General features: G+C 39.7%; 5 protein-coding genes, 1 non-coding gene and 5 pseudogenes across 14 annotated transcripts; 5 read left to right on the top strand and 6 right to left on the bottom strand.

Moving 5' to 3' along the window:
* Positions 1-61399: 61399 nt before the first annotated feature.
* On the bottom strand, positions 61400-62122 carry LOC101604467 (annotated as a pseudogene).
* Positions 62123-74256: 12134 nt separating this feature from the next.
* Positions 74257-74741, bottom strand: LOC101613245 (annotated as a pseudogene).
* Positions 74742-78965: 4224 nt separating this feature from the next.
* LOC101604173 (elongin-B-like) lies at positions 78966-136446 on the top strand. The gene is given in 4 exon segments (XM_045139922.1): positions 78966-79015; positions 136094-136113; positions 136116-136142; positions 136145-136446. Coding segments are annotated over 4 exon segments (399 nt in total).
* On the bottom strand, positions 99279-99351 carry LOC123456926. Its single transcript, XR_006634787.1, has one exon. It is a non-coding gene; the product is annotated as a small nucleolar RNA SNORD73 (small nucleolar RNA).
* A 92717-nt stretch (positions 136447-229163) lies between the features above and the next one.
* Tmem164 (transmembrane protein 164) lies at positions 229164-728126 on the top strand. 7 transcript variants are annotated; one of them, XM_045140038.1, is made up of 8 exons: positions 229633-229705; positions 230043-230723; positions 316946-316995; positions 342387-342453; positions 382881-382959; positions 425736-425836; positions 427443-427651; positions 728024-728126. In XM_045140038.1, the coding sequence occupies exons 2-7, from the start codon at positions 230337-230339 to the stop codon at positions 427647-427649; spliced, it is 891 nt and encodes a 296-aa protein (XP_044995973.1). In that variant the 5' UTR covers positions 229633-229705; positions 230043-230336; the 3' UTR covers positions 427650-427651; positions 728024-728126. The 7 variants fall into 7 exon arrangements, with proteins under 7 accessions (XP_044995972.1, XP_044995976.1, XP_004659195.1 ...); XM_045140039.1 differs by having other exon boundaries at positions 728032-728086; XM_045140040.1 differs by lacking the exon at positions 728024-728126 and adding an exon at positions 540899-540939.
* On the bottom strand, positions 453468-578556 carry Ammecr1 (AMMECR nuclear protein 1). Its single transcript, XM_004659136.2, has 6 exons — positions 578078-578556; positions 511868-511978; positions 474986-475100; positions 458944-459034; positions 457449-457545; positions 453468-455015 (listed from the first exon to the last, which is right to left on the bottom strand). Exons 1-6 carry the CDS (start codon positions 578548-578550, stop codon positions 454901-454903), a joined length of 1002 nt encoding a protein of 333 aa, XP_004659193.1. The 5' UTR covers positions 578551-578556; the 3' UTR covers positions 453468-454900.
* Positions 728063-740073, top strand: Rtl9 (retrotransposon Gag like 9). The gene is made up of 3 exons (XM_004659135.3): positions 728063-728173; positions 734521-738494; positions 739013-740073. Exons 2-3 carry the CDS (start codon positions 734598-734600, stop codon positions 739127-739129), a joined length of 4014 nt encoding a protein of 1337 aa, XP_004659192.3. The 5' UTR covers positions 728063-728173; positions 734521-734597; the 3' UTR covers positions 739130-740073.
* Positions 740074-817570: 77497 nt separating this feature from the next.
* LOC123456561 lies at positions 817571-819361 on the bottom strand (annotated as a pseudogene).
* A 114895-nt stretch (positions 819362-934256) lies between these two features.
* LOC123456939 lies at positions 934257-934379 on the top strand (annotated as a pseudogene).
* A 14922-nt stretch (positions 934380-949301) lies between these two features.
* On the bottom strand, positions 949302-1083935 carry Chrdl1 (chordin like 1). 3 transcript variants are annotated; one of them, XM_004659133.2, is made up of 12 exons: positions 1083836-1083935; positions 1080080-1080225; positions 1059298-1059410; positions 1056867-1056960; positions 997524-997666; positions 995875-995968; positions 977990-978057; positions 968930-969098; positions 963087-963296; positions 956708-956875; positions 954753-954842; positions 949302-951706 (listed from the first exon to the last, which is right to left on the bottom strand). In XM_004659133.2, exons 2-12 carry the CDS (start codon positions 1080171-1080173, stop codon positions 951576-951578), a joined length of 1374 nt encoding a protein of 457 aa, XP_004659190.1. In that variant the 5' UTR covers positions 1080174-1080225; positions 1083836-1083935; the 3' UTR covers positions 949302-951575. The 3 variants fall into 3 exon arrangements, with proteins under 3 accessions (XP_004659190.1, XP_044996654.1, XP_004659189.1); XM_045140719.1 differs by having other exon boundaries at positions 963102-963296; positions 997524-997669; XM_004659132.3 differs by having other exon boundaries at positions 997524-997669.
* Positions 1083936-1130902: 46967 nt separating this feature from the next.
* On the top strand, positions 1130903-1132296 carry LOC123456662 (annotated as a pseudogene).
* The last annotated feature ends 21137 nt before the right edge of the window (positions 1132297-1153433 follow it).

Here is a 1153433-nt window from a genome sequence, read left to right on the forward strand (position 1 = left end):
CCTTGCTTTCTCTCTACCTTATTTATCAAGATAGGGTTTCTCAATGAACCTAGATCTTATTAATTCATCTAGACTGCCTATCCAGCCAGCCCTGTGGATCCTCCTGTTTCTGCCTCCCCAGAGCTGGAATTACAGGCATGGGCCACCATACCCAGCCTTTACATGGGTGCTGAGGATCTGAGGTCAGTTCCCATACTTATATGGCAAGTGTTTTATCCACTGATTCATCTCCCTAATTTCTATCCCTAGTTATTTTTCAAAGCCATTATAAGAGGCATAATTTTTTTTTTCTAATGTCTCTCTTAGGATGTTCATTTTTGGTATATAGAAGGCCCAACTATTTTTATATTAATTTTGTATTCTGTTATTTTATTTTATTGGAAGTGTTTATTAGCTCGAATAGTCTTTTGTATCTTTTAAGTATAGTAACATATGATCAGCAAATAAGTGTAATTTAACTTATTCCTTTCCTATTTATATCACTTTTATTTCTTTGTCTTGCCTTTATGTTGTGGCTAAGAGTTCAACTACTATAGTGAGTGAAAGTGGAGAAAGAGAACACCTTTGTCATGTCTCTTATTTTAGAGGAATTCTTTCCATTTCCCCCAACTTAATGTAATGTTGCTCATATATAACTTTTATTATGTCACGGGGATTAATCTTTACTGATAACTTGATTGGGTTTGGAATCACCTAGAAGGCATACCTCTGGGAGCGTCTGTGAAGGCTCTTCCAGAAAATTTTAACCGAATGTGAGTGGCTCCATTTCACGGGCTATACTCCCAGTCTGAATAAGAAGAAAGCAAGCTGAGCACCAGGATTAAACTGTTTTTGCTTCCAAACTTCAGTTGCCTCATGCTCCTGCCACCACAGCTATAGCCACTTTCACTGTCATGCCTTCTCCATCATGGGCTACTTTGTATGCCCTGAATTCATGAGTCAAAACAAATCCTTCCTTCTTTAAGTTGCTTTTGTCCGATATTTTGTCATAGTCATGCTAAAAGTAACTTATACAGTAAACTGGTACCAGAGGAGTTGTTATTGTGATAAAGCTTACCATGACGTTCAAAGGCCTGTAGAGTTGGTTCAGTGTGTGGTTCAATTTGGTTTGCAAGTATTTTATTGAGAAATTTTGCATCTATATTCATCAAGGAAATTTTTTTGAGTTTTTTGTTGTTGGTGCTGGTGGTGATGGTGGTGGTTTTGGTATCAGGGTAATTCACAGAATAAGATTGGTGGGGTTTCTGCCCTTTCTAGTTTGTGAAATCATTTGAGAAGCATTTGATTTTAGTTATTCTTTAAAGGTCTGATAGAATTTGGCATTGATTCTACTTAACCTAGGGCTTTTCTTTGTGAGGTTCGTTATTATTGCTTCAATCTCACTGCAAAATATTGACCTGTTCAACTTTTGTTTTTGTATCCTCTTGTTTAATTTTAATGATGTATGTGTCTAGGAATTCATCTACTTCTTACAAGCTTTCCAGTTCTTTGGAAGATAAGATTTCAAAATATTCCCTGATGATCCTATGGATTTCATTGGCAGGTTATAATATCCCCATTTTAAGGTTTTCACTTTATTTATTTATTGATTTATGAGAGAGAAAAAAAAAGAAGCAGACACACACGAACACACACACAGACAGAGAGAGAGTGAGAGAGAGACAGAGAGAATGTGCATACCAGGGCCTCTAGCCATTGCAAACAAACTCCAGACCATGTGCTACCTTGTGCATCTGGCTTTACTGAGTAATGGGGAATCAAATACCGGTCCTTAGCTTTGTAGGCAAGCACCTGAACTGCTGAACCCTCTTTCCAGGCCTATGTTCATTTTTTTTTAAAAGCTTGGTGACCATTCAATTCCATTCTTTTTAATTTTTTTTAAATTTATTTACTTGTAAGGAGAGAGAGAGAGAGAGAGAGAGAGAATGGATGCATCAGGTCCTCTAGCCACTGCAACAAACTCTAGATGCATGCACTACTTCATGCATCTGACTTTAGGTAGGCACTGGGTATTCAAACCTGGGTTGTTAATATTTACAGGCAAGTGCCTTAACTGTTAAACCATCTTTCCAGCCCCCTGATTTTCCTTTTTAATTTCATTTGGTCCTTCTCACTTTCATTAAGTTAGTTTAGCTAAAGATTAATCTACCTTGTTTGTCTTTTTAAAGAACCAAACCTTTATTTCAGTGATTCTAGTACTTTTTAAATCTTTATTTAATTAATTTCTGCCCCAATCTCAATAATTCTTTCCATTTATTCATTCTGGGGTTGATTTGTTTTAGTTTTTCTATGACCTTGAGGTCCATCGTTAAGTTATTTGAGTCCTCCCTGCTTGCTTGGAATATTTTGAGCCAATGTGTTTTTCCGTGGCTATTGAAAAGAATATTCTATAGATGTGTCTATAGTCCATTTAGTTTATGGTGCAGTTTCATTATATAATATAGATTTTGTCTGATTTATCCTCTCTATTGATGAGAATGGAGTACTTGATTAATCCACTATTATTGTATTTGTGTCTACCTGTTCCTTTATTTCCACTAGTGTTTTTATGAAGTTTAGTGCACTGACATTCACTACACATTTATAAATATAAATTATATTATAATCATTAGGTCTCCATGATAGATTTTCTTTCCCCTTTATTAATATGTAGTAACACTCTTATTTGTTACTAATTTTGACTTGAAATCTAGTTTGTCAGATATGCATATAACTACTCCTACTTACTTTTAGCTTCCACTTACTTGGTATACTAACTTCTATAGTTCCGCGTTCAATCTGCATGTGTCTTGGGTGGTGAGTTGTGTTTATTGAAAACAAAAAGCAGTCACATCTTGTTTTACTTTTTGTAACATATTTTTTACTTTATTTATTTATTTAAGTATCTGCGTGTGTACACATGCATGCACCAAGATTTCTTGTCAATACAAATGAATATCCATGCAGCTTTATATGGGAGGCTGGGGAATTGAACCTCAGGGTTTGCAAGACAGTGCCTTTAATTGCTGAGCCATCTTTTCAGCCCAATTGCATCCTGTTTTAAATCCAGTTAGCTAGTGATCGTCTTTTTTTAAGTTGGCATACAAAGATTCAGGTATTCATTCTGAAATTTTCAAGTATAATTTGTTGTGTTTTTGTATTGTTACTTTTGATTCCCATCCTCCCTCCTTTTCCCCCCTCCCTTATTCCCCCATGCCTTTCTCCCCTTATGTCACATGCATCCATTGTTTTTTTTTTTTTTGCTCATTCCTCCCCCTTCTTACAGCTCATTGTCTTTTAATTAGAGAATTATTGATATTTACATTTAGCAGTATTATCAAAAGCATTTCCTGAATTCCATAATTTCGTTAGTTCTTTTTTCTGGTTGATTCAATAATTGTTTGTTCTTTTCTTTCCCCCTTCATTATATTAGGTGCTTTTATTGTTTTACCAAGGTAGATATGATTGTTTGTTATATAGTTTTTATTCATTTACCTATTTCTCTCCTAGAATTTATTCTCAGTATTAAGACTTTCTTTTTCCTTTATATTTTAGTATTTATTTATTTTGGAAAGAGATAAAGAGACAGAGAGAGAGAGAGAAAGAATTAGCATGCCAGGGCCTCTAACCAATGCAAACAAACTCCAGATTTATACGTCACCTTCTGCATCTGGCTTATGTGAGTCTAAAGTAATTCCACCTGGGTCCTTAGGCTTTGCAGGCAAGCACCTTATCTGCTTAGCTTTCTCTCCAGCCATCTTTTCCCTTTGTATATAGAATTATTTTATGTGCCACCTACATGGTACACTTTATAGTTGTGAATTGCTTTAGTATGTGCTTTTTTGTTGTTTGTTTTGTTGTTTGAGGTATGGTCTTGCTCTAGTCCAAGCTGATATGAAATTCACTCTGTAGTCTCAGGGTAGCCTCCAACTCATGGCAATCCTCCTACCTCAGTCCGCCAAGTGCTGGGATTTAAGGTGTGTGCCACCATGCCTGGTATAACTTATGCTTATTTTGAAATGTTTTCATTTCTTCATCAATTTTAAGGCATAACTTTGCTGAATATTGTAATCTTGACTAGCAGGTATTTACTTTCATTGTTGGAAATATTTCATTCTCTGCTTTCTTGGACTTTAAGGTTTGTGTTGAGAGTTCTAATGTGATATTTATGTGTTTGCCTTTATATATGAGTTGGGTTTTTTTCTGGCCACTTTTAATACTGTTTCTTTGTTTTGTGGTTTGTCATTTTGACTTTAATATGTCATGGAAGGTATTTTTTAGTTTATATTTATTTAGAATTCTAAATACCTTTTGTGCATCACTGTCTGTTTTATCTCTTAGTTTCAGAAATTTTCTGTTATAATTTCATTAAATAGATTTTTGTTTTGTTTTGTTTTTTTACAAGGTAGTATCTCAATCCAGTCCGGCCTGACCTGAAACTCACTCAGTAGTCCCAGGCTGCCCTCAAACTCACAGTGAACCTTTTATCTCACCCTCCTGAGTGCTGGGATTAAAGATGTGTGCCACAACACCCAGCTAATTTCATTAAAAATATTTTCTTTGCTCCTTGTAACCCATAAATTCTTACATTTCATATTTTAATTATGTCTCAGAGACTAATGTTTTGGCCATACTTTTTTTTGCTTATTCATATCAGAATGTAATCATTTCTTGAGCTTGTCTTCTTTCTCTGAATTCTTTCTCTTTGATTTTCTCTATTGGTGATTATTATCATTATATTTCTTATATGAAATATTGAATTTTTATTTCCAACAATCATGTTATTTTCATAGAATCTCAATTTATTTTTTTCTTCTTTTATTGGGGGTGTATATGTATGTGTTTTCATGTGTTTGACTATGGTACTCATGCCACAGTGTGCATGTGTATGTCAGAGTACAACTTTTGAGTGTCAGCTCTTGCCTTCTACCTCCTTTGAGGCAGTCTCACATTGTTCACTTCTGTTTTTTTTTTTCTTCAGGCTAGCTTGCTCCCATGTTTCTGGTGGATTTTCCTATTTCCATGTCTCTTCACACAAGTAGGCATGTCTAGGATTACAAGGAGCTGACACAGCAGCCAGCTTTTTTTATGTGGGTTCTGGTATCCTAAACTTGGGTACTCATGCTTACACAGCAAGAGCTTTACCCACCGAGCCATCTTCCTGTGCCTACAAAAATCACTGTTTCTTGATGAATTTCTCTTTTGTTTTTAATTTCCTCATCTACGTTGCTAACTTTCTTATCTAGGTTCTGAACTGAATTCATCTGCTTGTTTGCATGCTTGAAAAAGTCACCGATTATTTTTACATCATAGTTTTAGTTGTTTGCCTATCCTTTTATCTGTTGGAATACATATCACTTCCAGTTTTATTTGAAGATATTCTTTGTGATTAGGCTTTCCCTAAGGCCTCAATCTCCTCAAACAGAAGAAAAGAAACTGTTATAGTAGATATACAGATAGATAGCTACAGATATATCTGCTATACCAATACCAAAGAAAGGCAGTCATAGAAAAACACTTAAAATTTGTTAAAGCCAAGTGCTATACCACCAATGATAGTGTAGAAAATGCAAATATGCTAGAGAGAAAGCTATAAAGTTTGTAAAGTTAAAAATTATACAGTAGTATATAATTAAAAATAATAAATGAATAAAACAGAAGAAAGGGCAGATAAAAAGGGGAGATGAAACCAGGTTAAGAAAAGGGAAAAGAAAGAAAAAGAAGGATGTTAAGGAGAGGTAGAAGAAAGGAAAATCAGCAGCTAAGAAACTAATTACACAATGAAGAATAGTGTGTAAAAACTTAGCTAAACATAAAAATAGGAACATAAAATCTGTTTTTAAAATGTAGTAAAAACTAATACTAAAAATATAGCACAAAGCAAAAAGAGAAATACAAAGCGCAGAAACATTACGGTAAATAAAAGTTAATAACCAAGAATCCAAGTGGCTCTAATATTGGAGTCCTCTAATATCAGATCTAATAATGGAGTCTGCCAGTTGTAAATTTGGTCAGTTGCACTTAGAGTCTTATTTTTTCCCTACCTTTTAAGTATTAAATCCCAGTCAAGGGTGAAAAGTCACCGAGCAGGTCTTCTTTCTGTAGGAGATGCCCTTCTTTGCATAACAAAAGATTTTGCTAGCATTCCACCCTCTGCACCAAGCAGGTTTTTTCATGCCCTAGTTTCTCCAGTTTTTACACCCTGGGGTGACTAATTTTTAAGGCAAGGAGTGTCTTCCTAGTGCTTTAGAGTCTGAGGGAAGTACAGAACTGACACCTCTACTGCAGAAACAGTCTCTATTGTTGCAGTTACCTATTTGTTGCTGGGACAAACACCCAAACAGAGACACCTTTTAGGAGGAAGGGGTTTATTTTGGCTTACATTTCATGGGGAATCTTCATGTGGCAGGGGAAATCATGGCATGAACATCACTTCTGCCACAGCAAGCGGAAAATAGAAGGAGGAGAGTTAGCCAAACTCTAGCACAAAGGATCTGGTTATAACGCTCAAAAGCCTGCCCCCGCTCAAGCCGGGCATGGTGGCGCAGGCCTTTAATCCCAGCACTCGGGAGGCAGAGGTAGGAGGATTGCCATGAGTTCAAGGCCCCACTGAGATGACAGAGTTAATTCCAGGTCAGCCTGGACCAGAGTGAGACCCTATCTCGAAAAACCAAAAAAAAAAAAAAAAAAAAAAAAAAAAAGCCTGTCCCCAATGATATACCTCCTCCAGTAAGGCTCTACCTTCCAAATTGCCATCAGCTGGAAACTAAGTGATAAGAACACATACATTTATGGGGAACATCTAATTCAAGCCACCACAATGTGCTTTTGTATCCCATTAAGCAGTGAACACATTGTGGGAAGAAGAAAATGCGGAAATTAGTGTTATTCTAGATCTGAACTTCTTCAGTATTCTTGGTGCTGCTGACACTGGACTGCAAGGCTCATAGGTAAGCTCGAGTTTAGGCTATCTATCTATATAGTTATCCTTGGTTGGTGGGGATAGCTTCTCCTATAGAGGTCTGGGCTACCAACAATTATTCCCTTTAATACCCAAGCCTCACACCACCTGAACTTCTCAGCACTTCCACCACCCTCTTCCTGTCCACACATGCCTATCCTATCCAGAAGCTGTGATAGTGTATCTTTCCAGTCCCTGGCTTGTGATTGTTCCTTATTTTCAGGCCACCAGCATATCCCAGTTTTAAACCCTACACTTCCTCTTAAGATGGTACTCAGTCACAGCTCTTCAAGTCATAAGACAAAATGGAACTTCTGTTCAATGATGACCCCATCACACAGGATCATTGTCTCACCAAATCTCTCAATTTGATCCAAGCCTTCCAAGAACTAGGTGCTTGTCCTATGGAAGGAATACCAGTGTCTTTTCATCAAAGCCACCAGGCTTAACCTCTGGTTGACACTTTTGTTTTTCTATTGGGACACATTAAGATCACTTCAAGTAGCTGCCAAAGGGAACATTAAATATAGAAGGGAAGTTTGGGTGATTTTAAGGAACTGACAAGGGGCCTGTTGAAAGCAACTCTACTTTGATATTCAGATTCACTGCCAGAGGCAATGCCATTACTTTTGTTGAGGCAAAATAAATAAATAAATTAAAAAGTTCATTTCAGTAACAGGCCATGCAAGCTGTTCTCAGCAATGGAAGAACATTGTGGCTGAGAAAATGAAATTCATATTTAGAATTCCAGGAAGCTAAGATGTTTCAGGATGATGTATAAATCACAGGAAAGCATTTTTGTTCTTTTCAGATCTAATGCTGCTTCTCCAGTTATGTAACAAGATTAATAAAACATGGAACTTCTGTTGTATTACTTTGAGCTGCTTTATGCCATCCATTTAAAGACTTCATAGGGGGCTGGATAGATGGCTTAGCAATGAAAGGTACTTTCTTGCAAAACCTAACAACCTAGGTTCAATTCCTCTGTATCCACATAAGGCCAGATGCACAAAGTTAAACATAGGTCTAAAGTCCACTTGTAGTGATAGGAAGCCCTGGCACACCAATTTTCTCTCCCTCACTTTCTCTCTTATAAGCAAATAAATAAATAAATATTTTAAAAATAAAGACTTCATACTGTTTTTAAGTCTTTGGAAACTTGAAGGAATAACAAGGTAGAGGGATGTATCACTCTTAGATTTAAACCATTACAGAAGCTGCCTGATTGTCACCCTGGTTTTTTATCTTTCCAGGAAGGGATAGTTCCTCTTATTGAATGTTCCCCTGGGACTTCTTAATGCTAGTTTTCTTCCCAGCACCTTGAATGATCTGGAGCTCTAGAACTCTAGGTACATTTACTAAGTTTGTATCTTCATGTTTGTTTTTGTTATCATCTTTGTCCTTATCAATAACATGGATATCTATCTATCTATCTATCTATCTATCTATCTATCTATCTGGGGGAGAGAGAGAGAGATCTACCAATATTGATAAATATAAATTTATTTATGTTTAAACACATATTTAAAAGCATACATTAAAAAAAAAGCGGGCTGGAGAGATGGCTTAGCGGTTAAGCACTTGCCTGTGAAGCCTAAGGACCCGGGTTCGAGGCTCGGTTCCCCAGGTCCCACGTTAGCCAGATGCACAAGGGGGCGCACGCGTCTGGAGTTCGCTTGCAGAGGCTGGAAGCCCTGGTGCGCCCATTCTCTCTCTCTCCCTCTATCTGTCTTTCTCTCTGTGTCTGTCTCTCTCAAATTAATTAGTTAATTAATTAATTTTTAAAAAAAATTTTAAAAAAGCCAGGCATGCTGGTGCATGCCTTTAATCCCAGCACTCAGGGGCAGACATAGGAAGATTGCTGTGAGTTCAAGGCCAGACTGAGACTACATAGTGAATTCCAGGTCGGCCTGGGCAAGAATGAGACCCTACCTCAGAAAACAAATGAAAAAGGAAAATATATGTGTGTGTTACTTGTGCCAAACTAGATTAGTACCAAAAAAATCAGAAAGAAGAAAATTCTCCCATCCAAGTATGAACCAAGCCTGACCCTAATTACCTCCTAAAAATAGGTGAGATTGACTATTCAAGCTGTTATGACCATAGACTAAATGAGAAGATCCCAAATAGCTACATATGCACCACTCTAAGACTAGCACTATATAACATGCACATAAGATTCAACAGGTAAATTGAACTTCCCCCCACACACACCACAGCCTTTAAATTTATGCACTCTTAAATCAAAACTCAACTTGGAAGAAATAGAAATGATGCAAGAAGAATTTCTGAATCATATAAATTTTCTTGATTTATTTGAGAGAGAATGGGTGTGCCAGGACTTCTAGCCACTGCAAGTGAATTCCATATGCATGCACCACCATGTGCACCTGGCTTACATGGGTTCTGGGGAATTGAACCTGGATACGTAAGCTTCACAGGCAAATTCTTTGACCATTAAGCCATCTCTCCAGCCCCTTACTTGCTTTTATGTAGCCACCATAATTGTTGATTCCACCTATGTATTCTATAAATACATTGATTCATGACTTTACTTTCTGAGACTATAAAAGTCCATGTAACCTTTTTCACAGTTGGAACTATCTTCAGGATACATTGAACTTGAGTTTCTTAGCCATGACCACTCATAGTTGGCTCAGAATAAACTATTTTCTTCTTTTCTTATAGCATACTTGGTATTGTATATTAACAATATAAATGTCACTATTTAAAATTTCTATAATGTAGTATATACTAAAAAATTCAAGTGCAAGGAGTTGTTATAACAATAGCTATGGAAAGCTATAATTGGGATGGTTAAGTGACTATATATTGTGTTCACAATTACATATGTCTTGTTCTTTCAGCCACTGAGGATTGTTAAGGCCATTTCCCACCTTCTAGTCATACACACAATTAAGAACTTTATTACCACTTCCTTTTTTGTTGTAACTCCATTTTTTTTCTGTTATTGGGAGTGATGAAAGACATATGTCTATGCCTTTATCCCTCTGACATTTAGTCCTAGAAGTGAGATGGTCTTCAGCACAAATAAATGACACAGCATTTTGTGTAGGGGATGGGAGACTTTGATGTCTCTTATGGGACTGAGTTTTCTCCTGTTTTGCCAAAGTGCCAATACTTCTGAATCCAGGGATGACAACTATGGTGCTTCCTGTCAGCTGGGCCAGCAAAATGCTACATCCTCAGCCCCAGGACACATAATCTGAAGGAACAAGTTAAGAGTCCCCTGTGTTCCTCTCTGCAAATGGAAGTGTACCTGGAGAATTTTTGTCTCCGAGAATCCCACACTCCACACACTAGAGTTTTATTACATGTTTGTTGTTTTTATTTGAATGTTTTTTTTCTTTCTACCATTTAATTGAAACTATAATTTCAAACTAGAAACATGCATTGGGACAGTCAAATTTTAATTAAAGGTAATATGGTGCCCAGTTAAATTCAGATCCTTGGGGCAGCTAGTGGTAGGTCTTACTTCTACCACTTATTATCTTAAGTAAGTAACTTAACCTGTATGCTTTAGTATGTTCATTTGGGAAATGGAAATAAAAATAGCAGACATTCTCTAAAGCTCTTGTAGGGATGAAAGAATGTATTGAGTATAAGCCATTTGCACTGTGCCTGGTGCATAGTAAGCACAGTGAAATTGATAGCAGTTGTGCTTATTCCTTTCATTTCTCTGGAAAATAAAGCTGTTCTCTATTTGTGACATTGGAATCAAAATTTACCTAAGTAAAGTTAAAGTATCTTTACTATAATCCACAATGGAAAATGCAAAAGCTTAAGGAAGCCCAGAATTATCTATATTAATATTGTTCATTTCTTGAACCTTGCACAAAGAAAGAAAGAACTTTCTTAATTTCATCTCTAGCTTTTCACTGTATCTTTGGAGCCTACTAGTGGCAAAACAGGAAGTTTCCACAAGTTGCTTTTGGTAAATTTTGAAAATGACAACATGACGTATAAATTTTATTTCTTTGCATGTGTGTGGGGGGGGGCACACCAGGGCCTCTTGCCACTTTTTGTATCAAGCTTATGTGGGGGGCTTGTGGATTGACCCCAGGGCAACAGGCTTTGCCTTCAAGCACCTTTAATCACTCAGCTATCTCCCCCACTCTCATGAGTTCTGAATTTGAAGTGAGATACAATTTGTGCTTTTACTAGTATAGGCTAATTACATGTAATAACAATGGGTTTCACTACGATATTTTCATATATGTACGTATTATCTTTTGATTACATTCACTCTCTTTACATTCTTTTGTATCTCCCTGACTCGCATTAAGCCCCTTCCTCTTCCCACTCTCCCCTTTCTACTTTCATGTCTTTCCTTTTGTTATGTGACCCAGTGAGTTTCTCTATGGCTGTTTACAGGTGGAAGAGCAACTTCTCAGTGCCTATACCACTGAAAAAGTCTCTTCCTGCCCCACCAACCATTAACTGCATATAAATCCTCAGGGAAGAGTGGGAACCAATGAGCCCCTCCTTCTTCCATGACAGTGTTTTTGATGGGCCAACTCTTCTCCAGATTGCATACAGGTAAGCACAGATTCTTTAAGGTCAAGAGTGCGAAGGCCATGCTGTGCCTGGAAGATCACATTACACAGCACTCCTCCCCCTCTTCAAGTTCTTATATCCTTTCCATCTCTTCCACCATGATGTTCTTTGAGCCCTGGAGGGGTGATATGGGTGTACCATTTAGGACTGAGCACTTACCAATCACTTATTCTCAGAGTTTTGACCAGTTATGATGAGAGACAATTCTTTCAACTGTAGCTACAGGTTTTGTTGTTGTTGTTGTTTAGTTATTTTATTTATTGAGGGACGAATATAGCCAAGGAAAGACACCCAAATGGTTAGATCCCACATGAAGGACATGTAAAAACCACAGAAAGAAAAGAGAAAAGAAAGCTCAAGGAACTCCTGCCCTGTCAGGAGATGGTGGATATAAAGAACCCATTTGGACAGTACGGACTTGGGAGCCCTCCCAGCTGGGACTAGGCCAAGCCAATCCAGGCCCAGCTGAGGAAAAACCTCACCCACAGCTGGAAGTTCCCAAGTGGTCACAGAGCCTGCCCTGGTAAAGTTATTCATAACCTCATGGTGGTGGGCTCTACCTTCTGGGTCAGATGAGCCACAGGGACAGCTGGTTGGTTAGGTATAGGGGCTATCTTAGGAAAAGGCTAGGCTTGACATCAAGTTCCAGAGGCTGAACTTGACCACCTACAATGTTTAAATCCTATGAGAGACCTTCCTCCTGGGAGGGGTCCTGATTGTTTGTGGTAAAACAGCTTGGGGGAACTAGGCAAGAGATAAGAAGTCAGATTATCTTTGATTTTTAGCAAGTGCAGACTTTCCTGTCTTTTTCTTACTTCCACGAGTCCAGCCATCCTAGCTGTACCCCCTTCTCATTGCCCGCCTCATGAGAAGACACTCTAATTGGTGTTAGAGGACAGGGGGTGATGATGTCAGATCTTGAACTACTTCTAGCTGAATTGGGGTATAGAAATATGGCAGTTAGGGGGTCTCTTTCAGAGAGAGGAACTATTCTAAAGTACCCACAAGTGTATTGATCGAGTGCGGGAAAATAGTGTTGGAAGAAAATGTTAGTGAGAAAGAATAAAAGTAAGGAGTTAATGAGAAGTGAGCACACAGCAAACTGGTCACCTTTAGAGTTTTCTTTCTTGTGGGACTTGGGGAGCATTTAAAGGAACCCAGATAGATGGAGTTGGATTGGCTCAGGACTGTCTGAGCATGAGCTGGCTGAGATTTTCTCCTAGAACTGTTCATCAAATAGCACAGTAGTATCTGGCATGGTTTGACTCTATCTCTGCATGGCTTGTAAACCAGAAAAGATATTAGCAGAATTATGAGGAATATATATGCAACAATAAACCTTTATAAGGGTGAACATACCATATGTTGTATAATAGTCCCCAAGAGTGTACCTTTTATAATTTTGTCCTTTGGGTAACTAGGGCCAAAGGTTGGTACCATAGAGCCACTGGGTGCCAATAAGGACTGTACAATATTCTGTTGGCCTCAGGGCTTATTTCATAATGTTAGAAGGTACTCACCACTGTTTTTAGTATAAGGAAATCTTTTTAAATTAAGTGACCCTGGGTCAGAGCCATCCATATATATTTTAGATTTGAAAATAAGCATTTTGACATATATGGTTATTTTTTTTTTCTTTTTGTAGAATTAGAACTATTAGAGAGGGAACCAATATGTCTTAAGGTCTTGTTTGTTTCCCCTTTTGGAAATCTCTTGTTGTGTTACTTAATAGGCTATCCATATAATATTTGAGGTATCCCTTTATCTTTGGTCATATATTTCTCTCTAAAACCAAACAGATAGCCAAAATTTAACTAAGGATTAATTTTTGAAGTCACTAATGGCTCTCCAAAATAGACTTTAGGGACCCAGGAGTAGCCCTATAGCTTCTCTGGTACTGGTGTTGTCTGTTAGGATTAGTCAGGGCTGTGATGGCCAAGTAACTTTTCCTTCTTTGGGAAGCAAGGAGGACTCATTTTCCCTTAGTTATTATTCTATATTTTAGATACAGTTTGTTTTTTAACCTTGACTCCAGTCAGGATGACACTTATTTTAGTTACATTGTCTTTAAAACTCTAGCCAGAAAGCACATACACACAGAGAGATATGGAAACAGAAAAAGAGAAAGAATTTTCAGTACCCATTTTAGGTCAAACTCCTGACAGATAATAGTCTCTGCTTTCAGTTGGGATTCTGTCCCTAGATGGAGATAAAAATACAAGATTCTCTTAAAAAGCCTATAAAGCAGTGGTACTCACTACCTCAAAGGCCATGAAGCCAGCTCAATAGGAATCACACAAAGCTAAAAATCTCAAGCTGCAGATTGGCATTGGTAATTTCCAGATGACTTTGATACAGAAAATACTTTTTAGCCAGACTTATGGGAAAAGTCACTTGAAGTTGTATTAATTATCCAGCAAATTATGTTCATGATTTATTTTTAAAGTAAATCATTTAGAATAATTCTAAATGCCTGCTTGTGAAAGATTTCATGGAAATCAACACAGCTACTTTTTAATTAAAAGACAATCACAAAAGCCTTCTCATTTTGTATCACTATTTACCATCTGTTTTGGGGATTTGGACATTTCCAGTTCTGGTGGATTAAATAATTTCTGGTGTAAAGTTCCATTAAGTGTTTAATCAGAAAGAATGATTACATTCCTTTTTGCTCCATGTCTCATGATACCTCATGTATTTCTTCTTCCTCCTTTTCCTATTTCCCTTCTTTGTATCTATTACTATATTTGTGGACATTCCTTTCTGCCATGTATCTCAATCCGACTCAACTTTAACTCACAAGGCTAGTAGTCATATTCCAAGTTTCTTGAGATAAAAATCCCACAAGACTATCTAAATCATATCATCATTAAAGAGTATATTCAATAAAATGTGACTAAATAACCAAAGTTGCCATGGTTGCAGAGCTTCTAGGAATGAAGTTTCCTTTCATGCTCAGCTCTGGAATATGCTCCCAAATATGCCTAAATTTGTTTTCTCTCTGTTGAACCCTGCAACCCACACCATACTCATTGCTCCTGCAACATTACCTAAGACCTCAATTATCATAAGCTTGTGTATTTCTGCCTATCTAGCAAGTGCATATAATAACCTATTGTACCAAGTAAATAATGTCCTGTACTCCTCATGTTCTGAACACAGAATGCATGGAAGAGTTCTAATGATGCAGAGCCAAAACATTTTAGCTATACAGATCAATTGAAAAAGCCTTCATCAAAGGAGTTTACTGGCTTGTGTTATGAAAGTCTTTGGAACTGTTTTTAAATTTCAAAATGTTAAAATATGACCATTCCAAAGTTATACCCAAATGTGACTTCCCCTTGCCAGCATCAATCACAGTAATGACAGTAACAAATTTAAAAGGAAAAACCAACAAAAAAACAAAGCCTGGGTCTAAAGGCTAAAACTTACTGTGGGAAAATATGATCTTACATCTAAAAGAAATCTTGAGTAGTAACAGCCTTCCCTATGTTTTCAGAGGGTTTGCCATCTCTCCTGGAGCCACAAAAGGCTCCTTCATGCACTCAAGTAAGCACTGACACCTGAACTTGATTAGCCACGTTTTGGTTGAGAGAGAAATGCAGTGATTGAGATGGTTGTGGATTTCTGGGACCAAGTTTAACTCATTTCAGGAAAAGAGGTTATCCACTTCAAAGAAAGTGCTAAGATTAGCCATTACCTGTGACTTCAGTACCACATTAATTGCCATATATATATAATGTCCTGAAGAGGTTTCAGAGTCATCAAAGAGAAAATCAGAGATTGGGACCTGTATTTCAGTAGTAGATCCTTTGCCTACCACATGAAAGGCCCTGGAATGGATCCTCAGCACTGGAAAAAAGTCAGAAATTTTTCATGGAATTGTAATGTCAAATAGATTTTATTTCTTTTCTATGGTAAATTGTTACACATATATATAAAACAAAAACAGTTCAAGCTTACAAATAGATATTTATAAAATATGTTTGTAAATGTTTTTATTCTTTTTTTAAAATTTTATTTATTTATTTGAGAGCGACAGACACAGACAGAAAGACAGATAGAGGGAGAGAGAGAGAATGGGCGCGCCAGGGCTTCCAGCCTCTGCAAACGAACTCCAGACGCATGCACCCCCTTGTGCATCTGGCTAACGTGGGACCTGGGGAACCGAGCCTCGAACCGGGGTCGTTAGGCTTCACAGGCAAGCGCTTAACCGCTAAGCCATCTCTCCAGCCCAAATGTTTTTATTCTTTTTTTTTTAATTTTATTTATTTATTTATTTGAGAGTGACAGACACAGAGAGAAAGACAGATAGAGGGAGAGAGAGAATGGACGCGCCAGGGCTTCCAGCCTCTGCAAACGAACTCCAGACGCATGCTCCCCCTTGTGCATCTGGCTAACGTGGGACCTGGAGAACCGAGCCTCGAACCGGGGTCCTTAGGCTTCACAGGCAAGCGCTTAACCGCTAAGCCATCTCTCCAGCCCAATGTTTTTATTCTTTAACTCACATCCTACTTCTCCAAGAATCCATGATATAAATGCTGACTTGGTTCCAAGGTCAACCCACAGATTATTTAGCCTTTTATGTTGATAAAATGTTGAATCTTGGTCATTTAAAACATCATTTTAGCAAAACCCATAATCAAATGGAGCAAAAATAAAACAAAGTAATTATTTTATTTTTTTCTAAAATTTCAATGCTTGAAACCACACATTTAATTAAAGAGTGCTGGAGAAGCTAAAGGAAATAACATAATTAAAAAGGATAGAGAATACAGCATTTCAATGCAGAAGTTTCTAGGTGTCTTGAAGTGTTATGAAACTTGCTGTCCCTAGTGCCTTAACCTGACTTTACTGTTAACCTTCCTCTCAAATGTCAGTGTGAGCTTCACAATACTAAACAGCTGGCCAGATTCCTTGATTAAGCAGCTAAATGAGCTGACTTAAGTGAATGCCTCTTGTCCAGCACCACTTCTAGGGGTGAGTAGGTCCAAGAAAACCATTGCTTGAACACAGAATGAGTTATATCTATGGCAGTAGATATGGAGTCTGGATCAGACAGTATTTTCCAAGAGATAGGTCATGGATTCCAACATTTACATTGTAAAAATCAAAAGTCAACAATGACTTATTTTTTCAGTATTTCTATTTAGGAGGTCAACATTGAAAGTTTTTTCAAAGTACTCATTTTTAAAAGGAGAATATTTTTGTAGCCTCTAATATATAACAAGTGAGACCACATGCTGATGTAGCTTCAATTATGATGTTCAAATACTTATCACTTTGTTACTCACAACAGAATAGTTGTGTGTGTGTGGGGGGGGTACTAGGGATCACACATAGTAAGTACACACTCTATCACTAAACTACTCTCCAGTTCTATAGCATAGTGATTTGATCATTCTATAGGTATAAGCCATTTTTTATTTACAGTCATGTACTGTTCTACTTATGTCTACAGCAGACTGTTATAAACTCAAGAAAGAGTGCTATTTGAATGAAAGGGAATATAGGTGGTAAGAATAATAGAAACTCTGTAAGTTTTATGTGTCCCACCCTCAATCCTAACTGCCAGCACATCAGAGTATGTCTGTGCTTAGAGATAGAGTTAGGGCCATTAAATTATAATGACCTTCCTGAAGCCACCTCTACACCACTGCAGTGAATGCTAGGGTGGATCAGGTGGGCTTCAGCCAGGGGATAGCTGCCACTACTGGACCTGCATTGTCCTCAGCCAGGACCTCAAGAGAGCCTGGGGACTATGAGAGGACTGTGTGTTCTGTCCCATCATGAGGTGGCAGGAACTCAGCACTGAACTCCTACACTATGAAAACAAAGACCTAGTTTACTTCAAAGACATCAAAGCAACAGCTCCACATAATTACCTTGTGATAATGCCTTGTTCTGGCAAAGATATACATAGAAAGCTGCAAAAATATAAACAGAAATCATGTAAGGCTGGCTGAGAAGATGGTAGTTGTTGAAATAACCATTTTTGAAAGAAATAATCTCACTGAATTTACAGATGTGAGGATGGGTTTCCATATGCCACCATTCTGTTTCATTTATCACCTGCACCTTTGTGTTATGGCACCAGTCAAACAGATTGACTTCTTATCAAAATTGATTTATAGAGTAAGTCCCTATTGGTTTATTACTGCTGACTCTTTGCTTGAAAAGCTAATAAAATATAAATTCTAATAGTGGAAGATTTACCTAACCTTCCTCAGCATTAAGCAATATTTTGGTCTCTTTGAAATATAATTACAGTTTGAAGATTTGTTGGATTTTGTAAGACACTATCACTCAGTAGCCTTAAATCTTTTCTGAAATCTATGACAGAGTTCCATGAATATTTATTTTATCACTGACTTCTTTATTTTTTTTTAATTTTATTTATTTGTTTCTTTGAGAGAAAGAGGGAGAGAGAGAGAGAGAGAGAATGGGCACACTAGGGGCTCCAGCCACTGCAAAAGAATTCCAGATGCAAGAACCCCCTTGTGCATCTGGCTTACATGGGTCCTGGATAATTGAACTGGGGTCCTTTGGCTTTTCAGACAAATGCCTTAACCACTAAGCCATCTCTCCAGCCCTGATTTCCTTATTTTAATGCTTATTCATGTAAGGCTTTTGTGCAAAAGATAGTGCATGTCTGAATCTATGTGCCCTAATAGACTCAGGTATTATTAAAATTGAGTTTGTCACATCTGCATCTAGCAGGCAAACTCCTATTACAGGAGAGATGTGTCACTGGGGATGGATCTAAATTCAAGCCTAAAGGTTTGCAGAGTGCATGATCTCTGCCTCGGGTTCCCTGATGGAGCTTTCTTGTTGTGGTGGTTTTTCTCTCTACATGGATTTGTTTAAAGATGATCAGGCTTCTTCTGCTACTATGGAACTTCCCCTATATCTTTAAGTTTCAAATAAAACCCTTCCTCACAAAACCTGTCTGGTATGGAGGATCCCCCCAGCAGTGAGAAGCTTACTACAACAGAAATGGGAAGCAGAGAGTGAATTGTTGCTGTGTGATAAATCTGACATATAGATTTTGGTCTTTTCCAACTTCTGTTCTGGAGAAATGGACATGGACTTAGTACTTGAAACTGAGAATACATTTCAGAGCCATGTTTCATGGACTATACTGGTGAGAGTATTAATATGGTAGGTGCAGAGAGGATTGTATTTGGAGGCTTTGCTTATAAACTTTCAAAGGGGAAAGGAAAGGATGTAGAAACCTTTGTTGGAACTTGGCTACTGGCATAGGGCTGGCTGATTTCCACTGTCCATGCCAAGAAAGTTTGAACAAGATTAAATTTGTAATAGACTGAAGTACTTGGTTAAAGATATAGAAATGAGGGGGCTGTGGTCTGGAGTGAAGAGACCAGTCCAGTTTCTAGGCTGCTCCCACCTCCTTGTTCTGAGTTCCTTGCCCAGAGAGTGTGCGGGCAGGGGCAGCAGTCTGGAGTGAGGAGGCCAGACCCCTGTTTCTGGGCTCCTTCCACCTCCTTGGTCTGAGTTCCTTCCATGGACAGTGTGTGGGTGGGCATGGGTGGGAGGGAGTAGGCCAGAGGACCCCTCTTTCTGGGCTTGTCCCACCACTCTGGTCTGAATTCCTCGTGCAGACAGTGTGTGGGCCAGCATGGCTGTGTGTAGTGAGTAGGCCAGACCCCTGTTTCTGAACTCCTCCAACCTCCCTGATTTGTGTTCCCTGTGCTAGTTTGTGTGCTGGAGAGAATAGCACAAAGTAGGCCAGATCCTTGTTCTCTTGCTCCTCCCTGTCCCATGGTCCTCGTAGGTCCCATTGTACCTTGCTTGGGGAGGCCTGATCCCTGTGTAAGCTATAGAAACAGGCCTTTTGCTCTGGTATCCTGACTTGCCACTGGGTACCCACATCCCTGTTCACCTGAGTCAGAGGGTGAATGGGACAAAGGACAAAACCTTGCTTCCTCCTCAATAAAATAGAGTCTTCCTAAATTTGGTTGACAACAATGCAAAAAAGCTAACAGCAGTGAGAAAACTGAGAGATCTACACCAAGGAAGCCTAGCCCTACAAGGGAAACCTCCAATGAAATCATAGAGAAATCAATAGAAATTCATTCCCAAAATGAAAAGACAACAACCAATGAGACCCTGATTAAAAAAAAAAAACAAACAAACACTGAACTAGAAGCAAATTATCAAAGAACCAACAATCATATCAATGAACTTAAACAGAATCTTCTTCTAGAGCATTAAGCTTTTGACAGTAGGTTTAACTTGATTGAATAAAACAATAGAACCCTCCAAAGAGATATGAATAAATTGAAGATAAGTCAATAAATGGAAGATCTCAACAACTTGTTGATGAAGGTTAATGAAGACTTGATCAAATGCAAGAATGAACAACAGGAAGAATAAAGAAAATCAGAACTCAAATTGAAATAGTACTTCAAAAAAGAAATAGACACAATGCAAAATAACACAACAGAAAACAAAAATCAAATAGAAATCATGAAAACCTCTCTGGAACCCCTCACCAACAGAATTACTCATGTAGAAGACAGAACCTCTGACCTGGAAGATAAGATAGAAGAAATTTATCAGGAGATGAAAAACTTTTCTAAGTTCAAAACATCAAGTGAACAGAATACAAAAGAACTTTGGGAAACCATTAAATGACCAAACATCCAGATCATGGATATGCCAGAAGGAGAGCAAATCCAGGCCAGAGGCATAGAGAACATATTCTACAAAATTATTGAAGAAAAATTTCGAATCTTACAAAAACGAGGTACATCTGGCTACAAGAAGCCCACAGAACACCAAACAGACAGGACCAAAGAAGAAACTCTCCAAGACACATCATAGTTAAAACTCTTAACAACGAAAACAAAGAGTGTTAAAAGCAGCAAGAGAAGAACAATTTACAACATACAAAGGCAATCCCATCAGAATTATATCATATTTCTCAATAGAAACTCTGAAATTTAGAAAGGCCTGGAATGGAACACTTCAAAGTCTGAAAAAGTATGGCTTCCAAACCAAGCTACATTACTTAGTAAAAGCACCCCTCATAATAGATGGCAAAAGAACAACTTTTAATGAAAAAAGCCAACTCTATGATTATATGAACACAAAGCCAAACCTACAGAGAATACTTGAGGGAATACTCTACAAAGAACACTCAAAACAGCCATTCCCAAGAGCCAACAAGAAGAAAATCACAATAACCAAAGTACACCAGGCTCAAAATAGCACATAACACAAGAAAGCACCAGACCCCATAAAACACCTCATTATGGCAGGAATTAATTCAACCCTCATAGTAATAACCTTAAATATTAATGGTCTTAACTCACCGATCAAAAGACACAGGCTATCAGGATGGATCAAAAAACTGGACCCTTCTATCTGCTGTCTTCAAGACACCCACCTCACCACTAAAGATAGACACCTCCTCAGGGCAAAAAGTTGGAAAATGATATTACAAGCAAATGGAAATAAAAAAACAAGTGGGTGTTGCTATTTTGGTATCTGATAAAATAGACTTCAAATCAAAAGCAATCAAAAAGGACAAAGAAGGCCACTTGTTACTCATAAAGAGAATGATCCAACATGATCACATCACAACCATAAACATATGCACCATACACAAGTGCACTACAATTTATAGAACAAAATCTACTAGAAAATAAAACAGAAATAAACACCAACAACATCAAAGTTGGAGACTTCAATATTCCATTATCATCAGTAGACACATCATCCAAGCAGAAAATCTACAGGGAAATAATAGAGTTCAACAATGTCATAGATCAACTAGACCTAATGGATATCTACAGAACTTTCCACCCCAACTCTACAGAATACACATTCCTCTCAGCAGCCCATGGAACCTTCTCTAAAATTGACCATATATTAGGCCATAAAGTGTACCTTCATAAAGTCAGGAAAATTGAAGTAACTTCCTGCATCATGTCAAATCACAATGCTTTAAAGCTAGAAATTAACAACAAGTGACACATCAAGAACTCCACCAGCTCCTAGAGACTAAACAACACACTTTTAAACAATGAATGGGTCATGGAAGAAATTAAAAAAGAAAATTTAAAATTTCTAGAATTGAATGATAATGAAGTTTAACAGAGACTATGAGACCTTTGGACTACATATAATTTGCATTGTGAGATGGTCGTAAGTCTATTGGGGCCAGGGCAGAATGTGTGTAGTTTGAATCTATGTCTCCTAATAGATTCAGGTGTTCTTAAAATTGAGTTTGCAGCTTCTGCCCCTATCAAGCAGAGTCCTACTATGACGGGGGGGGGGGGGGTATGTAGCAGGATGGATCTGAATTCCAGCCTAAAGGTATCCAGGGTGTTTGAGCTCTGCATGGGGCTCCCAGAGTGTGCTTGCTTGAGGTACTGGTGGTCATTTTTCTCTCTGTGTGGATTTGGTAAAGTAGTTTCTTCCACCCACTATGGAATGTCCCCTGGATTTTTAAGGTTCAATAAATTCCTTCCTCCCATAAATTGTGTCTGGTTTGGAGATTCATCCCAGAAGTGTGGAGCTGACTATGAGAGATACTATTACTATAGATAAAAGTCTATTTAATACAAATTCTATTAATCAAGAAGTGTTCTGAGGCAGGAATGGTGGTGCATGCCTTTAATGCCAGCAATTAGGAGGCAGAGATAGGGGATTCACTATGACTGCAAAGCCAGCATGAGACTACATAGCAAATTCCAGATCAGCCTAGACTAGAGTGACAGCCTACCTTAAAAAAAAGAAGTGTTCTATATTTTTAAAATCCAAATAATTTCATTTTAATAGTCTTAATAGTGATGTACTTATGATGAATAAACTGACACAGAAAGTATTTTATTGAACCTTTATTGTTGTGACTAATAAAGGATAAAATGAATTAGCTATTTCTTGATAGTTTTTAGTTTCACACATAAATTTTCAAAATAAAGAACACTGTACTACACAATAAAAAAAAATTACATTGAGTGCTGGAGAGATGGCTTAGCAGTTGAGGTGCTTGCCTGTGAAACTTAAGGACCCTGATTCCATTCTGCAGGTCCTATGTAAGCCAGATGCACATGGTGACACATGCATCTGCAGTTTGTTTGCAATGGCTAAAAGCCCTAACATGCCCATTCTCTCTCTCCCTTTCTCCTTCTCTCTCTCCCCTGTGTCTCTAAGAAATAAAGATTTAAAAATTAAAAAAAAAATGACAGTGAGATTATTTGGGTAGGCCTTAATCTACTATGACTGGTATTGTCAATAAGAGGAGCAAATTTTGACACTGACATGAACAAAGAGAAAACCATGGCAAAATAGAGGAACAAATAGCCGTATGAAAATCAAAGAGAGACACCTCAGGAGACACCAGCCCTGTTAATAGCCTTGATCTTAGACTTTCAGCCTCCAGAATTGGGAGAAAAAAAATTCACTTGTTTAAGTCTGTGGGGCTTCACTATGTTCACACTAACATGCAAACACATTGTCTGAAGCAGCTCTTTATAAGATTCTCTTCGCTGGAATTGCAGGGGTGTGCCATCATGCACAGATTCTTTTTATAAGATTCCTAACTGACCACAATCTCATTTTTAAAATTTCCTATATGTGTATATATCTGTATTTATAATGTACTAATCAATGGCAAAATAAAGTACAGTGATAGTTATATTCAATTTGTTTCCACATTCATTGGGGGAAAAAAACAGGAAAAACGTATCTATTATGTTATTTGTGATGAAGGTATAATAAAATGGGAGCATTTTCTCCTAATGCCATCATTTAGAAGCAAAATACTAAAGTAGTCAATATAAGTGAATTTATTTTCATAGTACAAAATGTAAGAATCTCAAACATCATGATATAAAAGCAGTTTTATCTATTTTTAATGCCAGAACATATTTAAATTGCTTTCAACATTTTAGCATATATACATTCCTCAAGCAGAAATACTTTAATGTTAAATTTAAATGTAGTTGGCAAAAATTAGGTTTGTTTTGATTACTTTAAACAGCATGCATCACTCAGATAAGATAAAAGCAATTTTCCTCCATTTTAAATAATACTAGGTCTTACATTATAATGTTCTTTAAAATATGAGCTTTGTGGTAATAAACCCCTCATACAGCTCTCAATTTTCCACATCTCTTTTTATGCCAGTTCTTAATCTCTTCCTCTTGAGATCAGTTGGGCCTACCAACTAGGGTCTTATTAACAGAATAAAGCAAAGGGCAAATATAGAGATATTTCACATTTAAAGCTGGGCATGGTGGCTCACGCCTTTAATCCTAGCCCTTGGGAGGCAGTAGTAGGAGAATCACCATGAGTTTAAGGCCACCCTGATGTTATGTAGTAAGATCCAGGTCAGCTTGTGCTAGAGTGAGATCCTACCTTGAAAAACAAACAAGAGAGAGAGAAAGAGAGAGAGAGAGAGAGAGAGAGAGAGAGAGAGAGAGAGAGAGAGAGAGAGAGAGATTTCACATTTAAGACTAATGTAATTTATACCTTGCTTTTTTCCCTTTCTTTCTTTCCTTCTTTCTTTCTTTCTTTCTTTCTTTCTTTCTTTCTTTCTTTCTTTCTTTCTTTCTTTCTTTCTTTCTTTTTTGTTTTGCCATGCTAAAAATCAGATACAATTCTTCATGCATACTTGTCAAGTGCTCCACACTGAGCTATAGCAGCCCCTTGCTTGTTCTTTCTCTCTCTTGCTTACAGTGAAGGAAGTTGTGGTGGTTTGAATGTGAAATTTCCCCCACAGCCTCAAGCATTTGTGATTAAATCTCATACTTGACCCTCAGCTGATGGAGCCTTTGGAAGATGGAGCCTTGCAGAGGTGTAACTGGGGGCTTACCTTGGGATTTTATAGTCCAGTTTCCTTGCCAGAGCTTGCTAGTTCACTCTTTCTGCTTTCTCCCACATTATCTAGGAGATGCATGAGCAGCCATCCTATGTTTCCCTTGTCATGATAAAAATTCTCCTTATAGTTGTAAGCTGAAGTAAACTTTTTCCTTACATAACTGCTTCTGGTCTGGTGTTTTGACCTAGCAATAAGAAAGTAACTGCTGGGGACTGGAGAGATGGCTTACCAGTTAAGCGCTTGCCTGTGAAGCCTAAGGACCCCAGTTCGAGGCTCAGTTCCCCAGGTCCCACGTTAGCCAGATGCACAAGGGGGCACATGCATCTGGAGTTCATTTGCAGTGGCTGGAGGCCCTGGTGTGCTCATTCTCTCTCTTCTCTCCCTATCTGCCTCTTTCTTTCTCTGTCTCTATCAAATAACTAAATAAAAAATAAACAAAAAAATTCAAAAACAAAGAAAATAACTGCTACAGAAGTCAACTGTCATGTTGCATGCTGTGAGCCAACCTATGGACTGTCTTACATGGTAAGGAACTAAATCCTTCTAACAATTACATATGTAAGTATAGAAGCAGATCTAACCTGAGGTGAGCCTTCAGATGGTCTAGGCTATGGTCTATGTCTTATGCAACCCCCTAAGCTAGAGACAACTCACTAACCCATCCTCAAAATTCCTGACTCATAACTGGGCCAGGTGGCACATGCCTTCAATCCCAGCACTTGGGAGGCAGAAGTAGGAGGATTGCCATAACTTTGAGGCAACACTGAGATTACATAGTGAATTCCAGATCAGCCTGAGCTAGAGTAAGACCCTACTTTAAAAGAATAAAAAAAATTCCTGGCCCTCAGACACTACACAAAAGTGTATGTTTTTGTAAGTTGGTGAGTTATGACACAATAGTTTTGATAAAGTAATGATTAAAATAGGATGTTCTTAGCATCATATTATATTATGCACCAGAATAAGAAAAATAAATAATAAGAAAGAAAGATTTCAATGATGTCTAAAAGAGATTAAGAAGAGTATATGTTACTATAAAGAAGGTACAGAAACTTGTAATAGATTAGGCAGCACCCTTTGAGTTGTATTAGACAGGAATGATTCCAAAGGGAACAATCAAAGAGTGAAGAGGTGGCTCAAAGGGTAAAGATGCTTGCTTGCAAGCTGGTGACACAAACTTGATTCTCCCCAGCACCCAAATAACGCCAGATGCAAAATGGCATGCACCTCTATAATCCTGACGCTTTTATAGCAATGGAAAGAGGAGGTAGGTGAATCTGAAAGTTCATAAGCCAGCTAGACTGGATCATGCAGTGGACAAACAAGAGAGATTTTGTCTCAAGGAAGGTAGAAACTGAACACAGACACCTTGAGGTTGTTCTCTGTTCTCCATACACATGCCATGGCAAACACTCACTTATATGCCCACATGTACATACATGCATACACTCACACACTTATATACCCACATATGCATACATGCATGCACATACATACATACATACATACAGTTAAATAAAACTCAAAGACAACAATCATTTCTCCTAAGCCTGAGCTACTTAGGGATTCTGGATAAAATTCAGTTTCTATATCTATACCCAAAGTGCTAAATTATAGCCATTAGTGGAGTGGACTTAGAATTTTGCATTTTAACAAGTTTCACCCTAACAAACTAATCCAATGCTTAATGAGGCATGAGGATTTTTATTTTTTAGATACATGTTTATGTACCCCAACTCTACTAAAGCCTGACAATATATCAGACTCCTCTTGGGAGTATATCCCACTCTTGTTGAATCAGAGTCCCTGAGGACAGGGCAGAAAAATCTGTGTCTTTAATGCTGCTTAGTTCTGAAGAAATTTTCCAAGGACAAGCCAGGCTTTGTCAGTAAATGTCACTGAATCATTTTTGGTTTGTGCCACCCACCTGCACTATCCTAATGCACTCACTTGGAAAGAAATGCTTGTACTAAGTATCACAGATAGTATCGATCTAGAGGCAGACACCCACAGTCGGGCCACATGCACACTAGGAGAAGAACAAAGCCTGTGTTTGATAAAAAGGCCCTTCAGCTACAAATGAGGAAATGTAAAAGTAAGTAAATGAATATTCTATATATACACAGTTCTGGATATACCCACAACAAAGGTAACATGGATCATGGTAGAAAATGACTAGGTGGTTAACAATATCTGGATAGAAAAGTTCTCAAGGGTGCCCTGATAAGGCATGGTTGCTAATCAGCTTGACTTGTATAGTAGCTGGCCCCTGAACTTTCCTTTTCCCACTGTATTCCAATGAATAGACTGATGAGATCTGGGAAAACAGCAACAGCCAGCATAATTTACGGAGTCAAGTCCTAAGCTAAAGATTTAACATGCATGGACTCATTCCTCACAATGAACTCTGTGAGGAAAGTATATCTCTTTTACTGATTATATTTATTTATATATTTTGTTTTTGGAGATAGGGTCTCACTCTAGCCCAGTTTGACCTGGAATTCACTATGCAGTCTCAGGGTGGCCTCGAACTCACAGCAAATTTCCTACCACTGACTCCTGAGTGCTGGGATTAAAGACATGAGCCAACATGCCTGACCCCATTTTTATTTTTTTAAATAATAACAGTTTTCATACATGTACATATTGCCTTTTATTTTAAAATATTTTGTGTATTTATTTATTCATTTGGGAGTGAGAGAGAAAGAAGCAGACTAAGAGATAATGGATGTGCCAGGGCCTCTAGAGTGGGTACTGAGGAATCAAACCTGAGTCCTCTCGCCTTGCAGGCAAGTGCCTTTACTGCCAAGCCATTTCTCCAACCCATATGTTATACACTTTGATCATAATCCCTGCCTGTTAACTTGTTTTATCTCCCTCTCCCATAATTCAGTCACTGTGAGGTCATCAATGCAATGACCACTACATGTCCAGAAGACAGAGTTACAGAGCACTCCTCTCCATCCTCTGGTTCTTACATTCTTCCCACCTCCTCTTCCACAAAGTTTTCTGAGCATTGGAGGGTGTGATAGAGATGTCTCACGTGACACTAAGCACTTAGAAGTCAATTATTCTCTGCACATTGAGAAGTTGAGTTTCCCCAGTAGTTAATACCAATTGCAAAAAGAGGTTTATTTGACTAAAGGTGAGAGAAGCCTAGTCTATGGAACTAAGAATAAATATTTAGAGGACAATTTGATGGACATAACATATAACATATCCATTTCGCCAAATAATACTAGTAGCTTCCCTATTAGGGCCTATGAGATTCAGAGCCATAGGCTTTTTGACTAGGTTTTCCGTACCAGTCATAAGTTCTCTTCCATGTAGCAGGCCTCAAACCCAATCAGAGAGCAGTTGGTTATTGTCATAACTGTCATGCCACTATTGCACCAGCAGTCATATCCTGCCTAGGCAGCCAGTTGTTGAGCTTTCAGGGTTCACAGCTGGTTAAGATTGTTGATGGCTTTTATCTCTCCAGCCTACATAGTACATTTTAGCTCTTGGTCTGTCCTCATTTTAAACATGAGGAAACTAAGGCTCAAAGAATTTGAGAGCAAATCCTAGGTTTCAAAACTAGAAAGTGGTAGAGTTTGAACTAAATTTCAAGTTGATTTGATTCTAGAAGCCCAAACCTGAGAGTGATTTGATTCCTTGTATTTTTGTTTGTTTATTTTCCTTTGAGGTATAGTCTCCCTCTTGCTCAGACTGACCTGGAACTCTGTAGTTCCAGACTGGCCTTGAAGTTTCAGTGATCCTCCTACTTCTATCTCCCAAGTGTTTGGATTAAGGCATAATTATTTATTTATTTATTTGCTTTGTTTGGCTAAGGTGTTCATCTATAAGACTAACAATGATTGTATCTGGAACTACTTTCATTCGATTTTCAAGCCTTCTTCAGTACAGGTATCATGTTGAACTCAGCTGGCTACAAGCCCTTGCTATATGCTCTTAAGGGCCCTATAGATAGGAAAGAATTATTCACATAAATTTTGGCTCCTAAGCTAGTTATTACAACAGGAGTTTTTTTTTTTTTAATCTAGATATTAAGGTTTGAATAGGAAATGTTTCCTCAAGTTCATGTTCAGAAGTCTAAACCCCCATCTTATGGTACTATTGTGAGAGATTCTGGAAACTTTAACTGGTGGGGCCTATATAGACATACTAAGTGAATAAGGGCATGCCATTTAGTGCTATATCTTGCTCCTGATCACTTCCTTACTCTGTCTACTTCTTGTCCACCATTAAGTAAACGATTTCCTCCTCCACATGCTCTCAGCACAATGAGATGTTCTGCCCAAGTTCACTGTGTCAAGCATAAAATGAAACCTCTCAAACTATGAGCCAAAATAAATATTTACTCTTTCAAGTTGTTTATATCAAATATTTTGCTGCAATTACAAGAGAAATAACTAATATACTAGCTTAATGTCTAAGATCTCATAAGAAGTCTTCAGAATCCCCATTACCCTACCTGCTCCCTGAAATATTAGCACTGTTGAGGCCCATTCCTTTCAGACACAGTGGCATGTGGCTACAGAATAACCATGACTAATAATCTTGTCTTTCCTACCTGTAAAAAATTTTGGTAAGGAACAAACTGAAAAATATCATTAGCTCTAAGAATATTCTGAGGCCATCCCTTGCAAAAGTGCATGCAAAAAAAAAAGCAGTAACGGAGTAAAAGCTTTTGATTATTGGTAAGGGTCATTTCCTACTTTCTTGGGTAAATGTCATCCGCATTTACAGGACTCGGACTGTCTTGCCTAACTTTTTGAATTAGTTTTATGGAATTATAGGATTTGCTTCTGGGACCTGCTAGACCTACTTAAAGCTTCAGGGCTCCTACAAAATCAGGTATAGTTTGGAGAGACTGGATCTGGTAAAATGACTCTATGAACCCATTCCCAGCTCTAGGCTCAGACCACTTAAGTCTCCAGCTGCTTTCAGTCCCCAAGTTCCCAATTATTTACTGAGTAGAATTTCTACAGTACATTTCTTTGATTCCAAAACTTAGAAATACCTCAGAACTGGCAGCCATGCTGACATTCCCTCATGGTTGCTTGTGCATATGAGTTCTCTACATGGGGCTCCTGTCTGTCACATGGCTGCCATCCACTCTCTCTCCCTGTGCTGGCCAGAGAAGCAGCTCTGGAAGGAAAGGACATGTGGGTTACAAATGAAAAGACCATAGGGATAGGAGTTCCCAAGCCACTGGAGTTCACAGCATGCCACTACTCTGTGCTTGGATGCAAGATATGGAGGAGCTCCAGGAAATGTTTTCCTTGCTTGACTTCAGTATTGTTCTGGTCCAGTATTTCCTTGCTATTCTTTTCTTCCTTCTTTTTGGAATGTGAATAATTGTTCAGTGCCAGTGTATATTGAAAGCATGTAACATTACTTTTTCAAGGTAACGTTTCACTGTAGACCAGTATATTCACTATGTAGTCTCAGGGTGGCCTTGAACTCAGGGCAATCGTCCTACTGCTGCCTCTCAAGTGCTGGGATTAAAGGTGTGTGTCACCATACCCAGCTGTAACTTGTTTTTGATCTTACAGAGGCTCACAACTAAGAGATTATCTTGCATCTTAGAAGATACCCTGGGGCTGGAGAGATGGCTTAGCGGTTAAGCGCTTGCCTGTGAAGCCTAAGGACCCCGGTTCGAGGCTCGGTTCCCCAGGTCCCACGTTAGCCAGATGCACAAGGGGGCGCACACATCTGGAGTTCATTTGCAGAGGCTGGAAGCCCTGGCGCGTCCATTCTCTCTCTCTCCCTCTATCTACATTTCTCTCTGTGTCTGTCACTCTCAAATAAAAAAAAAAAATTAAAAAGAAAAGAAGATACCCTGGACTTAGACTTTCAAACAATTTTGGAATTGCTAAGACTTTGGGGACTCTTAGGGATTGACTAAGTAAATTTTGCCTGATGATAGGACCATGAACGTTTATGGACAGAATGTTCTAGCTTAACTATGACTTGTCCACCATAGGTTCATATGAAATTTTTACCTTAGCTAGTGTCATTATTTTGGAGGTAGCTGGAAGGGGCTAGCTGGAAGCAGTAGGTCAATAGAAGCATGCTTTTGAAAGTTAGGCCTGGTGCCTAGTCTCTTCCTTTCCTTTGTTATCTATGTGCCATGAAATGGACAGCATCCTCTGCATACTCCTGCTATCCTGTTACTATGATGTTTTGCCCAAATGCATGGGGCCAAGTGACCATGAAATAAAAATACTCTAAAACTGTGAGCAAAATAAATCCTCCTTCCTTTAAATTGTTTCTATTAGGCATTTGGTCACACTCATGAAAATCAAACACTGGTATATTACTATAATATTTACTGGACCAGAAAAAATTATATATGTCTTGATCCCCCTGCCATACTAGATAGGGAGAGCCCCAAAGGTTATCGAGACATGACTGAGTACTTTATATTTTGAAAACATACAATACCTAATATACAGTGTGCTCTGTAAATGATTGCTGTTTAGTTTGTATTCTATAATCCAGTCAAACATGGCAAGCGAATTTCAAAAAGCCTTGCTCAAAGCCCTTGTGTATACTACTTCCCTTACCTTGGTTACCCATTCTGTTATGTTGTTTACTTACTTTTTTTTTTTTTTTCAGAATCCAACTCACCATCTCTCCTAGTAGAATTTTCTAGTGAATTTTCCCACCTCTTTTCTATTTGCTTGATTACCCTTCAGCAATAATGGAGAAGTAGCTTCTGTAACAGTATGTGCTACCCATGACTCTGCCTACCAGGGCCCTGCGGTAATAGTCCCACTCAAAATCCCCCGCCCACGTGAGTCATGAGTCTTCAGGAGAGGAATTCCACATCTAGTCCTATTTCAGCAATTGCCAACATGGCTCTTTTCAGTTTGTAAACATGTCCCTCTAATTAAGACTAGCCTGGAACTCTGACTCATGACTTGAGATCCCACAAGGTGATGTAAAGCTTTATCTCTTCGCTGCTTGAAATGTCTGCTTCTTGTGCAAAGAAGACTTCCCCAACTAGGCCGTTGAGTGTAATTTGCTTTTCTAATTTGAACTGGACCTGATGCTTACTATGCTGAGGAGGCAGCTTGTTTTGCTTCCTTAAAAGGAAATTTGTTTTCCATCTTTCTGATGAGCTTACATGTATTTTGCACAAGAACTGGGTTAAGGATGGCAGCAGGACACAAAATGAATAAGTACAAGTTTCAATATTTACATCTAAGGTAGTGAAAGTTCACCTGAAACAACTGTGGCATAGTTCAATTAATGTTTGTTCAGTGGGCACTTTTTTAAGGGCCAGTATATAACAGTGTGGCATGCAACATACAGGCCAGGATTCAAGCCTACAGCTTATAGGAAGTGTAACATTAGCCTCAGTCTGATTGTCGGTAAATCGGGAGTTATAAGTTTCTTCTTCATTGCTTGTTATGCAGAATAGATCAATCAATTTCTGCCCGAATAGTTTCTATCAGTAATTGTCATTATTTCCCTCATCATTCTCACTCATATATAAGATCTTTATCTTTCCATTGTGCTCAGCCAGGGGAAATTCCATTAAGGATGCAGGCCAGGGGAAGCTGAGAGCTTTCCAAATAAAACTTGGAATGCCAATGTACCATAAGCCATGAGAGGCAACAGAGATCAAAGGATTAAGATGCCACAGTGGGGCTGGAGCGATGGCTTAGCGGTTAAGCGCTTGCCTGTGAAGCCAGAGGACCCCGGTTCGAGGCTTGATTCCCCAAGACCCACGTTAGCCAGATGCTCAAAAGGGCACACATGTCTGTCAATCTTAAATAAAAATAAACAAAAAAAATTAAAAATAAAAGATGCCACAGTGGAAGGGCCTTGTGTCCTCACAATGGCCAACCATTAAGTGTTCTTTTAGAATAGCTGCAGAGCAAAAATCAAGGAAAGTAAGATGTGACTGAGTCAGGTAACCTTCTCTCCCCAGCCTCCTCTTTTCTACTTCCAATCCCTGATTTTGATAAGGGCTTGTCACCAGCCAACCTGGCCTTGAGGCAGCAGGTGGTAACAGCTACCTTTATCTAGAGTGAGTATGGGGCCAAGAAGCCATCACTGCTCTCTGTAGCAAAGGTCATTCGCAGTTGTGCCTGTGGAAAGAGGAAACATTTGCTCACTTGCAGAGTCTACAGTTTAAACCTGTAAGGGTTCCCCTTTCAAACTTGCACCATTTTGGTGAAATCTGAGTAGGGGATTGAATGAGTTGATTTTGTTATCAGTGCATTTCTTAACTTCTATCCCTGAGTCAATAAGGGTTCTGAATTTTGGTCCCTGTGGTGACTTTTAGTCAACTTTGGGGATTAACAATTTTTATTCCAATGGGATCACCCAGCCAAAATGGATGCTATCTTTCAGTGAGTGGAAAACAAACTATTTTCATGTTCTGACCTGGCCAAGGTATAAAGTTGTACTGGTGTCTGCCAAACAACGATACCTACATGAGACGTAAAATATTATATGTACTTCTGATTTGTGGTTTCTATGTTAGTTATTTTTCTTGTGGTGACCAAATACCTTATAAGAAACAACTTACAAGAGCAAGGTCTTAGTCTACCTTGTGTTTGTGTTTTCATGGTAAGGAAGTCCTGGCAGCTGGGGAGCTTGCCACACAATGCACAACTCACTACATATCCGCAGATTGGGAACCAGGGACAACAGAGATGGAATAGACGGTAAGCCAGAGTATACGCCTCATGTCCCATTTCCTCCAGTGACTCACTTCCCCCTGCCTGGCCCTATCACCTAGAAATGTCACAGTCACCCAAAACAGGGCCACAAGCTATAGAAGTATTCAAACAAATGAGCCTGTGGAGAATATTCATCATCCAAATTGTCATAGTCTCCAAGTAATATAGCACATGAAAAGAAGTTAGCCTCATGCAATAGTTGTCCTCCTGCATTATTTGTGAGGCTTAACTTGATGGCTAAAAATGAACATAGAGAGAAGACATATCACACTTGTAGTAACTTTATTCTGGGGATCCTTCATATATTTGTGATCTTCTGCTTCCTCTGAACTTGAAATAAACAAATTTGTGTGTGTGTGTGTGTGTGTGTGTGTGTGTGTGTGTGTGTGTGTGTAATGTTCTCAGGGCCTCACACATGCCAGGTGCCAGGCAAATGCTCTATCATTGAGTTGTAGTCCCATCCCTTTTCCTTTTAAATTTTTATAATATTTTTATTTTTATTTATTTATTTGAGAGGGAGAGAAAGACACAGGAAGAGAGAGAAAGAGAGAGAGAGAGAGAGAGAGAGAGAGAGAGAGAGAGAATGGCCTCCAGCCACTGCAAATGAACTCCAGATGCGTGTGCCACCTTATGCATCTGGCTTACGTGGGTCCTGGGGAATCAAACTGAGGTTCTTTGGCTTTGCAGGCAAACACTTCAACCACTAAGCCATCTCTCCAGCCCTTCCTTTTTATTTTTATTTATTTGTTAATTTTGTATTTAGTTATTTTTTCAAGGTAGGGTCTCACTCTTGCCAGGCTGACCTAGATCGCAGGCTAGCCTTGAACTCATAGCAACCATCCTACCTCTGCCTCCTGAGTGCTGGGATTAAAGGCGTGCACCACCATGCCTGGCTGTTTTTATTTTTAAATACATTGTCTCATGGGCTGAAGAGATGGTTTATCAGTTACGCACTTGCCTGTGAAGCCTAAAGACCCTGGTTCAAGCCTCGATTCCCCAGGACCCATGTAAGCCAGATGTACAAGGTGGCACATGCATCTGGAGTTCGTTTGCAGTGGCTGGAGACCCTGGCACGCCAATTCTCTCTCTATGTCTCTCTCTCTGTCTCCTTCTTTCTTCTCTCTCCCCCTGTTGGTCTCAAATAAATAAATAAATAAATAATTTGAAAAAAATACATTCTTTCATATAACCCCAGGCTGACCTGGAACTCCCTATGTAGCTGAGGATGATCTTGAACTCCTGATCCTCTTATCTCTACCTCTCAAGAGCTAAGATAACAAGCATGTACCACCAACCCTGGTCTTATGTGGTACTGGGGATCAAATTCAAGGCTTCATAGATGCTAGGCAGATATTCTACCCACTAAGACACACCCCTAGTCCTTTTATTATGTTTTTGAGACAAAGCATCACTAAGTTGTCTGGGCTGCCTTTGAACTCAATTTGTAGTCTAGCAGGCTTCAAATGTGCAATTCTCTTGCTTCTGCCTACTGTGTCTCTTGGATTTAGAGGTGTATAGCATCTGGCTTGGCTATCTTTTTTTAATTTAACAACCCATTATTGTAAATTGTTTCAAACTACAATAGTATAAGAGACTTGTACCATGAATTCTCATGTACTCTTGCTTAGTTTAATTTTATTTTTATTTTATCTTATAGAGAGAGACAGAGAGAGAGAGAGAGAGAGAGAGAGAGAGAGAATTGGTGCATCAGGGCCTTAGCCACTGCAATAGAACTCTAGATGGTTGTGCCACCTAGTGGGTATGTGTGACCTTGAGCATACCTCACCTTTGTGAGTCTGGCTTTTGTGGATTCTGAAGATTCGAACATGGGTCCTTAAGCTTTGCAGGCAAGTACCTTAACCACTGAGCCATCTCTCAAGCCCCTCTTGCTTAGTTTTAACAAATCATCACTATTTTACCATTCTTGTTCCACCATCTAACTCTCCATAATAATAAAAAATACTTTGAAGAGTATTTTAAAGCAAAGTTCTGACATTGTGGCATTTTACTTACTTATGTCTTTCACAGATTGTTTTTAAACCATAATTATAATACTGCTCCTATTAAAATTACCAATAGCTTTCTAAAGTCAGTTAATATTTAGGTCAGTTTTAGATTTTCCTGATTGACAAGTTCTGTTCCCAAAGAGAAGGAGGCTCTGAAAAAGGAAAATCCTTGCCAAGGGTCACAGAACCAGTTAATAAAAGTGCAATGAAGAGAGCCCAGGTCTCTTGGCTCAGTATCCAGTGTTCTTTTTGCCTTCTCAATGTCAGGTTTTATTGGTTTTGCTTCCAACTCCCCACTCACAGCTTCTAATTAATTGTCCTTCCTGGCCTTTTTCTTTTCCATCTGACAAAATTATCAAATTCTTCTATTTTCAGGTGAACAGACAATAAGCAGGCTGAGAGTGATACATCATGGATGCTCTATACATTCTTGGCAGCAATCCAGTGTCAGCTGAATGCTGCCAGGCTTAAATGACTTGCGGAAGCCTCTTGTTCATATGCCAAAGGCAACGGCATTCCAGTTTTCTGTTTGTACATGTTTTGTTCTTCTGTGTACACTGCTTCATCATTTGTATATTTGGACCGTTTGCAAATCTTTGCCCAGGACTTCAGCACGTTTTTAAGTTTTGGAGAGACTTTAATAGATTAAGAGAAGGAAAATGGAGGAAGTGCTGAGAGCTCCTGCCATGAAGGAGGCAGGAGGGGGTAAAGCCCCCCACAACACACTTCAGTGCTTTTTGAATCAGTGGCACACCCTAAGCACAAACAAAAGGAAGGCTGTCAGGAACAAGCCAAATGCATTCTAGAAGTTGCAGCAAGGCTTAACTGCTAAAGCTCTTAATTGCAGCTGCCCTTAAGGCATTGCTGCATGGTGGGCAGGTGGGCCCTAGGGGTTGGGGGAATGGTCCAGAAAAAGCAAGGCTAAATGTACCCTGAAGGAGTTCTGGACAAAGATCAATGTAGTGAAAGACCAGGATGTATACTGGGAAAGCTTTCAGATTATGAATGGGCAGATTGTGTCATGCCAGATACATTCAATGGAGGAATTTGTATGCTGACTCCAAATAAATGAACAAGCAAATCAAAAAACCCCCAGCCAAGCTGTGATCAAACAAATGGAAAGGAACATGCCGTTGAACTGTAGGCTTCAATAGCTTTTCTTGAAACAAATGTTCCCTTGAAATGTTTGTAAGAGTTCAGCATTGTTTTAGTTTTAGTTTTGGTTTCCTTATCATATACTATATTTACCCTCAAAGAAAACTTACTACTATACTGATTTGACATCCAACTGGGATAAGTAGTTGAGAAAGCTGATACATCTTTGAGGACAGCTCCTGAGGCAAACTGTGGGGTGGGCTCCAGTGGGCTTATGGCAATAGCAGGTAACATTTGGAGAATACTCAGGTTCTTAAATTATTTCTTTTACTTTGTGTTGCTTGAAATCAAATGTGGGGCCTTGCACGCGCTAGCCTAGTGCTCTACCACTCTACCACTGTGCCCCATGCCCCACTCTGCCTCTAGGAAATTTTGTTTGGTTGCTCATTTTTTTAAATTTTTTTTTTAGTTTAATTTATTAGTTTTCTTTTCAGTGAATACAGGCTGTTTGGTACCATTATTTAGGCTCATCTATGATCTACCCCCTCCCATTAGACCCTCCTTGTTGATGTAAATGGGTCCTGCATTGTGGAGTTAGCCCCCAGTTATTGGTACGATAAATGTCTCTGCAAATCATGACCCAACATGTGACTCTGACATTCTTTCCGCCCCCTCTTCCGCAAAATTTCCCTGAGCCATGTTGGGTTCAATTTTCTGGGTGCTAACTTACTCTCCGTTGGAGAATCTGCTTCTCTTTTCCAGATAGATGCAGATCCTAAGAAGAGAGCTGCCCCAACATACCTCAAAAGGGGCCCGACTGAAACTAAGGACAATTGGTGAAACAAGCAAGGGTGATGTTTTCCTGGGAACCAGATACCAGCACAAGGGGGAAGGAGACCAACGCAGAGAAAAATCAACTCCTACCAAATCAGAGAGCCAGAGCCTCAGAGGCCCCCAACACCTCAGCACTGAAGCCGACCAAAAATGAACCCAACATGGTTGCTTATTTTTATTTGTGTGTGTGTATATGTGTGTGTGTGTGTGTGTGTGTGTGTGTGAGAGAGAGAGAGAGAGAGAGAGAGAGAGAGAGAGATCTTGGTGTGTAGCTCTGGCTGGTCTGGAACATGCTTTATAGACCAGCCTGACATCAAACTTGTGATAATCCTGCCTCCATCTCCCTGGACCGCAGTGCTAGGATTAAAGGCATGTGCCCACATGTTCAACTTCGTTCTTGGATTTACTTTTAAGAAATATTTTTATTAGTAAGCAAAGAGAGAGAGAATGAGAAAAAAGGGACTGAGTATGACAGAGCTTCTTGCTACTGAAACCAAATTCCAGATGTATGTGCCACTTTGAGTATGTGGCTTTACATGGATACTTGGTAATTGAACCTGGGCAGCCAACATTTGCAATTAAGCGCCTTTAACCACTGAGTGATTGCTCCAGCCCAGTTCACTGATTTTTCAAAAAATTTTTAAATATTTTTTGTTCATTTTTAATTTATTTATTTTAGAGCAACAGACACAGAGAGAAAGACCGATAGAGGGAGAGAGAGAGAATGGGTGGGGGGCAGGGCCTCCAGCCACTGCAAACGAATTCCAGATGCGTGCGCCCCCTTGTGCATCTGGCTAACATGGGTCCTGGGGAACCAAGCCTTGAACCAGGGTCCTTAAGCTTCAAAGACAAACCCTTAACCACTAAGCCATCTCTCCAGCCCAGTTTTTAAAATTTTTATTTATTTATTCTCAAGCAGAAAGAGACAGATGCACATATACACACACACAGAGGGAGGGAGGGAGAGAGAGAAAGAAAGAGAGAGAGAGAGACAGACAGACAGACAGAGAGAGAATGGTCACAACAGGACTTCCAGCCACTGCAAATGAACTCCAGATGCATGTGCCACTTTGTGCTTCTGGCTTCACATGGGTACTGAAAAATTGAACCTGGGCCGTTAGGCTTTGCAACAAGTGCCATAACCACTGAGCAATCTCCCCAGCTCATTATTAGATTTAGGAAAAATATTTTTATTTATTTGCATGCAAAGAGAGATAGAGAAACAGAGAGAATGGGCATGCCAGGGCCTCTAGCAATGAACACAGCAAATGAACTCCAGATGCATGCTTCAGATGCATGTACAGCTGGCTTTATATGGGTACTGGGGAATCAAATCCAGGTCATTAGGCTTTGCAGACAAGGACTTTAACCACTGATTAATCTCTCCAGCCCCTACTTTTTAGATTTTTAAATATCAGCTGAAAGTTATTGACTATAGGCGAAGGTAGAGGAGGAAGTAGTGGCTGTGTGGAAGGATAAGTCCTAACTGGTTGTCTATGAAAGTGTGAAAGTAAAAACTTCGAATTATTTAAAAATAACTTTACTAATTTATGCTTTTGTTATCAGTGGTCTCTCTCTGGATGCTTTTAGGTCCCTCGTATCTTACTAAAAGAGTTGAAGAAAGACACTCACAAGTAGTGACACAGCAAGAAACTTTATTAAGAGCAAAGCCCTAGTAAAGTTCTGAACACTTTGCCTAGAGGTGGCAGTCCACTCAAGAGGAGAGTACTCAAGGGCTTATTTTTGTAGGATTTCTAGGGTCCAGTTCTAGGGGCATAGTGTGGTCTTCTTGTTTGATTGACAAGTTTGGGTTATATTTTCCTCTACTGAATATGTTTCTTCACATTTTTTAATCATTTGTACTCCCAGTAATACATAGTCATATGATGGTAAATAAGAGGGTTTCCCTAGTTCACTTAGAGGACATGGTTTGCCTTTCTGCACATGTATCCAAAACAAGTCTAGAGTCAATAGTCCCCCTACTTTGCTGATCTCAGATCTATGTAAGAATGGGAATTGGGCTGGGGAGAGATGGCTTAGTGGTTAAGGAGCTTGTCTGAAAAGCCAAAGGACCTCTGTTTGGTTCCCCTGGATCCACGTAAGCCAGATGCACAAGGGGTTGCATACTTCTGGAGTTCATTTGCAGTGGCTGGAAGCCCTGGCGTTCTCTGTCTCTCTTTCCTGCCCTCAAATAAATAAAAATATAAATAAATATTAAAAAAAAGAATGGGTATGATCACAGAAAAGAGTGGTCACGAAGAGGAGGAGAAAACTAGTTCACTGTGTGGACGGGATGGACCTGCAGCCCAGTACAGGTGGAAGTTCCAGGTTCCCAACAGGTTTCTAGGTGTTTAGGAGAAGGGTGTGTACACTGCTCAAGCCCAGCTGTTTGCTGGGTGCCTAAAGTATTCCCTCTGCTTACCTGCCTCATTTTCACAGCCAAGCTATTATTACTCCAGCCAGTCATTTCCCATGGTTACCAATGCAACTCTATTGAACTTAGTTTAATCTTTATGATATCTGATAAGTGAGAAATAGAGTCCAAAGCCGTTTATGCTATTTAACCCAAATGCTTGCCATTCTAGTCCTACTAGAGACCACAACTCAAATTCCTTATTTCCTTGTTCATTCCACTTATATATTCAACATCAGTCTTCTGCTCTAGCTTCCTCTTCTGCCAAATGAGATAGTACAAGTTAATGAGAGTTCAGTGCATTTAAATATACAAATCCCAAATTAGACAAATATAGTCAAAGTACATGACATCCTGAGACTCATTCATTTATCCATTCCATGAAGTATTTGCATTCCATCTTCCCTGTATGTGCACACAAAGGAAATAGGCACTTTGCAACAATACAAGAGAGCAAACAAGCGCCTTCCTTGCAAAAAGGTACAGTCTCATAGCGAAGTTAAGACCTACTTCGTGACTCTGTGCCAAAATCTACAGCAAGTGAGGAGAAAAAAAAATAATAACACATTATAAGTGGTCAGAAGGAGAGAAACCTTCTCCAAGCTTTTCCATTTTTTTGCGGGGGGGGAATGCTGGCCATCAAATCCAGGGCCATGACTATGCTAGGCAAGTGCTCTGTCACTGAGCTACTTCCTCAGCCCCTTGGTTTTCTGAGACAGTCTTTCATTATGTAGCCCAGGCTGGCCTTGAACTCAATATCCTCTTGCCTTAGTCTTCCGGATGCAAGAATTACACTGCAACCACAACCATCAATCACACTGCTTTCATCAATGCTTCATATTGCTATACACTGTCTATTCTGCCTTCCCCACCACAAACTGCTATGAATAGTAGCTCTGTGAGCCTTAGTTTCATTTGTGACACTTGAAGGTTCATCTAGGTGGCCTTCATAAGTACTGCTTGGCCAAAATTCTATAACTATGACTTCCTATGTCATCATGGGCCATCTCTGCACTTAATGTAGGTTAAAATTTGTAATGGAAATTATAATCTCTTCTAGCTTTCTTTCCAAAATTACTGGGATGAAAAGTAATCTTTCCCACATGGAAGAAAGTAGTGAGCCTTGGGTACTGTGAGAGGACAGTGCTATAGAAGACCTTTTTCAGCAGAAGGTGAAACTCAAAGAGGAAGAAAAGTACCCCATGTGGTGGTGCACACTTTTAATCCCATCACTCAGAAGGCAGAGGGAGGAGGATTGCTGTTTGCTGTGAGTTTGTGGCCAGCCTGACACTACATAGTGAATTCCAGGCCTGCCTGGGTTTAATCAAGACCCTACTTCAAAAAAACAAAACAAGGCTGGAGAGATGGCTTAGAGGTTAAGCGCATGCCTGTGAAGCCTAAGGACCCCAGTTCAAGGCTCGATTCTTCAGGACCCATGTTAGCCAGATGCATGAGGGGGTGCACGCGTCTGTAGTTCGTTTGCAGTGGCCACAGGCACTGGCGTGCCCATTCTGTCTCTCTCTCTATCGGCCTCTTTCTCTCTCTCTGTCCATTGCTTTCAAATAAATAAAAATAAACAAAAATTTAAAAAGGAGGAAATGTGATGGTTATGGTTAAATTGTAATCATTTCAGATTATATTATCAGGAAGAGAAGATATGAAAAAAATTGATGTGAGTAGAGTTGCCTGTACTAAGGATTTTTCTGACTTATAAGAAAACATATGACTAGTTTAACAACAACAAAACATCATGCATATCTCAAGGTCACCTTATCTTTCTTCCTCTAAGAAGGCCAGTTTTTGAGCCTTGCCTCTATGTATTGTTTAGTAGTTACCACATTTCACTTTTTGTGAGTTGACTACATAAGCATAAAAACAAAAGTGTGAGAAAGACTACAAGAAAATCAATGGAACTGGAAGTGATCATGTTAAACAAAATGAGCAAAACTCAGAAGATAAAGGCTGCATGATTTTTTTGTCTTATATGTGGGTCCTATATTCTGTGTACTTGCAGAGTATAATATTGCTAACATGAAAGTAGAAGAGGTCCTTATGAAGCAACCCCACCATAAGCTCTGATTCTATTTTCATATATTGAGTGAGTGCGGTCTAGTTAGATCTGTTTGTTTCTGTTTGGTTAAGAGCTAAGTAGTATGAGCTATAACTCATGGTGGGCAACTCTGATAACGTGTTCACAGTTTTGCTTGTCCTCGTGTTTCCTGTAGTGCCAAACTACTCCATTGCAGAGTAAGCCAAGGTATACATACTTTCTCACAAAATATCATAAACAGATTTGGGAACTTAGTGTACCCGATTTCTCATGAAATATACTCAGTACAATTAAATATATTCCACATTTTTAACATAAAATGTTGTTTAGCACCCTTCATTAGTTTATATGGTTTTAATTTAATTATGAATTGAAAAGTGCTCTGCATCTTTAGTCTTCACTGTGAAATATGATTGTAACAGGGATGATTAGCAAAAGATAAAGCTATTTGTAGCAAATGTCTAGATCACCAGGAAAGCATTGATAATTGTACCATAATATCTTAAAGATTACAAAAATGTTTTCCTTTCCCTTAGCAGACCATATCAAACTCATCTTCTCTAAAAGTTTTGTAGTAATTTAGAATGTCATCTCTGATGCATTGCTTTGGCCTACAAATTGTTTACCAAACCAACTACTAATTTCTTTCCTACGTTTGCCCTTTTCACTTTGTATGAAATGTGCCATGCAAAACTGTCAATCATCAATGTTTCTATCTGATAATATTAAATATTTTTACCTTAAAAAAAAACAAAAAAAGAAAGTAGAAGGGGAACTAATAGGTAAGATAAAGAGGACAAGCAGGAGGAAGAGAAGTAAGAGGGGGAAAGGAGAAAGTAAGCAAAAATGACATGCATGACACACTTGAACCAAAATGTCATTATAAAGCCCATTGTTTTGTACAAGGAACATATGAAAATAAATCTTTTAAAAAGAAAAGATATCCTGACTATGGAGGTGTAACTCAGTGGTAGACCACTTATCTAGCTTGTGTAATACTCTGGATTTCATCCCTAACATATTGCAAAACACAAACAAACAAGCCTACTCCTCTACCCTTGGCAACTTCCTCCCCTTCCTGTCTCTAATCCATCCATGTCTTGTACCCTTCATTGCCCTAGACTCTTTATTCTGGACCCTTGATGCTAAATTGCCCACCCATGACCTAATGTACTACAGCATATCTATCTTTGTATTTAGGCATTTGTATGTAATCATTGACTATGAGCTCTCTCTCATTCGCTCTGTCTCTCTTGGACAAGATGTGGATCTTAGTTTCACTGGTAAGATATTTGAGCTGATTTTTTAAAGGGTACAGGAGTTTGCTGGGGCATGGGGTAGGGAAGTAAAAGGAAACATTATTCTGGGCAGGGAAACTATCTATCAAGTCAATGGGGCATACAACTCCGGATATATTAAGGGGCTCCTGAAGTGATTAATTTTCCCTAGGGCATAGGGAAAGGATTACAGGTCATGTTGGAAAAAAAATCAGCTGAAGACAAGTAACAGAGGGTTGTGTATGCCGTTCTAAGCATTTGGGTTTTATTCATCATGTTATAAGGAGCAATCAGGAACTTTAAGCAGGAGATTAAAAACCAGATTTTTATTTTAGAAAAAATGACAGTAGCCAGAAGAATGGTGGCTTGGGGAGGAAGATGATCAACTGGAGGATGACTTTTCAGGATATGATTACAATAATCCCAGAGGCTAAGCAGCAGCAACAAGACTGAAGAGAACTCGATAGCTGGGCACGTATGTGGGGGATGTAGGAAGTAAGTGATAAGATTCAGTAACTGATTAAATGAGAGAGATGAGGAAGAACGTTTCTGACGCAGTTCATGGGTTGGGTGGAAGCATTTCTTCAAAACAGGGAACACAAGACAACTGTGGCCTGAGGGGAAAGTTATGGGACACATTGTGGACATGGGACATTGAAAGGAAAAGTGTCTCTTTCAAATTATCTTACATAAACTGAACCTTAAAGAAAGGTGAACACTTTCTAAGTAGCTTAATGAGAAACTGCATAATTCAGCACAACTAATAAAATGGAAAATTGCATTCATACTATCCACTTTATTTTTCAGAAAGAAATCTATTCTGTTTAGCAATCTTCATTAATTTAAAAAAATCAATTTTAGAAACTAAAGGTTTTATAAAGCTGGAATGACTATAGAGAAAAAATTACATTATTATGACCATATTAAGTTACTCATATAGAGCTTTTTAGCAGAGTTACATGAAATAAGTTGGCCAGATTTTCATGTTGTGTTATACAACCTTGCCCCCCACAAAGACTTAGAGCCAACTCAATTAGCTATGATGATGGAAAGGAGCATAACACAAGTAATTGAAAACCACAGAAAAGTCAAGACTTAATGGGTAAATCCCAGGAAAACTGTAGCCCAGTATATCTCAGCAGAAGATGCAAATGTACAGGTGAGAGCCTTGATGGAAAGATTGTGATCTAATAAGCAGGTCACAGAGAAGAGTGTAGGAAACATTATGATAGTAATGAAGCATAAGTTTGAGATAAAGATTGTTGTTATCACATAGCTGTTATCACAAAGACCAACAAGTAAAAACTGAAACATAATAGTGTATGCATGTTAAGTAGAGTGGTTATAATTCCAGTATCTGGGAAGTGGAAGCAGATGGATCAAAATTTCAAGAAGAGATGGCTTAGCAATTAAGACACTTGCCTGCAAAGGCAGAGGACCCAGGTTTGATTCCCCAGAACCCACATAAGCCAGATGCTTAAGGTGGTACATGCATCTGGAGGTTATTTGCAGAGGATGGAGGCCTGGCATGACCATTCTCTCTCTCTCTCTCCCTCCCTCCTCCTATCTTTTCCTCTCTCTCTCTCACTCTCTTTCAAATGAATAAATAAAAATAAAATCCATTTTATTTTTTTTTAAAACCCTCTACTGTATAGCTACTTGGAGACCAGCCTGGACTACATACATGAGACACTGCCTCAAAACATAGTAAGATAGTAAATAAAATAATAGTAAATGAGTAACTAAAGAAACAAGAACAGGCCTGGAGAGATTTTTTTTCAGTGGTTAAAGGAACTTGCTTGGAAAGACTGACAGCCTGTGTTCAATTCCGATGCACAAAATGGTACATGCATCTGAAATTCATTTACAGTGACAAGAGGTCCTTGCATGCCTATTCTCTCTCCCTCTCTCTCTTTCTATCTCTTTCTCTCTCTCCCTGATAAATAAATATTAAAAAAAAAAAGAAACAAGAAAGTCAGGCATGGTGGCACATGCCTATAATCCCAGCCCTCAGGGGGCAGAGGTAGGAGGATTACAGTGAGTTCGAGGCCTATGGAGCTGAGGCCTACAGCTGTGACAACTGAGTGGGAGAGGTAATCATGCTGTGTCTCAGAAAATACAGAAACAAAATGGGAAAGACATGCATGATGGTGCTTGCTAACTGCCATGATTTTCTGCTAAAGTGCTCTATCTTTACATAACTGTAAATCATTTATTCATACAGGTATTATCAAAAGTAAAATAAGCTAGACCTGATGGAACAGACCTATCATCCTTGCTACTTGGGAAGCTAACACAGGAAGATCATCAATTCAAGGCTCCAATGTGATAGCCTGACACAACATTTAAAAAAAAAAAAACAAAAACACATGGCTTTTAAATTGTTTGGTAAAAATAAGTACATAATTTTAATTTAAACTGTACTTGATATTTTCTCTTTTGTTTAGGCTTTCAACAAATAAGATGTTTATAGACACCCTTTGGTTTCTTTAATGATCCAAACAGGCTGACAGATTGCTCCTAAAGTTTTTTGTTGACATTTGATTTATTTCAAGGTTGTTTTTTTGTTTGTTTGTTTTTGCCTTTAAAAATAAGATTTAACTAAAGCCTACCATGAGCTAAAATTATATATAAACAGGCCATAATTTGTTACATGATATCATAAATATAATTACTGAGTTTTTGTTGTAGGCCAACTTCAACCTACATAGAGGCTTATTGAAAACAACAAAATTCCCATTGAGGTGATGGCTCATAATTTGCTAGGTATTTTCAAAGATTGTAATGTCCTGTTACTTAAAAGGAGGAGACAACTGTCCTCACCTTCAGGCCAGCCTGCCTCAAGATGAAAACAAATTTGCCTTAGTTAAGCTTTTTTTTTTTTTTTTGTTTTGTTTTGTTTTGTTTTTCGAGGTAGGGTCTCACTCTGGCTCAGGCTGACCTGGAATTCACTATGTAGTCTCAGGGTGGCCTTGAACTCTCGGTAATCCTCCTACCTCTGCCTCCCGAGTGCTGGGATTAAAGGCATGCGCCACCACGCCTGGCTGCCTTAGTTAATCTTAATAAAAATATTTCCAGCCGGGCGTGGTGGCGCACGCCTTTAAACCCAGCACTCGGGAGGCAGAGGTAGGAAGATCACTGTGAGTTCTAGGCCACCCTAAGACTACATAATTAATTCCAGGTCAGCCTGAGCCAGAGTGAGATCTTACCTTGAAAAAAAAAATTCCAAGTGTTCTAGAGGTATTGATAAAGATTATCTCCAAAACAGTTTTCATAATTTCACTTAATTTAAAAGTGCATTTCTTAGAGTTTCTTAATAGGAGATAGTTCAACGGGTTATATAAAATTTATAGGTATATATACTGGTATTATAAAACAAATCTGGTTGTTAGGTAGACATGAATACTAAGGAGATTATAAGTTTTTCTGCTAAGGCTGTTTCTCTACAAAATTCCAATAATAAGAGAGTTAATTGACCATATAAAGCTAGATGTGGTGGTTTGATTCAGATGTCCCCCATAAACTTAGGTGTTCTAAATGCTAGGTTCCCAGCTGATGGAGAATTGGGAATTAATGCCTCTTGGAAGCAGTGTATTGTTGGGGGCAGGCTTATAGGTGCTATAGCCAGCTTCCCCTTGCCAGTGTTTGGCACACTCTGTTGCTATTGTCCATCTGATGTTGGCCAGGCGTGATGTCCACCCTCTGCTCATGCCATCGTTTTCCCCTGCCATCATGGAGCTTCCCCTCAAGTCAGTAAGTGAAAATAAACTCTTTGTTTCCCAAAAGCTGCTCTTGGTCAGATGATTTCTTCCAGCAATGCAAACTTGAGTGCAACACTAGACTACTTGCTTCTAATAGGATTAATCAATTTGGTGTAGTTTCTCCTAAGTCTTATAAGAAAGGTGGTTAATTATGGCTTGAAGTGAGATGGTGAAAGGAACTAGGAAGGAATCTTTCAAGGTTGAACATAAAATACTTATTAATTTTTTTTTGAGTGAACCTTAGATCAAAATGTTAAAATATGTGGATAAAGGTGTGTGTATGTAAAGAGGATATAAGATATCTAAAAAGACCAAATTTTACATAAAATTAATTTCTTTTGGTACGAAACCAAAAAAGCTAACTTTCAAGCTAAATACAGATGAACACCATGCCTAAAATTAAGGATTTTTCAATTGTTACCAGACTCGTAAAGAGATCTAAAGTCTTATATAGCGATACAGACTTAATATAAATTCAGCTTACATTAGACACAGATGATGTTCTATGCTATGTGAGTCATAAAGTCATAAACATAGATGTAATTCGCATTCCTTGGAAGTCTAACCAGTATAGACATGGACAAGACCCTATCACCTTGTGTATTACAAATGGATAAAATAAATTTCCTAGGTGAAAACAAATAATTTCAAAATAAAAGAAGAAATGTTAGGTTGCTTAGCTCTCTGCTCAGTCTTTTCCTTTTGCTTTTCCTTTCCGGTATATGCTGTTTAAAGTCATTTCAAGCTGAACTCTGAAAAAAGAAATGATGCCCCCTTTATCTCAGACCCCATACAAGTTTAAGCCATATGTCCCCAAGACTCAGTCCAGAGACAAAATAGCCAGTTGTCTCTGACATGGAAAGAAGAGTAACAAACAGCATAGAACCTTGGTTGTCTATATAGTCCCTTTTTTTAAACACCTCAAGTCACTTGTGTTTAATGAAAGTTCTCATTAGACATACAGGTCAAATAGATAAACTGAGTCTAGGTATGTAATCAGGTTATAAACTCCTATAAGACAAACATCAGACTTACCTAAAATGTATATCAGGATAGAATTAGATATGATAAAAAGACATCAAATAAGTGATCCTTCTCATTCTCTCTCTCTAATATTAACAAAGAGTAGCATCACTGTATGTAAGGTAACAAAACCAAGAAGTGACTTTAAAATGGTACCCTTTAATCCCTAGACCATTCTGAAACATTCGCAAATGGTCCCAGAACCCTTCCAGAAGGACATTTAGGCTGTCAAGACAGGAGTAAAAGTGGGACTAGTCATACTAGGGCCTATCTTGCCAGTGGCACTGCTTATAACCATGATGTAAGCTATGCGCAGGGCTAGAGGAATACTGAAGGTACTCGGGCTTAGGAGCTGGCCTATTCAGGATGAGCACAGATATCCTATCTTGGACCTTATTTGCTCCAGGAGGCACATAGATCATGCTATGTGTCCCATTTGATTGGCGAAAATACAGAAAAATTTCGGTGGCATGTCTGTTATGGGGGAAACCAACCACTCCCTAATTGGACTGGAGGCCTGCTCCATGAGAGGGAATACATGTCTGATACTGAAAACTTATAACAGAGGTAGTCATGAGCCCTAGGGATGTAATGTCTGCTGCTGTCTGGCTAAATGTATATACTATGCTCACCAAACAGCCCAGTAAGCACTTCTCTTAATGTTCCTACCCATATATTAATGCTACTCTTGTTTTTGGTTAGAGAAGCTTCTCTTTCAGATGGCAGTGACCTTGAGATGACTCAGAAGGCACCCTGATGCTGAGAAGTGACAGAGGAGTGATCGGCACTGAAATATCTTGATCATATCTTCCAAGGCTCAGGGTCCATTGCAGAAGAGGTGGCAGAACGAATGTAAGAGCCAAAGGAAGGGTAGGACTCCTTACAATGGCGCCTCCAGATACAAAATGGCCTGGATATCCATGACCTCACAGTGCCTGACACTACCTACACAAGACCATCGTAATAGGAGGAAAGGATGATGACTTCAAAATAAAAGAGAGACTGATTGAGAGGGGGAGGGAATATGATGGAGAGTGGAGTTTCAAAGGGGAAAGTGAGGGGAGGGAGGGAATTATCATGGAATATTGTTTATAATTATGGAAGTTGTCAATAAAAAATAAAAATTATAGAAAAACTAATTTCTCCTCCCAAATCTGGTTGGAGGGATTCCCCCTCTTCTACAAAAAGATGCAAGCCAGTATTGGGCATAACCTGACCCTGGACTCTTCTTTCACTTTCTTCAGCTTTGTTTCAAATGGGACAATATACCCCAAAAGTCTATGCTAGCCTGTCTCAGGGGAAAAAAAAACAGGCTCATTTAGATAACACCAAGAAAACAAAAATTTCCTATTAGTTTTCTCCAGAGATAATTTTCTAAAGAGATAATTAAAAACCATACTAAGGTAACTCCAGATAACTTGGAGGAATATATTTTTCCTAAAGATAAATTTTTAACTCTGTCACCACCTGATAGTCATAACAAATTACAAAAATTGGTATCCAAACCAGATAAAATCTTCAAACAGTTACTCCAGGTGACAACTTCTGTTTATTATAATCAGAAAGCCACAAAAACAACTGAAAAGTAAGAGTTTTTTAAGTCACCAAAATATCAGAATGGTAATGAATATTGCTCAGGGAAAGGCCCCTTCATTACAACATTTAATTGGATAAAATTTAAAATATGTTTACTTTATGCCAAGGTTTAAACCAGTATAAAAAACTGAATGTTTTCTTTTTTTTGGGGGGGGGGGGGTTGAGGTAGGGTCTCACTTTAGTTCAGGCTAACCTGGACTTTTCTATGTAGTTTCAGGATGGTCTTGAACTCATGTTGATCCTCTGCCTCCTGAGTGCTGGAATTAAAGGTGTGTGTCACCACGCCTGGCAAAACTGAATCTTATAGTTAAGCCTCCACTCATTAACAACTCACTGATGCTAATTTGTTATGATTTAAAGGTTATGAAAACTACTTTAAGGCTCTCAATAAAATAAATTAGCTTCCTCTATTTATCAAGGTTTTAACTACTGAAAAAACTGAGTCTTAAGATAAAGATTCACGCCCGGCATGGTGGTGCACACCTTTAATCCCAGCACTCGGGAGGCAGAGGTAGGAGGATTGCCATGAGTTCGAGGCTACCCTGAGACTACATAGTTAATTCCAGATCAGCCTGAGGCATAGTGAAACCCTACCTCGAAAAACCAAAAAAAAAAAAAAAAAAAGATAAAGGTTCATACATAAGTGTTTAATTTCCAAAAATGAGATATTCATGCATAAAGACATTGTAACTTTAAGGATATCTCCTGTTTTATTTATACTAATTCTATCAAGTGGTGATCACTAGGTTTAATCACTAAGGTTTAAGTGATTTAATTTCAGTCACTATAACCTTTATCCTCCTGTTAGGCAAAATATGTTGGGATACTTTGCCTAAGCTTTATCAATTTTAAGTCATGGGGAAGACATAAAATTGTTTTATGTTAATAAAAATTCTGATGATACCTAAGATCAATTACTAGCCAAGATTCACCTAAAACATTGATTGTCAAATAGTGTTTTCTTTTTCAAATCAGATTTGTCAAGGATTATATTAGAGCTTAGCTGTTTGGGCTGAACAATGACCAGACTCTGCTCTATGTAAAGTAACTGTCACATTTCTGACATCTCAGGTCCAGTACTTACATCAAAATTAACTCTTAAGACAAATCCCCTGCTTTAGAGTATAGCCTCATGCTCAAACATTGATCTTCATCTGAAAAAAAAAAAAAATCAAGCTCAGCTCTGTGGGTTCTGTTTCCAACATTCCCTTTGTAATTTGTACCCACACAGGTATCTGAACTAATCAATGTTTTCAAACTCAGGTGCCAAGACTTTATGCTGTCTTTCTTGTCTTTTGCTGACAATTTATAGGTTAAATTAATTGGTTTAGATGTATATTATTTTCAAGCCTGGTAACAGGTTCTGACTATATTTATAGCTACTAGATATTCAAGGGGTAAGATGTGCCTACTTTCTATGTGTTAGATATGTCCAAGACAATTTAATTTATAAAGGTTAAATAAAATAACTTTAAGAAGCTTGGGCTGGAGGAATGGCTTAGCGATTAAGGCATTTTCCTGCAAAGCCAATGGACCCAGGTTTGATTCCCCAGGACCCACGTTAGCCAGATACACAAGAGGGCACACTCATCTGGAGTTGATTTGCAGTGGCTGGAGGCCCTGGCGTGCCCTCTCTCTCTCTTTCCCTCTTCCTCTCCCTCTGTCTTTCTGTCTCTCTCCCTCTTTCTCAGTCAAATAAATAAATAAAATTTTTAAAGTTAAAAAAAGATAACTTTAAGCTCTTGTGCCATTCTTTAAGTAGATATATTTCAGTAATCAAATGTGCTATATGTGTACATACATCCAGATTGGTGTAACTTCATTTCTAAATGTATTAATAACCTATGTAAAAACCAAAGCCAATTAGAAACATCAGAACTAAAAGGGCAAATATTTTGGCCTATACCCCATGTTATGAGGCCACTAGAGATAATGGGATACTTCAACTCTGGTCCCTGGTAAGCCACTTATCTTCCTGATCAGAAAGGATATGGATCCAGGAGTGGTGATGCACACCTTTAATCCCAGCACTTGGGAGCACAGGTAGGAGGATTGCCATGAGTTCAAGACCTCCCTGAGACTATATAGTGAATTCCAGGTCAGCCTGGGCTAGAGTGAAACCCTACCTTAAAAACCAAAAAGTGAAAGGAAGGGAGGAGGGTACTGAATTGTTTGATATTGTATGTATGTAACTACAATGATTGAGATGTGGAGGTAATATGATGGAGAATAGAATTTCAAAGGAGCAAGTGGGGGGGAGGGAGGGAATTACCATGGAATATTTTTTTATAATCATGGAAAATGTTAATAAAAATTTTTTAAAAAGTAAAAGAAAGGATACTGAGACCCAAAAACAAAAATCAGTGTGCATTCTCAAGCATCTAAAACAGGATTCATGACTAAAAAACAAACAACAAAAAAAAAAAAAACAGTCCTGACTAACCAAAAAAGAAAAAAAAAAAAAACTGCTTGGCAACACAGCCCTAACTCATCCTAACAGACAATACCAGTATCAAAGAAGCTAGAGGGCTACTCCTGGGTCCTTAAAGTCTCCTTTGAACAGTCATTAGTGACCTCTAAAATTAATCCTTTCTTAAATTCTGGATATCTGTGTGGTCTTAAACACTCAGAAAAAAAAATGTGTAACCAAAAAAAAAAAAATCCTTAAATGTATAAATGGCCTATTAAGTAACATAACAGTGAATTTCCAAGAGAAAAGCAAACAAGGCCTTAAGACATGTTGGACTCCTCTCCAATAGTTCTAATTCTATAATTTAAAAAAAAAAAGAGTGATTTTCAAGCCTAAGATATATGTAGATGACTCTGACCAATGGTTGCTTAATTTAAGAATTCCTTATACTGAAAACAATGGTAAGTCCCTTCTAAGTTATGTCAGGACATCATTAAATAAGTCCTGAGGCCAAAAATATATTTGTACAGCCCTTAATGACACCCATTGGCTCTATAGTACCCACCTTTGGCCCAGGACAAATTTTAAAAGGTACATTCTGAAAGGCTATTATACAAAATATAGTATATTCACCATTATCAATGTTAAATGTCGTGTATATATTCCTGACAACTCTGCTAATATCTTTTCTGTTTTACAAACCATACAAAACAGATTGAGACCATGTCAGACACTACTGTACTATTCAATGAACAGTTCTAAAAAAAAAAAAAAAATCTCAGTCACCTCGTGCTCAGATGGTCCTGAGATAATCCCACTCCATCTTCCTGGGTTTCCTCGAATGCTCCCCAAGGCCTAAAAGTTCATTAAAAAAAGATAACCCTAAGGTGACCAGTTTGCCATGTGCTCACTTCTCATTAACTCCTTGCTTTTATCCTTTCTCCCCAACATGCTCTTCATACAATACAACATGCTCTTCATACAATACATTTTCAGAGTCCTTTAGAGTAGAACTCCCCTCTGGGAGAGACTCTCTAACTGCCATATTTCTACACCCCCATTCAGCTGGAAGTAGTTCAAGATGTGATGTCTGAAGACAGAGTGTCTTCTCATGAAAGGAGGGAATGAAAGGGGGGGGTACTGTTAGGGAGATTAGACCCCTGAAAGTAAAAAAGGCAGGAAAGTTTGCAATTGCTAGAAATCGAAGATGATCTGACTTTTTATCTCTTGCCTAGCTCCTAGACCTGTTTTTCCACAAACAAGCAGGATCCCCCTGGGAAGATGGTCTTTCATAGGATTTAATCATGGTGGTTGGTCAAGTTCAGCCCCTAGAACTTGGTGCCAGGGCTAGCTCTTCCTGAGACAGCTCCTGGCCCCAACCAAACAGCTGTTCCCCTAGTTCACCTGAACTGGAAGACAGCCCACCACTGTAAGGTTATAAACACCTTTGCAAGGGGAGGGCAGGCTCTATGACCAAATTGTGGCCTCTGTGACTGGCTTGATTCGATTCAAGTTATGGTTTTGTACATCCTCCATGTTCTAACAATGTTTCCTTTTATTTTGTGGTTAAATGATGTCCCATTGAATAGGTACAGGACATTTTGTTTGAGGGTGAAGGATTTAAAAATCTAGTTGCCAAACAATAGGCTTGATAGCTCCATAGAACTACGCCAAAACCAGACTTGCCTGTGTAATCTGTTCATCTGCATCATAATACCTACCCTCACAACTCTGCATTTCATGACTGCCTTTCAAAACCTGTTATTGAAAATTGCTAGTTAAATATCTTAAAACTTTGAATAAGCACACATCACCATTGATATGATGTTTACAGAGGTACAGAAGAACACTAGATAGTGTTTATGGATATGTAGTAAAAAGACATAATGGGCTGGAGAGATGGCTTAGCGGTTAAGCGCTTGTCTGTGAAGCCTAAGGACCCCGGTTTGAGGCTCAATTCTCCAGGACCCACGTTAGCCAGATGCACAAGGGGGCGCATGCGTCTGGAGTTCGTTTGCAGTGGCTGGAAGCCCTGGCGCGCCCATTCTCTCTCTCCCTCTATCTGTCTTTCTCTCTCTGTCTGTCACTCTCAAATAACTAAATAAAAAAATGAACAAAAAATATTTAAAAAAAAAAGACATAAAATGGGATGGAGGGATGGCTTAGCAGTGAAGCGCTTGCCTGTGAAGCCTAAGGATTCCAGTTCGAGGCTCAATTCCCCAGTAGCCACGTAAGCCAGATGTACAAGGTAGCACATGTGCCTGGAGTTCATTTGCAGTGGCTGGAGGCCCTGATGCGCCCGTTCTCTCTCTCTACCTCTCTCTCTTCTCTCTGCCTCTTTCTCTTTCTATATATATATCTGTCGCTCTCAAATAAAATTTTAAAAAGAAATACTGTGTGCATAAGAATGAAAATCTTCACCTTTGGGACCTCTGCAAACAGTAATGATTTTTAGGAGGCTATTCAGAAATGTCACATCTATTAGTGTTTTTTCTTTCTTTCTTTGAAGTCTGTTCTTTTTTATTATTATTAGTTATGGACATACCCAGTATGTAAACAGCACTTGTTGGTACCATCCTTACCCTCTTTCCTGCCCCCCTCCAAAGGTATCCTCCTCTTTGCAGATGCCAGTCAGACCCATAGGGATTGTGGGTCATGCATTGTTGAGGGTAGCCATCAGTTATGGGAAAGAGGCAATGTCTCTGTGCATAGTGTCCCAACTTGTGGCTCTAACAATCTTTCTGCTCCCTCTTCTGAGAAGTTCCCTGAGCCATATTGGGTTCCTTTTAAGTCTACTTCAGTGGTGGGCTCTTAGGAGCCTCTGTATCTCTGTTAGTGTTTTTAATAAATGCTATGAAATTGTAACATATGAAAAATGTAGAAATTAAAAGTATTGTTGAGGCTAGAGAGATGGCTCAACGGTTAAGGCACTAGCCTGCAAGTTTTAACAACCTGAGCTCAATTCTCCAGTACCCAAGTAAAGCCAGATACACTAAGTGGCTGGAGGACCTGGCATGCCCATTTTCTCTGCAGCCAAAGTGGTGGCATATGCATTATCCCAGTACTCAGGAAACTGAGGTAGGAGGATCACGGTGAGTTTGAGGCCAACCTGAGACTACATAGTGAATTCCAGGTCAGCCTAGGCTAGAGTGACACCCTACTTCAAAAACGCCAAAAAAAAAAAAAGTGCAGTTATGTAATGAGCGCTGCACCTGTTAAAACTTTTGACTCTTAAGCTGAGCCTGTTTGTTATATTTAAAAGTATTTTTCCAGCTCTACAAGGACCTCAAGCAATTAATTTGCCTTCGAATTCCCTTCCAGTTGTAAAATCCTATCAAAGCCAAAATAAGTTAGAAGGGACAAAATAACTACAAGTTACACTGTGCCATTTGGCATTTCATGTCACTTTAATATATAACACCAGTATGTAAAGGATTGTGTTGCTTGAATACAATAAAAGACAATTTAATGTTTATGGGGCAAGTCTGACCTTTCTCTTCCTCAGCCACCTTTTATCCCTTTCTTGAATTTCTGCAAAACAGATCAGGTGTTGTGCTAAAGGTTCCCACAGAATCCCCTGTCTCCTCCTACTGAAGGATGACTAGATTGTGAAAAGGAACCTGGGCTCCTAGCTCTGTTCTGGTGCTGCGCATGCTGCCCTCTACTGCTCAAAGACTCCGTCTGCAGGTGGCCAGCTACTCTATTCTTTCCCTCTATCAACCTCGGCCATTCACAATTTCTGAAAACAAGGTACACATGTGAAAAATTCTTCAACATTTTCCAATAAACAGTGTTACTCTTTTGAATGGTGGTTGAGTCATCCTCCAGTCAATAAAGTCACCAAAGCCTGTACATTTTTATGGAAAATGTGATCAATTTAGATTGCGTGCTTACAAAGTGTTTCCTATGTGAAAGCACCACAAGGACTTTCCCATATGATTCACAAAGTGTATTTGCTTCTAAGAAAGTCATTTATCTTGTGTGGAGAGATAATGCATTGGTATGAGAAAGTATAAGAGGTTATTTGGTTTTGGGGGGAGGGTTGTTGTTGTTTTGGGGGGGCATTAAAGAGAGGGTCTCACTCTAGCCCAGGCTGACCTGGAGTTCACTATGTAGTCTCAGGGTGGCCTTGAACTCATTTACAGCAATCCTCCTACCTCTGCTTCCCTAGTCCTGAGATTAAAGGCCCGGCTTTATAAGAGGTATTTTAAATGCTATCTGGAGAGCTACAGGGAAGACTGAAGTCCAAAAAGAGGACAAGATCATATCTGGGGAGAAGAAACTAGGGAGAGCTTTAAGAACGCGGTGGGATGTGAGATTAGGGTAGCAGGAAATAGGATGGGGTGATTGCAAGAGAAGGAAGAACAGAAGCAAAGGCAAAGAAGTTGGAAAACTTGGGCTGCAGGGTAGAAATGGCAATTACCCCTCCCGCTGGGAAAGCATGGTAGAGACTTGCAGGAACATCCCAGGCTAATCTTCACATCAGAAGCGGGAGGTTGAGGGAGAACTCATTGGAACTTCTTTGAGCTCGACCATAGCACTCCTAATTCACGTGGTGAGGAGATAAAGACTGGAAGCCCAGTGAATTGAAGACTGTAAGCTGTTGGAGGTTTCTGGATTCTTGAATAGTGGTGGGTTTTGAGGATAAGCCTTGGTGTTGGCTGGGAAGTAAGCAGTAAATTATGACGATATCTGCCACCCACTTTCTCCCATTGTTCCCACTTCTCTTTTCTCCTCTGTCCTACTCCTGGCCAGTAGAAGCCAAGCTGACATTAAAGGAGCACAAAAGTGAAGTGGGGAAACTTGAGCAGTAGCAGGAGTGCCAAAGTATGACACGATTCTCTGTTTGCTCCTCTTCCTCCTGTCATTACCATCTATGGTCAGGAGGGACTGTGGTGATGTTGACAATGATGGGGAGTGCTGAGGAGGTAAGAGTATCGTTGGAAATTAGTGGGTGTAAGAGATTTTCTGCCATTCCTCTGAGCCTTTGAAAGTTGGCTTTGTTATTGCTGGCACTGTTAGGCCCTCGGTCACAGTCTAGTATGGGAGAGAAATAGAGAAAAGTGAGTATCCTCCAGGCATGCAGATGGGGTGCCAGTTTCTAGTAGGTGAGCAGTTATGGCTAATCATACATACAGCAAAGAGGTTTCCTTCTTCTTTCTTCTACTTGAATGGAGTTAAAAATATATTGCTATTTGAAGGATATTTAGGAGAAGAGAGAAGAACCTAGTATCTTAGAGATGGGCTAAGAAGACATAACTTTTTTTGAGGGCTTCATTTTATTATGATACAATCCATTTCTCTTTTTTTTCTTTCTTTTTTTTGGGGGGGGTTTCGAGGTAGGGTCTCACTTTAGCTCAGGCTGACCTGGAATTCACTATGTAGTCTCAGGGTGGCCTCGAATTCACGGCGATCCTCCCACCTCTACCTCCCGAGTGCTGGGATTAAAGGCATGCACCACCATGCCTGGCTACACAATCCATTTCTGAGTTACTGATCTTGGCTGACTGCTTATCTGGAGCCAAATTTCACCAGGATTTGACTAATAACAATGACTAATACTGAACTATTTCCCAGATGAATGATTGTGCATATAAGAATCAACTATTGAATGGAAAGACTTCTTTATTCCTTTTAGTTATTTATTTTTTTTAGTTGTCAGAAGCTGGGATTTTAACCATTGTGTTATATATGCTGCCTCTTGATGGCCAAATGTCTGTGGTTTATAAGACTCTCCGATGTGAACAAGAACTAGGTTTGAAGTCCAAAGACCTCTGTTAAATTATGCCATTTGCTTCTCACGATCAATGAGTGGCTAAGACTTGTCTGGGTTTTTGTGGGCTGAAAGGGGAACCAAGTCTCATGCAAACCCTTGAATATGGGCTCACATTGATTTGAGACACACAGGACCCCCATGACATTGTTCAATGGCCTTGGTGAGAGGGCGCATAGGTGGTTTAGAGCCCCTTATAAGGAAGGCCAGGACTAGTTTACCCATCCTTGGTTGCTCCTTTCACCAAAGTAAACATGGCAACTACTCGGTGTGGACTTCTAAAAGGAAGTGAGATAGCTACTGATAGGGGAAGTGAGGAAGGCCCCTTTGGAATGGGGAAGGAAGATAAGCTTATAGAGAGATAAACCATTTTCAGAGGATAAAGATAATGCTAGTTTTTTTTTTTTTAAACACACCACAGTAAAGAAAACCTCTCCAGAAGCCAAGCTTGTCACAAAAGTGTTCACTCTTACTCAGGTTCTTTTAGGGGGAAAAAATAGGAGGAGGAGGAGGAGGGGAAGGAGAAGGAGCGGGGGAAGGAGAAGGTGGAGGAAAGCAAGCAAGCTGGCAATCTCTGCCAGCCTCTTTGGTCCCTCTACATGACTTCTCAGGGCATTCAACAGAGAAATATTCAATAATAGCTGACTTCCGAGATATGTCCTAACACTCTGAGAGAAGATAAAATATGAGGAACACTACCCCTTCTCATTTTCCAGACCACAACCCTCTCCCTGCTCAAGTTCCCTAAAGTTGTCATTAGGGTTGTTCAGAATGGAGAAATGTAACCAGCAAATGCTGCCCTCTGTTGGAAAGTCAGGCCTCACCAGGGGCTGCGCAGCAAGATTTGGCTTCCAAAGAAACTCAGTACAAGAAAAAAGCAATGTTTCAAATGCATAATTTGCTTCTAATTAAAAAAAAAGAAAACTGTCGTGGTGGTGCACACCTTTAATCCCAGCTCTGAGGAGGACTGCTATGAATTAAAGGACAGCCTGAGACTAAACAGTGAATTCCAGGTTAGACACTATCTTGAAAAACAAACTAAAACTAAAACAGTTAAGGGTACAAGGCTGCTCTCCCAGGGGCATTTATTCTGAAAGAAGGGTTGGTAGAACATCTCGTAGGGAATGAAAACCTGCTGTGATGGACTGCAGTGTAGCGAAGAAGTCTCAAGTCCCCCTTCAGTTATTTCCTTCTTCCTGGCCCCTTTAAGTACACTTAGTCTCTCTGGAGAAACCAAAGCATGAAAACAACAGAGCTGGGGGCTGGATATCTGTGCTCCTGCTTGGCTTCCTTCCACTTTGCTTCAGGAGTGCTATTTCTACCAATGTTTGGTCTTTGAGTCCCTGCTGACTTCACACATGGGCCCATGAGGCTGCCCTCTGTCCCCTTCTTCTACCATAGTCCATTTTAGCCATACCCTTCTATCGGCACATTAGCAAACACTCTCAAAAGCCATTCTGATAGTTTCCTGACAATCTCATACACTTATCTTCTGTCCATCCCCTTGGATGGGCTGACGCGGTAAGACAGGGAATACCAGAGACCTCCTAGGCTCCACTCAGAAGCAGCATTTATACCCCATGCCTTGTGTATCACTGTCAGACAAGAAGGCTACAGAAGTCTTCTCACAATTAACTTGTCCTGTACCCTCACCTCCTACAAGAGTAAGAAGAACTCACTAGACACAACTTGCCCAGATACAATTATAACGGGAAACACCGAGTTCCAGGGGTTCTAAGGGAATATACCATAGTAATGACACCCCGTCCCCTTGCTGGAAGAACAGCAATACAGTGGGATCCCTTTTGCAAACATGAACATGATGCAATTGTGCTGGAATGATGTGGACTGTGCTGGAATTTTTCCAGTCTTCAAAAATGCTTTAAGTAACATTCCATGGCTCCACTTGCCGAGACAGTATAACCAAATCTGCAGGAAACTGGGTTAGTTTGCCAGTGAAATGATCAGGCAACTGAAGTTTTCAAAGTCTCAATGGGATCCATGAACATTTAATTTCCCAGACCTGCTGAGCCTAGGAGTCCCTGGGAACTAACAGATTTTATTCACCTGAAGCCAGAAACTGCCCTGCATCTCCTGGCGACCACATCAATTCCATCCAAGTCCCAGGGACGGCAGAACTTGGCTGCCCCCTGGTGTCTGCAAAGTGGCAATAATAAGAGACACAGCTATAGCTACTTGTATGGAAGCAGGACCCTCGGGTTTGTGCCTCTGAGATGCTTCATTGGGATTGATATTCACCCAAGACGCTCTTCACTAAACCTTGTGCCGCACACAGGGCTTAAGCCAATTGGAGGTTGACCTGTTTTTCTGATTTGTCTTCCAAAAGGCGCTATTTTTATTATATTTGGTAAAGTTCTACATAGCTTGAGATCTGTATTTTCTAAAGGTATCATGATAAAGTGATACAGGAATTGGGATTCCTCTGCCAGTGCACCAATATAATACACCAATGCATTGCTATGATACGAGGATTTTTGGGTCCACAGACCAGAAGGTGAAGTGTGCAGGTTTTATTAAATTCAAGATAGAAGTTGAGAGAAGGAAGTAAAACAGAGCTCATTCCCAAAAAGGAAAGAGGTGGTTTGCAAAGCTCCCAACGTAAGAGAAGGAAGAAATGCAGAGTTTGTTTGTTTTTTTTTTTTTTCTAAGGAGGCCATAGGGCGGTATGAGAAGTCCCTAAGGAAAACTCCTGCCTGTGAAAAGGAAGGAGCCAAGTAAAGCCCACCTAGATACCCAGACTGGAGCCTTTTCTAGATTCTGGAGGTGGCTAAATTAATCAGAATGATGGATTTCTAGGTGGTGTCTCAGGAATCTCAGTCTCCTAGGAGGGTGCAGCCATCTTGTAAAGGGGCAATTGTCGCATCTAAGGAAAATCTTCTTTGTAGACAAGAAGTCAGGTTCAGTACAAGAATAAACAGAGGGAGGAAGGGAACTCCTTACTGCAAGGACAGACTCATGGGCATTGCATTTCTAGGTTTTACTTTCAGGACCCTTTCACCCAACTGCCTCAAAACTACTATCAGGGCTGGAGAGATGGCTTAGTGGTTAAGCGCTTGCCTGTGAAGCCTAAGGACCCCGGTTCGAGGCTCAATTCCCCAGGACCCACGTAGGCCAGATACACAGGGGTGCATGCGTCTGGAGTTCGTTTGCAGTGGCTGGAGGCCCTGGAGCACTCTCTGTCTCTCTCTCTCTTTCTCTCTCTCTCTCTGTCACTCTCAAATAAATAAATAGAAATAATAATAAAAAAATTAAAAAAAAACTGCTACCAGACCTATATGACAGGCCATACAGTTGGGATGTATCCAACCTGTAGGTACAACTTGTCTATCTCTGTGAATATGGGAACAGGGAGAACTGGAGATTGAACTCCAGGTCTCAAACAGCTAGGCAAGGGCTCTGCCTTTGCTACATCCCTGGAATTATGACCATTGCTTAAAATGTACTTTTCTATAAGCCTATAACAGTAATTCTCCCTGTGTGTTCATATATATATATATATATATATGATTGCCCCCATTTTAGAAATTCCTCTCACACAAGCACTTTACAGTTGTATCTCCAAAATATATCTTGTATCCATCCACTTTTCTCCACCTTCATTCACTTCCTATTCAAACCAGCAGAATTTCTTACTATAATGGTATTCATGAAGAAAGGAACACTATCACAGTGCAACAATCTTCTAATTGCTCTTGCTGTTCCCACTCGGGTGCCTCTACACATCAATCAGAATGATGTGTTAAAGGATAAACCAGTACAAGTGACTCTCCTTCAATGGCTTCCCAGTGGATTTAGAAGGAAACCCAAACTGTTTCCATGCATGATTAAGCCTTGGAGCATGTGGCCTCTGCTAGCTCATCTACTTGCCTCTTGCCACTTTCCTGCTCATCCAATAAACATCAGCAACACTGGCCTTTTGTAAGTTGAAATTGTTGAGATCATTGATAATTTACATGTACTTAGATCAAACAATACAGAGAGAGTTCTCATACACTTTGCTTAGTTTTTCCCAGTGGTAATTGTGGGAAACTGTATCACTACCAGAATGTTGCCATTGATATAATCCTTCATTTCTCACATCTCTCTGGTTCTGTACTATCACACCCCAGATGATTACTCCGTTTCCATAATTTTGTCATTACCAAACATCCTATAGATGGATTCATGTAATAAGGGGGAATGTATGAGTGGCCTAGTTTTTCCACATTCACCTCCACCTCAGTATTTGGTATGCCTGGTATGTATGCAGTAAAGTCCCATCTTATCCTGCTAACCATCGGTCTTTCTGTGGTGAGGCTGCCATGAAGCCTGGATACTTCAGATTCAATTCATATGCATCCATGACTAGTGTCCCACTGTGGTCAAAAATCTAGCAATGGACTTGGTGAACTCATTTTTCCATTATTATATTGTTCTCCCACTGATGAAGCTTACCTTCAGGGTATTCTTGTCATCAAACCTTTTGGAAGGAAGGACAGCTGCCAAATATGATCAGAATCTATCCCTGTAGGATCTTTCCTGTGGACCACAAGAACAATGCTTTTCTCCTTACATGAGGCATAAATGGTCAGACTACCCATCAGCATAAAATAAGATATGATGCACAAAGTTCAAATCAGCTTGGATTCTAGACAGGGGTGCATACAATCCCAAATCCAAGCCACTCTGGCAAACAAAGAGGAGATGATACAGATTGTGAGGAAACCACCAGTTAGACCAAAATTCTCCACATACTTGTACTTTTCCAGAAGCACCCATTTGACCAAATCATCTAAAGCATTTTTCACAGTTTATCACTTCTTACATCAGTCTTCCCTGGAGTGTGGGTATCCGAAATAGCTGCATAGAAAGATCTCATTCAAGCACGCTTAACAACCGGCCCATGGATACATAGATGGAGCTCTAATGTTAAGTTTTGAGAGCTCTTTTGCTTTTCATGTTTTTTTTAATTTTTATATATTTGTGTGGGGTGGGGTCATGACAGGGTTTTTGTCTGGCAAAGGGAATACTTGCCTGGTTTTATGTGAATGGCTAGGGAATTAAATCCCTCACCAGCAGGCTTTGCAAGCAAATGCCTTTAACCTTTAAGCCACCTTCCTGGCCCAAGAGAGTTCTTTGTCTCACAGAAATGGATACTTGGTTGGATACGTGGTTTGTACATATTTTCTTCCATCCACAGCATGACTTTTCATTTTACTCATATGAGCTTTCACAAGGCACTAGTGTTAAATGTTTGATGAGGTCTAAATTATCCAATTTTCCCTTTATGGACTTTATTTTGGGGGCTAAGTCTAATAACTTTCTACCCAGCCCTAGATCTGAGTGATTTTACACATTGTTTTCTAAAATGTTTATAGGTTTACCGCTTACTTCTGGATCTGTGACCCATCCTGAGGTAGTTTTTGGCAAGGAACCGGAATGATATATGTATATGTTTTGCCATTGGGTGTCCAATTTCTCTGTTAACAGTTGGAATTGTCAACATTCACCAACTAAATTGCTTTTGTATCTTTGTGAAAAGCAGTTGGAGATGTGTGTGTGTGTGTGTGTTGGGGGGTGTTGTTTCTGGGTTCTCTGTTTGGTTCCTTAAGCTCCATTCTGACCCAATTATACATGTATCCATCCCTGCACCAATGCATTGTCTTAATTACTATGATTATATGGTAAACAATTATATACTAAATATTAAAAAAACTACTAAAACACCAAGTAGTGCAAATCTTCCTACTTTGTTTTTGTCAAATGTGTTTTAGTTATTGCAGGACCTCTAACTTTGTGTTTAAGTTTGACTATATCCAAAAATAACCTTAGCTAGGATTTTGACAAGATTCCTTTTATTGAACTTATAGATCAATTAATTAGAGCTGATGTCTTTAATAGGCTGTCTTTCATTTCATAAATTCCATAAAGTCTTTCCATTTATTTAGTTGCAGTTTCTCATATTGACATTTAAAATTTTTCAACATCTGGATCATTTTATTATACTTATGCCTTAGTATTTCATGTTCTTTGCAGTGGTTTTTAAGTAGTGCTGTTTTATTTGTTTATTTTATTCATTGTTAATATACACAAATGTTCATTTTTGGGTGCTGATCCTGGATCCTGGATCTTACAAGGTCACTGAACTCACTTTTCAGTTGTACAGTTTTGTTGTTGCTGCTCCAATGGTTTTGGTGGATTTCATTGTTTCTGAAAATAAAAATAAATTAGTTCTTTTCAAATTTCTATACTTTTTTTAGACACAAACAAAGTTTTATTTCACATGGAACAGTAGAGAGGCCAAGAAGGTACAGTAGCACAGATGCACTGTCACATGCACACTATGACTTCCATATGGCATGAGGGCATGCCTCACAGGTTCATGTGCTGAAATTCAATATCAACTGGGAGGTCATAAGATGGTGAGTGTTTTTACTATTATTAATTATTTCAAGTTGATACCATTGTTAGCCTCCTCCCTGTCCTACCCCCTCCCCCCGGCCCCTCCTTGTTGAGGTGTATGGATCGTGCATTGTGGAGTTAGCCCTCAGTTATGGGTAGGAGAAATGTCTCTGCATATCATGACCCAACGTGTGGCTCTGACATTCTTTCTGCTCCCTCTTCCACAAATTTCCCTGAGCCATGTTGGGTTCATTTTGGGTCTGCTTCACTGATGAGGTCTTGGGAGCTTCTGTGTCTCCAGATATCTGATTTGGTAGGAATTGATTGTTCTCTGTGTCAATTTCCTTCACCCTTATGCTGGTACCAGGTTCACCAGGAAAACGGCACCCTTGCTTATTTTTCTAATTATTCTGAGTTTCAGCTGGGGTCCTTTTGAGTTATGATGGGGTGGTTCTCTCCTTAGGATCTTCATTTATCTGAAAAAGAGAAACAGATTCTCCAATGGAGAGTAGTAAAGTTAGCACCAGATAAATGGGATAACCCTTATTTTTTTAGAGAATTTAATAGGTGTAGGCCCTCCTGTGGCCCATGATTGGTGGTAGCTTGATAGTGGAAAGCAGGCTCATTTTTGGATATGGTTCTGACTTGTTTCCCAGCTTCAGCTATGGGTTCCACTGAGCAGACCAGTTAGCCAAATCAACTTGACTGAAGTGCCTGAAACTTCTAGAATTGTGTTGAATAAGAGTGGTAACAGATGGCATCCTTGCTTCATTCTTGAATGGTTATCTTAGGGACAAAGCATTCTCGTACCATTTAGTGTAATGTTAGCTGTTCATTTTGTAGATACTCTTACCCAAGTGGAGATAATTCTCCATTCCTACCTTGCTGAAAATTGTAATTATGAATTGTTGTTGGATTATATCTGGTTACTTTTCTGTGCAACTGATATGCAAATATAATTTTTAAGTAGCCTGTTGATATAGTAAATTAAATTGGTTTTGGATGTCCATTCTCTGCCTCTTGTATGCTTAGAATATACTGCATTAGTTATAACACTTGTTTTTTTATACATTCTTGAAATTGGTTAACTAATATTTTTGAGGATTTTGTGTATAAGTTCATAAGAAATAATTTTTGTGTAAAAGTTCATAGGAGATTTTGTTCTGCATTTTTCTTTCTTGTACTATCTTTGTCAGGTTTCTGTATCTGGGTGATACAATGACTTGGAACAATTTCCCTGTTCTTTTGTGTTCTTATTTTTATTCATGTGTGCATGTATGTGTATGATGTGTGTGTATGGATGTATGTGTGTCATGGCATGTGTGTGTAGATCAGAGGATAACCTTGAGGTATTGGATCTCCCCTTCAACATTATTTGAAAGACTGTCTACTTATTGTTTTACTTATTGTTTTTGGTAGGGACGGCCCAGAAGCTTCATGAGTCTCCTGAATTTGCCTCCCATTGTCAGAGATATATTGGGATTAGAGACACATACAATACTATGCATCTGGCTTTATGTGGATTCCAGGGATCCAAACTTCAGTTTGTAGAGCCAGAGTTTTTAACCAGTGAGCCATATCTTTTAACATAGCCCATGCTGTTTTGGTTTCTGAAAAGGATCTATATAAAGTTAGCGTTAATTCTTCCTTTAGTTTTTGGTAGAATTCTTCAGCCAATTTACTTATACCTAAATATATTTTTCAGATGATTTAAAATTACAAATATGCCAGGCATGGTGATGTACACCTTTAATCCCAGCACTCAGGAAGTAGAAGTAGGAGGATCACCATGAGTTTGAGGCTACCCTGAGAATACGGGGTGAGTTCCAGGTCAGCCTGAGCTAGAGTGAGACCCTACCTCGAAAAATCAAAACAAACCAAAAATAAATAAATAAATAAAATTACAAATATATTTCATGGGGTAAATATAAGTATATTCAGATCTTTAATTTCATCTAAGTTGAATTTAATAGCTTATGGGTTGGAGGAATTACTCCTTTTCCTCTAGGTTATTAGAGTTTGTTTTAGAGTAAAGTTGTTCAAGCTATACCTATATTATCTATTAATTGACTATGGGATCTGTAGTGATAACCCCTAATTCATTACATTTTTAATGATGACAATTTTATTGGATATTTGCCAATTTCATTGAATTTCTCTGAAGCATACACTGGTTTACTTCATTGATTTTCCTTTATTGTTTTCTATTTTCAACTTAGTGACCATTCTTTACTATCAATTTCCTTATGCTTGCTTTGAGTTACTTTTTATCTTCCTTTTTTAGTACCCTGTACGGATTTATATGGTTGGTTAGAGACATTTCATTTTTCTATCCTCTTTTCTTGAGGTAAGGTCTCACTCTAAACCAGATTGACCTGAAATTCACTATGTAGTTTCAGGCTGGCCTAGAACTCACAGCAATCCTCTTACCTTAGCTCTTATTGCTGGGATTAAAGGCATGTGACACCACACCCAGCCATTTCCTCATTTATTTAAGTATTTTTTGAATTTTGTTTTATTAGCTTTTCATGTGGGTGCTGGGGATCAAACTTAGGTTTGATATTTGCACAACAAACTTTCTTACCCACTGAGCCATCTCCCCAGCCCCATGTCATTAGTTTTTCAAGCTTACTTTTGATGGGGCTTAAAATGACTTTGGGTTTATCCTTCTTGAAGAGTGCCCAGTTATTAAATCTATAAATTTGTGTTTCTCACCACATTTGGGAATTTTTGAAGCACAATACTTTTAGACTTACTCTCGTCTCTTTTCTAATATGATAATATTGTCTCACAAGTGTTTGAAGATCTGCTTGCTTTTTACAGTCTATGTCTCTGTGTTATTTGGATTAGTTAATTTTATTGCTATATTGCTGTCTTCGAGTTCACTGAATCCTAACTTCTGTCATCTGTTCCTATTATTGAGCCCAGCCAGAAGAGTTTTCATTTCTGCCATGCATTTTATAATTCTATCATTCCCATTTGATCCTTTTAATAAGTTTTAGCTATTTACTGCAACATTCTATTTTTCATTTGTTCCAGGAAAGTTTCATTGTCGAAGCATTTTAATGATGACCAATTTAAAATCCATGGGAGCAAATTTTGATATCTGTTCAGTGCTGGTGTTGGCCAATTGTCTCTTCTAATTCAAACTGTGGTTTTCTTAATTCTTGGTCTTGTAGGGGTCATCCAGGTACATCCTTGACATTTTATGTATTACATCAAGACTCTAGATCTCATGTAAATTCTTTTAATTTTTCAAGCAGTTGCCTTGTTTAGGTTTAGCTTACAGACTTCTAACCTACTTTACTGTGATGTGTTTTCAATGGTAGCTTAATTTTCAGAGGCTATGAGATGCTATGTAAATCTTTGCTCATCTGACCTGGCTATTAACTCTCATATTGGTCCCTAATGTCGCCTGAATGGAAGAAAAGGTTTCTCTAGGCTGACAGAAATATACTTTTTGCAGTGACCACTGGGTTGACCCAAAAGACATCACAGTGCTGAGAAGATACAGAGGAGTGTTCAGCACTGAAACCTCTCTATCATACCTTCTAAGACTCAGGGTTCATTGCAGAAGAGGTGGAAAAAAGAAGGTAAGAGCTAAAGGAAGGGTAGGACTGCTTAAAATGCAATCATCCATACAGAAAATGACCTTGATATCCATGACCTTACAGTGCCTAGCACTACCTTCACAATACCTTCATAATAGGAGGAAAAAATGATGACATCAAAATAAAAGAGAGACTGATTGAGAGGGGGAGGGGATATGATAGAGTGTGGATTTGTGAAGGGGAAAGGGGGGCGGGGAGGGAATTATCATGGTTTTTGTCTGTAAATATGGAAGCTTTCAATGAAAAACAAGTTTATTTTTTTTAAAAGAAAGAAAGATGCATTTTGATGGAAAGTGAATATGGTAGTACACACCCCTATCAGTAATTCCAGCTACCTGGTATGTCTGGAAGTGGCAGGATTGTCCCCAGATCACAGAAATATGAACTTCCTAGAACAGGCCACTGACTGCAGCTACATTGCTTTTGCCTGTTTTACCTGCCTAATTCAACATCTCAGCAAAAGAGGAGAGACTTGGGCCTATATGCCTGCTCAATCAGGAATCCTGGCAACAATAAACAGTCAGGAAAGCAGGTAGCAGGCAAATCCTTGTCTGCCCTGTTTCCTCCTTAGATAAAGTAGGAATCCTACTGACAATGGTAACTGAGGCAAATATTTTATCTGAGCAAGAAACAGGCCAGACAGGGACTTGTAATGCCAGGTTGGATGGCCTTTGTCTGTTGGTAGAGAGCTGTAAGATGCAACACTGTTGTGCTCCTTCTGTAGGGCTTCCAAACTAGTTTGCCCTCGCCATTTAGAATTCTCCTTGGCTTTCTCTGGTGCCATGTCTTGGTTTGTAGTTGTCATTCACAGGGAAAAAAATATTCAGTCTTATCAAGACCACATATCTCTCTAGGCACTTTTAATTGCTCTTGTTGCAAGAAAATCGTGTTCTGGCTACAAGGATATTTCATTTAATATTCTCTTTGCCTGGAATGCCCTTGAGATATTTGAATGTTTAGCTCTTACACTTTGTTCAGATAAAGTCTCAGAGAGACTTTCCTTGACTATCTTGTTTAATGTAGCCCCTACCACCATCTCCATGCCACTCAACTTCTTTTTTTTCATGAGGAGTTGAGAATGGAACCCAGAGCCTTTGGTATACTAGGCAAGTACACTACCACTATCTGTATACTTTATTCAGTCACTCCATTTACTTTATCCTATTTTATCTTCTTTAAAAAAAGCTTTTGTTTAACTTTTTTATTTTTTAATTAATTTATTTTTATTGACAACTTCCCTAATTATAGACAATAAACCATGGTAATTCCCTCCCCTGCCCCCACTTTCCCCTTCATAACTTCACTCTCCATCATATCCCCTCCCCCTCTCAATCAGTCTCTCTTTTATTTTGATGTCATCATCTTTTCCTCCTATTATGAGGGTATTGAGAAGGTAGTATTAGAAACAGTGAGGTCATGCATATCCAGGCCATTTTGTGTCTGGAAGAGTACATTGTAAGGAGTCCTATCCTTCCTTTGGTTCTTACATTCTTTCTACCACCTCTTCCTCAATGGACCCTGAGCCTTGGAAGCTGTGATAGAGATATTTCCATGATGAACACTCCCCTGTCAATTCTTCTCAGCACCATGATGCCTTCTGAGTCATCCCAAGGTCACCGCCATCTGAAAAGAGAAGCTTCTCTAAGCAAAAGTGAGAGTAGCATTAATATATGACTATGAAAATTAAGAGAAGTGTTTACCGGGCAGTTTGGTGAGCATAGTACATACATTTAGCCACATAGCAGTAGCTGTTGTCTTCTTTGCAGCATTTAATACATTAAGTAATCACCCTATTTACTAGTTTGTTTATTATCTATCTCTACCATTTCAAAAATAAGCACTGAGAGGTAAGATTCTTATCGAACTTACTATATCTCAAAGTGTAGAACAAAACCTGGGAGAGAAGAGGCATTTTAATACATTCATTAAATGAATGTATGCATCCAACCCTTACTAAACTAATCAAGGTAGCCTGGCAAAAGTCTCAGACACATGCTCATGGCTACTACTAGCAGCTTCATAAACTGACTTGTCTAGAACAAATTTCAGGGGTATGGAGTATGGAGGCAATCTGCTCCAATATAATGAATATTTGGATGAAAATACAGATATGTAACAGATCCATATTTGCTCAGGACTGCTATTCTCTGAAACAGCCTAGACAAAACATCTTCAAGTCCTAACATCTGCACCTGAAGAGAATGTCACAAAGTGTCTTAGTAGCATTCATCATTTGTAGTTACCATCCCAGGATTTAGTACAGGTCTCAATATGTAGTAGGCCTTCAACAAACACTCAGAAAGTTCTCTGAAAGTACCTTCCCTCATCTCCCATCCACAGTATGGTCGGGCACTGCCAGGCACAGGCTGGAGCCTTCAGGAGTGGGGCCTGAGCTTCCAGGCATGGCTAAGGACCCCCAGGCTATAGGAGGCCTCTCCCTCTCCATGCCCAGCACACCTGAACTTAGGCTCTGCTCATATCCCTGTGACCTTTGGCCAATTGCCTAGGAAACTCCTTATCAGCCCTCACACAGCCCATCCCCCTGAGACCCTAGATCACCTGACCCTCCCTGCCATTGCTAGAATGAATGTCGCCATATTCTAATTAGGCATCAGAAAAGAACTTGGTACATCCAATCTTCTTAGAGTCCTGGCCCCTACCCTCAGATGTTTATAAGCCTATTTCACTGACAATAAACTGAGAGAGCTGTTCAACTTTCTCCCAGGAGTGTTTTCCTCTCGTCACGCTCTCACCCACCCCGGTTGCCTGGGTGCCTTTGTGGGGGGGGGAACCGCAGCCAGCCCCCAGAGCAATAATCCAGAAACCCACACAGCACCATCCTAGTCAAAATGTTAACATGGTCTCTTACACTCATTCTGCCCTTCATCCATACCCACCTGTGCTACCTTTCTCATCCAGGCCCAAATTCAAACTTCACCTTCTTGGAAAGGATGACCTGAGACCAGAGATAATGTTTGTGTAGTAATAGTGCCACTTAATTCCAGCTCATTAACATGTTGGGGTTGCATGTTAGCAAATGGTGTGTGACAGCAAAAGTGAACAACTGCTCAGTCCCTTTAATCAAATACTTACCACAAGGACTTCAATTAGCTGAGATGAAAGGACCTTACTATTTCTGACAAGTTCAGGGGACATCTGGGAGAAATCTTTGTGTTGGAGCTCCACATTGGGCTGGCTCAGATTCCTCACAACAGAATCACCTGCCTCATCCTTCTGTCTTTCTTTCCCACAAAGGTGATGCCTGCAGGGAGTATGAAGATTTTTCTGTGTCAGCTTCTGCTTCATGAGCTTTTATTTTTCATTGATCTTAATGCTTATTTTTAAAATTGCTTTTATTTTTATTTATTTATTTGGGAGAGAAAAAGAAAGAGGCAGAGAGACAAAGAGCGAGAGGGAAGGAGGGAGGGAGGGGGTAGGGAGAGAATGGGCGCACCCGGGCCTCCAGCCACTGCAAACAAATTCCAGACACTTGTGGCCCCTTGTGCATCTGGGTTATGTGGGTCCAGGGGGATGGAACCTGGGTCCTTGGCTTTGCAGGCAAGTGCCTTAACCGCCAAGCAATAACTCCATCCTGGTTTTATCCCTTACTAAAATCCATTTCATTCCCAATTTTCCTGCTAGCTGCTTCCCAAAGAAGCCAAAAGGGATTTTAGTGTTTCTAAAATTCCTTCAGGTACTACACTTAAGAGACATGAGATCATTTTCTGGACTTTTTGATGGTGATGTCCACTTCTGGATATCATTACAGAGCACAGAACTTCTTTTCAGGCAGAAGAAGCATATTCACATTTGCTCTCCAGCTCCATGAGCCATGACCACCAGTGTTCTATAAATATCTAATATTGGGTTGATGCATAGAAACCTTTGGTTTTTGTCCAACTTCTGCTACTACTTTCCTCTGGCTTTGGGTACTTTTCCTATCCTTTTGGCAACTTAATTTTCTCACATATAGAATAAGTGGAGTTGGACTAAATGGTCTTGAGGATCCATTACATATCTATATTACAAGCTTCTATTAAAGAATACTTTCTGCTATCTTTAAGATGTAGGATTGGAGAACGTAGCTTAGTTGGTAAAGTATTTACCTAGCATGGACAAAAGCCCTAGATTCCATGCCCAGCACTGCAAAACTTCAAGGATGGTGGCACGTGCATGTATTCTCAGCACTTGGGAGGTAGAGAGAGGAACAGAAGTTCAAGGTCATCCTTGGCTACATGGTGTTGTCGAAGCTAGCCTGGGATTTATGAAACCTTGGAGGAGAAACAGGCATAAAAGTAATGAGAAGTTCAGGCCAGAGGGCAAACCATGATGTGCAGAAAGTAGGGAGACACCAGCCAGTCATGTTCCTGGCAAGGCATCAGCATCAGTTGAAGTAACAAGTCACACATTCCATGAGCAGAGAAGCAGTGAGTAATCAAAATCATCCAAGCAAGTAGCAGAAGCATCCAAGAAAGAAAAGAAATTGGAGAATAGAGGGAGGACAGAAAAGAGAAAGACAAACTTGGAGCCTTGGGAGTCATAGCAGAAGACAGGCTATGAAGTCAGGAAAGCAGGAAGCAAGATAGGGCGGGATTAAGGTGACACCCCCAAGATGGATTGGTCTTAGTAAAAAGGGTTCAAGAGGGCTGGAGAGATGGCTTAGCAGTTAAGTGCTTGCCTGTGAAGCCTAAAGACCCCGGTTCCAGGCTCAATTCCCCAGGACCCACAATAGCCAGATGCACAAGGGGGCGCATGCGTCTGGAGTTCGTTTGCAGTGGCTAGAAGCCCTGGTGCGCCCACTCTCTTCTCTCTCTGTGTCTCTCTCTGCCTCTTTCTCTCTGTCTGTCGCTCTCAAATAAATTTTTTTTTTAAAGTTCAAGAAGCTGGAGAGATGGCTCGGCAGTGAAGGTTGTCTTTAAAGCCTAACGACTCAGATTCAATTCCCCAGTACCCATGTAAAGCCAGAGACACAAAGTGGCACATGCATATGGAGTTTGTTTGCAGCAGCTAGAGGACCTGGCATGCCCAAATTCTCCCTCCCCCTCTCTCTCTACTTGCAAATAAATAACTAAAATATTTTTTAAAAGAAAATAAAAGATTGAGGTACTAGACATAATAACTACTGTACAGAAGCTGGGGAGATTATTCAGTAGTTAAAGGTACTTGCTTACAAAACTTATCATTCAAGAATCAATTCTTGAGCACCCATGTAAAGCCAGACGCAAAAAAAGTGGCAGATGAATTTGGCATCCATTTAGAGTGGCAAGAGTTCATGGTGTACACACACACACACACACACACACACACACACACAAATAAATACATACTATTTTTTAAAAATAATTAAATACAGTTCATAATTAAGTACTGTATATTTCAACATCATTGAGAATAAATTTCTATTATTTTCATCACAAAACATTAAATCACTCAGTAATAAATGTCTTCATTTACTTCATTTCATCTTCCCACATTGTATTACAAGTCATCTGACTATCAGGATTGGGGAGACAACTATCTCTTACTAGGCAATCATTAGAACCTGAGTTCATATCCCTAGAACCACGTAAGATGCTGATTGTGGCAATGTACACCTGTAATCCCAGCACAGGAGAGCGAGAGACAGAAAGATCTCTGGGGCTTGCTGGCTAGCTTGTCTAGCCAAATGGGTGAGCTCTGTCTCCAAAACAATGTACAGAGAGATTCAAGAAAGCTCCAACATTGACCTCTGGCGCTCTCTCACGCATACACACACACGTGCATGTGTACCCACATGCATGCAAACATGCATGCACAAATGTATACCACATATGCATACACATAGCAAAAAAATTGTAACATCACTTTTTACCCTATACATGCAGACAATTATATTTGTTAATATTTTTAAATAGTTTGGGCCTGGGTTTTCAGATCTAGCTTTGTTCACAAGCGAGTTCTTCAGGTTTTCTGAGCCTCATTTATTTACCCCCTTGCAAAGAAGAGATAATAATTGCACTTGTTCTCAGGCCTAGTGTAAGATCCTCCGTGGAAAGTATTGGGCTGTGTACCTGGCACATAGTAAGTGAGCTAGCATTCTTTTACCTTGTCTGCCTCTGAACTTGAATAATGAAAGCCACTTCTCAGCAGCTCCCTAATTTGTGACAATGAAAACAGAAGCTTTCATAGTTGTTTATGTGCTACAAATTCTCATTCCAGGGAAAGTGCTCATTAATATTCTTACCACTGCTTCTTACTGACATCACCATGGGTTGTGATTTATCTAATGTGAACAATTTAATGTAATTTCTGTAAGCATACACATAGCCAGCTTTCAATTACTCACTCTAATGGAGAATATCAGAGTCATGGGTAATCCAAAACTGTTCCAGACCTAGAGTCATCTGTTTGGCTTAGAATTGGATTGAATAGCCTTCTCTTGCAGCACAATTACCTTTTGGATTCATTTATGCTTTGGCTAATAATAAAATAAGTTTACATTTTCTAACCATGCTAGCTAGCAGCAAGTGAAGCTACATAGAAATATTCTCGGAGAAAGGAGGACTATGATCATGGTGTCGAACTTATTGCAAAGAAAATGGGTTTACAATTTTTTTTCTTTATATAAACAGTTTATTTACTCTAAACACAGACAAAACACCACAGGAATACAAAGGAAGCGGTGCAGAATGGAGCCGCTGGCTGGCTCTGGATCTGAGGTTCATAAGCAAGAGCCGAGGGGGAGGAAGACCAGGGCGAGGAGGAAGGACTGTGGTTCTGTCACAGCCAGCTGGAGGCCAGAGAGCTCTCAACAGTGTGAAGCATGCCTGTGGCGCCTGCCCAGCCCTCCCGGCAACTAGTAACCATACAGAGCAACTTATATCTGCGAAAGGTTGTAAACAAGTTCTTGCCAGGCCAGTCCCTGCCTTGTCATGGAGCCTCGGGGCTGCTGCTCATGAGGGGGCCAACTTCTTCGCTTGTGCTCGAACCCTTTTTTCATATGCCACTCTGTTTTGGCAGTAGATTGTGTAGGCCTCTGCCTGAGCTGGGTCTTGGATCTTTGGTTCATTTAGAAGTTCCTGTATTCCCAATAAGATCTGCTTGATTGTGATGGCTGGCCTCCAGTCCTGGTCTTCCTGCAGGATGGACAGGCACACTGTGCCCGAAGGGTACATGTTTGGGTTAAGTAGTGGCGGCTCAAATTGACATTTCTGTGGTGAGGACGGATAGTCGTCTTTGAAAAGCCTTCGCAGCTTGAGCAAGCCTCCTTCCCATGGAGTCCCTTCTTTCCTGGGATGGCACACTCACAGGTCATCAGGTTCATGGTACCGTCAGGATTCTTTGCTGGGACAGCCAGAAATCCAAAGGGATGGTCTTTCCTCCAAGCTTTCCTCTCCTGGGCCAGTCTGCTGAGGGCAATCCCCGACATATTCAAAGTCCCTAGGCGACTGTGGCCCGGACGATAAGCAGCAGCAGAGGCGAAGGCGCTCCTTTGTCTCCAGACTTCCATCCCTGCCCCTACACTAAATTTTTGTTAGCGCTTTTCAAAATACAAAAGACTGAGCCAGGCGTGGTGGCTCACGCCTTATCCCAGCACTCTCAATAGGCAGAGGTAGGAGGATTGCCATGAGTTCGAGGCCACCCTGAGACTCCATAGTGAATTCCAGGTCAGCCTGGGCTAGAGAGAGACCCTACCTCGAAAAACTAATATATATATATAAATATATATATTATATATACATACATATATATATATATATATACACACACACACACATATATATATATGTGTGACTTAAAAATCATGTCTGAAGCTTGTCAAAATGCATATTCACAGGTCCCATCCTTAAAATTTTGATTGACTGGCTCCAAGGTGGGGCTCAGAATACACATTTTGTTTGGATTTTGGAGAGGGAAAAAACCACAAGGAGCTGCAAATATGGCACAGCACTAGAGTGTGATTTTAGTATATGAAAGGACCTCTGTTTAGAACCTAGCGCTTCCAAAAAAGTCCCATGACATTACTTGACCATTTTGAAGAGTTTTATGTGTATGGTCAGGTTCATTGGTGGCAAGTATATCCATATTGCTATGCAACACATCTGTCAAACTTTTTCATCTTGCAAGAGGGAAGCTTTATACATACTTCTCTCTCTTACTCCCTCCCTCAGTTCTTGGCAACAACCTTTCTACTTTCTCTTTCAAAGAGTTTTGGCTAGATATTGCATATGAATGGAATAACATAGTATGTGTCCTTTTATGATTGCTTCATGCCACTCAACTTAATGTACTTGCATTTTATCCATGTTCTAGCATGAAACAAGATTTTTGTGGTAGGGTCTCACTCTAGCCCAGACTGACCTGGAGTTCACTATGTAGGCTTAGGCTACCTTGAACTCATATTGATCCTCCTGCCTCTGCCTTCCAAATGTTGAGATGTGCCACCATGCCTGGCTCCTATGGATTTTTTTTTTAAGTAGGTTTCCATGTATTTAAAAATCCAGTTAGGGCTGGGGAAATGACTTAGCCGTTAAGGCATTTGCCTACGAAGCCTAAGGACCACAGTTTGATTCCCCAGGACCTACATAAGACAGAGGCACAATGTGGTGCATGCATTTGGAGATCATTAGCAGTGGCCAGAGGCCCTGGCATGACCATTCTCTCTTTCTGTCTATCTGCCTCTTTCTCTCAAATAAATAAATAAATAATACATTTAAAATATTTTTTTAAATCCAGTTAATGGGCTGGAAAGGAGATTTAGCAGTTAAGGCTCTTGCCTGAGATGCCTAAGGACCAAATGGAGACAGCAATAGTATCTGCCTCATAGAATGTTTTGAAGGTGTATGTATACCTACATATGAGTACAAAGACATTGCTTAGTGGTTAAGGCATTTTCTTGCAAAGCCTAAAGTCCCAGGTTGAATTCCCCAGTGCCCACATAAGCCAGATGCAAAAGGTGGCGCATGTGTCTGAAGTTCATTTGTAATGGCTACAGGTCCTGGCATGTCCATTCTCTCTCTAGCTGCTTTTCTCTCTCTCTCTCTCTTTCTCTCTCTCTAATAAATAAATAAAATAAAATATTTAAATAAAAGAATAATCAATCCACAAATAGGCTAATAAACTGAATAGACAGTTCTCACAACACAATGCAAATGCAAATGTCAAATAAATACTTGAAAAAGTGTTTGACATCCTTAGTCATCAGGGAAAAGTAAATTGGAATACACTTGAAGGCTTAAGAGATAGCTCAGGCATTGCTGAAAACCTTCTCCTAGTAGACCAGCTGACAGGAAGCTGGCAAAAGCTGCACTGCATGCAACCCTATGGGAGACAGAAGCCATCAGTTGTGAAAAAGTGGACACTGCAAGCCCCAAGTTTGGCCAGATAGGCTAAATGAGTCAACGGGTGCAATAGTAGCATGTCTGTTATGGGGGAAACCGAATGCTCTCTAACTGGACTGCAGACCTGCTCTATGGGAGGGAATACACCCCTGATACTGAAAACTTAGCCAAAAGCCTATGGCATGGGAGGTCATGAGCATTAGAAATGTAATGCCTGCTCTTACCTGGCTAAATGCATATATTATGCTCATCAAACTGCCCTGTAAGCACTTTACTTAATGCCCATACCCATATATTAATGCTACTCTCACTTTTGATTACAGAAGCTTCTCTTTTCAGATAGCAGCGACCACTGGGATGACCCTAAAGGCACCATAGATGTGGTGGAGGAATACTCAGCACTGAAACATCTCTCTCAATCCTTTCAAGGCTCAGAATCCATTGCTAAAGAGGTGATGGAAAGAATGTAAGAGCCAAAGGAAGGATAGGAGTGCTTACAATGCAATTGATCAGACATAAATTGGCTTTGATATCCATGACCTCACAGTACCTAGCACTACCTTCACAAGATCCTCATAATAGGAGGAAAAGATTATGATGACATAAAATAAAAGAAAGACTAATGGAGAGAGGGAGGAGACATGATGGAGTGTAGATTTGTGAAGGGGAAAGTGGGGGAAGAAAGGGAATTATCATGGTTTATTGTCTGCAAGTATGGAAGCTGTCAATAAAAAGGAAAAAAAAAGAGAGATAGCTCAGCAGTTAAGAGCACTTCGGGCACCAGCATGGTGGCCTGAGGGGACCTGAGACTAATGAATTCAAATCCCCAGTACCCACATAGTTATCTGGGCATGGACACCTCTGTGCTCATGCAGGATGCCATCTGTACACATATACACACACATGCATACACCACACAAATATACCATTCACACATGCACACCACATCGCAGTTAGTACACACATGCACACACACACACACACACACACACACACACACAAATTAAATTTGTGATTCCATCTCATCCCAGTTAGAATGGCTATCGTCAAGCAAATAAATGACAACAGGCCCTGGTGTAGGTGTGGGGAAGGAGGTGCAAATCGTGATTCACTGATGGTAGGCGTGCAAGCTCATGCAGCCATTATGGAAATAAGTGTGACAAGTGTGGAGGTTTCTAAAAGAAAACTGAAGATAAACTGTCATATGAAGCAGATATATTACTCTGGGGTATACACCTGAAGGACCCTAAGTCAACATACCACAGAAATATTTTCACACCCATGTGTATTTCAGGCCTTTTAACAATAGCTAGGAAATGCAACCAGCCTTGATGTCTATCACGGATAATTGGGTAAAGAATGTATAGTAGATATACACAATGGAATTTTATTCAGCCATAAAGAAAAAGGAAATCATGACATTTACAGGAAAATGGATAGAACTGAAAATCATTATGTTAGATGAAATATTCCAGAGACTGAAAGATAGATACTGCGTGAGTTAGCTCACATGAATAAGCTAAATTTGAAACTGTGTGTGTGTGTGTGTGTGTGTGTGTGTGTGTGTGTGTGTGTGTGTGGTGTTTATATGTATGTCATGAAATTAGAAAAGGAATTGTGAACTGGATGTGGTGGTGCGCGCCTGTAATCCCAGCGCTTGGGAGGCTGACGTAGGAGGATCACTGTGAGTTCGAGGCCTGCCTGAGGCTACATAGTGAATTCCAGGACAGCCTGGGCTAAAGCAAGACTCTCCCTTGGAAAACCAAAATGAATAAAAAAAATCATGAGAGGGAAGGAAGAGGTGTTAAGGGAGTTAGGAAATATGAGGACTGACAGAATAGATGTGATAAATTAGTACAGAGGAGTGAATAACTGTAGAAAAGAAGGAAAACAGACAAGAGAGGCCAATGAAGGAAAAACAAATGAGAATAAAGTATAATGGCGCATATATGTGAAGGTGCTGTGATGAAACCCGTTTTTGTATGCTAACCTAAATGTTAATTAAATTTAAAAAAACAAGAAAGGAGTTGGAGAGATAGCTCAATGGTTAAAGCACTTGCCTATAAAGCCTAAACACCTGGGTTTGATTCTCCAGTACCCACCTAAAGTCAAATGCACAAGGTGGTGCATGCATATAGCGTTGTTTGCAGTTGCTAGAGGCCCTTGCATGTCCATACTCTCTCTCTCTCTTCTTCTCCCTTCCCCCTCTCTCTGTTTGTATCACTCTGCTTGTAAATAAATAATAAAATATTTAAAAAGCAAGACTGGATCATTATAAATAAGAAAGACATATCAAACCCCAAACCCTTGCTCCCTAAAAGATGGAGCACAAATCCAGAGTAGTGCCTTGTGATCTTGTGTCCACTTTCAGGTAAGTAATACCATGCCTGGCTTCTAATATATATATCTTAATTAAGTAGTGTATTTATTTTTGTGAAATGTGGCACTATTCACATGCTGCTTAATATTTTAGTAAATATTTGCTTGATGAAAAACGACTATCAATTAAAATATATTGGGTTGGTTGTTTTGAAAAAATGATTTATGAAGCTGAGAGATATGATTTGAATGCCATCACCTCCTTAGACAGCAATTTCCTCTCCTGCATAGCATGAATTCTCTCTGAATGTGGCTTCCCAGAATAAGGATATGTCACAAAGCAGCACTTACATTGTCTTGATGAGCAAGCTCTTGTGAGGCCTACAAAGAGGCTTTGTAGAGCATCTGAATTTGGCCATTGCAATATATATATATATTTGCTTCCACAATATATTTGCCCAGGACAGAGATCCATGTTACCAGCTATGTTCCAACGGGGCCTTGACTACAGTTTGTTCATTTTGTGATTTAGTGCTTAGACCTATTAGAGTGCGGAGGTTGGGGTTTAACCTGCCCTTCTTTCATCATAGCCCACAGCTTCATGGTGAATACCAGCAATTCTGCTAAGGAGGGCCCTCAGTGGAGTGGGGCAGGGAGGAGAGAAATGATGGCAGCATCCCATGAATGTATCCATACAAAGTTTCTACTTAATAAAAATAAATAAAATGATCCATGTGTCTTTCCAGACCAGGAGTGTCATCCTCCATTTGCCACTAGATGGCCTATTGTACAAAAATAATTTTTGGGGCTGGGAAGACGGCTTCGTGGAGAACAAGCTTACCTTGCAAGGATGAGTACCTGAGGTCAGATCTCTAAAACCCATGTAAAAGCCAGACTCCTGAATCTCTCCTCTGACCCCCCCCACCCCAGAATATGTGCCACGGTGTGCTCAACCACATTCACACACATACACACAAGCACACAGGAAATAATAATTCCTTCATTCTAAAAATGACTGTTAAGACAAGAGAGATGGCTCAGTGATTAAGGAGCTTGCCTGCAAAGCCTAGGGACTTGGAAGTACCCACATAAAGGCAGATGCACAAGGTGGCACATGTGTCTGGAATTCGTTTGCAGTGGCTGGTTCCTGGAGGACCTGGCATACCCATTCTCTCTCTCTCCCTCTCATAATTAATTAAATATTAAAAAATAAAAACGAATGTTAGAACAATGTTCCCATCATGTGAGTATAGCCATTATGATTTTTAACCTTATCATAGCATACTAATGTATACTCTTCATATTTTTGTTTAAATTGGCTTACTTTCTAACTTCAATATACCTATATTCTTGTTTTTTATTTGTTTGCTTTCTTTTCTTTTCTTTATTTTATTTTATTCATTTATTTTTTGGTTTTTCGAGGTAAGCTCTCACTCTAGCCCAGGCTGACCTGGAATTCACTATGCAGTCTCAGGGTGGCCTTGAACTTATGGCAATCCTCCTACCACTGCCTCCTTAGTGCTGGGATTAAGGGTGTATGCCACCATGCCCGGCTTTTTTTTCTTATTTTTTTTAAGTATTCTCACTATATAGCACAGGCTGGCCTGGAACTCATGGTCTTCCTGCCTTACCTCCAGAATGCTGGCATTATAGGTATATGCCAATACACTCGGATAGCAAACCTATTTTAGAGCTAACTAGAAGATGAGGGAGGGGAAAGAGAAAAGTATACAGAGATGAAAGATGGTAACCCTAGACAGAAAGATGTGTCCCATGGCTGAATGGGAAGGAGTGACAGGGCTATAGTTGATGATCCACAACTCATGAGCAGGACGGTAAGGAGTAAGTGAAAGAGAAGGGTTTCCAAAACCAAGAGGGGAAACTGGGCCCAATACAGGGAAAGGAAAGCATGGAATCTGAGGGATACAGAGCAGATATGAGGCATATTTAGAAATGTTGGCAGAAGAAATTTACATTAGATGAGTCTGAGATGGGGTTAGGTAAACCAGAGGCTGAATGGAAGGCAGAACCCAAGGAAAATAGATGGAGATGGGGATGAAGATGGAAGCTAAAATCTTGTGCCAGATATGCTTGGAAATCTCACCCAATTCTACCCTCCTCCCTTTATGCCTACCTTTTAGCAATACTAAAATACTCTGTTCACTGTTTAATAACCAAGCTTCGGGTTGGGAGCTAATAGAACAGAGACTTAGCATGTATCACCTAGGTCCCTTGTGACCATGCAAGAACTTTAGAGTTCAAAATTGTTTGGACTTGAGAAAATCATAAACATACACTAGATGCTGTATAGCATATTCAGGGAGATCTGGGGCAACAGCCAAGCATCAAATATTAATAACCCAATATTAATATTTTGCAGTGAAATGGATGATTTATACATGGTGGGATAGATCAGCACCATGAAATAGTCTTGGGGGAGTTCAAGATAAGTTTAGATCCAATGATTTTTTTAAATATTTGTTTGCTTATTTACTTGTAAGCAGAGAGAGACAGAAGAGAAATACAGAGAGAGGGGGAGAGAGAAAGAATGGGCCCACCAGGGCCTCTAGTCACTGAAAATTCCAGATGCATGTGCAACTTTGTACATCTGGCTTTATGTGGATACTGGGGAATCAAACCTGGAATGATATACACTGCTGGCAAGCATCCTAATCACTGAGCCATCTCTCTAGCCTGAGTTTTTAATATTTGTAATTTATTTATTTGAGAGAAAGACACTCAGAGAGAGTGTATGGGTATGCCAGAGCCTCTTGCCACTGCAAATCAACTCCAAATGCATGCACCACTTTGTGCATCTGGCTTTATGTGGGTGCTGGAGAATCAAACCTGGGCTGGAAGGCTTTGCATGCAAGTGCCTTTAACCACTGAGTAAGCTGTCAAGCCTCTCAAATGACTTTTTTTTTCTGGTTTTTCAGGTAGGGTCTCGCTCTAGCTCAGGATGATCTGGAATTCACTATGTAGCCTCAGGGTGGCCTCAAACTCATGGTGATCTTCCTACCTCTGCCTTCCAAGTGCTGGGATTAAAGACATGCGCCACCACTCCTGGCTTAGACTTTTATTTTTGTTTCTTGTTTGTTTGTTTTTGTTTTTCAATGTAGGGTCTCACTCTAGCTCAGGCTGACTTAGAATTCACTATGTAGTCTCAATGTGGCCTTGAACTCATAGTAATCCTCCTACCTCTGCCTCCTGAGTGCTGGGATTAAAGGTGTGCACCACCACACCTGGCCCAAAAGATTTTTAATGTTTTTATTTATTTATTTTCAATGAGAGAAAAAAAGAATGGTTGCACCAGAGCCTCTTGCACTGCTTTGTGCATCTGCCTTTACATGGGTACTGGGGAATTGAACTCAAGCCATCAAGCTTTGTAAACAAGTGTCATTAACTGCTGAGCCATCTCTCCAGCCCCCAAATTATTTTTATGTTATTTTATTAAATTCTCCTAACTTCTATGCCATACTGCTTTTGTCAAGATGAGGTCTTGAGAACATGGTATCGATCTTATTACTGTTGACACCTTTGGTATATCTGCCTGAAATATACATTGGTAAAACCTTTCAATTTGCTAGGGTCATGTCCTCTCTGAGAGGACACATGGCACAGGACTGGGTGCATGGCAAGCTTACCAATACCTGGTAAAATGAATCTCCCTGATCTAGTCCTCCCATAGTCAATATTTAATCTGCCTTCTAAGAAGCAAAAGATGCTCTTCTGGTGAAGGACTATAATCTGGTTATGAATATAAATAAGAAGTAGCTGGGATCAGGGTTGTACTTAGGAAAAATTCATTTATTTATTACCAATTCAACAAATATTTCTGGGGGATTACTCTGAAACTAGCCCTGTATGAATCACTGAGAAGCTGTGGGAGGCATCGTGTGAGCACAATTGTAACTCTGCCATTGAGAAATCCCTAGTCTACAGGAGAGGACGAGTTGCTCAACACACCTTCTATGAAACAATAGAATGAGTGCCAGATGAGGGGCACTGGGCAAGCAAGAACTTGAAGCAGGTGTGCTCTCTGCCCAGCGCATTCACACTGGGCATGGCTGAAGAGGCTAATATAGGAACTGGGATTTTAGAAATCACGAAACAGCAGCTCCCACTGCTTTATAACCCAGGGAGTTCGGGTCTTTGTTAAAATGGGTTTATGAAGGTTTGAAAACTGCTTGCTGCATGAGCATTAGGACCTGTGTTGGATTCCTCAGCACTCACATAAAATGCTAGTCATTATGATGCATTCCTGTAATCTCAGTGCTGAAAAGGCAGAAATAGGAAGGTCCCAGAGCTTTCTATATGCTAGTCTAGCCTAATAAGTGAGCTCTAGGTTCAGTGAGACCCTGTCTCAAAAATATAAAGTGGAGCTGGAAAGATGGCTTAGCAGTTAAGGTGCTTGTCCACAAAGCCAAAGGACCCAGGTTTGATTCCCCAGACCCCTGGACCTACATAGGCCAAATGCACAAAGTGGCACATGTGTCTGGAGCTCATTTGCAATGGCTAAAGGCCCTCATGCACCCATTCTCTCTATCTGCCCCTCTCTCTCAAATAAATAAATAAAATATTTAAATATATATATGAGGTGGAGAGCAACTGAGGAAGACACACTAGTCAGCCTTTTTGACTCTGAATGCACATGCATGTACACCAGCACATACATATGCTTCCACACATATATGAACATGCAACACATGCACACATACACAGGCATTCACATGCAAGATAGGGTTTTTGAGGTACTGAGAGCTTCCTCTGTACCCAACAAGGAGAAAAACAAAGCCATGCCAAGGTGCTTTCAGAGCTTAATGAGCACCATCTTGAATCCCATAGGAGCAAAGAGTCATGGTCTCCTGGCTGATGTTGTAAAACATTCTTTGACATGAGAACTCCCAATACAGACCGTCCTGCCCCAGTAACCTAATTCTTCAAAGAGAAGGGCTTTACTTAGAACCCAGAGGCAGTTGAAGTTTTCCAATGGCTAAGGCTTTTGGTTTGTCTCTTCCTTGATCTGGCCTATTTCAACTTCACTGTGAGGGCAACACAAGGTCCTATATCTATGGGGATACCAGATAACTAGGTATATGGAAAGTAGTTAAATTAAGTTAGAATATCAATGTAAAGTGCTCAGCACTTGTCTTAGTCTATTTTCTGTTTCTTTAGCAGAATACTGGAGACTAGGCAATTCATCAAGGAAACAAGTTGTATTTACTTCATGGATCTGGAAGTTTAAGAACAAGTGGCTGCATGTGACGAAGGTCTAGAAATGCTTCCCTTCATGGTGGAAATGTGGATGGGAAAGTGAGTATAATCAGAAGAGGCTAGAGGGCAGCCTTGTGGCTGGAAAGATAGGGCTTTCTGGTTAAGGCACTCACCTCCAAAGCCTAAGGACCCAGGTTCTGTTTCCCAGGACCCACATAAGCCAGATGCACAAAGTGGCACATATGTCTGGAGTTTGTTTGCAGTGGTTGAAGGCCCTGGTGTGCTCATTCTCTCTCTCTCTCTCTCTCTCTCTCTCTCTCTCTCTCTCTCTCTCTCTCTCTTTCTCTCTCTCAAATAAATAAAATATTTTTAAAAGGAGGGCAAGCCTTGCTTTATAACAACCTGCTTGAATTTTAATAAATTCCACCCATGAGTCTACAACCCCATGAAACCGAGCCAGTGTAGTCAAAGCTTCTGTTTGGGAAGATGATACTCAACATGGAGATTTCTAAATCCCATTATGATGCCAGCAAAGTCTAGAGAAGGAGGCTGGGCCAGCAGTGCCTTGACCAAGTCCAACGAATTACTCTCACAAAGATCTCCATGAACTACTTGCTAGTAAATTCAATGGGCTTGTTTCAGCCCTTATCTTCTGTGACCTTCTGATTGTGTTAACAAGGCAAAGCTGGTACAGCTGAACCTTTCTCTCCTTCATGAGACACTTCTTGGCTACATGACACCACACTTGGCATGATTTCTCCTCCCTGCTGGCCATTCCTTCTGTCTCTGCTTTATAAGCAGTTTGTACTCCATCCCTCTCTAACGTATTAATAGTCTTTGGGATTCTTTCATAGGAAGACTTACATTCTAATTGGACACTCACCCATTGGCAATCTCATCCACCCCCTTCGCTTCATCAGCCCATTTGCTCATGACTGCTAAATCCCTTGTCCAGATCTCTCTTCTGAGCTATATGTCCATAAAATTGGGCATCAGCTAGACATCTCCACAGAGATGTTTTACAAGCATGGACCCAGTTCAACTTACTCTTCCTACTCCCACTCACAAATAAAAGTCCTCCTCATATGTTCCCTACCTCTCTCTCCAAGCTCACTTCCAGGGGAATTATATGTGCCCGTTTCTACTTCTACATTTGTAAACTCTATATGTGTACATTTCTGGGTTTCTAACATTATCACATGAATCCAATCTACCACCATTTGTCACTAGTAACTATTGTTTTCTTCCTGTTGTTGTTGTTGTTGAAATGTGAATCCACTATGTTGCCCATTATGGTCTTGAACTTTCGATCATCCTGCCTCAGTCTCCCATGTGCTTGAATACAAGTATGTTCCCAGCCCATTTGCAACAGTTTCTTAAAGTTTTATTTTATTAATTTGAAAGAGAGAGGGAGGGAGAGAGAGAGAAAGAGAAAGAGAGAGAGAATGGGTGTGCCAGTACCTTCAGCCAATGTAAACAAACTCCAAACACATGAGCTACCTTGTGTATCTGGCTTATGTTAGTCCTGGGTAATTGAACCTTGGTCCTTTGCCCTTGCAGGCAAGTGCCTTAACTGCTAAGCCATCTCTCCAGCCCCACATCAGCTTTTATAAGAGTCAAGCTTTATCCAGCTTTCCCCTCTTCAGTCCACTCTTCACACTAAAGATGGAAAGTGTTTTCTATAGTGGCAAAAGTGATCACCTTGAGCAAACATTTTGGTAATGCCTCAGTATTTAGGTAATGATGATTCTGCCTCATATTTACATATAATTTAGTAGGTGTCAGGCATTCCTTTGAGATATACATTGCCAGTATCCACTGAAAAACTGAGGGCTACTTACAGGTGTGTGTGTGGGAGTGTGAAACTATAAGCCACATTCAGATTCCTGACCTTTCAGATACTGCATGGGATAAGAAATTGTTATTTTAAGATGGCAAGCTTGGAAGAACTTTCTTACACAGCAGTAGATAAAATACACTGTCATGGGTGTGAAAACCTTTTTCTCTGTCCATAATCACTTACCTTTGTCTCTCCCCATGAGAGCAATGTGGAACTATCCCTGAATCTGAAAAGGGGACAAAGAGTTGTCATATTTCCCTGCCTGTGTGCTGCTTAAGCTATTCTTTGCCTTTTTTTCTCACTCTGGCAGCTTCTTACTTTCTCAAAGTTGGGTTCTTATATTGTGCCCAGTTGGAGTCACATGCCACCTTCTAGCACTCCATTAGCACTCAGTGTACATCTCACTCCTAAGGCATAACAGATTCCTTCCTTGTCCAGCCAAGTTGCACTTTGAAGGAAAATCTATGTCTTAACTATTTATCCAATCCCAGTGTCTGTCTAAGGGTTCCTCAATGAGTGAATAAATGGGTAGATGGATCTAAGCTGGGAGATGATACCTGTCTTCTTTGATCACTGGCAGATCTGAATTGCCTCGCACAGTGCCTTGTACATAGTGTGCATGTTCAGTATGTTTTTTTGTTTTGTTTTGTTTTTTGTTTTTTTGGTTTTTCGAGGTAAGGTTTCACTCTAGCCCAGGCTGACCTGGAATTCACTATGGAGTCTCAGGGTGGCCTTGAACTCATGGCGATCCTCCTACCTCTGATTCCCGTGTGCTGGGATTACAGGCATGCGTCACCATGCCTGGCCTCAAAGTCTATCTCTCTTTAAGCAGTCTGCTGTCCTAGAACTACTCGTCCCAACCTTCCTCTAGTGTTTTTGTTTGTTTTTTTTTTTTCAAGGTAGGATCTCGCTCTCTAGCCCAGGCTGACCTGGAATTCACTATGTAGTCTCAGGGTGACCTCAGACTCACAGCAATCCACCTATCTCCACCTCCTGAGTGCTGGGATTAAAGATGTGTGCCACTACGCTGGGTCCAACATTCCACTCTTTTATTCCATTTTGTTGTAGTGTTGGGGATGTAAACAAGAAAGTTTCACACCACCCATCCCCCTTCTAATCTTTTTTTTGTGTGTGTGTGTTCATGTTTTTGTTTTAACTTTTAAAATATGTTATTTATTTATTTGAAAGACAGAGATAAAGAGAGAGAGGGGTAGTGATAGAGAGAGAGAATGTAGACAAACTCCAGAAACATGCTCCACCGTGTGCATCCAGCCTTATGTGGATACTGGGGAATCAAACTTGTGTCCTTTGGCTTTACTGGAAAACACCTTAACCACAAAGCCATCTCTCTCCAGCCCTTAATGAATTCTTTTTCTCTTTTGTTTCTTTCTTTCTTTCTTTTTTTTTTTTTTTTTGAGGTAATGTCTTGTTCTCTAGCCCATGCAGACCTGAAATTCACTATATAATCTCAGGGTAGCGTCCAACTCATGGCAATCCTCCTACCTCAACCTCCTGAGTACTGGGATTAAAGGTGTGTTCCAACATGCCCAGGTTGTAATGCATTCTTTATTTTTTTTTGGGGGGGGGGCGGTTCGAGGTAAAGTCTCGCTTTAGCCCAGGCTGACCTGGAATTCACTGCAAAGTCTCATGGTGGCCTTGAACTCATGGCGATCCTCCTATCTCGGCCTCCCAAGAGCTGGGATTAAAGGCATGCACCATCATACCTGGTTTATAATGCATTCTTTTTTAAAATTAATTAATTAATTAATCATTTGACAAGGAAAGAGGGAGAGAAAGAAAGAAACGGAGAGAGAATGAATGGATTCACCAGGGCCTCCAGTCACTGCAAATGAACTCCAGATGCATGTGCCCCCTTGTGCCTCTTGCTATCATGGGTCCTGGGGAATCGAACATGGGTCCTTTGGCTTTGCAGGTAAATGCCTTAACCACTATGCCATCCCTCCAGCCCTTATAATGCAATCTTTATAAAGGATTAAACCTACGAAAATGTTCTCAACCACACTTTTAATGTGAGTGTGAATATGTGTGTATGCGTGAACACACACCCATGGCAGGGCCTCTTGCCACTGCAAACAGACCCCACTTGCTTGCACCACATTTTTTTTGCATTATGCAGGTGGCTGGGGAATCAAACCCATGCTGGCAGGCTTTGCAAGCCAGCACCTTTAAGTGCTGAGCCATCTCCCCAGCTCCCTCAACCACACTCCTCAAACTAACCTGACACAGTACTTCTTTCCTAATACATTTGCCAACTTTAGCCTGATGTGGTTGCATACCCTTGAAATTCTAGCATGCAGAAAGTGGGGGTAGAAGGATTTTGAGTACAAGGCCAGTGTAGGATATGTATCAAGAACCCTTCTCCTGCTCTCTTACTAAGAAGAATGGATACACACATCAATAGATCTTTCTAAAGACCAGGCTTATCCCCTTTTATTGATACTGTTCTCACTTTTGGTTGGAGAATCTGGAGGAGAATTTGGGTGAGATCAAGGATACATCAATACTTGAAGAAGAGAGAGCTGACTGTCTACCAGGAGATGGGTCACCTCCACCTCATCTGCCAGGCCCAGAAGTCATTATAGAGGAAGCAGTGACACAACACTGCTCTCATGGCTAGCCTGAAAACCAATTCCAGGGAGAAGGCAATGGACAATGGAGTCATTCAAATCTCATCAAAACAGAGATCCAGAGTCTACAGAGGAAGCAACACTAAATCAGATCTCTATCTTGCACACCAAGGCTCAGGGAGGATCACTGAAGAAGGGGCAGAAAGATTATAAAAGTCTCAGGGTGAGTGGGAATAGCCTAAGACACCATGTTTCTCCCATCCCTGCAGAGACTCAGTGAAGCCTTTAGGTGCCCACACTGAATACCAATAACCCCACTAAAGCAGAACTGGGGAGGGAGAAAAGGGGTCTATGTATGCAACCTTTTTATTTAAAAAAAATCAATAAATTTTTAAAATCAAATAAAGAAAGAACCCTTCTCAAACACACACACACACACACACACACACACACACACGCACATACACACACATACACACAAGCAAATGAAGAAAGCTGAGGTAAAGAACATCATGAGGTCAAGGGCAACCAGAACTACATAGTAAGAACATGTCTTTAAAAATATTTCTCAAACTGGTTAACTATTAAGAGAAGGCACAAATAATGGGCTGGAGAGATGGCTTAGTGGTTAAGGTGCTTGCCTGCAAAGCCAAAGGACCCAGGTTCGACTCCCAGGACCCACGTAAGCCAGATGCACAAGGTGGCGCACACATCTGGAGTTTGCAGTGGCCAGAGGCCCTGGTGCACCCATTCTCTCTCTCTCTCTCTCTCTCTCTCTCTCTCTCTCTCTCTCTCTCTCTAATAAAAAATAAAGTTTAAGAAAGAGATGGGACAAATAAATGGGTAAATTAAGACAGGGGAGAAGGAAGACTTCTTAAGGTATCCCTTTTAAATAGCTTTAAATTTTGAATCATATGACTGCACTATTTAATCGGAAACATTAAATTATGAGAGAAACAGCCTTGCTTTTAGCTAGCTATACACTTGAAATAACAAGCTTATTCCCTGAACTATATTAGTGTGCTTGTTCCAAGGACATCTGCATTCAAACAGAGGATTGAACTGAAGGCAAAGAAATCAAACATAAATGGTGATATTTCAGTAGCAACAGTAACTAGTCCAGTAAAGGAGAGGTGAGGCAGCTTCTTGAGCCCTTCTACGATTATCCTTCTTATTCTACAATTACACATGCCTTGTGTTTCCTAATCACAGGGATCTGTTCTGATCCTTTTTGCCACCCTGCCCACAAATCCAGCAAATACAAGTATTGAACCAGGCTCCTATAACCCAGGGCTAACACCAGTTCCCTGTTTGTGCCTATATCTACAAATGCTAATTGTGGGTGTATCAGAGGAATTACTTTTACTAATGGAGAACCAAATAATTTTTAAGAAATTTATGTAGAATAGATATGTAGAAAGGTGGCCTCAGCCGTCTGGGAAAGAAAAAAACTATATCCACTGACATAAAGTCCAAGTAATTCAGATGGTTAATAACCCATAACCATAAACAATTCAGATCTCTAATTCTGTCTGATTACCCTGTGCTTTCTGGGTGATGGAAAACCACACAGAATTAATTCTTTCTGTGGCAGTAAGGGGGAAGAGCTGCAACCCTGAGCTTATCTCCCATGAATCAGAAGCTAGGCTGAGAACATTCAAATGTCAGTGGCATTTTCTAGTGATGTTGGTTAGGGGAAGTCAACTTCTGAAAGATGCTTACATTTCTATCACTATTATTAGAAAAGAATAGTTGAGGAGGGTACTTAATAGGTTGGTATTGTATATATGTAAGTACAATGATTGAGATGGGGAGGTAATATGATGGAGAACGGAATTTCAAAGGGGAGAGTGGGGGGGGAGGCATTACCATGGGATATTTTTTAATAATCATGGAAAATGTTAATAAAAATTAAATAAATAAATAAAAAAAAGAATAGTCCACTAAAAGCAACAAGAGCTACTGCTTTGTGGACCAACCTACAACTTAAATACCAAACTCTGTAAATCTTTCCATTGAAGTAGTACTACTAGTCAAAATTGAAATGTGAGCATAGTTTACTGCACAGAAATTGTGTGGCTTTGGAAAAGCAACTTAATCTCTCAGGACTGTGATTTTTCTATGAAATGGGGATAGGATCTGCCCAATAAAGTTGTTGAAGGAATTAGATACAGTTGGGCAAAGTGAGTGTCTGGCACACATGAAATAACCATCATGATTGTAGATGGCTTCAGAAATACTCCAGAACTTACTAACCATGTACCCTAGGCCAGTTACCTAGCTTTTTGAAATTGCAAGTTTCCTATCTCTAAAACAGGACAGTGATTTTTCACATATGTATGAGGTAGCCATGTTTAAGCACAGATGAAAATCTTAGCACACTGTGTAGCAGTTCAGTCATTCAAAAAATGAAAGCTAGTAGGAGTAGAAGGACAAAGGGGAGAAGGGGAAAGAAGAAAAGGATGATGGAAATGTGCCCAAAAGCTATATGAAGCAAGCTCTGATTTGGAAATAACTTAAGAACTCTATTTTCTTTTTTCAAAATTTAATAGCCAGTACTTCCTCCTCTTTCAACCAAACTCTCTTTTTCTCCATCTCTCTCTCTCTCCTTCTCTTTTTTCTCCTCTCTCTGTCTCACTATCTCTCTCAAAAATCTGATTCAGCAGGACATATAATCCCAGCATCCAAGAAGTTAAAGAAGAGGAATACAAGTTGCAAGTTCAAAGCCAGCCTGGACTACAAATCAAGACACTTTCTTTTCTTAAAACAAACACAACAAATCTATGACTTCATGTTAACCTTTTAGGATATCTGTCTGCTTCCTATTTCTTATTTTTCTAACATCTATTGTTGTCCTTTTTTCCTATGCTACTAATGAGAAAGGATGCCCCTCTTGTTCACATGCCCTGAACATGCAACAATATGTATACTACTCCTATTATGTTACTATTTATCGCATTACTTATTGTAGTTACTGAGTATTTGGTATGTGCTAAGCACCTCCTATGTGTTATTCCCACCAGACTGTAAACTCCACAGGGAACAACATCATCATCTCTTTTTTCTCCTCTATTTCCAATGTGTGACCATGTCTAGCATATATGCATAAATTGAATCCTCCCAACAATTATGTTAATTGCCTCATTGCAAAGCCATGACTTCCTCTAAGAAGTCGTTGTTGACTGTCACACCCAACCTCTTAGACAGGAACATGGAATATTTTTCCTGCTATCAGGATACATTCTAATTATTTGTAGATATAGATTTTTATCAGGCTGAGAGCTTTTGTAGGGCAGCATTATAATTATTTTTATGGATTCTTCATCAGATGGAGAGCTTTTTAAGGATAGGTAACAGGTCTTGATCCTCTTTGTGCTTGGGCCTCATTCTCTTTATCTGTAAAATGGAGATAATGGGAGAACTTGCCTCTGGGAGTGGTTCCGATGAGTAAACAAATGGGTGGATGCAAAATGCTTTCAAGCATGCTTGGTAAGCACATAGTGAGTATCAACAATGATTTCATCCCCAGTGTAGATGATGTCTGTCTTTAGGCATCCAAACAATAGGTTCTGGCTGAATGTCCAAATGAATTAATGTGTGAGCCTAAGGGAGAAACTTATAGATACTCTGCCACAAGACCTCTCAGACTATGGAAGAAAACCATTAGTATTAATTTGCCTGCTCTCTTAAGTGTTCAATGAAAGAAAACACTTCTTGTATCCCATTTTTTTTTACCTTAGCATAATATATGTTTAATTATGTCTCTTGTTTATACATGTGTCTCCCCAGTAAAATGTAATCTCTATAAAGCCAGGGGTTTTGTATGTTTCTAGACAAGAAACTGACAAATAGAAAATGATTAATAATATTGATTGAATACACAGTTATATGTAAAAATAGCAGGGCAGGACTGGAACCAGGATGGCACAGGCTCTCAGGATAGTGCACCCAGCTTTCATTTACATGACACTTAAAGTAAGTGCTTCTTTACATTCTGCATCCCAGCTGCCTCTTTCTTCCTATCTCTGAAACAGAAAATGGACCAAGGAACCTAGGAAAGTTCCTAGCTTATCTAATCTTAGGTAGTGGTGTGTTGGTAAACGTTTGTCAACCAACAACTTAGGGGTTAAAAAACTCTGACTTTTCAATCTTTGCCAATTTCTGTGCTGTCAATATTCCTACCATGGTCACTTGCAAACTAGCAATATGATGTCTCTCACACAGAGTTGGAAAGATTATGTGGCCAGTGAGCTCTTGTGAGCAAGTGCAACTTGACTCCAGCAAACTACTGGATTCCTTAACTCTTACTGAATGTAGTCAGGACCAGAGATTCACAACAGCATGGAATCCGAGATGGATTTATGAATTATCATGTCTACTCCATATTTACTTTCCTAACTGTTTGTGTTGTGGTTGTAAGTCCCATAGGGCAATACATTCTGTGTCCTCTCTGGTGTAAGTGAATAGCATGCAGCATTTGGTGGTATACTAAATATCAAAAAAAAATTGTGCCTTAAAATTTCCATGGTTATCTCATAGTGCAGGCAGCTCTTCTATGGACAATTGAATGGGTGCTGAATTTAGTCACTTAGTCTCAAGACTCTTCCATTCAGTGACCTTAACCAAACACTTTGATTTGTCTCCAGTTGAAGATACATCCACCATCTCCCACCACTTCTTCATAAATATTTACTCAATGCCAGGCAACAGGCTACCTAAGCTTAAGTATTCTGGGCTCACAAAAAGAATGAAATCCTGGGGCTAGAGACATGGATCAGCACTTGCCTGAAAAGCCTAATGCCCAGGTTGGATTCCTGAGTACCCACGTAAAGCCAGATGCACAAAGTGCTACATGTGTCTTGAATTCACTAGCAGTGATTGGAAGGCCTGGTGCACCCATTCTCTCTAAATAAATAAATGATTTTATTAAAAAATATGTAATACTGACAACATGGATGCCCAGGAAACAAACCAGTCACAGAAGCAAGTAGCATATAAACTTACTTATATATGGAATCTAAAAAATGTTGATCTAACAGAAGTTAAGACTAAGAAAGTGCACTAAGATATGGGCTGGCAGGGAGATGGATGGCTGAAAGAGAATGACTAATGGATATAGGAGTTAAGTTGGATAGGAGGAATAACTTCTGGTATAGCGTAGCATAATACTATTATTATTATGGGTGACAACAATTGATTGAACATTTCAAAATGGCTAGTGCAGAGGATTTCAAATGCTCCCAATACAAAGAAATGATACATTTTTGAGATAATGGATCTGCCAATTACTCCAATTTGATCATTACTCATTGTATCTGTGTATTGAAATATTACATTGTGCCCCATAAATATGTATACATGAAAAACTAAAAAAAAAAAAAAAATCAATTGACCATTAATGTCAAAGAAACAATTCTAGGCTGATTCAATGCTGGTTACATATCCCAATGTCCTCTAACAGAGGTGACCCACAAATGGAATGCATCATAATGATGGGTTTTGCTTTCATGCTTAATATGTGCATTTTCAGTTAAGTGATAGCATGGGAAAGCAAGGAAATTCATCTTGAAAACTTAGATGTTCTGCCAATTCTAGCCATGCAGTCCTACTGGCAGCAACATCGAGTTGGAACTAAATAGCAGCTAACCTGTTTGAACAGAACATACATTCACTCTCCAATTCACCTCTGCCCCATTACTCCCTCTTATCTGCCCTGGGCTGAGGCAGCTTCTCTGGGAAAATTTCCTTTATATGCTGTTTCACAGTTCAGATGGGCATGTGTTCTCCAGTGTGCCACAGACACGAGCCTACTCCACCCACTAAAATTACTTCAGTTGCCTACTTGGCTGGCTAGTCACTAACAATGTGTTTGAGTGTCTCATCCTTACTCTAAGGTCAGAAGGCTAATCACAGACACAAGCAGGGTTTATAGCTGTCAGCATAGATTCATGGGACAAGTAGCCATAAGAAACCTTTGTGACTCAAAACTAGCTTCCTCAGGGCCTGCCTGCCTGATAATCACACTATCAGTCACTTCTTAGGTTAAACAACTAGGGATATAGCTCAGTCTGTGCAGTGTTTGCCTGACATGCATGAGGCCCTGGATTTGATCCTTAGCACTGCATAAACCAGGTGTGATATACAGGTCTGTAATCCAGCACCCAGGAGGTGAAAGCAGGAGGAGCAGAAATTCAAGAGCACCCTTGGCTGCATAGTGACTATGAGACCAACCTGAGCTACATGAAACCATGTTTCAAAACAGCAAACAAAGTGCTAGCTGACAGGACCAGCCTGCTATCCTGTCATGCTAGCTTCCAGGAAAATATGAACCTGCAGGAGCAGCATTGTAGAAGGGATTTGGATTGTTGAAAGTTGCTGAGGTTCTTTAATTGGTCTCTACTGGAAGATACAAGTCACTTGTAATTCCAGCATTCTGGCAGCTAAGGTAGGAGGATCATGATTTCAAGGCTAGCCTGGGCTATAAAGCAAATTCCAAGTCAACCTGGGCTATGTACTGAGACGCTGCCTCAAAAACTACATTAAATTAAATTGAAATCTTGTTAAAAGAGAGAGTAAAGGGGAGAGGATAAACAACACAAGTCAGCTTTACTGAGGGGAGGATATGGAGAAGTGCTCAAAGTCTGAGGACAAGCCCAGGAAGAACAAGGCTGGGGGGGAGGGGAACAGCATGAGGATCCTACAGACAGGGATGAGATGAAAGGTATTGCTACAATGGAGAAAGAAATCCAGATGACCATCAGCCTTTTCTGGCCAGTAGGCCTTTCAGAGAAAGAGTGAGTTTGTATTTTAGAAAGGATTACTAGGGTGGGTGTAACTCCCAGGTGGTGTGAAGGCTGGAACTCTATAAACAGAACCTCTTGCAGTTACCAGAGGCTATTTTTGCTCCTGAGGACATCATGTGCCCAGCAGACAGTGGCCCTGTTGGAATGCACAGAGAGTGAAGTGACAAAGCTCCCTGGAGAGCGGGCTTTTTTCTTTTTTTCTCCCCATTCCCAGCACACTCAACAATGGTCTTGCATGACTATCTTCTTCCCTTTGCTCTGCTCTGGTTCTCCAGACAATAGTTGGATTCTAGAATATTCTGGGTTCTTCACATACCTTACTCACTCAGATGGGTCTTTCTTGCTTCTCCTGCTGGAGCATGTATTAGGGGCTTGGCCTGGAATGAACTCAGCTCTTGTAAGAAACCAGTTTCGAATACTTGGGAGAGCAGCACAACTGAAGGGGGTCATAGTTTGGCTGTCTGGAGAGCAAAACAGATCAAGAAAGAACAGTTGGAGTAGGAGTCTTGGCATAGCAGGAGGGAGGCTGTTGAGAAGGTGAAGGTAGAGAATTCAGGTGGTACGAGGGAAATGCCTGTCAAGAATAAGGACCTGAGTTTAATCCTCAGTAGCCAGCTAAAATGGCCATGCGTGTTCGTAATCCTACAGCAGGGGAGGTGGAGATAGGAGGATCCATGCAGGTTTCTGTTAAGTCATTCTAGTTTAATTTGTGAGTTCCAGGCTAATAATAGGCCCTGTCTAAAAAACAAAAAAGCCAGGCGTCATGGCACACACCTTTAATCCCAGTACTTGGGAAGCAGAGGCAGGTGGATTTCCGAAAATTCAAGGCCACCCTGAGACTACATAGTGAATTCCTGGTCACCCTGGGCTAGAGTGAGACCCTACCTCAAAAAAAATGATAGATGACATTCTTTTTTAAATATTTTATTATTTATTTGAGAGAGACAGAGAGAATGAGCATGACAGGGCCTCCAGCCACTACAAATGAACTCCAGATGCATGCACCACCATGTACATCTGGCTTATGTGGGTTCTGGGGAACCAGACCTGATCCTTAGGCTTCACAGGCAAATGCCTTAACTACTAAGCCATCTCTCCAGCCCCAATAGATGGCATTCTTGATGTTGCCCTCGGGCCTCCATATAAGTGCACATGCACGTGCACACACACGCACACACATGCACACACACATACACACATTCATGTGACATGCACTCAAAGAGAAAGCAAGAAAGATAAAGCGGAAGGGAGGGAGGGAGGGAAGGAAGAGAAAAGAGCAGTGGAAGTACTTTGCTAACTTCATCTTACTCTGGCTCTTCTCTTCTTCCTGACTTCCACCTTGGGCCATGTTCTGTGATCTGAGCCTCTCCAAGAGCCCTCCAAGCTCTGTTTGCACACCATTGTTTAGAGGAGAAGCCCAGCTCTTTCCTATCATTGCCTTCTACTACCTGGGCACAGGCTGCATCCTGCTGATTTACAAATTAGTCAGATGAACACTCAGCACCCACCTACCCTCAGCCTCAGCAGCTTACATTTCCATGAGAGTGACAAGAAGGGTGCAAATATTTATTATCTACTTTACTTCACATTGATGCCCAACCTCCCAGGGCCCATACTATTGCTCTATAGCAGTGGCATGAATTTGGAGAGGCCACATGAACTTTTCAGGCTCCTTGGAGAGCTTGGAAAGTAGTAACTTAATAAAGTCCTTGATAGTTCCACTGAATTATCTATTTTGTGGACTACCTGAGGGCATTGCCTTCTCAAAGTTTGCTTCCCCTGCATCCCAGTTGCTTTTTGAGTTTTTTTTTTCTCCCTACTCCTATGAAATCCTACAGATGTGTTCTTGAAGAATGCAAACTTGATCATTCGCCCACACAAAATGGAAATACAAGGGGAAAAAAATGGATGGAGGAGGGAAACCTTAGTTCTTTCCTCTGTCAGTCAGAAATAATTTGAGATCTTTAATTGAAACAAAAAAATCCCGAGCGCATGCTCTATGCAAAGACTGGTATCTGGGAAAACAGTGATTTGATTTGATTTTTTTTTCCATCTTGGGTATTTTGGGTGGTATTGTTCCTCAGGTGTCCCAGAGATAGAATAGAGTAAATGTGAATGAAATGATAATGTGATTGGCCCATCATGAAAGCTGCATCACCATCACAATACTTAACATTTAATAGCTCTTATTATATGCCATGCAGATTTGAAAGGGCTTCACATGCATGAACTCACTTAATCATTCCAACTCTGTTCCTAAAGTAAGAAAAATCAAATATAAGAAAGAGGAGAAAAGGAAAATGAAAAATCAAGCATGGATCAGTCCAGTGACTTGCCTAAGGTCACATGGCTGGTATCCAAGCAACCTTTATTATTCAGGTTTCATATCCTTGCCATCAGGCAGAACTACTTCTTGCTACCCAAATTCTGTTAAGTTGCCTGTTAGTATAGAACTATTCCCAAGCTTGGGCTGGAGAGATGGCTTAGCGGTTACGCGCTTGCCTGTGAAGCCTAAGGACCCCAGTTCAAGGCTCGGTTCCCCAGGACCCACGTTAGCCAGATGCACAAGGGGGCGCACGCGTCTGGAGTTCGTTTGCAGAGGCTGGAAGCCCTGGCGCGCCCATTCTCTCTCTCTCCCTCTATCTGTCTTTCTCCCTGTGTCTGTCGCTCTCAAATAAATAAATAAATAAATAATTTTAAAAAAAAGAACTATTCCCAAGCTCAATGTTGCAAAGCTTAACCATTTTACTAGTCCATGATTCTGTGGGTTCAGAATCCCAATACAGCTTGTCTTGGCATCATGATACTGCTGTATTGGGATGGCTCCAATGGCTGCACCATGGTAGGAAACGTTGGGGGACTTCTGTCAGGTGCTTCAGTTCTCATTCTGTTGGATTCTTGCAATCTATTCTGTGTCACCTTTCATGTGGCCACCATGAGCTTCCTCACACTAGAGTGGTCTCAGAGCAGACTTGGTACATGAGAGCTGGCTAGTCCTGAAAGAAGAAGGAAAGTTCTAGAAAGCTTGACCTGGAAATGGGTACAGCTTTACTTTACTACAACATTCTATCAGTCAACATAAGGTGTGTGACCAGGCCATATTCAAGAGAAAATAAATATATGGAAGTCTTTGATGAATGAAGCATAATGTATGTAGGTATAGTGAAAGATGTAATTAGTGAAAGATGTAATTCATGCTGGACTTCTTTGGAGACTCCTACTATTTGTTATATATGATGCTATTATATTTTGTTATTTATATGATATGTTGTTAATTACACTACAAACACACACACATATGCAATCTCCATATGTGGGTATACACACAAATTGATTTTTTTCATGAACAAGATCTTTTATTGTCAGTATTAAAAATCTGAATTTGAAGAAGGCTCTTGGACTGGTGGCTCATATCCTTCTGCTCTCTAACCTTTAGCAACTGTCTCATTACCAGTAGCTTTTCCAGAACTGCTACCTTAACCATGAAGCTCTATGGGTTTTCCCAATTCAAATTTTGGTTACTTCAGCATGTTTACTTTTCTAACAAAGACACCATGAAGAAGAGAGGTAGACTGGCAAGATTTTTCTATGACTTTCCCAATGCTGTCTGGATTCAATTTATTAAAGCTTCTTTCGAACTCATGTGTCTGTACCTCTTGGGTCATGGTCATCATCTTCTGAATCTGGTGGACCTGTTGCTTCTGCATATGGGACGTCTTGCAGATCTAGCTGTTGTGCTTTTTAGTAAAGTCATCACAGAACAGATGAAGCAAATAGTCATCAGTTGTCTTGACATCAACATGAGCTTCAGTCATGGTCCTAACTCCATAGCCCAGTATTGTCAGAAATGCAACCACAAATCCTTAAGGGAATGTCCGAAATAAATGCAACAGTATAATCAGTATGTATAATTTGGGACCAAATCATTTGATCATTTTTCATACAAATCGATGATTTATTTATTTAACAGAGGAAGAGAGAGAGACAGAGAGAGAAGGGATGGACACGCCAGGGCCTCCAGCCACTGCAAATGAACTCCAGACACATGTGTCCCCTTGTGTATATGGCTAACGTGGGTCCTGGGGAATTGAACCTGGGTCCTTTGGCTTTACAAGCAAATGCCATAATTGCCAAGCCATCCTTCCAGCCCTACAAATTGATTTTTAAAAGCCCAAATGCAACAGTTTTGGCCAACACTATGCAGAATGGTTGCTGAGCATTGGAACTGAAGTACCCCAAAAGGCTTGTGCTTTGATTCTTGTTCCCTGGATAGTGAGGCTATTCTGAAGGCTGTGGAACCTTTAGGAAGTGGGGCCTGGCTGGTTGAAGTAGGTCACAAGGGGCAGACCTTTGAAGGGCACAGCGTGCTCTTAGTTTCCCATTTGCTGTTTCTGCTTCTTGGCTTATCACTGTGTGGACAAATTGCCAGCACATGCTTCTGCTGCCATTGATGTATCTGCTCCTGCTATCATGCTTTCACCAACATGGAGGGTTAGAATGTTTCTGAAACTGTGAAACAAAATAAAATTCTCCTCCCTTAAGTTGTTTCTGTCAGGTCTTTTGATCATAGCAGTGCAAAAATAACTAAAATAATGATTAAAAAATATTGAAATCCATTCCCAGGCTTGGAATTTGCTAAGTGTTTCAGTGCCCCAACCAGTAGCTCGGCTTGGTTTAGGGGCAGGCTACAACCTTCAAAAGTCAACTCCTTTTTATGAACTACTTCTGCCAAGCAGGCTGTGTCTCCTAAAAGTCTCACAGCCTTCAAATAACAGTAACAGAAGTCTGCATTTGGAGCACCAGTGTGTTTGGGTCTTTTGATCTCCAGAAAGCAGTGAGAACCAAGGACAAACAAAATCAATCAACAAGACAAGAATAAATAGCCAACTCCTTGGCAAGAGATGAACCACCCCTGGCAATCAGCTAGGGCACTGGTAAAGCCACAGAGGAATTGGTGAGATGAGCAAGAGTGCTGCTTCAATGGTGAGCCTGACAACCTGCGCCTGATTGATGGAGACAGACACTGAGGATACTCAACATGTATCAAACCAGAAAGCCAGAAGCTGCTCAGAGCTCAACACTAAAGTAGAATTGAGGAACACCCACCAAGGCTCAGGCAAGTTTGTGAAAAGGAAGCAGAACAAATGTAAGAGCCACAGGGTGGAAGGGAATATCCAGAGGCATTGACACCCTCCCCCCCCAATAACTGACTGCTGCTTTCATAACACATAACCCATAACTCCACATTGAATACCAGCAATCCCACTAAGGTGGGCCCTCAGTGGAGTGGGGGCAGGGAGGAGATAAATGATGGTACCAACACATGATGTATCCATACAAAGTTTCTACTTAATAAAAGGGGGACTGGAGAGATTGCTTAGTGGTTAAGGCATTTGCCTGCAAAGCCAAAGGATCCCAATTTGACACTCCAGGACCCACGTAAACCAGATGCACAAGGGGGCACATGCATCTGGAGTTCGTTTGCAGTGGCTGGAGGCCCTGGTGTACCCATTCTCTCTCCCCTCCCTCCTTCTGTATCTGAAATAAATTATATATATGTACTCAGTGTATAGCAGTGAATAGTCAGATCAAAATACCTGCCCACAACTTGAGGTGGGCTTCATGGGAAAGAACTTATATCTGGTACTAAAAATTTAGTCACAAGCCCAGTGGTTGGGGAGGTCATAGGCCTTAAGGGGGAAGCTAGTACTGTTGTTTGGCTAAATGCATATGTTATGCCCATCAAATTGCTCTCTAAATATTTATATTTTTGCTCATCTTTGTTTGGTTAAAGAAACTCCTTTTAGTAGATAGTAGTGACCTCTGCAGAGGCACAAAACTCATCAAAGTCCTGAGAATAAGTGACAGTTGAGTGTTCAATATTAACTGAGATATTTCTATCATACCACTTAAGGCCAGAAAACATTGTGGAAGAGGTGCTGTAAAGAATGTAAGGATAGGGCTGGAGAGATGGCTTAGCGGTTAAGCGCTTGCCTATGAAGCCTAAGGACCCCGGTTCGAGGCTCGGTTCCCCAGGTCCCACATTAGCCAGATGCACAAGGGGGCGCACGCATCTGGAGTTCGTTTGCAGAGGCTGGAAGCCCTGGCGCACCCATTCTCTCTCTCTCCCTCTATCTGTCTTTCTCTCTGTGTCTGTCACTCTCAAAATAAATAAATAAATAATTTTAAAAAAAGAATGTAAGGATCCAAGCTGGGCATGTTGGCACAGGCCTTTAATCCCAGCACTCAGGAGGCAGAGGTAAGAGGATTGCCGTGAGTTCAAGACCAGCCTGGGACTACAGAGTGAATCCCAGGTCAACCTGAACTATAGCGACTCTACCTCGGGACAAAAAAAAAGAATGTAAGGATCCAGAGAATGGGAATGAGTGCTTCGGAATGCTGTTTTCTGGACATGAAGTGGCCATTGCATTCATGACCTCACAGTGGTTGTGACCCATACAAGACCTGTGCAATATTGGGCCTAACAGCATTTGGACATGAATAATGGAGGAAGGGGAAAATGGTACTAAAATAGGAGACTAGTTGGAAAGAAGAGGAGGTTCAGCAGAAGGAGGGTCAGAGAGGGGGAAAAGATGGTAATGGGAGGGTATTGTGACCAAATTACATTATGTACATGCATGACAATTGTTAGTAAAAGTTTTCAAAATATCCAGGTGTGGTGGTGCACATCTTTAATCCCAGCACTCAGGAGGCAGAGGTAGGAGGGTTGCCGTGAGTTCGAGGCTACCCTGAAGCTTAGCAGTGAATTACAGGTCACCCTGGAATAGAGTGAAACCCTACCTCAAAAAAAATAAAGTTCTTAAAATACCTGCCCCTGGGGAATTTATATTACATGGGAAGAAAATAAAGAATAAAGTATATAGACAAAATATACAGTGTGTTAGGTGGTAAGCACTAAAGTGCAAAATCAGGGCTGGAGAGATGGCTTAGCGGTTAAGCGCTTGCCTGTGAAGCCTAAGGACCCCGGTTCGAGGCTCGGTTCCCCAGGTCCCACGTTAGCCAGATGCACAAGGGGGCGCATGCGTCTGGAGTTCGTTTGCAGAGGCTGGAAGCCCTGGCGCGCCCATTCTCTGTCTCTCTCTCTCTTTACCTATCTGCCTCTTTCTCTCTGTGTCACTCTCAAATAAATAAATAAATAAATAAATAAAAATGAATAAAGTGCAAAATCAAACAGGAAAAGAGGATAGAGGAACTTGGGATGGTTGATGGTATGCAATTTTAAACAATATACACTGGGAAGACTCCACTAAAGTGACAGCTGAAGCCAGATATAGTACACATTTGTAATTCTAGCATTGGGAAGCTCAGGCAGGTGCTTCACAAGTTTGAGGCCAGTCTAGGCTATATAGCAAGTTTCGTGCCAGCCTGGAAGCCACACAGAGAGAATTTTTCTTTCAAAATAAAGAAAGGAATAAAGAAAGAATGAATGAAAGGAAGGAAGGGAGAGACATAAACAAAAAAGGGAAAAAGGAAAGATAGAGGGAGAGAGAAAGAATAAGAGAAGAAAGAGAGGGGGGAGAGCAAGAAAGCAAGCAAAGGCATGAGCAAAGACATAGGAGGTGAGGGAGGGGACTGAGGAGATATCTCAGTAAAGTGCTTGCATTGCAAGCATGAGAGCTGGAGTGCAATCTCAGTGCCTACGGAAAAATTGTGTGTATTGGCTAAATGCATGGTGGCGCACGCCTTTAATCCCAGAATTTGGGAGGCAGAGGTAGGAGGATCACTGTGAGTTTGAGGCCAGTCTGAAAATATAGAGTGAGTTCCAGGTCAGCCTGGGCTATAGTGAGACCCTACCTCAAAGAAAAAGGGAAAACAAGAGGAAAAAGGAAATTGCAGGTATGGTAGTGCACCAGCAGCACTGGGATGGCAGAAATAGGAAGCCGTCTATTGTTTTCTGGGCAGCCATTTTAGCCTATTTGTGAGCTCCAAGCCAATGAGAGACACTGACTCTAAAATGATGGATAACATTCCTTAAGAAGAATGCCTGAGGTTGTCCTTTGGCCTCCATAAGCATGCACGAAAACACATGTGCCTACAAACTTGTGAACACATGCACACTACCCACATATAAAAAAGAGACGAAAGAGGTGAAATGAGGGAGTTGTGTTGAGAATAGACTCTATGGGGCAAAGCACAGAAAACAAGGAGAGCAGGAGACATAGCATATTGGAGTATTCTTAAATGTTTATTCTTCCTATTACAGAAGGTTATATGCATTCCCTTGTTGTGTGGCTTTATAGCAATTCCTTATACAGCAAGCAGAATATAGCTTGCTACCTCATTGAAGCTAAACATGGCCATATAACTTGCTGAGCTCAATGGAATGCCAGTGAATATGATGCTAGCAGAGATTTTCAATGTGTTTGTATGATTTAGTGTGGCCTCTTGTGCACCTGCCATCTGCCAGAGGAGGAACATACCCCAGCTGGCTGCTGGTCCCAGACGGAGGAGATCTATGAAAAGGATACAAAAACTGTCTCTAAGCCTGAAGCAGAGATAGCACAGCTGACCTCATATCACTGAACAAGCAAAATAAATGTTTATTGTAAGCAACTGACATTTTGGGGTTGTTTGGCTATAACATCACAGCAGTAGCTGACAGCTCAAATAGATCAGTCGATAATCCAGCCAGGAGATGACAATGTTTTAGACCAAGGTGATAGGCACAGAGATGATTAAAACTATCAGCTTCTGGATGTAATTGGAAGGCAGAGCTTCCAGGATTGCTGATATTTGGATGTGGAATGAGAGGAGAGAGCCGGAAACAGAGGGAACATTCAAGGACAATATGAAAATATTTGACTTGAGCAAATGAAAGAACAGTTGACATTTACTGAAATAGAAAATGATGAAGACTGAGTAGGTCTAGAGGTGAGGGCATATCAGAAATTCACCTTTAGAGACAAAGGATATATAGCTCAGTTGGTTGTAAAGAGCTTGTCTAGCACGTGCAAAGCTCTGGATTCCATCCCAAGCACTGTGAGACAGAGAAAAACAAACAGGAATTCAGCTCTGGGCATGATGAGCAAGTGCTGTTTATTCAATGTCTTAAAGTTCATTGTTTCTCTTGGACTGTCCAGGGTTATGGACTGAATGCAGAAGGACATCTCATCTCCCTGTATTGTTTGGAAAAGCTCAAAGGCCCTTGCCTCAGGCTGACCCAGCCCTGCAGTTCCCCATCTAATGGCGACTTTGAGAATTTTCTGTTGAACTAGCTAAAAGAAAGCTATTTGTTTAGAAGGAGGCTATTGAACTTTTCTTGAAGGTACCTTTGCATTAAAAAATGCAAGAATTTCACTTGGATTATATGCTACAAAGTGATAAAAATACATTTACCTTCTAAAGGTCCTTGGTTTTTTTGTTACATATGATTGAGAAAACATCAATTTTCTGTATCCCATAAAATATCAGGAAGATGTTCTTAGTCTAATTTCATAGCACATACAAGAACAAAGCTTCCCAACAGCCAAAGGCCACAAAGCATATTGATAAGATGATCTAGTTTGTTCCAGGAACTGTGCATATTTCTGAGAAGGCCGTGGTGTAGCAGATTACATTGCCAGTTAAATTTTTCATGACCCAGCCCTGGGGTACATTAAACATCTTCACTCTGTTAAATTGAAGTCTGGCCATATGACTTGTGTTGGCCGGTGAAATATGAGTATAAATGACTATGTCACTTGAAGCAGATACTTTAAGAGCCATAGAGTCATAACATTATGGTCTATCTTCTCATTACCATGAGAACATCAATATCCTAGATTCTACTTTACTCTGTTAACCTGGGTCCCAGAGTGAAGACAAATAGACTAGAGTCATAACCAATTCACATGCAACATGTAACATAAGCAAGAAACTCCTTATTGTAGGAGGAGGTTATTTTTTACTGCATAATTACTTACCCTAAACAAACTCCTACAAGTTGTAAATGAGATAGATGTAATCATTGATCTCACAGAACTACTATTTCAATGGAGGAAGATGTAAATTAGGAAAAAAAGGGGGGAGAAGATAGGGAAGGAGGGACGGAGGAAGGGAAGGAGGGAGGATTATTGACAAAAATAGTATGTCATGAAAGTGTATATTCACTAGTGTGTATGTCACTTATCTTATTTATGTAATTTTATTTTAATTATTTTACTTTAGTCAGGAGAGAGAGAATGAGGATGGGAGTGTTAGGGCCTCTTGCCATTGCAAACATACTCCAGACATATACACCACCTTGTGCATCTGCCTTTACATGGGTACTAGGGGAATTGATCCTGGGGCCCCTCAGGTTCTTCAGGCAAGTGCCTTTAACCACTGATACATCTCCCCAGCCCCTGTTTTATTGATTTTTTTGCCACAGTTTTTTTTTATGTGGGGTCTGGGGATCTGAACTCAGGTACTAACGCTTGTGTGGTAAGTGATTTATCTACTGAGCCATCTCCCCAGCCTTTATTTATTTATTTTTTATTTTTTAAAATATTTTTTGTTCATTTTTTATTTATTTATTTGAGAGTGACAGACAGAAAGACAGATAGAGGGAGAGAGAGAGAATGGGCACGCCAGGGCTTCCAGCCACTGCAAACGAACTCCAGATGCATGCGCCCTCTTGTGCATCTGGCTAACTTGGGACCTGGGGAACCGAGCCTCGAACCGAGGTCCTTAGGCTTCACAGGCAAGCGCTTAACTGCTAAGCCATCTCTCCAGCCCCTTTATTTATTTTTTGATGCCACACAAATAATGTAGAACTCACTATGCAATCCAGGCTTACCTCCAACTCAAGATTCTCCTGCCTCAGCCTCCCAATGCTGGGACTACAAGTGTGTTCCATTGTGCCCAGCTTATAACCTACTTTCATATGGTCAGATAAGGTAGGTTTCTGACTCTGGCCACAACAAAAAACTAATCCTTTCATTCACATCTCATCTCCATCAACTCTCTTTGATTCTTTTATCCTCTCCCATCCTGAGATCTATCGCATTTTTCACTTTCCTCTCCACAATATCTTCTCTTAATTTCACCCATCATTCCCCCAGCTCTCTACGTTTGTGTGATTATGCATTTGTGTACAATGACATGCACTTGCACACACGTACACACACAAAGGCGTTGCTTCTGAGACTGAACTTTATCATCATAACCCTGCTTATCCTACCAGAATTGCTTCACTGTCTTAATTACAACCATTATTCATAACACCTCACACATTTTCTGTCTTGCTGACACTATTTGGGAACCAGCAGCTGCTCCCTTACTTCCGCGTTGATTGCTACTGTTTTGCCTTGCAGAAGAATATTAAACATCGCAGTTAAACAGAAACCTTCAAGACAGCTTCTGCTGTCAGCCATTCACATTCCATCTCTCTCACTCAGCTGAGCACTTTCCGATTGGTGCCTGTGCTCGAGTTATTTCCAAATGTCTGGTGTTGGTTGGATTCTAGCCTCCCTTCAAATCTCCTGACATGTCAGCCTGCTCTCCTGCCACATTTCTTCCTTGCTCACTTCAGTCCATCTCAAGATGACCTACTTCTCACATGCTAACTATGGTAGTTTGAATGTATGTTCCCCATAGACTCAGATGTTTTGTTAAAGTTTGTAACTTGGGTCTCCAGCCACTTGATTGGAAGAGATGTCACTGGACGGGGTGAGATTCTGGGGTCCAGCCCAAAGGATGTTTGGAGGTTGCTCTGAATTTCAGCCCAAAGGTATGCAGAGAGATCTGAGCTTTGGGGGTCCTGCTTGCTGCTTTTTGGGTTTTGCTGACTGCTGGTGGTTTCTATCTCTCTCTTCTTAGATCTGTGAAAATGAGCCAGTTTCTTCCACCATTGATGAAACTTCCCCTGGATCTGCAAACTTAAAATAAACCCATTGCTTCCATAAACTGCTTGGTTTGATATTTGTCCCAGCAATGTGAAGCAGTTGACTACACCCACTTTGTGACTTTAAGAATCGCATGTCACATTTTTTTTTGTGCTTTTTAAAACATTTTATTTATTTATTTGAGACAGAGAGAGGGAGAGATAGAGAGAAAGAGAGAGAGTGGCTTCTAGCCACTACAAATGAACTCCAGACACATGTGTCACCATGTGCATCTGGCTTATGTGGGACCTGGAGAATCGAACCTGGGTCCTTAGGCTTCACAGGCAAGTGCCTTAACCTCTGAGCCATCTCTCCAGCCCTCTTAAAGTGTTTTAACTAGCTTTTAAATTACTTAGATTTGTCAATCTTCTTTTGCAGTTCGCATGTCACTTTTAAGGACTGGGAAAATTCCTGCCATCACACCAGCATGTTGTTCCTGAAATGACACAATTATTCACTCATTTTATAACTTTGAGACCAGTTTATACATTTGTTAAGATCATGGCTCCATTATATGATCAGATTTGAAAGCAATTTTCCTAGGACAATGCACCTGCCCAATTTTTTGTTTGTTTGTTTGTTTTTCAAGGTAGGATCTCACTCTAGCCCAGGCTGACCTGGAATTCACTATGTAGTCTCAGGGTGTCCTCGAACTCCTGATGATTCTCCTACCCTTGAACCCCTAGTGCTGGGATTAAAGGCATTTGCCACCACCACACCCAGCTTACCTCCCACATTTTATATACTTTCAGAAGATTCTTGCACATCCTCAAGCCCAGTCATGCTCCACTTCTCTCAGGATATAGAAGTCTTAGTTGAGGTTTGCTGACAGGAACGCTAGTTTCTTGGCCAAAAGTCAGTGATCATTAATATTAATAAGTAAAGCAAGTTTGTTCCATAGGGTTTAACAAACAAGGTGACAGAAAAGAAAAACAACCAAACTTAGGTGACTTGAAAGATAACTCCAGGGCTGGAGACATTACTTAGTGGTTAAGGTGTTGGCTTGCAAAGCCTAAGGACACAGGTTCAATTCCCCAGTACCCATATAGGCCAGATGTACAAGGTAGTACATGTGTCTGGAGTTCATCTGCAGTGGCTAAATGCCATGGTGTGCCCATATTCTCTCTATCAGCCTATTTTTCTCTCAAATAAATAAATAAATAAAATGATAAAAATATTTTTAAAAAGAACTGTCTTCAGGGCTGGAGGGATGGCTTAGCAGTTAAGGTGTTTGCCTGCAAAGCCAAAGGACCTAGGTTCCATGCCCCAGGACCCATGTTAGCCAGATTCACAAGGGGTGAGTTCGTTTGCAGTGGCTGAAGGCCCTGGCCATGCCCATTCTCTCTCTCTCTCTGCCTCTTTCTCTCCCTTCCTCCCTCTTTCTCTGTCAGATAAATAAATAAAAAAGTACTGACTGCAGTTCCGCCTTTCCACCACTCTGCTTTCTACAGTTAAAATTAGCATGTTTAGGCTCTTTGTTTAACTATAGTCCTCTTCTTTCAGAAAACCTGATGTCAAAGGGCATCTCCCCAAAGCACACCGAGTAAACCAACAAGTCTACGATAACTCTATGATTTGACGTTCTAGGCTAGTTGTCAGGGCTGGCCCATGTACTGTCTCTAAATCTACTCTTTTAATTTCCCTGTGATCTGCATGTGCTTTCAAACGCAAGGATAGAGTGGAGGTGTGGAAGAATAGCAGTGAACACACTCAAGACTTTAAGCTCTGAGTTCTTCTTTATGCACAACATTAGATACATCCTGGCTAGTGCTGGAAAGCTGCTGGGTTTTCCCCATTACTGCTAAACTCTGACAAATGGGAAAAGAAAGTAATTCAAATAGGAAAAGTGATGCAGGTAGGAAATGGTATGTTTCCTGCTCTGGGAGGCATTCTAGGACCTGCTTTCATTTTCATAAATAAGCAGGGAGATCTGGCATAGAAGGATACAGAACTGTGGCCAAGAGACTAGATTGAAAGAGAAAATGCAGGAATACTTTTATGAGATGCACAGATGTAAATGAAGTGTTGGGGAGAGTGAATATTGGTACCAAGTAGCTGAGAATAGGGAGATAGGGTTGAAAAGACAAGAATGTTTAAAAGAAGTCCTTTCTATGGGCTAGAGAGATGGCTTAGTGGTTAAGCCCTTGCCTGTGAAGCCTAAAGACCCCGGTTTGAGGCTCAATTTCCCAGGACCCACGTTAGCCAGATGCACACGGGGGCACATGCATCTGGAATTCATCTGCAGTGGCTGGAAGCCTTGGCATGCCCCTTCTGTTTCTCTCTCTCTCTCTTTCTCTCTCTTTCTCTCTTCTTTCTCTCTCTGTTGCTCTCAAATAAATAAAAACAAACAAAAAAACAAGTCCTATCTTCCTATTACTAGTTCTATGACCTTGAGCAAACCACTTTTCCAGCCTGATGCTCAGTTTCCTCAATGTCAAAATCTAGAACACTAGAGGACCTTATCCTTAATTCAGTCAGGTGATTTCTGAAATGCCCCATTGAGTCAAGCAAGTTCACAACTCCCTTATCCTTAGGAATGCCATGGTGAAATAGTTAAGAACCCAGGATCAGGGAGCACACTGCCTGGGTTAACCACCACGAGTTACATAGCTAGGCCAGTCCCTCAACCTTGCTGACTTATTTTGGCTTGAAGTTCTAATTCAAGGCAAAGGGAATGCAGGTAGTGATGATCTTGCCTACAGAGTCCTGCAGTAGCTCAGTGAATCACATGGTCAGAAATTTAACCAAACTGACTGTCAAAGAATAACCCATTAATCCCTTAGTCATGTGAATTAATCCATTCACATGAACAGAGCCCTAGTCATCTCAGAAAGATCTCACTTCTTGATATCTCACAATAATGATTAGCTTTCAACATGAGTTTCATAAAGGGCAAGCATTTGTGCTTTCTTTTCGTATTATATATTAGGGAAATGAGAATATTTTCTCCTTAAATGTAATAAGACACACTAAAAATCAGTCCCTACCATGGACCTAACTATTCCATATGTGCTGACATGATTGTTACTCTGTGAGAGTGAGCCCCATGTGCATCAAAATGGACACTCCCAATAGCCATACCTGAGCCATGAGACAATCTTCTAATTATAGCTTTACAAAGCTGTTGTACGGGGGCTAGGGAGACAGCTCATCAGTCAAAGTGCTTGCTTGCAAAGCCTGTCAGCCCAGGTTCAATTCCTTATCCACCCATACAATCGTGATGGGCCTTTGTTTGCAGCAACAAGAGACCCTGATATGTGCAAACACACATGCAAGTAAATAAATTAAAAGCTGGGTTAGCCAGGTGTGGCGTACACGCCTTTAATCCCAGTACTCAAAAGGCAAAGGTAGGAGGATTGCTGTGAGTTCGAGGCCAGCCTGAGACTACATAGTGAATTCCAGGTCAACCTGGGTTAGAATGAGACCCTCCCTCAAAAAACAAGACAAAACATAGCACAAAGCTGGGTTATGCCAGCCAGATTCTCTCTCCAGGAGCGGTGAACTTTGAATGGAGCAAAGCTATTGGATTGACTCACTTTCGTGGCAGTGTTTTGAAGCAGAAGCTGTCGACATGCTTTGTTTGGCCCTTAGAGTGTTTGGTATTTTTAAAATTTTGACTGAATTGGCAATATTTAAAACACAAGGAATACCACATAGTAATTCACAATTCTTGCCTTACTGTGTCTAACAAAACTGGACCAAATGTCTGTGTGGCTTAGCCGGCTTTCTCCTTGCTGAGTCCCCAGAGCTTGTGATCACTTCCCCATGGGTATGCTATTGCTATTACGGGTAGGGACTGTATCACTAAGGTTCAGGCACTGGAAGCTTGATCCTTGGGTGATAGTGCTGAGGTGGAAGGTGGAGCCTGGTGGAAGGTGATTGGGTCATTGGGGACACACTAACATCAGAAGGGAGAGATGCAGTATTTGAAAGGCCCTATTTAGTTCATATGAGAGCAGGTTGCTATTAAAATAGCAAGTCTGGTCTTTGAATCCTTCTATCTCCTGTTGTGATATAGGCAGAAGACATTCACTGGAGGACAGACAGATGGAGCTACCCCATCTTGGACCTTTATCTCCCCAACTGTCATCTGAGCAAAAACCTGTATTTTTTTTTATATAAACTACCAAGACTTTTCTACTCTGTGACAGCAATAGAAATGGACTAAGACACCCAGCCTTGTTTCATTCTTGATTTGGTTCTGTGAGATACCACTGGATCCTTCAAAGCAATTGCATCAACATTTTTTACTCTCCCAAGCTACCTAAATTGTGACTGGTTCACAAGAGCTCTAAAAATTCCGTGATGAAGTCTTGAAACATTCTGATTGAGTTTTGATTATGAAAGGTTGAAATCATAATTTTTCTACATAAGGTCTATATACTAGTATCTTACTGAACATGTGTAATGACCCAATTTTATCAGACAAAACTAAATTCAAACGACTCCACTATATTCAAAATTATCGTTGCACTTTTCAGATCACACATCCTAATCTGAAGGTTGAAAAAAATGTACTCAGCATCTACTTCAAATTTGAATGTATTTTTAATCATTTGAAGTATCCATGAAACATGAGAAGAGGGCATAATACAACTAGTCAAACTCAATTTGAAAATTGTTTAAAGTTCTATTTAAAAGTGATTTTCAGATGGAATACATGCCTATCACTGAGGAGGTCATGAACCCTAGAATAGTAACATCTGCTGTTGTCTGGATAAATGCATGTATTATGCTCACCAAACTGCCCTGTAAGCACTTTTTAAAAATGCTTATGTCCATATATTAATGCTATTCTCACTTTTGGTTAGAGAAGCTTCTCTTTCCAGATGGTGGTGAGTACTGAGATGACCCAAAATGCAACATAGTGCTGAGAAGAAGTAACAGAGGAGTGCTCAGCACTGAGAGAGATATGTCTATCACACCTTCCATGGCTCAGGGTCCATTATGGAAGAAGTGGCGGAAAGAATGTAAGAGCCAAAGGAAGAGTAGGATTGCTAATAATGCAATCCTCCAGACATAAAATGGTGTGGATATTCATGATCTCACAATGCCTGACACTACCTACATAAGACCTTCATAATAGGAGGAAAAGATGATGACAACAAAATAAGAGAGAGACTAATTAAGAGGGGGTGGAGATATGATGGAGGGTGACTTTGAGAGGGAGAAGTGGGGATGGGAAGAGAATTATTATGTTTTATTATTTATAATAATGAAAGTTGTCAATAAAAAGTTAGGGCTAGGGCTAAAAAGATTGCTTAGTGGTTAAGATCCTTGCCTGCAAAGCCTATGGACCTAGGTTCAATTCCCCAGATCCCATGGAAGCCAGATGCACATGATGGCACATATGTCTGGAGGTTTTTTGTTTTTTTGTTTTTGTTTGCAATGGCTAGAAGCCCTGGCATGCCAATGCTTTCTCTCTCTCTCTCTCTCTCTCTCTCTCTCTCTCTCTCTCTCCCCTGTCTCTAATAAATAAATATACCAATAAAAATGTTTTTAACATAAGGCGAGTCAGTCAGGCATGGTGGTGCATTCCCTTATTCCCAGCACTCAGGAGGCAGAGATAGGAGGATTCCCATGAGTTCGAGGCCACCCTGAAACTACATAGTGAATTCTAGGTCAGCCTGAACTAGCTGGACTAGAGTGAGACCCTATCTTGAAAAACCCAAAAAATGAAAAAAATAAATAAATAAAAATAAGGCTAGACAGATAGCTTAGCAGATGCGGCACTTGCCTGCAAAGCCTAAGTACCCAGGTTTGATTCCCCAGTACCTATGTAAGCCAGATGCACAAGGTGGTGCATACATCTGCAGTTTGTTTGTAGTGGCTAAAGGCCTTGGTGTGCTAATTCATTCTCATTCTACTTATTTCTTTCTCTATCTCTCTCCAACAAATAAAATTTAAAAAAAATTAAAAGTGATTTTTGGTGATATCTTCTTGAGCATATGTAATATTACATTATCTCCCTCTATAAAATTCTTAGATTTTAAGTCTCATTTCCAAAGTTACATTCTAGATGAAATTATTACAAACACAGGAAGTTTACCTCCACCAGTTTACTCCCAAAGTCCTTTGTATGCATATTTTAAATTTTTATTTATTTTTTACATTTTTGCATTTTCATACATGAATATAATGGTTTTTTGTTTGTTTGTTTGTTTGTCTTTGGTTGTTGGAGGTAGGGTCTCACTCTAGCCCAGGCTGACCTGGAATTCACTATGTAGTCTCAGGATAGCCTCGAACTCACAGCAATCCTCCTACCTCTGCCTCCTGAGTGCTGGAATTAAAGGCATGAACCACCATGCCTGGCTACCTATAATGTATTTTGATCTAATTCTCCCAAATTATCTTCTCTTATCTTTTTATCCCCCGTTGACACTCTTCTTCCCCTTTAATCCCCATTTTATATTCATGCCTCTTTTTTTTTTTTTTTTCGAGGTAGGTTCTCACCCTAGCCCAGGCTGACCTGGAATTCACTATGTAGTCCCAGGGTGGCCTTGAACTCAAGGTGATTCTCCTACCTCTGCCTCCCAAGTGCTGGGATTAAAGGTGTGTGCCACCATGCCCAGCCTCTCATGCCTCTTTTAAACCCACCGAGTTAAATTAGGGTTAACTGCATGATCATGATTGGAATGTTATTTACCAGTGGCTGTGTCACGATGAATCTGACCCTCCAGCTCCTAGCAGCTATTAGATACTCCGGCAATTCTGGGGTCTCATGTATCCTTCCTCATCAATGGTGAAGTATTGACAGGCTCAATCTTGTTCTGTGAGTTCATGAGTGTAACAGAATGTCTGGCTGCGCTCAGGTCCCAGGCCGTGTCATCAGGCTGTAACAACCTGCCATAGTGAGATTGGGGAGTCTTGGACAAAAGTAGAGAACTTTATAGTTGATAATAAATTTTATTTTCTGGAGGTTGATGAGATTGCTCAGGTAGTAAAAGGGTTTTCTGTAATGCCAGTGCTGAGGGGAGCAGAGACAGAAGGACCATTGGGGTTTCCTGGTCAGCCAGTCTACCTGAAAAATGAAGAGCTTTGAGTTCAGTGAGACACTCTGTCTCAAGGAAATAAGGCAAAAGTGTGATAGAGGAAGACACGTGATATCTCCTGGACTCTGTACACAAGTGCACAGGGTGTATACATCTGCACACACATGTTCATATACCACATTCTCACACACAAACACCTACATATACACACACACGCCACTCACATTACCCACAAAACGTACTTCTGGATTTTATCAGTACATACTTCATGCAAATGTTGAAATATCATATTGAATCCATCAATATATACATTTAACTCATGTTACCCACAAAGTAAAATACAACAACTAGATATGTTTGCACAAAATTTGTAATCCTAGAATCTAAAATGTTAAGATAAGAGAATGGAAAATTCACTCAAGCCTGAGATGCCTAGCAGGACCCTCATCTCAAAAATATAAAAAATAAGTCAGGCATGGTGGCACACACCTTTAATCCTAGCACTCAGGAAGCAAAGGTAGGAGGATCACCATGAGTTTGAGGGCACACTGAGACTACATAGTGAATTCCAGATCAGCCTGGGCTAAAGTGAAACCCTACCTCGAAAAACAAACATATATATATATATTTTTAATTAAAAATAATTTTGAAATATTTTAAAAAACTTAAAAATGCTGTGCATATAAAAATATATTCCAGCTGGGCATGGTGGCACATTCTTTTAATCCCAGTACTCAGGAGGCAAAGGTAGAAGGATCACCATGAGTTCAGGGCCACTGTGAGACTGCATGGTGAATTCCAGGTCAGCCTGGGCTAGAGTAAACCCCTACCTTGGAAAAACAAAAATAAATAAATAAATAAAAATATATTCTATTTAAAAGTATATATTCCTTCAGTTTAGGATTACTGGTTGACAAAATTATAGTATAGGCAACTATACTAAGTAAAGTCGGTATATGAACACTAAGCATTTGTCAGAAAAGTTACCAAGCAGGAGGAAGAGCATAGAAGTTTTCAGAAATACGTCCAGATGGGGGAATTAAATTACAGGAAGAATGGAGTCACCAGGCACGGTGGCACATGCCTTTAATCACAACACTTGAGAGGCAGAGGTAGGAGGATCACCATAAGTCCAAGACCACCCTGAGTCTATGTAGTGAATTCCAGGTCAGCCTGAGCTATAGTGAGACCCTACCTCAAAAGGAAAGGAAAGAAAAGAAGGGAAGGGAAGGGAAGGGAAGGGAAGGGAAGGGAAGGGAAGGGAAGGGAAGGGAAGGGAAGGGAAGGGAAGGGAAGGGACGGGACGGGACAAGAAAAGAAAAGAAAAGAAAAGAAAAGAAAAGAAAAGAAAAGAAAAGAAAAGAAAAGAAAAGAAAAGAAAAGAAAAGAAAAGAAAAGAAAAGAAAAGAAAAGAAAAGAAAAGAAAAGAATTGAATCATGGGTAGTCTGAGAAACCCAGAGTGGGAAACCCATTTTCTGGATGCTGGAAAGTCAAAATGAAGACCCAAGTAACTCTGTGAGCTGATCTCAATGGAATAAAGTTGGAGCTTTTAAGAGAGGGATCTTTGCCTATCTAGAGACTTCAAAATTGATTTTGTTTAGATTCCCAGCACAACTTTAAGAGGAACTTGCCATACCAATATAAAAGAAGGCGACAAGTCACAGAGTAAACCTAGAATTAAATTAAGCTCTACTAGACAGAACAGAAAGTATTGACAAAATACTTTACAAAATACTATATATATAATTGTTTATTTGTAAGAGCTGTGACCACACGTAGTACACCATTATGTGATTGTTGAACGAATGGACTGATATTGTCTGAATGCATAGCATTGCATAAATGGGTATGCATGATAGAGATTTGGGCATGCAGGATGCACATCTCTTGCTGTTTAACACATTACCAAAAACTTAGCAGCTGACAATAATAACTATTTGTTTTCATAGTTTCTGCAGGTTGGAAATTGATTATGGCTTAGCTGGCACTCCTGTGTTCAGATCCTTCCTTAAGGTTGCAATCAAGGTGTCAACCAGGACTGGAATCTAATTAGAAAGTTCAACGAAGGAAGGGTTCATGACCAAGCTCATGAGGTTGGTTGTGTAATTCAGTTCTTCGCTGGTGTTTGGACTGATAAGCTTTTGTTTACTCTTGGCTAGGAACTGTGCTGGGTTTCTTGCCAAGTGAGTCTTTTGGATCACTTCATCAAATCATGAAAGCTATGAAAGTAGTCAAACTAATCCAGCTACCAAGACAGAGTTAAAATCATACTAACATGCTGGGCGTGGTGGCGCACACCTTTAATCCCAGCACTCAGAAGGCACAGGTAGGAGAATCACTGAGAGTTCGAGGCCACTCTGAGACTATGTAGTGAATTCCACGTCAGTCTGAGCTAGAGTAAGACCCTACCTCAGGATCCCCCCCCAAAAAAGTCATACTAACATACTCACAGAAATGACTTTCAATTATCTGAAGAAAGTTTATGTCAGTCTATAACAAAGGAAGAGATTACACAGGGATGTATCAGGAGATGGGAATTATTAAGGGTCATCTTAGAGTCAACTCACAAGTATTATGTCTGCATGTGTGCTATAGTGGTTCTGGGAAGCTTACTTGACAGTCTAGTTAGAACCAGATGTTGGGAAATTTATATACGTTGGCATAAGTTGTACTGCTCCATGGCTAAGGTGACAAGTGAGTTGAAATTTGAGGAAAGGCCAACTGTCTTTCTGCCTACCACTCAGTCACAGGAATGGCCACCAGCAGAGGACAATTGCGCATGGTCTAAAGTGATATCTTAGTTTTGGAAGAGGGAAGAATCAATGACAAAGGGATTTGGGGAGAAGACTAGAGTGATCTCACATGTATGAACATGTTCCTAAGCATAAAAATACGTGTGGATTTTCAACAAGAGCAGCAAGAAAGGCCTTTGAAAAGAGGCTGACTTCCTGATTACACAGGTGTCTCTAAAAGCAGTTGTCAAGTTGGAGAAATGGTTCAGTGGTTAAGGTATTTGCTTGTAAAGCCTAAGGATCCCAGTTTGATTCCCCTGTACCCACATAAAGCCAGATGCACAAGGTGGTACATGCTTCTGGAATTCATTTTCAGTGGTTGGAGGCCCTGGTAACTCCATTCTTTCTCTCCATCTTCCTCTTTGTCTCTGTCTCTCACAAGTAGATAAATAAATAAATAAATAAATAAATAAATAAATAAATAAATACAGGCAGTTGTCATTTGGGCACTACATATTCATGATCTCTTTTGACGAAACCTGCAGTCAAGTAAAAAACCAAATTCATTATCTCCTCCCTCAAGCCAGGGCTCCCTTGACTTCCCTGTTTTTGATAATGGTCATTCAGTCTTATAACCTTGCTATCATCTTGGACTCATTTGCACTTTCTAGAGTGACTGCTGCCAACCTGATGATAGCTCAGGCTCTCAGTCCCATCTGGTACCTCAATTGTCTCCTGGATCAGTTAATAATATATGTTAAACCACAAGGAACACAGCATTCAAAATTACCATAACTTAAATGAAGTAGGTATTTATTTCACACACTATAGGAAGCCCAGGGTTAGTGTATTACCTTTATAATCACTGGGATCCAGAATTATCCTATTCTCTTGCTCTGTATTTCTAAACACATGCCTTGCACACATGGACTGCTGATGGCATGTCATGAATCAAGATGCTTGCTCCAGCCGGCATGTCTGCATTCCTTCAAGAAGCAAGAAGAAAAGGGCAGAAAGATTTTTCTTTGAAGTCTGCTTCTTTGAAGAATACTTCCTGAACATTCCATCTATCATAATCACATAAACTATAACCCACTGCCCAGATCATACCTACATAGCCACTCATCCCTCTATGGGACTGAAAAATGTAAGATTGATTCTAGCAACCATATTCACAGCTGAAAATTTAGGGCTTTAACCTAGGATAATAAGTGATAGTGGAAGAAGTATCAGTCAATGTCTTAGATTGGGAAATAGTTCCACTATTTTTTTTTAAGATAATGTCTCATGTAGCTCCAAGCTGGCTGGCCTTTTTGTACATTTTTGTTTTGTTTTGCAGTGCTTACAGTTAAGAGACTGTCTTTAGTTTCAGAAGAGACTTTGGACTTTGAACTTTTTAACAGTGTTGGGAATTATAAAGACTATGAAGATGCTTACAGTTGGGCTAAATTGAATTTTGTATCATGAGATGGTCATGAGCCCATGGGGACCAGAAGCAGAATTTGGTGGTTTGAGTGAGATATCTCCCATAGCCTCATGTGTTTTGAAAAGCATGTGGCAGTTTGGGAGGTAGAGCTTTGCTGGACAAGGTGTGTCACTGGGTGTAGACCTTCAATTTCATTAGCCAGTTTGCCAATGCTCAGCATCTCACTCTTGCTGCTTTCCACCAGGTACTGTGGCAAGACGTGATGTGCAGCTCACTCAGACTACTTCCATCTGGATATGTGGCTGCCTTTTGCTCTGCTCTGCTTTCCCTTGCCATGCTGAAGCTGCAAGTCAAACTGAAATGGTCCTGCCATCAGCTGTTTTTGGTCCGGTGTTTTGTCCCAGCAATGAAAAGGTAACTACAGTATAAAACTGGTTTGTAAAACCTAACCACAAGCTACATAACATGTAGCTGAGAAAGACTTGAAATCCTGATCTTCCTGCCTCCAATTCCGAAGTGCTAGAATTTCAGGTATGCATCACTACTTGGTGGTTCCAATGTTTTTTCAATTTAATTCTGATTTTAGAGATAGAAGGATCTTACAGATCACATGGTCCAACCTTCATTTTAAGAAAGAGGAAACTGTGATGGAGACATGAAGTAACTGTCCATAATAAGTTAATTGTAAACTTGAATTTGGAATCTGACAAACTTGTCTTCCTAAAGTCTCTTATAGCTCTTGAGATGGGCAATGCATAGTGCAAACAACGAAGGTTGTCAAGTCAAGGAGTCTGAATTCATCTCAGCCAAGCCACCAGTGAATAGTAGTACCAGATCCTCTGACTCAATCACATTTTCTGTAAAATGAGGTTGAACTAAATGTTAAGCAGTAGCACTTCCAGCATTTTAATACTAAGTAACTTGTTTTCTTACTTTTCAATGATGGTTCAATGCTTGCCAAATTTAGGCGACAAACCTCCCACAATGCCTCTGTGTGTGTGTGCGTGTGTGCGCGTGCACACGCACACGCACACACACACACACACACACACGCATCACATTTTACTCTTTTCAGGCTGCCTAGTCTTTATGTAAAACATACCACATTACCAATTTCTCAGTATAGTTTTACTATCAGTAACTTTGCCCATGTGTCAAGACCCACCTTTACACAGAATACATAAGTAAAAGAAATCTGGTATACAATGGTAATTCGAGTGCTCAAGAGACTGGAGCAGAAAATCATGACTTCAAGGCCGGCTTGGCTTGACTAGTGAGACTCTGTCTCAAAAAATAAGAGTGAGGGGATATCTTAGTCAGTATGACTGTAAAAGCATAAAGAATTGTGTTTGATTCCCTGAATCCATGTTTGTTTGTTTTTTAATTATAAAAAAGCTGGATGTGGGCTGGAGAGATGGCCTAGTGGTTAAGGTGCTTGCCTGTGAAGCCTAAGGACTCAGGTTCAATTCCCCTGTACCCATGTAAGACAGATGCACAAAATAGCTCATGCATCTGGAGTTCATTTGCAATGGATAGAGGCCTCGGTGTGCCCATTCTTTCCCTATCTCTCCCTTTCTCTCTCAAATAAATAAATATAAATATAAATAGCTAGATGTGATGGTATATGTATGTCTGATCCCAATGCTGGGAAGGAAGAGACAGGTGGACTCCTGGGGTTCACTGGCCAGTCAGTTTACCTTACTTGGTGAGCACCAGGCCAGGCCAAGGAGAAACCCTGTCTCAAAAACCAGGTAGTCAGCTGGGCATGGTGGCACATGCCTTTAATCACAGCACTCGGGAGGCAGAGGTAGAAGGATTGCTGTGAGTTAGAGGCCACCCTGAGACTCCATAGTGAATTCTAGGTCAGCCTGGGCTACAGTGAAACCCTACTTTGAAAAACCAAAAATAAAAAAAGGTGGACAGTATTCCTGAAAAATATTACCCAGTGTTTCCCTCTGGCCTCCATATGTGCATACACACATATGTGCATGTGCAGCCATACACATACAAGCACCATCTCACACATGTACATACACACAAAGATTGACCAATGGATTAAGAGAGCTTTACATGTAATTCAATTCACTTAATACTTAAAATACACTTATGAAATATGCCTATAGTAATCTCCTCCATGCTACTGGGGAGCAGACTGAAGCACGTGGAATGTCAGTTACTTATTATGGCACAAAGCATGGTATGTGCTCATCAAATCTGTTTCAGCTTCTTCCCAAGTGTGCATTTTCCATCTTCCATTATGCTACGGCCATGTGGCTGGCTTCTACCCAACACAATATGAATAGAAGTGTTGTAAGCCACTCCTAGGCCCAGCCCTTCAAAACACGTCCCAAACCCCTCCTGTCTTTTCTTCCCTTCTGTATCATTTTTGGAGGCCATATGTTGATATGATGGTATCACAGGAGGGTGGAGCATCTCTTAACCAGGATCTTTCCTGCTTGAAGTTAGGACATATAGCTTAACAATCTGATTCTAGTTGTCTATGATTTTTGATACCTCTTCTTACTCCTTTTGTGACTTTTTAAATGAATATTTCAAAGATTTTCCAGAAGCCAAAAGAGTAGTGTTTTGCCCCCCACTTACCCATCATTCAGCTTAAAGAATTTCCCATGCATGGTCAATGTTGTTACATCCGTATCCTTGGCATTATTTTCAAACAAATCCATCATTGCATCATTTGTCTGCAACGATGTCACTATGTGTCTCCAAATAATAAGGACTATTTGTTTTGTTTTGTTTTTGTTTTTCAAGGTAGTGTCTCACTCTAACCCAGGCTGACCTAAAATTCACTATGTAGTCTCAGGTTGGCCTCGAACTCACCGTAAGCCTCCAACCTCTGCCTCCTGAGCACTGAGATTAAAGGATTGCACTACCACACCCGACAAGAACTATTTTTAAAGAAAAGACCTTGTATTCATGCAGTAGTATACACCTATGATTTCAGCACTTCAGTGTCTGAAGCAGGAGGATGTCAAGTTCAAGGTCAACCTGAAGGATATAATGAGTCTTAAGCCAGGTGGAGATAGAAAGTAAGATCTTGTCTCAAATATTTCTTAAATTTTAAAATAATATATCATCTCACATGGTATGTAAGCACAAACTCCTCAGTATCATTAACCATCCAACATACAAAGTGCTCTTTGCAGTTTTCTTGAATTAGAAAAAATAAGATCCACATGTGGCAATTGGTTGATAAGTACCTATAGTGACTACTAACCCTTTCTTTTATTTTCTGTAATTTCTCTTTTGAAGAAAATGCTTTGACAGAGTTTCTTTTAAATTATTAAGTAACTGATTTATTATTTATTTGGATATGGGGGTATGCCAGGCCCTCTTCTCACTGCAAAGGAACACTAGATTCTTGCATCTTTTTTTTTTTTTTTTTTTTGCATCCGGCTTACATGGGTGGCTTGGGAATTGAACCCAGGCCCTCAGACGTTACAAGTTAGCACATCTAGCCACTATGTCATCTTCCCAACCCCAAGAGTTTCTCATTAATTAATTGGATTGATGTCACCTTCTTGTACTTTTTCTGATTTCCCCAAATGAGTGTGGTTAGTCTATATTTTGTAGGAACTCTGCTCCCACTACTGTGGGGTTACTATCTTTTCCATCCTGTTACAATGAATCAAATCAAATCAAGAATCTGGGAAATGAGCAAGAATGCTGCTTTCTTGGTGAACCTGGTACCAGCACAAGGGTGAAGGAGATAGACACAGAGAATACTCAACTCCTACCAAACCAGATATCCAGACACAGAAGGTCCCAAGACCTCATCCCTGAAGTAGACCTGAAATGAACCCAACATGGCTCAGGGAAATTCATGAAAGAGGGGCCAGAAAGATTGTTAGAGTGACAAGTTGGGACATTACACATGGAGACATTGCCTCTTCCCCATAATTGATGGCTTCCCCCACAATGCATGACCCACAATCCCCAATGAGGAGGGTCCCTTCAGAGGTGGGAGGACAGGGAGGAGGCTAATGATGGTACCAACATGGCTGTTTACACACTGAATATGTCCATAACTAATAATAAAAAAATAATATTCCATCCTTGTGAGGCTCATCATGAGTTCAAGGCCACCCTGGACTATAGAATGCATTCCTGATCAACCTAGGCTACAGTAATACTCTGCCTCAAAAAAAAAAAAAAAAAAAAAAAAAAAAAAGAGGAGAATGTGGATCCTCCTGTAACAGACACTTAAGGATCTACTCCAACTTTCAGGGTTCTCATAGAATAACTTCTGAGCATTAGGTGATGGTTCCTCCTGTCATCTAATTCTGCCCATCTTCACCTCCAACCCTCTTCTCCCTAGGGCTAATCTACTCAACTAGTTTGACCCAAGAGGTTAACAGTTTATAAAATATTATTGGATAATAATTTCTCCTCAACTGTAATAAGAGTTATTTATTCATTCTTCACTAAGGAAATACTTATTGAGCTTCCATTATGCCTCAGGCCCTGACAGAGGAGGCACATTATTTGATGCTTTTCACCTCAAGAAGTAGAACTTAATCCCTCTCCCCTTCAAAGTGGGCTGGACTTAATGACTCACTTCTAACAAATAGAAATAAGCTGACAAAAGTAATTATGTGTGCCGTCTGAGACTTTATCACGGACGTATTGCTGTTTCCTTCCTGCTTCCTTTCTTGGATAACTCATACTGGGAAAAGCTGCTACTATATTATGTCACTGAGGAAGCCCTGTAAAAAGGTCTACCTAGCAAGGAACTGAGACCTCTGCCAAAATCTATATGAGTGATCAATCTTCAAGGCCCAAGGAAGCTTTCAGATAACTATAGTCTCCTTTGATAGCATATCTACAACCTCAAGTGAAAGCAAAAATCAGAATTACCAGCTAGGCCACTTTTTACCCAGAGATACTGAGATAATGGATGTTTTTATCTTTTAAGTCACTTAGTTTGGGGGTAATTTGTTACACAGCAAAATATAAGTAATACAAAATACGTAAGTGTTATGAAAAAGAAAAATTATAGGTACTATGAAATAAAGATAGCACAGGATATTTCTCTTGGAGAATAAAGCAAGTTCTTCCTGAGGGGTCAATTAAGGTGTAACCCAAACAGAGAGGGTGGGTTATCCATGATGAAGCAATTTGTGGAAAAAGAAAAGTATTCTGAGCAAAGAGAGAGCTTTATGTATGGAGTAGAGAGAACATTTAACTCCTATGGGAACAAAGAGAACTCTAAAATCAAGAAGAACAGTTTGAAGGCAGTTGCAATTACTCAAAAAACTAAGAGTATGGGCTGAAGAGATAGTTTAGCAGTTAAGAACTTGCTTTTAGTCAATAAAAAAAAAGAACTTCCTTTTTAAGCCCAAGGACTCTGGTTCAAGGCTCGATTCCCCAGTACCCACATAAGCCAGATGACCAAGGTGGTGCATGCATCTGGAGTTCATTTGCAGTGGCCAGAGGCCCTAGAGTGCCCATTATCTCTCCTTCTCCCTCTCTCTCTCCCTCTCTCTCTCTCTCTCTCTCTCTCTGCCTCTCTCTGTCTGTCTGTCACTCTCAAATAAATAAATAAAAATTAATTAAATCTTTTTGTAAAAAAACTAAGAGGATAATATCCTGAAATGGAGAAGTGAATGGAATTGAAAGTTATTTGAAGCTAGGTGTGGTGGCACACGTCTCTAATCCCAGCACTGGGGAGATAGAGGTAGGAGGATCACTGTGAGTTTGAGACCAGCCTGAGACTACAGAGTGAATTACAGGCAGCCTGCGCAACAGTGAGGCCCTACCCCAAAATACCAAAAAGGAAGGAAGTTATTTGAGAGATAAAATTAATAGATCTTGCCTGTCTGGAGATTTGTTAGCAGAAAATTAGAGAAACTCTCTTCTTATTTTTTATTTTTTAATTTTTTTTTTATTTATTTGTTTGAGAGCGACAGACACAGAGAGAAAGACAGATAGAGGAAGAGAGAGAGAATGGGCGCGCCAGGGCTTCCAGCCACCGCAAACGAACTCCAGACGCGTGCGCCCCCTTGTGCATCTGGCTAACGTGGGACCTGGGGAACCGAGCCTTGAACCGGGATCCTTAGGCCTCACAGGCAAGCGCTTAACCGCTAAGCCATCTCTCCAGCCCAAGAAACTCTCTTCTTATAATGACTTCCTCTATGAACTAAAGTTAAGGTTTGGGTGTGGATGGGAAGTGAAGTAGGAAGTGAAATGCTTTGAAGAATATGGAGGTTGAAGGGCTGGAGTGATGGCTCAATGATTAAAGGAGCTTGATTTCAAAGACTGATGGCCTGGGTTTGATTCCTAGTACCCATGTAAATCCAGATAAACAAGGAGGTGTATGTGTCTGAAGTTTGTTTTTGGTGACTAGAGGCCTCATTCTCTATCTCTGTGTGTTCCTCTCTCTCTCTCTCTCTCTTTGCAAGTAAATAATAAAAATTTTTACAAAAAGCAAAAACTAAAAACTAAAAAAAGAATATGGAGGTTTGAACTAGCTGTAGTGTTGAATGGAAGAATACTGACAAAGGGAACTTGCTAGGATTGGTAGACCACAGCTTATGGAAATACCAATATTTATGCTTATTTGATTTTCTCTATGTTCGGCAGCCCAGGAATAGAAAGTTACTTGAAGTCACCGAAAGTTGGAGATTTCACCCAGATAAACCACAAACACAATGGAACTAAGATTTGAGGGTAATTGTGTATTGTTGGAGTGATGAACAATGATAGATGTACTGAATGAGTATAGGAAATGAGTATAGGAAAAAAGCCAATGGAGTGGGTTGGGGTGGACACTGTAATGCACAAAGAACTCATTTCACCAGCTGCTAGGAACAGTGTGAGAGGCTGCCCTCAGCTGGGCTGCCAAACCCTTCAGAGATGGCCTCCTATATACAGAGAGCTACCTCTATCATCTCACTACTTCCCTAATAATCTACATTAGAGGACTGAGACAGCAGCCATCTTGAGCCAACTCAGAGCAAGACTGAAGGGTCGTTGCAGCTTCAGAGCTTTTCTGCAAGTTTGGCCAGGTCTGGCACTGGGTTTGCATTGCACAAATAATTTACCTGACTTTTTTCCTTCTTCTCCTTTCCAGGGTATTACCCTGACATCACTTCTTTAATAGTCCAGTAAATAACAAGTTTGGAAGGGCTGGGTGTGGTGGTGCACACCTTTAATAATATGAGACCAGCCTGAGATTACATAGTGAATTCCAGGTCAGCCTGAGCTAAAGCAAGATCCTACCTCAAAAACTAACAAACAAAACAAAGAAGATTGGAACGGTATGGTGATGAGTGGGACATCCTAACGCATGATCTTAGAGGAGGAGCTATCCTGGAGAGTAACAAGGTCAAGGGTATAACCAAAAAAATGGCTTATAGGGCAACTGAGGATGAAAATGTTACATGGTTAGATGTTGAGATCACCTATAGTTCCCTTATTCAAGATGTTTTATTTTTATTTTTAAAGAATCTTATGAGCTATTTATTTCTAGGCAGCAAAGTGTAAAGGTCTAAAATAACAAATATTTAGTCTCACAATGTCAGTACGTCAGGAATCTGAGTTCAATTCAGTTGCTTGCCCCTGTCTCACTCAGCTTGTCTAACAAGGCTAAGATCAAGTGACTGGCCAGGACCACAACTCAAAGCTTAGCTAAGAGAGGGCCCAACTTCCGCTCTGCCTGCAAGCTTGCTGACAAGAACTCAGGGCCTTCCTTGCTACACGGGCCTTTCCATGGGGCAGCCCATAGCACAGCAGTTGGCTTCATTCAGAACAAATGAGGAGAAAAGTTAGAGGATATTCAACATAGAAAGCACAGTCGGTTTGTAAGTTAAGTTACAAAGTGATATCCATCACTTCTGCTGCATTCTGTTTGCTGAAAGTGAGTTATGACAGCAGAAGAGGAGTTATTTGGGAAGGCAAGGAGACCAACAAGTGCCAAGAAAGGGGAACAGTGAGGGGGTGGAGGCACAAATACAAATAGAGTGTGACATATTATGTGTGAAAATGTCACAACAAAACCCCTTATTTTGTATGCCAAAAATTAAGACATAAAAATACGTGTTAAAGCCGGGCATGGTGGCGCATTCCTTTAATCCCAGCACTCAGGAGGCAGAGGTAGGAGGATCACCATGAGTTCGAGGCCACCCTGAGACTACATAGTTAATTCCAGGTCAGCCTGAGCCAGAGTGAGACCCTACCTTGAAAAACCAAAAAAAAAAAAAAAAAAAAAAAAAAAAAGTTGTGGCAGTTTAAATATATATGGCCCCCAATATATTCAGGGTTTTGTTAGCTTGTAGTTTAGATCTACAGCCACCTGGCTGTAGGCGATATCACTGGGCAGATCTTAAGGTGTGGTGAATTTGAGATTTCAATCTAAAGTTATACAAGGTGTGCCTAGCTGGAGTTCCTGAAGTATGCTGTGCTGTGTGGCTTTTGACTTTTAGGCTTGTGCTTCTTTCTGTGTTTGGTCCTGTGAAAGCAGGTCACTTTCTTCTGCCATTATGGAACTTCTCCTGGATCTGTAAGTTTCAATAAATCCCTTCACCCATAACTGTGCCTGGTCTGGAAGTTCATCTCAGCAAACCTGAAGCTGTCTGCTACAAATATACATCAACTAGGGCATCATGGTGCAAGCCTTTAATACCAGCATTTGGGAGGCAGAGGTAGGAGGATCTCTGTGGGTTGTAGGCCAGCCTGGGACTACAGAGTGAGTTCCAGGTTAGCCTTGGTTGGAGTGAGCCCTACCTCAAAAAATACAGTAACAAAATATAGTTTAAAGACAGTGTTATGTATTGACAAACCTGCAGAGTAAATAATTATGCAACCATTGAAGGACTATAAATTGAAAAAAATTATTAAGAAACAAAAGTGAATTTGAGTGTAGCCTATACTCAATGTGAAAGTCAAATCAATGTAGGGGTGCATTTTTATGCCTCTAAAGGGACACTTTCATTATGGAATGGAAGCATAAATTTTTCCTATTCAAGTAAAAATCAGGTATAAAAATTTCCTGGTGAAAGGAAATAATCTAGTGAGTTCAGGGACTCCCAAGGTGTCCAAAGTGAGCATAACAGGATTCTAGAACCCAGAAACTGTAGAACAGAGATGAGAGGTGTGTAGAATGTAGAACACACAGGACCTTATGAAATACCCATACTGGAGAATAAGGAATTTCGACCCAAAAATGACAGGAAATGATTGGAGGGTTTGGAAAAATGGATGACATGATGTGACTTTAATTTTTTTTTTCAGCAAGGTGTGGCGACACAGGACTGTATTCTGAGCACTCGATGAGATGGGTAGCATGCTTAAGGTCAGCCTGGGCTATACAATGACTTCCAAGGCAGCCTGAGGTGAATAGACCTTGTCTTAAAAAGCAAACAAGCAGGGCATAGTGGCACACACCTTTAATCCCATCTCTAGGTAGGCAGAAGTAGGATGACCACTGTGAATTTGAGGCCAGCCTGGGACTATGGCGTGAGATTCAGGAAAGCCTGGGCTAGAGTAAGACCCTACCTTGAAACAAACCAACAAAAAGTAAACAAATCTATAAATATATGTATATTATACAAACACACACATCATTTCCTTTAGGGAAATTGTTGACTAGCTTTCCAAAGTGCTAAATAGAGATGCAAAAGTAGGATTGGGATGAAAAAGAAGGCAGATGCCAGTGGTTGTTAATTCACTGAATGAGGGGACCAGTCGGTGGTCATAAGATTCAAGGAGAAAATGGGTTTGTTAGATAGAAGTTTCAAAGGATTAGGGGATTTGGTTTGAAGGGGAAGAGAAGAGGCCCAGAAGAAGCACTTGGGATCAAGGCCTATACTCATCCACCTACAGACTTGAAACATGATAACCCTGTGGGAGAATGCACTGCCTTCCAGAGAGGCCTGCTCTGGGAAGTTTTGAGAGAGCAAAGACTCTTCACTTAGGAAACCAATGCCCCAACTGGATGGTGGGAAGCCCTTTTGCTATCTGACATCAACAACTGGTGGCAAAGATCATTCAGAACCCTTCTCTAATTTAGAGTACCTTCATGTAATTTGAGAAGGAAAGAGATGCTATAAATTCTGAGGTGAGTGCTGGAGAGATAAGCCGCCGTTCTAAATTAATTTAGGCTCTGGGCTTCATCCCTTGGAATTCTAATTGGGTTATGAGCCAGCCACCCTTCACAAATCTTCAGCTTCTCGTCATCCTTCAACCTACTGCTCCCCTCTAAATGACTCAGCGAAGGCTGTCTGCTTAGGAAATTGTTATTTTATTGGCTTATTAAAGCAATGGCCAGAGAAGCAGAGGCCAAGATGGACTGAATTTACACCAAGACTGGTGACAGAACTTGACATTGCAGTTGGATGTTCCTTATCCTTTTTAGCCCAATATTTATTTTTTAAAAATATTTATTTATTTATTTATGAGACAGACAGTAAGACAAAGAGAGAGAAAGAGAGAGAGAATATGGGCATGCCAGGGGCTGCTACCACTGTAACTGAACACCAGATGCTTATACCACTTTGTACATCTGGTTTTATGTCAGTACTGGGGAATTCAACCTGGGCCATTACATAAGGCTTTACAAGCAAATATCTTTAGCTACTGAGCCATCTCTCCAACCCTTTGCCCACTATTTCTAAAACATTTTTACTCCTTAGTGAGTGTTCCGCTACTGAATAGTTTAGGACATTTCTCCTCTAATCATCTGTCACCACTAAATGTAACACAGTACATGTAGTTTAAATCTAGTTTTGTGCTGCTGTCCTTAGAGTAGTAACTATTGCTGTAATATCCAAGATCCCCTTACCCAAAGAGTCAATTTCCATCTCTTTGAGGGGAGAAAACTATGGAGAATGCATGCCCTAATGGCCGGCCACACCCTCAAAGGGGAAGATTTTAAGCTCAGGGCAGAGCCTAAATGGTCTGGAGATGGGAAATTAGCTTCCCACCTAAGCCACAGCAACAGGAAACATTTACTGCTACAGACAGGTAGAACTCACAGAAGTCATTAGAAAATGAGAAAATCACTAGTAAATTAGAAAGAAGTCTTGCTTTGAGCTAGGTATGGTGTCATGCCTATAATCTCAGCACTTGGGAGTCAGAGGCAGGAAGACTGTTGTAAGTTTAAGGCCACCTTGGGCTACATAGCATGTTCCAAGCAAGCCTGGGCTTGTCTGAGAGTGAAAGGCTGTTTCAAAAAATAAAGAAATGCCAGGCGTGGTGGAGCATGCCTTTAATCCTAGCACTAGGGGGGCAAAGGTAGGAGGATTGCTATGAGTTTGAGACCAGACTAAGACTATATAATGAATTCCAGGTCAGCCTGGGTTAGAGCAAGACCCTACCATACCTCAAAAAGAAATAAAGAGGACTGTAGAGATGGCTTAGGGGTTAAGGCACTTGCCTGCAAAGCCAAAGGACCCAGGTTTGATTCTCCAGAACCCACGGAAGCCAGATACACAAGGTGGCGCATGTGTCTGGAGTTCGCTTACAGTGGGGGGAGGCCCTGGCGTGCCCGTTCTCCCTCTCTATCTCAAATAAATAAATAAATAAATAGTAAAATTTTAAAAATGAAAAGAAGTGTTATTTAGAAAGCAGTCTATGTGTGTGTATTGATCCTTGTTTGTTTCACTGAGGCTGAATGACTCCTCTTGGAACTCACAGATCAGCTGAGTCTTGGGATGTAAAACAGCCCTTCCATCAAAGTGATCACTTCGAAATACATTGTTTCTCCAAGAATCAAACTATAGTATGTCTCTCTTGTTATGAAGATAGAGCTGTGGCTCTTGAGTGGAGCCTTTCTCTCCTGTGTGCACAAAAGCTGCCTACTCACCATGCCTACCTCCTTCCCTGCTGCCACAAATCATAGGGGGATTGGCCTTCCACCTCCTCAAAGATTACTTATTAGATAAAAAGCAGCAGGACACAGAGGATCTGGCCTTGACAGTCAGGCAACTAGCCAGAGAGTACCCTCTTCCGATTCTGCTTTGAGAGATCTGGGGGCCATGGCTAGAGAATGAAGCAGGAGGAGAGGTGCCTTTCTTCCACATACTCATAAGCCTGCTAAATCTTAGGCAGGCTGCCATGACCAGATGGCTTGTTATTATCTAAGCTTTCATTCACCTGAGTCTCCTTCCTTGTTGAGCAGTTGCAGGCTGGCCGCTGTCAAATTTATAAGCCTATGTTTAGATTTTTGAGGGTTCAGCTAGGCTGTTTATAGAAAGACAATCCAGGGCTGGGGATGTACCTCAGTTGGTGGAGTGCTTGCCTAGCATGCAAGAAGCCTTCCATTTGACCCCCAGCACCACATAAATGGGGCATAGTGGTGCATGCCAGCACTCAGGATACAGGAGGAAAAGAAGTTCAAGAGCATCCCCCATTACATAGAGAGAGAGAGAGGTCAGGCCAGCCTGGAATACATAAGGCTCTGTGGGAAGTAGGGGAGGAGAGGGGAGAAGAAGAGCAAAAGGAGGGGAAAATAAAGGGAAGGCACAGGATATGTCTTAAGCTACATTACTGTATATTTTTGTCTACCTGACATCACAGCATTGTCTCTGATATAGTCTGGTCTGGGATGAAGCAACTCAGTGACTTAGTCTCATCTCTCAAAGACATATGGAGTCCACCCACAGTACCTTGCCTGTCTCCTGAGCACACTGGTTTCCCCTGAGCACACTGGCTTCCCTTGGATAGTACTCCCACAGGAACTCCAGGATTTCATTTGTTAACATGGAAAGACACCCTCTAGCAGGTTCTTTTTTATTTTTTTATTTTTTGTTTATTCTTATTTATTTATTTGAGAGTGACAGAGAGAGAGAGAATGGGCATGGTAGAGCCTCCAGCCACTGCAAACGAACTCCAGATGTGTGCACCCCCTTGTGCATCTGGCTAACGTGGGTCCTGAGGAATCGAGATTCGAACCAGGGTTCTTAGGTTTCACAGGCAAGCGCTTAACCCCTAAGCCATCTCTCCAGGCTAAGACCCTCTAGCAGGTTCTTAACTCAGACTCGTGCCTTTCAGTTTTCAGTGTATGTCAGAATCATGTGGGTGGCATTGTCCAGGCAGAAGCCCCAGAGTGTGGAGTAAAGCCTAGAGACTTGGATTTCTTTTTCGTTTGTTTGTTTAATTTTTTGAGGTAGGTTCTCATTCAGGCTGACCTGGAATTCACTATGTAGTCTCAGGCTAGCTTTGAATTCACAGCCATCCTCCTACCTCTGCCTCCCCAGTGCTGGGATTAAAGGCATGTGCCCCATGCCTGGGACAGAGAAAGAAAGAGAAAAAGAGAGAGAGAGAGAGAGAGAGAGAGAGAGAGAGAGAGAGAGAGAGAGAGAGAGAATGGTGGCACAAAGGCCTCCAGCTACTGCAAACAAACTCTAGATGAATGTGCCACTTTGTGTATCTGGCTTGACCTGTGCATACTGGGGAATTGAACTTGAGTCATTAAGCTTTATGGGCAACCGCCTTACTCATTCAGCCATCTCTCCAGTCTGGGACTTGGATTTCTAATACACTCCATGAGCAACTCAGATATTCCTCAGCCCATGACTTGTTTGGGAAGCAGTGCCCCACTGGACTCCTGGACAGACTTTAGGAATATTATGGATTCCAAGCACTCTATGCAAATTGTATCAGTATTTGATTCTAGGTAGACACCCACACAATTAAGAAACTCTGCTGTAAAAGAGTAACAAGGCCACAGTGTATTCATGTGAAGTAACAGTAGACATTGGTTAACAGAAGAACACTGAGTCCCCTGGAGGAGGTTGTCTATAGGAGAAGGTGTCACCAACATGAAAGAATGACCCTATGACTCCCAGAGAAGAGCCAAGTGACTAGCTCCTCTCAGTACACTCTGGGAGTCAGTCCAATGATAATCAAATCACCTTTATCAGTTCCCTCTTCCAGTGTGATTCAGGGCTCGGCTGCATGAGCCTCTTTGCCTTTCAAAGAACCTTTACCTCCTCAAGCTAAAATGTGCTTTGCTTATATTTTAATGGAATAAGAGTGGAGGAAGACAGAGATTGGAAAGGTCTTTTTAACTCTACATATCAGAAACACCACACTCACGCATATGAATATGCATGCACACATATTAACATCACACACACATGCACAAATGCACTAAAGACAGCTATATATGTATGATTATTTTAAGCACTTGCCTATATAGACATACACAGTGGTGATATTAAAATTAGCTGACTACTTGTTATAATGCAAAAGTCCTCTGAACAAGTGTCACTTCTCCCATTAGGCATTCGATGTTTACAGGTTCATTTGACTCTTAAGCTCCAAGGCTTTCAGTTTTCAAATTTTTTATCAGAATTCAAATACTCTAATGGCTAAGGATGTAGCTCAATGGTGGTAGAGTGCTCACATAGCCTGTGTGAAGCTTTGGGTTCAATCCTTAACTCTTCAAAAAAAAACACACATTCTGGGTTCTTTTAGTGTGTGTGTGGTGTGTTCACATGTGTGTGGATGAATGTGCCCTGTGGGCATGAATAAGAAATGAAATGAACACATCAAATGTCCTTCTCTATTGTTCTGCCTTATTTCTCTTGAGACAGAGTATCTTTCTAAACATGGAGCTCCCCATTTTGTGGTCAGAATGGCTGACTAACATGCCAAAAGGTGGATGCTGGGCATAGAACTCAGGTCCTAAAACTTGTGCAGCAAGTGCTCTGCTGAGCCTTCTCCCTAGCCCAGGGGCTTTTTAAACTTGGGTCCATCAATGTACCCTAGGTTGTGGGAATGGAATTTGCTTAATGTGTTAAATGCACATTTCATGTCCCTGTCTTTGTGTGGAGTCTGGTCTCTTCACTCTATTGAGTCTACACTTTAAATAAGATCCCCAAAAGGCTCTGGTCAAGGTGGTCCTTGGGCCACATTTCAAGAATCATCTCTACTCCCAGGGCTATATAAAAAAGGTCATGGAGCTTCTGGGGAGAAATGGCCAACAACATTGTGAACAAGCAGGGAATTCTGCTAGATACAAAAATCAACCAGCCAGACAAGATGTACACACCTGTGCAATAGTGGCATTCCATTTGGGTGGGTAAGCAATGGCTCTCTGATTGGAATGAGAGACCCACTCAATGGGAGGGAACTCATAGCTGGTACTGGGAACCAAGTGTCATGGACTCCATTACTCTGTGGCCAAGAGGCTACACTCATTATCTCTTAATTAAGTATGCTCATCCACTTTAACCCATGCTGTTCTCACACTCCATTGGATAATCTGCTTTCTCTTTTACAGAAGGCAGCAAAAACTGGGGAGAACCAAAATCCATCAACATGACAAGATAGCTGACTTCTTATCATAAAATGAGCCACCTCTGGCACATCAGCCAGGGTCCAAGTGAAGCCATAGAGCAATTGTTGAGTTAAGCATGAGTGCTACTCTCACAGTGAGGCTGACACCATGTGTCAGAGTGATGATGACAGACACTGAGGACACTCAAAACATATCAAAGCAGAATTCCAGTAGTTGGGGCTAGAGAGATGGCTTAGCTGTGAAGCCTAAGGACCTGGGTTCTAGGCTGGATTCCCCAGGACCCACGTTAGCCACATGCACAAGGGGGCACATGCATCTGGAGTTAGTTTGTTGTGGCTGGAGGCCCTGGCACACCCATTCTCCCTCTCCCTCCCTCTCTCTCTCTCTCTCTCTCTCTCTCTCTCTCTCTCTCTCTCTCTCTCTCTCTCCCTTTTTCTCTCTGTCACTATCAAATAAATAAAAAATAAACAAACAAAAAAAGAAATCCAGTGGTTGCTGAGAACATAACACTATAACAGACTTATAATACCCACCAAGACTCAAGGAACATTGTGAAGGAAAGGATGGAAAGATTGTAAGAGACCCAGAAGGGGAAGGAGTATCCAGATGCATTGTCCACCCCATGCACACAATGACTGACTTCTGCTTTTATAGCTCATAAACCATAAACTCATGGTGAATACTAGTAACCCCACTGAGGAAGGTCCTATGTGAACTGGGGACAAAGAGGAGGGGAATGGGACAAACACTTGATTTGTCCATACAACGAAGTTTTAAATAAATAAATGACGAGAGTTCATGCCATGCTACATACATAGTATATATAAAGTCTTGGATTGAAACCCCAGCAAGCATACACACATGTGCACATGCGCGCACATGTACACACACACACACACAAAACAAGTCAACAGCAATAAAAACACAAAACCCCACTGCTCTTCAGGTGAGTGGTGAACTCTTTAAAAGTAGATGCAAAGTTGTAGGCATGTTTAGATGTAAATCTATTTTCAGGCATGAGGTCTCAGTTTTAATCAGATTCTGAAAAATCTGTTGACTTGGAAACGGCACATAATCATTTACCAGATTATGTTTTAGCAAGGAATGACAAAATAGAATTCAGAGTATAAGCAATGGTGCAAGAAATAAAGAAACTTCTCTCATATTCAGAAGCAGAAAAGGGCCCTCAGTATAAGTCACTTCACTGCCTGCCCTGATGGAGAAGTCATAAGAAACATTATGACTAAATTTGAAGATCTTTTAACCTGGGGAAAAAATACTTGCAACCTACTTTACAACGAACTAACTTACTTACCAATTAAAGAGCTACTTCAAATTAATAAAGGGAAGACCATTAAGCCAAGAAAAGAAGGGCAACTGAGAGCTGGGCATGGTGGTGCATGCCTTTAACACCAGCACTTGGGAGGCAGTGGTAGGAGGATCACTGTGAGTTCAGGACCAGCCTGAGATTACATAGGGAAATCCAGGTCATCCGGGACTAGAGTGAGACCCTACCTCGAAAAACCTAAAATCCTTAGAAAAAGGGAGGGCAACTGAACAAACAGTTCTAAGAAAATAAAATGTAAGTGGTTCTTAAACATAAGAAAATGTGGTCAGACTTGCTCATTATGAAAGAAATTCAATCTAGCATCACAATGATACCTCACTTTACTTTTTTGTTCCTTGCTTTTCTTTTAGTGCTAGAATTGAACCAAGGGCCTCACACATTTTAAGCAAGCACTTACCTCTGAGCTATATTCAGAGCTTTTAGTATCTCATTTTCCATGTATCTGACTGAGGATGTGAAGAAGTTTGATAACCCACTCCGATGACAGGTATGTAAATTGGTACTTCTTTATGGAAGATAATTTTGGCAATATGTACAAAATTTGCAGATGTCCATGTCATTTGATGCAACCATTCCACCTTTTAGAAATTTATTCAGATATTTCTAGAGCCAAGTGTGGTGGCACACACCTGTAATTCCAGCACTTGAGAGGCTGAGGCAGGAGGATTGCTGTGAGTTCAAGACTAGCCTAGGATGGTGAGCAGGTGGGGGGGAGGTGCAGCTGGGCGGGGCCAGGTCAGGCAGGCCAGGGGAGGCAGACTGGGGGGGGGAGGGGGTGGCAGCCGCAGGCTGGTGCTGACACAAGCCTGCCACCCCCTAGGATGTGTTTCTTTTTTAAAATATTTTGTTTATTTTTATTTATTTATTTGGGAGCAACAGACAGAAAGAGGCAGATAGAGAGAGAGAATGGGCGCGCCAGGGCTTCCAGCCTCTGCAAACGAACTCCAGACACGTGCGCCCCCTTGTGCATCTGGCTAACGTGGGTTCTGGCGAAGCGAGCCTTGAACCGGGCTCCTTAGGCTTCACAGGCAAGCACTTAACCGCTAAGCCATCTCTCCAGCCAGGACGTGTTTCTTATGATCCGCGTCACAAGACCACCATCTTCACGGATGCAAGGAACCTAGCACCATGTTCGAGCTGAAGCACATCATCGAGGGCATCCTCAAGCCACTGCCCAACAAGCAGCGGCTGTGCAAGGATGACCAGCTCCTTGATGGAAAAACGCTGAGAGAGTGTGGTTTCACCAGCCAGACAGCGAGACCACAGGCCCCAGCCACAGTGGGCCTGGCCTTCCGAGCAGATGACGCCTTCGAGGCCCTGCGCATTGAGCCCTTCTCCAGCCCTCCTGAGCTAACACATGTGATGAAACCTCAGGACTCAGGCGGCAGTGCCAATGAACAAGCTGTGCAGTGAGGACTCCAGACCCACTTTGAGGCCCATTCCTCCCTACCCCCAATAAAAGAGATTTGGGTGTCTGCTTGGCGGCTTGCTGCCTCTTTCTGTGCCCTCCTCCTCAACTCCAGGCATCAACCTGTGATGGATCCTACTCCGTCTCCCACCCCCTTTCTTCAGGCTCGCTTCCCAGGTTGGCTGCTATGCTGTCCATCTGAAAACTTATCCCCAGACTGCCACACACACTACCCAGCCACAGTGACTGAGAACTAAAGGTCCAGAGCCCCGAGCCAGACTGTCTGGATAGAGACAAATGATTTCCCCATCACACGAGCCCACCACACCCAGGGGGCGTTTTATCCTCCTCCAAGTCTTTCTGGGTGTCAGAAAAGGCCATCTTTTCAAAACACGTTCTGTGAGAACCACAGCCTAGAAGAATGAATGAGTCCTCTTCCCAATCACTTGCAGCTTGAGGACTTGTGATCAAAATTAAAGTTAGTTCCCCATCCATTTCTGTATTTCCACACCTAAAAAAATAAAGTATACAGACCACCACCACCTCCCAAAGAAAAACTAGCTTAGGCAATATAGTAAGACTTAGTCTTAGGAAACCATTTCCACAGGTGTAAAAGATTATGCATGAACCAAATGATTGTGGAAGGCCTAAATATCTATCAATAGTTGAATGGCTAAATAAATTAAGGCATCTATACAGAGGAGTGTATGTAGCTATAAAATGGCTAGACTGCTGATGTAACTCGTGAAAGTGTCTCTAAGATGCATGACTCTGGAAGGACAGCAGAGTGCTGGCAACGTGAGTGATAACACAGCGCAGTTGATAAGAGGACACATACATATTGGCTTGTGTTTGTGGATTCCTAACCGCAGACATAAGGAAGTGTTAACATTGATTAGAAATCATGAGCTCTTGGAAGAAAGTTTACTTATTATTTACACCCTCTTGAATCTTTTGGTTCATTTGTATGGATTGCCTCTTGAAAATAAATAAAATGCTTAGAAATGGAAATTAAAGCCATCAGGCAAGTTCCGGGCAGAATGTGCATGCGAGATGGAGTGGTGAGTCCCATCTGACAAGCATAGTCCTCTGGTTAAGAAGCTAGGCCACATCACTACCACGATAGGGAAAACTCGGTTTCATAACAAGGCACACTGTATGTACTTGAAACCATGTCACAGATGAATGCAGGGACTATGCCATTTTTCTCAGGCATATTGGTGCATGCAATGAGAACAAGAAGCTTTAGACCACAGGCAGGGAGAAGTTCTTCAGCGTCCTCCCTACACTCTACAATGCACCTCATCTGTCAAGGTCTAGTTCATAACCAACTCCATAGAGTCGTTCCTCGGCTCCCCCTCCAAAGTCCTATCCCTATCTCTTATGCATTAGCACTTACTTATTTTTCTAACTTTTTATATTATTTGTTTTTTAATATATTATTTTTATGTATTTATTTGAGAGAGAAAGAGACAGAAATAGGCAGGGAGAGAGAGAGAGGGAGAGAGAGAGAAAGAGAATGGACATGCCAGGGTCTCCAGCCATTGCAAACGAACTCCAGATGTGTGCGCCCCTTTGTACATCTGGCTTATGTGGGTCCTGGGGAGTCAAACCTGGATCCTTTGGCTTTGCAGGCAAGTGCCTTAACCATTAGTCCATCTCTCCACCCCTGTTTTTCTAATTTTGTTCCCACAACATTTTCCATGATATGTTCTTGCAGGATTTACTCCAATCTGCTTAATGGTTTAGATATCAGTTTGCATATTAGTCTTTCTCACTAGGATTTAAAAACTTAACTTAGTAGCCAAAACACTCCTTCATGCATTTCTTTGGGCTCCATCAGTAAGCACTCTCACCATATCAGTCAGAAGGGAGTTAAACAGTGAATATAGCTGATAAGCAAGTAGAAGCAGCATACTATCTATAAAGGGCACCCTGGACAGGAAAGTGCTCAGGATTGCACCACAGGTAACTTCACTGGGCCAATTTCTGAGCTAGCTACTTGAGGCCCTTGGATATATGAAGGAATGTCTCTTGCCAGCCAGCCAGGCCCTAGAAGATCAGACCCAGCAAATTCCTCCCATTTCTTAGCTGTTCTTTTTAGATCTCCAGGCCTAGATAAGGCTACCCTTCCCCTTTTTGCTAACCCAGAACAGCCCTCAGTAACCAAGCATTCTTGCCTTCCCATTCAACCCAAATGTGGCCTCAAAATTCCTTCATGGTCTTGGGAGGCAGAGGTAGGAGGATCGCCATCAGTGCAAGGCCACCCTGAGAGTACAGAGTTAACTCCAGGTCAGCCTGGACCAGAGTGAGACCCTCCTTGAAAAAAAAATTCCTTCATGGGGCTAGAGAGATGGCTTAGTGGTTAAGGCACTTGTCTGTAAAACCTAAGGACCTAGGCTCAATTCCCTAGTACTCACGTAATCCAGATGCACAAGGTGGCATGTGCTCTGGAGTTCATTTGCAGTGGCTAGAGGCCCTTGTGTGCACATTCTCTCACCCTCTATTTGCCTCTCTATCTCTCTCTCTCTCTCTGATATAAATAAAATAAAGTTCCTTCAAAGGACAGCAGCTATCTACCATTCAGCTGGGATTGGCGCACAAAGCAAAGCCATTTTGCCATCCTACACACAGAGCAGACTCCAAACTCTTAGGGAAATACAGCCTACCCACATATTACAGAAGCCATCCCAGGGGCACATAGCTTCCAGGTATGACCTAGGCCTATAAAAATATGATTATGCCACTTCAGAAACTTGGATACTCATGGACAGCTACCTGACCTGGCCAAGGCAAGCCATAATGAGAGATGGTGAGCAAGCTACTAACAGTCAGATGGGCCTCGCCTAACAGGATCATGATTCATTAGAAACCTCAAGTCACTGAAAGACTCTCCAACCTTTCTTTCTCCCACCTTCCTTCTCAAACAAACAAAGAAAAATGCCTTATACTTTTAGGAAGAGAGAAAAACAGATGAGGAATCAAATTCCTATTTGGATTTGTATTTCAAAACAGTGCTACCAGAAGAGTTCTGAGGGAAGGCCACTCTGAGGGCATTCTTTGCATTTTTTTACTCTTATGTCTGAGTAATAATAGGTGATGGCCACAATTTGACACATGAACTTACAAGACTATTAACTCAGCAGAGGCTCAAACAATGCTGATATTTTCAGTATCTTCAGCTTTCTCATTATTTTAGACCACTCAGCAAACTCCAGTCCTCGGGCTAATTTCAGCTTATCACCTGTCTTCATAAAGTGTCACTGGAACGTATCTATGTCCTTTTGGGTACCTAGTGTCTATGGTGGGTTTCATGCTGAAACAAAAGAGTTGAATAGTTACAATGGCGACCATCTATAAGGCTCACAAAGCCTAAACTATCCACTATCTGCTCATTTGTAAAGAACAAAAAAATAGTAACGCCCTGGCTTAACTCACTCTGAGAGTTGATCCCAAGGCAGTGATTGATATCTCTAGCTTTCAATTTTTCTTCCATTTAACTGCCTTCCCCCTAGTAACAAACACAGACAAGCACATAGGTAGACATATGTACACACACACACACACACACACACACTTCTGAAGGGAAGGCAGTAGTGGCTGGGAACAAGACAAGGAAGACCATGGGATGGCAGACTTAAGTATTCTTTCTAATCTCTCCACCTTTCTATTGAACACAGAGCTGAGATCCCTGTACATCAGAGTGTGTATGGGGTTAGGGGAAAGCCAATTTGAGAAAACACATGTTCATAATGGTGTAGTAGAAGGTGTGTGGTCTACAAGACTGTCACTAAATCTCATGCTTATTTGGAAGAGCCACCTGCTCTCTTCCAACCAGAGCTACCTTGAATTCTCCAGCACTATTTTCAGGTGAAGGTGGGAGTGGGAACAGGGATGATCAAGGGTAGGATGCATGGTGAGAGGTTCTTTACATTTCTCTTTTCAGTTTTTTTTATACTAATTTAGGCAGCAATGTGGGAAGTCAGCATGGAAATGCCACTTAAGTGGTGATTAATGGGCAATTAATAAAAGGCATAGGATTAAGGAACACAAAGTATTTTTCCTCAGTTCTCATTACTCTTTTTGCTTTTCCTTTTGTGGTGGATTTAGGCCACACCAGGAAATCACTCTAGCTTAAAGTGAGTGGGAGAGGATTCTTCCAAGTGAACAATTGGGGAACAGAGCGTAAGGCCAGTTCTGTGGCTCCTGTTCACACTATCTTAGTGAGTCACTGCTGTCCAAGGTCTGTTTGTTGCTGAGTCTGTCTTTCCTCTCTCTATACTTCTGTCTGTCAGAACACTCAGAAATGGAACTGCCGTGTTGGGAAAGCTAAAGATGTTGACTTTTACAGGGAGATTGGCATTTTAGTAAAAACTGATGCTTCTTTAATCATGAGAATTCACATAGGAGGGAAGCTGCTCAGGCGTATGCTAGGGAGTAAGGAACTTTTCTCCTTGAGCAGAGAAGGTCTGCTTCTGTTTCATATCCAAATATTAAAATTGATTGTGTCAGGCTGAAGACATGGCTTAGCAGTTAAGCACTTGCCTGTGAAGCCTAAGGACCCCGGTTCAAGGCTTAATTTCCCAGGACCCACATTAGCCAGATGCACAAGGGGGTGCATGCATCTGGAGTTCATTTACAGTGGCTGGAGGCCCTGGTGCGCCCATTCTCTCTTTCTCTCTCTCTCTCCCTCTCTCTGCCTCTTTCTCTGTCTGTCACTCTCAAACAAATAAATAAAAATAAAAAAATGACTGTGTTATTAAGATCATCATGGAAGATCAAATAAAATAACTAATGTATGTAAAGAACTTAGCATAGTGTTTGACATAGAATAACTAAACAAATGTTAGATTTTTATTTTCTTTTCTATTTATTTATTGTGATGCTGTAGATTAAACCAAAGCCTTGTGCATGGTAAACATGCACCCTACCATTCAGCTGCTTTCCCAGCCCACATCTTTACATTGATTATACCTCCTGCCAGTCCTGACAAAACTCATACGCTAATTCCTATGTGTTCTTAGGCCTGAAATATAATATGTAGGTTTATCTCCAACAGAGAAGTTCTGGAAAAGCCACTAGCATAGATTCAAGGTCTATGAAATAAGCCCTCAAGAGATCACCACTTCTGGGAAAACATGAAGATGATGTTACTAAAATAGGTTCAATTCCCCAGGACCCACATAAGTCAGTTACACAAGGTGGTACATGCATCTGAAGTTCATTTACAGTAGCTGGATGTCGCACCCATTCTCTTTCTCTATGTCTCTCTGTCTCTCTCTCAAATAAATAAATAAAATAAAAATATATAGTTGAAACTATGTAGCCAGGCAAGATGTCACATGCCTTTAATCCCAGCACTTGGGAGGCCAAGGTAGGATGATGACTGAGACTACGTAATAAATTCCAGGTCAGCCAAGACTAAAGCAAGACCCCTATTTTAAAAAAATAAAAGAAAAAAAAAAGAAAGACAGGGAGGGAGGAAGAAAGGAAAGAAGGAAGGCAGGAAAAAGAGAAGAAGGAAGAAGAAAGAAAGAAAGAAAGAAAGAAAGAAAGAAAGAAAGAAAGAAAGAAAGAAAGAAAGAAAGAAAGAAAGGGTGTAGGCAAAAGTATCATATACTACCTAGGGACTGTGATGGTTAATCTGTGGTTGGAAACTTGACAGGATTTAGAATCACCATGGAAACAGATATATTGGCACATCTACTAGAGATTTTCTAAACTGGCTTAATTGAGATAGGAAAACCCACCCTAACTGGAGGTGATGCCACTCCATGCACTGCGGGTCCTATAGAGCTTAAAAGGGAGAAAGATAGCTGAGCACCAACATTCTGTACTTCCTCTTTGCTGATGTGATCATGTAAGCTAGAGTTCCCTGCCATGCTGGACTTCTCCTTGAAACTGTAAGCCAAATTAAACTCCTTTCGTTCCATAAGCTGCTTTTGGTTAGGTGTTTTGTCCCAGAAATGAGAAAATAACTAATACAGAGATGTAGGAATCTATGGTCTGAATACTGGCTCTTCTATGTACTAGCTTTTTGACCTTGAAAAGGTCACTGAATATCTCTGAGCCTCAGTTTCTGCAAGTTAAATAGTCACTTTGAGGATTAAAAAAATACACTGAAACCCAGTTCATTCTATGCTGATTAAAAATGAATTTTAAGGCCAGGTGTGGTGGCACACGCCTTTAATCCCAGCACTCAGGAGGCAGAAGTAGGAGAATCATTGTGAGTTTGAGGCCATCCTGAGAATACATAGTGAATTCCAGGTCCGCTGGACTAGAGTGAAACCTGACCTCCAAAAACAAAAACAAAAAACAAAACAAACAAAAAAAAGAATTAAAAGTAATAGCAAAAAACACTGAGGTTAAATGAGAATTGAATGTAGACTGTATAGGTCAGAATCTGGAATACATTAACCATTGTTTTATGAGTTTGTCAATAAAATCTTGAAATTAGAGAAATAATAGGCCAGAAGGAGTGGCTCTTTTCTATATACCTAGCCTTTGACAGGCTGCACTAGATGATCATTGTGAGTTCAAGGCCAGCCTGGAACCTGACCTATAATGTGAGTTCCAGTTTGTCTGAGTATAATTGGGAACCTGCCTCAAAAAAAAAAAAAAAAAAGAGGGCTGGACATGGTGATATATGCATCACTGTGAGTTTGAGGCCACTCTGAGACTAGTGAATTCTAGGTCAGCCTGGGCTAGTACAAGACCCTATCTCAAAAAACCAAAGAGAGAGAGAAGTTGGAGAAGTAGTGGAATGGTACTCGTCAAAGGGTTCTTTTTTATTTTGAAAATTTCACGCATGTATATAATGTATTTTGATCTTATTTACTCCTCTTGTCCTCTCCCCAGTCCCACTAAAACCCTTTTTCTTCCCAATTAATCCCCTTTCAACTTTCATGTCATGTATGAATGCATGTGTGTGTGTGCGTGCGTATGCGTGTGTGTGTGTGTGTGTTTCAGTTAGCTTCTCATGTTGGTACAAATAACCTGACCAGAAACAGCTTATGGAATGAAAGAATTTATTTCAGGTTTATTGTTTTGAGAGAAAACTTCACCATGGTGGAGAAAGCTGGCTCACAGCTTCATATATGTGGTGGTCTGAATGGATGGCCCCCAATATATTCAGGATTTCATTAAAGTTTGTAATTTAGAAATACAGCCACCTGGCTGAAGGAGTTGTCACTGTGGATGGATCCTAGAGTCCAGCTCGAAGGTGTGGGGGTGGATTTGGAATTCCAGTCTAAAGACAAGCAAAGTGTGCTTGCTTGCTTTCTGGTGGTGGTAGTCTCTCCCTCTCTCTCTGTCTCTGTCTCTCTCTCTCTTTTTCTTCTTCTTCTTTCTTCTTCTTCTTCTTCTTCTTCCTCTTCGTGTTCTTCCTCTTCGTGTTCTTCCTCTTCGTGTTCTTGTTCTTGTTCTTGTTCTTGTTCTTTCTTCTTCTTCTTCTTCTTCTTCTTCTTCTTCTTCTTCCTGTTCTTCTTCTTCTTCTTCTTCTTCTTCTTCTTCTTCTTCTTCTTCTTCTTCTTCTCTCTCTCTCTCTCTCTCTCTCTCTCTCTCTCTCTCTCCTGTTAAAGAAGGCCAACTTCTTCTGCCATTATGGAACTATTCTTGCTTCAATAAATCCCTTCATCACATAACTGTACCTGGTCTGAAATTTCATCCCAGCAACATGTGGCTGTCTGCTACAATATATCTGCAGGGAGAAGAGAGAGAGAGAGAGCTGGCTCTGAACATACAGTAGAAGAAACTAATTAATCCCCAGTGTCAACCCCCAGCAACATGCCACCTCCAGCAAAGCTCCAACTCCCAAAAGTTCCACCAATTGGAAAGTAAGTAGGGCATTTACTCATAAGTACTTGAGGCTGTGAGGACATTTGACACTCACACTATCACTGTGTGTGTACCCACTGAGTTGGAGTTGCTTCCACCAACATGACTGGAGTGTTCTTTAGTAGAGTATGGGCCACTTTTCAGAGGCAACACCACTGCAGAACATGACTCCCTTCTCCCAACCGTTCACTGACAATAGCTTCTCTGTGATGAGTGGGGTCTTGTGAGCCCTTCCTACTTACATAATGGAATGTTGACAGTTCAGTCTTGTGCAGGAAACCACAGCTGCTTAATTCATAGTGAATTCCAGGTCAGCCTGAGCTACAATGAAACCCTATCTCAAAAAAAAAAAAAAAAAAAAAAAAAGAGTTTGAGTTCATTTGCCAAGGTTCTTGGCTTCTCAGCAGAACTAGATGGTAAGACCTTATTGCTGAAGACTACACATGCTTGGGCTTCAGGTCACCGAGAAATCAAGCTGGAGCTGAGTTGAAATCCCTCTCCCTGTGGTCCAGCTGACAGAAAGCTGGAAGGAGTTACGCTGCATGCAGCTGTATGGAATTGAGGTCATCTGTGATGATAAACAGCAATGGGCATTACAATCCTTAAGATTGGCCAGCCAGGCCAAATATGCCAACCGGTACAATATGTCTGTTATGAGGGAAAACAACCAGACCTAGTTGTTCTGTTTTTCTCATAGAGAACTGCTGAGTGGTTTTAGGAAGGAGAAGGATGTGGTCAAAGCAAGAAAAAAAACTGAAGTCGTCCGACTCTGCATAGCCCCTAGGGCTTGGTTGATGCCAAAAAGTTACTAAAAGAAAAAAAAAAAAAAGAAAAGAAAGAAAAGAACAGAAATTAGCCTCTCACCAAACTAATGGAACTAAACAGTTTTCTCCAAAACCAAGTTGTGGCTGTTATTATCTCCCTGTCTTCTTAGCACCATTGATTAAAGCTTCCAGGTCACTTTGAGGTGAAACCAGTTTGTTTTATTCTCTTACATGGCTACCACTCCTCTACTACAGCCAACCATCTTTGATGTATCACACCGTGGAAGAAGACATGTGTCTCGTTTGGGGCATTTGTTCCCCATTCTGAAAAACAAAAGACCCCAAAACTACTGTGGCTGTGTTAAGCATTTTCTCCTCCTGTTTCTACGTTGGCTGGGTCATATCCCAGCCGCTAGCAGGCAGGAGTGGCAAATGTGATCCATTGCAATTATAATGCCAAGAATCCATCCTTGGCCAACCATAAGTCCTTGGTGTTGGCTTGGCTTCTCTAGAGGATGAAGTTAACAATTTGTTGGTGAGACCTGGCTGCGCTTGTGTGTGTAACTACCGGAAATAGGCAGGTAGAAAAGCTCTGAGGTGGAAGAAGAGAGTCAGATTTTTTGCTTCTTGGCAGGGCAAGCATAATCCCAGCATTCTATATCCAAATAGGGTGCCTGGGGCTGGAAATCTGCACTTAGCTTTGGGTTAGACCAAGCTGGAGACTTCAGAGCTTGAAGCCAGACATGATTTCAAAGTCATTAAACAGGGAAGAAGCTGAAAATGAAATCCAGGCGGATAGAACAGTATATATGTTCATTTCATTGAGCATATCAGAGGGACAGAACTGGGCCTCTGCAAAACTCAGAGTAAACCCAGGCACCTAGGACCAGAGCAAGAGAAATGCAGAAACAATACCAACATGGCAAATGCTCTGAGCTCTTGGTTTGAGTTGCAGAAAGTTTCGTTGAGTTGTTTGGTTTTGCCATTTCCTACTAATGATGTCACAGCAACCACCAAACAGAGGGGGTATTGTGAAGCTGGTAGAAGCATGGACTCTTGCATCAGACTGCCATTCCAAATCACCAAATCCTATTTCTTATTAGCTTTGCAACCTGTGGGTAGTCACTTAACCAATTTAAGCCTCGATTTCCACATACGTAAAAGGAAGGTGATAGTGTAATTAGTAAAAGCCCTGTTGGGTTGACAAAATACACAAGAAGCATGGTGGCTCATCTTTAATGCCAGCACTTGGGAGGCAGAGGTAGAAAGATCACCTTGAGTTTAAGGCCACCCTGAGACTAAGAGTTGCAGGTCAGCCTGGGATAGAGCGAGACCCTACCTCAACGCCTTCCCCCCAAAAAAACTACAAAAGAACATGGTGAGGACTTAATGACACACAAGCAATGGGTTTTCCTCTAATGTTATCATTTATTTATTTATTTATTTATTTATTTATTTATTTATTTATTTATGAGAGAGAATGACAGGGAAAGAAAGAAAGAATGGACATGCCAGGATCTCCAGCCACTACAAACGAACTCCAGACACATGTGCAACCATGTGCATCTGGCTTACATGTGTTCTGGGGAATTGAATCTGGGTCCTTTGGCTTGGCAGGCAAGTGCATTAACCAGTAAGCCATCTGGATAATCCACAATATTATCTTTTTGCAGGACATCAAATTGCTTCAAATAGATAAATGCAAGCCAGTTCCAGACTGCTGCTCATACCATGACTTGAAATTCACAAACTGGTGTTCTGAACAGGAAGCAAGAGTGGCCACTGTTCCTTTGACAGGCTCTGCAAAGGCCATCCTTCTCAGGGCAGCTGGCAGCAGGATTCAGGCAAGTGAAACCCTTCTTTGATTGCACCTTTCTGAGGGGATTTTCCTTTTCCTAATATTTATTCCTCCAAATGAGTGGGGCCTGCTAATAAGATCTTGTGAAAGAGAAAAGCTGCGGGCACAGTCATACAAGCATAATTACTAGAGTCCTATTTCCCATCACCAAAAACTGACATCAAAATAAAAGAGAGACTGATTGAGATGGAGAGGGAGGAGATATGATGGAGAATGGAATTTCAAAGGGAATAGGGGGAGGGAGGGTATTACCACAGGATATTTTTTATAATCATGGAAAATGTTAATAAAAATTGAGAAAAAAAAGCTGTCAGGGAGTGCTGAGGCTATAGCTTGCTTGATACAGTACTTGGCTGCCATGCACAAGGCCTGGGGTTCAAGCCCCAGTACCATACAAAACAGATGTGGTGGCTCACACCTATAATCCCAGCACTTGGGAAACAGAGGCAGTAGTATGAGAAGTTTCAGGTCATCCTTGACCACATAACAGGTTTGAAGCTAGCCAGAAAAAAAAATAAGACATCCTCTTTTAAAAAATAAAAGAAAACTGTCAGAATTTTCCAGAGGGCTTGTCCACATCCTAGGGTGATAAGGGAAGACAGAAAGGGAAGGGAGGGCATGGATTTTTCTAAATCCTTGTGATTCCAGAGTGATGCAGCACTGCTTGGCAGAGAAATTGTTACAGAAAAGCCTTATTAAATCATGATGTACATGATGTCGGTCATTGTTTCTGTTTTGCAAAGAGTTTAAGTCAGTATTTCTGAAATTATAGTGCACATGCTTGTATCAGAATCTACTGGAGAACTAACTAAACTCCAGATTCTGGGCCCCTGAGTTTTGCTTCATTGGGCATAGCCATATGCATTCTGAGCTAGGAATCAAGTGGATGATGTTACTCTGCTTTGGAGTTTAAGTAACAGATAATACATTCACATGGAAGAAAGGGTTAGCAATATAAAAATACATAGCATGGAATTTTTTTCCATACTTTTCCTCTGCTGCATAATTCTAATCTTAGCCTATAATTGCTGTGCAAATCTAGATAACCACTGTTATGCATTACTTATGACTCCTTTTTATTTCTTTTCATTTATTTATTTATTTAAGAGTGATCGAGAGAGAAATAGGCAGATATAGAGAGAGAATGAGTGCACCAGTGCCTGTAGCCACTGCAAATAAACTCCAGATGCATGTGCCACCTTGTCATCTGGCTTACAAGGGTCCTGGGAAATCAAACTTAAGTCCTTTGGCTTTGCAGGCAAGTGCCTTAACAAAGAAGCCATCTTTAATATTTCTAGCTATTTCTAGAAGGCCCATCTTTTCTATTTTTTATCATACATAACCCAATGTAATACAATGCATGTCTTTATTACATGTAATACAGATTATATAATGTAATCTATAAGATACAGATTTAATTATGTAATTTCTATACAATGTATATAAAGTTGCAGATTATATAACATATCATCTATGCATAAATATTACATATCTATCATTCATCCAAAAGAATATTTTACACACTATTCTGTATCTTTAAAAATAATATAACTTGGGCTGGAGGGATGGCATAATAGTTAAGTGCTTGCCTGTAAAGCCTAAGGGCCCCCCATTCGAGGCTCAATTCCCCAGGATCCACGTTACCCAAATGCACAGGGGGTGCACACATTTGGAGTTTGTTTGCAGTGGCTGGAGGCCCTGGCATGCCCATTCTCTCTCTCTCTCTGCTTCTTTCTCTGTCTATCACTCTCTAATAAATAAATAAAAATAAACAAAAAATTAAAAAATAATAATATAAGTTGGCTAGAGAGATAGCTTAGTGGTAAAGGCACTTGTCTGTGAAGCTGAAGGACCCAGGTTCGATTCTGCAGGTCCCACATAAGCCAGATGCACATGGTGACTCAAATGTCTAGAGTTTGTTTGCAGTGGCTAGAAGCCCTGGTGTGCCCATTCTAACTCTCTCTATCTCTTCCTCCCTTTCTCTAATAAATAAATTAATTAATTAGTTAATAAAAATAATATAACTTAGGCCAGGCTTGGTGGTGCATACCATTAATCCCAGTATTCAAGAGGCAGAGGTATGGGGATCACTGTGAGTTTAAGGCCAGATTGAAGCTGCATAGTGAATTCCAGGTTAGCCTGGGTTAGAGTGAGACCCTACCTCAAAAACCAAATAAAAAATAATATAACTTAGAAGTCTTTTCATATCTGTCCTGGAGATGTTAATTCACTTTTACAGCTATATAGTATTCCATTGTATGAATGTGCCAGGCTTTGTTTAACTAGTTTCTTTTTGATAGATACATGGGTAGTTCCAATATTCTAGTGATATAATCAATTGATGCAATGAGTAACCTTATACATGCATTGTTTTGCAGATATAGGAGTTACTTTTCTACCCGATTCTGTTGCACACTGGAATTTATGAAAACTGTGGGCTTAGAGGTTGCAGATATGATAGGACTAAATATATTTGATGAAGCATTTATGTGCAGACTCATCAAATGACAGCGCTGAGGGGCCTTAGAAACACTCTTCCTTAGGCAGAGAATACGGAGGACCATGATCCATCAATAAGACAAGCAGATAACTGACTGCCCACCATGAGACATGCCACCTCTACCACATCTGCTGGAGCCCAGGAGGAATTGCAGAAGAGGTGGTGACATGAGTACTTCTCTTACTGCTAGCCTGACAATCAGTTCCAGGGTGATGGGGACAGATATGGTGATCAATCAAAACCTATCAAAGAAGAAATCCAGAGGTTATAGGGAGCTCATCATTAAATCAGACTGATAAGTGGCTAAGGAAACATTGTGGAAGAGGGCATAGAAAGATTGTAAGAGCCACAGAGTAGGCAAGAATATCCTGAGGCACAGTAACCCCCACTAACTTACAGTGACTGAAGTCTTCATGACCCCATGGTGAATACTATAACCCCACTGAGGGGGTCCCAAGGAAATGGAAACAGGGGCAAGGGGATAAGAGTATAACTGTATAACCTGTATATATATTATTAATATATATGCATATATATATAAAGTTGTTTCTTGCCACATATTTGGTCACAAGAGGAGAAAGTAACTTATACACATGGCATTGTTAACAGAATGGAAACTGAAACTTGGGTCTTCTTACTCGTAGGCCAGTGTTCTGCTGCCTGTGACTGTAATCCACAAACAAACATGAAGTGTCCTGTGTGGAATACTACAGTGACTACCCAGGGAAGATAGGGCACACACAACAAAAAGCAGGTGCAGGGCTGGAGAGATTGCCTAGCGGTTAAGCGCTTGTCTGTGAAGCCTAAGGACCCTGGTTCTAGGCTTCATTCTCCAGGACCCAGGTAAGCCAGATGAAGAAAGTGGCACATGCATCTGGAGTTCATTTGCAGTGAGGCCCTAGTGCGTCCACTCTCTCTGTCTCTCTATCTGCCTCTTTCTCTCTCTGTCTGTTGCTCTCAAATAAATAACAACAGAAAGAAAGAAAGAAAGAAAGAAAGAAAGAAAGAAAGAAAGAAAGAAAGAAAGAAAGAAAGAAAGAGAAAGCAAGCAAGCAAGCAGGTGTAATGGCCCAGGATAAAATACCAGATCTCTCAGCTACAGAATGTAGACTTTAATGTAGACTTTCATAAGACATCAGAATTTGATAGACTGGGCATATAACTCAGTTGGTTTAGTGCTTGCCTTGCATGTCTGAAGTCCTGGGTTGGATCTTCAGCACCACATTAAGCAGACATAGTTGTGTGTGCTGCAATCTCAGAACTCAGGAGGTAGAATCAGAAGTGCAAAGTCACCCTTGCCTATATATCCACTTCTAGGCTAGCCTGGGCTATATGAGACCTTGACTCAATAAAAGGACTAGAGAGATGGCTCAGCTGTTAAGGTGTCTGCCTGTAAACCCTAACAATCTGGATTTGATTCCCCAGTACCCACACAATGCTAGATGTACGAAGTGGAACATGCATCTAGAATTCATTAACAGTGGCTAGAGACCCTGGCACACCCATTCTCTCCCTACTCCTTGCAAACAAATGTATTACAAAAGAATAAAATGGATTTCCATGAACTAGTTTGACCCCTTGCTTTCCTCCCATAGAATGGTTCCCTGTGCCTGTAATTTACCATGAACTCTGAGGAAACCAAGACCTTACGTGTGGAGGAATCTTAGAGAACAGCATGTGGTGCACTTAGTGACTTGTTACTGAACACCAAATTCCTTGAGCGGGTGGTGGCTCACTCCTGCAATCCCAGGCTGAAGTAGGAGAATTGACATTAAGTTCAAGGCTAGCCTAGGATACAGAGTGACTTCCACGTCAGCCTGGGCTAGAGTGTGATCCTGTCTAAAACATAAAAACTTGGTGTTGTAGTGCATGCCTTTAACCCAGCACTCAGGAGAATGAGGTAGGAGGATCTGCAGGAGTTCTAGGTTAGTATGAACTACAGAGTGAGTTATATCCTACAGATACTGGTTAGAGCCTAGATAACTACAGTTAGAGTGAGAGCCTGCCTCAGAACCACATTCTTCTTTTTTTTTTCTTTTTTGGTTTTTCGAGGTAGTGTCTCACTATAGCCCAGGCTGACCTGGAATTCACTATGGAGACTCAGGGTGGCCTTGAAATTGTGGCGATCCTCCTACCTCTGCCTCCCAGTGCTGGGATTAAAGTTGTACGCCACCACACCTGGCTCACATTCGTTTAAAAAAATATTTTTATTTAGTTATTTGCAAGCAGAGAAAGAGAGAGACATACAGAGACAATGGGTGTGGCAGGGCCATCTGCTACTGCAAACAAACTCTAGACATATGGAACACTCTGTGCATCTAGCTTTATATGGCTACTGGAGAATCAAGCCCAAGCCATTAGGCTTTGCAAGAAAACACCTTTAACTGTTAAGCTATCTCTCCAGCTCCAGAGTGCCATTCTTATTCCATATCCCTTTCACAATGTAGAGACATCCTTCTGGAGCAAATCAAAATCTTTCAGAAGAAATTAATGACATAATAAAGTCTCCTATTCAAACTGAATCTGTTTGGCAACATTGGAGGCTTTTTTAAAGTTGTGACCTCTAAGAGATGCTTTCCATCTTTGTCATCTTTTATTCATCACAGAAGGAAGAGGAAATGGTGTCAAAGCAATCCTGATCATCTTTAAGTCTTTACACATCCTACACATCCCTTTGTATCACCTTCAATTTTGCTCTTGCTTTCTTGGCCTAATAAAGGGAAATGGGTTTACTTTGCTTGGTTCTTTTTTTTTTTTTTTAACCAGCCTCATCTTTCTGTAAGGATTTATAAACAGGGATTATCATTTGTTGCCTTTATTTTCTTTTCAGACAGGGTCTCACTAACCCAGGCTGACCTTGAACTCACCATATACCTGAGGGTGACCTAGAACTTCTGGTACTCCTGCTTCTACCCACAAGTGTTGGGATTGTATGTGGTGCCAGGAATCAAACCTAGGGCTTCTTGTGTGCAAGGCAAGCGCTCTACTCTCTCACTAGTACTTCTGATTTCAGCTTCAGAGTAAATATCTCCTTGAAGAGTTATGACAGACATCAAGGGATCCTGGGATTTTGAAGTGTGGGAGCTATGCACATCAGCCAGAGATGTCTTCTTCATCCCATTATCACCCACTCTACCATTCTAATTTTGATGAGAACAAGACGATTGTTAAGTAGAGTGCTCCTCACTTAACAGCTTAATCAAGCATAGCCATAACAGCCTCCTCTGTCTGGTCAGTAATCATTTGTCTCCTGAGAGATGGAGGGGAGAAAGCTTGCAGAAGTAGCAGGTAAATGCAGCTGGAGAAATTTAAATAGTTAAGGCTTAAGACTTTTTTTCTTTAACGTATTTTCTTTAACTATGGTGGACTTGAGGCATCTTCCCATCTCCCATTCCCCATCCCCATTGCCAAGCAAGAGGGTGAGCTGGGATTTTGTCAGTACCCAAACAGGGCTTGGCCAAGAACTGCAGGGTTGTTGAAACGATCTTACTGCAGTGCTTCCTCTGATTTTATCCATGCACTCTACAGTCTTAGGCTAGTCTTTCAGCAAGTGTACTCTTTGGGACACATCAGTCATCATCATCTGGGCAGGTTGCATTCAAGATGTTTCATCTCAGGCCAGGTGTGGTGGCGCACGCCTTTAATCCCAGCACTCAGGAGGCAGAGGTGGGAGAATCACCAAGAGTTTGAGGCCACCCTGAGGCTACATAGTGCATTCCAGGTCAGCCTGGTCTAGAGTGAGACCATACCTTGGGGAAAAAAAAGCAACCAACCAAACAAACAAACAAAGCTAAACATAATATTCTATCTCAGGCTACAAATCACAACCTCTGGTAGTGGGGTCCTATTGAGTGCATTTTAATCTAGTGTACTGGGTGAATCTGTTGTATCTAAATGGCAGAAGAACCAATGTCCCTGCTGTGGGAGCTTTTGTTTAGTGGCTCCTGTCGCGTCTCCTCAAACAGGTTTCAATTTTTAAAGCACATAAAAACAGGAAGCCAATGTCACAGCATAATTGCTGAGCACTGAGCTAAATGCTAGTCACTGCTCTAAGTGCTTTGGGCATTATTCTCACATATTTCATCTTTGCAATTACCAAGCAAGGCAGGAAATCTTATCTGTATCTCACTAGTAATAAAATCAAAACCCAGAGAAGGGAAGGAAAAACAGGTAGTGAGTGGTAGGCTTGTGTTCAAGCAGAGCAATATTCCTCTGCAAAGGCTATAATCTGAGATGAGCTTTTACTGTATCTTGCCTCAAACAATCAATCTAAAGAAGGTCCTGTGGGGCTGAGTCGTTCTTAACACATCACCCAAAGTGGTTGGAAGAGTAGTTATTGCTTCCGTAGCATCCTTTTGTAAACAGATTTTCCCTCACATTCATTCCCTTTCTTGGGCCTAGTATATCATCTTTGGCATTCAGCCCTGCCTGCTGAAAGTAATTGGCTTCTCTGCTTACCTGAGCTTTCAGCCTTCTGGACAATAATGTTTGTTTAGGTTGATGCTCTCCTATAATGCCAAGTTCATTCAAAGCATGCCTTTCATGGAACAGATTCTTGATGTATGTACTGAGTGCTTGTCATACAAGCACTAACCTCCCAATTCAGTGTTTATGTTAGCCAAGTTCTACAGTCTAGAAAACCACTGCTAGATAACTGGTTATATGAGAGTGGAAGGGGTCAAGGGAGAGTACAGAGGGTGAATATGATCAAAATGCATGATATATGTCTATAAAATGCCATGACAAAACTCATTAAGTATAATTAATATGTACTAATTAAATGGGTTTTTTGTTTGTTCTTTTAAATATATTTTACTTATTTATTTATTTGAGATAGAGAAAGAAGGGAGAGAGAGAAAGAGTGATAATGGACACACCAGGGCCTCCAGCCACTGCAAATGAACTCCAGATGCATGTGCCACCTTGTGCATCTGGCTTAATGTGGGTCCTGGAGAGTTGAACCAGGATCATTTGGCTTTGCCAGCAAGTGCCGTAACCGCTAAGCCATCTCTCCAGCCTTGTTTGTTTCTTTTTTGAGGTAGGAGGATCCCCGTGAGTTTGAGGCCACCCTGAGACTCCATAGTGAACTCCAGGTCAGCCTGGGCTACAGTGAGACCCTACCTCCAAAAACCAAAATAAAATAAAATAAAATAAATAAATACAATTTTAAAACTTTGTTATGGTATTATTGGTGACCATTGTTTTACAATGTGACTGGGCCATTCATAATATGATTGTTTTTAATATATTAACCCCTGCTAGCTACCAGTCTGATGGCTTTCAAAGGGCTGCTACAGATCTGCTTTTATTTTTTATTTATTTATTTTCTTTTATTTTAAAATTTTTTATTTATTTATTTGAGAGTGACAGACACAGAGAGAAAGACAGATAGAGGGAGAGAGGGAATGGGCGCGCCAGGGCTTCCAGCCTCTGCAAACGAACTCCAGACGCGTGCGCCCCCTTGTGCATCTGGCTAACGTGGGACCTGGGGAACCGAGCCTCGAACCGGGGTCCTTAGGCTTCACAGGCAAGCACTTAACCGCTAAGCCATCTCTCCAGCCCCAGATCTGCTTTTAGAAACTGGCCTATCTGGAAACAAAGACAAATTGAGTTTGTTATTTTTAGAGAAGGCATTCACTGCTGGCCTCTAATAATGCAACATACATAACTAGAATATATCCTGCATGACAACAGGGTAGGAATCCTATCCCAATGGAATGTGTAGTCTGGGACAACTCCTTTCTTCCTTCCTGTGTCTCATCTGAAACAAAGATCTTGGACTAGATGATAACTAAAGGCCTTCCTATCTCTAAATATTCAGAGCAAAACACCAAAACAGCCAACTTCTCTGAGCAATCTTCCCACTAGTTGCCTATTAACTATATGCTCAGCTGTTCTAGTAAGAAAGACTCCAGATAGAAGCCATGTCTGGTGGTTCAAGCTACAATCTCATACTCAAGAGGCTGAGCAGGTAGATCACAAGATAAAGGCATAGAGTGAGTTCAGGCACGGTGTGATAGTTTACATTGATTGTCAAGCTGACAGGACCTAGAATCACTTGTGAGGGTTTATGAAGATTAGGCTAGCCTTTCTGTAACCCTGTGAAGGATTAATTTGATTAGGTTAATGTTATGATTTGACTTCAATGTCGCTCATAGGTACATGTGTTTTGAATACTTAGTCCCTTGCTGGTGGAAATTTGGGACAGTTTTGGAGCCTTTGGGAGGTACAGCCTTGCTGGAGAAAGTGGCAACTGGGAATGTATCATGGGACATTACAGTCCAGCCCCCTTGCCAGTGATAACTCAACTCACTCTCTCTACTACCTCCCAGCTGACATGTGATGACATGAGCCAGCTTCCTGCTTGTGCCATGCTTTCTCTGCCATAGTAAAACTTCCCCGTTGAACCCGTGAGCCAAAATAAACCCTTTCCTTTCGTGAACTGCTTGTGGTCGTTTTGTCCAGCAGCAAAAAGCTAACATAGTTAATTAAGGAGGAAAGACTCACCTTAACTATGGGCAGCACCGCTGCATGGGCTGGGGTCCAGTACTATATAAAAAGTGGAATGGGCTGAGTAGCAGCTTTAGTCACTCTCTACTTCCTTCTTGCTGTGCTACCAGTTTCCTGTTCCTGCCATGCTTTCCTGGCAATGATACACTCTACCTTTTGGTACTGTTACCCAACATAAACACTTCCCTTCTGGTTAGGTATTTTGTCATAGCAATGAGAAAGCAACTGATACAGACAGCATGGACAACTTAGTGAGACCCTGTCTCAAAATAAGTAAAAAGATGGGCTGGAGAGATGGCTTAGCGGTTAAGCGCTTGCCTGTGAAGCCTAAGGACCCCGGTTCGAGGCCCATTTCCCCAGGACCCACATTAGCCAGATACACAAGGGGGCGCACGCGTCTGGAGTTCATTTGCAGTGGCTGAAAGCCCTGGCGCGCCCATTCCCTCTCTGTCTGTCTCTTTCTCTCCCTCTCTCTCTGTCACTTTCAAATAAATAAATAAAAAATGAACAAAAAATTTTTTAAAAAAAATAATAATGATAAGTAAAAAGAGAACTAAGGAAATAGCTGTGTGGTAGAAAATGTTTACTTATACCAAGACCTAATCACATAGCCATATCCACAAAGGATTCTGGGAAATACAGTTTTTCCCTGTGCTGTAATGAGTAGCTAAAACTCTTATTAAAGCTGTACTAAAATGTGAGAATAGATAAATTGTGGGCCATCAGATCACCTTGTCTCTTTTTCCCTACAGGACTCTTCATTTCACTGGCTTGTTGGGTTATAGCAAGCAAGAAGTTTTCGAATGAAAAGAATAGGACAGAGTGTCATGGTTTTTGTGAGCTGGGACTAAAGCAAGGCTCAAGGAGATTTTTGCAAGTGTGATCAAGCTGCTGGAGGGAGTCACCTATATTGTTTAATGGATTCTTTCTTTTTATAATATTTTATTTATTTGTGTGTGTGAGAGAGAGAAATGGACATGCCAAGGCCTCTAGCCACCACAAACAAATTCCAGACACCTACACCACCATGTGTATCTGGCTTATATGGGTATTGGGGAATCGAACCTGGGTCCTTAGGCTTCACAGACAAGCCCCTTAACTGCTAAGTCATCTCTCCAGCCCTGAATTCTGCCTTTCTGATGAACTCATGTGGTAGTGTGAATGTATGCCCCCCCAATAGACTCAGGTGTTTTATTAAAACTTGGCTTTCCAACCACCTGGCTGGAAGAGATGTGTTTGGAAACAGATCTGATTTCCAGCTCCAACGTACGTAAAATAGTATGAGTTCTGCCTGAGTCTCTGGTTCTGGCTGCTAGTTTCCTGCTGTTTGCTGCCCATTCATGCTTGCTTGCTTGTGGTGCTGCCTGCTTGGTTGTGTCTCTGCTTGGATCTGTGAAAGGAGACCAGCTTCTTCTGCCATTATGAAGCTTCCCCTGGATCTGTAAGCCTGAAATAAATCCCCTTCCTTCAACAAACTGTGACTGGAAGTTCATCCTAGCAATGTGGAGCTGACTATAATATTTTTCCCCCCATAGGAGTCTATAGTTCACTGGCTGGTTGGGCTATAACCAAGTAAGATGTTTTTTGATGAAAAGAATAGGACAAAATATCCTGGATTTTGTGGGCTGGGAATAAAGTGAGGCTCAAGGAGACTTTTGCAAGTCTGATCAAGCTGCTGGAGGGCATCACCTATATGGTTGAATGAACTCTGTCTCTCTTATGAACTCAGATTAAAGTCATTGTTTTCAAGTTATTGATATACACTGGTTACCAGTTTTCTTTCTTTGTCAATCATTTGTTTTATTTTGTTTTGTGTTTGCTCCCCTCCCTTGTTAGACCTCTTTCTCTTTTTTGTCCATGTACTTTTTTGGAGACAGTGTCTCATGTAACCCAAGCTGTCCTCAAACTCATTGTGTATCTGAGTATGACCTGGAACTCTTGATGCTCCTTGCCTCTACCTCTCAAGTGCTGGGATGACAAGTTTGTGGTGGCACCCTGCCTGGTTTATGCAATGCTAGAATTAGAACCCAAGGTTTGTGAATGCTAAGCATGGACTCTATCAGCTGAGCCCCAGCCTCAGCTCCCTATTCATCTATATCAACATATTTCTTACTTATCAGCATGGGAATAATAAAGAATGTAGGTTTTGGTATCACATGAATGTGACTTTGAGTAAATCTTTTTTTGTTCTTTTTCTATATTGACAACTTCCATAATTATAGACAATAAACTATGGTAATTCTCTCCCCTCCCCAAACTTTCCTCTTTGAAACTCCACTCTCCATTATACCCTTCCCCCTCTCAATCAGTCTCTCTTTCATTTTGATAGTATCATCTTTTCCTCATACTATGGTGGTATTGTACAGGTAGTTTCAGACACTGTGAGGTCATGGATATCCAGACCATTTTATGTCTGGAAGAGTGCATTGTAAGGAGTCCTACCTACCCTTCCTTTGGCTCTCACATTCTTTCTGCCACCTCTTCTTCAACAGACTCTGAGCTTTGGAAGGTGTGATAGAGATGTTCCAGTGCTAAACACTCCTCTGTCACTTCTTCTCAGCACTATGGTGCCTTCTGAGTCATTCCAAGGTCACCACCATCTGAAAACCTTCTCTAATCAAAAGTGAGAGTGGCATTAATATATGGATGAAAACATTAAGAGAAGTGCTTACCGGGCAGTTTGGTGAGCATAAAATACACATTTAGCCAGACACCAGCAGACATTACACCCCTAGGGCTCATGACTTCCACCATCATAGGTTTTCAGTATCAGGCATGTATTTCCTCATGTGGCGCAGGCCTCCAGCCTAATTAGAGAGTGGTTGGTTCCCCCATAACAGACATGTGACTATTGCAACCATTGGCTCATTTGGCCTGGCTGGCCAAATTTGAGGCTTGCAGTGTCCACTGTTATTATCTCCACTGGTGATTTCGCTGTCTCCCATTGAACTGCATGCAGCATGGCCTTTTCCAGCTTTCTGTCAGCTGGTCTACATGGAGGAGGTTATCAGCTCAGCTCCAGCAGGAATTCTCAGTGACCTTGCAGCCCAAGAATGTGAAGTCTTCAGCAATAGGGTCTTACCATCGATTCTTAGTGGAAACCAAGAGTCTTTGCAATGGCCTCTAATGTTTTGGGGGCATCAGGGACATCCTTGGCCAACAACTCACTAGAAGGTATTCCATTGCTGGCATTGAAAATTTTCTAGTAGTAATCTATGGCTTCTGGGTATGTCATTGTCCAAAAAAATAGGATTCCATGTGACTTACTCAGACCCTCTTAGATTTTGATTAATCCTCCCCCACCTTTCCTTTACTCAGTCTCTTCCTGTGACCTCATTTAGGCCTTTCCACCCTCAGTAATCTGTTCTTCTACTTACATATTTACAATACCATCCTCTTAAGTACCCCCTCCCTTTCTATCCCCTTTCTAGCTTACTGGTCTCTACTACTAAGTTTTATTCCAATACTTTGAGCAAATCTTAACCACTCTGAGGCCTGGTTTCTTTGTTTGATAAAATATAATCTGATTTAAGTAATAATTGTAAAGGATATGTAAGTTGGGGTCTCTGAAAACACCCAGAATATTGCACGTATTAGGCACTCAGTGAATATTATTTTTACTACTAATAATATTAATGACACTTTATTAAGTGTCTTTTATGTCTATGTCAGGCACTGTGTTGGTACCTTTATAAGATACTGGTTTGAATTTATGCTTTTAGTACCTGGAATCATGAAATTCTCAAAAGCTTATTTGGTTAGAGCTTTGTGAATGAATATAGATTACTTGTTTCACTTAATGAATATCAGAATTTGTGGCTTGGAAAGACCTTGAATGGAAGAGAATGACAGGAAAAAGTAAATAAATTTACTCTTAATTGATGATACTTTCCTTTTCTTTCTTCCCTCAATAAAAGTCATTGACCAATTTCCCCATGTTTTTTTGTTTGTTTGTTTGTTTGTTTTTCAAGGTAGGGTTTCACTCTGGCTCTGGCTGACCTGGAATTAACTTTGTATTCTCAGAGTGGCCTCGAACTCACAGCAATCCTCTTACCTGTGCCTCCCAATTCTGGGATTAAAGGAGTGCACCACCACGCCCAGCTCTTCCCATGTTTTTTAACCATGCCAACTGTCATCTTTGTTGGAGAAGTGCTGCTATCTCATAACTACATCTTAAATGTTCTTAGCAACATTATCTCCTCTCCTCTCCTTTTCCCTTCTCTCCTTTCCTCTTCCCTCCTCTTATCTTCTTAGCTAACTTTGGGCTTTACAGTACTTGAAATATCAGCCAGCTATTTATTGGCTGAATAACCTTGGATAAATCACTTCCACTTTCTGAGTCTCAATTTCCTCATTTTGAAATGAGCAAATTGACACTATTCACTTTGTAGATTTGTTATGAATATTAAAAGAGATAACACATGCAAGTTCCTCAGCAGGGTGCCTCCTACATAGCAATCAGCAAGTGTTAGCTATTTTCATTCATGCAATAATTCATTCAACCTACAAGTGTTTGTTAAGTGCTTGGAATAAGCTATGCTGTATACTTAAAAAAAATCTCACAGTTTCACAGGGTATGCAAGACAAAATACAACCTATGAAATGCTCAATGGATCCATGGCAAAGAAATCAAGAAAGGAAGAGGTCACTGTGAACCACAATAGTGCTCTTAAAACTTCCCTTTTTTATTTTCCAAGTAGGGTCTTGTTCTAGCACAGGCTAAGCTAGAATTCACTAGTTAATGTCAGGCTGGCCTTGAACTCACAGTTATCCTCCTACCTCATACTGCCAGGCTGAAACGTTCCTTGTTTGAGTCTCATCTCTTCTAAATTGTAGTCCTTTTGCATTGAAGTTGGAAAAAACAATAGACTTGAATGAATAAGATTTGGTAAAATGGAGGGAAAGGGGAAGTTTGGGCAGTAGCTGTGGATATATGTAAGAGTGGGATGGAATAGCAGCAGGCTGGTACAGATTGAGGAAGGCTCAAAAATGACCACACACAAAACGTGTCCTTGAGTGCTGCAGCTAGGAGCTTCCCAACCAGGTTTCCGGGATTACAAGGAAGTCCCCAGGCCTGTCACCTTGGGCTTCCTCACTCACCACTGAAATTTGAACACTTGCTGTGCTTGCCAGACCCTGTAAAGGTAAGAGCAGTTTTGATTCTCAGAAGCCACATTGGTGAGAAGGGATTTGGAAGCATCCACAGCCAAAGGGAAGGTTAAAGAAACTTGGGTTGGGACAGATTTACCTAAAGTCTGATCACAGTGAATCCAAGCTAGTGTGGCTCATGCCCTTCCCCCCACTAGCCAGCCATATATGTACAAAGAGCCATTGCCACTCTCCCCAGCCTAATCATTATTGACAAGAGAAATGAAAAGAAAACTGATTGTCCACCCACCTAAACTACACCAATGGGAAAAGCCTTTGAAGGGAGCATTACAGTGGAAAGCTGTATAATGTGCCAGTAATCACACTTTCTTCCTGATCCTACATAATGAGACTGCAGAGCTCCATTTCAGCGCTTTTGCGTGTTATTAACAAAACATACTTGGTTTCTGCTGGAGAGATTGGTGGGCTTTTCAGAATTTTGCCTCCATAATGCTCCCTTTCTTTGTATTATCAAGGTTCTTGATGATAAGCATCAGAAGTCCAAACTGCTAGCATAATCAAACAAAGCAAACCAAAGGAAAATATCCTGTAGGAAGTCATGTGTGGTGGGGCTTCCAGCAACAACAGTGATTCGGAAGGTTGTCCTTGGAAGATGACCCTAGGGGCCACCAGAAATACAACTTTCTTCTAGCAGATATAGTCTGGCTAGGACACAATATCCAAGCTAAGCATTGTCAAAACCACAACTAGCCAGTGTCTGATGGTGCACACCTTTAATCCCAGACCTTGGGAAGCAGAGTTAGGAGGATGGCTATGAGTTCGAGGCCAGCTGAGATTACCTAGTGAATTCCAGGTCAACCTTGGCTAGAGCAAGTCCCTACCTCAGAAAACCTGGGCCAGACAGATGGCTAAGTGGTTAAGGCATTTGGATACAAAGCCAAAAGCCCCTTGTTTGAATCCTCAGGACCCATGTAAGCCAGATACACAGGTGGTACATGCGTCTGGAGTTCGTTTGCAGTGGCCGGAGGCTCTGGTGTGCCCATTCTCTCTCTTTCTTCTCTCTCTCTCTCTCTCTCTCTCTCTCTCTCTCTCTCTCCATATTTCTCTCTGTGTCTCTCAAATAAATAAATAAGTATTTTTTTAAAAAAAAGGAAAGAAAAAAAGAATAAAAGAAAGCTTCTTTGTCAGTTGTTCCAGATTCACAGCCACAAGAGAGAAGGAAAGGAAGAGTGTTCTTTATCCTTCCACATCTGTGGTTGAGTCTGGGTCCCAACATACATCACATTTTCACAGAGCACCCTCAAGTGAGAAACAGATGAGTGGTAGATAGCAGACATATGAACTGACAAAGCAATGGGCATTATAACCACAAAGTATTTATCTTTTTAAACGTATTTTTCTAATTTTCCATTTGCATATGTAGTAGACAGCCTCAGGTCACCAAGATGAAACTCCACTCCACACCAGGCATAGTTATGGTAGAAGGGAATTTATTTGAGACTTACTGATGCGGAAGAAGTTTCATAAAGGCAGAAATTGGCTCCCTCTTACAAGGACGAAGCAGAGAGAGAGAGGCCAAAAGCTACCACAAGCAAGCATACTTTAGGAACCCCAGGCAGAACTCAGGCACTTTGCATATCTTAGGTTGGAATTCAGATCTGCCTTAGGGCTGGACCCTAAAGATCCACACACAGTGACACCTCCTACAGTCAGGAGGCTGCAGATCCAAATTACAATCTTTAATAAACTCCTGAATATATTGGGGGTCATCCATTCAATCTACCATAGCTTACAAAATAATGAGTTTCATTATGTCTTTTTCACAGATGTGTGTCATGTACTTTCCGCACATTCACCCTCCCTACCTTCTCATGTTCCACCCTACCCCCTCCTACTGGTTCTACATGTATATATATACTTTGAAGCATGGTCTCACTCTGTAGCCCAGGCTGGTATTTTAGGCATGGGCCATCAAACCCAGCTCTTCTAGTTTCTTAGGGAGAAGAGGTCATTGATTCTTATACTTTTCTTTACCTTTAATACCAGCACTTGAGAGGCAAAGGTAGAAGAATCACTGTGACTTTGAGACCACATAATGAATTCCAGGTCACCCTGGGCTAGAGCGAGACTCTACCTCAAAAAAAAAAAAAAAAAAAAAAAAACAAGAATAAAAGTTTATTGTCCAAAATTCCTCCTTAAGTACTAGCTTAATGCAATCCCACATCTTCTCATGTGCTATATTTTCATTCTGTTCAAAATGTTTTTCTAATTTCCCTTTGGTTTCTCATTTGAACCATTGGTATTTAAAAAGGTTGTTCTTAGCTGGGGGTGGTGGCACATGCCTTTAATCCCAGCACTTGGGAAGCAGAGGTAGGTGGGTAGGTGGAGCACTGTGAGTTCAAGGTGACCCTGAGATTACATAGTGAATTCCAGGTCAGCCTGGGCCAGAGTGAGACCCTACCCCAGAAAACAAAATAAATAACAAAATAAAATAAAATAAAAAAGTTGTTCTTAATTTTCAAGCATATGGAGATTTTCTAGGTACCCTTCTGTTATTGACAGTTACATAATTTCACAGTGGTCAGAGAATACACATTTTATTATTGGAATCTTTCTAAATTATTTAGACTTGTTTTATGACTCAATATGGTCTATCTCAGTAAATATTCCTTGTATTTTTGAAAGAGATGAACTGTGGTTGGATGAAGCATTCTATAAATGTCAATTATGCCCCTATTGATTGATGGCCCTATTGAGTTAAACTATGTCCTTACTGATTTTCTGTCTACATGTCCCATGAATAATTGAAAGTAGTTATTGAAATTTCCAACTGGACTTACAGAAATTGCCTATTTCTCTTTGAATTTTCATAAGTGCTTGCTGTATATGTTTTGATTCTCTATTGGTAGGTGATCTGAGGCTCTGTCCTTTTTTTTCTCAAATACTTTCTCTTGGTTGTTCAGATTGGTTAAGTTTCTGTTATTCTAGCTTCCTGTCACTAGTTTTTACTACTGTTTTGTCAGTTCTGCTATTGAACCTATCCTTTGAGGTATTTATTTTGATTTTTATTGTTGTTGCTATTTGGGCTTGTTTTTTTTTTAATTTTATTTGTGTGTGTGTGTGTGTGTGTGTGTGTGTATGCACACACATGCACGCACATACACACACACACACTCACAGGTTATTTTGCTGCTGCTACAAATACCCATGTGGCTTTATGTACTTGACTGGGGAATTAAACCTAGGCCTGCGGGCTTTGCAAGAAAGTGCCTTTAACCACTGAGCAATTTCCCAAGTCCCTATTTTGTTTTTTAAAGTTTCACTTAGATCTTTTTTGGATCTTCTGCCTCTTTTATGAGACTCTGATTTTTACATTCATTGCAGTCATCTTCATAATTGCTTATTGAAACATGTTATGATTAATTATTTCAAACTCTTTATCAGAAAATTCTGAAATGTCTATCATTTTGATGTTGGCATTTATTAATTTATGTTTACATTCAACATGAGATCTTCCTAATTCTTGGCATGACAAATGGTTTTTGATTAAAATCTGGATATTTCAGACATTATGGGCTAATATATTATTTACATGTAATTTAAACCTCTAGCTGAAATTCTTTGGGAAAGCAATGATTTGTGTTACTCTGTGCACAGGCCTGTGGGGATTGATGTCCAGGTTCCCCTTTCAACCTCTGTTGACAAACAATAGTGGGGAGTAGCAATTAGTTCTGGGTAACAATGGGAATATGATCTCTCTACTGAGTCTTCTCTAATACTGATACTAGCTGAGAAACCTAAAAGTGCCCTGTTACTCTTGTACATGTGGCCTTCACTGACAGCACAGATGGAGGTGATTTTGGAACTAGTTATTGCAATATTAACTCTTCAATAAGCCTTCTTCGATACTTCCCTCATGGTAAAAAGGGATTGGCACCTATTACATACAGTTGAGTAGGATAGAACTCCAGACTCTTTACTTAGACCCAACATTATGGAAGGTGTTCTTGTAACTCAGCCATGGTGAAATTCCTACATGTTTACTTTGATACCTCCCTAGCAGAATCGTTGGGTTACTTCATTATTACCTGGTGAATCTAGAAATATAAGCATCCCGCTCAGCTTTTGCTGGTGCAGGTAAGAGAAGTATCATAGAGTTTTTAGTAGCCTTTGGTTGATGTATAACATTAACTCTGTGTGTGTGTGTGTGTGTGTGTGTGTGTGTGTGTGTGTGTGTGTGTGTTCTGTCTTGTTAGACTGTCCATTTCCTGGTCCTTTTCCTCAAGAGAATGGGACTTTTCTTTTTCTCTGAACATCTTAGCATCTCTGGATTTCTGGCTTCTTCAGTTTCAATGATGATATATATGAAACAACAACAACAAAAAAAAAAACACTAGAGAAATTTCCACTGTGCAATTCTTTGAATATTGAAGTACTTAGCCAATCAACATCTGTCCACTTTTCACATTACTTCTATGTTTGTTTAGTATATAATTTCTCCGATAAGCCTCCTTTGATACTACCCCCATGGAGAAAAGGGATTTTGTAACGATTACAGTTAGGTAGGGTAGAAATCTCAATTATTCACTTGGTCCCTAAGTGCTTAGTTGTGATTAGCAGTAGAAAGACATAAAATATATCTACTTCTTCCTCCTTGAAGCAGAAGACCCATAATCCTCTTCTTTCGGTTTTTGAATTTTTTTTCACTTGGCATATAGTTATAAGTTGACAATTCTTAACACTTTTAAGATGTTGCTTTAGTGTCTTCTCAGTTGTATTTCTTCTAATGAAAAGTAAGTTGTCTTTAGGTTGGCTTTTATGTATAGAACATGTCTTTTTCTCTGTGTTTAAGATTTTTTTCTTTATCACTAGTTTTGAGAAATTTGATTATAATGTGCTTGAGTTCATATGAGCACTTGTATCTGTAGTTTTATTGCCTTGAACAAATTTGGAGTCATTATTCCTCTCTCTCTCTCTTTCTCTCTATACATACAAACATACATACATACATACATACATATATATATATGCAAGGAGAGAGAGAGAGAAAATGGGTATGCCAGGGTCTCCAGCCACTGCAACCGAACTCCAGATGCTTGGGCTACTTTGTGCATCTGGCTTTATGTGGGTACTGGGGAACCAAACTCAGGTTATTGGGCTTTGCCGGCAAGCATCTTAATTATTGAGCAATCTCTCCAGCCCTCACATAATACTTTAAAAAAATGTTTTATTTGTTTATTTATTTGTTTATGAGAAAACGAGAGAGAAAAAAAGCAAATATATATATAGAGAGAATGGGTATGTCAGGGCCTCTAGCCACTGAAAATGAACTCCAAATGCATGTACCACCTTGTACATCTGGCTTATATGGGTACTTGGGAATTTGGCTTTGCAGACTAGCCATCTCTCCAGCCCACCTCACATTATTTTTGTATTGTTCCACCTTCCCTCTCCTTTGTACAGCCAATTAAACATTTAAGTTGTCCCACATCTCACTGCTGCTGTGTTAATTTTATGAAATTTTGTTTTGTCTTTTTGTTTCATTTTGAATCATTGTTATTACTGGCTTTTGTGGACCCCTTCTAAAATGAAGTGCAATGATCCTCACCTTCTGGTGTCATGTTCTTGTTTAATGGCCTCTTTTGCATGTGGGCTGGATATAATTATTTTTTCCTAATGAATACAGTAAAGCAAACATAATTGAATGGCTTTTCTAAGATTAGGCCATAAATAGCTGTGACATCTGTGTTGTGAGATTCCCAGGGGGAAGATCATATGACAAGGAAGTGATGGTGGGCTCTGACCAATAGCCATTAATGACCTGAGGACAAAAAGTTGTGAGAGTCCTCTGTCCTGGCAACCACAGACATGAGGGTGGAAGCAGATCATTCCCTCATCATGCCTTAAGATTAGGGCCATTTTTGCAAGAGTTTGAAAGACAACCTAGCTGATCTGCAAAGGGAAACAGAAACTGTCACACTTGAAACTATTATTTCAAACTTAAGATCTGGGCCTAATTCATTATACAGAAATAGATAACTACAAAAGACTTGGATACCAGAGAGTGGAGCCCTGCTTATAAGTACATAAAAATGTGGGAACAACTTTAAAGGCTCAAACTGGGTAAAAAAAAAAAAAAAAAAGAATGAAGGATTTTTTAGTAAAAAATTAATTATAATCTAAATTGTCTTGAGTAAACCAGAAAAGAGTATGCCATTAGAGAATGAAGGAAGGGGCTGGAGAGAGGACTCAGCAGTTAAGACACTTGCCCACAAATCCAAAGGACCCAGGTTCAATTCCCCAGGATCCATGTAAGCCAGATGCACACAGTGGCACATGCAACTGGAGTTCATTGGCAGAGGCTGGAGGTCTTGGCAAGCCCGTTCTCTCTCTATATATATGTGCCTCTTTCTGTTTCTCATAAATAAATAAAATAAAATATTTTAAAAAGAAAACGAAGGAAGAAGAATCATTGTATAGAAGCAAAACATTCAGTGACATAGTCATTTGCATTAACATGGAAAGCAAAGTATGTGCTGAATGAGCTCAGTGATCTAGATAAAACAATTTTCAAGCAAAAATTTGAAGATACTGGTTTGGAGAGATGGCTTAACAGTGAAGGCACTTGTCTGAAAAGCCAAAGACACAGGTTCAATTCCCCAGGGCCCACGTAAGCTAGATGTACAAGGTGACACATGCGTCTGGACGTCTAGAGTTCATGTGTAGAGGCTCTGGTGTGCCCATTCTCTCTCTCTCCATCTATCTCTCTCAAATAAATAAAAATAAAATATTTTTTTTTATTGAAAAGAGCTGGAGAGATCACTTCGCTGTTAAGGTGCTTTCTTGTTAAGCCTATAGACCCATGTTCTACTCTTCAGATCCTATGTTAGCCAGACACACAGAGGTGAGGAGACAGGCCTGGCATGACAACTCTCTCTCTCTCTCTCTCTCTCTCTTTCTCTCTCTCTCTCTCTCTCTCTCACTCTTACTATTGCTCTATCACATAAAAGACACCAGTCTGTTGGGCTTGCCTTAAAAAAAAGTAAGGGGCTGGAGAGATGGCTTAGCGGTTAAGCACTTGCCTGTGAAGCCGAAGGACCCTGGTTCAAAGCTCCATTCCCCAGGTCCCACGTTAGCCAGATGCACAAGGAGGCACACGCATCTGGAGTTCATTTGCAGTGGCTGGAGGCCCTGGTGCGCCTATTCTGTCTCTCTCTCTCTTTCTATGCCTTTCTCTCTCCGTCTGTCGGTCTCAAATAAAAATAAACAAAATTTTTAAAAAAGAAAGAAAGAAAAAGAAAAAAGATAGAAATGAGGATATAGGGTTTAGCAGTTAAAGGCAATTGCTTGCAAAGCCTGGCAGCCCGTGTTTGATTCCCCAATTCATACATAAAGCCAGATGTACAACACAGTGAATGCATCTGGAGTTCATTTACAGTGTCAAGAAGCTGCAACCATTCTCTCTCTCTTTCTTTCTCACTGCTTGCAAATAAATAAAAATATTTAAAACAAATGAGGATATCATTCCTTAACACCAAGGATCCACAAAAGCAGTTATTAGTGTGCTTAATTCACAGTTCTTACTGAACCACAGTGGCTCTTTACCAAAGTAAAGTACCAGCAGAGTTCTAAGGTAGGGAAATACTCATTTTAAAGATAATTATAATTATATTTTGCCCAATGTAGTAAAAATCAATGAGACTGGCAAAAATTACCCTGAAGATTTTGAGAAGCTATCAGGAGAAACACTATCATCTTTGCCTGAAAGGGACATCACTGGTACAAAATAAGGAAGCAGTTGGGCCACAATTCTACTATCAGTAAGTAGGCTAAGGAAACTACATATCTGCAAGTATTTGCTAATTTTCATGAAAAAGGAAGGGATTTTCAGAGAATGAAAACACAATCTCAGCGAGTAGAGCATAGGTGTTACAAAAATTATTCCCAAACCTTGAAACCTATTTAAAGAAATTCTAGTGTCTGCCTCACTGGGATTTAGAATTGCTATGGACCAGAAACTCTTTTGTTAATCCCATTTCCTCCCATTTTGAGCAGAGATTTCTACAGGCAGCACAGCAGTGGCCTTATTCTATCTGTTCTACCATTATTTGTGAGAAGTTTCTTTGAGAGATGGGTAGTCTGCTTAATTGACAGATTTCTACATTGAAAGAAACTAGTACATGGTGCTGGGAAGAAGTGACAGGAGTGCTCAGCACTGCACTATCTCTATCACACCTTCCAAGGCTCAGGGACCATTGCGGAAGAGGTGGCAGGAAGAATGTAAGAGCCAAAGTAAGGGTATGACTCCTTACAACGTGCTCCTCCAGAAACAAAATGGTCTGGATATCCATGACCTCACAGTGCCTGGCACTACCTACACAAGACCATCATAATAGGAGGAAAAGATCATGACATCATAAAAAAGAGAGACTGAAAGGGGATCTGATGGAGAATGGAGTTTCAAAGGGGAAAGTGGGGGATTAGGGAGGGAATTACCATGGGATATTGTTTATAATTATGGAAGTTGTCAATAAAAAATACTTTTTTAAAAAAGAAACTAATACATTAATGTAACTAACTACATCTATGGAGCTACAAGCACTCTGGGTCCCATTGATATAACAAGACTCCCAAGCTTTGAGCTGATGCCATAATATCACATTTTTTTAAAAAAAGTATTGACAACTTCCAAAATTATAGACCATAAGCCATGATAACTCCCTCCCCTCCCCCATTTACCCTTTCATATATTCACTCTCCATCATATCCATTCCCTCTCTCCATTTAGTCATTCCTTTATTTATTTTTTATTTATTAGAGACAAAGAGAGGCAGGAAGAGAGAGAGAGGATGGGCACACCAGGGCCTCCAACCACTGCAAACAAATTCCAGACACATGCACCACCTTGTGCATCTGGCTTAAGTGGGACATGGGGGATCAAACTTGGGCCCTTAGGCTTTGCAGGCAAGCACCTTAACTGCTAAGCCATCTCCCCCACCCCTTTCTTTTATTTTTATATTGTCATATTTTCATCCTATTATGAGGGTCTTGTGAAGGTAGTGCTAGGATATGTGAGGTCATGGATATTGAGTCCAATTTCTGTCTGAACAATTGCACTGTAAGCAGTCCTACCCTCCCTTTGGCTCTTACATTCTTTCTGTCATGGATTTTTATTTAATTGTGTATGTGTGAGGTGTGTGCATATGTGAATATGATTACATGTCTGATGCATGTGTGGAGGTCAGAGGACATCCTTGAGTGTTGGAACTCATTTACCACCTTGTTTTTTTAATTTTATTTTATATATTTATTTATTAGAAAAGACAGAGTGGCAGGTAGAGAGAGAATGGATGCATCAGGGCCTCTAGCCTCTGCAAACTCCAGACAAATGTGCCATCTTCTGTGTCTGGCTTTACATGGGTGTTGGAGATTCAAACCCAGATCCTTAGGCTTTGCAGGCAAGTGCCTAAACCAATGAGCCATCTCTTCAGCTTCCCACCTTGTTTTGGAGGCAGGGTCTCTCTTGATATCCATCACTGTGTTTGCCAAGCTACCTGGTCCACAAATGTCGGGATTCTGTTTTCTACACTTCTCATTTCACCATCGACACCCTGGGATCCAGATGCTTGTGCTCTGCGTCAGGCTTTACATGGGACCATGATCTAAACTTGGATTTTAAGTCTTGTACAGTGAGTGCTACCCCCTGAGTAATCTCCCCAGCCCTGGCATAAGATATGTCATCTTTAGTTATTTAATTTTTTGTTTTACTTATTAGAGAGAGAATGGGTACATCAGGATCTCTTGCCACTGCACATAAACTCCAGACACATGTGCCACTTTGTCCTTTACCTAAGTGCTGGGGAATCAAACCCAGGCCCGCAGATTTTGCAAGCAAGCACTTTTAATCACCTGTATCTCCAGATATAAGATTCTGAGGTACATGAAGAGTGGGTCAATGTACTTTGCATGGGAAGGACATCAGTCAGTGGTCTGGGAGGTCAGAAGGCAGAGTGTACTAGGAAGATGCAAATAGGTCTCCTGGTGATCCCCACTTCCCTCGTGAATCTCTCTCCTTTGGGTATGGGCTGGACCTAGTGACTTACCTCGAATAAGCAGAATTTAGAAAAAGTAAAGAGATTTCCCATGAAGGTTAGGCTATAAAGCATTGTAATGTCAACATTCTCTTTGCTCTTTCCGGTGCATTCACTTGCCTATTCTGGTGAAGGCAGATGACTTGCTTTGAGCTTCCGCATGGAGAGAAGCATGTGGCAAGAAACTGGAAGTGGCTTAGGGCCAATAACCAACAAGGAACCCAGCTCTTCACTCTACCAGCCTCTTAGAGAGTAAATTTGAACAACAGCCAGTGAGTGGACTTAGACAGATCCTGTCCCTCTTGCACCTTGACATTATCAAGGCCCCAACTAACACTATGCAACCCTGTGAAAAACTACAAGTGAGTTAGTTGGCTTAATTATATTCTTTTTTTTTTTAAAATTTTTTATTTATTTATTTGAGAGCGACAGACACAGAGAGAAAGACAGATAGAGGGAGAGAGAGAGAATGGGCGCGCCAGGGCTTCCAGCCTCTGCAAACGAACTCCAGACACGTGCGCCCCCTTGTGCATCTGGCTAACGTGGGACCTGGGGAACCGAGCCTCGAACCGGGGTCCTTAGGCTTCACAGGCAAGCGCTTAACTGCTAAACCATCTCTCCAGCCCTTAATTATATTCTTGTTTCTGACCTGTAGAAAGAAACTGAGATAAAATCCCCATGTGGTTTGTACAAAGCCTGTAAACCCGAAACTACAGAGACTTAGGCAGGTGGACGTCAAGTTGCAAGGCCAGGCTGAGTTATTTCATAAGATACTATCTAAAAAATGGAGGGAGGAAACCAGAAACAGAGATAACAAAGGAGTGCTTTTTAAAGGCAAATTTTGAAGTAATTTATTACACCGCAATAGGCAACGTATATCGTTGTTATGTTTTCAAACTCACAATTTGGGCTGGGGAGATTGCTCAGTGGTTAAAGGCACTTGCTTACAAGCCATCTGGCTCAAGTTCCTCTCCCCAGCACCCACGTAATGCTGGATATAAGATGACACACATGTCTATAATCCCAACACACCTGTGGCAATGGGAAGTGGAGCCAAGAGACTCTGGAAGCTCTCAAGCAGCTGTGCGAAAAACGAGGGAGACCCTGTCTCAAAAAGGTGGAAGGAGAGGAGAAGCACCCTGGGATTATGTGTGATGTGTATGCTCATATATATATATGCCCCATACATGTGCATATACACACATAAAGAAATTATAAAACTACTTTACAAATTCACAGTTCTTTTCTGTAATACCTAGTCTGTTCTTAATTCCCCCTCAGTGCATTTTTCCAGTTCCTCATTTATCTCCTTATATCAATTACAATTTCTTATTTTTCTTAGTGTGCCACAACGAGTTATTTTCATGATTTCAATCCTTAAATTGACTCACTTTGGTTAAAGGGAGCACCTTTGCACCCATTTTCATTTCTTTAGATATGACCCCACCGCTTTTAATTTTTCTCTTCCTTGCTTTCTGTGGGATAGAGCCAAACTAGGTATCACTATCACTGCAGAGCTGGCTACTTTGGAACTGACCATCTCACTGCCACAGTCTCCCAAATGCTGGAACTACAGGCACGTCATCACAGCAAGTGCTTCCTTCCTTTTTGATAGCACAACAAAATGTTTTGGGCTCAAATTGTAATTTTTCTGCTATAACCTTGAATCATCCACTTCTTAAAAGGTCCCTAATTGCCTTACCGGAGAATGGTTTCTTAAAAACAAAGTTGCGTGTGCATGCATACATATACATACACATATACCTCTATATTGTTTTCTATACCTGGTCATGTATATATTTACATCATGTGTGGTAGGTTGCACAATGATTTCCCAAAGATTCCCACATCCTAATCTCCACAATGGGACTATATCTATTACTTATTGTAAAAGGGAATTTTGAGATGTGATTAAGGAATTTTTTTTAATTTTAATTTTTACTTATTTATTTGAGAGCGACAGACACAGAGAGAAAGACAGATAGAGGGAGAGAGAGAATGGGTGCGCCAGGGCTTCCAGCCTCTGCAAACGAACTCCAGATGCGTGCGCCCCCTTGTGCATCTGGCTAACGTGGGACCTGGGGAACCGAGCCTCGAACCGGGGTCCTTAGGCTTCACAGGCAAGCGCTTAACCGCTAAGCCATCTCTCCAGATTCTCACTATGTAACCCGTGCTGGTCTTGAGCTCACACTCTTCCTGCTTTAGTCTTATGAGTGCTGAGATTACAGGTGTGCACCACCATGCATGGCTGTGATCTTTATATTAAATAGAGCCATAACTATCCCAAAATGTTTTTACTTACTTACTTAATTAATTAATTTATTTATTAGAGATAGAAAGCCAGGTGTGTGTGTATATATATATATATATATATATATATATATATATATATATATAGAGAGAGAGAGAGAGAGAGAGAGAGAGAGAGAGAGAGAGAGAGAGAATGGGAACATCAGGGTCTCTAGCCACTGTAAACAAACTCCAGATGCATGCACCGCCTTGTGCACCTGGCTTGACATGGGTACTGGGGAATTGAAGCTCAGTCCTTTAGCTTTGCCTGCAAGTGCCTTAACCACTAAGCCATCTCTCCAGCCCCCAAAATATTTGTTATATTTATTAATGCATATTAACTATAAATATTATGGTTTCACTGTAACATTCCATGTACATAATATATTATCGTTTGGTTGTATCCACACTCCTAACTCACTGCCCTCTCTTACCCTTGCTTCTCTTCCCTCTACTCTTGGTCTACTTTCCCTTCTTGTCAATCACTCTACTACTTCCATGTCATGTTTTTTACTCAAGCTTCTATTCAGTATATCATTACCCATAACAACATCTTATATTGTTGCCCCTGTATTTTCTTTAAACAGTCCCAGAGTTGCCAGTCTTTTTAAAAATTTAGTTATTTGTTTGTTTATTTATTTATTTAAGAGATAGAGAATGGGTATACCAGAGCTTCCTGCCACTGCAAATCCCAGACACATGTGCTACTTTGTGTATCTGGCTTTATGTGGGTACTGGGGAATTGAACTCAGGCTGTCAAGCTTTGCAAGCAAGTACCTTTAACCACTGAGCCATCTTTCCAGCCCTAGTTTCGGGTCTTACGATAAAATCTTTGGTTCTTTTTGAATTGATTTTTGTGCAGAGTGTTAGATCACTACCTAATGTAAATCTTCTACATGTGGCTATGCAGCTTTCCTGCCATCATATGGTGAAGAGGCTATCTTTCCCCAGTGTGTTTGGTTACTTTGTTGACAATCAGTTGGGAGTAGATATATGGGATTATTTCTGGGCCCTCTTATTCTGTTCCATTGTTCTACAGTATATACATACATACATACATACATACATACATATATATATATATATATATATATATATATATATATATATATATATTCTGGTATTAGGGATCCAGCTCTTTTGTTTGTTTGTTGCATGTTCAGATGAGGTCTCATCAAATTGCCCAGACTGACCTTAAAATTGTTCTGTATCCAAAGCAGGCCTTGGACATATGGTCTTCTTGCTTCAGCCTCCAAACTAGCTGGAATTATAGGCCTATGCCAGCAGGCCTAGCTATAAATCTTTTTTTAATGCAAAAACCTTCTTCTCTCTCTCTCTCTCTCTGTCTCTCTGTCTCTCTCTCCATATATATATATATATAATATATATTTATATATACACATACATACATATATGGTTGGTTGGTTGGTTGGGTTTTATAGGTAACTTCTCACTCTAGCCCAGGCTGACCTGAAATTCACTATATGGTCTCAGGGTGGCCTCAAATTCACAGCAATCCTCCTACTTCTGCCTCCCTTCCAGGTGCTGGCATTAAAATCATGTGCCATCACACCTAGCTTACAATATAATTTCAAATCAGGTATTGTGATGCCTCCAACACTAAGGCTTTCTGTTCATTTTTCTATTGTATTCCTTTTTATTTCTTTCTCTTCTTGATTGCTCTAGCTAGAAATTCAAGTGCTATATTGAATAAGAGTGATAAGAGGAATAGCATTCTCTTGTTTCAGATTTGAGAGATAGTTGCAGGTTTCCCCAATTCACTATAATGGCTACTGTCACATATACCCTTTATGTGACCCTTCTATACCTAGTTTATTCAGGATATGCAGGATGAAATGATGTTAAATACTATTCAAAGATTTTTTTTTTCATGAATGTATGTCCTCCATAGCCTCAGGTATTTTTGTTAAGGTTAAACTTCATAGTTAAGTCTCTAAGAGGCTGCTGTAAGGGGCATGTCACTGGGGGTGGATTACAATTTCAGCCCAAAGGTATGGAGAGAAGAGTTTGAATTGTGGGTTCCTGTTTGCTGTTTTTTGGTGTTTCATTGGCTGATGGTAGATTCTCTCTGCTTGGAACTATGAAAGTGAGCCAGCTTCTTCTGCTATTGAAGGAACTTCCCCTGTATCTGTAAAGTTAAAATAAATCCCTTCCTCCCATTTAAAAAAAAAATGATGTTTTTCTTCAGCTGGGTGTGGTGGTGCATGCTTTTAATCCCAGAACTGAGGAGGCTGAAGTAGTAGGGAGATCTAGCCTGAGACAGGTCAGGCTTGGCTAGCACAAGTTCCTACCTTGAAAAAACCTATATATATATATATATATATATATATATATATATATATATATATATATATATATATATATATATTTCCTTCATCTAATGAGTTGATGCTGGTCTAGGTTTCATGTTTGATTCTATTTATATGCTCTTATTAAATTGATTGATTTACCTATGATGAACTATCATTGTATCCCTGGAATGAAACCATGGTGTATAATACCTTTAATGGGTGGTTGAACTCATTGTATAAGTATTTTGTTGACTAGAGGTACACCTATTTTCATCAAAGATTTTGGGCTATCATTTATTTTTTTTTCTATTTTTTTAGCAGATTTTGTTATCAGGGAAATACTAGCCTTGTATAATGGATTTAAAAGCATTCCTCCCTTTCTATGTTGTAAAATATTTTGTAAAATATTGATGATGGTTTTTCTTTCATCTGTGAATACATTCAGTCCTAGGCTTTCCTTTGTTGAGAGGATATTTACTACAGCTTTAATCTCATTGCTTGTTATTTAGATTCTTTTGTATCTACTTGGTTCAATTTTGAAAGGTCATATGTAGAAGAAATTTGTCCATTTTTCTTTATTTCTCTCTTCTCTCCTTTTTCTGATTTATTTATTTATTTATTAGAGACAGGTAGAAGGACAGAGGGAGAGAGAGAGTGAGACTGGGTATGCCAGGGCCTCTATCCACTGCAAATGAGCTCCAAATGCATATGCCACCATGTGCATCTGGCTTATGTGGGACCTGGAGAATTGAACCTGGGTCCTTAGGCTTTGCAAGCAAGCACATTAACTGCTAAGTCATCTCCCCACCCCTCTTTCTTTTTTATTTTTTAAAAAGGGTCTCATTCTAGCCCAAGCTGATATAGAATTCACTCTATAGCCCAGGCTGGCCTCAAACTCATAGCAGTCCTCCTACTTCAGTTTCAGAGTATTGGGATTACAGGTGTGAGCCAATATATCAGTAAATTATATTTGGTGAATTAAGGTAGTTTTAGAAATACAAGTATCACATGTTTTCCATCATTTGTGAGGTCTAAATTTCATACAGATTCATAAAATCACATATGTACAGATAAAATGAAGGTAGAAGTGAAACTGTCTAGGAGAACAAAAGGGCCAGAGAGAAGATAGGAGGAACAAGAAAGGAGAGGGTAATGGGATTAGGGGTACTTACTTAGAGTACACTCATATATATGTGACTAAAAATGGCCTTATGTAACCTTATAGTAAATATATTATATAGATGGTAAAATAAGTAAATAAAATGTTTTTGGTGAACCAGCGAATTTAATTAGAAATATTTTTTGGAGATTTTATTGTTGTTTGTTTTTCAAGGTAGAGTTTCACTCTACCCCAGACTGACCTGGAATTTACTATTTAGTCTCAGGGTGACTTTGAATTCACAGAGATTCTTCTACCTCTGCTTTCTGAGAGCTAGGACAAAATGTGTGTGACCTTGCCTGATTAAGAAGCAATTTTTAGCCTGTTGTGGTGATGCACAACTTTAATGCCAGCACTGGAGGCAGAGATAGGAGGATTGCCATGAGTTCAAGATGACCCTGAGACAACATAATGAATTCCAGGTCAGCTTGAGCTAGAGCCAGACTCTACCTCAAAAAACCAATACACAAAAAAAAAGAAAGAAAGAAAAGAAAAGAAAAAGAAAGAAAGAGAGAAAGAAAGAGAGAGAAGAAAAGACATCTGATTTGGGGCTAGAGAAATGGCTTAGCAGTTAAGGTACTTACTTGCAAAACTGAAGGACCCAGGTTCAATTCCCAGGATCCATGTAAGCCAAATGTACAAGGTCTGGAATTTGTTTGCAATGGCTGGAGGTCCTTGCATGCCCATTCTCGATCTCTCTTTCTCTCTACTTCTACCTCTTCTCTATTTTAAATAAGTAAATAAAAAAAAATATTTAAAAATAGCCGGGCGTGTTGGCACACACCTTTTTTTTTTAAATTTTTTATTTATTTATTTGAGAGCGACAGACACAGAGAGAAAGACAGATAGAGGGAGAGAGAGAATGGGCACGCCAGGGCTTCCAGCCTCTGCAAACGAACTCCAGATGTGTGTGCCCCCTTGTGCATCTGGCTAACGTGGGACCTGGGGAACTGAGCCTCGAACCAGGGTCCTTAGGCTTCACAGGCAAGCACTTAACCGCTAAGCCATCTCTCCAGCCCGTGGCACATACCTTTAATCCCAGCCCTCGGGAGGCAGAGGTAGGAGGATCGCTGTGAGTTCGAGGCCACCCTGAGACTCCATAATGAATTCCAGGTCAGCCTGCGCTAGCGTGAGACCCTACCTCGAAAAACCAAAATAAATAAATAAATAAATAAATAAATAAATAAATAAATAAATAAATATTTTTATATAAATAATGAAGCATTTTTTTGAGATAAAGGTTTGCTATGTAACTCAAGTCCTAGAACTTGCTATATAGCCCGGATGTTCCTGTATTTGTAATCCTGTCTCAGAGCCTGGAGTGTTGAGATTATAGGAATATATCACCCTACCTAGCTCGTATAATATTCCTTGTAAGATAGCTTTTTTATGTAGGAAATCAAAGCTGTAAGATTCCCTCTTGGAACTATTTCTACTGCATCTCATAGGTTCTGGTAAATTGTATTTCACTTTTCTAAAAAGTTAAAAAATTCCCTGCCTGTTTCATTAATGACTTACTCTGGTTCATAAGTATATTATTTAATTTCTATTGTTTTTATAATAATTTTGTTATATTATCTTCCTACTAATTTCTATTTTATTATATTGTAATGTATGAAGTGAAAGAAATTCTTTCAAAGTTTTGTATTTGTCATCATTTCAGTGTTTCATTCTGTATTACAAGATTTGCTGCATGGCATAGAATATGATCTCTTTTGGAAAAGTTCCCTGTGCTAATTAAAACAATATGTATTCCACAGATGTTGGTTGGAATATTCTGAAGATTCCTGATAAATCCATCTGACCTGTAGTATAACATAACTCTGTTATCTCTTTGTTAACATTTTGTCTGCCTCATCTATTGATGAGAGAGATTGAAGATACTCACCATTTTTGTATTGGAACTTATCTCATCATTTATACTCTGTTTTTTTAAATAAAATTAGTTTCAATGATATTTAGTGCCATATATATATATATATATATATATACATATATATATATATATGCATATATATATGCTATATATGCCATATATATATATGTATGTATATATATATATATATATATATATATATATATATATATATGCTTCTTCCAGAAAGCAAATTCTCAACTCAGTCATCTACTTGGAGTCTTTTAGTTTTTATATTTATTTATTTGAGAGGAAGAAGTAGAGAGTGAAAGAGATGGAAAGAGAAAAATGGGTGTGCCAGGGCCTCCTGCTGCTGCAAATAACTCCAGATGCATGTGCCACTTTGTGCATGTGGCTTTATGTGAGTACTGGGGAATTGAGTCCAGGCTTTCAGTCTTTGCAATCAAGTGCCTTTAACCACTGATCCACCTCCTCAGCCATGTTTGATTGTTTTAGCTGAAAAATTAAGATTATTTGCATTCAAGATTATTATTAAATGATATCTATGAATTTGTATCATTTCATTGCTTCTCTTTGTTTTGAATATTTAATTCTCCCTTATTTATATATAGGTGTGATAGTTTACTGAACTAATCCTGTTTGATTCTTTCTTACCCTCATGTGCTTGCCATTTCTTCTCATGAGATTATTCTCTACTGTGTTCTTTTGCTCCCCAGCCCTTTTGTATACAAAACTCCTTTAAATATCATCCATAGGTTATGCTCATGAGTTCCTCTAGCTTTTGTTACCTTGGAAGGTCTTCATTGCTCATTTTATTCTAAAGTATATCTTGGGTGGGTATTTAAAACCAAGGTTGGCTTTTTTCTGCCTTCCATGGTTTAAAATATAGCATTGTATTTCCACTTGACTTTAGCATTTCTGCTGAGAGATCTCCTATAATTCTGATGGGTTTATCATTATATGGGTCTTGGTACTTTTACAGTTCTCAATATTTTCTTTTTGACAGATTGACTGTAATATGACAAGATCTTTTCTTATAATCTCTATCTATAATAGTAAATGATTCCTATACCTTGATGTGCATCTTTCCAAAGATTTGGAAGATTTTCTTCTGTTCTTTCACTAAATAAATTTTCTATACATTTAGACTTTGGTTAAGTTATGCCACCTATACCAGTGGTTCAAAAGTTTTGTCTTTTAGTCACATACCATAGGCCCCCTTTTTTTTTTCTAAGGTAAGGACTCACTCTAGCTCTGGCTGACCTGGAATTCACTATGTAGTCTCAGGGAGGCCTCAAACTCATGGTGATCCTCCTACCTCTGCCTACCAAGTGCTGGGATTAAAGAAATGTGCCAACATGTCTAGGTCCGTAGGACTTTTATATTGTTGATAATAATTATCTTTTTTATTACTGTCTGAATTTGAGAAATCATCAAATTTGTCTTTCTTCAGGCCCTAGTTTTCTATTTAGCAGTTGTTTTAAACCGTAGGCAACACTTTCAGGTGAATTTTTTTGTTTGACCTATTTAATTTTCTCTTTCTTTTTTATTTAATTTGTTTATAGTGTATGCATGTGTGTGCACAGATGCATATTCCCTGCATGCTCATATGAAGAGGCCAGAATAAAATGTCAGATGTCTTACTCTATTGTTCCCCCACCTCACTTCTCTGAGACAAAATCTCTCATTGAACCTGGAGTTCCCTGTTTTTTGGTTACACTGGCTAACCAGTGATTCCCCAGCAATTTGTCCCTCCCCCACTCCAGTGCATGTGAGACCATGCCAAGCTTCTTTCTTGGATGCTTGAGATCAAACTTAGATCCTTATGACTGTGCAGCAAGCATTCTTACCCTCTGAGCCATCTTCTCAGTCTCTTATATTTTATTGTCATGATTTTTTTTTCTTTTTTCGTTTTTCGAAGTGGGGTATTGCTCTAGTGCAGGCTGACCTGGAATTCACTATGTAGTCTCAGGGTGGCTTCGAACTCATACCTCTGCCTTCCGAGTGCTGAGATTGAAGGTGTGTGCCACCACACCTAACTTATTGTCATGATTTTTATTGGTTCTTTTTCAGAATCTCCATATACTTATTCACTTGCTTTTTAAAAAAATATATTTTATTTATTTATTTATTTATTTATTTATTTGAGAGGGAGTGGTAGATAGAGAGAAATGGCACTGCAGGGCCTATAACCACTGCAAACCAACTCCAGATGCATGTGCCACCTTGTGCATCTGGCTTATGTGGGTACTGGGAGTAGAATTTGGGATCTTAGGCTTTGCAGACAAGTATCTTAACCACTAAGCCATCTTTCCATCACTTACTTTTTTTTCCTGCTTTTTCAAGGTAGGGTTTCACTCTAGCCCAAGCTGACCTGGAATTCTATGTAGTCTCAGGGTGGCCTTGAATTCACGGTGATTCTACTACCTCTGTCTCACAAGTAATGGGATTAAAGGTGTGCACTACCACTCCCAGCTCCTCACTTGCTCTTTGATATCCCATTTTATCTTTCTTCGTTCATCAAATGGTTATTTGTACCCTCTTTGAATTCATTGCTCATATTCAAGAGCGATCTTTAGATATTTGTTTAACACTTCATTCACCATGTCTTTTTAGTTATGAAAAAATTATGAATATCTAGAGAAGTCATGTTTCCTTGTCCTTTTTTTGAACATTTCTGTGTTTGAATATTGAGACTTTTGCATCTGTTGGGAAAGATGTCTCTTCCTGTTTCATATGAGAATCTTCTTGGTAAGCATGCTGCACTTGAGTGCTCAGTCCCTTGCTCTGCTACTAAAGAAGAGTAGCCACAGAAACAATAAAACACAAAAGAAACCAGATACACAGATACAATAAAATCAATGAGCAACAACTTATATCAATAATAACAGTAGAAAATAACAGGGCACTGGTCCACAGGATGAAATTCATGCCTGGTTCTGAAAACCAAGTCAAAAACCTGTGGCAAAAGGTAATATACTGCTTTTTGGCTAAATGGGTATGTCGTGCTCATTATATTGCCTTCTAAATATTTATAAACCCCATAGTTTGGTACTTCTCTTACCTTTAATCAGATAAGTTTCTTTTTGCAGCTGGTGGTGACTACTATGGAGAGTTAGAACTCTCCAAAGTGCTGAGAATGAGTGACTGTTGGGTGCTCAGTGCTAAATGGCAGATCTATTATCACCTCCTACAGGGCTCCGTGAACATTGTAAAAGGGGAAGGATGGGAAGGAGTGCTGTGGAAAATTGTCTTCCATGCATGACATGGCTGTTGCATTCATGACCTGTCAGTAACTGGCATTACCTGCACCATATTGAAACTGTTAACATTATATCATGGGAAATGGGGAAAGGCATGAGATTCCTATCCCTTCCTAGAAGCTGTTAGTAGCTAATGGTTGCTGGGAGAACAGGAAGCATTTTCTTCTTTAAAAATATTATTTGTTTATTTATTTACAAGCAGAGACAGAGAGAGAAAAGACAGAGAATTGGTGTGCCAAGGCTGCAAACTAACAGACGCATGAGCCACTTTGTGTATCTGGCTTCTATGTGGATACTGGGGAATTGAATCTGGGCCATTAGGTTTTGCAGGCAAGCACCTTAACCTATAAGCCATCTCTCCAGCCCCAGGAAACGTTTTCTTCAGTGGTGTGTAGACACTGGTAAATTGCATACGCTCTTGTAAATCATTCTCTACCCATGGTCATGTAGGCAACCCTAATTAAACTCAGAGACTCACATAAATACACACACACACACACACACACACACACACACACACACAAACCCACGCATTGAATTAGAAGGACTGGTTGGGAAGAAGTTCAGAAGAATGGGGTGGGAAGCTGGGTCAAGAAAAAAATGTAATGGCAGGGGATTATGACCAAAGTACATTATATACATGTAAACATTGTCAATAAAAAAAATAAAAGTAGGAACTGAGGAGATACTCAGCGGTATAAAGGTGCTTCCTTGCAACTCCTGCAAGTCAGGGTTCAATGACCCAATCATCCATGTAAAGCAGAATGAGCTTTTGCTTGCATCAGCAAGAGATCCTGGTGCACACACGCAAATGCACACACACACGTTAATAAAGAAACAAAGTTTCAAAAAGATAAAGGAAAAAAACTAGAAGAAAGTGGCACAAAGTGGTACATACATCTGGAGTTCGTTTGCAGTGTATACAGGCCCTGACATGCCAATTTTCTCTTTCTCTCTCGTCTTACAAATAAATAAATTAAATTAAAAATAATTATTCTCAGGTGGGGAAATAGTTCAGTGGTTAAAGGCACTTGCTTGCAAAGCTTATTAGCCCAGATTTTATTCCCTAATACATGAAGCCAGATGCACAAAGTGTTAGATACACAAAATAATGCATGTGTCTGGAGTTCAGTTTTAGCACCAAGAGGTCCTGGCACGCCTGTTTTCTCTTTATCTTTCTCTCTTTCTTATAAAAGAAAAATATGTTTTTAAAAATTATTCTCTTGAGCTAGAGAAATGTCTTAGTGGTTAAGCGCTTGACTGTGAAGCCTAAGGACCCCTGTTCAAGGCTCGATTCCCCAGGACCCATGTTAGCCAGATGCACAAGGGGGCGCATGCATCTGGAGTTCATTTGTAGTGTCTGGAGGCCCTGGCATGCCCATTCTCTCTCTCTCTCTCTCTCTCTCTCTCTCTCTCTCTCTCTCTCTCTCTCTCTCTCTGCCTCTTTCTCTGTCACTCTCAAATAAATAAATAAAAATAAACAAATTTTTTTTAAAAAATTCTCATTTTTAAAATATACTTTATTTCTTTATTTATTTGAGAGAGAGAAAGAAGCAGAGAGAGAATGGGCATGCCAGGGCCTCCAGACACTGCAAACAAACTACAGATGCATGCGCCCCCTTGTGCATCTATCTGGCTTATGTAGGTCCTGGGGAACGGAACCAAGGCCCTTTCGCTTTGCAGGCAACAGCCTTAACTGCTAAGCCATCTCTCCAGCCCCTATTATTCTCTTTGTACAGATGGCAGTGAATACTGGGGAGGCTCAAGACCCATCAGAATGACAAGATAAGAAAGCTGACTGTCCAGTAGAAGACAAGTCATTTCTATCAAACTCACCAGGATCCAGGAAACATACAGAGGAAGTGCAAGATAAAATGATAGTTTCTCTCATGGTTAGCCTGGCAGCCTTCTCCAAGCGGCTAGTGGTAGACACTGAGGAGACTCAAAACTCATCAAAGCAGAAAATTAGAGGCTTCTGAGAGTACACCATTAAAGGAGATTTACAACATTCCCTTCAAGACTCAGGTAGAAGAGGGGACAGAAAGAATTTAAGAGCCACAGGGTAGGAAGGAGTATCCTCAGGCATTGCACCTCCTTCTACCAGAGACTAATTTGGATTCATGACCCCACAGTGAATACTGATAACCCCACTGTGAGTGCCCTCAGTGGAATGGAAGTGTGGGAGAGGGATTTAAAGAATGTAATCCAATGGGAATATGACCAATTTGCAATGTGTTCAGGCTGGTCTTCATTCCAGGAGATTGCTTTAAAGCATCTTCAGTTCTGGTTCCAATGACCTTTGACGGCATATGAGTCAGACAAGTGTCCATTTGCTCCACAGACCCCACAAGGGTGTGGAGAATGCCCCAGCTGTAGCATATCCTCAGATGCCTAGGAGCTTGGGAGAGGCAGACAGACCACTGAGTTTTGTTCTGAATGGAAGAGCATCAGGAACTGAGCAATTCTTCTGTCTTGGTCCTAGTGCTCAGACCTTGCTCAAGTTACCTAAACTTTTTAGCTCATCTACAAACAGACTGTCCATCCAGTGACTAGGCCAGGTTGTTTCTAAGGATCCTGAATTGTGGTTGTTTTGCATTTTCTGGTCCCCTGAGTTAGCTTCCTTAGTCTGTAAAAGATAGCTTCTGTAAAACAGTGAGCGGTGTGATGGGTTTCCTTGTTGATGCTAACTGACATGCAAGAGTCACTTTCCCATCTAACCATAGTTCAGGATTTAACAATTGTCAGAATATGCACTTCTCTTACAGTAAGATCTGCTAGTCTGTTCTCACACTAATGGATGCCTGCATTTGCCAGGATTCCCTTGTGCTTTTGGCCTCTTCACACTTTTCTTTGAGTTGCCTTTAGGCTTCCCTATGTTTTTATTTAAAAATAAAAACAAAAAACTTTTCTAAGCCAGGCGTGGTGGCACACATCTTTAATCCCAGCACTTGGAAGGCAGAGATAAGAGGATCGGCATGAGCTTGGGGCCACCCTGAGACTACATACTGAATACCAGGTCAGCCTGGGCTAGAGTGAGACCCTACCTTCGAAAAAGCAAGCAAACAATAAAACTTCTTTTTCCTTCCTTCCTTCCTTCTTTCCTTCCTTCCTTCCTTCCTTCCTTCCTTCCTTCCTTCCTTCCTTCCTTCCTTCTTTCCTTCTTTCCTTCCTTCCTCCCTCCTTCCCTTTCTTTCTCTCTTTCTTTCTTTCTTTCCTTTTTCTGAGACAGGATCTAGCTCTGTAGTCCAGGCTATCCTGAATTCACTAATGTAGATCAGGCTGGCCTTGATCTCATGACAAATTACCTGCCTCAGCCTCCAGAGTGCTGGACTATAGGCTTGGATCCCCACACCCAGCCTTGCTATATCTGTTTTGGTTGCCTGGATGCTTCCTTCCTTCCACTTCTAAGTGTGTCATTCTTGTCTTGTTTCATGGACTCTTTTCACTCACACAGTGATGTGGAGGACATTTCTATTCTACCTTCTTCTAAGTAAAGGATTTTGAGATGGGCAAGTTGTTCTGGATTAGCAGGGTAGGCCTGATATAATCATAACTGTCCTTACAAGAGGAAAGCAGGTGGAGATTTGACTAGAGAGAAAGGAGATATGGAAATAAAACCAGAGGTTGGGGTGATTCACTTTGAAAGTAGAAGGAGGGGCTGGAGAGATGGCTTAGCAGTTAGGACACTTACCTGCAAAGTCAAAGGACACAGGTTTAATTCCCCAAAACCCACATAAGCCAGATGCACAGGGGGAACATGCATCTGGAGTTCATTTACAGTGGCTGAAGGCCCTGATGTGCCAATTTTATCTCTTTATCTGCCATTTGCCTCTCTCTCTCTCCCTCTCTCTCTCTTTCATTTTCTCACTGTCAAATAAATAACCTAAATTAGAAAAGAAAGTAGGAGACCCTAAGTCAAGGGCTACAGGAGGCCTCTATTCTCTGAAAAGGCAAGGAAGGGTTTTCCTCTTAAGCTTCCAAAAGGAACAAAGCCCAGCTAATGCCATGATTTTAGACTTTGGCCCTTAAATATCACAAGGGAATATATTTGGTTTTTAGGCCATTAGATTGTTTAGGGTGTGGGGGAGTTCATATTTGTGTAGGTATTGTGAATGTCTTAATCATTCTCCACCTTATTCTTTGATACACTGGCTCTCAATGACCTAGAGCTTACCAATTCAGCCAGACTAACTAGCAAGAAAACCCCAGAGATTCCCTTTCTCTATCTCCCCAGCACTGGGATTATAGGCACATGCCTTTTACAAGGGTTCTATGGATCTGAACTATGGCCCTAATGCTTTCATATCAAGTAATTTAGCCACTAACCCATCTCTGCAGTCCAGGTTTGTGATGATTTCTTATAGCAGAAAATGAATTTGTATCAAAATGAGATCATATCAACATCTACAAAATTTATCCAGTGTCACAAGGTTCACTCTTGTTTAATCCCTCTCCTCATTTGTAACTCCCTTTGCTGGCAGTGGAACATTGACTTCTTTCATCCTTCATCTTCCTCCTTTGCTATCATCCTTCCTCTTTGGTATCAGTGTTTCCCTAGTATACATTTGCTCCTCATCCAACACATAACAATACAACAAGATCGGTTGTGTTCAGAGTAGAATGGCTGTAGAACACATAGCATAGCAGTATGAATAAATCTCATCAACACTGCTGAGAAAAATAAATCATACAAAACAATGTAAACTACTTGATTCCACTGAAAGAGAGACGTAATAATTAGGGATAATGCAAGTCAGAATTTTTATTCTGACATAAGGAGTTTACAATGGGAAGGAACCCAAGGAAAAAGGAAACATCCCTTGTCTTAATCTGCAAAGTGATTACACAGCACATACCTACACACATAAAAATTCACTGAGCTCCCAGAATCAGAAACATTATTCTTAAAGGCAATCACTATTGTTTTCAGAAATGCTTTGTCATTTTAGAAGTGCTTGAATTTATTAACTCTTTATGAAGAGTTTTTCAACATTATATATTTTTTCGATGTAGAGTCTCACTCTAGCTCAGGCTGGCCTGGAACTCAAAATGTAGTCTCAGGGTGGCTGTGAACTCATGGCAATCCTCCTACCTCTGCCTTCTGAGTGCTGGGATTAAAGGTGTGTGCCACCACACCCAGTTTTTTGCAACATTATTAAAGCAATAATTCAAAAATAATTCTGAGGTGATCTGGGGAAGTAGCTCTGTGGCAATACACTTACCTACTATGGGTTGGGCAATGAATTCTCCCCCAGATGCAAGAAAAAAATAATAATAAAACAGCTTTATTGGGCTAGAGCTATAACTTACAGTGAGCGCCAAGAATATATGAGGCCCTTGACTCCATTCTCAGCAACAGAAAAACAAATAACTATCATTTTTTTTAGAAAAATAGCTTTATTTGGGGTAGGTATGTAGTTGAATGGTAGAATGATTGCTTAGCATGTACAAGGCCCTGGGGTTTGATCCCTAGCACCAAATATGAGAGCAATAATTCTGAGATGGTCTAATAGTGATTTGTTTACCAGTTAGAATCACAATCATGTGCCAGTAGTTAAGTACAGTTTAAAATTCCCTCCACTCATCACCTTTACAATTGTCATCCTTGGCCATGTTTCATTTAGGGATTGTATCACATCTCTTTTACCATGAGGTCAGACTTTATCTTTTATGGGTTTTTTTTTTTGGAGTGTGTGTGTGTGTGTGTGTGTGTGTGTGTGTGTGTGTGTGTTATGTATGATATGTATAGTGTATGGTCATTTGTGTGCAGATGCATGTACCCTGTGCAAGAGTCCACTCTTGTTTTTTGATGGTTAATGAATGTGAACAAACATTTATCCAAAGAAGACATACAAGTCGGGCGTGGTGGCGCATGCCTTTAATCCCAGCACTGGGGAGGCAGAGGTAGGAGGATCGCTGTGAGTTCAAGGCCACCCTGAGACTCCATAGTGAATTCCAGGTCAGCCTGGGTTAGAGTGAGACCCTACCTCGAAAAACCAAAAAAAAAAAAAAAAAAGAAGACATACAAGTGGCCAATAATCATGTGAAAGTATGTTCAACATCACTAATCATTATGGAAGTACAAATCAAAACCATCATAGTACTTCACACCCATTAAGATACATAATTGAAAAGAAATAACAACTGTTAATGAGGATATGGAGAAATTACAACCTTTGTAATTACAGATGGGAGTGTAAAATGGTACAACCACTTTGGAAAACACTGTGGTAGTTCCCCAAAGAGTTACATATAAAATTTCCACATGACCTAGTAATTCTAGTCTTAAGTATTCATGCAAAATAATTGAAAATACATGTCTACACAAAAACATGTACACAAATTGTTCTTGGTATCATTATTTCAAATAACAAAAAAGTAAAAGCCTATCAATGAATGAATGAATAAATAAAAATGTGTTATATGCATCTGGTAGGATATTATGTGGCCATAAGAATGGTATATTTATATATGCTACAATATGAATAAACAGTATATTAACTAAAACAAGACAGTCATGTAAAGACTACAAAATGCTGGATGCCATTCATTTGAAATATGAAGAATAGAAAAATTTATAGATGTTTCTTTGTATTTTTGTAAGGAAAAATATACACTTAATGTTTTTCTAAAGTCTGTATATACAGATATACTTCACACTTTTCAATAGTGGCATAGCATTCTATTATATATTTCTATGGAAATGTATATAATTCTATAATAAATAATATATAATTCCCAATTAGTAATTTGATTTTCTTCATGTGTCACATGCCAATATATATTTGTGTGTATCACTACAAATGTAAAGATATTTTTGCATCATCTGAACATAAAGTGACCAATATGAAAGGCATTTGTCTTCCATTAATGTTTCATTTTATTTGTTTTGTTAGTTTGTTTTTGAAGCAGGGTCTCACTCTAGCCCTGGATGACCTGGAACTTACTTTATCCCAGGCTGGCCTTGAACTCATGGGAATTCTCCTACCTCAGCCTCTGGAGTGCTGAGATTAAAGAGGTACACCACCAGGCTTGGCTCCATTAATGTTCTAAATTAGCCTAGATCTTCTCTTGCCCTAAATAATGTCAGGTAGAGAATGTTTCTGTTTTTCTATCTTGTGCTACTCAAAATTTTTAACCTCTTATGCAATTCATGCATTGGTTTTCCCCAATACTTCTCAATTCTATCATGACCTGTAGCCAGAGATACTTGAACTGTCTGTTCCTGAGTCTTTCTCCCCTAGTGCTGTGGTTTCTCCCAAATGGGAATAATGTGAGACTGAAATGAGAGGGAAAAGGTGTGATGCTCCCTGTTTGGTCTTCTGTGCTGTGGGCATCCAAGTGCCTGTCATGGGCTCTTAATGAGAGATTCCCCTTACATGTCTGGTATTTTCTACCCAGTTTTGTCTGGTTCCTATTCTTGCCTCCTGTACATGATGGATTTTTATTTCATTTCATTTAATTTCATTTCAAAAAGTAAAATTAGAAATATCAGAATTAATGTAATAACATGTTAAAATATTCATGTACATTTCACATCAGATGTGTGTGTGTGTGTGTGTGTGTGTGTGTGTGTGTGTGTGTGTGTAAGTGTGTCTGGGTGAAATAGATTTTCCCTTCTAACATGTGATCTAAGAAACTGGAACATCACCCCTCAGAAAGTTAATGGTGTGTTCTAGAGATAACATGGAGCTCAGGAAAATTGGTTTCTGCTCTTCATTCCAATCTCTGCTTGCTTGTGACCTGGAGCATCCAACTCTTTGCTTCTCTGGATCTTATGCTTTTTTCCCCCTAGTAAATGAAGGGTTTGTGCTCTCATAGCTCTTGCAGCAATTCCTGATATAATCGCAGCAGAAGCAGTAACATTAATGTGTATTGAAAACTAGTAATACACCTAACCCTGCTCCAGGCATATTTTATACATTGGGTAATTTAATATTCACCACAGCTGACATGTAAGGGGAATTTCTGATCATCCCTACTTACAGAAGACAAAATTGAGGCTCAGAGAAATGAAGCAGATGGGTTGGATTTTGGACCCATGTTGGTCAGGCTCTTAAGAGCCCATGGCATTAACTATCCTTTCTCCCAAGTCCGTCTTGGAGTAAGCAGGGCCACACTATATCTCTGGCTTGTTTGGTAGGAGACCTGTCCGGCTATCTTGGCCACTCTGCCCAGTGAGTTTATAAGAGCTTGGAGTATAGTCATCCATCTTTGTGAACTTCACTTGAAATGCAGTTGTACACCCATGTGCAGTGTTCACTTAAGGCTTCCTTGTGTTTATCCTGCATTTCTCCTTTCATCAAGGACATGGGTTGTAATAGCAGATTCCTTTTGTTGTCTTTTTCCAGTCTCTTCAATCAGTCCTCTCTCAATTGATCGTTCTCCCATTTCTTTCTTCTTTTTTAGCCTGACACATAAGAAAGAAACCAACAGTGTATATTTCATCATTTTTAGCCAATAATTAATATTAAAGTTTGTAGGGCTTAGGAGTGACCAAGACCACACAAACCACTCTGAGGCAAAGATAAAAGTTATATTTTCTCTCTCTGCCTCTTTCACTCCCATAAATAATAAATAAATATTTTTAAAAAACTTTTTAAAAGGGCTGGAGATACGGTTTAGTGGTTAAGGTGTTTGCCTGCAAAGCCAAAGGACCCTGGTTCAAGTCTCTAGGACCCACATAAGCCAGATGCACAAGGGGGCACATGCATGTGGAGTTTGTTTGCAGTGGCTGGAGGTCCTGGAGTGCCCATTTCTCTCTCTCTCTCTCTCTCTCTCTCTCTCTCTCTCTCTCTCTGTCTCTCTCTCCCTTTCTCTATGTCTCTTTCATTCTCATAAATAAATACATAAATGTTAAAAAAAATAAAACTTTTAGAAAAAAGAGTTTTTATTCCGGAAAAGCATGAGCTGACTCACAAGAGTGGAGAACAGTCAGCCTGAGTTTTCAGGTCGTGGGCTTTTTAGTTGGGGGAAGGTGAGGAAGGAAAAAGAACTCATTTGTTAAGTTGAATAGAAAAGTTCTTTTAGGGGAAATCTTTATATTAACCATTCAAAATAGCTAGGGTGTGAGGCTAGAGGGATAGCTCAACAATTAAGGCATTTGCCTGCAAAGCCAAAGGACCCAGGTCTGATTCCCCAGGACCCACATTAGCCAGATGCAGAAGGGAGCACATGCGTCTGGAGTTCATTTGCTATGGCTGGAGGCCCTGGCACACCAATTCATTCTCTCTCTCTCCCTCTTTATTTGCCAAATAAATAAAAATAAAATAGCTAGGGTGTGACACCAAAACAGTGACCTACAAGATAAAGAGGCAGAAAACTATGACCTGGGACCTTGCGAGGCAAGCAGGGGATAATAACCAGGTGGTCCCTTGTAGAATGTGGATCATCTACTTTCCTATGCCTCTGTCACCATTCTGCTGACCATGATGACTCCATCTTGGGAGCCCATCCTGACCTAACAAATTTCCCCTTTACTACCATGTCATTTAAAACAAACGTCTCACGCACTCTGCCTTTTATGAGTTCCTAGAGTTCCTGATGGGAACATTACCGAATCTGACTGGTTCCTTGTTCCCCAATCCTCCTCCTTTCATGGCACACTTCAAAATCACTTGATCCCAATCTATAGGCTGAATGGAAAATGGACTCTGTTCCATCTCTAGAATTAATTCTGTGCTCCAGCAAGAATTTAAGGGTCCCACATTCAATGCTGAAATTCAAGGTAAGTTCTGTGGTGATGACTTGCCCTTCATACTGAATCCAAGCCCCAATTTTACAGTTGTGTTCTGATGTTTGAGTTTTTGTTCCACAGGGTCTCTGTTCAGGCCTTAATAATAATTCTCTACAACTCAGAATACACCTCGTTCTTTCTAACCCTCCGCACTCCAGACCCCAATCACTAGGAATCGAGTAGCCTTACAATCTTGTGACATACTGCTGTGATGATGTCTGCGTAGTTGTGAAGGACTCAGGAACCAGATGGACACCATGACAGGCTTCAGAGTCCTTCGTAGGCCTAAGTTTCTGTTTCCTGGAAAGGTCTAAGTTTTTATTTTCCAGTAAGGACGGGCTTAACAGTTACTGGAAACTGATTATGCCATGCATTCCTGAAGTCCTAAAGTTCAATTCCCCTAGCTCCAGCCTGCCAACCTTGCCATAAGGGTAGGCTTAACAGTTAAACCGGTTATACCATACATTATGACATACAGTCCTGAAGTCATAAGACATTCCCGTAGTCATGGATGAGCTCAGTTCCCCTAGCTCCAGCCTGCCAACTTTGCCCGCCAAAATCCTAAGCCAACCAGAAGAGTATACTGTTTAAATCAACCAATCATGTACCCATCCCCTTCTTCTATGTTCAAATCCCTATAAAAACCCTACCCTCCCGCTACTCGGGGCTCTTGTACAGACCCATTGCATTGGTGAAGTCAAGAGACTGAGGTTAAACCCGAATTAAAGCTCTTGTCCTTGCATACGTGTTTGGCTCTCCTTGGGGTCACTGGGGATGCTGAGAACTGGGCATAACAGTTGAACTTCTGAATAACAGCTTCTTTTGCAGTCCCAGTACCCTGTTTAACATACCTGTCAAGATAGCGCAAGTGTCTGTCCCTTGAAACTTGCTTCACTTGCTGGAATTAATCTTTCTTGCTAGACTGTATTACATGAAGGGATTGCAGCCAATTAGATGCTCTTATTTCCCTTGACAGTATGTTCTACACTAGGATCTTTGAAGTGTGGTCACTGGACCAGCAGCACCTAAGAGCTATCAGAAATGCAGAAAATTTGACCCCTCCCCTGAATCAGAACCAGCATTGCAAGAATATTTGTGCTAATACTAGCAGCAGATACCAAGCCAATGAAACAGAACTTAAGTATCTTTTGGTGTTGTAAGATAATGTGACCACTGTAATCCCAGCACATGGGAAGTCCAAGGTTTTCCTTGGCAACATAGTGAGTTTAAAATTTATGAAGACTTGGAAACTCAAGTATCAAGAGTTCACTGTCGTCTTTCTAGTACCTTGAACTGTGATTGGCAGAGGAGAATACTCGACAAATATTTGTTGAAGGAATAAGCAAATGAAAAAATGAGTTTTACTGACTGGTTTTGTGGAATATTCATAAATTCTAAGCACCTTCATTTTCTTCATTTATAAAATGAAGGTTCTTATTTCTACTTCTAGATAGGATAACTAGGCATAAAAAGCAGGGGTCGAGTTGCCAATATTTAACTTGATACATCTTTTCACTAAGAGGAACATAATAATTATCATCATCATCATTATCATTATTTTGCTTTAGGGTGAGCTGAACTTTTCAGCTACCTTACCGAAATTTTACTGAGGGCTTGTTCCCTATGACACTGTCTATTTGGAAGGGCCTTGGTAGAAAGACTCATACATTTAGTCCCTCCTTAGTTTAGCAAATACTAACTGAATGTGAAAAGCCAGGTATTGTAATGATGAGTACAGCAGTGAATAAAACCAAGTCCCTCTAGAATTTGCATTTTAGTGGGAAGAGATCAACACCATTTAAATAACATTACACTAGATCAGATGGGAATATTTCTCAAGGGACCTAATGAGGTAAGTGTGGGGAAAAGGGAATGCTAGATGGTTTGTGGAAGAAGGATCAGAGAAGGACTCTGCAGAGAAAACATTTGAGAAGAAATATCTAGCTAAGAATCTGAAGTTAAGAATGTCAAGGGTTGGGCTGGAGACATGGATTATCGGTTAAGGCACTTGCCTGCAAAGACAAAGGACCCAGTTTTGATTCCCCAGGACCCACATAAGCCAGATGCAAAAGGTGGCTTGTGGAGTTTGTTTATAGTGGCTGGATGCCCTGACATGCCCATTCTCTCTCCCTCTCTCTGCCTCTTTCTCTCTCTCTGTCAAATAAATTAAAAAAAATTTTTTTTTAAATAAGAATGTTAAGGGTGCTAAATCAAGTAAAGTTTGTCATTGTATGGACATTAGCTTTTAATGAAACAGAGCCATGGTCTAACTTGTATTTTAAATGGGCTCCTCCAGCTGCTGTTCAATAAATAACAATAGGCTATAAGGGATTAGAGGCAGAAACAAAAGACACCAGCTGAGAGGTTGTTGCAGTAAGTAATGCAGGTGAGAGAGGACAGTGGCCTAGATCAGGTTGGTTGTGTTTGGGGGCAGAAGGCCTGGTAGATTCTAATAATGCTTGAAGAAGAACAGTCAGACACATTTTGCAGATATCTTGGGCATAAGGTGTGAGAGAAAAAGGAGTTAAGGATGACCCCAACTTTGGCAAAGGGAAGGACAGAGATACTATTTGCACAGGGAATCAAAATTTAAAAAAATGTTTTGGGGGGATTAGGAATTCTGTTTAAACAGTATTGTGTTACTTGGTATGAAGACTTGGTACTTGGTAATATAATATCAGAGACTAGGTCATTGAAAATGACAAGTTTATAGTAATGCATCACTTAATGATGGAAATATACTCTGAGAACTATACCATAAAGAGATATCTAAGTTGTGCATACTTTGTATTGACATAGAGTGTGTTTACAGACACATAGTCTCGTATAAGCATAAGTCACATGGTACTGCTATTGTCATATATGCAGACTATTGTTGACAGATATGTCATTATGTGATGCATGACTCTTGTTCACAATTTCAGATGCTGGGAAATTTAAGATCTAGTGCTGACCAGTTCAGTGACTAATGAAGACCAGATCTGTGCTTTGAAAATGCTACCTTCAGCAAGGCGTGGTGGTGCACACTTTTAATCCCAGCACATGGGAGGCAGATGTAGGTGGATCACCATGAGTTTGAGTCCACCCTGAAACTACATAGTGAACTCCAGGTCAGCATGAACTAGAGGAAGACCCTACAACCTTGAAAATAAAAAAAAAATAAAAAAGAAATAAAAAATAAAAATAAATAAAAATAAAGCTGCCTTCAATGCCATGGCATCACATGGTAAACAAAATGGAAGAATTAAAGAACAAGGGAAAGGAGGGTTGGTAGTACTCAGAAATTAATTAATATTGAGAGAGGGTGTTGCCATGTTGCCTAGGTCAGCCTCAGACCCGTAATTCTTAAGGGGTACTGCAATTAGAAGCATATGCTGCCATGCCCTGCTGTCTATGAAGCTTGTTTTAAAAAAATACCTGAGATAGGATGTCAGGTATGGCCTTAAAATTTACTAAGTAGGGCTGTATAGATGGTTTAATGGTTAAGGCACTTGCCAGTGAGTCTATGGACCCATGTTTGACTATCCAGATCCTACATAAGCCAGGCATAAAAGGTGATGCAAGCATTCAAGGTCGCATATGTGTACACAAGGTGGCTCACATGTCTGGAGTTCAATTGCAGTGGCTGGAGGCCCTGGTACACCGATTCCCTTTCTTCCTTTCCCTCTCTGTTTATCTCTCATAAAGGCATGTGCTACCACAGCCAGAAAAAAAAATTACTATGTAGCCAAGAGAGACCTTTGTGGTGGTTTGATTCAGGTGTCCTCCATAAACTTAAGTGTTCTGAATGCTACGTTCCCAGCTGATGGAGATTTGGGAATTAACCCTTCCTGGAGGCAGTGTATTGCTTGGGGCAAGTTTATGGGTGTTATAGCCAGTTTCCCCATGCCAGTGTTTGTCACACTCTCCTGTGGCTGTTGTCCACCTGATGTTGGCCAGGAAGTGATGTCCACCCTCTGCTCATGCCATCGTTTTCCCCTGCCATCATGGAGCTTCCCCTCAAGCCTGTAAGCCAAAATAAACCTCTTTTTCCCAGAAGCTGCTCTTGGTTGGGTGATTTATACCAGCAAAGTGAACCTGACTGCAACAACCTTGCACTTTGGTCTTCCTGCGCCTGTAAGGTTCAGTGACCAAGACCACAGAGACCACTCTGAGGCAAAGATGGAAGCTTTTGTTTTCAGGAAAAAAAAAGCTGCCAGGACTGACTCTCAAGAGCAGAGCAGTCAACTTTGAGATTACAGATAGTGAGGTATATAGAGCTCTTCAGTTGGGGGAAGGTGAGAAGAGAAAGAACTCCTTTGCTCTTTACAGTAGCCATAGGGTGTGAGAACAGAAGTGACCAGGTGGGAGATAAAGGGGCAGAAAACCTAGACCTGGGCATTGTTAGGCAAGGAAGAAATAATGGCTGGGTGGTTCCTTGAGGAATGAGGATGACCCACTTTCTCATGTCTCTGTTGCCCTCCTGCTGTAACTCCATTTTGTCCTGACCTAACATTCCAGGTTTTTGTTAATGATAAGAGAGGAAGGTTAATTTTTTATGTTGACCATAAGGGTAATGAGTTTTGATGGGAGAGGCTGGATAATGCAGTGGATGGGTCTCTCTTCAGGACAGGTGGTGAGGAGTCAGTTTTATGGTGGCTGGAGGTGGCAGAGTGGCAGAGATCAATACACCAGTGTAGTATGGTGTAATGACTTGGTCCTGAGTGAAGCAGAAACTTCTCCCATACCATCCCTGTATTGAGCTGCCTTCAGGGCAGTCACTGGCAGACACCTGTTATACAGATGGTGAGGGAGATGGGCTCTGTGCACCCTGTGAGAAGACAGAAGGGAGAATAAAGGAGCTTGTTTCTCTTGTCAAAATGCCAGGTATAAAGGGAAGATGATCATTCAGAGGCAAGAGATAGGGCTTGGGGCAAGAGGAGCAGAGGGGCATTTTGGGATCAGGAGAAGAGTAGGAACAAAAGAGAGTTTAAGTTTGAGAGTGTCCATTGGGATGGCAGTGTACTTATCATTGGATGAGATAGGGTAAGGGCTAAGGAAGGAGTGGGCCTAAGGAATAGCTCTGATTCTGGCTAAGGCAAGTGGGAAGAGCTGGAGTCAGGGTAGGTGAAGTTAATCTAGGACAGGCAGAGGCAGAAGACTTGAGTTAATGTTAGAGTTTAATATTGTAAGTCAGCATCAGACAGGGTAACCTATTAGTTCAAATCATTGTTTATATTGTAGTGATATTTTTCTGATTGGGTGAGTAAGACCATGTAGGCTGCCAGAATTAACAGTATATTTTTGAAGTCAATAATGCCGCAGTAGGAGAGATTTTCAGGACCTGTGAGGAGTTCTATGAGTCTCAGCATTGTCATATGCTAGGAAAAGTCAAGGCCATGATGACCAAGTGGCCTTCTCTCTTTTGGGAAACCTGGAGGACTGATTTTTCTCCAATGTGACTCTTCTGTTGCAAATACACTGACTTGGAATTCATTTCTGGGTCTCCACATCCTCTCTGACCAAGAAGATAAGTAACTTACCAGAGGCTAGAAGTTCAAGTGTCCCATCATCTCCTGTGGCCTTTTGATTCAGGAGCAGGAACCAAAATATTGCTTATTCTTTTAACTCCAATGTTTCCAATTGATTTTGACTTCTACATATGGTTATTTTTCACTCATAGAGACTGTACATATCAGATTAGCAAAACAGATTAGTGAAAGGGGTGCAGAACATATCTGGTTAGTAGAGCAGATCTGGTTAGAGAATGACACAATAGTTTAAAATCATTCTGAGTAATATTTAAGTTTAGTTGTCAGGTGACAGTATAAGCTATATCTGGGACATAGAAAGCATACACATTCTATCTCTTAATATCTGTCAGTTTTAAGTATAGGCAGAACATTTAGTAGCCCTGAATACAATATTTTAGCAATAACTTTAAGTTAATTGATTTAATCTAGAAATTGTATGTTAGAAAAAGACAAGGCAGTATAAAAACTTAGCATCTGTGTTTGAAAGCAACTTTGGCTAGTCTGTATACCAACACAAGTACCGATTACCCCCCAAGCTGGAAGCAGAACAGCAATTTAAGGTTTTGTTTTTGTTTTTGTTTTCTTTTTGGTAAGGCAGGAAACATGTTATAAGTATCAATATCTCTATAAGCAATGAACTAAAGATACCAGAAATGAGATAATCAATTAAGTGAAACCTTGAATAAGACTGATTATACATAGCTCAAGAATAAAATAAAACTTGGTTATTGTTAAGCAAGCCTGATTTTTTAATTTAATTTTTTGGGGGGGGTTTCGAGGTAGGGTCTCACTCTGGTCAAGTTATTTAATTTTTATTAACATTTTCCATGATTATAAAAAAATATCCCATGGTAATACTCTCCCTCCCCCCCACCACACTTTCCCCTTTGAAATTCCATTCTCCATCATATTACCTCCCCATCTCAATCATTGTACTTACATATATACAATACCAACCTATTAAGTACCCTCCTCCCTTCCTTTCTCTTCCCTTTATATCTCCTTTTTAACTTACTGGCCTCTGCTACTAAGTATTTTCCTTCTCACACAGAAGCTCAATTATCTGTAGCTAGGATCCACATATGAGGGAGAATATGTGGCACTTGGCTTTCTGGGCCTGGGTTACCTCACTTAGTATAATCCTTTCCAGATCCATCCATTTTTCTGCAAATTTCGTAACTTCATTTTAATTTACCGCTGAGTAGAACTCCATTGTATAAATGTGCCACATCTTCATTATCCACTCATCAGTTGAGGGACATCTAGGCTCGTTCCATTTCCCAGCTATTATAAATTGAGCAGCAATAAACATGGTTGAGCACGTACTTCTAAGGAAATGAGATGAGTCCTTAGGATATATGCCTAGGAGTGCTATAGCTGGGTCATAGGGTAGATCAATCTTTAGCTGTTTTAGGAACCTCCACATTGATTTCCACAATGGCTGGCCCAGATTGCATTTCCACCAGCAGTGTAGAAGGGTTCCTCTTTTTCCACATCCCCGCCAACATTTATGATCATTTGTTTTCATGAAGGTGCCCAATCTGACAGGAGTGAGATGGTATCTCAATGTAGTTTTAATCTGCATTTCCCTGATGACAAGTGATGTAGAACATTTTTTAGATGCTTATATGCAATTCGTATTTCTTCCTTTGAGAATGCTCTATTTAGCTCCAAAGCCCATTTTTTTTTGATTGGCTTGCTTGATTCCTTATTATTTAACTTTTTGAGTTCTTTGTATATCCTAGATATTAATCCTCTATCAGATATATAGCTGGCTAAGATTTTTTCCGATTCTGTAGGTTGTCTCTTTGCTTTTTTCACTGTGTCCTTTGCAGTGCAAAATCTTTGTAATTTCATGAGGTCCCAGTGATTAATCTATAGTTTTATTGCCTGAGCAAGTGGGGTTGTATTCAGAAAGTCTTTGCCAAGACAATATGTTGAAGGGTTTCCCCTACTTTTTCCTCTAGCAGTTTCAGAGTTTCAGGTCTGATGTTAATGTCTTTAATCCATTTGGACTTAATTCTTGTGCATGGTGAGAGAGAGGAATCAATTTTCATCCTTCTGCAGATATATATCCAGTTTTCCCAACACCATTTGCTGAAGAGCCCGTCTTTTCTCCAATGAGTATTTTTGGCATTTTTATTGAATATCAGGTGGCTATAGCTATCTAGGCTTACATCTGTGTCCTCTATTCTGTTCCAATGATCTACATGTCTGTTTTGTGCCAGTACCACACTGTTTTTGTTACTATGGCTCTGTAGTATAGGTTAAAATCAGGTATGGTGATACCACCAGCCTTATTTTTGTTGCTCAATATTATTTTAGATATTCAAGGTTTTTTGTGATTCCAAATGAATTTTTGGATTGTTTTTTCTATTTCCATGAAGAATACCTTTGGAATTTTGATAGGGATTGCATTAAATGTGTAGATTGCTTTTGGTAAGATTGCCATTTTCACAATATTGATTCTTCCAATCCAGGAACAAGGGATGTTTCTCCACTTTCTAGTGTCTTCTGCAATTTCTCACTTGAGTGTTTTAAAGTTCTCATTGTAGAGATTCTTTAATTCCTTAGTTAGGTTTATTCCAAGGTACTTTATTTATTTATTTTTTGATGCAATTGTGAATGGGAGTGAATCTCTGATTTCTTCCTCTGTGTGTTTGTTGTTAGTATATATGAAGGCTACTGATGCCTATGTGTTTATTTTGTATCCTGCTACATGGCTGTAAATTTTTATCAGCTCTAACAGTGCAAGCCTGATTTTAACATGCATTAGACACGATATGACAGGCACAAAGCAATTTTTTAAATAAGTACTTTTGACCCTTCAACAATGTTAAGGCTTAACTAAAGAAGTATTTATGACTTCCATGAAGCTAAGCCAAACTATATTAACATTGTTTGCAATTTAAGGGAGAAAAGTGGTCTTTATTAGGTTCCCTTCCCTGCCTTGCAGAGCCAGGGCACTGCAAGCACAGGGAATCTCGGAATCCTGGCCCCAGCATGATGATGACTTCTTATAAGAAATTTGTAACTGTTTTACGTTTTCTTTATCTTTCTATGCTTCTATGAAACTACTAAGAAACAACAGCTTCAAAATTTATGCTAAAATTTTGAAGTACACAATACTAAGCTTGTAAAAATTTTTCTAAAATTTCTAATAATGTTTAAATCTGCTTTCATATTTTTTAAAATGTGCTTCAGTAATGTTGTAAAAAACAAACTTCCCAAATCTGTTTGTATAAACATATATAATATGCTTATATAATATATATTACATATATTACATATAATATAATGTACATTATATAATCTTCATTAAAAATATATATGTTAGCTGGACGTGGTGGCGCACGCCTTTAATCCCAGCACTCGGGAGGCAGAAATAGGAGGATCACCATGAGTTTGAGGCCACCCTGAGACTCCATAGTGAATTCCTGGTTAGCCTGAGCTAGAGTGAGACACTACCTCAAAAAAATGAGAAAAAAAGAGTGGAAATATCTTGCATTTTCTTAGTATGATCTTAATTACTTTTATTGTTCCTGCTGGGGGACACTGAACAGTAAAAATTGGCTATGTCGTGTAGCACAGTGGGCTTGGTGCAAAACATGCCCACAATAAAATGGCAGGGCTCAGAACAGAAATCCATGTGCAGCCTTAGGGCTGTGAGCCCCATACATACTCACACACACATTCATTTCAAGAGCACTTTTCATATAGACTCTAGAAAACTATTTCTCCTTCACACTTTCATTCATTTATTCAGAAGTTATGCATTCCCATTTTAAATTTGTATTTTGTCTACAACTCTGGAGACTAAAATCAAACCCTCTTATCAGGCAGGGCATCAGGAGAGGCTGAGGGAGCTGCAGGAGCCAGAGGAGCTATTAGTGTCAGGTCCTCTATGGTGTCCAGGTCAAAAGCAGAGGGTGAGGATGAGTATGGGGAAGGGGTTGAGTGAGAGTGCATTCCTGAGACCTTGGCTAGAAGGACCTGGTGAGAAAAGCAGGTAGGGCAGAGAGAACGCTGTGCATGCAGAGTGAAAATAGGGTATTTCAGACCATTTGCCTATACATTTCTAGAAGTTTGTTTTAAATCAGTGAGAATTTGGAAATCAAAAGTATCATTCTCAGCCAGGCATGGTGTTGCCCACCTTTAATCCCAGTACTCAGGAGGCAGAGGTAGGAGAATTGCCACGAGTGCAAGGCCACCCTGAGACTACATAGTTAATTCCAGGCCAGCCTGGACCAAAGTGAGACCCTACCTCAAAAACAAAAACAAAAAACAAGCAAAATACACTGTTCTACTAAAAAGTGAGGTGTATAAGAAATTACCAACTGCAGCATAAAAGTAGGATAGATCCAGAGCATCTAGAGCCCACATAAGCAGGCAGAAGTGGCTCCAACAGTGGCATAGCTGCAAGGCTTGGCTTATGCTGCAGGAAAAGCCAGGTGAGGGCATGCACTACTCACACCGGAGCTCCTTGCAAACTCAAGTAATGTGAAGGGAGGACCACAGGGACCAATGGAAGAGCAGCTTAGAGGATCACGTGGACCAGTGGGAGAACTAGAGCCAACATCCACAGCCTTCCCTCTGCCACTGTGAGCTCAAACACCCAAAAAATACCAGAGACCTGGGTAAGGGAGCTCATAGCACCAAGCACCAGCAACCAGAGCAGTGACCCAGCAAGCCTACCTCCTGAACCCATAGTGCATCAATATGGGACCCAAGCAGGAGCACAGCATAACTGAGACCAAAATCATCCCCCAAAGTAACTGGGATTATACCAGGTCAGTACCTACCACATAAATCTAGTATATAGGCTTGAATCAGAGGTTCTAATTGCACCTTCCATATCAGGATAAATTATATGTTAAACTTGATGGATGGCCAGGTATAGTGGAACACACCTTTAATCCCAGCACTTGGGAGGCAGAGGTAGGAGGATCTCCGTGAGTTCAAGGCCAGCCTGAGACTACAGAGTGAATTCCAGGTCAGCCTGAAATAAAGTGAGACCCTTCCTCAAAAAAAAAAAAAAAATCTGATGGATGGTTGGATTTGCCATTATTAAATAAGCTATATTTTTGGCTTGTCATTTGTTACTTCCTGATTTATAGTTGCTTTGTTTACTATTCTGCTGTTAATTAGGGAAGGGTCTCCCTTGGTCACAAGCTGACTTGGAACCCTCAATAGACCAGAAATCTTCACCTCCTAGTTGACAGGTTAAAAGGTGTGGGGCAACACACATCTTAAGGGACTGTGACTTTGTTATAGGATCTGGTTGTCATAATACCTACTCTTGCATAAATATTCTGTGCTGTTTTTCATTGAAGGTGTACATTGTTTAGTTAAATTTTAGAATCTGCATGCATTTTGTTCCACTCAGCCTACTTGAATGCTCTCATAGCAGCCAAACTCAACATCTAGGGTCACTTTTGTAGATACTATGAGGGTCATAAGAGCCACACCAAGCACCTTAAGCTCCTACCCTGCAGTTGTATAACATCAGATTGATTGGTACATCTAATATTACTGCAGCTAGTTAGAAAATCCAAGCACTAAATTAATCCAAGATGCAAAAATATGTACATTACAACACAAGAAACCAAAATCAATACAATATAAATCCACCAAAAAGTATTAGTGCATCAGAAATGAACTCCAGGGAGAATGATTTAGAGGAAATGCATGAGAACGATTTCAAAAGAATGACTATATATATCTTCAAAGAAGTCAAAGAAGAAATCAAAGGAATTAAAGACAGATGAAACCAATTTAATGAAATAAAGAGGTCAATACAAGACATAAATCAGGAAATAGAAATAATAAAGGAAAACCAGTCAGAATTACTAGCAATGAAGAACACAGACAATGAAATAAAAAACTCTGTAGAAAATCACGCCAGTAAAATGGATGTAGAGGACAGAATACCTAAACCAGAAGACCAGGTAGCAGATCTAATACAGTCCAACAAAGAGAAAGACAAACTTATAGAAAAGTATGAGTGGGAATTTCAAGATATTCAGGACACTATGAAAAGATCAAACATAAAAATTCAGGGTATAGTAGAAGGAGAAGAAATTTACTCCAAAAGCATAGTAGGTGTTTTCAACAAAATCATACAAGAAAACTTCCACCAAATTGGGAGATACCAATGCAGATACTGGAATCCTTTAGAACATCAAACAGACAAAACCTAAAAAGTACCTGTCCTCACCATATTATAATTAAACTACCAAACATACAAACCAAGGAAAATATATTTAAAACAGTTGAGAGAAAAATCAAGTCAATACAAAGACAAGGCCATCAGGATCACAGCAGATTACTCAAAACAAACTTTAAAAGCCAGAAGGGCTTGGAGTGATAGATTCCAAGTTCTGAAAGAAAACAAATGTCAACCAAGGTTACTTTATCCTTCAAAGCTATCCATTCAAATAGACTGAGAAATAAGAACTTACCACAACAAAAGCAGGCTAAAGGAATATTTGAAGATAAAACCAGCTCTACAGAAAATACTTGAAAGAAATCTCCATGCTAAAGAGAAAGAAAACCACATATATAAGGAACCTGTAAAAATCAAACCCTACTCAAATACTAGTTAATACAATAGAGCAAAGGTAAAACCAGAAGAACTGCATAAAAAGGCAAAAATAAATACACACATTTCAATAATATCTCTTAATATCAATGGCCTCAATGCCCCAACTAAAAGACATAGGTTTGCAGACTGGGTTAAAAAGCAGTATCCTTCAATTTGTTGTCTCCAAGAAACTCACCTTTCTACAAAGAATAGACAGTATCTTAGGGTGAAAAGATGGAAAATGGTATTTCAAGCAAATGGGCCTAGAAAACAAGCAGGGGTTGCTATCCTAATATCTGACAAGGTAGACTTCAGTCCAGCGTTGGTCAAGAAAGATAAGGAAGGTCACTTTATATTGATTAAAGGCACTCTCCAACAGGAGGACTTCACAAACTTAAACATGTATGTACCTGATATGGGGATCCCAACTTCATCAAACAAACACTATTACAACTAAGGTCACATATAACACCAAACAGAGTTATAGTGGGTGACTTCAACACCCCACTCTCATCAATTGACAAGTCATCCTGGTAAAAAAATAAACAGAAAGGCATCTTGATTAAATGAGGTCACAGAACAAATGGACCTAACATACACACACACACACACACACACACACACATATATATATAAAACATTTCATCTAAATGCTGCAGAATATACATTCTTTTCAGCAGCATATGGAACATGATCTAAAAGAGACCATATATTAGGACACAAACCAAATCTTAACAAATATAGGAAAATTGAAATAATTCCTTGCATTCTATCTGACCATGATGGAATCAAAGTACAAATCAATAGCAAGAAAAGGTATAGAGAGCCGGGCGTGGTGGCGCACGCCTTTAATCTCAGCACTTGGGAGGCAGAGGTAGGAGGATTGCCAAGAGTTCGAGGCCACCCTGAGATTACATAGTAAATTCCAGGTCAGCCTGAGCCTGAGTGAGACCCTACCTCGAAAAACAAAACAAAAAAAAAAAAAAAGAAAAGGTATAGAGCATAAACAAAATAATGGAAACTAAATAATACACTACTAAATGATGAATGGGTCAATGAAGAAATTAAGAAGGAAATAAAAAAATTCATAGAGTCAAATGATAATGAGAACACAATATACCAAAACCTTTGGGACAAAATGAAGGCAGTCCTAAGAGAAGAATTTATAGCTTTATGTGCCTATATTAAGAAACTAGAAAGGCCTCAAGTAAACAATCTAATGCTTCACCTTAAAGCCTTGTAAAAAGAAGAACAAGGCAAACCAGAAATCAGCAGACAGGAAGAAATAATAAAGATTAGGGCAGAAGTTAATGAAATAGAAACCAAAAAAACAATCCAAAGAATCAATGAAACGAAGAGTTGGTCCTTTGAAAGGATAAACAAGATTAATAAACCCTTAGTAAATATGACCAAAAGAAAGAGAGAAAAGACACAAATTAATAAAATTAGAGATGAAAAAGGAAGCATCACAACAGATCATAGGAACATACTATAAGAACATATACCCCAACAAGTTTGAAAATCTGAAAGAAATGGATGATTTCCTTGATTTATATGACGTACCTAAATTAAATCAAGATGAGATTAATCATTTAAATAGACCTATAACAAGTATGGAGATCCAAGCAGTTATCAAAAATTTCCCAACTAAAAAATGTCCAGGCCCAGATGTATTCACTGGTGAATTTTGCCAGACCTTCAGTGAAGAACTAACACCAATGCTTCTTAAACTTTTCTATAAAATAGCAAAAGAAAAAATCCTACCAAATTCCTTCTACGAAACCAGCATCACCCTAATACCAAAACCAGGCAAAAATAGAACAAAAAAAGAAAATTATAGACCAATCTCCGACGTGAACATAGATGCAAAAATTCTCAACAAAACAATAGCAGACAGAATAAAAGAATACATCAGAAAGATCATTCACTCCGACCAAGTAGGCTTTATTCCAGAGATGCAGGGATGGTTCAACATATGCAAATTGATAAATGTAATACATTATATACATGGAATGAAGGACAAAAATCACATGATCATCTCATTAGATGCACATAAAGCATTTGAGAAAATCCAATATCTCTTCATGATAAAAGTCCTACAGAGACTGGGAATAGAAGCAACATACCTCAACATAATAAAGGCTATTTATGACAAACCTACAGCCAACATATTACCAATGGAGAAAACATGGAAAGTTTTCCTCTAAAGCCAGGAACAAGACAAGGGTGTCCCCTGTCCCTACTTTTATGTAATATAGTACTGGAAGTCTTAGCCATAGCAATAAGGCAAGAGATACCCATAAAAGTGATACTAATTGGAAAGGAAGAGATTAAGTTCTCATTATTTGCCGATGACATGATTCTATAAATAAAGGGCCCTAAAGACTCTACCAGCAAACTGTTAGAGCTGATAAACACCTATAACCATGTAGCAGGATACAAAATAAACACACAGAAATCAGTAGTCTTCCTATATGCTAACAACAAACACACAGAGGATGAAATCAGAGAATCACTCCCTTTCACACTTGCATTAAAAAAAGTACTTTGGAATAAACCTCTACAATGTAAACTTTAAAACAGTCAAGTGAGAAATTGCAGAAGACACTAGGAAATGGAAAAAACAACCCTTATTCTTGGATTGAAGGAATCAATATTGTGAAAATGTCAATCTTACCAAAAACAATCTCCACATTTAATGCAATCCCCACCAAAATTCCAATGGCATTCTTCACAGAAATAGAAAAAAACAATCCAAAAATTCATTTGGAAGCATGAAAAATCTCAAATATCTAAAACAATATTAAGCAACACAAATAAGGCTGGTGGTAGGTATCACCATACCTGATTTTAACCTATACTACAGAGCCATAGTAACAAAAACAAAATGGTACTGGCACAAAAGCAGACATGTAGATCAATGGAACAGAAAAAGGACCCAGATGTAAGTCCGGGTAGCTATAGCCACCTGATATTCGACAAAAATGTCAAAAATACTCATTGGAGAAAAGACAGCTACTTTAGCAAATGGTGCTGGGAAAACTGGATATGTACCTGTAGAAGGATGGAAATAGATTCTTCTCTCTATCCATGCACAAGAATTAAGTCCAAGTGGATTAAAGACCTTAATATCAGGCCTGAAACTCTGAAACCACAAGAAGAAAATGTAGGGGAAACACTTCAACATTTTGGTCTTGGCAAAGACTTTCTGAATATAACCTCACTTGTTCCGGAAAAATAAACAAACAAGCAGATTAACCTTTGGGTCCTCATGAAATCACAAAGATTTGCTATAGAAAAGGGCACTGTGAATAAACAAAAGAGGCAATCTACACAGTGGGAGAAAAACTTTGCCAGCAATACATCTGATAGAGGATTAATATCTAGGATATACAAAGAACTGAAAAAATTGAATAATAAATCAAAGAAGCCAATTAAAAAATGGGCTATGGAACTAAATAGAGAGTTCTCAAAAGAAGAAATGCAGATGTTATATAAACATCTAAAAAATGTTCTACATCCCTAGTCATCAGGGAAATGCAGATTAAAACTACATTGAGATTCCATTTCACTCCTTTCAGATTGGCTACCATCATGAAAACAAATGAACATAAATGCTGGCAAGGATGCGGCAAAAGAGGAACCCTTCTACACTGTTGGTGGGAATGCAATCTGGTCCAGCCATTGTGGAAAGTTGTGTGAAGGTTCCTGAGGCAGCTAAAAATAGATCTACAATATAACCCAGCTATAACACTCCTAGGCATATATCCAAAGGACTCATCTCATTACCTTAGAGATACTTGCTCAACCATGTTTATTTTCGCTCTATTCACAGTAGCTGGGAAATGGAACTAGCCTAGATGTCCCTCAACTGATGAGTAGATAACGAAGATATGGCACATTTACACAATGGAGTTCTACTCAGTGGTAAAGAAAAATGAAGTTATGAAATTTGCAGGAAAATGGATGGATCTTGAAAGGACTATACTAAGTGAGGTAACCCAGGCCCAGAAAGCCATGCGACCCATGTTCTGTCTCATATATAGATCCTAGCTACAGATGATTGGATTTCTGTGTGTGTTGCAGTCTGGTTTGCATTGCTGGTAGAAATCACCCAACCAAGAGCAGCTTCTGGGAAAAAAGAGATTTATTTTGGCTTACAGGCTCGAGGGGAAGCTCCACGATGGCAGGGGAAAACGATGGCATGAGCAGAGGGTGGACATCACCCCCTGGCCAACAGAAGATGGGCCACAGCAACAGGAGGGTGTGCCAAACACTGGCATGGGGAAGCTGGCTATAAAGCCCATAAGCCCGCCCCCAACAATACACTCCCTCCAGGAGGCATTAATTCCCAAATCTCCATCAGCTGGGAACCTAGCATTCAGAACACCTAAGTTTATGGGGGACACCTGAATCAAACCATCACATTGTGAATAGGAAGAAAACTCAGTAGCAAAGGCCAGTAAACTACAAAAGAAATATAAAGGGAAGAGAGATATTACAGACCATGGCCGAGGCCCTTGGGTTACCCCCAGGAATAGATGGTAAGACCCTATTGCTAAAGACTCTATGTACTTGGGCTGCAAGACCAATAAGAAATCCAGCTGGAACTGGGCTGATAACCTCCTCCATGTAGGCCAGTTTACAGAAAGCTGGAAGAAGCCATTCTGCTTGCAGCTCAATGGGACAGAGAGAAACCACCAGTGAATATACTCAACAGTGGACACTGTAAGCCTTATATCTGGCCAGCCAGTCCAAATGAGCCAACAGGTGCAATAGTGGCATGTCTGTCATGGTATAAACCAATTGCCCTCTAATTTGACTGGAGGCCTGCTCCATGGGAGGGAATACATCCCTGACACTGAAAACCTACCACAGTCATGAGCCCTAGGAGTATAATGTCTGTTGGTGTCTGGCTAAGTGTATACACTATGCTCATCAAACCACCCAGTAAGCACTTCTGTTAAAGTTCTTACCCATATATTAATTCTACTTTCACTTTTGGTACAGAACCTTCTCTTTCAGATGGCTGTGACCTTGGAATGACTCATAAGGTATCATGGTGCTGGGAAGAAGTGACAGAGGAGTGCTCAGCACTTCAATATTTCTATCACACCTTCCAAGGCTCAGGGTCCAGTGTGGAAGAGGTGGCAGAAAGAATGTAAGAGCCAAAGGAACATGCTTACAATGTGCTCCTCCAGACACAAAATGGCCTGGATATCCATGACCTCACAGTACCTGACACTACCTACACAAGACCATAATAATAGGAGGTAAAAGATCATGACATCAAAATAAAAGAGAAAAAAATTAAAGAGAGACTGATTGAGAGGGGGAGGGGATATGATGGAGAATGTAGTTCAAAGGGGAAAGTGGGGGAAGGGAGAACATTACCATGGGATATTGTTTACAGTTATGGAAGTTGTTAATAAAAAATAAATTAATTTAAAAGTATTATTCTTAATCATGGAAGTTGTTAATAAAAAAATTAAAGAATTTTTTAAAAGTTAAAATTAAAAATAAAATAAAAGGAAAAAAAATGTATTATTCTCTGGCCATTTGGACCTATTGTCCATCTTATGGATGTGGCCAAGCAGAGTTGCAGAAATGTTAAGATGTCATCTAAGAGCTGTAGAGGCTTTAAGTTCTTAAGGAGACAGGGAAAGAGAAAAAAAAAAATGGTGAGAGAAAAATAAACCAGAGCTCATGCTTGTTTTATACAGAACATCAATATGACCCCCTGGCCTGTTAGGGTTAATGAGGCCTGCACTTCCCACATGGGCAGAGGACATACAGGTTGCAACTGTTGACTTTAGCCTGTTATTGGGTGAGGAGGGCAACTGTGCTCCCAATGGCAAAAGCAGCTGACTGTGGAAGATGAAAAGTTGCTGGCAGTGGAAGATGAGAGCTCAGGAGTGAGAAGGAGAGGAGGGAGGGAGAGGGAGTGTCCCTATATTGTAACTGAACCAAAAAGTGCCCCTTAGGGTACAGTAGACCAGAGAGTGAGGTACCTGAGGTTTCAAGAGTGTGTCTTTCTCGAGACCTCTGGTTGGGGCCTAGCAGGTGAGGCTTTTAGCCTGGCATGCCGGCACAACTTCCATGAGGAGGGGTGAAACCCAAGTGCAGGCCAACCTGAGAGGGACACTTACCAAGGAGATAGAGAATGGAAGAACAGTGAGGCCTAATCATGGGGTGGAGTGAGAACCTGTATCAGACAGAGATAGTCTGAGAACTTCAGAGGGTCAAATGACAGCTGGGTCATCTGGTCAGGGAAAAGGAGGTCTGGCCGCCCAAGAGGGCAATCAGAAGCCTTGCTATCCAAATCAAGGCACCAGATATAATGTTCAGGAGTTACCAAGACCATGGAGACCACTCTGAGGCAAAGATGGAAGCTTTTATTTGGGAAAAACACAAGCTGCCAGGACTAACTCTGAAGAGCAGAGCAGTCAACTTTTGAGATTATAGAGAGTGGGCTATATAGAGATCTTCAGTTGGAGGAAGGTGATGAAGAAGGAAGTAAAAAAAAAAGTTTATTTGGGGGATATCTAAGATATCCAGGGTGTGACACCAGAACAGTAACCAGGTGACCTGAGAGATAAGGGGGCAGGATAAGGGACCAGGGAATCCTAGACCAGGGACATTGTTAGACAAAGAAGGGATAATGGCTGGGTGGATCCTTGAAGAATGTGGATGACCCACTTCCCTATGTCTCTGTAGTCCTGCTGTGACTCCATTTTTGTCCTGACCTAACAGCGCCCACCTGCTGAGTGCTAGGTTTGCAGACATGCCCTACCATTACTGTTAGATGAAATGTTGGAGATCCAATCCAGGGCTTCATGCATGATAATGAAGTACTCTGATAACTGAACTATATCCCCAGCCTCCTGAAGCCTTTATTAAAAACAAGGCCATCCATCCCATTCATTAGCATGAGGTCCTCGTGACATAATCACTCCTCCTCCTAGAGGTCCCTCTTCCTAATACCATCACCTTGGTGGCTGGTTTCAACCTATGAGTCTTGGAGGAAGGCATGCATTTAATTTATAGAAAATTTGTTACATTGAAGATTATTATTAGCTCTCTAAGAAAATCTGTTAAGTAGACAGATGAATCTGGAACAGTCAGGAGTAATCTGAAGGTCATATACAAAGTTGGAAATACTGAACATATATGTGGAGTTAAATTATATGATGAGCGGGAGGGGATGTTCTTGAAGAAGTAGGGGGTAATAGAACACATGTCATGAAAGCATACTGGGGATAGAAAGTATAGGGTACTGGAGGATGGAGAAGAAGCAGGGAGGAACATCAACAAAAAATTATGTATGAAATTACAATGAAACTTATTACTTTGTGTGGTAATTAAAAATAAACAAACGTCCCAGCACTTGAGTGGCAGAAGTAAGAGGATCATTGTGAGTTCAAGGCCATCCTGGGACTAAAGAGAGAGTGTCAGGTAAGCCTGGGCTAGAGTGAGACCCTACCTCAAAAAAACCCAAAAGAAAATAAACAAAAAAGAAAGAAAAGGCTAAAAAGAAAGAGAGGGGGAAAAGCATGTAACAAGGTGAGTCCCAAGAGGAAAAGACTGTAAAGTAGAGAAATAGTCTAGATCTCAGTTTTGGAGTGTACCAAAGAGGCTGTAATGAAATCGACAAAAGACACTGAGAATGAACAACTAGTGAGACTGCTAATGAGAAAATGGTGTTCTGGAAACCAAAGGAAGAAAGTAATTGGAGAAGGAGTCCCTGTTTATCTATTTGAAATGCTGCTGAAATGTCAAGAAAAAGGATTGTTTGATTTGAAACATGGAAATTCATCTGGGAACTTGAGAAGCCCTGTTTTGGTAAAATATTTAATAGAGACAAAAACTTGCCTGGAGATCACTGGAGAGAACAAGGGAGAAGCCATTGGAAACAATAAATAAAGATATCTATTTTGAAAAATTTGGCTGTGACAGGTAGAAAAGAAATGGGCAAAAGCCTGAAGGAGATGTAAGGTGAGTGGAGAGCTTTCATGTTTGAAAAGTAGATAATGCAACATGTGAAGAGGATGAAATTATGGATGTAGGATGAAAGAAAGTTCTAATGTTCTTATATTAGTATCTGTCAATTCGATCATTCATTCATTTTGTGGTGCTGTGGTTGGAAGTCAGAGTAAGTATACAACCATTGAGCTGCATTCCCAGCCTAGGGTCATGTTCTTCAGTAAGTGAGAAGACATTGGATAGTAACATGGTTTATGGGGTTCAAGAATAGTCATTAAACTCTAAACCATGAGATTGTGTCTGTTTTTACAAAAGAATTGGGATAAAAAAGAAAAAGACTGAGAAGGATGCTTTGTAAACCATTACATATTTATTCAGAAATGTCAGGGGTACTAGGGAGAGGAAGGGGGGTAGAATACACTCACGTGGTCCAAGAACCCACATGATGGTCACACATAGGTGTGGAAGAAAAGACCCAAAAAGAGATTCTACTAAAATGTCATGCACTTAAAAAACAATGAAAAGGATGCCTGGTGTGGTGGCACACACCTTTAATCCCGGCACTTGGGAGGCAGAGGTAGGAGGATCACTATGAGTTCGTGGCCAGCCTAAGACTGCATAGTGAATTCTAGCTCAGCCTGGGCTACTGAGAGTCCCAACTTAAAAAAAAAAAAAAAAAAAGGAAAACAAAACCCAAGGCTATAAAAATAGTAACAAAGAAATATCCCTTCCCGCACTGGCAGAAGTGAACAGCCAAAAAAGGAATCTGCCATAAGCCCTAGCTAACTGCCTTTCTACCAAAACTATATGACTAGTCCCTCTCAAAATTAAGGGCGTAAATGGAGCTAGTAAGTGAAGCAGCCAGAATTGTAATCAAAACTCTCTCTCTCTTCTTCTCCTGTGTATAGTGATATGCAGCCATAGTCCCAGCTACTTGGGAGGCTGAGGCAGCAGGATTACTGGAGCTCAGTTCATTGAAGCCAGCTTTGGCAACACACTGAACCATTTCTCAAAAAAAAAAATTCTCCTCAAAACCTCTTAATTCACAAATCACCATGCTATAGTACTTTCTAGTCAGACAATGTTCATTAGGCTTTTCCAGACACTCCACGCCACACTGTCCATCACATTCTCAGACAACTGTTTACTTAGAATTCAGATCATCATCTCTATTTACCTCTTGATTGGGCAAAGAATTAAATCTATAAATGACTCCAGCTTGTTTTCCAATACCCTAAAAGCTTTCCCTTCCCCCCTTCAGGTTTCTCTTATCACTGTAGAAAGAAAGTGGACTATACAAGAGAAGCCAGTGGCTGCTATTTTTCTTTCTTATTTTGTAATACTAGTTTAATGGGTAGAAAACACTATTTCTCTTCCATTTTTCCTGTACAGACCTCTAATGTTGCTCTTGCTGGTAGTTACAACAATCACAGAAGCAATAATCATTTCTACAGGTGCTTTTCACTGGCCCAGAGGAACAGGCAAGAATATTGGCAGATAGGAATGAGAAGTGTGGTAGGGAGGAGAGAAATGTCAGTACCACCCCACTGCAACTAGGTTCCCATGCAGGGTTGGTGAATAGCCAAGGGAATTCCTTCAGCACAGGGAAGTTATATTCCCACCTTCCCATTTCTAGTCATGAGGCCACAAGATTCAGCTGTGTTACTCTGGGACACTTGGAGAAGTACATGGAGACCATTCAGGGTGACTGAATTGTCATTCCCCAAAGAGATAAGCAGACTGAGAACAGCAGGGGGTCAAGAAAGCAAGGGAACACAATTTGAGCGCAGTTTTGTTTGTGTTTGAAAGTAAACATAACACTCTTGGGCAGAAGAAAAGAGAAATGGAAGGGTAGGAAGCAGAAGGCTGATATCATTAAGGATGATGGCACAATAAAAAATGTTGGAAAGGTATCTGAAAGCAAGAGGAAGTGAAAACTTGATTTATTAGTCACTTTTCTTGTTGCTATGAGTGAATACCAGATAAGATGCAACTTAAGGGACAGGAATTGACTTTGGCTGTCAGTTTAATGGGATACAGTCCCCTCGTGGCAGGGAAGGCATAGCAACAAGTGGCTCCATGGCAGAAGAGTGTAGCTGGGATTCTTCAGTTCCTTACATTTCAACAGAACAGGAAGTAGGCTTGAATATAAAACCTCCAGTCTTGCCCCATCCAGTACCAGTGACTCACTGCCTCTAGTTGGGCCCCATGAACTAATGGTTTAACAACATCCTAAAACAGTACCACCAACTGAGGACCAAGTGTCCTCATGAGTCTATGAGGGACATTTCACATTCAAACCATTAACTCTCAACTTTTTCTGTTTAATGATAAATATTTGGCTCCTTTACAGATGTATTCTCCAATGGAACAACATTTCTGACCATACCATTTTTTGTTTACATGAACATGTACTTTTCTAATTACTTGAACAAAATACCTGATAGAAGCAACTTAGGGGAAGAAAGCTTTAATTTTGTCTCACAGTACCATGGTAGTGGCCACAGCAGTCCCTGTCCAAGGTGACAAGATCCAGGAGGCAGATTGCTCAAATCTAAGTGTGCAACTGGGAAGTAGAGATCTTGAGCTAGAAATGAGACAGAGTTGCTACTAAAAAGTCCCATTCTATGGCCCTAAGACTGCCAGCTAAACCCCACATGCAAAGGTTTCCACAACTCACAAAATAATACCAGCTGGGTACCAACTGTTCAAAGACATGAACCTATGGGGTTCAATTGAGACCCATACCATACAACACACTTTTTTTTTTCAAGGTAGGGTCTCGCTCTAGCCCAGGCTGACCTGAAATTCACTATGTAGTCTCAGGGTGGCCTTGAACTTATGGCAATCCCTCCTACCTCTGCCTCCTGAGTTCTGGGATTAAAGGTATATGCTACCACACCCGGCTACAAATACACTTCAGTGTAAAACTTTTGGCTTTGAATGTTTATCTCAGAGCAAAAATAAAAACCAGAAGTCATTTTTCTGCTATAAACCTGTTATTCCTTTGGTCAGCCTATGTTTTCAGGGTCTGTGACCCATATAGTATACAGCATCTGGTTCTAAGAACCACCTTGGCTGGCCTCCATTAAAAATGCCATATATTAAGAGGGCTCATGTAGTGCAATTGGAGCAGAGTATTATGTTATTCATTTCTTAATCTAATCCTCTGCCTTTAGCTACTGGAAATGAGAATTAGTCAGAGTCTAATCTCTCCAGGGATGTTTTTCTTTCCAGGCAAGCCTGTTCTCTCTCCTATAGAAAACAGTATGAAATCCAATCTTGAGGTGATGTGTTAGGGAAGGAAAAGAGAGGCCAGCAGTATTAGGAGAGCACCAAAGGATATAAATGGTCCTAGGATCCTGATAAATCCTTTTTTCCCCAAAAATCATCATTTTGGGCCACCCCTTATTTGTATACAGTCTACACGATCGATCCCAATTGCTGATGTGACTCTATTAAAATAAGATTTAGTGACTGATGTGGACCCAAATGAAAGGAAAAAATATCAAATACCAAAAAATAAAGAAATAATGACAAGGCTGGGGGTATAGTTTAGTGGTAGAATATTTGCTTAGCCTATATGAGGCTTGGGGTTCAATCTTAAGCACTAAAAAAATAATTGTTGAGGACTGGAGAGCTGGTTTAGTGGTTAAGGCTGAGAAGCCTAAGGATCCAGGTTTGGTTCTCCAGGTCCCACAAGAGCCAGATGCACAAGGTAGCATATGTATCTGGAGTTTGTTTGCAGTGGCTAGTGGCCCTGGTGTGCCCATTCTTGCTTGCTCTCTCTCTTTGTCACTTGCTCTCTGTCTTTCTCAAATAAATATATAAATATAAATCTGAAAAAAAAAATTGTTGAGAAGAATATATAAATGTCATGGGAAAGATCTTTCTTCCCTCCATATTTTTTGGTTTTCTTTCTCTTACTTCTTTTTTTATTTTATAATTCTTTTAACTTTTTAAATCATTTCATGTATTCATTTATTAGATATAGAGGGACAGAGGGAGAGAGTGGGCACACTAGAGCCTCTAGCCACTGAAAATGAACTCCAAACTCATGTGCTATGACATGCATCTTGCTAATGGGGGACCTGGAGAATTGAATCTGGGTCCTTAGGCTGCCTTAACCACCAAGCCATCTCTCCAGCCCTCTCTTCTTTCTTTCTTTTACTTAAATGCAATAGAATATTCATCAGGACATGCTTTATGCACTAAAAAGCAGAATGCTGTTCATGTGCTCTGTATGCATGTGAGTGTGTAGGTGCATACACACTGTACATGTGTGCGTGTATGACAGAGGAGGATGTTAGTTTTCCTTCTCTATCACTCTTCCACATTATTTCTCTTAGACAGAGTCTCTCACCTAACCTAGAGATCCCTAATTTTCAGTGAGACTGGCTGATCAGGGAGGCACAGCAATTCTTCTGTTTCTGCCCCTGTGAGTGCTGGAGTTACAAGCATGCATGGCCATACATGGCTTTTTATGTTGATGCTGAGGATGGAACTCAGGTATTCAGGCAAGTGCTCTTTCCCATTGAGCGATCTCCCCAGCCTTCAGAATCAGAATTCTTTCCTCCTTTACTTCTAGAACCCAATTATCCATTGGTCTCTGTTGCTTAGAAACTGACTAAATCCAGTAAAATGAAAATCTTCTACTTTATCTCAGCCTTTTTCTTTGTAGGTTTTTCTTTCCTGTTTTTGTTGAGGTAGGGTCTCACTCAAGCCTAGGCCCACCTGGAATTCACTATATAGACTCAGGGTGGCCTCAAACTCACAGCAATCTTCCCACCTCTGCCTTTTGAGTGCTGGGATAAAACTTATATGCCACAACACCTGGCCTGAAGTTATTTTAAGTCCACATGTTATTGTAAAAAATGCTAAGGAGAGAGCTCATGTACAATTTACATGATTTACAATCATGTAAACATGTAATTTACAATTTACAGTTGTATTTTTCCATCTTTTAATTTTTTTTTTTAATTTGCAAGAGGGCGTGAAATATGGGCACACCAGGGCCTCTAGCCAGTACAAATGAATTCCAGATGAATGTTTCACTTTGTGCATCTGGCTGGAGAATTGAACCTGTGACATTAGGTTTTTCATGCAAGTGTCTTAAATGCTGAGCCATCTCTCCAGCCATTGTTTTTTATCACTTGTTTATGGTTCTTGGTTGAATCCAGGGCTTTATATATGCTAGGCAAGCACTTTACCACTGAGCTATATCCTCAGTCCACCCGTGTGTGTGTGTGTGGGGGGGTTAGTTACTGGGGATTGAGCCCAGGGACTTATATGTACTAGGTAAGTGCTCAACTTCTGACTGAAATCAACTGCATTTGACTTTTTAATTTTTTTAACTTTTATTTATTTATTGAGAGAGAGAGAGAGAGAGAGAGAGACATAGGTAGGTAGAGATAGAGAGAGAATGGGCATACCAGGGCCTCCAGTCACTGCCAATGAACTCCAGATGCATGTTCCCCCTTGTGCATCTGGCTTACATGGGTCCTGGGGAGTCAAACCTTGGTCCTTTGGATTTGCAGACAAGTGCCTTAACTGCTAAGCCATCTCTTCAGCCCACATTTGACTTTTAAAGTCCATTTAGAAGCAAAGGATGTGGATCATACCTGTCATCCCAGCATGCAGAAGGCTGAAGCAGTAGGATCAAAAGTTAGAGGCCAGCGGGATGGGGTGGCACATGCTTTTGAACCCAGCACTTAGGAGGCAGAGGTAGGAGGATTTCTGTGAGTTCAGGCCAGCCTGAGACCACAGAGTAAATTCCAGGTCAGTCTGAGCTAAAGAGAGACCCTATCTTAAAAACAAACAAACAAAAAAATGGTCGAGGCCAGCTGGACATGGTGGTGCATGCCTTTAATCTTAGTACTTGGGAGACAGAAGTAGGAGGATTGCTGAGAGTTCAAGGCCAACCTGGAGGTACAGAGTGAGTTCCAGGTTAGCCTGGGCTAAAGTGAGACTCTACTTGAGACAAAAATAGGGGCTACTTTCGGCTATATAGCAAAACTCTGAAGGAAAAAAAGTCCCATTAACCCTAGAGGGAAGATACCACTATTCTTTGGCTAAATGTATATGTTAAGCCCATAAAATTGCCTTCTAATGTATATGTTTACCTTTATTCGTTAAGGCTGTTCTTACTTTAGGTTTGAGAAGCTTCTTTTTATGGATGGGATTGAATACTGGGGAGATCCAAGACTCATCAAGGTGCTGAGAAGAAGAGAAAGTCCGGTGCTGAGCACTGGATGAACCATCTCTATCGTACCCATTAGGACTCAGGGAGCACTGCAGAGGAAGTAGAAGAGAGAATATGAGTGCTGCTGTCAGTGCAAGCCAGAGAAGCTTCACTATGGAGATGGTAGTACACAGGGAAGAGACTCAAAACTCAACAAAGCAGAAAATAAGAAGTTTTGGCGAGCACAACACTAAATAAGATATCTCTATCATGCCTTACAAGGCTCAGGGAACATTCTACAAGAGGGAGCAGAAAGAATGTAAGAGCCACAGGGTTGGAAGGAGTACTGTGGAGTGCTGTCCTTAGGATATGAACTGACTGATACATTTATGACCTCACAGTGGTTGTCATTACCCTTACGAGATCTGCACAGTTCTGAGCCCATCAACATTTTGACATGGAAGATGGAAGAGGGCAAAAGGAATGAGACATCAAAGGAAGGACTACTTGGAAAGAGAAAGTGCTCAGGGGAATGCGGGTTGGGGAGTGTGTACAAAAGAAGCTAATAGGATGAGAGTATGATCAAAGTACAGTATGTTCATGTAAACTTCTCAATAAAATGTCTTCAAGAGGTCCAATTAGGGTTTATTATAATGGAGTCCTCACTTTTGTGCTCATGATTAAGTTCATATATTATTAGGTGTACAGGCTCTGAAGAATTAGGTAATGATATGGGCAAATAGACTGTGAAAGATGGTTCATTCTAAAGGAGAAAACAGCACATCTCCATCTGAGTCTCACTCACTCACCACAGCTCATTATTCACTTGCCTTGATGACAAATTGCACCTTTTGCCACACAGCTCCTGCAAACTGTTCCAAGCTAGATGAAGAAGAAATGCCAAATCTGGAAAGGAATAGGGTGCAATCTATAATTGTGCTGCGGACTGGTGGCATAACATAAGCTGTGTGGGTCATACACATACCATATCCCCTACAGGGGAAGGTGGGCATCTAGCGATTGAAATCCTGAAGAAAGAACAGATGGAGGGCTGATGGCAAGAAGGGTGGAGGAAGGTGCAGGAAGTAGTCCTGACGCTAAGACTCTACCACAAAGAATAGCACAAGGGTGGAGGGAGATCTGGTACATGATTCAGATGAACTAAGAGCACGTAGAACATGTTCATTTTTGGAACTCCTGGCGTGTGTAAGTGATTTGCATGTTAGGGGGAAATACAAGGCCAAATTGGGGGCTCCTGTCTCTTAACTTATGTGTTGTTTCTGCCTCTGTTTCCTTAGAAACAAATCTATCAACATCTAGAAAACATCATTCAAGAGGAAACTGCTCTGAAGATATTCAATCCCCAAGTGCTTTGAAAGCAGATACAGAGGAGTTCTTAAAAGAGAAAAATCACTTCCTGGCTTGAAGCAGTAAGTAAAACATATTATCCATCTTTCATAGTAGGAGGACACATAACCAAGTACTCAGATGATTTGAATGAGGAGGTTGATGTTCTGAACTCAAAATCCCTATGGTCTGTTTGCTGCTCTCTTCCAGCCCCAAGGTAGAGACTGTGCTTCTATCTATAACCTGATCCTCTACACCTAGGCAGTCATGGTGCAGGAAGGAGCCACAGGTCACATGAGTCTCCAGCCAAGAGGCAGGATGGTATGGGGTTAGTTGGTAAAGCTGTGAATTCAGAAAGACCTGGCCTAGTAACTTACCCTTATACTTAAAATAAATCAAACCCATCCCCACATGCCTCGCTCCCTTTGCCTTTTCTCCCACTCTTCCTTGGCTTTTCCCCTTTAATTTCCTTCCAGTTATGAGATTTAACACACAACTATTTAATGGATTATTGCTGTTAGAACAGGTTGTCATTGTTAATATTAGGTGTAGATTGACATTCAAGTGTACATTTGGAAGTTGATTGCTACTTCCATGCTTCCCTTCAAGAGTTCTCAGAAGAGGAGCTCTGGATGTGACATAGTGGTAGAACCCTTGCCTAAGTTGTGTAAGGCCCTGAGTTCAATCACCAGCTGGGAGAGGATTGTCGTGATGGGAGGGGTATAGGGTAGGGAAGACAATGACCCTTGAACTCACTCCAAAAGGGAACAATTTAATCAATACCCCTTTAGTAATCTCAAGTCTCATGAAATTTGTCTGCTTTTCACCATCTGACTCCACAGAGTCAAATATCAAAGCTTTTGATCTCCCCAGCAGGAGGGTCTCAGAGTTTTATCCTCTTGTATAACAGGGAGGAGATAGTTCCTTGAATGTACAGCTTACAGTGTGGCAGGTTAGGATATGGGACTTGCTTAGAGCTGGCATCAATGTGGCCAACAGCTCTCAGAATCCTCCAGGGGTTCCCAAGCCAGCTATCTAAAACTGCTTTCAGCATATTGATTTCTGACAGCGTTGCAATTCAGGAAAAGAGCAACTACAGACTGCCAGCTTGCCCACATCTCAAAATCAACTGCACATGTAGCAGATGCTTGCATTTCTTTTTCTTTTCTTCTTCCTCCCCTGCAGGAAAGTAGTGGTTTCTAATAACACCCCTGCCAAGCTGTGGCAGGACAGGATATCAGTTCCACCTGAGGCTACAGATGTGAAAGGGTACTGAGCAGAAATTCGTCTGCATGACCCACTTGGGGTGGATTTGATTTCTGTCTTAAAATGTTTTCATTTTTATTCGCAATGAGAATGAAAGAGAGAGAGAGGGAAAAAAAAAAAAAAAACAAAACCAAACTCAGGATTAGGTTTTGCAAGCAAGCACCTTCAAACACTGAGCCAGCCCCTGATGTCTGTCTTAAGATGAAAACATGAATATATGGAATAGAAGGGGGAGGAATTCCTAAAGTAAACAGTTATTGAGCAACTTGCTTGCCAGACCAGATGCTAGCTACTTTACATAGATATTACCTCACTGAATTTCACAAGAACCCTGGAAGGTGGAAAATAATATATAATAGACAAGAAAGCAGGCTATGTGAGGTTAAACTACTTACCAGGTTTGTAAGAGCTCATCATTGGCAAGGACTGGAATCCACACCCCTCTGGTTTCAGGTCCAATTTGTTCATTTTCTTGGCTTTGAATATTAAGTCATGAATTTAAAATATTTCCTGCAACATTCAACCTCAGCAAAACAGAGGATGTGCATATATATATTCATCCTAAAACATCAAATCCGTTTTCTCTGACATTTTATTCATATTTGATTATACCTGTTACTTAGACAAGAATGATACTCAATGCATATTTATCAAAATGATAACAATGGTAATAATAACAAAAATGTAAGGAAATGCAACCCTTGGAAATGAATCTTTCTCAGGAAGATACTGAGGATTCTATGTTCGATGTATCTGTGCCTAGCTTAACCTGGAATGAATCGTTTACGTTTCTAGTCAGTGAAGTAATTCCTTTATTATTGGATCATGGTTTAGAAAAGAGAAAACTGAGTTAGCAATCCGGGCTTCCAAATTGCAGCCAAAATTTGTATCGCAGTTCTTTCACATTAAACTTCTTGGTTGGTTTTGAATGATTAAAGCTAGAAGTAAATTCAGAGGTGAGTGTCTGAAGTATTTCTGGATTCCAAAAGAGAAAGTTGAGGTCCAAGGAAGGAATGATTTGCTCAAGCTAGTTGAATCCAACTCAGGTGTCTTGGTCAGTAATCCCCTCTTTTTCAGAACTCCCCCTTATCTTGATGTTGTTTTCGGCAGCTTGTCACCTGTGAGCAACCTCAGCCTAAAAAGATTAAATAGAAAATTCCAGAAGTGAACAATTTATAAGTTCTTTAATTTCTTTTCTTTCTTTCTTTCTTTCTTTCTTTCTTTCTTTCTTTCTTTCTTTCTTTCTTTTTTTGAGGTAGGGTCTCACTCTAGCCCAGGCTGACTTAGAATTCACTAGGTAGCCTCAGGGTGGCCTCAAACTCACGGTGATCCTCCTACCTCTGCCTTCTGAGTGCTTGGATTAAAAATGTGCTCCAACCATGCCTGGCAGCAATCCATAAGTTCTAAAATGCATATGCTTTTTAGTAGGATAAAGAGCTATCACATCATTCCTCTCTGACCTGTCAGGGACATGAATCATTCCTTTGTACATTGGACCCATATGGTATACACTACCCATCTACTGTCTTAGAATCACAGTGCCTGTGTTCAAGTAACCCTTAGTTTACTTAGTGTTAGTTACAATGTGCAATAATCATAATGCTGCAGTTTAGATATGCCAAAGAGAAGCTGCAGAGAGCTTCTTTTAAATGAATGGGTGAAATATTGCTTTTTTCTGTTTATTTTTTCTTTCTCTGGAACAGAATCTCAGCAGGTAGGTCAAGATAGCCTCTTACAGATGGTCTTCCTGCCTCATCCTCCTAAGTACTGAGATTAATAACATTTAAAAAAATCCATGAACTGGGCATGGTGGTGCACAGCTTAAATCCTGCACTTGGGAGGCAGAGGTAGGAGGATCACTGTGAGTTCAAGGCCACCCTGAAATTACATAGTGACTTCTAGGTCAGCCTGGGCTAGAGTGAAACCCTACCTCAAAAAATCAATAATAATACCCATGAAAGTTCTTGATGTAATAGGGGGAAAAAACTATGATGAGGGGAAAATATATCAAGATTGCTTAAGTGTATGGTACCTCACATTTTGAACCTATAAATTTAAACAATATGGTACAGGCTTTGGTAAGGGTCTCATGGCACAGCAGTTCATGGGGGAGGGAGTGATCATATAGCCAGACAGGAAACCAGAGAGTGTGTGAGGAGCCATGCTTCTTTTTATAAAATCCTTTCTGGAGGGCTGGAGAGATGGCTTAGCGGTTAAGTGCTTGCCTGTGAAGCCTAAGGACCCTGGTTCGAGGCTCGGTTCCCCAGGTCCCACGTTAGCCAGATGCACAAGGGGGCGCACACATCTGGAGTTCGTTTGCAGTGGCTGGAAGCCCTGGCGCGCCCATTCTCTCTCTCTTCCTCTATCTGTCTTTCTCTCTGTGTCTGTCGCTCTCAAATAAATAAATAAATAATTTAAAAAAAATCCTTTCTGGAGAATTAACATGGGGTTACTTAAAAACTACCTTAATCCTTTCCAAAGGCAAGGGTGCTAATCACCTAAGGATTCTCCACTAGGCCCCACCCTTTAAAAGGTCCAATCACCTCTTATATCACCAAACTGTGGTGATACATGAACAGGAGACAAGCCACATGCAAACAATGGCAATGGGAACGTCTCAACTTGCCCAATTCCACCCCGCGTTTCTCAGCCAAGTACTGTGTTCTATGGAATCTTTTGGATACTGGGAGATCAGAATTTTTCTTGTTCTCCTACAGTCCTCAAACTGAGAGTATTGCAACACATGCCTCTCTTCTACTCCGGATTGTGTGACTTTCCACACTGTGCGAGGTTGATGAATTGAAAGGGTCTTTAACAGTTGTTATGTGGGACTATGCTAAGGGAACCACATGCTATTGTCAGCTGTCAGAGCCCCATTGGAGCTACACAGCTCTAGGGGCAGGAAAGGGCTTCCTGGCAACAGCATTTACTAGCTCTCTACTCAAAGCCCTGAGCTTCCGTGGGTCCTGGGTTTGGTAGGTTTATTATCTTCTATGTTCAGAACTCACTTCCTGAAATCAGTGATCAGTGGTATGAGGCTAGGTATCTGTAATCCCAGTACTTGGGAGGTTAGGACAGGAGGATGGGGAGTTCCAGACTAGCCTGGACAACATAGGGAATCCTGTCACAAAAAGGAAGAGAACAAAAAGCAAGCCAAATAAAAACCTCCCAAACCCACATTAAAAAAATATTTTATTTACTTATTTATTCGAGAGAAAGAGAGTGAGGCAGATAGAGAAGGAGAATGGGGGCGCCAGGGCCTTTAGCCACTGCAAATGAACTCCAGACACATGCATCCACTTGTGTATCTGGCTTACGTGGATCCTGGGGAATCAAACCAGGGTCCTTAGGCTTTGCAGGCAAATGCCTTAACCACTAAGCCATTTTTTTCCAGAACCCACATTTTTAACCAGGCAAAGTGGCTCATGCCTGAAGTCCCAGCACTTAGAAGGCAGAGGAAGAAAGATTGCTGCAAGTTTGAGGTCAGTTTGGGCTACATAATAAGTTCCAAGCTAGTGTGATCTGCAGTGTAAAACTTGACCCTGTCTCCAGAAGAAAACACACACATACAAACAATAAGAAAACAGTGATGGGATCTAATGAAATTTGCAGACAGAATGTTGAACCAAACAAGCCAGTCACAATAGCTGAGTGATTCCATTTAGATGACATTCAAGAATAGGACACATGAATAGTGATAGAAATCAGAGCAATGAAGCCAGGTGTGGTGGCGCACGCTTAATCCCAGCACTCGGGAGGCAGAGGTAGGAGGATCACTGTGATTTCAAAGCCACCCTCAGACTACATAGTGAATTCCAGGTCAGCCTGGGCTAGAGTGAGGTCCTACTTTGAAAAACAAAAAAATGAAAAACAAAACAAACAGAATTCAGAGCAATGGTTACCTCTGGGGTGAAGATTGATTGGGAGGTAGGCGTGAAGCTTTGAGTGGCAATTACAGGGGTGTGCACATCTGTCAAACTCACAGAGCAGTGCACTTAAGACTAATAATGCACCTTAATGAATGTCAGTTAACACTGGATGGAAAGAAAAAGATTCCATGCAGTGTCCTCTTCATGGATAGCCAGCTTATCTACCCTTAGCCTCCCCCAGTCCTCTGCATGGTACTGTCTGCCAAGAGGATATATTGTATATGTGTTCAGGTCCCTAGGTGTGGAGCTAGTAGATCTCAGATGAAATCTCACCTGTGGCACTTACAGGCTGTGTGTCCAAATTTCCACTTTTCATCTGGAAAATGGGAATCATAACAATAGTAACTACTTTTCAGAGGTGTTTTTAAAGAGCCTTAGAAAAGAAATTGAATGCAAAGCATTGGGCCAATGAAAAGTGTTTGATCATCCTTAGTTAGATTGTATTTTCATAGTGCTAGGGAATCCAAAACCTTGTTCATGCTAGGCAAGCACTGAGCCACTTTCCAAGCCTATAGATCTAACTGTAGTTAAAAAAAACAAAAAACAAAAACAAAAACAAAAACCCTCTAGTAGTTTTTAAGTTTTTTTTTTTTAATCCCATTTTATGGCCCTGCTTCCAGAGCTTCTCAGTGCATTAGTGTGGTGCATGGCCCGAGACACACTATCTTTCTTTCTTTTTTTCTTTTCTTTCTTTCTTTTCTTTTTTCTTTTTTTTTTTCCTTTTTTTTTCTTTTTTTTTTTGAGGTAGGCTGACCTAGTCCTGGCTAACCTGGAATTCACTCTGTATTCTCAGGGTGGCCTGGAACTCAAGGCCATCCTCCTACCTCTGCCTCCAAGTGCTGGGATTAAAGGCGTGCGCCACCACACGACACGGTCTTTTTAAAAAAGCACTCAGAATTCTGTAGTGCAGATAGAGCTGGTAACCCTGAGGTTAGGTGCTTTTGCACCCATTTCTCCAGGAGATGCTCCTGTAATTCCCGCTCCTGGTCTTGTCTTTCTTTTCTGAACTCCTTAAAATTGAGGTATAATTGCCATACAAGGTAACACACAACTGGAGTGTGCAGCTCTCTGGATGTTTCCATGTGTGCACACCTGTGGAATCCCATCTGGATCCAGACGTTGCACCCTGCTGGTCCCTCTGAAGGATTCCTCCTTCTCCTTCCCTGTCAGCATTCCCCAGGTTACTTGTCATGCTGTCTTTTCTCATAGTACATAATTATCTTGGGGTTAAACTACTCTGGAATTTTGTTTTCTTTTGAAACAAGATATTGCTATGTAGCCCAGACTGGCCTAAAATTCCCAGAAATCCTCCTCAGATCCAAGATTACAAGTTTATACCACCATGCCTAGCTCTACCTCTGGATTCTAGTGGCTCCCCAAATCTTGCCTGTATGGCTTGCTTGTACAGGCACATTTGCTTGGCTGGGCTTTATACCTTCTTCATGTATTGGTATGTTGATGAGTCAGTCCAATGGATTTTAAGCTTCTTTGGGGCAGGGATTGCTCATAGGTCCAATACAACAGAGGCTTGGGGACTATGTAGAGAATGAATGAGAGGGGGAGAACCAGCATGCAGAAAGCAACAAGACAAAGGCCTCTCTCTTCATTCTCCTCCATAAGCATGCAGTTTATTTTTACTGATAGCACTTCATAGCATATCTGGATTGTGCATTGTCTTTTAGTTTGTTTTTTTTGTTTTTGTTTTCCTGCTTCTGGGAAATCATGCAAGCATTTGACTTGCAGGTTTGTTGTATGACTTTTCCTGAGGACATGTGAACAAACATCTATTCACTCTAGACAGGTCACCAGTGATAGACCAAAGAAATGATTCCATACAAGTGGATGGAGTCCAGTCATAAAGAGTGTGCTGTTGCCCACAGTGTTGAAAGAACAGTGGACCATGAAAGATGACCCCTACTTCTAGTCCTAGCTCTTCCCACTAACTTGTGTGATCTTGTGTGGTTCACTTCATTTCTATGAGCCTCTGATCATCTGTGGTACAGTGGAGGTAATGATTTTGGATATTTCACACTCCACAGACAGTCACCTGGACTCATAACTGAGAAGGCACTTTAGCTGAGAGAATTTAGGGTGTTGCCTCTAAAAGGAGAAAAGTGGCCCAGGCCATTAAGCCAGGAGATCACCTCTCAGCCTTAAGTTTTTAAAAAAAACCTAGGAAGGAAAGACAGGAGGCAGAGCTCAGAGAACTGAGCAGGTTTTTTAGAGACCTTCCGCAGTTTGCCTGCAGAATTAACCCACAAGGTTTCTTGGAACTGCGTATAGATTCTAAATTCCCCTTTCACTGTGTGCCACTAAGCTCACCTTAAAAAAAAAAAAAAAAAAAAGCAAAGTTCAGGTCTTCTTGTTAATATTTGGGGACAAGCAGGCTTTAGCCTGTGTCCCAGCAAAGAAATGATCAGGACTTTTGTTTGAAGGTTCCCCCTAAAAATTGACCCACCATTTCAGCTCAATTCTTGCTCGCCTCTTCCCTATGGAGTCAACAATCTCGTCTGCATTTATTTAGTGCTTACTACATGTATGCCACCCAGATAGGTATTCCAGCCCGTTAGAAAAAAATCAAGACCCCGCCCTGCTTTCAGAGAGCTGGGTGTGGGAGGCGGGACTCACAGTGAGAGAACAATGGAAGAGTGTGCGATTCAGAAGAAAATGAGGAGTGCTTACATTAAGCTGTAAACGCCTGGAGGAGGGAGCTGGGTGAGAGATTGGGAAGAGTGTGATTTTCCGTGGGTTTTGAAGGATGGGTAGGGTATTTTATGCAGATGTGGGGGAGAGCAGTGAAGATGATTGTGCATGCCCACACACATAAGCAGAAATGCAAATGTCCACAATGGTAACAACAGGTAGTATTTAGTGAGCACTTTCTATGCACTAGATGCTATGTGATATTTAAATGTGCATAACCTTATGAATTACGAGTATCTTTCAAGTAATAGATAGGAAATAAGGGCAGAGGTTGAGTAAATCGTCCAAGGTGACACAGCAAGCACTGGCCAGAAATAGTTTTCTTTTCTTTTTATAATCTAGACCCTGAAAACACTGTTATTCTACCTATGAAAAAGAAAAGGAAGGATTTGTGGCTTCAGTTCACACATTGGCCAGGGCTCCTTAAAAACAGTCATTTTGCAAACACGGGAGTGGTGAGGACAAACTCCCAGCTGAAGGTCAGCATGGAAATCAGTGGGATTAATGAAGCCATTACTAAGTGCTCTGCAGGCATTCTTACTTCTTTGAAGATAGGAACTTGAGGCCTCCGGTTGTCACATGCCACTGTCAGGAGCTCCCTAGCATTGTTCCTTGGTTCTGTTGGTGAGGTTTAACCAAACACGTAAGGAGAACCATTGAGCTTCCGAACTGGTTCCTGTTTTTATTTTATTTTATTTATTTTTTAGTTTTCTAAATTAACACTTGAAAAGCATCTGCACTTGGTAGATGCAGCACAAAGCTTGAAGTTAGACAAGGCTGCCTGGCTTTATTTGTTGGGAAAACCGGACTTGGCCTGACAATACAATAGATTGTATTTTATATTTTGAGTCTGGCCTGCAGCCAGCATCCGAGAAAGTGTTTCACAGGCGAGGAGCCTAACTGGTTTTCGGGATACTCTTCTAACTTATTGTAAGTCTTCAACAAATCAGAAATCTACATGAGGTAAATTCTGAAAGCAGTCCTTTTACTAATCCCTTGCCCACAGAAAAGGCAACAGTCACTGGCTAGAAAGTAGCCTTGAAGGGGAGGACCCTGCCCTGCCGCCGCACGCATTGTCCTGGCTGCCCTTTCCACGTGGGGGTTAGGAAGCAGCTGGTGTCTCGCGGGAAGGGAGGGGGGGAGAGTGGAGAGACCTAGGGGGCTGGGGAGAGGGAGTGGCAATAGCGAGGCGGGTCAGGAGAAAATCCGCAGACCCGGGAGCCCCTGGAAGAAAAACAGGGAGAAGAAATGGCCAAAAAACAGCAGTGGGGAGAGGGGATGTGACTGGGAAGGGTGAGAGAAGTCACCTTCGTGCTCTGGCATGCATCTCCCATTTCAAAAAGGGAGGAAACGGGAAAGGAGGGCTCTATCCAGCACCCCCCCCCCCAAAGCCTGGCTCTCTCTATAGACCGTCTAATTCATTCCAGAAGTTTAGTAGGGGCCGGCTGGGTGTCTAGGGTATGCCCAGGTGTGCAAAGAAGTGCCTGGGGAAAGCGGGTCACAGGAGGAGGAGGAGTCAGACTTGCTTGGCTTCCGCGGGGAGGCCAATTTGGTCTGGGTTGTGAAGGAGCGCGGCTGTACACGCTTGCATGCTCGGAGTGCAGAAGCCGGAGCGGGGAGGAGGAGGAGGAGGAGGCTGGGATGGGGCGGGTGGAGAGGAGCGGAGGCTGGGTGGGGGGTGGACGCGACGGGGGGGAAGGCTTTGGAGGGAAGGAGGCACCGTGGCCCGAGGACTTTGGTGAGATGGAGTGATGGTGTGTGGTGTGCGGGGGGTGGGGGGGTGAAGTGGACAGGAGGAGGAGGGACGCGGGAGGCGGCGGCGAGGGGGAGGAGAGAGGGAGGGGAAGAAGGAGGAAGCGAGCGCCGCTGCTGTAGGGGGAGGAAGACGGGGAGGAGGAGCCGTGCGCGGCGGCGGCTGCGGCCGCCAGGGGAGCCGAGCCGAGCCGAGCGCCGGTGGCCGCGGGGAGCACGAGGAAAGGAGAGGAGAGGAGCGATCGTCCGAGTCCTGGTCGTGGGTCGACCTGCTGGTGAGTAGTGCCCTAAGGAGACGCGGTAAACCTGTCCCCCCCGGGGCCCGGTCAGGAAGGCGCGGGAAGATGCGGCGGCCGGCGGCGGCATCGGCGTCGCTGGGGCGGAGGGTGGGAGGCCGCTTGGAGCCCAGCCCCTGGCTGGCTGGCCCGGCCTCCCGCCCTCGCTTCGTGGCTTCCTCCCGCCGCTCGCCTGCGCGAGGGGGGCAGGTCCCGGGCGGGCTCGCGGCTGGGAGGGTGGCGCTGCCCCGGAGGGCGGGCGTGTGGGGCCGGGGGTGGAGCTGGGGGGGAATCGGGGGTGTACCCGGGGCGGGAGGCTGGACCGGGACCTCTCTAAATTGGCTGGAGGAGCCCCGTCGGCGGCGAAGTTGCTAGCTGGGGGCAGAGACGGCCACGCGGTTGCAGGAGTAAGAGATTTCCCAATGTGGAGTGCGTGAGACGAGGAGCCCGGCGTCCCTGCCATCCCCGTCGCCCTCCCCGCCTGCCCGGCCCCGCTCGCTCCTCTCCTAGCCTCCGCGTGTCCCCTTTCTCTCTCTTTCTCTCTCTCTCACCCTCACCCTCTCTGCCCCCCGGCTCGCTCCCTCGGCAGTGCCGGGTGCCCTCGGTCCCCGCCCTGACCCTCGCCTCCGCCTTCCCCTTGACCCCTGCTTGCTTTGCCACTACCCCGTTCCCCTTTTCTTCCCTCGCTAGTTACCCCTCCCTGCTTCGTTAATGCCCGGTGCAATTGCCTCTTTGAGACCTTTTTTTTTCCTCTCCTTCCTTTTAGATTGGCCAACGGCTCCTTTCAACCCTGCCTCGTTGGTGGCCACTGGAGAAGCGCGGGGGGCTCCCCAGACAGCCGTGGGGACAAGTTAGAGCCAACACCTTATCCCCCTTCCCCCCCCCCCCGGGCCTCGCGTGTAGTTTCCCATCCCCTGTTCTAGGTTGCCCTGGTGTCCGGAGGAGGGTGCGGGGTGTGCCCTCCTTACATGTTCCACCACCCGGACAACCCTCTAGCCTCGTGTTCCATCGCGCTCTTGCTTCCTGTACGGTGGTCAAGTGGAACGAACCACTTTGCATCATGTCCCGGTATAGCTACCAAAGTCTCCTGGACTGGCTCTATGGGGGCGTGGACCCCAGTTTTGCAGGCAATGGGGGCCCCGACTGTGCTGCCTTCCTGTCTTGGCAGCAGCGGCTGCTGGAAAGTGTGGTGGTCCTGACCCTGGCCCTGTTGGAGATCCTGGTGGCCCTGCGGCACATCCTGAGGCCAACGGAGGACGGTAGGGGTAGCCGTGGCAGCCAGCCACAGCAGGTGACCCTGCGGCCAGAGGAAGGCAAGGAGAGCCTGAGCAAGAATCTGCTCTTAGTAGCCCTGTGCCTGACCTTCGGGGTGGAGGTGGGCTTTAAGTTCGCCACCAAGACCGTCATCTACCTGCTCAACCCCTGCCACCTGGTCACCATGATGCATGTGAGTCTGCTGACTTTTTCCTGGGTGGCCTAAGTGTTGAGTCATTTGGATGCTGTTCATGCACTCCATAGTGTAGAGCACCTCATCTCTGGGAAGTGGGAACCTTAAAATTAGTTTCCAATCAGTGGCCGCCTTTGTGCTCACCACAAACTTGGGCTTTTTTCCCCCCTACCTTTGCGCTATGGGTCAGCCCCACAGTGGAGGTGAGGAGCCTTGTGCCTGAACCCTAGAAATGACTGACACTCGGGCCCAAAGCCTTACCATGGCCTGAAGGTGCCTTTCATAAGCAGTAAGTTCAGCCCCAGCCAGGTGCCCCTTCTGAATCATATCTCTGGCACATGGTCCAGCCCCCTAGCCTTTTGCAGTAATTTCCCAGGGGTCTGGTGACACTCTTTTCTGGAGGTGGTCTTCCTTGTCTCCACTGTGGTACTTGGGGGAAATATTTCTAGGGTTTCTCTTACTGAGTCTTTCATTTGCGAGTTTATGCTCTTAGGGTAAGGTCTGTGCTCTTAGAGTGAGGGCTATCTGAGTTGGGAGGAGCGTGAGCAGCTCAAGCTTCTAGTAAGTGCTCTCTGACCCTGACTTCCGAACTTGGGCTGGTGGTCTTTATGCGCAGGGAGAGGGTAGTCACTCTCCATCTTACCACCTTTCTCCTGTACTCAAGCTCCAGGGGTGCTTAGAGAGCTGATTTCTTTACCTCTCTGACCTCATCCATTAGCCATGCTAAAGGAAACAAGATTGGAAGGGGAAATTGCCAGATACATACAAATGATGTCAATGAGGATCAAGAGTGAGACAGTGTTTCTGTTCCCAGCCTCTTCAGGGATTTTCTGAAGCTATAAATTCATGGAGGGGGAGGAGAAAGGAGAAAGGGGGGAAAACAATCAGGCTTTTTTTAGATTCTAGGCTGTAGAAAAGTTAGTGTGTTTTACTCAGGGCTAGTTTTGAAACCTGCCATTAGCATCTTTATTGCTTTTATATTTGTAGAAAGTTATTCTCAGGAGACTTGTGACTACCCCGTGTGGGGCAGGAGGTTGAGATTATTATCTCCATTTTATAGCCCTGGAGGGGCTAGGGTAGAAGGTCGCTTGCCTGCAGCCAAAAGATGAATTAGCATCAGGCATGAAAAGCAAGCCCACTCTCCTTTGGAGTTGCAAGCTGCCAATCCTATTGTGGGGGTGGCAGAGGGTGGAGGGGCTTTCTGTGGGAAGGCTGAGGCTGATGAACATTATGTTACCTACTCAGGGATTAGGTACTTGCTAGCCTTATATTCCTGGAAACAAATTTGATTGCTTGTTTCCTGCCTCAGTTTCCTGCCATGTAAAATGTAAAATATGGGAAAGAACCAATGGCCCCTTCCCATCTTATTATGTGGTTAGTTGGTGAGGATAGCTCTAAGAATACCAAGGCTGCTATTGATTGGGTAACTAAAAGCATCAAATAGAGCTTGGGTGGGCAGCCTTTCCTTTTGTGTCTTCTTGGGGAAGGATGTCATTCCTAGGAAGTACAGGGTTTTCCCAGCTAGACCTTCTGTGTATATTTGAGTCAGACCTCCCTCTTTTTTTGTTTTTATGAATGGGTGTTTTGTTAATGAGAGGAAACAATGTATATGAGCTATGGCTGTGTGTGGCTTTCCGTGCAGAAATGCTTTTTTTTTTTTTAAAGGATGGCAGGTGGTGAGGGTCAGAGGGTGTGTCTTCTACAAAATGGGTCTTGAGATCTTTGGCAACCACATATCCAGCAGGTCAACAAAGAACTAAATTCAGCCGTACTGGGACTGCTGTTGGTGTGCTGACGTCACATGGTTTTTAAGGGAAAGATTTTAGAGGCCTTTAGAAGACTCAGGAGACCTAGTTCTGGAATTAATTAGTTGTATGGCTTTGAGGAAAGTACCTCCTGCACTTTAGCTTGTCTGCATATAAAATGAGGCAGAGTTGCACCTCTAGCTCTTGATAGTCTATGGCTGGATTCTTTCCTCCACTGTCACACTGGGGCATGCTAGAGAGCTACTTTGCAAGGTTTTGGCCTTTTCTTTGTGGGAAATGGAAACTGGTCTCTTCTTTGTGGAGGTTAGGTAGCCAGTCTCCCTTGTGTTTTGTTCTATGTGTCTACCAGTATAGTACGATTGACCCTTGGGTTCACACAGGATGAGGGTCTTTGAGGGAAAACATGGAAATTTGGGGGCTATTTTACTGGCACTTTTTTTTTTTAAGCTTTCATTGAAGCCATAAGGTAGGGGAAGAGTGCAGATTTTTGCTGAGGAATTCCTGACCCCTACCAAGGATTATTATACTCCTTAGCCCTTTACCCCTAAGTCACTGCTTTATATCAGTTAATGAGTGACCTAGGCTGTGATGAATTCAACTTGCCATGTCCTCTGTGTGACTCTTCCCTAGAATCAGGAACGTATGGATTTTTTTTTTAAGTTGATATGAGTCCTTAAAAAGATTAACAGCAGATGGTTGGAATCAATTTTCTGACTTGGTTGCAGGAATGATGACTGATGATCGTATGGAAGGTTCTAGCACTTTACTGTTTATAAGGCACTTTCATATGCATTATCTTATTTAGGGTTGTGATAAATCAGCCTAGGCCCAGAGAAAGAGATGTTAAAATGTTTCCAGCGACTGTGTCTATTCCAAAGAGGAGATGTTATGTATCAAGAAATGCTTCAGCAAGTGAATTAGCGGAATTAGGCTGTGATGTAGCACTAAACTCTGGAGATTAGAAGCTCTGACAAGGCATGGGAGCTGTTTGCTGAAGTGAAAGCGAGAGTGTACCAGTGGATATGTTTGATGTGTGATACTGTCTCCAGACTCTGTGACTCAGTTTTGGCTTTGGTGGAAGGCCTTCTTTCCTAGAATCAGTGTAAGTTTGTAACATGGGCCATGGTGCTTTATGCCAGGAGGTAAGGAGTTGGAGGGAAATCAGTTTCTTTCCACGGCTCCCATTTTTCAGTCTGCAAAATATTCATTTGCAGGGCTATGTTACAAAGACCCCCTCATCATAGCCCTACTGCCTTTGGGTGACTGCCAACTGTACTAGCAGAAGGAAGGGCAGAACTTGTGTCTGAATTCTGTCCCTGATTAACATCCCTGCTGTTGGGTTTCTTTATGGTCTCTTGTCATTTCTTTGAGATACAGTAGACTGATAGTGGGTTGTAGCATTGCAGCCGTGCCCTGTAGCAATTCATTTCCAGCCTCAGATGTTTGGGGGTTTTCAAGATCAACATGTGCCCAGACAGCACTATTAAAACCTGTGCTAAATGTCAGAGATGTCTGCCAGCTACGGCAATTAGGATTTCTTCAAGCATGGCTACTCAGTTCCCTTTTGCCCATGACTTTCTTTTACATTTTGGCAGGTATGGGCTACAAGGAATTAACATATGGAGCATTTGAACTGTTTATCAAGTTAGTAGCACAGGTGTCCTTAGATCGGAGCTGCTACAGTGGGAATCCGGGCTTAGCAGGAAGCAGTTCTCAGCTATTTAAGTCTTAAAAATCTACAGTTTCTTAGCAGACGGGTTAAAAGAACAGATAGGCTCTCTGGTAGTGTTTGTCTGTAGTCCTAGCACTCAGGAAGTTGAGGCAGGAGAATGGCAAGTTCAAGGCCAACCTGAGCTACATGGTAAGACCCTATCTCAAAGCAAAACAAAACACTCTGCATAGTTTGCCTGATTGTGTCTGTAAAGGCAAGCAATTTTAACTTGCTGTCCTTTTATCCTCCTTGAATTCAATTATGTTGTCTCTTTTCTAAGAGCTTAATGAAAAGATCCCTTTTAGACAACTTGTTTAATCATTCCATTCCTGCTGGTTCTGTAATGTGTCTGCTGACATCTGCCTAGCACAGAACATAGCCAGGTACAACATAGGTCATTTACTCCTCAGTGTCTGTGTATATAAAGTTGGCTGTAGCCAGACCAGATATGTAACAAATAATAATTGGTGTCATTGAACTTTAGCTCCAGACACTATTTTATCTTACTCTGTTTTGTTTTATTGCCAGTAATACTGAGTCCCCTTATTTCTCAAATTTGTCTTTGGTATTTAATTTTCTGTCTTCTTTATTTTTAAGAATTCACGAGAAGCTTGATTTCTATCAAATATGGCTTTGAGTTTATTGAAGTTCAGTTTTCTTATTCTCTTTTAACACCCTTGTTAAAAGTGAAGTGGCATAAACTAAAAAAAATCTTGATCTTTCAGTGGCATTGCTTGTAATTTTCTGAGTATACACTAATGCATTCCATTTACTATGTGGTGGCTTTGTTTTATAGAAAACCTTAAGGAGTTGAGAACGGTGCTTTCTGTTTTTCCTCCTTGACTTCCAAAGCAGTACACCTCCTCTTTCTCCATCTGTTGTCTGGAGCACAGGCTACTAATCATGCTTGGGACTGACTTGGTGGGTAATGTGTCAGAAAGGGGTCTAGCCATCTTTAGACAGCTTATCAGATGGAGTGTGTCCTGTGCCATCAGTCTAGGAGAGCACCAGTGAGTGACATTTTATGGGTTTATATGTGTCTCAGCAGCAAGGTATGGCATTCCCTTTTAGCTTGTTTTATCCCTCTACCAAAAAAAAAAATTACAGAAAAATTTCCCATTTTTCAACACTGCAGTCATTTGGAAGCATCCATTATAAAGAAAGGTGGTGTGGATTGTTAGATTAAACACCCACATACAGCACTGGGATATAAAATTATGATGCCTGTGGCCTATTAGGGGAACCTGAGCAAATTATTTAACCTCTTCCTATCTTGGCCTTCACTATGAGAAAGGCTACATGGAAAAAAAAGACATTTTAATTTGCTAATAACTGTGTGGTCACTTATTGGAGAAGCTGGGCAAGCAAAGCTGATCAAATCTGGCAGATGACCAATATGGTTTCACTTTATAGTTAATTCCTTTTCACCTATTTCTATTGCTACTGAAAACCATTGCTTGGATGGTTTCTGCTACTTTTGTCTGGCTCCTCACTCATGTCTGTAGGCCTTGTAATGCACAACATGCAAGACTGGGTGCTAGGACTCTTTAAGAGAAGTCCAGCCTCCACCAAGCAGACAGAAAAGATTGATTTTCCAGCCTTTTCATGCCATGCACCTGTTCATACCACCCAACATCATACTTGGTTTTATTTTTATTTTTTTTTTTAATTTGATTTATTTTCTTTTCAGTAAATACAGGCATTTTGGTACCATTATTTAGGCTCATCTGTGATCTACCCCCTCCCATTAGACCCTCCTTGTTATTGAAAATGGGTCGTGCATTGTGGAGTTAGCTCCCAGTTATTAGTATGATAAATGTCTCTGAAAATCATGACCCAACATGTAACTCTGACATTCTTTCCGCCCCCTCTTCCGCAAGATTTCCCTGAGCCATGTTGGGTTCATTTTTGGTCTGCTTCAGTGCTGAGGTGTTGGGGGCCTCTGAGGCCCTGGCTCTCTGATTTGGTAGGAGTTGATTTTTCTCTGCATTGATCTCCTTCCCCTTTGTGCTGGTATCCAGTTCACAGGAAAACATCACCCTTGCTTATTTCGCCCGTTGTCCTTAGTTTCAGTTGGGCCCCTTCTGAGGTATGTTGGGGCAGAACTCTTCTTAGGATCTGCATCTATCTGGAAAAGAGAAGCAGATTCTCCAACGGAGAGTAAGTTAGTACCCAGAAAATTGAGATAACACTTACTTTTTTGATAGACAGTTTGATAGGTGTAGGCCCTCTTATACCCCGTGATTGATGGTAGCTTGATATTGTAGAGTGGGCTTGTGTTTGGGTATGGTTCTGACTTGTTTCCCAGCTCCAGCTAAGGGTCTAGTACCACTGAGTGGATCAGTTAGCCAAATCAAGAGCAATTGATTCCTCACCATGGCTGTGTACCACTATTGCACTTGTGTGGGTATCACATCCGGTTAATTGTTGCTACTTAGGTTAAACCATACTTGGTTTTAAATAGCTGTATCTTCATGGCGACTGCTCAGAGGCTGGTCCACAGGTTTGGAATTTTTGTCCCTTTGCCCTAGATAGACCACCTCCTCAGTCATTGTGGGATTTCTTTTGAATCCCTTCCCTCTATAAACCATCCTCTGAAGATTTTCCTTTATGAAGCCTTTCTAGATTATCTTAACATGATTCCAGTTATTGTTGTCCTTCTAGTAACATCCTTTGCCCTCCTTTCCCAATGTTCTCAACACAGACTATTAGCCAGAGGGTTAAGTTGAAAGTATTTAGATAGTCTTGTGTTTGGCATGATCTCTTGTTTTTTTTTTTTTTTTTTTTTTTTTTGCATGTTTCTTTAGTCTAGCAGGACAATTTTCTTCTTGCTTTAGTATTTTATTTTTATTTGTTTATTTGAGATAGGGATAGATAGAGAGAGAATGGGCACACCAGGGCCTCCAGCTGCTTCCAGCGAACTGCAGGTACATGCACCACCTGTGCATCTGACTTATGTGGGTCCTGGGAAATTGAACCTGGGTTGTTTGGCTTTGCAGACAAATGCCTTATCTGCTAAGTTATATCTCCAGCCCCAAATTTTATAAAAGAAGAGCTGGAGGGATGGCTTAGCAGTTAAAGCGCTTGCCTAGAAGAACGATTTGTTTTTTTTCGAGGTAGGGCCTCACACTAGCTCAGGCTGACCTGGAATTCACTATGTATTCTCAGGGTGGCCTTGAACTCCCGGGGATCCTCCTACCTCTGCCTCCCGAGTGCTGGGATTAAAGGCATGTGCCACCATGCTCGGCCTAAGCAGGACAATTTTTATAAGACAAAGCATACAGTAGTTTAACTTCCTGCAGAACCAAGTATAATGTTATACATGCACATTAATTATTTAATGTGTGCCTGGACAATGGTGACTGACTCAACTGACAAGAGTTGACATTTTGCTTTCCATCCCCTCTGGTGGCCTTTGTTCCCTTGAAGTCTTATGGTCGTGGTTCCTATGTCTACTGTGTCCGGGAAGAGAATCTTCCAAAGTGCTTTTAAATTAAATTAAATTAATTTATTTATTTATTTTACATAGCTAGAGAAGATCGGCAGACTGGGTTCTAGAGCACACACTTCTTATAGCACTTCCAACACAAACTGGAAGTTGGAATCTGCTTGCCTTCATCCTGATCAGGAAATTATGATATTGGATCTTGGTCTTTATCCCTTGGCAGATATCTGGAGATGCCAACTTTCATTTCTTGTGTCTTTAATATCATAAATAAAAAGAATGTTAGTAGGCTAGAGACTCTTCCCTTCCTGTACTTTTTAGTGGATAGCTTACTGTCATGATGCCTCTTTGCAAATATTCTTTACAGGAGCCAGATTTCTTGGCTTTTCCTACTCACTATACATCTCATATATATGGGGTATTCATGTTCTTATGTCTTTTTGTATTTAATTATTTGTGTCTTTTGTACTAAGTGGTCCTCAAACTATTTCCCAAGCACAAGGATTATAGGAAGACACCACTACACCTGGCATTTTAATTTTATTATCATAATTTATAATAAAACGTAGTGCTGGGCAGTGGACCTCAGGGCCTTGGGCATGCTAGGCAAGTACTCAACCAGTGACCTACACAACAGTTCATTTTTTTAATCCTGTGTTTTATTAACTTGAGGGTACCTTTTCTCAAAGGTTCCTCTCCTGCCAGTCACTGGCCCAGCAGATAGGAAGATTACTATGGATGAGGACAGCAGTGATTATCAAACTTTCTTTGTGAAAGAATCCCATGGAATCCAGGTATAATGCAGATAGATGCCTGGCTCCCTATATAGCCAGCTAAGGAAGTCCAGACTGAGGACGGAATCTGTATTAATAAAAACCTCCCTGGTGGTTCCCTGTGGTGAGTCTTGGACACTACTTTGAGAGGCATTACCTGGTGGAGAATGTATTAAGTGAGAGGTTGGTTCAAATGCTCATTCTGACTGATATGAGCCTAGTTGGCCTGGGGACAAGGACTTTCATCCTCTGGCAGCACCTCAGTGTTTATGTAGGTGTTAGGTAGTATGGTTCAAATGAGAGGTTGAGGTCACCCAAATTTTTGTGAGGTGGGTTTTAAGGTGGTTGTAGAGTGAGTTGTATCAGAGTATTTCAGACAGGCTTCCTTTGTTACTTTCCAGTTCATCTGCATTCCCTCCCAGCAAGCCACTAAGATCTACAGACTAACAAAAGGAAATTTTGATACCTGGTCCTTGCATGCTCTGTGTGAGAGATTCTTGTTTTGAACAGTTGTAGGACTTTATTCATTCTTGCATTCATTCAGTAAACATTGATGAAGGCCTGTTGGCATTCCAGACATGAGGGCCAGGTACTAGAGATTCAAAAATAAATAATAGTCTTTGATCGCTTGTTGCTCATAGATTAGATGAGATAGATAGTAAAATAGATCAACTAAATTACAAGAATATGTGTATAATCAGAGATTTGAATGAATGCAAAGGGGTCTTCTAGTGCATTTAAGGAAAGCTTTATAGAGGAGGTGACATTTGATTTCATCTGGCTCATGCCAGAGACATATTAACTCCATAAGAGTAGGGGACCTTTTTGGTCTTGTTCTGTGCTCTGTACCTAGAACAGGACCTGGTTCTAGTAGGAGCTCAAAAAACGTCTGAGTTGGGCTGGAGAGATGGCTTAGCGGTTAAGCGCTTGCCTGTGAAGCCTAAGGACCCCGGTTCTAGGCTCGGTTCCCCAGGTCCCACGTTAGCCAGATGCACAAGGGGGCGCACGCGTCTGGAGTTCGTTTGCAGAGGCTGGAAGCCCTGGCGTGCCCATTCTCTCTCTCTCCCTCTTATCTGTCTTTCTCTCTGTGTCTGTCGCTCTCAAATAAATAAATAAATAAATAATTAAAAAAAAAACAAAAACGTCTGAGTGAATGATAGCAATGGAGGAAAGAAAGAAGGGAATTCTAGGTGTAAGAACTAAAGTGTAAGAGCTGAGGATGCTCTTAACATGTGTAGGGTTTCCAATTTAATCTCCATCCCTACATAAAACAGAAACCGAAGCTAAAGCTAATGTGAGCAGAAAGCTGGGAACATAGTTCAGTTGGTAGAGTGCTTGCTTAGTAGGCTTGAAGTCCTGGGTTTGATTGCCAATGCCTCATAAACCAGGTGTGGCACACACTTGTAAACCTCACACTTAGGAGGTAGAGGTAGGAAGAACTGAAGTTCAAGGTCATCTTCAGCTATATAGTATGTGTGAGGCCAGTCTGGGCTCATGATACTCTCATAAAACAAAGCTAAACAAAACCACCAAAAACAATATATTCAAATGCATAGTATCTATCACTGGACAGTGACCAATTGTAACGTGGGGCAATTTGCATCTTATTGTCAGGGGCATATTTCTTCTTGTTTCTTCTTCAGGAAGCCAAATGAAACTTTAGGAATGTTCTATCATTTCTGGGCTATTGTTAAGAGAGCCACAGACAAGACGACTTGATGAGGGCAAGATGGAGAGGTGTGTTCTCTGGGCTTTCCCAAGGAAGGCCCTTATTGTCAAGGACAGATGCCCAGAACATTAAGGTAAGTTAGTAGACATTAAATTCATGGAGATAGCAAGCAGTCCGCATGCAGCCAGGAAATGATTTTTAGTGTCCCATAGGATGGTTGCTGACATTAATGATCTAGTTCTAAGCAGAACTGATAACATATAGTTGCCTTCCTCCATCCCATCCCTTCCTCTTCCCCCTTTTTTTTTTCAAAACTTGCCTTGTCTTCTTCCCTTTCTTTTCCATATCCCGTGTTTCTGCAGTCTCTACCTGAACCACTCCATGTCTACCCCCTTCCAGAGTATTCCAAATCTGAAACAATTCCTACTACAGTTTAAAATGCCTATTTTAGGGCTGGAGAGATGGCTTAGCGGTTAAACGCTTGCCTGTGAAGCCTAAGGACCCCAGTTCGAGGCACGGTTCCCCAGGTCCCACGTTAGCCAGATGCACAAGGGGGCGCACGCGTCTGGAGTTCGTTTGCAGAGGCTGGAAGCCCTGGCGCGCCCATTCTCTCTCTCTCCCTCCATCTGTCTTTCTCTCTATGTCTGTCGCTCTCAAATAAATAAATAAAAAAATGAACAAAAAAAAATTAAAATGCCTATTTTATTAGAAGATGTGACATCCCTGAGGGAAATAAGAAAAAAAAAACAGTTCCATTTTAAGAAACTCACACTAAAGTGGGGATGTTACATGGACAGCCTCCATTGGACATCTGGGAGAGGATGAGTTTAAGAAAATCTCCTTGCTGATTTTTTTTTCTTTCTGTGCCCCCCTCCCCTCCATTGCAATATATTCTTTTCTTATAATACTGTATTTATTTATTTCCACGTGTATGTTATGGGAACACCAAGGCCACTTGCCTTTGAACTCCAGACATATGCACCATTTTTTTTGTGTGTGTGTCTGGTTTTATGTGGGTACTGAGGAGCTGAAACTGGGCCAGCAGCTTTTGCAAGCAAGAGCCTTTAATTGCTGACCCATCTCCTTGGCCCTTTTAATATATTCTTTAATTTTTTTTTGTAACTTTACACTTTTTGATTTTATGTATTTTTCTTTTTGGTTTTTCGAGGTAAGGTCTCAACTGTAGTCTAGGCTGACCTGGAATTCACTTTGTAGTCCCAGGCTGGCCTCAAACTCACAGGGATCTCTCCTACTTCTTCCTGAGTTTGAGTGCTGGAATTATAGGTGTGTGCCACCACCCCCAACACATTTTTGGTTTCTATTAAAAAAAAATATTTGAGGGCTGGAGAGATGGCTTAGCGGTTAAGCGCTTGCCTGTGAAGCCTAAGGACCCCGGTTCGAGGCTCGGTTCTCCAGGTCCCACTTTAGCCAGATGCACAAGGGGGCCCACGCGTCTGGAGTTCGTTTGCAGAGGCTGGAAGCCCTGGCGCGCCCATTCTCTCTCTCTCCCTCTATCTGTCTTTCTCTCTGTGTCTGTCGCTCTCAAATAAATAAATAATTAAAAAAATTAAAAAAAAATATTTGAGAGGGAGAGAGAATGGGGAAGGCAGAGAGAGAGAGGGGAGTGGGGGATGAATGGGCATCCCAGGGTCTTAAACTGTTACAATCAAACTCCAGATGCATGCGCCCCCTTGTGCGCATGTGCAACATTGCATGCTTTTATCACTGTGTGTGTGGCTTTTGTTGGACCTGAAGATTCAAATGTGAGTTCTTAGGCTTCACAGTCAAGCAACTTAACTGCTAAGCCTTCTCTCTAGTCCTTGGTTACCTTATTTTTTTTTTTTAAAAAACAATTTAATTTTCACTTCATTTTATAGGTAGGACTGATAATTTTATGTAACTTTTTTTTTTAAATTTTTTTTTATTTAATTATTTGAGAGCAACAGACACAGAGAGAAAGACAGATAGATGGGGAGAGAGAACGGGCACGCCAGGGCTTCCAGCCTCTGCAAACGAACTCCAGACGCGTGCGCCCCCTTGTGCATTGGCTAACGTGGGACCTGGGGAACCGAGCCTTGAACCGGGGTCCTTAGGCTTCACAGGCAAGCGTTTAACCGCTAAGCCATCTCTCCAGCCCAACTTTTTTTTTTTTTTTAAGGCTGGGTCTCATTCTAGCCCAGGCTGACCTAAAATTCACTTGGTAACCTTAGGCTGGCCTTGAATTCAGTGATCCTCCTATCTCTACCTTTCCAGTGCAGGGATGAAAGGTATGTGCCACCATGCCTGGCAAGTTCTGTGACTTTTTTTCTTTTTTATTGGTTTTTCAAGGTAGGGTCTCACTCTGGTCCAGACTGACCTGGAATTAACTATGTAGTCTCAGGGTGGCCTCGAACTCATGCTGATCCTCCTACCTCTGCCTCCTGAGTGCTGGGATTAAAGGCATGCGCCACCATGTCTGGCTTCTGTGACTTTTTTGAAGGAAAATAACCGTTTATGTATAGCTTCTAAAAAAAAGTGGCCTGCAGAGTGGCTTAGTGGTTAAGGTGCTTGCCTGTGAGGCCTAAGGACCCAGGTTCAATTCCCAAGAACAAACTTAAGCCAGATACACAAGGTAGCACATGCTGGCTGGAGTGTGTTTGCAGTGGCTAGAGGCACTGGTGAGCCCATTCTCTCTCTCTCTCTCTCAACAAAATAAACAAAATATTTTTAAAAAAGAAACCCTGAGTGCTGGGATTAAATGTGTGTACCACAAAGGTCACCCTGAGACTACATAGTGAAGTCCAGGTCAGCCTGGGTTAGAGTGAGAACCTACTCGAAAAACAAACAAAAACAAAAACAAAAACAAAACCCACCCTTTAACTTGCCATCTCAAGACATTCTGTGTACTCACAGGTTTCAAATTTTAGATCCTGTTTCTTCCATCTCTCACTGTTAACCTCAATAAAACTGACAAGCACACACAGAGAGATGAATGTAATTATATTCCTCTTGCCAGCCAGTATCATCACTTTCTGTTTGTCATTGTGTGTATGTATTTGTATGTTTGTGTTTTTCCTTTGGATAAGGTTTCACTAGCCCCACTTGGAACTCATTTTATAGCCCCAGGCTAGGCTTGAACTCAGAATGATCCTTTTAACTTTCAAATGCTGGGATTAAAGGTGCCTATGCCCAGCTCCTTAAAAGGAAAAGTAATGCTTTGTTATGACTACCTGTAGTTTACAAATCAGTAAACCCTATTTGTTTCAAGAGAAACAATAAAAGCCTTTGTTCCTTTACCTTGAGCTAATGTTTTTAAGCAGGTGGCCTTTCCCACCCTCCTTGCTCAAGGTTTGACCTTTTTCCTCCTTTTCTCCAGACATAAGAACTGGGTTTATAAATGCCTTTCCACCCTATATCCTCTCTTTCAGGGAATGATATCAATATAAATTTTTCTTCCCGGGAGGAGGGGACTTGGATGCAGTGGTTAATCTGAAGGCCTGGTCAGGACCCCTCATTCTGGTCTCTAGTCTCTCCTGTTTAAGCCTGCACATCTGCTGCTGGTATTTAAAGACACTTAACACTTTTTGCCAACCTGAGATCCTCAAGACAGTGATTTGGATGTCTCCTGGTTGGATGTGGTTCCTAAGTATTAGCTAGCTTCTTGTGGACATGCCAGAGGGAAGAACGTGCCATGAGTTTTGTTCTGGATTGGTTGATTCTGAAAGAAGGGCATGGGTGGCAGGAACTTGGATGTGGGAGAAGCCTGGCATGTTTTAAGCTCTGACCTGTGGGAGGTGGGTGTGAGAGTGTGAGTGAGGTCATCTGGGTGTGGGGGAGGAAGCATGAGTGGCCCTCATCCATCCCGGTGCCTTCTGTCTCCTCATCTCAGTCATACATCAGCAGTGCTATCACCTTGGGATGTATTTTGCTGGTGAGTGGAATTGCCTTTGCCAGTTGACCAGCTGTGTTTGCGGAATGACTCTGTCTGACTATGCTCTAGCTGTTGCTAGCAAAAAGACATTTCATTCAGGTGCTGATTAAATAAGGCACGGAGCCAGATTGCACATTAAGGCCCTTAACTATGGCTCTGGGAGCCCTGGCTAAACACTTATTAGATGTTCTGGGCAGGGCATTAGTGGAAACTGGTGGTAAGGTGTTATCTTCAGAAATCAGCTTGATGGGTTGATGGAAAATGGGAGCAAAGAGCCAATTCTAGAAGAAGGTTGATTTTCTTTTCATTGAGGAACCACACCTGAGTTGTACAGAGAAAGAGTAGACAGTCCTCATCATTGGCATTTACATACTAATTTCTTGCTTGGTCTTAGCACATCTGGATTGAGACACATCAGGTATTTTAAGTAGGGCAGTAGAAATACCTCCATGTTCTAATGCAAGTTTGGCTTAGTACAAAGAGCTTTAGGACCCTATTGCCTGGTTTCAGATTTGTGCTCCATCACCATGGGACCTTAGGCATACTCTTTAGCTGTTCTTCCTCTCAGTTTCACTCATCTGTAAAATGAGGCTACTAATAACCCTGGCCAAACAGGGTTGCCGTGAGAACAAAATGAAATGATTTCAATCAAGCATTGAGTAGAAGTCCTAGATCATTTTATGCACCCAATGAATCCTAGTTTTTTGTTTTGTTTTGTTTTTGTTTTTTCCTCTATCTTTATTCTATGCACTTTATAGCTTTAGATTTCACATTTATCTCAGCAATCTGTTTCAGTTAATTTTTTTAAATTGGAAAGAAGGAGAGAGAAAGAGGCAGATAGAGAGAATGGGCACACCAGGGCCTTTAGCCACAGCAAACAAACTGAATCCTAGTTTTAAGTGATGGTGACAGTACTTATATAGTCTAAGGAAGCAGTAGTGTGCTGGGTAGGAGTATAGGCTTTGAGGTGATACAGATCCAGGCTCAAATCCTTCTACCAGCTATGTAACCTTGGCCAAGTTAATGTCTTAACCCATGTCTCTACATTTGTGAAATGGAATTATCACACTTAAATATACCAGGACCATGAGGATTAAATGAGAAAATATTAGTGAAACACTTAGGCTGTGATAATGAAGATGATAAGGATGACAGTAATCCCTGCCCTTCCCTCCACCACCATGATGACAGTGGAAATGAGGAAAGCCATTGCTTCATCTCATCTCATTTCATGGCTGCTGCTGGGAGCTTTTGTGCCTGGTGGTAGGAATTTAATACGGGGAGATTTAAGAATCTCAGTTAGGGCTGGAGAGATTGCTTAGTGGTTAAGGCACTTGCCTGCTAGCTAAGTCTAAGGACCCAGGTTCATTTCTCCAGTATCCACATAAGCCAGATGCCCAAGGTGGCCCATGTGTCTAGAGTTGGTTTGCAGTGGCTAGAGGACCTGATGCACCCATTTTCTCTATCTCTATTTGCCTATTTCTATCTCTTAAATAGATGAATAAATAAAATGTTTTTTTTTTAAAAAAAAAACAATCTCAATGAAGAAACGGCACCTTGGCATCTCAGTGTCATGTAGTGGGCAAAAGTACTGGTTTCCATAAAGCTTGCACCTGGGTGGTAACAAGTCAGTGGGTAGTATGAAGGTTACTTTAAGTCAACCAGTCCTTTCTGAAGAATTGGGAGGTGGCTCTGGCAGGAAATGTGGCTTTCTAGAGACCCCTGAGATAACTTGTTCCTGCTTGCTGGAGTCTGGCTCCATGGTGCGAGTTATTTGAGATTGGTAGTCTAGGAAACCAATGAGTAGATGAACAAAGTATGAAAGGAGTGGTTTTGGGTGGGTGGGTTGGGTAGAGACAGATGAATGGATTTTTTTTTAAATTTATTTATTTATTTATTTATTTATTTGAGAGCGACAGACACAGAGAGAAAGACAGATAGAGGAAGAGAGAGAGAATGGGTGCGCCAGGGCTTCCAGCCTCTGCAAACGAACTCCAGACGCGTGCGCCCCCTTGTGCATCTGGCTAACGTGGGACCTGGGGAACCGAGCCTTGAACCAGGGTCCTTAGGCTTCACAGGCAAGCGTTTAACCGCTAAGCCATCTCTCCAGCCCAGGGTTTTTTTAAATATCTTTTGATTAAGGATTAGGTAATTGTTCATGGATAAAAAACTACTTATAGGGCTGGGAGAAAGGCACCTTTATTTTTATTTATTTACTTATTGTGGTGCAGGGAACCCAGGGCCTTGTGCATGTTAGCAGGCAGTTTGCCATGCAATATATGTCACGAGGCCCAGAAAAAGCAGATTTAAAATGGCCCAGTATCTTAGTGAAAAGGGAAATACACTGTCATGGAAATGGTGCTACTTAGGGGAAAAGACTCCCTGTGCCTTTCCTTACACATCAGCAGACAGAAACAGATGCACAGTACTTCTTCAACTCTGGGATATGGTAAACTTGTCTTTTCAAGACCTGCTCTGTTTTAGCATAGACTGTGTTCTAGGGGGTCTAAGCCACTAGCTACTAGAGGAAGATTCTGTTTAAGTGTAGCACGTCCATGCTGTGTAGCCCCTTTGTCATGTGACTCCATAGCTATGGGCTAGGAGCCCCCCCCCCACCATTAGAGGACCTCTGAACATATTCTCAAGCATTGTAGTAAATAGGCATTTTTAGTCTTGGAGTTGAGGATTGAGAAGGCTGATGTCGGGTTTTCTGTGATAAATCTGATTCCCGGGGAGCAGCTGCTTTCTACAGCAAACAGCAACCCAAGAAAACAAGCAGCATTAGAAATCAGCTGTTCCAAATTCACTGTTCCAAGACCTAAAGAGCACCATAACAAAAGCTCCTCTTCATATCTGCACTTGTTCCTTGATGGTGAGCATTTGTTGAGGGTTCCCCTCATTGAAGTTCCAGGCACTTGAGTGTGTGCCTGTCCGTGCCTGTCTCTGCACTTCATTCTCTGCCCCGTGCAGGAATGTGGCCAAGGGTCATGTGCATAAGTCCTTCATTATCTTGAGCACTTTCACGCTGAGCTCCATGGGGAGGGGGCGGCAGAGGCCCGTCTTCCTGAGCCTGTCTCCTCATTTGCTGGGTTCTCAGTCCTGGGAGGAATATGGGCACCCCAAGGAAGAGCTTTTTTTACCTAAGTCTGCTCAGAATACTCCCGAGAGCCAGCACCAGCCAAGGTCATGTGTCCTTGATTGCTTGTGGGGTTTCTGGCCCAGGAGTGAAGAAAACAGCTTGCACCCTCCCCCAGCCCTGTGGCTGTTCTTCCTGGAGAGGCCTCATGGGGGGAGTTCTGTCTTGGTCCAAGGAGTGAGTGGTGACCTTTAGGCTAAGGCCGAGTTGGATTTGTGCAGAATGTGAAGTCTTGTCCCAGGGTCTCCTGACTTGTCAGGTCGTGTTTGGCCTTATTTCACAGCCAGCACTGTTTGCTCAGATGGACACACGTGGGAAAGCAGGCTCGGATCAGCTTCCCAAATTTTTTACTCCCTGCTTTGGGTCTGTCCTCAAAAACAATTTGCAAAGTACATTGTGCTCCACACCTGTTTTGTTTTTTTTTTTATTCTTCCTTCCATAGCTGGTTTACAGTGAACTGGGATTAAATCCTGGCCCCTGCTGTTACTTGGGAACACAGGGTCCAGTTTGTGACTTTCATAGTCCCATAGATAAATGAATTTTAAAACCTGAGAAGGGAGCTCCATGACCATTTTAGAGTTTGGGTGAGAAAAGAAACAAGGCAGGTCAGCTAAAACATCCCAGCAGCTGTTGGAAGGAGGGAGATGGTATGGGAAGAGAGAAAGCTAAGCTTTTCGAGGTAGAGATATTTCTGCAAGAAGCTGCATGCAGGTAGGAGGGTCTTCAAACAGGGAGATCACTGAGAGTGCCAGGGCAAGCATGCTTACGATTTTTGCTAGAATCTGAAGTAGGAGGAGGGAAAAGGAAAAGTTATCTTTTTAGTTGTTCTCAGAGAAGCAGGCAGGCTTGCATGAGGAAGGGGCTTCTGTAGGTATAAGTATCTGATCTCATTAAAGGGGTAAGTATTCTCCCATTGCCTAACCACATCTTCATGTCTATCAGTGTTCTTTAGGAGTGGTCTCCTGGCCAGGTAATTGACAGACCCATTTGGATTAGCTCTTAAGGGAAGGGCCAATAGCATGTTTTGTGATGTTATCTTTTGGGCAGTTGAGAATGCCAGAGGTAGAACTGATATCCTCTTATTTTAATAAAAAATCATGTAACAAGGTAGATTAAAGAGATGAAAGAAAAATAAAAGATCTATAAGCTAGCCATTGGGAGGCAGTGGCTTCCTCCACCCCCATGCACCTCAACAAACTCTGCTACCACCACCTTCTGCCCTTTCATATGAGGTTTTAAATCTTAAGAAGGGGTAAGCGTGATGCTTTCTCTCCCTCTCCTTTCATGATATTGTTCCTTTTAAGAATACATAGTTGAGATGCTTCCCTATATTAAAAAATTAGTATGGTACCAGAGAAATAGGAGGTGGGGTCCAAAGCTGATAATGAGGGGAAGGGTCTGTCCCCAGTGACCTCCAAGCTTGTGTATTGTCTGAGTAGCTACCTAACATTGCCACTTAGGTTGGCATGGGATTTCTATGTTCTTGTTAAGGATTTTGAGGACAGCTCATTTTGAGCCCTTCTCACGATTTCTTAAATACTTTAAACCAAGAACAAGGTCTGATGGGCAAAAAAGTGACAGATTTCAGAGGACATGCCCACTGTCCTTGATTATTATGTACTTTCTTTCTTTCTTTCTTTCTTTCTTTCTTTCTTTCTTTCTTTCTTTATTTATTTATTTATTTATTTATTTATTTATTTGAGAGCGACAGACACAGAGAGAAAGGCAGATAGAGGGAGAGAGAGAGAATGGGCGTGCCAGGGCTTCCAGCCTCTGCAAACGAACTCCAGACGCGTGCGCCCCCTTGTGCATCTGGCTAACGTGGGACCTGGGGAACCGAGCCTCGAACCGGGGTCCTTAGGCTTCACAGGCAAGCGCTTAACCGCTACGCCATCTCTCCAGCCCTATTATGTACATTCTTGAAAAGTTAGGAATAATAACACTTGTGACTTTGTTTTGGGGGCAGGCTGTATGTCTTTCTGAGGAGCTCAGGTTGGCCTCAAACTCAGGTTCTCCTGCCTCTGGTACTGAGTGCTAGGACTATAGGTATGTAGCACCATGCCCCAAAACATTTGTAACATTTTGGAGCACTCACTGAATATGCTGCAGGCTCGTGTTAAGTCTGCTGCCTGACTATTTCAGCCTTCCACAAAGGTCATTTTTGTTCTTGTTGTTGTTCTTCTTCCTCTTTTTTTTTTTTTTTGATTGGGGGTAGGGTCTGTAGTCCAGTATGATCTGAAATTCACTATGTAGTCTCAGGCTGGCCTTGAATTCACAGGGATCCTCCTACCTCTGCCTGCAGAGTGCTGGGATTAAAGGTGTGCCTGCCCAACTTGTTTTATCTACATTTTTCATTTGCTTCTAGCTCATTTCCCCTTTTGTTGACATGTTGACACAGGATAGTGTAGCAACACTTTCTTAAATTATTGAAATGGCAGTGACGAGAAGCCAAAGCTGAAAGAAATCAGCTCAGAGGTCTCTCTCGCCTCTCATTTTCTAGAAAAGCAAACATACCCACACAAGGTGGAGTGATTGTCCAAAGTTGTGACAGAAGGGTGGGGAAAGTGTGAGGTGAAGAATGGTATATGAAAGAAACCAGTTATGGGGAGAAAGCCTGGCAACCTCCCTGCCAAAGCTGCCATGAGCGAGCATGTGGCAGTAAAAGCACCACACTCCACAAATAACCTATAAAGGTGCTAGGCTTCTAGGCATGGGTGCCATTGAGTTTCTAACCTTTCTCCTCTTTTCAAAGTGTACTCTTAGTCACAAGTTTCTTCTGCTATTATCAGTGTGTCCCAGTCTCATTTCTTGTTCTGGGACATGGTAATATGGAAATCCCAGTGTGTACCCACCTGATCCTTATATATGCCTATAACCAAGTCCCACAGCTCAACAGAAGCAGGTTGGGTTGTTCTCCTGATTTTCAGCTTAGTGTCTAGCACAGTGGCACCACATATGGCCTCCTTCCCTCCTTTTGTTCTTGGTACAGAATTTTGTGTGGTACAGTGGGTCAAACTCCAAGGACTCATACATTGTAACAAAGTACTTTATCCCTAGCCCCTATTTTTTTTTAAGGTAGGGTCTTGCTGTAGCCCAGGCTGACTTGGAATTCACTATTTAGTCTCAGGCTGGCCTTGAACTCACAGGGTTCCTCCTGTATCAGCCTGGTGTGGGCCACCATGCCTTGGGTGGGGTGGGGGAGAAATAGGAATGGGCACACCAGGGCCTCTAGTCACTGCAAATGGACAATAGACACATGTTCCACCTTGTGCAGCTGGCTTTACGTGAGTACTGAGGAATCATACTAGGGTCATTAGGTGTTACAGGCAAGTGCCTTAGCTGCTGAGCCATCTCTTCAGCTCTCTCCCCACCTCGTGTTGTGAACAATGTTGTCCACTGCAGTCCTGCAGGTGAAGGATATCTCATTGCAGGCCACTTGTCTTTCTAACTGGTAGAGGGCCTCATTTTCTGTTTTGGCTTTTTTGCCTAGCTTTCCTTCTTCCACAGAGGAGCTTGGCCCCATAATAGCATTGCTTGCTGCTTGCCATGGGTGTGTAGTGCAGGGAGCTATGTGTGACTATGAGCCTGCGTGTAGAGCCAGCATGACGTGTTTCTAGACGGTGGTTATTTAGAAATGGGATGTGTTCAGCTGTGGCTAGAACCAAGGTCATCACTTCCTTCCTCCATTCAATACAGAACTGCATCCAATCTTAGAGAACAAATCATAAAGCAACTTATATCAGAACCCAGAAATTTGTGTAGCAGAAGCAAAAGGCCAAAGGAAAAAAAAAAAAAGAGCAAACTCACCTATACCACTTCAGTGGACTTGGTCAACACTGCAGAATACTAGAAGGAATACTGGGAAAGTGTCAGCCAGACAGATTGGGGTCCTGGTTGTAGCTTTGCTACTAAAATCTTGAGGCACAGGCTTGTCTGTGGCTTGGTCTTCTTGTAGAATCAAACTGTAGTGTGCTAGTTAAACATGCAGACCCATGCAGTCAGACTAGCTGGCTTTAGATTCTAGCCCTGCTGCTTTCTAGCTTGGGCAAAGTCATCAACATTTTGAGACCTATTTATATTTCTTGTTCCTTTTGAGGTTATTCAAAATTCATTTTTGTTTCTTACCAGATAAAAATATGTAAATTCCTGGGCCTGTTATTTTATTTTATTTTATCTGTAATATTAATATCTCTCATGGAGTTCTTGTGGGAACCAAATACATGGTGGCTTCTGAAGAACAAGAGTGCATAGTGAACGTTTAGAACATATGAACAGAAGCTGTTATCATCAGTAAGATAGGGATGATCTCTGCCCAAAGGAAAGCATGAGAATCAAGTAAAGTAAGATAATTCATGGCCTTGACAAAGTGCTGAAAGCAATCATATTTTATTATTAGTTTCTTAGTTAGGATAAATAATAGGCTTCACTGTGACATTTTCAAATAAGTGTTCACTATACTTTGATCATATTTGCTCTCCACTACATTCTCTTGTTCTTTCCTCCAACCTCTCTTTGGACTTCTTCATCCCCTTATATAGTCTCCCTTCTACTTAATACACACACGCACAGATGTCTGTGTATGTATATGTACGTGTGTACATATGTATATTCTACATGAGAGAAAATGTGATATTTTCTTTGTCTCACCATTATCCTTCCACCCTTCTTTAATCCTCTTTCTCACCCCAAACTCCCTCTTTTCCTTTCATACCATGTATATCTCTAAACATTTTTAAAAAAATCTATAAGCAGTTAACAAAATGAAGTAGGGCATATGAATCAAGTAAGAAAAGGAAGCGATAGGTAGAAGAGATATTGAAAGAGAACCAAAATGACTCCAGAGAAAAAGGACTCAAAGGCTGTCATGGTAGAAGGTAGGGGAAGAAGGGAGTAAAAAATGTATGAGTATTAAACCTGGGCCACTAGATAGATTGATATCATGAACTAAGACAGGAGCATTCTGAGATAATTTTCTAGGTAGCCATTTACCATTCATCCACACTCAGCACATAGACTGGATTAGCAAATATAGAGATCCCTTCATGAAAGCCAGGATACAGGAATAGCTGTGGTTTTAGCCTCAGCTCTTTTTTTTTTTTTTAACCTTATCTTCTGGTACATTCTTCCTTGTGTTCAATGATCCAGCTATGGACACAACATCCTTTCATGCTTCTCTGAGTTTATACTTGGTCCATGCTGCACCCTCAGCCAGAAATACTCTTTTTCTGTCTGTTGAAATGCTAGTCATCATTCATGCTCAACCCAGACAATCCCCGTGAAGCTGTCTTCAAGCCTCCAAGCCAGAGTTAGCCATTCTTATCCATATGTGTATGTTATTCTGCCTCATGTTACATAATTGTTTATGGATCTCCCCCATTCTTCAGAGTGCATGCTCCTTGTCTATGTTTTTTAAATCAATTTTTCTATGTTATTTTATTTGAGAGAGGAGAAGGGGGGAGGGAAAATATGGGTGTGCCAGGGCTTCTAGCTATTGCCAATGGATTCCAGATGCATGTGTCACCTTGTGCATATGGCTTTACGTTAGTACTGAAGGATCGAATCTGAGACCTTTGGGTTTGCAGGCAAGTGCCTTAAATGCTAAGCCATCCCTCCAGCTCTAAATCATTTTTTTTTAATGTTCCACAGATTCTGGTATATTCTACACTCCTGATCCTAAGGCTTATACCTCCCACCTAGTTGGATTATGGGCCTGTGCTACCAATCCTGGTTTATGTAGTTCTGGGGATTGAATCCAGGGCTTCATGCATACTAGACAAGCCCTCTACCAACTGATCTACATCCCCAGCCCATTCCTATTTCTCTTTTTTTAAAAAAAATTATTTATTTATTTGAGAGTGACAGACACAAAGAGAAAGACAGATAGAGGAAGAGAGAGAGAATGGGCGCGCCAGGGCTTCCAGCCTCTGCAAACGAACTGCAGATGCGTGCGCCCTCTTGTGCATCTAGCTAACGTGGGACCTGGGGAACCGAGCCTCGAACCGGGATCTTTAGGCTTCACAGGCAAGCGCTTAACTGCTAAGCCATCTCTCCAGCCCCTATTTCTCTTTTTAAAAATAATTTTATTCTTTGATAATTTCACACATGTAAATAATGTATTTTGATCACACCCACCCCATTACTCTCTTTGATCCTCCTCGCACTCAATCCCTTCTTCTTGAATTAAATTAGGATTGTTTGGGCTGGAGAGATGGCTTAGCAGTTAAGGCGTTTGCCTGAAAAACCAAAGGACCCAGGTTCAATTCCTCAGGACCCACATTAGCCTGATGCACAAGGGGGCACATGCATCTGGAGTTTGTTTGCAATGGCTTGAGGTCCTTGAGTGCCCATTCTCTCTCTCACTGTTTCTCTGTCAAATAAATAAATTATATTAAAAACAATAACTTTCAAAAATTAGGGTTGCTTACATGAGCATGTCCATTATTTAAATTGATGGAGTCTAGTTCATGCCTTTTGATTTTCAGATAAGGACACAGGCTGAGAGAAAAAGTTCATGAGTTCACTTTGGGGTCTCCTAAGTTTCATGTTTGAGATATTTAGATGTTTGAGGTTGGAATGCTTCCAAGGTAACTGAAATGTGGTTAAGACTGTAAATGTCCATCAAGGAGGCATTTGCTCAGAGAATATTAGGGAGTAGAAGGGTATCCTGCAGGCTAGAAGAGAAAGCAGAAGAGTACTAAAGGAATGTCTCCTTTCAGGGACAGGAAGATGGCTGAGTGCATGTACAGCAGTCCTGGATGTAGAATGAGACCCAAGAGTGGAAGAGCAGGAGTTGCAGGAAACTAGAGGTAGTCCCGTATGTCACGTGATGCTGAGATCATGGGACTGGAAAGGCCTGGTGTCTGTTGTCAGCTACCCCACCCTATCCACTTTTAAATATGTACCCAATAAATCTTCATGTGTGAAGAGTTGAGTGTGGGGACAGGAATGGCAGCAGTGCTGGTCGATAGAGAACATTAGGAAAGATGGAATATTGTGTAGCTTTTGTAAAAGAAGGCTGATGTCTGTATTCAATTTGAAAGATGTTCGCTGTGTATTATTAACAATAGAAAAAAGGGGCTGGAGAGACTGCTCAGTGGTTAAGGCACTTACCTGCAAGGCCTGATGATCCAGGTTTGATTCCCTAGTATCCATGTGTTGGCTCGTGCATCTGGAGTTCATTTGTAGTGGCTGGAGGCCCAGGTGCACCCATTCTGTCTCTTTTCTCTCTATCTCTTCTTGCAAATAAATACATAAAAATATTTAAAAAGTAGAAAAAAAGAGTTTCAGAACAATGTGCATCTACTTATCTAAAACCTCCCTATATGTGCATTTTATCAGCACATTGTTAAAAGTCCAGAAGAACACATACCAAATAATGCTGACTCTGGAGTGACTGGGGCAGGGGAAACCCTGCCTTGGTACTTAAGTCGAGCTCTTCTGTTTTGTTTGCATGTTCTGTAAGTATAGTTTTTTTTAGTAATTAGGGACGGTGTTCAGGACTAGGGGTGTAATTCAGTGCTAGAGCACTTGCCTAGCATGTGCAAGGCCCTAGGCTCCATCCCCAACAAAGTTCCATGACAACAACAAAGAAGAATATTTACAATAATAAAAGGAAGCCTGAAGTGGTGGCACACACCATTAATCTCAGCAATGAGATTTCATCCCAGGCTGAGGTAGGAGGATCACCCTGAATTCAAGGCCACCTTGAGACTACAGAGTGAATTCAAAGTCAGCATGAGCTAGAGTGAGACCCTACCTTGAATCCCCCCTCAAAAAAAAAAAAGAGTGAAAGGAGGCTTGGTGTAGTGCAGAGTAGTGGCCCACATGTTTGGCATGCATGGGGCCCTTTTGGATTTCATCTGTAGCACCTAAATAAATAAGTAGGGATAAAGAAAGGCAATGAGGGCTGGAAAGATGGCTTAGCGGTTAAGCGCTTGCCTGTGAAGCCTGAGGACCCCCGTTTGGTTGTAGGCTCGATTCCCCAGGACCCACGTTAGCCAGATGCACAAGGGGGCACACATCTCTGGAGTTTGCAGTGGCTGTAAGCCCTGGCATGCCCATTCTCTCTCTCTTTCTGCCTGTTTCTCCGCCTGTTGCTCTCAAATAAATAAATAAAGATAAAAAATTAAAAAAAAAGAAAGGCAATGATTGGCAACTTGGGGGACTAGTTTTACTAAAAGATTTGATAGGTGAAAGAAGTCAACTCCTGAAAAGATTCGGCAATTTGAGGAAACATCCTGTGTTTGGGAGGCTGTGCCCCAGGTTCCTTGCTTCCTTTGGATGGTGTGTGGGCCTGGAGAGATTACTCTTAGCCTGAGGGAGTTACTCATTGTTGGGTCCTTCAGTAGAAAAGAGAGGGGATTATTAGAAGAACACCTAACTGCACAAGAAGGAATGAGTGGGTGATTAAGAAGGAATTGCAAAAGCAAATCAAGGGAGGGAGGGAGAGGGGAGAGAGAGAAAGTGACCCACCTTCTGGTCTGAGCTGTAGAGGGACCATGGAACACTCCTGATTGGGGTAATGCTAGGCTGAAGCAGAGTATAGGGCAGCTAAGAAGACATAATCGAAATAGCAAGAAATGGCTATATCAGGAGTATAGAAAGTTCCAGAAAAGAATGAGCTCTCTAGTAAAGGGTCCAATAAATGGGAAAGCAGCATAGGCTGTAGGAAATAATTACCTTCTCTGACTAACTGAGGGTTAGAAAGTCCCCCTGTAGGGGTCGGGGTATAGCACAGTGGTAGACATTAGCCTGCCATGCATAAGTTACATTCCAGACACTGTTCTATCCCCCCCCCCAAAAAAAAACCAAGCCCTTTTTTTTTTCCCAAGGGTTTTGTTTGTTTGGTTGGTTATTAGAAATGTTTAGGCAGTATTAACACTATCCTACTGGCTCAAAAAATGTTGTGGTGAGTAACTGAAATGGAGTTTTGGTGGCCCTTGCAGCCATCTGAGTCATCTGTTGAACTTGACAGTAACTTTGGGCCTGGAAAGAGATGGGGAAGGTGGGAGCTAGCGTCTTCCACCCTGGCTGCCCTCTTGGTCAACTGAGGCAGCACTGAATTCCAAAACAAACCCATGCCTATTCCATTGCCCCATTGCTTTTCTTTTTTCTTTTTAAAATTTAAGACATTTTCAAATACAACTTGTGTTGATTTCCATCCTCCCTCTTCCTCCCAATTCCTTACCCCTGTCTTTTCTCTCCTGCTGTTTACATGTCGCATGCATCCTCTTGCCTGTCTATCTCCCATCTTGTCTTCCAGCTCATCTCTTTGTATGTACTTTTAGTTATGGTTCTATGTTAATAGGTTTTATCCACATTTGCACCCCCTATATATACATGCTTATAGATATTACATATCAGAGAGAACATGTGGTTTTGGTCTTTCTAACTTTTGAATCACTGTACTTAATATGATTCTTTTCAGATCCATCCATTTTCCTGCAAATTTCATTTTTCTGTACTGCTGAATAGAATTCCATTGTGTATATGTACCACATTTTCATTATCCATTCATCTGTTGCCAGGCATTTAGGCCATTTCAAATTCCTAGCTACTATAAATAGAGATGCCATAAACACGGGTGTTCAGGTATCTGCAGAGTGTGGAGTCCCTTAGTCCACTGCCCCATTCTTAAATAATTGTTCTAGGCTGAGGCCTGGGCATAGGCTTCTTTTAAAGCTCTTCAGTAATTCTAATCATCAGACAGGATTAAGAATCAGTGACTGTTAGAGATTAGATTAAATGTTTTATGGCCACACCAACCACTAGAAGTCCATATAGGTATGCTGAAAAATAACTCAATACAGATATTTATTCCTCTGTTTTCCCAAAGTGTTTTTTACCTACATTAGTAGGAGGAAGTGTTTATCTCCATGTTGTACAGATTCATGGTTCACCCATAATTGTCACCACCTTTGTGGGGCCTTGCACTAAACTGGATTAACTGACTCACCCTGAATCATACAACTTGCAGGATGAGTGCCAGCACTCAGCCCTAGATCTGCTCCTTTACCCAGTACCAAGCAGAGGGCCTGCCACCTAGCTGTTCAATCCTTGTCACATAATATGACAAGGATCTTTGTTTTCTTGTGAAATGCTTCTTTTGATTAAAAGCTCAGGGGTGTGAAATCTGCCATGTTTAAAAGGTCTGGTGGGAGACAGGTTTAGGAAGATCTGCTTGGCATGCAAAAAGCTTGCGATATGGTAGGCACTGTGTGGATAATGTGGACCACTTAACAGTTATTAAACAATTACTTTAAGCCTCCAGAGAATTTATTATCAAGGCTCAGTTGTAGTCAGATTACTGCATTTTTAGTATATGTGCTGCTGAAGCAACCACTAAATCACTGTATTTTTAGGTGGCAGGTATGTACTGAGTTTATGTCTAGACAGTGCTAAAGGTTAGAGGGAGTTTGAGCTCCTATAGTTCATGACCAATGGTTTACGGATTGGGAAAGGAGCTCAGAGCGGAAGCTACTTAGCTAGGGCCACACCACTTGGGAGTGGCAGAGCCATGATTACTATATTGGGCCACCACCTATTGAGGCCCTATGACATTCTGTTCTATCTCATTTGATGGACAAGTGAACCTAATGTCCCATATTAAAACTTTAATAAGAATTCCATTTTATGCTTCCAGACTTTTATGGTTTCAGGAAGGGCGTGGCTGAAATTTCTTTTCTATTTTTTTGCTTTTTGGAGGTAAGGTTTCACTCTTGCCCACTCTGACCTGGAATTCACTGTGTAATCTCAGGGTGGCCTGGAACTCATGGAGATCCACCTACTTCTGCCTCCCTAGTGCTGGGATTAAAGGGGTGTGCCACCATACCTGGCTTCTTTTTTTCTTAAGACTTTGCCCAGAGTGGGTCAGCACTGGCATGTTACTGGCTCAGGCCAATGAGACCAAGCATGGCTGATTTTCTCTTAACTGAAACAGCTGTGGACGGTTATTTCTTTGGGTTAGTTATAGGACTTGCCTTGCCTTCTCCTTCTAAGGGTCTTCCCCATGTCTCCTGAGTTGTGGACTTTTCTGTCTCAGTTGTTCTTTTTCCTTTTGCGGAAAGTACCTTGGAAGTAGGAACTACCTGGTTCTATATGTGGATCTGATAATGAATATAATGGTACCCGCATCAGACTTCTTTCTTGTGACCTTGGTCCCTGTCACTTCTCATGGAAGAAGTTCAGATCCAACTCTGAGGCTTTCTTGGAAGAGGCTGGTGTAATTCAAGGTAGAGTCCTCTTCCACAAAGAGTGAGGGGTAGGGTATGGTAATGGTCTCAGCTAACGTTTGTTGAATACATACCAGGTGCCAGGCAACCTGAGGGACTGATAAACTTAACTGGCATTTCTATTTCACAAGCTAGGAAAATAAAGTCCACAGTGGTTAAATAGCATGTCCAAAGTTACACAGCTGGAAAGTGGCCAAAGTTGGTAAGAATATCTGAGTCTGGCTGACTCAAAAGTCAGCACTGTTAATACAGGTGGAATACTCCCTGGCTGAAGTTCTTGGTAACAGAAGTGCTACACATTTCAGATTTATTTATTTATTTATTTTTTTTGGATTTTAGATAACTTGTATATGGTTTCTTGTGGAAAGATGTCAGCACAAAAAAGAATGGATTTTGGAGCAGTTTATTTTTTTTTTTTAAATTAGGTTTGGTCCATATGTGCTAGAAGTTGAACCCACCACTAAAGGAAGTTACTAATTCCACTTTTGTATTAGTGAATGAAGAACCCCTTGGTAATTTTCTATAAGCCCTTTTGGAATATTGGTTAAAAGAAAAGAGCCCTGTGTAAGTATGTGTTCCATTGTGATGGCTGAGGGTACCTACTAGTTGTCCAAAGTGCTGAGTCAGTCACTTCCCTTTTTGGAGACTCAGTTTTTGCATCTGTGACAGAGTCAGAGCAGGTAATGTGTGGAAGAATCCTTTTAGCTGATATTTGATGACAGTGGTTCATTTCCTGCTCCCTGGGAGAATGGAAAAATCAAACAGAATGAGATACAAAATGGATCGGAAACTTCAAAGTGGGGAAGAATCTAATGGTGCATTTTGGATGAGTCAGTTGGCATCACATGGCTTTACCATGCTTAGCCAGTTATATATTGGTATGTTTTCTTGTGGGGAATTTATAACAAAATGAAGCTTCTTTTCAGTTCACTTTACATCAGAAAGTACTTTCTTTTTTATACTGACTTTATTTATTTGAGAAAGAGAGAAGGAGAGAGGGAGATAGAGAGAGAAGAAAAAGGAATGTATGTGGGTATGCCAGAGCTTCTTGCCACTGCAAATGTACTCCAGACACATGTGCCACCTTGTGCATCTGGCTTTACATGGGTACTGGTGAATCCAACCCAGGCCATCAGTCTTTGCAGGCAAGTGCCTTTAACCACTGAGCAATCTCTCCAGACGCAGAAAGTAGTTCCTTGAAGTGGCTGTTATTTAATTTCAGGTCTGTAGTCTCTGAAGATATTTATAAAAATCAAATAAAGGCTTGAAAGATAATAGGGCAGTTAAATATGTGGGAAATACCCGTATTTAATTGCTCTATGTTAGAATTACTAGAATTTATGTTCTATTTTGGTATAGGGTTTTGGGAGGGAATAGCTTTTAGAAGAGAAGCAGTCTAGATAAGAGAACATAATATAAGTTTAATTTTCTTGCAAAGTTTTGATTAATAACTAGGTTGAGTATAATTTTCACTTGTCTATTTTATATTGAAAAGATCATGTATCATTAAGGTTAATATATAAATCCTGATCCTCCTAGAATATAGCTTTGATCTAGAAAATGTTTTGCTGTTATTATTGATGTCTTCAGGCCCTTCTCTTTTAAGAGTATTTTTACTTATTTATGGGAGAGAGAGAGGCAGATAGAAAGTGAGTATGGGTACACCATGGTTTCTGGCCAGAGCAATTGATTTCCAGATGTATGAGCCACTTTGTGCATTTGGCTTTACGTGGATACTGGGGAATCACCCAGGCGATCAGGCTTTGTAAAAAAGTGCCTTTAACCACTTAGCCATCTCTCCTGCTCCAGATCCTATTTGTAAGGCCAACAAGTTTTATTATTTGCTTTAAGAGGCAACATCACTTACCTGAGGACACGAAAGGGGAAGCCCAAACAGGTGGGTTCCAGTGGTAATCTTTCCTGGCACATGGTGCCACACAATGCTTATACTCTACTTGCCCATTTCAGGTTGAAATCCTTAGGATACTTATCACTGGTGGGCTCAAGTTATCTAGATAGTGCAGTTGGTGAACTCAGCAATGTCATCATAGAGAAGGTGTAAAAACCAACTGGTATATTCAACCTGTGTGTACATCCTGCCCTGAGCTCCCCTTCCTCCCTCTCTACCTTACCACATGCTGCTTCTACCTTTTTCACTTTTTTTCTTTTTTGGTTTTTCTAGGTAGGGTTTCACTCTAAGCCAGACTGACCTGGAATTCACTCTGTATTCTCAGGGTGGCCTCAAGGTGATCCTCCCAAAAGGTGTGCACCACCTCGTCAGACTGAAAACATTTTTTTTTTTTGAGGTAGGGTCTCACTCTAGCTCAGGCTGACCTGAAATTCACTCTGTAGTCCCAGCGTGGCTTGAATTCTCAGTGATTCTTCTACTTCTGCCTCCTGAGTGCTGGGATTAAAAGCGTGCGCCATGCCTGCCTTGTCTTCTTCTTCTTGTTGTTGAGGTAGAGTCTCACCTACTGTAGCCCACGCTGACCTGGAACTCACTATGTAGTCTCAGGGTGGCCTTGAACTCCAGCGTGTGTCACCACACCTGGCTTATTCACTATCATTCTCACCTAGGTCTAGGTAAGTTTACCTGAGTAGAGGTGCCTGACATCTACACTCTGTCAGAAGGAGAAGAGATAAGAGGGAGAGAGGGAAAAGGGGGAGGGAAAGTGTGAGTGAACCTAGCTCTCCACCAGGCCTCTTATATGCACTAGTTTAGTTAACCTGTGGGTTTGCTGCTTTTCAGTTTTCTTTTCCATAGTGTTTGTGTGGGCTTCCTTAGTAAGGACATTTGGAGTCCACAGCTTCCTGCCTGGAGTTCCCATGACATTCCTTCATTTTAGGAACTGACCTCCTTTATTTCACTTGATTTTTCTTGTGGCACAGTAATGTAAGACTGTGGAATCAGAACTGAGTTTGACGTTTGTTTCTATCCCTCTTGAACTGGGTGCAAGGCAACTAACCACTATCATTCTCTTTCTCATTTGTAAGAGGGGACTAAGAATTATCTGTCTTATCAGGTTATTGGAGAATATTTCTAGTTATTATTTCTTTTTAAAAATATACTTACTTATTTGTAAGCAGAGAGAAAAGAGACATAGAGAATGGGTGCACCAGGGCCTCCAATCTCTGCAAACACACCACCAGATGCATGTGCCACTTTGTACATCTGGCTTTATGTGGGTACTAAGCAATTGAACCTAAGTCATTAAGCTTTGTAGGCAAGCACCTTAACTGGTGAGCCAACTCTCCAGTCCCCCTCTAGTTAATTTTTTTAAAGCCCCGGCAACACTGTGTTACATAGTAGGTATTCAAAAAACATTGTTTCCTCCCCACCCCCTGGCAATGGAGTCAATAGCATACGACTTCTAACAGCTCATGAACCAATCTTGGCATTTGTCTAAAGGGGCTGAAGTTTGCCCTTTGTGTTTTTGGTTTTGATAATGAAGAGCAGCTCTCAGGAACAGGATTTTATTCTCACAGGAAACTTGAGGTGGTTGACTTTTGCTGCCAGTTAAAGAGCAGGTAAGTTTGGAGCAGAACTCTCTAGAGAGAGGGTGTGTTCTGCTAATTACTGTCAGACAGCAGGGTGTGTGGGTAATGAGCTGAATGCTGGGTGTGGGAGTTACAGTGCCCAGCCTTCAGGAAAACACATGGGTACATTTCCCTGGCTGCTGTGGCAGGTGGCTCCCTGCTTCTGTTTCTAGGCGATGTCTTGGAGTCCAATAGTTAGAACTTTGGAATTCTATGTATGTAATAGTTCTATTAGCTCTTTCTTTACATTAATAAAAACAGCTCCATTTAGTTAGCTCTTACTTTGTACCAGGCATTGTTCTTCCTGTGAACCATCTAACTCATTTAATTCTCATAAGAAGAATTCTAAAAGGTGGGCACGCAACTTTTCCAGACTTACATAGTGGGTTAGAACTCAGATTAAAACCAGGCAATCTGAACTCAGAGCCTAGGGTCCTGACAATTACTCATTTTCTGTTTTATTTGACACATTGTAATTTTGTTAGTTGCTGGTGCCTAGAGTGTGACTGATTTGTGTTCAGCATGTTTCTATCTGGAAACTTTGGTAAATGCTTGTAAGTTAATTATAATTGATTTACTTGGAGATCCTTTTGAATTCTCTGTGTTGGTAATGATACATAATTGGCAAATAATGAAACTTTTGTCTCTTCCTTTGTGGCCATTTTATATTTTTATATATCTGGTTAGGACTTAAAATACAATGTTTAAAGATTATACCCTTATCTTGTCTGTCAGGTGTCCTTCTCTATTGCTCATCTGTGTATTTCCTTGAGATGGGGTCTCCTGTACTTGGAGCTGCTGCTGTCTATTAGCAAGCCCCAGAGATTCTCCAGTCTCCACCTCTCTTGCCCCAGGGCTGGAGTTAGAGGTGTGTGTAGCCTTGCCTAGCCTTTTATGTGTGTTCAGGAAAATTGGTTTCAGGCCTGAGAGGCGTTTATGCTTAAGCACTATGTGCTCTTAACCATTGAGCCATTGCCCCAGCTCAAGGATGTTATTGTTTCAAAAAAAAAATTTATTTATTTTAGTTATTTCAGAAAGAGAAAAAGAGAGAGAGAAAGCAAATGGGAACACAGGGCCTTCGACCACTGTAAGCAAACTCCAGATGCATGCACTCCCTTGTGCATCTGGCTTACGTGGATTATGGGGAATGGATCCTGGGTCCTTTGGATTAAAAACAAATGCCTTAACTGCTAAGGTATCTCGCCAGCCCAAGGTTGTTATCTTTTAACAGAGAATTTTTCTGATAGAGATAATACTGCTTTGGTTTATTGTCTTCAGTGTGGTGGCTTAATATTCAGCTGACTTTTCACTCTTGCACAGTATTTTTTTAATTGTTCTTAGATATAATTCTTATTTAAAAAACAATTTTATTTATTTATTTGAGAGAGGGAGATAGAAATAGGCAGGCAGGCAGGCAGGGAGGGTGGAAGGGGGAGAGAGAGAGAATGGGCACACCAGGGCCTCCAGCCACTACAAATTCCAGATGCATGCGCCCCCTTACACATCTGGCTTATGTGGGTCCTGGGGTATCAAGCCTTGAACCTAGGTCTTCAGTCTTCACAGGCAAGTGCTTAATCACTAAGCCCTCTCTCCAGCCCTGATATAATTATTCTTGTTCTTAGATATTGTTTGGTATGATTGTGATCATGAGTAAATCTGATTCTAGATTTCCTTCTTCATATCACCTATCATGTTTTGATATGAAGATTTCACTAGCTTCATATAAATGGGTTGAATAGTGTTTCTTCTTTTTCTAGACTTGGGAGTAGTTGGCATGGGATAAGAGTTCACTGCTTCTTGAATTTTTTTTAGAACTTGCTTGTGATGCTATCTGGGGTTTGAGACTGTCTTTGTGGGTAGATTTTATACTAATTCAATTTATTTAGCTGTTACTGTTTGCTCATTTAGTCAGTGATTGTGGTTAATGTTTTTATAGGAGTGTAACTGCTGTAAATTTCCAAATTTATTGGTTTTGTATTGCTAATATCCTATTAGCTATAAAAATAAGAAATAAAAATACATCCTTCTCATCCCTATAATCACTTTTTAAAAAGCTGTTATAGTAAGCATTATAGCTTTGTTGATATCCTGTATCATGTGTCTGCTTTCTGTTTGGTTAATTTCTGCTTCTGTTTAAGTTTGCATTCTTCATATTTTCTTTGGCTTTTTGCCCTTTGTTCTTTTTCCAACTATTGTTGATGTTTAGCTCATTTATTTTCAGCCTTTCTTATTTGAGTATATCTACTCAAAGCTAATAATTTACCTACTGCCTCAGCTGCATATCCCACATTTTGGCATTTTCTTTTGGGATTGTTTAATGCCTGAGATACTTAGAAGGTTCATTTCTAAATTTTTGTTGGTTATCTTTGGTTGTTGAGTTCTAAGTTAGAAATATCATAATTATAGAATGAGGTCTCTGGTGTTTTTCTCTAAAAATATCCAGATTTATTTAGTGGCCCAGTGTGTGGTTATTATTTACTAGATCCTCCTTTTTGATTTTGCTATATTTGAATAATAGTCTTGACCAGTTATTTTTTTCTTTTTTTTTTTTTTTGGTCTGCTCAATCTACTAGTCACTGGGGAAGTTACTAAAATTTGCAACCACAGGGATAGATTTATATATTTCTTGTTATACCCATTGATCAAATGTTTGTTATAGGCATCTCTCAGCCACATAACCTGTAGAAGATCAATAAAGGTGGCTCTACTACAACAAACACATCCCTCTAGGTGGGTTGGGTAAATTGGATTTGGCACTTCAGGAAAGAAACACATTTAAAGTTAAAATTGCACCTTCCCAGTTAAAGAATTACAGTAAATTCTTCAATTTGACATTGCCAGACAAAATTAACACCTTTATTACCACAAAGTGCCATAGATTTTGTTAGTATTAAAGCAGTCTTATCCCAGTGTGGTGGCTCAGGCCTTTTAATTCCAACAGAGATAGGAGGTTCAATGTGAGTTTGGGGCCAGCCTGGGCTCAAGTGAGACCCTACCTCAAAAACAAAACAAAATAGCCTTGAAAGTAGCATACGTTTGAGATTGGGCCTGAGAGTTGGGATGGAGAACCTTGTTTCTTCCAGGGCCATAAAAATAATACTCTTGGTAGGCCACACCGGGTCTGACCCTTGGGCTTTTTGCTTAGTTTTGTTGTTGGAACTGACCCAGTGACCTCTCTTCTTTTTAGGCTTTTAAATTCTGTGACCTTTTTTTTTTTTTTCCTTTTTAGGATTGGTGGCTGTTGCAGTCAGTTTCACATTGCTGGTAGAAATCACCCAACCAAGAGCAGCTTGTGGGAAAAAGTTTATTTTGGCTTATAGGCTTGAGGCGAAGCTCCATGATGGCAGGGGAAAATGATGGCATGAGCAGAGGGTGGACATCACCCCCTGGCCCATATAAGGTGGACAATAGCAACAGGAGAATGTGCCAAACACTGGCAAGAGGAAACTGGCTATAAACACCCATAACGTGTCCCCAACAATACACTGCCTCCAGGAGGCATTAATTCCCAAATCTCCATCAGCTGGGAACCTAGCATTCAGAACACCTAAGTTTTTGGGGGACACCTGAATCAAACCACCACATTCCTCCCCTGGCCCCCATAAAATGACAACCATATGTGATTTCAAATGCAGTATATTCAGTCTAACTTTAAAAGTTCCCATAATTTTTATCAATTCCAATGATGTTTTTACATCCTCTTTAGTCCAAGGTCTTTTAACTGAGCCATAATACAAAAAAAAAAAAAAAAAATCCCCCCAAAACATTCACATTGCAAAAGATGGCATGGGGCATAGCAAAGAAATATTCAACCAGTACAAGATTTAAAACAACCCAGGAACACATCAAACTGTAGCTTCAAGTCCAACAACTTTAGCTAGTGACGAATTCTCCCAGTCCAATAATTCTAACCAGCAACAAGTCTCTGAAGTTCTAATTCCGCCCCTCCAGCTAGGCTACTCACAGTCCTGGAAAACTTCATCTGGGGCTGACAGCTTTCCACTAGGTCTCCACTGCAACCCACAGTTTATCCTCATGGCCCCATTGAGTCTCCATGCAGGCATCCAGCAAACCTGCTTCACACTGCCCATGGCCATTTCCAAAACACAAGACCATGTTGCAAACTTAATGATCCTCTCTTTCTTGCATTTCTCATACTCCACAATACCAGGTGGGGTGCCAATTTGTTAATACAGGGGAGAATAAAGCAGACTTTGAAAGAACAGGACACTCCTTGAGCACTCAGGCTCCTTCAAAAGAGTCTACATTCTTCCTGTTGCCCCAGTGCAGGTCAACTAGCCCAGTCTCAAAGGTTGTGATCTCTCAATTGCAGCTGAACAGGCAGCGGTTCACCCAAAGATTTTTCCTTCTGTGCCATATCCCTTTGCTCACACCAGTTCATTTCTATGCAAAACAACCCTGCCAAACTTCTCAGGACATGGGCATAACAGCAAGCTTCCCACACAATCTGCTAACCCAGTCCAGGCAAAGGTCTTTCTCACTCATAAACCAAACCTCACAGTCCATAGTTATTACTGCATTCAGGTCCTTCAACTCTGACCAGAATAGTCCATCAAGCTGTACTTACAGCACTGCAAGGTGTCTCTTAGGCCAAGGTTTCAAATCCTTCCGCATTCCCTTTGGAAATCAGTTCCTAAAGGCCAAAGCCACACTGTCAGGTGTCCAGAAGCAATCCCACTCCTCGGTACCACTTTACTGTTGTAGTCAGGTTTGCATTGCTAGTAGAAATCATCCAACCTAGAGCAGCTAGTGGGAAAAAGAGGTTTGTTTTGCTTTACAGGCTTGAGGGGAAGCTCCACGATGGCAGGGGAAAATGATGGCATGAGCAGAGGGTCGACACCATCCCCTGGCCCATATAAGGTGGACAATAGGAACAGGAGAGTGTGCCAAACACTGGCAAGAGGAAATTGTCCATAACACCCATAATGTGCTCCCAACAATACACTGCCTCCAGGAGGCATTAATTCCCAAATCTCCATCAGCTGGGAACCTAGCATTCAGAACACCTATGTTTATGGGGGACACCTGAATCAAACCACCACAGTGGATTTAATAACATGACAGGAGTAAGGTGTGGAAAAATTGAGAAACGAGTTACATTGAGGTTCTAAATAACTATCTTCTACTTATTTTGCAGAAAAAAATATAAAAAATAGGAAAGGTGCTTGTAAGAAACACACAACAGACATACATGATGGCAACTGCTGCATCTTCTTACTAGTTCCAATGGAATCAGACCATGTGAAATGTGAAGAAGATAGAGCCAAATTGCATTTGATCACATTCACGTGGGAATAGAACTTTTTTGCTCCAACTCTTGAGCCTATATGGTGCTGTAAAATCTTATTTTCAGACCCTGTTAGAGCAGCTCTAGGTTCTGATTACATTTCCCAAATCTGCGGATTGAGCTTCTCTTTTTCACTAGCTTTTCCTTTCCACTCAGAGAATAGGGAGCAGGCGAGCCAGCTAGATTCTCCTGTTTTGGACATCTTTTTATTTTGATGCAAAGATCCTCCTCTTTCTGTGTCTTTACTTTGAAAAAGTATGCCCCTTTTTTGATTTTTTTTGTTGTTGTTTTTTTTCAAGGTAGGGTTTCACTCTAGCCAAGGCTTACCTGGAATTCACTCTGTAGTCTCAGGGTGCCTCAAACTCATGGCGATCCTCCTACCTCAGCCTCCCAAGTGCTGGGATTAAAGGTGTGTGCCACCATGCCTGGCTTCCCCTTTTTGATTTTTTTTTTTTTGAGGAAGGGTCTCACTGTAGCCCAGGCTGACCTGGACTTCACTCTGTAGTCTCAGGGTGGCCTTAAACTTACGGTGATCCTCCTACTTCAGCCTCCCAAGTGCTGGTATTAAAGGTCTGTGCTACCATTCCTGGCAACTGTTTTTTTTTTTTTCCTTGTTGTTGTTGTTACAGAAACAGTATGTTCATAAATAAATTAAAAACACAGGAATGCATAAAGGAAATGAAGTTTCTGTTGATCTGTCCTACTATATTTTCTTTTTTAAGACTTTGTCGAATATTAAAACGTCTATCTTCCTCACTCTGTAATCTTTTTCTTTCCAATTTACATTTCTCATAAAGTTGTGTGAAAAAAGATACAACTTGATAGGGAGAGAGGCTTTAGATATTACATGCTGTGGCTGCATGAAATAAAGGTCAGAGCTTCCAAGAGTGACAATTGGGAACAAGAGTTACTCATCATTGTTTATGAAGGGATAATCTGAGAAGCAGAGAATAAGGCTGCAGGTAGGCACATCCTGACTCAACTACCTTTATGCATGTTGTGTAGAGGTCGGTGGACAATAGGTACAGTTGAACGTTTTACGAAGCTGCTTGGTAAACCCTCAACATGCCCCACAAATGCGAGATTAGCCATAATAATGTCCCTGAATGGTGTATGGTCTCTCATGTGTCTAAAGTTAATATCGTCACTGGACCGTGGCACAAGGTACCAACAAAATGGTATCCCATGCCTTTGTTGCTGCTATTTGCAATTCTAATAGCTTATTCAGTTGTCCACATTACCTTCATATATACAATTTCAAAAGGTCAGAAAAGCAGAATTCAACCCAAGGACTGAAAGGCCAGAAGAAATGTAACTTTCCAGTACTATTCACATATAAACAATGGATGTGATGTGATGTAGGGCATAGAAGAAACGTCATTTTGTGTTGTCTCAAATACAGGAAAGTAGGTGACAGCACTCCGTCAACTATAAAGCTGGATAATGCCCAGGATTGTTGTCATCATGCTTTCCAAGATTGGCTGTCACCCAATGACTTAGCGGTGATATGCTTCTAGGCGGTTCCTGAGAGGTCCGGCAAGCCCCTTTCCTGTACAGGTGCTAGAAAATGCCATAGTCGGCTGATGATTGCAAAAGCCAGACAAGTAGATTTAATAAGACATTTGTCAAGGAGATGGAAGATAATGACCAATTTTTGGTAGACAGATAGTTGCCTGCTGAAACAAATCATGTATTGAACTCTTTTGGAGGAGGAAAGAAGCATTGCTATGACAACAAATGACTTCTATTTGATTTAGAAGGGGAGCAGTGTGGCTTAATGGTTCAGAAAGCTGATGAGAACAATTGTTGGCATGGGTCTGTGTTCAAATATAAAATAGTAAGTACGATTTGTTAAATAATTGAGCAACTTGGTCCATTCTCTGTCTTTTCTCTTCAATAAAATACAATATAAATAAAATTAAGTGGAAAAAAGCAAGCAGGTGTATGCAAATTGTTCTGTTTTTCAAAGTGGCCCTAAGTGAAATTGGTAGTGTTAATTTGTTGATAAAACAGAAAGTATCATGCACTTCAAAGAAGAGGAAGAAATACCTCAGCTCATAGACCTGTCCACTGTGTTTTTATGTCACATAGACCTGATATTAGGGTAGCTTGAAGCATCTTATTTTGCAGATGATTAATCATCTTTGTGATTGGTAGTGTGCTTATTTGAAAGGAAACCACTCTTCAGATAATCTCCCTCTTTTCACTGTGTTCATACGTGAGAGGAGAGTAAACCCTTATTTGTAGAGCTGCTTATTGGCAGTCCATCTGGGGAAGTAGGTTGGAGGCAGGTGGTGAGGGCATGGCGGATCTGTAGGACAGAAGCCTGGGGATGGGAGGGGTGCATTTATCTTATAGAAACATCTTTTTTTGAGGTAGGGTCTTGCTGTATCCCAGACTGACCTGGAGTTTACTATGTAGTCTCAGGTTGGCCTCAAACTCACAGGGATCCTCCTACCTCTGCCTCCTGGGATTAAAGGCGTGCTCTCCCATGCCCGGCCCTGCACTTACTTTTTCCTAAACATAAAACTAATTTGATGGTCTGTGTTCACATGCTGGGGACATGCCTAACGGTCTGTGGGAGTAGGTTTTGAGAGTGGGTAGCTCTCAGGACTACTTGAAGGCTCTTGAGACATAAGCTCAAGGAATTTTCTATTCTTTCCTATTCTGCCTGTCCCTGATCCTCCTCTTCCTTTACCCAGTACTGTCTTTCTGTTTTCTCTTTGTATTCCTAAAGCAGGGCAATGAAAAAAAAAAGAAAGAAAGAAAGAAAGAAAGAAAGAAAGAAAGAAAGAAAGAAAGAAAGAAAGAAAGAAAGAAAATAGAAAGCTCATCTTCAAGACTATGGCAATGTCATCCTTAACTTCATACTGCCTATCCAGCCAAAGTTTACAGATTTGCATACCCCTTCCCCTTTTTGGAAGGAGAAATTCCATTGGTCAAAGCTGCAGTAAAGAGGCTGTGTCGTAAGGTTCATTCTCAGGAGGAAGTTCCAAAACAGTTAACAAGTCAAACCTTAGGCTAACCTCCTATAAATGAGGTGTGGCCCAGATCACAGCTGTTGATGAGTCACACACTTTGTCTGGCACACCGTTTAAATACTCTCTTCCTACTCTTCCTACATGACCGGGTATATATTTTTTTATGGGCTGGCATCGTGTCAGATCATGTTCCACCTTCCTCTGAAACTTCTAGTGCTCTCAGGTGCTTATAAAATCAATTCTGACATTGTGAAATAGTGCCATAAGGTTCTTCACAATATGGAAATACAGCTGTTAGAAGACTAGTGCAGTCGTAACACATTTATTGTAGAAAATTAGGATAAAAAGGTTTGAAAACATTTTGCTACAAAGGGCTTTAGTAATAAAAGTTTTCAGGATTTGTGGGTCATGTCACAACTGCTCAACACTGCCATAGAGATACAAAAGAGCCACAGGTAGTGAGAATATGTAAATGACCAGATATATGCATGTGTTCCAATCAGACATTCAGATAGCAGGTCGGGTTTGATTAGCAGACCATACTTTTTCTTTTAAAATTTTACTTATTTATTTGAGAGACAGAAAGAGAAAAAGGCAGAGATAGAAAGAATGAGAATAGATATACCAGGGCCTCCAGCCACTGCAAACGAACTCCAGACGAGGGAGGGAGAGAGGGAGGGAGAGAGAGAGAGGGAGGGAGGGAGGGAGAAAATGAATGAGAATGAGAATGGGTGTGCACCAGGGCCTCCAGCCACTGCAAACTCCAAATGCCTGTGCCACCTTGTGTTTCTGGCTTATGTGGGTAGTGGGGAGTTGAACCTATGTCCTTTGTCTGTTCAGACAAGCTCCTTAAATGCTAAGCCATCTCTCCAGCCAGACCATGCTTTTCTCATCCCTGGATGTAAAAATAAAAGTACCCATAATCCAACAGCAAGATGTGAACATTTTTCCTTATCTTCCTCCTGCTGCCATATTGTTTAACACAACTGGGATTGTATCATTTTTGTGCCCTTTTTGGTACATATTCTTGTAAACATTCTCCATGTCTTTTAAAACTTGTTACAAGCATAATTCATAATGGTTTTGTAGTATTGCATCCTATACCTAGATCATAATTTACTGAATAATTTCCCGTTCTTTGCAGTGATAAAAAGAAAGCATTCCAGAAACCTTCTTTGTATAGAAGTCTTTGTGTTTCAGATGATATCTTAGGTCATTTTTCTTGAAGAGGAATTTCTGAGTCAGAGGATGTGAATTTTAAGGAGCTTAATGTTGGTTTCCAAAAAGGTAATGGCCATTTCCATTCCCACCAGCAGTGGGAACAGATACAGCCTGTTCCACCTTGTCCTTGCCAACATCAGCTATTCTCATGAAAGCCAAATCTTTTAAAATGCTATCTAAGTTATTGTAGAATTCTTTTTCTTTCTTTCTTTCTTTCTTTTTTTCTGTTTGGTACTTTCAGGGTAGGGTCTCACTGTAGTCCAGACTGTCTGGGAACTCACTCTATCACCATAGAATTCTTTAATTATTAGAATGATTATAAAAGCATTTCCAGTGATTATTAGTTTTCATAGCTTTTTGCTTGCCTTTTCATAAATGTACACTGGACTCTAATGACTTGTAAATTTATTAGTTCATGTATTTTACCTCTTTCATCCTTCTAGTTTTTTTTTTTTTTTTTGTTTTGTTTTAAATCACAGCTTTATTTATCCTCTAGTTCCCATTCCAGATGTAAATTCGGCTACAGTGTGTTATTCCTTCCTGATACCTCCCACTCGTGATCTCTCTGCCTTTGCACTCCTCAGCAGCCTGTTCCCCTCTCAAGGCACTTATCTCTTTCTGCCTCTTTTTGTGTTTATCTGTATACTGGCTTTATTCCCAGAGGTGGGACTGGGTCATGTTTTCTTTGTATGGACAAGCTGAGCTTAGCAGAAATCGTAATGTACAGTGAACTGACTAGTCTGTTAGTGCTTTGTTGAAAGGTTCTTGAGGTTTGTTGCAGGTAATTTTTTTCATATGTGGTATTGACAAAACTCCTGGTGGTCACTGATGAAAGATCCTTTGAAGACTACTTCAGATGGACTCCCTTGTAGATACTGACCACTCCTTTCTATGAAATCTGAATCACCAAGTGTGTCAAGTAATGATAAAGAACAACTTGAGTATTAAGGCTTTTTTATACAAGTTTGCTTGCATGTATGGCATTGTACTGTGTGGTCGAAGTTTCTGTATTGGCTGAACTTTTTATATCTGTTCTGCTCCATATAGCCATTTCTAGTCACATGTGTCTATTGTGTTCTTGATATGTGGTTATTGTAACTGAAGATTTGATTTTTTTCTATTTTATTTAATTTTAGATACTTGAAATGTGAATAACCTCAGTAGCTTACAGCTACTATATAGAACAATGCAGGGTCATACAGAATATTTAGCAGTACAACTTCCCTTTTCATGCCCAATAGAAGCTGTGTTTTTGTTTGTATTTATTTATTTGTGAGCAACAGAGAGGAAGAGAGAATGAGAATGGATGCCTCCAGCCACTACAAATGAACTCCAGACCCATGTGCCACCTTGTGCATCTGGCTTTCGTGGGTCCTGGGGAAACGAGCCTTGAACAGGGATCCTTAGGCTTCATAGGCAAGCACTTAATCACTAAGCCGTCTCTTCAGCCCGAAGCTGTGTTTTTTAAGACCATGTAGCCAAAAGTGAACTTGATCCGATCTTTCTTCCTCTCGCCTCCTGAATGATGTATTATAGGTGGGTGCTGGCACACTGGATTATGCGGTGCTGGATACTGTATCCAGGGTCTCAATGCATGCTAGGTAAGAACTCTACTGAGCTGTAAGCCCCAGCCCAGAAGATGAGCATTCACAGTGACTTGTAGTAACATTGAACTTGTAATAGCTTAGAATTTTAGAGGAGCATCTCAAACCTAGACAGCATCATGAAGCAAGAAAGAAAACCATCAGTTTGGATCAAAACAAAAATTGACTGTAGGAAACAGGCCTATGATGGGAGAAAAGGGCGATGATGCCAGGTGGATAGGGTTGAGGCAGAGAATACCAACAGGGGTTAGTAACTGGGAGCCATTTAGATTCATAGAAAGAGAATGACAGATGATAGAGGTGTCATAAGGTCACTTTGGTCAGGCATTTGCAGGATGATGGGAAGGGGCATAAGTTACTGGCCCTTCTATTAGATAAGTGCCGGCCAGGGGTGATTCACAAACTCTATCAAAACCAGTCACAAGCTATTTTACATTAGCTTCCAGTTATTGTGTGCCTTCACGTGGCTCATGTACACACCAGTGAAGAGTGTCGTGGGCTGGCAGCTGAGGGGTGGCAGAGAATGGCTGCCTGTGTGACAGGAGGTCGTCTGCTCTCCTGCTTAGCCACAAGCAGAATTATACTTGGTGACCCTAATACCTTGAAAAGTGTGCCTTGCAAAGGCTCTCTGACTTTTCCAAAACAACCTTGACCCCACACCTGCTTTCTAAATCTGTCTGCTTTCTTTAAGGATTAAAAGTGAATTTCTAAGTTTGTTGTTGGGAATTTTTTTCTTTTCTTTCTTACTTTTTTTTTTTTTTTTTTTTGGTACTAGTGATTGAATCCAGGGGTATGTGAGGCAAGTACTCTACAATTGGAAAGATATATATATTTCCCCCCTGAGGAGATATTTTAAACCTAATTTTATTTGTTTATTTATATTTACTTTTAAGATATGGTCTGACTATGCAGCCCTGGCTGTACTGGCCCTTGGTGTGTGTATCCAAGACTGGCCTTGAGTTTGGAGCCATCCTCATGGTTCAGCTTCTTGAAATACGAGGATTACAAGCATCTACCACCACACTCAATCTAATCTTATATCTTTTGGTTTCTTGAGGTAGGGTCTCACTCTGACCCAGGCTGACCTGGAATTAACTATGTAGTCTCAGGGTGGCCTCCGGCTCACGGGCGATCCTCCTACCTCTGCCTCCCCAGTGCTGGGATTAAAGATGTGCACCATAGCACCTGGCTCTAATCTTATATCTTAACTTTCAATTAGATCAGACATGTATGTTTTTCCTTCTACCTACGTGTCAATTGCCCTCACTCTTTATTGCATTGACTATATTTTCATGACTGTCATGACTTTAACATATGAGCTTAATAATTAACCATTATCTTCAAGATCTCTGGACTGCTTTTAAAGAAAAAGTAATACTGAACAGACTCTTCCTCCCTTTTCTATCCTTCCTTCCAACAAGCCCTCTGACTGCTCACCCCTCTATTCAGATATCTACCCTCCCTTCCTCCTAACCTCCAGGTACCCCTTGGCTCAGGGATTTTTCTTAGCCTAGGAAAATGTCCCTTCTGGGAAAACCATGTCGTAGTTAAAACATACCTAGAACTCTTCATAAACCTGCGACCCAGAAGGGGCCTTGGGACACAGCTAATAGTTTTAAACCTCCATGTATTAGTAGGCATGCCAAGGGTGTCCCAAGTTTCTGTTCACAACTGGTCAGTGGCCCAGAGAAAAGGCAGCCTTTTGTGGGCCTCACCTCACTTCCTGCTCTTGAGAGGACTGGAACAACTAGGAGTAGCCCTTCTGTCTTTGGGCTGAGTGAAGCTGCATTCTTAATGAGGACCCATTAAGGAAAAGCAGTTCTTGCTTTGAATTGCTATGGGGGTGGAACAGGGAGAAAGGGGACAATAAAACAAAACACCAGCTTCTTGAAAGAAGCCCTGGATTCAATCCTCAGCACCACTTCAACTCAGATTCCTAGCACCACATAAACTGGGCAATGGTGGAACATTCCTGTAATCCCAGAGCTTGGGAGGTAGAGGCAGGAGAATCGGAGGTTCAAAGTCATCACTGGCAACATAGTGAGTTGGAAGCCAGTCTATGCTACATAAGACCCTGTCTGTAAAACCAAAAAACAAACAATAAAGCTTCTTGAGCTGTACACATGATTAAAACATACAATCAAGCCAGGTGTGGTGGTGCACATCTTTAGTTCCAGCACTCAGGAGGCAGAGGTAGGAGGATCACCATGAGTTCAAGGCCACCCTGAGACTACATACTGAAGTCCAGGTCAGCCTGCACTAGAGCAAGGCCCTACCTCGAAAAACAAAAACAAACAACAGCAAAACACCAAACATACAATTAAGTAACTTTTTTTTTTCCCGCTGATCATGGAAGTGGCATAGTTTAAGGGTTAAAAGAATGAAATTTTGCATGTTTATGTGTTTGGTGTGTATACATGTTCTTGTGTGTGTGTGTGTGTAGGCCAGAGGTCAACATTGGGTGTATTTTTCAATCACTTTCCATCTTACTTTTTTAAAATTTTTATTACCATTTTCCATGATTATAAAAAAAAAAAATCCCATGGTAATTCCCTCCCTCCCCCCCACCACACTTTCCCCTTTGAAATTCCATTCTCCATCATATTACCTCCCCATCTCAATCATTGTACTTACATATATACAATATCAACCTATTAAGTACCCTCCTCCCTTCCTTTCTCTTCCCTTTATGTCTCCTTTTTAACTTATTGGCCTCTGCTATTAAGTATTTTCATTTTCACGCAGAAGCCCAATCATCTGTAGGTAGGATCCACATATGAGAGAGAACATGTGGCGCTTGGCTTTCTGGGCCTGGGTTACCTTACTTAGCCATCTTGCTTTTAAAAAATATTTTATTTTTTATTTATTTGAGAGAGATAGAATGGGCACACCAGGGCGTCTAACAACTGCAAACGAACTCTATTTATGTATGTGCCACCTTGTGTACCTGCCTTACATGGATACTGGGGTATTGAACCTGGATTCTTAGGCTTTGCTGACAAGTGCCGTAATGGCTAAGCCATCTTTCCAGCCCCCATCTTACTTTTTTTTTTTCAAGGTAGGGTCTCACTGTGGCCCTGGCTGACCTGGAATTCACTATAGAGTCTCAGGGTGGCTTTGAACTCATGGTGATACTCCTACCTCTGCCTCCCAGTGCTGGGATTAAAGGTGTGTACCACCATGCCTGGTTCCATCTTAACTTTTTTTTGAGATAGGATCTCTCACTATACCCAGAGCTCACTGATTTAGCTAGACTAGCTAGCCAGCAAGCCTCAGGGATCCTCCCTTACTCTGGGATTACTGGGGTGTGCTGCCATGCCTGTTTTTTTTTTTTTTTCCTTTTTAAATATTTAACTAACTTAAGTGAGGGAGAGAGAGAGAAAGAGGCAGATAAAGAATGGGCATGCCAGGACCTCTAGCCACTGCAAACAAACTCCAGATGTGTGAGCCACCTGTGTGTCTGGCTTACATGGGTACTGGGGAACCAAACCTGGGTCCTTAGGCTTTGCAGGCAAATTCCTTAACCACTAAGCCATCACTCCAGCCCTTGAGAAGCATTTTTAACCCCAACTCTTCTTTTCTTTATCAATAACAGATGGAGATGGCTTTGTATCAAATATGGATTATGATAGAACTGTAATTGGTTAAATTAGCTGAGACTTCTTTTGTTTTCTTCAGCAAAGAAGTCAGCCAGAGAAGCACATCTTTGAAACTTCTACTGCACTTTACTTTTCATACTATTGGCTTCAAATATTCTGAAAGGGGCCATTGTTTCCAAAACTTCTTTCTTACAAAGCTCTTCATTAATCACAATAAAAATTCTCTCCTTGTAGTTTGAATAGATGCCCCCCCCCCAAATATTCAGTGTTTTATTACTTTGTAGTTTACATCTCCAGCCACCTGGCTGGAGGGGTGTCTCTGGGTGGATCTTAGGGTCCAGCCCTAAGTTGTGGTGGTGGATTTGAAATCACAATCTTAAAGATATGCAAAGTCCCTAGTTCCTCCTGGAGTTCCTGAAGTGTGCTGTGTGGTGTGACTTTTGGCTTGTGACTTCTCTCTCTCTGCTTGGACCTGTGAAAGCAGGCCAGCTTCTGCTGCCATTATGGAACTTCCCCTGGATCTGTAGGCTTCAATAAATATCCCTTCCTCCATAACTGTGCCTGGTCTGGAAGTTCATCTCAGTAAACCTGAAGCTGTCTATTATACTCCTCATTCCACCAAATAGATTGAAATTTGTCACTTACCACTATTTTCCAAAGTTTCTTGGGAAAGGACAAAGAAAAAATCATTATTTTCCCGTGGTTCATTGACACAAAGTGTGCAGCATGGATTGCTTATCAGAGACTGCTGTGATAAAGCCTGAGAAGCAGTTTCCTCAATGTCATCCCTTAAGCCTGAGTCCTCAAGGAATGTGTTACCACATGGTGGAGATCTGATTGAGGCTTCTGAACCAGAAGAACCATCTTTAGGATAAATATCTTGGATGTCTGAAGATACTTGTGCCATCTCAAGTGAATTCTTTTTTAAAAAAATTTATTTATTTATTTATTTGAGAGCGACAGACACAGAGAGAAAGACAGATAGAGGGAGAGAGAGAATGGGCGTGCCAGGGCTTCCAGCCTCTGCAAACGAACTCCAGATGCGTGCGCCCCCTTGTGCATTTGGCTAACGTGGGACCTGGGGAACCGAGCCTCGAACCGGGGTCCTTAGGCTTCACAGGCAAGCGCTTAACCGCTAAGCCATCTCTCCAGCCCTCAAGTGAATTCTTTAGCTCCACCACTCCACCACTCATGTGTGAACTCTGCAGCTTCTGTCAAATGAAGTAAGCAAGGCCATCATAATGGCTGCCAACCTCAGTCACTGTGACCTCACAAGGTAACTTAGGTTTCCCAGCAATTAAAGTGAAACATTCAGCCAAAAGGTTTCCATAACCCTCTGAAATAAGGACAGTTGAAATCAGATTTAAGATCAATCACTTATATTGTGTGATTTTTAAAATCTTCCCATTTTGTGAATTGGATCATCCAGGAGACGATATATTGTTGCAGGTGGGTTTATGGGTGTTGCAGCAGACTGCACTTGCCTGTGTTTGGCACACTCTCCTGTTCCTGTTTTCCACTTGATGCTGGCCAGGTTTTCCCCTATCATCATGGAGCTCCTCTTCAAGACTGTAAGCCAAAATAAACCCTTTCTTCCAGCAAGCTGCTCTTGGTTGGGTGATTTCTGCCAGCAAGTGAAGTTGATTATGAGCTGCCAGCCTGTGTCTCCCAGAACCGCATTTTTTCCCATGTCTGGCCTGAACTGAGGGGCTGATGTGGCAGCAAAATCTGCTCTGGGCCATGCTCTGTCTCCTTGTCTCCTTTTCTATCCACTCCAGGCCTCTGCGCTAAGCTGGGCTTACACTGTGGCCCACCAGGCGCCATGGCCCACCATGGCTGTGGCCCCTGCTCAGTGGAGAGCATGAACCAACCACCATGCTTCTTCCCAGTTTACTCTCCCATACTTGGTTTGTATGTAGTGCTGGGGATCTGAACTCAGGTCTTCAAGGTTGAGGCTACAAGCTTTTTACTGACTGAGCCATCTCCACGACCCACGCATTTTTAAAAAGGTTTTAGTTTTACTTATTTATTAGAGACAGGGAGGGAGGGAGACAGAGAGAGGGAGGGAGAATGGGCACACCAGGGACTCTAGCCACTGCAAACAAACTCCAGATGCATGTGCTACCATGGGCATCTGGCTTATGTGGGACCTGCAGAATCGAACCTGGGTCTACAGGCTTCCCAGGCAAGTGCCTTAACCACTAAGCAATCCCATCAGCCCTTTGCCCTATTTTTTTAACCTCTTCCCCTATATTCCCCAGGTCCACCCCTCTCCCCATTTGGAATTTTAAAACAGGGTCTCACTAAATTTCTCATGCTTGCCTTGAACACTTTTTGTAGCTCAGGCTCACCTTGAACTTGAGATCCTCTTGCTTCCAAGTGCTGAAGTTACAGGTGTGTCCCACTACACCTAGGTGTTGCAACACATCTTTACTGCTTGATTCTGTTAGATAAGAAAATCAGATACGGAATGGATTAAATTTTTGGCTTGTCACATGTTAATTATTTGAGCTTGAATAAACACTTCTTTGAACCCCAGTTTACCTGTAATAAAATGGGAATGATATCTGCCTTGCATAGTTTTTATAAGAAATAATTTTTGGCAGTCCTGGGGAACCCAGAGCCTCATACACACTAGACAAGTAAGTACCTTACCTCTGAGCTATCTTCCCAGCCTCTGTGTGTGTGTTTGTGTGTGTGTGTGTGTGTGTTTGTGATGAGCATGCATGCATGCTTGTTTGTATTTGTAAGAGTACAAGTGTCCGTGTGGAGGCCAGAGGAAACTATAGGCACTATTCTCAGGATTGCTGGCCAGCTCTCTTTCTGAGACAACTTCTGTAATTGGCCTAGAGTTCACCAACTACGTTAGACTAGCTATCTAGCAAGCCTTAGGGATTATCTTCTTTCTGCCTTCCTAGCACTGAGATTACAAGCATGCATCATCATGGGCACTGGGCATCAAAATTCAAGTGCCCATACTTGCATAAACACTTCACCCTCTGAGCTATCTTCCCCAGGTCCACCCCGCTCCCCATTTTGAATTTTGAAACAGGGTCTCACTAAGTTTCTCATGCTTGCCTTGAATACTTTTTGTAGTTCACACAGGCCTCGAACTTGTGATTCTTGTGCTTAAGTCTCTGAGTAGCTGGGATTACTGGACTATACCACTAAGTCTTATTTATAAAGATTCTCAGGCAGTGTCTATACATCAAGGGTCCTGGGACATAGTAAAGACTGAATAAAGGGTAGTTGCTATTTATGCAGTTTTGTGCTTGTAATAACTCTGAGGTTAAGTTTGTAGACATTGTCTCTTCCCCTCCTCCCTGAATGTGCTTGCTGTTTTTCTTTTGAAACAGAAAATACATGTCCTCAGAGTAAGAGATGCTACATGTGATGGACTTAATAAGATAGATTTTATTTCAGTAGGAGGGTTCCTTCCTGTCTGATAACTGATAGCTTTAGCACTGTCATTTTCCAAGCAGATACAGAGGTGTCTGTGCTATCTGAATGGGAGGTGGAGATGGATGGATGGATGGATGAATGAATGGATCTTAGATTCTACTGTTTGCCTTCTGGACAGTAGTCCTTTTTGAGAATGCTAAAGTGGCTTCTGCTTTCTGCATTGGGGATGAAGAGGAGGGTGCATTGTTTTTGAGTCAGGATCACTTTATTTTCCATATGTGGGGATCATGATCCATCACACTGGAATGCTCTGCTGGCCAGGCTTGAAGGAAAGCTTTCTGGTTGACCTCATGATCCTAAAAAATAACAGCAGCAGGTCAGGAAAGATTGCTTAGTGGTTAAGGTGCTTGCCTATAAAGCCTAAGAACCCAGGTTTGATTCCCCAGAACCCACGTAAGCCGGATGCATATGGTGGCTCATGTATCTGGACTTTGTTTGCATTGGTGGAGGCCCTGGTATGTCCATACTCTCTGTACTGTGCCATTCTTTTCCCTCTCTTTCAAATAAATAAATAAAGTATTTTTTAAAAAAGCAATCCATGATGCCATCTCTGTCACAACACTAACTGTTTTTTCCATAGCAGGTTTGTGTAGTAGCAAGTCTTTGCATCTGAATTGTGACTTTCTGTGCTATTGGGGCCAGAATTTATGAGATTGCACTGTGTGGATAAACATGAAGGTGTCTCATCGTGTGAGGGTTGCTTAATGCTGATATAGAAATGTGTGAATGAGGCTGAGGGGTTTGCCTCATTGGGGATCTTAGCAGAGAAAGATGGTAGGATCATGGTGATGGATCCAGACATATACTCCTTGATAACAAATAATTAATAGGGCTTACTTTTTATAAAATTTTTTTTATTAGTTTTCTATTCAGCAAATGCAGGCAGTTTGGTACCATTATTAGGCTTATCCATGACCTACCCCCTCCCCAATGGCTTGTCTTTGTTGAGGTATATGGGTCGTGCATTGTGGAGTTAGCCCACAGTTATTGGTACGATAAATGTCTCTGCATATCATGACCCAACATATGGCTCTGACATTCTTTCCACCCCCTCTTCCGCAAAATTTCCCTGAGCCATGTTGGGTTCATTTTTGGTCTGCTTCAGTGATGAGGCATTGGGGGCCTCTGAGGCTCTGGCTCTCTGATTTGGTAGGAGTTGATTTTTCTCTGTGTTGGTCTCCTTCCCCCTTGTGCTGGTATCTGCCTCATCAGGAAAACAGCACCTTTGCTTGTTTTGCCAATTTTCTTTAGTTTCATTCGGGCCCCTTTTGAGGTATGATGGGGTGGCTCTGTCCTTAGGATCTGCATCGATCTGAAAAAAGAGAAGCAGAATCTCCAACGGAGAGTAAGTTAGCAACAGGACAAATGAGATAACCCTTACTTTTTTAATGCAGAGTTTAATAGGTGTAGGCCCTCTTGTAGCCCATGATTGATGGTAGCTTGATATTGGAGAGTGGGCTTATGTTTGGATATTGTTCTGACTTGTTTCCCAGCTCCCTCTATGGGTCCCGCACCACTGAGGGGATTAGTTAGCCAAATCAAGAGCAGTTGGTTCCCCACCATGGCTGTGTGCCACTATTGCACTTGTGTGGGCATCACAACAGGTTATTTGTTGCTAAGTAGGTTAGACCATGAGGTGCGTGGACAGATATTGGTCATTTCCCCCAGTTGCCCATGTAGCACCTTCTGGCACTAGACACGCTGACTGTCTGGGGACTGACTCTCTCCTGGCCTCCAGCCATTCCGTTCCATTTTACGTGTCAGCTGCATATGCAGTTTTCAGCAATAGGGTCTTACCACTGATCTTTGGTGGGTCATCAAGTACTCTGACAGAAATCTGTCATTCTTTTAGGAAACCTTGTAGGTTTCTCTGATCAAAAGCTCATTGTGGATGATAGCCCCATGCTGGTACTGGGAGTTACAGGTAGTGCCCACTAAGAAAATGAGGAAAAAGATAACTAATATACAAGAGTTAGGGAGGAGGAGAGGGGAGAAGGAGGGAGGGAAGATTTAGAAGATTTAGGTTAGACTTGATCCTACCCTCTCTGGTGTCTTGTGGTTTAGGTGTTTCCTATAAGGGCCTGGTGAAGGTTCAGCCATTTAGGGCTTACTCTTAAGAGCCAGTTCAGAAATTCTCACCTTCAAATATGCTCATTTCCATTGCCATCTCTTTAGCAAAAAAAATATATATATATATATTCTTTTTTAAAAGAAATAATTTATTTATTTATATATAGAGAGAGAAAGAGGGAGGGAGGGGGAGAGAAAGAGAGAGAGAGAGAGAATGGGTGCACCAGGGTGACTGGCCACTGCAAACGAATTCCAGACACTTGTAGCCCCTTGTGCATCTGGCTAATGTGGGTCCTGGGGAATTGAACCTGGGTCCTTTGGCTTTGTAGGCAAACACATTAACTGCTAAGCCATCTCTCCAGCTCAAGAAATAATATATATATATATATATATATATATATATATATAATTTATTTATTTGAGAGCGACAGACACAGAGAGAAAGACAGATAGAGGGAGAGAGAGAGAATGGGCGCGCCAGGGCTTCCAGCCTCTGCAAACAAACTCCAGACGCGTGCGCCCCCTTGTGCATCTGGCTAACGTGGGACCTGGGGAACCGAGCCTCGAACCGGGGTCCTTAGGCTTCACAGGCAAGTGCTTAACCGCTAAGCCATCTCTCCAGCCCAAGAAATAATATATGTTTGACAAATTGCTTGTGATACAATTTGTATGTCAAATCCTACTTTAATGTTAGCGAGGCAGCCAACAGATAGTAAGGAATTCCATGGAGAGCCTCTTAAACAAATTCTTTTGTTAATGTGAATTGTGACCTTTGAATTCTTAGTGGTTAAGTGTTCATTTTTATGCATTGGATGTTCTTCAAGTGGACTACTTAATTTATTTAATTTTTTTTTAGACTACAACCTTGTTTTAGTTGAATGTCTGAATATGTTCCTCTTGGAAGTTACCCAGAGTAATGAGTATTAACAGTCCCTCCCATCTATGTCCCTAGTTGCTAAGGCCTCGGAATCATTGCAGCAACTCTGTAGATCAGTTAGCATGTGGGTCCCTGGCAGCTTCTCCCTCTGTGTATGTTAGTGAACTGTGTACAGAGTGAATCAATGTTCATAATGATAGAATATAGGATGACTGGAGGCAGATTTCAAACAGCAAAGCGAGATGAATGAATTCTTGGTGTAGTTCTGTCTGCTCTTCACCTCTGTTGATACCTCCTTTCTTCTATGCTCTTTCTCTCTCCCTGCTCCCTGGCATTACCTGCTGCTCTGTCTCAAGTCCTGAGACCAAGCAGCAATTAACTATGTTGTCTCAGAGGCAAGAGGACACACACCGAAATTAATGATTTAGGGTACTAACTTTTAACTTGGTTTTAAAGGGATGTCAGAGCTGTCACCTAACCCCCTGGGTCCACATTGTGAATTTGACTCTGACCCTTTGGATAAGACACCCAGGCAAACAGCAGTCTGACATGTGGGTCAATGGGTAACAATCACAATGGCTATTCCCTGAAAGCATATCCTTTCTGCTTTCTGTCTTGATTGGACTTGCAGTGAATTCTCACATCAGAAACAACCCTATATTTACAGAAGTTTCAAAATATGTGTTGCATGTTGACAGAAGCTGATCTGGTGGCCCCCTAGTTATGAGATGCTATTCTACAAGGTAGATGTCATCAATATGCTGGTTGGAGTTAGGTGATTGCTAAAGATTTCCATCCTGTAACCAGTATATCAGTGAAAGCAATTCAAATCAAATTCCTCTCAACCAATGTTTATCAATAGCCACTTATAGGGCCTCACCTGCATGCCTAGAGGCCTCTCAGCTTGTTTTCTTCCCAGCCACCATCATGGGTGGGCCTCCCTAACAGGCAGATGTGACAGTAGCCCAGCAGTTGGATTCGACTTTGCAATTAAAAGGCACAACCAAAGTTTCCATTTAAGTGTCTGGACATAGGCTATATGATAATTCTGTGTTTCACTTTGGAAGGAGCTGCCAGATACTTTACATAGACACTGAGCCATTTTAGCTTCTCACCAGTAATAGAAGAGAGTTCTAACTCTATATTCTTATCAGTACTTGTTTCTTATTATTAAAATTACAGCCATCCTAGAAGGTATGAAGGAGAATCTCATTGTAGTTTTGTTTTCTATTTCCCTAATGACTAATGATGGAGAGCATCTTTTAATGTTCTTTTTGGCCATTTGCTTATCTTTGGAGAGTTGTCTACTTAAGTTCTTGGTCATTAAAGACTGGGTTGTTAAAAAATAATCGCATACCTTTAATCCCAGCACTTGGGATGCAGAGGTGGGAGGATCGCCCATGAGTTCAAGGCCACCCTGAGATTGCATAGTGAATTCCAGGTCAACCTGGGCTACAGCGAGACCCTACCTCCAAGAAAACCAAAAAGAAAAAAAAAAAAGTGCTGGGCATGGCATGCCTATAATCCCAGAACTCAGGAGGTAGAGGTAGGAGTATTGCCCTAAGTTCGAGGCCACCCTGAGACTACATCGTGAATTCTAGGTCAGCCTGAGCTACAGCAAGACCCTACCTCGAAAAACCAAAAACAGAACAACAACAACAACCCCCCCACACACAAAACTGGGTTGTTTTGTTGTTGAGTTGTAGTAGTCCTTGATTGTAGGCTTTGAATATAGATTTCAGTTTGCTATCTAATCACCCCTGGAGTATGTATTCTCAGTTGGCCTTCATATGTTAATGAAGGGGGAAGGCACACTGAAAAATGTCTAGAGTCTCAATTTATAGCCTTTGCCAACTTCCATGATTGATTTCAAGCCATTAAAGGAGTTGGGAATAGATGTACACAGTCAGCCCTTTCTAGCTAGTGCTGTTAGGCTCCCAGCACACCACAGAATATTAACTAACTGCCCTTCAGTGTAGAATAAAACAAGTATGTTGAATGTGGTGGTGGATGCTTGTAATCCCAGCTACTTGGGAGGCTGAAGCAAAAGGGTTGCAAGTTTAAGACTAACCTGGTCAATTTAATGAGATCCTTCCCTCCAAATAAATAAAGAATTAGGGGTGGGGGGTAGCTCAGTGCTAGAATGATTGGCTTGCAGGTAAAAAAAAAGACTTAACAGATCTATTGCATGGTATTGATACTAAAAGGACTGTAATAACTTTACAATCAAAAGTAAAAGAATATGATATTCAATTATAACACTTCAGCTCCCCCAACAAAAGTAAGGTAAGAATGACTACCATGTGTTGAGTACATCCACCCTGAACAGAGCGAGTTATTTTCTTCTGTTCTCCAGCCTCTCTAAAACCTGTTTAGATTAGAAGTAAGAAGTCAACCTGTGATGTATCAATTAACAACAAATGAATTGTGAGGGGTAAATGATACAATTTTGCTATTGAAAAAACACATGCATTGTAAGAAAAATTTTAGCAAGTCAGAAGAGGCAAAAATATAAAGTAAAAATTCTCCATCATCCCATTTGCCAGGATAGTTATTATTAACAGTGAGTGTTTACTCTTCCAGGGAATTTTCGTTATACTTTTTTTTTTTTAATGGAATGATTCTTTTCTTTATAAACTGTTCCCCCTTGACAGTATAGTTTTCCATGCCAGTGAAAATAAATTCTTTCTTGTAACAGCTACCTAATAATGTCTCTTGTGTGAAAGAAATATAAGGGATTTTGAGGAGCTATTTTGAAAATGGTGTAATAAATGGCATGGAACAGAAAGGCTGAAAACTGCTGTTGGGTATCAAGTCCATTCCTCTCTTCTAGCTAGCCACCATAATTTGCCAAAAATGGTAAGCTGAAAAATCAATTAATAGGGTTAACAGTTACAGGAGATCTTCTCAACTACTCAGAGATAATTAAGAGGCAAGACTGCATATCAAATTCAAAATTTTAAAGGGCTTTTTCTTCTTTTTTTAAACAAATTATTTTTAGATAGTCTCAGCCCACATTTGCCTTGATCTCTTCATATCACCAAGATTGGCCTTGAATTCCTCATCCTCTTGCCTCCACCTGGGGGTTACAGGTGTGCACCACCATGCCTAGTGGAGACTATACTAGGGATGAAACCCAGGGCTTTGTGCATGCTAGGCAAGCACTCTACCAACGGAGTTGCATTGGCACCCCTAAGAGCTTTTTATCATTTTTCTAAATATATTTAGGGCTTTTAGGTTTGATTTTTTAAAACTCCATTTGCAATCTCTTCACCTCTAGAAGGTGAAACTCTGAGTATGAGAAGCATAATTTTCAAGGTTGTATAACCTCTCAATTTCTCCCAGTCTCTTCCTTAGTTTGTAAGATGGCCACCACTAGATTGTCTTGTTGTGTTCCTATTTGTCAGTTCTCAGTGGTCCTCATTGTTTCTTTGCCCTGGACAGTTGTCCCTAGCAATGCTCCTATTGAGTCTCTCAGGTGTGGCTTTGATTGTTGGTGCACCAGGGAACTGATAGGAGAAAAGAAGGTTATCTGGAGGAAGGGTTAGCCAGGAAGGTATAGAAATCTGGATGGCTATTATTCAGTGACTAGAAATAGTGCGCTTTACTCTCTGGCATGTATCCCTCCTGGGAATGAAATAATCCAAGAAAGATAAGCTCTCAATTGCCATCTGTCACTTGTGATGCTGCTTGCCTTGTTCTAGTTAAAATTGAACACTGACCTCCCACAGCATGGAGCAAAACTTAAAGGAAGATAAGCTGAGCACAGGGTGTAAAGCAAATGGACAGAAGGCTTGTAGAGAGATGGGCTGGAGGCCAGTGGTGTCCATTCATCAGCATTTGTCTTTCTTTTGTGCTCTCCTTCCTGCCTGCCTGCCTTTTTTCCTTCCTGCCTACCTCCCTTCCTGTCTTCCTCCCTCCCTTCCTTCCCTAGGTAATAAGCAGCTGGTGTTTCCTCTTGGAATACAGCTTATTTAGATTCTTTCAGTAGTTTAAAGTAGTGGCTTTAATAGAGGTGAGGGAACTTAGGTTTGGGGTCAGATGCTTGCTTTTATCATAAGTAAGAAGGTAAGAGACCTGAAAGTATGGTTCAGTGGGAGAGTACTTGCTTGGCATGCATGTAGCTCTAGGTTCTATTCCCAGGACACCTCCTGCTACACACACACACACACACACACACACACACACACACACTCTCTCTCTCTCTCTCTCTCTCTCTCTCTCTCTCTCTCTCTCTCTCTCTCTCTCTCTCTCTTTTGGGGATGTTTAAAGCTGAAGGATGGACATGGCATTATCTTTCAAATTATCTAGTAAGTATTAGGTTTGTGCTGTGTACATCTCACTGTTTTTTATGGCTTATATTCCCTTCTCAGGTGAATGTGTCTGTGTCAGCTGTGCTGGGGTGGGCTCAAGAGCCAATATTTGTGACAGAGGTACTGCTTTCCTGGCATGAGTCAGTAGAACTAAGGGTGGGCCAGCTGTACTTTTGGTAGTTCATACATCAGCCAGAGAGCAAGATGGTTTTGCCCAGCTGAGGTAGGCCATTTGTATTCCTCCTCTAGGAAATTAAATTTGGAAACCTAAGAGGATAACCATGGCAGTTTGCAACAGGAACAAGTGCCATCCTGAGAGATGAGCATTCATAATGGGCCATGCCCAAATGGATGCTGTCAGCCAATGGAAGCCACGAGTATAGAAAGAGGTGGTCAAGGAGAAATGAAGATATCTGCAGAAACACAGGAGCCATTGCTCACAACTACCTGGTGCCTACGTTTGCATTTTTACGAGAGACGTCTTGTTTCTGGAGGCAGCTTCCCTGGGACTCAATTTTTTCACAATAAAGTCGGTCAGATGAGATAGAGGCCCCTACCTCTACCACTTGATTGAGCCTGCAAGTAGTTAACATTTAAGGGCAACATTAAGGCTCTTCTAGGTATTATGAGGAAGAGTGGAAAAACACAGCCACCTGATTATTCCTCTCCAGTTCAGTGCTGACGCTATGAACTCTGAGTCTGTTCCTGGCAAACAGTGTGAATGAAAAGAGGCAGGGATCCTGACTGTTCATTTATCACCTCACAGCTCGCCACCAACAGGGGGCCTTCTCTTGCCCATTTAACCTCTCAGCTGAGGACTTGCTTTTCATATATTCCTCTTTCCAGTCAAGTTTTGATTATTCATGCATTAAAGAAAAGCATTAATGTGAGTAATAGAAGATTGGTCCACCTTAGCCTCTGCTCCCTGCCATAGCATCATTGAGCCCCAGAAATGGAAACATCTAAGAGAAGAGGTAAGGAGGCTGAGATAAATCGGGGTGAGCAAGCATGCTAACATTGTTTTTTGTTTTATTCCTTTCAAAAATTTCCCTCCTTCCAAATGCTACCTGTTTGAGGTTTTTTCCTGGTGCCCGTAGGAGCTTGCTAGACAGCCAATGCCAATTTGCCTGTTTAAAGTAAAAATATGGGGTTCTCCAAAAAACTAAAATAGAATTGGGGATAGTTGACTAGGGTGTTTTGTTTTGTTCTCATGTCGTATTCACTTTTGGTTAGTGTCAGTGTTAAGCCCTTAGCAACTAACTCAGTTCAGGGTTTGGGGCTCAGCTGGCTAAAATATCCACAGCGATGTTTCTCAGTGTATTCTTCTCAACTCATTTGCCTCAGAGTCACTATGAGTGCTTATGAAAAATAATACTAATTCCTGAGTTCTATCACAAAACTGTTGAGAGTTGATATCGGGAGGAAGGCAGCAAGGCTGGCCTATAAATATGATTTTATTATTACTAATGTTATCATTATTACTCTTATTATTTCTGAGTTAGAGTCTTACTCAGCCCAGGGTGGCCTGGAACTTGTGGCAATATCCATGGCTGTACTTCCTGAATTCTGGGATTTCAGGCATGTGCTTCCATGCCTAGCTAGGTATATGATTTTATCCCATTCTTCTCCAGGTGATAGTTTTGCACATTCATCTTTGAGGAACACTAGAATCATCTGAGGAGGATTGAGGGGGTTGGTTTTGGGAATGAACAGTACATTTCTGTCACTCACAGTAGAGAGAATGAGTAAGGAGAGGAAAGTGGTGATGCCAGGTGTTTTCCTAAGTGCACATAGATAAGGTATCTATAGTGAAAGGAAAGTGAAGAACAGTGGAGATGTTACTGGACAAAATTAGATGGCACCAGGCACTCTCATCTTGGTTGAATTAATGCCTAGATAATTGAGAGTTTACTGGGTAAGGACACAGGAAGACTGTGTGTAAGTTACAGATTTGGCTGGTGTCCATGTTTCCTTCTAAAGACAACATCCCTTTCTTCATTTTGCTGTTATCTTTAGTATGAACATGATTAGTCATCCCTAAAATATTTGTGTTTTGTGCCAATTAAAATACATAAAGAGGTATGTATAATGCCATTTACTGGTTTTACCTGAATATAATCCAACATCTACATGAGGATACTTGATTTATTTTATGGAACTGGTTGTAGTGTTGAGGCTTTTGTTCAGATGCTGTCTCTGTACTAAAGCAAGGTCCTGTGTTTCACTGCTTTCCAGGCATTCCCAACAACTGTTTTGATTCCAAAAGATTCTTTGGAAGTCTGTTTAGAATTCAGATTGCATTTTCCAGTAGACACAGTGTTCTTCTGGTGGGTCAGGTTCCCATACCAGTCTATTTAATGTGAAGTAAAGTAGAAGGATAGACTTCTAGCCTCTAACCAGGATTCTTAAAAGTATTTATTTCTTTATTTGCATACAAAGAGTTAGGTTTCTTTATGGCATTTTTCAAACAGAATTACCTTTTTGTTTTCTCCCCTTTTCCTCCTTTTTTTTTTGCCTCCTCTAACATAGCCTCTTTTCCAATTTGGGTGAAAGCCCCACTGTTTAGCTCTGTGATCCTACATACACATTTCGCTTCACTCTAAGCAGAATCACAGAGCTTTATTGGTAGGGAGAAGAATTCCCAGTACTTTGTATGGCCTCTTGGGTGTTGTGTGATCTGGCATCTGATCACCTCTCCAGTATCATTTATTACCATGTTTTTTTTTTTTTGACATTGTATAGTACACAGGTCAAATGACTACTTTTTGTTCCCTGGATGTGTCTTTGCAACTTTTGGACCATTAAACTGTGTACTGATGATCTTTCCTCTGCTTGGAACCTTCTCCACTCTCCAGCCTTCTAGTAGGTACCTATGTTTCAGGCTTCCAAAACTGACTACAGTTTTCATTACCATTTATTTTACATGCTTTAGATGGTTTCTTTTAAACAGATTACTCCACCCTCCACCAAAGCAAAGATCTCGTCTGCTACTTGCTTCAGTATTTCTAAATTTTAACTGTATCTGGCAGGTAACTAACTATGTGGCAGACACATGAATGATATCCAGAGGTTCTCAACCTTTTTGTATCTGTTGTACACTTGACGGGTGGTCTTTATGTGTTTAATAGATTAAGTAAACTATAGTCTGCATCAATAATATGCTATGCTGGCTATACAGAATTTCTGATTGCTGTGTCTGTAATGCAAGCCTGTTCTCGCTGGGCTTTTGGAAGCATATAGGTATGCAAATAAGAAAGGTTGTCACTGTCATACAGATGAATAGATATGCAAATCACTTGCTAATCACATTATTATTCATAATAAATATGAATAAGGGGTAACTCAACTTACCTCTTTCCTGATGAGATATATTCATCAGTTTTACTGAGCTGGTAAACTATGTTGAGATGCCTAAATCCTCTTTGTTCATGAATATTTCAAGAGGGTGCTTTTTGAAAACAGTTTTTTAGAGAAAGAGAGGAAACAGAAAGAGGTAGAGAATTGATGCACCAGGGCCTTAGGGCCTCAGCCCCTGCAATCGAACTCCAGACGCTTGTATCACCTAGTGGGCATGTGTGACCTTGTGCTTGCCTCACCTTTGTGAGTCTGGCTTACTTGGGATCTGGAGAGTCAAACATGGATCCTTAGGCTTCGTAGGCAACCACCTTAACCACTGAGCTATCTCTCCATCCCCAAGATGGTGCTTTAAAAATATTTTATTATTATTTATTTGTTTTACAGAAAGAAAGAGGCAGAGAGAGAGAGAGAGAGAGAGACAGAGAGAGAGAGACAGAGAGAGGGGCGGGGAGCGCATGCATGTGCTATGGCCTCTAGCCACTGCAAGTGAACTCCAGATGCATACATTACCTTGTGCATCTGGCTTATGTGGGTCCTGGGAAATCAAACCTGGGTCCTTTGGCTTTGCAGGTAAGGTCCTTAACCACTTAGCAATCTCTCCAGCCCAAGAGGGTGCTTTTATGGGGGGGGGCTGAGGCAGTCTCACTCTAGCCCAGGCTGACCTGGAATTCACTATGTAGTCTCAGGGTGGCCTTGAACTCATGGCGAACCTCCTACCACTGCCTCCCGAGTGCTGGGATTAAAGGCATGCACCACCACGCCTGGCATGAATGTGCTTTTTAAATCCAAGTTCCTATTTTAGTTAGTACCTGTTCTTGGATTAAAACCTAGGGTTTCTGACTGCCATTCATTGATTTTCTTCCCGAGAAACAAAGTCTTTAAACAAAGTCTAAATTCATGATAAAAAAGAGACTTGAGGTAGGCTTACTTGGCCAGGGTCACCACTGTTGATGGAGAGGAGCAAATAGCAGAGTTCTTCCTGCTGGTTCTTTTCCTGCCAGGCCTAGAAGAGAGCTAAGGGAGAAGAGCTCACCCGAAGTACTGCTTACCAAGTCTACACAGAGCAGATGGCATTTCACTATTCTGGGATTCCACATCTGTAGATAGTGTAGAATATCACTGCATGTTAAGCCTGTGGGTATTTCCTGATGGTATGATTTGCTAATGTGTTGACACCACTATTTGGAATTTTTAAAATTCATTTAGCTTTTACTAAGCACATGGTGTGATAAAGGTTCTCTCTCTGGTGAGTAGAGCAGTAGTTTCATGTAGTTCCTATAGAGCAAGGAGGAGACTTTTAGGTCTTCTGGTTTGGGGCCCTACTTCAACTATTAAATGATCCATAATACAGGGTAGTCATCTGTAAATCCAAAACTTGAAATATAAAAATGATTTGAGTTTGCTGATTTGATATCCAAAATATTTCAGATTTAATGCTCACTTGGCCACCCATATTCTAATATTGGAATGATAGAAAATTAGCATGGGCGTTGTACAATGATGACAGGTAAATTGGTGTAGCATCCCATTTTTTTTTTGTTTGCTTTTGCTTTTTTGAGGTAGGGTCTTACCCTAGCCCAGGCTGACCTGGAATTCACTATGTAGTCTCAGGGTGGCCTCCAACTCACAGTGATACTCCTACCTGTGCCTCCCAAGTGTATCACCATGCCTGGCTGCAGCATTCCATTTTTAAAGTACATTTTACAAAGATCTAGAAGAGAAGGGTTTGAAGGTATACCAATGCGAATAAATGATAAATGTTTAAGGAGATGAAAATGCTAACCTGGGCATGGTGGCGCACGCCTTTAATCCCAGCACTCGGGAGGCAGAGGTAGGAGGATCACCCGTGAGTTCGAGGCCACCCTGAGACTACATAGTGAATTCCAGGTCAGCCTGGGCTAAAGTGAAACCCTACCTCAAAAAAAAAGGTAACTGCCCAGATTTCACCATTACATTCCATATACACATATCAACTTATCATACTGCATAAATTTGTACAATCAAAACAATTTTATAGGTCTCAAAAGATGGCTCAGTGGATAAAGCACTTGTTGTGCAAGTGTAAGTTCCTGAGTTCCGATGCCAGAACCCGAGTACAGCTAGTTTCTGTGGTGGGTGTGCATAATCCCAGTGCGCCTGTGGCAAAAAGGGGCAGAGAGAGGAGAATCCCCAAGAAGCTCATAGGCTTGTTAGCCTGGCATTCACGTCAGTCAACAGTGAGAGACCCTGCATCAAAACAAGGTGGAAGGCAATGGCTGACACCCACAGTTGTTCTCTGACCTCCACACATGTCCTGTGACATGAACCTGTTTGTACTTATACACATGTATCAAAACAAAGTTTGGTATGGGAAAAATAAATATACATCAGCAAAAAAATTTCAGTTGTTGGAGGACTTTGGATTTTGAATTGGAGAATCAAGGGTGATTATCCACTAAAGTTTCTGTAATTATTCTAAAAATCAAAACCTCAGAAATCTGCACCACTTCTACTGCTTAATATGTTGAATAAGGGATACTCATAGAGTCCCTTGTATGTCTGTTGGCTAATGTTTGTTTTCTCACTGTCTTAGGAATGTCTCCTGCTCAGAATAGAATTAGGAGACCAGACTGTATGTAGCCTTGTGGATCACCTTAGCAGAGTTTGGAAACAATTAGAAAAAAGAGCCGTCCCATAAAAGGACATATCATTTTTCCCCTGAAGAAAAAATAGGGAGGATTTTGCTATTGTGGGTATACACCTGGGATTGAAGGTCGCACTTCTGACAGATGTATGACTGGCTAGGTGGATAACCTACCTCATTTCTCCATCTGATTTCCAGTAGGATGCACAGTAGTAGTCTTACAACATGTTTTTCTCCCTCCCTGTAATGAAGAAAATTGTTGGCAGGTGAGTAATGAAAACGATCATCGGTCCCAAAGCCAATGTCAGGGACTTGTAAGAGCAAATGCTTCCAACAGCATACTGTATAGTAAAAAATCGTACCACCCACTGATCCCATGTGGTGAAGGCAATATATGTGTTTGTGTGTCTTCAGACCACCAGCAGTTTGTTATGCCACAACCTTGCTTGTGTGCCCCTCTCTTAATGTTACCCTGAAGAAACTCTCATGTGTCTCAGAGCATAAAGGTGCTCCTCACAGTCACACTTTCCTTTCCCTCTCATGACTGTCAAACCATCAAACTCTGGTCCATTTGCATTGGTCTCAATTTCTCCTCATAATGTGGCACAATGTGGTATGGTGTTAGATACAATAGGAAGCTTCCCAGAGTGAAGAAAATGTGAAAAGTACTGTAATTTGAGGTAGTTTTCAGAAAAGAGCCCCTCCTGGTACAAAAAAGGCTCCTTTCTCTTTCTCCTTTTCTTTCTTTCTCTCTTTCTTTCTTTTTCTTTTCCATTTATGCCCCATCACATCTTGGCCAATTTCAGCTCATCGCTGGCTGAATTTTCCTTTTGATGTCTGCTTTCTAGAATAGTCACTGCCTGAGAAAAAAGAACAAAAGACCAACTTCGTGGCTTTCAATTTGCAGCATCCCTACCCCTTTCATCCATCTGAGTATTTCCCTGGTTGGGAACAAAACCCAAGCTCCAGGGTCAGAGCACAGAAGGAGGAAGAACCCCTTTTAAAAATCCAAGCACATGCTTGGATTTTCATTTCACGTTTCATTGTCATCCTGCCTTGGAAGTGGGTCAGGCACATGTGCAGAAGAGAGAGCAGGGTAAGAGGGAGAGAAATGGCTTGTCACCTCCATAAAAGCAGATGTTCTTACATTAGCAGTTTGATTAAGGAAAACACAGGGTTGGAAGGTTTTAATTATTGTCTTCATCATTTTTCACATATTGCTGTACACAGATCAACCTCATCCTCAAGGACCCCTGATGTCTGTCTAGGTTTTTTTTTTCCACATAAGGACATAGCCTCTTTCCTTTTTTCCTCAATAAGGAAAGACTTGAATTTTATTTGTTTCCTTGTTTTTTGGGGGGAGGGTTAGGAGGGAGGGGGCAGGTGTGCTATGTAGTTCTGGCTGACTTGAATGTCTTGGTTTTTATCCTGCCTTACTTTTCTGAGGGCTAGGAGTATAGGCATGCATGCATGTCTGGCTCTGATTGGGCTTTCAGTGCCTACTGAGCCATCTCCACAGTTCTTGAATTCCTTGGAAATCTTGAAGGGTACATGATGCACAAAATTCTTGAATATTTTAAAATATGTTCTGATTAAATAATCAAATCAATCCATTTAGTATACAGACACCTGTTGGTTTCGTTTCTTCATACAGCAAGTATCTGATGAACATTTTGTAAGGTGCAGACACCATGTTAGGTTCTGGAAGTATAGTGAGGACAACAGACAGCCTTGTCCTCTAGCCACTTGTGATCAGTGGAGAAGATGGATGTTTAACAAAAACACATCTCCCTAGAAATGAGAAGTGGTGCTGGGTATTGTGAAAGAACATAACAGCTTCTGTGCTTCATTTCCACAATAGTGATTCTTTACATACAAAGGTACAGATGGGAGGTTGGCCACAAAGCCGAGGAAGCAAAGATAAAAGCCTCCCCTGCTCCCAACTTACTCTTGCCAGTGGCTTTTACCTTCTTTTCTGACAGATATTCATCTGTCTAAATGGGCTGCTGAGAAGTAGGGTAATTCAGCAGCTGGCTTTATCATTATTGATCATGTTATACCCTAAATTAGAAGTCCTTTGTTAGCCAGACCATGTACCACCTGCAGACAGCAACTATGTCCTGCATCTCTCTGTAACTATGACAGAAGCTGCTGGACATGTTGGGCAGGGCTGATAGATTTTACACTCTCAGTTTGTACTGCAATGGTTAGCTTTCTTATTCCTGTTTTAATATTTCACATTTTTCAGTGCTGGTACAAAACCTAAGGTTTTGTACTTGTTCACTTGTTTGATAAGCTATTGATTACTTAGCTAAACTTCTAATCCATTATTTTGACTTATTATTATTATTTGGTTTTTCAAGGTAGGGTTTCCCTCTCACCCAGGCTGACCTGGAAATCGTTGTGTAGTCTGAAGGTGGTCTTGAACTCAGAGTGATCCTCCTACTTCTGCCTCTCCAGTGCTGGGATTAAAGGCATGCATCACCATGCCTGGCTATTTTTATTATTTATTTAAAAAATATTTTGATTCAATTTAATTATTTAATTATTTGAGAGAGAGAGAAAGAGGGAGGGAGGGGGGAGAGAGAGAGAGAGGGAGGGAGGGGGAGAGAGAGAGGGAGGGAGGGAGGGAGGGAGGAGGGGAGAGAATATGGATGTACGAGGGCCTCTAGCCAATTCAAATGAACTCCAGATGCATGCTACCACCTTGTGTACCTGGCTTACGTGGGTCCTGGGGAATTGAACCCAAGTCCTTTGGCTTTGTAGCAAGTGCCTTAACTAGCTGAGCCATCTCTCCAGCTCATGCCTGGATATTATTATTTTTAAAATTTATTTATTTACTTAATTGAGAGGGGGGGTTGGGCACTGGAAATGTACTCCAGATGCATGTATCATCTTATGCAACTGGCTGATGTGGGTACTGAGGAACTGAACCTGGGTCCTTAGGCTTTGCAGGTAAGCTCCTTAACCACTATCCCTTCTCTCCAGCCACCATATTCCTATTTTAAAAGAGGAAAAAAAATAAAGCTTAGGGGCTGAGGGTATAGATCAGTTGGTAGCATAGGTTCTAAGCATGCAAGAAACCCTGGTATTGCATAAAACTGGGTGTGGTGGCACATGCCTGTGATCCTAGTACTTGGTAGGGGAAGGCAGGAGGATCAGAAGTTCAAGGTTATCCTCAGTTATATATGAAGTGTGAAACTAGCTTGGGCTATATGAGACCTTGTCTCATTTAAAGAAAAAAATGAGGGCTGGAGAGATGGCTTAGCGGTTAAGCGCTTGCCTGTGAAGCCTAAGGACCCCGGTTTGAGGCTCGGTTCCCCAGGTCCCACGTTAGCCAGATGCACAAGGGGGCGCACGCGTCTGGAGTTCGTTTGCAGAGGCTGGAAGCCCTGGCGCGCCCATTCTCTCTCCCCCTCTATCTGTCTTTCTCTCTGTGTCTGTCACTCTCAAATAAATAAATAAATAATTAAAAAAAATAAAGAAAAAATGAGGTTATAGAGATAAGTCCAAGAGTAAAGTGCTCTAGTACCTATGTAGAAGCTGAGTGTGTTGGCATACACCTGAAAACTCCAGGATTGCTGAGGCAGAGATGAGCAGATACTTGGGCCTTATTGGGCAGTCTAGTCTTATTAGGAATGTTTCAAGTTTATTGGGAGACTGTGCTTCATCAGTAAGGTGAGGCTGGAGGGATGCCTTAGTGGTTCAGGCACTTATCTGTGAAGCCTAAGGACCCAGGTTCAGTTCCCCAGGACCCAGGTAAGCCACATGCACATGGTGGCACATACCTCTGGAGTTCATTTCCTGCAGCTGGAGGTCGTGGTGCACCCATTCTTTCTATCTGCCTCTTCCTCTCCCCTCCCAAATAAATACATACATACATAAATAAAATATTTTCTAAAAAAAATAAGGTGTGAGAGTAACTGAGGAAAACACCTGTCATTGTTTGGCTTCCACACATACCCATACACATGCAAACATGCATGTAGATATGTACTTATACCACACACGGAAGGAAGAAGATAATAAAATGGGGAAAAAGGGGGGAAATGAGGCCTATACAGTTAGAAAAACCTCTTGTCTTTCAAAATGTATTATTTCACTCCCACACCTCCCACCAAAACAATCTTTTTATCAAATTTACCCATAGTCGCAGCTAGCTTATCAGTGGCAGAACTCTTCAAACATTCACTGGCTTACGTGGCTGTGACCCTGACACAGTTGGTCACCTTCCTGCAGGGAACTGGACACCATCCATCTCTCCTACGGGTTGGCCTAGTAGGTTCTGTTACTTCAGAGTTCTCTTGAAGTTTCAAGGCAAGCAGGTCATCCTGTTCTAAATATTTTTTTGGGATCAAGATCTAGTCAGCAGTGCGATCCTGTTTCAAGTGGGTCAAACCTTCCCTGTTCTAGCTTGTGTCCCTACCAGGATTCTGGAACAGGTGTCCAGGGGAGCTTTTCAGTGGCTGACATTGTCGTAGGAGGCAAATTATCTTATGGTTGAGACAGAAAGTAGTGCTGACTAGAAACACGATCTTTGGACTCAGGCAACTCTGGCATCAAGGTTTGGCGCTCTCTCCTTTTTGAGACAGGCTCTCATGAAGCCATGGCTGGCTTTGAACTCAATATGTAGTGCAGGATGACCTTTAATTTCTGATCCTCTTGGCTCTACCCCTTAAGTGCTGGCATTACTGGTGCATGTCACCACACTAGGTTTATGTTGTGCTGGAGCTGGAAGTCAGCACCTTGTGTATGCTAGGCAAGCACTCTACTGACTGAGCCACATTCCTAGCCCAGGGTCTGTCTGGTTGTTTGACTTATTAGTTGTGCACATTATTTTGCTGTAGCTCAGGTTCCTAATCTGGGCACGTGGTGTTGATTACACCACTTATGTGACAGTGTATGTACCATACAGGCTGTAGTGTCAGGTACTAGGAAGCACCAGTGCCACTTTGTTATTAATATCTGCAGAGACTAATAAGCAAAGTACAGTAGTCTTCTTTTCACTCACAGTTTCACTTTCTAGTTTTAGTTATCTCTAGTTAAGTGTGTTCCAAAATACTCAATAGACAATTCCAGAAATAAGTAACTCACAAGATTGAAATTGTTCACTATTTTGAGAAGCATGATGTAACCTTGTGGCATTCTGCTCTGTCCTTCCCAGGAAACGAATGCCTTTGTCCAATGTCTGCATGCAGTGCATGCTGTCTGCCTGTTAGTCACGAAGTATCCACCTCAGTTACCAGGTCAAATGTGGCAGGATTGCATGTGTGAGCAAGATCCTATATATAGCTTTCATTCTAGTATATTATGATGACTGGTCTACTTGATTGTTGTGTTTGATTTCTTGCTGCACCTGATTTATGCATTAAAATTTATCATAGATACGTAAATATAGTTGCAATTTTAGGTCTCCACTAGGGATATGGGAATGTGTCCCCTGCAGATCAGAGCTGGGCTTGGTGGTGGATAGTACCAGTCACAACTAATAGAGAGCAGAAAAAGTTAGAGCAATTTCGGTGGGTATGCCAACCATGTCTGGAAGAAGTGGAATAAAATGTGCCAGATATGAAGGGGGGTCCTGGACTGAAATGGGGGTCAGAAGCAACAGAAGCACCAAACCTGATGTCTGTCATGCTCTGATAACCACCAGCTTGCCTGTCATCATGACCCCCTGGTTATCTGCAGGCCTTTCTGGCTGTCCATTTTGAGTGGAGCACATTACTGTTTGCAAGATAAGAGTGGATGGGGATATCTTCTTACATTTCTTTTCTGCCTCTCTTTCTCTCTCTTTTTGCTTGCTTCTGGGCAACATCGTGAGGCACTGCATGTGTTTGTGAGTGTGATGTGCATATCTGTGTGTGTATATGTGCTATGTATGTGTAGGTGCATGTTAGTGTGCAGGTACATATGCATATGGAGGTCAGAATTTGATAGCCAGTGTTGTCTTCTCGCTTTCCTTTTTTTTCCTTTTTCCTTTTTTTTTTTTCCTTTTCCTTTCCTTTTCTTTTTTGTTTTTGTTTTTCAAGGTAGGGTCGCACTCTACTCCAGGCTGACCTGGAATTCACTATGTACTCTCAGGGTGGCCTTGAACTCACAGTGATCCCCCTACCTCTGCCTCCTGAGTGCTGGGATGAAAGGTGTGCGCCATTATCCCAGCCTCTGTCTTCTCACTTTCTACCTTGTTCTTTGGGACAGTATCCTGGAGCTCTCTCAGTCAGCGAGACAAGTTAGCCCTCAAGCACCATTGATCCTACTGACTTTGCCGACCTAGCACAGGGGTTACTGGCAAGCACTAGCACACTGGCTGTTATGTGGGTATCGGGGATCCAAACTGAGGTTCTCATGTTTGTGGGACAAGCGTTTTACCCACTGAGCCTTCTTCCCAACTCACAGCTTATGTTTTATTCATTCTCTCTCTCAGTGTGTGTGTGTGTGTGTGTGTGTGTGTGTGTGTGTGTGTGAGAGAGAGAGAGAGAGAGAGAGAGAGAGAGAGAGAGAGAGAGAGAGAGAGGGAGATTGAGAGAGAGAGAGAGAGGGAAACAGACATATGCATGCTTGGATTTTATTTACTGAGGCAGCATCTCTTACTGAACTCAATGATCACTGATTGTGCTAGACCAGCTTGCCAGCTTTTTCTGAAGATCCTGTTTCTGCCTTCCAGTGCTGGGATTACAGGCCACTGCCACACCTATTCGGCCTTTATGTGGATGTGGGGGGTTGGCATGTTTGCGTGGCAGAAACTTCTGGTATTTATCCATCATTCCATCCTCACCCCCTGTTCTTGATAAGATTTGGAAATTGTCCACTTCTCAACAATTGTGTGACAGTCATTTTCTCACTGAATGTTCTTTTTGGCTTTATTCTCACATTCTAGGTATGCTTGCAAGCCGAGCCACCACGAACGGCTATGCACTGCACAACCCTAGGAGAAGGTGCCATTCACATAGACTATAATTGAATGGCGCCACTAGGGTTGTGCAGTGCACAACCTGCACAGCTCTACTCGGTGGCCCTGGCGTAATGTCATGTCAGTGCTTTCTTCATCAAGGGTACAGTCTGGGAAGGAAGAGAGGGTGGCACTTTGGAAATGTTCTCAAGGGGCTGAAGCAGTCACTTGATGCTGTGACCAGGAAAAGTGAAGAGAAGTGTAGTTGTGGTTTGGGGAAGATTATCCTCTGGTAGAAACAGCTGGCATATGGGAGACATACTTGCCTTTATTCTTTCATTGCATAATGTTTGGAGAGCCTTGTATGTCAAGGTTAATGAGCAGGGAGGATTGGCATAGGAGAGAGCATTTGAGTTGGGCCTCATGGGAGAAGCTGGATAGAAACATGAAAATGAGTGGCGAAAGTGCCAGGGGGAAGAAGAGTGGGAGGAAAGGCACAGGTTGGCAATGGCATGGGCAATGTGAATAATTTCTCTTGGTTGCATAGAAACCCATGCGAAAGAGACCAGGGAGCAATAAAGATTGTTGGTGACCAAGTGATAGTGGGAGAGGGATTGCATGGCCAAGTGAAGGCTTTACCTTTTATTCTGTAAGTAATTAGTAGTTATCCAAAGGTCGTGGGTTTTTAAATATAGCTTTTTGGAGATATAATTCATATACCATGTAGTTCACACATTTCAAGTGGATGCTTGCGGGCTGGTGCATGCCTGTAATCCCAGCACTTGGAAGACTGAGAAAGGATAATTGAAGGCCTGCCTGGGCTACACAGTGAGAATCTGTCTCAAATATGAATACTTAAATGAATGAATAAGTGAAGTGTGTGATTGAATGGTTCTTAGCATGTTCATATGTATATGTAGCCATCACTATAGTCAATTTTCATCAGCTCCCAAACAAAGAAATTCATTTCATTTTATTCTCATCCCCTATGTGGCCTTCCTTCAACCTTCAGCACTAAGGGAAGACTGGCTTTTATCTATATATTTGCCATTTGCCTGTGCTGGCTAGTTCATGCATGTAGAGCATGTAGAGTTAGAGAATGTAGTATGTAGTACTTTTTTTTTTTTTTTTTTAGGCAAGCCCAACAAACTGGCTTTTTTTGTGTGTGTGAGAAAGTGGAAAAGAGAATTGGTGTGCCAGCGGCCTCCAGCCACTGCAGTCGAACTCCAGATGCATGTGCCCCCTTGTGTGCATGTGCGACCTTCCGTGCTTGAGTCACTTGTGTGTCTGGCATGTGGGACCTGGAGAGTGGAACATGAGTCCTTAGGCTTTGTAGGCAAGTGTCTTAACTGCTAAGCTGTCTCTCCAGCCCATGGAGTCTTTCTTGAATGGCTCCTTTTTATGTTTTTTTTTTTTGTGTGTGTGTGTGTGTTTATGTGTGTGTGCACATGTGTGTATAATTATTTTCTTTGTAATGCTGGGAATCACATTTGGTGTGATGCATGCTGGTTAAGCACTCATCCATTGAGCTTCACCTTTAACCCCTTCCTCTAGCATATCTTGTTACTTCTCTCCTGTTGAAACCAAATAACACTCCCCAGTGTTGACTTAGCAGATATTGTGTACTACTTTTTGTTCATTGGTGAACATTGTGATTAATTCTCCCTTTTGACCATTAGGAATAATGATTTGTCAACCTTCGCATATAAGGTATATGTTCATTTCTCTTAGCTGGAGAAGTGGGTCATATTGCTGGCTCATGTTATCACATCATCAGGATACTACCAGATAAAGTGGATGTAATTATGTTGCATTCCTCCCAGCAATTTAGGAGTATCCCAGTCCCTTTACATGCTGGTGTGCACTTGCAGTTTTCTTTTTTATTTTAGCCATGATATTGGGTGTAAGATGTGGTCTCTTTGTGGGTTTAATTTGCATTTTCCTGATTTTGAACATACACTCATGTATGTATCAGGTATCTGTATATTATTTTTGAAGAAATGTCTGTTGAAATCCTTAGCCTACTCATTATTCTGTTTTGTTTTGTTTTGTTTTGTTTTGTTTGGACACAGGGATACTCTGTAGTCTTACTGGTGTCACATTTGCAGATCTTTCCTCAGCCTCCTCAGTGATGAGATTATAAACATAATGGCACTGCATTTAGCTCTCGGCCTGCTTTTAAAATTAGGCTATTTGCCTTTTAAAAAATTATTTATTTATTTGAGAGAGTAAGAGGGAGGGAGAAGGGAGAGAGAGAGAGAGAGAGAGAGAGAGAGAGAGAGAGAGAGAGAGAGAGAGAGAGAGAGAGGGAGAGAAAGAATGAATGGGGGCAACAGGGTCTCTAGCCACTGAAAATGAACTCCAGACACATGTGCCACCTTGTGAATTTGGATTACATGGGTCCTTGGGAATTGAACCAACGTCCTATGGCTTTGCAGGCAAATGCCTTAACTGTTAAGCCATCTCTTCAGCCCTGCCTTTGTTTATTTTATTATTTTAATATTTTTTTCTTTTATTTATTTGACAGAGAAAGAGGGAGAGGGAGAGGGAGAGGGGGAGAGAGAGGAGGGAGGGAATGAGAATGAGCATGCCAGGGCCTCCAGCCACTGCAAACGAACTCTAGTATGTACCCCCTTGTGCTAATGTGGGTCCCGGGGAATCAAACCTGGGTCCTTCGGCTTTGCAAGCAAATGCCTTAATGGTTAAGCCATCCCTTCAGCCCCCTGCCTTTGTTTTTAAGTAAAATTTTTTTTTTGTTTTTTGGTTTTTCGAGGTAGGGTCTCACTCTGGTCCAGGCTGACCTGGAATTAACTCTGTCATCTCAGGGTGGCCTTGAACTCATGGCAATCCTCCTACCTCTGCCTCCCGAGTGCTGGGATTAAAGGCGTGCGCCACCACGCCCGGCTTAAGTAAAAATATTTTTATTTATTCATTTGTAAGTAGAAAGAGACGAGAAGGGAAGACAAACTGGGGGGGGGGGTAGGGAAGAGAGAAAGAATGTGTGCACCAGGGTTTCCTACCACTGCAAACAAACCCCACATGCATCCTCCACTTTGTAAACATATATGTGGGTACTGGGGAATTGAACCTGGTCATTGGGCTCTGCAGGCAAGTGCCTTAACAGCTGAGCCATTTCTCCAGCCCTGTCTTCTTTTTTTAAATTTACTTATTTGTAAGCAAGGAGAGGGAGAGAGACAGAGAATATGAGAGGGAGGAAAAGAGAGAGAGAGAGAGAGAGAGAGAGAGGGAGGGACAGAGGGAGGGAGGAAGGAAGGGCACCAGGGCCTCTTTCTACTGCATATATACTCCAGATGCATGCACCACTTTGTGCATCTGGCTTTATATGGGAACTGGGGAATCGAACCTGCTCAGTCAGGCTTTGTAGGCAAGTGCCTTAAGAACTGAGGCATATCTTCATCATGTTGCCTTATTGTTTAATTTATTTTTGTTTATTTGAGAGTGACAGAGAAAGAGGCAGATACAGAGAGAGCGAGCGAGAGAGAGAGAGAGAGAGAGAGAGAAAGGGAGAGAGAATGGGTGCACCAGGGCCTCCAGCCACTGCAAACAAACTCCAGGCACGTGTGTACCCTTGTGCATCCTGCTAATGTGGGTTCTGGGGAATCAAGCCTTGAAACAGGGTCCTTAGGCTTCACAGGCAAGTGCTTAACCAGTACGCCATCTCTCCAGCCCCTTATTGTTAAATTTTAAAGCCCATTTATATATCTAGATATTGTACAGCCATCAGATACATTGTCTACAAAGTTATTTTCCTGTCTTTGAATTATCTTTTCACTTTCTCAGTATATCTATTGAAGGATAAAATATTTTAAGTTTTATGAAGTTTTCTTTGTTTTCTTTTGTTGCCCATTCTTTTGATGTCATATCTTAGAGTTCATTGCCAAATCTGAGGTCATAAAGATTTATCTCTTCATTTTTATAATATTTATGTTTTTGATGCTACAGTTAAACCATTTGTTTTATTTAATTTGTTTTTTTCTTATTTTTTAAAGACAATGTCTAATGTTCCCCAGGCAGGATATGAATTCCATATGTAGCTGAGGATGATCTTAAATTTCTGATCTTTCTGCTTCTGCCTTCAAAGTGCTGGTGTAACAGGTATGTGCCAACATGCCCAGTTTATGTGGTTCTGTGTCTCATGCATTCTAGGCAAGTACTCTACACACTGAGCCCCATCCCCAGACCCTCAGCTGGATCTTAAACTTTGAGTTAACCATTGTTGATAGTTGTGTTGTAGGGATCTAGCTCTACTATTTTGCAAATGACTAACCACATATCCCTGCACCTTGATGCAGATACAATTCTTCCCACCATTAAGTGATCCCTTTTTGTAAAAAAAAAAATTTTGCTCATTTTTATTTATTTATTTGAGAGCGACAGATAGAGAGAGTGGCAGAGAGAGAGAGAACGGGTGCACCAGGGCCTCCAGCCATTGCAGACGAACTCCAGATGCATGCGCCCCCTTGTGCATCTGGATAATGTGGGACCTGGGGAACCAAGCCTTGAACTGGGGTCCTTAGGCTTCACAGGCAAGCGCTTAACCGCTAAGCCATCTGTCCAGCCCTAAGTGGTCCCTTTTGAAAATCAATTGAGAGAGCTTGTTTCTACACTTTGAGTTCTGTTCCATTATCTCTGTCTATCCTTAATCCTGGCACCATACTACATCAATTATACTTAACTCCGGGGGAAGCTTTGAAGTCAGGTAATGAAAGTCCTATTTGCTTTTATTTTTGCAATTGTTTTTAGCTATGTGGGATTTCATGCATTTCCATATAGATTTTAGGATCAGTCTATCACTTTCTGCTGTCCCTGGGATTGTGGTAAAGATTACAATAAATATCTGTCTCCAAAAATTCTTAAGGCATGTGGCATGATCAACGTATAAATTTTAAGAGTAGAAATCTGAAAATACTGCATAAACTCAAGTAAAGAAGGAAAGACATCAGAGACCTCGAGGTTGGTAGGAAGCTGCTGTGGGAGTTTAAGAAAATGATATGGGCTGGAGAGATGGCTTAGCGGTTAAGGCATTTGCCTGCAAAGCAAAGGACCCAAGTTTGATTCCCCAGTACCCACGTTAGCCAGATGCACAAGGGGGTGTATGTGTCTTGGAGTTTGTAGTGGATAGAGGCCCTTGCGTGCCCACTTTCTCTCTCTCCTCCCCCGCCCCTCCCTCTTTCTCTGTCAAGTAAGTAAATAAATAAATAAATATATATATATAAAATAAATACAATGCAGATCTATTCAACAGTAAATAAAAATGAAATTATATATATATAAAAAGAAAGAATGTGGATAAGCCCAGTGTTGTAGCATACACTTGTGATCCAAGCACTGGGCAAGAGGAAATAGGTGGGTCCCTGGGGCTCATTTTGGCTCACAAATCTACCCTAATTGAGAAGTTCAGATCAGTGAGAAACTTTTTTCAAAAAGAGGTGGATGACATTCTTGAGTCTAATACTTGAGGAAACACACACACACACACACACACACACACACACACACACAATGTGATGTGGATTGAACTAGCAAAAGACATAATGGACTTGAGATATATTTAAAAGGTTGAAATCGCATGATGCTAGGATTTAGGGACTGACTATATATGCAGGTTCAGCTCAGAAAGATGGGACGCATTTAAAGTAGCTATAATGGTTGAAAATATGGTAATTGATTGAATTATGGGGCCTTTCTTGACTTGGAACAATTGTAACTTACAGAAGTATTGCAAAGATAGCAGGTAATGTTCCTATGCCCTTGTCACCCAGCTTCTCCAAGTGTTAACATCTTGCATAATTATAGTATAGTTGTCAACACTGTTGATGTTGGTACAATATTATTAACTGAACTACAGACTTTGCTCACATCCTTCCAGGTTCATTGAAGAATGTCTCCAGTTTGGGTCCATCTGATGTCTTTTCTGATTAGACTGATTATGTAATGTCAGTAAGATTACCATGGAAATGACGTGTTCTTCTCTGTGTATCATATAATGATGTATATGTCTTGTTACTGTGATGTTAACTATGCTTGTTTAGGTTGCTATCTATCATGTTCTGAGAATGTAAATTACTATTTGCCTTTTCTAATAACAAGTATCTTATAGGCAAAAATGATAATATTTTCTTTCCTAACTCCTGCATCTCTCAGTAGTTCTCAGTAATTCTTAATTGGTACAAGTTATTGCTGCAATATTTGTCTATTGGCAATTTCATTTTCCCTCAACTTTTTCAGGTTTCCTTAGTTTTTTTTTTCTGTCTTTTTCAGTTGAAACTCTATCAGAAAAATGAGTGAGACCTTCTCTTCCATTTTCATTGGAGCAATAAATAGGGAAGAACTTAGGGAAAGCAGATGAAAAGTTCAGAATTAGACATGTATAGTCTGAGATGCCTGTGTGATGACCAGATGGAAATGTTCAGAAAGCATTTGGTACCTATATGGAGACAGCAGATGAAAGTGATATTGCAGCCAAATGCATTTATTCTTGCCATGTTAGAAATGCAGAAAAGCAAAGCACACTGGAAGATAAACCTGGCAAGGTATCTGGAGGCTACATTGGTGAGGGCCTTGATGACCCTAACAAGGACTTGTTCAGTGCCTCAACAATGGCAATATGAGATTTGTCAGGAAGGACAGATTGATAATCAGATGGGAGGTCTCAATTTACTATAATACTGTGTGCAACTATGACACTAGTGTGACAATAGACAGACATTTAATATCTCAAATGACATTCAAGAACACGATGAGTTCCACAGGCTAGTGGAGAAAAGAGAGGCAAGGGTATTATCTGCAGTTACTGGAGAAGACTTTATGGAAGAAATCCATCTTGTCATGTGCTTGGATGGAATTTGCAGTGGAAGGACAAGAGGAGCGGTGTCCACTAAATATTTTGCTAATCTCAAAAAGCCACACTTCCTTGATTTCTTTTTAGATTAAGAAAACTTTATTTATTTATTTACTTATTTTTATTTTTATTTTTTTACTAATTAGTTTTGTACTCAGTGAATGCAGTCAAGTTGGTACCATTCATTGTTAGGCTCATCCATATACTACCCCCTTCCCCTGTTTGCTGATTATCCAACTGACAGAAGCCTAATCTCTAGAATTTACAAAGAGCTCAAAAACCTAACGAATAAAAAGTCAAACAGCCCACTCACAAAATGGGGCAAAGAGCTGGACAGGCAGTTCACACACTTAAGAAAATGTTCATCATCCCTAATCATCAGGGAAATGCAAATTAAAACAACTATGCGATTCTACCCAGTAAGGATAGCAAACATCAAAAAATCAAATGAAAATAAATGCTGGCGAGGATGTGTAGAATTAGGAACCCTCATCCACTGTTGGTGGGAATGGAAGATGGTACAACCCCTATGGAAAGCAATATGGAGACTCCTTGATTTTTTTTTTATTTGGTGTGTATGTGCAGGCACATGTGTGCCATGGTGCACATGTGGAGAGTGGCTAGAGGACAACTTTTGGGTTGGTCTTCACCTACCTAATTTGAGGCAGGGTCTCTCATTGTTCACTTCTATGTTTAGTAGTTAAAGGAAATTCTCCTGTCTCCAACCTCACTTCTTGCTGTAGGTAGGTACACTGAGAGTACAGAAGCCAATCAATCACAGCTTCCAGCTTTTTTTTTTCAAGGTAGGGTCTCACTGTAGCCCAGGCTAGCCTGGGTCTCAATCTGTAGTCCCAGGGTGGCCTCAACTCACAGCAATACTCCTACCTCTGCCTCCCGAGTGCTGGGATTAAAGGTGTGTGCCACCACACTGGGTAGCTTCCAGATTTTTGTGGGTGTCTAAAAATTGTGGACTTAGGTACTCAGTTGTGCAGCAAGTGTTTGATCCATTGAGCCCTCTCTCCAGCCCTCATCATTTTCTTTAGGGTGTGCCATGCACTGAACTGAGAACTTCGCACATTCAATTCTGGTAGTACTATAATAACGACCACTCTAGATGAGCAGATGGAACCTAAGTGTTTAGTATTTTTTCTGCATAAATAGCCAGAAAAGGGCAGCCAAGTCATATATTGGATTGTTATTAATGTAAACATGGGATTGGAGCAAGTAAAATAGACTGAATTATAAGTTTTAAATGGGCCGTTACTGATGTAGCTCACTGTAGGAATAGATTTTCTGTTGAAATCAGGATAGTTATAGCTCCTATGTATTGAGTGCTACCTATGCATCAGGCATTGTGCCAAATTCTTTGCTTATTTCTTCACACTTGATCCTTTCAAACCTTGTGAGATGTATGTCCTATTTTTAGCCCTATTTTACAGATTAAAATTCCTCTTGTCTCTTGCCCAGACCATACAGCCAATGATTGAGGGAGCCAGCATGTGGCTCCAACTCTGTCTTGACTGTAAAACTGTATACCAGCTGAGCATTGTGGTGCATGCCTGTAATCCCAGCATTCAGGAGACTGACACAGGAGGATCATGAGTTTCCAGCCAGCCTGGGATGATTGCTATGATCCTGTTTTGAAAGAAAAAAACAAAGAGAGACTGTACATTTACCCTGTCCTACTTCCATCTTCTAGGGTTTTTTTTTTTTTTAAATATTTGTTGATTTGCTTATTTGAGAGACAGAAAAAAAAATGAGGCAGATAGAGATAAAATGGGTGCTCCTGGGCTTATAGCCACTGCAAATGAATTTCAGATGAATGTATCACCTAGTACACTTGGCTTTCTGTGAGTACTGGGGAATTGAACCCACGTCCTTAGGTTTTGTAGGCAAACGCCTTAACCACTGAGCCATCTTTTCAGCCCACTTCCATTTTCTTTTCTTTTTCTTCCTTCCTTCCTTCCTTCCTTCCATCCTTCCTTCCTTCCTTCCTTCCTTCCTTCCTTCCTTCCTTCCTTCCTTCCTTCCTTCCTTCCTTCCTTCCTTCCTTCCTTCCTTCCTTCCTTCCTTCCTTCCTTCCTCCCTCCCTCCCTCCCTTTCTTTCTTTCTTTCTTTTTGAAGTAGGGGTTTCACTTTAGCTCAGGCTGACCTGGAGTTCACTATGTAATCTCAGGGTGGCCTCGAACTCCAAGAGATTCTCCTACCTCTGCCTCCTAAGTGCTGGCATTAAAGGCGTGTGCCACCAAGCCCAGCCCCACTTCTTTTTTCTTAATCAGTTTGACCTTGCTAGTGACACCAGAAAACAGTGAGGGGAGTGGGCACTGTTTGGGTCTGACCATGATCAAATTTGCCTGTGCACCTCTCCTTCCTTCCACACCTTACTGGCTGAAGAGCCCTATTCATTTTTTGGGGATCATTCCAGCATGTTATAGTCTTATCCTTCCAAGTTTGGAATTTTCTCTTTTTAAATTTTTTCTTCTGTTTTTTAATATATTTTTTTTAATTTTTTAAAATTTATTTATTTGAGAGCGACAGACACAGAGAGAAAGACAGAGAGAGGGAGAGAGAATGGGCGCGCCAGGGCTTCCAGCCTCTACAAACGAACTCCAGACACGTGCGCCCCCTTGTGGGGTCTGGGGAACTGAGCCTTGAACTGGGGTCCTTAGGCTTCACAGGCAAGCGCTTAATCGCTAAGCCATCTCTCCAGCTCTGTTTTTTATTTTATCTTTATTTACTTATTTGAGAGAGAAAAAGAGGGAGGGGGTGAACAAAAGAGTGGGCACACCAGGGCATCCAGCCACTGCAAACAAACTCCAGATGCATGTGTCACCTTCTGCTTCTGGCTTATGTGGGCCCTGGGGAAAGGAACTTTGGTCCTTTGGCTTCGCAGTCAAGTGCCTTAACTACTAAGGCATCTCTCCAGCCCCCTCTTTTTAAAATTATTTATTTGAGAGAGAGAAAGAGAGGTGGGGGGGGGAGGGAGGGATGGAGGGAAGAAGGGAGAGGTGCAGATAGAATGGACGTGCCAGGGCCTCCAGCTACTGAAAATGAACTACAGATGCATGTGCCACCCTGTGCATCTGGCTTATATGAGTCATGGGGAATTGATCCTGGGTCCTTTGACTTTGCAGTCAAGTGCCTTAACAGCTAAGCCATCTCCCTAGCCAAAGTCCAGGATTTTCAAGCTTAAATCTTAAAAGGTGCTTGTATTTCCCTTTATCTAGATTCTTCTTTGTAAATTCCTGCCACTAACAATGGCTTATTCTCAGAAAGAGGTGAACGGGGAGCTGGTGGAAAGATTGGGGGTGAGTTCAACCAGGAAGTATAGGTTCCTGGAGAAAGGATGCTTTGTTTTGCATTTGAAAAGTAAGTAAGAAGTTGCCACCAGATGGAAAGGCATGTGGGGAGGACATTCTGGAATAGTGAATAGGACTAACCAAGGCACAGTTTCTTAAAATTGTAGATTGATTGATTTAAAACAGGATCTAGGCTGGGGTGCCCATTCATAGGCACTCTCTTTCTCTTTCCACCCCTTTCTCATTGCAAATATACTTACTATAAAAATAATTAACAAACACATTCTCATTTGTTTCTAGAGGGAGTACAGATTCATTCCTGGAGGGCGTTTGGGGATATTAAGATCAAGAGACTTAAAACATTATAGTCAACTATATCTCTATATCTTTAGGTTCTATATTCTAAGAACTTGAACAGTACAGGACATTAAAAAAAAATCCATTTGTACCTAAAATGTATGGATACTTTTTCTTTTCTTTTTTGTTTTTCTCTTTCTCTTTCTTTTCTCGAGGTAATGTTTTACTCTAGCCCAGGCTGACCTGGGATTCACTATATAGTTTCAGGGTGGCCTCGAACTCACAGCTATCCTCCTACATCTGCCTCCTGAGTGCTGGGATTAAAGGTGTGCACCACCACGCCTGCCCTAATGGAAACTTTTTTTTAATCATTAATCCCTAAATAACACAGTATACCAACTCTTTACTTAGCATTCGCATTGTTATTATGCATTATAACTAACCTAGAAATGATTCAAAATGTATGGAAGGATTTGTATAGGTGATAGGTAAAGTGCACTCATTTATATAAGTGGTTTGAGCATCTATGGATTTTGAGAAATGGTCTTTGAACTTGTCCCTCCTGGAAACAAAGAAACAACTGTGTTCTCTTTGAAAACCTTGAAAGTGCAGATGTTAAGTGTGTAACAGAAGGATATTTGCTCAGTGAATTATTGTACATGCTTGTAAGTGAGTAAGATGAAGTCATTAGAAATGAACTATGGAGGGCTGAAGAGATGGCTCAGTGGTTAAAAGTGCTTGCTTGTGAAGCCTAACAGCCCTGTTTCAGTTTCCTAATACCTACGTAAAGCCGTATGCACAATGTGGCACATGTGTCTGGAGTTCATTTCTAGTGGCAGCAGACCTGGAGCAATCATACTCTGTCTCTCCTCTGTCTCTCTTGTAAATAAATACAAATATTAAAAAACATAATTGAGGGGGCTGGAGAGATGGCTTAGCAGTTAAGGCATTTGCCTGCAAAGCCAAAGGACTGAAGTTTGATTCCCCAGGACCCATGTAAGCCAGATGCCCAAGGGGGTGCATGCATCTGGAGTTCGTTTGCAGTGGCTGGAGGCCCTAGCATGCCCATTCTCTCTCTCCCTCCCTCCCTCTTTTTCAAATAAATAAATAAAAATAATATTTAAAAAAGTAATTGAGGGCTGCAGAGATGGCTTAGCGGTTAAGGCAGTTGTTTACAAGGCCTAAGGACCCAGGTTTGATTCCCCAGTACCCATGTAAGCCAGATGCTCATGGTGGCACATGCATCTGGAGTTCATTTGCAGTGGCTAGGAGGCCCTGGCATGCCCATTTTCTCTTTTTCTCTAATAAATAAATAAAAATAAAATATTTTTTTAAAAACTATGTGTACTGTGGAGGCACACTGCTCAGCATAACATGCAGTCAGGACACAGTTGGCATAATGCACGAGACTGTTACTCTTGGAAGATAGATGGAGCCTGGAGCTCAGATGTCCTTAGGAGAAGAGTTTTTTCTGTATGTGCTCGCTGCCATGGAAGGATTTTAAATGGTAGAGCAGAGTGGCATTTTAGGTAGATCCTTCCTGCAGCAGTGTGCCTAGTGGTAAGAAATGGGGAAGAGATTATCATGGTGGTCCAGAGAGAGGTGTTGAGGCCCAAGGGTGTGAACATGAGTGAGTAGAACCTTATAACAGACTGTGCAGCCTGCCCTGTGGGAGGTAGCAGCCCTAACAACTATGCTGTTAGGAACCCCAGGTAGCTGGGTGTCTTTGTAGTAGGTGGAGTCATAAGAACTGGAACTGGAAATCTAGGTAGGATGCCAAAGATCTGCATGCTAGGCCAAACACCATACTGCTCCCTCTCATTTAGTTCACCCATGTCTCTTCACTACCTAATTTGGCTAGCCCCTCCTCTAGGAAAATCTGTGGTCACTGGCCTCTTCCCAAGGACATTTGTCTTAGAACTAGCCCTTTCTCCTATGAACAACAGCTATCTTTGGGTGCTCTGAAAATGATTGTTTCTTGAAACCAATGTCCTGTTGATGCAGAGGTGGTTAGGAGGAAGAACAGTAATGATATGAACTTGAGGCTAACTGGGGACAGGAACAGGAAGCAGGACAAATGATGGCTGGGAAGGTGGGTAGGGGAGGTAGGAACCTGAAAGCAGAGCTGAGTGATTAGGAAAGAGCTGAACTTCTAAGTTTCCGGGCAGCAGAAACTTGGAGTGATACAAGGGTCTTCCCTAGAGATGTTAAGAAGTTAAACCTGGGCATGATTTCAAAGACTGGCCAAAAGACATCAATTTTGTAAGGATTCAAGAATTTCATGTGCCTGCCAGACCTGAGAACAAGACAGGTTGGAGCCAGAATGAGCCTGTCTGGGGATTACTGGATTTTCAGTTCATCTGTGTGTTTTGAAACATTTCACAGTGTAGAGAAGTAATCTTATGAACTATCTGATGGCACAGGCATAAAACCACTGAAATGACTCCCCCTGTGTGTCATACAGGCAGTGAAGGGGCAAAGCTAGAGACCAAAGAAGAACCAAGCAAACCTTGTTTGTGAGTGGAAAGTGGCAGGCACATTGATGGTACTGGGTTCTCATAAGAAATGCTTTTCAGAACTTTGATCCCTCCATTTATTTCTTCATCTGTAAAATGGTATTGAATAACCTAGCCCCGCCTACCACATAGGAGGTAGGACAGTAGGAGTTCTCTTTAGCACCTCTTACTCCCTGCCCAGGCCCTTTGCTTGATGGGTGGAGCTGGGCAGACTTGGAACATGGAGAAAAGGAGTCAACTTGCTCTTTCTATGAGTTCACATCCAGTCTCATCTCTGTACTTCTAAGTTATCCTCTTCTCCCTACTATTTGAAGATCTAGGGACCCTTTAACTTTTCTCTGTCAGTTTCAAACACCTGTTACCAAAATTTGGAGGTCGTTGGAAGCACCAAGAAAGAAAGCAAGGATTGTCAAGTCAAGGCTGAGGGTCCTTGAGCCTCTAAGTTAAAATGTTATTTTCACAATGCTCCATTGACTAATAGGGATTACAGATTGGGACCTTAGCCTGATCAAGCAGACGTTCAATGTCAGAAATCTTTGAAGTTGCTACAGGTGGCCACAACTTTATTGGGAATAAAATGTGATGGATGTGGAGTGCTTTTTATGATCTATTCTACAATATCTGGTTTCCAGATTGCTTGATAAAAGATACTCTTTACCCTCATGATAGGAATAGAAAGGCAAGGTGAGAAAGGCCAATATGCCAGTTAGACTGCTCAGCTACATGTTTCTGCAGTTGTTGGAAAACTCATACAGACTCAGGACTGGATGAGCTATCTAAAAAGCAGTTACCGTTGTGAGTGGTGGAGGATGATAGCAATGGGTGGTTGGAATTGGAGACATATTTCTTATATTAGGTTCCTGAACACCTGCCATAGGGACAGTCAGAACCAGCCCAATGGAGTTATAGAAAACTGGCCCCCAAGAATCTGCTTATCCTGTATTACAATAGATACGTAAAAGTAAGATTTAGCTGTGAGGCAAGTATTGCATGTTAAAAGTGTTTGGGCAATTCCAGAAGCTCAGGAAGGCTGCTGGTGAGAATCTTGGGATTCCAGGTAAAATGAGGAACTTTCCAAGGGTGTTGGGGTCCCTGTCTCCTCTCTGTGTACTGTAGCATCAGAATGTAGCCTTTGGTGGGCCTGATGCTGGGTAACTTGTGTGCAGCTTCCAACTTGGTCCTTTGTCTAAGGTGAGTAACTTTACTGCTGTATCAAGGGAAAAAGGAGACCAGCTTGGTTTACTTCTCTCTTGAGCTGCTCCTGAGGGGTGGGCTAAGGTGTGGGGAATAAATTAATATTTGCATAAATGAAATTCCAAGTCTACAATCCTTATGAAGGGATTATGTAGGGTTAGCTATATTTCAAAAATCAGAATCTTTTTATTTTAGAAAGTTAACAAAGTTTATAACAAAGTATTTTACATAGAGAGTCCTGGGAAAGCACTCCATGATGAAATGCATCATAATTTTGTAAAAAATTATGGAAATACACCATAAATAGAGTAAATTAGGTGAGCCTTACATCCATTCAAGTCATACTATGCTACTGTATTATTAGCTTTGTGAAAAAGATACCAGAATTTAGATTTTGTATTTGTTTTGATTCAGAGATTACCAGTAAAAGGATTGTAGACCTGTAATTATCCCTGAGTTTGTACTTTTAATCAAATTGATTTACAGGGCAAAGGTTCCTGGAGGATGGCTCTTTCCTTGGAGGCATCTTTGGTGAAGTGTTATAGGCGATGGACTCCTGGTGTTCTTTTTAAGACTCTTCCTCTTTTCCATACTTCTTTGTTTTTCCCTCTTAACAGGGATTCTAGCTGCCAAGAAGGTGTCTTTGCTATAGGCTAAACTATTCCTCTCAGAGTAGACTCACACTTGAAGGGCAAAATGCAAAGAGCATAAATGTGATGAAGCCAACAACCCCATCATGCAGAGTGTCTATGCACCAAAGCTTTCAACAACACAGGGATACATGTCAAGGCTCTCTCTCTCTCTCTCTCTCTCTCTCTCTCTCTCTTTTTGATGTAAGATCTCACTCTAGCCCAGGCTGACCTAGAATTCACTGTGGAGTCTTAGGGTGGCCTTGAACTCATGGCACTCCTCCTACCTCTCCCTCCCGAGTGCTGAGATTAAAGGGGTGCCCCACCACTCCCCCGCTTGTCAAGGCTCTCTTAAATCATACCATTAGATCAGTGTGAGTAAAGGACCTCTGCAAAGATGAGTTTCAGGCATTTGTCAGTTCTCAGTCTCACTGAATGTCTTTGACCCTGGAAGTAGCTCAGTCCAAGATCAATCATGCAGAATATGACGCTACCAGGAGTGACTGATCTCATCCCCTGTCAAGCATGCTGATTTGGGGACCTTCAAGTTTAAGGACTCAGAATTCCTAATGGGTGATCCTAGGAATTTCCATGTTTAGCAAGTTTTTCAGGGGATCTTTTGTCCTTTGGGTATTTGAGAGAACTAGTTCATAGGTGAATGCATACAGCTCCAGGTCTTCAAAGGCTGTAGCCCACCAGAGGATAAGGAAGAGTGCCCTGGAACACTGTCCTCCAGATTTGATATGGCTGCAGATTCATGAACTCCTAGCAGCTGTGGTTTCCTGCACAAGACCTGTACAAGATTGGGCCCTTCAGCATTATGTCATGGATGGGGGGAGGGAGTCCTGAGGCGCCCTCCCTCCCTACCTGAAGAGTTATTGGAAGTTAAGGGTTGCTCAGGGAGGAAGAGACATTTTCTTCAGTGGTGTAGCCACTGGTAAGTTGCATGTGCTCTGGTAAATAACCCCCACCCATGCTCATGCACAGAATCCTAATTAAACTCAGTATGTCACCAAAAAAGTATGAAAAGTAGGAAAGGGACTAGTTGGGAAGAAGCAGGGAATCAGTGGGATGGGAGGGGTCCAAGAGAAGGTGATGGGAGATGATATGAACAAAATACAATGCATACAAGTATGAAATAGTAGGAAAAAATTTAAAAGGCTATAGTCCAGGCCTAGATCACACACAGGAGCAGAAAACTATTTGGTCTCTTTGCAAGGCAAGATTGCTTTGATCTGTCAGGAGAATGGAACAGTGAAAACCTGAGACATGCTTAGAAACTGAAAAACAAAATCCACATGAGGTTTAGAGCCTGGGGGTGGTAGTTTGATATAAGGTCTCCCGTAAATTGCAGGATGCTCAGTTAAATACAAATTCCACATTAATATGGTGGATTGTCCATGCAACACTTAAGGACCTACTACACTCAAACATTATTCATTGTTTATCTGGAATTCTAATTTTACTTGGTAGCCTGGATTTTCATTTGCTAAATTTGGCAACACTGGGTATTGATAAACCCGCCTACTCCTATGGGAGGCAAAGTAGATGGTGTGCGCATATGCATGCATGTGTGTGTGTGTGTGTGTGTGTGTGTGTGTGTGTGTTTTCCACGAGCAGAATCTATTTTTACCTACCCTGGGTTAAAGATTTTATGTCACATTGAAGTTAAAGCATTGAGAAATTCCATCTTATTCTCTGTCACGCACACACACACAGACACGTTTTTGCATACATGTGCAAGTACAGACATTTTTGGAAAACTACCTGTTTGCCTTTTAGCTATAAAAAGTTAATGCACAAAAAATATACATTTTACCTTTTTAATTTTTTGTATTATATTTTTGTTAAAGTTTTTGTTATTTTTTGTTATTATTAAAGTAGCACCGAGTTGCTGTATCTGGTGTTTCACTCACTAACTGTTCTAAATTCTTCAATTGCAGATCTTTCTCCTGGCCTGTCCTCCGTGTCCGGGAGCTATCGTCGTCTTCAAGTAAGAGAAATTTCTGCTTGGCTCCATTGCTGCTGCTATTGAGGCTGTTCGATCTGTTTAATAACAAAGGCCAATACACTGTCAACACCATAGCTCTGTCTCTCACCTTCCCTAAGGGAGGGCCCACTGAAATAAGGAAGTGCTGTATATATGTGGAGATATGCCTGTTGTCAGGCACTGCCAATCTTTGTGGTCAAGTGGCCAAGATGGGCTGCCCTGCTAAACTTGCTCTTGGGACTTTCTGGGGTCCAGATAGATTATTTCCTTACATTCTGACCTTATCTTTCCACTGAGGAAAGAGTTCTTCATATTGAAGACCATTGTGGTCTCTTAAAGTGCAAACTAAAGTTGAGGGAGTTTCTGGGATAGAAAGCTGGACCCTGTATCTACTAGGCAAAGGTCTACCACAGATTCACATCCCCAGCCCTGTTGCTCCTGACTTTCTTTAAAACACTGGGCGAGGTGGCACACACCTTTAATCCCAGCACTTGGGAGACAGAGGTGGGAGGATTGTCCCGAGTTCACAGCCACCCTGAGACTACATGGTGAATTCCAGGTCACCTTGAGCTAGAGTGAAACCCTACTGAGTTAGAGTGAAACCCTACCTCGAAAAACCAAAATAAATAAATAAATAAATAAATAAATAAATAAATAAATAAATAAATAAATAAAATTAATTAATAAAAACCAAACAACAAATCCATTAAAGTATACCACCAGTAAACCATGCTTCTCTGAAGGCAAGTTTACTCAAATAAAGTTAGCAAGCCTCCCAGAACCCTAGTTTTAAATATGATTTATGATCATCTCACTTATCAGATCTTTTATTTGAGTTGCTAATGAGAAGGTGATTGAGCTGAATTAATTTCATCATTTTCTCCCTTCCCTGGCCCCCATTTTTGAGTTATTCCTGAGCAGTGAAATGGCCTTAAGCCAGAGGAAAGAAACAGGAAGTAAAAAGCTTTAGCGGATCTTGGGATAGTTGAGAGTGGTGTAAATGGCTTTCTGATTTATTTAAATCATTAAAATATTAGATAGGGGAAAATATCCATTTGCTGCTTCAAATAGCTCCTTTAAATGGCCACTTAGTCTGTTGCCTTAGGTGAGTAACTTTCTTCTGGGTGAGGGGTAATGGATTCTGACTTGGTATATTTCTTACATGGACATTTCCTAAGGAAAATGGATATTTAACCCCATTTTCCTCTCTTGCCTTTCCAAAATGAGCCCAATCATTCAGTTTAATGTTTTTAAAGCAACATTTATTGGTTTTATTTTATTACGATGAAAGCAACAATTCTCATCATAGAAAATCCACAGACACATAAAGAAGAAATTGAACAACACCTGAATTCTACCCTTAAGAGATAGTTTTAGATATTGCCTTTCTCTTTGTTTTTTTTCTTTATTTTTTATAATAATTGTTATTGAGGTTTTTACTGTATCCTTTCTAAATTGAATTTAACTTACTTATATATTTATATTCATGCATAAATACATAAATGTGATGACTGGATTTTTTTATATCAGTACTTTTTATTAACTTTTTTTGGACTTTGTTCCTAGCTCTACTATTTCCACACCATCTCTTTGTATAACAAACTGTTGCAGTTAGCTTCTTGTTGCTGGACAAGTACCTGACCAGAAACAGCTTGTGCGAGGAAAGGATTTATTTTAGGCTTACATATTCTAGAGGAAGCTTTATGTCATGGTGGGCAAAGTTGGCCCAATTCATCATACATCCATAGCAGAGGGAGAAAAAATAGCCAGAACTCAAGTTGGCAGTGAGCAAGTACACACACAATAGGCTAGACTCAAGATTCACCCCTCCCCAGCAACACACTTCTTCCAGCAGGGCTCTGCCTGATGGGGACTAAGTATGAAGCTTAATCAAAATTATTTGAGGCGCCGGGTGTGGTGGCGCATGCCTTTAATCCCAGCACTCGGGAGGTAGAGGTAGGAGGATCGCCGTGAGTTTGAGGCCACCCTGAGACTCTGTAGTGAATTCCAGGCCAGCCTGGGCTAGAGTGAGACCCTGCCTCAAAAAAAAAAAAAAGAAAAAATCTGAGGCTATGAGGAACATGCATTTATATATTCAAACCATCACATTCCCCCTTTGATCACCATAGACTCAAGATCATCTCACAATGCAAAACACACTCAGTTTAATTTCAAAATATCTATAGTCGTTATCAATCTCAATACTGTTCAGAATTCTAAAGTCTCGGTTGAGATTTAAGTCTTCAGTTGTGGGCCCTGTAAAAGTACAAGTTACATACTTTAACACATAGTGCCACAGAGTAAACATTCTCATTGTAAAGAAAAGACATCATACGGAGAGACTAGACCAATGAAAAATCAATAGCCAGCAGACAAATACCAGTTTCATATCTGGCATCTGTAACCAGTGATGTTTCTGGGGATCCAATTCTGTCTGTGCAGGTGGGCTGCTCATAGCCCAGGGAAAACTCCAATTTGAGCCACGACCTTTCCTTGGCAGCTGTCCTTACAGTCTTGGCATCTCCATTAAAACCCTTGTTTCCTCTTCATAGTTCTATACAGTAGTTTTACTGGGTCTCCATAAAGGGATTTTAACCTTGCTTCACTTTGCTGCATCTTAGCAGATCCTGGAACCATGTCACCTCATGACTCACTTTCCTGCATTTTTCATGCCTTTAAAAACAGTACCAGGTGGGTGCCATAGCAATATTTGTAAATTCAGTGGGGCAGATAATCTTGACATTGAAGAGCAGGATGCTCCTTCACCAGTCTTCTCTCAAGGCCCCTCCTTTCTAGAGAATTTGTATTCCTACTAGCTTGATCCTTCATAGGTTGGCTGTCACTTTTAGGGCATCTTTTCAATTGTCCTAATGTAAAACATTTGGCCCACCCTTAATCTCCTTAACTACAGCTTAAGTGAACTAAAACCAGTGACTAGGGCCAGTAACTTTAAACTTGCTTACATTTCTTTCTGTGGCAAACTTTACCTTTCTGTTCCATCCTTCTGCAAATAACACCAGTTTGTTACATTTACAATTTTGCTTAAATTCTCAGGACATGGGCAGAATGCATCCAGCCTTTCCACCAGTAGCCCAGTTCAACAAAGTTCTCTTCTTACCCTTTGAAACTTCATAAGTTACACCTTCACAATCCACAATTCTTTAGCATTTTTAATCTCCCACCAGAATAGCACATCAAGCTCTGCTAACAAAACTGCAACCCTTCTCCAAATCCTTCCATATTTTGCCTGCAAACATTCCAAAAGGAAAAAAAAAAAAAAAACTTGGTCAGATTGATTCATCATGTGATTCAACTTCTTGGTTCCATTTTTTCTGTTGCAGTTACTTTCTTATTGCCGGGACACACTTGACCAGAAGCATCATATGGGAGGAGAGGATTTATTTTAGTCTTATAGATTCCAGGAGAAGTTGCATCATGGTAGAAGAAGCTAGCTCACTTCATCATACATCCATAGCAAAGAGAGACAAAACAATCAGAGTTCTATCCCCAGTGACATACCACCTCCAGCAGAGCTCTGCCTGCTGGAGAGTAAGTAGGAAGCTTAATCTCAAAATACCTGAGGCTTTGGGGCCATGCATATTCAAACTACAACACAAACAAATATGTATCTTTCTGTATTTTTGTCTGTGTGCATAGACACACTGATATTTTGTTGTTTGTTTTACAAATGTAGAATCTTATATACCTTAGTACATCCTGCTTTTTCATTCAATAATATCTCATGGAAATTTCTCAAATTCTGTTGGTGCTGGTCTTATTTTATAAGGCTGCAAAATATTTTATGGATACATAACACCGTACCTAGGCATTTCCCTATCAATCCACATTTATTTTCCATGATGCCAAAAGGAACATGATTACATATATGTTCTCATGTTGTTGCTTTTAATTTTCAGGTAGATGCAGATGCATGTACATGGATATGTATAAACATGTATATTAATGGATGTTGCAGTGTTGATTTACAGAAATAACCTGTTACCTTTTTTGTGTGTAATATATGTGATTATTACCTCTACATAAACTATATGCTATATGTTTCTTTTATAATTTAACAACCAAATGGGTATAGTTCCTTGGCTAGTAGTGAATTTTATTGTTACCTCTCATTTTGTGGTCTAATTAAATTTATTCTTTTTTTGAATTGTCTGTTCATTTGTCCATTTTCCTATGGGTGGTCTTTATTGTTCTTAACTTTTAAAGTCTGTTTTATGTTTTTGACATTGGATTTTTAGTTTTTATTTATATGTACAGATATTATTCTCAAATATGAATGTATTAACTTTTCTGATGATATAGCCATATTAATTTTTGGTTTTTTACACATCCAGATATGGTCTTTTTATTTTGAATTTCTTGTTTCATTTAAGATTTTCTCAATAGTGGATAACTACTTATACTATAATAAAATATATTAAATATTCCCTAATTTTCTCTGTAAACTGAACATCCTTTTTTTGTCAAATATTTTTTGAGGATTTTTTAATTGACAACTTCCATAATTATAGACAATAAAACAGTAAACCATGGTAATTCCCTGTCCCCACTTTCCCCTTTGCAACTCTATAGTAAATGTTTTATGTGTATGTGTAGAATGTGTGTGTATCTGTTGTGTGTGATGTATGCATATGTATGTGCAGATGCATATGTCCCATTAACATGTGCAGAGGCTAGAGGAGAACTTAAGGTGTCTTTCTCTTATTAGTTATCCACATATTTCCTCTTGAGAAAGGTTCTCTTCCTCAATCCAGATCCAGTCTGTCAAGAAGCCCCTGCAGACTGAGGTTCCAGATGTGCATGGTCATGCACAGCTTTTTATGAGGGTTCTGATGAGCTGAACTTGGCAGTCTCTGGCCCAAGAGATCCTTATGCTTAAGCAGCAGCACTTTAACCACTGAGCAATCTCCCTAGCCCTCAGCTATTAAATATCTTATATAGTGAGATCTATTTATTGATTCTCTGTTCTCTTTCATCTACTGTGTACAAAGTCTATTCATTCGATTGCATTAGATTATAATTCTTTTAGTGCTTCTTTGTAAATTTTTCCTATTTATACATTTTAAGTTTACATTTCTTCAATTCTTCCCTAAGTCTACTAGGATTCGAATTAGAATTAGATTTAGCTTTTTATTATATAGTGATTATTATCTAAGAAATCATAGTTCTTTATATCTGGTTAGATATGATTTTGTCTTTCAAATTGAAATTTTTCTCATCTGTTTTATGCCTTCTTTGATACATTAACAATATACAATTTCTTACATGAAAACAACTACATCATAATAGTTACACCAAGTATTCCATGCTTTGCTGCATTTAGTAGAAACTCAGATAGTTAAATAACAATGTGTTACTTCATGAAACAGAGTCTTTTCTTCCTTGGAGGCAGGCTCTCACTCTAGTCCAGGCTGACCTGGAACTTACTCTGTAGCCACAGACTGGCTTCAAGTTCACAGTGGTCCTCAGCCTTTGAGCGCAGGGAGTAGTTGCCTCACTATACCCAGCCAAAACAGATTTTAAAGAGAAAGGTTTTCTGTGTTCCTTTGTGTTTGCCATTGGTGTTTGGTAGTTCATTTAAAGAGCTTGCACAATTTACTTAAGAGAATTCTTTTTTAATTTTTATTTTGTTTTTATTTATATATATATTATCTCAATTGAGTACTTTATTATATGATAGCAATTTTATTATGTTCCTGTCTCTCTTTCCTTTTTTCTTTGGTCTGTTCTTCCCTGTCCTGATCCCCTGAGGGGCCCTCTTTCTAAGTAATCTTTCTTCTTTTGAAGTATCACCTGTTTTATTTTCTTCCATCCTCCATGTCAAAATGTTGATGAGCTCAGAATTGTGCTGGTCTTCTGGGGGTATTTGTAATTACTGTGGGGTCATTAATGCAGCCAATTCATGTCTAGAGGACAGCCAAGAGATGTTTTTGAAAGAAGAGAATGGTTTCTATAGTTTTTCAACATTCATTGTTCCCATGAGTATCATTTTTTCCCCTCCCCATTACTTCCCTCTTCCCCTTACTGGGGGTGGAACTCAGAGGTCCTTGAACATGTTAGGCAAGTCTGTACCATTGAGCTATACCCTAAGCTCTCATTTACATTTTAAATATAACAAAATATGTTGATAGAATTTCTGCTTTTAAACTACTATTATTGAAACAACCCTGCTGTTTTATTGTTTTCATGCAGGCACTTGTTCACTTTGTCAATATTTTATTTAGAACTTTGCTTCAGTATACATTAATGAAATTGAAGTCAGTTTTTGGTATTCTTTTCATTGTGTTTGGTAACAAAAGGATGGCCATGTAAAATATATCATAGTATGTTATTTTTCTTTTTATTTGTGCTGTAATATTTAATTCATCCTTAGAAATTATGTGTCTTATAAAGGTATAATGAAACTCAGTTTTCAAGCCCATCTGGTCTGAGTACCTTTATTTGGGTAGAGCCATAATTACTTTTTCCACTGTCTACTTCTATGTTGGTTAATCTATTCAAATATTTTTGTGGCAATTTTGGTCATTTGTAGTTTCTAGGAAAATATTCTCTATGTTCAAATGTGTTGCCATAAATTTAGTTGATAATTATTTGATAATTTATAATAATATTTACTCATACTGTTATACCTTCTTTCTGGAATTTATTCCTGCTTGTTGTCATGTTCTCTCTTCTGTATTTTAATCTGTTTAGGCAGGACACAAACAATTCTTGGTCACTATATAAAACCAGGTTTTGAGTTGATCCTTTCTACTTTATTTTCCATTTAACTTTATGCATTTTTCTTTATTGACTCCTCCTTCCTGTAATATTTCAAGGTAACTACTTTTTAAATTTTTATTTATTTGAGAGTTACAGAGAAAGAGGCAGATAGAGAGAGAGAGAGAAAGAATGGGAGTGCCAGGGCCTTCAGCCACTGCAAATGAACTCCAGACATATGTGTCCCTTTGTGCATCTGGCTAACGTGGGTCCTGGGGAATTGAGCCTTGAGCCAGGGTCCTTAGACTTCATGGGCAAGTGCTTAACTGCTAAGCCATCTCTCCAGCCCTACTTTACATTTTATCTTCTTTTCTGCATTATCTACTTACTATGTTTTCTTCATTTTATTACAGAATCTTCATTTTAAATTAAAGTTTGTGTTTTGAAGTAATTATATATGCAATTGTAAGTATATATGAAATATAATGGGCTAAAGCCATATGAAATGTATGTAGAAATGCCATGTATCCTTTACCTAATTACTTCACTTGTAGCCTCAGGCAAGATATCAACACTAATATGAACTGATATGTCATAACAGTTGTATCAACTTGACAATCTTTCCCATCCCTCTTTTATGGCCACACTCACCATTTGTACCCTATCCTTGACCTCTGGCAATCACTAATCTCTCTTTTATTTCTATAGTTTTGATATTTTAGGAATAGAATATACATCCCCCCCACACACATATTAAATCATATAGTATTATCTTTGGATTTAGTTTATTTTTTCTAGGTAGAGTCTTGCCCTAGCCCAGGCTGACCTGGAATTCACTATCTCAGGCTGGCCACGAACTCACAGCAATCCTACCTCTGCTTCCCTAGTGCTGGGATTAGAGGCATGCACCACCATGCCTAGCTCTAGATTTACTTTTTTTTTTTTACCACATTGTATAATTTGCTTATTATTCATTCAATTTTTATTATACTTTTCCATTTTAATGTGTGTGGAAATACGATGTGCACTATAAAGTTAAAAATTAATATATCGGGCTGGAGAGATGGCTTAGCAGTTAAGCACTTGCCTGTGAAGCCTAATGACCCCGGGTCAAGGCTTGGTTCTTCAGGACCCACCTAAGCCAGATGCGCAAAGGGGCGCACGTGTCTGGAGTTCGTTTGCAGTGGCTGGAGGGCCCTGGCACGCCCATTCTCTCTCTCTCTCTCTCTGCTTCTTTATCTGTCACTTTCAAATAAATAAATAAAAATTAAAAAAAAATTAATATATCGACACAGGAATACCTGCATGCCTGCAGTTTAGCAGTTGGGAGGCTAAGATAGGAGGGTCACAAGTTAAAGGCCATGAAAAGAGCCTAGCATCTTGCTGTATAGCCTAGGCTAGTGCTCCCCTTACCTTTACCTCCCAAGTGTAGGATGATGGACATGCTCCACTGTGCCCTACTACTTTTCTTCCATTTTTCCCTAAGGTGTAGAACAAGTTCAGCATGGGCCTATGCATGTTGGGAAACACTTCACATGGATTATCTCATTTGAACAAATGTGGGGGAAGCTCTTTAGTATCCCTAGTTGTATCAGAGAAACAGGTTTAGAAAGTTTCACTGATATAAGTGGCCTATCAACCTGCACTACCTACTTGGCTCTTGCTTTTTCCACTTGCTCTTTGCTGTCCCAGCCATGTATGAGTTTGCCAGCTTCCCAGCTAAACAGGAATTGGCATGTTCTTTATGCAGACATGCCCAGGCACTGTAGGAAAGGGGTTATGGTGTGCACAGCAGGCTGATTGCCCAAGCTTGGAAGGCGCTGGCAGTTTTTTCTTGGGATGGAGAAGGGGTACGATCCACCACATGCTTCCCATGGAACACTGAACAGCGGGGAGAGGAATGATAGTTTGCTAACTTTCTGCCTGAGCCAGGGACTGTTCCACTTACATGCACCTCAGTCAACATGTGACTCACTACAAGCTGCTTCTGGAAAGGCTACCTCAGCTGAAAAGCATGCATGCAGGACGGGGTGCTAGAATTAGCAGTGCTTCTCTATGTGGCTCACCCCCACAGCAACCTTGGACTTGGTGCTCTTGGGAGCTCTGAGCTCTTCAACTTGTGAATTCCGGCTTGGCAACCCTTTGCCCCTAAAGACCTCTTCTTCTTGGTGTTTCTGGCCTCCTTTACTCTGCAGATGCTCCTATAGCAGCATCACATGTGTGTGTTGTTACTATATCTGTACATGTGGTGTTCTTCTGGGCCTCTTTGAATTGGATCCTTTTTTTTTTTTTTTACTCATTTGGCTGAGTTGAATGGTTCCTTCCTGAAGAGCTGTGTACTAGGGCTTTCAACATGCAAGCTACACAATCCTTTCTTCTCACTCGGGTTTGAATAAAATCAATACATTGAGCACTCTGTGTTTGAGCTCTGCATCCTTAAGTGCAATCAACTGCCTGAAAGTACTGTTTATAAAGATATATTTATTCAGAACAGGCAGACCTTTTCCCTGTCCATATCCCCTGAATAGTATGATACAATAAGCATTTGCATAGTGTTGACATTGTATCCAGTATTGTAAGAAATCTAGAGATGAAATAAAGTACATGAGGCTGTTTTAATTTGCAATATTTTCTATAAGGGAATTGGGAGTCCATGGATTTTGGTGTCTGCTGGGGCAAATGTGTATCTGACTGAATATCCTTCAAGACATCAATGCCAAGTATGTGTCTCAGTCACCTTTGGGGAGTCTACCCCATTGACTGATCCAGTGTGTACTCTTCCAGATCTTAATAAATAAGATTGTAGTGTAGCCAGGAACTCTTTCAACTCTCCTATCCTCCCTTCTGTGGCTTCTCATTTCTGTTCTCCTTGCCCCTTTACTCAATTCTTCTTTTATTTCAAATTTTATTACTGAGGATTTTAAATTTAGACTACTTTGTTGACTCATATTCTTCAGTCATTTGTGTAGTTGATTGTTTGGGCTGTTAATGCCTACTGTTAGTTTTATACTTAGGACTATTTATCCTTATTGCTTTTCATGAGTTATATGATTATAAAGAGTACACATCTTCTTTTTGCCTTGGAAAGTTTATTTATTTTTAATTTTAATTATTTGAGAGAGAAAGAGAAATAAAGAGAGAATATGGGCAATCCAGGGCCTTCAGATGCTGGAAACGAACTCCAGATGCATGTGCCACTTTGTGCATGGTTTACATAGGTTCTGGGGAACCTGGGTCCTTTGGCTTTGCAGACAAGTGCCTTAACAACTAAGCCATCCCACAGCCCTATTTTTATTTATTTGAGAGAGAAAGGAAGAGGCATATATATATTGAGAATGGGCATGCCAGGGCCTTCAGCCACTAAAAATGAACTACAGACACATGCGCCATGTTGTGCATCTCATTTTTACGTGGGTCCTGGGGAATCGAACCTATGTTCTCTGGCTTTGCAGGTAGGCACCTTAACCATTAAGCCATCTCTCCAGCCCACCTTTGAATCTTTTCTTTAAAAAAATATTTTTTTATTTGTTTGACAGAGAGAAAGAGGGAGAGGGAGAAAATACGCAAACCAGGGCCTCCAGCCACTGCGAACAAACTAAGGACATGTGCGTCACCTTGTACATATGACTAACGTGGGTTCTGGGGAATAGAACCTGGGTCCTTTAGCTTTGCAGGCAAACACCTTAATCACTAAGCCATACCTCCAGCCCCACTTTTGAACTTTTAATGAAGCATTTGATGGATATTGGTTTTCTATTTTTATTGGTCAGGTTGACTCTTCTCCCCTCTTCTCAAAACCATGGCAATTTCTTGTGCTTTTTTTTAAAACAAATATTTTATTTTTATTTGAGGGGGGGAGGGGGAAAGAGAGGGAAAGAGAATATGCAAGGGCCTGTAACCACCGTGAATGAACTCCAGCTGCTTGCCTACCATGTGCATCTGGCTTACATGGGCACTGGGAAATTGAACCTGGGTCCCCAGGGGGCCTTGCAGGCAAGTACCCTAACCGTTATGCCATCTCTTTAGTCCTTCTGTGCTTTATGTTTGTATGTTTCTTTGGATTTTTCCCCTTTGTATCAGGGTCTCTCCTCCAGGCTGTCCTTGAACACGTGATTCTTCCGTTTCAGCCTCTCAAATACTAGGGATATGCTGGGCACACAGCGATGCCCTACTTTCTTATTGTGTGTTATGCTTGAAATAGTTTTTTTTTTCATTTTAATATTAGATAGATAATCCAGTGTTCATTAAAAAAATTGTATATTTAAAATCCATTCTATGAATAGTGTAGAGATAGTTTATATTTCCCCTAAATAGTTGCTTATTTATTTATTCACTTAGTTTTTATTTTGTTGTTTGTTTCATTTGAAGCAGGATCTCACTTTAGCCCAGCCTGACCAGAAACTCACTCTATACCCCAGGTTGGCCTCCAACTTACTTAGATCCTCCTATCTGAACCTCCCTTGTGTTAGGTTTACAGGCATGGCCTGTTTTTAATGTTTTTGTTTGTTTGGATTTTTTGTTGTTGTTTTTGTTTTTAACACATTGTCTCATGTTACTGAGGCTGGCTTTTTGAGTCACTGAGTCTGATCTTCCTGTCTATACCTTCTGATTGCTGGGATTATAGGCAGGACCTACTATACCTACCTAAATCATCATTTATTTGAACACTATTGGATAGCTATTTTAGTAGAATTATTACTATTGTACTCTTTTTTATTTTTTTATTTTTCCAGGTAGGGTCTCACTCTAGCCCAGGCTGACCTGGAATTCACTGTGGAGTCTCAGGGTGACCTAGAACTCATGGCAATCCTCCTACCTCTGCCTCCCTAGTGCTGGGATTAAAGGCATGCAACACCACACCTGGCTTAGTATTGCACTCTTGTATTAAGTAGAATCAAGTATGTTTTGGTTCCAGATGAATTTAAAATATTTTGTCAGTTTCTCCTTTAAACCCTGCTAGGCTCCTGATTGGATTTACTTTAAACCTAAAATCACAACATTGACTTTATTCTTCTAGGAGAAAATGTGACTTACTTTTTGATTTACTCAGACTTTATTTTATGTTCTCCACTCGTGTATGGGTGTTACCATATTTTTCATCAAGACCATTCTTAGACAGTTTGTAGTTTATGAACATTTGTTATATTTTCAAACTTGTTATTTATTGTATGTAGGAAAGATTTCTATTTTATGTTATGGTGCTTAACTCTTATTTCTAATAATACTCAGATGTTTCCTTGGATTATTTTCAAAAGTATCATATCCCTCCCCATATGGTAACTTTGTCTTATTTTAAAGAACAAAACTTTTTTTTCCCCCCTTTTTGGCTCAAGCCTGATTATATTGGCTAGAACGTCTGGAATAATGTTAAGTAATAGTGGTCCTGGCAAGAATAGTCATTCTGCTTCTGATTTGATGGAAATATTTCTAGTGTTTCATTTAATGGTGTTTTTAGTTAATGGATTGTTGTGATCTTTCACATTAGCTGATTATGATGTTGACTGTTGGCTTAGGTTAGATGTTAGAATGTTAATTAATTATCTTGCCTTTAAATTATCAAGTCCTTGAAACTATTCAAGAATATTTTTTATAGTGCTGAGGATGGAACCCAGGGCCTTATACATGTTAGGCACATGTTATACCATTGAGCAACATCCCCAGCACATATATGGCTGTTGAAATTAGCTAATGCTTTCTGGGGAGCAGTTGAGTGGCTCAGTGTGTTTTCTTCTTTGACCTTCTCATTTGAAATAGTATTGTAGTATACTTACTCATATCATTCACTATAGGATTTCTTAGGTAGTCTTTCCTTTTTCTCTGCATGTTGGGAGAACTCAGATTTGGCTTCTATACTATGAATTTGACTAATTTTTGTTCTATGCTATCTTCAGTGTGGAATGTAATTCTGCTGCCACAGCATTAATTTCTTGGTAATTCTATCTTACGTTGCTGAACTCTCTTTTCAGTCCAGCTTATTATCCTTCTCAGAATGTTTTATTCTGGTAGATTTCTATACTTGATTTTTTAGTGTCCCAATTTTCTTGCATACTATTGAGGATACAAATATTTTTCTAAAATATTTCTTCTTATTCACAGACTGAATTCAGGCATTGTGTTTCCTCCAAGTCTTCAGAATGATATACATTTTGCTTTGTGCAATCACAGATTTTCATAGGAACCCTGCTCTATTATTTTTGTATATGCACATTCAAGGGAGGACCTTTTATATATATCAATAACAGGGTGTGTAGACTGCCTGTTTTTTTTTTTTTTTTTTTTTTTTTTTGTCATAGGGTCTCACTCTGGCTCAGGCTGACCTGGAAATTAACTATGTAGTCTCAGAGTGGCTTTGAACTCACAGCGATCCTCCTACCTCTACCTCCTGAGTGCTGGGATTAAAGATGTGCACCACCACGCCTGGTTCTGCCTTTAAGTATTTTAATGTTCTTTATGGTATTGGTTTGAACCTTGATACACATGACTTTTAGCCTGTTTCCCACAGTCTAGCAACTTTGTTTAGTGGATTCTTCTGGGCCAATATGGATTTCTATCTGTACGACTAAGCTCTTGGATACTCTGGAACAAAGAAGTATGGAAAAATCTACAGCCTTTCACATGTGTGACTCCCTCCCTGAGTTTTCCTTTGGGAGCCGCCCACTCAGAATGCAGTGTGCCAGTACCAATTAGACCACATTCTACTGTTTTGACTGGAGAATTAGAGTCTCCAAGTAGATACAAACCAGTTTAGGGAGTTACTGATTTCACCTACAAGGAATGGAGGAATGGCTGTCTGGTTTGCTGATGGCCAGATGGACTCTCACTTTGCAAGCCATGAGGTGGATAGCAGCCTGAGGATTTAGTATTTTCTTTAACTCTCTTGGGTTTCTAGAAGTTGCTACATAAGTTGGCCATGAATTTTGTTTTTATTATTTTAGCATTAACCATTTTTTTGAGGTAGGGTCTCACTGTAGCCCAGGCTGACTATGGAGTCTCAGGGTGGCTTCGATCTCACGGCAATCCTCCTACCTCTGCCTCCTGAGTGCTGGGATTAAAGGTGTGCACCACCACGCCTGGCCCAGCATTAACCATATTTTTAATGGAGATTTCTCCCATATGTTGCCTGTAGTATGACCATCAGTCCAAGTTTTAGTGATTTGAGGAAATTCCTCTTTTTCTGAGTCATTGTAGGTATTGCAGTGGTGAGTTAGGGGAGATTGTGTTAGCTGTTAGCCACAAACTATTTTAACATTGAAACCTAGGGTGTTTTTTTGGTTTAGGGCAGCACTCAGTGACCTTTTTCTGTAAAAGATGATATAGTAAATTCTTTAGATCTCCAGGGCCTTATGATATAGGATATATGATCTCTGGGCTTGAGCTACTTAACTTGTGTATTGAGAAAGGGCCATAGAACTTGGCAAAGGAGTGTGGCTATGTTTCAAACATGATTCAGTTAGATAAACAGGAGGACCAGTTGCAAAATGTGTAGAAATCTCTGGTGGTAATAACTGTGCAATGTGAATACACTTAATGCCACTGAACTGTATTCTAAAAACTTTTAATCCTGGAAATTTTATGATACATACTTTTATCACATTACCAAAAGCCAGAATAGGAGGACCATACTTTGCTAACCTTAAGGTTAGAGGAATTAGATCTAGCATACATGGAGAGACTAAGACTGAGGTGGGGTGGTGGATGAGATTGTACAATGGAAGATCAACCTTCAGAAGATAGAAGGCAGTGGGAGAGAGATTTCTTGATTATTTAAAATGAGTCTGGAGGGGCTGGAGAGATGGCTTAGCAGTTAAAGAGTTTGCCTACAAAGCTAAAGGAACTTGGTTCGATTCCTGAGGACCCATGTAAGCCAGCTGCACAAGGGGGTGCATGTGTCTGGAGTTTGCTTGCAGTGGCCAGAGGCCCTGGCACACCCATCCTTGTTCTCTCTCTCTCCCTCTTTCTCTCTCTCTCAAATAAATAAAAATATATTTTAAAATGATTCTGGAAAGACGTTAAGACACTTGCCTACAAAGCCTAACAACCTGGGTTCCATTCTTCAGTACCCATGTAAGCTAGAGTGGCACATGCATCTGGAGTTGGTTTGCAATGGCTGGAGGCCCTGAGGCACCAATTCTCTCTGCCTGTCTGTCTTCTTTCGGCCTCTTTTAAAATGGTGCTGGAGAGATTGCTTAGTGGTTAAACATACTTGTCTGCAAAGCCTAAGTACCCAGGTTTAATTCTCCAGGTACCATATATGCCAGATGCCCAAGTGGGAGTATGCATCTGGAGTTCATTTGCAGTGGTTAGAGGCTCTGGTGTACCCATTCTCTCTCTCTCTCTTTCTCCCTCTTTCTGTCCCTCTCTTTGTTTCAAATAAATAAATATTAAAGTGAATACTTTGGGGGTTGAAGGGTTCTGGAAAGCTGCAGTTCCTCCTAGTACATCATCCTGTGGTCTTTAGGGATGAAGATGCATGGAGCTAATGTTCACATCTTCTGATATAAGCATGAGAACAGACTCTCCTGCTCCAAAGGCTTGAGGTACCTCTGGTACTTTTGTAAGTCTTCATATTAGAGTTGTCATATCCAGACAGTCCTTCCTCTTGCTTATAGCACAAATGATGGCTAGTTATGCTTTTTGGAGATGATGTCTTTCCTTTCTAAGGCCAGAAAAATTCTGCCTTACTAACCATAGCCAAATCACCAGAAAAGAGAGCAGCCACCAGCTGGAGGCAGCTGCAAGCTCCAGGCAAAGATTCTGTCTTATCAGCTGGAGACCTGAGGTCCATCTGGAAACAGTGCTGCCCTCCTGACTTGGCCTAACCTTATTCTCCTTGTGGTACATAGAGGACACTCTGCCTCCCAGCTCCAGCCTCAGCTGCCCTCAGTTTGACCAAGACCTGAAAAGAACTTAAATTCCCACTAGGCTCTTCAACCTGCTCAGGAGTTGAGAGTAACAGAGCAGGGCTTTGGTGTGCTTAAAATGCTTCTTGAAGCAGAGTTAGCATATCTTGGTCCAATATACTCTCCCTTGTTAAGGTGAATGAAAGCTAAGATATCTGGACCAAGAGTTGAAGAAGCCATGAGTCCTGTACCCTTGGGAGCTTCAGAGTTCCTTTGAGTGTTATTGATGTCTTAGCTAGGCTAATGAAGGGTATTGTCATCATGTTGTAGAGAACTTTTGTTTCATTTTCCCAGACTCTTTGGATCCAACCAGTACAGAGGGCTGCCAATTCTCAGCTTGTTCTTTGGTGTCCTGGTTGCTCGCTCTCTCTTGATTTAATTTTTTTCCTGATATATTTATGAGGGGAGATAGAGGGAGTGAGGAGTCAAGCTATATGTGGGTTCTGGGGGATTAAACCCAGGCTTGCAAGCTTTGTAAGCATGCCCCTTTTAACTACTGAGGTATCTCCCCAGCCCCTGATTGCTCTTTATAGAAGAGGGTTTCACAAGGTCCTGGGAACTTCTTATAGAAGTTGGTGCTCTCTTTCTCCCTCCTTCTCTCTCTCCCTCTCTTCCTTTCTTCCTCTCTTCCTCCCTCCCTCTCTCCCTCTCTCCCCATTCTCTCTTGAATGTAAGGAAATGGGAATGACAGCTAAACTAAGGTTTTTCCAGCTTTTGGTTGTGATCTGACAGTTTAGTTGCTTCTTACCACCATTTAATGTGCCAGGTGGGGTACTCTTGGAGTGAGTCACTGAGCCAGGCAGATTGAATGGCAGTGAACTCCCTGCCCCCCTCCGGGGTAAGAAAACTGTGTAGCAGAGACTATAGTATGCCCCTCCCCAGTACTGAATCTCTGAAATCTGTTCATCTTCATGAGCACATGGAGAGCAGTGGGTCTGTGATGCAAGTGGGATTATCTGCTCATGAGTATCTGCTGACTCAGTCAGGAGAGGCTTTTGTAGGGGAGGAGATGAAATTTCATCTGTGTCACAGAGACCAGGAAGTACATAGCTGGATGGTGAAAGGACTGCAGGCCAGGTTTGAGCCAAGGTAGGTGAGGGAAGCGTGGGGGTAGGGGGTGGGTGAGGGTAAGAATTAGGGCAGCCTGACATGTGATCATGGCATTGCAAGCCTGATATCCTGTTGGCCTTTGGGCCACATGATAGTAATTAAGATAATTCAGTAGCTGGGCAGCCTCTTTTGTACGTCCCGCTTATCATAATTCTGAGTTTTAAACAGCATGGCTTTCCCCAGGGATGCTCGTCTCTGGGACTGCAGTGAGGATGTTAATATAGATCAGGGTTGGACCTTTTGGATCTTAGTATCTGGGTACTGCTCTTCCAGGGCTTATCAGATGAATTCTTATAGAACCCGAGAGATTTGGAACTGTGTCTTGGAGACATGCAGTATTTAAAAAGAGCAGCTTTTTGGCAGCTTGATCATGGACATGGATGATTTTTTGGCTTAGCTTTGTACTCATTACTGAGAAAGGTGTTTGGAAAACGACCCCTGGCTTGTGCAGCCTTATTAAGACTCAGTTCTTGGCAAGGGAGAGAAAGCTGTACAAATGAATACAGCAGATTTAAAGGGGCAGGACACCAGGGACCTAGAAGAGTCACAGGAAGTTAGCAACAACTCAGGAGGACCACTTCTTTTGGTATGCACTCCGCTCAGGTGTCTGCTTTCCTAGTTGTCTTCTGGCAGGATTGTACCCCACATTTGTGTGTACTTAAAGCTTTCTTCTACTTTTCTATTCACAAGGGAAACTGGCTTCTTTCCTGACATATGCATATTCCATTTTGTCTATCCAGGAAGTTCTCACTTAAGGTTTCTTGGGTAGAGACTACTCCCTTTCCTTTTCCTCCTGTGGAGCTGTACTTTAAACATGCTTTTGGATGTGCATCATCTTCAAGTAAAAGGACAGCTAGGGGTTGGGGACATGACTCAGAAGCTAACAGCAATTGTTGCAAAACGCCTACCAACCAGCTAGGGTTCACTTCCCTGATATCTACAATTCCCTGATACCCACGAGAAGCAGATGAAGAGTGGCACATGCTTCTAGAGTTCGTTTGCAGTGATTGGAGGCCCCGGTGTGTCCGTCCTCTCTCCACCTACCTCTCTTACCATGTAAATAATGTTTTTCTTTAAAGGGAAGACAAGAACTCCAGATAACTCATTCCATTTTGGGCCCAGTGGAGAACAGTACTCAGCTGAGGAATGGGCACATACCATTCCTGGCTTCTCTTTTGGCTTAGCTTTGGATTCATTACTGCAAAGCCTTAAGACCCAGCCCCTATGAAAGCCTACTGGGACATCTCCTATGCTATATATTAGACAAAAGCCATTCCCAAAGTGAACAATACAGCATAAAATCTGGGCAAGGGATACAGAAGCTCCTCAGTTACCAGTGAAAAGTAGAAATATTTCATTCTTGTAATAAAAATAAAGCATGCTCATGTAAGGGGAAAATGAAACAATAAAGATATCAATAAGAATAACTGGTAATTCCTGTTAATAGGTTGGTATGATTTCCTTTCCATTTTTCCTGCATGGATATTTAGAAATAAAATGATGTGCCTCCCACTCCACATAAATATATCTTAACAAGGCTGTGAACTATACTGTAATACATTACTGTATGTTTGAAAATTTCAAGATAAAAGAGACTAGGGCAAGAATGCATTGTTTGGGAAACTTAGAATCTCAGATCCCTCTGTGGGTGTGAAAGCTGAGGCTGGGAGAGTTCACTGCTTGTTTCTCGTATATTTTAAATTTCCTCATATGGAAATTGTCTTTTTGGTATGAAATTCTGTGAGTTTTAACATGTGCGGATTAGTGTAACTGCCAGCATACTCAGGGTATAGTATATCCTATTGTTACTAAAACCCTTGCATCTGTAAAATCTGGCAGCCAGTCAGCATTCTCTTTCACTTTCATTTCATTCTCTTAAGAATGTCATATGAATAGGAGGCAGGAGATATGTCTTAGCAGTTAAGGTGTTTGCCTATGAAGCCTAAGGACCCAGCTTTGATTCCCCAGGACACACATCAGCCAGATGCACAAGGTGGCGCATGTGTCTCAAGTTAGTTTGCAGTGGCTAGAGGCCCTATTGTGCCCATTCTCTCTCCTTCTCCTTCTCCCTACCTCTCTGTCTTATAAATAAATAAATATTTAAAAAAGAATGTCATATGAATGGAACCCTATTGCATGTGGCTTTGCACATGCAGCCAAAAAGCCTTTGTGATCTATCCATGTGGTTGCATGTATATTCATTGTTGTGCTGGGTGCTTTGCCATACCATGTATATACAGTAGTTTTAAGGGCACCTGGGCCTATTCCGTAGTTTGGCTATTATGAGTAGAGTTGCTGTAGACATTTGTGAGTAGGTTTTCATGGCAATGTAATGTTTCATCTCAGAATGATACATATTCTGGAGCAGGATTGTTGTCATGGAATGTAGTCAGCTTTCTACACTTTTAAAAAACAATAATATACCACTAAAAATTTCTATATTTGTACTCTTTAATTTTTTTTTTTTGAGTTAGGGTCTCTCTCTAGTCCAGGCTGACCTGGAATTCACTATGTAGTCTCAGGCTGGCCTCAAACTCACAGTGATTCTCCTACCTCTTTCTCCTGTGTGCTGGGATTAAAGGTGTGTGCCACCATGCCTGGCTTAAATTTTATTTTTTAAAATTTATTTGGGGGGGATAAGGAGGGAGGGAGAGAACATGAATGAGTGAATGAATGAGAATAGGCTCATGCCACCAGGGCCTCTAGCCACTGCAAACAAACTCCAGATGCAGGTGCTACTTTGTGTACCTTGCTTTATGTAGGTACTGGGGAATTGAACCCAGGATATCAGGCTTTGCAAACAAGTATCTTTAACCAATGAGCCATCTCCCTTGCCCCATATTTGTTCTTTTATCTTTCCCATGTTTACCCATAATGTATGACACTTCTAGTTTCTCTACATTTTCTCCAGTGATAGCTAATATCAGTATTCTTTTTTCTTTTGAGGCAAACCTAGCAGACTGCCTTTTCTTTTTATGTGTGAGAGAGAGAAAGAGAGAGAGATTTGGTGTACCAGGACCTCTAGCCACTGCAGTCGAACTCCAGATGCATGCACCCCCTTGTGTGCATGTGTGACCTTACGTGCTTGCATCACTGTGTGTCTAGCTTATATGGGACCTGGATGGTTGAACATGTGCCCTTAGGCTTCACAGGCAAGCACCTTAACCACTAAGCCACTTCTCTAGCCCAATACCAGTATTTTTTTTTTTTTGAGTGATTCTGTTAATAGGTGAGGACCGATCTAACTATAGTTTTATTTGCATTTCACTAATGATATGTGTTCCATATATTCAAGGCTTTTAGCCTTTGTTGGTATATGTGTAAGTTTATTTGTATGTGTGTGAGCACCTGTAGTAGGTGTGTGTGTGTTAGGCCAGAAGTCAACATCAAGTATCTATAATTGCTTACCACTTTTTTTCTTTTCAAAGTAGGGTCTTGCTCTAGCCAAGCTGACCTGGAATTCACTATGTAGTCTCAGGGTGGCCTCAAACTCACAGCAATCCTCCTACCTCTATTTCCCAAGTATTGGGATTAAAGGCAGCGCTACCACGCCTGGCACCACCTTATTTTCTAAAATTTTGTTATTTTATTTATTTATTGTTGTTATTACGGAGGGAGAATGGGCCCATTAGGGCCTCTAGCTACTGAAAATGAACATCCAACAGCATGCACCACTATGTGCATCTGGCCTATGTGGGTTCTGGGAAATTGATCCTGGGTCCTTAGCCTTCACAGGCAAACACCTTAACCACTAAGTCATCTCTCCAGCCTTCATTTTATTTTTTGACACAGAGTCTCTCACTGACCCAGGAGTTCACCAATTGAGCTAGCCTAGCTGGCCAGCAAGCCCTAGGGTTCCTTCTATCTCAGCCTTCCCAGCTCTGAGATTGGAAGCATATGCTGTTACTCCCAGCTTTTATATGGGTGCTAGGGATCTGAACTCAGGTCTTCATGCTTCATGACAAGCACTTTACAATTTGATCCATCTCCCCAGTAACTTTAGCTCAGTTTTAAGTTGAGATGTTTGTGTTTTTATTGTTGAGTTTGAAGATTCCTTATATATTCTATGAAAGATCTTTGATTTCAATATTTCCCCCATTCTATAGCTTTTATTTTAATTATCTTTTAACATTATCATTTATTTGAGGGATGGCGGGAGGACACCAACACAGGCATACAAGGGCTTCGTGCCAATGCAAAGGAACTTCATACACATATGCCACTTTATGCATTTGGTTTTATGTGGGTACTGGGCAGTTGAACCCAGGTTGGCAGGCTTTGCAAACATGTGCCTTTAACCGCTGAGCAATCTCTCCAGCCTACTGGTTGTCTTTTAAACTGTCTTTCAGATCAATTTACATATTTTTATTGAAGCAAGTTCAAAATTTTTCTTTTTGGTTTGCATGTGTGTGCGTAAACATGGTGTGATATGTTTGTGATATGTGTATGTATAGTGTATACACGTGTGTGTGCATGCATGCTCACCTGTGGTGACCAGAGGAGAACATCAGGTTCCTTCTTTGTTGTTTTCATGCTTTGTTTCCCTGAGACATAATCTCTCACTGAACTCAGACCTGCTGTTCTCAGTCAGACTGGCTGACCAGTGAGCCCCAGCAATTCTGTCTGTATCCCCCACCACTACAGGCCTAGGCTTATAGGCATGTGTGACTATGTCCAGTTGTTTACATGGGTGCTGGGGAATTGAACTCGGAGCACATCACGTTCCTTCAAACTTCATGCTTGTGCAGTGATTGCTTTTACATGATGAGCCAAGTCCTCAGTTCCCCCCCTTTTTTCTATTTTTGCCTTTTTTTGCTTGAGTGTGTGTGTGTAATAATGTGTGGTATATGTAATGTATAGATGTCTCTGTGCCTTTGTGTTATTCTATGTACTTGACTGTGGTGGTCCACTCCATTGCTCTTCCACCCTGTTCATATTTGAGCTGGAGTCTGTAACCAATCTTCTCCTTCCTGAGCCCTTCCAGTCTCTAAATCTGCAATAGATTTTCCCAACTAAGAAAAACAGAACAGAAAAGTAATTGTGTGAGTATGTGTTGGGGGGGGCTAGGGGATTTAGGTAATCTCTTCATAATTTTAACATTTTGATCTAATAAAACATGAGTCCCAACTCAATAGCATATACTTTTCTAAGCCATTTACATCTGTTAACTACATACTAAAGTTATGAGTTGAAAGCTATGAAGATTCTCATTGTACCAATATGAGAATACTCACAGGACTTTCTAGTGGCCCAGTATTTATTTGCTATTACTTATAGAGATCTAGGTGGTAGGCTTAAGACCAATATATAGTGAAAACACAACCTGTTTTGCCTTTTCTTTTTTTTCCCCCTTTTTTGGTTTTTCAAGGTAGGATCTTGCTCTAGCCCAGGCTAAACTGGAATTCACAATGAACTATTATGTTGGCCTTGAGCTCACTGTGATCTTCCTAGCTTGGCCTTCCGAGTGCTGGGAATAAAGATGTGTGCCACCATACCGGCAGGGGCTTGGGAGTGTTGGTGGGGGATAACAACAACCAAAAAAAAAAAAAAAAAACAAAAACCCCCAAAAAACGTTTGCCTCTGATTTAGTCATTTTGATACTTATGTTGTGCTCTGAATCTGTAGAGGTGCCATAGCAGTATCATAGAGGACATTTTACTATGGAACACACCAAGGATAGAATTTTCTTAGACATGACCTTGAAGCCCCATGGATATCCCAGAACTTATTCCTGCCTGGCCTTCTGTCTGATGTATACATACAGCACACACATACACGAGATATACAATGTTCATGTCATACATTTGCAGCTTAGTACAGTGGCAAAACTGCAGGTTTGAAACTTGGTGATTTATGCCTTATTGCCCATATGATCTGCAAGTCAATAGAGAATTGGTTTTCTCAGCTGGTTATAATAAAATCTGAAGATTTGAACAATGGGATTCATTTGAATATTTAACTGAGTGATAAGAACATGTTCAGTATTTTTATAAATACTAATATGCAAGACCTTTTGTATATTACAGGTAATAGTCCACTTTTTGGTACACATATATGTACCTCCCCACAAACACATAAAAGAAACCTTATATAACTGAATTTTTTAATTATTCTTTTTAAAAAATTATTTATTTATTTATTTATTTGAGAGCGACAGACACAGAGAAAAAGACAGATAGAGGGAGAGAGAGAGAATGGGCGCGCCAGGGCTTCCAGCCTCTGCAAACGAACTCCAGACGCGTGTGCCCCCTTGTGCATCTGGCTAACGTGGGACCTGGGGAACCGAGCCTCGAACTGGGGTCCTTAGGCTTCACAGGCAAGCGCTTAACCGCTAAGCCATCTCTCCAACCCATAACTGAATTTTTTATGTAGAAGGTTTGTCTTTTATCTGGGAACTCAATTATTTGTATCTTGAAGTTAATTTTATCTTTATCATTGTCCCTTCATGAGCCCTTGAAATGGATTCCACCATCCTCAAGATGTAAGTTTTAGTACCCAAATGCCTAATTAGCTGTGTACAAATGCCAACATTCCTTCGAGGTTAATGGCAAATCAAGGCATGAGAATCCAGCAGTACGTCGACCATACATATGAGATTTCCTCTTCCAGCAAGAGTCTATGCTGTGGCTGTCTCACGGGGGGACCAGAAACAGGGTTAGGTCTAGAAGCTGTACACAGGGCCTCAAGTGTCTCCTTAGATGATCTTCTTGAAAAAGCACCTGGTTGGCGTGAGGTAGCAGGAGTGGCATTGCCTTGGTGTGCTCCTCCTTATGGACCAAGGCTAGCCCTGTTAGCCTATAGGAGTATGAGGACCTGAGATGTCTAGAGACTTCTCTCCTTAGTAATGTTACCCTATGAAATCATATTATTTGTGGCTTAATATGCAGGACGAAATAGAAAGATCCCCAGTAAAGAAAAGGAATGACAAGAGTATCTCTGACTACCATCTGTGCACATATTTGGGAAAGATAAAGTGGAGGGTGGCTCTAATATAAGGTGGTGAGAAGGATACACGAGTTTGGAGTCTGGAGTCAGGTCAATTTGGGTGTGACTCCTGCTAATGACCAAGTTACCTTACTTCTCTGAATGAACCTGGTTTCCATATCAACACAATGAGAAAAGCCATTATGCCTGTTTCAGAAGATTTCTATCAAAATTAAGTGAGAAGGTGGGGAATATAGCTCAGTTAGTTGAGTGCCTGACTAGCATGCATGCACTTGGGAGATGGGGTCCGGGGGCTCAGAAGTTCAACGTCATCCTCAGCCACACAATGAGGGTAGCTTGGAATGCATGAGACCCTTTCTCAGAAAATATCAGTAACAAAAATTAAGTGAGAAGATTCATGTACAGCAGTCAACTTGATAATTGCTGGGAGTATATTCTGTGCATTACCATCACTGAGATTTTTTAGAGCTGCAGGAGGAAGCAGATCGAGGAAGATGAAAACAGCTGGGGTTTCTGTGTCATTTGTGGGGTTGGCTTGAAGTATTTCTCAGAAATATGACTCTGAGATACAAGAGAAGAGCCAATGGTCTAGGAGTCTTTGCATTTGGCCTGCCTTCTCTGTCTTGGGCATAGGAGATATCCTGGTATCCCAAGACTTCTGGGAGGTGAGGGGAGGGGGGGAGGGAGAGAAGGAAGGAGAGAGAGGGTAAGAAAAGGAAGAAAGAGGGAAAGAGAGAAGGAGGGGGAGAGGGGAAGGAGATATTCAGTCATCAGCATGTATCTTATTCAGCTAGTGTCTACTGTTGCATGTCTCAGAGGCATAGCTTAGTGGAGGTTATCTATGGCTTACCACATCTACTCTCAGGTGAAACAGTTATCATTTGTGCCTCCCTCATAACTCTTAGTCTTCAGTGATACAGGAAGTGGCCTAAATCTCTCCTCAGATGCCTTGCTACAAGAGTTTGTTATTGAGATAACTGTTCTTGATTTCTGAATGGTTCCTAGTATAAGGTCACAAGTCTGGTATTTAGAATGGAACTCAGTATCCCGACCTGATAGTCTCATCGTTTTTTTTTTTTTTCTTTCCTTCTTTTGTAAAATGTTTATTTGTTTATTTTTGAGTCAGGGTCTCATGTAGCTCAGGCTGACCTCAGACTTTCTGTGTAGCAAGGATAGCTTTGAACTCTTGATTCTTCTGCTTGTACCTTTGGAGTGCTGGAATTATAGGCATAAGCCACCACATCTAGCTCTCATTTCCCTCCTTCATCCCCCTCCACCTCTGTTCTCTTCTTGCCTGTAATTCTGGGGCTTGAACTCCATGTGCAGCCTAAGCAGACACTCTACCATGTTCTCATACACAGGCTTGTGCAGTAACATGGAGCGCTGAGCTGCTGTGACGCCTCTTTTCAAATGCCACAGAAGTTAAAGCTTTCAGTTGGAGCTGAATGTTTAATGAACACACAGCTCGTTATATAATGATGTTTCATAACCAAAGTGTATTAAGAAAGTGTACTAGGGATTTGATGGTGCTCTTAGCATGTTTTAGTTAATGCTGAAGAATGCTGCTTTTAATTTACTTTGAATTTGGGCAAACTCTTGGGCTGTTTTATACAGAAAGCAACTTGTATACATATAGTTGTCTCCCATATGGCTGGTTTAACCTCATTTGCTTGTGTCTCTCTGTGCTTCCGAGTCTGACCTGTTGATTTTCTTCCCTTCTAGGTTACAGATGCACATGTTGAATGGCGCTCTCTTGGCATTGCTGTTTCCTGTGGTAAATACCCGGCTGGTGAGTAGTTTCTAGAAATGGATCAGCAGTGTCCAAACTAGTTACCCAGTGTTCATCCTCGTTCTTAGCACATATGCTCATGTGATTGCAGTTTACCTATGCTGTATATGCTAATGCTGAGGTCTGACACAGTCTTGGATGCAGTGGAGCTTGGTGGGATGGGAGTATTTTGGTAGAACTTGAGGGCTGCAGTAAGGGTTTAGATCAGAATGAGAATAAGCCAAAAAAGTCTACAAAAACTATTGTGGAAGTTTGATGTGTGTGAAAAAGAGGGTCTAGGACCCCATCCTTAAACATAGATCCTCCCCATGTTCTAAGGAGAGATCAGGTAAATGAGTCACATTGGCCTAGAAACATGTGCTAGGGAAGACTCAAAACCTGTCCATTTTTCCAAGGACCTCCATGAGCAAGAATTAGATTTCTTTTTAAAAATTTATTTATTTATTTTATTATGTGACAGAGAGAGAGAGATATGCAGATATAGAGAGAGAATGGGTGTGCCAGGGCCTTTAGCCACTGCAAATGAACCCAGAAGCATGTGCATCTGGCTTACATGGGTCCTAGGGAGTCGAACCTGGCTCCTTTGGCTTTACAGGCAAGTGCCTTAACCAGTAAGCCATCACTCCAGCCCAAGAATTAGATTTCTTCTTCATCCATCCAAACCCATAGATTAGGGTAAGGTCCCCATCACCCAACCTCACTCAGGCTTTGAAAGAAACAGGAGCTACAAGTCTTGGGAGACACTACACTGTCCCAAGACTCCTACATGCAGGGCCTCTGAGAGATTAACAGGCCACACATAGGAAGCCCAGGGAAAGAAATGACATAAAAATGGTTGTTACTGCTTTCTGTTTTCATGACTTAAATTTGCCTCATAGATGAAGATCATAGTTTAACTCTTGAAATGATAATCCCTTTTGCCTAACATTTTATAGTTAACAAGGTCTCTTGACATGATAGTTCTAGGAGGCAGATAGGGAAAGCATTATGGCATCTTGTTACACAGAAGAAGAAATGACATTCAGGAAGTCACATGAATTCTTAGTGGCAGCTACGATCATAGCTGAACTGTGTGTTGCTCCTTCAGAAGGATATAATCAACCCCTCTCCACAAATACTCATCTATGCCCTTGTGATGGCTGCACTATTCTAGATATATATGACACATCAGCAGAAATTAAAAGGGAAAGTGTATATCCAAAGCATTGATTTCAAGCCCTCATTATGCTCTGGCTTCATCTAATTAGCTGGGCTGGGACTATGCAGCTCAATGCTAAATAACCTTCCTTGCATGTTGAAGGCTCCAAGTTCCATCCATAGCAACATAAAACAAAGAAGCAAATCAGGAGGCTTACCTGGCTCCAACTCCAGAGAAGCTGATTGCCAGGGTCGGGGGTGATGACAGACAATGAGTGTACATTTGTATCAAGGCCCAACGTGATACCTTCAGAGCATTCCCAGAGAATCTATGTGCTAGGCACTCACCTCAAGAATTCCTCAAAGTGTATAAATCTAAGTCTGGTCCGAGGGCCAGCCTCACCTGGGTGCTGTCAAATGTAGGATTTCATCCCACCTCATATTCACTGCATCTGCATTTTCTTATATGGTAGCTTATGCAGCCTAGACCCAAGGCTCAGAACACCTTATACGTACACACCATTTTGGGCTTCTGCCACTGGGGATGGCAGGCAGATGTCTTAATAGGTAGCGTTCATTCAACTCCATGTTCCCTTGACAGGTGGCATACACTGCAAAGTCTGCTCTTTCTTCTGTATCTTGTAGTATGACCTACCTAACTTGACCTGCTAACCTATAGAATCAGAACTCCTGCCTTGGGGCTGGAGCCATGGCTCAGTGGAAGAACACATGCTTTGTGTATACAAGGCCCTGGATTCCTTCCTCCATACCAAACCAACCAACCAACCAACCAACCAACCAACCAACCAACCAAACAGTGGCAAAAGTGCACTTACTTTGGTCCTCAGAGTAGAGGGATATTATGTCATAGAACGGTACAAATAACCCAAAGAGACAAAATAGACCCATACTTTGAAAAATGGCTACTTTCCCAGCTGATACCATTGTTCCTTATGACTCACTCTCAGGAATGTGGGCCAGAAGGGGTTCCTTACCTGTGATGGGAACTCTAGAGACAAGGGCCCACTGACATCTCACCTCTCTGCTCCCCTTATTCCGGCTCTTGGGAGATTGACAGGAGAGAGGGGAGAGAAACTTTTTCTCAGTTCTCATATTCCAGGAAGTGGGACCACCTCAGAAAACAGTCCCTGTGCCAATGGAGCCAGTGATTGTGAGACTGAATGTGGCCAACCCCAAACTCAAGCTATTTTGCCTCAAGTCAGGCCATTTTCACCACTGTTTCTGATGAAACTTTGCCTCAAGGAAAACCATGCTTCCTCAATGGGACAAGTGTCAAAGTTACGATTAGTCTTGCACAGAAATAGAGGAGATCACTGAGAAAGTGGGTGGTGAAGTTTTCCTTGAGCCACTTTTGTTACACCAATGGCATGTGTTTCCTTGGGCGTCCTGATGCTTTTCGCAGACCTTTATCAGGAAGAGAAGGAACAGCAGTATCAGCTGCCACTTCCTGAGTGCTTATTTGATGCCAGGTGCTGTTGTGTTTGTATATGGATGGGTTTATTTTATCCTCACAATAATATCTGAGACAGAGTATTATTATGGTCTCTCAAGTCAAGATGTCAGTAGGATTGGTTTCCTCAGGCCTCTTGGGCTTGAAGATAGCAAACATCTTGTCCCTTCTTCACATGATTTCTTTGTGTGGGCAACTTTTCTAAGAAAACCCACCAGACTGGATTAGAGTCCATTCTCGTAGCCTACTTTTGCCTCAGTTCCCTCTTTGAACCTGTGTTTCATATGAACTCACATTCTGAGACCCTAGGGGTTGGAATTTAGGCATATGAATTTGGGGGCACATAATGTGTGGTATTGTATCTGTTAAAGATGTGCTATTGTATCTGTTAAACTATTACCTAGTACTTGCCAAATAAAGGGCAAGCTTTGCCCTAGGAGCTTACCTTGTTAGGGAAATATCTTTCACAGGCTGTTTTTTAAATTTTTTTAGGTGCGTGTGTAGTATGCATTGTATGGTCTGTGACATGTGCAGCATATGCATATATGTGCATATGCATGCATGTGCCAAAAGAAGCCAGAGGAGCTTTGGGTACCTCCTGTCTCTCATCCGTTTATTTGCATGAGGTGGAGTCTCTCCTTTAGCCCAGAGCTGCTGTTTTTGGTCAGTGAACCCCAGCGATTTCCCAGTCTCTGCCTCTTGCAAGACTGGGGTTATATATATGTTTGGCCACAACTAGCTTTTGGTGTAGGTGTGAGGATTAAACTCAAGAAGTGACAGACCTTTTCCGGCCCTAATGCTTAAGAGACAAGTGCTCATACTTGTTGAGCCATCTCCCCAGATAGGCTGTTTTAGCAAATGATTCCCATCACTCTAGAAAACCTTTACACTTATTCTCTAAAATAAAGCTAAGCACTCATGTGTCTCCATTTGTAGATGTCTTTCAGTTGGTCTTGGTCTGTTTTATTCCCATAGGGTTGGTACCCTTCCTGGGTGACTCTGGTCTTTAGGGTGGTTTGCTTTGCAGCTCTTCGTTGAGCTCCCATTGATTTCAGATGATAAACAGGAAGATTAGCAGTGTGTTCTTAAACCCAATGATCCAATTAGGCAGGAAGGCAGCTCTTAACTTCTCTTTTCCCTTTCCTTCTTGGCCCTTTTATCTTTTTAAATCCTTTTCCCCTCATTAGCAATAATGAGGAAGCAAGAAAAATAAAGAGAACTAATTAATGTGTGTGTGTTAGTCCTACCAACATATATATACACTTTCATATATAAGGACAGAGGGAGAGGGACTTGGAGAATAGCCACAGTCAGATAAAGAGTTTGGGGTCATTAGCAAATTTCGGTAAGCAGTTCTTTGCTCTGTAACTTGCCGGCAGTGGGATTTACAGATCAGCTAGAACATGCCCAGCGGCTCTCAGTTCCACCTACTTCTCTGTCTTCGACCCTAGTGCACTGTAGGATGGACCTGCATTCCAAAGGCCCACGTTACACGTAAGTGCTCCTTAAACAAGGATTCTGGAGGCTTCTTTCTAATTTCAGTTAAAGTACTCTTGAGTCACTTTGCAGTGATGTACCCTTCTGTTTCTTGGAGGGAGTGGTGGGAAACACATTATGGAACCATTGAATATGAGATTAGTAAGGTATTCAAAGCTTGTTTGATTTGAGCTTTTCTCCGTTTCTGAGGGTAACTTACTGAGAATCACAGTGAGTGTGTGTATAACTCTCAGGCCTCCTGAATTCCACAAAAGAGCTCTTTTTCCTCTTTTGTGCCCAAGACTCAGTGTGTGTGTGTGGGTGTGTGGGTGTGTGTGTGTGTCTGTCTGTCTGTCTGTCTGCTTGTGTCTGTGCACACACATGCTATTGCGACAAGGTGTAAACTATGCATTGCAGCTTCCCTCCATCTTAATGGAATTAGGCATACACTTGTCTGAATAGCCATAGAAAACTGCAAACAGCTTCTTCTCAAATGCCCATAAAATTGTGTGTGTGTGTGTGTGTGTGTGTGTGTGTGTGTGTGTGTATGTGTGTTAATGTGTGTTGCTGGGGGTTGTAATCAGGGCTGAGTGCCTGTTAGGCAAGTTTGCCATAGAACCACAGCCCCAGCCCATAAGCACGGACTGGTGAGGAGAGACACTTGCTTCAAACTTGTCCATATGTCTGAATTGAAGTTTCCCCACCTAGGCTCTCAGTAGTTCATAATTTGGAGACAGATATGGTGTGTATTTTGTGAGTTCCTTGATACTTTACTCATGAGTCTTGTCTGACGGTGATGTTGAATCCCTTAGCAGCACCACCTAAGACTTGGCAAAGAACACCATGCCATCCAGGCTAAACTACCTTCTGGAAACCTAGTAAAAGCTAAGTGGTGGGACCTACATCGGATGTCGTTGGAACCTGGTTAGAGGTGTGATTGTCACATTTCACACCTCGAGGACCCTGAAAGGAGGCAGCAAACCCATGCTACATCCTTGGCCTTCAGTTATTTGCTGCTTTTGTCCTCTAATCCTCAGGAGAGTATCTTCTCAGTGTCCAGTGTTTTGAGCAATGAGACTTGACATAGAAAAGTTCAAGACACTGTTCTTAGCTCCCTTGTAAAAAGAAGACACTAGCCTGGCCTGTGTTTGTATTTGTAGATCTCTGTCTTCTGCTAAGACTATAAGGGCGATAATGACTCTTTTCATCAAGTTTCTTTCTTCTTCAAGGCCCAAAGCCTCCAGTGTATTATTTCATTATCACAATTGCCCAATATTGTGCATTCATGCCAATCTATTAGGTGATTCTTCTTTTCTCACTTTCCCACCACTTCCCTTTTTTCTCAGTTACTTTCCTCTGTGGATAGTTCCTTTGAATCTCTTTGAAGAGGTCAGCAATATCTTTCTTGTTTCTGGGGCTGCTCCTCACCACTCAGGAACATTGTCTCAGTGTTCTTGGGTTACAGCATTGCTGCTGGCACACCTTGTCCCCATGTGGGCTGCTGGAAAGCTTTGCTGTCACCAGTGCAAATAGGCCTGAGAATCTCACTCTTCGCTAATTGGCACATTGAAATGTGCTAATTGACCTAGAAGAGTTATTTATGTGACTAGCAAATTGAGCTGTTTTGAAAAGTTATAGTTTTGATTTTTGAATTGAGCTGAGGACAGAGTATCCCTTTGCTTTCCTGATGGTATTAAAATATCAAAAGCTAAGTTCAGAACTTGCTAAAGAATTGACTGAGGCAAATTGTTCTTTAGCCTGCTGCAAAGGCCGGGGTATATTGAGCATATGAATGCCATGTGTATGAGGATATGTGGGGGTCCTGGGAAGTGTTTGGAGTTCCTAGGTCTGAACCAAATTCTTGGAGCTATCTTCATATTTGAGTTGTAAATTTAATACTCATGGAAGAACTGTGTCAACAAAAAGAATCTAAAGCAAAGTGTTCACTTTACCACCTTGCAGACTTATAACCCCAGGGTAAGTTGTGTTCAAGATTTATGTATCTTTGGCTAAGGAGCTGACTCTGTGGATAAAAAGTGCTTGCTGTATAAGCATGAGGACATGAATTTTGATCACAGAAAGTACCAGAAATGGTGGCATACACCTGTAATCCCAACACTGAAGAGGCAAAACTGGAATTCCTAGGGCTCACTGGCTAGCTGGTATCAATATAGCAATACAGCTGTATTTGATAACCTCTAGGTTCAACAGGAGACCTTCTCTAAAAAGAATAAGGTGGAAAACAACTGAGAAAGCCTGGCATGTCAGCCTTTGGCCTCCACATGTGTGCTCACACGTACCCACATACACATGCACACACATGCAAACACACACAGACATGCATACCCATTACGTACACACTCAAGAGAAAAATGCATGTATCTTTCCATGGTGCTTTCTTGTCATTATCTGTAGGTAAAGATTCCTGTATTTTTAGATTCACTGGTTAATTTGGGTTTCAGCTCTTACACAGTTGGAAGAAATATTATTTCAACTAATATGCCTTTTAGCCTAAAACTAGACAACTAGTAATCTCATTGGATGTGCACTCAGTTCTTTTCCACGAGCTTCATAGGGTTTGGCTGGATGATATATTCTCAAACCTGTGCCCTAGGTTCTGTCTTTAGCACCATAACTATTCCCTTTTGGCAAGGACAGTGTCTCTTGTTCTGTGAATACCCGCTGCAGGGTACATTGTAGATATCCATAGATAAGAACTATTCCCTTTTGGCAAGGACAGTGTCTCTTGTTCTGTGAATACCTGCTGCAGGGTACATTGTAGATATCCATAGATAAGAATAACTGAATTTTCAGGGCCTGGCAGCACAGACCATTAATTCCAGGTACTTGGGAGGCTGAGGCAGGAAGATCCCAAGTTTAAGGCCTGCCAGGGCTATATAGTGATTTTGAGGGCAACCTGAATAACTTGGTAAGACCTTATCTCAAAATAAAAAAATAAAATAAAAACAATGGCTAGGGGTATGGTTCCATGGTAGAGTGCTTGCCTAGCATATGTGAAACCCTAGGTTCAATTCCCAGTACTTGAGGAAAACAAAAATGAATACAAAAAGAAATTTGTCAGCCAATCATATTCCATATTGCCCATGGGAATTCCAGGGGTCCATTTTGCATATATCCTGGGACCTTGGTTTACAGACAAAGAGGTGAGAAATTATAACTTTTCTTGGTGATTTTTTTTTTTTGTTGTTGTTGTTGTTTTGAGGTAGGGTCTTGCTGTAGCACAGGCTGACCTGCACTATGTAGTCTCAGGGTGGCCTCGAACTCATGACAATCCTCCTACCTCTGCCTCCCAAGTGCTGGGATTAAAGGCATGCACCACCATGGCCAGCATGGTGATTTTTTTTTTTTTGAGGTAGGATCTTGCTGTAGCCTAGGTTTATGTGCTGGGATTAAAGGTGTGTGTCACCACGCCCAGCTGTTGAATTATTTTTTTAATATTCTATTTTTATTTATTTATTTATTTGACAGAGAAACAGAGAGAGAAGAGAGAGGGAGAGAATATAAATGGGTGTGCCAGGGCCTCCAGCCACTGCAAAGGAACTCCAGATGTGTGCATTCCATTGTGCATCTGGCTGACTTGGGTTCCGGGAAATCGAACCTGGTTTCTTTGGCTGTGCAAGCAAATGTCTTAACCACTAAGCCATCTATCCAGCCCTCAATTATTATTTTTTTATAAGCACTTAAAATAACCCAGTTTCCCTGCTTATAAAAAATGACATGCTTACTATTGAAAAGGTGTGAAATATAGAAAAGTAAAAGTGAAAAAGATGTAAAAATCACCAGCAGTGCAAAGGTCTACAAACAACAGTAAGAAGCAGGAAGGTTTTTTTTTTTTTTTTTTTTTTTTCCCTTTCATCTTTCAAATGTGTATATGATTTTCCTTTGCACGTGTGCATTTATGTATAATATATGCTGCATGGTGCATGTGTGTGCGGTGTGTATGTATAATGTATACAAGGGTGTATGTAGATGTGAGCTCCAGTGATTCTCTGGTTTTCCCCCACCCAGAAGACTGGGGCTACGGATATATGTGGTCATACACAGCTTTTTATGTGGGTCCTAGGGACCTGTCAGGTCCTCATGCTTGTGGAACTAGTGCTCTTACCTGCTGAGCAACCTCCCCAGTTAATGATATATACATGATAGATAGACACACAGAAAGACAGATAATGTACCTATAGTTTTATGCATGCTAAGCCTTTGCTCTCTATTGAACTACATTCTTAGACCTTCTCCCCTCTATTTAAAAGAAAACTTTAATTTGAGAAAGGGTCTCAGTAGCCTAGGCTGGCCTTGAACTCACTGAACAGTCCATGTATACCTTGAATATGTGATCCTCCTGCCTCAGGTTTGTTTTTTTTTTTTTTTACTTTTTTTGAGGTAGGTTCTCACTGTAGCCCAGGCTGACCTGAATGGAACTTACTCTGTAGTCTCAGGGTGACCTCAAACTCATCTGCCTTAGCCTGTCAAGTAGCTTGGATTAAACACTTGTACCACCAAGCCTGATTGTATGATTTTTTTTTAATTAAAGTACTATATGTACACAATAGGAAAAAAAAAAAAAGAAAATACAGAAAAAAAAACCACAAAGTAAAGCTGAATTTATGAAGTAGTAATGACTGTTAATACTGCTTGCTACATGTCCTGGAAGGCACTTTATTTCTGTGTAGATGCTAATGTATAGGGCCATGCACTGGCTACAAGTACCCAAAATGGAGCTGGCTTGTAGTATATGGTTTTCCAGTCAGTTCCCACATGACTAGCCAAGAGACCTTGAGTAAGGTAATCACCTTTCTGTCCTCATTTGCTTATCTCTAGAAGATGCCATGTGGAGTGGAGGTTGTGTGGTATATAATTAGCCCAGTACGTAGCACATAGTACGCGGCCTAGAAGCACCTGAGGTGGGTGTTGTTACTAATATTACTAATATTATTCCAAACCTTCTGAAGGGTGCTTATTCTTTGTGTGGCCTCTTTGATGTTATTCTGCAGAGCTTTGTCCCCAGCTCTCTGAGCTGTTTAGTGACATGAAGGGAGCTTTGTTTCTGAATTAGCCTTGTTGAGTGAGATTAAAATTCCCTGGCGGGCTTTCGTCTCCAAATTCACTAAGACTACCTTTGTGTTTTGCATTTGGTTCAGATACAGCCTGTTTCATTAGGGAACTGGCTAGGACCCCCTCCCTTCCCTCCTGACCTGTGAATTAGGCCCAATCTTGTTTCCCTTCTCTCCTACCTTCTTTCCTTCTCTTCCTCTCCCCTCCTTCCCTCCTTTCTTCCTTTCTTAAATAAACTATGTAGAGCCCTTGGGTTGGTGAATAGACTCAGGATCCTCAGCTCATTTGAAGAGTGCCAGCAGTGGGTAGCAGGTGGTACCTGGTTGATTTCTGAACTTGTTTGTGGCTTGCTATGGTTCTGTGGAACACAGTCACCTTCAATGACTTTTCATGTCAGCTTGGGTCACTACCCTAAATGGTGGTTTTCCTTGTTTGAGTCAGGATACCATATATCCAAGGCTGGCTTCAAACTTTTGAAGGTTTTGAACTTCTGATCCTTCTTCCTCTACCTCTCGAGTGCTAGTATTACAGGCATGGGCCACTATGCACAGTTATGAGATGTTTGTTTATTTAATATGTCTCATCCCTCTAGTGATTCTACTATCTCCAGTCTGCAGATAGGTAGTTCTGAACCCTGGCTGCACAGTTAAATTCTCAGAACTTCTTTGCAAACATATTGATGACCATTCCAGTGAGTAACCTGGCTGCTCTGCTGGACAGTTGCTCCAGTCCTGTCTTGCCACTGATTGGGACTTGAGATTTTGAAACAGTTTCACCTTATCAAGCTACAGATTATCAAACAGGATCAGTGATACCTGCTGTCTCTGCCACACTGGTAGGGCATAGAAAAAAATCAGAAATAAGGAAAGAACAATGAAGAGATGGGGAAGAGCTTTGAAAAGTTAAAAGTCCCATACATAGGACACTTTGACCTCCTTTTATTCTTCAGTCACTCGTTTTTGGTTTTTGAGGTAGGGTCTTACTCTGGTGCAGGCTGACCTGGAATTAACTATGCAGTCTCAGGGTGGCCTCGAACTCAGTGATCCTCCTACCTCTGCCTCTCAAATGCTGGTGATTAAAGGCGTGTACCACCATACCCAGCTTCAAGCACTCTTTTTTGAACCGAGAATTAACTGAGATTTAATTTGCTCTCCACAGCTGGGGGCGGGGATTCTGGTAGGGATTCTTCCTGGCATACATAAAGCCTTGAATTCAATCTCCAGCACCATTAAAAATTATACATAATAAATTTATCCTTTTATAGTATACAATTCATTGTGCAATCATCAGTGTTGTTTAATTTTAGAAAGTTGTTCATTACCTATCCCCCTCCAAAGCCCTGTACCCATTAGCAGTCACAGCCCATTTCCCCTCTTTAGTTCGTGGCATCCACTAATCTATTTTCTGTCTGTATGGGTTGGCCTATTTCATTATGCAAATGGAATTCTACATATTATACGGCCTTTTGGGACTGGCTTTATTTTAGCATAATGCTTTCAAGGTTCATCCATGTCATAGCATGACCTGTTCTTCACTTTTGTGGGTCCATGATAGTCCTTTGGTGACAGTTTATTTAGTCATTCATCCTTTGCTCAACACTTGTGTTGTTTTAACCTTGTTTAAAAAGTTTTTCTTTATTTGAGAGAGAAAGAGAGAGAGAGAGAGAGAATGGGAGTGCCAGGGCCTCTAGCCTCTGCAAACAAAACTCCAGATGCATGCGCCTCCTTGTGCATCTGGCTTACGTGGGACCTGGGGAATTGAACCTGGGTCCTTTGGCTTTGTAGGCAAGTGCCGTAACCACTAAGCAATTTCTCCAGTCCTCGCTTCTACCTTTTGATGAGTGTGAATTGTGCTGCTGTGAACATTCATTTCAAAGTATCTGTCTGAATGTTTGCTTTGCCACCTAGAAATGGAATTGCTGTCTAGTAAAGCAATTTTGTGTTAAAGCCTTGAAGGAACTGCCAGACATTTATAAAGTGACTGTGCCATCTCCTGTCCTCTAAGCAGTGAGTGAGTATTCCAAGTTTTCATATCCTTATGCTTATTATCCTCTTTATTACAGTGATAGAGGGAATGGATGGGATTTCATTGTGGTTTTGATGTGCATTTCCCTAATAGCTAAAGACAAACACCTTTACATGCATTTGTTAGCCATTTTTACATGTTTTGGAAAATTTCTCTTTAAACCCTTCCCCATTAATTTTTTTTTATTAATGTGTGTGTGTGTGTGTGTGTGTGTGTGTGTGTCCGTCCGTCCCACTAGGGTCTCTTGCTACTGTAAATAAAGGCCAGATGCATGTACTACATTTGCTGTGTATAGGTGCTGGGAAATCAAACTGGAGCTGAGAAGCTTTGCAAGCAAGTGCCTTTATCTGCTGAGCCATCTCTCCTGCCCCCTATCTCATTTTTAAATTGAGTTTCTTTTATTAATTTAGTTTTAAAAGGTCTTCCTGGATATTAGACCTATATCCCAGAAATGATCTGATTTTTTTTTTTACTATTTTATGGTTTTGCCTTTTTTTTTTTTTTTGAGATAGGGTCTTGCTTTAGCTCAGGCTGACCTGGAATTTACTATGTAGTTTCAGGCTAGCCTTGAGCTCATGGAAATCCTCCTACTTCTGCCTCCCAAGTGCTTAAAGGTATGTACCACTATGCCTGGCTTCCATTTGTTTTTTTAAGAATATTTTATTTATGAAGGGGGGGGGGAGAAGGGGCAGAATGCCAGGGCCTCTAGCCACTGCAGACAAACTCCAGACAAATGCACCACCTTGTACATCCAACTTTACATAGATACTGGGGAAATGAACTTAGGTCCTTTGGCTTTGCAGGCAAGTGCCTTAACCACTAAGCCATCTCTATCCAGCCATTGTACTTTTTAGACAAGGTTTCATTAGAATACGCTGGTCTTGAATTTATTGTCATGAAGTATGATGTGGAACTTCTGATTCTCTTGACTGCACCTCCCAATTGCAAGTGTGTGTTACTATGCCCAATGTCTGAACTTCCTTAATGAGATCATTTAAGTACCTATATTTTAAAAACAAGTTGAGAAACTCTAATCCCTCTACTTTTGATTTGGTTGCTTGTACTTTTAGTTTAGTATCCAAAACCTATGGCCTAATCAACATCATAAAGACTCATGACATTTCTTCTAAGGTTTCTAAAAAAATTTATTTTATTATTTAGTTATTTGATAGATAGGGAGAGAGAGAGGGAGAGAATGGGTATATGCCACTGCAAACAAACTCAAGATGCACATGCTACCTTGTGCATGTGGCTTACATGGGTACGGGGAAATTGAACCTGGGTCCTTAGGCTTCGTAGGCAAGCACCTTAAATGCAAAACCATCTCTCCAGCCCTCTTCTAAGATTTTTATGTAGTTAACTCTTATATTTGTGTGTATGATAGTTATAAGTTATTTTTAAATATAGTGTGAATAAGGAATCCAAATTCATTTTTCACATATATAGACATTTAGTTGTCTGCATACCATTTATTGAAACAACTGCTTTCATGTTGAAATATCTTGGTTTCCATATTAAAAAAAAGTCAAAAATAAATAGAAGATTTGTTTTAGAAATCTGAACTTCATTCTGTTTATTTATATCTATTCTTATGTGAATGAACTGTACTCTATCAATTGCTGTAGCTTTGTAGAAGTTATTGTTTTGTTTCTTTCTTTTTATTTTTTTCTTGACATGGTTTCTGTGTGTAGCTCAGGCTATCCTGGAAGTTATGATCCTACTGCTTCAACCTCCCAAGTGCTTGGATTACAGGTGTGTACTGCCATGTTTGACTATAAAAGGTTAGAAAATAGGGAAGTGTGAGTCCTCCAAATGTACTCTTCCTTTTCAAGATTGTTTTGGCTTTTCTGGGACCCTTGCTTTTTTATATTTATTTCAGGATCATGATGTAATTGCTGCAAAACTGCCAACAAAGAATTTGAAAGGAATTGCATTGAATGTAGATTAGTTTAAGGAATTTTCCACCTTTACAATATTAAATCTTCCAATCCACAAACACAAGATGTCTATGCATTTATTCAGTTCTTTAATTTTTAGTCATGTTTTTACAGTTACCCAGTAGAGGCTGGGCACTTCTTTTGTTAAATTGCTCCCAATATGAGTCCTTCAAAAGGGACTTATGGTTATGCTTTAGGGATCCAGTGCAATATGTGTTTAGGGTGCAGTGTAGATTCTTGCTGAACATAGTGTTACACAATTGTAAGCCCAGCACGTGGAAGGCAGAGGCAAAGGGATTGCAAGTTTGAAGCCAGCTTGGCTTACATACTAAGATCCTATCTCAAACAAAGAGACTTGACACATATGTATGTGATTAGTCATAGCTAGTAGTTTCTGCTATATCTAGTGATTTTTGTATTGCTCTGTGGCAAGTAGATGGAAATAAAATGCCCCTTCAGGGCTGGCAACTATAGGTCTTAACAAATTACTGTTGTATAGCGGGCATGCTTAGAGTAGATTTATTAGTGAGCTTAGGCTTCCATAACAAAGTAACATAGACAGAGTGATCAAATAACAGAAATTTATTTCTCATGTTCTGGAGGCTTAGAAGTATGAGATTAGAGTGGTAACATGGTAAAGGCCTTCTCTGGCTTGTAGGTGGTGACCTTTGCATTGTGTCCTCACAAAGTGGGGGGACATGTATGCAAGCTCCCTGGGGTTTATTCTGATATGGGCTCTAATCCTGTGACACAGAGACAAAATACCTGAGATAATCACCTTACAGTAATGAAGTTTTGTCTTGGCTAAAGGTTTCAGAAGTTTCAGTTCATGGTCGCTTGACTATTACCATTTGGCCTTTGACAAGACAGAAAGAGCATCGTGATGAGAATGTATGGTAGGAAGAATTTGCTTGTATGTTGGCATCCAGGAAGCAAAGTTGGGGGGAGGGAGAGGGGTGACACAGATGTAGGGAAGGAGGGGCAGAGAGAGCCAGAGAGGCAGGCAGACTTCCCAATATCCCTGTCAAGGGCATACTTCCAATGATCTAACTTTTTTCCATTAAGCCTCACCTCCTAAAGGTTCCTCCCACTAATAGAGCCACAGCCTGAACATGGGGCCTGGGAGGATATTTATGCAAACCATAATGAGTGGGATAACTAGCAAGTGATCAAGCACTCTCAGATCATTGCTCTTTTCATGTCTCCTGTTGTGCGAGTGCAAGTGGGATGCCATGTCTCACAACCCCAGAATGTAGGGCCAACTGACATGATACTTGAAGACAAATCAAGGGTTCAGAAATTTCTAGAAGTGGGTCATAATACTTCTGGGTCCTAATACTGCCTGGACACCAGCAGAGAAAACTGATGGGCAAGTAGGTGGATGGAACTGGGCCAGGGAAGAAGTTTGAGCAGAGAAATATCTGAAGCCTAAAGTCTTTATCATGTAGCAGAGAAGTCCATGAATATATGCATGTATTGTTGCATTACTCAGTAATAATTTACTATTTTCATGTATCAATTTATGGGGTAAAATGTAATAACTTGAAACATAATATTAGTGGTATGTTATAATTAAATCAAGTCAGGGGACATTCCTCTCTTAAACATGTAGAAGTTTTGGTAATCATATAATTGTACACATTTATGAGGTACATGGATACAATAATCCAATTGGGACATTTAACATTTCTTTATTATCACTTTATATTTTGGAACTCTAGACATTATATGCAAAAGCAGAGAAATATATTGTAGTGCATCTGTCACCTAGTTTCATCAACTGTCAACTCATGGCCCTTCCTTTGTTTAATCAATACGTCTTACTTTATCTCAAGTCCATGCTCGGCCAGCATAAACACCTATTCCTGAATGATTTTGAAAACTAACGAACTCAGGTAATTTTAGCTATAAATATTTCATTGTGCATCCCTAAGTTGTAAGGACACAGATATTACAACAACATAGTCATACTTATAATAATTAATGTAAACTTCTTAACATCATTATATATCTCGTCAGCAGAGCACAGACTTTTATTCTAGCCAAGTTCCAGTTCTGGACTCTCTTCTCTAACATCACTAGCCTTTCTTGGCTGGGGAGATGGCTCAGTGATTACAGGTGCTTGTTTGCAAAGCCTGCTCGCCCTGGGTTTGATTCCCCAGAACCCACTTAAAGCTGGGTACAAAATGGTGCATGCATCTGTGATCCCAACTCTGCTACAACAATGGGTGATGGAGCCAGGAGAATACAAAACCTATGGGCTGTCTAGTCTGTTGTTTGTTTTCATGACTTTTTTTTTTTTTGGCAGCAAGAAGAGACCCTGTCTCAGAAAAGGTAGAGCACAGTCACCTCAAAGTTATCTTCTGACTTCCATACACATGCTGTGACACAAGCACTCATACACACTTACATTTTCTCCCCCCACAACTAAATAAATGTTAAAAATCTTTTGACAGAACCTATTCCATGTTGTAAAATGACAACAATATTATAATTCTTCAGTGTTCAGCAAAGTATATACCACAATGCCTCATGCATAATAGTAAATACCCAGTAAAGATTAGCAAAGGATATTTAGTAATAATATAAGACATTCCAGTTGCTAATAGTGTGCCTCTGAGAATTGTTTAAATTTAAAATCAAGAGGCATATTTGGATCCCAGCAATGGAGTCTTTTTGAAAACAACAGAAATATTCACAAATGGGCTAAAAAAAAAGCTATAAGATTTTACTGGTACAAGTTGGGAAATGGACCTAGAAAAGGCAGGGTTCTTATCATTTCCTTCCACTGTATGTGGTGTATTTCCCCTGAGGTTCCTCTCTTCACCATGGTAGAAACTTGTGTATATTGAAAAGCTCTTCTCCTCTGCTGGGATAGAGAAGTGGTTGGGGGGGGGGTGCCAAATGCTGGAAGCTATTGAGGGTAGCAACAGGCACTGCATTTGAAGAAGTGGGGACCCTCAGGGTTCTGGCTCAAGATGGTTCCTGAGTGATCAAAGGCTTGAAGTCCCACAGGGTGAGGAAAGGCCTGAGCCATCTTGGATCCTTGTTGTGGAATCTGTGGACATAAATTATGCACTCTGATTTGTGTTGTCCTCAGAATTTCCCCTTGCACTGGGATGGTCTGCTCCAGGCATCAGCTGAGAGCTTTTTAATAAAAATGAAACCCAAAGGAGAAATGATAAGGTATCTGATTTTAACCTGAAGTGAGAGAACACCAGATGTTTCATTCTGTCTGAGGGTCTGAGGGAGGAAAAGCAATTAGCAGCTGCTACTGATTTAGCAACAGGCACCTGCTAAATGAAAATCTGTAAAACCAGCCAGGCTTGGCAACAGAAGTGTGTACACTGCTTCTCAGGCATTTCTGAGAATTGTAAATTATGTTGGCTTAAAATGGCAAGCGGGGGGCTTAGAGAAACTGAATATGCTCATCTGGACCAGTAGCGTGGTTGTCTAAGATGACAGTAACTTAGTTATGGCCTCTTTGAACAGAGAGGAAGAGGAGAATGAATGTTCTTTAAGATTCCTAGTTACTCTCTGTTTCTGGTATGGCACCAGACACCCTCTAGGAGACATCCCATAGGGACAGTGAGGACTAACAGAAGTGGCTGAAGGATCACCAGGCAGCAAGTATGTCCTCTTTATCGAAAGCAGTGAGACTCAAAGCAGAATGAAACCTCAACCCTAAGCTCATCTTAGCTTCATTCAGGGCCAGTTACAAATGATTGGCTCTAGTGATGATCTGGACAGCTATAGAGTTGGTGCTTTGCTTCAGCTGGGAAGGAAGCTTAGCCATGGTCCATGGTCACATGCTTTTCCAAATGGACATTTACTACTGCTCACCACCCCCATTTTCCTGAGGTCCGCAGTGAAACACAAGCATCAAAAATGTAGGGATCCACGAAGAAGGTTTTAGCCATTTGCAATATGTGGTGTGTATGGGTTTGGGTTGAAGGATGCCAAGGTCCATATGGAGGGAGCTGTTCAAGAAATGACATTGGAAAGAAGGTCAATTTGTAGGTCATATGTGTGGTGCTGAAAGAATTGGGTGACTTCCATTTGTGTCTCATATCACATTCCCTGTATGTACAAGCCATTTCTTAGTCACCAAACTAGGCCACAGGTCAACTATCACTGGGCCAGGCCTGAGCAAAGGGTGATGGCAGCCTTCTTTGTGGAACAGGGGCCAAGAGGTGCCTTTGGTAGATGCATAGATGACCAAGACTGGCATGAAAATGCCTTCTGGATCATTGGCCTGGCAAGGTGCTTTAATGTGGTTAAAAATGTGGCCCTGTTGTTCCCATGGTATAGCTGACAGAACCTTTTTTTTTTGCCTATAACTGATTAGACCCTTAAGTGATAATAGTCATTTCAGGTATGTTTGCTTGATCTTTCCTCACTTTGTTTTCCTAGATCTGTTTTCATTTCATATCCTCTGACCTGTCTTACCAGAAGAAAAGGATCAGTGAATCAAGGGTAGGCATAAAGTTAGGAAGCCTGCTCTTGAGACAGAATTGTAGGAGGTCATCCTTCCTTGGTTATAGGAGAGACCATATGCCCCTCAATTAGTTTCAACAAACGGAATAACCATTGTACAAGTGCATATAATGTCAGCCTGATGTGTTAAGTGGCCCAAGGGCTGGGCATGGTGATATACATGAATAATCCTAACCCTTGGGGGGCTGAGGCAGGAGGATGGTGAATTCCAATCCAACACTGGGCTGCAAAGTGAGTTTGAGGCAAGCCCAGGTTACAAAGCAAAAATCCTGCCTCAAATGGATGGTAGAGAAAACAGGCAGGTCTTAAGCAGGATGAAGCATGATTACATTTGTCTTTTAGAAATAGCATTATGAGAATAGAGTTAAAAATCAAAGACCAATATTGTATGATTTCTTCCATATGTAGAGCATACACATGTGACATGAAAATGGAAGGAAATTACTTGAGAAGACAAAGGGGAGTAACAGGAGGTAGGAGTGAGCACAGGAGAAGTTAATGTAAATATTATGAAAATACATGGTCTACTTGAGTAAAATGTCATAAAACTCATCGCTTTGTAAAACAGACATACATTAACAATGATAAAAATGCCCCTGTCTCAAGCAAAACAACAAAACAAAACCAGTCCAGAACACTTTCCAGAGTGAGTTCACTTACAGGTGTATTTACAGCTCTTGAAAAAGCAGTCAACTGGGCCTTTATTGCACAAGTCAACCCCCAACTCATGAAAGTTTTATTTCTAGTAAATGTTAATAATTCAAACCTGCAATGATACCATAATTCAGATCACCTCAGTGGCATAATTACTGATTTCCCTTTAAAATCTAAGACCTATAGGTGTCAACAGTTAGAGAAACTGTCTGGTGAAAAAAGAGAGGATGCCTTCTTACCACCTGCTGTTTTCTTAGAGATCTCAAGCTGTGTATAGGTTTTAATTTTTTTGGCATGGTGCCTTGGGTTTTTAGTTGTCATGATAAACACCTGAGAGACAAAGGGAAGAAAGATTGATTTTGCCAATGCGTTCAGTACATGGTTGGCTGGATCCATTACTTTCTGGACTTGTGATGAATCAGAACAACACGGGAGAGGGGCTTGGCGGAACAGAGCTGCTCACCTTGTGACATCCAGGAAGCAAAGTGTGAGATGAGTGAGGAAGCAAGAGAGGAAGGGACCAGAGATACAAGGAACCTTTTCAGGGCATGTTCCCAGTGACCTACTTCTTCCAATTAGGTCCCATATTATGAATCCATTAGTTAATTAATTGATCAATTAGGTCCAAACCCTTGGGGTCCAGACACTTCTGGATCCACTAGCTGAGGATCAAGCCTTCAACACAGGAGCTTCTGGAGAACACTCCACATCCAAGCCATACCACATGGACTCGATGGGTGAAGGAGGTACAAGGCTCAGCTCCCTCTCAAGCCAAATTCCAGCATACACAAAAGAGCCTGTTTTTCAGGACAGGTGTGACCGCTGTGTGTCACTGGACTGTCACATTTTGGTTCAAGTTGTAAGTGCCAAGTTGGAGTGTTTGCCTTTTTTTTTCCTATTCCTTGTGGTCATTTCTGCCCCCAGATTTGATGGATATATTCTTCTCATTCTACCACTGTATATAGAAGGTGGAGATTGTATTTCAGTTATTATTGTTATTCCACCAATGTTAATATAACAATTTACCCAAGTCTTGGGTCAATCAATATTGTACTCCTTTTCCAAGCAGTATACGGTTCTATATCTCATTTTTATTGGCAGCCTTATTGAGATGTGTCCCATAATATAAAATTATCTCACTTGAAGTATACAATTCACTGCCTTTTAGCATAGTCACATTTGTACAACCAAAACTACAATAGATTTTATAACATTTGCATCAATCCAAATGAAGCCTATTTCCACTAACTAGTACCTTCTAGTCCCACTGTAATCACTCTATAATCTGCCACGACCCTAAGCAACAACCGATTTCACTTTTGTCCATAGATCACCCTGCTATGGTGGGTGATAGAGAGGGAGTTAGTGCAGCATTTGTCCTCTTTTTTCTGACTTTGTTCATTTAGCAGAATGCTTTCAGAATAATATATACTATAGCATTTATTAGTATTTCATTCTTTTTATTACTAGTATATTTTTGTATGGATATACCATACTTATTCATTCATCAGGTGATGGATATTTTAATAATTCCTACTTTAACACTATTACAAAATAATTCAGTTTTTATGGATAATTTTAGGGGGTTGTATTATCTTTTGTCTATATTCCTAGCAGCGTATATGATAGGAGGTAAGGGTATAGCATCACTTATTTACATGTGGGCCTTATTCAATTGACCACCTTCAATATATGTTCCTTTTGTCAGATATTTTCACTCTGTATTGTTTTAGTATTTCTTTGAGAAATAACTTTTTATGTTATTAGTTTTCTTTTTTATTCTTTTTAAAAATTTGGTTTTATTTATTTATTTGAGAGTGACAGAAAGACAAAGAAAGAAGCAAATAGATAGAGAATGGGCATTCCAGGGCCTCCAGCCATTGCAAACAAACTACAGGTGAATGCGCCCCCATGTGCATCTGGCTTTCATGGGTCCTGGGGAATTGAGCCTTGAACCGGGGTCCTTAGGCTTCACAGGCAAGCCCTTAACTGCTAAACCATCTCTCTGGCCTTCTTTTGTATTCTTTAATTTTTTTTCTTTTTTTCTTTCTTTTTTAAATTATTAGAGGTGAGTTATCACTCTAGTTCAGGCTAACCTGAAATTCACTTTGTAGTCTCAGGCTGACCTCGAACTCATGGTGATCCTCATATCTCTGCCACCCAAGTGCTGGGATTAAAGGTGTGCACCACCACACCCAGCAATATTTTTATTTTCTTTTTTTAAAAAATTTTTTGTTCATTTTTATTTATTTATTTGAGAGTAACAGAGAGAGAAAGAGGCAGGTAGAGAGAGAGAGACAGAGAGACAGATAGAATGGGCGCGCCAGGGCCTCCAGCCACTGCAGACGAATTCCAGATGCGTGCGCCCCCTTGTGCATCTGGCTAACGTGGGTCCTGGGGAATCGAGCCTCGAACCAGGGTCCTTAGGCTTCACAGGCAAGCGCTTAACCGCTAAGCCATCACTCCAGCCCTTATTTCTTATTTTTAAATCAAGTTTTTAGATTCACCTACCTATTTAGCACTTTCTTTGCTCATTGCTATGATCTGAGGTGATATATGTCTAGATTTAATCCTCCTTGTGATGTAGTAGGATGATAGAAATTTCATCTGACTGTGGTGTTTAGAGATAGGGACTTTAGAAAGTTATTAGGATTAGGTAGTGCATTAGATTGTTGGCCCTGTGATTGAATTTTGATGGCTTTATAAGAAGAGGGGCGAAGACTAGACCTCTCTGCTCAATACCTTTCTTTAAAATTCTTTGAACTAATCATTGGCCTATTTCTCTGTGTGTTTAGGTTTTATTTTAAATATTAAATATTATTGTTATTGTTTTACTATAAGTTGTTTATTTTCCTTGGATCTTTTGAGTCCTGAATTTCTCCAGAGAGAATTTGTTTTTATGCTTGCTAGCCACAGAGGGCTACCAGTTCATGCCAAATGAAATTCGAACCTTTTTAGATTACTCAGGTAGTGATTGTTCAGATTTTGAGTCCACAGGAGAGCAAACTATGGTTTCAAGTTTTCAGTCAGCATACCTAGATCCTTCCCACTACCCTAATTCAGTACTAAGACTGAAGACTGGCCTTTCCCTGTGGTTCAAGAAGAAGGGATTTGTCTTTCTAGTACAAGTCACCATGGAAGTGTGTTTTTAGTGGCCTCAGCTTTATGAAGATTATCTCCTGTAGTTTCTGGGGCTTTCTTCTCATTCCTTATTCCTGACTGGTCTGTGTACAACTCAAAACTCACATTTATTTGGCTTAGAAAAAGTGAATTTTTTGTGAAAATTGTATTAGGTAGTACACACTTATTCTCTGGGCTCCTACCTTTACTTGGTCTCTGACCTGAAAATTTCTTGTATATTTAGCAGACCATAGTTTTTTGGGTAGCAACTGGAAAGCCATCCCAAGGCCTCATGCATGCTCTGCTACTGAGTAATGCCTCCATCTTCTAACAATTCAGTGGTGTTTTTGGTGTAATTTAAACAGTATTTTATCCAGGAATCTTACAGTTGAAGATCTTTATTTTTTTAACAACTAACATTTGATTGATCATAAATGAATGTCTTGGTCTTATCTTTGAAAATTTACAGATTTGTCCTTTCTCTCTGGGACCGCCAAGGGGATATTCTATATATTGGTTATCACTGCTCGTATGAAATATTTTTATGTCAGTTGATCAATGTCTCCATTGTGTCCAATAGTATGCAAAGTCTATGAAATATCAGACAGTCTAGTTAACATTTTGGGTGGCTAAATAATCCCTAGTAGCAATGGCCTTGAGTCCTTGGAACACTGATTTACATGCTAGAAGTCTGCAGTTGGCATAAGATATGTAGAAGTCTTTAAAGTTCACGAAGGTATAAAGGCAAGGAACCATTTGTATTTTGTTCATAGTAGTTACCATATAGTAGGTGCTCAATAACTATTGGCTAAGTAAATAGATTGGTGTCTCAGAGGTCATGGAGACAATAGAACCCAGTTCTCATGGAGATAATAGGATCCAGTTCCCATGGAGATATGAGCAAACCATTCCATATCTGAGCTCACATTGTAGGAGTGGGAGAAAGAGAATAAATAACAGGAGGTCAATATATCATTTATTTGAGCTCTTTGTAAATCAAGTTTGAAAGTACCATGAAGGGCTTCAAACACCCATTGAGGTGGTGAAGGTCAGTGACTAGGGGCACTGAGTCTACAGTTAGACTACCCAGACTACCCAGTTTGCATTCTGATTCTGTAAATAACCTTAGGTCAGTTGCTTTACTAATCTCTTTCAATTTTCTAATCTATAAAAAGGGAATTGTAGAAACTATCATAGGGATTTGTCATGTGAATTAGATAGTATACCTGGCAGAGGAATGCTAAGTCTCAGCAGTTATCAATTATTACTGTCATTGTGACCTGTTTGTTGTTCTGAATACTGATCACATCACTAGCCTAAACAATACATTTTACCAAGGGCTGTCCTCCTTTTCTATGTGAGACTAGTCTGGAGTTTACACATCTACCATTTAGAGATTTGGAGCCTGACCTACTATAGTATTTCTCCAAGTATGGGTTAAACATGCATCCAAATATCCTTAGGGAGCATTCTGAAAGTACAAATTACTGGACCCCATCACAGTGAGTCCGAAAAAGATTTCTTCTCTATGAATCTGAGTCTGAATTTAACAACTTTCAGTTGATAGAGCAATTTTGGAGCCTGGAAATGTAGAATGGGAAAGTGAGATAGAAGAGAAAGAAAGTAGAAAGAGAATAGTTAACTCATGCCGAGATGTGCTCAAGTACCATCTGCCCCTGGTGGCGTCAAAGGGATATGCGATATTTGCCTTCCCTTGGTAGAGACTTGTGAACCTGTTTCCAATTTGTAGGAAGGGTCTGATGTGATTTAAAGGAGATATTACAGTTAGCAGGCCAAGTAAACCTGCCTTACAATGACAGCCTGGTTGTAGGCTGTCTTTAAGTCATGGCCTGGAGGGAGTAGAAGATTAACCAGACTCCTTGCTTGGTGGCTGTAGGGATGAAGGCAGGCTGAGTGCCCTTAACCTGCCTGACCAGACTTAGAGCCAAATGTAAGAGCCTTTGGACCTTTTCTCTGCTCTAGTGCCAATATGAAGTAGGCCTTTATCTCAAGTCATCTGATGCTGAAGTACTTTGAAAATATGGAAGGAGTACACCACAGACTTCCTAGGCTGATCAAGTACTGGGAGTTAAGTTTTCTTCTCATTCCTTCTCACTCCACATGGCTTAAACTGTCAGGGTAGAATATGCAACCTGAGGGAAGAGAGAATGGCATCTTGGTCCTGTGAGTGGTGGTAAATGTCCTGTTTGAGCTCCCTACCACTCTACCCAAGCACAAAGAGCAGCCCCGGGCAGGTCAGTCTGCAGGTGCAGTTTGGCTTCCACACTTTTGGCACACAGCTGCTCTCATTCCTCCGCAGACCTTTTGAGGCATCTCTGTGATTAGCCTTTCCCTTGTTCTGTGGAGAGAGCTGGCAAATATTGACTTTCTCTCTAGTAAAAAAAAAAAAAAAAAAGTTAAACAGTGAGTTTAGAGCTTGACTTCCTGATATACCTTCCTGTATACTCAAAGGACTGTTTCCTTTCTACATCACATTTGACTTGTGGCTCAGAGAAAGTAGTTAGTCAGATGTCAGTGGATTCATACTCTGCTGCATCCATTTCTATGGCTGAGTAGTGCGTTCATTGTGGGATGTAGGTAGGTAGGATGAGGCCTTCGGGTTTCACAGGTGATACTCATTCTTTTCTTCCATGGAATAGCATAAAGTATGAAACATACAATGGGTGTTAAGATACTAAGGACAGATTTCTTGAGTGTAAATTCTGACTGAGTCATTTAATAAGCCTCAATACCATGCACAGTTATTTATTTGAACCTTCACCCTCTTTCTTTTTAAATGGACTTTGGGTACACACAAAAGTGCAATCATATTTAATATTCCTTTTTTGTTTATTTTTATTTATTTATTTGAGAGTGACAGAGAGAAAGAGGCAGAGAGAGAAAGAATGGGCGCGCCAGGGCCTCCAGCCACTGCAAACGAGCTCCAGACGTGTGCGCCCCCTTGTGCATCTGGCTAATGTGGGTCCTGGGGAATCGAACCAGGATCCTTTGGCTTTGCAGGCAAACGCCTTAATTGCTAAGCCATATCTCTAGCCCATATTTAAAATTCTTGATTTGTAACATCTTCATTGGTCCATGTATGCTCTCATTTTATTTTGTGGTCATTTATAAATTGGTTATTCATGGATAACATAATTCCTAAAAGACAGATGTAAGAGCTAACCACATTGATACTAACGTGGGCCTGCTAATGTGCTATCCCCCTCTGATCCTACTCCTTACCATGCTGAAGAAAGAATCAGCAGCCTAAAATTTGGTCATTATTCCCTTGTGGGCTTCACAAAATAGTTTCTGTCTCTTTCTCTCTTATATGTATAGGCATGTCTATACAGATATAGATTTCTAAATTTAGATTTAGTTGTTAATTGACCCTTATGCAATAGGTATTATATGTATGTCATTTTCTGAGACTTTGTTGTTCTATGTAGCATTGTGTTAGTATGATTCATTCTTCCTATGGAGTACACATACCTATAGTAACACTTCACATGAGGTGTCACATTCCATCATGTATAAACGACAATGTCTTCATTCTACATGGGATGTGCATTTGTTTATTTCTAGTCATTTGTTATTATAAAACAGCCTCGGGCTGGAGAGATTGCTTAGCGGTTAAGCACTTGCCTGTGAAGCCTAAGGACCCCGGTTCGAGGCTCGGTTCCCCAGGTCCCACATTAGCCAGATGCACAAGGGGGCGCACGCGTCTGGAGTTTGTTTGCAGAGGCTGGAGGCCCTGGCGCGCCCATTCTCTCTCTCTCTCTCTATCTGTCTTTCTCTCTGTGTCTGTTGCTCTCAAATAAATAAATAAATAAAAATTAAAAAAAAAGAGCCTCTCTGTGCCTCAAGTATATCATCTTAAAATTTGGGGAATAACAATAGATACCTCCTATGGGACACATTTAGAGCAGACTTGGTTTATAGTACATGGGTGGTATATTAGTTACCTTTATTTTGTGACAAAATACCTGACAAAAGCAACTCAAGGAAGGAAGTATGGGGTTTTGTTCTGTAGTTCAAGTTCAAACCCCATACCTAAGCTTGTGTTTGTTTTACCAAGGAATTAAAATAATACAAGACTGAGAAGAATAATTATTAAATTATTATGTTTGTTCAGAAGTCAGAAGGGGTGAGGGAGAGTCTGGTGACCAATAAAGGGGGAATGCAGGGGAGGTTAGGTAGAGAAAGGAAAAATCTGAGTGGAGAGCCAAAGGGTGAGGAGTGGGTAAAACCACATGGTTTAAGGGCCCTTGGAAAAGTCTATGGGGCTAGGGAAAAACAAAAAATATCCTTTCCTACCCTGATAGCATAGACAAAACCTTAACAGGGTTTACCTCAGGTATTGGGAGATGAATAGCTCAGGAGTTGCTGAAAAGAAGACAGAAGCCCCCTGTGGCATCCAATGGGGTTTTTAACTACGGGTCCAGGCTGAGTAAGAATCAAGGCCACCTGAGTGTAGCATCAGAAGGGGCTGGCTTGAACGCTGCTTTGCACACTGAAGTAATTCCAGCTCTGTGGTAACTGCTGCAGATAGCAGGGTGGTAAGCAGCTGCCATTTGTTTATGTTCCATTTTGCAGACAGGAATTAAGATTCATATTTCTCTTATGAGCCTTCCTGTCTAACTACCTCTCCATAATGCTACCTATCTCCCTCTCAGAAGAGTTTATTTTCACTCATGGTTTGAGGGTATAGGTGGTTCTAGTCTTGTGGAAGAAGTATGAGGTAGCTGGTAACATTGTGTCTATAGTCAGAAAACAGAGAGATGAATCTGGTGCTCATGGCTTTCTTCTTTATTTTACATTTCATTGAGTACAGACCCCAGCCCAAGGGATGGTGTCCACATTCAGGGTGTATTTCTCCTATGAGTTAAACATTTCTGGAATCACCCTTACAAACACACCTTGAGGTGTGTCTTCAAGGTGATTTCAAATCCAGTCAAGTTGACAATGATAATTAACCATTACAGTTGGTCACTATATTAATTTGCTAAGTTCGTTATAAAATGCTGTGTCACAGAGTGGGTGATGGTCACAACACAGCATTTATTTCCTCACAGTTTTGGAGGCTAGATGATAAAGAAAGAGGTCAGTTTCCTCATTTTCCCCTCAGGTCCTATCTTTTACTTGTTGATTGCTACTGTCTTTCAGTGTCATCGTGTGACCTTCCATGTGTCTGTCTGCGTCCTAATATTTTTTCTTCTCTGAGGGCCTACCCTTGTGACCTCATGTTACTTCGACCTCTTTTAAAGGTCCTCATCTCCACATACAGTCACATTCTGAATTATTGGGGATTATGATATTTTTTTGAGGCAAGCCCAACAGACTGGTCTTTTAAAACTTTTTTTGTTTATTTTTATTTATTTATTTGAGAGAGAGAGAGAGAGTGAGAGAGAGAGGTGCAGATAGGTAGAGAGAAAATGGGCATACCAGGGCCTCCAGCCACTGCAAACAAACTCCAGATGCATGCGCCCCCTTGTGCATCTGGGCTATGTGGGTCCTGGGGAATTGAGCCTCGAACTGGGGTCCTTAGACTTCACAGGCAAGTGCCTAACCATTAAGCCTTATCTCGAGCCCCAGACTGGCCTTTCTTATGAGAGAGAGAGAGAGAATATGAATGAATGTGAATTAGCAAGCAAGGGCATCCAGCAAGTGCAATCAAACTCCAGATGTGTGTCCCCCTTGTGCACATATGCAACCTTGTGCATTTGTGTCACTATGCCTCTGGCTTATGTGGGACCTGGAGAGTTGAACATTACTCCTTAAGGCTTTGTAAGCAAGTAAGTACCTTAATCACTAAGCCATCTCTTCAGCCCAGGGTTTATGATTTTAACACATGAGTTTGAGAGACATACAGTTCAGCTCATTAGAGTCTGTAAGTATTGATCATTATGGCCACCATTATGCCCATCATCTTTCTTACCATTAAATCTCAGGAAAATACAACAGACTGTGTTATAAATATTCCTTCCAATATGTTATGTCGGCTGCTTCTTGTTGTTGTTATCTTAAGCATTATTATTGCACGAGAAAGTCTTACCCTGCCCTTTCAAAAGTGACTTCAGGAACCAGCAATAATACTCTTGAATTATAGTTTATGGTTTCCCAAGGGGATGAGCAGTAGCACTGAATTCAGTTATAGCTTGAAGAGAAGAACTAGGGAATTTCATTTTCACCTTGGTTAAAAAAAAGAAAATAAAGAAAACTAGGTTCTATCAGAATTCTTACTGACTGACAGAGCCAAAATTGCCACTCCATACAGTTCCATGGACTTGTCTGAGCAAAGCAGGCAGGTCTGGACAGCTATGTCTTTCACAACAGCGACATAATATGCCAGCCTAGGTAGGTGTGTCACCAGAGCAAACAGCATTTTTCATAGACTCAATCTGTTTTCTATGACCTTAGGGAGTAGGCTGGGGCCAACTATGTCGCAATGGCAACTCTGTTTCCCGGTTCTCTCAAAGTCTCTTGAGTACAAGGAGGAAGTGTCCTTGTACCCATTCACTTCCTCTACCATCTTACCATATCAGAAGAAGAGAATACGGCACCTGCTAGGGCTGTGGGCATCTGATGGATGGATGGAGATGTGATTTCATTGGCAGATACAGTGAGACCATGGATTTTTGAGGTCTGTGAATTGCCTTTACATGTTTCTTTTTCTTCTTGTGCTTAGATCAAACTCCCCGAGCCTTGGCTATTCTGGGCAGACACCTTACCATTGAAGTGCGTCCCTAGCCCTGACATGATTTTCTCAACATGCTCAGATAGGCTGAGGGAGTAGGTTCTGAAAAAGTGACAAAATGAACACTTCTTAACATTAATAGCTGAATTAACACCTTAGCTAAAGAATGCTATAACATAGGTATATAAGAAGTTTAATATGGGTTAGAGATGGCTCAGTAGATAAAAGTACTTGCTATGCAAGGATGAATGCTTTAGTTCTGATCCCAGAACCCATGCAAAACCTGGAAGGTGTAGCAGGCTTCTGTAGTCCTAGCTAACCTGTAGTGAGAAGGGAAGCAGAGAGGAGAATTTCTTGGAAGCTTGTGAGCAAGCTAACCTGCTAAATGAACCAGTGAACAGCAAGAGACCCTGGCTTAAACAAGGTGGAAGATTAAGAATCAACACCCAAAAGTTGTTGTCCTCTGACCTATAAATATGGTACATACACTCCCACCACTCTCTCTCTCACACATACTTACACACACATGCACAAATATAATATATAAATTACCTCTCTTCCTACAGAGGTGTATTCTGTTAGCAGTGTGCTCTATTCCTTTTTTGACCTTTTTCACCTTTTAAAAACTTTAGCTACATGATCAATACATGACTAAGTTCATTTATTGTAAAGATTCATCTATAAAAGTATATAAATCCAAAGCCTAGGTCTCCCCTTCTCTTTTCTAACCGCTTGTTAATCCTTTCCCCCTCCCCTGCAGTTTGGTAGATTGCACAACTAAAAACATATGAAGAAGCCTATACTTCAAAAAATATTTTTATTACTTATTAGCACACGAGAGAGAATATGGGTGCATCAGGACCTCAAGCCACTGCAACTCCAGACACATGCACCACCATGTGCATCTGGCTTACATGGGCTGTGGGGAATTGAACCTGGGTCCCTTAAGCTTTGCAGACAAGCACCTTAACCACTAAGCAATCTCTCTAGCCCTTGACCTTTTTTCCACAACACATGTTCATATTTTATGCAATGTAAAGTTGTTCTATTTCACCTGTAAATGGTAATGCCTCCTATTTCCAAGAATTTTCTGATGACTCTCATTGATGAACACTAAGTTTGCTTTTTTATAACTTTTTACTGACAGTTTCCATAACATTTACATAATGTATTTTGATCACAATCCCCTCCTATTACCTTCTCTTATCCCTTGTCCCCACCCCTTTCACTGAAACCCTTCTTTCCAACTAGTCTTTCTTTTACTTGGTTGTCTTTTTTCCCTCCTCCACCATCCATGGCAGAATGTTGATGGGCCCAGTATTGTGTAGGTCTGGTGCAGTTAATGTTACTTTTTTTCCTCCTTTCTACCTTTTTTAAATATTTGCAGTCTATATTTTGTGTTACTTTTTTATTTAATTTTTTATTATTATTTTAGAGAGAGAGTGAAAGAAGCAAACAGAGAGAGATAATGGGCATGCAAGGGCCTTTAGTCATTGTAAATGAACTCCTGATACATGTGCCATCTTGTGCAGCTGGCTTCCATGGGTCCTAGGGAATCAAACCTGGGTCCCTTGGCTTTGCAGGCAAAACGCCTTAACCGCTAAGCCACCTCTCTAGCCTTGGGTTACTTTTCAAAAATTTCTTGGCGCATATATGCAAATATCTCTGTTGGTGCATATTTCTAGAAGTGAAATTACCAAGTCAGAACAAAAGGACAAATAAAATTTTTGATAACTGTTGACAAATTGTTCTCATAAAAAGAATGTACCCCAGGCTGGAGAGAGATGGCTTAGTGGTTAAGATGCTTGCCTTTGAAGCCTAAGTACCCAGGTTTGACTCCCCAGTACCTACATAAGTCAGACACACAAGGTGGCACATGCTCATAAGATGGTGTACACGTCTGGAGTTCGATTACAGTGGCTACAGGCCCTGGCATGTCAATTCTCTCTCTCTCATAAAAAAGGTACCTTGTTTTTTTTTTTTTTTTTCCTGCCATGTACTTTATTTAAGGATTTTGCCACAATTTCATACATGTATATAACATTCAAGTTTAAAATAATTCTCAACTTTTTTATTACACAACATTCAAACACACTAAAAGTTGAAATATTAATAGAATGGACAACTCTATATGCTCCTGCTAGTTTCAACCATTGTTACAATTTTTGCCACTTTCTCAGCCAATCTCTGAATTTGCTGACTATTGTAGAGCTACAGCTATACTGTTATTTCAGGTCTCCTGGTTTTAGCTCTTGAGCTCTTTTATTCTCTTGCACAACACAGATACCATTATCACATTTTAGAAATTCTATAATATCATCTACTTTATAATTGATTTATATTCAAACTTCTCCAAGAATGCAAGAATATCGTATTTTTTTTTTGTTGTTTTGTTTTGGTTTTTGTTTTTTCGAGGTAGGGTCTCATCCTAGCTCAGGCTGACCTGGAATTCACTACGTAGTCTCAGGGTGGCCTTGAACTCATGGTGATCCTCCTACCTCTGCTGCCCAAGTTCTGGGATTAAAGGTGTACGCCCCCACGCCCAGCTAGTGTCGAATATTTTTAAAAGGCAGACACATTAAAAGTATTGCTTTGGTCTGGCTTGATGTTTGCTTACTCTATGAATACCACCCCCCATTTCCCATTTGCGATACTGAAGTGCTTTTTTGGGCATGTATGTGGCATGCCCGTGTGTGTGTGTGTGTGTTACCAAAAGTATGGATGCACATGTATGCAGGTACACATGAATGTGTATGCACATGTATAAATAGAGGGCAGAGGTTGCTATTGGATGTCTTCCTCAGTTGCTCTCCATGTTATTTACTGAGGCAGGGTCTCTCACTTGAGCTCACTGATAAGGCTAGTCTAGCTAGCCAGCTTGCTCCTGGGAATCCATTTCATTTACCTTGTGTCTGTTGCTGGTATTACAGCACACCCATAGGCCTGTCTAGCATTTACATGTATGTTGGAAATGTGAACTCAGTTCCTCATATTTGCAAGGCAACTGTTCTATTTATTGACTTGTCTCTCCATCCCAGATATTGACATTTTGGTGAGAGTTGCTTTGTAGTGTTATTTTATGGACAAGTCCACATTCCTTATTATTTTTCAGGTTCTGTGAATGCACTGTGGCTTGCTTTAGTAGCCCCTTACTGATGGGCATTTAGATGATGAGTCTTCCATTTGTGTCATCTCCAGTAGATAATATTTAGTTCCAAGTTGCCTGTGGCTTCAGTGTACCAGTTAAAATCTGTGGTTATTGAATAAAGTCTACCAAAATAAAGTGCCCCAAAGTCAAACTCTATTTCAAAAAATACACCATTTTATAATTTTATTTGTAAGGAGAGGAGGGGGAGAGAGGAGGGGGAAGAATGGGCCTATCAGGGCCTCCAGATGTATGTGCCACCTTGTACATCTGGCTTTATTTGCATACTGGGGAATCAAACCCAGGCCATCAGGCTTTGTGATCAAGCACCTTAGCTGCTGAGCCCCCAAAGCTAAACTTTACTGACAGGAACAGTACTAAGAACAAGCATACCCCCATTGGTTGTATGCTTTCCCCTTTAAGTGAGAGAGATTATTTTTCTTGACCTTCAGACATTTTGAGAGGCTAAAGTATGTAAACAGGGTCATCTTTTTGTGACTACATACCATCATTTTGTCCCCCATCATTAGACATGAATTCTTTTAGTGATGCCTAGTTTCTTGAGGTATGGTATGGGCTCCCTTGACTTACAGCATTCATTTTACCCTCATACAGCTATGCTCACATTAGCCTGTCCTTCCCTCTTTATGTCTCACGAGCCTAGAACGAACCCGTTCATCTTGGTTCCAGGTCGTCCTGCTTGCTTCCAGTCTCTCACGAACTAGCTCTTCCTGCCCATCTTGCCGTTTCAGCCCCTCTCTGTCCATTGGCTTTTTCCTTCAGTCCACAGATATGTTCAGTGGCTCTCACTCATAACAGTTACGTTCCTATACTGCTACTACTCCTTGGTTATCACTTCCATCTCTCTCCATCCATCTCATTGTCTTGAAAGATTACAGAAGATGAAGTCCATAAAGTGGAGGGCCTAAGGTGTTCCTTTGGTGTGGTTAGGGAAAGTGGTAGCATCTCTGTGCAGTTTAGAATTTCATTTCTTTAAACTGCCGTGTTTTCCCATGCACCATGTGTCTATTTTGTAACTTAATTACAAGTGTGTATCAAATCTCTTTCTTCCACATCTTTCAGCTTTCTTATAGTCCAGATCCACATTTCCACTGAAATATGAATAACACTACTAGCTTCTCAGGTTGGCACTTAAAATGTAGCATTATCCAGCTCCTTTTCTTGTTCCACACCTCTTCCAACCTTTCAATATTTGGTTGTATATCCCAGCTTTGGCAGAAGCCCCTAAATTCAGCCACCTAAGTCAGTAGCCTGAGTATGATGTTGACTTGTTTTCTTGTTGCTGTGGAACTCCTGCTCCAGTCAATTCATTTCTTCTGGCTATTCACCATCTTCCCTTTCTGTCACACCTGCCCATCTATTCTTTTTTCAGTCTGTGCCTCCAACTAAATTTAAATGTTACTCTCATCAGTCCCCACCTGGTTTCTCTGCTTCCAGTAGAATCCTCTGTACACAGCTACCAACAGGAACCCAATATTAATTGTACATCATACACATGCCTTTCCCTCTGTTTAAAAGGAAGACCAAGTTGAAGCCAAGCCTTTTTCTCCAAGGCCTTCTATTATCTTTTGCTGCACTGGTGGTATCTCCTTATCTTTATAGCCTTCTCAAATAGGCTATGGTTTCTATGGGGCAGAGGTTGCATCCCACAAGTTATATTCATCATTGCTGTGTAGGAAGAGTCAGGCTTGTTACCTACCACTGCCGAGATGAGAATGAGAATGATGAGTGCAAGTCAGCCATGCTGACTTTGCTCTGAGAAAGAGGCTTTCAGTGAGAAATACTGACCTAGAGATGGGCCAAAAGAATAGATGTTGGGAAATCCAAGACCCCCAATAGTCATCTGCTAAAGGTACTTGTGTGTGATTTAGACCTGTGGGACAGGCCTAGGTACCACCAATGCTTGCTGCTTCAGGATCCTGCTCACTCAGAATGAAACTCCAGCTTTAGAGCCAGAGAGATTTGACATTAATTCTCACCAACTAGGATTGAAATTGTAGCTTTACTACTTCCTGGCAGGATTGATGTAAAAATGAAGGGGAAGGACTTTGATAGCTGACATTTATTATTGAGTACATATTTGTCACCACCAGGGCAAGAACTGTGTACACAACATTTTACCTAATTCCACCACAACCTGTTGAGGTAGACTATCATCATTCTGAGTCAGCTGAGGCTTGGCCAGATTAAGTGATTTGTCCAAAGCTGCATAGCAAATAAATGATAGAGATAGAATTTCACTCCCAGCTGTCTGACTTTAGGTTGGAGAAGTTGAGAAGTTTCTTGGGAAGTCATCAGTAAAGTCAGGAACTTAGATAAGATTGCCTAGTGAATGAGAGGCAACAGAGAAGATAGCCAAATAATTGGTTCTGATTCCCTGGAGCAGTGTCCCAGCAGCCCAGTGAAGAAAGTAGTTTGAGGAAGAGAGAATAATCTTTTCTATCCAAAGCTACTGGTAAATTGAGTAAGATGAGTAGGTCTGGACTAGCATATCTCCTTGCATAGATTAGAAACTGTACATAGGGTTGGAGTGGGACATACCTGCCTAATAATCTTGCAGGGGATGACTCTGGCAGAAGGATATCTATGTATAACTTATGCATGAACATCATAAGGGCCAGCTTTCACTGTTGTGTTGTGTACTGGCATTAAGAACATAGAAATCTTCAGTAACCTCAACAGAAGTAGTTTGGGTTCAACAGTGGGAGTGAAATCGTTTAGTCTTAGTTTTTTTTTTTTTTTTTTTTTGAGGTAGGGTCTTGCTTTTGGACAGGCTGACCTGGAATTCACTATGTCATCTCAGGCTGGTTTCAAACTCACAGCTATCCTTCTACCTCTGCCTCCCAAATACCACACGTGGCTCAGGGAGAGCATTCTCATTCACTACTTAGTGTGGAAATGAAAAGTTGATTGGAATTCTTCAGAGGAATGGTGATGGCACCAATGACTAGAGACAAAGCTTTCCTAAAATTTTGCTCTGTGGAAGAGCCAAGGGTTGGAGGTGGCACATGGATGAAGGAAGAGATTTCAAGTGTCTTTGTTTCATTAGTTGAAAGATTCCATAGCATGGCTGTATTCTGATGGGAATGAGTCAGTGACAAATGGGACAAACCCTGCTGTGATGTCCTTGTGGTAGTGAGAAAGAACAGAATCTACATTATGAATGACAGCAAGGATAGCCTTAGCCAGAAGCAGGTGACTTCCTGTATAGTACCATGAAGGAGCCCTGCAGGTGAGAGCAGATGCCATACTCCCTCCCTTATGATCCTCCTTTCCTCTATGACAGGTGAAAGCAATGTGGAAGGTGGAGGAGAGCAGATAATGTGAAATAAGTGCCTTAGAGAAAGCCAGAGAATGGTCTCACAAAGAAATTTGGCTTACCGGGCATCTCGAAGGCCCTGCTCACAGGTTGCTGCCATGAATTTAAAGAGTTGCCAGCATGACCACATTTATGTTTTTATCCACTCATGCTTACTTGCATGGGTATTGGGACATGAAGGGAGACAGCTGGGTTTTATTGGCATAGAGTTTGTCATGTTAACAAGTGAGGGGGGAGAGAAAAGGGGAATGGGAGACTATCTGGAGAGTTGAACATGTACAGATGGAAGTACTGGACCATGAATTCAGTGCTGGGGGATAGAGAGGTAAGGTTAGGAGGTAGGTGAGGAGCAGTGAGGACGAAATAGAACTGATGGAAGATTCTGAGTCCAGGGGGAGATTAGATTTGATAAAAATGAAGGAGATCCTAGGCCCATGTACTCTGAATTTTTGGTCCTTGTCCAAGTTAAAAAAAAAAAATTGAATGCCTTTAATCCCAGCACTTGGGAGGCCGAGGTAGGGGGATCACTAGGCCCCCCTGAGATTAGATAGTGAATTCCAGGTCAGCCTGGGCTAGAGTGAGACCCTACCTTGAAAACCCAAACAAACGAACAACAACAACAAAAAGAATTGAAAATGTGGACGCAAAGAATAGTGTATTATGAGTTATGCGGTTTATTTTAGGGAGAGTTAGGATCTAGAGGGAAGACTAGCAGGGAGGAAAGCCCAAGCCAAAAGAAGCTCTTCCCCTTCCTAGACTAACTGGAAAAGGGGAGAGGAGATGGAGAAAATCTCCCCTCTCATCTCTAGGGCAGACACACACAAGCACGAGCGCATGCATAAACACATATACTCATGGGAAGAAAACCAGGAGAGCCCCAGCCACAAGGTACCCCTCGTCTAGAGGGCCAGAGAGCACTAAGAGAATAAGGGACTGAGCTTCAAGAGAGATCACACATATAGCAAAGCAGGAAAGCATCCAAGGACAAAACAGGAAAGTGCCTAGACAAAAGGAAATCCTCCCCCTTCCTAGCCTGGGAAGATGTCAGGGGGAGGGGGACTAGAGACACAGAGAGACATATACATATGTGCCAAGAGGGATCAAGAAAAGAAGAGATTTACACAGATGTGCCAGGCCCATTTATGGATCAAACATCCAGTTAGCGTGAGCCTTATCATAATAGTCGTGTGTGTAAGGAAAAGACCAGATTGGCTGATAGGCTAAGGAAGCCGACTCAGGAAAGGCCAGACAGCAAGTGTGCTAAGTCCGGGAAAACTTGAAGAAAGCAGGAAGCTGCTGCTAGCGAGTGTTGCTTTCAGCCATCGTGGATGAGACTGGAGCAGACTTGGGTTCTATTCTTGCCAGGGCAGGCAAGGTGCCATCTCCTTAAGTCTCTCTCTCTGGCTGACTACCTATTCTCTATTAGGACCAGCAGACAGGAGGGCCAGGTGCTGGTTGGGAGGTAAGGATGAATGTGTTGGCTAGTTAGGTGGCTGGAGACCAGAGTGCTTGGTGGTGGCTGTGGAGGGGTCACAGATGTGACTGTGGGAATAACAGGGAAGGCTCACAACGTATTACTTCCAGGTCAGTTGGTGCTATAGAGATCTTGTCTCAAAGAAACAAAAGCATGTCAGGGCATTTCTAAATGTTGAAAACACAGAAATTTTGACCAATCCCATTGGAAAGACGTGATAGAGTTATAGGAAGGTTGGGAGTCATCTTCAAGGACTGCGGGGATCGTGGTATATATAGCCAAGGAACATAGTGGAGCAGGCCTTCTGTGATTGCAGCAGGGAGGAGGAGCAGGTGCTGTTATCTCATGACTTGAGGTTCCTATCTAGTGCTTAGTGAAGAGGCAGAGAGGGCATTCTGGAAGGGATAACCACTGTTGCAGTCCGGTTCGCATTGTTGGTAGAAATCACCCAGCCAAGAGCAGCTTCTGGGAAAAAGAGATTTATTTTGGCTTACAGGCTCGAGGGGAAGCTCCACGATGGCAGGAGAAAACGATGGCATGAGCAGAGGGTGGACATCACCCCCTGGCTAACATAAGGAGAGACACAGCAACAGGAGGGTGTGCCAAACACTGGCATGGGGAAACTGGCTTTAATACCCATAAGCCCGCCTCCAACAATACACTCCCTCCAGGAGGCATTAATTCCCAAATCTCCATCAGCTGGGAACCTATCATTCAGAACACCTAAGTTATGGGGGACACCTGAGTCAAACCACCACAACCACTTAGAAGCTACAGTGATGAGCATAGAGGAGCCCTTCTGGCAAAGTAGCTATAGCGAGATATGGGAGGAAAAGTACCTATCATTGAAGAGAGCGATGAGGACAGCAGTACCTTCAGAGTGTGAAGGAAGTGATTGTGAAAGGAGAGGGTGAAAGGACTGGCCAGTTGAGAGATGAGTTTGGAGATATGGTACACTGCTACAGATGGCCATTGGCTTCAGAGTATAGAGTAGAGAGATTTCACAATCTGTAAAGGGCTGTTTGAGAATTTGTATTCAGGTATTGATAGGTGATCCAGGAGTTTTGGGCCTCTTCTGGTGGCTGAAGTAAGCACATATAGGGTACAATGGGCTTGGTTTCTATGACAGGGTGTGGTGGTGTGGCTGTCAAGGTTGGGAGGTGGGAGGAAGCAAGGTTGAATTATTGCCAAAGACAGCATCTAAGTTTCTGCTAGCCTGGCCTCCAGAGGCCTGAATAACTTTGCCACTCTGTAACGTAATAAAGGTATTTATGTGAGAAGGAAGTTTGATGACCTCTGTAGCTTAGAACATCATTATTGCTCTTGACTTTCAATCGCATCAATGTACAAGGCTATGGCAATAGCCTCAGGATTCCTCTAGCTGAAGAGGAACCAGGCTGTGTACATTTGGGTTCCAGATGTGAGTTCTGTAGGTGGCATCTTCTGAGGGAAGTGTGGTATTTCACAGATATTTTTAGTTTAATGAGGGAAAGGTGGGCGGGGCTGGGAACTGCACACAAAAGTTTCTAGAACAGCATGAATCCATGCTATTCAGGCTCAGCGAATAACTACTTTTTGTCTTCCTCATTGCTGAGTGCCTCTGGGCACTGCCGCTGCTTCTCTGTCTGTGCCTTAGTTTCCTTATCTGTCAGATGGGAATAATCATAGCTCCTACCTCACGGGAAACTTGCAATAATTAAATCTTGTTTTCTTTTTTATTTATTCATTTTATTTGTGTGCATGTGTGTGGCATACATGCACATGGGTATTCATGTTCATATGTGTGTAATGTGTGTGTACATGCCACCGTGATATTGGCTGGGGTGATAGTGCCTGAACAGGCTTTGAAGGCAAAGATCATATGAACAGGAAGGGGCTTGATCACATCATCACGTAGAGGGTCAAATGGGCTGTTATTACCAATATTGCTATTGTGGCTTATTAGCACCTCCTGCGTATCAAGTTTTTGTAGGAGGCGTAGACAGCAGGTGGTAGAGATCAGCTCCCCCAGATTCACTAACTGTGGATAGAGAGTACCTAAACCTTATGTCTGCTAGACATGTGCAGACTTTTACTGTTACGATTCCTTAAACAAGGTAGTGCAACAGCTCTGTATGCAACAGTTATAGCAAGGTAGGGATTGTAAGTCATTTAGATATTAGTTCAAGTATACACAAGGGTGTCCATAGGCTGTGTGCAAAATATACACCATTTATTTTACAGGGACGTTGAGCATCCTTAGATTATGATATGCGGTTTTGGGGTCCTGGTACCAGTCACCAGCAGATAGGTGGGATTGACCATATACTACCTAAAACTCTGAATTCTAGAGCACACTGCTTGACTTTGAATCCTGTACTATAAGTTATCTATGCTCTCCTTGCCCATTTCTCATCTTGAAAGGGAGATAATTGAGATAGCACTGTTGTAATGAGGATGAATTTATATTTACTTTATAAAATTGCTATAAGTTCTTGGCCCACAAGAAGTTCCATGTAACTATTATATATATATATATATATATATATATATATATATATATATATATATATATGTTTGGATATGTATATATCTCAATGCAATCATTTCCATTTTAATGATGTCAAAACTGGGATGGAGGGCTGGAGAGATGACTCAGCAGTTAAGGCACTTACCTGCAAAGCCTAATGACCCAGGTTCAATTTCCCAGTACCCACATAAAGCCAGATGCAGAAAGTGGTGCATGCATCTGGAGTTTGTAATGGCTGGAGGCCCTGGCACACATATTCTGTGTGTCTTCCTCTTCTGCAAATAAATAAATATATATATATATATATATATATATATATATATATATATATATAAATACTAGAATGGACAGGTTAGGCAACTTGCCCAAGGTCACAGTCTGTTGAGTAGCAGGATCAAATCTCAAACATAAATGAGAGAGGCCCCAAAGGCGCATTTGCAATTGCCATGATTAGCTGCCTCTTGGAGGATGCAGTGGCCATTTTGCTTTCTAAGAGAGCTGTAAGGGAAGGACAAGCACGTAAGCACTGGGAGTCCGAGATGTGGCCAGCGGAACTAGATGGAGATACACAGACTATTGGCCACAGGCCCTTGGCACTGATCTCTGTACTCATGTTGTAGGAGAGCAGCCTGGCTTCCTGTTTCAGTAAGAGGTCAGGATTCTGATTACAGCCGGAGAGCTGAGCCATTCTGGGACTTTTCCCCCCTTGCTTGTTTTTGGGTGACCTTAGTGAAGTAAATCAGTTAGTCCTTTTGTGCCTCGGGCACCTCACGTGTCAAATGCAAGCAATTCAGAAGACCATAAGTGTAAATTTATTAAAAAAAATTATAAAGCAGCACCCAAATGTAAGCTAGTACAGTCATCCTTGACCACATTACTGAGGGTCAGTATTGGGCCCCTCAAGCCTCCATACCTTCTTATGCTGGTGGTACCAAGAGCCATATCCTACAACCTATTTTAGAACCTCATCTCCACGATTCAGTTTTTACCTTCTTCCCTGTGAACATAAAGCAATAGCTGTATATCATCTTGGTCCCTGGGAAAGTTTCCTTCTCTGTGGATTTCTGTTGTCAAGCTCCAGAGTCATTGTCTGTGTCCAGGGTCCACAGTTGTCCCAGCTACCATTCTGGGATCTGTGCCATCTTTTAATTTCAGCCCTTGGCACAAGGCAGGCTTAGGCTCCTGTGCTTTGGAAGCCTGTAACTGCCTGCTCTCATTATACACAGTCTTGATTCTGAGCCTGCCCTGTAGGGAATACGGAGACAGCTGACACCTACCCCAAGAGTCCTTGTCTCTCTGGACTTGTTGTGGGGTCTGTGTCTGTGTGTGTGCACACGTGTGCGTGCACGCGTGCACACACACACACACACACACACACACACACACACACTTGGGGTGGCATATGTGCCATAAGCACGACTTCCTGGCAGCTTCCAATTTTTTTTTCTCCTCCAGAATTTAGTTAGCTGCCCAGCCACCTCCGCTTTCTGCCTGCTGCCAAGCCCAACAGCTGCACCACTCAGGCCAGGTTGAACCAATGCTCAGCTTTGGTAGTCCAGTGCTTCCATTTTGAGGGAGGTTGGAAACAGGTGAGTGAGTGGGTGTGTTGGATGTCGCAAGGGAGGGGAAGGGCTAAGGTTTGCCGCATTTTGAAGTCAAGACCCAGCATCAGTGGAGCTTTTTGCAAGCACCGTCTCTGGAAAATACACCTTGGAAGATGCCAGTCTAGAAAACATCTAGATATTCCACTCCTTTTTTGTTTTCGAGTTGTCAGGGGAGATAAGTGAGGTTCTGTAAGGATGTTCAGGTTCCGAGTGAATTGCAGTGAGTGCTTTTCTATTCTGAAATGCCTCTCTCCATCTTTCCCTGCAGCTCCCGTTTGAATTGGAAATTTACTACATTCAGCATGTCATGCTCTACGTGGTGCCCATCTACCTGCTTTGGAAAGGAGGTAAGGCCATCAAACCACATCCCTCTGACACCCCAAATACCTTGCCTAACCCTCTGTTCTAACGTATCACACCCTCATGGGTGCCTACTGGGCTCTTTAGCTGCTGCTTGGCTGGGTATCTTCAGCATGCTTGGTGCTAGTACTCAGGCACTGAGGGGAACTGGGCATGGATGAGGCCTGCAAGGAGTCTAGGTGCTGTTCGGAACCATCCTTTCTGGGTGTGCATGGTATTGCTCGCTGCCTATCATAGAGCCTAAGCTTTAGGATCTTGGTGGTGGCCTGGGGTTTGCATGGTGCCTTCATACACTGTCATTCTTATGCTTCTTCCTTTCCCCGCCACCATGTGTGGATCAGTGTAAAAGGAAAGAAAGAAGCACCCTGTACTTAGGAGAAAGACCTTGTGTTCTTGCTTATCGTATTCATCCTCTCAAAGCCAGGGAAGCTACTGAAAGGTATGAGAAGACCGGGAACTAAAGGAATCTGGGATTGAGAGAAGAGGCAGTGGAAAAAGAAGCATCTTCCATGTAAAATACACCATCACCATTTGGTTAAGAGGGAGAGCCCACACATCTGGTAGAGACAGGCTAGAAAGAAAGCTGATCTGTTGGTGGTGACCTTACCATTTCGCTGAAATTTCCTTCTGCCTCTGTGTAGACTGAAAGAGAGTTCCTGTACCTTTGGGCTTGTGGTAAAATTTGTCTCAAAGGCCTTGTAATCGGAGGACAGTCACTTTTACCCTCAGCCACCAGCCTCTCTGTCCTGGTTACTAGAACTTTTCTGGGAAACCAACCTTTCATTTGTCTCACCCTAAAAATGATCTGAGGCCACCTGGGTCTTTGAACTCACTATACGATGTTCAGAAAGGTCTGTTCTCTGCTGCCCGGTATCTGTCAGATTTGCTTCCTCTTCCCTGGCTCTTACCAGCCCTCTTCCACACATTGGCCTGAATATTCTTTGAGGATGCTTTTACCCTGTGCAACCACTAGAGGGGTCTCACATTGTCGTTGAACACTTCCGTTGAATTTACTCTGAAAGCCCTCCTTTCTGGACTGAGCTTTTAGGGAAGTCTGATGCTCCAATATCCCTGAGACATGTGCTTTTTCTCTGGTCTGTCCTCTGGGTACAGACAACACAGCCTCCTGATGAAACCCAGTTCTCGGAGGTACACTCATTTTGAAGAGAACCAGGAAGCCAGGCCCCTACTTACTCATTGTTCCTGTTTTCAAAGGTGTGAGATGGGATTTATGGCCAAATCCACCTAGTTGCTATTGAAACTCTTTTGTACTCTAAAATTAAAAGTTATCTGGTAGCTGATAAGGAAAATACCAAGTAGCCAACCTTGCTTTCTCAAAAGCAAAACAAACAAAACAAATAGCAACAACAAAAACCAGGGCTGATTCTCTTTGGCCGTCTTCATTTTTATTTTATTTTATTTACTTTTTGCTATGTGTGTGAGCACAGGTACACATGCACTGAGCATGTTTTATATCATTGTTGTTGTTATTATTATTATTACCATATTTCGTATGGATACACCATGTGTTGGTACACTCTTTTTCCTCATCCCTGTCCCCGTTCTGCTGGGGACCCTCCTCAGTGGGATTGCAGGTATTATGGGGTTACTCCAGCATGTTTGTAGAGTTCAGAAGTCAATGTCAGGTGTTGTTCTGCTCACCTTTTACCTTGTTTGAGACAAGGTCTGTCATTTTTACCTCTGCATTCTCCAGGCTGTCTGGCCTGAGATTCTCCTGCCTACTCTCTTCTGTTGGGGCTTGGATGGTAGTGCTACATCATCCCACATTTATGTGGGTTCTGGGGGCCCAAATTTTGGGACTCATGCTTATGCAACAAGTGCTTTATCTACTGAATCTATCCTCTTTGGCCTTTGGGATCCATTACTATGCTCTTTGAGGGAACCAAGCTGAGAAACTCAGGATTCTGAGTCTTTGATTTGTTTCCTATTCTCAGTGAGTTGTCTTCCCCACCAACAGGAAAAGCTATAGCACTAGCAACAGTAATGGTAACTATACTATGTACTAGTAGCTGCCTTTTATTAACATTAGTGTATAAAATAATATGCTAAGCATGCTTTGTTTATATGTACATCATAAAAGGTCTGTTGAAGAATCATCCTACACAGGTGAAAGTCAGGGTTCATAGACCTCAGGACTTGCTTGCACCTATAATAACAGAGCTGGAGTTCAAAAGCCAACCTAAATTCCTTCCCAGGCCAGGGATCTCTCCTGTATACCATTCTGTCCACATGGACAGATGTGTGTCTCCTAATCACATCAGCCTGGCTTATATCTGTCCCTGCTTCCCTGCTCCACATGAAGCATTTACTTAGCTCGCTTGTTGACCCCTCCTTTGGATCAGGCATTGGTCCAATCGTAGAAGAACCAGTTAAACACAGTCCTTACATGCAGAGATGCAGAGACCATCCCTGTCTATTGAGGCCATCCCTGTCTATTAGGGAAGGTTGACCATAATTGCTACAGAAGTTAAGGGAGCTGAATATCATTTCCAAACCTCAATCCATCTTCCCTTTCCCTTTCCCTTCTTCACCACTTCTGGGAATGTAATTAATTCTTCTTAGAGGAACTGGTGCTGGTAGCCTTGGTCCCTTTTAAGGTGAGAAAGAGAACTATATTAAGAGCTGACATGCTCCTTTACTGTTAATATGCCATTTGCACCCCAGCTTAGTGAAGACTTAGCTGGCAGGATAGGAGGAGTGATCTCACTTTGATTCCAAGCCCCATGTGAGCATTTCCCGCCCCTAGAACAGAAGGGCTCCTTCTGGCCAGCCTGGAGCTATTTTTCAGGCATCTCCCTTTATATCCCTTTGCTGCCATCTACTGTTCACTTGGGAACTGTGAGCATGGCTACAAAAGTCTGGATTTTTTCCTAAGGCAGGTTTCCCCTTTGGTCCTGAGCCTGGGTTCTGCCCTTTAGAGAGTGAGTATGGATCTGGAGTAAGAGGCAAGAAGAGAAGCCTGTTGTAAACCAAGGGAATTAAGGATTGGAGGCTCTATTTTCTACAAGACTCTAGGAAGTTACCTCAGGATTGGAGGATCTATTTTCTACAAGATTCTAGGAATTTTCCAGAAATAAATGGCTTGGCAGTTGTAGTAGTCAATTTCATGTTGCTAGGATGAACATCCAGACCAGACACAGTTTATGGGAAGAAGGGATTTATTTCAAGCTTCCAGATCCAGGGAAAGTTCCATTAGTGGCCAATGAAGCTGGTTCCCATTCATAAATCCAAGCAGCGAGAGGCAATTAAACAGCCAGCCAAAAAACAAAAGCAAGCAAGCACAAACCCAGGTTGCAAGCAAGACCCCACCAGAGCTAAAACCTCTCTGTATACCTTTGTGCTGGACTCCAGGATCTGCCCCATGGAAACACCTCCTCCAGCCCGTTAGCTGGCGATCCAAGTTACAAGTTTAACACCTGAGTCAGTGGGGGGCAGGCATTCAAACTACCACAGGGGTTTTACCTAAGACAAGGCAGTCCTATAGATATCACTTGCCCAGGAGGTCTATTTGACTTGAGCACAAAATTTTTGTCCCCAGGGAATAGGAGATGGTTCTACATGAAATTGCATTTCTCCCTTGTTCCACAGTCCTTGTGCACCATCACAGGTCACATGACCTCACTTGTCACACTGTTCTTTTCTTCATTCAGCCTGGATCTTCTTTTCCCTGTTTTCTTTACTTCCAACCCTTCTTCACCTTCCAGTTTCTAGAGCTAAATTTCTTTTTTGTTCTGCTTTGATAGTGTTTATGCTTTAAATTTTTTATTGCATGTTGGCAGATTGTAGTTGTATATATACATTTAGGGTACACAGTGGCAACATAATGTATACAATATAGAATGAATGAATCAAGCTAGTTAAATTGTATTTCTTGAAAAGACCCCTGACCCATCCCATAGTTCTCCACAGACTCAGCGTCTTCCTATCCTTGCGCCAAGGCTGCATCATGTACCCTGTGCTGTGTGCTGCCCCATGCTCCACTGTGTCTGTCAGATCATTCTTTCACTCCTACTTCATGGGAAAATGTTTACTATTCTCTCAACTTAAATTATTTTGGGGCTGGTGAGATGGCTCAGTGGTTAAAGGTTGGGTTTTACAGGCAAGTGCCTTAGCCACTGAGCCATCTCTCTAGCCCCAGCTCTCTCCTTCTGATCCATTCCAGCCTGTAGAATATGTGGAATAGTGCTGCTTAAAGTTAGGATATTCCTTCCTACTCAAAGTAACTTAGTCAAGGTTACATCCCCCCCATGGAGGGGGATGGATAATGCTGTGCCCAAAAGCCAGACATTATTACAGGAAAATTCCAGTGTCAGAGGGGGGATACCTCCCAGTGAGTTATTGATTACAGAGTCCCATGAGGACCCCCCCCAAAAAAAACACAGGCTATTTTCCAAAGTTCTTAGTTGGCCATCAGAATATGATCATACCAAAGTATGATCCTGTTGCTGAAAGCATCACTTTCTTTAGGTGCGGGACACTGAGAAATCAGCTGGAACTGAACTGGAAACCTCCTTGATACTGACTAGCTGCCATTGTGCTTAAAAGTGCTGCACAGGCTGCTGAGAGAGAAAAGTCATCAGCAGTCTTAACTAGCTACCAAAAAAATTGCCCCTCATGTACAAACATCGAGGGTCCTTGTCAAGAACCTCCTGTGAAGCCTCATTTCATCACTCAGGCCAGTGTTTACAGGGACTGTCAACCCTTCACTACTGGCTTTTCCAAGTATTTCTCATTTAAAACAAGTTTCTCTCAACCACACACCACTGTCTTCCTTTTTCCCTTCACATATAGGCATCTCAAATAAGAGTTCGAATTGTCTCTAAAACTTTAGCTCTTTGGATATGGCGAGTTTCACCTTTTCCATATAATTATGTTATTGTCATGAATATAATACATGTCCTTAATTCTTTTGATATTTTAAGCTAAAATATGTTCTTAAGACAAACCCCATAAGGCTCATGAAGTCATTATTTCATATTCTTGATTACTATAAGACACTCTTAAGTATATAACTAATAGAAAAGAGTTAGCACCTGAAATCACCTCATAGACATTATAGACTTATGATGGACATGTGTCTGTTCGTTGGTCGACCTTCTCCACTACATTCCGTTCCTCTGAACATCCTATCTTCCATCCCTGCCAGGAACTTCACAAAAGCATGACTGATGATGATCCCAGCAATGTGTGTCTGACCAAAACTAAAAACTAGTTTTTTACCAGCTCAACTTTGTTTATCACTCCTGTTTGTATTTATATGTATATGTTGTGTGTATGTGTGTGTGTGTGTGTGTGCGCGTGCGCGTGTCGCGCACACATCTGAGAACCAACTTAAGATGTTTGTCCTCCTATTTTATCTTATTGTTTTGCCACTACATGCACATGTCTAGCTGGTCTGTAAGATTCTGGGTTCTCCTGACTCCAACTGTCAATGCTGTAGGCATGTTAGGATCACAGACATGTGCCCCACTTTGTGTCCAGCTTTATGTGGGTGCTAGTGAATTGAACTCAGACTGGTAGGCTTGCAAGCAAACAAGTGTCTTTAACCACTGAGCCAGTTCCATAGCCCCAATTGCTCATTTTCGAAAGGCTGTTTTTGACCTTCCCAAGTCCCCCTTTCTTCTGACCTGCTCTCCCTAGTGACCATGTTCTTGAAAATGTTTCAAAGTCTTTTTCTTTTTTTTTTAATATTTTTTTTGTTCATTATTTATTTATTTATTTGAGAGTGACAGAAACAGGGAGAAAGACAGATAGAGGGAGAGAGAGAGGATGGGCGCGCCAGGGCTTCCAGCCACTGCAAACGAACTCCAGACGTGTGCGCCCCCTTGTGCATCTGGCTAACGTGGGACCTGGGGAACCGAGCCTCGAACCGGGGTCCTTAGGCTTCATAGGCAAGCGCTTAACCGCTAAGCCATCTCTCCAGCCCTCAAAGTCTTTTTCTATCGTCCTCTGAGATATCCATTCCCTAGAACTTGGTTCTGGATCACACTCTGGCATGGTCCAATGTGCTTTTGTGGTTTAACTTCCAATTGGTGTGAGGATGGCCACTGTCACTCTTCACAGTCTGGAATCATAATACACTTTTCACCCAGTTCACTCACCAGCTCTCCCTGAATGTCTAGAGCACACTTCACATTCAACCTGCTTGTGCTGACCTCCTTTCCTCTTCTTAGGAGTCTTGTCCAGCATTACCATGAAGTCACCCTAGCAGAGTTTAGGGAAGATCCCTGTACCTTGGTCCCCATTCATCCATCTAATCTATATAAATAAATGTCTTTTTTTTCTGCCAGACTTCACACTGGCCACTACAATGCCCTATGAACTACAGTTAGACATCATCTATTCCTCCTAGAGTTTGTAAGGAGGGGGAGGAGATATGTGAATCAAATAATCACAGGAATGGCCCAGTACAGCTGAGATGTGTACTCTCAGAAGTGCTTAGAACAAAGCAAGCTAACCATGGGGGACAAATTCCTGAGGAGGTGTCACTTAAACTGAGATGCAAAGGATGAATGGGAGAATCAGGGGATGGGAACCCTTATGTTGACAAATAGCATGTGCATCAGTACCATGACAAGAGAGGGCGCCTGAGATGCAGGCACAGTCAGATGGGAAATGCTTTGTGAGTCAGGTTAGAGGTTTGCTTTGATTATAAAATAATGAGAAGTCAGTGAAACTTTTAAGAGACATAATGTTAGCTTGTGTTACACATTGTATTTTTTAATATATCTTCCCTTAGTTTTTCTAAAAATATTTATTTGAGAAAGAAAGAAGAAGAAGAAGAAGAGAGAGAGTGGGAATGGGTGCACCAGGGCCTCTAGTCACTGCACATGAACTCCAGACACATGCGCCACCTTGTGTATCTGGCTTTATGTGGGTCCTGGGGAATTGAATTTGGTTCTTTTGGCTTTGCTGACAAGCACCTTAAGGGTTGTGCCATCTCTCCAGTCCTTCCCTTATTTTTGTTTCATGCATTCTCTTTGTCCATAGATTCTAGATTTCTGTGTTCAATAAACTTTAACTTGAACATATTTAAAAAATTTGTATCTGAAGCTGGGCATGGTGGCACACGCCTTTAATCCCAGCTCTCAGGAGGCAGATGTTGGAGGATTTCCATGACTTCAATGCCACCCTGAGACTACATAGTTAATTCCAGGTCACCCTGGGCCAGAGTAAGACCTTACCTTGAAAAACCAAAAAAAAAAAAAAAAAAAAAAACCCACAAAAAACAAAAAAACATTTGTATCTGTACTGAACATATACAGACTTTATTTCTCCCTCATGAACAATATAATAATTTTTAATATGGCATCTTTGTAGTATTAGTTATTATAAGTCATTGAGAAATTATTTAAATTATATGGAAGTTGTGGTGTAGGATATATACAAACACATTTAATTTTAAGTAATGATCTTGAGCATTGCTGACTTTACTATCTATGCAAATTTCTAGAACAAATTCTGTTGGATACTGTAGCAGACAGTTTCATGTGGCTGGGTTGAACATCCTGATCAGACACAGCTTATGGGAGGAAGGAATTTATTTCAAGCTTACAGATCCAGGTGAAAGTTCCATGTATGGTAGAAGAAGCTGGCTTCATGTGTATGTGCATGCATGTGGAGGTCAGAGTATAAGCTTACAAACTTGGTTGCCATTCCTCTGGTACCATGTACATGGTTTTTTAATGTTTTTGTTAGCATATATTACTTGTACACAATAATTGGTTTCATAGCATTTTCATACATGAACATGCTATGTTTTGATCATATTCACCCCTTGTTACCCTCTCTTGCTCCCTTCCACTTTCCAACTCACCCTCCTTTTACTTTAATGTTTTGGTGATCCAATATGTTTCATTAGCTCTTTTTTTTTTAAAATAAGAGTATATATTGGGTTTGATTACAGGACCATAGATGGGCCCCTTGTCAGGGTCTACACCACTGAAGAAAATGTCTCTCTGTTGTACATCCACCATTAACTTGTTATAAGTGCTCATGGAAGGATGGGGCCCCTCTCCATTCCATGACAGGATTTAAAAAAAAAATTTAGTTCATTTTTATTTATTTGAGAGTGACAGACAGAGAGAGAAAGAGGGGGAGAGAGAGAGAGAGGGAGAGAGGGAGAGAGAGAGAGAGAGAATGGGCATGCCAGGGCCTCCAGCCACTGCAAACGAACTCCAGACACATGCGCCCTCTTGTGCATCTGGCTAACGTGGGTCCTGGGGAGTTGAGCCTCAAACTGGGGTCCAGAGGCTTCACAGGCAAGCACTTAACCGCTAAGCCATCTCTCCAGCCCCCATGACAGGATTTTGATGACCCAGTGTTGTGTGAATCTTATACTGGCAATCATGGCTGATGTGTGTTGTAAGAGTGCAACAGCTATGTGGTGCCCAGAAATCATAAACAATACTACTACTCAAGTTCTTACATGTTTTCCTTCTTTTGTTCTGCAGTAGTTTTTGAACCTTGGAGGTGGCAATATTGATGCCTCATTTATGGTTAAGCAATCAATAGTTACACATTTTCAGCACTTTGACTAGTTATGAGTCTCTGTTCCTACCACTGACCTCTGCATAAAGAAGTTCCACTGACTCAAGTTGATAGTAGCACTAATCTAAGGGCATAGACAGTTGTTTAGACAGCACTTTGACAAGCACATCATGCTCATTTAGCCAAACAACAGTAATTGCTTCCCCATTAGGGCTTATGACTTCACACGCTGTAGGGTTTTAACTGAATTGATAGTACTATATATGAATTTTCTCCTGTGGAGCAGGCCTCAAATCCAATCAGAAAGCCATTGTTTACCTCCATAACAGTATGCCACCGTTGCCATTGTACCACTGGATACATCTTGCTTGGCAGGTCAGCAGTTTAGTTCCAAGGATCCACAGGTGAGTAAGACTCTTTCTTTTTAATTTTTAAAAAAATTTTTATTTATTTATTTGAGAGCGACAGATAAAGAGAGAAAGACAGATAGAGGGAGAGAGAGAATGGGCGCGCCAGGGCTTCCAGCCACTGCAAACGAACTCCAGACGCGTGCGCCCCCTTGTGCATCTGGCTAACGTGGGACCTGGGGAACCGAGCCTCGAACCGGGGTCCTTAGGCTTCACAGGCAAGCACTTAACCACTAAGCCCTCTCTCCAGCCCGTGAGTAAGACTCTTGATGACAATTCCCCCCAGTAGTCTGCATAGCACCATCTAACATTATGAGAGCTAGCCAACAGGGAGGGAGCGTCCAGCTCAGTTCCTGCTTGTTTTCTCTATGTCCTGTGGCCACCATACATGGTATCTTCAGCAATAGGGTCTTTACATCTAATTTTTGTGGGCTACCAAGAGCACTGGCAATAGCCTGTGTCAGTTTAGGGGGCCTCAGGAGCCTTCTTGACCAAACACTTATAGGGAGATAGTCCATCCTTGGCACTGGCATTTTCATTAATAATCTATGGTGTCTGGGAACAGCTTTGTCCACTGCTTAGTTACTTTTGTTCAAACCCTTTATTTAATTTTATTATTATTTTTTTTTTATTTTGGTTTTTCAAAGTAGTGTCTGACTCTAGCCCTGGTTGAGCTGCAATTTACTATGTAGTCTCAAGGTGTCCTTGAACTCACAGCTGTCCTATGCCTGCCTTGCAAGTTCTGAGGTTAAAGGTGTGTATCACCATGCCCAGTTTATTTTATTTTTAATATTTTCACTTATTTATTTGCAAGCAGAGGAGAGAGGAGATAAAATGGGCCACACCAGGGCCTCTAGGCACTGTAAATGAACTCCAGATGCATGCACCACCATGTGCATCTGGCTTTACGTGTGTACTGGGAAATTGAACTCAGGTCATTCAGCTTTATAGGTAAGCGCCTTAACTGCCAAGCCATCACTCCAACTCTTATTTTTTGATTATCTTACCCAGTATCAGATTTCCTTATGACTTTTTATTTTTTGTTTTTTTTGAGGTAGGGTTTCACTCTAGTCCAGGCTGACCTGTATTCTCGGGGTGGCCGCAAACTCACGGTGATCCTCCTACCTCTGCCTCCCGAGTGCTGGGATTAAAGGTGTGTGCCACCACACCCGGCATGACTCTTTTGTGTGTGTGTGTGTGTGTGTTGTGCATGCATGTGTTGCATGTGTATATATACTTTATGTTTGCACTGTGTGCCTTTTGTGAGACAGAGTCTCTCACCAACCTTGAACTTTCCAATAGACTAAACTGGCTATCTCCACCTCCCAGCATTGGCACCGTATATATGCACCACTACACCTGGCATTTGTTTGTTAGGTGGGTTATGGGTATCAAATGCAGGTCCTCATGCTTGCATGGTAAGGTATTTTACCAACTGAGATAGTGCCCCAGCTCCCAAGAGGTCTTTGCACATAAATATTAGGAGTTGGCCCTTTATAATACATTTTGTAGATATATCCTCCAGTTTTGTTGTCTTTTATTTTTCAAACCTTTTTTCTTTACTATATATTTGTACATAATATGTGTGTGTATGTGTGTGTGCATGCCATGATGTGTGTGGAGGTCAAAAGACAACCTCAAAGTGCTTCTCCTGTCTTTCTAACATCTTGAGAGAGCGTCTGTTGTTTTGTTTCTGCTGCTTATGACCTTCCAGATTTTCCCAGTTCTCCCATTGCTTGTAGGCATGCTGAGATTACAGACTCCTACGGCACTTTGTGTCCTGCTTTATGTGGGCACTGAGGAAGATGGGACTTGGGCTGGCAGGCTTGCAAGCAAGCACTTGTCACCGTTGAGCCACCCCCACAGCCTTTCATGTTATACTTTGCTATTCAGGATTTTTACATTTCTATGTAATTTTAATTTATCTATTCTAATTTTATGGCTTCTCGATTTTGGAGTCAGTTTTTTTTTTTTTCTTTCAAGGTAGGGTCTCACTCTAGCCCAGGCTGATCTGGAACTCACTATGTATTCTCAGGGTGGCCTCGAACACACGGTGATCCTCCTACCTCTGCCTCCCAAATGCTGGGATTAAAGGCATGTGCCACCACGCCTGGCTGGAGTCAGTTTTAAGTCTTCCCTACTTCATGGTGATTAGTCCTTTCTTATCTATACAGGATACTACATAAGACCCTCAGAGAGTGCCAGCCCTATGTCTACTTACTTTTGTTTTCCCATACATGCATCCCTTTTACAGCATTTCAATCTATAAATTAGATGCAATGGGGGATTAATAATAGCTATTATAATGGTTGTGATAAATATTACTATTTCTGCACTATGACTTGGGGTCAAGCCTGAATTGTCATTGTGTTTTTCACAGGCAACAGTTGGCCCCTGAGTTCTTCCTGCCTACCATCCACTCACTTTCACATCCCGTTGCAAGAGCTTCTAAAACTATTTCTGTAGGATCATAGCACTTCCTTGTTTGGACACTTGCAGTGACCCCTCCTACTTCCTAGTGCACAGAAAACTGTGGCCTGGCCTTACATCTTCCCCAAGTTCATGTTTATGACCCCTGTTTGTGATACCAAAATCCTGAAGGTGCAGTTTTCATGTCCATGCCATTGAAAAGCTACAACTTCTTTTTATTTATTTATTTATTTGAGAGAGAGAGAGAAAAAGAATGATAATGGGTGTACCAGGGCCTCCAGCCACTGAACACTAACTCCAGATGCATGCACCACCTTGTGTATCTGGCTCACGTGGGCACTAGGAAATCAAGCCTTGAACAAGGGTCCTTCGGCTTCACAGGCAGGTGCTTAACCACTAAATCATTTGTCCAGCCCTCTGAAAAGCTACAGCTTCTGATAATGTCCTTCTCTAGCCATAGGCCTGCAAAATATCCATTGCCCCAAACTCACCTCAGCAGTGGCTTTTTTCAGCAAGTTCACAGAGCTGTTATGCCCTGCCCCCCTCCTTCCCTTATGCTACCCAGCAGGTGTCTTTTGGTGTCTCTTTACATGGTATTTCCCAGGAGAACAGTGGGTTTTCTTTTGTTCTCAGTTTGGGTTCTGAGTGGATGAGTGAAAGCCCTCTGCTCAAGGGTGTATTCATACACTGAACCCTGTGCAAATTCTATTATGCATCCTCCAAGCTGGTATTTAGTGTCCGTCTTTGATGCCCTAGGCATTAGGTAAATAAATGTTTTACATGCAAAATCTTGATCTCCTTTAATCCTTACATGTCTACTCAGGTTACAGAAGTCTATCACCTGGGGCCCATGACCTTGAATAAGGAAACCTAACATCACATCATCTACATTAACACCACGTGAAATGTGGTTATTTTCTGCAGTTACAAATGTTGACACCAAACCAGTTAAATCAGCAGCACTGTATATATTGGTATCACTGTTAGTGTAAATCAGATACTTTCCTCTTATGTCACATCCAGCTGCTGCTCATATCTCAAAAACCACTCATTGTCTCCACATTGAATTGCATATTTGTTTTTGAAAATATCTTCATAACTATATTTCTTCATGATTGATTTGTTTCATAATCCTCCATCTGTTCTGTTATAAACTTGAAGACTTATTCTGAGAGGAAGTTGGTTGTTACACTTCAAACTGCCCCAAGGGTCCATAGTACCACTAATGTTAAGAGCACATATTTTGGAGTTCATGCCTTTGAAACTGGGTAGGCAAGAAGGCTTTACAACCATACCATGGAGTCACTAGATTTGGAACTGTGGGTTCAAAACCTGAAACTGCCCATTACTAGCTAACCCTTACAGGCAGGCTAGCGCTCCGATGTCTCTGCGTTTATTTTGTTTACTCATTTTCAAGTTGCGGGTAGTAGTATGACCTACCTCATTGAGTGTCATGAGAATTCAAGGAGCTCATGTGTATGAAAAGTATATAAAGCCGGGCCTGGCACATTAGAGTGGTTTCCTCTTACCAGTACTATTATTATTAACCACCACTTTCCTTCTCATCAATTACGCATGTGTCTTTTGACTAGACCATGGGCTGTAGAGGACAGGATTGTGCCTTGCTGTATTCTAAAACCATAGCTCATTGTACGGATTGAGCACATGCTTAGCAATAAATATAACATAGCCTCTGCTCTGTCCTACTTTTTTTTAAAAAAACCAAATGATTTCTTTGTTTGCAAGGAGAGAGATAGGTAGGAGAGAGAGAGAGACAGACAGACAGACAGACAGTAAAAGAGAATGGGCATGTCACGGCCTCCAGCCACTGCATACAAACTCTAGGTGCATGCACCATTGTACCTGGCTTTACATGGGGATGGAGGAATTGAACCCATGTCATTAGACTTTGTAAGCAAGTGCCTTAACCACTAAGGTATCTCTCCAGCCCTGCTCTGTCCTTTGAGATGCTGGTTTTCCCCTTGGGGTCCAGATACTCCTGTTTCCTGGCTTCCCTCCTTGTTAGGCACTTTCTCTGTCTACTCCATAGAGGCTGATGGTGCCTGTGGAACGTCAGTGCAGCCTGGAGAGGTATGTGACCAGGAAATCAAAGCTATGTGCCCACCATCAAACTCCTCATTTCCATACTCCCTCTCCCAACTAACTTTCCTTCTGCCTCCTCCATTTCCTTTCATAGTGTGCCAAAGCCAAAACCTTAGGCAACATCTGCAAGTCCTCCTTTTGCTACATCTCCTCCATTCCTCAATCCAGGAGTTCTGATTCAAATTCTTAACATTGCTGGCAAAATTGGCCCTCCTTTCCGTCCAGCCTAGTCCAGGTTGTCACCCCCTCAGATGGGGATTTCTTTGTTTGCTCATTCATATCGTTGCCCCTTCCCCTTCATGTTTCTCACTTTCTAGCCAGTCTGTTCTTCAGGATAATGTTTCTAAAGATGCAATAGGGGTGAAGGAGATGACTCAGTGGATAAAGTGCTTGCTGCATAAGCATGACAACCTGAGCTCAGACCCCCAATACCCATGTAAAAGTCATGGCAGCACATGCTTATAATCCTGGCATAGGAAGGTGGAAATGAAATCCTGGGAGTTCAGCTCACTGGCTAGCTAGTATAGCCAAATCTGCGAGCTCTGGGTAGAGACACTTTCTCAGAAACTGAGTTGGAGATTAATTGAGGAAGACACCTTACATCACCTTCTGACCTCCACATGCATGTGCACACACACATGCATGCCCACCTACATGTGTGCCCACACACACGTGAACATACATGCCTGCATGCATATCACACACATTCACATGCAAAAAAGAAATTGCAAATATGATCAGATTTTGCTCAGCTACTTAAATAACCCACCTAGCAGTTAAAAGTTTTTTCAATGACTTACTTTTCAATATAGCTTTTAAGTTCACAGCAAAGTAGAATAAAAAGACAGATTCTCCATATTCCCCCTCCAATGCCTCCTGCCACCATCAGCGTCAGCCACAGTGGTACTTTTGGCATAGTCAATGAACCTGATTGACGTGTCATCATCACCTGCAGATAGTTTACTTGGCGTTGCACACTCCGTGGGTCTTGACAGATGTGTTATTATTTTTTAATATGATGTTCCTTCACATGGTATCCAAGAGTACTTGCAAGCTGGTCTTTGCCCGTCTCTGACCTCCTTTCCCATCACCGGGACTTCAACCCCATTGAGATAGCTTTGGAAGAAAGCAATCTGCTCGCACCTTTGTCTACCTGTTCCCTCCAGTAACACACTATTCTCCTTGGGACTCAGCTGACTCTGTGTCCTCCTGCACAAGTAGCCTAAGTGTTCTTTCTTCTCTCAAGAGGTGTTTCTGACTCACCAAGCACAGTTGCCTTTTTTTTGGTCCCTTTTGTTTTTTGTTTTGTTTTGCCTTGATTTAGCCTTAGCTAATTGTTTGTCTGCGTTTTGCCACCAGGTGGCAGCAGTGATATCTTTTAATCTCTTCTGGCAATGAAGATGGGATGCTTATGTTTTATTTTAATTGAATTAACGGTAATAATAAACAGTGATTAAGCTAATAATTATAAATATAATTGAAATGCTACAGGAATGAGGAAAATAATGAAGTACATTAGCTCTCTAGGATTTTAGCCTGGATTACAGGATGGGATAGTATGCAACCTACACAGAAGAAAGGATAGTTTGTGGGTTTTTTGTTTGTTTATTTGTTTGTTTTGAGGTAGGTTTGGTTTTTCACTCTAGTTCAGGCTGACCTGTAATTCACTCTGCATTCTCAGAGTGGCCTTGAACTCACAATGATCCTTCTATCTCTGCCTCCTGAGTGCTGGGATTAAAGGTGTGCGCCACCACGCCCAGCTAAGGATAGTTTTTTTGTACAAACAAAATTTATTGTGCAGTTCTAGTGAATGGGGAGTCTATGATCAATACACCAGCAGATCTGGTGTCCAGGTAAGGGTCCATTCTTTTTTGTAACTTTTTAAATATTTTATTTTTATTTATTTGAGAGAAAGAGGCAGATAGAGAGTGAGAGGGGGGGATATATGGGTACACCATGCCCTCTAGCCACTGCAAACGAACTCTAGACACATGCGCTACCTTGTGCCTTTGGCTTTACATGGGTACTGGGGAATTGCACCTGGGTCCTTTGGCTTTGTAAGCAAGCGCCTTAGCTGCTAAGCCATCTCTCCAGCCCAACTTTACTTACTTTTTCTACAATTTATTTATTTATTTGCAAGGGAAGAGAGAAAGTAGGCACACCAGGGCTCCTTGCCGCTGCACACAAACTCCAGACTAATGTGCCACTTTGTGTATTTGGCTTTACCTGGATACAGGGGAATTAAACCTGGGCAACTAGGCTTTACGAGCAAAAGCCTATGACTGCTAAACCGTCCCTCCAGTCCTAAAATTTGTATTGGATTGAAATTTATACAGCTATGGGTGCTCAGTGGCTACTTGTATTGGACACCTTAGTTCTGGAAGATAGATGAGCAGCATGGTGGAAGGCCATTCTGGATCAGGAATCGATTCATATATTCTGGCCCTGGTCTGAATTGTTCCCCCATTTGGAGCTCAGTAGCCTGAGTGGAGGAGCAGGGCATTGGGCTTGGAAGTGCCACCAAAGGTGGGATTTGTAAACTATACCACTGCTGTTGATCTACAAAGTGAGGTCTGTTGGGGATTCAGGGCAGAGCTTTGGTAAGTCTGGGACTGCTTTCTAGCTTTTGGGTTTCTGACTGTGGATCAGACACACTCAAGGAGTGATTGTGGAACTGGGCACAGGGTAGCAACTGATGACCTGCACCTCCACCTATGCAGTAGGCCTTCTCATGCCCTCTGGGCTAAAGCTTGCAGCCTCTGTGTGGACAAGTCTTGCTCTGTACTGAGAGAATGTAAGGTGGCTAAGGCTCGAGCTGGCTCCATCTTACAGCAGGCCCTATCAGAGGCACTGAGACCTTAGAGTGAATGGATCTGGCTGCCTAGAGGCGCCGGATGTACTGATGTACATAGTAAAAGTACATGCTGTGTATTATGCAGCTCAACTACCTGTTTTCAAATTCAGCCTGCTTCCGTATTATTTGGATCAAGTTCCTTCTCTGTACTTCATTTTCTCTGTAACATAGGAGTGATAGTAGTACTTCCTCATCGACTTGTAATGACATTAAAGAGCATACGTGTAGGGTGCTTGTGCTGGTGCCTGTCATAGTCAGAGTTGGTGCTGTGTAAATTGGTTGCTATTCTTGGGATGGCATCTGCTTGTTATTGGGCTGCAACATTGCCCACTCATCCAGTAAAAGGGGGTGTGGGCAGTTACGTCCTCACCTTCAGTAAGCCACATCTTAGGGATGAGCCACTGAGAGGGTAGGTAGGACTGTGAAGAGAGGAATGAAGAGCCCCTTGGCCCCCCAGGGAGTTGAAAGATGTTGGGGCTAGACTATAAGGTCAACAGCTCCAAGCTGGGATGGAAAGATGGGAAGGCCAGGAAAGAGCTGAGTAACAAGGAAGAATTCTGTGTGAGGGGAGGTAAGGGCATCAGGGAGTCGAAGGTCACAGGGAGGTCTAGAAGGGTCCATATGCAACAGGAATGAGGATATGAAAGCTGAGACTGTGGGAGGCTATGGCCAGATAATGCCAGCTGAGGTGGGGCTCTTCAGAGTGACAACAGATGGCAGGCTGTGTGTATTGAGGTGGAGCAGACCTGTGGTGATTCAAGAGGCCACAAGTTCAGGGTGTTGGAAGGGACACCCACATCGATGTTGAAATCATCCTGGATACTGGTGAGAAAGGAGTGTGTGAAAAGTACTGTGATTCAAGGGGCACTAGTCTGGTCTGGGATGAATCTGATAGTGACTCAGAGAACAATGGAGGAACAAAATTTTGTAAGACAGAGACATGGGAGATCACTATCTGGAAGCAACAATGGAGAGCTGGAGGCATCTCCACTTCTTTCATCCTGAAGGCTTGTGGTGGAAATAGAAGGGCCAAAACAACAGCCACCTCTGCTCAGAGCTAAAGGATTCCATGTCCCTTTCTGTGACAGGTGAAAAGGCAAAAGGGGCACTTGGGGAAAGGTGTGTAGGTACATGTATGTGGGAGGTACATGTGGAGGAGGCCAGAGGTTGATATTACATGACTTCTTCACTCATTCTCTTCTACCCTGTATTTAGTGAGACAGTGCCTCTCACGTGAACCCAGAGATTGTTGATTCAACAAATCCAGCTAGCCAGCCTTGCCTGAGGAGCCCCTGCCGCCCCCTCCTGAGTGCTGGGATTTCAGGAACACTGCCATACCTGCCCATGGGTGGTGGGGATCCAAACTCATGTCCTCATGCATAAGGGGACAAGCACTTTATCCAAGAAGCCAGCCTCCCTCCCCTCCCCCAGATATTTGTTTGTAATGGCACAATATGTCGGTGTCCTTTTTTTTTTTTTAATTTGAGAGCGACAGAAAGAGAAAGAGGCAGAGAGAGAGAGAGAGAGAATGGACGCGCCAGGGCTTCCAGCCTCTGCAAACGAACTCCAGACGCGTGTGCCCCCTTGTGCATCTAGCTAACGTGGGTCCTGGGGAATGGAGCCTCAAACCGGGGCCCTTGGGCTTCACAGGCAAGCACTTAACCGCTAAGCCATCTCTCCAGCCCCAAGCTGTCCTTTTTTGTGATGTCCTGTTGGGATGGTTGGAGAGGATAGTGAGTAGCAGGATGAGCCCACGCTTGGTCCCTGCTGTGGAGCTCGTGACACAGCTCCAGAGCTCCCTTCAGATGGTTCCCACTTTGTAGGGATTCCTAAACTTAAATATGAAGAAACAGCCTTTATTTTTCTTAACCTCTAGCAGAAATACAGCAAGAGTGCCTGGCGCCAGATACTAGTGCCATTAGCTGCACCTGGGACTTTGTTGGCACTAGCCAGCATAGGCAGATACCTATCGCATCACGGAAGTTGCAGCCACCTGCGCATACTGCATGCTCATAAGTGCTCTGAATTTATAGTAGTTGTTATATCTGCCAAATCTTAGGAAATTCGTTTATAAAGAACAATCCTGTATCATAAAACTTTAACTGTGCTTCCTTTGAAGTTCTTTGCTTTTGATTTTATGCTTTTTAAACATAAACTTATAAAATGAAAAAGGGCCCTCAATTTTCCCAGGCTGTCTTGTGTGAAGGCTGGGGTGTGTGTGGGGGGGGGGGGGATAAATCCCAAGTCATTTCCACTAGAGGGTGCTCTAGTCTCAGAATTGGCAGTCAGGCACCGACTCAGGCCTGATACTGAGTAAAAGGTTGTTTTGAAGTAAGGGTAATTTGGCACTTTGGGGGGGGGGGCATTTCACGAGACTGCGGTCTAAGAATTTAGGTGTTTTGTGATCTGAGCAGCCACATCACTCTTTAGTGGGCTTTTGGCATCTCTGGTGAAGCATGAGCATTGGGCTGGAGCCCTAATGCTAGATTGATTGTGGGACCAATTAAAGCAAAAGTGCTTTGATTGGCTAGTGACAGCCTCAGAAGTAGTTCAAATATCGTGCTGATCTCAGGATCCAGTTTGGGCTTCCTGCTTCTCCACCAAGGCAAGCTTATTACTCCTTCCCGGCTGGCCAGCACTTTTTCTTTTTGCCTCTATTTCCCTGCCCTGCTATTCCATTTGGACAAGGACAGGAAAGGGGCTGGGGAAAAGACTAAAGTCTCCTGAGGGGTGAGTTCAGGAAAGATGAGTAGAGAAATTGGAAACATTGGCCCGAGGCTGAACTTCATGCAACAGGTGGTTAGTTGAGTTTATGAATGCCTGTAGATCTTCCCCAGTGAGGAGGAAGTCATTGAGTCTCTGGTTTAAGCCACACATTTTCTGCCTTAATTTTACCACCTTCTAGGGAACACTGCTTTCCCCAGTTAGCTGTACTATAGTTCCTTTACTGGTGGCTTTTCTCCGGCCTCTTGGTGTATCTTCTGGCTCCAGAATTCCCCCTGTATGAGTGTGTCTTCTGTGTGGCCAGAAACCCCAGTATCAGGGTTACCTTTGAGGTACTTGCTACTCAAATAGGGATTCCAGGATTCTAGTCTCAGGAAGCAGGACCCAGAACCTGCATTTTCCATAACTCAAAGTACAGTCTCTGGACCAGCAGCATCATTTAACTAGGGAATATGTTATTGATGCAGATTCTTAGATTCTAAATTTGAAGCCACTCTCCAGACTTGATAAATCAGAAACTCTCGGGTAGGGTCCAGAAAGCCCTCCATGGCTTTCTGATGCTATTCATGATTGCAAGTCTCTACCCTCGGGAATTTTGATACTAACTGAACTTTAAGCCTCATTGCCTCACATGATCCAGGAGTTGGCTTCCCTTTGCTTATAGCTCACAAGGGACTCTGCTGGTACTCAGTGTATACCGTGTGTGATACAGTGGTGTATTATATTTAAACAGCACTTCTCTCCAGAGTGTCTCCATGCTCTGTTAGCGTTTCTGTTCTACCATGCTCCTGTATGATTGGGAGGACCAGAGATGTATTTGCCAGAAACCCTGATACTCAGATAGGCTCTGACCTACAAAGAAGCTACATAGCAACTTGGGAGGAATAGTAGCTAGGAACTGGGCCTTCAGACTCCAGTATTTCTGCTGGCCTAGGTCCCAGGTCCACTTGTTAGATTCTATGCCTGCCCAGAGCCCTACCCTGAGTACAGTGAGCTGATGTAAATGCTTATGAGATAACGATGAGCCTTTAAAGTGCTTTAGTCTTGGGCTGAGTGGCCAGTCAGCCCCTGCTGGAACTTCGAGGGTAAAGCCAGGTATGGGTAGGCTGTCTAGGATGTCAGGATAGAGGTTGACCACATCAACCTCCTTTGTAAGCACTTAACACAGAATGTTCCCTTACCTTTGGGATAAGTTAAATTGAAGATGGGGTTCCTTCAAGCCAGTGTCTGGATGAGTGGAAAACTTGCTTGAGCCCACAGTGGATGGCTAAGCCTGAAGACTGAATTAGCTAGGATCATCTGGGGGTGAAGTCACAGGTAGAGCACTTCTTTTGAACAGTTAAAACTGGCAGTTTTTTTTTGCCACTGTGATAAATACCTGAGAAAACAACTTAGAAACAGCAAGGAGGGCTAGATAAATGACTCAGGGGTTAAGGTACCTGCCAGCAAAGCCTAAGGACCTGGGTTTGATTCCCAAGTACCCAGATAAAGTCAGATTCACAAGGTGGTGCATGCGTCTGGAGTTGGTTTGCAATGGCTACAAACCCAGTTGTACCCATTCTCATTTTCTCCCTCCCTTCCCCCTCTCAAACAAATAATAAGTATATATTTCTAAATATATACTTTACTCATGGTTTCAGAGGTTTCAGCCATGGTTGGTCAGCTCTGTTGTGTATGGGTCTGAGAACGGTGGTGACCAGGAACCCGAGACAGGCAGAGAAAGGGACCATGGACAGAGTATATCTTTGCAAAACATGCTTCCTCTAATATGCTTCTTCAAATAATACCATCATATTATGAATCTATCAGTGGATTGATCCATTGATTTGGTCAGCACTCTCATGACTCATCCACCTTTCAATGATTGGCTCCTCCAGCTGCAGACCAAGCTGTCAACACACAAGGTGGTGGGAGCACTACTTATTCAGTCTACAACAAAGGGTTATACAGGCTAGAAATGAAAGTGTCCCATTCACAGAGTACCAAAGATGAGATGACGTTGTGAGAAACTAAACTTCTCATTTGTTTCCCTGTCCCCAAACCTGCGCCTTCTCCAATGTTCCCTATGCTATTGAGTAGTCACGCACTACTCACTCATTAGCCAGGCCATATATCTAAACATTGGCCCTTTGCTCTCACCCAGGCTCCCATCCTGTCAGTGGACAAATCCTGGCAATTCCACCTTATGATCATTCCTCAAATTCATTCCCACTGGGTTCCCACAGACTAGTCTTTCTGCCCCTAGTCTCTCTTTCGGTCTGTGAACTCTGGTCCTTGATGTGCAAAGTATGGTCTGAGACCCTGGGACTCCAGGGTTCTGGTGAGAAAAGGGTCAGACTCAGAGCCAGCCCAGATCTTCTGCAGCAGACAAGAGAGGGGAGGAGGGGGTCAGGTGTACTGGGGCCTCTTGGCACAGCAAATGGAACTCCAGATGCATACACCACTTTGTGCATTGTTTCTAAACTGTTTCAACAACTGTGTGTAGGCAGGTATGGCTAATTTCACAAGAAGAATAGGGGAAATAGGACATGAGGTCAGGCATGAGATAGGTAAGGGTCAGGTCATATGTAGTACCTGGTAGACCATAATAAAGATTTTACATTTTATTTTATTTTTATATTTTATTTTATTTTATTTTACTTTATTTTATTTTATTTTATTTTATTACAACTTAAGAGATGTGCTGCCATTGGTGTCTTTTGAGCTGAGAACAAATGAGATCTGATTTAAATTTGTAAGGGATTGCCTGTTTGCTATGCTGATAGACTATAGGTGTGCAAAGGGAGGAAGTTGGAGAGACATGTGAACACCTGTGTAATAATTTAGGAGGTGGATGAGGGTGTCTTGGACTTGGCCTCTAAGAGTAGAGACAGGGGAAAGACACTGAATGCTGGATACACATTGAAGGTATAGTGAATGAGTTTGCTGCTAGGTCAAATGTAGAGTGTAAAAGAAGGTCCAATAATGGCTCTTATGATTTCTGACCTGACCAAATAAAATGGATGGCCATTTATTGAGATAAAGAAAACTATTAGAAAGACATTTGTTGTTGTGTATTGTTTTTTTGGGGGGGGTAGGCATAAGGAAATATTGCTTCAATTATCGACTGTGTGACCACCAGTCCTAAAACTTAGTGACATAAAACAATGGCATTAGTTCTCAAAATTGTAAGGGCTGGATGGGTCATTTTTGCTATGCACTAAATGTTTGGGTTTTTCAGGATTCAGGTGCTGGAGCTCTAACCCCCAATGTGATAACACTTCAGAATGAGGCCTTTGGGATGTAATTAAGGTTCGATGAAGTTACAAAATTCAGCTCCACAGTGGGATTGTTATCCTTGTTATTAAGGATACCAGAGATCCTGCTGTCTGAGGAGGACACAGCGAGAATGTGATGTCTGCAAGCCAGAATGTGTGCCTCACCAGAAACCAACCATCTGACACATTGATTTTGGACTTCTACACTCCAAAACTACAAAACATGATTTCTGTTGTTTCACATACACAGTCTATAGTATTTTGTTATAGCAGTTTGAGCTGACTGAGCCATTCTTCTATTGTTCGTGCCTGGGATCTATTTTAGCTACCCCTTACTCTGGGATGGGCTTCTATCCACTATGTTTTTCATGGCATCTCAGGGAAAGTATTACTACAGGGCCAGCCCCAGTACACAAATGATCATCAAGACTTTGATTGAAACTTGAAAAATTGCTTGTGTGTGTGTGTATTCGTGTGTGTGTATGCATGCACCAGGGTCTCTGGCTGCTGCAAACAAACTCCAGACTCCTGAACTACTTTTTGTGTCTGGTTGTGTGGGTGTTTGGTGAATGGAACCACAGCTGGCAGGTTTTGCAATAAAATGCCTTCAAGTACTGAGCCTTCTCCCTAGCCCTGGATTGAAACTTTTTACATTTTTATATTAAATATTTTCATTTATTTGTTGAGAGAGATGGGGGGGGAGAATATAAGTGCACCAGAGCCTCATGCTGTTGAAAACAAATTCTAGGCACATGTACCACCTTGTGCATCTGGCTTTATGTGGGTACTAGTGAGTCAAACCCAGTATGTCAGGCTTTGTAAGGAAGTGCTTTTAACTGGTGCACCTGTTCTGTAGCCCCTGATTGAAATGCTTTTTGATTATATCAAACTAACTAAAGCAAGTTGCATGGCTAGGTCATGCCTCTCACATGGACAACTCAGAGTTGGAAAGAAACCCTGTAAGGTTGTGGATTCTGGAAATGTGTGATTCAGTAGTAGCCTTTACTATGGTGATATACTACAGGAGCCAAGATCACAAATTTTGTTTAAGTTTGAGATATCCATTAGACACTGAGCCTGGAGTGCAGGTTCCAAGTTGAGATGTAAATTTTGGAGTCATCACCATGTTTATCATATTAGTGCTGGGAGATTTGTTGAAATCAACTATAGGATGAAAATAGACAAATGTTCTGAGTTCTGCAGTATGACCCTGTCCATAATTTAGAGGTCAGTACCACAGGGAGGATCCACTAAAGAAGGGGGAGAAGAAGCAGGTAGGGAGGCAAGAAGAGAACTATGAGTGAGCAATATATCTAAAGCCAGGTGCCCATTGTTTCTAAATCAAAATGGTGCATAGAGAAAGGCCTGCAAGCCGGGCGTGGTGGCGCACGCCTTTAATCCCAGCACTCGGGAGGCAGAGGTAGGAGGATCGCCATGAGTTCGAGGCCACCCTGAGACTACAGAGTTAATTCCAGGTCAGCCTGGACCAGAGTGAGACCCTACCTCGCAAAACCAAAAAAGAGAAAGGCCTGCAAATTGATCACAGCAATTAAAGGATAATTTGTGACTGCAATAGGAGCTATTTTAGTGGCAGGGTAGAGACTGATAAAAATGAGTTTATGGGGCAGGAGAGATGGTTTGGCGGTTAAGCGCTTGCCTGTGAAGCCTAAGGACCCTGGTTCAAGGCTCAATTCCCCAGGACCCACCTTAGCCAGATGCACAAGGGGGCACACACATCTGGAGTTCATTTGCAGTGGCCCACTCTCTCTCTCTCTCTATCTGCCTCTTTCTCTGTCTGTCTCTGTAAAATAAATAAAAATAGAAATGAACAAAACATTTTTAGAAAATGAGTTTATGGGGCTGGAGAAATGGTTCAGTGGTTAAGGAGCTTACCTACAAAGCCTGACCACCTAGGCACATATGTAATTTCAAATGTTCTAGAATCACACTAAATATAGGTATGACAAACAGGTGAAGTTAATCTTTTTGAAGAAAAAAAAAGCACCAGTTTTATTTATTTGAGAGGGACACAGAGAGAATGGGCTCACCAGGCCCTCTTGCCATTGTGTAAGAACTCTAGACACATGTGCTGCTTTGTGCCTCTGGCTTTATGTGCATATTGGGGAATTGAACCTGAACTGGCAGGCTTGCAAGCAAGCATATTTAATGACTGAGCCATCTCTTCAGCCCAGAAATAATCTTAGAAATATATATTATTTAATCCAGTTGATTGAAAATATCATCACTCTAATATAACCAATATAAAATTATTACTGGAGCATTTTACTGGCTAGCCTTTAAAATGCAGTGTGGATTTCATAATAACAGCACAGCTCAATTCAAATTAGCTACATTAGAAACACTGAATGTCAGCATGACTAGTAGTTACCATCTTGGCCGGTCCAAGTGTAGATAATTCCACCAAAGTATTTTGCTCTAGAGGGGAGCACAGCAATCACCAGCAGCTTTAGGAAAACATGAGGTCAGGTATTTGTTTTCAAATGAGAGCAGTTCTCTGTACATTTAGTTTATTTACATGGCCATAGGAACAATCAGTAGGAAAGGGGAAGCTAGTACTATAAGAGAAAGAGAACTGTCTGGAAGTCGAATGGTTAAATCAGTGATGGGGTGGCATCAGGATCTAAAAGGGAAGTCTGGCCTTGACTGAGACCCTGGGCAGTTTGTCCATGCCTGGGGGATGACGACAGAACAAATCGTGCATCTATTGATGTAGATAGGTGGTTAAATGTACTCATGAGGGCTTGGGGATATTTTTGTCTGATTCCCTTTTTCTAGGTGCAGCAGGAAGCGGAAGCAAGGTCATCATTTATGAGTAAGGCTGGGAACGAAGTATTAAAGGTTTGTGGTGGTGGGGGATATTAAATTGTGTCCTAAGGAGTGCGAGGGAGTGAACAGGCAGGGGAAATAGAGAATGATTGCCTGGCAACAAGAGGGTGTACTTGAGAGGCTTCTGATCACGAATTGGACAGGAGGATAGTCAGAGATACTGTTTTTCTCCAGCCATGTTCAGCTGTATAAGGACAGGCAAGGAGGAGGGTGAGATTTTAACTAGGGTCGGAATTTTCCGGTGGGAGGGGACAATATGGAGACATAGGTGTCATCAAGGGATGATTAGAATGATAGGTCATGAAATTTAAAGTGGGAACAAAGAGGTGCTGAAAAAAAGATGGTAGGACCAATGAACACAATTTCTAGTGGAGTCAAAAAGTACTGGTGGAGTGATGGTTACAAGAAGTGAATAAGAAAAGGTAATACTGATGGTTGAAGTAATGCCTAAGATACGAGAGAATTTGAGAAAAGAAAGACGATGTGGCTGTATCTAATTGAAGTGTCACGAGTGTGTCCATGACAATGAACGGCCAAGGTATGGTAAGCGAGCAGCTCATGGAACTGATAGGATCCTGGAAAATTCATCTAGGTTCATGCAGAAACTGGTATGCAGTATGACAGGAATGGATTTGGAGAGAGTAGTACCAAGCCAGATACCATGAAAAGGAAAAAACGGCATGTGTCACAGTATGGTAGTTGTAGCAGTATAGGGAGAAGGAAGGACCAGTGTCTGGAAACAGCAGTGAAAACATAACAAGATACAAAGGAGTTACTTAAGGACTTCCTTAGAGAGCTGCAGATGTGCTTTGTGGGGAGAAGCAGTTTGGGAAAGCACAAAAGGCTGAGGGGTAGGCAGATGGCTCAGTGGATAAGAGAGCTTGCTGGGAAAAGCATGAGGACCTGAATTTGATCTCCAGCTCCTAAGTAAAAACCAGGCATGGGGGCTGGAGAGATGGCTTAGTGATTAAGCACTTGCCTGTGAAGCCTAAGGACCCTGGTTTGAGGCTCAATTTCCCCAGGATCCACGTAAGCCAGATGGACAAGGGGGCACATACATCTGGAGTTCGTTTGCAGTGGATGGAGGCCCTGGTGTGTCCATTCTCTCTCTCTCTCTCTCTGCCTCTTTCTCTGTCTGTCTATTGTTCTCAAATAAATAAATAAATAATTAAAAAAAAACCAATCAGGCATGGTTACACACATCTGTAACACTGGTGCTGAGAAGTGCAGACAGGAGGATCCCTGGAGTTTGCTGCAGGTCAGCCAGTCTAGCTGAATTATGGCAAGCACTGGTTTAAGTGAGAGCCGTTCTTTCAAGGAAACAAAGGTGGAAGAGTGACAGAAGGGGAAACTCAATTTCCTCTTTTAGCTTCCACATGTCACTCACAGTGTGCGTGCAACTGCACATACGTGTGCATAAACCACACCCCTCCCAAACTAGCAATGAATCTAGGCATGGTGGCAGATGTCTGTAATTCTATTACTGAGGAGGCTGAGGATTGCCCAGCCTGGCCTACATAGCAAGACACTGTCTTAAAAAAAAGAAGGGTTAGGCCGGGCGTGGTGGCGCATGCCCTTAATCCCAGCCCTCGGAAGGCAGAGGTAGGTGGATTGCCAAGAGTTTGAGGCCAGCCTGAGACTGCATCATAGTGAATTCCAGGTCAGCCTGGCTAGCGTGAGACCTTACCTCGAAAGACCAAACAAAACAAAACACAAAACAAAGAAGGGTTGCTGGAGAGATGGTCCAACAGTTAAAGGCACTTGCTTGCAAAGCCTGATGGCCTGAGTTCGATTCACCAGTAATATCATAAAGCCAAATTCAGAAACTGGCACATACATCTGGAGTTTTCAGTGGCAGTAGACCCTGGTGTACCCATTTCCCCCCTCCTTGCAAATAAATAAAAAGGAAAGAACGCAAAGAAAAGAAAGCAGCACCATAGAAAGATGAAGAGAAAATTCAAAGAAGGTAGGGGATTTGACTATCATTTCTTTTGTTTCCCTTTTTTCCTTTTTTTTTTTTTTTTTTGGCTAGTCATTTCTGTGTGGCTTTGTATTTTGTCACCTTTTTCTGGAATTCCCTTCTTTACCTTGTGTAACTGGAAAACTTCACCATTCCCCGCAACTACTGTATAGCTACATGCCTGTAATTGCTATGGCAAAGCACACTGGTGACCAGCATGTGGCCCAAACCTGGAGAATGTTTGTCTTGACTTTGTTGTACCTCTTGAGAGAAAGATGGTCCAAGTGGAATTTTCTCTGGTCACAGGAATATGTTCTATTTCTGCACTGTCCACTGTGGCAACCACTGGACATTTGTGGCTATTGAGTACTTAAAGTGTGACATGTGAGTGAGGAACCAAATCTTAATCTTGTTTATATTTAATGCATTAAAATGCAAATTGATACAGTGATTAGTGCTACCTTATTTATTGGTTAGTGTCAATATAGAGCATTTCACAGTATGGGTCCTTGCTTTTGTTTTAATAGTATTTTATATTACTTATTTATTTGAGAGAGAGAGAGAGAGAGAGAGAGAGAGAGAGAGAGAGAGAGAGAATGGGTTCATCAGGGCCTCCAGCTGCTGCAAACAAACTGCAGATGCATGCACCACCTTGTGCATCTGGCTTACATGGATCCTGAGGAATTGAACCGGGGTCCTTTGTCTTTGCAGGCAAGTGCCTTAACCCCTAAGCTATCTCTCCAGCCTGGATCCTCGCTTTTGGAATGGGGTGTTCTCTCAAGTTGTAGGACACCTCTCACTTAGTTCTATGGCTGCCTCGTTCATTTGATCAACACCATGACTCCTCATGGATCTTCCTTTTCTTGCTAGCCATATAGCTATTGTTGTTTTCCAGGCCCCCATCCTTGGCCCTGTAGCCTCATTTTGTTAAATATCAATCTCATTGGTATTCCATGCTATATTTCTAGGCACTCCCTCTTCTCATCTCCAGACCTGCACACACAAAGCCTAATTGAGACATCATCTAGTGTAACCTATAGACATTCAGAGCCACACCCCAATCTGAACTTATCTCCTTCCTAAATTACCTCCCCTCAGTTCAGGAATTCATAGATCTGGAAGTCATTATAGATGTTGCCTGTATGTCTGGCAAATGACCAAGTAATGTGTATCACCACTGCAGGTAGGACAGTGAGTTGGTGACAGCCTTTCAGTAGTTTCACCTTGTATAAAGGATAAAGACCCAGTTCCTTGGCCTGAATTAAAGGGCTATTCCTGACCAGGTCCCAATTGCGTCTCTCTAGCTTCAAGACCTGCAAACACATGACCCCTCTCACAGTCCTCTGCGCTCCAGTAACACAGAGCTGCATGGAATAATTCACAGACAGCACCCCTTTGACATCCCAACACCTCTTTTGAGATGGTACCTACCCTCTGTTTTCTTCTTTCATGTTCTTTCTTCTTTCATGCCCCAACCCAAGTCCTTCCAATTCTCACCCAAGCAATCACCTGCCCCAGCTTCCCTTCCTCAGTGTTCCCTTTACTAACTGTGCTTCTCTTACTATGTCTCCTTCACTTGTTAACTGCAAGGATTAGACTCCATCCCCACTGCTTGCTGAGGAGTCTGAAACCCATCATAGATGGTGAATAAATGGCTAGCCCAAGGAAAGGAGTTCAAGGAAGCAGGAATATGGAAGAACAGGAGGCCACCTTGTCCAGTGTCACATTAAGTCAGTCCTCCCTGGGTTGGGGGTGTAGGATGAGAGAAAGGTCCCTTGGCAGGCCTCCAGGGAAAAGTTTTTTTTTTTTTTTTTTTTTTTTTTTTTTGCTGTTGCAGGTACAATTGTCTTGGTTCTTGACACTCCTACAGCTTCCTTCTGGCAGAAATCAATTTTACAGAAAGCTATTATCTTGGTTTCCCCCTACCTTTAGAGATGACGTGCTTCTATCCTCCTGGGAGAGAAGGTGCCAGCAGAAAATGTCACATTCTGTTTTAATGTAGAAGAAAAAGTTTTATGTGCTGAATTTTTCTGAAAGTGTTTAAGTTTCTGTTTTCTTTTAGAAAAACAAAAATCAGTTTTCCACCAGTATTATCCCAAGGGCCACATCCAGGTATTCAGCAAAAGATTGATATGGGTTTGCATATAGTTTGCATGTATCAATAAGGGCTATCTATGTTCATGGTGCTTTTTATTTGTTTTACAAAGAATTGAGTATTTGTTCATATTTGCAATGAGAAAGACCAACACCAGTGAAAAGACAGTAGAATCCACTGTCAAAATTCCCTTTCATATAGAAGCTTGACACTTCCCAAGAATTCCCCACCCCTTCCTGTCTGTGATGGTGGATGCTGCCACCAGATCCTACCCAGAAAAAATGGCTTTGGAGGAAGTGTGATTTACTCGAGGTCATTCTTATAGGTCATGGCTGATCCACGATCCAAACCCAAGGCAGTCTGATCCCCAGACCATTGTTTTCAAGCTGCTACATTGCATGTTCTTTCATCTCTGTACTGTTTGACGTTTTGCTTATTGTCTGGTTGTCATCTGAATGGCAGTGGGCTATTGCACAATATTGAGGTACAACAGTTAACTTACTTCAATATTCTAGGTAATGCAAATATAAGTATCTTGTGCCTATAAAGGTGGTTTGTTTGGTTGTTTTTTTTTTTTCTTCAGGTACTCAGTGATACTCTTCAAAATACTAGCCTTGAGCCAATGCTATACTTTTATAATTCTCTGAAAAGTCTATGTCATTTATGTGCCTATGGAGTGATAATTTCCTGAATGTCTGCTGTTTACTAAATGCTGGAGGTGAAGAGGAGCTTCAGAAAGAGCCCCTCCCTCAATGAATTGTTAGTCTGGTTGGGACAGATGATGCAACACAAAAGGAAGGTTGCTAACATGAGGCTTTGGGAAAGGGGCAGTGAGAGCGCTGAGAAATGTGTCCCCTGGCAGTATTAGTGTTCCTTTTCTCCTAGCAGAGAACACAACAGGGTTGGGGCCACAGCAAGGCAGAAGAGCACAGTGAGGGGTCAGCTGCTCTGCACCTGAAACTTGACCTCCTTCTTTCCCAGCACTGGCTGCAGAGCTGACTTCTCGTTGAGGAATACACACATTCAAGTCCTTTCCTGTAGCTACCATGTGACACACAAGTCCTGTCACTGCTACTGAGCTGCCACTGGACAAGCCAAGCAGACACCAGAGGGAAGGAAAGGGTAGCTGGGGAGCAATGGCTAAAGGCTTTAGCAGTAGGGTGCATGCTGTTCTGAGCACCCAGCGGCTCCTCAAACAATATACTCTATTGCCATTGATTCTTTTTTCTTCCCAGCTACTCCCCCTTCTTGCACCACATTCCTTAGTGGTCTACTTCTGGTTGTCCAGAGTCTCCATGGATTTGTTTATTACTCTGGGCTGATGCCTCTGACCTCTGGATGTTTATCTCACCCCTTTCACTGAGTTTTTAGCTCATATAGCAAAACTCAGCATTAGTTACATCCCAGATAATGTTCTATAACTGTATTGCCTCATCTGGCCAACAGCCCTGTGAATTAGGTGGCACTATTTGATTTTAAAGATGAGTAAAACTGAGTTTAAGAGATACTGAGATTTGCCCAAGGCCTGGAAGTCAGTAAGTGATAGAGTGAGGTTTGGAATACCTTCACCTTTTGGGATCCAGTACCTGCCCTGTCACTCATGACATTCTATGTCTTAGACATAGTTGTTGAAGGGAGATTTGTACATGGATAATCTACAGATACCTTAATTCCTCTTCCACTTTATATTTGATACTTTGATACATATACTATATTTTGGTCCTATCTACTCCCCATTTATCCTATCATCTACCTCCCCCTCCCACTTACTCCCTTATCTGTTAATCTCCATCTTATTGAAATGCTTTTTTTTTAACCCACTCAGTTAAATTTGGGTTGCTTGTATTATCCTGAGTAAGAGGTTATTGACTGTGAAATGGACAGATTACCAGTGGCTATGCCACTGATGATGTACATGTTTCCACTGCTCCCAGCAACTATTAGCTACCATTAGTTACTCTTTGAGGTGTGGGGAGCTCATAAACCCTTCTCCCATCTGTGTTAAAGTATTGTCAGGCTCAGTCTTGTGCAGGAAAACACAGTTGCTATAAATTCATGAATTCAGTGGCCATTCCATGCCCAGAAGACAGCATTTTTTTAAAAAGAAGTGTGCCATCCCACCCAGCTTTCTTTTTTAATTTAGTTTTTTCTTTTGTTTTTTTCTTCTTTGTTTTAAATTTTATTTTTTATTTATTTGATAGAGAGAGAGAGAGAGAGAGAGAAAGAAAGAGGCAGAGAGATGGAGAGAGAGAACGGCATACCAGGGCCTCCAGCCACTGCAAACAAACTCTAAACTCCAGACGCATGTGCCCCTTAAGCATCTGGCTTCTGTGGGTCCCAGGGAATAGAACTGAGGTCCTTTGGCTTTGCAGGCAAATGCCTTAACCGCTAAACCATCTCTCCAGCCCAAAGACAGCATTTTTTGGTCCCCCTCTTCATCTTCCTGCTCTCTCTCCCATGAGGGGCCCTGAACTTCGGTGGGGGTGGTTAGGAAGTTCTAGTTAAGGCTAAGCACATAGTTGTTCTTGACAATTTTGCCAACTACACAGCTCTGCATTAATATCTGCCCATTGTAGTAAGAAACTTTTGTTATCCAGGCTTCAAGTAATATTAATCTACAGGAACAAAAATAGACATTTAGAAGGCAATTTTATATACTGTCTTCTTTGCATCCCACAGTACTATTTTATCCTCTAGGGCCTATGCCCCTAACCACAGGTGTTTGGCCAATTTACAGTAAACAGTCATGAATTTCCTACTGTGTGCTTCAAATCTAATCAGATAGTTGTTGGTTACTCCCATAACATTCATGCCACTATTAAACCAGTGGGCATCTTGCCTGGGAGGTCAGTTGTGGAGTATACTGGGTCCATAGCTGGGTAGAACTGTTGAAGGCTTTTCTCCCTCAAAAACTTGCATAGCAACTTCTGGAATGAAGAAAGCTAGTCATCAGAGAGGAAGCTTCTAGCTCAGTTTCTTTGTGTCCTACAACTAAAATGTGTGAGGTCTTCAGCAATATGGACTTACCATCTAGTTTTGATGGGCTACCAAGAACAATGGCAATAAACTTACTGGTTTAGTTAGGGACCTCTGCAGCTTCCCTGGCCAACATCTCATTGGGAAGTATCCTTGGCATTGAAATTTATGAATAAAAACCTATAGTTTCTGTGAGAGTTTTACTAACCCATGTAGGGTACCTTCATTCAAACACTTTTTTTTTTAAAGATTGTATTTTAAATTAGCTTACCAAGTAGTAGGTTTCCATGTGGTTTATTCATATATCCTTAGTTTTGGTTCATCCTCCTACGACCTTCTCTCTTATCATCCTGATCCTAATCCTTCCTTAACTCAGTTCCTCCCACTATTAACCCTGCTAACTTTCATGTTATACACACACCTTAATTTCAGCATGCCTAAAAATAGGCTTCTTCATCTTCCTCCCCTCTGCTCCAGTCTGCCATTGCTTCTCTTCTCCATTGCAGAAAATGGCATCATCAATCAACCCAGTGGCAACCAAGCTAGAACCCGAAGAGTCTCCACTATCTTTCCCTACCCCAACCTCCTATCTTGCATGACAACCTGGTGATTTTCCTTCCTCTCTTTCTTTGCTTCCTTGATGCTTTTACTTTAAGAAGTAATACTGTTCTCTTGGCTCTAGAAGCAGTCTCCTTCTAACCTCCCCACCTTGACTCACCCTACCCAGGCTATCCTTTTCACATTGATTCTAGTGGCTTGTACAAGCACATGTATGATCTTAGCATACTTCTGCCTCAAATCTCCCACCACTTTAAATGGATAGAGAGCAAAGCTCAGAGCTGGCCATTCATGGGCTGAAATCCATCCAGAAGATGTGTTTTTCTTGCTCCATTAAGTATTCTTAAAACATTTTGGGGCTACAGAGATGACTTAGCAGTTAAGGTGCTTGCTTGTGAAGCCTAAGAACCCAGGATTGAGTCCCTAGTACCCAATGTGTCTGAAGTTCATTTGTAGTAGCTAGAGAGCCTGATATACCCATTCATTCTTTCTTTCTGCTTCTTTCTCTCTGCCTCTCTTTCCAATAAATAAAATATTAAAAAATAAAAATTTAATTTGTTGCCAATATTTAAAAATCATAATTCCATACAAAGTTTCATATTTCTTGCTTCTCTTACAAAAACCAGATACCTTATGGATCATATCCTTGCCTTGAAGTGAGTGGTAGTTGAAATCTTTAGGAAGGGTGTAAGCTTTCTTTTTGCAAGTCCCTAATGTCCCTTGGTATCCTGGTCATGCCCTTTGTGGTGGTTTGATTCAGGTGTCCCCCATAAACTTAGCTGTTCTGAATGCTAACTCCCCATCTGAGAGGGAATGTATTGTTGGAGGCAGGCTTATGGGTGTTATAACCAGCTTCCTCTTGCCAGTGTTTGGCACACTCTTCTGTTGCTGTTGTCCACCTGATGTTGGCCAGGGGGTGATGTCCACACTCTGCTCTTGCATTGTTTTCCCCTGCCATCATGGAGCTTCCCCTTGAGTCTATAAGTCAAAATAAACCTTTTCTTTTACTCACAAGCTGCTCTTGGTCAGGTGTTTTCTTCCAGCAATCCAAACATGACTGCAACAGTAAAGTTGGTACTGAGGAGTGGTGTCATTTGTTGCTAGACACCTGACTGTGTGGCTTTGACCTTTTGGAGCTGATTTTTGAGAGGAATGTAGAAGGATTTGAAATCTTGACCTAAGAGATGCCTTGCAGTACTTTAAGTACAGCTCAATGGACTATTCTGGTCAGAACTGAAAGACCTGAATGCAGTCAGAACTATGGAATGTGAGGTTTGCCTTATGAAGGTGAGAAACAGCTTTGCCGAGATTGGGCTAGAAGCAGTTTGTGTAAGAGGATTACTGTTATGCCCTGTCCTGAGAATTTGTGCAGGATGCATTGTATAAAAAAGGACTGGTGTTTAGCCAGGTGTGGTGGCACACACCTTTAATCCCAGCACTTGGGAGGCAGAGGTAGGAGGATCGTTGAGAGTTTGAGGCCACCCTGAGACTACATAGTGAATTCCAGGTCAGCCCGAGCTAGAGTGAGACCCTACCTTGAAAAACAAACAAACAAAAGAGTGAGACCCTACCTTGAAAAACAAACAAACAAAAGGACTGTTGTGTGCAGAGGGATATGGCATAGAAAAATGAAATCTTTCGGGCAAAACTGCTTCCCATTCAGCTGCAATTATATGAACTATTACAACCTTTGAGATTGGGCCAGCTGAACCTGCATTGAGACAACAGAAATAATGGAAGGGGCCTGAATGCCCAAGGTGTGTCCTGTTCTTCAAAGTCTGCTTTATTCCCCTTGGAATAATAAATTGGCACCCTACCTGGTATTGTGGAGTATGAGAAATGCAGGAAAGAGAGGGCTATTGAATTTGCAAATGGTCTTGTGTTTTGGAAATGGCTGTGGGCAGTATAAAGCAGGTTTTCTGGTTTGCCTGCATGGAGACCCGATGGATGTGGGAGGATGGACTGTGGGTTGCAGTGCAGACCCAGTGTAGATGCCAGAACCACAAGATGGCTGTTAAGGAGAGCTGCTGGCCCCAGATGATGTTTTCCAGGACTTTGAGTAGCCTAGATGGAGGGGCAGAATTGGAACTCCAGAAACGTGGTGGTTAGAATTATCAGACTTGGAGATTTGTCACTAACTAGAGTTGTTGGACTTGGAGCTACAGGGTTTGATGTTTTCCCTGATTGTTTGAAATCTTATATTGCTGAATATTTCTTTGCTATGCTCAGTGCCATCTTTTGCAGTGTCAGTGTTTGATTGTTTTAAATCTTGTATTGGCTGAATATTTCTTTGCTATGTGCATTGTCATCTTTTGCAGTGTGTTTATTCTGTGCCATTATGGGTTTTGGGGGGATTTTTTTGGTATTTTGACTCAGTTAAAAGATCTTGGGGACCGGGGAGATAGATGGCTTCTCAGTTCAGGTGTTTGCCTGCAAAGTGAAATATTCTTAGCTCAATTCTCCAGGACCCACGTGAGCCAGATGCACAAGGTGGTGCATGCGTCTGGAGTTTGTTTGCAGTAGCTGGAGTCCCTGGTGTGCCCATTCTATCTCTCTCAGATAACTAAATAAATTTTAAAAAATGATCTATTTAAAATAGCATATTAGACTGCAGGAACATTTGAACATCATTAGGATTGATAAAAACTATGGGGACTTTTAAAGTTGGACTGAATACATTGCATTTTACATCATGGTGGGTTGGTTATCAGTTTGTGGGGGCCAGGGGCAGAATATGGTAGTTTGATTCAAGTACCCCCTATAAACTTAGGTGTGCTGAATGATAAGTCCTCAGCTGATGGCAGTTTGGAAATTAAAGCCTCCTGGAGGCAGTGTATTGTTGGGGGTGGGCTTATGGGTATTATTGTCAGTGTCACTTTGCCAGTGTTTGGCACATGCTCCTGTTGCTATTATTCATCTTATGTTGGTCAGGGGATGATGTCCACCCTCTGCTCATGCCATCGCTTCCCCCTGCCATCATGGAGCTTGCCCTTGAGCCTGTAAGTCAAAATAAACTTTTTTTTTTTCCCCACACAAGCTGCTCTTGGTCTGGTGATTGCTGCCAGCAATAAGAAGCTGACAGCAACATCCCTGCTTCCATTGCTCTTCCTAAGAGTTGAGTAGATGAATTTTGTGACTCTGTCACACACACAGATTCCTTCAATATGACTCCTTAGGGCCCATATAGCCCAGGCTGGGGAAGAACAGCCCTGCCAATTCCAGATTCTTGACTAATTACTCTTCATTGCACTCTACCCTGTGGTTCCACTGAAATCTTATCTGTACTTCTCAAACTTGCCAGGCTGATGTCTGCCTCATATCTGCCTGTGCAGGCTGCAGCTTTGGAAGGCCTGAGCCACTCTTAAAGCCTCATTTGCCTTTCAGGAGTCTGCTGGAGTGCTTCCTCTACCAAGAAGCATTCCTTACCCCACCTCAAGATGAGTTTTGCCTTTCTATGACAGGTGGCATAGATCTCATTTATCCCCCATAGTCAGTCCTGTGACGTTATAATTGTTCTCTATGAGCATAACACTTCAGAAAGCTTGTCTTCTTCAAATTCTAAAAGCACCAAGTAGCTGCTGAATGCATAGATGAATAGTAAAAGACTGACCCAAGAAAATACTCCTCAGGTATGGTGTCATCCCTACCTCCTTGGGTACAGGGCAGTGGATTCCAGGTCCCTTTCATTCTAAAGCATTTCTTCCAAGTCCCCATTCAGATAAAAACCTGTAACATCTTATAAACATGGTCTCTGCTCAGCAAGTGTGGGAATACATCAGTCCTACTAGGATGATAGTTCCCAGCAGAGAGCGAGGAGAAAGATAATACTTTCAGTGTTCCTGGAGGAAGGAATTGTTCAATAGTTGAGGAATAGTACAGCCATTGGATAGGGCATTCATTTTTACTTTCCCTGGGTATGTATGCATGTTTTTGTCTGTTTGTCTATGTGTAGAGAGATGTGTGTGGGTGCATGTGGGAGCCAGAGGACAGCCTTGGGTGTGCTTCTTCAGGAATATCATCTACCTCTGTTCCTTTTTATAAAAACTTTTTTTTAAGCACTTTTTATTTTTCTTTATGTAGTAGAGAGAGGGGAGTACAGGAAACCAGGGCCTCCAGCCACTACAAATGAACTCCAGATGCGTGCACCCCCTTGTGCATCTGACTTACGTGGGTCCTGGGGAATTAAACCTCAGTCATGTAGCTTTGAAGGCAAGCACCTTAACCACTAAGCCATTTCTTCTGCCCTATCATCCACCTCTTTTTGAGACAGGCTCTCTTATGGAGCCTAGAGCTTGCTGATTCAGTTAGACTTTTTAGCTAGCAATCCCCAGGAATCCTCTTGTCTCTGCCTCCATAGCTCTTAGTTTACAGGTATGTGCCACCACACCTGACACTTTACATGGTTACCAGGGATTGAACTCAGGTTTTCATTCTTGCAAGTAGTCAGTTTATCCACTGAGCTACCTCAGTAGTCCTGGGAATAAGACATTCTTATTTATTTATTTTTTTTGTAAAAAGAAATTTACTTTACTCCTCAACATCCTCTAGATGGTACATTTTTCATTTTCATTTCCCACAGTGTTCTTGAAGCCGTGGAAGCACTCATCAGTCACATGTTTTCAGCACTTGACCACTTATGATTCTCTGCATTGACTTCCTTCCACTACATCCAAACAGAAAGAAAAGCTTTTCTACTGGTGTTGAGAATGGAATTGATCTGTGGATATAAAGATAAATATTTAGAATTCAGTTACACAGTTGACAACATATCCATTTAGCAATACAACAATTGTAGGTTTTTCCCCGGGTCCTACATTTTCTCCAGTCATGGACTCTTGACCAGATTTTCAATAGCAGGCATGGATTCCCTTCTATGGAAAGGGCATCAAATCCAACCATAGAACAATTGGTTACTGCCATAACTGTTATTTCACTCTGTACTAGAGACCTCTTCTTTCCTGGAGGGTCAATACATTAGAATGCAGAATGAGTTTTCTGCCAGTAGCCTGCATAGAATCATCTGGCAATATGAAAGCCATCCAACAGGAAGGATGCTTCTGCTACAGGTCTCACTTGATTTCTTTATGTCCTGAAGCCATCAGGTGTACTGTCAGCAATAGGATCTTAGCTTTCAGTCCATGTGAGCAATGAAGAGTCATAGCACTATCCAAAACTCAGAGGCTTCCTAACTAACAACAACTCATTTGGAGGTATCTTATGCCTGACACTGATATTACTCTTGGCTCATGGCTATTAGGAACAGTATTATCCATCCATGTATGATACCTCCATTCATTCCATGATTGTGTTTTTTCTATTATTTTTATTAAATTTACTAAATAGATTTATCCAACACCATTTATCCAAGATGCTACCCATTCTCCAATGTCTGTTTTTGGCATCTTTGTCAGAAATATATAGAAATAAACCTAAATCTCTGTTATAAAGCCAAATGTGATTGATTGATGTGAATGATCTTATAAATATGTGCTTGAATTTAGTTTGCAAGTATCTTTTTTAATATATAATTTTTATTGACAATTCTTATACTTACAGACAATAAACCATGATAATTCTCTCCTTTCTCCCACTTTCCCCTCTACAACTCCACTGTCTATCATATCCCCTCCCTCTCTCCATTAGTCTGTCTTTTATTTTGATGCCATTGTCTTTTTCTCCTTTTTGAGGATCTTGTCAAGATATTGCTAGGTACTGTGAGGTTGTGGATATCAAGGCCAATTTCTGTCTGGACAGTTGCATTGTAAGGAGTCATACCCTTCCTTTGACTCTTACATTCTTTCTGCCACCTCTTCTGCAATAGACCCTGAGCCTTGGAGGTTGTGATAGAGATGTTTCAATGCTGAACGTTCCTCCATCACTTCTTTTCAGCACTGTGTTGCCTTTTGGTTCATCCCAGTGGTCACCTCCATTTGAAGAGATAAGCTTCTCTAACCAACAGTGAGAGTAGCATTAATATATGAATATGAGCATTAAGGTAGTGCTTACTGGTCAGTTTGGTGAGCATAATATATGCATTTACCCAGACAAAAGCAGACTTTATACCCCAAAAGCTCATGATCTCCCCAGCCCTAGGCTTTTGATTTGGTTTGCAGTACCAGACATGAATTCCCTCCCACAGAGTGGGCTTTCAGTCCAGTTAGAGAGCAGTTGGTTTTCCCCATAACAGATATGCTACTATTGCACCTGTTTGGCCATTTGGCCTCTCTGACCAAACTTGAGGCTTCCAGTGTCCACTGTTTTACCATTGATGACTTCTGTTTCCCATATGGCTGCACACAGTGCAGCTTTTTCCACCTTTCTGTCAGCTGGTCTGTAGCAAGAAGGTTGTAAGCTCAGCCCTAGCTTTATTTCTCAGTGATCCTGATGCCCAGACATGGGAATCCTCAGCAATAGGGTCTTACCATTTCTTTCTGGTGACAAACCAAGGGCCTTGGCAATAGCCTGTAATGTTTTGGAGGCAAAAGGTCCTTCCCTGACTAACAACTCACTGGAAGGTATCCCATCCCTGGCACTGAAAATTTTCTAGTAACAATTTATGGCTTCTGGGTGTGCCATTATCCAAAAACATAGGCTGTCATATGTCTTATTCAGAATATCTTGAATTTTGCTTGACCTCCCCCTCCACCCTTCTTTTGTTCAATCTCTTATTGAAATTTTTTGTATTAATGTTCATCGAAGATATTTTTGTGTAGTTTTCTTTTTCATTGTATCTGTATATGGTTTTGTTATTATTTTAATACTGGCTTCATACAAGTAGTTCAGAAGCAATCTTTCCTAATGCTAAACGCTCAGCTAGCTTACTCCTTTTTATACAGTGCAGGAACCCAGCCCATAGAATTGTGCCACCCATAATTAGGGTGCCCCCACCTCATCTAATCTAATCTGGAAAAATCTCTCATTGACATGACTGGAGATTTGATTCTATGTAATTCTAAATCCTGTTAAGATGGCAGTCAGAAATTAACCTTCACAGTTGTGTTTTTATTTCATTTAATTCTAGGAACTTTTTGATTTCTTCAGTAGCCTGTTCATTATTGAATAGTGTATTGTATAATCTCCAAGTGTTCATGTATTTTCTGTTGTTTTTCTTGTTGACAATTTCTAGCATTGTACTTGGATAAAATATAAGGAGTTCAATTTTTCTAAATTTGAGACTTGTTTCTTATCCGTACATGTGATCTATTTTAGGGTAAGTCTCATGGACTGTTGAGAAGAGTGTATATTCTGTACTTTTGGGTGTAATATTCTGTATACCTCTTTTAGGTCTTTTTGCTGTATATCATTTATTTCCCATGTTTCTCCATTTATTTTTGTGCAAATGATCTGTCTATATATGAGAGTGATGTATTAAAGTCACTCGCTGTTACTATGTTGGTATTTAGATCTGACTTTAGATATAGTAGAATTTGTTTTATGAGAGTGGGTATACCTGTGCTTGGTGCATATATGCTGGCAGATTGTTGTCATAATCAATTTGAAGTGATGTTCTTTATCTCTTATGATTAATTTTGGTTTGAAGTCTGGTAATTTATATTGACTGTCAACTTGAATCACCTGTAAGGGATTATGTCAATTAGATTCATGGGCATGTTTATGAGGTATTATCTTGATTAGGTTGTTTGAGGTAGGAAGATAAACTTTAACTGTGTGTTCCACCATTCCTTGGGCTGGGATCTTGGACTGTATAAAATGAAGAGAGTTGGCTGAGCACCAGCACCCATCTTTCTCCACTTCCTCACTATGATCTGTATGTGACCAGCTGCCTCCAGGCCCTGCTATCATGCCTTCCCTACCATGATTGACTAGAATTGTAAGTTGAAATCAACTCTTCCTCCTTTAAAGTGTTTTTTTGTCAGATTTCTTTCTTTCTTTGTTTATTTGAAAGAGCAAGGAAGAGAGAGAAAAAGAGGCAGAGAGAATGGGTGTGCCAGGGTATCCAGCCAATGCAAACAAACTCCAGACACATGTGCCACTTTGTGCATCTGGCTTTATATGGGTGCTGGGGAAATGAACCTGGGTCCTTTGGTTTTGCAGACAAGTAACTTAACTGCTGAGCCATCTCTATAGTCCATTGTCAGATGCTTTGTCCAAGCAGAAGAAGAAGGTGACTGATATAGTCTGTTTTGTCAAGTATGAGACTAGCTACACCTGCTCATTTCCTGGTTTTATTTACTTGGAATACCATTTTCCATCTTTTCATCTGAAGATAGTGTCTGCCTTTGAGAATGAGTTGAGTTTCATGATGGCAGCCTAATCAATCTTCATTTGCTTTACAAGTGTTCTAACACTGATTATGACTTTACCCTACTGTAGCCTGTGTTTATTCTTTCCTTGTCTGCATTCTGTTCAGTAACCTCTGAAGAGCTGGATTAGTGCTTCAGTGACCAAAACAAAAGCAGACCTAAGAAGGGGAAAGGGAGAAAGCACTAGGAGGAAGCAGCTGTGTCGAAACTCACGCAGGACCTCAGCTCCAATGGGAAAAATGTTACTGGGCCCAGAAGGAGAAGGAGAAGGAGAAAGGGCACTAGGAGGAAGCCACTATGGCCAAACTCATGCAGAACCCTGTATCCAGTGGAAGAAATGTCAGAGGCCTGGGATGGGGAAGGAAAGAGGATACTAGGAGCAGGAAGCTGTGCCCAAACTCAAACACCAGTCCTTGGTTCTGGTAGCAGCATGGGTAGGGGAGAGGCATGCTGAGCCACAGGGTGCACATAGACATAAATAGCAGCTTAGGAAGATAGTCTCTGAATAACAAGAATGACAATGAGAGTATATGAGTTTAACACACCACACACACACATATACACGCACACACACGCACGCACACACGCACACATTCACACACTTATATATACATTAAGCTAGACTTTAAGGATATGCTTATCTCCATTTTAGAGGCAAGTAACCTAAGATGTGTGGAGTTTTAAGAACTTTTTCAAGGTCGTACAGCTAGTAAGTGGTAGAGTCATAATTTTAACCCAAATCTGACTGCAAAGTTAACATTTTCAGCTACCATGTAATAATAATTTCATAACACTATTCTTTACAGCCATGAGGAAGAATGAAGACTATACAGTTACATATACAGTACGATTGCAGTATGAATGAATATAAAATACAAAATTCTGGGGCATACAGAAAATGACTACGGAGACAGACTTATGTATTAACAAGGGTTCTATTCTGGTAGTTGTTGCAGTCAGGTTCACACTGCAGAAATAACTTGACAAAGAGCAGCTTTGGGGGAAAAGGGGTTTATTTTGGCTTACAGACTCAAGGGGGGAAGCTCTATGACGGCAGGGGGAAACAATGACGTAAGCAGATGGCATCACCTCCTGACCAACATCAGGTGGACACCAGGAAGAAAAGAGTGTGCCAAACATTGGCCAGGGGACACTGGGTATAATAGCCATAAGTCCACCTCCAACAATACACTGCCTCCAGGAGGCTTTAATTTCCAATCTCCATCAGCTGGGAACCTAGCAGTCAGAACATCTAAATTTATGGGGGGCACCTGAATCAAACCACCATAGTAATAGAGTGCTGGCACTGCAATTTCCATTTTCTCTTTTCCCCCTTCTTTCTAAACATTATAAATTACCCTTAACATGCTTGAGTTACTTTCATCTTTTTAATTTTAAAAATTCCGTTTTTGAGGTAGGGTCTCATTCTAGTCTAAGCTGAGCTGGAACTTACTCTGTAGTTCCAGGCTGGCCGGGAACTCATAGCAGCCCTCCCAGGATTATAGGAGTATAACATCATGCCCAACTTTGAGTTACTTTTATAACAACAACAAAATATCCTGTCTTGTAATTGGCCAGCATCAGATGACAAAACAGGGCTCAGAAAAGGGCTGTTCTGCTACCTAGCAATGTAGCAGGGCTCTCTAGAGGAGCTGTCATGGTTAGGCAAAAGGTACGACAAGTTGGCTGCAGCCATGCCTCAGCACTTGCCCCCTTGTGGGCAGAGCAGAAGTAGATCACTCCTCCTCTGGTCTCACCATCTCTCCTCTCCCTCCAGGTGCTTACACCCCAGAACCGCTCAGCAGTTTCCGGTGGGCTCTTCTCTCAACTGGCCTTATGTTCTTTTACCACTTCAGCATCCTGCAGATCCTCGGCCTGGTAGGTTTGGTTATATCCCCTTCTCTCCTCTTTGTGTGAAGTTCTCTGTAAGTCTTGATAATCCTGGTTGGTGCTGTTGTATCATTTTGTTTTGAAAATACAAGATTCTAAATGCCAGGAGTTCAGATTGTTGTGTCCGGGATGCTGATTTACAATCCACAGCCTTGCCTGTCCAAAGAGTTTTCTGAATCCTTCAGTAATGGCTGTTCTTTAATTCCTGCTGAAGCAAGGATGCCCTGTACCCACGTCTACTTGGGTGTGAAACAGTGAGTTGCAACTGGGCAGTGGTTTGCTGTGGGCCTCATGGGCAGGCAGAACTCGGGCCTGGGACCTTGGGTCCATTCTGAGTGTGCTCCCACTTCCTTTAGAAGAGCCTCTCCTCAGCTGTGTTTCAAGTGTAGTGCATACGTGATGTTGGGGGCTCCAGAGCATTCTGTGGTGTTCACAATTGCCTGGATTGTGGAAAATGGCTGGCCTCCATTTTGAGTTACCCAAGATCTCTGATATTGTGTGGGTGTACATCGCTGTCAAAATGATGAGGGAGAGCTCAGGGATGGGGTTATGAGATTGAAGTTCCAGTCCTAGCTCAGCCACTGCTCTGAGGGTCATCTTATCCTGGAGGGCAGGGAATTTTCCGCCTCACTATAAAATGATATAAAAGCCCAACCTCCCTGCGAGGTGGTGAGGACTTGGTCTTGAATGTGAACAGGCTATAAGGGTTCTGTAAGGCAGGTGTTGTGGCCGTCCTTGGGGTAGGAATGTCATATATGTTTTCTCGGGGATGGCATTAATGTAGCATTAGTCATGTGGAGCCTTGAGTAACCTTGCATGATGAAGGCATGTAACCGATTTCCCCAACACCTTTGTGAAAGCACTCACTTTCTCTTCCTCTCTCTGGTGTGCCAGAGGTAACATGAGTTCTTTGCCAGTAGTGTGAATGCTGCCTGTGCTAGTGGGAGGACTCAGCATGATTCCGACCTGCACATCCCTCCTTACCTCTTGTTGCTCCTTGTTGACATCCTGGATTTCAGAGATGTCATTTTGTTCATGTTACCATACATACCATGTTCTGGCCATACTACAAAGGTTCCACCCACCCACTCCTCAACCATAACCCCTGTCCATCTTTCATGAATCCATTTAGGTGCCACTTCCCTCATGAAATCTTCTGTATGCTCCTCAGACCTCCTTGTGGCATGTAGAACTTGGTGGACACCATCTGAATTGAGGTCATATGCAGTAAACTGATGAACAACGCCCCCCCCCCCCAACTACAGTGTGGACATAGGGACCATTCTGTTAACTGATTTAAAAAATCCCATAATACCCCTCCAGGGACTAGACATATAGTAGATGCTTAGGAATGGTAATAGGCTCTGGGTTCAACCACACTGCAAGATTGAGCAAAGCCAAAGAGCTTTTATCCTGGACAGCCAACCTGTTACCCACTCAGGAAGCCTAGGATAGAAAAGGCCCTTCATGAACAAGCGGGGGATTGGTCAATCCCTCCTTGTCAAGTCCCTTTAGGTAGAGATGGCTGAACTGGCAGCAGCCAGGAGAAGCCTACGGATGGTGAACGCTCACTCTACCTCCCTTGTCCCTGCAGGTCACCGAAGTGAATTTGAACAACATGCTGTGTCCGGCCATCTCAGACCCATTCTACGGCCCCTGGTATCGCATCTGGGCCTCGGGACACCAGACTCTCATGACCATGACCCACGGGAAGCTGGTCATCCTGTTCTCATACATGGCTGGGCCCTTGTGTAAATATCTGCTGGATTTGCTCCGGCTTCCAGCCAAGAAAATAGACTAAAGGTGCTTGGGGTTTTTGTTTGTTTGTTTGTTTTCTTTTTATTTTTTATTTTTCTCTGTGAGGAAGCAAGTTCTGACTTGACTTAGAAATCACCCAGTTCTTGATAAAATTATGGGAGAGGGCAGTAGGATGCTTGAGGTATATCTTTTTTTTCCTCCTGTCCATCCCTTTCTTCCACCACTCTTCCCTCTTCAGCTCCTCCCATCAATGGTTCCTTATGCCTGGGTATGGTGCTGGGGCTAGACTTTCCCTTTGTCCTTACCCTGGGCTCTGCGTCCCTACTCTATCCCACTCCCTCTGTGTGGCCTTACACGGGGAATGGTATTACGTGGCTCCCTCGCTCTGCTTGCTGGTGCTTTTAACAAGAGCTGGTTGAGGAGACAGGGAACAATAAGCAGCATTCCTTCCAGCATCACAGCAATGACATTGAGTTGTATTTAATTTCTCCACTGCCAGGGACCTCCAAGCTCATGCTGGGATCCCCTCTTGTCTCCAGCACAGCCCCCATCATAAGGGGACTGAGGCCTTGTTTCTATACCAGCAGCAAGCCCAGAGCCAAGGGACTTCTCAGCACAGGGCCAGAATAAGAACTGCCAGATTCTTCATACTAGAGTTTCATGACTCAAAGCAGGGAGCCACCTATCCCCTCCCTCCAAGGAAATTTCTGGGATGGGAGAATGTGAGAACATCCTGCAGCCTAAGAGATTCTATAGAGGGGATTAGACATCTGTGGCCACTGTAAATCCCAAGCATACAGGGCAAAAACATAGACTGTACCGGACAGAACCCTAAAATCTCTGCCTGTGAAATCTGAGAACAGGCCCACATCCCCATTTGACGTGATCTTAGAACTTAAATCAATGAAGGCAAGTGGTATCTTGAGAAAACTGTCATTGGAATCACACTCCATGCTCGTGTTGACAATAGTCTCCAGTGCCCCGGGAACCCATTCTTGTTCTTTTTGTCTGTCTGTCTTTCTCAGAAACAGTTTCATTGAAGAGTGATCTGCAGTTGTGGCTCTTTTGTTTTCTGTGTTTGTTTTTTTTGGGATGTTTGAATTGGGGAGGGACCCTTTCACCAGGACTCATTTCTGCACGGTCCTGTAGATCCACTCCTGAGACTTAGAGTGTGTGGTGGAAGCTCCTGCTGGCAGTTTCCCTAGGGTCAGATTCCTTTGGTGCAGTTGAACTGTGCTCAATGGTTCAACATAGGGGAGGAGAGAGTATCATATGCCTCACACTTTGCCCTACTTCGAAGCCCATGTGTAGGTTGAAAAGGAATTCTCAAGGAATCAGGTCCCCATAGGAAGTTCAATTGTTCTGAAAACAGCTTTGGCTGAAAGAATTCTATTCAATCATGCATGGACCACAAGAGAGGAGGCAGTAGCTGGGCCTTTGATGACTCCTTATTGACTTCAGAGTACAGATGAGCTTGTGAACAGGAAAAAAAAAAAAAGTTCCATGACCATCCTATTGCCCTGGGCCAATTGCAATTTAGATATAAGTGAATGGCTATCAGGCCTAGATGAGCTTCAGTGACTCAGTGGCCTGGGTTTTAGAAAATAGCTCTATGGGTAAAGCAGCTGCAAGAGTCTTCCTCTGAGTGTAGACCCCTGGGAAGCAACTTTGTGAGGGACCACCTGTCCTTAGGGCCTTCTAGCCTTGAGGTGATCAACCTTGGGGCAGGGGGAGCAGGAAGAGAAAACATCGATTGCCCTCATTCCCCTTGAGCTCCTTGTGCTATGGAACCTCCTTCCTCCACCATCCTTGAGAGCCATGCCAAGCTTTCCTCTGTGCCACTCACCCTTGTGCTACCCTCCAGATGAGATTCCTCTTCAGTGCCTGCATTCCCTTGCCTACCATCTTGGCTGCTTGTGGGATGTTTGGTTGAGTGGAATGTGTGAAGCTTCCATGACCTTAGGCTACTTTACCAAAGGGGAATGTTGAAAGCTGTCATGAGAGGAATCCTTGGTACCTAGCCTAGATCCTACTACCTGTAGAGGAATGAGGCCTCAGCTGGGGATCAGCTTCAGAAAAATTACAGTGCTGGGAATGTAGTCCTCTATTCACCCCCACCCCAATCTCTCATCTTAGTGGCATGGCACAGATTACCGGGCATCTTGCACTTCCCTGTAATGGCATGCTTCTAGAAGTTTCCCTGTTACCCTGAAGTTACCCTGGCTCCAGCTCACTACCCAATTTCTGTGAAACACTTTCTAGTGCTCAGAAGGATAGAATAAATTAAATTCCATATGGTCTGACGTGGCCAGGCCAAGCATGAGTCAGACATTCCTGTCAGAAGATGCCTTGAGGAAATGAAGGGGAGCTGTCGGGGACAAGGTTGGCCTATCCACAAGGAGATGAACAACAAACAGTTGACCCCTTCCACAGACTTCACAATGAATCCTGCCCTAAGTTTGAGGTTTCAGGGAGAAGCAGGCATCTCAGCTGCTCTGTATCTCACTCTTACCTTAGGCTAAGCCCATGCGAAGAGAAAGAACCTTGCCAGACCCTTAGCACCCTGCCTTCAGTGGGGGCTCCCATACATGTCCAAGAGCCAAACTGCTACTGATACAAGGATGAGGGACAAGACTTGGTTTGCTCTGCTTTCCCAATTCCTCCTCAGGCCTTTCTGTCTATGTCAAGGGTATTCTTCAGCAACCCTGGACACATTTCCATATGCCATCTACCAGCATGTGTGAGCTCTGTGCATCTGTGAGAGTCTTCATAGTGGTGGCGGCCAGCTTCTTTCACATAGCTCCAAGAAGGGGGAAGAGTGATCCCTCAAGCCCCCAGTCAGCCTTGGTCAAAGAGTTGAGCCAATGAGAACAGTTTGCTGAGCTGGCAATTAGTAGTAGCCACGCGAGAAACAGAAGGACAACCATATTTGTTTAAGTTCCCCCCCCCGCAGTATTTAATTTTTTATACCCAAGTCCTGGCTCAGCCTCCTCTCAGGGGCCTAGTGATGTGCTCCCCTGACAGCTTGTGACATATTTCCAGGTTCTGAAGCCACAGACCACACCCTTCCAAGTCTACTTTCTGTCTTTCTGTAGACTTCTTTGTACTCACAGGAGCTCCTTGCAGGGTCATTGGACTAATTGGAGCCATCCGTACAGTCTATGGTACCTCACACTAGCTGTCAGGTCATCCCTTTTGCTATAGCCTCTGTTAGGGTTTTATTATGTTTGATCACGGATGATTCAATGTTTTGTGATGTGGTCACAGCTTACCACAGATTACATGGTGTCATCAGGGCGACATGCCCTGGAACTGGGACTGGGCACCTGTCCAGAGCAGGTTGAGCTAGGTATTCAGGAGGTGGCAAAGGATTCTTTGTACCCTTCTCACTGCCAAAAGAGGCTTCCCTGGGATTGTGGGCATTGACTCACTCTCTTGTGTCCTCTTCAGAGGAGAAGTTTCTTAATGGTCTCTACTGTAAGGGAGGTCCTGGAGGAGAAAGGGGGACATGTGACACTGTAGGATAAGACATCGCTGCTGATTTTGGCAAATCAGGAGCAGACCTCACAGGCCACTTAGTAAGGCCTGCGAAGGGGCTCTCTGCTGCCTCTTGGATCTGCCCTCTCTGAGGTGAGAGTCCATGAGAGGAGTCAGCCTTCATCTTGTATATATAGAATGAGTCTGTTTGTGCTCAGGAAAACCAACTTGCTTGCTGTTGCCCTTGTCTGTGACATTTTTGTACACTGGTTTGCTGCTCATGGCACTAACAACCCCCCTCATGATAAACACCCACCCCCCCCACACACACACAAACACAGAAGTACTTTTAAGCAGAAATGGTGTTTTGGAAACTTGCTTTCTTTGGTGTCAATGTGTTAGATTTTAAAGAATTCTTCATTTATATTTGTATAATTGTAGTGAAGACAATAGGATCGGCTGATACATAATTATTTCTGCTAGGACATTGGTGAAATCCTTACCTCTTTACCCCTCCCCCATCCGTCCTCCTTCCTTAGCTAGAACTTCTGTGCATGAGGCCAATCCCCTCATGTGCGCCCCCCCCTGCCCAACATGCACAGGGCTCCCTTTAGAACCAATCTCTGTAATCTTTCCCTCCAGACAGTGCAGGGTGAGCCTCTTTATCAGGCCACTTCTGGGGTGCTCTGTGCCCCCACCCCCAGTTTGCTTACTTCCTTGGGTGTTTTGTAATGTGTTTCCTCTGTTTTGTAAAACCTTTTGATTGTACTGAAGTGCTTTCTGCAGTCACCTTTGGAAATAAACGGTCCTTAATTTGTGTACTTAGCGTTCTGAGTCTTAGTCTCAGGTGTTTCTGTTGAAGATGTCTGAATGAAAAGGAACCCTCACCATGGGACTTATTGTTACAATCTTTTCTTCATATACTGTTATTAAAAGATTTATGAGAACCTCAGAACCCTCGTATAAGGCTTTGCAAAATAGACAAAAGGGGTCGTTTGTTGGCCTGTGTGTCATGGAGTACCTCCCAAATGGCAGCTGGGCTGTCAGCACAGCTTGGCCTCAGGAGCAGAGTCCTGACATGGTCTTGAACTCCCACACACTACCTACTTCCACCATGGTTACCCAGTGCCCAGTAGGCCATTCGCTGTTAGTGGGGCTTATCTACCAGGGATATTTGTTAGGCTTCATGGTGTGTAATTTTGAAACATGTCACCTTTAGGCTCACAACCTCCAACTGTCCTCCAACCTAGTAGTCCTTGACATGGGCCTGTGCCCAGAAGGATCAGAGTGTCCTGTGGGGGAGGAATGAACAAGATACCTTTAGGCTCACAACCCCCAACTGTCCTCCAACCTAGTAGTCCTTGACATGGGCCTGTGCCCAACAGGATCAGACTGTCCTGTGGGGGAGGAATGAATAAGATATCCTTAGTCTTTGGGAACAGCCAGCTCTGCTTCCCTAATACTCTGTCACTGCCTCAGCACCAGACAGAAGCCCTACTGTGTTTGGCTGCTGCTGCTGCTTCTAGAAGGGATGCAGGCAGCAAGAGAAGCAGCGAGTTCAGGTGCATCATCCTATTGGTCATGTATTAGGCACACAGGCTGCAAAGTCGGTAGGGCCCTGGAGTCCCAGACTAGAAAACAATCAGCTTGGGAGAGTCTTTTCTTCACTTGCTGCCCCAGGATCCTCCATCTGCAGAGCAATTCTTCGAACTATGTGCCAGGCATGCCTCACAGTGTCTCTCCACAAGCTCCCTCCCGCAACAGTCCCTGTGGGTGCTCTGAGAGTTGACTGGCAATTCTGTTCCTTCTTGACCGAGAGGACCTGAGTCATCTGAGGCTCATTAATAAGTGGGGGGGGGGCTGGAGTTTGAAACTAGCAGTTAGATCACAAAGACCCTGAGCTTTCATCTCTCCTCTGGGCTCCACTGGCTCTCTGATATGCTGGGATTACTGGGGAGACATATGGTCCAGGGACTGGCCCTTAGAGAAGTGGGCTAGATGCAGGCAGTAAGTGTGGGAAAGCAAGAGAGCATGGTAAGACCTACAGCTGAGCAAAGCAATGGATAAAAGGTCAACCTGCCTGTCCTGCTAGCAGGCCCAGCCGTGGGCAGCCTTAGGGCAGAGGCAGAAAGTCTGGGAGTCAAGAGCATGGATCACAAGGAACTAGCTCTTGTTTGTGGGGCTGGGGTTGAGAGGGGCTAGTAAAGAGAAAGTGGGGAGAGCTAGCCTTTGGTTTTCTATATCTTTCTTTTCAAGAAGAGAGCTAAAGATCACAACCAAAGCCATTGGCAATCTCCTCTCTGGGCTAGTGCATCTGGACCTACAGTTCATTCCTACTCTAGTTTGTTTTCTTTCCTGTAGGTAGTGTCTTTCTAACACTGATCTGAAGGCTATGGTTTTGGGGCTTAGAGACAAGAGTCCTGGCTCCTTCGAGTGCACCTGGCCCTAAGCCTTGTAAACATTTTCAGCTTCCTGTCCTCACCCCCACCTCCTACAAGAGTCAGATACAGAGACTGCATGCCCCAAGCCTATTGTATGCTACTGCCGTGCCTGACCATGGCCTGCTTCCTTGCTTTGTCTTCCTTTGCACCATTTGCTTAGGCTTCTACATTCTTTTATTTTTTCATTTTATTTTACTTACAAGGAGAGGAGGGGGGAGGGAGGGAGGGAGGGAGGGAGACATAGATAAATTGAGAGAGAGAGAGAGGGAGGGAGAAGAAATGGAGGGAAAGAGAGAGGGAGAAAATGAATGAATGAATGAATGAATATGAGTGCACTAAGACTTCTAGCCACTGCAAACGAACTCCATACACATGTGTCCGGCTTTATGTGGGTATTGGGACTTAAACTCAGGTCATTAGTGTTTACAGGCAAGCACTTTAACCCCTGAGCCATTTCTCCAGCCCCTGCCCACATTCTTTCTACATCTCAGGGCCCCATTCTGATGTTAGTTCCCTTACAAAATGTCCTTTTCCCAAGCTCCAAGCTATACTGGGCTCCCCTCGAACTTTTCTCCTACAGCCTCCAGAATTCACCTTGAGTACCAACTTTTCCTTCCCAGTTAATTCATTACCCTCTATTTACACTTTGAGCTTCTGGGTGGGGGAGGGTGGGATCTCCAGACCCAGACACAGGACCTGTATCATAGAGGGGGGATAGCATTGTTAATTGAATGTAGATCCCTGGTAGCCTAAGCCATTGCCCTTCTCTTGAGTTCTTTTATGTGTAAGTGGGATGTCCTTGTTTCCTTGGATACTTAAGTCTCCTGACAGGCTCCTTCCTACTTCTCTGTAGGGTTCTGTGTAGGAAATGTCCCAAACAAAGGAGTGCTGTTGTGAAGGAAGAACAAAATCTCTGTCTCATCCAGCTCTTCCCCAGCCCTTGGGCCAGTTGTTGGGCAAGGTGTCCAGTTGAGTTTCTATGCTCTTGATAGCTCTTTATATCCCAAGTTACATAAAGTTGGCACCTTTTTTTGATACAAAGACTTTCTATATAGCCCAGGGTGGCCTTAAACCCATGTCATTCCTCCTCTCTCAGCCTCCCCAAGTTCTGGAATTGTAAGTGGAGAGTGTGTTACCTACCCCTCAGGGGTAGGAAGTGGCTTGGGGTGATTACAGCCTAATGTCCAGTTAAGTTTTCCTTTATCCTGGTTTGCCAAGGTGATCAGAGGAAAAGAGACACGCAGATGCAGATGCCCATCTGACAAATGTGGTGGTTGATAACAGGCAAGACCAGCCACTTCGCAAGTCGAGGACTCTGACTGCTTGTACTTGTTGCTTACAGCCAGTGTTTTGCCTAGCAACAAGATGACACACTTCCGATATCTGGGCTGCTGAGCTTCTAAAAAGGTGGAAGGAGAGACCATGCCTATTGATCATGTATGCCCTCTGCAGCTAACTTCTTAACTTCAGTCCTGTGACTCCTGGATGTTAGCTAGCCAGGAGCCCTGATGCCTTTCAAGGCAGGTCTCAGTGGTAAGGATGGACACTGCCTTGGTATGTCTGGGCCAGCAGCCAGGCACAGTAAGCATTAGCCACTCGTCTGTTCCACTGTCTAACAACCCAGCTCCAACCCCTTCTTAATACCAGCCATCAGCTTGCCCTGCTGGCTGTGGCCCATCCTCTCCTCCCAAGGGCCTGCCGAGGTGATGCTTGCCTACCTCAGCTGTGTCCCTTTTTCCTTCCCTCATGTCCAGGAGCAGTAACCTTCTTGCAACTGAATATTCAAAAAGATCCTGGGCCCTGTAGCATTCTGTCTCAGGGGGATAGAGACCTCCATATACATTGTAGGATATGCCCACATGCCTAAGGGTATGCCAAAACCAGTGTAATACCTCTAGTATAGTGGCTCATAAATGTTGTTCTGTACTGAACACCTGGGGGTGAGTTTGTTTGTTTTGTGTATTTATTGGAGAGAATGGATGCGCCAAGGCCTCGAGGCACTGTAGATGAACTCCAGACACATGTGCCACCTTGTGCATTTGGCTTACATGGGTACTAGGGAATCAAACCTGGGTCCTTAGGCTTTGCAGGCAAATGCCTTTACCATTAGGCCATATCTCCAGTATACATCTGGGGAGTTTTGAGAACTTTAGTGTCTAGGCCTTACTTAAGACCATAATTCCAAACAAACATTTTTTGGCACTGAGTCATCCTTTTGACCTTTTCACTTATCCCAGTGTTTTGATGAACCCCTTTAAGACATACTGAAGTGTTGTGATTAGTAACATCTAAGTCCAGCATAAGGGAATGAACATTCCCCATGCAATTGAAGTCCTCCTCTTCCTCCAGACAGTTAGAAATTGGTCCTCAGCACCTAAAGGATGCTGAGGAGGTTTTAGAGGTCCTTCCCAGGGCTGGGAAGGGTGGAATGACTGTCCTCTGCTTTGTGTCACCTAGCATATTCTCAGAGCAGCTATGAGCTGCTAGCTGGGATTTTAACTGTCTTCACCTGCTGTGCTTAATGTGCCCTGTGTTGTTGAGGTCTGTGGGGGTATAGTGTGTATGAGAGGTCATAACTCTAGTTTAACATATTTTTTCACCATGTTATTGGCTCCATGTCTTACAACCTCTCTAAAATTGGCACATACCTTACATTCAGTGGCCTGACATCTTAACCTGCAACATTTTTTTTTTCTCTTTCAGCAGTATATAAGATAAAGGACATCCAACTTAAGGTGTTTTAGAGTCAGTGAAACATTAATTGTTAACTTATATTGTTCTTCCTCTTCTCTCCATGAATGTCACCTTCTAGCTACAGAAAACCCATTTGGAAGAATTATGAATAAACTTATAGCATATGGCTACATTATAGCCCTTTTTCCTAGCTGGGTGTGGTGGCACCAGCCTCTAATCCCAGCACTTGGAATGCTGGGGCAGGAGGTTCATAAGTTTGAGGGCAGGCTAGGCTACATAATGAGACTGTCTCAACAAAATGCATAGTCTCTCCTCGCTTTCTTTCCTGCCAATATCTAAGTAGACCAGGCAAACTTTCTGTCTCCTGTCCATGGGGCCCATTTTGTTCATCTTTTTCTTAAGACAGGTGGCTTGTGGGACATAGAGTAAAGAGGCTTTGTGCACCAGCATACGGAAACTCACCATGCTAAATAATGGGGAGGGAGCCAGATTAGACAGGACAAGCCAGCTGCACTAGCTCTGGTTTCTTTTCCCAAACACATTCTAGTATCCTAGTCAGATAGCTCAGCCTGGTTCCCTCAGTATTTTTTAGGGCTAGTCACTGCTAGATATGAGGTGAGCTGGCAGCAGTGGGAATACAGAGGAGGCTAAGCCTATCTTGTCCAGAATTCGCTGGGTTGATGTGAGTGTCTTTTTGGCCCATTCAGAGGAGGACAAAGATTCCCTAGTCTCCTCAGACAAGGTGGTGGAGGGGTAACAAGCAGGACTTCCAAGGATAGAGTCACATTGACCTAGGACAGACTGAGTCATGGCTACTAACATGCTACTTGTAACATTCTGAGTAGTTGGTACCTGCTACAAGCTTTCCCTTAGTCCTGGAAGCCTTACAAATTAAGCTTGGCCCTTATAATCTGCAGGATATAAGGTTATGCTTTTCCAGAAGTCGGGGAGGAGTATGCAGTGTGAGCTCAGGATACTTGGATGTAAGAAATAGCTTTGGACATTTTCCCCCTAGAGAGCTTAGCCAGACATGATCAGCCCAGATTAGAGCCACCCTCACGTAACTGGGTTAAAGTGTTGGCCTACATAGGCCCCTTCTGCGGTGACCTCCTTCAAAGCTGATGAGGCTGATTAGGGGTCTATTCTGAGCACTAGTCATGTACTTACAAGCGTGGGGGCAGTCCTCCCCTGACTAGAGTGACGGTAACCAAGGCTGAGGACAGAGTATGCTCTGCCTGTAGGGAAGCACTGCCATCAGACCTCACTAGTCCTTAGAAAAGAAAGGGCAACCATATAATATCAGGCAGGTGTAGGTCCATGTATTTTGTCCTTCCCAAACCAGACCAACCAATCACTTTTCAGAGGCAGACCTAGTCCTACACCTTTTCGACTTCAGCCCTAGAGGGAGAGGGAGTTGTCAAAATGAAGTCTTCAGTGAGAGTCACCAGTATCTACTCAGCAGTTTCTCTGGGTGTGAAGGAGGTTGTTATTGCCTCTTTATGAGCCTCAATTTTTTTCAAATTCCATAAGAAAACAGTAACAATAGTACCTACTTCCGAGGACTGTTGTAAAGATTGAAGAAAGCACATAAGACACAATACTTGGCACAGTGCCTGGCAGCACATTGTAAGCATTGCTTCCATCAATGCTAAACACCACCTCTGTCATCATCACCACCACCACCACCATCATCTTCACAAAGACAACGAGTGAATGGTAAAGTGTTCAGTCTCTGGAGTCTGACAAACTTGATTTGAATCCTGACCTTACCACTTTGTAGCTAGGTGGCCATGGATAAGGGCGAGTAGTCCATGAATTCTACTATTACTCTGTAAAATGGAATATTCAGACTATTAAAAATATATGATATAGGTTTTAATTCACAGTAAGCACTCAAGAAATGTTATGTCATTGTAATTATTATAAAAGAATGAGCAAGGTCAGCCATGTCCAGGTATTGGGGAAGGTCAAGAACAAAATATTTAGGACAGCAAAATCATTCTATATGATGGTATAATGGTAGATATGTTTCCTAATGCATTTGTCAAAACCCAGCAGCAAACCGAAATATAAACTACAGACTTTAGATGATAAAGATGGGATGATGTAGGCCATCCGTTACTGAATGTATCTATCACACTGGTGTGGGATGCGGATAGTAGGGGAAACTAATGAATAACGGGAACTCTTTGTACTCTCTGTTCAATTTTGCTGTGAAACTAAATCTGTTCTAAAAAACTAAATCTCCTTTAAAGGATAAAGGGAAAGGGAATTATCCAACTAGACTGTTAAAAATTTAGGATATTAACTATAGTAGCCATAGTAACTATTAAGACAATAACTAAAAAGAAACTAAAGAAAAAGAAATGAAGAAGGAATCAAAATTTGCTACCAAAAAAAAAAAAAATGCATCACAAACAAAAGGCGGCAATAACAGGAGTATCAGGAAGATTGAGAAAATAAAACAATATATAGAAAACAAATGGCACAATGGCTATCAGTAAGTGCTTTAAATATAAATGAGTTAAATTAACTAAAAGACAGGTATTGACTGAATGGATTAAAACAGTTTATGCAAATGGTGACAATAAAACTGAGGTGGTACTTTATGCTAATATGAGACAGAATATACTTGAAGTCAAGAATGTTACAAAAAATAAAGGACTTTATTTATTTATTTTTTTTCAAGATAGGGTCTCACTCATTGTAGCTCAGACTGACCTGGAATTCCCTATGTAGTCTTAGGGTGGCCTTGAACTCACAGTGGTCCTCCTACCTCTGCCTCCCAAGTGCTGGGATTAAAGGCGTGCACCACCACACCCAGCATAAAGGACATTTTTATTGATGAGGTTTACTTCAGAAAAAGGCATACCAATTAGAAATATACATATGTACCAAACAACAGAATCCCCAAGTGTATGATGTAATCACTGATGGAATTTAAAGGAAAAATAGCTCTACACTGGTAACTAGAAACTGCAGTGTTCCAAACCAGTTGGGGAGCTAAACATCAAGACAGAATATAAGCAATGAAGGAAAGGTTTTGAGCAACACTAAACCGTGAGACCCCTCCCCCCAAAAAAAACATTTAGACTATGGTATTCAACAACAGCAAAATTCACATTTTTTTACAAGTGTACATGGAATATTCTTAAGGATAGACCTTATGTTTAGTCATAAAGCAATTCTCAATATATTCAAAGGATTGAAACTATATATTAAATGTTACCCAACCAAATGGAATAAAGCAAGAGATAAATAACAAGGAAAGAGAGATTTTGCACAAAATATGGAAATTAACACACATAAAGGAAAATTCAAACTTTAAAAAAAGTTGTGTCATGACTTTGTTTCTCTTTCTACAAAGTTCATGCTTTAGAATTGTGCAACTGCTTTACAAAAAAAGAAAAAAAAACTGACAAAGATCTCATGTTTTAAGTAAATTGGCAATTTTGTGTGGGCTGGATTCATTCATAGCTAGCCTGGGCTATAGGTAGCTTGTGGACCACAGGTTGGACATGCCTGCAAGAGCCAGTTGGTTAAAGAACAAATCATTAGTAGAATTAGAAAATCATTAAAGGGAGTGAAAACACAACATACAGAACGTGTGGGGTACTAGACAAAAAGAAACTCAGAGGAAAATGTATACCTTGAAGCACCTATGTTTAAAAAGAACAATGTGAAAGAAATGTCCTAAGTTCACATCTTAAGGGACCAGGGGGAAAGACAACTAAACCTACAGCCAGCAAAGAGAAGAAAAGACTAAATATTAGGACAGAGGTTAAATGAAATAAATGGTAAAAAAAAAAAAAATAGCTGTTTCTTTGAAACAACCAACAAAATAGACAAATATTTAGCTAGACTAAGAAAAAATGTATAAATAAGAAAGCAACACAAATGTTATCACCAACCTTCCAAAAATTAAATGGACTATAAGTAAATATGATAAGGAAATATATGCCAATTGAATTAGTAACTAAAAGTCTCCCAACTAAGAAAAGCCTATGACCAATGGTTTCAGTTAATCCACCAAACACTTAGAGATTCAACACCAATACTACTTGAGCTTTTTTTTTTTTTTTAAGACAGGAGGGAGCACTTCCTGATTTAAATCAAACCCACACATCTGCATCCCTTTTGTCACAAAAGTCCTGAACAAAATAACATCACTGAATTCAATATCAAGTTAAAAGGATTATATACTATAACCAAGTGAGATTTATCCTTGGAATGAAAGGGTGGATTTGACATAAGAAAAATCAACCAATGCACCACATTAATAGGATATGGAAAAAAAAAAAGAGTCAATACCTTTTCATTAAAAAACAACTTGGCAAATTTATGAGAAGGCAAATTCATTAGTATAATAAAGGCCATTTGTGGGGAAAAATGTTATGCCTAACAGTAAAAGACAGTGTTTGTTTTCTTGCAAGATGAAGACCAGGTTGTCCACATTCACCTCATTATCACCATTGTACAGAAAATCCTAATCAGAGCAGTGATATAGGAGAAAAGCCATTCAAATTAGGAAGAAGTGCACACCTTTCTTTAATCCCAGCACTCGGGAGGCAGAGGTAGGATGATCACCATGAGTTCGAGGCCACCCTGAGACTACATAGTGAATTCCAGGTCAGCCTGAGCTATAGTGAAACCCTACCTCGAAAAAACAAAAAGAAAAAAAGGAAGAAGTAAAACTCTCCCTATATTCAAATGGTATAGTTACATAAATATATAAATTGAAATCACAAAATAGGGCTGATGAGATTGTTCAATAGTTAATGTGCTTGCCTGCAAAGCCTAATGACCCATGTTTGATTTTCCGGTACCCATGTAAAGCCAGATGCGCAAAGTGGTGCATGCATCTGGCGTTTATTTGTGCTGGCTAGAGGCCTTGGTATGCCCATACTCTCCCCCACCTTCCTCCTCCTTGTCCTCCTCCTCTCTCTCTCTCTCTTTCTCTCTCCCTCTCTCTCTCTCTCTCCATATATGTGTGTGTGTGTGTGTGTGTGTGTGTGTGTGTGTGTGTGTGTGTGTGTATACATACACATATATGTGTATATATGTGTGTGTCTGTTTGTAGTTTTGCTTGCAAATAAATATTTTAAAAAATACAGCTGGGGATAGTGGTGCACACTGTTAATCCCAGACAGAGGTAGGAGGATTGCCGTAAGTTCAAGGCCATCCTGAGAATACATAGTGAATTCCAAGTCAGCCTGAGCTAAAGTGAGATCCTGTCAATATATATATCATTCTGTGTGTGTGTATGTATGTATGTGTGTGTGTATATATATATATATATATATATGTATATATATATATATGTATACACACACACACACACACACACAAATACACAGAATGACTAAAGTCAATAAATACGTTCAGTAACATTGCAGGGTATAAAACCAGCACATAAGAATTAGTTATGCTCCAACAATATTTCATCATGGATGGTGGAGGAGGGCTTGAGGCCCCCATCCCTCCTGAGCCGTTGTTAGCAGCTAATGGTTGCAGGAATGCCAAGTGGGTTATTCTTCCACAGCACTTGTAGCCCCTAGTAGATTGTCCATGATGTGGTAAATAATCTTCCACCTATGCTCATGCAAGTGACCCAAATTAAACTCAGCATGTGTCACAAATACACAAGAGAAAAAAAAAAAGACATCAAAGTTGAAGACAGACTAGTTAGAAGGAAGAAGGGGTTCAGTTGAAGGGGTATAGGGAGTCAAGACAGTGTAATGGGAGGGGATTGTGATCAAAATACATTATATGTATGTATTTAGATTGTCACTTACAAAAACAATTAGTTGTGCCATAGTATACCAGTAATGAGCCATTAGCAAGTAAATAAAATTCAATTCACATCAGCATACAAAATAATAAAATATCCATGAGATAAGTTACTTGTATACTGAAAACCATAAAAAGTTGCTGAAAGAACTTAAAGGTCTACATAAATAGACTATCTCATGTTCACAAATTAGGAAAGAAGAACCTTTTGTGTGTGTGTGTGTGTTTTCTCAAGGTAGGGTTTCACTGTCAAGAAGAACCTTTTAAGATACAATTATTTGCAAGATAACTACTGATAAAATCCAATCCCTCTGAAAGTTCCAGTAGCCTAATTTTCTTCAAAATCGAAAAGCTAGTCCTTAACTTTATAAAGAATTTCAGAGTCTCGAATAGTTGAAAAACACTTGGGGCTGGATAGATGGCTCAGTGGTTAACATACTTGACTGTAAAGTCTAACAACCTGGGTTTGATTTCCCTGTACCCATGTAAAGCCAGATGCACAGTGGTGCATGTGTCTGGAGTCTGTTCACAGTGGCTGGAAACCCTGGTGTGCCCATTCCTGCCCTCCCTCTCTCCTTTCTCTATCTCTCTCTGCTTGCAAATAAATATACAGACAGGCTCTCTACCTCTTTCTCACAAATAAAATACAAAAAGGGCTGTAGAGATGGCTTAGTGGTTAAGGCACTTGCTTGTGAAGCCTAAGTACTCAGGTTCTATTCTCCCTTATCCATGTAAGTCAGATGCACAAGGTGGCACATACATCTGGAGTTGATTTGGAATATTTAGGGGCTCTGGTTCTTCCATTCTCTCTCTCTTCTCTTTCAAATAAATAAATATTTTTTTAAAGGAAAAAGCCCTTGACTTCAAAAGTTTCTCCAAATCTACATCCATCAATCAAAAAAGTGTAGTAGTAGAATGTAGATATACCAACCAATGGCATACAATAGAAAGTCCAGAAATAAGTCCAAACCTTTACCAGTTGATTTTCAGCAAGGGTGATATGCAGAGGGAAAATGCTGAGTCAATTATGTAACCATATACATGAGAATGAATGTTCAATCTCTGCCTCAGTACATACACAAATTAACTTAAAACATGTCAAAGTCCTAAATAGAGGGGTAAAACTAAAACATGGGCATAAATTTGGCAGTGGTAGAGCTTGCCTATCTGGTGTAAAGGTCAAATCCCAGCACCATAAAACAAAACAATAACAACAACAACAAAAAAAAAACCTTTGTCAAATGAAGGTGATTAAGAATATGAAAAATAAAAACTAGACAATGGGAGAAAATATTAGCAAATCATATATATCTGGCAATGATTTTGTATCCTGAATATATGAAGAAACCTTACAATTCAATAACTGAAAGGTAATTGAATTAAGAACTGAGCAAGAACTTGAATAGATATTCCCCAAAGAAGATATACAAATGACTAATAAGCACATAGAAAGCGTTCAACCTTCCTAGCTATTAAGGAAATGAAAACTCAAACCATAATATAGCTGGGTGTGGTGGTATGTGCTTGTAAGTGAAGCAAAAGCAGGAAGATCATGAGTTCCAAGCCATCATGGGTTACAAAGGAGACATTGTCTTAAAAAAAAACCATAATGACTGGGTTGTATTTCTGTTATTGTAAGAAATACTCAAGATAATAGCTTTATAAGGAGGAAATGTTTGCTTTGGTTCATGGTTTTAGAGGTTTTAGTCCATGGTGGGTTGGCCTGTTGCTTCGGGGCTTGTGGTGATGGGGTGCATCATGGTGAGTGGGTGGTTGACAAAGGGCCTGTCATGGCAGCTGGGAAGCAGAGGCAGAGCAGAAATGGCCTGATGTCCCAATATTCCCTTCAAGGATACACCCCATAGTGACTAGACTTCCCCCACTAGGTCCCCACATCTCAAATGTTTCACCACTTCCCAACAGTGTCATAGGCTGGGGACCAAACCATTCATGCATGAGCCTTTGGGGGACACTTATCCAAACCATAGGAACAAGATAGCATTTCATATCCACCAAGATGGCTTTAATTTTTAAAAAAGGAAATAATGTTGGTAAATTTGAGAAATAGGAGGGACCCATGTACATTTTTGGTGGGAATATAAAATGGTATAGCCACTTTGGAAAACAGTTTAGTGGTTCTATAAAAAGTTAAGTATAGTATAAACATATGACCCAGTAATTCTACTCCTAAGTATATACTTAAGAGAAATGAAAACATATGTTCAAACAGAAACTTTTATAGGACTGTTTATAGCAGCATTGTTGCTAAGAGCCAAAAGGTGGAAACAACCCAAATGTCCATTATGAGGGATAAATTGTGTTTTATGTGATACAATGAAATATTATTAGGCCATTCAAAGGAGCAGAACACACTAAAACAGGCTGCCATGATATAACTTGGATGAACTTTAAAAATTCACTATGTGAAAGAAGCCACATTTTCTATGACTCCACTAATATACATCCAGAGTACATAAATTCAGAGAGACAGAAAATTAGAGGTTGTGGCTGGGAGATGGGGAGTGGCCTCTCTTTGGGTATGGAGTGTACTTAGGGAAAGATACAGGACTGGTGGTTGTAAAATATTGTGGATGCACCAACTGCTACTGGGACTGTATAAAGTAATTAATTGTATATTGTATGAATTTCACCTCAATAAAATGTCTGATAAAAGAGAACTGAACATAAAGAGTTTCTTTTTCATTTCCAAGTGCCCCACACACCCTTCCCATATGACTTTCTGGTATAACCTTCCTTAAAGCAAAAGATGTCACCTGCCCTTTCACAGCTTAGCGCTGTTAGCAAGGTATATTTGCAATCCAAGGTTGTAGTCTAATGAAGTAAGACAACTGCAAATGGGGATGAAAGGGCCTATGAGACCTATCGCTCCCACAGGAGCAAGCACACCCCATTTGAACAACTGGACAAACTTGTTTCTTTTAAATCTGCTAACCAGGAGTACTGATATTCACAAAATAGTCTAGGTAAGATTAAACAAGGACTGAATCACCAAGATTCATGGCTGCATGTACACTGGCAGTGAGGACCACACGACTTTGCCTTTGACCACCATTTTAGGAAGAGGCCATTGCTGAGGCCCGAGTCACCAGGGTGGCCAAGCCTCCATGCAGAGTTCCTAGAATTCACTTGGCTGTCTGAAGCAGGGGAAGTTTAGGGGAAATGTTGGCATTAGACTAGTACTGTCTTTTAAAATGAAGGTATTTCCCACTCTTTCCAATCCAAGACATCCTTTTTATTCTTCCAGGAACATGCATATGTTAGGAATATGATTGTTTAATCCAATTGTCTGCCCAGCCCCCATCTGTCTCCTATGCTGAAACCCACACACACTTGAGTGTGCTGGCATATATGGTAACCTTGGATCGTTCCAGAATGCCACTTAGAAGGAAATACGTGTTTCATGAAAAGTGACAGGGTAATTTCTGCTTTCATATCCACCCAATATTCAGGCCGTGGCTGCAACTCGACAGCTTCCTGTCAGTTCAAATGTGATTGAGACATTTTGTTGTGTACTGGTTGTGCTTCCTGTCTCAAAATAGCCCCAACTTAATATTGCTCCTTGCCCTTCCTATGTAGCAGGTGATTCAGAAAGTCACTCTGATTTCCTTCTTCCTGTCATATACCCTTGCTCCCTTCCCATGAAGGGATTCCCCCCCCCCATTTGGTGTGTGTTCACAGTAAGCCTATTGTGACCTTTCATCTCAGACTTCAAGGCCTCCTCTTGGAGCAAATGGCCTAGACTCTGCCTCCTCTTATCTTTGTCTTCATTCTAAGAAGGTGCCTGTGAGGGCAGCTTTGCAGTACAGAATACAGTTCCAGCCTCCGAATGGCATTCTGTGTGTCCATACATTTCGTCTATGATCACCTAATTTCTACCAAAGACCTTGCACATTCCTGTGGGGATCAAGACAGAGATGTGGTGGGAATAGAAAAAGATTCCCTTCTCTACTCACAATAGTCTTCATTACCTATTATAGAGTGGTTTCTAGCACTGACATGTTGGAAGGCCAAAAAATATGTAATTAAATAAAATGTCATTTCACCACTGTGAGATACAAGCCATTTTAAGAAACCCAATGATGACAACTCACTGTTGCCTGGGCTCAGTCTGAAGGACTTTTCCTAAAGAGAACAAACTTTGTATACCCCTCCCAATCTTTAGCTGGGACTGGGCTGTTGTCTTACAAAACTGTATGATATTCATTATGAAACCAAGCACAGTGCCATGCCTCTGGGGCCACAGACATTCAATAAATATTGATGGATCACATTGAGCCTGACATTTGGGAGGAAAAAGGCCAAAACACGCTGTCATTTTATCAAACGACTGCTACAAAGGGGCTCTGGGAATAGCTGGAATATTGCAGCTTTGGCAGCCATCTTCATATTATCGTGTGAGATACATGAGTTCTATTGTTACTCATCTGCTCTCATAAACATATAATTCAAACAACACATGGATCTGCATTTAAATATATGCTATTTTGTGTTTTCAGTTTCCAAGACAGTGTCTCACTCTAGCCCAGGTTGACATGGAACACACTCGAGTCCCAGGCTGGCCTCAAACTCATAGTGGAAATCTTATCTGTACTTCCCAAGGGCTGGGATTAAAGGCGTGTGCTACACCCGACTAATGTAGGGTCTTTTAAAAAATATGATAAAAACTAAAGAAAAGGTTTCATAAGCACCTAAAGCATTACATGTAGGATGGCAGTAGAAGACCAAACTGATGGGCTAGCAGGACTTGGCAAGTCCCCTCATTTCTGTTCAGACTTCCAGGGTGATGCTTCTTTGTGCTTGGACTTTTTGTAACCGCACTAAGTTTTTACAACTTAGGCTTATGTGCACCCACTTTTGTTAAATTGTATGCACAATACAGTCCCTTTTCTTGGTGCAAATCATGATCTTCGTGCCTTCTCCCAACATACCAAAATACTAAAATAGAGTCCTGAGACTAACTGCCACTGCCGACCAGCACCTCAGTACAGTTTTGTCACTAGTCATGAAAACAGCCTTGTTCTTAATATTACAAACACCTGATATACACTAGTGCTTTACAGAGATGAATTACTGCTTTCGATCTACTTTTTTGAAAAATTTTTTGTATGTTTCATGTATGCAAGTGTGTGCATGTGGAAACTAGAGGTCAACACCAAGTGTCTTTTCCATCTCTACACCTTATATTTTGGGGTTTATTTTTTTGTTCATTTTTATTTATTTGAGTGTCACACACACACACACACACACACACACACAAAGAGAGAGAGAGAGAGAGAGAGAGAGAGAGAATGGGCACGCCAGGGCTTCCAGCCACTGCTAATGAACTCCAAACGTGTGCACCCCCTTGTGCATCTGGCTAACGTGGGACCTGGGGAATTGAGCCTCGAACCGGATTCCTTAGGCTTCACAGGCAAGTGCTTAACCACTAAGCCATCTCTCCAGGCCTTTGGGTTTACTTTTTAAGGAAGGGTCTCACTCTAGCCCATGCTGATCTGGAGTTCACACTGTAGTCTCAGGCTGGCCTTAAACTTATGGTGATCCTCCTACCTCAGCCTCCCAAGTGCAGGGCTAAAGCTGTGTGCCGCCAAACCTGGCTTCTCCACCTTAGTTTTGAAGACAAGTGCTCTCACTGAACCTAGACCTCACCAGTTCACAGTTCAGCTGGACCATCTAGCTAGCGAGCTCCATCTCTCCAGCTCTGTGGTTAGAGGTGCACACCACCATACCCAGCCTTTGTGTGGGTACTGGGGATCTGAGTTCAGATCCTCATGCTTGCATGAAAAGCACTTTACCTACTAGCCATCTCAGCCCGTTAATATACTTTTAACAATGAATTTTTAATTAAAAGAACAAGCTGATCCACCATAAAAGTAGACTAGTTGATGAGGAAATCACCATCTCTCGTGAACTGAATGAGTCTTTTTAGAAAAGGAGCATGAGCCCAAGGATGCCATGACAGTTGGTGAGCCCAAAGGCATCCAATGCACCCACCACCCAGCTGCATGCCCCAAACTTAAAAGAGCAGGCTTTCCATTTCACCTCCCTTGAACTGGGTTATCAGCTGCCAGGATGGAAATCTGTATGTGCAGGTCAGTGCTTTTCTTTAAACATCTGCCCTCTACTAGCTCTGTGGGAAGGTCCACCAATTTGAGATACATTCTGCTCCTTAAGCAGGAAAGCTGTCTCCACTTCATCTTCTTTCACCTTTGGTGGCTCTAGTTACCTGTACTTAACTGTAGTCTAAAACACACTAAATGGAAAATTACAGAAATAAATAATACTTGTTTCAAATTGCATACTGTTATGGGTATTATGATGATATCTTATGTCATTCCACTTCCTCATGCTCAGGACGAATCACACAATGTATGTAGCCATCTCATTATCATATTCACTGTTGGAATATCATATTACTTAGGTCTAAGTAACCCTTATTTCACTTAATGATGGCCATAAATAGAAGAGTAATGATGCTAAGACACCTTTAGTGAGTCTAATATATAAACCATATTACAGGCAGTTGTAGGAAAAAGTGTATGTATGGGGTTTTATACTATCACGAGTTTCAGACATGCAAGTACTTGGAAAGGAACCCCCATAGATAAGGAGTACTGCACATCATGGGGTATTTTTTGCCAGTGCAGGGAATTGTGCCCAGTGCCTCCTTTATGTTAACCAATGACTGAGCTCCACCTCTGTTCCTAAATGGTCATTATTTTAAAAAGAGGTAGTAACTAAGCTCTTGGCATGAGGAAGAAATCTAGTTCTTGAGAGATTTCTTCCTTCAAGCTTGTGGTCTGGAACATGAAGTCATGCCACAGGGCTGCAGGTATGGAGGAAGGTCTTGGAATGCAGTTGCCAAAAGTGGTGTAACTAGGGCTTGCCTCAGCTGCACTCTCCTGGTCAGCTTCCCCTCTTGAGATGAAAAGCTTAGGCAAACAGATGGCCAGTTACTGGAGTTTAACTGACCCAAACCCGTATTGGATTCAGCTCATGCAGTCAGAGCTGCAAAAGCAAGAGGAGCCAGTCAGTTGTTAGCCAGATTTCGTGGCTGGCAGCTGAAAAGTAGGGGTGCTTTCCTCCTAGCTCTTTGCCTAGCTCACACTGACAGAATCCCATGGTGATAACACTCTGTCCCGTGAACAAAGAGAAACTGTTTCATCCCACCCAGCCAAGTTCGCCCTCTGAAGCAGTGGAGCTATTCAAATGGTGTCCAGTCAGGCATGAAAGCGGGAATACTGAAGCTCTAGGAGGAACTGAGGGAGGTGCAGTGTGATTAGTGAAGCTGAAATGTGTTCAGACCACTCAGTTCACTACCAGTGTCACAATAAGAATGCTATGGGCCTGTGACATTATTTCAGTCCACCTGACACTATAATCTAAATGATTAAAAATCTTATGTCCCATTAACTACAATGGATGAAAATGAGTAAACCGTGAGCAGATGGCTGCCTTAATGGAGTACTAGCCTAAACCACAATAGTCCTCTAGGGTCTGAAATGGCTGTTTTTAGCTATCAGGATTGACATAAGCACATGTTATAAAATTCACATGGTACTAGGGCTTTGGGGCAATGTAACAGAAAATTGTCTTGTTTATATTCAACAAGCAAGTGATTCTGAAATGTGCATGATGAAAGTGAGATAGCAAATGATTTAGAAAGAGCCAGTGGTATATCACCAATGTCCCTGGTAGCCTTTCCACAGAGAAACACCTGGCAACAGCTGCCTGAAGCAGGGCTACAAGTGCTTCCTTTCTCCATGCAGGATCTTAGCCTGCTCTTCAAAGTCAGCAGCACCTGCTGCCCTACTCCACACGCAGATATGTGCTCCAAGCTGGAAGTTATAGTCATAGGTACCAATCTGAAACTGGCAAAGTATATGATGCTAAGGTTCGTGTGGAACATGTGTGGTGTGTGCATGTGTGTGTATGTACAGTCCTTGTGCAGTCACCGTATTTGGAGCATTTAAGGGGGGCAGTATATCATTAGTCAGAAAATGGTCAAAGCTCCCTTGTTGATAACAGAAAGGGTTTGCTCCTCATTAAGTGTTTTCCCCACAGCATTACTTCCACCTGCCAACAACCCACAAGTAATAACCACAGACTGACTTGGAAGATAGTGGGAGCAGACTTAAGTACACCTAAGCTCCCACTGGAATTCAAGTCTTCTGCTTACCTCAGATCCATGGCCACATCAGTATTGTCCAACAAAGGTTAATCTACATCACCAAGCCAGGATTCAAGGCAAGGCACAAAGGTGCCATCCGCAGATCATACAATAGAGAGCAGCTGCAAGCAGGTAAGCTTTCCCAAGTGCTATTTGCAGTAAAGTATCAGTTCCTGACAACATTATTCCAGCATCTCCAGTTGCTAAGCTTTTTAATAAGAAACACCAATGAACTTTGGTGTTGTTTATATCTATAACCCTGGCACTTGGGAGGTGGAGGTAGGAGGATCAGGAGTTCAAGAGTTCAAGGCTGGGCTACACGAAGACCCTGTCTTAAAAAGCCCACCCATCCCCCACCAAAGCAGTAATACCAATGAGACCAATATCTTACGATGAAGCAGGCTAAATAAATAACATGATGACTTGGTTTTAACATTTTATTGGGTAAATGATTTTAAAGGTAATAACAATAGTGTCAAAACTACTACAATATCTTTCCACAGCCATACCTTACAGACCCACATAAACCTTCTCATATTTTTTTTTCTTTTTACTGATTTTTAATATTTTAAAGCCATACATGTCATATAAAATGCCCATTTCCAATAGTTTCTTCAAACTATTAAGCAATTAAATGTGGAAGGAAGAAGGACCTAGTTATACTGGAAGGGGTTTCAGGTAATCTGTGATGTCTTACTGTAATCAAAAAACAGGTTACTAAGAAAGAAGGAAAAGAAGAGCTACTCCAGGTAGCTTTTTGCTCATTACAATTCTCACCATTGCATCACCAAAAACTTATTATGCTGGTGACCGATTCAAAGTAATTTGGGGGAACATATAAAACACTAAAATAACTTAGAAACTAGATCCAAATATTTCAAAAGTAATCAACTTTGATATATAAAAGCAGTCAAAGGTGGTTACAAAAGTTTATTTTCTCAGTGCGTGTATGTACCAGCTTAGTTACTGGGTCTGGAGCAAAATAAAAGTTTTTTTTTCTGTAAAAAAAAAAAAACCCAAAACACAACAAAACAAAAAACCAAGAAAAAAAAAACCATATCTTTGTATATAAAGGATCAATGCTGGTCTTAATAATGTAATCAGAAACCCTTAAATTGAGAGGCACACAATGGGTTTCCACTTTTAAAAAATAAAATGAAAGTCACCAGTTTATTTAAATGGAGGAGGTGCTCACACTCCTCACATAAACTTAATTCAGTTTAACATCACTAGCAAAAATCACTTAGAAACTGTACAAAAATAAAAAAGTTAACACATTTAACCCTGCAAGGTTTTTGTAAGGACTGGAAGGCAGGCTTTTGGAGCAGCATTTGGGCATGGCTGGGGGCTTCTTTGGCTTGATCTAACACATAAGAGGTGGAACCTATTCCAGATGACAGTTTTGGATTCCTGCACATTTGAAGACAAGAAAAGAGGCCAGTATACAAACTTCCGGTGTGCTGGGCATTGGGACAGTATGCATGGACTGAAAATTGTAAGTGGAGTAGGGGGTCGGGAAGAGAGCAAGCCTTGCACTTCCTCCATCAGCTTCACTGACCTCTCACGGAAGGGGAGACTAGAGAGGATATTAGCACGTTCTCGTGCACACTGAAGGCCACTTGAGGGGAGGGGAGGGATTGTTCTTTTAGAATCTGGTACCTGGCTGACCTTGTTTAAGAACAAGAAAACCCTTCCACAAATGGAAGCCTTTTGTTACATACCAAAATAAAGTACATACTATTTTCCAAGTGGAAAAATACCCAGTTGCATTTGAAAACAGAAAACTTAAAATGGAACTAATTAACATTTAAAAAGGGCTATGTAAACTTTGTGCTACTCAAATGAAGTTCAAGTATTCTGAGCTGTTTAAAGATCACGGAACTTATACAATATTCTGGTGATAAGAGTGCAATTCACATTTGTGTTTCTGAACAAATAAACCACAACTGGCTAGAACACAACTTGTGCAATCAGAATCTTCGTCTGAATTAAAGACACATGCTACATATTTCCACATTGATCAAAGTTAATTCAAACCACGTAGTTTACAACTTTGTAATATACAACAAGGTGAAAGGGTCTAGCGTTTTTGTGAAGCACACCATTACAGTTTGTATAACACCCTTTACACTACAAAGTCTTTTAGTCAACAGCTACTTAGACACAAAAATGCACTGTGTATCAAGTTGAATACAAAAGGAGACAAAACTATCCTTTTCCCCCAAGCCATGGTGGGAAATATTGCTGACCTCGTCCTTTGAAGCCTGCAGGATGGTTATTTCTTCAGTATAACATTATTACACTGGTAAGAAAATCTGTAATAACATCTGCATATATCAAGGATTTTAAAAAAATCTGATATGATTTTAGAGTCCGCATGACCAGTCACGTGACCTGCTCAAAATTGATTAGCACCGTTAAATACATAAACACACACATATGCATGTATGCATGTGTAAGCATATGTATGTATACACACATGCATATATGTATGTGATAGATCTTTTCTTTAAAAAATATTCTAGCCATAAGCTCACCCAGGACTAGGAGCCTGTTGAACTAATGAGATGATGGTTAAGATGGATTTCAAAATATTGGTCTATTTTGTCTCTCTTCAGTTTGTTTCATTTACCTTTTTTTTTTTTTGCAGCAGACAATATCATTTAGCTTGTGCTCAGTTTCCCTATAAGGGCAAGAAAATGTCAGGTAGCCACTTGTTTGTATACTGGAATACTAAGGTATTCCAAAATGTTCCCAAGTAGAAACAACAAGATTTAATATCACTTTCTAAAGCCCAACAGCTAACTTTTTTCTGACTAATCTCTGGGTTCAATGGAGCTGGCTACCAAGATTGCCTTTCAGGCTAGCAATTTGTGTTTCAGTTAAGGCATCACAACTGAAAATAGTTATTTCAACAATGGATGCTGTGGATGAAGGAATGCCACACTTGTAAGAACTCTCATCAAAAACTAATGTAGTGTGCTTTGCCCTAGTGGCAAGCAGGAAGAATCCAGCCAATTACCTCACAAACTAGAAAAGAATTTTTAGTTCTGAACTAGCAGGCTGTCACTTGTCACAGCAACTAATGTATAAGTGATAGCATTTCAATATTCAGTGACATGTCATAGTTTTAGAATATATACTTTGTAGTATAACTCTATTCATCACTTGATATATTGACTTCCTGTTTGAAAAATTATATATATTTCCAAAATTTATATATATATATATATATATATATATATATATATATATATATATATTTCACACACATGATCAATATCATAAAGGTCAACTTCCTCCAGAGTCATCTGTGATTTTTCCTGGGGATATGCCTCTCATTGACATCAGTAAGATTTCTTTGTATGCATTATGGAAGGCCTAGACCTACAAATGAGCTGGGCTCTACCTAGCATACCTGAATGGCAACTCCATCTTTACAGGTATAATATAAAATTATACCAACATAGTAAATGTGTTTCTATCAAAAGTATGTAGTGCAGAAAGAGATTCAAACTCTGTTATAGCATCTCTGAAATTCTAGCATTGTCTCCATGACATAAACTAATTTGAAATTATGTTATCTATGTACTTTTGTTTCACTAGATTATATTTATTCTATCTTTAGATGGTAGCTAAAATTGTTTCTGGCCAATTGTGACTTACTTTAACCTAAAGCTAACAAATTTAAATTAATACAAAATAGACAAATGTCTTTTTTGGTTATTTGCTCAAAATAAATTTTTTAGCTAAAAAAATACTTCAGAGTAAGGTATTTTGTCTAATCTTTTGTCCCTTGTATAGAAACAATAAAAGTTTACAAGAATATTTCTCTAAATTGCCTTTTTCTCACCCCCTTTTAATTCCGTTTAATTATATTCTTTTTGAAGGCACTAAATTCTGCATATGATCTCTTCCTAATACTTGCTGTTCTTCAAAATGATTTCTGGAGCCTATCTGAAAGGTAGTTTATGCTTTCATAAAACAGTGCTTCCATTTGTAAATTCAATCTCCAAAGTGATGAGTCAGTCTTTTCTAGGATAACCAGCACAGTAGGCATAATGGTTTCTTACTCTCTGTGACAAGCCCTATCATGGATCTTCAAATATTTGCTACTAAAACTAAAGCTCATATATTTCAACCATGGGGAAAGCAAGTACCTAATAATACAAATACTAGGCTGTCATAGCAAAGGGAATTTTAGGCAAATTCAAGAGTAATATACAAATACCTGAATTTGATATAAATTACTCTCAAACTCCACTATCAAAAAATGACTACCTTACTTAGGAAAACTAAAAACAAACGTAAATAAAACCCTCAAAACTGCTTACTTTCTTCCATCCACAGTCAAAAGAAGAGAGTAGGGAAGGAAGAAAAAGAAGAAAAGGAGGGAAGGACAGAAAGAAACCTGATTGAGATAGCAAAGCAAAAAATATAACTATTGTAAGGAAACAAAATTCCAAAAGTTGTATATGCTGCAAAAAAATCAATTATCTAAAATAATAAACAGGATCTTCTTAAATGCCATTTTCCTACCCGTTACCATGATGATCTTAATTGATGATGTTGAAGCTTCACCATGGCAACGGAAACTATCATCATAAAATGGTACAGTAAAAGAGATAGCTAGACCAAGAAGGTGTAGGGTCTCCTGGGAAGAGGTCTGCAGAGAGGCCGAGTGACTGGTTGTGCGGCTCAGTGTCAGGAATAATGGTTGTATGGTGGAAGGGGATGCCCGATGCCGTTTTGGAAGTGATGATGCTGGCGATGAGCAAGGTATTCAGCATAACTCAAGGTCATCTTTTCACTACGGTACCTGAAAGGAAGTTAGAGAAAAGAAAAGTTACTACCAAAAGACAGGTGATATGCTATTGTCAAAGCTAGGAGGGACCTAGAAGATATGGTTAAAGATTTGAAAATACCCTGAGAGAAGTAGGCACTTGCCCCATGATCACATAGTAGTAAGTGCCAAAGCTGAGATCAGAACACAGGAATCCAAATTCCTCCTTCTGTTCTACTACAACTTCTTTAAATTATTCTAGAAATGCTCTGTAGTACCCTCTAGTCTGGTTCACTAGCAGGAAGGAAAAGGGGAGTCAATCTTTGACCATTCATCTCATTCATACTTGACTATTTTTTCTTCAGAGATCTTCCACCTCTCCCCTTTTACCATTCCTTTCTTTGTCCACACATGAACTTGGGTTTTGCCACTAAGTAACAACTTCAGCCTAGTACTAAACCCTTTTCCCCCTGTATCCATTACTTCTCAATAAAGTAATAATTTCCCCCTTTGATCTCTTTCTCTTAAGATCCTGAGCCCAATGCTCTTTGGTTGTACTGCCTTTCTTACATGGAAACAGCTGTCAGAGGTTGCTTCAATTCTGTTGGACATTTTCATGATTATACTACTCACCACTGACTTTGTGAAGCTGTCTCCTCCCATGGCTTCTCTGCACCTTCATTTCACCTGGTTCTATTGCTGCTTCTCAGATAGCTTCTCATCTCTTTGACTGCTGCTCCTACCCATGCCTTGAAGTATTTTCCTAGGTTCTACATTGAGGTGTTTACACTTGACCCTCTGCCCCCAAGTAAACCTAATCCTTACAGCTTCAACTTTGATTTGCTCACAGATTATCCCAAATCATGATCCGTACTATACCTGCACATTTTCAGTGACCTGCTTGATGGTTCTCTATGGATACATTAGGGAGTACTTTAAATCCAGAACTGAAACATACACCTAAGTCTTCTTCAGATGACCTTGATCCTTCTTATGTAGATTAAACCTCTGACTTGCTCATGCCTAAATGATGACCCAGTACTTTGAGCAAAAGAGGGAGGGAGAGAGAGGGGGAGAGAATGGGCATGCCAGATTCTCTAGCCATTTCAAACTAACTCCATATGCATGCACCACCTTGTGCATCTGGCTTATATCGGTACTAGGGAATAGAACCTGGGTCCTTAGGCTTCGCAGGCAAGTGCCTTAACCACTAGGCAATCTCTCCAGCCCAGTGCTTTGTTTTTATCCACAACCTGTCTCTGCCTTTCTTCCTATTGCACTGATAATGTGCTGGTTGAAGGCCCTTATTATACTTTGTTTGGCTTCACTTAGACAACAACAATCTTCCTAACTCATTTTCCTATTTCCAGTTCAAATCTTATACTCCCCCAAGTCCATTTTAAACCCTACAATGACTACCAGATTGCTACAGAATCAGGTCCAAACTCTTTGGTCTGGAATCTCAGACTTCTGTGGTCTGATTTACCTTATCTTCTGGGTCATATTTTCCTAGAACAGTCTGTCTATGCATATTGAAAGATCAGCCAAATTAGAGTTTTTCACATAGTACTTAGAACTTTATTTGTACTTTATTACCCATACACCTAGACTCACAACACATTTTCAGGGAATCCCTTCCCTCCCTCACTTTTTACCTGTCAAATATTCTACCCATATTTTAAGCCTAGCTCTAGATATCCAACTTCTCTTCAAAAGTTTCTGTTAGCCTGTGAGTTTTTTTTTTCTCACTTAATGATCTCATACTATCCATCATATTCAACCTTATAGTAGTAATTTTTTCATGCATGGTCTTTTATTCCCTGTAAGTCGCAACCTCTAAGAGAACAGAAATGGAGGCATTTTCATATTTGTAACTGCTTAGAGCTGAGAATCATCCATTTCTAGACTACAGACATTTAATGAGTTTCCTGGAATTGAAATAAATGGAAACAATAAGCCATTTTCCTAAAATGCTTAATATTTTCCTTCTTAAATAAGTGCCATATTATTACATGCTAAAATTTATTTATCATTCAAGGTTAGTTTAATTGTCCTTTTCAATAATATTTCATAGTAGACTTCTATTGCTGCCAAAATTTTAAAGTTAAATTCAAATTTTAGGACTGCTTATCAAATCTACGGGTTCTGCTAAGCAATGTCAAAAGTTAGTGAATAGCTAATTCTGGTGCTTTCTCTGAAAAGATAGTCAAAGTCTCAGAAGGTTGGTTGTACAAAACTAGAGTAATCATGGGGAATTAAAGATAGAAAGGATAGACTTGTATATCATGAAAAATTTGCTGTCAGACAGAGTTCCACTGTATCTACTCTCAATATAGCCTAGCCATTTGTTTCTACAACTTCAGAAAAGAAAAGCAAGTGTACCTAGAGAGGCCAAAGAAATCAAAGGGCTATAGGCATACACTTGGAAATATACTGGTTAGTCTTGTGCTAGAGAATGCCTCTGTGTACCTGGTCAGTTTTATGGTTTTCCTGAATTCATTAGTAATTGGCGCTTTGTATCCTCCTTTCCTCAGTAAAGAGTCTATGGTCTGAATATGGTCCCATCCTGTGGAAAGGAGATCAGATAAAGTATCAGTCAAGCACATGTTGCAAGAACCTTTGGATAAATACAAAAAGACTTTATAAAGGTCAGCTATTATTGTTACCAAATACCACTTATTCCTTTGGTTCTAGGAACAGTAGTACAGAAGAGCTAAGAGTTCATCTTGTACAGAAGCAGGTTCATCACAACATACCTTAAATTCTAGCTATCAACAATGTCTATGAACACTGGCTTCATTATCTCAACCACACTCAAAAGCAAGGGGTTGAAGAGACTAGCAGAAACTGTTCAGTTATGTTTCTGTAACAAACCACAACCACTCTCACATAGTGACATCTTGAAAACAGGGGGAAAGACCTAAATGTCACTGTGTCAACTAACTAATATTTAAGGCTCCCACACTATCTCATCATAATTGCTGATCTTAATCGTACATTCTAAAACCGATTGGCCATATTTGTGTGAAATATTCAAGGGCATTTTCTTGGTTCTGAAGTGAATGGGAATCTGATATCTGAGGCCTTCTTTTATGTATGCTTTATGAAGTCAGTGATGATGCAGTGTTAAAAACACTTTTCTAAACCTTCACATAACAGCCTGCAAGATTAAATTCCTCATTTGGGAGGCCAATGCCATTAAATGTTACTGCTACATATCTCATGTTAATATGAATATACATGGGAAAACTAAATTTTAAATGCTTCCTGTTGAGAAGAAAATCTTGGTAAAATAAAAATAAAACATATTCACTTGAACTGATATGAAAGTAGAATTTAGTTGTGGCTGGGGAAAACAAAATACTATTGTGAAGTTTTGTGTTACTGTATTGGCTCACAAAAGTTTGTGCTATTCCTGTGAAATAAGAAAATGTTGGCTGGCTATGAAGCAAATACCAAGCATATATAATAATTCTGTATGAATCCAAAATGCTCTCAATCTTAATTTCAGTAACCTACAATTTCAATATTAGCAGAATTAGTAATAGCAATCACATAAGAAGAAAACAATTTGATACTGATAATGATATGGAACTATATGGTTGTCTCTCAAACTAAAGACTTGTTTATATGCCATCAATGCTAATTATAGCATAATGGATCACTGGAAAATGGTGTTTTAACTTAGTAGCAAATTATTGCTTAAAATACAACCCAACTTTTACCAATCTTTGTTTTTTAAAGTATATTTGTGAATTTGTGCTGCCAAACTTCGGTGCAAAGATTCAACTTTTGTGTGAGCAATTAGCCAATTTGATGCAGACATTGCAGAGGCAGTGATGGAAGAGTTGGTTATTGTGATTTGACATTGATCAATTATCAGGCATAACTGCAAGGTCAGTCATTGCATTTCAGTTTGTTTAAAATCTTCACTAGATCATATGAAAGAAAGTACAACAGTGACCTTGCTCCTTTGCAACCTCCGGTAGGTAGGTGGCGGTGCGTTTTGATCCTTTTTCATTGATGAATTCTATTCTAATGCCATGCACACCCACCTGAAAAAAATTGGCAGTTTTATTAGTACAGACTTCTTCATAGAAACAGAAAGAAAAGGTTATAATTTAACTTTCAGTGCAGTTCTTTCTTTCCCTTACTTTTAGAAATGCATATCAGTCTTCTCTTACCAAGACTTTCATTTCATGTTCTGAAGGTCATTAAGATGCCCATGGAGACTGGAAATACTGATTTTTCTGTGCCAAGCATGTATGGTATTATGCTATTCTGTTTAGGAGACTGGAAAAACTTATTGTGTGGCTATGCATAGAGTAGTACAGTTGATGGCAAGAATCCTGTCCCAACTTCCAATTGTAACAATGAGAAACCAAAGGGAAATGACTTCAAATAGACAGCCAATAGTCATCCTGTTGGCAGGAACACTCAACTTTTCCAATTACATTCAAAATTTTCTGAGCTAACACCCTCCCTAACTCTAGTTCCTTTAACACATTAAGTCATTTGTAGACAAGCAAACACTGTCAGATAAGACTGAAAGAACAGGCTGGGTAGAGTGGTGCACTTGGAAGTCAGAAGCCAGAGGATCATGAGTTTGAGGGGAGTATGAGCTACATACTGAGCTCCAAGGCAGCCTGTGCTGCAAACTGAGACCTTGCTAAAGAATATAGACTAAAAAATAAAACTAATAGAAAAAATCTGATTGTACATCATACAGTATCATCCAATTTAAGAGCCATAAAGACTTCAAATTACCTTGGAGTAGAGTATTTTTGCACATCTTCTCTATTATCCCAGAATCCACTGCAATTTTTAAAGTGTGAAACAAACTTTTGATAGTCTTCTAGTAGGTATGGGGAATTTGCCTTTCATTTGATTAGCATACAATTAAAAGGAAGCTGCCCTTTCCTCTCATAGCAATGAAAAATTATTCAAAGTTCTTTGAAAACACTAGTAAGAAAAAAGTGAAAATTTAAAAATCCATTCTATTCTCCCTCATCTCTGGTGGCCTTAGATCAGTAGTTCCCAAATGGAGTGTCAAGCTGCCCAAGGTACTAGAGGGTAAATGTAAGACCAGGTACACAGGATTCCCAGGATGGAGGGTCCTGTCAGAGCAGGTGAGAGAAGTCATAGGCCTTTGATCTTTTGGAGTGTGTGAATATGAAGGTCTAGAAGAGGAAAGGGGTCCAATGAAACCCTCTTGCTGCTTTTTCACTTAGGCTGAAATTTCTTTTGTGTGTGTGTGTGTGTGTGTGTGTGTTTTCGAGGTAGGGTCTCACTCTGGCCCAGGTTGACCTGGAATTCACTATGTAGTCTCAGGGTGGCCTTGAACTCACAACAATCCTCCTATGTCTGCCTCCTGAGTGTTGGGATTAAAGGTGTGTGCCACCTGGAAAATTTGCATTTTTTTTTAAATTAGGCCAGACCTGGTGGCACACGCCTTTATTATTATTTTTATTTATTTGAGAGCGACAGAGAGAGAGAGAGAAAGAGGCAGAAAGCAAGAGAGAGAATGTGTACGCCAGGGCTTCCAGCTGCTGCAAACGAACTCCAGATGCGTGCGGCCCCTTGTGCATCTGGCTAACGTGGGTCCTGGGGAATCGAGCCTCGAACCAGGGTCCTTAGGCTTCACAGACAAGCACTTAACCACTAAGCCAACTCTCCAGCCCAAAATTTCCATTTTTAAAGGAAATGAAAAGTCTTCTGGCAAATCCTGTTTGCTCTGTCTTCACACATCTATCCATTATAGCCTGTCAGACCTTCTGAGCAATTTCTTTTTTTTATTAAAGCATATCTCTATTGCTATTCCTTCTATCTATTTAATATCAATATTCTGATGAAGCTCTCCATGCTAAAAATGCAGCCAGGATGGTGGTTTAAAATCTGAAAGAGTAAGGCTGCTGAGACCTTGTAGAAAATGACTGTGGACAGCTGAGAAGAAATATGAGTGCTTAGTTATCAAACACTTCCAGGACAGAGGACATGTACCAATTGTCCCAATGCCTAACATAGCACTGAGACAATGACAAATTTGTAAAACTTTATACTGACTTCCTGATTAGTGACTTTGAATGTTTTTTCTTTGACAATATCATATTCTTCATAATTGGCCTTTCAAAGTACACAGCACAAGTAATTTATACTGCATCATTCACTGAAGTGAATTTTTAATCTTCACTCTTATTTATCAAAAATTTATCCTGTTAAGATTGAAAATAATTTTCTTGTTTATTAAGATGTCAAGTCAAAACTATGGGTGGAAGACTGTTTCCTTATCTGTGAAATGAGAGTGCTAGACAAAATCAGTGATATTTAGCTATCTGGAAAGGGGAAGGGGGCTTGAAAAGTTCTAAACAGAAGAAAGTTGCATATTTCAGCAAGTATAGTTTGGGAAAGGAACACTTTCCTTGCAAGTTTTTTTTTATTGTGGTTGAACTTGATAAACTATAATAATCATTCAAGCTCTGAAAAACTGTGGCTAAATATTAGGGAAAATAGTCAAGTGGAGGGTTAATTAAGACACATAAATCCTTTCTCTAGAGAAACACATTCTCTGTTCTTTAAAAGAAATCTCAGAGATTTTAAAGCTAGTAAATGAACACTTAAAAGAAGCCCAGACTGATTATCTGCTATGTAGACTAAATTTTGATAAAGTTGTTTATGCGAAGTTAGATCAAAATTGAAAGCCATGTTGATCATAAAAAATACTACTCACAGATAAGACTGTTTATTATGAGAAAAGCCCACCATGAAATTTGATTTAAAATATAAAAATTCTCCAAGTTTGGTTTTATACATTTACAACTTTTCTTTCTTTTCTGGGTTCCTATGATCTGAACAACTGGAAGTTTCTATTAAATATGGCAATTTTAAAGTAAATGCTTCATGAAAAGTAACTTTATTCTTAGATAAGAAATATACTCCACAAAGCTAGCAAGTCAAGACTAGATTAGTACATTCTTTTTAACTGGCAGTATCAGGAGAATGGTAATGATGCTCTGAACAGAATCAAAGCATGCTCATTTTTTGTTACATGACGAACTCAACAGTATTTTCATTATTCTTAGAACCATGGATTCTACCAAACAGTCATATGCTGCACAATTAAAGCAGTAAAGTAAAAAATGGCCTGCTGTGGAGAGTGACCAATTCTGCCAGCCTGCGGAAATCAATGGCTTTGCAAATTAAGTCATCTCTACTGAAATGAGAACCCAAACTGATTCTGCATTGTTTCATGCAGGAATCTGTCCCAGCCACAACTCTAAGCATGTAACCCTCATGTATATTCACTGAATCCCCCCTTGATAAATGGGAGCCCTTTGGCCCAGCTGTTCCAAAGAAGCAAAGGCTATAGTTGTAGCTAACAGTTAGATAAGAGATCAGCTATGTAAGGTCATGGGATTCCCTGAAGTAACTCTACTGTAAAATTATTACAGTAACTTTGTACAAATGGGAAGAGAAAGTGTCTAAGAGAGCCACATTAACCAAACATACCCCTAACTAACTGTTCCACTCTCCAAAATATTGCCAAGTAGGCAAAAACTGGAGACTTACTAATCTAGCCTCATAGGAGTCTACAGGTCATTTCAAAATTGTTAGAAAGTCTGAGAAAAAAAATGCTGTTAAGGTCTATCAGCTGTGATAATATTATTTTAATCAAGGCTATACTTTTGCTAAGCAGAGCTATAAATCAACCTGAATGGCAGTAAATTAAATGTAGGACTTATAGATAAGAGGATATGGAATTAAACATAGCTGTGTCTCTGTGTGTGGAGAGAACATTAATACCAGTTCAACAGATTCCTGTTTCATGATAAAAAGAAAGCCACATTTATTATGAACCATTCCCATAACAAATGATTTCTCTTTCATTAATGCTATTATACAATCGTTTTTAACATTATTTGGAATGATTATATATCAAGATTAATGTTAGACCCTAAAATATATCTTGATTGTTCCCGAGTTTATTATCCAGTTTGGGGATTATGTATCCCCTCTCCACTGGTCTCAGCCCCACCCTCTTTCCTCTTATCCATTTCTCTTTGTTCATTCTATGAGAGAGCATGTGAGCACAGAAAGAAGAGATGCATGCAAATTAATCAATTTTGTGATTCAGTAAAAGGTTTGGTAGATGCGACTATAAATAATGGCTGGAATGAAGCACTATGACTATCTGCAGATTGCATTTATCCTTGTTATCTGGCCCCTTGTTAGAAACGTTGCTTCACTTAAAATTATTATTCCCTAATGCAGTGACTTTCAACACAAGAGCATTAAGAAAGTGCCCTCTCCCACCCCATTATAATACATGGTCCAAATGATGTTCTCCACAATTGCACAATCAAAGCTTAATAAACCCTAGTCTAGCCATAAGGTAAGTGTTAGTCCTGTAATCTACCAGCAGCATTATAAAAGGGTCTCACTTTTACTGGTGAGCCTAATCAGTGAGTGGATAATCTAAATGGGTTGAAACATGAAAGATTCATTTGGCTAAGAGCATAAATGTGTATAAAATGTGCTCTGGCTAAGTTGAGTGAGTGCCATGTGAACCTTTGACCATCAAGGTCCACAATTACCACACTGTCCTCACCCTCAAAGTTAAACCTGTTCCCAATCTTACCTTGGCCAAGAGAACCAATCAGTTTCCTTAGGTGACATCACATCAGTATCACGGCCAATTCCATTCACTCCCACTTCAGGACCTAACATTGTGTTTCTCCGCAAAAGTATAGCCATGGCACACCCTACTCATTTTTAGTGAGTTGCTTTTGAATTGCATGAAAAAAATATCTGGAGGTCAGAAAATTAAAAGTTGTTTGACATGCCTTTTTGTATGAAATCACTTGGCAAAAATATGCTATTTAATTAACAATGCATCCAGTTACTATTCGTTCACATAAGACTGGCCTGCCAGGGCCAATATGCCAGGACTCAGTTCATAATGAGATGAGCTAGGGTGTTTGGCACACTTCCGACCCTCTCAAGACTGGCATCACTGATGACACACAAAACAGACTAGGATATTGTGGCCAGAAACAAACATTACATGGGAAAGTCCACTGATTTGACTGAGAGTAAGGGGTGTCTCATATTCCGAGAAGGAAAATTCCTAAGTTCGATTTCTCAAGACAACAGCAATCCAAAATCCACAACACCTACAGTGCTGTACACTGTCATCTCAAACTCATTTGTTCACACTACCTCCTGCCCCACCTCAGTTCAGCCTTGTGACAACAGTGATTCTTTTTCCTAGGGACTAAAAAGGAGATGGCTTAGTAGATAAAAGCTTTTGCCATGTGTAGCAGTTACCTTGTCCTGGCTGGCACAAAACACCTGACCAGAAGCAGCTTATGAAATGAAAGGGTTTAATTTCAGCTTATAATTTTGATGAAAATTTCATTGTGGCAGGGCAAGCATGGCAAGAGCAGACAGCAGGGCATCACATCTTGGCACATTAGCTGGGAGAAAGCAGCAAGAGTAAGTGAAAGCTGAACATCCAATGGGAATATACTAACAAACCTCAAGGGTTATCTCCAATGATAACACCTTCTCCAGGAACGGTCTATCTTTCAAAGGCTCTACATGGTAGGGATCAAGTATGAAGCTTAATCAAAAACACATGAGGGGCTGGAGAGATGGCTTAGTGGTTAAGTGCTTGCCTGTGAAGCCTAGGACCCCGGTTTGAGGCTCAGTTCCCCAGGACCCACATTATCCAGATGCATAAGGGGGCACATGTGTCTGGAGTTCGTTTGCAGTGGCTGGAGGCCCTGGCGTGCCCGCTCTCTCTCTTCTCTCCCTATCTGCCTCTTTCTCTCTCTGTTACTATCAAATAAATAAATAAAAATAAACAAAAATATTTTTAAAAAAACACATGAGGCTAATGGGAACATTTGACATTGAAATTACTGTACCATGTAACTCAAGTACCTGAGTTCTACTTTCCAGACTTTATTTAAAAAAGCTCAAAGCTATTATAGGCTTCTGTAATCCCTGTGTGCATATGGCAAAAAGGAAAGTGGAGATAGAATTTCCTCAAAGCTCCTAAGGGCTCAGTGAACAACAATGCGAGAGAGACCCTTCCTCAAATGAGGTCCAAGGCAAGGACCAATCTGAAAGTTGTCCTTTGGCCTTGGCCCACAAGCCATGTCACACATGTGCCCGTCTATCCTAAGTAAAAAAATAAAAAAGGATATTTTTAAAAAGAAACTTTCTCCCAGTGAAAACAAATTCAACATAAAAGGATAATACTTCAAACATGGGCTTATTCCAAGTTTGTACTCTTGAATAGTAATGCTCTTAGTAAGAAAAATGATTTTTTAATTCTTTTTTATTTTATTTTATTTTATTTTTTTTTTTGTTTTCCAAGGTAGGGTCTCACTCTAGCTCAGGTTGACCTGGAATTCACTATGTAGTCTCAGGGTGGCCTTGAACTCATGGTGATCCTCCTAGCTCTGCCTCCCGAGTGCTGGGATTAAAGGTATGTGCCACCATGCCGAGATTTCTTTTTTAATTTTTTTCTTTCCCTTCTCACAAATTTTTAAATCCTCTCCTTCATCTTACTTCTACCGAACTCTTCTTTCCAAGTACTAAAATGATTTTTTTTTTGTTAATTTTGTTTTTATTCCAAGTAGGTTCTGATTGTAGCCCAGGTTAGCCTAGAACTCATTCTATAGTCCCAAGTTATTTCTAGAACTCATGGCAATGTTCCTACCTCAACCTCACCAGCCCTGGGAATAAAGGCATGCAACACCACATTTGGCTCCAAAAATTATAATTTTAATTGCAGAAGCTGATAAGAAATTTGTCTCGAACCTATTCAATGCTTTCTCCCAAATCTGGTACTTAAAAAGAATAATTCAAACACCATATTATCTAGATCTCTCCATGAAAGCCTCACAGCATGTGGCTGCATCACTACCCCCACAGATTTGAGGAGCAAATCTGAAGCTCTGCGGGTACCCTTCTGATTAGTATGACCCCTTTGCAATCTGGCTACATTGAAAATTCAAAGTGTTGCTGTGATTCAGATTATTATTTTTTTATTTTTTGTTACTTTTTATTTATTTATTTGAGAGTGACAGACAGAGAAAGAGGCATATAGAGAGAGAAAGAGAAGATGGGAGCGACAGGGCCTCCAGCCACTGCAAAGGCACTCCAGATGTGTGTGCCCCCTTATGTATCTGGCTAATGTGGGTCCTGGGGAATCGAGTCTCGAACTGGGGTCCTTAGGCTTCACAGGCAAGCCCTTAGCTGCTAAGCCATCTCTCCAGCACAGATTATTAATTTTTTTGATTCACCAGCTTCCACTTTTGTAAGCCATAACTATGAACATTTTTACAAGAGTTCATGCATGCGCACACACGCAGGCACACACACCTTCATGCACAAACACACTGTTCACACACACCATTACTTTTCTCCTTGGAAACATGATGGGGAAAATCAAGATGGCCTATAGCCTGTGATCCTAGTACTACATCGAGATAACTTTTACTTAAGTGACATAAAAAAAAAGTATTATCTGGACCAACAGAGATCCTAATGAGATCTATATTTTAGTCAGCTTTATTCTAGTATGTGCCTAGTTCTTAGAGCTCTCCTTATTTACAAATATTCTCTCAAAAGCATTTGTAGAAGATAGACTAGAAACATAAATCAAATCAATAACTGATTATAACTCCATCACTTAGACACAGATAACCTTTTGACATAGTCAACTATAAAAAGCTTTCCTTCATCATCTGTCTCGGCTAAAGGGTATTTTTTTTCTTGTTATTTTGTGTAAACAACTGCAAAAGTCCCCTTGAAAAAAATACATATGTGTTGTTCCATTCTAAAATTCATGCAAATTAGTCACCTTGAGCTTAGTAATAAATTAGTACAGTCCCCATGGACCAGTTCTTGGCTTTTGCAGAGCTTACTAAAGAACTAATTAGTACTAATTTTGATTTATGTAGGAGAGTTAGACATCTTGTCTATCAGGAACACAAGCCTGCCAATTTATTCACAAAAGCTAATGAATAAATATCTGATAACATTTATCTTAACTAATAGCTTGACACACAGCTATATAATACCTGAATTATCCAATAATCACCCCATGAACTTTTAAAGAATTAGTTAAGATTTTAAATAAAGCAAGAGTAATGAAGAAGTGCTTTGAAAAGCTATAAAACCAGACATATTAATATACCATTAGCAATGAAAGAAACTATTTTTATGGTAGGGTTCACAAAGAGCAAGTGACAACTCAGAGTATAATTAAGGAAAAATAAACCACTTTTATATCATAATCAATTATGAGAATTCCATAAAAATTGAACATCATAAAGCTTCCCATACAAACTTTAGGCAACACAGGTCATCTTTAAATAAAAAACCTACTTTTCACAGTAAGATGTAAAAATGCATTCCTACAGAAAGAAATGAGGAAGGAAGAGGGTGAATTTATATATGAGAAAACTAAAGTTATACTTTGTTTTCAAAGCCTAGTGCCATACTTAGTTTACTTTCTAGAGGTGGGGGCAAGGCCATCTATTAGCACACCTACTCAATATGAAATGTTTGCCTATGAGAAATTAAGATAAGTCTTATTTCAGTTAGCACTGTACATTGACAATCTGACTCAATATGAGGTAACAGTCTACAAAAGAGATTTGTTTCTTAAAAGGTACATGTGGGTTGAATTTATGAATATGAATTCATCTTGTGTTCATGAGGAAGACAATAAAGAAAACCTATGTTGAGTCCTACAAAGCAAAATAACTACTTGTAAAGTATCTACTTGTAAAAGAAATTATCCCTCCCTAATGCAGTCATTTCAATTAGATTTCAATTAAACAAACATGACTTAAAAGTTAGCATGCTACCTTAATAAAATAGAGACATTAATATCTTTAGAATATTTCCTTACTAAAGAGAATTGTTTTGTGAAAAAAATAAATGTAGACTACAATATAAAAAAGACTACTTTTCACTTTTGTTGTCTGCATTTACATTGACAATGGCCATTTCAAAAGTTAAGGACCTCTTCTTATGACTTATCAATGGTCGATTCATTCTCGGGATGTAAAATGAAACAGATGCCATTTTTTATAGAGTCTTTCATAGAATCACATTCTGTCAGAGTCCAAAGTGACCACAGTCCAAATTTTGCTACTTCCTAGGGCAGAAAATGAACTGAGGCCCAGAAAGGTCATAGAGCTGGGCAATGGCAGCTACGAATAGAACCTGAATCTCTGTATCCATAAATTCATCACTTCCTTAAAAAAGGCAATGCTTGGGATAAACACACATGCGAGCTGTGCATGAAAGAACAGTCTATAATGGAACTGCTGGGGAAGGAGCAAGAAATAAGCCTGGATTCTGGGGAAGGAAGCAGAAAAACTTCCACCAAACAACACACTGAGAGGAAGGCAAGAAATAACAGGAGGAGGCCTGAGAATGAACTAAGCTACCCATTTCACTTAGGGTATTAATAGTGAATGGAAAATCTTATGCATTAAGTCACCTTCTAAGAAGTTGCCTTATTTTGAACTGCTAGGTTTGCTGCTAGACCCATGCAAAGCAAATTCTTTCTAGATGGCCATTAAGTACAAAGCAGTTCTTTTCTAAAGTTCCTCAGTTCTCAGAAAATGTTTAAAATAAAGCATCATGGCAAAGACTAAATTACTATAATGACAGTAACATCTTACACAAAAATCTCAAAATCCCTCTTGGGGTAAATATGAAGAGCCATTGTGAGATTCCCCCCCCCAAAAGGTAGGACTCTTAAGGCAGAATACAGTCAAAACATAGTTGTTGTTTTTTTTAAAATCATAGTTGGATAAAAATAACCATGAGACGAAACAGAATATATACACACAACTAGAAGTCACTTCACTTGGTGATTTTTGTGAGTCATTCTAACCATCTGTGTATGAATGGAAACTGTTTTCAGTGAAAAGGAGTTTAAAAAATGCAAACCTTTATGGGATAGAAAGAGTGAAAGGAGAACATTCGCTTCTAAAATATATGGGAGATAATGATGGTAGTCATTTTATTCATCTCATCTGTTTACTCTCATGCAGGTTGTTATAAAAGCATCCTATTATTAACGGCAACCAAATACGTCAGAAATGGAGCTGTAAACGCTCAAGAGTTGTGCGTTAGAGAATGCTTTGAAAGTGAAGTGCAGCTCTCTGAGCACCAGCAGTCCCCAAGGCTCATATACAATAACAGATGCTTTGTTACATTGGGGACAGCGTGAGACAATGACTTGGGGGTCTAGCTTTATGGGCCAGAGACAGATTTTCAAATCACAAGGTAATCATGTAGGCTGGCCCCATTTAGCACAAGCTCATTCCATGTGAGTACAATGTTCTATAAAGGAAACAACAATCTGTCTCTAGACCACAATATATTGCCAAAGGGAGGGCTGTAGATATAAGTGACACCAATCTTCCAGGGAGCTACATGAAAGGAGGGAAAGCCTTCAGGTTTGTGAAATTGTCATTAATTTATTTAAATATGATCAAACATCTAGTCTATAATATAGAAAACATTTCTTCTTCATGATTTCAAATGATCTTCCCTCTAAAGCTCAGAAGTAAAAGATGCCTGATTATAATTTAGGAAATATTTTGACTTCTGTCAGCGATGTGCTACATTAGCTCCCAACAAAATTACTGGGAGCTTACTTGCCATACAAGCTCTTCTGCAAACAAGAAGCATGTTCATTTCTATTATCCTGAAAATGAATGCCTGAGATGACACACCTAGAATCAACCCTCAAGTCAAACTTCACCCATCATAATGTCATTTGTTTTATATCATTTCAGAACTGATTCAAACAAAACATGACTCCCAAACACTGACTGTACTGGTTCCAGGCTATATGTTATTTTAGTGGTACCAACATGCTACATAAACTTTCCTTTCTACCTGAAGTACCACATCTGTCTGTTAATTATTCTGTCATTCAGTATGTAGACACTGGTGTCAACTTAAAAAAGAGGACAAAGGTGATAATTTTTGTGTGTATGTTCCAGCACAATACAGATCATGTTGGCACTTTTTAAGTCATTTTTTCTCAATTTTTCACTTTTTATCCGTCTTATACCTTTTGTCCCTTTAATTAGGGAGTCTAGAGCAAAAACATATTTCACCAGTGGCACTATGTTATAGGCTTCTGTCTATATAAAACAAACTATAATCTTTTACTTTAATATTCTCTATTAAAATTCCTTATAACAATTTTGTTTTCCTCTGTGGTATAAACATATATAGAACTTTGAATTTCAGATTAAAATTAGATACTTATGGTAAATAAGGTATTTTATTTGTAAAATTTCTTAAATAAGTGTATACTTTCAAAATATACAATGAATTCTCAAAAGGTAATATCAAATATGATTAGTTTATATATAAAGTTAAGTCAAACAATTCCTCACAATATTTTTTTATTTTTTTATTAGTTTTCTATTCAGCAAATACAGGCAGTTTGGTACCATTATTAGGCTCATCCATGACCTACCCCCTCCCCATTGGCCCCTCCTTGTTGAGGTAAATGGATCGTGCATTGCCTCACCATATTTTTATTTATTTATGTATTTTTTTTTTTTTTTGGTTTTTCGAGATAAGGTCTCACTCTAGCTCAGGCTGACCTGAAATTCACTATGTAGTCTCAGGGTGGTCTTGAACTCATGGTGATCCTCCTACCTCTGCCTCCCGAGTGCTGGGATTAAAGGCATGTGCCACCACGCCCGGTTTCCTCACAATAATTTAAGTAATAACTGTGTATTAAGTAAGATCTCAGACACAAAATAAAGTATGTTAATTGATTGAGAGAAGATAAACAATGGAAAGAAACAGGGTTGTTCTGTGGTATCTGTGGAGCACTATCATGCTACCAGAATATACCCACATCCAAAAATGTTTAAGCAATCCCTTGTCTACACTGGCTCCGTATTTGTATTTTTATATATACGTGTATGTGTGCATGTGTGCGTGTGTATATCTTATCATATACTTGGAATTGCTTCTAGATTAATACCTAAAACAATGAATATGCTATGTAAACTGTTGTTATAGTATATTATATAGGAAAAGACAAAAAAAAACTTTATATGTGTGTTGTAGTACGAATGTAAAATGAGCCCCATAGATTCCTATGTTTGAATACTTCACATCTCCAGTTGGTGGTGCTGTTCTGGAAGGTTATGGAACCTTTTGGAAGTGAAGTCTTGCTTGAGGAAGTGTGTAGCTAGGAGCCAGGGAGCTTGAGGCTGTAGCCAGGCCTCAAATCTATGGACTCCATCTCTTAAAGGTTGCATCTATGGATTGAAAATATGTGGAGTCCATCATCCCTGCTGATATAATGATGTGTCAATGGCTATCTGCTCTTGCCATTATTTCCCCACCATGATGGACTCTACCCTCTAGAATTCTAAACGAAATTAAACACATTTCTTTCCCTATGTTGCTTCTGATCAGGGATTTTTGTTCCAGCAATGAGAAAGTAACTGAAATACATTCAACACAAATATAAATTTTCCAAGTATTTTCAATCAATAGTTACTTGAATCCATGTGTGCAGAAACCGCAGATACTGAGGTTCTGACTGTACTCCAAGATATTAAAAGCAATTATCTCAGAATGGTATAATTATGAATTACATATTTATTTCTTTATACTTTTTGAATTTTTATAATTTTCTTCAGTAAGTTAAAATTTCTATGGGTAATTTCTCTGTATATATACAATTTATCTTATTTTGGTATATAAAAACAGCACAAATTTACTATTTTAATAATTTTATAGCATATACTTAAGTGACATTAAATGCATTCACATTATTATGTAAACCACTATCACTAATCCCAGAAATTGTATCCCTGAAAATGAAAACCCTATACCCACTAAGCAGTCACTTTGCATTCACCACTTCCCCATGCACTGACAGCCACTAATCTTTCTATTTTTATGGACCTGCCTATTCTGGATATTTCATACAAATGGGATCATATAATATGTGGCCTTCTGTGTCTGGCTTCTTTAACTTGGCATAGCTTTCATAATTCTGCCATATTTTAGAATGCATTAATATATAATTTCTTCTTATGTGTTTATAATGTTAAGTTATAAGGATATACCATATTCAGTTTATATATTTATTCATTAATTGATCAGCAGCTGGATTTGTGGGTATTATGAATAATATTGCTATGAACAAGGATGTACAAGTTTTTGTTTCAACATCTGTTTTCAATTAACTTGGGTATATAACTCCGAGTAGAATTCTACCAGTTTTTAAAAATATCTTTTTTGTTGTTGTTTTTAAAAGAGCTTTAATTCTACATATGACCTGTGTTTTAACAGCAATGTATCTCACAATTTTTTTTCATAATTTTTAAAGAGAACTCTCCAAATAGCTTTCCTACAATAGTTCCATTCCACTTTCAACCACAATGGTATGTACCATTTATGAACAATTCATATTCTTACAGTTAAAAATGTAATTTTTACTTTCATTCTTTGAGAACAAATTTCTCCTATGTTTCAAGTTTCTTAACTGAAACAGTAGTGAATCAACTGAAAACCATCTTTTCCTCTAGCATAGTCATTCTAGGAGCACCTAATTTACTTTTGAGTGCTAATATATTAAAAGCACAAAAATGTGTATACTTTTTACACATAAGACACTATTAATAGACAAATATTTAAACCCCTGAAATACATTAAATATAGAACACTAAGTATAAGCAATATGGAATCTTGTAGAAATTCAGGCTGGAAGCTAATGACCACAAGGGATAAATAGCATCTGAAAGAATATATAGTACTAATAATTCTCCAGTAATTTACTTCCCATTCACCTAACACAAAATGAATACATTTCATTTTGACCATAAAAGCCCAATAACATTTAATTTTTGCTGCTCACAGTGCTTGAAGTGGGCTAAAGAATATGATAACTTATCCTAACACACACATAACAGTTGTTAGAGTCTCATATTTTGCCTCCCCATGAAATATACACTCAGACATTCAATATACATTCATGGATATAACACACTGTTCACACATATTCAAATTGTATTTCTAACTCCATGGCTGCAAATAAGGATAGAAGTATTTTATAAATGAGTACCTCCCCTGTATCTGAGGCTGCCCCCAATATCACTCCCCATCTACCATTATACTTATTGCTTTGTATAATCTAAGAGTAGTAAAAAAAAAAAAATCTGTAAAGAGAAAAGGAGGCTTCAGCTGTAAAGCAGTAAAAGAACAATTTAAACAAAAATTTATGCTAATAAATAGAGGACATGATTTTAGTCCATTAAAAATAAATGGTGGGAAATAGTTCCACAATGTGGTCAATTTTCTCTTTAAGAAATGCAAACAAAGGCTAGGCATCATGGTGTACAATTGTAATACAATCATTCAGAGAGCACAGGAAAAATGATCTGGAGTTCAAGGGCAGCCTGAGCTACATAATGAGACATAGTCTCAATCAAGTAAATAAACAATATGGCTGGATATGTGGATGGAAGCGAGGAAAGGAAAGGGAAAAATCAAATAGAAATTTCAATAGCATAAGGAAATGCTAGTATTAGCATTATCAAATTGTTTCATTATTCCTTTTATAAAAATTCTAAGACACTTCATATCCAGATAATGATCGAAAAGTTACTACAAAACACAGAAGGAACTCTTACACCCAATTCTTTGAAAAAGTTTCAAATAGTTCAGGTGTAGCAACAATTACTTATACCAGAAAGTTTTAGATGAATATCAAGAATGTTTTTATAAATCTTATTCTGTACACAGAAATGTGGAATAACCATAAAAGTTACAAGGAATCACAGCAAAGTCAAAATAAAATTCAAGTCCAATTAATTTTGAGGATTGCTTTGTTCACATGGCAGACTGTCTCAGTTACAACTGGGAAGGGTTCTTCTAAAACAGCAGTAGAATGAAAACATTATGTCACAATGATACCATATGTGAGTAGTGAGAGAGATAAATACTAGTTGTCATTGAATTTCCACTGTTTCATTCTCATAACATGCATGTCTTTACACTTTGTATATACATTTTCTCTCTGCTACTGGACTGTAAAATGCATGACCACGGGGATCATATTTTGCCATTTCTGTACATGTCGTACAGTGTCTGGAATAGAGTTGGCGTTTGGTAATATGGGGATGACCTATACTCAACTGCTTCTTTTCAATCACCAAAGTAAATAAATCATGGAGAGAAACTTAGCTGTATTAACAAGCCAACTCCACATAGTAAAGTAGAATAGGGCTTAGCAGTTAAAGTATTTGCGTGAGAAGGACCTTGGTTCGATTCCCCAGGACCCATGTAAGCCAGATGCACAAGGTGGCGTATGTGTCTGGAGTTTGTTTGCAGTGGCTAGAGGCCCTAGCATGCCCATTTTCTCTTCCTCTCTATCTGCCTCTCTCTCTTTCTCAAATAAATAAATAAATTTTCAAAAAGAATAAATATATAATCAATATGGGCATCTCTGATGGAAGCAATGTACAAAAATATGCTAGATATAACCTTAAAATAATTAGCATATTGAAGTAGGTAAATTAAGAATTAAGGGAGCTAAAAATCAATTTATATTATTCAATTCTAGTTAACTAATATTCTGTCACTTTCACAAGCTGATTTCCCCTGAGTGATATATTTTAGTAAACCCCTGGAATGGAAATACAGAGAGACATAAATTCTAGTTGGTCCTTCTTAGTATTTATGGACAGCTTTTCTGACATGGTAGGTGAGATTATGGGATAAAAATGAAGACCAAATTCAGGTTGAGTATTTTAACAACACATGGCACCTTGACCTTTAAAATTTCTTTTATTCATATTTCATTACTGAATGGTGAAGATTACTTAATCTGTGAAAATGGGCTGAAAGAGTTACTTTCTGGACCTTGTTGTTAGCCTCTACTCCAATGTTACCTTCATTTACTTAAAAAGTGTCTAAAGCCTTACCTCCCAGTCCAAATAATCACAGACATCTTCAAAGTTAGTGAGCAGAGACACTGAGCAGAAAAGCCGTGGCAACTCATCCCTTGTCATTGGGGGAAAACGGCTATCTTTAAGGGCACTGTTGGAAACAAAGCAAACATTAAAGCAATCACTGAATATAAATAATAATAATAATAATATTTTTAATATTTTAACATTATTAATATTATTAATATAATCATCATCATCTGAGAAAGGTAAACAGCTAAGAAGAATTAGTAAGCTATCAAAGGCAAACTAATTTTCAATGTTGTTTAATCCTCCTTCCCCAGCGATTTTAGAAGTCTTATTTTCATTCAATAAATTCTATTTTAAAAGAAAATTTATATTCTTTATTATTATTTTTATCAGTAAGTGATGAACTTTACTGCATCTTGGTCATATTTCCATCGGGTTATACTCTTATATCCCCTCCCCACTTGCCAGTTAATATCCTGTAACCACTTCAACTATAAAGAGTGAATGGTCATGTAAATTTCCTGAAGAGTAGTCTTGATGTCTTTATCTATTATTTGCAAAAGTCTGAAAGTGCTTTATTTTATAGTTGAGGAGAATAAAAACCAGAATAACATAAAGTTGGTGGAAGAACTCTGAATCTACTGTTGGATGGAAAAACTTAATCATATTATAAAACATTTTAAAACTTACCTAAGGTTCACCAGTTGCCATAGAGCATCAAATAATTTGAAAAGATCAAAATTTATTTTTTTATATAAAAAATTAAAAATGAAAACAATCAAATTACAGACGGAAATGAAAATTTTTTATGTGACCTAAAAAAGAAAACTAAAGGCATGAGTCAAAAATGTGAAACTATAGGGCTGGAGAGATGGCTTAGCGGTTAAGCGCTTGCCTGTGAAGCCTAAGGACCCCGGTTCGAGGCTCGGTTCCCCAGGTCCCACGTTAGCCAGATGCACAAGGGGGCGCACGCGTCTGGAGTTCGTTTGCAGTGGCTGGAAGCCCTGGCGCACCCATTCTCTCTCTTTCCCTCTATGTGTCTTTCTCTATGTCTGTCGCTCTCAAATAAATAAATAAAAAATGAACCAAAAAAAAATTTAAAAAAAAATGTGAAACTATAGTAAAAATGTCTAACTTAGGAAATAAAAGTATGACTAAGAGGCCATTAATTCCATCAAAAGATTTCTGAATATATAAACTGTGATCAAATACAGTGTATCTCTATACCAAAAACTGGAAAGACTGTTACAAATGACAAAAACGTTGGAAAGCCATAACTCTTCCTTTAACAGCAGACAAGATACATGTCTGTTTTTCTGTCTATCCCTGCCTCTGTCTGCTTTCACACACATATACAGTGTGTTCCTTGTACTGTTATAAGAAACCACTTCCTGATCAGGCAAAACAAACACACCTCTGATTATAATGTATAAATGGCACTAGTGACCATCCATAATCAAATGACCTAAACAGGCCTAGAAAATATTTTCACAGATTAATCCTTAGAGGTTATGAACTTAGACTTACTTAACAAACTGCTCTGGGACACAATCAAATCCCATGGCCTTTGGAAAAATTTCATAAGTCACTTTTCATTGTTCAATCCCCTGTCCAAACACACCAATAGTTTTAAAGCAGGATCTCTTTATATACCTTTTCTTTTCTTTGTTCCTTTGTTTTTATTCTGAAAATCACTGTTTAATTTTTCAGGACATTTTTGTTCATATTATTTCCAAAAGAAAATGCTCTTAGGAGGATATAGAGATGGTATATATTTATAAAGTCTCAAGGTTTGTTCTGTTCAGGAATCCAGGAATAACCAGTGAGTTATGATAACTCATACTGTGAAAGCAGCATTTCACTATTTTATACTTTAACAATGTGTGTTCCCTATAGTTTGACTTCTTTCATTTAAATTTCTTAAAAATACTTTCATATTCTCATCCAAAGGCAAGATAAAGACATGTGTATATTTATGGGAACAAAATTATAAAACATAATTCAGAAGAATCCCAAGCATGATAAACAAAAGGCCAGTTTTCCCATTAAAAAGAAGAAAAAGGCAAAAGATTTATACAATCTGAAGGAGGACCCTCTGTAGAATGGGGGTAAGAGAGAAGGAACATAAGAATATAACCCAATGGGAATATGACTTGTTTGCAATATGTTCCTATAATAAAGTTCTCAATTTAAAAGAACAAAAAAAGAATGTTAAATAATTGTTATCTATTACAATAATATATATATGTTTTTTGAGGTAGGATCCCATTCTGGCCCAGGCTGACCTGAAATTCACCCTGTAATCTCAGCCTGGCCTCTCACTCACAGTGATCCTCCTACCTACATCTCATGAGTGCTGGGATTAAAGACATCACCACAGTGCCCAGCAGAAGAATGTAATTTTTAGAGAAAGGATTTTTGTTTTTTTTTTTGGTTTTTCAAGGTAGGGTCTCACTGTAGCCCAGGCTGACCTGGAATTCACTATGGAGTCTCAGGGTGGCCTCAAACTCACGGTGATCCTCCTACCTCTGCCTCCCGTGTGCTGGGATTAAAGGCATGCGTCACCATGCCCGGCTTGGGAAAGGAATTTTTGTTGTGATAACATATTTATAAAACTTAAAAATACACAGTTCTAGGACTAGGGAGATGGCTCAATGGTTAAAATCACTTGCTTGTAAAGCCTGCTGGTTCAGGTATAATTCTCCAGTACCTAGGTAAAGCCGCTCACAGGCCAGACCTACTTGCAGTGGCAAGAGATTGTCTCTCAAAGAAAGTGGAGCACAGACAACTCTTTTTACCTTCATATATACTTACTCACACATAATTAAACAAAGCACATTTTTAAAATAAAAAATTAAAAGATACAGTTGTATCAACTTATGTACATTCACACTGTTACATAGCCATCACCACTACCCATCCCCAGAAATTTGCATATTCTACAACTGAAACACTGAACCCATTAAAACACTACTTCCCACTGGTCCAGCTCATGGCATAAATATAACCTTAATATATTTTTATAATTTCAAATAGTTAATCCTAGTTAACTCACCACTATTTTTATACATAGCAGTCTTATGGAGATATATTCTGCATACCACTAAATTTATCCTTTTGAAGTACATAATTTGATATCTGTTAGTATACTTGGAGTTGTTCAACCAACCATTCTACTAAATATTACAGCCCTCTTTCATCTCATTAACAACCACTCTGAGTTCCCTCTACCTCCAATTTCTAGTAACCACAAATCTACCTTTTATTTTTATAAACTTGCCTATTCTGGACATTCTAAGTGGAGTCAGACTTAAAGTAAAGTAAATGTCAAATGCTTAGAAATTTGTGTGTGTGTGTGTTTGGTTTCTTTCATTTAGCATAATGGTTCCAAGGTTTCATCTGTGTTACAACACATATAACTATTTTATCCTTACTACTGTTTAATAATATTCTATTATATGAGTATATGGTATTTTGTTTTTTACTCATATATGGATGAACATTTGGGATGTTTCCATTTGGGGGCTATTATGAATACTATTGCTAGGAATATCAGTATATGAGTTTTAGTAAGATATATATTTTCATTTTCTTGAGTAGATTCCTATAAGTAGAAATACTGGTCATAAAGATAATTTGTGAGGAACAAGCAAATAGTTTTCCACAAAAGTTGCATAAGTTTCTTCTCCAAACAGCAATGAATGAGGGTTCCCATTTTTCCATATCCTTACCAGTATTTGTTATCATCTGCTTTCTTATTCTGTTAGGCCTTCTTTAATGAAGATCCAGTGTATATCTAGCTCTATCTTTTTCATGAAGATAATGCATGTGCTGTAATTAACATACAGTTAATTTCTCAATACTTTGTAGCAAGTTATCATCTTATTTACATTATTTCTTAAGCAAACTAATGAAAGGTTAACTTAACATAGTAAAGTTGAACCTATTTCAAATCAATGAAAATTTTAAGTACCTAAAATGTACCAGGATCGGGCTAGCAAGTTTGTCTCATGCTATGGAACCATGCTGTCAATCTAGGCTTTAAAAAAAAGAAGAATATTTAGAATAATGGATAAGAAATAGTTGCAGTTAATGGTGGAAAATGATTCTGTACTCTACTATGATTCAAGCATATTACTTCACAGCTTTTTAAAAAAATAAATAGTAAGCATAATGTAAATAATATAGTTTATAGCAATATTCAAACACTTTTGATTTTTCATTTTTTACCTAATGCCAAGTAACTTTTCACTAAACTCCCAAGCAGAGAAGCATTCCAAAGGTAGGAAGCTGTCACTGTCTCTAAATTCAAATTCCTAAGGAAATACACTAGCAATGAGAGCCTAGCGAGGATTTAAGGGATTATAAAAAGATGAAAACACAGCTGGAGACGCAGCTGGAGACTGACCTCTGAACTGCCAGGCTTGTGTGGATAGCTGATAAACAAGAGTCCAGTTTTCCCTGACCAAGTTCCTTTGAGTAGTACATGGCATATGCACTGTTAAAATGGGCCTTTGAAGAGGATACTGAATTTTGGAATTGGGGAATTGATTCCATGAGGTGAACCAGCTAAACTGAAGAAAGAGGTAGGATATAATCCAGATTTTTGGACTCAAGTCAAAAATTCTTTGTTGTATACACACATTACTTTTCACTCATGAAAATATTATATTTTTTAAGTTTGTAAAGGAGACACTTGCTTTACTTCATCTCATACCTGCAATGTCTTTGCCTAAAAGATGATAAACAATCATTCAGTAGTCAAAGGATAAATAAACCTACATTTCCTGGCTATTGAAAATTTGCAGGACTAGAAGGGACTAATTTCCATGCTTTCAGTATAGTGTCCAACTTCAATTCTAGGCAACTTAAGAAAATAACAAGAGGATCTTCTAGTAAATTCTTATGAAGATCTTTTTGATATAATTGAAAACCATTTTCTAATAAGTATTATTAGAAAAAAAAACAAAACGTTTTATTACAAAACCAGTTGGCTGTTCCATCAGCCATATGAATATGAAAGGTTTAAACAATTTAGTTCACATACCAAATTCAAATATATTGAATTCAAATTGGCACCCTTCCAAGTATATACTTCATCTAATTGAGAAGCAGCATTAACATCTGTTAAAGTTAATATCTAATTTAAAATTTTACTTCAATGAATATTTTAAGAAAAGAAATTAAGATTTTAGCTACAAAAGAGTTAAGGGGCTTCTGACAGTGCCTGAAATCTATGGGAAAAAGAAAAACAGCTAAAACAGGTAAAGCCTTAGATATTACAACGCTCATCATAAACAATATCCCATGCAGAAGAAATGATTTTGAATATGACTAGCCATTCATTTACACATTCGTTCACTTTCTAAAGCATTGGTAAACTTAATAAGTTAACAGGAAGGTACCAAAGTGAGAAAGGCTTCATATCACATACAATTATTTTTCAAGACAAGTTACTACAACAAAATTAAACATTGTTATTTGTATAGGTGAAAAGAAGCCCATGAACCATGCATAAAGTAAGATAAAATAAAATGAGACATTTCTTCATGAAAAGTTTCAAACATCAAGAAATTTCATATTCTGTTATTTTCTATTAGACTGTCTAGAACAAAATGCATACACTACGTGTTTGAATCTCAGAAACTTAGAAAGTTTGAATTCTTAACTGCATTTGAAAAAGTATACATAACTTCTTGTTCTCATTAAGTAGTAATTTCACCTTCTCCAAACTGAAAGAATAATGGACACAAAACAAAATTTGAAAAATGTTAACTATTGCTCAAATCTAAAAACACAGAATGAGGGTTAAAGGAGGAGAACCTTATTTTGGTAAGGGCTCTGATTCACTCAAAAGGAAAAATTTAATTGTTTAATTGAAATTCATACACACACACACACACACACACACACACACACACACACACATGTTGTTGCCTGACTAGAAGGTGTTATTTCCTACATGGTTATAAATGCAACTTACTGTTAAATGAACATTAACATTAATGAATTGTAATATATTTTAATGTGATCAAATGGGGAATTTACAAATAGAGAAAAGAACCAAAGGGTTGGGACAAAAGGAAGAAAAGGCTTAATGGGAGGAAAGAAAATAGCAATGTATAAAAGGTAGAGGCCCATGATAGGCACAGGACAGAGAGACAGGAGAAAAGGAAAATAAGCACACAAGGGGAATACCAAGAAATGACTCAAATAGAGACACACACACAGCAAGACAAAGAAAGGATGCAAGGGAGAAATAAGAGAATGATGTTATTTGCCTTCTATCATGAAAGGTTCACTTAACCTTGTAACTATTTTCTGATTAGCTTAAAGTTCTTAACTCTTGAGTTCATGTGTAGGCCAGAGGACAACCTTGGGTGTTGTTCCTCATACCTTGTCCACTGAATTTGTTATTTTTGAGAGAGTCTCTCATTGGCCTCAAACTCATCAAATAGGCTAGACTGGATAGCCAGCACACCCCAGGATCCACTTGAGTCCATCTCCCTAGCATTAGGATTACAAGTATGTGCCACCAGCCACCACACCTGTCAATAAATATGGCACCTAAAATGCAAAACTGAAGTCAGCATTATCATATAACTACTCTCTGTTGCATAGTTCTATAGGATTTAACACAGTAGTATGGTCCAAAGCTTGAATCCTGAAATTAGACATACTTATATATGGATTCTGGCTAAAATACAGATTAGCTGTGCAATGTCTCTTCACTTGTCACATTCTCATGTATAAAATGGAGATAATGATAGTACCAAGAAAAGGATATAAATGCAGAAATGTCTTGTATATATTAGATGATTAATAAGCAGTAACTGTCAAGGAAATTGATCATTTAGTGTATTTGATAAGTTTTTATCCACAGAATGCACACATATCATAGCTTCGATGAAAAGAAGGGAGCTCTAGGACTAAGACTGGCTGTTCAGCAGCACTGCAGGGAGATCTAATCAAGTTATTTTCTGCAGGACTCAAATATGGCCAATTTAGGGTAACCATTACCTCTCCAGGTTCTGACATCTTTGAAAAGCTTTTATTTTATTTTCTTTCATTGTAAAAAAAAAAAATTAAGCAACTGCTTTGTACCTTTTATTATGCAAGGGACTACAGAAGATATAATAATATTAGTTAAGCAGTCTAATCTGGAAATAGAAAATCTGAAATGCTTCAAACTTCATTTTTTTTTTTTTTTTTTGAGATAGGGTCTCACTCATACTCAGGCTGACTTGAATCTCACTCTGTAATCCCAAACTGGCTTTGAACTCTTGGTGATCCTTCTGCCTCCAGATTATTGGGATAAAAAGCAGGTGCCACCATGCCCAATTCCAAAACTTAAATATATATATATATATATATATATATATATATTTCAGAGACTATATATATATATATATATATATATATATATTTCAGAGACTATATATATATATATATATATATATATATATATATATATATATATTTCAGAGACAGGGAGAGAGAGAGGCAGAGGCAGATAAAAATAATGGGTACACCAGGACCTCTAGCCACTACAAATGAACTCCAAACAGCTGGTGTATGTGGCTTATGTGGATACACAGAATCAAACCTGGGGTCTTTAGGCTTTGCAGGCAAACACCTAAATGGCTAAGCCATATCACCAACCCTCCAAAACTTTTTGAGTACCATTACGTCTCAACAAATTTTGGCTGGGCACAATGTTGCACATCTTACATCCTATCACTTGGGAGACTGAAATTGGAGGATCACTGAGTTTCAGGCCAGTTTGAGCCTAATTCCGTATCAGCCTGGGCTAGAGCAAGACCCTACCTAAAAAACCAAAATAAAATAAAATAAATAAAACAATGTTTTAGATTTTGAAACTCTTCACATTTTATAAATTCAGATTAGATATGCCCACATCTATGTAAGTATCCCCAAAATTTAAAAAAAGGAAAATCTGAAATGTTTCTGGTCTTGTGCACTGCAGAGAATGGAGTCTCAACTTGTAAGGACATAAACATGTGCAAAAACCCACGAAATTCATGAATTGCAGGAATGCTGAAGTAGATTAGGTTCACTCATTTATTTATTACAAACTGACCCCCAAATTGCAGGTAAACATACAGAAATGTAATGTATAAACATTTCCCACAGAAATAAATCTACTTTACCAAATAAGGTTTGTTTCACCAAGAACTATGTCACTGTGTACTTTCTCAGTTTTCCTGAACTATTATTTTCCCCAAATTTCTAGGGAAGAATTGTTATCAAGAAATAAAGTTTCATGATGAAAGCTATTTTTGTACAATTAACACATCGTAATAACAATTAAAAAGGCCCATTAACGATCAATTTGTCTTTAGTGGATATAGATGTACTATTTCTTATCCTACTGACTATATTATAGCAAAATGATAAGGAATAAAATGACTTTCATGTTTGTTTGTTTGTTGTTGGTCTCACTCTGTAATCCCAGGCTGGCCTCAGTGATCCTCCTACCTCTGCCTCCCAAGTGCTACGAATAAAGGCATGCACCACCATGCCTGCAAAACAACTCTCAAAAAAGGAGTGGGAGAAAAAGATAGAGAAGAAATAGAACAATAAAACTCAGCAACTTCTTTCTTCATCTAAACCAGTGGTCTTCAGATTTCTTGGAGTGCACATTCATAGTAGCAAAAAAGCTTAAGCACATATTTCTGCATTCTTATTTATTCTAGTGTTGGAATTTTCTTAAGCCACATGTCTATTTTGCATAGATTAGTTTATCTAGCTTTAGATAACCTGGGCAAACAGCTGAAGAAGTTCCCTACAAAGAAATTATACCTTGAAGATAATGCTAAGAACTGGATCTACTTAACCAGCATGGTAAAAGTGAATGAAAGTATGTGTGCACACTATCAATTCCCCACTCAAGAGTCCTTCTTAAAGCATTATGCTGATGCTCCTCCAACACAGACCAAATGAGAGTACTAAGGTCAATATGAATATTAAATATTTTCACAAATTCTGCATAAACTAATTCCAAGGAGAATTTATATTTCTCCCAGCACATAGTGATTCACTTGGGAGCATCCCTCTTTGGAGATGCTAATCTATTGCTCCTAATCAAATTCTGAAAGACTGGTCCTAATATAATTGGACATCACACTGTGAGTGCAAACACCTTTAAATATCAAGGTGCTATTATCCCTGAACCAGGTGTTATACATAGTATCTGGGGTTTAGCCCTCAAGATAATCCTATCTTATAGGTGAGGATGCTGAGTCCATGAGATAAAACAATTTGACCAAGGTCATAAAAAAAGGTGAGGGACCTGCTATTTAACTTGGCACTACTCTGCCCATTTTCTTAATGAGACACTTCCAGAATGTCAGTAAATCAACATAGATGGAAGAAATTCCCCTCCCCTAGTGGATGCTTCCTTTCATGGAGCTTAACTAGAAGTTTTAGGTACAATTAGAAGGCTTAAAAATTGTGTAAATTAATGACACTGTTTTACTGAAAATACTGGCTTGTTTTTATTCTACTCCATTTTAATCTGGGTGATTCAGAGCTGCTGCCATTGAAAAACATCTGTTTTATCTCAACTTAATAAATCCTATTAGTGAGATGCTAAGCCTTCCATTATTCTGAAGCCTTTCCACAATTTGAAATTTAATTTGTTGGAAGTCATAACAGAGTCACCAAAGTATTTAGGAATTGGACATATCTAAGCTGATGGGCCTGTTTCTGTTTTTTAGCTGCTGTTCCAATCTGAATAAGTTATCTCATACTTATCACGAAAGTCCTGTAATTTTTTCGTTTCCTCCTTCCATGACAATCAAATATGTAAAATGTACAGTTTAAATTATAGGACATGCATTGCCACTCTAACTTACATGCCATGTTAAGGTAGTTTGACCTTACCTGCACCTTTACTGTCCTTGTTACTACTGTCAGTCCTAGATTCTAGATTCTGCGGCTGGTGAGAGCTAGTATGTATGTTTTTATTGTATAGCTCAGCTCTAATTTGCACACATAATGCTGACTGGGGTCTAGAGGTAACTAAGGGGAAAAGTGAAGTCAAATGTAAAGATGAGAAACAAAGTTAACTTATCAACTCTGTCATACTGAGGAAAAGAGAGGGAGTGTGAATCTAACCCTCCATAATCTTTCATAGTAATATTTTTCATCTTTATTTCTTTCCCTATCTCATCCCCTACTTCTAGATGTTTCCCCTCTTCCTACCTTAGTAAGGTAAATTATAAAGAATAGTAAAATGCCAAAGAAGTACATAAAAAATGAGTGGAGGTTAGGGAATAGGGGTGACCTGAGACAAAGGCACACAGTGGTCACCTTCACTGTTATTCCTGCCGGAAAGGACAACTGAAACAAGATAGCTTGTGAGGAGGTATCTTGGTGTTCTCATATTCTTCCATTGTGTCAAGGTGACCTTTTCCCTTCTGTACAGGTTTGCATGTGCTATTTCATCCTTCAAGGACATGGGTTACGGTGACAGAGAAAGTGCATTATCTTTTGTCTATTTCTTCCTAAGATTTTTAGGGAAACCTTGACTAGAAGAAAGGGGACTAGGAAGAAAAGCAGCATACCTCATCCTCACAGCCTAGATGCTACACCAACCAGTATCAAGCTGTGCTTATTGGGTGGGTTGCTTGATCTGTACTTCTAAGCAGCACATTTCTCTAGAATATGTATAAATACATATGTATTCTTACGGCCACTGTAATTTGTCTCACATCCATTTACATGGAACTACTGAAATGGTGATCACTACAAGATGTCTTTGGGGGAAAAAATGCCTTTAATCGTTTATAACATTGTTATTTCATTTTTTTTTTTTTTACTTTTTAAAGTATCTTCATATCTTTCCCCCTAGCTTGAATGTCAAAACAACTCCCACGAAGTAGACTAAGCTAATGCTACATTATGTTAGAAATTATAACAGGGATCAAAGAACAAGACCCCTAAAAGGCATGGTGTCAGCCATATAGCATTGCTAGAAGTTCCTAGTGAACATGTAGTCTACATCCTTCAGATGACAGTCAACATCATGTACCCACTGTGACTCAATTACTCAGTAGGAATACTCAGACTGCATGCTAGCTCCATCCTAATCCAAAAACACTCCAGGGCAGATGTTTAAGAATAAAGGAGAAAATGATGCCTTTGGCACCAAACGAGCAGCTAGAACAATGAAACAGTGAGCTGCTTGCTAAGCTTAACTCAACACTGCCAGGCACCTGGCATTGGTCAGCATGCCGAGGACAAACAGAGACTAACAGCCAAGCAGGTAAGGGTGCAGGAGCAGTAGAAGACTAGCACTGAAAGTAGCCAATGCATCTCCTCCTACTCCTTCCTCCTCTCCTGAGATTCTTACACAGTCTGAGTAGGGGTCTTTCCCTCTCTGGACTTTTGCTTTCTTTATTTTTACAGTGCACTCGATCAATCCTGTCCCATCATTTCTCCTTAGCTAGTGAGATACAGAAATGCCCATACAATAGAGAAAAAACAACCTTATTTTTAAAATAAGGTATTTAATTTCCATTTATTAAACTACAACAACTAGAATCTTGTTCCAATCATAAAAGCCACTGTATGTTCCAGTTGTGCATACACAAATATGTCAGACTATAAGCTGGTCAGGGCATGATAACCTCAGTGCTCATTTTCAAGTAAATAGCACAATGGCAGGTGTAGAGTCAGTCCAGGAGAAATATGTTGTTCTTGATGTACTAGTAAAGCTCTTGGATACTAATCCATCCTACTTTCCTGTCTCTTAACTTAGAACATATTTTACTTCACTCCTTTTAAGAAATATACTTAAAATGAGCCCAGAAAATAGAAAAGGAAAATTTAAATCATTATGTTCTGTTTGGTTGCACTTAAACCTAATTTTCAGAAGCAAAGAAACATTTTTGAAAATGGGTGCACCAGGGCCTCTAGCCACTGCAAACAAACTCCAGATGCATGCATCACTTGTGCATCTGGATTATGCAGATCCTGGGGAATCGCACCTGGCTCCTTTGGCTTTGTAGGCAAGCTCCTTAAAAGCTAAGCCATCTCTCCAGCCTGCAAAGAAACATTTTTATTTGTATAGTTTTCCATTCTGTTACCATTAAAACTGGAGTGACTGTCTCACTGAAAAGGTTCTACTTTGATTTTGTTTCCATGAGATGAGCACATGGGGTATTGGGAAATTCATGATATGGTATGAAAATAAAAGCAGTTTCTGATTCTATGCTATGGTACACACTAGAAAAAACTATAACAGATACTGAAAAGAATAGTATCATTTGGGGATGGAAAAAATGTAATGGATAAAGGCCATACAATTTAAATGACAGTCATGCACCAATAGCTTTGTCTTCTGTAACAGCAAAAATTGCCATGAATAGATAGCAGTTATAATGATTACTGGTAGAAGGGGATGTCTAGGAACACAAGTTCCTTATTTTAGTAACATATTTATGAGCTCCTGCTATATGGCAAACACAAGTATGTATACAGAGTCATCATTCAAAGTTCTATATCAGTTCTATGGAGCACCCCGCTTCTTGAAAGTTTTATTACACTAGTCTTCATCTGTGCTGCTCATAGTAATTTTACTTATAAAATCTTATAAACAATGTGACATTTCAAAGGTTCAAACAATAAAAATGAAAGAAATAAGGATGATACCTAAACTTAAAGCCTTACTATTTCTTAATGTTTATGGATGATAGTCTATCCATAGAAAATCTACTAGGTTAAACAAAACCCTTTAAGAATCCAAATAAAAAACCAACTGTGACAATTTATACCCACGTATGGTATAGCTTCGTTAGACCATAAGTTCAGTGAGCATTATGCTCATTTTTTTGAGGTAAGGTCTCCCAGTAGCCCAGGCTGACATAAAACTCATTGTTGCCACGAACTCACAGCAGTCCTCCTACCTTGGTCTCTTGAGTGAGTGCTGGGATTAAAAGCATGTGCCAACATACCCTGAATCATTTTTGTTTGTATAACTTTAGTATCTAGCATATAGTACATAATATCTAATGGATGGAAGAATATAGCAAAATAAGTCGGTCTCACTTTTAATAAACATTTATTGGTAGTATAATAAACATTAGATGACTCTGCAGAATATGCTTTATTAACTGTTCAATGTTCCTTTATAATCTTTTATTCTTGTATTTTCTGCATGTCTTTATTCATCAGTTTAAGAACTGTTCCATTGAAGTGTTTCTTCCTCTGTTTATATCCATTAAATGGTGTTCATTTAGAAGGCAGTAACAGATCTTTTTAGTCTTTAGATTAGCACATAATGCATGGGGCATCATAGTTTGGCAATATTTTAAAATCTCAAACCCATAGATTACTATAAATAGCTAATCTTCCATGTTAGAGTCACGGTGTAGCTTTGATCTCAATGGCATCTTATGTTTGTGGTGCTATTATTACTACTTAGTTATATCATGAAACATATAGAGTCCAATATTACTAACATATATTTATGTCTTTCACACCTTATTATAATGGGACATATTATGAATGAGATGAATTATAAGATATCAAGAGCAGAACCATGATATTAAGATAACTAAGATATCAAGAAAAAGAACCATGACAATCTCTCTAAATGAACACAGGCCTAAAGGAAACCAGCCATTCATATCATGAAGTTCACAAATAAAAACACAATCCTTAAAAAAAGCAAGAAAAGGCAGTAATAGCAAAAGTAAATTGTAAGAAGATACTGCATAAAATTAATGTTCTTTAAATAAAATTGCAATTCTACCTCATATATACACCCCCCAGAAAAACCACAATCCTTTAAAAAATGTCCTGTGGCTACTTCCTGTTCTCTATGGGACTTCAGTTTAGTTGGCATCCAAATGGGGAAAGAGGCTTGTTGAAAATCAGGCCACTGAAGCCATGAGGATAACCTGGTAGAAGTCTGATTCTGTGGAAGAATAGGGGCGATGGTACACACCTGGTGGTGCTACCAGAATGTTTGTCAACAAAGTTCTTACAACTCACCAGGATGAGGGGAACTTAGAATATTAACATGCACAGGCACACATTCTCTAAATCACATTAGACTTTAACATTCCAAAGTATGGTGGCTTGCTATTTACAAGGAATAATATTGTCTTTGAAAGCTGCCCAGAGCCTGTTCCATGAGTATGAGAGACCAGGTTATATCACCTCATTTTCCTCTGCCACTGCCATATCATTGCCCTCCACCATGAAACTAAAAGCCACTTCTAAAGACTTTAGTAAACAACATTAATGAAACTGAGTATTTTCTGTGAACTTAATTTTCCTGGAAATAATTATCAATGATAGAAAACAAACCCTTAATAACAGAATAAAAGCTTCTCAATTTGAGCTCCACTGTTTCAAAAATTGGCCTCATTCAAACAGACCATGCCTGGAAGTTTCTTTTAGCAAGTCTACAAAAGAAGGATCTGTTAAGGAAATCAACGTTATAATTAAGGTTGTAAGGGAGTATAGGACTTGCCTGAAGGGAACAAATTATTTTCTGGACTTCACTCATCTACATCATAATAATGAATCTTTCATGTGTGTTAAAATGTAGATCTATGGAGGACTTTTACTGAACAACACAGTCCATTTTGAGTTATCTGTGTCACTAAACCAAGTAAAAATACTTTAAAATAAATATTTCACTCATTCACTTAAATTTATTTTATTTATTTGCAGAGAGAGAGAGAGAGAGAGAGAGAGAGAGAGAGGGAGAGAAGAGAGACAGGCAAGAGAGAATGGGCATGCCAGGGCTGCTAGCCACTGCAAACGAACTCCAGATCATGTGCCCCTTGTGGATCTGGCTTATGTGGGTCCTGGGGAATCATACCTGGGTCCTTTGCCTTCACAGGCAAATGTCTTAACCACTAAGCCATTTCTCCAGCCCTCATTCACTTTTTTTTTGCATAGGTGTTATATTTTGTATGCACGTGTGTGTCTGCCTATTATGTGCTTGGGCATACATGAGTGGGTTATATATGTGTATGTGCATGTCTTCTTAAGCACTCTGTTTTTCTTCACCTTATTTTTTGAGACAGAATCTCAAACTGAACTTGAAGCTCACCTATTCGGCTAGACTAGACAGCCATCAAGCCCCTGGAATCATTTTCTCTCTCTCTCCAGTGCTGGGATTGCAGGCAGGAACCACCAGGTCTGACATTTACATGGTTGCTGGCAATCTGAACTCAAGTACTAATGCTTATGTGTGAAGCACTTTACCCACTGAGCAACCCCCCAGCACTTCATTCATTTTTTTATTCATTATTCTGGGAATACTGCAATTATTGTGAATTTGGCATTTACTTCTATGCTGGTGTTGCTAGCTAAAAGTCACTATGTTTAAGTTTACAGTAGGCCAATGATACCTGAAACAGAAATATAGCTCAAGGCACTTGACCAAATTTGATTACTCCCTCACTATCTGACCCAAGAAATTTCTAGTACCATGGGATAGCTCTGGCCATTAAAGGAGGAAGACTTGTATCCCTAAGGTTATAGGTCTACATACCAAAACCAACAAAATCATAAACCAAAACAAGTAAATTAAATATCTAGTCATTATGAAATTATCAGATGAAAACTCTAAAGTATTCTGTCCAAGGGAAGCATTCCCAGAGGCTGCTACTCCTCACATATGTACACTGGCTCTCACTTCATCAGCATAAGGCACTCTTCCAGCTCTCCACCACCACTCTTTGTGCAAGCACGGCTCACTGCCTAGGAAGCTTAGTTACCCTGTCACAAAGATAGTTCTAGCCATTTTCATTAGATTATAAACTCTTGAATGTGTGTATGTTTCCTTGAAGTACAAGACACGCAGAACTAGCACATCATGCGTGCTCTACTTATCTCACTTGGTTGGCCATGATAAGACTCCACTTTTTCATGTACAGAATAATAAACCACAGCAATAAGATTTAAAAAAAAAAATAGCTTCAAGATGTCCTGTTTCTATGGAAACCATGAAAATACCAGAAATACCAAAATGGGTTTGCTAAAGAAAATTTGGGATGCTAAAATTGATAGGTATCTTTTTGATGGTCTATAGAATACTGAACAAAATAATCATAGGTCAAATGTTCCAAGAAAAGTGAAATGCTAGCTAGTACACTTTATAGGAGGAAAAGTTTTGAAATGTTTTTGGCCATGGAAGTCACAAATATTTGTTTTCGCTTTTAAATGGAAGTAAATGTAGTAGGTTGATCTCTTAGGTCGCCTCTATCATCTATGTTCATGGTAGGAGCAGACTAAAAATCACCTGTAACTGGACACCTTTAGCTTTTGCCTCTTTAGGTGAAAACTTTGCTTGGGAAAAGATTTAAGGTAGTCAACAATCATAAGACACAAATCAGCTGCTGAGTTATTTCAGTGGGGGACCACTCTTCTACAGAGCATTATAAAAGTCAATAAAAGTAAGTATGAACTACATAAGTATTAAGAAATAGATGTAGCCATAAAACAACGTGGGCACTTATCTGAAGCTGTTTCATTACTCAGTGATGCACTAATACAATAGTTCAGCATTAAAATAAGTATTCATAATCTGTTATTTGAAAACAGTTCTGTTTGGACAATGTGTACAGTGGATCCACTATTTCCACTAAATTTCAGAACTACTCTTCCCTTTGGAATAGATGAGTCAACATCTGCACTTAATGAACCATTAAAATCATTTTTGTGGGACTAGCTGTTCATTTGCCTTACATTATATGAACATTGTTTAAAACAGTGACCTTAGCTGATTTTCTGGAAATGTGTCTTTGTTAATGTGAGTTACTAAAATGGGACCTGAAGTTTTTGCATCTATGAAATCTCCCCAGCTCACAGACAGATTTGAGAGTCAAAGTCCAGGAAGCCAACGTGTCACAGGGCACTCCTCCACACATTGTAGATGATGCTTTGGATAGAATTGTACACTGTCTAACAGTTTCATACTTGGACTTCACTCAGCTACAATATAAAAACAACTCTTGTAAATTGGAATCACATTCACAGAACATCTGGAAAGGTCCTCAAGGGAGAAAAGATTACCCAAAAGTATTGCTAAATAGATGGGAAGAGAAGACACTGACTTTTATCATAATCAAAATTTAGTCTGTTTCCATTGTGTAGTCAAATCAGAAGACATGCTATTTACCTTTAAGGAAGCCTGGAAGCTATTTTAACTCAGGCTTGAAACACAGACATTCTTAGGTAATAAATGCAGATATTTGAATCCCATAACAACCATCCAATATTTACAAACATGTATTTCTTTACAGACTTCTCTTCCAAAAAAATATACTTTTGGTAACAAAGAAGTAATTTCTGGGTTTTGTTGCACTTTAAAAAATGTCATAACATCAGTGTTCTGACATGCACATGGTAGCCTCTAAATTACCGCCTTTATTTAGCTTTGCCTCCTGGGATATTTCCCTTCATTTTCTTTAGTAGACTTTTAAGTAAGGTATTCAAACAGTAAGGTATAACATATGATAATATATTAAGTACTATATTAATCATGCTTACAACATGAACTAAGAAATGACCAAGGACATTTTCCCTTTATTTCCTTTACTATACTTTAAAATAAGATATTAAAATAAGATATAACAGATGATAACATATTAAATAATATATTCCTCTCTTACTACCATATCTTGAAAGAAAATGAGTTTTTCACGGTGCTGAGCTCTGTATTCAGGGCCTGTGTATGCTATGCAAGCACTCTAATACCGAGGTACACGCACAGTCTAAGAAAATAATTTTTAATATATTTTCTTTGTGTATATGTGTGCATGTGTGTGCGCAGGTGGTTGCTCATGCACATGTGTGGGTGCCTTTCTCAGTCTTCATTCAATCTCCACTCTATTTTATTTATTTATTTGCTTACTTAATTTTTAAAAAAAATATTTGAGAGAGAGAGAAACAGAGAAAGAAAAAGGCAGACAGAGTATGAGTGTGGGTGCACCAGGGCCTTCTACAAACTCCAGACACATGTGCCACTGTGCATTTGGCTTTATGTGGATACTGGGTAATCAAACCAAAGCCACAAGGCTTTCCAAGCAAGCACTTTGAACCATTAAGCCTTTTTTCTAGCCCATCCACTTTAATTTTTTGAGATGGGATCTCTCACTGGACCTTGAGCTCAATGCTATGACCAAGCTCTGGCCATAAAGCCTAGGGGTCTTCTAGAACCTGCCTTCCTAGCAATGAAAGTATAAGTGCAAACTATTACCATGCCCAGCATATTTTGAGAGTGAAGGAGCTCCAAAGTCAAGTCCTCATGCTTGCACAATAAGCAAATTACCCATTGAGACATCCTCTTTGCCCAATTTTAATAGATTCTTAAGTTTTAAAAATCTTTTATGCTTAAATTCTGAAAAAAACAATCGAATTCAAAAGTACTTTGATACTAGAAGTATTATTCTTACAGTGTGCCAAACATGTTCTTCTTCCTGTGTTGCCTTTCAGTTTTAATGGCATCAATGTTACCATCCATTTCATGTAAGGAGGAATGTTTGGAGCCATCTTCAACTCTTTCCTTTAATTACTACTGCATTCAATTACCACCTGCTCTTTGCTACATGTCTCTTAATTCATTTTACTATTTAACCTAATTTAGGCTTGTAGCATCTCTCATTTAAAATTTGTTCATGAGCCTTCAAAGTCTTGTTTTGAAAGACAAACTTTTGAAGGTTAAAAGCACTGAAAGCCTGATGGCCCAGTTTTGATTCCCCAGTGCCCACATAAAGCCAGATGTACAAAGTGGTGCTTGCATCTGGAATTTGTTTGCAGTTGCAGGAGGCCCTGGCACATCCATACTCACTTGCTTTCTGTTTGCCTCTTTCACTTTTTTGAATACATAAATAAAAATATTTTAGAAAGATAAACTTTAGAGGTTTTCCTATAATCAATTGCTCCCTATTGTTTTCCTGAAACAGGGTCTCTTACCCTATAGGCCAGACTGGCCTAGAACTCACTATGTGTCACAAGCTGACTTTGAACTTGCAGTAATCCTCCTGCCTCAGCCTCCTGAGTGTTAGGATTGCAACTATTCACTACCACTGCCAGATTTGTGCTTATTACCTGTCTTTTCCATTCAATTTCATATATAAACAATCAAAATAATCCCATACAACCTCATTACTCTGCTAAAAATGTTTCAGTGGTAACTAAATGACTTGAGAAAAAAATATGACCTTAGTCTATTATTGTATCTTCCACTGTCCCCACTAGAGTAGCCCAAGTCATGCAGGGTCACTTACATTTCTACCCCAAACAACATATGCATCTATCTTTTTACATTTCGCTCAAGATATTTATTTGGACACAAAATGCATATTCTTTCCATAGCTCTACTCTGTTGTTGTTAAAATTGGGTCTTAAATGTCCACAAGGGTTTAGCTTAAATGTCAGTTCTTTAAAACCCCCAATCTAACTAGCCACAGCTAATATTTCTCATTTATATGGCAGCCATTACTTTTTCCTTATACATCTTTTTAGTACATACCAATACCAATCTTCCTTACAAGACATAAATTACTAGAAGGATAACCTTTGTATGTTCACCATAGTACTATAGTACATATTCAGTTACTTTCTCAAAGCTAATATGAAATGGAAATGAATAAACCCTTACTTTAGCCTGATATAATTAAGAAAGATAGTCAGGATTTATAACAAATTCTATCTTTAACTACATCTGTTTTAACTGCTCCATCTTTAATACAGAAAACTAAATGCATCTTTCAATCAAGCTTTGGAATTATGGTAGCTATCCTGTTTAAATTTTATTATTAAGAAAATAAGTAGACTAACAAGAACACTGAAATCTTTAGTAACATAATACCAGTGTGGAGACCTTTACAGTACACTCAGCTGTGCAAGTTCAACCAGTAAGCCCCAAAGGCTTTTTTTTTTTTTAACCCAGCATATGAAGAGGGAAATATTAAGCACAGAAATGACAACTAACTTGGAGACACTGGATAGAGTGCATTAGATCTGAATCATAACTGCTCCTTGCAGCAGCTAGATTTGGATCTTCTCCCACTGAAGGGCTGAGCATATCTGATCCCACTTAATTTCCAAGTCTGACAAAATCAACTTGAAAGTAGCCTGATTACTGGCAAATGTTAAGCACAGTAAATCCTTTTTCTTTCTATAACCTCCCTCAAATGTCCTGTATTCATGACTTTTTGTACCAGATGTTTTGTTGAAATTAATATACTCCTATAAAATACATATTAAAAGGACATTTTCCACTGCATCTCAGCTTTATTACACTAAGTATCACATTTAGCCTCTAAACTGTTTATTCATCACACAGACACTTTGTGTGTGATATTTACTGCACAAGCAATGAGGGGAAAAGTCAAGCTCAGAACAGGGCAGGAGCCATGTTGGAATGAATACTACCAGAGGTAATGATTATAGACAAAGCCCTCAGAGGCTGAATTTCAAATGGGCTTTTTAAAATATTATTCATTCATTCATTCATTCATTGGAGAGAGAGACAGATAGAGAGAATGGGCACACCAGGGCCTCTAGCCACTGCAGACAAATTCCAGATGTATGTGCCACCTTATGCTTACATGGGTATTGGGAAGTTGAACCTGGGTCCTTAGACTTCACAGGAAAGTGCCTCAACTGCTAAGCATTCTCCCCAGCCCTCAAAAGAGCTTTATGGAACTTGCTGGCATGATAATAAAAAGGCCCAATCCTAAATACTGTCCTTACTTTTTTCTTCAGGCTACTTATATTTCTCATTCATCTCACTTGTAGAAATAGTAATGTATGTTTTTCTTTGGAAGTGTATTTCAAATGTTTCATTTTAAGCATGTAAATTCAACATGGCAATAGAATATACAAATATTATACTTATAGTGTTCCATAAGAGCTGAAGAGTCTCATCCTTTATTACATGACTGATGCGCTTGTGAAACAAGTCATCAGTAAAAAAGTCCTCAACTTAAAATTAGAAGTAGAAAACAAGATATACTTTTTGGGCTGGAGAGATGGCTTAGCGGTTAAGCGCTTGCCTATGAAGCCTAAGGAACCCAGTTTGAGGCTGGATTCCCCAGGATCCACATAAGCCAGATGCACAAAGGGGGGCACATGCATCTGGAGTTCCTTTGCAGTGGCTGGAGGCCCTGGTGTGCCCATTCTCTGTCTCTCTCTCTCTCTCTCTCTCTCTCTCTGTCTCTCTCTCTCAAATAAACAAATAAAAATAAACAAAAAAATTTAAAGACATACTTTTCACCTTACAAGTAAATCACTATAAATGAAAATAACCTGAAAATTGATATTTTCTTATGACTTACTTTAGCACATATTTTCAGAGATACTTTATTCTTCATTTTTCACTTTCCTTATATAGAATTTAATTGGCATAACAAACTTGTAAACATACTTTAGTATAATGAGAAAATATTCTTATTCAAACACTTATTCTGACCTATACTTCACCCTCTACGACTACTGAGGGGATACAAAGATGTAAAACATTTATCCTACGTATTGGGGTGGAGGAAGTTACCAATCTAAGCAGAAAATACAAGCATTCAAGAATGTAGGCAAGGGAAAGGAGTAGCTAAAACAGAGGCATGTGCAGTGTGTTATGAGCATACAAAGAAAGCAGCAATAACTGAGGAGTTTGGAGAAATTCCTCAATGAGTCCTTTGGGAAACAAACAACAACAACAAACAGATTTAAAGCCATAAGCATCTACTAATTTATGTGGTTTGAAATTTTAAATTTTTCTTTCTGGCAAGTTTCTTTGGACTTAAAATGGTATATACCTTATATAAGAACATAATGGCAACAACCAACTCTGACACTCAATCACTTGGCACAATGTCTGCTGTACAGGCTCTATCACTCTTTTGTCCCACTTCTTTAGCCTATGATTTCTGCCTACAAATGATACTTGAAGTGGTGAGCTGCCACACTTGCACAGGTAGGACAGGAGGTGGTGATAGGTTACCCTAGGCAGCAAGTCCTGTACAGTGGGGGCAGACCTTGGGGCAATACCTACTTCCTTGACTCAAGGACCCCAGGTCAATGAAGCAAAAGGTTCTGAGGAAGGAAACTGAAAGTCCCACTAAATCTTCACAGAGTACAGCTTCAAGGAGCATGTGTCCAGTTGTGGTAACACAACTGAGAAAGGAACAGACTCATCACATTTACCATGGGCCTTTTACTCGGGACCCTAAGTTCACATATTTGAAGTCTCTGTCTTTATTCATGACTGATTGATCTGAGTTCTGCTGGTAAGCCAGACTGCTATGGACAAATGGCCTTTGAAGCTAGTTTTGCTGGCCTTGTCATCAGATGCTAATACTTTCTCTGATAACCACATCAGACTGAGCCCATGGAACTGAGCCTAGATGTTAAGCTTTATGAATGCTTCAGACGCAGCCATCTTTAAATGCCTCACTTTATTCTGGTAAGCAGAAGTGAAGATTTCAGATATATGCATTTATTGCATGCAAAACCATAAGATCTCTGAGGAGTACCTCCCAGGAAGTATTCCAGAAGAGCAACTGTTTCTGAAAAGTACATCTTCTAACAAAATAAAGTGAGCAATATTTCGAAAAGCTAGGTTATCACTTATACAAAAGAAAAATAAATTATAATATCATTTCTGGGATATAAATGCTGTAAGCTTTGATTTTTTTTTCTGTGTAATATTTGCATCAAACCCCACCATTTGCATGGAACACTAGTTCATTCCTCAAGTTCTAGGCAGATACAACTCTTGGAAATCCACTATGATTTGGAAGGCTTGGGTAGGGATTTCCCATACAAGTACTGTAGGGGGGAAAGAAAAGCCCTGCCTGTGCTCTTCTCTACAATTTGGGGAGTGATGCTATTGGATGAAGAGTGGTATAGCACAGTGTTTCATTCTAATGCAAATTCTGCTGTTCATTTGCTGTCATACAACAAAATATTTAATTGCCCTGAGCCCTGGTTTTCCTTAACTATAAGTGAAATCGATTCAACTTCACATGGCTATTGAATTGATTAAGTGAGGTAACATATAAAATAAAATATAAACATATAAAATAGTTATTTTTATGATTATAAAGTATAACTAGTAGCATAAGATATTTTTAAAAGGAAATCTAAATAAACTGAAACTTTTGCTTTCAGTTTGTATAATATCTTCTGTTTGTCATGCAGTTTATTTAGATTGAATAGCTCTAAGCATATTCCTTGTCTTAAGTAATCAAGTTACAACAAGGTAACTTGAGAGTTAGCATTTACATTATGAAGTGATTGATTACAAGGCTCCTTGAAGCCTTAACATAAAAATTCCTTAACATAAAACTAAATGAAGTAAGTTTGCATACTTGTATAGATACTTTGTATTGTAGAAACAAGAATGATTATGTAAGACAATGTCAATAGACCTAGTTCCAATTCTGTGTCATAAAACATTGGGACAACTGGAAGTTCTAGTTATGGCTCTCATTTGAAATCTCCAGGCTTTCCGGCCCAGCCTACTTCAGAAGCAGGCAGTGGGAGCATTTGTGGAAGCAGGAGCTTCAAAGGTTTCAATAATAAGGGGCCAGTTAAAGTTGTTATGGGTGGGTGGATAGAAGTCACTTGTAAAGTTGTGTGTCTTACCACTCCTAAGTTTCCAAAGATGTGGATGTTACTCTGAGGGTAAGTTTAGCCACTGCTGGTTAATGTGGCTTTCTATAAAGAACAACATATTAAATACAAGCAAATTTTGGCTTTAGCCATTTCAACTAACTAGAGCCTAGTGCAAGAGTAATTGGAGTCATGGTAGTGAGGTTAGACATGTTTGAAAATGAAATGGGCCACTTAGCTGGCAATGAGTTCCATGTCAACAGAGATGTTGAAATAGAAGCTCAGACACTTGCTTCCTGGGAGATATAAATGCAAAGGAAAATAGTCGCTGGATGAGATGACATCTAAGGATGTCTTATAGCTTTACAGGCCCACTATGAGCATAAATTCACATTGAGCTTCTTCCATCATTTATCACTCTTAAAATAAGACATCAATTTCACTTAACCTTCTCTTTTAAGTGTTCTATATACAGATGTCCTGTCCTGGCTCAATCTAACTCAAGTTGTCTTTAAACCACTATCAATCAGCATTAGTAGCAGTTATTGGATTCAGTACAATGGCAGCCATGAAAGGTGGCAAAAGCTAACTGGCACAGACAGAAGGGGAAGAGAATAGGCATGGCTACTGGGATCAAGTAAAGCTGCCACAAAAGCAATGAGACATTTTTTTTTAATTTGTTTTGATGTGGCTTGGTAAACTACCACTGAGGGCAATTTCATAAGGGAGAGACAAACATAGAAAGTCAATAATGATAATCTAGTAGATTAAATATTTACAATAGAGACCTGAGCAAAGTGCTATGGGAATGCAGAGACTAACCAGTTTTGCTGAGGAGTGTCAAAGAAATTTCACAGAGGAAGTAACAAGCAAGCCAAGTCTTGAATAATGACTAGAAGTTGACTGGATAAAAATGGGGTGAGGCATGGCTGGCAAAGAAAAGCATGTTCAAAGCCAGAGAGACATGAAAGGATATATTTAGGACATGGTGAACAATCATGCATGACTGGGTTGTGAAGATAGGGCACAGTATGCCATGCTACTTAAAGATGAACCTTCCTCTATGGGGATGGATACTAAGAGTAGCTCCTTTAAACAGGATAGTAACAGACTTGTGTCAACAAAAGTAACTCTGGTGACTGGTAGGAAAAGATCTTGAAGGGGAAACAGGTAAATCATAAGCCAGAATGATAACCTAAATAAGATAGTGGCAGTGAGGCTGAAGAATAAGAAATGAAAAACAGAAAATAACAACACTGGCATTATGTTCCATGGCCAGTTTTATATGTGTGTGCATTTTAAAGAGGATTGCATAAACAAAATTGAGATGGTGACGGATTATATGGTCATCTATTTAGTTTTGGATGATGGTGTTGTTTTCATATCAAACAAACCCTTTCAAGGCTGGACAGATGGCTCAGCAATTGAAGGTGCTTACTTGCAAAACCTAGCAGTCTTGGTTTGATTCCCCATTACCCACATAAAGCAAGACACACAAAGGAGCACATGCATCTGGCATTTGTTTGCAGTGGCAAGAAGCCCTGGTGTGCCATTCTCATTCCTATTCATTCTATTTCTATCTGAATCTCTCTCTTTCTCTCCTTGCAAATAAATGAAAAATATTTTTCAAAACTCTGTTAGCTTTTATGTGTCCAAGAGAAAAGGCAATTAAAGTTTAAATACAAGTGTATCTTAAAATGCATTCTTGGCTATTCTTACTACTTCCATTCTGAAGAAGAAATATTGCATAACTAGTATGTGCTGAATATATATCTTCACAATAAACAACACATTAGTATAATATCTATTTTACAAATGAGGAAACCAAGACTCCATTCATTAGCTCCAAGTCCAAAAAGCTAAGAATAGGCAAAAAGCACCAGAATGCAAGTATGACTGACTCTAAAGCTCACATTCTTCCTACAATCTCACACTGCCTCTGTAAGGAAAGGAAGTATCATAAACATGAAAATACAAATTAAAGACAAATGTCTCTATTATTAAAATGGTTGTATCAGTGTAATATTCTAAGATATCTGAATAGTGACATGAAGGGTGCAAATGAGTCAAGTACATGGATATAAGAGAGAAGATTGGTCCAGATAGAAAATAAATGGCATGTGCAAACAAAGGCTGTGAGAAGGGAACCCACTCAATGTGTTCAAAGAATAACAATGAAAGTAGAATGGCTAAGGCCAAGACAGTGACAAGGAATGTGAGGAGGGGAGCAGGAGATTAGAAGAAAGGCAGGAGTAAGCAGAGCATGGTGGTATTCCAGAACATTAATTTTACCCTGAATGAGATACAGGTTTTGTAATGATACTGGCTTTTACTCTAGGCAAGAAAAGTAGACAAATGAGGTCTTCTCATCTTAGATAAAAGGACTAATACCAACTGAGGAGAGGTTCAGTCATGCCAATCAGGTTTGTGACTCTATTGACCAATTGGATAAGTATACTGCTGAACAATAAAAGACAGTGAGGGGGACTGGAAAACTGGCTCAGCAGTCAAAGGTACTTGCTAGTAGGACCTGATGATCTGGGTTTGATTCCCCTGTACCCACATAAAGCAAGATGCACAAAGCAGCACATGCATCTGGAGTTTACAGTGACAAGAAGCCATGGCATGCCCATTCTCTCTCTCTCCCTCTCTTTCTCTGTCCTTATAAATAAATGAAAATACTTTTTAAAATATAAAGATAGTGAACAGAAAATGCAATAGCATAAGGAGTGCACATGGTCTCTGCTAACCAATACAATCCTCAGTGAGCTGAGAAAGAGGGCCAGGGACATCCCAACACACAACACATGAGCGCTTTAAAATGTAGTCTTTTAAAATGTACTGTTAAAAGAAAGGAATTATATTTTATATATATTTAATCCTGTGCATTTAACATAGTCATCCTTTACTACTGAAATATTTAAGAGTTGCAGTAGCTGAAATCTACTATTATCTGAGATGACTCTCATTCCCAACACTACTCTCTGTATTTGAGGTGGAAACATAAGAAAGAAGAAATAATAAACAACTTCTTCAGGGTGCTTTGAGGTCAGGTTTCCAACCAGAACTTTCCTCTTTTTTTGAAATATTTTAAGGCCTGTTGAAGTCCAACCTGTGTTCTCAGTTCTACTGCACTCCAAATAGCAGGTTTTTTTTTTTTCTTCCCAAAGCCACATTGACTCTCTTCAGAGGGCGTTTCAAAATAAATGAACAACTTTTCATATTTGCACTTTTTTCTTAGAGATTCAAGGCAGTTAATATGAACTCCTCATGAGATGGCTTAGTTTGGATACTCCTAATGCACCATGATTGATGTGCTAAGATGATATTAAAGCTTGTGTTTGATACTGAATTATCCACATACTCTATATCAACACTGCTATATCAACTGGTGTAAATTTTGTGATGTGGAGCATACCACAGTGAACTGACCCAAAGGGTACTTGAATTGATGACATTATTAGCATTATTAGTTTGTTTTGATTCTGGTGACAGGATCTCACTCTAGCCTAAGCTGACCTGGAACTTGTTCTGTAGCTGGTTTTGACATCACAGTGATCCTCCTACCTCAGCCTCCTAAGTGAAAAGATTATAGGCATGAGCCACTACAAACAGCTTTATCCTACAGTTTTAACTTAATTTAGAGATTAATTTTTGGCTGAGTTAAAGTTATAAAATTAACAAACAGGTTTTCTGAATACTTCACTAATTATAATTTTGTACTTTACATTCTTTAAGGTTCGAAATATACTGAAAGGTATGCTATATATAATGCCTGCAACTCACTCTTTACTACTCTCCCTCCTCCCTTCTCCCCCTCCCCCATCTCTCTCTCACAGACACAATTTATTTTGTAAATGAGAAACAGCTTAGATAACATAGCTCTTCAGAGGAAGATTTTATACTCATTTATTTTGATTTTAAAAATTAAAAGGAACATAAAACATCTAGGATTTGTTTCTAAGAAAAATGTATTTGTGATACAAGATAAAGGGTTAATACACTATGCTTAAAAGAAAAGCAAACAGTTAACCGTAGTAAAAAGAATTTTTCCCAATGACTGCTACTTTGTATATGCACACATAAAACAACTAAAATTTGAGAGAAAGGCAAGGATCACAAGAGAAAGGTTTTCTTTTGTCTTTTATGGAAATTTGTTCATAAGTGTTTTCTCATGTTTGAAAACCATTAACGAAAATTTAATATTAAATTGCTGTACCAAAACCTCAACACTCAATTATTTTAAACTGTTCAAATTGCTACCAACATTCTCTCCATCAGTTGTTAAAAGTGTACATTTGTATAGTATTCTAGGCAGGAATAATCATTTTAATGTTCCATCAGTGTAATTATTTTTTTTTCCAGAACACTAAGATGCAAATATGTTCACTTGTACATTTAGGACCTAATGACTCAAACATTTTAGACACAAATAGAACCAATATTGTCATGTAAATATTCATATCAAAAGAAATATATTTTCAAGTCAGACATAGTGGCACAGGCCTATAATCCCAGATACTCCAGAGATTGAGGCAGGAATATCATGAATTTGAGGTCAGCCTGGGCTATACACTGAGGCCTTACCTTAAAACAATACGAAACATTTTAAATTCCTATACTAAAATTTTAGGTCTTACTTAATATAATGTCACATACAATTAAATCTTTTCAATCTTTCATCTGAATAAATTAAGATTATCTCAAACAAAGATTTTCAAGAAAGAAGGTAGATCAGTTATCATACTAAAACACAGTATGAATTCACTTTCACATGAACCAATAGAAGAGAAGTCTACAAATTTTTATGTCTTCATTTATCAAGTACTTGAATCATAATTCACCTTTTTTCTAGGTACTATTTGATACAGTGTGTATATGTGTGTGTGTGTGTGTGTGTGTGTGTGTGTGTGTGTGTGTGTGTCTATGGTGTACCTACATGTGTATACACACACTTTTAAGAGCCCTCCATTTCAAAGGATTTTTTTCCATTGCAAGCTCCTTTTCATCTTAAAGTATGTTATTAATGCTCAAAATATCCAACATCTTATATATTGTTACATGACTGAAAACAACTTAAATGTATCCTTGTAGAGTGAAGCAAACCCAAAAGTGGTAGTAAGTTGTTCTGCTTTTACATGAACTGAACTAGGGATTGACCACAAAGAAGACTTTCATAGATGATTTTAAAATACATGTCAGATTTATTACAGAATCAGAGTATCTGTGTTCATCCCATATCATCACTCTCTTTTTAAAATATATATTTATTTATTTATATGTTATTGAGAGAGAGAGATTGGGCACACCAGGGCCTCCAGCCACTGCAAACAAACTCCAGATGCATGCCCCCCCCCCCTTGTGCATCTACCTTAGATGGGACCTGGGGAATGGAACCAGGGTCCTTTGGCTTTGCAGGAAAATGCCTTAACCACTAAGCCATCTTCTCCAGCCCCCCCCCCCTGCCTTTTTAGGTAAAAATCTATCCTACCTTTGACTGTAATTATTTATTTATTTTCTTCTATCTACTTCTGTATTATAAATTCCCCAAAATGCAGACTGCTTTAAGGATAAACTATGTAAACAAGATTAAAAGGGGAAATAACATCCCTTTTAAGGAACAAAGAGATAGCAAAGCTCCTGCATGTATGTAAGAATAGCATTAATTTCTTGTAGCTCACCCACTCCCTATCAAACTCAAGAACCAAGAGGCCTAATATTGAAAAAACTCATTTTCAGCTTCTCTCACAGCTTATTATGATAGCCATTTCTGCATTTTTGCCCAAAGTCCTTGTGCCTGTAGCTTTTAATCAAAGCAGTAGGGGAATTCCAACTGGAAACTCTGAAAATCTGAAAGATGTGATAAGAAATTTGAATCTGAAGCACTCACTGAATTTAATTTCTGTGACAGTACAGTGCTACATGAGCTTAGACAATTCTCTAATTCAGGAGCCAGTTCTCTCCCAGGGAATGACTCCTGTTCCTTAGTTTCTTTCCACATCATGCTTGCCATTGTTTGGCATCATCTCCACACAGTAGCATAGCCTTGGATAACAGACCTCATTGATGTAGTCACTAAAATGAAAATTCCAAATTTCTGCATTTATCTATCTCCATCATGCTTTCCTATGGGTAATGCTGAATAAAAGGCATATGACTGGGATGGAGAGATGGCTTAGTGTTTAAGGCATTTGTCTGCAAAGTCTAAGGACCCAGGTTCAATTCCCTAGTATCCATGTAAGCCAGATGCACAAGGTGGCACATGCATCTATAATTCATTTGCAATGGCTAGAGGTCCTGATGCACCCATTGTCTTTCTCTTTCATAAATAATTTTTTTAAAAAAAATATTTTAAGCCAGGTGTGGTGGTGCATGTCTTTAATCCCAGCATTTGGGAGGCAGAGGTAGGAGGATCGCTGTGAGTTCAAGGCCACCCCGAGACTACATAGTGAATTCCAGGTCAGCCTGGACCAGAGTGAGACCCTACCTCGAAAAACCAAAAATATATATGTATATATATTTAAAATGCATATGACAACCTAGGTTCCAAGCCATATGTTAAATTTTGTACAAAACCTGACAGTTTTTTTTTTTTTTTTTTGTAAATGAAGCTAACAAATAGGTGTGAGTTTTAGGACTCAGGCCATTTTCCTTTGAAAAGGCAACATAATATACGTTCTAAAGTAAGCTAATTAATTTTATACTATGTTTTTGATACATCTAATTTGTTTCTCCCTAAAGAACACTTTACCCAGGAATCTCACCATACATACTTGCCAAAAATTGTCTATCTTTAACATCCCAGAATGAGCTGCCATGACAATAATGTACAGTCAGAAGTGATTCATGTACAGATTCTCTTTTCATAAGAAAAATCAATCTAAGTGATGCTAACATAAAGACTAATATCACATGAAAGGGAAAATAACTTGTTTAATCCAATTATAATGAGCCAAATATATTACCTAAAATAATTAAGAATCAGAACATAATAGTCTATTTTGAGTAGGAAAATCTAATTATGCTGCTTACGATGGTTGGGAATACATACTGTTCTAGAAAAATATCAGATTATGCCACAAAAAAATATAAGAGCAAACTTAGTATGCAATGCACCCAAAATTTGGAGAGGGCCTTTGGAAGTTAAAAAAAAAAAAAAAACTAGGTTTGTTAGCAATTTTCCATATCTCAAGCAATCTAAGAAGAAGTAAACATTTATAATGTGCAAACAACCTCTCTTTTGCCTGCTTATTTTGTTCTCACTCTATTTCAGATATACACATTCACACATATATATGCAGCATGCACAGAGAACAAAAGTACAAATCAAAACACTTCGCCTTTTATATGGTTGCCCTATTTCCTAGAAAAGACCAGGCTTCCATTGGTAATTTCTCAGAATTCAGCAACCAAACAAAAGTAGCATAATTCAGAATCAAACTCTAGACTCTGCCAGTGCCTGCGTGATTATTTCACTGCTGATAGGACAGATCTAAGGACAGTGAACTGAAAAGTCAGGAAAGACAGTTTTTCTTAAGTGTGGTGACAGGTCACATCCCTGTCTTTACTAAACAAAAACACATCTATCAATCACTCATGTATTTTCAAAATGTTTAAATAAACTTCAATTTATTAAAGAAATAGATCTGTACTTTGGAGAGAGGATAAATTTATTAACTAACTTTTAAAAATATTTATTTATTTGAGACAGACAGAGAGTGAGAAAACGCATACCAGGGTTTTCTGCTGTTGCGAAGAAACTCCAGACACATGCACCACTCTGTAGATTAGGCTTTACATGGGTATTGGAGAACTCAACCTGGGTCATCAATTTTTTCAAGTCTTTAACCACTGAGAAATACATATCCCCAGCCCCTATTTACCAAAATTTTATGGAAAATTCTTTGGTAGAGCTGATTATATCCATCTATATTAAACATAATTTGCTTCTTACAAAAAGTTGTAGTTGTAAAGAAATCCTCAAGCTATTGATAAGGTCTTGTTTCAATTTAAAATAAATCAATTTTGAATTAAGCAAATATACCACTTCACTGTGAAAAGTATTATAATTTTAAAACATGTTTATATATAAAACTAGACTCAGGATAGATATTGCATTTTAAAAGTACCTGGTGCTTGTAAAAATTAATGTTTAAAAAATTAATAGACCACAAATAAGCTAGACAATCATTATCTAAGTGATGGCTAACTTTTAAAGAAAAGCTATTCAGACATTTACATACCTATGTTGATTGCAGTGTTATTCACAATAGCAAAAAAGTGCAATCTATCCAGGAGTCCACAGATAGATGAACACATACAGAAAACGTTACATGTACACATACACAGGAATGATATTCAGACTTACAGTGCTAGAAAACTGACATACTGTATCATGTGAGTAATCTTGAAGACATTGTGCTAAGTGAAATAAGCCAGTCTCATAATTACATATAGGGACTCAAGCGTAGTCAACTCATAGAGACAGAAAGTAGAATGGCAGTTGCCAGGGGCTAGACAAGATCATTGGGTGTGAGTAGTTAACAGGTAAAAATTTTCATTTGTGAAAGACTACAAAGTTCTGCAGATGGGTGGTAGTGAGAGTTAAAAAATGTATGTGCTTATGATCATAGAATTATACAATTTTATTTTATGTATGATTTATGACAATATGAAAGGGTGTAGCTGAGTAACATTCTAAAAATTGAATGCCTATGAATAATTAGATGTTCTAAATTTTTGAAGATACTTGTAACTCAAAATCTTTTATTTAACTATTTATTTTGTATTCCTGCTCCTTTATTCAGTTCCCCTGCCCCTTAAGTTCAATTGATTCCATTTATTCATTTTATGAGTTGTGGATTTTATAATGGGAAGACAAGACACCAAGAATCGCCAATTGCTATGTTCAGAAAACCTGTATTCTTCTTGAAGTATAGGCAATATAACCAAAGAACACAATGGCATATCCTACAGTAATATATTTTTTAATAAGCATTTATCCTTCAATACACGAATAATCTAAGTCATCTTTATTCTGTCTAGTCTATACCATATATTTCCACCTGTGGATTTTTGGAATTCTAAATAGTATCCTAAAATGCCAAACTTAAGACTAGATTTTGGAAGAAATATTAATCAATGATTATTAAATGTAAGATAATTATTTGCTTTCAAGTCCACTATTTTCATGGTAAGCTATCAATGAAATTATAATAAAAGAATTTCTTCCTATTTGCAAGGTATTCTTTCAACCTAAAGGAAAATAAATTTTCAATCAGAAGAACATACAAGTCAACTTGAGATTGTGTGCATAATATACATTAAAGCACTGACTTTCAGTCTTGCAGCCTGGGCATGAATACTAGTTCTGCAGTTATTAGATGGGGAGTGGGCAAATAACTTAAATTCTTTAATACAAGTTTTCAAATTGTAAGAATGTAGACATTATATCCTAGAGTTTCCATGAGGACTGCACACAAAGCTCTTCAACAGTATCTGATATCTTAATAGTCCTAATAACAGAGCATGTGGAAATGATTACCTTGTTGTACTGAAAAACATTATATTGAAACGTCTAATAGTGACTTCATATAATTTGTGACTCTATGAAAGAAAAGGCCAATTACATTTTGCATAACTTCTTTTGTCTGTATTTTAAAAATATGATTTTAATGTAAGTTACATAACATGAGAGCAAACAAAAATGAGAAGTAAAACCAGATATGTACATCTGCAAAGCACATGACATACATATACACATGCATCCCTCTTTAATGTTCTATACAATTTGAGGAAGTTTTATAGAAACATGAGAAAAATGTTGAACAGTAAATAGGAAGAGATACACACTCCAGTGAGAGTATAAAGTATACAAATATAATGGAATCCTCCAACATTTTACTAGAAAGCACAAAGAGTTTCAATAGTATCAAACCTATAGGTATGTATGTATGTATACATATATATGTTAGCCAAATACAACACAAAATTTACAATAGTCATAAAATTTCATAACATCCTTCTGTTTATAAAATTGTTTCTTAGTACACTAATGCTACAAGACACTGAAGTAAAAAGACAAAAAAGGATTCATTAGTCAAATAATAAGTTTAAATTAAAAAATTCTACATTCTATATTATTCTAGATTCAAAGCACACCTTGCACAAAACATTTTGGGTTAGGCATGATAGTGCATCTCAGTACCGGGAAGGATGAGGTAGGAAGATCACCATGAGTTCAAAGCCAGCTTGGGACTACAGAGTGTGTTTGTGGTCAGCCTGGGTTTTAATGAGACTCTACCTTGAAAATTAAATTAAATTTCTGAGAAGACTTGCAATGAACAGAGATATTCACATTTATAAAACAGCATTAGTGTTGTAGCAGTTAGTGTTTCCCAAACTTACTGGGCCATAGAATCTTTTTTTTTTTTTTTTTTTTAGGCAATGACAAGGAGCTACTAATATGCCTCATAAAAAGTTACTTTGGAAACCAGGCATGGTGGCTCATGCCTTTAATCCTAGCATTCGGGAGGCAGAGGTAGGAGGATCATGGTGAGTTCAAGACCACCCTGAAACTGCATAGTGAATTCTAGGTCAGCCTGGGCTACAGTGAGACCCTACCTTGAAAAACCAAAAAAAAAAAAATCATTACTTTGGGATATATATATATATATATATATATATATATATATATGTATGTATGTATGTATACACACAAAATATATATATATACACATATATCTATCTACCTATATATATATACACAAAACATATTGTTTATGATTATTTATTAAACACTAAATTATACACACACACACACACATATCTATCTTCAAAAATAAGTAACTTATTAGGGATTTTCTTTCACATGCACACACTCAAAAATATGCGACATCCCTAGGCAAGCATTTGTACTCTTTAGGAAGTTGTAGTCTTTCCAGAATAGGCATTTTGACCTCTTACAAACTGCATGCTATTAAATCAAGTGAAAAAATGAGGTTTCTAGTACCTGTGAAAATCTAAAAATGAATGTATCCTTCCATGTAATTGTTTTTCTTAGAATTTGCCATAAGCTGAGAAAATTTTACAGCTAAAAGCTACTGCATCCTTTTAAATATGATAATACTAAACTCAATTATATTATTTTATGAACTGGTGCTATGAGTCTGCATTTATACAATTCTACAGTAAGATAATGAATATTTTACAACATGAGTCCTGCAGCAAAATGGTTACTGATTTTTCATTCCCCCAAACCTCCCAAAGAATTCTTTGAAGTATATAAAATATAATACTGCAATTACCACTTTACCTATGGAGGTTAAGCAACCTGCCCTAAGTACCAGTCGTTAGCAAGGACCAATTTCTTGTACTGACTGCTCATATTACAGCTATAGAAACTGTATCAAATACTCACCTTAAAATGTGAACAAATCCTTTGCCCCAAAAATAACTGACTGCTGCTCCCACAACACATAAACCACAACCCCATGGGGAATACCTGCAACCCCGCTGAGGAGCATCCCCAGTGGAATGGGGGTGGGGATGAAGAAAAAGAGGGTATCAACACATTATATAGCCATATGAAATGTTATTAATAATGATAATAAAAGAATACAAATAAACACCTTACAGGAGAGCTATAAGTATTAAACATAATGTACACAGGGCATGTGGCACAATACTTAGCCATCCAAGATACACTTATTAACATAGATTTTGGAAATGAGAGCCCATCAATCAATATATAGACAAAGGGCTGGGGAAGTTGCTCAGTAAGCAAAGTGCTCATCTTAAAGGCATGAAGATGTGAGTTCAATCCCCAGAACACAATTGTGGTATGCCCTGTATTCTGGTGGTAGATAATCAGAAATAGCAAGACCCCTGGGGCTCAGTGATCAGCCAGTCTAATCTATTTGACATGCTCCATACCAATGGGAGACCCTTTCTCAAAAATAGGTAGAGGCCATACTTGAAGTATAACAACCAAGCTTCTACACAGACACATATCCAGGTTCCTGCGTACACGTGTGCACCTGTACATATACAAATACATAATACACATTGATTCTATGTTTCTATGTCTTTTCTGCACAATTCATAATTAATCTATCACAGTGATCTCTTCTTTCTCTGTGACACCTATGTTTTTAGAACTGTAGTATTGTAATTTCTCCTGTTTAGCTTCGTTTCCATTATCTTCAGTTATTTTGACTGTACCAGGGTGTTTTAACAGGCACCATGTTTGCCTTTAAAAATACTCAAATGTCCACTTGCACCTGGAGTTTTAGCTCCCTTAAGCCCAGCACTATGTCTTAAGGAATTGTCTTCCTAACCCTATGGTTTATACCTGGTACATTCTCCTAAGTCATGTTGGTGATGAATGAATACTACTGCAACAAAATCGTTCTCCATAACTCAATTGTAGAGGCTGACTGCCCCATAAAAAAAGCTTTTCAATTTGTGGAAGAGATAACCCTTAGTCATCCTAGGAATTATGCCATGTCTAAACAACTGGTGAGAAACATTAAAATAAAAACATGTATAAATGCAAAAAAATGGACAAAACCAGGAAATTCCTGTACTAACAGCTTATTATTTAAGGTATTTTCTTCTTTTGAAATTCTGGAGCACACTTTGCTAGAAATCTAAAGTGAACAAAAAAAAATCAGATGGCATGTTAGATAGCTTTCAATGACTTCAGAAATTAAAAACAAAGTTTTAACTCTAATGAGGTGCTCATTACTTTCTTATTGTGTTAGAGAAAATCAAAATAAGCAAGCTACAATTAATCTGGAGTGAAGTATGAATGTGAATGATTATGCTACCATACTGGTATCACTTTCTTTCTGGGCAAACTTTTGAATTTCAAAAGCACATGAAAGTGTAAAATATCTGTAAAATGAAACAGATACCAACCATTTTAGAAAGGTCTACTAGGGAAATAACAATGGCTGTTATTATTGAAATAGTATTTTTGGTAACCAATGGAAATTTAGTCATTGATTTTCAATTCATACAAAATAAGCTGGATACTGGGAGGAAAAAATCACTTAAAACATCTCTTGCAGAATATATGTAATCACAGCATTATATATAATCATCCATACCAGTGACATTTTATAAGAGATAACTAGTCAAAGAAGTGGAAAACTCTGAACATAAAAGCAGTCAAGAAAGTGAATAGTTCAGTAAAGAAAAATAAGTTAAAGTATTAAGTTCAACTATAATAAGAATTCTTTAAGTGCAGATGCAGAGGTAACAGAAATTGGTCTTCACCTGGTAAGTGTGTACTCCCTGAGTCCTGAATGCAAATTCATGGCAGAAAAAGTACCTATGCATCCTCGCAATCTTTTGTCTCGACCAATCTTCCATGTTACAAACAGTGGGCTGTAACAGAAGATAAAAATAAATTAATCAGTCATGTCAACCCAAGCAAGTATCTACTGGATGTGTATTCTGTTATATTAGGTGCCTAAGACAAAAACAAGAAGACAGGCCATCAAAGGTTCAGGGTCTAACTCAGTAAAGTAGCATTTATCAAAAAATTGTACATTGTTTTACATTTGACCTATGTGTTTTAATGAAGTATGTTAATCCTCAACATCAATGCTAGAGGGCTGATAATAACATTCCTATTTGCAAATAATAAATAATAAAAAGGTGCTTAAACCTAGTGCTGTTGACTACAAAACCTTAATCATCCCAGATGACCACATGATTTGTCATTCAAACTGCATGTTAGTGACTCTGAGTCTAATTAAGAAAATTAAGAAGGGACTGGAGAGATGGCTTAGCAGTTAAAGTGTTTGCCTGCAAAGCCAAAGGACCCAGATTTGATTTCCCAGGACCCACATAAGCCAGAAGCACAAGGTGGTACACGCGTCTGGAGTTCACTTGCAGTGGCTGGAGGCCCTGTCATGCCCATTCTCTCTCTGTCTGCCTCTTTCCTTCTTTCACTCTCTCAAATAAATAAATGAGATTTTAAAAAAGAAGAAAATTAAAGTGACACCAACAACTTAATACTATTATTTGAAACTATGGGGATATGCATATAATGTGAAAACCATGACATTAGATGAGTGCAATCTAGAAGCCAGTACAGACTCAAATGCATTCAGAGTCAAAGAAAATAAGTATTGGCTTACAGTAGCTTGATTTATGGCATTTTTGTCCTGGTATGCCCATTCACTTTGTCTGTTTCACTTCTATCTCTCTCTGCTTGCAAATATATAATTTTTTTTTAAAAGAGTACTGTTGTTTAACTGGGTGTGGTGGTGCACACTTTTAATCCAAGCAATTGGGAGGCATAGGTGAGAAGATTGCTGTAAGTTCAAGGCCAGCCTGAGAATACAGAGTGAATTCCAATTCAGTCTGGGCTAAAGTGAGAACCTACCTGGGCTTGAGCGAGACCCTATCTCAATGAACAAAACAAAACAAAACAAAAAGAGTAAGGTGGTTTAAATGAGGTTTAATACATTCTGATTCTGCAGCAAACTAATGACAGTCTTTTTGTTTTTTGTTTTTTGAGGTAGGGTCTTACCCTAAAACAGGCTGACCTGGAATTCACTATGTAGTTTCATGGTGGCCTTGAGCTCACAGAGATCCTCCTACCTCTGCCTCCTGAGTGCTGTGTGCTATGATTAAAGGTGTGTGCCACCACACCCAGCTTGCTACAGTCGTAAATTAATGGTTAACTGTGAGAAAAATGTGTTCTAATTAGAAGTAACTTGATATTTAATTTTTATTTAATGAGCCAATTTATACATTTTAGAATATTTTGTAAAAGTGCCAGGGTGGCCTTGATTAATAATGAGTAATTAAAATAATACTGATGTATTTATGCTTTCAAACCATTCAAGTTTAGGGGAATAGCATACTATATGTTATATTTTCTTCTAAGTCTACTGGTGATTTAGAGAATAATATTTCTTTAAAGTGTTCTCTTGCAAGTCATCAATAGTCAGAAGAAAAGACATTCCATTAAAGAACTGCAGTCACATGCCTCAAGCATTTAAATTATGCTACATTCTGAGAGACAGTCACAATGGTAGGCAGGTTTCTAAATAAACAATGTATTCAAACCATGGAACAGTACTAGAAGTACACTTCTTACACAGATAAATGTGCAGTATCATGGAAAGCTATGCCTATATTACTGGATCAAAGGTGGTATATAGGCACTGGATATCCTAGACTAACTAAAGTACAAACCAAAAGATAGAGTTCAGATTTTTCTACTATCTCATGTACTAAATACATGTAACTTGAGATAAGATTCTAAAGCTCCATGTGGATAATTGCTGTAATTGTTCTTCACTAGCAGCTGATCAAAAGAACTAGGGGATACATTATCAATAATTCTCTCATGATTCATAGACACACAAGTATCCTACAATTTATACATTATTTTATTTATTTATTTACTTACTTACTTATTTATTCATTTATTTGGGAGATACAGAGAAATAAATAGGGGAGAGAGAGAGAGAGAGCACTCCAGGGCCTCCAGACACTGCAAATGAACTCCAGATGCATGCACCACCTTGTGCATCTAGCTTACATGGGTCCTGGGGAATTGAGCCTCAAACCAGGGCCCTTAGGCTTCACAGGCAAGCGCTTAACTGCTAAGCCATCCCTCCAGCCCTTATACATTATTTTAAAAAATGAATTCCATTTCTTCATGTTTCACTTTCTAACTTTGTGTCATCAACATCAATAAGCATTTCAATGGACAGAAAGTTCATTGATCCTCTCCCATCACAATGACTAGACAATATCTCTATAAAAGACAGGTCCTTTAGGAGCCTCAAAATGAACCGAGCCATACATTTATATAATATTATATATATATATATATATATATATATATATATATATATAATATTATATAAATATATATATATGTGTGTGTGTGTATAAATATATAAATTCAAAATATTTTGATGAATTTTCAATAATACAGATATACATTGTATAGTTTAAGAAGCAAGAGTGAAGTAATTTCCTAACAAATACAAGAAATGAAAGTCATTTAAAAGTACTTTACCTTCAATTCTCTTTATTTCACTAAATACATACATGCATCGTTCTTATAAAAATATAGCCTTATTTTCTCAAGTTGATTCTCAAAATATAGAGGATAAAGAGAAAAGGTACATACATGAACATTATACTGACCTATGAACTATGTTGGAAGACATTCAAATGGATGGCAGCAGAAATTACATGCAGTTTCCTATAATGCTATGCTATCAGTCTTCAGAACATTATTCATTCAGGGCTGAAAGTATTAGAGGATAAGCTGAATTTCTGCATAGGAGCCTGGGGAGTAAAAGTGCTTCACAATAAACAAGAGATTGGGGTTGTAAATGTACCCAACATATTCAGGTAACAGGTAGTCTTCAAGTCTTGAAAACTTGTTGTGGTCTCTTCCATTTTTTACCATTCTTTGAATTTTAAGCACTGTTAAGTATATGTTCTCAAGAGTCCTTATAAAAGGTAAAACCTGAGGACCTAAATTCAATCCCCAGAACCCACCTAAGAGCCAAGCATGGCCACATGCCTATAACCCCAGCACTGAGGGTGTAGGAGACAGGAGAACTTCTGAGGTTTGCTGGTCAGCCAGTCTAATCAAAAATAGGTGAGCTCCAGGTTCAGTGAGAGATTCTGTCTCAAGAAAGTAAGGGGAGTGCTAGAGGGACAGGTTAGCAGTTAAGGTGCTTGTCTGAAAAGCCTAATGACTTGGGCAACCAGGGCTTGATTCCCCAGTACCCACATAAAGCCAGATGTACAAAGTGGTATATACATCTGGAGTTTGTTTTCCATGACTAGAGGTCCTGGCACACCCATTCTCTCCCTCCCTCCCTCTCTTTCCTTGCAAATAAAAAAGAAAAGAAGGGGAAAGAACAATAAGGAGGAAACTCAGTATCCTCCTCTGATCTCTGCATATGTATATGCACAGGGCACTTGTATCTGCAGCCACCACATATACACACACAAATACACCACACATAAACTATACATGAATGAAAGAATAATAAATATACAAAATGAGACTTAGTGCTACTGTACAACACTATTGTATTGAGAAAAGACTCATGAAGATGTAAGAAACCCAACTTTTAGTACTAGACGGCATAAAATTATTCCTTACAAGTCTGGGAATCTTGTTTGTCACAAATGCACATCCAACATCTTTTATAACACTAAGTATTCATAGACAAATAACCAAAATGTCCAAAAGCATAATTTAATCAGAAAAGAATCCAGGAAGTTAAGTACTTTAAAGCAGATTGAAACAACAAATCACTAGGCAAAAGTGATAGCACCTTGTATGTGTTAACTACCTCATACAAGGCAATGGCTGCAGGAACATTCAATGGGTATTACCTAAAAATAGTAACATTTTTTCACCCAAAACAGAGAAGCAAGGAATAGGCAAGTTCATTCTTAAATATGTTATTAAAACATGTATGAGTTTCTAAAAATGCATAAGCTATCAGCATAATCAGAGTTAGAACAAAGGAGAAAAAAGATTTTGGAGCCTGTTGAGAAGAGCTTTTCAATACCAAGGAAATAAGGGAACTAATTCCTAGTACTACGAAGATGGCCATATGGTTTGAGGTCACCTACATACATTGAAAAAATGCTACAAACTAGAAAAGGGATCAAAATGAGATGAAATATTAAAGGAAATGTTTATCTGAGTGTAAGCAAATGTAGCTTTTTAAAGAATTACCCTACCTCTGAACATTTTGTACTTGTGTGTTCTGAGAAACCTTTGCAGGAAAGTAAACTCCATTTCCCTAAGTCTATACACAGAAACAGGAAGCAATGACCTAATGAATCTAGGTGAGTCCACTCTGCCAACTGGTAGTCAGTATTTTCAAGTCAACAGTGGCTCTCAGAGATACCTCGCTGCATAGAAGCACCAAAAGCACAAAAAGTAGTAGCAATCTGCCTAGGATATTCCCCAGGCCAAGTTGCATGTCACTCCCAATGCCCCTTCACTGAGCATAGTCCATTGATAGAGAAGCCAAAACAGATTAGAAATGTTTGTGGGAGAGGGGTATAATTAGATGAGATCATGCAAAATATGTCCTTATTTAATAATATTGTACCTCAAGTCCTATCTCTCCTTTCATACCAATTCAAAATGAGAAGAAATTTTAGGCCATGACAAGTTTCCACTGTGAGAAGTCTCTTTAGAATGAAATTTGTCAGTAGAATCATTTACAAAATAATATCAATTCTACCAATATAATAATTTATTATAATATAGATACTGAATAGCTTATTTATTTTGAAGTAAGATAAAGGGAAAGAGAGCAGTCCTGTATCTTGGTTTGTTTCTTCTGCCATCAACTAATGATTACTTGTTAATTGTTCTTGGGGTCATGGCTCATTAGCAACTTAGCTCCAATCTAACTACGTTCTTCACATCATCCAACTAAGTTAAATGTCATCATTTTTCCAGTGTTTACAAGCTCAAGTAAGACCAGGAATGATCACAGCATCTTTTCACCAAGCTAATATCTTTCAGTCCCATTTCAACAATAAGAAGTTGTAGATTTCCTTTCCAAGCCATATAAATTACAGGTTCAATGCATAAAAACATACTCAGTATTCATAAATCTTTATTTGGTCATCTGAGGCTGCTATAACAAATATCATAGACTGGAAGATGAAAGTTGGGTGGTTCAGTTCTTAGTAGGGGCTCACTTCCAGGCTTCAAGAAAACTACCGTGTCAGCACACATTGTTTCTTAAGAGCATGGTGGGAGACATATTGTATCTTCTTGCAAGAACAAAATTCCTGTCAGGTCACATTATAACTTGATTTAACCTTAATTACTTCCTTATAGTTTCAATCTCCAAATGCAGCCACTTTGAGACACTTTAACATATGAAAGGAGGGAGGGGTAGTCCACAGTAAATTCCTAACAAAACATTTGGTACATAGTTCAAATGGCAGAAGGAGTTTGAAGCAGCTGCCTGCATTCAATCCATAGCCAGAAAGCAGTGATGATTGCTGATTCTCAGCTTGGTTTCTTCTTTTTATTTATTCTGGGATCACAACCCATGGAGTGGTGCTGTCTACAGTTATAGTGGATCACCCCATCTCAAATGGCCTAATCTAGAAAATCCCTCTCAGACATACAAAAAAGATTTGTCTCCCAGAAGATTCTAGATCCTGGAAAGTTGACAATATTAAGCATCAAAGAAGGACAGCTGCCATGTAAATTACCAAAGGACAGGAAAATTCTACCACTACTACAAAACCATACAGGTGACCAGAAGTACTAATCATGTCCATCATTTCCTTACAGGCTTTTTCTTCCTCTCCCAGTAGTGGAGAGATTAACTGAAAAGATACCAAGATTAACTAAAAGTGACAGTTGATGTAGAAAGACCTGCACCAATTTACAAATTCCTACTCTATTTCCCTCAGAAGCTGTATTAGTTACTTTACTCGTTGCTGTGACCAAAATAGGTAGCAGCTTAAGGATGAAAACAGTTTATTCTGATTTATAGTCTCAAGGAGACACATTACATCCCGGTAGGAAAAGCATGATGGAAAGGAATGAGAGGCAGGCTGAGGCGGGCTGGTCACATTGCATTCAAGCAGATACGACCAGGAAGTGGGTCTAGGCTAATAAACCCAAGGCAATGGCCCCAATGATCCATTTCCTTCAGTAAGGCTCCATCTTGTAAAGGTTCCTTAACCTTTCCATACAGAGCCATCAGCTAGGGATGAAGTGTTCAAACACTTAGACCCATGGAGGATATTTTTACACTCAAACTACAATAGAAGCCCGCAATAAAACCTACCATCTTCTTGGTATACTAACACCTTTTCTGACACACTCTCAGTTTTGTCATTCAATGTTTTCCTCTTACTTAGCCAGCCTTCATTAGCCCAGTTCTTCTGTCTATTATCTATAAATGTCTTCCAAAATAAAATTTCTACTTACCCTTACTTATTTAATCACTACTCAGGTAGGGATGGGATCTGATTATTTAATTTTATATTTATTTAATTTAATATTATGGAATGACTCATGCCCAGCTAGCTCAGTCGGTAGAGCATGAGACTCTTAATATTATGGAATGAATGATGCTTAAGTTCCAGATAATTTGAATTTCAAATTGATAATAAATGAGAGTGAATAGGAGAATAAAGGGAGAGAATGTAATGTTCAAACACATTTTACACTTTCTCATCCATGCCAACCTTTAACTACAGGTGAAGAAAACACATTATATAACCACTATAGCCTTTTTTTTTTTTTCTTTAGGTTTTTCTAGGTCTCACACTAGTCCAGGTTAACCTGGAACTCGCTATGTAGTCTCAGGGTGGCCTTGAACTCTTGGCGATCCTCCTACCTCTGCCTCCCAAGTGCTGAGATTAAAGGCATGCGCCACCACGCCCAGCCCACTATAGCCTTTTTAAAATTTTTTTAAAATTATTTATTTATTTGAGAGCAACAGACATTGAGAGAAAGAGGCAGAGAGAGAGAGAGAGAGAATGGGCGCCCCAGGGCTTCCAGCCACTGCAAACGAACTCCAGACACGTGCACCCCCTTGTGCATGTGGCTAACGTGGGTACTGGGGAACCAAGCCTCGAACCCGGGTCCTTAGGCTTCACAGGCAAGCACTTAACCGCTAAGCCATCTCTACAGCTCCCACTATAGCCTTTTTTACCACGCTCTTCCAGCCAACCTTTGTAAATAGCATGTATTCTGTGAGGCTCAGGAAACTAAGACCATGCTTAGACAACATTGATAGTATGAATCACACATTTCTGAAACTGGGAATCAAGAATTACAATCTTGAAACTTTTCTTTGCTTATCATTCCCAGAAATACAACCATGGCAGCCCTATATGCTCTCTTTCCTCCATTTCTACAATTCAAATTTAGCTGAGAATGGCAGGTGAAGGGAGGTAAATACTAACATATGATTAGAAAGGCTGTTTTTTTTTTTTTTTAATCAAGGCTAACCACTGGTGATATGTCATGTTCTGTGCAATTTTTGAACTGAAAGAACTGTTTTTTTTTTTCCTTTAGCAAGACTAAATCAACAGCTTCCAGCAAACTAAAAAATTGTAATTTCAGACCAGCTATGTTGTGATAATTTGTTATTGTACATATATTTACACTGTAAGGGCATTCAATTTAATACATGGTAATAATTTGAGGATGAATTAGCTGTGAATTTTTTTTAAAGAAATGATTACTTGAACATCTAGCTTGTAAATTTTAAGTTCTAAATGCTGTACATTTTAGAAATGAAATAACTTCTGTTTGGATTGCCTCTTCTGAAACCATTTTTTTCAAAGAACTTTAAAGCTAGAGTCTCAGTTCTTAATATGAAAAGAATAAATTATCTTAATATAAAACAGATTGGGCACAAACAACTTTATATTGAAGCCTCCAAATTCTTAAACTTAATGCAAAAAAAACTAAGAGAAACCAAAGTAGATCCAAAAGTCTCACAACAAATACCAATATATGTAGTACATGTCATTAAATACTTTTAGGGACTTTTGTTTTGATACTTCCATTTGATTTATTATGCAGCATAACCAAGGAATTCATAATATTTTAAACAAAATAATGGAAACCACTAAGTGATTGAATTATGTACCTACATTTTATCTCCTCAGTTAATGATCTATCTTCTTCCATCTTGCCTTTACCACACAGCCCATTTATTAAGGAGAAATGGAGTAGATTGGAAATAAATATACTGATTAAACATTGAAGGAAAAAGAACTGATTATTTAACTTCTTCACTCTGGATTTTCATCATTTCCCATTCCAAGGAGATCTGATGAAGTGTGTCAACTTAGTAAGACTTGAAATAAAAAAAATGAAACTGATGGAGTTTTCACATTTTCTAGATTTACTAAGGTTAACCACTTTGATTTTAAGGTCCTTCTATTAGGCTACATTCTCCCATGGGAGAATGGAACTAGAAAGACTCAACTTTATAATAGGAAATCAGCAAGAACTTCTTATTTTAGGGGGAAAAAGAAAGACAGGCGGTAAGGATGAAGTTATTAACTGAGACATTTTGTGTTGGGGCTATATCTGTTGCCCCCCCACCCTGTTTTCATCTCAAGAACCTCTATGATAAAATGCTAAGAGGTTGAGGATATTTCCTCTGGAATGTGGACACTATACACAATATACATTCTTTTTGTTCTCCTCTGTTCTCCATGCCACTATGCTGATGGGCTCAGAACCATACTGGTCTTGTAGGAATACTGATAATCACTGCAGCCTTATGAATGAAGAAGTCAGTTCATGTTGAAAGAACAGTATGTCACATTTTTTTTAAATTTTTATTTATTTATTTGAGAGTGACAGACACAGAGAGAAAGACAGATAGAGGGAGAGAGAGAGAGAATGGGCGCGCCAGGGTTTCCAGCCTCTGCAAACGAACTCCAGACGCGTGCGCCCCCTTGTGCATCTGGCTAACGTGGGACCTGGGGAACCGAGCCTCAAACCGGGGTCCTTAGGCTTCACAGGCAAGCGCTTAACTGCTAAGCCATCTCTCTAGCCCAGTATGTCACATTTTGATAAACTGTGTCTTTCAAGGAATGTTTTCATTTATTTAAGTTGTATAAGTCATTGACATACATAAAGTCATTCATAATATTCTTTCATTAGCCTTTTAATGACTGTTCGAGCTGTAGTAGGATCTTCTATGTTGCTCCTGACATTGGTAATTGTGTTAAATTATATATTTTTTTTCTTTTAAAAATATTTATTAGTCTAGCTACATGTTTATCAATTTACTTACATTTTCTAAGAGCTGACATTTATAAAAAATTTCCTGTTTGCTTATTTTTCTATTCTACTGATATATATTATTTCTCTTATTTTTGGGGAGAAATGTGTTCTTTTATTGTAGTTTCTTAAAGTACAAGCATACTTATTTTAGAATCTCTTTTTGTAAAACTGTAAATTTCCCCTTAAGGACTATGGCATCTCATAAGTTTGCACATGTTACATTTTTATTACCATTTATTTAAAATATTTCACAATTTCTCTTTGGATTTCAGATTTGATCCATGGTCTTTTTAGAAGTATGCTGAAAGCCAGGCATGGTGGTTCATGCCTGTAAATCCTAGATTTAGCAGGCTAAGGATGGAAGACTGTAATGTGTTCAAGGACAGCTTAGGCTATGTGGTGAGTTCTAGCCTGACCTGGAAAATGTTGTAAAACTCTGACACACACACACACACACACACACACACACACACACACTTAGAAATACTGGCTAATTTCCTAGTGTTTTGGAATTTCCAGATATCTTTCTTTTTTCTTATTTGTTTCTAATTTAGTTCCATTTGGCTAAAGTAATAGATTGTATGATATCCTTCTAAATATACTGAAGGCTTGTATTATGAATGGCCTATAATAGTAAATGTAACAAACCAATTTGAGAAGAAAGTGTGTTTCTAGTAGCATTAGGTTGAGTGTTTTGTAAATATCAATTAGGTATAGTTAGTTATTTGTGTTGGTCAAGCTTTCCATCTCCTCATGGATGTTAATAATTCTATCAAGTACTGAGTGTTGAAATACCCAATTCTGACTATGGTTCTGTCTACTAATCCTATCAGATATTTTTTCATGTATTTTGAAGTTCTATCAGATTCACATTTAGGATTGCTTTTTTGATGGATTTACCACTTTATCATTATGAAACGGCCATCCTTATTTCTGGTAATACTGATTTCCTAAAGACTAATTCATCTCATGTCAATCAAGTTACTCTGTTGTGCTTATGACTACTGTTCATATATATTTTTACATCTTCTAATTTTTAACCTGAGTTTTAAGTCAGTTTCCTTTTAAAGATCATTATTGACCATTTATATATATTTATATAATATATGTTGATCACAATACCTTCTCATTACCCCTTCCCCGGTCCCCCTTCTGCTAAACTCCTTCTTTTTCACAATTAATTCCTCTTCTAATTTAGTGTCTTTTTTTCTTTTGTGTGAATGTTTAATTAGAGTTGCCTGCATGGGCACATGTGAGGGATTAGTTAACACAGCATGTGGATCCTACCAATAGCTATAACACAACCAAAAATATCTCCCACTCCCCAGCCACCTTTAACTGCCAATAACTCCTCAGGGAATGATGGAGCTTCATGCCCTCCTCCAAGTCAGTTCCCTATTTACAGCATATAGTTAGGTTGTGCGATTTTATGCAGCCTTTTCATTGGAGGTGTTGGACTACTCTATTTAACTACCGTTATGGCTGGCTGTGTAAGTCTACCTATCTATGATTGATATTTAGTTTTTATATTGTCCATCTGCTCTCTATTTCTTTATCTGTTTTCTTTGGGATTAATCAAGTATCTTTAGTATTTCATTGTATCACTATTAGTTGAGTGTGTCTTTTTTAGTGGCTGTTCTTGATTGTATAAAATGCATTTTTAGTTTATTGCAATCTACACTTATACAATATTGTATGATTTCACATACAGTAAGGACCTTAATAGTAGTCTTCCATTTCACACTCCCATCCCTTGAAACACCATACCTCTTCCTTCTTGATAATTTATAAATATCATGACAAGATTATTTTTGCTTTAAATAGCCATTAAAGAAACCTTAAAATGAGGAGAAATATTTTGTATTTAGTCTACACTTACCATACTCATATAACATTCTTTATTTCTTTGTAGATATCTAAGTTTCCATTTGGAATAATTTTCGTTCTACCTGAAGAACTGCATTTTATCTTTATATCTTTTTGCCTTCATTTTTTGGGTCATATGTGTGGAGTGGGGTGTGTGTGTGTAGTGTAGTATATCCACGTGTGGTTAGATGTATATGTCTCATATAGATGCATTCAGAAGTCAGAGCAGAATGTCAGGTGTTATTATCATTCTCTCACATTGTTTGCTTGAGATGGAGTCTCTCTCTCACTGAACACAAAAGTGCTTTATTTTCCCAGTATGACAGGATGAGTGGGAGTCCCAGAAAATCTGTGCCCATCACCTTGCCACACATACAGAGACTGTATGGCCACTCTCAGTTTGTTACATGTGTACTGGTGACCACACTGAGACCTTCTCAGGTACTCAGTTCCTCTTGTTGTCTTCATTAGCTATACTATTTATGGTCATTAGTCTTTTTTTTTTTATTGTCAGCATTTAAAAGACATTACTCCATTGTCTTCTTGTTTTCAATTGTTCTGAGATATAAATGACATTCTATACATAATGTGTCTTTTTTCCTCAGGGAATATTTTCTTAGCAGCTTTTAAAATGCACTGAAACTAGTTTCAATAATCTGAATATTACCGTCATGATTTTCCTGTTTGGAGTCACAGAACTTCTTGGAGATGTAGTTTTTATTATATTTAGACATTCTGCAGTCATTATTTCTTCCACTAATTTTTCTGCTTATTCTTCTCTCGCCTTCCTTTACATGTATATAAAAATTACATGTATATAAAAAACAACTTCAATTCATAAATTTGCTTGATATTGTCTCACAATTAATTGAACCATTTTCCTGTCAGTTTTTTCTTATGTTCAGATTAGATCATTTTGATTCTTTTTCATTTATTTTTTAATTTTTTTGTTTGGTTTTTTGAGATAGGGTCTCACTATAGCCTGGGCTGTAGTGTTGTCCAAGGCTGGTCACAAACTCATAGCAATCCTTCTACCGCTGTCTCCCAAATTCTGGGATTAAAGGTGTGCACCACCATACCAAGCCTAATTTTGATATTTTATAGGTGTACAAAGGTTTTTGATTATTTCTATTCTCTTTTTAAATATACTTTTTATTTTTATTTATTTAAGAGCAACAAAGAGAGAAAGGGGCAGAGAGAGAGAGAGGGAGAGAATGGGTGCACCAGGGACTACAGCCACTACAAACGAACTCCAGATGCATGTGCCTCCTTGTGCACCTGGCTAACATTGGTCCTGGGGAATCGAGTTTTGAACAGGGGTCATTAGGCTTCACAGGCAAGCGCTTAACCACTGAGCTATCTCTCTAGCCATATTTCTATTCTTATATAGTCAAAATCACCAATCTTTTCTTCTATAGTGTTTAACTTGCTATTTGTATCTTCCAGTAAATTTTTATTTCATATAATGCTTTTGGTTCATATAACTTTCCATTTCTTCACTAATTGTATTTATGACAATCTATTTTCATAATTGCTTTAAAACCCTTTTTCTGTTAAATCTATAGTGACCATTGTTGGCTCTGTTTCTATTGACTAACTGCTTCCTAGTTACAGGCCTCATTTTTGTGCTTGCTGAAATGCTGGGTAATTTTTTTGGATACCAGATCTTTTCATAATCTCATTGTTGAGTATCTGAATTTTGCTGTTTTCTTTCAAGAAATACTGAAAATTGATCATGCAGTGAAATTATTTGTGGATAATTATTTGTTAGGTGTGGTTTTATGTGTTGTTAATTCAAGCTTAGAATAATTTTAGGGCTATGCATAGTTTAACCTTACTACAGTGGTAAGACCACTCTAGAATCTCTACTGTATACACTAGGCACTTAATAAGATCTCACAACTCTTGTAGGAATTGAAATAATCTGTCTTTTACTCATTTATAAACCCATGACTTGACAAACAAAGAGACTTGTATTCAGGCAATGGTAAGGGAAATGTGTAGGCAGAGTGTTAAAGCTATTTCTCTAAGTAGTGTCCCATCTCCAACACCCTGTTCCACAAACTCGTACCATATCCTCCTTCTCTTATCACTTCAGCAAGATTACAGGACTGGGTTCCTGAAACTACCTATAGGCAAAATGCCAGGATGCCTGAAATGCTTACTACATTTGTTCATTTTCTCTCAAAGACATCAGGCCTGTGCTGTTTGCTGCCCAATGTCTGTGGCCAGTTTTTCATGTATTTTGTTATTTCCCATTGTTTATGTGGGATACAAGTTGGAAAGGAGCCAGTGTTGTATCAGTTGCTCTTCCATGGCCAGAACTGGAAGTCTCAAAGCCTTTTAACCCTGAGTCACTTTAAGAGTCAAACTCTGTGGTAGGTTTCACATCTGAAATGTGGAAAAACCTGCCACAAATAATAGAAGATTACTGCCAGAAGGAAAATGGCTCAGGAAGCAGGAGGCAACAGGGACAGATCTCTTTAGCCTTGACAGGTGGCACAGAATATGAAGTGACTCAACCAATTTCAGGGGCAACACATTGCTCAAACCCAAAGGTTAGAGATGTCACTGTTAAAAAATTTCATATTGAGAACTCTAATGCCCAAAGTAATAAAATACAAAATTAAAAAATCAAAGCACTCAGGTAGAAATTGAACTTGACAGAAGTGTCAGTTAATAGTCACATTGATACTTCCTCCTTTAAGCTTCTGCCAAAAATAGCTCACTCACTCTTTATTCTCTCATGAGTTAAGAAATAAATATAATTATAGCAACCTTATTTACAACAACTAAAAACACATGAAGTTCTTTATCATGTGCTATGTCTGATATATAAATTTTTTCTTCTTGCTATTTTTTAAACATATTTAATTGTAATAACTTAAACAATCTTATATCAGTGATTTTACCTCACTACAGATCAAGCAATGAAATTATCATCATTACTATTGTGGTACCTATCAAAGACCTAAGGACAGGCACCCTACCTTAAGGAAACTAGATATACAAAGTTCTTTTATCACAGAATAGAAAAAATGTGACAAGTACCATTCAGTTATCATATCCAAAAATTCCTTTACAAAATCCCCCACAATGTTTAGGTAACAATACTCAATATTGTTCATAGAGTAAACTAAGATGGCTTCTAATTTGGGAGACTAAATAAATTTCTACAGAAATTAGGATAGCCATAAGAAAGCCAATGTAGGGCTGGAGAGATGGAACTTGCCTGTGAAGTGTAAGGACCCAGGTTTGATTCCCTCATACTCACATAAAGCCAGATGCACAGGTGGTGCATGTGTCTGGAGTTTGTCTGCAGTGGCTAGAGGCACCAGCATACCCATTCTCTCTTTCTCTCTCTCTCTTCCCCTCCATCCCTCTTTCTTTCTCTCTCATAAATAAATAAAAATTAAATTTTTTTCTATAAAAGAAAGCCAATGTAGACATAGGAGAGAAAAGCAAATTGCATGAGTGACAATGGATGAGAATTCAAGGCAGTAAGGTAATAAAATAAAGGCAATTTCTTACTTTAAAACAGCCTCTCTGTTGTATCTTTACCTTTATGTAGACCTATATAACTGACTACTTCAAAGCTTTATCTTTGTGAATAAATCAAACAAGCTAAACAAAGGCGCCAAACTCTCTGGGATGACATAAAAAACACAGCAGTCTTACCGAGAACTTTAGTACAAATTTCTATGTATATTTAAATGCCTGGCTTTAAAACATCTCTAACTGAATTGCTAAAATACAAATTAGTCAAAGGTTATGCATATGGTCTAGAAATAAATGTGAACTATTCAGCTTAGTCATAGCAGCATAACAATAAAGCACAATGTGCTGGGTCTGGCGGCACAGACCTAAAATTTCAGCTAGTCAGAAGGCGGAGGCAGGAGGATTTCAAGTTATAGGCCTGTGTGGGCTACAGAGTGAGTTCAAGGCCAGCCTGGACAACTTAGGAAGTACCTTTTTCAAAAATGACACATAAAATAGGGTTGGGGAAAAAAACTCAGCCCAGTGGTAGAGCACTTACCTAGCATGCCAGCATGCAGGGAAGGACAAGAGGAGAGGGCACAGAGGGAGGGACCATAAAAGAACCTCTTCTTCAATGCAATGACACTGAACAATAGCAAATGATTGTAATTAGCTACACAGAACTAATTCATTAGAAATAAAATAAATTGCTAGAATTAAATTCAGTTATTTTCTACAGAAACACACTTGTAATTTTGCAATATAAGTACAAGTTGCAACTCAGTGTTTTACTTTAAGTGGTTCTCAAGCTTGACTACAGAATTCCTTAATATATAAAAGTTTCTAGCCCAATGCTTGATTCAATGAAAGGTAGCTCTCTCTTCCCTCCAAATCTGTCTGAGAAGATTAGATTGAATTTCTAGCTTATAGTGTTTAAAAAGAAGCAAACATGGTGTTATATATTCTGGGATACAATGACAATTACCTCCCCAATCCCCTTCTTCTACATAATTGTACTTCAATAAATAAGGTAAATGATAGATTAGAATAGCTGCTAATGAAAGCATCAATTTTTCATGGTCTGTGTATATATGTTTTCCTGGGGATTGAATCTAGGGCACTGAACATACTAGGGAATCACTTTAACATTATGCCTCATCCCCCTCAAAACATCAACTTTCTGTATGTCATTAGAAATTTTTTTATACAAAGAATGAAGCAAGCCAGTGTTTAGTTTATCCACTCTATGTAAATGACCACCAAATCTAAATATAAGAAAGAGCAGAGCATGGTGGCACATGCCTGTAACCTTGACACTCAGAAGGAAGAAGCAGGACTTGTCCTAGTTCTAGGTCAGCCTGAATTGCACAGATAGACCCTATCTCAAATATATATGAATAAAAATAAAACTAGAAGATAAATCAAGGCTTCTATTTCCAAGAACACAGAAATCTTAAAAACCAATTTCAAAGTATAAAAATAAACCTATCTTGGATTAAGACAAAAATGTTCATTTTATATTATATAAAATAATAAAAACAGATGTGACAGCATTTTTAAAGGATCATAATAGATACATACATATATACATTAGGTACAAGTAGCTAACATTTTATTACTATGAACCAGACCTTTTAAAGCAGTATTTGTATATAATGCCTATTTTAAATACTCACAAAACCCTATGAGATAGACATTATTATTATCCCCCATTTGAAAACTAGGGAAACAGAGAATCTGAGAGAACAGGTCATTTACCAGTGGCTGCATAGCTACTAAGTGGTGAGACCAAGATTTGACCGCAGGCATTGTAGCCTTGGACACAACTGTCTTTCCTACATACTATGAATGTGTGTATTATTTGATATAAATCACCTGAAAAATAGCATTCTAGTGGGAAACAGAATTACTTGTTTTTAAAAAGAACCACTAGGAATTAGAACTAATATAGCAAAAATTTTTGACATTGTATATACCACTAATATTAAGAGAAAAAATATTACAAAATTCAAAACAGAAAAATAATTCACTAAAAATAAGGAATGTTCTGGAAAAACATAATAGCAAATGGATTGGATATTAATAAAGGCATCTCATTAAAGGAAAGTACTGAACATATACATAGCATGTTTACTCACTATAAGTTTAATATATATCCATTATAAATTGTTCTCAAAAATACAGAAAAGTAGAAAGAAGGAAATAAAAATCATACTTAATCTTACAACACAAAGAAAGGAAAATTTCCAATATTTTCTGGGTTATCTTAAATGGAACTATTTCCACACAGTTAAGATCATACAATGGACTGGAAGTATAACTCTGTGTAGTACCGTGCCTGTCTAGCAAGTGTGAGGCCTTAAGTTTGATTCTCAGTGTTGAAAACAAATAAGCCACTGTTCTATTCAATATTGTTAGGTTTTCAGCTGTATTCCAAAAACACTTTCTTGTATAGCTAATATTCTCCAAAATATTTTGATGGCTCCAAAATAATCATACAAGTATACTAGAATTTAGCTAATCATTTTCTTCTCGTTAAACTATACAGAAAGCTTCTGTGCACTAAGGTTTATCAAGATCTTAGACTTGTTACCTAATACGTTTAAGAAAACAATTGCCAGATGGAAGTATAAAAAACATTTTCCATTCCATGTATTTTACTAAATTATTTAACAGGAAGGCACTGATACTAAAGGGATTGGCTACTGTGAGTTAAAACTTTAAGAATATTTATAAACATCATTTACAAATCATTTTCATTGGTGGCAGTTGTTTGAATATTCTTTTCATTGTCAAATCGGTAAAGCTTTACAATGGAAAAAAAGGTCTTAATTTAAGGTTAAATAGGAATTATAATTTAAAAATTAAACTCAAGTATATTTATTTCATGGAACAACTCACTTCTTTCCTAACTATAGGCTTCTTCAAAACTTTTAAAACACACTTATGTCAAAAAGAAGTTATTCTATGATCCTTAATACTACAAAAGTAGAAACATCTGAGAATACTTTTTTTATTTTTATGATTTGGCACACATGTACATATGCATGTTTGTATGTGTGATGTACATGTAACATATACAAATTGTTCATGCACATGCACATGCCCTGTATTTTACATATGCAGAGGAGAATGTCAGGTGTCTGTCTCAAGTGCTCATCCATGTGCTTTCCTTGATAAAGAATATTTCCCTCAATCCAGAGATGACATTTTTGTCATATTTTCAGTCAGCAAGCCCCAGCAGTTCTTTAGTCTCTGCCTCTTTCAGAGCTAGGGTTACATATGTGTATGACTAAAACCAGCAGCTTATGTGGGTGCTAAGGAACCAAATTCAGGTGGCCATAGGCCCTCATGCTTGCACAGCAGCAACTCAACCAATGAGCCACTTCCCTAAGCCAAGGAATACCTTTTATACTGCGCTTTGTTAAAAACACAGTATAGTGGTATGCCAGGTGAGTGTAGTGAGCTCAAGGCCACCCTGAGACTACGTAGTGAATTCCACGTTAACCAAGACTAGAGTGCAACCCTACCTTGAAAAACAAAACAAAACAAAAACCCACATAGCATAGTTAAGCAGATATTTTAAAAAAATCTATATATACTCAAAGTTCTTAGTGTAACACACTATAAGACAAGACATTGCATTTCTAAGAATAAAAGGTAAAACAACTCTGAAATTATTTTGGGTGAAATTATTTCTCCAATGATGCCTTATTCCTAACTGTCTTCCTTTAGAGTCCTTTTATTTGGCCATGCCCTTATTTGCCAATTTAATCAAGGTTGCCATGAACACAGAAGAAAGAAAAGTCTTAGTCCAACTAATGGAAAAGAAGGTAGGACCTACAAAGAGTTGTCAGAGACAATGTTCCATTTTTAAGGCTATCCACCCAATGAATACATTTAAAAAGGACCTATCAGAGGTAGTTATTATTTAGTAATCTCATGATGTGAACAAAATTTAAAGTGCTTCATCTTCACAGTACCTGTCATTATTTGTGTGTGTGCGTGTGTGTGTGTGTGTGTGTGTGTGTGTGTGTGTGTGTGTGTGTGTGTACCTGCTAGATTGTAATCCACAAGAGGATAGAAAGCTAGTCTCTTGCATGGCTATGTCCCTATTTCTTGGCAGTAATGATTAAAATATGTTTGTTAAATGAAATATGAAATAATTTAAGTAAAAATATCTAATGATGGAATGGAGGTATGGCTTAGTGGTTAAGGCGCTTGCCTGCTAAGCCAAAGGACCCAGGTTCAATTCCCCAGGACCCAAGTAAGCCAGATACACAAGGGGACACATGTGTCTGGAGTTAGTTTGCAGTGGCTGGAGGACCTAGCGCACCCATTCTCTCTTTCTCTCTCTCTTTCTCTCTCTCTCATTACCTCTTTCTATCACTCTGTCAAATAAATAAAAGAATAAATATCTTTTTTTTGGAACCTTTGTTCTTTAATGAGCCAAGGGGATTTTTTCATTGAGCTGCTGTGTGTAGCCACACAGTGTGTAATGAATAAATGTCTTTTTTTTTTTTTGGCTTTTTTGAGGTAGGGTCTCACTCTAGCCCAGGCTTACCTGGAATTCACTATGGAGTCTCAGGGTGGCCTCGAACTCATGGCGATCCTCCTACCTCTGCCTCCCAAGTGCTGGGATTAAAGGTGTGCGCCACCACGCCCAACTCAAGGATAAATATCTTATAAAAAGATGCCTAATTAGAATCTGTCACACTAAAATAAAATCCTAGAGGCTGGAGAGATGGCTTAGTGGTTAAGGCACTTACCTGCAAAGCCAAAGGATGCATATTCAATTCCCCACTACCCACATAAAGCCAGATGCACAAGGTGGCATATGTGTCTGGAGAATGTTTGCAGTAGTTAGAGGCTGTGGCACACCCATTCATTCCATCTCTTACTCTCTCTCTCTCACTTAAATAAACAAAATGTAAAAAAAAAAAAAGTTTTCTAAACTCTAGGCACAAGAAATTCTGCCTGTGAATGTGTAGTGCCCTTCTAACCATGGCACACAGAATTCACACCAAAGGCACAAACATAATTCTCTAAGTTAAAAATTCCCATGTTTAGTTTACAACGTTATCACAGAAAGATAAACATCCCAGGGGAAAAAATAAGAAAAAGCTAGGAATTATTGTGTCATTAGAAATCTAATAAGTATATAAACAGTATACCAGAAACTCAGTTTATTGTGGCTTAGTAGGGTAAATGTGCAAGGCAGGAAGGAGAAGGATTTCACAACATGCAAGCTCAAAGTACAGCTTTACCAACCAGTCAGAAAACAAGGGACTCATCCAATTCCTCTACTTTCTAACATGGATATGTGAGCGAGAGGGAGACTATTTGCTTGATGAACTGCTATAGCAATCTGTTATAGTTTGTATATAGAATGTCTCCCATAGGTTCATGTGTTTGAACAATTAGTTCCTAGCTGCTGGTGGTGTTTTAGGAGGTTGTGGAAGCTTTGGGAGGTGGCTCCTAGCTGATGGAAGTAGATCGCTGGGGGTTGAGCCTTGAGATTAATCACCAGGCCCCACTTCCTGCCCTCTGATTCCTAATCCTAAGAGATGTTAGCAGGAAGCCTCATATTCCTACAGGTGGCCTGGATCCAGAGTTATATCTTCCCTGCCATGATGAATTTATATCATCTCAAACTGTGAGTCAAAAATAAGTCCTTCCTCCATTAAGTTGCTTTATTTCAGGTATTTGGTCACAGCAATAATGGTATAACTATAAACATTACTACCATTTTTGACCAATGAGATCTCTACTAGACAGGTCTCATCTCAATTTTCTTGCTTACATATCTGGGAGAACTAGGGATATTCTGAGTATTATGATTTAATATAGTGAATATTATCATTTAGCAGGGGGCTATAAAAAGGATTCTGGATCTAGAAAATGTAAAATTCTGGACCTGATAAGGTACATTGTGAGATCCTTGAGTTTTGAGCAGTCATATGGTTTTGAATGTTAAAAACATCAAAAATGAAAAAATATTCAGTGAGAAAATAACGTGAGTCAATTGTCAGCTACTTTCACATACATTTTTGTTTTTGTTTTTTGAGGTAGGGTTTCACTCTATTCCAGGCTGACTTGGAATTCACTATGTAGTCTCAGGATAGCCAAGACCTCATGTAGATCCTCCTACCTCCGTCTCCTGAGTGCTGAGATTAAAGGCATGCGCCACCACGCCCAGCTTCACATACATTTTAACCTTCACAGAAAAATTACTTTGCCTTATGAACAACTTATATTTGTACTTATCAGATTTAAATAAAAAAAATTTCAACAACTAGTTCATCTGTCTAACACACTGCTAGTATGGGAAAAACATGATATTACCTAGTTGACTGCAAAGACACCAGAAGTATTTATCATTTCTAGACATGAGTGCTTACACATCATTTCTTGTCTAGGTACTGCACTCAAAGTTATGGTTGACATCTGGTTTAAGATATGCCATCAGGACTTAAATTGTCAGAAAGAAAATTTTGAATTCATAGTAAAAAGTGCTTCTCTATGTGGGTAAAGTAGCTAAGTCTGGTCCCTTGGTGCAGTTTAGTAGGAGACATCATATTCTATTAGACACATACTGTGTGACTGTTCAAGACACTTCTCAAATAAACTTAAAATATCTTTGCCAATCAGAAAATTTTATGTCTGGTATTCTCTGGTTCAGGATTTATAGATAACTGATTAAGACATCCTCTATTCAACACCCCCTCACACACACAAAATGAACCCCACCATACCTAAGTTAAACAAAACGTTCTGTCTGAAAATACCAAGTACACTATTCCTTTGAGGTTGTAGCAATAAAATACAATAAAGTAGGAATTTTATAAACAAAAGAAATTTATTTCTCACAGCTCTGTAGACTATAAATTTCAAGATAAAGATAACAGCAGATTTAGTGCCTGGTGAGGTCCAGCTGTTCATATGTATAGCACTTTCTCACTCTAGTCTCACATGGGTGAAGGTATTAATGAGCATCCTTGAGACTTTAAAAAAAAATAAGGGCACTATTTCCTACTCATAAGGCTCACATGACACTTAAGTCACATGCCAAAGATACTACCTTTTAATTTCACCACTGTGTGAAATAGGATTCAGTATATGAAAATTGAGGAGAAACAAACATTTTTATAACACCACCTGGTAAGAGATCCTCCATAGCAACAGAATACCAAAGAAAATGTGTAATCAAAACAAAATAAAACTGGACAGCAAGAAGATAGTTTTAGAGACAGAATGTTCTAAGGGAAACTAGTTAAATCAAGGCAGAGATGGTCCAGGGCAGGAAAAAAATTAAGTCATCAAATTTAAGAGCTAAAATTCAGGCAGCAACAGATAAGAATAGTTGGGTAGAAAATCTCCTTCAATTAGATCATAATGGAATGAAACTAAAAATCAATGGTACAATAAATCTTGGAAAACACACAAATATGGAGAATTGAAAACAAATGTTCTTAAACAACAAATGGTCACAGGAGAAATAAAATATTATTTCAGATATATGCAACCTGTGGCCTGTGGGACACATATACGTCAGGATGGCTATTAATGTATCCTAACACATCTGTAGATTCCAATGTCATGCTGAAATGCAAAAAAGTTTGAACCTACAAGAAAATGGAAGCCAGGCAGGATGGCACACATCTACAATCCCAGCAATTGGGAAGCTCTGTCAGGAGGACTTCTATGAGTCCAAGTACAGTCTAGACTAAATAGAAAACCCTATCTCTTAAAAAAGGAAAAGGAAATGGAAGCACACATAGAAAAACTATATCAAAATAGTCCTATTATTAAATGAACATCAATAAGTATACCAAGACAGTAAAGCTCATATATAAACAACCTAAATTTACACTTCAAGTGTCTGTAAAACAAATTCCAGACAAACTTGCCAGAAGGAAAAAAGTAAAAAACAAAAAATCAGAAAAGGGATAAATGAAATATAATCAACAAATAAAGCAACAGAAGAAAAGTCAGTTTTTAATTTTTTTAAATTATTTATTTATTTATTTGAGAGCGACAGACACAGAGAGAAAGACAGATAGAGGGAGAGAGAGAGAATGGGTGTGCCAGGGCTTCCAGCCTCTGCAAACGAACCCCAGACATGTGTGCCCCCTTGTGCATCTGGCTAACGTGGGACCTGGGGAACCGAGCCTAGAACCGGGGTCCTTAGGCTTCACAGGCAAGCGCTTAACCACTAATCCATCTCTCCAGCCCAATTTTATTTTTTAAAGAAAGAAGCAGATAGAGAAAATGGACATGCCAAGGTCATTAGCCACTGCAAATGAACTCCAGATGCATGTGCCACCTTGTGCATCTGGCTTAAATGGGTCCTGGGGAATCAAATTTGGGTCCTTTGACTTTGCAGGCAAGGGCCTTAACTGCTAAGCCATCTCTCCAGTCCAAGAGTTAGTGTTCTTTAAGATAAAATAGATAAACCCTTAGCTAAAGTAAGAAAAAGAATAAAATAAGATCAGAAATGAAAGATATTACATATAAACTACCAACAAAAGCAAAGGATCATAAAAGACTTCTATACATAATTATATACTAGGGCTGGAGAGATGGCTTAGCGGTTAAGCGCTTGCCTGTGAAGCCTAAGGACCCCAGTTCGAGGCTCGGTTCCCCAGGTCCCACATTAGCCAGATGCACAAGGGGGCGCACGCATCTGGAGTTCGTTTGCAGAGGCTGGAAGTCCTGGCGCGCCCATTCCCTCTCTCTCTCCCTCTATCTGTCTTTCTCTCTGTGTCTGTCGCTCTCAAATAAATAAATAAAAAATTAGGGCTGGAGAGATGGCTTAGCGGTTAAGCGCTTGCCTGTGAAGCCTAAGGACCCCGGTTCGAGGCTCGGTTCCCCAGGTCCCACGTTAGCCAGATGCACAAGGGGGCGCACGCGTCTGGAGTTCGTTTGCAGAGGCTGGAAGCCCTGGCACGCCCATTCTCTCTCTCTCCCTCTACCTGTCTTTCTCTCTGTGTCTGTCTCTCTCAAATAAATAAATAAAATAAAAATAAAATATTTAAAAAAAATTAAAAAAATATTTTAATAATTATATACTAATAAATTCGATCACCCAGAAGACATTGATAAACTCCTAAAGTCATAAAACACATCAAGAACAAATTAGGAAGAAAAAGAAAATATGAACAAATTGTTATTGAGTAAAAAAAGTAAATCAGTAATAAAAAGCCTCCCCCTGAAGAAGAAACAAGGCCAGATGGCTTCACTACTGAATTTTTTTAAATGTTTTATTTATTTATGTATTTATTTGAGAGGAAGACACAGAGAGAAAGAGAGAATGGGCATGCCAAGGCCTCCAGTCACTGCAAATTAACTCCAGACGCATGTGCCCCCTTGTACATCTGGTTTACATGGATCTTGGGGAATTGAACCGGGTTCCTTAAGCTTCACAGGCAAATGCCTTAATTGCTAAGCCATTTTCCAAACCCCACTATTGAAATTTTATCAAACACTTGAGAAGAGCTAATACTAATTCTCCTCAAAGTCATATAAAAGTATAGGAAATACTTCCAAACTTGTTTCACACTATTGACATTATTCTGACAGCACCAGCAGACCAAGACACTGAAAGAAAATTGTAGAGCAACATTTCTGGTGAACATAAATGCAAAAGTCCTCATAAAAATATTGACAAATCAAATCCAGGAACACATTAAAAGAATCATCCACCATGGTCAATTTGAGATTTATCTTCTGTATGTAAGGATGTTTCAAAATAAAAAAAATGAATAAATGTGATACACCACATCAACAAAATGAAGGATAAAAATTATATAATCAGGTTTAGAGAGATGGTTTAGTGATTAAGGTGCTTGCCTGCAAAGCCTAAGGACCTAGGTTTGATTCCCCAGTGTCCACATAAGCCTGATGCACAAGGTGGTACATGTACCTGGAGTTTGTTTGTAGTGGCTAGAGGTCCTGGCATGCCTATTCTCTCTTTCTCTCAAATAAGTAAATAAAATATTTAAAAATTATATGATAAGGTTCATGGGTCTATATAGCTCAGTGGTAGAACACTTGCCTAGCACACCAAAACCCTGGATTCAATTTCTGGCAACACAAAAATGTATGTTCATCCAAATATATGCAGAAAACACATCTGAAAAATACTCTTTCATAAAAAATATTTCCAATAAGTAAGTATAGAGACAATGTACATCGGCACAATGAAGACCTCATATGACAAAGCTATAGCTGACATCATTCATGAGTGAAAAGTTAAAAGGATTTTTTTCTCTAATTTTATGAACAAGGAATGCTTACTCTTACTGTTGCCCTTTAAGATAGTGCCAAAGGTCCTAGCCAGAGAAACCATAAACAGAAAGGAAGAAAATACACTCCAACTGGAAAGGAACAAGTGAAATTGTGGTTGCTGGTATTATCTCATGGATAGAAACATTAGAAACCTTTTAAGAAACTGTCAGAATCCATAAATGAATTTAGTAAAATTGTAGCTCACAAAGTCAACCATCATTGTCTCTATATATTAATAGTTAAATATTTGAAAAGGAAACTAAGAAGTCACTTATATTTGTGAAATTTTAAAGATTTACACATAAACTTAACCATGAAAGGAAAAGTCTACGTTTTAGTTATGTCTCTTGTCACTGTGAATAAAAAGTACCCAACAAGAGCAACTTAAGGGAAGAAGGGATTATTTGGGGTCATAGTATGAAAATACTCTTTATCATGGTGGAGACTACATGGAGGTGACAGATAATACAGTTGTGACATCAAGGGTGTGAGGCAGCTAGTCACATTGTGTTCACAGCCAGGAACCTGAGAGAGAGGAATGCTGGTGCTCCACTAGCTTTCTCATTTTTATCAGTCCAAGACCCTAGCCCATGGAATGGTGTAGCCCACACTCAGTATGGGTCTGCTTTCCTCAGTTAAACCCCTCTGGAAATGCCCTAACAGACATGCCTAAAGGTGAGAATCCTAGGGGGTTCTAAATCCAATGAACATTAATCATCATAGCTATATACTAAAAATATAACTCACTGACAGGGAACAAAATTGAAATACATATCTATCTCATGATCATTGATTAGAAGAGTTTATGATGTAAAAATTGCCAGTACTACTCAAATCAATTGTAGATTCAATGCAATCTCTATAAAAATTAATGCAATTTTTTACAAACATGGGAAAAAAATCACTGAGTGTGCATGAAGACACAATAGCCAAGTCAATCTTGAAAAAGAAAAATTCAGAAGCATTGAGTACCCTGAATTAAAAAAATGTATTACAGAGCAACTACAATAAAACAGCATGGTACCATCATAAAGATAAACACAGTAACCAATAGATGAAAACACGTGACTAAGAAATAAACCTGCACATTTATGGTCAACTGATTTTTATTGACAAAGGTGTTAAGAGTACACAGTGGAGAAGTGGATCCCTCCTTCAACAATTGGCTTTAAAAATGGGACATTCACATGCAAAAGAATGAAATTAGACCTTTATTATCCACCACATATAAAAACTGATTTGAGAAAAACAAAAGCTTTAAACATAAGATAGAAAACTACAAAAATCTTAGAAGAAAACACAGGCAAGCTCTATGGGATTGGTGTGGTCAGTATTGTCGTGGGATATGAATCTGATGCTGAAAGAACAGGCAACAAAAGTAAACTTAGAGAAATAGAATGACAACATGCTAAAATCTTCTACACAGAAAAGTAAATGGTAATATACAAAAATAATGTGAGAGAAAAATGTGCAAACTATACATCTAACAGGGATTAATAAATATTTTTATATAAAGACCTTAGTTCAATACCAAGAAAAATAATCTGATTTATAATGGACAAAATGTTGGAATAGACGTTTTTTTGCAAAATGGCCAGGAGGTATATGAAAACAAACAAACGAACGAATAAACAACAAGAAAAAAGATCAGTATGACTGATTATTGAGGAAATATATCAAATGTATAATATTACTTCCTGTTACAATGGATTTCATCAGAAAGCTGAGAGATGATTCTTACAGAATTTGCAAAAAAAAAAAAAAGCATCTCTTATACATCGTTGCTATCAGTGCAGCAATTCTGGACAACAGTATGAATGTTTCTCAGAAACACTAAAAATAAAACTACCATACAGAGCTATAAGTATAGCTCAATGGTAATGCTTTAATCTCTGGGTTAAGTCCCTAGTACTGATAAAAACAAAACAAACAAAATGTCTACCTTTAAACTCAGTATTCCCATTTCTGAATATATATGCAAAGGAACTACTATCAACATTTTGAAAGGATATCTTTATTTTCATGTTCATTATGGAAATATTCACAATAGTCAAGATATAAAAACAAGTTCAGTTTCCATTAAAATATGAATAAAGAAAACATAGCATACATACATAATGGAATAACATTCAGTCTTAAAGGTAGTGAGGGAATTCTGTGATTTTTCAACCACAGGGATAAATGTGGAGGATATCCTAAGCGAAATACTTCAGGCATAGGATAAATATCACATGATCTATCTCACTTTTCCTGGAAATCTAGGCATAGTTGAACTCATAAAAGGAAAGAGTAAGAACAATGATGGTTACCAGAGGCTAGAGGAGGGGGACAAGAGAAAGAATACAGACTTCCTAATTAGAGTACAAAGTTACATATAGATGGGAGTCATAGACTCTGATATCTACTACATAACAGGGTATCTATAGTTCATAATATTATATGTTTCCAAGTAACCAAGAAAGTAACTTCAAATATTTCACAATAAAATTACTGGTAAGCATATAATAAATATGTTAAATATGATTTTTCACATATATCAAAATATCATCTTGTACCCCACAAACATATATAATTATGACCTGACAATCAAAAATAATATTACTAGCCAAGCATTGTTGTACACACTTGTAATCCCAGCACTTAAGAGGCTTAAACAGGAAAACCATGATTTCAAGGTAAGTCTGGGCTACACAATAAGACACTGACAAAACAAAACCAAAAACATTAGTAATAATGAATTTATAGTATTTAAAGGAAATGACCACCCCAGGATGTATACTTTATGACAAAACAAAGGAAAAGAAGATAATTCTTAATAAATAAATGTTATTATTATGTATTTACTTATTTAAGAGTGACAGAGAGAGAAAGAGGCAGAGAGACAGAAAGAGGGAGAATGAGCATGCTAGGGCCTCCAGCCACTGCAAACGAACTCCAGATGCATGTGGCCCCTTGTTCATCTGGCTAACGTGGGTCCTGGGGAATTGAGCCTTGAACCAGGGTCCTTAGGCTTCACAGGCAAGCACTTAACCACTAAGCCATCTATCCAGCCCTAAGTGTTATTATTTTTAAAATAACTACAACCATTATACTTTTACTCAACATACCTAGAAGAAAATTTGGCTTTCTGTGGCTCTTTTGGCCTTTCAGAAAACAGAAAGCATCCTTCTAAAGTACAGGAATTCATTAGTCTTCCTTGATGAAGCTCAGTATCATGGTAGCTAGGACACTATGTGGATTCTCACATAGATACTCCTTTCTATGCAAACTGGGAGTTTCCCAACTGGCAGTTAAGATGCTAAAGCACCAGAGATAAATAAGTTATAAAGTGAGGATGGAGAATGGAAGGCTAATGATTTGAATCCTTGGTATGCATTTTTCTCAAGACAAGAGACACCAAAGGATGTGACTTTTGGTGGAACCAGAAGACAAATTTGGATTACCCTTCAAATTTCTGACCCCTGTATCTATATTGGCTGATGAGCAGAGGATAGGGTGGAGAAGAGAGAAGCAGTAAGAAAGAATACATGCATGCAGACTTGGCTAACATCACACAAATTTACAAGGAATGAATTAACCAGAAATCAGTCTGACATTCATGGTGTTCACCCAAGGCAGGCATCACCAGTGACAGCAAGAATTGCGGTCCCTGGACCAGCAGCATTAGCTTCTCAGGGCCCAAACATACTGGTAAGAAACTTTGGATGTTGGACTATCCATCTATGTTTTCAAAACCCTCCAGGTGACTTTTCATATATGGTCAACTTTGAGAACTATTGATATATAAGAAGAATGTGTAAAAATTCCTTAATTATATAGAAATATATAAGCCCTTGTTATTTGAAGTACATGAGTAAATTTTCTCTTTTATTAAGGAGCTGAAATGCTTGATCAGGTCATTCACAATTCTGAGTCGGTAAGTACACATCTAATATTTTATGTGGTACAGATCTTAAACAATTCAGTTAGCCTCTATAAATATGCTTTTTAAGAATAATGAAATTGGTATAATACCAATTTCAACAGTTGTTGGGATTAAATAAGATTTTTTAAAACTCTACTCATGGTTGGGAAAGTGCTTGCTGTACAATCATGAGAACATGAATTTGGACCCCTGGTACTCATGTAAAAGCCAGGTATGGTGGGATGTACCTGTAATTCCAGTACTGTGGAGGTAGAGACAGCAGGATCCTTAGATTTTACTAGCTAGTTAGTTAGTCTAGCCAAATCTGTCAGCTGCAGGTTCAAGAAGAGACCCTATCTCAAAAAAAAAAAAAAAAAAGAAAAGAAAAGAAAAAGATGGAACAAAGCACGGTGGCACAAATCTTTAATGCCAACACTTGGCAGGTTGAGATAGGAGGATCACCATAAATTCAAAGACAGCCTGGGATACAGAGTAAGTTCCACCTACGTCAGCCCTACCTAAAACATAACTACATAAAAATAAGATGAAGACAACCCATGTCAATATCAAGCCACTTTATGCATGTGCACACAGGAGCATGCACACTTGCACAGTGTGCCCACATACATGTGCATGAATACACTCACACCATATACACAAGCAAAAAATTCTACCCAAATTCATAAATACATACACACACACACACACACACACACACACACACACACACACACACACATATATAATGTTTGGTAAGTGGTAGTGGTGCTGCTATCTATTTATTGAAAGTTTGCGTGGCCTCTGTAAATATGTAGCTCATAGGAGGTACCCTGGGAGAAAAGTAAGAGTGTGAGTTTTCAAAAGGGTATATCCTATCACTAAAGCATAGCTTTGCAGCAAAGTAAGGATACATTTTCTAGACTCCAGATGCAAAGATGCCAAGAAAAAAGATTAGTTGACACACCAGGGCTACAGTAGAGAGAAAAAACAAAGAGAGCAAATTAGACATTGCTGTCTGTAGATGAATATTGCTGCTGGTGAACATGGAAGGACTGAAAGAGCAAAGCTATGCTGTGGTGAACTCTCTTCACCTGGCAAGAAGGAAGTTCTTACATACATATTTTTCAAACCAAATTCGAGTGGGCTCAATATTGTGCACATTAGATGGAGGTGGCGACATCCTGACTTTCTCAAATAAAAGATACTTACAAACATAACAGGACAAAATGAAATCAAGGCTATCTTGGGAAATCCAGAATATATAGTACTGTTTGGAACTGGTCTTTATAAAAAACACTCAATAACAGCATGGGTGAAGAACTTTAAAATTTCACAATAGCCTTATGCAGTTTCTGATTATGACTCAGCCTAAGGAATGATGGTTATAAAAGCATATGATGCAAAAAAGAGCATAAATGAAAAGTTACATAAAGTCATATCTCTGTAATCCCAATCCTCCAGATCATTCTGGTATTGTAAATTCACTAACTATAAAAATCTAGAAACTTTAGCTTAAAAAATAGGGGACCCGGAGGGGGGACATGAGTACAACCTTTTTATAAAAATAATAAATAATTTTTAATTGAAGTATCAGGTTCACCTCTAGAATTCAAGATTACATACCATGTCCTATATTTTAGAATCATTTTTAATTATTGTTGATTGCAAGGGGGCCTATTTCAAGACTCTTTAAGACTAAATTATGTTCATGAATTAATTTTCTAGAGATCCAACAAATAGCTACATCCATTTTTTAACTTTAAACATGATTTGCAAGCAGAGTTTAGTGGGGGCGGTGAATGGGAATGAATAAACATGGGCACACCAGGGCCTCTTGCCTGTGAAAATGAACTACAGATGCTTGTGCCACTTTGTTTATCTGGCTTTACATGGATACTGGGAAACTGAACCTGGGCTATCAGCCTTTTCAAGCAAGTACCTTTAACTGCTGAGACATCTCCCCAGTATAATTTGTTTTATTTTATTTTACTTATTTATTTGAGAGCAACAGACAGAGAGAGAAAGATGCAGAGAGAGAGAGAGAGAGAGAGAGAGAGAGAGAGAGAGGGAGAAAATGGGCACGCCAGGGCCTCTAGCCACTGAAAACGAACTCCAAACACGTGCGCCCCTTGTGCATCTGGCTAACGGGGGTCCTGGGGAACCGAGCCTCGAACTGGGGTCCTTAGGCTTCATAGGCAAGCGCTTAACTGCTAAGCCATCTCTCCAGGCCCCCAGTATAATTTTTAAAAATTGCTTATTGGTATAGAAATATTAGGTTTCATTATGGCATTTTCAAACTTTTTTGAAATTTCTCTTCCCCTATTTCCTCCTTTCCTCCCCCCCCACCTTCCTTTTTTCATGTCACATGTGTTTCTTTTTGCCCTGGCACTCTTTCTGAACACCTCTTGTACCCTCTGGTGGTCTCTGATCTAGTTTCATAAACTATATCAATTCTCGACCCCTTGGTTATATACATACATACATACAAGCATTAAAATTTAGGATCTCTGGTCCAGGAAAGAAGCATTCCAAGGCCTATCTATTCCCAGGAGGGCTCATTCTTCTATTGAAAATCCTACAGGGGCTGGAGAGATGGTTTAGCGGTTAAGTGCTTGCCTGTGAAGCCTAAGGACCCGGGTTCGAGGCTCGGTTCCCCAGGTCCCACGTTAGCCAGATGCACAAGGGGGCGCACGTGTCTGGAGTTCGTTTGCAGAGGCTGGAAGCCCTAGCGCGCCCATTCTCTTTCTCTCCCTCTATCTGTCTTTCTCTCTGTGTCTGTCGTTCTCAAATAAATAAATAAAAAATGAACAAAAAAATATTAAAAAAACATCCTACAGGAGCTGGGAATAGGAACTCTTCATCCAGATGCCTCCCTCCAATCCTGGCCTTTCAAGGAGAATGGGAAGTAAGCAGCTTGCTTTTATCAGTGGCAACCACAGACTCTCTGACCTTGGGACATTTATGGTTCTTTCACCTTTGTTAAAACTTTAGGCCAGGCATGGTGGCTCATGGCTTTAATCCCAGCACTTGGAAGGCTGAGATAGGAGGACTGCTGTGAGTTTGAGGCCAGCCTCAGACTACATAATGAATTCCAGGTCAGCCTAAACTACAGCAAGATGCTACCTGAAAAAAAACAAAGCAAAACAGAAAGATGAGCAGAGTCCAGACACAACATCTCGATTTTACGATTTCCTGTGACTTACCTCAGCCTAAACTTTTCTTCTCCCGGTATAATGGCTTATATTGACTGTCAACTTGACAGGGCTTAGAATCACCTACAAGGGGTTATCTAGATTAGATTAGCCTCTGAACATGACTTTGAGGGATTATCTTAAGTAAATTAATGGAGGCAGAAAGACCTTAACTTAACTATGGGCAGCTCTAGCAGTTCCTGGACTGTATAAAAGGAGGTGGCTGTGTAGCAGCATTCATCACTCTCTGCTTTCTCACTGGAATGAATGTGACCAGCTCCGCTTTAAGCTCCTGATGCTATGCCTTCCCTTGCTAATGGATTGCAACCTGGAAGTGTAAGCTAAAATAAGCCTTTCCTCCCTTAAAAAAAAAGTTAGGAACCACACGAGAGAGTACATGCAATCTTTATCTTTCTGAATCTGGGTCACCTCAACTACATACAATTTTTTAAATTATTTATTTATTTATTTATTTATTTATTTATTTATTTATTTATTTATTTATTTATGGGAGAGAGAGTGAGAAGCAGATAGAGAGATAGAGAATGGGTATACCAAAGCCTCTAGCAACTGGAAAGGGACTCCAGATGCACGTGGACCTTGTGCATCTGGCTTTATGTGAATCCTGGGGAATAGAACCTAGGTCCTTTGGCTTTGTGGGAAGTGCCTGCTGAACCATCTCTCCAGCCCAGCTACATAATTTTTAACCACCATTTAGAAGAAGGGAAAGCTTACTATTTACCAAAATGACAATGATTCTGTCAATAATGAAACCTACCTGCTAACAATTCAGTCAGAGATATGTGAGTTTAAACAATGTACCTTCTAGTGAAGGTAGCAGGTTTTAGAGAAATAAAAGAATGCTAGCTATTAGAATTCAAGAATAGGGGGCTGGAGAGATGGCTTAGCGGTTAAGCACTTGCCTGTGAAGCCTAAGGACCCCGGTTCGAGGCTCGGTTCCCCAGGTCCCACGTTAGCCAGATGCACAAGGGGGCGCACACGTCTGGAGTTCGTTTGCAGAGGCTGGAAGCCCTGGCACACCCATTCTCTCTCTCTCCCTCTATCTGTCTTTCTCTCTGTGTCTGTCGCTCTCAAATAAATATTTTTTCAAAAAAGAATAGGGATGAAAATAGGTAACAAAAGATAGACTACCTGTTACATTGTTACCATTTTTCCTTCCAGGACTGCTTTTCCCAAACAGAATGAAAATACAGGGGGTATCCCAACTCAATCTTCTAAAGTGACTGAGTCTCAGATAGCTCTTTCCCCTTCTGAGAAATAGTTGTGCCTCTAGACCTAACTCACTAAAAACATTCAAGCTGTTCTGGTTTACTCTCCAGTCCTGAGAAAGAGAGGACACATTGTTGTGATAGCATGAAACATACCTTACTATCGGGCTTCCAGTTACAAAGACAGCAACTAGCAGACTTATTCACAATTTCTACTGGGAACAGTTCCCATTGACCTGGCTGACCAGGGGATACTGGATTCCTTAGTCTCATCATTCTGAGGGAAAAATCAGTACTCATACTGATATTTAGAATTCTTAACCTCGACTATTTCATGTGCTTCAATCTTCTATGCTACTAGTCCATAATCACTGTCCAGTACATTTTGGATTGTGAATGCTATACCCTTGGAAGGTTAGACTGTTAGCTGGAGACAAATAAGGAGAAGGGACTTAGGCCACAGCATTGCCTCAGCTAAAATAGACTATGAAGCTCTAAGGGATTTTTCTTGCCCCTTTTTTTCTCAATAGAATTCGTTAGTGTGTAGAAGGCCATTCCAAAATACAAACAGGATAAGAAGACAAACTGCAGTTGATCAGGTCAATAAGAAATGATTATTAAGTGCATTTGCTACTATGCCCATACACAAGGGAGCACAATTTCAAAGGCCAACCACCACCCTACCCTTCAGGAGCTTATAGTCTAGTAATGCAGGTAAGAGACTCACAACTAGACTGTAATATAAAGCAATGTGTGATAAGAAAATAGCTATGAATGAGGAGTGAAAGAAGGGCCATTTGTCCAATCTGGGAGTTCATGGAAGTAACTAAAGAAGAGGACCATCATGGAGAAAGTACATCATGTCCATATTTGTGCCTTGGAGCTATCAGACAATATAAATCAAGAATGGATAAAAGGAAAAAAGTCTAAAAAACTGCTCAAAGAGCCAAACTACTTTTAGGTGACAGAGGCCTTCACCGGGTAGAAGGCTTTCTCTCAGCATAGTGCCCACTCAATCTCCAACTAGTATACATACTCTTACGGAAGAACTGGCTTGGTTGAGAAAACAGGAAGTAGGAATAAAACACCCATTAGGGCACATGTCACAGAGGCTCTCTGTTACTTCTCTACCAGAATGTTAGAGGACTGTATACTGTCAAGATTTGATAGAAAACTGGAGATCTCCAAAGTGTACTTGAAAGCAAAAGAACAAACCTTATTTGACAGGACTCATCAGTGTGTAGCTGACTTAGTTCTCCAAAACCAACTTGCAAATGGAATAGGCCTTCTCCTTGGATGAACAATACAAGCTTAACATGAACCTCCGAGTCAAGCATGTTCAACTGTGGCTGCAAGTGTCTAGGACAGATATGAATGTGGCCTAACTCATTTGTAGTTGATGTCAAGATGCAATACAGTATTTAATACAGTGACGGTACCCATGCTCTAGACCATCATTCACATTATTCAGTGAAATTCCAAATTATACCATTTCCATCCTGTTCTGTTATTTATATGTATTCTTTCCTCTCAAGTCTAATTGCATACATAATACTTATGTAGACCAGAACACTTGCTATGCTAAACTACTCTAATGTTCTCTTTAATAGTGATTCCATTTTAAGTATGACCTCCCTTCACTCTGATTCAACCATGTCACTTTTACAGAAATCCATGGTAAATCCCAAAATGAAGACACAATGAATGAACGGGTGTTTATTACAAATCACTCCAATGTTCTACTCTTGATTTAATCTTTTTCAAATATGTTCATTACCTGACATTTCCCTGAAACAATGCATTTCCCTTTATATATTTAAATATGAGTTGATATAATTGAATTTATACATGTATATGTGTATATGTAAAATTGTAGATGTATATATGGCATATTTACATATATGTGCATATAACTCGATTATAAAAATGTATATTAAAAATTAAAATATACCTCACAGCTATAGTCACTTGCTCAGTTAAATAGAAGAGATACCATATTTACATATATTCCAGTAGAAAAGCAAGTTGGTAAATGATTTTATGTATATTTAAAATCTCAAGGCCAAGATTACTATAAAACATGTAAATAAACACACATACTCACAAGACAAATATGCCCATTGTATTCACCCCCTATGAAAGCTTGCCAAACCAAAAGGTACTCTTCTATTCTTTAAATTCCAATTACTATGCAATAAGCTGTCAAATAAATACATGGCATTCAAATAGTGTTTTATAGTGATCTTTAATACTAGCTGAATAAAAGCCTATCCAGACAAATTCAGGAAGAAATTAATATTTAATCATAAAGACTTTCAAGGAAAGCATCCTACATATTACAGCACTCTCAAAATTACACTACAAAATATACTGTAATTTACTTAGTATAGCCAAAAATTTATAGAATCATGATTCAGAGTTACACACAATCTAATTTTAGCACTAAGCATTGAAAAATAAAACCTACTGAAGTCAACCCAACTTGTTATATTGCCCGAATTACAGGTAAAAACTCCACTATAATTAGTAACAGGCTAACAGAGCTTCTAAAAGATAATGTTCTTTCTTATAGTGAACCCACAGTACTTTGTTAATTTGGCAACAAAAAAAGGTGATTACAGTGAATAACCACAGAAAACAAATGCTTTTCTCCAGTTCCCTTCAAGTAATCATCATTCTCTATAATGAAAAAAAAGTATTTATGTGCTGCTAGAAAGCAATTCTCACTTGATAATTCACTGTGAACATTATAAGTGAAGCAATTTCTTGCACAGCTTTATTCAACATATCTCCACAACTGCCAACTTACATATATACAAACAAGCAAACATAACTACCCAATATGAATGTTAAGCAAGTCATTCCCTCAATTTTGGTTTATGCTTGAGAATCAAGTAATTTTTTCAATTACTGTGATCTATTTTAGCTTGTCTCTTAAGATTTATGCTGATCAAGTTAATATAGTTAATTTGCTTTTTTATTTACTAATATAAGCAGTAGAGAATACATATAAGAAAGCAGTATATTTTTCTTGTTGTGTATTTATAGCAGTCTTGATAGATAGATAGATAGATAGATAGATAGATAGATAGATAAAAAGATAGATAGATAGATATAGATATAGATATCACATACAATGATGTAAGCTTTAATGAAATATTTAATACAATTAAAAATTCATAAAACATTCCAACATTCCTAATGCTTATCAGTAATGAAAGGGCAACTGTTTAAAATGCACAAATTCCCTCCTATATCAATGGCACATGGAAGTTAAGATATGATAAAATGAAGGATCGTAGGGCATAAAAACTGATGTGACTTCCCAGAATTACACTTATTGAACATAGGATCTGCATCTGAAATCTTTTAGGTTTATTCTATAGTCAGATGTGTTGCCACTGCACAACTAACTTTAGGCTTATTCTGAATAGAGCTAAAAATGTCTTTATCCACAGCAGTAGAAATTTTTGAACCCACTGAGTCCTTATGATACCCTTATGATTATTATTCTTCCATACTATAATATTCAATGGAACCAAATCCCAATAACCTGCTTACATTGTCACAAGGATTTCAGCTCTTTTCTTCCTCTCAATGCTATAATGCTTCATGTGCTTGAAACTGCAGTACACCATCATTAGTTGGTTGATTTCATAACACACTTTTTTCTCCTTCTAGAGTGGTGTGTGGGGGTATTTTAATTCAAAATAATTTCAGTTTAAAAATTTCAAGACAAATTCTTGAAGTATTGAGAAGTAGATTTTAAGATTTACTGTTCTTAAATTTCTTGTCTTAAGAAAAAAAATGAACAAAAATTCTCTTAGCACTTTTATCTAGGTAACAGTGGTGTGGAGAAGAAAAAGTAAGGAATAACAAAGATGAAGACATGAGGTCTTTGGTGTGAAAAGAGCTCACAATCCAATGTGGTAGAATGACACATTTAAAGATAGCATATTACCCTAAGCTATGGAGGAGCATGATGAGGGTATAAGTGCATGATGACACATATGCCAAGTCTAAAAAGGATAGTTTCCAAGTTTCACAATGGAACACTGATTTCATGCTATAGAATTTTAAGGTATACTCTATTATCCAACATATAGATTCCTACATAAGTCCAAAGAGATATACATGCAGAATTTGGAATATAATTTCCCTGGTTATGTTCTGCTTTCCAACACATGGGCCTATGGGATTACATATACACTGAGAGGGATTTTTTCTAATTGACACAATTCAACACATATATTAGCCAAGGCCATAAACACACAGCTGATTACAGTTTCCTGTCCTTAACAATATCAGGATTTCCATCACTAAAGATCAATGGGTTCCAGAGGGGCGAGGGAAGACTTAATATATGGAGTAAAGAGAATTTTCAGGACAGTGAAACTATTTTGTATGATCCTACAAATATATACCATTTATAATAGTTGAATCCCATAAAACTACACCTAATGTAAGCCCAATGTAACCATGAACTGTAAGAGATAATGATAACACAGCATCAATAATCTCAGTTGCTGTGAATGACACTAATAATAGGGGAAGATATGCATTGTTAAGCATAGACTATATGGTCTATCTCTGCGTATTTCTCCCATTCTTGCTGTGAAGGTAATTTGCCCTAAAAATACAATATTAAAACAGGTAACTGCAAAACTGTTAACTACAAAAAAGGTATAGAAGAATATGTATTAAATGTGCTTCTTTTGCACAAAACAAAAGTAAGCATGCATACATAAATGTTAATATGTGAATAGATTCTCTGTAAAGACACACATGAATTTGGAAGCAGCAGGTCTTGCCTCTGGAGAGGAAAACTAGGTAGCTGGGAGACAGAGATGGAAGGGAAATTCAAAGTCTATTTTTCTCTTGTGACGTCTGAACATACTATGTTTATATCATGAACATATAGTAACTCTTCAAAATAAAATTCCACTTCAGGTGTAGTTTTCCTGCTAGAAGGCTTTAATATTCTTTTCATCAGAAATACTGTCTTTTACTCAATTTCACAAGTCTTGTGATCATAGGAGGGGATCTAGGAATGGGTTCTTCAATTGATCCAACATTCTGACTTTTCTTTTAGACTGTGAGTTATTCAAAGACAAGTAATATACCTGTCACAATGACTGACAGAGTTATGCACATAGATTTTCATTAATTAATTTTACCTATTAGCCTGGCCATTCCTTTTTATATTTCCTTTTTATAACCCCAGAACCAACAAGATTCCTTACTATTTGGCTGTGTCCCTGGAGTAATACTTTCAAAATTAACTTCTCATTAGCCTAAGTCATTCCCAGGTTAAAAATTGCTTAACCTTAAACATCAATGCTAAAAAAAGATGCATGTTTATTCTAGTGAAAGTAGACTTTCTTGTGGAAATTTAAGTGACCTATACACTTCCTTTTTATTATTATACTATATATCTGTGAAACAGGAATCTCATCATCTTACCTAAAGTTCCCATCCATAGTCAGCACCCTCGAACTTCTACAAATTTTGTTTGTAATTCTGTATGGAATTTATTTGTATTATAGTTACCTGAATGACACAGCTCTTGTACTACACTCTAAAATTCTTAAGGGCAGGAAAGCCTTTTCTATCACAATATTCCTCACAGTAAGAACTATGCAGGCCAATCATCTTTGAAGACAGTTCATATTAATTAATGTTTCAAACTTTAAAAATATAACTTAATGCCATCGTTGTGGTGCTCACCTTTAATTGCAATACTCTGGAAGGTAGAGGTAGGAGGATCTCCCTGAGTTCAAGGCCACCCTGAGACTAGATAGTGAATTCCAGGTCAGACTGGGCTAGAATAAGACCCTACCTCAAAAAACCTTTAAGATTTTACTATTATATTGAATTGATGTGCCTAAAATTGTAGAATGGGGTTGTTAAAGAAAATATTTTTTCACAAATATATTGTAGAAATTATGCAGCCATAACTAACAAGCTTTGTCCCTTGAGGATGTTACTATGATTTCATGGGTACAAGACCAGCATTTTGTTTATTAACTAAAATTGTCTCCTTTCTCCCTTCATCAACCATACACATCTTGCCTCTTAGCTGAAGCACTGCTACAAAATTACTAAACTCCTCTCTCTTTAAACTTAGTAAACAAATGCTAAATAAGGAAACTAAGATCCCTAGGGGGAGAGGGAAGAAGATGGTAGTCCCTTCTGAGAGCACAAGTTCAACAATTCCCTACTCATAAAGAATCTTGTTTTGTCAGCTAGACATCCCTAATCCTAACAGTCAGCCCCAGAAGCATGCAGCCCTTGTTTGGTGCTACTTGCAGGCAGTTCAAGATACATTCAAAACTGCTCAGAACTGGTATTTCTTTTGTCTGTCAAATTTTTTCCTTAAAGAAATAGAACTAAAAGTAAGTCAAAAGATAATTGACTTTCTCCACACAGAAACAAACCAGCAATATTATGATATAAATTATAATATCAGTTATGGTGTAGAACTGTTAGTATATTCTGTAATTCATCAGATAAATTAGGTTATATAAGTTCCAAATGGTTATATTAAAAATTCCATTATAATTCTCAATTTTCAAAATATGTATTAATATAAAACAACTCTTTATGTTACAATCATTCACACCTTCTTTAAGTTCTCATGAAGGCAGAAACCACATCTTATCTATCTCTGAATCTCTCATACTGCCTTGGCCATAACTAATTCTACAGAAACATTGATTTCATTAACTTTTGCAAGGTGTGTTTAACATAGTCATGCAGAGATAACTCCCTTCTAAAATTCAGATATCACTATTAAAAGGGGGCTGCATGGGGATTGGGAGATGGCTCAGTCAGTAAAGTGCTGGCTGCACAAACATACAGACCTGAATTCAGATCTCCAGCACTCATGTCAAAACTGGATGTGGCAGTGTGCCTGTAATCCCAGCACTGAGACAAACAGATCCCTAGGGCTTCCTGGATAGACAATATGGCTGAACTGTTAATCTCCAGGTTCAGTTAATCTCAAAAAATAAAGCTGAGAGCAATTGAGGAAGACACCTAACATTGACCTTTGGATTCCACATGTACCCACACATATGCAAGCAAATATACAAACACAAATGCACACTGAAGCCACATACACTTGCAAAAGGGAGTGGGTCTACATATATAGTTTGTGAAGTCCCCAAAGACTCAACACTGTTTTATTAAAGTGTCATGTTTCATCTCTGAAAAAAATTCCAATTTTTTTAGATTCAACCTGAGCTAAAAACAACATTTTGAGTCTGGTAAGTAGAAAATTTTATGACATATACTAGACATCATCCTGAAGGTCTCTCATAATTCTTCTGAAATGAAGGGATGTTTAATTGTCTTCCAATTTTTGGGAAGTTTTATGAAATTGTTAAGTATATTTATTTTAATATAAAAATAAGTGTAAGCTATCAAACACACAGGAGGGAAGAAGGATGCCTTATTAGAAAAATTAATGTTCAAGTATTGCAATTCTCAAAACACTAAAAATTACACTGAGGAAAAAACAAAGATTAAATTGTCTTCACTATAGTTTTATCAATCTAAAAACAGGAACAAGAACAACTCATAATTCATTTTAATATTCTGAGAGTTAATGATGGTTAATTTTAAAGTATTTGATTAAAGTTTATCTAGACAGAGACTAAAACATTCTACTTGGGCAAAATATTTGTACCTATTTACAACCATAAGAACAAAACTGACAAAGATTCATTTTGGAAATCTGTGACTTCACTCTCATAATCTAATCAGAGATCCTGAGTGAATGCCAAAGCACTGGGATTCAGATGCCAATTCTCATGTCAAGTTCTTGAAGTCTACCCTGAGAATTGCAATTAACACTTAACTTGATCTATTTCATATTAATATAAATAATGTACAAAACTTTTCCTCTAAGAAGGGGCAGAAAGAATGTAAGAGACAAAGGAAGGGTAGTACTCCTTAAAATGCAACTGTCCAGACAGAAACTGGCCTCAATATCCACGACCTCACAGTGCCTAGAAACACCTTCACAAGTCCCTCATAATAGGAGGAAAAGATGATGACATCAAAAGAAAAGAGAAGCTACAGATGACTGGGCTTCTGGGTGAGAATGAAAATACTTAGTAGCAGAGGCCAGTAAGTTAAAAAGGAGACATAAAGGGAAGAGAAAGGAAGGGAGGAGGGTACTTAATAGGTTGATATTGTATATATGTAAGTACAATGATTGTAATGGGGAGGTAATATGATGGAGAATGGAATTTCAAAGGAGAAACTGTGGGGGGGAGGGAGGGAATTAACATGGGATTTTTTTTTACAATCATGAAAAATGCTAATAAAAATTAAAAAAGAAAAGAGAGACTAATGGAAAGAGAGGGGATATGATGGAGAGTGGAGTTGTGAAGGGGAAAGTGGGGGAGGGGAAGGAATTATCATGGTTTATTGTCTGTAACTATGGAAGTTTTAAATAAAAAAACATGGTTAAAAACAACTATTCCTGTAGGGCTGGAGAGATGGCATAGCGGTTAAGCACTTGCCCGTGAAGCCAAAGGACCCCGGTTCGAGGCTCGATTCCCCAGGACCCACATTAGCCAGATGTACAAGGGGCGCACATGTCCGGAGTTCATTTGCAGTGGCTGGTAGCCCTGGCACGCCCATTCTCTCTCTCGCTCTCTATCTGCCTCTCTGTCACTCTCAAATAAATAAATAAAAATTAAAAATTAAAAAAAAACTATTTCTCTAGATCTGTTGATCCCTACCTCCTTCTTCTGAACTACTGTTGTCATTCAAATTATTATTTTTTTCATCTGAGATAGGTCTCCTTTGGTTCAGGCTGGCTTCCAATACAGGTCACTCTTGAAGTTGTAATCCTCTTGCTTCAGACTTCCAAATGTTGAGATCACATGTGTCCTCACCATTTCTGACTTCAAATTACATATTGATAGGTGATATGATCAATGTTTTATGTTTCTGCTGTCTTTTAAATCAGAAAAAAACAGTTACAATAAAATGTATCTTTATACTGTCTTTTTACCTATGTGGTTTCTTTTAACAGAGCTGATATTTCTATACATGTAGTCTTGTACCTAAATCATCCTCAACTTATACTAGGGTTATATTATTATATGTATATAATTTATATATTATTAATTTAAAGATATCACAAGTCAAAAATGCATTCAATATATCTAGCCTACCAAACATCATAGCTTAGGAACACGATGTATTTATCGTCTCAGTTGTTTACCTTCAAGATCACATGGCTCACTGGGAGCTGAGGCTCCCTGCCTCTGCCTGAGTATCCTGAGGGGGTTTCATACAGCATACTTTAGCCTGGGAAAAGATCCAAATTCAAAATTCAAGGTACAGTTTCTGCTGAATATGTATCACTTTGATACCATCATAATGCCACAAACTGTAAGATGAGCCACCATAGTCTGGGGACCATGTGTTGTTTCCTTTCATCTCAGTATAAAGGATTCCCTTTAGTATTTCTTGGATAGCAGAAAGCAACAAGTTCTCAGTTGTATTTATCTAAGAATATACTAATTATTTTATATATATGAAAGATACTACATATAGAATTTCTAATTTAAAGTTATTTCTCTCAACTTTTTGGCTATTCCATCTAATAGTTCTTCTGGATCAAAAATTTCTGATGAGAAATCATCTGTTAATCTTACTGGGAGCCCTTGGCTGGATGAGTCCCTTCTCTTTTACTATTTTCAAGATTCATTTTACTTTGCACTTCAACAATTTGACTATACTTTTGAGTTTATTCTAATTTGAGCTTGCTGGGCTTCTTGAATGTTACAGATTCTGTTCTCATTAAATTTAGGAGGCATTTAACTCTTACTCTTCAAATATTCTTTCTGTCCTTATCCCAAATACTGGGATACTCCACGTAGATTGATATCCTTAATGTTATCTCATAGGTCTCTTAGGTTCTGGTCATTTTTCTTTATTCTTTTTATTCCTTAAATATGATCATCTCATTTAACCTGCTTCCAATTTTCTTCACTATTTTGCCAGCTCTGATCTGCTGTTACAGACTTGGTAAAAGATTCATTTCAGTTTTTGCAATTTTTACTACAGATTTTATACTTTATTCATAATTTCTCTGTACTGATATTTGGAGAAATATCATTCTCGTACTTTAATTATTTGAATATGGCTTCTTTTATTTATATCTGAATTAAAGTTTTGCCTAATAAGCATAACATCCAGCTTTCACAGAGATACTTCAAAAATTATTTTTTGTTGTATACATGCTTAGGTACCCGTGTTCCTGAGCACATGTGTATAAGTTAGAAAACAACTTTGGGATGGTCTCTTGCCTTACTTATATTGAGCCATTTCTTCTTCTCGCTCCATTTGTAAGCTTTCAGAAAACTGTTTTTGCCTCCTTTCTTCCCATAGGCAAACTGCAACTATAGAAGTCCACCACAGCTTCTGGCTAGGACTTTATCCACTAAGCTATCTTGAACAACCCCCTCAAAGATACTTTATACTGGCTACTTTCTTTTTCTAAATTTTTTATTGAAAACTTCCATAATTATGGACAATAACTCATGGTAATTCCTTCCTCACCCCACTTTCCCATTTGAAACTCCTCTTTTCATCATACCCCTTTCCCTCTCAATCAGTCTTTTATTTTGATGTCATCATCTTTTCCTCCTATTATGATGGTTTTGGGTAGGTAGTATCACACATGGCAAGGTCATGGATATCCAGGCCATTTTGTGTCTGGAGGAGCGTGTTGTAAGGAGTCCTACCCTTCCTTTGGCTCTCACATTCATTCCATCACCTCTAACGCAGTGGACCCTGAGCCTTGGAAGGTGTAATAGAGATGTTTCAGTGCTGAGCACTTCTCTGTCACTTTTACTCAGCACCACGATGCCTTGAGTCATCCCAAGGTCACTGCCATCTGAAAGGTGAAGGTTCTCTAACCAAAAGTGAGAGTAGCATTAATATATGGGTGTGAACATTAAGAGGAATGCTTACCAGGCAGTTTGGTGAGCATAGTATGTAAATTTAGCCAGATACCAGCAGACGTTACACCCCTAGGGCTCATTATTACCCCTGTTGTAGGTTTTCAGTATCAGGTATGTACTCCCTCCTGTGGAGTGTGCCTCCAGTCTAATGAGAGAGCGTTGTTTTTCCCTCATAACAGAAGTGCCACTATTGCACCCATTGGCTCATTTGGCCTGGCTGGCCAAATTTAAGGCTTAACGTATCCACTGTTGAGTGGATACTTAAAGTATCTACACTGGTGATTTCTCTCCCTCCCATTGAACTACATGCAGTGTAGCTTATTCCAGCTTTCTGTCAGCTGGTCTACATGGAGGAGGTTTACAGCTCTGCTCCAGCAGGGTTTCTCAGTGACCTTGCAGCCTAAGTATGTCTTCAGCAATAGGGTCTTACCATTTATTCCTGGTGGGAAACCAAGAGCCTTGGCAATGGCCTGTAATGTTTTGGGGGCATCAGGGACGTCCCTGGCCAATAACTCACTGAAAGGTATCCCATCTCTGACACTGAAAATTTTCTAGTAACTTGGTATGCCTTCTGAGTGTTCCCTTGTCCAAAAAAGTAGGTTCCCATATGACTTATTCATACCCTCTTAGATTTTGATTAGCCCCTCCACAACCTTTCTTTAATTCAATCTCTTTCTTTATAGCATAAATTCCATGCTCAGGAAAATTAAAATTTTTAAATACAGCAAGTTTTGACATCAAATTTCCTCCTTTTAAGGTTTGTTGCTGTTGTTTATTTAGACTTTTCTAGACTAAGTCTGTTAAACTTTGTGTTCTTTATCATGTTTGACCACTGAATTCTTCCTTCTGTTAGCTTAGTAGTCAAATAATAATTGTATAGGTTATTGGATCCAAAGATTCTCACCCTTTACAAATGGGCTTTGAACAGGGTGTGCCTTCAGTGTTCTGGTAATTTGTACTCTTGCCTTAGCTTTTGCTTCCTGCTTGTACAGGATCTGAAAGTCAACTACTTCAGGAAGATATTGTCCCTGTTGGTTTTCAACAAATGCCCTGGGCTTTTCCGATGACTGAGAAGAAGAAACATCAAATAAAGATAAGCATTGTAAATAGATCCTTTCCATGGTGTTCCCAGATAGGTCAAATAATGAAAATTCTTTGAGGACATAGGTACTGAAGGAGATTTCTCCTTCCATTAGTTACATATTTCTATAATTAGCATGGCTGGGATGTTGCTGGCTTTTATGGCTATGGTGAACATAAGGATAGGATGATACAATCAGGGCATATTAAAACATAGAGACAGAGAAATACAATTAGGAGATTAAAACATAACAGGTTTGGTAAGAACATTTTTCTTGCCAAAAAGTTGGTTACTTTACTGGATAGATTCTCTTCACATTGCTGGATACATTTGATTAAGTTTTAGAATTATGAAAAGGTTGTTTTAATGATTGTCATCAGTGTTCACGTTGATTTTATAGAGGAGAAGTTTTCTGAAATTTTTACTGGCGTAATCCCTTCCTTGAGTTGTAAAATCATACTTTTATTGGTGTCCTTCAAAGAAAATTTTGCTGCAGCTCCTTAAGAGCTTTAATTTTAAACTGCTCAGGAAAATATGTAGGATTCCTGGTAATAATGCCAAATAAACTATTTTAAGGAATTCCATGAATGTCTGTAAAGTGAGAAAAGATAAAATATGATTGACCTTATTTCCATAACTTTTTACCTTTCATAACTATAAGGAAATAATTGTGGTTTTTAATAAGAGATACAACAAGAAATTGTTCTTACTAATATTTTGACACATTTTAATTATTTTTAAGGATTCACATATATTTATTTTAACTTAACAGATGAAAAGATTAATGAGAAAAGAAATCACTGTATTTCTCTAATAAAATGAGGAACATAATAACTGTAAGCACCAAGTCTTGATTTTTATAATGAATCATAAACATTTAAAAATTAATTTCAATTGATTATACTATGTTATCATATACAACTGATTGTTCATCATGATTGTGTCAAATCAAATTAGGTCATGAAAAGTATATAAAAACAACCACAGTATTGTCTTAATACTAGATTAGGAAATGTAGGACATATTATAAGTGTCTCTCCACTTGGAGAGTTCTGGTGTCCTAAATAATTTTAGTTACAAATATACTAATAAAATGTAATACAATATCTAAATACAATCTACAATTATACACGTGAGGGGAGAGAGGGAAGTACATTGGAAGGGAGGAAAAGGGAACACAGGCAAGCATTTAGCTAACATTTTTCTACCTCTACTAAAGCATCACCTAGAATTTTACATGACACTGGTTTGGGGACCTATGTTGCAGTATGCAGAGCCTGTTGTAGGAATAAAAATTTTGAGGATCCATAATAATGTGTAATTTTAAAAGTCTGGCATCTTTTCTAGGAAACCAACTGAAACAGAACAATATTGAATATATAGGTAATCATTTGTGAAATCAGCAAAAGTAATGTCAGTGATACTTATGATACTGTCACTTTAGTACTTCACTGTCCCATTCCATATGTATTTTATAAAAACAGAATGGACAAAAAATACAGGTATATAACAACATACAATTTCGTTACTAAATCTTCATAATCTATGGACTTAAAATCTTCAATTGAAGGCATTTATGAGCAACCATTATGGCTTTATGGCCCTTGACTAAAAGTAAAATCATTGAACTGAGGCATTAGTTTGAAGAATTAGAATCTTCTGAACTTTAAGGCTAATAGGTGAGAAAGAGTTGCTTTCTGAGTGTGTGATATCCTCTGACCAGGCTTGCATGTTTTCTTTGCATTGTAAACTATGTAATAACAGAGGAAGAGTTAAATTTTCTTTTTGAAAATGGCCTTTGAAGAAATAAAACAAATTTCTAGTGTTGGTGATTAACATAAGGAAATGGTTTAAGAGTCATAAAGCAGTGTTGGTTCTCAGCCAAAAGACATTCATTTTGGACAAGTTAAAGACTAATATGTTGGATTCAGCTCTGACTTAGACCTTACGAAATAAGCAAGTGTGCCATAAAACATTTTATGAGAGAAATTACTTACTAAAATAGCATTTGTGCTTTGAAAGATCATTACAATCCCTTGGGTGAGGCTTCTTCAAATCTGTTTTCCTACATCTGAATTTTATTAATGTGAATGCAGACATAATCAAAAATTTCCATGAAAACAAAGAAGGGCCTTCCTCTTTTAAAATATTTAATTGAAAAATATTGTATACATTCAAGGTATACAATGATTATTTCTGTACACATTGTAAAAATGATTACACAATTACAGAAATGTATTCATCACCATCCATATTGTACATTAGACAATAAAAACTTTGCTCAGTTTACAGCTAAAAGTTTTTACCCTATGATCAGTATCTCACCAGGTGTTTTACTTTTTAGACTCCACATATAAATGAGGTCATACAACATTTCTTGTTTTTGTGTCTGATTCATGTATTTCACATAATATTCTTCAAGTTTACCCATGTTGTTGAAATGGCAGGTTTTCATTTTTATGGCTAGATAATATTCCTGTGTATAACACAATTTCTTTATTGATTATTCCATTAGTAGACATATGAGTTGTTATCTTGACTATTGAGAACAGTGGTATAATAAACAGGGACCTTCAAACATATATCAACTTACTGGTTTCATTTCCTTCAAAGTATACCCAAAAGTGAGTTAGTTGACACATATGGTAGCTCGATCTTTTTTAGGAACTTCTATATTATTTTCCATAGTGGTTATATTAATTTACATTCTTTACAAAAATATACAAGCATTCTTTTTATCTATTTTATTGTCAACATTTATCTTTTTGATGAAAGCCATTTTAATAAATATGGGGTGACAGTTCATTGTGGTTTTAGTTTGCATTTCCTTAATCATTTGTGATGCTGAGCACCTTTGCATTCACCTGCTAGCCATTGTTTGTCTTATCTGGAAAAGAAAACTGTCTATCCCAGTTGAAAGGAATTTATTACACAAAATGTGGGATACCCTGAATATCACATAATATAATGGCAAATTGGGAAGTGTACAACAGAAATCAGTTTTCTATGACAGCCATTATCTATGACATACCCATAATTGTACTGTAGCATTCTTTTTGGTCCAAATTACTAAGCTATTATATTTTTTAAGCATTTCAAGTTTAAGTATCACATTTGCAAAAAAAAAAAAAAAACATGAAAATGTATGAATGGGTAGAAATTGAGGAGAGTTTCCATAAGTGACTATTAATAGTCAACTTTTTGTTCCTGTGGGGGGAAAAACACTTGAGATAATCAACTTAAGAGGAGGAAAGGTTTATTTTAGCTCATGGCTGTAGAGATGTGGTCAATAGTCATCTGGCTTGATGCTATGGTGGGGCAAAACTGCTCACCCAATAGCAGCCATGAAGTAACAAAAAGAAAAGAAAGGGACTGTGGTCTGCAAATCCCTTTAAGGTCATACTTCCAATGACCTAACTTCTTCTCTCTAAGAATGATTGATTCCCAACAGCACCAAGCTAAAGACAAAGCCTTCAGCACACTACTTTTGGGAGACATTCCAGATCCAAACTATATCAATGGCTCATCACAAATTTTCTGTGGTCACATGCATTATCTTTTGTGAGTTTATATGCTATGCTTATCATACACGTGTTTATTTCAATACAAAATTTATGTTCTAAATTCTACTTCTGGAAAAACATCTCTTCATTATCTTTCTACCATACCATCCACATCATATATGTATCAACAGTTTAGGTAAATGCTTCTTTCTGTCTTCAAGTGTTATAAGAATTCCTAGAATTCAAGCATAGTTTTCAAGAGATTTGAAGTAATGCCCCAGTTTGAAAAGCAAACTTTAACTTTCCTTATCAATGTTAGTTGATAATCTTAGAATATTTATAAGGTAGCATATTGAAAATGATTATAAAGACAGTGAAATATATGAAGTTTGACATCATTAAACAATGCATTGCAGTCATTTTTTTAATTATGCTTGTCAAACACCTAAAACCTACTCTTAAGTGCTAAGCTTCCCTGAATATAGACATAGAAGGAAAGACATAAGCTACATCAGCTCCTTTAAAAAGGATTAAATAAATCCACAAAGCTCATATGGTTTGAGCTTTAGACACAGAAAAAATATAAATATCTTAGGTAAATTATAGGAAGGCTGGGTGTGGTGGTACACACTTTTAATCCCAGCACTAGGGTGGCACAGGTAGAAGGATCCCTGTGAATTCAAGGCCAGCCTACGATAGAGTGAGATCCAGGTCAGCTGGGGTTAGAGTAAACCCTACCTTGAAAAAAAATTATAGGAAGGAGCACCATAGAACATTTTATTCATTATCTGCTTAAATACTACTTAGAACAAAATTCTAGAAAACTTTCAGATTAGTATTGCTTTGAATTCAAACTGATCCAGTTAAGCAGTATGTATATGCTCCTTTATAGACCCAAATACATTGCTTGTAAAAACTTGAAAATCATAAATTTATAATCTCCCAACTCATTAATTCCATTCTTTCCTCAAATGAAAATATTTCTAGATAATATAATAATATAACAATATCTTTCTAGATAATATAGTGTGTTAAACATTGCTAGAATCAAAGTGCTATAAACTATATAATACACATACTACTGGACTTCATAAATCAAAAATTACGGCTCTTGTAAATGACAAAAGCTTCATTGAGAAATTATTACTGATGGAGAAGAAGAAAAGGTTATTCCTAGATTTATGCTTCAAATCTGCGAGAAAGACTGCAAGAAAAATTATTGAAATACATACAGCAATTCTGAGTAAAGGGAAGCAACAGAGGCCATGCTGGACTGATGTGAATTATTTAAGTACTTTAGTTAGGTAAACTAGTAGTGAAGGGTTATAGTTGTTTGTGAAAATGAAAGTAAGCTTCAAGATCAAGCCCCTCCACTTCTGTGAGAAGTGACATGAATTGTTCCATAGATCCTATAGAAACTCAAGTCAAGGTTCTAAGAGCAGCCCCACAGCGACAGGAATAAAGACCCATTGACCCAACAGACAGCTTCAGGTTCACTGAGATGAACTTAAAAACTTGGCACAGTTTAAGGGATTTTGTTGACGCTTACAGATCCAGGAGAAGTTCCATAATGGCAGAAGAAGCTGCCCTGCTTTCACAAGTCCAAGCAGAGAGAGAGAAGCCAAAAGCCCAAAAGCCACAAGCCACATAGCACACTTTAGGAACTCCAGGTGGAACTAGGCACTTTGTATACCTTTAGATTGGAATTCCAAACCCACCACCACACCTTAAGATCAGCTCAGTGACAACTCCTCCAGCCAGGTGGCTGAAGATCCAAACTATAAACTAATAAACACTGAATATATCAGGGGCCATCTATTCAAACTACTACATTTTGCCCTTGGCACCCAATAGATTCTTAGGAACTCCAGGTGGAACGAGTTACTTTGCATATCTTTAGAGTGGAATTTTAAACCCACCACCACACCTTAATATCCACTCAGTGACACCTCCTCCAGCTAGGTGGCTGTAGAACCAAACTACAAACTAATAAAACACTGAATATACTGGGTGGGGGTCATTTAGTCAAACTACCACAAACCCATATCATTTTTCCACTTTAAAATGGGATTTACTTGTTTTATTGCCATATCCAAGCCATAAAGCCACTGACTTTTTCTTCCAGGATTGCCTAACTTTTTGACACTGCTACACACCATTATCATCTACAAAGTTCAAACTTGAGTACCACACTACTAAGTTACAAAAAAATAAAACACAAAAATTCTGATAATGTTTTAAACAAGTTTGCAATTTTGTGTTGAGCCACATTCATAACTATTCTAGGCTGCATGTAGCCCATGGGGCATGAGTAGGTACAGCTAACTCAAATCCATTGCCAGATTTAAATACACAATATTTGAAACTTGAAAAAAACAAAGTTAGCATCTAAATAGTTCAACTTTATATAAACAAAACTGCCTCCAGTTACCCATATGGGAATCCACATTTATTAATAAAGCTTTAAACATATTGAGAGTGATCAGAGACCTTCATATGGTCTGCACCAAGAACATTTATATTTCATTTGGTCTCCTATTCTACAAGTGTAGCAAGAGTCTAGGATCTTTTGATAGGTGTGATGGTTTGAATATACTACAGAGATTCATGTATTTCAATTCCTAATCGCCATGTTGGCACTTTTGAGGAAGATTATGGAACATTTTGGAAATAAAGTCATGCTTAAGGGAGTAGTCATTGGGGGTGAGTCATGAGGTTTTATAACCCAGACTACTAACTGTTCTCTCTACTTCCTCCTTGTACAGATGATAATGTGACTCTGGCTTCTTGCTCCTGCCATGCTTTCCTTGCCATAATAAATTTTTCTATTAAACTGTAAGCTAAAAATAACCCAGTGCCTTCCTTAAGCTACTTCTGCTTGCATATTTTTGTCCCAAGAACCAGTAACTGCTATGATAGGTAAACATCTACATTTTCTTCATATATTTTTATTTAAAAGATTTCAGTACTCTTATTTTCTTTCACTATATGGCATTTCTTCACTTCAGCAATATATATTCCAAAATGTGGCTATTGTTTTTATTTATTTATTTATTTATTTATTTATGAGTGACAGACAGAGAGAGAAAGAGGCAGGTAGAGAGAGAGAATGGGCATGCCAGGGCCTCCAGCCACTGCAGACAAACTCCAGATGTGTGCGGCCCCTTATGCATCTGGCTAACATGGGTCCTGGGGAATTGAGCCTCGAACCAGGGTCCTTAGGCTTCACAGGCAAGCGCTTAACCACTAAGCCATCTCTCCAGCCCTATTATGGCTATTCTTAATTCTAGACTATGACATGAGGGAGTTATTTTGCTCCTAAATATAAACTCACTATAAAGAACGATGTTAGTTTTCAAATATGCTGATAAAATATTCATACTTCTGTGGTTAGAATAAGAAAGTAGTGCTACCTACTTCGAAAAACCAAAAAAAAAAGAAAGAAAGTAGTGCTATGTTTAGGAAATAAGTGCCTTTATTCTGAAATATATTTGAAAATAAAAGAAATGTTACTCATATAAGATTTTAGAATGATCTATTTTTGTCTTAATTTTATATCTTAATATAAAAATAAATCATTAATAGACTGAGAATTTTATTCTTTTTCCTTCAAGGAGTAATCCTTTCCAAAAATGAAATTTTAAAATGTTTTATTGTAATTTAAGATGCTATTTTAGAATTTTATTCTGGAACATTATTTTATAGCCTTCATAACATTTATCTAGTTTGTACCTTTGAGTTCCATTCTTAAGTAGGGAATGTTAAGAACCATAAGGAGTATATTCATCAAAGAAACGTGTTAACTAATTCCATAAATATTATTTATAATTCATATATAATCCTCCTATAATTATTATAATTCTCAGTACTTACATTATGTTGGCTACATTTCACTATCCTAAAAATCATTAATTTAGGAAGAAAAAAGTAGTTTAAACCATTTAATGCTATAATAACTGGGATAGTTTATTTTTACAATTACATAATCTTTGTAGCAAGTCAATTTTTCTTATTTTATATTTAAGACATTGAAGTTTAAAAGATAAAAAAGAACACTGAACATAGAAAGCAGTCAAAATGTGATGTAACCAATGTTAATCTAACTGACTTATGATGAATGTGTACTGATGAAAGTACTATATCTAGACAGCAAACTCCTGCATGTGTTATTTCCCAGTCTCTTGTCCAGGATTCATGACATTAAGGAACTGATGAAGCATAATTAACAGAAAAAAGGAAACTTTACCAAGAAATCAGCAATTCACAGCACCATTACTAGTTGAAAATTGTCAACTGGTAAGCCTTCATTTCCCTATTCCTCAATTACAGCTAACCCCTGGCCAGTCCCCTTTCTCAGTAGGGTCTCCATCACTGTAATCTACCTTTGATTGGTACCCAGTGCCCACTGTATAATGTTCATTCTGACTTCTGTTTCTTTGTTCTCCTGCCAAAAATACACTTTACATCTATGAAATGTCTTCCCATACTCAATCACACTTTGATGGTGAAGCCCTGCTACACACATCCCCAGCCCAAGTTAGTCTAAATTCCTACAGACCTCATTGTTTCCATCACCCATTTAGTCACTGAACGATATTTACTTCATTGTGTTTCCTGAACCTCATCATCCCAATATGACTGCAAGCTTTATAAGGATAAGAATGCCTCTTTTATAAGCCTCTCATATACATCCAAAGAAGAGCCTAGCAGTTTTCTACATACCACATCTCTATTATTTGAACTGAAGTTATTACAAATAGCCACAACATAAAAGAGAAGTACTTTCTTAGAGTAAGAGAGATACAAAATATGCTATCTTAATATATCACTGATATATACATCTTAAGACTTGAACAAATACTCCCTTTTTTTAAGTCTGTAAGGAAAAGGATATTTGTGGTAGAAATTATACTTTATTTATTTAGAACTGCAAAGCCATCATTAAGTGGAAGAAGTTAAAAGCTGGTCCCAAATCCAAGCTGATGCTTTAGAATTTAGTGGTAATATTTTTAAATATCTGCATCTGTGCTGATAATGAACCTGACTTTGGCTGAGTAGACAAAAGGGGGAAAATCCCATTCAAGATCCATGACTTGACCACATCTATTATTCCACAGATGCTTCTGCCACATTTAGATGACAGCTTTTCATTAAAAACAAGTGTACATAATAAGAAGCAATTTTTAAGAAGCACCTTAACTAAAGTGGCTTATAAATCCCACATATGGATTTAAAGGCCTTACACATAATATTCATTATGCAATTTATTGTCCAATTTTCCATCTCTCTGGAAGCCATATGTTCTCAGACATATTTCTCAGAAACTGTCAAAAATAATTTTCTCCTCTGAATGCCTTAGTCCTTCCACCTTTGAAAGTGGGTGAAAAAGGCAGAGCTTCTTACCTGTCAAAGAGGCTTCTATGGATTACCATTAGCAGAGTCATCATGAAATCCACAAGTACAGAAGATGGAAAAAAAAATTCAACTGAATGGAAAGCTATAAAATCAAGAAAATCTCAAATATAAATACTGGAATTAAGTACACTAATAAATATAATAATAAATACAAGGCAAAAGACTAATTGAAATGCTAGTAGTTTAAAAACACATTTAAAATAGCTATTTCCAGCAATAATGCCTTTAATATCTTCTATTCATAATTATTAGTGAGTTTAGAAAAAATATCTCAAATCCTAAATAGGTTTATCAAAAGCTCTGCATTTGTAGTATGTATTCCTAAGTTTAATTTTTAAAGGATTCCCTAAATTCCTATGAGGAAAAGGTGTTGTTTTAGATAGTGCTAAGCAGTATTTACAGTTAACAAAATTGTACTGTACACTTTAATATTTAAGAGTAAAGATCTCAACTTATAATTTTTTAAATTATTTATTTATTTATTTGAGAGAGACAAAGATAGGGATATAGAGAAAGGGTGAGTATGGATATACCAGGGCTTCCTGCCACTTCAAATGAACTCCAGATGCATGCACAACTTTGTGTATTTGACTGTACGTGGGTACTAGAGAACTAATCCTGGGTCATCAGGCTTTATATTCAAGCACATTTGACAACTGAATCATCTCTCCAGCCCTCATATTATATTTTTAGCACAATAAAAACTGACTAAATGGTCTGGCATGGTGTCTCATGCCTGTAATCCCAGCACTAAGGAGGCTGACGTACACAGATTTTAGTGATTTCAGGGCCAGCCTGAGGTAGAGAGTAGTTCCAGGTCAGTCTAGGATACTGTGAGACCCTGCCTTAAAAATATAATAATAATAATTATCATTATCATTTTATAAATAAGATCAACTAAAATCAGCATCGTGTATATGATTAAAGCTGATTAACCAAAATCGGCTGATATTCTAGTATTTTGTGAAAATGTAATTTTCAAATTAGGTTGGTAAGGGACATTGGTGATAAAACACAGAAAATAGTTATCAGTCTTCATATAACTGTAGTCTGTGGCTGAGTAAGTAGCATGGCTGCATTCAATCCCCACAAGAAAGAAGAAAACAAAACAAAATGAAGTATAATATTTGTGTCTATTCTTCAAGATTACCTTTCCCATAATCTTTGGTATAAATAATAACCAGGCAGGTATGGTGTCATGTGCCTTTAATTCCAGCACTTCGGAGGCTGAGGTAGGAGGATTGCTTTGAATTCAAGGCCCGCCTTGGGCTACAGAATGAGTTCCAGATTAGCTTGAGCTAGAGTGAGACCCTACCTCAGAAAATGAAAAATCTGGGAACAAACTATATAAAAGAAACTTCATAATCTACATAGAGGCTATTAATGTATAATTGAAGATATAAAATAAAATATACTGATTATCTGAGAATTTACAACTATATTCATAGCAGGACATGAAACATGTAAAAGAATAATTATCAGAGATGTTTACAATAAGATTTACTAAAGCTATTTGTCTCATAGCTCTCAAATTTATTACAGACTTCATTCTAATGATATCATATTAATGATTTTCAATGTGGTCTGTTGGAAGTACTATTTATGCATTTGTTTCTTCTAGATATGAATTATTTTTTAACAAGAGTATCATGGCAACTGTTTCTGATGGAGGGACATGTAATTGTGTATAATACAAAACATGCTTTCTGGAGCATTCTGTCCAGACTATGTGCTCCCCTTTCTGCCCTAAATCCAGGTTTCACCATACTCCACAATTCATTTTTCTCCCTCCCTGATTCCCATGTGTCCTCAATTCCTTCCTCTAGAGCTGTGTGACTTGCTTTCTCTGAATATCACAAGGTTTGATGTGAAAGAGTAGATTTCTATAAAATAATTAGTCAGATAGGGCAAAATAGTTGGAGGAATCTGTGGAGTAAAGAACACAACAAACCACCTCATTACAGTTAGACAAATTGAAGCCTTATCACGCCCATTTGTTGCTGTGAAGGTTTTTGGAACTGACAAGTATGAGAGACAGATGGATGTTAGGACTGAACGAAAAATCTTAACCACTGACTGCTGTACACTCAACCCTAACTTCAAAAACCTACTTTCCCAAATCAAGTACCTGGCCAAGCTAGTGATGACTCTTTTGTTTTAATGCAAAAGAAGTCATGTCAAGTTTTTTGTGTATGTTGACATAGAAAAGGGTCAAATGACTTCATGAGACTCTTCTTCAGTGAATAAATCACCAATACCATCTTCCATTTTTAATGAATGAAATAGGATATAAAAAAGCTCACATCATATGAACACTTACTTCATAGCTATTCAAAATCAGCAAACACATGGAATTTGTCTTACTAAAATGAGATGTGTACTGAGGTCCTAGTTTTACCACCTTTGTAAGCTGATTTGCACCCAAACCAGCTATACTTAACTATTTAGTTATTAGGTTACTATAAGAAATAATGATGTCACAGAAAAGAAACACACTAAGGTAACTATCACATGAGCAGTTGAGGCAGTCTTGTGGGAACCCCAAGCCAAGAGCACCAAGACAATTACTTCACATATTCTATTTTATAAGAGTGACACAAAGATTCACTAACACCAGAAACAAAACACAGAATCTGGTGCTACCTGACCTTTTAGTAATCCAAAATCCAAGTGGACATTATGGTTTCTGAACTGCATATCATCCTTACACATATGCTTACACACCACATACTAATACATGGATGGCATGGCAAAGTGGCATATAGGCTGCTAAGTAAATTTTCATTACTACAGAGATGGACAGCATCTTCCAGCAGAATATTACAAAACACAGTCAACTGTGCTCTCCCACCATTACATGTTACATTACGTTAGGTTACAGTGTGAATTGTCTACAAAATGAAAGAGATAGGGAAAAGGCAAGAATCATCATGAATATCACAGATCTGGGGCTGGAAAGATTGCTTAGTGGTTAAGGCACTTGCCTGCAAAGCCTAAAGACACAGGTTCAATTCCCCAGTACCCATGTAAGCCAGATGTACAAGGTGGTGCATGCATGTGCAGTTCGTCTGCAGTGGCTACAGGCCCTAACGTGACCGTTCTCTCTCTCTCAAATAAATAAATAAATAAAGAATATCACAGATCTTATTTTTAAAACCTATTATTAATTGGACAGGACTCAAGTAGAACTTTTCACATTTGCCCATCCACTGAAAACTGCAAAGATCATAAAGCAATACAGTTAATCTTGTCAAGTGATATCATTCATCCTTTACTGTCAGGAAAGCTGCAAAACAGATCTAGCTTGATTTCATTGTCTATTTTACTTTCTAAGCTGAAGGACACAGAACCTACTACCAAACAGCACTGCTACTCCTTGGAAAATTTCCTTTAATTGAAGTTCTGAAGCTACGGGTTCCTGAGATGCTCCTCCATGAGACTATCTTACTGGTACAACACACAAACAAAGAAATATAGGCGTTACTGACTGCCTTACAAATTGGTGAGCCAGTTGTTACTAGAAGTGCAAAGCTGAAAACATTATTGATTCTCTACCCATCTGAGCAGTTCACATCACACTGTGGCAAAGGAACCTGGGTGACAGGGTGATCCCAAGGAAGCATCAAAACATCACAATAGCTCTGTTGCTGCTGTGTAATTCTGCTATCAACACCTGCAACAACTCATATTAAGAAATATTACTTCACCTGCCCAACCATTTGTAGGACTCCTTACAACGTGCTCCCTCCAGACATAAAATGGCCTGGATATCCATGACCTCACAGTGCCTGACACTACCTACACAATACCATCATAAGAGGAGGAAAAGATCATGACATCAAAAGTAAAAGAGAGACTGATTGAGATGGGGAGGGGATATGATGGAGAGTGGAGTTTCAAACGGGAGAGTGGGGGGAGGGAGGGTGTCACCATGGGGTATTTTTTTTAATTTTTTATTTATTTATTTGAGAGCGACAGACACAGGGAGAAAGACAGATAGAAGGAGAGAGAGAGAATGGGTGCGCCAGGGCTTCCAGCCTCTGCAAACGAACTCCAGACGTGTGCGCCCCCTTGTGCATCTGGCTAATGTGGGACCTGGGGAACAGAGCCTCGAACCGGGGTCCTTAGGCCTCACAGGCAAGCGCTTAACCGCTAAGCCATCTCTCCAGCCCCCATGGGGTATTTTTTATAATCATGGAAGTTGTTAATAATTTTTTTTTAAATATGACTTCACCTGCCCAACCATTTGTTCCCTCCTCTTTTCTTTCGTGTCACCTTCAAGTTTCAGATTGCACAGTATTATAAACTCTAAACCATGTGCAAAGCCTCTCTTCCTTACACTCCCCACAACAATGTTAATGTGGTAGAGTGCACTGTCATTGTGGGGTTTTTTGGTCTGAAATGCCTGTGTACTCACAAGAAGTCACCTAACTTGAGATCTTCTTTCAAAAACTATCCCAGATATATTTATATTTGATCCTAATTCTATGAACCAAGATGTCTTCTGTTCCTCATGTTAATATGCAGGTGGGAATAAGTGAAGGGGGTAAGGGAGGGCTCTTACACTTGTGATCAAATTTCATAGCCACTCAAACAGAGCTGTTTAACAAACTTTTCTGAGCACAAGAATAGCTAGGCACAGAGCCAGAGAGGCAATGACAGAAGCCAAAAAAACAGGTGAGCTGCAATCTTTCCAATCCTACACAAAACCTGGCCTTAAGAGTCAGAATTCCTGCAAATGCTGATAACTTCTTCCAATTCTTAATTCACAACATTCCTATAGTCACAAATTCTGCTCCATGGCATTTTTCCCACTTTCCAATGCCAGTTTTCCTACTGCCCACATCATTTTAAGCCTAGCTGTTCTCACCTATCTTAAGATTCCTCTTTCTCATTGTTATATGCTTAAGGAATCTTTATAAATTCTGTCCTCTTCCTAAAACAAGAAATAATAATCCAATGCAAACTCTCTTATCCAGCCTTCTCTGGGGAGTCCCAACCCAAAGGCTAATTTCCCTCAATTTTTATGAACTTAAGAGACCAGAGCAATAGGAGTGGTGTGAAGAATGCTGAGAGTGCAATGCTGACTAAAGACAGCTGCTGGGAATCCCCAAATACTGTGCAATGGGTGTGGTGGCGACAGAAACCGGTTTGAGAACAGCCAAGACTTCAAGATCTGCTGGTCATACAAGCTCTTCATCAGTAATCTCTGTACACTTTTTTTTTTCTATTTAAAATCCTGACCCAAGTTATCCTCTCACAAAGACTTTCCTGACCACTCTTATTATATGCCAATGCTAGGCTTAGGTGTTTTCCCTGCATCTTATTAAACCATCATGTATATATTACATTACAATCACTTTAAACAACTTTGTTATTTGTTCACAGACAGTAAGTTCTGTGGGGACAGAACCATTTCTATTTCACAAACTTCAACCACAGAACTTAGTAGAATGTATATGCTTAAAAAAAAAAAAAAACACAGGTTTTTCCCAGTGGCATATAATTTTCACTCAGCTATTCAACACTAACATTTCTTTAAGGTTGAACAAGTTTTAAAGTATGATATATTAAGAGCTGTAGAAAATACACCCACACTTGATACAAAGGATGCCAGTTATAGTTGGACCAAACATAAAATTTACTCCACCCAACCAACTATACTATTATACCACATTTCTTCCTTTGGAAATTTTTCAGACTACATAAGCTTGTGGGGCATTTTTTGCTCTTAGTAACACTAACTACAGAAGCTCAACTCTAAATAAGTTTACTGTTGGAAATTCAATCTTCCCACCTACACAACCACTGGCTTCCCACAGTCTCCAATGTCTTGTGAGCAATTGCTCAATTACTGAATGTGGAAAGACAGCTTACACACTGAAGGTCCATTCTTGGCAATGGTTGGGTTTTACTGCTGGTCCTCGCTTACTTAGCCTAATTGATTCAGAACAGTATAAAAAAAGACATTATTACACAAGTTTGAAAAAGAGACTACTTAAGAAAATTTAAATGTAAAAGCTCTGGTCATTGTGGTGCTTTAAGACAGGCAAGTATGTGTGACATGGAAAGAACAGAATGATGCCTATTGAAACCAGGAAGACTTGGGAACTCTGACTAATCTCATTACACAAGTTTAAGTGTTTTACACATACATTCTCAAAAAGCAAAATTATCTACATAAAGGGGAAGCACAACTGACTTCAAAAACACAATTTATTGTACCAAAAGGCTTGAATGTACATAACACAACTTGAGTTTCAAAAAGTGCAGTTTTTTTTAAGACAGAAGTGTACAAGTATGTTCCTGAGAAACATATTTAGAAATGCAACTCATGCATGTGTTAACAGACTACTTTTCACTATTTCAGTCATGGTTGTTCTTCCCATTGAACTGCAAGATCCCAGCAGAGATCCCTTTTTGGCTGCTACCCATTAACTGAAACCTGAATGCAGCACAAAACAATTCATAACCAAGAAAAAATTGTGGATTAGATTATCACTCCTTTGGCCATATGGGGGAGAAAGCAAAATAAACATTGCACTACTATTTACTTAAATATATTTGACTCTACTAACACCTGTATACACAGATATAAAAATAATTTTGAATGTTTATGTGCATGGTATGTGTATAGATATGAGCATACATGTGTGTATGGGGCATACCTGCACATATGTATAAAGGCTAAAGGTTGATGTCAGTGTCTTTTATAGCCCTCCTTTTTCTACCTTATTTTTTGAGATTAGGCTTCTTCCTGAACCAAGAGCTCAGAGTTTTGGCTAGACTAACTAGCCAGACAGGCCCAGGGATTTCTGCTGCCATGCCTGGCATTTCTACTTGGGTACTGGGACCCAAATTCAGGTCTTCATACTTGTGTGCCAAGTACATTACCCATTAAGCAATCTATCGAGACCCTATACAAATCATTTTTTCTCAATTTTTAATAGAAACTGTACAATATGTCAATAGAATAGAAGTTAATTCCATTGTGTTAGCTTAGATAAGGAAATCCGTCATGGTCTAGTGACATCATCTGCAACAGAGATACAGTTTCCAGCTACTCTGGCCAGCCTGTATTAAAAACAAAACAAAACAGACATGATAGTAATATAACAACTTATGTTTAAAATGCTAATAAAACTTTAACCTGAATTGCATTATCAAATCATCTTTTTCACAGCACAATAATAAGATTCCTACCACTCTGGTAGAACCAAAGTGCCTATACTCCTAAAACAACCCAGCTCCTTCCAAGCATGCTGGAAAACAGCAATTTGATTATTGGTAAGACAAGAGTTAACTGTTTAGTTAACTGACCTGAGCCTTTCAAAATTGGCATGTCCATGAATGGATTTATTACTAAAATATGGCTTATTTTTTGAAGTAGAAAATGACATATAATGGTATTTAACGTAGAAGAGGTATTTAACCTCTTCTACATGTTATGGTCCACATGAAATGTAGTTGTGAATTAGTTTCCTAAGTGGTAAGATGATTAAAGTACACGAGGCATGACATACAACACAGCATTAAAGACATAACAATCCTAGTATTTTTTTAATCAAGATCATTTCATATTTCTTTGTTAATAAGAGAAGTGCTTAAAATGAGATCCAGCAAGCATAATGGACAAGTACTCAAAAGACAGGAGAAACCACAAAAAATCTATGTCTAAATGACCTTTCAGACAATGACATCTCTCCAACCCCTCTAACACACAGATCACTTGAAATTTCTAATAAACTTTCAAAGTGGTTGGGTAACTGATATCACTGTAACTTCTAAATCTATAAAATTCAGATTTCACCACTGACAGGAAGGTCATAGGAAGATATGAAAACAGTGTGGCTGTACATATGAAAACCTGAAATTTTGCTGGGTGTGGTGGCACACGCCTTTAATCCCAGCACTCAGGAGGCAGAGGTAGGAGGATTGCCATAAGTTCAAGGGCATGAGAATACAGAGTGAATTTCAGGTCAGCCTGGGCTATAGTGAGACCCTACCTTGAAAAACCAAAAAAAAAAAAAAGGAAGAAAATCTGAAATTTTCAAAAGCAGGTCTTCTGGTGGATAGGAAAAGGACCTTAAACATACTGCTCATGATAGGTGTATGTGAGGGTGGGTAAAAAGTCCAATATGTGTCTATGGCATTGTCACAGTAATGCTTCTGTTACTGTGTCAGGAATACTGTTTCTGTGAAAAAAAAAAAATGTATGAAGCTTCCTAAGACATTGTCAAGTAATTATTTCACTTTCAAGAAATTTTTCTGGGGCTGGAGGGAAGGCTTAGCGGTTAAGGCACTTGCCTGCAAAGCCAAAGGACCCAGGTCCAATTCCCCAGGACCCACATTAGCCAGATGCACAAGGAGGAGCACACATCTGGAGTTCATTTGCAGTGGCTGGAAGCCCTGGCACGTCCATTCTCCCTCCCTCTCTCTCTGACTCTAATAAATAAATGAAATAAAGAAGTCCTGAATTTACAAAGTACACTTCAAAAATTAGTTTCAGATAAATAAAAATAAGACACAGTCCTCTTTCCACTGAAATGAGATTTTATTTCCTGTGTAGTCAGGTTTGAGTGATAAAGGACAGAATCAACACAATGAAGAAGTTTTATACTGGAACCAACCAGCAAACACTACCATTCTCTGATGGTCATTCAAGAATTCATTCAGGTTCACATCTCTCTAGCCTTCGGTTCCTAAAAGTGTGACCCTGGAAACTGTAGTACCAGCATTGCTCGAGAACTTGTTTTGAGAACTTGTTACAAATGCAAATTCATAGCCCCACCCCAGATCAACACAGTCTGGGAAAGCACCCAGCAACCACAGTCTTAACAATCACTATAGTAGATTACAATGTATGCTAAAGTCAGAGGACCAGCCCTCCCCAAACTTTAATGTGCATAAGAACTACCTGGGGAGCTTGTGAAACTGCAGATTCTAATTCAGAGGGTTTGAGATGAGGTCTAAAAGCCTAGCTTTCCAATAGGTTCCCAGGTGAAGTGTTTTTACAGACCATAAACAGAGTTTCCCAAATCAACCATTTACCAAAATGACCCAAGATGCTCATAAAATATGGATTCCGAGACATAACCCCAGGCCAAATTAATGCAAATCTAGTTCAAAAGAACAAGGAGTTGTCCAACAGTTCTCTGCTCCAACTACACACTAAAAGTTACCTGGAGAGCTTTTAATAATTCTGATGCCAAGATCCCATCAAAGATTAAATCTCTGGGGATGGAGCCCAGGCCTCCATATTTTCAATGATTCCCATGTACAGTCATGGTTAAGAAGGAATGTTCTAGAATCTAACTAGCTCAACACTACCACAGTAGAACCTTTATAGTAGCAGACAGGTTCTTATAAAATAGCTACCTAAACTTACATATAAGGGTACTGATTTTCTAAACAGTAAAACATACCTAACATTGTTTTCCTTGTGTCAGGTTTTATGCCCACTACAAATTAGGTTGGTCTGCAGAAATATGTGGCATACTCAAGGCTTAGTAAATGATAAGTATCTTCTACAACCAATGCAACATGTTCACAGTGGTCAGAGGGTGTCTTATTCATCTACTTAATAACATGAAGAAATATAGTGGCTGGGGTATAGAGAATAATCCAAATATATTTGCAGAGTGACCACTTCATAATCTTTACCAAAGCATCTTCTGTATGAGCTGGTCAAGCTCACTTTCCACTTAAAATTCTTGTAGTCATTCTGTTAACCCAAACTTGACTGAAAATGTGTGAAAATAGCACCTCCTGAAAGTGTGTTCTCATATGCTTTGGAGCAGTGGAGCGTGAATAAAAGAGCCTTTGCCAAACTCATATAACAGCTCAAGAACTAAACAGGTAAATTTTTTCAGGCCCATGACTTCCCAGAGATAACCTTAGTATCATCTCAGGTCTATCTTTAATACACCGCAACCATCCAAGAGAATGCAGAAAAGTCACAAAGTAAGTGACTCAAGTGTAAACATTTCAGTTTTGGTTTTTTTTTTTTTAACATGGCCACCTTTTCAAAATGCATTTTACTTCTTAACTACAAAAGGCCAAGTATAGATGTAGGCTTAGGATTTAAGCTCCTCCAATTAACAAACACTATGGATTTCATAAAGGTATTTAATATACTTGAATGTGTCCACCTGGATGCTTTTTCTACATTCTCACAAACTAACACCCAAAGATGAGTCCGGCCTAAAGAAAATACACAAACCACGGAATAGTTATACAAAATTACATTTAAAGAATCAAAGCAAAGAAATCAAACAATACAAATACACAATTTCCAGGACACTTTATTGTAAATTCCACTTTACATATTAATACTTTTAGTATAGGCAGAAGTGTTTGTTAGTAATTATCCAGTGGTAGTTCAATTTTCTAATCCCACAAAATGAAAAGAAGCATTTTTAAAAGAACATCAATTCAAGTATTTATGGATGATATGCAAAACAAGGGGCACTTTTCTCAGCAGAAATGGGATTGATGCTTTTCATTATGTGTTTGCTGAAATTTTTCTCTATTGCTTTTCTTGTTGATAATAGTATTCATAATGAAAACAATCGTCCTTTTTCCCATTCTGTCTTCATTTGGTCTTTACATTCTGTCTAGCATTTAACTCAAACAGTTAGTTTACACTCAGTTTACACATTTTAAAAGAATAACCATATGCCCCATCTCCCACACATCCAAATGGACAGGGATGAGAAGTAACCTGACTTTTAGCTGTAACAGTGCTATTGTAGATAATTTCAACCACAGGACTGAGGGGTAAAATAATGTAAATATAATAATGTAAATAAAGTACAAAACCAAAGGAAATTGTAAAAATGCCTACACATTTACTGGATCGTTTATTCCTCAAATCGTTGTGTACAACATAGATTGCTTTAAAGGGGAAATCAACACAAAAGGAATGCACACTTAATGAACAAATTGACAGTGCCTCTGTGGGGACAGCTCTCTTTGAATGTGCCATACCCAGAGAGTGGAATGAAGACGGAAAAAAAAAAAGGTCTCACTCTTCAAGTGTGAGGAAGCCGGCGGTGTGCTCTCTCCACTACAAACACATTTTTTAGTGGGTATGCTCGGATAAAAATAGGTAGTAAGGCAAAAAGTGTTTTAAGAAACCTCTTCCCTTCCCAAGGCACAGGGAAACCCAGAGGAAGAGCTAGGTAACCTTCTCCAGCTGGCGAGTTAAGTTCCATCACTAGCAGAATAGAAGTTTCTATTCTGCTATTTTTCACCGTGCAATGGGATAGTAGCTCTCCATGTGCAATGTACGCGGGGCGGGAACACTGGTGGGGCTTTCCCGTGGGGCAGAGGAAGCCAAAGTGAGGAGAGGGCGTCACCAGGAGTGAGCCTGATCTCCAGACCCCGGTCAGGGTGGGGATGGGGATGGAAGTGAGGGATGGCCAAAGGAGAAAAGGAAAGGGGGCAAAACTCCTGGAAGTTAGTGCAAAGAGGAAGCAACCACCTCTGGAAACCCAGGAACCATCTCTATGTAGCAGCAGCAGCAGCACCCCACTCTAAGTGCGGGGTGCATGCCTTGTGGGTGCAGAAAGTGCGGGGTGCCTTTACTTCGGTCGAGTGACTCTGGGGACCCGGACTATGAGAGGGGCTAGGGGACAGGAGCGGGCGTGGAGGAGGAGGACTTGCACTTTACCTCAACTCCGAGCCCATCCCGAGCACAAGGAGGAAAGGCGGCGGAGGAGGAGGAGAGCACGGTACTCACTAGGGCTCGTTGGTGAACCGGGGGGTCCTGGGCTGCTGGTATCCGTACAGGTGACAGTAGAGCACATCGAAGCAAAAGCAGCACATCTCCGCTGACACCACCATCTTCCGGGAGCCCGGGGATGAGGACGAAGCGGCAGACGATGAAGGGGGCGAGGAGGCGGTGGCGGCGGCCGGAGTAGAAAGTAGGGTTCCCACTCCGCAGCTCAGAGGTGGCGACAGGGAGATCCCCCCGCCGCCGCTGCCGCAGCCCTGAGGGGGAGAGAGGGTACAACCACCGCCGCTACCTCCTCCGGTTAGTGCTCCCAGCCCGTTCAGCCGCGGAGCGGCGCCTCCTAGTCCCAGCTCCCCAGCTCGGCACTGGCTCTCTCCGCTACAGTGGGAGGAGGAGGAGGCGCCACCACCGCCACCCGAGCCAGAGGGGGGCGAACTGGACAGTTTCTGCTTCTTCACCCCACAGCAACCCGCCGCCATCTTGGAACAATCTCCCCCACGCAGCGCTTCCGACCCATAAGTGAGGCGAGCTGGCGGCGGGGGCGAGCACGCTGCGGCCCCGGCCGCCGGGGGCGCGCTGAGGGCTGGCGGGGCGCGTGCGCGTCTCTCGGAGGCCGGCAGAGCTGCCCGACCACGAGGCCGCTCGCGCGCGCCCCAGCTTTTAGCGCGCGCCACGCGCTTTCGTGGCTTAGAGCCTAGAGAGCGGGTCCCGCCCGACTCGCGCCTTTTCAGAGCCTAAGCCCTGAGACTGGCGGAGGATGGAAGACGCGAAGCCGAATAGAAAGGAAGATGAAAGAAATGAGAGTGAGACCGAAGAGTGGGAGGAAAGGGAGGAGGTGGACACGCTGGGAGATGAGAGGAAAGAGAAACTAGTGGGGAGGGGGGCAGGAGAAAGTCCGACATAAGCGTCCAAGTTCCAAAGCACACCTCCGTGACCCTTCGCTGCATGTAGTGTTAGTGACATTTGAGCCGAGTTACCGTGGAACCTGAGCCACCCGGCCTCAAATACACTGGTTCTGAACTGTTGAAGTGTGAGCAAGCTCCTTGGAGCTCCACACCTGAGACAGCCCCTGTGAAGTATGCACAAAGCAGTCCGGGAAATGGTCACGGTGAGGTGTAATAGTGTTCTCCTAAACCACACACGGAATTTTTTTTCTGAGATCATGGTAAAATGCAATATTTTCCCTTCTCCTAATTAATGAATATTCAAGCCCAGTTGATCTATATGTCTTGTACCTACTCCCCTTCTCCTCTCCTCGTCCTCTGAAAGCATTTAAAAGCAAAAACAAAGTCCTCACCAATACGTCACATGCTCAAAGATTCTTAATCCTGTTTTGGGACTTGGAGCAGTGGGTTTTCTGGTTTGGGAACTGTTTTTTGGACTTGAGAACAAGGCAATTCAGAAATATCTGTGATGCACAGGTCTCAGGGATAAACATATTGAGCTGGTAGTGTACTTGGTCACAGGTTGGAAGATTTTTGTTCAAGTGTGTAAGGAAAAATTTGTTGTTGTTTTTTGTTTTGTTTTGTTTTGTTTGTTTGTTTTGTTTTTCGAGGTGGGGTCTCACTCTAGCTCAAGCTGACCTGGAATTTACTATGTAGTCTCAGGTTGGCCGTGAACTCCCGGCAATCCTCCTACCTCTGCCTCTCGGAGTGCTGGGATTAAAGGCATGTGCCACCACGCCCGGCCTGAAATAGTTTTTATACTAAAATTTGAAGTTCTCAATTAAAAATGCTTGAATGAATGAGGAGGTGTATGATTGAGTCAGTCCCATTCTGGGCACTTGAGAGGCAGCTTTAAAAAATGGCAATGATCAGATGTTATAATTCATACAAAACGAACTTGTTAGTAACTGATTTGAATTGTATCTGCACCACGCCAAAATATCTTGACAAAGTAAGATGTCTGTCTACATGTATGTAAACAACAGAAAATTGATTGATTTTGGCACCTTTGATCTAAATGTGTAGGACCTTGCAAACAGCTGAGAGCTGTTCATTCCACTCAGGGAGTTTGTTCACTTAGCAAATTTTGAGTCTCTGTGCCATACTATGAGCGCAACACTACAATACTACACTTCAGTTGAAATCTAAGATATGCACAAAAAATATGCTAAAACCCACTCTTGAGTTTATAAATTAAGTCAGATCTGTGTACATATTTAGAAAAAGTGTAACTATTTAGCTAACATTTTTAGGTGCCAGTGCTATGTGTGTCTTATGCCATAAACCTAGAAGAGAATATCACCTATGAATCTTCACAGCCAGACTCTGAATTTGCTCATTTCAACCTCACAAATAACTTGCTCAACATTATGCACCTAGAAAGTGACAGAGTCAGGATTTGAATGCTGGTATGTACCATCCTAAAAATTACATCATAGGGCTGAGGGAGATATATTCAGTGGTAGAATGCACTGGTTTCCACTCCCAGCATTACAACATAAATTTTTTAAAAAATGCCATTATGCTACTCTGCTTCTCAATAGCAATATATAATAATCATGTTAGTAAGACAAAAAATAGTGAGGCTAAAATATAATTGGTAGAATAAAGGTTAAACAAGAAGAAAAAAGTTTTATGCAAAAATTGAAAAATGGGGCTGGAGAGATGGCTTAGTGGTTAAGCGCTTGCCTGTGAAGCCTAAGGACCCCGGTTCGAGGCTCGGTTCCCCAGGTCCCACGTTAGCCAGATGCACAAGGGGGCGCACGCATCTGGAGTTCGTTTGCAGAGGCTGGAAGCCCTGGCGCGCCCATTCTCTCTCTCTCCCTCTCTCTGTCTTTCTCTCTGTGTCTATCGCTCTCAAATAAATAAATAAATAAATAATTAAAAAAAAATTCCCTGAGCCATGCTGGGAGCATTAAAAAAAAAAATTGAAAAATGCTAAAATATCACCAAGATGAGCAACCTCCTTCCAAAAAGATTTTATAAAATAGACACATCAGTTGAGATGGTTAAATGCAACCGAATGCCAAAAAGAGACTTATTCTGGACATGGTGCCACATTCCTGTAATCCCAGAACTGGCAAGGCTCAGGCAAGAGGATCACAAAATCCAGGCCAATCTGGGCTACATTGCAAGACTCTATGTCAAGAAATCGAAAGAAGATGATGAAGAAGAGGAAGAAGCATTAACTGCTTTGTGGTCAATGAGGCAAATAACAATTCATTGTCAAGTATTAATGGAGCAAAAACTACATCAATATTTTGTCATGCAAAACGGAAAACAACTTGTTTTTAAAAATAAAATAATAAAAAATAAAAGTAAAATAACAAAAAAATAAATCAATAAAAGAACTGGCCTTTAATCCCAGCACTCAGGAGGCAGAGGTAAGAGGATTGCTGTGAGTTTGAGGCCACCCTGAGACTATGAAGTGAATTCCAGGTCAGCCTGAGCTGGAGTGAGACCCTACCTCAAAAAAACAAAAAATAATAAAAGAACTAAAACAGCTGATAGACTATCAATGTGTGTGTGTATATATATATATATATATATATATATATGGTGTGTGTGTATGTATATACATAGTGTGTATATATGTGTATATATATATATATGTGTGTGTGTGTGAATTAGAATACTGTACCATTTAAATAAGTACAAATATTATATATATTTAAATATTTTATTTATTCATCTGAGAGAGAGAGAACAGGCGTACAGGGCCTCCTGCCACTGCAAACAAACTCCAGACACATGTAGCTCTGTGTGCATCTGGTAGTGGGGAATCGAATATTGGCCCTCAGGCATTACAAGAAAATGCCTTTAACCACTGATCCATCTCGCCAGCCCTAAAACAATGAATATTTTAAGGTAACATTTTATTTATTTTATTAATTTATTCGAAAGAGAGAGGGAAGGAGAGAATGGGTGCATCAGGGCCTGTAGCAACTACAAATGAACTTCAGATGCATGCACCACCATGTTTCATGCACCACCATGTTCATCTGGCTTACATGGGTTCTGAGGAGTCAAACATGGGTCCTTAGGCTTCACAGGCAAGTGCCTTAACAGATAACCATCTCTCCAGCCCATTGTGTGTATATTTATATATTGTTTTTTTGAGGTAGGGTCTCACTTTGGTCCAGGCTGACCTGGAATTAACTATAAGTCTCAGGGTGACCTTGAATTTACAGTGATCCTCCTACCTCTGCCTCCCTAGTGCTGGGATTAAAGGTGTGCACCACCATGCCTGGCCCAAAATAAATATTTTTTTCTAAAGAAAGGAAAAGAAGAGTACAGCTTTGTGAGGCAATGATAGGTTAATTACCCAGATTATGATCATTACATAATACAAATGTATATGAGGACATCAAGTTGTCCACTTGAAATGTATACAGTTTTGCTTGTCAATTACATCTCAGTAAAACTGGGAAATAACAAACTGAATCAGGAGAATCATTACACGATATCATTGTACTCCTCTTCCCATCTAAAGGTTGTCACTTGTAGATTAGACACCCAGAGCCATTTAGTGACCTCGCACAACTGTTAAGCACAGAAGCAAAGTAGGATACCATGGATGGCTGGTAAGGGAATTTTAGAAAGCAGAATGTAATCTCTTGATTTAGAATTTGGCCAAGAGACAAAAGTCTAACGCCCTTACTTTTGTGAAAATAGCAAGGAATCTTTAATAAGTGCCAGTAGTCATGTCCTTAATTCTGCACTTTATCTAAAAGATAGAACACTATCATGGCAATCTTGCCAGGCTGAGGGACTGATGCAATCAATGGGAAACCCAACAACAAGGACACTCCACGCTGAATAACAAAGATAGCTTTTTCTCTAAGGATTTTTAATTCCAACTCCAGACTTCACTATCATAAGGAAAATAGACAAATCCAAATGTGATCCTTGCAGAAAAGACATCATTACCTGACCACTAGGGGTTATTAATCTGGAATACATTGTTGTGCTAGTTGTCTAAAAAGAGGAAAAAGTAAACAGTAACCTTCTTTCTTTGTGTTTACATCTCTATCTTGGCTCATTTCCCACACTAACTTCAAGCTTCAAGATACTTTGTAAATCCCTTGGGAAAAAGTGGTGTGATGATAGGGGTAATACCTCCTCTTAGCCTTTGAGAAAATGCCTCTCCTGGGCTGGTTTTCCTGCAAATTCACCAGCATAAAGACAAATGTATCTCATTCAAACCTAAATGAAATCCACAAAATAAGTTTTATGAATATGTTTCTTAATATCTATCCAAAGCACATACTTGTTAGGAAAACCAGCTCAGTATTCTCTTGAGGAAATATGAAGGTCAAAGTATGATAGAGCATACATGTTTCTACTCTCTGCTGATTCTGAGAGTGGTGATAATATCCTCCAGTAGAATCTGTAAGGTGCCTTCTGTTCTATAGCTGCCTGTCAAGCTGGGAACTGAAGAGTCCATATTTCTTTTCAATAAAAAGTAGGCCATAGTTTCTCTATCAACATGGCATATTTACTTTTTATTTTTTAACACAGCATATTTAATCTGCAACCATTTCTGCTTCTGCATCTGCCTCTAACTTGCTATTAGCTATCTCTTGTCAGATATTTTGTTTTTATACTCAGAGAATATGCACATTATTTGCGATGTGGTAAAACAAGAAATTGAATTAAACCCAATAGTTGCTGATTATTTTATCTTTGCATCAATTTATTCTCATGTTTACAATAGCTATGTTTTTTTTTACATTTTAGAAAATGAGAATAATTATACCATGATGAGATAGTGAACTTGTAAATGTTGCAAAATTATTTTCTTTTGTTTATGGGGAGTTTATGTAGAGATGAGAAACATTCACCTAGTTGAATGGAAAAAAAAAACACCATTTATGCCCAATCAAGTGTTATTTTTATCTTCTGTCATCAAACTTTCTCAACTGTCATCCTTGAACAACTGCAGAATGGAATATTCTTAGCTGCCACTTTGATCTAACCTTGTACACACATAACCCATGGTTGTTGTGGTGAAAGTGGTGATTAGTTTCTTTTAAATGTTTAATGAATATGTGGGTAAATAGTGAAATTATTTATCAGCTTTTCAATTCAAATTGATAAATCCAATTTTATTTTCTTGATTACAAAACAGATTCTTCCCCTCTAATCCTTGCTTTGTATAATTAACATATTTATGAGCCAGAGCACTGAGATCTACTTTGGTCTGCTTTTCTAGTTGTTTCATTTATGTCTTCTATAGTAAACTGGAGAGCAAACTAATTGAATGTCATTTCGCTACTTATTTCCTTGAGACAAAGTTATATAAACAGCTTAATGAGATTTAGATATGCTAATATCCACACAGTATATGGAAGCAGTAATAGAGCTACCTAGTTGTAGATTAGAAAGGAAAACTTTGTAGAGAGGAGGTGATGAATAGGTGTATGATAAGGGCAGTAAAAGGAGTTGTAAATCAACAAAACATGAAGGCATAAAATATAGTTTTGTCAATCCTGAATCGTTCTCTCTTAACAAATTTCTCTATTATCCTCTTTTCATCCATTGATGTGTGAATATGAATAAGTATATATAACATATACAAATATATAATAAATATAATAAATCCTATTCTGGAAATCTCCAGTTGATTGGAGGCCCAATTTACACAAAGTAAGAATTAACTCAGTTAACTAAAATATAAAAGTCTGGGGCTGGGGAGATGGCTCAGGGGTTAAAGGCACTTGTTTGCAAAGCTCACTGGCCTGAGGTTGATTCCCGTGCACCCACATAAAACAAGATGCACAAAGTGGCATGAATCTGGAGTTTGTTTTCAAAGGCAAGAGGCCCTAGTATGTCCACATGAAATTACTCTTTCTTTCTCTTAAACAAATAAATATTTTTTAAAATGTTAACATGGCTGCTTGTTCATTACTCCTGAACCTCTAGTCTTGGTTGAGTCCCCTCAACAAGGGGAAAACACCCTGACCCTTTTCTACCCCTTCCTACTCTCCACATAGCAGGAGCTCTCTGAACTTTCTTTTCTTTGCTTTCTAAAATTGTTTTAGATACATTTTAATATTTTTTTCTAGGCTTACCACATGGACTCTCAGGCCTTGTGCGGTATGCATTTCCATTCCCTTGGTTTTATACTTTCCTAAATAAATATAATAATTTAATAATATAAATAAATATAATAAATAAAAATAATAGTAAAATATTAAAGCTGGGTGTTGTGGCACACATCTTTAATCTCGGGATTTAGGATGCAAAGGTAGGAGGATGGCTGTGAGTCCAAGGCTACCCTGAGAGTACATAGTGAACTCCAGGTCAGCTTGGGCTAGAGTGAGACCATAATTTGAAAAACTAAAAAGCAATTTTATAGTCTGTTCTGAATTACAATTCTTTTGTGCAAACATACATTGTAAAATTTGAACTCATAGCACTGATGAGTGGAAATCTGAGCCCCATACCTTCTACAGGATCCTGGTAGACGTGTGACTAGTTTTCTTTACTCTACCCACTGCCTAAATATCCACAATTTGTAGCCCATTTTCTTCATGTTAGTAATGGCTGGTGATGGAGTACAGAAGCTCTGCTCTGTTCTCATACTTAATGTCCTGTATTCCTACCTCAAGGCTTAGTGGTTCTATGTACCCTCTAAGCTTCATCCAGCTGTTGGCTTTCACTATTCACCCCATGTTGCAGAGACTGCCTGGTGAGTAGGCTGCTACTTAATCCTCAGCTGTCTCCTGAATCCTTCACAGAATTATACTAGGAATTCTATATTTCTTTTCATGCGTCTTTCTAACTAAAACTTCAAGCTGCTAGTCTTATTGCAAATGTTTCATGATAGCATGTGACCTTTTAAAAAGCTTTAAATTTCCCATCCTGCTCTGTGGTTCTTTCACACTTCTTTGGTTATTCTTCTTCTTATTGAGGAACAACCCACAAAGTATCAAAACTACCCATTTAAAATTTGCCACCATGTTAACAGAGATGTGCCAAGAAGAATAAAGTTTTACCAATGACATAGGAAGGAAGCCAGAAGACTTGTCTCACATTTTCATAAAAAGGAAATATTTTAAGTAGAGAATGGTTAGCAATATCAAATGCTACAAGTAGTTAAAATAAAATGAAAACAGAGAAGTAACTATAGGATTTGGCAATATGTCTATTGGGGTCGGCAATATGATAGTTACTTGTTGCAATAACGAGTAGTTTCATTGAGTTGTGGGGCTAGAAGCCTAGCTAGAGTGGATGGAAAAGTGAATGAGGAGGTGAGGAACTGAAGGGAGCATATGCACAGAACTCTGTCAAAAAACATTTGACTCTGAAGAGGAACACAGAAATGAGATGGTATTGACAGGAATGATGGATCAAAGAAATACTTTTATCTAATCAGGGATCGTTTTAGAGATCTTATTTATAGTTATAATTATCATTATTAGAATTATTCCTAAGGTGGTCATTGTTACAGTCTTTAGTGAAATCTATGTACAATCCACTGTTGTACAGAAATACTTTTGTCCTGAAAAGCACAAATACTGAGATCTCAAGACATCGATCACTCTTTTCTACTTTCAAAATTAGGGAGATCAATAACACAAGACCAGCCAGAGAAGAAGGAAGACTGAGCTAAATGAAAATGATGAGCACTAAAATAAGACAGGCATAAGATGCTGTGTCTTGATGTAGTTTTCAGAGTGATTAAAATCAGAAAAGTTCATGATTGAAGGCAAAGAATTGATGTTTCTAATGGTCAGTAAACTTTAGCTCTCTAGAATCACAATATAATGACTGCTTTGGATGTAACGTGCTGGGGCTGTAGCAAACATCTTACCTTGGGGCTCAAACACATCATCTGTTCGTTCGTTGCACAATTTCAAACAAGTTACTTGCCCTTGCTTTATCTCTTAAATTGTGAATCAGTGTGTGCTTCATAAAATGGTTATAAGGATTAAATAAAAGAATGTGTCTAAAGTGCTGAGCAAGGTGTTTGTATGGGTTAGGTAAACTAAATTCTCTCGCAAGTAGACTCAAAGCTGTAACAGCTCAATAAAGCAAATGTCTCATTTTTACTCATCTAACACTTCTAAGCAGGCATTCCCTTCAATAGGGTGGCTCTCTCTTTGGAAGACTCAGGCTGATTCCATTTAGTAGTTGTGTTGTCTCATGAGCCTTATTTCCATCCAGCTGGTAGAAGGGAATTCAGAGTATCAAGATGTGCTTACTAGTTTCAAAAGCCATGGCTGAAATAGTTCACAAATATTGTGTTCATTCCCATTGCTTAAAATGGAGACTACAAAGGCGATTGGGAAATGCAGTCTAGTGTTTGCCTAGTCAATGAAAAGTATAACAGAAATGGAACTGGGAAGGATGTGTAGCAATTTATGCAGTGTACTTTGGTTTCCTTATCTCTTAAATTGAAATGGTGCTATTTTCTTTATAGGTTTATGTGAAGGACTGTATGAAGTCATATGTAGCACATCTTTATCATATTGTTTAACACTAAGCAAGTGTGTTAGCCATCATTACTATTGTTATTAGAACCTTTAGACCTGGACAAATTCCCAAGCAATGGAACCTTAATTAGCTGGCATCTAAAATTTAAAACTAACTTTGGTGAGTGTTTTCTATATACCAGGAAGGCACAGTGCTAAGAACTGTTTACATAGTGCATTACTCAGTCCTCATGACAGCACTCTGAGATTGGTGTTATTATCATTGCAATTGTACTGATGAGAAAACCAAGTCTTAAATAATCTATCTTGCCCAGTATCATATAGATAGCAAATAAGGAGTTGCTTCTGCCTGTGTGGCCAAAGCTGATCCTAACTACCTTCACTACTGATTTGATAGAATCTGTTTCTCCCTTGCCAATCCTGTGTCTGTCATGACCCTCCTAAAGAGAGGCTTCTTATTAATGCTTTGTCATATGCTCCTGTCATCTCTGAACAGTGTCCCACAACTTCCTTTAGGAAACTACTGCTTTGGAGGGTACACCATGGGATTATGTTATTTGTTATGTTAGCCACTTTTCTGTCACTGTCATCAAACAGCCAAGAAAAACAACCTAAATATAGAAGGATTTATTTTGGCTCACAGTTTCAAAGGCATAATCCAGCCCACAGTTCTTGGTTCCATTGATTCTGGGCCCATAGAGAGGCAGAACATCCGTGGTAGCAAGGGAAATGTGGAAAAAGTTACTCACCTTAGTTCAGACATGAATCAGAGAAAAAGAATCTAGGAAAGTACCAGAGAAAGATACAGACCCCAAGGGCATGCCCTCAGTGACCTATTTCCTCCAACAAGATCCCACTTCCTACCTTTCCCTGTCTCCCTATAATGCCATCTCATGAGTTATCCACAAAATTAATCCATTGATTGGTCCCAGACCTTAGAATCAAATCCCTTCCCAAAAGTCCACCAGCTGGTATCCAAGCCCCCAACACATGAGGCTGTGGGATGCATTTAGTACCCAAACTGTAACAATCACCCTTTTCAGTTTTCTCTGTAGTGTCATCAATCTACTTCCATCTAGATTACTCCTTCCCATTCACTGGGAATTCTTCTGCCTAGTTTTTTTGTCTTCACTTGAAGAGCTTTATGGATGACTCTTCTACATCTTTGGGTTTGTTTTGTTTTTGAGGTAGGGCCTCCCTCTAGCCCAGGCTGACCTAGAATTCACTATGTAGTCTTATTGTGGCCTTGAACTCATGACAATCCTCCTACCTCTGCCTCCTGAGTGCTGGGATTACAGTCATGTGCTACCATGCCTAGCTTAAAATTATTCTTGTGGAGAGCATCTAGGAAGGCTGAAACCAAGCTTTTATGCCCCTGAGACAGGGTCTTGCTCTAGCCCAGATTGACCTGGAATTAGTCTCAGGCTGGCTTAGAACTCACAGAAATCCTCCTACCTCAGCCTTGCAAGTGCTGAGATTAAAGGCATGCACCACCATGTCTGGCTCTTCTACATCTTGATGTCAGACTTGGTTGTCCTATTATAATATCTTTACCCTACATAATTCAATGAGAACTTGCTGAACATCTGATATATGTAGGAACCTATGATGTGGACACAGAGATAAATTAGGTGAGTCCCTATATAGTAATGTTTTATATATTAGTGTACAACAAGAGAAATACATAAACAGATCATTAAGCAACCAACTCACATGACCACACCCTAGATATAGTCTTCATTTAAAACTGTTCCATCTATAAACTCTGTAACTTGAAATATTCATGTTGATCAAAAGCTTCTAAGCCCTGGCATGCCCATTCTCTCTCTCTTCCTCTATCTGTCTTTCTCTCTGTGTCTGTCGCTGTCAAATAAATAAATAAAAAATTAAAAAAAAAAAGCTTCTAGGCACCTCTCATTCACTAGCTCATTCCCATTAAATTGCCTTTTTTTTATTTTGAGGTAGGGTCTCACTCTAGCCCAGACTGACCTGGAATTAACTATGTTAGAGTGGCCTAGAACTCGTGATGATCCTCCTACCTCTGCCTACCAAGTGCTGCGATTAAAGGTGTGTGCCACCATGCCTGGTCTTTTGACCTCATCTCCCTCCCTAGTCTCCAAACTCATCTTTATATCTCCTGCTTTTCTCATCATTACTTCACCTTGCTTTCCCACTCAGCTTGCTCCCTATTGCCAGTTTATTTTTTCATTACCTTCCTCAATTTTTAATAACTTATTCTGACTACTTCTTCCCTGCTAAACCCTAATCTTAGATCAACTTTACCATATGTTATAGTTTGGGTCTGAAATGTTTCCCACAGGCTCATGTGTTTGAACCCTTGGTGCTCAGCTGGTGACACTGTTTTAGGAGGTTTTGGAACCTTTGGCACATAAGGTCTAAGTGGCAGATTTAGGTCACTAGCGATAGCCTGTGAAGGTTATACCCTGGCTCTGATTCTGGTATTGTCTCTGTTTTCTGTCTGCCACCATGATGTGACAAGTCATGAACTCCCACTTCTACTAACTAGGAGAAAATAGGTCAACCACCATGATTTCTTTGCAATGATAGACCTATAACCTTTGAACCATGAGCCAAAATAAACCCTTCCTTTCTACCTTAGATTGTTTCAGTTTGGCATTCTGTCACAATGATGAAGAAAATAATTAAAATAACATGTATTTTCCTTGGACTTTTTACATTGTTTTGTAGTGCTTCAATATGGATTCCTAGGTATTTTTATCCTTCCTTTTCAAATCTAAGCATTTCTCCCTATAGATTTCCTTCTACCTATTGCTTTCTTTGCTCAAATTATTTACATTATAAATTGATTTCTTCTTTGATCCCTTGCTGAAGTCAGGTTCACATTGCTGGCAGAAATCACCTGGCCAAGCACAGCTTTTGAGGAAACAAAAAGGTATATTTTGGATTACATACTTGAGGGTAAGCTCCATGATGGCAGGAGAAAATGATAGCATGAACATAGGGTGGACATCACCCTCTGGCCAACATATGGTGGATAATAGCAACAGGAGAGTGTGTCAAACACTGGCAAAAACTGGCTATAATACCCATTAAGCCCACCCCCAACAATACACTGCCTCCAGGGGGCATTAATTCCCAAATCTCCATCCACTGGGAACCTAGCATTCAGAACATATAAGTTTATGGGGGACACCTGAATCAAACCACCACATCCATGATTTAGTTACAGTATGTCTAAAATGTTCAGACAGGTGATTTTTCTAGTTATAATTTTGTGATGATTTCTAGCTACAGTAAGCTGGGATCATGAAATTTCATTTTTACTATTTAAACCCTTTGTTTTATGACCTAGCATATGGTCAATATTGGGGAATGGTCTTTGCATTCTTGAAAAGAATGTGTTCTATCCCTTATTAGAACAATTTCATTAATTTTGTTATTGAACTCTTTTATATACTTATTGACTTTTTGCTCTATTTGTTCTAGCAATTACTTGAAGAGATATGTTAACACAGCTCACGATTATGAACTTGTCTATGTCTCCTTGTAGTTTGGTTAATTTTTCTCTTCATTTTGAAATTATTAGATTCATGAACATTTAAGATGATAATATCTTCATATTGGGTTGAATTTTTATTTAAGTAAGAAAAGAATGTTCATTTAGTAGTGCTTTTTCACCTCAAAATCCATTTTTTTCTGAATTAAAATAACACTGCCAGCTTTCTTGTGGATAGCAATAATGTAATATCTTTTTTCATCTTTTCCCTGTCAATCTATTTGTAACTTGATGCTTCAAATCTACCTATTATAAATAGCATATTTTGGATTTTTTTGAGATAATGTCTCTATTATGCAGCCCAAGTAGGCTTTCAGTATGCAATTCTACCCTTAGCCTTCTGAGTGTTACGATTACCAATGTTGATACCATATCCAGTTTCTATAGTCAGGTCTTTAAAATTTAGTGGTTAAAATTTTTTTTTTTTTTTGGAGGTAGGGCCTTGCTCTAGCCCAGGCTGACCAGGAATTCACTATGCAGTCTCAGACTGGTTTTGAAATCACAGCAGCCCTCCTACCTCTAATGCTGGGTTTAAAGGCATGTGCCATCACACACACTATTTTTTTTCTGTTTTCTTTTATTTTTTTAATTTTTGTTAACATTTTCCATGATTATAAAATATATCCCATGGTAATTCCCTCCCTCCCCACCCCCACACTTTCCCATTTGAAATTCCATTCTCCATCATATTACCTCCCTATTTTTTTAACTAAATTTATTTTAACTGCTGCATCCAAGACATAAAAAATAAGCTAAAAATAGTGATGCATGCCTGCAATCTCAACACTCAGATGATCAGTACAGGAGGATTATGAGTTTAAGGCCAGACTAGGCTACATAATGAGACTCAGTCTAAAAGAAAAATGCCCATAGGGGCTAGGAGGGGATGGCTCAGCAGTTAAAGGTGCTTGCTTGCAAAGCCAGCCAGTCTGGGTTCAATTCACCAGTACCCACATAAAGCCAGATACAAAGTGTCACATGAATCTGGAGTTCATTTGCAGTGGCAAGAGACCCTGCCATGCCTGCAAGTGCACACACACACACACACACACACACACACACATGAAAATAAATTTTTAAAAAGTGTTTTCAAAACCCACGAATGTGTCCAAATGAATAGGATATCATGTAGTATTTCATAATCAAATTACAAATATCCACCTCCATAGTCAGCAACCATCTATAGCAAAAATATTGAAAATCTGGCTGGAGAGATGGCTTAGCAGTTAAGGAACACGCCTGTGAAGCCTAAGGACCCAGGTTCAATTCTTCAAGTCCCATGTAAGCCAGATGCACATAGTGGCATGTGTGTCTGGAGTTCGTTTGCAGTGGCTAGAAGCCCTGGTGTGCCCATTCTCACACACTCTCTCTCCCCCTCTGACTGTAATAAATAATTTCTTTAAATCTTAAAAAAAAACTTTAAAAATATTGAAAATATTTTTTCTAACACACATACACGTGCGCGCACACACACACACACACTCCACCACTAACATTTCCACCTGTAGTCACCTTAATGTGCAATAACACACCAGAACGTCTTTCTCCTAATTGTAACTTAGTACTCATTGATCAATTTCACCCCATCCTTCCCTCCTACTTCCTCCCTAGCCTTTGGTTACCAGCAGTCTACTCTCACCTTCTGTGTGAGATCATTTTTTAAATTTCATTTATAAATAAGGCCACATAGTGCTTGTCTTTCTGAACCTGGCTTAGTTTAATTAACATAATGATTTACAGTTTTATTCATGTTCTCATAAATGACAAGATTTTATTCTTTTGGTGGGGGGGGGCAAAGGGCATGCAGGGTTTCATGTAGCTCAGGCTTGCCTCAAACTCTATGTAGACAAGGCCAGAATTTAATAGATTCCTGAGCCTACTATCTCTACCTTTGAGTGTTGGGAATACAGGCCTGTGCCACCATGCCTGGCTTAAATCTTTATTATGGCAGAATAGTACCACATTTTGTTTGTCAATTTATTGCTTGGTGGAAATGTGATGGCTGATTTAGATTGTTAATTTGATTGGATTAATAAATATCTGGAAGATTCATAAAACTCACCTCTGGGTGTTTCTTGGATAATGTTCTCAGATACAATTATATCATGAGGGTTCTGGCCTAACAAATGAATTAATCCCTTGATCAGTTCATAATATAATGGTCTTAGCAAGAAATGTTTCACTAGGGGTATGTTGGGGGGGTGGGGGCTATATCTTGCTAGGTCCTTCCTGTATTACATCTCTGCTTCTTTGCTGCTAGAATATGAACTGATTTGTTCAATGCATTATGCATTGAACCCTCTGACACTGTGAGCCAAAAGAATTACTTCCTCTGTTTTTGTTAGTTATTCTGTCACAATGTAAAAAGCAACTAATTCCAACTTGTAAGGTGTTTCCAATTCTTGGCTATTGTGAATAGTGCTGCAATAAGCATAAGAGAGCAGATGACATGACATTTAGTTCCTTTGCCTCTAAATATATTACTTATATATCTCAATTTAAATTTATCTCAGTTTGAACCTCCTATTTTTCTTCTATATGGTTTCATTTTTCATTGTATGCTCACTGGTGTTTAGTTAAGATTGCCTCATTTCTTTGGAAACTATTTGTTGGAATATTTTGGATCCTGGGATAAGGGTAGGTTCCAGCAATAAGCATTTGCATTCTGGCAGGTGCCTGCTGATGCTACCAGTCTAGGTCTACTTTAGCTTAAATTCAGTTTTTGAAGTGCTTGGGAGCCCCTAGGAAATATAAATTTGTGCTATAAACCTTTAGTAGATGAAATTGTGCTTACAATTTCTCAGGCAGATGACCTCTTCCTTCCACTTAGTACCAAGTTTACTTTAATTCAAGTTCTGATGTGTGTATGAGTATGGTGAGTTATTTTCAGTTCACTAGCACGCTGACAGTTTATCTCCTTATCGTTCCACTCTTAACTGTGGAGGCATCTTATTAGAGTTCTCCTTGTATTGGTGTTAGCTTTGTCCTTTTAATGTATGTGCATGTTCTTGTGTGGGTGGGTGCACATGTGTAGGTACAAGAGCACATATGTGCATGTGCATGTGGAGGCCAAAGGACGACCTTAGGTGTTGTTCCTCAGGAATACTATATACATGCTAATGCTATACACATATTATTTTTGTGAGACAGGGTGTCTTAATGGCCTGGAACTCACCAATTAGGTTAGACTTGCTAGTGAGCTCAAGAGATCTGTCTCAGCCTCCCCAGTGCTAGGATGAAAAGTTCACATCACCATGCTGGATTTGTATGCAGGCAATGGGGGTCTTACTCAGGTCCTCATACTCACCAGGGAAACACTGTACCAACTTAGCCATCTCTTCAACCCAGCTTTGTCTTTTCATGTTTCTTACAGTTTATTCCCTGTAGCTATAAGTTAACTTCAGTAAATGCTCTTTGAGAAGTAACTTTCCATCTCGCTTTCTCTTAGGGCTAGGCTTGATTATGCCATACGATCTTGCAGTTTTTCTAATATCTTTAAGATGTCTTTGTTTTGGCTACACATATTTTCTAATAATTAATTTATATTGCATTTTTGAAGTATCTGGAATATTTCTATAATTATTTTTATATTTTATAAAAGCTGCAGAAAAGTTTCCAATATGCAAAGGATTGGAAATTTCAAAAACTATTCTTTTACTAGAGATTTTTCCTCTGGTAACTTTTCTGAGACTCAACTGTCTAAATTAGCCCTCTCTTCTCTTATATCTCACTGTGCTCAGACAGTCTTCCAGACTAGGCATTCTATTAATTTTTGTCTACTGTACTGCCATCTTATATCTTTTTTTGTGTGCTGTCAGCCGTTTTGAAAGACCAACTTTCATATATCATTTCTTCTTCCTGGTCTTCGCTTTAGCCTCTAAACCACAGTAATCTGCCTTATGCCCCCACTACTTTTCTAACAAAGGGACTAATGATAGCCACATTTTCCAGTACACACTGACCCTACTAGTCTTTGTCCTCTCTAAATTTGTTATTCGAGACTGCCCCTCCCTTCCAAGCTTCCTGTGTTTCCCTTCCAGTTCTCCTATGATGTGGTCTCTTCATTGATTTTTTTGGGTCTTTCCATAATCCAGTCACCTCTCCTTCAGATCTCAGTCCTCAACATTTTCTTTACACTCTGTATGTGTTGCCATCAGTTTACCCAGTGCCTATATGTTGCTGACTCCCAAATCTCTTAATTCTAACCTCTTAAGCGGCATGCCAGTGTTTCAATTATCTTATTAAATAGTTACGCCAGGATATCTAACACACCTGACATGCAACATATATGAAACAGAGCTCTTTTTGTCTATTTAATTTTACAAAGAATCTTTTCATATGTATCAGTGATCTTCTTTGTGTTTTCCTTATTTTGGTTACTATCATCTCCATCCACCTGATGACCCAGACATGGAAATCATTTTTGACTCCTACTTCTCACTTCTTATATTTTTATGTGTATGTATGCGTGTGGGTGCACTTCCGGTGTCTCTTGCCACTGGAAAAGAACACCTATCCAGCTTTTTGTGTATGGCTGAGAAATTGAACCCAGACTGCAGGCTTTGCAAGCAAGTGTGTTTAGCCACTGAGCTATCTCTCCAGCCCCCCTCACTTCTTCTTTTTTTTAAAAAATTTTAAAAAATTATTTATTTATGTATTTGAGAGCGACAGACACAGAGAGAAAGACAGATAGAGGGAGAGAGAGAGAATGGGCGCGCCAGGGCTTCCAGCCTCTGCAAACGAACTCCAGACACGTGCGCCCCTTGTGCATCTGGCTAACTTGGGACCTGGGGAACGGAGCCTCAAACTGGGGTCCTTAGGCTTCACAGGCAAGCGCTTAACCGCTAAGCCATCTCTCCAGCCCCTTCCTTTTTTTTTTTTTTTTTTGGAGGTATGATCTCACTTTAGCCCAGGCAGACCTGGAATTCACTGTATAGTCTCAGGCTAGCCTTGAACTCACAGTTGTTCTCCTATCTCTGCCTCCTCAATGCTGGGATTAGAGGTATGTGCCACCATGCCTGGCAATTACTTTCTTAAAGATTTTTTTCAGTTATTTATTCTATGCTTCCCAGTTCTTGGCATGAGTGAAATTGCATTTCTTAAGTATAATTTTCAATGTTACTTAAAAGAACTTATTTGTTTATTTGAGAGAGAGAGGAAGAGGCAGAGAGAATGGAAGCACCAGGTCCTCCAGGCACTGCAAACGAACTCCAGAAGCATGTGCCTCCTTGTGCATCTGGCTTACTTGGTTCCTAGGGAATAGAACCAGGGTCCTTAGGCTTCAGCAGCAAACTCCTTAACAGCTAAAGAATTTACCCAGCCCTAAAAAAAAAAAAAAAAAAAAAAAAAAAAAAAAAAAAAAACAGCTTTCTATTGACAGCCTCCATACATATACCTTGGTCATAATCACCTTCTATTACTCTCCTTTGCCCCCTCCCCTGATCCCCCTTTTCTCTCCAAGTAGCCCCTCTCCTAGTTTGATGATATCATTTGTTTTAAGTTTTATTAGTTATGGACATACTTAGTATGTAAACAACAAATGTTGGTACCATCCTTACCCTCAGCCCTATCCCACTTCCAAAGGGAACCTCCTTGTTGGAGATGTTGGTCGTACATTGTGGGGACAGCTGTCAATTATGGGGAAAAGGCAATGTCTCTGTGCATAATGTCCTAATTTGTGGCTCTAACAATCTTTCCGCCCCCTCTTCCACAAAATTCTCTGAGACATATTGGGTTAGTTTTAAGGCTACTGAAGAGATGGGCTCTTAGGAGCCTCTAACCCTCTGGTTTTGTTTGCCTTCATATTATGTAGGTCTTGCGTAGGTAATGTCAGCCACTATGAAGTCATGAGCAAGGCCACTGTGTATCTGGAAGACGGCATTGTAAAGCAGTATTCCCCTTCATTTGGCTCTACATTCTTTCTGCCACCTTCTCTATAATCTATCTTTCACTTCTAAACTTACTCTATGAATATTCCTACACATACATTCTACTTTGATGGTTTTATTTCACTAGCTCCACTATTAACCACCTAAACTGCTCTCTCTGTATCCAGTACCACTATCTTCTGTCAGAAAAAAAGACACACTGAAAATATACTAATATGAAATTGTAAATTTCCTAATTAAAAGCTTTGGTTAGCTCCTCATTACCTATAAGAATTCTAAGCTCTTTACAACATATGCAGTTCATAACCATATCCAGACTAAATGTCTAGCCTTGGTCTTGCCATTATATTCCCACACTTGCTTTTTCTGCAGAGTATTAGCAGTTACTTGAGAATGCTATGTGTTTAAAATTCTCTATTTTAATTTTAGAGGATTTATTTCATTCCCTATTTGAGTGTGCTATTTCTTCTTCCAAGAATGTTTCTACTCACTACTCATTTACTTTCTAATAAACTCTAACTCATCCTATGAGTACTAAGTTAAACCTTGCCTCCTCTATTTTTCCATCTAGTCTTTGCTTCATGATGCCAAGGCCTCTATCATCCATATTCATATTCCTGGCCCCATGATCAACCTATAATGTTTACTGAGTGAATGCAAGAAGCAAAGAAAATATTCTTTATAAAGGGCATTCTCTAAAAAATGAATCCTATGAAAGGATTTCATATTCTTAATTTTAAAAAAAGAACGATATGACCCTTTAGGTAGTAGGATCTGAAAGTTACCAGAAAAAAAATTGTCAAGAATCAGAGTGTGGATCAATTTCTTTGCATCTTGATGACAAAAGTCACACCTTCTTCTTACATATTCCATATTATATAGAGTAAAGTAGTAGGAAAATCGTGTGTTCAGTCAATATTGAAACCATCTACTGAAATCTAAATTCATGGTTACTGAAGACTTGACAAGAACATGCTCAAAATAAGTAAATGCCAATAAGCATATAACTAAATTGCTATAGGATTATGCATTACAATTTTAATACGTCAATATTTGTTCATCTTGCAGTTCCTTATCTCTTTCCCATATCAAAATGCAGCTGTGCTTTTATTTCTTTTTCTCTTCTCCTCTCCACCTCTCTCTTCCATACAGGGTCTTTCTTTGTAGCAAGTCAACTATAAATTTTGTCTGTAATCCAGGCTGTCCTTGAGCTCATGGTTCTCCTGCCTTAGCTTCCCCAACTACTGGGATGACAGCTGTATGCCACCATGCTGGTTCTTGTTCTCTTTTAATTCTCCAAAGAAGAAATTCTCAAAGCAGAATGGAAGCCTGGACCATATAAAGAAGGCTACAGACTAGGCTATGCAGCAGCTAACATCAACAAAGACCCCCTGTGGTCATTGCCAGTGTGCAAGGGGGCACAGAGGCAGCTGGCTTCAAGGGTGTTTTAATGACAAGTAGATCAGCAGTGAAGTGTATGGACAAAAGGGAAGAGGGCCTACCCTGAAAGTTCTCATCCTGCTATGGTTTTGCTAGTGCCTTTAATAACCAAGAGTGAGATTGAATTTTCAGGGCTCAGGGCAGATTGAATTTGCTGCGGAGATATAAAAAAATAGTACATTTTTGCACCCTGGTGGTATAGAGCAGTTTACTGCTGCAATTCTGATATGTGTTCTTGGTAGCTTACTTGCCCACTTTGTACTGTAAATTTATACTTTTGCAAACAAAGATAATACCTTCCATTTTCTTTCAAGGATTTTGTGAATCAAAAAGAAATAAGGGCCAGATGTGGGGGCACATGCCTTTAATCCCAGCATTCAGGAGGCAGAGGTAGGAGGATTGCTATGCATTAGAGGCCAGCCTGAGACTACATAGTGAATATCAGGTCAGATCTAGCATAAAGCTCTACCTTGAACCTCCCCCCAAAAAAGAAATAAGGTAAGAAAACCTGCTTCTGAAAGGTAATAATATGTTCAGTAAAATGCAGAATCATTGTAAGAACAAAACAATTCATAGCTTTAAATTCTATATCGAAGTTAAAAATATATTATGATAAAACTGTTGTCACATTTGATTTGTTATCATAATTGGGGTTGTCTATATTGCAAATATTTTTAATATTTTCTCTACAAATACTAGCTTTTTTCTTCTGCTTTTAGTTGCTTTCTGTTTAATTATTTTCAAATGAAAGAAATACAGATATATCCTATTTCCTCTTGAAGTAGATGTCCAATACAGTGGAAGCCTTTTATCCAAAGTTTTACTATCTGTAATTTCAGTTACATGAGGCCAACTGCAATATAAAAATACTAAATGGAAATATTCAGAAATAATTCATAAGACATTTGAAATTCTTGGATGTTCTGAGTAGCATGGTGAAATCTCACAGGATCACTGCAGGCGTGTGAATCATCCCTTTGGCCAGTGTGTCCATGCTGTATATAGTGCCTGCTTATTAGAAACTTAGCAGCCATCTCAGTTATAGTAATGGTTGTCATGATATCATAGTGCTTCCGTTCAAACAACTTTTATTTTACTTCATCTGGTTATGTTTGGATTTATAGTGTTTGTTGTTAATCTCTTACCATGTATAATTTATACTTTAAGCTTTATTATAGTTATATATGTACAAAAAAAGCTTACATAGGATTCACTGCGATTTGAATTTTCAGGTATCCACAAGGAGCCTTGGAAAATATATGGGAGTTACTGTAATTCAATCTTCACTGAAGACAAGACAGTGATATTCCTAGGGCATAATGAACTACACCACCATGTGTTTACTGGCATCCCTGAACTAGACCACATCAGAACCACCTTGGAACATCTTTGCCTATGCCGTTGCTTGTTCTTCTGGCAAACCCTACAGCCTAAGAGTTTCTGGGATTTCAATGTCGCAGAGGTACATTTCCAAAGTGAAGGGGCAGCATAAGTGGCATCACTGCATATTCTACTATGAAAATGATATGATATTAGATCAATCATTAGATCTCAGTGAAGTTTTGTTTCCTCCTCTGAAAAATGAGAGCAATAATAGCATCTCATTCACAGTGTTTGAAGGAAGATTTATACAATTATGTAATGTATATAAAGCTTTATCATAATGTTTCACATAATGCATATTCAATAAATGGTAGCCATTGTCAATATAAGAGTGCTTGGAGGGAATGATTCCAAGGCCACTTTCAGAGTAAAGTTATGAATTTGCTGGAAAGTCAAAGGATCAATAGTATATGTCATACAGGGAAAATGCCACATAGACTTAAGTGCCTGTTCTTGATTTGATGCTTGTCTTACTGGAACATGCAAACTTTGTCCTGAGTATTGCTGTCTCAGCATAGACCAGTGCTTGACCTGTAGTAATCACTCAATAAACATGAGTTACATGGATGAAACTTGAGGTTACTAATGATATAGACTAGACCTCAGAGCTCAGGAACAACCACCCCTCAATGGACAGCCTTATACAATGCACTGGATACAGCATGTGCTCCGGAAAATGAAATTGATACCCATTTTACCTTAGTCAGATAAATTAAGTCATTTAGGTTAGGCTCACCTTACATTTCTCCCTGTTTGATACCACCTTTAGATCCCTACCATGGCTTTATACTTCCTAAGGGTCTTGGAAAATATCCTCTGCAGATTATGAGAGTTACTATAATTTAATCTTCACTAAAAGCAATGATATCCCTAGGATTTAATATACTATTCCTTATGTTTGCTGGTGTCCCATGACCTGGACCACACTAGGTCCACCTTGGAACATCTCGGCCTACCCCATTTGTATTCACTTGACAATTACTCTTGAATAAATTACTATGTGCTAAGCCTTAGCCTAGTTTTGGAGAACCTTTTGGAGCTTCTTATTTGGTGAAGACAGTAGCATCACTAAGTCAACAGACAAGATGATTTCAAATAATCATAAGTGCATGCTGTGCAAAAAAGAAAACAGTAAAATTAAGGGGAGGGGTTACTTTACATTGAGTGGTCACAGAAAAAGATGATTTCAAATAATCATAAGTGCATGCTGTGCAAAAAAGAAAACAGTAAAATTAAGGGGAGGGGTTACTTTACATTGAGTGGTCACAGAAAGTTTCCTTAAGGATATGATACCTGAGCCAGAATTTGCAATTGTGGAAATAGAAACAGCTTGCTGTCTTGCACATGACCAGTTTCCTCAGAAAAATTTTGAAAAAAAAATCCCCCTTCCCCCAAATTGACAGTTAATCGGAGACTGGAAATGGCAGGAGTGGAAAGTGAACAAAGACTGGCAATTTTCCATTCAGCCTAAACCAATCCCAATGCTTTTGAACTATTTTTCAAGTTTCTTTTATTGAATACCTAAGTTAGAAAGTCACTCAAAGGTCAAGGTTAATGCCTTCCCATATGGGGCATAGGGGACACCACTACAGATTCATGTAGTATTTTTATTTGCTTATAGATGAGCATTATTTATTTTTATGAATTTAAAACTATAGCTAGAGATGGGTATGGTGATACATGCCTGCCATCACAGAACTCAGGAGATGGAAGCAGGAGGATTATGAATTTGAGGCTAGCTTGGGATATATAAGGAATTTCAGGTCAGTCTCAAATACAAAAAAAGATCCTATTTCAAAAAGCAAACAATAACATTAATGACAATAATAATCGATCAAATAGACAACCCATATTTTTCTGATTATTATTTCTTAAAATGAGGATAAAGTATACCATTAGAGTTTATTTTGCCAAAACCATGCAACTAGCTAAGAATGGATACTGGAAATGCTCATGGGGATATTGGATAGGCTCATGAGCCAAGGTGGAAAATGTTGACACCCCAGCCCTAGGGAATGAGAGAGAACATTTGCAAACACCCTGTGATCTCTACTGTTCTTGTATGGAAGTACTTTAGGGCAGGGGAAAAGAGAGGCATCAAAATAAACATTATAGAAGATTCTACTTGGCAGAGGACCAGAAAACCCTTCCCCACCTGAACTACATGTAACAAAACAGAGCATGCTCAAGAAAGAAGTATATAGAAGGCAAATACTATGAAAGCAAACTATGAAGAATTAGGTCTCTCTTGGCACGTCTCTAGTCAAATCCTTTGTTCCAAGACACAAGAACCTCAAAATCTCAGTGAGAATTCTCTGGACTCTGATACATGTATGTAACATTAGGCTATCACAAAATTTACAAATTCTGTACACACAAAGAAATACTGATTTAGAGGGCTGGGTGTGGTGGTACGTGCCTTTAACCCAAGCATTCCAGAGGTTGAAGTAGGAGGATTGTCATGAGTTTGAGACCAGCCCAGAACTACGAGTGAGACCCTGCCTTGAAAATAAACAACAAGAAAAGAAATGCTGATTTATATCCCCTTCCATAAATAAAATATTCAGAACTTATAGGCATCTATTAGTATACCAGGGACTGTTGGGGAAGTGATCTTACCCTCATTTCACATTGGTTTCCTCATGTGTAGCAATGGGAATTCTAGGATCTCAGAGGGTTGTTAAAAGGATTAAATGAGATAATATACATAAAAAGTACTTTTCCTAGAGTCTGTCACATAGTGAGTGCTTAAAATATATCATAGCTATCATTATCCATGTTTTCTAGGGCAGTCTTGATTTAAAACATTCTGTTACATTTTCAGTCTATTTGTTACCATGTGAAACTCTAAAATGTGATCACTGTGCATTTCTCTTCAGTGTTTAAAGGAGGCTTTGTTCTTCAAACATCAAGATCTAAAACTGTTTCTACTCTCAACACTTGATTTATAACCCGCCATTCAAGTCATAGACATCTTTCTGAGACTTAAAAGATAAGATGGCTATTATCAGAAAAAGAAAATAATAAGTATTGTGAAGAGTGCAGTGAAATTTGAATACTTGCCCTCTTGGTATGTAGAAGTTTAAAAATAGAAATACCATATGATCCAACCATTACACTTCTGGGTACCTACCCTAAAGAATTTTAGTCAGGATCTTGAAGTGCTGCCTGTACTCTCATATTCATTGCCTCATTGTTCACAGTCGCAATAATGGAAGTCACCCAAGTTTTAATCCATAGATGAATTGATAAAGAATATGTGGTATATTATGGTATGGTATATTATTTGACTTTTAAAAAGGACCTTTTGCAATATTCATTAACATGGATATCTTTGAGGACATAGTATTGACATGAGCTGGTCTCCAAAAGCAAATACTCAGGCTAGAGAGATGGCTTAGCAGTTAAAGGGCTTGCCTGCAAAGCCTAAGGACCCAAGTTCAGTTCTTCAGGTCCCACATAAGCTAGATGTACATGTGCATGTTTCTGGAGTTAATTTTCAGTGGCTATAGGTCCTGGTGTACCCATTCTCCCTCTCTCTCAAATAAATAAAAATAAATTTTAAAAAGACTTTAAAAAACAAAAAGCAAATACTCTATGATTCCATTTGTATTAGGTTGTTAGAATAGTCAAATTCCTAGAGACAACCAGTAGCATGGCAGTTGTCAGCCACTTGGGGTAGGGTGGAGGAAGGAATGGAGGAGATATTGTTGAATAAGTACAGAGCTTCAGTTCGACAAGATGAAGGGAATTCTCAAGTGGATGGTAGGATAGTTGCACTATTGTGAATATATTTAATGTCGCTGAGCTGAACACTTAAGAGTGGTTAAGGGATAAATTTTGTGTTGTAAATATTGAAACACAATGAACATGGAGAAAAAAATCTAAAGAATATTTGTGCTTATGAACAATGGAGAGAGAAAGCTGAGTGTGGTGGCACATGCCTTTGATCCCAGCACTCAGGAGGCAGAGGTAGGAGGATTGCCATGAGTTGGAGGCCACCCTGAGACTACAGAGTGAGTTCCCGGTCAGCCTGGGCTAGAGGGAGACCTTACCTTGACAAAAAAATGGAGAGAAGAAGCATGGCGATCTCAATTCCAGAAGCTGTCAGGAAGTAAATGTTTGAGTTTTCCCACAGAAAGAAGTACATATAGCAAGCAGACAGACCAAAAGCCTCCGTATGAAGCTTCATTTCCAATTGGTTTTGAAGGTTTGAAGGTTTTCTTTAACACATAGGTTAAGCTCAGATTGTAGATGTTCTTACACTGCTCACAGTCATTTTTCTTAATTATCCCATCCTCATTATAATTATGCATATGAAATGTCCTGAATTAAAATTGCATTGCAATTACATAGTTGTTGACATCACTACTCAACCTTCAAGCTACAGCTGCCCTCTAATATTCATTCCAGGTAGATTTCACCTGTTGACAAATGGCAACGTGAAAAATACATGAAATAGATTTTGTTATGGAATCTATATTCCCATTTGAGTGATCCTAAGGGTACAGAAAAATTATCATTTAATATTATATATGTATCCACACTAAACTCTCATTCTTACATCTTTATTCTAGCACTTGCTAACTATGTGTTGTTGGCTAAGTCATCTTAAACTTTTGAGCCTCATATGCTAGATGGACAAAGGATGAGGAATAAGGGGAGAAGGAGGAGGAGCCAAATGTACAGGATGAAATGAGACAATGGTTGTAAAGTGGTTGACACATGTAGTTACCACTCAATAAATGTTAACTGTTGTTATAAGTGTGGATAGTAAATTCTTTACTTTGAATGTGAAAGGAAGGGTATATATTTTAATTAATAAGAATTTCTTGGGACTGGAGAGATTGGTTAGTGGTTAAGGCTCTTGTCTGCAAAGCCAAAAGACCAAAGTTCAATTCCCCAGAACCTATGTTAGCCAGATGCACAAGGAAGTGTATGTATCTGGAGTTCATTTGCAGTGGCTGGAGGCCCTGGCATGCCCATTCTCTCTCTCTCAAATAAATAAATTAATTAATTAAAAATATGATAATAAAAGAATTTATTTACCTGTGCTCATTAAATAAATTTTGAGCAAATATTTTAAATATCTTCCATTTAAGGGGCACTGTCCTTCCACTTAAGGAACACAAGTACTGAATCTGTGTAGGGCATCTACATGCTTCTCATATAGTTGATGAAAATAGCTGTGACACAATCAAAAGAACAGTGCATTGTGAGAGGTGAAAATCTGACTTCAATTCCCACATGTAACCCTTAATAGCTGCTAGTATGACCATGAACACATCAAATAAATTCTTTGAGCTTCATTTTGTTCATATGGAAATGAGGATACCTATGTCACAGATCATTGTAAGGCCTGGGAGAAAAATTGTATGTTAAAGCACCTGGCATGTATTAGGCATGTGGCTAGTCATGTTTATTGACTCCAGATCACAGACAAAAACTAATTCTATGGAGATTTATATTTATTTATCATTGAGAATGAGGGCTCAAGTTGCTGAGCCATACTGATATTGCTTCAAATTAGCTTCTGTCATTTCTTGTGAAAAGGTCAGTATTGCTGTCATATCCACAAAGCTCCAGGACCTAATTGTGTATGCCTGCAAAGAGTTTTTACAGCAGTCATAGAGTTTGGCATAGGTGCCAGCACAGACTTTTCTAAATATACATAGTACTGAAAAGTGCTTTAATAGTCCAACAATACCAGAATCAAGAATAATAGGGAAGTTGATATGGCAACTATAGTATCATCTTTCAGGTTTTTGTTCTATTTTGTCTTAAATTACTGGTAATAATCACAGTCCAATTTGGTTTGTATTGATTATTGAACAATACTCCTTCTAAACCTCTCCTGAAATCTGTTTGAATACAGCCTAACTGCATATTATGCACACAAAACTAGATCTCATGCAAAGCCAGAACGCATGAATAAGATCAAAATAATTTAAATGCATTCACAGACCTTATGAGATATATTTGACAGTTAAAAGCAAAGTTACATATCTATAGACACTCCTACTCAAATGTAGCAATTTGAGATAAATAATAACATAATAGTACATAGCAAGCTATTAGAAATCAATGCAGAAAGTTAGGCATAGAATAGGAGCAGAATATTTAAACTAGAATTACAAGTAGTCACATAGTCAATAGACACCTGCACAAGTATTCAATTGTACTTAATATTTAAGGAAAGATAAACTATAATAAAGTTTATATGATTTACTAATGTGAGATGTCTAAAGATAATTTTAATAAGCTACTCTAAAGACTCAGGAAAGCCTGGACTCCTGATACAAACTTCCCAGCATGCAATGTTTATCAGTACCTGCCATATTGTGTTCAATCAATAAATATTTATTCAATGAATGAATAATTTCGTTGCTCTCATTGCAATACATTTTATTTTTATGCATTTATTTGAGATAGACAGAGAGGCAGATATAGAAAAAGAGAGAGAGAAGGAATGGGTACACCAGGGCCTTCAGCCACTGCAAACGAACTCCAGACACATGTGCCACCTTGTGCAGCTGGCTTACCTGGGTACTGGGGAATTGAACCTGCATCCTTAGGCTTCGCAGACAAATGCTTTACTCACTAAGCCATCCCTCCAGCCCCTGGAATACATTTTAGACATTCAAAAAGTCCTTCACTATAAAATATAGCCACAACTTGAGGACAGAATTCACAGATTACTATTTTTGTGAATGCCCACTTTGGAAACACACGGAAAACTCAGGCAATTCATTATAATTGTTTTTGATGGCATGCTCAGGTACTAGGTTCTGAATTCATAAAGACTACCAGTGAATGTACATAATGCATCAATCTTACTATCATCACTTCTCAACTTTCTGGGAGTCTATAACACCTCACTATTATTAGCTTGCTTTGATGCCATCTCTTTTTTTTTTTTTTTTGCTTCAAATTGTTGTATGGCATACATTTCTTTAAAAATTAAAGTGCCTCATATTTAATTTTGTTTTGAGAAGTGTTCAAAAAGCTCATAGTGATCCTTAGGATAATTGTAGCCACCACAGAGGGAGGCAAATTTAGGGCTTTAAATCACTGCTTTGCAGCCAACCGTATGATACTTCTCAATAGCTCTTCACTGGAGCTGTAATATATTCTGCTCACAATGTGAACAGATCTTTTGCATCAATAAGGAAGCATAATTTTGTTAATGATAGGTAAGCATCTTATTATCTGTATTTGGCAGGCTTAGACATATTGCTATCTTTGGGAGAAAAACATCTGTTTCCAGATGTCATTAAAGCAGGCATTACTACTGACAAAGTGTTCTCACAAAGTATCTTACAACAGTTCTGTGTGCTGTCAGAGCTGCTTGTATCAAAAATTCTGTGGGAGTTAGTGCCCTGTGATTTCTCCTTGCAGACTGCTTTGATTACAACCTTCTTCTCAAATATTACAGTGAGTGACATTTCCATCTCTACACATAATTCCATTGACTCATTGTTTTCTTTTTAACTGCATTACTTCAGGTGATCACACCTGTGAACTCTGATTATACTTGCTGTGGACTCTGCCATCCCTATCAGTAGCACATAGATAGTCCAGAGGCCTGTTGAAAACTGACAAAATGTACATTGCTTATTTTGTTTCCTTTTGGATTTATTTATGTAAATGGAATCATTTTGAAAGGATGTTATCATATTTTGGAATTTCTCAATTATTTGGGCAAATTTCTCATCCCAAAGAATAATTCTGTTATAATTTCTCAGTATAAAGGATTATTTCAGTATCTTTTTTACTACCAAAGATCAATTATTATAGTAACCTAAAGTTACTATAGTAATTTAGAGTGCTTCATCCGCAGATCAGGAATTATTTTTGTCCATAGTAAGACCTGACTCAAGGTCTTTGTTGAAGTTCTCCACTCCTGTCCTCTTTTTCTTTTAGACTTTCAATATGAGAGCCTACCAGGTAAACAGAATTTAAAAGCCACTGATAATTTAGGTGGCTTTTTTTTTTTTCCTTTCTGACTTAGGTGAAGAAGTTCCATTTTGGCTGAGCACTTAGCTTCCCTTTATATCCTGACACCTTAGAATTCAACAAACTACTCATGATCTATAAAAATTATGAATCTGCCTTAAAGTGTGCATTGACCTGCTATATTGCTAGACTGCAATTGAAAACTCATGATACTATTCTTGCGTGTGTGTGTGTGTGTGTGTGTGTGTGTGTGTGTGTGTGAGAGAGAGAGAGAGAGAGAGAGAGAGAGAGAGAGAGAGAGAGGGAGCTATGTATGCATGTCTGGATAATGACATCATGTCCTTTTCTATTGCTATTCTGCCTTATTTCCTTGATACAGAGTCTCTCACTGAATCTGCAACTTGCATTTTTTTTTTTTTGTCCAGAAATCCCTAGCAGTCCCCCTATCTCCATCCTCCTCATGCCAAGGTATTCTCATGGGTTCTGGGAACCCAAGTCTTTATGTGGATTTAGCAAGTGCTCTTATCCACTTAGCAATCTCCCCAACTACTCATAATATCATTCTAATATTGCACTGAGAGCAATTGTGGCAGCTGTTTTAAAAATAAACCACTGATATATCTATTTTATGTATTACTGGATAGCTTAAGAAAGGTAAGATTAATCTTTATATACTTAAATATAAAGATGTTAGACACACTATTAGGGTAGAATTAGAAAATCACATAATATTTATATAGTATGGTATTCATTATATGTTGAAATATATCTGCAGCTGGATATATATAATCCTAATTATTTTTAATTGCTATTATCCTTGGAAATGGGAGTGGAATGGTATAAAGAGAGTTTTATTTTGCACTACATAGTTCTGTAAAATTTGAATTTATTATGAGTATGTATTCATTTTATAATTTTGGGAATAATCTTCTAAAACTGAAATCCCATATAAAATTTCCTCTCCCCTACTCTAGGACTGAACTATTACATGAGCAGGAGAATTTCAATGATAAAGCCTCATTCTCCTCAAATGAAGAACTTAATAAAGCACCAACCATAACAGTTGCCCTTTGTTAGGGTTTTTCATGGTGGTTATCTAATTTATTCCTTCTAATGACCTTGTAAGATAGGTTCTGTTTCACATTTAGAATGAAAATCTAATGATGCCCAGAAAAATTAAATTGTCTGAGACTATATAGTTGGACACTTAGCCTGTCCAGGCTGTTATAGCAAGAATACAATGAACTGTATGGTAAAAAACAGAAACATTTATTCCTCACAGTTCTGGAGGCTGAGAACTCCAAGATAGAAGTTCAAAGTTGTCCATGTGGTCAGATTCTGGTATGAGTCTTTTTCCTGATTTCTTCTTTTGAAAAATAAAATTATCTTCAAAACCCAGTTACCTTCTAAAATCCCTACCATTGTGTATGAATATGATCGTGGTGAACATTGGGGTCTCAACACAGACTTTTGGTAGAAAAATATTTAGTATATACCAGCTGATAAAAGTAATTAAGCAGGGTTTTAACTTGGATTTATCTGGCTGGGTCTTAAATTATGGTTTTGTTGTTGAACACCACACCACAACCTAACTGTAAGTATAAAGAGTTCACTATGGTGCCAGGGCTTGTCCTAAGTCATTTTCCTATTTGGATGATTAATTTTGATTGCCAACTTGACTGGAGAGAAACACATAATAGATAAGATAGCTGTGGGTCCTTCAAAGAGGTGAATTCCAGAAACAAATACCTAAGAGGACAGGACACACTCCAAATGTGTGTGGTGCCATCCCACAGGCTAGATGCCCAGAAGAGCTAAAAAGAGAAAGAAGACAGTCTGACAATACAGCCATACTCCTTTCTCCTTCCTGGCTTCCACAATGTGATCTTCTTTGCCCTATCACACCCTCCGCTCCTTGATGGACTGAAGCCTCTGACACCAGGAACCAAAATAAATCCATCCTTCCTTGAGTTGTTTGACAAGAAATTTGGACACTACAAGAAAATCTGATTGACATACATACTGTTCTCAGTACTTTTTTGTTTGTTTGTTTGTTTTTCAAGGTATGGTCTCACTCTAGCCCAGGCTGACCTGGAATTCACTCTGTAGACTCAGAGTCACCTCGAACTCACAGCGATCCTCCTACGTCTGCTTCCCGAGTGCTGGGATTAAAGTTGTGTACTACCATGCCCGATGGTACTTTTTAAGATATATACTTGTTCATTTTTTATTCACCACAACCCTATGAATTAAGGGTTGTTCTTATGTGTTTCTAGTGCATTTTATAGATAAATCATCCTGGAATGGTGGTTCTCTCAGAGTGAGTCTGGGCCTATCCTGCTCATCAAGGCAAATTAATCGCCCAGAGAATTGCCTCCCACTCTGTGGTGAGTGTCCAGTAAATATCTACTGAAATGAGTGAATGGATGATTCTATCCATATGATTTTACATTTAATTTTTCAAGAGGTGTTGGCTTGAAGGCTAAGCTGAAATAAATACCATTGTATCAATCATGACAACTCACCTCAGTCTATTATCCTGAAATATAAGTTGGCTACACATTTCACCTTGCTTTTACTTGACTCAATATTTAATAATTATATGGTCATCTTTTCAACCACATCATTCTGGGTTTTAAAGAACTAGCAAGTGAGAGCTGGAGGAATAAAGAAGTTCAAGAAAACTATGACGCCAGATAAAAGGAAGGTCCACTAACTGGAAGGATATCCACCTTTCCTATAGAAGGACTTGCAGAGTTCTGGGGATTTCTTGGGTAGAGGGACAGGTGCTCACTATTTAGCCCAGGGTGGCCTCAGACTTGTGATATTTCTTTTAAAAATACTTTATTTATATTTATTTATTTATTTGATATGGAGAAAGAGGGAGGGAGGGGGTGGGAGGAGGGAGGGAGTGAGAGTGAGTGAAAGAGAGAGAGAGAATGGGTGTGCTAGGGCCTATAGCCACTGCAGACTCCAGATGCATGTATCACCTTGTGCATCTGGCTTATGTGGGTCCTGGGGATTCAAACCTGGGTGCTTTGGCTTTGCAGGCAAGCACCTTAACTACTAAGCAATCCATCCAGCATGGCTTGTGATTTTTCTAACTCCTCCTCCTAGTCATTGGTATTGGTAGATTGTTCCATCATACCCAGTCTATAGTTCCAGTTTTAAAAATTTTGTTTGTTATTTTTATTTATTTATTTGAGAGTGACAGACAGAGAAAGAGGCAGGGAGAGAGAGAGAGAGAGAGAGAGAGAGAGAGAGAGAGAGAGAGAGAGAGATTGAATGGGCATGCCAGGGATTCCAGCCACTGCAAATGAACTCCAGACGCATGCATCCCCTTGTGCATCTGGCTAACGTGGGTCCTGGGGAATGGAGCCTCAAACCTGGCTCCTTAGGCTTCACAGGCAAGCACTTAACCTCTAAGACATCTCTCCAGCACTATAGTTCCATTTTAAGGCCCTTGGAATGGGCATTCTGAGAAATCTTTAAGGAAGCTAAAACAAAAAGTGCATGCACTTTTTAGAGGAGGACTGAAAGATGGCTGAGGTGCTATTGAATTAAATTTATTTATTTATTTATGAGAGATATGAAAACGGCATACCAGGGCCTCTAGCCACAGCAAATAAACTCCAAACACAAGTGCCACCTTGTGTATCTTGCTTTGCATGGGTACTAGGGAATTGAACTTGGGTCCTTAGTCTTTGCAGGCAACCACCATAACTACTGAGCCATCTCTTCAGCCCTGAGGTGCTATTTTTATCATCCTTATTTTCCTTCTTATTCCTATTTTTTAAATGAGGAAATTGAGACACAAACATATTATATTACTTGTCAAATATGTAAGTGGAAGAGCAAGGATCTGAACCCAGGCAGTCTTACCATACACTATGTCAGTTACTTTCTCGTTGTTGGGAAAAAAAAAAAAAATCCATCTAAAAGTAGCTGAGAAAAATGAAAGGGTTTATTTAAGTTTACAATATCAAGCTTAAATTTCATCATGGGTGGGAAACATGGCAGTAGCAGACAGCCAGTGTCACATCATCACATCAGCAGAAAGCAGAGAATGTGATAATACAAAGTAAGGCTAAGATATAGCACCCCAAGGCTCAGCGGTACACTTTTAGGACCTTCCAAAAATAATGCCACAAACTGGGATTAAATATTGAAGCATATGAGTCTATCAGAGACATTATAATCATAATCATCACATGCGCCATTATATTTCTAGTCATCAATTATAAGATAGTATTTTATGCCTTCCTACCTTCCTCCTATTTCTTTAATCTTTTCACAGTATTATTTAAAAAGATGAGGTGTTCTGGCAGAACCTCATACTTAAACTAAATACATGCATGGCTAAGAGACAGCCTATTTTTGTGGTGGTTAGAGTCAAACTCAGGACCTTGCACATGCTGGACAAACACTACCACTGAGCTATATCTCTGACTCAAAAAATGTAATACTATGTTTTACAAATTTTTTAAGTGTATGGAAAATACTTAGGAGGCTGTATTTTAACATGACTCTATATGAGATTTTTTAAAATTCTACCTTAGGGCTGGAGAAATGGCTTATCAGTTAAAGCACTTGCCTGCAAAGCTGAAGGACCAAGGTTCAATTCCCCAGGACCCACATTAGCCAGATATACAAGGTAGCACATGTGTCTGGAGTTTATTTGCAGTGGTTGGAGGCCCTGGCAACCCATTGTCTCCACCCCACTTTCTCTCTGCCTCTTTCTCTATCTCTTAAATAAACAAAAATAAAGTACTTTAAAAATGCCACCTTAGCAGGGTGGGGTGGTTCACGCCTTTAATCCCAGCACTTGGAAGGCAGAGGTAGGAGGATCTCTGAGTTCAAGGACACCCTGAGAACAAATAGTGAATTTCAGGTCAGCCTGAGCTAGAGTGAGACCCTGTCTAGAAAAACCAAAAAAGCCACCTTACAAAATAGAATAAGGGTATAGGTTTTTGCTCCTTTAAGTGTTTTTGCTTTATTTTGAGCAAATGAAGAAGAATTGTACCAGCAGGGAGAAAATACAACAGCATGAAGTTTCCATTATCTGTCAAGGTCCTCCAGTTTCAACTATCATTAGCCTTCTTCCTGACTTTTTTAAAAGGCCATCCCTCACATCATACTTAATGGTGAAAGACAAACTTCCCTGCCAAGATCAAGAACTAAAGAATGTCCACTCTGTTCACTTCTACACTGCACTAGCATTTCTAGCCAGGAAAATTAAGTAATGAAAAAAGTAAAAGCATCCCAGAATGGAAAGGAAGAAGTAAATCTGTTTAGGCACAGATAACTTGAATTTATGCATGAAACCCCCCCCCAGATAATTCACCAAATACCTATTAGAACCAATAAAGGTGTGTGGTAAAGTTGCACAAATAATAATAAAATCAGTGTGCTTCTCTGTAGTACCAATGAAGCACTTACAAATGCAATTAACAATTACTTTGGTTCTAACATCATCAAGAAAAATGAGAGTTTATCCAAAAATGTATAAGACATGGGTTGGAGAGATGGGCTCAGCAGGTAAAGTGCTTGCCTTCAAGGCCAAAGGACCCAGGTTCAATTTTCCAGGACCCACATAAGCCAGATGTACAAGGTGGCACATGTATCTGGGGTTCGTTTTCAGTGGCTGAAGGCCTTGGTGCACCCATTCTCTCTCTCTCAAAATAAATTTAATTTTTTAAAAAAATGTATAAGACTTATACACTGAAACCTAGAAAGAAAATTCAAAAAGTAAGTGTTAAGAAAGTTTATGTTCATGACTTAGGAGACAATGTTGTTAAGATAGTACAGTCCAAACTGATCCATGCATTCAATATAATGTATAAAAATATCAGGCTAATTCATTCATTGAAGAAATTGATGTGGCTATCTTTTTTTATATGGAAATACAAGGGGTGCAGAATAGTTGTCTTGACAAAGAACATATTGGTAGAATCTATTCTTTCCAATTACAAAACTTACCATAACAGTCAATATAACACCAACACACACACACACACACACACACACACACACACACACACACACACACCTGTGTGTGTGTGTGTGTATCTATCTATCTATCTATCTATCTATCTATCTATCTATCTATCTATCTATATAATTTTGCCCTTCCCCCTTCCCTCACCCCTCTCTCCTAACCCATGTCTTTATATTCACTTTTGGTTACAATGGTACTGTTATAAGTTTTACTCATATTTGCCCCCACATATACATACTTATAGATATTACAAGTTAAGACCACATATCACAGAGAACATGCAGATTTGGTCTTTTTGAATTTGGGACATTTTACTCAGTTTATTGTATTTTTTTCTTTTTGTAGTCAGTGAATACAGTCAAGTTGGTACCATTGTTAGCCTCCTTCCTGTCCTGCCCCCTCCACAGGAACCAGCAAATCAATGGTGAAGGAGATAGATACAGAGAACAATCAACCCCTAACAAACCAGATATCCATTTTACTTATTTTTAATTCTTGCCAGGTCTATCCACTTTCCTACAAATTTCATTTTTCTTCACTGCTGAATAGAATTCAAATATTTATATGTACATATTTTCATTATCCATTCATCTGTAGATGGGCATCTAGGCTAATCCCAATTCTTAACTATTGTAAATAGAACAACAATTACATGGATGTACAATACACAGAAAGCAATGGTGCTACTATGTTATGAGTTTGTGAGCTGTTCAGAAATTAAATGTTAGTGCAGTAATTTTGTTGACAAAGACAAATTCATGGTCTTTCCTTCAATATGAAAGAATACTAAATGATTTGAATAAGAAAAAAAAAAGATTGGTGTATAGGGGCTGGGGAAAAGACTCAACATGTAAGAACACGTGCCATGTAAGCATAAGAGCCTGAGATGGCCTGAGTTTGATCCCTGGTATCCATGAAAAAAAACCTGGATGTGGCCATATATATCTGTAACACCACCCCTATGGGGAGTATCGATAGGAGAATCACTGGGGCTTGCTGTTTAGAGAGTCTGACCAAAACTGCAGCTTCAGTTTCAGTAAGCAATTTTGTCTCAAGGAACCAAGCAGAAGAGTGATAAAAGAGGAGACCTGAAGTTCTCCTCTGACCTCTGCATATGTGTATCTGCATACACATAGATATGCTACACATATATCATACCACACACCACATGTACACGAAACCACACATACTATATACACACACTCAAATAAAATAAATACAACATTAGAAGATAGACATATAGAATAGAATGGATAGAATAATATAGAATATATAGAATATAGAATAATATAGAATATAATAAATGAATAATCAACAGAATAGAAAGAAGATTCATAATTTTTAAAAAAATTTATGCTGATTGCTTTTAGCAAGGGAACAAAGACATCTCGATGAGGAAAGGGGAGTATTTTGAACAACTGATGATGGGAAAATTGGATGTTCACTTGGAAAATAATGTATTTGGATACATTCCTCCCATCATATATAAAAAATAACTGAAAATAGATCAAAGACACAAAAAGAAGAGCTAAAACCAAAGGATATTTAAAAGGAAACACATAAAAATCTTCATGACCTTGGATTACACAATACTTCCTTGAATATGACTCCAAAACCCAAAAACATTAAAAGTAAACATTGATAAATTGTGTACATAAAAATGAAAAAAAATTTATGAATGAAATGAGACCAAAGAAAGCCCGCAGCATGGGATGAGAAAATGTAAACCATGTTTGATAAGTCACTTGCATACACCATATTAAGAAAGTCACAGGGGATGGGAAGATGGTGCAGTGAGTAAAGGGCTTGCCTTGCAGGCATGAGGATCTGAAGTCAATTCCAGGAACCCTTGTAAAACAAAGCTGGACATGGAGATGGATGTTTATAATCCTGGTGTTAGGGAGGAGAGACAGACACAGGCAGATCCCCTCAGCTTGCTGATGAGCCTGTTTGGCTTGATTATGTGAGTTCTGGTTTAGAGAAAGACCCTGGCTACAAAAAACAAAACACAAGGTGGGACAACCCATAAGAAACAGATGACACTGAGGTTTTTCCTTTGGCTTCAACATGCCTGCACACACATGTACCCCCCACACATACACGCAGGTGCACATACACAAAATAATCTTTATAATTTGAGTAAAATGTATAAGGAAAACTTTGAGAATATACCATTTCAACAAAGAAGATAAACAAATGACCAAAAGGCACATGAGAAATTATTCAACATTAGTCATTAGAGAAATGAAACTCAAAACCGTCATGAGATACCTCTTTAAACTCTTTAGAATGACTAAAATAAAAAGACATAATAAAAGTCTTGACAAAGACATTGAAAATCGGGAACACTCATACACTGTTGGAGGTAATTTAAAATGGCACAGCCTCTGTGGAAAATTGGCCTGGCATTTTGCAAAAATTGAAACATAAGGTTACTATATGACCTAGCAATTCTATTCCTAGGTATGTACTCAAGAGGAAACAACATGTTCATGCAAATTTTTATACATAGGTATTCATAAAAGCATTGTAGACAAAAAGTGGAAATAACTTCAATATCCAAAAATTCATCAATTTTAAATAAAATAATAACTTGTATATCCACAGAGTGAAATATTACTCAGCTCTAAAATTCAAGGACTGGTTAATATATTTTATATGCAATGAATCTTGAAAACATTATGCTAAATGAAAAGGCCAGTCACAGGTATGTTTTATTTTATGAATCCTCTTATAGGAAATATGAAAACAATGCAAATATTAGCAGAAAGTAGATTAGTGGTGCCCTAGGCTTGAGGTTAAGGGAGAGTTTACTGGTTAATGGGGAATTATTGCTAGGATATATAGAGTTTCTTTGGAAGGGAATGATAATGTTCAAAAACCAAATGGTAATAATTGTTAAACACTATTACTATAATAATAATAATAAACTAGTTAATTAGTCGGGACTGGTGGCACACACCTTTAATCCCAGCACTTGGGAGGCAGAGGTAGGAGGATTACAGTGAGTTCGAGGACACCCTGAGACTACATAGTGAATTCCAGGTCAGCCTGGGCTAGAGCAAGACTTTACCTCAAGAAACAAATAAACAAACAAAAACTAGTTAATTAACTGGGCATAGTGGCTTATGCTTATAGCCCCAGCATTTGTGAGGTTGATATAGGAGATTACCTGGAGTTTAAGGCCAACCTGGGTGAAATAGTGAGTTCTAGACAAGCCTGGCCTACAGAATGAGACTCTTGTCTCAAAAGCACAACAAACAAAATCACTAAAACAAAGCAAAATATCTAACTGTGTCTCTATCATACTGTTATAACGACATTTTACCTTGAATTACTCATGTGGATGCCATGTGAATTTTTAAGCAGTGGCACAATCAGTAGACATCTCCCTTAGATATTCACATAACTCATGTAAACTAATTCAGCTGACTAATATTTACTGTACACTCACTGGGTTAGCCACATGGACTCAAACAGACGATGGAAAACACTACTGCCATAAAGCACACATTGCACTAAGAATAATTAGGAAAAAGCTGAGCCACGTCATATTTTAATTTGTAATTATGTCTACCTGGTTCAATTTATTTTGATAATCTCATAATATATACAATACACTTTGATCTTATTCACCCACACCCTCATTAGCCATTCTCATACCTCTTCCACTCCCTATAATAAAGCCCTTTTCCCCCATTAATCCTCTTGCTGTTTTTATTTTATCATTGATCTATTTAAAAGAACACAAGAGGCCAGGTATGGTGGCACACGCCTTTAATCCCAGCACTTGGGAGGCAGAGGTAGGAAGACTGTCAAGAGTTTGAGGCCATGCTGAGACTACATAGTGAATTCCAGGTCAGCCTGAGCCAGTGTGAGACCTTATCTCAGAAAACCAGTAAATAAATAAATAAATAAAACACAAGAGCAGAGACTATAAAGCTTCTAGAATAAACCATAGGAGAAAAAATACAATGGAATTGATCCAAGTAATGACTTCTTAAATGGGAATTCAATAGTGCTGGCAACAATAACAAAATAGACAAATGGGATTATATCATGCTAAAATATTTTTCACAACAAAGGAATCAATTAACAGAGAAAAGAAACAGTTTAGTGATTGGAAGAATGTATTTGCAAACCATGTATCTCATAAAGAACCAATATCTATAATATATGAAGAATTCAAATGATTTAATCATAAGAAAACAAATAACCCAGTAAAAATGGGTAAATGACTGGAACAGATATTTCTCAAGAAATGTGAATAGCCAGCAGGAATTCTTAATAATACTCCATGCCACCCATCATCATGGAATGCAATTTGAAACTCCAATGAGATACCACATCACACCATTTAGTGTTGCTGAGAAGGTGGAGAACTTGCAACCTTTGTACACTGTAGTGAGAAATTAAACTAGTGTAACTATGATGGAAAATAGTACAGATATATTTTCCAAAAAAATTAAAAATGTAACTATCATATTACATAGTGTTCACATTTCTGAGTATATATGCAAAGTAATTGAAATTGACATAGCAAAGATATATTTGTACTCCTGTGAGCTTTATAACCCTATTCACAATGGCTAAGGTATGAGGACAACCTACATACTCATCAACAGATGATAAAGAAAATGTGGTAAATATACACAAAGTAATGCTATACTATAGCCTTAAGAATGATGCAATCTTGTCATTTGTGACAATGTGTATGGGACTGGAGGACATTATGCTATGTGTAATAAATCAGACATAAAAAGGCAAATACTACATGAACTTATCTATTTCTGGAATCTAAAAACATCAATCTCATAAAACAGCACGTTGTACTTCATATATACACAATATTTGTCAGTTAAAGTAAGAAAGACAATAAAAATTGTCTTCCCACCAACCCTATTATATGTGTCATTATAGTTTTCATTTGACAGACAAGTAAACTAAAGTTCAGAGAAGTTAACTTGCCCAAGGTCACAGAATTAAAATGAAATCACAAGGAAAATTGAATCAGATCTACCTGGTTTTTGAATCTATACATTTCATTAGTGTATTAAAATTTCATATATTTTGGGGCTGGAGAGATGGCTTAGTGGTTAAGGTACTTGCCTGTAAAGCCTAATGACCCAGGTTCAATTCCCCAGTACTCACATAAGCCAGATGCAAAAGGTGGTGCACGAGTCTGGAGTTTGTTTGCAGGGCCTGGCATCCCCAGTCTCTTTCTATCTCCCTCTTTCTCTCTCTCTTCCTTCCATCTCTCTCTTAAATAAATAAATAAATAATAAAAACTTTAATTTTTGTATATTTTAATATATTTGTACATATGTATATGTATTAGCATATATCTATTAGCATAGATTCCTTATATGTGGAACTTAACAGCCTATATTTAAAATATTTAAATAAAATTTACTTTAAAATTTGGGATATTACATGGGGAAAAATCTCAAACCTAGAAGTGTCCTGCAAAGTAATAAAAATGTGAGCTGGAGATGGCTCAGCAGTTAAGGCGAATGCTTGCAAAGCCTAAGAATCTAAGTTTGATTCCCAGTACCCATGTAAAGCCAGAAGTACAAGGTGACACATGTATCTGGAGTTTGTTTGCATTGGCTAGAGGCTCTCGTGTGCCCATTCTCTCTCTCCCCCCTCCATCTTTCTCAAATAAATAGATAAATGTTTTTAAATGTATCAAAAATATTTTATATGTGTATTAGAGAAAAAAGTAGTAACTTCATAGGTGGTGGAGTTTTTACACTCTCTTTTTCTTGTTTTGAAGTGCTTGTTTTTATTTGATTAGTGCCATTTGAGGGACCAATTCCTTGACATGAAATGCAAGAGCACTCATGAATAATCATAATCAAGGCCAGAATTTTCTTTTTTTCCTTTTTTCTTTATTCCTTTCTTTTCTTTTGGCTAGCAACTAATTAGCATTGAGAACAAGCGTGGTAAGCCACCAATAATTAAATTATTTGGTAACTATTCTTCTTTGCTTTAAATGTTAAATAGTATTTGGTCCAGTCATTAAATACAGTTGTGTTTTCAAAGAATGGAAAAAGTTTGTATTCTTACTGAATATAATTCTCCAATTGTGTCAATATGATAGAAGTCCTCTGTGATTAACTCATACAGGAGAAAACATTATGTTCTCCCCCATCAAGTGCAAGGGTATATTTCCACTCATCCACTCTGTGTGGGTAGTTAGACTTGCCCTTTTTGGATTGTTTTTGGAATAATGGTCTAACCTTGTCCTCCATATTTGCTTTGTATTTCCTTTCACAGTGGTGGTACTAGCCAGAATCACTTGGGTCAATTGTGCAAAACACACACTGGAAACGTATTTCAATTGGAGGACCTTTGCTAGGGAAAACACAAATATGTGTAGTTTGATTTTTTTTTTTCATTGTATATAAAGTTTGGGGAATTAGCTCAATTGGTAGAATGTCTGCCTAGTATGCATGATGTCCTGCATTTGATTACCAACACCGCATTTTTAAAAAGGAGTGTGTTGGGCTTGGGAGATGGCACAGTGATTAAAGTTACTTGCTTGCAAAGCCTGCAGGCCTGGGTTTGGCTCTGCAGTAAAGCCAGGTGCACAAAGTGGTACATATGTCTGAAGTTCATTTGCAGAGGGAGAAGGCCCTGATGCACCCATTCGTTCTCTGTGTCTCTCTTGCTCCCCCTTCTCTCTCTCTCTGTTAGATAAACAAATACTAAAAAAATAAAATAGGAGTGTGCTAGCCTTGAGAGATAGAGGTAGGGGGATCAGGAGTTTAAGCTCATCTTTGACTGCATAGGGAGTTTGAAGCCAGCCTGGGCTACATGAGAATCTGACTCAAAAAAAAGAAAGAAAAAGAAGCCAAGTATTATATTTACTAAAAAAATAAATGATTTTGATGTTTACCCTAGGCTTAGAACACCCACTGACTTGGAAGCCTAAGCAGACATATTGAAATGTGTGATGTACTTAGACTTGCTGGTTCTTCTCTTATAATTTTTTCAACTGGGCATAAACATCAAATGGAGTATAAAATGCAGAGTGTTCTCAATTTTCCAGTTCAGAGGATATTTTTTATACCTTTTTATGTTAGAATGGGGTATATTGGGAAGACAGAAGAATAGCAGATGGGTGCTACAAGGTTATTAAAATTACATTCTAAAGCAAAGAAAAGCAAGACCCATAATCACAGCAATTATTAATAATAAGAGCTAACATTTTACACGTACTTACCATGTGCCAAGTCCAATGCTAAATTGCCTTATAGACATTTTCTTATTTGCTCCTGCAAACTACCTATGAAGCTTCATTTTATAGGCCAGCAAGTTGAATCTCAGAGAGGTTGATTTGTCCATGGTCATCCAGTTAGTCTTTGCAAAGCTCTACTTCAAACTCATTTTAACAGAGTCATTGCACATAAAGATGGGGCTATACTGCCTCAATTTTCTTTCATAAATTATGCAATTTACTCCCATCTGTCCTTATAATGAATTCTATTGAGCTGTGAAAACAATTGAAAAATACCAAAGACATTTATAGGCTGGAAGCTTAGCAATGATGCAGGGTGGGCTCGGCAGTCTAGATGCTAGAACTTGGAAAGGAGTCTTGACTACTAGGGAGCTACTCAGAGCTTATTTATCCCAGGGAGGGAAGCTCCAAACGTAGCAATGAAGTACTTCCCTGCTGATAAGAAATAACAAGGAAATGGTTTTATGCACAGTCTTCTATAGTACTCTATATGCCAGGCACTTATCTCCACTGCTCTAAGGACTGTGATGACTAACACCTGTAAATCTTATATCCACTTGCTGGAAATAGGTACTCCTATTATTTCTATGATGCATTGATCAAACTAAAGTTCAGAGATGTTAATTAGCATGTCTAAGGTGATACAACTGATAAGTATCACAATTAGGTTTTGAACCTGGACAGTTGGGATCTAGTGGCTTTGTTATACATGCTGTCAACATAGACGCTTATGTTGTCTTTCTTTGTGTTTGCCCTCCTTTCTCAACCCTTCTTGGCAAGTTGACTATGCTGGAATATTTCTTTGATCCACTTGGCTTTTATTCACCCATGGCATCCCAATTGGTTTCTTTAGTGTCCTTGAGCTAATCTGTCATCCTTCATTCTGCTTCCTTGTATATTACTGATGACAAACACCATCTTTAAAAATTCCAAATAATTTCTTCTATAAATTATGCCAGTTCAACTTGGGAAGCAAGGATGAAAAGTATTGCTTCTATATTGTGAATGAAGGAACTAGGGTAAGCAACTTGCCTAATTAATGTCTCACATAGCCAGCTAGTGAAAAAGTGGGCTAGAATCCAAGTTCTTTTTCCCCAATATTAATCCAATGTTATTTTCCATTGCACCATCTGATGGAATTTACAAATCCATTAATTCATCTAATTGTCTATTCACTAATATTGTAACAACATATTGGGCACTTTAGTGAATGCTAAAGTATTTCAGGAGGAGAGGGAGGTCAGTATCAATAGCATTGCACTCAAGGAGCTGATAGCACAAGTGAAATAAGGGCGCATCATGAAGAGTTGAATGACAGTACAGAATTACATATGCTAAGCAATCTACTCATACATGATTTTTAAAATTTTTTTTGATTTTCTGAGGTAGGGTCTCACTTTAGCTCAAGCTGACTTGGAACAAACTGTAGCTCCAGGCTGGACTAAAATTGACAGCACTCCTTCTACCTCTGCCTTCTGAGTGCTGGAATTAAAGGTGTATATCACCACACCCAGGTTCATATAGGATTTTTAAAACTGGGCATATAGCATCAAAGATTGCATTATGCAGAAGATGGGTTTTAAAGTTGGCATGGATGGATGCCTAAAACTCAGAGAACAGGACAGAAACAACACTTTTCAAGCTAGGGGTATTGTGTCCTTCCCATATCTGTCATCACATGGGACACAGAGAAAAACATAGCATTTTTAAAGCACACCAAGGTCAATCAATGGATACCTCTGAAACAAGCATCCTAGGAATTTGAGTTCAGATACTTAGAAGATGCTTGATCAAGTCCGTGGCACTGTGATTAGGGTGGTTCTAAATACAACTCACAAGGTCACAGAGATGAAATGGAAGGTGTTTCCTGAAGAGCCATGACATGACCCATATGATTGGAGAGAAAAAATATGGAGAAATGATGAGGGATGTGCAGAAATAGGTAAGCAAGATCCTCCTGTCATGGCTATGGCTGATAGTCTGGATGGAAGATTAGTAGGAAGGATATTACCATTGTCCATGTGGGAGATGATAGGATCTTGAGCTAGAGTAGCTATAACAGAGACAAAGAAATATAGGCAGAATTGAGTTGTATCTTGGAGGATAAAAAATAATAGGGTTTGGTAACATTACATGTAGATTATTGGAGAAAGGGAGAAGACAAGGACAATTTCCAGGTTTCAAATTTGAGCAAATGACTATGAATAATGAAAACATTTTTTTCCACATGGGAGTCCATTAGAAGTGGAAAGATTTTTCTTATTTCTTTGTTTTGGAGGAAAGAGCCAGATGAGATGACAAGTTTCAAGCTGACAGTTATATGCAAGAAAATCAGTTAGAAGTCCATTGAAAATGACTAGAAGAGACAAGACGAGTTCCTGGATTAAGTTAGTTGCTGTGGGAATGGAAGGGAAACACTGGATTGAGATCCATTATAAAGGAAGAGTTCACAGGATTTTGTTTTGGACTGTCTCTAGAGTTACAAGGTAGGAGAAGGCCTGAAGCCTTAAAATCTCTTCTGTCTTTGAAACATCAATTCTCATGGCTTAAAATACTATTTGTATGCTAATGACTCCCAGATTTTTATCTCAAGCTTGGACTATGGCCACAGTTCCATATCTAACTGTCTAGTGTACATGCCAACTTTGATGACTGATAGGCATCTAATGTTCCATGTTCAAAATTGAATTCTTGATTCACAGCCTCCAAGTCCCCAGCAAAACCTGTTCTACTCACCAGACCTGATCCTCAGTCTTCTCATTAAATACTAACTTTACTTTTGTGGATGCTCAGGCAGGCTTATGAGTCATTCTTAGTATTTCTTTTCACATCGTATACTTATTCTATTGGCAAATCTTCATAGTTCTAATTTCAGAATATGTCTATAATGTTACTATTTTCATTACTTCCATTGCTACTATCCAGATTCATGTCATAATGATTTTTATCCTGGAGTATATTGTACTAGCCTCCCAAGTGTTCTCTCTCCTTCTGACCTGGTTACCTTCGTCTATTATTTTCTCATTGGTTTTAGGAACTAGACTAATTTTGCTACACGAAAGTCAGATCATGCCACTTCTCTAGTCAAAACTACTCCAGTGTCTCCCATCTCACACATACTGATAGAAAAATCTCCTTTTAATGACTCATAAAATTATACATATCACAGATATTGACAGAACTCATCCCCTCACATTCTTTGAGTGTTGATCAAATGAACCTTACTGGGTAAGAATTTCTTTAACTGTTGTATTTAAATTTGCAAGTGCTCCCTCCACATTACCTAGCTACCTTTCTGTTTGATTCACTTTTACTTTGAAAATGACTTCACATTACATATTTTTGCATTCCTTCATTGTCTCTCTCCTTTTATTAAAAAGGGGACTGGCATTCTTCTTTTTTTTTTTTTTTTTTTTTTTTTGGTAAGAGCCAGATAGTAAATATTTTAGGTTTTGTGAGCAAGCAGTCTCTGACACAACTACTTAACTCTGTTATAGATGTACAAAAGCAGCCATACATGAACAGGGGTGTGATCCAACAAGACTGAATTTAAGATAGCAAGTTGCAGACCACAATGTACTGACTCCTACTAGTATATAAATTCTAGGAGGGCAAAGAAATTTTATTTACTGCTGTTTCTCCAACATTTAAAACACTGCTTGCCACATAATACACATCTGATATATTTTATGGACTGAGCAAATCAATGGGAGACTGGTGGGCTATGGGATCAAGAGAATTATAATAACATCATGGATGGCATGGAATCTTGAGTGAAAATAGGCTTTGGCTAGATTTATGGCATATTTATTCTCCTTCCTCCCATCTTCCCTCATCCCTACACTACTACTTAAGTGTGTCATATGAAGTAAACATTGTTTTCATTACCTTGCAACTCTCCTGATGTGTGGAATTTCATCTGACTTCCTTTAATGTTGTAATTTGTCTATTCACTCCTCCTGACTCACACTCCCTAATAACAATAATAACTCTAAGCAGTCTGGTCTAAAAGGAAAAGGCTGAAATCAGGATTTTTAAGTAATTTAAAACAAGTGTTAGCAATAGCTTCTATTGACAACTGTATAGTTTTCAACACTTAATCATATTTTGAAGTACTCTCAAAAGTTAAGCAACCATTACTGTTATGATATGAAGTTTTATTTTCTTTCCATGTATTTGATGTGAATGGTTTGTTCTGATAAACTCCAGCTTTCAAGTACTCCCAATAGCAGGGCTCACATGATAAGAAATATGTTAAATGAAGTATTCTCCAGTTCTTATTAACTGCCTCTCTCATCCTTCTCCGGATCTCTTATAGAAACTAAAGATTTCTTGAAATTGTATACCTCCCTGTGGAAAGCTCACATTAACTCAATTTCTATTTCATATAGTCCTACCCATATCATTTAGCATGTATGTGGCAGTGTGCTGACGGCTTCCATTTGCTAGCCCACTAAATTCCTTCAAAACATCTAGGTAGAAGGTGCCACCATTGTCATCATTTTACAGAGAATCAATCTGAGGGGCCAAAAGCAGAAGTCACTGTGTTAAAGACTCCAAAATCTGCAAACAAAGGAATTCTCTATGTATAGACAGAATGTTGAGAAAGTGGGCATAGCAGTATGAATTTTGCAGGGCTCTGAAAAATGGACACAGAAGGCAGCAGAGGGAAAGGGAATAAAGCACTTAACTGTAGACTTAAGGTCAACAAATAGGACAGGACCATGCAACTCTCTCTCCTCTCTCAAGGATTTCAGCTGGATTAAAAGAAAATGTGCCTCATAGAAATGGGATCAGCTGCCCACAGAAAATTTCCTACTGATAAGATAAGGAACCTCCCTGTATGACATGAAGCAGCAATGTTTATGGTGATCAGTGGAAAACACAGCTGTAGCCTTGGAAGTGCTGTGGCTGAAAAGCCCATCAAATTGAAGAAGGAGGTCATGCTATTGTGACATATACAAACAACTTACTTGGCTCTTAAAGAAATGGTCGTAAACATAATTAGAAGGAGAAGATATTTTTCTGCATATGTGCCCTGATTTGATAATGCATTTCCTGCTTTTTCTGATAAGGGATTGATAGATACGTCAGATTGCAGAAACTACATGACACCATCTTTTCAGATCAATTCTCACCCTGTACCATCTCTTCAGGCACCAGGAACAACAGCTACTATACAACAAGCACCTACACCGAGACAAGTAATTTATATAAATTATCTTATTTAATCAGCACAGCTAGCCTGTGATTTTATAGAGGTCTATTATAAGCTCAATTTTCAGATGAGTGAAGTGAAGCTCAGAGGAGTTATGTCAATTGCCTAAACTCATAAAGGGAATGATTGTTATATGAGTTTTCTGTGACTGCTATAACAAATCATCACAAACTTAGTGGCTTAAAATGGCAAAAAATATATTCTCTCACAGTTGTAGAGGCCAAATGTTTAAAGTCAAGGAATTGATAGTGTTGTGGCCCTCTAAGAACTCAAGGAGGATTCTGTTTCTTGTCTTTTCCTAATTTTGGTAGCCCTGGATACAGCGTGGTTTTTGTTAACATCATTGTGACTTCTGTTTCTGTTTTCCCATCTCTTTCTCCCTTGTGTCTCTGTCCTCTCTCATAAGGACCACACCACTAGGTTTAAGGCTTATTCTACTCCAGGATGATCTTAGTAAAGATCCTGACCTTAACTGAAGCCAAAAGATCCATATTCCAAATAATGGCATGTTCTGTGGTTCCATTTGGGCATAATTTTGTGAGAAATGCCATTCAACTCAATGCAAGTAACCTAGCTGGGGTTCTAGCCTCATCTATTTGACTAGAAGGAGTTGGTCCTTTCCACTGAAGTAGGCTGACTTCATCAAACATCTTTTTGTCTTTATTTTGCCTCCTTAGTAGATTTCCTATAGGGAAAAGGACACATTGATTGATGTATGTTTGCTCAATAGTTAATTATCAAGATGAGTTAATAAATTGACATTTTAGCTTTTAAAATATTGCTATATGAGTTTATATTGCATTCGACTTGTCCTCCAGAGCTTGATCACTTCCTGGCTAAAACTGATAGAAATTTAACTTTTGAGCTGCAGAGATTGCTCAGTGGTTAAGTATACTTCCTACACAAGTATGAGGCACTTGAGAGTGCCTGAAACTGCCTGAGTTTGAATCTCCAGATCCCACATAAACAGCTTGGCATGGCCACATGTACCTGTAACATAAATCTTGCACAAGGGAAGAGACCAGGGAATCACCTGGACTCAAAAAAAAAAAAAAAAAAAACCGCCCAGCAAGCTGCTGTATCAGTAATATGTTCCAGCTCCAATAAAAATGGGGGTAGGGAGTAAGAAGGAGGTGAGAAGAACAATGGAGTGGAACACCGAGTATTCTGCTTTGGCTATTGCAAGTGAGCCCTCCTGGACCCCTGCACCATGGGAGAATGCATGGGGCACCACAAGGGCATATACATGTGCATGCACCACAGACACTCATACACACCACACACACATAACATCACATACACACACATACACAAGAAAAAAAAGCAATTTTGGAACATGCTAAATCGAGGATTAGATACTCACTAAGAAACAATATTCCTTCAAGGTATAAATATCACAGAATTTACCAGCCATGCCCAATTCTGTGCTATGTAGGAAACTATGGCTTCGTGAGATATTGGAAGTATCTGAAAACATATAAAGAATTTCTAATTACCCAAGGCTTAAAGGAAGAATTTTGTGTCTACCTCTCTATATATTCCTCCTAGCCACTATATTAGCTTCAGAGCCTACCTTCATCATCAAGTTACAGGGAAGATGTCTCTAAGAGTTCATTGCCACTCTAAGATGAAGTTTCTGTAGTAAAATAGAAATACAGAAACATGGCTTCCTATGCCTCCAAGTCACTGTACTTAAAAGGAAATTGCCACAGCCAACTTTTGACACTATCCAGCAAACACCGATTATGAAGAGACTATCTCTAGGGATATGTTTCTTATTTGGTGATCAGTTTGTAGACCACCTACAATGTAGTCTAGTATGCAGAGAATTTGTGAAAGTATGTCAACTTCCTGATCCAAATACCAGGCTTATGGAATTAGTTTCTTTAAAGATAGAGCCAGGAGTCAGTATTTTAAAGCAAGTCCTTCAACCAATTTGGGTATATTTTCAAGTTTGAGAAACAGTGCATTCTTTTTAAAAATATTTTATTATTTATTTATTTATTTGAGAGAGAGAAAGAAGCAGATAAAGAGAGGCGAGAGAAAGAGAATGTGCATGCACCACAGACACTCATACACACCACACACACATAACATCACATACACACACATACACAAGAAAAAAAAGCCACCACAAACTCCAGATTCATGCACCACCTTGTGCATCTGGTTTACATGGGTACTGGGGAAAAAAATATCTGGGGTCTTAGGCTTCACAGGTAAGCACCTTAATTGCAAAGCCATCTCTCCAAACTGTGTATTCCTTTTTTTTTAATTTTTTCTTTATTAGTTTTGTATTCAGCAAATACAGTCACTTTGATACCATTATTAGGGCTCATCCATGACCTACCCCCTCCCCTTGGGCCTCCTTGTTGAGGTATATGGATCATGCATTGTGGAGTTAGCCCACAGTTATGGGTAGGATAAATGTCTCTGCATATCAGGACCTGACATGTGGCTCTGACATTCTTTCTGCCCCCTCTTCCGCAAAATTTCCCTGAGCCATGTTGGGGCCATTTTTGGTCTGCTTCAGTGATGGAGTTTTGGGGGCCTCTGATTTGGTAGAAGTTGATTTTTCTCTGTGTTGATCTCCTTCCCCCTTGTGATGGTACCCAGTTCACCAAGAAAACAGCACCCATACTTGTCTCGCCAATTTTTCTTAGTTTCAGCCAGGGCCCTTTTGAGGTATGGTGGGGTGGCTCTCTCCTTAGGATCTACATCTATCTGAAAAAGAGAAGCAGATTCTCCAATGGAAAGTAAGTTAGCGCCAGGACAAATGAGATAACCCTTACTTTTTTATAGAGAATTTAATAGGTGTAGGCCCTCTTGTAGCCCATGATTGATGGTAGGTTGATATTGGAGAGTGGGCTTATGTTTAGATATCGTTCTGACTTGTTTCCCAGCTCCAGCTATGGGTCCTGTGGTGGTTTGATTCAGGTGTCCCCCATAAACTTAGGTGTTCTGAATGCTAGGTTCCCAGCTGATGCATATTTGGGAATTAATGCCTCCTGGAGGGAGTGTATTGTTGGGGGCGGGCTTATGGGTATTAAAGCCAGTTTCCCCTTGCCAGTGTTTGGCACACCCTCCTGTTGCTGTGTTCCATCTTATGTTGGCCAGGGGGTGATGTCCACCCTCTGCTCATGCCATCATTTTTCCCTGCCATCGTGAAGCTTCCCCTCGAGCCTGTAAGCCAAAATAAAACTCTTTTTCCCAGAAGCTGCTCTTGGTTAGGTGATTTCTACCAGCAATGCGAACCGGACTGCAACAGTAAAGTGGTACCAAGGAGTGGGATTGCTGCTAGACACCTGACTATGTGGCTTCAGCCTTTTGTAGCTGATTTTCAAGAGGAAAGTGGAAGGAGTTGAAACCTTGGCCTAAGAGATGCCTTGCAGTGCTGTAAGTACAGCTTAATGGACTATTCTGGTCTGAGCTCTAAGACCTGAATGCAGTAAGAACTATGGACTGTGAGGTTTGGCTTATGAGGGTGAGAAAGAGCTGTGCCTGGACTGGGCTAGCAGTTTGTGTGAGAAGCTTGCTCTTGTGCCCATGTTCTGAGAAGTTGTGCAGGGTTGCTTTGCGTAGAAATGAACTGATGTGAGCAGAGGAATATGGCACAGAAAGAAAAATCTTTGGGTGAACTGCTGCCCGTTCAGCTGCAACTGAGCGATTACAACCTTTGAGACTGGGCTAGCTGACCTGCGCTGGGGCAACAAAAAGAATGTCAACTCTTTTGAAGGGGCCTGAGTGCTCAAGGAGTGTCCTATTCTTCAAAGTCTGCTTTAATCCCCCCTGGATTAACAAATTGGCACCCTACCTGGTATTGTGGAGTATAAGAAATGCTGGAAAGAGGGTCATTGAGTTTGCAACATGGTTTTGTGTTTTGGAAATGGCCATGGGCAGTGTGAAGCAGGTTTGCTGGTTGCCTGCATAGAGACCCCATGGGGCCATGAAGATGAACCGTGGCTTGCAGTGGAGACCCAGTGGAGATGCCGGGACCATGAGATGGCTGCCGAGGAGCTGCCGGCCCCGGTGAAGTTTTCCAGGACTGTGAGTAGCCTAGCTGGAGGGGCGGAATTGGAATGCCAGAGACTTGTTGCTGGTTAGAATTATCGGACTTGAAGACTTGTCACTGACTAGAGTTGCTGGACTTGAAGCTACAGAGTTTGATGTTTGCCCTGGTTGTTTTAAATCTTGTATTGGTTGAATGTTTCTTTGCTATGCCCAATGTCATCTTTTGCAGTGTGAATACTTATTCTGTGCCATTATGGGTTTTTTGAGGTTATATTTTGGTATTATGGCTCAGTTAAAAGATCTTAAACTATGGGGATGTATGAACATCATTGAGATTGATAAAAACTATGGGGACTTTTAAAGTCAGACTGAAAGCATTGTATTTTACATCATGTATGGATATCAGTTTATGGGGGCCAGGGGCGGAATGTGGTGGTTTGATTCAGGTGTCCCCCATAAACTTAGGTGTTCTGAATGCTAGGTTCCCAGCTGATGCATATTTGGGAATTAATGCCTCCTGGAGGGAGTGTATTGTTGGGGGCGGGCTTATGGGTATTAAAGCCAGTTTCCCCTTGCCAGTGTTTGGCACACCCTCCTGTTGCTGTGTTCCATCTTATGTTGGCCAGGGGGTGATGTCCACCCTCTGCTCATGCCATCATTTTTCCCTGCCATCGTGAAGCTTCCCCTCGAGCCTGTAAGCCAAAATAAAACTCTTTTTCCCAGAAGCTGCTCTTGGTTAGGTGATTTCTACCAGCAATGCGAACCGGACTGCAACAGGTCCCATACCACTGAGGAGATCAGTTAGCCAAATCAAGAGCAGCTGGTTCCCCACCATGGCTGTGTGCCACTATTGCACTTGTGTGGGAATCACAACAGGTTATTTGTTGCTAAGTAGGTTAGACCATGAGTTGCTTGGACAGATATCGGTCATTTTCCCCCAGTCGCCCATGTAGCACCTTCTGGCACTAGACACCCTGACTGTCTGGGGACTGACTCTCTTCCAGCTTCCAGCCATGCCATTCCATTTTACATGTCAACCACATAAGGTGTCTTACCACTAACCTTTGGCGGGTCATCAAGTACTCGGACAGAAATCTGTCTTTCTTTTAGGAAACCTTGTAGGTCTCTCTGTGTATTCTTTGTAAAAAAATATTTATTTATATATTTATACACAAAGAGAGACAGAGAGAAGAGAGACAGAGAGACTGTGCATGCCAGGGCCTTCAGCCACTGCAAATGAACTCCAGATATTTGTGCCACAATGTGCATCTGGCTCTACGTGGGTACTGGAGAATCAAACACACATCATTAGGCTTTGTAGTCAATCTCCTTAGCTGCTAAGCCATCTCTCCAGTTCAAGAACTAGTGCATTCTGGTGAAATCAGGCTTCTACAATATTAAAATACAACATTTTCCAAATGATCATGTATATTCTTAGCCATTAACTAGGTATAGCACTGCATTGTTACAGCACAATCTGTAGGCTTAAGTTCATGTGACTATCATTTCATATGATTTCATTTAAATCTAAGCAAAGAAAGTTATGGCAAGATTTCTTAATCTCACTTTCCTGAAGCAATTATGTAATACCTTTCGAATAGAATACAATAACCTCTCCTTAATATCATAAATTGATCTCTATGGTTGCTTTCCATTCCCACATTCTAATTCCATGAATGTTTCAAGGGCATCAAACTGTTTGTGACAAACACATTGTTTGTTGAAGACTGAATGCCAGTGATTGTCCTGAATGTTCCTTAATACCTTCTTCAATCTTGAGAAGAATGAACAAATATATGTGATATGGCAAGAATAATGCTTGATGCAAGGAAGTGGTTAACACATGTTCATGCTGCCTCTGGTGCACTGTTACAATCATACCTCTTGAATTATTGAAAATATAAAAATAGAGGACTGTTTCTGAATGAAAATTTGGGAATCAGCTGTATTGACCATCTTGTGTTTATCTGGCTTTAAGCAAAATAGATAGAACCCAAATTTCTGTAGCCTGGCTCAGCTGCAAAACAGAGACATGGTCTGGGTGGGCATGGGTTTCTACCACACATACTGCCTCAAAGAAAAACTGTGATGATTCTGATCTTGCAAAATCCTTGTCTTAAAATGCACATTATAACCCTCAATATGTCTCCCAAGTTCCTGGGAATGGATCTTGATATTATTCCACAAGAAGTTTTATGTAAGCTGGGCGTGTTGGCACATGCCTTTAATCCCAGCACTTGGGAGGCAGAGGTAGGAGGATCAACATGAGTTTGAGGCCACCCTGAGACTACATAGTGAATTCCAGGTCAGCCTAGACTAGAGTGAGGACCTGACTTGTAAAACAACCAAAAAAAACCCCAAATATATACATATATAAATTATATATATATACACACACACACACACAGATCTGTATATATACACATATATATATTTTGTGTGGAGCTTTTATTTTTTTACAACTTCATACATTTATGTGTTGTTTCTTTTAATTTTTATTTATTTATTTGAGAAAGAAAGAGGCACAGAGAGGGAGAGAGAGAATGGGTGTGCCAGGGCCTCCAGCCACTGCAAATGAACTCCAGACACATGTGCCCCCTTGTGCATCTGGCTTATGTGGGTCCTGGGGAATCACACCGTGTTCCTTTGGCTTTGCAGGCAAATGCCTTAACCACTAAGCCATCTCTCCAGCCCTATATGTTGTATTTTGATTATGTTCACTCTCATTACTCTCTCTTAGTGCCTTTTCACTCCCACTGAACTCCTTTATCTTCTTTTTAAATCCCACTCTTTTGTGACTCAGTTAAATACAGATGTTTACATGAGTATGGGTGGGGCTACTTACTGGAGTAGGAGCAATTTACTAGTGTCTACACCAGTGGAAAATGTGATTCTTCCTCCCCCAGCAAACATTAACAGCCAGTAATTACTCTGGGAGGAGTGATGTCTTGTGAACCCCTCCCTTATCCATGATGGAATGTTGATTGGCTTTTTTTTTTTTTTTTTTTTTGAGGTAGGGTCTCGCTCTAGCCCAGGCTGATCTGGAATTCATTATGTAGTCTCAGGGTGGCCTCAAACTCACAGCAATCCTCCTACCCCTGCCTCCCGAGTGCTGGTATTAAAGGCATGCACCATCATTACTGGCCATGGCTATTTTTTTTTTTTTTCATTTCACTCACAAGGATGGTAGGAAGGGACTAGTTTGAGAAACACAGGCTAAGAAATAATGGGTGTTTTACAGCTTCTACATGACAAAAAATAACAAGAAAATTATGTGCTGAGCTATAGCATACTGTCTCTCAGTCTCCTAGTGTCCTCATTTTCTTCTTTGTGAATTTTTCATTCCGTGCCCATCATTATAATCACTTTTGCATTTGCCTTAGAACCCCTCACCTCTGTGTCTTCTTATGAAATTGATAGAAATTCATTAATGGTAAAATCCAACTTTGCCCATTCTAAACCCACCCCAAAGGCTAAACACGTTTGGATAAGTTTCTTTAAAAAGTGGTTTACAAGTCTCACTTTAAGTTTATGACTACTAACTAACATCAGCATCTTCTCTTCCAGTTGCATTGTTCCATGCTCATATTTCAACTCTTCTTGAATGGCTGTTTTAGATATTTTCTCTCAAACTTCCACTACCTCTCCCCTCCAATACACACACTTTCTCAGCTGACCTTGCTTCCTATTTCACTGACAAAACCAAAGCAGCTAGAAAAGACTCCCCATCACCATATCTACCCAGGTCACTTGGATCTGTCACCACATACTCTGCCTCCACTCTTGTCACTATGCTGATCCCTCCACTTATGTATTCTATTCTGTCCCTTTTGATCTAATCAAGGTCATCGCTCTAGTCACGCTTCCTCCTTCTGTGACATCAGCAAATTTTCACTCACTAAATCAATATCTTCAATAATTAACAAAAAGGAAATAAAAATAATAAACCTGGGCACAGTGGCTCACGCCTGTAATCCCAGCACTCTGAGGCTGGGGTATGAGGATCACTGAGAGTTTGAGGACCAGTGGAGTTCCAGGTCAGTTTGGGCTAGAGTGAGACCTTGGTTCCAAACAAAACAAAAATTCTCTTTTGCCCTAAGCTACAGATTCATTTCTATTCTCTTCCGAGTAAAAATTCTGGGTGAAGCTGTCTCTTCTCATTAGTTCCAGTTTCTCCCATTCTTTCTTTTAACACTTTCCCATCAGGCTTGGGCTACCATCACTTTGTTCAAAGAATTCATATCAAGGTCAACAAGAACTCCTAAGTGTACAATCCAATGTTATTTTACTACTCTCACGTGATTTGATTCAACAGTTGCATTTGTTACCATTACATACTCCTTTCTTCAAACACTTGTTTTTCACTCTATTTCCAGAACACCACACACTGTTGGCTTTCCTTTTGTTTTACTAACTGCTCTTTCTTAGTATTCTATGAATAACATTTTCAACATAAAAATGGTAAGTGTTTGAGGAGATAGGTATGGTTAACCTAACTCAAACATTATACAGTGTGTACATAGGTCAAAATATTACATAGTACCCCCTTAATATGTATATTTAAGATATTCTATTTTTGTTTATTTATTTATTAGACATGGGGGAAGAGAGAGAGAGAATGGGCACACCATAGCTTCTAGCCACTGTAGATGATCTCCAGATGCATGTGCCACCATGTGCATCTGGCTTATATGGGTAGTGGGGAATCGAACCTGGGTCCTTAGGCTTTGCAGGCAAGTGCCTTAGCCATTAAGTCATCTCTCCAGCCCAGTATGCTCATTTTTTTAAAAATTTTATTTATTTATTTATTTGAGAGCCACAGACACAGAGAGAAAGACAGGTAGAGGGAGAGAGAGAGAATGGGCGTGCCAGGGCTTCCAGCCTCTGCAAACGAACTCCAGACGTGTGCGCCCCCTTGTGCATCTGGCTAACGTGGGACCTGGGGAACCGAGCCTCGAACCTGGGTCCTTAGGCTTCACAGGCAAGCGCTTAACCGCTAAGCCATCTCTCCAGCCCTTGTTTTGGTTTTTCAAGGTAGTGTCTTGCTGTAGCTGAGGCTGACCTGGAATTCACTATGTAGTCTCAGGGTGGCCTTGAACTCACGATGATCCTCCTACCTCTACCTCCTGAGTGCTGGGATTAAAGATGTGCACTACCACACCCGGCTTAATATGTACATTTATAATGTCTTCATATACACATTGAAAATAAACTTCGCTGGGTGTGGTGGCACACACTTTAGTCTAAGAACTGGGGAGACTGAGGTAGGAGGATCTCTGTGAGTTCAAGACCAGCCTGGAGCTACAGAGTGAGTACCAAGTAAGTCTTGTTTAGAATGATACCCTGCTTTGAAAAAAAAAAAAAAAACCAATTAATAAATTTAATTTCAAACATTTAAAGATATTTCCTCTAAAACAAAAGTGACTATCTTTCTTATACTATGTATCTCCAAATCTTCTTTATTCATACTCCTCAGACCAAATTATTGGAGTTCCCCAATCTATCACCAATAATTTCTGCTACATATTTCAAACTATATTTGGAATTTGACCACTTGTTTACCTCTACAACAATCATCATAATCCAAGTCAGTCCCATTTCTTTCTTGGATCATTTCAAATATCATTAATGTGTAGATCAGAACGTATCTCACTTCTACTCAAAACTTTCACTGGCTTTTCAGAATGTTCACAGTAAGAACCAGTCCTTGGAGTGACCAGAAGATTATACATGATCTTTTTCCCCCAATTATCTCTCTGACCTCACCGCCTGCCACTCTCCCTCTTGATTACTCAGCCCTTCTCAAATATACAAGAAAACTCCCAGAGGACCTTTGCTGCTTCCTATAACTGGAATGTTCTTACCCCATAGGCTTACTCACTTCCTTCAGTTCTCTGAGCAAATGACACACTATCAGTCATCTTTCTTTTTTTTTTTAAAAAAAAACTTTCTATTGACAACCTCTGTACAGATAGACAATAATCAGCCATATTCTTTGACCACTATCTTTTAAAATTACTATCCCTCATATGCCACCTACATTTCAACTGGTAGCACTTATTTCCAAATATATTAGTATTTGTTTATTTACTTCCTGTCCATCTTTACCATTAAGCTTCAGAAATGGGCACACCAGGGCCTCTAGCCACTGCAAACAAACTCCATATACTTGTGCCACCATGTGCGTCTGGCTTACGTGGGACCTGGATATACTACTGTATATCACTTGCACCTAGTACATAAATACTAGGTACACAGTAGGTACTTGGTGATTATCTGTCACATTTCCAATAAATGATTCTAAGTGCAATAGGAGTTCTAAGATTCCTGGCATCTTCAAGTGCACACAGGTTTCCTTTATTACCTAAAACAACTCCTCTCCTAGTGCATAGGTCTTTGATACTACTTTTATTTGAGGGGATTTAGTCAATATGTTAAGACTTCCATTCATGTGTGTGCCCACACGTGCAGGCCAGAGTCTCCTGCCAGTGCAAATGGAACACCAAATGCTTAAGCCAATTCTTATGTCTGGCTTTACATGGTTAGCTGGAGAATTGAACTCTGGCTGTCAGGCTTTGTCAACAAGTACCTTTAACCACTGAGCAATCTCCCCAGCTAGTCTTTCATACATTCTGGTTTTTTTGTTTGTTTGTTTGTTTGTTTTTGTTTTTTCAAGGCATGGCCTCACTCTATCTCAGGCTGACCTGGAATTCACCATGTAGTCTCAGGGTGGCCTTGAACTCATGGCAATCCTCCTACCTCTGCCTCCCAAGTGCTGGGATTAAAGGTGTGCACTAATATGCCTGGCTTTCATGCATTCTTAATTAAAGTGTTTTGTAATGAGAGTTGTCTAATTTCTGGGTAGATGTTTTCCAATGTGCCTTTTGAGGTATATAATTTTTATATAAATAGTAAACACAAAATGGCAAATGTTCAAATAGTAAAAATATATTTTATAGTTGGCTCTAGTGGTACATGCCAGCCAGGTTGGGCTATATAAGACCCTGTCTCAAATATATGTCCAAGATTACAAATTTATTTGTGAGTGTGGATAGTCTATTGCTACTCACTGTTACTGCCCATGCCACTTTCATTTCTTCAATTTTTACCAGCATTACTGCAAAAAAAATCCTTTGAAAATGTAAGTCACATTATGTTACATCTCTGTCCTCCCCTCCCGCAGTGCTGCTGGGTATGGTGCATAGAACCTTATACATGCTAGTAAATGCTCTATCACTAAACTACATCACCAGTCCAGTTCTTTTGCTAAAACCACACAGAGGTATTTATTGTACTCAAAGTAAAAGCAAAAGTCCTTCTCTAACTAAAGCTATCAAATTTCCCTCCTGGAGGTAAGCACTTTTGACAATTTATTTAGAAATAGCATACATTATGCACACATCTTTGAATCACTTGGTTTTTACCTTACTCTTTTTAAGTTTTTATTTATTTATTAGAGACAGAAAGGGAGAGAGAGAGAGAATGGGCACACCAGGGCCTCTAGCCACTGCAAACAAACTCCATATACTTGTGCCACCATGTGCGTCTGGCTTACATGGGACCTGGAGAATAAAACCTGCATCAATAGGCTTTAAAGGCAAGTGCCTTAACTGCTAACTTAACTGCTAAGCCATCTTTCCAGCCTTTCCTTGTTCATTTTGATGGCAGCCTAGTTATCCATGGGATGGGTGATATATATACATATACATACACATACATACATATATATATATATATACATACATACATATATACATACATACACATACATACATATATATATATATATATATATATATATATGTCCAGTCATTCCTTGGTATCTACAAGGGATCAATTCTAGGACCCCCCTTTCCATGGACTAAAATTCACAGATGCTCATGTTCTTTACGTAAAATGGTGAGTTTACATATATCCCACTGACATTCTTCAGTCTACTCTAAATCTTCTCTAGATTACCTATAACTTCTGCCACAATATAAATTTCATATAAATAGTCATCATATTAATTAGGGAATAATGACAAGAACAAAGTCTTTGTTTACTATGGACACTTTATTTGTTCAAGGTTTAATTCTCACCCAGGCAGATATGGAACTCCCTCTGTAGCCCAGGCTGGCCTTGAAGTCTTGTTTATCCTCCTACCTCAGCCTCCCCAGTGCTGAGATTAAAGATGTTTGCCTCTACCCTGGGTTTAGTACAGATACATTTGAAGAAGTTCTGGATCTGCACTTGGTTAGGTTTGTGAATGTTCAACCTATGGATATGGAGGCCAATTGTAAGCACATAATTCAGCAAAGAGGGACCCACACATTTTATCAGCTTCAAAGTGATTTGAGACCAAAAACTGTTAAGAATTACTATCATGAGTCTGAATCTGCCTTCCTGAGACTTCTATTGCTTGGGTCCAGTTCTGCTATTTAGATCAGTTCTCTCAGAGCCTGGCACATAGAGGACATAGAATAAATATTTGTCAAGTAGAAGTACACAAAATGAAGCCACTCCCTCTTCTTTATGTTGATTTTCAGTTAGCTTGAAGAACCTGTCATATCCTTCTAAGTTATCCTATTTAACTTTTCTAGTTTTTTATGATTTTTTGTTCATTTTTATTTACTTATTTGAGAGTGACAGAGAGAAAGAGGCAGATAGATAGATAGAGAGAGAATGGGCGCCCCAGGGCTTCCAGCCACTGCAAATGAACTCCAGACGTGTGTGCCCCCATGTGCATCTGGCTCACGTGGGTCCTGGAGACTCGAACCTTGAACTGGGGTCCTTAGGCTTCACAGGCAAGCACTTAACTGCCAATTTTATTTACTTATTTGCAATAAGAAAGAGATAGAGAGAAGAGACAGAGAGAATGAGCATGCCAGGGCCTCCAGCCACTGCCAATGAACTACAGATATATGTACCACTTTGTGCACCTGGCTTTATGTGGGTACTGTGGAATAGGCAAGCACCTTAATGGCTGAGCTGTCCACCCACCCCTCTTACATTTTCTTTTCTTTTCTTTCTTTCTTTCTTTCTTTTTTTTTTTTTTTTTTTTGAGGTAGGGTCTCACTGTAGCTCAGGCTGACCTGGAATTCATTATGTAGTCTCAGGGTGGCCTCGAACTCATGGTGATCCTCCTACCTCTGCCTCCCAAGTGCTGGGATTAAAGGCGTGCGCCACCACGCCCGGCTCCCCCTCTTACATTTTCTTTATTGGACATGACTTTCAACTCGTTAGCTTTGCCACTCCCTATGCAAGCCTTCAGATGCAAGTGGATATTTTTTAAAAATGTAAAGTAGGTGTGAGACAATGGCCAATGGTGGGATCTATGGTATCCATGAAATTGTATAATGGCATTCACATCCAAAATCATGCACAACACTTAAATGTACAATCAAACACAAGATTTTGAGGCCAATTTTGGTCCTTGAGCTGTAGTTTGTAAATTGAAAGGGCTGGAACTCATATAGTTTGTTGATACTCCTTTCACATTTTCTGCACTCCACTACCCCTGCTTTGTGCTTCCCATAGACATGACAATTTACTTATGCTAAACAAGTTTCTGCTTCTCAATGATCCCTTCTAATTCTTACTATGTTTTTGCTTTTAAAAACAATCTTAGTGTATATATTCATCATGCATGGTACTATACTGCATGAGTACATTTAATATAAGTATACATATTATATGTTGAATATATTACCTTCATACCTCCCCAGTCCTTCCATTCTTCTCCTGCCAAAACAATCTCCTTTGCTTTCCTAAACAGTTTCACTTCTACTTTCCTTTTATATATGCATACATGGTTGTGTGTAACCATACAAAATATAGAAACCACAAATGAGAGGAAGCATGCACTATTATCCCTCGGAGATTGGCTTCGTAGAATTATCAACTGTACCCATTTTTCTGCAAATGGAATAACTTCATTTACTATCATTCTTTTACCCATATGTCTTTTGCTGTATCAAATACCCATATGAAATGTTCTTCATTTGTCCCTTCAGATCCACTTTTTAAAAATAGACTTTATTTTTTAGAGGAGTTTTACGTTCATGGGAATAGAAAAGAAATGTACAAAGAGTTCTCATATAGCAGTTACAAATCTATTTCTTGCCAATCATCATCCAATTTCTATACCACTAGAAGCTGACCTTTGTGCACTGTATAAATTTACTTCCTAGTCCTCTGAATTATTGCTGGATATGGACAAGACAAGGCAGTAGCAGGGAGTCATAGTTTAGTAACAGACTAAAATATGCATGCTGATTTTCATGGCTCCCTTTCTGAGTAGTGTCTACAGCTTGACCAAGACCGTCTAGAAAGGTCTAACAAACATCTCAGACTTGTTCTGTGTGGATACCTTATTTCTGTAGCTATGGCTACTTTCTAGGTTGTGGTAACTACAGTCTTCCTCTGGCCCTTCAGTTTCAGGGAGGTACATGTGTCCTTACCCATGACTCACTATCCTGTATGCTTTCCCTTAATCATACTGAGACTACTGTAAGCAGTCTGTTTGTTAAAATCTTTACTTAGCCTGTTAAATGCTTTAACTACTAGAACACCATAATTTCTCTTATCTACTTAATGTTTTCCCCATTGGTCAGGCTCTAGCTCCTCTAGGGAGCTTATCTAGTCCCTCTGAGAATGTTAGATATTATCCCACATCCTTGAGAACATGTCTTACAATGCTCTATTTGGATCTTGAATTTAAAGTGAGGAATGGAGTTATTTGTCATTTTCTCAGGTTTGAAATCAAGAAGGGGTAGCATTCACTCTTCTATTTGCTTGCAATTCTGTGATTTTTTTAAAAAGTCTGTGTATGCTTTTAAAGTTAAAACTGGAGCAGACATAGAGGTGCAGATCTATAATCCTAGCACTCTAGAGGCACAGGCAGGAAGATCATTCCAAGTTTGAAGTCCTTGTGGTCTATATAGCCATCCAGGGCTATATGGTAAGAATTTGTTTCAGGTCTCCCCCCCTTAAAAGAAGCAAAGAAATGAAAAGCTAAAAAAAAAAAAAAAAGCAAAATAGGCGCGAAACTCAATCCCCTCACAGCCTTGCTAGAGGCGACCATGGAAATAGTCTGTCATATCTATACTGTATTTTTTTATGCACACAAAAATTATTTACATGAAACTTTTCTTCTTCCTCCTTCAGCTACAGGTCTATCTTTCGGTATCAGTTCATGTAGGTCTCTGGAGCCACTTTATAACACTTTGTGGCTGAATTGTGGTCTTCTTCAAGTGCATCATAATTTATCTAACAAATTTCTTATTAGAGGTTAGGTTTAATAATGTTTTTCACCATTATAAACAATGCAACTTGAAACACAGAGACACAATGCACCAAATTTGACCACAAAAAAATGTAACTGAAGTCATGAAGCAAGAAACAGAAACCTCCAGGTTCCAGAAACAAAAGGAAATTCATAATCACAATAAGGAGCATGAATTCAAGTTATACAATACATAGGGAAATGAGCAGACATGTACCTTAGAGACAGGTTTCAAATTCTTTGTAGGGCTCATAATTGAGTTAAAATTGTGCTTCCTGCACAAAATAAATAATAGAACTGACCTGTCCTATATATGAACTGAAAGATTTGTCCAATATGCAAATATAACATAAGTGAGAGGAGAATTAGTAAGACACCAAACCGAGCTGAGAGAATGATAGAACATAGCCTGGTGTTGCAAAAACACTAAATATGAATAAGAAAATGGAAGGTATATATAAGCTCTCTATGACCTTAAGTTCTAGAAGGACAAAATAGGAATACGTATTGTTCCTAGGGCGGGAATTTTCCAGAATAGAATAAAACATGAATCCTCAGGTTAAAATCATTTATCTAGTCCTAAGCAGAATAAACAAAGACAAATCAATACCCTGTACATGCACCATGGTGTAACTGCCAAGCATCAAAGATAAAGGGGGCATCTTAAAATGTGTTAGAGACAATGATAGAGTGTGTATCTCTAGGGCAGCTTAGTAACAATGGAATTTCTCAGACAATGGATCTGAATGTTAAAAGCAATGAATGTGTTTTAAATGAAAGACAGTGAACTAAAGAGTAGTATTTCTTTCAATTTAAGCATGGACAGCCTGTGACTGCATCCCTCAGCTATCCATTTATTTATGTATTTGCAACTGCATTACCACTATTGATTCACATTGAGAGTGAGGCCAATTAAAATCCCCAGGACTTTTTCAAATGAAGGGCTGTCAAATGAGGTCTTCTTTACTATGTACTAGGGCAATTACATTTTAAAACACAGATGTAGGACTATTCAGATATTGGTGAGATCATTGAGAGCTGAAGTCATTAGTAAGGGTTCATAATGTAGGATTTAGGCTGAGTGGGAATAATTTAAATTGGAGGAGACAAAAGCAAGCTTTTAGGTTTTTGGAGCCAAAAACAGTGGTAGGATGCAGGAACAGGTCATAGGATAGGAAAGGGGCTTGGAGTATATATGTGGAAGGTGGAGGGGTAAAGAAATACAGTTCAAGAGCAGTGTGAGACCTAATGATTATAAAGGCCCTTGCAATCCAGGCAGAGTGATTGAATTGATATTACATGTAGGAAATTGGGAGCCCCTTCAGCTTTTTTGAAAGAAAATTATGCTATTTGGCCAGCCAGAGGAGGGATAATTAACCCAAGAAGGAGTAAGGAGACTAGGGGCATTGATACAGGCCTCTTTTCCTCCTGCTCTTGAGTTACTGGACAGATTTTACAGATAAGCAATCCAGCTGAGCTAACAGCTCAGGGCCACAGGATGGGGGTAATTTGCTGTTGTATCACCTGACTAATGGGAACTATGACTAATAAAACTGGAATGGTAAGACTAAAAGTGCTATTCTAACTGACTAGGCTATTAGCAAATTCAAGATGATTTTGTGTTTATATTGTTGGGGTTTTTGTTGTTGTTGTTGTTGGTCTTTCATGTAAAACTCTTTTAAGCTGAAGTGTGAAGTATAAGAAAGGGAGATGCTGGACATAGAGGAACAATAGGCAGAGTGAAAGAGTGTAAAACTCACCACAAGTAGCATTAGCAAACGGTTGTTCTAGCCCTAGCTCTACTTGCCAGTGACCATACAACAATGTGCAGTTTCCTCATTTGTAACCACATTACCAAACAAACTCAGAGGGCCATAACCCCATCTGCTTTGATTATCAATTACAGAACCTAGCACACAGTAGGGGTTCAGTAAATGTTGGTTCAAGAGATAAATGAATGAACTAGTATCTGTCCTATTCAGACCACAGAACTATTGTGAGCACCACATGAGACTAGAGCTGAGAAAATATTACAAAAATTAAAACAGTAATCAATCCTATTGTAAAACATTATAGCTACTACTGAGAATTATTTTTTAAGTATAATTTGCAATACTTTTAGGAGACAGTGACAAGTGAGGTAATAACTTCAAATTTTCTTAGCATAGAATGTATCAAGAATGGTGAAAATTTAAGACACTTCAAGTGCAGTAAGAAATACATTAGGATCAGTCCCTTCACTGTTGGTCACTGAGCTTATGTTAATGAAAACAATGAAACTAGTTATCATACATTAACCACATACTGTGTACTAGGTATACATTTCTTTTGTAAAATACCTTGCAAAGAAGTATTCTGATTTTGGAGATGAGAGAACTGAGGCTTGTAAAAATTAAATAACTTGCTTAAAACCAAGGTGAAGAGGTTGTAGAGACATCCCAAGTCAGTTTATCTCTGAACTCAGTGGGAAAAATTGCAGACAAAATGCAATAAGGACACACCATAGGCCATTTACACTGACAGGCAGAGCAATCCAAAAATGGAATAGGCAGTCCTTTGAAAGAACCATTTCTCATCACTGGAAAGCAAGATGGCTATGGGATTTGCCAGGTCTGCTGCAACACAAAATGACTTTATGTACATGAAGGCAGTAGTGATGACATTTTTCCAAGAAGTAACCCAGCCTCCTCATAGGAATGTTAGACAGGAGTCAACATGAGCTGGCACATGGGACCAGAAGGCCTTAATCTGAGATTTTTATCACTCTATACTATCAGCCCAGATGGGTAGGAGGGCTTGCAAAAGGGGCTGATGTGACAATTTAGAAGCCTTCAGATGAGAAAGAATTCTGAAACATGGCTCAGAGACACCAATGGCACCATATTTATCTGGGGCATTATAAAGATGCTCTGTCTGAGAGATAGCACAAGCAGTGAGTAGAAAACAAGAAATAACTATTTTAGTGGCACTAAAGCATAAATGGATCAGGCAGATGTGAGTTGAAATCCTACCTCTGACACTTGTTACCTAGCTGTGTGTCTTTGAACAAATCACAGAAAGCTGTCCCATATTGTTTTCTCATTTATAATACTATAATAGTACCTGCATTATAGGGTGGGAGTGAAGATTTCAATGAGATAATGTAAACCAGGGTTAACCATTGCTATTATGTTTTTGTATTTTGAGGTAGCGTCTCTCTCTAGTCCAGGCTAACCTGGAATTTACTATGTAGTCTCAGGCTGGCCTCGAACTCACAGTGATCCTCCTACTTCTGCCTGCTGAGTGCTGGGATTAAAAGTGTACACCACCACATATGGCCCATTATTATTTTTATTAATTATTATCATGGCTATCATTATTATTAGGAAGGAGGTATTTGTCACTTGCTTCTTCCTGAGACCTATATAGCTGTTGTTATGTGTCTTCCTGGGGAGACATGAGCAAACTGGACAGGACCCCAACAACAGACCAAGGAACTGATTCCACCCAAGTCTAGCTTGGTGGACCAATATGTTTAATTGGGATTACTTACAGGAATATGGACAATTAGTGGGTGGCTACACCACAGAAGGAAAGTCTCTAGCCACCTTCAACTGTCTATACATACTTAGGAAGGAACAGGGTCCTATGAGCCCCTCTGCTGCCATGTTTTAGCATGAATGAACTCGATGTTGTGTGAGCTACCTGTGGGGTAATCCCAGCTGCTAAGAATTCAAGAGAATATACTATGTTATGGCTAGAGGGCAACCTTGCATAACAGCTTCCTTATTCCATTCTTTGTTGCTACAATATCCTAGAGTGGGTACTTTATAAAGAAAGGTGTTTTATTTTGATTCATGGTTCCAAAGGCTAGGAAGTCCAACAGCGTGGTGCTGGCATGTTCTTGGCTTGTTGCAATGAGCTCATGTTGTTTCTTAGCATGAAATAAAGTGGAAGAGTGATCAGGCAAGTGCAGAAGTGAGGATAGGGGCCAAGTTTCCACAATGGCCAACCCAGTTCTACAAGAGGGGAATTAAGCTATTCATGAGAATTCTCCTGACTTGACCCAAACATCTGTTACTAGGGCCCCAATCTCCAAACACTGCTGCAACTACAATCGCATAGCAATATGATCTTGGGAAGAGACAAAACCATATCCAAGGCATAGCAGTGACCCAGTAGCCAAATTTACCCGACCATCTTAGGGGGATGCAGAAAGCCCTACCTTCACAACTCAATTCTCCTAACTGCAGCACAGTACTAGTAGGAGCTGTGGGTGTAAGTCTAAGGGATCTGCTAGCAGTTAATAATAATAACCAACCTTCACAGAGAACAGAATGAATTCACAAGGGTTTTCCCTAGTCCTCAAGACACTCCCTCACAGGAGAGAACTATTTAAATCCTAACTTGGAATTCTGCCAGGGGAATGTTTTACCTACACTGACTTTTCACAGAATGAGAACTAAGAATAAAATTCACTCCTGCCCAGCAAAGCTATATGTAGTAGTTACTTGGAATAGCAATAATTTTCACACTTCTGTTTGTCAGCAAGACCCCCTGTCCCACCTCTTCACAATTCTGTGAAATGGCCTGCATAATGGAGTACAGATGCCGACAGTTTTCCAGGAACTTCATTGTCCCTTCCACAGCACAGAAGGAATGGTATGAAAACTAAAGGAACATTGCAGTAAGTCACTGAAGAACTTGGCTTCTTTTTCTTTTAATAATAATAAAAACACACCCAAGTCAAACCATTAATTACTTGAATATAAAGGCTAGAAGTATTATGCACTAATCCCCCCGCCTTCTCACAGCCATGTGCAGCATAGCATTTTCTTACTTCAGATGGGTAGAACATTTATTTTGCTTTTGTTTGAAAAATGTACTTTTCCATCAGGACTTCAATTTCTTTGTGGGCATTTACCTTGGTATTTTACATAGTTATCCTATCTAATATTTTTGTCTACAAGGCTCAGCTTTGGGACCATAAGTATGAAATATTTCCATCATGTCCTGTCTTTGATGTGTGTGTCGGGGGGGTGGGGGTTAAGGTTGGAGGACAAAACAAAGTAGGTTGTGGAAGTTCATTACATAATGACTTATTTTTTTTAAATTTTTTTATTTATTTATTTGAGAGCAACAGACACAGAGAGAAAGATAGAGGGAGAGAGAGAGAATGGGCGCTCCAGGGCTTCCAGCCTCTGCAAACGAACTCCAGACGCGTGCGCCCCTTGTGCATCTGGCTAACGTGGGACCTGGGGAACTGAGCCTCGAACCGGGGTCCTTAGGCTTCACAGGCAAGCGCTTAACCGCTAAGCCATCTCTCCAGCCCCATAATGACTTATTTTGACAGATGTTCTTTTTTGTTAACATCCTCCTTCCAACACTTCCCTTAAGTCACTACCCTAGTTCAACTCTTCATTCACTCTCTCCTAGACTGCTCCTATAGACTCCTAGCAAATTACTTCATGCCCAGTTTCCTTCTCTCCATATTATCTTAAATAGCTGCTAGTCATCTGTGTAAACCACAGCTCTTAACTAAAGATTCTTAATGAGTACTGTACAAACTCTTTGTCTTGGAATTCAAGGCTCTCCATGGTTATATGATCACCAATCTTTCTTACTGTCTTTTCCATTTCCCTTCTGCATACTTGTCTGACTTTAATCAAGCTTGGCCTCTCCTGGTTTCCACAGAACACCCTATGCTTTCCTGCTCCAGTGTTTCTTCCACCTGGAATCAGCTACACTCCAAAGAGCTCTTTCTTCACTGTTTTATTTATTTTTTTCTTTTCTTTTTTGTTAGAGGTGGAATGTACAGCCTCTTGGATGCCAATGAGCTACAACCCCAACAGTGTCCTACTTATTCCCCAATACTCATGTCAAATGCTACAGACCTCATTAAGCCTTTCCAAGATGCTTCAGCCAAATATGAGCTTTATTTTTTTGTGAATTTCTATAGCATTTGCATTTAGCATTTCCATTAGGGAACTCATTTCATGTCTATTTTGCTTATGCATATAATGACAATAGTCACCTTTAGTTTACTCAGTAGTTACTATGTGCCAGACACAGTGCTACAGGCTTTTCAGGTATCACAGATTCTCGCATTATTTGTCCTCAGGATCTTCACATATTTACATCATTATAAAATAATTGAAGGTGCCTGGAGGGATGGCTTAGCAGTTAAGTGCTTGCCTGTGAAGCCTAAGGACACCAGTTCGAGGCTCAATTCCCCAGGACCCACATTAGCCAGATGCACATGCATCTGGAGTTCGTTTGCAGTGGCTGGAGACCTTGGCGCACCCATATTCTCTCTCTCTCTCTCTTTCTGCCTCTTTCTCTCTCTGTCTGTTTGTCGCTCCCAAATAAATAAATAAAAACAACAAAAAATTTAAAAAAATTAATTGAAGACCTCTAAGAATGCTTTTATATGAGGCTTATAACTTTCAATATTTACCTTCTTACATAAGAAACCTGAGATACTTAAAACAGCTGTTAATGTGCTAAGTACTACTAAACCCAGGGTATGTTAATGATCATATTTTAGATTATTCTTTTTTTGTTTTTTTGAGGCAGGGTCTTGTTCTAGCCCAGGCTGATGTGGAATTCACTATGTAATTTCAGGATGGCCTTGAACTTATGGTGATCCTCCTACCTCTGCCTCTCAAGTGCTGGGATTAAAGGCATGTGCCATCACCCCTAGCTTATTGATCAGATTTTAGTGGAAAGTAATTGTATTTTTCTCCCACAATCCCCAATGTAGTAAGAATATTTTTTTTTACTTGCACAAATAACTTTAGTATCAAGATTGAGAGAAGATAAATGTATTTTCATAGCCACACGTATATTCAAGCTGCGACAATATCACACCTCATGCAACCTCTATAAACTGTACACTTGTGAGAAGATGAGAGTAAAACAAATAAAACTACTCTTAGGGCTTTGATGAAACAATATTGACTCTATAACACTACATGGGTCCTGGATATATGCTTTCAGAACATGCTGGTCCACTTTGGAGAGCTAACATATATGCTATGCTGAAAATAGTGCCTGGCACATAGTAAGTAGCATATAATGACTCATTATCACCATCTTCCTTAATCCCTACATTCCCAAAGGAAACTAAGTCATGGAGAAGTTAGGTAACCTTCTCAGGAGTGTGCAGCTAGTAAAAGAATGAGACAAATCTAGTATTGGAAGTCACTTGGTCCTTCCTGGCACCTGACTGAGCTCTTAAGCACTACATTTCCATTTAGTGGAGAAATTAAGGGTGAGGGCTATAACTTTTCCTCTCTCCATCCTTAGGGTCTGACTCTAAACCACTGACCTTCAAGTAATTCTTACATTCATAAATGATCATTAGCCATGCAGTGCACAAAGCAAATCTTGAGAGTGATAAAAGTGACATTAAGGATCCTTAGAAGATCAAAACTTTCAAGAGAAATCCATAGTGGTGGATGAGCCAAACATGGGCGGCTTCTAGTGCTAGTTTTGTCACTAGGTAGCTGTGTAAATCTTGGTTTGGATTTTAACCTTTTGAACCTTAGTTTATTTTCTCATAGTTGGTGTTGTGAAGATTATGTATGATCCTGTATGTAATATACATGATAAAAAAGTGGTCCTTGGCAATGGAACACTCAGAAGCCATAGATTGTCACTGGAAAATTGTCAGTGCCAGGAATGGAATACCTTCCAGTAAGTTGTTGACCAGGGTGGTCACTAATGCCTACAAAACCATTACAGGTCATTGCCAAGGTCCTTGGTTTCCCACCAGGAATAGATGGTAAGACCCTATTGCTAAAGACTCCACATACTTGGGCTGCAAGGTCACTGAGAAATCCTGCTAGAGCTGAGCTGAAAACCTCCTCCATGTAGAACAGCTGCAGAAAGCTGGACAAAGCCACACTGCATGCAGTTCAATGGGACAGAAAGAAATCACCAGTGGAGAAGGGTAGTCATGAGCCCTAGGGATGTAACATTTGCTGGTGTCTGGCTAAATGTATATACTATGCTCACCAAACTGCCTTGTAAGCACTTCTCTTAATGTTCACACACATATATTAATGCTACTCTCACTTTTGGTTAGAGAAGCTTCACTTTTCAGATGGCAGTGTCCTTGGGATGACTCAGAAGGCACCATGGTGCTGAGAAGTGACAGAGGAGTGCTCAGCACTGCAACATCTCTATCATACCTTTCAAAGCTCAGGGTCTATTGCAGAAGAGGTTGTGGAATGAATGTAAGAGCCAAAGGAAGGGTAGGACTCCTTACAATGCATTCTTTCAGGCACAAAATGACCTGGATATCCATGACCTCACAGTGCCTGGTACTACTATACAAGACTATCATAATAGGAGGAAAAGATCATGACATAATAAAAGAGAGCATGCTTCAGAGGGGGAAGGGGTATGATGGAGAGTGGAGTTTCAAAGGGCAAAGTGGGGGAGGGAGGGAATTACCATGGGTTATTGTGTACAATTATAGAAGTTGTATACATACATACATATATATATATATATATATATATATATATATATATATATATATATATATTCAAATTAAAAAAAAGAAGAGGTGCTCAGTAGTAGTTTATTTTCTCCTTTGAGCTCATTAGTTTGGCAGATACATGAGGGTGAGATGTTTGGTCTATTATTTTTGTAATGGCTGTATCCACATTTCCTACTGACACACAGTGAGTGCTCAATAAATGCTTAAATATTCGGTAAAGGTAATCACAGTGCAGGTAGATCAATATGGTGAATTCATTGACTTTTGTAGTAGCACTGATTGGAGCAAACATAGTGCCCTCAGGCAATCCTATTGCTGTCAATAATAACTACCTATAAAGACCTCATACTCAGTATTGTCATCTCCACCTCTACCAATTGGCTGCCAACTGGGTGTGCCTTGGAAATTAACCACTCTTTTTTGTGAATTGCTCTTCGGGTGAGGGCACATTTGAATGGTCCTTAAAGAAAATGAAATAGCAGCTGTTGTCCCCCTCTGGTGGCTTTCCAAGTTTGGTGGAAGCACATCTCAATGTGAACTCTGTTCATTTTGTCTCTGTGTTCCCATCCTTTTTTGCACCACTCAGATGAAGTTTGGAGGCCCTTCTAGTTTTGTTTTTGTTTTTTTTTTTTTTTTTTAAAAACAACAGTCTTGTTCTGTTATGATACTTCATCTCATGCCAACCCCATCCACCTTGCCCTGTGCCTGTGAATTCCTTTGTAGTGTTCCAGTCTTGATTGCTTTCCATCCCAATGCTAGCTTTTAGGAAAAGTCATTCCTCGGCCCATTTTGGGGGTTAATGTTTCAGTAGAATTCTGATTTTCATAGGATATTAACTCTTTCTCCACAAGGCATAGAAAAAGAAGGGAAAAATGATGCTGCTTTCAGCTGTTCTTTGAAATTGTAGCTCAAAGCAGTCTTCTGTTGGTCTATCACCTGCACTTCATGAGACTGCCTTCAGTAATAAGTTGTAACTTCAAAACTAGAGAACGCTGCAGCTCCTTGTGGCTTTCTGCAATCCCACTTTTTTTTTCTTTGAGTTTACCTTGAACCTTCCTTTGAATAACGCCATTTTAATGCATATTGTTCTGCCTATTTGGAAAACAAATACTCCTTTCTTTAGTCTTTTCCAAATGTAGTACTGAAGTAGATACCTACTGCCTTCCTTCAATACACACAGATGTTCTTTCCCACATAAAGATACACTCAAACAATGAAGATAGTGGTAGCAAATGGGGAAGCAAAAGTGTATTTTACATTGAGACATACTCCCCAATACTCACAATACAATAATGATGAGTTACAATCCAGGGATCTGTATATTGAAATACAGGGATGTCTCTTGGGTAGTTTTGAAACCCTCATGAAATTTATTCATTAATTTCCTGAACAACTATTATGTAATGAGAACTATGCAGACATATCTATAAATGGCACAAGGTTCATTTCTCATGACAACTTTAAGAAGAGATTATTATGGTTCTCATTGACAAATGCAGAAATTGAATCACAGCTAAAAGAAATGACTTGCCCAAGATCACTCAATCAGGAAGAGAAAATGTAAAAGCTGGATTTGATTTGTAATCACCAATAGGTCTCTCAGACACAAAGAATCAGTTGGCATTTGAACACATGTGAATGAAGGAGTGTGAGAAACAGAGAATGGAGAGTATAAATAAAATACAGACATGAGCAAGCTGTTCATAGGAAAGTAGTAGCAGTTAAGGTTACACCAAGAACATATAAGGTTTAGAAATTTGAACTCCTTTCCATTGGCCTGAAGGAACAACAAAATATTTTGGTGTAGGCCCACAGAATCAGAGATGTACTTTATGAAGATGAATATGATTTATTACTGAATCCATGATTCCTCTCTTTTTATATTATTTGAACTATTTCATCTATCTATTCATTTATGAGAGAGGGAGACAGAATGGGCACACCAGGGCCTTTAACCACTTTAAATGAATTCCAGGTGCATGTGCCATCTTGTGCATCTGACTTTATGTGGGTACTTGGCAATCAAACCTGGGTCCTTTGGCTTTGCAGGGAAGCACCTTAACCACTGAGCCTTACCTCAAGCCCCTGTTGATGGATGGATGTATATATATATATATATATATATTCACACCAAGCCTATGCTTTGGTCAAGATTCTTTGTTTTCAAACATTTTAGTGAAAATTCCGAAGGCCACATGGAAAAAATATAGAAGAAACAAACCACACAAGATGATTATGTTCAAGTCTGGGAAAAAGAGCACAGTGGGTCATGACGAACTTTATTGAATAGGGTGTGAATAGGCAATGCCCCAATTGTAAAGGAAAAAAAAAAAGACAACTAGCAACAAAAACATCACCATCAATAACAAGAAACAAAGGCATCCACAATCTGGGAGACTTGTATGAAGATTGTTGAAATGGCATTTTCAGGCTTTCTGATTCCCTTTCTTATAAAAACAGGAGGAAAACTAAAAGAAAGGCAGGGAAGAACCATGGAATTGAAGGTTAGACTAAATGAGAGAAAAGAAAAAAGAAATAGAAAGGGAGTCTACACAGATAGTTGGCTTTAATGTATTGATCCAGGCAAACAATGAAGGCAAGCTTACTGGCACTGGAAAGGGCTACAGCAAAAGTAATAAGAGTTGTAAACAAATCTCCTACTGGTGATTAGTTTCCCAAATTTGTTGGCTATCTTCCAGAGTCCTTACTTATTCTCTTTCTTCCTCCAAAATGGATTTGTCACCATATTCTTGGTCGTCTACTCCAGATAGGAATCCCAAATCAAAGTCCTTCTGCCTACTTCCTACTGACAGGGACACCATGGTAAATACCATATCTGTCTTTGCCTGGACCAAGTTTCTTGCTCTAAGCTCCCCAGTGCCTCTAGACTGGGCTTCAGTCTGTCTGAAGTTTGGACCTACTAATACCTCCCTGCTTAGAAAGCTTCTTTAGCGGCCCAGTACATACAGGAGATAGTAGCGCTCTCTTAATTTCAAAACTGCAATGACAAAACAGCCAAAGGATGCTTCAGACCCATAGAGGAAGAGATGACTAAGGAACTATGTTTGGGAGAAAAACTCTTAAAATAGGTCAAATAGGAACATCTTCCTTCTGATCACAGCACCATGTCCCAAGAAGAGTGTGTCTGCAGAGTGAAGGATTTTTTTTTTTAAGGTGGGGCACTTAGTTTCTACCCAACCTAAATGATGACTGGAGCAGTTTATCCATTTCTCTCTCTGTCTCTCAACTGGATGTATAAGCTTCCCAGGAAGCATCCCAATTATAGCCTTTAATTCTCACCATGGTCCATCCCTTTTCCAAAAAGTGCATCATTCAAACTCTATTCCAGACCTTAAGAACTGTTGTCTTTGCCTAACAAAATTCATTTCCTAAATTGGTGGGAATGAAGGGGATCTTTTCCAAAAGCAAAGGTAAATAAAAATGGATAGAATCTTGCAGTGGACAATGGATTAGAGCTCACTTTATTAATTCTTCTACTGCACATAAAGTTTTTCACTCTGATTATCCAGCTGACTGCCCCAGTCTTTTCTGGCACTTTCACTGCTTCTCCCCACCCTTCATAATCCTAACTTACCCTAGACTCCAGTCATGCTGAGCTTTCCAGCATTCCTCAGATAAACCAGGCCTTGAAGAAATTCATGCACATGATGTTCTTCTTGCTTAGAACACCCTTGCTCTTATCTTGCCAACAAATTCCTATCTTTCTTTAAGACTGCACAAACATTGCTTCCTCTGGAAATCCTTTCCAGACCACCCCACATCGAGTTGAATTAATGTCATCTTTCTTAGAAATCATGCAGTATTTTTCATGCACTCGTTATAGTGTTCCCCTAATTGTGGCAATGCAATGTAATAACTGAACAAATGGGCTCTTGAAGCAGATTGCCTTCACTGGGGCCCTGACCCTGCCGCTAATCAGCTATACTATGCTAGACTAAATACTTTCCTTGCTTTACTTCACTTTCTTTGTCTTTTACATAGAGTAAACAAGGTAATCCTTGTAAAAGATTTTTGAATAGTTTGTCACACTGTAAATGTTAATATATATTAGACTATGTATTGTTTTATTGTTAGTGTATCATATATGCTTGTATATATATGATACTTGTGTTATGACATTATTATAATATTATTAACTTTCTGTTTATATTTTGTCCTCCCAGTTGGTTTACAAGTGTTTTCAGGACAAGACACTTGTATTTCCCCTTACCTCATAGTGTCTTGTGTAAGTGTGGGGTCATTATATATTTGTTGGAGGCAGTATATTACAGAAGGGCAAAACCATTGGTGTCTGAGAACTTTCAGTTCAAATCTTGACTCTTATTAATTTCCATATGAGCTTAATCTCCAAGCATATGTTTCCTCTGGAAAATGGATATGATCATAGTAGTACCTACTTCATAGGGATATTTTAAGGATTAAATAAGTCAGTACTTGTGAATCCTAGAGCCTAGTAGGTATATCTTAAATAGTTGTTACTATCACTATAATTTCTTTTGGAATCTAGCTTAATAAATGCTGCCCCTTGAATAAAATTGCCTATATTAAAAAACTTTGAAAATAAAGGGGATCTAGGCAGTTTGACTCCTAAGAATCTAGAGGAAAATGTGAATCATCTGTTGGCCCATGGTCACTCTGAACCAGGAGGGCACCATTTTACAGAAACAAACAGATGTAGCCAGCTGATTTCACTGTAAGAACCTAACTTATGCAAGTATTGCCCTACTCCCCCCATTGTACTTCCTACCTCTCACACCAAGTGCTAGGCGCATACTCTTCCTGTGATAAGCAGCGGGAAGAGTTGCACAATTACTGAAAAGCCTGAGTGCCAGTGAATTTACCACTCTTTCTACTTCTGTATCATTTTCCCTTTTAATTGCCAATTAACATGTACTCTATTTACTTCCAGCATTCTTCATATCAAGGCAGAGAAGACATGTTGAAAGCCCTAGACTCTTTCCATTATGGGTCCAAAAGAACAACAGAGAAATGGCAAGTGTGGGCAATTTAGGTCCACTATAGCACTGTGTTGAACATAATACTCTTGACCCACATGACCCGGATTTGAAGCCCAGTTCTGTCACTTATCAGCAGTAAGAGCTTGAGTAAATTACTTAACCTTTGTGTGGATCCGTTGCTCCATCTTTCACATAGGGACAGTACAAGTACTAGCCTCCAAGGATTTTGGTAATGATTGAGTGAGTGCATATAGAGCACTTAGATACTAGCTTCATTGAAACATAATTAACATAGCATAAATATGTAAGTTTTACCCAGTTAAGGTATAAAGTTCAGTCGCTTATAATATATTTGTAGATTTGTATAACTTTACCATAATCTAATCCTCAAATATATTAATCATTGCAAAAAGGAAGTCTATATCTATCCACTGGTGGCCATTTCCATCCCTGTAGTTTTCTCATACCTTGCCAGTCCCAGGTAACCATTAATTTCCTTTCTATCTTTTTAGAATTGCTTCTTCTACTAATTTTACCGAAATGGGATCATAAAGTAGGTGATCTTTTGGCTATCTTCTCTCCCTTAGTATAATGTTTTCAAGTCATCATGTGGTAGAATGTCTCAGGTTATCCTTATCATGTCAGAATGAATCAATTATATGCATATATTGCATTTCAATCTATTCATAAGTTGATTTGTATTTGGGTTTGTTCTAGTTTTATGGCTGTTATGAATAGAGTTGCTATGAACAGCCTTTGAAAGTTTTTTTTTTTTTTTGGAGGTAGAGTTTTACTCTAGTCTGGTCTTTGCAAGTTTTTATGTGAAGATATCTTCAGTTCTTTTGAGTATTTAGTCAGGAGTCAAATTGCTGAATCATATAGTAACTCTGTATTTAATGGCTTGAAGGACTGCCAAACTATTTTCCAAAGAGGCAGCAACATTTTAAATTCCATCCGGTTGTGGGAATGAAGGTTTCAATTTCTTTACATATTCACCAATACTTGCCATTTTATTTTATGATTGTTTTGTATTACCATCCTAGAAGGTGTGAATGAAGTAGTATCGCATTATGGTTTTGATTTCTATTTCCCTGATGGCTAATGAGGTTAGAGCATAATTTAGAAGTGCTTATTAGCTATTATTATGTCTTGTTTAGAGAATATCTATTCAAATCCTTTGCTTGTTTTAAAATTACACTATATAATTTTTACACATGGGTTCTAGGGAGGCAAATTTGGGCAGTCTCAGGCCCCATCAGGCCTTTATGCTTAAGTAGCAAGCACTCTTACTGACTGAGCCATCTCCCCAGTCCCGCCTTTTTGTTTTTGAGCTTTGGAAATTTTGTATTCTGAGTAGAAGCGCTGTCTCACATACATATGTGTGAATATTTTTGAACATCCTGTATGCTGTCTTCTCACTGTTAGGAAGCTGTTTTATTAACCAAAAATGTAGAAGTTCATGTGGGATAAAGAGGACTGAGTACATTGGGAAGGATGATATCTAAACTCAGTCAAAGGTATACTTATGCCTTTAGGTATACTCTCCTGTTCTACTGCTTTCCTTTGAAATTAAATTTAAACCAGATCTGCTTCTATTCTGTGTCAGGCACTATGGGGAATAAGGTCTGGACTCTATCCTCAAAGAACTAACTAACTCAGAGGGAAAAGAAGATGCAAACATATGGAAACTTAAATAATCATAACATGTTTAAATAGCGGTTCAAGACCACAATAGAAAGATGACACAAGGCAGTGTGTGATTAATTGCCAAATGGATTGCATGGAAAATAATTGCTATGGGAACTCAAAGGAGGGAGAGAGCACTTGGGGCTGGGGTGGTCAGGGGAAATTTTATAGAGGAGGGATCTAAGCAGCCTGTAATTGACTTCAGCCATGGCTGTATAAAACTAAACAAAGACTTAGAGAGGAAAAGAAATATTGACTCTGTTGGAGGTGAAGGCCTTCATGATTAAATTGATAGCACCATTTCATTTCAGCCTCTGCAGAAATTCTCACAGTTCCACCTTCCCCATGAAGACTCACATTACCTCTGTCTAGTCCAGAGGTTACCAATCAGCAATGAAACAAGCCACATCTGGCTCACAAACATTCAATTTGGTCCAATTTTTTAAAAAAGAGCAGAATTAACTGAAAAAATTAATGGAAACATTTTTGTGTAAAATATTTGTTTCCAGTTTGTCTAAGAGAAAAGGAAGACCTGGCAACTCTAGCATGGAGAATTCACTCTCTAAGACTATGGTAAATTTCATTCCTGCCTGCACCTGCAGACTGAGAAGTCTGAGATTTTCTAGAATCATAGGTCTTAAATTGAAAGGTAGCTCAAGTGGGCATCTGTCTCCATTTTCTGCCTTTGGAAATGTATTGACAAACTGTTAACTGAAACCCATGTTCTTTACTTCTAAACTCAACATTGTTTTGTCCCAAGTTAAGTATATTAGAGGAAAACCAGTGAATTGGTTGCCAGATGAACTCTCTTTTGATTTGAGGGAAGAACAGGAAGGGAAATATATAGGCACATGTCTCTGGTATGTACAATGGTTTGTTTGGGATGTTTTGGGTGATGAACAATAGCAAGGGTAGGGAAAGTGATTGAAATCTTTGTCTTAGAATATCAGTGACTCTCAAACCACCAGAACCCACTGGAGCACTTGCTAAAGCACAAAATGCTACACCCTAAGTCAGTGTTTCAAATTCAGAAGATCTAATAAGCTCTTAGGTGATGCTGATGCTGCACGCCAAGAAATCACTCTGCAAAAACCATTACCTTAGATCAACAAGGTAGTTGTCTCTGGAGGAGCTAATTAGAGAAATCGGAGTAACTTTTAGGAACTGGAATTTCAAGGTGCAATGGGGAAAGAATGTGCTACAGGTAGTAGGCAGGGCATAGACTGGGCCAGGAAACCAGAGGAGGTTAGTTCAGTACTAGGCATTTATCTCCTTAAGCTTTGTCCAGATTACTGTAAGTACAGTTTGATCCATATGTTCCTGATTCACTTTATTATTTTTCTAAATTATGCCTTGCAGACCCTCTCATGATGTTACTAGGCATTCAGTGGAAAGTTTTAAAAATATGTATCTATAGAGAAATAAATGGGAACATTTTGAATTAAATAAAATTGAATATAGTTTTTTACTGTGAGACTTCCCAGAGCCTTTAAAATACTAAGGATGCATTGCTAATCCCCAAAGAAAGATCAATATGCACTATTTTATTGATGCAATCTATTCAGACTTGTTGGGGAATGGCCCTTTATTAACACCTAGCTAGTTTTCTATAGAACATTGCAAGAGAAACTTTCACTGGTTTACATCCTGAACGCCAGAACATTTTATCCACAGGTAGTATGCATGTAACAATGGAAATACCACTGGAATAGAAGTCAAAGGGTCTGGAGTTTTGTCTCATTTCTGTCACTTTGTTCTGTCATAATTTGACTTGCACACCTGAAGATGAGTGTGACTGAAATATGCTATTCCTTCTCAAACGGTGACATCCAGAATCCCCAGCCAAATAGGAAAATAATCATATAACATACACCACATTTTTAAAATATCTAGAATTCGTTGGGCGTGGTGGTGCACGCCTTTAATCCCAGCACTCGGGAGGCAGAGGTAGGAGGATCACTGTGAGTTTGAGGCCAGCCTGAGACTATATAGTGAGTTCCAGGTCAGCCTTGGCTAGTGTGAAACTCTACCTCAAAAAAAAAAAAATCTAGAATTTTGGGATTTGGGGATATATAGTCTTCTAAGTCAGAAAGGTGAAAAGTCCTGTGTTATGTGGTTAGGAGGAAAGGTAAGGATGTTGAGAAGAGAAGAAGGAAACAAGGAAGGGAAGAAAAGAGGGAAGGAAAGAGGGAAAAGGTAGTTAAAGTAATTGAAAAGAACAGGCTGTATATATTTGATTCCTGACACTCACTGAAAGTTGTATTTACTAAGGACACTGAGTCAGTTTATTGGCTTACCACAATGTATTGGAAGTGTGTTTGTACCTCAATCATGTTTAATTGAACAAAATTAAAATGGAACCAATAGAGAAACACTGTAATTTCTATATTTAAACATGTCACAAAATCTCTATGTTGATGTGCATATAAAATACATACATGCCAGGCTGGAGAGATGGCTTAGCAGTTAAGCGCTTGCCTGTAAAGCCTAAGGACCCCGATTCAAGGCTCCATTCACCAGGACCCACGTTAGCCAGATGCACAAGGGGGCGCATGCATCTGGAGTTCATTTGCAGTGGCTGGAAGCCCTGGCGCACCCATTCTCTCTGTCTCTCTCTCTCTCGCTACCTGCCTCTTTCTCTCTCTGTTACTCTCAAATAAATAAAAATATAATACATGCCTACATTAAAGAGCTGTTTGAAAAGAAACTGAGGAGGCTTAAAAATCCAATGCACACTTTCTGAATCATCACAAGGCACATAAACACAGAGGCTCCTCAACTTACGATGAGGTTACAAAATGATTAAAGCCAGTGTAAGTTGAAAATACAGAAATACATTGAATACAGCCAACCCATCACACACTGTAGCTTAGCAACACAGCATACTATACAATGTCATTTGTTTCTCTTCCTGATCATGTGGCTAACTGGGACCTGAGGCATCCTGCTGCCAATGCCCAGCATGTCTCAAAGCACATATCACTAGCCCAGGAAAAGATCAAAATTGAAAATTTAAAATATGGTTCCTACTAAATTTGTATCATTTTTGCACCATTGTAAAGTTGAAATATTGAAACTCAAATCATGCTAAATTGGAGACCATATGTATTCTACTAACTCTGATTACCTATCTGCTTACAGAGAAGTACAAGGAGAACATCAGTTTTGCTTTTAACTAAAATATTTGAGAGGTGGTATCTCAGAAGTAGCTTTTAATGTTATCTTGAAATCAGAACTCAGGTGAATCTTGAATTTATATGAAATGAACATGCCAAAGGATTTTCAGTGCATTCTCAAAAAGCATAATGCTATAGAAATTATACTTGCTGTCACACAGAAAAAATAAAAATAGCTTTGTTGTGCAAGTCTTAGATCATGTCTAGCTTTAGGAAGGGTGAGATGTGTTGTATTAATTGTCTGGTTACTCTAGGCATGCAGCTGATTAATCCAGTCAAAAATCCTTATGAGGAAGGTAAACTAGGAGCCAGAAGCGGTGGCAAACACCCCCAATCCCAGCATTTTGGAAGCTGAGGGAAGAAGATCATAAGTTTGAAGCTAGCCTGGGTAATATACTGAGACTATGTTGGGAAAAAAAAAAAACAAAAAAAAAACTGGAATTGATTTTAAGTGTGAGGATTTTCAAAACAAGAAGCTTTCTGAGTCTCTTGTAAACCTTTATAGCCACTTGCTTCTCTTCCTGAAGACATTTGGACGCCATTTGCTCTTGAGCCAGCCTTGATGGAGAAGAGCAGTTGGTTGTCCCTCTCTTGCACTCTCCTTTTTCAACTGGAACAATGGATATTCAGAACACCCTCAACTTCAAAGGGAGCCTGATTTGCTCTAGGATGGAGAATGGAGAGAATCATTTTGAAGCCCTTTCTCTCTGCCCATTTCCTTCCTTCTACAATTTTGGGTTATTTGCTATTGATCTGCAGCTTTAAAAGGTGCACTGAAAGCTCTAGTCTTCCAAGCTGCTTTTCAGTGTGTCTACCGAGCTGTTCTGGGTTTGCTTTGATAGAATGAAATCCCCTTGTTTGGCTTGCTCCTCATTGACATCGAGGCTGTGACTGTCCACTAACTCAATTCATGGCCACAATTGAATAGTGTATTACGAGTCCATGTGACTGCCACGTGGGTCCTGGACTGCTGAATTCATGGGCCAGGCATTGTTTTCTCAGCCATCATGCTCAGAAGCCTTTGGTGAGCATAGATTTATAAGCCCTGACCTAGACTAAACAGTTTTCTCACAAGTGCTACACTATTGATGCTTTTTCCTTCCCCTTTCTATGTTATTTTTAGTAGCCACAATTTCCTCTATCAGTGTTGTAGCTTCTGAGTAGTACATTAATATAGATATCTTGAAATATCCTACTTTGAGCCTTTGCTCAGGCTACAACTTTGAGGCAGGAGCAGAACAGTTTGGGGAGAATGACTTCTGTTATGAGTTTTCTTTCATCCCACCACTTCCATTTATTTTCCCTCGAAGAGGCATCCAAATCATTTGTCTTTGGTTGAGAAGCCATTTATAGACACAAACTCATAATATGTGGATGAAAAGGATATACTGTCAGCCCTCTCACATCAAATACCCAGATGTTGGCACATAGTACTTGGACCAACAGCCTAGTCATTGAATAATATTATGTCTTCCTTTTTAATTCATCCAGATGTTTTGGCACCAGGCAAGCATGGCTAATTTTTATCTTTGATTTTTGTCAAAGACTGAAAAAAATATGAAGACTATTGTGCTTCCCCTCTGTTGGGCAGTTACCAATGAATTCTCTGTTCAGAACAGAAGAAAAGATAATGTTTTATTTAAAACGACCACTAATATTGAATTAAAATAAAATCCTCAAGAGAATATATTTTACATTCTCATGAATCATGGATGAGTTTGTTATGATCCAAGCTTGTAAGAAAGAATGACAAATGAATTCAGATTGATTATACATTTGAAAGAACATGTCTAAAAATGACAGTATCACATTAAGTGTCAGGCAGTTATTCATCTATCAGCTTCAAATATATGTGGAATAAAAGAGGTCCAAAACCCAAAGGTAGTTAAATTTAAGTGCCAAAACTCATTAGGGAGCTAAAGCCTTCCATTAATCCATCCATAAAAACTCAAACACAGGCCTCCTTTTCATCTGTGTGTGGGGGTGGGTGGCATATATATACCATGGTGCCCATGACGAGGTTAGAGGACACCCTCAGGTTTTGATCCTCACCTTCCACCTTGGTGTAGGCAGGAGTTTCTTATTGTTCCCTGCTGCCTATGTAAGGTTAACGGCCCATGAGCTTCCAGAAAATCTCCTGTCTCCACCACCCATTTCACCACAGGAATGTTGTGACTACAGATACGCACTACTGAATCTGGCTTTATATTGGTGCTAAGAATCTGAACTCAGATTGTCAGGCTAGCTCAGTAAGTGTTTTACCCATTGAGCTATCTCTCCAGCTCCAGGAGTGCCTTTTCAGTATGCATTATGTTGTGCACATATAGTCAGAAGATTGTGTCTAGAGTATATTAGAAGGGGGCTGTATCTAAGAGCAAAGTGATTCAATTGATATGTCATGATACTTATCATTTTATCCCTCAGATAAGCTGTGAGGGACTTGAGGCAGAAAGGGTCTTTAGGACTTAAACATACATTTTTCTATATGTTGGGTGAAATGAAGAAGGTTGGGCAGCACTGAGGAGGCATTGATTAAAAGAGTGGCATGGTGACTGAGTGTATGAGCTGAGGTTGATGGGCTGTAGGTGGATTAACAAGCATCTGGCTAAAGATATGTGCAACAGATGCAAAGGCTGAGGCTTTCGCCTCCTCTCTGAAATTTCTTTACAGGGACATGTGCTCAAACAAGCCTGGCTTCCTGGATTAAGACAACATCTGCACTGTTTGAACACTGCCCTTCAATTTCCAGGCCTGCCTTTCACCAGAGAACATGGGGGCTGTCAAGAATGTCTATGTGAGGCTGGAGAGATGGCTTAGCTGTTAAGGAACTTGCCTGTGAAGCCCAATGACCCAGCTTCAACTCCCCAGAACCCACATAAACCAGATGCACAAGGTGGTGCATGCATCTGGAGTTTGTTTGCAGTGGCTAGAGGCCCTGGTGCACCCATTCTTTCTCTCTCTCATAAAAAAATAAAATAAAATAAAGCACTTAAATAAAAGAATATCTATGTGAAGTCCAACTGCCTGGATTGAAATACTGGTACAATTACTAAGGTATAGGAGCATTGCTTTCTTCACCTATACAAGAAAATCAATATATGTAAAGTGCATATCCTCATGTCTGGCATAGAGCAGGCACCAAATGGCCATTGTGATAATTTAGCAACTACTATGTTCCAGGTGTTTTATCTTCATCCTTGACTTTCACAACCACCCCATGAGGCAGATACAATTATTTCTTATCTCTACTTATAGGTTAATAGGCCCAAGGTCACGTAGGTGGGAAGAGCACCAAACTTCAAACTCCTGTCACTTACTCCCAAGGCCATGCTCTTTCACACACCATTACTCCACCCACGCCTCTAAAGTATTCTCTGTCTTATTCAAAACAATGGCCAAATCTCACTGCTCTAGAAAAGGAGAATGTTTCCTGGAGTGATTATCCCTCCTTTTTCCTCATTCCCCCTTTGGTCTACCATAGCCTGAGAAGTGCTTAGCCCAATGCTATACTCACAGACAACCTAAAAGGGCAAGAAGCCTGGTGGGAGGAAGAGGAGGCCTGGCACCCCCTTTCAGCTCTTACACATGCATCGGATCATGGTTCATGACCCACTTACCCACTCTGCTTCTGTCTCTTCAGCTGGAAAATGGAATCTGTAAACTGTGGCATAAAGGCTGCTTCTAGAACATTTTGCTTGGCCTTCAGGGAGAGCAGGACGTGCTTTTCTAAGTCTAGTCAGCAGATGTAGAGTAGGTGGGGGGACATCTATGGGTGACCTGGTTGAATGCCAGCCTTAGGTTGCCCCAATATTATAAGTCCAGATTCTAAGCTAGTAGCTAAGGATTTTTTGCGTTTTGTTTGTTTGCTATTTCTTTCTTTCCTTCCTTCCTTCCTTCCTTCCTTCCTTCCTTCCTTCCTTCCTTCCTTCCTTCCTTCCTTCCTTCCTTCCTTTATTTCCCTTCTGTCCTTTTCTTTTTCTTAATTAAAGCCAGGTGTGATGGCTTAATGCCTTTAAATATTTTATTTATTTATTTATTTGACAAAGAAAGAGGAAGAGAAAGAGAGTGAGAGAATGGGTGTGCCAGGGCATTCAGTCACTGCAAACAAACTCCAGATATGCGCAACCCTTTGTGCATCTGGCTAACATGGGTCCTGGGGAATCAAACCTGTGTCCTTTCACTTTGCAGGCAAACACCCTAACTGCTGCTAAGCTATCCCTCCAGCCCTCTGTCCTTTTTCAATTTAAAAAAATATTTTATTTATTTATTTATTTGAAGGAGAGTGGAGGGAGAGAGAGAGAGGGAAGGAGAGAGGAGATCACACCAGGGCCTCTAGTCACTGCAAACTCCAGACACATGCACCACCTTGTGTGTCTGGCTTACATAGGTACTGGGGAATCTAACGCAGGTCCTTAGGCTTTGCAGGCAAGTACCTTAACCATTAATCAATCTCTCCAGACCCCTATCTTTCCTCCCTCTTCCTTCCTTCCTTTATTTATTTCTTTTTGTGAGACAAGGTCTTACATCATAGCCTGGACTGTCCTTGAACTCATGACAATCCTCTTGCCTCAGTCTTCCACATGCTAGGATTACAGGTATGTGACATTATGCCTGACTAGTATCTGGGGATTCTTGATAAAAAAACAGTCACATGGGCTGGAGAGATGGCTTAGCGGTTAAGCGCTTGCCTGTGAAGCCTAAGGACCCCGGTTCGAGGCTCGGTTCCCCAGGTCCCACGTTAGCCAGATGCACAAGGGGGCGCACGCGTCTGGAGTTCGTTTGCAGAGGCTGGAAGCCCTAGCGCGCCCATTCTCTCTCTCTCCCTCTACCTGTCTTTCTCTCTGTGTCTGTCTCTCTCAAATAAATAAATAAAAATTAAAAAAAAGGTGTGTGCCATCACGCCTGCTTAAAATATATATATATATATATATATATATATATATATATATAAAACAGTCACAGATTTAAGTAACTTATTCAGTTCAAGGACACATTTTTGTACTTGGATTGAACCTAGGGCCCTGTGTATAAACAAGCACCCTCAGCCTTTAAGGGTCTTTTTTGGGCAACTGTCAGGATGTAGGCAAAACATTTGGAATGGAAGGTGAGGAGTGTGTGGACATTTCTACATGGGCTGCTTTTTTGGAATCAGCTGGAAGCCTTTCGAATGGGTTTAACACTGGCTTTACTTTTAAGGTCTGTTCTAAAATCTCAGGGTGTCCCCACATTAATGGAATCCCATCTCTCTAGTATCCCTCCCCCTTGGAATGAATCAGTTTTTTTTTTTAAACCTCAGGGACAATGATACAGAGGACCCATTGAAGCTCACTTGTCAAAATTTCTGCCTCAGCCTCCCAAGTTGCTGGGATTATAGGTGTGTATCACCACATCTAATCAAATGCTTTTCTACCACACAGGAATCCTGATCTGGTCTGCTTTGTGCTTCATAACCTACCACCAGTGAATCAATGGTGACATGCAGTATGTGTCATGTACATTAGGGTCTGAATGCATGGAGTTAATCCAATATCTAGGTATAAAAATGTAAGCCTTATGATTATTATTGTAGGGATGGATAGATGGCTCAGCAGTTAAGGCCCTTGTCTGCAAAGACTAATGACCAGAGTTCCATTCCCCAGTACCAATATTAAGCCAGATGCAAAAGTGGTGCATGTATCTCAAGTCTGTTTGCAGTGCCTGGAGGCCCTGGTGTGCCCTTTCTCTCTCTATATCTGCCTCTTTGTCTCTCTCAAATAAATAAAAATTTAAAAATATTTTCAACACCCAAAAATTATTATGACAAATTTCAGACACATACAAAAGTAATAGAATAGTATTATAAGCCTCTATGTACTCATTATTCATATTCAACAACTATCAAGATGTTCTTTTTCTTTTGTCTTTTCCTTGATATTTTTCTTTTCTATTTTTTGAGGCAGGGTCTTATACATAGACCTCATTCTGTAGCCTAGACTGGTCTTAAACTCATGGCCATACTACTATATCAACCTCCTGAGCTAAAGGCCAAAGGCTCATGCCAATATGCCCCGATTTGCTTTAATATTCTGAAAGAAATCTCGGGCATTCTATTCTTTACTCCAACCTGCTGAGTATGGATCTCAAATGAAATAAAATTACTTTGATACATAATAGTATTAGTATCATCCCTTCGCAAAATATCAAGAATTTCTTTCCAACCATGCTGTTGAGCCTTCTACTGTAGCCTCCTTACACATCCGTTTTTTCTCCCCAGCAAGCATGGGAAGCATTCCTTGAGTATCTGCTCTTGTACCCACTCAGAGTTAAAAATGAAACTTGATGTGCATTGGGTACTCACAATGTGCCCTTTTAAGGAAGCAGGAGGCCAGGCTCCCCTTGCCCTGCTGGATAATGAGAAATGGAGACACAGAGCTATGAAGTGCCTTGTACAAGGTCACACAGTCAATTAGTGGCTGATGAATGCAGCTCAAGTACTGTGGCTAGCTCTATACAGCCCCAAACACAATTTGCAAGGAAATTAAGTGAAGGGACTCCTGTCCTGGAGATGGAGCTGCATGGTTTCTGTTGCTATAGAAGTCATAGACATTTAGCTGCAAGCAAATTCTTTCCCTGGGACAGTCTGATAATGGCCCATTACGATAGCCTGATTGATGGGATCAGTTGGACTCTTACGTTTGTTTTCCTCCAACTTATTCCGCTGAAGCTGCTACCTAAAGGCAGCCTGGTGACATCCTCTATTTTTTCTCGTTTTCTTCTCTTGTTCCTGGAGCAGACTCTAGGATCATCCATCCCTTTTTTAGAAGGCTTGGTCTTGCCCTCTCTTCTGACAAAACCGAGAAGACTCCAGAGCACCCCCAAGCTCAGATCAGGACAAACACAAAAAGCAGCAGGACTATTTAGCTGCTCTTCTGTTCTTGCACCCCCTGCTATTCTAAGAATTCTCCTTAGGTGTTCACCTTTCCGGAGCTGAATCTCCAAGTCTATTTCCCCGGGCCTCTTCCACTCCTCCGATTTCCCACCCCAAATTTCCACGTAAGATTCTGAAAGCCTGTGTTCCAAAGTGAAAACTGGCTAGTGGGGAGAAGTACTCTGTTATTGGCTACCCTGAGTCCAATCCAGGAAGAAGAATCTACTGTATTTCAACTGGATGGGATTAAGTGCAGGGAACTGACCACATCTGTGATGAAAGTGCAACCCAGGAAGCAGAATCTCTGTGTATTTCCAGGGGATGGGATTCATTATAGGGAACTGGTCACAGGGGTCATGAATGAGTTTCAGCAACAAGCAGAGGACAAGGAGGCAACCAGGAGATAAATCCCAGCAGGAAGCTGCTACCACCCTTACTCTAGAACCTTCTTTTTGTCATTTGGTGGAAATGAGAACCATGGTAATCTGGTCAATTGTTATAAAGACACAAAAGTGACCCAGTCAAGTCTAGCGATATCACATAAGGCAGAGAGGGGAGAAAGATCATATTTTCTCCTTCCTTCCTTCCTACCTTCTTTCCTTTCCTCCCTCCCTCCTTCCCTCACTTTTTTCTTTGATAAGGTCTCACTCTAGCCCAGGATGACTTGGAACTCTGTAGTGCCAGGCTGGCCTTGAACTCACAGTGATCCTACTACCTCTGCCTCCCAAGTGCTGGGATTAAAGGTGTGTGCCACCACAATAGGCTACTCTTCCTTTTCAGTATTCTGCCTTCACTTCCCATGGACAAACCTACCAAACCCTGGGAAACATCTTGAGAGACAACCCCCCCCCTCTTCTATGCTTCAATAGACAGCAGAGAAAGGAGGAAGAAATGGATTTGGTGAGCAAAGAGGTCTTGGGCTAGCACTGATCTCTTTCCTTCCTTTACTCCATCACCCAGTAACATATTTGGCTATCTCAAGATCCATCTTGAAATAGTAGGAATGATGGTAAAGTTGACATGAAAGAGTAGAAGGTTGGTGAGTGAAGCATGAACGAGCTTCTTTGATTATCTAAGAACAGCTCATCGTCGAGACGCTACTCAAGTTCTCTTCTGTCACCTCCTCCCACACTCTACCTGTACTTATGCATAGGCAGAGAGCAAAAAAGAAAGGCAGGTTTGTTTGCTATCAGGCCATGTGAGGTGTACCCATTGGCTGCAGAGAGGGTCTGACCTTCCTGCAGAGCTTCAACTTGGCAGCAAGGATCTGGATTGCAATACTGTAAGGCAGGTCAACCTGCTGACATCATAGTGCAACAAACCTACATCCTGACTCTGTCGGTATTCTATAAGGTAGGTGACCAGAGATAGCCAGAAAAGAGGAAAGAAAGGAGCCACACTAGGAGACTTCCCATACCTTATCTCATTTACTCTTTGGGGCTCCTCAAGGAAGTTCCCTTTCTGTTCTTGTTTGAAATAAACTTTTAAAATTCAGGATACTTTTAGATTTATTGAACAGTACAAAACATTCCTATATATCTGTAACCCATTTTTCCCCAGTGTTATTACCTATGATGCCAGGCTGTAGGGCCTTTTATTTATTTTTATTTATTTATTTTTTTGAGGTAGGATCTCAGTGTAGCCCAGGTTGGCCTGGAATTCACTATGTAGTCTCAGGCTGGCCTCGAACTCACAGTGATCCCCCTACCCCTGCCTCCCGAATGCTGGGATTAAAGGTGTGCACCACCACACCCAGCAATGCAACTATCTTTAAACCACTTTTACAAATGAGGAAATGACATCAGAGACGTTATGTGACTTGCCAAAGGTCATAGAGCTAGGACACAGAAAAAGAAATAAACATCAAATCCAGATTGACCTTAGTGTATCACACAAGGCTGAATTATTTGCTTCTCTCTCGTCATCTAAGAAGTCATCCTTGAACTTGGAACCCTTCATCTCACTTCATAGTTGAGTTGCAAACATTATCACAGAGCACAATTATATAGGCCCATAGAATGCTATCTTTGAAGGGTACATCTGAGCTCATTAATTCAGAGAGGCCAACTAAGTTTTGTTTCATTTGCCAACTTTAGTTGAGCACGAGAAACTATTTGGAAGCCAGCATTAAGAATACTTCTAGGTGTATACCTTTTGCTTATCAAGAATGTTTCAATGACTGATTATTGATGCCTGCCATAGTAATTGAAGTAGAGTGGTAGAACCCATATATATTATTGATTAACCATCCCTTAGCAAATTTCCTTATTTTACAGACAAGGAGTCTGAGATCCAGAGAGGGGACAATGTCTCTGCCTTATATTAATGGTACAGATAAAGAATGTGAGCTCTTGACTCATAGTCTTGCTTATTTCCCACATTTGTGTGTGTGTGTGTGTGTGTGTGTGTGTGTGTTTCAAGGTAGGGTTTCACTCTAGCCCAGGCCAACCTGGAATTCACTATGTAGTCTCACGTTTGCCTTGAACTCGTGGTGATGCTCCTACTTCTGCCTCCCAAGTACGGTGATTAAAGGCTCAAGTACTATTTTTCTTTTTTTGAGATAGGATTTCACTATAGTTCAGGCTGACCTGGAATTCACTATGTAGTCTCAAGGTGGTCTCAAACTCACGGAGATCCTTCTGCCTCCCAAGTGCTGGGATTAAAATCATGTGCCACCATGCCTGGCTCAACTAGTTATGGAGAACCTTAGGACATTTTCTCAGGAACTTCTGGGGCTTCTTCACAGTCACATCTGCAAAGTTTGTCTTAGGATCATATTTTTTTTTTCATTTTATTGGCTTTGCTTTCTGAAGACTATACAGAAATTGAATCTGTACCCTTTTTCGTTCTTATCACACTATTTTGTTTTTATAATATACTGGTGATAAGAATAACAGTAATAGGGCTGGAAAGATGACGGTGGTTAAGATGCTTGCCTGCAACACCTGAGGACCCAGATTCGATTCCTCAGAACCCATACAAGCCAGATGCACATGGTGGCACATGCATCTGGAGTTTATTCGCAGGGGCTAGAGGCCCTGTCATACCTGTTCTCATTCCATCTCTCAAATAAGTAAATGAATAAATAATACTTTAAAGCCTTATTTAGGAAGAACAACAATAATAACAATAACTTAACAAGTGTCTACTCACTGCCAGGCCCCATGTTAAGCACGTATACCCTGCTTTTCTTTCTCTCAACTCTGCAAATTTGGTGTTTGGCTCCCAAGACTTTATGCAGGAGCCTAAGCTCTGTGAAGGTAAGCACACACCACAAACCCACAGCAAGCAAGTGGTAAAGCTGGAATTGAAAGTTAGGCTTGTCTGCCTCCAAGACTGTAACCCAGAGACCTTCCTCTCTCCTCACAAACACAACCTTGAGTTTGTCCTTACAATCTATAGCAGGTGGCAGTGACCCTGGTCCCAATTTGATTTGGACGAAAATAAGAATAAATAATGATCGTTATTACTAATTTTCTAAAGAAAAAAAAAGATTTGTGTACAATTTCTTACCTACATGGAACCGATTTCTTTAGGCTATTTTGTATGAGATGTGCTAAAAATTGACATGTTAAGAGAGCTGGCATGAAAGGTGACCTGGTTCACTTACAAATAAATGATTAATATAACCTCATTTTGCAGCTAGTCTGCCTTACTGATTCTCTCACATGGGAAGCCCAGAAAAACAACAGGTGAGACAAAAAAAATCATGGATGAGTCACGGAACCTCACAAGATAATTAATGAAGAGGGCGTTCTATGGAGCCTAAAGATAATTTCAAAAATGCCCTTTCTCTAACCTAAGAATTTGTGACATTATTAGCAAAAGTGATGAATAGAAAAGGGAAAGAGGTGATTTAATTAGAATTATTAGGTACAATATTTTAAGGAAAATGGTAGGGATCCAATTTCAAAGGGAAGACAGTCAACTGACTTCATTATATAGTTCACGGTTGATGAAGAACATGTTATGTGTATGACTAGGGGCTGTGTCTTAGGTGGGTTAAGAGCCTGTGCTATTCCTTCCTAACAACCTACTGAATAGATACCTACATTTTGGTTCCATAGTGCAGAATCTCTCATGTGCAGATATAGGTGCAACTTTTAAAAAATTGCTTCTGAGAGCCAGGCATGGTGGCACACGCCTTTAATTCCAGCACTCAGGAGGCAGAGGTAGGAGGATCGCCGTGATTTTGAAGCCACCCTGAGACTACAGAGTGAATTCCAGGTCAGCCTGGGCTAGAGTGAGACCCTACCTTGAAAAACAGAACAAAAAAAAATTGGTTCTGAAAAGATAGTATTATGTGCCATTATATGCATACCTTAGATGACAGACACTACTCTTTATCATCAGGCTAAATGTTCAAATAACAGAGAAGCCTCAGTAATAAGAAATCCATTAATTATTAATTATCTACCAATATTCACTTCCTATGACCATTCTAAACAGAAGAAATTTTGGTGGCACTCTATGGTAGAGCTCTTGCCTAGTATGCTCAAAGTGCTGGGCTCAATTCCTATTATTGCAAAATGAAGAAGGCATTGTAGAAATGGCTCTGCAGGTAAAGCACTTGCTGCTCAAATGTGAGAACCTAAGTTCAAACCCCCAGAATCCATGTAAATGCTAGGTATGTTGTGCACATATAATCCTAGTAGTGGGGAAATAGAGACAGTAGGATCTCTGGAGCAAGCTGGCTAGTTACACTAGTAAAATTCCTGAGGAGTAGGTTCAGTGAGAGATCTCAATTCAATAAGTAAAGTGAATAACAACAGAGGGAGACACTTGGTATTGACCTATGACCTCCATGTGCATGCACACATACTTGCATGTGCATATGAACACACATAAATATTCATACACGTCCACACCCCATATGCACATACACTTGTAAAATATGTACACATATGTACACATACACTTGTAAAATAAAAGACAAAGATGAGGAAGAGGAAATATTTCTTCTGTATAGGTCCCAATATGGTCTTCTCTATTATTCGTGGTTCTTCTAATTTCTTAATGCCCATGTCATAGTGGTTGTTATAAATTTTGAATATCTCTCTATACTGAGTACTGTAACTCAATAATACATTACCTTTTCTAATTTTTCCTCTAGTATAATTGTCCACTGATCCTTACTGTATCCAAACTCAACACTTAGCTCCACATAGGCCTGCTATGCTTTCTTCATTCCTAAGCATATGCAACCACCTTGATGACCTTCTTTTACATTCTTTAATTGCCTGCCTAAAAGTTCCTACCTGTCCCTCAAATTCTGTGTCGGATATTTCCTCTGTGAAGTTTTTTCAGTATCCTTGGGTGCCCCCACAGCTCTCCCAGACCTACCTTGATGATCATGTATTACATTGCAGGCCAGTGATTTGTTGGGGGGGTTGGCCACTCCCATATGAATGGATTAATGTTGCTATGGCTGGAATGTTTGTAATTATGAGGATGGGTTTGTTATGAATGTGAGTTCAGTCCCTTCTTACACTCTTGTACTCTCTTTCCCTTCCACCTTGTAATCATGGGACTATGTAGCAAGTAAGCACTCATAGACTTCAGCCCTTTGAGCTCAGACTACAAATCCTCTAGATAGCTAATACACTTCTGTACATTACAAAACTACCTTGCCTGTGATATTGTGTTATAATGGTACACAAAAGGCTACGGTAGAAAGTTGGGGCTGAGAAATAGGTCTGTTCCTGTATATCACATACCTTAAAAAGTAAACCTAGCACTGCGATCTAGTAATGGATAGAAATTGGAAGAAGTTAGGGGCACACCCGTGTGGTAGTGACTGTAACCCAAGCACGAGGCTGAAGCAGATGGATTGCCATAAGGTCAAGGCCAGCCTGGGCTACATGGTAAGTTCCAGACCAGCCTTTTTAGACATATTTTATTTATCTATTTGTTTGAGAGGAGGGGGGAGGGAGGGAGAAAATGGGAACACCAGGACTTCTAGTCACTGAAAATAAACTCCAGATGCCTGTGCCACCTTGTGCTTCTGACTTTATGTGGGTATTGGAGAATCAAACCTGGGTCCTTTGGCTCTGTTGGCAAGCACCTTAACTGCTGAGCCAGCTCTCCTGTCCCAGACCAGCCTTTTTACAGGGCACACAGCCCTGTCAGGAAAGTGCCTAATGGAGCCATGGGAATGGGCTGTCTCAGAGACCCCAGATTTGTTGAGTCACCACTGTGCAACTCCAGCCTCGGAGATCTTCATGCATGAAACTCCAGCCCCTGCTGAATGCTGGATGTGCCGAGCCCAGCAAAGCCACAGGGGCTGCACTTTGGACACACAAGCTTGTCCATATGTATAGGAAATGGCACATGGAATGAAAAGAGTAGTCTAAATTCTTCAGATTTAATGTCTGCCATGTTAGGTATGTACTTGCTTGTGGCCTTTCTTCTTGCTCATTTTTCCCATTTGGAATAGGAAAGTCTATTATATGCCTGTTCTGCCACTGCACTTTAGAAGCACAGGATGTGTTTTTTTGTTTGTTTGTTTGTTTGTTCGGTGGGTTTTTTGTTTGTTTGTTTTTCGAGGTAGGGTTTAACTCTAGTCCAGGCTGTCCTGGAATTCACTACTTAGTGTCAGGGTGGCCTCGAACTCACAGTGATCCTCCTACCTCTGCCTCCAGAGTGCTGGAATTAAAGACGTGCGCACCACACCCAGCTCAGGATGTGTTTTTATTTCATGGATTCCCTGGTATGGAGAATCAGCCTCAGGACGAATGAAGCCTTTAAGTCTCACCCACCCCTGATTCAGATGAGTATCTAGACTGGGGGCTTTGGGGATGATGTCAGAAGTGTTAATATTATTATGGCTAATGGGATACAATGAATGCATTTCACATATAACAAAGATATGAACTTTGGGGGCCAGGGGTGAAATGCTGTGGTTTGAATGTATCCCTCAAAGTTCATCTGTTGGGGGCTGGTGATGTAACTCCATCGATAGAGTGCTTGCCTAGTATGCACTTAGCTGTTGGTTTGATGGGCTGAAGGGATGGCTTAGCAGTTAAGGCATTTGCCTGCAAAGCCAAAGGACCCAAGTTTGATTCCCCAGGACCCACATTAGCCAGATGCACCAGGGGGCACATGCATCTGGAGTTCATTGGCAGTGGCTGGAAGCCCTGGTATGCCCACTCTCTCTCCCCACTATCTCTCTCTCTTTCTCCCTGTTCTCTGTCAAATAAATAAAAATAAGCTCTGGGTTTGAACCCTAACACTGCATAAACTGGGCATGGTGGCACATACCTATACTTGTAGTGTTTGAGAGATAGAGACGAAGTATTTCAAGGTCGTCCTCTGCTACTTATAGGGTTAAGGGCCAGACTGATGGTGCATGCCTTTAATCTCAGCACTTGGGAGGCAGAGGTAGGAGGATAGCCATGAGTTTGAGATTACCCTGAGATTCCATAGTGAATTCCAGGTCAGCCTGGGCTAGAGTGAAACCCTACTTCAGAAAACCAAAAAAAAAAAAAGGTTCATATATTAGAAACTTACTACCCATGGTGAAAGTATTGAAAGATGGGACAATTAAGAAATTATTAGAGCTGGGCATGGTAGTGCACACCTTTAACCCCACCCAGCATTTAGGAGGCAGATGTAGGAGGGAGGATCACCATGAGTTTGAGGCCACCCTGAGACTACATAGTGAATTCTAGGTCAGCCTGGGCTAGAGCAAGGCTCTAACTCGAAAAATCAAAAATATAAAAAGAAAAAAGAAGAAGTGATTAGGTCATGAGGGCTCTGTTCTTGTGAGTAGGCTAATATTATCCTGGAAGTGGGCTTCTTATTGTAGGAGTGGGTTTATTATTGACAGAGTAAGCTTATTATTAAAGTTAGTTCAATAAAAAAAAACTAAACAAGAAATAAAATACTTCATCAATAAATGGGCTAATGAAAGTAATAGACAGTTCTCTAAAGAGGAAATGCAAATGTATAGTGAATATAAAAATATTCAACCTCACTAATCACCAGAGAAATGCAAATTAAGTTGAAATTCTATCTAAGTTTGGTCAGAATGCGGTCATTAAGAAAATAACAAACCCTGGTGCAGATGTAAACAAAAGGGAACCTGTATATGCTGCTAGTGGGAATATAAATTAGTCTAATGTATATGGAAATCAATAGAAAAGTTTCTGAGCAAACTAAGAACAAATATGTCATATGACCCAGCTATACCACTCCTAGGCACTTACTTGTAGGACTCTAAGTCAATTTACTACAGAGATAATATGCATATCAATGATGTTGAAACTCCATATCTATGGAATAGATCACTAAAAGGTACCATGTACATGCAATGGAATTGTGTGTGTGTACATGCACATGGGTGAGGGGGTGCACATGTGTACATGTGTATGTGAAGGCTTGAGGTTGACTTTAGGTGTCTCGTTTGTTCTCCACTTATTTATTTATTTATTTATTTGAGAGCGACAGACACAGAGAGAAAGACAGATAGAGGGAGAGAGAGAGAATGGGCACACCAGGGCTTCCAGCCTCTGCAAACGAACTCCAGATGCGTGCGCTCCCTTGTGCATCTGACTAATGTGGGACCTGGGGAACCGAGCCTCGAACCGGGGTCCTTAGGCTTCACAGGCAAGCGCTTAACCGCTAAACCATCTCTCCAGCCCTCTCCACCTTATTTTTAAAAAAAAAAAATTTAAATTTGAAAGTGGCGGCAGGGGGGAAGAGAGAATGGGCACTCTTGGGCCTCTTGCCACTGCATATGACCTCCAGGTGCATGAGCCACTTTTGGTCTCTGGCTTTACATAAGTATTGGGGAATTGAACTCAGGATGTCAGGCCTTGCAAGCAAGTGCCTTTAATCACTGAGCAGTATCTCCAGCCATTTACCTTATTTTTGATGTAGTATCACTCACTGAACCGGGAGCTCACTGATTCAGCTAGACTAGCTAGCGAGCAAGCCCCAGAGATCCTCTTGTCTCCACCTTCTCAGTGCTGGGATTGCTGTGCTATGCCACTCCACTGACTTTTTACATGGATACCGATGATCTGAACTCAGGTCCCCTTGTTTGCACAGCAAACACTTTACCAATTGTGTGATCTCTCCAGCCCCCACAATGGATTTCTTTTGTAGTCAAAAGGAATGAAGTTATGATGTTTGGAGGAAAATGGATGCAACTCAAAAAATCATATTGAGCTAGTCTCAGAAAGACAAATACACATACATTTTCTAGTTCCTAGATTGTATATGGATGATCAAAATCATGTATGCATATGTGATATGAAAGTGGGAGTAAAACTGTCTAGAGAAACAAAGGGAACTTATGGAAGAAGAAGGGGTGAGAAAGGTGAGGGCATGGTGGTGTGCTCAATTTACAATATATGCTTATATGAAAATGTCCTTATGTAACACTACCATAGACAATGAATACATAATGAAGAATATTTTTGAAAATATCAGGTATGGTGGTACTTGCTTATGATCTAAGTACTTCTGAGACAGAAGGAAAGAGTATGAAGCCAGCATGGATTACATAGTAAGACCAAGTCTAGGAAAAAAAAAAAACTACAAAAAACAAGCTTGCCTCCATTCACATTTTGTACTATCTTACCCTTGCATCTTCAATCATAGAGTGACACAAACAAGAAGGCTCTGACCATATGCCAACCCTTTGGCCTTGGATTTTGCAGCCTTATGAACAGTGAGACAATGCATTTTTGATTGCTACCAATTACCTAGTCTATGGCATTTTGTTATTACAGTACAAGCATAGTAAGACATGTGTACTGAATGACTGTCCCTAGTCTTTTTTTTTTTTTTAAGTCATCCTCAGAGGCTATTCCTAAGGCTTTTAAACTTGGCCTCTCTTTCCTTCCCAGAGGTAGTGAGAATGGGGCAGATAGACCTGGTATATAATGATTTTCTGCTATCAGGTGTTATTATACTTAATACACACTCAATTTCATCTCAAGAAGATATTATTTATTTTTATATAGAATTTGCAGGTGAGGAAATGAGTGACATGTCCAAATACATATAGCTAGTTAGAAAGCCAGGATTTCAACCTAGACCATTACTCTCTGATGCCTGTGTTGGCTCCCTGGAATTGTGCACTTCCTCACTGTAGGTATAGAGGGCAAGGGGCCACTCAAGATAGTACAGTGAAGCAAATCGAATTTGTCTTTGGTGTCTTCAGACTCCTAGCACATCTCAGGGACTTGGAACCATAATGATAACCTGAAAATCCCTCACCTCTCCACAACTCATGCTTTCGTTCCATCAGTAGCCCATCTTCTGGGAGCCTCTCCTTCCCTACTTCTCTAAGACTTTAAAACAGATTAGGCTTCTTCCTTGGTCTCCAGGCTAGGCTTTAAAATTTTATTCTGTGCTGGAGAGATGGCATAGCGGTTAAAGAGATTGCCTGCAATGCCAAAGGACCCAGGTTCAATTCCCCAGGACCCCCCACATAAAGCCACATACACAAGGTGGTACATGAGTCTGGAATTCATTTACATAGTGACTGGATGTCCTGGCATGCCCATTCTCTCCCTGTCTTCTTCTTTCTGCCTCTTTCCATCTCTCTTTCTCTCTCAAATAAATAAAAATAAAAAATACTTTAAAAAATTTATGCTATTTTATTTCTGGCAATTTCTTACATACCCATATAATGTTTTTGATCATGTTCACCCTGTTTTACTCTCTTGTATCTCCCTCCCACTCTCATGAAACCACTCTTCTTCCCAATTAACCCCTTTCTTCTTCCATGCTTTTCTGGAACCCACTAAGTTAAATTAGGGATGCCTGCATGAGCATGGCTGCGGGGCGGGGCATTTACTAGAGTGTGGGCAACTTACCCATGGCTACATTACTGAATAACATGACTCTCCCAGCCCCAGCAACCATTAACTGCCAATATCTATTCTAGAAGGAGTGGGGACTCATGAAGCCCTCGCCCATCCATGATAAAATATTGACAGTTCACTCTCGTGCAGTAAAACACAAGTTCTGTGAAGTTATGGTAATTCCATGCCCTCACTCCATCAGTATGACAGTGTTCTATAGCTCTCCTCTCCAATCCTCAGCTCTTACATTGTTTCTGCCACTGATTCTGTGATGTTGTCTGAGCATTGGAGAGGTTTTGAGATAGGGTCTTGCTCTGTAGCTCAGGCTGGCCTGTAATTTGAAATCTTCCTGCCTTAGCCTTCCAAATATTGGGATTACAAATATATAACACCACACTTGGATAGCATAACTGTGTGTGTGTGTGTGTGTGTGTGTGTTTGGTGAGGTACACATACTTTTCAGGGCTAGGGTGTAAATATTTTATACTTTATAGGCTGCACAATCTGGACTGCAACAGCACTGACATCATGGTATGAAAATAGTTGGGCTGGAGAGATGGTTTAGCAGTTAAGGCACTTGCCTGCGAAGACTAAGGACCCAGGTTTAATTTCCCAGTCTCCATATAAGCCAGATGCATAAGGTGGCACATTCATCTGGAGTTTGTTTGCAGTGGCTAGAGGCCCTGGTGTACGCATTCTCTCTCTCTCTCTCTCTCTCTCTCTCTCTCTCTCTCCTTCTCTCATAAATAAATAAAATATTAAGAATGATACTCGGGCTGGAGAGATGGCTTAGCAGTTCAGCGTTTGCCTGTGAAGCCTAAGGACCCCGGTTCGAGGCTCGGTTCCCCAGGTCCCACATTAGCCAGATGCACAAGGGGGCGCACGCGTCTGGAGTTCATTTGCAGAGGCTGGAAGCCCTGGCGCGCCCATTCTCTCTCTCTCCCTCTGTCTTTCTCTCTGTGTCTGTAAATAAATTAAAAAAAAATTTAAAAAGAAGAATGATACTCATCCCTCTGAAAGTCTACACAAGAATATTTAAAAAGCAGTCAAACAGAGAGTGCTTAGCACTGAAATATCTCTATCACATCTTCTAAGGCTCAGGGTCCATTGCAGAAAGGTGGCGGAAAGAATGTAGGCGTCAAAGGAAGGGTAGAACTCCTTACAGACACAAGACCATCATACTAGGAGGAAAAGATCATGACATCAAAATAAAAGAGAGACTGAGTGAGAGGGGGAGGGGATATAATGGAGTGTGAAGTTTCAAAGGGGAAAGTGGGGGAAGAGAGGGAATTACCATGGGTTATTATCTACAATTATGGAAGTTATTAATAAAAAATAAATTAATTTTTTTTTAAAAAAAGCAGTTAATCTGTAAGATAAACAAATGGCTGTGGCTGTGCTCTAGTAAAATCTTATTTATAAAACTAGGTGATAGCTTAGACTTGGCTTATGGACCATAGCTTGCCACTTGATCTACTCATCATACATCTCAACCAGGCACTTTTTGTTTGTTTGTTTGAAACATCATCTCACTACATAGCCCAGGCTGGCCTTGAACTTGTGGGGATTCTTCTGCCTCAGCTCCAACATGCTAGTATTAAATGCATGTGCCACTGTGATAAAAATGAGTACTTTTTATTTGATTTGATCTCATCTTGAGACTATGTAGCTGGGGCTGGCCTGGCATTCATTATGTATAGCAAATGCTGGCCTTGAATTCGTGGCAATTCTTCCTCAGCCTTTGAAGTGCTTGGATTATAGGCATGGGTCATCATACTTGAAGCTATAACTTTTTTCGTTTTGAGGAAATTTCTCAGATGTAACCCTGGAGCTCTCTCTCTCTTATGTTGTGTAACCTGGCTTCAAATTTACAATTTTCCTACCTCTGCCTTCCAAGTGCTGGGAGTATGGGTTATTAGATACTCTTGGCTAATGTGGGTGCATTTTATGTTTTGGTGAGTGGAGTGGATTTTCTGGGCAATCTCTATCAAGATACCCTGTAGGTGGGGGGGGGGGAATCTTCCTACAACCAAAAGGTGGTTGATCTCTTTCTCAGAGGGCTAAAGGCTCTGGAACAAGACTAATGCATTAAAGGTAAATTAAATAATAAATAGTCATCTCCTGAGCTGTTGTGGGATAACATTAAATAACACAGCTACAAAGTCCAGTACAAACAAGCTCATAAAAATTATTCACAATTCTCCTAAATCCATTGTCACTAGTCATTTGCTTCCTCCTTCTGCTTTCCAAATTCCTATTATCTCACTGTTTCTCCATTCACTTCATTCCCCCCCCCACCTTCTCACCAGCAAATTTCTATTTTCCAAGTCTCTTCTTCCTTTCCCTACAGTACACCCAATCTTTGGATCCCTTATATCCAAAATTTTCCAGGTCAATCCCTAGTTTAGATAATCTCTCTGGATATCTGATTGCATGAGCTGGTTTCAATTCAGAAAACACTATCCATTCCTCTGAGGAGTATTATGACCGTCCATTTTAGGTCAAGATGGCCCAAGTTGACTTGGTGGCCACAATTTGAGAAGATACCCTGTCAACACCAGAAATCCCTCATGTGTACAATTATTTTGAATCAGATTTTAAGGGTACTCTTGCAGAGGTACCACTATAAAGCAGAGTTATTATTTATATCTCATTGTACATTTCTTTATTAGAGATTTTCCTGTCAGAGAGAGGGGAGGGAAAGGTTCCAGAGAACTTACTCCCTAAGGAAGAGGAAGGCTATGCAAGAACGGGTGGAGTGCGGGAGTGTGGGAAATAAGCAAACTGAAGGCTGTGTCCTCAGCTCAGTTTTGCCTAGGGTGGGCCCTGTGTGTTGCAACAGATGTGTGCTTTGGAATTACTGAGGCTGGGAAGCCAGGACTCAGAGGGAGCCAGGGAGTGGTTATAGGCTGAGCTCATCCTGAAGTGATGTGGGCCTGGATTCCTGGAGGGTGGAGTGGAAGACCATGCCAAAGAGGACATACTTTTGCAGACATGTAAAGATGAACAGAGACTGGGGACTTGGATTAGCAGGCAAAGGACTTGCCTCACAAGCATGAGGAGCTGGGTTCAGATCTCTAATACCCATTAAATGTCAATGGAGTGGGTAATGGCTAATACCTGCGATCCTCTCACAGGGAAGGCATAGAAAAGGGATTCTTGGGGCTCAATGGCTAGCTAGTCTAGCCAAAACAGTGTTCACTGGTTCAGTGAGTTATCCTGTCTCAAAAAACAAAACAAAACAAAACAAAACAAAACAAAACAAAACAAACAAAGAAAAAAACAAGGTGCAGGACTATAGAGATGGCTTAGTGGTTGAGGTACTTGCTTGCTAGCCTGATGGCTCAAGTTCGAATACCCAGTACCTATGTAAAGCCAGATGCACAAAGTAACACAGCTGTATGGAGTTTGTTTGCAGTGGCTAGGGGCCCTGACTTGTCCATTCTCTCTCTCTTACTCTCCCTCCCTCCTTCTCTCGCTGCCTTCATGCTTTCAAGTAATCATAAATCAATTTAAAATAATACTGTGAAGAGCAACTGGGAGGACACCTGATGTTAACCTCTGGCCCCTCCGTGCGTGCATTCACACATGTCCACACATATCTGAATATGCATACAACCTCCCACATGCACAATAAAGATGAATAGAGGACTTTAGTTTCTTTGTAGATGATGTGTGGGAGTTTTCTTATTACAAAAAGAAGAACAAGCCCACAGACCACCTCCAATTCTTTAGGAAGCAAACAAGTTGTGATGGTGTGGCTGAGTTCAATTGACTGCTCCCCCCAACAGAGACAACCACCTGAGTAATTGGGTGTTGCCCAATCCAGATAAGCAAAAGCTGCTGCCCATCCCCGCAAGTTTTCAGCTTCCCTTATCATATGCCAGGCTCTGCCATCCCATGGAGTCTGTAACTGAGGAAACAGGGTGGCTAGTCTCTCTGTGCCCCAGATCTTCACACAGCAGAAAATGCCAGAGACATTATTCTTTCTACCCCAAAACACAGTGATTCTAACACACTTAGTAAGAGCCACATGAAGGTACTTATTCTGAAGAGTTCATGGGCATGTTCATAGAAACTGTAGGATCAAACATATGACAGTAAGGCCTGCTTGTTGACTAATTTGATTCATCAAAGCCTTATTCCTTTGAGGCATGTGGCCCCTTCATACATAGGTCCTGAAAGTAAGTGGACTTGATACTCGATATGAGAAGTGATGAGGAGATTCCTCTGTTTTTCTGTTACACACACACACACACACACACACACACACACACACACACCCTCCTCAAAGCATGCCCACTGTCTGTATTGGCACATTAGAACACTGTCATTCTGTTGGGCTTGATTTCTCTTACAAAGGTCCTCAGTCCCATATCTATGATTTCCAAACCCAAAGGGCTCTGAAAAAAAAGAGAGCTTAGCTTACCTGGGCGCGGTGGTGCATATCTTTAGTCCCAGCACTCTGAAGGCAGAAGTAGGAGGATCACTGTGAATTTGAGATCAGCCTAGGACTACAGAGTGAGTTCTAGGTCAACCTGGGATACAGTGAGAACCAACCTTGAAAGCAAATGAAAAACCTGATAGCTTTTGTAAGCTTATGGCAAACTCATTTGATGGCCAAACTTGAACTGCTATTTAAAGTCTTTAATTCTCATACTCTTGGATAAATATTAATGCACTTTTGCTTCAGAAATATATAGGTCTTTGATGACTGGGGATGCCTCAGACCTCACTGGAGACCCTGATCAACTTTGAACAATTGCAACTATTTTGAGCTCTATTAGAGCCCACTTCACACTTTCTAATGATCAGTTCTGTGTGTGCCCTATTGCCCTGTGAAATTCTGCAATACCCAGCACACAGTCCAACCTGGGAGTGGAACTCAAACAATGCTTTAGAAATGAATGATTTTTTTTTGAATGGTAAAGAAGACTTGTCATGAAGTCCTTTTTTCCATCTAACCTAAAATATCTCACGCTGCCATTCTTTATTCTGTGCCATCCATTGCAAGGAAGAACAGCTGGTGAGCCTCCTCCATTCTTTTCCTCTTGGGGCTAAATCATCCTTATAATCCTAATACCTTTAACCTTTTCTCCTAGATCCTCTTTTCCAATCCGTTAATCGTCTTCACTGCAGTCTTCTGAAGCCTTTACAGGTTCTTTCCATTTGAAATTGTGGCCTAGTGCTTAGGATAGTGCTGCAAAGAGCGTACCTATTACACGTAATAGGCCTTTTGTTTCTATGGTGCTTTTCCAATCAGTTTCATTTGGCTGGGCTAAGAAGCTTTGCCTTTTAAAATACACTTACAGGGCAAACTCAAGGGGCCATGAATGACTTTCTCCCGAGCACACTGGCTGGCAGTAAGAAGAGAAAACAGTGCTGTCTGTTCATAAGAAACTGTAATTACAAGAAGTTAAAAGCAACAGGTAACATATGCAATAGGATCCTGCATGAAAAAAGGAACAAAACCCAAGACTGTTGGGGATTACAATACCTCTGCCTGTTATTTTTCCCTCTGGAGAACTGGCCTTATGCTCACATTGCTAAAGGCCATTGCTGACCACTTCACATTAAATGTGGGAGTGAGCCTGACTTGGTCAGGGTTGCCACAAAACCACTGGATTAAGTTAAACTCCTCACTAATTAGGCCCGTTAGACTTCCTGTAACTCACGATTTTTCTTGGCAAAAGTAAAAGCATTGGACTCAGAGGCAAAATGTATTATATTAATATTCAGGAAACAACAAAATACACATGGTAGCATTTTAAGAAACAAATTCTGTCATCTGCATTCTGTTGACACTGTCATTATTATTTCTCATAATAGCCCAAAGTGTTTCCTTTCAGGGTGGAAACTGTACCCACACTGTGATAGGGACTCAGAGATAATTTTTGCCAGTTAAATGAGAAAAATCTATTCAGATGTGTTTGCTGCTTGTCTCAACTATGAGTCAGAGTCTTTTGTGGGGTTTTGTGTATGTGCATTTTCTAAGGGTGCTATTGGGTTTTTGCATACAAGTCATTCATTTTTAAAAGGTCACATCACAATTTTTCTGTCCTTATTGAGCTAAGCCCTAAGGGAAGAAGATGTAGGATGTGGGATTGCAAAGGGAACTTGTAAAGAGAAAAATATTGAAGTTGATGACCCGGAGCTCCCAGAGAGAGGCCACAGTGGCAAAAGGGAAAGGAAACATCAACTTAACCTGGGAGGAGGAGGTACGGTTCCACTGATGGACACTTTCTGTGCCTCATAATCTTATCAAGTCTGACTAGAACTTCCCTAAGAATGCTAATGTGCCACACAGGAGAGGGATCATACCCCCATGGCTAAAAGCAGAGATTAGAATTTTCTTTCAGAGCTTAGATATAGTTGACCAATGCCAACAATAAACATTTTCTGTCTTTTTAAAAATCTTTCACTCTCTCCCTTAGTGTGTGTGTGTGTGCGCGCGCGCGTGCGCATGTGTGTGTGCATTCGTGTGTGTGTGTAAATGTGCTTGCCACAGCACCTATGTGGAGTTCAGAGAACAGCCTTAGGTGTCAGTTCTCACCCTGTTCGAGACAGAACCTCTTTTTTTTTTTTTTTTTTTTTTTTTTGGTTGTCTGCTGTGTATGCTAGGATAGCTAGCCTAAGAGCTTCCAGGGATTCTCTTGTCTCTGCTTCTCATTTTGCCATAGGATGCTGGGCTTAAAGATGTGCACTACTGTGTCAAGATTTATGTGGGTTCTGGGGATCAGAACTAAAGGTGATCACACTTGCACAGCAAGCACTTTACTCACTGAGCCATCTTCCCAGGCCCATTCTATCTTCTCATGATTGTAGTACACTACCTTTTAGAGAACATTGACTTTTGGTTGCCTCCAGGATAAGTGCTTTACATTAATTCTCTCTGCTTCTGTCTGTCTGCCTATATATTTCTCTCTCACACTCATTCTCTCTATTTTTCTGTAGGCTTTTTTATTTTTTTAAATATTTTATTTATTTACTTGACACAGAAAGAAGGAGAGAGAGAGAGAGAGAGAGAATATGAATGGGCATGCCAGGGCCTCTAGCCACTGCAAATGAACTCCAGACTATGTGTGCCCCCTTGTGCATTTGGCTAACATGGGTCCATGGGATTCAAACCTGGGTCCTTTGGCTTTGCAGGCAAACACTTTAATGGCTAAGCCATCTCTCCAGCCCTGAAGGCTTTTTTTTAAAGACAGGACCTCATGTTTCTAAGAGTTGCTTGAACTCACTATGTAGCTGTGGCTGGCCCTCAACTCCTTATTCATCTGCCTTCACACCCCAAGTTCTGGGATTACAGAAGTATGCCACCATGCTCAGCCATAAATCAACTCCCTCTCTCTCTCTCTTTCTTTCTTTCTCTCTCTCATGCATGTAATGGTGTGGTGTGTGTGGCATATGAAGTCATATGTGCCTTTGTGATGTCTCGTGTTCTTGCTTCATCTGAGGCATAGGGGTGTGGGGGGGGGAGGGGTGCTCACCTATAGTAGAGGGATACCTACATAGCAGCTATGGCTAGAGCAGAACGTTGGATGTCCTGGTCCATGGCTCTACTGCTGGTTCTTGTTTGAGTCATAGGCCCTTACTGATACCAGAGCTTGCTGCTTTTCATGATCCCAGACAATTTGCTGGTCTTACCAGTGCATGTGGCCATATCCAGTTGTTTATATGGGTTTAAGAGATTCAAACTCAGGAGGTTTCAGATCGCCCTCAGGCCCTCATGCTTGTGCAGGAAGTGCTCTTGACCACTGAGCCTTCTCTCCAGCCCAAGGCATCTTTTATAATCCCCATGACAATCCTTAAAGGAAGGGATTGTTACTACCACAGAGGGAAACTGGCTTGAAGAGGTTCGACAACCTGGATAGTGCCAGCCAACTAGAAAATGACAGCACTGGAAATTGACTCCAGCTCTTGATACCCCAAACAGGTTCTACATACTCTGTTAGTCCTTGTGAAAACAAACAACCACCTTAATAAATTTTACTGTTTTTTTTTCTTTTACTAAGTAGCAGAACATGTTGATTTGAGATACTATAATTATAGTAACTCAAAGGATGTTAGCATACCTTGAAAGCCCTAGCTGAAGGAATTTCCATTGCTTTGTATAGAGATTTGTATTTTTTTATTTATTTAAGACAGAAAAAAATGAGAGAGAGAATGGGAGTGTCAAGGCCTCCTGTCACTGCAAATAAATTCCACACACATGCATCATTTTGTGCCATCTGGCTTTACATGTATACTGGGGAATTGAACTTAGGCAGTCATGCTTTGCAAGCAAGTGTCTTTAACCACTGGGCAATCTCTACAGCCCCTGAATGGAGATTTGTTCTTGCTCCCACTTCAGTCTCTCCTACCCCTTGCCCAATGGCTAGCATGCTCTTCAAGGGAAGTTGTCAACAATCTTATATTCCACCTTCAGTGACCCTCATAGTGCCAGGCATACAGTACTGGCTCAGTAAATACTGACTGATTTGAATGTGTGACTGTACCATTCAATAGTTTCTGGCTTGTTCAAGACCCTTTCTTGCTGCTAAGCAAATAGGTTAGAACCTTAAAGACATCAGTGTCTTTAATCTAGCTGCCTGCACTGAGATGACTTTGTAATATTGTCTCTGCACAGGAGCTGAATGCTTTCTTTGACACCTGCATGATTGATGGTGTTTTCCCCTCTCCTTCTGAAAGCTCTGGCACTGAACAGACATACTGCTTCAGGTGATTAACAATGCGGCCAGCTTCACTAGCCATCTCTTCAGAATGATTCTTGAATTTTACAGAGAAGTAAGGGCCCCATTGTACTCCTCCATCCTGGTCTGCTCCATGAATACAGCTGGTATTTTCTCTGTGGAATGAAACAGGATGGGGTGAGGGGACCATGCTTGATGGCTGTATGAAGAGAGTCCTCAGGATTTTACCATGTCGGTATTTCTTGTTGGGTAGAATTTCAATATACGATGCAAACTCATCCCAGTTAATGTGATTAAAACCTTTACCATGGGCTGGAGAGATGGCTCAGTGGTTAAAGGCACTTGCTTGCAAAGCTGGATAGTCTTGATTTCATTCCCCAGTGCCCACATAAAGCTAGATGCACAAAGTAGTGCATACATACATCTGGAGTTTGTTTACAGTGGAAAGAGGCCTTGGCACACTCACACTCTCTCATTCTCTTTCTCCCTGCTTGCAAAAATAAATAACTAAATAAATACTTTTTAAAATCCTTCTATTTGGTCTAGAAGATAAAATGAAAATATTCAGGATGAGGCAAGTCAAGAGAGCCAGTTTTCAACGCACTCCATGGAATTATCAGAATCATCATCATCATCATCATCATTATCCTCAATAATGGCAAGCCTTTAGGGAAGGTTACTATGTGTTAGGCATGGAACCATGCATCTTCCAGGCATTCATTCTTGAAAGAGAGAGAGAGAGAGAAGAGAGAGAGGGGGGAGGGAGAGAGAGAGAGGAGAGAGAGAGAGAGAGAGAGAGAGAGAGAGAGAGCAGTGCATGAATGGAGGTCAGAAGACAACCTCAGGTGCTGATCCTTGCTTTCTACTTTTGGGCTTTCCTTCTTTGAGACAGGGTCTCTAATTGTTCACCACTGCATCCACCAGGCTAGCTGGCCCTCAAACTCCTGAAAAATTCTATCATCACTACCTCTTTGCTATAGACACACTTCAATTACAGATGCCTGCCACAATGTCCAGCTCTTGTTTTGGTTCTGAGGATCTCATCTCAGGTACTCATACATGTGTAGCGAGAGCTTTATGTACCGAGCCATCTCCCTAGCCCCTGGGTAAGCATGCATTCTTGTCACCATTTTTCAGATGAGCAAACTGCAGCTCAGATGGTCTAGGTGAACTTCCTGAAGAGGCTAAGCAAGGTTGACCCTGAACTTGAACACCCACCTGATTTCAGGGCAAATACTCTTGGTTAGAGTACCTGCCAAGGATCTGGGCTGCTTCACAAATGGATTGGAGCTCTCTGGTGTGAGTTTGGTGGAAGAAAACCCCACATGTGGCTGACTCTGTCTTGCTATTTACAGGAGAGAATTCTTTCCTATTTCAGGATCCTAAGGGAATCTAGTGGCAGGCAAAAGGTCATATTGATCTGGTGATAGGCAAGTTCAAACCTTTCTGTAGTTAGGTTAGTTCTACTGGTTTTCAATGATCTGAGTCTGGTGATGGGGTGGTCCCTGTGGCTGAGGGCCCCAGTGCAGAATGAAGGGCTTGCACTTGCAAATACACACACCTCTTGGGATGGGCCCCAAGATGAGCTACAGGGTCTGAGTTCAGGGGGACCTTCAGAAGTGGCAATCACAGGATGCAAGCCTAGAGGAGTAGTTAGGAGGTGCAAGGCTCAGGAATTTTGTCAGACATCAGGAGCAAGGATGGAATTCTAAGCAAAAGTGTGGGGGTAGGAGCCTGGCCAGAACCCCCTTGCTACAGGTACTGAATGCATAGACTGGTGACTCTCAACTGAGACAATACCTCCCCCTAGGGGGACTTTTGGAAAATGCATGAGGGTATTTAATGAATCAGAAATAGCAAGGCCTAGGGCAGCCTTGCAAAATGCAGAATAGTTCAGCATTCCACATAAGTTTTCAGTGTTCTTCTGGACTTCCATGGAAGCAAAAATCTCATTTATAATCACAGGAACTCAAATATAAAATGTTTTACTATAGCCACAAAACGTTTTGCTGCTTTCTCAGTTCTTATTGCAATGGTTACAAAAAAGATGGGAGCTTCAACTTTTCCCCTTGAGGTTGACCCACAGTCATCCACCATCTCAGAAAGTCATGTCAACAACTGTGACATGGCTTTTGGAATTAGAGTAGTCAAGAAAACACCCCTCGATATACTTGTGTTTTTAGCTGTTGTTTTTTTTGGGAATTCAGTGTAAATGCACCATGCCTCTGTCTACTTCCTGTAGCATTCCTGTGTGGGACTGTGAACATTTGCATAGTTAAATACATAGTGTTTAGCTGTGGGCTACTTTCATTTCCTCCTTATGTGACAGGACATTTATCTATGCTTTTGAATTTGTATATAGGCTGTGTTATGTATGGATTTAATTTGGAGATGATAGTTAGGGAGCAAAATGAAATCAAATTTGTTACAAAAAGGTGGGCAGTGAGTTTGATATGGTTGAAAACTGTAGGCTTTCTGGGGCATGGACCCTGTCTGCTCAGCCTCTATTTGGCCTAACTGAGTGCTGGACCAGAGGAAGTGCAGAATTAATAGCGGGCAAAGCAATAATGAGTAATGAAGGTAGACTCAAACAAAGAGCTGGAGTTGGGGATCTAGATCATCATAGTGAGGGCATGTGACAGTGGCAGGGGAGGAAGGTGCTTAATCACAGAACAAGGGCAGCATTCTCATTATCAGAAGAGAGGTCCAAGCCGGGCATGGTGGCGCACGCCTTTTATTCTACCACTCGGGAGGCAGACGTAGGAGGATTGTCGTGAGTTCGAGGCCACCCTGAGACTCCATAGTGAATTCCAGATCAGCCTGGGCTAGAGTGAAATCCTACCTCGAACCCCCCCCCCCAAAAAAAAAGAAGAGAGGTCCTAGTTCCGAGCTTGTCCAAATGGTAATGTATCCTGATTTCAAGGCTCAGAGCATTACACAGTCTCTGGTTGCCTCAAGATCCCCTGTTTCAGGGATCAAGAGACTAGGCTCAGATGGTCCCAGTGATGGATTGGAGAGAGATACGTTTACAACCTCATGATATGGCCTCAAGCCTGGAGGCTCCAAAAGTCTTAAGCCTTGTTAAGTTGAAGGAAGGAAGTTTCCCAACTCAGTTTTATCTCTCTTTTGCATTGTTTTGTTTGAGCCAAGATAGCACAGATACCAAGAAAAAGGAGCTTCAGTTCCTATCCCTATAATGTCTCCACACTATCCATGACCTTAGTAGGTCCTCAGACTGCCTCATTCTTTAGGAAAATACAGCCCAATCCTGCTGTATTTTACACCCCTGACCCTTTTCCTCGTTAATGTGTGTATTCCTTCTTAGAATAGGATCCCAACTTTACTTCCTTTTCCCTCCTTCACTCCCTCCCTCCCCCTCCCCCTCTTTCTTTCTCCTTCTTTTCTTCCTTCCTTCCTTCCTTCCTCTCTTTCTTTCTATTACATTCTCCTTCCTTTCTCCCTCCCTCCTTTCTTTCCTTCCTTCTTTCCTTTTTGTGGTAGGAATGGAAGCCAAGGTCTTAGACATACTACCCAACTACTTTATCACTGAGTTACATTTCTAGCCCACCATCAAGCTCTCTTGCCACTGCATTTGGCATAACTTTATGTAACATCATTAGTGAGGGGTGAAGACCCTTCAATTTCACTGCAGAAGCTGCTGCCCTCTCTGACTGCAGGTCGGGGAGAGAGGGAGCACTAAAGATTGTTTTACCTTATTACAAGCAGTAAATTTACTTCAGGGGTAGAGGGAGAGAAGCATCAAAATATCCACCAAGATTAACAGGGCAAAAGGAACTTGCCAATATCTTTGGCCATGCTTTTCCATGGACAGCCAAGTGAAATAATGGAAGTAATTATCCACCTATTGTGTTTGAATACTTTGAAAATCTCTTGGTAAATGAAAGAGAATATGGGCTTAAAAAATACTGCTCCAAGTAGCCTGAATAACTTCAACTCCCACTTCATTTTCTGGACACTATGCTGGGCGCCTGTCCCCTGGGCATGTGAAAATGTCCACAGCCCTGGAACTGTGGTGCCAAAGGGGAATCCTTGCTTTGGCAACTCCAAAATGACACAGATGATGAGGCCATGCTGCACTGGAGGTGGTATGAATGTCTGTCCTTTCAAGATAACCCGTTGGATTTAGGCCCGTATTAGCTGGGTTCTTGGGACATGTCCCTGAAGATTCCAAGCCACAAGCTTATCACTTTGGCAAAATTCCAGGCAGTCCCTTCTCTGTCAACCATGGTGAATCTATCTGCTCTCTGCCACTAGCCTTCAATGGCCCAAGCTGTCTCACTTTGAAGTGTTTCAACAGAGTTTCACCTATTTACAAGTGGCAGAGCTGCCGTGGGTCACTACACTCCTAACTCTGGAGGCGAGGTCAGGGGCTCATTGAAAAGAGAATGGCTGCAGACTATGAATCCTGGTGTGTGTCAGGGGCAGTTAAGTGCACTGAGGGTTAGTGTTGTGACAAGTCCACTTATGTGACATGGCTGTGGAAGTCAGTAACCCCAGCATTTGGAAACAGTTCTGTCACCACCGATTTACTACATGACCCTGAGCAAGTGTTTCTGTCCATCTCTGGATCGGAGCTTCACCATTTCTGTGGGAAAGGATCCATCATTTAATACATGGTACCATTTACTGTGACAACCAGTCTACCACCAGAAAAATAAAGGCACATTTCTATTTCACTTCGCATTCTAAAATATGCATGTTCCAGCCAGATAAAACATTTAGATACTAAAAAGAGAAATCATATAAAAAGTAAAAGTAAACAGAGGAGATTTTTAAAAAAATATTGACATACAGAGACTTGTAAAGTGAGCAAAAACTTTAAAAGCTCTAAAGAATGATAAAATTTTGATTAAGTAAAAATGTAACAACTAAACTAAAATGCGAGCTGGGCACAGTAGCACATGACTTTAATCCCAGCAGTTGGAAGGCAGAGGTAGGAGGATTGCTATGAGTTTGAGGCCACTTTGAGACTACATAGTGAATTCCAGGTCAGCCTGGTCTAGAGCAAGACCTCACCTTGAAAAACCAAAAACAAACAAACAAACAAAAAAAACCTGAAATGTGCATTAAAGATAATAACCAGAAATCATAAAAACGATGATGCTAGCAGTAATAATAGAAGAAAAAATAATCTTTTTTTCAAATAAGGATAAAGATTTAAATCATAGCAGAAAATAATAGTCATAAAATTACACAGAAATAACAAAAAAAATCCAATGTAGCCATGCCAAAAGACAAAGGATAAGCCAAGATAAAGTCCCAACATGGAAGGCAGAGCAAGATTTATTAATTTTCCTCAACTTATCATGGGGTTATATCCTCTTAGGCCCATTGTAAATTGAAAACATTATAAATTGAAAATACAATAGCTCCACCTACCATACTGAGCATGATTGCTTAGCAACACAGCATACTGTAAGTACCAGTTTTTCCCCTTGTTATTGTGTACCTGACTGGGGAACTCGCTGCTGCCGCCCAGCATTACCACAGAATATTAGATGGCATATCACAAACTCAGGAAAAGCTTCAAATTTGAAATGCAAAGCATGGTTTCCAGGTTTCTATTGAGTTGCGTGGTAGTGTTTTCACACTGGCAAAGTTGAAAAACATAACCAAGTCCTTGCAAATCAGGTACTGTCTTATTTATATTCATTATTTTAAAAGTGCCAATATAAGTAGTACATTATTTTGTACAGAGCATTTACCATGATGTGAAATGGTATTATGTTGTGAGTTGCTTGTTTACTATATACTTCCTGTCCTTTTATGTCAGCCTCATAAATACTGAAGCTTTACTGAGTCACCACTATGTTCCTGGCATTAGGGTCATGCCTGGCACATAGGAAGTGTTCAACAAATGGTTGTTGAAGGAACAAATGAGTGAGCACCTGCAGATCAGTGAGGAGATGATCAACAACTCACTAGCAGCACACTCAGAGTGACTAACAGGTAATTCACAGAGGAAAAACAAAAGGCTTAGGCCATGTGAAAAGGTACATAAAGCAGCAATAATTAAGAAATTCAAGTGCTGGAGAGATGGCTTAGCAGTTAAGTTCTTGCCTGTGAAGCCTAAGGACCCTGGTTCGAGGCTTGATTCCCCAGGACCCACGTTAGCCAGATGCACAGGGGGCACACACGTCTGGAGTTCGTTTGCAGTGGCTGGAAGCCCTGGCGCACCCATTCTCAATCTCTCTCTCTCTCTCTCTGCCTCTTTCTCTCTTTGTCTGTTGCTCTCAAATAAATAAATAAAAACAAACAACAACAACAAAACCTTAAAAAAAAAAGAAATTCAAGTGAAGACAACATTGAGGTTATTGAAATGCCATTTCCACCTCTATGATTGGCAAAATGCAACAAGGTTGCAAAAATCTAGGCCTGTGAGGATGTGGGAAAAAGTGCACACCCACTCTTTCCCAATGCACATCTGAATAAGCATGACTTCTGGAGAGAAAGGTCATTTCACCTTAGAAATTTATCCTGTCAAAGTGCTCCGGTATAAGGATGCTCACTTAAACATTGCTTGCGAGCCGGGCGTGGTGGCGCATGCCTTTAATCCCAGCACTTGGGAGGCAGAGGTAGGAGGATTGCTGTGAGTTCGAGGCCACCCTGAGAATCCATAGTGAATTCCAGGTCAGCCTGGGTTAGAGTGAGACCCTACCTCGAAAAACCAAAAAGAAAATATATATATATTGCTTGCAAATAGCAACAAACTGTAAATAAATAACCTAAATGACTTCAGTGAAAGTCTGGCTAAATTATTATCTAAATAATATCACACTAACCTTTAATTTGATCATAATTAACAACTTGAACTCTAGGATCACACTGCCTCAGTTTGACTTTCTCTTCTAGCCCTTATGAGCTCTGTGTTTTATCCAAGTTTCAAAACATGTGTTGATTTTCTCATTTGCATAACTGGGAAATGAATAAAACCTCCCTCATGAGTTGGGAAGGGCCCCACCACTTCTGGGGTATGAACAGGCAGTTAATGGTTGCTGGGGGACAGAGATATTTTTCTCAGTGGTATAGCCATTCTTAAGTTGCCCAAGCTTTTGTAAATAACCCCTCACCCATGCTCCTGTAAGCAACCTTAACTAAACTCATTGGGTTACAAAAAAAAAAAAAAAAGATATGAGGGCTGGAGGGTGGCTCAGTAGTTGAGGCACTTGTCTGCAAAGCCAAAGGGCTCAGGTTCAATTCCCCAGGACCCACATAAGCCAGATGCACAAAGTGGCACATGCTTCTGGAGTTTGTTTGCAGTGGCTGGAGGCCCTGGCATGCCCATTTTCTTTCTCTCTGTCAAATAAATAAGTAAATGAAATATTTTTAAAAAAGACATGAAAATAGAAGGGGACTAGCTTGGAAGTGGAAGGGGATCAGTGGGAGTGACAGGGGGACAAATGAAGGTAATGTGCATGAATATAATCAAAATGCATTACATGTGTAAAGATGTCATAATAAAACTTTTTATGTGTAATTAATATATGCTAATAAAAACATAAGAAAGAGTAAATGAGACAATCCATATGAAATAGTACCTTACATAGAACATTTAATAATTGTTACCATTTCTATCCCTAGCACTGCTCTATTGATGACAAAAACAACATAGCTGCAATAAAAAAAGACAAGCTCAGTCTTTGCACACTGATATGCAAGGCTATCTTCAATATAGCACTGCAATAAAATCACATTGTAAATATGCCAGGATGTGATTCTTTTTTTTTTTTTTCAGGTAGAATCTCCCTCTAGCCCAGGCTGTCCTAGAACGCACTCTGTCATCCCAGGCTGGCCTCGAACTCTGTGATCCTCCTACCTCTGCCTCCCAAGTGCTGGGGTTAAAGGCATGGGCCACAACTCCCTGCTAGGATGGGGTTTTTGTTAAGGGCATTGTATGCCATCTGTAGGAAAACAAGGCTGGAGGGATAGACAGTCAATAGTGGTTGCTTCTGACAAACGAAGCGGGGGAGATAGATTTTCACCTCAGTTATGATTACACTCCTTTGAGAGAAGCACATCTTAGCTTTATAATAAATAAAAGATGTAAAGAGGGGGAAAAAAAAAACCTCCATTTATATCTGTGAGGACAGTTAATCCCACCAGGCCTCACTTCCCCCTGTCCTTGGCTACAGCCCAAACGTTAAGCCTTTCTGCCCTTCATGTGCCCTCTCCCCTCCATCCCCGTACTACTTTAAAAGCCCATCCCCAGCAGCCCTGACTCATCTATCTCCCCACTGCTGCCCTCTCCCACTCTTCTCTGTACCATCTGAAAGTGCCGCCCCGCAATCAACAACTCTCTTTACACCTGGATAAACTTCTTCACAGAACAAAGTTGTCTGTCTACCTCCGTCTGCAATTGCTGAAACCTGAGTCGCCTCAGAGGAGTTCACGGCTTTGCCGGCAGTGCCCTCTAGTGGCCACTGTCCATACTCCCACACCACCGGCACCCTGGGGCTGGGAGGTGGGGTCTCTGCTCCAGCTTCCCCTGTCTGCTTCCAGACCGTTAGTCCTCCATCCTCCGCCAAGAACTCCTCCTTCTCATGCCATCTGGCTACAGAACCCTCTTCTCTCCTCTCCTCGTCGGCTCTTCTTTTGGGTCAACCCCCACTCCCACATTCAAGAAAGAGTTCAACATCTGGCTCACTGTCTTCTCCATCCCAAGTCCTGACATCAATCTGGGTGAGTTTAACATCCATGGTCCATGTGTAGGACACACCCCCTATCATAGCTTTACCATGCTCATCATCAGTCAGGACTCTCTGCATTCACATCCTGCCTGCTGACTTAAAAGTTCCTCCTTTTACCTCAGGAGAATCGCCAGGCTTTTGAAGCCTTTCCATTCATGCTCCCATTCCATCAGCCTCTCTCACCTTACTTCCTCGCCTCACCATCCTCAAAAGTGATGATGATAAGTTATCAATGAATATGTATGTTCCAGATATATACTAAGCATATAATAGTATCATTTCAATAATCTCATGTCATCTTTACAATAACTGCATGAGACAGGCACTATTGTTTTTTTAATGTTCAGGGAGGTTGAATGGCTTAAAGTCAAACAGATAGTTCAAGGAAGACATAGGATGTGTTTGCCTGCCTCAAGGAGCATAGACTTGAAGATTGTGCCTTATATTGCGAACTCCCTTGCCACATCCCTGAGGCAAAAATTTCAAGTCTGGATAGATTTAACTGACAGTCTCCTCCTCTGTGCTTATACCCAGATGGAGGAACGCTGCTGGAGAAAATCCCATCACTTTGTTGATTAGTCCCACTAGGAAGTCACAGTTTCCAACCTCAGTAGGGCCCTCCACTTAGATAAACAAACTGTCTAAGTCACTATCTTGACAACAGCATTTGAAAACTTTCTCCACTATCTTCTGGAGTCAGACTGTCGGGGCTAGAGTCCTGCCTCAGCCAATTCCACACTCCATATGGTGCCAGCTTTAAAGAAAAGGGTGAGGTGGACAAGGGGCGAGGGGGAGAGACAGTGAGCACCAGCCACTGGGTCAGGTGCTTTGCATGCAGAGTCTCACAGAATTTGCTTCTAGCAGCTCCCCATGGGAGATACTTTGGTGATTCTTGTTGGAAAGGAGAGGAGATGGAAGCACCTAGAGGTGAAGTCACTTGCTAGGGTGACATGTTTTATAAGTGGAGAGGCCATGTCATTCGTTTAGACCCTACTGATATCGGTGGATGATTGTGAAGGGTTCCGATTAACTATCTCAAGCCCTCCAGTATTCCTTCTCGTCTGTTCCTAAAATGTGCACCCGATTGTGCTTAATGCCCTCCCGAAACATTGCCCAGTCTTCAGAATGAAAAAGAAACCTTTCATCGTAATGACTGGTTTCTAGCCTTCCTTACCACATCTACTGCTATCTGCCTAGAAAAGAAGCACTTGGGGCTACCTGATGCCACTTTGCCTTTCTCTGCCTAGTCTCCTGCATCTCCTTCAATCTTTTTGTGTTGCCTTTAAATGTGCCTCTTTTGCGCTTTTACGCAGCATTTATGCATTGATCCCAGCATACTGTCATTTCCTGCTGAGTTGCCCTGTTTCCTACATGAAACTAGGAGCTGCTTGAGGCTGGTCACTGCCTTTGTCATCTCAGTCCTCCCCTGGGCATAACACAAGAGACAGGTGAAAGCCATGGTTGTTGAATGACTGACCGACTGAATGAATGGAGTGAATGAGGGAGGAAAAAGTCCTCGCTTGGAAAGTTTAGTGACATGAGCTGTATGGTATCTGGTTCTTGGCTGAAGCTGCTGCAGTTTTTCCCTATGACTACAGTGCTGTAAAAATATGTCTGCACGTGGATAAAGACTGGAGGAGAACTTTCCACACAAAATTAAGAGTTGTGTTAGAGTGGTGAGTTGATGGATGTTTTTTTTTCCCTCCCCCTGTTTTCAAAATGTTCTTTAGTACTGTTTCCGAATGCTTTGGCAATGTAGCAGACATTGTAGACGTGGAATCTGGGGCTGTCATGGAGGAATCGACAATCAATAGGTATTGATGCCCAGTGTACCCTCCTGGGTTCTGAGTGCTGTGGGGAAGCAAATGGGTAGAGGCGACTCATTCTGACTCAGGTTCACATGGCCAGGAGTCTTGCCAGTTCTGTTGGATTTGCTGGAATAAAATGAGAACTTTCAAGAATTTTCCAAGCTCCTGAGTTGAGGTATTTTTTTTTTTCTCCCAAAGCTGGGCAGCAAACAAAGATGGCTTTTGTTTGCAGTAAAACACTCATTCCTTCAATTTTATTCTGCAAAGACACGTCTGCTGCTTTGGGGAGGGGGTGGCCAGGTTTGCTGAGCAAGGAAACCGGCTGCCCATGCTTGGTCGGTGCAGAGATGACCAAAATGTTCCCCTTTTCTGGCTCTTGAATAAGTTGTTTAGGAATTTCATTGGCAAAATGATGAAATTATTCCTTTACTGCGGCAGGATTTCCAAAACTGCACGTCGTGAGTTAACCCAGAAGAAACAAGAAGTGGGAAGTAGTGCTCTCCAAGATTCAGAGGGTGAATACTCTGCTTTTATTGGGTGCTTACTCACTCCGCGTGTCTGGCACTGTGTTCAGGATTTTGGAGATTTCTCATTTAAAACTTGCATCAGCTTTTGGAGAAGGGACTTTTCTAAGCCCCATGTCAGAGATGGTAAAACTGACGATCAGAGAAGTTCCCTCTGAAATTGTGAGACTATGTTCAAAGCAGCGCTCAGCTGGCTCCACAGGCTAGCTCCAACCATTAAAAAAATCCTGTCTCTAGGCTAGTCTACCTACAGAGGAGCTGAGGTATATATTTATTTTGTATTTAACAAACAGTTTAGTGTTTACCATGTGCCAGGCATATGGCAAATGCTTTATAAACACAAGCTTGTTTAGTGCTTATAGAAAACCCTGTGAGAAGGTAGTATTATTAATACCACCTGACAGATGAGATCACAGAGACAGAAGGAGGTTAAGTCACTTGCTAGGGATCAGGCAGGCTAGCATGTGACAGAGCCAGAGTTACGATCCAGTCAGCCATGTTCTGGTGTTGGGTTCTTAATCTTGACTTGGGCCGTGTAGAATAGGGTCCCCACCCCACTTGCTCTGTGTACACAGCTCTGGCTCAGAAACACTAAAGGCACTGCTCTATTTTTTGGTAGATTTATACTCATTTTTTTTTCAAGTTAGTGTTTCACTCTAGCTTAGGCTGACCTGGAATTCACTATGTAATCTCAGGGTGGCCTTGAACTCATGGTGATCCTCCTACCTCTGCCTCCCTAGTGCTGGGGTTAAAGGCATGCACCACCATGCCCGGCTTGATTTATACTTTTTAAAAGTGTTTTCTCCAGTAAAGCCCCACTATGCTCTACTCCCAAGGGATCTTGCAGGGTGGGGGGAAGATTGCCAAATACAAGCTTTTGTCCTCTGTAGGAACACTAGCCTAGGAACAAAGTATCTGAATAGGTAGTGGAGCTAACAGAATTGGGTTTTGAATCCTGGTTTCATTATGCTTAAGCCAAACCTCTCTGAACTCACTTAGTGTCACACTTCAGTGGTCCAGGGAGGCAGCTTTCTCCTGACCCCTCCATTTACCAAACCTCTGATGTTCAGTGTTTTGAGTAGAGGCAGGCTTCCTCTGCACTTAGGTGCTGGGGCTGTGAAGGGCTTTTGGTGTGTCACCGTTTCACTCAACATAATTTGAGATAATGCTCTTTAAAGGCAATTCACATCAGGTCACAGGAGCAGACCAAATGCCTCCCTCTCTGGTCTCACCCTCCCACCTCCTAGGGCTGCTTTTGCTGCTGCTGCTGCTGCTGCTGCTGCTGCTGCGGCCTTGGTCCCCAGAGCCGAGCCTAGATAATGGCTGCCTCTCAGCTGGAAGGAGGGAGGAGTAGAAGGCCTGCAGGCCCAGCCCACCAGCTTGAAAGCGTCATTTGACAGGGGAGGAGGCACATCTGGTTTGGGTTTTCAATTCAATTCAACAATGATTTATTGTAGGCCTGCCAGCTGCAGAGGTTCTGGGCTCAGCTAGGCAGTGGGAGATGCGAAGATAAGTAAAATATTGTCTGTGCCCTTAAAGGGGTTTGCTAAGTTTTGTGAGACTCTATGAATCCGAATGAGCAATTTTTATTTGACAGGTTTTCCTTGCACCCATTACATCTTTGAACTTTCCCAAAAGGTTCTGAGATGGACAGAGGCTATGATCACTTCATTTTACATGTGAGGAAAGTGGGCCTCTGAAAGGAAGTGACTGGCCCAAGGTCACATAGTGAGGAAGTGACTGCACCAGACCCGAAACCTACATGAATCTGCTTCTTAAGTGCACATTCTTAAACATTCCCTTCTACTCCATCCACAAGACCATGAAGGTGACCATAATAAATACTTCCTGTGCTCCGGAGGCCCTGCCTGGAGCTGAATGGGCTGTACATGTGCTTGATTTCATGGACAACTTCCAACAACCGTTTAGGCTGATGGTGGCATTCCCTTTTCCAGAAGAGAAAACTGAGATTTCCTTGGGAAGGATGGAGCTAGGATCTGAAACTAGGTTACACTCCAGCTCAGCAGCTTTACACCATAGAGGAGGTAGATGGGGAGATAGGAGGACCCAGGGAGGAAAGCGATGAGTTGTGCCTAGGTGGGAAAACATCATGGCAGAGATAGCATTTGGATTTGGGGTTTGGATAGACAGTGTTGGGATACTTCTTGTCAGAAAGGGTGTTATGAGCAGAGGACCTAAGGAGAAAACGTCTGGAACATTGTGATTGACAGGCTGCAGGTTCATCCAGCTTGTGGACAGAGTATCGACACCCCCAGAGGTTTCCTCCCTTTTTGTCAAATTAAAGTTCTTGCCCTTCTATGACGAGCAGGTATTTTAAACTGAAAGGAAGACATACTCATACTCGGAAGGCTCGCTGCGTGAACACTACAGTGCTTGGGGCGGTGGGGGATACTAAAGATGACTGAGTTCCTCAACTGTGTGCTAGGGCCCCCCGTGTGGTTGGGAAGACAAGATACACACACCGGAAACAGCAGCAGCCAGCCCAGGCAGTTTGCAATCTGGACCAAATAAGTTTTCCCAACTGTCAGATTTCAAGGACGGTTGGGAGGCGCCCAGAGGAGGAGGAGGAGGAGGAAGAGGAGGAGGAAGAGGAGGAGGAGGAGGCGGCGGCATCTCCAAGGGGTGGGTTTGGGCTACAAGGCGTGAATGCAGAGGAAGGCGGGCAAGTTGAAGACTTGGGTGGGGCTACCAGTGTGGCTAGCCTGAAGGGCTCTGAATGGGTCTCCTCTTCCTCAAACTGCTGCTGTTCTCATCCATGTCTTGACCTCCAGGCGTTTATTCCAGAAGATGGGACCGTATGGGATCAGAGACAACCCTTGGGAGCTGGGAAACAGGGCCCGGTACCTGATATGCCTGATCCTCCAATTTTCTACACTTAGCCTCAATTCCTGGCAGCTCCCCCAGCTGCTGAATTGTATGTGTATGTGTGAGCGGTATTTTAAATTAAGCAGTGAGTGCTTTCAGCTCATCATAAACATGCTAAAAAGCTTCAGCCACGGCCTGAGCCCACCCCCGCCCCTTACACACAGGCAGCAGCTGGGGCCACTCGACCCCACACTCTAATGCGCGTTGCCTATGACTCACCAACAAAAAAAGACTGTATGTTTCAGTCTCCCTGGGTAGCTGATTCCTAGTTGTGGTGGGAAATCTCAGTCCGAATTTGGAAGGCAAAGGGCCTCAGCCCCGCCCTACTGACTGAGCATTCTACAACATATGGAGCGCCTACTATGTACAAGGCATTGTGGGTAAGTCCATTAATCTTTCTGGGCTTTCTCAGCTTCATTATGCATGCCATCATCCTGCCTCCTTTCCCTCCCTACCATCTCAGCCATACTGATTTTTCAGTTTCTGGAACATTCCCAAAGTCTTTTTCTGCCCCAGGGCCTTTGTGCATACTGCTTCTTCTGCTGGACTGCCTTTGCTTTTGCATTTAGCATGAGAGGTCTCATCTTATCCTTTCAGCCTCAGCTTTAATGTTACCTTCTAAGATGAGCTTCTTTTGACCAACTACAGTTTTAGTTCCTCCTGCTCCTCTGTAATACTCTTTTTCTGAGCACTGCTTCCTTCATCCTACTTACCTCTCTGGGTCATAAAGTCTGTTGGTGTGTTTTTTGTTCATGGCATGCTTCACCCACCAGAAGGAAAGCTCCAAGAGGACAAGGACCCTATGTGTATAGCTTAGCAATGTGTCTCTCTCATCCAGAGTGATGTTTGGCACATAGTAGGCTGACAAAAGCAAAACCATCTGGGAGATATTTTCTCCCCGAGCTTCTTGCCAGACATATGGCTGCTGAGGGAAAGATCTGTGTCATTCCATATGAGAAAAAAAATGTGGGCTAAAAGGGAGGAGTTTGTTGAAAACAATTCTGTTTTAGAAACCAGGCCTTAGAGTCTCATCCCCAGACACAGTCTTATGAAATTAAACAAAGGAAGAAAAAACTTACTTTTTATCGGGTGCTTACTGTGTGCCAGGAACTGCTCTGAGTTCCTACACAGATTATCTCATTTAATCCTCATAATAACCCAGTGACGTCAGATCTATTATTAGCCCCATTTAACAGATGAGGGAATTGAGGCTCTCGGATGTGAAGCAGAGTGCCTAAGGCCACATAACTAAGGAGAGGAAGAATGAAAAGTTGAACCTGAAGCAGTCAGAGTCAGAGACCATGAACTATGTCATCTATGCCACCTGCAGTTCCCAGGCTCCCCCCAGGGTGTGCCCCAGGGTGGGCTTCTTCGGTGGCTTGAACAGCATTCTTTTTGTTTGTGTGTGAAGTACTAAGTATTGAATCTTTCTCTCTCATATAGCATATATATCCTGTCTGTCCTTTATAATATACTGGGAACTCAAGGCCAGTGGCTGGGACTTCTTCCAGTTTCATGACCCTGATCTTGTTCCAGAGTAGGTACCAGTCAACATTTGGTGGCTGAATAAGTGATTAAAGGAACCAGTGAATTCCTGCTTCTCTATTTTCTGCAGACTTTGGGCTTATGGGCTCATGTTTATTTCCCTGGTTAAGGGCAGCACTGGGGACAAGAGTGTTCTGGTGGAAGAGGTCTCTCTGACCACAGGGTACAGGGAGGACTAGCTTTAACTGGGAAAACCAGTGTCTTAAGAGCTGGATGCTGGATCCAAAAGGTTTCATTTTGTCGTCAATCTAAAATGTAGGTGGATCTGTTTGGAATTAAACAAACTTTCAGTGTTCAAATCCTATCTCAATTCCTTTGCAGAACGAGACAGGGTGTGGGGAAGCTGGAGGGGGGGGGAGTTATAAATAAACAAATACCCACAAACCGGCTGGGTTTTTAAACAAAATTTGCTTCAATCAGCCCTGCGCCACATTTTCCCAACAGGCCTCCATCATGAGAACAAGTGAGAACTTTCATACTGAATGGCTTTATTTTTTCCCCCCTCAACCAGATGAATGGCAGTAGTTTTGGCTCAGAAGGCAGGTTTCCAACCCCCAGCACACAGTTAGCGGCCCTACTGTGTCCTGTGAATTACACACCGTGCCCTGCATGACATACCCAGTTTTCATATCTGCTGCTTCAGCCCTTGAAAAATAATTGGCTCATTGTTTTATTACACTAGCGAGAAGGCTGCAGGCCTGTTAGGATTATGTCACTGATATTTGTGTGAAAAGGCAATCATGCTATGCCGGTCATTTATCACAGCTGGGAATGAAGCTGTGATGTTTAAGGTGCCCCGGCAGATCCTCTGACTTTGCTTCTGAGCCCAGCCACTGCAAGTGGATCTCTCTGATGTCTGAGTGTCACCTTTGCTACGTTTCGTAGCACTTCGAAGGTCCAAGCAGGATCTAACTCTTCTCATACACTTGGGCTTTTCTGTTTTTAGGCACAACTCTCTGAAGGTGGGGAGCTGCTAGCTTTTTCATGTGTGTGGGAGTTGTACACTCTAGTGGTAGGATGCTGTAATACAGTGTTATTTATTCCCTAACTGCTCAGTGGAGCCAAGGCCAAGGTTGGCTCCAGAACAGATAGGGCTAATGTTATCTGTGGGGCAAGAATCTGTAGACAGGTCCTGTGGCACAACTGAGCTGTGACTTCTATGGCATGCTAGTACCACCGGACCCCAGGCTTTCACTGCAGTGGCCAGCGTGTCTGAGCAGGGCTTTTCAGCAGTGACACTCAAGAACATATGCACTTATTAGCAGATGCCCACGATGGTGGGACATTTTCATTGCAAACAGGGAAATGATTAGCATTGGTTGTAGAAGCACAAACAGAGTTCAAGTTCAGGTGCTAATGCAACTCATCAACCCTCCCCCACTGGCATGCTAGTTGTAGCTTTACAGCATGGGGCCATGAAGGAACTCTTTAAAGGAATCCATGGTAGGCACCTATCCATCCTTTTTCTGGTCCTGGTACTTGCCAAACCAGCATGGTGCCCTTGCTGGCCACCTTGAAGTGTGACAGTCAGGGCCAGCCAGATAAAGGGAATTTGCCAGAGGGATGAAGTGGCTTAGATGCAAATCTCACATCCCAATTGCCATGGCTATAAAGCTCCCAGGTTCCGGAATTTTTCTTGGCAACTCACTTCAACCACTTTGCCTTCGAAGGGCTTTGGACCTTGTGTTGTTCCTGGTTTGGATCTGTCTTTTCCTTCTGGCTGCAGTTTCCCTTTCTGGAAAATGGGGAGCTTGCTAGGATCAAATGAGAAAACATAGCCACCACACCTGGCCTAGTGCCCTGGACAGAGTAAGTGCTCGATAAATGGTAGCTGTCATCTCCTTTTCCCTGTCCAGGTTGCTCTGGCTCTTTCCTCTGTGCCTCTAATAGTTGCCTGGACCACAGCCTGTTCTCACCCTTGACTGGCAAGCCAGCTCACCTGCTCCTCAGACACACTGGGCGTTCCTCTCTGGCATCCTTCTGTTGTCATTACCTGTCTCCATGTGGCACTCACTGTAACCACAGGTGGACCTCTGCCAGCTACTGGCATTAACCTATCAAATCCTGGCAGAGATTAAGTTTGCAGACAGGAATTTGCATGTCACGACCAGATACAAAACCAGGAGACAAAATCATATTTACCTGTCCTTCCCAATTGTGAGCAAATCACCCATGTTCTGGTTAAAACTAGATGTTTCACACCCATGACTACAATGTCACACATCAATCTATTGCTTACAAGGAACCCAGAGAGCAGATTTCACATCAAAAATGTAACCTGCAGGTCACTTCTCAAATTTCCTAAAAGCAACCCCCACACCTGGATATTCTTCCGTGAAAATGACAATCCTGTTGGGTGCCATGTAGGGACTTTAATTTGGAAACCTCAGAAGTACAAACATCCACCCACACCCCCCCACGTGTACTTTTCTAAGGGGTTTCTGGTTGCTTTAATTTGCAGGTAGCTCAGATACTCAGATATTGGAGAAGATAAGGGATCTTCCCTAAACTCACCTGCTCTTTGAAACTGCTATTCAGTTGCCTTGGCCAACAGCCAATCCAAACAGGCAAAAAGAGACAGAGAATTCAGGAATCTTGACTGGTACACTCAATGCATGTCCAAACAAGAATGGGGGCAATGGAGAACAACAGAAAGAGGAGAAAAGACAGTTTTTGCAACATAGACTATGAGCTGGTCCTACCTCACAATATCTATTCCTTGCACACTCAGAGAAGAGAGAGGATTTGTGATGGCATTGTTATGGCAGACCTCCCTTCTTCAGGGATCAAATGCTTAGCCTGAGAGGCTGAAAGGCCATACCAGGGCCAAGAGCACAGGGTTTGTCCACTGAATTCACTACAGTGACCAGTTGTCAAGCACTGTGACTGAGTTTTCTGTTGTGGGTTTCATGGTTGTTGGTGTACTTGTTTCTTGCCAACTGGGAGGAGGGTTTGGAAGGAGATGACATGATCAGCTACTCTGTATGTGTCAGGCTCTACGCTTGTCTTTCCCCACGTTCAGTAATGTTCTGAGACACTTGCTCAGGTCAGGTGACTCTGGCTAGGATGCAAAAAGGGCATTTCTTTCTATGCACTCACTCTGGGTGTTTTTTTTTTTTTTTCCTGGTAATGCTAAATTTCTATTGATTTCAACATTAAATGTTGTGTGGTAAGACCAAGGGGATTAAGTATGGAAGTAGTTCTTTTTTAAATTGCTTTTGAGAGGCAGGGTCTTTCTAAAAAGTCCAGTCAGGTCTTAAACTATGTAGCTCCGGGTGGTTTCTAACTCATGATTCTTCTGCCTCCACTTCTCAAATGTTGGGTTTATAGGTATGCTACCATACTTAGCTTTGAACCCATTCAATTTTTTTGCAAAATGTAGCCCAATAGGACCTCAAACTCACTATGGATAAACTTGAAATTCTGATCCTCCTGCCTTTACCACTCTGGAGCTGGGTGTGCACTACCTCATCTGGTTTCACTGAACCCATTCATACTGGGAACTTTAAGACTTTATTTTCCTCCTTTAATCTCATGGAGGTGGTAAGGGGTATCTCAGTTTCTTTCATGCCATTTTACCGAGAGTGTGCATGCATCAACTAATCAAATAGCTTTCATGAATTCCTACTATGGGTGAAGTGCTGTGCCATATCTTAATCTTCACCAAAAAGTTGTGAGGTAGGTACTGTCTCTATCTTAACTTTACAATGTGGAGACCACAGCTCAGGAAGCATAATGCAAGATCACACCATTAAGAAATGGGGGTCTGTGATTCAAATCCTGTCTTATCTACCTCAAGTACACTATACTTTCATCATTTAATGCATCTGAGGCCCATTACAGCCCTTCAGAACAACATTCATCTGTAGGGAAAATTTCCCAGCCCACTGTTACTGCTTCTCCTCCCTTTTGTCATCTTACTGTTTATCCATCACTGTAATTTCACAGCACTGTGTGGTGCCTTATACCCAGCTACCAATGACAGAGTTCAAAGCCAGGCCTGCCTGTATCTAACACACTTCGTTTTTCTACACAGCTTGTCATGTGACATAGAAGATGGGCGACATACACAGCATGGGTAGGTTATTGACTTCTAAGTCAACATTCACCTGATATTAACTGAACACATATTAGTTGAGCAAGCTATATCTCCTACCCTCAATTTTCTCATAAGTCCTTGTGGATAGACAGGTATGAAAGGCAAATATTTAAATGTATTGATTAATTAAATTTTGTGATGTTAAAAACCAAGCATGATCTTAGAAGTGAGTATATCGGGATATGTGTAAATGGGAATTGTAAGAGACTGGGAAGACACAGGCTGAATTTAGTAATGAGAGTAGGGAGTAAGGAGGCTCTGCTACCCAAGAACCACAGGGGTGTCATCTCTGTCTGCTCTTCTGCTTCTCCATCTGGGACTTTAGAATAATAGTCATAGTCACCTTTTAGCAAGTACTTTACTGTGAACCATTTGGTCCCAACAGCCATAATTCTTATTATTTTTTTTTTAATAGCTGAGGCTCAGAGACATTGAGTAAAGTGCCTGGGGTCACACAGCTCCTCAGTGTTCAACTGTTTCTATGTTCTGAACTCATTCATAACTACTAAATTATATCTCTTCTCCTGCCTCCCAACTGAACTCCTTCATTCAAAATTTTCTACTCTGTTGCTTAAAAATTAGAATTAAAAATAAAATCAATGACAATCATATTAAATTGAGCCAGGGGGATAAACATTAGTAATAGAAATGGTAGGTAGAATGGTGGTAGTGCACACCTATAATCTCAGTACTCATGGGGCAGAGACCAGGGGATTATGGCAGGTTTTAGGCCAGCCTGGTCTACTAGTTTACATGGAGACTTCTAGGCCAGACAGAGAAATTTGGCGAGCAAGCGCGCACGAGAGAGAGAGAGAGAGCGTTACAAACCTCATCATGAAAAAAATGAAGAAAGAAGGCTGGAGAGATGACATAGTATTTAAGACACTTGCTGTGAAGCTTAAGGATCCAGGTTTGATTCCCCAGAACCCACGTAAACCAGATGCACATAGTGGCACATGTGTCTGCAGTTTGTTTGCAGCGGCTAGAAGCCCTGGCACACCCATATTCTCTCTCATAAATAAATAAATAAATAAATAAATAAATAAATAAATAAATAAATAAATGAAAGTAGAATACAAAAAAAATGAAGAAAGAAAAAGTCGGAAAAGAGAAGTCACCAGGAAGAGCTATAGATAAGAGGTTCCCCAGTTAAGTAGCAATGATGGGGCATGGTGGGGTTCTGCACAGGGATGGATAACAGGATCCTCTCCAGTTCTTAATTCCTCCTTCACCTTTCTGTCCCACACTGCCCCCAGGCTTTTCTAGAAAACAAAACTCACCTAGAAGCAACCCAAGCAGCCACAGAGGGGGCAGCAGGTCAGGAATGGCAGGCCTAAGGCAGTAGGCACTGGGTTGGGAAATATGAATAAACCACATGAAAGAAAACCAGCTTAGGCCAAAAGTCTTGTCATTTCCTAAGACATTCTGTGCCTCTTATAATAACCTAGTTACTTGAGAAAAGCCTAGCTTAGCATATATAACAATGGAAATAAAAGTTGCCTTTTAATGATCATTTGCCGTGGGCCAGAGCCTGTGCTAAGTAAGTGCTAACCTTCATCTAGCCCGCACTGTGGCATAGAAGAGCTAGTGCTATTATTTCCCCACCTTACACAGGAGGCACCAGGTTCAGAAAGCTGTCACTCGCCCAAGTTTGTACAGCTGGTTGAAGCTGGAATTTAAAGCCCAAAGCCTCAATTTCCAGGGCCAGAGCTCTTCAATTCCTATGTTTAATGAATGTTTGTTGAAGGAATGAACAGATAGATGAATGGGCATGTATTAATTCATTTTACTTTATTGTAAGAAACATTTATTGAGCGTTCTATGCCAGCCTCAATGTTAGGCGTATACACACACACACACACACACTGTAGCCTGTGCCCTCAAGGAAATCACGCAAAGACTCTATTATGGCACGACTTTGGGGGAGAGATGATTTGAGTGTCTTGAACAGCAGTTTTTAATGATGTTATTTAACTTAGCCCAAAGTGACAGGGGTGGGGGATGCTACGCTCCAGTCAGCAAAGGGTTTCAAATGATTAATCATCGATTCAGCCACAGAATAGTTACCAGCAGAAATGGTGCTGTAACTCCTATCACATTAGCTAACACTTCTTCCATTTATCATGTCTCTACCTTGTCGAACCCCTCCAGTACAAAAGTCATATGTACCTTAATGGACAATTATCCCATCCATCACTCCTGCTGGTCTTGCTGACTGCTAGCAGTCTACTTGCTCATGGAGGAGACTTAGAACTAGTCACAATGGTGATGCACTAGAAAAATTGCTTATTTTTATATACATCCAACCCAAGCAAAATGGAGTTCTTTGCAGGCTCCTTTTGCTTTGTTGGTTATAGAAGAGCACATTAAGACTTCTTTACCTGCGTGTGAAGCATGAACTTTGTGACTTTACAAAACAAAAGCTATTTAAGTAGTTGCCTAAATAATTAAGATAATGAATGACTAAAATAAACATACCTAGGGGTATAGGAAAGGAATAGGCCTTTTATCTGGGGCATGTGGGGCTGATCTCCCCTTCAGAGCAAATCATCATTTTCCTTTTCATTTTCATGTGTTTTAAAGGGAGGCATAGTTTGATTAGGGTTGAAGGGAAAATTCATGGTGCTGAAAGTACAATGAGATACCTGATTGAATTCTCTGCGAGTCTTGCTAGAGATGTGAGGATAGAAATGCTCCCCTCCCCCATTTCCCCCTCAAGTCTGGTAACACATTTATCCTGTTCTATTTAATGCTTATTTGCGTGTGCATATGTCCATGTGTGTATACACGTGTGTGTGGAGGCCACAGGACAACCTCAGGTGCCATTCCTCAGGTGTGTTTTTGAAATGCAGTCTCTCCCTGGCCTGGAGTTTGTTAAGTACACTAGACTAGCTGGGCAGCAAACGCTAGGAATCTGTCTGTCTTTGCCTCTCCAGTGCTGGGATCACAAGTCCATGCCACCATGCCTACCTAGCTCATTCTACTGTGGGTTCTAGGGATCAAAGTGAGGTACTGGTCTGGGGAAATGGCTCAGTGGATAAAGTGTATGCTGCACAAGCATAAGGACCTGACTCTGTATCCCAAGTACCCATGTAAAAGCTGAACTCAGAGTACCTATGTGGAGAAGGGAGGTAGACAGGAGAATTTCCTAGAAGCTTACAGGCAAGCTAGCTTGGGGAACAAAGTGCTGAATAACAATAAGAGATCCTACTTCAAATAAGGTGGAAGTCAAGAGCTGACAGGCTAAGTGGTCCTTTGATCTCCACGTGCATGCCACAGCATGCCCACACCCACATTCACACACACCCATACACACCAAACTACCTCCCCACCCCACATTTAATTTTTATATTTTTTAAACTAGATTTTTTTGTTATTTTTATTTATTTATTTGAGAGCGACAGACAAAGAGAGAAAGAGGCAGATAGAGAGAGAGATAATGGGCATGCCAGGGCCTCCAGCCACTGCAAACAAACTCCAGACTTGTGCGCTCCATTGTGCATCTGCCTAATGTGGGTCCTGGGAATCCAGCCTTGAACCAGAGTCCTGAGGCTTCACAGGCAAGTGCTTAACCACTAAGCAATCTCTCTAGCCCTATATTCTTAAAAAAAAAACAACACAGTGTCTTTTTAAGTAGTCTAGGCTGGCCTAGAACTCAAGATGCTCTTGTCTTACCCTCCAGAGTGCTGGGATCACAGGTTTGTACTGCTACACCTAGGTGTGCTTAACTTTTGAGTACAGTAATAAGCACACCTAGTATAATCAGGATGGCCAGTTGCCTAAGGCAAAACTCCACCAGTTGTCCTTCACCCCTCCTTATTCCCCACCTCTCCATTCAGTCAGTCACTGAGCACTGCCAAGTGTATATACTAAGCATTCCTTGAATGAGATCCATCTTCTCCATTCTTACCACCAATTCTTTATTAAAGAGCTGGCCCCTTTCCATAATCTTTTGCTTTGATTCCTATAATAGCTTCCACTTCAGTCACTTTCTTTTCCTTCTGTGTGATTCTTCTCCCAAAGTGACCGGAGTGATCCTTCAAACATGAATACCATATTATTCCCACTAAATCCTTATAAATAGCTTCCCAGCAGTGGAGACCAGAAGCTCCCACAGTGAGGTCCTAGGAAGAGCAGCGCCAATAGTTTTGAGTATATATTAGAGCTACAGAATCAGAAAATGGGGGGTCGCCACCTCTAACCTATATTATATAGTTAATAAGCCTCCAGGTGACTATGATGAACATTCAGCTCCCTAAAGCTTCTTCTTTCTTCCTTCCTTCCTTCCTTCCTTTCTTTCTTTCTTTCTTTCTTTCTTTCTTTCTTTCTTTCTTTCTTTCTTTCTTTCTTCTTTCTTTCTTTCTTCCTTTCTTTCTTCTTCTTTTTGTTTTTTCAAGGAAAGGTTTCACTCTAGCACAGGCTGACCTGGAATTCACTATGTAGTCTTGGGTGGCCTTGACCTCACAGAGATCTTCTTACCTCTGCCTCTCGAATGCTGGGATTAAAGGTGTGCATCACCATGCTCGGCCTTAAAGCTGTGTTTCTTAATCTTGGCCACAGACAAGAATAAACTGGAGAAGCTTTTAAAAAAAATCCCGTACCTTCCTGACAGACAAATTAATTTAGAGTACTTGGGGTGGTATCCAATCATCAGTACATTTTAAAGCTCCCCCGGTGATTCTCCTGTGGAGTTAAGACTGAGAACTCCTGGGGGGACAAAGTCCAAACCCCTTAACTTGGCATTTATGGTCCATTTCCTTGGTCATGTCTCCCCATGCTCCTGCTCATACATTGTAGAATTGAATCACAGGGAGTCATTTAGAATTCGCTGAGAGCCTGCAGCAGTCTCTCACTTCTGTGCATTTGCAGTTACTCCTAATGCCTTGCCTTTCCCTCTAGCTGATACCTTCTCATCTACCGTACACAGTACTCAGAAGACTTTCCTATGGAAAAGGATTTTCTTTGATGCCCTGATTCTGGGTTAGAGATCTCTCCTCCACATTCCTACATTGTTCCGACCATGTCACTTAGGACATTGTCTTGTTGATATTCTCTGGTAAATCGCCTTACCTTACCAGACTGAGAGCAGGGATTCTCAGTCTATAGTGCAGTGTCTGGTTCTCAATAGATGTTCCATGATTCTTTGTATTCTGTTTTGTCTTCCTGGGGTGCTCTTCTCACACACAGGGTAAGGTTCTACTCAAGCTTTAAAATGCAGCTCGGATAGTACATCTCTATGGACATCTCTCAGTCGCATCTGCATCAGATCCTCTTCCTCTAGGCTCTCATAACACCCTATCTGTACTCGTATGCTAGCCGTTAGCATGCAGGGCTATCACAGGGTGTTTATTTGTCTGCCCCCCCTTCACTGAACTTGAGCAACTTGAGATGAGGGCTGTTGTTGTGTATTGCTGGATCCCAGCTGCTAGCATGGTGTCTAGCACATGTCAGGTGAACATATATAGAATGAATAAGTGAGTGATGAAAACCCTTATCTTCCTCTCTAAGGCTTCTCACATTCACTTCTTCTGTCCAGGCTCTCATTGCTTCATTGCAATAGCCTTTTGACTAATTTTCAACTTGCCATTGTCTAATGCATCTGAATATCTCCCCTGTGCCAAAGACACCTATGTTAAATTGCATGTATGTGTGTGCATGTACATATGTGCACATGCATGTGGAACACCAGAGGACAACTTCAGGTATTGTTCTTCTGAAAAACTGGCCCCTTGCTTTGAGACAGGATCTCTCACTGCTGAGGAGCTCACCAAGCAGGCTGCATTGGTTGGCCAGGGAGCCTCAGGGATCCTCCTGTCTCTGCCTCCTCAGTGCTGGGATTACAGGTGTGTGTCACCATGCTTAGAATTTTTTTCTGTTTGTTTTTTTTTAAGGTTGAGTCTTGCTCTAGCCCAGGCTGACCTGAAATTCACTATGTATTTTCAGGGTGGCCTCAAACTCACAGCAATCCTTCTACCTCTGCATCCCAAGTGCTGGGATTAAAGCCACATGTCATCATGCCTGGCCATGCCTAGACTTTTTACATAGGTTTCAGGGACCAAACTCAGATCTTCTTGCTTGCAAAGCAAGCACTTTATGGACAGCTCTCTTCTCCTCTCTTCCCTAGCTCAAGATGTTCCTTTTTAAAATCAGTCACTATCTGCTGCTCAAATACTTTGTAATTCCTTGCTATCTGCACAATAAGTTTCCTGGTGGTACAAGGTCTTTCTTTCCCATGAGTACTTTTCATTTCCAACTACAGTCTCCTACCTTTATTTCTATGTAGGACTGCCCTCATCATTTGTGAACTGTGGTGCAAAATGAAAACTGGAGCTCCATGTTCAAAAGTAAGGATTTCAAGTTGACAAGAGCCTTAAGAGATGCTGGGTTCCTTCTGAGTGCAACATATCCTGTGATGGCCCAGGTCACCTGTCTGTATCCACTGTGCTCTCCAGAGGTCCTCACTCTTCCCTCTACTGCACTGCAGGCTCACTTTCTCTATGACTTAGTTCAATCTCTTCCATCTTACTGGCATATCCAAAGAGCCTCCTTGCCATAGATCCCTGTTCTTCCAGGACTTTCTCAGGTCTCTCTTAGGTCCTACCCCAGACCTTTACAGTTTCTACTACACATTCTTGCATTAACACTTATTTTCATATATGTTTGTGCAGCCTGGTCTGAATTTTAAGCTACTCAGAGTTAGGGCCTTCTTTTGTTATCTTTATATTTTATGCTCATCTCACTGGTTCGATGACTCAGGGAAGAAATACCACAGCTCTTGTCACTGAGTGACAACTGCAAACCTGATTTGAGCCCATTATTATTAGCTGAAGGAGCCAATGTTCTCTGAGTCTTAGCTTTTCCAGCTATAAAAAGATAATACTGAGGAAAGTTATTTTTCTGCTAGTGTCTTGTTCTTCACTAGTGTTTTCAAAGGCCTTTAGTTTTTAATAGCTATAAAAGTATTTTCTGCTCCATACCACATCATTGCAATACCTGAGGTCTTGGAGGATATATTTCTGTTTTTGTTGTTCCTGAATTCATTGTGTGTTTTATAATTTTGGATTGGGAGTCCATGCTCACCAGACTTTACCTTGGTAATCCTCTGAAAACTGCATTGAGGGTGTGGTCCTCCAGGGAGGATTTGTGTTTGGCTTCTTCCAGGTGCTTCAGGGCACTTTTAATCCAGGACCTTGGTGGAGGAATTTTTCAGTTCCAAAGGCAGAGAGGGGGGTCAGATGTTCTTTGTTTATATAACCCCAATGATTTGCTCAGGAAGTTGTAGATACTCTGCTTGTAATTTGTTGATTGAATAGATGAACAGGACACTACCTGTTTCCCTTGGAGGCCCAATTAGAATGATAACCTCCAAGGTTGATAAAGGACAGTAGGTTCACCATGAAAATAATAATTCCCAATACTTACTGAGCATGTAAGTGCCCTGTGTACATTAGCTAATTTAATTCTTGCTTTGAGAAGTAGATACTACTATTGTTCTCACTTTAACGAGGAAGCAGCAGACTCAGACAGGCTGAGTCACTTAACCAAGGCCACACAGCTAGTGAATAGTGGAACTTTGATATAAACTCAGAAGCCCTAGAGGCACATCTAATCACCACCTCTTATCGGCAATGACAAAATTCAGTGCTGCTGAAGGAAATGTGAGAACTACGCAGGGCCATATCAAGCATGGGATGGGACTTGGCATGGACTTGTATAATTAACCTTTGGATGTTTTCCCTCCCTCCACTGACAAGAATAAAGAGCAGTTTAAAGGTAAGAACCATGGTATGTGGGTCTTTATGTTGAAATAGACTTGTTAAGTGAACATTGTTGAGTAAAACATGGTTGCTTTGATTAAACTTACTTCATATCATGTGTCTATGTCAGGTTTAAATTACTAAACAATTACAAATCAATCTTTCACTTTGCATTAGAAACCCCAAAATGTCTAGATGTGGCCACAACACTGCTGTGTATCACAACACATTGCACTTCTACTAGTGTACAGTCTTCAGGACCCTCAGGGAACAGGAAGGAAGGAACTTGGGTCATGTCTTCATAGGCCCAAGGCTGTCAGGAACCAAAGGCCACTGTGTTTGTAATGGTCTTTTTGGCTGCTATCCAAATATAGGGGAGCCTGGAGGAACGCAAGGGGGGCTTTATTTGCTCTTATCCTTGCCAAGGCCAAGAAAGAATTTCACTGTGGACTCTTAGTAAACATTCTGGGTCTTCCCTCCAGCATTGTTCTGATGGAATGAAATTCCCATAGTCTACCAATTTTGGTTCAATATTTACCTAGGGGTTTGTAGTGAGCTTGGAAAGAGAGGGTTCCAGAATGGAGGCAGGAGAGTTAGGGAATGAGAGGAGAGCTGTGAGGCTGTGGGGTGTGTGTGTGTGTGTGTGTGTGTGTGTGTGTGTGTGTGTGCGCGCGTGCATGCACACACACTGGCTAAAGGATGTGTGTGGGAGTGTAGCAATACCAGTAATGTGAAATCAACTTGCCCGGTTCCAGTCTTAGGTGTACATATTGGGTGGTTAGCTCCAATGTAATGCTTGTTTTTGATTTGACATTCATTATGGGTGGCGGGTGTGGGGGGAAGAGGGTAAAAGAAAAGTGTTTGGTTTTCAAGAGTGGAGAGAGGTCCTGGGATAGGATAACTCCTGTCCTGTTAGAAAGCATGCCACAGGTCTCTGCAAGTGTCCTTGACAGATAGGACTTAATGTGAGAACCTGCTCCCTCCCTGGTGAAGTCACTGAAGACCTTAATGAGGGAAAATTCAGGCAGCTGGAGAGGTCTAGGCTGGAGAGAGATTTGGAATTTAGGATGATATAGGTGAGAGTTGAAACTGCCCAAAGGGAGTATATAGAAATAAATTTAGAGGAAAGGGCTTATGGTACTATCATGGTCGTTGGGGTGGGAAGAGGGCCTGAGATTAGTGAGGGGTTGAGGAGGGTGGATATGTTCATCCATCCACCCATTATTTTCTGCAACTTATGCCTGACAGAGAGTTAGAGAGGCAGTTAGAGACTGGAGAAGGAAAAGGGTTAATTGGGGATCCCTGGATGGATCCAGATGAAGGAGAAAGGAGGGGCTAAGTGCCTGGGTTCTCTCTTGCCAGGAGAGCACATCTGTTAACACAAAGCTGCATCTGTATCTCAGCCAGATCTCTATGGCTTCATCCCCTCCTTTCTACCCACTCCAAGACAGGGAGCTTCACGACAGCTTACTACTCCCTTGCAATCCCCCCCCCCCCACCCAGCAAATGTTCTTTCTAGGCATTTAGCTGTGGCACCAGCAACACCTCTTCTGAGAGCTCAGGCAATTCCCGGGGGTGGGTCATGGTGGTGGTGGTAAGCAGGGAGGGTTGACAGTTTTGAGGGGAGAAGCAGAGAAGGCGCTGCTTGTCTGTCTGTAATTAGCTCCAGCTGCTGTTGTGAGGCAGCGTTGGGGGCCATCAGGAGTGTGAATGCATGTGTATGAACCTGTGTGCGTGGCGCCTCATCGCTATCACTCTATTTTTCACTGTATTGTGTGCTGGCTGCAGCCACCCTGCTCTGCAACCCCTCTTGTCCCTGAGGATCCCAAAGGACAGAGTGTTCCACAGGCAGCACCAGCTTGAATTGCTAATGCCGCTAAGCAGGAGGACAACGAATATAGGCCCCCATATGTCCTGGATACACAAGTCCCAGCTCTCTCCCCACCCCCTCTTCCTGAGTGTTTCCTGGTGAGTGAAGCCTGAGGACTCGGAATTAGCAACACCTCGCTGTTGCACAGCTTTTTGACAATGAGCTTTTGCAGCTGCCCCACCATGTATTCCCACGCAGCCTACAGCGCGAACATTTTACAGATGAGGACACTGAGGCCCAGGGAAGTGAAAAGCTTGCACCTGGTCACCCTGATAGGCAGTGACATAGCTGCTTTTGTTATTCAGGTCCATGGTATCCTGGCTTGGTAGCATGCCTCCAGCAAAGTAGTGCCAAAAAAGCCACTACTAGGTTACTGGCTGTGGCTGGCTGGCTTTTCAAGAGAATGTTTCAGCTATGATCAAGGATCTTTCTCAGCAATCACTGAAGATGCTCATGGTGCTGATAACTAGGAATCTTAAGGCGGACATGAGCTTAAGAGAATGTGTTTAGTGCCTACCATGTGCTCCCCACAGTGGCGGTACTTCTGAGGGACACAACTCGTGGTACTGAGTGCACTATAGCCCCTTGTCCTTGAAAAATAATAACTTGAATGATGAGATTATACCCATTAGATAACAAGTCTAAAGGCAATTCCAAGGACTTCTGTTTCTTCAACTAACCAGGCCATTATCAATGACAATGAAGCAGAGACTCCTAGATTGTCTTTCTCTTACCCAGCCTTGGCAGACTAGAGATGGTAGGATGGCTAGGGCAGGGTAACAAAGGATGAGAAGATAAATAAGCGAAAAGAAAAAATACAAGGCACCATAGAGAGCATGTATTTTGGATAGATGTCACCTATACTATGTTTATAGTACATACACACACACACACACACACACACACACATATATATATATACATACACATATATATATATTATACATATATATATACATACATATATATATATATATATATATATATATATACATATGATGTATGTTCCATGGGTAGGACATTCAGTATAGTGCAGTTGGCATAAGCGGAAGCCAGTGATGAGGTGGCTGAGGTCAGTTACTCAGGGCTCTGTTGGCCAAGCTGCAAGTTTTCCTCTGTGAGTCACTGAAGGCTTCAGTTACAGCAGAGGAGTAACAGACCAGGAAGACAATTCTGATAACACCAGGGTGGGGAGGAATTGGAAAGGAGAGAGGCTAAAGATAGGCCATCCAACTGACCATCTCCAGGGTCCAGGAAAGTATGGAAAGAAAGTTCTCAGGCCCAGAATTGTATCAGTGTGCACTGAGAGATGGTGATGGCTTCAGACACATGTCAGTAGGTAGAAACAATAGAGCTGGGTGTCATGGTTCAAGTAGAGGGAAAAGGTGATTCTCCAGCTTAGGTCTGTAATGATACTGTCAGTGGAGGCAGGGAACAAAAGTAGGTATGGGGAATGTTGAAAAAAGGAGATAAGTGCAATTTGGACTTGAGTTTTGGGCATCACTGGGACTTCTAACTGGCCATGTCTAGAAGGAAACTGGGAATATTGAACTAGAGCCCAAACAAGACTTGGGTGCTAGGAAGCCAACATAGTGCAAATAGTACTACTGGACTCCATGTTACTGGATGGGGTCTTTGCTCCTTTTTACACTCCAGCGCCTGGAGCTGAGAAGCAGGGCCAGGTGAGCCCCAGCACATAAGGGGCAGGGGTGCTAGAGACATTGGCCTAGAATGAGAGTGGCCCAGAGTGAGACTGTACCCTTTCTCTGCACTTGCTCAGAAATGTCCTCTTCTCCCCGTCAAGGATAGTCTTTTCTCTTTTTTCTTTCGCTCTGGCTCAGGCTGACTTGGAATTCACTATGTAGTCTCAGGCTGGCCTCAAACTCACAACAATCCTCCTACCCCTGCCTCCCACATGCTGGGATTAAAGGTGTGTGCCACCATGCCCGACAAGGATACAGTCTTCCTTCCAGGGCTGGGGCTTTGACCAGCACAGGGAGGGAGGCAGGGTTGCTGGCAGGCAGGCAGGAGCTCCATGTACAGAGATCATGAACACAAGTGTCCATGAGGGAAGGACAGTGCAGTTGCCAGTTTGTGAACTGTTTGTCTTTTTCTTGGAATCAGGAAAATGTGCTATAGTGATTGTACTCAATGACTAGGCACTTGGGGCAGAACAGATAAAGGCCACTACTACACGATGGCAGTTGAAGCCTTGAGTGCTATAAAGCTAGAAGCGTGTTTGTGGAAGCATTTTTCCAGGTCCAGTCTGTGCAAACCACAGCTGGTCTCTTAGGAGCCCTGAAGCTTTAATTAGACCTAGCAGGTCCCAGAAACAAATCCCATAATCCCATAAATCTAATGCAACAAGTTAGGCATGAGTGTCTGAGTCACACTTTGAATGTAGGAGCCCCCAAACTGCCATCTTCAGTCTGGGGCTCTGAATGGTTCTTGGCCAATCTCTGCCCCCCCAAATCTTCATCCTTGGTCTTCCCTGGAACCCCAGAGGACATCTACAGAATTCTCTGATAAGTCCCTGAGACCATTCCAATAATAGCTCTGAACATTTTTGCAAGCCTTTATTCCTTTTGATGTTATTGGTCCTGATTGCACATATGTTTGCATGTGTATATATATATATATATATATATATATATATATATATATATATATATATATGTAAACAAATACAAATATGTGATAAAAATATATATTAGCCAAACTGGGTGGCACAGTCCTGTAATCTCTTCAACTTTACTCAGAAGGCTGAGGGAGGAGGATCTTAACTTTGAGGCCTCCCTAGGCTCCCAAGTGAGTTCAAGGCTAGCCACATAACTTATCCTACTTCCTCAAATTAAAAGTTAAAAAAAGGGCTAGGGCTGTAGCCAAAAAGCAGAGTGCTTGCCCAGAGTTCATGAAGTTCAGTCCTTACTACTGGAAAATATATTAATGTTAATGTATGGAAAGATAGATAGATAGATAGATAGATAGATAGATAGATAGATAGATAGAGACAGAGAGAGACTAGCAAGAAACACAGACCATGTCTTCTGAGTGATTAATGTAAGCCAGGCACAGTTTTTAAAATATTACATTACACAACTTGTAATCCCATATAAATAATACTATGAGGTAGTTGTTCTTTCTGTTACTATCCTCATTTCACAAGTTAAAAAGAAGTATCAGAGAGATTGTCTTGTTCAAGGTCATCCAGACTGTGAAGCCCAGGCTGAGCCAAACCCTGACATTGTGGCAATAGTGTGCAGTGAACCAGTAAAGTTGTCAATATCTCCAACTAGCTCTAATCAACTCTTTTTCTAAAAAGATTTATATTTTATGTATTTATTAAAGATGAGAGGGGAGAGAATGGGCATGTCAGGGCCTCCAGCCATTGCAAACGTACTCCAGATGCATGTGCCACCATGTGCATCTGGCTTATGTGGGACCTGGAGAATCAAACCTGGGTCCTTTAGGCTTTGCAGGCAAACACCTTAACCACTATGCAATCTCTCCAGCCTTCTAGTCAACACTTGATGAAGGCTTTCTACCCATTTTCTATCTCACACTGGTAGTATCACCAAGTTAGGCCTGTTCTCTAGAAATTTAAAAGTGTTCAAGGTTTTTGGGAAGCAGCCCAGGAGCCCTTGCTAAGACAAGACTCAAGGCTTTTGCACATGCTTCTAGAGAGAAAAGATAGAAGGCTGGGGCTCCCACAAGAAATCAGAGCCTAGGATTCTACCCCCCCACCCTGCCCCCATTCCACATGATGGAGCACACCATTCCTCAAGGTGTGGCCCAGTGAGATCTTTTTTCCCTTCTGAAAAGTTTATTTTAAAAACAAGACGAGGGCCAAGTGTGGCAGGGAGAAAATGAATTGCTTTACCCTTAGTGAGGCTGTTTCAGCAAAGCTGGATGAGTGGGAAGGGTGTGTATAATTTTATGATTATTTTTTTGCTTTTTATGTTTTTAATTTTAAAAAATTCTTTTTTTTTTTTTTGGACAGAGATTTTATTCTCATTATCAAGGAGAGCTTTTTAAACACGCAGATTCCAGGGCTGAAGCTCAAACCCAGAGACTCTGTATTTGTATGGAGGTAGTTTCTGAAGTCTGTCACTGAAGAAACATTCACTTAGTCATTGAGAAGGAGAAGGCCAGTCTTCGGATTTCAGAGGTGCTGACTGGCTACTTGGTTTTCCTTGGGGGTTCAGTTCAGTGTTTGAATGCTTGCTTAGCATACACAATGCCTTGGGTTTGACCCCCTCCCCCCAGCACGTCCAAAGAGAAATACCAATCTAAGCAGGCCTGGAGATGGTTCCTTCTTGTTCCCTGCTGAGCCAAGACCCAGGGAGGGCTAGGAAGCAGAGCGCCTGCTAAGAGCGTGACAGTACATTAAGCACAGCTCCTTTCTGCCACCACACCCCTTACTAGAGTGAAATAACTATTCCCAGGAGAGCACAGGGAGAGAGAGGGAGAGGGAGAGGAAGCTGAGGAAAGCATCTAGAATCCTCAGCACTCTGGGGGTGCAGACTATCCTGAGGGAGAGTGGGGCACTGTTGGAGGAAGAGTCCAGCAATGGGAAACAACCACTGCTGTAGCTACTACATGTTGACATCACACAGCTCCAGTGAGATTTAGAGGAAAAGGAGACTCCAAGTTTCATGTGAGGTACCTTTCCTTTTGTCGGTGCTTACGGAGCAGCACCCGTCTGGACTCTCTCCTCCCATGAGTGATTTCATGTCCCCGTTAAGGAATGGGCAGCAGAGTGCAATTAGTAGCCAAAGAAAGCCAAGAAACAGACTTCATGAATCTATTGCAAGGAATCTACCCGTTTAGTTAGCTGGAGGATGGAGTGGATGCTAAACTAGTGAAAGGACAGGTTTGGGGCCACTCTCTACTCTAGTGAGGTTGGGAGGAAAGGACCATTTTAGATGAAGAAGATGATGTGCCCTTAACTCCTGCTGTTGATAGACCTGCACTGAGTGGTGACACTTCATCATTGCTGACTTGTGTTAAAAACCCTCCCAATACTCGGCACTGTGCTGGGCTTCACAGACATCATCTTGTCTAATGTGCACAACAGTAATGATGGATAATTATCACTGTGTTCATTTTGCAGATGAAACTCAGATAGGTTGCATGACTTGCTCAAGCCCATCCAGCTAGAAAGTACTGACTTAGGATTTAAACTCAAGTGGTCTTACTCTGTCCACTAGGCCCTAAGAGGAACTTATATAGAGATGTAGGGGTGCTTTCCCCTCAGCCTGTGGCTCTGCCTAGGAACTCCTCTTTGCACTTATAGTTCTTAGTAAGCTACATATGCCATTGTAACTACCACGAATCTCACTGAGATTGAGTTTAATTCAGTTTCATTAAGTAGGTATTTGTTTGATTCCTAAAATCCCAATTCACAGCCTCAATAAGTTGACTTGTGTCCTATTTTAGTGTGAATCGAGCCATCTCCTTCTACCAACAGGGCTCCTTGGTGGTTTTGGCCTTAATCTGGGTCCTACTTCTAAGGATCTGAACTGAGGGTCATTTGCATATACAGTGAGCTCAGGCTCCTTTCTCCTTGTTCTTCTCCCCTCTGTCAGAATCTAATGTCAGGATGGGATGTTATTCCAATGAGGCTTAACAGGCTGACCCTCCCAGGAGGTTAGTATTTTAACTGATGCCAAAGCTGGGTTAAATGCCTTATGTACTTAAGAATTTTCAAGCTTCTGGGAGTGGATAGGAAGGAATTGGAAGGCCCAGGGAACATTCCTAATGCTTCTGGCATGCCACAAGTTCGACTTAAGATTCAGACTACCACTAACACTCAAGGCTTTTCCAGTGAACAGACCTCTATGATCCAAGTCTTGATTTCTCAGAGCTCATCAGAAAGAGGAGTCTGAGATACTTCACAAGTTTCCAAAGAGCATACAAACAGGCAAAAGTCAGGGCTTAAAACAAGTTCGATTCTTTCTACACTCTCAAAAACAATCACTTCTCCACTATACACAAGATTTTCTTCCTTTCTGGATTCCTCCTGTCCTCATATCAACATTATTCTCTTCAAATCCACTTCAGAACCAGCACACTTCATAGAACTGAAATAAGTTTTTGAATTTTGCGAACCAGAGAATCTGAAGGTAGCCAGCCTCGAGTTAATGAACATCTTATGTTTAAGGACAGAGTTTCTCCCATGATGTTGGGTGGAAATAGAGGGACAAAACAAACTTGTCTTTTCCTGTTCTTATTTGTGGCTGAGGAAGGTGTTACAAAAGCCGAGCACACTCTTTTTAGTATGGGACATAGTCAGGTACTCCAAATGGCTTCCTAACAAAGACACGCTTGCCATCACCTCCCAACAAATTCTGTACCATGAAAATGATTTGGTCTGGTATTGAGGGAAGAGGGGAAGTTTCAGGGTCTGGCTTTATCATCCTGGGCTATTGTAAGGGAACTCCAATGGGCTCCTAAAGAAGGCAGAGAAGAAGGGCTGACTCTCCCTCCCCTTTGTAAGCAGCCATTGGCGCTGCTTCAGGGATTGATAAGCCGGCCAGAAACAATGTCCAGTCTCTCAGTAAAGTGGTAAAAGCATCAGAAATGCTCCTTTCCTGGGGAGCTGGCAGCTATTTTGGCCTCTCTTTCCATTAAAATAGGAAGGCATTGAAAGGGACCATCTCACTGCCTAGCGGGAAGCCTCCCCATTGTGGCAGCATTTCTAACTGCGTTGAGAATCAACCACATTGCTCTTCCTTTTTTTTTTTTTTAAACCATGGAGGAGTTTCTAGATTCTCATTTATACCCTCCTGCTTACAACATCTCTCACAGTTTCAGCAAATTACTGCATAAAAGATGGAGAAGCCAGCAGGGGCTATGCCCACAATAGTAGCTGTGGTTACATTTAAGAAATTCAAATGCCAAGGGTGCACTTCTCCCATTAAGTCCAACATGAGAAATCAGGTGTGCACAGCACTGATGAACAGAGTTCCCTAAAGGACAGGTGGGGTTTTTGGTATCTGAAGTCTGGGTTTGGGAAAGAACAGAGGCATTCTCATTTTTCAAGCTAAGAAGCAGTTTGGCAGGGGTTGGGGTCGAGTCAGACATTCCTCTAATACCATGGCATGCCCACACCTCAGTCAGATAATTATGACCATCTCCAAGCCCTTCCCTCCTGTCCCCCTCCCCAAAAGTCAGCGTGAGCATCAGTGAGCCCCCGTACTTACAGGTGCTGGAGATTTTATAGCAGGAAAATGGAGCTCACAGGCTCCTGAATGCCTGCCGAGTCAGTTGCATCAGAATGGGAAGTGATGATCGTAGGAGTAAGATGTTTGAAAAATCTTGTCTTCCTCACCCCCCTCCCACCCCATTCCCATCTTGTTTTCTCATCCTGCATCCAAATTCAGTCCACCCCTTAGGATGGCTTCCATCCTGCTAGGCTGCCTGGTGCCTCCATGTCCCTTACGGCAAGGGTCCTGGCAGCCACATTGCCTCTTGGAGCCTGTGGCCCGGCAAGGTAGTCAGGCCCCTGGGATTAGGTTGGCAGGAGCAACTGTCCTCCAAACGATCTGTCCAGACAGAGAGAGAGAGAGAGAGAGAGAGAGAGAGAGAGAGAGAGAGAGAGCGCAAACCTGAAGCAAACCCGAAAACAGGTCCAGGATAGAGAGCTCTGGGTCCTTAGCATGTTCCTGGCGTATTCCAAAAGTGGCATCCACAGCAGAGAAAGTGTCCCAAAATAGCGCAGGCTGCCAATGCCTCACTGAAACCTGAGAAAGAATTGCTGAATTCAAAGATCTGGGTCGCTTGGGTGTGTGATCAAAGTACGGATTTGTTGGTAGCAGGAACTCAAGCCATGAGCTTAGGAGTGACATGAGGTCGCCTGGGTCATGGCCTGCCTTCTTGTTTCCAACTTGTTAAGTTAGAGGCAATGTCAGACAGCTCCCCTGTGCTCCAGCGGGGGTCTGGAAAGAGGTCCTGGGTATGCTGTTTTCATGCCCTGGGCTCTGATGCACTAACAATATGACACAGCTGTGCTCTGCGTTCTGCATTTCTAACAAGGGACCTGATACTGTGCAAAGGTTTCTTTAACGTATTGCTTCATGACTGATGAAATTCCCTTTCCAAGTAGATTTTTCATTTCTTTTGGCCTTTGGCATAAGTAAATGTCAGCTTCTTAAAAATCAACAGAGAAGAGCAAACAGTAGGGTCTCTGTGATTTTTCTTGGGATTTGAGAAATCTCCCCTCCCTGGTTTCTGACTGGATGGTGTCTGCACATTGCTGCCTATGGTACAGGGAAGGATGAGGTCCACCCAGACATGCTGTCTCATTTTTATATTTGCTGAGATCTTGGGAAACTCTCGTTTCATCAGGTATGTTGAAAACTTTAGGACTGTCTGCAGAGTGTGAGGGTCAGTATGCAAAAAGGTCAGCATATGTCATTGTTGGAATGGCCCTGGGGTTTAAGAAGCAAAAACATAGAGTTTGGCTTCTACTTTCAGGTTTGCCTATCTTTTGGTGTGTGAATTTTAGTAAGTTATATTTCTGTTCTGTGGCCTTCACTTTCCTCTTCTGTTGGAAAGAAGACATTCTTCCCCCCATCTTCATTCTGACCTGATATTAACAGAAAGAGTGGAAAGAATGCTATTAAGGGTAGGGTTTGTCACTCTCAATAGATTGTCATATTCTTCAGTGCTTCACCAGACACTAGCTGGTATCTGTTACTTCCATAAACACACTTAAAGTGACCTCAGTACCTACCAGAATACTGGGCACTATGAGTTTCATGTTTAATAGTCAATATTGGTTTTGCTTTTAAGTTGTGAGACTTTGGGAAAGTTGTTTGATATTCAGTAGCTAACTTAGTTTTCCCATCTGGTGAATGGGTATACAAACTAATAATAGTACAGGTTCATACTACCTTATCTGGAAGCATTAGAGTGAGACATGTTTTGGAGTTCAGAATTTTGGGGCTTTTGAAAAGTAATTTGGTATGCATAATATATATTATCTACCACCCCTTAATGGAATTTGAAGCAATGCCCTGAAAACACTAATACTAATTAATGTGCTAAATGAATAGTTTCTTATCAGTTCAGGTCTGATTGCAGCCACACAATATTAGTTTTAAGAAACTTCAGGATGTTAGAGAGAGCACATGAACAATTACAGGCCATAAAAGAAACCAGTAGGAAGTCAGGACTGGTGGTCTAAGTCTGTAATCCTAGGGAGGCTAAGGCAGAAGAAACAAGGACAGTCTGGGCTACAGAGTGAGTTGAAGGCCAGCCTGGCTAACTTAGTCAGATTGTCTCAAAATTAAAAAAAAATACTAACAAGGGCTGGGAATATTGATCAGTGGTAAAGCATTTGTGTAAGATGGATAAAACTGGGTTCAATCCCCAATATTGGAGAGAGAGAGAGAGGGAGAAATTTAGTAGGCATTTAGTGTTATTGTTCTAAGTGGGCATCTACTCATTTAGTTTGCCCAATATGCATATGGTTGGCTGATATTGTTATCCCCATTTTACAGATGAGGAAACTGAGAGTCAGAGGTGTTAAGTCACTTGTTCTGTGTCTCAAAGCCAGGAAGGAGCAGAGCTGGGATTCCAGTCCAGTCAGTCTGATTTCAGACTCTGTGCCTTTATTACCTTCCTTACCTAATGCAAAAGGCTGGCCTGACGTCTCTAGAGGTCACACAGGTCACTGGGAACAAGAAAAGTTGGTGTGGTAGGGAGGATACTGAGAACACGTGCTTCTTCCACAGGGAACAGCCTTCTCAGCTCCAGCTGACAGTTGTCAGGATGGAATGAGGATCTAAGTCTTTGCTTTTCTCTGAGAAGCCAGAAATTCATCTTTTTTAATGTGAAATCTCCTGACTTTTAAATGTTGGCAACTCATTTAAAAATGTTAAAAAACACTGTGTGGGTCAAATAAAATCTGTCTACAGTCTGGATCTAGCCTGTGGCTGCCAATCCGTAAGCTCCACAGTGAGGAAATAGATGCGAGAGTACTTTGGAAAATTCAAAACGTGTTCTAGAAACAGAATGTCTCATTTTAGGGTTAAGTTTTTTCCCCCTTAACTGTGGTCTTTTTTTTTTTTTTAACTGCTGTTCCTGGCCTGGTGGAGATGAAAAGTCGGAATTAAATAGAGACTTCAGTTAACTTGAACGCTTCATTCCTTTGGCAGGCTGGATAAATGAGAAGTCTAGGTGTACTGGACGGGCTAAGCCTCAGAATTCCTGCCACACCCACGGGCCCCTTCTAAGAAGTTTCCATCCACAGACCCTAGCTGAGGGAAGTAGCAGTTTCTTATGAATAGGTGGCTATGTTTGGTACCACGTGATCATGCTTCCCCCAGGCAAGAGCTGATTGAGTCTGGAAAGGGCACCTGATCCATAAGCATTCATTCTATAGGCTGGCAAACAGCCTATGGTAGAACTGAGAGATGACAACTTTGTTGAACATGTACAGTGATGACTACATTTGAACCAATGAGAATCTCTCTCTTGAGGAGTTTGAATGCCAGTCTTAGAAAGAATGAGCTGTTTGGCACCAGGGGCAGAAGCAGAGCACAGAGAAGGCAGGCAGCAGATCCATGAAGAAGCAGGACCAAAGGAGGTTACTGAACTTCTCACACTTTATACATGTTGTTCTTTGAGGTAGGGACCATGATTATCCCTGTTTTCCAGATGGAGAAACTGAGAAGTGATTAGAAGCTTTGGGGTTCCAGCTCAGGCCTGTTTGGTGTTAAAATCAGGGCATGTAGCCGTGTGTGGTGGATTGCACTTATACTTTCAGCACTTGGGGAGTCTGAGGCAGGAGTATTGTCACAAGTCCAAGGTCAGCTACATAGCAAGATCCTGTGTCAAAAACACTGAAAAAAAAAATCAAGGTACATGAACCCTTAAACCAATGGTTGTTAAAGTGTAGGACATTTCAGAGTCACTTGGGTTAAAATGCCTAGTTCTTTCCCAACCTATGCCTTATTGAAAGTGGAGCCCCCTTGGATTTGCCAGTCTTACCAGTCCTGCCAGAGATAAGTTAATGTAAAAGCTCCCACCACACTTTTATTTCAAGAAACACAGTTTTAGATATGGTAAGCAGTGTCTACTGCATTGCATTCACCTTCAGAAACAAGGTCAATGTCAACAGATGTAGTCAAATTTAATTTAATGGCATTTGGAAATGAGACCAATTCTGCAAATGAGGGGATATCAGTTCGTCCTCTTTTCTCATCAGGCAAGTGTACAGTGACACCAGTTATTTGAAGCATAAAGATGGGGTTGGGATGGAGGCTCAGCAATTGGATAGAGTGCAGAGCTCATAAGGAGCATGTGTTCTCTAAGCATTCACACAAGAAGCACGAATGACAGAAACAGTGCACTGGCAGCAAGTGAGCATGAGAGAAAATTCCCAAATGCACACAGACATATTATAAACCATGGGACTGAAAATGTAAACCTTCCTGCTAGGCTGATCATAGAGGTTCTCAGCCATAGAGAAGTTGCATAAGAATCCCTTATTTATAGCATCTGTAAAAATGTGGAACTGGAGGGGAGCAGGGCTAGAGAATCTCTTCTGCAGCCCTCCTCTGGCAAAGGGTACTTAGCTAGTTATGCATTCCTTTGCCTTTGAGAAGTTGGCCTGGGAAGACAATAGTTTGAAGGTTGCTTGGAGATCATCAAGTCAGGAACTAACGTGTGGTCAAAACGCTTAATGGCAGCGGGCACTTATTTCTACAAGAGAGTTGTAATGGTCCAAGGGGTGGCACAGGTCAAATGTCCTGGCCAAGTCCCGCCTCAGCAGAGCTTGCATCCCCACTTGGCAACATTTACTTCTGGGACTCCATTCCTGTGGCTACTTTATCTATGTTCATGTCCTCACTTAGGCTAAGGTCAAGCTATATTCTCTTCTCTTCTGGCCAGAAAGACTTCCTGTCTTACAGGTATCTGATCTTATCTAATCTATGCTGATGTTTTAACTGTGAGTGATTCCCTAAAGCAGGTCCTTGGACAAGTTCCCATTCTCTAGGAAAATTGTAGCAGTCGCTCCCCCTCACCTCCTCCAAAGGGAAAGCCTGAAGATTGTACAGTAAATGCTTTGTAAAGAGAAATCTATTGTGTTGAAAGGACTGTCCTTTATTCTGAGATTATTTTCCTTTTTGTGGTGTAGGAAGAAAGCCCTTTTTCTTTAGGAAATAATTTAGTGATGTTTTGTTTCTTAATGCTTTTCCTTGGAAAAAGAAAAAAAAAAATCAGTTACCTAGCATCGGTCCCTCAATTTGGGGGTGGGGTGCAAAAGCTGCAAGTCTGGGAACCTGGTCTCATTTGTAGAGTACCTCTAGGTACAGCCTGTTGCCACTCTCATTCTAAGTGCTTATAAATTACCTGCTTCATAATCTATAGCAGAATCTCTCCAAAGATTGACAGGAAGCTTCCAGCTCTGGAGTTTACAGTATATTGGTATGTAGTTTCCTTATTTAAGAAAATTGGGACACTGTCCATTATTTAGTCCTCCAGTATCCCCCCTGTTCTGATTTCACAGATCCTTCAGGACAGCACCTAATGCAAGGCAGTTCCGTTTGCTCTTCTTATAATGTTCTTTTCCCTATAGAGTTGGACATGCATATACATGTTGTTTGGGGAATTTGCAGCACATCCAATGAAAGCATAATTCCCAACTAACAGTCAAATCCTTTTCTTTGGAGCTACCCAGAACACACCTACCCTCTCTTCCATATGACAGCCCTTCAGAGACTCGAAGACAGTGTGTGACTCTCCCGTGAGTTAAGAGCACTGGCTGAGTCAGACAGACCCGAGTGACAAGCCCAGCTTCACTCTCAGCTGTGAGAGCCAAGGTAAGTTACTGCATTTTAATTTCTCTGTACTTCAGCTCCTCAGCTGATTTATAAAATGGGGACAAATATCCTATGCTATTGATAATTCATGCAACAAAATAATGTAATGTATGTAAAATGTTTACCACAGTCAGTGCCTGTCATAGTAAGCACTTAGTAAATGCTAGCTATTTTTCCCTTTATTTACAAAGAACCCGGTAGGCATTTAAATATCAAAGCTGTTGGAGAACAAGAAAGTGGGGAGGGTTTCTTCTCCCCTGAATGACTGGGGAAGGTGGAGAACCCCCAAACAGGGCAGGTATTGCTGATCTTTAGCTTGTCTGTTTTCAGTTGTCTGGGAGCCTGTTCGCTGGGGCTAGGGGAGATGAATATTGTTGAAAATCTAGGAGAAGGATTATTTTTCAACATCTGGAAAGCTATTTGTTGACATATTGAACGGTTTCTTGTTTATTCTTATTTCCCCAAGCAGCTAGCCATGCAATCCCCCAAACTCAATTACCTTTTGCGAGGCAGCAGTAGCACTACACCTCCTCGCCATATCGATCAGCACCGACTGGGTGGGACGTGAGGGGTCTGAGAGATGCTAAGCAGCAATTTCTAGACTTTTCCTACCTTAAGAGGCCTTCGTTTTCTGTGTTCCTAGAGACTCTGTCTTTTATAAACCGGAAGTCTATGCCCCAAATGGGCTGAGCCTATGAGAGCCCTCTTTCAGTAGCCTCCTTAGAAATAAGCTGATAAAAATGGTCACAGTGGACCAGAACTTGGAACCCAGGGGCAGCCGGTGCCAGAATAGGTTTTCTAGCTGTAGCTTTTTGCATACACTGGGGTTTGCAAGCAGCATGATATAAACTGTAAATGCCATTGCAACTAGAAAAGTTTGGAAGGAGACACACCCAGCTGTGAACAGACAGAGGCATGGGACTTGTGGGGAAGCAGGGTGGGGTACTCTCAGGACTCTAGCTTTATCTGCATGGAGGATTGCAAGTTTTGATCCCGAGAAGAAATTCCTAGATTACTTGCGTAATTATTAAACACAAATAAAAGTTAGAAGAAATCATTTTAAATATAAACCCCCCAAAGCTGAATTAAGAGCCAAACACAGGAGCCCCTTTGTTTTCAGAGGTCACTTCTAAGCAAAGGTCTAAGCAGTGCAAGTGTTAAACTTGATGGGGGAGAAAGGTTGCTTGGGGGGTGGATTTTGGGGATCCCTGGAGAGTGCATGCAGGAAAGTGCTAGAGATAGAACTATTGGAATCAAGTATTTTTAAAATGGAAAATTAGCTTTTATTTATTTTTTTCTTTTTGTGCAAGTGTAATGGGCCTACTTTAGATAGATGTGAAAATACTGATAAGGAAAATGAAAATAAAAATATCTTGTGCTTCCCACCATTTAAGTATGATCACTTAGCATATTAATATGTTGTTTGAAACTTTATTTTTCCACACAAAATGAATACATGTTTGGAAAATTTGTTTTTGTGAGACATGGCCTCACCTTTGTGGGTGGCCTTAAATTTGTAAACCTGCCTCAGTGTTCTAGGTACTGGGATTACAGGTGGGTGCTATCTAACCCAGAGTGAAAGTCTACACATTTCTTTTATTTAAAAGTCTGGTAATTATGACCATACTAGAAATTTTTATTTTTTTTACTTATTCATATTCATAAGTAGACAGACAGACAGACAGACAGACAGACACACACACACACACACACACACACACACACACACACATGCAAACACACAGAGCGACAGATGGGGAACTGCCACTGCAAATGAACTCCAGACACATGCACCACTTTACATATCTGCCTTTATGTGGGTACTAGGGAACTGAACCCAGTGCTGCCAGGCTTTGCAAGCAAGTGCCTTTGACTGTTGAGCCCTCTCATAGCCCAAGATTTTTTTTCTCACTAGTTACATTAGTTACTGATAAATTGTACCATGATTCATTTAATCCTTAAGCAAACTGGGCTGTAACACATTCCTTTACATTTTCAGATTTTTATTGTCATAGACATCTGTGATCTGTAGCTGTGTGACCCTGGAAAAGCTACTTAACTTCTCTGTGTTTTTAGTTTCTCATCTGAAGGATGAAGGCAGTAATAACATCAACCTCATAGGGTGGTTTTGAGTATCAAATAGAGTCATTTAAGTAAAGCATTTAGCACAGCGCCAGGCACATATGTTGTTGAATTTAATTGCTTATTAGCCTAATCATATTAACAGGGACTATTATGAAGCCATTGTGAATAGAATACATTTTCTACGGCTCTTTTTTTTTTCTGTTAGGGGAGAGCAACTGGAGTTTCTCTTTTTGAGTAGTATATAATGAGCTCTGAGTCAGACAGAACTGTGAGCTTTTGGTCATGTTAGTTCACCTGCTGTGTTAATTTCTTTTCTGGTTGCTGTGACAAAATTACTGATAGAAGCAACTTAAGGGAGGAAAGACTTGTTTTGACCTACCATCTTAGGAGCTCTCAGTTCACCATGGCAGGTAAGGCATGCTGGCTGGCCAGCTCTGGCCCATGGCAGAGTGTGTATGAGGCAGCTGATCAGGGAGATCAAGGCCCACACCCAGTAGCCTATGTCCACCAACTAGGTCCTATGTTCCAAAAAGCACCACCAGCTGGGGACCAGGTATTCACACACATGACCAGGGGATGGACGGGGGGTGGGGGGAGATTTCACATTGAAAGCATGATACGTGCTGAGGTTCAGTGTTTTTATTTGCAAACTGGGAATTAAAAGGATCTAGCTCAAAGAGTAGCTATAAAGATCATAAGTGAGATAATGGCTGTGAATCCCTAAGCACCATTCTTGGCTTATGGGAAAGTCTCATCAAGGTCAGCTACCAAGACCACCGCCACCACTTCTACTATTACTACTAATACTATTATTTCTACTCCCCCTCTTGTTACTACTACTACTACTACTACTACTATGATGCTGTTGCAGTAGTTGAAGCATTTGTGATAAGAAAGTTTCCTTGCTTGGGGTGGGAGTAGATGGTAGTGAGCAGAGCACTTAGAATGTTTCTAGTCATTTGAGCTTACAAAAAGAGAAAATGTGTGAGGAGCGCTGGCTCACTCCTTTAATCCCTGCACTTGGGAGGCGAAGGTAGGACAATCACTGTGAGTTTGAGGCCACCCTGAAACTACATATTGAATTTCAGGTTAGCCTGGGCTAGAGTAAGACCTTACCTTAAAAAGACACCCCCCCAAAAAAAAAATACTTAAAGAGAGAGAATGATTTTGGAAGCAGACAAACCAGAGCTCAAATCCAGCCTTTGCTGTTAGGACCAGCTTTGTGACCTTGGTAACTTCAACTTTCCCAAGCCTGCTTCTTAATTTGTAAAATGAGACTGGTGTCAGTTCCTGCCTACCTTCCACATGAGGCCAGAAAGACTGAATGATGTAATGTGTGTCTAGTGTTTAGCTTGAGGGTTTAGTTTTTGCTCGCTGCTCATTATGAATTACTGTTGGTTGCTAATTTGGATGTGTATAATAACCTGAATGATTCCATCCACAAATTCTGAGTCCACATACCTGGGCTACCTGGATTTCGACTAAATGAAGGCTTTCCTACCCAGAGTTCAGGGACCCATTCTGTTGCTAGACTGAATGAATTAGTACCAATTCAAGAAGACTGGAATGTGGCTGGGGAGGAGTGTATCAGTGGTAGAATGCTAAGGTAGCATGTGCAGGACTGTGGGGTCCATTCCCAGTGTGGAAAAAAATAGATAGGAGGGCATGGTTCAATTTTCTGTGCTCTGTGTGATCTGTACTCTGACATTGTGTCTTGATTCTAGGAAGTGGACTTTAGTCTCACTGGTATAAATGAGTCCTCACCTCCTGACATTCTCAAGACTAGCATCCTTTTCCCCAGTTGTGTGAAACCTGTGGAGCCTGTGGTTGAATCCCAGCTATGTGGAATGGATACTGGCTGCCAGAATTTTCTTAGTGTCTCTGACACTGGGCCTACTAGCTTCTTTTAATTCTTACAATGGTAGTGCTCTGTTAAGGTGTTTAATCCCCGGGCCCCATGCCCCCATCTCTCCCACCCTGCTTTCTCTGCATTTGAACCTCCTTGAGCTTTGCAGACACTACTTCTCTGGACCTTGGACCCTAGTTCTTACCTCTGACAAACCACTTGTGCTTTGTCATCAAACCAGTTGTAGTGTCCAGCTCCCAGGCTTCCTGTGCTGTAGAAGGTTTCTGTCTTATTTCCCAAGCAAGGACCTATTCACACTCTTCTCTTTTTAACAGGAACAATCTCCTCTTCTCTGGAGCAGCCAGAGATAGGCATGGTGGGGTGGGGCAGAGGCTGGTGAGACTATTGGGGACAAGGGGAAAGAGGAGTGGAGATGCATAGGCCAAGAGCTAAAGTGGAGCTTCTGGAGGGCTGACAAGTGAAAGGCGGCCAGAGGCAAATGTCAGAGCCTATATAGAGGCAGGAATCTGGGACCAGAGAGCCAGAGCAAGCACTAGCAAGTCAAGAGCAGTGGGGCGGGTGGGCGGGCATGCAGGCAGGCTGGCTGGCTGGCGGGCAAGAGGGGGGTGTGGCAGGGGATAGCTAAGGGAGATTGCAGAGAACAGCTGCTGGTATTGGGTCTTGCTATAATGAACTGGCACGGTGTATAAGTCAATTGGCCAGACTGAAAGAGCTAGAGTGCAAAGGACACTCTATCCCTCTTCTCTATCCCTGGTGAGGTAAGATCTTTCTCAAGTTTTGCCTAGTGGGAAATTGTGGCATGTACAGGGATTTTTTTCTGAAGCAGTGGTGTGGTGGATGAATCTTTGGATTCATCTTTCCCACTGCATCAGTGATTAGAGTAATCAAACTATCGGCAGGAGGCTAGTATTTTTTATGGCACTCTATCTTGGGGTTGTCCAGGCTGAAGAGGGAAGGGTCTTGGCAATGATACTAAGGTACAGAAGAAGTGGATCAGAAGAGCACAGTGGTGGGGGCTGTGCAGTTGGATGGGCCTCAGAATCTCTGCTATGATAGGGAAGTTATGAAGCTTCTGTGTGTCTCTAGTCTCTTATCTGTAAGATGAGGACAGAGGACCGCCAAAATCTCATAATGTTCCCATTGGGACTAAAGGGTATAAGACAAGTAATGTGCTTAGCAGAGAGCATGCCAGCCTGTGCCTGTTCAAGAAATACTTCCTGTCTGTTGTTATTTCTGCTGGTAGTTTTCTCTTTATTATGTAGGCACAAAGCCCATGATTGATGACTTTTGTGACATTGTCCCAAAGTAGCAAGTATTCCAGTTTTTGGCATGATCAGGCTGTGGGCACATCTAAGGTTTTGTAATATCTATATTGCTTTCCAAGTTGTATGTCAAAGAGCCCTTATGGGGCAGGCCAGAAGGGTGAGGCCCTGGGGCTGCCCACCAAGTTACCAGGAAAACTTGAAATTTTTCTGTACTATAGATTGGGCTTCCAGTGAATTTTGGTCTAAAATATCAGACAAATAATTAGATACAATCTTAGAGCTATGAAAGACTAAGAAACCCCGAGGAAGGGGCGAGTCAAAGATACCTAGTGTGTCACTGTCAGTGATCTAGTTTTAGCCGCAACCATGGTTAATCTTTGAAAGCTGGGAAAACAAGAATAATATCTATTGCATAGGGGATTGTAAACCAAATATGATAAGGCTTACAAAATCTTGCACATTACAGGCAGTTGAAAGTTGTGTACAATTGCCTAAAGTACAATGCCCATCATGCACTGAAGTGAGCAATAAGTAGGTGTAGTGGTGGCTGTTATTATTAGTCATGATGATAACATTTAGCAGGATTTTGCTTTATAGAATACTATTCTGAGTCATGTATCAGCTAGATGTCCTGTTTTTTCCTGAGAAAGACATTCAGTGACATCATATTAGGTGTCTACAAAACTAAGACTAAGTCACTGGCAAGATCACTAGAAACTATTGGTTATCATGGGGCAAAATGGCTTTCGGGTTGCCTGCCAGTACCTTAGCTGCCTGTGCTATATGTATATAGTGGGATTGAACATAACCCAAAAGCTTGTACTTCTTACAATTGGCCAGAAGGTGGTGCTGCTGACTTACTTGATTCTGAATAGCATTGGGCTCTCGTGACAGGTTGTTGGCATTTGTGAACTTGGAGGTTTTACTGTGAAACTGGGTGGGTTGCTTTGAAAAGGACAGAGTTTGAAGGGATAGTTGCTCTTGCTATATGGTTATTTGTTACTGCACAGTTTATTTAACTGGATAGGCCTACTTTTGATGCTGTTAAAAGCAGGTCTTCACCATGATTCGTTTGTCTTTTTCTTTTTTTATATTATCATCTGACCCTTACATTTCTTTCCTATTTACAGCTTTTCTTGACACGTGGGTTTCAGCAGTACCCCTGATGTCATCAGTTTAGTGTCTCCATCCACACTGTCTTGTGGGCATGGCAGATATGTCAATGCCATTACATTCACTGCGATTCAACAATATGATAAGGGAGGAAAATGTTGACCCTCAAAGCAGGGGAACAACTTTCTCTAGAACAATGACAGAGACCAGAGCAGAGGTCCAAATCCTGAATTCTCATGTACAGTTGCCTATAGTCTCAACATCAGCCTCGGACCCTGGAGGTACATCCACACAGCTGATGACATCCCCAACCTTTGACAACCTGTCCATGACTCTCATGGGAACAGCAACCTCTGCAGCACTGTCCCCACCACTTATGCCAATATCAGACTCGGGGACCCTGTCTCCACTGCTAATGCCAGCCTCAGACTCTGGGACACTGTCCCCATTGTTAATGCCAGCCTCAGACTCTGGGACACTGTCTCCACTGTTAATGCCAGCCTCAGACTCTGGGACACTGTCTCCACTGCTCTCCTCTTCAGATTATGGGTTAATGTCTCCAGGGATGATGACAATTCCTGACTTTGGAACAATGTCCACAGCACTTTTGGCAGCACCAGATTCTACAGAGATATCACCACTGGCGATGTCAGCTTCCTCATCTGTGGCAGTGCCTGCACCTGTCATGAGCACTTCGTCCTCTGAGGCGATGTCCACCCCATTACTGCTAGCCCCAGATCCTGGGGAGATAGCCCCACTCCTGATTCCTGATTTAAACTCTGGAGTGACATCTACACCACCAATGACAGCTACGGGCTCAGAAGCAATGTCCCCATTGCAAATTACAGATGAGGACACTGAAGCAATGTCCAAAGTGCTAATGACTGCCTTAGCCTCTGGAGAAATATCATCACTGCTGATGTCAGGCACAGACTCTGAAGTATTGTCCTCTCTCATCATGTCAGCCCTAACTTCTGGAGAGACATCAACCCAGCCAACAAGCTCTGATGACTCGGAGGGAATGTCTGCTGTGTTTATGTCAGGCCCAGAGTCTGGAGTCATGTCTTCACTGCCAATGTCAGCATCAGGCTCTGGAGCAATGTCCACACCACTACTGTCAATCCCAGAGGCTGGAGAAATACACACATTAACAAAGGCAGCCCCAGATGCTGAGGCAATGTCCCCATTGCTAATGACAGCCCTAACCTCCACAGGGATGCCCACACAACCGATGCCAGCCCCAGGCTCTGGAGTGATATCCTCACAGCTAACACAAAATCTAGACCCTGAGATCATGTCTGCTCTACCAATGACAGCAACGAATTCTGCACTGACATCCACACTGCCAGTGAGAGCTTCAGATTTGGGGGCAGTGCCCATACACCTAATGAGAGCCCCAGTCTCCGGAAATATGTCCACACCACAAAAGACAAGCCCTGTTTCTGGATCAGTGTCTGCCCCACCAATGACTGCTACAAGCTCTGGAGCAATGATCACTAAACAAATGTCAACCACAGCAACTAGTGCAATGTCTACACATTTGACAGTGGCCAAGACTTCTGGAACATTACCCATAGGCTTTGTGAAGGCAACAACAAATGCGGCAATGTCTACACAGGGAATAAGAGCCCCAGCTTCTGGTGTGTTGTCTGCTCAGCCAGCTGCAGCCACAGCCTCTGAAATAATGTCCATGTCACAATCAATGGTCCCAGCCTCTGGGCCAGTGTCCACACAGAAAACCAGAGCTTCTGTGTCTGGGGCAATGTCCACATCACAAATGAGAAGCAGAGCCTCAGGACTGACATCTACACCACAAATGAGAGCCACGGCCTCTGGAGCAATGTCTACTCCACTAACGACAGCCAAAACCTCTGCCTCAACGTCTGCCCTGTTCATGAGAGACACAGCCTCAGGAACAGTGTCCATGCCACAGATGAGAACTCCAGCCTCTGGAGCATCGTCCAAGCCACTAATGAAACCCAAAGCTCCTGGAACGATGTTCATGCCACAAATGGCAACTGCAGCTTCTGGAGCAATGCCCACACTGATCATGAGAGACACAACCTCTGGAGCACCATCCATGCCACAAATGACAGCCACCAGCTCAGGAGACATGTCCATGCCTTTAATGAAAGGTCCAGGTCCTGGAGCAACATCCACAACACTAATGAGAGCCCCAACCTCTGGGAAGATGCCTAGTCAGCCAATGAACACTCAGGACTCTGGAGGAATGTTCACATCATTCATGAGATCTATGGCCTCGGGTGGCACACAGATGAGAGCCCAGGCCTCTGGAACAATGTCCATACCACTAATGAGAGCCTCAGACTCGGGAGAGTTGTCCACACTGCTCACCAGCGCTTCATCCTCTGGAGAGAGGTCCGTGCCACTGAAACCTCCAGCTTCTGGAGAGATAGCTCCATCCTCAAGAGGTTCAAGTTATGGAGCAATATCTGCTCCCCAAATGACAGCCACTTCTGGAATGATGTCCATACCACTGACAAGGGCTTCAGCCTCTGCCACCATGTCCACACCGCTGGTGAGGCCCACAGCCTCTGGAGGGATGTCCACGCCACTGATGAGAATGCCAGCCTCTAGAGCAAGGGCCATACCACAAACGATAGCCACAGCTTGTGGCGATGCGTGTTCACTTCCCATGCGAGCTCCAGCATCTGCAGGGCTATCCCCAACACCAGTCAGACCACCAGCCTCTGGTATTCTGTCTGCACCACTAAGGAGACCCTCCACCTCTGGAGCTGTAGCCACAGAGTTAGCGAAAGCACCAGCCTCTGGAAGGATGTCTACTGCACAGCTGACAGCCATGGGCTCGGGAGGGATGACCAAGCCATTAATGAGAGCCACAACCTCTGGAACCCTGCCCATGCCTTTAATGTCACCCATGGCTTCTGCAGAAATGTCTATGCCACTAATGAAAACCATGTCCTCTGGAACAATGCCAACACTACAAACCAAAGTTGTAAGCTCTAGAGCTATGTCCTTGCCACAACCCAAACATACAGCTTCGGGAGAGATGTTCAAGCCCACACTGAGAGTCTCAACTACTGGAACAGGATCTTCCCCACTTATGAGAACCTCAGCTTCAGGAATGATGTCCGTGCCACTATCAAGGGCCGCAGCCTCTGGAGGGATGTCCACACCACTAATGAAGGGCCCAGGCTCTGCAACAATGGCCACACCACAAACAACCTTTGGAATGACGTCCCCTCTTAAAAACAAAGGCACAGACTCTGGAGAGGCAGCTCCCTCTCACATCAAATTCACAGCCTCTGGATCAAAGACTACACCACACATGACTGCCACAACCCCAGAAACAACGAAGCCACCACCAAAAGAAGTACCTTCCTTGGGTATGCTGACTCCAGCGCTCTGTTACCTCTTAGAAGAGCAAGAGGCAGCCCGGGGTTCTTGCTCTGAGGAGGAAGACATGGAGATTGATGAGGAGAAGCAAATGAGGGGGTTTTTGAATGATTCTGAGAAAATGGCATTTCTGGTATCTCTTCATCTGGGGGCAGCAGAGAGGTGGTCCATCTTGCAGATGGAGGTAGGAAATCCCCTCTCCAATGAAAATAAATCTTTCTTGAGAAGATCACAGGGCTTATATGACTCCCTGTCAGAGATAGACATCCTCAGTGCTGTTCTTTGCCATCCCAAGCAGGGCCAGAAGTCAGTCAGGCAGTATGCCACTGACTTCCTGCTGCTGGCCCGACATTTGTCTTGGTCTGATGCCATTCTACGAACCAGGTTTCTGGAAGGACTTTCAGAAGCTGTTACCACCAAAATGGGTCGGATCTTCCTGAAGGTCGCCGGCAGCCTAAAGGAGCTGATAGACAGGTCTCTATATACTGAGTGCCAGCTGGCTGAAGAGAAGTGTTCCCCGGGCAACTCAAGCCAGGTTCTGCAGGCAGCCTGTAAGCGGAACAATGAGGAGGCCATGGAGAGTGAACTGGGCTCTCAGCAGCAGACTGAGGAGGTAATGAGGGGGAAATGTGCTCATAGTTTTGAAGCAGAAAACCAAGGAGACCATGATAAGGATTACACCCTTACTCTTTTGAGTAGAATTAAGGAAGAGGCAAGAGGGAGATACTGAGTTCATAGGCCCTAAAAGCTCAATGTAGGGTTGTGTTAGTGATTGTGGTTGTACATTTATTTTGGGTATAATAACCACTTTCAGAAGTTACTGAGGGCCTGGATATTTAACGTGCTATCTCCTAATTATAATAGAACTGTCTGGGATCAGTTCCAACTCTCTATTCTGTTTAGTTTTAGGGAATGGGCTTCTTCTTTTAGATTATGGGCTCTGCCACATGTATTGTGGATCCAGGTCACTAGAGGACTGGTTAGTCTAGCACCTGGTTGCAGATTTTTCAAGTCAGATAAAATTAGTCAATGTCTTTGACCTGTTGACTTACTGAATTTAACCAGCAAAATGTCTCTTGTTATAGAAAGTGTGGTTCTTATTTTTTCCTGTCTTTTCCCCCTCACTCACAGCATCAGCATGTTCCCAAACGCTGTTACTACCTGAAAGAACATAAAGATCCCCAAGAAAGTCTTCATGATCACCTTCGACAGAGCATAGGCCATCGGAAGGCCCCTACCAACAAGTAGTGCTCCATGGAATTGTCTGTGATTTCTGATTCGGCTGCTAACTTGAGGACTGGTTTCTGGACCTATTCCATTCAACTACATCATAAGCCTTGTTGCCTTCACCATCCAGCCTCCCCCTCCAGACACATCCCACCTTATTGCCTTTTGGCTGCCTTGACCTTCTTTCACCCACATGCCTGTGACCTGCCCTGACAATCAGTTTGGACTACAAGAGTGTATGGTATATAAGATTCTGAACTCCTATCACCATCAAGGCCAGTTCTAATTAGTGGTCCAGGGAGAAGTATAGGCAGGAGAAATCATGTCCTACCTCAAAACACCTTAGAGTGTCTTGCCACATGTCATCAGGCAAACTTGAGGAAACCCTGGTCCCATTCCACCTGGCAGTGGAGCTTATCAAGAGAGAAATACCCACTCCTAGACCACCCTTTAAAGCCAGTCTACTTGCCCTTGTATGCCCCAAGTCATAGTACCTGAAATGGGTCTTCAGGGTCCTTGCCCTGTTAATAGCCTCCACCCAGAACCATTTGTTTTGACCCATAAGATTAATAGTAGTGATGGTAATGGCTAACAGTTATTGGTAATGTGCCATGTGACAGGTACTGGGCTAAAACTCTTGACAAGCACCATCTTCCATCAGTGTTATAGTGACCCTGCTTGTTCTTGTGTTTTGAGCTTTGACTTCTTGATCTGTTGTTTATGGTCCTTGTCCTTCAGTGTGGAATCTGTAGTCTGACCTATGGGTGACCCCCTCAGTTGTTAATTGCCCTCACTCCCCTTGGCTGTTGTGCTTCATGGCCGGCACTCTTCAAAAGGGTCTTGGTCTTTAAACAGGCATAGGTAGTTAGAACATAATATGAGCAGTGTTTGCCTTCTGGTGGTGGGTTATTATTTTTTTAATTATCTTCTTTCTACTATTGTCTGTTCTTTCCAGATTCTCTACAGTAAGCATGTATTACATTTGTAATCATAAAAATAAAAGTCATTTGTGAAAAAATTTATTGATTGTGGCTACTAAGAATTTAATTTACTGATTTGTTCTTTCAACTTAACACATTCATTGTTCAGGGGTCAGATAAGACATATATATATATATATATATATATATATATACCATCCAAGGTAAGGGAGGAGACAAGCAATGAGCCAGAGCATACTTAAATAATAAAGACTACGAATACAAGAAAATGGGAAATTTGACAGAAGACTGATTTAGTTCCTCAGTAATAGTTCATGTTATTGAGCTACTCAAAGATCTTTTAAAACCAAATTGAGGTAAGATGGAGATTAATACAAAGAAGAAGGGTGCTAATGGGAGGTAGGGTAAGAGAGGATGATGATTGGAGCAATAAGTTCAAAATACATTATATACATACATGAAAATATCAAAAGTGGAAAATAAAATAAAAAATTTAAAAATGAGTGACTTAACTAGAAACATAGTTCAGGAAGCTGACTTGACAACAGTTTGGAGGCATGATGGAAGAAGGGGTCATAGGCAGCTAAGCCCCCTATTGCAATAGTCCAGAAGTCTGGCTGGTCAGATGATCTAGGGTGGTGGCAGTGGGGAAGGACCGACAAGGTCAGAACGGAGCCGTCTCTGGGGACTCCAGTCTGCTGCTCTATTACCCTAAATATTGTGTCTGATTCCAGGAAGAGACACATTATTCTCAGGAAAGCAGACTGGCAGATAAAGTGGAAGTCCCATGGTACTGTGCATGCGACTATGGCGCAGAGGCCTGCTGGCAGCTGCCTCAAGCACCAGTGTTATTGCCTTAGGAAAAAAGAGGGCACAGTAAGTTGAGCAACACAAATTCCAGGCAGGGAGACAATTGACCTCTGGGGACCCAGTTTCAGCCCTCTTTCTTTTTGTGCATGTTGGCTTACAGCTGGCCCAGCCCAGACCCAAGCAGAATGTAGACACCTATATTTAACCCTCAATTGTCCTTATCTCTGAAAACCACTGTTGACTGTGTGCTCTACTGAAAAAAGAAATTATTCAGGCTGGAGAGATGGCTTAGCGGTTAGGCGCTTGCCTGTGAAGCCTAAGGACTCAGGTTTGAGGCTTGGTTCCCCAGGTCCCACGTTAGCCAGATGCACAAGGGGGCGCACGCGTCTGGAGTTCGTTTGCAGAGGCTGGAAGCCCTGGCGCGCCCATTCTCTCTCTCTCCCTCTATCTGCCTTTCTCTCTGTGTCTGTTGCTCTCAAATAAATAAATAAAAATTAAAAAAAAGAAATTATTCATACAAAATCAGAACTTTGGCATATATAATGTATACAAGAAGATTGGGGCTGCAGAGATGGCTTAGTGGTTAAGGCACTTGCCTGCAAAGCCAAAGGACCCAGGTTCGACTCTCTAGGACCTACATAGGCCAGATGCATAGGCCCTGGCATGCCCATTCTCTCACTCTCTCTCTACTGGCCTATTTCTGTATCTCTCCCTCAAATAAATAAAAATATTTTTAAAAAATGTATACAAGAAGAAACTGTCTTCAAATGAAACTAATTTTCTTATAGCCTTGATTATGGAACAATATCAATTCTTTATTTTTCTCCCTAGCCACTCAGGTTCCTCCTCCTCTTTTAAGTGACCATAGCTACACATAAATGGAACAAATAAAGGCCAGTCATACCCTGCCAGTTATTCCTGCATGTTCTACCCACCCTAAAGGTTATATTTAGAAATGTTTCGAGAGCCACTCAGCAGCTACGTGGAGCTGGGCTATCATATACCCAAGTTCTTGAGACCATTTTGTCTGTTGAAAAAAACCATGGTGTTTCATGATTCTTCAGGCCTCATTGGCCCATGGATAAATATGATCCTGTAAGCAGAAAGAACTCAAGTGTCACCCATGCCTGCCCTCATCTGTAACTTATAAGACCTCAGTCTCTTGAAGATTTTCTGGAGTTTATTGGGGAAGACTTTCAAAGTTTCATATTCTCACCAGCAGTCACTTTCGTTGTTTTTCTGATTCTCACCTTGCCTTGTGGAGGAGACCAGCTGTCCACTTGACCAAGAGGCAGCAATCTGACCTCACTCCAACTGCTAGTGGGTTCCTCTGGCTGTGGGAACACCAAGAACTGCTGCTGTGGGGAATATGGATTCTGGAGCACTCACAACTACACAGATTTATACAGTGGTCCTTTCTGTTATGGTTTGTACTTGAAATGTCTCCTATAGTCTCATATGTTGAAGACTTAGAACCCAGCTGGTGGCACCACTTGGGAGGTGCTAGATACCTTAGGAGGTGGAGCCAAGTTGGAGGAAGTAGGTTAATGGAGGCTATATCTTGCCCTAGCTGCTTCTGGTTGGTATCTTTCTGCTTTTCAGCCACGGTAAACTGTACCAGTCTGCTCCATCACCCCCTTCTGCCATGACGTTCTGTACCAGAAAACAATACCAGCCATGTAGCCATGTATGGATTGAAATCTCTGAAATTGGGGCCCAACTAAATCTTTCCTTATTTTAAGTTGCTTATTTCAGATTTTTCTCGTGTGTGTGTGTGTGTGTGTGTGTGTAGTAGGTGTGGGGTGGTATGAGTGTTGTGGTGTATGCATGCGTTTGGGCAAATGTGGTACCCCGTGTGTGCGTGGATGTCAGAGGAGAACATTAGGTGTACTCCTCCATCACTCATCGGCTTGTTTCTTTGAGATGGAGTGTCTTCACTACTTTTGGAGCTAGGCCATTTTCACTAGCCTTGGCTCTGGTCTCTGCTCCCCACAAGAGTGGAGCTATAGATAGATGTTCATTGCCACAACCAGCTATTGATGTGGGTTCTGGGAAATCAAATCTACCAGTCTCGGGCCCCCTCAGGCCCTCATGCATGTATAGGAAATGCTCTTAACCACTGAGCAATCTCTCCATCCTCTAAGTCAGATATCTAATTATAGCAGTGAAAACTCTAACTTATCTCCCTCTTGACAGGGTTGGCTAAAGATAATGATGGCTTCACTTAAAGGGTATGAAGTCCCGTTTCAGTTGTGTGTTACATTTTGTCGCTCAGACACTGAAACTGCTTTGTGTTTCAGGAAGGCTCCTATGAGGAAAAAAAAATCAACCACTCCTGAGAAGTAGGTGGCTCATTAATCCTATTTAACAGACTTGGAACCCTGGGCACAGATTAGGTAAGTACATGGCCCAAGGCTACAGAGAGAAGAAGCAACTGATCTTGAATTTGAATACATGAAGACTGACCACAGTGTTGTGATTTAGAATCAGATGGTTCCTGTGAGGGCTCTCTGAACAGACTGCTGTCAAAGTTTGAAGCTCATAAAATTGAGAGTCTGAATAATATTCATTGAGATATAAATCCTCTATGAGGGAGAAAGGCTTCTGTATTGAAAGATACGAATCAATAGGTGTGAATTATCATTAGCCTCAGGAGATTCTGCCCAGGATCTAGCTGCAACTTCAGCACGAAACAGCCTCTAGACTGAGCTCAGAAGGAAGCTCAGATTATCTCTGAGCCCCAGTACATCTTGGGTTCAGAACTCTGCAGGTAAAATAGGATATTCATGGTTATAGAAAGTGCTGACTCTTGTTTTTCAGTACTTATTTCTTTTTTTCATTTCTGCCTCATGAAAGGGAGGCATTAGGTAAGGGAGGAAAGTGGTCATTTAAATAATCTGAGTCAGCTTTCTAATTGCACCCTTCTCCTATGGAAGAGTAGATCTGTAGAAGAATCTAAGCATTGAAAAGGCTGAAAAGGTTGTAGACACTTGCTGCTGTATTTTCTTTTATTTAAAAAAATATTTTATTCATTTACTTGCACAAGGAGACAGAGGAGAGAAAGAGAGACAGAGAGAGGGAGAGGGAGAGAGAGAGAGAGAGAGAGAATGAGCACAGGCCTCTAGCATCTGTAAACAAACTCCAGATGCATGTGCCACTTTGCACAACTACATCTGGTTTATATGGGAACTGGGGAATTGAACCCAGGTTGTTAGGTTTTGCAGGCAAGCACTTTAACTACAGAGCCATCTCTCCAACCTACTATTTTATTTTTTAATTTTTTTTTTGTTTTTTCAAGGTAGGGTCTCACTGTAGACCAGGCTGACCTGGAATTCACTATAGAGTCGCAGGGTGGCCTTGAAGTCATGGCGATCCTCCTGCCTCTGCCTCCCAAGTGCTGGGATTAAAGGCATGTGCCACCAGGCCCAGCTTTATTTTTTAATATTTTTATTTGTATTGTTTATTTACAATGAGTGGGAACAGTGAGTATGGGTATGCTAGGGCCTATTGCCACTGTAAGCGAACTCCAGATACATGTGCCACTTTGTGTATCTGGCTTCATGTTGGTACTGGGGAAGTGAATCTAGACCGTCAGGTTTTGCAAGCAAGCACCATTAACTACTGAGCAATATCTCCAATCCTGAAATTTATTTTGCAGCAACTCCCTTGAGATAAACTACAGTGTTTTCTCCAAACATCAACTGAAAGAAAGGCTGGATAAAGTATGGGGGAAAATTTACATCTGAGCCTGAAATAAGGAAAAGGAAATCTCGAGGATTATTCAAGTTAAACAGGGATTTTGTGTGTGTGTGCGTGTATATATATTCATGTACATATGCATATATATATACATATATATGCATATATATACATATATATATGTATGTATGTATACATACACATACATACATACATACATATAAAGTTGTAGTTTCTTTCTTTTTGCTGGGACACACACCTGGCCAGAAGGCCAGAAGCAGCTTATGGGAGGAAAAGGTTTATTTCAGGTTTCCAAATCTAGGAGGAGCTTCCTCATGGCAGAGGAAGCTGGCTTACTTCATTATATACCCATAGCAGAGAGAGAGAAAACTCATAGCCTGAGCTCAAGCTGGTTTAGAACACACCTTTGGGCTAGAGCCAAGGTTTGCCTTCAGTGACACAACTCCTCCAATAGGGTTCTGCCTACAGACTAAGTATGAAGCATAATCAAAAATACATGAGGTAGGCTGGAGGGATTGCTTAGCAGTTTGTTTGCAAAGCCAAAGGACCCAGGTTTAATTCCCCAGGACCCACATTAGCCCGATGCACATGTCTGGAGTTCCTTTGCAGTGGCTGGAGGCCCTGGTGTGTCTGTTCTATCTCTCCCCCACTCTCTTCCCCCACCTCTTTCTCTGTCAAATAAATAAAAATAAAATCTGTTTTAAAAATACCCGAGGTTATGGGGCCATTTACATTTAAACCACCACACTAACTAACTAACTAACCATATATTTATATATACCCCCTTAGCCCCTGACTCTATCATCTGAGTGGGTGTAAAGTGATTTTGCATTGCATTTATTTCATCAATAATGAGGTTGATCTTCATTTTTACATGTTTTTATTACCAACTCAATCATCCTGCCACATATTACCATGGATGTTGGTGGAAGGCTTGACTTGCAGAGAATATTTTGAGAACATTCTTTACTCTTGTTGTATCCTAACCTCAATTATGCTGTTTCACTAAATCCTTTCAGGATCAGTAGGTTCAGCAAGATGTATTCTCTCTACTGGCTCAGACCTGTAACACATTTCTCCTATCTGCTACCAGTACAACCATGGTTTCTTTCAACAATGGGGACTGTGACTTATATGAGTAGGTGTTTTACAGGCCAAGAAACCCTAGCCAATAAGAGAATTCTCAGGGAATTGTGATCAATCTCTTGCATATTCTTCCTCCTTTTATCAAAACACAATAACCTTGATGAATAACTCATTGCTGTGGTAATAATTCATCAGGTTAGGACCCCTTCCTTTTTTGACACCACTCAGAGCTTCTCTATAACCTGATCACAGCAAGTTAACCACCTTTATCCTGAGAGGGGGAAGCAAGAGAAGGTAGGAGGAGGGAACAGGCAATGAGAATAAAGCAAGATGGAAATTTGGGCTCCAGTGACAACCCGTATGACTTTGAGGAAACCACTTGGCCATTCTCAGCCTCAGTTAACTTATCTTGACCATGCTTAGAGCCTCATTAGAAAGCCAATGCAAATGACAGCTTGCTTTGTGTGGTTCTCACTGACCTGGGGAGTGGACTGTTGGGGCCCAAGCCCAAACTGAGCCATTGCTAGAGGGCAGCATTGTATCAGCAATTATTCTAATAATGCTGGCTGGGGTGCGGTCAGCTCAGCAAGAATTCTTTGGTTGAAAAATGTAGCTTCTTCCTCTTCCCGAGATGACATTCTTACAAAGGGAAAGTAATTTCTGAAAAACTAGAAGAGCCAAAGGGAGAAGAAGGTTTCTGGCTCTCTGCGAATTTCATTGTTCATTAACAATGTCAAGATGGAAAAAAAGAAAGTGGTTGCTTTTCTGTTTTGAATCAAAACTCTTGGCTTTTGGTCGCCTTTGGTACAGTTGCACAACCATCTTTTTTGAGAATCCCGCCAGCACCATCAGGGGAAGGTTCAGATCCATTTGAACCTCTTTCAGATTCAGTGACAGAAACTTTTTTTTATTTAATAAATGTCACTTTTATCCGCATATATAATGTAATTTGCTCTTATTCCCTCCTTAATTACCATCATGTCCTCCTCTCTTTCCACTAAAACTCTTCTTCTCAATACCCATTTGCCTCTTAGGCCTTTTTATTAATTTTTTCTTCTTTTAAAAATGTTTTATTTTTATTTATTTATTTGGCAAAGAAAGATGGAGAGAATTGGCACACCAGGGCCTCCAGCATAGCAAACGAACTACAGACATTTGTGCCTCCTTGTGCATCTGGCTTACGTGGGTCCTGGGGAATCAAAACTGGGTCCTTTGGCTTTGCAGGCAAACGTCTTAACTGGTAAGCCGTCCCTCCAGCCCGTTGGGCCATTTTTTTAAAAAAAGTTTATTTATTTATTTATTTATGAGTGAGTGAGTGAGACAGAGGGAGAAAGAGGCAGAGAGAGATAGAGTGGGCGCATCAGGGACTCCAGCCACTGCAAACAAACTCCAGATACATGTGCCACCTTGTGCATCTGGCTTACGTGGGTACTGGGGAATTGAGCCTTGAACTGGGGTCCTTAGGCTTCACGGGCAAGCACTTAACTGCTAAGCCATCTCTCCAGCCCCTCTTAGGCCTTTTTTTAATCAACTGAGTTAAATTAGGATCACTTTCATGAGCATGGGTAGAAGGTTTAATTACTGGAGTATGGGTGATTTACTAGTGGTTACACCACTGAAAAGCATAACTCCTCCTCCCCTGAGAACTATTAGCTGCCACTACTCTGGGAAGTGTGGGGTCTTAAGACCTTCCTTCAACCATGATGAAGTACTGATAGGCTCTATCTTTGTAGAAAACCTTAGGTGCTGTGAGTTAATGAGTGCAAATGTCATGTATTCAGAAACAGTATTCCACAGCACCACTCCCCATTGTCCTGCTCATCTTCTTTCTGTCCTCTCTTCTTTGAGGTTACCCGAGCCTTAAGGGGGGTGGTTTAGATATAGTGCCAGAATTTCATATCAGAACATTTATTATTTTCAGGACCTTTCTTCCATGATTTATATTTATTATAGCCAAAGATTGGAATATTTAAGAAATGAATGTTATACATGATTATCCAGAAGGCCCCCATTAAATAATTGTATGACTTGCCACATTTCCCTCTGCATGCCAATCAATGCATGGGAACAACAACATATATGTCCACAAAATATGCTCAGACCATATAGTTCTGACTTGGTCTTCTTTGGCTATTGCAGGTTATCAGTCCCCTTTGAAGTCATGCTTCTCCTCTAAGTTGCATATGCACATAAGACACTTCTAGGAGAAGCAGAGAGGCCTTATATGTGATATACACATAAAGATGTCCATCAAGGGAAAAATAAGATATGCACATTGCAACTATTTTTTTTTTTTTTTTTGGTTTTTCGAGGTAGGGTCTCACTCTGGCCCAGGCTGACTTGGAATTCACTATGGACTCTCAGGGTGGCCTTGAACTCACAGCAATCCTCCTACCTCTGCCTCCCAAGTGCTGGGATTAAAGGCGTGCGCCACCACGCCCGGCCACATTGCAACTATTAATAAGTGGTGGCACATACGTTTCTACTTCCCCGTGTACTCCAGCTAACAGTAGTGGCTGTTTAGAGCATTACTGAGAGTGATTCTGCAGTCATATTTAGGATCTTAAGAAAGAGGACATGAGCAATTATAGAAGGTTCCTAACAGGATAGTTTGACTCTTGAGGTTTCAACTTTCTGATGGCATGTAAACACTATGCATTTAGTAGAAGCCAGATTGCAAATTTTGGGTTTTGATCTTCTTTTGGACCAGCAGTATATGGTAGGATACTGGGATAGTTTATCCTAGAATCACTAAGAAGAGCCTCTGGGCTTGCCTGTGAGGGATTATATGGATTAGGTTAGCCTCTGGGCATGTCTGTAATGGATTATATTGATTAGGTTAATTAGGGTGCGAAGACACACCTTAGCTGTGGGCTACACCAGTCAATAGGCTGGACTCCTGGACTATATAAAAAGGAGAGAGCTGGCTGAGCACCAGCTTTCACCACACTCTACTTCCTCACTGTGGACTGAATGTGACCATCTGCCTCAGGTTCCTGCTGCCTTTCTATTATTGCCATGTAAGCCAAAATACAACATTCCCTCCTATCAGGAATTTGATCACAGAAAATACTACAGTAGCTAATACAGATTCTCTGCTGTGATGCTAAGCTGTGGCAGTGAGCCACATGGTCACAAAGGTGGAAGAATTCTGCCACTCTTCTATGTGATTTAGTCATTTATTATTAATTCAGTTTATTAGTTATAATAGGGATATAATCTTAAAAGTTAAAGTACGGTAATATTGAAAGGAGATGATGCCATCTCACAGAATACTTAGGTTATTGTTGGCCCAGGGGTGGCATGCAGCTTTTCTTCAAAGACTCATAGAATTAGGGTCTTACATGCTACAGTATTCTTGTTCTTCTTTTCTAGTCATCCTATCTGTATCTCTCTGCATGCTGGTGAGAAATCTGGTCCACTATGGTCCCAACAGTCACAGTGGATACTGAGCATTTGAAATGTGGCCAGTCCAAACTATGATATGCTGCTTGCAAGTGGAAGGCATGCATTGGACTCTGAAGGCTGAGTACAAGAAAAATAGGATGTAAAACATCTCATTCATTAAGAAAATATTGATTACATGGTGAGACAATAATGTATGGATGCATTGTGCTAAGTAAAATATATTATTAGAATTGATTTCACATGTTTCTTTTTGAATGTGACCATTAGAAAATTTGAAATTACATACTTGGCTCACAGTATATTTCTGTTGGCTATGCAACTCTATAACATTAGAACTTATAGCTACTTGGGGAATGATTGATTGAGTTCTCTTGGAACAAAGCACAAAACGTGAGAGAAAGGGACCTTATTGGTGAAGCTAAGCCAAATGCCCATCCCTAGAACATTCCTAGATGGCTTGAGGGGAGGTGTCATATGAGCATATGGCAGCTCCTGCTGGGATATAAAATTGAGGTGGGCAGAGAGAATTCCCAGAAGAATGAAGGAGGCTGCTGGATGAGTAAAACAGTAGGTGTCCTTCAATTTGTAATCATCCTAAATGTCTTTTTTACCCTCAAGCTCCCACAGTCAATTGTATAACAAGTACCATTGATTTTGCCTTCTTCCATTTCCCTCCTTCCTTAATGTATCTATCACTGTGCTAGTTCACTCCCTGTCATCTCAGCTGGGCTAGCAAATGGCTTTAAATAAGCATAAAATACAACCCAACAACTGTTTCTCCCCTTAAGAGAGACATTTGAGAAGATAGAAGGTCCAAATTACATCCCCGTTTTGCCACTTTTCATGCATGTGGCCAGTGCTAGCATACAGTTTTACAAGGAATAGTAAGAACCTCACATAGCAGGATTACAGGTAATACTAGTTAGAAAACTATCATGAGAATCATTTAGCATACATAATTTTATTATAGAGATGAGGCTTCATGGCAAAAATGGCCATGTCATGTTTCCTTTAGAAGTGCTTTATCAAAGGACTTCAAGTAGACATACCTAAGAGATATTTGCATATTAATAGTTTTTCACAAGAGCTAAGTTATGGAACAAGGCTAAGTGTTCAAAACAGGAGGAATGAATGCACCCAACATAGCTGAGGGAAATTTGCAGAGGCGAGGGCAGAAAAATTGTTAGAACCACATATTGGGTCATTATGCACAAAGATATTGCCTCTCCCCCATAACTGATGTCTAACCCCACAATGCACAACCCACATTCTCCGCTGAGGAGAGTCCCTGTGGAAGAGGGAGGACTGAGAGGAGGCTAACTTGACTGTATACACACTATGTACATAACTAATAAAAAATGTAGTTTTGGTCCTAGATGAGATATACACTATCCCTTTCAGGGCTCAAGAACCAGAATAGAAGATGGACAGGAAGAATTTAAGATAAGGAGGAACTCTGTGGAGCTCTGGAGTCCAGACATGACAAGGCTATTGCATTCATGAACTCACACCAGATGTGATTTGCCTGCACAAGGCCTGCACATGATGTGGCCAATGAATACCCTGTTATAGATAGAAGAGAGGCTTGGGAGGCCACCTCCCTTCCTAATGAGCTAATGACAGTTAAAGATTGGCAGGGAGGGAGAGTCATTCTCTCTGTGGCATAGTCCCAAGTAAGTGACGAGAAGTAGCACACTGCAGCTGAAGGGGATAAGGGAGTGCAATGTGGGATGCATATGATCAAAATGTAATATATATGTAGGAAAGTGTACAAAAGAAAATAAAGTATGGTTTCCATAAACACTATTTTTTTTTCAGCTTCAAAGAAGCACTAAGTTATGTCATTTGCAGGAAAACGGATGCAACTGGAGATAATCATCTTAGGTGAAATAAGCCAGTCTCAGAAAGACAAATCTCACATGTTTTTTTTGTTTAAAGTTGTAGTTCCTGGATTTTACATACATACATAAGTCATACATGCATATATGATGTGAAAGTAGAAGCCCAATGGTCTATGCAACTAATGGGATGGGGATTGGCAAGAAAGGGGAGCAGAGGATCATAGGAGAATATGCTCAACTCAAGATGTATATATGTATGAAAATGTCTTCATGTAACAGTTCCATGAATAATGAGTACACATAATGAAAATTATAAAAGAAATTAAACTGCAAAAATTCTGTTATCAGTTTTTTTATATTATTCATCTCTGTGGCTAAATTTATTTCTAGGGGTACTATTGTAAATGGGATTGGTTTCTTCATATCTTTTAAAAGATTATTTGCTGATAGTAGGTAGAAATACTGTTGACTTTTGTATGTTGACTTTATATAATGCAACCTTATTATATTTAGTATTTTTAAAGACATAAGAGAGCTGGGCTGCAGAGGTGGCTCAATGGTTAAAGCACTTGCCTGCAAAGCCAAAGGGCCCCAATCTGATTCCCCAGTAGCCATGTAAGCCAGATGTACAAGGTGGTGCAGGCATCTGGAGTTCATTTGCTGTGGCTAGAGGCCTTGACACACCCATTCTCTCTGTCTGCCTCTCTCTCTTTCTCTCAAATCAATGATATATACAATATTTTAAAAAACTTTTATTAATGAGAGAGAGAGAGAGAGAGAGAGAGAGAGAGAGAGAGAGAGAGAGAGGGGCAAATAGAGAGAAAGGGTGTGTCAGGGCCTTCAGCCACTGCAAACGAACTCCAGATACATGTACCACTTTGTGAATGTGGCTTATGTGAGTCCTGGGAAATCAATCCTGGGTCCTTTAGCTTGGTAGGCAAATGCCTTAAATGCTGAGCAATCTCTCTAGCCTAAAAATAATATTTAAAAAACAAGAGAGCAGGGCTGGAGAGATGGCTAAATGGTTAAGGCACTTGCCTGAAAAAGCCTAATGACCGCGGTTTCATTCCTCAGTACCCATATAAAACCAGATGCACAAAGTGGCACATGCATCTGGAGTTCAATTGCAGTAGCTGGAGGGGAATCAACCCTGGGTCTTTAGGCTTTTCAAGGAAGTGCCTTTGACTAGTAAGTAATCTCTCAAGCCCAAACTTAAAGGTTCTTATGTGTCAAGCTCCAAGTTCAATGACATATGTCTGTGCCCAAGTTTCAGTTTTTCTTTCCTTTTTAAAAAATATTTTATTTTTATTTGTTTATTTATTTTGAGAGAGATAAAGAGAAAGAGGCAGACAGAAAGAATGGATGTGCCTGGGCCTCCAACCACTGCAAAGGAACTCCAGATGTATATGCATCTGGGTTATGTGGGTCCTGGGGAATTGAACTTGGGTTCTTTTGCTTTGCAGGCAAGTGCCTTAACTGTTAAGCCATTCCTCCATCCCACCCAGGTTTCAGTTTTTCAAATTACAGTCTATTGGATGGTCTGAACTCTGTAGTAACACTTCATGTTAGAGAACTCTTACAGAACGTGTTTCTTTGGAATATTATCAATAGTGTTGTTGATAGGGTGGATTCCAGTCTCAGTGAATGAAGAGATATGGAAATGGAGGCCTAGAGATTCCAGGTGACTAATTCTGATAATGAAACACTTAAGGGCAGTCTGGATGTATTTAGGCCATTTGGCCCTCAGCCTTAGTTATTTTTTCTGTTGAACATGCTGTCTCATCATCTCCATTTATACACATGTAAGTTTTACAATTACATGATAATATTACATGATCGTAACAACATAAATTAGGAAGAGTGATATGATTAGTCCCAGGCCTGACTGTTAAAGTTTTAGAGCTTAAGTTTGGATGCAGAAGCCAGTGTCAGTGTCTGCTGAAATTACTCTTTTCCCCAAACAGCTCATTGTGTTTCTTTCACGTTCAAATCATTCTAATACTTGCCTGTCTACAGACCTTTGCCATAATTCCAAAGTCTTCCCTGTCTTCTTCTTGCTCCCACCATTCTACTGACAGCTGTCTTCATGAATATTCAGAAAATGAATCCAGTGATGCACACAAATGCATGTAAGCATGCATATACATGGTTTCATTTTAGGGATGATGAGTCAGAATCTGCACTAAGGACACTACACCCACAGTATCAGACAATCTTATAATGTTCAGAAACTTCACACAATAGAAATCTGTCATTCTCTGAAGGCAAATGTACAAGGATTGTCATGAGTTCAAAGCCAGCCTGAGACTAACTACATAGTGAATTGCAGACCAGCCTGAGTTAGAGTGAGATCTTATCTCAAAAGACCAAAAAAAAAAAAAACCAAACAAACCAAACAAACAAACAAAAACCCAAACCAAACAAACAAAACAAAACAAAACAAAACAAAAAAAAAAGAAATCTGTCACTCATATCATATTCATATTCCAGTGAGGGTGGTTTTGGCTGGTGGATAACATTCCTTCATGGAAGTGTTTCAGGAATACTGATTCATTCTACTTTGTGCTATGGCTATATTCTACAGTAAAATATTGTATTCCATTGGTAGAAACTAGTGACAAGAAAATGTAGTCCTTAACAAGGCAGACACTTATGAAGCTAGATAGGAGATCATGAAAGGAGCAGTGTGGAGAAAGGGAAAAAGAGAGACAAGGTGACAGGTGATATGAAATTGAAAGAGAGTTAATGGGGGTAGGTCTTAAAGGCGGAGGAGAGAGGGAGGGAAAAAGGAAACAAAATTTGTATGAAAAAATGCCATAATGCGGCTGGATAAATGGTTTAGCAGTTAAGGCACTTGCCAGTGAAGCCTAAGGACAGCAGATTTGATTCCCAGTACCTACATAAAGGCAGATGTACAAGGTGGTGCATGTGTCTGGGGTTTGTTTGCAGTGGCTGAAGGCCCTAGCATGCTGCTTCTCTCTCTATCTGCTTCTTTCTCTCTCCCTCTCTCTCATAAATAAATAAATAAATATTTTTAAAGTGCTATAATAAACCTAATAATTTACAAATTTGCATACAGAATACAAATTTGCATGCTAAAAACATTAAATTAAAAAAGATTGTGACATGCCAGGGTAATATAGCTGTAAATGATAGATTATGATGAAAATATGAAAAAGAAACAGAAGGTACAGATTTTAGTATATAGATTCTGTCCTACTCTATTACATATATTCTAAGTTCACACAACTGGTATTTTGTGCAGAAGGTGTTTAAAACAAGGTCTGAATAAAATGTAGTTTTCACTATTAAATAGTACACCTTCTGCCTTTTTATATGAAAATTACTCTCTTCTTAAGAACACCTCCACTCAGGCATTGCAAGGCTGAAATTCCACAAAGGTTGAGCAATGTCCTTGATTGAAACCTCACTTTCATAAAAGTGATTCTTACTCAGGAGTTCTGGAATGAGGATCATGATGATCAAGGTTTTATACTTATCTTTTCCTCCAAGCTGATCTTTTCCTGGTATTTCCAAACTATACCCTATTCCTCCCCCAGAACCCACTCATTTATCCCATCTCTTAAGAAATGCATTTAGAAACTGTGGGTAAAACATAAAACTCCAGTAATATGAGCAAGAGTGGGCGATAAGAAATCACAAGGAAGGAGTTTAGGACAAGGGAAAAAGGACACATGTGACATGGAAACAGAAAGGAGAAGGGGATATCAGGGGGCTATTAGGATGAAGGAGATGGGGGAGAAGTATCAACTAAAACAAATTTAAGCATGCCATAGCTATACCTAAAACTTTGTATGCTAACTAAGAATTAAATTTCAAAAAGAAATGCATTTATACTTTGTTTTCACCAATGCTGTAATAGCTTTGGAGAGAATGGGCTAAATGGCAGTTGATTTTATTCAAGTGGATAGCTGTTTTAAAAAGAATCAATCCAGTGGTAAATTATGAAATTGTGAACTCACTGTTTTAAACTCTCATACCAGTTATTTGACTTACCATCAGCTTCTCTCCTCAGAAATGCTTCAAAACCCTAGCTCCAATGTTCCATGGAGCTAAAAGAGGCATTGTGTTTCATGCATCCATGCTTTCTAGTAAAATTCTTTTCCTTCTCACCTCACCCCAGATCAAATGCTTTTCCCCCAAAATCTCTAAAGACAAAAAATATCATCTATTTTAAAATAATTGAGGTATATTGATGAATGTTTGGCTTTTATTTAAATATATATTTATATTTGTTGTTGTTGTTTTTCGAGGTAGGGTCTCACTGTAGCTCAGACTGACCTGAGTAGTCTGAGGGTGATGTCAAACTCAAGGTTATCCTCCTACCTCTGCCTTCCCAGTGTTGGGATTAAAGGTGTGAACCACTACATCTGGCATCTATTTTTATTATGCATTTGAAAGAGAGAGGCAGAGAGAGAGAGAGAGAGAGACAGACAGACAGAGAGACACAGAGAGAAAATGAGCACACCAAGGCCCTCAGCCACTGCAAACGAACTGTACAATTGTGTGCCCCCTTGTGTGCATGTATGACACTGCATGCTTGTGTCATTGTGCCTCTGGCTTATGTGGGACCGAGAGATTTGAACATGTGTTCTTAGGCTTTACAGGTTAAGTGCCTTAACTGCTAAGCCATTTACCCAACCCTTATTTACTTTTTAAAAATGATATTTTTATTTTTATTTATTTATTTGAGAGAGGGAAAGGAGAAAGAGAGAGAGAGGGAGGGAGAGAATGGGCATGCCAGGGCTTCCAACCACTGCAAAGGAACTCCAGATGCATGTTCCACCTTGTGTATCTGGCTTACATGGGTCCTGGGGAATCGAACTGAAGTCCTTTGGCTTTACAGGCAAGCGTCTTAACCGCTGAGCCATCTCTCCAGCCCTAAAATGATATTTTAATTCTTTCCATTTGCTGTCAGTTGTCATATCTTTTCTCTTTTAATATTTTTATTTATTTATTTGCAAGCAGAGAGAGATAGAGGACAGACAGAGAGAAGGGACACTCCAGTGCCTCCAGCCACTACAAATGACCTCCAGATGCATGTGCTACTATACATCTGGCTTTATATGGGTACTGGAGAATCAAACCTGGGTCATTAGGCTTTGCATGCAAGCGCCTTAACCACTGAGCAATCTCTCTAGAAAGAGAGGGAGAGAGAGGGGGGGCTCCAGAGATTTACATGGGTACTGGGGAATCAAACCCAGTCTGTCAGGCTTTACTAGCAAATGCCTTGAGCCATTAATCAATCTTTCCAACCTCTAATTTTTTAGACAGGGTTTCACAATAGACAAGATGGCTTTATAGCTCTTGTTCTTCTTGAACTTAGGATCCTCTTGCCTTAGCCTCCCACCTGCTCGCATTACACATGTGTACCACCACACAATCTTCAGATAATGTGTTTTTCCTAAGCACCCTTGAATTTTACAGGAATTCCTTGTGATGGTTGAAAAAAATGTGTAGGCTTTACCAAGAGCAGGGATCTTGGATTAGCAAGGCCAAGCTCTCAACTGCCCTTATGGCACTGAATCAAGTTGTTATTTTCACCTACAGAAAGAAGAGTGTTCAGTTTAGTATATAGAAAGAGCCTAAAGATCAAGACTCTATTGCAAGGGATCCTGCTCTGGGTGAACAATGTAACCATGACTAGGACTCAGCTGAATCCTGGCATACAAATCTGCTTGCATGACGGACTAAAAATTATATTTGGAGAGAATTCATTCTGCTTGGGATCCAATTAAATAGCCTTAGAATTGTAGAGGGGGATCCATTTGGAAGACATTTTGGTATGTCACTTGGCTGTGTCCTTAACTTGGCACTCCATTTGACAGAGTGTAAATAAAATGAGACTCATTACCTCCTGTTATGATTTGAGTGTGAAATGTCCCCCCACAGGATCATATGTTTGAACATTTGGTCCCAAGCTGGTGGCACTGTTTTGGGAGGTTGTGAAGAAGGAACTTAGCTGGAGTGAGTGTGTCACTGGAAGGGATTAGCTGGCCCCAACTTCCCGCCCTGTTTCTGTTGTCTGATCTGCTTAGCTGTGAGCAAGCAGCTTCAGGCTCCTCCGCCTGCCTTGTATTCCCCTCCATGGACTGTACATTCAAACAATGAGCCAACATGAATTCTTCCTATTGTCTGTTGTCAGGACTTTGGTCTCAGCAACAAGAAATGTAACTAATAACCCCTCTTCTAACCATATGACTCCATTCAGTTTTGATGTTTTAAAAATTCCAAGGGCATCTCAGAGCGAACAGAAGCAATACTTTGGAGAGGTGACAGCAACTAGCCACCACAGTGGTGCACAGTGAGAGTGTTTCAGAAGAAACCAACTTGAATTTCAGACTGAGATGTCAGAACCACAAAAGAATAACCCATGTTTTTCCAGCTTTGGACTCTAACCCTAGCATTCTTTTCCCCCTTAGTTCTGGAGGATGCCTCACAGGTGTGCATAAAACTATATAGTTAGAAACCATTCGATGTCTGCAATGTTCTCCTTTAACATTCCAGCAGGCACTGCCTCAACCTGCGCCTCCTGAAATGATCATGGGGAACCCAGACAGGAGCAGAAGTCATCCACTGGCAAATGAATCAGCACAAAGTTTTCTAGACCTTGCCTCAGATGAACAACACCCTTTAAGACAAAGCTCATGAACACAGGAATCTTGTGGGAAAGCCAGGTTATTTGAAGTGCAAAGACAGGTATATAGTGACGGACCAGTAATATGACTCAAATGGTAGAGACCCTGCCTAACATGTGCAAGGCTGTGGGTTTGCACATTAGCACTGCTAAAAAGATAGATGTCCGGTGAAAATTAGCCCAGGTGGAAGAAAGTGGGGTTTTAAAGATCTGAAGGTGAAGTTCTGAAGTATAGGGAGTCAAATGGGGGTAGCTTATTCTGCAACAAATAACCACCTCATGTTATATTGAGTGGTTTGTGTTATAGAACACTTGGTTTACTGATGTGTTAAACCTTTTGGACAGCAAAGACCATCAAACAATGTCTTAACTTCTGACACCAGGAGGAGACTGCAAGTCCTCTAAAAAGTTCTTTGATGAGGCTGAGAAGGATTAATCACTATTCCTGCTGCTGCTTTCCCTTGCCCTCGATCATGACGGTTCTACTGTCCTGGACATCCCAGCCTCTTCACTACTTTCCTTCATGCAGATGTATCATAGTGAAGTTTGACTTCACAGGACAGTTATGCTTCATTTACTGAGGCAGAGAAAATTTAAAATTTCTGGAAATTTGAGGAAATTCAAATTTAGAAACACACATCAACAAGGATAGCATGGAGAAAATAAGTGTAAGATGATTTAAACATCACACAATGTATACATATAGCACATATTACATGTGCTTATGTTTTTATGTATCCATTCAAAATAATTTTAAAAAGAATCATATCAGACATTCATTCATTCATTTAGTATTTATTCAATGGCTAATATATTTTAGGTTCTAAGTCTTTATTATTACATATATAGCTAAATGAGCATCTAAACATGAATATGCAATTATATTTTTTTCAACATGCTATGAAAAAATTACTTTAGTATTACTATGGTTTGAATGTTTTCTATCAAGTCAATGTGTTGGAAATGTAATCTTCAAATCCATGTTAATGATATTGGAAGGTGGATCCTTTGGTGATTCAGATTAGATGAAGTTATGAGACTGGGGTCCCCATGACAGCATTAGTAGCTTTATAAAAAGCAGAAAGAGGGCTGGGGTGATGGCTCAGTAGAAAAAAGCACTTGCTGCACAACTCTGAGTACATGAGTTTGGATCCCCAGACCACATTTGAAAACCAGAAACTCTGGTGGACTTCTGTTGTTGCAGGGCACATATCACAAGAAGAGTGGCAAGGACAGGAAAGTTTCCTGGAAGCTTGCCAATGGAGTGGTAAACAACAGACCCCACCTCAAATGAGGTGAAGTCAAGGACCAACCTGAAAGTTGCCTGATTTCCATGGGTATACACATGCACGCACGCACGCACACACGCACATACACATGATAAATAAATAAATAAATAAATAAATAAATAAATAAATAAATAAATGGATAAAAGAAGATGAGAAGAGCCAGGAATCAGAAAGTTTTCTCTATCTTACCATAACATGCTCTATAGTCTCCACCATGTTATGACATAGCTGGGATTATATGTGTGGGCCCAATGTAATTACAGTGTCTTTCTAAGGGGAAGATATTAGAGAGGGAAGACCCAAAGTGATGTAGCATGAGAAGGACTTGCCCCAAAGTTGGTGCCCTTGAAGGTGAAGAAAGGGGCCTATAGGACAAAGACTTCAGGTAACTATTAGAATCTGGGAAAGATAAGGAGCAAATTACCCTCTAGAACATCCAGGATTACACTGTTGCTTGTCCTGTGGCTTTAGCCCAATGGGAGTCAGTTTGGACTTCCAGCCTCCAAAATTGTAAGGTAGCAAATAGTATTGTTTTACACCACTTAGTGGCAATTTGTTACGGCAACAAGAAAATTCATGCATCAAGCAGCTGTCTAAATCAGTGATCCTCTGCTTAATGGTGCAGTCCAATCACCTTAACAGAATTAAAAACCCAGTTAATTAATTTGAGTCAATTACCAGAATAATTGAAAACTCTGGGGCATCAATATTTTTGCAAACTCCACAAATAATTACACTATGTAACAAGACTGGGAACCACCAATCTTAATAAATGTGCATTACTACATATTAGCTGTTAAAATTACATTTAGCTGGGAACAATCTCTTTTTACCTAGTTTACCTTTTTACCTATTTCTTCCTGTTTGTCTTGCATTAGGACAAGGAGAGTTCAAGAGATGCAGTCTCAAGGACCTCTGAGCCATGATGACCACCATCTCCTCAACAGCTGCTAGGAAAAGCAAAGAATGATTTATAGCTTACCCATATATTCTGGTTTGGTAGACCCAACCTCTTTGGAAAGCCTGAATGTATAACGCAATATAAGATGCTATTTATTTTATTTTTAGTAAGGCACCTGAAAGCCACTGGAATCTGGGCAAATGTTGAAAGGGAATTTATCTCTAATGCTGCTCTTCTGTAAAGGAGAAGCCACTGTGAGTGTATCTTGGGGTTAGGAGTGCCAGCATGCTGTCATCAAAAACTAATGCCTTTGCTTGTGGATGTGGCCTCAGCTCTCCTCCCCATTGAGCGGCTGGGGCTGCAAGTATGGGCCATTTTCTACTTTTCTCTGCCACAGCCTTTCTGTTTTGCTATGATATCTAGCTACCCCATTACAACTTTTATGTTTCCCTGTGCACTTCGCTTTCTTTGGCTCTTTTTCTCTTTCTCTCTCTCTGTTTCATATATCCTCTGTCCATCTACCATGATCTTTTTCATTCACCAAGTCACATAGAGGGAACTTATACTCTACCACACTCTACTCTATTACACACTCTTATTTTATTTTATTCATTTATTTTTGGTCAAGGAAGGGTCTCGCTCTAGCCCCGGCTGACCTGGAATTCACTATGTGGTCTCAGGGTGCTCTCGAGCTCACATGGATCCTCTTATCCCTGCCTCCCTAGTGCTCAGATTAAAGGCATGCACTGCCATGCCTGTCTCCATTCAACATTTTTTACTGAAGACACTACTTTCCTCACTGTGTGCTCTCAGGACTTTTGTCACCAATATATGCATATATGTGACAAGAAGGCTGATGAGTTACTATTGGGAGGAGGAGGGGGAGCATCATGAGATGAGAGAAAAGATGGCTCTGTTTTTGTGTGTGTGTGTGTGTGTGTGTGTGTGTGTGTGTGTGTGTGTGTGACTTTGGTCTCAAGGTAATGTTCTAAATGAGTTTGGGAGCATTCCTTTCCTTTCAGCTATTTGAAATTCTATGAGAAAGATTGACATTAGTTTCTTTTTCTTGCTCTTAAGATTTTATTGTTTATTGCTTTTATGATCTCATTGAGTGAGATGAGAAAGAGGAAAGGATAGAGAGGGGAGAGACTGAGAAAGAGAGAAGAGAGAAAGAGGGTATTGCTGAAGTTAGATACAGAGAGAGAAGGGATAGAGAAGGAAAGGGGGGAGAGAGAAAAAGAGGATAAATGTACCTGAGTATTAGTTTTTAAAATGTTTGACAAATATTCAGCAGCAAGACCACCAGATTATACACTATTCTTTAATGTGAGACTTTTGTGTGTGTGTCTGATATGCATAAATGTTTGTGTGTGTGTGTGTGTGTGTGTGTGTGTGTGTGTGTGTGTGTTGTTGCACATGTGAATGTCTGTGTGCACATACATATGTGCATGTGGAAGCTAGAGGTTGATGCTGTCTTTCTCAATTGCTGTCCACATTATTTTCTTTTGAGATAAGGTCTCTAACTGAACCTAGAGCTCAGTGATTCAGCTAAACTAGATAGTCAATGAGCCCTAGAGACCCTTCTATCTTCATCTCTCAAGTACTGGGATTATAGGTTTGCATTGCCATGCCTGGCTTTTTAAAAATATTTTGTTTTTATTTAGTTATTTATATTTGACAGAGAGGAAGGGAGAGAGAGAGAGGGAGAAAGACAGAGAGAGAGAGAGAGAGAGAGAGAGAGAGAGAGAGAGAGAGAGAGAGAGAGAGAGAGAGAGAGAGAGCCAGGGGTTCTAGCCACTGCAAACGAACTCCAGACACAAGCACTACCTTGTGCATCTGCATGCCCAGCCTTAATATGGGTGCTAAGGATCCAAACTCAGGCCCTCATGCTTGTAAGGCAAACACTGGAGTCACTGAGCAATCTATTTAGTCTTTGAATTAGACATTATATTTTATTTTGTTACTCATTACATGTCCTTGTTATTTGTTTAGATTTTTATTTTTATGAATAAATCTTAGTAAGTTGCATATGGACAGGAATTTATTCATACTTTCTAGGTTATGCATTTTTTTGATTCATAATTGTTCATAATAGTCTCTTATACCACTTATGCTACTATTATATAAGTTTCCATGTTTCCTTTTTCATTTCTGATTCTACTGATTTGAATTTCCCTTTACTTTGAAGTCTAATTGAAGGTTTACTAATTTTGTTTATCTTTTCAAGAATCAACTTTGGTTTTGCTGACTATCTCTGTTGTTTTTCTATTCTTTATTTCAATAACTCTGGTCTGATCATGGTTTCCTTCCCCAAATATCTATGGGCTTATTTTGTTCTTTTTTATTTTACTTTTTGTTCATTTTTATTTATTTATTTGAGAGTGACAGACAGAGAAAGAAAGAGGCAGATATATATATATAGAGAGAGTGGGTGTGCCAGGGCCTCCAACCACTGTGAGCAAACTCCAGATGCGTGAGCCCCCTTGTGCATCTATCTAATGTGGGTCCTGGGGAATTGAGCCTCGAACCAGGGTCCTTAGGCTTCACAGGCAAGGGCTTAACCACTAAGCCATCTCTTCAGCCCTTATTTTGTTCGTTTTATTGTCCTGTGATGTGTAATGTTAGCCTGTTTATTTGAGGCTTCTTATTTTGATGTTAATATTCATTCCAAAACTTTCCTTCTTACAATTGCTCTTGCTGCATCTTATATGTTTTGATATGTTGTGTGTCCATTTTCATTTGTCACAAGACATGTGAAAGTTCTTTTGGGACTCATTGGTTATTTGGGAGAATGTTGTTTAATTTCCAAGAATTTGTGGACTTTCTGAAGTTCCTCCTGTTATTGATTTCTAGTTTCATACCATTGTGGCCATTCATCTGATTTCAACATTGTTATACTTGTTAAGTCTTGTTTTGTGGCTTAACATGTGGTCTCTCCTAGAGATTGTTTCATGTGACTTGAGAAATTGTTTGTATTCTGGTGATGTTGGAAGAAATATTTTATATGTATTTTAGATTCCTTTATTCCAAAGTATAGTTCTGGTATAATTATTCTTATAGATTTTCCATCTCAATGATCTTTTCATTGTTAAAAATGATATATTGGTATCCTTCACTATTATTGTATTGTAGTCTATCTTTTGGTTCAAATTTATTAATGTCTGTTGTATATTGTTAGTGCTTCTACATTGAGTACATATATATTTAAATTTGTGATATCTCTTTTTATAACTTTCTAAAATTTAGTTTAAATTCTCTCTGTGTGCGTTTATGCATGTGTTTGTGTGTGTGTGTGTGTAATGGATTAATATATATGCCCCTATAGACTCAGGCCTGAATTTCACTTCTACAATGGGTAGACTCCTCCTGCAGAAGAGGTATGTTACTGGAGGCAGGTCTTGGAGTAGAGACCTAAGTTGTGTTGAGAGAAGTTTGAGCTCTGACTATTCATGCTTGTGGCTGTTGTTTTTTGCTTATGTTTTGGTGTTTATTTCTGCTTACATTTGGGAAAGGGAGCCAGCTTCTTCCACCATTGATGATATTACCCTGGAATTTGTTAGCCTGAAATAAACCCACTTCTCCTAAGATGCTCCTTGTTGGATGTTTTCCCTAACAATGAAGAGCTGACTGCAACACTGTGTGTGTCTGTGTGCATGCATATATTAGATCCTCTTGCCACTGCAAGCAAAGGGCAGACACTTGTGTCTCTTTTTGCACCTGGCTTATGTGGGTGGCTTGGAAATTTAACATGGGCTAGCAGACTTTGCAAGCATGTATTTCTAACTGATGAGCTAGCTTTCTAACCCTGTGCTATATCTTGTTGATGAGGTTAGCCATTATCATTGTATAATGGCCTTCTTTGTCTAGTTTTGAAGATCCTATTTTGTTTAGTTTTTAGTTTTAATTTAGTTTTAGTTTAGTTTTAGTTTTTTTCAATATGAAGCTCAGGTTGGACTGGAAGTTGCTGTGTGTCTCAGGCTGGCTTCAAACTCATGATCTTCCTAACTCTGTCTCCAGAATGCTGGGATTAAAGGCAGGACTGTGCCACCACACCCAGCTTGTTTTATAGGTTACACTTAACATATACTTTATCTGACATAAGTATAGCTATTCTTGCTAATCTTATGGCTTCTGTTAGCTTGTAATATATTTTGTATCATTTAGTTTTTAACTTATATGCATCAGTGTATTAAATTAGTTACTAATGAGAAGTATGTAATTGACTTAAAAATCTATTCAGCTGTATCATTTTTATATTACAGTTTATCTTAGCCAAATGTATCTTTTGATAAGAGAATTTATCCCATTTACATTTAATATAATTATTTCTAGGAAAAGTATTAGTGATGCCATTTTGTTACTCATTTTCTAGTTGTTTTGTTCCTTTATGATTAAAGATATTTTGTTACAGGTATGGTATTTTAAAATATTTTTTATTATTTGTATATCCATTAAAGGTTTTGCCATGAGGGTAACTTAAACTAGCTTATAGATATGACATTCTAATTTTAGATGGGAACATTTTAACCTTGGTTACATGAAATGACAGTATGTTTTATTCCATACCTCTCATAATTTATGATTTAGGTCTTAAAGTATTTTAGTATATATCCTTAAAATGTCCTCCATGCTAAAATATTATTGATTTGCATTCTACTATTACCATATGTGTATATTGAAGTTAGCAATATATTTACTTTTATCTGTATTCTACACTATTAAGTTTTTATGTTATTGAAGATATTGAACTCTCTTAGCTTTTATTAGCCTTGGACAATCATTCCCTCTCTTTCACTTTCTATAGTTTAGTGGTAGGGTACTTGCCTAGCACGTGCAAGTTCTAGGATTCAATTTCCAGCACAACATACAAAAACACCCTCATTCAGTTGTGAATGGTAGCTTTGTTGGGTATAGTTTTCTTGTATGCACTAAAGGTTTTTGCCTTTAATGGCTGAGAGACTTTTTCACTTATTACTTTGAATGTGCCGTAGCATTATTTCCTGGCTTGTAAGATCTCTGTGGAGAAATTTACTGATAGCCTTTATTTTTCTTTCATTCTTTTGTTTTTATTCTTTGTGGTGCTGAAGACTAAACCTTGAATCAAGTATTCTAAGCAAATACTGTTCCTTGAGCTACACCCCAACTCTCTATTTTATTTTGAACAGAGAGCCTCTAAGTTGTCCAGGCTGTCTCTGAACTGACTTGTTCAGGCCTTACACTTGCTATCTTCCTGCCTAAACTTCCTAAGCACTTAGGATTACAAACCTGGACCACCAAGACTGGCACAAGATTTTCCTTTCATTTTTTTAAACTTTTCTTCTTTTTTCTCCTTCCTTCTCCTCTTCCTTTTTCTTCACTTCCCTCTTTTTATTGTATTGGGTATTAAACACAGAACCTCATCTGTGATAGCACCCTACTACTAAGGTACTACTACTAAGGTAACCCCAGCCCTGTTTTCACATTACATTTTGAGACAGAGTCTCAGTATGTTACCCCAGATAAATCAGAAGTCACAACTCTCCATCCTCAGCCTTCTAAGAAGCTAAGATTAAAAGTCTTTGCTACTGATATCAGCTGTCTTTATTAGTCTTATTGGAACTGTCTCTTGTGATATTTACTTCTTTCTCTTATTTTTGAGGTATTTTCTTTGTCTTATATATTTGATAATTTGGTTACAATATCTTGGTATAATCTTATTTGGATTAACTATGATTGGAGACACTTGACATTCACATTCCTGGTATGTGTATATTTCCCCAGGGTTAGACTGTTTTATGCTATTATTTCTTAAAATAAACTTTCTACTTTGTTTATCTCTTCTTGACGCATATGACTTAATAATTTGATCTTTTGATGCTTACTCATAAATTCCATGAGATTTCTACATGTTTTACAATTTTCTTTACTACAGTTTATATTCAAATAACTTGCACTTGAGGTCAATTTTCTCTTGCTCTTGGATGAGTTCATTATATATTTATTATTATATCTATTATTTTTGTTGCATGTGCATGTAGAGTATGTGAGGTTTGATGTGTGATGTTATATATGTGTGTGTATGTTGCACATACTATGCAAATTCTCCCACTGAGCTATATCTGTAGTTGTACTTGATCAGTTCAGCTGTAGATTGTCTCTATTGAATTTTTGGTTTTGTTCATGGTATTTTATTTATTTACTTTTTACTAATTTATTTTGTGTGTAATATGTGTGGGGGTGTGTGTGTGTGTGTGTGTGTGTGTGTGTGTGTGTGTGTGTGTCTGTGTGTGTCTGTGTGTATGTTTGTATATGTGTTCTATGCTCACTTCGGTACAGATATCTGTGTCCAGTGCACTTATCATGTGACCTCCTATATTGATCATAGGCCTTATTTCTGTGAGAAGGGGTCTTTCACGGAACTTGGAGCTCCTTGTTTTTCTGTTAGACTGGCTAATCAGGGAGCACCAGTGATCCTCCTATCTATTCCCTTCAGCACTGGGGTTATGGGTTTATGTGACTATGCCTGGCTTTTCACATGGATCCTAAGAATCAAACTCAAGTCCTCATGCTTGCATTGCAAGTACTATTTGGCAGTGAGCTATCTTTTCAGCCCCTTATTAATCTTCCTGCCTTAATTTCCTAGGCAGCTGTAATTACAAACCTCTACTACTAGACCTGACACAAGATTTTCTTTTCTCCTCCCCCCCCCTTCTTCCTTCTCCTCTTCCTTTCCTTCTCTTCCCTCTTTTTCTTGTATTGGGTATAAAATTCAGTTCTGTATTTTATCTCCCCCCCCAGCTTAGTTAATTCCTTGGCTTTAATTTGTAATACAGAAAGATTTTAGATATATAAACAGAAAGTCTTCATAAATGTTTTTTAAAGTATCAGAATTGGACCCAGGGTCTCAAGCATGCTAGGTTAACCTCAATTTTTTTGGGGGGGGTTGAGGTAGGGTCTCGCTGTAGCCCAGGCTGATCTGGAATTCACTATGTAATTGCAGGGTGACCTCAAACTCACAATGATCCTGCAAACTCTGCTTCCCAAGTGCTGGGATTAAAGGCATGTGCTACCATTCCTGACATCCTATATATTTTTTCTTTTCTTTTTCCTTTTTATTGACAGCTTTCATATTTGCAGACAATAAACCATGATAATTCCCACCCCTTCCCCACTTTCTCCTTCTTAAATCTATACTCCATTATATCCACTTCCTCTCTCTGTCAGTCTCTCTTTTATTTTGATGTCATCATCTTTTTCTCCTATCTCTAAGGTAGTAAGAAAAGAGTCCTTAGGATATATGCCTAGGAGTGCTATAGCTGGGTCATATGTTAAATCTATTTTTAGCTGTCTCAGGAATCTCCACACTGATTTCCACAATGGTTGTACTAGACTACATTCCCACTAATGGTGTAGAAGGATTACCCTTTTTCTGCATCTTCACCAACATTTATTGTCATTTGTTTTCTTGATGATAGCCATTCTGACAGGAGTGAGATGGAATTTCTAAGTAGTTTTAAGCTGCATTGCCATCATAGCTATATAGTTTATCTTTGATATTTTTTGATGTTATGTCCTAAGATTTCAAGGTTGTATGACCAAAGAGATTATGCATACAAATTGGAAGGAACTTTATTTTGAGGGTACCATGGACTGCTGACATAGGTGTGATGTAGAGCTGGAGAAATGGCCCTGTAAGTCTGCTACTGTAAAAACTGAGAGTCACATGCATGGAAAATATGGAAAAGAAAAGCTGAAAGCTAAGGGAATCATGAGGAGGGGTTAGAAAGTTGGAATATTAGATTCTTGTTGAAGATAATGCGGATTTTAAGTGTGAGAAGATTGGGGGCAAAACGATGGATAGAGAAATAACATGTTGATGATCAGAAACAGAATGAAACACACACACACACACACACACACACACACACACACACCACAATATGAAGAACATTCTCTTTCCTATAAAAGTATTGTTTTGTGGATTCCTGGATCTGGAGCATACCAAACAAAATTTAGATTCTGCTGGAAGACTCTATGAAAGACAAATTCCCACAAACATCTCAGAAGAGAAAATCCAAATGGTAGGAGGACAATGAAATGTTTATGCCTCATGAAGAAAATTAAAAGGGCAGAGCTTTTATTTTGGCTTTTGTTTTTCTTGTTTTCTAATAGGATGCAGTAATTAGGATGTAATCTGATATTTTAGTACACAGACACAAACACAGTGAAATTTTGCATCAGTTGCATAGCCAAGTTGGCTGAGACAAGGATCCAATACCTACATCCCTTTCTGTCCTCCACCAACTTAAAAATATACTTTTGAAAACATTTTAACAGTATTGTAAATACTTTAACAATTTATGAAAATTCAGGACTGAAATAAAATTAATTTTGGATCATATACTATTTGGTGAAGAGTGAAGAATGTGTCATTTTGTTCTGTTCAGTGTTTTTATGTCAGCAGGTTTATTATTTGGCTTAAAAAGTAGACTTTAGGCTGTAATGTAGAATATTAGTTGTTGATTCCAAAACAAATTTGTTTTTCTTGAGCTTCAAAACAACTTTGTTTATATGTTTGAAATTAAGTTAGGACTCATGTTCCCTATTTCAGGCACATATTTTTGCTTCATTTTCCATTCACAAATACTTGTCATCAAACTAGAAAAATATACATTCAAGCTAAATAGGCGATGTATCCTTATTGCAACTGAATATTTCTTTCATTAAGTCAGAAGCAAAAATAGCTCTCCCTCTCATCTTTGAGGAAGACTCTATTCCCTTAAAGAGAATCTCTTCATGTTGGCAAAAAGCCATCAAAGTGATCACTTTCAGTTGTAGCAGCATTATTACTGTGTTTTCCCCCACTTATCTTGTAGATTTTTATTTCAGCAGATGTTTGCCATTGCCATATAACTGTTTTAAAATATGCTTTCAATCTAGAACCATATCTAACTTAATTTTCCTGTTTGAGGATGAAAAACTCCTCAGATATGGTTGTTTGATGTTTTAGGGTGTTAAGGCCACCAATTCATTGACACTGTGCTGACAAAGCCCCATGGAAACAACATCCCATGTTTGGCGAGCTCTGCCTGAAATATCTCATAACTGTACCATTTCATCTCCATGACAGTGTTCCATAATGGCTTCTCCGTTCCCAATTTACCAGAAGAAGCCATGGAATTAAGTGGTTTACCTGAGATGCGAAAACAAATTGGTTTAGCCCCAGTGTCTATGCTGCTCTATTTATATTCAGCATGAGGCTATGCTGTAGACAGCCCTATCATTTGGGGAAAAATGATACATGGTAGAATCTGTGATGAAGAATTGTTTTCCTCTGAGCAGGTGGTCTTACTCATATTAAAAAGTAAAACTGATTTGAAACTTTTGTTGAATACTCCTTGTCAATCTCTCCATTTGGCTGTTCAAGTGTCTAAAGAAATGGATGTTGAGTGGGTCAATATTAGTATTTACATAAATTATGGCAAACATGGTCTCAGTGAAATTTACTTGCTTAGCCTATTAAAATTTGCAAGTCATCACCATGCCTGCTTTATTCTCCTTAGCCTTCATTCCCATAACCTAGCCTATCCCATTATTTATCTCTCAGGACATAAGCCCACCCTCATGGCAAGAATCACTCATACTGCTATCCTTAAAGACTGAAATCATGTTTCACACATAGTAGGATCTTAGTAAATGTTTCCTTTTTTTGATTTTGGTTTTCTAAGGTAGGGCCTCACTGTAGCACAGGCTGACCTGGAATTCATTATGTAGTCTCAGGGTGGCCTCAAACTCATGGCAATCCTCCTACCTCTGCCTCCCGAGTGCTGGGATTAAAGGCATGCGCCACCACACCAGGCCTAGTAAATGTTTCTGGCCTCTTTTTACCTTAGCAGGGAAGCTCTTTGAAGAGTATTGTGTACTGCTTAGTTATTCTTCATTGGAATTTTCTTGGCTGTGACAAAGCATCTGAAATAAACAAGCTATAAGTAGGAAAAACTGATTTTGGCTCATAGTTTCAGAGACTTCTGTCCATGGTCACTTGGCTCTGTTGACTGTGGGTCTGTGCAACAAATGGTAGAGGAAGCTGCTCACATGGTGGCTGGGAATCAAAAGAGAGAGAAGATGGTCTTGAGTCCCAATATCCTCCCTAAGTAACCTGACTTCTCACTAATCCATATCTCAGGAAAGTTCCATGCACTTCCAACACTATCACAGGTTTGTGATCAAGATTTTAATATTTGTGCCTTTGAGAGACAGTTGTCTGAACCACAGCAGAAAAAGTGTTGGTCAGGTAAGATGTGGTATAGTTTAGAGTCGAAATTTACTCCACAAAGTCATGTGTTAAAAGCTTGGTTAGGGTCTGGAGAGATGGCTTGGTGTTTAAATGCACTTGCTTGCAAAGTCTGATGACTTGAGTCCAATTCCCCAGTGCCCATGTGAAGCCAGATGCACAAGGTGGGGCATGAGTCTGGAGTTCATTTTCAGTGACAGGACATCCTGGTGTGCCTATTCTCTTCCTCTTCCATCTCTCTCCTTACAAATAAATACAAATATATTAAAAATAACCTTGGTTGGTTTTCAACCTGATGTTATAGAGATGTGATAGAACTAGGTGGAACCTAGTATGAGGAAGTGAGATAGATCATTGAGGAAATGCCTTGAAAGGCATTTTGGAACCCTGTTCCTTCTTGTCTTCTCTTGTTGCCTCCTTCTTGCAATAAATTGTATAGTTTTCTCTGCCACATGCTACTAACCATGATGTACTGCTTTGACACAGACATCAAATCAATGGAGCTACGTGGATATGATCTACAAGTTATAAAACTGTGACACACACAAAAAAACTTTTCTACTTAGAAGTTGTTTATCTCAGGCATTTTGGCACAGTGATGTGAACAGAAAACCTGTATGTATGCTTTGCAAAGGATGAAGGCTAGCAAATAGTGGATAATAAATGAAAGAGCTCCAAAGGTAAAGAATTTTTGTCCTTTAGGTGAGATAATTAGATTGATTAAAGAGGAGAGTTCTTATTCAGCAGTAATTGGAATTAGAATGGGAAGTTTATTTAGCCAATGATCCTGCAAGTGATGATTATAGGAACAGTGTCAGCAAATGTTAAGGATCCTGACTTTTGCAAGTTATATATTTCTATATGTTTTGTTTATTGTGTAAAATGGGAACCAAAAGTGTGTAGCACCTGCATCATAGAATCATTGTAAATTTGAGATATCATAGAAGAAGTATTTGGTGCAATGCCTGGCATATAACAAGCACCTAATTAATGAATGCTTCTATAACAATTATTACATTATGAGTGTTCTTATAAGTTATTATATAATGCATATTATATATTTATTGGTCAAATATGTTGCTACATTTGGGGATTACCAAACTTTGTTTGAAAATATTGGTAATGGGTAATTGGCATGAGAGTCAGTCAATCCATAGGGCAGTAAGCATGAGTCATTTTATGGAGTCACACATCTACCTCCTCACACTAATAACTAGAAAATGCAGTGGATTTCAGATAATTTCCTAGATTCTTGACAGCCTGGGACAATTGGTAGAGCAAAGGTGAGCTATCTGAAGGTTTTTTGTGTTTATGTCCATTCACGTGTACATGTATGCACATATGTGCATGTATATGCATGTCATGGTGCACATCTGGAGGTCAGAAGACAACCTTAGCTATTTTCTTGCCTTCCATCTGGTTTGGGGTAGATTTTCTTCTTGCTCAGAGCCATTTTCACAAGACTAGCTGGCCCACAAGCTTTTAGAGGAATCTCGTGTTTCTTTTTCTCATCTCACCTTAGAAGTGCTGGTATTACAGACCCACTCTACCACAGCTGGCTTTTTATGTAGGTCCTTCTAACTGAAACTTATTCACTTTATCCATTAAGGCATCTCCCTAGCTCCGAAGTTTTAAAGTTTAGGCTCTGAAGGTGTGCTCTATACATATACTACTATTTCCTTTTTAGAGAATTTCCTGAGTGTAATCTCTTGCATTTAATGGTTTTAGAATTAGCCAATCAAGCAAACTAGAGGAGGAGGAAAAGTGGTGAAGTTAGCCGATAAAGTAAAGGCAATAATATTAGTTTGGCTCTTGGTCAAAATACATGAAATTTTACAGAAACCACATGTCATAATTCATTTGTGATATTATAACAAAAATGCTTTAGACTGAATGACTTTATAGAAAAATGACATAAATGTGTTACTCACAGTTCATGAGCTGAGGAGTTCAAGATAAAGATGCTGGAAGTGTGTGGTTGAGGCACTACTTTCCCCAGCATGGGAGCTTCATGCTGTGTCATCACATGGCAGGGTTAGTGGTTGCTCTCAGGCCTATTTTATAGGCACACTCATCCTATTCTGAGGGCTCCTCCTTCTGCAATTCATCAGGCCATAAATGCTCCATCTCTTAATACTATCACCTTCAACATAGGATTTCAACACAAGAATTTGGAGGTGATACACAAGTACTCAGACTATGGTACCACATGTGGTGGACAAGGAAGGAGAGAAATTCAGAAATCAAAAAAATCTGTAAGAGAATAGTGCATGGTTTTAGTCTGGGTGGTCATTGAGAGTCAGGGAGGATATCATGTAAGTCTGTCCCTGGACTGGGATCTAAACCTGCGAGGAAGCTGAATGGAGGTAAGAGCGACTGAGATTATTGCTCTATGGAAGAGGGGATCATATGCTAAGAGGGGAAATATGTATACAGGTTTTGTGTGATTACCCACTTTAGTGCCAGCTGGACCACAAAGTATAAAAAGTGATTTGGACACATGAGACTTTTTGTAACAGAATAGAATTCAAGTCAAAGAAAGATGGCAAAGAAATGGGTTGAGAAAGCACAAATGGTTTACCTGCAGGAGTCATGTAGGTCAGGTCAATGGAGCGTGCCAAGGCTGTAAGCGTAAGTTGGCCCATGTTGTGAATGGTCTCAAATGTCTATATATGAGATTTTGGATTAATAAAACATAACCAGAGTCTATTGAAAGCTTTTGAGCAGAAGAGTAACATGCTTACAGATGTGTTTTAGAAAGATGAATTTGTTGGCAATTAAGAGGGGGCACTGGACACAGGGAAACTAGTTGAGAGACAGTTGTATAGTCTGCACCAGAATAAATTGGTGACAAACTGAAATTGTGACAATGAGAATGAAATGGCAGACCCAAAGTATTTATGTAATAAATATGGGAGACAATAACATCAATATGACACTTAGAATGCAAGTTCCAAGGCAGAATGGATTTTTGTCTGTTTCATCCACTGTACTATCTCAAGCACCTAGATAGTAATTGACACACAGTAGGTCTTCAATCATTTTTTGGAGAGATACTTCAACTTTGGACAAACTCTGTACACTGACTTGTGGTTTGTGTTCACATGTCTGACTCCTGACATCAAGCTTCTTTTTCACGCAAGCTTTAAGCTTTACCTTCTTGATTAGTAGTACCAAATCTTGCACCTAAATTCATATTCATGACTCACCAATCCTTGAAATCTTGACACAGGTAATATATTGAGTTCTTGTAGTATCCATTTTTCCTTTATAAATGTTTTGACTATGTAGCCCAGATAATAACAATTTTACTTAATACCCAAAGAAGATACCTAGTAAGAACTGCCAAAGAAAGATAGTTGTGAAGAAGTAAAACATATTTTGAGAGGATCACAAGGAGAAAATGAGTGAGATGTTCCTTCTTTTATGATCTGAACACAAACTAAACATCCAGTGTTAATTACTAATTTAATTTAAAAATTTCCAGTAATAGGCAGATTCAAAAAATAATAATAGGCCCTATTTGCTTCTTTGAGCACTCTTTTAAATGAGTTCAATTATTTAGATAGCTTTAAAATATACTACCACGTTCTGGTTTCATGATAGTAGGATAGAAAAACACTTTTAAGCCTTAGTTTTGAAAAAGAAGACCTCATCTTTCAGGCAGCCAAAAGTAACCAAAGACAGAGATCTGAGTAAGTTAAATTATGCTGTGTTTCTGAGACCACTGAAATTCAGAACGACCAAAGTGAATTAACAGAAACTAAGAGAGCCAAATAAAATACTCAACAGTTGAGTATCAAGAAAAGCTTTACAACCATGTTTGTAATTCAAGCTTTTAGAGTCTGAAGGAAATATAGGCAAAATTGCAAGTAGCTATGAGAATTCAGAAATAGCTAGTGTTATTTTAAAGATCATACTCATATCACATCCTTACATAAGACTTCTCATTTTGTTGAGGCTTGCAAAATGATGGGTTCTAATTTTCCCTAGTGCCTTTTTAGCAGTAGGTCAGATACATCAGACATCAAAGACATGCAGTCATCTTACTAGGGATAATTTATTGCAAAGTTGTAGAAAAATGTAACTCATCTAATTCCCACAAGACCTCTTTTAGGTAGATAGCTTTTGTCAATTTGGTTGAGTATATTTTGAACTTTTCAAGTGTCATTTTTACTCCTAGTTCCCAAACCCAAATACTCTACTTGGAATTTTAGGGGTTGGGGATCTTAAAGAATTCCAAAAACCATTAATCTTGGGCCATTCAAAATTAAGTGATATACAGATTACTCTGCTGAGATTGTGTCTAATGTGAAGACTAGAAAAGCAAATAGCCTTAGGCTTTTAGAGTCTACTTGGATGTACCAGTACATGTAGATTGATTATATACATTGATCAAATATGCCAGGAAATAACCATCTTCTTTTTTATGAGAGACAGAGAGAAATGGCACATCAGGTCCACCAGCCATTGCAATCAAACTCCAGACACATGCACCACCTTATGCACATGTATGACCTTATACATGTGTCACCTGGTGCATCTGACTTACATGCAATTCGGGGAGTAGAACATGGGTCCTTAGGCTTTGCAGGCAAGCACTTTAAATGCTAAGCCATCTCTGTAGTCCACCATCTTCTTTTTTAAGAAAATATTTAAGGGCTGGAGGGATTGCTTAGCAGTTAAGGCATTTGTCTGAAATGCCAAAGGACCCAGGTTCCATTCCCCAGGACACACGTTAGCCAGATGCATAAGCGGGGGGGCATATGTCTGGAGTTCATTTGCAGTGGCTAGAGCCTTGGTATGCCCATTCACTCTGTCATTTTCTTCCTATATCTCTCTGTCAAATAAATAAATAAAAATAAAAAATTAAATATATATATATATATGCATATATATATTTAATATTCTATTTTTATTTATTTGACTTTGTCTAATGGCTCCTCCAATTGAAAAGTCATCAAACAGGAACTGGTATATATATATAATAGCAGGTTATACTCTTTTATCCCCTTGACCCTGCTTCTGTTACCTTGGGACACTCCTCAGTGGGGTTGTGATATTTACTGTTAGGCCATGAAGGCCTCAGTAAGTCTTTGTGGGATAGTGAGAGGACTGTGTCTCACAGTCTTCCTACCCACTCTACCACTTTACTTTTGTTTTTTTTTTAGGTAGCATCTCATTCTAGCCCAGGCTGACCTGGCATTCACTATGTAGTCTCAGGGTGGTCTTGAACTCACAGTGATTCTCTTATCTCTGCTGGGATTGAAGGCATGCACCACCATGCTTGGCTCTCTTTACTTTTTGCCAAGGATTGTACTCAGGACTGTACATGTGAGGCAAGTGCTCTGTCAATGAGATTACCAGTTCCTGTTTGATGACTTTTCAATTGGAGGAGCCATTAGACAAAGTCAAATCTCGTCAGTGATTTTCAATTCAGTACACTCTCAAGGGAATATGAGCACCAGCCTTATTTGTGGTGATCTTCCAAAATACAAAATACCATGGTGTTTTTGGTTGAATCTGTGTACCCTAATAGACTCAGGTGTTATTAAAATTGAATTTGCAGCTTTTGCTCCTAGCTGGCATACTCCTGCTAAGGGTGGGACATGTCACTGGGGGAAGATCTGAACTCCAGCCTGAGTTATGCAGAATGAGTCTTGCCTGGGTTCCCTGCTATTTGGTCACTGGCTTTGCTGTTGCTTGGGGGCTGATAGTGGCTTTTCTCTCCGTATGTATCTGTGTAAAAGGGGCCAGCTTCTTCTGCCATTATGAAACTTCCCCTAGATATGTAAGTTTCAAATAAATCCCATGTCTTCCTTAAACTGTGTTTGATTTGGAGGTTCATCCCAGCATCATGAAGCTCACTGAAACAATGGGGGATGGAGAAACCTGGACATATGCCTTCACGTCTAGGGGTATTTTGTCTTCTTCAGTATATCAGTGAAACACAGTAGCCAATATTTCTAATCTCTTAATGTTAGTGCCACCTTTTAGATGAGTCTTGGATTGTTATCTTGTTTTCCCATGGAGTAAGTGAATTCTGAATTTATTGTCAATAATCAGTTGGAAGCTATAACCACATAAGTTCTTACTAGGAGATTATTGCCAGATTAAATAGGTGACCATCTTTCTGTATATATCCAGGGCTGAGATATTTCCTCAAATATAGGATTTTCATTGCTAAAGTCTGGATTGTTATAGAAAATTAGGACAGTTCGTTATCCTAAAAGTATAACCCTAACATTTGCTACCCATATGATAGAGAATCTAAGAGGAAAGTGTCAATGTAACATGTAGTTTGTATAATTATCATAGGTTATTGGCAGAGGAAAAAAATAGTCCAACTGAAAACTATGACAGAAGTATGCAAAATACTTAAAAAAATAGAACTGATGGTCTGGGGATGTAACTCAGAGGTTTACTGTTTGTATAGCATGCACAAGGCTTTGAATTCTTCCCACTGGATTACTATATAAATGTAAAACTGCTACTAAAATGACTTTACAAATAAATATAGAACACATGATAATATGTTTTTAATGTAGTTTGTTCCATCTAAGATTCATATTGAAATTAAAAAATATTTTGTTCACTTTTATTTATTTATTTGAGAGCAACAGACACAAAGAGAAAGAGGGAGAGAGAGAGAGAGAGAGAGAGAGAGAGAGAGAGAGAGAGAGAGAGAGAGAGAATGGGCGTGCCAGATCCTCCAGACACTGCAAACGAACTCCAGATGCGTGCACTCCCTTGTGCAACTGGCTAATGTGGGTCCTGGAGAATTGAGCATTGAACCAGGGTCCTTAGGCTTCACAGGCAAGTGCTTAACTGCTAAGCCACCTCTCCAGCCCTCATATTGAAATTTGATTGCTCTTATGATAATGTTATGTGGTGGGGCCTTTATAAAGTGATAAGATCATGAAGAATGATTGCCTTAGAGTACTGGATTAGTTTTCTTGAGAGTAAGATTTTCCCCTCTTTTGCATGTATTAATTGCCCCTTCCACTTTCTGACAATTTTACAATGAACTCTCAGGTTCTTGCAATAAGCTAAGCAGATGCCAATGCCATTCAGACTTCACAGCCTCCAAAGCTGTAAACTGAACAAACTTCTTTCCTTTATAAAGTATCTAACGTCAGAAATTTTATAATAGCAACAGAAAATGCACCGAGACACATGAAATACCTAGTACCTGAAACTAATCAAAAAGAACTTTATACCTGAGTAGGTCAAAGTAGTCTGATAGTCCAAACAGGAATTTCAATAGAATTACTTACAGCATTTAAATTTAATGAGGAAACAGAACCACCATCTAAGAGCTGGAAACTAAGAATGAATTTTAGGAAGTTTTTTTAGAAGTATCAACTGAAATATTGAAAATGAATGCCAAGTCATTGAGACTGTGCTTCTTGCTGTAAGAGGAACTGGTATCATACTTGTTAAAAATACAAAACTAGAAAAATATATATAAGCCAACTGACCTCAAGTATTGAGTAATATGCAGTGAAAGATTATGAGTTTGTAGACAATAGAAATGTACAGGATAAACTCAAACACTTCCAGAAAACCAGTCATTTGAATCCTGGAATCAAAATTAAATTAATACTTTAGAAGAAAATTAAAGACCAATATCCCTCATGAACATAATAAAGTAATCAAGGAAATACTATCAAATCAAATTCAGCAATAAAAATGCGAAATATAGCCTCCAGTGGTATAAAACAGAAACACAAAATTGCTTTAACATTCAAGATAAATATAATTTAGCACGTTAACAGTGCAATAAACACTCATGCTCATCTCAATGAAGAAACATTTTCTGATAAAATTCAAAGCCTCTTCAGGATTATATGTACATTTACTCTCTCACACACATTTTTGAAAAGGAAAGAAATCCCTCAATTGGATAAAGGCCTAAGAACATTAAATTGTGATATATGGAATGTTTTCCCACTAAGTTCATGAATAAGGCAAAGATGTTTACTATTGGAAGTGCAATAAAGCAAAATAAAACAAAATATTACTAGGAGGAGGCAAAACTGCATTCATAATAAAGCATGATCATATAAGTAGAAAATTCTTTTTTGATGTTTATTGACAACTTCTATACTTATGTATTTATTCTTATTAGTTGTGTACACAGTGTGTATACAACCATGTTGGTACAATTGTTAGCCTCTTCCCTGTCTTCTCCCCTCTGCAGGAACCCTCCTCATTGGGTTATGTGTGTCATACATCGTGGGGTTAGCCATCAGTTATGGGTAAGAGGCAATGTCTCTGTGCATAATGTCCCAACATGTAGCTCTAACAATCTTTCTGCCCCCTCTTCTGTGAATTTCCCTGAGCCATGATGGGTTTGTTTTTGGTCTACTTCAGTGATGAGGTTTTGGGAGCCTCTGTGTCTCTGGATATCTGGATTGGTAGGAGTTGAGTGTTCTCTGTGTCTTTCTCCTTCACCCTTGTGCTGGTAGCAGGTTGACCAAGAAAGCAGCACTCTTGCTTATTTCCCCAATTACTCTTGGTTTTAGCTGGGGCCCTGGTGACATGCGATGGGTTGATTCTCTCCTCAGGATCTGTGTCCATCTGAAAAAGAGAAACAAATTGTCCAATGGAGAGTGAAGTCAGCACCAGATAAATGGGATGACCATTATTATTTTAGAGAGAATTTAATAGGTATAGGTCCTCTTGTAGCCCATGATAGGTGGGAGCATAATTATGGAGAGCAGGCTTGTTTTTGGATATGATTCTGACTTGTTTCCCAGCTCCAGCTATGGGTTCCATTCCACTGAGCAGATCTGTTAGCCAAATCAAGAGAAGCTGGTAATCCTCTGTGGTGGTTTGAATAGAATAGATGGCTCCCAATACATTCAGTGTTTTATTACAGTTTGTAATTTAGACCTGCAGCTACCTGAGTGGAGGAGGTGTCCCTGAGTAGATTTTAGGGTCCAGCCCTAAGGTGTGGGGTAGATTTGAAATTACAGTCTAAGGATATGCAAAGTGTGCCTAGCTGGAGTTCCTGAAGTGTGCTGTGGATTTTGGCTTTTAGGCTTGTGCTTCTGTCTCTCTGTTTGTGCCTGTAAAGGCAGGCCATATTCTTCTGCCATTATGGAACTTCCCCTGGATCTATAAGCTTCTGTAAATATCCCTTCCTCCATAACTGTGCCTGGTCTGGAAGTTCATCTCAGTGAACCTGAATCTGTCTGCTACAGAATGGTGGCAGTGACGCAGCCTATGCATGGGCCCAACAACATGGACTTCCACTAACTAAGGCTGACCTGGCTACGGCTACTGCTGAGTGCCAAATTTGCCAACAGCAGAGACCAACTCTGAGCCCCCAATATGGTAGTATTCCTTGGGGTGACCAGCCAGTAACCTGGTGGCAGGTTGACTACATTGAACCTCTTCCATCATGGAAAGGGCAGTGTTTTGTCCTTACTGGAATAGACACTTATTCTGGGTATGCATTTGCCTTTCTTGCACGTAGTGCTTCTGCCAAAACTACCATCATGGGCTTACAGAATGCCTTGTTCACTATCATGGCATTCCACACAGCATTGCTTCTGACCAAGGAACTCACTTCATTGCCAAGGAAGTACAGCAGTGGGCTCATGATCATGGAATTTACTGGTCTTACCATGTGCCCCACCACCCTGAAGCAGCTGGCTTGATAGAATGGTGGAATGGCCTTTTGAAAAAACAGCCACAGCGCCAACTAGGTGGCAACAGCTTGGAGGGCTGGGGGAGTGTCCTCCAGCAGGCTGTATATGCTCTGAAACAGCGTCCTATATATGGTACTGTTTCTCCTATAGCCCGGATTCACGGGTCCAGGAATCAAAGGGTGGAAATGCGAATGGTCCCACTTACCATCACCCCAAGTGACCCATTAACTAGATTTTTGCTTCCTGTTCCCTCAACCTTATGCTCTGCTGGACTACAAGTCCTGGTCCCAGAGGGGGGAGTGCTTTTGCCAGGAGACACAAAGAACATTCCATTGAACTGGAAGCTAAGGCTTCCCCCTGGTCACTTTGGGCTCCTAATGCCCTTGGGTGAACAGGCTGAGAAAGGAGTTACCATGACAGCAGGGATGATTGATCCAGATTACCAGGGGGAAATTGGACTGCTCCTCCACAATGGAAGTAAGGAAGAGTATGCCTGGAGTGCAGGAGATCCTTTAGGGCATCTGTTAGTGTTACCATGCTCTGTTGTCAAAGTCAATGGACGACTGTAACAACACAATAGAAGTAATGTGTTAAATGGCCCAGATCCTTCAGGAATGAAGGTATGGGTCACCCCTCCAGGTAAAGAACCAAGACCTGCTGAGGTGCTTGCTGAAGGTGGAGGAAATACAGAATGGGTAGTATAAGAAGGCAGTTACAAATACCAGCTAAGGCCATGTGACCAGTTACAGAAACGAGGACTGTGATTGCAATGTTTCTGTCCTGCCTTGATAACAGAATGTTTGTATGTATCTACACCAATATTATGATTATATCATTAGCTAACTGTTGAATTTATATTAGACCCATTATATTAGAGACTAAGCTTTGTGTTGGGGGGGGGAATTTTGCAGTTCTGGTTGTACATGGGATAGTTATGCCATGTTAGGTGGAATTATGAGCTTGCTACTGTTTTCATTTGGAAATTAAGTATGTTGTAAGGACACATGATTTGATGCCAAGTTGACAAGGGCTGGACTTGTGATAGTTAAGGTGGTGTCAACTTGATCTGTTTGGTAATGCACAGGTTGCTTCTAGGAAGGATCAACTAAAGGAGGAAATCTTTCCCTCAGGGTAAGCCCTTCCCCCAGAGCGGGCAGCCCCATTAAAAGGGCCTTGATAGGGCTGGAGAGATGGCTTAGCGGTTAAGCGCTTGCCTGTGAAGCCTAAGGATCCCGGTTCGAGGCTCGGTTCCCCAGGTCCCACGTTAGCCAGATGCACAAGGGGGCGCACGCGTCTGGAGTTCGTTTGCAGAGGCTGGAGGCCCTGGCGCGCCCATTCTCTCTCTCTCCCTCTATCTGTCTTTCTCTCTGTGTCTGTTGCTCTCAAATAAATAAATAAATAAATAAAGGGCCTTGATATAAGGAAGCTCTGGGTAAAAAGTTCCTTCCTTCCTTCCTTCCTTTCTTCCTTCCTTCCTTCCTTCCTTCCTTCCTTCCTTCCTTCCTTCCTTCCTTCCTTCCTTCCTTCCTTCTTTCCTTCCACTTGGCTGCCAGAGCTGCTCGCTACCTTCCAGCGTGGATTGAAGAACAGTGCAGACTAACGACCAGCATTAACCGAAGACCCATGTGGATCGAAACCCAGCAGCTCCTCAGGAAGCTGCTAGGCTTTCCAGCACCATCTGCAGGGCCGGGTCAGGACTGCTGAGGCATCCGGACACAAGGACTGAGCGGCTACCTGGTTTGGTGATTCTTGGACCTGCAACTGCTATTGGACTACTGTAAGTGTATCCAATAAATCCCCTTTTTAAAATAATTCATTCTAGCAGTTCTGTCCCTCTAGAGAACCCTGACTAACACATCCTCCATGGCTGTGTACCCACTATTGCACTTGTGTGAGCATCACATCAGGTTGTTTGCTGCTGAGTAACTTAGACCACTAGCTGCTTGGACAGATGTTGGTCAGTTCCCCCTAGTCACTCATGTAGCACCTTCTACAGTGATAATTCCCTCCCCTCCCCCACTTTCTACTTCATAATTCCACTCTCCATCATATCCCCTCCCTCTCTCCATTATTCCCTATTTTACTTTGATGTCATAATCTTTTCCTCCTATTATGAGGGTCTTGTTCAGGTATTGTGAGGCAACATGCAGTTGTGGATATCAAGGCCAACTTGTATCTGGAAATTTTCATTGTAAGGACTTGTACCCTTCCTTTGTCTCTTACATTCTTTCTGACACCTCTTCTGCAATGGTCCTTGAGCTTTGAGGGTGTGATAAAGATGTTTCAGTGATGGACACTCCTCTATAACTTCTTGTCAGCACTATGTTGCCTTTTGGGTCATCCTAGTGGTCACTGCCATATGCAAAGAGAAGCTTCTCTAACCAGAAGTGAGAATAGCATTAATATATGAATATGAACATTAAGGGTAGTGCTTACAGGGCAGTTTGGTGAGCATAATATATGCATTTGACCAGACAAGAGAATTTCCTCCCATAGAGCAGGCTGCAAGTCCAATTAGATAGCAATCAGATTTTCCCAGAGCAGACATTCCACTATTGCACCTTTTCAGACATTTGGCTTGTTTGGCCAAACTTGAGGCTTTCAGTGTTCATTGATTTCACCACTGATGACTTCTGTCTCTCATAGAGCTGCATGCAGTGCAGCTTTTTACAGCTTTCAGTTGGCTGGTCTATAGGGAGGAGGTATTCTGCTCAGCCCCATCTTAATTTCTCACTGACCTTGCCACCCTGGCATGTGGAGTCTTCAGCAATAGGGACTTGCCATCTGTTTCTCAAGGGAAACCAAGGGCCTTGGCAATAGCCTGTGATGTTTTGGAGGGAACAGGGATCTTCCTGGCCAACATCTCACTGGAATGTATCCCATCCCTGGCACTGAAAATTTTCTAGGCATGATCTATGGCTTCTGGATGTGTCATTATCCAAAAAAAAGTGGGCTTTCATATGTCTGATTCAGAATATCTTGAACTTTGATTATGCCTCCCCCACCATTCTTTTACTCAGTCTCTTCCCCTGGCCTTGCTTAGGCCATTCCACTCCCTATAATCTGTTCTACTTACATATATGCAATACTCCCCCCCTTAAGTTCTTACCTCTCCTCCCTCCCTTATAGCCTTTTTCTAGCTTACTGACTTCTGCTACCAGTTTTTGGTTCCAGCTCACACACAAGGCTAAACATTTGTAGCTAGGATCCACATGTACATAGAAAAAATTCTAATGCATGTATAAGAAGACAATTAGAATGAATTTGAGGGATGAGGAGTCAGCACAGTGGGAAAAACCCCTCGCTATGCAAGCATGAGGACCTGTGTTTTATCTGAAGCATTCACATAAGAAGCTGGGCATGGCTGCATATGCCTGGAACCTAATTGCTGACACAGGGCAGAGATTTAAGGATTGTCAGCCAGTATAACTGAAAAGTGGGGAATTCCAGGCAATGAGAGACTCTATATCAGGGACATAAGGTAGAAGAAAGAAAGATACCCAACATCTTCCTCTGGCCTCCACTTATATACACATAGAAAGCACACACCTACATATGCATGTGCATAAACAAAGTTAAAATGTAGTATGGGTCTAAATATAAAAACAATATCTAAAAGTTTAGGAAGAAAATATAGTAGGAAGTCTTTATTATTTTGTCTTGAGTAAAGAAGATAGAGGAAATAATTCCTAACATATTTTATGAAGCCAATGTTTTCCTAATACCATAAGTAGATAAAACATTTTGAGAAAGGAAAGTATAGATCAATATAATTTCATGAGTTTGATGGCAAAAATCCCAAGGAAAATATTAGTAAGTAGAACACAACTACATATATATATATAACAAAACTATAAGCCATGGCCAGATGGCCAGTGGGAATTCTATTTATGTAAGACTGGTTCGGTTCAGCAATCCAAAATTATTTAAGGCTTAGAGATGGCTTACAGGTTAAGCACTTGCCTGTGAAGCCTAAAAATCCCAGTTCAAGGCTCAATTCCCTAGGACCCATGTTAGCCAGATGCACAAGGGGGTGCACGCCTCTGGAGTTCGTTTGCAGTGGCTGGAAGCCCTGGCGTGCACATTCTCTCTCTCTCTCTCTGTCTGCCTCTTTCTCTCTATCTCTCTGTCACTCTCAAATAAATAAATAAAAATGAACAAAAAATTAAAAAAATATTTAAGCCCAGCATGGTGGTTCACACCTTTAATCCCAGCATTCAGGAGGCAGAGGTAGGAGGAGGATGGTTATCAGTTCAAGACCAGCCTGAGACTACATAGTGAATTCCAGGTCAGCACCTGGGCTAGAGCAAGACCCTACCTCAAAAAACAAACAACCCCCCCAAAACAAACAAAATAAATGATTTAAAACAATTCACTGTATTAACAAGCTAAAAGAAAATTAAAAATCACATGATTATATCAATAAACAGAAAAAGCATTTGGAAAAATTCACCCTCTATTTATGTTATACTCTCCCAGAAAATGAGAAAGATAGGGGAACTTCTTCAAGTTGATATAAACTATTTATACAAAATTATTATAGCTAACATAGTTATTGTTAAGAAACCATGTGATTTTCCATTAAGATTAGGAATAAGGCAAACTTGCCCCTTATCATCTGTCCTATTTAATGTCATATTGCATTTTCTATCCAATGTAATATAAGAAGAAAAGGACATACATGCTCTCAGTTGGTTGAAAAGGAAGAAATCAAAATGTGCATGTTCACAAATGGCATAATTATCATTGTAGAAAATCTCAGAGCATTGACGAAAGCCAATCAACCAATCACCAACATGTCCTGATGGAACTAATACTTGTTTATATCAAGATTACAGGATATACAGTGAATATGAAAAGACAACTGCTTCCCTATGTATGAATTGATCAGTTAAGGTGTTGGGAGCATGCCATTTATTTAACACCAGGAAATGAAATGTCCAGATATCCATCTAGTAAAATATTTACATCTATAAGAAGAAACCTAACAAAACTGGTGAAAAAATTCTCACAAACATGAAATACCTCTTCAATTATTTAGTTTGTTTGATTTTTCAAAAATTTTTTTAGTATAGTGCAATTATTTTGTATGATAATCTAAGAGTGGGAACTTGGTATTACACATTTATCAATATTTGTAGAATGTTCTGCACTAAAATAGTGATTAATTTAAATTACATTTTGGTAGATAATAATGGTTTCAATGTAGGCTTATTAATTTTATAAGGCATTTATTGTATATTGTGTTCAGTTTCAGCATGAACCTAAAACTATTCCTTAAGGTCTATTCATTAATGTAAAGGATTTGACACAGAGAGAGAGAGATGCAATGGTGGTTGATCTTGATTGTCAAATGGATTGGATTGTTAGAAGTGCCTAAGATATTAGTAATGCATACCACCTCTGGGTGTGTTTGGATGTTTTCAGTGAGGATTACTTAAATTGGGGTTGGAGTCATACTGCATGAGGTTGGGTGGCATCTCCACATACACTGGTGGCTCCGATTGAATAAAAGGGAAAGAAAAAGAAATCCTGTGAGCAAAGGCATGGCCTCTATACCTACTGTCTCCCATGATATGAGTAACCATTCAATTTGTTGCTGCTGACAGGATATAGTCTCATGATAGGATCAAAAGCAACAGAGCCAAGGGTTATGGACTGACACTTCTGAAACCATGAGCCAAAATAAATCCTGCTTCTTTTAATTGTGTCAGATATTTGTCACAACAAGAGAAAGCTGGGTAATATATAGGTCATGGACTTAAAAGTAATAGCTAACATAGAAATTCTTCTGGGTAAGATGGTGGTATAATAGATACACCAAAGCAGAAAAACAACAACATATACTCTTATAATGACAAGTGAAAGTGTATAGGTTATTATCAACCAGAGCAAAGAAATAGGAGAAATATAGATCTTCTATAAAGGAGCAAACTAGCCAGAATCCCGCTGAGTTGCCAGTGGCACAATTCTATGGGAAGCCAACCCACCGGCCCTGCACAGGCAGAGCTGCAGGAGCAGAAGCCAGGGGGAAGGATTTCCCACTCACATCAGCCTCCTCTCCAAGTCAAGAAACTTTAAGGGGAAGACAGCAGGGATCAGATGAGCAGCCACTGAAGAACACAAATGGAACCAGCTGAACAGCTCCAGTACAACTCTAGGCATCCTGTACAGCCTCCAACCTCCCATTCACAAACCTCCAGAGCAACTATCCACCAGAGAAATCAGTTACCTTCACCCCTCCCCACCCCTGGCAGCACAGCATCCAGCACAGCTGATCAAAACACCAGATCCAGTGATCCAAGCAGGCTAACAGAGTCCACAGTGCAACTGAGAGGGATTAAGGTGGGCACTCAGCATTGGTGAGATTGGAAGCTATCCCAAAAGGTAACAGGGCCTACTTAACCAAAGCCAGATATGTAGGCCTGCACTGGAAGTGCTAATCTATCTTTCCATATCAGGGAAGGTAATGTATTACATTTGAATGATATAATGATATAATCTTGGTTGGCTTTACCATTCTCCAATAAGCTGTATTTTTTTTTTCCTTTGGTTCTTTTGAGGTAGGGTCTCACTATAGTCCAGGCTGACCTGGAATTCACTAGGTAGTCTCAGGGAGGCCTTAAACTCATGGCGATCCTCCTACCGCTGCCTCCCAAGTGCTGGGATTAAAGGCATGAACCCCCACACCTGGCTTCAATAAGCTGCATTTTGATGTTGACTATTGTTGCCTGTGATGTTTCCTGATTTTTTGGGTCTTTGTCTTTTTCTTCTGTCATTAATAGGGACAAGGTCTTGCTTGGAATCCATTTCAGACCAGAAATTTCAACCTCCCAGTTGTCAGGATTAAGGATGTGGGACAACACACACCCTTAAGGACTTTGGCTTTATTAGATTATCTGTTTGTTTTAATCCCCACCCTTGCATAAATACTCTGTACTGGTTTTGATTGAATGTGTACATTGCTCAGTTGAATTTTAGAATTTGCCAGTAATTTGCTCCACTCAGTCTACTAGAATATTTGAATAGTTGGCAACCTCAACACCTAGGGACACTTCTGTTGTTTCTCTTGGAGTAGAAGAGCTACAACTGGCACCTTAAACTCCCACAGTACAGATATATAAAGATGGGTTTACACAACTAACAACACTGCAGATAATTAGAAAACCCAATGATCAAATTAAGTCACGATGCAAAAATCTCTACATTATAATATAAGAAACACACACAAAAAATCAAGACAATTCAATCTCACCTAAAATTATAAATCCATCAGAAATGATCACCAATGAGACTGTTTTGGATGAAATGCCTGACAAAGATTTTTAAAAAAAGGGAAAAAACATATATTTATACTCAAAGTAATAAAATAAGAAAACAAAGGAACTGAAGAAGAAGACAAACTCTTGGAGGAGAACACAGAAAACCAACTAAATAATAGTTAATACATGAGAGTAAAGGCAAAACCAGAACAACTACAAAATAAGAATGGAAAGAATAAATATATACTTTTCAATAATAACTCTTAATATCAATGGCCTCAGTGCCCCAACCAAAAGAAACAGGTTTTCAGAGTGGGTTAAAAACCAGGATGAACATTAGCTGGGGGTGATGGTACAAGCCTTTAATCCCAGCACATGAGAGGCAGAGGTAGGAGGAACACTGAGAGTTTGAGGCCACCCTGAGACTACATAGTTAATTTCAGGTCAGCCTGGACCAGAGTGAGATCCTACCTCAAACCCCCAACCCCCTCAAAGAAAAACCAGGATCTGGGTTTTCTGGTCAAGATGGTGTCCTTCTAACCACACCATATTTCCTGGGGAAGGAAACACAAGACATTAAGGGCTCATTGGATCTTCTAGGGTGAGCAGTCTCTAATGGACCTCCACTGGAAGTGTGCAGAGGGGCAAAAAAGGGAATTGGGTGATTCCTACATTCTTGGGTAGCCCACCAGTCCTCATGCCCTCAAGCAGCTGTCCCATCCATAGTCCTAGCTGCAGGTCTCTCCTGCAATAACTGCAGGCCAGGGGACCCAGGCTAGAGTAGCTCCACCCGCAACATAGCAAGTCGGTGACTGTCCCAATCTCCACTGCCCCCCCACTGCACTAGCGCTGCCTCACTCCATCTGTCCCCCGGGACCACCACACCACTACCCATCCACTCCATTTGTCCCCCACAACCCTTGCCATGTGCAACTGCCACCCTACTCCACTGCCCCTGTGACTATCACCCCACTTCTCCTGCCCTATGTGACTGTCGTCCCACTCCCCTCCTCCACCCAGAATGACCTCCACCACACTCTCCCATCCCCACACTACCACCACCATTTTCCAGTGCCCCCATACCCTTGTGAGCCCACAAAAGCCAGATTAGCTCCACCCACACATTCCAGCTCCAGAACATCCTACTGGTCAATGACCCCCATCCCCCTGTCCACTTCAGGTCACCTGACGTCACACTCCCCTACCTCAAATCACAGAACAAGCCTCTATGTCAGGTCCTTGGGTCCCCACCAGAGCCTCATGGGCTCCTTCTGTCTGAACAGGCAGACCCAGTTGTCACCAGAAAAGTAGTGGAAGCAAAATTAAAAGTGAATAACCACTGGACGCACTTCAAGGATAAACTATAGCTTCTTCTTAAATCAAATAAGGTTCATACACTGTGATGGGCAGACCATAATGCAAAAGGTATAGCATGAAAAATCAAATGCAAGTTAATCCAGTAAGATCACCCAGTCCTACAATGGATGTCTCTAATCAAATATTAGAAGAGACATTAGGATCTGAACCCCAAAATGAAGTTATAAGTTAAGCAATCCCTAGCAAGCAAATGGCAGAGTTTGCAGAAAAGCAACAAAGGGCCAGTAATTGTATGAATGCTGTCATTGCTAGACTAGACCTAATATACAAGACCCTGGAAAGTATCTAAAGACAGTAAAATGATCTGAAAGAGAGCAAAGAAAAAGAGGACCTAAATAATCAGCTGGATAAGCTCCATGAAGACATAAAGAACTGCAAGGATGAATTCCAAGAAGCATCCAGAAAATTATAAAATTTCCCATGAGAAGGGAACTCAGCAGAGGGATGGAAACTATACATTGAAAAGTAGTAGAAAATGCAAACCCAATTGAACAAGCCCAAAACTCTATAGAACCTCTCAAGAATAGTATTAGCCATGTGGAGGATAGAAACTCACATCTGGAAGACAAGACAGAAGAAATAGTTTGGGAATCTAAAAGTTTCAATAAGCTCAAAAATTTCTGTGAACAGAACATGAAGGAACTGTGGGATACACTTAAATGTCCTAACATTTGTATCAGTGGATACCAGAAGGGGAAGAAATTCAGACCAAAGCATGGAGAACTCATATACCAAAAGTTTTGAAGAAAATTTTCCCACTCTCTCAAAAGAAAGTCCCATTAAGTTATAAGAAGATAAGAACTCCAAACAGACTGGACCAAAGGAGAAACTCTCCAAGACATATTGTCATTAAGACTGTAAACATTGATACCAAAGAGAAAAATCTTAAAAGCAGCTAGGGAAAAACAAATTACATTTAAAGGTAACACCATCAGAGTTATTTCAGACTTTTCAATGGAAACCCTGAAAGTCAGAGGGGCTTCCAACCCAAACTACTCTATATGGCGAAAGTATTTCTCATAGTAGATGGTGAAAGAAAAACTTTCCACCACAAAACTCAGCTTTACAACTATGTAAACACAAAACAAAACCTGCAGAGAGGACTTCAGGAAATTCTCCACACAGAAGAATCAAATAATCAACCTCAAGTGTCTACAAAAAGCAGATCATAATAACCAAACTCAGAGAAGGCACAAAAAACTACAAAGTCTAAGAAAACACCAAACCACACAAACCAACACAATATGGCAAAGATCAAATCAAACTTTACAGCTATTACCCCAAATATTAATGGCCTTAATTCACTCATCAAGAGACATAAGCTAATAGGGTGGGTCAGAAAATTAGACCCCTCAAACTGTTGTCTTCAAGAAACCCACCTGACCACTGAAGACAGACACCTCCTCAGGGTGAAAAGGTGGAAAATGATATTCCAAGCAAATGGGAATAAGAAACAAGCAGGTGTGGCTATACTAATATCAGATAAAATAGACTTCAAACCAAAAGTAATCAAAAAAGATAAAGAGGGCCACTTCTACTTATCAAGGGAATGATCCAACCAGAGGATATAACAATTATAAATATTTGTGCACTAAACACAGGGGCACCACAATTCATAAAGCAAAACCTACTTGACAATAAAGCAGAAATAACTACCAACACCATCATAGTTTGGGATTTCAATATTCCATTATCAGCAGTAGATAGATCATCTAAATATAAAATCAATAGGGAAGTGAGAGAGTTCAGCAAAACAACAGGACAATTAAACATAACAGATATCTACAGAACATTCTACCCCAAATCCACAGATTACACATTCTTCTCAGCAGCCTATGGAACCTTCTCCAAAATAGGTCATATACTGGGTCACAAAGCCTGCCTCCATATATTTAGGAAGATTGACATACTTTCCTACAAGATATCAAATCACAATGCTATGTTGTTAGAAATTAAAAACAAAAGAAGCATCAGGAATCCCATCTGTTCCTGGAAACTGAACAACACACTTTTAAACAATAAATGGATAGTGGATGAAATAAAAATGTAGTTACAAAATTTCTAGAAATGAATAACGATGAGAACACATCATACAAAACTTATGGGACACAATGAAGGATGTCCTCTGACAAAATTCATAGCACTAAATGCCTTCATAACAAAGACAGAAATCCCAATAAATAACCTAACCATCCAACTAGAGGCACTGGAAAAGTAAGAAGAATCCAACCCAAAAAGCTCCTAATAGAAAGAAATAATTAAGATCAGAGCAGAAATTAATGAATTGGAAACTAAGAAAACAATTAAGAATATTGATGAAACAAAGAGCTCGTTCTTTGAAACAATAAACAAGATTGAAAACCCCCTGGCCAATTTGATCAAGTGAAAAAAAGAGATGCCTCAAATTAACAAAATTATGAATGAAAAAGAAGAGATCACAACAGACATAAGTGAAATAGGGAGAATCATCAGGATTTATTTCAAAAACCTCTGCTCCACAAAACTGGCTTATATGGAGGAAAAGGATGAATTCCTGGACACATACCACCTACTAAAGCTAAACTCAGAGGAGATTAATCTACTAAACAAAACTATCATACTCATCGAGATTGAAAAAGTAATCAAAAACCTCCTCAAAAGAAGAGTCCAGGACCAGATGGCTTCTCAGCTGAATTCTATCAAACTTTCATGGAAGAACTGAAACCAATCTTTCTCAAACTATGGCACACAATCAGAGAACAGGGAAAGCTCCCCAACTCCTTCTGTGAAGCTAGTATCACCCTAACAACAAAAGCAGGCAGAGATGCCACAAATAAAACTATAGGCTTATTTCCCTGATGAGCTTAGACATAAAGATCCTGATCAAAATTCTCACAAACCAAATCAAACAACACATCAAAAGCATTGTCCACCTTGATCAAGTGGGCTTCATTCCAGTTGCAGGGGTGGTTCAACATACAGAAATCTGTCAATGTAATATACCCCATAAATAAGCTTAAACACAAAAACTACATGTTCATTTCAACAGATGAAGAAAAGGCCTTTGACAAAATACAACATCACTTCATGATCAAAACATTGGAGAGAATTTGGCATGGACTGTTTGTATCTCAACATAGTAAAGACTATATATAAGGCTCCTAAACACCAAATAATACTTAATGGAGAGAGTCTGAAGGAATTCCCATTGAGATCAGGAACAAGACAGGGGTGTCCATTCTCACCTCTGCTCTTCAATATAGTACTGGAAGTCCTAGCTTAAGCAGTAAGACAGGAGGAAGAAATTAAAGGGATACAAATTGGAACGGAAGAAAGTAAGTTAGTTCTATTTGCAGATGACGTGATTTTGTACATAAGATACCCAAAAGCCTCCATCTCAAAACTCTTGAAGGTGATTAACTCCTTCAGCAAATTAGCAGGATGCAAAATCAATGCACAAAAAATCAGTAGCCTTTCTATATGCAAAAGACAAAGATACAGAGAAAGAAATATGTGACATTGTCCCATTTGCAATATCAACAAAAAAATGCCTTGGAATAACATAAACCAAGGATGTGAAAGATCTATACAATGACAACATAGAAGCACTGAAAAAAAATGAGGAGGACTTGAGAAAATGGAAAGACCTCCCCTGCTCCTGGATAGGCAGAATTAGCATTGTGAAAATGGCAATCTTATCAAAGGCAATATATAGATATAATGCAATACTAATCAAATCTCAACATTTTTCTTCACATAGATAGAAAAAATGATCTCAAAACTCATATGGCAAGGCAGAAGGCCTCGGATATCCAAGCATATCCTCAGCAAAAGAAACAACTCTGGCTGGAGGCCTTACCATACCTGATATAAAGCTCTATTACAAAGACATAATAATAAAAACAGCATGGTATTGTCATCAAAACATGAGTATAGATTAATGGAACAGAATTGAAGACCTAGATTTTGGGTCAATTAACTACAGCTACTGGATATTTGACAAAAGCCCTAACAATGTAGGCTGGAAAAAAGACAGCATCTTCAACAAATGGTGCTGGACGAACTGGATATCCATCCATATGCAAGAAATTGAAACTTGATCCACACATCTTGCTATGCACAACAATCATGTCCAAATGGATCAAAGGCCTCAATATAAGACCAGAAACTTGGTTAGTACTGGAAGAAAAATTAGGAGGCACTTTCCATAGTATAGGAATGGGAAATGACTTCCTGAACAAAACCCCAGCAGCACAGGATCTTAAACATTTACTTAACCATTGAGATCTCATGAAGCTGAAAAGTGTCTTCACTGACAAACATACAATAAGCAGAACCAATAGATTACCTACAGAAAAGGAGAAAATATTTGCTGGGTATCCAACTGACAGAGGCCTAATTTCTAGAATTTAGAAAAAACTCAAAAACCTAAACAATAAAAAGACAAATAAACCGCTCACAAAATAGGGCTAAGAACTGAACAGGCAGTTCTCAGAGGGAGACATACAAATGGAAAACACACACTTAAGAAAATGTTCATCATCCCTAATCAGGGAAATTCAAATTAAAAGAAATATGAGATTCTACCTTACCCCAGTAAGGATAGGAAACATTCAAAAATCAAATGAAAACAAATGCTGGTGAGGATGTGGAGAAATAGGAACCCTCGTCCACTGCTGGTGGGAATGTAAGAAGGTACAATTACTTTGGAAAGCAAATTGAAGACTCCTAAAATGGTTAACTATAGAGTTACCAACAGATCCATTTATTCCCTTACTGGGCATTTATCCTAAAAGCTCCATGCCTCAGTTAAGAGAGATATGTTCAGCCATATTTATAGCTGCTCAATTCATAATAGCTAAGAGCTAGAGTCAATACAGATGTCCATTATTAGATGAATGGATAACAAGGATGTGGTATATCTACATGATGGAATTCTCCACAGCAGTAAAGAAAAACAACACAATGAAATTTGAAGAAAAATGTTTGATTATAAAACAGATCATTCTCAGTGAACTCACTCAGTCACAGAAAGATAATCATCATGTAGTCTCACTCATCTATGGCTCTTAATGTGAATCTACCTGAGATGCTGATATATCTAATAAGCAACTCGAGGACAGGACAATAGGGTGGGTGGGGAGGGAGGGCAGGTAGGGTAGGGGTTGGCGTGCACGACACAAACTGGACCCAAAAAGCAATGTGACCATAGAATTTTACATCCTAAAAGACAGACTAAATGGTGGAACCTTCATCATGCCTTTAGAGGGAACACCTGATCACAAGTTCCTGGAGAGAGTATGATGAAGACCGACCTTAATCTTCTCCTCTCTCTCTCTCCCCCTCTTCTCTCTATCTCTTTTATTAAGTTTTTTCATTTATTTATTTTAGAGTGACTGACAGAAAGAGGCAGATAGAGAGAATGGGTATGCCAGGGCCTCCAGCCACTGCAAACGAATTCCAGATGTATTTGCCCTCTTGTGCATCTGGTTAATGGGTCTTGGGGAATAGAGCCTTGAACCAGGATCCTTAGGCTTCACAGGCAAGTGCTTAACTGCTAAGCCATCTCTGCAGCCCTCTACCTCTTTTATATTACTTATGATTTTCTTCTTTCTCTTCTTGGGTGCTGACCTGTAACTCCCAGTACCAGCATGTGGCTAACATCCACAATGAGCTATTGATCAGAGACACCTACAAGTTTTCCCAAAAGAAGACAGATTTCTGTCAGAATACTTGATGACCCACCAAAGGTTAGTGGTAAGACCCTACTGCTGAAGATACCATATGCTTTTGGTGCTTAACATGCAGTTATCTGGCTGGAATATGGAAGAGAGTCATTCCCCAGAGAGTTAGCTTGTCTAGTGCCAGAGGTGCTACATGAGTGACTGGGGGAAAATGACCAATATATATCCAAGCAACTTGTGGTTCAAGCTACTCAGCAGCAAACAAGTGATGCTCACACAAGTGCAATAGTGACACATAGCCATGTTGGGGAACCATGCTATTGATTTAGCTAACTGATCTGCTCAATGGAATGGAACCCATAGCTGGAGCTGGGAATAAAGTCAGAATCATATCCAAAAATGAGACCCCTCTCCATTGTAAAGCTCCCACCAATTGTGGGCTATGAGAGGGCATAGACCTATCAAATTCTCTCTAAAAAACAAAGGTTATCCCATTTATCTGGCACTAACTTCACTCTCTATTGGAGACTTTGCTTCTCTTTTTCAGATGGACACAGATTCTAAAGAGAGAACCAGCCCATCACACCTCAAAAGGGCTGCGGCTGAAACTAAGAGTATTTGGGGAAAGGAGCAAGAATGCTGCTTCCTTGGTGAACCATCTACCAGTACAAGGGTGAAGGAGATAGACATAGATAATACTCAACTCCTACCAAACCAGAAATCCAGAGAAACAGTTCCCAAGACCTCATCATTCAAGCAGACCTAAAGTGAACACAACATGACTCAGGGAAATTTATAGAAGAGGGGTCAGAAAGAATGTTAGAACCACACTTTGTGTCTTTATGCACAGACCTAAATGATTCCAGCATGGCTTAGGGAAATTTGAGGAAGAAGTTGCGGAAAGAATGTCAGAGCCACACGTAGGGTCATGATTTAGTGAGACATTTCCTCCTACCCATAAATTATGGCTAACCCCGCAATGCATGACCCATATTCCCCAGTGAGGAGGGTCCCTGCCAAGAGGAGATGACAGAGAGGAGGCTAACTATGGTACCAGCTTGACTCTATTCATTGAGTACATAACTAATAAAAATAGCAGGGTCTGTCTGTTTGTTGATTCTAAGAAACCCACCTTTCCACAAAAGACAGACACTATCTTAGGGTGAAAGGTTGGGAAATGGTGTTTCAAGCAAATAGGCCTTAAAAACAAGCAGGTGTTGTTATCCTAATACCTGAGAGGATATACTTCACACCAATGTTAGTTAGGGAAGATAAAGATGCTTATCTTATATTGATTAAAGGAATACTCTAACAGGAGGACATTACAATTCTAATTATATACACACCTAAAATGGGTGCTCCCAGTATTTTAAACAAATACTATTAGAATTAATGTCACAGATAACACAAGACACAGTTGTAGTGAGTGACTTCACTACCCCACTCTTATCAGTTGACAGGTCATCCTGGCAAAACATAAACAGAGACACATATGGATTAAATGATGTAAGAGAACAAATGGACTTAACAGATATCTACAGAACATTTCATCCAAATGTTGCCAAATGCACATTCTTTTCAGCAGCACATGGAATAATCTAAACTAGACCATATATTCAGGTACAAAGCAAATATTAACAATTACAGGAAAACTGAAATAATCCTTTGCACTCTATCTGATCTCAATGGGGTTAAACTACAAATTAACAGCAAGAAAAGCTATAGAACATACACAAAATCATGGAAATTAAGTAATACACTATTAAATGATGAATGGATCAATGAACAAATCAAGAAGGACACCAAACAATTCACAGAAACAAATGATATTGAGAACACAGTGGACCAAAACCTTTAGGACATAATGAAGGCTATCCAAAGAGGGAAATTTATAGCTTTCAGTGCTTACATAAAGAAATTAGGATGGGGGCTGGAGAGATGGATTAATGGTTAAGGCGTTTGCCTGCAAAGCCAAAGGATCCCAGTTCGACTCTCCAGGACCCATGTAAACTAGATGCACAAGGGGGCACATGAATCTAGAGTTCATTTGCAGTGGATGGAGGCTCTGGCATACCCATTTTCTCTCTCTATCTGCCTCTTTCTCTCTGTCAGTCACTAAAATAAATAAATATCTGCCTCTTCTTCTCTCAAATAAATAAAATATGTTTAAAAATAAGAAATTAGGATGGAGACTGGAGAGATGGCTTAGTGGTTAAGCTCTTGCCTATGAAGCCTAAGGACCCTGGTTTGAGGCTCGATTCCTCAGGACCCACATTAGTCAGGTGTACAAGGGGGCCACACTTCTGGAGTTCATTTGCAGTTGTTGGAGCCCCTGGCATATCCACTCTCTCTCTCTCTCTCTCTCTCTGCCTCTTTCTCTGTTACTTTCAAATAAATAAATAAAAATAAACAAAAATTATAAAAAGTTAATTAAAAAAGAAATTAGGATGCTCGCAAGTAAACAACTTAATGCTTAACCTTAAGATCTTGGAAAAATTAGAATAAGGCAAACCAAAAGTGACAGAAAGAAATAATAAAGTTGAGAACAGAAGTTAGTGAAATAGAAACAAAAACAAAATAAACCAATAAACAACAAAAAAATCCAAAGAACCAATGAAACAAAGAGTTGGTTCTTTGAAAAGATAAACAAGATTGATAAAGCCTTAGCAGACCTGACCAAAAGAAAACGAGAAGAGATACAAATCAATAAAATTATAAGGACATGCTTTAAGAACATACATTCCACTAAGTTTGAAAATCTCAAACAAATGGATGATTTCCTTGATTTACATGACCTATTAAAAATAAATGAAGATAAGATTAACTGCTTAAATAGACCTATAAAAAGTATGGAAATCTACGCAGTTATAAATAAAATCTCCCAACTAAAAAACAGTCCAGGCCCAGACAGATTCACTGGTGAATTTTACCAGACCTTCATGGAAGAAATAACACCAAAGCTTCTCACATTTTCCCATAAAATAAAAATAAAGTAATTCTACCATACTTCCATGAAGCCAGCATCACCCTGATACCAAAACCAGACAAAGATAGAACAAAAAATGAAACAACAGACCAATCTACCTCATGAACAAAGATGCAGAGATTCTTAACAAGATATTGGCAAACAGAATACAAGAATATGTCAAAGAGATCATTCACCCCAACCAAGTAGGCTTTATTGCAGAGATTCAGGGATGGTTCAACATATGCAAATCATTAAATATAATACACTATATAAATAGACTGAAGGACAAAAGTCATGGGATCATTTCAATACATGGAGAAAAGGCACTTGAAAATATCTAACATCCCTTCATGATAAGAGGCCTATAGAACCTGGGGGGGAAAAAAAGCATATCTTAACATAATAAAGGGTATTGACAGCAAACCTATAGCCAACGTAATCCTGAATGTGAAAAAACTTGGAACGTTCCCACTAAAATCAGGAAAAGACACTGTCCCCAATTTTATTTAATATAGTAATGGAAGTCTTAGCTATAGCAATAAGGCAAGAAACACAAATAAAAGTGATACAAATTAGAAAGTAAGAGATCAACATATCAATATTTGTAGATGATATGATTTTATACATAAAAGACCCTAAAGACACTACCAGAAAATTGTTAGAGCCAATAACCACTTTTAGCAACATAGCAGGATACAAAATAAACAAGTATAATAGTGGCATATATGTTATGGGGAAAACCAACCACTCTTTAATTGGATTGAAGGCCTACTCCAGGGGAGAGAATACATGCCTGACACTGAAAACCTATGTCAGGGAAAGTCATGAGCCCTAGGGATTTAAAAGAAAATGAATTTATTCCTCAAAGTTCACAGTGACTGTATCTGGTGAGGGCTTTTATGCTGGATAATCACATGGTAGAAGGTCAAGAAAAGGCATCAGCAAGCTGGGCAGGATCAAACTCACATTCATAACAAGTCTACTTTTTTGTTTGTTTTTCTAGGTAGGGTCTTACTCTATCCCAGGCTGATCTGGAATTCACTATGTAGTCTCAGGTTGACCTTGAACTCATGGTGATCCTCCTACCTCTGCCTCCCAAGGGCTGGGATTAAAGGTGTGTGCCACCACTCCCAGCTCACAAATTTACTTTTTAAAAAAAATTTGTTTATTTATTTATTTGAGAGCGACAGACACAGAGAGAAAGACAGATAGAGGGAGAGAGAGAATGGGTGCGCCAGGGCTTCCAGCCTCTGCAAATGAACTCCAGACACGTGTGCCCCCTTGTGCATCTGGCTAATGTGGGACCTGGGGAACCGAGCCTCGAACCTTCGTCCTTAGGCTTCACAGGCAAGCGCTTAACCGCTAAGCCATCTCTCCAGACCACAAATTTACTTTTAAAATAGAACTCACTCCTGAAATAACAGCATTACTCACTGTCCTTATGATCCAGTCACTTCTTAAAAATTCCACTTCTCAGCTCTGTAGCACTGGGCATTAAATTTCCAAAACATGAACTTTGGGGGACACATTCAAACCCTGTAGAAGCCAGGGAAAGGAAGTATAAGTTGAAAGTGCTGGTCTTGCTTTTTGTGAGGAGCTGTTAACTCTGTAGAAGGGGAGGCTTAAAGTTTGGCAGGATAATTTAAATTTTTTAAAGTAACTGTGACATTCAAGCTCCTTATATAATCTCCATATATTTGGTTCTGTGTCTTCATTGGCATGCCAGGCTGTAGCTACTGCTTTATTTATTTTAAAACTCACTACTACCTTTGTTAAATATAAAGAATAAAAACATGCTACATATTCATGTCATTAGAAGTATAACAGTTTTCTCTCAGTAAAGCAACATTGCCATGTGAGGAATATAGACACTTGCTTATGTCTTCGGATTCTAGCCTTTCTTACAATTCCCTTGATAATTGTTCACCCAGACAGCTTTGGGCTTTTAAAAACCAAACCTGACCTCTGTGTTACTGCCCTTTGGAACAAAATTCAGTCCTAAAGGATAAAATAACTAAGGCTATAGGAAAGATGAAAAAAGAAAAGACCCAAGTCAATAGAAATGGAATTAAAGATTAGAAACATGGGGTAAATTTATATGAAACTAAAAGCATTAGAATTATTTTTCCTTTCATGAGAAAATACAATTAGGTGTATTGATAACTATTTCTTAGGATTCAATGAATGGCCTTGGGATAATGAAGTGAGGATAATAAGGCTAGTTTGTAGTGATTAACAGACCCAAGCCCGATGAAAGAGCTACAGACAATATACTTGATTATTGTTTATGAGTAAACACATAATCTGCCATTAGTTTAACAAAACCGATGGGTCATTTTTAGTGAGAAATAAAATTATGTGAGTTTGTGAAGATAGTTTGCAAATATCTAACTGAAACAAAATATCATGGATTAGGTTAGCTGTGCAGATGGTGTCTGCTGGGGATACTCAAAACTCATCAAAGTGTTAAGAAGTGGCAGTTGAGTGTTCAGCACTTAACAATACATCTCTCTAACCCTCTCCAAAGGTTAAAAAAAATGATGGCATAAGGTGTGGTGGAAAGAACATAAGAAGGATCTCTTTGGAGTGCTGTCTCCTAGACACAAAGTGGTGTCTGTGTTGATGACCTCACAGAAGCTGCCATTACCTTCAAAATACCTGCACAATATTGGATCAATCAACATTGTCATGGATGATGGAGTAGAGCCAATAAAATACATCAAAATGGGAGATAGAATATTAGGAAAGAAGAGATGTTTCAGTGGAGGGAGATGGAGGAGGAGGGATCAAGATAGTGTTGGCAAAGGATTATCTAAATAGTTAAAATATTTTTAAAATTACATTTACAAAAAGTGAAAGAAATAGCTATTCATATTTTTATTTATGTTTTTATGATACCAAGCAGAAAGAACTGCAAAACAGAATAATTGATTCAGTTTTATGTATTTTACATAAAGTATTTCTGAAAATATGTTGTAATGTCTTTAAGGGCTACCAATATGCTTCATAACTTCTTGTCTCTTTCACATAGTACTCACTGTATAGCAGCTTTTAATAGCCAGTTAAATATTTTATAGGATGTAGTCAATCTGTATAAATAAGTTTCATCTATATTATCCTTTAAAGTTATCTGTATCAAAGATGCCTAACTGATCCCCATAGATTCTTTGTGACATTGCATATTGTAAGGCTGACATAGTGACTGCCCAGCTAGTCACTGTGTTTTATAGTCATCCTTTGATTTAGATAGGGATATATGACTAGTTTTTACTAACTGAATTTTTAGAGATTTGATATGTGACCTTTTTGGTCTAGCTAGTTAAGAAATATTAACTTTAATCTATCTTCCTGTTATGGGGAAGAGGCAGTCTCTGTGTGTAATGTCCCAACTTGTAGCTCTAACAAGCTTTCAGCCCATCTTCCTCAAAATTCCTGAGCCATATTGGGTTCTTTTTAAGTCTACTTCAGTGATGGGTTCTTAGAAGCCTCTGGATCTCTGGTTTGGTAGATGTTGTGTGTCCTCAGTGTCTGTCTCCTTCACCTTCATGCTGAGATCAGGTTCATCCAGAAAGTGGCCCTCTTGCTCATTTTCATAATTCCTCTGTGGTTTCAGTTGGGGTCCTGTTGAAATGTGATTGGTCGTTTCAATCCTCAGGTCCCACACCCATGTGAAAAAAAGAAGCAGATTCTCCTAGAGAGAGAAATTAGCACAAGATAAATGGGATAACCATTATTACTTTAGAGAGAATTTAATGGATATAGATCCTCTTGTAGCCCAAGATTAGTGGGAGCTTGATATTGCAAAGCAAAATTGTTATCTGAATATGATTCTGACTTGTTTTCCAGTTCCAGATATGGGTTCTTTTCTATTTACCAGATGTTAGACAATCCAAGAGCAGTTGGTTAGCCACCATGGCTGTGTGCCACTATTGCACTTTTATGAACATCACATCAGGTTGTTTACTTCTGAGTAGTCTAGACCTCAAGTTGCTCAGACATGTGTTGACTGCTTTCCCCCAATGGCTCATGTAGCAGTTTCTAGCACTAGAGGGGCTAACTGTCTGGGTACTGGCTCTCTCCCAGAACCCAGCCAGGTCTCTCCATGTTCTGTACCCACAGTATATGGTGTCTTCAGCAGTAGGGTCCTACCATTAACCTCTGGTGGGTAATTAAATGCTCTGAGAGAAGTCTGTCTTATTTTAGGGAACCTTGCAGGTCTCTCTGATCAATAGCTCATTGTGGGTGTTAACTGCATCCTGGTACTTGGAGTTACAGACCCCCTGGCCCTTTTGATTGGCAAACAATAAAATAGGACTTTTTTGTCAATTCAAATCTCTCTTGCCACAGCTAGAGGCATTTACTTTTCTATATTAATGTCTTATAGAATGTTATGATTTTATAGTAATTAGACAAGATTGTGTCAATGAATTCTCATCTAGCAGGGGGAGTATATCTAAATTGTGTGTGGCTTATTCGGTCAAAACAGTCAACTGTTCTTGAGGATATGCTCTTGGTATAAGGAAAAATGAAAAAAATGAAGAAAAGAAAGAAGTGGAGGGAAACACTGCAGGTAAATACATGTTTCTATTTATTCAATATTTATTGGTAGCTACAAGGGTGTAAAGAAAAGCTTTTGTGTTAGAAAATGGCAAAGCCATATACAGAATGTGAAAGACAAATTACCCCACAGACAAATATGTCTCTCTACTTGCAAAAAACAAGTTTGCTTTAGGTGGAATCTCTTTGGATTCAAGCTAAATCTACAGGCATGTTGTTGAACTGAAAATGTCTAAAATGGTTCAGTGTTTCTAATCTGTTTCAGCTTAAACAGAGGGCTCCATAAACCCAAAGTAGAATTTCTAATTCTCTGCTATGAAAGGGTCAGGGACCTGGGTTAATGAATTGGAGACACCCACTTTCCGTCATGTCTGATTCATGAGCTCTGTCTAGAATCTGTTTAAAGACTTCCTTATTCACCAAGGAAACTGTCTTCTACTCACACAACAAAAGAGAGAAACCCTAATGAGAACTAAGTGGAAAATGAGGAATTGTTTCTTCTTCAGATTCATTTTGGCACCAAAATGGTTGCACATGCTGAGGGTGTGTTTGTGTAAACCACCCTTCCCCTCTCCCCCTAAGTTACTTAGTTGGCTTATCCCATGGTTGTGACTAAGTTGGAACAGTTCTCCTGGGTGTGCCTTTCTCTGTCTGGAGAGAGTTCAGAAGAAGCAGGATCAGATCATTTTGACCTGGAGCAGATTAAGGTTGGGGTGTTATCCCATTGTAACTCCTTCTCCTTGGGATTTGCAGCATTTAAGCTTCTAAGGACTCACATTTTTGGATGTCTGCTAAAATGACAGAAGATACAGTAAGAAAAAGAAAGTTTGTTCCTAAGGAGAATATTGTTGGATTCTACAAAATTTAGCTGCATGGCTATGATCCAGTTGTTATTTGTAGTGCACCACTGAGAAAATGTCCCAGTAGATCATTTCTGAGCATATGTAAATCTAGTTTGCATTTTAAGCAATGTTTACAGTTGATCTGTACACTCAGATATCCCGTAGAACCCTGAGGGACAGAGTGTAATGTGTATACTCAAAGCAGCTTAAAAAAAGCCAACAGTCCAATTCAGACTTTTAATGATTGTTAGTTCTCATTTGGCTATTGGAACTATGGTCTATATTTTCAAATCTCCTTCTGGGTCCCAATGCTCCACACTGGTTTTCCAGGTATCCTTTACATTTCCTCTTATAGAAGTTGTTTCAATAAACAGAAGTCAGACTTCTTTGTTGCAACATTTTCTTGAGCTCACTTTCCCCTTTTCATTGTCTTTTACCCAGTTATTTTTCTCTAAGAATGGCCCCAGTGGGCAAGTAAGATGGGGTAGCTATGTACTATGATTTGAGAAGTACTATCTGAAGCACTAACCAGAGTCCCATTCAGAGATCTCCACAGATAATCCTCAGTGTCCTTTCTAAGAGATAGAACTGCTGTCTGATCTTCCTTCCTTCCTTCCTTCCTTCCTTCCTTCCTTCCTTCCTTCCTTCCTTCCTTCCTTCCTTCCTTCCTTCCCTTCTTTCTTTCTTTCTTTCTTTCTTTCTTTCTTTCTTTCTTTCTTTCTTTCTTTCTTTCTTTCTTTCTTTCTCTCTTCCTTTCTTTATTTCTCAGATTCTTGGTCCATGGTCACTCTATATTTCCTTTTCCTTTATATCTGGACTTTGTTACCTTAAAATTGAATGCAGAATTTCTTGAAATTTCCATGGCCTCTTACCTAGACTGCTGTTTTTAATTATAAATCCACTTGAACTTCAACACCAGGGAAGAGGTTATTGAATTACAGTTCACTGATCAAATCTGAACCACCTTATGTTTTTGTAAATAAAGTTTTTTTTTCAATAAAGTTGCATTCATTGTCTTATGTATTGTCTATGATTCATTTAGCACCATAATAGCAGTGGTGAATAGTTGGGACAAAATCTTTTATGTTCTACCATACATACCTGAAATATTTACTTTCTGCAACTTAACAGAAAGGCTTCTCTTATCCTTGCTCTAGAAACTAGAGGGCAAATCACTATAGAAGAACAAGAAATCCAGGTGTGGTGATGCACAGCATTAACCCTTGCACTTGGGAAAACCAAGGCAGGAAGATTGCCATGAGTTCAAGAACACTGAGATGACAGAGTGAATTCCTGGTCAGCCTGGACTAGAGTGAGATCCTACCTAAAACAAAACAAAACAAAACAAAACAAAACAAAACAAAACAAAACAAAACAAAAACCAAGATAATGGGTGTGGGTGGGTGCAATTAACATGAAGCTAAGTTGTAAAATTTGCAAGCATTTTTAAAACAAATTTATTGTTTTAGTGTGTGTGTGTGTGTTCATGTGTGTGTGAGTGCAAGTGTGCATATGCCATGGCATGAGTATGGAAGTCAGAGGACAACTTTTGACTCAATCCTTGTATTCCATTTTTCTTTTTGAGGCAGAATCTCTAGTTGGTGTTAATCACTTCTTTCATGAGCTTTTGGGAAAGGCAAATGTCTCTACTTCACTTCTTGCACTAGGTACTCTGGAATTATAGAAGCCTGCTACAGCTTCCAGCTTTTTACATGGGGTATGGCGATCTTAACTCTAGTATTCAGAATTGCATGTCAGCTACTTTTTCCACTGAGCCATCTCCCTAGTGCCACAACTTAGCAAGTAATGACTTCTGATCAACAATTTTCTGATTCCTAAAATGGCAAATTCCAATACATATACACTTTGGATAGCTGCTTTCAATTCTGCAGTTGAGTCTTTCCCATTGCTTCATGTTTTCCTTATTCTCTCAGATGTTGTAATGGACAAAACTCTATCTTCCTACCATAGAGTTTTATGGTGAAATGCATCCAGAAAGGCCATGTACCTCCTTTACACAAAGTATGCAATCTGTGTCTTTGTACTACCTAGACTGGAGGCCCTAGGGACTAGTTTTCCCCCCTTCCTTTCTGCACCTCCCTTCAACTTGGTTTTGAAATATATTTATATGAATATCTTGGTATTTTTCCATTGGATGAACATATAGATATAGATCGTCAATAATATCTTTGTTTGGGATGGAGAGATGGCTTAGTCGTTGAGGCTCTTGCTTGTGAAGTCTAAGGACCCAGGTTCAATTCTTCAGAGCCCACATAAGCCAGATGAACATGGTGGCACATGTGTCTGGAGGTCATTTGCAGTGGCTAGAGGCCTTGGCATGCCATTGTTTCTCTCTTTTTCATAAATAAATAAAAATAACATATTAAAAATACCTCTGTTTTACTCTTTTCACTATTTTATTTTATTTTATTTTATTTTTACTAGAGGGCAGAAGTTCAAGTATCAAATGCTATCTGGTTCCAACCCTGTATCTTATCCTCTTTTCACACTTAAAATTGCCTGACTCCTTCCTCAAGTCTTAACCTATATCTACTCTCCAGAACCAGTCCTAATTAGAACCAGGAAACATAAATAGTGTCCTAGTCTAATACTTTGGGAAAGAAATTTAGGTTAACTTTATTTCAGGTGACCCTTGATTTTGGGTTTCCAGTTTTATAACTGCCTTACATCCTTGTTTACTTGATCTGTCATAGCTAACAAGCACTTCCAGTTACATTTATTTATGTCCTGTTGGAACATGAATCCTGTAATAAGCCCAAGCAGAGTGGTTGTAGTCCTGTTATCTGCCAATATATTTTCTAGTTATTTATTTCTTGTCAGGATTTTCAAGAATAACCCGTCTCTAGAAAACAGGTTTCTAAGTTCTGTTCAGTTATGTGAATATCTATTATTTATTATCCTTCAGTTTGGAATTCCTGATGTATACTAAGGGACTATGTAACAAATTATCATTGAAGCCCTGAAGAAAGTTCTTTTTGTAAAAAAAAAAAAAAATTATTTACTTGAGAGAGAGAGAGAGAGAGAGAGAGAGAGAGAGAGAGAGAGAGAAACAGATATATATAGAGAGGATGGGCATGCCAGGGCCTCTAGCCATTGAAAATGAATTCCAGATGCATGCAGCACATTGTACATCTGGTTTATGTGGGTCCTGGGGAAATTGAACCGGGTCTTTAGGCTTCATAGGCAAGTGCCTTAACCACTAAGCAGTGTCTCCAGCCCCAAAGTTCTTTTTCTAATCTTTAAGAGTCAGTAATGATTTATTAATTAATTAATTTATTTATTAAGATCTGGGGTTTCCAAGTCATTAATGGCTATCTCTAAGTCTCTTCATAGGGGTTGAGAGCCTTGGAGGTCCAAGAGCACTAACCCTGGTCAAGGAAACAAGTATCATATAGTTTATGAAAACTCATGGAAACTTTGACTCATCTGACCTTTTTGTGGCTGACTAATGTGATTTTCATGGCTATTTTTTCTCCTACTTACATTCTTAGTGCCATTTTTGCTTTGCTTTCTCACTTTCCTTTAACTTGACTCTTCAGTATTTGTACTTTGACTCTGATGACCATGGAACAGAATGAAGACTTGAGCATTAGGCTTTACCACCTAGGATAGGTCAAATTTAGTTTTGACTTTGAGATCCTAAGAGGTCAAATTAGAGTCCTAGCTTCCCTAATGTCATACACATGTCATACAGTGAGCACAGTGGGATTAGGATACTGTTCTGGATGGATAACAATTACCATTCTTTGTCTTCCTAGCATGTTTCCTGAAGCATTTATGTAGTCATCAGTTTGTTAACCAGCAGTATGAGCTTTTGACATTCTGGCTTAGGCTATTCGGTCAATTAACATTTATCTGCAGTCTTTAAAGGCAGAAATCTCTGACAAAACCTTTTCTTAACACACAAAATAATAATTAATTATGATATTTTATATATGTATAACATTGTTCTTTGCTCATATTCACCTTCCTTTTGTCTTATCTTTTCCTTCTTCCCCTTCACACATGTTCCCATTTTCTTCCCCATGATCCCTGCTGTAATATCATGTGTTTTTGTGCTTGTGTGTGTGTGTGTGTGTGTGTGTGTGTGTGTGTGTGCAGGTGTACACACATACAACTATGTGTAAATATAGATTCCCTTATGAGAGAATACATATGACATCTTCCATTCTCTCCCCCATTATCTTCTTTTTTCCCGCTTTCCTTCTCTGTAGATCTCTTTAACTTTGCTCCACTTTGTCTTCTTTATATATATATATGATCTAGAACCTGCATATGAGAAAAAAAAAACACATGATACTTACCTATCTGAAAGTTTTTAAATAGTTTTTTTCCCTTGTTTTTCCAATATTTGTCTGACCAAAGTGACTAATGCTAGTTTCCCTATCCTGCCTGTGCAATTAAAAACATTTGAATTTCTCCCTAAATGAAGAGTTTTAAGTCATGCCAAACCTGAAAACTTTGCTTATGTTTCTGGCATTCAATAAAACCCCTTGCTCTCAAAGAACATCCTCTTCTCTAAAGACTTGGATGACAGGAGAGTTAACTGAGACCACTGGCTTGGGTTTCAACACAGCTTGTGTTCATAAGGCACAATGTGCTTGGCTTTGTCAGATGAGTAAACCCTACAAGCAGCAGACAGATGCTTGTTAGCTACACCTACTGAGCTGTGGCTGTGGTGCAGCATAGAACTTCTGAGACAGCTTCAGAATGCTTATACAGAACTATTGTAGCTAGTGTGAACATGCAGTGACACTTATTCACAGCAACCAATATGGATTGAGCCTCAATATCCACCGACAGATGAATGGATAAAATGGATACAACTGGGGATCATTATGTTAAAATAGCCCTCAGACAGATAGACAAATATCAATATTATCTCTCAAATGTGTAAGCTAGATTTAAGAATATGTATAAAATGTGTGTGTGTGTGTGTGTGTGTGTGTGTGTGTGTGTGTGTGTGTGTGTTATTTGACTAGCACACCCAAAGTCCTGTGTTTTGATCTCCATCATTGCATAAACTGGAGCAATTGTCAAAGATATGAAGGGTTGTTTTCTATAAAGTCTCAGCAATTTGGGTCTCTCATTCTTCCCTGGAAATCATTCCAGAAGAACAGGATTTGAGAGATTCCTTTTCACATACTGGAGTCACACAACACATTATTCACTGGTTTTGTTTTGTTTTGTTTTTCAAGGTAGGGCCTTGCTTTAGTTCAGGCTTACCTAGAATTCACTATGTAGTCTTCAAATGGCCTCAAACTCATGGTGATCCTCCTACCTCTGCCTCCCAATTGCTGGGACAGAAGGTATGAGCCACCATGCCTGGAAATTCACTGTTATTTTATTTTATTTATTCCTTTTTTGTTAATCTCCTTGTGCTGCCACCATCCACACTGACATTCCACCAGGCTAGCCTGACATTCAGGTTCTCTTACTACAGCAGTTCTGTAGCTGTCTGTCATTATAACCAACAGTTAAAAAGTAGAGAATAAAGCTGGGCGTGTTAGTGCATGCCTTTACTCCCAGCACTTGGGATGCAAAGGTAGGAGGATCGTCATGAGTTCAAGGCTACTCTGAAACTACATAGTGAATTCCAGGTCAGCCTGAGCTAGAGGTTCACATACTATCATCCCTCATCTGATTGATTATTGGCCCAAAATGACTATGTGTACACATGGATTAATAGAGGACACCACACTTCCTCAAAGTAGCCAAATGCCCATAAATTGTCCATGTATGATCACTCAACTAACTATTGGGATATAATATATCAGTTTTTGGATATATATTTGTTTCCTTAAGTTTGCTCCCAAACAATTCTGAGGCCTTTATCTCTTTTTAAGAGTCTTCCCTTCTACAGAAGAATCATAAATGGCCTTCTACTGACACAAAGGTAATTAACAAACATTTATTGTTTCTTATATAAGGAGATTATTGTATGAACTGCTTCCATGTGTATAAAAGAAGAGTATTTAATGACAAACATACCATATCTTCTTGCCTTTGATAGCCTTAGAATCTAACTGGGAAGGCAAGGTTAATACTTAGGAAAACAGCATGGAGCAGGTCATGATATACACGATCAACTGCTTGTACCAATCTCTCCTGAGAAAAATTGTATTAAAACTTGGGATTTTGTAGACAAAGAAAATAGGAAATCATTTCTAGGTAAAGAAATAGTATAGAGAATAAAGGCATGAGACATAAGGGATTATAGGGGGTCAATGAGACAATCAGTATGGTTGGTACAGCAAGTTATATCTGGATTATGGTAAGCTTAGCTCAGACTCTTAGTCAGAAATTCAACTCTATCTTGCCTGTCCTCATGTGGTATAATTTCGTCCAGTGAAGTTTCTTCTTTGCAAAAGGTAGGCTGAAGACCATAATCCTAACAATATTGACTGTCCTAGGGGAGCCACTTAACTTCAAAATGACATGCCAAAAATGACCAAAATCAATTGTGCCACAAAATTTATCATAACTAAAGTCTGTTAACTCAGTATGAGCATCCAAAGAGAATACTTACATGGATGTTCTTTTTTTTTTTTTCCTAGAGTGAGTGATGTTTTAGGGTTCACAAAAATGGTCATAAAAACAGTTTGGAAACTTTGCATGTTCAACTTAACTGACTTTAGTTTTGAAAGATCTTGTTTATCTTTCTCATTTGCAGTCAAAATTCAGTGAAAGGGAAGAGTTACTCCTAAATAATGTCAAGAACATACTTACTGTTTTAGAGAATGAGCTGGCTCTTGGCGGAACCACTTCATCTCTTGGGCAAGCTGTGTGTGGTGTAAGGACGGGGTAGTTCTTTCCCTAGCATTCCCTTTATACTTCAGATCATTTGTCAAGCTAACAGTTGAGGAGATTTTTTTTTTTTTAAAACAGATACCACTGCTTACTCACAAATATGATCTGCCTCAGTTGCAAGGTATTTCATGTGAGGATGACCATCTTCCATGTGTGTGGATACAGTTCCCATGATTACCCCAACAGCTGCATTTTGATGATCTGCCTGGGGAATAACTGTCAATGGATAAAATGCAGTCAGCTCAGCTCATCAGTGAATAATGTGCTCTGTGGTTCCAGTATGTGAAAAGGAACCTCTCAAATCCTCTTCATCTGGAATGATTTCCAGGGAAGAATGAGCGACCCAAACTGCTGAGACTTTTTAGAAAACAAACCCCTAATATCTTTGACAATTTTTCCAAGTGGCTTACTTTTTGATAAGATTACACAACATGCAAGGTAACTGATTCCATAGCTATCTAATTATTCCTTTGACTGCCTATTTACATGTGTCAGTATTGTTGGTCTTTGAACAAAAACTTCTAACAGGAAAGGAACATGATCTTCAGAACTATGCTCTTCAGAATTCCCAGGAAGGGTTCAAAACATCTTTCATCATCAAAATGGCCACAGAGTAGCATGGGGCAAGGTTTTGAGTGATATGACTAGTTATGTCTAGTGTCACATTCCAAATAGGTACTGGAGTAAGTGAGTTTTTATAGTCTACAGAAGTAGACTCCATATTTAATGGTCATATATATTTAGGGATAAAAGTTGATGTTATTTTTCCTCTAAAGTGAGGATTCTTAAGCTCACCCAGAGAAGGAGTTTCTGTGTGTAAAACCCCACAGATGCTTTGTGTTGTATACCCTTTGGAAATGTTGAAAATGTCCTCAGAGTCAATGTGTGAAATTGCAGGATGCATATGTAAGTTCAATCCACTCTTATTTCTTCAGTTAGGAAGTTCCTTTATAAGTGCTTGATGCAGTGTGGAGAGAATCTTTCTTTGGTTCTCTTTTAATTAAAATGTGTTCAGTTGGTACATTCATAACAACCATTCTCTTGTGTTTTTATCACTTGCTTTAAGGCCTTATGGTTACATGAATGGAGTCATGACCTCATTTGTCTACATCTCCTTCTTTGTACAGTCACCTCCTGTACTGACTTTGGGCTTGGTTATGTGGCTTTCTTTGTCCATTAGAGCTTAGCTCATGTGATGTAAAGCAAATATCTGAAAATTTCTTTCTCATTGAAGCTTGCTATAGTTCACTGCTTATGGGACTCCTCTGAAAGATACCAACATGGAAAGTCTATGGTAGTATGCTGAATAAGAGACCTATGCCACTCAGTCACCCCTATTGTCCTAGCCTATTGCCTGGCATGGGAATGAGACTGTCTTAGATGTTCTAATGGCTAGCCAACTTAAAAGCTTATATTCATAACATAAAAGAACCCAGCAGACCTAAACAGCTAATGACCCATAAACCTTAGGCTTGGCATTTTTAATCCTCTATACATTTCTTTCTACATATGCACTACCGTATTCATGCCTATTTTTTCTCCCTTTTGAGAAAAGGTCTCATATAGCACAGGCTGGCCTGAATTTGCTATGTAATCAAGAGGATGATGACTTTGGGGATGGGGAAGATAAAAGGCTACTATAATCCCAGCACACCTACAACAAGAAGGGAGATGAAGACAGGAAAATTTCATAGAAGCTAGTGGATCAACTATCCTGGCAAACAAAACAGTGAAAAACAACAAGAGATCCTTCCTTCGTCAAGGTGGAAGGTGAGCACTGACATCTGAAAGGTTTGTGTGTGTGTGTGTGTGTGTGTGTGTGTGTGTGTGTGTGTATGTGTGTGTGTGTGTGTGTGCACATCCATATTTATTGTGCCAGTATTTCCAATATTTCCAAGATTTGTTTGGAACCAGCCTAAATGCCTATCAACATGTAAAGAAAAAAAGTAAAAAAGAAAAAAATATTGAAATTATATCACAAGAAAGTAGATGGAACTGGATATCATCATGGTAAGTGAAATAAGACAGATTAAGAAAGACAAGTATCACATGTTTTCTTTTTAAATTTTTGTTTATTTTTATTTATGTATTTGAGATCTACAGACAGAGAAAAAAAAGAAGGAGAGAGAGAGAGAGAGAGAGAGAGAGAGAGAGAGTAGATAGCACATGTTAGTACCATCTTTACCCTCATCCCTGTCCCCCTTTCCAAAGGACCTTCCTTGTTGAGGATGCTGGTTATCCCCATGGGGATTGTAGGTCATGCGTTGTGGAGGTAGTAATCAGTTATGGGGAAGAGGTAATGTCTCTGTGTGTAATGTCCCAACTTGTGGCTCTAACAATCTTTCCGCCCCCTCTTCCAAGAATTTTCCTGAGCCAAGTGAGTTTTGTTTTAGTGATGGGCTCTTGGGAGACTCTGTGTCTCTGGATCTCTGATTTGTCTCTTGTATCTATCTCCTTTACCCTTGGGCTGATATCAGTTTCACCAAGAAAGCAGCACTCTTGAAATTTCCCCAATTACTCTGTAGTTTTAGCTGGGGCCCTGATGAAGAGCTATGGGCTGATTCTCACCTCAGGTTCTGCATCCATCTGAAAAAGAGAAGCAGATTCTCCAATGAAGAGTGAAGTCAGCACCGGTTAAATGGGGTAACCAATGTCAGAGAGGTTTTTTTTTTAATTTTGTAAAAAGTACTTTATGCATTTATTTATTTGAGAGCATGATGGAGAGGGGAAGAAAGAAGACAGAGAGGGCGGGAGGGAGGGAAGGAGGGAATGGGTGTGCCAAGGACTCCAGCCCATGCAAATGAGCTACAGACACATGAGCCACCTTGTTCATCTGGTTGATGTTGGTCCTGGGGAACTGGGCCTGAGTCCTTTGACTTTCTTTTTTTTGTAACCTTTTGTTCCCTTGTTTTATTTATTTATTTATTTATTTATTTGAGAGTGAAAGACAGAGAGAGAAAGAGGCAAATAGATACAGAATGCACATGCCAGGGCCTCTAGCCCCTGCAAACGAACTCCAGATGCATGCACCAACTTGTACATCTGGCTTACGTAGGTCTTGGGGAATCAAACCTTGAACCAGGGTCCTTAGGCTTCACAGGCAAGCGCTTAACCACTAAGCAATCTCTCCAGCCCTCCTTTGATTTTCTTACATGCACTGTGATTATATAATGGCTTGACTGGAGTCATTATTATCCTACTTTAAGAGGAAAGGTGACTGTGAAAGAACAAACACAAAATTCTACTTCTTTTTCAAAAATGAAGGAAATTGCATTGTGGTTTAATTAATCCACACCAAGTCTTTCAATAGTATACCAAGTAGGCACAGTAAAGTGCTGTCTAGTTTCTATAATTTCACATAGATTTATAACTCTCATCAGTTCTTACAGAAAACATGAAGATATTAGTTAAAAGCAGAATATTAAATAGAACCCACAGGCAAACCATGTAGTTGTGTGACCCAGAAAACAAATAGAGTTTGTAGAGCTAAAATTATTTGGCAAAGACAAAAAATTTTGTAGAAAAAAAAGTTTACATAGAGTGTAAAAAGAAATGGACTCCAATAAAGATCATCCCAGTTGACTTACAACAGAAGCACCAGGTCTGAGGCTACTGTGAGGCAAATGAGCTTTAGAAAAAAAAATCACTCTTATGGTTATGCGAGGCCAGGGTTGACAATTTTATGACCTAAGAGTGAATGCCTCCTTCAGTTTTATGCCTCTAACAGTTCACACCTGCCCAGTGAAGTGTGAACACACAGAGGTCATCACTACATCCACTTACCTCGAGGGCCTAATTATAAAAATGGAAGAGAATAGCTGGTGATGAATGGACCAACCGAATAAATTTTATCAAGAAACGACCAGAGGAGAATTCTCTCCATTGGCCTTAAGTGTGATCTGAGTGGCCACACAATTGTGAATCAAACAAGTGGTTGTTTTTCCAGATCACTATGTCTTGGGTGATTTCTTTTACTGCAATACAGAACTGGTTCACATAGGCTATTTTCTCTATTCCCTTTTCAGGATGACAGAATGAGCCCTGCAGGAAGTTAGTGGTAAATCTAGTGATGCTAATAAGCTGTTTGACAATAGATATCCTAATGCATTGGAAGAAAAAATGTTTCCTATACAACCGTATACCTTGTCAATACTTATTTTTGGTTTGCCTTAACATGATGTACCATTCTTCACAGATAAAAATAGGGCTGCTGGTAGGCTGTGACTGGCTTCTTTTTCTTTTCTGCAAAGTAGAAAGTTTTTCACCACTATTGTCATGCATGGTGCATTTCATAGTAGCACTTGCTATACCTTGCATGCTCTACTGAGCCTACATTTGTAATTTGAACACTTTAGCAGCAATCATTAGCCTGTGGAGTGAATCTGACCTCTGTTTATGCTTAGATTTGCAGCAAATATAGAATCCTTTGGTTTAGGAAAACATTTGTGTCTTGTCAGTTTTCTCCCTGGTCATCATGTAATGTGAAACTCAGAGAAGCTAGATTAACATGACTCAGTCTCTGTTTACTTTATGAAAAATAAAACCTTTATTAAAATAACTACAGCAGGACTATATAAATGGCTCCTGGGGTAAAAGCACTCACCATTAAGGCTAAAGATCTGAGTTTGTTCCTATCCTTAGCATCCATGTAAAATGACAGAAGTTCTGGTGCCTGACTATAATCCCAGTACTGGGGAGGCAGACATAGGCCATCTGTGGGGCTCACTGGCTAACTCGTCTATATGAATACATGAGCTCCAGGTTCAGTGACAGAGACTTTATGTTCAAAAAGTAAGGTGGTACTGAAGGGATGGCTTAACAGTTAATGCACTTGCCTGAAAAGCCAAAGGATCCATGTTCAATTACCTGGGACCCACCTAAGCCAGATGCACAAGGTGATGCATGTATCTGGAGTTAATTTTTGTTTGAAGCAGTTCAAGGCCCTGGCACACTCATTCTCTCCCCCTCCATTTTCCCTCCCCCTCTCTCTTTTTCCCCATGCCTCTCTTTCTGTCTCTCAAATAAATAAAAATTAAAAAGTAAGGTGTATGGTTAGCCCTCATAGTACTGGAAAGCCCTATGGGAGAGGCTGGAGGACAATGGTCACCAATAGCATGACTAAGTAGGGAATCCTGAAGACTACAGAATCAACTAGTAGCTCAAGAAGTAGGACTGGAGGGATGGCTCAGCACTTAAGGCCTTTGCGTGCAAAGCTAAAGGACCCAATTCAATTCTCCAGGGCCCAAATTAGCCAGATGCCCAAGGGGGCACATGCATCTGGAATTCATTGCAGTGGCTGGAGGCCATGGTATGCCCATTCTCTCTCTCTCTTTCTCTTTACCTCTTTCTATGTGAAAGAAAGAAAGAAAGAAAGAAAGAAAGAAAGAAAGAAAGAAAGAAAGAAAGAAAGAAAGAGAGAAAGAAAGAAAGAGATGCTTGTGCAATAGTGGTATGCAGCCTATATAGGTAACCAACTGTTCTCTGATTGGACATGATGCTTACTCAGTGGGAGGGAACTCATATCTGGTACTGGAAAGAAACCCAGAATTCCATGGTCTGGGAACTCAGACTTCAAAAAGAAACACCAGCTGCTCTGTGTAGAAGAGTGGGTTTGCATACCAAATTATATATCTCAAGTAAAGTTGAATAACCCCTTTAACTCAAGCTGCTCTCACTCTTGTTTGGAGAATATGTTTTATTTTACAGATGGCAGATAAAATGCAGAAAAAAATAGGATTCATTGATAATACAAGAAGACAGCCAACTGTCCACCTCAAGACATGCAACCTCTACCACATTTGCCAGCGCCCAGGCGAAATTGCAGAGGAAGTGGTGACATGAATGGCTAGCTTAACAACCAGTTCCAGGGTGATGGTAACAGATATAGTGATCAACCAAAACTTAACAAGCAGAAATCCAAGGCTATAGAGTACTCCATACTAAATCCAACTGCCAACAGGCCTGCCATGGCTCAAAGAACATAGAAGAAGAGGGAATAGAAAGATTGTATGAGTCACAGAGTGGGTAGGAATACACTGAGGCACGGTCCTCCACACCTCCACAGGGACTGACTGAAGCCTTCATGACTCCACAGTGAATACCATTACCCCTTTGAGGAAGGCTCCCAGGGTAACAGGAGTTAGAGTGATGGGATAGAAGAGTATAACCTGTTATAATATATATAAAATTAAAAAAAAACTAAAATGTACAGTGGATAATTACTGAGATTAATAGATGAGCTCTGGGTTCACTGAGAGAGCCCTTGTCTTAAAAATGTAAGGTGGTCAAACTGTTGACCGCTGAGACCTACAAGGTCCCCCAAATGAGACACGCTTTTGTCAAAGCACTTGATTACCCACCTGAGGTAAAAGGTAAGACCCTATTGCTAAAGACACCCTATGTTGCTGACACAGAACACTGAGATACCTGGCTGGAATCTAGAAGCAAGCCAGTCCCCAGGGAGCCCACCCAGTACTAGAAAGCACTACATGAGCTACTGGAGCAAAGTGGCCAACAATGGTGTGAGAAAGCAGAGGTCAAATCTACTTGGAAGCAACCAGCCTGACAAGATGCACACAGCACTGAAATGGTGGCACACAGCCTTGATGGGTAACCAATGGCTTTCTGGTTGGCTAAGAGACTCGCTCAGTGGAAAGGAACCTATATCTGGAACTGGAAACCAGGTAAGAACCCTATGGAGCAAAGAGTATGCTCTCCAATGTCAAACTCCCACTAATCTTTGGCTAAAAGAGGGGCTACATCCATTAAACTCTCCCTCAATTAATAAAACTTATTCAATTTAATATATGCTGACTTTCCTCTATGTTGGAGAATCTGTTTTTCTTTTTCAGAAGGTAGTGAGACCCAAGGAAATAAACCACCTCTAGCATCTCAGTCAAGGCCCAGGCAAAACCACAGAGGAACTGGGGAGACACAGAGTGCTGCTTCCATGGTGAGCCTGACAATCAGCACCAGGGTGAGGGGTACAGATGGTGAGGATACTCAACACATACAAAGCAGAAATCCAGAGAGCTCACCACTGAAGTACACTTAAAACATACCAAAGCTTGGGGAATTTTGCAGAAGGGGGGAGGGGAAGACTGTAAGAGCCACAGGTCGGGACGGCATGCCTGGGGGCATTCCCTCCCCCCCAATAACTGACTGCTGCTCCCACAATGCATGACCCACAACCCCATGGGGAATACCAGCAATCTAGGAGGGATCACTGGGGAATGGGGATAGGGAGGAGGGAGAAGATGGTACCAACACATGACATATCCATACAAAGTATGTTCTTAATAAAACAAAAACAAAAGAAAAAATGTAAGGTAGATGGTTAGCCTTGACATTGGCCTCTAACCCCCACAGGCACACAACACCTTCACACATACATGTACACACATACATACATGTACACACATTGTATGCATATATGCATTCAAAAATAACAGCAATATCAATTATCTGTAGTCTTTGTCTTTAAAAGTAAAGTTACTGTAACATAACAGTTAAAGGAGCACAAATTCTGAGATAGCCATAGTTCCCTTTCTCACAATGGATTTCAAATAAGATGGCACTAATTCTGCTTGACAGAGAATTTCTGTTATCTATCAGATATAAATCATGTTTTCTCATATACAGAATCTAAAAATAAAATACCTGAAAGTACAATGGGTACTATTAGGGACTAGGAAAGAGATAGGTGAAAGGAGGCTATGTATGAGTCATGCAGGATAAATATGATCAAAGGAACTTATATGCATGTATGAGGGCATCATAGTGAAATCCCTTGTTTTGTGCTATTATTTATATGCTAATATCAAAAGGTAGATGGAAGATCGGCCCATTATCAGAGATGAAAACATTTTGCTATGTGGATGAGTGATAAAGCAAATAAAATATAACATCAAATTGGCATGATGAGGATGTATGAGACAAAATTGACACATACTGAAAATTTTAGCTGCAACAAACATGGACATGTGCTCAGAAAGAAAGAAAAGGGCAACAAGGCCAGCTTGTATTTTAGGGGCCATGATGGGAATAGATGCACTGGGAAAATCAGTTAGATCAGAAATCTTCTCTGCTTTCCAGGCCTCTTGGAGACATGGGATGAGGTCTGACATCCATAAGTACACCAACGGATAAAACCAATAGGACTTAAGAACCATTTTTGCCCCATCATCTGTCCAGATTAGTAGCCTTCTCTGCACTGAGGTTTAAGAGGACTGGATGTCTGTTGACCCAATACTTTAGTTTGTGTCCTATCGTCATTCTCCTCAATCCACTGTCATATTACTACACCCTTGGTTCTCCCTCTGAAGAATCCAAACATTTTCATTGTTATAAGGTAATTAAAATGTTTAAACAGTTATTATTAAGTTGGTTCATCTTTTAGTAACAAATACCCCTTTATCCTCAACCTCTCAGTTTTTATGATGACATTCTCCTCCTCACCTTCCTCCCTCTTCCTCCTCCTCTTCTTTACTATCTTCTGGCAGTTCTTCCTTCTCCTCTTCTTCATCTAGATAATCTACCACCTTGGCTGGCTCAGTGAGAATCACACCAGTCTCAGAACTTTCTGGGTGCTAAGTACTGATGCCTGGCTTAATTTAAATGCATCAGATTCCTGCAGCTGTTGGTGGGCTGCCCAGTACCTCTCCAAATGGTGTATATATGATGGGGGTGGCAAGTTGGCAGTGGTTGTGTTTTGGTCCATTCTTTAAGGGAGCAGATTAATGATGGTGTGAGAATTGCTAGGCCTTGCAAATTTGGGGCACCAGATACTGCATTGTCCCCAAATCATGCTTCATGGGCTAGTTCATGTTACAAAATCACTGAATGTTCTCAGGGAAAGGTAAAATTGTGATCTCTTCCAGTTTATGGTCATATTAACATCTTGCCCATTGACACTGTGGAAAAAAAGGAATTGAGAATTACCAGTTGCTCTTTGTTTTTTTTTAAACAATTTTTTAAAAAAATTTCATTTATTTCTATTTATTTATTTGAGAGCAACAGACACAGAGAGAGAAAGAGACAGATAGATAGAGAGAGAGAGAGAATGGGCAAGCCAGGGCCTCCAGCCACTGCAAATGAACTCCAGACGTGTGTGCCCCCTTGTGCAATTTGCTAATGTGGGTTCCAGGGAATCCAGCCTCGAACTGGGGTCCTTAGGCTTCATAGGCAAACACTTCATAGCTAAGCCATCTCTCCAGCCATACTCTTTGGTTTTATGCTTAGTCTTTTGCTGACATTGCATATCTGGAGCCAACTGTACCTGTTATTGAATTAGGTTGTACCCTCTGGAGCCAGGGATCTACCCATGTTGGGGTAGTGCCTGCTGTCTGGGAAAGAGTGACTGTGGGGCATGGCTCAATAGCTGGAGGGGTTTAGAGGTGACAGTAGCTCCATTAGCTAGTACCTGGAAAGATGAAAAGATAGAGGAAGAAGGAGTAAAATTATCTGCTGATCTCTCCTTATGACGGCTGCCAAGTAATAGGATTGGTAGGGTTTTATCCTGAACACATGGATGGCGGACAGCTGTGCAGTTCTTTCAGAAGAAGCATGTGTACACATGACTGGTAGTGATCTCTGTCTTTCTGTTCCTTAGAGAAGCCACTGTTTTGAAGATCCTAACTACAATCTGATTTCTAGGGGAATGTTCTGATGTTTAGGTGTCATCATGGCAGTGGTGGTACCCTCAAGGACTCCTCAGACTCTAACATCAATCCTTTCATCTGGGTGGGCTCACAAGTGTCAGAGGACACAGTCCAAGACCAACTTGGTCTGGAGGTGGCACAAGTAAAGGCAGCATTTCCTGTGGGGGCACCCCCCCCCAGAGATGAGAAAAAGAGAGGAGGGATTTGAAATGGAGTTCATTCCAATGGTAGCCAACTCAGGCTCTAGTTTCTTCTATTTTTAAGATGACTAGCTCATGCCATCGAAGAGTTGTTGGTCATGAACCAAATCTTGACCATCTCCATCTGTAGTCCATGATGCTAGGTTGAGTTAGGGAAAGTTGAAGGCTTGTTGCTGGTGTTCGTTTCCATCTAGCTCCTGGCCTGGGCTGCTTGGGTCCACATGAGAAGTAGCTCCTCAGAAATTAGCGGAGGCAGAGGAACCCTGTTGCTGTGCTACTAAGACTGCCAGCATCTTTACTAGAAGACATGGTGTACCCCGATTTGTGTTCTTCACACATGGTGTAGGACAGCTCCCAGCCTCATACCAAGGGATAGGGTGGGGAAGAAGGGTAGGGGGCCCCCAAGTGGGAATAGGACTGTTGTCTGGTGCAGTCTGCTCCTATCTTGCCTGCATACAGGCACAGGACAGGATTATATGTAAGCAATTTCAGAAACTTTAATGTTATTAACCTTTGTGTCAAAGGAAGATGATGTTCTTTTCCATGTGGCTTTTACCATGCTTTCCCTTTTGAGGTTTTCTTATATCTTATATTTTCCAGATCCTAATGAAGGTTATAATGAAAAGCCAGTATCCATGGCCTGACATTCGGATATGCTGAGATTTTCTCTTTCCAACCAAAACTTCTCTGATCCTGAAACTGTCTTCTTTCTGCCAGGCAGGAATAGTCACTTTTTACGCATGCTCCCAAGCATCCCTACTTATTTGTATATACCATGGTCACTTTCATATATACAATAACATGGTGTATATTTCTTAAGAATGGAATGGTGTCTCATTCTGCTATGTGACCCCCAAAATGCCTTGTGCATAATAGCTCCTAAGCAAATTTGGTATGCATGCATGCATGAATAGAGCTGAAAGATAAAAACTTGAGAAATATTGTGATCCTTTAATGAAAATGACATAATGTTAAGGAACAAAGGGCTTTTAAACTAAACTTTTCTCAGTCTCTAGTTCCAAATAATACTAGCTGTGCATTCACTATGAGTGAAGTGTCATGTCAAGAGACAAAGTGGCTTTGTTTCTTGATACTATGCCTGGCTCATAGTGAATACACACTCAAAACTAGTAAACGCTCTAAGTAATGGTAGTATTGGAATCAATAACCACAGCACCCTTTGGGCTTTTTGCATGAGGTCAGCTTTCTCCATGTAGGCTCAGTGCCCCAAGACTTCAGTGTCAACAGGAGAACTCAGCTCTCAAAACAAGCTTGTACATCCCCTGAAACAGCTGAAGCAATTGCCTTCAAAGGTTACATGAAAAAGACAAATATCCAGAGTTAGGTTGTTATTGAACACAACAGAACTGATCTGGCTATATAATTAGGTTGACTTTTTCCTGATTTTTTTTTTTTTTGTCAACAGACCAAAGCAGTTTTTACATGAACTGAGTAGAACCACTTTGAAGTGGTTGAGTGTTGTCCCTGCAAATAACAACCATGGGGGAAATGTCTACATTAAAGTGGTTGTTACTGCCCAAACATTTTGGACTCCTTTTTTTTTTTGAGAAATGGCTTTAACATTGGTTTATGAGCCCTGTATGAAACCCAGTTCTTCATATTTCAATTGCAGTTATACACACCCTGTGTGATGAACATACCCTCTGTCATCTGACCCCTGGCATCAGTACTGGCCTTTGGCCTTGATTCCACAGCATAGTTTCCAAAGAGCACAGCTTCCACTGTGACAGACTTTCTAATCAGTGGGGAGAAAGGAATTTTTCTCTTATATTTATACCAAATGGTTCTGGGAGTGGGAAAGCACCACATTTTATTTCCTATTAGACTTTGGGGTATTGTATTAAGTATTACAAGAGTGGAAAATACCCTTAAGTATTTTTCTTCATTTTTGATAACCAAAAGAAAATGATGTTTCTTCTACATTTGGTAAAAGTGCTAATAGCTTCTACTTTACAAACCAATGCATTTTGTATTCAAAAAGTAAACCAGTGTACTAGAGAAAAAAGTAGTAATTTCTTTCTTCCTCTTCAAATTCCATTCCCAAGGTAATCAATGTTATTGACTGTATATATTTATTTCCATATGTACCCCATATAAGGATAGAGCTACCACGTTGGTTTACAAAAATGAGATCCATTATACAAATCATTTTTGCTTAACATAATTCTACATCTTTTTACTTAAATTAGGTCATAGATTATCTTCAAGATTAATTGTATTGGGCTGGAGAGATGGCTTAGAAGTTAAGCGCTTGCCTGTGAAGCCTAAGGACCCCAGTTCGAGTCTCGATTCCCCAGGACCCACGTTAGCCAGATGCACAAGGGGGCACATGCGTCTGGAATTCGTTTGCAGTGGCTAGAGGCCCTGGTGTGCCCATTCTCTCTCACTCTCTCTCTCTCTGCCTCTTTCTCTGTCTGTCACTTTCAAATAAATAAATAAGTATAAAACAAAATTAAAAAAAGATTAATTGTATTGATCTAACTCTGTAAAAGGCCTGATGTATATTCTGTTAAATGGGCATAACTTGGGCTGGAGAGGTGGCTTAGCAGTTAAGGCACTTTCTTGTGAAGCCTAAGGACCCAGATTCGACTTCCTAGAATCCATGTAAGACAGCTGCACATGGTGGTGCATGCTTCTGGAGTTCATTTGCAGTGGCTAGAGGCCTTGGCACATCCATTACCCATTCTCTCTCTCTTTCATAAATATATAAATAGATAAAATAAATATTTTTAAAAGCATGTAACTCAATTTATTATTCTCTTTATAATGAATATTTAGTTTAAAATTTTTGGAATCAGTATATATATTACTTTGCATTCTTTGCTCATATAGTATTCCTACAAACTCTTAGTTCTGAGAATATATCTCTCAGTGAGAATGTTACAACAAAAGCTATATACATATTTAAAATTTTTTGACAACCCTGCTCCTATAATTGAAAAATTTAAAACAACATACCATTCTTCTTGTGGTATATGAAATTGTGCCACCAACCTTGGATACTTTTCATCTTCTAAGTTTTTATTTTTAGAGTTAGAAGGGTAAGCAGTATTTCCCTGATATATTAATGTGCATTTCCCTGTTCCTGCTCAAGTTGAGAAACTGGTATTTACCTATGCAGCCTGGCCACTTGCATTCTGAGATACTTTATTTTGTAATTCTGAATTAGTATGGAGAGATCTTCTACCTTACCACCAGGCAGTCAAGTGCTCATAATCTTTGCCATTTTTCAAGTGTGCACATTTTCTTTTTTGAATATCAGACTCTAACAGTTAAAAACACTAAAGCTGTGCCTCCTAGGACAACTCTTAACCTGCCCTATGCATTGCAAATAATTTTCTATTTTACATCTATTGAAAATCTCTATGTTTTGTTTAAGAAGATCTTTTCAAAGGAAACATTTAGATATTCTTTTGTCATTTAAAAAGAAAAAAAAACAACCTTTCCCTTACTTTTAACCTAAATTCTTTGTGTTGCAATGCAAGTCTTTCCTTGGGTTCCATGTGTCATTATGACTCTCTATGTGGCTAAAGACAGCTCCCTGGACCTATCTCATTTCCTCTGTAGCTGAATAAGGCATTACTTTTCAGCCTGTGGGGTTGTTGCTCAGTGGTTGAAAAATATTGCTGCTTGTGGATGATTCTGGTTATTGAGAGATAAGAGAGTAGGAATGAAACTAAATTGTCAAGTAGTTTAATGAATGAGAGGCTACATTTTCCAGAATTACATATTAAAGTGCTAAAAAAAAGTGTGGAGTCTAAAGAGGGAACATATATAGAAAATGTCTGTCTTCAACTACTGTATAGAGGATCTTCCTGGACATGGTCTTAGTGTGAACTTAGACAAATTGAAGTCCTGTAAAATCCTTTAATTTATCAACAAAATTATCAATGATTGTGGAGACTATTTTGAAAATGTAGTATAGAGAAAGAAAAAATGTAGTGTTTAGAGATAGAACACTCAGTTTCCAATTTGACTTGACCCTGACTTCTATTGCTTTTGTGACTTTCATGACTTTGTGCAAGCCACTTCATCTCTCTGAGCCACATGATGTTTATTTGTAAAATATGGCACATGAGATGGCATGTATTACGTGCTTTATGGAATGCAAAGAGATTGGTTGTGGAGACTTCCACATAAAGTTTGAAAGTGTTTTACCAGGTTGGAAAATGAATTTTGCTTGTACATTCATTTCTTTTTTTTTCTTTATTGACAACTTCCATGATTGTAAACAATATCCCAGAGGGTAATTCCCTCCCTCCCCAACTTTCCCCTTTGAAACTCCATTCTCCATCATACCCCCCCTCAAACAGTCTCTCTTTTATTTTGATGTCATGGTATTTTCCTCCCATTATGATGGATTAACATGGAAAAGAGATGCAAAGAGAGAAAGAGAGTGTTTCATAAACTTCCATTTTAGTAACCTCAGGGGTCAGGGGTGGAGGTGATCATGGTAGATCACTGTAGGCTAGATACCCCTTTCACTCACCTTGTTTGGTGAGTGCAAGGGGTATGGCTAATGATACCTTGGTATCACAGGGATTAGGAGCAATTTATACACATAATAGTGATCTCTGTGGTTTGTAGGATGAGATATCCTGAACTCCTGCTCTGAGTCTTTGGGCTATTTCTAGGTCTGATCTGCGTATTGGGGCTAATTCCTCACTGTAATTAGTCTTTAAAACAGGACTTTTTTTGTCTAACTGGGCAGAAAATTTCCAAGGAAACCCAAACACTCCACAATCTAGTACTTAGATCCCTTGGCTTGCGTTATTTGTTACTTTTTTCAATATAGAAGGGCAACATCTCTAAAAATCAAAATGTACTTAATTCATAAGTGGCTAGAAATGATGCACGATTTTTTTTTTAATATGGACTCTTTGAAGGCAATATGAAGGAAAGGCAATACTTCCCTGAAATAGACTGATGAGGAACATGTCTATTCAGTAGATCCCCAGGGCAGTAGATACTCCTTAGCATTCGTAAAAGCAGACTAGAAAGGTGACTGTCTCCTTCTACAAACTAGACTAGGAACAGGCTCAAATTAATTTTTCCACTGTCTGTTGTTCCCAGATACACACAGTCCAGTGGAAAGACTATAAACAGAAAGCATGTGACTGACCCATGTCTGTAACATTTTGGCTGGATGTTGAGCTTCCCTGCCTTGGAACCACTCACTATTTCCTTCATCAGTAGCTTTCAGAATGCTCCTTCCAAGTGGTTTACATGTTTGATTAGCATAGTGGAAAGAGCAGTGGGCTGGGAATTGAGACCCAGAGGCCCTGTTTGTGCTGCTGACTCATTCTGACGTAAGACAAACCACGACCCCTTCCTGAACCTAACTTTTCTCATCTGTTACACAAGGTATTGGAACTGGAATGATCACAAAGTTCAAGCTATGGTTTTACTTATTCCTCTTCACTTCTCAGATTAGAGTCACCCTCATTCCATCTTCCTGCATGGAGGACATCCATTTAGGGTAATTGCAGGATGTTGGAGAGCTGTCCAGGAACATCTGAAGCATTGGAATATTCATTTGAAATTAATCAGACACAACAGAACATGCAGGTGGTTGCTCTTTCCCTTGGACTCCTGGCCCATGGGAATGTTCATCCTGGAAGGTGTTCACAGGCCACAGCTGCAAAGCACAATCCATGGATTGTTGCCCAGAAGAGCAACCTCATTGAATGGGAGGGATGATGGCAAGACCACTCATTTGTATGCTTCCTGAAGGGTGAAAATGTTAAGGAGAGGGTACAGAGTAGGTGTCAGAGGATCCACAGTTAATGACAGCAAGAACTGTGGTCACAGCCTTCATTTCTTGATCCTTGTTTTCTTGTAAGATTGTTGCCTTGTATTGACATCATAAAGAAAATTCTCTCATGCTGTCCTACCTTAAACCTCCAGATATTTCCAAATATGCTGATGTCTGGGATCAATAGATATATATTTATATAGTGGCTTGACATATTTTTTCTCATCATTTTTGAACTCTCACTAGAACTTTCCCAGTTCATTGCCTTCTGCTGGTTAGCCATACTATTTATGCTCTCAAATTGAAGCCTTTACATATATTGGGGTCATCCTGACTCACTGTCTCTTTGGGGGAATCCTTTTTATTTTCGTTCAACATTCATCTAAAATGTACACTCTATATGAAGTCTCCTGCTACTTCCCTAGTCCAAGTTGTTCACTTCCCCCTTCATGTTTCCATAAGATCCTGGAAATTGCTTTAACTATGTACATACTATACTGAAAACTTAATGAAAAAAACCCTCAATATCAATGGTTTAATCACTAAACTTCTTTTTTTGTTTATTTTTATTTATTTATTTGAGAGTGACAGACAGAGAGGAAGAGGGAGAGATAGAGATAGATAGATAGATAGATAGGTAGATAGATAGATAGATAGATAGAAAGAAAGAGAGGGATAATGGGTACGCCAGGGCCTCCAGCCACCGCAAATGAACTCCAGATGCATGTGCCGCCTTATGCATCTGGCTAACGTGGTCCTGTGGAATCAAGCCTTGAACCGTGGTCCTTAGGCTTCACAGGCAAGTGTTTAACCACTAAGCAATTTCTCCAGCCCACTTCTTTTTTTTAATTCATAAAAGGTCTAGTTAGTGATGACAGGAATAGATAACAGTGTTATGTATTCTATTCCATGAAGCCATTCAAGAACCATATGAATTTGTCTGTAGAAGCTACTTTCTCGTGGGTGGAATAAAATACCTGACCAGAAGTAGTATATGGAAAGAAAGGGTTTATTTCAGCATACATTTTCCAGGGGAAGTTTCTATCCTAATGGGGAAAACATGGCAGGAGCAGACATTTGGCATCACATCAGTAAGGAATAAGTAGCAAACAGCAAAAGCATAAAGCAGGGCTAAACTATAACACCTTAAGGCTTCCTTCACAGCAATATACCTCCTCCAGCAAGCCTGAAGCCTCCCCAAAATTCCCAAACAGTGTCACCAACTGGTATTACAGCATGTAAGTTTATGTGAGACATTCCACATCCAAGCCACCACACAATATTTACCATGTGGCTTTCAAAGTCCTCCTAAGAATCTATATCTATCCCACTAATGGAAGAAAGGAGAGATGATATACTTTATATGTTTATTTTATGGGCCAAGTCTGTGACACCTATAACTTCTGTTCATTTTCTGTTGGCTGAAACGCAGTCACATAATCACATATAACTGCAAGGAAGACTATAAAATGTAGTCTACTTGGGTGTCTGTAAAAAGAAAAAAAGAATTTTCAAACACATCTGGAGGCCAGGCTGTTTTATTCACTGCCAAATACCAAGGACTAAGCACAGTGACTAGGAGGTGATGGCTGCTCTGGATTGGGCTTCCAATTCTGCCATTGGACAGTAAACTCATGGTTTCATATCTCAGTACCCCAATCAAGCCTAGGCTCAATGAATGTGGGCTAGTCATTGCTGGGACTAGTATATCCACAATATATTACTGTTCTAAAACACCACTGGAACACTTAAGGACAAGCTATGCCTTAGGGCATAGGCTATTGATCCTGTGCACTTTTACCTGGATTTATCTACTCACTAGCCTTGCCTGCTTTCCACACTGGTTTGGAAGTTAATTGCCAACTCTTACCTAGCTAGAGACACTTGCTGAAATCTTGATCTTCTTTCTATGTAAAAGCCTATAATATTCCATATTCATTCTCATAAGTATTGACTGCATTTCTACAAATTTAGCTTTATCTTTGCTAGCTGCAATTATATTTATCTATATCCTTCCCCATTGTTTCCCTAATTGGAGAAGTGGAAGTATTGATATGGGGAAATGCTAATATCTTCCAAGTGTTAGAAATACCTCTCAGTGCTTGTATCTATCTGTTCTATTCTTGTCCAGTCCAGACTAGTGGCAGCGGTTTAGCCATTCAACATATTCTGTTACTTGGAGGTATATTTCTAGAGCCACAAAGGTAGCTTTGACTAATAGTGGGCTAGAAATGTCTTTTTCTCCTAACGTCATCAGAATTTAGAATATCTTGCCAGCTAAAGGTCTAGTGAACTACATGAACTGTTACTTGGAGTACTTTTTCTATGACATAAATCAAATTCACAGCATGGAGGATGGTTATAATATATTTGCTTATTAGAGATTTATGAGGACCTGATAGGAAGAAAGATTTGGCCAAGCCAGACAACAGACTCATGATTAGAACCCAGCTAAGGTAAACTGAAAAAAAGTTTGCAATATGAATACAACTAGTTTTGGGAGACCTCATCCTTTTTGTCCTGACTTCCTTTTTCTGCATGGTGATATTTTTCACCAACATCAGGACCAGGGCTTTCAACTTTCTCCTCTAACCTCTCTGGCCATACCTGTTCAACTTATTTCGCTCACTAGTAAGATGATTGTCAATGTACTTTATGGGCCCTTTTATCTGTACTTTGGAAGTACAGGTTCGTGAAGATCTTACTCAGTGGGTAAGTAAGGAGGTAGTTTATTAGATCTCAGGACAACCACTGTCCACTTTGTTAATGATAACTTGCAGCTCTTTTTTATTTTTTTTCAGAAACATGTCTTTTACCATTCATGTAATTTGAATCATAGATAACTACACACAGATACATTGTCTTTTTCTTATGGTATAGATGAACATATGAGAGCTTTTTCCAATTCACTGGGGCCCTCAGATATAGGTGAAAAGTGAGTGAAGAGATAAGTCAAGGAAGCACAGGGAAGACTTCCAGTCAAGATGGCATCCACCTAACCACACTGCACCTCCCAGGGAAAGGAAAGATAGATGCAGATCTGGAGGAGGGAATGAGCTCATCACACTTCAATAGGGTCCCAGCTTAAACCAAGAGTAATTGGGGAAATGAGCAAGAGTGCTACTTTCTTGGTGAACCTGGTACCAGCACAAGGGTGAAGGAGATAGACTCAGAGAAGACTTAACTCCTGCCAAATCAAATATCCAGAGACACAGAGGCTCATCATCACTGAAGTAGACCTTAAGTGAACCCATCATGTCTCAGGGAAATTTGCCAGAGAGGGGGCTGAAATATTGTTAGAGCCACATGTAGGGTCCTTATGCACAGACACATTGCCTCTTACCCATTACTGATGGCTAACCCCACAATGCACCACCCACATTCCCCAAGGAGGAGTGTCACTGTGGAGGGGGGAGGACCAGGAAGAGGCTAATGATGGTAACAACATGACTGCATACACACTGTGTACCTAACTACTTTATGAAAAACAATCAAAGGGAGCCAAATATAGGGAATTCCTCAGATTTTTAGACTCTCTGAAGATAAAAGTCAAAAAATGACCTCTTTTTCTGATATGTTGAGGGTGAAATGCTCACATGGTGAGTGGAGTCTCTGGACCAGAATAGTATAAGGTATAGTCATTGGAGCCATTGGTCAAGAAAAAAGAAATGGGGAAGCTGGGACATGCATCATTCTCTGAAAATTCTATCTGAAAGTACAAGAAAAAAAACTGAGGAATAGAGCACACCTTGTGAAGAAAGAGGGACCATGAGCTGAAGGAGAAGGAGATGATGGTCATTGGTTGGGGAGGGAGAGAGAAAGAGAGAGAGAGAGAGTGAGGGAGAGAGACAGAGAGGAAATTTAAGTTGGCCTCAGATACATTTTTCCCTTCAAAGAGGAATAAAATGCTTATTTGGATCAATCAAGAAAACAAAAGGAAATCTAATAAACACTCTGACATTCTGTGCCCAAAATATTAGTATCAAATGCCTATTATGTCTGTAGCATAGTATTAAGGAGACCAGAGAAAAATATTCTGGAGTTGTTTATTTGAAAAAAAAAAACATTAAAAGAAAAATTCCAACTCCTAGAGAAATGTGCTTAATTTAGTCATTTTAGAAAAAAACGATTGCATGAAGTAACTTTTCCTATGCTGCTGTGAAAGCCCCTTCTGACTCAATATAGGGGCCATGATTCTGACATGTCACAAAAGGAGAGTGTCAGATGGATTGTGCACATATGTGAGTCCTTTTAAAGGCAGCTTGGTAGGCAGCATTGTCATGTGGCTGAGAGGCTCTGCCAGTCACCCTACTTTATCTTGGAAATTGTAGTATTTGAATTTTATTATTTCTCTATCTGCTATGCAACCTACTCAATGGGTCCTAGGAAGGCATTTCCATGAGATTTGGCTCTGAATCAACATCATTCTTGTTTATTTACAGGCAAGGGACTGTCATTCAATTTAAGATCCAGGTAACTCTTTTAGTAAAGAAATAAGGAGAGGAGAGATCCTTCTCTGATGTCTAGCAAAGTGGAGATTGCAAGGGCAGACTCAAGGACATTCCTGCTTTTTACTTTTTGGCCCAGTCACCATGAACTGACTTGGTAGACATAGACCAGCTTATTTTATGACTTATGTGTAAAGGTACATGCCCTAGAATAGCTAAAACAATTTTGTAAAAGAAAGTGGGAGGAATTACAATACCCTATATTAAGTTTTTACTCATGGGTAAAGTAATTGAGTGAGTATAGCATTCAAACATAGATAGTTGAACCATATAAATCAGGAGGACACAATAGGCATACTTAAAATACTATTGGCAAAACTTTGAAAGCAATTAAATGCATAGTTAGCCTTTTCAACAATACTGATGTGATCAGATATCCACAGGCAGAGTAAAGATAGCATTTTGACCTAAACCTCAAACAAAATTATAATAATGTCTACACTGATTGAATTTTTGGTTAATATGGAAAAGTGAACCCAAAATGTGTTACAAATGTAAATGTGAAGTATTACACTCTAGATCTTTAAAAAGCATTTGAAAGAATCTTTGGCAGTTAGGGATAGGAAACTGTTCTTATACTTGACAGCAAAAATGATTCATATAGGAAAAATTGATAAATTATACTGAATCAAAATTAGATTTGCTTGTTTACCTTTATATCCACAGAACAATTCTTCTCTCAGCAATAATCAAGAATCACCTCACCTCTCCCTCTCTCTGACAGTGGCAGGCAGTCACTGCAGAGAATCATAAGTGGTCAAGTGCTGACAGTAAGTGACTAACCAATGCTTGACCCTGATCATCCCATCCTGGGTTCAGGCAACATTATAGAAGATGTGACTGAAAGAATTTAAGAGCTAACCTCCCCCCCAAAAAAAATCAGAAAAAGCTGGGCATGGTGGAATATGTCTTTAATCCCAGAACTTGGAAGGCAGAGGTAGGAGGATCACCATGAGTTCAAGGCCACACTGAGACTAAATAGTGACTTACAGGTCAGCCTGCGCTAGAGTGAGACCTTACCTCACCCCCCCCAAAATAATAATGCAATTAATTAAAATTAATTAAAAATTAATGCAATTCCAATTAAAATCCCTACAATGTTCTTCACAGAGATAGAAAAAATGATCTCAAATTTCATATGGAAAGGCAGAAGGCCTCGCATATCCAAACATATCCTCAGCAAAAGAAATACCTCTGGTGGCATCACCATACCTGATCTAAAGCTATATTACAAAGCCATAGTAATAAAAACAGCATGGTACTGGCAGAAAAACAGGAGTATAGACCAATGGGATAGATTTGAGGACCCTGGTTTTGGGTCAAGCAACTATAGCTACTTGATATTCAACAAAGGCCCAAACAATATAGGCTGGAAAAAAGATAGCATCTTCAACAAATGGTGCTGGACAAACTGGATAACCACATGCAGGAAACTGAAACTTGATCCACACATTTCACCATGCACTACATTCAAATCCAAATGGATCAAAGTCCTCAATATAAGACCAGAAACTCGAATACTACTGGAAGAGAATTTAGGAAGTACTTTCCATGATATAGGAATGGAAAAAGACTTACTGAACAAAACCCCAGTAGCTCACAATCTTAAACAGTCACTCAACCAATGGGATCACATGAAGCTGAAGAGTTTCTTTACAGACAAGCCTACAATAAGCAAAGCCAATAGATTACTCACAGAATGGGAGAAAATATTTGGGGGTTATTCAACTGATAGAGGCCTAATCTCTAGAATCAAAAAATCCACTCCAAAAGTGGGGCAGAGAACTGAATAGGGAGGAATAGGGATTTCTCAGAGGAAAATGGATAACACAACACTTAAAAAAATGTGCAACATCTCTAACCATTATGGAAATGCCAATTAAAACAACTATGAGATTCTACCTTACCCTAGTGAGGATAGCAAACATTAAAAAAAAAAATCAAATGAAAACAAATGTTGGTGGGAATGTAATCTGGTATAACCACTATGAAAATAAATATAGAGACTCCTGAAATGTATGACTATAGAGTTACCAACAGACCTTGTTATTCCCTTACTGGGGCATTTACCCTAAAAGCTCCAGGCCTCAGTTCAGAGATATTTGCTCAACCATGTTTATAGCTGCTCAATTCATAACAGCTAAGAACTAAAATCAACCCAGGTGCACATCATTGGATAAATGGATAACCGAGATGTGGTATATCTACCCAGTGGAATTCTACTCATCAGTAAGAAAAATAGACACAATGAAATTTTTAGAGAAATGGTCAAACTTGGAACAGATCATTCTCAGCGAACTCACACAATGACAGAAAGAGAATAGTTTATGGTCTCACTCATCTGTAGTACCTAACCTGGATCAGCCCAAGTTGTTGACATACCTAATAGGCATCTTGAGGCCTGGACAATGAGGAAGGTAGGGCTTGAGGGAAGCAGAAGGGTGTTGAGGGGGTACAAAACTGAACCCAAATTGAATTGGTACCATAGAAACATATATCCTGGAAGATAGACTAAAGGGTTGAACCCTCAACAGGAACTTAGAGGGAGCACCTGAATTGAATGAAGGGCCCTGGAGAGGGTATGATGAAGCCTAACCTTAAATCTCTCCTTTTTCTGTACCCTTTCTTTCTTTCTTTCTCTCTTTCTCTCTCTCTTTCTTTCTTTCTTTCTTTCTTTCTTTCTTTCTTTCTTTCTTTCTTTCTTTCTTTCTTTCTTCTTTCTTTCTTTCTTTCCTTCTTTCTTTCTTTCTTTCTTTCTTTCTTTCTTTCTTTCTTTCTTTCTTTCTTTCTTTCTTTCTCTCTTCTCTTTTTTTTTGTCCCTTGGCACTGGCCTGTAACTACCGGTACCAGGATACAGTTAACACCTACAATGAACTGTTGATCAGAAAGACCTACAAGGTCTCCCAAAACAAGACAGACTTCTGTCAGAGCACTTGATTATCCACCAGAGGTTAATGGTAAGACCCTACTGCTGAAGTCACCATATGCTGTCAGCATTGAGCATGGAGATACCTGGTTGGAATCAGGAAGACAGCCAGTCCCCATATACACTATCTAGTGCTGAAAGGCACTGCATGAGCTACAGGTCAATATCTGTTGGAGCAACTCTAGAACTAAGCTACTAAGAAGCAAACAACCTGACTTGTGGCTCACACAAGTACAATAGTGGCACACAGCCATTGTGGGTAACCAACTGCTCTTGGATTGACTAACAGATCCATTCAGTAAAGGAACCCATATTTAGAACTGGGAAGCAAGTCAGGATCATATCCAGATAACGATTTTGCTTTCCAATATCAAGCTTCCACTAATCTTGGGCTATAAGAGGGTCTACACCCATTAAATTCTCTCTATTTTTTTTTTTTTTTTGGTTTTTCCAGGTAGGGACTCACTGTAGCCCAGGCTGACCTGGAATTCATTATGTAATCTCATGGTGGCCTCAAACTCACAGCGACCCACCTACCTCTGCCTCCCATGTGCTGGGATTAAAAGTGTGTGCCACCATGCCCAGCAAATACTCTCTAAATTAATAATGCTTATCCCATTTAACCTATGCTTACTTCACTCTTTGTTGGAGAATCTGCTTTTTTTTTTTTTTAGATGGGAGTGGACCTGAGGAGATAAACGACCCATCACACTTCAGCCTGGTCCTAGCTGAAACCTCAGAGGAAATGGGGAAATGAGCAAGAGAGCAGCTTTCTCGGTGAACCTGATATCAGAACAAGGGTGAAGGAGATAGACACTGAGAACACTCAACAGTCACCAAACCAGAGACCCAGCAGTTTCTAAGGGCCCATCACTGAAGTAGACTTAAAACACATCCAAAATGGCCCAGGGTTCATAAAAGAGGGGGTGCAAAGATTGTTAGAGCCACAAATTAGGACATTATTCACAAGGACATTGTCTCTTCCCCATAATTGACTGCCAGCCCCACAATGCATGACCCACAATCCCCATGGGGATGACTTCCATCCCCATTGAGTTGGGCACCTTTGAAAAAGGGGCAGGAATGAGGGAAAGGATGATACCAACATGTGTTGTTTACACACTATATATTTCCATAGCTAATAAAAATAAATTTTAAAAAACAACTCTTGAAACTCAACTGTCAAACAATCAGACACAAACAACCATCCACATGTGGTGATGCATGCCTTTAATCCCAGAAATAGGGAGGCCGAGAGAGGAGGATCACTGTGAGTTCAAGGCCTCACTGAGACTACATAGTGAATTCCAGGTCAGCTTGGGCTAGAATGAGACCCTACCTCAAAAAACAAAACAACAACAATGAAAGAAACAAACAGGTAAAAATCCTGAAGAAATATTTCACAAAAAAGGAAATACAGATGTCAACCAGGTGCATGAAAAGATGTCTAACATTAGAAGACATCAGGAAATGTGAATTGAATCTACAGTAATATGTCCATAAAAATGGCTAAAATAAATTGTAGTGATAAAAAAGTAGTAAATAGGTAGAGAGGCCGAATGACTCATACTTTGCTGGGGAAAGTGTGATGTAGTGTGGCCATTCTGGAAAACAGTTTAACTTCATGCAAAGGTAAACATTCAATTTCCACACAACAGAGCAATTGCACTATAGAGCATTTGTCTTAGAGAAATGAAATCTTATATTAACACAGCCACTTTCATGTGCATGTTCTTAGCAGCTTTTCTCTTAACATAAAATTACGGGTCATCCCAAAGGCTTTTAAATAAATGAATGATTAAACTAACTGCCATATCTATGCTACTTAGCAACAGAAATGAATTGACTATTGATATGTGCTGAATGAAAACAATCCAATCCTGAAAGATTACATACATATGATTTCTTTTCTATAATAATTTTTTTAAAAACATTTTACTTATTTATTTATTTGAGAGAGAGAGAGAAAGAGAGAGAGAGAGAGAATGGGCATGCCAGGGCCTTCAGCCACTGCAAACAAACTCCAGATGCATGTGCCACCTTGTGCATCCGGCTTATATGTGTACTGGGGAATAAAACCTGGGCCCTTACGCTTTGCAGGGAAGCACCTTAACTGCTAAGCCATTTCCCCAGCCCATCTGTAATAATTTTCATCTGAAAATATTTTAGGAAAGGAGAATAAATTACTAATACGAGGGGTCAGGGAGAGAAGCAGTAGTAGAAGAGTATAGTGGCTGTACTTATAAATCAATAACAAGAAAGATGTTTAAATTACTCAATATTTTGGCTTTAGCGATGGATACTGTGGTGGCTTGATTCAATTGTTCCCTATAAACTTAAGTATTCTGAATGCTAGGATCCCACCTGATGGCAATTTGGGAATTAAACCCTCCTGGAGGCAGTGTATTGTTGGGGGCAGGCTTATGCGTGTTATAGCCAGCTTCCTCTTGCCAGTATTTGGCACACTCTTCTGTTGCTAGTGTCCACTCAATACTGGCCCAGAGGTGATGTTCATTCACCCTCTTCTCATGTAATCATTTCCACTGCCACCATGGAATGTTCCCTAGAGTCTGTAAGCCAAAACAAACCCCCTTTTTGCCCACAAGCTGCTCTTGTTTGGGTGTTTTCAGCCAGCAACACAAACCTGACTGAAACAGTAAAATTTGTACCAGAGGAGTGCGATTGTTGCTGCTAGAAATCTGACTGTGGCTTTGGCATTTTGGAACTGCTTTGCAGGAGGATGTGAACTAATTTAAAATCATGGCCTAAGAAGCACCTTGCAGTGCTGCAAGTATAGCTTGATGGACCATTTTGGTCAGAGTTGAAATACCTGAAGGCAGTAAGAATTAAGGACTGTGTGATTTGGCTTATGAGGGTGAGAAAGAGCTTTGTCTGGACTGGGCAAGAAGCAATTTGTGTGAAAGGCTTGCTGTTGTTCCCATGTTCTTGGAACTTGTGCAGGGTTGCACTGCAGAGAAATGAACTAGTGTGAGAAGAAGGATATGGCACAGAAAGAAATCTTTGGGCTGAAACTTCTGCCTATTCATCTGCAACTATATGAGAGATTACAACCTTTGAGCATGGGCCAACAGGAGGAATGTAGACTCTTTTGAAGGGGCCTGAATGCTAAAGGAGTGTCCTGTTCTTCAAAATCTGCTTTATCCCCCACCATTAAAAAATTTGCACCCTACCTGGTATAACTGAGTATAGGAAATGCAGGAAGGAGAGGATCATTGAATTTGTAACACAGTCTTGTGTCTGACAAATGGCCATGGGCAGAGTGAAGCAAATCTGCTAAGGATTGACTGCATGGAGACCTGATGGAGCTGTGAGGATTGACTGTGGGTTGCAATGGAGCCCCAGTGGAGATGCTGGTTTCACCAGGTGGCTGCTGAGGAGACCTGTGAGCTCCACATGAAGTTTTTCAGGACTGAGTAGTGTAGCTGGAGGAGTGGAATTGGAATTCCAGAGGCTTGTTGCAGGTTAGAATTACCAGACTTGGAGATTTGTACATGACTAGAATTGTTGAACTTGGAGTTACAGAGTTTGCTGTTTGCCTTGTTTAAATATTGTGTTGATTGAATATTTCTTTGTTATGCTCATTGCTATCTTTTGCAGTGAGCCTTTACTCTCTGCCATTATGGGTTTGGGGAGGATTTTTTTGGTATCATGGCTCAGTTAAATGATTTTGGATTATGGGGATGTTTGAACATCATTGGGTTTGTTAAACATTATGGGGATCTTTAAAGTTGGATGAATGCATTGCATTTTATATCATATATGGTTATCAGTTTATGGGGCCAGGGGCAGAATGTGGTGGTTTGATTCAGGTGTCCCCCATAAATTTAGGTCTTATGAATGGTATGTCCCTATCTGATGGCAATTTGTAAATTAAAGCCTCCTGGGGGTAGAGTATTGTTGGGGTGGGCAACAACCCCTTGCCAGTGTTTCACTCACTCTCCTGTTGGTATTGTTCACCTGATGTTGGTGAGGAGGTGATAACCACATTCTGCTCATGCCATCATTTTCCCCTGCGATCATGGAGCTTCTCCTCGAGACTGTAAGCAAAAATAAACTTTTCCCCACAAGTTGCTCTTGTTTGGGTGATTTCTGCCAGAAATGCAAACCTGAATGCAACATCCTCCCTGGATTAACAAATTGTCAGCCCATCTGATATTATGGAATATAACAAATGCAGGGTAGAGAGGATCATTGAATTTACAACTCATTTTCGTTTGTTGGAAAAGGCCATGTGCAGTGTGAAGAAGCCTTGTTGGAATACCTGCGTGGAGATACAATGGAGCCATGAGGATGAACCATGGGTTGCAGTGGAGACCCAATGGAGATGGCAGGACTATTGGATGCTTGCCAATAAGAGCTGCTGGCACCAGATGAAGTTTTCAGTGGCTATGAGTAGCCTACCTAGCGGGGTGGAATTGGAATGCCAGTGACTTGTCATTGGTTAGAATTATAAGATTTGGAGACTTGTGACTGACTAGAGTTGTTAGGCTTGGAGCTACAGAGCTTGATGTTTATCCTGTCTAAACTTTGTATTGGTTGAAAATTTATTTGCTACTTCCAATGCCATCTTTTTCAATGTAAATGTTTACTCTGTGCCATTATGGTTTTTTTTTTTTTTTTTTTTTGTATTATGGCTCAGTTAAAAATCTTGGACTATGGGATGGATTACAAACTATGAGAACTCTTAAAGTTGGATGAATGCATTGCATTTTAGATCATGTATGATTATCAGTTTATGGAGGTCAGGGGCAGAATGTGGTGGTTTGATTCAGGTGTCCCCCATAAACTTAGGTGTTCTGAATGCTAGGTTCCCAGTAGGAGATTTGGGAATAAAAGCCTTCTGGAGGCAGTGTATTGCTGGGGGCAGGGTTATGGTTATTATAGCCAGTTTCCCCTTGCCAGTGTTTGGCACACTCTCCTATTGCTGTTGTCCATCTGATGTTGGCCAGGAGGTGATGGCCACCTTCTGCTCATGCCATCGTTTCCACCTGCCATAATGGAGAACCCCGCCCCTCCCCCCCCACGAGTCTGTAAGCCAAAGTAAACTTTTTTTTCCAACAAGCTGCTCTTGGTCAGGTGTTTTCTGCTAGCAACATGAACCTGACTGTGAGAGATACACAAAGCCTTAAACATGTAAAAAGTTGTATATAGCTTAACATACAAAACTATGGGAAAAGGTGACTAACATTGAACGTGTAAAACCCCATGGAAAAATCCCAAAGCTAAAACAGCCCCAGTTGCAAAAACTCTGTCTCAGTTTCCCCGAACCCAGGAGGTCACCACCCTGCCTGTGGTTGCTTCAGACTTAACCAAGCAACACAGGTGGATTCCACCAATCAGAAAGTCCCTTAAGCAAGACCCCCTCCCTAACCCCTTGAGCAAGACCCACTCCCTAGCTTTGTGGTTGAACTCCACCAATCAGAATCCTCCAGTCCCTTAAGCAAACTCCCTTAAGCAAACCTTGCTCAACTACCTAGTTCCCAAGTCCCCTCTGGGTTCCTGGAACCCAGCTATGCCCCCCCACCCCCATAACCCTGAAACAGCCTAACATTGACCAATGATAAGATTATAACCATGCGGCAATTCACAGAGGAAGAAATACAAATGGCAAACACACACCTAAGAAAATGTTCATCATCCCTAATCATCAGAGAAATGCAAATTAAAACAACGATGAGATTCCACCTTACCCCAATAAGGATGGCCAACATCAAAAGGTCAAATGAAAATAAATGCTGGCGAGGATGTGGAGAAGCAGGGACACTCATTCACTGTTGGTGGGAATGCAGGATGGTACAACCACTTTGGAAAGCAATATGGAGACTCCTGAAAAAGCTGAATATAGAAATACCAACAGACCCAGTTATACCATTACGGGGCATCTACCCTAAAACCTTCAAACCAAAAGCCAGAGAGATTTGCTCAACCATGTTTGTAGCAGCTCAATTCGTAATAGCTAATAGCTGGAATCAACCCAGATGTCCATCATTTGAAGAATGGATAACAAAGATGTGGTATATCTACACAATGGAATTCTATACAGCAGTAAGAAAAAATGACATAAAGAAATTTGAGGAAAAATGGTTGAACCTGGAACAGATCATTCTCAGCGAACTTACCCAATTACAGAAAAAAAATCGACACATAGTCTCACTCATCTGCCACACCTAAACTGAATCTGCCCAAGATGCTTTACATACCCAGCAAGCACCTCATGGACTAGACAATAAGATGGATGGGAGGGCGGGGAGGGAATCAAAGAGTGGAAAACAGTAATCTGGACCCAAATGGCAATGGTACCATAAAATTCTACTTCCTAAAAGACAGACCAAATGGCTGAACCTTCACTAGACCCTTACAGGAAACACCTGAACCATAAGACACTGGAGAGGGTAGGATCAAGACTGACCTAAATCTCCTACATCTTCCCTCTCTCCCTCTCCCCCTCTCCCCTCTATCTCTCTCCTCTCTAACTCTTGTATATTAGTTATCTTTTCCCTCAATTTCTTAGTGGACACTGACCTGTAACCCCCACTTCCAGCTAGGGCCTACCATCCACAATGAGCTTTTGATCAGAGAAACCTGCAAGGTTTCCCAAAACAATGACAGACTTCTGTCAGAGTACTTGATGACCCACCAAAGACCAGTGGTAAGACCCTATTGCTGAAGACTCCATATGCAGCTGACGCGTAAAATGGAATGACATGGCTGGAAGCCAGGAGAGAGTCAGTCCCCAGACAGTCAGAGTGTCTAGTGCCAGAAGGCGCTACATAGGCGACTGGGGGAAATGACCAAGATCTGTCCAAGCAACACATTGTTTAACCTAATTAGCAAGAAATAACCGGATGTGATGCCCACACAAGTGCAATAGTGGTACACAGCCATGGTGAGGAATCAATTGCTCTTGATTTGGCTAACTGATCCACTCAGTGGTACTAGACCCATAGCTGGAGCTGGGAAACAAGTCAGAACCATACCCAAACACAAGCCCACTCTACAATATCAAGCTACCATCAATCACGGGGTATAAGAGGGCCTACACCTATCAAACTGTCTATCAAAAAAGTAAGTGTTATCTCAATTTTCTGGGTGCTAACTTACTCTCCGTTGGAGAATCTGCTTCTCTTTTCCAGATAGATGCAGATCCTAAGAAGAGAGCTGCCCCAACATACCTCAAAAGGGGCCCAACTGAAACTAAGGACAACTGGTGAAATAAGCAAGGGTGATGTTTTCCTGTGAACTGGATACCAGCACAAAGGGGAAGGAGATCAACGCAGAGAAAAATCAACTCCTACCAAATCAGAGAGCCAAAGCCTCAGAGGTCCCCAACACCTCAGCACTGAAGCAGACCAAAAATGAACCCAACATGGCTCAGGGAAATCTTGCTGAAGAGGGGGCGGAAAGAATGTCAGAGTTACATGTTGGGTCATGATTTGCAGAGACATTTATCATACTAATAACTGGGGGCTATCTCCACAATGCATGACCTATTTTCATTAACAAGGAGGGTCTAATGGGAGGGGGTAGATCACAGATGAGCCTAAATAATGGTACCAAACTGCCTGTATTCACTGAAATGAAAACTAATAAATTAAATTAAAAAAAAAAGATTATAACCATGCATCTGCTTCTGTACACTAGCTTCTGCCCTCCCTAACCCTATAAAAAGAACCCTATACGTTGCCCGGCGCGCTCAGTCTCTCACGACTAGAGTGCCCGCAGGCGCCTGTGTGAACAATAAAGCTGCCTTTTGCCTTTGCATCCAGTGGCTCGGTCTTGGTTCTTGGGCGTGGGTCTCCGGCTGCGGAAGATATCCTCCGGGAATCTTTCAAACGTTTGTATCAATATTAAGGTCCTATTTGGATATTACATTATAGTTTTGTGAGGTGTTACTTGTGGGGGAAACTGAGTAAGGATTACAAAGGGTGTCTGAATTTTCAAATCTTCAAATCGGCAACATTTACGAAGTTTGAATTATCACTTATAATGAGGAAACACTATCACCTCAAATCACATTATTGATTGGCTTTAAGGTTGAAGGTTCAGCTGAGTACTTATATTAGGAGTTTAAATATAAAGATTGTATTTTATGGCTGGACATTGAGGAACTTCATGGATTTTAAATGTAAGTGTGGTGTTTGTCCTGGGCTATGTTGGGCCTTGAGAGGCCTGGATATGAGGCCTAGTGGAACTTCCTGAACCTAACTGCCTCCACCCAGCTATGACTCAGCAGGGGGCCAAATGGCCTCTGGCCTGTCACTTCCGCACAGGAAGCTAAGAGTCCCTGCTCCTGCACGCTTAGAACCAATCATCTCAGAGGTCTCAGTATGCTATTGGCCCTTATATCTCACCCCATCCTAAAGTCTCCGCCTTCGTTCTCAACATTGTATAAACACCTGCCTGTAACAATAAAGTGAGTTCCTGGTTCAAAAAGACTCAAAATTCAGTGTGATTTTTCTCCAGTGGCCAGGAGCGGTTTCTGGGTGGTCCGAAGTTCATCATCCTCCCTCAACCCCTAGGGAGGAACCAGTAGGCCTGGTTCTTCCCTCAGTAGTACCTGAGCGGTAAGGAGCCCAGCAGGGCTAGGCATTGGCAGGCATATGCTTGTAATCTGCGCTATCAGGAGGCCATGGCAAGCAGATCAAGAGTTTGAGGTCAGACCAGTTTCCACTACAAGACATTGTCTCAAAAAAGGAGAAAAACTCAATCACATACTATAGTAAAACATTAATGAAAAAAATGAAAAGGACACACAAAAAATAGACAAGGACAGAACATAAAAAGAAAATTACAGGGGCTGGAGAGATGGCTTAGCAGTTAAGCGCTTGCCTGTGAAGCCTAAGGACCCCTCTTGGAGGCTCGATTCTCCAGGACCCACCTTAGCCAGATGCACAAGGGGGCGCATGCATCTGGAATTCATTTGCAGTGGCTGGAGGCCCTGGCGCACCCATTCTCTCTCTCTATCTGCCTCTTTCTCTCTATGTCTGTTGCTCTCAAATGTAAAATAAATTTAAAAAAATTTTTAGAAAAAAGAAAAAAAGAAAATTATAGACTGATATCCCTCATGCAAAAATGCAAAAATTCTCAAGAAAATATTGGCAAACAGAATACAAGAATGTATCAGAAAAATCATTTGCCCTGACCAAGTATGCTTTATCCCAGAGATGCAGGCATGGTTCACCATATACAAGTTGATACATGTAATAAACTATATAAGTGGACTGAAGGACAAAAAAACATGATCATCTCATTAGATGCAGAAAACGCATTTGACAAAATCCAACATCCCTTAATGATAAAAGTCCTACAGAGAGTGGGAAGAAGGAACATATCTCAACATAATAAAGGCTATTTATGAAAAACCTACAGCCAACATAATACTAAATGGAGAAAAACTTGAAGCTTTTCCTCTAAAATCAGGAGCAAAACAAAGATGTCTCCACTTTTACTTAATATAGTACTGGAAGTCTTAGCCATACCAATAAGGCAAGAGACACACATAGAAGGGATACAAATTGGAAAGGAAGAGTTCAAGTTATCATTATTTATATATGACATGATTTTATACATAAAGGACCCTAAAGACTACCAGCAAACTGTTAGAACCATAGCCATGTAGCAGGATACAAAATAAATGCACAGAAATCTGTAGCCTTCCAATATGCTGGCACCAAACTCACTGAAAATGAAATCAGAGAATCACTCCCATTCACAATTGCATAAAAAAGTACCATGGAATAAATCTAACCAAAGAAGTGAAGGATCTCTACATTGAAACTTTAAAACACTCAAGAGAGAAATTGCAGAAGACACTAGGAAATGGAAAGACATCCCTTGTTCTTGGATCAGAAGAATCAATATTGTGAAAATGGTAATCTTACCGAAAGCAATCTACACATTTAATGCAATCAAAATTCCAATGGCATTCTTTACTGAAATAGAAAAAACAATCAAAAATCCATTTGGAAGCACAGAAAACCTCGAATATCTAAAACAATTTTGAGCAACAAAAATAAGGCTGGTGGCATCACCATACCTGATTTTAACCTATATTACAGAGCCATAGTAACTAAAACAGCATGGCACTGGCACAAAACAGGCATGTTGATCAATGGAACAGAATAGAGGACTGAAATGTAAGTCGGGGTAGCTATAGCCACCTGATATTTGACAAAAATTCCAAAAATACTTATTGGAGAAAAGACAGCTTCTTCAGCAAATGGTGCTGGGAAAACTGGATAAGTATCTGTAGAAGAATGAAAATACACCCTTATCTCTCTCCATGCACAAAAATTAATTCTAAATGGATCAAAGATCTTAATATGAGACCAGAAACCCTGAAAATGCTAGAGGAAAAAGTAGGGGAAATTCTTCAACATATTGGTATTGGTCAAGATATTCTGAATATAACCCCAAATTCTCAGAAAACAAAACCACAGGTAAACTGCTGGGACTTCATAAAATTACAAAGCTTTTGTATAGCAAAGGACACTGTGAATAGACCAAAGAGGCAACCTACAGAATGGGAGAAAATCTTTTTCATATATACATCTGATAGAGGGTTAATATCTAGGATATACAAAGAACTCAAAAATTAAATGATAACAAATCAAACAACCCAATTTAAAAATGGGCTATGGAACTAAATAGGGAGTTCTCAAAAGAAGAAACACAGATGGCGTATAAAAATCTAAAAAAAATGTTCTACATCCCTAGTCATCAGGGAAATGCAGATTAAAACTACTTTGACATTCCACCTCACACCTGTCAGATTGGCTACCATCATGAAAACAAATGATCATAAATGCTGGTGAGGATGCAGAAAAAGAAGAACCCTTCTACTCTCTTGGTGGGATGCAATCTGGTCCAACCATTGTGGAAATCAGTGTAGGGGTTCCTGAGATAGCTAAAAAAAGATATAACATATGACCCAGGTATATCACTCCTAAGCATATATCTTAAGGACTCATCTCACTAACTTATAGATACTTGCTCAACCATATTTATTGCCACTCTATTCACAATAGCTAGGAAATGGAACCAGCCTAGATGTCCCTCAACTGATAAGTGGACAATGAAGATTTTAGCACATTTATACAATGGAGTTCTACTCAGCAGTAAAGAAAAATGAAGTTATTAAATTTGCAGGAAAATGGATGGATCTGGAAAGTATTATGCTTAGTGAGGTAACTCAGGGCCAGAAACCAAATGTCACATGTTCTCTTTCATATGTGGATCCTAGCTACAAATGATTGGACTTCTATGTGAGTAGGAAAAAAACTCAGTAGCAGAGGCCAGTAAGCTAGAAAGGAGACATAAAGGGAATAGAAAGGGTGGGGGCACTTAATAAGATGGTATTGTATATATGTCAGTAGAAGAACAGATCAATCGGGGGTGAAAAGGCCTAAGTGAGGCCAAAGAAAGAGATTGAATAAAGGAAAGGTAGAGATAGAATAAAAATCTCTCTTATATAAATAAGTCATAAGGAAACCTACCTTTTTGGACAGTGGAACTCCCAGAAACCATAGATTGTTAATAGAAAAAATTCAGTGCCAGAGATGGGATATCTTCCAGTGAGTTGTTGGCCAGGGAGGTCACAGATGCCCTCAAAACATTACAGGCCATTGCCAAGGCCCTTGGTTTCCCACCAGGAATAGATGATAAGACCCTATTGCTGATGACTTCACATACTCAGGCTGAAAAGTAACTGAGAAATCCTGTTGGAGCTGAGCTGAAAACCTCCTCCATGTAGATCAGCAGACAGAAAGCTGGACTTTTGAACATTGAACTGCACTCAGTTCAATGGGAGAGAGAGAAATCACCAGTGAAGATACTCAACACTGAACACTGCAAGCCTTATATTTGGCCAGCCAGGCCAAATGAGCCAATGGGTGCAATAGTGGCAAGTCTGTCATGGTGGAAACCAACTGCCCTCTGATTGGACTGGAGGCCCGCTCCATGGGAAAGAATACATTCCTGATATTGAAAACCTACAACAGGGGTAGTCATGAGGCCTAGGGGTGTAACATTTGCTGCTGTCTGGCTAAATATATATATTATGCTCATCAAACTGCCCAGTAAGTACTTCTCTTAATGTTCATACCCACATATTAATGCTACTCTCACTTTTGGTTAGAGAAGGTTCTCTTTTCAGATGACAGTGACCTTGGGATGACTCAGAAGGCACCATGGTGCTGAGAAGTGACAGAAGAGTGCTCAGCACTGAAATATCTCTATCACACCTTCCAAGGCTAGGGTCCATTGAGGAAGAGGTGGAAGAAAGAATGTAAGAGCCAAAGGAAGTTGTAGAACCCCTTGCAACATGCTCCTCCAGATACAAATTGACCTGGATAACCATGAGCTCACAGTACCTGACACTACCTACACAAGGCCATCATAATAGGAGGGAAAGATCATGATATGGAAATTAAAGAGACTTACTGAGAGCAGGAAGGGATATGATGTAGAGTGGAGTTTCAAAGGGGAAAGTTGGAGGAAGGAGAGAACTACCATGAGATATTGTTTAAAATCATGGAAGTTGTAAAAAAAATATATCCATTTTCATGTATTAGAAGAAAAAAATATTGTTAAAATATTCATTCTGCCTAAAGGTCCCTACAGATTCAACATAATTACCATCAAAACAATAATTATGTACTTCATTAGACCATAAGATAAAAAATTCTAAAATTTATATGGAACACTTATGAAAACATCCAAAAATATTCTAAGCCATTTTGAACAAAAGCATCAAAGCATTATATTACCTGATTGTAAAGTATACTACAAAGCTGTAAAAAGCAAAACAGCAAGGAATTTATAAAAAGCAGATTCACTGGGTTGTGGAGAAGGCTCAGTCAATAAATAACTCACCCTGCAGCATGAAGACCTGAATTCAGACCCCCAACAACTAATCAAAAGCCAGTCATAATGGTGTATTTATAAATCCAAGTGTTAAAAATTTTGACATGAGGAATTTTCTGGATTTAGCAGTTAGGTAGTCTAGATATATCATTGAACCCTTGGTTCAATAAGAGACCCTGTTCTTAAAAAAGAAATGTGGAGAGCAATTGAAGAAAACACCTGATATCAACCTCTGGCCTTCACATGCACACATATGCAGTTGCACTACCACACACACACAAACACACATACACACTCACATACAGAAATGTAAGAAACAGATTCACAGGCTAAAGAAATACAATGTAGAGCCTAGAAATGAATTCACACATCTATACTCAACTGATTTTCCTCATAGATGCTAAGAGCATATGTTGGAGAAAAAAAATCTTCAAAAATGTTCATTAGGAAATAGAATACCTACATACAACATAAAACTAGACCCTTAGGCTAGAGAGATGGTTTCGTGGTTAAGCACTTGCCTGTGAAGCCTAAAGTCATCAGTTTGAGGCTCAGTTCCCCAGGACCCACGTTAGGCAGATGCACATGGGGGCACATGCATCTGGAGTTCGTTTGCAGTGGCTGGAGGCCCTGGTGCACCCATTCTCTCTCTCTCTCCTTCTATCTGCCTCTTTCTGTCTCTCTGTTTGTTGCTCTCAAATAAATAAATAAAATGAACAACAACAACGACAAAAATCTAAACCCTTGTCTTACCAGTTTCAAAAACAAAATAAATTAAGGCTCAAGTGTAGGAATAGAAACTATTACACTGCTAGAAGAAAGCATAGCTAAATGAAGCAGGACAATGGAATGTACAAGGACTTTTGGATAAGGCTCTGAAAGTACAGGAAACAAAACCCAAAATATATAGATAGAGTTACATAAAGCTAAATAGTTTCTATACAGCAAAGAAAACAATTAATGTGTCCACGTATGGAATGAAGAAAAAAATTTATACAAAATGTATATTGGACAAGGGGTTGATTTCCATAAGATATAGGCAAGTCAGGTAATTTTGTGCAACTCAAAACAAAACAAAATAGTCTCACTAAAAATTAGGCAATTGGATTGGGGAGATAGTTCAGCAGTTAAAATTGTTTCCTTTCAAAGCCTGGTTGCCCAGGTTTGATTCCCTAGTACCCACGTAAAGCAAAATGTACAAAATGCCATTAATGTTTGGAGTTTGCAGAGGCAACAGGCCCTAGTGCACCTTTTCTCTCTTTCTCTATCTTTATCTCTCTCTATCTCTCTCCCCTTGCAAATAAATAAAAAAAATGGGTGGTAGGCATAAGTAGTTATTTCATAAAAGAAGATACAACTAGAAATTCAGTAGGTTGAGAGTACTAAGTGGGCTTTTTAGGATGTTCTTGTCCTGGTCAACCCAACCTCTCCTTATAGCAGCAGATACTTCCTGTTGATCTTCAGTAAAGGTGTATCTTAAATATACCTCTGCTCCCATCTGAACTAGTATGCCTGCATATTTATGTATTGGAAACATAATCTTCAATATAACGGTGGTAAGGGTGGAGTCTAAAGGGTTAACTGGTTAAATCATAAGAGTTCTACTATCATGAATAGATAAACACCACTATAAAAAGGGCTTTTGGGAGTGTATTCACTCTCTTTCACTCTCCTTCCACAGCCTTGGTAACTTTTTGCCCTTCACTTTATACCATGTGAAGATGCATCAAGAAAGTCCTCACCAGATGCAGTTTCTTGAACTTGGACTACCAACCTCTAGAACTGAGAAATGGACTTCTTTCTATGTCTAGTCTCAGACATTCTGTTATAACAACTCAAAATGGACTTGTACAACCTTGACAATTACTCCTACATTTCTCTTTCCTTCTTTCTTAATTCTCCTGTCTTCATCCTAACACAAGCCACACATTTCTCTCTTGCTTGGACCATTGCAGTAACTCTGAATGGGTGAACAAACTATTTATTTTTTCTCACTGCCTTTGTGTTTTTGTTACTCAACATTCCAAATGAAACCTTAATATTCTCATCTAGTAATTGCAGTTAAGTTAAAGGGAAAACTTTAGGAAACATTCTGAATAGTTCAGATGCATATTTATGTCATTTATGTAAAAATGGTTGCCATTAAGATATTTTGCATTTCTTAGTAGCTGGAATGTCTCCTTATAGTTGTGTATAGCATTCATTAGTTTAGTAAGGCTGGTTCTTGGGTGGTGACATAGACACCTACAATTCCTTCCTGAGCCAGTTCCTCGTTTCTTTTCTTTTATAATGGAACATCTTTTAAGACTGAATCCAGATCTCATCACTCCCAACATTCCTGCTGTGCTCAACCTTCAGCTGTAGTTCACTAGGTACTAGAGATAAAATGGGGGACTAGTTTGGAGTCATTAAGGAAACTCCTTCTCTTGGGGGACAGCTGACAAATAACCAATTAAAACAATGCATCTTTAAATTATGCTAAGTGTCCTAAAGATAAATAATATGAAGACATGACTCTCTCTCCTTCGTGTTTTTAGCTTTTAAATTGAAAACAATTTAAAATTTATGGAATGGTATGCTTTTATCCAGATCAATCTCATGTTGATATTCCACCAGTCCATTTTTTAAAATTTGTTTTCTTTATACATACATTTAGAAATCATTAGAGAATAAGTTTCACTCAGAATTTTATTTTAGCACCTATATTTGAGATGTAGTGATATTCTCTTACATAATCACAGTAACAATGATCACTTACAAGAATTTAAGACTGTCACAATTGTTTTATTCAATCTGCTGTCTGTACTTGAATTTGTCAGTTAACCCTCCAAATATTCTTCTTAGCATTTTTACCCTTCATTATAGGATTCTGTATTAATGCACTGATTCAATGCTATCTCCCTTTAGCCTTAGAATCAGTTTCTCAGCCTTGCTCTGTCTCTTAAGATATTGACGATTTTGAAGAACACAGCACCCTATTATGGACTGAATTACATTCCCCTTCACCGAACTAGTATGTTGAAGTCTTTGCTCTCAATTAGGTGGGAACTAACCCAATAATACTGTCATCATTATAAGAAGAGCAAAAGACACAAGATCACCTCCCTCTACTTGCCTGAGAACAGAGGGCAAGCCATGTAAGCACAGAAAGAAGGGCATCTATTACCAGGAAAAGTGTCCTTCCCAAGAACCAACTGACAGGGTCTTGATCTTGGATTGTCCAGCCTTTAAAATTTTGAAAAATAACTGTCTGGTGTTTAACAACACACAGTCTGTGATATTTTGTTATGACAACTTGAACAGGTTCATTTAAAAATGTGCCTAATTTTGGGTTTGCTATTTCCTCATTATTAAACTCATGTAATGCCAGAATATTAATATAAATGATGTTGTTTTAGTCTCTACATATGGAGGCACACCATGCTCATCAGTTGCCCCTTTGTGAGGATTTGTATGGGTTCTCTATGGTTAAGTTGCTCCTTTTTTTTTTTCTTAGTTCCTGTACTTGTTTCTGTAAAAAGACATAGCTTAAGGAAGGAATGGTTTATTTTGGCTTACAGTTCTAGGGTATATAGTCCATCATGATGGGAAAGGCATGGCAGTAGGAGTGGGAAGCTGCTGATCATATTATATCCACGGGGGGGGGGGGAGGGAGGGAGGGAGTGGGGGGGAAAAGAATATGAATAGGAAGTGAGGATGGGTATAAAACCTCAAGGTCTAACTTGAGGTTGAGGTTTTACTTCCTAAAGGTTCCATCACCTTGCCAAACAATGCCACAAACTGAAGACTAAGTGTTCAAATATATGAGTCTATTAGGAACTATATACTCAAATGAGACTATAAAACCATGTAAACATCCTGTAGTTTATGTTATATGATTTTTCTTTTTAAATTAGTTTTATTTATTTACAAGCAGAGATAGATGGACAGGGGAGATATATCCACAGGGAGAGAGAGAGAGAGAGAGAGAGAGAGAGAGAGAGAGAGAGAGAGAGAGAGTTAGGCCTCTAGCCTCTGCACACAATCTCAGATGTATGTGCTTCATATTGCATCTGGCTTTACGTGAGTACCGAGGAATTGAACCAGGGTCATTAGGCTTTGCAGGTGAGCACCTTTACCACAGAGCAATCTCTCCAGGCCCTTAGATAATTCTCCATATCCTTCTTGCCTTAACCCATGTCACTCCCTTGAAGATGTCTCCTTTCACCATCCCTGTCTAACGTGACCTGCCCTCATTTGTTCTCAGTAGCATGCCTGTTTTCTTCACAATCCTCACTCTGATTTTTGAAGTGTGTCAATGTACGTGTTTGGTAATGTCAGTAACAAATATCCACATCCTGAACCTATTGTACATGTCTGAGCTCTGATCCACAAGGTTCTCAATGCTTTAGTTACAGAGCAGTCTTAGCAGCTTCAATAAACACAACCTTTTCTCAGTGAATATGTGCATGAGGCTGTGCAAACAGGCCCATTGCAGACCACAGAATTTGTGTCAACCCATGACCTTTTGGATTATTATTATATTGAAATTGGCAAGGGGGAGAAATTAATATGTAGTATATGAGTCTACCTTAGTGTGTGGCATATAGTAGGTATGTCTTAGGCCTGTGCTCCATGCTTCCATGATAACAGGGCACTGCAGGCCAACTAATCTGTACATTTTAGTAATTTTCAATGCTTAATGTACTGTTGCATTTTGGGAATTTATTCTTTGGTAGCCAATGACTTTGGATAGTACAATGAAATTTTAGTGGAAACTTCTGAAGCACAGTAGTCAACCAGTGGCCATTGGATAGGCTCTACATTGTCACCTATATCTTCATATACAGATAGTACTTGTCATATAATCTAGTTGACATTTAGCATACTTATTATGGCGTCTATGGTAGGTTGTTGCATTTTACATCCATTTTTAATGTTCTTCCTACAAAGTCTCTATATACAGATGTAGTAAACTTCCTCTCTCCTTTCAAATTAGACTCATGGATATGACTTGCAAAGGCCAATGAAATATGAGCAGAAGTGGAATGTGCTCTGTAAAACCAGGGCTTGCTTTATCACTTTGCTTTTTCCATATGCTGTATTGACTGGCAACATCCTACATGGCTCTTTCACCAATCATGGTCTCAGAATGAGAGCAATTAAGGACCACTATGAATAGAATCTTCTTCACTGCCCTTCCACCAACCTACGTTGGCCATGTGGTTTGAGCAAGAAATAGATATTTATTATAAGCTACTAAAATTTGGACAACACATCTCACTGCTGTATAATCTAGCTCATCCCAAATTGGAAGATTTACAAAGATGCCAGAAGAGTAACTTCAGGCAATTCACTTACAACTGGTACATGGTACCTCTTCTATGAGCCTGGGCTAAGTGACCAAAGTGCTTCTTGCTTTGAGTCTCTTATAAATATTGAAAAAGCCCTTCACAGTGTTCAAGTGCAGATGTGGGAGGTGGCCCTTCTTCTTAGGGACAAAGCCTGTTCTGTGACTAAGCACTCTCTCCCTTTGCCCTTGCTCCCTGGGTAATGAGAGGGAACCTCTGAGCTGCCCCCCCTCCCAAAGTCCCAGTTCAGTGGCTGTCGGGACTTTATGGAAAGCATATTGTAAATTTTCACTTTCTCTCATCATAAACCAGTGTGAGAATTGGCATCTGCATTGCAAGTGGAATTTTCTGCTTTTAGTGATTTGACACTTTGGCCCTTTTGTTACAAATCCTGTTTTAATTTTCTTAACATAGTCCAGGCACAGCACATAAACCTCTGCACCCTGGGGAGGCCTGTATGGTCAGCACCATTAGAAACTAAGGTGTTTTTTTTTTTTTTCTCTTTTACTTAGCTGAAATTGATTACAAGTGTTTCACCAAGTATCCAGGTGATTTCCTTGTCTGGGCAGTTCAAGAACAAGAGGAAAGCAAGCTGTTGGTGCACACATTAATTGGGGGATGTGGAAAGTCTTGTGTAGGAATGGCCACACCACCTGGATGGAAAACAAGGCACTGACTGCCAGGGCTTTATTTCAGAGTTCTTTGTTTCTAGAAAATTGCAAGTGAAAACTACATATCCAAGAAAATACTGAGTGGATACTTGTCAGTGCTTATTTTCCTAAACTCTCAGCCTTGAGCATTTCACAGTTGATTTCCTCCTTGAAATACCCCATTGCCCTTAGAGTTTGTGACATCTACTTTTTTCTGTTTCTCATGGCACATTTTCAATTTCTACTTTATATCTTTTTGTAAGATCCTTCTTCTCTTACCAGCTGTTAAGTGCTGACATTCACCACAGGTGTGCCTCAACACCTCATCTTGTTCTCACACTATATTTGGACAATATCGCCTATTTCCATTGCTTTAGCTACAATGCCTCTGTCTCTCCAAACAAATCTCATCCTAGAAGCCATATCTACACATGCAAATGCCTACTGAACATCTTCATGTGGATTTCCCATGGATATCTGAAAGTCAAGATATCTGAAAGACTACTGGTCTTCTATTCCCTCTAATCCCCCATCTATATACTGTGCACCTTAACAAGGGTACTGTCACCTACCTAATTGTCACAAGAAACAATATTATTTAAGATCACTATCTTTCCCTAATCTAGTTAGTACCTACATATAGATAACTGCCAAAGTATTTATCAATCAATCATTTATCTGTTCCACGATTTCTAAGAAAAACAGAGGTGTTCATAGAAATCTCTTTGTTGAGATGTCTTTACTATATAGCCTAGGATAGGTTTGAACTCATGATCCTTATGCTTCAAACTCCCGAGTGCTGAATTATAGCTGTGCATCATCATACCCTGGCTCCATAGGTATCTTATTGTCATAATTCATTATATACTTTCTCCTAGATTATTTCTTCTGTGTCACCTTTGAGTATGCCTAAATATCATGCTCACTATATATGTCCTGCCTTATTTCTCTATTAATTTTTTCTGCTTTTCCTTCAGCCTAAAATGTTGTCTTTTTCTTCTAGAAATTTGTTTTGCATCTTTCAGAGTCCAGAGCTACTTATGTCTTCTTTGTCAAGCCTTCCATGGTATCTCCTGTAAATTCTGTTATTTATCTATGTTCCAGTTGATTTTTTAATGATTGTCTTTCCATTGAACTTTAACTTCTTTTTTTTTTTAAATTTTTATTTATTTATTTGAGAGCGACAGACACAGAGAGAAAGACAGATAGAGGGAGAGAGAGAGAATGGGCGCGCCAGGGCTTCCAGCCTCTGCAAACGAACTCCAGACGCGTGCGCCCCCTTGTGCATCTGGCTAACGTGGGACCTGGGGAACCGAGCCTCGAACCGGGGTCCTTAGGCTTCACAGGCAAGTGCTTAACCGCTAAGCCATCTCTCCAGCCCAAACTTTAACTTCTTTGTATCAGGTACCTATTAGTCTTTATTCTTCCAAAACCTAATAGGATTGTCCACACAGTTGAATCTCAGTTCAGATTTATGAATGAATGAACTTGGAAGGGATTAGAGACTAATTAGGCTTGAATTTAAAATGACTAAGAAATAATGTATTTCTTTAAGAAATTACTAATCTTTTACATTTGTATGGCCATTAAAACATTTGAGCTATGAAAAGGCATATTGTTTTACACTGTCCTTCAAAACAACTTTGCAAGTTGGGTGGAGGAGGAATTATTTCTTGCCTCTGGCAGGAGGAAAGAAAGCAACATGTTTAAGATTATTCACTTATACAGTTGTGAAAATGTGACAGAAAGAACCTATGTTGTTAGGCTCTTAACCAGTTCTCTTGGCATGTTAATATGAGGATCGAACCATCTTCTTGAGATCTGTCATTCAAACCAGAGTAGATAGGTCTACTCTCTATACACAGAAATATTTAACTATACAAAAATAGATAATTAAGCTACTGGAAGAGGTTGTAGTTCCACTTCTCTGCATAATTTGGGGAGCCATTCATCTCCATGAATTTCTGATAATACAAATTTTATGTCAGGCACTATCTCAAGACTATCTTTTTAAACAATTTTTATGACTTTTTGAGACAGGATATCACTATGAAGTCCAGGCTGGTGTAGATTTTTTTTTCTATCCTTATGTCTCCATTCCATGACTGTTTAGATTACAAGTGCATGTTACCATGCCTGACTTTATATTCTATTATTTAATTTTTACTGCAACGCACTGAGGTATCTTCACTTAAAAAAATAAGAAAACTCAGATTCAAGAAGTTAAACAAAATGTCCAATATTATAAAGTTAGTTTTTTGCAGAGCTGGAAGTGATCTCAAAGTTTACATTTCCTTTTGCCCACCTTATTAGTTAACTTATTTGTTTCTTTCCCTCTTTCTTCCTTCCTTCCTTCCCTCCTTTCTTTATCTCTCCCTCCCACTTTTCCCTTCCTTCCTTTCTTCTTTCCTTCCTTCATTCCTCCCTCCCTCTCTCTCTCTCTCTCTCTCTCTCTCTCTCTCTCTTTCTTTCTTTCTTTCTTTCTTTCTTTCTTTCTTTCTTTCTTTCTTTCTTTCTTTCTTTCTTTCTCTTTTCTTTCCTTGTGTGTATATTCATGTGTGTGAGTACAAGCATCCACATGTCTCATCATTGTGGAGGACAGAAGAAAACTTTGGGTGCCAGTTCTTGCCTTTCACCTTGCTTGAGGCAGGCTGTCTTGTTTTGTTGTTCACTGCTGCTGTGTTTGCCAAGCTAGCTGGCATGGGAGCTTGTGAGACATTCTCCTATCTCTACGTCCCTTCCTGCCATCTGTGTGCTGGGATTACAGATGTTTACTCCACAGCATTCTGCTTTTCATGTGGGTACTCAGGTGCTCACCTCTGTGTGATAAGTATGTTATTCACTGCACTATCTCTCAAGCCTTTGTATTAACAAATACACTTTAGTATCTAATAGATTTCAAATGTTCTCAGAGTAAAGTGATAAATATTTGAAGTGATGAATATGTTATTCATTCAACAATGCATACATAAAAATTAACACATTATATTTCCTAAATCTATAAATTATTGTCAATCAAAATTAAACCCTTAAATCAGAGAAAGAATATGACAGACACTGGGGGTAGAGGGTAATGGGTTGAATAATATTCAGAAATAAACCTTATAAACATAAATTTAACTGAAATTATTATTCAAAGGGTGTATACTACCATACATACATGTGATGAGTGTAAAATGATACCTTATTAAAAAATGAGTTGGGCATGGTATTTGATGCCTATAATCCCAGCCCTTGGGAGGCAAAGGAATGAGGATTGGAAGTTCAAGGACAGCCTGGTGTACAGAGTGACTTCTTGTCTCAAAACAAAACAAAAGTAAACAAAACCCACAATAAAGCAATGATGTTGTTTCTCAGTGACAAAGAACTTGCTTACTATATTCAAGGCTCTGAGTTTGATACCCAGTACTGATCTCCATATTACCTAATTACAGATACATTATCTCCCCTTCTTTTTTTTATTCCTTCATTTTATTGGTAAGCATTTGTTTCCTCAAGCTTGAACTGTGCATCTTTCTTGTTGATCAGCATTTCTTTACATATTAGGGATACTAATTCTTTATTTACTATACATAGTCCAAATGCCTTTTGCTGTATGATTTTTTATTTTGTACATATTGCTCATTATTATAGATAAGTTTTAAAATTTGATTTCATAATCTGCTAATATTTCCTTGATTTGTGGTTTTCTTTTGTTTTGAAAATACTGATGTTATAGTAACATTCATCTATATGTTCCTGTAGTAATTTTATATTTTACTTTTTATATTTAAGTTTATAATATGCCTAAAATATACCTAAGTATATAAAAAAAGAAGTGCACTTACTTTTTTCACCATGCAAAGTTAATTATCACAATCTCTTTTTCTGAAAAGTCTCTTCTTTCTCTATTGATCTGGAAAGTTAGCTCTATCATACACAAAATTCCAGTACATATATGAGTCTATACAATTAGACTTTATTTTCTGTTCTACTGACCCATTTGACTATTCATATGCCAATGGTATGTTGTTTTCATTATTGTGGTTTTATAAAAGCCCATGTTATTTGTCAGGCAAATTTTTCTTTGTTATTTTAGACTTTTTCTTGGCTATTTTCAGACCTTTGTCTCTCTATATAAATTACAGAATCTATATATTAACTTATACCAAGAAATACTGTTTTTTGGGTATTTTTTGGAATTGACGTTTTTATGGATGAGTCTGGAGAGAACTGTAGTGGTTTATTTCTTAATTTTAAAATTTTCTTCTTTGTCAGTAGATAACTTTTGTATGCATTGTGCTATGCTCATTATTTAGGAACTGACAACAAACCTATAGCACATGCAGTCGTAGATGCAAGAAAATTTTGGGATTGAATTTCTGTTGATTTCTCTATAATTTCATTGGAGGCTTCCATTGTATAACTAGGCATCCTTGGAGATCTCCCAGTTTTTTGACTTTCATTGGCTTTTTAACATTGTTGTCTACCCATTTTAGGAAGACTCTTTTATTCAAGAGGAAGCAAGTTTTTGTCCTTTGGTCCATGAACCCTCTGACTCAGGTGAACAGAGATGTTGGTACCCAGTGGCCACTTAAGATACCTGAGCAAAAGGCCTGATTCCAGAGCTCACACAGGTACCAGACCACCCCAAGCAAGGCACAGTGAGACCTACCAGGACCAGGGGACTGGGAGGAGCAAGGGAAGAGGAATCTGGCCTCCAGCACACAGACCAGCTCAGGGAACTGGGAGGAGCCAGGAAGAAGGAATCTGGCCTACTCACTCCACACCACAGGGCCCACCTGCACACTGTCCATACAGGCAACCAAGCTCACTTGATTTTTTGAACTTAGCAGTTTCTGGCCTCCTGATCAATTTCTTCTGTCCTCAATTACTTCTGCCTTTTTTTTCAGGTCAGAGGTCAGGTCTTCCACATGAGTACCTCTGTTGGTTAGTGGTTATACATAGGTTTTTATAATTTCTATTTGATTTTTATTTTCTGTTGTGTCATTTTGCATCATGTCCATCTCTTTTTTGAGGTATGATTTCAATTCAAGTTCTGATTATCTTGATGCCTTCTGGAATTCATTCCTGCATTTGATCAAGTCTTAATAAAGCTTAATTAGCCGGTTGTTGAGAGCTTCCATTTCATGACTCACCTTCAATTTATTCATATCTCCTTGGAGAGTTCTAACATCATCTTCCATCAAGTTAAGCCTACTGTCAAAAGCTGAATACTGTAGGAGAGGATTCTGTTCAATTTCATTGACATGATTGTTGGTTCTGTGATGGTTTACTTCCAGTTCAGTGATTTTTTTTTTTTTTGACCAGGGTCTCATTGGTTGTTATGTTTTCATTTTGGGAATGAATTCCTGTTAATTTCTCTGTGATTTTATTGGAGGTTTCCACTGTAGGACTAGGCATCTTTTGTGGAGGTCCCTCAGTTTTCTGACTTTTTTTAAAAAAAATTTTTAAATTTATTTATTTATTTGAGAGCGACAGACACAGAAAGAAAGACAGATAGAGGAAGAGAGAGAGAATGGGCGCGCCAGGGCTTCCAGCCTCTGCAAACGAACTCCAGACGCGTGCACCCCCTTGTGCATCTGGCTAACGTGGGACCTGGGGAACCGAGCCTCGAACCGGCGTCCTTAGGCTTCACAGGCAAGCGCTTAACCGCTAAGCCATCTCTCCAGCCCAGTTTTCTGACTTTTGCTGGCTTTTTTGCATTGTTGTCTACCCATTTTAGGGTGACTATTTTGTTTATGATGAAGCAAGTTTTTGTCCCTTTGGCCCATGCACTCTGACTCAGGTAAACAGGAGTGTTGGTACCCAGTGGCTCGTCAGGATACTAGAGTAAAATGTTTGATTCCACAGTTCACTCAAGGAACAGTGCTCTTCAAGCAAAGAATAGTGGGGCTTACCAGGACCAAGGAACTGGGAGGAGAAGAAAGACAGGGTCTGGCCTACTCACTCCACACCACTGTGCTCCAACACAGCCAGTTTTTATCAGACTGTATTATGGTATAGAGCAGAAGCAACAGGATTAAAATAAGCATGGGACAAGACTATGGATGACTGTTTTCCATGCTGCAAGAATTAAATCTGATTCCAATAGCATCTTCTGAATTATATAGTAAACACATTTTGTAAATCAGTGGTTACAAACTATATATATATCCATGTATATCCATATTAACCTGCTATAGTAAAGACACTTGTCCAACATGGCAGGTATAGTGGCCAGTGTTCAGTGAATCGAGTAGTGTAAGTTGCCTGGTAGATTCCCAATTTTAAAGGATTCTTGCATTCCTGGATACACTAGGTGGCAATGCCTGTGTATTTATATTGATGAGCTTATTAATATTATTTTGCCTTTCATCTCTTTTCTTAAATGAGACTGACCTAGACTTTTCTTACTGTTTCTGTTAAATTTAAGACTTTATGTTATACCATTTACTAAATTTGTTTCTCCTCTATTTTATCTATTTCACAAAATTGCAATTATTCACATCATTAAGGTACCTGGGCAGGTCCTGTTTGTGCAGCGGTAGTTTAACTATAAATTCAAATGCTTTTTAAAAGAATTATATATTGAGAGAGAAGGAAAGAGAGAATAGGCATACCAGGGCCTCCTGTTGTTGAAAACAAACTCCACATGTATGTGCCACTTTGTGCATCTGGCTTTAAGTGGGTATTGGGGAACCAAATCCAGGCTGTCAGGCTTTTTAAGCCAGTACCTTTAACTGCTGAACCATCTCTCCAGCTCTAGATTCAATTTATTTAGAGGTCATTCATATATTCACATTTTTATCTCTACTTGAGTCAGTTTTTTGACTATTTTATTTGTATTTATTTGTGTGTGTGTGTGTGTGTGTGTGAGAGAGTGAGAGAGAGAGAGAGAGTGAGAGAGAGAGAGAGAGAGAGAGAGAGAGAAAGGGGGGGGGGGAGGGAGAAAGAGACAGAATGGGCACACCAGAACCTCCAGTCACTGCAAACAAACTCCAGACACATGTGTCACCATGTGCATCTGGGTTCTGGGGAATCAAACCTGGGTCCTTTTGCTTTGCTGGCAAGGACTTTAACCACTAAGCAATCTCTCCAGACCTTGACTCAGTTTTGTAAAGGAAGGAAAGGATTGATTTTTGTCTTAATAGTTTCAAAGGGGAAGTGTTTATTAAATAATTTTTTAAGTGAAGTATCCATCTCTTCTAATCATCAGGATATATCACCAGCATACAATGCATTATTACAATCTACTATATATCTAAGGCTGGCTTCAATCTCATTATGTAGCCTAAGCTGGCCTGAAAGTCATGACAATCCTCCTGCATTAGCCTCCTAACTACTGGCATGGACCACCACACACAGCATACATCATACAACAATCATTTTATTATTTAATGATTTAAAACTCAGTATTTATATATGTGTACCTATTCCATTTTAAATTCCCAATAGTAATTTCTGTACCTTTTTCTGTTTTTCTTCATTGGCCTTGTCAAATATTTGGCTACTGTATTAACTTTTCCAGAGTACCAGCTTTTAGTATTATTAATCATCTCTAAAATATATCTATATTCTGTTTTAATATTTTATTTTTAAAGATGAGAGAGCTCACTGTCTTGTCTAGCCTGTACTGCAATTTGTGATCTTTCTGTCTCATCCTCCCACGTAGCTGGAATTATAGGCATGAGTTATCATGACAAGATATTTTATTATGTTCTGCTTTCCTCTTTAGTATTGCTAAAGACAGGTTTTATCGGTTAGTTAGTGTCTGTTGTTGCCTTTTGTAGGAATTTCCAGATGTTCATTAAGCTAACAATTACTAAAAATTAAATCATGAAAAGTTACAACTAAATAAATTATATTTAGAAAGTCAATGAACTCTTAAAATCTATTATTCATTATCACGTTGTTTTTATTAGCATTTACATGCTGAGGTTATTCATATCTATTGTGTTTGAATAGAATAAATGTTATATAACAGTATGAATATTTTCCCAGTGATGTCATTTTGGCAGCTTAAAATTGACCATGATTTGAGTATTCAAAACACAGAAATTTGTAAATGTTATATACCAGAGCTTGATTTATTGTTTGAGTAATACTCTAGATCTAAGAAAGTAATAACCTTATTAATCATGCAGATTGAACTTTTGACTGTTTTGTATTTGTAACTAATACATTTTCAATACCATATAAATTTTAGAAATATTCTTCCAATATTTGGAACTGTTATTTGGATAAGTAAATAAGTCACTCATATCATTGACAAATGAGTCAATGTTTTCCATATGTGCTTAAAAGGAATATTTATTCTTCAGTTGGTGAGTTCAGTGGGTGTGTGTATGTATTTTAAAAGATAGGTTTTAATTTTTACAGAACTTTGAGGGTCATAGAAAAATTGAGTGGAAAGTATGAAGTTTCTACATTCTTTCCCACCTAATACACCTAGCCTGCAACTATCAACATCCCACATATCGGTATTCTATTTGTCACAGTGAAACAACACTGACACATTACTACAAAAAGTTCAGAGTTTACATTATTATTTACTATTGTCCAGTCTTACTCATCTGTGGACCCTGCATGATACTTACCGACCTGCCAGGGAAGATGAGCTCACTGGTTCAATAATGGTGTGACTGTTATGGAGGTAATCAACCACCTTGTGATTAGATTTAAGGCCTGTTCCACAGGAGGAAATTCATACCTGGTACTGTCAATCTGGCCAAAAGCAAATGGCTGGTGAGGTCATAGGCCCTAGAGGGGAGCTACTATTGTTTTTCTAAGTGGAAATGTTGTGCCACTCAAATCAAATATATATATTTATTGCAGCTACTCTCAGCTTTGGTCATAGAAATATTTTGTAGTAGAAGGTGGTTATTGTAGAGACTCATATTTAGTCAAAGAGCTGAGAATAAATGACTATTGGGTCCTCATCCCTAAGTGGGGTATCTATGTCATCCCCTCTAAGGTTCAGAGAACATCACAGAGGAAGGAGTAGGAATAATATAACAGCCAGAGGAATCTGATGCAGAATGATGTCTTCCAGATAGGACATGGCCATTGCCCTCATGAACCCACAGTAGCTATAGTTACCTGTACAGGACCTATGCAAGATTGAGCCTGTCAACATTCCATCCTGGATGGGGGAGGAGTTCATGACATGCCTCACCCATCTCTAAGGAACTATTGGCATTTTATGTCTGCTGTGTGTGTGTGAAACATGTTCTTCAGTGGCATAGCCACTGGTAAGTTGCCAATGCCCTAGTATATAACCCCCTAACCATCATTTTGTAAGCAACACTAATTAAATTCATTTAAAACAGTTATACTGCTGCTAGTAGAATTTTTGTATGTTAAAAAATGTATAATGGCACATATACAGAACCATATTATCATACAGGATAGTGTCATTGCTCTAAAAATATTCTGCACCTCATGCTTATGCCTCCCCCGAACCTTTGGAAATATTCTAAATATACTGTCTTTTTATTCTTTTTGTAGTTCTGCTTTTCCCAGAAAGATACATTGAGAATCATATAGTATGCTGTCTTTTCAAATTTGGTCAGTTTTTAAATGCATCTATTTTTATTGATTTTAGTCAAATCTTATATATCCCTACTAATTTCTGACTACTTTGTCAGTTTCTGAAGATGTACTAAACTCTCTCACAATGATTATGGAGTTGATTATTTTGATCTTACTTATGTTAGCTTTTATTTTATACATTTGGAATTTATTTTATACATTTTGGAATATTTATATGTGTGTGAGAGAGAGAGAGGAAGAGAGAAAGAGAGAGCGGGGGGGGGGGAGAGAGACAGAGAAAGAGAAAGAGAAAGAGAAAGAGAAAGAGAAAGAGAAAGAGAAAGAGAAAGAGAAAGAGAAAGAACTAGATATAGAGAATGGGTGAATCAGGGTCTCTAACCACTGAAAATGAACTCCAGGCACATGTAACACCTTGAGACACAAGGGAGCTAAGTTCAGACAGTTTCTCCATAAGAAAAAAATGTCTAAAATTTAATGCAGAACCTAAAATTGTTCCTTAAAATTCAAGTGTAAATAAGTGCCTGTAGATCTGCTGACTGTTTTTCCATGCTGCAGACATTCTGCTTTGACTAATATATTTAGAAGGTTGAAGATCAACACCTGTTCCCCTGTGGTTCTCTGTTATACAGTAACCTTTACCTCACCCTGTATAAATACACAAATGGTGATTAAGCTGTCAAACATCATAGAAGATTTTTTTTTCCCTGAGTGAAGACAATGAATCACTTCTGGAATTTCTCACTGACTGTCCCCCAGATGTCTGCCATCCACCTTGCCAGCTATTTCTTTGCCCAATCATTTTTATTAAGCCAGAGTCTTCAAATGGCCCACTAATGTTGAGGCATTTGAAGATTCTCTACCAAGTATACAACTTGGACAAGATGAACTTTTACTAAGAGCCCTCCCAATTCTGGCATTTTACAGGCTCATATTTCATTGCCAGCTTCCATGATTGAAGACAGATATCACATGACATTAAGTTCAAGCTTAAGAAAGTGTCACACCTCAAGTTTATAACCACCCTCTGGACTTAACACTGCTATTTATCAGCAATGAACTCTCTAGTATCCCTGGACTTCTCTAATGGGTAAAAGAAAAAAGAAAGACACTAACATTAATTGAGTTCTTGCAGTACGTAATATTTCAGTTAAAACCTAGGCCTATAAAGGAAATGGTGTTTTCCTATTTAACAATATTGAGGGGCTGGTGAGATAGCTAAGTATTTAAAGGCATGTGCCTGAAAAGCCTGAACATCTGGGCTTAATTCCCCACGATTCATGCAAAACCAGTTATATAAAGTGGGGCATGCTTCTGGAGTTTGTTGTCAGCAGCCAGAGGCCCTAGCCTGCCCATTACCCCCTCCTCTCATCAGGGGTGGTGGCACATGCCTTTAATCACTGCACTCAGGAGACCAAGGTGGGAGGATCACTTTCAATTCAAGACTAGCCTGAGACTACATACTGAGTTCCAGGTCAGCCTGGGCTAGAGCAAGTCCCTACTTTGGAAAACCAAAGGAAAAGAGTTAGGAAAAATGGAGATAATATTACAACTCAAGTCTTTCTGGTTATAACGTCTTTTCACTATTAGTATTCTCTTATCTATTTGTTCAAGAAATTTCTTCATTCCTCATATGTTCATTGAACAAATATATGTCCAAAAAGACACAATGAAAAATAAGATGGACCTGGTCCTTGATCTCCATTATGGTCTATATAATGAATATATAGACCACAAGATAGTAAGCCTCTCTGTGGCTGCAGTGACTCTGAAAATCAACTTGATTTCAAAGAGCTCAGAGGAACATATTGTAATCTGGTTAACCATTCTTATGAAAGGGAGCAATTTTGATGTCATCATCTTGTTAGGATCACAGAAAACCCTATTTCATATAAACGAAAATGTTTTCAAAGAGGTATGAGGAGGACTTTACCTTTGTCAATTATACAAGCCTACCACTACTGCAAAATCCGATGTACTTTTAGTGTACTCAGTTATACAACACTGTCATCTACTCAAAAAGATAGTGCATATCTATGGGTAGTGATACCCCATTCCTGCTCCCCTTCCTCTGTGCTCTCAACTTAGTAAATGATCAATCTATTTCTCATCTCTACAGTTTTACCAAATCAGAATATCTCACATAAATAAAATAATGCAATATGTATTTCTTACTGGCTGGTTTCTTTTACTCAGTATAATGTTTTAATAATATTGTAGTATTATATTAGTAATTTTTTACTTTTTAATCAAATAAAATTCCATTGCTTGGGCATGATGTTTAATTTGTCTGTTCATCAATTGAGACATTTAGGTTACTTACACTATTGTTAATAATGCCACTTTCATAATTTGTGTACAAGTTTTTGTTTGAGTAGCCACTTTCAATTTTATGATGTATGCATCTAGGAATAAAACTGCTGGGTCCTATGGAAATTCTATGCTTAACTTTCTGAAGAACCAACATTCTTATCCTTGCCAACATTTTGTCTTTCTATCTGCCTTATGCTGCTTTCATAATAACAAACACCAACACTGATAACCAACATTTACTGTGCTTTAAGAAGTGTTCTTCTAAGCTCTTTGCATGAGTTAGCTCGTAGATTTTTCATATGAATTGTATGACATAGGTTCATGGCATTTCAGATGAAGAAATCAGGGCCCTGAGAAAGGTAAATTACCCAATCTCTCATGAATAAAAATGTCAAGGCCAAAATTTGATTATAGAAAATTTGACTCCAAAGTCTGTGTTCTTGAAAAATAGATTATAAGTCCATAATGATAATAGCTCACATTCTAAGTGTTTTGTACCTATTTTGTCATTTCATGGTACAAAAATGCTAGTGAATTAAGTACTATTTTATCACCTCAGTCCTATAACCGAAGGGACTATCCATAGAAAGGTAAGGTAACTTAGTGAGTATTATATAGCTGTGTTAGTGAAACCAAGACACTTAGTCTTTCTGCTCTTTTGAAGAGAACTTAAGTTTAAGGTGCTTCCATGGTAAAATGGGAAGGCACAATAGTATTCATAGGCAGTCTCTACCCTTAGGTAGATGTTACAAGAAAGCAGTTACCATTGATGCTAGTAAATTCTGCATTACACCTGTTTGCAAAAAGTTGAAATGAAAAGAAAATGAGTGCCAAATTAGCTGCGAGGTACAGTCTCACCAGTTTATCACTAGTAGTTGACACTGGTGTCATAATGGAAGCTCTGCCCAGCCTTTAGAAGTCTGTCTTTATTTATTTATCCTTTCTTTTATGTATATGCATAAATATTTTTATTATCTATTCATCAATTGATGATATCATTTCTTAGTGACTGTGACTAGAGCATCAATGAACATTGATGTGCCATTATCTGTGTAGTAGATCTTTCTTTCTCTCTGTCTTTCTTTTATTTTGGGAACCATAAGGACATTTTCATACACACACATCATATACCTTGATCATATCCCTCTAAGGGGGAACTAGTCAGGTAGCTTTATTTTCAGGTAGCCAGTTAGAGGGCCCAGAGAGGGACCACCCTGAGCAACTGCCTGCCTTCCTGCTTCAGCAAAATAAAAGTTCAGCATCTGATACAGCCTATGCAATCTGCTCTCTTGTCTCCTACTCCTGATCCAGCCCCCAGTCTACACCAATCAACTTTCTCTCAAACTCACCTGAGTCAGAGGGTAAAGGCACCACAATAAGACTATAAATCAATCCTTATTAGGTGTACGAGGCCTCTCTTTTGGCTGTTCATCTCTGCCATACCTCCAGATCTCTGTTCAGCCTCTCTCCTCTAAACCTGTCTGGGCTGAGATGGGGAGGACTCCTAATCCCACCTGGGCTCCCTACCCCCTCCAGACTTCCACATGGCAAGAGTTGTCTGTACTTTCTCCTCTTTCCTTCCCTTAATCTAATAAAGTCTCCCTAAATCTTACTCTCTGGTCTATAGATTTTAACTCTTTAAATTCATAAGACAAGGATCCAGGGGTACCCTAAATTTATTGGCACATTGATATATTGGCAAAGAGGCACAAAACACCCATTACACATCCATATTACCCTGAAAATTAAAAATAAAAAGTTTTACCTTTAGTGTTTTGCCTTTCTAAGAAATGACAAACACCCTGGGTAAAGTACTTACTTTCATGAAGAAAAAAGAAGGGATGTCTGAGAGAAGACAAATTTTGAAGGTACAAGCAAATAACTATAATACAGGCTATGGAGTAGAATTCAAAAGCTGAAAATTGTCAAATTTACAAAAGTGGTTGAGAAGATAGTCTACTGCTTTTCTGAATTCTATTCTCAACTGAAATGCTTGCTATGGAATTTTAATTGCTTAATGAACCACTTCAATTTCCCTGTCTGTAAAATGGGAATAATTGTATCTATCACACAGAATTGTGGTGGAAATTAAGTGGGATAATGTGTACAAAAATCTTCAAACACAGATGGCATATACTAAGATCTCATTACGTGTTCACTGTTCATATAATTATAGTAATAACAATTATTATTATGTGATAATACCAAATGTCACAAGAGATCATGTAAGTTTTGAAATTTATAGAACTTTTAAGGCTGTATTCCAACTTTTATAGCATTATTCTAAATAAACTAAATAATTATATATTTGATTGCAAGTATATTCACTGCATCTATGTGTACAAAATGAAAACTTGGAAACCATTGGTTATATTTCGGGGCTTACAATGGAGGACCAAGATGGACAGTTTCTTGGGTCTAAAACTTCATTGTAATGAGGGAGAGGGAGAGGGGGAAAAGAGAGAGAGAGAGAGAGGGAGAGAGAGAAAAAGGGATTGTGTGAGACAAAGAGATATTAGGAAAGAGAGAGAGAAGGGGGATTGCAGGCACCTGGAACAGAAGAGCTAAAAAGAGGGAAGGAGGTCCAGCTCTGAGGGTGTAACACCACCCACTGATAGTGTTGACCTACATGTTTTGACAAAGAAGGACTTTTATGATGTAGTGCTAAGTGAAAAAAGTACATTTTAATTTCTACTTGTGAAAAGTATATGCATATACATAAGCTGGGTAAACAGTCTGGAATATAAACATAGCAGTAAGTACCTCTGAGTCTGTGGTCATTATTATATCTTGACTTGTTTATATTTGGTCATTTTTTGCAGGCATTTTTTGAGCATTCTTAGAGATTTCAAAAAAGCTAAAGCCTACAGCAAAGGTCCTCCTCACCTGGCAGCAAGATTGGACTGTAATGGTTGCAGCCCAGATTTTATATGAGGTACTTTACATTCTCCACAGCCACAGAGGATAGAATTTCAATTAGAACTTCAAGGGCTGCCTTCTGTGGTCTCTTGCTTTGTCAATTCTATCTATGAGTTGCTGTGGATTTGCGTAAATTAAACGCCTCCTGGATAGGTGCATTGTCTTGAGGATGGAATGTGATCAGCATCAGGAGCGGTTTGAGAGGGAATAGTTGCCTTTATTTCTTGGTGCCCTCTTCAAGACTGCTCTGAGTGCAGCTCCTTTGTGGTTTGGTAATTTCCATGACTTTTTTGGTTTTTGTTTTTACTATGGAGAAAACAATTTGAGCGGCATTTTCTTTCGTGAGAGGTACTCTTTTGGAAAGAGATGTTGGACATTGCACAATCAGATCACATGCCATGGGATGTGTGCGGTCTTAGAGTCAGAATTTTCTAGTGAAAAAGTGCTCTTAGGGACTGTCAGTCTAGAGTTGCCAGCAACAGTTGTTATCCACACTGACCTTTCCTTAAACAAAAAGACCATGTCTTTTACGTAGTGTCTATCAGGGAAACAATCTGTCTTTATCACACTTCCTCTTAATATATTTTTTAATTTGTAAATAATTTAAAAACTTGAATTTGGGCCACCCTGAGATGACAGAGTTAGTTCCAGGTCAGCCTGGACCAGAGTGAGACCCTACCTCGAAAAACCAAAAACAAAAAAAACAACAACAAAAAAAAACACTTGAATTTGGGATGTGAAGTGTTTTCATGTTTTAAAAATAATTCTGATTTTGATATTCTACCATCCTCAAATAGGTGCCCAAATGCCCTCACATAGGGAAAAAGTCACAGAACCAGGCTAAACAAATATTTGTGTCTGCTAGATATACTGGCTACTATCTTAAGAAGGTATAGCTTTTTGTAAAAAATATTGGTTCATGGTGGTGCATGCCTTTAATCCCAGCACACAGGAGGTAGAGTTAGGAGGATTACAGTGACCTCGAGGCCACCCTGAGACTACATAGTGAGTTCCAGGTCAGCCTGGGCTAGTGTGAAACCCCACCACCAAAACAAACAAACAAACAAACGTATCTCTCTCTCTCTCTCCCTCTCTCTCTCTCTCTCCATATATATATATATATATATATATATATATATATATATATATATATATATATATATATATATATATATACATACACATGGTTTTATGTGCTGGAGAGATGGCTTATCAGTTAAGGCACTTGCCTGTGAAGCCTAAGAATCCAGGTTTGATTCTCCAGGTCCCACGTAAGAGTAAACCAGATGCACAAGGTGGCACATGCATCTGGAGTCTGTTTGCAGTGGTTAGAGGCCTTCTTTCTGTCTCTTATAAATGAATAAAAATTTTAAAATATTGATTTACGTGTGTGTGAGAGAGAGAGAGAGAGAGACAGAGAGAGAGAGAGAGCATGTGAAGGTATGAGAGGGAGAAACAGAATGGGCACACCAGGGCCCCCTGTTGCTACAAATTAATTTAGACACAAGTGTCAGTTTGTACATCTAGCATTCATGGGCACTGGGGAATTCAATATGGGTGATTAAGCTTTTCAATCAAGTGCCTTTAAGTACTGAGCCATCTCTCCAGCCTAGGTCTCACTTCTTTTTTATTTCTTTTATTTATTTTTATAAGTTATGTATATCATGTATATACAGCCATGATGATACCATTGTTAGCCTTCTCCCTGTCATTCCCCCCATGGGGAATGTGAGTCTTGCATTATGGGGGTGGCCATAAATCATAGGGGAGAGGCAATGTTTCTGTGCATAAAGACTCAATTTATGGCTCTAATAATCTTTCTACCCTTTATTTGAATTTCCCTGAGCCATGTTGGGTTCATTTTAGGTCTATTTCAGTGACGAGGTCTATGGAGTCTCTGTGTCTCTGGATATCTGGTTTGGTAGGAGTTGAGTGTTCTCTGTGTCTATCTCCTTCACTCTTATGCTGACATCAGGTTCACTAAGAAAGTAGGTCTTATTCATTTCTCCACTGACTCTATGGCTTCAACTGGTTCCCTGGTGAGGTGTGATGGGCTGATTGTCTCCTCAGGTTCTGTATCCATCTGAAAAAGAGAAGCAAATTCTCCAACAGAGAGTGAGGACAGTGCAAGATGCATGGATGCCCATTATTATTTTAGAGAGAATTTAGTAGGTGTAGGCCCTCTTGTACCACAATATTAGTGGGAGCTTGATATTGGAGAGAAAGCTAATTTTTGATATTGTTCTGAGTTGTTTTCCAGCTCCAGGTATGGGTTCCTTTCCACTGAGCAGATCTGTTAGCCAGATAAAGAGAAGTTGGTAACCCACCATGGCTGTGTGCCACTATTGCACTTATGTGAGCATCATGTCAGGTTGATTGCTGATGAGTAGCTTAGACCACCAGTTGCTTGGACAAATGTTGGTCATTTTCCCCAAGTTGGTCATGTAATACCTTCTGGCACTAGACAAGCTAACTGTCTGGGGATTGACTTTCTTCCAGTTTCCAGCCAGGTCTCTCCATATTCCATCCCAATAGCATATGGTGTCTTCTTCAGTAGGGTCTTACCATTAACCTTTGGTTTGTCATCAAGTGCTTTGACTGAGTTCTGCTTTCCTTTGGGAAACCTTGTAGGTCTCTCTGATCAACAGCTTATTGTGGATGTTACCCACATACTGGTACTGGGAGTTACAGGTCAGTACCAAATGAAAAGAAGGAAGAAAAATATAGGTAATATAAAAGAGAAAGAGAAAAGAGAAAGAAGGGGGTGAGAGAGAGAGGGAAAAAAAAAAACCAGAAGATTGAGGATAGTCTTTATCATACCCTCCCCAGGCCCCTGAGAGTCAGGTGTTCTCTCTAAGCACCTAATGAAGGGTCAACTTTTTAGTATGTATTTCAGGATGTAGGATTTTATAGTACCATTTCAATTTGGGTCCAGTTTTTTGTCTCCCTCTACCCTTACCATCCCCTCCAGTCCCACTATCCCTATTGTTCAGTTCTCAAGATGTTTATTAGGTATGTCAACATGTTAGGCAGATTCAGGTTAGGAGGCACAGGTGAGTGAGACCATATGATCATTATCTTTCTGTGATTGGGTGAGTTCGCTGAGAATGATCTGTTCCAAGTTTGACCATTTTTCTTCCAATTTCATTGTGTCATTTTTCCTTACTGCTGTGTAGAATTCCATCATACAGATATACATCTTAGTTAACCATTCGTCTAATGGTGGATATCTGGGTTGATTACAGCGCTTAGATATTATAAATTGAGCAGCTATAAACATGGCTGAGCAACTCATTCTGAACTAAGGCATGGAGCTTTTAGGGTAAATTCCCAGTAAGGGAATAACTGGGTCTGTTGGTACCTCTATTGTCATACTTTTTAACAGTCTTCATATTGCTTTCCATAGTGGTTGTACCAGCTTACATTCCCACCAATAGTGAATGAGGGTTCCTAGGTCTAGCTTCTTAAATGAATAAAAAAATAACAATGAATCAGAGTCAAAACTGTCACTGTAAGTTGTTACCACTTTTGGGAGGCAATAGAATGGAATAGCTCAGAGTTAGGATCTAAGATGAAGTGACTTGTATTTCATCCCAGCGTCATCACAGCAGTGACCAAATTACTAAAATTACTCCAAATTACTAAGAAAAGTCTATGACTCAGATTGCTAGAATTCTGTTTCTACATAAAATTTTCATAACAAGTAAATGAAGTGATAATTCTTACAAAACTTTGTACAATGGCTGCCACAAAAATAATAAATGTTAGATGTTATTAACTACATACATTCAGGTACTCTAGTGTCTTGCTACTCTAAGGGCAGTCCATAGACTAGTGGCATCAGCAACTTTTTTCAGGTCCCAAACCAGACCCATTTAATCAGCATCTTCACAGTAACATAATCTGCAAGTGATTCATATCTATATTACAGCTTGAGAACCACTAGTCTAAAAACCATTCATGACTAAAACAATACTTCATGAATGATGGTTGGGTGATATTTCAGGGTCACTAGTGGTCTTTCTTGGTACTGTTTAAATTATACCATGTTAACTATTAACTTGACAACCAAGAAGATTGATTTTGTGTGGTGCCTGTATAAATTGCCTTCTCATTGCTGGGAAAAAATGTCTACCACAAATCACTTTAGGGGAGAAAAGTTTATTTCAGTTTATAGTTCCAGGTTATAGTCCATCATGGTGTGGAAGATAGAGTGTCAGGAACTTGAGGTATCTGGTCATATCCAGTCCACAGCAAGGAAGCTTTCTATATATATTGTCCACAGCCCCCACCCATGGAATGATGCCACCAATACTGAAGGTGGCTCTCCTCAATTAACCTAATCCTGATAATCCCTCACAGGTGATTCTAGTTCCTTTCAACTTGACAATTGATGGAAAGCATATTAGTGCCTCACTGTCTCTAATCAGTGTCCTCATCTTTCCAGCCAGGCTCAACTGTTCCCTCCTCAGTGCATCATTCCTGGAAACACCTATCTCACATCACTACTAAAACTGAACACTTTTCCCTTTGTGTCCTTCATAACAGAACTGATTTCCATATCAACACCAAAACATATTCAGCAGAGAATGAATGTAAACCTAGTAACTCATATGTGCAAATAAGTTCCCTAGAATTGAATTAAAATACTCCAAGAATTTTCCATGCTGCTGCATAGGGAAGAGGGAGTACAGACACACAAGTCACTGTGCCAATTGAAAGAATATGCTTCTTTGGATAAATCCTCTGAGTCATGCATATTTTCATTTCAATTCCCTTACTCTTATAAAATAGTCTGGGACAGTGGAGTTGGAGAGGATGGTGCCTTGGATAGATGCTTATTCTGGGTGCATTGTATTCCCTCTGTTGGAGTCGCTGGTCTAGATCAATCTAAATCTCTGTAAAGAAGGAAATATAGGCTGTCCTCTCAGGTCCTGTAGGAACTTCATTGGTTGCTCTTGTTGCTAAAAGTCTGTGCTTTTATCTGTTTCTATGATCATACAGTGACCCAATTTTGAATTCTCTTCATTACAAACACAGGTTTCTGGTGGCTCACTGGTCCTCCGTACTCCTTTAAATTTTGAATTTTAGATGTTCCAGAGATGAAAATGATGAAGAAATATAATTCCTCTGGGACTGGAGGATGACTTAGTGTTTAAGGCACTTGTCTCTGAAGCCTAAGGACTCAAGTTTAATTCCCCAGTACACATGTAAAGCCAGATGGACATGGCAGCACATGTGTCTGGAGCTCTTTTGCAGTGGCTAGAGGCGCTGACATGCCCATTTTCTCTATCTCATAAATAAATAAAAAATATTTCAGGGGCTGGAGAGATGGCTTAGTGGTTAAGCACTTGCCTGTGAAGCCTAAGGACCCTGGTTCGAGACCTGATTCCCCAGGACCCACGTTAGCCAGATGCACATGGGGGCACACATGTCTGGAGTTCATTTGCAGTGGCTGGAGGCCCTGACATACCCATTCTCTCTCTGTCTCTCTATCTGCCTCTTTCTCTTTCTGTCTGTCACTCTCAAGTAAATAAATAAAATTGAAAAAAAAAATTTAAAAAAAAATTTCAAAAAGAGAAATAGAAGTGCTTTATCAGGCTCTTGTCTCCCTCCTCTATTGCTGTCTTACTTGAATTTACACATGGCTGCAACACTAAGATGAATGTTGTTGCTCTTAATCAGAACCTGTGTTCCAATGGAAGACTATGCTTCACTACTTAAGTAATTTCTAGCTGTCTGTTCTAAAATCTGTTAACTTCTTCTTACCTCCCCACATATTTCAATTCTAGAAGTGATATTACTCTCTAGGCAGTTAAGAATTTTCATTATCTTCTCAACTGATGTCTTTCATGCCTTATAGTAAATCTCTGTATATTGCTTTGAATATACAATTTGCTCTATGCATCAGAAAGTGTCCCAGATTCAACCAATTGCAGAAATATAATACTATTAAAATTGCCTCTACACTGAACATATATGCACTTATTTTCTAGCCACTGTTCCCTAAGAAATACTATATAGCAGCTACTTATGTAGAGCTTACGTTGCTTTAGGTATTATAAGGTATAAAGTATTGGGGAAGTTATATGCAAACATTTTTTTATATATGTAAGATTTGAGCATCTGTGAATAATGGCATTCACAGGGTAAGGGGCTGTCTTGGAGCCATTTCTTGATGGTTACTGAGCAACAGTTGCATAAAGGAAGATTTTGAAATATGAAAATTCTTTTTTTAACTTTACTTATTTGAGAGAGTGAAAGAAAAAGAGGATGAGAGAGAGAGAGGGAGAGAGAGAGAGAGAGAGAGAGAGAATAGGCAATAGGCATGCCAGGGCCTCCAGACACATCAAATGAACTCCAGACAGATGCATGTACCACCTTGTGCATTTATCTTACGTGGGTTCTGGGGAATCAAACTAAGGTCCTTTGGCTTAGTTGGCAAATGCCTTAACTTCTAAGCCAAGTCTCTGGCTCTGAAAATTCTTTTCTTCCTTGATAACATCTCTCTCTCACAACTACTCTCTAACAAGTTCTCTTAGCCATTTTGTAACATGGTAGCTCCCTTTAGCAGTCCAATGGTACTCATGAACCCTTTCTCAAAATAATATTTTATTTATTTGTTTGTGTGTATATAAATGTGTTTGGGCACAAGTGTCCAGCATAAGAACAGAGTCAGTAGACAACTTTGAGGTGTCTGTGCTCCACCTTCTTTGAGACAGGATTTCTTGTAAATAGAAAACAAACTGCCAGACTACAAATAAACATTAGAATAGCTAGCCTGTGGGTTTCATATTCTCCTTGCTTTGCTACCCCTTATTGTATGCCTATTGGGATTACAGATGCATGTGCCACTTTGTTTCTGGCTTTACATGGGTGTTAGTGAACTCTGGGCCAGCAGGCCTTTTAAACAAGTGCCTTTAAATGCTGCCTTATTTGCCTAACTCTCCAATAATATTTTAAGTAGATCAAACAAAGTTCATAGGGTTGCAAAAAAAGTCAATCACACTGAAGTACTCCTATCCAAATACACAAAAAATTTACTAGGATAGGAGAACATCTGTGCTTCATTAATCTATTAATTGATAAAGCCTTGTGACACAACTAGTACCTGTCACGATTTCTGTTATGAAGTAAGGATGAAGAGTAATAAAATGTTGAGATAGCTATAGCAATATTACCTTGACAGGAAAATATTTGTGTTTTATACTGGTGCCAAAGTTACTGGTTTAATAGTGGTTTGTTGCCTACACAACAAAATAAAAAATGCCAATTTTTGATGAGAGAATACTGAAAGATATGCTTTGTATTTTGTGTACTTAGTTTAACTTTGGATCTTGTGGTTTTTAAGCCTCATCAATATACTAAACATAAGGACTGCTCTAATAATGCTAAACAATAGCTTTTTTAAAAACTTTTAATTATTTGCAAACAGATAGAGGAGGAAAGATACAGAGAAAGATAGAGAATAGGTGTGACAGGGCCTCTAGCCACTTCAAATGAACTCCAGATGCATGCACCACTTTGTGTATCTGGCTTTATGTGGAATCGAACTCAGGTCATTGGAATTTGAAGCAAGTGTCTTAACAGCTGAGCTATTTCTCCAGTCCAGAAACAGCATTTTGGTGTCCATACTTACCTGCATGGAAGCCTTCAGACTTCTATGGAACTGAAATTATTCAGCAAAGCAGTTTTAAAATGACTATCACTAGAGCAGTGGATTGTATTGGTGCTGCACTGTGTTCTTAACTATCCTGCACTAGATCATAAAATCTCCTTGAAAGTAAGGTCTATATTTCAGTCATCTTTGTCTCTTACAGGTTAGCTTAGCACATGACAGTCATTCAGTAACTGTATGCCTGAAAAAAAAAAAATGAACTAACTTTGTCTGCACATATGTAGGACCTAGCAGCTTGTAGAACCATTCACCATTCAGCTATTCTTCATACTCCAGCCACTGTGAGTTTTCAATCCAAGACTTAACCACTCATCTTAGATCCAATGCATTCTAACACTTTCAATGCACATATGAAAGCACACGTATTACAGCAGGACAAATCATGTAGGGAACAGAAACTGCCTCCAGCCTCTGGTACCTACTACTTACTGAGTGCATGACTGTGATGGTTCTTCTTTGTGTTCAGCTTTGAACACAGTACTAGGCTGCAGTGGTTCATAATAAAGACGTGGTCTACATTCTTCAATCCAAGATCTTACAGCAGGGGCAATGTCCTTTGAGTTGAGTTCTCCACAGTTTTGGCTTAGTGACAAGCCCTAAAAAGCTAATGTAGAGAAATATGTTAGATAGCTAGGCCTTTTCCTTTACTTTACCCAGACTAGATATCCTTTTGACTCCTGGATATTGAGTTTCATTTTAGGAAGTATGTCATAGCTAAGAAGTAACTGCAACACAAAGCTCTGGTGGAAGACCCAACAATACTCATGGTTGTAAGCTCAACATTTAACAATATCATATCTTTGGAACAGCAGGGAAGAGCTTAGATAGTAGGATCTACTGCAAAACAAGGCAAAAAGATTTTAAAGGAAAAAGTCCCTTCTCTCTGGGGTATCTGGATGTCACCATCTTTCTGTCCTTGATGGAGGTAAGTGAAAAGGGGCAAAGGAGGAACAGCTGTGTGGCTTCTGTCCCTAGCTATGGATTCCAGCCACAGGGCCTACAGGAAAGAGATGTGGAGTTTGCAGAGAAAGGAATTTCCCTAGTGGTTATGCCACAGACGCCAAGCTGATGCCTTCTGCCTGGCACCCTGTTCCTTTCTCTCCCTTTATAAGTCAGATGGCAGAGAGAATCAGGAATGCAACCACTGCAAGACCAAAATGTGGTTAATTCCATTGATGGCTGAAAATCAAGACCAAAATCTTTAATACAGAATGGTGCCCTTTTCAGACTGCCTTGTTTAGATGAAGAGTGCAAATTGCATTAGAAAAAATATGGGGCCTGTGGAGAGTGTGTTTGGAAACATGTGAGGCACATGGTGGGAAAACATTATCCCCAAGAACTGCTTTCTCCAGAATTGCATGACTTTGTTTGTTCTTAAAAGAAAATTTGGGAAGAAAGTCTGTGAATGTGATTGACTAATCAACCACTTTCTTTCCACTACCATCTTTCCCCAAGTCATTGTGAAGGTCAGTGATAGGGTTCCAATGTGAATGACAAGAGATAGATGCATTGTGACATATGAGAAGTGAGGTCCAGTGACCTGTGCTCAGTGTTGAAGGAATCAGTTTCTTTCTCTTTTTTTTGTTCATTCATTCATTCATTCAACTGTTTTATTACTGTGTCAGGTACTGTGTGAAGTATTATTAGAAAACCAAGGACACAAACAGTGTTTGGTATCTTGTGGCAAGGACAAATTACCATGGCTCTGAATGTTTTCATATTAACATTTGTGAAATTGAGTTAATTACAAATTGAATATTCAACTGAGATAATTTCCAAATTTCAGCATTACAAACTAGACTTTTGTAGTAGGAAAGTGAGACAGGAGAGGTAAAGATATTGCTGTTATGACCATGGAATCTCTTTGAAGGAACTGACCTCTAGACTATAGTCCATGAATTTAGTCAATCTGTATCCAGGGATTTATTGGCTCAAATCATTAGGGGTCCTTGCTTTCATAACTCCATATAACTTGTACATTGTTTCCTGACTGAAGTTGGTCCCTGGGACATATATCTATTTAAAAACTCATCTTGACTCTATAAGTGGTATTGTTCAGAACACACAGGGCCCTCCCACCTTAAAGTCCATAGGGCCTCCCTTAGTCACAGTATGCCCAATGAACCTCCTAACTTTTGGGCCTGTTTTTTTTTTTTTTTTTTTTTTTTTTTTCTTGAGTGCAAGTTAGTCAACACCATGAAAGCTGACTTAGGTGAACCTATGCCTCTGGTGACTTAATTCTGCCATATGGAAGAAGAAAATTAGATTGCTTGCCATGCTTAGTTATATGGCTGGCAGTAATTTCTATAAATATAAAGAGATTTGGTAACAAAAAAATTGAGCTTCAATGAACTGCTACTCTTTAGAATGTTTTTTTTTTTAATGTTCAAATATCACTGGAGATGCTGCCTTTAAGCAGTCCATACATTGAAAAGACTACAGGATTATATCAAAGACTCCAGTACAGCCATAGTCTGTCTATTTTTTTCTGTTTTGTTTTTGAGATAGGGTCTTGCTCTAGTCCAGGCTGACCTAGAATTCGCTATGTAGTCTGAGGCAGGCCCCAACTCCCAGCAGTGCTCCTACCTTGTTCTCCCTAGTGCTGGAATTAAAGGCATACACCACCACATATGACTGCAGTCTGTCTTGGGTATACTTTATAATCTATTTCAAATATCCACTGTAGACTAGGGCTGCAAACATACTGGTTGGTTTGGTGGGAAGCCTGACCTAAGCAGTATAGTATAGGAGTGAACACTTGAATCACACTGGCTGAGCTTTACATCTCAGCTTGGCTATTACTCACCTTCAGCAAATCATGAAAAGTCTTTGAGCCACTGTTTTCAAACCTCTGGGACAGAGCAATTTTAATAATCACCCTATCAAGTTGTAGTAAGGCATAAATGAAATATGGTAAATTATATTATGGTTCACTTATAGTCTGTCTGTTCTTACAGTGCCCTCTGCTGTAGAATGATTATACATCTCTGCTCTCATGGATATAGACATGGTCTTAGGGCTTGGATTGGCCATTGAAATATGAGCAAACAGATGAAATGTATTACCTTAAGGCAGACATTTGAAGAGCAAGTATGTCATGTGACATGTTCCCATTTCCCTTTGCTATATATAACATTAGTATTTAGAGTTTAGTCTATTGGCCTTTGTTCTGGAGTGGAAATAGTATGGCATAGGCTTAACTAATCTCTAGGACTCTTTAGAACATACATGGAAAACAAGACTTTGTGGTTGTGGTTCACAATTAAAATTTTATGCTATATTTACTGCAATATAATCACACCTATCCTAATTGATATAGGAAGTACCAAATAAATGTTAACTGTTACTCTTTTTTTAAAATTTTTATTAGCATTTTCCATGATTATAAAAAAAATCTCCCATGGTAATTCCCTCCTAACTGTTATTCTTAAACAGAACAATTCTCTCCCTCATTGAACCAAAAAAATCAAATATATCATGATAATGAAAAAAGTAATAAATCAACAGATTTCTTCTACTAATGGTATACAAATTTGTTCATTAATGAAGCTTGTTTCTTAAATAAAGTTCTATACAGGACCTCAATACATAAAATAATAGAACAGCTTATTATAACAAATTTATTGGATAACACAAATTCAAGATTTATAAATAGCAATTAATAAATATTATTTGATAAATACAAATGCTCGATTTCACAATTTATGGTACAGTTGTGTCCACTTATATTTGTAATTTGTTTTGGTGGCATGATGGCAAGATTATTCCAACCCAAACAGATGAGTATTTGCAAATATTATTAGTGTCTTACTTCCTTTGCAACAGCATGACATAAACTTGTTATGTATTGTTTGAGTTATATACATAGTGGGAGAAGTTTATTTTGAGTTCTGTATAAAAATGAATCTATTAAGTAATTCAAATTAAATGTTATATATGCCATATTTTAACCAACAGTCTTTAATCCTCTGCTATTTACAGTTTTAATTTCCTTAGTTAAAAGTTTTAAGTTGTTTATACATGTTTGAATATAATTTTTAGGGCCAGAGAGATGGCTCATTGGCTGTAAGCACTTGCTTACAAGACCCAATGGCTGGAGTTCAATTCCAGAGTATCCATGTAGAGCCAGATACACACAGTGGCACAAGCATCTCGAGATTGTTTGCAGTGGCAAGAAGCCTTGATGTGCCCATTCTCTCACTCTGTTTCCAAATAAATAAATAAATAAATAAGACTATTTTAAAAATAATATTTTGAATATATGAACATATGTTTACATATAGATTTAAATTACATTCAAATTGATTCTAGAACCCTTACACCATTTCTTCAGAAGGAAACAGTGCATTCACTTATAGCAGTGCTTTCCAAGCATCATTCCTCTGCATTTCACCTTTTCTGTTTTAGCTATACAAAATGTATCCTGTTTTAGACTCAGAAATGTTTTATCATATTGAATCACTTTTTAAACAAGTAGCCTTTCAAGGGATCCATTGTACAGTATAGTAGGTATAGTTAATAACAACGAATTGTGTATTTGAAAATTACCAGTAAGGGCTGTTGCCACAAAAGGAGGTGTATGAGCATATGTTAACTAGTTTAACTTTCTATTGCATAGTATGTGTATCTATCAAAACATCATGAGATTTGTAGACCTTAAATATATGAAATTTTGTCCATTAAAAGATACAGCTTGAACTGACTCCCTCCCAAATTTGCTTGTTCCCCTCCCTCTTCCCAGTACCCTGGTCCCAGTTGGTTCATCTGCGGCTGGCTTGGAGCTGCTCGAACCCTGAAACCTTGTTGCGGAAGCAGGCCTCTGGCTCTGTCATCCTGATTGAATGGCCCCTGGGTCTCCTATTCTTAGATTCCCTGCTCTGAAGGGTGCATAGGTAGAGTGAGTGGGCGAGAGCGCCTCGTTCCTTACCCACCTCCAAGGTCCCTGGTCCCTGTTATTCTGTTGCTGGCTTGGGGCTGCCTGGACTGTCTAAACTTGCTACAGAAGCAGGCTGCTTGCTCTGCTTCCCTGATTGAAAGGTCCCTGGGTCCCCAACTCTTGGAACCCCTGCTCCAGATGTTGTACTCAAGGAGTAAGTAGGCAAGAGTACCTAGTTTGTTCTCTACCTCCTAGTTCCCTCATCCCAGTACCCCTGCTGCTGCCTTGGGCCAGCCTGGGCTGCAGAAACAGGCATTTTGCTCTGGTTTCCTGGTTGACTGGCCCTTGGGTACCCAAATCCCTAGTCCTCTGAGCCAGAGGGTGCCCTGGCCACTGTAGAAGCTGGCCTCTTGAACCTGCCTCTCCAACTTCCTGACTTCAACTTCTGATCCCCATGTGCTGAAGAGTACATGTAAGTGGAGTGAATAGGCCAGAACTCCCAGTAGACCACCTCTCAGTTCACCAGATATACTTGAAGTACTTGCATTCTCCCACAATCTTCACAATCTGTGGTTCTAACCCCATCATGTGCCAATTTTGTTCACATGTAAAACACACCACACACATACTTGTTCCCCCCACAATAGAATAAAATGTTCCCTCAAGGTGGGTAGACCACAATGCAAACAAACAAACAAACAAAAAACCCAAGCAACCAACCAACCAAACAAACAAAAAACCTCAACAAAAGTCAGAAAACTGAGAGATTTCCACCAAGTATGCCCAGTGTCACAATGGCAGCCTCCAATGAAATCATGGAGAAATCCACAGAAATTGAATCTCAAAATGAAAACACAACAATCAAAGTGTCCCTGATCAAAACAATTTCTGAACTGGAAGCAAGCCATCAAAACAACAACAAAATAATCACATAAGTGAAACTGAGCAGAATAGTCTCTTAGAACACTCAGCTTTGGACATGGGGGTTAACTTAATTGAAGAAAACCATAAAATCCTCAAAAGAAATATAAATGGACTGAAGGTGAGTCAACAAATGGAAGATCTCAATAAACAGTTGATTAATAGGACTTGATCAAATGCAAGAATGGATTCCAAGAAGCATCAAAAAAATGAGACTTTGAACTGAAATCATACCTCAAAAAAGTGATGTATATGATGCAAAAATAACACACCAGAAAACAAAAATTAAATAGAGATCTTAGAGACCTCTCTAAAATGCCTCAGTAACAGAGTTACTCATGTGAAAGACAGGACCTCTGAGCTCAAAGACAAGACAGAAAAAATTCATTGGGAGGCCAAAAATTTTGCTAAGTTCAAAAAACATGAGAACAGAATATGAAGGAAATGTGGGATACCCTAAAATAACCAAATATCCCTATCATGGGTATACCAGAAGGAGAGGAAATATAGGACAGAGTATAGAAAAAATTCAACAAAATTATCAAAGGAAATTTTCACAATATATCAAAAGAGAGACCCATCCAGGAACAAGAAGCTAGCAGAACGCTGAACAGACAGGAACAAAGAAGAAACTCTCCAAGACATAGCATAGTTAAAACTCTTAACAATGAAAAAAAAAAAAAGAAAAGAAAAAGAAAGAGAGAATGCTATAGGAAACAAGAGAGAAACATCTCAACTACATACAAAGGCAATCCCATCATAATTACCTCATATTTCTCAATGGAAACCCTGAAAGCCAGAAGGGCCTGGAATGGAACACTTCAAAGTCTAAAAAATTTTGTCTTATAGCCAATTCTACTGTACCCAGAGAAAGTATCCCTCATAATAGATGATGAAAGGAAACCTTTTCATGAAAAAAATCAACTCTATGATTATATGAACACAAAACCAAACCTACAGAGAATACTTCAAGGAATAATCCACACAGAAGAGCCAAACAACCAATCTCAAGAGCCTACAAGATCACAATAACCAAAACTAGAGCAGGATCAAAACAGCACAAAGCCCAGGAAAGCACCAAATCCTATAAAACACCCCATCATGGCTGGGATTAAGTTGAACCTCACAGTTATAACCTTAAATATTAATGTATTTAACACATTCATTCCAACAAAAGACACAGGTTAACAGGGTGGATCAGAAAAATGGGCCCTTCTAAATGCTTTCTTCAAGAAGCCCACCTCATCACTAAAGACAGATACTTCTTCAGGGTAAAAGGATGAAAAAGAAATGATATTCCAAGCAAATGGAAATAAGAAACAAGTACGTGTTGCTATATTAATACCTGATAAACTAGCCTTCAAACAAAAAGTAATCAAAAAGACACTTCTTATTCATCAAGGGAATGAACCAGCATGAGGACATCACAATCAGAAAACCATATGGACCAAACACAGGTGCTCCACAGTTTAGTAAACAAAACATACCTGACAACAGGACAGAAATAAAGACCAACACCATCATAGCTGGAGACTTCAATACTGCACAGTCATCAATAAACAGATCATTGAAGCAGAAAATCAACAGGGAAATAACAGAACTCAACAACACCATAGATCAACTAGACCTAATGGACAGTTTCAGAAATTTCCACTCCAACTCTATAGAACATACATTCTTCTTAACAGCCCATGGAACCTCCAAAATTGACCATATATTAGGACCTAAATCATGCTCCCATAAAATCAGGAAAATTGAATCACCTTCCTACATTATATCAGATCACAATGCTTTAAAGCTAGAAATTAACAACAAAAGACACATCAAGAACTCAATCAGCTCCTGGAGAGTGAACATCACCACACCTTTAAACAATGAAAGAGTTGTGGAAGAAATAAAAAAAAGAAAGAAATTATAAAATTAGTTGAATTGAATGATAATGAAAACACAACTTACCAAAACTTATGGGGCACAGTGAAGGCAGTTCTATGGGGAAAATTCATAGTGCTAAATGCCTTCATAACAAAGACAGAGAGATCCCAAATTAATAACATAGCTGTCCACCTATAGTCACTGGAAAAACAAGAGGAATCCAACCCTAAGAGCTCCAGACAGAAAGAAATATTCAAGAATAGAGCAGCGATTAGTGAATTGGAAACTAAGAAAACAGTTTTTAACTCAATGAAATGGAGAGCTGGTTCCTCAAAAATAAATAGATAAATAAATGAACAAGATTAATAAACCCCTCGTGAATTTGATCAAGAAAAAAGAGAAGTCTCAAATTAATGAAATCAAAATTTTAAAAGGAGAATTCACAACAGACATCAATGAAACTGGAAGAATAATTAGGACATACTTCCAAAATCTCTACTTTGCAAAATTGAATAATCTGCAAGAAATGGTGAATTCCTAGCCACATACCACCTCCAAAATTAACTCAGAGATTAATGTCTTTAAAAAAACCTATCATATTGATCAACACTGAAAGGAAATCAAAAACCTCCTCCAAAAGAAAATTCCAGGACCAGATAGCTTCTTCTTCTTTTTTTTTTTTTTTTTTTTTTTTTTGTACTGCTATATTACTTTATTTGTTGGACCAAGGAAGAACCTGAAAATTTGATTTTAGCTTATATGGTTATTTAATTCAACTTATTTTGAGATTTTTTAAAAAATTTTTATTAACATTTTCCATGATTATAAAATATATCCCATGGTAATTCCCTCCCTCCCCACCCCCACACTTTCCCATTTGAAATTCCATTCTCCATCATATTACCTCCCCATTACAATCATTGTAATTACATATATACAATATCAACCTATTAAGTACCCTCCTCCCTTCCTTTCTCTACCCTTTATGTCTCCTTTTTACCTTACTGGCCTCTGCTACTAAGTATTTTCATTCTCATGCAGAAGCCCAATCATCTGTAGCTAGGATCCACATATGAGAGAGAACATGTGGCGCTTGGCTTTCTGGGCCTGGGTTACCTCACTTAGTATAATGCTTTCCAGGTCCATCCATTTTTCTGCAAATTTCATAACTTCATTTTTCTTTACCGCTGAGTAGAACTCCATTGTATAAATGTGCCACATCTTCATTATCCACTCATCTGTTGAGGGACATCTAGGCTGGTTCCATTTCCCAGCTATTATAAATTGAGCAGCAATAAACATGGTTGAGCATGTACTTCTAAGGAAATGAGATGAGTCCTTTGGATATATGCCTAGGAGTGCTATAGCTGGGTCATATGGTAGATCAATCTTTAGCTGTTTTAGGAACCTCCACACTGTTTTCCACAATGGCTGGACCAGATTGCATTCCCTCCAGCAGTGTAGAAGGGTTCCTTTTTTTCCACATCCCCGCCAACATTTATGATCATTTGTTTTCATGATGGTGGCCAATCTGACAGGAGTGAGATGGAATCTCAAGGTAGTTTTAATCTGCATTTCCCTGATGACTAGTGATGTAGAACTTTTTGGATGCTTATATGCCATTCGTATTTCTTCCTTTGAGAACTCTCTATTTAGCTCCATAGCCCATTTTTTGATTGGCTTGTTTGATTCCTTATTATTTAACTTTTTGAGTTCTTTGTATATCCTAGATATTAATCCTCTATCAGATATATAGCTGGCAAAGAATTTTCCCCATTCTGTAGGTTGCCTCTTTGCTTTTTTCACTGTGTCGTTTGCAGTGCAAAATCTTTGTAATTTCATGAGGTCCCAGTGATTAATCTGTGGTTTTATTGCCTGAGCAATTGGGGTTGTATTCAGAAAGTCTTTGCCAAGACCAATATGTTGAAGGGCTAGATAGCTTCTTGATAGAACTCCCTCATTGAAGAACTGAAACCAATTTTTCTTAAACTGTTTTGCATAATCAGAGAGTATGGAATCCCTCCCAACTTCTCTCATAAAGCTAGAATCACCACAATATAAAACATAAAGATACAACAAGAAAAGAAAACTATAGCCCTATATCCCTAATGAATTTAGATGCAAAGATCCTGAACAAAATCTCCATAAGCTGAATGCAACAACATATCAAAAGCATTATCCACCTTGATCTCGTAGGCTTCATCCCAGGGATGCAGGGATGGTTCAACATGTGGAAATTGGTCAATGTAACATACCACATACATACACTTAAACATAAAAATAAGTGATCATCTCAATTGATGCTGAGAAGGCCTTTGACAAAATAGAACATTACTTCATGATCAAAATGCTGCAGAGAACACACATGGAGGGTTTATATCTCAACATAATAAAGGTTATATATAAAGCACTTAAAGCCTATATAATAGTTAGGACTCAAGGACTTCCCACTGAGATTGGCAACAAGACATGGGTGCCCACTCTTACCACTGCTCTTCAACATAATACTGGAAGTCCTAGTCTAAGCAATAAGACAGAACTGAATGAAAGGGATACAAACTGGAAAGGAAGAAATCAAGTCAGCCCTATTTGAAGATGATATGATCATATAATAAGTGACCTGAAAGTCTCCATCTGAAAACTAGGGTTGATTAATTACTTTACTGAAGTGGGAGAATACAAAATAAACACACAAAAATTGGTAGCCTTTCTATATGCAAAAGACAAATATACATACAAAGAAGTCAGGGAGGCTGTTCCATTTTCAGTAGCATCAGAAAATTAAATACCCTGAAATAACACTAACCAAGGATGTGAAAGACCTATATAATGAAAATATTTTTTTTAATTTTTTTATTTATTTATTTGAGAGCGACAGACACAGAGAGAAAGACAGAGGGAGAGAGAGAGAATGGGCGTGCCAGGGCTTCCAGCCTCTGCAAACGAACTCCAGACGCGTGCGCCCCCTTGTGCATCTGGCTAACGTGGGACCTGGGGAACCGAGCCTCGAACCGGGGTCCTTAGGCTTCACAGGCAAGCGCTTAACCACTAAGCCATCTCTCCAGCCCCGAAAATATTTTTAAAAACAATAAGAAAGAAATCAAGGGGGACTTGAGAAAATGGAAAGTCCTCCCATGCTCCTGGATAGGTAGAATTAATGCTGTGAAAATTGCAATTCTACCAAAAGCAATATAAAGATTTAATTTAATACCAATAAAAATTACAGCATAATTCTATACAGAGATAGAAAAGTAATCTCAAAATTCATATGGAGTGGCAGAAAGCCTTGGATGTCCAAACATATCTTCAGCCAAGGAAACACATCTGTAGGTATCACCATACCTGATCTAAAGCTATATTAAAAAGCCATAGTAACAAAAATAACATGGTACTGGAATAAAAATAGAAATATAGATCAATAGAATTTAACTGAAGACCCAAACCTTAGGTCAAGTAGCTATATCTTTGAAACATATGCCAATGATGTAGACTAGAGAAAAAGACAGCACCTTCAACAAATGGTGCCCAACAAATTGGATAACCACACATAGAAAAAGGAAACTAGACCCACTCATCTCACCATACACAAAAATCAAGTTCAAATGCATTAAATACCTCAATATATGACCCTAAAATCTTCTCCTACTGGAAGAAAAAATAGGAGCAACTCTTCATGGTATAGGAGTGGTGAAAGACTTCCTGAACAAAACTCAGTAGTCTGGGAAATTAAACAATCACTCAACCAATGGAATCTCATGAAACTTAAAAGCTTTTGCACCAAGATACCATAAGCAGAGGCAATAGATTACCCACTGAATGGCAGAAAATCTTCACCAAATATACCACTGACAGAAGCCTAATATCTAGAATATACAAAGAACTCAAAAAACTAAACAACAACAACAAAAAAATCAAACAATCCAATCCAAAAATGGGGCAGAGAACTGAATAGGAAGTTCTCAGAGGAAGAATTACAGAGGAAGAAAATGTTCAACAACTCCTTAGGGAAATACCAATGAAAACAATGTACACCTCACATCATTGCAATAATGGCACACAGCCTTGGTGGGTAATCAATGGATTTTTGATTGGCTAAGAGATTCACTCAGTGTAAAGGAACTTATATCTGGAATTGCAAACCAGATCAGAAACCTATGGAGACAAAGAGTATGTTCTCCAGTGTCAAGCTCTCACTAGTTGTTGGCTAAAAGGGGGGTTACATACATCAAATTATCCCTGAATTAATAATTCTTATCCCATTTAAACTATACTGACTTCACTCTCCATTTGAGAATCTGTTCTTATTTTTCAGAAGGTAGCATAACCCGAGGATATAAACTTCCCCTCATGCTTAAGGCAAGCCACAGGATGAAACTACAGAGGAATTGGGGAGATGATCAAGAGTACTGCTTCCATGGTGAACCTGACAATCAGTGCCAGGGTGGAGGAGACAGACCCTGAAGATACTCAGCAATTACTAAGCAGAGATCCAGAGGCTCCTGGGAGCTCATCACTCCAGTAGACTTGAACCTCACCCACCATGGCTCAGGGAATTTTGAGGAAGAGGGAGAAGAAAGATTTTTAGAGCCACAGGTATCATGTCCAGAGGCATTCCCTCCCCCAACCAAATCACAGTCTGTTGTTCACACAACACACAAGCCAGCACTCCATAAGGAATACCTGCAACCCCATTGAGGAGGGTTCCCAGTGAAATGGGGGCAGGGATGAGGGTAAAGAGGGGAGCAACACATGCTGTATCCAAATTAAATATGTTGTTAATAATATTATGAATAATAATAATTTTAAAAAGAATTTTCAAACAATAAAATAAAAGATTCAGCTTGATCCTAAACAATTTTCTGAACAATGGGGATGATATAATAGTTGTAATTTTCAAATACATCATCAAACAAACATATAAACCTTTTGAATCTTATTTTTAAAGTTTGACAGCTGTTGTTTTGCTTTTGCTAGTGGTAAAAATACAGCACCTACAGAAATTATTGTCTGAAAAAATCTATTTGCATGTTTTTCATATGGTTGTGCTTTAATTTTTTAAAGGGGCTGTATTAGTTGTTCTTTCTTGTTGCTGTGACCAAATGCCTAATAAGAATCACGTTGAGGGTGAAAGAATTTAATTTGGTGTATGTTGTGAGAATATACAATCCATCAGGGTAGGGAAGGCATGGCAGTGGTGCATGGAGTCAGAAGATACATCACACTGGAATTCAGGAAGCAGAATAACATGAATGTGCTCATTAGTCTCCCCCCCATTTATTTAATGTGGGTCTCCTGACCATGGCATGTTGCCACCCATGTTTACAATGAGCCTTTCCTCCTAAGTTAAATGTCTCTGGGTCCTCCTTCACAGTAATGTTCAGGGGTATGTCACCTACGTGATGCTAAATCCACTCAAATAGACAAGAAATATCAACTATCACAAGTGCTGAGTTCCTTTAACATATTTAATTTATTTATTTTATTTTTTAAAATTTAATTTATTACTTTACTTTTCAGCAAATACAGGCAGTTTGGTATCATTGTGTAGGCTCATCCATGACCTACCCCCTCCCAATGGCTCCTTCCTTGTTGATGTAGATGGGTCATGCATTGTGGAGTTAGCCCACAGTTATTAGTACAATAAATGTCTCTGCATATCATGACCCAACATGTGACTCTGACATTCTTTCTGCCCCCTCTTCTGCAAAATTTCCCAGAGCCATGTTGGGTACATTTTTGGTCTGCTTAGTGCTGAGGTGTTGGGGGCCCCTGAAGCTCTGGCTCTCTGATTTGGTAGGAGTTGATTTTTCTCTGTGTTGATCTCCTTCCCCTTTGTGCTGGTATCCGGTTCATCAGGAAAACAGCACCCTTGCTTGTTTCACCAATTTTCCTTACTTTCAGTCAGGCCCCTTTTGAGGTATGATGGGGCAGCTCTTTCCTTAGGATCTGCATCCATCTGAAAAAGAGAAGTAGATTCTCCAACAGAGAGTAAGTTAGGACCCGGAAAATTGAGATAACACTTACTTTTTTTATAGAGAGTTTAATAGGTGTAGGTCCTCTTATATCTCATAATTAATGGTAGCTTGATAATGGAGAGTGGGTTTATGTTAGGATATGGTTCTGACTTGTTTCCCAGCTCCAGCTATGGGTCTCATACCACTGAGGGGATCAGTTAGCCAAAGCAAGAGTAGTTGGTTCACCACCATGGTTGTTTACCACTATTGCACTTGTGTGGGCATCACACCAGGTTATTTGTTGCTAAGTAGGTTAGATCATGAGTTGCTTGGACAGATATTGGTCATTTCCCCCAGTCACCCATGTAGCACCTTCAGGCACTAGACCCGCTGACTGTCTGGGGACTGACTCTCTTCTGGCTTCCAGCCATGCCGTTCCATTTTACATGTCAGCTGCGTATGGAGTCTTCAGCAATATGGTCTTACCACTGACCTTTGGTGGGTCATCAAGTACTCTGACAGAAGTCTGTCATTCTTTTAGGAAACCTTGTAGGTTTCTCTGATCAAAAGCTCATTGTGGATGATAGCCCCATGCTGGTAGTGGGGGTTACAGGTCAGTGCCCACTAAGAAAATGAGGAAAAAAATAACTAATATACAAGAGTTAGAGAGGTGAGGGGGAGAGGGAGGGAGGGAAGATGTAGAAGGTTTAGGTTAGACTTGATCCTACCCTCTCCAGTGTCTTGTGGTTCAGGTGTTTCCTGTAAGGGTCTAGTGAAGGTTTAGCCATTTGATCTGCCTTTTAGGAAGTAGAATTTTATGGTACCATTGCCACTTGGATCCAGATTAGTGTTTCCCACCCGTTAGATGCCCTCCCCTCCCTCCCCATCCATCTAGTGTCTAATACATGAGGTGCTTGCTCAGTATGTAAGGTATCTTGGGTAGATTCAGGTTAGGTGTTGTAGATGAGTGAGACTATGTGTCAAATTTTTTTCTGTGATTTGGTAAGTTCACTGAGAATGATCTGTTCCAGGTTCAACCATATCCAAACATATCCTCAGCAAAAGAAATACCTCTGGTGGCATCACCATACCTGATCTAAAGCTATACTACAAAGCCATAGTAATAAAAACAGCATGGTACTGGCATAAAAACAGAAGTATAGACCAATGGAATAGACTTGAGGACCTGGATTTTGGGTCAAGCAACTATACCTACTTGATATTCGACAAAGACCTGAACAATATAGGCTGGAAAAAAGATAGCATCTTCAACAAATGGTGCTGGACAAACTGGATAACCACATGCAGGAAACTGAAACTTGATCCACACATTTCACCATGCACTACACTCAAATACAAATGGATAAAAGACCTCAACATAAGACCAGAAACTCGAATACTACTGGAAGAAAATTTAGGAAGTACTTTCCATGATATGGGAATGGAAAAAGACTTACTAAACAAAACCTCAGTGGCTCACGATCTTAAACAGTCTCTCTACCAATGGGATCGTATGAAGCTGAAGAGTTTCTTTACAGACAAGCATATAATAAGCAAAGCCAATAGATTACCCACAGAATGGGAGAAAATATTTGTGGGTTATCCAACTGATAGAGGCCTAATCTCTAGAATCTACAAAGAACTCAAAAATCTAAACAATAAGAAGACAAACACCTCACTCACAAAATGGGGCAAGAGCTGAACAGGCAGTTTACGAGGAAGATATACCAATGGCAAACACACACTTAAGGAAATGTTCATCATCCCTAATCATTAGAGAAATGCAAATTAAAACAACTATGAGATTCCACCTTGCCCCAATATGGATAGCAAACATCAAAAAATCAAATGAAAAGAAATGCTGGCAAGGATGTATAGAAGCAGGAACACTCATTCACTGTTGGTAGGAATGTAGGATGGTACAACCACTTTGGAAAGCAATATGGAGACTCCTGAAAAAGCTGACTATAGAGATACCAATAGACCCAGTTATTCCATTACTGGGCATCTACCCTAAAACCTTCAAACCACAGGCCAGAGAGATTTGCTCAACATATTTGATTTAGTTTTGTTTAGAAATATCCAAGTATTTTCATATCTTATGCAAATTTTTACCAGAAAAGCACTGAGCCTGAAGTAGAAAACTTATTTTTAAAATGTTTTTATTTACTTGCAAGAAGAGACATAGAAAGAAGACAGAAAGAGAGAGAAAATGGCATGCCAGGGCCTCTAGCTCCTGCAAGTAAACTCCAGAAGCATGTGCCACTTATTGCAGCTGGCTTTATCGTCATTGGTAGGGGGGACTTGAATGCAGGTTGTTAGGCTTAGCAGGCAAGTGCATTAACAGCTAAGCCTTTTCTCCAGACACAAAATTGATTGTTTGTTAGAGATAGCACATAAGTGCTATTATGGTAGATCAGGACAACAGGTATCATGCCATATAGCTAAATAGCTCACAGAAACATTATATGACAGCAATAACTGACTTATTTTAAAAAAGCAAGAATTTAAACTATAGGGTTTTTTTTCTCTTCATACTTTTATCTAAGTCATAATATATGCCCATTACTTGTGAAGAACAGAGTTTTATTGATTTCCTGGAATGTCAAAAATTAGTGGAAGGGCAAAAGGGTAGAAAAAACTCCTACTGTGACTTGACTTAAATGTAATATTCACTAATGCTTCAATGTTTTTCTTATTACAAACAGACCTAGACAATTGATAATTTTTTAGAAGCAGTCTTATAGATGGAACACATGAATGTCATAAAAACAGCAAACTCATAGGGAAATATTCTAAGAAACAACAGTCCAGTACTATCCAAAGTGTAAACTCTTGTTTATTCTCTTAATTTTAATTTATATTTAAAAGTTTTTTTTTAAATCACATTATTATTTACTAATTTACTGTCCAGGATCTACTTCTGAAGTTGTCAGCTATAGTCATAGAGTTGACATGCTTTCTACACACAGGATAACTTTTGTTCTCAATGGGAAAATATATTGCTGTGTGATTTCTATACAATGAAATGCACCCAACTGCCAACCTGTCTACCTCTTGTTTTCTAACTTAAATTTTATAATTTTTAAAAATTTATTTATGACAGAGACATATACCAAGGCATAGATAGAAACATTAGAGTTCCTTTCCATTGTAAATAAAACCCAGATACATTCACACCTTGCACATCTGGTTTTATGTAGGTACTAAGGAATTGAACCTGGCTTCAGGTAGGCAGACTATACAAACCAGCATCTTTAACCACTAAGCTATTTCATAAGCCCTTATTTATTTTCTTTTTTTATTATTTATGTACACAGTGTGTATACACTCATGCTGATACCATCATTCACTTCTTCCTTCTCCTCCCCCTCTGCAGAAACCCTCCTCGTTGGGGAATATGGATCATGCATTTTCCAGCCCTTAATTTTTACTTCATCTTATTTACTTATTTATTTCCTGAGCTTTGATGGGTATACTGGGAGTCTGATTTAGTGTTGAGCTCTCTATATTTCTGCTTTGATGAGCTTTGAGTGGCCACAGTGTCTTTCACCATCTCCCTAGCCATTTGATAGAATGACATCAGTGATGGAGTGAGACTTAAGAGTCCATACAAAATGAGATTGTAAAGTAATCCTACTAAATGTCATACACAGTAAGAAACTTCTACATGGTAGAGTCAAGCCTAAGCTGTTTTGAACTGCAAAGGACAAATTGAATAATTAGCCAGTCCCTGGTTTTCCAAGTGGTTCTCCAGATTTTTCTGTTTGTCTCTTGCAGAGCTGGGGGAAAAGAAAAAAAAAAAAAAAAACACCAAACATCTGATGTTTAACGTGAGTACTACTGTCATTGCTAGCCTGACAACCAACTCCAGGGAGATGTGACAGTGAGTCTGTGGTCAAAGAAGAATATTCTTTTCTCTGATTTGTAGGGACTAAGATACTGCATTGAGAACTGAGAGAAGTTAAAGTTGATTTGGACACTCAAGCTTCTTCTTGTTTGCTTGTTTTGGTTTAGTTAAACATGCTTATTCAACTATAATGAGGTAAATGAATTATGAAGACCATATTGTGTTTTGGTCACTAGGTTTTCTAGGAATAGACTTTGTCTTACCACATTATTACCATCTAGAGCATAGGGCTTCTGTGAACATGGGTCAAGGAGCTCAGATAAAAAGCAGCATTCAACCTTTCAGCTTTGGCACTAAGATATTCATTTAATCATTTTAAATAGTCAAAAATCAGAGGCAGAGGTAGGAGGATCACCATGAGTTCAAGGACACCCTGAGACTGCACAGTGAGTTCTAGGTCAGCCTGAGCAACAGTGAAACCCTACCTTGGAAAACAACAAAAAAAGTGAGATGCAGTCTCATAATTGAAGACTTAAACCATGGTCCAGATGAAAGCACCTGAAGTACATGTATAAATCCAAATTAAAACATTTGTAATATCATGGTATGGATATGAGAAGTAACAACATGCAAAACAATATTATGTATTGTATAAGGATATATTCTTATGTGTACATCCATATGGGTATAACTCAAAGAGAAAACAATTTTCATCAATATAGAACTTATCTATGAAGAAATTATATATTCTCCATATATTTTCTGTATAATGGGATTATATTAAGATTTCTCATAAATCAAAAGCACTCATTAATTTATACATTGGGACAGATCACCTGACAGCAATCCTCAAAGTTCCAGTGGCTGGTCATGTAGAGTGAGGTGTTCTATGCATTTGAAGTCTGAAGTTATACAGACCAATAATTTGTGCTGACTGCAGACAGGGTAGGTCATTTAGTGCCTCACCTTCAAAAATGATATTTGAATTTTAAATGTTCTGCCGGGTGTGGTGGCACATGTCTTTAATCCCAGCACTCGGGAGGCAGAGGTAGGAGGATCACTGTGAGTTTGAGGCCACCCTGAGACTACATAGTCAATTCCAGGTTAAACTGGGCTAGAGTGAAACCCTACCTTGGAAAACAAAACAAAAAAAAATGTTTTGAGATTTAAAGCCATTCATACCTTACAGTTGGATTAGACAGGGACCAAGAGATAAGACCAAGGATATGTTCATTGATTTTAGAATATAGTTCTAGAGCAGTGGCTAACCTTTAAAACAAGAAGTACAATTTAGAAAAAGAACATAATTTTTATTAGACACTTCATATTTCATCTTTTAAAAAAATTACTGTGTTCTAAACTTGGTGTGATTGTCTGAATATAGAATGATCCCATAGCCACATATGTTTGTAATTAAGCCTCTTACTTGATCCCCAGCTGGTGGAGCTTTTGGGAGTAGAACCTTGCTGGAGAAAGTCTGTCACTGGAGATAGACCTTGGGGCTTGTTAGTCAAGTCCACATTACTAGTAGTAAGAGCACATTCTTGCTTCTTCCTCTCTGCTGATAATATTTGATGATATTGGCCAACTGGTACTCATACCATGCTTTCCCTGCAGCAGTGAAACTTCCCCCTTGAAACTGTAAGCTAGAAATAAACCCTTTCTTCCTGTAAAATGATTCTATCCAGTTTTGTCCCAGTGACGACAAAGTAACTGTTACACTTGCAATATACATTTTATGAAGTAAAAGAATGGTTCTGTTGTTAAACCATTAAGATCTAGCCATATTTGATAGATTTCTAAGCAAATGTGCTTACTGTTATAGTTGGCTTTATGTTTCTGGGATGAACTTCCAAACCAGACATAGTTTATGGGAGGAACAGGATTTTCTTGAAGCTTACAGATCCAGGGAAAGTTCAAAAATGGTGAAAGAGGCTGGCTGTCTTTCACACATCCAAGTAGAGAGACACAACCAACAGCCAAAGGCAGGGACCCAGGCAGAACTCACTCTGCATACCTTAGGCTGGAATTCAGATATGCTCCAAGTGACATGCCTACACTCCTCCCCAAGGAGGAGTCTGCCTGTTAGGTACAGAAGCTGCAAACACAATTTCAGTAACACCAGAGTCTATTGGGGATATAGATTCAAACCACCACATTCAGCCTTGGCTCCCAACAAATTCATAAGCATCTCACATTTTAATTTATATGTAGTCCAACTTCAAAGGCCCCATGGTCTTTTTTAACCTTAAGATTCTTAACTGTGAATCCTGTAAAATCAAATACATTACATACATTTAACATGTAATGGCACAGAATAAACATTTCCATTGATATAAGGCATAATGAGGAGAGACTGGACCAACGCAAACTCAACAATGATTAGGCAAACTTCAAACATCTGCAGTTCAAGTCCAATATCCCTAACTGTGACCAGTCTCTGAATTGTCCTGTTCCAGTCCTATAGCTGGGCTGAGAAAATTTCCATTCCAAGACAACAATAAACCACTGTCCATATTCCAATGGCTTCATTGGTCTCTCTATAATGGTCGTCATTCTCGGCATCACATACTACATCTTAGTGGCTCTTGGAACTGTCTGTACTTCATGATCCACTCCATGAATTTTTCTTGCTTTCATAAGCAATACCACAGGCTGGAGGGATGGCTTATCAGTTAAGGTGTTTGCTTACAATGCCAAAGGACCCACCTTCGATTTCCCAGGACCCACATTATCCACAAGCACAAAGGGGTTCATGCATCTGGAGTTCATTTGCAGTGTCTGGAGGACCTGGCACTTCCATTCTCTCCCTCCCTCCCTCCCCCTCTCTCTTTCTCTCTCTGTTAAATAAATAAATCCAATACCAGGTGTTCAGGTACTTGTGACCTTGAAGAGCAGGTTTATTCCTTACAGAAGAGCTTATGTGCCTATTATTCAATCTTTCTGGGGTGGAATCAACCCAGGCATTCTTTCCAGTGTTTCAATGTAAAGTTGTTGGGACATCTTCCTTAATATTGCTAATGTGTTTGACAAAAGCAGCTTCAGCAACTAGTCTCAATGCCAGTAGTTTAAACTTGCTTGAATTTTTCCAACTTAAATTCTTCTTAAATTTTTCAGCTCTATGTCTTCCAACAATAACATTATTACTTTGAAATTCAACCTTGATCAAACTCTCTGGGCATGGGAAGCAGAATGCAGTCAGTCCATATGCCAGTAGCCCAGCTCCAACAAGGTTCTCTGCAGCCTTTCTTCTTTGTAGAAAGTTCATAAGCAGAATTTCCAAATACAATTCTCTATGCACTTGGTATTTTCAAACTCTCACTAGATTAGTCCACAAAACATAGCCTACTATTCTGGAAAGTATCTTCAATTGTAAGTACCAAGTTCTAAGCAATTCCTCCAGCATGAAAGTTCCAAAAATCAAGCTCCACATGGTCAAATTCATCACACAGCAAATACCTCACCCTCTGTTACCAGTTTCTATAATAAGTCAGCTTCATGTTGCTGGAATGAACCTCCAAACCAGACACAGTTTGAGAGAAATGGGTTTATTTGAATCTTACAGATTCAGGGGAAGTTTCATAATGACAAAAGAGTCTGGTCTCCTTTCACAGATCCAAGGAGAGACACAACCAAACTGTCAACAGCATAGACCCAGGCAGAACTCACTCTGCAAACCTAAGACTGCTATTCAGATTTGCCCCCAGGAGCCTGCCAACTAGGAGCAGAAGCTGCAAACTCAATTTTAAGAACATCTAATTCTATTGGGAGGACATAGAGTGAAACTACCACACTTTCTAACATGAAATCTTGAAATTAAATTGCAAATATGTTATAAGATTGAGTGGCTTTTCCAGGCTTGTGATTTGGTGGGCAACTCATCACATCCAAGAACAGGGGAATGCAAACTATAGCTCACAGTTGAAACCAATTCATGAACTGTATTTGAAAATAGGGTTTTTTGTTTTTTTTTTTTTAATTTATTTGAGAGCGACAGACACAGAGAGAAAGACAGATAGAGGGAGAGAGAGAATGGGCGCGCCAGGGCTTCCAGCCACTGCAAACGAACTCCAGACGCGTGCGCCCCCTTGTGCATCTGGCTAACGTGGGACCTGGGGAACCGAGCCTCGAACCGGGGTCCTTAGGCTTCACAGGCAAGCGCTTAACTGCTAAGCCATCTCTCCAGCCCAGGGTTTTTCTTGATAGCAAGATTGCTCACTCCTCTATTGTCTATGATTTATTTTTACCAGAATGACAGATTTGAGTAGTTTTGCTAGAGTCTAATCATCTCACAAAGCTCAAGACATTAATTATATATCTTTAAAGAGAGCTTGTCAATCTCTGGGCTAAAGTATGAGGATATGACCAGCAAAAAAAAAAAAAAAAAAAAAAAAAGAGAGATATAAAAACTAAAATAACTGTGTGGGGCAATAGATAGGTAAATACTATGCAAGAGAAGGGAGAGGCAGAAACTCTATCTATAGTTATTCTGAAGTTGTTATATTTATTTTCCTGTATGATACAACCCATGCTGCTGCTAGTTTTTTCTCATGTCTCTACACCCAGGAAAATGTAAGCCTATTAATTATCAAAACCTAATACATATCAAATCTTTAGTTTATGAGGAATGTCATTATCTGGTTTGTCTAGTACTTTTCAATCTTAACTTCTTCCACTTACCACCATTACATATTTTCACCCATACCATAGTCCTTGATATATTTGTATACCATGTCAGACTTTACATAAAAGACAAGACACTACTTTGGGATGAAAGGATGGAAAAAGAAATTCTAAGCAAATGGAACCAAGAAACAAACATGTGTTTTTATTTTAATAACTGACATATTAGACTTAAATCCAAAATCAAACAAGAGATTCAGAAAATGCCTTTATACTGATTACAGGAACAATGCAGCTATGGGGCATTACAAGTTTAGCATGTACATATTAAACACAGGTGCATCTAATTTTATAAAATGAAGTCAACTAGATATATATTCAGAGGTAAATACTAACATGACAATAGTGGGTGACTTCAGAATCCCACTATCACTAACAGACAGGTCATCTGGACAGAAAATAAGTAGTGAAATGGTGGTTTAAATGATATCATACATAAGTGGACCTAACATTTAGGCAACATTCCATCCAAACACCACAGAACACACTTTCTTCTCACATATTAGAACACATAATATAGTTAGAACAAATAATAATGAAATCAGAAAACCCGAGGACATGCTTCTAAAAGCTATATTCCACAAGAGGAAAACACAAATAAAGCATATGAATTTTTAGATATACATGACCTGTCAAAGTTAAACCAAGATTAGATAAATAACAAACATATTGATAACAAGGAATGGATTGAAGCAAAAATGAACAAAAATCTCCAAGCTAAACAATATCCAGGAACATATGGTTTCATGGCAGAATTCTATTAGACCCTTAAAGAAGAAGTGAGACGAATTCTTCTCAAAGTATTTTATAAATTGGAAAAGGAGACAACATTCCCTTACTCCTTCTGCAAGTTAGCATTTCATGAGTAGCAAAACCAGATAGAAATACAACAGAAAGAAAACTATAGGAAAAATATCCCTGATAAGCTTAGGTGCAAAATTTCTCAATAAAATTCTTGCAAATATAATTCAAGATCAGATTTATAATACTGAGACCTTCATGCCCCACAGTGAATACCATGACATCACAGAGGAGAGGGCACGGGGTGAGGGAATGGAAGAATATAACATGTTATATTACACATAAATAGAATTTAAAAATATCATCTGTCTCTATAATGTAGGTTTAATTACAGGGATTCAGAGATTGTCAAACATATAGAAGTCAATAAACAAAATGCAACCTATAAGTACTTCTAGCTAGAGCAATAAGAGAAAGAAATGAAAGAGACACAACTTGGAAAGAAAGAAATCAAACTAGTCTTATTTGCAGATGATGTACTTCTGTCTTTAAGAGACCCTAGAGAGTCTACCAGAAAACTCCTAGAGCTGATAAATATTTCTAGTCTGTGGTGAGATACAAATTTAACTCAGAAAAATCAATATCTTTCTTATATACCAATGATAAACATACTTAAAAAAGAAATGAGGAAACAGTCTCATTAAAAATATCTACAAAATTAAATATCTTTGAATAACACTAAACTAGGAAATGAAAGACTTAGACCATGATAATTTAAAAACATTGAAACATGCAATTGAGGAAAATACCATAAGATGAAAATATCTCATGTGTTCATAGGCTAGAAGATTAATATCATGAAAATGTGCATCCTGGAGCTACAGAGATGGCTCAGTGGCTAAAAATTAACCCCACATTAAACATCAATAACCCTAGTGAGGTTGGCCATCAGAGGAGTGGGCATCAGGTTAAGGGACATATTACAAACTATATTAAATATTAATTAATTAATTAAAAGACTATAAAAAATCTAAAGGAAAAACATACTTGCTTGCAAAACTTGTGAGCCCTGGTTTGATTTCTCAGTATCCATGTAAAGCCAGATACACAAAGAGACATGTATCTGAAGTTCATTTCCAGTGGCAAGAGGCCCTGACATACAATTCATTCATTCACTTTATCTTTCACACACACATAAACAAACAAATAAAAATATTTTTAAAAAAGAAAATCACCATCCTACCAAAAGCAATATACAAATTTAATGCATTCCCAATCTAAATTTCAGTACCTTTACTGAACATTTCAGAAATAGGAAGAATAATCTCAAAATTCATATGGAAGCACAAAAGGCTCCAGATAGCCAAAAATAGCCTCAGCAAAAAGAATACTGCTGAAGATATCATTATATCTAATTTCAAGTTATATTGAAGATATAATGTTAAAACCAGCAGGGTACTGGCACGATACAAACATACAGATCAAAGGAATAGAAGATCCAGTTGTAAGTCAATGTAACTGAAGCCACCTGATTTTTGTAATGGAGGTTGAAAACAAACAGAGAAAATACATTTTCAACTAATAGTGGTGGGAAAACTGGATGTCTACATTCAGAATGCATCTAGACCCTTATCGTTCACCATTCACAGAACAATCTCCAAATAGATTGAATGGATTTCAGTAAAAGACCTGAAACCCTAAAATGACTAGAAGTAAAATAAATGAGAATATTCCAAGCTATAGTAATAGAGAACACATTCTGAATGAAGCCTTTGTTACCCAGGCATGAAGGAAAATGTTAAACAAATTGGATCTCATGAAATAAAATGGTATTGTATGGCTAAGAAAACCATCAACTGACTCAAGAAGCAACCTAAGGAATGGCATAAAATTATTTGCAAATTATGAAGTATAAGTAATATAAAAAAAGTGGCAGAGAGATGTTGGATATAAACTTTCTGTACATGTGGACAATTCTGCTCTCTGAAGCCAAGGGTAGTTGTACCAGGGGTTGATACCTCCTAGTGATTTGTTGGTCAGGCATATCCCTGAGATCCTCAAAGTACTACAAGATGTTGCCAAGGTTTTTGCTTTCCCACAAGAAGTAAATGGTAAGACTGTATTGCTGAAGATACTATATGCTTCAGTTTCAGGACACTGAAAATTCAAGGTGGAAATAAGTTGGAAGACTCCTCCATGTTGGCAAGCTGTTATGGAACAAAAACTGCAATGCTTGCTACTTGGGGAGGACAGTCATCAAAACTCTCACCCAACAGTCAATCCACCCAGCTTGCTACACAGTCAACTAGCCAGGCACTATGTGCTCACTGATGCAATAGTGGTATAACTGTTGTGTTAATAGCCACTTGTTCTTTTTTTTTTTTTTTATTCAAGGTAGAGTTTCACTCTAGCTCAGGCTGACCTGGAATTCACTATGTAGTCTCAGGATGGCCTCAAACTCATGGCAATGCTCCTACCTCTGCCTTCCGAGTGCTGGGATTAAAGGTGTGTGCCACCACTACTGACCTGCCACTTGTTCTTTTGATTGGGTCTGAGACCTGACCCACAGGAAGAAATCCATATCTGATATCAAAAACCTAGTCAAAATCCCATCTCTCAGAAGGTCATAGACCCCTGGAGTGTGGGTGGAGGGAGAATAATGTTTATTTAAAGAAGTGGATATGATGTGGTCATAAAATTTGCTTCCTAAAACTTTATATCACTTTTATGCCCTTTTATTAGTGCTATTACCATGTATAGCTGCCAGCCTTAAGTTTCTGGGATGAACTTCCATACTGGGAATAGTTATGGAGGAAGGAATTTATTTGAAGCTCACAGATCAATGCAGAGAGAAAAGAAACCACAGCCAAAAGTATGCACACTTTAAGAGTGTACAGGCTGAGAGACATTTATCGTACCAATAACTGTGGGCTAACTCCACAATGCACAACCCATATACCTCAACAAAGAGGGGCCAATGGGGAAGGGGTAGGTCATGTATGAGCCTAATAATGGTACCAAACTGCCTGTATTTGCTGAATACAAAGCTAATAAAAATAAGTAAATAAACCAAACAAAAAAAGAGAGAAATGTCATATAGTACTTAAACATGTTCATATGAAATAAATAATTTTATTTAATAATTAAAAAAAGAGTGTACAGGCTGAACTCTGGCACTTTTCATATCTTTATACTGGAATTCTGGACCACCCCCACACCTTAGGGCTAGACCCTAAGATCTGCCCAGAGTGACACTAAGTTACAACTTTTAATAAGATTCCTGAACCAGTTGGGGGATATCCATTCTAACTACCACATTCTACCACTGGCTCCCAATAGATTCATAATGATCTCACATAGTATATTGTGTTTAGTCCAAATACAAAGGTCCCCATAGTCTTTACCAACTTTACATAGTTCCAAAGTATCAAGTATCATCTGAGATTTTAAGATTGTCTTTTAACTGTGAGTCCTGTAAAATCTAAACAAGTTATATACTTTCAACTTATAAAGGCACAGAGTAAACATTTCCAACTGCTATAAAGCATAATAGAGAGAGACTAGACCATTGTAAACTCAATAACAATCAAGTAGACAACAAACATCTGCATTTCTAGTCCAATATTATAACCAGTAACATGTCTCTGGAATTTTCCAATTCCACCCTTGCATCTGGGATAAATAGCCAGAGAAAATTTCCATCCCAAGCCATCAAAGCTCCATGGTAACCCTTGCACAGTCCTGGTATATCTAAACCATCTTTGGGTCTCTTTGAAAACCATGGTTCCCTTTCCAATGGCTTTACCATCCCCTTCATAAGGGTAATCACACCCTGTCGATATGCCATGACTCAACAGTGGCTCCTAGAACCGTGTGCACTTCATAACCACCCCATGAATTTTTCATGCTTCTAAAACCAATACCAGGTGTGCAGGACACAATCATATTCTTAATTCAAATATGTAATAAATCATTACCTTGAAGAGCAGGTTCCTTCTCTAGTCCATTTCTTCCAAAAGAGTTTGAATATCTATCATAGCCTTTTCTCAGACATCCTTTCCATTGTTTCAATGTAAAGTAGTTGGGCAATCTTCCTTCCAAATGCTAATTTGATAACAGTAGCCTCAGCAAGCCAGTCTCTATGCCAGTAATTTTAAACTTCTTTGAATTTTTCCAACATAAGTTCTTAAATGTCTCAGTCCCATTGTCTTTAGGCAATCACATCAGTCCATTACAAATCTAATCTTGATCAAATTCTGTGGACATGGGTTGTAGAATATAGTCAGCCCTTATGCCAGTAGCCCAGTTCCAACAAAGCCCTCTGCCGTCTTTCCTTCCCCTTATAAAGTTTATAAGCAAGGCTTCCAAATACAATTCTCTCTGCACTAGCATTTTCAAACTCTCATCAGAATAATCCATAATACTTGGCATACCACTCCAGAAGACATCTTCGGTTACAAGCACCAAGTTTCCCATTCCTCCAGTACACAAATTCCATAAGACAAAATCCACATGGTCATATTCATCTCAGCAACTCTATCCCACTCCTCAGAACCAATTCTATATCAGTCAGCCTCATGTTGTTGGGATCAACTTCCAAACCAAGTGCAGTTATAGAGGAAGGGATTTATTTGGAGCTTACATATCCACAAAGACAGGAAAGCAACCATGACCAAAAGTCAGCACATTTCAAGACCTCTAGGCTGAACTCTAGCACTCTAGATTGGAATTCTGGTCCATCCCCACACCTCAGGGATGGACCCTAGGATATGCCTACAATGACACCAAGTTATAAGCTTTAATAAAACTCATGAATAGATTTGGGTGACATCCATTCAAACTAGAATATCATAGTTGGCTAGAGACACTTCTTTTTTGCAAAAAGCAGTCCATATTCAGAAGATGAAAATGTCCCTAAACTTCTGAAAATCAGTCAATTTTGAGTACTTAGCACTCTATGAAACATCTCTGGATGCCTCCCAATGCTCTTGGAGAACTTTGGAAGAGAAGGGTAGCTAGAATGCAAGCCAGAGAGTGGGAAGAGTGCTTTTGGCTACTATCAACCAGATATTAAATGAGAGTCACATTCATGACTTTGTAGCAGCTGTGTGCTGTCATTCTTTCCAAATGACCTGTACAATGTTGAACCTATCAACATTTCAACATTTATGATGGGAGACAAAAAAAATTAAAAGGCATCAAATTAAAATACAGACTAGTTGAAAAGAAGAAAAGTGCACAGGGGAAGGGTAAAGGGGGAACAAAAAGGTAGAAGGATTTCTGATCAAATTACTGTATTCTCATGAAAGCAAACTCAATAAAACAACTAAAAAATAAATGGATTCCACAGGAAAAATCATCCTGCACACAGTCTTTAAAGTTCAAATACAATAGAGGTGTTTTTCTGCTTTGTTCAGTGAGCTATCTAGGACATTTTCTAGCATATAGTTGGCATTTGAAAATATTTGTGACTTAATGTATTTATTTGGTACTTTCCATTTTACTTAGAAGAGCTAGTAAAATTGCTTTATTTTCTGAACATGCTCTAGCCAATGAACTGCTCTAAAACAGCGGTGACAGGCAGCTGTGGTGACAATGGCTATGACAATAGCATGAGCAGGGAGCTCCTCCAGTATGACAAACCTTCTCTTTTGCAACTCTATCTTCCAGGCCCAAGCTTTCCTTCCTCAAAAGGAACAGTCTAGCATTCTTCACCTTAACCCAAAATTTGTTAGGTTATCATAATATGTGGCAGCTTGATGTTGATGCCAGTACTGACGGATGAAAGAGGCTTAAAATAGTTTGCTGAAGCCATAAAAGCTTAATGATCCAATCTTTCAGCAGCTCTGAGCTGCTGGAGTTAAAGCCCCTTCTCTTCAGTTGCCCACTATATGAAGAGAGTGGTCTCTTTGTTCCTCTTATCAGCCTGCATAATTATGGTGTGTTAAGTGGGCCTTTCACCATTCCTTTCCTTTAAGAGGCTACTAGGAGAATGAGGAGGCTAGATAGGCACAAAGGTCTACTTGCCCTTTTCTACCTCACAGCTGGCCTTGTCTGTTGAGCATGACTAATTTCAAATACAGATTCTGCTCTTGAGGTGCTCTGTGGATACTAGGTCTCTCACTCTCACTCTCACTGAAGTTTTCTTGTGGCAAACTCATCATCAACCATTTATTGTAGAAATTGGTCAGAAAGATCATGTCTGGGAAACCTGGGAACATAAAAGGACATCAAGGTGCCATGTTGACATTTCTCCTGATTTCATTCCAGGAAAGGTTTAGATGAATATGAATTTATGCCATTCAGCACCCTAACAAGTATGATCAAAGTATGACAATGATTAAAATGTCTTAGCAAAACCCATTAATTTATATAACCAGTATATGTTAACAAAAAGGAAAATAGTAACAAAATTCTTCAATAGTGATTGTATGAGAACAACAATCTCATATGTGTGTGTGTGTGTCTGTCTCTCTTGTGTGTGTGTGTGTGTGTATACATATTTACCATGGTGGAAAATCTCATAAAAAACTGCTATCTGCAAAACTGTTTCCCAGCTTGCCACATTTGCATTGGCTCCATCCCAATTTCCCATTGCCCAGGATTAAGCAGCTTCCCTCCAATTCCCTCAGCCCCTGCCCAAGTCAGCTAAATCACCATGACACCAAGCCACTGGAAAGAATTTCTTTGTAAGGGTAAGTTTCCCAGAGATTGGAATGTCCATAGTGATGCCACCACGAAACAGAGCTTTGTAATGTCTCTGCAGGCCAAAGAATTCCTGATGTCCCCTGGCAAATTGCCCTTTCTCCTGACATGCATTTCATCACCCATGAAAATATTAATTGTTCCCATTTGCCACTTGTAGAGCATCTTCTGTTTTACAAAATATCTTCTCACATAAACTTTTATATTTGATATGAGTAAAATATTTATAAAGCTGAATACTTTGTCATTCCATTTTACAGACAAGGCAACTGAGGTACCACCTCTCAAGTTAACTTACTCAGGTTATCATTCCCACAGTTATTAAGTGAGAGAACTGGGAATTTTAATTCCAGATTGCTATCTTAAGATCTCTGTGTACATTTTTGTCTTGTGGGAATGTGGCAATCCACACGTTTGAAACAGTTCCTCTATTCCTTCCTAACTTACATCTCTTCCTGTAATACCCATCTTTGTGAATATATCAACATTCTTTCCAAAGAAGAAAACTTGGATTCATCAATTATGCTTTCTTCTACCTCTCTACCCATACCCAGTCTGTCTCTGTTTCTGTGGAATCCATCCCGTAGGGTTTCTGTTTTGTTTTTAAATTTAATGTAGCCACTTCTCTCCTCTAACAGTGCCACCTTCTAGTCCAATCCATCATCTTATTTCATCTAAACTCTTGAAGTAGTTTCTTTCTTTTTTTAAAATTTATTACTCATTTATTTATTCTTTGTTTTTTCGAGGTAGGATCTCACTCTAGCTCAGGCTGACCTAGAATTCACTATGTAGTCCCAGGGTGGCCTCGAATTCATGGTGATCCTCCCACCTCTGCCTCCCGAGTACTGGGATTAAAGGCGTACTCCACCATGCCTGGCTTTTATTTATTTATTTGAGAGAGAGAGAGATAAAGAGAGAGAGAGAAAGAATGGGTGTCCTCCAGCCACTGCAGACGAACTCCAGATACATGCACCACCTTGTGCATCTGGCTTACATGGGTACTGGGGAATCGAGCCTTGAATCAGGGTCTTTAGGCTTCACAGGCAGGCGCTTAACCACTAAGCCATCACTTCATCCCCTGAAGTAGTTTCTTAACTGAGATCCTTCCCTAGTCTTGCTTCTTAACAATTCATTTTCATAGGATATTCAGATCAATCTTTCCATAATCATATCTGGTCAGATTTCATGTGAGGATGTGGGTGTGGGTGTGTGGGTATGTGTGGTTTTTCGAGGTAGGGTCTCATTGTAGGTCAGGCTGACCTGGAATTTACTATGTAATCTCAGAGTGGCCTTGAACACATGGTGATCCTCCTACCTCTGTCTCTCACTGGGATTAAAGGCATGTACCACCATGCAGGGCACATATGAGATATTTGTTTAGTTTCATGTTTAGCAGTGAGGCTTTCTAAGTAAAAATCAGTATTTATATAAGCACGCGCTCATGTGTGTGTGTGTGTGTGTGTGTGTGTGTGTGTACAGTTCTCACTGAAGTGATGGCTGCTGGTCTGGATTCTTGAATTTCCCCTGTTTATCACCTTCATGAAGTACCAAGGGGTTTGCAGAGCAGAGGTGAAACACCACTAATCCTGTGTGATAAAGCTGCTTAGAAAGTTCATCATGATTAAGTTTGTTCTTGCCTCTCCAAGTCAATTCCTCACTCCTGCTACTCTTTCCTTCTGCATTATGTAGGATAGGTTAAGTTATGCTATAGCAACAAATAGACAAATCTCAGTAGTATAAAAGAACTGAAGCTTATTTTTGACTCATGACTTTACTTTTTGTCATGCAGAAAGGGGCACTGACACTTCGCCTCCATTCTGAGACAAAGACTTATGGGACCCCCACCATCTTGAGCATTGCCTGTCACTTTGTCAGAGGGAATGTAGACCCATGACTCCCATTCTGACAATAACATGCCCAGATTGGAAATTTAAGGCATTTTTGTTCACAATTCATTGGCCATCCCCAGACACAAGGGGGACCAGAATGTACCATCTTAATAGTGTTCAAAATGACAGGATAAGAGGGAATAATGCTTGATAAAAAGCACTAATGACTGAAACTTCCCTACCCTCATCTTAAATCACATCAAGACACCTGAATTTTTGGAATGTGCACCTTGATGTTCTCTCTGCCCTCACCTTCACTCCTGGCAAACTTTTAAAATGCACTTATGAAGAGACTTCCTCCCATCTCATCTATTCTTGTCCTCTTGTTTCAAGCAAGGTGTTATGTTCATTAAAGAACCAAGATATTTAGACTTCTTTAAGTTCAGTCATAAGGGGAAAGATATATGATTTGGGAAGTAGAATTGAATCTAATATTCTAACCTCATACGATTGTGGGTATCAGAATTTCATTTTATTTTGTACATTGGACAACTCGGATGATGACTGCTTTTAGCTCAGGGTATGGATATGCAGCTCAGCGCTTTTACTCTACTAGTACATGATTTATATTTTTAGTAATAAGTAGCTTACTTCAGGCAGCATTTACAAAAATAAATACAATGAAGATATTCTTAAACTCATTAGTACTAGAAAATACAGCTTAATCGGCTTCAAGACAGGCAAAAGTTAAGAGTTGATAGTGCCAAGTATTATGGATACGGGGCATTATGACCCTTAATTTTCTACATAATGCAGGCTGATTGATATTGTAGAGAAAGAAAATGCATTTCTCCACTTACACATGAATATTTATTGAACATTCTTCACCTATCAAGCACTGTATTAGGTGCTTGGGATATAAGGAATGACCCCAAAGAGACAAAAATTCCTGCTCATGCAGCTGGTATTTCACTAGGGTAGATGAGATAAATATAAGAAGATAATGATAATAAATTAAGTACAATTCATTAGCTATATGCATTAAGTAGAGATATTAAATCAAGAAAGGATTTTAAATATTAGATAGGGGTTGAAACTGAAGAAATAATGGCAAAGAAGTCCTCACTAGCTTGAGGGTAATATAACTGACATAATCACATGAAATATGACTCAATTTTTAAAAATATTTATTTGTTTGAGAGAGAGACAGAATGGTTATGCAAAGTGCTCCAGCAACTGCAAACAAACTCCAGACACCTACTTCACCTTGTGCATCTGGCTTATGTGGGTTTCCCATGTGGGAATCAAACCTGGGTCCTTAAGCTTCACAGGAAAGTGCCTTAACCACTAAGCAATGTCTCCAGCCCATGACTCAGAAATTTTGTTCTTGGGGCTAGAGAGATTGTTCAGCAATTAAGGTGCTTGTGTGCAAAGCCTAACAACCCAAGTTCAATCTACCAGTACTCATGTAAATCCAGATGTACAAAGTGGTGCATACATCTGGAGTTTGTTTGCAGGGGCTATAGGTCCTGGTGTGCCCGTTCTGTCTGTCTGCCTGTCTCTGCCTCTTTCTACTTAAAAACAAACAAATAAATACATTTAAAAAATTGTTCTTGAGCACATATAACTAGACAAATCTCTGTATAATACTTAAGTGAGACCTGTATGCAGATGCTTGTGGACATGCCATTTATTATCTTGAAAAGCATCAGTAGAATCCCAGTGGGAACCCTTGACTGAAATGGTGTCAAGGTAAAATATGGTAGATACATAAAACAGTTAGACAAAACAAATTATATGTATGCATAGTATCATGATTAATATAGACATATTAATATGAATAAAAAAGAAGAAACCAAATAATATCTACAGTACTTATACAACATACAGAAAGAATATATATTACTTATATAATTTGAAGGAAGCACATTAAAATGCATGCTAAATAGATTGGAAGGATTATGGGGATGGTAAAGAGAATAATGGAAATGGGTTATGCAGTGAAAAAACTGAACAAAACCATTATGCACATAAACACATGTCTAGGGAATCTATGATGAAGTATCTCTTCAATAATGAACTGCATACTTGTCTAAATAATTTCACTTACCTGAGCTTTTCCTCACCAAACCATAAGATGACAATTTGCTTGGGTTGCTGCAAGCTCTCATGTGCTAATTTTCATGAAAGGGTTTAGGCAACTTTAACATTAAAATACTTATTTAATATACACATCAACTAATGCTAGTGTTACTGGAGCTGTTGAGGTCAAAGCCTGGGTTTTGGCAGCCTTAACAATAAGAGCCACCATCCACAATGCCCCAATAAAGACATGAGTAAGAGTGAAAAGCAAAGAAAGATTTATTCGTGACCACAATGAGGAGAGGAACATTACTGATGTAGTGTTGTTCACTTTTATTAGAATTATTGCAAATACTCAAAAAATCCCATAAAATATAGCAAAATGGGTTGGGTCCTGAGAATGGATTGGTACACATTTTTACATGGGATGGAAATATCTCTCAGAAAGTGCCCTGAAATGGATTGTTCAAGGTTTTCAGCAGTTCCATACTGCAAATGATGTCAGCTGCTCCTATTTTGAAAGAGGAAAAAAGATATCCGCTTTCATGCATTTGTTTCCTGATCTGTAGTTGACAAGAGAAAGAACCCTGGAAATAAAATCATTGCAGGTGGCTGATGATTCCAATCTTTAGCCATATGTGATGAAATTGAGACCTTGGTGTGTAAAGAATGCCCCCCCAGAGGATCGTGGGTTTCAGAACTGAACACCATGAGGAAGCAAGAGGAGCCTCAGCCCACAGTGTCCTCTTCTCAGCACAGTTCTTTCAGTTCCCAAGGTTGAGTCTGTGCAGCAAATGCTTTTGAAATGATCCAGCAGCCAAATTCTTAACAAAGAAAGTTACGTTCATCATCCAAACTCTTGTTTCCCTTCAGTGGCCTTGCCTTCTAGACAAAATACTTTAACACCCTTAAGCATTCTTCATACAGTTTGTTGAAGACTTTCCCAGATTTGAGGTGGTTGGGCAGGAGGAGAACAAGCCACTAGAATGTTTGCTCTTGGTTGCTACAAATATCTTCCAACGTGTCCTGGACACTTATGATGGGACATCCCTATGCTTATAAGGCATGCTGTAGAGAACAGAAGTTTGAGACTTGGGCCAGAGTCCCATTGAACAGACTGCTTTGTTTGCAAGACAGGAAGCAAAGTGTCACTCATCACAGTCCTTCTTAAAACATGACTTTTAGTAATGCATTCTTACTTATCCTTAGCCCAAGTATCACTTCCTTAAGGATACTTTCCTTTGTCACATTCCTATAAGAGAAACTCTCACAGCCCCATGGAAATTTCTTCTGTAGCACTGACCATTCTGATTTACTTTTTACATTTGTGTGTGTGTGTGTGAGTGTGTGTGTGTGTGTGTGTGTGTGTGTGTGTGTGTGTGTGTCACTAAAGTCACTTTTTGTCACTAGATGTCAAGTTATGTGGAGATATATGGGGGTCAATTATGTATCATTTAAGAAATGTTCACTTATATGCCTAACTATGTGTCAGGCAATTTACAAATATTACCTCAAATATGTCTAATACTGGCTTCACACATTATGATTGTTTATACATATGGAGGAACCTGAGATGCAGAAAATCAGAAAAGCTTAGCCAATCTACTTAGCTGAGATTTAAATTCAGCAAGTCTAGTCCCAGAGTCCATACTCTCATGTGATGCTTTTTTCTTTACCATTTTATCCCCAGTAACTACCACAGTGCCTGAAACATATCACACACTACATATGATTTAAATTCAATGAGTTAGTAAAGGTTTTCCTTCATGACTTAAAATAATATAACCTAAAATAAGCTCATAATCTCCCATGGAACCATTACTGATAATCAGTATACATAACATATATGTTAAGTTAGTTATAGTTTCCTGTTATTTTTGAAATTCTTTCATATGTTTCCCACTCTGATTTAAGCTTAATTAATTTAAATTTCTATTTAGCCACTTATTGTAGAAGTTTTTAAAATAAATTGAGTTAAAATATATTTTTAAAAAGATTTTAGTTTATTTTTTTTATTCTTAAGAATATACTTTGTGTGGACACACCGTGTGTTGGTACCATCATTTTTCTTCTCCCTGCCCCCAATCTGATGAAAGCCCACCTCAGTGGGTGTTTCAGTCAGGTTCAGCATTACTGGTAGAAATCACCCAACCAAGAGCAGCTTGTGGGAAAAAGAGGTTTATTTTGTCTTATAGGCTCGAGGGGAAGCTCCATGATGGCAGGGGCAAACGATGACATGAGCAGAGGGTGGAAATCACTCCCGGCCAACATAAGGTAGACAATAGCAATAGGAGGGGGTACCAAACACTGGTAAGGAGAAAGTAGCTATAACACCCATAAGCCTGCTCCCAACAATACACTCCCTCCAGGAAGCATTAATTGCCAAATCTCCATCAGCTGCAAACCTAACATTCAGAACACCTATGTTTATGGGGACACCTGAATCAAACTATCACATTCTGCCCCTGACCCCTATAAACTGATATCCATACATGATGTAAAATACAATGCATTCAGTCCAACTTTAAAAGTCCCCATAGTTTTTATCACTCCCAATGATGTTCAAACATCCTCATAGTTCAAGATCTTTTAACTGAGCCATAATACAAAAGCCCCCCAAGCCCATAATGGCACAGAATAAACATTCACACTATAAAAGATGGCATTGGGCATAGTAAAGAAATACAAGATTTAAAACAACCAGAGCAAACATCAAACTCTGTAGCTTCAAGTCCAACAACTCTAGCCAGTGACAAATCTCCAAGTCTGATCATTCTAACCAGCAACAAGTCTCTGGCATTCCAGTTCCACCCCTCAACCTAGGGGTACACAGTCCTGGAAAACTTCATTGGGGCTGGCAGCTCCTTAGCAGCCATCTCATGGTCCCGGCATCTCCACTGGGTCTCCACTGCAATCCACAATTCATCCTCATGGTCCCATGGGGTTTCCATACAGGCATCAAGCAAACCTGCTTCACACTGCCCTTGGCCATTTCCAAAACACAAGACCGTGTTGCAAACCCAGTGATCCTCTTTCTAGCATTTCTTATACTCCACAATACCAGGTAGGGTGCCAATGTATTAATCCAGGGGGGAATAAAGCAGACTTTGAAGAACAGGACACTCCTTGAGCATTCAGTCCCCTTCAAAAGTGTCGACATTCTTTGTTGGCCCAGTGCAGGTCAGCTAGCCCAATCTCAATTGTTGTTATCTCTCAAACAATTTACAGGTGAGCAGGCAGCTGTTTAGGCCCAAAGATTTCATTTTCTCTGTGCCATATCCCTCTACTCACACCAGTCCATTTGTATACAGTACAATCCTGCACAACTTCCCAGGATATGGTCATAACAGCCAACCTCTCAAACTGTTTCTAGCCCAGTCCAAGCAAAGGTCTTTCTCACCCTCATAAGCCAAACCTCACAGTCCATAGTTCTTATTGCATTCAAACCTTTCAATTCTGACGAGAATAGTCCATCAAGCTGTACTTACAACACAGCAAGGTGTCTCTTAGGCCAAGGTTTCAAATCCTTCCACATTCCTCTTGTAAATCAGCTCCAAAAGGCCAAAGCCACACAGTCAGGTGTCTAGCAACAATCCCACTTCTTGGTACCACTTTACTGTTGTAGTCAGGTTCAGCATTGATGGCAGAAATCACCCAACCAAGAGCAGCTTCTGGGGAAAAGAGGTTTATTTTTGCTTACAGGCTTGAGGGGAAGATCCACGATGGCAGAGGAAAAGGATGGCATGAGCAGAGGGTGGACATCATCCCCTGGCCAACATAAGGTGTACTGTAGCAACAGGAGACTGTGCCAGACACTGGCAAGGGGAAACTGGCTATAACACCCATAAACCTGCTCCCAACAATACACTCCCTCCAGGAGGCATTAATTCCCAAATCTCCATCAGCTGGGAACCTAGCATTCAGAACACCTAAGTTTATGGGGGACACCTGAATCAAACCACCACAGTGGGTTTGCTGGTATTCCCCATGGGGTTGTGGGTTATTCATTGTGAGAGCAGAAGTCAGTCATTGTGAGGGTGGAGAAAATGCCTCTGGGCATGCTCTCCCAACCTGTGGCTCTTACAATCTTTCTGTGACCTGTTCTGCAAAATTCTCTGAGTCATGGTAGGTGTGTTTTACGTCTACTTCAGTGATGAGCCTTCAGGAGTTTCTGGATTTCTGCTTTGGTGCATTTTGTATATCCTCAGTGTTTGTCTCCATCACCCTGGCTCAGATTGTCAGGCTTGCCATGGAAACAACACTCTTGTTTATCTCACCAAATAGTTTGTGGTTTCACCTGGGCCTTGGCTGAAGTGCAAGGGGTGGTTCATCTTCTCAGGTCTTGCTAACTTCTGTAAAAGAAGAACAGATTTTCAAATGAAGAATGAAAACAGCATAAGTTAAGTGGGATAAGTGATATTAATTTAGAGAGGTTTTGATGGAAGTGTTCCTCTTTTGGCCAAAGACTGTTGGGAGCTTGTCATTGGAGACTATAATCTTGGTCTTCATGGGATTCTGACCTGGTTCACCTTCCCAGTGAGTGGATCTCTTAGCCAATCAGAATGCCATTGGTTACCTACCAAGGGTGTGTGCCACCATTGCATAGATGTGTACATTTTGGCAGGCTGGTTGCTTTTGTATAGCAGTGTCCCCTGCTTGCTCACACCTTTGTTGGCCGTTTTCCCCCAGTAGCTTATGTAGAGCATTTCCAGTACTATACATGCTAACTGGGGACTGACTTCCTTCTGGATTCCAATGGGGTCTCTTCAGCAACAGGGTCTTACCTTTTACCTAAGACAGATAATCAAGTGCCTTAACTGAAGCCTATCTTGTTTTGGGGACCTTGTAGGTCTCTCAGATCAGTAGCTCAATGTGAGTAGCAATCAATTTATGGTACTGGGGGATACAGGCCAGAGCCAAAAATTTTAAGTTTAGGCTTCATCCCACACTCTCCAGGGCCCTTCTTACCAGAAAATCCCCCACACTCCTGTTGAGGGTTGTATCATCCAGTCTACTATCAAGGAGAAAGGTTTCTATACTACCAGTTCATTCTGGGTTGGCTAATATATTTTATAAGGAAGTTTCAAATATTAATTTCATCAGGTAAGTTTCTGTCAAATTCAACCTACTTGAAAACAATAGACCAGAGTGAAGCAAACCATGGCCCATAGGTCAAATTCAGTTCCATGTGGCCTTGTAAAGTTCTCTAGAAACACAGCCATACTCATTCATTTATATGTTGTCTATTTGATTTTATGTTATAATGGCAGAACTGATTATGACAGACCATGTAGCCCTCAAAAGCTTAAAATATGTATTATCTGGCCTTGTACAGAAAAAAAAATATTGATTTTTACCTGCTCTAGATAAAACACAGCAAATGTTATAAATGCACTGGAGAGTGAGCAAAAAGCATGGACACCTAGGAAAAAGGAAGGTAAGAAGTTATTTTCCTCACTTTGTTCTTTCTATCCTGAAAGTAGGCCCAACAATTTAGATTTTATGAGGCATAGAACACTATGATAGAAAGATATCAGTCTTTCTGACCTGAGGTATCAGAAGACATAGTTTTGGCCACTCATAGTGACATGGAATGGAGGGGAAAATCCCAGAAAGGACAGAATTAGATGATGGTGATTAAATTCTTCCCATAAAACATATGTGTATGAGATGGATGCAAACAGTTCAACAAAATTATCAGAGTTGAAAGTTTAAGTCTCATCAACTTTACTGCTACAAGCCCCCATAACCAAATATTGGGAATAGAGAGGTTGCAACACAAAATTTCCTGACAAATGATGTACCAGGAAAATCTAATCCAATCTAAATTAATAAAACATTGGAAACTAGCCAAGAGATGATCATCATGGTAATAATTAGTACGTGTTAGTCTGAATCGTTCTAACTTTCTCAGATTCTTACGTTGAAATTTGGACTCCATTAGGACAGTATCTGGAAGTGAAATATCCAGGAGGAAACAAAGTCATGAGGGTAATGGCCTCATGAATGGCATCAGTGTTTCAAGAGAGCACATTTATCCTTACAGCTTATGAGAACATAGCAAAAAGATCCTGTTTATGAAGCAGAAAGCAGGCTTGTGGCAGACACTAAATTTGTCTGTACCTTTATATTAGATTACCCATCCCCAATAACTGTGAGAAACAGGGTGATTTTATTTATAAACTATGAAGTTTGTAGGTCAAACGACTAAGACAGTGGACAAAAAATATAAAACAGCTGTTACAACTATGTGCAGTGAAATGAAGGAAAATATGTTTATGGTTGATGAAATGATGGTGAGTATCAGCACAGAAGCAACGTTGTTTTTTTTAAAGAACAAATTGGAAATTTAGAATTCTAAGTAGCACATATGTAACAAAAACACAGTATATCAGTCTAATAGAGTGTATGTAACACAGAAAACACTATATTTGAAGAGAAATCAATAGAACATATTCAATACCCAAAGGAAAGAAAGAAGTACTTATGAAAATGTCTACTTAGTGTGAGGGACTTGTAAGACAATACCTTAAGTTATAACATAAATGAAACTGATACTTTAGAAAGAGGAAAAAATGAGTAAGAAATATATTTGAGGATATAATGGCTCAAATCATCCCAAATTTGACAAGTCAGGAAACTCAGTGAACCCTAACTAAGTAGGAAAAATATGAAGAAAACCATATGTGAATATATCATAGTCATATTTCCAAAAATCAAAGATAAAATCTTGTGGTAGATAGAAAATAATCTTAGAGGGAAACTAGAATCTTTAAGAATGAAGAAATGTAAACAGAAATGATAACCACAAGACAGGCCCCAGCACCCACCCTGCCCACCCAGCCAGCACAGGAAACGTCTAGCCAGAAATACTGATGGAAGGCAGACTGCAGAACTAAATACAGCATCAGCATCAGCATCAGCTCACAATTGTGATTGTGACAAAAGTATCATCTACAGCTAATCTTAACCAGATTACCTGATAAATAAAAGGTGAGCCTGATTGTAACTATGCTTAAATAGCTTCAGGGACCATAACTACTTGTGAAGTGGCCTCTAGGAGGTCCCATAGTACTGTAAAGTGGGAGAAGTTCAACCTAGATCAGATGCTAAAAACACAACAAAGAACACAAAGAATATGAAGGAGCACCCAATCATGACCATTGTCAGCCTTGCAACAATCCTATAATTGAAGCCAACCCCAACAAAATAGGAGAAATGCCAAAGAAAGAATTTAGAATCCTACTTCTAAGAAAAGATCAATAGTCATATGGAAGGTAAATTCAGCAAGGAAATTGAAAAAACTGAGAAAAGACCAAACAGGAATTCTGGAAAGGAAAAAAAAGAATCACTCAAATAAAAATTACAATAAAGAGTACCACTAGCAGACAAGATGGCACAAATACTTGATTTTCAGAGATAGAATTAAACATTGAGACAATAATTCACACAGATATATGTACAGAAAAAAATCAATAAATGGGGCTGAAAAGATGGTTTAGTAGTTAAGGAATTTGTCTGCAAAGCCTAATGACCAGTGTTTAATTCCCCAGTTCCCACATAAAGCCAGATGCACAGAATGACACATGGGTTTGGAGCTCAATTGCAGGGGCTGGAGCCCCTGGCACATCTATTCCCTTGGTCTTTCTTCTCTTTATTATTCTCTGCTTGAAAAATAAAATAAATCAAGGAATGCAAACAATATTCCCAAGAAGCATGGGATACACTCACAAGACAAAACCTTAGAATTCATGGGGGTAGAAGAAGGAAATGAGATAAACTCTAGAGGAACTGAAGGTTTATTCAATGAAATCATAGCAATTTTTTTTTGAAACCTAGATTGAAAATTAACATGTAAACACAATAGGTATTTACAAACCCAAACACACACAACCAGATAAGAATCATAGTCAACCATTGTGGTGGTTTGATTCAGGTGTCCCCCATAAACTTAGGTGTTGTGAATGCTAGCTCCCCAGCTGATGGAGATTTGGGAATTAATGCCTCCTGGAGGGAGTGTATTGTTGGGGGCGGGCTTATGGGCTTTATAGCCAGTTTCCCCATGCCAGTGTTTGGCACACCCTCCTGTTGCTGTGGTCCATCTTCTGTTGGCCAGGGGGTGATGTCCACCCTCTGCTCATGCCATTGTTTCCCCCTGCCATCATGGAGCTTCCCCTCGAGCCTGTAAGCCAAATAAACCTCTTTTTCCCAGAAGCTGCTCTTGGTTGGGTGATTTCTACCAGCAATGCGAACCGGACTGCAACAACCATTTTTCCTCAAATTTCTTTATGTCATTTTTTCTTACTGCTGTATAGAATTCCATTGTGTAGATATACCACATCTTTGTTATCCATTCTTCTAATGATGGACATCTGGGTTGATTCCAGCTTTTAGCTATTACAAATTGAGCTGCTACAAACATGGTTGAGCAAATCTCTCTGGCTTTTGGTTTGAAGGTTTTAGGGTACATGCCCAGTAATGGTATAACTGGGTCTGTTGGTATTTCTATAGTCAGCTTTTTCAGGAGTCTCCATATTGCTTTCCAAAGTGGTTGTACCATCCTGCATTCCCACCAACAGTGAATGAGTGAGTGTCCCTGCTTCTCCACATCCTCGCCAGCATTTATTTTCATTTGACCTTTTGATGTTGGACATCCTTATTGGGGTAAGGTGGAATCTCATAGTTGTTTTAATTTGCATTTCTCTGATGATTAGGGATGATGAACATTTTCTTAGGTGTGTGTTTGCCATTTGTATTTCTTCCTCTGTGAATTGCCTGTTTAACTCTGTGCCCCATTTTGTGAGTGGGGTATTTGTCTTCTTATTGTTTAGACTTTTGAGTTCTTTGTAAATTCTAGAGATAAGGCCTCTATCAGTTGGATAACCTACAAATATTTTCTCCCATTCTGTGGGTATTCTATTGGCTTTGCTTATTATATGCTTGTCTGTAAAGAAACTCTTCAGCTTCATATGATCCCAATGATTGAGTGACTGTTTAAGAACTTGAGCCACTGGGGTTTTATTCAGGAAGTCTTTTTCCATTCCTATATCATGGAAGGTACTTCTAAATATTCTTCCAGTAGTTTTCGAGTTTCTGGTCTTATGTTGAGGTCTTTGATCCATTTGGATTTGAGTGTTGTGCATGGTGAAATGTGTGGATCAAGTTTTAGTTTCCTGCATGTGGTTATCCAGTTTGTCCAGCACCATTTGTTGAAGATGCTATCTTTTTTCCAGTCTATATTGTTTGGGCCTTTGTCGAATATCAAGTAGCTATAGTTGCTTGGCCCAAAATCCGGGTCCTCAAGTCTATTCCATTGGCCTATACTCCTGTTTTTATGCCAGTACCATGCTGTTTTTATTACTATGGCTTTGTAGTATAACTTTATATCGGGTATGGTGATGCCACCAGAGGTATTTCTTTTGCTGAGGATATGTTTGGATATGCGAGGCCTTCTGCCTTTCCATATGAAATTTGAGATCATTTTTTCTATGTCTGAACCTGGAACAGATCATTCTCAGCAAACTTACCCAATCACAGAAAAAAAAATCGACACATAGTCTCACTCATCTGCCACACCTAAACTGAATCTGCCCAAGATGCCTTACATACCCAGCAAGCACCTCATGGACTAGACAATAAGATGGATGGGAGGGCGGGGAGGGAATCAAAGAGTGGAAAACAGTAATCTGGACCCAAACGGCAATGGTACCATAAAATTCTACTTCCTAAAAGACAGACCAAATGGCTGAACCTTCACTAGACCCTTACAGGAAACACCTGAACCACAAGACACTGGAGAGGGTAGGATCAAGACTGACCTAAATCTCCTACATCTTCCCTCCCTCCATCTGCCCCTCTCCCCTCTATCTCTCTCCTCTCTAACTCTTGTATATTAGTTATCTTTTTCCTCAATTTCTTAGTGGACACTGACCTGTAACCCCCACTTCCAGCTTGGGCCTACAATCCACAATGAGCTTTTGATCAGAGAAACCTACAAGGTTTCCCAAAACAATGACAGACTTCTGTCAGAGTACTTGATGACCCACCAAAGGCCAGTGATAAGACCCTATTGCTGAAGACTCCATACACAGCTGACGCGTAAAATGGAATGACATGGCTGGAAGCCAGGCGAGAGTCAGTCCCCAGACAGTCAGCGTGTCTAGTGCCAGAAGGCGCTACATAGGCAACTGGGGGAAATGACCAAGATCTGTCCAAGCAACACATTGTTTAACCTAATTAGCAAGAAATAACCGGATGTGATGCCCACACAAGTGCAATAGTGGTACACAGCCATGGTGAGGAATCAATTGCTCTTGATTTGGCTAACTGATCCACTCAGTGGTACTAGACCCATAGCTGGAGCTGGGAAACAAGTCAGAACCATACCCAAACACAAGCCCACTCTACAATATCAAGCTACCATCAATCACGGGGTATAAGAGGGCCTAAACCTACCATACTGTCTATCAAAAAAGTAAGTGTTATCTCAATTTTCCGGGTGCTAACTTACTCTCCGTTGGAGAATCTGCTTCTCTTTTCCAGATAGATGCAGATCCTAAGGAGAGAGCTGCCCCAACATACCTCAAAAGGGGCCCAACTGAAACTAAGGACAACTGGCGAAATAAGCAAGGGTGATGTTTTCCTGTGAACCGGATACCAGCACAAACGGGAAGGAGATCAACGCAGAGACAAATCAACTCCTACCAAATCAGAGAGCCAAAGCCACAGAGGTCCCCAACACCTCAGCACTGAAGCAGACCAAAAATGAACCCAACATGGCTCAGGGAAATCTTGCGGAAGAGGGGGCGGAAAGAATGTCAGTGTTACATGTTGGGTCATGATTTGCAGAGACATTTATCATACTAATAACTGGGGGCTATCTCCACAATGCACGACCCATTTTCATTAACAAGGAGGGTCTAATGGGGGGGGGGTAGATCACAGATGAGCCTAAATAATGGTACCAAACTGCCTGTATTCACTGAAATGAAAACTAATAAATTAAATTTAAAAAAAGACATATAAAAATACAGCCATTTAAGTAGAAGGATTTAAATATGATGTAACTCCTGAACTGGTGAATTTATAAGAATCATTAGGAAAACGTACCTGATAAAAATATTAAATGTTAGACCTTGTCAGAGAAAAAAAAAAAAAAGAATCATAGTCAAGATGTCAAAAAAAAAAATCAAAGTAAACAAACAATTCTAAAAATTAAGAGAATAAACATCAACTCATATACAAAGGCAACAATGTCAGAATTACTTCTGATCTCTTATCAGCAATCATAATATCCAGAGGCCCATAGAATTCTGTATTGCCTTAAGGACCTGAAAGTAAATGTCTTCCAACCAAGAGTGTTGTACCCAGCAAAACTATCTTCTATTTATTTATTTTATTGTCAATTCTTATACAGTAAATAATATAGTTTGATTATCTTCTCCTACCATTACCTACTCTTCCCTCTCCCTTTTTCTTTCTTTCTTTCTTCCTTTTTTTTTGTTTTTTTGAGGTAGGGTTCACTCTAGCCCAGGCTGACCTGGAATTCATTATGTAGTCTCATGGTGGCCTTGAACACATGGCAATCCTTCTGTCTCTGCCTCCTGAGTGCTGGGATTAAAGGCGTGTGCCACCACGCCCAGTCCTCTCCCTTTTTCCATGAACACTTGCTTGCCAATTAGACACTTGTCTACTTGAATATCTTTTTTAAATTAATGTTGGCATGACCCACTGAGTTTAAGTAGAGTTGCTTCCATGGGCACAGGTGGGGGATTTATTTACCATAGTGTAGGGATCCTACCACTCACTAAACCACTGCAGAGTTAATGGTAAGTTGTTGAGTGGCAGACATTTTAAGCAAAATTATCATTTGTAATTGATGGAGAAATAAGGGTATTCTAAAATAAACATGAATTGAGGCAACTCATGATAAACAAAACGAACTTTATAAAACCAAAAAGTCTTAAAGTAATACTATATAAAGAGGGGAAAAAAGTTTCATCTGAAAGAACACATTTAATAATACCTACAAATAAAAGAGCACAGCAACAAAGATGACATGAAAAAGAATCAACAGGGTTTAACAAAGCTAGCCAGAAAACCACTAAAACTCAGAATTAATCCAACAAAACCAGAGAAAAACACAATAACAATTTTATTTTATTTATTTATTTTTTAAATTTAATTTGATTTATTTATTTGAGAGTGACAGATGGACAGAAAGAGACAGATAGTGAGAGAGAGAGGGAGAATGGTTGCGCCAGGGCCTCCAGCCACTGCAGATGAGCTCCAGAAACGTGAGCCCCCTTGTGCATCTGGCTAACGTGGGTCCTGGGGAATCGAGCCTCCAACCGGAGTCCTTAGGCCTCACAGGCAAGCTCTTAACTGCTAAGCCATTTCTCCAGCCCACAATAACAATTTTAAATGTAAATGGCCCAAATTCACCAATTAAAAGACACAGACTGACTGGATTAAAAAACAAGCTCCAGGGCTGGAGAGATGGCTTAGCAGTTAAGCGCTTGCCTATGAAGCCTAAGGGCCCCAGTTGGAGGCTCGATTCCCCAGGACCCACGTAAGCCAGATGCACAAGGGGGCGCACACATCTGGAGTATGTTTGCAGTGGCTGGAGGCCCTGGTACATCCATTCTTTCCCTCTCTGTCTGTCACTCTCAAATAAATAAATAAAAATAACAAAAAAATAAAAAAAATAAAAAACAAGCCCCAATTATCTGTTATTTTAAAGAAATACACACATAGGTATCAAATGCCAACACAAACTGTATGTCAAAGTATAGTTAGTAACCTATTACCGAAGCCTTAAACAGGCATGGCTGTTTTAAATCTGAAAAAGTAGACTTCAAACCAAAACAATTCTGAAGAGACAAAGAGCACTACAATTAATTAGGAGTGCATAACAATTTTAAACAATTATGCATAAAATAAACAAATACTAAAAGTCATTAAAGGTCACATAGGTCCAGACACAATAATAGTGGGAAACTTTAGTATCCCACTCACATTATGTAGGCAGTCCGTCCAAACTATAAATTAACAGAAATTTCAGAGCTAAATTTTACCATAGTACAGCTTTATTTAACAGATGTCTACAGAACTTTCCATCCAAGAGATTGGGAATACATATTCTTAGTAGCACATCAAAGCTTCTTCAAAATTGAACACCTCATAGACCACAAAGCAAGCTTTACCAAATATGAAAAATTGAGACAATTGCTTATATTCTATAAGACCACAGGAGAATACAGCGAGAAATCCACAGCAGGAAAAATTTCAGCAACTGCAAAATATCTAGAGACTGAACAATACACTATTAGTGTTCACATAAAGATCATTGAATAAATCAAAAAAGAGTTAAACATTTCCTAGAAATTAATGAAATTTTAACACAATGTTAAATTGTTTGGGATACAATCAAAGCCGTCCTAAGAGGAAATTTTATATATATATATGCACACACTAAACATAATGAGTGATCTCAAATAAATAATCTAATTATGAAATTAGAGGTGCTAAAAAAATAAGATGCCAATCCAAAACCCAGTGAAAGCCAAGAAATAATAAAAATTAAGGCAGCAATTAATGAAATATAGACTAAAAGAATAATATACAAAATCAGCCAAAGCATTGGTTCTTTGAAAAGTTTAACAGGATTGGAAAACCTCTGGCCAAACTAAACAAAATGAAATACAGAAAAGACCCAAATAAGTTAAATTAGAGATGAAGAAGAGTTGTTACAAAAGACCACCATGAAATCTAGAAGACCATTAGGGAATATTATCAAAACTTATATTCTAAAAAACTTGAAAATCTAGGTGAAATGGATAAATTGATAAATGCATATGGCTTACTAAAATTAAATCTAGGAGATATAAATAATTCAAACAAAGCCAAAATGAGTAATGGAATTGAATCACAAAGAAAAGCCCAGCACCAGATGGATTCATTGCCAAATTCTATCAAACCTTCATGGAAGATCTAATATCAACACTTTCCAAACTGTTCTACAAAATTGAAAGGGAAGGACTACTATCAACTTTATTCTATGAAGCCAGTATTATTCTGAAACAAAAACAGAATAAAGACAAAGCAAATAAAGAAAACAGCAGAGCACTTTTCCTGATGAACATAGATACAAAATTCTCAGCAAAATACTTGCAAGTAGAATTCAAGAACACATTGAAAAGACTGTAACACATCATAATGAATTTGAACTCAAAAAAATAATTTTACAAAGTTCAAAATGTTTTCAAGATGAAAGTTATGGGAAAATTAGAAATAGATGGACCATACTTTATAAATTAAAAGGAGTATATATGACAAATATCTAGCCATCATTATTCTGAATGGGGAAGAAGTGAAAATGTTTCTTCTAAAATCTGGAACAAGACATAGATGCCCACAAACACCACTGTTATTCAATATAGTTCTTGAAATCTTAGCTAGAACAGTTAAAAAAAAACACCCGAGAATGAAAGAAAAGGCATAAAGATAGGAAAAGAAAGGAAGAAATGAATTTTCCTTTATTCTCAGATGACATGATTCTGTACTTACAAGCTCCTACAGATGCTACCAGAAAATTCTTAGATATAAAAGCACTTTCAACAAAATTGCCAGATATACAGTCAACAAACAATTATTAGTAACATTCATTTATTCCAACAATGAACTATTTGAGAAAGAAATTAGGAAAAATATATACTGTTCAAAATACTTCCCTAGGGGGAAAAAAAAATAAAAGCTGGGTGGGGTGGCACACGCCTTTAATCCCAGCACTTGGGAGGCAGAGGTAGGAGGATTGTCATGAGTTCAAGGCCACCCTTAGACTCCATAGTGAATTCCAGGTCAGCCTGGGCTAGAGTGAAACCCTACCTCAAAAAAAAAAAAAAAAAGAAACAAAGAAAGAAAATGACCTCCCGGTTGTTGAAGAGAACACCTATGCTCCTGGGTTCATAATCAGTATTATGAAAATGGCTATGTTCCCAAAAGTAATCTATAGATTGAATACAATTCCCATGAATTTCCAATGACATTCTTGTCATAAGTAGGAAAAGCCATCAAACCATTCATATGGAAACATAAAAGATCATGAATAGGGGCTGGAGAGATGGCTTAGTGGTTAAGTGCTTGACTGTGAAGCCTAAGAACCCCAGTTTGAGGCTTGATTCCCCAGGACCCATGTTAGCCAGATGCACAAGGGGACACATGCATCTGGAATTTGTCTGCAGAGGCTGGAAGCCCTGGCGTGCCCATTCTCTCTCTCTCTCTCTCTGCCTCTTTCTCTCTGTCTGTCACTCTCAAATAAATATTTTTTTTAAAAAAATATCATGCATAGACAAATAAATCCTAAATAAAAAGAACATAGATACAGTCATCAAAATTTGTGGTCTAAAATTATGAGCCATAGTAAAAAGACAGTATTATACTAGCACAAAACTGACATTTAAAATGGGCTCGAGAAATGGCTTAGCAGTTAAGGTACTTGCCTGAGAAGCCTAAAGACCCATGTTCAACTCTCTAGATCCCACATTAGCCATATACAAAGAGGTGAGGCAAAGCACAAGTTTGCACATGCCCACTAGGTGGCACAAGTGTCTGGAGTTGACTGCAGTGGCTGAGGCCCAGACACACCAATTTCTCTCTCTCTTCCCTCTCTGAAGTAAGAGCTAATAACAATCAATAAATAAAATAATGGAAGAGAAAAAAAACATAAATAAACCCACACAGCTATAGACATTTAAATTTTTGCAAAGGTATGAAAAAACAGGCTCTAGAATAAAAGACAGCCTATTCAACAGATAATGTATACAAAACTAGTTAGTCACCTGCAGACAAAAGAAATTACACTCACCCCTCTCAGTCTGCAAAACAATCAATTCAATAGTGATCAATGACCATTATGTAAAGCCAGAAGTGCTCAAAATACAAAAAGAAAATATAGGTAACACAGTGTCTATATATATATATATATATATATATATATATATATATATATATATATATATATCTTTTCCCTCAATTTCTTAGTGGACACTGACCTGTAACCCCCACTTCCAGCTTGGGCCTACCATCCACAATGAGCTTTTGATCAGAGAAACCTGCAAGGTTTCCCAAAACAATGACAGACTTCTGTCAGAATACTTGATGACCCACCAAAGGCCAGTGGTAAGACCCTATTGCTGAAGACTCCATATGCAGCTGACGCGTAAAATGGAATGACATGGCTGGAAGCCAGGAGAGAGTCAGTCCCCAGACAGTCAGCGTGTCTAGTGCCAGAAGGCGCTACATAGGCGACTGGGGGAAATGACCAAGATCTGTCCAAGCAACACATTGTTTAACCTAATTAGCAAGAAATAACCGGATGTGATGCCCACACAAGTGCAATAGTGGTACACAGCCATGGTGAGGAATCAATTGCTCTTGATTTGGCTAACTGATCCACTCAGTGGTACTAGACCCATAGCTGGAGCTGGGAAACAAGTCAGAACCATACCCAAACACAAGCCCACTCTACAATATCAAGCTACCATCAATCACGGGGTATAAGAGGGCCTAAACCTACCATACTGTCTATTAAAAAAGTAAGTGTTATCTCAATTTTCCGGGTGCTAACTTCCTCTCCGTTGGAGAATCTGCTTCTCTTTTCCAGATAGATGCAGATCCTAAGAAGAGAGCTGCCCCAACATACCTCAAAAGGGGCCCAACTGAAACTAAGGACAACTGGTGAAATAAGCAAGGGTGATGTTTTCCTGTGAACCGGATACCAGCACAAAGGGGAAGGAGATCAACGCAGAGACAAATCAACTCCTACCAAATCAGAGAGCCAGAGCCTCAGAGGCCCCCAACACCTCAGCACTGAAGCAGACCAAAAATGAACCCAGCATGGCTCAGGGAAATTTTGCGGAAGAGGGGGCGGAAAGAATGTCAGAGTCACATGTCATGATATGCAGAGACATTTATCATACCAATAACTGGGGGCTAACTCCACAATGCACGACCCATTTTCATTAACAAGGAGGGTCTAATGTGAGGGGGTAGATCACAGATGAGCCTAAATAATGGTGCCAAACTGCCTGTATTTACTGAAAAGAAAACTAATAAATTAAATTTAAAAAAATAAGAAATGATCCTAATAATCCCAATAAACAACAAATGGAACTACATAAATTAAATTCCTTCTGCATACCTAAGGGAACCATAATTTGAATCAACAAAAAGACTGCAGAATGGGAGAAAAAAATCAATTAAAAAATTAAAAAAATTAAAAATTAAAAAAATCAAATACCATCAATTACTCTGAAAGAGGGTTGATATTTAAAATATATAAAAAATATATAAAGAATAACAAAACCTAAACACCCAAAAAGAAAACTTCCAGTTAACAAAAGGACTAATCAAATGAACAGACAGAATGCAAAAGAAGAAACATAAATTGTCACCTGATTTTTTAAAAATGTTTTATATCCTTAGCCATCAGGAAAATGCAAATTAGAGCCACTTTGAGATTTCATCTCACCCCAGACAGAATGGCTATCATGAAGAAAATTAATAACAACAAATATTAGCAAGGGTATGTATGGTGAGAGGGGAACTCTTATTCACTGTTGGTTGGAGGGTAACATGGTACAGCCCCTATGAAAATCAATGTGGATGCCTCTAAAAAAAGCTATATAACCAAACGAGTGTATGCATATAGCTTAGTGCTGCTCTCACTTTTGGTCAGAGAAGCTTCTTATTGCAAATAGTGGTGACTAGTGGGGAGATTTCAAACTCATTAAAATGCTGAGAATAAGTCCCAGTTGAGTGCTCAGTGTTATAAGTGACATCTCTTTCACTTCCTGCACCACTGAGGTAACATCATGGAAGAGGGGATACAAGGAATGTAAGAGCTGAAGGATAGGTAGGAGTGATGTGGAATTCTGTTATCTGGACATGACATGACGATTGTAATCATGAACTCACACTAGCTATGGTTTCCTGCACAAGATAATATATATTCAGAGATATATAAAATCATATATATATAATCATATGTATATGTGTATGTATATGTATATATATGTAGCCAGTAAACATCCCACCATGAATGGTAGAGAGACTCATAAGGCCCCACTCCATCCTGAGGTGCTAATGACAGATAATGATTATTTCTGGGGGAGAGTTAGTCATTTTATTTAGTAGTCTAGCTACTGGTAAGTGGTGGGAAGAAAAGTGATTCAGCTGGAGAGAACAGTTAAGAAAGAGTAATGGGGTATGTATGATAAAAATACAATATATACATATAAAACACTAATAAAAATGAACAAATAAAAGAAAATCAAACAATCTAATACCAGGAAAAAGGCATTAAAATGGGTAAATAATGGGCCAGAGAAAATGGCTTAGGGGTTAAGGCACTCACTGAGAAAGCCAAAGGACCCAGGTTTGATTCTCCCATTCCTGCATAAAGCCAGATGCACAAGGCAGAACATGTGCCTAGAGTTTGTTCAGTGGCTACAGGCCCTAGCATGCCTATTCTCTCTTTCTTTTTCTATTTGCCTATTTCTCTCTTGGCAATAAATAAACAAATAAATAAAGTAAAAATGTGTATACTTAAAGGGAGATAGTAAAACATATGCCATTGGAAAGCACAGGAAACAATGCTAAGGGTGAAAGACTTTAAGTGGAATGGGTCAGGGGATGGAGAGAAAAGGGTGTCACTTGGATGGTCAACCAAAATTAAGGATAAATAAAAAGAGCCAAATGTAAAATTACAATTTATATTGTAACTGAAAATATAAATTACTTTTTAAATAAATCATGTGAATGGAGATATCTTGCATGAGTGAATAATTCTACTTCCACAAGCCATGAAATATTAAAATGAAAATCCCAGTACATGGATTGTGATACCTCTTTATCAGTTGTTGGACAGGAAGGTCCCATATGCCTCAAAGTCAATATAAGGTATTGCCTTTGTTCTTGATTACCCATGAAAACTAGATGGTAAGTCTTACTGAAGACCCCAGATTTTTCCAGTTCAGGACATGGAGAAATCAAGCTGAAATAGCACTAGAAGTTTTCTCCCAATTAACTACCTTTCATAGTGCCAGAAGTTGCTTTGCAGGGAAAAAATTCACAAATGGTATTAGTTAACTGCTGACGCTGCATGCTACAATATTACCCTGCCAGGCAAGATATACTCACTGGTTCAATAGTGACAGAACTCTTATGGATGTAACGAACCACTTTCTGATGGAAGACGAAACCTATTTCATAGGGGGAAAATTCATGCCTGCTCCTGTAAAACAGGTCAAAAGGTCATGGCTGGGGAACTCACAGGCCATAGTAGGGAGCCTACTATTACTGTTGTTTTGCTAAATGGATATGATATCAGTATACTTTCCAAATATTTATGTTTAGACCCATAATTCTGCTATTAGCCTTGGTCAAAAGCTTTTCTTTGCTTTCTTTCTTTTTTGGAGGGGGTGGATTTCAAGGTAGGGTCTCACTCTAGCCCAGGCTGACCTGGAATTCACTATGTAGACTAAGGGTGGTTTCGAACTCACAGAAATCTTCCTACTTCTGCCTCCCAAGTGCTGGGATTTAGAAAAACCACACACACACACAAAATAATAATAACAAAAGCTTCTTTTTGCAATGGGTAGTGGTTAATTCAGAGAGCCATAACTAATCAAAGTGTTGTGAAAAAGCAATGGTTAAGTGCTCAGCCCTAAATGAGAATTCTACATCACCACCTCTAAGGTTTGGGGATTATTATAGAAGAGGGGATGGAAAGATTTTAATTTTGGGGCATGGGAAATTGTGCAATCTCCTTGATATGGCATAAGCATTGCTATCATGAACTCATAGCTACTATGTTTACCTGCATAAAATTGGGCCCAACAACCTTTCATAATGAATGGCAGGAGGCTCATGAATCCCCACCTTCCCTGAGGAGCATTGGCATTGCTTTAATTGCCAGGGGGGAGGGGGTCATTTTCCTTCTTGACATAGACACTGGTAAGTAGCCCAAATTCCAGTAAACAACTCTCCATCCATACTTAGGCAAGCAGCTGTAATTAATCTCAGTAGGTTACAAAAAAAGATGAAAGAAAAGGAGAGGAACTAGTTGTGAATTAGTAGGGGTTCACAAACATCAGAAAAGGCCAAAATAGGAAGTTGGGGTGAATGTACTTAAAATACATTACACACATGCATTAAATGGTCAAAATAGATTTTAAAATGTGCCAAATACTTAGGCAGATAATTATAAGAAAAGATACAAATTGCCAATTGTGCATGAAAAAAAAAATAACATCCCTAAACATCAGGGAAGTATAAATCAAATCCCAAAATACTATCACCTCACACCTGTTAGAATGATTTTTATCAAAAGACTGAAGAGGTGAGATACAGAGAAAACAAAACCATTATACATTGTATAACAAGGTCCGTGTAAGTAAAAAAAAAAATATATATATATATATATATACGTATATGAAGAAGTTTATTTGCTCACAATGCTGGGTGTGATAAAGTCCTCAATAGAGTATGGTACTGCGCTTGTGGAGAGCATCACATGGTAAGACATAGCAAGTACATTAGATTTGGTCTTCTTGTTGTTATAAATCCACTAATGCACTCTGGTGATTTTATTTTCATGACCTCATCTAATCTTATTTACCTCCCAAAGGCTCCACCTCCAAATACCCCAAAATATGATGAGGAATTACATTTCTAACACATAAAATTTGAGGGACACATTCAAACTATGGCACAATGATATACAGTTCAACTTTAAAGGAGCCACATCACTTGGGACAATATGGATTAACCTGGAACATATTCTAAATGAAATGACAGACACAAAAAATAAATGTTTCACAATCTCACTAAAATATTAAATCAAAAAAGTCCCTTTTCCCAGCACTTGCAAGGCAGAGATAGGAGGATTGCCTTGAGTTTGAGGCCAGCTTGAGACTACAGAATGAATTCCAGGTCAGTCTTGGCTAGAGCAAGACCCTAGCTCAAAAACCGAAAAAGGAAAAAAAGTAGAACTTACAAATAAGAGGAAAAATAGTAGTTGTCAGGTGCAGAAATATGGCTTATGAAGGGGGATGGGCAGATATTCGTCAAAGCATAAATGTCTAAGTTCTGGTGGTCTATTGTACAGTGTGATGGCTATAGCTCATAATAATGTGTCATATATTTGAAAATTATGAAGAAGTTAGACCTTAAATATTCTTAGCACAAATACATAAGTATGAGAGATCATGGGCATATTACTTAGCTTCATTTGATCATTTACAGTTTCTGTATATATCCGCACATTCTAATTATACACAATAAATATACATAATTTTTATTTGTTTAAGACTGATGGATTTAAGTACTATTAAATGTATATTTACATCAAATCAATATGGCACCCCATTAATATGCATAACTTTAATTTTTTGCAACAGATTTTTTTTAAATACGAGAAAGTAATTTTGAAAAACAAAGGCTAGAATGCATAAAAATGCATGACTCAATTATATACCATATGTAGTCTACTTAAAATATAAAGACACGGGTTAAAAAATAAAATAATGCGAAATAATATGATATGAAAACATTGAACAGGAGGAAGCTGGAACCATTTACTGATGTTATGATTTGAATAGAAAATTTCCCCCATAGGCTCATATATTTAAACACTTGTTCCTCAGCTTGTGTTCTATTTGGGAAAGTTATGAAACCTTTAGTAAATGGAGCATTGCTGGAGGCAGTGGGTCACTAGAGGTAACCTTTAATATTTGATAGCTGAGACCTACTTCTTGTGTGTCCTCTGCAACAATGTGGTGATCCATCTTCCTATTCCTGCAACCATGTATTCCTTATCATGAAACTTCACCTTGCAACTATAAGCTGAAAATAAACCCTTCCCTTCCTTAAGTTGCTTCTCATCAGGTATTGCTCAATGCAGTGAGACAATGATACAGCAAACTGCTACCTAGGAGTTGGGCTATTACTACAATCAGACCTTGTAGTCCATAAACATTTCAAAATTGCTTGCAAGAAAACTGTGAAAGTACTTCGGGACTTTGAGCTAGAATTTAGGACCCTGTGGCTTGCAATGCTAAGAAAAGCTTAATGGGACATTCTAATGGGAGTTTGAAAGACCATTAGGCCATGACAAATGTGAACGGTGGAGGACAATCTCTTGAGTTTATGCGGGGGAACAATGACTCTATTGAGGACTGTACTAGAGGAAGTTTGTGTGATATTCTGGCAAAGAATCTGGCTATCTTCTACTTGTGTCCTAAAAACTTGAATAAAGTTGAATTTCAAGTTAATGGATTAATTTGTTTGGTAGAGGAAATTTCAAGGCAGAATAGCATTGAATCTATGGTATTGCTTCTTTTGACCTATCTTATTTAGTTGTACAGGGTAAGAAAGCAAAATGTAAAGCAGAAAAAATATGAAAATATGAAGATGGGTGTGGTAGTTTGAATACATGGCCCCCAATATAGTCAGTGTTTTATTAGTTTAGGTCTGTAGCCACCTGGCTGGAGGAGGTGTCACTGGGCAGATCTAAAGGTGTAGCAGTGGGTTTGAAATTCCAAACCAAAGATATGCAAAGTGCCTAGTTCCACCTGGCGTTCCTAAAGTGTGCTATGTGGCTTTTAGCTTTTGGCTTATGGCTTCTCTCTCTCTGCTTGGACCTATGAAAGCAGGCCAGCTTCTTCTGCCATTGTGGAACTTCTCCTGGATCTGTAAGCTTCAATAATTTATCCCTTCCTCCAAAATTGTGCCTGGTCTGGAAGTTCATCTCAGTGAACCTGAAACTGTCTACTGAAATGGGTAAGAAAAGAAATATAACCTAGTTTTTAAAGTTTTTCATAAAGAGTCTATAATTGTTAAATAGGTTAGCACAATTAAAGAGGACCCTACTTCGCTACACTAGAACAATAGGAAGACTGCTTTGAGAACAAAACCCTAGCTACGTAAATCTCTAGCCTGTAAGAACGAAAATTTTTGGAAAAGTGAATAACCAAAGGGAAATTTCTAAATAAGGTGTTTTCTGCTCAAAAGTAGCTGCCTAGGAAAATGTTTTCACAGATTTAGCAACCAAGGTATATAAAAGTAACTACATCTATGTTCCATGGGAGCCAAGTTTCATCCATTGGAGAAAAGTAACATTTTCAACAAAGGGTGCTTCTGCAAGTAGAAGAATGAATAAATCTAGACACTTATCAATCACCAAGCACTTTTTTTTTTGTTTTGTTCTTTCAAGGTAGGGTCTCACTCTAGCTCAGGCAGATCCTGGAATTCACTATGTAGTCCCAGGGTGGCCTCGAACTCACGACCTTTGCCTCCTGAGTCCTGGGATTAAAGATGTGCATCACCATGCTCTGCCTTCAAAAAGCACATTTAAAAGTATATTTTAAATGAATCAAGGATCTTAATGTCAGATCTTGGAACCCTGAAACAACTAGAGAAAAAAGTAGCAAGAATAGTTCAAGATATAGGCTTAGGGAATGACTGTTTGAATAGGTCTCTAATTGCCTAGGTTAGAAGTCAACCAACAAATGAGACCTTATGAAACTACAATATATAAAATATATAACTGGGGAGGTAGAATACTGGGTATGGCAATTCTAAAGTCAGGTAAGAGGAAGGGAATGAAGGGTAGTGTTGCAGTTAGCTTCTTGTTGCTGGCAGAAAGTGCCTAACCAAAAGCAATTTATGGGAGGAAAAGGTTTATTTTGGTTCACAAACTTGAGGGGAAGATCCATGATGGCAGGGGAAAATGTGACATAAGCAGAGGTTGAACAACACCTGTGGCCAACAACAGGTGGACAACATCAGCAGGAGAGTGTGCTAAACAGTGGCAAAGGGAAGATGGCCATAACACCCATAAGACCACCACCGACAAGACATCACTTTCAGGAGGCTCCAATTCCCAAATTGTCACCAGCTGTAGACCTAGATTTTAGAACATATAAGTTTAAGAGGGTCATCTGATTCAAACTACCACATTTTGCCCTCTGTCACTTATAAACATAACCATCCAGGATGTAAAATGCAATGCGTTCAGCTGAACTTTAAACCTCCCCATATTTTTAAAATCAATATCAATATCAAATATCCCTATAATCCAAGGTCATTTAACTGAGCCATAATAACAAAACAAAACAAACAAAAAAATCCATAATGGCACAGAATAAACATTCATACTGCAAAAATTGGCAGTAGGTATAGCAAATAAATATTAATCCAATACAAGATTTAAGTAAACAGGCGAGCATCAAACTCTGTAGCTCCAATTCCCTCAATTCTAAACAGTTACAAAACTCCATGTCCAATAATTCTAACCAGTAACAAGTCTTTGGAGTCCTGATTCTGCCCCTCCTTCTTGGTTGCTCATACCCTGAGGTATACTCCATTTGGTGCCAGCAGTTCTTCATAGCAGCTATCCCATTGTCCTGGAAACTCAAGTAGTCTTCACTGCAACCCATGGTTCATCCTCATGGTGTTAACAGGCCTCCAGACAGGTAATCCAACAAGCCTGCTTGACACTACCCAAGGTCATTTCCAAACACTAAAACTGTGTTGCAAACTCAATGGCCCTCTATTTCCTGCATTTGTTATACTTCATTGTACCAGATGGGCTACCAATTTGTTAATCCAGGGGAAATATAAATCTGACTTTGAAAAAGCATGACATTCCTTTAGCATTCAAGCCCCATACTTTCAAAAGAGTCCACATTCTTTCTTCTGTCTCAATGTAGACCAACTGGCCAAATCTCAATGGCTGCAATCTCTTAAACAATTTCACGTGAACAAGCAGAAGTTTTGGCCTAAATAATTTATTTTTTCTTTTTAAAATATTTATTTATTTATGGGGGAAAGAGGGAGAGAAAAAGAGGCAGATAGAGATAGAATGTGCACACCAGGGCTTCCAGAGACTTCAAGCAAACGTCAGATGCGAGTGTCACCTTGAGCATATGGCTTATGTGGGTATTGGGCGATAGAACCTGGGTCCTTAGGCTTCACAGGCAAACATCTTAACCACTAAACAATTTCTACTACATGAGATTTCATTTCTTTCTGTGCCATATCCTCTGTCTATACCAGATAATTTCTATGCAATACATCCCTGCACAAGTTTTCAGGACACAGGTGGGCAGAAAATAGCAAGCCTCTCACACAAACTGCTTCTAGACCAGACCCAATGAAGTTCTTTCTCACCCTCATAAGCCAAACCTCACAGTCCATAGTTCTTACTGTATTCGGGTCTTTCAAATCTAAGCAGAATGGTCCATCAACCTGTACTTACAGCACGGCAAGACATCTGTTAGGACAAGGTTTTAAATCCTTACACATTCTTCTCACACATAAGCTACAAAAGTCCAAAAACCATGTAGTGAAGTTTCTGCATCAACAAACCCACTTCTCAGTACCAATTTTACAGTTGCAGTTAGCTTTGCATTACTGTTAGAAAGTACCTGACCAAAAGCAATTTACAGGAGGAAAGGTAGTATTTAGGCTTATGGACTCATGGAGATGTTCCATGATGGCAGGGGAAAAGGTGTCATGAGTAGAGGCTGGACATCACGTCCTGACCAACATTAGGTGGACAACAAGAGCAGGAGACTGTGCCAATCACTGACAAGGGGATGCAGTCTATAACACCCATAAGCCTGCCCCCAACAATACATCACTTCTAGAAGGATCCAATCCCCAAATTGTCACCAGCTTGAGACCTAGCATTCAGAATGCATACATTTATGGGGGACAGCTCAATCAAGCCACCACAGGTAGGATGAGGTATAAATAAAAGTAAGGATGTTTTGAAAAAAAGGCTTAGGGTAACACATTTCTTTTCTTTTCTTTTCTTTTCTTTCTTTCTTTCTTTCTTTTTTTTTCAAGGTAGGGTCTCACTCTGGTCCAAGCTGACCTGGAATTAACTATGTGCTTCAGGCTGGCCCCGAACTCATGGTGATCCTTCTACCTCTGCCTCCTGAGTGCTGGTATTAAAGGCATGCAACACTATGACTGGCCACATTTCTTTGTTAGTTAGCTAGCATGCAGGTTTACATGGATTCTGGGGGATCTGACTCAGGCTGGCAGGCATTGCCTGTCAGCATGCTTAAATGCTGAATCACCTTCCCAGCCCCACAAATAAGTATTCTAAACTTCTACTTGGAGAAACCAGGAAAAGAATGGACAGGCTGCTGGGGAAAGAAAAATAAGTCTAAACTAGCAATGGACCCAAATGTTATGAGAGCAATCAAGTGCATTCTTACTGGATTTGAGGCCTGCTTCACAAGAGGATATTTATTCCTGGTACTGAAAACCTAGTCAAAAAGCTATGGCTGGGAAGGTCATAACCCCTAGGGAAGAAACTACTACTGTTACTTGGCTAAATTGATGTTATGCCCATAAAATTGTCCTCTAAATATTAATGTTTATGCCCATAGGTTAGCAGTGTTGCTTCTTACCTTTGGCCAGAGAAGCTTCTTTTTTTAGATGACAGTAACTATTGGAAGATTCAAGATTTTTCAAAGTGCTGATAAGTGACAGTTAAGTGCTTAACACCAAATGAAACACGTGTGTCACACTTGCCAAGGCTCAGAGAACATTCCAGAAGGGGTGGTGCAAAGAATTTAAGAGCCAGAGAATGGGGAGGAATTCTTTGGAAGACTGTCTTCTGGACATGAGGTGGTCATTGCATTCATGGCTTCATAGCCACTATTGTAACATGCACAACACTGGACCTATAAACATGTCAAAACAAAAGCTATTAAAATAGAAGGAGGTTTAGTTGGGAAGAACAGGTTCAATTAAGGGGATGGGGGAGATGAGACAAAAAAGTAATTAGTAGCAATTAGGTAATTAGGTAAAAGTAATTAGGAGGTGATTATTATTATAATACCTTATTTACATGTATAAAAGATGTTAATAAGTAGATTAATTCCAAAAACAGCCACAAAGAAGAGTAGTTAATTAAACCCAAGGCAAGAAGAAGGAAATCAGAGCTGAGGCTCAGTGGGTAAAGTATTTATGAAAATATGAGGACTTGTGTTTAGAGCCTGTGTACCCATGTAAAAGTCAAGTGCGATGGAATGTGCCTCCTGTCATCCCAGTGCGGGGGAGGCAAAGACAGGAGGATCTCTAGTTTACCTAGGTTGTGTAGCTAATTAGGCAACGTCCAGATTAAGTGAGAATGATCCTGTCTCTAAAAATAAGGTACATGGTAGTGTATGCAGCCTGGTGCTTGTATAGGTTGCTATAAGAGATATTGGAGACTGTTTTCTTGTGGATGTCCATATTTTGGATCTCATGCTATACTTAATCTAAGATCCAGACAGATATGTGGAGTGCCTTTGTGATGCCCCAGGTCACAATGGCTAGGGACCTTTCATATTGTCCAGGTAATCATGTCCATCTGCACCAAGCTGCAGAATAAAGAAGGGGTGATTGAAACCCTTCACAGGTCTAAGTTCAAATTTCCTGATCACCAGAAGATCCACATCTCCCAGAAGTAGGGCTTTACCAAGTTCAGTACACAGCAGATGGATATGAAGATATGGTAGAAGAGAGGCAGCTCATCCTCCATGGCTGTGGGGTCAAGTATATTCCCAATCTGGTTTTCCTGGTCTGCTGGCACTACACTTGTGAGGGCTTCCACTGCTGAATATCCTACCACTGATGTTCACTAATAAATCTCACATGCAATCCAAAACTATAAATTGCAGAACAATTGTGAAAGTTATCCAGTGTTGACCTCTGAACTCCACCAACAGGCGCAAGCATGTAAGCATACATACACATATACACTCCAACAGAGAAGGAAGGGGACCAGAGAGATGGCTTAGTAGTTAAGGCCCTTGCCTGTGAAGCCTAAAGACCCAGGTTCGATTCTCCATATCCCACGTAAGACTGATGCACATGGTGGTGCATGTATCTGGAATTTGTTTGCAGTGGCTAGAGGCCCTGGTGCACCCATCCCTTCTCTCTCTCTCTCTCTCTCTCTCTCTCTCTCTCTTTCTTTCACTTTCTCAAATAAATCAAAATTTAAAAAAAAATGTTTAGGAGTGTCCAGCACTGAAACATCTTACACCCTCCAAGACTCAGGGTCCATTGCAGAAGAGGTAGCAGAAAAAATGTAAGAGCCAAAGGAAGGGTACTACTCCTTACATACAACTGTCCATACAGAAATTGGCCTTGATATCCAAGACCTCGCAGCACATAGCAATACTTACACAAGACCCTAATAATAAGGGGAAAAAGATGATGACATCAAATTAAAAGAGAGGCTAATGGACAGAGGGAGGAGATATGATGGAGAGCAGAAAGCAGAGTTATGAAGAGGAAATGGGGTATGAGAGGGAAATACCATGGTTTGTTGTCTGTAAGTATAGAAGTTGTCAATAAAAAATAATATATATATGTATGTATATATATATGCATATATATATATATGTTTAAAAAAGAGAAAAAAGAAGTTATAAAGTTAAGGAAGAAAATAATGAAAGTAAAAGGAGTGTAAACAAAAATTAATGAAGCCAAATTAATGAAAATAAGGAAGCCAAAAGCAGGTTTTCTGAAAAGTTCAATATAAATGACAAACTGGCTGGATTAAACAAGACAAATTACCAATATCTATAATAAAAGAGGATACTTTGTTACAGAAATTAAAGTATGAAATAGAAAAAGGTACTATCATAAAAAACTCTACATGTATGATTTGACAACTTAGACAAAGGGGAACTGGTATAGTCTTACATGTATTAAGGAAATCAAATATATAGTTTGGAACATATAGTTCACAGTGGTTAGCGAGAATGTATTAGAAATTATTACACTACAGAGTTGGGTACTATAAGGCATTCTGTTCTCAGTATCTCCTAAAACTAAGAATTTGTTAACTAGCAGATTGCATGACAAGTTGTTTTCTATCAGTGAAACTATTTTATTATTACCAGAATGTTCAAAATGGACTCTTATTGTAAAGTTAAATATAGTAAAAATATGCATGGATTAGCTAAAACAAATTCAGGATGACTATCTTTTCAGGAACAGGATATAAGAATCCATAAAGGCCCTGTACTCCATAGGACCCCATGAGTGGCTTGATTTTGAATGGATTTTGTGTTCAGTCAGAAAGATTTCTGATTCTATAGTTCCAACTGAAGGTTACATGCTAAGACCATTTTAAAGGGTAGAGATCTAAGGTTTTATCAAGTTGTGTGATAGGTTTTATGATATGCCTACTTTGTGTAAGAATAAATGTCTGCATGAGGAAGAATTTTATTTAAGTCCTTGCGATTAGTATATAATTCAAGAGGGTGAGCATAGAGGAGGAGGGAGAGCTCAGCACCTTAAAATCCTTTGCCAGCTATAATTATTTACTAAACAATAGTTTCACATTATCAAATGGCCTTAGGGAACTTCAAATTCCCTAGGTATTATGCCAAGCATTATGTATTCATTAACACGTTGTAGCAACATCAGGAGCCTGAGGAATGAATAGGATAAAACAGTAAGATGAGGCTCAGAGAAATGAAATAATTTACTCATATTTCCTATAGCAGGGGACCCAGACTGTCTGATTTTAGTGCTGGTGTTTCAATCATTCCAATTCCCTCAACTACTTGATGTGGCTAATTTTTGTCTTCTTTCAGTCTATACAGTAAATAGATAAGATTAAAAATCAGCATTCAGCAGGGCTGAGGAAGCTTCAATTTATAAGCCTTGGATTTTGGAGAGTCAAGGGCCTCATATACTGGGACCCTAATATGGCAACTGTATTGTATTCAACTCACTTGATGACACTCATTTGTTTTTCTTTTATTAAAAATATTTTATTTGGGAGGCTGGAGAGATGGCTTAGTGGTTAAGCGCTTGCCTGTGAAGCCTAAGGACCCTGGTTTGGGGCTCGATTCCCCAGGACCCACGTTAGCCAGATGCACAAGGGGGCACATGCATCTGGAGTTCATTTGCAGTGGCTGGAAGCCCTGGCGCGCCCATTCTCTCTTTCTGTCTCTCTCTCCCTTTTTCTCTGTCAAATAAATAAATAAAAATAAAAATATTTTTAAAAAATATTTTATTTGGGGCTGGAGAGATAGCTTAGCAGTTAAAGGCTTTTGCTTGCAAGGCCTGAAGGCCTGGGTTCTATTCCCTAGTACCCAAGTAAAGCCAGATTCACAGAATGGTACATGTATCTGGTGTTTGTTGGCAGTAACAGAAGGCCCTAGCACACCCATACTCTTTCTCTTTCACTTTCAAATAAATAATAAGAATTGAAAATATTTTTTACTTATTTATTTGAAAGACAGACAAACAGAGAGAGAGAGAGAAGGTAGGGAGGAAGAACTAAGTATGGGTTTACCAAGGCCTCCTGCCACTGCAAAGTAACTCCAAACTCATGCACCATTCCATGTGTCTGGCTTTATGTGGGTACTGGGGAATTGAACCTGGGCCATCTGGCTTTAAAGGAAGCACCGTTAACTTTTGAACCACCTTTCCAGTCTTCATTTGTTTTTCCTAGTGATACTTTTATTGAGGTATAATTTACATGGAACAAAATTCATCTTTGTAATATGTACAATTAAGTAGATTTTCGTATATTCATGGAGTTGTGGGACTTCTCTCCATAAACTCTGTTTGTTAGATCAACTCTTTTCTATTTCTGACAGTAGATGAGCTTTGGCAAATGTTCTATAGTTCATCAATTGTTGTGACCAAAATTCAGATACTGAAATGTTCCATAACTATCCTCCAATATTCTAGCATCTGTCTCTGTGATAGTCATTCATATAAACATCTAGGGTGGTGTGGTACTTTGAATGGATGTCCCCCAATATATACAAGAGTTTTATTCAAGCTTGTAACTTGATGTCACTGTTGGTGGATCCTAGGGCCAGTTCAGTTGTAAGGTGTTACTGGGGATAGATCTGAATTCTAGCCAAAAGAATACAGAGTGTTGGAGTTCTGCAGGGGTTCCTGGAGTGGTCTTGCTTATCCTGGAGTGTGTTTGCTTATGATGCTGGGGTTGTTATTTCTCTCTGAGTCGACCTGTGAAAGGGGGCCAGCTTCTTCTGCCATTATGGAATTTCCCCTGGATCTGTAAGCTTCAAATAAATCCCATTCCTTCCCAAAAACTGTGTCTGGGGCTGGAGAGATGGCTTAGCGGTTAAGCGCTTGCCTATAAAGCCTAAGGACCCCGGTTCGAGGCCCAGTTCCCCAGGTCCCACGTTAGCCAGATGCACAAGGGGGCTCACACGTCTGGAGTTCGTTTGCAGAGGCTGGAAGCCCTGGTGCGCCCATTCTCTCTCCCTGTATTTGTCTTTCTCTCTGTGTCTGTCACTCTCAAATAAATAAATAAATAAATAAATAAATAAATAAATAAATAAAACTGTGTCTGGTTTGGAGGTTCATCCCAGGCAAGTGAAGCTGACTACTACAGGTGGCTTCATGAAACGAGCATTTCTTCATTTTTCTCTTATCCACTCTAACAATCCCTACCCATATTATAGGTAATATATTGGTAAGGTACAGGGAAAGGACTCCATTCTAATATACTGACGACAAATTATCTTGGTACAAAACTTGTAAAGGATTAAACTTTTCTTCATCATTTCTTTTTTATATATTTTATTTTTATTTATTTATTTATTTGACAGAGAAAGAGGGAGAGGGAGAGAGAGAAGGAGAGAATGGGCTTGCTAGGCCCTCTAGTCACTGCAGACGAACTCCAGAAGTGTACGCCCCCTTGTGCTTTTGGCTAAAACATGGGTCCTGGGGAATTGAACCTGGGTCCTTTGGCTTTGTAGGCAAATACCTTAACTGCTAGCCTTCCCTCGAGCTCTTTTTAAATCATTTCTTAACTGTGGATCTTAATATGGGACCACAACTCCAGGGAACCAGGAACATTGTTAAGGATCTAAAAATCTGCCTGTGAATTAATTTTGTTGCTATTTAAAAAAAAATAGAGAGGACAAGAGAGAGAAGAAGAGGGAAAGAAAGAGAGACAGAGACAGAGACAGAGACAGAGGGAGAGAGAGAATTAGCACTCCAGGACCTCAGCTACTGAAATCAAACTCCAGATGCTTGCCTAGTGGGCATGTGCAACTTTGTGCTTGCCTCACTTTTGTGTGTCTGGCTTATGTGGGATCTGGAGAGTCAAACATGGGTGTTTAAGCTTTGCAGGCAAGCGTCTAAATTGCTAAGCCATCTCTCCAGCCCTGTTGCTGTTATTTTGAATAACAGTACCTCACACAAATGTTTAGTATTGTTTCTCAAGTATACATGAGTACCTCTGTGGTTAATAAAGCATAAAATCTTATTAATATAGGACTGAATACCTAGTCACTTAAAAAGTTAATTAGCCAACTCATTTATTAATTAAATAGTTTCTCAACAGACACAAGAAATATAATTGTTGTCTGGATATCGACAAAGGAAGCTGCATGGAAAGAAAATATCTAGAAAACATTGAATTAAATAAATACCCTTTTATAGGATACACATTTTCTTAGGATTTAAAATTCTTATTTAGTGAGATGTCAACTTATTAGCAGTCAATAAGACATTAGTTTGAATGAATTGGCTTGGTTTGGCATAAGGTATCAAATAACTTCATCTTAAGTATGGGGAACAGAAATGGTCCAGAGCAGGTCTAGTGTGATAGAGAACCTACTATTGTAGTATCATGTGTACTGTACAACATTAAGAAATGACATGTTCATAAAGAATATGTTTCTTTTTATTTGTGATAGTTAAACTTTGATGCACGGATTATTGTTTGGTTGATACTGCTCCAAGAGCCAAACCTCAAATGTTCTCCAGCTTCCACCAGTACTGGAAAATACTTAAGGGAAAATGAGAGGGTGCTCAGCACCAGGTTTGTGGGTGGGGGGCTAAAATACAAGAGAAAGCTGCCAAATATGTGGTCAAAACAAAAGAGTGCCCACTTTTTAGTTTGTTGAAAGAAAAAAGAGAAAGTAAAGGCTACCCCACGCCTGTAGCATATTGCAGCCCAGAAATGATTAAAATTTCTTCCCTTTTGAGGTTCTTCCTTTTTTGTGTACTTTCCAAGAAGTCCCCCGCCCCTACTTGCTTATAGACTTTCCTCATCAACCAAGTGTTCCATTTTGTTTTTTTTTATCCGAAGCTGTTCAATCAGCTTATATTGTCTGTGTTTCTCTAGAGGGGTCCTGATGCCAAAGTTGCCAAAATATCTCAGGTCTCAGAGTTTTTTCTCAGTTTCTGCAACTTCAGGGTACCCTATAGGCTACAGTTATTGCTTCAAATGCACACTGACCTTTCCTTCCAACCAAACACCCTCCTCCTTCCCTGCTGCATTGCATCAGAGCCTTCTAAAGCCTGTTGTCTTGCTCCAGACATCCCCCTGACTGTGGCTTGGGGTTAATATCTGGTCCTTTCCAATCCCACCCCATGTGATTATGCCTTTGTTTCTGACCCAGGAGAGCAATCATCCTTAGACTGGGTCTTCACAAGCCAAAGCCAAGGGGTCATTTGAGGAAACTAACGGCCAGCCCTTGCACAAGGGGGCTTTCCGTTGCCTGACAACCATCTGATTGCCTGATTCTTCTCTCAGCCCCACATGACCTCAGGGCCATAAGTGGCTACTTTCTCCGGCACTAGAAGAGGCCATATAGCAAGAGGCACTCCACAGAGCTGATTTTCTTTGAAAGGGAGAATGAAAAATTCCTGAGAACCAGGCTGCAACTTCCATTTTCTCCAACCTCTGTCTGACTGCCATCTAGTGGCACATGGGGGGATGGGCGTGGAAGTGCTCCAACAAGGTGCAATCAATAAGTGGGTGCTTTTGTTTATAAATTTCTAAACAATATTGAAAGCAACTAAAACTTGATCTACTTGCTATCACTACAATGCACCAGAAATTCTAAACCATATCAGAGATAGAGTGCTTCTCACTTTGGTACACCACTGTTCCCAACCCACATCCAGGTGGTTCCCTTGTCCCCTCTGAAAAGCCATACTTAAGCCTCACTTACTTACAGAAAACAGTCCAGACTTACATCTTTCCTGCCTATATAGTTTGGACCTGAAGCATCCCACTCGCCTTGACCCAGGTAAAACATGTGTAGAAGGCTTGGATCACAGTGTAGAAGGTGTGTGTCCTTGGGAGGTGATTGGATCATGAAGGCTCAGACTGCATCAATAGATTGAATTCACTCATGGATTAATATCTTATTGGGTTTGGGGGAGAGGGATTGTCATAAAAATGAGCTCTATGTCTGGTTTCTATGCAGTAAGAACATTTCCACCAGTGTGGCCTTCCTTAATGGCATACTACTGTCTTGTACACAGTGAGAAAAGCAACAGAACCAAGAAGTATGGACTGAAACCTCTTAGACAATGAGCCAAAATAAAACTTTTCCCCTTCAAGGTTATTTATCTCATATATTTTTCATAATGATAGAGAGCTGACTAACATTACCGCCCTTCAAAATTTCCCTATGTTATGTTCCATCTCCTTAGGGCTGTGCTCTATATTTTCTATGCTGAAATTCCTTTATAGGGTGTGTTTATAACAGGTACCTGGATTTCCATACTCATAGTACCAACATTATCACACAGTTCACAAGAAAAATTAATACTTAATTTTAACAGCTTCTCAACCCTTTCAAAATGATGAGATCTTATTTTAAAACAAAATGTGATATGGAACCCCTTTTTTTTCACCTTTAATGTCATTTCCTCTTAAAAATTTTCCTTTCCCCTCCATGATGAGACATCTACATGACCAAGTCTGTGCCAGGACATTTACTTGCCCTTTCATACCACTCATCATGGTGCTATTATGTCTTCAGTGTCTGTTTCCCTGGTAGATGGTCACATTTTTGAGTGCTGCAACTACCTTGTTGACCACTGGCATCCCAGCGTGCATAGAGCCTGGCCCGCTGGAAGTGCACTATATCCAGCTGATGAATGAATGGAAACATCTCTGTTACTACAACCTAAAAGTAAGGGAACATTGGAAATAGACATGACCCATGTTGAACTGTAGGATTCTACTGAAGTTACAGTTAACCAAAATTCCTATGTCAAGATTCAGAAAAAAAAAAAAAAAACAACAACAAAAAAAGTAGTTAATAACGTTTCCCTTCCTTACTTGTAGGTATGCAATTCTATTTTCAAACTAAAAGCATGGCTTTGCATACCTGTTTCCAGCATTATTTCTATAAGAAAATGCATACTACATTCTAATTTTTTGGCTAGTACTTAATTCTTAGACTGGGGGCTATTTATACCTTGAAACAATTCAGCACTTCTCTGTATACATTAGCTTGAAGCCAGACCTATTGGATGGACCATTTTCTCAAGGCTTGTTACATACCAGTTTGGGATCTAATTGTGGTAGTGAGGTTCTGTCATTGTCACAAAATACCTAAGAAAACAACTGAATGGAGAAAGATTTTAATTTGGCTCATAGCTTCACAGGCTTCAGTCTACACGTGGTTGGTTATGCTACATGGGACTGAGGTGAGACTTAACATCATGGTGGGAGCAGTTAATAGAACAAGGTATCACGCAGTGGATAGCAAGCTGAGAGAAAATTCAAAGGAGGATTTGGTAAATTATAACTCTCAAGGAAACACCCACCAGGGACATCTTCCTCTAGCCCCACCTTTCAATGTTTCCACTATGTCCTAAGATATTGTCACCAGCTGGGAACCAGTGATTCAAAATATGAGCCTGTGGGGGACAGTTTATATTCAAGCCATCACCCTGATTATTCACATATACATATGAAAATATATAAAGATATATGTTTTGCAATATGTATTATAGCCAGGTAAAATATTATAGTGAAAATAAAAACAGCATATGTAGATAATATAGATATATCTTCTCATGTAAAATGTTGAAGCAGTAGCAAGAACTCTTTACAGTATTGTCATGAGACTTATGTCATGAATGCAGAAACATCTGATTTATCATTTAATAGTCTATGTTAAATCTCATATTGATCAGTTGTTTTACATGACAGCTTAGAGCAAATTGCCTTGCAAAGCAAACACTTTTTCATTTTATTTGTTAATGCAGACTTTATTAATTTTCCTTAGAGTAGTTTACCGAGGAAATATCCTGAAGGACTGCATTTTTAAGCATTCCCTGAGATGCTTTCTCCAAGCAGAGGGAGAATCTCATCAGGTCAGCTCTTCACTTGGCAAATATTTACTAAATGTCTGGAAGGGCTGGGCACTGGGTTCTTGTCTTCTCAGAGCTCTCCAATCTAATTAGGAAGATTGTGGCTGGGCAAATATTTCACATTTTTACATATATAGCCATGTGTCATTGAATGATCTGAATATTTTCTGAGAAATGTGTTGTTAAGTGATTTAGTCTTGTGAAAACATCTCGGAGCATATTTAGTCAACCTTACATGTGCTAGCCTACTTTACATTTAAGCTATATAGTGCAGCCCACTGGACTTATGCTACAAACCTGTGTTCAAGTTACTGTGTTGAACACTGTAGGCAATTGCAACACAATGATAAGCATTTGTGTGTGGAAATCTATGTAAACAGAAAAAAAGTTTCAGTGTAAACATGGCATAAGAGATTTCAAAAGAAACAGGTCACTTTATGGAATGATTGGAGCTTACAAGAATGGACATTACTCTAGGCATGTCAGTGGTTGGTCATGAGTGACTGTGAAGGCCTTGGGTATTCTTGTTTACGACCATAGACTTTATAAACACTGTCTCCTATTTGTCTACTTCCTTTAAAAATTCTTTCTGTAGTACTAAATATAGCTTATTGTAACTTTATTTTATTTTATAAATGTTAACTTTTCCTAATTGTTGACTCTTGTAATAAGACTTAAAACACAAGTATGTGGTATAGCTGTGCAAAAATTATTTCTTTGTATCTTTACTCAATAAGCTTTTTTTCCCTATTTTTCTCAATTTTTATTAACATTTTTCATAATTGTAAAAAATATCCCATGATAATACCCTCCCTCCCCCCACTTTCCCCTTTGAAATTCCATTCTCCATCATATCCCCTCCCCATCTCATTTATTATTTTAATTTTCAAAACTTAGCTTCTGAATGCTAGGTCCCCAGCTGATGGCAATTTGGGAATTAATGCCTCCTGGAGGCAATGCGTTGTTGGGGGCGGGCTTATGGGTATTACAGCCAGCTTCCTTTTGCCAATGTTTGTCACACTCTCCTGTTGCTGTTCATATGATGTTGGCCAGGAGGTGATGTCCACCCTCTGTTCATGCCACGTTTTCCCCTGCCATCATGGAGCTTCCCCTTGAGTCTGCAAGCCAAAATAAACCCTTTTTCCCACAAGCTGCTTTTGGTCAGGTGTTTTCTATCAGCAATGTAAACCTGAGTGCAACAGTGGTTAAGGCACTTGTCTGAAAAACCTAAGGTCCAGGTTCAATTGCCCAGAGGCACAAGGTGGCGTTTGTGTCAAGAAGTTAGTTTGCAGTGGCTAGAGGCCCTGGTGTACCCATTCTCTCTCTCTCTCACACACACTCTCTGTCTTACTCTTAGTCCCCCCCTTATCAAATAAATAAATTAAATTAAACATTTTTGACACATTAGTCTAGGTCTACACAGCGACAGGGTCAAGATTATTATCAGTGGCTTCAACATTCCCATCTTGTACAAGTGAAGATCTTCAGAGATAACACACAGAGTTGTTAACTCCTGTTATTGCAGGGTCCTCTCAAATCCCTTCTGAGCAAACTACCTAATGTTGTTTTAGAATGTTCTTCCTTTCCTGACTTCCTTCCATCTATCTATATTCTTTCTTCTTTTTCTAAGTTTTTATTTTATTTGAGAGTGAGAATGAGCGAAAGAGAGAGAGAGAGAGGGGGGGGGGAGAGGGAGGGAGGGAGGGAGGGAGGGAGGGAGGGAGGGAGGGAGGGAGGGAAAATGGCTGTGCCAGGGCCTTTATCTGTTTAAACAAACTTCAGATACATATGTTACCTTGTGCATCTGGCTTACATGGGTTCTGTGGAATTGAACCTGGGTTTTTAGGCTTAAAAGGCAAGTGCTTTAATTGCTAAGCCATTTCTCTAGCCCTTTTTTCCTGCTCCTTTTTTTCTCCATCTCTTCCTCCTCTCCTTTTCCTTTCTCCCCTTTTCCATTTCTTTCTTCCTTGCTTATTTTATCCATCCCATTGCTGCTCATAATCTGACTCAATGTCTTGTGCATGCTGTCTACATGTCCTCAACTAAACTTTTTCTATGCAGAGGAATGTACTCTACAATGTTGATAAAATATAGTGTAGTAAATACAATAGGCAGTAATGTAGCTGTTTATTATCATTGTCAAGTAGTATATACTGAATACAATTGCATATGGTATAATATTGTATAACTGACAGTGCAGTAGGCTTGTTTACATCAGCACCACCGATATATAAGTAATATTTTCATTGACATGTTAAAACAGCTACAATATCACTAGGTGATAGGACATTTTCAGCTTCATTAATGAGCCCACAGTTGTATATGTAGTCACTCTATCACAGAATATTTTTATGCAGGGTATGGTGATAATGGCATATAAAAAATGAAATGCCCCAGTGTTCTCATTTCTAAAATATGTTCAATAATGGTAACAGCCACTTGAGTTGGTGCAGGCTATGCACATTGGTTACTATTTCCTATGAACACAGATGAAGGAATAACTGGCTGTGCTTGTAACAAGGTCTAAGAGATGAGTAATGTGGGTTTCAAAAGATGAATTCATTAAGTAGAGATACTGAGGATGTAAACTCTAGGTAAAGGAAGTTGTAGGTGAAGGAGTAGAAGCACCAAGAACATAGTAAGTTCTGGGACTATGGAATAACCTGCTGTGGTTGGAGCATACAGTACATGGAGAAAAGGGGGACATGGTGGGAAACCAGGAGAGGAGCAGTTAAGGCTCCACAGCAGTGAAAATATTTGTACCGGGTAGGAGTTTTCCAGGCCAAGAGGCGGTTAGGTTAAGAAAATTCTAGTGATGACAAAAGAACATACAAAGATACTATATTATAAATGTATATGTGGGCTGGAGAGATGGCTTAGCGGTTAAGCGCTTGCCTGTGAAGCCTAAGGACTCCGGTTCCAGGCTCAACTCCCCAGGACCAACGTTAGCCAGATGCACAAGGGGGCGCACACGTCTGGACTTTGTTTGCAGTGGCTGGAGGCCCTGGCGCACCCATTCTCTCTCTCTCTCTCTCTGTTGCTCTCAAATAAATAAATAAATAATAAAAAATTAAAAAAAATAAATGTATATGTAATATTTGGGGAACTGTATGCTGTTCCTGGTATGCTGTACTCAAGAAGCCACCTCCATCTTCCACTTGGAGTCTTCTTATGTGTCTGCCCATGTTTGGTAATTGTTGGAGTGGGATCACGAAGTCAACTTAAATGGGGGTTGTTGTCAGAGTGGAAGCAGTCAGTGTGCCCCAGAGGGAGGAGGAGCTGGGAGGACAGTGATGTTTGCATCTTGGAGGCTTGTCTTCAGCACAGACTCTGTACAGTGGCAACTGAGGCCCAAGAAAAGGGCTGAAAGTAGGATCTGAAGAATTTCTTTCCATGGAACCCTATTTGACACTCTAGGGCATAACAAGATCCACTTTGTATATAGTGCACACTCATGATTTGACACTCTTAATGTAAAGTGACAGACATCACAGGTGAAGATGAAGGAGGGCATTCTCTTAACTTATGGATAGGATACAGTACGACTGTGGAAGATAGACGATTCCAAGCACCACTCCTCTGGTGGCACCTGTAGTCCCACCAGTGGAGGTTTTTTAGGATCTATTTGTGGGGCTTGGAGCAAGGGATGAGGCCTTTTTTTTTTTTTTTTTTCCTAGCAGTGCGTATTACGCAGATGGATGTTGGTGAGGAAATACCTTTCCTCTGCCTTCTTAGGGCTAGTGACTGTGGACCTGTGAATGAAATTAACAGAGCCAGTAACATAAGGAAAGACACATGATTTTTATTAACATTTATATGCACAGAAGTTTATGGAAAGGAAGTGAAACAAAAAAGTGGTTAGATTTAAGGACTCATGCTGTGTTAATGTAGGAAAGAGAGTTTGAGTTTCAAAAGATGACAAATTGTGGGGAAGTGACTAGGAGTTGATTCATGGGAGATGGGAAATGGAAGACAAAAGCTATTTTAGTAAGGAATGTCTGCTTATGAAAACTTGTCTTGGTGCTGACTTTCAACCCTTGGTGATAAGTCACTCTTCTCTTTGGTTTGGAATAATGGACACTTGTCTCAAAGGGAAGTTTATACCTTGAGTTTTGCATTTCAGGGTAAGGCAGAGGACTCTTCTTGCAAATGATGATTTTCAATTACTTTTAGCTCAAAATATTTCTTATGCCAAAGTGAAACATTTTTGAGTGGCATATTCTGAGCTACTTCAAGAGTCAAAGTTAGAAAAGAATAACATGGGGAACAATGGTGTGGTAGCAGTACAGGTCTTCCCTGCAAACCCCTATGAGATTGTTTTTTTGGTGCTTCCTGGGAATGACAGTGACAGTAGGTATGTGGAGAATATAGGAGTGAGGGAATGATCCTGCAAGAAGGTTGAGAGCAAAAGCTTATAAGCAATGTCTGCATATAGGAGCACAAATTTATAGGACTGGGAGAAATTTGTATATGGCTGATCAGTGAAAGGCAAGAATGCTTAACAGAACCAAAATGTCTAGTTTGATTTATTTGCAGTTCCTTCAATAAAGGCATATCGATATTAGTATTAATAGCCCACCATTCCAGAAGCAAGTAAGTTGGATATAAGCAGAGCTGTGCTAATAGAGATTAATGGAATTAGGTGAAGCTTAATGTCAGGGGTTAACTTCCAAAGGCAAAAATTTCATCCAGGTTATAGGTCAATAATTGTGAGTTTTAAGGCAGAATGGGATATTTCTTCTGGTTTTAGCCCATGCAACAGACTACCCCCTCCCCATTATCCACTATCTTCCACCTATTCGTTTCAATAGTACCTGTCATCTTTGTATTTGGATATGGTCAAATAATTCCTATGTATTAGACAAGTGAATTTCTTTGACATCCTTTGCTTTTGCAGTTTCTTTCTCCACCATGTTTCTCTTCACTCTGTTGGAGAGCTTTTCCAATGAGTTGTCGTTGTCCTCAGTTAATATCTCCAATTCCCCACCCACCACTGCTTACCTTGTATAGCCCACTCCAACTAGGCCTCCGTTCTGGTAACTCAAGGAACACTTGTCTCATGTTTCTAACCCCACTTATGGTGGTTTGAACTAGAATGTCCCCCATTGACTTATGTGATTGAAAACTTAATCCTCATTTGGTTGGTGGTGCTATTTGGGAAGGTTGTGAAACCTTTTGGAGGTGGAGCCTTGCTGGAGGAAATGTGCACTGGGATGGTCTTTGAGATGTTACAGCAGAGCTCTGCTTGCTCTTCCTACTTCCTCCCTGCTGATGTAATGGTATAAGCCAGCTTCATATTCCTGCCATGCTTTCCCTGCAATGATGGACTCTACCCTCTGGAACTGTAAGTCGATTTAAACTCGTTCCTCTCCTTAGGTTGCTTCTGGTTGGGTTTTTTGTCCCAGCATTGAGATGGTAACTGATACACCAATGTATCCTATTTTGTCTATTTTGATATCTTGGCAATAATTGATATTTTGACTTCTCTCTTAAAACTCTTTCATGTTTGACCTCTTTAATAGCTAGCACCCATTTAACTGGTATTGAGGATTTGAAGGCATTTAGTCTGTGATCAACATGTGTGAAATGATACTCTGGTTCTTAAATAAATATTGTGTACATGAAGAGTGGATAACAAATTAAAATTGAGGTCCCCTGAGAAGCTAATTCAGTGGTCTAAAGTGAAGCAAGAAATTAATGGTCATTTTCAGTGCCCTGCTATTGTTGAATATTCATGGTCAATGAAGGCTTGCTATACACAGACAATATTCTATTGACTTTATATGTACTGACTAAATTAAAACTCAGTACAAGATTTCAGGCAAACAGCAGCAGTATGACTATTATTCCATTTTACAGTGGGGACAACTGACAGCTGTCTCACAAATCCATGTAGCCTGACATCCAAGCTCACTCTGCTAACAATGATAATGTGGTATGACAGGTATGTCAAGCTGACTGTGAAATTACCAGGCCCACACACAATCTTTTAGCAAAGAGTCAATTACTCACATGACTTGTCTATTGATGGTTTCTCAAAATTAAAATTTTATTAACTTAAAAATCCAGTAACACAGTGACTACAGAAATAAGTACCATATTTCAGTACATGTCCTGTGAGATGAGTGAAAGGGTAATACTGTTATGTTACTCATACCTGCTTACATGAGCTAACTAGAAAATGGCTACAACTGCAAAATGGTGCTTATGATCTTTGTTGTCCCAAGTGCTTATGATACAAATAAATACACAAAAAGTACCACATCCATTCTTCTCTACTAGCTACAGGCTGTTTGGCCTCTTCCCCCTATGTCCTATGCCCTGACTTACCACAACTCTCCAGCTACTCCTTCCCACAGCCATTTGGAAAGGTGTACCCCTGCACCTGGATGCAGGAGTCTATTGAAGAAAGCTCTCTGGTGGTACACTTGAGACTAAGCTTTCAGAGAGCACCAAGCTGGGAAGGCTTTGGGGTGAATCATCTAGAAGTAGAAGGGGAATCATCAGTTTGTTTGAGGATCTGGTTACTAGTTTCCACATTATGGAAATTGGACTTCTTCTGAGAGAGGCAGCAGCTTACTAACCCTGACCCCACCAATCACACATATAATGTTTAATTTTTTTTATGCTTTTAGTCTAGGATGTCCAACACCCCTCTTCAGAGGAGAATGTATGTGATGGGCTGGCATGAAGCGTGTCTTGTAAAGCACTAGTTCCAAAGCCCTTGTGTCTCTTTCCTGGGAATAGATTCTTCTATTTCAGGTTTGGGTTTCCATAAAGTCTAGAATTTTCATATTTTTCCTACTGGCATTACATATAATAAGGAAAAACAAGTTCTCTCACCTGTTGTGGTCTTAATGTGGGAGATATGGGAATGCTGGCTCCTTAATATTTCTAAGTACTCATGAGAACTCATTCATGGCTCTCAGAGGGGTACAAATCCAGAAAGCATACTAAGATTCTTGCTGCAAAGAACTTACAGTTTTCCCACAAAGATGAATTCTAAAGCCAGTCCTCAGAATGGATAATTTATGTTGTGGTATTGGACTGCAAATAGACAATCGAGGAGCAGCCTTCTTTAGGATCCCTGATGCACATCCATGCTTGCAGACAAGGCAAGTATAGTAGTAAAGTTTAGGATAAAGAACATCACAGAAGCCTCAGCTCCCTAAATGAGCCCAGATTCTGAAGAGCCAACATTCAGAAGCACAGGAGGATTGAGCCTCTTTGAAAAGTGAAAAAGTCAACTCTTGTACTCAAAGAAGGAAAGCTGCCCTTTTAAGGAGAATCTATTAATTGTAGCTAAAAGTTCTGATTTGACAATGGTGGCCTGGAGAAAATTCGTAATGACTTATTAGCTAGTGAATTTTTATTCCGTGCAAACAAAAAGTTGGTTGGTTTGACTTTTATCAATTGCTTTCTTTAACAATTATTTTGCTTTGTATGGATTCAGTTTCAGAAAACTTTACTCAATTCTAACTTCTAACTAAACTTATGGATGCTCTACAGGTTCAGGGAGGAAAGAGAAAGGGTATCATAAGAAAAAATTATTTGCCACTTCAAAGTGAATGAGACCATGGAATAGTGCCCCTATTCTTCACCCTGTCATGGTAATTGATTACTTCAAAAACTACTTTAATGGCTTAAAGACAGAGCCTTCTGCTTATAATTTTCTACTTGTTCTAAGTACCAATAACCTTCATGGTACTTGAGAGCAAGAATCAAGAAAGAAGGGCAGAGTGGAGTCTGAGGTTTCATGTGTATGTATGTGCATATGAAGATGAGGAGTTCATTTTTGTAGTGGAACCCAAGGTTTCATGCATGCTAGGTAAGTGGTCTACCATGGATCTATATCTCCACCTAGAGTTGTTTATAATGAGCAAAAGACACTCTAGCATTCAAAGAGTACTTCATACAAATAATTGCTCAATATGACACAATTCGACCTAAGTTACTCCCTCTCTTTCATGTGAGCAGCTTTCTAGATTGAAACCCTGGTGTTTTCTTTGCATTTTTACATGTAAAGAATTGTGATTCTCAAAGCAACTAGAGTTATATTAGGGTGTGCTTTCTCTCCTCCCTCCACAAATCCTTCAAGCTCTTCTAGTTTCTTTAGAGGAGATGTTTGAGGGTTGGCACACAACTACACATGGAGAAGCAAGTTTTGCTGTGCCTGGCGTGAATAATTGACTGCATTTGAGTTTGGGGTTTTAGAGCACTGTTGAGTTAAGCAAAATGAGGCGGCAGTCCAGCTGCAGCTTGAGTTTTCTTGCTTGACACTATCCAATCCTCACTATTTCTCTTAACAGTGGCCCTTTTCAGATCTCTCCAGGTACAAAACCTTGACCAAATCTTCAAGCTCTGTTCTGCACACACGATTTGAACACATCTGGCTGATCTGAGCCTCTCCTTCAGTGAAGATCTTCCACTGGCCTAAAAGGCAAACACAAAACAGCCAAGAGGGCATAAGAGGAGAGCTGAGCATGTTAGGAATACAACCAATACTCCTTATCCACTTACTTACTTACTTACAAGGTGATTTGAAATATAATGGCAGGTAGTTTCAGAAAAAAAAAGCCCCACTTCCCCAATACTCTTCTAGGAGTAGAGATGGAAAATATGGCATGAAATGTTTTCTTCAATATACAACATTTGTAAGATTTCTCAAATATGCAATTGCCCTCAAAAGAATGAATCCTAAGCATTATTTTTGGAATTTTGGTAGTATATTTAGCACTTGTAAAATATTTTGTTAGCTATTTTCTTGCTTGTGGCTTACTTGGTTCCAGATTTAAAAAAAAAAAAAAAAAGGAAAGGCTTGTAGAAAACAATACCAATCATACTACTGTGGTTTTGCTTGCTCACTTAGAGGTATCACATAATGGTTGGGTTACTTCATTATCTACCAGCTTTTTCTCCATTTCTCCTATCCTTTATCAACAACTATTCACCTTGATTTTCTTCTATATCTACATTGTGCTTATGCTTCCTTGACAGCCCTAAATCCCTGCAATGGTTCCTTATGGTGGTCTACTTTCATATTTCTTCATATCCCTTTCCATTCTGGAAACTTGACTGTATAGCTCCCATTGCTTGTTTTCTCTTATTCACCTAGGATATCATCTTCATTCCTATTTTTACTCTTGTACTTATGGTACTGAAACCTGGAGAGCTCTGAGTCTAAGTTCAGACAACCTGTTTTGTGTCATTCTGCTTTGCCTAGCCATATGACAACACAATCCCCCCCGCCACTTCCTTGAGTTTGATTTTACTGTTCTATTCTCCCCTGGATTCATCATCTTTCTTTATTCTCTCAAACTCAGTAGAAAAGTAGAAGGAAAAAGGAACAGAAGGAACTAACTTCTACCAAAGCCTTATGATGTGTTACTTTCTGTAAGGCACATTTTCTGAAGAGGTTGGGCTCATTCTTTGTTCCCGATAGCCCCATTGGGTCAAATCATTACCCATTTCCTTCAGTTGCCCATAGTTTGAGGCACACAATGCTTACTGCATTTCACACCAAAATACTAACTTCTATGGACACAGAGTATTGGTGAAAGCCTTCTAGAACTTGGGCAGAGCCTTGCTCACAACATGACTATTGCAGTGAGATGGTAATTTCAAAAGTCATTCCGTGGATCCTTGGACTCTAGATTCTGTTCCCAGTAGTCCTTACTCATACAAAGCATTTCACAATGTCTGCATTCAAATTCTTACATTGTTTATTTTAATTTTTTATTAGTCATGCATAGGATCTACAATTGACTTCACTGACCATATTTCCAGCTCCTCAAACATCTTCATATAACTTTGTTCTAAGTATATAGCTCTTTTTCACAAACAACTACTTATTTTTAAGTTTCATATTGGCAAATGTTATTATACCCTTTCTATAAAGCTGTTAATACTGGAGTCATTCTACACTCATTTTTCTCCTTGTTGATTTAACCGTAGAAACATCTCTGTCAGTGACCTCTTCTACCTTGTTTCACTGATTTAGTACAATACATTACCTTCCTAGTTCCCAGTCCTGCTAGGTTTGCAACTGATAGTCCACTCCACACAGCAAGGGCCTCATTGTAAGTGCCAGAAGTGAATGTACCATTCATCTGACAATAAACCTCCACTAGGGGTCTCTGGTCTGGATATCAAGTCCAACTTCTATGTACTACAAATTTGGCTCCTCACAGAATAACTTTGTCAATGCAGGGGCTTAATGAAAATATTCAGAAGCCCAAAGACCATTTTTATATCCCTATGCTGTTTGCAATTTCACAGCAATTTACATCATTACTTGCTTGCATGTAAACTTGTCTCTGGCTTCTTCAAGGCTCTCTAACAACTTCCTACCAACTCTTCAGCTTCCAGTGCACACTATGTGGCCTTTATGATCCTTCCTCACCCCCACCCACATTTCTTGTTTGCTCCGGTATGAATCTTCTCTTAGGCTGCACTCTCTCCCTGCACTGATTTCTTGACCTGTTGCCCAGTCACACCCTTCTCATTTAAAAACACACCTCCTCCCCGAAGCCTTCCAGACTAAACCAGACTAAGACCACCTGGCTCTCATTTCATTGTTCTTTGCAGATTACCCTGAGTATTAAGGTATTTAACTCCTCAGAGTTATGCTAATTCACACTGAAGGCCTGTTCATGTTCTGTCTCGCCCATCATAAATCCCAGTGGATAGAAATGTGGTGCCTTTTATTCCATTAGATGTGCTCCCTAACCATCCCCACTCCAGAGCCCTGCAGTATCTAGTCCCTAAGCTCCATCTAGTGTAGAAAGTGAGAGAGCTGCAAGTCTGCCTGAATGCCTGAACGCTTTGAAAGGAAGGAACATGACCACCCACGGATTGTTCTAATCCTCAAAGATTTTTGCTACAACACAGGGATTAATGAGCATTCATTTTCTCTGTCTCTCAACCACACCACAAGAGAGCATAGCCTTCTAGATGTGAAGTCTTCACAACTATATCAAACCTGAAATCTCAAGAAGCTATCTTTAACCCTCAAGCAACTTGGTTTAACTGAAAGGCATGTTCAACCTATGGCTAATGAGGCACCTATGGATTCATATGGTCTAGAATACTTATGAATTACAAACTTATTTAAAGCATTATGTGATTATTTTGACCTTTTAATGGATGGTTCTTGAGTGTAAACTCTGTATATGATAAAACTGTATCCCACTATCATAACACTGAACAAATCTGGTAGCAGTTTCATTCAAGACACTTAGGAATCATTGACCCGAGGTAGCTTATACACAGACAACACCTGGATTTGTATTCATCATGACCAAGGTTTTCAGTTCACATTCAGACACTGCTATTTTCTGCTTAGTTACCAGAGAAGAAATAGAACATGCCCTCATGTTGATACTGAGCGTTGTTAATGTTCACAGAGACAAGTGTGGCTATGCAGTGTTGTGAAACAAAATGTGTTTTCCAGGGAGGAGTAAAAAGAGGTACCACTTACTCAGTGTTGTCCGGGTCACCAGTTTGAAGTGATGGAATTCTTCAAACATCCGCTTGGAGATCTTCTCAATGTGGAAGTGCTGGAGGATGCCTGGGGAAAAGCAAAAATCAGAGCAGGTGGTGAAATATACTCTATCTCTTTCTGGAAACACAGATCCCTTTTTCTCCCTAGGCTGAGCATATCATCTCATTACCAGGGCTTAGGAGTATTGAGCTGGGCTGTGTAATCTGCTTAACCAGGAACTTGGATTGTTCAATGGCTTTAATTGATTCCATTTGTTTCTTTGGCTCACTGGCCTCTCTTTGGCTTCTTCAGGGACTGGAGATAAGGGGGATAGTACTGCTGACCAAGGGATACCCTCCTAGGAAAAGCCACATGGAATTAAGCATAGATGCTGGTTGGAGCTTCTGTAGCCAGACACAGTATTAGAAATTCTGCCTTCGGCTACAATTTGGGCAAACTATGTCAAACCAGTGCCAAACCATGCCCTACTGGCTAAAAATGAAAGCCAGCAGTAGAATCACAGCCCATTCAAACCATGGCTCAGAGGTCTATAAGCAAAAAGGCGATAAAGCCTATGTTTCTCTGTTTCCAGGAAGCACCAACCTTGATAAACGTGCATTGCGGACAGAGGATATATATAATTTCAAGTTGCAAATCATCCATATACTTTAGTGAGCTGAGGGATATGTGATCATGAATACTGGGCACAATGATGGACAAGCCAAAAGGCCAGTGCTTTATCTCAGATGGTGAGTTACATATGGGTTATGGAGTTAAAGATGGAAAATGAACATGCCTTGATTTTATAAAATCAAACTGAATACAGCTAAAATGATTTGTGTATTCTAGCATATTTTCTTAGTGGTAGACAGGAGTCTATTCTTTGGAGAAAGAAAGGTTATTGAGGAAAAGGACAGAAAGGAGTCCCACAAATACTACTGTAATATTTCTGAAGTATGGTCCCAGTCCTACCTGCATCAGCATCACTTCTCTGTCTTAACAATGAAAATATTTAGACTACCCCACGACTACTGAATTTTTATCTATGGGTTAAAGTTAGGGAACAGAAGTTTAATGTGTGTCTATTAATGTACTGAAGCATGCATACATTTGTGCAGTTTTGGACCTTAGCCTGGTGCAAAAGGAACTATATTATTGTAAAATGAAATCTCACCCCTACAATGTGGACTCTTGTGTAACTTGATCATACTAGATCAGCACTGCCCTTGAACATGCTACATGATTTGATAGCTATAGGAGAACAGTGAAGGGAACTTGTCATGTGGTGGTAGTCACTGTGATCAGAAAAGCACCTGGGCATCATGACTGGAATTGTTTCAACTAAGACTGAAATCTTCTTGAAGGTAGAAAGGATGGGCTCAGTTTATCTCACTGCAGAATACACAACATGATCCCATGTACTTAGTTCACACTGAACGAATGGCTTTTCTGTTTGTTGAGCTTTGCATTGGAAAGGTAGACTACAGTTTGATAGTTTTCAATCCTAGCCATACATTAAAATTGCCTGTGAAGCTTTAAAGGACTACATAGGTGCATAGGATTTTCTCAAACCAGCAAATAAGACTCTGAAGGTAGGCCTCAAGTAGTTGATATTAAAATTAAAGCAACAAGCAAACAAATTAAGGCACAAAATTTCTTGCCCAATGATTCTGATATGCAGTCAGGATTAAAAACCCATCCTTTAGCTTTTAGTAGCATGAGGAAAACAAGGTCCATCTTGAGCACACGTTAAGATTTAAAGGTCACAATAACATCTGTTAGATACCTGCTAGTTTCTAAGCAACAGTATAACTTCTGACCCAGAAGAACATACTGAAGAAAAATCAAGGTGAGTCTTACATTCTCAGGCTCCCTCTTACAAATATACCCACCCACCCACACACACGCACACACACTCACTCACACACACATGCGCGCACCATCTTGCTCACCTTTTCGAATGGTCCAAACATGGACCTCTACTTGAGGCGGTCTCTCAGTCTCCAGTGCTATTTTTCTAGTAGTCTCCCCATCTTCCATAAATACAGATTCATACACAGGCATTGTTTCTTCTCCACAAAAGTAACCTTTACTGTCAAAGTTTTGGCTTGGAAGTTCTTCTAGAACCAGGAAGCAAGTAGAGTTTTGGCATGGTTTTCTAAAACTAGAAGTGAACTTCTGCATTTATCCAACTCACTATTCATAACATCTTACACATCAGAATGGCAAACAAGAACATACTGAGACAGAGTTCCCATCTTTACCTTATTTGTTCACCTTAAGTAGCCATTATAGTAGCCACCAAATCACCAAGACATATCTAAGCCCTCGTCATCCCACATGATGACAGACTCCAGAGTTGTGCAGGACATACCTACACTAAACTGGATCTTCCTATATCCATCACTGAGAAGTGTACTTTTACAGGGAAGAACACAGCTAGGTACAAACCTCTTAGGTATTTCAGGGAACACTGGATTTGCCATACAAGGTCAGGATTATGTTCTGTCTACTCAAGGGTTGCCAAGTGAGGCCCAGGAAATGGGGCTGACAGAGGGCCTTGGTTTACTTTCTGACATCAGTTACATATACTTAGAAAACATTCATGACAGTCATCTATGTGCATATACTTGCCCAACGGATCTCTTCAAATTGGCTTGACATTTCTGAATGCTCTTTGATTTGTTTGTAAGGGGAATGATAATACTGGATCAGCACCAGTGCCAAAGCCTAGATGTCATATTAGTCATATGTATGCTATGCCAAGTTAATGGTTGGGAGTCACAAAAAATGGTCAAATTCCTCATCTGTGGATCATTTAATGTGTAATCTAAACTTGAATTTCAGCTACTAGCAATAAAGGTACCAATTTCCTAATATTTCCCATTCTACTGAATCTTTTCCTCAGATCCCTACCAAACATAAATTCTCCTGGATGGTTATCAGTGAATTCTTTCTTTGCTAGCTTCTTATTCAGTATCTTCTTCAGCTTAAAGTGTCACTTAAAGTGTCCACTCAAATCAGAAGCAACAGGGAGAAGCCTTAGACCCCCCTGAAAACTTTGAGTATGTGCAAAAGCCATTTGTTAGAATATTAGAATTGTCAGGGATGAAACCACTGAGGATAATTTCAGATCTTTGGCTCAAACTGGGGAGACTCACTGTCAGCCAATCAGACACATTGAACTAGATGTTGTAATCAAATTATTACTGTATTTTTTGCTGACCTGATTAGCTTTCCCAACCCCACCACCATTTGGCACTGTATGAACAAAAACCATTTATTCTCTTGTCAATTCCAGGTTGGATTACTCAATTTGTGGATTATTCTAGAGTCAAACTTCCTTTTTCCCTTGTTTTTCTTTATAGGATATTTAATTAGTTGGAAAGTCATTGTTTTTTTGTCTCATTAGGCAATTAAGGGCTATGTGTTAATACTTTTCAAGTGGGAGAGAGGAGGCCATTCAGTGTATAGGGACTTCTATATATTCAGTTACATCTGCTATGAACTTTGCTCATCAGCTTAATGCTAGCTATGGCCCTGACATATGAAATTTAACCCATGGTGGTACTAGAAATACTTGACATCTACACAAAGTTCTCCCAGCATCCTGCAGAGCTATCCTCAACAACCTTCTTTTAATATCCAGACTTATAAGACTGAAGGAGTCTACAAACAACCCTGTTAGTGACTCAGACCTGAATGGCACTTGAAGCTATGACATGAGGCAAATTTTGTTTTCAGAAGGACCTATTCAGTAACATCTTTCCCTTTCCACATTCTCCATGTTCAGGTACTCCACCTCCATGATTATCTGCCCTCATTTACTTCCATGGAATCACTTCACATGAGAATGCTCCTGTCTTGAGTCCCTGGAACTAAGAAATTTTGAAAGCATTCCTTTGGGAAGTTGCAATGACTGATAGAAGAGAGTTGTTTTCCCAGCCCAGGAAACTTTTATGTCAAAACTGGGGTACATTTTGCCCAAATCAAAAAGAAACGTGTAGGGAATTTCAGGTATTAGGATGGCACCATGGATATGAGAGATGATTAGGAGAATCTTTGGGAAGTATTAAGACTTACCTAATCCTGTAGGTGACCACTGATGTACAAGATAAGGCTATTTTCTATCAGAGCAAAGGGAAATCTGTATCATTTACATTGGCTGTAGCCTGTTACTAGAGGAGTCTGTGATCATTTGTTATGATGAAACTTGGCTTAACCATTGGTGAATTTTGTTTATCTTCCCCTATTGACATAATTAATACCACTGCGTTTTTATTCCTTCAACATCTTTTCACATTCTTTTGTCTCTTTTCCTTTAGGTCATGGTCCATTATTGTTTTGATTTGGGCAAAAGTAATCTGTAGGAATATTAGAATTGTTGAGAATGAAACAACTGAGGATTGAATCTTGGATCTTTGGCTCACATTGGGGAGACTCACTGTCAGCCAATCAGACACATTGGACTTTATTGCTGTGACCCTCACATTTGTTACCTCTTTGCATCACTCAAGACACTATCCAAGTATCACCTTTTTAGAGAAGCCTTCCTTGACTACTCTTTTAGAAGTCTTTCCTTCCACATTCCCTATATTATTATTGTTTTCTTTTTCTTCACAGTTCTAATCACAGCCTACAATGATGAGGATGATTTTGCTTCACCGTTTTAAATCCACCAGAATGCAAGAACTACTCTAGCCTTTGTCTGTCTTATTCATCTCTTGTCAGTGTTTGTAACAGTATTTTGCATGCAAGGGGTACTTAATACATAATTCTAGATTGAATGCATGAATAAGAGCATGTCCCTAATTCTCTGCAGTTGCTGAATATCTCAAGAAGATGCCATGGGCTATTTAGATAGTGATCCTTGAGTAACATTCAGACAATCAGGAATTGAAATTCTCTCTGTCCATATTGCACAAGAAATCCATCTCCACATATTTGAGCATGGTGGAAAACAGGAAAAACAGCTCCAGAGAAACTGGTTTAGTCAGTCAGATAATTCAATATATTAACAATTGGGATTCTGGAAAGCAGTTTTCTTTTTAAACAATAACTTTTATTATGTTTTTCAAGTGATGAAAGCAATACATGTTTACTATTGAAAATTTGGAAAATACAAACATAAGAAGAAAATAGGAATAGTTGATAATTATGTTACCAAAAGATCATCACTGTGAACATTCTGCCATGTTCTCTTTAAGGCTTAAAAAAATCTAAGCATACATAAACTTTCTCAACACAAAAAGCAATTATAATACACATGTTTTTGTAGCTTGCTTTTTGTACTTAATGTATTGCAAACATCTTTTTCATGCCATCAGTCTTGGTCTGTGATACCTTTATAATATTCCACAGTGCAACAATTCCATAGTTCCACCATTCCTATCCATACTGGTAGATTTCTAAAAAATATCTTTGCAATTTTTCACTAGTATAAAAAGCACTGCAGCAGAAATCCTTGTTTGTGTGTCTTTGTGTATGTCTCCATTTATTTTCTCAGGAAACTTGGAAGTGGGGTTGCTTATCCAGATGTTTTTGTAATCATTGCCAACATGAGAGGGAAATTATTTTCAAAAGTAATGCCTATTTATGTCCTGCTTTCACAACTTTGTATTTACCTTTTTATTTGAATCACTTGTATTAAGAAATGTCTAAGCACACATAAAAATGGCATTTGGTCTGAATGTCTGAGATTCAAATTGGAATGTTAAGAAGTGAGTTTTTCTTATCTTGGATATTTATGTATCTATTATTACTCCTGAAAGTATCTTGTATTACCTTCTTTTTTACAGGGAGAGAGAAAGAGAAAGAGAGTGGGTGCTCCAGGGCTTCCAACCACTGCAAATGAGCTCCAGACACATGCACCACCTTGTGCATCAGGGTGATGTGGGTACCAGGGAATAGAACCTAAGTTCTTAGGCTTCACAGGCAAATGCTTTAACTGCTAAGCCATCTCTCCAGAACTTGTATTAGTTTTTTTTTTTTAACTATAAATGTTAGACCTTTGTTATGAAGTGTCTTAAGATATTTGAGGCTTCAGTGAGATCACAAGCTTGGAAGTCACAATAAGTCATCATGTTTGGGTGACACCATTGTCCATATCATTCTTTATAATGTACTCACTTCTTACCACTAATAAGGACACTTCCTTATGAACTTTAATATCTCACTTCTACTCAATATAAGCTAGCTTGTGTCCTTCCTATCCACACACTACTCCATGTACTGTGGAAGACAGAGGTCATTATACTGAGAAAGATTTTTTATAATAGATTTTCATTCTACATTTGCAAGGGGAGGGGGCAAAGGGAGAAAAGGAGAGAGAATGGGCACACCCACACCAGGGCCTCTTGCCACTACAAATGAACTCCAGGTACATGCACCACTTTGTGCATCTGGCTTTATGTGGGTACTGGGGAATTGAACCCATGCTGTCATCCTTTGTAAGCAAGCACCTTTAACCATGAGCAATCTCTCTAGCCTCGTTGAGGAAAATTTTGTTTGTGCTTAAGTTAGTGCTTTGGAAGCTTTAATATAATATAATTAGAATCACCTGGGAATCTTCTTAAACTGTTAATTCTGATTCAGTAAATGGCAAGAGGGTCTAAGAGTCAGCTGCTGTAAGTAGTTCCCAGGTCCATTGGTCCATGAAGCACATTTTGAGTGAAATGACCATATATAAGCCACTATGGGCCACAATACTGGTTACCAAACCTTCCTGCATATATACATAGTCTGTGATCTTTCTTACAAAGGTATTATTGGCAACTTTTACATATGAAGATCATGTAATTTGATTATAATTCCCTCTCAATATTTCTTTAAAAGAATTCCAAAGCCCAATCCATAATTCACATCCATTAAATCATAATGTTTGGGGATGGGACCCTGGTGTTTTGAGACACTCTCAAGGGATACCAATGTACAGTGAGTTGGGAACCACTGGCTCATATAAAAGTATCCAATGAATGCACATAGACTAACTGCATGTTTGCTGGCTCACCACAGTGGATAGTGAAATTGGAAGGAATATATGATTTAGTTCTCTGTCTACATTTAAAAGTGTTTGTTTTTCCTCTGGCTTTATATAAACTCTTTGCAAAAGGCCTAAGATATGATGAATTCGTGTTCTTGGAGTTGCTAGTTCATTGACTGTAGAATGTTGGGATGGGAGGACCCTAGGTGAACAATTACTTTAAACATCTCATCTTTCAGGAAATGACAGTGAGGCTAACAGGGGTGAAATAGCATGGTCTAGATCATATAGGAAACCACTGGCAAGACAGGGTTAAAATACTTGATTACTCCTCCCACACTCTGTCACTCTCCATATTACAGACTACACTTTTATGAAGTTCATGTCTAAAAGTCATGCTTTGACTAAATTGAATACTTTGCATGGAAAAAGACAATGGGTTGGAAATGATCTGGGTTCTAGGCCTTTTATTATTAGTTCTGTGATTCTGGGTAAGTGGCTTGATATACCTCAGGTTTCTTCTCTTTAAAATGTATGTAATGTAGTTACAGGATTTTAGTGTTGGAGAGTAGGGAAATGAGATAAAGAGGTTTTATAACAGATACTAATATACACATAAAAGAAGTTATTTTTGTTTTTCTATAGCACAGTAGATAGTTGACTACAGTCAAAAACAATTTATGATATATTTCAAAATAACTAGAAGTGTCTGAAGATTCTAAACACATAGAAATGATAAATATTATAGGAGATGAAATAATTATTATTACCCTGATTTGATAACTATACATTGTATACATTTTCAAATTATCACATTGTTTTCCATAAGTATATACAAATATTATGCCTAAAAATAATGAAAATGTAAAAAATTATATGGGACTCAGAGATTAACTGTCTTACTTTTTTACATTCAGCTGATGAGGTCTAGAGTGGCGATGGATATAACATATTTTCATGGTCATACAATTACTTAAGATTTGGATCAGAACCTGGTCTACTTCCACTACAACTTAACAGTCTTTCATCTGAAATGGGTAATGGACATGGCTTGAAATAAGTCAAAAATGATAAGAAATGAAAAGTGTGACTGCTTTTCTTAAAATTGTGATAACCTAAATTTTACTAGTAGAAAAGAAAATTCCCAGCATATTTCTGAGTAGTAAATTTCTTCCAAGAAACCATATTATCAATCTCTTGAGAGAGGAAAGAATGAAGTTCATTCTTACTAGAATTATTATCATTAGAATTATATAACCGGCCAATCCTGTTTCCAATGCCCAAAGAAAGTTAGAAAGGATTATGTGTGAATGTCTGTCAACCAAAGGCAGTGCCTCCAACCAACGCACCTTTTGCCTTTTTACCTGGACACACCTTGCAGCACTTTCCATCTATTTTTTGAGGATACTTGCAGGGATATCGATTGGGGCAGTGAATTTTCTTACACTCTTGCTTGGTGACATTACAAGTGCACAGCACACATTCCACAATACCAAATGCCCTGAGATTTGGGTGCCAGGACTCGCCATGAGAATAGGTTTTTCCATTGGAAACACACACTGCAAGAGAACATAGGACAGTGTAAATTAAAGGCAAGGGTGCTAAGATGGTTGACTATGCTCAGAACCCAAGTGGTGAATTCCACAAGACTCCTTTGTTCTTGACATGGGAATGGAGATGCATTTACAGAGCAGTCTTTTTTTTTTAAAATTTTTTTGTTCATTTATTTATTTATTTATTTGAGAGCGACAGACATAGAGAGAAAGACAGAGGGAGAGAGAGAGAATGGGCGCGCCAGGGCCTCCAGCCACTGCAAACGAACTCCAGATGCGTGCGCCCCCTTGTGCATCTGGCTAACGTGGGACCTGGGGAACCGAGCCTCAAACCAGGGTCCTTAGGCTTCACAGGCAAGCGCTTAACTGCTAAGCCATCTCTCCAGCCCCAGAGCAGTCTTTTTGACCACAGCACAGTTTGGCCCATGCTCGACTATTCACAGTCACCCATGTTCATCAGTAGCAGCCTTTGGATGCTTCCAAATAGTGTGACACATAGTGGGCAGTCAATTTTTTTTTTTAAGTGGAAGGATGAATTAATGTATAAAAGTAGGGTTCTTCACACTTGTCACAAATTCCTGAAAATGAATCTGGTAGAGTGTAGTACTATTAATATTTTGAGTATCATAAATGTTTTGTATGACACAAGTAGATGTACTTGTGGGTTTGATAATTTCCTAGACAAATCTACTATCCAGAAGGCCACATGCAAAACCATGACCCTTTTTTTCCAGATCTTTAATCAAATCCGTTAAAAATGTCAAATGCTATGAAAGTCTGATCTCCCCATAGATGGATATAGAACTCAATACTATTGGCTTACCTCTGGTGTAGGAAGGGAGGAGTTAAGACAAAAATGAAAAGAAAAGGACCCATATCTCTCAAATAACTTGTGAAGGGGATGGCTTTTTATGACCTTAATCTTCAGGACCTTTTATTCAGTTTCCCACCTGGCTCTAACAAATCACTGCCTAATCCAGAGATATCCTTTGAGCCTTAGTCATTTGCTGAGGGGAAGTATAGTCATTGTCCTCCTGTTTCCTGTGGGGTCTTGAAAGAATAAGCATCGGGGCTGCAGGCTGTGGGTCTGATGAAGGAGGAGGGCCATAGGAACAACCTTCCATGCATAGTAACCCCAAACTTACTAGGCTACTACCGTATGGCATGGAGGTAGGCTCCAGGTTAAGAAGTGCACAGACAAGGCTGTGAAGATGGGATGTCCAAGAAGGATTGTTCTCCCTTTCTGGGAGGATGAGACTGAGGAGATTTGAATCCATGATTTGGTCCGAGTGTGTCTTTCATTATACCCAACACCTCATCACACTCAGGAAGACCTACTGGCACCCCAATCAACAACATCTTCAGCATAGGATATATCACTTTGGGCAGGGCTGAGGGAGAAAAGCCCCACTTAGGGCGTTTCTAGGAATTGACTGATTTGGCTGCAGAACGGGATCAGGATGAATCATTAGGCTATTTATTTCTCATCAAATCCACTGGGTCACATTAAGAAATATGAAAGATATTGGCAGTCTTTTTCTATAGTTTGTAAGAGCTGTTAAGAGTACTGGACCTTCTACTGGGTCAGTCCACAGAAATATTTCCAAGAACCTAAACTGGAGAAGCTTGCCAGATTACAGTGAGTCATAGCAGATACCTAAAGTGTGAGGTTCAGGGCCATGGAAAAGTTAATACAAATTAAGTGGAAGGTGTTGCTTTGTCACCCGTTCTTACCTCTTCCCTCCCTCTCCAGATGATTACCCTCCCTTTTCAACAATGTGATCAAGTGGGCACAGAATATGCATCAAGAATATTTAGGCTAAAATGTCACATGCTCTCTCTCATATGTGCATACTAGCTACAAATGTTTAGACTTGTATATGAGTTGGAATAAAAATCAGTAGTAGAGGCCAGTAAGCTAGAAAAGGGATATAAAGAAGGGAGGAGAGGGGAAGATTTAGGGGATGGTATTTTATATATGTAAGTAGATGGACAGATTACTGGGGGTGCAATGGCCTAAGCAAGGTCATGGGGAGAGATTGAGTAAAAGAAGGGTGGAGGTAGGGTTAATCAAAATTCAAGATGTTGTGAATAAGCCATATGGAAATCTACTTTTTTGGATAATGGTATAACCCAGAATTCATAGACTGTTACTAGAAAAATTTCAGTGCCAGGGATGGGATACTTTCCAGTGAGTTGTTGGCCAGATTGGTCCTTGATGACCCCAAAATATTATAGGCTATTGCCAAGGCTCCTGGTCTTCCATCAGAAATAGATGATAAGAACCTACTGCAAAAATCTCCACATGCCTGAGCTGCAATGTCACTGAGAAATCAAGCTGGAGCTAATCTGAAAATCTCCTCCCTATAGACAAGCTGACAGAAAGCTAGAAAAAGCTGTACTGCCTGCAGCCCAATGGGACACAGAAGTCATCAGTTGTAAAAACAGTGGACACTGCAAGTGTCAAATTTGGCCAAATGACACAACAGGTGCAATAGTGGCACATTTTTATGGGGGAAACCAACTACTCTTTAATATGGTCTGGAGGACCACATAATGGGAAGGTATACATGCCTGGTACTGAAACCAAAGGGAAGCCTATGGCAAGAGAGGTCATGAGCCATAGGAGTGTAATGCCTGGTCTTGTCTTGCTAAATGCATATACTATGCTCACCAATCATCCCACAAGCACTTTACTTAACATTTGTAACCATATATTAATGCTACTCTCACTTTTGGATAAAGAAGCTTCTCTTCTCAGATTGCAGTGAGCACTGGGATGACACAAAAGGCACTATAGGGCTGAGAAGAAGTGACAGGAGTATTCCACACTAAAATACCCCTATCATATCTTCTAAGGCTCAGGGTCCATTTTGAAAGAATTGGAAGAAGGAATATAAAGCCAAAAAGAAGAGTAGGATGCAATCATTCAGACAGAAAATGGCCTAAATATCCATGATCTCTCAGTGTTTGGCACTACCTTCACAAGACCCTCATAATAGGAGGAAAAGATGACATCAAAATAAAAGACTAATGAAGAAAGGGAAGGAATATGATGGAAAATGGATTTGTGAAGGGGAAAGTGGGAGTGGGAATTATAACGGTTTATTGTTTGAAATTATGGAAGTTGTCAATAAAAATGTTAAAAGAGAATCTTTAGGCTGAATCCAAGTTCAAAATGGTACTGTCTCCTTTCTGTGACTTTAACAAGGAACCAACTGGATGAATTTCAGGAGAACCCATCATTAGTAAGAAAGCTCTGGAGAAGGGCTACATCTACCCTCTAAACCTCTGGACCAAAGAAACAGTCCAACCTGGGTAGGAGCCCACACTGTGCAGTAGAAGATAGTAAAGTTTGTACCCTAGAGGGAAACATAACCTCCTCTCTCCAACAAATTCTCAAGATGCTTATGAATCACCCACCTGGGGAGTTGGGAGGTGATGTGAAGACAAGGGCTTGTTACCGAACTCTCACAGAAAGGTTAGAAAGAAAAAAGGCTGTATCCAGATCAATGGGACAGCTAAACAAATGTAGGACATGCAGGCAATAAAGTGTTCACCCTCTAATGTAAATATGAAAAGGTCATAAGGAAATTATAGGATTTATAATCTTTAAAGACAATTTTCCAACTCTCTTTGTGTTTGTGTGTGTATACATATACATATACATATACATATACATATACATATACACATACATACATATATATATATATACACATACATACACACACACACACACACACAAACACATATATATGGTTTCAATACAAATGTATGTGTCCCATAGCCTTGGGTGTTTTAGATTAAGCTTCATATTTAAGCCTCCAGCAGTCAGCTGGAAGAGGTGTGTCACTGGGAGCAGATCTTGAGTCCAGCCATAGATGTGTAGAAAGCTAGTTTGTGCTCTGGTTGTCAGTGCTTGCTGGCTGTTGGTTGTGTCTCTCTGCTATGGATCTATGGAAATGAGCCAGCTTCTTCTGCCATGATGGAACTTCCCAAGCCTGTAATACTTTCATCCTATAAGCTGCTTCTGATCTGGTGTTTACTCAGCAACAAGAAGGTAAATGCAATAATGTATATGAATATACACATGTTAATGTGCCAACCAGAGAACAATGTTTGGTGTTATCCTCAGGTATTTTATCCACCTCTTTTTGAAACAGGGTATCTCACTGGCCTGAAGCTCACTGATTACCCTAGACTGACTGGCCAATGAGTTCTAGGCATCAGCCCTTCTCAACCTCCCTAGCATTGAGATTACAGGTGTGTGCCACTATATCTGGCATTTACATTGGTATTAGGTTCAAAACCTCAGGTCTTCATGGTTTCAAGGTAAGCACTTTACCAACTGAGTTACCTCTCCAGCCTCTCCCCTGTTTTTAAAGATTTGAAATACTTTCAGAGCAAACAGAATCTACTGGGGATAATTTAGGATTGAAAAGTCAAACTGCATCTTTATCTAGCTCCTCCTCCTTTCATCAGCTTTTATCAGGATGCCTTGGAACTTAAAAATAATAAATCTCAAACAAAGCACAGATAAATAATAAATATTTCCAACTAGTTCAATAACCACCCTTCTATTATGTTGCGTTTAGAATGTTCTTTTAAGCCTGTAAGTTTCAATAGTGATTTGATTTCTTATCTGCAATCTGAAATTTACATCTAACCAGGAACAGATGTGAGCAGCTAGCTTTGGCTTGACTGACTTTGTTGAGATTTATAGTAGGAGTTCTTTGTAAAGCATTGTTTTTCACCCATGTCATTCAATCATTTGGTTTAATAATTTACTTTTAACCTGTTCAGATAATTTCCTTTGATCCATTTTCCCTCTAAAGGAAACAAAATATGTCTGTGGTTTCACAAAAAGGAACCAGTTGAGATTTCATGCCAAAGATCTGGTTGACAGGATGCCTAGAAAACTAAGAACCAGTCAGTTATGTGAATTTCCCTTCTTCTCACCTCTGCTATTAGGGTTGGGAAAGTAGAATCCAGAGGATAGAGTACAGGAGAATATAAGGTCCATTGATCTATGTAGATGTTTCTGTAGCTGGTTCCCTGGCTGAGTGGGCTCCAGTGTTAACCTAATCTGTTGCCCTGATGCTTATCCAGGTGTTTTCTGTATTTTTCATGGATGTACTATTTCTATTGATGACCAAGTTGCTACATATTGAATCAAAAATCTCTAAGTATGGGCCCAGGATTATTTAAGAAGTGTCATAGGAGAATCTGGGGTATACTGAGTGATGGAAGGGCTATTTCTAAGGTATGGAGAAAAGTTTCAGAAGTATTTGGCACTGACTATCTTTGAATTTTGGGTGCCCTGTTTGTTAAAGACCCAAGAACTTTGCCCAAGTGACTTCCAACTCCAAGAGAGAAATGAGGAATTGCCGGAGGCTGTTGTAAAAGCACAAAGGGGGACTGGCTGCACTCTGCTATTTTGACTGCCTTTGGGGAAATATTAGGAGTCATCTGGAGTCTTCTTTTCAAACCTTTTTTTCAGACTTCACATTGAGTGATCCACATGTGGATCCATGCTATTTATGAAAGAAAAGGCCACTTCCCAGTTCTAGCTCTTTAAAGGGTTGGTATACTGAGGCCCTGAAGTGGATGCAATCTGAAAGGCAGCTAGCCCTTACCTTGTCCATGCTTGTGCTTGTTATTGATGACAATCTGCACAATCGTCCCCGATGCTTGTTGAGAATCCAGAAGAGCTCCCCAGTGACTTCTGGCTCCAGGAAAACGGGGAAGACCTCCAGCCTGTCGGCTTGGTGGAGGATCATAGTGAGAACGGGGATAAGAATGTCTCTATAAAATGAAAAGAACAAATTCAATGAAAATAGCCCTAACATATATGAAAGAATACATGATTTTTGTCTTTCTGGTCTGGGTTATCTCACTAAGAATACCCTCCCAATTTCACCCACTTTTCAGCAGATTTCACAACTTCAATTTGCTTTCTGCTGAGTCAAACACCATTGTGTGTATTCACTGCATTTCCATTATCTAGTCATCAGTTGATGGGCATCAAGGTTGGTGCATTTCCTAGCTACTGTAGGATCTTAACTTTTCATGTAAATAAAGGGACATAAGACTGAGTATGGGCTATGATTTAAGACAAGAAAACATAAGAGGGGAACAAAAGTTGATGAGATGGGGCTGGAGAGATACATACATATAAAGTTGATAATATATCCCCACTACCCTTTTTTGTTTCCATTCAGCTAAAGCCCTTCTTCTTCCCACTACATACTAGTGGATACATCATTGAAAAGAATGACTCCCTGCCCTTTAGTAACCACTGACTACCAGTAGCTCCTCAGGTAGCATAGGGACTCAAAATCCCTTCCACTATCTGTGATATCCTGGTAACTGGCCCTATATTGTGGAGATATCAGCAGCTACTGTGATGAACCCTGAATAATTTTTAATTGCATGTCCTCCTGTGCCCAGAGAAGTAAGAATGTGCTCAAGGGAAAGTAGCACTGGCAATTGACTGAGTTATTTTTTCCTCATTCTGTATAGAAGATTAGACTAGATTCATAGACAAACTTCTGAGGCAGAAAACAAACCCAAAGGCTCCAGTGTCCTTCCTGCTCAGAGAGTCTTACAATTCCCAGTTTAAGAGTTAAGGCAGTTGTCTACAACATAAGGCAGAAGGTTAACAGAGGTCAAAGGAAAAGCCTAATGTTCTGAGTAAATTATGAGGAGAAAGAAAGCTGCTAACTGGGGAGCCTTTGTGACCTGGGCCATGAACAAGGGGGTAGATTTTTTACAGGCATTTTGTGGGAAATAATCCAGTCAGAGGTTTCCAAGTTGAGAAGGTGTATCGGAGAATATAGAGTCCTGAAAAGGGAACAGTTTAAGGATAACATTCCAAAAGGAGATTGGAGTTAGGTCATGGAAGACTTTAAATGACAAGCTAAAGGGTGAACACCTTATTTGCTAAGTGATAGAGGTAGGGTATAGGTCAGAACTATGTTTTAAAGCACTAAACCCTGATATATGTTGGGGTAACTGGAGAGGATGAAAAGATAGGAGTCAAACATAGTCTTGATAAGATATGATAAGATTGGAACCTCTCTATATAGTCAAAGCCTTCATTTTGCTCATTGTCCTATGTGCAGAGCTTAGAACATTGTCTAGAATCTAGATGGAACCCATCCATAGTTATTAAATAAATGAAACTACAGCTCCTTTGGGAAGCTTGTAGTACATATAAATTCAAGAGAATGATGAACTTACTATTCCATCCCCTTTCTCCATCCCTGGAGCTGGAGTAGACTTCAGATAGAGGAGGACATATTAAATGAATACTGGAATCTTTAGTCTTACATACAAATAACATTAACTGTGTTTTAGAGGTGATTGTTAGGGTTGAAGAAGAGGAAATTCATTAAAACATTGCCTGGTCATTAAAAAGGAAGATCCTTACATTCCATGATGAAAGCAAGAGATAATCTAAGAATCATAGTTATGACATTCCACAACCCCACCATCCCATAAGACATTTATTAAAGTTATGTGCCATAGATATGGCTGTTGCAAGTTTAACTTTGGGAACTCATCTGCTCTCTTGGAAGAATGGAGGAATGAACAGAAGCTGGAATAAGGGGAACTTTTTTGACTTCTGAGAAAGACAACATCATTTTCTGTATCTAAGGGCCTATCCTGGTGTATTGAAATAAAAATTTATACAACTTAGTTTCCCACCAAAATTAGATAGCTTCTATTGCTAAAAACACCAGATGTGTCAGTTTCAGGACACTGAGAAAGCAAGCTGGAACTTAGCTGTAAGCCACTTCCTTACTGGCTAGGTGTCATAGTACTTTAAAGTACTATGTTGCCTTCTGGAGGTGAAAAGTCATTAATGGTCTTACTCAGCAGTGGACACTGAGCTATACAATCCAGCCAGGCAAGATGTCTCCGCTGGTGCAATAGTGACATGACTGTTATGGGAGTAACCAACTGCTCTCTGACTGGATTTGAGGCCTGCTACACAGGAGGGAATTTTTTCCTGGTACTGAAAACCTAGTCAAAAGTGTATGGCTTAGAAGGTCATAGGCTGTAAGAGGGAAGCTCCTACTGTGGTCTGATTAAATGGATATATTGTGTCAATAAAATAATTTGTTGTCATTTAAATGGATGAAACTTTAGCACAAATATTTTTCATCCTAACAATGGCTCATAAGCCCTTTTCTGCTATAATCAAATCACTCACTTTTGTAGTTACCTTTGTTGCTGGGACAATCATCCACACAAAACCAGTTTATGGAGGAAAGGGTTTATTTCAGGCTTACAGATTACAGGGGATACGTCACCAATGACAGAAGAAGCTGGATCACTTCCATAGAACCAGAAAGAGAGACACTACCAAACAGCCAGCAAACACTACTACCCAGAGTTCAAACATCTCTGAACATACCTTAGGGCTGGACTTAAGACCTGCCCTCAGTGACACACTGTCCAGCAGGATGTTAGAAACTTAAGTATCAAGCTTAATAAACATACCTCAGGGTCTGAAGAGATGGCTTGGTGGCTAAGGACACTGGCTAGCAAAACCTGAATCCCAAGTTTGATTCCCCAGTACTCACATAGAGCCAGATGCACAAAGTGGCATGTGCATTTGGAATCCATTTGCAGTGGGGAGAGGCCTTGGTAATCCATTTCCTCTCTCTCATTCTTTTTCTCCTTACTCTCTCCAGGCAAATGAATGAATGAGTAGATGGCTAAATAGATACTAAGAAAACACCCTCAGGCAATGGAGGGCATAGATTCATATTCAAAAAACCACACTTATGTTCCACAAAAGTCATTGCACATTGTTCTTTCTTTTTTGGAATTTGCCAAACTTTTGCTAAAGGAACACAGAAAAGAAAGTTTGCTGGGTGGGTGTCACACTGGTGCTAACAACACGGTTTGCAACTAGGATAGAATTAGAGAGGGCCATGACTACTGCGTCAGGGTATGTTGAAAGTACAAGATGTTCTCTACTTCACAGAGGTGAGAAAAAAAAAATGGAAAGCTCTCTTTCCGCACCAGAGACTAACATGATAAGAAAATAATGCAAGCCTAATAATAATAATAATAATAACAGTAATAATAATAAGCAGCAGCAGCAGCAGCAGCCTCGGAGTTTTATCAGAGGCCCTAGTTCAGACTCCCATGCCCTCACAATTTCAATGTCTAAAATGTCTTCCACAGGCTCATCTATTTGAATACTTAGCACCTAGCCAGTGATGTTTTAGGAAGATGTAGAGCCTTTGAAATGTGAGATTTATCTGTTAAAAGTGGGTCAGTGGAGGTAAGCTTTTGAAGGTTGTACATGCCTCAGATTCTAGTCTATCTCCTAGTCCTGTCTTATGTGAAGAACTCACCCAGTTGCTTCTGCCAGCCACGAACTGAGCCACTCCTGCTAATATATCTTCCCTGCCATGAACTGAAATCTCTCGGAGGTGTGTACCAAAATAAATTCCTCCTCACTTAAATTGCTTCTGTCAAGTGTCACAGTGTCAAACTATACCTTCCCATACTCTTTTGTCTTATAGACAGAGAAATTGAGGTCCGAGAAGAGAGGAAAGACATTCAAGATGACAAAGTTGTGGTTTTAAGATGCTGCAAGAGAAGCAGTTTGGGTGGAGAAAGGAAGATGGATGGAATGAGGAAGAGGAGGAGTGTATTAGTTACCTTTCATATTGCTGGTACAAAGTACTTGACAAAGGTAACTTAAGGGTGAAGAGTTTATTTTGACTCATAGTTCAAGGTTTCAGTTCATCATGGAGGGGAAGGTACTAATACAGGAACATGGAGCAACTAGTCACATTGTTTCTGCTGTCAGGAAGCAGAGAGATGGATGCTGGTCTTTAGCCCACTCTCTTCTTTTCATATAGTCTAGAACCACAGCCCTTGGCATGGTACCACCCACAGTTAAGGTGGGTCTTCCCACCTCCATTAACCTAATCAAGATATACCCCATAGGCATGTCCAGAGACTAGTTTCCTAGGTGATTCTAGGACCTATGTAGTTGACAATATTAAAACGTCACAAAATGAATGAGCAGTGTACAAAACATTTGAACAAAGCTGTTCCCATTTAGTTATAGTGTTTATAAATGCATATATCACTGGTTTTCCACCATGAGTATATAGTAGGAATGCCAAAGGAACTATTAAAAATGTTATTGCTTTGGTCTCACTCCCAAAAGTTCCTAATGTAACTGGTTTGTTGTGAGGCCTGGACATCAGGCATTTTATATACTATGTAGGAGTATCTAATTTGAAGCCTAGATCACTGGCATAAAGAGTTTTCCGTTTGAGATGAAGGGTGGAGGTGATGGTGTGTGATTTTAATTTAAGAGAAATGACTCTGTTTGAGTCACTCCTCCACACAAATAAAAAAAGGCGACCAAGGGCCAGTCTGACCTTGTAATTTTGAGTAAAGGAGAAAAGACATTAGACCTCCAAATTATAACTGAAATTGGAGCTTATCTTTTAAATTACTTGTGAAAGGTAGCTTGAGAGTAAAGGTCAAAATCAGTTTGTTAGAAATGACCATAAAGCTATGCTTTGTTTTATTTTTCTCAGGATTTTGGTATTTCTGATGTGCTGACTTTAAGGTATGAAAAGTATTTTGGAGTTTTGAAATGATACTAAAATAATTATTTTCCACTAGTGAAAAAGCTCCCCAATTGCAGAGGCTCCTTTCTTTCTTGCTCTCAGGTTTAGTAGAGAAGGGTTTGCATGGCATTACAAATGTGGAATATATATACATAGGTTTTTCAAGGTAGGGTCTCACTCTAGCCCAGGCTGACCTGGAATTCACTATGTAGTTTCAGGGTGGACTCAAACTCACAGTGATCCTCCTACCTCTGCCTCCCAAATGCTGGAATTAAAGGCATGTGCCACCATGCCTGACTCCTAATGTGGAGTCTAAATAAGCAGACGAAATAAAAATTCTGAGTACAATATGGTTACTAGAGGACAGTAGTGAGTGGGAAGGATTGGGGACAGGTGGGCACTGTACTACACTTAGATAATAGCAAGAAGTGCTGGCATGCTACTGAAAACTAGAGTGATTATGTATTACAATAATGAAGTGTATAGTTCATACACCTATAGGAAAGGATTTTGAAAATTCTCACCACAAATGATAAATGAGAGATTTATGTTTAACATGGCTTAAATATTGCATGATGTATATATACATTAATGAGACAACACATAGCCTATAATTAATAGGTATAATTTAGATGTTTTTAATTTATGCTTTTCACAAAAGGGTAATGATTTTATTGGCAGAAATATAAAATGCTTGAGTCCAGAAGGAGTCTGAAAAGGACCTTTCTGGTTGTAATAAGGTTTTATAATATGTTTCTACTGGAGGAAATTGGACAAGGGACACATAGCATTTCTCTACATTATCTCTTACAAAGTATAGTTTGAAAAAAAATCTGTTAGAATGGATTCCAATCCATACAACCATTAAAAATATTATACCTTAGTCATTATTAACCTGCAATTCTTATATGATATGGAGAAACTTTTAGATCAACTTCCCAAACCATTATTCTGACAATGTGACTGTGATATGAATTTTTATCTGCATTGTGTTATTTCTATCCCAAACTCACTTTTCTAATTGTAAAATTTCAATTCAATTTTTTAATCTTCTTGGAGAATGGGGCAAAAATCACAGTCTAGTTGTTCAAATCACAATTATGGTTACTTCCAATATTGTGCTTCTTTCTGACATAACACACACACACACACACACACACACACACACACATCACTTCCTTACAATGATTTGGGAACCAACACAACAATTCATAAGATATTATGATCTGGAAATCAGAGAAGACTATCTGAAGATTTTACAAAGGAAACATGTTTGAATGACTGGCTCCTCCTAAAATTTACTTCATAAAATTTGGTAAACATATTTCTCAGCTAACTTGGCATAATAAACTAATCAGCTATGCTTCTGTAGAACTGAGATTTTTACATATCCCTACAAAGTAGAACAATCTGATGAACAGGAAATGTGTCCTAAGGGTTGTCCTATTTTCTTATTCCATACAGAGAGTTGGGCTCACGATGTATACTTGGAAGGGATTCCCCCAACTTCTTGTCACTTTATACTGGTCAAGAGAAGGCAGAAAATCTGGAGTATTTTTCTCTGAGAAATGTTACTATCAGTTAAAAGACCCCTCCTCATGTCCATCCTTACACATATTTCACTATACCATCTGCACCCATTCATTCAATATGTATTTATTTATTGAGTGCCTACTATGTGCCTGGTACATACTGTTCCATTAGTACAGATTATACACATCATTAAATCATACCCCAAATACCCATTCTTTCCAAAACAAAGAAAAATATATATGTATAATAAAATAGAACCATCTGGTCTACCAGTAACAAATGTTTGTTTCTAAAGATAGGTCATGAACTCCTTTGAAAATAAAGACCTTTTTTCAAGGTCCTGTATTCTTTACACAATCTCTTGCTACAAGAAATCCTTTATTTAGTCTTTCCCTGTTGCTCACAGTTTAGGAAGAACAATAAAGTTGAGAGACAAGAGATGGTGTTGGTGGGCAGAATACAATAAAGAAAAGAAGTGAAGCATTTACCAGCAAGACCACTGAACTAGCCTTAGTGTTTACTGTGGAAGAAAATAGTTTAAGGGGACTGAGAACTAATTTGGTTTGGAATGACATATAGATGACATTCACTAATTTAGCTACTTTCAACATACTACCACAACAAAAAATCAGGCTTAGGATAAGAGAAAACACATAATACAGAATATGGAAGCTGGTGCCATCTCCTGTTAAGACCTAGAAGGAATTCACTGTAAATCAGACATAGTGGGAGGCAGAACATTTTCCCCTTTCTCCCGGGTCTATGTTAACCAATAAACAAAGATGTTCAAAGACTCTAATGTGATAGATGCTGCTTTAATAAAATGTTAAAGGTATTGTTCTCCAACCTGTCCACAATCTAATATTCATTCAGAGCCAACAGTGTTCAAAAAAGAAACCACTAGGATATAAAACAGATATAAAACATTTCATATCACTCCTGAGGACCTGGATGAAGTATGGGGCATGCAAGTCACAACTGACCTATGTGATGTCTGGGCATCAGCCTAAGCAACACTGTGGTTTTGTATCAATCTTTCAACAGTAAATCATACAAATCCCTTCCTCATACTCCCACTTTTCAGGTCTTATAGTTCCCTTGCCTTCTGTCTTATTTCCTCAGGCTTTATAAAATCATTTAAATTTTATTTATTGTAAACCCAATTCATTCTAGGGGGAAACATCAAATATTACAAAAGTTAAGGTAAAAAATGTCATAGTTATTTTTCTTCCTGCCCACTTCTATTCCTCTAATATTACCATTCTTAAAATGTTTGTACATGGTTTTCCAGATGATATTTTGCATTTTTGTATTTATAAAATGTATACACAAATTTTATATAAGAACTTTGTTTTGTTATATACCTTTCAGTATTCTTCACTTTCCATATGTAGATTTGCTCTATCCTTTTCAACAGCCTCACTGTGTCAAAATGTATTTCACTAAGCCTCTACTGGTAAACATTTAGTTCCATTTGTTTAGCACTTACAAAAACAGCAATGTTTCTTTACATTTTTGAAAAAGAGTACAGTGAAAATCTCTTTATGTGCAAGAAACACCTTTGTACATTGTAAACACATTGATGAATCCCTTCGTATGATTCATTCTTTGAACTAGAAAGTTTCTTTTTCCGATTTTAAGACATTATGAGAATAAGTATTCTTGGATATACGTTTTTAGAAACTTGTTCTATTTTTTTTTTCATATTTATTTATTTATTTGAGAGTGACAGAGAGAGAAAGAGGCAGACAAGGAGAGAGAGAGAGAATGGGTGTGCTAGGGCCTCCAGCCACTGCAAACGAACTCCAGATGTGTGCGCCCCCTTGTGCATCTGGCTAATGTGGGACCTGGGGAATAGAGCCTTGAACCGGGGTCCTTAGGCTTTACAGGCAAGTGCTTAACTGCTAAGCCATCTCTCCAGCTCTGTTCTATTTCATTAATGCTAACAAATAGGAAGGAACAAATTACACAATTACTCTATGTGAAGAGATGCCTACTTGTTAGGAGTATTCTTAGATTTATACCAGTAATATAAATGAGATATCACAGGGTTAAGGCCTACTAGCTTTCCTTTCTTTAAACTGCATAAATAAGAAACTTAAGGCTCATGTGAAATACCTGGTGATGTCCAAAGTATCCAGCAATCTCAAAAAAAGGATCAAGTAGACTATGATAAAATCTTGCAGAAGGTGCTCCCTACTGAGATAGGCATGGTGACCGGTCTCTCTTATATAGATTTAAAGATTTGGCAGGTCAACTTGAAAGGGTAACAACTTGTGGTCTACATGAAGGTTATGTTTTTTTTTTTTGTTGTTGTTGTTGTGTGTGTGTTTGTGTGTGTGTGTTCATGCCCTGACTCTAGTTACCAGTGATACACAATATTATTTAAATGGTTACAGGGTAAAGAAGTAAGTCAAATTTCTGAGGAAGGTGATGAAAATGATGTTAGAAATTGGGCCTTTTTGGGTTTGCTGGGATAGTAGCCATGGGGAGAGAAAAGCTTGGCTTGATTCTCTGAAGTATGGAATTATTTGAGCTATTCACACTTACTGCTTCTCTGTTGGCCGGCTGCCGGAAGATATCACCATCAGAATGTTCCCATGACAGTTCTCCATCCCCTGTGTATTAAAAAAAGAATGAAGAAAGAATAATACATACATAGAAGGGAAAACTATCACCCTTGTGACCCATCCATAGTTTTGGAACTATGATTCCAAAGTTCTTAAGACGTTTTAGCTCTTAGAGCCTCCCTTCAAGAAAAACTACTGAACGATTTCTCTGAGTAGGTCTCATGGTTCAAAATAACTCAGAAGAAAGTTGTTACTTTCTATATATATCGTTTGGTAACATTATACAGAATTTGGAATAAAAAAAGTCAAATAATCACTTTTTACATTAATATAGCTATCATTGTATATTCTTATGACAGTTAAGTATTTTTTAGATCATATTTAACATGTGTTTATACTTCCCTTAAACAATGAGTTTTCAGATTTTGATCAGTCATGATTAAAGATCATCATTACGTCTCTGAGAAGTTATGAATTGATCTGAGAATAAACGTTGCTATGTGTGATTAAATAAGTTATGTAAAATATCCAGGATGCTATCCTTAATTTTTTTTTTTTTTGGAGGTAAGGTTTCACTGTAGTGAAGGGTGAACTAGGACTCATTGTATAGTTCCAGGCTGGCCTCAAACTCATGATGATCCTCTTACCTCTCCTTCTCAAATGCTGGGATTAAAGGCAAGCACTACCGTGCCTGACTACTATCCTTAATTTTTATATGACACACATTTCTCTAGGTCAGTATGATATCTACTCCTCTTTGGATAGCAATTTGCCTCTCATTGCTATCATCCAGAGTGACTGGGTTTGTTTGTTTGTTTGTTTTGCTTTGATTTTTTAAGATAATGTCTTGCTATATGTTCCTTGCTGGTTTGTAACTCACTATGTGTTCTAAGCTGGACTTGAACACATGATCTTCTTGCTCCTTCTCTTTAGTATTACTAGCATTACAGATGTGTACCACCACCCCTAGCTCAGAGTAACTGGTTTTTAATGGAAGATTCTACATTAAATTTTGTTTAGGAGTGATAAGTACTGGTAGTTTGCATGCATGTCCCTGGTTGAGTCAGGTGTTAAAATTAAACTTGCAGCATAGGTCTCCCGCCACCTGTCTGGAGGAGATGTCACTGGGGGACAGGTCCTGGGGTATAGCCCAAAGGTGTGTTGGGGGCGGTATAAATTCCAGCCCAAAGATATGCAGAGAAGTCTGAGCTTTCCTGGGTTCTGGTTGCTGCCAGTTTGTGCTTGCTGCTTTTCTGGTGTTTGCTGACTATTTGGTTGTCATTCTCTGCTTGGATCTATGAAAGGGAGGCAGCTTCTTTGATGGAACTTTCCTTGGATGTGTAAGCTGAAATAAATCCTGTTCCTCCCCAAACCTGTGTCTTCTTTGAATGTTCATCCCAACATTGTGGATCTGCCTACAGCAAATATAAGACAATATTCATCAACTGATTTAAAAGTCAAAAGCAAGGGCTAGAGATATAGCTCAGTGGTAGAGCACTTGCCTTGCATGTGCAAACCCCTTGTTTCAACTCCAAACATTGCAAAAATATATTAAAAGCAGTAATATAATTTTCAAGAAGTTTTTGTTATTATCATTTGAGCATATGGGAAAGCCTGGTCTTAGAAAAGTGTGCAATTTTCTAATGAGCATAATACAATATTCAATAGATGTTATATTGGATAATAAGTAATGTAGAAAATAAAACTTATGCAGAACATTCTGCTATAACTCATACCCCAAACTTTCAAAACCGTAAAACTAAACAGTAACATACTATAGGTTTAAGTATGTGATTATATTAGAAAGGGAACATGTAATATCTTTGGTTTGTAGGGCTTGGAAATAAACTTGAAAATTAATTTGATTAGCCTCCAGTCTCAGTTTCTTATGTGCTTGGATTATAGGCTTACACTACCAAGCCCAGAATATTTACTTATTTATAATTACCTAAAGGAATTAGCATCCTACATTCTTAGAAATGAAGAGAATTTAAGACATAATATTCCCCAACTCCTCTATTGGACAGATGGAGAAATAAAAGTTCAGGGAGATGTAGCTGTTCACCATCAAACAATGCCTGTGGGAATTAACATTAAAATCCCAGGCACCCTGATTCCTGAATAAATGTATTTATTCTGTAAGAGCAAGGTTCATTTTTTGTGTTATTTGTGACTATAATACCATCAAATAATGAACCCTGATACTTCTTTCACCTCTCTGCTTGTTCTCACTAGTACTTACCACTGTCTTTAACTTTAATATGTTATTTACTGTCTGCTTCATACCACTAGAATTGCCTAATAAAAATAAGTACATCTGTCTATCCTGTACATTGATATAATCCAAGCACTGAGAATTATAATGAGCACATAGTTAATATTCATTTGATATTAGCTGAATGAATTAATAACAAAGCATTATATTTTCTATTGGTAAATGTTTCCTGGTCCAGCCTTGTCTACAAGACCAAATTATAAATTCCTTAAAATGAGAGATAATGTATTAAATTACACTCCCTTTGTGCCCTTCTGATCACTACTTATTAAGTTGTGATCCCTGGGCTACTGAACTACTAAGTCAGGAACATTGTGGGGATGCCAGTGATTTTGGTTTTGATGAGAACTCTAGTGGATTATGATGCATGTAGAAAATTAACAATAAATGTGTTGGACCACTTAGCATACTGCTGGTTACATATCAAGGCTTAATTAAACTGTATTAAAATTAGAATTGTATGGTCAAAAGGATGCCCTTTATTCTTGTTATTTTACATATGAATGAAGACAGTACACAAAGACTATGTGACAAGCTGTGTGGAAACCTTGGCTATTGTGACAGTCAAGATGCTTGCTTCTTTGGCTATGATTGGAAATAATGTCTTGGAGCTGGTTCACATGCCCTGAATGCCTCTGAGGTGGACAGACAGGTACTATGGCCAGAAGAGACAAATAAGGCTAGGTCCTCGTTCTCAGGTTGGTCATACCCTGGTTGAAGGCGATAGGAAATTAATGCAAGACACAGCCTGTAAATAGATAAAGACCAGCAACTGGAAGTTGGGATATATGTGCATAACACATACTGAGCAGGAAGAATAAGTAGCCAAATGGAATTGTGGAAAGGTTCCTAAAAGAGCTAGGCCCCAATTTTAGAGGTAGATGCTTCAAGATATAAATAGACAGCATTGTAAGCAGACACTATCTCAACTAAAGGGAATGGAATTTGCAAAGAAAAGGGATTTGAAACTAACATATAAAGGCAGGTGTGACCAGGTGTTTGAGTTAAAAATTCAGAGGGAGAAATACAAAACCTGGAGAGAATGAGAAAGGGAGGAGAAGGAAGGTGAAAAGAGGGTTAGTTGTTGAGAAGAAGCAGTAATATGAAAAGCACTAAAGAATTTACATTGTATTCTGCTACCAATTTTTAGATGGGAATCTTTATAGTAAAAACGTTATCTGTGGAAGCTTCTGGTAGTAGAGTATAGACTAGCTAGGGAGCAACTGGAATCAGGAAGGCTAACCAGGAAGCAGCTATAGTAATAGCTAGAAGTATAGGCTATGAGTATCTGCGCAATACTAGCAAAGAAAATTGATCCATATTATTGCAGATAAAAAAGGCAGTGAGCTACTCTGGTGGAAAATATGGCCATGAAGAAAGAACACAAAGAAGAAAACAAATGGTGCTAGGCAGCAAATCAGGAGATCTGCATAATGCCATTGACAGTGACTGAATAGGGATAAACCTAGATTTTCTTGTCCTATTTTATCTGGCAGTGGTGCATCAAAGCCAAATGAAAATAGACCCAAAAGAAGATTAGAAACCAGCAAGAATTCACCAGCAAATGGCAAAATGAAGTGTAAAAATGTATAGGATTTGGCCTCAAGCCAAATCTGAGTAGTTAAAGGACAGAAAACAAGTTACAAGAGAAAAAAAATATATATAGACTAGCTCTATTCATCAAATGAATGATATAAAAAAGTGGTTATTCACATGGTCTTCTCAAAAGCATAATTAATTGCATTGAGGCACTGGGGTTTATAAAGGTTTCTAACAAAGGAGTACTTAAGTTTTTATAGTCTAGTCAGAATGTAGAGGCATTATAGAAGCATATATTCCTTGTAAGAAATGAGGAGAAAAGAAAGATGGCAAAGCAATGAGGCATAACAGCATCAAGCATGGAAGTAGAAGATTAATATTGTGCAATACAAGCTCACATGAATGTGCCACAGCCTGTATTTGGATACCTGAGCACTTACAGACAGACACATCTGCCTACAATGAGGCATTTTACTTAATTGAAAACTACTAAAGCCGGGTGTGGTGGTGCACGCCTTTAATCTCAGCACTAGGGAGGCAGAGGTAGGAGGATTGCCGTGAGTTTGAGGCCACCCTGAGACTACATAGTGAATTCCAGGTCAGCCTGGGCTAGAGTGAGACCCTACCTCAAAAAACCAAAACCAAAACCAAAAACAAAAACAAAAAACTACTAAGAACATTATGTCTGAGATATACACACACACAAAACATGCTATATTTATATATGAATACATATTATATTCATTAGACAAATGAACATATATAAGGAGTCATTAGGATTTCTGTTGCCTTGGAGCTTTCAGAGTCATCAACGTGTGAATAGTCTAGTAAATAGTTGCTAAAGATTTCAACATTTTAGTTATCCTATCTAATTTATACCACAGACAGATTGAAATTGTCTTGTTAAAACTTCATTCTGAAATGGCTATTAGTGGCTTTCTAGAGACGTAGGTAGAATGTGTCTGAATAGCTAAAAATAGATACCATATTTTCATTTGTAATCTTAGCGATTATTTCCTTGGGAAAATAGCTACCAATATCCTAAAAACCTGTTTATTTGGCATTTTTTCCTTGATTCACTGGACAATTTGTATTGAGTGATATGGAGCCCTTTTCTTTCAGCCATGGCTCAAAATCAACAACACAATAAAACAGTGATTCTAATGGAGACAGATGAATTCTAGTTAATTCTGAGAAGTAACAAGAGGTAATTTCAACCACTTTTTCAAAACCAAAATGAAAAACAGCTATAGTGTACTGTATATCAAACAATATTCATTTAACCTTAGAAGCCACATATGTGTTTATTCCAACCTCAATTATACTCTGAGTGGTACTCTATGGGGCTAGAATGGCTTGGTTTTCTAGTAATTGGAGTAATGGAGAACAAGTATTTGAAAAATGGTCAAAACTTAGGCTAAAATTCAGACTGTTTATAACTTCCATCACTTTCATTAATCTCTGGTTGGCTTGGGTATGTCAGAAGTCAATCCTGTTTTTTTTTAAAAAAGGAAAGAAACAAACAAACAAAAAACCCTATAAGTGTACAATGAGACTCTGAGATACTCACAATGATAAGGCTCAGAGGCCAAAACTACACCAGCATGTGGTCATTTCTGAACCACACAATATATGCTAAACAGGGTGGTCATAGGGCTCAATTCATCTGGGATAACCCAGTTTTATTGCCTCTTTCTTCCTGGAAGGCAAATTTATTAAGATTTCCTATTTTTCTCTCAAAAGTGTCTGGTTTGGTTGGTAAATTATCGAGTCCCTCTAATTATCACAAATAGAAGTGAAATGAATTTCCAAGACAGTGATCTTTATATTTTCAGAGAGGAATGAGCTGAAATTAGAATCAAGGTCAATTTTCTTGGCAGGGAATATACAAGAACAATACTAGGAAAATCTTTCATGAAACCTCCATAGTCCTCATGACTGGGGATGGAACAAGTAGAAGATGGCCATAGTGTGCTTCTGACACCCATCCAATTCCACAAATTCTGCTACTAGAATTATGCTGAAATTTAAGGGAAGCTTGTTTCTCTCTCTCTCTCTCTTTCTCTCTCTCTCTCTCTCTCTCTCTCTGTGTGTGTGTGTGTGTAGTATATGTGGAGTATGGGTATTTGTATATGTATGTGTATTTGCCAGTGTGGCACCTCATAAGCGTACCTAAAGATGCCAGAGGAGAGCTTCATGTGACCCTCCCCCTCCATCGTTCATCATCCAACTTTGTTTTCTTTTCTTTCTCCTTTGTTTTTCTTTCTTTCCTCCCTCCCTCCCTCCCTCTTTTCTTCTTTCTTTCTTTTTATTTTTTAAGACCAAGTTCTTCATGATTCTGGAACTTGCTCTTTTGGTAATTCTCTGATTCTCTGGTCTCTCCTCCTCATAGGACTGGGGTTACAGATGTGCATGGACACACCCAGCTGTGTGGAATCAAACTCCAGAAGCTTCAGGCTGCCCTTAGGCTTCATGCTTGTGTGAGGAAGCCCTCTTAACTGCTGAGCCATTTCACCAGGCCTGAGGGAAGCTTTTAACAAACACTAGAACTGGGTTTCTCTACTGCTAAACATTTGAGCTTCAAAAACTGATGTTTGTATAACAGTATAAGAGATCTTTAAGTATATTATAAATCATTCATTTTTTATAAAATACTTTATTGTCAAATACAACACTTTATTGTTATGGCTGTGGATATAAACTCTTAACATTTTTAACAAGACATGTACTTGAGAAATACTATGACCTAAGGGAGGGGGAACTTCCTGTCAAGAGAAGCAAAGAAATTTGAAATACACAAAACGGGTTTATCCAGAAAAGTAAGAAACATTTTTTTCCTCAATTTTTATTAACATTTTCCATGGTTATAAAAAATATCCCATGGTAATACTCTCCTTCCCCCACTTTCCCCTTTGAAATTCCATTCTCCATCAAACATTTTTTAAGACTGAATTGTGGGAGTTTCTGTGTAAATAGGTAAGTATCAGGAGGCATAAGATAAAGTAACCCTTAGCTTGCTGAGGATCATGACTAACACTGTTTTTTTTTGTTTGTTTTTTTGTTTTTGTTTTTTTTTCAGTGGAGATGTGGCCTAAGTTCTTGGTTAGAAATGAAGCCTGTGCTTGTCAGGGTATTTAGAACCCACACTTGCAGCCCCTGGGAACACAGTTAACTCAAAGGCTATCTTTCTGAGTAGCCTCAGAGATGAGTTCTCAAAGTTCTTTCACTTTACCTAGGTGAGAAGGAGAATAGCATAAATGCTTAACAGAACTACAAAGCCTGGGTACAAAACCTGACTCCGCCTTTGGACCTGTGTGATTTGGGTAAAATCATTTAAGTATTTTATGTGTTAGTTTCCTCACTGTTCAGAGACAACAATGCCTACATGGTAGACTTGTGAAGATAAATTGACTTAGTATATGTGAAAATCTTAGGACAGCACCTGATACATGGAAATTATCTTGTAAGTGTTATTTGTTACTTTTCTTCCACGGCTTTTTCCTCCTTTTCCTTAAAACTTACAGGAAAATCTAGCTTAAGGTGCTACTACAAATGTGCTAGATATTTAACAGAATAAAGAGTTTGGGTTGAAGACATAGCTAGGTGGTTTAGGTGTATGCCTACAAAGCCAAAGGACCTTGGTTCAATTCCCCAGGTCCCACATAAGCCACATGCACAAGGTAGCACATGTGTCTGGAGTTCGTTTGGAGTGTCTGGAGGCCCTGGCACACCTATTATCTCTCTCTGTCTCTACCTCTCCCTCTTTTTCAAATAAGACAAAAAAATAAAATATTAAAAAAGAATCTGGATTAAACAACCAAAACAGTCTAGTAAAAGGTAAATTATGTCTTCACATAGATAAGGAAACACTATATCTAAATTATCAGAAGTTCTGCACATGAACACACACACATGCATACACACCCAGAGAGAGAGAAAGAGAGAGAGAGAGTGAGGGAGGGAGAGAGAGAGAGAGAGCTTCAGCTCAGACTTCTAAACTACAGTTGGTTCTTTCAGATTTACCCTAGACTTCTCTTTGTTTTTATCTTTTTGGAAAAGGAGCTTGCATATTACTTAAAAACCCTTTTTATACTTGGCCAAAATGAGACTTCAACAGATAGATAACTGAGGTTGGAGAGATGGCTCAGTGTTTAAGGCATTTGCTTCCAAAGCCTAATGAACCTAGTTTTGATTCCCCAGTACCCATATAATACTGGATGCAAAAAGTAGCACGTGCATCTGGAGTTTGTTACCTCTAGGTCCTGGTGTGCCCATTTTCTTTCTCTCTCTCTTTCTCTCTCTCACTCTTTCTTTCTCTGACTCTCTCTGCTTGCAAACAAATAAAAATTAACGAAAATTTAAAATATAGATATATGATATATACTTCATTGGGAGACAATTAAATGTTATGAAATAGAGTGTGAAAATTTCAAGTAGGGCTGGAGCAATAGCTTAGCAGTTAGGGTAGTTGCCTGTGAAGCCTAAGCACCCAGGTTCAATTTCTGAGTACCCATGTAAACCAGATGCACAAGGTGGCACATGCTTCTTGAGTTCGTTTGTAGTGGCTAAAGGCTCTGGCTTGCTTATTCTTCTCTTTATCTGTCTTTCTTTCATAAATAAATAAATAAAATGTTTTTAAAAATTTAAAAATTCCAAGTACCCAAATAGAATATTATGGCATTATAACATAAAGGAAAAATAAAAAGTAAGACAGAGAAAAGAAGTTCCACAATTTACCCACATTTACTGCCCAACCACCTCGAAATAAAGCAGTAAGGCCTTTTCCTCTTTTCATGAACATTGCTTTGGCTTCCTGCCTGAACCTCCCAAAAGCAAGCTACTTGGTGGAAGTGGGGGCATGGATCTGCTTTTACTAGCCAAAGCATAGCTGAAAATGAATGAAGTCCTGCTGGTTCTTTGTGTGAAATGACTAGATGATTCTACCCACTGTTTGCTGTGCCTATGCTGTAGGGATCTGGGTTTGGTAATGCTTACAATTATAGTGTGTGTGATATTCAGATATGACTCCTCTACTCGACCTTTCTTGTCTTTCTCATATTTCTTTTCAATCTGTTTACACTGGCAATGTACAAGTAAGATTTATTCTTACATGAGTCTAGGCTCATGAAGACTTTGAATAAGAGCAATGGGCACATTCAATGGTGTGCTTCTGGACAGCTAGGACATTCCTTGAAGTAGTTACAAAGAATGAGTCTGAATAAACAGTGGTTTTAACCACCCACGAAGAAATAATTTCTGTGAAACGTTGCACTGGGAATTCTTTATTTTTATCAACAGACTCTCTCTCTCTCCCTCTCTCCCCCCCCCCCTCTCTCACACACACACACACACAAACTTCTAACTCCACAAAAAGATAGGATGTTACTGACCTTGACAGATATCCCAGATGGACAATTAAGACTCATGGTTATTAATTTTTTAAGCTGGATATGAAAGTCATTGGTGTCCCATCTGTTGTCTAAAGGGCTTTCTGTCTAGGAAGAAATAGTCTAGGAAGAAGAGACATGCCAAGAATGAACATGATGGCCTTGGCGGGGTATGGGGTCCTGGGACAGCTAACAAACATGTGGAGATGAGTTCTGGGAACCAAGAATGATGGAGAGAGAACAAAAACAATCTGGAAAGTTTCCATGGAAGAAGAAAATTCTGGCAGGGAACTAGAATAAAAGAGGCGAGGTAGGCAATGGAAAATCTTCAAGATGATTCCATATTTCTGACCAAAAGTGATTCGCTTCTGAAGAGATCAGTAAGGTGGTCAGACTTATGTGTGGTTTTGAAAGTATCAGCACACTTAAATATACTTAACTGTAGGTGAAAAATATAATCATAAATTACTGTTATTTTTGAAGTTTAATTTCATTGCAGTATAAATACTTAAGATGAAATATTCCCTCTTACATTAAGTGTACAATCCACTGCTGTTAAATAGGCAAAATGTTTAAGAGGTTTCTATAAGCCTACTAATTTTAGAAGGGGAACTGGAGAGCTGCTTGTCATCAAGCATGAGCTTCAGTTATGCAAGGTTGATTTTAATTTTTTTTTCTTTTTTACAGTACAACATATAGACCCTAGTAACTTACATATGTTAAGCAAGTGCTCTACCACTCACCTAAATTCATATCCAAGATTTTTATTTTCTAAGTAATGTTTTCCATTAGCAGTGTTTCCTTCCAATCATCATGACCAGGAGATGGTAGTGTTTCTGCAGAAAATGCAGGCCAAATACAAAACCACCCAAGACTGATTGGTGAGGCTCTCTAATTGGAGATGCTATTATGTTCTCCAGTTTTATTTGATTTTCAAATCTTATCAATTTATTAAATTTCTATGATTTTCATTAAAAAGTGAAGTATCTTAGGCACTACTTTCCCTATGATTCCTATATTTTAGCCAAAGTTGCCTCTGCTGTCCAATTTTGCTGCTTAGTGAAACACATAAATCAAGTGCCTTAAAGAAAATGGCAGTTTTCTTGAACACTGGTAAATCACTTTTAAACAGGTGCTTCCAGTTTTGTTAGCTTTGAAACAGTAAGCAGAAATATCTCAACTTCATGAACAAAGACTTCAATTTTATTCTTGTGCTCATTCAAGATACATGAATAAATGAATGAATGAGGAATATGCATGTTGGACCAATGAGTGTGGATTGAAAGTGTTGAGTTGTAATTTCTCCTGCCTCCCTGACCAGGCTTGTATTCAGAGCTGTGTGAAGATCTTTGGGTTACTGGGGGCCTCGGAAACCCATCAGCAAGATGTATGGCTAATGTTATGCTACAAGAGAGATCATACTTAACTTACATAAATGCCCAACTGAGAAGACAAGAGACAGAAAACAATGAACAATACTAGAAAATATTTCAAATTCTGAAGTGCATTCCTATGGTGTAGATGTAGTTTGCTCCTGCAAAAACTCATGTGGAAATGTGGTTGCCACTGTAATGGTATTGTGTGGTCTTTAAAATGTATTAATATCGTTCTTGGGAGATTGAATTTGTTCTCACAAGAGTGGGCTCTTATAAAGCAGACAAGCTCTTTTGTCCATTCTTGTTTTCTAAAACTTCTAGTCCCTCTTCTTCTTCATCATGGATGGAGCAGCATGTGGCCCTCTCCAGAAGCCCATCAGATGTGGTAGCTCAAATTTTCAGCTGCCAGAAGTCTGAGATAAATAAAACTAATTTCTTTATAAATTATTTAGTATCAAATATTTTATTGTAGTAAGACAAGATGGACCAGGACATGTATGAACCAGACTAAGTTCCAAAGTTAGTCCAAAAAATACATTGAGGACTAGAATGATAAGGCAGACCTTGTAGATGTGCAGTTTTAGCTGGACTCTTGAAAGATAATGAGATTCCAATAGGCAGAAGAGAGAGCAATCTTATTCCAAGATTAGGGAAGAAAAGGAATTGAAGTGAGGGCTGGAGAAATGGCTTAGCTGTTAAGCACTTGCCTGTGAAGCCTAAGGACCCCTGTTTGAGGCTTGATTCCCCAGGACCCACGTAAGCCCGATGCACAAGGGGGCGCATGCATCTGGAGTTTGTTTGCAGTGGCTGGAGGCCCTGACACGCCCGTTCTCCCTGTCTCTCTGCCTCTTTCTCTGTCTGTCACTCTCAAATAAATAAAAATAAGCAAAAAAATTTTAAAAAAAGAATTGAAGAGAGATAAGTAACATGACAGAAAATAGGAAGGAATATGACATAATATAGGATAAATTGATCATACCCATGAACAGAGGTCTGCATGTATGTTGGGGTCAAAGAAAGGAGAATCATTAAGTAGATAAGGGAAGGAAAAGATTGCTTTATAAAGAGACAGGCATGGTGGCAAATGCTAATAATTCCAGCACTTAGGAAGTCAAGGCAAAAGCATCACAAATATGAGGCCTGTTTAACATAGTGAGAGCCTAAAATCGCCACCTATGTAAACAGGCAGGCATGCAAGCAAGCAAGCAAGCAGCAAAAGCAGAAGTCAAAGAATTTACATCAGATGACATGCTAAGAAATGATAAATACTGACTGATGTGGTTCACTTGTTCTTTGAGAAGAAAATTCTTAGATTTTAATTTAGCATTCTGTGTTGCGCCCCTCCCGCCAGCAGGAAGAACGACAACAACAGGATTCTTCTCAAGCACACTTTATTGGGAGCTCCTAGTTGATAGAGAGAAAGACCCCGACCCTACGGAGCGCCAAGCTTATATACTTGTGGTCATGTAGATGTGAAGCGTTGTCTGATTAGCTTAAGTCTCATCAGACGACTTTGCATCACCCAATCGGGATAGGTGAGCAGCCATGTTAGGATAACGTCATATGCTCATGTGCAAACGATTAGGATGCAAGAGCAGTAAACAAGCTGACGCAGCAAAGCCTGACGAAGCCAGCGCGGTTCCCAACAATTCTGGACTTCCTTAGAGTATAACATATCATGTTCAGTGGACAATGAACAGTATATACATATAGCAAGTATGGCCTACTGGTTTTATGGTGGTATCACAAGTTTGGAATTGGGCTGGAGAGATGGCTAAGCAATTATGTAGCTTGCCTGCAAAGCCAAAAGACCCAGGTATGATTCCCCAGGACCCACATAAGCCAGGTGCACAAGGTAACACATGCGTCAGGAATTTGTTGGCAGCAGCTTGAGGCCTTGGCATGCCCATTGTCTCTCACTCTCTCTATCTGCCTATCTCATAAATAAATAAATAAATTGCATTAAAAAGTTTGGAATCCAAGGAGTGTAGGATTGCTACCAATTTTCTTTCTCACTTTTGAAATGTATTTATTCTCAAGGAGAGAGAGCAAGCATGAATATGGCACGCCAGGGCCTCTTGCCACTGTAGATGAACTCCAGACACATGTGCCACTTGTGTATCTGGCTTTATGTGGGTACTGGGGAATTGAAGCCAGACTGTGAGACTTTGTAAGCAGTGCCTCTAACTGCTGAGCCATCTCTACAGCCCTTCTCCCTTATGTTGTTGTCAATTTTTTTGAGGTATAGTCTCACTGTAGCCCAGGCTGACCTGGAATTCACTATGTAGTCTCTGGGTATCCTTGAACTCACAGTGATCCTCCTACCTCTGCCTCCCAAGTGCTGGGATTACAGGTGTACACTACCACACCTGGCTTCTCCCTCACTTTTGAGACTCTTACCCTCATCCTGGGAGGTAGCATGAGGAGAGGCTGGAGAGATACTCCAGGGAGTCATATTTTACTCACTCTCTGACAAGGATCACCTCCTCAGTTGTTCAGTTTTGTAATACCTGTCATGTGTGGCATGTGGCATAGTATCCACTCTTGTTTACTTGTATCATTATATATGTAGATTGTCTTCTTCAGTAAGCCACCAAGAAGACAGGTTCCAGGTCCAGTTTTGTCTGCCATTGCATCTCTAGCACTGACTCAGTGTCATGTACTTAGTGGTTACATAAAAGATGTCTGAAGAGTGAACAAAGTAGATCTTTACACTCAAGATTCTTTGAGTGTGAAGAGAAGGGTGGGATGAAGGAAGTCATCTTTTGTAGTTGGGAATGGGTAGGTTGGGGCCTTGGTAGGGAAAGACAAACAGCATAAATTACTCTCTTAGAAGGATATGCCTGTAACTATGTTTCATATCTATGTTATTTTCCCCCCACTTTTTCTATGCTATATGAGGAGAGGTTCTTGTTGCACTACTATGAATACATCCCGACAGTTCCATTGGCATTTAAGAATTTGGAACCCTCGAGTCAGCGTGACTATATTGGAATTATGATTTTGTCTCTTACTACCATGTATTCTTCACTTAACATCACTGCCTCCTCTGTACATAGGGACAAACAACAATTTTCACTATTGTTGTGGTGATCAAATGAGTTATTCTATATGTAAGTGCTTACACACTACCTGGTACATAGTAAGTGCAATGTATGTGCACCATTTGTCAGAAACATAACTGGCGTTCAGTACACTCAGTAGCTTATCCCAAATACTTCTTCCTTGTCCATAGTCCAAGTACATAGCCTTCCCCTTTGCTTTGGCAAGATAGGCAGGAGACGGGGAGCAGAAATGATAAATGGTGGAGTGAAGCTGGATGTGGGTTTGGTTTGAGGTCTGCCTGCCCTGAGCATGGCAGTAGTACAATCTCTGAAGAGATTTTTTCTTCTGATAAAGTTTCCCTTAAGGTTCTAGTGACTGTTTGCACCATGCTTCAGTCCAGATGAGGTTTGCTGAGGTGCCAGCAATGACACGTACCCTGCCAACACTCTCCTGACTGTCCTAGCCTCACAGACGTGTCTAAACAACTGAGGCTGTGGCTGAGATTCAATCCATGTCTAGGATTGCTGTCTGACCCAGGAAGAAAGGCACAAAATTAGTGTTTGGTGACAGTGCAGACAGGCTGTTTCAATGGGGCCCTTTATATAAAGGTTTGCAAGTTCAGCACTCAAAAGGTTGTTTTTTTTCTTCAGTATTTGGCCTGCAGTTAGGGTGGTCAGCATAGGGGAGAAGTGTCTGGGTTCCCTGCTGTGTGAGTAATATGCTTATACAAGATACACCTTTGTAAAAACATCATTTCAACAGAAAAAATAACTAGGTGCTTTAGAAATGAGAACTTCAAAGGAGTTCCAAGCACATTATATACAACTGAAAGATGTAAAGAAATTAGAGGCACAGAAAAAACAATTTTTATAAAAGTGTAGGATTTAGTCTTTATGAGGAAAGATGAAAGAAAATGCTGCACTTAGGCTGGAGATGGCAAAGAAAGAATGTAATGAATTGTCAAGCATATGAAGATACAATCAATGATCAGTAATAATGAGCTTTCATTCACTGCTTCTGAGGCCTTCATAAAAGAAAAAAATTAAATTGTGAGAAAAGAATTGAAAATAGTTAGTCCCAGAATCTGTTACTACAAGAACTAGAAAGAAAGTTATGTCTATGGAGATTAAAGAAGTAAAATGGCAAAATTGTCAGAAATAGAGGAGAAGGATCAGTTCTACTTAACTCCAGGATAACAATTATCATTTCCTAAGCACTCATTCTGTACAAGACTCTATGCTCACACTCTATGTCATCCCAGGTCATCTTTAGAACCAATGTGAGTGGTAGCTATTACAACCTTCACTGTCATGGTGGAGAAACCCCTGGCTGTGAGCGGTTCGTCCAATGTAATATCATGTGTAGGAAGTCTAGCACTGTCAAATCCACATCCCACTAGCTTCAGAGCCTATGCTCCCTGAACTACACATTCTCTTGGATATAATATTATTTTCATGGATTACTTTCCTTTCTTTTATTAATTGTTCTTATTTTTGGATTTCACTTATCTTCTTTTCAAACAAAATAATCTTGATCCAACAACTCAGTTATAGCAACCACAGGCACACCTCTGCTTAGTTCTAAGTTTTTGACTTTTGGGTAGATTCAAATTTACCAGGGCCAAGGATGAGAATACTTTCCTGAATGAAGTGAAATAATTTTAATGTGGTATAATACATATGCACACTGTTAGAGACAAGTATGGAAAGATGCATGGCTGTATTGGACAACACATGTAGTTAGGCTGTAACAGAATATATGTTGACTTTTAAGGGCAGGAAAAGTAGCATATTAAAAGGAATGAACATATAGCAGTAGTAAGAAAAAATAGATGGTTAGTCCGATCAGAAATTGAAATTGATTACTTTTATTTATTCAGGTTTCAGACTTTTATTTTATTATTTGTTTAATTATTTATGGTTGGTTTTTTTTTTTGTTTTTTTTTTGAGGTAGGGTTTTGCTCTAGCCCAGGCTGACCTGGAATTGACTGTGTCATTTCAGGCTGGCCTCAAAGTCACATTGATCCTCCTACCTCTGCCTCCCAAGTGATGGTATTAAAGGTGTGTGATACCACACTTGGCTTGGGTTTCAGACTTTAAATAGGCTCAGTTTCAGTGAACAAAACTCAGATATGAGACAATCATTATGGGTTGTTCTCAGTTGACTACATTATGTTTAGAATGCTTTCTCAAAGTGGTGGTCCTACATTACCATTCTATATCAGAAAGAATGATATAGTCAGTTTAGGTCCTAGTCCCCACTTTAAAGTCACTGAATTAGAGCATGTGTTGATGTGGTCTAGACATGAATTTCAACATATTCCTCATGACACAGTGGAGCACATATTAAAGTTGGAGAAACATTGGGAGGGAGAGGAGAGAATAAAGGTACAAAGAAAGAGAGCTCAAGAAAAATACGGTGAAACCTGAAGTGCAGGAAGGGAAAAGTATTGGCCTGTTGATGGAAACTGAAGCCAGATGATGATGGGACTTCACAAGCCGTCAGGAGGTGAACATGTATTCCAGTAGCAACATGGTCCATGTGCCATGGTTCAGAGTCTGGGTCTAGAGACAAACTGCTAGTATTCAAGTCTTAGCTCCTGGATTCTGTAGCTATCTCTCCTTGGACAAAGTTTGGAAGCTCTGCATTCATTTTTTTCCTAGCATTTCCCTGTATGACTCCTATATTTATCAGTAGGAAAGAAGAAACTACTAATGTACTGCCAGTGTGATAATGGTAAAAGGAAGGAATATAAAAACTGCTTGTACAGCTATGTAGATAGTTCAGTGGGTAAAGTGCTTGCCATGCAAGCATGAAGATCTGAGTTTGATCCTCAGAACCTACGTAAAAAAGCCAGGCAAGGTAGCATACGCTTGGAATACCAGCACTGGGAAGGAACACAGGATGTTCCCTGAAGCTTGGCTAGCTAGTCTAACACAATTGGCGAGTTCCAGGCCACTGAGAGACATTCTCAAAGAAAAAGGTACAATGAATCCCTGGGGAACAGCACCCAAGTTGTCCTTTGGCCTCTGTACATACACACACATGCACATGTGCATATTTACTCCCACATGAACAAACATACATACATACACATAGAAAATATACTAGTTGAGTGAGATAAGCTAGACACAGAAACACAAAAATTGCATTATATCTTACATATGTGGAACTTAAAAAAATTAGCAAGGCAATCTTGTAACCTCTGGACTAAGTACCCAGGTGTTAGAGGATCTCTGTTTATATGCCAGCTTGGGCTATATTGTGATTTCCAGGTAAAGCAAAATGTTACATAAAAGTCAATGTTTCAAATTTTATACTTGGGCTGCAGAGATGGCAATGGAATTATCATATTTTCAAGCCAGCATATTATTCTTTGGAATCCATATCTTTACTATGGCATCCACGTTTTCCCCTGTAGTTTCCATTTGTCACCATTTTATTGTGGAGTTAGAAAGAAAGACCATAATTTGCTACAAATTAGTGCATTAGAAGGTCCATTCTTTTGAAGGCACAGCATTGAAACTGTCTTTGTTTCCTAATACAATAATTTGGGGGGCAAGTGGGAAGGGATCAAGGAAGGAGAAAGATAATCACTCTCACATTCAATGGCACATTCAGTTTCTGGACCAGGTGTGTCTCACATGTGGCCTTTTCTGTCCCAGAGTAGCTATGAGGATGGTCCAATACAAAAATCATACATTTTAGTACGATATTATGAGTTTTCTTGTAACTTAAGTGCATGGCTGTCAACTGTGAATTTATAGAAAGAGAAAAATGACAGTTTCATGTCTCAATGTCAAAAGGGTGGATATACCTGTTCTAGATCAAGCCAATGCATTTACTTTTTTAAAAATTATTTATTTATTTATTTGAGAGCGACAGACACAGAGAGAAAGACAGATAGAGGGAGAAAGAGAGAATGGGCGCGCCAGGGCTTCCAGCCACTGCAAACGAACTCCAGACGCGTGCGCCCCCTTGTGCATCTGGCTAACACGGGACCTGGGGAACCGAGCCTCGAACCGGGGTCCTTAGGCTTCATAGGCAAGCGCTTAACCGCTAAGCCATCTCTCCAGCCCACATTTACTTTTTTAATCTTTTTGAGTGAAAACATTTCTATAAACTAAGACTGCCATAGACATTTCAACTTTCCGTAAGTGACATGGCAGATGTATTTCTCTTTTCTAAGCTTTGCAAATAAGGAAGGCAGCACCCTTAGGGTCTTAGGAGATAAGGTATTTACCTCTGCATACTCGGCAGCAGGAATCTGGAACAGAGACTGGGAATGCACAGGTCAATTTGGGGCAAGTCTTGAGACCACAATATACATTGCCCTCCTGTCAAGGAGAAAAAGAATTAATGACATAGTTGGTTTTACATTTCATTATACATATTGTTCAACTTACTATTTCTTCATGCCAGAAAGAACACCCAGAACAGTTAACAATCTGTGTCAGGCATCTTGGCCCAAGGTAGTACACAGTACTCTAGGAGGTCCACCATCAGCCTCCAAATTAGCAAACAGTCCTAATTCTCTCTTTTATGTTCACTGTATCCTTTGGTCCCTATCATACTGCCGTTGGATTTGGGGGGGGATACGAAAAAGAGAATTTGTGACATAACTGCTATTTATAACACCCAGTGGATTCTTCTAAAACAAGTGAGAGGCTGGGGAGATGGCTCACAGATAAAGATGTTTGGTGCAAAGCCTGACTCACCAGGTTCAAATTCCTCAGTAGCCACATAATGCCAGATGCACAAAGTGGTAATGGTAAAGAGTCTGGATTTTGTTTGAAGTGGCAGGGGCCCCTGAAAATACCCATGTTGTAATCATTTCCAGTTTTTGTTTTTTGTTTTTTTTTTTTTTTTTTAATTCCACCTTTGGACTGCTATTCCTTAAACCTTGCTCTTGGTTTTAAGATGCATACCTTTTTAGGGCTAGGTTTCCTGAAAGGTAATTAGGGAAACAACGGCACAATAAAATTCTCCCAACTTACTGAGATACTATATTTCTGCTAAAAACTCCAAAGGGCAAAGAGTCTATTAAGCAATGAAGCTCTTTCAACATCTAGCTTCATTCCTTCCTGCTTCATTGTTTTTTGTTTGAGATGGGGGTCTTGATATGTAGCCCAGGGTAGACATAAACTCCATATGTAGCCCAGGCTAGTATCAAACTTGTATAGATCATGAATTCTCAACCCTCAGTCTTCATTTTAAATATCTAGTTATTCCATTTTGCAATATTATCTAAAATATTCTCTGTGCTGCATGATTAGAAAAAAGATATAGGTGATATATTTTGTGAAATATATAGTTCTTTTGCCAAGTAAGGTCATGGGAATCATTGCAATCAGGCATTTATATGATTTTCTCTTTGCAGGGTACCAGAAATTATCTGATTATTAGAATGAGATGGCTACCAAAAAGGTAACTCATTTTCTTGGGAATTGGATCAATTGGCTCTATGATGATAGGGAGTTTTATACCCATAGCATTCCCAGGATTTCAAATAATTATGAAACCCATCAGATGAAAGCTTGAGTGCTCTAACTAATATGAAGAGTATGCAGTGCAAGTCAAGTACCTCATCATTCTCCATTAAGTATTCTTGTAGTGTTAAGCCTTAGGTGCAACTGGCTTTAAGCTATTTGATAGAATTGTTCAACATTGATGAAAATCAGAAAGTTTGGATTGAAAGGGAGGCTTAGGATTTAAGCACAACTTATTTTCTACTTGAATACTTTACAAAGTAAGTTTCAACAACAACCACAGCAACAGCAACAGCAACAACAGCAGCAAAGCAAAAGTACAGAGGAGACTGATTTCCTGTTAGGGAAGGGGCCAGCAGGGACAAAAGACTGCTTTTCTATTAGGGAAGCTGCAGCATCTTACCGAACAGCTGCACTGGGTGCATTGATTAGGTTGCCGATTCTGAAAGAGCCCTTCAGCCATGAACAGCTCTCCATGTTGGTAAGTAGTCCCATTGTATTCACATGACTTGCTGGTCACCTTATTGTTCACTGGAGGTAAAGAGTCTTCTGGAACAGGGCAGAGAAAAATAAAAGCACCCAAGTATTAACATGATTAACCAAGATTTTCAGAAAAACCAATGGCAGATGAGGTGTACTTATCTATACATGGAGTTAAAGCAAAATTCCTTGTTCTATGTCAACATGTTGATGGAATCAGAATTGTGTAGGTCTTGTGGAGTTAATGACAAACACTGTGAGGTCAAGAATGCACCATTCAGTTCATGTTCAGAAGACAATACCCCAAAGACAGAGGAGGACAAAAAGAATGAGACATCAAAACAGAGGAAGGACTTCTTATAACAAGAGAGTGCACAGTGGAATGGGGGTTGGAAAAGAGGGACCAAAGAAGATGAGGGGGCTGGAATGTTATCAGATAACAGTACGATCAAGTAAAATGCTCAATTAAATGTTAAAAAATACAATAGTTTCTTAAGATACATTAAAAGAGTAACATGAGAACAGAAGCTGACACTACTATCCAGCCATCATTTCATTTTTTGAAATAATGTGTCAGGCGCTGCAATAAGTAAGCATTAAAGAGAGAACCGCAGTGTCTTGTGGTTCATGTGTTTCCTGTAAGGGCCTGGAGAAGGTTCAACCATTTGGTCACAAGCCACTAGAGAGGGTAGGATCAAGTATAACCTAAACCTTCTACATCTTCCCTCCCTCCCTCTCTCTCTTTCCCTCCCTCCCTCCCTCCCTCCCTCCCTCTGTCTCTTTCTCTCTCTCCTCTCTAACTCTTGTATATTGGTTATATTTTTCCTCATTTTCTTAGGGGGCACTGACCTGTAACTCCCATGGGGCTATCATCCACAATGAGCTTTTGATCAGAGAAACCTACAAGGTTTCCTAAAAGAATGACAGATTTCTGTCAGAGTACTTGATGACCCACCAAAGGTTAGTGGTAAGACCCTATTGCTGAAGACTCCATATGCAGCTGATACATAAAATGGAACGGCATGGATGGAAGCCAGGAGAGAGTCAGTCCCCAGACAGTATATCTAGTGCCAGAAGGTGCTACATGGGCGACTGGGGTAAATGACCAATATCTGTCCAAGCAACTCATTGTCTAACCTACTTAGCAACAAATAACCAGTTGTGATGCCCACACAAGTGCAATAGGGGCACACAATCATGGTTGGGAACCAACTGCTCTTGATTTGGCTAACTGATCCCCTCAGTGGTATGGGACCCATAGCTGGAGATGGGAAACAAGTCAGAATCATATCTAAACATAAGCCTCTCTCCAATATCAAGCTACCATCAATCATGGGCTACAAGAGGGCCTACACCTATTAGATTCTCTATAAAAAAAAAAGTAAGGGTTATCTCATTTGTTCTGGAGCTAACTTACTCTCCATTGGAGAATCTGCTTCTCTTTTTCAGATAAATGCAGATCCTAAGGAGAGAGCCACCCCATCATACCTCAAAAGGGCCCTGACTGAAACTAAGGAAAATTGGCGAAACAAGCAAGGGTGTTGTTTTCCTGATGAGCCAGATACCAGCATAAGGGGGAAGGAGACCAACACAGAGAAAAATCAACTCCTACCAAATCAGAGAGCCAGAGCCCCAGAGGCCCCCAACACCTCAGCACTGAAGCAGACCAAAAATGAACCCAACATGGCTCAGGGAAATTTGGCAGAAGAGGGGGGTGGAAAGAATGTCAGAGTCCCATGTTGGGTCATGATATGCAGAGACATTTATCGTACCAATAACTGTGGGCTAACTCCACAATGCACTAATTTAAAAAATAAAATAAAAAAATAAAGAGAATGGCAAACAAAAATAAGGACCCCACCTTGATTGAGATAATAATTCTAAATGGATAAGAGACTGACTTCCCTGAGTGGAGGGAGGTTGTACAACCACTGTTTAATTTTTTTCTACTTATCTCTTCAGAAGAACAACCTATTTTCTATTACAACTACCCTAGAAACTTTAGGACCTCTCATATTTTATATCACTTGTCACATACTTGCATGCTTCCTCTAGTCCTAGTAGTTCATAGTTATTGTCAATCCCTCCACCAAGATTGCCTCCTGTCCTCACTTTTTTCCATTGGTTGACGTCCTATCTGATGAACATTCAGCTCACATTATTTTTCCTCCACAAAGTATTTTCTATGATTTGATGGCATAAGACATCTTATATCTAAAGCATACAAAATATTTGAATATTATTGGAACCTTTTTGGAATCCATATGTGTAAATTGTAGCAACCTATAAAACCATTTATAGAGTATGTGCATGCATTATTACAACAGAGATTCATAACATTTAATGAATTATGCAGGATAGAATCTTACCTTCATTTAATTTGATGGAAACAAATCACTGAGATGGCATAACTGAAGTCAGAAAGCCAGTGGTGTGAGTGGGGCCAAAAAAAAAAGTCAAAATCTGGTGGCCTGAACCTAAATTTCACCTTTAGCCAGCCCATTCCTGCACATTTACATATTACTTTTAGAGATCTGTTCTTTTAATATGTCTCTTTACTCCATGGAACCTAACACACAGGTGCTATGTAGCAAATTAATTTTAACTGAATGACCTCTAGTAATAGTTCAACTTGGTTTTCCTTAATCCATGCTGGATGTGTACACATATGCACACACAAATGTACACACACACTGTACACAGAAATAACAATGAACACATCCAAGATTAAATTAATTGTTGATATATGACTTTAAAATATTGTAAAGCACTTTCCACTCAACAGTGGAAGATATGAAATCAGAGGAGTTGTGGCTTTCATAAGGGAGAGGCTAAGGGAGTTGGACCATTCTATCACTGAAAACTATAATGAATATGTACCCATTTTGGGTTCAGAAATTATGCCTCAATACAATTGTTTGCAAAACAAAAATAATTTGCATGATGGAATGAAAATGAAAAAGGCAAATAATATTTATCATCATCAAAATAATATAAGAATAGCTGACATTTATTAAGGCTGAACTATATACTGTTCACGTAGTGTTTTCACATACGATATCTTATTGGTTATTATTAATGACATTCTGATATGATCTGCTATGATTCTGATATGATATATTATATGACATGATATTCTGGTATGATATGAAAGATGCATTGTGCCTATGAAGGAACTAAGGCTTAAGAAATGGATGGATCTAGATTTGTGGAAGAGCTTAGAAGTACACTGCTTGCTGAGCATGTGCAAGACCCTGAGTTTGAAATGTATGTGCAAAGAATTGATTTATTCATTTGGGTGAAATAATTTCTAATTTTGTAGGACCAGGATATTAATTAATAATCTAACCTATTCTAGAATCTACTGATCTACTATCAAAAATGATGCCAAGGGCTGGAAAGATGGCTCAGCAGTTAAAGGCACTTTCTTGCAAAGCTTAATGGCTTGGGTCCGATTCCCCAGTACCCATGTAAAAGCAGATGCACAAAGGGGTGCATATGTCTAGAGTTCTTTTGCAAATGTGGCAGGCCATGATGCTCCCATGTTCACTCTGTCTGTCTCTCCCAATTTCTCTCTCAAATAAATAAATAAAAATATTTTCTAAAAATAATGCCGACCCCTTCCCATCTATATTAAGGAACTGATCAATTAATTGAAAACCCAAACCCAAAAGAACCAAACACGAGCACTATGTTGTCCTTAACACTGCAACCTGAAATACCTGAAAAACAGTGCACTTTTCTTCAGTTTCAATGATTTCAGTAATAACTCATTTCTACACTTTTATATATAAGTTAATCTAGTTTCAACTTTTTAGTTACTCCCCTCCTTGGATATTAGCTACTTATTTATGACCCTTACAGCATGTAAAAATGTTCCCTAATTTTGCTTAAAAAGAAGCCTTCACTCTAGAAAAGAATTTTGCTCATACTAATTGACCCTCTGTCTGGGCTAAGCGTCCCTGCCCTTGCCCATGGGTGCATACAAGCAGACAGCTGCAGCTGGCAGAAATGAGTGGAACTCATCAAGGAAAGTACAGGAGCAGGGCCATTTGCCCCCTGGGCTTTAATTATTCCAAATATCAGCATTTTGTGGTAAAGGAAAAGTACAATGACCTACAAAATAATATTTGCCATGGCTCTTACAGGAGCTGGCAAATCTCTGGAACACACAAAAAAAGTTTGGAAGAAAAAAAGTTTGGAAATATTTAGCCTCAGAAGAATGTGAATTGATTTTTTTTTTTTAAACTGGGCCTTCCACTAAGGCATCAATGACAATGCAACTTCAGCATGAGGATTTCCACTGGACACATGACCTTGAGAGTCTTCCTTGCAACAGCTTTCTGGGTAACTTTCACTGGTGTCTACTAATCTACTCAACAGGAAACGGGGAGAAAGCAAGACAGGAAAGAATGCAAATCGAAGAAAAGGAAAGTATTGGTGTTCAAGCCCACAACATGTTTTATGCAATAAAAATATCTTGGTATCTTTTCATTTATTTTACCACTCTAACATTCCTAATGGTGTGGAATGGGGAATGATGAATGAAGCTACTCATACCCCAAAGATTTGACCAACATCACACTGCTGCTTAGTTGCAGAGCTGACTTAGAAACAGTTGGGTTTTTTCCCCCGTACCTTCAAGTGTGTGCTCTCTTCACAAATTAACTCTGTGTAACCTTGTGGAAGCCACTTTTGCCTGATAGTGCTTACTTTTTCTATCTAAGAATGGTAAGTGAGTTTGAAATATCCCTTTGCCTCTTCAAAGGGCCAACATAGCATGGTTCCCAACCACAGAAGCAAGGAAAGCTACCTCAGTGTCTATCCTATCCTGTCCCAGATTTCCCGAGGTGGCTGGGCTTTAAACCAACTATCCTTGGAAAATATTCAGTGATCCTGGTCAAAAGCTGGCAGAAAAACAGTGTAAAGCCAAGCTGTCTCCAGAGCCCCTCAGGAGAATACTATAACAAAAATGACCAGGCTGCATAGCTGCTAGCCTCTCCATCTCCTCTGTTTCCGGTCAAATTCCCACAAAGGACTAGAAACAAGAGAGGAAGGAGTATAACACGAGGGAAGCAGAACAGCACTAGGCATATTGCTACAGATGTAATAGCAAAGACATAGTTTCTTTTCCTCAGGACAGGAATGATCTTATACAATATTCAAAGCTAGGAGTTGTGAGGTGTTTGGGAAACACTGTTATCCAAAAAGAATTCTGACTACCTTTTCTTTCACTGATGCCTAAAGTATCATTATTAGAAATCCATCTCATGTGAAATGACTGCCATTTTGCAATCAGTTTTTGCAATCCTTAAAACACACTGCCACTAACATCTTAATGGGAATACATTTGTCACAGTCTGTTTTTCTCTTTTCCTTTTATTTTCTCTCTTTAATGTGCCTAGCCAAGTCTACCAAAAAAATCTGTGGTCCTAACCTACTTCCTTTGGTACATTAATTTTTCCCTGCCAGGCACTACTCTTCTTCCCATTCTTTAGAAGCCTGATCCTTTGTCTGGTTTCTCTCTTTCCTATACTCTCCACCCTCAAATTGCCACCCTTAGTGGAGAAGTTTTGGGCTAGTAAGAAAATGAAGCCTATAGGTCAGGAAACAAGTCAGCTCCCAGTGTTACACTTCTAAGAAACCAATGCAAATTCTCCCAAGAAGCAGGCCACCAATTCTTTTTCTACTGCTGCCATGACTCTCATTTCTACTTGGCATTTGATAGCTAATCCTAGAAACTAACTTTTGTGCTTCTCTGACATATAGTGCCATAATATCTTCAGGCTACTGATGTTAGTGATGGAGGGGAAATATGGAGATGAAGCAAATGCATGGTGGAAGAGGTTGTGTCAGGATTTATTTTTTTTAACCTGTGCGATATACAGAAAAGAGACATACATCTGACAAGTAAATGGTAAAATTCAAAGAATTCTACTGTTTAAAATAGAAGTGAAGAGACTAGCAAGGGGGACACAATAGAATAGTAGACTAGGATGATCTTTGCTTTCTATTTTGAGCTCTCCATTCATGTTTTTCACCTCTATATTCCATGGTGATATAAGAGAAAAGAAGCTTGGTCTCTGGAGTTCACAAACATTGGTTTCTGGAAGCCCAGAGGCTATGGTCTCACCATTGGTGTTACCTAAATCTTTAAGTGGAAATTCTAATCTCCAAAATGGTGGCATAAGAAGGGAGGCCTTAGGAAAATTAATAGTTTATGAAGGCTCTGTCTTTATGGGATATGCCTTTATGGGAGGCCTAAGGCAGCTCGTTTGCCACTTCTACCATGTGTGAGCACACGCAGGCACAGTCTATGAACTAGAAAACAGCCCTTCAGAAGACACTAAGTTTTCTGTTCACTTGATTTTGGGCTTTTCAGCCTCTAGAGCTGCAAAAGATAATTTTCATTTGTTTATAAGCTACCCAATTGATGGTCCTATAGAATCCCATCTTTCAGTGTTATAGTGTATCAAACAGACCAAGACAACAACTTTCATATGCTTTTGTACTATGATCTTGGGGAGGCTACTTCATTCCTGTCATGTCATCAACTTGACATGGCTGTGGCATGTATTTATACTTGATTTGAGAGAGTGCAATGACATCCAGTGTAAAATAGTGCTAAACATAAAATGATGGATGATTCTGGTGAAGTAAGAAGACACAGTGAAGAAAAGCACAAAGAAACAAGCACTTAACACCTCTGACTATATTTGACACTAATAGGACTATATGTCGACAATGTCTAAAATCATGCTAAATTAAAGCTACAAATCTAAATAAGACATTTTCCTATTTCCGAGAAGAAGCTTCCCCTTATTGAGGGACAGATATACAAAGATTTTCTATATCATGTGTGATGTTGTATATTGGGTCTCAACTTGATTAGACCTAGACTCATCAAGTAAACAAGCCTCTGGGTATGCATCTGAGGGAATGTATATATTATATTAGTCTTTGGGAACATCTGTGAGGTAGTATCTTGATTTGTTTAAATGAGGCAGAAAGACACAACAGGCTTGGTATGGAAGCGCATGCCTTTAATCCCAGCACTCTGACGAAAGAGGTAGGAGGGTGGCTGTGAGTTCTAGGCCAGCCAGACATTACATAGTGAATTCCAGGACAGCCTGGGTTAGAGTGAGATCACTACCTCAAAAAAAAAAATAAATAAATAACACAAAACTTAACTGTGTGTAGCACCATTTAATAGGCTGGAGTTCTGGATTGGATACAAAGGAGAAAGCAAGCTAAGCATTGGCATTTATCATTCTTTGATTCCTCATTGTAGACTGAATGTGACTAGCTGCTTCTTGTTCCTGCTGCCATTGCCAATACTGTCATGATGGGCTGTAACCTCAAATTGTAAGCCTAAATAAACCCTTCCTGTTTTATACTGATTTTTGTCAGGTATTTTTATCCTGGCAATGAGAAAGGTAACTCATACATCATGACACGGTTCATAATGGAAGAAGTCAAATGTTACTAATCACCAAATGAGAGTGAGTTGGAAAGAGTATCAACTCCATCAATGAAGGTTCAGTTCCATCATTTAGAAATATTCTTAGCTGAAAGAATCACTCAGAAACTGCAATCACAGGCCGGCCAGCTATGTGGGGTATTCATTTCCAAATTATGCTCTATGCTGCTTGAAGATTCTTTAGAAGTATCATCTGAGGTGTGCAAATAAGGTAATTTATTTTTCCTTTTTGCTTCAACAAATAGCAGCAAAAAAGCACTTTTTTTACATTCAGTTTCCTACATTAAAAAAAATGTTTATTTTTATTTATTTATTTGAGCATGACAGAAAGAGAGAGAGAGAGAATGGGCACGCCAGGGCTTCCAGCCACTGAAAACGAACTCCAGATGCATGTGCCCCCTTGTGCATCTGGCTAACGTGGATCCTTGGGAATTGAGCCTCAAACCAGGGTCCTTAGGCTTCACAGGCAAGTGTTTAACCACTAAGCCATCTCTCCAGCCCCATCTTACTACTTTTCTGAAGAAAGGGTTTTCTACTAAAAGACACTGGAAAATTTTGGCAAAGAACTTCTTCAAATATTTGCTAGCTTAGAAAAAAAATTACGGTCTGTAACACACACACACACACACACACACACACACACACACACACACAGAGAGAGAGAGAGAGAGAGAGAGAGAGAGAGAGAGAGAGAGAGAGAGAGGGAGAGAGAGACTGCCGTGGTAGATTTGTATTATCCCCAAACTGTATGCCAAGATGAACCTTTTCTCTCTTAAGCTGCCATATAGATAGATAGATAGATGATAGATGGATGGATAGATGACAGATAGACAGATGATAAATAGATAATAGATAAATGATTGATAGATGGATGGATGGATAGATAGATAGATGATAGATAGAGAGAGAGAGAGAGAGAGAGAGAGAGAGAGAGAGAGAGAGAGAGAGGGAGAGAGATAGCATGTAGTGGTCAGCTTCAGGTCACTGGGCTGAACCTCCAGACAAATTACAGTTTATAGGAGGAAAAAGAAATTTACTTGAAGTTCACAGATCCAGGAAAGTTCCATAATTGCAGAAAAAGCTGGTCCCTTGCACAGGTCCAAGCAGAGAGAGAAAAGCTAAGAGCCACCAACCCCATAGGCAGGCAACTACACTCTTGGAACTCCAGACAATGTTTAGCACTTTGCATATCTTAGTCTGGAATTCAGATTCACCCCCAGTGAAACCTCCTTCAGCCAGGTGGCTAGAAATCTAAAGTTCTACTAAAAGTGAATCTATTGGGGGACATCCATTCAAACCACCACAGGGCATTTTCTGAAACTGGTAAGAACAGGACTAATAACTCAATAGTAAAAGTAGATACAGACTATAGATAAGTAAAGGAAATGGAACTATCACCAATTAATTCATAAGAGAAATTTCAAATAAGTTATAAAGTACCAAATCTAAAACAATCCCATAACACACTCTTTTGATAAGGAAATGAAGAACTTACTAAAAAACTATGAATGACAAATTGACAATATCAATCAATTTTCAAATACTTATGTATTAGACCCTATTATCCTTATTTTAAGATTTTCCTCTACAGATATATTGGCACACATGTAAAATATGAGAGTGATGTCTTAATCAGAACTGCTTGCCTGGCACAGGGCCCTATATTCCAGATCTTCCCCAAACTCTCTTCATCCACAGAAACTTCACTCTTCTTGATACCATCACATTAAGATCCTGCCAGTGCACTAATTAAATTCATACTAGGGGCCAATGGAAGACAATGTCTTAAAATAGGTCTTTTTTTTTCTCAAGATCATTACACTGTGACTTATGCCTTTGATGGTTTATCCATAATGAGGCTGTAGAGCACAAAGCAAAGATGATGGAACTTTCCAGAACTTAGTATTTATGTGAGAGAGCTTGCTGAAAATGTAGCTGCCAAGATTTGTCCTAGTGGGAGGAAAGGCCTAATTGAGAATGTCCCATTTTGGTTCAGATTTCAATACCACTGCTTCTTAGCTGAGTGAATCACTTAACATCTTTGAACCTCAGTTCTTCCATCTCTGAAATGGGGGTAATAATACCGCCAGCTTCACATGTTGTGAGGAACAACCAAGGAATATAATGTGCTAAGCATAGTACTGGGTATATTATAGTGTTTGAGAAATTCAATTATTATTACATCACTACTAGCTCTAAGTGAAGGGAATTCTGGAAGACAGAAAGAAAGATGATAAGGCAAGTGCTGTGGAGCTATTCCTTTCAGTGACCATAGTCTTCCAACACTGTCAGAACTTGCCTCAGTAAAGGGCATGGACACCAAATGAGAAGTGACAATTAGAATTTTGCCCCAGGCTTGCAACATACTGACAAGGTTTGCTTTTATTCTCACATAGTAAAACATTGTCGTAGAATTTAAAAAAATTACCAGATCCTGGGTAATGATTAGAAAGTCACTTATGAACCCTTATAGTTACTGTCTCTGAACTCTCACATTACAGCTGACCTCATCCCCTTACCTCAGTGGGGACCAACTAGGTGTGAGTTTTATACTGACCAAATGTTTGCTGTCTGGCCAAAGCCATTCATTTACCAAACTCATACATTAGATTCTGCTTTGGACAGCCTGAGGGTTCAGACAGGTATCATCATGAGTTCAAAATATCATAGATGGACTTGTGGTTATGAGTGCTTCTAGAACCAAGGAAGAGAATGAAGAACTGGGCTGTTTAGTTCAGTGTGTTTTTTTTTTAATATTTTTTGTTCATTATTTATTTATTTATTTGAGAGCTACAGACACAGAGAGAAAGACAGATAGATAGAGAGAGAGAGAATGGGCGTGCCAGGGCTTCCAGCCACTGCAAACGAACTCCAGACGCATGCGCCCCCTTGTGCATCTGGCTAACATGGGACCTGGGGAACTGAGCCTCAAACCGGGGTCCTTAGGCTTCACAGGCAAGCGCTTAACTGCTAAGTCATCTCTCCAGCCCTAGTTCAGTGTTTTTGTTGCATTTCATTTGTCACATGTCTGAAATCTCCTCTAATGCTCGGTGTTTTCTGGAGTTGTTAAACAATGATGAGTGTTGATTGGTTTGAGCTCCATCTTGTTTTGGGTCATTATCTGAACTGCTTTCCTGATAGGTTTGCTATTTTCAAGTTTCCATTACTCCCTTTTACCCACCTTCCTTCTTCCCACTCTTCATGGTCAAGGTCTAGTGTTACCCCTTCAAATATTTTTCTCATAACTACTTCTGTACTTAACATACTTTGTGACATGGGGAACTAGAAACCAGCCAAGCCAATTGTTTTAACAGGTGGCAAGTTCACCATGTCCCTAAATTGTCTCGCTCTCTGGATTCTAGAATTCCCACTGTGTCCCCCAATTCAAGGCCCCTATTTTTCTCAGGGTTTAAAAGGTTCACAGCAACAAGCACAAAAGATGAAAGTAATCCTGTAGTAGAAAGCAAGATCTTGGGAATGACAAAAGATAACAATGAGACACCACTGTGCATTCCTCCACCTGGCAGGATGGTGATAATAAACAAAGATAATAATATATGTATGCAAGGATGAAGAAAATTGGAACTACCATATATTGCTGGTGTGACTGTGAAAATTAAAAAAAAAATTGTTGCAGTTCCTTTGGAGAACCATCTGGAAGCTCCTTGAAAATTTAACAGACAAAGATGGGTTGTGGGAGAGAATTAGGTATTTTTTTTAAAAAAAAAGTTTATTTATTTGAGAAAGAGAGAGAGAGAGAATTGGTGTGCCAAGACCTCTAGCCACTGAAAACAAACTCCAAATGCATGTGCCACCTTGTGCATCTGACTTATGTGGGTCCTGGGGAGTAGATCCTGCGTCCTTTGACTTTTCAGACAAATGACTTAACCACTAAGCCATATCTCCATCTCACAAATATGTAATAAAGTGATTTGTTTTTATTTAAGAAATAAAATTTGTGGCTGGAGAGATGGCTCAGTGGTTAAGGTGGTACTTGCTTACAAAGCCTGATGACCTGGGACTGATTCCCCAGTACCCACATAAAGCCAGATGCACAAAGTAGCTCATGTGTCTAGAGCTCACTTACAGTGGCCAAAGGCTCTGGTGCACCCATGCTCTTTCTGAGTGTGTGTGTGTGCCTGTATCTCTCTGCTTGCAAATAAATATCAAAAATATAATAATATTTTGATCTTTAACAAATACAGAGAGTAACCATAAGAATCAGCAATTTGAATCTTAAATGTATATGCAAAAGAATTGGAAATGGAAACACAGACAGTTGTTGTGTGGATATTGTTAGCTGCATTATTCACAATAGTCAAAGGGTAGAAATAATCCAAATGTCAATCAAAGAAAAAATGTGTAAAAAATAAAGTATATCCATACAATGGAATATTATTCAGTTATAATGGATGAACCTTAAAAGACTCACTAAGTAACCTGGGTGTGGTGGCTCGTGCCTATAATCACAGCATTTGGGAGACTGAGGTAGAAGGATTGCCAAGAATTCAAGGCTGATATGGGCTTTCCAGTGATTTCAAGGCCAGGCTAGAGTATAATGTTAGACTCTACCCTCAAACAAAACACTAAAAAGAATAACAACAAAAACATGAACCCAGTCACAAATACCACATATATGGCTCCACATACATGTACTGAGCAAAACAGGCTAATCTGCAGAAACAGAAAGATTAGTGGATGCTAGGATCTAGGAATGAGAGGCAGAACAGGGCCTGACTGTTAGTAGGTGTGTGACTTCTTTTGGAGATGATGAACATATCTGGGAATGAGATAGTGATGTTCATGTCAATATCATGTGGATATATTAAAATGGACTTGACTATACAGTTTCAAAGATTAATTTGACAGTATGTGAGTTATATTTCAACAAAGTTGGTATTGAAAAACCTGGAAGTATTAAACTTCCTATAGTGAAGACATATGGGTATCAGAATGGGGCACACCTGGATACAATAAAAATTGCTTTGTACCTTAGTGACAGGAAGGCAGGTGACAAAAGGAAATGTACATTTAAGGAAATGGGGAACTATAAAGATCAATCCCAAGTCATAAACTTGTCCTGTGTCCCTGCCATGGGGTATGCACCCTGAGAGAGTAGATCTTCTAGATTGCTGAGCTAAACAATGGGACTGATGAGGAAAATATATTCCTACATAGAATCTTCAAGGACATGCTATGTGGCCCCACACCTTCAGCAAGAGTGGCTTTCCTACTTCCACCCCCATCCCAAGCCCCAATGGGATCCCAGACCAGGAAATTCTTGTAGCAGATTCAGCAGATCACTCTGCAGCTAAACAGACAGACACAACACTCTGTCCCAAGTAAAAAGGTGTCGAGTGAGAGGAAACAGTCATCTGCGGCTCCAGCTGGAGAGAAGAGAATGGAAGAGGGCGCTGAAAGCTCACACCCTAGTCTAATCCCAGTTCTCCTCTCCTCATCCGGACCCCATCTGCATGCTGTTTTTCATCCCACTTCCTTTCTTGTTTCAGCTGCTGTCAGGCAGTAGAAGACCCTGCCTGATATGCATTCTTGTCAAGCATGGAGCAGGAAAAGACATGGCTTGAGAAGCAAGGTGTATCTTTCTGATTGGGCATAGATCTGGGCATCTGGGGTGGGTTCTCATGCACTCTTGGTTGGGTTGTGTTACTGGCTTGCTGTGAGATAAGACTGCTACTCCTTTGCCTGCTTGGCAATCCATCACTAAAGAATTTTCTCTGATTTTAACTGTGATTTTGTTGAGAGTAGTTATCTAATCTGCTTGTCCTTCACAGGGATATAGTAAGAACAAACACAATTATTCTTTGAAAATCCTCCTGTAGTAAAAAAGCTATAGGAAACATAGTTAGTTGATTATAGTTCTTTCAGTTTATTGACTGCATTCTATCTAAAAGTAAATAAGGAGACTTAGAATTTTGTTTTCTGTAGCACTGTAGTGTCCAGAGCCTGGTTATAGTTCATATATCCCACACAGGTTCTACCAATTCAGCAAAGGACCCTCCACTGATGAAGTGCTGCTGCCTTTCAGAGTGTCATCCCAGATGCCCAGTGTTGGTCCCTGATGTGCCTGTGAGTAAGCACCCAAGACCAAAGTGCACAGATGGAACAGCATTACAGCATGGCCCAGCCAGGGTCCTGAAGCATGTCTCAACTGGGACACCCCTGAGGATGTGCCTTCTACTGGGCTAAACAATGCCCTGCTGACCGATCCCTGCTCCCCCGTACTCTTTGTCATTTCTACCCAGACTCCTGCTAGATTCAGCCACCTGCACAGACTATCTGTTGCTTATTCATATCCTCCTTTGTCCCCAGGGTCTGTCAAACACACTCACATCATGCAGCAATTCTAATGGTCTGTATCCAGTCTGCTGTCTAGCACCTAATAGCAGATGTATTGCTATCTAAGTGGTCAATAATTGGAAAGTAGGCAAGGCCTATGTCTTCTACTAATCTATCTCCTGCTGGTTCCAATGCTGGAACAGGGAATAACATGAGAGAAAAACACGGTACATGTTTGAATGCTGAATTTATCAATTCTATTAAGATATAAACATGTACATCTAGGGCCAGATTGTTTATTATTTCAGGCTCAGATAGATGGAAAGAGATATGACTCGGCAAATGGTAAGTACAGAATTTTAAATGGACAAGGGTGTAGGTAGTCTTCTGGGATAATGGTCACCGAGTTTTATCAAATTCACAAAGTGTTCTGTGATATTAAAGGGGTGACTTTACTGCTTCAATGCAAAATAAGACACCTGGCCCTTCAGCAGGACCAGACCTCTTTGGACAGCTCTGTCCAGATTCTAGGGCTTTAGAGATATGCACACTTGATTTCAGCTTTCTGTGGACTGAGAGCATTTACTGGTGGAGCCTTCTCATAGTAGAGTATTTAGAGGGAACCTCTGCCCTCTTCCCATCCTAAATTTCTTCCTCTTTGTCAAATAGCTTTATTATCATCTGCATTTATTACCAGGCTCATAGACCATCCCAATCTCAATATGTAAGCCTCACTGGGTTTCCTTCAAGAAGAAACTAGAAATGCCCTTCTTTTTGACACATGGAAATGAGGCTCCAAGATGCAAAGGGGACAATCTTATTTAGTGCCAAAGCAAGGGGGCAAATTTAGGGCTTGTCATTTTACCTAAAGCCACAGAACATGAGGGCTAGAGAAGACTGTGTAAGTCCAGTTCAACAACTGAAGAAGAAATGACAAACCTATTTCAAAAGTTAATTCTTCAATTCAAATCTTTGTCTGAACTTGGCTTATGTAGCCTAACCAAAAGAACCCCTTCCACAGTAAATGCTAGTTTTGTACTATTCCTTTGTAACTATACTGTAGCTTTTATATTTTCTAATCCCCAAAGGGTATGGACTTGTAGCTGTAATGAAAATGTTAAAAATACTATGTTGCATGATGTCTAATTGTTAATGGCAGGTTTTGTGGTAACATGTGTCACTCATTGCCTTTCTCTTTTCCATAAATAAAGAATGAGTTCTACTATTACTTGGTTAGTTCTAATCCTTTGGGAACCAGGCTTTTTTGATGGCCCATGCCCCTCTGAAATGGACAAATTAGTCACTACCCTCAAGCAGAATTTACAGAAACAATGTGAGGCATCTGGATGAGACAGTGGGGAGTTTGGTCAGGCATTCCTTTGGATTGCCTACACCAGCATTTCCAAGTCTGCTTTGCAGAGTGCTACTCGTCCACAAGAGGTTCTGTGAAAACAAAATTCTGGGCTAAATAAAGTAAGGAAAAATCCATAATCTAGGCTTACAAAGTCCCTCTCGGCATGTTTAGGGCTCTCAGAAGGCCCATTGTAAATAATGTGTTTCATCACAGCTGAACCACTGGGATCTTTTTCTTTCACCTAGGTAACAATAGGTACTAGGAACACCCCTTGGGAAGTACCACCATGCACCACATCTAATGCTTAGGAATTGTGAACATCTGGGTATTAACAATCTCCTAGGCACTATCAACTACTGGATTTTGGACTTTGCTTCTCTCTTTACTCACCTAAGATTTTGATAAGACAGCATGTTGCTACTAGGTGGGTACATAGCATCTCATGTGTATTGTCCTTTCTATTAGCAAGTCATACAAATCAAGACAAAGATCCCCAATTCCCTGTGAGATACTATATGGTATCAATAACTGGAACCATACACTTTGGCACTTGCAACAACAGTCCAGTGACAGCAGATATCAAGCACCTGGAAACACAGAGATTTCAAGACAGGCAGTTTGCACTTTTGCATGTAGATAATGAGAGGCCAGTGAAATGATTAAGTAGTAAAGTGATTTATTATTCCATTTCATAATAAAGGAAGAAAAGAGGCATTTGGTACTTGAGGATGAATGGAGAAAACCTATTCCCAAATGTATATTGTATTGTGTTTGGAAAACTGTTAGCATCAGGCTTTAGAAAGAAAGTGGCCTCTGGAGGCAACTGGAGGAAGCTGCAGGAAAAGAGGTGGCAGGCTCAGGCTCCAGGCTGCTGGAGCAGGGGAAACACTGTTAGGAAAATCCTGGACAACAAACTAGCAGCCCATCTTCAGTGTCCTGGAAATAACAGCATAAGAAAGAAAGTATCATGTTTCCTTTCATAGGAATCCCTTAAGGACTGAAGCCAAAGTTTCTGCTGGAGAGAAAGTAATTTAGGCAACAGAAGAAAATACAGAGAAAAGAAAAGAACAATATTAGGGAACCTAAATTCAAGAGAACTTCACCGTCTGGTGATGGCATGGAGACTAGTCATTGGGAAACAATGATGTTAAGAGTAAAAATTAATGAAAATTTCTTTGAAATTGAGGTCTTTGGCTTCCATTATGTCCTTGTGATAATATCCAATTTTTAGAGAGAAATGTGATTGGAGGAATCAGATATCAATCCATTTCATCATTGTTCCTGATAAGGAATTCTCAAATGGCGAGCAAGTAGATTAGAGTCTGAGGTGGATGTGAGCTCAAACTCTACATATCACATACTCCTTGGATAAGGATCACTTCACATATGAGAGACACCAAATATGCAAATAATAGAGGCAGAGAGACTTTGTGGGTCAAGAGTTCAATAATAACAGTAATCATACTATTAACAAGTAATATTTACAGATTAGTTCTGGGACAGCTCTGTGTTCAGGATTTCAAGTACATATTAATTTCCTCTTTTCTCTCTATAGTCTACCTACTGAAGAAGGTACTGTTTTTACTTGCTACAGATGAAGAAACTAAACTTAGGAAGTAGTCGAATCAGAATTGAAATGAAGTTCTGTAACCTAATATGAGGAATTCTAATATATTGCTCTAGATATAGAAGTTACATTATCTGAAATTATAGCTCAGACCAAACAGCTACCTACACATTGTTATTTTAATGACCTTTCTGAAGATCTTCTCACTGTCTTCTTGGAAAAGGAAACCACAGTCTCTCACATGTGGACACACAGAGTCTAAAAAATATAGAAGTTGGGGCTGGAGATATAGTTCATTTGGTAGAGTGCTTGCCTAGCATACAAGAAGCCCTAAATTTAATTGTCAGCACTGTATAAAGCAGGCACAATGGTAAACACTCTTAATCCCTGCACTAGAGGCAGGAGGAGCAGAAATTTGAAGTCATCTTTGACTGCATAGTGAATTAGTTTGAGACTAGACTGGACTACATGTGTCCCTGTCTCAAATATATATCTTTCAGGTAGGTAACTGACATAAAGAAAAGGGCTCATTGTAGGCTTAGTGATTAAGTAGTTGGGGCAAAGGAGGGAGAAGAGGGTGATTGCCAGTTGGATTTTGCTTTGTTGAGAGCAGGAAGACACATTAAAGAACTAGAGATCATATTAGTTATGAGCCAGTGGAATCATCTTGGACCAGAACACCCTTTATAGAACATGAAAATGGCATCTAGATGTCCAGCTCCTATTCTCAGAGACCATAAACCCTATCCTCAAAAGTGTGAGATGTAGGCCAACAGCATTAGTGCCATGGCAGAGCTAGGGAGAAGTGCAAAGCCTTGCACTGTCTTGGCCCAGACCCACTGAACCATTGTCTGCACTTCTATAAGATGCCCAGTGATTTATGTACAGGTTCAACATTAAGGAATGCTGTTTGTGGGCTTTGGTTTTAGAGCTCATCTCATTTAGTACCTCCAGTGATGCCATAGAAGAATGACTTTCTCACTGCTGTGAGTGTGAAAAGTCTTATGACTCTCAAGTGTGACGCTACATATGGGATGTTTGTTCTACACTCTGTCGCTCGCTGAGGTCTGTGCACACACAAGCTTACTGTTGAGTTGCTAGTACTCATAATCTGTCTCCAGTTCCAATCTCTAGATGTTTAGATAATTGAATCTCTACATTATACTGTATGGTCATGAGAAAGGGAGGATGGAGGGGGATTCGAGGAAGGGTCTCACTCTAGTCCAAGCTGACTTGGAACTCACTATGTAGTCTCGGGGTGGCCTTGAACTCACAGCAATCCACCAACCTCTGCCTCCCAAGTGTTGGGTTTAAAGGTGTGCACCACCATGCCTGGGGGGGCAGGGAGGATTTTTTAAATTAGTTTTGTACTCAGTGAATATAGTCAAGTTGGTCCCATTGTTAGCCTCCTCCCTGTCCTCCTCCCTCCACATGGACCCTCCTTATTGGGGTATATGGGTCATGCATTGTGGGATTAGCCCTCAGGTAAGGGTAGGAGGAAATTTCTCTGTGTGTCATGACACAACGTGTAGCTCTGACATTCTTTCCAACCGCCTCTCATTTTCAGGTTCAAGTTGGAGAAGTACTGCTTGAGGGGACAGTTGGCAATGGCTACAGATACTTTGGGTTGCCATGAATGGGGGACAGTGTTGCTAGCAGAGATCAGGGAAACTGATAAGTATTCTGAAATGCAAGGGACTACCACTTACAGCAAAGAATAATCTGGCCTCAAAGTGGTTGTGAAACTCTGGACTAAAAGAAATCATAGCTGTACCTGTATTTGATCTCTAAATATTAAGAACATAGCAAAGGAGAAGAAGAAACTCAGATGAATTTTCCATTTTAATAGCTTTAAGTAGACACTAAGGCATTAACTACTCCTGAGGGTATAAGATATTCTTTTTAGCTTTTTTTAAACTTATAATTATTTTTCAAAACTAGACCATGTAAAACTAAGCACACAGGAAGTTTCAATAAACACAGAAAAATATTTTGCATAAATGCCAGTCTTCAAAGCTAACATTAAGTATAACAGTAAGAACAAATCATACCTAGATTTTTCTCATTTCTTTAACAAATAGGATATACTATGAAGTAATTAAGTATAAAACAGAAAAAGAAACCTGAACCAAGAAGTAATTATAAGAAATACCAAGCAATAAGGTTAATGAAATTGTTGTGCCCAAATGTTAAAGGACTCTTTAGCTGGGATAAAATGAGAAAGAAGATTGGTTATATAGTTTCTATTTTAATGATTTTTTTGTTTACTTTCTAAGAGTGATTTTTGAGTGGTTTAGGCTTAAGAATGACATTCCCGGGCTCACTGATCATTTCGCCAAATGTCATTTTCTTTACCTATTTGCTTGTAGGAGTCACATCCAACCCTTGTGCCAGTGAGAATGTAAGTAACTTTATAATGGGTCAAGAAGTCATGTGAAGCAGAAACAAAAATGTGAGGTATGATGAAGTATATCTCTCTTGGTCCTTTATATATGAGGCTTCCAAAGGCAGGACTAGTCTCTTACATCATCATTACAGTGATTCCTGGGTGTGGGGGGCAAATATTTCAATATTGAAATTAGGATACTCAAGAGTTAGCCAGTGTGAACTCTTCCTACTGAGACTCACACTTGTGTCTGATACTATAAAACAGTATACAAAATGTTCTGTGCGTATCAGCCCCATTTGAAGACTCACCTTCACTACAATTCATAGCCTACTTTGCGGTTAGGTGGAGCCATGTGAATGTAATCATTGAAACTTGGTAGTAAATGACAGGCATTCCTTAGATGCAAGTCCTGTAAAATGTCCTGTACACCTTTCCTTAATTTGTTCTCCCATAGACTGAGGGCCATGTGCAGTCCTCCCTGAGTCTGGGGACACAGAGGAAGGGAAGGCCACTAAGGAGAATGGAGTCTGGGCCCCTGGATAAATGTGTGCCCCAGTCCTTCTTTCTTCATATCCTGCTACCCCTACCTTTGTGTTTAGCCATGGAAGTTTGGAGATTGTTACAGCAATTAGCTTATCCTGACAATTTTGCATTTTCTAATATATTCCCTCCTCCAGAACCATTACTTCAGTCTATAACATTGCATTACCATCATCTATACTTTATTTCTAATGTCTCCCTTCCATCTAAACAATTGCTCTCCATAGCAATCCACCTCTAGACAGGAACTGCCTAGAGTCACTGTGCTTAGAATTCCATCTCTGATTCAAATTCACACTAAAAGTAAATAAAAATGAAATGAAAACCAGAGACATGGGAGGTCCAATTGTTCTCAGGCTTGCTGCCCAATGGCAATCAATACTTGGATCAGATGGCATGTTGGACCTTGCTCAGAGGCCTAACTTCATGATCATGGCTGGTCTACACAGCATTTTGAGGAATGCTTAGTGTCCCAATGCTTGAGTCCCTAAACTATGTTCCCAAATGTCACTATCAATGACCAGCATGAATGAGGAAAGTCAGCTAGAGTTAGGAAAAAAAGATGATTAAACCAGATAATTTAAAGACTAAGCTAGGAAAGGCATGAAGAAAAATACAACGAGGGCTGGAGAGATGGCTTAGCAGTTAAGCTCTTGCCTGTGAAACCTAAGGACCCTGGTTTGAGGCTTGATTCCCCAGGACCCACATTAGCCAGATGCAAAAGGGGGCGCATGTGTTTGGAGTTTGTTTGGAGCAGCTGGAAGCCCTGGTGCGCCTGTTCTCTTGCTTTCTCTCCCTCTATCTGCCTTTCTCTCTGTTTTTCTCAAATAAATAGGTAAAAATAAACAATTTTTTTTTAAAAAGGAAAATACAACGAAGTAGTTCATGTAGTATATGTTTGTTAGGAATATTGGTCAACATGCCCCTGCCCAGGAACATGGTACCATTGCCATTTTTCTGTCCCTAAGAATTCAAGTCCTAGTTATTTGGCTTACTCTCACCCAAGACATATGAACAGAAATAATTGTGTCACTTCTGGGCAAAAAACAAATTTTAAGAGCCAGGGTACCATTTGTTATATATTTCCTTCCCATACCACTAGAACTAAATTTCAGGTGGTAAGGCTCTGCCAGTCAGGGTCCACTGAAGAGAATGGCTTACTGAGATGGGCATGTATGAGTAAGGAATAAACCTTTAAGTGTTTTAAATACTGAGCTAGAACAGACATGTGAGCCACATGGACCTGTGACTTGTCTTTGTGAATAATGTTTTATTGGAATGCAGCCACACTCAATTATTTACAATACTGTCCATGGCTGCTTTCATACTGCAGAGGAAGAGTTTTGCAGTAGGTGCCTGAAAATGTTAAAAATATTTACTATCTGGATCTTTACAGGGAAAAACAAATGCCAGTCTCTGGTCTAGAAGAAGCCAAATGAAAGCAGATGTACAGAAGATCTGGAAAAGAAATTGAACATGCAGAGCCACTAACAGTAAAGGGTTCATACTCTCTGTGACTATGTAGCCAAAAGCACACAGATCAAGAGTTGATACTGGTAGGGTTTTCCTTTGTGCTTTAGGCAATGGAAATCCTAACACAAATGATTTCCAAAGAGTACAATGTTAAAGTTCTGTTGTTTGTACCCCACCCCCAGTATTAGGATGGGGACAAGATCTTAACAAAGGATATGCACAGTATATGTCAGGATTAGTGAACCTGACAGTCTTCATGATGACTCAGTGGAAAGTTGCTTAAGTGCTTGTTCAAAATGATTCATTGCCTGGAGAGTCCATGGCAATTCAGATTCTTATGCTAAACTGGGCGTTACAGCTTGTTCACCACCCTGAACTCAACACGGGGCAAGCAGGCAGGCTCTCAGTAAGGAAGCAAGCTTTTGGAGGCTCCAATGCTGGTCTTGGCCCGCTGGACATAGCCTCTGCTGTGGCCACTGGCTGCCCTCCGGGGGTGGGGGTGGATATGGCGTGGCTGGAATGCTAGGAATCCTGGGCTGGCTTAGCAGGCACTCCAATTGGCTTGGTGTTCTACATGCTCCAAAGACTTTCTCCAGTGTCCTTGGCATACAATATCTATACTTGGGCTACAGATTTTTAGGACTGGGTGGGTCCCTGGAAACCTTCTATCTCAGTACCAGATCACTCCTTCATGAGGTGGTACTAGCAAATGAGCAGGCCATGCACTGCTGTTGGGGCACAGGATATTTGTCTGGCTCTTGACAGGGCTCTCTGGCTGCAACTTGACATTTGGTGGCTGTTAACAGGTATTCCTTCAATGTAGTTATTGCTGGGTTACCATTGGTTGTCTTTGGATGAGGGTCAAAGGTCTAGCATGAGAAGCAGTGAGGAGAAGGAAGATCAATGGATACTTCACTTGGATCTATGAACTGAAATGTCTTCCCTTTTAGCAGTTGATTTTGAGATTAATTTGGACTGCGTACTTTATTGCACTTTCTTTATTTTAAATTTTTTATTTATTTATTTGAGAGTGACAGACACAGAGAGAAAGACAGATAGAAGGAGAGAGAGAGAATGGGCACGCCAGGGCTTCCAGCCTCTGCAAAGGAACTCCAGACACGTGCGCCCCCTTGTGCATCTGGTTAACGTGGGACCTGGGGAACCGAGCCTCGAACCGGGGTCCTTAGGCTTCACAGGCAAGTGCTTAACCGCTAAGCCATCTCTCCAGCCCTTTATTGCACTTTCTAAGGTAACTAGAAGAATACCTCCCTGTTACCACATCCTACCTGGGATATATTTTGTTCTAGGTTACTGTAGAGAGGTAGAGAAGAGAAGGCATTGGGTGAGGTCCTTGTTTGCCAGCAATGGACAATTCACCATGTCTAGACAATTCAGAATATAGTGTCTGGGAGGTCAATGTCCCTTTCTGTCATCTGCCCAGAAGCTTCCTAAGTCTTTCTGTTCTGTACCTGAACACATGCTTACATGCATAGATACTATGTCTCCTTGTAGTGAGAAGGCATAAGCTCTGACTAACTCAAAGGCACTAGAATATATGCAGTTTCTTGCAAAACATCACATAAAAGATGCTAGGAAATGTGACGGCCTTAGAGAAGTAATTCACTCCACAAAACGTTGTTCAGAGTCTAATTTCTGCCATGGTATATGAGGACAGAAAAGGTAGAATTGGGTCCCTGGTATTTCCAGATGTCAGGGGATAAATCTCATAACAGTGAAGACAATGTACACAAAGAGGATATTCACTCTTTAAAACATTGTCAGCAAAGGAGCTGTGGTAGACTCTCAATCCAGCAGGCAAGGAGAACTGGGTCCAGGCTCATTAAATGTCCCTATGGAGCACTATGGCTTTGGCTAAGTTGTGGTCTTTCTCTATTTCTCTATTTGTCAAGTGTGGAGAGATGGGCATAAATAAAATATCTCTTCAAGGTATGGCTTTCTGTGGTTGTATAACATAGGATTCCTGTCCTTGAGAAGTTTTTTGATAGTTACAGGACACTAAAGGAATGGATAGAAGGTTCAAGATTCAATTTAATATTAAATTCAGTGCAGTACAATAGTACTAATGAATGGGACAGATTTATTCCATTATATATGATAGCTCCTAGTCAAGGATTAATTTTAAACTAATTGCCATGAAATAAAATTTAAATATAGTTGCTTGATCTTACACTGTCCCATTTCAAGTGTCCCATGTGCTAGTGACTACTGTAATGGGATGTTTTTACTACTGCACAGAGTACCACTGGACAGTGCTGATAGAGACAACATGTACCAATGATGTTCAGAGATCATGCTGCTCATGTGCTTATGCCTGGGCTTATGGCAATGGCTCTGTTGTGACCAATGCTCATACTCTTAAATGGTGGTGGGCTCTGTGTAGGGTCATGATTACTGCCTTGTCCAGGTAGCTGAGAAACTCCACACAGCCAGCATTGTCTCTGTTCCTTTGATCTTTCCCCAGGGTCTTCAGGAAAGCCAAGGCCATCCATTCCTTTCATAAAAAATTCCCTTTTAAGCAGACCTATGAATAATCTAGGTAATCCTGAAATTCATACATTTTTTAGAAACTACCTGGGCTATTTGCTCAAGAGACATTGTATGTAAAGTTCCTCAAAGACCAGATTGATCAATGAAAGTCAGCCTTATACTTATTAATTTGGAGAAACCAGCATGGCCAGGACTGAGGTGGAAGTCCTTACATGCACTCTCACTCCATGCACTATTAATACATGAGAAAAAATACCCAATGTCATTCTGAAGACTTATTTCAAGTTAAAATGAGGCAAATAAAGGAAAGAAAACAAAAGAATAGCAACGAAAGCATACGGACTCTCTGGGATACCTCTAGCTTGTGGGATGGGTGTGTGCTTGTAAGTGTGAGTGTATGTGAGAGTGCATACATCCTAAAGTTTACATGAAAGCTGTATGTGTGGGTGTGGGGTGAGGGTGGACAGAGTCAAAAGCTATCAGGGTTAGGACTAGGAGAAAGTGCTTCTGACTCTGAGAAGTCTCCATTACTTTTTTGGTGAAGAGAGATTTTAACTTCTGTCAAACAATCTCTTGCCCAGTTCCTATAAAGGGGGGCAGAAATGACAGTGTCATAACACAGAGAGTGTTAATGGCTGCTATTTTAACAATCTAAACTTACTGGCCCAGGGCGCCAGTAGAAGCTAAACAGTCTTACTGCAAAGGATGCAATTTTTAAAAATCAAATAAATAGCTGAAGGCACACTCACATTGAAGTTGTGCCAAACTCAGTGTCAATCAACAAGTTTCCATTGAATGCTGGACAAGTCAACCCCTCTTCCAAAGAGAACACAGCAAACATTGTAAGTTCAGTTTGGGGGCAGCTGGATGAGCTTATGTATCCTGTTCTTCCCAGTTTTTGTTTCCTCCAATTTTTCTCTTTGCTTCCTTCTTGGGTTAAGACTTTTGTTCTTTAACCCAGCTCCTCCCAAGTTAATTTCTTTCTAATGCATCCCCCTGGCTCTGACCTCAGTGTTGTTCTTCTGTTTTGTGTCACAATACATGGGAAAAGCCCTGCTGACCTGGGCTTAAAGGAAGATCCATAGTTTTTAATATTTAAATGTGTGCATGTATTATGTGTGTTTCTTTGGGGTACTGGGGATTGAAATCAGAGACTTTACATGTTAGGCAAGCACTCTACCACTGAGCTGCTACATATTCAACTCTTGGTACTGTGAGACAGAATTTTCCTACATAGCTCAGGCTGACCTTTAATGCAGCCCACACTGGTGTCCCATTTGTGATCCTCCTGCCTCGGCTTCTTGTTTTCTGGAATTAGAGGTATATGTTACCCCATCTAGGGCTAGACCCACACTTTTTAAGATAGCAGCTTTCTACTTGCCATGTGTGGCAAGTAGCCAATCCACATAAAATAATGCTATGGCTTTACATGGGAACATGTACACTCTGATGGCAAATGGCTAAAAATTATATTGTCCTAGGGTTAGAAAGTAAGTGTACACACATATTTGAAACTAGCCAGAAACTATCACTAAGCCTTAGCATAAAATTCTCATCTCCATTCTGGCCAGAATGTTTCTACTTCTCCACACTGAATGCTGGCCCCACATTTTAAAATGATAAAAACAATAGCTTAAGTTTATCAAAGGCCTACTACAGACCAGACACTGACTGTGCAATGTTTACAAACTGTAGTTCAGTAAATTATCACAACAGATCTGTGAAGTAGGAAATAGTATATTCTCAACTTATATACTCTCACATACAATTTCTTACAGCCTCACAATATGTATATCCTCTCACAGTAATATTAGCATGTGTAAAACGCACAAGGCCTCTCTGCTCCATAGATTCAGTACTTGAAGGTCTCCCAAACAGTCTCCCTGTAATTTAATATCTGTTATCTGGGATTTAACCCAGAACTTTAAGCATGCTCAATGTTAGCACTCTACCACTGAACTAGAGCTCCAGCCCAAGTCTTCCACTGACATACAGACTTGTGTCTTTAGTGATTTCTTGAACTTCAGCATTAACTTTTCTGCTGATAATGAAAAAAAAAAAAACTTCAGAAAAAGATAACCCAGCTTCATTTTCATCAGTGGAATTTTGCATGTGACACTTCTTCACTGCATTGTCTTCCTACTCATTGTAGACTATTTAACATCCTTAATTGCTGACCACTAAATGCCAGTGACATTCCTCATCATATCACTATGATAACAAAATAGTTCCAAAGCCCTAAGAGAAATGATGGGGGCCGACTCTCCTTGGCTTGGAAAGAGCACTGCAGCAATTGCTCTTTTCACTGATGTAGGTGGTCTCAGAGGACTCCGAGCAGCAGAGTTATGCTGTGCTCTTGTAAAAGATGCTAGATGCCAGCTTCCAGGCCAGCTATGAATTAGTAAGAAAGGAGGGAGCAGAGCAGTCCTGGCTAGTGGACAGGAAGTATATCAGCCTAATTTGCACAAAAGAGTAGAAAGCAGAGAATACTGCTTGCTTTTTTTTTCTTTAATGATTCAGGAAGGGAGGAGTCAGGCCTAGCCCAAATTCAACAAATCCCTTTGTGTTTTCCAGGCGCTGTAGAAATTTTCACCTTATCCAGGGGTGTACTCCAAGCATTGCCGAAATATCTGTTAAGGGTTCCCAGCTTTACAAAGTTAGAATTATGGCTCACTGACCTCATGGCATCTGGCAGAACCTAATCAGAAGACCTTGGAAAAGCTACAGAGATACCACAGATTGTATGCCTTCTGTGTGAACATCATAACACTTTTTTCCTTACATCATCACACTTCTCTTTCCTGGAGTTGAAGACATATGGTCACTATCTGATTATAATGCTGCTGTTGTCAGGATCTGGGATCACAAGTACTAAATGGTCAAGGTTCAAGCTCTGTCACGTGCAGGTATGCCCAGATGCAGGGCCTATTTGGTAGAAGTAGAACACTAGGGAGGGGACATTTAAGGTTATATCTGTTCCTGGTTCTGGTCTAAATCGCATCTTTGCATCTATGCCATGTGAACAAGCTGCTGCATGCTCCCACCTCCATGGTGGAGCTGCTCTCCCATCCCTTCCCTATAGCGATAGGCTAAATTCTTCCTGATTCTGTGATCGAAAAGAAACATTTGCATCCTGAAGTTACTTGTCAGGCATTTTGTCATAGTGATAAAAAAGTGACGAATACGAACGATATCTGTATCAAAACAATGTCCTATGTCATATTTGTTTGCTGTTAACATAAGCCTTAAAGAGAAGGAAGGAATTACTGCTTGTTTTATGAATTGAGAAAGAAGGTTCAAAGAAGTTAACATACGTGTAACACACAGTAAACTGGTGGTGGGAGAGGGAGAATAGAACAGGACTAGACCACCATCTCTTGTGTGGCTCTAAGCCTTTCTCCCCTACACCCGTGACAGCACAATCCGGCTTCATCTGATTGAGGGCATGATCCTCAACAGAGAAAAGCTCCCTATCTCCTAAAAGTGATTACAATGAACCTGACTTTCTGAAAGCCCAACAGCCACTCTAAGTCAGTGATTTCAGCCTAGAGCCAGATGTCTTTATTCCCCATGTGAGCATACAGGGTGGCCCAAATGTCATCTTACTAACTTCAGGGCCCACCTAGAGGACAGAACAGCTTCTGCAGACCTTATATTTTGGTACTGCTCTGCTTTGAACAAGAGTGAGAGATGGGACAAAAAGAGAGTAGAGTGTGGGAGAGGGGAAGCTAGAGGGAGGGAAAGAGATACAGAAGGAGAGCAGGGACACAAGGAAAGGGAAGGAAATGGAGAGAATGCAAATGAAACTCCCAAAAGACCAAAGTAATACAAATAACCCAGCAACTATAACAGTCGTCCCCACATATCCATACACATATATAGGTTATCCTGCTTGATTATAAATTTCAAGATGTTCTCATCAACTTTGCCTCCAATCATACAATACCAAATAAATAAAAAATAAGTTTTCATCAATATATGTTATCCTGAGTAATATGACATGCATTCTGAAAACAGAAGTACATAGTTGAATGGATGATTATATACCAGCTCTTCCAGTTACCACCCAATACGGTGAGCACAATGTCAGTCTTCTACTCTACTGGAAGTTGCTACCCATGTTGAGTATTGTGACACACATATGTCTTGTCTTTGCTCAGCATTAGGCTTGACCTCTAACATAGTGACTTTCAAATGACCTCCCCTTACTCATATTTTGAAATACCTCCTTGAGGTGGACTTTCTCATGCTAAAGTTCATTTCTGCCCAGTTTCCCCTTTTGGAATGGAAGGAGAACATCATTTATTTTTTTGTGAAGCTGTTGAAGCCTCCTCGGTACTCCTTTCACCAGGTTCAGTAATTACAGTTTCCTTCAACATTGCCTCACGGGATTGATACTCAAAACTTTTAGTAATCCTTTTTTATGCTCTAAAATTACATTGCATGGCTCAAGATATCATTTCCCCAAGAAAGCAAGGGCAAAGGAGGCCCTTTTGGAAACATATTTCCCAAGATAAAGGGAAACAGTGATATATTTCTACTACTGTGGATATCTCTGAGAGCAGATGACAAGCTACTACTAATCAGTTCCTAATAGAGGAGTCTGGCTGAAGTTCCTTCAGATATGTGAATGAGGAATAGGTCTGGCTTTCAAAACTCAGCATTTCATACTTAGTAACGCTAGCTGTTGTTTGTTATGTCTGTCACTGTCAGAGACTGTGTGGTTTCTGGAATCTTCCTCCTTCCATAGGACATGAGGACAGAAAGCCAACATTTCCTAGATTCTTCTAAGATCCCTTGGCTTCCTCAAATTTTCTTTTTTCAGTTGTTACCATCCTCATCTGATTTTATAAAGGGAAGAACAGAGAATTTGCAAGGATTTTCACTTTCATGTTTCCCTTTCTTCTCAATGAGAATAAAATCTAGTGATCCCCCTGCCTCCACAGGGCAAGTTGGATTTTGAACCCTTCGTTAAAATATATTAGTCTCTGTCCAATTCAGAGTACAATACTAGGAAGACACTTTTTTTTTTAATTTGAGAGTGACAGACACAGAGAGAAAGACAGATAAAGGGAGAGAGAGAGAATGGGCACGCCAGGGCTTCCAGCCTCTGCAAACGAACTCCAGACGCGTGCGCCCCCTTGTGCATCTGGCTAACGTGGGACCTGAGGAACCAAGCTTCGAACCAGGGTCCTTAGGCTTCAAAGGCAAGTGCTTAACTGCTAAGCCATCTCTCCAGCCCAAGGAAGAAGCCCAGCAATATATTTTTGTCTGCTTATAAAAGTGTCTTCCTTGGGCTGGAGAGATGGCTTAGCCATTACGCGCTTGCCTGTGAAGCCTAAGGACCCCGGTTCAAGACTCCATTTCTCAGGACCCACATAAGCCAGATGCACAATGGGGCGCAGACATCTGGAGTTTGTTTTCAGTGGCTGAAGGACCTGGTGTGCCCATTCTCTCTCTCTCTATCTGCCTCTTTCTCTTTCTGTCACTCTCAAATAAAAATAAGTAAAAATAAGCAAACAAAAATATATATTGCTGACCAAGCTCTACCCTCTGGGACTTAGTGTGTATGTAAAAAAGACAAGGGACAATAAGCACATCAAGGTATTTAAAAATAGGGTTGTGAGATTGCCCAATGGTTAAAGACACTTCATTTTAGAGCCTGGAGGGCCTGGATCAATCCACAATACCCATGTAAATCCAGACCATGGCAGGAAGCAATGACATGCCCATTCTCCTTCCTCTCCCTTCTCTCCCTCCCCTTGCAAATAAATATAAAAAATATTTTTAAAGACACTTATAAAATAATACAATTGGATGGCTGAAAATAGAGCCCTGTGTAGAGGTGGAATTTGGAACAAATTTCAATTGCTGATATCCTAAGTCTGCCAGTTTCCTAAATCACTTCTAGAGGATAACTGACTATAAAACTCTAAAAACAAAAATCAGATAAAATCATTCTTATAAAGACAGTTATTTATCTAAGTGGTTGCAAATAATCTGGAAAACCTTTTGGGTTATAGTTATTTTGCATCCAAAACCCTAAATTGAAACTGTTTGGCTTTAGGTAACAGATAACAAAGATATTTGCTTAGTTTGAGAACATACTGGTTTTAAATTAACAACCCCAATGTCAAAAACTTAAGAGTTGGTGACTCATTTTAGAAACCACTATGTCTTCTGCCACAAAGAGAGAACTTATCTTTCCTGTTAGGGAGAGGCTACTTCTTCAAAATCAACCCCCTACCATAATGCTTTCAGGTACCCAGCTCAGGTAGTGGCTTCAGGATATTTTCACCAATACCCACCTCCTCTCTCTTCAAGAAATCAATTTCTGCATTTGGATAACATGTTCAGATTAGTTAGAAAATGATTACTAAGAGCTAAATTACTACTTTCAAAGAGAAAGAATCAATCTGGGCTTACATGAAAAAAATACACATGTAATGATAATTTCATGTGTCCTGCAACTTGGCAGGAAGTAAGTTTGAAGGGGAGCAAGGCTGTTGTGCTGGCTCCACAAGTCTTGGAAACAGGTCCCAGGAAATCAAGGTGACAACCACTTCTACTTACTCAAGTAGAAGTCGCCCTAGTTCAAAGGTTAGGCCTGCAACTAGAATGAAAGCCCACTAAAAGACATTTCACTAATCCTTTTCTTAAAACATTCTGGATGTGACTCTTATTTCAAACTAAGTTGAAAACAGACTAAGTTGAAAACACTGATTTTATTTCAAACTATGTTGATTGCTTTTCCCTTTGAGAGTTTCATTTGTTTATCAGCAGAAATTCCTGGGCTAATTCCGAGAAATGCCATTCATTTCTGGCCAACAACAAGTCATGAACAATGGGTGGGGTGGAGGGGGGAGCTCCCAACGGAGGGTCCTGCTTTCTGGACATGACAGCCAGGGGCTCTGAATGTTCATGATGGCAGTAGAGAAAGTATTTGGGTGGGAGTGTCAGAAAAGCAGGGAGGCGGGCCAGATGGCACACTATGGGCATGTTACTGCAGGGCTGATCCCAGGAAATGCCACATGGGCAAAATAGTCTTCCAGGGTACCTATGCTCTCAATGATCAGAGAAGCAACATTGTCATGGTGCCCACTGCCCTTTTCAGATTCACAGGGCCCACCCTCTAGTCTCAGACCTTAGTCAAGACTGCTTTCTGGGTTATCTTGAACTTCTTTCCTACAACCACTCCTGGATACTACTTCAGTGCATCCTCCAAGTTCGAGTAATCCGAATTAACATGGTGCCTGTGTCAAATGTGAGACACACATCACAACCCAAATAAATCAAACATTTTAATGAGGATCCTGGGAATTAGCACTGTATCACACCCCATTGCCCAAGGTTGCTCTTAAGCATGTTAATATTTAAAGAGAACTTATCTAGGAACTTGTAGAAAAAAACATGCTACCCTAATGCATATCTCAACACTAAATTACTATGTTTAATTCAGAAATGATGAAATTCCAACACTCAGGTGGCTAAGGTAGGAAGACTTTTGTCAGTTCAAGTACCACCTGGGCTACATAGCGAGTTATACAGAATATAAAGAATGAGACTGCATTTCAAAATCTAAATAAACAAAAAAGATACTATATGTATGACTATATTATTGCTATAATAAATAACTCTAAGGTACTAAGCAATATGATATAACACCTCTTAAAGCATATACTAAATGCTAGTCTTACAAAATGCTTTACAAAAATAATTCTATTAAGAAGTGTAGAAAATACTGTATACTACATGCATCTCTGATATATTATAATAAAGTGTAATAATATTTTAAAGACCCTCAGAGGTCTTACACTGAAAGTAACTGGTTTAAGTCTACCTCAAAAACTCTGGAATTTCTTTGATTATATAAATGCTTTCCCTAATAAACCCTATTACTATCCCATAAAGTCATGTTCCTTTCTACAGCCTTTAGGAAATAGTACTTATGGCTGTTTGAATCTGGATTCCCCATAAACTCATGTGTTTTGAATGCTTGGTCCCCAGCTTGGGGTGGTTTAAGAAGTAGAGCCTCGTGGAAGGAGGTGCATTGCTAAGAGAAGCTTTGGGGTGTTCTAGCCCAGTTTCTGCCTTGCCAGACCTTAGCTCACTCTCTTGCTGTTATACTCTACCTCTATATCAAGGAATAATGAATGCCCAGCCATGGCTCTACCATAGTTTCCCTACCACAGTTGAGCTTCCCCTAGAGACTCTAAGCTGAAAAGAAACTTTTCCTCCCAACAACTGCTTTTAGTTGGTTGTTTTGTCCCAGAAACAAGAAATTATAATAGTATATATAACCAAAAAATATTTATACTAATCACCACTTCTTGAGTATCAAAAAAATTGGAACACTTTGTTAGAACAAATGGGGTCCTCTTTTTATCCCTTAGTGAGGTACTTCCTTCTTTACCTTTGTAATAGGCCATTTTTAGTTATCATACACTAAAGTACTCTCTGCGCTACCATGACAATGCCACACCTACTCCCTCTGAAGCCTTGTTCTTATATGATATATGACTTTTAGTATGCTAATAAATGTCACACTATTTTTTTAAAAGCAGTTCACATGGTTATCATGAAACAATGATGACCTAACCTCACAGGTGAAGTGACACTTTACTAGAAAAGACTTTGAAACTTCATAATTTGCAAAATGAAAGTATGAGGAAAATAATACAAAGTGTGGAACATAGGTAAAGGGTCTAAGAAAACATTCACCACAGATACAGAGGCCCTATTGATTAATGATGAATCTTTGCAATCCTTACAAATCTTCATAGGAGCAACAGGTGTGAAAACAGAATATGACAATAGTAGTAAAATAATAAGTAAAATATGTAATCCAGAGGCCCAAATTCTAGAACCTTTAGGCTTTTGATAGCTTTGGATCCAGGAAAGAAGTTTTATTATTGTTTGTTTGTTCGTTTGGTCAGTTGGTTGGTTATTTGGTTTTTCGATTATTTGGTTGGTTTGGTTTTTGAGATGGATTCTCACTAGTTAGCACAAGATAGCCTGGAGCTCACTAATGTGGTCCAAGATGGCTTTTAATTTAACAAATTCTTGCCTGAGCCTACTCAATACTAGGATTACGGCATGAACTACCCGCCTGATGGAAGCTTTTATTTTGGTTGATATTTTTAACATGCTTTTGCAGTTAAAACTTAGCTCCTCACTGATTACCTTGCATACCACAGCTATAGTAGTCATCTACTAAATAAAATAGATAAGTTAATTGACTGTTATTGTTTATCTTTTTTTTTTTTAGTAAAATTCAAAAGGCAGGGCTGTAAAGATGGCTTAGCACTTAAGGTGCTTGCCTGCAAAACCTAAGGACCCAGGTTTGATTCCCCAGTACCCATGTAAGCCAGATGTATATGATAGTGCTTGCATCTGGAGTTCATTTGCAGTGACAAGAGGCTCTGGCATGCTCACCCCCCCCCATAAAAAAAATTCAAAAGGCAGGTGAATATGGAATCCAGAGAGAACAAAATGAAAGGAAAAAGGAATGGTGAACAGACATGGATAACTAATAATAACAAAACAACAACCACCATAATTATGGCAGGGAGCAGATCCTTAAAGAGATGAGCCAAAAGAAAATAGAACAGCCTGAAAATCTGAGAGACATTCTATAATTATCTACAAATGACCTAGAAACATCACTCCGTATTACCTAATTAAAAAAGACTGAAAATAGATATTACAGAAAACCTTGTACACAAATATGTCTAGGAAAAAATTTGGGGGGCTTCAAGTTAGAGTCTGACTCTATCCTAGGCTAACCTTAAATTCACTATATAATCTCAGGGTGGCCTCAAACTCACAGAGATCCTGCTACCTCTGCCTTCCAAGTGCTGGGATTATAGGCATGTGCCACCATGCCTGGCTAGAAAAGTTATTCATAGCAGTCAAACACTGGAAATAACATAAATAACCACCAACTGATGAATACATAAATTAATGTGGTACAACCATACAATGGAATATTATTCATTCCTTAAAAGGAATCAAGTATTGGCACATGCTACAACATGGATGAGAACCTTGAAAATATTATGTTGAATGAAAGGGTCCACAAGAAAAAGACAAGTAATGGAAAAATTCCATTTATGTGAAATCTACAATAATTAAATCTATAGAGACAAAAATGCTAGATTAGTGGTTTCCAGGAGGTGGGGGCAAGAGAAATGAGATGTAACTGTGTAATGTGCTCAGGGGTGGTGAACATTTTCAGGAAGTAAATTACTGATGATACTTGAACAAAACTTTAAATATTCTTAATGTCACTAAACTGCACACTTGGAAGTGATAAATGTTATGTCATATGCACATTACCATAATAAAGATAAATAAATCCTCCACAGACTGTTGCACAAACAAAAAAACCTTGAGGTGAGGTGACATTTGTGTAAGACGGCAGAATAGGATATCACACATTATGCTCTTATTTGGCAAGAGACAAGACCTATAAACAAATTTATTAATCCAGGTGAGATATGTCACCAGAAAGGAGGAGGAGAAAATGCTGCTGCTAATCAATGTAGATTTGCTAGATCTGGTCTCCCAGAGTGCTTCATTTCATTCACAATAGCCTAGTGAGAGCTTTGCAAGCTACTCAAACCAGCCTTGCAAAATCAGAAGAACCTGAAGGAGAGGATCTGTGATCACTTGAGCTCCAGGAGAGCAGCTCCAGGCAGCATTTCATCACTTCACCTCTTCCATACATGAGCACCAGGTACATAAGTGATTGTAGGAAGCCCAAGACTCCCACTTGACTTCCCCTTGACCCAGGACTGAGTCCAGCTGATCCACTTAGGTAGGATTAAAAACTCATTGTAAAAGGCAATTGCGAACCTTCATCCAAAACTCTTAAAGGTGATTAACTCCTTCAGCAAAGTAGCAGGATACAAAATCAATATACAAAAATCAGTAGCCTTTCTATATGCAAAAGACAAAGATACAGAGAAAGAAATAAGCAACATTGTCCCATTTTCAATAGCAGCAACAACAAAAAATACCTTGGAATAACATTAACCAAGGATGTAAAAGACCCATACAATGAAAACATAAAAACACTCAAGAGGCTTCCAGACAGCAGCATAGGAATCACACCAAAGCAGCTTAGGGGAGAAAAAGCCAAAAAAAAAAAAAAAAATCAAAATACACTCTTCTACTAAAAAGTGATGTGTAGAAGAAATTATCAACAGCAGCAGAGAAGTAGGAGAGATCCAGAGCATCTAGAGCCCACATAGGCAGGCAGAAGCGGCTCCAGCAGTGGTGGCACCAGGTCCATGGCTGCAGCAGGTCCACGGGGCCACAGCTGCAAGGCTCGGCTTGAGCCACAGGAAAAGCCAGGTGAGGGGATTTTTCCACTCAGATGAGAACACCTAGCAAGCTCAAGATACATGAAAGGAGGACCACAGTGAACATTGGAGAAGCAGATCACGAGATAGAAGATCACTGGACCAGTGGGAGAACTAGAGCCACCATCCACAGCCTCCCCTCCCTCACTGACTGCACAAGTGCCAGAGACCTGGGGAAGGGATCTCACAGCCACCAGCACCAGTGACCAGAGGAACGATCCAGCAAAGCAGCCAGACTACTTGAACCCACAGCATGCCAAAGAGGGACCCAAGCAGGAGCACAGCATAACAGACCAAAATCACCACAAAAGGTAACTGGGATTAAACAAGGAATGGGTCTTATTTGGTCACAACCTGACTTGGAACACTCAACAGACCAGACATCTTAACCTTCTTGTTGACAGGATTAAGGGTGTGGGGCAACACACACCCCAAGGCACAGTGACTTTGTTAGAGGATCTGGTTGTCATAATACCTACTCTTGCACAAATACTCTGTGCTGTTTTTCATTGAACGTGTACATTATTTAGTTAAATTTTAGAATCTGCCTGTATTTTGTTCTACTCAGCCTAATTGAATACTCTCACAGCAGGCAAACCCAACATCAACGGTCACTTATGTAGATACTCTGAGACTGTTAAGAGCCACACATACCACCATGAGTCCCACCCGGAAGATATGTAACATCAGGTTGATTGATAGATCTAATAATACTGTAGCTAATTAGAAAATCCTGACATTAAATTAATCAAAGATGCAAAACTATATATAACACAAAAAACACCAAAAATCAAGACAATATAAATCCACCAAAAAGTATTAATGCATCAGAAATGACCTCCAGTGAGAGTGAGTTAGAGGAAATGCCTGAGAAAGATTTCAAAAGAATGATTGTAAATATGCTCAAAGAAGTCAAAGAGGAAATCAAAGGAATGAAAGAGGAAATCAAAGGAATCAAAGAAGACACAGGAAACCAATTTAATGAAATAAAGAGGTGAATACAAGGCATAATAGAAATAATAAAGAAAAAACACTCAGAATTACTTACTAGCAATGAAGAACATAGCCAATGAAATAAAAAAAACTCTGCAGAAAATCACACCAGTAGAATGCATGAAGGAGAGGACAGAATGTTTAAACTAGAAGACCACATGGCAGATCTAACACAGCCCAACAAAGAGAAAGACAAACTAATAGAAAAGTATTAATACGAATTTCAAGATATTTGGTATACTATGAAAAGATCAAACATAAGAATTCAGGGTATAGTTGAAGGAGAAGAACTTAACTCCAAAGGCATAGTAGGGATCTTCAATAAGATCATACAAGAAAACTTCCCCCAAATAGGGAAAGAGATGCCAGTGCAGATACAGGAATCCTTTAGAACACCAACCAGACAAAACCTGGAAAGAACCTCTCCTCGCCACATTATAATTAAACTATCAAACATACAAACCAAAGAAAATATGTTGAATGCAGTTAGGGAGAAAAATCAAATTACCTACAAAGGCAAGTCCATCAGAATCACAGCAGATTACTCAACACAAACTTAAAAGCCAGAAGGGACTGGAGTGATGTTTTCCAAGTTCTGAAGATAACTGTCAGCCAAGGTTACTTTACCCGGCAAAGCTATCCATTCAAATAGACAGAGAAATAAGGACATTTCACAACAAAAGCTGGCTAACAGAATATTTGAAGACAAAATCAGCTCCACAGAAAATACTTGAAAGGATCCTCCATGCTGGAGAGAAAAATAAAGCACACATATCAGGAACCTGGAAAAAAACAAACAATACTCAAATACTAGTTAAAACAAGAGAACAAAGGTAAAACTGGAAGAACTACAAAAAATGGCAAAAATAAATACACACCTCTCAATAATATCTCTTAATATCAATTGCCTCAATGCCCCAACAAAAAGACATATGTTTGCAGACTGTGTTAAATAGCAGGATCATTCAATATTTTGCCTCTAAGAAACTAACCTTTCTACAAAGGATAGAAACTATCTTAGGGTGAAAGGTTGGAAAACAGTGTTTCAAGCACATGGGCCTAGAAAACAAGAAGGGGTTGCTATCCTAATATTTGACAAGGTAGACTTCAGTCCAACATTAGTAAGTAAAGATAAAGAAGTTCAATTTATAATGATTAAAGGCACACTGCAACAGGAGGACATTACAGTCCTAAACATATATGCACCTAACATGGGGGAATCCCAACTTCAACAAACAACTGTTATTAGAACTATGATAACAGATAACACCAAACACAGTGGTAGTGGGTGACTTCCACACCATACCCTCATCAACTGACAGGTCATCCCAGCAAAAAATAAACAGAGAGTCATCTGGACTAAATGAGGCCATAGAAGGAATGGATCTAACAGATATATACAGGACATTTCATCCAAATGCTGCAGAATATACATTCTTTTCAGCAGCACATTGAACATTCTCTAAAATAGACAATATATTAGGACAAAAAGCAAATCTTAACCAATACAGGAAAATTGAAAAAATTCCTTGCATTCTATCTGACCACAATAGAATCAAACTACAAATCAATAGCAAGAAAAGCTATAGAGCATACCCAAAATGGACACTAAACAATACACTACTAAATGATGAATGGGTCAATGAAGCAATCAAGAAGGAAATCAAAAAATTCATAGAGACAAATGATAATAAGAACACAATATACCAAAACCTTTGGGACACAGTGAAGGCAGTCCTAAGAGGGAAAGTTATAGCTTTGTGTCTACATTAAGAAATTAAAAGGGCCTCAAGTAAACGACGTAATGCTTCAAATTAAAGCCTTGGAAAAAGAAAAACAAGGCAAACTGAAAATCAGTAGACAGGAAGAAATAAAAAAAATTAGGGTAGAAATTAATGAAATAGAAAATGAAACAAAACAACAACAAAAAATCAATCCAAAGAATCAATGAAACAAAGAGTTGTTTCTTTGCAAGGATAAATAAGATTGATAAACCCTTAGCAAATCTGACCAAAAGGGAGCAGAGATGCAAATTATTAAATTAGAGATGAAAAAGGCAGCACCACAACACATACCAGAGGATACCAGAGGAATTCAAAAAATCATAGGGACATATTATAAAAACATATAATCTACTAAGTATGAAAATCTAAAAGCAATGAATTGTTTCCTTGATTTATATGACCTACCTAAATTAAATCAAGATGAGATTAATCACTTAAATAGACCTATAACAATATGGAGATCCAAGCAGTTATCAAAAATCTCCCAACTAAAAAATGTCTGGGCTGAGATGGATTAAATGGTGAATTTTACCAGACCTTCAGGGAAGAACTAACACCATTGCTTCTTAAGCTTTTCCATAAAACAGAAAAAGAAGGAATTCTACCAAACTCCTTCTATGAAACCAGCATCACCCTGATACCAAAACCAGAACAAGAAAGAGAAAATTACAGACCAATCTCCTTCATGAACATAGATGAAAAAATTCTCAAGAAAATATTGGCAAACAGAATACAAGAATATATCAGAAAGATCACTCACCCTATCCAAATAGGCTTTATCCCAAAGATGCAGAGATGGTTCAACATACACAAATCAATAAATGTAATACATTATACAAATGGACTGAAGGACAAAACTCACATGATCATCTCATTAGATGCAGGAAAGCATTTAATAAAATCCAATATCCTTTCATTATAAAAGTCCTACAGAAACTGGGAATAGAAGGAACATATCTCAATATAATAAAGGCTATTTAAGACAAGCCTACAGCTAACATATTACTAAATGGGAAAAAAAAACTGGAAGGATTTCCACTAAAATCAGGAACAAGACAAGGGTGTCCACTATCCCCACTTTTATTTAATATAATACTGGAAGTCTTAGCCATATCAATAAGGCAAGGGATGCACATAAAAGGTATATAAATTAGAAAAGAAGAGATCAAGTTATTATTTGCAGATGACATGATTCTATACATAAAGGACCCTAAAGTCTCTACCAGCAAATTGTTAGAGCTGATAAACACCTATAGCTATGTAGCATGATACAAAATAAATACACAGAAATCTGTAGCCTTCCTATATGCTAGCAACAAACACACAGAGGATGAAATCAGAGAATCAATCCCATTCACAATTTCATCAAAAACAAAAAAGTACCTTGGAATAAACCTAAACAAGGAAGTGAAGGATCTTTACAATGAAAACTTTAAAGCATTCAAGTGAGAAATTGCAGAAGACACTAGAAAATGGAAAAACATCCCTGGTTCTTGGATCAGGAGAATCAATATTGTGAGAATGGCAATCTTACCAAAAGCAGTCTACACATTTAATGCAGTCCCCATCAAAATTCCAATGGCTTTCTTCACGTAAAATAGGAAAAAAACAATACAAAAATTCATTTGCAAGCATGAAAAATCTCTAATATCTAAAACAGTACTGAGCAGCAAAAGTAAGGCTGGTGGTATCACCATACCTGATTTTAACTTATTCTGCAGAGCCATAGTAACACGGCACTGGCACAAAAGCAGACATGTGGATCAACAGAACAGAATAGAGGACCCAGATGTAAGCCCAAGTAGCTATAGCCACATGATATTTGACAAAAATGCTATATGACCCAGCTATAGCACTCCTGGGAATATACCTAAGGACTCATCCCATTTCCTTACAGATACTTGCTCAAACATGTTTATTGCCACTCAATTCACAATAGCTGGGAAATGGAACCAGCCTAGATGTCCCTCAACTGATGAGTGGATAATGAAGATATGGCACATTTATACAATGGAGGTCTACTCAGCAGTAAAGAAAAATGAAGTTATGAAATTTGCAAGAAAATGGAAGGATCTGGAAAATATCATACTAAGTGAGGTAACACAGGCCCAGAAAGCCAAACGTCACATGTTCTCTTTCATATGTGGATCCTAGCTACAGGTGACTGGACTTTTGTGTGAGTAGGAAGAAAACTCAGTAGCAAAGGTCAGTAAGCTAGAAAAGAGATATAAAGGGAAGAGAAAGGCAGGGAGGGGGTAATTATTAGAATGGTATTTTATATATGTAAGTTGAAGGATAGATTATTTGGAGTGAAAAATCCCAAATGAGGGCAGAAGAAATTGAGTAAAGGAAGGGTGGAGGGAGCACTAATCAAAATCTAAGAGGATATAAATATATCATATGGAAACCTACTTTTTTGGACCATGGAACACTAAGGAGCTGGAGATTGTTGCTAGAAAATTTTCAGTGTCAGGGATTGGATACCTTCCAGTGAGTTGTTGGCCAGGGAGGTCCCTGATGCCCTGATGCAGAAGGCCTTGGATAGCCAAGCATATCCTCAGCAAAAGAAACACCTCTGGAGGCATCACCATACCTGATCTAAAGCTATATTACAAAACCATAGTAATAAAAACAGCATGGTACTGTCATAAAAACAGGATTATAGACCACTGGAACAGAATCGAGGACCTGAACTTTGGGTCAAGTAACTATAGCTATTTGATATTTGACAAAGGCCCTAGCAATATAAGCTGGAAAAAAGATAGCATGGGACAAACTGAGAAACCATTTGTAGGAAAATTAAACTTGATCCACACATCTTGTCATGCACAAAAATCAAGTCCAAGTGGATCAAAGACTTCAATATAAGACCAGAAACTTGGCTACTACTGGAGGATAAATAGGTGGAACTTTCCATGACATAGGAATGGGAAAAGAAACCCCAATGGCCCAAGAACTTAAACAATCATTCAACCATTGAGATCTCATGAAGCTTAAAAGTTTCATCACAGACAAACATACAATAAGAGCCAATAGATTAACCATAGAATGGGAGGAGGTTTTTGCTGGCTATACAACTGACAGTGGCCTAATTTCTAGAATCTACAAAGAACTCAAAACCCTAAATAATAAGAAGTCAAACAACCCACTCACAAAATGGGGCAGAGACCTGTATTAGGAGTCCACAGAGGGAGAAATACAAATGGCAAACACACACTTAAGAAAATGTGTATCAACCCTAATCATCAAGGAAATGCAAATGAAAACAACCATGATATTCCACCTTATCCCAGTAAGGATAGCAAACATTTAAAAAAATGAAATGAAAACAAATGCTGATGAGGATATGGAGAAATAGCAACCCTCATTCACTGTTTGTGAGAATGTAGATGGTACAATCACTATGAAAAGCAATATGGAGACTCCTGCAAAGGTTGACTATAGAGTTACTAACAGACCCAGTTATTACTTTACTGGGCATTTACCCTAAAATCTCCATGCCTCAGTTCAGAGAGATTCGCTCAAACATGTTTATAGCTGCTCAATTCATATTAGCTAAGAGCTGGAATCAACCCAGGTGTCCATAATTAGACAAATGGATAACCAAGATGTTGTATATCTACATGATATAATTCTACACAGCATTAAGGAAAAATGATACAATGGAATTTGAAAACAATGGTCAAACGTGGGACATATCATTCTCAGTGAATTAACCCAATCACAGAAAGATAATCTCTGCATGGTCTCTCTCATGTGTGGCTCCTAACCTGAATCTGTCCAAGATGGTGACATACATAAAAAGCATCTCAAGAACTGGACAATAGGGAGGGTGAGGCAGGAGGGGAGGGTAAGGATGGGGGTGGGGGACACAAAACTGGACCCAATGGCAATGGTACCATAAAATTATGCATCCTAAAAGACAGACTAGGGCTGGAGAGAAGGCATACTGGTTATGGTGCTTGCCTGTGAAGCCTAAGGACCCAGGTTTGATCCTCCAGGTCCCACATAAGCCAGATGCACATGGTGGCATATCCATCTGGAGTTCGTTCGCAGTGGCTTCAGGCCCTGGCACACCCATTCTCACTCTCTCCATCTCTCTCCCTCTCTCTGTCTATGGTAAATAAATAAAAATGAATCTTTAAAAATATTTAAAAAGAAACAAAGGCAGACTAAATGGTTGAACCTTTGTCAAGTTATTAGAGGAAAAATCTGAATCACACGGCCTTGGAGAGGGTATAATGAAGACTAACTTTAGTCTTCTCCTGTTTCTCTGTCTCTCTCTTCTCTCTATCTCTTTCATATTACCTATCATTTTCTTCCTTCTTTTCCTTGGTGCTGGCCTTTATCTCCCAGTAGTAGCATGTTGTTAATATCCACAATGAACTGTTTATTTATTTATTTATTTGAGAGCAACAGACACAGAGAGAAAGACAGATAGAGGGAGAGAGAGAGAATGGGCGCGCCAGGACTTCCAGCCTCTGCAAATGAACTCCAGACGCGTGCGCCCCCTTGTGCATCTGGCTAACATGGAACCTGGGGAACTGAGCCTCGAACCGGGGTCCTTAGGCTTCACAGGCAAGCGCTTAACCGCTAAGCCATCTCTCCAGCCCCACAATGAACTGTTGATCAGAGAGACCTACAAGGTTTCCCAAAAGAAGACAGATTTCTATCAGAGTACTTGATTACCCACCAAAAGTTAGTGGTAAGACCCTACTGCCAAATATACCATATGCTGTTGGTATGGAACTTGGAGTGACCTGGCCAGAATCTGGAAGAGAGTCAGCCCCCAGACAGTTAGCTCATCTAGTGCCACAAGGTGCTACATGAGCAACTGGGGGAAATGACTAACATATGTCTAAGTAACTCATGGTCTAAGCTACTCAGCAGCAAACAACCTAATGTGTTGCTTACACATGTGCAACAGTGGCACACAGCCATGGTGGGTAACACTGTTCTTGATTTGTCTAACTGATCTGCTAAGTGGAAAGGAACCCATAGCTGGAGCTGGGGAACAAATCAGAACCTTATCCAAAAAACAAGCCTGCTCTCCATTATTATGCTCCCGCCAATTGTGGGCTACAAAAGGGCCTACACCTATTAAATTCTCTCTAAAATAATAATGGTCATCCCTTTTATCTAGTTCTGACTTTACTCTCCATTGGACAATTTCCATCTCTTTTTCAGATGGACACAGGTCCTGAAAGAATCAACTCATTGCAAATCACCAATGCCCCAGCTGAAACCAACAGTAAATGGGGAAATGAGCAAGAGTGCTGCTTTCTTTGTCAACCTGGTACAAGCACAAGGGTGAAGGAGAGAGACACAGAGCACACTCAACTCCTACCAATCCAGATACCCAGGGACACAGAGGCTCCCAAGACCTCATCACTGAAGTAGACCTAAACCAAACCTATAATGGCTCAGGGAAATTTGAGGAAGAGGATGCCAAAAGATCGTTAGGGCCACATGTTGGTACATTATGTACAGAGACATTGCCTCTTACCCATAGCTGATGGCTAACCCCACAATGTATGCCCCATATTCCCCAACAAGGAGGGTCCCTGTGGAGGGAGGAGGGCAGGGAGGAGGATAATGATGGTACCAACATGGTTGTATCCACATTGTGTACATAACTACTACTTTAAAAAAGCATTTGGGATGAACTACACATAACCCATATCTAGTGACACATATTTTAACTAGAAGTGCTAATTATATCACACTTACCAGGGTAGGTTGTGAAAGGAAATATCACTGTGAAGGACAAAAACCTACCCCATCAAGGCAGAAATTCTGATTTTTTTCAGATTTGCTATTTATTTATTATACATCACCTTTTCAAATGGTTTGTATATTAAGGCTAACTTTTGGTCACATATATATATTTTTCTCTTTTAGTTGCTCTCTTTTTTAATCTCTACACATACATGTGTATTCCATAATGGTTTTGTTCATGTTTCTATATTGGTCAGTTGGATTTTTAGCTTGTTCAGTATTTTTCTATACCCAGTCTACTATTATGATCTCTACACTTTTTGCCATGCACAACTCCCATAATTTCCTTCTTTTACCAATTTATTTTCTATATCCTCTATTTTTACACTTCTATTTATTGTTCACAACTAGAACCTTCCCTGGCCTAAGCAACCTCTAAAGACTGTGGAACTTAATAATATCCCAATGTTGCTTTCCCAGATACCTTTGCCACATATATAATTTTTTAAAGCTAACTCTAGTTCCCACCCTGATCCACTGCCCATCCTTCCTACTTGTATTTGTATGAAACCCAAATCCTAGTATAGTTCAAATAAGTTTTGCACATTTATCCACCAACAGTTATTAAAGTTAAAGGGACCATTGGTAATTTGCTACTATGACATTTACATAGCAGGCATATCCACCAGCACTGGTTACTCCTATAGTTAGTATTTTACTCTGAGAACAATATTGAGGGGATATAAGTCATCTTGAGCTCCCAGAATGAGGATTTAACTTTGAACTATAAGCCCAAGAATGCATCTTATATGGGCTGGGGAGAGTACTCAGTGTTTAAAGATGCCTGATTGAAAAGCCTGCTGGCCCCAGGTCCAATTCCCCAAAATCCAGGTAAAGCCAGATGTGCAAAGTAGTGAATGTATTTGGAGTTCATTTACAGCAGCAAGAGATCTTAGTGCACCCATATACACTATTTCTCTCTTGCTCCCCTTTCTCTCCCCCTAGCATGTAAATAAATAACAAATATTTAAAAGGAATGCAGCTGATTAAAAAAATAGAAATCAAAGCAATGAAATAATCTGAGATGTTAAAATACAAACACAGTAATATAAGAAACACAAAAAAGTCAAGGCAACTTAAGTCCTCTGAAAATTCTGAATTTCACAGTAATGTCCTTCAGGTTCTGTAAGATCCCCTTGTAGACTATAAGCCCCTTTGGGGCAGGTGTGTGCTAGGGTCACCTGTGTTATCATCCATAGCACCTACCAATAAATATAATATAAATATGAACCAGGTGAATTTTATAAATTGCCAAGGAAATCAGAAATGGTTATTAGTATGTTTAAAGGAATCAAAGAAGAAAACATAATCCTGAGGTAGTCTCAAGAAAACACACCAAAAAAATCAACTAAGTGAAATATAGAAGCCAATGCAAGATATGATTACTGAGATATAAATCGTGAAGAAAACTAAGCTGCATTATTGGAAATGAAAAAACACAATAAGTGAAATTAAAAAAATATAAACCTATATAAATCTTCACCAATAGAGTGGAAAGGATAGAATTCTTTTTTTAAAAAAAAAATTATTTATTTATTTATTTGAGAGCGACAGACACAGAGAGAAAGACAGATAGAGGGAGAGAGAGAGAATGGGTGCGCCAGGGCTTCCAGCCTCTGCAAACGAACTCCAGACGCGTGCGCCCCCTTGTGCATCTGGCTAATGTGGGACCTGGGGAACCGAGCCTCGAACTGGGGTCCTTAGGCTTCACAGGCAAGCGCTTAACCACTAAGCCATCTCTCCAGCCCAAGGATAGAATTCTTGAGCTTGAAGACATGGTGGAGGAATTAGAGCATTCTAAAAAGAAGAATGATAAATTAATAAAGTCATATGAGTGGGATTTTCAAGACATTTGGAACACTGTGAAGAGTTCAAACCTAATAATTCTAGGCACAGAAGGAGAAGAATATCAGTGCAAACAAGGTACATCCAACAAAATAGTAGAGGGAAAATTTCCCAAAATTAGAGGAAAAGATCCAATGGTGAATTTTATTATATGTTCATCAATTATTCTCAACCTATTTAATAAATAAGGAATGTAAGGGAATCTACCCAGCTCTTTTCATGGATCAATTGTCACCCTGATACCAAAACCAGACAAAAATACAATAATGAGCATTAAAGACAAGTCTTTCTTATGAACAATTGCAAAAATTCTCAACAAAATGCTTTCAAACTAATACAGGAACACATAAAAAAAAAGGGTCATTCAACTCAAGGATCTTAGCATTAAAACTGAAACTGCTATAGGAAAAGGAAATGGAAACATTCCAAGGTATAAGCTTAAGTAGAAACTTTTTCTAAATAAGAACCTAGTTGCTTTAGAAATGAGATCAACAACTGACAAATGGGAAACTATGAATTAAAAAGTGTTTGTTCAGCACTGGTAATGGTGAATGGAGTAAAGAGGCAGCCTACTAAATGGAAGAAAACTTTTTCCAGATATGCATCTGATGGAGGATTACTACCTCGGATATAAAAAGACTTCAGAAAATGTAAACAATAAGAAATAAACCCAATAAAAATATGGACTATGGAATTGAACAGAGTACTCAAAAGAAAAAGAAAAATATACAGTGGCAAATAAATATTTTTTCAAAGTATTCAAAATCCTTAGCCACCATGGAAATCCAAATTAAAACTACATGAGGATTCCATCTTACTTTGCTTAAAATGGCTAGCATCAAGAAATCAAATGACAACAAATGCTGGCAAAGGTGTGGATAAAGAGGAAAACTTGCTGTTGGTGGGAGTGTAAACTGGTATAGCCATTATGAAAATTAGTGTGGATATTTCTCAAAAGTCTAAAAATAGGTCTGTGCAACAACCAGTGATATCACTCTTTTTTTTTTTTTTTTTTTTGGTATTTTGAGGTAGGGTCTCACTCTAGCTCAGGCTGACCTGGAACTCACTATGTGTCTCAGGGTGGCTTCAAACTTACGGTGATTCACCCACCTCTGCCTCCCAAGTGCTGGGATTAAAGGCATGTGCCACCATGCCTGGCTCACGGTATCAGTCTTGAACATATGGCCCAAGGATTCTATACTTTCCAATTTTGTTGCTGCTCTATTCACAATAGCTAGGAAGTAGAATTAGTCTAGAATCCTCTCAACTGATGAATGGATAAGGTAGATGTGGTACATATACACAATGGAGTTTTATTCAGTTATAAAAAATGAAATTCACAGGAACATGGATAGACAATATTATGTTAGATAACCCAGGCTCAGAAAATGAGCACCACATGTAATCAGATCCTAGATTCAAATGATTAGATGTGTATGTAAGTTGGACTAAGAGTCAGTATAGAGCTCAGGAAGGTGTCATGAGGGCAGAAAGGGAAGAGGACTTGCAGGGAGTGTGTGTGTGTGTGTGTGTGTGTGTGTGTGTGTGTGTGTAGAGGGCTGGGATACTGGGGATGAAAAGGTTTACATGGGATCAAGGGAGGGGTATGAAGAGAAATGGGTTAGGAGAGGCTTAACCCAAAGTGAACACCTATGGAAAAGCCATATGGAAATCTACCTTTTTGTTACCTAATTAAGAGTTCTAATTTTAAAGAGTGTGAGCAGAAGTACCCTACTGAGGAGGAGTATCTTGCTCCTAAAAGCTGCAGGTTTTTATAGTAAAACATAAGTGTGAGGTGTGGAATACCTCCCAGTGAGTTTTTGGTCCATGAGGTCCCTCAGACTCCCCAAATAATACAAGTTATTTCCAAGGCTCTGGATGCCCACAAGAACTAGATGGCAAGAGTGTGTTGCTGAAGACACCACTGTGTAGTTACAGAACAATGATAAATCAAGCTGGTATCTAGTTGGAAGCCTCCTCCTCCCTGCTGGATCTCTGACACAGTGCTGGAAAGTGCTATGTAAACTATTGGGGGAGGCATCAACAGTCTTGATCAGCAACAGTACTGGACCCTGATAGCTACACAATTGATCAGTCAGGAAATATGTACCCACTGGTACAATAAAGGTATGACTGTTAGAGGGTAACCAAGTGCTCTCTGATTAGATTTGGGGTCCACTCCTTGGGGAAGAATTCATGCCTGATACGGAAAAACCATACTCAAAAGCTTATAGCTGAGAATATCATAAGCCCTAGGGGAGCAGTTAGTGCTGCTGTTTAGCAAAATAGCTTTGTTGTACACATAAGATTGACCTGTAAATATTAATATTGATGTCTATAGAACACCGATGTTCTAACAATTGGTCAGATGGGGGTGACTACTGAGGAGAGTCACAACTTCTCAATCCCAGCATTTCTGGCCACCAAATCTTATCTGATTTTTGAGCTCCAAGCCAATTAGAGTCCCTATCTCAAAAAGAGATAGATGATGTTCCTGAGGATAACATTGAAGGTGGACCTTTGTCCTCCACAAGTATGTGAATACACATATGTGTACACACACATGAGCCTACACACATATGAACATGCATATACACACATGCAACAAAAAATAAGAAAGAAAGATATAAGGTTGGCACATGCATTTGGAGTTTATATGCCAAGTGCACCCATATATTACTTCTTTCTCTCTCACTCTGTCTCTTACAAACAGATAAATAAAAATATTTTAAACATATAAAGGGGAGTCAAGAGATGGTGTAATGGTTAAGGTACTTGCCTGTGAAGCCCAAAGATCCAAGTTTGATTCCCCAGTACCCATGTAAGCTAGATGTACAAGGTTGCTCATGCATCTGGAGTTCATTTGCAATGGCTGGAGGCCTTGACACACCCATTTGCTCTATCTCCTTTATCTGTCTTTCTCTCAATCTCCCTCTCTCAAATAAATAAAATATTTTAAAAAGTTAAAAAATGTAAAGGAGAAATTTCCTTCATTCACATATGATACTTTTTCCAGGCAAGTCAATATTTTGCAATGTCAAGTGACAGCTGCTGAATGCCAAGTAAACTGAATTGACCAAACTCAGCAAGTTATGAACATATACAGCGCCTTGTCCTAATTCCATTCATCCAACATTCTCCTTGGCTCAGCTTGGCCACATATTCTTTTTGTATGTGCTTCTCAGACACCTTTTCTTAGATTTCTGTGTTTTCTTCTTATCACTATAACACAGCAAACTCAGTTCTTCCTTATACAGCCTTTCTTCAAACCAATATTACCATTTTAAAAGGTCTACATTGTTGGTAATTATGGTAGTTTGAATGTATAACCCCCATATATTTGGGTGTTTTTTTTTTTTTTTTTTTGGTTTTTCAAGGTAGGGTTTCACTCTAGCCTAGGCTGACCTGAAATTCACTATGGAGTCTCAGGGTGGCCTCGAACTCATGGCGATCCTCCAACCTCTGCCTCCCGAGTGCTGGGATTAAAGGCGTGCACCACCGCGCCTGGCATTGTATTTTTTTAATATTTTTAAAAAAATTATGAGAGAGAAAATAGTCACACCAGGGTCTCTAACCACTGCAAAGGAACTCCAGATGCATGTGCCATCTTGTATATCTGGCTTTATGTGTCTACTGGGAACTCAAGCCCAGGTTTTAGGCTTTGCAGGCAAGCGCCTTAACTGCTGAGCCATCCAGCTATTACTTGGGTGTTTTATTAAAGCTTGTAAATTGGATCTCCAGCTGCCTGGTTGGAGGAGGCATCACTGCGGGCAGATCTGAATTCCAGTCCAAAAGTATGCAGAGAGGTTTGAGCTCTGGGAATCCTGCTTGCTACAAGTTTGTGCTTGCTGCTTTTGTTTTTACTGGCTGTTAGTGGTTTGTCTCTCTGCTTTGATGTATAGAAGCAACCTCCCCTCTCCCCACGGATCTGTATGCTTAAAATAAACTCCTGACTCCCATAAACTGTGTCTGGTTTGGATGTGCAGCTCAAGAACTTGAAGCTGTCTACTACAGTAATATTCTTCTGGTGATTACAAATTTAAGTTGGGTTTTGAAACTGTATGTGTATTTTATTAGTATATTTGTTTGGAAAGTATTCTAGTGACAAATCGCATAAATTGTGAGTGATTTTCTCCAATTTTGGCTTATTCTCAAAGTCCTGTTATTTTATTTTTTAAATGTAAAATGTGATACAATATGACAGTTTGGGGAAATGCACATATTGCATTATAGTCTAAATGCTTGCATTTAGCAGCTAACTTACACCCCACCCACACATAGTTTTAGGTTTTCTACTGGGGACATGGTGCACTGCTGGAAAGGTCATTTTCTTAACCTGTCTGGAATTTAAAAGACTGCATCTTTTAGTAAAACCAGTCTGTTACTATCTGTAATAAACCCACATTAAAAAGACAAACTTCTTCACACTTAGTAGAAACCAATCAGTGTGGGTTAGGTCTCTGATAATCAGATCAATCAGTTATTTTGGAAACTTTCTAACAGCACTTGAATAAGCTAGGAATTCCGGAACACCTCTAACAAAATTCAAATTTATTAATTCTGAATGGCATATTTTCAGATAATATGAATTAGGCTCCTGATCAGTAGAAAAACCTTCTTTGGGTGATACATTTATTCATAAAATAAAGGAAACAATTTTGTATTATTTCTCTTTCTCCTAAGTGGGAAGATAGGGGATAGATTTGTTTAAATTTTCTAATTATAAGAGACAAAATAGAGTCCTGCTTAGAGACCAGGAAGGATTTAATGACATTCACAACTTCTGGCAGTTTTGACTTTTCCATGAAGAATGATCCAGCTGCCATGAAGCACCAGTTTCTTTGGCCCCAATAGAGCCCTGTGGTATGTGACCCAAACTTGACCTTTGCCACGGAGACTTGCACAGGTGCTGCTGAGAAAAATCATTTGCTATTCATGGGAATCAATATCTGTTTTTCTCCAGTAATTCTGGAAGAGCAGTCTGTATACTCTCAGTTCCATGGTTCAGCAGGAGCTACAGGACACAACCTCTAACACAGGTGAGTCCCTTGGGAAGTTCAGTGGTAAGGCATTTAGAAAGAAATCCAGGGTAAACACAAAAACTTAACAGAAGAGTGGCTCCTCCATCTTTTCTTAGCTTGGCTCTTAGAACCCTTTCACTAAATTTGCCATTACCTAGGTGATCATTCCCCTGTATCATACTGCTGTAAGAAAGTATATAAAACCATTCATTACCTTAGATATATTTCTTATTTGTCTACATTTTTGGTATGTAACTTATCATATTAATTTTTAAATGTTCTATTTTACATAAGAAGCATTTTATTGTAATGCCTTCTATTAGGTTAAGAAAAAACAGTCTCTTTTTTGACCAAATATTTCTATGGCCCTGAAGGCATGAGTTCCTTCATGCCTAATAATCACTGGGTGGAAGGAATATAGAGGAGTCATCACATCCATTGCCCTGCCACAAAGCAGTACTATGCCAACTCTATTTCAGATGTGCGGGTACATTTTATTTCTAGACAACTTCAGTAAAGAGACTAAAATTTTCCTTAGTCATTTATAACAGGAAAGAACATTGACTGCTTCCCAGAGTTCCTCTTTTTATCAAACCCCATTCTTCTCTGTTACGGTTTAAGCTCATTTACTTTTGCTTTATATTTAACAGAAAGAATGAATAGCTTGTATTCTGGTTCAATATGGTTAGGATAGCACATGAGATATTTCTTGATACTTTTCTAAAGGACAATGATGTAAAAATACAAAATAGTTGAATAAAATTTTAAAACTGAAAAATCACTAGAAAAAACTGAAACTTTCATACAATAAACTATACGAGGAAAATGTGGTAATAAATTACACGCTGTGGTAGTTTGAATAAATGCTCCCCCTAATAGATTCAGGAGTTTATTAAAACTTTTTGGATTTCTAGCCACCTGGCTGGGGGTGTCCAGCCCTAAGGTGTAGTGGTGTATTTGAAATTCCACTCTAAAGATATGCAAAGTGCCTAGTTCCAAAAGTGTGTGGTGTGACTTTTGGCTGTGGGCTTCTCTGTGTGTGTGTTTGGACCTGTGAGAGCATACCAGCTTCTTCTGCCATTATTGAAATTCCCCTGGATATGTAAGCTTCAATAAATAACCCTTCCTCCATAACCGTGCCTGGTCTGGAAGTTCATCTCAGCAAACCTAAAGCTGTCTACTACACACACCAAAGCCAAATGGTCCATTGGCAGCTAGGACTATATGCATATGGGTTAGACCAAGCAGGTAAGGTGGAATCACTGCCTTCAGGTGGCTTCCTGTGAGAAGTTGGTGTTAAGGTTTGTGTATTAAATGTTTCCCAAAGCCTGGTATGGAACTACTGGGGGATGGCAGAACTTTTAGCAGGAAGAGGAAAGAGGTTAGACCATTGTAGAGCACTCCTTGAATGAGATATTAAAAACCTAAAGCAGGGCTGGAGGATGTCTTAGCAGTTAAGGTGCTTGCCTGCAAAGCCAAAGGACCCAGGTTCAATACCTCAGGGCCCATGTAAGCCAGATGTACAAGGTGGCACATGTGTCTGCAATTCGTCTGCAGTGGCTGGAGGACCTGGTGTACCCATGCTCTCTCTTTCCCTCTCACCCCCTCTTTCTCTGTCAAATAAATAAATAAATAAATAAATAAATAAATAAATAAATAAAAATATTTAAAAAAAACTAAACCATCTTTGTTTTCTTTTCAATATTTCTTTGAAATTTCCATTTCTTTCTCTCATTCTTTCATCAATTCATTCTTCCTTTCTTTCACTTTTCTCTCTTTTTCTTTCATTATCTCTTCTTCTTTATCTCTTGCTCTTTTCCTTCCCACCTTTCTCCATCCTTTCTGACTTCTATGAAATGGGAATTTTCTTCTACAAAAATCTCCCCACAATATTGGATTGCCTCACCACAGACCAAAAGGCAACATGGTTAAGTGACCATGGAGTGAAAGCTCAAAAACAGTGAGCCAAAATAAACCTTTCCCTAAGTTGATTTTCTCACTTACACTGTCACAGCAACAGAAAGCTATTAAGACATCTGAGGACCAGAGTTACTATCCTCATATGTAAATTAGAGGCTAACATGGGATTGGGAGATGGCTCAGTTAGTAAAATGTTTGTCATGAAAGCATAAGTACCTGAGATTTTGTCTCTAATACCCATGTAAAAAAAAAATGAAGCCAACCATTGTGGCAGGCATTTGTAATATCAGTGCCAGGGAAGTGGAGACAGGTAGCTCCCCAGAGCCTGCTAGTGAGGTAGTCTAGCTGAATATGTGAGCTCTAGGCTCAGTGAAAGAATTCTATCTCAAACATAATGTAGAGAGCTATTTAAGAAGACATCTGATGTTGACCTCTGTCCTCTACACATATGCACACAAATGTGCACACGCACCTCACACCTACATCATGAACATACTTGCATATGAACAGGTAGAGAGAGAGAGAGAGAGAGACCATATAAACATACACATCCAAAAGAAAAAGAGGGGATAATATAGTTCTGCCTGACCAGTTTTATTCCCTAAAATACACTGCTTTCCCAGTTTCAGCAATTGTTGCTAAGATCTCACTTCTAGATCATTATTATGGACTAATACTCCACAGGAAAACAGGAGAAACAATTCAAGAACAAGGCACCTATGCTGAGATACCCAGTTTCCTGGTTTAGAGATAAGTATACCATAAGGCAAGATGGTAGCTGGAAACAGAATTACCTGGAACTTTGTGACCAGTTAAGCTGGTGAATAACATAGTGCTGAACAACAAAGAGAATAAAAGACCCTACCTCAAAATAAGGTGGAAAACAAGAATCAACCCTTGGAATTTATACTCCACGTTCCATATTTGTGCTGTGACATGTGAGTGTGTGTGTACACACTCATATAATAAACATGTAAACATATATACAAAATCATACATGCATACCCCCAAATAAATAAAAGGAAATTTTGAAAATTAAAAAAGGAAATAAAAGGAGAGATTTTTTATGAAAAATAATGATGAATAAGGATATGTTTAAGTACTTAAAAAGAAAAACATCATGACAGCATGAAAATCATAAAACATATATAAACATATTGGTGTTTTCATCAAAGAAAATGATAAAATTTGAAAACGTATAAGGAGGAAGAAAAAAAGGACCTAAAAAGGCTCTGCAAGCATGAGTCTCTGAGTTTGTGTCCACAGAACCCACATAAAAAGCTAGATGGGCAACATCTTGCCCCTAGTGTCCTCTCTTTTACCATTCCTGAGTGGCCAATATTTCCATCATCTGTGATGGGGATCTGTTGATCAGTTTGGGCCCAGCAGCTTGCCCCTGGTGCTCTCTCCCTCCCTCTTTCTGGGAAGCTGATATTTCTGCCATTGTAGCCAGGGTCTAGTACATGAGTTTAGGCACAGTTGCTGATGAACTAAGATCAACTACACTACTCATCCCATTAAGCAGCACCAAGTATCTCCAAGACTGAACTCCAAGCAACATAAATCAGAGCAATGACAAATACACACACACACACTTCCATATGGGTATGTCAACACAAAACAGGTAAATGTAAGAACATGTACCCCCTAAAAGTTACCAATTCCGAGATAGAGGCTTCCAATAAAAGCTACTTAGTGGAAACTCCAAATAACTCCAAATAATGATTATACATATGTACAAAGAACTCAAAGAGAACATAGAAAAACTGTGAATTAATTCAAAGAGCATATGAAAAAGTGCTTAAATTAATTCCAGGAGAACACAAATAAGCAGCTAAATGATATGAAGAATTCAAACCAGGATATGAAAATGGAATTCAATAAATCGAGAAATTCTGAAGAAAAATGAACTAAGCCTAAGGACCCAGGTTTGATTCTCCAGTACCCATGTAAAGCCAGATGCACAACGAGGCATACGCATCTGGATGTGGGCAAAGAAAAACCCTTATTTGCTGTTGGTGATAGTGTAAACTGGTATATCCATTATGGAAATTGGCGTAGAGGTTTCTTAATAAGTGAAAAAATAGAACAACCATAAGATGGGTACACAATGAATCTAGAGAACTGTACAAATGCTGGGCATATTCCTTAAGGAATCTTCACTCTACTATACAGATTATTGTTCATCCATGTTTACTGCTGCTCTATTCACAATTGCTAGGAAATGGAATCAGCCTAGATACCCATCAACTGATAAATATATAATGAAGATGTGGTATGCATGCACAGTGGAGTTTTATTTATCTCTTAAAAATGAAATTATGAGATTTGTAGTAAAATGGATTGATCTAGAAAAATATTATACTAAGTGATGTAACTGAGGCTCAAAAATACAGATATCACATGTTCCTTCTCATATGCAATCCTAGATTTAAATGTTTAGATTTGTCCTTATGTTAGAACAAGAGTCAATGGAGCCCAGAAGGCTTGAAATGGGCCATAAGGGAAAGATGGGAAAGGCTTAATGGCATAGGAGAGTAGATATTTAAGTAGAGGAACATAATACTGGGGGGAGGCAGAAAGATTTAAGTGTGTATAGGTACAGGGAATGGTAGTGAGGTCAGAGGTTAAATAAAACTAAAAACATATGATATAACCATATGGAAACCTATTTCTTTTAGCTAGTTAAAATATAATTTAGAAAAAAAAGTCTTTGGACAGAAGTATCCTGCATGGATACATAATTCTACTTTTAGATGCCAGTTTATTATAGGAAAATCCCAGTGCCAGGGTATGGTATCTCCAGTTGAATGGTTGATCAGGGAGTCCTTTCAGGTCTATGAAATAATATGTTATTGCCAATGTCTTTAGTTATCCATAAGGACTAGTCAGTGAGACATATTGTTGAGGATAACACATGCTTAGGTTGCAGGATACTGAGTGTGGTGGTTTGAATAGAATAGATGGCCCCCAATATATTCAGTTGTTTGTTTGTAGTTTGCATCTGCTGGCTATCTGGCTGGAGGCAATGTCACTAGGGAGATCCTAAATTGTGGTGATGGGTTTCAGATTTCAATCTAAAGATATGCAAAGTGTGCTAGCTGGAGTTCCTGAAGTGTGCTGTGGCTTTTGACCTTTAGGCATCTCCCTCCCTCCCTCCCTCTCTCCCTCTCCCTCTCCCTCTCCCTCTCCCTCTCCCTCTCCCTCTCCCTCTCCCTCTCCCTCTCCCTCTCCCTCTCCCTCTCCCTCTCCTTCTTCCTCTCCCTCTCCCTCTCTCTCTCTCTCTCCTTGGTCCTGTGAAGGCAGGCCAGCTTCTTCTGCCATTTATGGAACTTCCCCTGGATCTGTAGGCTTCAATAAATATCCCTACCTCCATAACTGTGCCTGGTCTGGAAGTTCATCTCAGCAAACCTGAAGCTGTCTGTTACACTGAGAAATCAAGATGAAAATGATTTGTAAACTTCTTCCCTGCTGGCTTGCTGTTATAGTGCTGGAAGTAGGTATGCAATCTGATGGGGAAGAAGTCATCAACCATCCTTCCAAATAGTTGACCCTGAGAGTTACACAACCTATCAGCTAGGTAGGCTCTACCTACAGGTGTAATCATTGCATGATGATTGCAGAGGTAACCAATTGCTGTCTAATTAGATTTGAAGCTGCTTCCAGGGGATTTCATGTTTGGCACTAAAAACCTATTCAAAAGCCTGTGGCTATGGAGGTCATAGGCCCTACAATTGAAGCTACTAGTATTGTTAGGATAAATATATCTGTTGCATATTTACCAATTGTGCTCCAAACATGTAGGCCAGTGCCCATAGATTAATTCCATTCTCATCTTTGGTTATAAAAGTATCACTTTGTAGATGTTGGCAACTATAGAGGATTCTCAAATTTTTCAACATATTGAGAGTGACACTGGAGTGCTCAACATTAAATGCTAAATCTATCACATAGGCTAAAGGAACAATATATAAGAAGGGGTGGAGATAATAAAAATCATGGGATTGGGAGGAATATTGTGGAATGTTTTGTCCAGGCATGATATGGTTTTGGCATTCATGACCTCACAGTGATGTGGTAACCTGAAAAATTCCCACAAAATAGTGAGCCCATCAATAAGGATGAAAGAGGAAGTAATAAGGCCTTCCTCCCTCCTCAAGGTGTTATAGACATTTAATGGTTGCTAAGGAAGTATGAGACATCTATAGTAGAATAGCCAGTCATAGGACTCCACAGCCCATCAGGTAACACTGATGAAACAGTGGGCCAGACCAACACAACAAGAAAAAAGAGATATCAAAGTATAAGTGGAACTTGTTTGAAAGAAGGGGATCAGTGGAAAGTGAGTAGAAGCCAAGAAAAGGCACTAGAGGGGGATTACGCTCAAATACATAATATACATATATAGAAATTATTTTTAAAATCATGGAATTTCAGAGTACGTATGGCAAGATAGGAGTTGGACAAAGGAAAATCTCCTGGAAGCTTGTAGGCCAACTAACCTGGAACACAGTGATGAACAATGTGCCTCAAGTACAGAAGAAGGTGACATCGCAATTAGCTTCTCATTACTGAGACAAAACACCTAGCTGATGGAAAGTAAGGGTTCTTTCTGGCCTACAGTTCAATTCAAGGGGAATTATCATTATAGTGGGGCATGAGAAGGAAGCTGTCATGTATCTGTGTGGTAAGGACTAGGCTTTGAGTTGGGATAATACACCATAAGCACTGCCCCCAGAGACACACCTCCTCTAGCAAGGCTCCATCTACAAAAGGCTCTACCAGCTGGGAATTGAGTATAATGCTTAATCACAAATACATAAGGCTAGGGGGGACACTTTACATTCAAACTACCACAGGTAAAGGACTATCATCTGAGATGTATTCTGACTCCCATATACATGTGTGCCCCTCTTGTGTGTAGAAAGACATAGGGAAATACTCTACTCAAAAAGAAGAATTCTTATCCACAAAGTCAGCCACTGACCCATTTTGTAATAGTTCCCAAGTGCTGAAAGAAAATAAACATGCACCCATAATTTTATACCCAGCCAAAATATCCTTCAAGAATGAAGTCAATGTCAGTATATTTTGCATATAAGGACTAGAGAACTTTAGCACTATTACCCACAGTAAGAACTTATATACTTCAAGAAATAAAATTAAATTGCAGAAAAGGGAGCCAGAAGAACCAGAAAAAGAATATAAAGCTTGTTTCTAGACACTAAAATTCTGAGCACCATGAAATTATGCTTTTAATTCTTAAAGACAATGGTATTCATTTTTTGAATTTTTTTTTTTTGTCTCTTGGACTTATGAGCTCAATTCTCTCAACATTTTCTTTTTTTTTTAATTTTTATTTATTTATTTGAGAGCGACAGACACAGAGAGAAAGACAGGTAGAGGGAGAGAGAGAGAATGGGCGCGCCAGGGCTTCCAGCCTCTGCAAACGAACTCCAGACACGTGCGCCCCCTTGTGCATCTGGCTAACGTGGGACCTGGGGAACCGTGCCTCGAGCCGGAGTCCTTAGGCTTCACAGGCAAGCACTTAACCGCTAAGCCATCTCTCCAGCCCTCTCAACATTTTCTTTGTCTCTTAAAAACCTACATGTCAATACTTATCTTCTAGTGTCACAGAGATTAAGAAGCTGTGCTTTAGATCTTAGGGCACTTTTGGGGAGTTCTTGGCAAGATTTTATAAAGCAATTTGACAGGCTATCTGGCAGGTTAAAGAAAAGCTCTATAGACAAACCATTTCACCAGAAACATTGTTCCCATTTACCAGAGATATTTGCATACCATCCCCTTGTAATCCAGTTTAAGTAGAAACAATTGAACACATGCAAAACCATTCAGCCTTTTGTATGAATTTATTCAAAAAGACAACTTTCAGTTTGGCCATATGCCACATCAGTCTCTCATATCTGGAAGCATATATAATCACCAATAATCAGAATGATAAACCTATTTGTGGTCTTTTTCTATCTTCATTAGAATTCAAGAAAGTATACTTTATAAAGAAATCCCAATAAATTTATGGTTCCTCTATGTCTCTAAAGGAATTTATATCTGTATATAGTTACCTAAAAAACTGGAAATAATTTGAAAGGCTTCTACAACTCTCTAAAGTCTATATAGGAACCTCTAATTCAAGAACTTTGTCCTCTAGTAAAATAGAATCAGCCTAAACTTTAGATATCTACTTTACATATCTCCTGTCACATAGCTTTAACTAGGACTGCCAATGGACCAATAGGCATTCTCTGAGTCCTATTCTCCCAGTACTTCAGATGGGAGCTAGGCCCCAGTCATATGGGAACAAAGTATCATTGATAGAGTCCCTGCCTCAGAAAAAAAAAAAAAAAACCTTAACCACAAACTATGAAAGTAGGCATCCTAACAGCCTCATGAAAAGTCTCCAGCTGACTCTCCCCAGACTTGCTCTTAACAGTGTGGACCTAATAACTGTGCAGTCTGGAGGACCTGACTATTCAGCTAGTGGGCAGCAGCTTTATGCTGTCATAAACTTCACTGGTTCAGTTCCTTTGATTTATGAACAACCTCTCATCATTTTGAAGCTATGCTTGGATGCAATTCCAGCACTAATTGCATAGGACACGTGCCACGATGCTACAACTCCCCTGGTGCCCACTGCCCATGGCAGAAAGAGGCTGTTTATAGCCACAATTCCCTTCCCCCAATTGACATTCTCCTTCAAATGATTAAAAGCCCAATGAAAATCTGTTACTGTGTATGCAATAACTTATTAGAGCCTAGAATGTGTCCCATTTGGGCTATAAACAGTATTTAGGAGGCCAGATTAGATTGCCTAAAAGTGTTCTATTGTTATTTCTGTCTGGAAGTTTCCCTTCTGGGGAATTTCAGGAGATGGGTTGAGTCAGGTGAAGAGGGAGGACAAAGAACTGTTAAGAATGAAGAGAACTGGTTTACCTGGACAACGGGGACAGCACAAATGAGGAATGTGCACAGGTGAGAGGCAATGAAGACTTGGACATCTGACTCGGCTGCAAAGCACATTGCCATTCTGAAAAAGAGAAGGCACCAAGAAGAAAACAAAAATGTCTTTCAAAGGTCACTGGGATCATGCCAATTTGAGAAATAGTCGCACAGGGACTAACCCAGTGAGGAGCACATTCCCAAGAAGCTGAATGCAATCAGTTTTTCCCCCGTTTATCATTTTTAGCCCCTTGGATTGGTTGTTTGAAAGATGGTTGTCATATATTCTCCAAGACTGGTGTCTCTACTGCTCTAGTTTTCAAACCCTCCCCTTAATTGTGAGAGGTTTCTTCTGGCCTAGCTATGTGGCATTTTTACCCTTCCCTAGTTGTAGCTGCATGGCTTTTTCAAGACCCTGCTCTGATTTCATAACTATCTACCTGATGCTATGGAAGAGAGTTGATCATGAGTAATGGCTCCCCTAAGCTAGTACCTACCCACAGGCACAGAGGAATCTCTACCATGTGAATTCTCCATTCTACAGGCCTATACCTTGCTTTAGAAGACTAAGTGCCTCCTCTCCTTATTTTCCTTTGCAGCCAACAGCCATTTTCTTCTTCTTCTTCTTTTCTTTTTTTTTTTTTTTTTTTCTGAGAACAGCTAGAGTTGGGAAAGGAGCTGACATGCTAGTATGCCTGGGAGGGGCCACTGGGTCCCTGTCTGAGTTAAAATGACATGATCCCCAGCACTGACTGTTCTTAGCCATTGCTAGAACAAAGGGAGCTTTGGAAATACATTTTACATTTACATTTCCCATCCATAATTCATTTAAAGGAAGGGCGACTTGTAACTGTCAGGCTGCTATGGGTGAAATGTGGTGAAGTGCATGGAGAAAGAAGATGCCTTGTGTGAGAGCTGTTGGCATTGGGATTGCATTAACATTTTCACTGCCTTGCAGACATCAAAGCCCCAGCCCCCAAGGGTTAGCTGTCCATCTACAATGTGCTGGGTCAAGAATCTGACAAAATAATGCCATACCAGGCAGTTAATCAGTCCCCAGATGCTCTATTTAATACATGCTCTTGCCATTTAAAGAGACAGGCTTTTTATCCATACAAAACCCTTTCTTCTTTTCTTGTGTGCCTTCTAGAATAAATTTGGGGAATGTTGCATTTGAAGACAGCACAGAGACTCTTAAAGCATCAGGCACCTCAGAACCAGGTAGTATCACCTGGAGATAAGATCACAGAAGCGTGTCAGAAAGTATAACTCCTGTCTGTGATGTAAACTCAATCTTTAATACTGTATACTGAATTCTAGTCTACCCTCAAGACTAATAATGATGATGATGATAAATGCAATAATAATGCTGACAATAGTAGTTAGCAATTTCTGAATGTTTATATGACCAAGTATTGCTTTAAATAAACTAGTGAATTTAGTCTTCACCATAAACAGGTAATATAATTATTTCAAATTTTTTGGATCCTTGACTGAGCCACCCAAGTGCTGCTATCACAGGTATGCTTAACCAAGCCAGGCTTCAATATCTCATTTTAAATGGTGAGAAGCTGAAGGAATCTCAGAGAGGTACATTGTATAATGTAGTACGTACCATGGGTGGCAAAGTCAGGGTTGGAAACTTGCTCTGTGTTAATGTTAAAACTACAAAGACTCTTTACATCTCCTGATAGTATATTAATTTTTGTTTACACATACTAAAAAAATCTCAAAGTCAAAAATTCTGTTTGAATAGCAAGAAGACCAGGGTTATATGTGAATGTTATTGCTTAGATGGGCACATGGGAAGACTTACAGTCTTTACACAAGGTCTTCAGTTAGAGTCTGTATCCTTCTATGTGCTCTCTTTATCCAGAATTCTCAATTCTCAAGATTTAGAACATCACTGTCCTTCTTAATTGGCTTATTGCTATTGTTCTTCATCAAGGCAGCATACACATGCCTGGAGACATAGTTTTTGTTGTCAAAATTGGTGTTGACGTTACTGTCATCTATTGAATAGTGTTCTTCCTACTGCCAAGTTCTTCTGCCATCTCCAACTATGTCCTATGTAACTGGCATAAAAGACCATAGTAATCTGCCCATTGTAAATACTTCAAGATATTTTGAAATAAAGCCAAAAAGTAACAGACATCTCTCTCTGTCTAGCTCACTCACTCTCTCTCACAACCATGATTCTCAAATTTGCTATGTTGCTGAACATGATTTTGAACTTATCCTCCTATCTTTATTTCCCAAATATTAAGATGAGACACAGGCATGCACCACCATGCTTAGGTGCTTCTTCATTTTTTTGATATTTTTATCCCATGTGCTCCTTGGCCAAAAAAGTATTAAAAGCCTCTCTGTGAGACGAAAAACAAAATGAGTAATACCATGCCACGTGGGCTTGTAAGGCTTATACCTCTGAGCAGATGCAGTTCACACAGTAAACCAACCCATAAGGTTCCAGGTAAGGATGCCATTTCTCACCCACTCTGTACTTCTTGTCTTGAAACACACAATATGTCTCTGAATCTGTAAGGAAGAAGTAGAGAATATATCTCGTAGAAAATTTTTGAGCCAAGTCACCATATCTAAAATGACAATCAAATATTCCATCCATCTTAGTATATAAAAAAGGAATAGTCTTAGAGTACTTATATAACTCCTACTATTGGCTCAACATTTTATATATTGTCCTTACTGGATCCTCATAGTGAGTCATAACTTAGGTACTACTATTAGTCTTATTTCTGAGTAAATGAAATTAAATTCATGTAACAAGTAAGTAGCTGAGATGAGACTCAAACCTAGGTTTACGTGAGAGTGGAGCCAAGATTATTAACTACTGCCCTGTTATAAGGGCGAAACAAGAAAACATATCATTTGTTCTTTTTTCAGAAGATTGTATTTCCATTCTATAGAAATGTATGCTAATGCTTTAAGTGTGGAGATAACATAACACCCTGAGCAGCTTATTGTTGGCTTAGAAGCAATGGCCTATAGAATTTATGACAGGTCTCTATAAATACATTTGTCCTCATATGTTAACATCGCCCAGTCCTAAATAAATACTTGAACAGTTCCTGTTTGTTCAGAATTCTATGTGCTAGAGATAAAATGATGAGCAAAATCTTTTGCACACAGTCTGTGCAACTATTTAATTTATGTTTCTGTATGAACTCTCAATTAATTACTAATCAGGCCATACATTTCCATTTGTTCTAATACAATTTTGATACTATAGCTTGAGAACATAATAAGTTAGTTGTCTTATTTTACATATGTTCTCTCTACATCTGGGGACCCAAAAAGTAGGCAACATTTATTCTTTGCTTTCAATTTATCACACAACTCAGTACACTCTGACGAAGAAATATAACAGCTGACAATTGATTGATCGATTGAATTTTCAAGTCAAATGTTTCAACTTCTAACATTCTCCTCTATCTCCTACTTCCCATCATAAAAAAAACCTCAAAATAGGGGTTGGGCAGATGGATTAGTGGTTAATGTGCTTGCCTTAAGTCCTAAGTACCTAGGTTCAATTCACCAGTACCTATGTAAGCCAGATGCACCAGGGTGATGCATGTGTCTGGAGTTTGTTTGCAATGGATAGAGACCCTGGTGTGCCCATTCTCTATCTATGTCTTTCTGTCTGCCTGCCTGCCTCTCTCTCTCTCTCTCTCTCTCTCTCTCTCCCCGTATGTGTGCCATCATCATCTATTGCTCTATCATTTACCTCTTTCTCTCAAATAAAATACATTTTAAAAACTCAAAATAAAACAATACTTTTCACTGATTTGTCTCTTATTATTATTAAAAGCAAAAGAATTCAAGGACAGGTAACCAAGGCACCAGAAGAAAATATTTTCAACAAATCCAGAAGAAAAAAAATATAAGAGCATAAATAGACATTATATAAGAACAAAGAATAAATGAAAAGATGTTTAACCTCAATAGAATCAAGTTAAAGCTACACTAACATGCATGCTTTATGTAACTTATTTTTTTATAATATCATCTATAACACATTCCAAGTAACTACAAAATGAATTTAAATTTACTTTTCAAATCCTTTTTCCTCCAGTTTCTTCATAACAATAAAGGTGTAGAAAGGAAATCCTGAGTTTGTGTCTTAATTTGCTATAGCTGTGTGACTCTGGGCAACTTAATTTTCATCATCTATAAAATATATACTATGCTTCTCAAGCAGACACTGAAGAATGAAGTAAGCTCTTTTTAAACTATACAAAGTGCTTTCAATGTAGTGTTATTTTATATTTGGTATTTAATTCTAATTAGATTATATTGTAAGGTTGTAATATCAACTATTTGAGAGGCTGAGGCTTAAAATCACAAATTCAGGCCTGCCTGGGTTGCAGAATGAGTTCAAGGCCAGCCTAACCATCTTAGTGAGACTGTGTCTCAAAATAATGAAAAAAGGGAGGGGGGCTTATGGATACATCTCAGAGGTAGCACAGTGCATAGTATGTGCAAAGCCTTAGGTTCAATTCCTAGTAACACACACAAAACATGTGCATTAACAAAGAAATCAAAAGAGGCATTACAAACTATTTTAAACTTTTATCTAAATGAAAAAGAAAACAGTGCATCAAATTAGTAGGATTCAGTTCCTAAAATATTTATAGAGAAATTCATGTTACTGAATATTTACATTAGAAAGGAAGCAAAGACTCAAATCAAATCCTTAATAGAAAGTAAAATAAATGGAAACAGAAAGCAGAACATCAAGAGCAGAAAATCAATGAAATTGAAAACAGAATATCAACAAAAAAATCAGTAAGATCAAAATTTGGTTCTTTGGGAAGATTAATAAAACAGATAAACCTCTAACAAAGCTAATAAAGCTAGAAAAATGTAAATTACTAATATTAGGGACAAATGGGTAACTTCACTGTGGTGTCTCCAAGTATTACAAGGGTGAAGGAAGAACATTCTAAGTATTTTTAACTGCTGGTTTAACAACTGACATGAAATGGACTAATTCTTTCAAAGACATAAACTACCAAAGGTATTTGAAGATGAGACATGTAGCCTGACTAGTTCTAAATCATTTCAGGTATTTGAATTTATAGTTTCTTTGACTAATCTTTCCAAAACACGGAAGAGGAAGAAATGCTCCCTAACTGAATACCTGACATAAGAATCATAATGACACCAATGCCCGATTTAAAAAAATACCACATGAAAAGAAAGTAGAAGCAAATACTCTCATGGCATTGATTAAAAAAATATATCAATACAATTTTGGCAAATTACATCTAGTAGGATATCAAAAGGTTCTTTGGGAAGGAATGCTGATGAAAAAGATTCAAAGTTTACATGCTCTATAATTCTTATTATTTGTATCCTGAAGAGGTGAATTTATAGGAACGGAAAATGAATTACTATGTGCTAAGTACTGAAGTAGGGAGAAAGACTATAAAGGGCAAACTGAAAGTTGGGGAGGGCTGATGGAGCCATTTTATCTCTGTTATGTTGTTTTTAGAAGACAGAATGCATTTGTTAAACTATATTCTAACAAAGGCTTTTGCTGTATGCACATTACTTCAAAATACTAATGATAGAAATGTAGAGAAAAAAGAAAAATAACACAAAGTCTTAACACCAGAAAATAAGCACTATTTACTGTCTACTCATATGCCTTCAGTATTTTTCTTAAATAGATTTTCATCTTTTAGAGCAGTTTTAGGTTTAAGACAAACTGAGTAGAAAGTAGCGATGCTTCCTACCCCCACGCCCACTGTCATTGTTCATATTATTAACATCTTGCATGAATGAATGTGTTGCATTTTCTCTGACTAATGAACCAATGTAGATTCACTAATATTAGCTGAAGTACACGATTTACATTAGGGTTCGTTCTCTGTGTGGTTCAATCCTAAGTACTCTGACAATCGGACAATGTTATATATCCATCATGTTCATATTATAGAGAGTAATTTCCCTGCCCTAAAAATCCTGTTTTCTGTCTCTTTATCCCTCTTCTTCCTGCCACAACTCCAGGTAAGCACTGATCTTGTAACTGTCTCTATAATTTACTTTTTCCAGAATGTCACATCATAGGGTACATTGTCTTTTAAAATTAGCTTAGTTCACTTAGCCAGAAGCATTTAAAGCTCTGCCATGTCTTCTCTTGATTTAATAGTTCATTTATTTTTATTATTGAATAACATTCTCTCATGTGGATGTGCCAAAACTTATTTATTTGCCCTTTGAGGGACATCTTGGTTAATTTCTATTTTAAGAAATTGTAAGTGAAGATTCTTTAAGCATTTGTGTACAGGTTTCAGTGTGGATATAAGTTTTCAACTCATCTGTGTAATGAGTGGGACTATTGTTCCTGAGTCATATGGTAAGGTAAAGCTATGTTTATCTTTGAAGGAAACTGACAAACTGCTTTCCAAATAGACATTACCAATGTTGCATTTCTCTCAGCAGTAAAAAAGAGCTTTTGTTCCTCCAAACCTTCTCTAAAATTTGCTTTTCTCAATGTTTTAGATTTGAGTCATTCGAACAAGTGTGTAGTAATAACTTATTTTTAATGACATATAACTAGGATATCTCTTCACATGCTTATTTGCCCTGTGTATATATTTTTGGTAAAGGGTCTTTTTCAATATCTTGCCCATTTATTAATGGGGTTGTTCAATTTATTATTTTGACTTTTAAAATGCTTGCTGTCATATTGAAAACAGGTCCTATATTAAGTAAGTGTATAAGGAATGCACTTTTCTGGGGGTTGTCCTTCAATTAGTTTCACAATGTTTTATGAAGAACAGTATGTTTAACGAAGTCCATCTTATCTTTTTTATTTTTTTTTCTTTTTTTGGAACAAGCTTTCGGAGTTGTATCTAAAAACTCACTGATAAACACAGTGTCTTATATTTTCTCCTATATTAACGTCAAGAAATTTTGTAGTTAGGCATTTTACATCTTAACTGTTGATAAATTTTGAATTATCTTGTGAAAGTTTTAAGGCCAATGTCTTTACGGATATCCAGTTATTTCAGCACTATTTATTGAAATGCTATGTATCCATCTGATGAATTGTCTCTGCTATGTTAGTGAAAATTTGGCCGGCTACATTTATGCTGCTCTACTAATAAATTCTGTTATGTCCTATTGATCCACCTGTCTGTTCTTCCACCAAGCTCCACTGCATTCATTACTGCAGCTTTACCTAAGCCTTGAAATTATGTAGTATCACTACTCTGAAATTGTTCATGCTCAGTGCTGGGCTGGCTACTCTGGATGTTTTGTCTTTTCATATAAAGTATACAATGGGAAGAATTGACATTTATCTTGTATTAATAATTTTAAAAATAACTTTATTAGAAACTTTAACATGTGCACATACTGCAAATTGGTCATATTCCCATCAGGTTAGCCTCTTTTGTTCTCTCTTCCCCTCCTCCACTCCACTGAAGGCCTTCCTCAGTGGGGGTATTGTCAATCACTGTGGGGTCATGAATGCACCAGTCAGTTCCTGTGGGGTGGTCAATGCCTCACAGTATGCCTTCACACCCTGTGGCTCTTACATTCTTTCTTCTCCTCTTCCATATAATGTTCCTTAGCCTTGGAGGGCATGTTAGAAGAGCTCTTGACAGCCTATTATTTTCTGCTTTGATGCATTTAAAATTATTAGCAACTTTAATATTTGAGCATATTGCAAATTAGTTATGCTTCCATCAGCTATACCCTTATGCCCTCTCTCTCCTGCCCACCACTCACCTGAGGGCCCACATCAGGGGGGTATTAGTAGTCACTGTGGGTCATCAATACTATTCTTGTGGAGAGTTATAGCTAAGTATTCCCTTCATTTCATACTACTGTAATTGGTGTTGAGTTTTTCTAGTTTAATTACAATTTTTTGTTGATAACACTTAGAAAGGATTTGACTTTTGTATAATAAACTTTTCTTTCAACCTCACAATAATCCCTTGCTAATCACGTGCTTTGTTGGGACTGTTGTTGATTCTTTGAGATTTTTCAAATATAAACTATTATATCATCTCTAAACAAAGCCAGTTTTATTTCATCTTTCAGTCTGAATACATAATTTTCCACTGGCTTGGACTTCAGTTCAATGCAGAAATACTAAGGGATTTTATTGGGAAAGCATCTACTTTGTCACAATTAAGTATGATGCTGACTGTCCTTTATGAAGATGAGGAAGTTTCCCTCTACCCCTAATTTTCAGGATCATGTTGGGTTTTGTGAAATGTTTTCATTGTTGCATCCATTGATATGATCATGTGATTATTCAACCTATTGATGTAATAGTGTTCAGTAATTAATCTTTGGATGTTGCAACAGTTTTGTGTATCTGGAATAAATCCCACTTGCCTGGGGTAAATAATTCTTTCACTACATTGTTGGATTCAAGTTACTAAATTCTTAAGAACCCTTCCATTTATGTACATGAGAGATACTGGGTCTGTTCTTTTCATGTAGTATCTTTATGTGATTTTAGTGTTAGAGAAATGCAGTCCTCATAGAAGTAGCTAGGTAGTGCTACTTCTTCTGTTTTATGGAGTGCATTATAGAGAATTACTGTCATTTCTTCCTGATGTGTTTGATACAGTCAACCAGGGAATTCAACTGGGACCAGTACTTTCCACTTGGAAATGCATTATTTATTGATTATAGTACTTTAGAAGGGGAAAAAATAATTTCAATGAAGTCAAGTTTACCAGTTTTTTCATGAATTGTGCTTTTGGTATAACTAAAATACCATTGCCAAAGCCAAAGTCATTTAGATCTTCTTCACATTGTTTCCTAGGACTTGTAATGTATTGCATTTACATTAATATCGGTGACCCACTATTTGAGTTTTTTGTAAAGAATGTAAGTTCTATTTGTAGATATTTATTTATTTGTTGGTTTGCTTATTTATTTATTTATTTATATGTGTGTGCTTGCTCGTGCCAGGGACTTTTGCTGCTACAAATGAATCCTATCCAGTTTTACATGGGTGCCTTGGGAATTACCCCAGCTGGCAGGCTTAGCTAACAAGCACCTTTAACTATTAAGATATCTTACTAGACCCTAGATGTATTTATCTATTTATGTATTTGGGGGTGTGATTATCCAGTTGCTCCAGTACCATCTATTAAAAAAAGCAATCCTTCCTCCATTATATTTAATTGCTTTTCTTTTTGAAGCTTGATTGAAGATGTTTCTGTGTGTCTATTCTAGGCTTCCCATTATAATTTATTGATCTATTTACCCATTTTTGTGCCAGTGACACAGTCTCAATTGTTTTAATACTAAGTGTTGAAGTCAGATAGCATAAGCCTTCTGACATTTTTCTCTTGCTGCTATTTTAAGTCTCTTCCCTTTACACATAAACTTGAGCGTCAGCTTATAAAAACCCAAAAGAATAATGGTGGAAATTTTATGTGGATTTTACCTATGGATTAACTTGGGAAAAACTTATATCTTGACATTTCATCTTCCTGAATACTAATATAGATTATTTTTCTATGATCTTTTTTTTATTTCACCAAAATCTTGTAGTTCTCATTAAATATATCAGGTATGTATACTTTTCAATTTACTCTTAAGTATTTCATTTTGATGGTGCTAATTTAAGTGGTACTATGTTAGTTTATTTTTAATTTCTCTTGTTTATTACTAATATATAGGAAAGCAATTGATTTTCATATATTAATGTTGATACACTGGAATTTTCTACAGTGAAAATCATGATATCTATTAATAAAATAATTTTGATTTTTCCTTCCCAAACTATATGCCTTTATATTTCATTTTGAAGTTTTCTGCATCTAAGAGGAACTTTTGATTTTTAGATCATTCAGGTATTTTGCTAAAACAGAAGTGAGGGTTGGAGAGATGGCTTAACGGTTAAGCACTTGCCTGTGAAGCCTAATCACCCTGGTTGGAGGTTTGATTCCCCAGTACCCATGTAGTGAGATGCACACGGTGGTGCATGCATGTGCAGTTCGTTTGCAATGGCTGAAGGCCTTGGTGCACCCAATTTTTTCTCTCTTTCTCTATCTGTCTCTCTCAAATAAATAAAGAAAAATAAACAAAAAAATTGAAAAAAAGCAGAAGTGAAAAATCTAAGATTTTTGCATATCAGATTAAAACTTGGAACCATATTCTCATCTTTTAACTATATACTATGTATATAAAAGTTCTATGTCAAAATTAACATCAGATATTAGTGGCCAATTGCTTTGACATTAAATATTTTCCCATACTCCTTGTCTTGGGACAAGATTATATACCAACACCAGTTGAGTCATACCTTATTAACCAATACCCTCTTTGGGCTATTACACTGTTTCCATTTCTAACTATTTGTTTTTTTATTTATTTTTATTTATTTATTTATTTATTTTTTTCGAGGTAGGGTCTCACTCTAGCCCAGGCTGACCTGGAATTAACTATGTAGTCTCAGGGTGGCCTCGAACTCATGGCGATCCTCCTACCTCTGCCTCCCAAGTGCTGGGATTAAAGGCGTGCGCCACCATGCCCGGCTCCCATTTCTAACTATTTATTTACTTATTTATTTTGAGAGAGAGAAAGAGGGCCAGATAGCAACAGAAAGAGATTGGGTGTCCCAGGGCCTGTAACCACTGTAAATGAACTCCAGACAGATGTGCTACCCCATGCATTTGGCTTTATGGAGGTATTAGGGAATCAAACCCTGTTCCTTTGGCTTTGTAGGGAAGCACATTAACTGCTAAGCTATCACTCCAGCACCAATTTCTAACTATTAAAGCAGCTCCAAACAAAGATTCTTGCATATCAATTTCTATTGCTGTGCAGGTTGTTTTTATTAACTTTTATTATTTTTTTTTAATTTGAGAGACAGAGAGAGAGAAACAGGGAGAGAGAATTGATGCACCAGGGCCTGAGCCACTGAAATTGAACTCCAGATACTTGCTACACCTCATGGGCATACGCAACCTTGCCCTTGCCTCACTTATGTGCATCTGGCTTATGTGGGATCTGGAGGGTTGATTATGTGTCTCTAGGCTTTGCAAGCAAGAGCTTTAATCACTAAACTATCTCTCCAGCTGTGTTTTCTTAATATAATTTCTTAGGAGAAAATTTTGGGGTCAATGGTTTTGAATATTTTCAAATTCTCGATTTATATTACAAAGTGATTTCCAGAAAAGCCATATGAATTGATCTTCCTATTGTCAGTGGATGAATATCTTAGTTTTTTAAAACTTTTATAGTTTCATGAAGGAAAATGAAAGTTTTTATTGTTAGCAATGTTGAAGATATTTTAGTTATCACTTTTATTTCCAACTTTATGGTATTACCATGTTCCTTAAACTTTTCATGTTAAGCTTTATTTCCTGAATAAAAAGAGGTACTCAAAATATGAATTAATTGATATAGTACAGAAAACTGAAGAATTGATTTAGGCAGATCATGCATGCTCTTCAAGCTTAACTATTGATAAATTGTCATGAATTTCCCAAGAGTAATGTCTAAGTGAAGCATCTTTCTCTACCTTCCACATGTTATTGAGAAGTGACCACTAATTGCTATTAATAGAATTACAGTCTCACTGACAAAAGGTAAGTAATTTGCATTTCATAAATACAACTTACATCAATTTCAGAAACAAATGACATACGTGAATGCAAATGCATTAGTATGGCTCCTTCAAATGATATCAATTAAATTAGCAGTCATACTTATATGTATATGAAGCTGGTGATATTTGAATGGGGGTAAGCTAGAGTTACTTTTTGATTTAAATCCACAGTACAAAGTAAAGTTGAATTTGCATACTATTCATTTATTTTGGATTATTTTCTCATTTGAATTAACATACTCTGAGGTAAATATTAGATCTATTTAAAATATCAAGTTGGGGGCTGGAGAGGTGGCTGAGCAGTTAAGGTGACTGGCTGCAAAGTCTGATGATTCAGGTTTTATTTTCCAGTACCCATATAAAGTCAGACACACAAGGTGGCATATGCATCTGGAGTTTGTTCACAACAGCTAGAAGCCCTGGCACACCTAGATTCATGTTCTTTCTCTCCCTCTCTCTCCTGGGAAATCAAGTTGGGTAACCTTTTCTTATCAAGTTCACCTAGTTGTTATCTGCATTATTAGATGATTTACCCCATTACTTGAACAACAAACAGGGTAACAGAAAATAGAGACCTCTGAAAGACTAGATAATTGATAAAATTTTTTAGAAAACTAACAAAAAATGAGGTTTAAATGCATTTACACATTATAAAAACTTTCATTCAAAATGGTATAGACAGCGGAGTCATTATTTTACATTTGTGTATCTATTTAAGTGACAAAGCACAAAGTTGAAAATAGTTCTCATGGGCTTTGCAATCTTGTTGGGATGGCAAGACAACCCCAGCTAAAAGTTCCTTTTTATTCACTTCTACATTAACAGCGTTTTCCTCAGATGATCACATGACATTGGATCCACTTTATGGCCCCAATGTCTTCCCAACTTTGCTACTTGAGGAAGCAAATATCTTATTAAACACTACCTGCTGATAGAAACCTTATCCTAATACAAACATAATGTTCTTTTATCATATGCATTGGTCTTATTATCTCAGCAGAATGGGACTTAGCCAATTATATTCAACAGAGAATTCCACAGATCCTTGAAGGGGCAAATTTTAGGGGCCAGGGGCAGACATGAAGCTGAACAGTATCATCTTGGTGCTATGAAGCAATGCTTCTGAAATTTCTGACAGTGATATTTTTTCAGACACGTAACAAAATTTCACAGCATAGTAATTAAGACATGCCTTAGCATCATTGTTCAAAATGAGTGGTTAGCAAGTTTCACTGATGAGCACACTGGACAAGTATAGATTTCCAGAAACTGTGATATAGTCAATTTCAGCATATGTCCTATAAGATTGGATTTTTAAAAAAGTTTTGGCACTACTCAGGAGAACATTTAGTAAGCTGCAACATATAAACAACCACACCTAAAATCCTAGTATGTCATCTTGGAAAAAAAGAAGCACAAATGAGCTGATTTTGTTGAGACAAAGATGTCTCACCAACCTCTGAGACACATGAGGAAGCGAAGTAATGCTATTCTTTGCTGATGTCTGAGAGATGCCAGCTGGAGAACACGCAGCTTACTAACAACTACTAGTATCTGAGCATCCCTGAGGAATTCAACTAACACATGAGATGGAATTTCAACCTCCATCATTCTAGCTATTATTAAATGGTTCAGTTGTCCTTAATTAGAAGTGAAAATCCTTGCTATTCTACTGGCCCCTGTTTAGAAGGATCACTAAATACAAAAAGTAAGAACAACAGAGTCATGGCACTGTCCCATCAATGTTTTACCCAATTCCCAAGATTAGGTCAAAAGGTCAATAACTCCTTTGCCAATTCCTGAGCAAGAAAACATTCCAGTGAACTGTTTTTGATAACCACTATTACTGTAGACACATCACTATGTCAGTATTACAATAATATTTATTCTATTGTAACACATATGGTTAGAGAAAAGCGAAAAATGAATCTTTGCTGTGAATTATGTTGAGTGGACACACCAAGTAAACAAATTCCTTTTTAATTATTTATTTCTCTATAAAGCTCTTAGAACAGTAAAGAAAAAAGCCAAAAACATAAATTCTTTTCTTCTTTCATTTGTCAAACTTGAAGCAGAATGCAGGAAGTGAAATATACAGTAGCTACATATTTTATTTTTCTTATTTCTCTGGCATGAGGTTTTTAAAAATGAAGATTCTGTCAGATTCCCTCAGGACTTTTAAGACTTCATTTCCAGGCTGTGAAAACCAGTAAAAAAGGAAAGCCAGAAAGAAATCAAATTCTTCATTCTGTGGTTACAACTTAACAAGGAATTATCTTGTTCATATTTTTGGATCATTTGTCCTGAATTAATTTAAATATACCATATATATACACACCTATATATTTCATAGTCATTGCATCATTTGCTTTGTGGATGTTTTAGTTTATTATTTGGAGGTATGCAAACTCAATGAGAAGAAAAGTATAAATCAAAGGGTTTTGACAGTTGAGCAAGGTAACACCATTGGCTAAGATGAAAAGTGGAGATATGCCATGAAATTTCAATTCACTGTGCCCTTCTATCTCTTATTAGCATGCAAGTGTATGGTATTCTCATTACTTTTTATATGGGGCCATGTGGAGATCTTTTTACAGAAAGGCTACTTGGCTGGTGAAACCGGACCTGAATTTTTTTCTGGCTAAAATTATCTGTTCCATGTCATATGGCATAACTTTGGGCAAAAATCCATGCTGTTCAGTTAAAAAATATTTCTCCTCTCAGCACCTCAGCTTCACAGGGGTTAGCTAAAGGAGACTTTCTTGTTGGTTGGGAATATTTTCTGCCCATTTGGTCTAGTACAAGTTGGGTGTGGAAAAATAGTTCAAAGTTAAGAGCACTTTCTGGGCAAGCATGAGGACCTAAATTTGAACCTCAGTACCCACATAAAATGTTAGACATGGTTGCACATGTCTGTGACCCAAGTGATGAGGGGTCAGAGACAGTGAAATCATTGGGGCTCCCTGGTCAACCAGACTAACCAAAACTCAAGGAATCTCCAAGTTCAGTGTGAGCGTCTGCCTTAGGGAGTAAGGCAGAATGGCAATAGACGAGGACATCCTAACATTTTTGGTATACACATCTGGATACACATGCATAAATCACACAGACACCACACATACTACAAGCACAGCAAAAACAGATAATACAAGTTGGACTCATTAACTTTTCACAGTGGAATCAAATATGCCCCTCGCTGGGCGTGGTGGCACATGCTTTTAATCCCAGCACTCGGGAGGCAGAGGTAGGAGGATCTCCGTGAGTTCAAGGCCACCCTGAGACCCCATAGTGAATTCCAGGTCAGCCTGGGCTAAAGTAAGACCCTACCTTGAAAAACACCAAAAAAAAATATGCCCCTCATATAAATGTACACTACGCAAAATTCCCTTCAGACAACATGAGCTATATTATTCATTATTGGTGTATTTTAAAGACTTCTATTGTGAACTGACATAATAAATCCGGATCCAAATTGTTATAAGCACAGTGCTTCAATGTTTATGAAATAATATGTACATATAGCTGAGCTTAGAAAAAGGAAATATACATACATACATATATATATAGATAGATAGATAGACAGATAGATATAGATGTGTGTGTGTGTGTGTGAGTGTATGTGTGTGTGTGTGTATATATATATATATATATATATATACACACACACACATACATATACATATACTTATCCACACATATTGAGATTACTTTAATTTTTTCTTAAATATTTGCACATTTTCTACATGTTTGGCAATAAGTAACTTAAATCAGAAAAATATGTTAATATAAAAGCTACTTGGGGAGACTGGGAAAATGGCTCAGTGGATAAAGATGCTTGCTTGCAAAGCCTGCCAGCCCAGGGTTAAATTCCCTAGTACCCACGCAAAGCCAGATGCACAGTATGAAATTTACCTCTGGAGTTCATGTGTGGTGGCAGGTAGCCCTAGAACACCCATCCTTTCTCTTTCTTTCTCTCAAATAAGTAAATAAAATTTTAAACAATTACTTAGGGCATCTAACAGTTGATAATGTATACCACTAGAGACATTAAAATTCATTTATTTCACATTTCTACATCCTTCCAATTAACTAAGGGTACTCAAAGGTTAAGTACCTGAACCACATTTCATCATCATTTGCAGATAGATTTTTATTGAGTTACAATTTAATTTTTGTCCTATCCCTGACAGTAGTTCAGTAATGAAATGCCAAACAATTGTTTCCTCTCTGAAACCAAGGTTACAGATGTTCTCTTTGTGTCACCCAAGCATCTCACCATCAACACTATTCATCCGAGATGGAAAATGGAGATAGTCTATAGATGCAAATTGAACGTTTTCCACAAAATCCCAAATTTCTCGTTTTATTCTTTCAAGAGGAACAATTCAAATTTGTAGTAAAAAATGCTATAATTTACCAAACTGCATGTTAAATACATCAACTCTTTATTTCTTCATGTGGCACTTATTTTATTTCACTTTTAAAATCATTTTCTACTTAGATTTTCCCCTGGAACCTGTATCTAATCTCTTTGGAAGCATCAAAGCTCTAAATTTTAAATGACTGAAAGTACTTTATAATTACTTTTGACAAGATTAAAAGTTCAGGTGGTTTGTAATATATATATGCAAGGCCTTGGTCTCTGTTGTCTCACCTCCACATAACTTATTCTCCTATCATTTAGTTCTCCATCAAGCACGTAAGAATTCTTCCTAGTTTATAAGAATCATCACTTTACTGGACATGAATAACTCAATTAATGCCAGACAACAAGCAATAGAATATCCCAAAACAAGTTTTCTTGATTTTTTTTTGTTTTTTTTTCGAGGTAGGGTCTCACTCTGGTCCAGGCTGACCTGGAATTAACTCTGTCATCTCAGGGTGACCTTGAACTCATGGCAGTCCTCCTACCTCTGCCTCCCGAGTGCTGGGATTAAAGGCGTGCGCCACCACGCCCGGCTTAGTTTTCTTGATTTTAAGCATAGTGTTCCTTCCAGTAAACTATGAGTGCTTTTCAGTCAAAATGACAAGAAAAATCTATGAAACATGGCCATTAAAATGTATACTTTTAACCTTCTTACAACTTTCCAATGACTTAGTTTATTTAGGTTCCTGAATATTTTTAGTCTTACTCAGCACCTAGTTGCAGATTTTATCTCAGGAAGTCTTGTTACAAACGTATTTATCTATTCACTTGGATCATCACTTACACATTAAGTAGCTGTCAAATTAAAAGTCTGGACTTCTACTTTAAAAATGAACCCATTTCCTCAAAGAATTTCAAGAGACATACTAATGTAGGGAAGCAAACACTGGATTTGGAAATCTAGGTTTTAGTTCTGACTCTAGCTGAGACTTATGATCTTTCTTTAAACCAGGTCATTTGATCACATTTAGTTGAAATTTTTCATTCCAAAATCAAGGATATCATATAACTTTTCCTGTAAGGGAGTCACATAACTTATTAAAATCAGCCAATATACAAATGGTCATAGTAAGAATCATTACATGATTACTTCCCCCATTGTACAATAAGGAACCTGAAGTCAGAGAGGTAACATTCCCAAGGTACATAAGACAGTTTTGGAACTTGGGATTAAATCTAGGTTAATTTTAGAGCCTACATATTCCTCAAAATTAAAAATAATTAAGAATGTTCTTAGAAAAATATTAAGATATATAACTTTTAGGGAGTCTGATTAAGATGCTTCTCACTGTTTAGCCCAGCCTGGCCTTGAATTCTCAGTGCAGCTGCCTCAGAATCCCTAGTACGAGGGTCACAGCCATGTATAGCACGCCTGGCAAACCTAGTTAATTTTAAAGAATTCTTTTCTTTTCCTTCTACTTCAATGTATGATAATTATTAAATTTCAAATAGGACAACTCACTTTATTTTTTTCACTGTCCAATAATAATCTCAAATGTCAAGGAGAGCCAATAAAATTTATGTCTTTCTGTCCTGCTTTCACAACAGACTTGGTGGCTTTCTCTAAGGCCACATTTTTCATATCTCAAACTTTCTAATTATTTTCTGCCTTCACTTCAAAATTTTAGTGTGTTACCTTTTCTAAGAATTCCAGAATCCTACAGCTTTCCAAATATGAATACTTGGAGGAAGCTTTTACCCCTGAGGACAAAAATAAGTGAGAATCTAGTCTCTTGAAGGTTCAGTTAGTTAACTTTCCTTACAGAGCAGTAATGGATGCTGTGAGATACATTTTTCTAGAAACTTTGCCAGATTTGGTGTAGTCTGGTCCATTAGAAACATATAATAAAATCTTCTCAACAATTGAATTCTTCAATTTCACTTTGATCAATAGTTCATTACCTAAGTTAGATCTGCCACAAGGGGCAAATTCTTCAGCCCATTTGTCCCATATTTGCATGAATATTATGCTGTGAATGTTACGCTCCTTTGAACTTCAAAAGAACTTCCTGGCCTCATTGACTACATCTTTAACAACAGAGTATAATGGAGTTATAGAAAGATCTTTTCCTGGCTAAAAACCTCAAACCTTGCTGATGCCGGACAGTAACAAACTTTTGCATAAGAAACAAATGTCTCATTCATCCATTGTAGTATATTGTCAGTATTTCCTGGTGTCCTTACTCTGTCTTATTGCCCGTGAGAGAGCAACTATAACTATGGCTAATTAGCTAGCAGCAAGTGGTACCACAGGCCTGCACCATTACTTGTGAAAAGCTTGCTTTAAAAAGCATCTTTCAAGATCTCTTCAGATTTCCACATCAACTGAGAAAGTATCTTCCACCATAATAGTCTACCTACATACACTGAAAGCTAATGTCCCAAATAAGGTAGCTATAGAACGTTCTCCTTGACTTTGCAAGCTCCTTGAAAACTCAAAAACTGAGGTATCCGTGAGTAAAACAGAGACAGGCAGTAGAAAGAGGTAAGAAGTCATATTACATTTATACTTACTCATTTCCTAAAGTTATCTCAGTTTTTTTTTTAACTTTTAAAACCCTTTTTTTTTTTGGCCTATTTCCATATCATCCCTTCTCTAGGACTGAACAATAATATTGGAAATTAGATGTCTTTTTACCTTAAGGGATTTTTTCCCTGCTATAAAATTAATATTTGCCAATTGTGGAAAGTTTGAAATAGATAGATGGTGCAGAAAAGATTAAAAATAACATTCATGAACTTAAAGTACAGACATTTAAAACTCAATTCCCTATTGCATACCATATGTGAATAGAAATTTCAGATGGAATAAAGAACTGTTGATAAATTCAGTAAGAATTTAGGGTGAGAAAGGCCTTTCTAGAAATAAAAAATTCAGTAATCACAAAAAGTATGAAAATTTCGGGCTGGAGAGATGGCTTAGTGGTTAAGTGCTTGCCTGTGAAGCCTAAGGACCCCGGTTTGAGGCTCGGTTCCCCAGGTCCCACGTTAGCCAGATGCACAAGGGGGCGCACACGTCTGGAGTTCGTTTGCAGAGGCTGGAAGCCCTGGCGCGCCCATTCTCTCTCTCTCCCTCTACCTGTCTTTCTCTCTGTGTCTGTCACTCTCAAATAAATTTAAAAAAAAAGTATGAAAATTTAGAATAATCAAAAGTTAACAGGCCCAGGCATGGTGGCACACGCCTTTAATCTCAGCACTCAGGAGGCAGAGATAGGAGGATTGCCATGAGTTTGAGGCCACCCTGAGACTCCATAGTGAATTCCAGGTCAGCCTGGGCTGGAGTGAGACCCTACCTCAAAAAAACCAAAAAAAAAAAAAAAAAAAAAAGTTAACAAGTAAGCTTTTATAAATTTGACAAAGAAGACCTAAAAGTAAAATAGGTAACTCAGAAAAAGTCTAAGTAAGCTAAAATGTTGTAAAGATGTTGTGTTTCTTACACTTTTAATTTTATCTTTTTTTAACCTTTTTTTATTTAAAGGGGGGCAGAGAGAGAGAGAGAATGGGTGTGCCAGGACCTCCATCCACTGCAAACTAACTCCAGAAGTAGGTGCCACCTTGTGCGTCTGGCTAATGTGGGTCTTGGGAAATCGAACTTGGGTACTTAAATTTCACAGGCAAGCCACTTAACCGCTAAGCCATTTCTCCAGAAAAATGTTGTGTTGATAGGAAAATACAAAGGTAAAAATGCAATATAATTTCTGTAATTAAGCTGATCACCAAGCCAAAGGTTAGCAATAGTCTTGGTAAAGGATGAAGTACACACTCACACAGAGTTGGTAGGATCTGATTTAAGAACAGTTTAGCAGCAGGTACCAAAACTAAATCTGACCACATACTTTAACTAGCAGTACTTCGCAAACGCTTGAACTGTGTTTGTACACTATGCATTATAATGTCAAAAACTGGAGCCAGGGCTGGAGAGATGGCTTAGCGGTTAAGCGCTTGCCTGTGAAGCCTAAGGACCCCGGTTCGAGGCTCGGTTCCCCAGGTCCCACGTTAGCCAGATGCACAAGGGGGCGCACGCGTCTGGAGTTCGTTTGCAGAGGCTGGAAGCCCTGGCGCACCCATTCTCTCTCTCTCCCTCTATCTGTCTTTCTCTCTGTGTCTGTCACTCTCAAATAAATAAATTAATTAATTAATTTAAAAAAAAAACTGGAGCCACCTATACACCAACAATTAGAGACTAGTTATGGAAACCACCAGACATATATGCAATTGGGAACAATGCAAACATTGGAAAGATATGACAATACCATGAAATGGAAAGATATTTTGGACATATTGCTGTGTGAAACCAAGTTACAGGGAAATGAGTACACTTTTTGACTCAAAAATATTTTGTTTATTTATTTGAAAGAGAAAGAGGCACATAAAGAAAGACACAGAGATAATAGGTGTGCCAGGGCTTCTAGCCACTGCAAATAAACTCCAGATACATACTCCACCTAGTGCATCTATCTGGCTTTACATGGGTACTGGAGAATCAATCCTGGATAGTTGGGCTTTTCAGTCAAATGCCTTAATTGTGACCCATCTCTCCAGCCCCAGTTTCTGACTTTTTTTTTTTCTTCTTTTGGTTTTTCGAGGTAGGGTCTCACTGTAGCCCAGGCTGACCTGGAATTCACTATGAAGTCTCAGGGAAGCCTTGAACTCATGGCTATCCTCCTACCTCTGCCTCCCAAGTGCTGGAATTAAAGACGTGTGCCACCACACCCAGAAGTTTCTGAAATTTTAATAAAAAAATACAGACATGTATGTATGTTTTTATAGCATGGAGAAGTTAGGGATAACAGAGACCAAACTACTAATAAATAAATGTTTACCACTGGAAAGTAGAATGGGAGTTAAAAGACATTTGTTCTTTATGAAGTCTAGATAGTCTCATATTGTTTTGTATACGATGTGTTAATATTACCCTTAAAATATTCTATTAGATTATATTAACTTTACCAAATGATGGCTTCATATTGACATTTTTTATTAAAATCTATCATATACTTTGACAGTATTCATTTCCTGTTGCCCTCTCCAGTCCTCATTCCTTTTCTTGCTAGTCTCCTTCCTCTTCCCAGATAGTACACCTTCTACATTCTTATATACATTTATGCATGTACATATGCAAGTTTACCTCACTTATGTCCCAAATATGTAATATTTGTCTTTCTGAATTTTAATTTAAGAAATTTAAAAATAAATTTTAAATAGTATTTTCCAGGATGAACAATTTTTCAAGAAGCAGTGTTTAATGGTAGCATAATATAACACTTGGATCATTTATGTCACCATTCCCCTGTGGATTGGTTATTTTCACTGCTTCTAACTTCTCACTGTGTTGCAATATAATTCTCTGTGCATGCATACTTAATGTGTGGAGGCAACATATATACAACATACATTTTGAGATTTCTTCTTTAGAAGAGATGACTGCCTATCTTTGAGACTATTAATTTGGGTGTGGTGACATGGAATGAAGGCTGGGGAATGACCATGACCTTCGTTTCATCATCTGACAATAATCCTGAAATACTAGAATAGAACTGGTGCCTTAGGCCATCTGTCGCATAATTACTGAGGTACCGACCAAATATTAAAATGGCCTGCGACATAATAATATGCACAAAGAAAGATGAGAAAGTTCATAAATCATCTTTCTTTGCTTTGTCAACAATGCCCTGTTTCATGGAAAACATTAAAATTTTCATAAATATGGAAGACTTCTAGGAAGAGATGTTCTAAAGAGAGTAACAAGATTTCCCATGATGCTATCAGTAACAGGCGATAAGGGAAGTTTCTATCTAAGAGATGAGAAATTTTGAAGCCCTGCTGATTGTGAACTGAGTTGAGAATGAATAGACAATATTCTATCACATGCACTTAAACCAAGGAGTCCTGGAAGTAGAGGGTTCTGATATGGACTATAGTGAAAGGAATAATTTAAGGAATACAAAAGCAGAAGATAATTCAAGCTTCCATGTTTAGCTTATCCCCTGCCACACTTCATTTCTACTTCAGTCATACTAGACATCACTCATGATTAAACTCCTCATGAAAAGCACCATTGCTACCAGGAAGAAGCCAGGTTTTCCATGAAAATCATAGTGGGACAGAAATATACTTAATAGAATGGGATTGGCGCCACTCTCCTTGTCAGCAAACCTTATGCCTCATAGACTTAATTCATGCTGATAAAGGGGATACATATCTAAGTGATGGGCTTCAGATGTGACTACAGCTCCTACCAAGGATATTTTCTCATGAGCATGTTCAGTGGAGCAGAGAATGACCCTTTTGGACCAATTCTATTTTGTGCTTCTGTTTGGTGTAGCTATAAAGGGGAACTAGAACTGAGTTTTCCTATAAATTTACAGCAAACATCCTCCTCAGAAGTGGCTGCAAGTGGCCAAATGAAGGTGAGGACCACATTGTGCAAAGGCAGCAGAAAGCTGCCCAATAACAAGAACAGATTTGTCAGTGGTTACTCATAAATCCCCCCCCCCAACGTGGCAGCAAGGAGTGCTAATTATACCCCACGCCCCTCATCATCCTGCCACTCGCAGATTTCTCCAATGTTTTAGCCCATCATACGGATCGCTGACTTTCCAGAAATATTCCCTGGGCTTTGTAGGGATGTTCTTTCAATAAGTGGCATTGAATTTGCTAACAGTCCTTGGATTCTAAATTTCGTCTAAGACTTTTTCATCAGAATCCAGTTTCTTCCTTCAGTGATTTTGGCATTAAGGGATAAGCTGAGCCTTCCTTCTTTTTTCTTTTCTTTTTCTTTTCTATGTTATTCTTTTTCATAAACTGAAAACTTTGCTGAAGAGTCCGAAATATGGGAAAAAATCCAGCTCATCTGTCAGATATTTCTAGAGTTACGTAAAATGGAATGAGATTTGTACAGTTTAGAATAGGAAAGGGAACATGGGCTAATGTGTCATGTGTTCTATGAGATGAAAACTATATGATAATCAGAAAAACAGCCTCATATTTTGTTGGCCCAATTCAAAGCTCTCATTCTTTTATCAGTGCATGCATAAACCAGTAATATTCACTTTCTTCTCATCGAATAATGCCATAGCCACATTTGGGCTAAATCATAGCCCCTACAGATTATAACCACATTTTCAAAGAAATCATAACTATGTTATTTTTTAAACTGAAGGCACTTACGTTTTACTTGCTCTGTTTCACTTCCTTCTAGGAAAAGAAAGAACAACAATGGAAATATATATTTCATGTCTCCCATTTTCCACTTTTTTCTCATCTCAGCCACTGCAAACTGCAGCTCAGAACCTTTAAGTCGTGGTATGCTCAGGCTGTGGGGGAAAAGCAGAAAAAATAATTTAAATAGATCCCCCAGAACTGATGGACATCACCAATACTTGGGCTTCTAATTTGCTAGAAAACATACTGGAAAATTACCTAAGTACAAGCATTGTTTGCCTGCTTAAGAAAAGGACTTGTCTCTCCTGTCTTGTAAAGATTGTGGGAGGAAATTCACATGAGTGAATACACATTCCTAGCCAACGCTGAAGCTAAATCCTTACAAGCAAGTCATAGGAAAATAAAAATACATTTTGAAATACTTTCTAAGGGAATTAAAATTGATTTCTCAGGAGATTTTTTTTTTTTGAGGGGGAATTGGAGTTTACAAAAGGACTTTTGGCAAACGAGATAAAAGTAATAAGCATGGGACTCCAGCAATTTCTGAAATGAAAGTTAACTAATCTTAGCTTCAGACTCCTGTTACCACTAATCCTTCAGGGATCAAGTACTAATTGATCAATGTTTCTCCTGTGTCCTCTATGAGATCTATAAGGACCCTCACTTTGGCTACTTATGTTGCAAATGTAGATGTAATTACAAAATGAATGCAATTCAACACCTGAATAGTATAATTGCTTAGAATGATTCAGACATATTCCTTCCCAGGAAGTTCATTGTAAAAGGAAGCTTAAATGAACAATTTTAAGGGAAATTAGGCAAATTTAAGTTGCACCATTATAAAAAAGACTACTGCAACTCTTTATAATGGTTTTTTCAGCCTACAGGATGGAATCTCAAGCCCTTTGAGCTTTGGACCACAGAAACTTTGCTATGCTTATATCCAGTCTCAAGTAGTTTTCCTAATTTTTAGGGTTTACAACATTCTTCCAGTAGGAGATTGGAGACAGTTTAAATATTCTACAAAATGTTGCATTTAGACAGAGGTTATCGCTGGATAGGACCCGAACTCGATGATATTTTTAGAGAAACCAACATAAACATTGAATATAAAGAGCTTGAAGGAAAGGACTGAAAATTCTCATTTTGGAGAGCTAAATCTCTTTGGGCTCTGAAGTGAATATCACAGCCTTTTTTTTTTTTTAATGCTATGAAGTTGTCATGATCATTCTGGTGGCTCATGTCTGTAATTCTAGCCCTTGGGAGGCAGAGGTTGAAGGATCACCTTAACTTCAAGGCCAGTGTGGTCTACACAGTGAATTCCTGATCAGCCAGAACTACATAGTGAGACCCTGTCAAAACCAAGAAAAGAAAAAAAAAAAACCACCAAAATCTATTGTTTCAGATTATGAATCCATGAACACCTGAGAACAAAAACTCTATTCTCTAAATAACTTATGGTATCAGACAGATTTTCAGCACCCATATGCTTTCTTACCTCCTCCCTGCTTTTTATAAGACATGTTCTTAGGAGTACAAAAACCTAATGGCTTGGTCTCCTGCATGAATTTGTGTTCTACTTTCAATCACTCAGAAAATCTCTGTGCTCTGAGAACTACCACGTTTCTTTGAAGCAAGTCATTTTTATTGACAGTTTATCTCTTCATGGGCCTACTTTAATAAGTTTATCCCCCCTTCTCCCAAAGCTTTCAAAAGGAAGAGATTTTTAGCTGCTGAGATCCAATTCATCATAATCATATATGGATCTCAGGGGTTGCTTTTGAAACCACAGCTTTTGAGTCTCCCCATGCAAGAACCAACAGGGTTGTTTTTCTTGTACAATGGTTGGGTGACTCGGTACAGTAGCATAGCTTCATAACTCGCACTGGCAAGAAAATGGCCCTTAGAAATTTTTGCTTTTCTTGGGTCCCAACTAATGTTATGAGCAAATAGAAAAGTTGGTGACTGGAGAGCAATTAATCTCTTTTGGCATTCCTGTCATCTGTGTGGCCTCCCAGGCGGTGATGGAGAACATCAGAAAATGACTCGTTTTATAAATACTCACTTTTGATTTACAAGATCCTGAAGTCCTGCCTTTGTATGCAGAAATATGAACCAAGAGTTCTCTCCCCAGGTCTCCACACCATTCAATTTCTCTTTATTCCTTTACCTTTTTAAAATGGGTTGGGGGACAAGGGTGGTACAATACATTTGCTGGGACTTCAGCAATAAGCAACAAGTATTGCTCAGCAAACATCTCACTCTTATTTCTGCAAAGAGCCAAACTGTCCCTAATTTTTCAAATTATACTTTGACCCAGTTAACTGGAGTTATTTCTGCATTAACTCTCTGTCTGCTTCACACACGCTGCTGGGACATTGAATTTACAATGGCTCATTTACAGGTTACTTAGAAATGTAGCCTCTAATATGCTTCTTTTGGGGAGGTGGGGGTGATCCAGGGTCCAAGACGAAAGGAACAAAGAAAAACCCTGCATCTAACCATACAGATGAGAATAGGTAAGAGAGTATGTGGGCTTTACAAGATAACAAGACATTGTCAGATACTGAAAGGTATGCATAGATCCAGGTGTCTCTGGAAAGCCAGCATTCACATTGTGTCTTTGCATCAAGTAGAGACCAGCTGTTCCTTACTCAGCTGGAAATGCAAGGCTGTCTGGGCCTGCACCTAGAATAGGTCTCCTGGGTAGAACAGAGCAGGAGATAACCCCAAAGGAAAGATGAGAGGCTGGCATGTGTTGTCAGTCATCCCTTCACACCAGATAGTGTCTCAGTCCTTCCAAGAGAAAGACACCAGTAACCCAGTAATCTCAGTCACTATCATCCATGATATAGTCCCATGAGTAGCAATTTTCTTTCTGACAAACAAGAAGAAAGACACTGACATCTCAAGCTCTTGTCCATCAACTGAAATCCTCTCCCCACATTACCACCCCCACCAAAAGAAAGCACAATTAACTCCTGATGGGTTGCCACTGCAAGATATGAGTTTTAGACCAGGGTATCTCTGTTGTTAGAGGCAATGCCTTTCATTGCTGCTTATGATTGACAATGCATGACTTGAATTTGGCTTGCAAAATACCTTCTGATCTATCATTGCATTTTAATCCTCACTACACCTTCAAACATGAGCGGGGTGGAGGGGTAGAGAATGTAAACAGAGCTGAGTTAGTGGCTGGGGTGGAAGGACTGCAAGGCAGATTTTCCAGGCCCTGGGTTCTGGTAATCCCAAATAGCTTCCTGAGCCTAGTTTCTCAAACTCTGACCCAAGTAGTCTGGACCAGAAAAGGTGGCAAATGTCCCGAGGAGAGTGAAGCCTTTCCTCCATCCACCCTGCCTCCCTGCTTCCTTAACACTAGCACTAATCAATCACTGGTCCAGGGTATTTTGGGAAATGAGGAAACAGGCTCTCCTACACGTACAGTAATTAGAGAGGGAGCTCAAAGCCTAAGGGTAGTTCAGCAGGGAGTGCTTGAGCAGCCTCTGGAAGCCTGGAAATTTCAGGGCAAGTAGAAATGCAGGCCCAGCGGGGAGTGGTGGGTTATGAGTTCAAATCAAGAGCTGCAGTCCAGTACCTAGAGCTTCACTTCCATCCCCTGAAAAGGGATCTTAGAACGGATTAAGAGTTCAAGGAGCCCTGAGGGAACTTCCATGGGGAGACTCCAGCCAACAGCATGCACCCCACCTGCACAAAAGCTGGAAATAGAGGTGGGGGGCGGGGAGGTGGGCATGGCTCACTTACCTGGGCACTGGTCTCCTCCGTCTGCCACGCTTGTACCCGTTCAGAGCTCTCCGAGGCGCTCCTCTGAAGTCTGGGACTCGCAGGTTGTGGCTAGAGCTAGAGTGCGCGCAAGGGGGGAGGGGGGAGGGGGGAGGGGGGACCCAAAAGTGGGTGGGAGGAAAAACATCACCGCCCTCGCACCACGAGGGAGCCGCGGTTTGCTCGCTCTCTAGGCTCCAAGGGGCTGAGCCAAGGCGCTGTGCGGCGCAGCGCGGCGGCCCCGGCCCCGGGGCCACCTGCCCGCCCGCCCACCACCGGCCGAATCCCCACTTAGCCCCAAAGGCGGGCTGATCGGCACTGGCGGGAAGTCCGCAAGCACGCAGTCCCAGTAAGCACGCACCCCTTCTTGGTCCCAGACCCTACAGCTTTATTTCTACTCCCCAGACCCGAAAGTTAAAGAACCGGGAGAAAGTGTGAGGCTTAGCCTGCGACTTTCCCACCACGCAGCGCCCCCACCACACACCCTCCCCTCCTTTGGCTAGGCGAGCATTGGGGTCTTAAAGGGACCGCACATCTTCGGCGGCCCCTCCTCCCCCACTGCTATGGATGTCCCTAGGAGCTCCCCACCCACTACATAATAGCTCCCAGAAGACCCTACACGCCCTGGCCACCACTTCCTGGAAGCAACATCCCCTCTCTCCTGAAGGACAATGACCTTTCCTCGTACACCTGGTCTGTTCCTGAGCCTGTGTCTGTCATGCAAGTTAAGCTGGGCCCCGCAAATAAAGCTCTAGTACTTAGTTCATCATTGTGGAGCTTTCGCTCGTTCCTCACTGTAGCAGGTGACAAAAGCTGGGTGTTCTTAAAAGTAGGATGAAGACTGGAATAGGAGATGAAGAGGACAGGGACATACAGAGCTACTTTCAGCCACAAAGAGATCTCCCAATCCCTATGGAAAGGGCCTCTACTGGCTGTTAAGTGTATTGATGAAAAGTTGAGTAGTCCACCACTACGACTATAGTTTTAGTATTCTTTATGATTCTATACTGGACTGAGGGTCCAATGAAAATCACAATAGCACCATTTTCGATTTCGATTTGGTGAGCTTATTAGAGACTACTACAAGAGGACACTTATTTAATAAACTACAGAGATTCATTAGACCCCTCGAATGTTTATAAAAGCAGTTTCTTGGCAGGCAGAACCCATTTATATTTTTTTATTTTTATATTTTGAATTGGCATAGTATATGTGTGTGTGTGTGTGTGTGTGTATTTCATTATGGAATTTTCAAACATAAATTTTTATCTTCCTCACTCTTCTCCTCCCTCCCTTTGTACTCCCTTGTATACTTCCATCCCAGTAGCCTCCTTTCCCCTTTCATGTCACAAGTGTTCTATTGCCTGGCCCTTTCCTCAAAACCTCTTTTGTTTGTGTTCCCCTTTTCTCATTTCATAGCCTGTACTCATTTATAGTTTAAGCCTCTGGATTTGAAGGAGAACTACAGGGCATTTGCTACATGGGCTGGATAATATTGATATTCTTAACATCTGGATAACACTGTATGGGTTACAGAGTACTTTCATGGGTAGCGTATCAATATTGCATTTTAATTCCCACATCTTCTCAACAAACTGAACAATCAGTGGCCTCACAAAATATTAGGTGCCAAGGACCTTCTGAGACATTCAGTTCAACCTCTTAATTCACAGAAAACTTAAAACTAGTGGTGGATGATGCATCCAAGGTCACACAGCTAGTAAATGACAGATTTAAGATTCTAATTCAGATTTCATCATTTTTTTCTTGTTTGTGTGTGTGTGTGTGTATGTACATGTACACAGGTGTTTGAACATGTGGAGGCCAGAGAACAACCTTGAATATCATTCATCTGAGACATCACTCACCTTTTTTATGAGATAGAGTCTCTCAGTAGCCTTGAGCTCACTAGGTTGACTAGTCTGGCTGGCCAGCAAGCCTCCGGGATCCTCCTGTCTTTATAGGAGTGTGCTACCAAACCTAACCTTTTTTTCACATGGGTACTACAGACTAAAATCTGGTTCTCGTGCTTAGGAGGCAAGTACTTTACCAACTGAGCCATCTCTTCAGTCCAGATTTTCTGCCTTTTAAACAACTACTCTCAGATATTTTTCTACAGTCAATAAATGATGTAATAACTGATGGCCAGGTCAATTGTTACTTGCTCAAATAAATAAATTAATTAATTAAAACATGAATGAAGAGCACAGAACAAGGAAAACTAAGATAAAAATAGATGTCCTGGGCTGGAGAGATGGCTGAGTGGTTAAGGCACTTGCCTGCAAAACCTAATGACATGGGTTCCATGCCCTAGTACCCACGAAAGCCAGTTGTACAAAGTGGCACATGCATCTGGAATTTGTTTGCAGTGTCTAGAGGCCCTGACATGCCCATTTTTTCTCTTTCTTTCTTCTTGTAAATAAAATAAATTTTGTTTAAAAAATGAAAAATAGTCATCCTTAGAAGTTTCTCCCATTTTCTGTCTTCAGAAGTGTTAACATCATGCAATTATTCCTTCCATTGCTAGAGGGGTTAATTTCACTGCTAAAAAGGAGACACTCTTTCTGACATGTTGTCTTCAAAGACCCAAAATTTCTAGCCCCATCCTGCTCCCTCCTTAGACATACATTGCCAGGTACATTCAATTTGTGCTGTAGTGTATTTGTTTGAACGTGGTGATTTGTCGCCTTATAACTGTTCTTGTGCCATTTAATTTGCTGATCCTTTGTGCCATTAAACTGTGAGTTCTTCAAGGGCAAGTGCTGGTTGTTCAATTTTCTTTGTGTGTGTGTGTGTGTGTGTGTGTGTGTGTGTGCGTGTGTGTATGTGTGTGTGTGTTTGTGTGTGTGTGTGTTCCCCAATTCTTGTCATTACTTCACGAATGTTTACAGGGTGATCAGGAAAATGGGTTTCAAGAAACAGGCCCACACATAGATGGTAGCATTTAAAATCAATAAGTCATTGGGATTTAAAAGCTTTTCTATTTGGCTAAGGCCAATGGTTGATGTGGTGTCTCAATTACTGCATAATAAAACAGCCCACAACTTGGTGGCTAAAATTGAGTTATCATTCTCAAGCAGTCCTATTGAGTTAGCTCTATTGAACTCATTTAAGGCCCTTTATATGTTTGCATATATTAGGCTGTTATAATTCTGAGTTATTCTCCATTAATATAAATGTTGTAGCCTTTGTTTTAGCTCCAGTCATGATTTCTCAATTGAAATTTCATCTTGATCAAGTCAGAACCGAGACTTTTAACCAGTTCTTATACAAACTAAGCTGATGATCTCTGCATCTTATTTTCTGTTCAGTAAATGGAGATGAGAATGTAAATAATATCATACATGAGTGTGGACTTTCTCTTGATACAAATATTGATTCATATGCAACTGTATGAAATAATTCAGAGAGATTATGAATGCTATTCAGTCATTTTCTTCATAGTAAATATCATGCATAACTATAGTATAATATAATAACCAGACAATTGATATTGATATACCTTCACCTTACTCTGACTAGGTTAATATGCCTTCATTTGAAATTTTATTACTTGTATAGATTAATATCAGCACTACCACAGTTAAATGACAAAACAGCCAATACCAAGTGACCCTGTGCCACTCTGTTGTGGGCACATTCATTCTTCCTTTCTTTCACTTACCCTTTGGCAAAAACTAAAATGTTATCCATCTCAATTAATTTTTAATTAAAAACTTTAATATGTGAACATATTTTAAATTGGTCATATTATAGCTTCTTTCCCCATTTCCATTCCACTGAAGGCTCTCCTCAGTAGAGTTGTCAGTAATGACTATGGGGTCATAAATACCTCAGTCTGTCTCTGGGGAGTAAATAATACTTCAGAGTACCTTCCCACCCTGTGGCTCTTACATGCTTCCCACCTCCTATTCTGCAGTGGTCCTGAGCCTTGGAGGGCATGTTATAAGTCTCCATGAGTGTTGAGCTCTCACCAGCCTCTGATTTTCTGCTTTGATGACTTTTTAGCCTCCTCAGTGTTTACTGACAATGTTCTAAAGTAGGATCTCAAGCTAGCTGTAAGATCAGCACTCAAATTTATTTCACCACTCCCTCGGAAATGTATTCTGGACCATGGCAAAAGTTATAGAGATGACTCATCTTGTATTAGACATACTGATGCCATACTTATGGGCCATGGGTCTCCTGAGTATTCACTGATATCTGTAAAAAGCATGTTTTGTAGCCAAGAATGAGAATAGCACAGATCAAAGAGAATAAACACAGATATTTAGAAGGCTTTTTGATAGCCATAACTTCTTCTTTTAACCAACAAGCAATGGAAGCTTCCCTCTAGGGTCCATGGCCTTCCAAGCTATAGGTTTCTGACTTGGTTCTCAATATCAGGTGTGAATTCTTCCCACTGAGTGGGCCTCATATCCAATAAGAAAGTAGTTTATTACCTACATAGCCTCTATATCACTACTGCATCATGCCCTGCCTGGCTGGTTAATTGTGTAGCTCACTGGGTCCACTACTTGTTCATGCTGTAAGTGACCTTTATTCTCCAGAAGCTTGAATATTGTTTTCAAGCACTTTGAAGGCTGGCCAGAAAGAAGTGGAATTCCTGGCTGGAGAGATGGCTTAGCAGTTAAGCGCTTGCCTGTGAAGCCTAGGGACCCCGGTTCAAGGCTCGATTCCCCAGGACCCACGTTAGCCAGATGCACAAGGGGGGCACATACATCTGGAGTTCGTTTACAGTGGCTGGAGGCCCTGGCATGCCCCATTCATTCTCTGTCTCTCTCTCTCTCTCTCTCTCTCTCTCTCTCTCTCACTCTCAAATAAATAAATAAAAATTTAAAAAATATGTAAAAAAATAAAGAAGTGGAATTCCATCTCAGTTCCAGCATGATCTGTCAATATCCTACCACCACAGCCTGTGGGGGTTCAGCAACACTGTATTATCATTTAGTTCTGGTGGGTAACAAAGTGCTTTGGTAATGGCCTGCATAGTTTCGTTGTCCTCATTGGCATGCCTGACCAACAGCTCACTGTGGGGTGGGGTGGGTAACTCAAATCTGATATGGGGATTTACACCAACCCTTTATAGATTTAGGGTAGTAGCTTTCCCCACCCTTTCAGGGTGCTTCTACCCACCATTCATATTTCTCTCTCTCTTTCATATCTTTTAAATTAGCTAACCAAGATGAAGGTTTCTATGATGCTGATTAATGCCATCACTATTTTTGTGTATCTCCCCCTTCCTCACTTACTCCAGGCCCTCACCAGATCCTTTCATTCCCTGTATTATATTCCTCCACTTGCCAGTCTAGTATCTCCTACTTTGGTTCCTCCCTATGTCTCTTCTTTCCAAGACTTGTGCTAGTATCTTTTCCATTGCTAATGAGGTTTATTGGAACTTTTATAAATAAATCCATCTATTCTGTTAAGATTGCATAAGAGAGAGAAGATGTGGCATTTATCTTCCTGAACCTGTATAACTTCACTAAATAAGACATTTTAAAGGTCTATCCATTCTTCTGCAAGAACACAAACATTATGGTTACCTTGTCGTTGCTGGGAAAAACACCCAACCAGAAGTCGCTGATTTGAAAGGAGGGCTTATTTCAGGCATAGAGATTCCAGAGGAAGATTCTCTATGAAAATTGGCTCACTTCATTACACATCCACTGGAGAGAGGAGAATTCCAACTTACTCAGAACAAATCTTAGGGCTTTACTCAAGTTCTTGGACCCTAGTGACACACTTCCTCCAGCAGGGCTCTGCATGTTGAAAAGTCTTAAGTAGGAAGTTTAATCTTAATTAAAAATACCTGAGGATATTTGAGATATTTACAATCAAACTACCACAACATACTCAGTTTAAAACTATGCAAGCAAGTGTGTTATTGAGTGATTAATATTGAATAATAATAGCAATTATATTCTTGTTGCTGGGATAAAATAGTGACCTGAAGCAGCTTGTGGAAGTAAAGGATTTCATACTCATAGCATTTCTTTATAATTACTTAATCTATTTATCCACAAGCAGATAGAAAAAAAGACAGAGATAGATAGAAATACATGCATACATACATATATATATCTATATATGTGTATATCTATCTATCTATATATATAGATCTATCTATCTATATATATATATCATATATCTATATATATCTATATATATCTATATATATCTATCTATATATATATATATATATATATATATAGAGAGAGAGAGAGAGAGAGAGAGAGAGAAGAAGAGAATGGGCATGCCAAGGCCTCTAGCTACTGCAAACAAACTCCAAATGCATGTACCACTGTGCATCTGACTTTACATGGGTACTGGGGAATTGAACCAGGTCCATAGGCATTGCTTGCAAATGCCTTAAACACTGAGTCATCTCTCCAGCCCTCATACTCAGTTTTTTAAGCGGAAGTTTCATCATGGTTGAGAAAGCATGGCAAAGAAAGCAGCTAGGGTGTCACATCTCCACATGAAGCAGGAAGGAATTAATCTGAGTGGACAAGCTCTCAACACCTAGTAAGTCTGGACAATTCAAGCCTAAGGTCCACACCTAGCAACACACCTCCCCCAGCAAGGCCCTACATCTCAAAAGCTCCACCAGCTGGGAACTGAAAAGAAGAAATAATCATAAACCTTGAGGCTATGGGGGACATTGTTACATTCAAAGTGCTGCAACAGTATTCCGAACACAAATTTTAGCTTTAAAAATGCTTCTCATTCCAAGGGAACTTGAGAAAGTCAGGTCATTGAATTAGCTTTCTATGAATAACTAGACACAAAAATTGATGAACTTGCTATGGTATAGGCTTATGCATTTATACAAATAGTCAAACTAGCCTAGAGTATGTATTAATCAGATACCTGATCTAATATGTACAAGTTGACAATTCATTCCACAGACCTTTTAGTATCCAGTAAGCTATACCTTAATAAGCCCCTTTGTTACATTCATTTTTGTTCATTACTGAAAATTTGTCTGTTGTGCTTTCTTTCTGCCAGACATTTTTAGAAAGTACTAGAAAAGAGATTTGTTGTTAGTGTGATTTATCTAAGATTCCAGCTTTCCAACTTTGGGGCTTATGTGCAATGTTTTTTGTCTGCCCTTTTTGGGGTTGACCATGGACATCATATTTTCTTTGGCCAGTGAAAATGATATCATACTTCTGAGTGTAACCTTTAAGGATACAAGATTTTCCCAGCTCTCTATTCTCTACCACAAAAAAATAGTTTGTTCAAGTAATGAAATGAAGCTTGTTTTGGGCTGGAGAGATTGTTTAGTGGTTAAGGTGCTTTGTCTGTGAAGACTAAGGACCCAGGTTTCATTTCCCAGTACCCACATAAGCCAAATACACAAGGTAGAACATGTATCTAGAGTTAAGGTTAGGGTTAGGGTTTGCAGTGGTTGGGTGACCTGGAGTGCCCATCATCTCTCTCCCTCCCTCTCTCTCTCTCTATCTCTCTGTCTCTCTCTCTCTCTCTCTCTTCCTCTTCCTCTCTTCAATAAATAAATAAATTATTTTCTTAAGCTGGGCATGTTCTCCTCTCTTCAATAAATAAATAAATTATTTTCTTAAGCTGGGCATGTTGGTGTACACCTTTAATCCCAGTACTCAGGAGGCAGAGGTAGGATTGCTGAGAGTTCAGGGCCACCCTGAGATTACATAGTGAATTCAGGTCAGCCTGGGCTAGAGTGAGACAGTAACTTGAAAAACAACAACAACAAAAATTTTGAAAACCAACCTTGGATTTCTGAGTGACTGGGATAAGGAGCGCTCTAAGATATATTTTAGAATATGACCTTTCTGTGCTAAGCTTCTGAGATTTGGAAGCTGCTTATTTTGAATCAAAGCCTAGTCAATATTGACTGTTATCACCAGTTGAAACAATTCTATTTCCTAGAATTTTATGAAAACCAGATAAGTAAATGCAGAAAGTAGCTTATAGAATCTTGGAAACAAAATTAATAGCATCAAGTATTTATTTTGTTTATTTTTGGGGGGTGTTATATATTAAACCCAAGGCTTGGTGCATGTTAAATATAGTCTACTAGTGAGCTGTAGTCCCAGGCCTATAATCAGACTTTTTTGTGTGTAATATATTGTCTTTTTAGTTAAGTTGTCATTTTTTCCATTCATGCCTTTCAGTTATTTCTAGCCAAGGAAAATAACCCAGGATATTTTTAATGTGTTCTTTGTGTTATATCTGAATAGTATTTTTATAAAAATAATTTTAACTATTTTTTCAAAGAATGACATCTCCAAATTTAATAAATATTAAATAAATTAAATAAAGGTCATTACAAAAGCAAAGGTTTGCTTACAGAAAATTTGGGATGAATATATCTTTTTTCAACCAAGGTACACATATCATATACCACCAGACTTTAACAGATATCTAAAAGATGAACTGTGGTTATTTTCATGATCCAAATTTGTATTATGCCTTGAAATTACCATGAGTGTATCACATGGGTAGAACCTAAAATATACCAGGTCTGACTGACCATTTGTTTCATGAAATTTAAGTATATTTCTAGCAGTTTTACAAATTTGTTATCCAAGGATGCTATAAAAGCAAAGCAGATGGGATATGCTCAAGTTCTAAGCTATGCATATAAAAATGCAATGTAATAAAATATAAATTGACTATCTATAAGCTTTATTGCTATAGAATATTTGATCATTTTACCAAATTGCATTTGCTTACATAGCCCATTATAGGAGTGTGAGAAATCCAGTTTTGTAGAGCCCCCATGAACTTCCTAGGGCATTCATCCTTATATGTAGAGCACATCCAACAGATCACCTCATTATCATTTTTCATTAGAGCAAACAAAGTGATTACCTTGTCTTAACCAACTGCAGCCTTTATCATGCCTCAGGGAAGTAACACAATGCACTCCAAAGAACCAAGGCTTTAGAATTAAACATACTTGACTTGGAACCCACCAAAAAACTTATATAAACATTTGGAACCAGTTTCCTTATATGTAAAAATGGGATTGGTAAAAATGCTGCTGCTGATAGTAAATGTAGCTAATGTAGGCAGAGTGTCTGGGGTATCCAGGTACACAATAGCTATTTCCACTTTGGCTTTTCTCTCCCTGCCGCCATTCACTTAGTCAGAATGTGAAAGGTATTTGACAGCGAGTAATGTCCTTTATTAGTTACACAAGCAATAGTTTCTCTGTCTTCAGACAAGAGTGATGATGAAAGCAAGGAAAGAAAACTAATAATTAATTAGTCCAGTCCCCCACTTTGTTGTTCAAGTTTGGAAGTGAGTTAGAGAGCAGAGTACCCACATGTCTTCAAGTGGAACAGGGAAGAAGGATTGAGGCCAAGTTGAAAATCACTCTTTCCTTGCACACAGGTATGCAATCACTGGGTATTGTCCTGGTGTCTAGAAAATATCATTACACAGTAATTGAAGATTTGCATCTAGGCTCCAAATAGTCTATTCTTTTAACTGTCAAGGAAGGAAACATGTTTCTGATTATGACAGATACCAACAACCTAGCATTGGGGCCATAACCAAAGAACAGGAGCAGGAACCAGGGAATTTAGAAAGCATAGAGAACCAACTGCTGACCCACAATCGGAGGTCAGCATATCTAAATGTTCTTCCTGGACTACAGAGGCATGCTTTTTTTTTTTTTCAAAAATTACATTATATATGTACAATATTTTCCTTTTCCTTTTACTATGGAAATTATCACATAATAACCTTGTTTCTTAAAAAGCAAAAAGCAAAACAGCAACTACCAGAGTCCCCATAACCCTCAATTGTGCCACACTGGTTACCCTCTTGCCTCTTTAATGATTCACATTACCTTTCTCACCTCTGGAGACATGTGACTTTGAGTGCAATGATAACTGCTTAACATATGGCTCTCTAGGGACAAATAAAAGCCCTAATTTATAGCAATTTCTAATTTATGTGTGTAAACAGTCCCAATGCAGCCAATTTTCAACTAACAACATGTTGTCTCTTGATGTGGTATTGGTAAAAGTTGTACACAATCCCTTTATAAGCTGGTGAGAACTTGTAAGAGCACCACTGACTTGAATATGCCCAGGAAGGTAATGGAAGGATCAGGATTATGAGTCAGGAAATGTTACTTGCTGGCTAGGAATCAGAAATCATCCGGAAACAGTCTGGTCCAGGGCCTTACATGCAACCTATCATTAGAGGAAGGAAGGGCTGACACTAGCTTGATGGGGTCAGGAGGAAAAGTCAGCAAACCCTGACAGTTCTTCTCAGTTCTTGTCAGTTTACTAACAGATTTTTTTTTAACCCCACAAGAGGAAGAAATTAAGGGATGGGAACCTGGGTGAGAAGAGCCCATTTAGAAGCCATGATCGGAGTGAAATGTAAATTGTCTGTGAATTATATGCAGAAATCTCTTCTCACACTAATTGCACAACCCCCAAGCAGGAATGTCATGCCTTCTCAAGTCATACTGGAAAATGAGTTGCATGAAATAGTATTCTATAAGGTGAAAGTAAACTGCTTTAGCATAGTTTAAATCTGATTAATTTACAGAAGGAAAAACTGAATGCCAGAGAAGAGCCATGGTTGGGATAGTGGAACAACAGGTATTGAAGTCAGGTTTTCTGGCAGTCAGTCCAGGCTTTTTACTCCTGTCTATCAAGGAGTTCAAAAGTGAAAGATTCAAGCCAGGTGTAGTGGCACATGCCTTTAATCCCAGCACTTGGGAGGCAGAGGTAGGAGGATCACTGAGAGTTCAAGGCTACCCTGAGACTACATAGTTAATTGAAGGTCATCCTGGACCAGACTGAGACCCTACCTCGAAAAACCAAAAAAGAAAAAAAGTGAAAGATTCAGTCCACCAACTAGTTATAGTGCCAAGCTAGCAACATGAATAATATTTTTCCCTGAATCTACTGTCTGTTTAGGTGTCATGTAGACACAAACACTCATGTGGTGGTGGTTTAGATAGGTGGACCCATAGACTCAAGCTTGAATCTTGAGTCTCCAGTGGGCAAAACCCTCCTGGGGAAGTGGTATGTAACTGGGGGGTGGGATCTTCAAGTCCAGCCCTAAGGTGTGTTTGGTGATGGATCTGGAGCCCAGCCCTTAGGTGTGTGGAGAGCACTTTTCAGTTCTGGCTGATCTGCTTGTTGGTGGTGTCTCGGCTATAAATCTATGGAAATGACCCAGCTTCTTCCATTATTGGTGGAGCTCCCCCCCGGATTCTGTAAGCATGAAATAAACCCTTTCCTCCCATAAACTGTTTTACTTGGGTATTTGTCCAGCAATGAGAAAGTGACTGCAACAATTCATTTCCAGTTTTTGCTGTGTTTTTTTTTTTTTTTAATTGTTGTTGTTGTTGTTTCTTTCTCTTTTTTGTGGCAGGGCCTCATTCTAGCCTAGGCTGTCCTGGAATTCACTATGTTGTCTCAGGGTGGCCTTGCACCCATGGTGATCCTCCTACCTCTGCCTCCCAAGCACTGGGATTCAAGGCATGCACCACCATACCCAGCTTTTGCTGTGTTTTGATTATTTAAAACCTTAGCAGATGGGGCTGGAGTGATTGCTCAGTGGTAAAGGCACTTGCCTACAAAGACTAATGTCCTGGGTTTGTTTCCTCAGTACTCATGTATAGCCAGATGCACAAAGCGGTACAAGCATCTGGAGTTCATTTGTTGCGGCCAGAAGCCCTGGTGTTCCCATTATCTCTCTCCATCTCTTTCCTCTTTCTCTCTCTCTCTCTGTCTCTGTCTCTCTCTCCCTCCAAATAAATAAATAAATATTTTTTTTTAAAAGCTTAGCAGACAATCTGCACATACAGGGAATTTTGCCAAAGAAATCTAAAAATCTAAACAATCACTTCTCACACTGGCCCTTTGAGCAAATTTCCAGCCCCCCCACCCCCACCCCCACTTTTCATACTAGAGAAAGTAGAATGTTCTTGTCACAGAGAAGCACCATTAGAATCTGGAAGGATCCTTCTACTGCAATTAACAACTCTTTGTTCTAGACTTTGTGTCTCTGTCCTATTCCTGCTCCATATAGGTAGGGCCTCAGTCTCCACACCTATCAAATGCAATAATAGAACTCTTGGATTCCTTCAATCTTTAGCAATCTCTAATTGTGAAATCATATTCTGAGTGTGCATGCATTCACCCTATTGGGCCCTTCCAGTCTGTTTTCCGGGCTATAGGTACCCAAGTGCCAGAGAAATAGTTGTTCCTCTAAGACCTGCAAGCCTTTGCATTGGGGGGTTATTTTCACAATAGCTTATTTAGACAGGCAGCCCCAAATTTATATTCTCATGAAGGCCTCCCTTGTTGTTGTCTTAATTTTTATTATAACCTCTTAAGTCATAAATGCCTTCTGACACTGAGAAAAGTAAAGGAAACTCAAAGAATCATATTTTGAACATTGAAGAGTCTAAACCCAAGTGAATCTTTTATGAGATTATGGACTCCAGTGCTTATTCTTCAGGGGTCTCTTGAGAGATCAGAGACAAAAAACAAACAAGCAAAAAACACGAGGATAATCTGACAAAGAGAAATGTTAAAATAAAGGTTGGGGTTTATTTAATTTTATTGTTTTTGTATCCAGCATGTGCAGAGTGAAAAGAATGCAAAGAAACCCTCTCCCGGCTACAAAGTCCATGTACTAAACTATGTTTTTCTGTCACTTAGAGTTCAGCTTTCTCCAATATTAATGGAACTTAAGCCAAACAAGAGTCCCTTTTATGCGTTCTCCCCAGCTCCCTGCTTGCTAAGTCCTGTGCAAACTCATGGCAGTTTCCAAGCACAAGGCTGTGAAATTATCAGGTTTGGACTAAGGCCAGTACAAACCAATTTATTGGGGTCCTGAAATTAACTAAAACCTAGAAAGCTTGATTAATTGTGTCACAGCACAGCAGGGAGCATTCAGGAGTGCTGCCATCAGGCTGGAGGGCACACCCTGGAGACTGCTCTGCCTCTCAATTTTCTGTATGTGAAGAAGAGGCCCTTCTCTGGACAGGACCGAGCTGCTTGTACCACTTATTCATCCAACATAAAAATGTCCTTTCTGAATTGAGCAGGGAAAATGGTAGTTAGTGGGTCTTAGCTACCTATGTAATCAGCCAGTCCCATAATAGCAGTTCTTGGGATTAATTTCATTTAATTTAATTATCATCTTTATGCAGTCCATTTGACAATCTGTACTTTTTTCCAAACAACACTGGCTAAATATGCCTTTGGAGAGTCCTTGCAGAGATGCAGTACTCCTGTGGGTTTTATTTTTTTTTTAACACCTTATCATGTGATATGGGACAAACATACAGGGAAAAACTTTTCAGCAAAAATGTCAAGGATAAAAGACATGGTGTGTGTGCATGTTTAAAAATGGTATTGTGTTACCCCCATAGACCAGAGCTTCTCATTTTATCCTATTTGGAGCAGTATTGTATGAAATCTTTTCCTTTTTTATCATCTGAATTTTTATTTTGTATATACTATAATAGTTTATACTTTTACCCCCCCCCACTGATTGGATTTATTGACAAAAGACCCTTCACCTAAAAGTTCCAAATACCTTAATATCTAAAGGATCTTGAACTTTTTTTTTTATATCACCCATGGCCCTTGAAGGCAAAACAAGAGTTCTTTTTAAAAAAATATTTTATTTTTATTTATTTATTTATTTGACAGAGAAAGAGGGAGAGAAAGAGAATGGGCACTCCAGGGCTTCCAGCCACTGCAAACAAACTCCAATCACGTGCGCCCCCTTGTGCATCTGGCTCAAGTGGGTCCTGGGGAGTGGAACCTGGGTCCTTTGGCTTTGCAGGCAAATGCTTTAACCACTAAGCAATCCGTCCCACCCAAGAGTTCATGACCATAGGAGAAATATATCATTGTAAAGTGCCCAGAGGGTCAGAAGTTGGAGGTCTCAAGCTTCTTCCCAGATACCTAAGTTTCTAGAGTGGTAGGCTCAGCTGTAAAGTTTCCCTGTCTCAGCCTGAGCCCTAAATCCTCCTCTGAATACTTCACAATATCCTCCAGTACAGCCATACCTTTGGAAAAGTCTAGAGGTTCATCCTTTCTCTGTTGGAAACATGGTAGCTGCCTTAATCCTCCCCAACTATATGCTGCAGACTCCACTGCTTCTGCTTTGCTCCTAGAACCATTAGCTTCTCCTCATAACCCACAGTTAAAGGAGTAATGAAACAGTCACCTGTTCTAGGAGGTCTTCTGGTACTCTTTCTAGTCGATGATTCACATGGTTGGAATAGAACTCATAACAACCATATCAGTTATGCACTATTGTTGTTATCCCGTCTTTCACAATTAAGGAAATTCATGCTAGTAAGAAATAGGACAATCAGGACACAATCCATGTGTGTCTGCACAAAATACCTGTTATCCTCACCCCTCTATTTCATCTATCCTATGTCTTCACATGTTCAAGATCACAAGCCATCTGCTTATGTGGCTTTGCATGTGCCATCACCTTTCTGTTCCTTTTGCTTTGTTCTACTTGACAGAGAGTCCCTGACTGTCACCAGATTCTGAGATCATGCATCTGTGCCCCACCATGCCTCATTTTCTCTACTCCCACATCTCCGTGGAGTTTTATAGGAAAATAAATAGAAAAGACAGGGGGCCAAAAATTATACACAGACTCTAAAAAATAAATAGACCCACCTTCTCTCTTTTGAGGTTGGATTAGAAGAAGACTGTCTGGTTATATTCATGACCCTTGAAACTGTTCTCAAGCAGAGACAGCCAAGCCAATAATATTTGGAAAAATAACAAAATTTGACTGTATTTAGCTCTGCAGAAGAATCCTGCTGATTATTCGTGGTGAAAAATTACCATCTCAGCTGTTTCTGAACATCTGAGTGACAGCCTGTAAATTTGGTTAAATGACACTATCCAAACCTGATTTGGCTGTAAACTTCTTAGAAGAAAAGCGCTTCCTTTATATTAATTGATAATGACTCAAATGATAAGAACTGTTTCCAATATATTTTGACATCCAAAGAAGCCAATATTACTATTAGAATTACATATCACTTGAGCTAAATGCAGCATATGCTTTTCACCTATTTTCCTTGTATGAATAGAAATTATGAAAGGGGGCTGGAGAGATGGCTTAGCGGTTAAGCGCTTGCCTGTGAAGCCTAAGGACCCAGGTTTGAGGCTCGGTTACCCAGGTCCCACGTTAGCCAGATGCACAAGGGGGCGCACGCGTCTGGAGTTCGTTTGCAGAGGCTGGAAGCCCTGGCGCGCCCATTCTCTCTCTCTTCCTCTATCTGTCTTTCTCTCTGTGTCTGTCGCTCTCAAATAAATAAATAAATAAATAAATAATTAAAAAAAAAGAAATTATGAAAGGAAGAGCTTTGTTCAAGGCCACACAGTGTGTTACTGGTAGAGTCAGGGTATGACCTGGACATCATCTACCTCCTTTTTTGATACAAATAAGACTTGTGGCCTAGGAAAGACTTACTAAAAGGTGCATTGCCACTTATGGGGCTCTGATAGTTTACATCGATTGCCACCTTGACAGGATTTGCAATTACCTGAGAGGGATTCTGTAGATTAGGTTATTTTCTGGGAATGCTAGTGTGGGATCATCTTGATTGGGCTAACTGAGGTAGGGAGACCCATCTTTACTATGGATGGCACCATTCCATGGGCCAGAGTTCTGGACTGTTTAAAAAGGAGAGAGCTGGTTGAACAAGCACATTCATTGCTCTCTGTTTCCCCACTGTGGGTTGAATATGGCAGGTTATGCTTCAAGTTCCTATCACAATCCTGTCTCTGCCATTATGGAGTGTAACCTGGAACTATAAAGTGAAATAAACACTCCCTTCCTCAAATTGATTATTGTGAGGCGTTTTGTCCCAGTAATGAGAATGAAACTAATAAACGGGCTTCTATAGCTCATATTCCTAGATATCTACAGGTTTATTTAGAAAGCTTATTCATATAGAAGATTCATGTCTCAATTGTGTAAGAAATGGAGATTTCTGAAATCTTCTGTAGCTAATTCTAATTTCTATATCAAGTTAAGTAACAGAACCTTAATCTTAGTTTTTAGCCCCTCCTTATTATCCTCTGATCCCTACATTTCTCTGGCCTTATAACCAAGTTGAGGTTTCCCAGACTTTCCCTAAAATGGAATAGCAGTGATGTGAGAAAGAAATATTGGCATCTACTTTCATGTGACACAACTCATTTGCTACTGGCTGGGGATTCAACTATGTTACTCTTGTGTTGTCCTTTGTTTTTCACCACAAGATTTTATAAGTCCAGTTTGCTTTTAACCATTTTTCTTTCTTCCATTTTCCTTCTTTCCTTCATTTTTCTTTCTTTCCTACCTTTTTCTTTTCCTCACTTCTACCTTCCCTCTCTTTTGCTTCCTTTCATTCACTTTCTTTCTTTCTTTCTTCCTTTATCTTTCTTTCTTTCTTTCTTTCTTTCTTTCTTTCTTTCTTTCTTTCTTTCTTTCTTTCTTTCTTTCTCCTTCCTTTCCTCCAACAGTAACACCAGGCCTCGTTATATCCAAGGTGACTTCAAATTCACAATTTTCTTGTCTCAGCTTCCTAAGTTCTGAGATCATAGGTGTGTATCACCACAACTGGCTTTGTCTCAGCCAATTTCATGCCCCTAGATAATAGGGGACATGAGATTCCCCTTTTGTCTTTAATCTATAGGTATTTGAGACTGAATCAAGCCTATCTGTCTTATGCCCACCCAGAGACATGTTATGTATTCTCACATAATTCTGGGCTATTAGTAAATAGTCTTATGTCCAGTCCAGATCCACAGGATTAGTGTACTCCTGGGTTCCAGAAACCAGCTGCAAAGTCCACAGTTCCCAGTAAGGTGTCAGACACAAGAAACTGCTAATGGGTCACTGGAATAACCCACTACTATCTTCATCACTAATTTTCTGATTGCTCTGTTTGGAAGATTTTTATATTGTGGCAGGAGGAAGAAGATTCATCATCTACATCCATTACTTAGGGCCAGAATTTTGGGAGGACTAAAGGAACTCAAAACTTGCTCATCTCAATAATTTCTATTATGGTCTGCTTTGCCATTATTTTATTTTTTAAAATTGGTCCTTAGATACACCAAAGTGAAGTACCCATAAACCATGCTTTTTGATAGACCTTTATCTTTGTTCCATGTATGATCTCCTTTGATATTCATTCATTCATTTAATTTAATTTTGTGTTAATTGTATTGTGGTATGCAGTATTATGTGTGTACAGATGCATGTGCACTCCATATGCAATTGTGACAAGGCCAGAGCAGAATGTCATGTGTCCTCCTCTATCATTCCTCTGTGTTGTTTCCTTGTAATGGAGACTCTTTCTGAACTTGGAGCTGCCATTTTTGATCATATTTGCTGAACAGCAAGCCTCAGCAGTTCTCCTGTCTCCTCTACCAGTCCTCCCTCTGCAGGACTGTGGTTATAGTCATTTGGGACCACACTTGGCTTTTTACAAGTATACTGGGGATTGAATGCTGCCTTCTCATAACCTCATGCTTGCACATAATACTTTCATATTCATAACAATCTTCTTAGCCCTAGTATTTACTCTTTTTTATTTTAAGGTAGGGTTTTATTGTAGCCCAGGCTGACCTGGGCCTCACTATGTAGTCTCAGAGAGGCTTCAAACTCACTGAAACTCCTACCTCTGTCACCCAAGTGCTGGGATTAAATGCATGTGCCACCATCCCTGGCTTATTTACTCTTTTATAATTGTAAAAATAATACTTAAATATTTAATTCAAAACAAAAGCAGGAAAGATATATATATATATAGGTTTTTCAAGGTAGGGTCTCACTCTAGCCAAGGCTGACTTGGAATTCACTATGGAGTCTCAGGGTGGCCTTGAACTCATGGCAATCCTCCTACCTCTGCCTCCTGAGTGCTAGGATTGAAGGAATGTGCCACCATGCCTGGCAGAAAGTTATAAATTTTACAATAACTAGCAGCTAACCATATGTTATGCTGTGAACATATCCCTTTATATCAGTTACTTTTACATTGTTGGGGCAAAATATCATATTAGAATCAGCTTATGAAAGGAAAACTTTCATTTTATTTTACAGTTTCAAGGAGAAATTTCTACCATGGCTTGGAAAGCATGGCATGAGTAGACAGCCAGTGTCACATATTCACATTAGCAAAGCGGAAGTAGAAAAGCTAAAGAGCACCAAGTAGAGCTGAATGATAACACCCTAAGGCCTGTTCTCAGTGACATACTTATTCCCTAAAGGCTCCCAAACTTCCTCCAGAAACTACCCAAATAGCACTACCAACTGGGAAACTGGGTATCAAATATTCAAATACATTAGTCCTTGGCAGACATTTTTCATTCAAACATCACATTCTATCACTGGAACCCATGGATTCCAGGACATTTCATGATGCAAAATGCATTAAGTCCAACTTTACAATTCCCCATAGTTTTTTTTTACCATACTTACAGAGTTTAAAGTCTAAAATCTCATCTGATATTCAAGACAACCTCTTAATTATGAGCCATAAAATGTAAAACAAAATACAAAAAAAGCATAGTAAACTTTCCCAAACAAAGAGAGAGGAACCAGGGCACAACAAGGAAAGATCAGACCAATGAAAGATTGAGCACCAGTATGGCAAACAAAAAATCCTATAGTACCATATCTAGTACCAAGAATTTGTGATGAAATCATCTTGGTTCCAAAAGGCTTGTGAAATTGTGTCTATACAGCTATATTTCTTGCAGCCCCTCTTTTGGGCAGAATCTGCCTGAAGCCCATGGGTTTTCCTGGCAGATGTAACATGGTCCTTGGATCTCCAGCCTCCTAGGGTTTTCAGTGCAACCCATAGTTCATCTCCACATCTTCATACAATGATACTATGGGGCATTCTTGAAAGGATTTCAACACTGCTTCACTTTGCTTAGCCTCATTGACTGTGTGTAACATTAGTGTACTCTGGTGACATATTTTCTACAATTTTCATACTTCCAAACCAGTACCCTGTAGGCAATATTCTGCTAGGTAGGGATAAAACCTGACCTTGAGGAGTGGGAAATTCAGGCTCTTTCAGCAATCATCCTTCAGGCCACCTCCTTTCAAAGCGATTACAATTCACATTGGCTTGTCTTCAGTGGGTTGGGTCCTACCCACAGGGCATTTTCCTAGTGTCCTATTGTCCAAATGCAGAGCAGCTGGCTTGTTCCCAATGCTAATTTCTTTAATAATTGCAGATGAAATGGCTGTAGTCCCTGACCTGATCCTTGTTCACATTTGCTTCTGTCACAGCCTATATTTTTCACATGCTTCTGCTCTGTATTTTGCACTTTCATTATAAATCTAAAGAGCAGCAAAAAGAAGCCAAACCACACACTGTATGATTTTTGTCATGAAATTTCCTCCACCAAAGAAATGAGTCCATTACTTTTAATTTAACTTTTCTCAAGTTCTCAGGACATGAGCAGAGTGTGGGTCCCTGACCGGCCCTGGGGCTGCTGCACATCGTTTTACCAGGGGCCTCCAGGCTACTGCCATGAGTGTGATGGGAAGAAACACCTGGGAGACATCTTCAGAGAACAGCTATTTTTTTGCCAGGGAAATGGGTTAATAAGCACTTGTGAGAGAGCCAGAAGAGGTATAGGTAGGTATGGGTCATAAGGGGATTGGTTAGTTCAAAGGTCCTGCTGATGCCTAAACATCATGTAATGACATTATGGGTAAGCAGGAAAGGGTCACAGGGTCTAAGTAGTGGTGGGAAAAGTATGGGATATGGATTGTAGGGGGATTGGTTGTGTGAAGGCTGTTGGCTGATACCTCAGTAACATATAGGGAGGAGTCAGGCAAGAGGTCACAAAGCTCTGGGGAAATCAAAACCTAAGCCTTACCAGGACTTCCAGTTATGAGGTTATCCCGGCTTAGGCTCCTTGTGACCTGTGGGGGGGGCGGGGAGCAGCCTTACTCCTGCTGTTCTCAGGACCTGAGGTTATCCTGGTCTAGGCCTGCTGTGACCTCCTGAAGCCTGGGGCCCTTAGCCATGCCTGATATCTCAGGCCCGCTTTAACCTTCAGTGGTCAGGGGCCCTTACCAGTGCCGGACATCAGACTGCAGCCAGTTTCCTTGCCAGAATATCACATGACTGTCTACAGCTCAATTCCCAACAAAGTCCCTCTTCTGTGAAACCTTATAAGCCAAGTCTCCATCACCCACAGTTTTCTGCATTCCAGTCTTCCCAACACTCATCAGAATGGCCCACAGTTCTTCCTACAACAAGCTAACACTTATCTTATCCAAAATTCCACATCCTTCCACATTCCTTCCACAAAACAGTTTCACAATGCCACATAGGTTTCACACAGCAGTGGCCCCACTTCCTGGTCCCACTGTTGTTTATCAATTCCTTTCTAATTGCTCAACCCCAGAAATCTCATCAGAAAAAGCTTATGGAAGGAAAGGATTTATTTCCACTCACAATATTGGGGGTAAATTTCTATCATAGCAGGGAAAGCATGGCAGGAGTGTACAGTGGTATCATCCTCACACCAGTAGGCAGAAGTGGAAGAGCTAAAGAGAAACAAGTGGGGATGGAATACAGCACCCCAGGGCCCACTCCCAGTAACATACTTCCTCCACCAAGGCTCCACCTGCAAAAAGCTCCACAGACTTCTCAAACTGCACTGCCAACTAGGGGTCAAGTACTCAAACACATGAGTGTATGAGGGCCATTTTCCATTCAAGACACCACACTGTACCTTTCCCTAAGATTTCTGATTTTATGGAATCTATGTGGAACTCTATATTGGCCATTTTACTACTTTCTTTTTATATCATTTTACTTCATCCATGCATTACAAATATAATTTTGAAACTATGTCGTTTTACTCTGCAAAAATACCCAGTGGCTAAAGCATTTGATTATTATTATAAATAATGTCTAACATTTTGGAATGTCAGTTTCTAACTATCATATTGCTAACTCTATCAACACTGTCATATTTAACTTTTATTTGTTCATCTTGACAGCTATATAATGTTTCATTGTGGGAGAATTATTGCCTGTTGATTCAGGCTCACAATAATGAATATTTGGTTTGTTTCTATTTGAACTTTAAAAGCCAGCAATGATACATTTCTTTCTTCTCCCACTAATTTTGCAGCCTGAATGGAAGTAGGGTGGTGGAGTAACAGAAAATACCTACAATGAAAATGCACGCTGGTTAATATAACAAAGATTATCCATATGCACACTCAAAGAAGTTTTACTTACTCTGACCCTAAACATGATATTCATTGGTCAAAACGAAGTGTGTCAGAGGAGAGTGTAATGGAGATCCCCATCTGCCACTGAGCCCAATTGCAGAAAGACCAACTCAAAGAACTTACTTTACAGGAGCGTTTTCTTTGTAGTAAAATAGAGTATATTAATTGGTATATTTTCTCCTCCTCAATCTTCTGGTGGTTCTGCTTAGAAAACAGGATAGGTGGTATGCAGAAGGCTAAGGAATAGTGTGGTCCCTGGCTCACTCATCCTATTAGCATCCTTCAGTCATGTTTTAAATTATCTCCACATTTGCTAAAGAACATTGACTCTGCTAAAGTTATACTATCGTTAATGCCAATGCAATTGGAATCTGAATTTCTTAACATATGTCCCTTCCTCTGTCACTATTGAACACATCAGGATATGGACAAGTGCCTCTTAGAGGAAAAGTATTGAAAATAAATAATTTTCCTTAAGTTTCTGGGTGTGAAATATATTTATAAAAGGAAAAGAATTTTATATGGCTTACAAAGTAATTTAATGAGTCAGTTTTCTTTGGGGATCTTCTTTCTTTCCCACACCCCTATCTATGCTTATAAACACTGATTTAGGTAAAAAAAAAAATCAATCAGCTTAGTGTGGAGGGGTGGGACAGGTAATATTCACTGTTTCAATTTCTTCAGACAGTAGGCAGACAGTTTCCTTCTCCTTTAATTTAGCTGTTAGTCTTTCAAAGTCAAGACAAAGTTTATTATTCCAAATGATACCATATGCTTACAGTCTCAGAAAAATTTTGATATTTTCTTCAAATGTAAAAGGAGTTTAGAAATTGTTACAGAAAAGTGTATTTTTCTTGATTTATTACTAACAAACCACTAGCAATATAGGAATTACACAAAATGTTGAAGAGTTATAGCATACAATGTATATAGTACTGATAATGGTAAAAGAGTACATGTATTCCAAATGAGTTATACTAGAGATTAATTTCAAAGTGCTTATATTTTGCAGTTATAGTTTAGTAAACTTGTAAATTGGATTAATCTCATATTTATAAAAAATATTACAAACACAACTTTATATTTACAGAAAATTTATAAAAAGTTGCTAATTACCATATATCTTTTAACCCATTTTTCTAATGTTAACATCATATGTGACCCTAGTATATTTATCAAAATTAAGGTATTAACATTGGTACATGACTAAACTCCAGCTTTTATTCAATTTTCACCACTTGTCCACTAATATCTTTTCTCTGTTCTAGGATTCTGTGGAGGATAGAACAGTGCATCAAGAAAATTATGTGTTAAATGGGGAAGAACTATTAGACATTTGAGAGTAAGCCCTAAATATATCATGACTTATTAGAAGTGGTAGTTTCTTTGAGTGTGTGAATGAATAAGAAAGGGAAGGTTTTGAGAGCCTAGGAAGAAGGGTAGATTTGAACTTAAGGTGGATTTTGGAAAAGTCCAATGTTTTTAATAGTTTCACTGGAAAAGCCTTTAATTTTCAAGAAGATCACTATGATAGACATGTTCAGGAAAATGTAAAAAACAGATATAGCATAAAGAGGTAACATGGTTGATTGAGCAGTTTTCTGACTAGCTGTAAGGAAAGCTGAGTTCTAATCTGAAGTCTATCACTAGATAACCATGTGACCTTCCAAGAGTTACTTACCAACTCTCTGCAATAATTTCCTCATCTATAAAAATGGGAGCATAATTTTATTTATTTTATTCATCTCAAAGACTTGTTTTTGAAGAAAAAAATGAGATCACTTACATGAACGTTCCCTTAAAGGAAGGCAAAAGCAATTCACAAAAGATATACTTATTAATAAAAGTAATATTATGATTATGCTCAAAACAAAGTGAAGTTTTCTACATCAATAACTATTATTTCAGTTCATCTGTGTTGCTAAAATGACAGGTAAGAAATTTTAGTCAAAGAATAAAAATCTCAATTAGTTCTGGAGATTTAATCTATAGCACATTTACTATGGTTATTTTTTTCTTAATTTGGTTTATTTTTATTTATATACCTATTCAAGAGTAATTGAGAGAGAGAGGGAGGGAGAGAGAGAGAGAAAAAATAGGCACACCAGGGCTTCCAGCCACTGCAAATGAACTCCAGATGCATGTACCACCTTGTGCATCTGGCTTACATGGATACTAGGGAATCAAGACTCAAACTGGGGTCCTCAGGCTTCACAGGCAAGTGCTTAACCCTTAAGCTATTTCTCCAGCCCTGCTACAGTTATTACTAATTGTTGCAGTCAGGTTCGCATTGCTGGCAGAAATCACCCAACCAAGAGTAGCTTGTGTGATAAAAAAAGGGGGGTTATTTTTGGCTTGGAGACTCAAAGTGAAGATCCATGATGGCAGAGGAAAATGATGACATGAGCAGAGGGTGAACATCACTTCCTGGCCAAAATCAGGTGGACAACAGAAACAAGAGAATGTGCCAAGCACTGGCAAGGGGATACTGGCTATAACAGCCATAAGCCCACCCATAACAATACACTTCCTCCAAGACATGTTAATTCCCAAATCTCCATCAGCTGGGAACCTAGAATTCTGAACACCTAAGTTGATGGGGGACACCTGAGTCAAACCACCACAGTAATATTTTACATATATATGAATTTTCAAAGAGAGTAGATCTTAATTAGTCTTTTTTTCTTTTTTTCTTAGTTTTGTAGTCAGCAAATACAGGCAGTTTGGTACCGTTCTTAGGCTCATCCGTGACCTACCCCTGCCCATTGGCCCCTCCTTGTTGAGGTATATGGGTTGTGCATTGTGGAGTTAGTCCTCAGTTATTGGTACAATAAATGTCTCAGAATACCATGACCCAACATGTGGCTCTGACATTCTTTCCGACCCCTCTTCCGCAAAATTTCCCTGAGCCATGTTGGGTTCATTTATGGTCGGCTTCAGTGATGAGGTGTTGGGGGCCTCTGAGGCTATGGCTCTCTGATTTGGTAGGAGTTGATTTTTTCTCTGTGTTGGTCTCCTTCCCTCTTGTGCTGGTATCCGATTCATCAGGAAAACAGCTTGTTTCGCCAATTTTCTTTAGTTTCAGCCGGGGCCCTTTTGACGTATGATGGGGTAGCTCTCTCCTTAGGATCTACATCTATCTGAAAAAGAGAAGCAGATTCTCCGATGGAGAGTAAGTTAGTACCAGGACAAATGAGATAACCCTTACTTTTTTTAAAGAGAGTTTAATAGATGTAGGCCTTCTTGTAGCCCACGATTGATGGTAGCTTGATATTGGAGAATAAGTCTTTTTTTTTTAATTGACAACTTTCATTATTGTAAACAATTCCCCATGGTAATTCCCTCCTTCCTCCCACTTTCCCCTTTGAAATGCCACTCTTCATCATATCCCATCCCCCTCTCAATAAGTCTCTCTTTTATTTTGATATCATGATCTTTTCCTCCTCTTATGATGGTCTTGTGTAGGTAGTGTCAGGCACTGTGAGGTCATGGATATCCAGGCCATTTTGTACTGGGAGAGTACATTGTAAGGAGTCCTACCCTTAATTTGACTCATATTCTTTCTGCCACCATTTTCACAATGGACCCTGAGCCTTGGAAGGCATGATAGAGATATTTCAGTGCTGAGCACCCCTCTGTCACTTCTTCTCAGCACCATGGTATCTTCTGAGTCATACCAAGGTCACTGCCATCTGAAAAGAGAAGGTGCTCTAACCAAACGTGATAATAGCATTAATATATGGGTATGAACATTAAGAGAAGTGTTTACTGGGAAGTTTGGTGAGCATAGTATATACATTTAGCCAGACAACAACAGATGATACATCCCTAGGGCTCATGAATGCACCTGTTATAGGTTTGCAGTATCAGGGATGTATTCCCTTCCATGGAGCAGGCCTCCAGTCAAATTAGAGGGCAACTGGTTTCCTCCATAACAGACATGCCACGGCTGCACCAATTGGCTCATTTGACCTGGCTGGCCAAATATAAGGCATGCAGTGTCCACTGTTTAGTATATTCACTGGTGATTTCTCTCTCTTCCATTTAACTGCATGCAGCATGGCTTTTTCCAGCTTTTGGTCAGCTGGTGTACATGGAAGAGGTTTTCAGCTCAGCTCCAGCAGGATTTCTCAGTGACCTTGCAGCCCAAGTATGTTGTGTCTTTAGGAATAGGGTCTTACCATCTATTCCTGGTGGAAAACCAAGGGCCTAGGCAATGGCCTGTAATGTTTCGGGGATATCAGAGACATCCCTGGCCAACAACTCACTGGAAGGTATCCCATCCCTGGCACTGAAAATATTCTAGTAACAATCTATGGCTCCTGAATGTTCCATTGTCCAAAACAGTAGGTATTCATATAACTTGTTTGTATTCCCATAGATTTTGATTAGCCCTCCCTCTACCTTTCCTTTGCTCAATCCTTTCCCCTGGCCTCACTTAGCCTTTTAACCCTGATTAATCTGTTCTTTTACTTACTTATATACAATACCACCCTATTAAGTCCACCCTCCCTCCCTTTCTATTCCCTTTATGTCTTCTTTCTATTTTACTGGCCTGTGATATTGAGCTTTCTTCCTACTCACACAAAAATCTAGTCATTTTTAGTTAGAAAAATGGTTAGTATATGATGAGATAGATTTGTTAATTAACCTGATTTTGGTAATCATGTCGCAATGCATTCTTTTTTTATTTCTTGTATACCTGCATCTGGTGTGCATGTTTATATTTATGAAGGCACATGCATGTGGCTACGTGTACATGCATGTGTATGAAGTTGATGGGTGAGGCAGAGGTCAATGTCAGGTGCCTTCTTCGATGGCTCTCAACTCATTTTTGTGACAAAACGTCTCCTTGATCCCAGGGTTAAATTAGGCAAGACAAGTAGGTAACATGCCCCAGAGAACCTCTTGTCTCCACTCACCAGTGCTAGGACTACAGGTTTTCAATGCCACTCCCAGTTTTCACATGGATTCTGGGGATCCAAACTCAGGACTTCATGCTTATGTGCCAAACACTTTAACCACTGATCCTTACAACCCCTCACAATGCATTCTTATGTATGACAAGAAACTCTTTTGTACACCTTAAATATATGTAATTTTTTAATTTTTCAATTATATCTCAATACAGCTGGGCTGAGAAAGTATTCTCAAAGCCAAAAGTTGAAATTGTTGGTTTCACTTGCAATCTATTTACCTTTTCTGCATCCATTCTGCTTTATTGACACATTAGTTATGACCTAGTGAACCTAAGATACTTCTATTTACAAAAGCATGACATCAATTTCTTAAAGGAAGGAAGGAAGGAAAGAAAGAAAGGAAAAAAAAACTATAACTGAGCTATATCCTCCTGTCAATGAAAGAACTGGCTGAGAAATGAAAATAATCAATAAACTACATGCTTGGACTATGAGTAAAGATTTCTCAATGGTTATTATATGTACTAGACATTGTTGTTATCAAGGCATCACAAGCAGTTTCAGAACTGTCAGGTTTGATTTAATCCCTAGAATGATGGGGTACTTTATGGTATTTGGTACTTTCCTGGGCTTTGTGCTTTTTTGAGTCTGCTGTAGTTTTGGTCATTGTGGTCTTCTCATAGGCTTTTTTTTTTTTTTTTTTTTTTTACTCTTCTGTGTGGAATTTTCCCTGAAGTGTTCTCTGTAGTTTTACCTTTGTGTTCACATAATTCATATAATTCAGCTGGCTAGTGGGATCTTCCATTTGGTGATTCATCTTCAAATCATTATATCTTTTTTGAGGCTTTTAAGGTTTTCTTAGATTATGTTAAACCCAGTGACAAAAGGCGAGTGCTTTAAGAGACACTACTGCTCAATATCATTTATGCAATTGTTGATTTTTTGATGGCTTGCTTCCAATTCAGCAATTCTTTTGATCAGGGTCATATTGGTTGTTATGTGATCATTTTAGGATTCAATTTCTGTTGATTTTTCTAGGATTTCATTGGAGGTTTCCATTGTAGGAGTAGGCATCCATGATGGAGATCTCTTAGTTTCTTGACTTTGGTATTGTGTGTGTGTGTGTGTGTGTGTGTGTGTGTGTGTGTGTGTGTTGTGGTCCACCCATCTTGGGAAAACATTTTACTTTATTGTGGGGAAGGAATTGTCCTTGTAGGATCTTCAGTGACTGTTCTGTTTTAAATGATAACCAGATTGTTGTACGACAGATTGTGGTGATTGAAAGTACATCAAAGGTACCTCAGGAACTGGGAGGTGGTGAATTGGGAGCTCTGTTCTACTCACTTGCATGCACTCTTTCACACACAGCAATTTGGGGTTTGGGAACCAGGAGCTGGGAAGCTGGGGATCCAGGGGCAAGAGGCCAGCTCCTACAGTGACACCAGCACCCTGTGGCTTAGGGGAATAAAGTTTTGGATTTCCAGGGATCGGTCAGTCAGGAAACCTGAGCAAGGAGCCTACTTATGCAGCCCCCACACAGGAACCAGGCAGCCCCAAGCCAGCAGCAATGTTACCAGGATCAGGGAACTGGGAGGTGGGGAATGAACCAGAAGCTCTTAGCCTACTCACTCCTTGTGCATACCCTCAAGAGCAGGGAATCTGGGAGCTGGGGATGCAGGGGCCAATCATTCAGATAGGCAGAGCAAGGGGTCTGCTTCCTCAGCAAGTCTGCAGGGTCCAGGCAGCCCCAAGCCAGCAGCAGGGGAACCAGGACCAGGGAATTGGGGAGGTGTGTGGGGGGAACAGGGAGATCTGACCTACTTAGTCTGTATATACATCCTCTGGATCAGGGGATCTGGGAGTTGGGGACCAGGGGCCATTCAATCAGGAAGGTGCTTAGTCATTCTTCCAAAACATATCTGTTGAGTACCAGCTATATGACAAGAATTATTGGCTCTGAGAATGTTGTTTAAGAAAATAGAAAAGACAAAATTATCTAATTTCATGAGCATACATTTTGGTAGGAGAAGAAATAACATAAGAGACCAATCAAATATAGATATACCATGTTCAAATACCATTAGCTTAAGAATTAAGGAAGATAGGAATATAGATAAATGATAAATGTTAGAATGACTTACTTCATTGAGAAGAATACCATTCAAGACAAGATAATAGATATAGCCAAGGCGTAGGAATGGATGTGATAAGAAATGGCCATATTCCTAATTCATTTTGAATATATCTTTGACATATCATGACATATTAGATATATGCTATAACCTTAAATTTCGGGACTATAGTAAAAGGAATAAGGAGTTACCATATACTGAGAAGAGAATGTTTATAGTAGGACACAATTTGGAGAAAATTAGCAACCTGGTGTTGGATATGACAAATATAACATGTATACATGATATTGAAATATATCAAGTAGTTGGAATCATCACTGTGTTTATTATGCAATATTAAGACCTGCAATGAGGTTCTCCAAGGAATGAATATTTCTACAGAAGAGGCAATAGGACTGAACTCTGAGTACTTTCTGGTAGTTTAAATGAAATGTCACCCATACTCTCATCTATTTTGAATATTTGATTTCTAGCTGGTTGCAACTTGGATAAGTTGTTGGGACTTTAGGAGATGGAGCATTATTGGAGCAGGTGTGTAACTGAGGACTGGCTTTTGGATAATATAGCACAGCACCAAGTCCAATAGATAGACTCCTTCATTCCTGATGAAACTTCCCATAGAAACAGTAAGGTGAAGTGAATCACTTCTTCTCTTAAGCTGCTTCTGCTCAGGAGTTTTGTCCCAGCAACAAGAAAATAACTGATAGAAGTCTGGAAGGTGATGAAACATCAGAAGAGGAAAAAAAACTTTGGTCATATGGGTGACAAGGGAGAGAAGTGAGTGTAGCTTCTTAGAAGCCAAGTGGAGAAGGTGGGAGGAGAAAATAATCAGCTGTAAAAATGCCAAAAATGGGCCAATTAAGAGGAGAACTAAGAAGCAATCTTTGGATTTTACAATGTGGGTGCTGCTTGTGATCCTCATAAGAGCAGTTTTGGAGGAGAGATGGAATCCTAAACTTTGTTAGAATGGATTTAAAAGATGAAAGAAATGGGAGGCTGAGGATAGAAGCAATCCTTTCCAGGAGTCATTCTATAAAAAGAAAGAGAATAAAAATGATGCCATAGCTGGAAGGAGAAGTAGGGGTTTCTGGTTTAAAGATTGGAGAGATAACAATATATTATTATGTGATTAGGGAAGACATAGAAATTTCTCAGTGCTTTCATCCATCATGTGTTTACAAGTTTGTGGTAACTATATTGAGCACAGTGGGTCTCAAGCTGTGCTACTTATTGGAATTATTTGAGAAGCTTTTGTGTTTTAAATCCTAATGCTAAGGCCAGTTCAATCAGAACCTATGTATTTAGGCCCTGGACTTTGGAGTATGTGTGTGTGTGTGTGTGTGTGTGTGTGTGTGTGTTTATTAGTCAGATAGCTGTTTAATTGTCTAATGTGCTACCTGATTCAGGGAGACCTAGAAAAGCCATTTTCTCTCATCTAGTTTGTCTCCCACCTACTAGCTCCTTAGGATTTAGTTGCAAAGGATATAAAAGTATATGTCATTATCAGTCATTAACATCTTAGAGGAAATTTTTCCAACCCCTTGCCAGTATGATAGCTAGCTTAATACAGGATTTGGCAGTGATGAGAGATTGCACAGATAATTTTTGCTTGAGGGTAGAAAGAACAATTCTGCACATCTCATTCCTTTGATTCCACATCATGATCATAGTTGTCCTTCTGACTCAGATGTGCCCAGCAGGCTGCCTGTCATAGTCTTTGTTCTGCACTTGCCATTGCAAGAAGAATGTTGCATATGTGGTAGAACAAACAGCAGTGCCTTCTCAGACTAGTCAATTCACATGGTTCAGAGTGGGAGACCACTTAGCCTTGAGGTCTCTGCCCTTTCACTCTTGCAGCTGAGAATATAAACACAATAGTATGTCCAAGTCTTATAGTATCACCTGAAAGAAGCAATATAAAATTCTTAATTGAGCGTCATCTGAGAGGATTAAATCAGAGGCTATAGAAGTAAAGAAGAGAGAATAATTAATTCCAACAATACTTCATTCACATATTAATTCAAAAAATAGTTACTGAGTACTTGTTAGTTAATTGCCTGATTCTGTTTATTGTACTTGAGATTTTATCAGTCAATAAAACATAGCTCCATTATTCTCATTAAAAAAGGCACAAATATGAATGAAGTTATATTAAATTCTTGTCTGAATACTCATCCTGTATCTATACACTTTGATATGTGAGTCAAAAAATTTGCTCTCATAGAGCATTATTATATAATTATTATATTTGTATTGCTTTCAGCCATAAGACTTACTCAGCCAATAAAATATCAATGTAGGTGGTATGCTTTTGCAGGAGGGCTTGTGTTCTGGAACTTTGCCATGAAGAGAAGTAAGGATCTAAATTATAGCTTAAAAGCAACTCACAGTCTCAATCACAGAGATATGCAATTAAGAATAAATGTTTGTTGCCATAATTTCTGACAAATTGGGAGAGAATGTTAACACTATTTGGGGGTTATTTTGGCAATTCTTGCCTGATACAATAGAATAGATGATTAGAAAGACAAAGAGATGATAGAAAGATACATAACTACATACATATATACATATATGTACATATACATGTATAAGTACATTAGAAAATGCTGAGTGCTGTTGAAACTAAAATGCAGAATGGTAGAGAAATCAGAAATACTGGAGTCGAGGATGTCATTGTGACATAGGTGGCATGAGGTGTGGGGAAAGGGAAAGTATCAAGGAACAAGAAAGAGTATGAGATCATATTATGTTGGGCATTGCATGACAATGAAAGAAACCTAAATTCCCCCACAAAATATTATATTAATTACACAAACTCCACACTTAAAATAATTATAACTACTGGATTATTTATTGTGTCTTTTGTTGACGTTCAATACTCTATGAGTTTATATAGATCATTACAATTCCTACTCAGGGTTTCATGGTGTTTTTAAAATATTTTAGTTTTATTTATTTATGAGAGAGAGAGATAAAGGAAGGAAGAAAGAAAGGAAGAAAGAAAGAAAGGAAGGAAGGAAGGAAGGAAGGAAGGAAGGAAGGAAGGAAGAAAGAAAGAAAGAAAGAAAGAAAGAAAGAAAGAAAGAAAGAAAGAAAGAAAGAGGCAAATGGAGAGAGAGAATGGGCACACCAGAACATCCAGCCACTGCAAATGACCTCCAGATACATGCAGTACCTTTTGCATCTGGCTTATGCTTATGTGGGACTGGGGAAATTGAAGCTGGGTCCTTTGGCTTTGTGGGCAAATACTTTAACCACTGTGGTGGTTTGATTCAGGTGTTCCCCATAAACTTAGGTGTCCTGAATGCTAGGTTCCCAGCTGATGCAGGTTTGGGAATTAATGTTTCCTGCAGGGAGTGTATTGATGGGGGTGGGCTTATGGGTGTTATAGCCATTTTTCCCTTGCCAGCATTTGGCACACTCTCCTGTTGCTGTTGTCCACCTAATGTTGGCCAGGGGGTGATGTCCACCCTCTGCTCATGCCATCATTTTCCCTGCCATCATGGAGCTTCCCCCCTCAAGCCTGTAAGCCAAAATAAACCTCTTTTCCCCCACAAGCTGCTCTTGGTTGGGTGATTTCTACCAGCAATGCAAACCTGACTGCAACAGTGGTACCAAAGTGGTACCAAAGGGTGGGGTTGCTGCTAGAAACCTAACTGTGTGGCTTTGGCCTTTTGGAGCTGATTTTCAAGAGGAATGTGGCAGGATTTGAAACCTTGGACTAAGAGATGTCTTGCAGTGCTGTAAGTACAGCTTGATGGACTATTCTGGTCAGAGTTGAAAGTCCTGAATGCAATAAGAACTATGGACTGTGAGGTTTGGCTTATGAGGGTGAGAAATAGCTTTGTTTGGACTGGGCTAGAAGCAATTTGTGTGAAAAGCTTGCTGTTGTGCCGGTGTCCTGAGAAGTTGTGCAGGGTTGCTTTGCATAGAAATGAATTTGTGTGAGCACAGGGATATGGCACAGAAAAAAGAAATCTTTGTGTGAATTTGTGCCCATTCAGCTTCAATTGAGAGATTACAACCTGTGAGGATGGGACAGCTGACCTGCAGTGGAGTAATAGGACGAATGTAGACTCTTGTTAAGGGGCCTGAGTACTCAAGGAGTGTCCTATTCTTCAGTCTGATTTATTCTCTCTTGGATTAACAAATTGATACTCTACCTGGTATTGTGGAGTATAATAAATTCAGGAAAGAGAGGGTTCTTGAATTTGCAACACGGTCTTGTGTTTTGGAAATGGCCATGGGCAATGTAAAGCAGGTTTATAAGATGCCTGTGTAGACACCTGGTGGAGCCATAAGGATGAACTGTGGATTACAGTGGAGACCCAGTGGAGATGCCAGGACCACGAGATGGCAGCTAAGAAAAGCTGCTAACCACGGTGAAGTTTTCCAGGAGTGTGTTTAGCCTAGCTGTAGGGGTGGAATTCGAATGCCAGAGACTTATGGCTAGTTGGCATTATTGAACTTGGAGATTTTTTTCACTGGCTAGAGTTGTTGGACTTGAAGCTACAGAAGTTAATGTTTGCCCTGTTCGTTTTGAAACTTGTATTGGTTGAATATTTATTTGCTATGCCCAATACATCTTTTGCAATGTGAATGTTTATTCTGTGCCATTATGGGTTGTGTAAGGTTATTTTTTCATATTATGGCTCAGTTAAAAGATCTTGAATTATGGGCATCCATGAACATCATCAGAATTGATAAAAACTATGGGGACTTTTGAAGATAGACTAAATGCACTGCATTTTACATCATGGATGGTTAACTATTTTGGGGGGCCAGGGCAGAATGTGGTGGTTTGATTCAGGTGTCCTCCATAAACTTAGGTGTCTTGAATGCTAGGTTCCCAGATGATAGAGATTTGGGAATTAATGCCTCCTGGAAGGAGTTTATTGTTGGGAGTGGGCTTATGGGTGGTATAGCCAGTGTCCCCTTGCCAGTGTTTGGCACACTCTCCTGTTCCTATTATCCATGTAATGTAGGCCAGGGGGTGATGTCCACCCTATGATCATGCCTTCATTTTCCCTGCCATCATGGAGCTTCCCCCTCAAGCCTGTAAGCCAAAATATACCTCTTTTTCCCACAAGCAGCTCTTGTTCGGGTGATTTCCACCAGCAATGCAAACCTGACTGCAGTAACCACTAAGAAATCTCTCCTGCCCTGGTTTAATGGTATTTTAGTAGCATTGTCTACTTTGCATCTGTATCTCTCTGAGAATCAGTGCTCTTAAAAAGTAGAATAAAACACAATAATTCATGTGCTATATATTCATCTGTTATGTAAAAACAGAAATTTGATTACATAAAATACAGAAGTATATAAAGACCATGTTTAATTCTACTTGTAGAGGAATTTTCTTCTATGCCTATGAGAATTTCCTAGGAGAATGCTTCTCTATGTACAAAGGGGCATGCAAGAGGATATTCACTGAAGGCTTATTCACCAAATAGGAAAAAAAAAAAAATACAAACAACTGAAATGACAGTAGGGTAATGCACCAAACAAAAAATGTGTTAATACTATTCAATATAGTGATGACACAATTGAATTTTTCACACACACAAACACACACAATATTCTGACCATTAAGCCAGAAAAATGAGTTAGAAAATAAGAATAATTTCTGGCACATACAAAGCATCTAATATGTTTGGAACTGTTCCAACTATTTATAATTAATTCATTATAACCCTAACTATGAGGCTGATGATATCATTATCCCAATTTTACAGATGAGAAAATAGGTATGGAAAGTTATAGTCATATAGATATGTATTAAAATGGGGATTTGAATTCCAGTTGTATGACATTATAAACTATGCTGTTAACCTCTATAGTATACCATCTATCTCAATTCATAGATACATCCCCCTAATTTTATATCTGTATCATGTCACACATAGTAGTGCATGTCTGTAATATTAACACTGGGAAGAAAGAGACAGCAATCCCTGTCACTCACTGGCTAGAAATCTAGCCAAAACTGTAGGTTCAGAGACAAATTCTATTTCAAGAGAGAAGATAACTGAAATTGACCTCTAGCCTCCATATCCATAAACACACACAGAGACACACAGCAAAACAAATGTGAATGTACGCATATACAAACACACACACATAGAAAATAACTATTAAAATTTAAAATGTAATGCCAGGCATGGTGGTGCATGCCTTTCATTACAGGAGGATCATTGTGAATTTGAGACCAGCCTGAGACTACATAGTGAATTCCAAATCAGCCTGGGCTAAAGAAAGACCCAACCTCAAAAAAAAAAAAAAAATCTGGACAAAATTAGAAAATTAACTCGCTCAAGTTTCTGGCAGTTAACTGGAAGGCAGATTCTGGAGCAGGGTTAAGAAATAGCTGATAGGATGACAAAGGTTAGTTTCCTGTTCTAGTTCTTCTTGCCTTTAGGCAGGCTCTGGTCTATGTTATAGAACCAGCTAATTCTCTGATGGAAAACTGGTGGGTTTTCTTAATTGAATAAACAAGGACTAAGTATAGGTCACAACAATATCACCACAGATACTGGAAAAAGAGAAGAGATTCTCAAGGCAGGAAACAATGGAAAGCATATATTTTATGTACAAATTCCCCACCAATCTGACTATCCCCTGAACTTCATGTGTGCAAACAAAACTCTTAGCCATTCAAGTAGAGGGATGAATTGATTGAAATGCAAGTCAGTCACAATATTAAGCTAGTTTCCAAGCAGTTGAGCTACTTCCTAAAACAAAACGACTAGGACTTTTCAAAGAAAGATAATATTACCCGGAGTTTTTCTAACATAGTACTCACAAATTCCAGGCTATAATTCAAAACAATGTGACATAGGCAGGAAAAGACAAGTGAAGCAGTGTAAAATATTACCAAATCTCAAGTGAAAAAAAAATTTGATAAAGACCATCTTAGAAATGATGCATGTTAGAATTAGCAGGTAAGAATTTTAATTTGCTATTAACAGTATGTTTAATGAATGAACACTCTTAAAATGAAAATAAATATTGTACTCTCAGGAAATAGAAACTGTAAAATAAAAGAAAATTACAAAGCAAAATAATATAATTTTTCAAATAAAAATTTCAACACAGCTTAAAAGAAAAGAATATATGATATAGGATAGACTTGGAACTTAAAGATCAACCCATAGAAATTATCCATCCTGACAATGAGAGAAGATGACTTAGGCACTAGTGAGTGGAGCAAAATATAAGTCTAAGCTATGTACATTTGGAGTCTAGAAGGATAGAAGAGTGACTGAAGTAGCATCGACAATTTGAAGAAATAGTGGATAAAGACATTCTATATTTTGGGAAATATATATATATATATATATACAGATTTAAGAATGAACTTCAACGGAGATTTAAAAACTGTGTAGGTCAACTGTAATCAAATTGATTAAAATCAAAAATAAGGAGAAAATTTCAAAAAGATATAGAGAAAAACTATACTTTCTATAGAGGATGCATGATTTCTTGATTTCTGGAAGTATTTTCAATAAGGTGAGGAATAAGACAAGTGTATGCCTCTTTCAACTCCTATTTAATTTAGTACTTGAATTCTTAGCTAGAGCAATAAGAGAAAGAAATGAAAGGGACAAATATAGGAAAGGAAAAATTCAAATTGTTCTTATTTACAGTTGATATGATTCTATACATGAGACTCTAAACACTTCACCAGAAAATTTGTAGAGCTAATAAACCGTTTGAGCAAAGTAGCAGGACATAAAATTAACACACCAAAACACACTCCTTGTATGCCAATAACAAATATACTGTTGTCTTTACCTTCTTATTGCTTGAAAAGAAATACACAACCAAAAATGTCTGATTGGTGGAAAAGCTTTATGTGGGTTGGACATCACTTCTGCAACAGGAGATTAAAAAAAAAAAAAAAAAAACAGGAGAGCGAGCCAAACAGTGGCATGGGATAGCTTGCTATGGCACCCATAAGTCTGCCCCAAGAACACACCTCCTCCAACAAGGCTCAACATTCCAAATTGTCACCAGCTGGGGACTAAGTATGCAAAACACAAAAATGTTTGAGAGGCATATGATTCAAACCACCAATTTCACCCCTGACCTTCACAAACTCAGGACCATCTCAATATGTAAAAGTATATTCAATCCAACTTTAAACATCCCATAGTTTATCAATCACAGCACTGTTCAAAAGTCCAAAGTCTAAAGTATCATCTGACTTAAATCAGACTTTTAGCCTTTAAAGTTAAATCACAAGTTAAGCACACATAACGGCACAGAGTAAAAATTCACATTTTAATATGGCATTGGGCATAGCAAGGAAAGATTGAACAAATGTAAGATGTAAAACAAATAGGGAAAATATCAAATCCTGTAGTTCCATGAATGGCATATAGAGCCTGAAAAGAAGTTTCTTGGGTTCTAATTCTACCCCTTAAACTTGGATGTCCACATCCCTAGGAAATTTCCATTCAGAGAGAGCAGCTCCCCTTGGCAGCTGTCTCATAGTCTTTGCATTTCCAAAATCCTGGGGTGTTCACAGCATACAACAAACCATTGTCCATCTTCATGGCTCCATGTGTCTCCACACAGGAACTCCAAAAACTCTGCTTCACATTTCCCAGTGGCCATTTCAAAAAATAATAAAAAGAATACCTTCAATCCAATGACCCCCTCTTTTCTGTAATTTATTATACTTTTTATTCATTTATTTGCAAGGAGAGAGAGAGAGAAGAGGAATGGGAGAGGGAATAGGCATGCCAGGGCCCTCAGCTACTGCAAACTAATTCCAGATGCATGTGCCACTTTGTGCATCTGGCTTATAAAGGTGCTGGGGAATTGAACTCAGTTTTTGCAGGTAAGTACCTTAATGTCTAAGCCATCTCCCCAACCCTTTCCTGCATTTTTAATCTCCCATTATACCAGTCAGGCTACCAAATTTATTAATCTAGGGGAAAATAAAGCCAACTTTGAAGAGCAGAAAAAAAAATTCTTCCTCACTTATCCTACTTCCCAGTTCAGAACACCTGGCCTAATCTCAATGGTGGTAATTTCTCAACCAATTATAGCGGCAGCATACTTCAGTCTCCAAAGCTAATTTTTCATTTCTTTTTGATCCATACCCATTTTTCTCACATCAGTCCATTCCTTCTAAACTTAAGCCTACTCAAATTCTTAGGACACAGGCAGAATGCAGCAAGCTTCTCACACAAATTGTCTCTAGCTCAGTTCTGGCAAAGTTATTTCTTCCCCTCATAAGTCAAGCCTACACAGTCCAGTTCTTTCAGCATTTAGAACTTTCCATTCTCACTAGAATGGTTCATCAAACTCTGCCTTGGAGCACTATAAGGTGTCTCTTAGTCCAAGGTTTTGAATCCTTCTATATTCCTCTTGCAATCAGTTCTAAAAGAATAAAAGCATGCAGTCAGATTTCTAGAAGTAACTACTCCTTTCCTAGTACCAATTTTCTGTTGTAGCTACCTCCTCACTGTTGTGACAAACCACCTGACCATAAACATCTAATGAGAGGAAAGTTTTTGCTTTGGCTTACAGCCTCCATAGGGGAAGCTTCATGATTGCAGGGGAAAGCATGGCATGAGTAGAAACTGGACAACGCCTTGGCCATAGCAAGTAGAAAACAGCAGCAAGTGAGCTAAACTCTGACAAGGGGGAGATGGCTAGAATACTCCAAAGCCTGCCTCTGACAACACACCTTCTCCATCAAGGCTCCAACTAACAAATTGCCATCAGCTAGGGACCAGGAATTCAAAATATGTGAATTTTTGGAAGACATCTGATTCAAATGGTCACACATACTGAAAGAAAAAAATCAGAAATACATTCCCTTTCAAAACAGCTACATACAAAAATTAAATACCACAATTCAAACCTTAGAACACTGAGATAGGAAATTAAGGGTGACTCTAGAAGATGGAAATATCTCCAGAGCTCATGAATTGGAAGAACTACACTGAAAATGGTCATACTACCATAAGTAGTCCACAGATTCAATGAAATAAAAATCAAAATTGCAGTATTATTCTTTATAGAAATAGTAAAAATAATCTTAAAATTCATATGGAAATAAAAAAGTCCCTGGAAGACCAAAAAATCACAAGTAAAATGAATACTGCTGGAGGAATCAACATATCTGATTACAAGTTATACCATAGAGAAAAGGTATTCAAACAGCATCATCTTTACATAAAAACAAACATATACATCAATGGAAGTGAATTATAGTAGTCAAGTAAAAGTCCATGTTCCTTCGGCCACCTGATTTTTGATAAAATTGCCAAAATATACACATTTAATAAAATATTACATTTAACTTTTAACAAATTATGATGGGAAAATTGGGTATCTACATGTACAAAAAAAGAAACTAGATCTTTGTCTCCAATTATACATAAAAATCAGCTACAAATGAATGGGGAGGTAATATGATGGAGAATGTAATTTCAATGGGGAAAGTGTGGGGGTGGGGAGGGAGGGAAATACCATGGGATATTTTTTAATAATCATGGAAAATGTTAATAAATTTTTTTTAAAAAATCAGCTACAAATGAATTAAGGATCTTAGAAAGACCTACAAGAAAAATTGGAAAAACCATTCATGATATAGGCACAGGAAAGAACTTTCTGAATAGAACTTCCATTTGCCTGGGAAATAAAGCAAACATTCAACAAATGGAACTCCATGAAACTAAAAAAGCTATTGTGTAGCAGAAGAAACCATCAATCAAGACAAGAGGCAGCCCACAGAATGGGAAAAAAAATGTTTGCCAGATATGCATATGATAGAGGGATAACATCTAGAATAAACAAAGAATTCAGAAAAGTAAGCATCTAGAAAAAAACACAATTAAAAGTGGGCTATGGAAATATAGAGAATTTAATAGGTGTAGGCCATCTTCTAGCCCATGATTGGTAGAAGCTTGATAATGGAGAGTGAGCTCACTATTGGATATGGTTCTGACTTTTTTCCCAGCTCCAGCTATGGGTTCCGTTCCACTGAACAGATCAGTTAGCCAAATTGATAGCAGTTGGATTCCCACCATGGCTATGCGCCACTATTGTACTTCTATGAGCATCACGTCAGGTTGTTTGCTGCTAAGTAGGATAGACCATGAGTTGCTTGGACAGAATAGAGTTTTCAAAAGAAGATTCAGAAATGGTTAATAAATAATTTTAAAAGGGTTTAATATCATTATCCATCAGTGAAATGAAAATTAAAAGTACTTTGAGATTCCATCTTATTCCAGTCAGAATGGCTATCATCAAGAAAACAAATGATGGGCTGGAGAGATGGCTTGGTGGTTAAGCGCTTGCCTGTGAAGCCTAAGGACCCCGGTTCGAGGCTCGGTTCCCCAGGTCCCACGTTAGCCAGATGCACAAGGGGGCGCACGCGTCTGGAGTTTGTTTGCAGAGGCTGGAAGCCCTGGCGCGCCCATTTTCTCTCTCTCCCTCTATCTGTCTTTCTCTCTGTGTCTGTCGCTCTCAAATAAATAAATAAAAAATTAAAAAAAAAGAAAACAAATGATAACAAAACCTGTAGAGAATGATAGGAAAAGGAAACCTTTATGCAGTATTAGTATATGTGTAAGCTGGTATTGACACTCAGAGATCAATGTGGAGATTCCTGAAAAAGCTAAACATAGAACTGCCTTATGACCCAACTATACCACTCCTGGCATACTCAAATATCCCTATAGCCTACTACAGAGATACTTCCACTTCTATGTTCATTCACAACAACTAGTAAATAGAACCAGCCTAAATGTACATCAACTGATATAGTCTGAATGGATAATAAAAAACAAAGAAGAGAGCTAGAGAGATTTCTCAGTGGTTAAGACACTTGCCTGCAAAACCCAAGGACCTGGGTTCAATTTCCCAGTACCTACGTAAGCCAGATGCACAGGGTGGTACATGCATCTAGAGTTTGTTTACAGTGGCTGGTGGCCCTGAGACTCCCATTCTCTCTCTGTGTCTCTCTCTCAAATAAGTAAATATTTAAAATAAAATATTTTAAAAACAAAGAAGATAAATATACAATGGAAGTTTATACATCTGTAAAGAAAAAAAAGAAATTATCAAAATTTCAGGAAAATTAATGAAACTGGAAAATATAATGAGTGAGATACTGAAGACTCAAAAAGACAAACACTGCATGTTTTCTATCACATGCTATATCAGTCAGCTTCACATTATGGAAATGAAGTAGCACACAGAAGTCAATTAAAGGGAAGAAGGATTTATTTGTTTACATCTTTAGATCACAGTCCATCATGGCAGGGAAGGCATGATAGCAAGAGATGGTCACATTTGGTTCAATAGTGAGTAAAGAAGAACCATGAATGCTGCTGCTCAACCAGCTCTTTCCTTTTTATGCAATTGAGGAGTCCAGCCCATGGAATGTCAACTTGACATCAAAAAGTCTAAGTCATAACATGGGCTACTAAACAATATCATTGCCAGTCACGGGATACCTCCCAGTTATTTCTTCTTTAGACAACCCTCCAAAGGTCCATAAATAATGCAGGCTCCTGACATGGCCCTTGGGTATGTACTAGAACTGAAAGGTACACCCTACAGAAGCATGTACCTCATCTGTTGGTTGCAGAATGTAGACAAATCAAGTTGGAGCTGAGTCAGAAGCATCCCTTTTTGCGGACTAGTTTTCATAGTGTCAGAAGATGCTGCACAGGCTTCTGGCATAGAAAAGTCATGAACAATATTATCCATCAGTGAATCCTACATTCTACAATGCTGACCCACAAGGAAAGATGTACGCTGTGGCACAGTAGTGCCATGATGTTACAAGCACATTATGATTGGATGTGAGGCCTGCTCCACAGGAGAGACCTCATGCTTGGTACTAAAAACCAGGTCAAATGTCCAAGATAGGGGAAAATACAGACCCTAATAAAGAACCTCTTATTATATTGTTAAGTAAACATGTTGTCAAGCTGCCTCCTACATATTTATCTTTATACCCACAAATCAGTTCTGCTCTTAGCCCTAGTCAGAAAAACTTTTTAGATGTTGTTATTTGATAATAGGAGGTGACTAATGCAGAGCATCTTAACTGGTCAAGTACTGAAAATAAGTGTCTGATGAATGCTCAATCCTACACAAGACATAGAAATCAACCCCCAACTGTCAGTGCTCAGTGAAGATAATGGAAGATGGGATGAAAAGAATGTAAGAGCTGGAGGATGTGAAAGAGTGCTGTGGTACCCTGTCATCTGGACACAAGAAAGCTATTGCATTCATGAATTCAGAGCAACTCTGGGTACTTGCACAATAACTGCGCACGATGGGACCAATCAACACTGTGTTATGGACAAAGGAGGGGTTCTGGAGGCCACTCTCCTCGCTAAAGAGCTAATGACAGATATTAGTTGCCAGGGAAAGGAGAATCATTCTGTTTTATGGCATAGTCACTGGTAAGTGATGACTGCAGTGTATCTAAGAAGAGTAAGAGAGGGTAATGTGGGTTAGATATGATCAAAATGTTATAATGTATGAAAATGTCAAAAATAATATTAATATTAATTCAATATATTTTTATAAATATTTTATTTTTTATTTAAGAGAGAAAGGCAGATATGTAGAGAAAATGGGCATGTCAAGGTCTGTAGCCACTGCAAATGAACCGCAGACACATGTGCCACCTTGTGCATCTGCCTTTATGTGGGTACTGGGGAATCAAACCAGGGCTTTGCAGGCAAGCACTTTAACCACTCAGCAATCCCTCCAGCCTGAATGTTAATTTAATAATATACTTTTTTTAAATCTCAGAATCTTCAGGAAAGAATGAAGTGTATCTGAAAAAGGACCCATTTTGTAAATATTAACCTATTTTCCTATTATCATTCTTGCAATAAATATAAATATTGAAAGCAAAGACAATAACATTGCTACATAAACTGTAAAATTAATGCAGATAAAATTTATCTGACAATGGAAATACATAAATGGAAGTAAGTAGCTTAAAAGTTTGTACATTTTAGTGCAGGGGTGAATTAACCTTTAAGTATATGATGGAAAATTTAAAGGCATATGTTACAATCACTAAAATTGTAACACAAAGAGGTATAAATAAGCTCAGCATGGCAGCACATACCTGTAATCTCAGCACTTAAGAAGCAGAGAAGGCAGGAAGTTCAGACATTGAAGGCTTTTCTCTAATTATATTAGAAAAGGAGAAATGTTCAAAATTGAATATATATACATAAAATGTATATATATATGTATATATATATATACATTTGTTCAAAATTGAATATATATACAAAAATGTTCAAAATTGAATATATATACAAAAATGTGTATATATATATATATATATATATATATATATATATATATATATGTGTGTGTGTGTGTGTGTGTGTGTGTGTATGTATGTATGTATTTCCACAGTTAAGAGGTTATTAAGAGAAAACTGAGCACACAGAAAAAAAGTTGTAAACAATAGTCAACAAAACAGAAAACAGAGTGAAAATAGATAAAATTACTAAAGCTAGAACTGATTCATGAAAAATTTACCCCAAAGTGATAAGGACATGGCTCAGTTGGAAAAGTGTTTGCCTTGTAAGCATGAGGACCTGAGTTTAAATTCCAGTAGTCACAAAAAAATACACCACTGGGAATGGTGGTGTGCACCTGACATTTCAGCTCTAGGGAGGTGAAAACAGGAGGCTTGCTCACTAAAAACTTTAGCTTACTTGGTGAGCTCAAGGCTACAGAAGTTTCCTAGACAGGACACATTGAACAATGCCATGTAATATAAACTTGATACATTAAACTTTGTTAAAAATGAAAACATACCTTTATCAACTGCCACCATTAAAAATGAATAGGCATGTCACGCACTAAGGAGAATGTACTTGTAGAATATACATTTGTCAAAGGCCTGACATTCAGGATATATAAAGTAAATAACCTAAAATCCTGAACACAATATTTGGAAAGAAAGTCCACCTAAAAGATGTATTAGTGAGTGCTGGGGGAATAGCTTGGCAGAAAAATACATGCTTAAAGCTTTGGGTTTGGTCCAGCACCACCAAAACATGATATCTGAATGATCAATAATTACATGACTATGTTTTGTAGTCAATATCATTAAACATTAGAAAATGGCACATTAAAGTCACAGTGAGATACTAATATATAACCATAAGCAAGGCTAAAGGTATATAAATAAAGCTATGTTATCAAGAATGCATATGTTTTTGTTGGGAGTACAAAATGTTAAAAAAAACTTTATTAAAATGTCTGACATTTAATTATAAAGACAGATGAACAGCTATCTTAGTATGTAAAAATTATATTCCTAGGTATATTTGCAAGAGAAATGAAATAATTTCTTCAAGTAGAAACCCTCAAACAAATGCTTAAAGCAGATATACAATACTTGGCTAATGACATGTCCAAACTAGAAATAATTCATATTGTCTGCTAATAGGTAATGGATGAAAATTTCTGATGTAGACATAATAGAATACTCCTCTTTTGCAATAGTAAAAGATCAACTTCTGATCTGCACAACAGTCTGGATAAAATATTCTGACAGAATCTTTAGACAAAAGCCTATAAACTCTATGGTTTCATTTATACAAAGTTATGAATAGATAATCTTAACCCATGATGAAAAACAAAATAATGGTTGCCTGTCAGAGGATGTATTGACTGGGAAAGGGCAGAGAAACTTTCTGAAGTGTTGGCAGTGTCTTTTATCTTAAAGTAGCTTTGGTTGCATAATCTATTACTTTGTCAAAAATCACTGGAGTTTCTATTAGAATTTATGTATAGCATTTTATGTAAATTGAATTTCAGAAGAAAATATACTAAATATGTCATAAACTATTGTGACTGATAGGCATACTGAAATGTTTAGAGGGAAGTGTTTTATTTTGTCTGTAATTTAGTTAGGTATATATGAAAGTCATAGGATGAAAAGAGAAGGAAATATGTAATGCTAAGTAGAATAAGATTTAAATAGTCTAATCTACTTGTTGAATAGTTGGGTGTTGACTGCCAAACCTTTTCAACTTTCATACATCTTTAAAAATGTTAATAAAAACAGAGAGAGAATAAGAACCATAAAAACAATGTTGTATTTTATCTAGAAGTGCCTCTTATATCTATACACATCTCATTCTCAGTCTGATTTGTCTGTCTGTGGTCACAAATATTTATTACCTGTTTTGTCTCCTATTTTGTTCTTTGGGTTATAGGTTATCTTTTAACATCTGTTATGCATTCCAATAACTCCTATCACTATCATACCTCCTTTGCAGACTATGTTCTGATGGTGGTACAGTTAGTTTCTCTGGTGGGCTCCATGTAGAGATCTGACCCATTTGATGAAATTCTCTCTTCAATACCCTCCTCTTTCTCCCTCTGATAAGAATTAGCATCCAAGCCCATCAATTTCAGAATTACAAGTTCACAGCACAAAAAGTACATGATACTCATAAAGTTATTCATTATGCCCTGTATAGTTAATTATGAGCTTGTACTATGCTTTTATTGTATCTTATAGCCAGATCAATTATCATGACTTGAGTTTAATGGAGACTTGGTCAATGTTATAAAGCCTTTCCCTGATTAGCCATGATACCTTGTTACCATGTAACCCAAATTAAGTGTCAAGGTCTTAGTGGCTATTGTACAGGGGTGATCAGTGAGTCTCATTCTAATTGTGCTCCAGTGTGATGGTTGTGACCTAAGCTTTCAAGCAAATCACTCTGCAAAGCCAAAACATCTAGTCAAATGATTCTCATTCCTGGCTGCACATTATAATTAATTAGGTATTGATATTGTTAAATGGTCTCCAAATGAGTATAGTGTGCAAGCCAAATAAGGTAGACAGCTCAGTCAGGACATACTGGGCAGCTATACCAGATGTGAAAGTCTTGGCCAATAATTTGATGAAACTGATAAATGCAGAGCCCCCTAGACTTCCAAAAATCAGAGTAATGAAAGGGTTATTGCCTGGCATAGCAGGAGTCCTCCAGAACATTGCTTCAGCATTGAGCCAGATTCCATTCTAATTAATCAGTGCCCAGTACTGTACCCGTTATTAAATATTTTGAATGCCACTCCTGCAGCTAGTGTTGAGAACCACTGATCTAGTCAATTCAGACTAGCATTTGAGCGTTTTATCTGTACCACATCAAATAAATTCTTTGGTTGCAGTTGGTCTCTGACTTGTGATGTTTTGAATAAGGATTTTTCAGCTTTATGATGGTGTGAAAGCACTATGCATTCCATGGAAACCACAACTAAAATTGTCCCCTGACATTATGTCGAAAAGTACTCTTTGGTGGTGGAGTGAGCCACAGTTCCCAGACAACCATATTATTATTAGGGTACAAACAACTGAAACTACAATGCATTGTGTTACTAAGCTATATGTTAAATAGGTTTGGTGACCTCAATGCCATTTTGAATTATGTTTCTTTAAACTTATGATGACTCTATCAACACAATTTCATAGTACATTAAGGAGCATTGGTACACTTCTCCCATTATCCATTCACATTACTATGTTTGGAAACTCTTGGTTGGAGAAGGCTGCTCTTCAGCAGATCAGTTTTCTTTGGCTGCATTTCTTTTGCCTTCTTTTGTAAGACCACCATATTGTATACATGAAACTCCCTCTCTCACAATCTAGATCAAAGATTTTCTAAGTAGAGTCATTGAAAATGCTAAAATGCAGATTCCTAAGCTCCATGAAAACTAATTTTATATTTAAAACTGAAGAACCACAGTCCATTGCTTGTTTGATTTGCTTAATTAGCAAATGAAACAATTGCTTTTATAGTCCTACTTCATAGGACTTCTTAGAGAGCATCTTCATTTATGTGGCCAGCCATCATTTTCAGCAAATGTATATAAACTTAATCTTCTTCCACTCTATTTTGGTTCCCCACTTCAACTCTCTCAAAAATGTCAGTGGTGTCACTGGGTTCACAAGATCCCAAGATCAAACCTTCAAGTCAACAGCAACAAACAAGAATGATTCGGTTATATATTTTCCATTTTCATTGCACTTTGTGGTTGCACCTTCTGTGTGTTAGACTAAAGCTTGTTCGTACTGTATAGACAACATCTTTTAATATCACAGTATCTAAGCCCTTACCTGGATGGAATATACTTTTGGAAGGGAACTTGGAACAGTCTGTAGAATTTCTATTATAAGATAGAAATACCCAATAAGGCACTAATCAGAGTAGGTCTATCTACCAAATGCTCTTACTTTGAGGCATTTCCACCAAGAACCTTGAAATCTCTTCCAATATGGATTCCCAGATGCCACTCACTACCACACTGAAGCCTGTCTTTATAGATGCCAAAGTCAGTTGTCTTACACCTTCATTATCAAGCTATTGCACTTCACTGTTACCAATCACAGGATTACATTTGCCAGACATTGTGGTGCATACCTGTAACTCCTGCTCTCAGGAGGCCAAGGCAGGAAAATTGTGAGTTTGCAAAGATCCTGGGCTACATAACAAAACAAAGACAATTATTTCCAATTATTCAGCACTTAACTATATACCAGACATTATTCTAAAAACTTTGCACTATCAGGATTCAGTGCCAGTCAGTATGGTTGTGGAGTCCATGTTCATAACTACTTCCAAAGGTGGTCTAGGCTATACATGAAGCTAAAAGTTTTCTGTATGAAATAATTATCAAAATTTCCTCTTTCGATCCCTCGGGGCCGCCGCAGGCCCGCCAGCCGAGGCGCGGCACCATGCTGGACTTCGCCATCTTCGCCGTGACCTTCCTGCTGGCGCTGGTGGCCGCCGTGCTGTACCTCTGCCCGGCTTCCAGACAAGCTGCAGGAATTCCAGGGATTACACCAACTGAAGAAAACCGACCCTTTTGAAACCATACTGAAGTCATTATTAAGGTATCAGCCTGGTGATGGGAGTGTGAATGAAAACCACCTGAGGAAGAAGTTGTATGAAAGTGGTGTGACCAAGTCTCTGCAGAGTAATTTTGCTCTATTGCTAAAGCTTTCAGAAGAAGTGTTAGACAAGTGGCTTTCCTACCCAGAATCCCAGCACATCCCCCTTGGCCAGCACATGCTTGGTTTTGCTATGAAGTCTGTTACTCAGCTGGTACTGGGTAGCACATTTGAAGACGAACAAGAAGTCATTCGCTTCCAAAAGAATCATGGCACCGTTTGGTCTGAGATTGGAAAAGGTTTTCTAGATGGGTCACTTGATAAAAGTATGACTCGGAAAAAACAGTATGAAGATGCCCTTCTGCAGTTGGAATCTAGCCTGAAGAAAATCATAAAAGAGCGAAAAGGAAAGAACTTCAGTCAGCACACCTTCATTGACTCCTTAGTCCAGGAAAAGCTTCATGATCAACAGATCCTAGAGGACAGTATGATATTTTCTCTGGCTGGTTGCATAATAACTGCAAAGTGTGTACCTGGGCAATCTGTTTTCTAACGACCTCTGAAGAAGTTCAGAAGAAGCTATACCAAGAGTTAGATCGTGTTCTGGGGAAGGGTCCTATTACCTCAGAGAAAATTGAACAGCTCAGATATTGTCGGCAAGTGCTTTGTGAAACCGTTCGGACTGCCAAACTGACTCCAGTCTCTGCCCAACTTCAAGATGCTGAAGGAAGAATTGACCAATTTGTTATTCCTAGAGAGACCCTCATCCTTTATGCCCTCGGTGTGGTACTTCAGGATCCGAACACTTGGCCATCCCCACACAAGTTTGATCCAGATCGCTTTGATGATGCAGCAGTGATGCAAGCATTCTCCCTGCTTGGCTTTTCAGGCACACGGGAGTGCCCAGAGTTGAGGTTTGCATACATTGTGACCACGGTACTTCTAAGTGTATTGGTCAAGAGACTGCACCTACTTTCTGTGGAGGGACAAAGTTTTGAAACAAAGTATGAACTGGTCACATCTTCAAGAGAAGAAGTTTGGATCACTGTCTCAAAGAGATACTAACATTTTATACATTTAGAGTCTGTTAACTAGACTAAGGAAAAATGACTGCCTATACTGTATGCTAAATCCTTTTGTAATATTATGTACTTTAAACATCTATTATTGCTTCATTATATAAATGTGGACTTTTATGTATCAGGTTGTCTTCTGATATACATTTATACTGTTACTAACAATGATATTAATAGATTGGGGGGGGTTCAAGGTAGGGTCTCACTCTAGCCCATTTGACTTTAAATTTACTAGTCGCAGGGTGGCCTCAAATTCATGGTGATCCTCCTACCTCTGCCTCGCCAATGCTGGGATTAAAGCCTTATGCCACTATACCTGGCTAATTTTAATAGAAAGGTTTAACTTTATTTTCATTTATATCATTTTCCAAGGTGTCATTTTCATCTTGTTTTTCTAGTTTGGTTTCTAAAGTGAACAGTCTTAAAGAAAGATTATTTTGTACTAGGTGGATAATCATGTTTTCTGAATATCCATAAAAGAAACATAATGCTGAAAAAAAAAATCCTCTTTCTGTCATTTCTACTAAACTTACATAAGTCTACATAAGTCTACTGCTAAGGACTTGGCAAAGTCTTTGCCTGGCTCATATATATGTGTACTAAAAGAAAACAAAAGAAAATCCTATGAATAGTGACCTAATTTAGGAAAGAGGTAACCTTTGGAGGAAATATTTGGGGTATGAGAAGAGAAAGACACCCAAAAGATCTAAAGTTCATTGATAATACTCCATTCATTTTAGGCTGAACAACAGTTAAACAATGGTTAAATGGTGAAAATGACTTTTATATTTCATAATTAAAGTGATTCTATGATTTCACTGTTTAGAGGAAGTCTATAGTGCTAAACTATTATTGCCTCCACTTAAGAAGTCTAGAAGTAATACTAAAGCATTCTAGCTCTTTTCTTGTCTTACAAAGGACAATATTTAGATTCATAGCTTTTACTTCCTCGTATGCATTGTAAACCCATTTCAAAATCTGACAATGAAATTAGCTTAGTGTTACATACACTCATTTCCTATTATCCTAGAACTCCTGATTTATGGGCCTATGAGGGACTGCAGCAAGTGCATATGAGAAGTGAGGAAACAAGATAGGGAACTAAGGAGAAGGCAGGCAAAGAAGAAAAGCTAGAGGAAAAGTAAATATTTGAATAAACCATAACAATGCTGAGAAAAAGAATAAAAAGGCAAATAGTTACTTTTATGATTGCTATGTCGAAAATATTCAAGAGAAAAACTTAAGATATGAAATGTCAGCACTATGATGCTTTTTCCTTTACTAGGTTTTATTCTGTCTGTGTCCCCAGTCTGTAGGATAGCACCATTCACATTCAGTGTAGCTTTTTCCCTCTGAGGTAATTCTCTTTAAACTGCTATCACAAATACTCCCACAGGTGTGCCTCACCAGTTTCCTAGATGATTCTAAATCCGGTCAAGTTGAAAATTAAAATTAATCTTACAAGAACTAATATCAGTATGTTTGTTGACTGTATCATGGTTGGTGTGAACAACTAAGTAACAAAAGCAACAGCGGAAGGGTTTATTTTAGTTTATAGTTTGAGGTTAGGACTCATCATGAAGGAAAGAAACTGCATGGTGTCAGGAGCATGAAGTAGCTGGTCACATTATATCCACAATCAGGAAGCAGAGAGTGATAAATGCCAATCTGATACTCAGCTCGTTAGTCCATGGAATAGTGTTACTCACAGTTAAGGTGGGTCTTCCTACTTCAATTAAACTAATTAAGATAATCCTTCACAGGCATACTCAGAGTCTAACCAAATCTAGATAATTCCTCAAAGACTTGGGTTGAAGCTCATTTCCTACGTAATTCTAGGTCCTGCCAAGTCACCAATCAATATAAACCATCACTTGCAGAAAAAAAGAGAATAAATCCTCCCCAACACACACACACTGGTAGAAGGAAAGAATAAATATTGAAAATGAGTGAGGAAAATAAGGGCAGAAAGAGCATATACACCCTACATTACTCTTAGCTCTTTCCCAATCCTGAGAAGCTCCTTTTTCTTCTTACCACATACCAATGTTTACACCACAGAAGTGAATGACTCGCCAACTCCTTCCAACTACTAACTCCATTGGCTCCAAAAGAAGAAGAGTGGTGTTATGAGCCCCTTCTTTATCTATGAATGTTAACTGGCCTCATTACATGTAGGTTTTGTGCAGGTAACCACAGCTGCTGAAAGCTGAGTACAATGTCACATCCAAATGACAGAGTTGCACAGTGCTGTTTCTGGGACTCCAGCACTTACATTATTTCCACCCCCTCTTCCACAATCCTCTTTGAGCCTTGGATGGTATGTTATCAATGCCCAGTATAGGGCTGAGCACTCAACAGTCACTTATTTTCAGCACTTTGACCAATTATGAGTATCTGCATTAATCATTTTCCATTGCCAAAAGGAGCTTCTCTGATCAAGGCTGAAGGCAGCACCAAATAATAGATACAGATATAAATATTTATAAGGCACTTTGATAATATATCCATTTAGCAAAACAACAACATTATATTCCCCCCTAAAGCATATGACCTAGTTTATAGTACTAGGCATGAATTCTCTGTTGTGGATCTGTCCTCAATTCCCATCAAAAGACGGTTGATTACACTTATAACAGTCATGTCACTATTTCACCGGGGACACATTTGGCCTGGTAGGTCAGCATCACAGTATGCAGGGTTCACCACTGAGTAAGATCACTAATGAGCTTTTTCCCCAGCAGCGTTTGTTTGGCACTGTGAAAAACTAGCCAGCAGGTAGGAAGCTTCTAGCTCAGATCCAACTTCATATATCTATGCTCTGTATGTCCTATAACCAAAGCATGAGGTGTTTTCAGCAGTAAGGTTTTACCATCCAGGTCTGGGAGGCAACCAAAAGCTATGCCAATAAGCTACATTGTTTTGGGAGGACCTCTGGGGCTTCCCTACCAATAAATCATAAGGAGCTATTCCACATCTGGCACAGACATTTTTGTTTAATATCTCATGGCTACTGGAAACAGCAATTATCCATCTATGTAACACAGCAATGTTCATTCTCTTATTTTTTTTAATATTTTTATTTAGTTTGCAAAGTTGTAGGCATGTCAAGTGGGACAAAATGCAATATATATATTTATGCATGTGAAATTGTCAATAAATAAGTAAATAAATAAATAAATTGGATACATAAATCACTAATTTAGGGCCAATTATATGCCAGACACTGTGGTAAACACATTGAACACAATCTCATTTGATCTGCCAAATAAATCCGTGAGATGGGCATTATTTGATAGATGAGGTAAGGTTTATTTTATAGATGAAGTAGGGTTTAAACAATTTGACAGGTTTTCTAGAAGTCACATAGCTTGAAAATAAAATTTTCCTCAGTTCTATGTGACTTCAGACACTGAGAGCTTAACCCTTAGGTATACTGCACCCCAAGAGAATCCAGGGGGTGAAGGAAAAGAAGAGATTGAAAAAAGTATCTGATACCTCTGGTTGGAAACATATGGAAGGCAAAAAGTTTGTGTACATTGTCAGGGAAATAGTTTTGCAGGGCTTGTGGCTCACTGAGGACTGGCCACTTTGCTGATAGGGCTGAGCAGTGGCTGATTATTGCTAGAATTACCAGATACTCTGTTCTCAAGAAAATCTTGAAATTTATACTGTTATAAAGTTAAATTTACTGACCATTTAATGTTAACAATCAGTTTATTAAGGAAAACCCACCCTGTGAGTCAAACAAAACTATGATCCAAATTTGGCTCACAAGTCACAAGTATATAACATCTGGATAAAGAATGGTAGATAAGCTAACTTAGAATAGGGACGAGAAAGAGATATAAATTATCAGAGGCAAGAAAGAAAGGAAAAGATAAAGAAGGAGAAATCATTTTTAATGAGAAAGAGCCAATGCCAAATAAAGGATGGAGGAGGTTACAGAATTCCCAAAAGGTGAAGGGCAGCAGGAATCTAGGGAGAAAAGAAGAGGATATGAGAGCTCTAAAGAAAGATGAGTGATGAGAGGAGGAACAAAGATGAAAGGAAGGAGAAGCGACTGGAAGAACACAGGTAAGGATGAAAGGAGTATATGGAGAAGAGATTAGCCCCTAATGAGCAATATTTGAGGAACTCTGGCCCAGGTTTGTGGTCAGGCTGAGGCAGAGCAGGTTGTCAATAAACCATATAATGTCTTAGAGAGCTCTGTCCCACTGAGAGGTTGAGCTGTTCTGTATGAGGAAGCAATAGCTCTTCCTCACAAAACACAAGGTAGCAGGCAGCAGAAACAAAAGCCAAAATCACCTCCTGGTGATGTCTTTCTGAGAAGTTTGTATTACCCAAAAAGTAGGTCTTATACAGCCCTCCACTGGCTGGCATTGTCTAGGGGACTTGGGGGTTGTGGAGTTAGTGTTAGAGTTAGTGTTTTAGAGAGTAGATTGACTAGTCTGGCACACAACGCTTTCCTGGCATCAGAAAGGAGCTTGTTCAATAGGGAACTAGCTGTATGGACCATATATATTGCTATCTGTTTGTTTTCATAGGATGGAATTCCAGTTTACATCAGTCTAACCACATTCAAAAATGATGTGTCCACTCTGCCCCAACCCCTTGCACTCTCTTTCTCTAGAAGTCCCAAGCACAGCTTAGGAAGAGGACTAGTTGACATAAGAGAGTCCTCAGCCTCTGGTTTTTAAGTTTTCGGGGTTCTATGCTCCTTCCATAGTGGCTTTGTTATTTTAGAGCAAGCATTCGCCAGACCTCAAGGTTACAACGGATTTTAACATGTTCTACGTAAAACAGCATCATTAAAATCCATCTTCTATACCCCTTCTCCCAAAATGATAGTTTTCAAGAAAATTTTTATTTATTTATTTATTTATTTGCAAATAGAGATAGAGGAGGGGGAGAATGGGCACTCCAAGGCTTCCAGCCACTGTAAATGAACTCCAGACTCATGTACCACCTTGTGCATCTGACTTTACATGGTCACTGGGGAATTGAACGTAGGCCCTTAGGCTTTGCAGGCAAGCACCTTAACCACTGGACAATCTCTCCAAACCCCAAAATGATAGTTTTTAATTACATCTGGGGTTTCTCAAAAATCCAGACAGGGGACATTTCTGAGCGTTGAGACTTTGTATACACATATTTTAAATACTATACAGGTTATTTAAATTGCACTATATTTTCAATGTTTACATAAAACAAAAATAGTTTTACCTTTTACATAGACAATGAATTAATTTTTATCTACCTACAAAGAATTAATGGATAATGGATTTTGGACTGATGCAAATATTCAGAATTATGGGAGTTAAATAAATAATATCATGGCACTTTTGATATAACAGAGACTATTTTTCCAATGAGGGGGTTGACTTATGACTATGAATTTCTCATAATCTATAGCCCAATTCTTATTTAATTGTTCCACTACAGATGGCAAAGTTATGCAGTATAATTGTGCTAGTCACAGGGTAATTGCCAAGTTTATAAGAAAAATAATTCATAGTTCAGGAAAGATAGTGGGCCTACTGATGTAACGGTTTACAGTAATGTGATAAATAGCTTTCTGTCATTTCATTTTCCGCTGTATATCTCAAAACTCATTTGGTGATAGCTTCAGAAGCCTAAATTTAAAACATTTTATAATCAGGGTGCCCAGATCAAATGAACCCCTTTCTTTTCTTCCACATCCATGCTTTAGGACAGATTGTTTATTTTTTTAATAATGGCCTTTCTGAGATAAAAGTCCTTCAAACAAATCTTCATGGAGGGGATTATTGACCTTAGAGGGTAGTAATTTTGGAGATTGAAGTCCAGTCAAATGGCATCATGATATAGCTACTTATTCTTGAGGCACATCCTGGCTTTTCCCCAAATATCCCAGACCTGAATTGGAGGTGGCAGTACAGGAATAGTGGGTATAGGTCCTATAATGACCTTTCTTTCAAATTATGAAATATTTCAAGTAGTTTTACAAGCACTCATCTAATTGAGCACTTCGAATCACTCTGATTTCATTATGCCCATAGACTCTTCAGGCCAGGAGTTAGGAAGTACAGTGGAGAAAGTGATCTCTACTCCATGATGTCTGGTAATACTTGAAAGCATAATGGTGGTGGGGTTAGGTGGGGCTCAGATCATGTGAAGCCATCCTTCATTCAAACATACCACACCTGTGCTGAGAGACTCTAAAGACTAGAAGGACCAAACTAAGTGCCTACATGTAGCCTTGTCATACAATTGGGCTCTTCAATGTACAGTAGCCAAAGTATGGTCAAATTTTTTACATGATGGGACAAGTTTCCAAGTGCAAATATTCCAGCAAGCAAAGATGAAATAGAAATTGTATTCTCTGATATGGCCTCCACTCTCACCTCCCTCCAAACATTCCAGTGGGTTACAAGCTTGCTTTCCTAGAATTAATAGGAGGGTGGGGGGCAGAGACCAACCTATACATAGGAAAAGTGTTCAAGATTTTGTCTCATTAAAACCACCAAGAAAAATATAAAACTCACCTGTTTCATGATCCAGACTTCACATATTAATATTAGTTCTTGGTTTGTTTCAGGTTACCTTTTTAAGCATATAAAATATTACTTTTCAAGAAAAAAAATTTAGCCTATTGAGTTGCTGGCTCTAATATACCACCTATCCAGAAATTCCCCTTTAAAATAATAATAAACATTCTGGAAACTTGCTAGGTACTAAGCACTACGATTGTGTGTAGATTACACCCAATAACCATGTCAAGTGGGTTTTGTAATCAATTCCAATTAAAAACCTGTGATATACAGCACTTGGGAGGCAGAGGTAGGAGGTCTGCCAAGAGTATGAGGCCACCCTGAGACTACATAGTGAATTCCAGGTCAGCCTGAGCTAGATCTAGATGCTACCTTGAAAACAAAAACAAAAAACAAAAACAAAGCAACAACAAAAAATCCCTGTGATATAAAGGCATATTGTCCAAAGAACAGAGCTAAAACTTCCATTCAACTCTACTTTATGCATATGCACCTTATGTATAGAATCAGTAATCTAGTAGGAGCCATGTCATAATCATAAAGACTATGGGAACGACTGTAAAGGAAGTTGTTTAACACCTTAAGGAATCATGAGAGCATAGAATGAAGTCAATATTTGTAATATAAGTAGCTTAATTCCAGAAGCTCCACACTCACCCATTGCCCTGTCCAAATTCACATGATTAATTTGGTTTAAGGTTTGAGATCCATTAAAGTTATGCCTGAGAGATATAGCATCCTTAATTCTACTCCATTTCATGTCCTCCTTCTTGCCTTCATTCAAATTGCTTTTGCCAACATTCATTGCTTCATGCTTATTTATCTTGCTTGCCTCACATTTTTCCTGGTAGAGCTCTCTTGGCAGGAAGCAGTCTTGTCACACAGAGATTCTATAAAGCAGACATGTTTAGACTATCTTTAATAAAATAAAGTGGCCTCCTCCCCATAATTAACACTGTTGAGCGTATATTTAAACCTCAAAAATCACCAAGTCCTGATTCATCCCTCCTGTATTATAAAGGCATAAGTATGCTTTTATCACTCAGTGAAATAATCATTGAATGATTTTCTTGGAAACCCTATAAGCTTGGAGGGAAATTTAAGTGGTTTGGGCCCTTAGGGAGTATAATTAGATATTTCAGGACTGTTTAGCTAGGTTATGTTGCCTAAGGACTTAGGGGAAAAAAAGAGGTTAATATTTTCACCAGTGTTGACCTTAAGTATGTGACACATTTGTGAGACTTCCCATTATGTTCCAGTCTTGTGCTGACTATTTATTACAATTAGGTTCTCTCTCTCTCTCTGAATTTAATTTTATGACATTGATATGGTTGGGTCTTAATGAAAACATCAGGCTTTATGTCTTTAAAAATAATGACACAGGAAATGAGTTGAGTGCTCCTGTGTGTGTGGCAAGCAAATAAAATAGAACAAACCCTAACCACAAGATTCTTTTTGCTTAGCCTCTGTCTGCACCTGCTTTGTGCCTCGTTTTCTGAGTTCTAAGGGGGTAATAAAGCAAAGATGTCATCTTCCTGCTCCAAACTGCCTAGATCTAATTGGCTTTGTTTGGAAGCTTAACTTTAATGTTTGTATCAATTATATAAAATGGGTTTCAGTATAGCATTTTCATACAAGTATATGACATATTTGATACGATTCCTTCATAGTCCCACAAGTGTGGGGACCCCACATTGATAAAAGAGTTCTCCTTCTACTCTTAAATCCTTTTTTAGAAATATGCAGACTCTAGTGGCTGAAGAGACGGCTCAGTGGGAAACAGAGCTTGCTGCATAAGCATGAGGGCCTGAGACCACCTGTGGTTGAATTCCTAGTACCCATGTAAGAAGCTAGGCATGGGCACACAAGCCTATAGCCGAAGTCTATGGAGGACAGAGACCGGAGAATCACTGGAGCTCATTGACCAATAAACAGCAGCTCCAAGTTAAGGGAGAGACTCTGTCTCAAAGAAATATAGTATGAGTGGGAGGAGAGCACTTGATATTCTCCTCTGGCCTCCATACTCATGGGAGGAAGTGTCTGCTCTTCTACACATGTGTATATGCCACACATAATTCACACCACACATGCACACATGCCAAAAATGTATACTCCATGTATGAGACAAACAGGTAATAGTTGTATTTTTGAGTCTGCATTATTTCACTTACTATGATCATCTCCATTTCCATCTATTTTTCTATACATAGTTCTGTTCTTTGTGTCAGAATAAAATTGTATTGCATACATGTGCCACATTATATCTATTTGTGTGTGCCTACATTGGTTCCATAACTTGGCTATTGTGAACAGTGCCACAAAGAACATGGATATGTAGGTATCTCTATGGTAGGATATAGATTCCTTTGGGTCTATGCCCAGTACTGGTATAGCTGGGTCATATGGTATTTCTACTTTTATCTTTGTAAAACACCTCCACACTGTTTTCCATAGTGACTACACCAGCTTACATTCCCACTAGCAGGGAATAAGGGTTCCCTTCTCCACACATTCACATTTGTTTTCATTTGTTTTCTTGATGGTGAAATGGAATCAAAAAGTAGTCTTTTAATGTTGTATAGGTGCATGTGTGGGTAGGGGTGTGTATATAAACATATGGTGGCCTGGAAACAACCTTGGGTGTTGTTCCTCAGGAACTACTCACCTTTTGTGAGACAGGGTCTCTCACTGGCCTGTAACTCACAAAGTTGGCTGCACTAGCTAGCCAAAGAGCTGTGAAAATCTACTCAACTCTGCTTCCCCCAGCCTGGGATTATTAGCATAAGCCACAATAGCTAGCGTTTTATGTAGAACCTGGAAATAGAACTCAGGTCCTTATGCTCGCAACGCAAGCCTATTCCTGACCAAGCTGACTCCTAGCCACTGTTTATTTTTAATTTGTTTTATTCTTTTTTGTTTGATTAGGTTTTCTTTATTTGGGATAGGATGTCACTCTGGCCTGGAACTCACTATATAGCTTATACTGGCCTTGAAATTCCTGCCTCACCTTACAAAGTGCCAAAATTACAGGTATGAGAGGGTACCAACACATGATGTATCCATACAAAATATGTTAATAATAATAACAAAATAATGATAATAATGATACAGGTATGAGCTGCCTTAGCAGGTTTGATGTAGTTTTGATTTGCATTGCCCTAATGGGTAAGGATCTGGGTTTCTTAGTTTTAAAATTGAATTTGGAAAGCAAAAAAATTACCCTTAAAAAGTATACAATTCCATAGTATGTGTCATATTCAGAATTGTGCGTCCATTGTTACTAATTGAAGGACCTTTTTTAGTCATATTAGTAAAAGAAATCCCCATAATGATTTATCAATCACACTCCATTCCCACCCATCATCACTCCTCCCCATAAACAGTTAATCTACTTTCCATTTCTATGGATTTACCTATTCTGGACATACACTTCACATAAGTCAGACCAGACATATGGCCTCATTCAGTCTTGCTGCCTTCATTAATGGAGTCTCTAAAGAAGACTTAGAGGGGCATCTGAGGGTACCTGGAGGTGAGTAGCAAGCTGGAGCACCATGGTGAGATTGGTGCTGCAAAATGAGGGGTTTTATGGGAAGTTAAGATAGACATAACCAAAAGATTAGGTCTGCTAAAACCTTTCCTGTGCTCCCAACTTCACCTGACCAGCGGACACCTTGACGCCCTGTGCAGTACCACTCCTGTGTATTTTTTTTTTCAACCTCACAGTCCTGGTTCCTCAGCTATTGATGCTGCACACTCTAGCAGTTCCCTCTTGCCCAGATGCCCGACCTTCTCTGATGGTTCATGGCCTTCCCCCTTCTACTCCTGCTCCTCCTTTAAATGATCCCATTCCTATTGGTTTTAAATCTGGGCTAAACTGGGCATTGCCATGCCTAGGCCTAGAGAGTAGCCAAGACTGGAGAATCACTGGGGCTTGCTGGTCAGCTAGTCTGATTTAAAAAAAAAAAAAAGCAGCTCTAGGTTCAGTGAGCGATTCTATCTCGAGGAGCTAAGTGGGTGAGCTATAGAGGAAGACAATATATGTTCTTCTCTCTCCTTTCACTTCTTCATGCATGTGCAAGGAGCATATACATCTGCACACACGTTACACTACACATCACACACACACACACACACACACACACACACACACAAGAAATCTGAGCTCAACACTCATTAGGCATCTGACCTTATAGCTCAGTGTAATCCTTGGCAGAATAGGGAAAGATAATTGTTCCTGTATCACAGGCTGTGGTATTAAATGAGGCAATATACCAACACTCAGAACAGAGTCTAGCACATTGCAGGTGTTCAAAAATGTTTAGGATTTTTACTACTATTATCAATTTTACTAACCCTAGGTGAGTTCTGCCAGAATGTCTTAGTCATCACTGTCAGTGCAGGCCTGCTGGCATCCTCAGTGATGCCTTCTCCTTCCTGCACTTCCTCTGTACCTCACATATACTTCTATCATAATCTAAGCTCCAACACTTGTTAGCTGTGTGATTCTGAGGAAGCCATTTAACCTTTCTTAACCTGTTTCTTCATCTGTAGAGAAGATAATAGACTTAGCAGTGTGGCACATGCCTTTTATCCCAGCACTCGTGAGGTAGAAGTAGGATGCCTGTGAGTTTGACACCACCCTGAGACTACATAGTGAATTCTAGGTCAAGCCAGTGCAGTTTCATCTCTGTACCTGTTGCAACAGTCGTATGCACTCAGAGGATGTGAACTACACTGAGGAGATTCAGGTGTGCTTCAATAGGTTCAAGGTTATTGTTACAATGCCAAGAAGCAGTCCGGTAACTTTTCCTGAAATTGCATGGAAAACATCTGGGCATTCTTTTTCTGGCAGGAAAAAAAATGGGCAATTTGACCTATTACTCATAAAAAAAGAAATGGCATTAAACAAAAGTGTTCTTTCATGCTGTTAGAAGCTTGGAGAACACTGCCATCTAGTGTTGTAACTCGAAGATGCTTGCGAGTGAGGTCTGTAGTCATCCATGGAACCTTGGAGAAAAGCATTCAAGCTAGCTTTTCACAAAGAAAGGTGAGCAGCTAATTACCCTCAGTAAGGCAAGGACGTGATGTGCATTTCATGCCCATACGTCTTGTTGAATTGCAGCAGTAAAAGGTTGTGTGTCTCATCTGGTACTCAACAAGTCCCGGTAATGAAGCTAGTGGCTGATGTGGGAGGGAAATTTTCCTAGAATAATCCTGTGAATCCTATTTGATCCCATTGTCACATGCATTCTCAGGCAGTATACTTACGGGTTTTTTCAAATTGTAAGTATGATTTTCATGCATCTACCTACTTTCAGATATTGTACAATCTAATGGACACAAGAAACAATGAAGAATTATTTATTGATGCAAACCATGGACTGGCTATTAAGAGAAAGGGTGGTAAACAAACATATCCCATTGTATGGCTGAGAGTTTTTGGTCATCCTTGGGTTATCCATACTTTTTGAGGAGTCCCCTGAGAGATTTTGGAATTTTTGGCCTTAGAATCACTCTGAGCCTATGCTAACATTAATATATATATATTTCAGATAACCTACCACATCACCAGCAGCTACATGTGTATTGCATGTGGATTCACATGCATTTGAGTTCCATTTGTAGTTCTATCACTCGCTAACTAGATGACCTTGAGTGTCTGAGACAACCAATATACCCGAAACTTTGCTGACAGTTGGCTGTACAAAACACCTCAAGTCAAGAAAGTTTACTATGGCAAAGCCAATAAACAAATGCCAAAGCAAGTTTGGAATTGGAGGGCCCCTTTCTCCCAGACTGATAAGGAGTTTGTCCTTGCAGGTAGTTGCAGGTCGCAAAGCCCTACTGGCCAATTTACTTTGTTTCCTCTGTCAACATCTGCTTTGTTTCAAAATAACATAGCAAGTAGTGTCATGAGAAAGTACTCCTATGATAATCTATGTTAATTTGTTGTGAGTAGTTAATGAGTTTTGCAAGCTGAAGAATAAAAGCATAGTGGGCTAAGCCTCCAGGTTTCTGTTCTCTGAGATAGAGTCCCCCTAGATCCCCACTTTAAAGGTAGCCAAAGTGTCTAGTGTGTTTACTTAAACTGAGCAGTTCTCCTGAAGGACTCCTTGGACCCTATTGTGCAGATAACAGCACTTGGGGAAGTTACTTACCCTTCTTTTCCTCTTTATCAATAAATCATGAAAATCATATCTATCTTACTCGTCTTTTCTGAAGATTAAATGTAAGAAAATGTTAGCTGTGTTTTTGGTTTTTCAAGGTAGGGTCTCACTCTAGCTCAGGCTGACCTGGAACTCACTCTGTGAACCCACACACTGGCCTCAAAAACATGGCGATCCTCCTGCCTCTACCTGGGATTAAAGGCCTGCACCACCAATCCTAGCAATCAATGTTCACATTTTAACAAGCATTTTGCTGCTCTTCTTCAGTATCCTGAAAAAACAAACAGTGTAACTCAGTGACCTTACAATGTATATGAATCATATAACTTACCTTGGCTTAGTTTTACATCTTGATTATTTCAGTGCGATATATGTGTGTGTATGTGTGTGTTTGTGTGCCTGTGTGTGTGTGTGTGTCTGTGTGTGTGTTATTGTACTTTGGTTTTATTTGCCTCGACTATGCCACTTGTCCCTCCACTTACTGACACCAATTCTCCTTGCAAATAAACCCATTCTGCCTTTTAGTCACATTCGTATGAATACATATATATTTAAATCTGGATTCTGAATGTGTGACCAAACATCCTGCAGTATTTTATCTTTCTTTACCCCACTACCCTCTCTTGTTATCCCCTCATCTCTCCTTAGATCTTTTCCTAACTCTTCATAGCCTCTCTTCTACTTTCATGTCATATATATTTATACACAAATATACATTTGTGTTTAAAAATTTTAAATCTGATTCCACATATGAGAAAAAACCTGATATTTATCTTTACAAGCTTGGATTTTCTCTTAATGTGATAATCTTCAATTTCAATCATTTTCCGGCAAGTGCCATGACTTCATTTTTCCTTTTGGCTGAATTGCATCGTGTGCCAACAATTTTATGTATTTGTATATGTGTTTATACATACAAATATGTATCTATGAGAAGGAAGGCAACTGTAGTGGAAGAAAATAAAAGGAAGTTATTTCTATAGATTATGACTTTTCAAAGATTCTTGCCCCTCTGTACAAGATGAGCTTTGGAAGTAGCAGAAGCATGTATCATATGTATAGAAATACCAGCAACACAAGTTCTACCATAGATACAGACAGGGATATTGCATTGCTGGCTCAGTTGCCATGCACGATGTTGCTGTTGGCAACATATCCTCACAAATGTTAAACTACTCTTGGGAGAGTTCTGAACACAACTAAGTCCAAATTTCCTTCAATTTACATGGTGGTTGTATTCTTGGAAATTTCAGCATATACTAAAACAATACAGAAATACTTAATGTTTATTTGCAAAGTAGCATTATGTTCTGGACCCAGAGAATTATTAACAGATTTGTTTAACTGCATAAATAGCTGGATGGAGGCGGTATCAGAAGCTGAGTAGAATACAGTGCCTTATACACAGTGTGGGACAGCAGATGGGGTATATCCAGCATTATGGCCTATTGTCCAATAGGTGCTTGCTCACACCTTGTGAAAGCAATCTTTGACTTATACGTGCTCCCATGTATACACAGCCATCAAAGTGAGCAAAGAGAAATATTAAACCTGAAGAGGAAACTCAGTCATAGCAACTATGTTCATTTTGGGGCTAACCTGGAAAAGAACACAAGGGTGGAGAGTGAACATTGGAGAGACCATTGGATTCTGTTTTGTTTTGACTGTGCCCAGGCATGCAAGGAAAGGCATAGAATTAGGGTATCAAGAGGAGAGGGTAAGAAGGTGTTGAGGAAGGCAGTGTTTGAATGTTGAAGACCAGAGAAGGGTTAGGAATCATTTCTCAGGAGAGAGCTGAGTCAGGGCTTAAATCAAGATTAACACTTTGGGAAAGTACCAAATCAGGAACCTTGGAGACAATTGACAACTAGAATTGAAATAGCAGGCAGAACAGTGAGTGAAGTCTGAATACAGGCAATATGTCCCCCTGCCAACCAGCTGATTAGGAATTGCCTACGTGGAGTCATTCAAACCTGAGCATAAACCCAAGCTCTGCTGCTAACTGTGGTATGTAGGGACAATGACTGCAGGTCTCAGATTCTCACATTCCTCTCATCTGTCAACAGAGAATGTTGGCAGTGTCTACCTCCTGCCTCATATGGTGGTTGTGTCAGTTATGTTGGAAATTACATAAAAAGTTCTATGCAACAACTATGCCACATAGTGTAACATGGACTGAGTGGACTGTGAGGCTCAAATATCATATCTTCCCCATGAAACTGTTCTTCCTTCTGTGCCCTCTACCTGAAGATGATTCCTTCCCTCTTCTTCCTCATGGCTCACAGTCCTCTGCAATTTTTCTCACATTGACTTCCTTTGCTCCATTCCCACTGCCTGTGACTTCAGCTCAGGCCCACATTTTCACTTCCCTGCATTTGGATCTACTTCAAGAAAGCTGGTTGCAACTAGTGAGGGGAGAGGGCACCAGTTGTCTTGGGATTCTGCCTGGGTAAGTGTTGGTGTCTGAGTGTCTTATGAGCAGAATGCTTCTCTAGAGTAAGGTGAGAGCAAAGAAAATCCAGCATGGCACTGTGGTCTAGAACTTAAAATGATCTTATAGAGGCATATTATGCAAGGTGGGTTACAACATAGGATTAGGACTATAGGCTGTGGAACCAGGCTTCCTAGGTCTGGATTCAAGTTGTGCCATTTACAAGTTATTGGGCCTTGGGCAAGTTGCATTATCTCTCTATGCTTCAGTGTCCTCCTCTCTAAATATAATAAAAGATAGCACTTATGGGCTGGAGAGATGGCTTTGTGGTTAAGGTGGCTTGCCTGCAAAGTACCCAGGTTAGATTGCCTAGGACCCACATAAGCCAGATGCACAAGGTGGTGCATGCATCTGGAATTTGTTTGCAGTGGCTTGAAGTACTGTTGTGCCTGTTCTCTCTCTCTAATAAATAATTAAGAAAAAAAAACTAAAAACATAAATTAAAAATAGCACTTATGTCAGGGAGTTAAGATGTAAATACTTTATTACATGTATAGGGCTTGGAATAATGCCAAGTAGATGCTAAGCTTGAAAAGTATTTGCTTAGGTGTGGTTAAAAGCTTTTCGATGGGGTTAAACACAGAGATGTAAGGGAGTAGATTGTATTTAGGGCTGGAATGTCCATTCTCCTTTAAAAGATATTTTAGTTATTCATGAGAGAGAGAGGGAAGGAAAGAGGCAGATGAGAGAGAGAATGGGTGCACCAGGGCCTCTAGCCACTGCAAATGAACACCAGACACATGTGCCACTTTGTGCATCTGGCTTAAATAGGTGCTGGGGAATAAAACTTGGGTCCTTCGGCTTAACAGGCAAGTGCTTTAATGACTAAGCCATCTTAGCCATTCTTAATGGTGTTGGTGGCTCATGGGATCAAGGGCAGCCATGTGTCTTCCAAGCCCCAGGCCAAATTGAACTCTATACCAGTCCTATTGCCATTTTCCACTCTAGTCCTCCTGCTCCAGACTTTTGTAGGTTTGCCTGGCAGGTGCCTACAACCCTATCTATTTTTGGTTTTGGCCCAACTGAAGTGTTTCCTCTGCTTCCTTTACCTTGGCAGGATGCAAATGCAAGTGGAGAAAACTAAAGAAGTGCCCAACAGAAAGCAGGGATTATTCTATGTCCATAAAGGTTCAGAGGGTCCCCTTGTCCAAGCAAGAACATTTCTATTTTAAATGACTTCCTTCAGATGACCACTGCACTTAGGAAGAGGGCAAGGAACTCTCAATCATAAAGTTCATGTACCAGTAGATACTGTTGTGGAAGGCTACCTGAACCAAGGTCTCAATGGAGTAAAGAAGTAGTAATGAAGAAGCCCTGGTATAGAAAGTCCCAAGATTGAGTCATGAGTTCTTTGAAAGGCTGAAGTATGCAATCTTCAGGTCAAAGATTATACCACCCCAAGTTTCATTATAATTCATCCAAGTGATTAGCAATTATCAGAATAAGGGAGGGGCCTATACAGTGATTGGTAAATCTGGAGTCCCTGATTTTACCTTTAAAACAATAAGTATTGGGTCTCTGCTGTGGATGTAGGTCTGACAGAAATGCATACAAACATGGTTGTAGAGGCAAGTGCTAACAAAACTCTGGGACATATGTGATGGAGATGTTCCTTTTACCAAAGGGACAGTAGGAGTTTTGTCTTGTCACCCCCAGAAAATGCTAATGATCAAGAAACAGGGTGAAGCTGAGAGGTGGGTTTTCTGGGTAATATTTCAGTGTTCCAGGCCAGAACATTTGCCTGTGAACTCTTATGTGTACCTCAATAGTTATTAGCTTTCCCAATCACAGGACGAAGTATATCTGGACTGGGGATTTCTTAAGCCATATGAATTGACTAGGGCAGGTTGTATAGCCTGGTAGTCTACCAGAGCCTGGAGAGACTTACTGGATGTCCTGGCTTCTATCAAAGTCCAGACTACTGTGACTAAACAGGGATAAGTCCTAAGGCACACTCAGAACCTGGAGCAGAATGTGGCTTCCTTACATCCTTACTAAAAAGGAGGTCCTGGTATTCTTGTTTGTTTGTTTGTTTATTTATTTATTTATTTATTTATTTATTTATTTATTTATTTATTTATTTAGTGTGAACTAAAGTCACACTTACAGCCCCAGGAAATCAAGGTCAAAGAGAAAGTTTTACTTCAGAGCGCCTGAGTACTCATAAATTTTCAATCAGGAAACCTAGGGGATAGGAAACACTGGCATTTGGGCAAAAGTATTTCTTTTAGCTTTTATTCCATTTTGAATTATATACAAGAGAGGGAATATAGACTTTTCAATGACTAATGATCTCTGAAGGTCCTAACTGGGCCTTGATAGCAAATTGTACATATTCTAAATGTGTGATAGTTCTGAGATTCTTTAGCACAGAGGCCTCACCTGGCCACCAGCTCTTACAATTGTGCCCCCTAGCTGTTTATGCTGTACCATGACAAATGAGTCTTAAACATGTTGCAGTTCTATCTCATCTTATCTGGCGCGGGGGAAGGGAGCAGTGAGGGTAGAAGGAAAGTGGACTCTTGATGAAATGGTAAAATGATGAGGCTTGACTTTGTGGGGGTAACATTCAGCTTCATACTTAAGTGGCTTTAGAAATCAGACTTTTCCATGCAACCTTACAACTCTAAATTCCACTTTCACCACAGGTATAGACATATACCCATCCCATTTGCTAGGATAGGGGTAGACTATTCCTAAGAGCTGTGGTTCTTGGTTTTCAAGTACCCTCCATGGAGTCCTTTGATTATCCCATGAAAGCAACAGAACATCTTAGAATTGTGTTTGTAAATGTCTAAAATAAAAAGGGAAATCTCTACCTTGAAATATGGTTGTCTAAATATACTATTTTTAGTGCTAGGGATGATGAAACATAGGGTTTGCACATGTTAGGGAAGAGTTCTACCACTGTGCTACATCTCCAGTCCCAGGTTGTCTAAACATGAAAAATGAATTTCTGATATGCCAATATATATGATCTTTATAACCTCTCATTGACTTTATGTCCTCTCTTTCTGTGTTCCCTTTCCACTGATTCCTTTCTTCCCAACTAGTCCCTCTTTTATTTTCATGTCTTTTTTCTTGTGTGCATGTGTAATCTACTGAGTTTAATTGGTATTAATTACATGAGTGTGGGTCTATTTACCAGAGCACATACAACTTGCCAGTGGTGTAACCACTAAAGAAAATGTCTCCCACTCCCCCAGTAACCATTAATACCCAATAATTCTACAAGGAAGGGTGAGAACTTCATGCTTTCTTCCATGACCCATGACAAAATGTTGATAGGCTCAATATTGAACATGTATTATGCAGTAATTATAATCACTATGAGGTCATGGATACAATGGTCATGTCATGTTGTGTCAAGAAGATAGCATTCCATGGCACTCCTGCTGATCTTTTGCAATGTTTTCTGAACTTCGGAGAAGGTGATATAAATGTCAATTAGGTGTGCATGCATTAAATAACAATGTTTAGTGGCAGGTTTCTCCTACTCAAATTTGGAAGTAGTAGTGAGTATAAATAGTATTTGAAGGTGCTGTAATGTAGCTGCTCTAAGGATATACAACCATCCGTGATTTTCAGAAATGACAAAGTCAGGGATAGTGTAATAGCACCATAGGTCATTGCTCATGTTCATATTGCAGGAAACAGTGCACTGAATTTCAGGAAAGTGAGGTTAGAGGTTAGTAAAATCAAATATGTGCTTTTCAAGCATCTTGCTTCTCAGATTCCTTCTGGGAATGAACCCCATCTCTGGAGGCTACATTTAGAAGCTCTTGTCTGAAAGACCTCTCTGAGAAAAACATAGGGACTGAAGATTATAGCCTTGGAAGGTTCTTGAAGGTCCTAACTATGAATTCTTCAGAACACCATGAAAAAGAACTGAATAGCTATGAGAGCAGCCCCATCCCCACTCCATGCTCAGGCTCCAGTACAAGACTGCTGAGGCAAGGACCAAAGGTTGGTGTAGCTTTCAAATTCATCTTTTTGAGATAACTTTATCTTTTCTTCAGAGGGTGTTCAGAGGGTGGCACAGAGTTAGACTTCAAGGTTGCTCAGCAGCTATACCCAGAAGTACAATCATTCATGGAGTCCTGGTCTCTCTGTGGTTAAGTCCACAACCACAATGAGCACTGTAGTAGTTACCTTCTCATTGTTGGGACAAAACTTCCAAACAGAAGCAGCTGATTGGAGTAAAGGGTTTATTTCAGCTTAGAACCTTGAAGGAAAGTTTCATCATAGTGGGGGAAAACATGGAAGAGCAGAGATTGAGTATCATATCTTGCCAAAGTAACTGGAAAGTTGCTATAAGAGTGAGCTGATTTTGGCAAGTGGACTTGGGATATAATAACAAGGTGGGCCCCAAGCAACATAACTCCTCCAGCATTGCTCCACATTCCAAAGGCTCATCGATCCCATAAATTGCAACCAGCTTAGAATCAAATACTCAAAACGCATGAGTTTATGGGAGATATTTCATTCCCACTACCATTGGCACCTACCAAGAGACATACGGCTTCCCCGCCTCCCCATACAAAAAAACAACCTGATAAATACAAGTTAGAGGCAACCTAGTTGATTCATTGCCTGCTATGAGGAGTTTGGAGGTAGAGGCTGAGCTAACCCATTTAGGAAGCAAAAAAGCAAGGTATGATACTACAGAGCTAGAAGGATAGTGAGACACAACCTAGACAACAGAAACGAGAGGGCCAGCCAAGTCAGTTTCCCCCAGAGAAAAGTAAATAAGATGCTAAACTTAGAGTTGGACTCAAATTCAAAGTTCAGAGGTTATACAGAAGGTCAATTAAAGGATTGAGAAGCCAGAGGGCTACAACTTGGTCAAGCTAGGAATACCAGTACTCTGCAAGGTAATGAGTCATTGGGGCTTGCTAACATAGATCAGCTGGTGTCTATTTCTGGCATTCAGAGGGAAAACTGGCTTCACAGGTTCATGGCAAAGAGTCTGGAGATTCAGGAAATCAGTGAAGGGATGTCAAAGTTTTTGTGATTGTGACAGGGCATGTTAAAAAATAACAAAATTACAGAGTATATTCTGAATAGGGGACACTAATTGTTCCATGTGAATTCAGTAGCTGTGTGGTCTGAGGCTTTTAGACACTTATTCATGGCTGTCTTCTGCCTAAGGAGCATATGGGGCATTGGAGTGAGCATGAAGATATTGAAGTCACCTACATTTATACCTCAACTCTACTTGTTACTTGTTTTGTGGGGTTGGGCAATTTGTTTCATGTGTCTGTGCTTCTCCTTCCTTATGTATAAAATGAACATAAAAACAATACTCAACTGACCTGACAAGTGATATTCTTGAAATGAAAACAATCTTTGAACCTCTTGTTAGCAATAGATATTTACAGAGAATTCCTGTCCTTTGAGCAGAGTTGGAGAGTGCATCTTAACCTTGCCTTCTATGTCCATTATTTAATATCTTGTTTAAAAAGCTATAGGGGGGCTGGAGAGATGGCTTAGCGGTTAAGCGCTTGCCTGTGAAGCCTAAGGACCCCGGTTCGAGGCTCGGTTCCCCAGGTCCCACGTTAGCCAGATGCACAAGGGGGCGCACGCATCTGGAGTTTGTCTGCAGAGGCTGGAAGCCCTGGCTCGCCCATTCTCTCTCTGTCCCTCTATCTGTCTTTCTGTCTGTGTCTGTCGCTCTCAAATAAATAAATTAAAAAAAAAAAAAGCTATAGGGGCTGGTTGTGTTGGTACATGCCTTTAATCCCAGCACTTTGGAGGCCAAGAGTTTGAGGCCACCCTGAGACTACAGAGTGAATTCGAGGTCAGCCTGGGCTACAGTGAGACCCTACCTCGAACCCCCCCCCCAAAAAAAAAAGCTGTAGGAGGCTGGAGAGATGGCCTGGCTGTTAAGGTGCTTGCCTGGGAAGCCTAAGGACCCAGGTTCAATTCCCCAGGACCCATGTAAGCCAGATGCACAAGGGGCACATGTGTCTGGAATTCATTTGCAGTGGCTAAAGGCCCTGGGGTGCGCATTCTCTCCCTGTCTGTCTCTCTCCTCTCTATCTATCTTTCTTTGCAAATAAATACG

Source organism: Jaculus jaculus, chromosome X (assembly GCF_020740685.1).
Source record: "Jaculus jaculus isolate mJacJac1 chromosome X, mJacJac1.mat.Y.cur, whole genome shotgun sequence".
Classification (NCBI taxonomy): domain Eukaryota; kingdom Metazoa; phylum Chordata; class Mammalia; order Rodentia; family Dipodidae; genus Jaculus; species Jaculus jaculus.

Coding starts and splice junctions, on each gene's coding strand:
- Rtl9 (XM_004659135.3), top strand. CDS start 734,598: ATGGCAGATATGTCAATGCCATTACATTCACTGCGATTCAACAATATG. Junction 738,495..739,012: donor CTCAGCAGCAGACTGAGGAG/GTAATGAGGGGG, acceptor CCTCACTCACAG/CATCAGCATGTTCCCAAACG.
- Ammecr1 (XM_004659136.2), bottom strand. CDS start 578,550: ATGGCGGCGGGTTGCTGTGGGGTGAAGAAGCAGAAACTGTCCAGTTCG. Junction 511,979..578,077: donor CGGTTCACCAACGAGCCCTA/GTGAGTACCGTG, acceptor CTTCTGTTACAG/CCCACTGTTTGTAACATGGA. Junction 475,101..511,867: donor AGGGAGTACACACTTACCAG/GTGAAGACCAAT, acceptor TGTTTCCAACAG/TGCCCTTAAAGATAGCCGTT.
- Tmem164 (XM_045140037.1), top strand. CDS start 230,337: ATGTCCCGGTATAGCTACCAAAGTCTCCTGGACTGGCTCTATGGGGGC. Junction 230,724..316,945: donor ACCTGGTCACCATGATGCAT/GTGAGTCTGCTG, acceptor CTTCAATTGCAG/ATCTTTCTCCTGGCCTGTCC. Junction 425,837..427,442: donor TCCTGCAGATCCTCGGCCTG/GTAGGTTTGGTT, acceptor TTGTCCCTGCAG/GTCACCGAAGTGAATTTGAA.
- Chrdl1 (XM_004659132.3), bottom strand. CDS start 1,080,173: ATGAGAAAAAAGTGGAAAATGGGAGACATGAAATATATATTTCCATTG. Junction 978,058..995,874: donor CTGCTGCCGAGTATGCAGAG/GTAAATACCTTA, acceptor TTTAATACACAG/GGGATGGAGAACTGTCATGG. Junction 969,099..977,989: donor AGCCGGCCAACAGAGAAGCA/GTAAGTGTGAAT, acceptor TTCATTTTATAG/AGACATTCTTATCCCCGTTC.